The 1,153,433-nt window shown below is 42.7% G+C and overlaps 1 protein-coding gene and 2 non-coding genes across 3 annotated transcripts; 2 read left to right on the top strand and 1 right to left on the bottom strand.

Annotated features, from left to right (window-relative positions):
- The first annotated feature begins 195,136 nt into the window (after window positions 1-195,136).
- DSCAM (DS cell adhesion molecule) lies at window positions 195,137-1,052,804 on the top strand. Its single transcript, XM_070795162.1, has 33 exons — window positions 195,137-195,224; window positions 355,261-355,578; window positions 379,073-379,219; window positions 718,665-718,811; window positions 730,390-730,668; window positions 736,057-736,332; window positions 745,755-746,051; window positions 746,805-747,080; window positions 780,971-781,249; window positions 798,218-798,337; window positions 827,268-827,441; window positions 895,135-895,331; window positions 897,099-897,195; window positions 897,948-898,076; window positions 906,986-907,153; window positions 917,007-917,077; window positions 936,052-936,292; window positions 937,955-938,101; window positions 946,376-946,531; window positions 956,607-956,740; window positions 981,751-981,904; window positions 985,430-985,547; window positions 987,400-987,563; window positions 989,223-989,321; window positions 993,288-993,476; window positions 995,137-995,427; window positions 998,766-998,942; window positions 1,011,166-1,011,196; window positions 1,017,935-1,018,050; window positions 1,022,676-1,022,825; window positions 1,033,590-1,033,787; window positions 1,035,302-1,035,604; window positions 1,051,793-1,052,804. Exons 1-33 carry the CDS (start codon window positions 195,182-195,184, stop codon window positions 1,052,143-1,052,145), a joined length of 6,039 nt encoding a protein of 2,012 aa, XP_070651263.1. The 5' UTR covers window positions 195,137-195,181; the 3' UTR covers window positions 1,052,146-1,052,804.
- TRNAF-GAA (transfer RNA phenylalanine (anticodon GAA)) lies at window positions 242,171-242,242 on the bottom strand. The gene has a single exon. It is a non-coding gene; the product is annotated as a tRNA-Phe (tRNA).
- LOC139185260 (U6 spliceosomal RNA) lies at window positions 507,867-507,973 on the top strand. Its single transcript, XR_011568865.1, has one exon. It is a non-coding gene; the product is annotated as a U6 spliceosomal RNA (small nuclear RNA).
- Window positions 1,052,805-1,153,433: the final 100,629 nt, after the last annotated feature.

Raw genomic sequence — 1,153,433 nt, 5'->3', positions numbered from 1 at the left:
TTCTTTTTAAAAGAAACACATATTGAAATGCATATTAGAAACCCTGTGAATATGGCTGGAGGAAATTTCCTGAACTGAACCCAGTCCTGAAAACAACACCCAGATCAAGAAGTGAAGCATGTCATCCACCCCAAAGCCCTTATTTTTGTCCCCCACCCCAATAATTACTCCCAAACATTACTTTGGCCACCTGATGCAAAAATCTGACTCATTTGAAAAGACCCTGATGCTGGGAAAGATTGAGGGTGGGAGGAGATGGGGACGACAGAGGATGAGATGGTTGGATGGCATCACCGACTCAATGGACATGGGTTTGGGTAAACTCTGGGAGTTGGTGATAGACAGGGAGGCCTGGCGTGCAGGGGTTCGTGGGGTTGCAAAGAGTAGGACACGACTGAGTGACTGAACTGAACTGAATCATTACTGTCCCTAAATAATACTGTAGATGATGGTTCTTTTTTTTTTTTTTTTTTTTTGGATTTTGACCTTTATAAATACAATTATACCATTCACAAAAGAGGATTACAAAGTACATTTGACTGTATATTGATTTTTTTTAAATGACTACATAGATCCTGATGCACCTAGGTATGGTTTTAGATATATTATTTATCAAAAAATAGTTTTTTAAAAGTATATATATTTTTAATTTTTTAAAGTCTTTATTGAATTTGTTACAATGTAACTTCTATTTTATGTTTTGTTTTTTGGCTGCAAGTTGTGTGGAATCTTAGCTCCCTGACCAGGGATTGAACCCACACCTCCTTCACTGGAAGGTGAAGCCTTAACCGCTGGACCACCAGGGAAGTCTCAGTACCACATGGCTGCTGAAATCACAGCTAATGGTACACACACCACCTCCATCAGATTTCCTTTGACTAATGTAAAAGCCATGTTTACCCAGAGTGTGATTCAAGGTCTCTACCTCTGGAATCCCACCTTCTCTTTCTTCTCTGCCCTTTTCTATTCTTTTTCTACCCCCAGCAACTCACATTTGTAGCCAATTTAGAATATTACATTAGAAATCATACCTAGATGCATTCAGGTATGTTTAGTCATTTCCTAAAAGCAGCATACAGTCAAATATATGGTTAGAGTATGTTGATGACTCTCTCTCACTAGCAGCAGAAGGTGAATTCCCTTGAACAAGGACCAAATCCCCAGTCTTACTATTTTGTAAGCTACCTGCCACCCCATCACCCCCACCCCGTAGTCCAACACCATGCTTGACCCAAGTGGTAACCCAAGAAAATGTTAAGTGGAATCTTCTGATTGTATTTGAGTTTTTGAATAATTACATAAATCACATTCATTTTGCGGGAGTTAGTGACTTCAAAGGAGAAGGCAATGGCACCCCACTCCAATACTCTTGCCTAGAAAATCCCATGGACAGAGGAGCCAGGTAGGCTGCAGTCCATGGGGTCGCAAAGAGTCGGATACGACTGAGCGACTTCACTTTCACTTTTCACTTTCATGCATTGGAGAAGGAAATGGCAACCCACTCCAGTGTTCTTGCCTGGAGAATCCCAGGGATGGGGAGCCTGGTGGGCTGCCGTCTCTGGGGTCGCACAGAGTTGGACACAACTGAAGCGACTTAGCAGCAGCAGTGACTTCAAAAAGTGGCTTCCACTCCAGAATGAGAGGCTGAGCACCTGTGTTTCTTTTCTCTTCTCAAAATCCTATTTAAATGAGAATTGGGGAATGATAAATGATTTAGCTTATAACCATAAAGAAGATGGGATGGAAACCGTCATTGAAGGACAGTTTTATTCATATGGAAAACTTATTTCCATAAGTTTTCCGAAGACAAAGGCAGGTGAAGTAATAGTGATGGAGAAGTCAGGGGAGGAAGGTCCAGAGGGGACTGTAACTGGGAGAGACCCCAAAGGCCCATCTGTTCACATGCCTAGTGGGATCCATGGAGCTTTTGAACTCCCAGATGCTTTTGAGGGTGGGAGTGAGACCTGGGAGGATCAATCAGGACTTGCGCCCAGGCAAGCCCCTTCCTAGACTTTGAGGACAGAACAGCCAATAGGTGGATGTTTACCCCTCAGGCAAAAAAGTAAAGAATTCTTCCCTAAAGCAGTTGAACAAATTGTCTGTGAAAAAGCAGAGCTGCCAGTGAGGGCTGCTGCCCCAAAGCAATGCATCCCGGTCTGGCTTGTTTCCATCCTACTCTAGCTGGAGCGGAACCTTCCAGAGGAGGGGCCTCATTTACAGACCCAGAGATAACTGCCATTGCAGTGTTTTAAAATATGAGTGGACAACAGGGGCTCAAGGGCACTTGAGAGGAATAACTAAGAAAGGCAAAGAGAAGCAAGCAAAAGAAAATGACCGAAAAGAAAGCAAATAATTCAAGAAATAAAAGTGTACTTTGAAAAATCCTAATGGGTGTCCTCAGAGAGATTTGAGACGGTATGAAATCCATAATACATAAACAGGATTTTAAAAAGATGTCTAGAGAACAAGAATGGTCCCTCGTTGAGCAAAAAAAAAAAGTCTTCAAACTGCAACATTCAACAGAAGGTTTAACAATGAAATCAAGCAACTCTCTTACAAGAGAGGTTATAAAGTTTATAAAGTGGAGCAAAAACAGAATGAAACAGATACAGAAATGTGTGCAAGCACCTAAGTGACAGGAGAAAATGAACTTATGGTTGCCAAGGAGAAGGGATACTGAGGGACTGTGGGATGGACATGCACACACCGCTATTTTAAAATGGATAACCAACAAGGACCTAATGTATAGCACAGGGAACTCTGCTCAATGTTATGGGGTAGCCTGGATGGGAAGGGGGTTTGGGGGAGAATGGATACATGTATATGTATGACTGAGTCCCTTCGCTGTTCACTTGAAAATATCACAATCTTGTTAATTGGCCATACCCCAATACAACATGTTTTAGGTGTTAAAAAATTAAAATTAAAAACAAAGAAATATTTACAAGCACCTAAGTGACAAGAGACAAACAAAGACAAAAGGCCAACAGATGAGAGAAACTTAAGAAAGACAAGGGAATCAGGTTTTGAAGGAATATTAGAAGATAATTTCCTAGAGCTGAAGAAGGTAGGTCCTTGGACTGAAATGATCTGGAGAAAAATGACATTGAAAAGCATTTTTATGAAGGATCAAAATATGCCAATTAATAGAAGATTCTGAAATCCTCCAGAGAGTAGGAACTGTTCACTTACAAAGGTTCAAGTCAGTCTGCCTGTGGAATTCCTACAAGCTTAATGTCACAAGACAAGGAGGAATGTCTTCTAAGTTCGGAGATAAGTGATATACAGCCTAGAATTCTATGTGCAATAAAATTACCAACTAAGTATGAAGGCAGATTATGAAAGAATCTAGAAATTTTATTTCCAAGACAACCTTTGTGACAAGGCTACTCAAGGATATGTTGCAGCAAAAGAAGGAAGTAAACCAGAAAAGGAAGATTTAGGGTCCAGGAAGAATAGATTTTTACCAAGATGGCAGCTCTGCAACAAAACTAGAGATTATTGATTGTTACCTTTTAGAACTGGAGACTAATCACAATAGTGGTTACAGAACAAAATGCACGTATTATTAATCCCAACATTGAAAAAACAAAAGTTTTTAGCAGTCTGGAAAGGGTTTAAACCTGGATTTAAAATTAATCTCCTATTGCTTGGCTTTCCTCCTTAATATTCTCGAGTAAGGAGCTCAGTGTATTCTGACCAGTGCATTTTCTTGGATGTTTCCACGGCATACCAGTAACAAGGACTCATGTCCAGAACTTCCCCACTTCCTAAGAGCTTCAGTTCTAGTTGGGAAATAATGAACAGGCTTCCGTTTGGCACATGTCCTGCCCTGCCACCCTCAGATTATATCCAAGGTGACTATCTTCAGGGATCAGTCTGGCTTGTCTGTTTCCTTTTCATTTTAACTTTTCTACCCATGCAGCCTTTCTTGCCTGTGGCTGTACTTCTGCTGAGTGCTGCATTCCCGGGGCACCTGTGTGGTGATGGCTTCATATCCACGGTACAGAACTGGCCCCAAACTTAGTGGAGAGACACGGGCCCTAGGAAGCACTCAGCCCCTACGTGTGGCTTTAGCCTTAGAGTGTCACTGATGCTGTGCTGTATTTATTCATGCTGGCCTGGCTTTCTTTTGGGAGACTGTTACATTCAGAATGGAAACCAATGGAGATGATAATCCAGGTGTCTTTGCTGATGGATACAATAGCATATTCAAAAGCAGAGACATTACTTTGCTAACAAAGGTTCATCTAGTTAAGGCTATGGTTTTTCCAGTGGTCATGTATGGATGTGAGAGTTGGACTGTGAAGAAGGCTGAGTGCCGGATAATTGATGCTTTTGAACTGTGGTGTTGGAGAAGACTCTTGAGAGTCCCTTGGACTGCAAGGAGATCCAACCAGTCCATTCTGAAGGAGATCAGCCCTGGGATTTCTTTGGAAGGAATGATGCTAAAGCTGAAACTCCAGTACTTTGGCCACCTCATGAGAAGAGTTGACTCATTGGAAAAGACTGATGCTGGGAGGGATTGGGGGCAGGAGAAGAAGGGGACGACAGAGGATGAGATGGCTGGATGGCATCACTGACTCGATGGATGTGAGTCTGGTTGAACTCCGGGAGTTGGTGATGGACAGGGAGGACTGGCGTGCTGAGATTCATAGGGTCGCAAGGAGTCAGACACGACTGAGCAACTGAACTGAACTGAACTGAACTGAACGGTTGTACTCCTGCAGTTGGGTATTGGAAGTGGGTAGAGGTCCCTGAATTTGCCTGCCTCCATATTTTATTTGTCTGCCTTATTAAGTGCCCTTTCTTGATATCTGAGACTAGTTTTTGCTTTGATTAAACTGCTATAAATCCCTATAGCACAAATCCCGTAGTGTCTATTTTTTAAAGGGAGCGAAAACGGGCCTCTCTAAATTCCTCCACGCAGATCCCCTAAAGGGGACCTGTCTCGGCTTGTTCAACCTCCTGCAACAGGACATGATGATGGTAAGAGTGTGGGGGAAGATGTGGGGTCAAAAACCTGATGAGAACCAAGGGACACTTTGACCTGGGGAGAAAGGGCTATCTCCTCTCAGTGATGCAGGTATCTCCCCTTCCTCCAACAGGAAAGGCTGGGTCAGCCTGGTTAGTTCTCCACAAAGCTGGGAGGGCTCAGAACCTGGAGTAGCACTCCCCTGTGTCTCCCTGGCATCTGGGCACAGGCACCAGCATGGAGTGAGCAAGGGATGAGGATGTTGAGAAGAGGAGGTAAAGACTGGAGGTGGGGAGGGTGGGCAGGGTGTGGCCTGTGCCCCCTAAGAGGTATGCATTACACTGTTGTCATTGTTGACATTCTTTTAAGATATATTTATTGATCAGTGCTATGAGAGGTACAAAGACAACTCGGACATAGCTCTTGCCCCAGAGGAGGTGACAGTCTAGCAGAGGAGATATGGTGCATGCAGGGAGTACATGGTCAGAGCTGGGTTTCCCTAAGATGAGTCAAACATGGTCGATGAAGTTGGCTGGACTTAGGAAGAGATGGAGGAAGCCAAGTGGCCATTGACATCAGGCAGGGGAGGAAGGAAGAGGTGTGAGGGGCTGTTGAGGTGGCACCCAGGGGACTTGGATGGGGTCTGGACATTGGGAGTGAGGGAAAGGGAAGCAGGTGACTTAAGTCATGTAGCAGGGGCCCTGACATAAATGGAAAGAGCAACAGAGCAGGTTTGAGGAAAAAAATGAAGATGGGTGCACACAATTCTACTGCATGTTTTTGCTTTTGTTTTTTTACATTTAATTTGCAAAATATGCATGTTCATTGCAGAAAGAAAAACACTTCAGAAGTACAGCCAGTTGCCCTGAAGGAAAAGCAGCTGTCCTCTGTGTTGGGTGTGTATCCCCTGGGCGTTTTTCTCCTCTTGTTCTGAAACTTCCTACCCCTACCTTCAGAAGCATTTCTGCCATGGCAGCACATCTGACTCTAAGGGGGGCTGCTCCCCGCATTCTCCCCCATGCTTGCCTATAAAACTTCTTCTCACTTCTCAGCCACCTCTGCCAGCAACCTGCTTGGCATCTCAGCTCTCATTTCTGAAGCTCTGGGGGCTCTGGCTGGGATCCTGACCACTCTCCAAGGTCAGCAGCATGCAGGGCTATGCCCAGAGAGGACATTTGCTTACCTCTCTGTGGGTGCCTCACTGTCCCGCTGCCCAGGAGCTAAACCACACTGAGTCATTCCTTGACTCAGCTTTCTTAATGGAAGCCACCTGTGGGTATATGACTGCAAGTATGTGCTTATACTGAGTTTGGAACCATTTAAAATAGAATCTCTCTCTCTCACACACACACAAACAAGCATCACACAAGCTCCCCAGAAAAGACTTCAGCTCCCTAAATGCCCAGATCTCAGACAAGGCAGGGTGCAAATAGTGTACATTACACTCAAGCAAAATGCTCAGCTGATTTCCAAAACACACTGATCCTTTCTAGAATCCCTACATGTTATTTCTCTTCCCTACAGTGTCTGAGTCTCTTTTCTAGTCACAGGGCTGAGGCTGTTTGTCTCTACCTCACTGTCAGAGCACGATCATTTACGTGGAGCCGCAGTTCTTATTTTTCTATCGTCTCCTCTTTGTACCAACAGTACATGGCGGGAGAAATAGGGAGACTATAGAATTGTTTCTCATCTACTTGGGGGTACAGCAGGTCTGGGCCAAACAATAGGATCTTCAGCTTTTGGTAAAGAAGGAAGAAAAAAATTGCTTTCTCCAACTGATGAGATTGACTACATGAGATTTTAGTTGGAGGGCTGATGCTTGGTGAGTCCTGTTATTAAGAGAATTAATCATGGTGGCTGGAGGTCAGATGGTGATGATGGTGATGATAATGGTGACCCAGCTGGTGTCTAAGAATGGAGTTAAGGACGCAACCTTTCTGAGTTTGTTAGGAACATGTTTCTCTCCTGCTTCTGGCAGTGCCCATCAGTGTAATAAAGGGAAGCCAAAAACATGTCTCTTTTCTCTTACCTATTATTATAGTTTAAAGGCTTGTTATTGTAAAAAGGCTCATTAGAGCCACTAATTTTTTTGAACATTAAAGAGTTTAAATTTTTCCTTTTTATAAAAGCAATGCTTTTTAAGTGAAAAAATCAGAAAAGTGAAGACAAAGTAAAACAACACTCATTACCTCCCCCGTTCTCAGCTCCTCTAGTTTATGTAATTTTCAGCTTTTATGCACACACGTGTGTGCATGCTTAGTCACTTCAGTTGTATCCGACTCTTTGTGACCTCTTAGAACTGTAGCCCAACCAGGCTCCTCTGGCCATGAAATTCTCAAGGCAAGTATGCTGGAGTGGGTTGCCATGCCCTCCTCCAGTGAACCTTCCCAACCCAGGGATAAAACCCGAGGCTCCTGCAGCCCGTGAATTGCAGGCAGATTCTTTACCGCTGAGCCTTCGGGGAAGTCCTTTTACATACACAGAAATCGCTAAGAATTGCATCATATTGTAGAACTTTTTCAACTGCTTTTTCACTTAAATTTGGAACACTGATGTCCCTGAATTGTTGGTATCTGCACTCATTTTAGGAGTATTCTGTAAATTTCTTTTGACAGCAGAATCGAAGGTCTCTAGTTTGATATTTAGTTTGTCAATGTGAGAAATGAATTAATAAGTATTACTGTACACTGCAGTAAAACTATGAATCATCCAGCTGTAAATTCTGCTTTGACTTTAAATATCAAAATAATGAGTGAGAGAAAAATAAGATAGTTGGTGCAGCATGCATGCATGTGCCCGGGGGGGAAGTCTGCATCCTTATTTACTTTCCACTTTCACCAGGTCTAATTACCAGTTACCTGGCAGCCTTGTGTTCTCTGGGAGTTGGAGGGGGTGCCACAGGGAGGTGCCTTTCAGACTGTATTGCGATGTTCACATTCTAGAAACCTATGGTCAGGTTTTTCTCTACATGAGATGCAGGTGAATACACTCTTTGCCCTTCAGCCGAAATCCCAGTGCTTTCCAACCTAGAATGAAGCAGGCATGCCTTCATGAAAAACCACGACCTCAGTAGAGACTCTCAGCACTGGTGCCCTAACCTTCACAACCGATGGACCGCAGTTGTATGGTGGAGCTCACTAACACCCTAATGATATCTCTAGATGAAGCCAGAGGTTTCCAAGGCAACTGAAGTGATAAGCAGTCCCTCAGAACGAAGTGTCACACACAGACCCATGAACCGGAGAGAATAATGGATGTGATCGGGAAAATGGGTGGGAGACCCCCCAGGAGAGCACTTTTCCTGCCTTTCCCCGTACTAGAGGTGGGCTAGCATTAGCACCTTCCTGACTCCCTTTCTCCTCACTTTATTTCTCACCCCCACGCTGTTGGGGCTTCTCATGAATTCCACCTGGTGTCCTCAGCTAGGAAGCATCCCATGGACAAACCCCATCCATTCCACTTTCCCTGCTGCAGGTTATTTCTCTACTCCTCCAGTAAGGATTGAGGCTGACCTGGAAGTACTACTACACTGAGGGCGGTGGAGGGCAATTATCCACTGATGAGATATTCTTGACAATATTTTGCATAACTAGGTGATTTCCATAGACAGGCTGTGTTATCCAGAATTGGCCAATAACTGTAATTCCTTGGGAGTTCCCATCTAGCCTTGATGGTTAGAGACTAGGTTGAGAATGATGAGCTGAGACGGATGGCACTGTGACCAGCCAGTGGTGCCTGCCCGGTGGGTGGGAAGGGAGCTGGTCATGGGCAAGCCCAGCACTTGCTGACCTGCCTTTCATCCAGCTGCAAATATCAGATAGTAGGGAGGCTGTGGAGTAGCAACAACACACAAACAGAAATCAACAACAGTTGAGGGGCTCTGTGAGCTCTCTGCACGTAAGCATCCTCGTTTGCACACCAGTTTAAAAACTCTTCTCTTGCATGAGTGCTCAGTCCCTTAGTCGTGTTCGACTCTTGGTGACCTCATGGACTGTAGTCTACTAGGCGCCTCTGTCCCGGAATTTCCTAAGTAAGAATACTGGAGTGGGTCACCATGCCCTCCTCCAGGGGATCTTCCTGACCCAGGGATCTAACCTGCGCATGCTGCGTTTCCTGCATTGCAGTTGGAGTCTTACGGTTGAGTCAGCAGAGAAGCTCACCCTGGGGAAAATTGACGAATCAGATGGGGAAGAAAAAAGAACACACTTTTTTGTTCGTAGTTGTCTCCACGACTCTATGACTCTCCAAGTTGCAGTTGTCTCCATGACTCACATCTACATGGATATGTGGGTCTGAAAAAGATGGCTTTTTCTTATTTCTGATCATCTCGATTATCCCCTGAAGTCTCAAGAAAGCACCTTCTACAACTTGAAAAGTAGTGTCCTCTTGCTTTGGAGGAATGAATGGCTTCATGATAATGGCCTCTGTCCTCTTCAAAGTTTACTACTCGGGACTTCCAGCAGTTAAGAATCCACCTGCCAGTGCAGGGAACATGGGTTCAATCCCTGGTGAGGGAACTAAGATGCCACATGCCTCACCTACTGAACCTCAGCACCAGAGCAAAAGATCCCCCATGACTCAACAAAATTCTGTGTGCCACAACTAAGACCCAGCATAGCCAAATAAATACATAAATATTTTTTAAAGGTCTGTTTCCCATTTTCACAGTCAGGGAAAGACAGGGCCTGGAAGACAGGGCCAGACACCTACCCAGACTTACATGTGACTTCTAGGATACAGTCTATTAGAAGCTTAAAACCATCCTCAAATTTCATTTCTATTTAGTTATACTTCTGCCAAAAATGGGGCATGGCCCTGATGAATACTAACTGCAATTCAAAAGTATCTGGTTTGGGATGAAAAACTGAGAGTGTAGAGAGGTATAATCAACCCTGAAGATGGATGGAGGAAAGGACATTTCTTGTGTGTCTAAATGGGGTGACAGTGAGCCCCCATGAATGAGGCTCCAATGCAGAGAGCAAAGGAGGGTCCTTTGTTATGACAACTACAATCCTAGTTGCTTGAAATAACACCCAATATTTACAGTTTTGGAGGTCAGAAGTCCTGAAATTAAGTGGTATTTTTAGGGACAAAGGTAGGGTTTGTTTTTATTCTAAAAGAAAACTAACTCCTCAGGGATGTTGACAAAGGAAGGGAATATTTCACACTCAGAGAATAGACACCAGGGTACAAAATGGTGAGTGTTTTGCCTCCATACCAGTCCCCGTCTTCTCTAGGAGCAGAGATGAGAAGCAGACAGCTGAAGCAAACAATCAAACAAGCAATTCTGACTTAGGAACCCTGTAAATATGGTTAAAATCTAGGTCTGATTCCTTCCAAAGTCTCAAAGGCAGACTTTGCCTTTTCCAGCTTCTAGAAGTCTCCTGCATTTCTTACCTCATGGGCCTTTCCTCCATCCTTAAGGACAACAGCATAGCATCATCCAGGCTCTCTCCCATCTCTGATGTAGACCTCTGCTTCCACCAGCACATCTCTCTGGATCTCTGATCCTCCTGCCTCCTTCTTATAAGTATCATCGTGATTATATTGAGCCCAACTCAGATAACCTGGCTTCCCAGGTGGCACTAGCAGTAAAGAATCCACTTGCCAATGCAGAAGATGTAAGATACTCGGGTTCAATTCCTGGGTCATGAAGATCCCCTGGAGGAGGGCATGGCAACCCACTCCAGGATTCTTGCCTGGAGAATCCCATGGACAGAGGAGCCTGGGGACTACAGTACATGGGGTCCCAAACTCCAGTCACACAACTGAAGTGACTTAGCGTGGCACACAGATAACCCAGGAAAGAGTCCCCATCTCAGGAACCTTAACACATCTGCAAACTCTTTTTTTAACTGAGAGATAACATATTAACAAGTCACATGAAGTAGGACATGAGCATCTTTAGGGGCCATTACCCTGTACCACATGGAGGGCCAGGAGCTGTCCCTGCAGCCGACTCTCCACAGGGTTGGGGAACCTGGCTGAGATGATTTGTCCTCTGTCATTAGGATTGAGCTACTGTCTGAATCCTGCCCTGCTTACCTATTTTCACCTTAAGGATAACAGTAGTAAAACCCTTCAATATTTCAAAGAGAATAAAGAGCATCAATTCTGCAATTAAAATGTAAATAATCTCTATCATAAGTGCTAATGTTACAGAAGGTGGGATCCAGCTGTTTGCTGCTCAAAAGCCAGTATTTGAGAGGCAAAGTTGGTAGAAAGGAATGTTTGCATTATTACAGAGGGCAGCAACCCAAGAGGAGGGCAGACTCGTGTCGGTAAGTTGACTCATCTCTGTCAATCAGTGGGCAGGTGCTTTTAAGAGGGTGTTTCAGGGTGTACAGGCAGAGGGAGGGGCTCCATGCAGAAACTTCACAGTCAGCTCTGACCGTCATCTGGAAATTGGTCATCGGTGGTGTGAGCAGAATATCTTGATTGTTTTAAGTACAGGTAGTCTTCAGTTCCAGGGTCTGTTTATTCCCATTTCTTTGAGGCCAAATCTCAGAACTGTGGCAGCTTATATCATGGCTACAGTCTGGTCATCATGTAGTTAACTGTTTGCACCTGGTGGGGGTTTCAGCATCTCTAAGACAGCTCACACAGATGGCTCTGAATATTATCTATAGCTCTTGAGGAGGAGCTAAAGGTCCTTGACTATGCTTCTGTTCGGTTCAGTTCAGTCGCTCAGTCATGTCCGACTCTTTGCGACCCCATGAATTGCAGCATGCCAGGCCTCCTTGTCCATCACTAACTCCCGGAGTTCACTCAGACTCATGTCCATCGAGTAAGTGATGCCATCCACCCATCTCATTCTCTGTCGTCCCCTTCTCCTCCTGCCCCCAATCCCTCCCAGAATCAGTCTTTTCCAATGAGTCAACTCTTCGCATCAGGTGGCCAAAGTACTGGAGTTTCAGCTTTAGCATCATTCCTTCCAAAGAAATCCCAGGGCTGATCTCCTTCAGAATGGACTGGTTGGATCTCCTTTCAGTCCAACGGACTCTCACGAGTCTTTTCCAACACCACAGTTCAAAAGCATCAATTCTTTGGCGCTCAGCTCTCTTCACAGTCCAACTCTCACATCCATACATGACCACAGGAAAAACCATAGCCTTGACTAGATGAAGCTTTGTTGGCAAAGTAATGTCTCTGCTTTTGAATATGCTATCTAGGTTGGTCATAACTTTCCTTCCAAGGAGTAAGTGTCTTTTAATTTCATGGCTGCAGTCACCATCTGCAGTGATTTTGGAGGCCCCAAATATAAAGTCTGACACTGTTTCCACTGTTTCCCCATCTATTTCCCATGAAGTGATGAGATCAGATGCCATGATCTTCATTTTCTGAATGTTGAGCTTTAAGCCAACTTTTTCACTCTCCTCTTTCACTTTCATCAAGAGGCTTTTGAGTTCCTCTTCACTTTCTGCCATAAGGGTGGTGTCATCTGCATATCTGAGGTTATTGATATTTCTCCCAGCAATGTTGATTCCAGCTTGTGCTTCCTCTAGCCCAGCGTTTCTCATGATGTACTCTGCATATAAGTTAAATAAGCAGGGTGACAATATACAGCCTTGATGTACTCCTTTCCCTATTTGGAACCAGTCTGTTGTTCCATGTCCAGTTCTAACTGTTGCTTCCTGACCTGCATACAGGTTTCTCAAGAGGCAGATCAGGTGGTCTGGTATTCCCATCTCTTTGAGTGTTTTCCACAGTTTATTGTGATCCACACAGTCAAAGGCTTTGGCATAGTCAATAAAGCAGAAGTAGATGTTTTTCTGGAACTCTCTTGCTTTTTTAATGATCCAGGGGATGTTGGCAATTTGGTCTCTGGGTCCTCTGCCTTTTCTAAAACCAGCTTGAATATATGGAAGTTCACGGTTCACATAATGCTGAAGCCTGGCTCGGAGAATTTTGAGCATTACTTTACTAGCGTGTGAGATGAGTGCAATTGTGCAGTAGTTTGAGCATTCTTTGGTATTGCCTTTCTTTGGGATTGGAATGAAAACTGACCTTTTCCAGTCCTGTTTTCCAAATTTGCTGGCATATTGACTAAGCTTACTGATGAAACTATTATTATTATTATTTTGTCTGGTTTGACTGCTTTCCTTTTACTCTGTATCTTCTCATTTCTCTGATTAAACTTATTGGCAAAAATTTTTCTACAGACGAAAGGCAAGTGGAGGCCATGGTGGGGAAGGACCAGAGAGTTCTGCTCTGTTTCACTGGCTTTTCATGGGAAAAGGCAACTAGACCTTTATGAACAAAACCAGCACTCTCAAGACTTCTGATTCTCACAGGTGTGTTTTTTCCAATTACAGCTCTTGGAAATATTTGCATGACCTGCTAGCTGTCCTGCTTCAAAAGGAGCTGATGGTGCTTCCCCAGCCTTTTTTATTTTTTTCAGAATTCCACTTCTGATATGGAGAGGTTGCAAAGAGTCAGACATGACTGAGCGGCTGAACTGAACTGAATCGAATCTGAAAGTTCCGTGAACTGGTCCCAGCAGAGGGCAAGGCTATTGATTTTGTGCTCTGGTATGCTTTTTCCTTTCTCAGAGTTTAAGTCGCTTTCAACAAACAGTGAGAGAGGTTTGATTACCTCTGGAAACAGAGGGCTCGGGTATGTAATCAGTGTTTCACTGGAAGGAAAGGCTAAAGCCTGAGTTTGACCCAGGCTAGTGTGGGCAGGCTCAGTCATGTCCAACTCTTTTGCAACCCTGTGGACTGTAGCACACCAGGCTCCTCTGTCCGTGGGATATCCCGGGCAAGAATACTGGAGTGGGTTGTCATTTCCTACTCCAGGGAATCTTCCTGGCCCAGGGATTGAACTTGCATCTCCTGTATTCCCTCCATTAGCAGGTGAATTCTTTACCTCTACATTACCTAGGAAGCCCTGAGTCTGACCCATAGTAGATATTCAAACACTGGGAAATGCTGGTGAAGATTGGAGAAAATTAAAATTTGGATCTCCTCTCTGGGTTGATAGCACTATGCAAAATTGCCAGCTTAAGGGCATCTTTTGGGCTTCGCAGGTGTCTCTAGTAGTAAAGAACCTGCCAGCCAGTGCAGGAGACATGAGATGCAAGTTCGATCTCTGGATTGGGAAGATCCCATGGAGAAGAGAAGGGCAACCCACTCCAGTATTCTTGCCTAGAATCCTGTGGACAGAAATGCCTGGCACCTGCAGTCCATAGGGTCGCACAGTGTTGGACACGACTGAAGAGATTTAGCACACATGCAAGGTTTTACTTTGCTTTCAGAATTTATTATTTTTGAAACATCACTCATAAGATTTATGTAAAGTAAATATGTGATTAACTTATTCATAATGATTTTATTTTCAAGAATGCCTTGCTGTTATCCACTGCTGTAACACACTGCTATAAACATGGTGAGAGGTGCAGGCCAGAGGGATTGATCAGGACTTGACCATTTATTTCCTAAATTCTCCTGCCCCAGTAACAGGAAATGTCCACCTCAGCCTCTCATTCCAGTGGCAGGGCTTCCCATTCCCACCTTCAACGTGAGGTCAAAGGATTCCTCAGAACAGTCACATCTTTCTGCTAATGGCTAAGCTATTTTCAAAGGAGAATTCTGGCAGTGTTCTCTCTCTTCCCACCTGACTATTCATTTCTCACACTTGAAGATCTATGGAAACTTAAATTTCCGTAGAAAGCCCAGGAAAGAATCCCTGGTTTGTAGCACTGTTATCTGTATCATAATATCAGACATGTCCTTCCCTTGGTTGTTCATGAACTCTTTGAGAGCAAACAATTTGCTGTTGAATAAGTGTTTCTTAAATACTTTTATTAAATGAAGTTAGGAATAATAATAGCTTCCCTTTCTTTTCCCCCTATTTTCCTCCTCAGCCTTCCTCCTTTCTCACCTGACCCTCCTCCTCATTCCTAACATTTCTTAAGCATTAGCTACATGGCAGGTGCAGGGCTTAGTGCTTTATGTATTTTAAAATTTAAGGAATTTCCCCGGTGCTCTGGTGCTTAAGATGCTGAGCTTCCATTGAAGGGGGTGTAAGTTCAACCCCTGATCTGGGAGGTAAGATCCCACATGCCCTATGACATAGAAAAAAAAAAATTAACTTTGTTGAGGTATAATTTACATGCAATAAAAGTAAAACCTCTTGAAATACATGTTTCAAGAGTTTTTATGAATTTATAGTCATATAACAACCACAATCATGTCATAGAACATTTTCATCACTCTAAAAATTCCTCTTTTATCTATTTGCAATACAGGCAGCCAATGATCTGCTTTCTGTTACCGTAAGTTAGTTTTGCTTTTCTAGAACATCATGGGTCTGGAATCATCATTATGCATTCTTTGGGGTTTGATTCTTTTCCTTAGCATATTTTTGAGAGTCATTCATGCAGTTGCATGTGTCAATAATTCATTCCTTCCCTCTCTTCTTCTTCTTCTTCTTATTTTTTTTTTTTTTACTGAGCTGTATCTATTTTGTGGATATGTTATAGTTGATTTACCTGTTCACCTGTTTGCAACAGTTGGGCTGTTTCCTGTCTTGGGCTGCTTTATAATAAAGCTGGTATGAACATCCATGTACAAGTTTTTATGTGGATGTCTATTTTCATTGCGATAAACACTTAGGACTGAAAGTGTGGGTTGCATGATAAGTGTATATATAACTTTCTTATTTTCTTCAAATATTGAAAAAAATATAGCCATTATTTTTAAAAATATTTTTTCCTCATTATATTTCTGGCCTCTCTTATTTTTCCTAGAACTCCAATGGTCTTTATGTTAGAATGATATGATTATTGATGATATCTTGGTATAATATCACACTCTACTGAAGCTTTTTTCTGATTTTTTTCCCTCTAGAGTTTGAGTAGATTGTATTGCTGTCTTCAAGCTTATTGACCTTGCTTCTTGTGTTCTGAAGTATCTAACTTACAATTTTATTTATTTAGTGAAATTTTAATTTCAGATACTGTATTTTTTAAATCTCTAAAAGTTCCACTTGGTCTTTTATTTATATTTTTATTTTACTCGCAATATTCATGTTTTACTTTAAATCCTTGAACATATTTATATTATTTATAGTAACTTTTTAATGAATTTTCTGCTCATGTTGTTATTTCTTGATCTGTTTCTATTGATAGATTCTTTATTTTGGTTCTTGATTGCATTTTTCAGCTCTTCTATGTGTTAGTAATCTTTTAATTGTTGTGTTTTATGCTATTGAGCACTGAGTTTTGTTGCTTTTTAAAAGAGAATATTGAAATTTATTCTAGTAAACAGCTAAGTTACATGTAAATCTGCTTGGTCTTTTCAAGTTCTTTTAAAAAAGATTATGTCATGGGTTAAAGTAGCCCATTTTTAGAGCTGGTTTATTCCCCCTACTAAGATGAAGCCCTTCTGATGTCTGTAAGGAATGCCCTATGTATGTAATGAGCAGCTATTGCCTGGTGGATACCTGAATAATTCCCAGTCATGAGTGAGCTCTGGAAATCTTTGAGCCTATGGTTACCAAAAATCCACATCCCAATTCCAAAGAAGGGTAGCACTAAAGAATGTTTCAAACCATCGGGACAATTGCACTCATTTCCCATGCTAGTAAGTTCATGCTTAAAATCTTGTGTGCTGGTTTCAGTATTACACAAACCAAGAACTTACAGATGTCCAAGCTGGATTTAGAAAAGGCAGCAGAACCAGAGATCAAACTGCACCATTAAGAAAGGAAAGGAATTCCAGAAAAACATCTACCTGTGTTTCATGAAACATCACTTCATGGGAAATAGATGGGGAAACAGTGTCAGACTTTATTTTTGGGGGCTCCAAAATCACTGCAGATGGTGACTACAGCCATGAAATTAAAAGATGCTTACTCCTTGGAAGGAAAGTTAGACCAACCAAGACAGTATATTAAAAAGAAGAGACATTACTTTGCCACAAAGGTTCATCTAGTCAAGGCTATGGTTTTTCCAGTGGTCATGTATGGATATGAGAGTTAGACTATAAAGAAACCTGAGCAGTAAAGAATTGATGCTTTTGAACTGTGGTGTTGGAGAAGACTCTTGAGAGTCCATTGGACTGCAAGAAGATCCAACCAGTCCATCCTAAAGGAGATCAGTCCTGGGTGTTCATTGGAAAGACTGATGCTGAAGCTGAAACTCCAATACTTTGGCTACCTCGTGCGAGGAGTTGACTCATTGGAAAAGACCCTGATGCTGGGAGGGATTGGGGGCAGGAGGAGAAGGGGACGACAGAGGATGTGGTGGCTGGATGGCATCACTGACTCGATGGACATGAGTTTGGGTGGACTCTGGGAGTTAGTGATGGACAGGGAGGCTGGCATGCTGCGATTCATGGGGTCGCAAAGAGTCGGACACGACTGAGTGACTGAACTGAGCTGAACTGTTTCATCGACTTAGCTAAAGGCTTTGACTGTGTAGATCATAACAAACTGTAGAAAGCTCTTAAAGAGATAGGAATACCAGATCATCTTACCTGTCTGCTGAGAAACCTGTATGCAGGTCAAGAAGCAATGGTAGGAACCCTGAAAACTGATTGGTTCAAGACTGAGGAAGGAGTACCACAGGGCTATCTGTTGTCACCCTTTTTGTTTAACCCATATGCTGAGAACATCATGAGAAATGCTGGGCTGAATGAGTTACAAGCTGGAATCAAGACAGGCGAGAGAAACATCAACAACCTCAAATATGAGGATGGTATCACTCTAATGGCAGAAAGCAAAGAGGAAATAAAGAGGCTATTGATGAGGGTGAAGGAGGAGAGTGAAAGAGGCAACTTAAAAGTAAATGTTAAAAAAACTAAGATCATGCCATCTGGCCCTATTACTTCACAACAAATAGGAAGGGAAAATGTAGAAGTCGTGACATATTTCCTCTTCTTGGGCTCTAAAATCACTGGATGGTGACTGCAGCCATGAAATCAGAAGGCAATTGCTTCTTGACAGGAAAGCTACAACAAATCTAGACAGTGTGTTGAAAAGCAGAGACGTTATTCTGCCAACAAAGGTCCATACAGTCAAGGCTATGGTCTTCCCAGTGGTCATATATGGTTGTGAGAGCTGGACTCTAAAGAAGGCAGAGCACCAAAGAATTGACACCTTTGAACTGTGATGCTGGAGAAGACTCCTGAAAGTCCTTTGGACAACAAGGAGATCAAACCAGCCAATCTTAAGGGAAATCCACCCTGAATACTTGTTGGAAAGACTGATGCTGAAGCTGAAGCTCCAGTATTTTGGTCATCTGATGTGAACAGCCAACTCATTGGAAAAGTCCCTGATGCTGGAAAAGATTGAGGGCAGAAGGCAAAGAGGGAGTCATAGGATGAGCAGGCTAGATGGCATCACTGATGCAATGGACATGAACTTGGGCAGAGGAACCAGAGATCAAATGGCCAACTTCCATTGGATCATAGAAACAGCAAAAGAATTCCAGAAAAAACATCTACTTCTGCTTCATTCAGTATGTTAAAGCCTTTGACTGTGGACCACAGCAAACTGTGGAAAATTCTTCAAGAGATGGGCATACCAAACCATAGCTTTGTCTGTATGGACCTGATGGATGATATCACTTAGCTAACCATCACTTAGCTTTGTAAGTGATTCATTCATTCATTTAGCAAACACTGATCACTTTGCTCCAAGCAAGAAAGCACACATGGTCCTTGTGCTTATTCTTTGTGTGAGTTGTGTTTTATTCCCTTTATTTTTATAAAAAAATTATGGATCTGTCATCCAGCACGTGGGATCTTACTCCTCTAACCAGGGATGGACTCTGTACCACTTGCACTGTAAGCAGAGTCTTAACCACTGAAGTTAACATGGAGTCCCTGTACTTACTATTCAATGTGCAATTTCATGGTGAAAGGTTGTTGTTGAATCATGCGAATACACCGGGATTCTTGGCCGCTGGAGGAGAAGAATTCAATCCAGGGCCAGAGACGAGGCTTGATCGCTCAGAGCTTTTGTGTAATAAAGTTTTATTAAAGTATAAAGGAGATAGAGAAAGCTTCTGACATAGGCATCGGAAGGGGGCAGAAAGAGTACCCCCCTGCTAGTCTTCAGCTGGATGTTATATAGTCACTAGCAGTCTGTTAATGAAAGAAAGGAATGTCTTAAAATTCAGAATGGCACCAGGCCCCTCACCCATAAGATGCATTTTGGGATAATCTTGGCACCAAATGGTTTATCCTGGGCCATAAAATGATTAACTTGAATCTTGAAGAAGGGCAGACCACCATACAAATGGTTTCATTTACATAGATTAGGGGAACAATATCTGAGTATAACATACTGGTTTGTCAAGTAGGTTCTGGGCCAAGAGGCTGAACCGACTTGGAGACAGAGTTTGGGGTAAAGGCATAGTACATTAGCATAGCTTAAGACAAACATTCCCATAAGAAAAAGGCATTGGTTATCTCTAGGCTCAAGAATAGCTAACTTCAGGCTAAACCAAGTGTCATTATGGCAGCACAGTATTTTAAGAGAAACCTCCCTTTAAATTTGTATAGAGAAGGAAAAAATATTGCTAGTTTGTTTCCTCCTGCCACTTAAGAGAGATAAAAATGTCTGACATTTGCAGGCTATTTCCTCCATTTGGAGACCCCTGGCCTTCCTGCCTGTTACCCTCTCAATGGTAATATGCAATAGACTGTTTGGTATATTGTCAAAGATACGTTTAATTGATATCTATATGCAATTGATGTCATAAAGGTCATTGTTTATGTGTTGATGGGGGCCATCAGCCTCCTTCCCTGCTCTGAGTACTTCTAGAGGGTTCCTGGCTCATGGTTGTGTGTCTTTGACTTGGTTACTTCCCATGACAGGGACCTTGTTATCACAGAAAGCATTTTTACATCCCATTTTGGACTCTAGTTAACTGCAAAGTCCCCAGCCAGGAAATTAAATGGGTACTAGGTGGATGAAAAAGTATAGAGATTTTTCTGCAGAGTAGAAAGGGCATAGGGATCTTGGAAGCCACAAAGATAGACTTCATTTATCATTTTTCCCAGGGCTCAAGGGTTCTTTATCCTCAAGTCTTCTGAGTCCCTCTCTCTGTGTCCTTGCTCAGCAGCTAGATGACAGCTTGTCAGAGAAGCTGTGCAAAGAATTCACGTATGCTGAGTGAGTAGTGAGCTGGTGCCTGGCAGGGTCACCTCTGAGATTCTTCTGACTTCTGGGTTACTTCAGCTGGAGTTTTCTCTTTCCACTTCTCTTCAGAAGCTTTGTTACAGCCAGATCCAAACAAGTATAAAAGGCTAATCCCTGAAACTACACCATCCAACACATTTTGTTTTTTTGTTTTCTTGCTAGAATTTATGAAAGGTTTATTTATGAAGCGTCTTTGCAATGTATGATTCAATTGCATCTGGCCTGATTCTACATTTTTCTTCTCAGATTTCTGAATCTTTGCTTCCACTCTTAAATTCTACTGTATGCAGTTGATCTGGAATCTCAGAGCAACAAGACTGTTATCAGCAGCGAAGTCCCTAGAAATCCATGCCTTCATGCTTCCATTTTTCTCAGGCATCGCTAGTGGTAAAGAACCTGCCTGCCAATACAGAAGATTTAAGAGATGTGATTCCATTCCTGGGTCAGGAAGATTCACTACAGGAGGGCATGGCAACCCACTCCAGTATTCTTGCCTGGAGAGTCCCATGGACAGAGGAGCCTGGGGGGCAGTGGTCCATAGTGTCACAAAGAGTCAGACAACTGAAGGGACTTTGCATGGATGCGTGAATATTTCTATTTGGGCCTTGGACACATAGTCAGGAAATACGGGTCTACTGTATAGGTGCTGTGTTTGCTACCTGAGAAGTTTCTTATGAAAGTTGCATTAATTTTAATAAAGCATTTTAATTTACTTTGGAGAAAATAACAAAAAAAATCTAATTGAAAATCAGGAATAAAATTACCGTGTGAATAACATTCCTTTATCACAGAGATTTCAGGCTTTGAATAACCTTGTTAATTCAATTCAGCAATGTGCCTGGGCCAGCTGAGCTGACACCTAATCCAAGGAGACAATGGGGTAAATTGGATTGCCAGGAGCTAAACTCACTTCCTGCTGTGCTGGCCTCCTCCCTCAGAGCACAGCAGATGATGCAAGACCCTTGGCTTTAACCACAAATAGACCACCTACTCAGCTAACAGAAAAATATATTTTAAAGATTTGTGGGTATGAGCCTTCAGAATAAAATACTATTATAGATTACTTTTCATGCAAATATTTAAAATGAAATGTAGGAGACAAAAATATTGATTGCTAAGACTGAAACACAGTTGTGTCTCTGCCACACCTAATGGTCAAACTTAATTCAGTTGTCTAGCTGGACTAGTCACTAGGCCCAATTTGCAAGTCTCCAGTGAAGGATTTTCAAATCTATCAGCAATCCTGGTAGAAAGTCCAGAATTGTGACCTTTAAAAGGTGTTATGCAGCAGTTATATTAAAGAAGACTAAGTTACCCTCTATGGTCTTGTTACTCAAATGTTTTGGTCAATACACATTCTTAACATTCATCTAATTAATGCACAATAAAATTACTTGGTATGATAAAAAATGTGGTACTGTGTTCTGATACTTGGAGTGCATGACCTTTGTATAGTTAGAAAGTTAGTCTCCCCATTATTATTTTTTCTGCTTAATTTAACTACTTTGGCTGTTTGCACCTCTCATTAGCCATACATACATTGTGGTCCTCAAAATCAAGTAATTGATTCTGTAAGAAATTCTCTTAACATGGTCTTGCATGAACAGTACTAATTATTTTTGCTTTACATTCTTCACCTCAAGCCACATTCTGACCTCCTATCTTTTCTTTCTTTCTCTAGAGACTTAGCCCTGTACAAGAAAACAGATTGGCTTTTTGAGGGGAAAAACAACTTAGAAGATCGTCCAGATGATTGTTTTTAAATTTTTTTTTCACTTTAAAATCCTATTGTAAAACATAGGAAATCCAGTTCAGTTCAGTTCAGTTGCTCAGTCGTGTCCAACTCTTTGCAACCCCATGGACTGCAGCACACCAGGATTCCCTGTCCATCACCAACTCCCAGAGCTTGCTCAAACTCATGTCTATTGAGTCGGTGATGCCTTCCAGCCATTTCATCCTCTGTCATCCCCTTCTCCTCCTGCCTTCAATCTTTCTCAGCATCAAGGTCTTTTCCAATGAGTCAGTTCTTGGCAAAAAACTGTCAGGTGGCCAAAGTATTAGAGTTTCAGCTTCAGCATCAGTCCTTCCAATGAATATTCAGGACTGATTTCCTTTAGGATTGACTGGTTTGATCTTGCAGTCCAAGGGACTCTCAAGAGTTTTCTCCAATAGCACAGTTCAAAAGCATCAGTTCTTTGGCACTCACCTTTCTTTAAAGGAAATCCAGAAAGCCACACAAAACACATACATTGCTTAATTAGTCACCATAATAATGAGAAATGGAATATTTCCTGCCATACTGTAACAGGGAATAACAGAGAAGAGTCAATTTTGACTCTTCCTTGTTAGATATGGTTCTTTGGCTGATTTTGTTATTATAATCACACATGATGGCTGAGAATCCTGCCTCTCTGTCTATTAAACTAAAGTAGCTTTGTTCAGAACTCTGTTCACCTACAGATGGCAGCAAGGAAGTTAACACATCCCCCTGCCCTAAGCTTGCCATTCCAGGAGATATTTGTAAGATTAAATGGCCTTTTTACTTTGTTTCCTCATTCCCCTCCATCTCTGATCCATAAAAGAACCTGGCATTCAGACCCTGACAAGATGGTTATTTTGAGACAATAGTCTGCTGTCTTCTAGGTCATCCCACTTTCTGGATGGTCATCCCACTTTCACATCCCTTGCCTCAACATCTCGTCTGTCTCTCAAATTCATTGGCCTGTCATGTGGCAAGCTGGGCAAGCATGGACTCAGTAACAATTTCAGTAAACAAAGATGTCACAGCCATCAGCAAATGCAGCTACCACGGTTGGTGAGCTGGTGAGCCTGAAGACAATCAGGAAGAAGAGCACCTGCCATCTGGTAGCCATCAGACAGCAGCCAATCCCTGCAGTGAGCCCCGAGGAACTCAGGATATGAAAACACAGAATTCTGGCCCCAGATAGCTGAGGTGCATGTCAAAGGAAGGATTTCAGTGGGCCCACACTCTTGCATCTTCCCAAACATAGAAAAGAGTTCACTTCCTTAACTTGAGTTATCTGGTTTTCTTTAATTAAAACTAATCTTTTGATGTTTTGAGTACCTACCCTTTGTTGCAAAACTTCTATATAATCTGAATCTTTCCCTCACTTCCTTGGAGTACTTCCTCAGAGCTATCTGAAACACTCCTTCCTGGGCTGCTGTCCTCATTTTGCCCTAAGCAAAACTTAACTCCCAATTCTCATGTTATCCAAAGATTTTTCAACAATGGGGACACACTTGTAGCTTATATCCAGATCAAAAGTAGCATCATTCATCCACACAGACTCTTCTCCATGTGTATTTTTTCCATTGCAGCAAACCCCCCAAAAGTAGTCCACTATTCTGACTTTTATGACAACTTCCTTCCAATTTTTTAAAGTTTAATGTCCAACTTTGGCTCCCTAAATAGAATTGCTTAGTCTCATCTATTTTTTTTCCTAATTTGACAGTTCCTTAAATATCTTTTAATTTACAACCTTCCTAATGAATCTGTCTGCCAATACAGAAGACACAAGAGACATGGGTTTGACCCTTGTGTTGGGAAGATCTCTTGGAGGATAAAATGGCAACCCACTCCAATTTTCTTGGAAAATTCATTGGACAGAAGAATTTTGATTGTTGGGCTACAGTCAATGGGGTTGCAAAAGAGTAGGATACAACTAAACAACTGAGCACACACCTGATGGAAATATAGCCAGCCCGCTGCCTCTGAGGATGTGGAACCAACCTGAGGCCCAACTGCAGGGGACTTGAGCATCCTTGGATATGAGCACTGGAGGAAGATTTTGTGTGTACAGAGTCTGTTTTGAGGGTTATTAACTTGAAGATAGCACTGGGCAGGTTGTAGGCCTTATTTTCTACTATTGTTTTATTGTCTTGGGGCATGGTGCAAACAACATGTCTCAAAGGCCAAATAACATATTTGGGGGGTTATTAACTCACTGAACTCACTGGGCAGGGCATAGGTCTCATTGCCACCATTGTTTTATTGTTTGGGGGCATGTCTCCCGCTTCTGTTACATGGTTTTGTTGCTAAGCAAGTTAGCTTAATTTTATTGTTAAGCAACCAATCTGACTTTGATGCTAAGTGACTTATATTGCTTTATGAGTCAAGCAGGCCCACATTGTTGCAGAATTTTCCCATTACTTTCTTGAGTGATCATTAGTCTTACTGTGGTCTCCCAAATCCCCCTAAAGTTCCCTCTCTATCTACAATTCCCTAATGGGGTATCTAAGCTAACTATTTGACATTCTGTTCTGTCCCTATCACTTTCATCAGAAGGCATATGATATCTGGTTATCTTTATATATATATATATATCTTTATATATATATATATATATATATATATCTTTATATATAGTCATTGATGCTCATTGCCTCAATCTGTTAATTCACGTTTGTTTTGTGATGGGAGTGATTTTGCATGTTGATGATTTCCTTTATATTTGTTAAAAAGAATATCTTTATAAGGAAGACTTCATGTCTACTATCTGGATGCTCAGTAGCTTTGTTCATATAGAAACAGCAGTAAATATTGTGTGTTCTTTTTAAACAGCTTTCAATATTTGCTTTACCTTTCCTCATTTTTTTCCAGTTTTTAAAATAATTAATTGATTTTCTATCATTTTCCAAAGGTGATCAGTAGTTTTTAAAATAATATGTAATTATATGAAAGAAGGGATATAAATATATTTGATAGGTTTTAATCCATGGTACTGCAATTGAAGCTCAAATTGCTTCATGTTGTTGGCTAATGGGAGCTTCTGCAACTTGTCCTTCATTTGACATCATTCTAGTAATTTTTATAGCCCCCATACTTTACGATGTGAGAAGTATTTTAAGCTTTTTCTAGTGCATTTCCTTGTCCCAAACTTGAAATCATCCATTTCTATAAGAAATATTTTATTTTAATGGATAATGTTATTTCCAATAACAAAGCAATAATCTGGTTTGAGGGATGCTGATGCTATTGGAGTCAGCCATTCTTTCAAAGACTCTCAGTGTTTTTAATAAAAGCATATGTGCTATGTGCATATAGACACACACACATACATTCTTTTTTAAAATTTATTTACATATGGTTTTTTTCACTGGGTCTTCATTGCTATGTGTGAGCTTTATCTAGTTGTGGCAAGTAGGGGCTAATATTTGCTCTGGTACACAGGCTTCTCACTGTGGTGGTGCCGGGAGCCGGCATATTGCATATTGAGGGCATATTGCATATTGCATATTGAGTGCAGCACTTTCCACAGCATCATCTTTCAGGATCTGGAATAGCTCAACTGGAATTCTATCACTGCCAGGAGCCAGCGTGAGGAACTCCGCCCATGACAAAGGTCGTGAGGAAGGAGGCTCGGCGTACGCAAAGGCGGGATCGAGCCTCAGGAGTCCCCCTGGAAATTCTCGAGCATCTACCCCCAAAACCAGAGTCTGCCTACTTTCTGCTTTGTGCTTTCACCTACACCTCTGACTTTATGGGGGGCTGTCCCCCACTACCTCTCTCTGAAAAAAGAGTTAGCTTACAGCTCCAGTTAACAATTCCTGGGTGTGACAGTGTTTCAACCTACAAACTCCTTTGGAAGTCCTCTAGCCTGCCTGAATAGGTTTTTCCGGCCACATGTGATTGCTCAGAGCCTCCCAACTGTGAGAGGCATGAGATGTTCTAAACTGTCTAAATACAGATTCCTTTGAGCAGTTAAAAGATTGATTAGAAATTGTATTGGTGAAGGGTTTTTCACTTATTGGGCCATTGTTTGCTGCTAAGTCTCCATACTCCTTACCTACTGTGTCCTTGGCAGTGTATTGATTGATATAATGGGTGTATAGAAATGTAAGTAGTAGCCTCAATGTTTGTAACCTTGGACCCTTGAGTTAATTCTTTTCTTGATTGAGCCCACCTCACCTTTGCCCTATAGGAATGCAGCTTTGTCCAATGCTTTTTTGGAGGCTGGTGCCTGACTTTGGAATAATCACCTTTAGAGAAAGATAACTTTCTTAAAATGTTAACAGGCCTCCTGGCCAGAAGATGATGTAATTCACCTGAACTTTTGCATATGATAAGTTTGAAAGCCTGGCTTCGATTAGGACCAGGAACTGCTGTCCTTGCATGACTCCACCCCTTCCCCCATTATCCTCTATGCACAACTTAAGGTATAAAAACTACTTTGAAAAATAAAGTGCGGGCCTTGTTCACCGAAACTTGGTCTCCCCATGTCGCTCTCTCTCCCAAATTTTGGCTGAGTCTCCATCTGGAGCGTGGAACCAGCCATGCTTGCTAATTATGCCTGGGCTTCTAAGATCCGACTGGGGAGGCCTCAGTGTCTCCTCTCCTTCGGGAGAATGGAAGGACGCCTGCAGCCTACGTAAGTGGTGCAAACTTCTTGTCTTGAAGTTTTATTGGTCTCCCGCGTAAACCAAGCTACTCAGCCTCTTTTCTCCACTGAATTTTCCTACTGAGCTATCCTCATCCTATTACTCTTTATATCTTTGATAAATATTTAAATAAATAGGTCGCCTATGCCGTCTCTCCTTCGAATACCCTGGATCAGCCGGGGCTGGACCCCGGCATGGTGGCTTCTCTTGTTGCAGAGCACAGGCTCTAGACGGGCGGGTTGCGGCACTCGGGCTCAGTAGTTGCAGTGTTTGGCTCTAGAGCATGTGGGTTTCAGGAGTTGTAGCACATAGGCTCAGTAGTTGTGGTGCACAGTCTTAGTTGCTCCGAAGTACGTGGAATCTTCCCAGGACAGGGATCCAACCCGTGTCCCCTGCATTGGCAGGCAGATTGTTATCCACTGCACCACCAGAGAAGTCCAGTCTTTATGAGTGCATACTGATACTTCCAATTGAAAATAAAACTACCACACATTCTTCCCATGCCTTCTGCCTGCTAAGTTGTTTCAGTCGTCTGACTCTTTAAGACCCTGTTTACTATAGCCCACCAGGCTCCTCTGTCCCTGGGATTCTTCAGGCAAGAATACAGAAAAGGGTTGCCATTTCCTTCTCCAGGGGATCTTCCTGACCCAGGAATCAAACCCAGGTCTCATTCGTCTCCTTCATTGGCAGGCGAGTTCTTTGCCACTGGTACTAACTGGCAAGCTTATTTTCTTACCATATGACCTGGCAATTCCCTCTTTGGTATTTACCCAAAGATGCTGAGAACTTATATCCACACAAAAACCTGCAACTGGGTATTTATTGCAACTTAGTTCTTAATTCAGAGAAGCCAATGGCACCCCACTCCAGTACTCTTGCCTGGAAAATCCCATGGACAGAGGAGCCTGGTAGGCTACAGTCCACGGGGTCGCTAGAGTTGGACACGACTGAGCGACTTCACTTTCACTTTTCACTTTCATGAATTGGAGAAGGAAATGGCAACCCACTCCAGAGTTCTTGCCTGGAGAATCCCAGGGATGGTGGAGCCTGGTGGGCTGCCATCTATGGAGTCGCACAGAGTCAGACACGACTAAAGTGACTTAGCAGCAGTGGCAGCAGTTCATAATTGCCAAAACCTGGAATCAATCAAGATGTCCTTCAACCAGTGAATAGTACATAAGACTATGACATGGACTAAGAGATGCACTAAAAAGAAATGTGCTATCAAGTCATGAAAAGACATGGAGAAAACTTAAACATATATTACTAAGTAACCAAGCCAATCTGAAAAGGCTACATCCTGTGTGATTACAACTAAATGAGACACTCTAGAAAAGGAAAACTATGGAGACAGTAAAAAGATTAATAGTTGCTAGGGGCTGAAGTAAGAGGGATGAAAAGCTAGAGCACAGAGGACTTTTAGGGCAGGGAAATACTCTGTATGATACTATAGTGATATATGCATGTCATTATATATTTGTCAAAATCTATAGAACATACACCAAGAGTGAGCCGTACTATAAACTATGGACTCTGGGAGATAATGATGTGTCAGTGTGGATCTATCAATTGTAAAAAACATACCTTGATAGTGGGGGATGCTGATGATGGGAGAGGCTGGGCATGTTGGGGGGGCATCTCTGTACTTTCCGCTCATTTTTTCTGTGAACCTAAAACTGCTCTAAAAACAAAACCTTAATAAAAATATGAACAAATCATAAAGACGCTTGCTCCTTGAAAGGCTAGCTATGACAAAACTAGACAGCGTATTAAAAAGCAGAAACATCACTTTGTCCGCAAAGGTCCAAATAGTCAAAGCTATGGTTTCTCCCGGAGAAGGCAATGGCAACCCATTCCGGTACTCTTGCCTGGAAACTCCCATGGACGGAGGAGCCTGGTAGGCTATAGTCCGTGGGGTCGCTAAGAGTCAGACACGACTGAGCAACTTCACTTTCACTTTTTACTTTCATGCATTGGAGAAGGAAATGGCAGCCCACTCCAGCATTCTTGCCTGGAGAATCCCAGGGACAGCAGAGCCTGGTAGGCTGCAGTCTATGGGGTCGCACAGAGTCGGACATGACTGAAGTGACTTAGCAGCAGCAGCAGCATGGTTTCTCCAGTAGTCATGTATGGATTCGAGAGTTGGACCAGAAAGAAGGTTGAGCACCAAAGAATTAATGCTTTCAAGCTGTGGCGCTGGAGAAGACTCTTGAGAGTCTACAAGGATATCAAACAAGTCAATCCTAAAGGAAGTCAACCCTGAATATTCATTGGAAGGACTGATGATGAAGCTGAAGCTCCAATACTTTGGCCATTTGATGTGAAGAGTCAACTCATTGGAAAAGACTCTGATGCTGGGAAAGATTGAGAGCAGGAGGAGAAGGGGATGACAGAATGAAATGGTTGGATGGCATCACCAACTCAGTGGTCATGAGTTTGAGCAAACTCTGGGAGATAGTGAAGGACAGGGAAGCTTGGTGTGCTGCAGTCCATGTCACAAACAGTTGGACATGACTTACTGACTAAACAACAAATTATAAGCAAACTACAGGGAGAGGCCCTAACTTCTCCTATACTACATCTGTTTCTCCTTTTTCCCAAACTAAGAATCCTGGCTCTCAATGACAAAGAGAATGACAGACATAGAATGCCCATAATTGCATGTTTATTCATCCCACTTTTCACACAGAGTTCTCAGAATAGCAATACTAATACTATCATCACCAATATGATTACTGGATGTTGTAAACATCTTGTTTTCATGGCTGCCCCCACTTTTCTATGATACTAGATCTCCGTTGTCAGAACATGCAACCTAGTCATACCACCTTCTTGCTTTTCATTCACATTGAGACTTAATCATAGAAGTAACTATATGATCACCACAGTGCTTATATCAGCATCTTAGAGTCATTTTGGTTTTTTGAAGTCATTTCCTTAGAAAGTACCAAAAGAGGGCTCATGAGTGATGATACCAGTTTCTCTGTGCTTTTTTATATTTGAAAGTCAGTTTGTTTGACTATTAAACTTTGATTCACATTTTCTTTCATATTTTTGTACTGTAGTTATTTTTGAGTTATTTTCTCTTATAGATTACTATAAGATATTGAATATAGTTCCCTGTGCTATACAATAGATCCTTGTTGGTTATCTAGGCTCTCTTGCGGTGCAGGTGGACTCTTTACCTTCTGAGCCACCAGCAAAGCTCATTTTATATGTAGTTGTGCCTATATGTTAATTCCAACCTCTTAATATACCTGCCTTTTCCCCCTTGGTAACTATAGATTTTTCTATGTCTGTGAGTCTATTTCTGTTTTGTAAATATGTTCCTATTTTTTCTTTTTTTTTTAGATTCCACATACAAAACGTATCATAACACACTTATCTTTGTCTGGCTTACTTCTTTCATATTTTAAATGTTAGTCTATTTCTTTTGGTATAAACCATTCCTGCCAAATCTCCTGTTATCGATTCTACTTCCCCCCTTACAGTGATCTTGCTCTTTTGCCCAGATACCTGTTCATTTCCTTTAAGTTCACTAGTCTTACTAGGGTGTATCTTGGTCATTCTGGGTCAGTATTGTCAAATACATGGCGTCTTTTTCAATCTGTAGCTTCCATGTGTAGTGTGTGAATGTAATTGTTTTGCAGACATATTTTTATGTGCATAATTAACTCTCAGCATTTTATTGTACAGTAGAATGGATTCTGGAATTCTGCAACCAAGTTTGGGGAAGACTGTAGAACAAGGCTCATCAAACCACAGCCTGTGGACTGAATGCATACAACTTCCTGTTTCCTCGTGGCCCACAATCTAAGAGCAGTTTTTATGTTTTAAATAATTAAATTTGAAATCATTGCCTAAGTTCCTACATAATATCCTCCATTTTGCCTCACGATGCTCAAAGCCTAAAGTATTTACTATCCGACTTTTAAGAAAAAGTTCGTAGACCCCTTTTTCTAAAAGGACCATTGCAATAAATGAGCGGAAGTACCCAGCAGATAAGATGAGGCCCATCCAACCGTGAGCTGTCCCAGACACTGTAGGCCTGCGTGTCCTGGCTCCTTGTGCCTTAGACAAACTCTGCTAGAACTTCCTATAGAACCCGTAATCCTGTCTCTCTCTCTACCTCTCTGGATGCTCCTCTCCCTGAGGGGGCCCATGAGTTAGTTCACATTTAAAAGCTCCCTGGGAAATGTTACTCATTCAGATAATTTTTCATCTTTAGAGGGAATAATGACTTTAAGACAAAGGGAATGGTATTTGATTTTTAATACCTAGATTCAGCCTCTGTGTGTGTGTGTGTGTGTGTGTGTGTGTATAAGTCTGTGGTGTGGTTGTGTGTGGTCTCTTTGTGTGTGTGTAGATGGTGACTGCAGCCATGAAATTAAAAGACGCTTACTCCTTGGAAGGAAAGTCATGACCAACCTAGACAGCATATTCAAAAGCAGAGACATTACTTTGCCAACAAAGCTTCATCTAGTCAAGGCTATGGTTTTTCCTATGGTCACGTATGGATGTGAGAGTTGGACTGTGAAGAAGGCTGAGCACCAAAGAATTGATGCTTTTGAACTGTGGTGTTGGAGAAGACTCTTGAGAGTCCCTTGGACTGAAAGGAGATCCAACCAGTCCATTCTGAAGGAGATCAGCCCTGGGATTTCTTTGGAAGGAGTGATGCTAAAGCTGAAACTCCAGTACTTTGGCCACCTCATGCGAAGAGTTGACTCATTGGAAAAGACTCTGATGCTGGGAGGGATTGGGGGCAGGAGGAGAAGGGGATGCCAGAGGATGAGATGGCTGGATGGCATCGCTGATTTGATGGATGTGAGTCTGGGTGAGCTCTGGGAGTTGGTGATGGACAGGGAGGCCTGGCGTGCTGTGATTCATGGGGTCGCAAAGAGTCGGACACGACTGAGCGACTGATCTGATCTGATCTGATGTGATGTGGTGTGTATGTAGGGTGTGTGTGGTTTCTGAGTGTGTGTGTGTAGTATGTGCATGGTGTGTGTGTATGTCTGTTTCTGTGTGTGTGGTGTGTGTATGTGTATTTCTTTGTGGTGTATGTGGTATGTGGTGTATGTGTGTTTGGAGTGTGTGGTGTGTGTGTGGTATGTGTGTATATGTGTGATGTGTTTCTGTGTGTGTGCAAATAGTATGTGTATGGGTATGTGGTGTGTGTGTATGTATATGTTTCTGTGTGCTTGGTATCTGGGAGCTTCTGCGTATGTGTGTGTGGTATGCGTGTGTGTGTGTGTGTGTGTGTTTGGTGGTAATGGTGTGGCAGACCAGGCCTTTCCTTAGCCTCTGATGTGCATGGTGGCTTTTCCCTGGATTCACCATGGGAATTGGTCTATGGACCTCGTGGGTGGTTCCAAAATGTGCCCAATATCCCCCTGGAAGAGCAAGCCTGGGTGGCAGGTGTTCTGGAAGAAGGTAGGGGCAAAGGCTCTTTCTCACCCCCACCTGTAACTCACCTCCATCTCCCAGACTCAACCAAGGGCCCTCAGGGCACCAGGATACAGACCTCAGGGTCTGCCATGATTTTTTTGAGTAAGCCCTGAGTAAACGGAAAGTTAGATCGTGTTATTGGATAGAAAGACATAATCTTATAAAAATATTGATTATTTCAAATGAGAATCTCAAGAGGATTTGGGGGGAATAGAATTAAATAATCACATGGGGGGGGGGAAGCCTGAAAACAATTGAACGCTAATGAGAGAAATTTACATTTTAGAGTCATCAAATCAATATTGTTTTAACATACCAACGGATGAATTAATGTAATAGAATAGAGAATCTGAAAGTCAATTCTAATACTATATAGGGAAATTTAATTTATGGTAAAGGTTGACATTCATTTGAAAAAGTCAACTTACTTGAAAAGTGATGCTGGCACAAATGTACTGGTTGTCTGTCTGGAAAAAAAAAACTCCTATGTCAGATTGCAGATAGATTAAGGAATTATGTTTTTGAAAACTCAAAGTAGTAAAAGTGGTTCTAAGGGTAAGGTGATTTTGTTAACAAAATGGAAAAGTCACAAAGTAATACATAACACATATACATCTATATAAACACTCATATGGTAGGAAGATGTCATGCTGTGGTTGTTCAGCTGCTAGGTTGTGCCTGACTCTCTGTAACCCCATAGACTGTAGTCCACCAGTCTCATCTGTCCATGGGATTTCTCAGGCAAGAATATTGGAGTAGGCTGCCCTTTCCTTCTCCAGGGGAATCTTCCTGACCCAGGGATTGAACCCAAGTCCCTTGTGTCTACTGCATTACAGGCAGATTCTTTACCATTGAGCCAACCAGGAAGATGCCATAGACAAAACAAAAAGATAGATTCATAGTTTTGGAAAATGTATTTGTGATAGGGATGATAAATAAAAGCTTTAATGTCAAAAATAACAAGAAGAAAGGGAGCAGCACAACAGAAAAATGGACTAAAGGTGAACAGGCAGACTGGAGACTCAGCCCCAGGAGGCATGGGTGGCACAGACTGTGGGGGGAAATGTCACTTCCCACCTCAGGGACTCCTGTGCCTCCAACCCATGCTCCTCTTTACCCTCCTCATGTGGGTGCTGGGTTCCCCCTCCACACCCTGCCCCACCTAGAAGCTCCTACATTTCCTCAGAGTCCCCTCCCAGAGTCTGCCCTGCATCCCAGCCAAGTGTCCCCACCTTCACCTCACAGCTGTTGCATTTTCCTGCAAAACTGGTGGATTAAAAATCTGCTTCAGATTCCATATGTATAGTATTGACTGACATATATATATACATATACACCATCATGTGTAATTTAGACAGCTAGTGTGAAACTGCTGTATAACCCAGGGAGCTTAGCTTGGTGCTCTGTGATGGCCTAGAGGGGTGGGATGGGAAGGGGAAGGAGGTTCAAGAAGAAAGGGATATATATATAAAATTTATATATATATAAAATTATAGGTGATTTGTGTTGTTGTCTGGCAGAAGCCAACACAAAAGCAATTATCCTCCAACTAAGAAACAAAGCTGCTTTAAAAACAGGAAGAACTGGCAGCCATGTGCCTACACCTCAATGGCTGCACATGCCTTCCTGAAACTTCTGAGTGCTCCCTCCCTGCCCATACCCCAGATCCCTGTCTGGCCTGTGGGCATTTGAGCTTGAAACCATAGAATCTGGCCTCTCACATGCTCTGGGCCCTCTGGAGTTTGTCTTGGTTTAGAGTCTGCTCTATTAGAGTGACCCTGAGGTTTTTGGAATGACCCTACTGTGGGCATTGACTGTGCTTAAAGCTAAGTTTGCTCTGATGGTTTTTACGGTTTCTACCTTTAGACTCAGTAGATCTGGTTCCTGGATTCCCAGGTCCTGAAAATGCGAGTTCTATGGTCTATACCTACATATCATCTCTATCTATCTATCTATTTATCTATCTGCCTATCTATATCTATCTATCTACCTGTCTATCATGTGTCTGTCTCTATCATCCATCCATATCTATCAGTTATCTAATTATGACATTATGATTTATAAATATATATATATATATATATATATATATATATATATGTTTGACCATTCAAGACCCACAAGCCTTTGGAATTTCCAGTGTTGAAAATAACAAAGTTGTCTCCTCTTATGTTAATGAGGTGACTCTTGGACTCTTCATTAACATAACAAGAGACATCTTCCCATGCCTGCTCTCTGCATCTCTTCCATCTGACTGTTCCTAAGTTGCATCCTTTTATAATAAACCAGTAATCTAGTAAGTAAAATGTTTCTCTGAGTTCTGCTCCAGAAAATTAATGGAACCCAAGAAAGATGCTGGGAAAGATTGAAGGCAGGAGAAGAAGGGGACAACAGAGGATGAGATGGTTGGATGCCATCACTGACTCAATGGACAAGAGTTTGAGCAAGCTCCTGGAGATGGTGAAGGACAGGGAAGCCTGGTGTGCTGCAGTTCATGGGGTCACAAAGAGTCAGACGTGACTGAGCGACTGAACAACAGCAAGAAAGAGTCTGTGGAAACCTCTTTTCTGTCTGTCCCTCAGAAGCACAGGTGACAAGGTGGACCTGTGATTTTCATCTGAAGGGGTGGGGCCATTTCCTGGGACAGAGCCCTTAACCCATGGGATCCGGTGCAATCTCTGAGTAGATGGTGTCAGAACTGAGTTGAATTGAATTAAATTGTAGGACACCTCACTGGTGTCATACAATTGCTTCTTGTGAGTGTGGGGAGCCTTGCTTCTTATACTGGAATTGGTGTCAGGATCTATTTATTATCTATCTTCTATCTCTATCTATCAGATCTAGTCCCTTAAATCTATTTTTGAATTTCACTGTATAATCATAAGGGATTTGATTTAGGTCATACCTGAATGGTCTAGTGGTTTTCCCTACTTTCTTCAATTTAAGTCTGAATTTGGCAAAAAGGAGTTCATAATCTGAGCCACAGTCAGCTCCCAGTCTTGTTTTTGCTGACTATATAGAGCTTCTCCATCTTTGTGCAAAGAATATAATCAACCTGATTTCAGTGTTGACCATCTGGTGATGTCCATGTGTAGAGTCTTCTCTTGTGTTGTTGGAAGAGGGTGTTTGCTATGACCAGTGTGTTCTCTTGGCAAAACTCTATTAGTCTTTGCCCTGCTTCATTCCATATTCCAAGGCCAAATTTGCCTGTTACTTCAGGTGTTTCTTGACTTCCTACTTTTGCATTCCAGTCCCCTATAATGAAAAGGACATCTTTTTTGGGTATTAGTTCTAAAAAGATGCTTGCTCCTTGGAAGGAAAGTTATGACCAACCTAGATAGCATATTAAAAAGCAGAGACATTACTTTGCCAACAAAGGTCTGTCTAGTCAAGTCTATGGTTTTTCCAGTGGTCATGTATGGATGTGAGAGTTGGACCGTGAAGAAAGCTGAGCGCCGAAGAACTGATGCTTTTGAACAGTGGTGTTGGAGAAGACTCTTGAGAGTCCCTTGGACTGAAAGGAGATCCAACCAGTTCATTCTAAAGGAGATTAGTCCTGGATGTTCATTGGAAGGACTGATGCTAAAGCTGAAACTCCAATACTTTGGCCAACTGATGCGAAGAGTTGACTCATTGGAAAAGACTCTGATGCTGGGAGGGATTGAGGGCAGGAGGAGAAGGGGACAACAGAGGATGAGATGGCTGGATGGCATTACCGACTCTATGGACATGAGTTTGAGTGAACTCCGGGAGTTGGTGATGGACAGGGAGGCCTGGGGTGCTGCAACTCATGGGGTTGCAAAGAGTCGGACACGACTGAGTGACTGAACTGAACTGAACTGATCCTCTATCTATCTATCTATGTATCATCAGTCTATCTATTTGTATACACATATATTTACATGTACAGAACAACATTTGTGTATCCTGCATATGAATATATGTATGTATGTGCATACACATGCACATATGTGGGCCCATACATGTATTTTTACATTTAACACATGTGTACAAACATATTCTTTCTCAAATGTATATCTATGGATTTCCATCTCTATCTATAGTGTGCTGCAGTCCATGGGGGTTGCAAAGAGCTGGACACGATTTAGCAACTGAACAATAAAAACCAACAATAGCTTGTATGCTGTTTTCTTCTCAGGAACTAGGATCTGATTCTCCTAAGCCGCAGACTCTCCTGTAGTTTATTTATGGGATGCATTCATCCCTCCTCCACTTTCTCTGATTTGGGGCTGGCCCTCCAGAGCCTCACTGTGAATTCCCAGAGGGCCTCAGTGGACCTCCATACCTGCTAGTTCTTCAGAGGGGCTCCAGTCTCATTGGCTCTTATGGGAAAAAACAAACAAACAAGCAACCTTGGCTCATATTTTTTAAAAAAGCTTGTTTTCCTTATGATATATGACCTGTCGATCTTAATATTCCTTATCTGCAAAACAAATTAGAAACACTTTTGAGGTAAACCACTTAAAACATATGTATTTATTTTTTAATTGTAAGATTTTAATCAAGCTTTCAAGTCTGTAGTTGAGATGCAGAAGACTTCTCACATTGGGCTTAGATTTCATCAGAAGTAAACTGGCAACAAACAGGACTCCTAGGCTTGCATCTCAGACTCCATTGTCTCTGGGTTCTGGCTGGTATTTTGGCCACATCTGCAAGATACCCTGGCCTGACTCACTCGTTCCTACTTCTTCTCTCTCAAAAGACGTTTCAATGGGGCCATTTTTTTGTATTTGTAGCCACCTGATGAACTGCCTCCTTCAGTTTTTCTAGATCCTCCTGTCAGCTGATTGGACTGTCATCCAGTCAACTCTTGATATAATTTCCAGGCTTGACTCAAGGAAGTGGCTATTTTTCCCAATCTGCTCTTTTTGAAACCCTCCCAGAGACAGTGGTTTTCATCATCTCAAAACCAGCTACCCAGCCTGGCGGCCCCATTTACCTCTCTCACTAAGAGTCTCATAGCCGTGTTGCACCAAATGGCAGGTTTCTGGAGAGAAGCTGAGCTGGCTGATCCACTGCTGCAGGTGAAGAGAAAGGACTTCATGAAATCCCGACAGCATCTGTAGGTGTGGAGCCTTCCTGCTGGGAATCCTGCAGGTTTGCCCTGCTGAAGCAGAGATGGCCCTTCTAGCACTTTCTCTGTTTCTCTAGTTGCTCTTTTCTGCTGCACGTGTGCAATCTGAATCCTGCCTGTGTTTGCTCCTGCTGCTGTCCCAGAGAGTGGCCGTGATGGTGACGTACAGGTACAGCTCAGATCTCATCTTGAGCTCGAAGAGCTACTGTTGCAGTGAAAAAGAAGAAAAGAGGAATGAGTTTTTCTTTTTTTTCCCTGAGAACAACGAAGACGGAGAGAATAGTGAGCAGACCTCACTGCTAGTTTTCACTTTAACTGTTGCTGATTAGGACCAGGACAGATTTTCTCTTCTTGGACTCCAAAATCACTGTGAATCACCATTGGTGACTGCAACCATCAAAATTAGAAGACGCTTGTTCCTTGGAAGAAAAGCTATGGTAAATCTGGACAGCATATTAACAAGCAAAGACATCACTTTTCTGACAAAGGTCTGTATAGTCAAAGCTATGGTTTTTTCAGTAGTCACGTATGGATGTGAGTTGGACCATAAAGAAGGCCAAATGCCAAAGAATTAATTCTTTCTAATTGCGGTGTTGGAAAAGTCTCATAAGAGTCCCTTGGACAACAAAGAGATCAAACCAGTCAATATTGAGGGAAATCAACCCTGTATACTCATTGGAAGGACTGATGCTGAAGCTGAAACTCCAATGCTTTGGTCACCTGATGCAAACAGCTGACTCATTGGAAAAGAACCTGATGCTGGGAAAGATTGAAGGCAGAAGGAGAAGGGGGTGGCAGAGGATGAGATAGTTGGATGGCATCACCAATTCAATGAACATGAACTTGGGGGAACTCCGAGAGATGGTGAGCAACATGGAGGCCTGGCGTGCTGCAGTCCATGGCGTTTCAAAGAGTTGGACATGACTTAGCGACTAGACAACAACAGCAATCTGTGATCTATAACTAAGCTTGCTTTTCTTCCCCCTAGCTCTGCATGAGCTACATTCTTCACTTAATATCCTTTATGCTAATCACCTCCTATATCTGGTGCTCACCTTTACAGCACTCTGTTTGTAGACCACCCCTTGCAGTTCCTCTCTTTTTGCATTATAGAAAGAAGACCACAGTGCGATACACAAAAGACAGTGGCCCCAACCAGTGGGCCACCTGACACCAGCCTATGACTGTTTTTGAAACAATGCAAGAGGAAGGATACAAGATACTTAGACCTTTGTTCCTCATCACCAACCCCTGACTGTAAGCCCTCATCTTATATAATCCCCTAGATTCCTCATGGAAGGGAGGGCACAGTTCTTGAGGCACGAGCCTACTGAATCTCTCCTTTCATAAGGATTAACGTCAGTTTCTATTTCCTCTAAATTCTGTCTCTGTATTTTTTTATTCAGCTTTGGCAGGTGGAGAAAGCCAAGATTTTGGTAGCATCGCTACTGCTTTCAACTCTGGTAGAGATGTGTTTGTTCACACACATGACAATTGAGCACATCGAGTCCCTGAAAATCTCAGTACCTGGCCATGGCAGGGTGAAGCTTGTTCCCAGGGCTGCCTACTTCCCAGTCACAGGGTGATCCCTGGAGCAGAGAGCATCCCCTATGGCCTGGAGCAACACTGGTCTTTCCCCTATGGCTGGGTGCTTCCCTCTCAGCATCTATACATTTCTTTTCTATAGAACATAGATGATAAAGTACCTCTTCATAGGATTGGTGGAAGCAGTAATGAATTTATACATCTCGGCTCTTGGAAGGGCATCCAACATGTCAGTGCCATGTCAAGATAGATGTCTTCCTGTCTCAAACAGGAAGAGAACGTTTCTTAGGGAGAAACCAAGCTGATAACTTTTTAAGGGTTTGTTAAATAAGTGTTCATTTTTTTCTATTCTATGTTTTTCCTTTTTTGTTTTTTTTTAAGAACTGTGATCTAGATTTTAATTGTTCACAGTTCCTATTTTTCACACCCCCATGTCCAGATTATAAGCACGTGCATCATACTTTTTTGTGAGTTCTGTGTTTCACATCCCTATGAATGGAGACCATCTCCTCATGGTAGTTACACTGCACTTTGGCAAGATGGCTCTTTAGAGAAGCAACCCTTGTTTTTACAGGGAGCACACAAATCCCAGTGACAAGGGATGTCAGGCCAGGCAGCTGTGTGCTCATCATCTCCAATGTGGACCTTAATGCTCACCTTGTGCTTAAGACCCTGCAGGGGCCTCTTAGAGTCTGTGAGACCACCTCCAAGGACCATGGCTCTTGTGTTCCTCACCCCCTCCCCACCCCCAAATCTATGCTGGGCATCCACTCCTGGGGTGGACCCAGGAGCACAGGCAGATAATGAGAAGTTTTCACTGTATCTCTTCTGCCTTTTGTTTGCACAGGCTCTCTGGGATGTTGACTTAAGAAAATAGTCACAACTTAAAAGTTGAGAGTTATATTTTATCTGGTGGGAATTTTTTAGGACTTCAAACCTGGGAGACAGCATCTCAAGTAACCCTGAGAGAACGGTTCTGAAGAGGTGGGAAAAGGAGTGAGGTTATATAGAAGACTGCAACAAAGGGAGCAGGTAGTCTGAACATCAAAGATTAAGGAAAACCAGACATCTTAAATTGAGAAATTTAGTGCTCTTCTATGTATGAGAAGGTGCAAACCTCTGGGCTCACTCATATGCTCTCTTTTATATGCATCTCAGCTACCTGGGACCAGCATCCTGTTTCTTGGTTTTATTCAACTTCCTCATTTCCTTGCCCACTGTAGGGAGTGGCAGATGATTGCCTGATAACTGGCACTGTTCATCCTTTTTGGAAGCCCTTGGAGCTCAGAAATTCACATTTGGAGGACCAAGATCACTGATGGCTGTGACATCCTTGTGTACTGATATGGCAGAAAGTACTCCATTTCACAGGGACGCTGGACTCTCCAGGCCACCTCTGGGGGCCATGTCAACATGCCTCCACTTGTACTGGGTGTTGTTATGGAATGAACTGTGTCCCCTACAAAATTCATACATCGAGACCTATCTGAAATGTGGTTAACATAAATGATGGCATTTAGGGTGGGCCCTAATCCAATATGATCTAAATATCTTTATAAGAAGAGATGAGGACACAGACACACACAGAAAGAAGACCCTGTGAAGACACAGGGAAAAGACAGCCACCTGCAAGCCCAGCAGTGGACCTCAGAAGAAACCAACCTTACAGACATTTGGAGCTCAGACTTCTGGCCGCCAGGAATGTGAGACCATACATCTCTGTGGTTTAAGCTGCCCTGTCGGTAGAGCTTTGTTATGGCAGCCATAAGGCAGCATTAAGAGCAAGGTACCCAGTCAGTTTTGATTCTCCCTCATCCTGGGTGAGCAGATGGAGCAGTTAGCAAACCTTTTCTCTGGCTTTGTCTTGAATAATGTATTTTTAGGGTGAGCTTGGGAAAGACAGAGGATGCATACAGGACAGCCTCATATTATTTTTACACTGAGTGCTTCCTCCATTCCAAATTGAATAACTACAATCCTATTTAAATGGATGGCATATACATTTTAATAAGAAAAATAGTATTTTGTTCATAATTAAGCATTTTTACTGTTGTATTTTGAGAAAACTGAGGGTGGTTGGTAATCAGAGTTCTGGCAATAAATTATAAGACTCCTCATTGAATTCAAAAGAAATAGTTCTTTAGTCGGCATCTTTTTGCCTTATGTCCTGTCTTATGAGAATGAATTAAGCAGAGGAAATATGTGTACAAAAAAGTACTTGAGGTAAGAAGAAAAGTTTGTTTTAACACTCACAGCTTTTTAAAGAGACCACATGCAGTATCATGCTAATCTATTTTATCTGAGGAACAAAATACTCTTCGATAAAATATCTCACTGGTTTCTCTTGAAACCTTACTGTATTTTCATGCTGCATGTATGTTCAAACATCTTTCCATAGCATTGCTTCCCAGACCTTCCGTGGCTTTGAACAAGGATGGAAAGCAGATGACATCCAGCTCTCAAAGCTCTCGTAGTGACAGCCACAGGCCCGCACACTCAGTACAGGTCTTTAACACATGTGCTCACCTCTGGTTGGTACACAAACAAGTTTAGGGCAAAGTTCACTTGCTTACTTCCCTGAATATGCTGAACAGTGAAACTGCAGCACAAATAACATACTGCTGTAAGCCTTGTTATATATATGATGAAACATCATTAAATCTAGTTGCCCTTAGAAGCCCAGCCTCCTAGCCCAGCCCTCCTTTAGTCCTCCATTAAAATATACACCACACACTATTTTCAATAGCCAAGACATGGAAACAATCTAATTGCCCATTGACAGAGGAATGGGTAAAGAATATGCATAAATATACAATGGAACATTGCTCATCCATAAAAAAGAATGAAATAGTGTCATTTGCAGCAAGGGCTTCCTAGGTGGCTCAGTGGTAAAAAATCCACCTGCCAATGCAGGAGATGTAGGTTTGATCCCTGGGTCTAGAAGATCCCTTGGAAGAGGAAATGGCAACCCACTCTAGTATTCTTGCCGGGGAAATCTCACGGACAGAGGAGTCTGGCTGGTTACTGTCCCTGGGGTTGCAAAACAGTTGGACATGATTGAGAAACTGGGCATGAGCATGAGCATGGATGGACCTAGAGAGGATCATACTAGGTGAAGTAAGAGAAAGATGAGCACCATATGGTATCACTTATATGTCAAACCTAAAAAAAATGATACACATGAACTAATTTACAAAACAGAAATAGACTCACAGACGCAGAAAACAAGCTTATGGTTACTAAAGGGAAAGTGGAAGGTATAAACTAGGAATTTGGGGTTAAAATATACACAGTGTTATATATAAAATAAATAACCAACCAAGACCTACTGTATAGCACAGGGAACTATATTCAATATCTTATAATGACCTATAGGGATGAGAATGTAAGAAAAAGAATATATATATGTGTGTGTGTGTGTGTGTAACTGAATCACTGTGTTGTACACCTGAAGTTAATACCACACTGTAAATCAAATACACTTCAATGAAAGAGTAATAAAAAACTCATAAAATATATACACCACAGAGTGGTGGTCCCCAGCTTTAAACCCCTCAGAGACCCTCTCTTGCACAAAGAATGAAATCCAAAGTCCTTGCTAGAGCCAAGAAGGTCTTGCAAGATTTACACCATTGATCTTTTTTAAAAAAAATGTTTATTTATTTTTAATTGATTGATAATTGGTTTACAATATTGGTTTGATTTCTGCCTTATAGCAATATGAATTAACCATAATTGTACATAGGTCCTTTCCCTCTTGAATCTCCCTCCCACCTTCCACCCATTCCCACCTCTCTAGGTTATTACAGAGCCCCCATTTGATTTCCTTGAGTCATACAGCAAATCCCCATTGGCTATTTACATATGTTAGTATATATGAATCCATGCTACTCTCTCAACTAATCTCACCCTCTCCCTCTTCTCCCCGACCCTTGTCCATAAGTCTGTTCTCTATGTCTGCATCTCCATTGCTGCTCTGCGAACAGATCTTGACTCACCCCTATTTATCCTCAATGCATGAGGTTCCAAAGACCACTGAGGGTTTTCAAAAGATTCCAAGCCCTTTCCAGCTTCAGACTTGTCCCATCAATAGAATGGAGAGGCAGCTCCAACTTCCAATGTGAATCATGAGTCCTGTTCAACTGTGTCTTGGTGTCCACTCTTTTCCCTTAAGGCTCCTGTCTTGTTATGAAAATGCATATTTTTATATGGTCAGGCAGCATCTATCTTACCCTTTAAAACTGTAAGTTCCACAAGAAAGCCATCTTATATAGTTTGTTCATTGTTTTCCTACGAACTAATATCCTTCCTTACAGACTCACTAGTTTTTGAAAAAAGTGAATTAATGAAGCACAGAGCTATTGCCCAACACCTATTATTATTTTCATGAAAGTGTATACAGATTTCCTGAGCTTTTCTTCTTCAGGAAAAGAATGCTATCTTGGGATATTCCATATTTTGCTAATTGACATTCATTAGCAGCTGGAAATGAATTTTTAAACAGTTTGAACTTGAGGACATGTTCACCACCAGAGTAGAGGAAATTGCTCCTTAGTGGTCGTAAAGGAGATCTGCTACTAATTGGGTCTTAGGCAGTTGCTTTGACCTTGGGCAATTGTGAATTTTCCTTACATGCAAATGAGCTAGCTTAGATACCCTTTCCTGGCCCTGACCTTGACATTTGATGAGACCATAAACAACTGTAATAGGATGCAGAATGCACTATGTTTGTGAGCATTTAATGGTTTACAAAGTGGCAGTTTTGATTTGGCATACATTCCAGGAAGGAAAGTGTTCTCCTGCATACCTCATTATAATTAATCCTCATCTTACCTTTCAGGGCTTCCCAGGTGGCTCAGTGTTAAAAAAATCTACCTGCCAATGTAGGAGACTCGTGTTCAATCTTTGGGTTGGGAAGATCCCCCAGAGCAGGAATGGCAACCCACTCCAGGACTCTTGCTTGGGAAATACCATGGACAGAGGACACTGGCAGGCTACTGTCTATGGAGTCGCAAAAGAGTCAGACAACTTAGCGACTCAACAACAACCAGTGTCTTTCAACCAGGCTGCCCACTGCCAACCACGAACTCCTTCTTGGTTTACTCCAGGGTCTAGGCTCTACAAACCGAGAGTCCAATCTTCTCTAGTGTCGTTCTTGTATAACTTGGGAGCTAAGAATGTTTTTCTTACATCTTCAATTGGTTACAAAAAACTCATCAAAGGAATACTGTTGAGAGACATGAAAATTAGATGAAATTCAAATTTCAGTATCCATAAATATGCTCCACTTGAGCATGGCCACTCCTGTTTGTTTGTTTACTTGTTGTCTATGGCTTGTTCTACAATGACAGAGCTGAGTAGTGGTGACATTGATCTATATTTCTGTCTTTGTGCCAGTACCGTACTTTCTTGATGACTGTGGCTTTGTAGTAGAGCCTGAAGTCAGGCAGCTTGATTCCTCTAGTTCCATTCTTCTTTCTCAAGATTGCTTTGGCTATTTGAGTTTTTTTTTTTTTGTATTTCCATACAAATTGTGAAATTATTTGTTCTAGTTCTCTGAAAAATATCGTTGGTAGCTTGATAGAGATTGCATTGAATCTATAGATTTCTTTGGGTAGTATACTCATTTTCACTATATTGATTGTTCTGATCCATGAACACGGTATATTTCTCCAACTATTTTTGTCCTCTTTGATTTCTTTCACCAGTGTTTTATAGTTTTCTACATATAGGTCTTTTGTTTCTTTAGGTAGATATATTCCTAATTATTTTATTCTTTTCGTTGCAATGGTGAATGGAATTGTTTCCTTAATTTCGCTTTCTGTCTTCTCATTGTTAGTGTATAGGAATGCAAGGGATTTCTGTGTGTTGATTTTATATCCTGCAGCTTTACTATACTCATTGATTAGCTCTAGTAATTTTCTGGTGGTGTCTTTAGGGTTTTCTATGTAGAGGATCATGTCATCTGCAAACAGTGAGAGTTTTACTTCTTCTTTTCCAATCTGGATTCCTTTTATCTCTTTTTCTGCTCTGATTGCTGTGGCCAAAACTTCCAAAACTATGTTGAATAGTAGTGGTGAGAGTGGGCACCCTGTCTTGTTCCTGACTTTAGGGGAAATGCTTTCAATTTTTCACCATTGAGGATAATGTTTGCTGTGGGTTTGTCATATATAGCTTTTATTATGTTGAGGTATGTTCTTTCTATGCCTGCTTTCTGGAGGGTTTTTATCATAAATGGATGTTGAATTTTGTCAAAGGCTTTCTCTGCATCTATTGAGATAATCATATGGCTTTTATTTTTCAATTTGTTAATGTGGTGTATTATACTGATTGATTTGCAGATATTGAAGAATCCTTGCATGCCTGGGATAAATACCACTTGGTCATGATGTATGATTTTTTTAATATGTTGTTGAATTCTGTTTGCCAGAATTCTATTAAGGATTTTTGCTTCTATGTTCATCAGTGATATTGGCCTGTAGTTTTCTTTTTTTGTGGCATCTTTGTCAGGTTTTGGTATTAGGGTGATGGTAGCTTCATTGAATGAGTTTGGAAGTTTACCTTCCTCTGCAATTTTCTGGAAGAGTTTGAGTAGGATAGGTGTTAGCTCTTCTTCAATACGTTTTTATTGAGTGAGAAATGGAGTATTTCCTACCATATAGGTAAACTACGATGTTACATTCATCAGTGATTGTAGCCCTCCAGTGTGAGTTTCTGAGCCCTAAGGGCACTCAGGAAGGAGAAGAATATCTGTGATCTAACAACCATGAAATTAAAAGACGCTTACTCCTTGGAAGGAAAGTTATGACCAACCTAGATAGCAGAGACATTACTTTGCCAACAATGGTCCATTTGGTCAAGGCTATGGTTTTTCCAGTGGTCATGTATGAATGTGAGAGTTGGACTGTGAAGAAAGCTGAGCGCCGAATAATTAATGCTTTTGAACTGTGGTGTTGGAGAAGACTCTTGAGAGTCCCTTGGACTGCAAGGAGATCCAACCAGTCCATTCTGAAGGAGATCAGCCCTGAGATTTCTTTGGAAGGAATGATGCTAAAGCTGAAACTCCAGTACTTTGGCCACCTCATGCTAAGAGTTGACTCATTGGAAAAGACTCTGATGCTGGGGGGGATTGGGGGCAGGAGGACAAGGCGACCACAGAGGATGAGATGGCTGGAAGGCATCACCGACTCAATGTACTTGAGTTTAACTGAACTCCGGGAGTTGTTGATGGGATCGCAAAGAGTCGGACATGACTGAGCAACTAAACTGAACTGAACTGAACAACCATCAGGACCAAGACAGGGTGCCCACTCTCACCACTACTATTCAAGATAGTTTTGGAAGTTTTGGCCACAGCAATCAGAGCAGAAAAAGAGATAAAAGGAATCCAGATTGGAAAAGAAGAAGTAAAACTCTCTTACCCTAAGGTAAGCCCCAAGGCAGCTCAGGATGTGAAGAACACAAGATACTGGCCCCAAATAGCTGAGATACATATGAAAGGAATGATTTCAGTGAGCCCAGACTCTTCTCATAAATAGAAACTTGCTAAATCCTTAACTGGGGTTATCTAGTTTTCTGTAATTAACAATAATCTCTTGATTTTCAGACTACCTACACTTTGTTGTAAAGCTTCTATATAACCTGGCTCCTCCCCTCGCCTCCTTGGAGCAGTTTTCTCAGGATCACTTGAGATGTTGCCTCCCAGGCTTGAAGTCCTAAAAATTCCCACCAAATGAAACATATACACAATGGAATATTACTCAGCTATTAAAAAAAAAACGTATTTGAGTCAATTCTAATGAGGTGGATGAAACTGGAGCCTATTATATAAAGTGAAGTAAGTCAGAAAGAAAAACAATACAGCATATTAATGCATATATATGGAATATATATATATGGAATTTAGAAAGATGGTAATGATGACCCTATATGCGAGACAGCAGAAGAGACACAGATATAAAGAATAGACTTTTGGACTCGGTGGGAGAAGGTAAGGGTGGGATTGAAACCGTTTATCTCAGGTTCGGACTTGAATCCACGTGACTGGGACTCAAACCCAGTCAAAACCCTGCTTGGGACTTAAACCCACATGGCTGGGACTCAAAGCCAGCCAAAACCTGCTTGGGACTTGAACCCATGTGACTGGGACTCAAACCCAGCCAAAACCCAGTGTACCTGGTTTCAGGACTCAATGAAGCTCAGGTTCTTGATGTTTCACTGCAGGAAGAATTCAGTGAGAGACAAAGTGATAGGTAAGAAGTGGATTTATTCAGATACAGAGAGAAGCACACTCCACTAACAGAGTGTGGGCCATTGCAGAGGGTGAGTAAGGCCCTGAAATTCGGTGTGGTTAGTTTTTATAGGCTGGGTAATTTCATATGCTAATGAGTGGGAGGATTATTCCAACTATTTTGGGGAAGGGGCTGAGATTTCTAGGATTTGGGCCACCTCTCACTCCTTGGTCTTTTAATAGTGTCTTGGAACTGTCATGGCATCTCTGGGTGTGTCATTTCACTTGCTGATTGAGGATCAGGGTCTAGTCTTACCTGCCATCTTGATCTCATTTGATTCTAATCGGTTTTACATTGTGTCCTTGGGCTATGTCATTCTTACAATAGTTGTGCCCTGCCCCTTTCCCTCCTGCTACAGGATGATTTGAGAGAATAGCATTGAAACATGTATATTACCTTATGTGAAGTAGATGACCAATCCAAGTTCGATGCATTAAACAGGGCACTCATAGCTGGTGCATTGGGACTGTCAGGCGAGTGTATGCTCCTTGGTTCTGTCTCACCACAACAAAGATTTGGAGTGACTGACATTAAAGCCCTTGGCACGTCACAGCTCTCGGGTCTTCGACAAACCATGTTATAGCTCTTAGACAAATCAGTGTTACAACTCTATTTTATTTAGACGATAGCAGGAGATTCCATCCTCGAAGCGTGAGGGCATGCCAACCCAAAGACTCAAACAGAAGAGAGTGGAGGAATGCACCAGTGCGTGGGAGACAGTGTGAGAGAGAGAGAGCCCTTTGGCTCCTCTTTTTGTATGTTTTTTCCTCCCCCTGGGCCTGCCCTATGCAAACTGGGCTAGCCAGGAGTGCTGTTTGTTCTACCTGAAGCCCTCACTCAGGTCCTCAGACCTTCCTTTGACCATCTTTTGTTCTATTTTCACAGGCTTTTCCCTTCCTTGTCTTTTAACCACCATCATTTTGGATTCCTATTTCCTATTCTAACTACCTAACAGGACAACTCAGAGGGATGGGTTGGGGAGTGAGGTGGGAGGGTGGTTTGGAACAGGGGGACATATGTACACCTGTGGCTGATTCATGTCAATGTATGGCAAAACCCACCACAATATTGTAAAGTAACTAGCCTCCAATTAAAATAAATTAATTGATTAAAAGAAAAAACATAACTATCAACTTTTAGGGTGATTGTATCAAAAGTGATATAATTAACATCACCGTGCACAGTTGTTAGACCTTAAAATTAATCAAGGGTTCTTTATACAATATATGATTGCCATTATCATTCACATTCTGATCTGTTAGGTTTTTGTTACAACCTTGTGTATATTGTCACCCTGCTTATTTAACTTATATGCAGAGTACATCATGAGAAACACTGGGCTGGAAGAAGCACAAGCTGGAATCAAGATTTCTGGGAGAAATATCAATAACCTCAGGTATGCAGATGAGACCACCCTTATGGCAGAAAGTGAAGAGGAACTAAAAAACCTCTTGATGAGAGTGAAAGAGGAGAGTGAAAAGTTGGCTTAAAGCTCAACATTCAGAAAACTAAGATCATGGCATCTGGTCCCATCACTTCATGGCAAATGGATGGGGAAACAGTGTGAGACTTTATTTTTTGGGGCTCCAAAATCACTGCAGATGGTGATTGCAGCCATGAAATTAAAAGATATTTACTCTTTGGAAGGAAAGTTGTGACCAACCTAGATAGCATATTCAAAAGCAGAGACATTACTTTGCCAACAAAGTCAAGGCTATGGTTTTTCCAGTGGTCATGTATGGATGTGAGAGTTGGATTGTGAAGGAAGCTGAGTGCTGAAGAATTGATGCTTTTGAACTGTGGTGTTGGAGAAGACTCTTGAGAGTCCCTTGGACTGCAAGGAGATCCAACCAGTCCATTCTAAAGGAGATCGGTCCTGAGTGTTCATTGGAAGGAATGATGCTAAAGCTGAAACTCCAGTACTTTGGCCACCTTATGCGAAGAGTTGACTCATTGGAAAAGACCCTGATGCTGGGAGGGATTGGGGGCAGAAGAGAAGGGGATGACAGAGGATGAGATGGCTGGATGGCATCACCAACTTGATGGACATGAGTTTGAGTAAACTCTGGGAGTTGGTGCTGGACAGGGAGGCCTGGTGTGCTGTGATTCATTGGGTGGCAAAGAGTCAGACACGACTGAGCAATTGAACTGAACTGAACTGTGTATATTATAAACATAAATTTATTACCAGAAAAATTTCAAAAATGACATACCATGAAAATTTTCATTTCTAAAAGATCTGCCCAGAAAGATTCACCTTGTTGAGTATAAGATAAAATAATACAAAAACAATAATAATTAAAAAAGAGGAAATAATACCCACAGGACTTTAAAAAAATGTTGCCAGATAGTGTAGAGTCTGCTCTTTCAGAGAAAAGTGCAGTGAAACATGGTGTATTTATAATAGGTGTTCTGTCCCCTGCACAGAGGTGTCTGCTACATGGCCTGCCACACTCTAATGAAATACCAGAATGCTTTAATAAGACACATACAAAGTCTCAAATAAATACATTAAGTGCAAAAATAGTTGTTGGTATTTACTCAAACTCAGGTGTTTCCACATTCACTTACGTAACAAATCATCAGCACAGGTGTTAGTTTTCTATGAAAATCCCCCAGTCTGTAATGTGATGTCTCATGTGTCATTTCAGTTCAGTCGCTCAGTCATGTCTGACTCTTTGCGACCCCATGAATCACAGCACGCGAGGCCTCCCTGTCCATCACCAACTCCCGGAGTTCACTTCAGAAAACAAAGATCATGGCATCCGGTCCCATCACTTCATGGGAAATAGATGGGGAAACAGTGGAAACAGTGTCAGACTTTATTTTTTGGGGTTCCAAAATCACTGCAGACGGTGACTGCAGCCATGAAATTAAAAGACGCTTACTCCTTGGAAGGAAAGTTATGACCAACCTAGATAGCATATTCAAAAGCAGAGACATTACTTTGCCAACAAAGGTCCGTCTAGTCAAGGCTACGGTTTTTCCCGTGGCCTCATGTATGGCTAAATCATTTTGCTGTTCACCTGAAACACTGTCAACTGTACTTCAATAAATGTATATATTAAGATAAAAAATAATATAATGTCTTCGTCCAGGATCTGGATTAAAATCTAGATCTATTGGTCCTATCAGTCAGTCAGTCAGTTCAGTTGCTCAGTCATGTCCAACTCTTTGAGAACCCATGGGCTGTAGCATGCCAGGCTTCCCTGTTCATCACCAATTCCCAGAGCATGCTCAAACTCATGTCCATCGAGTCGGTGATACCATCCAACACTCTTATCTTCTGTCATCCCCTTCTCCTCCTGCTTTCAATTTTTCACAGTACAAACACCATTTCTGAGGAGTCAGTTCTTCGCATCAGGTGGTCAAAGTATCGGAGTGTCAGCTTTAGCATCAGTCCTTCCAATGAATATTCAGGACTGATTTCCTTTAGGATTGACCATTCCTCCATAATGGATAAGAAGCCCCGGAATAGGGTTGCGTGCAAGTCACCTTCACTAAATATTGATCCCACATGTCTGTCAACACCTTGGCCTTTCTGGGGAATTTTGGATGATGTCAATCACATGTGAAGAGTGGGCTCCAATGCACAGCCATGGGAACATTTCAAACCCAGTAGCTTCTGATGCTGCAGGACACCTTCCTTGCAACTAAGGATGTGTTTACAACTCCGTGGTGCTAAAATTACCCATTTAGAAAGTCTTTTTCTTCAGATTTCCCTTGGGTGACCCTGAGAGGCAAAGTAATTTTGAACCTAAAGGCCCACAGTGTATACTACCTTGTAATGGAAATAATGTCAGCTTAACTACTCAGGGCCTCTGGATTCAAAATCGAGCTAAGGATGCCCATAAAAGACTGTTTTTTGAACAATGGCTATTGCTTATAAACCACAAATACTGTATATGGTGAATAAAACTTTTGATCATCATCAGCTAAACAACTCCCAATCAATACAATCAATCAATATAATTTTTCTCATCTTCATATCCAACTTGAAAGTAAGCCTGAGCATTTTTTGCCCCATGGATTGTAGCCCACCAGGCTCCTCTGTCTTTGGGATTCTCTAGGTAAGAATACTGGAGTGGGTTGCCATTCCCTTTTCCAGGGGATCTTCTAGACTCAGAGATCAAACCTAGGTCTCCTGCATTGCAGGCAGATTCTTTATCATCTGAGCCACCAGGGATGCCCCCATAAATAAGTAAATATACATATATCCAGGCCTTTCAGTTGCTGCTTCAAAACGTTAAGAGCTTGAAAGTCATTACTGCAATCTTTGTAAGACACAGCTCAAAAAGCTGAAAATCAACAATTTTTTTGGACCCATCAGAGAACTGACATTGAAGGAAAGCTGACACTCCAGACAGACGTATGTAGAGAGATACAGCCACTACAATCTACTTACCTGGAGTGAATTCACTGGAGCCATTCACGCTTAAATGGTCATTTTGATGAACTGTGAAGTCTGAGTATGGACTTGTTATTAGGGTAAGGAACACCTGGGAGTAGCAGTCTTTGGGAACCCCCCTGCTTTTGATAGTGTACTGCCAGGAACACCATCTAGTTCTCTCTTTGAAGAGCAGATGTTCTCCTATGTCCCTGACCAGAGGAGGGGCCAGGTAACTACTCTGAAATAGTCCCCAGGCATTCTCCTAAACCAAGGCCAACTCAGCATGGGAAAGGTTTATCAGAACCTTATCCCAACACAGAGGAAAGGAAATGTCTCATCCTGGCTGCCTTTAGCCTTCTCGTCTCACAGAAGGGGTGAGAAAGCTAAGAAACACTTGAAAAGATCACAGTCCAGGGGCACGAGCCCACTAAAGTACAAAGACTTGAATTGTAATACTTTATAACACTTCCTCTCCCCACCTTTCCACATCAACATGGTGCCCAGGTGGCACTAGTTGTAAAGAATCCACCTGCCAATGCAGGAGACATAAGAGACTTGGGTTCAATCACTGGGTTGGAAAGATCTCCTGGAGGAGGGCATAGCAACCCACTCGAGCATTCTTGCCTGGAGAATCCCATGGACAGAGGGGCCTGGTGGGCTATCATCCATAGGGTTGCCAAGAGTCAGATACAAATGAAGTGACTGAGCATGCTTGTTGCTAAAGAAATTGTAACATGCAGATGAAAGTTCTTAGGGAAGCACTAAAATGTAGTAGAGATGTTAGGTGTTTAGTGCTATGAATTGAATACATTTATTGTAGCTCCATCTACTTTGTATTAATAGTAAACAACTGTAATCATAATATTTCCTTTGAACTAAAAGTCAATACATCTCAGAATTTGGAAAAATAGTTAAAATATCCATTACACCTCCACATTGATAAAATACTTTAAAAAATATTTATCTTTATTTACTTAACATGCTGGGTCTTTGTTGTGGCACTCAGGATTGGCATGTGGGATCCAGTTCCCTTACCAGGGGTCGAAGTTGGGCACTCTGCACTGGTAGGGTGGAATCTTAGCCACTAGACCACCAGGGAGGTCCCTACAAAACACTTTTAAGACACTTTAAAAAGTTCTTTTCTTCATCATTCCAATCTGGGCCAGATGAATCGATATAAAATGACACCAACATGCAAGAGAAAGGAACTGTGTTTATTTAATTCAAGTGTTCTGATAGGCAGTTTCAGCTGCTTTATGCTGAAGATCAGAAGACAAGAAAAAGAGAAGTAGAACACCCTTGATGGTTTCCTCAAGGAAAGGAGAAATTACAGGATTTTCCCAGAGGAAAATGAGTTTCGTCAAAGATGTTTGTAAAAGCATACATCAGGATATATGGATTTCCAGATCCTCTGATATTCACATGCATCTTGTAAAACGTTCCACAGTTTGGAATACTTCTTTTGCAAAACATATTTTCCGCTCAAAATGCCCCTGGGTGTGGGGCGGTGCATGACATGAATATTTAGGAAACATTGCCAGAACATGTGGTCCACGATGAGCAAGGAAGATGATTTTACGTAGAAAAGGAGACCCTTGGGACTCTGACTGAGAAGGGATAGGATCACTGAAGTTCTTCCTACGAAAAGCAGTGAAGGCTAAAAAGAATCTGTTCTGGTGTCTTAGCATGCACTGCATTTCTCTCTACTGCAGCAGACATGTCCATCTGTCCTGTCCAACCTCCAGCTGGCCAGATTCCACCTGTGTGCTTGGGGCAGAAAGGAGAAGCCTGGTTTTATTTGCACTGATGTATGGTGGCTTTATTCTCAGAATATTCTGGTCTCCAAAGGGCCATGTGAGGTTTAAAGCAATATTTTGTTGTTGTTCAGTCAATAAGTCATGTCCAGCTCTTTGTGACCCCATGGACTGCAACACACCAGGCTTCCCTGTCCTCCACCATCTCCTGGAGTTTACCCAAACTCAAGTCCATTGAGTCGGTGATGCCATCCAACCATCTCATCCTCTGTCGCCCACTTCTCCTCTTGCCCTCAATCTTTCCCACCATCAGGGTCTTTTCCAATGAATTGGTTCTTGCATCAGGTGGTTAAAGTATTCAAATTACTCACTTGTTCAAATTAAGAAAAGATAGCTCCTCAAGAATGACACTCAGTCTCCGCTCTGAGGTGACAACCACCTCAGGGGTTCTTTGCTTTTATTTCTCTCTGTTACATTAGAAAACCCTTTCCTCTCATCTCTTATTCTCAGTGTTTTCCAATAAAAATCTGTAGACAACCCTTTGTGCAGATCCGTTTTACAGCCCACTTTTCACCCTTGGTCTCATTTCATCCTTGCAGCATCATTTTATGGGTGAGCAAATGGAGACTTCCAGACACTTGGTTGCTAGAAAATGGTGTCCGGAGGCTCACATTCACATGCTGTGATTGTGGAACCAGTTAGTCTTGATTACTGGACATGCTCACCAGCTCCTCCTCAGGGCTGCAGGAAGTCGCTTCTGTCCTCGGCCCTGTCCTTCCCTTTCAGGGGGGCACCTACATGAGCTTGTTTCTGCCACTGTTGGTAACCTAGGCAAAACCAGTCTAGTCTAGAGCTAATGACTGTTTCCTAAGGACTCCCTCCACTGTTATACATCACCCTTCCCAGCCTGTATTATGATCACATTAAAATTCTAAAGGTTAAAGGGAAATAAAGTCATTTAAAGGGAAATTATCAAGGTCATTGTCTATTTTTTTCTTTTCATTCTAGTGAAAGAGTTACTAGAATTTGTGGTGTGTACATGTGTATGTGTGTGGTATGTGTATGTGATGTGTGTTTGGTGTGTGTGCACATTGTGGTGTGTGTGTATGATGTGTATGTGTGTGGTATGTGTACTTGATGTGTGTTTGGTGTGTGTGCACATTATGGTGTGTGTGTGTGTGTGTGTGTGTGTATGGTATGTATGTATGTGGTATGTGTATGTGATGTGTGTTTGGTGTGTGTGCACATTGTGGTGCGTATGTGTGTGTGTGTGTGGTATGTATGTATGTGGTATGTGTATGTGAAGTGTGTATGGTGTGTGTGCACATTATGGGGTGTGTGTGTGTGTGTGTGTGTGTGTGTGTATGGTATGTATGTATGTGGTATGTGTATATAAAGTGTGTATGGTGTGTGTGCACATTGTGGTGTGTGTGTATGATGTGTATGTGTGTGGTATGTGTATTTGATGTGTGTTTGGTGTGTGTGCACATTATGGGGGGGGTGTGTGTGTGTGTGTATGGTATGTGTGTATGTGGTATGTGTATGTGAAGTGTGTATGGTGTGTGTGCACATTGATGTGTGTGCAAGTACGTGTGTATAGTGTGCTCTGTGTGTACACTTGTACTTTTTCTTCCCAAGGTGAGGGCAGGAAGCTTTAACAGAACAGCTCACACATATAGGAAAACTGAGCAGAGTGCAGTGAGAGAGTGCTGCAGAATTTATTTGGCATTCCCTTCCTCACATAAATAATGCGCAGGGTGTGTTTTCATCCTTCTCCAGAGTTAAAAATGATAGTTCAGATCCTCTTTTAATCACAGGTGGAAAATTTTGTCCTGCAAGTAACAAGGATGCACACAAATTCAGTCCAGGATTGTGTAAATGAAAACACAACTTGTCTCTTTATATCAGAAAAATATGTCAAATGTGCCACTAATCTTCAAATATTTCAAATAGAATAAACACACTCAATGAAAGCTACAGATTAAAGAAGTTAATTCCTATGCTATTAAATAGAAGAGACTGAGATTCTGAAATGGAAACCTGAAGAAAGAAGAAAAGGAAGATGAATTCAACTTTGAAGTTTGCTTAAGTTCCACAAGACCAGTATCTAACGTGGCAGCAATAAACTCCATTTGGAAAAAATTACACTAAGAAAGACTGGGGAATAAAAATATCTCAGGAAGACCAGCCAAATATTATTGAGAACTTCAGGGCTAAAATTTAAGTTCTGGAAACACATTCTTACCCAATGTGAACCGTAGTAGAAAACTCAAATTTGCTGCTTTAAAAGGTAAAAAAATGTTGCTCCTATATACCTTTAGGGAAATGAAATTTTAAGTTCAAAGAAATTTCTTGTATTTATATTTTTTCAGTTTGTATAATTAATTCCCAAATGTCAAAATTCATTTTGCAATTGTGGAGATTAAGTGCACCTCCACTCTCAAGCCCACCAACACACATACATACACATCTTACTTAAGGTTTTCTGGGATGCTGCAAGAAATTAAGGACTGAGATTCATTAAAAATCTTCCACAAATTTATTTCATTCTGGTGGGCGTGTGATGGTGTCTCATTGTGTTCTTAATTTGTATTTGCTTGATAAACAATGACATTAGACACGTTTCAGTATGTCTAATAGACTTTTGAATATACTCTTTTGACAAGTGGCTACTCTGTTCTTTTGCCCATGAAGAAATGGGTTGTCTTTTTCCTGTCTTATAGCTTTAGAATTGCTTTAAATATTTGGAATATGAGACACTAGTCAGATGTAAGTACTGAAAATATTTTCTTCTAATCCAATTGTCCTTTCACTCTCTTTTATGGTATCTTTTGATTGGTGCAACTTAATTAATCCTATGGATCAAAATTTCTTTATGGCTAGTATTTTGAGTCATATTTAAAGGTCAAGAGGATATTACGCAAAGATCAAGAAGATATTCTCTTGTCTTATTTTATAGAAATTTAATAGATTTCTTTTTTTCATTTAGTTGTATTTCAAATTAATTTTCATACCAGGTTGTTATAGGAGGTAAGAGTTAAGGTTGTTTTCTGTTTGTTTGAATTAATTTTTATTGGAGTACAGTTGATTTACACTGCTGTGGTAGCTTCTGCTGTACAGCAAAGTGAATTAGTTATACATATACATATATTTGGGCTTCCCAGGTAGCCTTGGTGATAACCTGCCTGCCCATGCAGGAGACATAGGAGACCTGGGGTTGATCCCTGGGTTGGTAAGATATCCTGAAGGAGGGCATGGCAACCCACTCCAGTGTTCTTGCCTGGAGAATCCCAGGAGCAGAGGAGCCTGGTGGGGTATGGTCCACAGGGTCTCACAGAGTCAGACATGACTGAAGCAACGTAGCATGCATGCATGCGTGCATATATCTATTCATTTTCAGATTTTTTCCCCAGATAGGTCATTACAGAGTATCAAGGAGAGTTCCCTGTGCTATATACACTCAATATATTGTTCTAATATTGCTTTATATAAAGTCATGTTTCAGAATAATTAAAATAAAAATACATGATTTTATTCTTTATTTTTTCTCACAACACTCTTTGGTTATGCTGATTCCAGCTTCTGGCTTGCATCATTTTTCCCCTTCCTGAATGACTTATTTTAACATGTCTTGGAGGGCAGATTTACCATCCATGTATTCATTTGGTCTTTGTAGGCCTGAAAAAGTCTTCATTTTTCTTTCACTTAAAAAAAGGCATTGAACTTTATGATTATTAATTAAATATATTCATGGCACAAACTATTAATCATATATTAGGGAACAAACAAAATATCTTTAATTATCAAAAAGAATAATTGTACAGGCTACAATTTTTAAAAATCAGGATTCAGTGAGACTGAAACGTGTTATCAATACTTAAAAAAATACTCAAACATAAGCATTTAAACATATATACATACATGATAGACACACAGAATCCTAAATAATAAAAATAGCTTTTAATAATGAGACGGATAAACATCAAAATGTGACAGAAACAAAGTTGCATTTAGACGAAAGCTTTTATTATTGTATAGAAGCAGTAGAGCAAATTTATTTCAGATGCAACTTGAGATTTAGAGAACTCAAAAATAAACCTAAGAATAACTGTTGCTGCTGCTGCTGCTGCTGCTAAGTCGCGTCAGTCGTGTCCGACTCTGTGCGACCCCATAGACGGCAGCCCACCAGGCTCCCCCGTCCCTGGGATTCTCCAGGCAAGAACACTGGAGTGGGTTGCCATTTCCTTCTCCATTGCGTGAAAGTGAAAAGTGAAAGTGAAGTCGCTCAGTCGCGTCCGACTAGTAGCGACCCCATGGACTGCAGCCTACAAGTCTCCTCCATCCATGGGATTTTCCAGGCAAGAGTACTGGAGTGGCTTGCCATTGCCTTCTCCAAGAATAACTGTTGAAATTAATTTAAATCATGAAAATGGAAAAATGTTTAGAAAAAAATTAGAAAAACGTATTAGTAAGGAAGTCTTTAATCACAAGTAAACTCTAGCTCAATTGAATCAATTGAAAAGAAAATATTTTACAGAGCATGAATCCAAATTTAGAGCTATTCCATGCACAGAGTAGTCAGTGCTGCCACGATAGCCTTCATTCCTATCCTTCTTTGTATGCTGTATTTCATCAAGTTCATCTCTTCTTGTGTACCAAATGGCTCTAACCTTCCTAGGTGCCCCTCCCAGGCATGACAACATCTAAATATGTACCATCTGTGACTCTTTTGAATCATATAAAATATCTTATCCTATCTTTCACTTTTAAAGGATAAATTGCTTGTGTAGGATTCTAAGTTGATTCTTTCTGTTGTTTAGTCACTAAGTCGTGTCTGACTCTTTTGGGACCCCATGGACTGTAGCCCACCAGGCTTCACTGTCTATGGGATTTCCCAGGAAGAATATTGGAGTGGGTTGCCATTTTCTTCTCCAAGTTGATTCTTTACATCTTTCAAAAAATTTAGTATTTCACGTCACATTCTTTTGCTTACATTGTTTCCGACTAGGAATCAGGATACTTCCTATTATTCTGTAATTCTTAACCTTTGCTGTAGTTTTATTCTTTGGGAAAAAAAAAAAAGCCTCATTCCTTGCTACAATGAGAAATTGCTCTAAGGATAAGTGAATTTCCCACTTCTGGTAATTTTCCCCTTTCTCTGGCTTTTTGGGAGATTTTCTCTTTCTATGGGTTTTCTGTCATTTGAACCTGGTGTGCCTCGGTATGGTTTTCTTTTCCTTTTTTTTTGAGGGATGGGTATTTATCCCATTTGGTGTTCTCTGAACTTCCTGGATCTGTAGTTCGATGTTTGTTATTCATTTCAAAATTTTTTCCATTATATTCAAATGTTCCTTCTGCATATTTCTTCTTTTTAAATTGTAGAATAATAGTTTTACAGAATTTTGTTGTTTTCTGTCAAGCCTCAACATGAATCAGCCATCAATTCAGTTCAGTCAGTTCAGTCACTCAGTCATGCCCGACTCTTTGCGACCCCATGAATCACAGCGCGCCAGGCCTCCCTGTCCATCTCTAACTCCCAGAATTCACTCAAACTCATGTCCATCAAGTCGGTGATGTCATCCAGCCATCTCATCCTCTGTCATCCCCTTCTCCTCCTGCCCCCAATCCCTACCAGCATCAGGGTCTTTTCCAATGAGTCAACTCTTGGCATGAGGTGGCCAGAATATTGGAGTTTCAGCTTCAGCATCAGTCCCTCCAATGAACACCCAGGACTGATATCCTTTAGGATGGACTGGTTGGATCTCCTTGGAGTCCAAGGGACTCTCAAGAGTCTTCTCGAACACCACAGTTCAAAAACATCAATTCTTTGATGCTCAGCTCAGTATACATATATCTCCTGCCTTTTGAACCTCCCTCCCATCTCCCTCCCCATCCAACCCCTCTAGGTTGATACAGAGTCCCTGTATGAGATTCCTGATCCATACAGCAAATTCCTGTTGGCTATCTATTTTACATATGGCAATGTAAGTTTCCATTTTAATCTCTCCTTACATCTCACCCTCTCCACCCCTCTCCCCATGTCCATAAGTCTATTCTCTGCGTCTGTTTCTCCATTGCTGCTCTGTAAATAAATTCTTCAGTACTATTTTTCTAGATTCCATGTATATGCATTAGAATACAATATTTATCTTTCTCTTTCTGACTCACTTCACTCTGTATAATAGGTTCTAGGTTCATCCATCTCATTAGAACTGACTCAAATGCGGTCCTTTTAATGGCTGAGTAATATTCCATTGTGTGTAGGTACCACAACTTCTTTATCCATTCGTCTGTTGATGGACATCTAGGTTGCTTCCATGTTCTAGCTATTGTAAATAGTGCTTCAATGAACAATGGGATACATGTGTCTTTTTCAGTTTTTGTTCCCTCAAGGTATAGAGGAGTGGGATTTCTGGGTCATATGGTGGTTTTATTCCTAGTTTTTTAAGGAATCTCCATACCATCTTCCATAGTGGCTGTATCAGTTTATACTCCTACCAACAGTGAAAGAGCATTCCCTTTTTCCACACCCTCTCCAGTATTTGTTGTTCATAGACTTTTTCATGATTGCCATTCTGACTGGTATGATGTGATATCTCATGGTAGTTTTGATCTGCATTTCTCTAATAATGAGCGATGCTGAGCATCTTTTCAATGTTTGTTTGTCATCTGTATGTCTTCTTTGGAGAAATGACTATTTAGGTCTTTTCCCCACTTTTTGATTGGGTTATTTGTTTTTCTGGCATTGAGTTGTATGAGCTGCTTGTATATTTTGGAAATTAACCCTTTGTCAATTGTATCATTTACTATTACTTTCTGCCATTCTGAGGGTTGTCTTTTCACCTTGCTTATAGTTTCCTTTGTTGTCCAAAAGGTTTTAAGTTTAATCAGGTCCCACTTGTTTACTTTTGTTATTATTTCTGTTACTGTAGGAGGTGGGTCATAGAGGATCTTGCTTTGATTTATGTAATCGAGTGTTCTACTTATGTTTTCCTCTAAGAGTTTTATGGTTTCTGGTCTTACATTTAGGTCTTTAGTCCATTTTGAGTTTATCTTTGTGTATGGTATTAGGAAATGTTCTAATTTAATTCTTTTACATGTAGCTGTCCAGTTTTCCCAGCACCATTTATTGAAGAATCTGTCTTTGCCCCATTGTATATTCTTGCCTCCTTTGTCAAAAATAAGGTACCCATAGGTGCATGGGTTTATTTCTGGGCTTTCTGTCTTGTTCCATTTGTCTATAGTTCTGTTTTTGTGCCGGTACCATACTCTCTTGATGACTGTAGCTTTGTAGTATAATCTGAAGTCAGGAAGGTTGATTTTTCCAGGTCCATTCTTCTTTCTCTAGACTGTTTTGGCTATTCAGGGTCTTTTGTGTTTCCATATGAATTGTGAAATTTTTTGTTTTGTTCTGTGAAAAATGCCATTGGTAATTTGACAGGGATCACATTGAATCTATAGATTGTGTTTGGTAGTATAGTCATTTTCACAATATTGATTCTTCCTACCCAGGAACATGAAATATCTCTCCATCTGTTTATGTTGCCTTTGATTTCTTTCACTAGTGTCATAATTTTCTGTGTATAGCAGCTCTTTTGTCTCCTTAGGTAAGTTTATCTTAGACATTTAATTCTTTTTGTTGTGATGGTTAATGGGATTGATTCCTTAATTTCTCTTTCTGATTTTTCATTGTTGGTATATAGAAGTGCAAATGATTTCCATGCATTGATTTTGTATCCTGCAACTTTGCTAAATTCACAAATTAGCTCTAGTAATTTTCTGATGCCATCTTTAGGGTTTTCTATGTACAGTATCATGTCATCTGCAAACAGTGATGCACATTTCTTGTTTTCTTTTTCTGGTGTATCAATTGAACATATGCTACACCTTTCAAATTGTCTCACCATTTGCGGATGCTCTGCTTCCCCCCCCCTCCCCCGCCAAATGTTTTTCTCTCTGTATTTCAGTTTAAGAAGCTTTTATTTACCTGTCTTCAAGTTCACTAGTACCTTTGCTATGTAGCACCAATGGATGAGCCCATCAAAATGGCTTTAATATCTCTTACGGTGCTCTGAATTTCTATCATTTTTCTTTTGATTCTTTCTTAGGGTTTCCAACTCTGCTCGCATTACTAATCTTTTCTTACTTGTCTCCCATTTCTCTTAGAGACATTAACATAGGAGTCATAGTTATTTTAAATTTGTGGTCTGACAGTTCCAACATTTATGTCATATATAGTTATTCTTTGGTATCCATTGTGTGCCAAAGTTGTTCTTTGGTATCCAAAAGGCTCCACAGATACCAAAATCTCTGGGTGCTCACTTCCTTATATATTGGGCTGGCCAAAAGTTCATTTGGATTATTAGTAAGATGTTATGGAAAAAATCCAAACGGAATTTTTGGCCAACCCTAGAAAATGGTATAATACAGTAAATACAGTTGGTCCTTTATATTCACGGGTTTGGAATCCGCAGACGCAGAGGGCCAACTATACACCTCTGGTTGTGATGCTTGCTTTGTCTTTTCAGGTTTTGCTTTTTCATGCTTTTTTGAATGCTTTGCAATTTTTTGTTGAAGGCTGGATGTTCCCAGTCAACAGGAACTATAGTAAACAGGACTATGATGCTGGGTTTTGCATTCATCTGGGCAGAAGTTAGATGATACTTGCTCTTGCTGTCAGGGCCAGAGGCTTCCTATTCCTTCTGCATCATTTGTTTTCTTCTCCCCTGTTGTCTTTGGATACCTGTACCCCCACCACACATATAAAATCTGCATTCCGCACCTCTTTTAGCTGTAATCCAGTGATTTTCATACTAGAGCACTGGTGGTAATGAGGGGGAAAGTGTAAGTCATTCAGCCATGTCCAACTCTTTGCAACCGCTTAGATTGTAGCCCGCCAGGCTCCTCTGTCCATGGATTTCTCCAGGCAAGAATCAACTGGACTGGGTTACCATTCCCTTCTCCAGGTGATCTTCCCAACCCAGGGATCAAACCTCGGTCTCCTGCAATGCAGGTGGATTCTTACCATCTGAACCAGCAGGGAAGCCCAGTGAAGAGGAAGGGGAAGCATTTTATTACCTTGTGATTAACTCTCAGTGTTTTAGTGAGTCATGTCTCAGGCTGTGAACTTCACAAAAGTTTTTGCATTAGCTTAGCTTTTTTGTTGTTAGCTTAGTTGTTCTTGCTTCCCACTCTCTTCCTTGTATGAAGCATTGCTAACTACTTCTTTGAAGCTTTGACCCCTGATAAGGGCATCGTTTTCCCCATAGATGAGACTGGAAGTGTACATGAGACTTAATTAGATGGATTGGCCTTTCTGCTGCTGGGATAAGGTTCTGGGAAGTTCTTCTGTACTGGAGAGTAGCCCTCTGCTGTGGAGAAGAGACTTACTGTATTTCACAATGACTGATGCTGAAGCTGAAGCTGAAGCTCCAGCACTTCGGCCACCTGATGTGAAGAACTGACTCATTAGAGATGACCCTGATGCTGGGAAAATTTGAAGGCAGGAGGAGAAGGGGACAACAGAGGACAAGATGACTGGATGGCATCACCAACTCAATGGACATGAATTTGAGCAAACTCCAGGAGATGGTGAATGACTGGGACCCTGGTGTGCTGCAGTCCATGGGGTCACAAAGAGTCAGGCATGACTGAGTGACTGAACAACAGCAACCTTTCCCCTGCCAGAGCTGGGAACACTTTCCTCAAATCCTCACCACAGTAATGACTTGTGATTTCTAGAAGCAAAGCCCATGAGTGTCTGGGGCCTCCTTCTGGAGTTTCTCATTCTTGTGCTGGCTTACACTGAAGCCTCTAGCAATTTATTAGAATTCACATTTAAACTTCTTAGCAGTTTAGGGCTCTGGTGGCTTCTGCCCCAGATAAGCAGATATTAACAATGATTCTCTGTATTTGGCTGTTTCTCCAAATTCTGTGGTGATGTTTTATCCTGTGACCTCAATTTTCTGAGACATTCAAGTAAATTTATTAATTTTTACTATGTTCAGATTTTTCCCAGACTTCCAAGCTCTTTACATGTGAGAGCTGAAATCAAACACCTCTAATTTTTAAATAACCTGTTTTTGGTTATTGATCAAAATAGATGTTTAATGATATTTTTATATATCCCAGGCTTTGCATATAAATAAATCAAATGGTCTAGATAAAATTTTTCATCAGTGAGGGTCTCCTCTCTCTTGTGGTCATATAGGATGAGGGGCTGATCACCTCAATCCAACTGAGATTATCTTGGTCTGCATGGGTGCTCAGCCATGTCTGACTCTTTGTGACCCCAGGGACTGTAGCCCACCTGGCTCCTCTGTCCATGGTGTTTCCCAGGAAAGAATACTGGAGAGGGCTGCTGTTTCGTCCTCAGGAGATCTTCCCAACCCAGGAATCAACCTGAGTCTCTTTTGTCTCCTGCATTGGGAGGTGGGTTCTTTACCACTAGCCACCAAGGAAGCCTATCTTGGTCTCTGAATTTCAATTTTAGCAAGATTTGTTTTGCATGTGGTAATTCCGTTTTTTAGTGTGAATATCCTAGAGTTTTGCTTTGTCTCTTCATGCCAGAATGTTCTGTTCTTCAGAGTGTGAGTTTACTTCTTGTGTATTTCACTTTAAGTGAAGTCACTCAGTCATGTCCGACTCTTTGCGACCCCATGGACTGTAGCCTACCAGGCTCCTCTGTCCATGGGATTTTCTAGGCAAGAGTACTGGAGTGGGTTGCCATTTCCTTCTCCAGGGGATCTTCCTGACCCAGGGATCGAACCCAGTTCTCCCACATTGCAGGCAAACGCTTTACCATCTGAGCCACCAGGGAAGCCCTATTTCACTTTATACAAGGTCAAAACACTACCTATTGTTTTGACCTATCATTGGGGCTTAACAGGTGATGCTAGCGGCAAAGAACCCACCTGCCAATGCAAGAGGTTTAAGAGATGTCTGTTCAACCCCTGGGTTGGGAATATCCCCTAGAGGAGGGCATGGCAACCCACTCCAGTATTCTTGCCTGGAGAAGGCCATGAACAGAGGAGCCTGTCAGGCTACATTCATGGAGCCACAGAGAGTCAGACACTACGGAAGCAACTTAGCATGCACACACATCTTTTTGCAGGCCTCCTCCTTCTCATAGGATGTTGTCTCCTAAGGGAGCCTCAGGGAGAATTCATTCTGCGTTAATGCCAAGCTCCCTTATCAGGTATGCCTTTCTTAGATGTGTAACTGGGAACTCTCTGTTTTCTCAGCTCTGGATGCTTTGCTCTTCAGAGTTTTTGAGCATAACCCTCCTCTTGCCCAGGTTGAAACATGGTTAATGCCTTGAGAGAGATACTAGATTTGTGTTCGTTTCAAAGCTTCCCTTCCTTGGACTTCTCTGGGGGTTCAGTGGTTAAGAATCTGCCTGCCAATGAAGAGAATGCATTTGATCCCTGATCCAGGCAGATCCCACAGGAGCAACTAAGCCTATGTGGCACAACTACTGAGCTGGAGCTTTAGAGCCTGGGAGCTACAACTGCTGAAGCCTGTGTGCTTAGAGCCCATACTCTGCAACAAGAGAAGCCACTGCATAGAGAAGCCTGAGCACAGCAACTAGAGAGTAGCCCTTGCTTGCCGCAACTAGAGAAAGCCCGAGGGCAACAACCAAGACCCAGCACAACCAGAAATAGATAAATAAAAGACTTTTTTTTTTAAAGCTTCTCCTTCTAATGGGACTTGGGTCTCTTGAGCATATACGCAACTTATATGAAGTTGAAGCCTGTCTCTGTGTCTAGGTTCCCCAGTTTCCAGCAGAGTTCAGCAAATGTCTTATGGGGAAGATGTTCTTGTTTGAAATTTCTCCTATATTCGAATCCATCATTCCATCCCCAAGTGACTTTCTAAAGTCTACCAGTAACATCCCTCAATTTGGGCCAAGCCTGATCCTCAACTCATGTCTAGAACTGGCAAATAGGCAAAGAGATGCTAGAGTCAGTAATAACCATCTTATCAAGGAAGAACTATGCCTCTGGTGGGACTTTACTTCTTTTAGTCTTCAGTACTTCCTTAGCTCAGTTCAGTTCACTTCAGTTTCTCAGTCGTGTCCAACTCTTTGCGACCCCATGGACTGCAGCACATCCGGCCTCCCTGTCCATTACCAACTCCCGGAATCTACCCAAACTCATGTTCATTGAGTCGGTGATGCCATCCAATCAGCTCATCCTCTGGCGTCCCCTTCTCCTCCTGCCCTCAATCCCTCCCAGCATCAGGGTCTTTTCCAATGAGTCATCTCTTTGAATCAGGTGGCCAAAGTATTGGGGTTTCAGCTTCAGCATCAGTCCTTCCAATGAACACCTAGGACTGATCTCCTTTAGAATGGACTGGTTGTATCTCCTTGCAGTCCAAGGGACCCTCAAGAGTCTTCTACAACACCACAGTTCAAAAGCATCAATTCTTTGTTGCTCAGCTTTCTTTATGATTCAACTCTCACATCCATACATGACTACTGGAAAAACCATAGCCTTGACTAGATGGACCTTTGTTGGCAAAGTAATGTCTCTACTTTTTAATATGCTGTCTAGGTGGGTCATAACTTTCCTTCCAAAGAGCAAGCATCTTTTAATTTCATGGCTGCAGTCACCCTCTGCAGTGATTTTGGAGCCCAAAAATATAAAGTCTGACACTGTTTCCGCAGTTTCCCCATCTATTTCCCATTAAGTGATGGGATGGGATGCCATGATCTTAGTTTTCTGAATGTTGAGCTTTAAACCAACATTCTCACTCTTCTCTTTCACTTTTATCAAGAGGCTCTTTAGTTCTTCACTTTCTGCCATAAGCGTGGTGTCATCTGCATATCTGAGGTTATTGAGATTTCTCCCAGCAATCTTGATTCCACCTTGTGCTTCATCCAGCGCAGTATTTCTCATGATGTACTCTGCATATAAGTTAAATAAGCAGGGTGACAATACACAGCCTTGACGTGCTCCTTTCCCAATTTGGAATCAGTCTGTTGTTCCATGTCTGGTTCTAACTGTTGTTTCTTGACTTGCATACAGATTTCTCAGAAGCCAGGTCAGGTTGTTTGGTACTCCCATCTCTTGAAAAATATTCCACAGTTTCTTGTGATCCACACAGTCAAAGGCTTGGGCATAGTCAATAAAGCAGAAATAGAGGGTTTTTTGTTTGTTTGTTTGTTTGTTTGTTTTCTGGAACTCTCTTGCTTTTTCGATGATACAGTAAATGTTGGCAATTTGATCTCTGGTTCCTCTGCCTTTTCTAAAACCAACTTGAACATCTGGAAGTTCACAGTTCATGTATTATTGAAGCCTGGCTTAGAGAATTTTGAGCATTACTTTCCTAGCGGGTGAGATGAGTACAATTGTGTGGTAGGTTGAGCATTCTTTGGCATTGCCTTTCTTTGGTATTGGAATGAAAACTGACCTTTTCCAGTCCTGTAGCCACTGCTGAGTTTTCCAAATCTGCTGGCATATTGAGTGCAACACTTTCACAACATCATTTTTTAGGATTTGAAATAGCTCAACTAGAATTCCATCACTTGACTTCACACTCCAGGATGTCTGGCTCTAGGTGAGTGATCACATCTTCGTGATTATCTGGGTTGTGAAGATCGTTTTTGTACAGTTCTTCTGTGTATTCTTGCCACCTCTTCTAAATATCTTCTGCTTCTGTTAGGTCCATACCATTTCTGTCCTTTATTGCTTAGCTCACTGATCCCTTAAAAATATAAGCTGGATAACTTATCTAGCTTTAAAAAATTGTATTGGTAGTATAGTTCCATCATGTCTCACTATATTTACCTAGAATCAGAAGCCATAGAACGTCACTTTTAACAAGAACAATTAGAGTTCTTTTATTTTGCCTTTGCCTGCAATGTATCATCTCTAGTAGAAGATCTCAGAAAAGCTGATGAATCCTCAGCTATTGGCTCATCAGGTTAGCAGGGGATACACAATTATCCCACATGTTTGGTGTTGGATTGTCAAAAAAAGAGGAATCCAATATTTGTGTTTCAAACTTTGAAAAATTTAATAAACATCCACATGGCTATGGTTCTTATGGGCATTTAAGGAGACACAGTAGAGGGGAATTTGGCATCCATAAAGAGGAGAAGGAAACATGACAGAAAAAATTACACAATATAACATGGAGCAGAAGAAAACTGGGGTATCCTGTGGGGTGCTTTAATTAGAGCCCAGAAAATTGCAATTTCTTTAGAAACAACACAGAGAACAGAAAGCATCCAGGGTAGATTCACGAAGGACCACTTAGAGGTATGCCAAAAATGTTATACTGGAAATGGTAAACAGGGGAGAGAAACAAAAAATAAAAGGAAAAAGAAAAATTTACTTCAAAGAAAAAACCCTCAAAATATTTTAACTTTCAATAATGCCAATTAGGTCAGCATGCTGCAGAAGACCCAGAAGACCATCACACTAATTTCTCAACATCTGTGGCAAGGATGTGAATTGTCAGGGACTTGTGAAAACAGAAACAGTCTGTGTGGATTCAGCTTGGTTGGATGATAAGTTAGATAGTGAGGGAGGGGATGGGGAAGGATGGTAGGAGTCTTTGACTGCAAACAGATCTTTGTGCATTTTGGGTTGAACTGACTGCCTCTTCAAAATATGGAGGTGTGTTATACACATGCATTTGTGGGGTGTGTGTGTGTGTGTGCGTGCACTAAGGCAAAGGCTAAAGAATTGTGTGCCACTAAGTGTTACCTGTAGATACAGAAACTGTCTTTCCAAACACAAATGAGAACAGATCATCTGACATATGTGTTTGTATATTAAGGGGTCCCAAGGGACAGAGCATCTGAAGTCAACAAAGTCCTGGAAAAGTCAAGGCATGGGGGCTGCCATGTTGGAACAGTATAGAGAAAGTGGATTCTGATATCAGAAGTGAAAGTGTTAGTTGCTCAGTTGTGTCTGACTCTTTGCAACCCCATGGACTGTAGCCTGCCCGCCCCCCCACCATGACACCTCCTCCCAGGGTCCTCTGTCCATGGGTTTCTCCAGGCAAGAATGCTGGAGTGGGTAGACATTCCCTTCTTCAGGGGATCTTCTTGACCCAGGGATGGAACCTGGGTCTCCTGCATTGACAGGTAGATTCTTTACCATCTGAACCACCAGAGAAGGCCTTGTGGGTTCATATTCAGACACCACACTTAACTGATGGATAAACATGAGGATGTACCTAACCTTTCTGAGATGCAGCCTCCTTGTGTGTAGAGTGAAGATAACATCCTCACTTGTCTGCAAAACAGAAACAGGCTCATAGGCATAAAGAATAGACCTGTGGCCAACAAGGAGTGGATTGGGGAGGAAAGGATGGGAGAGAGGAATTAGCTGGTGTAAACCATTATATATAAAATGGATAAACAGCAAGGTCCTACTGTATAGCCCAAGGAATTGTATTCAATATCCTGTGATAAACTGTAATGGAAAATAAGATAAAAAAGAATGTATATATGTGTATAACTGAGTTACTTTGCTGTACAGCAGAGATTGGCACAACCTTTTAAGTCAACTATGCTTCAGTGAAAAAAATGAAATAAAAAAAAACAATTTATGATGTCTTGGTGCAGTGGCAAATATTCTACCTGCAGGAGATACAGAAGATGCAGGTTCAATTCCTGGATCAGGAAGATCCCCTGGAGTAGAAAAGGGCAACTCACTCCAGTACTCTTGCCTGGAACATTCCATGGACAGAGGAGCCTGGCGAGTCCATGGGGTCATAAAGAGTCAGACATGACTGAGTAACTGAACACACACACACATACAAGTTAAAGAAATATCTAATAATTTGTTTAAAGAAAAAAAGTAAGGAGAAAAGTGCAAAAATGTAACATGCAAAGAGGAGGCAAAACAAATAACAAATGACTACAGTGGGAATAAGAAGAAAACAAAGCAGAAGTTATAGTGGGCCACCAAATAGACACACATCCTCATTCAAGGGCTTGCTAAGGAACAGACAGTAACGGGGGATGGGGGGTGGGGAGATGCAGCAATTCCAATTTGTGCAATAAGGTTAAATAACTCTCTTGGCAGAGTGGAATGGGGGTGGGCAGTGAGGGTCAGGAGGAAATGACATTAGCTTAGAACCCAGTGCTTCCAGGAAGTGAGAAACGTGGCTACTTCCTCCTTGACAAAGGTCACTGTGCAGAGAGGTTTAGAAAGTAACTCACATTTGCTTCTATGCTTGGAAGGCTTCTTTCTCCTTCATTTTTAAGCCTTTTGCCCCAGCATGATTTGGCTTGCTGAGTATCTAACCTCTTAATTCATTTTACCTGATGAAGGAGACATTGTGTGGTTAGTCAAACAGTGGATGAGGACAGAATTGGGAAGCACATAGGTGAGATGGAACAAAGCTACTTCTCCTGAGGTCAGAAAAGAATTCCAAGGAGAATCCAAAAGAAATTAGTGTGGACGAGGGAAGGACTGACCTTCAGATTGTCTGTAGTAGAAGGTTCTGGATGTGACGTGCACAAATATTAAGTTAAGGGCTTTGGGTTCTGCTCAGGGATGGAAAAGTGAGGAGTCAGTGTGATCCTGGGTTTCCTGACACTGAAAGTTATAGTGCAACAAAATTTATAATGCAGCATTGTAATTCACAGTCTCTGAAGTGGTTGGACTTTATTCCCCTCATCCCAGTATCATTCTGTAAGTCAAAGTGATGGTTTTGTTGTTGTTTAGTCATTCAGTCTTGTCTGACTGTTTTGCAACCCCATGGACTGTAGCCAGCCAGGTTCCTCTGTCCATAGTATTTCCCAGGCAAGAGTACTGGAATGGGCTGTCATTTCCTTCTCCAGAGGATCTTCCTGACCTGTGTCTCCTGAATTGGCAGACAGATTCTTTACCACCGAGTCACCAGAAAAGCCCTATAGGTCTGTATGGTCAAAGTCATGGTTTTTCCAGCAATCATGTATAGATGTGAGTTGGTCCATAAAGAAGGCTGAGCACCAAAGAATTCATGCTTTTGAACTGTGGTGCTAGAGAAGACTCTTAAGAGTCTCTTTGACTGCAAGGAGATCAAACTAGTCAATCCTAAAGGAAATCAACCCTGAATATTCATTGGAAGGACTGATACTGGAGCTAAAGCTCCAATACTTTGGCCACCTGATGCAAATAGCCTACTCATTGGAAAAGACTCTAACACTGGGAAATACTGAAGGCAGGAGGAGAAGAGGGTGACAAGGGATGAGATGATTAGGAAGCATCACCAAGTAACTCAATGGACAAGAATTTGAGCAACCTCAGTGAGATAGTGGATGACAGAGGAGCCTGGCACGGCTACAGTCCATGGGTTCTCAAAGAGCTGGACATGAGTTAGCAACTCAGCAACAACAACATGGTGAATGATGAGATGCTATTCCCTCCCATGAGAGCACTAATGCAGGGTAACCTGCTACATAGAAAAGCAGAGGGCTATCCTGCAGTTCACTTTTTTCTCCTTAGCATTTCCTTCAATGGTGAATAATCAGAATTGCTGCAAGGTGATGGTAACAGCCTCCCCTTTGAACAGTTGCAGGGGAGCCATGCAGGGGAGAAACACTGAGTCTTCTCTATCTTATTCTCTCCTGCAGTGGACAGATCCTAAGGAGATCCCCTGTGATCCCTGTCTCCTGGGGTTCATGCCTTTGTGAAATCTGCTCCTGTTGAGTTTGGTCAGGATCTATGACTTGCTCTTCACCAGAAGTACATGGTTCCTATGGTTGATTCATGTTAAGGTTTGACAGAAAACAGCAAAATTCTATAAAGCAACTATCCTTCAATAAAAAAATTAATTAAAAAAAACTACATGAAATGCTGGGGAAAAAAGTACATGGTAAAGGTGTTAAGCTATCTCTCCTGTGATTACATTGTATCAGACTTTATTTGACTAGTGACTGACCCTCACTCTCCTGCAGGTCATTTTGGAGAAACAATATGCCATGTTGTGCACAGGTTAGGAGAAAGGCTCCTTGGTGGGAATCTGTGAGCATCTGTAGGAGCTGTGGACAGCCTTCAGTCTACAGCTATCAGGAATTCTGTGGAAGCTTCAAAGTGAATTCCTCCTCAGTCTAGCTTCCAGATGAGAACATAGCCCAGCTGACCGCTTGATGTCAGCTTTGTGAGATCCCTGAGCAGGGAACTCAGGTAAGTTGTGCTTGGAAATCCTTGAAAAAACAACAGAAACTGAGATAATGAATGGGTATGGTTTTAAGCCACTAAATTGTTAACTTGTTATGCAACCTAGAAAACCATCACACGTCCCCAGGCCATATTCTGCTTGGGGATTTTGACACCTTTGAGGTGAGAACCCTTGAAACCTTGGATAATGATATCCAGCTCTGCATCTTTCAGGCTGTCTACAGTGGCAGGGATGAGCCACCATCCATGATGGTACGATCTTCTTCTGAAACACATCTTTAATCTTGAAACACAGCTAAAATCAGTGCAGATACAGTGGACAAAGCTTAATGAACAGAGGATGAGATGGTGGATGGTATCACTGACTCAATGGACACGAGTTTGAGCAAACTCTTGGAGATACTGAAGAACAGGGAAGCCTGGGGTGCTGCAGTCCTTGGGGTCACAAAGAATTGGACACGACTGAGTGACTGAACAATAAACACAGTGCTTTCTTTCTGCATGGATTCACCTGGAATCCAGTGGAGGAGAGGAGTATTTAGATAAAGGCATATTTAGATAAAGGCACCTCAATTTAAGGCACATCTGCGGTCTACGAATGAAACAAATTGAAGAAAATATGAGATGCTTTTGTATTCATTCCTCTCTAAGCATCTTCTTGATGGTTTTGACCTCACTTTCTAAGGAACCAGGCTTCTGGCCCTTCCATACTCACATGCCCTCTCTTGAGCTGACTTCTCTGACCATTCCCCGATGTTCTAAAATAAGAATCATAAATTGATCTAATTTTCTATGCCAAAGCTGGTTGGTTTTTACGGCATTCTTAAACGCTGTGCATTCTGCTTTCTAAATGTTTTGATACCCAGGGGTGCTCATTCTGCAAAATTTTGTGTTCAATTAATCTAGGTGTGGGTGGCATCTATTTCCTTTTCCTATCACAGTGGTCTTCCTTTTCCATTCAGGAATCTGATGCCTTCTTCTCTATCAAATGCTGAACTCAAGAAAAGCATCTGCATGCCAGCCACTTGTCTCATGTGCTCTTTCAGGTCAACCTACATATCTGTGCTAATGTTCCCAGGGGTATTGGTAGATGAAGTTTCGTCACTGTAGATTGAAAGACTTGGTTACCATTTACATGCGTAACTTATGGAAATGTCTAGGAAGACTTCTTCAGACTAGAAAGAAATACTCCAATTTGCTGATTGCCTAGTCACTCAATCGACTCTTTGCAACTTTTTTTTGGGCTGCAAAATCACTGCAGATGGTGACTGCAGCCATGAAATTAAAAGACGCTTGCTCCTTGGAAGAAAAGTTATGACCAACCTAGATAGCATATTAAAAAGCAGAGACATTACCTTGCCAACAAAGGTCCATCTAGTCAAAGCTATGGTTTTTCCAGTAGTCATGTAGGGATGTAAGAGGTGAAACATAAAGTTGGCTGGCAATGAAGAATTGGTGCTTTTGAATTGTGGTGTTGGAGAAGACTCTTGAGAGTACCTGGGACAGCAAAGAGATCAAGCCAGTCAATCCTAAAGGAAAACAGTTCTGAAGATCATTGGAAAGACTGATGCTGGAGCTGAAGCTCCAATGCTTCGTCCACCTGATTCAGAGTCAACTCAATGGAAAAGACCCTGATGCTTGGAAAGACTGAAGGCAAAAGTAGAAAGGGGCAGCAGAGGATGACATGGTTAGATAGCATCACCTACTCAATGGACATGAATTTGAGCAAATTACAGAACATATGGAGGACAGGGCCTGGACTGGTGTGTTATAGTCCATGGGGTTGCAAAGAGTTAGATATGACTGAGTGACTAACAACAACAACTGTTAGCAGTGCTAAGGTTGAGAATCTCTGATCTAACAGACTCATATTCAACTCCATATATTTGGCAAAGAAAACAGCAATGATAACAAAAATTGATAAAGTGAGAATTCTCTCCATATATCCCATTCTTTTCCTTCAAGCCAGTGAAGCTCAAAGAGAAATAAAGTTTGCTGTTTTTCCTTTTGAATTGCTGTTAGGTTTTAATATTCATTTTTATTAACTTTATCCTGAATATCCACACAAGGTTCTCTGGATTAGTGACAGATGATCATTATTTCTGAAAGCAAAAAATGACCTCACCTCAATTCTTATCCCTGGGGTGTTGTGATGAGAGCCAGGCCAAATGTCCTACACATACACATTTCTAAGTCTGTATCTAAGTGATGAGTGAATTTTCTCTCCTCCTATACAGGAGAAAGAGGCAGTTGCCTCCCCTTCTCTCCTAAAGGAGGGAGGGAAAAATCTTTGCTGCTTGAAGATGGGAGAGAAAGGGCCTTTGGTTCTCATTCTAACCTTTTGGAGTGTAAACACATCCCTTCCAGGGTCAGGTGAGCCCTGGTGTCCAACTTTTACGACCTGGAGATGTTTCCAAGTTCCAAGGCTTCATTTCTTCCTTGAAAGTTTCTCTCAAGTCTCTCTTGAGCTGTGAATTAACTTCCCAAGTCTTACTCTAAATGCAGGGCCCCAAACTTGCAGACAAATTAATACAGAACGCCCCAAAACTGCATGTACATGCTCAGTTATGTCTGACTCTATGTGCAGTCCCATGGACTGTAGCTCACCTGTCTGGAATTTTCCAGGCAAGAATACTAGAGTGGTTGCCATTTCCACCTCCAGGGGATCTTCCTGACTCAGGGGTGGAACCCGCATTTCCTGCACTGCAGGCAGATTCTTTACCACTGAGCCACCTTGGAAGCCCTCCTACCATCATATAGATGGTATATTTACAGGTTAGAAGGAGCCTGGTAGAGTTCAATATCCACACCCAAAAGATTATGTCAGGGTGGAAATCTGTTCCTACAGGTAGCTAGTGGTAGGTACACTTGTAAGTGCCCCTGGAATCAGTCTCAAAAGGAGCTACCACTTGCACCCGAGAGACTGGCATCTGTGTGTTCCCATCAAGACAGCCCCAACCAGGGAGGATGTCTCCTTTTCCTGGATGCTTTGTGCCTTTGCTGTACACACAGCCAGCTGCTCTGTTCTTCCTGGCAGTCAAAGACAGTCGTAGTATGCTCTTTGCATTCAGAGATTACTAAAAGCAGTGTTAAAATTAAGGCAAAGTTTTTCTTTGATTCCTTCCAACTGCACAATTTGGGGGTCAATGTGTTCTAAATTATTTCCCAAGGGGGAAAAATAGAGCTGTAAGTCACTAGTAAATCCATAGAATAGAAGAGACTGAATACCAGATACCAGGAAGCAGGTGTTTATAATTTATGAAATAAAGCTTGAAGGTGAAACATATTAAATGTATGACTCATACCCTGTTTCAGACATTTAAGCATTCACTGGCGAGAATTGATTAGAAGAAATCAGAAGCTGAGCTTGGATTCTGAGCTTGGATTCTCATCCACACTGAGCATCCCCAGTGAGAAGGGCCATTCGGTCTGAGACCATTTTTCAGGAGGTTGGTAATAAGCAGGTTGTCAGAGTCTAACCTTAATGCCAAGTCCCCTAATGGCAGTAAATTGTAAAGATTAGTTACCAACCACTCTATCTTGTGATTTTATCATGCAACAAGAAACACATTCTGGATGTTTTAAAGCAATTGTTGCTGTTGTTCAGTTGCTAAGTCATGTCTGACTCTTTGCAGCCCCATGGATTTCACAGCACACCAGGCTCCTCTGTCCTCCACTTTCTCCCAAAGTTTGCTTAAATTCATGTCCATTGAGTAGGCTATGGTATCCAATCATCTCATCCTCTGCTACCTCCTTCTCATCCTGTCTTCAATCTTTCCCAGAATCAGGGTGTTTTCCAATGAGTTGGCTCTTTGCATCGGGTGGCCAAAGTATTGGAGCTTCAGCTTCAGCATCATTCCTTCCAATGAAAATTCAGGGTTGATTTCCTTTAGGATTGACTGTTTTGATCTCTTTGCCATCCAAGGGACTCTCAAGAGTCTTCTCCAACACCACAGTTTGAAAGCATCAATTTTTCTGCACTCAAACCTTCTTTATGGTCCAACTCTCACATCTGTACATGACTACTGGAAAAACCATGGTTTGACTATGTGGACTTTTGTTGACAAAGTAATGTCTCTGTTTTATAATATAGTGTCTAGTTTCATCATAGCTTTCCTTTCAAGGAGCAATTTAATTTAAAGCAATAAGTAGATATTTTTTGAGTGGGTTCCATTTACCCTGAAGCACAGCTGTCATCCAAAGGTGTCCATTGAGTTTGTAATTGTCCTCTGACTACATGAGTTAATACAACCCTGTCCTGCCTCCTGGGAGCTTCCAATCTATAACAGGCAGAAAAACTACTGAAAGAAATTAATGCGTCTGTCTTGGGATTTATTTTCAACCAGAGAACTTTCATTGTTTTAGGATGGAGGGTGAGATGTATTCTCTGAAAACTAGTAGACTAACGTTTCTGTTTCTATAAGAGCAGCTCAGACATGGCCTAATCTGACGTCACTGTTGGGTGAGATGCCCTCAAGATTCTTAGATTCTACCAAGATAAACTAACGGCACTTGGGACTCAGGCTGGAAGATTGCCAAGGCAGGCAGCCAAGGAAGCTCCTCTGTGGAATGGTCACTGGTCTTCTCTCAAAGTCCCCAGGGTAAAACCAAGCCATGTTTGCAACAGTTGAGTATATGGTAGACTTGGGAAAAGTCTACAAAAGGGTAGACTGTCCTCTTTGGTCTCAGGAGAGACTGACCACTTGCATGTAAATATGCTTAAATGTTTTCAGTGACATTCTCTGAGCTCACTGATTGAGTAATCGTCAGGGAAGGTTGACCAGATGGCTCTGGGAATGAGCCCATGGATAAGACAGATACAGTGTCTCTCTCACAGAGTTTATAATTGAATGGAGAAAAAAGAACCTGAAAGATGATGGCAGCCACAGTGAGTCATGTGCATGTAAGGGAAGGGCTCAGCTAGCTTCAGGGTTCACGGACAGTCTTCCCAAGCAAGCACTGTCAGGACAGAAATAGCAGGATGGAGAAAGCTGGCCAAGCAGACAGCCTTCAGGGCAGCTGCTGCTCAGGGACCCATTCGGCACAGTGAGGGACACAGAGCCATGAGGGGCTTTTCAAGTAAAATAGCTGAGGATTTATTCTTTTGTTCCCTACAGTCAGGGAAACCATGACACCACTCCCACTGCAACCATGGAGACCAGTTTATGGGAGGCAGTGTTTGTTGTTGTTTTTCCCCTCCTTCCCTCCCTCCCTCCCTTCTTCCTCTCTTTCCCACCTTCTTTCTTCTCTCCCTCCTTCTCTTCCTTCCTTCCTCCCTCTCCCCCTCCATCTTTCTCTTCCTCCTTCCCTCCCTCCTTTTTTCTTCCTCCCTCCTTTTCTTCCTTCCTTCCCTCCCTCCCTTCTTTCACCTTTTTTTGTAGAAAACATCAGCCTAACCCATTCCCACCTGTCAGGAATCATCCCCTGGCCTTTCAGCTCCTTCCCAGAACTATTTGGCAACTGGACATCCTGCAGGAGAATCAGAGGTGGGAAAGCAAAGAGACTGAACATCTGTTACCTAAGGAAGAAGCCAGCAGTCAGGTAAGAGAGATTGATAGTTCCCACCAGAAACACACTCCAGTTGTACATGTATTTTTTATCTGCTTTTGGAAAACTATTTTTATTATCGATCCTTGATGTCTATTTGACCCTTGTCTACTAATTCTTGTGCACTTTGTAAAGCCTGATGACTCAGCCCTTTCTGCTCATAAAGGATGAAATCTGGAACTGCTGAGCTGGTGTGGGAGCCACTGAGCTGGTGTCTAGGGAGGCAAAGCTGCCCTTGTTACAAAATGGTACCTGGATGGGAGAGTACAGCCTGGTTCTCTTTCCATTACATGCCCCCAACACAGGTTTACTGGGAAGAGAACATGAGGTAAGATGGCTTTGCTCCTCCTCTTTCTCTGAGATGCTTTGGTTTGTGGACATGGAGCCTGGCTAGTCTCGGTGCCCATCTGCAGATAAGGGGGGAAGACTTGCAGCCCTGGTAAAGACAGCAGGACATCTCTGGAGGCACTCAGTGCAGAGGGTCAGGTGAAACCAGCTATGGCCCCACTTCACAATGACTCATTAATTAGGGGGTGAAAAATAGGTCAGATTTCCATTTCAAAGTAGAGTGGCGTGCAGAAATTCAATACTATGCAAATCAGAATTTTGTATGACAAAACAGTATCTTTCCATGTAAGTTTGGTTGGACAGTTGTGGTAATATAAATGCTATTAGTGAGTACACTGTCTTAGCCCTGGGGTATGACTTAATGGTCCCAGGTACACAAAATTTCTATCAGTCATTTAGTGATATTTTTTTTTTTTAAGAAAAGCAAATGTGGACCATTACTGCTATGGCCCTACATTCATGCTGACATGCTTTGCAAGAAATCTCATTGCATTATTTATTTCAGAGTCAAAGTGCTTACTTTATGGAGAAGGTAAAATTTCACCTGTAGGAAAATTGGCACAATTTCTTATTTTAACATCCTCAGTGCCAAGCATTAAAAAAGGCCCTTTCTGTTTGGGTAATTTTCCGCAGCAGGAACTTTAAATTATTTACAGCTTCTCTTATCTGAAACCAGAGGAAACACACCGTTTTCCATGCCACGATTTATACTGTGAACTGTTTGTAGGAAAAAAAAGTGGGGGCGGGGAGTAAATTACAGATGTGAGCAAGAATCAGAGACAGAGCAAAGGATTGTCACAAAACCATGGTGTCTTTCTCTTGTGGAAGCTGAGGTGGGTCTAAGGGACCCTGGGAGGGCAGGGAACATCAAGATGGTTAGAAATTGCCTTGTTTTGGGGAGCTTCTGCAGTGGTTCCCAAATAAGCAACAGTGAATGACCAAAAGCTGGAATGAAATGAGCAAAACCTGGGTGGGTAATTGGAGGCACTGCTAGACAGAGACCTTGATCCCCGGGTCAAGAAGATCCCCTGGAGTAGGAAATGTCAACAGTTCCATGAACAGAGGAGCCTAGTGGGCTATAGTCAGTCACAAAGAGTCTGACATGACCAAGCACGAGTTCTAGCTAGCTAGACAGAGACCAGGGCTGGTGGCTCAGGTTGTAGCAATAAGGCTTGGCTGTGTCTTATGGGAAGTGTCAGCGAAGTATACTGGTGGACAGAGCATCTGTGTTCCTGGAGAGGCCAGAGGCATTTTCCCTTCCTCCCTTCTCAGCCTTTAGCCTTCCTCAGCCTTATTATCACACTCCCTTCCTACTGAATTGCGCTATCCTGAGGCATCCTCTGATTAGTGTTGCCAGATGTTCCTGGTCTTGGTCCCCTCCTCTGATTAAGAATTTCACATCTTGGTTTTGAACTGATCTCCTGTCAGTTTAATTAGTGAGGGTGAGTCTGTTGAGCCTGATTTTCTGGACCTGTACGGTCAGAATCACACCTAAAAACTGAGAGAGCAGACTCTTTGCAGTTCTCCTGTGCCCTCCTTCTGCTTCTATTAATTGACTCAGTTCAACTAAATACAACAGTAACAACAGGGGTTTATACTGATTAAGCTGCATTATGATGAGTATCAAAAGGGTTGTCTCCCTTGATTCTTAGCTCAATGAAATACATAGACTAACACACATTTTGCAGCTAGAGAAATTGAAACTCACACAGGTAGGGAGAGGTGTTGGCAGGATTCACACGAGCCACCTGCCTGCAGAAAACAACTTCCCACCTCAGAAACCACCTGTGATGCTGAGGAGCAAGTGAGCCCTCCTCACTGGACCTCATCATGTGATGTCGTTCAGGAGGCTCTGCCTCACCATCCGTTTAACCTACTATTACCAACTGTGATACTGTTGTTAATAACAGAACATGTATTACTGTGTTGTGCTCAGTCATGTCTGATTCTGTGATCCCATGGACTGTAGCCTGCCAGGCTCCTCTGTCCATGGAATTTCCCAGGAAAGAATACTGGAGTAGGTGTCCATTTCCTCCTCCAGGGGATTTCTCGACTCAGGGATCAAACCCATGTCTCCTGTATCTCCTGCTTTGGCAGGTGGATTCTTTACCACTGAGCCACTTGGGAAACCTGAACATTTATTGAGTATGTTATAATTTTCAAAACGTTTCCTCATCATGCTCTCTTTTGAACCTCACAACAGGTACAGGACAAATGTTTTCACCTTCTTTTACGGTAGAATAGCATAACTCAGGAGTGTATGCCTAAGGTTACCAGCCAAATGAGCAAAGAATGAAACAGAGCCCTCTGATCATGAGGCCTGACCATGTTGCCCTCCCTCATAAGCCCACCATACCTCTCCTGTTCCAAGACTTCTGTTTCCAATCACAACAGTCATTCATTAAATTTTGGCAACAATGAGTGTCAGGGTGTCAGGGCTTCAGGTGAGGGGACCACAATGATGGGCAGCCAGGGAGCAGAAGGGGTCATATTATCTTTTCATTTCTGTGGCAGTCTACACCCCAACCAGGAGACATGCTAGGGCTCAGGGCAAGGAAGGTTTGAGTCTTGAAAAAAGTTGCCCCTGAGAAGGCTGGGCACAATTTCCTAGCGATTGTGCTGGGGGAGAACAGAGAGATTCTTTAATCAGAGAAGGACTGATACAGAAGACCCATCCCATTAAGTCAAAGGCAGTGTAGAGACTGGCAAGTGGTGAGGAGAAGCACAAAGCAAACTGGAGATAAGTGCCACGTGCTTGAGCAACAGGAGCTTCATTGTGATTGCTGTTGTGATAAGAGAGTCTTTGTCTAAATAACAGCTGTTTAGACATAGGGTGGAATGAAGAAACAGCTTGGGAGGCCTTGGAGGTCCTGCCAACAGTGAACTTTGGAGTCATCAGAATTCTACTGCATTACATACTGGATCTGTAATCTGGACCAAGGAGCTTATCCCTCTTTGCTCCAAGTTGTCCAACTGAAAAACAGGAATAACACTTCATTCATGACAATGTTCTGAGAATTAAATGTGACGACATACACAGACAGCCTCACAGAGGATCTGGCACACACTGGAGCATCAGTCCATGCTATTTCCTGTCTTTCTTGTCTCTTCTTCCACACCGTGAATGAGGACCATGGCTCCATCTCATGGGATAAATGACTTAGTCCAAACCCAACAGTTGGCACGTTCAGAAATCTGCCTAGTAGTGATCCAGTCCAGGCAAGGAGAAATATATCTTTCCTTTGAGAAGCTTCTGGTCTTCATTGGGTGGGGAGAAGCATATGCTAAAATAACTAAGCCACATTCAATCCACAGGGTGACAAAGAGTCAGACATGACTGAGCGATTCACACGTTCAAATATAAACTGAATCACTTTGTTGTACACCTGAAACTAACACAATTTTATAAATTAACTATACTTCAATAAACAAATGGAATAAAATAGAAAGCCCAGAGATAAATCCATGCACATATGGACACCTTATCTTTGACAAAGGAGGCAAGAATATACAATGGATTAAAGACAATCTCTTTAACAAGTGGTGCTGGGAAATCTGGTCAACCACTTATAAAAGAATGAAACTAGACCACTTTCTAACACCATACACAAAAATAAACTCAAAATGGATTAAAGATCTAAACGTAAGACCAGAAACTATAAAACTCCTAGAGGAGAACATAGGCAAAACACTCTCTGACACACATCACAGCAGGATCCTCTATGACCCACCTCCCAGAATATTGGAAATAAAAGCAAAAATAAACAAATGGGACCTAATTAACCTTAAAAGCTTCTGCACATCAAAGGAAACTATTAGCAAGGTGAAAAGACAGCCTTCAGAATGGGAGAAAATAATAGCAAATGAAGCAACTGTCAAACAACTCATCTCAAAAATATACAAGCAACTCCTACAGCTCAACTCCAGAAAAATAAACGACCCAATCAAAAAATGGGCCAAAGAACTAAATAGATATTTCTCCAAAGAAGACATACAGATGGCTAACAAACACATGAAAAGATGCTCAACATCACTCATTATCAGAGAAATGCAAATCAAAACCACTATGAGGTACCATTTCACGCCAGTCAGAATGGCTGTGATCCAAAAGTCTACAAATAATAAATGCTGGAGAGGGTGTGGAGAAAAGGGAACCCTCTTACACTGTTGGTGGGAATGCAAACTAGTACAGCCACTATGGAGAACAGTGTGGAGATTCCTTAAAAAACTGGAAATAGAACTGCCTTATGATCCAGCAATCCTACTGCTGGGCATACACACTGAGGAAACCAGAAGGGAAAGAGACACATGTACCCCAATGTTCATCGCAGCACTGTTTATAATAGCCAGGACATGGAAGCAACCTAGATGTCCATCAGCAGATGAATGGATAAGAAAGCTATGGTACATATATACAATGGAGTATTACTCAACCATTAAAAAGAATACATTTGAATCAGTTCTAATGAGGTGGATGAAACTGGAGCCTATTATACAGAGTGAAGTAAGCCAGAAGGAAAAACATAAATACAGTATACTAATGCATATATATGGAATTTAGAAAGATGGTAACAATAACCCGGTGTACGAGACAGCAAAAGAGACACTGATGTATAGAACAGTCTTATGGACTCTGTGGGAGAGGGAGAGGGTGGGAAGATTTGGGAGAATGACATTGAAACATGTAAAATATCATGTAAGAAACGAGTTGCCAGTCCAGGTTCGATACACAATACTGGATGCTTGGGGAGGGAGGAGGGAGGAGGGTTCAGGATGGGGAACACATGTATACCTGTGGTGGATTCATATTGATATTTGGCAAAACTAATAAATTATGTAAAGTTTAAAAATAAAATAAAATTTAAAAAAAATAAAAAGAATTCACATTATTCTAGATAACTAATCAATAATAAACTACCATAAAAGCACTTTAAGAAAAAAGCAAGAAAAAATGTCAGGTCAGGAGCACTCAGCAGAAGAAAGTTGTCACAGAACAGATCAAAATTGAGGCTGAGCCCATTTTTAGCAAGATGGAGATACTGATAATATTAATTTAGTTATGAAATGTTGATATTAATTTAGTTATCAGTATCTAGCAATGTAGGGCTTCCCAGTTGGTGCTGTGGTAAAGAACCCAACTGGCAATGCAGGTAGTTCTAAGAGACATGAGTTCGATCCCTGAGTTGGGAAGATCCTCTAGAGGAGGGCACAGCAACCCACTCTAGTGTTCTTGCGTGGAGAATCCCACGGACAGAAGAGCCTAGCGGGGCTACACTGTCCATGGGGTCACAAAGAGTCAGACACGACTGAAGCAACTTAGCAGGCACACGTGCACATTAAGCAATGTAAAGTAAAATAAACAAACAAACAAAAAAATGAGACATATAAGAGCTCAGGAAAAGATAGCAAGAGAGAAGGTGAAACATGAGAGTGACGCAGTGTGGAGCGTAAACCGAACTTACGCTGTTTCCAGGGTTTACAGGTGTTACCAGCAGGAGACCTGGCTTGCTGGGGGCATACATCACCACAGTGGAAGCAGAACTGCCTCCAACCGCTCTTTAAATTACATCGGAGCATAGATAAACAAGAAAATCTTACTTTTTAAAAAACCGAAACAAACATAACTTTGTCATCAAAGGTAAAAATAAAAAGAATAGTATGCAAAACAAAAACCATAGGCAAATCTCACTGAGTGACATTAAACAACACATTGGAAAAAATAATACCATGAGAGTTCTATTTGCATAATATAAAATATCTTCAATATTAGGGAATCTTTCAGTAATAATTCACTACATTAATAGACCGAAAGAGAAAAGGTTTATAACCCTCTTCTTGGATGCTGAAAAAACAGTAGATAAATTCAACATCTAAATTATTAACAAGAAAAAATACACCTCCTCATCAGTCTGAAATATATCCAACTTAAGATATAGCAGCCAAAAGCAGTTTGTGATCTCTGATTATTTCTTGCCACAAAAGCAATTTGGGGATCAATTGGACATATTTGAAAATGAACTAGCTATTATCATGATTAATTTTACTTTGGATAATGATTTGTGTCTATGTAGAGAAATCTTAATTTTTTTGACAAGCCATGATTTCTGTAATTTATTTTTTAATTAAAAAATTGAAAATATATCTTTATTTTTCTGGTCATACCACACGGCATGTGGGATCTTAGTTCCCAAACCAGGGATCAAACCCATACCCCCAACAGTGGAAGCATGGAGTCTTAAGCACTGGACTGTCAGGAAAGTTCCTGTAATTTACTCTAAATCATTCAGATACAGATAGATATAGACAATGTGTGGGTATGTGTGTGAGGCAATTCAGATAGAATGGTAACAACTGTTGAATCTAGGTTCTTGCATTTATGATGTTTATTGTACCATACTTTGTAAATTTCTGTATGTTTTAAAATTTTTTATGATAAAATATTTTTAAAATACTCATCTCAATCCAAAAGATATTCAGTGCTTCACAGGGAAATGTTGGGAGCATTCCCATATAATCAGTAATAAGACAAAAGAATGTTAAATATTACCACTCATTTATTTTAATCTGGAGCTAATGGTCAATGAAATTAGAAGGGAGAAAGAAATAAGGATGGATCAAGTAACACTTTTACTATGGGAAAAATTGGAAAGCCAAGAGGAAACAGTTGAAAAGCAATAAATAAAATCAGATAATCCAGAAAATGTCAGAATAGAGCTGTTAATATTCAAGTATCAATTGCTATCTTATAAAACAGCATAGAGAGGTTACAGTGGAAGAAAAAGACCATTCATGACATTAACATGACATAATTGGGGATAAGCTTACTAAGAAATGGTGACCATCATGATGAAGAAAATGCTAAAACATTGTGAAAGAACAAGACAGACAACAGAAAAATATACTCTGTGCTGAGACAGAACTCAGCTTTATAGAGTTGTCTATTCTCCCTTAGTTAATCTACACATTTAGTATCATCAGAAAAAAAAAACAACTTAGTAGCAATTTTTAAAAGGGAGGAATAAACAATCTTTCTGAAAAAGAACTTTCAAATAAAATTGCAATATTAAATCAATGTGATGCTCATATTAAAAAAGATAGATAATTGAAAAGAACCTCATGCATGCTCGCATGCTCAGTCGTGTCCAACTATCTGCAACCCTCTGAACTGTAGCCCACCAGGCTCCTCTATCCATGGGGTTTCCCAGGCAAGAATACTGGACTGGGTTGCCATTTCCTCTTCCAGGGGATCTTTCTGACCCAGGGATTGAACCTGTCTCCTGTCATCTCCTGCACTGGCAGGCAGATTCTTTACCACTGAGCCACCGGGGAAGCACAAAGAACCTCATGTTCAGTGGCTCAGTCACGTCTGACTCTTTGCAACCCCATGCACTGCAGCACGCCAGGCTTCCCTGTCTTTCACCATCTCCCAGAGTTTGCTCAAACTCATGTCCATTGAGTTGGTGATATCATCCATCATCTCGTCCTCTGCCATCCCCTTTTCCTCCTGCCTTCAATCATTCCCATCATCAGAGTCTTTTCCAATGAGTCCATTCTACATATCAGGTGGCTGAAGTATTAGACCTTAAGCTTCAGCATCAGCCCTTCAAATGAATATTCAGGATTGATTTCCTTTAGGATTGACCTGTTTGATCTCCTTTCAGTTCAAGGGACTTTCAAGAGTCTTCTCCAACGCCACATCTCAAAGGCATCATTTCTTCAGTGCTCATCCTTCCTTATGGTCCAACTCTCATATCCATACATGGCTACTGGAAAAACCATAGCTTTGACTATACGCACCCTTGTCAGTAAAGTAGTGTCTTTGTTTTTTAACATGCTGTCTAGGTCTGTGATTGGTTTTCTTCCAAAGAGCAAGGGTCTTTTTATTTCATAGCTGCAGTCACCATCTGCAGTGATTGCGGAACCCAAGAAAATAAAATCTGCTACTGTTTCCATTGTTTCCCCATCTACTTGCTATGAAGTGATGGGACTGGATGCCATGACCTTACTTTTTGAATGTTGAGTTTTATGCCAGCTATTTCACTCTCCTCTTTCAGTTTCATAAAGAGGCTCTTCAGTTCCTCTTGGCTTTCTGCCATAAGGGTGGTGTCATCTGCGTATCTGAGGTTATTGATATTTCTTCCGGCAATCTTGATTCCAGCTTGTGCTTCATCCAACCTGATTTTGCATGATGTACTCTGCATATAAGTTAAATAAAGCAGGGTGGCAATATACAGCCTTGATGTACTCCTTTCCCAATTTGGAACCAGTCTTTTATTCCATGTCCAGTTCTCACTGTTGCTTCTTGACCTGGATACAGGTTTCTCAGGAGGCAGATCAGGTGGTCTGGTATTCCCATCCCTTGAAGAATTTTCCACAGTTTGTTGTGATCCACACAGTCAAAGCATAGTCAATAAAGTAGAAGTAGATATTTTTCTGGAACCCTCTTGCTTTTTTCTATGATCCAACAGATGTTGGCAGTTTGATCTCTGGTTCCTCTGCCTTTTCTAAATCCAGCTTGAACTTCTGGAAGTTCTTGGTTCATACTTACACGAAATTAGATATAAGAATTTAAAGATGATGTTTTAAGTTAGAGAGGAAAATGTTAATTAATAAGTAAGGACTATGGAAATAACTGTATCATTTTCAGAAAAATAATTTGTAGAAAGAAAATTTTAAATAGCTCAACTATGAACATACAAAAAGGAAACAATGAAAACACTAAAAGAAAATGAAAATAAGGAACTTCTCTATAAGTATTACACATGATCTAGTTTGGTAAATTTGACTACAAAAAGCCCCTAATTGGGAAACACTTAAAAAACAAATCAAAAACCAAATGGAAATCTTGAAAAAAATTTTGCAATTTTTATCATGATCAAAGTGTTAATTATTCTAACAAACCAATGAAAAAATGCCTACCATAAAATAGACACTGCATAAGGGATATATACAGAGAGTTTCCACCCTTCCTCCCAACACAAATATAAACCTCTGAACATGTGGAAATATATTTCTTCTCACTTTAAGAGTGCTGCAAATTGAAACTATATCCCAATTCTGTTGTTCATCAACCAAATTGACACAGATCTTCCAACTGTGGTTCTAGAGAAGACTCTTGAGAGTCCCTTAGACAGCAAGGAGATCAAACCAGTCAATGGTAAGGGAAGTCAACCCTGAATACTCAGTTCTTCCAATGAACTGAGGCTGAAGCTGAAGTTTCAATCCTTTGGTCATCTGATGTGAAGAACCGACTCACTGGAAAAGACCCTGATGCAGGGTAAGCTTGAGGGCAAGAGGAGAAGAGGGGCAACAGAGGATGAGACAGTTGGAGGTCATCACAGACTCTATGGACATGAGCTTGAGCAAACTCCGGGAGATGGTGATGGACGTGGAAGCTTGGTGTGCTGAAATCCATGGGGTTGCAAAGAGTTGGACATGACTTAGCAACTGAAAAAGAACAACAAAAGCAATACCACTTATTGGGGAAAAATAGAAGGAAAGACACAGGCTCTCTTTTCTCTGGGAATTATCGCTTGGCACATCTTCTGAAGCAAATTTGGTAATATTGATAACAAATTTTAATTGTTTAATTATGTTTACTATATATCAATAATATTACTAATAATATTTTACTGTTATATATTTATAATATTTACTATAAAATAGAAATACAGTTTTCCTTTGACTCGGAAATTTCCTCTTCTAGTCTTCATCACAGATATTTTCACACATACATAAATTCCTTGTAAGGCCTTGTAAGATTTTTTTATAGAAAGCTGGTAAGAAAAATAAGAAACAAACAAACCCTAGATATTTTATTCAGGAAACAGGTAAATTAGGTGACACATTCATTTAGTGCCAGCAGTTAAAAAGGAAGAGGTAAGTCTTTGATACTGACATTGAAACATCTCCAAAATAAATATAACGTGGGAAAAAAATCAAGAATACCATGTTCAGGAGGCTTTTCTGTGTAGAATTTTCTTTCTCATGATTTTTTTTTTTTTTTTTTTGCATAAAGCACAGATAAATTCCATTTCTGTGAGGATGAGCCTATAGCTGGTAACGATGCTTGCCTCTGGAGTAAGGCTGTGAAAAGGTGGTTGAGGAGAAACTTACATCCTCCTGTATAACATTTTTATCTGAAGTTGTTTTAATCATTTGCAGATATTTTTTTATCCCTGGTGGCTCACCAGGTAAAGAATCTGCCTGCAATGCAGGAGCCCCGCGTTTGATCCGTAGGTCAGGAAGATGCCCTGGAGAAGGGAATGACAACCCATTCCAGTATTCTTGCCTGGAGAATCGTATGGATAGAGGAGCCTGGTGGGCTACAGTTCATGAGGTCGCAAAGACTCAGCCATAACTGAATGACTAACACTGTCATTTTCATTTTTTTATCCAAATTGTGAACGTAATGTTGACAATTGTAACTATGAGAGCAGACACAAGCGTTTACCACATGCTGGGCATGGCTCTAATTGCTTCAGAGACATCAGCTCATGCCATCCTCACCACAGCCTCAGGAGATAGAAACGTTATAGATGCTGAAACACACTGCAAGGAGCACAGCTTGGTAAGTGAGCAGCAGCACTGGATACCTTCCAGCCATTTGCCTCCAAGTTTCCATCTTATCAATGTTTCTGGAGGAAACCCCTGCAGAATGGGAGTTCTTCTATGGCTGATGATACAAATAAGAAAGAGGGTACAGATTATGGAATGGAAGTGTTTAAGAGGTGTGAGGAGTTGGGGTCCAGGACCAAGGCAGAGATGGATCTGGTTCAGGAGGAAGGACCCCTCTCCTTGGAGAAGGATCTGGTAGAGACTGGGGCTGTCAGCATATGATTTAATGCTGACGTCAGATGTTTCAATGTCAGTACCAGAGAGTTACCTCATCCTTTAAACTGCTCCCACTAGATGAATGTGTCCTAATGGATTTACAAGTTTCTTAATGTAAGTATTTAGGGTTTGCTTATTTTTCTATTTTGTTATATTTTTACTACATTTTATGTATTATACATCACAATCCTAAAGAAAAACTGTCCTGAATATTCATTGGAAGGACTGATGCTGAAACTGAAGCTCCAATACTTTGGCCACCTGATGTGAGGAGTCAATTCATTGGAAAAGACCCTCATGCTGGGAAAGATTGAGGGCAGGGGAAGAAGGAGGTGACAGAGGATGAGATGGTTGGATGGCCTCACCAACTCAATGGATATGAATTTGAGCAAACTCCAGGAGATAGTGAAGGACAGGGGAGCATGGCGTGCTGTAATCCATGGGGTCACAAAGAGTCGGACACGACTTAGCAACTGAACAACAACAACAAATATTTTTATTTATATTTTGCATAATATGTAATCATATAATTCATATTGATGTGATTGCATGGAATCAGTAGTAAAAGAGGTGGTTCAAAAACTTGAAGACTTGCCCTGCAAATCAAAATCACATGAGATAATCAGGATGGCTAGAATCCAAAAGACAGACAGCAACAGGTATTGGTCAGGATGTAGAAAAATTGTAGCCCTCATTCACTGCAGGTGGGAATGTAAACTGCAGTCACTTTGAAAACAATCTGTCAACTCTTTAAGTGCCTAAATGAAGTTACCATGTGCATGCTTAGTGACTAAGTGCTAAGTGACTTCAGTGGTATCCTACTCTTTGCAATCCTATGGACTATAGCCTTCCAGTCTTCTCTGTCCTTGAGACTCTCCAGGCAAGCATACTGGAGTTGGTTGCCATGCCTTCCTCCAGGAGATCTTCCCAACCCAGGGATCAAACCTGAGTCTCTTACATCTCCTGCATTGACAGGTGGGTTCTTTACCACTAGCCCCACCTGGGAAGCCCCACAGTTATTACACGACCCAGCAATTCCATTCTTAGGTATACACCCAAGACAAAAATATATGTCCACGTGTAAATCTGTGCAAGAATGTTTATAACAGCTCCTCCTCCCCCCATAATAGCCAAAAAAGTAAAACAAGGCAAATATCCATCACTATTTCTTTGGAAGGAATGGTGCTAAGGCTGAAACTCCAGTACTTTGGCCACCTCATGCGAAGAGTTGACTCATTGGAAAAGACTCTGATGCTGGGAGGGATTGGGGGCAGGAGGAGAAGGGGACGACAGAGGATGAGATGGCTGGATGGCATCACTGACTCGATGGATGTGAGTCTGAGTGAACTCCAGGAGTTGGTGATGGACAGGGAGGCCTGGCGTGCTGTGATTCATGGGGTCGCAAAGAGTCAGACGTGACTGAGTGACTGAACTGAACTGAACTGAATACATGGATAAATAAAATGTGGTTTATTCATACCATGGAATATTATTCTGCCATTAAAAGGGAAGACATACTGACACATGGTATAAAATGGATGAATTTTGAAAGCATTCTGCCAAGTGAAAAGAGTCATAAATGCTGCATATATATGATCTCACTATTATGAAGTGTCCAGAATAGGCAAATATTTAAATACTTAACATAGATTCTTGGTGGCCTAGGCTGTGGATGGGATAAGGGGTAAATGGGGAGTGGGTGCTTAATGGGTCCAAGGTTTCTTTTCAGGGAGATGAAAATGTTCTATGATGGACTGAGGTGATGGTTGCCCATGCCCAATTCTGTGAACATACTAAAACCACTGAACTGCATACTTCCAAGGACAAATTGGAACTGCATGTGAACTGCATCTCCGTAAGCAACTCTGGTTTCTTTGTAAAACGGATGGTGAGGTTGTCTCCTAGAACCCAAGGTAGGCAGTAGGGAGCTGCTTCAAGTGAAAAGTGAAAGTGAAGTCGCTTCAGTCATGTTTGACTCTTTGTGACACCATGAACTGTAGCCCACCAGGCTCCTCTGTTTATGACATTTTCCAGGCAAGAATACTGGAGTGGGTGGTCATTTCCTTCTCCAGGGGATCTTCCCAACCCAGGGATAGAACCTGGTTCTCCCGCATTACAGCCAGAATCTTAAGATTCTGGCCACCAGGAGCAGCCTTAAGGAGACAGGCAAAGGTGTGAAACAGCTGCTATGGGGCTAAGCGATGCCTGAGAAGGACCCCAGGGCTGCTGGCTGTGGGCTCAGATGACATTAGCATCCCAGAGCTCGTGGCCACAGCAATTATTGCAGGTATGCTGTTTCTCCAGCATTCAAGGTACAGGTGCGCCCTCCTAGACAAAACTCCAACAACGCAGGTTTCCTCTTCACTTGCTGAACATTAGGCAAGGACAATTGGGTGGAGTCCGGCCTGGGGCACCACACCCTGAGGACACAGTCGTCGCCATTCCCAGTGTCCCCTAGGATGGCGCACCCCCGACTCTGCCCCTCAGCTCAATCTTTCCCAGTGGAAATCACCATAGTTAAAAAAATACACTGTGCCCTGATTTTGCTCCTGGAACTGTGCAGCCAGTGTGCTTAGATCCCTTTAAATTTCCACAGCAGGAGGAGTGTTGTTACAGTCACTGTATGGATGATGGACCGAGACTCAGGCATGGGTGACCTGCTCAGACCCCTGCACCTGCAGTCTGGGGTGGAGGGCAAGTTTGGTCTTGCTCCTGGTTGGTAGGGTTTCCATGGTTCCGTGCCCCCTCTTCATGATTTCAGTGGGTACTTACTGACCACCCCCACCACGTGCCATGCTCCTGCCTGGGAGGTGAGAATGTAGAGACGGCCTCAAGGAACTTGCAAGCCAGACAGGAGCCCTGGTCCTCCCACATGGCACCCATCATGACAGGCCGTCTGCACAGGAAGCAAGACAGTTTCACGTGGCTGTTTGACTTGGAGAATGTTTGGACACACGCGTTTTGATGTCACAGTTTGACATGAGTTGGGTACAATGCCCCTGTCAACGTGTGAAGACTACTTGCAACAGGTGTTCCTGGACCTGACTATATCCCTGACCCTGCCCTTGCTAACAGGTTTTTCCACTTTCTATAGCAGCATTTCTATAGCCTGCCATTCTTTTTTCCCTGGAAGGTATTGCTTTTATGATCAGAAGAGTAATAAAGATTTTTTAAAACTTTATTAGAACTAGACTCACTTCTAAGGCATGTCAGCCTAGTCGCCCCAAATCATCCTTTTTAAAGGAATTTATGATATTAAATTCATTACCAAGAGTATAGAAAGGACATTTGATTGTTTTTGAGGATTTCCTGCCACATCTAGACTCAGAGTAAAGAATAATTTTGTGGCACAAATTTTGTTTCCTTCTTATTCTCCAGGCTCAGTGGCTAATGAGTCAGTGTTTAGTCAGTTAAAAAAAAAAAAAAGTGAGCACAGTTGTGAAGCCAAGGCAAAGCAAGGTTTACAGTGTGGATAATTGATTTTTTCTGCTTTTAATAACATTTGTTTTTAGATGCTACATTTTTACAATTTTTAGATGATTCATTTTACAATGCCTGTAAAATGCAGAAGAGAATGTGAGATTTCCTCCAGATCTGTCCTCCAGCTCACTTCCCTTGAGGCAGCTGTGCTGTGCTCAGACTTTCAGTTGTGTCTGACTCCTTATGACCCCATGGACTGTAGCCTGCCAGGCTCTTCTGTCCATGGGATTCTCTAGGCAAGAATGCTAGAGTGGGTTGCCGTTGGTTAGGCAGCTGAGGTTACCAGGATCCTGCCAAAGTTGTTATACACATATACAAACAAGAGATTAGATGTGAACATATATACATATATATATATATATACATACATATATGTATGTGTATACATATATATTGCAAAGTTTCATGCTTTGCTTTCATTTTTTATCCTGACTCCTGTTATAATGAATGATCTTCCTACAAACTGTCATAAACTAAGATGCTTTAATAATAAGACACCCTATTATTTAATGTGCCATTTTATGTGTTTTTAACAAAGAAAAGATACAGCAGCATTGATTATAAAACTCATTTCAATTTCCAAGATGCATCTTCAAAAATTGATAAAATACATCATATTGTCACTCAAAGCTGTAGGATAAACTCCCAGGAGTGGAACTGCAAGTTTAAAGTGTACGCTTATTTGTAACTTTTAAAAACCTAATTGGATGACCCAGAGGGATGGTACGGGGAGGGAGGAGGGAGCAGGGTTCAGGATGGGGAACACGTGTATACCTGTGGCGGATTCACGTTGATACACGGCAAAACCAATACAATATTGTAAAGTTAAAAAATAAAATTAAAAAAAACTAAAATAAATAAATAAAAATAAATAAGAGTTTTAAAAAGTAGGAAAAAAAAAAAAACTAATCGTGCCCACCAAGGCACTCCCTGTCCATTTACAACTGAATAACTCAGTAAATGAAAATGCACCATTTCCTCAAATTCAGTGTTGTAAACAAAGGCAAAAAATTTCCTCAAATTCAGTGTGTTGTAAACAAAGGCAAAAAATCATTTTCAACCTAATAGAGCAAAAAATGGTATATAAGCATAGTTTCATTTGGCCTTTTTTTTTTTTTTTATAAGCGGTGATGTATTTCACTGAGGAGCTGACGCTGGAGATTTTGTTTTGTTTTGTTTTCTGAGAACTTTTATAATCTTGGCTCATTTTCCCATTGATTTGTGGCTTTTCATTTGGCTTTATAGTGTTTTTTCTATTTTTAGGAATTTGGTCCTTTGTGATATGAGCTGCAAATTTTAAGAATTTTCGGAGAAGGAAATGGCAACCCACTCCAGTGTTCTTGCCTGGAGAATCCCAGGGACGGGGGAGCCTGATGGGCTGCCGTCTACGGGGTCACATAGAGTCGGACACGACTGAAGCGACTTAGCAGCAATAAAAGGTCATAATAAACTTTGTGAATGAAACAATTACAAGCATTGAACTCAATTTGTATGGAAAAGTTACAGCATTGAGTAAGGCTGTGTAAGTTAGGCTTAGTCCTAAGCTAAATAAAAAGTCTAAAATTTTTTATTTGGGAAGTCTGCAAACACAAAACTAGTGTTTCCCCTATGTATTATTCACCCAGCTTCAGCATTTAGCAACATCTTTTCAATTCTGTTTCATCTATGTCTTCTACTGTTTTATTTTTTTAATTACTAGAATATATTTTAAAAGAAACCTAAGAGCTGTGTCATGTAATCTGTAAATATGTTGTTATGCATCTCTGATAGACTTTTTAAAGCTTTTTTTCAGGTAATTACAGATTGAGAGGATGTTACCCCCCCTCCAAAAAAAAATGTTTACCAGGGAGGTTACTGGTAGCATCTCAAGTAACTAATATGAAACCCAAGAAAATGACATTGGTACAATCCACAGAGCTTATCCAGATTTCACCTTTGTGTGTGTCTGTAATTCTATATAATTATGTTGTATAAATTCACAGTCAAGATATCGAACATTGGGGAGCAGGCAGGGATAAACTGGGAGGTTGGAGTTGACATATGGACTACTACAGATAAAAAAGAGGACTTCCCTGGTGGTATAGTGGATAAGAATCCACCTGCCAACGCAGAGGGTGCGGGTTTGGTCCCTGGTCTGGGAAGTATCCACAGGCAGAGGAGCAACTAAGCCCATGTGCCAGAAAAAGAGTAGCCTGAGCTCTGGAGCGTGCCCAACTGCTGAGCCCACGTGCTGCAGCTGCTGAACCCTGTGCACCCAGAGCCTGTGCTCGGCGACGAGAAGCCGCGGCAGTGAGAAGCTCGTGCACAGCAACGAAGATAGCCCCCGTTCACCGTAACTAGAGAAATCCTGCATGCAGCGACGAAGACCCAGTGAAACCAAAAAAAAAAAAAAAAAATCACCATCAAAGTTATAGATAACTAGTAAGGACCTACTCTATAGCACAGGGAACTCTACTCAATACAGTGACCTATATGAGAAAAGAATCTAAAAAAGTGGAGATATGTATATGTATAACCGATTCACTTTGTTGTATAGCAGAAACTAACACGACATTGTAAATCAACTTGCCCCAATAAAGTTGTTTTTAAAAATTCAAAAAAAAAAAAAAGAATTTTCTATTTTGATTATGGTGTTTTGTTGGCAGATAAAAAAATCTTCATCTTCTCTCTCTCTCTTTTTTTTTTTTTTACTTTTGGCCGGAGTCATTTTCTGACTCCCAAACGCCTTTTATTTATTTATTTATTTAATTTTATTTTATTTTTAAACTTTACAATATTGTATTAGTTTTGCCCAACATCGAAATGAATCCGCCACAGGTATACCTGTGCTCCCCAAATTCTAGATTTATTATCTTACTTACAGAAGCCTTTGAACTTTGAGATAATTCAATTCATCCATACTTATGATACTTCTATCATTTCTATTTTTTTAAATATAGAATTTGTTTTGATTTATGGTTTTAACTATAGATTCATATTTTTATTTCCTGAATGGCTATAAGGTTCCCCCTGTGATATGAAATGTCCACTTTAAACATATAATAAAGTCCCACATGTGTTTGGATCTATTCTTGGAATCCTCTCAGGTTCTTATTTGCATTCTCCCTGGAATCTTATATCTTTCTACTGGATTCTATCCACTGGATTTTGGAATCAAACAGTGGTTTGTTTTTGTTTTCCCGTAAAATAATACCCTTCTTCAACCCTACACTGCCCCGCATCTGAGACTACCCATTTTCACCTTTGTATTACCAAACTTCTAGAAAGAAGAAAATTGCATTTTCTTTTTCCTGACTTTTGGTTGGCTCTTCAGTTCTCTGCAACCTGGATCCTACTCAACATTGCAGTGAAATAGTTATTAAAACCATCAATGGGGTTTCCAGGTGGCTCTAGTGGTAAAGAACCCACAGGAGACATAAGAACCACGGGTTTGATCCCTGGTTCACGAAGATCCCCTGGAGGAGGGCATGGCAACCCACTCCAGTGTTCTTACCTGGAGAATCCCATGGACAAAGGAGCCTGGGGGCTACAGTCCATAGGGTCAGGCAGAGTTGGACTCAACTGAAGCAACTCAGCACACACACACACAAAGCCATCAAAAACCTCAAGTTCTCATCTTCTATCTCCTGGCAACTTTCAGTGTTGCTGACTTTCTGCTGCAGCATCTGTTCTCAGCCTCTTTAGCACGATATCTGGGTTTCCTCTCATCCCTTGGGTGAACCACCTTCCATTTAATTTGTAGGCTTGTCCTTATCTAGCCATTGAAGGTAGCATTTCAAGGTTTGGACCTAGCTCTTCTTTTTTCAGTGTATACTCTTTCCCTAGGGAAGCTCTCCTACATCCGCAGCTGCTTTTCATCTAGAAACCAATGACTCACGACTTTATTTCTCCATCCCTGCCTTTCCTCTGTGCTCCAGATGCATGTATCCAATTATTAACTAGGCATCTCCACTTGGATGTTTTGTTGACATGTCTGATACTAATTTCATGAGCCCAACCCTTTCCTCCCCATCCATGCTGGAGTGATTCTCTGCTGTGCTTCTTTTCTGAGCCACAGACCATCTACCTATGCAACCCAAGCTTCTAGCATCGTTGCTGTAAGCATTCTTTCTATGCTATTTGTGTGGCAGTGTTGACTTGTATTGACTTGTGACAGCTGATGGCTAGATTTTTGAGAATTTTGTGAGCTGATTGTTAAGTACCAAATTATAAAAACGTAATGATTAAAAATTAAATGATATTAATGTACAAGTAAATAAATAAAACTAAGCAAAGGTAATAAATAGTCAAAACCATAATTTCTGATTTTCCTATACTTTACTATTACCTATGTCCTTGAGATTACTGTGGTTCACCTGTAGTGCCTGCATGGAAACCCTATCCAGCCTGTATCCCTTCCCCACACTGCCTACAGTGATGTCACATTGGATCTTGAAAGCCACCATGGTGAGGATAGCTTAGCCATGGAAATTGGCAAATGTTACCAGTTGGACCTTGATTAAGCTTGACTCTTCCTCCTCTCCATGCTGGAGTGATTCTCTAAGATTAAGAGAGAACTGGGGGAAATGTGTTAACATTTAAACTTGATAGTGTGTCCTATCTTTAGCCATGATGGTGAGAATAACTTAAAATTTTGAAAAGGTAGTCTCTGTTCAAAATTATTAACCCATTCAGCAAAGAAATAGGTCAGGTCATTGACCAATGAGTGAATTCTCGCACACATCTTCATTATCTCACTTTGTTTCTCTTATAAACCAATATTCAGGTCAGAAATTTTATCAGTTAGAACACAGTGTCTCTCTCTATATAAGAGTTCTACCAAAATAGATAAAAACATATTGTAAGAATCAACTTGCTATGTGGAATGTAAAACCCATTTGCTATGTGGAATTAACAATAAGGAATATTTATATGTTATAATTATTTGTAAATTGTGTCCTTTTGTCCTTTATGAGAGGAAAATTCACTACTTTAGTCTAATCATCACCATTCTCAAACAGGTTACTGTGTTAAACCAATCTCCACTCTTACTGCCGCCCCCCCAATCTTTTTAAAGTCCAAATGTGATCACCAGTTAATACTTTATACAGGAATTCATGGGCTTGCCTGGTGGCTCAGACAGTGAAGAATCTGCCTGCAATTCAAGAGACCAGGGTTTGATCCCTGGATCAGGAAGATCCCCTGGAGGAGGAAATGGCAACCCACTCCAGTATTCTTGCCTGGGAAATCCTGTGGACAGAGGAGCCTGGTGGGCTTCAGTCCATGGGGTCGGAAAGAGTTGTACACGTCAGCAACAAGGCATGCGTACACACACACATTTAGTTACATATCATTGCTCCAGGAACCTGCTCTAGCTCTGCCCTGCTGTCACCTCTGATGCCAGCTGCTCCATCCTGCTTGATCTTGGCCATAGGTCTCCCCAACTCCAGCTTTCCCTGTTCTCTCTTCCCAGTTCCCACTGAGACATTGAGAACCCAGCCCGGGTGAAAGCCTCTGGCTTATCGTTGGCTTGGGAAAAGAATTTTAATAAAACGCTGGAGCCTTATTCTTATTTCAAGTAAAAAGTGTTACCCAACAGTAATTGCTGGAGGGGAAATATCTTGCATGAACAAAAATGTCATTGAAAGTGCACATATTTTAAACTAAGGAGGTGACATTATCCTGTGCTGTACGATGACTGTGTCATAAGTTGTGTCTCATGCAAGTGAGCTTCTTTTTCAGGCTGTTCCTCTTGCTGCCGGTGGAGGAACCAAGGCCGGCAAACCGGGGATTGTCTTGTCTGGTGAGAAGTGGGGCCTTTTCTCCATGGTGGCTGAGAAGGTATCTTCTTTTTCTATTGCTGCTGTAACAAATGACAATAGAAAATTAACAAATTACCATACACTCAGCAGCTTATGACTGAGTGTAAAATAGCGAATCTATTTTACAATAAATCCCCTACATATGAATGAGTTCCATTGCAAGAGCATATTGGTAAGTCCAGTTTGCTCATAAGTCCAACAAACAGCCTAGTTACCCAACTAACACATCAGCTACATAGTACTGTACTGTAATAGGTTTATAAAACTTTTCATACAAATAAAAACAAACACAAAAGATAAAGAAAACATTTTTAATCTTATAATACAGTACCTTGAAAAGTCCAGTAGTCTAGTACAACAGCTGGTATACAGGGGTTGGCATCGAATGAACAGGCAAGAAGAGGTACTGATTGGAGGAGGGAGGAGAAGTGGGAGATGGTAGAGCTACAGGGTCATCAGCAATAGGAGACAGAGGGCAAGCTGCAGTTTCACTCATGCTTGACATTGATGGAACGCAAGTTTGAATTTTTGAAAGTTCTCAACTTGAAGGCTTGCGTATAGGGGACTTACTGTAATTCACATTTCTATGGATCAGAAGTCCATAGCATGGCTGGATTCTCTTTTTCAGGCTCCACAAAGCCAAAATCAGGATGTTGGCCAGACTGGGTTTATATCTGGAGTCTGTGTGGAAGAGGGAAAGGAGTGCGACAAGGCTGTATATTGTCATCCTGCTTATTTAACTTCTATGCCGAACACATCATGTGAAATGCCAAGTTGGATGAATCACAAGCTGGAATCAAGATTGCTGGGAGAAGTATCAATAATCTCAGATATTCAGATAATACCACTGTAATGTAGAAAGTGAAGAAAAACTAAAGAACTTCTTGATCAGGGTGAAAGACAAGAGTGATAAAGCTGGCTTAAAACTCATCATTAAAAAAACTAAGATCATGGCATCTGGTCCCATCACTTCATGGCAAATAGAAGGGGAAAAAGTGGAAGCAGTTTCAGATTTTATCTTCTTGGGCTCCAAAATCACTGAGGATGGTGAATGCATCCATGAAATTAAGACACTTGCTCCTTGGAAGAAAAGCTATGACAAACCTAGACAGTGTATTAAAAAGCAGAGACATCACTTTGCCAACAAAGGTCTGTATAGACAAAACAATGGTTTTTCCAGTAGTCATATGACTGTGAGGCTGAGTGAGTGTGAAGAACTGATGCTTTCAAATGTAGTGCTGGAGAAGGCTCTTGAGAGTCCCTTGACTGCAAGGAGATCAAACTAGTCAGTCCTAAAGGAAATCAACCCTGAATATTCATTGCAAGGACTGAGGCCGAAACTGAAGCTCCAATATTTTGGCCACCTGATGTGAACAGTTGACTCATTGGAAAAGACTCTGATGCTGGGAAAGACTGAAGACAAAAGGAGAAAGGAGTGGCAGGGAATGAGATGCTTGGATAGTATCACTGACTCAATGGACATTAATTTGAGCAAGCTCCAGGAGAAAGTGAAAACAGGAATGTGGTGTGCTATAGTCCACGGGGTTGCAGAGTTGGACATGACTGAGTGACTGAACAACAACAACTGTGAAAGAATCCTCTTCTAGGTTTACTCAAATAGGAGAATTCTATTTTATGCATTTGTAGGACAGAAGTCCCCATTTTCTCACTGGCTGGTGGTCAGAAGTCTTTCTTAATTTCTAGAGGCTCTTCTAGAGGCTCATGTCTCCTCCCTGTTCATAGCCAGCAGTGGCCTATTGAATATGTCTCATGTTTCAAGTATCTCCACCTTCCCCTTCTGGCTTTTTAAAGAGCTCCTGTGATTACCCAGATAGCCCAGCATAATCTCTCTATCTTGCTGCTGCTGCTAAGTCGCTTCAGTCATGTCCGACTGTGCGACCACATAGACGGCAGCCCACCAGGCTTCCCCATCCCTGGGATTCTCCAGGCAAGAACACTGGAGTGGGTTGCCATTTCCTTCTCCAATGCATGAAAATGAAAAGTGAAAGTGAAAGTGAAGTCGCTCAGTTGTGTCCGACTCTAGCGACCCCATGGACTGCAGCCTACCAGGCTCCTCCGTCCATGGGATTTTCCAGGTGAGAATACTGGAGTGGGGTGCCATTGCCTTCTCTGAGGTCACTTTATTAGTAGCCTTAATTCCATCTGAAAAGTATATAACATATTCAGTCATAACACCAGGGGTCAAAGTCATGGGGACCAAAATTCTGCTTATCACCGTCTGCCCTCTGGTTTCCAAAATCCATGCCCATCCCTCATGCTTCCAAAAGCCCCCGAGGGCTCATCTGGTCACAGCATCAACTCAAAGTCCCCAGATCTCATCTAAATCTCATCCTTTCTAAAGTACCAGAGCTCACCGTCTGAAGCAAGTACAGATGAGTAGCCCATTAAGGGCACAATTCCTCCCAACTTACAGATCTGTGCGTCTTGTCCCCAAGATAGAGCCAAGGGACAGGTGTATGTTACCAGTTTTTCTAAGACATCTAAGACATCAGTTGTTCTAAGTGGTGGGAAATGGAGGGTTAGAATAAGCCATCAATCGAAAGCAGTTTTAAAATTCAGCCAGACAAACTCAATTAGATTTCAAGGATTCAGAATAATTTTCCATGACTTTCAGTTCTGCCTCTGGACTCTCAGTTTTATTCTGGGCCATCTCTTCTTTCTCAAGAAAGGTGGCATCACTTTCAGATGAACTGTTTTATTAACCTGCTTCCTGCCAGTAAGATTGGGGGTGGAGGGTGGGGATGGGGATGGGAGTGGGCAGGACAGGAAGGCTGCCCAATAGCCTCCTTTTATTTCATCCCCTGTCCCTTTTGTTCCAAACTGGTAGTGCTTCCACTCATGAAATTAGTCAGAATGTTGTGGGCCTCCTGGGAATGTCACGGGTGTTCACTCCAGTGGACAAAAGATCAGTTCACAAATCCCTCATCCTAAAAATGCTATTATCGTCATAAAATTATTATCATTGAATTTGCTATTTAGGATGTTTTCCTTTCTTTAGAAAAATTTTAGTCCTTAAGTCACGAAGTGAGATGAGAGCACAGGTGTTCATTTGTCATAAGCAAACTTGATCTCTGGAAATCTGATTTAAGGAGAATAATAGAAGGGAAGTAATGTGATTCCCTTTACTCTTGTGGCTTACAGAATCTGGGTACTATTGAAGCCTCAGCCTCTGCAGAAGATTTGCCATTTGTTTTCTACAACCAGAAGTCATTTCATGTTATGAAAAACAATTTTATAAAATATCACTCACAATTCCACTTTGAGAGCCACTGGTCGAAGATAAATAATAAAATATTACATATGTAAATGAGATAGACAGGAAGTATATGCATTCCTGGTTGGCTCTTGAATGGATATTCTGAAATTTAAATTGAGTAACCACTGAGCCATTCATTCAAACACAGACGATCATAAATGACAAACCGCAAACTGAAAGTGACTTAATGTCAAAGAAATACACAGCTATACTAAACATAAAGTGTCACTGGAAAAGACCCTGATGCTGGGAAAGACTGAGGGCAGGAAGAGAAGGGGGCAACAGAGGATGAGATGGTTGGATGGCATCACTGATTCAGTGGACATGAGTTTGAGCAAGCTCTGGGAGACAGAGAAGGACAGGGAAGCCTGGCATGCTGCTCTTCATGGGGTCATAAAGAGTCAGACACGACTTAGTGACTGAACAACAGCAAAAATTTAACAGAGGAATTAATAGAAAATCAAGACGTTTAAGAGGAAAACAAAAAGATTACAGAAACATTTTGTTTGGAGGTACCAAACATAAGGGCCACTGTTAAAGGCAATGTTTTAGAGAGAGTCTAACCTTCTGTCTGTGATCTTTAATCAGAATTTTTGAGGGTGAAGAAGATTTGAGAAGAAAATAATTGGAAGATTAATAAAATATAAACCAAATATAGGAAAACTGCAAAAATAAGCGGAGAAGGCAATGGCAACCCACTCCAATACTCTTGCCTGGAAAATCTCAGGACGGAGGAGCCTGGTAGGCTGCAGTCCATGGGGTCACGAAGAGTCAGACACGACTGAACGACTTCACTTTCACGCATTGGAGAAGGAACTGGCAACCCACTCCAGTGTTCTTGCCTGGAGAATCCCAAGGACGGGGGAGCCTGGTGGGCTGCCATCTATGGGGTCGCACAGAGTCAGACACTACTGAAGCGATTTAGCAGCAGTAGCAGCAGCAAGAATAAGTGTTAGGATAACAAACTAGAAACTGTATTTATGTGTGTGCACGCACATGTGTACATACAAATATACATGTGTGAAATGAAATGTTTTCTGTTTTATGCTCTACCAGTAAATAAGCCTTTTCCAAATGCAAATTTCTGAGCTGAGGTGAAACAAAGTCAGCTATTTAGAAGCCATCAGCTATTTCTTCCCCTGCAAGCTCCAAGGAGGGCTTCCCTGGTGGCTCAAATGGTAAAGAATCCGCCTGCAATATGGGAGACTTGGGTTCGATCCCTGGCTTGGGAAGATCCCCTGGAGGAGGGCATGGTAACCCATTCCAGTATTCTCACCTAGACAATCCCCGTGGACAGGGGAGCCTGGCAGGCTACAGTCCATGGGGTAGCAAAGACTTGGACACAACTGAGCAACTAAGCACAGCACACATGCACACACACGTGTAGGCACACATACGTGCAACCTCCACATGTTTCATTCTGCCATTGTTCTCGTGTACTTGAACTGAAATCTGAATGCAGCCACAAAAGAGTAACAAAAGTCCATCATTTATCAAGTTGGATGTTTATCATTACATTTCAAGAAGCAGAGAAGGCTTTCAATTAAAGCCCAAGGACCAAAGGGTGAGATGAATGGGGAGAGTACCGTGGAAGCATATACACGAACATATGTAAATAGATAGCCGATGGGAATTTGCTGTATGACTCAGGAAACTCAAACTGGGGCTCTGTGATAACCCAGGGGGGTGGGAACGGGTAGGAGGTGGGAGGGAGAGTCAAGAAGGAGGGGACATATGTACACCTATGGTTAATTCACATTGGTGTATGACAGAAATCAAACCACTACTGTAAAGCAATCATCAATCTCCTAAAAATAAATAAATATTAAAAAAAAGAAAATAAGGAAGATACACTTAAGGATCTCACTCACATCATTTAATCCTAAAATCCATAGCTATTTTCATAAAGAACTAACTACCCAATTTTCAGAGTGCAATGCAAAATTAAAATACAAGACTTCTTATTCAAATTATTAAGAATTTCAAAATGGCATTAATCTAATTTCAGGGTCCTTCTAAACTTGGAACCCTTTGTAGCCTCACAGATCACACACACGATATGTATAATAACTGAACTTAATGGATTGTGTCTTTTACTACCCTCAATTCACAAATGAGGAAGTATAAATCCAGAAAGCTTAAGTGGTTCACCAATGATCACAGAAGGTTTGGAGATGGGACATCCTAGGTTTCAAACTTCAAAATAAAATTTGTGTTGCTTTTTCTTAAAATATTTGTGGTGACATCCTATAACTAAATAAATTTTGTAACTAAAAACAGAAAAGGAAACATAACTGAAAGGTTTTCAAAAATTGTTGATAATATCTAAAATATGTAACAGAGTTATTAATTATCCAATGATTAGTGTAATTTTTACATAACATTGTGAATGTGCTTTCAGTTCAGTTCAGTCGCTCAGTCGTGTCCGACTCTTTGCGACCCCATGAATCGCAGCATGCCAGGCCTCCCTGTCCATCACCAACTCCCAGAGTTCACTCAGACTCATGTCCATCGAGTCAGTGAATGTACTTAATGCCATCAATTGTACACTTAAAAATGTAGATTTTATGCTATGTATGTTTTAACATAATAAATTTCTCTGTATGTATGTAACTCAATGAACATTTTGCCCAACGCTGTGTGTGTGTGTGTGTATAATCTACATATAGCCTAGTTATGTTTCTCTGGAGAACTTCAACTATAACACCCCAGGATATCTATATTTAAAATAACAATAATAAAATCAACTTTCAAGACCAAAAAAAAGAAAAAGCCCCCAGGACCATCCCAAAGGTGAGAACTCCTGAGATCCTGATTCACAATTAGAGGTTCCCAGCCTTGGTGACAGACGACCTTGAAAAGTACTGTGTCAGTTGGACTGGGGCATGAATATTTCTTGTCAGCATAAGAAAAGATAACTTTTCTGAATTACTTATTTATCAGTTTATGTGCGGAAAAAAAATGCTGTTGACAGAGTGAAATGGGTCTCCAGCACCTTTCCTTCCCCCAGCCTGCTGGGGAGATTTCTTTTTAAGTCTACTGGGGGGAGGGCCAATCATCAGGGGTCCAGATGCTCTGCATCACTTCACACAGGACAGAGAAAGGAATTAGTTGGCATAGAGGACAAGGAGAAAGAGCAAAGGGGCAAGTGGGCTGTGTTAAGAGGATTGAGGGGAGTTGGTGGAGACAAATCAGAAACATTGTACTGCTGAATATCTGAGAGATACCATGTGTCTGGAGCCCATGGTGACCCCCAAAAGATATGTCGAACAGAAACCTGGAGATGTGCACTTATTTGGAAAAAAAACATCTTTGAGCATGTAATTAAGAATCTCAGATGAGATCATGCTGGTTTGGAGTGGACCTAAATGAATGACAAGGGTCATTATCAGAGAAGAGAAGGGAAGAAAAGAGATAAGGAGAAGATGATGGTGAAGATGGTATGAAGAAGGGGTGGAAATCAGGGTGATTTGACTATAAATAAAAGAACACCAAGGATTAACACAGCCACAAGAAACTAGGAGATGGGTAAGGAATGACTTCTCCCTCAGAACCCGGAAGGAACCAACTCTGGGATACCCTGATTTCGGACCTCTGGCCTGGAGACTTGTGAGAAAATACGTTCCTCCTGTTGTAAGCCACCAGGTTTGTGGTAAGTTATCACTGTGGCTGCAGGAAACTCATAAATCATGAAGCATGGGGTCAGGGGGAGGGGAGAGTGAGAGAGAAAGACAAAGGAGGGAGGGAGAAGAAGCAAAGGATTGAAAACGAAGTTTTCCCCTTTAAAGGGTTTTAGTAAATACATTTCCCTTCAATATTTTTAATTCATTTAATACAAATTTCTTAAGTTCCTACTCTGCGCTTGGGATCACTCCAGATTCTTAGGATTCCAGAATTGATGAAAGAGTTACCAAAACCCTTGGTCCCACTGAAGTTACACTTTATTTGAATATCACGTTGTCCTAAAGTGAGGACCAAAACATACATCTCTGTATGAGCTAGACATGTTCCTGCCCTGCTGTCCTCTGACTCGCCATCAGCCTCGATTCTGGCGGTGTTCAAAGTCTTCCTTAGAGATTTCAACTGCATATGGTAACTGTTTTTAGTGTCTTAAGGAGCCTCCATCCTATTCTCTTTAAAAAGTTAAAAGTAGAATCACCATATTATCCACCAATCCTACTCCTTGGTATATTTTTTAAAAAGATGAAATACAGGCGCCTCAGTGTTCATAGCAGCACTGTTTGCAATGGCCAAGACATGGAAGCAACCTAAGTTTCCATCAACAGATGAATGGGTAAAGAAGATGTTGTACATATATATACAATGGAATGCTACTCAGGCATACGTAAGAATGAAAGTTTGCCATTTGCAGTATCATGGATGGAACTAGAGATTATACTAAGGGAAATAAGTCAGATAAAGATACACACTGTATGATATTACTTATATGTGGATCTAAAAATGATACAAATGAACATATTTACAAAGCAGAAATAGGCTCACAGACATAGAACACAAATTTATGGTTACTAAAGGTGAAAAGTGGGGAGGGATGAATTGGGAGTTTGGGATTGGCAGATACAAACTACCATATATAAAATAGATAAACAACAGGGACTAACTGTATAGCACAGGGAACTAGATTCAGTATCTTGTAATAACCAGAAAAGAATCTGAAAAAGTATATATATACATATATATATATGTATATATATATATATACATAACTGAGGAGAAGACAATGGCAACCCACTCCAGTACTCTTGCCTGGAAAATCCCATGGACAGAGGAGCCTGGTGGGCTGCAGTCCATGGAGTCGCGAAGAGTCGGACACAACTGAGTGACTTCACTTTCACTTTTCACTTTCACTTTTCACTTTCATGTATTGGAGAAGGAGATGGCAACCCACTCCAGTGTTCTTGCCTGGAGAATCCCAGGGACGGGGGAGCCTGGTGGGCTGCCCTCTGTGGGGTCGCTCAGGGTTGGGCATGATTGAAGCGACTTGGCAGCAGCAGCAGCAGCATACATAACTGAATCACTTTGTTGTACACCTGAAACATTGTAAATCAAGTATACTTCAATTAGAAATTTTTCAAAGATGTAAATTGCCTTCCAATAATTTTCTGGATGGTAGGATGGCATCACTGACTCAGTGGACATGAGTTTGAGCAAACTATGGGAGATAGTGAAGGACAAGGAAGCCTGGCATGCTGCAGTCCATGACATCGCAAAGAATTTCACACAACTTAGCAACTGAACAACCATTTTTCTGGTAACAAGCCTGGGGAGTCTTTGATGTTGTCATCATGTACAGATGGTCCTTCAGGCAGAAACAAGAGGGTCTGGTTTTAGATGCTGTATATTCAGCTACTTTTGGTGCAGACCTACAACAACTTGCCCTCCACATAGGCTAGTATTCAATAAACCCTGTGTTGTTTTGTGTCTATACCCCATAAGGCAGAAAGTGTTCAAAGGAACCAACAGGCGTTGCCCCATCACCTGGGGAATCTGAATCATAACAACTGAGATAATACAATAAGATTCTGATGCTGAGTCATTTATCTCTGTGCATCTCATGCTACAACTCTCTTCATCTGTAGAAACAGATTTTCTGTAAGAATCAAGCTTACAGTCCTCTGCTTTCCCCTGGTGGACATCCATGTTTAGAGGATTCTGATTCTCTTTTAGAAATGCTCTTCAGTAAATCTGATTCACCCTAGAGCAGAGAGCACCTGCCTGCCCTAGGAAGCCTTAACTCGCCTCGCAAAGAGGAGAGCCACATCTTTGAGAGTTTCAGTGACAGCACAGATGATACACTCAAGGTAAGGCCATCATCACATGTGGTATGAAACTGGAGTATTACATAATTTATTGGGCAGTCTTATTTTATATTTTTTCTCTGTAAAAGCAGATACTGCATGCAAGAATATTAATTAAAATTTTATCCCATGGATAAATGATTCTTTATATCTTCCAGTTTTAATTGAGTTTATTTTTCATTCATTCAGCAATTATTTCTTAAATTCCTACTCTGCACCAAACTTGTCTGAGCTGGTGGATCAGATCTTCCCTGTAGTTCATATGGTAAAGAATCTACCTACAATGCAGGAGACCTGGGTTCGATCCCTGGGTCAGGAAAAACCTCTGGAGAAGGGAATGACAATCCACTCCATGGAGAATCCCATGGACAGAGGAGCCTGGCAGGTTACAGTTCGTGGGGTCGCGAAGAGTAGGACATGACTAAGCGACTAGCACTACTATTACTTCTTTTTCTGGCTTGATTTGTGTGTCGGAACTCATTGTTTCTCTTTTTCTTTTTTGGTAGATGGCCTCATTTGGTTTTCTGTTTATTGAGAACTGTATTGTTAACATCTGAATTCACCTCTTCCACTTTGCTAGAGCAACGTCAGTAATGATTGTGAGTCTAAGAGGTCAAGCTGATTCAATCTATTAAAATGTTAGCTTGCTTGCCAATTTCAGTGCCAACAGATTTTAAATCACTCATATAAAAAGGGTTAAATGTGACAAGAAAAATAGAAAACCCAGGTACATTGTGCCCATCAATGACCTTGGGAACCTGTTATGAAATCTTTTCAATTTTGAAAGGATAAAATAAATGGTTGGAAAGAGACATTTAAAAATTATATGCAGTTCTAACAATACAGTCAGCCAACTAATTGGGGCCTGTTTGTGGTAATGATCTAAAGTGACATCCATCTCCAAGGCATCCGTCAGCTTTAACAATGGTGACATTGTGTGCTCACGGGACCCGCAAGGTTGTGATGTGAAAATTATCCTTCATTTGGCTCCTTCAGCCCCGATTCCAAAATGAACCCTTCGAGAAATATTTGCTTAAGACTGAGCTTTCAAAATAAAGCAAATGTGCTTTTAAAAAAATCAAAAGAAGTTAGAGACGATGGTTTTGCCAGAGCAAATGAATTAGGTAGAGTTAGGTGTAATTTTAGACAAAACAAGGTTAGTTTCAGGAGAGTCACCAACAGGAGTTTTAAAAAGTTAAACAAAGCTCACTAATGCCATGGAATTCCACACTGGCTGCCCAGGGATGAAATGAAGGTACAGGCTCAGAGAGGACCAGCTCAGAACGGTGAAAAATGACTTATTAAGGCCAAGGGAAATGAAAAGACTCAGAGTACACTTACAGTTTTTAAAGCAATTTCATGGGTTTTGACCAAAATTGCTTAATATCACTAGAAAAAGCTAAATTTTCATAAGGTCTTCTAAAGGAAGGAAATCAAGAACTGGAAAATATAGGTCAAGGGGAGCACCTCTCTGAAGTAAAAACAAAAGTTTTACCTGTGGAGAAATGTCTATTTGGATCTTCTGCCCGTTTTTTGATCCCTGGTGGCTCAGATGGTAAATAATCTGCCTGCAATGCAGGAGACCAGGTTCAATTCTGGGTGGGGAATATCCCCTGGAGAAGGGAATGGCAACCCACTCCAGTATTCTGGTCTGGAGAATTCCATGGACAGAGGAGCCTGGTGGGCTATAGTTCATGGGGTCACAAAGAGTTGGAGTCCACTGAGTGACTAACACTTTCACTTTAATATTGAATCTTATACATTGTTTGTACATTTTGAAGATTAATCCATTGCTGGTCCCGTTGTTTAAGATTTTGCTGTAATTTATGTCAAAGAGTGTTCTGCCTGTGTTTTCCCCTAGGAATTTTAGAGTGTTTGGTCTTACATTTAGGTCTTTAATCCAATCCACTTTGAGTTTATTTTTGTGTATGATGTTAGAGTGTTCTAATTTCATTCTTTTACACATAGCTATCCAGTTTTTCCAGCACCAATTATTGAGGAGACTGTCTTTTCTCCATTGCATGTTCTTACCTCTTTTGTCATAGATTAATTGACCATAGGTTTATTTCTGGGCTTTCCAACCTATTCCATTGATCTATGTTTTTGTTTTTGTGCCAGTATTATTTTGATTTCTCTAACTTTAATATCAAAGCAAAAACAGAAATTGGTTTGCCCAAGGTATCGGGATTAACCAGTATCACTGGGTGTTGGCCTCATCACACACAACAGCTGGCTGGATCTTCATGGCAGTACTATTTTTGCAAGTTCAGTCTGAGCATGTAGTATTTTCTTAATAGCCACACAAAAGCCATGCTCTTCAACCAGGAATTCAAAGACTCCTCAGTCTAGCCTCATGTTACCTGTGATCCTGTATTCTTCTAGCATCTACACTACTGATTGATGAGTCCTTTCCTCTTTCCTTTCCTTCCTTTTTGCTGTCCTGTCTTTTCTCACGACCCCCCAACCCCCACAGTCATTAAGACCATGAGCCCTTGGCTTATATTAAGCCTGTAATCCCTTCTAGCTTCCCTTTTGTTAAAGGCCTCTACTGGTTTCCCCATGGCTTAAATTCATGGCTTAAAAGAGCAAAAAATAGGAACATATATACAATGGAATATTACTAAGTCATTAAAAAGAATGAAATAATGCCATCTGCAGGAACATGGATGGATCTAGAGACTGTCATAATGAGTGAAGTAAGTCAGACAGAAAAGGAGAAATATCATATGACACCCCTTATATGTGGAATCTAAAAAGAAACTATGCAAATGAACTTATTTACAAAACATAAACAGACTCACAGACTTAGAGAACAAACTTATGGTTGCCAGGTTGGGGGGCTGAGAAGAGATAGTTAGGGAGTTTGGGATGGACGTGTACACACCTCTACATTTAAGCAACATAATCAACAAGGACCTCCTGTATAGCACAGGGAAGTCTGCTCAACTTTATGTGGCCGTCTGCAAGAAAGGCCAGTTTGAGGGAGAATGGATACATGTATATGTATGGCTGAGTCCCTTTACTTTCACCTGAAACCATCACAACATTGCTGATCGTCTATCCCCCATTGCAAAATAAAAAGCTAAAAATAAATTTCAAAAATATAAAATATATCCAGGTCTTTAAAAAAAAGCACAAAATACATTCTCCTGTGACTCTGGAGGTCAGAAGTCCGAAGTGGGTCTCACAGAGCTAAACTCAAGGGCTGGTTCATTTTGGAGATGCCTGGGAAGAATCTGTTCATTTGCTGTTATGGATTGAATGCTTGTGTCCCCCCCAAAATTCATATGCTGAAATCAGTCCCCGGTGTGACAGTTGTTTGGAGGTAGGGCTTTGGAGGTAATTAGTTTATGCAGATGGAGCCCTCATGAATTGGATCAGTGGCCTTACAAAAGGGACCACAGAGAGCTCTCTAGTTCTTTCTGCCAGCTGAGAACTCCTGGAAGTCCACCATCTGCAGCTTGAAACTGACCAAACTGGCAGACTGGTTTCAAACTTCCTGCTTCCGGGACTGTGAGAAATGCCTGTTGTTGAAGCCACTGGGTCTGTGGTATCTTGTTGTAGAAGCTTAGACTAAGTCACTTGCCTTTCTCAGCTCCTAGAAGTTGCCCACAGTCTTTGGCTTGAGGCCCCTTCTTGGAACACCCTGACCTCTGCTTGTCATCATGCCCTCCACTGTCCCCCCGGTGTCCTTCCCCTGACTTTCCTAGAGACCCTCATGTTTATACTGGACTCATCCAGATAATCCAGGTGGTCTCCCCATTACAAGATCTTGAACTTATCCAACTTGCACATTCTTTCACCATGAAAGGAAACATCAACCAGCTCTGGGGATAGGATGTTCCATTCTGCCCACAGCAGGGCTCACTAAATTCTCTATCATTGGGTCTGTCCTATCTCCTGAAGCCCAGCACTGCCCCCCTCACTGCTGGGCTCCTCCAGCTGTCGTGATCAGATGGTTTTAGTCATTGACTTGTTTGAGGTTTGCAGCACTCACAATGTGCTGAACCCCACCCCCCAATACTCTGCTCTCAGGTTCACTCCTTCGACCTTCTAATCTCTGCTCCTTAACATGGTGAGGCTGACCTCATCACCAGGCTTCCAGGACTGTCAGCTGGCTTCAGGATGAGTTCCTGTAGTGGAAGGAAAGGGGAAGCCAGGGCGATTCCCACCTCCTCTCTGGGTTGGAAGAGCTCCAGGCATCATCTGCATACCCTCCGTGGTTTCTCTCCTGCTACTGCCCCACTTCCTCTTCTCTTTCCCCTCCTAGTCCCTCCAGCCCCTCTGGTGCCTGGGGCTTCCTTGTGCTGCTCATTCCTGAGTTGCCTCACTTCTCTCCCCTTCTTGCAATTTTTCCAAACATCTCTGCATTTAATTCAATGAATTATATCCCCTCTATTTAATTATCTGATAGGGATTTTGCTTTCCTGGCGAGTCTCTGACAGATAAGCCATTTTAGCAGTGTGAGGGAGGTGGAGATGAGACACCACTGTATCTGTGCTCTCAGAGGTTGATGACATAGCTGATGATGCATGGGAACAAGTGGCATCCTGTGATACAGGATGATGCATTCACAAGATCCTGGGGACACAGAGATAGGTTCTTCTGGAGACTTTAAGCTTAATGTCAGTTTGGTTTGGAAGGATGTGGAGAATGTAGAAAATAAGGACAGGAAAGGACATTTCAGGAGGGGTAGAGGAATTTGAAGAAGAGACTTAAAACGTACACAGCCTAAAAGTTAAGGGTTATGTGCTATTCACAGGAATGCTTAGGACTTTAAGCCCGGTAGACAGCATCTCAAATGACCCTGAGAGAACTGCTCCAAGGAGGTGAGGGGAGGAGCCAGGTCATATAGATGTTTTGCAACAAAGGGCAAGTAATCTGAACATCAAAAATTATTGTTTATTAAAGAAAACCAGATAACCCAAGTTAAGGGATTTAGTGCTTTTCCATGTATGGGAAGATGCAAGAGTCTGGGCTCACTGAAATCATTCCTTTGATATGCATCTCAGATATCTTGGAGAAGGAAATGGCAGCCCACTCCAATATCCTTGCCGGGAAAATCTCATGGACAGAGGAGCCTGGTGGACTGCAGTCCATGGAGTCACAAAGAGTTGGGCACAACTGAGCGACTAACACATTTCAGCTATCTGGGGCCAGTATCCTGTTTTCACTTTCTGAGCTTTTTCAGGGCTCACCATAGGGAGTGGCTGCAGTCTTATGGCTGCTAGATTATAGCTTCTTTCCTTCCTGAGTTCCCTTAGGACACACAGGCTCACCTTAGGGGCTGTTGGTTGCTGATGACTATGACATGCTTGTTCACAGGTATGACAGGAAATATTCCATTTCCCATGGAATAAGGGGCATCTGGAGGTGGAGAGTAGCCCAGTGTGGCTTGCAGTTGGCAGGGGGGAGGGTACACACACACTCCCTAGGGACGGAGGGGAAAGGAAAGGACAGAGAAAGGTGGGTGGGACTGGGTACCAGTTTCCACAAACCAGATTGCTTAAGACAACAGAAGTGTATTGTGTCTCATCTCTGAATGCTGCAGAAACCCTATCAAGGTGTCAGCAGTGCTGTGCCATCTGAAAGCTCTTTCATCTTCTGATGTTTTTCCCAACCATCCTTACCTCATGGCCTGTACATGCATCACTCCAGTCTCTGCCTATTGTCTCATAGCATTTCCCAGTGTGTATCTCTGTCTTTGCCCAAATTTTCCCCTTTTTATAAGGATTTTTTGTTGTTGTTCAGTTGCTAAGTCATGTCTGGCTCTTTGTGATCCCATGGATGGCATCATACCAGGCTTCCCTGTCCTTCACTATCTCCCCAAGTTTGCTCAAACTCATGTCCATTGAGTAAGTGATCTTATCCAACAATCTCAACCTCTGGCATCCCCTTCTTCATTCCCTTCTCCTGCCTTCAATCTTTCCCAGCATCAGGGTCTTTTCCAGTGAGTCAGCTCTTTGCATCAGGCGGCCAAAGCATTGGAGCTTCAGCATCAGTCATTCCAACGAATATTCAGGGTTTATTCCTTTTAGGACTGACTGGTTTGATCACCTTGCTGTCCATGGGACTCTCTAGAGTCTTCTCTAGCACCACAGTTTGAAGACATCAATTCTTGGTGCTCAGCATTTTTTATTGTCTAGCTCTCACATCTACACATGACTAGTGGGAAAACTATAGCTATGACTATGCAGACCTTTGTTGGCAAAGTGATGTCTCTGCTTTTTAATATTCTGTCTAAATTTGTTATAGCTTTTCTTCCAAGGAGCAAGAGTCTTTTAATTTCATGGCTGCAGGCACAACCTGCAGTGATTTTGGAGCCCAAGATAAGGATTTAGGGTCCACCCTAATCCAGTCTGATGTGAATAGATGACTCATCAGAAAAGTCCCTGAAGCTGGAAAAGATTGAGGGCAGAAGGAAGAGAAGGCATCAGAGGACGAGATGGCTGGACAGCAACACTGATGCAATGAACATGAACTTGGGCAAATTCGGGAGATGGTGAGGGACAGGGAGGCCTGGTGTGCTGCAGTCCATGGGGTCACAAAGAGTTGGGTACTACTGGGCAGCTGAACAACAATGACAACTAATCCAGTCCAACCTCATCCTAATTTGATGACATCTTCAAAGACCCTATTTCCAATAACACTTTCAAGTATGAGGGTTAGGGCTTTATGTATTTGGAAGGAACTTGACAGCCCATCACAGGCTGGTTTATGGAGAGCCCTCAGTGCAACGCTGAGGTGTGTATGTTTGGTGATCTGCTGAGATTTCACCTGGAGAGTGATACAAGGGGACTCCCATAACTAGTACATTTTCATGAGCATTTACACTAAACCCATGCTCCTCTTTATTAACAAAAGCAAAAGAAAACAGCAATGTGCCCAAACCCACATTTCCATGTGTTTCTTTTCCCCTTAGGAGAGAAGTGACCCACACCTGCTATCCTCCTTTCCCCGCCCCATCCTCTCTCCAACCTGCTGAAATATAGATTCTGTTCCCACCTCTCCCACCAGCTCTCTGTGCCACCCTCATCATTTTCCCATCTACTTACTGACGGCACTGGGTGCTGAGGGCTTCCTAGGTGGCACTAGTAGTAAAGAACCTGCCTGTCAATGCAGGAGAAATAAGACGCGAGTTTAATCCCATGGGTTGGGAAGATCCCATGGAGAAGGGCCTGGCAACCCATACCTGTATTCTAGTCTGAGAATCCCATGGACAGAGGAGCCTGGCAGGTTACGGTCCATAGGGTCACAAGGAATCAGACATGACTGAAGTGACTTAACATGCTCAAGGAAATGGCACCACTCACCTGTCCTGCAACTCAATGTCTCCAAAACAGACTATTTGCCTCTCCAGCCTGTTCCTCATCTCCAGTCCCCTTGGGCAATGACCCCCAAGGCCTCCAGCTTTCAAACCAGCTTGAGAGTTACCCTTTTTGTCTTCCTCTCACTCATGCAACATCGCCACCATTCCACCATCCCGTCCAGATTGTAGCAATTGTTCCTAAATGATTCCCAGACCCTAAAATGCTCATAGCAGCCACAGCAATCATCGGACTGTGAATCTGTCATGTGATTCTTCTACTTGAACCTCTGCTTGCCTCCAGCTGCCTACAAGATACACACTGACTCCTAGGGCTGTAAGCAGACCCCATGGGGCCTGGACCTGGCTGTTTTAATTTCTCACCAGGTAGGAAGTATGTTACCAAGTGTCGGCGTACATAAATACTATGTTATTCACATTGTTGTTGCTGTCATTATTCTTTAGTTGCCTCAGTCACGTCTGACTCTTTGCAGCTCTATGAACTGTAACCCTGCCAGGCTCCTCTGTCCATGGGATTTCCCAGGCAAGAATACTGGTGCTCGTCACTCAGTCATGGCCAACTCTTTCCAACCCCATGGACTGTAGCCCACCACGCTCCTCTGTCCATGGAATTTTCCAGGCAAGAATATTGGAGTGGGTTGCCATTTCTTCTTCAGGAGATCTTCCCAACCCAGGAATTGAACCCACGTCTCCTGAATCGGCAGGTGGATTCTTTACCACTGAGCCACCTGGGAAGCCCCACCCTAGTCACATTTCTGTCCCATAAAATATGCTGCTTTCTTCTCCTCCTACCAGGTCTTTGTGCAACAGAGAAATTCTTCTTCCCTGTTCACCTAGCCAGTGCCTGCACATTCCATTTTAACGAGGCCTTAAGCAGAGAGAGCACATGAACAGCAGAATACTGTAATTATCTTTCCATAACTGCCTACTCCCCCTCCCTCCAATTCTCTTCACTTAGGATAAGACCCAGGTGGCTCCTCTCCCAACATCACAGGACCAAGCAGACATGAATGCAAAGTCAGCAGCTGGTCTACCTCCATCACGCACCCTGAGAGGCCTTTTCCTCAGTGATGAGAGCATTTCAGACTCTTGTCAGACCCCAAATGTAGGGGGCAGAATTGGCAGTTCAAATAACTCTTTGATTTCCAAGCCAAGAGGATATAATTTACATAAATGACAGAAAACACAGGCTCCTTTACATCAAAGTCCCGTGCCATTCAGCATGGATCTGACCATCTGTGGAGGGTTTGTTTAAACAGAATCCACTCCTAAGGGCACATCCCACTGAAATTCATTAATTTATATTCGGGGGAGACCAATAGTATCAGTGCTTCCCAGGTGGTGCAGTGGTAAAGAATGTGCTTGCCGATGCAGGAGATCCAGGGGACACTGGTTTGATCCTTGGGTTGGGAAGATCCTCTGGAGGAGGAAATGGCAACCCACTCCAGTATTCTTGCCTGGGAAATCCCATGGACAGAGGAACTTGGCGTGATACATTCCACGGGGTCACAAAGAGTCGAATATGACTGGACATGCATGCACATAAATACATAATAGCATCAATGCTGAGAAGGGTCATCACCTGGTGCAACCACTCTACGCTCTGCAGATGAAAACAGATGGGAGAAAGGAGATGCCTCACCCAAGGTGGTCTGGCTCCACAAAGGACTGGAGACACAGCCCTGCTGGTCTGAAGCCCCATCCCAGCATTTCTTTCACAAGCACCTGGTCTCCCTGATGACACTCCCCACTCTCAGCATAGTCTAATGAAGAAAAAGTCAAAGGAGATTGAGATGCGGACCTGATGAGCTGCTCACCAGCTCTGAGATCCTGGGGAAGATGCTTGTCTAAGATGCCAGGTTTCCGTTCTGTATCGTGCCTAGGCATCTCTTTCCCAACCATCTCAAGTGGTCTGTGCATTCAGTCATTATTCGTCTGTCCTGATATTTATGCATCCTCTTGCCGAGCCTTGGGCACTGTGCTGTGTGCAGTAATGCTGGGCCAAAAAAGAATGTGGTCTCAACCTGAGTCCCCAGCATAGCGTTTCTCTAACTTTGCCCCTCACGGCTCTATGATACCTCAGAATCTCTTGACACCCATAGAAGTGCTGTGGGCAGGGGTTGCTGTCACTGCTGCTGGTAGGGAGAGGCCAGCCTGGGCTCTGACATCAGGTCTTGCTGCATGGGCTTCCAGGTGCCTCTGGCCCCCACTGCTGTGATACTAGGTACCTTGGTCTGTTGCTGTTCAGTTTCCCAGTTGTGTTCAACTCTTTGTGAACCCACTGTCTACTGGGGCTTAAAAAGCAGACATTTATTTTATCAGAGGGCTGGAGGATGGAAATCCAAGATCAAAATTCAGGCGGACTAGGCTTCTGGTGAGGCCTCTCTTCCTGGTTTACCGACAGCCACCCGTGTCCTCATGTGACCTTTTCTCCATTCATCTGAGCACCTGGTGTCTCTTCTTATATGGACATTAATCCTATTTGTATGGGCTTTCCCGGTGGTTCAGCGGTAAAGAACCTGCCTGCAAGGTAGGAGATGTGCAGACATGGGCTCCCTCTCCGGAAAGATCTCCTTGAGAAGGGAATGGCTATCCAATCCAGTATTCTTGCCTGGAGAATTCCATGGGCAGAGGAGTCTGGCTACAGTCCATGGAGTTGAAAAGAGTCAGACACAACTAAAGACATGACTTAGCAACTAAACAACAACTACTTAGGAACTAAACAACAACAACAACAAATCTTAGCTCGTCAAAGACACTCCGTGACATTGTTTATCCTTAATTACTTTCTCTGAGGCCCCATATGCAAATACAGCCACACTGGGGGTTAGGACTTCAATATATGAATTTGGGGAGCGCTTCACAAACCAAAGGTCAGTGGTGGACTCTATTTGATGTTGTTAATGTTCCTTCACTGCCCAGTTTGCTTGGTAATGCACATCCTGTATTTTTGACATTCCCAGAAAAATAAATAGCTCTTTTAGGCTTTATTTTTTATTTGTTCAGATGAGTGGGAAATCAATCTTTAACACATTGATTTTTCTTTTTGAAACGAATGTTAATGCTTGAATAATAGAGTGGGGGGCCCTTCCCTTCTCCAAGGGATCTTCCCAACACAGAATTCGAACTGGGGTTTCCTGCAATGAAGGTGATTCTTTACCAACTGAGCTATCAGGGAAGCCCATTCAGTTCAGTTCAGTTGCTCAATGTGGCCGACTCTTTGCAACCCCAAGAATCACAGCATGCCAGGCCTCCCTGTCCATCACCAACTCCCAGAGTTCACTCAAACTCACGTCAGTGAATGGCAGTGATGCCATTCAGCCATCTCTTCTTCTGTCACCCCCTTCTTCTCCTGCCCCCAATTCCTACCAGCATCAGAATCTTTTCCGATGAGTCAACTCTTCGCATGAGGTGGCCAAAGTACTGGAGTTTCAGCTTTAGCATCAGTCCTTCCAATGAACACCCAGGGCTGATCTCCTTTAGAATGGACTGGTTGGATCTCCTTGCAGTCCAAGGAACTCTCAAGAGTCTTCTCCAACACCATAGTTCAAAAGCATCAATTCTTCGGCGCTCAGCTTTCTTTATAGTCCAACTCTCACATCCATACATGACCACTGGAAAAACCATAGCCTTGACTAGATGGTCCTTTGTTGGCAAAGTAATGTCTCTGCTTTTCAATATGCTATCTAGGTTGGTCAGAACTTTCCTTCCAAGGAGTAAGCATCTTTTAATTTCATGGCTGCAATCACCATCTGCAGTGATTTTGGAGCCCCAGAAAATAAAGTCTGACACTGTTTCCACTGTTTCCCCATCTATTTCCCATGAAGTGGTGGGACCAGATGCCATGATCTTCATTTTCTGAATGTTGAGCTTTAAGCCAAATTTTTCACTCTCCACTTTCACTTTCATCAAGAGGCTTTTGAGTTCCTCTTCACTTTCTGCCATAAGGGTGGTGTCATCTGCATATCTGAGATTATTGATATTTCTCCTGGCAATCTTGATTCCAGTTTGTGCTTCTTCCAGCCCAGTGTTTCTCATGATATACTCTGCATATACATTAAATAAGCAGGGTGACAATATAGCCTTGACCCTAACCAGTAACGCTGAAGAAGCTGAAGTTGAACGGTTCTATGAAAACATACAAGACCTTTTAGAACTAACACCCCAAAAAGATGTCCTTTTCATTATAGGGGACTAGAATGCAAAAGTAGGAAGTCAAGAAACACCTGGAGTAACAGGCAAATTTGGCCTTGGAATATGGAATGAAGCAGAGCAAAGGCTAACAGAGTTTTGCCAAGAGAATGCACTGGTCATAGCAAACACCCTCTTCCAACAACACAAGAGAAGATTCTACACATGGACATCACCAGATGGTCAACACCGAAATCAGATTGATTATATTTTTTGCAGCCAAAGATGGAGAAGCTCTATACAGTCAGCAAAAACAAGACCAGGAGCTGACTGTGGCTCTGATCATGAACTCCTTATTGCCAGATTCAGACTTAAACTGAAGAAAGTAGGGAAAACCACTAGACCATTCAGGTATGACCTAAATCAAATCCCTTATGATTATACAGTGTAAGTGAGAAACAGATTTAAGGGACTAGATCTGATAGATAGAGTGCCTGATGAGCTATACAAACTATATGACGGAGGTTCGTGACATTGTACAGGAGACAGGGATCAAGACCATCCCCATGGAAAAGAAATGCAAAAGAGCAAAATGGCTGTCTGGGGAGTCCTTACAAATAGCTGTGAAAAGGGAAGCCCATTACTGCCCTTCAATTCACTAAATCAACATGGGTCAGGGCTGTGACAGCATGACTGGTTACCTACTGACATCCTCCTCTTCCTCTGAGTTGTAGGAACTTCAGGTTAGTTGGGCCCATCCTGCCCTGATGAAAGTCTCCATTTTTCAGTTTGCCTTGCAGAGTGGAAGTGCTGACTCCCACTGCAGATCCTGGCTGAAAGTTCAACTACAAAACATACTTTGGCAAATCAAAAGTGGACCAGGAGGGAGGGAATGAAAAATGATGGTTATCACAGACAGGGATCAGTTCAGTTCAGTTCAGTTCAGGCCCTCAGTCGTGTCCGACTCTTTGCAACCCCATGAATCGCAGCACGCCAGGCCTCCCTGTCCATCACCAACTCCCGGAGTTCACTCAGACTCACACCCATCGAGTCAGTGATGCCATCCAGCCATCTCATCCTCTGTCATCCCCTTCTCCTCCTGTCCCCAATCCCTCCCAGAATCAGAGTCTTTTCCAATGAGTCAACTCTTCACATGAAGTGGCCAAAGTACTGGAGTTTCAGCTTTAGCATCATTCCTTCCAAAGAAATCCCAGGGCTGATCTCCTTCAGAATGGACTGTTTGGATCTCCTTGCAGTCCAAGGGACTCTGAAGAGTCGGACCTTGCTTCTATCACCAGTCACATCCACAGCTGGGTATTGTTTTTCCTTTGGCTCCATCCCTTCATTCTTTCTGGAGTTATTTCTCCACTGATCTCCAGTAGCATATGGGCACCTACTGACCTGGGAGTTCCTCTTTCAGTATCCTATCATTTTGCCGTTTCATACTGTTCATGGGGTCTCAAGGCAAGAATACTGAAGTGGTTTGCCATTCCCTTCTCCAGCGGACCACATTCTGTCAGATCTCTCCACCATGACCCACCCGTCTTGGGTGGCCCCACGGGCATGGCTTATTTCATTGAGTTAGACAAGGCTGTCGTCCTAATGTGATTAGATTGACTAGTTTCCTATGAGTATGGTTTCAGTGTGTCTGCCCTCTGATGCCCTCTTGCAACACCTACCATCTTACTTTGGTTTCTCTTACCTTGGGTGTGGGGTATCTCTTCATGGCTGCTCCAGCAAAGTGCAGCTGCTGCTCCTTACCTTGGATGAGGGGTATCCTCACCGCCGCCCTTCCTGACCTTCAACATGGGATAGCTCCTCTAGGCCCTCCTGCGCCTGTGCAGCCACCGCTCCTTGATAAAACATGCTTACAAAGTGAAATTCACAATGAACTATATAAATAACTAGTTTTTAATGTCCATTCATGTGGATTTAAAACTAGACAGCAATTGTAAGCCAAAATCACTGTGAATGATGACTGCAGGGTGCTGGAGAAGACTCTTAAGAGTCCTTTGGACTGCAAGGAGGTCAAACCTGTCAATCCTAAGGAAAATCAACTCAGAATATTCATTGAAAGGACTGTTGCTGAAGCTGAACCTCCAGTCCCTTGGCCACCTGATGCGAAGAGCTGACTCATTGGAAAAGACCCAGATGCTGGGAAAAATTGAGGGCAGGAGGAGAAGGGAGTGACAGAGGATGAGATGGTTGGATGGCATCATCAACTCAATGGTCATGAGTTTGAGCAAACTCTAGGAGATGGTGAAGGATAGGGAAGCCTGGCGTGCTTCTGTTCATGGGGTCGCAAAGAGTCGAGCAGGACTTAGAGACTGAACAACAACAATGGTCAGAAAAAAGTATCTTCATCTCATTAAGGGATTTGCTAGATCTACTGAGATAGGAAAAGCTTTATTTTCTGCTAGAGTTATAATCAAGTTTGTACGTTAACAATTTAAGATTAAAAAAACAAAAGCACAAAAAATAATTTATAATTTCCTAACCAATGGAATTAAGTACTGGTGAAGAAAAATAAAGAAATCAATTCAACCAAAAGCAGGAATGGAGAAAAAGTAAAGCCAAGGAAAAATGCATGATTACAGGAAATAAGATGGCAGTAATAAATCAAAATATGTCACAGTAAACGTTAGGTTGAATGAGATGGGCTTGCTAGTGTTTAGGTAAGAATATTTGCATATTGGTAATTACATGCAGTTTAACTTTTTATAAGCAGGATTGTATTTCCTTATTAAATGACAACAAATAAGGGGATGGACTTTTGAAAAATCAACTACATGAATGGTGAAAAGGGGCAGACTTAAAACAGAATGTGGGAGAAAGACTGAAAGCAATGCTGAATAAAATATGCAACAGTACGGAGGATTCTTTACTGACTGAGCCAGCAGGGTAGCCCTGATACAACAGTTAATATGAACCAAAAGAAGCGATGTAGCTGGAGTTACATCCCCCAAATAGAATTTAAGGTGAAAAGCACCAGTAGGGATGAAGAGAGATGCACTAAGGCTAAACCAAACATTTTCCTCCCGAGAACATGCAACGATTACAAACCTGTACATGTCTGAAAAACATCCGGCTTCCAATGTATGAAAAGAACAAACTATAAAACTGATTCACTCAATCATCTATCTCAAAAATTACAAAAGCAAGTTGACATATGAGCAATCTTAGGAAATTTAACACAACTCTATCAGAAACCAGTAGAATAAACAGAAACAATTGCAATATTATTAAATATAAAAATATCATTTACACAGTGGCTGAATATTTGCTGAAGCTGAAGCTCCAATACTTTGGCCACCTTGATGAGAAGAGCTGATTCTTTGGAAAAGAATCTGATGTGGGAAAATTTGAAGGCAAAGGGGAAGGGGTTGGCAGAGGATGAGATGGTTAGATAGCATCACTGACTCAATGGACATGAATTTGAGCAAACTTTGGGAGATAGTGAAGGACAGAGGAGATGGGCATGCTGCAGTCCATGGGGTCGTAAAGAGACAGACATGACTTAGCGACTGAACAGCAAAAGCGACAAATAATCCTGTACTTAAAAACTGGAGAATGTACATTCTTTTCAAGTTCATGTTGAACATTGACAAAAATAGTGATGTATTAGATCATAAAGAAAAGTCTTCAACAAATAACAAATAATTAATTGCACCTAGGTTATGATGGAATAAAATTAAATTAGTGGAATAGAAACTTTTTACAAAACTATATAGATACTTGATGCAACAATAGCTCCCAAGTACACTAGCTGGCAGTGCATTAGGAGGGAACACAGACCATATTAAGATGCTTGAACCTCACAGTTCATTAAACCAACCTGAATCACAGGAAAAATGGTTAGCAGATATGAGCAGTGAGCTCATATGGATTCTGAGCAGATATGAGCAGTAAGCTTCCTGATCCCTGGGCTCCTCGGTGTCCTGAGTCCTGTCTCTCTTCTGCCACATCAGCCTTCCCTGACAGCATGACCATGAGAGCTAAAGTTGAGGTCTGAGCATGAGGCTAACTCAATAGAAGGTTGCCTTGGTCACTGTCCCATCCCTGCTCCACTGACAGGAGTAAGGAGGCCTGGCTTAGCTGTGGCTCACTAGTAGTCTGCTGAGAAGCTGTGATTTTCATGTTTCTTGGGCAGAGCACAGGGACCATAAAGAGTCCATAATGGGTGTCTCTGATGACTGGCTAGGTCTAGGGGAGACACAGTCACCAGCCCAGAGGTTACATGCCCATGACCTGTTTTCCATCCCTCTCCTTCTGTTAACTATGGTCTTCTTTATTACTTTATATTTTAAGGATTTGTCCTACCTAACCATGGACGTGAGTTTGAGTAAACTCCGGGAGATGGTGATGGACAGGGAGGCCTGGCGTGCTGAGATTCATGGGGTCTCAAAGAGTCAGACACGACTGAGCAACTGAACTGAACTGAACTGAACTGAACCATGACATGTCTTATAGGCTACTAATGTACTTTCTATATTTAAGGTATCTTATCAACTTTCCCTGTTTCACAAGCTTCTTCATTATCTACATTTAACCCACTCTGTGGTTTCACTGTATCTCATAAATAGCTTACTTGAGATCTATGCTTAATTATGTTTCATAAAAAGTTCTGTATGATCTCTACGGCACCTGAATTACCTTCTTCTTAAAAGCACTCAGAGTAAAACCTGAGCACAGACTTATGGGGGCTTCCCTGGTGGCCCTAGTGGAAAAGAACCTGCTTGCCAATGCTGGAGATGTAGGAGGCGCAGGTTCGATCCCTAGGTCAGGAAGATCCCCTGAAGGAGGGCATGCCAACCCACTCTAGTATTCTTGCCTGGAGAATCCTAAGGTCAGAGGAGCCTGGCAGGCTACAGTCCATAGGGTCACAGAGAATCAGACACTAATGAAGTGACTTAGCACGTACGCATGAACAGACTTATGGGACAGAATTACTTCTCAGAAAAACATACAGAGACTCAATATACTACTGGGGGAAAGAGTGACACTGGACAGTTTAGATGCTAAATCTGCATCTTTAAACACCATTGTTTTTATTCCTAGTTCAGGTCATTTCGGTTGCTCGTTGTGTCCAACTCTTTGTGACCCCATGGACCGCAGCACTCCAGGCTTCCCTGTCCATCACCAATTCCTGGAGCTTACTCAAACTCATGTCCACTGAATCAGTGATGTCATCCAACCATTTCATCTTCTGTCATACCCTTCTCCTCCTGCCTTCAATCTTTCCCAGCATCAGGGACTTTCCCATTGAGTCAGTTCTTCACATCAAGTGGCCAAAGGATTGGAATTTCAGCTTCAGCATCAGTCCTTCCAATGAATAGTCAGGACTGATTTCCTTTAGAATGGACTGGTTGGATCTCCTTGCAGTCCAAGGGACCCTCAAGCATCTTTTCCAACCCCACAGTTCAAAAGCATCAAATCTTCGGCGCTCAGCTTTCTTTATAGTCCAGCTCTCACATCCATACATGACTACTGGAAAAACCGTAGCTTTGACTAAATGGACTTTTGTTGGCAAAGTAATGTCTCTGCTTTTTAATATGCTGTATAGGTTTGTCATAGCTTTTCTTCCAAGGAGCAAACATCTTTTAGTTTCATGGCTGCAGTCACCATCAGCAGTGATTCTGGAGTCCAAAAAAATATAAAGTCTGTCACTGTTTCCATTATTTCCCCGTCTCTTTGCCATGAAGTTATGGGACCAGAGGCCATGGTCTTAGTTTTCTAAATGTTGAGTTTTAAGCCAACTTTTTTACTCTCCTCTTTCACTTTTATCAAGAGGCTCTTTAGTTTTTCTTTATTTCCTGCCATAAGGGTGGTATCATCTGCATATCTGAGGTTATTGATATTTCTCTGGCAATCTTGATTCCAGCTTGTGCTTCCTCCAGACTGGCATTTTGCATGATGTACTCTGCATATAAATTAAATAAGCAGGGTGACAATATACAGCCTTGAGGTACTCCTTTCCCGATTTGGAACCAGTCTGTTGTTCTGTGTTCAGTTTAACTGTTGTTTCTTGACCTGCATATGGATTTCTCAGGAGGTAAGTCAGGTGGTCTGGTATTCCCATCTCCTTAAGAATTTTCCAGTTTGTTATGATCTACACAGTCAAAGGCCTTGGCATAGTCGATAAAGCAGAAATAGATGTTTTTCTGGAATTCTCTTGCTTTTTCAATGATCCAGTGGATGTTGGCAATTTGATCTCTGGTTCCTCTGCCTTTTCTAAAACCAGCTTGAACATCAGGAAGTTCATCGTTCACACACTGTTGAAGCCTGGCTTGGAGAATTTTGAGCATTACTTTGCTAGTGTGTGAGATGAGTGCAATTGTGTGGTAGTTTGAGCATTCTTTGGCATTGCCTTTCTTTGGGATTGGAATGAAAACTGACCTTTTCCAGTCCTGTGGCCACTGCTGAGTTTTCCAAATTTGCTGGCATATTAAGTGCAGCACTTTCACAGCATCATCTTTTAGAATTTGAAATAACTCAACTGGAATTTCAGCACCTCCACTAACTTTGTTCGTAGTGATGCTTCCTAAGGCCCACTTGACTTCGCATTCCAGGATGTCTGGCTCTAGGTGAGTGATCACACCATCATGGTTATCTGGATCATGAAGATCTTTTTTGTATCAGTTCAGTTCAGTTCAGTTCAGTCGCTCAGTCATGTCCGACTCTTTGCGACCCCATGAATCACAGCACGCCAGGCCTCCCTGTCCATCACCATCTCCCGGAGTTCGCTCAAACTCACGTCCATCGAGTCAGTGATGCCATCCAGCCATCTCATCCTCTGTCGTCCCCTTCTCCTCCTGCCCCCTATCCCTCCCAGCATCAGAGTCTTTTCCAATGTCAACTCTTCACATGAGGTGGCCAAAGTACTGGAGTTTCAGCTTTAGCATCATTCCTTCCAATAGTTCTGTGTACTCTTGCCACCTCTTCTTAATATCTTCTGCTTCTGTTAGGTCCATACCATTTCTGTCCTTTATTGTGCCCATCTTTGCATGAAATGTTCCCTTTGTAGCTCTAATTTTCTTGAAGAGATCTCTAATCTTCCCCATTCTATTGTTTTCCTCTATTTCTTTGCATTAATCACTAAGGAAGGCTTTCTTATCTCTCCTTGCTATTCTTTGGAACTCTGTATTCAGATGGGCACATCTTTCCTTTTCTCCTTTGCTTAGCTTCTCTTCTATTCATAACTATTTGTAAAGCCTCCTCAGACAACCATTTTGTCTTTTTGCATTTCATTTTCTTGTGGACGGTCTTGATCCCTGCATCCTGTACAATGTCCCGAACCTCCATCCATAGTTCTTCACGCACTGTGTCTATCATATCTAATCCCTTGAATCTATTTGTCACTTCCACTGTATAATCATAAGGGATTTGATTTAGGTCAAACCTGAATGGTAGTGGTTTTCCCTACTTTCTTCAATTTCAGTCTGAATTTGTCAGTAAGGAGTTCATGATCTGAGACACAGTCAGCTCCCGGTCTTGTTTTTGCTGACTGTATAGAGTTTCTCCATCTTTGGTTGCAAAGAATATAATGAATCTGATTTCGGTATTGACCATCTGGTGATGTCCATGTGTAGAGTCGTCTTCTCTTGTGTTGTTGGAAGAGGGTGTTTGCTATGACCAGTGTGTTCGCTTGGCAAAACTCTGTTAGCCTTTGACCTGCTTCGTTTTGTACTCCAAGGCCAAATTTGCCTGTTACTCCAGGTATTTCTTGACTTTCCACTTTTGCATTCCAGTCCCCTATAATGAAAAGGACATCTTTTTTGAGTGTTAGTTCTAGAAGGTCTTGTAGGTATTGATAGAACCGTTCCACTTCAGCTTCTTCAGCATTACTGGTCAGGGCACAGACTTGGATTACTGTGATATTCAATGGTTTGCCTTGGAAAGGAACAGATATCATTCTGTCATTTTTGAGATTGCATCCAAGTACTGCATTTCGGACTCTTGTTGACTATGATGGCCACTCCATTTCTTCTAAGGGATTCTTGCCCACAGTAGTAGATATAATAGTCATCTGAATTAAATTCTTCCATTCCAGTCCATTTTAGTTTACTGATTCCTAGAATGTTGACGTTCACTCTTGCCATCTCCTGTTTGACCACTTCCAATCTACCTTGATTCATGGACCTGACATTCCAGGTTCCTATGCAATATTGCTCTTTATAGCATCAAACATTGCTTCCATCACCAGTCACATCCACAACTGGGTGCTGCTTTTGCTTTGGCTCCATCTCTTCATTCTTTCTGGAGTTATTTCTCCACTCATCTCGAGGAGCATATTGGGCACCTACCGACCTGAGGAGTTCATCTTTCACTGTCGTATCTTTTCTCCTTTTCATACTGTTCATGGGGTTCTCAAGGCAAGAATACTTAGTGGTTTGCCATTCCCTTCTCCAGTGGACCACATTTTGTCAGAACACTCCACCTATCTTTTATTCCTAAGTAGGAATAATTAATTAATACTTATCATTCAATCTCAAAGTGCTCTTTTCATTTTGTTCTTTGAGCCAAACTAGGAAATTGGTTAAGAGTGCCTTTTTTATTTGGAGGGCAGAGGTCTGCTGGGGGGATGGGATGTTGGGCAAAAAACATAGCTACTACTTCCAACTTCAGAAGGTAATTCTTAACTGGTTAGAAGAACAAAATCTGTTTAAATCAAGAACTCCGACCATGCAGTGGAGAGAGATTGCATTTTCATAAGCCTTGTCCCCCGAAATGTATGTTAATCTTTTCGTATGTGGAGCATTTAGGATTTTCAGTAATTAAAAGAAAGCTCAGAGCAAGACATTTACTTGAGGATCCCTGAGAGATTTCAGCTCCAGGTTCCACTTAAACCCTGTGGCATTTGGTAACACCTGCAATATACCAGTTTAAACTGGGCATTCTGGATGCATTTGGTGGTAACCACTGGCAGCTTCAGTGCAATTGGAATGAATAAATAAAGACCCATGACAGGTGGGAAGGAAGAGGGATGGGCTGGCCTCAGGTACTCCCCCTCAGAGGAACGTGTTTCTCTAGGCTGTTTACTTGAGCAGCCGGTGGTCCTGGCAGGTCATGAACTCTGATGCTGCAGAGTCCAGCAGCATCTCTGCTCTGGTCTCAGTCAGCTCTCTGCTGCTGCGCCATTTCTCCGCTCCAGCCTGTGTCATTCCCAGTGAGACCTGGAAGGCGCTCCCTGGTCCCACACAGGATGCCAGCCCTCAGTGCCTGCTGCCTCTCCTTCCAGCATCTGTGACCAAACAGCCTCTGTATCTTGCCACCTTCCTTTATTTCTCCTCCCGGGTTTGCTTTTTCCTAATGTTTCTAATAAACGAAATTTATGGGGTCACAATTCTCCAGGCTAAGTGGAAATTTCCTCCCCCTAACCCAACACCGCATTTGAAAGGGGGACGTTTCCCCCAACTGCAATTCACAGAATGTTTGCATTTGGCATTGACGTTCCTGGCTCATCTGTCTTTCAAAGCCTTCTAGTGTGAAAGTGTGAAAGAGCACACATGGTTGTCAATTTTAAAAATGCACAACATGAGAGTTGCAAGTTAAGTTTTGTTGTTATTTCAGTCTTTCAGTCGTTAAGTCATGTCTGACTCTTTGAAACCCCATGAACTGCAGCATGCCAGGCTTTCCTGTCCTTCAGCATCTCCCAGAGCTTCCTCAAACTCATGTCCATCAAGTCAGTGATGCCATCCAACCATCTCATCCTCTTGGGGCAAAATGATGACTATAGCATGTCAGATAGTGCTGAGAAACCACTCCAAATTGGAAGTGGGAAGTACACACAATCAAGCACATATTTTTGCAGAGTTTCTGCTAGTCTCCTGAAGCTTTCTACTAGTCACGAGGAGCAGCCATTGTCAAGAATTTTGGTGCTTTTCTAGGTTGGAAGAGATACAAGAACTGTGCTCATAAAATCGGCTTCTGAAAATATCTGTCTTAAGACCTGTTCTGAAAATTCCCCCCAGAGCACAGAGGGCCTGTTTTTTGTTCTCCACCCTGAACTCCTTTCAGGGGGTGTTGAAGGTCAGCAGCTGCAGCAGCTCATGATTTAATCTTTGTAGAGCTAGATGGCAAGCACCCATGGCAAGTGCCAATTTGTAGCTGTCTGGTAGTCACCCAGACACTCTCTGAAGCTAAAGGATGGAGTATGAATCAAAATGCTGTACAGCATCACTGCAAATAGGCGCCTCTCGTGGGCAGGGCCGTCCCAAGGTGACTGCACCACTGGTGATGAGCCAAGCTCCCCACTAGCAGCTGCACCGTGAGTTCATGATCACCCCTGGAGTCTCCTCGGATTCATAACAGGCTGAGTATTTATGCAGAAAGGATTGGGTGACAAGCAAGCATGCTCCCTTCAAAGCTAACACTGTGCATGTCAGTTATACCTCTTCTCTCAGGAAACCGACAAGGTGAGCCATCATCAGCAGCTGGTCAGAACTCACAGACTGAGAGTGTCAGGCCATGGCAGCCACAGATCTCCTCCTTGGGTCCTCCTGACTGTCTAAATCTTTTCTTCCCAATGAACATTAAGTGAATCGCCCTCCTTACAGCAAAATGAGGCAATTGGTCTCTTTACTTGATACCAAAGGAAAATTGAGGCAAAGAGGGAAAAAATTAGAATTGCATTTTCTGCTGCTGCTGCTGCTGCTGCTAAGTCGCTTCAGTCGTGTCCGATTCTGTGCGACCCCATAGATGGCAGCCTACCGGCCTCCCATCCCTGGGATTCTCCAGGCAAGAACACGGGAGTGGGTTGCCATTTCCTAGAGACATTCAAAGCCATTTCTGAACTTTAAAAATTGTGGATCCATTTGGAATAATTGAAACTGAAATGTGAGGGCCATTACATTCACTAATACAGTTACAATGGGGTGAACTGCTTCTCAGAGGAACTGCCAATCGAGCTGCTGTATTTAATAACTTGAATACTGAAGTTTCCCCAGGCGAGGAGACAGTTTTGCCACCAACTGGGGGATTCTTTTCCCCCGTCTTACTCCTTTCTCCTGTGGTGGCCTGGCTGCGGTCCAAGCCCTCTGGAGATCTCAGCCAACAGGAGGAACCCCTGCTCAGCTGTTTCCCAGGAAAGCCAGTCACTGAGTGTGGAGGAGACAAAAAGGACAGGAAGCCCTAGTCCCATTTTGTTCCCAAGCAGTGACAGCTCAATTTCTCATAATCCATGGGAATGAAATGTGCATGGCTGCTACACATGGAGAGCAGGATGAGGAGTCATTAGATCTCGGTCTACAAATAGAATCATCAGGAAAAGGTCTGAACCCAGGTTCCCTGGGGTCATAGAAAGGTCACCATGATGACATATTTGGACCCACTTGGTTAACACAAAAGTTTCATTGAAGTGGGGAGGCAGATGAGAATGAGTCTGGAAATTAGGGCAAAACTGCTAATTCTAGGCTTCTCTGGTGGCTCAGTGGTAAAGAATCCACCTGCCAATGCAGAAAACACGGGTTCAATACCTGATCCAAGAAGATCCCACATGCCAAGGAGCAACTAAGCCCATGCACCTCGACTATTAAGCCTGCTCGCTAGAGCCTGGGAGCTGCAACAAGAGAAGCTACTGCAGTGAGAAGCCTGTACACTGCAACTAGGGATTAGCCCCCACTCTCTGCAACTAGAGAAAGTCCACATGACAACAAAGACCCAGCACAGTCAAAAATTGAAACATGTATAATATCATGTATGAAACGAGTCGCCAGTCCAAGTTCGATGCATGATACTGGATGCTTGGGGCTGGTGCACTGGGATGACCCAGAGGGATGGTATGAGGAGGGAGGAGGAAGGAGGGTTCAGGATGGGGAACACATGTATACCTGTGGCAGATTCATTTTGATATATGGCAAAACCAATACAATATTGTAAAATTAAAAAAAAAAAAAAATAGCAAAAAAAGTAAAAAACTAATAATTCCAACATGAGCAATGGGGTCTCCTCCTTGCTGTAGTCTGCTGGCTTTAGTAAGGATGATGGCCAGCCTACCCAAAGCCCAGGACCCATTAGCACCTCTGCCATAGTTTTATTTACAGAGTTGCAGTCCAATATGCCTGTTGATCCATTAATTGGGGGTGACAGTGACCCAGGGCTTCAGCCACACATGAGGGGTGGTGCCTAATGGGAAAAGACATGCCTCTAGGGCAGTGTGAGTAGGACCCTCAGGGTCTGAAATGCTGAGCCAGGGCTGAGCTTGAGCTTCCATTTCATAAGAATCTTCTAAAGTCAGTGTCTTAACTCCTTTGGGCAGCTGTAATAAAATACCACAGACTAGGTATACACAGTGCTTATACACACAGACATTTAATGTTCATGGTTCCAAAGACCTGAAGCCAGAGAACAAGGTGACAGCAGGGTTGAGGGGGCCTCATCTGGGTCCCAGACATCTCACTGTGTCCTCACATAGTGGAATGGATGAGGGCGCTCTTGGGGTCTCTTTTACAAGAGATCTGAGCCCATTTGTGAGGGCTCTACCCTTACAATCTCCTACATGTATGCGTGGTCAGTTGTTCAGTCATGTCCAACTCTTTTTGACTCTATGGAACGACTCTACAGAGCTGCCAGGCTCCTCTGTCCATGGGATTCACCAGGCAAGAATGCTGGAGTGTATTGCCATTTCCTTCTCCATGGCATCTTCCCGATCCAGGGATCGAACTCAAGTCTCTTATGTCTCCTGCATTGGCAGGTGGGTTCTTTACCACTAGGACCACCTGGCTATTACCTCCCAAAGGTCCCACCCCCTTAGACCATCACATTGGGTGTTCAGCTCAGTTCAGTCACTCAGTCGTGTCCGACTCTTTGTGACCCCATGAATCGCAGCACGCCAGGCCTCCCTGTCCATCACCAACTCCCGGAGTTCACTCAGACTCACGTCCATTGAGTCAGTGATGCCATCCAGCCATCTCATCCTCTGTCGTCCCCTTCTCCTCCTGCCCCCACTCCCTCCCAGCATCAGAGTCTTTTCCAATAAGTCAACTCTTCGCATGAGGTGGCCAAAGTATTGGAGTTTCAGCTTTAGCATCATTCCTTCCAAAGAAATCCCAGGGCTGATCTCCTTTAGAATGGACTGGTTGGACCGCCTTGCAGTCCAAGGGACTCTCAAGAGTTTTCTCCAACACTACACTTCAGAAGCATCAATTCTACGGTGCTCAGCTTTCTTCACAGTCCAACTCTTACATCCATACATGACTACTGGAAAAACCATAGCTTTGACTAGATGGACCTTTGTTGGCAAAGTAATGTCTCTGCTTTTCAATATGCTATCTAGGTTGGTCATAACTTTCCTTCCAAGGAGTAAGCGTCTTTTAATTTCATGGCTGCAATCACCATCTGCAGTGATTTTGGAGCCCCAGAAAATAAAGTCTGACACTGTTTCCACTGTTCCCCCATCTATTTTCCATGAAGTGATGGAACCAGATGCCATGATCTTCATTTTCTGAATGTTGAGCTTTAAGCCAACTTTTTCACTCTCCTCTTTCACTTTCATTAAGAGGCTTTTTAGTTCCTCTTCACTTTCTGCCATAAGGTTGGTGTCATCTGCATATCTGAGGTTATTGAGATTTCTCCCGGCAATCTTGATTCCAGCTTGTGCTTCTTCCAGCCCAGTGTTTCTCATGATGTACTCTGCATAGAAGTTAAATAAGCAGGGTGACAATATGCAGCCTTGACATACTTCTTTTCCTATTTGGAACCAGTCTGTTGTTGCATGTCCAGTTCTAACTGCTGTTTCCTGATCTGCATATAGGTTTCTCAAGAGGCAGATCAGGTGGTCTGGTATTCCCATCTCTTTCAGAATTTTCCACAGTTTATTATGAACATTGGGTGTTAGGAGTTCAACAGATGGATTGCGTTGGGACACATTCCAGCTATCTCAGTCTGAGTTTACTATTATCACCAAAAACTCATGTTATTTTCCTACCAAATGTTAAAAAATGATTTTCTTTTCTTAATCCTACATCCACTTTCTCTTATTTTCATCTTTGACCACATCAGAGTGAAAACTGGTGGCTGGAAAAACCATTTCATTTGGTAAGAAAGTTTAATAGTTTTATTTCTGCAGTACCTTACTTCATAACAAGTTGATGAAGAAATAAGAATAACTTATTGCTATAAGAATAACTCGTTAGTATAACTTTTTAGAAGCTCAGGTGTGGAGTTTGCTAGTATAAACAATCTTGCTGGTGAGAATAGGAAAGACACAGATGTCTTCTGAGCTGGTTGCTCTTGGCTTATGAATCCCCTGGTAGTGTTCTCTGCTGAACTTGGCTGACCTTGGTGGCTGAATACGCCCAGTGCCCTTACCCTCTGGCTTCTGATGGGGTCAGCAAGGGGAAGCAGGGGCAGAAGACCTGCCAGTGCAAGGGGAGAGAGATTTGGAAATCGTTTCCCATGTTAGTCTCTGGGCACATGGTATCCTTCTGGTCTGCTGCATCTCAGGAAATGGTCCTCACATTGCACTTTTTCCCAGAGACCTCTGGGAAGTAGCTGAAGCCATTTCAACCTCTCACCTTTTTTTAGAATTAATTTTATTGGAGCATAGTTGATTTACAATGTTGTGTGAGTTTCAGGTGTATGGCATAGTAAATCACATATATCCACTCTTTTTTAGATTTTATTTTCATATAGATCATTATAAATTATTGAATAGAATCCCCTGTTCATGCAGTAGGTTCTTATTAGGTTTCTATTGATATTTTTTATATAATAGTGTGTATAGGTCTTGATGCGAGAGGGACTTACAGTTGTTGTTGAGTCTCTCAGTCATGTCTCTTTGTGACACCATGGATGGCAGCGCGCCAGGCTTCCTGGCCCATCACCATCTCCCAGAGTTTGCTCAAACTCATGTTCATTGAGCTGGTGATGTCATCCAACCATCTAGTCCTCTGTCACCCCTTTCTCTACCTGCCCTCAATCTTTCCCAGCATCAGGGTCTTTTCCAATGAGTTGGCGCTTCACATCACATGGCCAAAGTATTGTTTGTAGCTTCAGCTTCAGCATCAGTCCTTCCAATGAATATTCAGGACTGATTTCCTTTAGGATTGACTGGTTTGATCTTCTTGCTGTCCAAGGGACTCTCAAGAGTCTTCTCTGGCACCAGAGTTCAAATGCATCAGTTCTTTATGGTCTAGCTCTCACATCTGTACATGGCTACTGGAAAAACCATAGCTTGACTATGTAGGCTTCTGTCAGCAAAGTGATGCCTCTGTTTTTAATATGCTGTTTGGATTTGTCATAGCTTTCCTTCCAAGGAGCAAGTGTCTTAATTTCATGGCTGTGGTCACCATCTGCAGTGATTTTGGAGCCCAAGAAAATAAAGTCTGTCACCATTTCCATTTTCCCCAATCTATTTGCCATGAAGTGATGGGACTGGATGCCTATCCCTATAATAGTGTGTATAGGTCTTGATGGTGGAGGGACTTTCAGTAAAAGAGCTAATCCCTTCTGCAAACTCTGGATCAGGTGTTAAGCAATGAGTGCATTAGTACTGCATGCCTCAATATTTCTTACTCACAACAATCCCTTTCGGATCCAGGCCATTTAACAGAGGGAAAAGTTAAGGCACAAACCCAAGGTCTCCAAATCCACAGCCCACATCTAACTATATCTATATTTCCCCTATCTAGAGTTTTTTCACATCCTGATTTTTCTCAGCAAAATTTTTCCTTTTTTTGGTATCCATTAATAGCTAAATGAGCACCATTTGAAATATGGGGTATGGTAAATTACTTAACTCATATCATTAAAATAAAAATACTAGTCATTTACTTAATTTCACAATTTTATTAATATTTGGTCACTTAATTTAGTCATTTACTTAATTTCACAATTTTATTAATAGTTTTTGAATTAAATTTGCCAAATGACTCCACTTTATTTTTGACAGCACAACTAGTAAATACTGAATATTGTAAACAAATAATATGGTACCATTTCTACATTTCATGGAGATGGGTGATTAAAAAGTAGTTATACAAAGTTCAAATTAAGCAGATTCAAAATATTACATGAAAACTCTTGGATATGCCATGTATACATCAAACTTTCTTATATGTTTTGTTAGTATAATTTGTTACAGTTATTTTTTACATGTAAATTGATCAATCACAATTGTTTTCAATTCTGGATTCTTATTTGAATTTGTTAGTTATATTAAAACGATGGCTTTAAGTTCCCTTTAAATGAGTAGTCTTCACTGAACCTCGAACAGCATGTATCCAAAAGCAACACAAACAGGAAGTGAAAACTCCCCAATCCTGTCTATAAATATGTTCTTACTTTTAAACCCATCTGAACTGAGAACTTATGACCAAAATATGCCACAGTACAGCCAGAAGTGAGACATAGGTATTTCAGCTTTTAGACCTTCCACTAAATAGAATTTATATAATAGATCTATTTCTCTCAACTGTAACATTTTGTGACTTTTTTATTATAGTAAAACATACATAATAAAAACACCACTTTAACCATTTTCAGATGACGAGTTCATTGACATTAAGTGCATGCACCATCCATCCCAGAACTTTTTCATTTCCCCCACTGAAATTATGTACCCCGTGTAGCAATCTTTGTGGCGTTGATTGTGCCTGCCCTCAGTGTGATGCCTCCTATAAGAGCAGTGTCATGAGAGCAGCTCAGCCAACTACTCAACCACCTTGTTGATAAAACATGAACATCAGCAGCCAAGATTATGGCTCTTTAATGAGCCAACAGAGAACCCATGATGCTGGGAAAAGACCGTGATGCAGGAAAGATTGAAGGCAAAAGGAGAAGAGGGAGGCAGAGGATAGATTGTTAGATAGCATCATGGACTCAATGGACACAAACTTAAGCAAACTCTGGGAGATAGTGGAGAATAGGGAAACCTGGCATGCTTCAGTCCATGGGGTTGCAGAGTCAGACATGACTTCATGACTGAACAACAACAACCCAACAAAAGAACCCATGGATCTCCGTAATGACCTGTCAATCAGCACTCTGGATGCAGTTGTCCAACCAGCTACAAGCCCTCTGATTATCTCCAGCTTCTCCTCACAGCTCTCTGCTGTAGTCATAAGAAGAGCACATCTTTGTCAAAAGGATCTGCTGGAATCAACCTAACATCCCCCTGTGATCTTGGTCCCTGAGATCTGACAGATGTTACCCTGATCTAACAGTTTTGCCTTTTTTTTTTTAAAGGATGCTTTTGGCAAGACTTTCTCTTCATTATCCTCTGCTGGCTCTTAATGACCATCTTTTGCTGGTAAACACACCTGCAATACTTGTGTGTGTCCAGTATGTTCCTTTGGTTCATCGAGGGAATCAGTCTTAGTCCGTGTTCTAAAACAGCAGGTGTGGTTTAGCCTCATCTATAGAGACAAGTTCCCCGCACCTGCCGCCTCCTCCAGCACTGGCTGCCCACTGCCTGGCATGGCCTGCCCATCAATACCCTTCATCACCTGATACCCTCTGTGAGGGCTGCCACCACTTCCTCCACAACCTGGCACTGCCTGATACCTCCTCAGCTGCCCATCAGACCCTTCGAGACCTCTGGATCCTCCCAGGTGCCACCTCCTCTGCAATTCTCCTGTGACAGCATTCCTTTATTTTTTAGATATTTTTATGCATCATATGGCATGTGGGATCTTAGTTCCCAGACCAGGGGTCAGACCCATGCCCCTGCAATGGAAGCACTGAGCCTTAACCACTGGGCCACCAGGGAACTCCCTGTGACAGTATTCGTTCTGAATTTTCCTATCAGCTCCGATTCATTTTTTCTAAACCAAATACATCTGACTTATCTTCATAAAACCCACAGCTTGGCAGACATCGTTCTAGGCTCTTTAAACCCTCATACCAATCTTTTGAGTGAAGTACTATTTATTTCCTCCATTTTCAGATGTGGAATTGATAAGGAAAAGGGGAAGTAACTTGCCCAGGAACTGGGAGGCTGTCACGCTCTTAGCCCAGTGCTCTGCTGGGGCTCCTGAACAAACCCATTCTTTCTTGGCATCTGTATGAGAAGCCCCTCTTCCTTTCTTACAGCTTCTGAGACATAATTGTTAGCATCACTGATAAGCCAGTGATGTATTGGATGTTCTTGTTTAGATGAGTGGGACTTCCATCAAATGCTCACACATCGGAAACCCCCAAGACCATGGCTAAACAAAGATACAGATCGTGCTTCCCGGAGACAGTTTACAGGAGAGTCCCTTTTCATTCTAGTTCACATGATCTTCAGGGAAGTTCCTGCCATTATAATTTTAGATCAAAGACACAAGTACTCTTTTTTTGAAAGATGTGAATACTTTCTTTTAAAGTCTGCAAATCAAAACTACAATGAAGTATCACCTCACACAAGTCAGAATGGTTTCATCAAATATTCCATAAACAATAACTATTGGAGAGGATGTGGAGAACAGGAAATCCTCCTACATTGTTGATGAGAATGTAAATTGGTGCAGCTACTTTGGAGAACAGTTTGAAAAACTAAAAATAGAGCTAACATATGACTCTACCAGAAGGCAGAATGCCAAAGAATTGAAGCCTTCCAACTGTGGTGCTGGATAAGACTCCTGAAAGTCCCCTGGATTGCAAGGAGATCAAACCAGTCAATCTTAAGGGAGATCAACCCTGAATATCCACTGGAAGGACTGAAGCTGAAGCTGAAGCTCCAGTATTTTGGTCATCTGATACAAACAGATGACTCATTGGAAAAGTTCCTGATGCTGGGAAAGATTGAGAGCAGAAGGAGAAGAGGGCATCAGAGGATGAGATGGCTGGACAGCATCACTGATGCAATGAACATGAACTTGGGCAAACTCTGAGAGATGGTGATGGACAGGGAGGCCTCGAATGCTGCAGTCCATGGAGTTGCAAAGAGTTGGACATGACTGGGTGACTGAACAACAACAACAATGGCCCTACAATCCCACTTCCGGGCATATACCCAGAGAAAAACATGATCCGAAAGGATACATGCACCCCAATATTCATTGCAGTGCTGTTTACAATAGCCAAGAAATGGAAGCAACCTAAATGTCCATCAACAGAGGAATGGATAAAGAAAATATGTACATATATACAATGGAATATTACTCAGGCATAAAATGGAATGAAATTGTGCCATTTACAGAGACACAGATGGACCTAGAGACTGTCAGACAGAGTGAAGTGAGAGAGAAAGAGGAAAACGAATATTGTGCATTAACACATATAGGTGGAATCTAGAAAAATGGCATAGACCATCTTATTTGCAAAGCAGAGGTAGACACATGGACAAGGAGAACAAATACCAAGGGGGAAGGGTGGGAGGAACTGAGAGATTGACATATATACGCTATTGATACTATGTCTAAAATAGATAACTAATGAGAACCTACTGTACAGCTCAGGGCACTCAGTGCTCTGTGGTGACTTAAATGAGAAGGAAATCCACAAAAGAGGGAATATATGTATATAAACGGGCTCCCCTGGTAGCTCAGCTGGTAAGGAATCTGCCTTCAATGCAGGAGACCCCGATTTGATTCCTGGGTCTGTAAGATCTGCTGGAGAAGGGATAGGCTACCCACTCCTGGCTGATTCACTTTGCTATACAGAAGAAACTAATACAACCTTAAAAGATAAATGCAGAATATTGATTCAAAGGATAATAAGGTCATATAAAAATAAAAGCATTTATTTTGCTTTTAGAGGTGGGGAAGGAATGCTACTTTAACAAAATATAGAAATCATTAGAGAGATTAGGCATAAATGACAAATGCTTTAGGGCTCAAAAACAAAGCTATGATATGTCATTGGGATAAAAAGTTTTGAGGATGTATCTTAGATGAGCTTTATTGAAAAGAGCAGCTTCTCTGCAAACAAAAATCAAAGTGTCACAAAAAACTTTGTTTTCTTGTTTGTTCTCTCTTATATTCTAGGCCTTTATGTGGGTTTGTCCTCTTAGAGGTACAGACAAGTACATGATTACCGCAATACTCAAACACTCAAAGCTCTCCTTCAATGAGTCCCTGTGGAGCAGAACTAAATGCAACTGGCTCGTCAGCACCCTCAAAGCATGTCCTGGCTACAGAGCATTGCTCAGCCCGAAGTTGTTGATTAAAGTATCTCTCCACCTTGGTTCTGCTCGGCTCGGTGGTAACTCACTGATCTACTTTCCAGGTCCCTGATTCCTTTTTGCTAATATAAGGTGTTGTTGTTATTGTTCAGTCATTAAGTCCTGTCTGACTCTTTGTGACCCCAAGAACTGTAGCATGCCAGGTCTCCCTGTCTGGCCCTATCTCCCAAAGTTTGCCCAAGTTCATGTCCATTGAGTTGATGATTCCATCCAATCATCTCATACTCTGTCACCCCCTTCTCCTTTCTCTTCAATCTTTCCCAGCATCAGGATCTTTTCCAATGAGTCCATTGTTGGCTTCAAGTTAAATCTAATGAAAGGTTCAACAGCAAAGTTAATGTGTGAGCTTGCCCTCCATGTGCGTGGCCCATATGGGTACTGAATAGGGAGAGGTCGGCATGGACAGTGAACTTCTCTCTGGGGCAGCTGAAGAGACAGCTGCACAGGTCAAATCTCAGCTGACTTTTCTATGATGTCATCTGTCAATATCAGGTATATTCCCAACATGTTATGAACATGCTTCACTTGGGTGAGCGCTCATAGCATCTCTTTTCCCAAGCGAGCAGTGTGAGCATGGCAGTCTCTGCACACTTGCCTTCTCTATTCACTCTGTTCCCTCTGCCCAGGCCTTCAGGACAGAACCAATCTGCCCTCCACTTCCTTCCTCCTTTAGGCATGAAGTTTCACATGGATTGATCAGTGTTGTTGAAAATTGTAGTGAATACATCATAGCCGCTGACGTTCACCAAGCACTCACCACGCCCCAAGCTGTTCTGAACCCTCTTAGGGAACAGATTCACTTCATGCTCTCAGCAAGCCTGTGAGGCCAGGCATCAGTCAGCCTTGCCTGGGATGGCGGTGAGGGTGAGGTTGGTGTTCTGATGCCCCCACAGCAACCAAGCACTTGATTCTCCAGAGGCAGCTTGGAAGCCCTGGAACATCTCCAGACCTGTCCTGAGCCAATGCCCACACAGCTGCCTTCACTGATGCCTAGCCTGATGCTGAACAGCTCGTGACCCCATCATGGGCAGAATCTAACCAGATCCCTCAGGCAGAAAGGTGGACAATGGGTCTTGGGGCTCTGCCTCTATGGAGCAGGGGAGAATTTGGGGGGCAACGAGCTGCTGAATGTCAACACATGGGTCCAGAATTCTGAGGTCCTGGTGTTATCTCCACTGTACAGCAAGGAAACTGAAGCACGCAGAGGTCAACTCACTTGTGTTTTGTGCAGCTTTGTTCAACTCATGAGGGTCATTCAAGATGCTCCCAACCACCACAGCTGCGTGACCTGTCTGCCAATTGGCACCTGAGCCAGCTGTGCAGCAAGGGCATCAGTGGGCCACCTTGATTGACCCTCAGGGCAGCTGATGAGGGAGACAACAGAGAGCAGAGGCTGTGGTTGGCCCCCTGGGAAGGGCCAGGATTGGTGCTTGGAGTGACACAGAGGGAGGAGCTGGACTATGTCCTTCTTCACTCGGGGCTGACTCTATAGAAGGAGGCTCGGCCAAGGTCATCAAGAAGGTGCCTCTGGGTCAGAAGGATGCTTGGCATAAGCCCCAGCAGCAGCTGAGGTGAGTCACAGGGCATGTCCAGCAGAGATCTCCTGGCTGGTGGGGTCGGTGGACATGTGCTGAAGGTTCCAGAGAAAACTATGAAAGCGGCTAAAAGAAAGCTGGTATTTGAGCATCTTCCATGATGAAGGACCATGGATGGCACTGGCTGACTCAGGAGACAGCCTCGGGTCTCCAGCTCACCCTCTTCCTTTCTTCTCAGTCCTGGAGGTCTCAGCGAGAAGGCAATGAGAGGATGGTCAAAACATGAAGAGACACCTTATATTTCCCTTGTGGATTTTCAAACCTAAGTCACAGCTGAACTGTGGGAAAATCAATGAGATACTGAAATTTAGAATTAGACTAGATTGAGTTTTTAATATCCAAGATGGAGGCCTCACAAATACCTGACATTGATGAGAAAAGCTGTGGGTCTGTCTGAGACATTATCCAACTCTGGTACAGAGACTTAAAAGTAGGAGATCACAGTGGGTTAAAAATAAGACTATTTCCTGACTATGTCTTTTCCACATTCAGCCCCTTCCAGAAACTGGCATCATCACACAGACATCATCAACCTTGATCCTCATTTTACAGGCAAGAAAACTGAGGATTAGAACATCAGCTGATTTACTTGTCATGGGGTCATGAACCTCAAACAAACAAACAAACAAAAACCTAGGCAAGCAAACACATGCCACTGGGTTAATGCAGTTGTTTGATGGAGACTGGCCGCCTGAGACTGTATGTACTGTTGATTTCTCCTGAGAGACTCTGCTCCTGTCTACATGTTGGACACTTGGCTGTGATATTCCCATAAAATCCTATGGAAGCAATTATATCAGCATTTAATAAAAAACTGGTGTGTAATCGATGAATCATTAATATTCTAGCAAGGCAGCCACTAAGAGGGATATTTGGTAAAGAATCCAAGTTTAAGGTATGATTAATGCTTGAATCTGACATTGATCTATTCAGAAAGGCATGAAAAGTAGTATTTTATTACTTGGCATGAGAAGGGACTCGACTGAACTGACAGAACTGGGAGATCAATAATCCCCTGGGGATCAATGAGCAGTTAGGGAATAAAAAGAAAAATGGTGAAAATGACAAGAGTGGAAAGGCCGTTGTTTTGGATTCCATTCCACCCAGGATGATGGCTCAAGTCAACAGTCAGTGCGCCTGGCATTCTGATGCTTGGAATCCAGAAAACAATGTTATGGTAAGCGAAGTTCTTTCATTTGCTGAGAATAAAACCATATCCTTAGATTTATAGCAGCTGAAGGTTAACTAACTTTTACTTTTATACAACCTTTTTATTCAGAGAATAATAAGCATTTATTTTTGAGGTGGGGAAGGAATGCTACTTTAACAATACATAGAAATTATTAGACAGATTAGGCATAAATAACACATACTTCTTGAAGAGATCTCTAGTCTTTCGCATTCTGTTGTTTTCCTCTATTTCTTTGCATTGATCGCTGAGGAAGCCTTTCTTATCTCTTCTTGTTATTCTTTGGAACTCTGCATTCAGATGCTTATATCTTTCCTTTTCTCCTTTGCTTTTCTCTTCTCTTCTTTTCACAGCTATTTGTAAGGCCTACCCAGACAGCCATTTTGCTCTTTTGCATTTCTTTTCCATGTAGATGGTCTTGATCCCTGTCTCCTGTACAATGTCATGAACCTCAGTCCATAGTTCATCAGGCACTCTATCTATCAGATCTAGGCCCTTAAATCTATTTCTCACTTCCACTGTATAATCATAAGGGATTTGATTTAGGTCATACCTGAATGGTCTAGTGGTTTCCCCTACTTTCTTCAATTTCAGTCTGAATTTGGCAATAAGGGGTTCATGATCTGAGCCACAGTCAGCTCCAGTCTTGTTTTTGTTGACTGTAGAGAGCTTTTCCATCTTTGGCTGCAAAGAATATAATCAATCTGATTTCGGTGTTGACCATCTGGTGATGTCCATGTGTAGAATCTTCTCTTGTGTTGTTGGAAGAGGGTGGTTGCTATGACCAGTGTGTTCACTTGGCAAAACTCTATTAGTCTTTGCCCTGCTTCATTCCGTATTCCAAGGCCAAATTTGCCTGTTACTCCAGGTGTTTCTTGACTTACTACTTTTGCATTCCAGTCCCCTATAATGAAAAGGACATCTTTTTTGGGTGTTAGTTCTAAAAGGTCTTGTAGGTCTTCATAGAACAGTTCAACTTCAGCTTCTTCAGTGTTACTGGTTGGGGCATAGACTTGGATTACTGTGATATTGAATGGTTTGCCTTGGAAACAAACAGAGATCATTCTGTCGTTTTTGAGATTGCATCCAAGTACTGCATTTTGAACTCTTTTGTTGACCATGATGGCTACTCCATTTCTTCTGAGGAATTCCTGCCCACAGTAGTAGATATAATGGTCATCTGAGTTAAATTCACCCATCCCAGTCCATTTTAGTTCGCTGATTCCTAGAATGTTGATGTTCACTCTTGCCATCTCTTGTTTGACCACTTCCAATTTGCCTTGATTCATGGACCTGACATTCCAGGTTCCTGTGCAATATTGCTCTTTACAGCATCAGACATTGCTTCTATCACCAGTCACATCCACAATTGGGTATTGTTTTTGCTTTGGCTCCATCTCTTCATTCTTTCTGGAGTTATTTCTCCTCTGATCTCAAGTAGCATATTGGGCACCTACTGACCTGGGGAGTTCTTCTTTCAGTATCCTATAATTTTGCTTTTTCATACTGTTCATGGGGTTCTGAAGGCAAGAATACTGAAGTGGTTTGCCATTCCCTTCTCCAGTGGACCACATTCTGTCAGATCTCTCCACCATGACCCACCTGTCTTGGGTGGCCCCACGGGTATGGCTTAGTTTCATTGAGTTAGACAAGGCTGTGGTCTTAGTGTGATTACATTGACTAGTTTTCTGTGAGTATGGTTTCAGTGTGTCTGCCCTCTGATTGTCTCTTGCAACACCTACCATCTTACTTGGGTTTCTCTTACCTTGGACGTAGGGTATCTCTTCACGGCTGCTCCAGCAAAGAGCAGCTGCTGCTCCTTACCTTGGACAAGGGGTATCTTCTCACCGCTGCCCCTTCTGACCTTAAACATGGAATAGCTCCTCTATGCCCTCCTGTGCCCACGCAGCCACCGCTCCTTGGAGGTGGGGTAGCTCCTCTCGTCTGCCGCCCCTGACCTCGGAAGTGGCATAGCTCCTTTCAGCCATTCTTGTGCCATTGCAGCCTGGTGGTCTCGGCCACTGCCCCTGACCTCGGACGTGGGGTAACTCCTCTTGGCCACCTCCCCTCGGGCATGGGGTCCTCCCGGCTTCTGCACCTGACCTCTGACATGGGGTAGCTCCTCTCGGCAGCGCTAAGTGTGCCAGTAGCAGCCGCCCATGCATTTAGAGATCTCTTCAAGAAAATTAGAGATACCAAAGGAACATTTCATGCAAAGATGGGATCGATAAAGGACAGAAATGGTATGGACCTAACAGAAGCAGAAGATATCAAGAAGAGGTGACAAGAATACACAGAAGAACTGTACAAAAAAGATCTTCACGACCCAGATAATCACAATGCTGTGATCACTCACCTAGAGCCAGACATCCTGGAATGTGAAGTCAAGTGGGCCGTAGAAAGCATCACTACGAACAAAGCTAGTGGAGGTCATGGAAATCCAGTTGAGCTATTTCAAATCCTGAAAGATGATGCTGTGAAAGTGATGCACTCAATATACCAGCAAATTTAGAAAACTTAGCAGTGGCCACAGGACTGGAAAAGGTCAGTTTTCATTCCGATCCCAAAGAAAGGCAATGCCAAAGAATGCTCAAAGTACTGCACAATTGCACTCATCTCACACGCTAGTAAAGTAATGCTCAAAATTCTCCAAGCCAGGCTTCAGCAATACATGAACTGTGAACTTCCAGATGTTCAAGCTGGTTTTAGAAAAGGCAGAGGAACCAGAGACCAAATTGTCAACATCCACTGGATCATCAAAAAAGCACGAGAGTTCCAGAAAAACATCTATTTCTGCTTTATTGACTATGCCAAAGACTTTGACTCTGTGGATCACAATAAATTGCGGAAAACTCTGAAAGAGATGGGAATACCAGACCACCTGACCTGCCTCTTGAGAAATTTGTATGCAGGTCAGGAAGCAACAATTAGAACTGGACATGGAACACAGACTGGTTCCAAATAGGAAAAGGAGTACGTCAAGGCTCTATACTGTCACCCTGCTTATTTAACTTATATGCAGAGTACATCATGAGAAATGCTGGGCTGGAAGAAGCACAAGCTGGAATCAAGATTGCCGGGAGAAATATCAATAACCTCAGATATGCAGATGACACCACCCTTATGGCAGAAAGTGAAGAGGAACTAAAAAGCCTCTTGATGAAGGTGAAAGAGGAGAGTGAAAAAATTGGCTTAAAACTCAACATTCAGAAAAGGAAGATCATGGCATCTGGTCTTATCACTTCATGGGAAATAGATGGGGAAACAGTGGAAACAGTGTCAGACTTTATTTTTTGGGGGCTCCAAAATCACTGCAGATGGTGACTGTGGCCATGAAATTAAAAGACGCTTACTCCTTGGAAGGAAAGTTATGACCAACCTAGATAGCATATTCAAAAGCAGAGACATTACTTTGCCAACAAAGATCCGTCTAGTCAAGGCTATGGTTTTTCCAGTGGTCATGTACGGATGTGAGAGTTCGACTGTGAAGAAAGCTGAGTGCCGAAGAATTGATGCTTCTGAAGTGTAGTGTTGGAGAAGACTCTTGAGAGTCCCTTGGACTGCAAGGAGATCCAACCAGTCCATTCTTAAGGAGATCAGCCCTGGGATTTCTTTGGAAGGAATGATGCTAAAGCTGAAACTCCAATACTTTGGCCACCTCATGTGAAGAGTTGACTCATTGAAAAAGACTATGATGCTGGGAGGGATTGGGGGCAGGAGGAGAAGGGGAAGACAGAGGATGCGATGGCTGGATGGCATCACTGACTCGATGGACGTGAGTCTGAGTGAACTCCAGGAGTTGGTGATGGACAGGGAGGCCTGGCATGCTGTGATTCATGGGGTCGCAAAGAGTTGAACACGACTGAGCAACTGAACTGAACTGTACACACACTTCAGGGCTCAAAAATAAAGCTATGACATGTCATCGGGATAAAAAGTTTTGAGGATGTATCTTAGATGAACTTTATTGAAAAAAGCAGATTTTTTTCTCTACATGCAAAAAATCAAGGAATCACAAAAAGCTTTGTTTCCTTGTTTGTTTCCCATTCATTCTAGGCCCTTATATAGGTTTGTCCATCTTAGAGCCAGACCCAGGTGCAGCAATAATTTGGTTCTGATTCAATTGAAATGTTTGCCTCCAGCTCCTGGGTGTTTATGCCTGCAGGGCCCTTGTATCTGCATATGCATTTGGCCTTAAAGTTCATATACACACAATTATTATTATTGTCTTCATTGTTGCCACCATGAGCAGCATCATATTCACTACACCATAAATTCCCTCTTCTTCCCAGAATATTTATAGTTCTTTCATAATCAAATTAAGTTAATTCTTGAAGTTATATAATTTTACCCCATGGAACATCCTGAATCATTGGGAAAAAACGCTGATGCTGGGAAAGATTGAGAGGAAGAGGAGAAGGGGGCAACAGAGGATGAGATGGTTGGATGACATCACTGATTCAATGGGCATGAGTTGTTTGAGCAAACTCAGGAAGATGATTAAGGACAGGGAAGCCTGGCGTGCTGCAGTTCATGGGGTCATAAAGAGTTGGACACAACTTAATGACTGAACAATGAACAGCAACATGCTTCAACCTCTAAGCACAGCCACCACAAAAAAGTTCTATAAAGCCCACAGATTAAATTTACAAGAAAATACAATATGGTATAATAAAATTGCATGGATTGGAACTCCTTTATAAATAAAATATAGGAAGGATAGTGTGGAATAGTAGAGTGAAAAACTGAATATTAGCTTCAAGATACCATTATGTTCCTTTTTAAAATCTAGCTTTGTATATTTGAATCCATCTGCCTACTAAAAAGATAAAAGGCTCATGTCTTTGGGCAAAAATTTCTAAATTGGAGTAAAATTTAACTAATTACTATTAAATAAATGTGTACCAATGATTCATAGTTCTGCACCTCAGGCCATTAAGAAAGATTTAAGGCAGGTCACAATGGCACTTTCCTTGCCTCTAACCCACAGCATTACACAGCGATTGTAAAGCACTAGGTGTACCGTCAGCGGGGATATGGTCCCTTCTGGCCTGAGACCCTGGAGAGCTCTGGCAAGTGATGCTAGTGAAAGATCGAGGCTGATTCAATTTTCTTTACCCTTTGACATAAGATCCCAAGCAAAAATGGCCGCACAGAAGTTATTTTCCAAGGTAAACATAAAGATTTGTTAGCATATCCGGAGTGCATATGACTTGCTCCAGTACAATAATGACATAGATGTAAAAAACACAAGGGAAGGAACAGAATAGAACCGGGTGAACTTGCCATTCGATGTTTGCTATTTGATAGAACAGTTATTTTGTGGCTTATGTGTTTTAGTGCATTTTGCTTCCAAATCAAATAGAAGCTGTTTTCAATTCTTCACACAATCCTTTTCTCCCTTACAGAGACAGACCTCTTAAAGATAGAGTGGGTGGCTGACCTGAAATGAATGGGGTCACAAGTAAGGTATATGGTGATGGTTCTGGAGTCATTATCCGGCCAATAAAACACTAACGCACATTACTTTCAAGACATACTTAAGGATGTAATTACTTGGCAGTGGTGAGTTATAAGATAATTGTGATCAGTTTAGATAGGAACAGGGTAAAAATCTTTGATTTAATATTACATCATTCAGGAGCCTAAAATATCTTCTTGAATCATTTAAACTAAAACGAAATAACCTTAATTACATGTCCACATATTAATACTTTGAACTAAACATTTTTAAGTGTGAAAATCATTAACAATGAATACATCTCTTCAAATAAATTTTATTTTTATTATTTTAAAATAATTAATTAATTTGGCTGCACTGGGTCTTCGTTGTGGCATGTGGGATCTTTAGTTGCTGCACGTGGGATCTAGATCCCTTGAAGGAGGAAACAGACAGAACAGGCTCCATCTTGAAAGCAGGACTCCATCTTGGGCTGGACTGTGGACTTTGAGCTATATGCCTGGTATCTATGGAAACAACATACCAACTGGAAAACCAGGCCCTAGAAGGAAGGGCCCCAGGGCTTGTACCTAGACTCTCTGGAGCCTAAAGGAATACCCTAATTATCTGTGTAACCAAATAGAATCATACATTCTATTATGCTTATTGGGGTATGACTACAGGCCTATTGATAATTGTCCATTGTTAAGGACCTAGGCTTAAGGCATATGAATCACGGGTTAATTTTGATTGTATCTTTCTTTTCCTTTGTTTAGACTAGTTTCAGGGAATTTGGGTTTGGGCACAGATACTTAGGGTATATAAGGTTTTCACAAAAACTGGTTGGGGTCCTCTGCCTTGGCCCCGCTGGTGTAATAAACTGCACTCCACTACCTGCATTATCCTTCTGAGTAAGTTTGTTTCCCAGAATGTGTGGCTAGAACACCCTGACCAGTGATTGAACCCCAGGTCTCATGCATTAGGAGCATGGAGTCTAAGCCACTAGACCATCAGGGAAGGCCCACAGATAGGAATTTAAACTTCCATTATGACACATCAAAATCGTCAACCTTGGATTTACAGAGCACCAATATTTTAAACATAGCAAGCTTACTATCCAACTTTCTTTAAACATGAACTCTGTCTGTTGGCCATTTTTTAAAAATAATCTCTTCACTATGAAAACTGATGTCCAGAGTAATGAGCATGAAGCTGAATAACCAGGGAAAACTGGTTCAGTTTGACTTTAAGGGCTTTGACCTGATTTCTGGATTCTTCTCCCAGGATGGTTAGTGTCTGTGAATGTGTGTGTGTCTGTGTGTTTCCTTCACTCAGAGCTTAAGCGCCTTTTCCTTTCCCAAAAAAGTTCTGCTTTTAAACCAATAAGTGCATATGCTTAAGGAGGTGTGCAGGTGTACCTGAGATCTGTGAATACTTGGGCAGAAGTTCAAATCCCAGAAATGAAATACCATTGAAGAAATTCTAGGCACCACTGAATTGTTGGGAAAACATTTATTCTTGCATCTCTGAAGCCATGTTACAGAAACTGCTGTCCCAAGTTGGAAGTGTCCTTGGAATCATACAGACCAAATTGTATTCAAGTGGTTTGGGCTTAAGGTGTTTTGGTGCAGCTTCTTGCATTTAAAGGGCTTCCTGTATAGCTCAGTCCATAAAGCATCTTGCATGTAAAAAACAGTGATCTTCACCTATAGGATAATATTTTTTTAAAAAATCTGCAGTGGGAAAGCACCAAGCATCATGATAAATCTTGTTGCATCTGTTCTCTCACTTAAGCAAACTCTTGAATACATCTGGATACTGCTGCCCCCTCCTCCCCCCGAACCCCCTACTCTTTTTGGATCCACTCAAGTCCTTAACCTTCAGTAATTTTTTTTTTTTTTACCCTGCCATGTAGCATACAAGATCTTAGTTCCCTGACCAGGGATTGAACCCACACCCCTGCAGTGGAAGCACAGAGTCTTAACCTCTGGACCATCAAGGAAGTACCGCCAATAACTTTTCAGAGCCTTTCCTGCCGCAGTGATACTTAACTCTTTATCTCCATGATGTTGTGGTCCATGCTAGAGCTGGAAAAGAATTTCCAGACATAAGGCACAATGAGAGGAGAATACTTTTAGAGTGGAAGACTTATACCAGCCAGTAGCTAATTTTTGCAGCCTCAAGACAGAAAAAATTCTTACTGGAAGGGTGGCATTAGATGATTGGTTAGGATGCTATAGGGTGAGTATTCTACCTAATAGGGGGGTCAGGGAACTGGCTGGTTTACATCTGGAGGTTCATGGCAACAGTTGCCAAGGAGTTCGGGTCAGTCCGAAGATTTTAGCCCTGTGACCTTGGTAAGGGCTCCACACCAGTGATCTTTGTAGGGCTCCACATTTGAGAGCATTAATTTTATGGTTAATACAATAGTTCAGGGGTCTGCAAACTACAACCCAGCCACAAAATGGTTTAAACATTAAGTGGTTGGGAAAATACAAAAGAGGGATCTTTGTGACATGAGAAAATTACGTGGAATTTGGTTTGGAACAGTTATGCCTGCTCCTTTCCATGCTGCTATCTTTGGTTGCCTTTGTGTTACTTATGCAGAGCTGAGTAGTTGAGATTGTGGTCATAAGATCTAAAATAGTTACCATGTGGTCCTTTCAGAAAAAGTTTGCCAACCTCGTCCTCTGTCATCACTCACAGCCCACGGCTTCACCATCTCAGTTCATGACTCGAACTGTAACTGAGTTTCTCCCATACTGAAAAGCATCAACAGAGTATGGGCTTTTGTCTAGGTTGATATGAAGCCTAAGAAGGGATTCCCAAGGGAAAAGAGGGGATGATTCATTAGTGGATAACAGAGACTCGAGCAAATATTGGAAAATTTAGTTAAAGCAGTAAATAATACCAGACTGCAACTATCGGTAAGGAAACTGCCTGCAATGCAGGAGACCCGGGTTCAATCCCTGGGTTGGGGAGATCCCCTGGAGAAGGAAACAGCAACCCACTCCAGTATTCTTGCCTGGAGATTCTTGGACAGAAGAGCCTGGCAGGCTACAGTCCATGGGGTTGCAAGAGTCAGATACACCTTAGCGACTAAACCACCACATGATATAAACTCTTTACAAGTATCTCATTTAATCATCACTGTGTTATAGGAAAAAATGAATTCTTGTTCCATCTTAGATCTGTTTCTTTAACTGTTGCTTCCCATTGTTTTGTTCACTAAAAGAATGCTGTCCATACATAATGGTCTGCTTCAGGGAACCCTGCCCCTCTGCCAATGCTAAACCAAATTGCCTTTGTTCGGGACTATGTCCATCCGTGGATGGCTAAAGGAAGGAAGAATTTAACACATCCCCACCCTGAGGCTTGCCCATTCTAGGAGATATTTGTAAGATTAATAGCCTTTTTTAAACTTTATTTCCTCACACCCTCCCTTCTATAAAAGAACCTGGCATCCAGACCCAAATAAAGTGGTTATTTTGAGACACTGGCACTCCCTGGTGGTTCAGACAGTAAAGAATCTGCCTGCAATACAGGAGATCCAGGTACAGTCCCTAAGTCTAAAAGATCCCCTGGAGAAGGGAATGGCAACCCACTGGAGTATTCTTGCCTGGAGAATTCCATGGGCAGAGGATCCTGGTGGGCTACAGTCCATGGGGTTGCAATAGTCTGACACAACTAAGCAGCTAACACTTTCACTTTCTCTGGAGACATTAGCCAGCCATCTTCAGGGTCAGCCAGCTTTCCATATTCCTTGCCTCAGCTTGTGGCATGGAGAGCAGAGTGAGCTTGGACTCGGTAACAACTTCAGTCCAATTGATGGGACATTTTAATACCCATTCTACAGTTAAGAAAGCTCAGATACATATTGGTTAAGGGATTTCTAAGGGTCAGCTAGTCAGTTAAAGAAACAGCCTTTGAAAGAAATCAGACTCTGTCGACCATGGTCTTAGCCATGTTGCAGTGAAAAGGAAAAAAGAGGAATGAGATTTCTCTTTCCCTTTCCTGAGAACAAAGATATAGAGAACAGGGAGCAGTCCGGAACATTCCTGGGTTTTTTCCTTTAACTGCTCTTAACTCGGAATGTTTATAACTAGGTTTGCTTTCCTGCCGCTCTAACTCTGCGGGAGCTACACTTCACACATATTTTCCTTTGACACTATGCTAAATACATCCTGTATCTGGTATTTACTCTTACAACACCCTCCCCTTGTAGTTACATATCAAAAATGCTGCAGAGCCACTGAACTGCCAGACTCAATCACTGGGGTACTGACTCCAGTTTATGAAACAATGCAAGACGAAGAAATAAAAATCTTATCACCTTTGTTCTTCATTGCTGATTTCTGACTGCAAGCCCTTGCCTTATATAAGCCCCTAGACTGCTCATGGCACCCCACTCCAGTACTCTTGCCTGGAAAATCCCATGGACGGAGGAGCCTGGTAGGCTGCAGTCCATGGGGTTTCGTCCATGGGGTTTCGAAGAGTCGGACACGACTGAGCGACTTACTTTCACTTTTCACTTTCATTCATTGGAGAAGGAAATGGCAACCCACTCCAGTGTTCTCGCCTGGAGAATCCCAGGGACAGGGGAGCCTGGTGGGCTGCCGTTTATGGGGTCGCAGAGAATCGGACACGACTGAAGCGACTTAGCAGCAGCAGCAGACTGCTCATGGAGGGAGGAGTCTTCAGGCATGAGCCTACCAAGTTCCCCTCTCTGATGGCTGAGAATAAAAGCCACCTTTTTATTTCTTCCAAACTCTGTTTCCGATTTTTCATTCAGCTTTGGTGGGCAGAGAAGGCCAAGATTTTGGCTGGCAATAGTCACTTTGTTCTGTCTCAAGAACTTTGATGGAGAGCTAAAGACCAGATTTAAAGCCTAGATGAATCAGTTGTTATAGCCACGCGTTCTGGGAAACAAACTCACTCAGAAGGACAATGCAGATAGTGAAGTGCAGTTTATTACATCGGCGGGCCCAAGGCAGAGTCTCCTCTTAGCCAAGGACCCTGACTAACACTTGTGAAAATCTTTTATACCCCATGTGCACGTGCCTGAACCCACCACCTCAAATTCCTTGTGACTTATATAAATCAAGGAAAATACAATCCCAGTAACCCCATCATTCACGTGCTGTGCTCATGTGCTCAGACAGCCAAACAATTAGCCAATCATCAATAAGCCCGAGGTTACACTCCGATAGATACAGAAAAATTTATGGCCTGTCTGGAGGAAGGGGTGATTAGTGCATGTTTTCTCTTAGGCGATGAGTAGTTTTTCCAGTGGTCATGTATGGATGTGAGAGTTGGACTGTGAAGAAGGCTGAGCGCCGAAGAATTGATACTTTTGAACTGTGGTGTTGGAGAAGACTCTTGAGAGTCCCTTGGACCGCAAGGAGATCCAACCGGTCCATTCTGAAGGAGATCAGCCCTGGGATTTCTTTGGAAGGAATGATGCTAAAGCTGAAAATCCAGTACTTTGGCCACCTCATGCAAAGAGTTGACTCATTGGAAAAGACTCTGATTCTGGGAGGGATTGGGGGCAGGAGGAGAAGGGGACGACAGAGGATGAGATGGCTGGATGGCATCACTGACTCGATGGACGTGAATCTGGGTGAACTCCGGGAGTTGGTGATGGACAGAGAGGCCTGGCATGCTGCAATTCATGGGGTCACAAAGAGTTGGACACGACTGAGTGACTGAACTGAACTGAACTGAACCTAGATATGATCTTCAAGTTTCCCCTGTCTGGAGGGGATATCTTATCTTTCTGTTTTTGCTTTTCATAGGCAGTAAACACAGAGTTCAGAGTCCATTGGAAAGGTGGCCGAGCATGGTCAGCATGAACAGGCCTAAGGTGGAATCCAGGCCCTATGAATTCCTTCTTCACAGTGATTAGCTGAGTGACCTCTAGCAAGTCTTCAACTTCTCTGGGGGCATAATAAGTGTTTCCACACAGGCCTGTTATGAGGCTAAAGAGACAAAGAAGACAAATGTATGGTTACCAAATGGGAAGGCAGAGGGATAAATTAGGAGGCTGGAATTAACAGATACATACCCCTGCTACTGAGTTCAAGCTCTCTCTGCTCACTGCAGGATATACCAATGAATCCGAGAGAGGAGGTATTGAGGGCAGGAATATGACTTTATTCAGAGAGCTTGCTGACCAGGTTGATGGCAGACTAATGTCTCAAAATAATCATCTTATTGTTGACTGGATTCCAGGTTCTTTTATAGAACAGAGATGGGGGGATGTGAGGACAAAAATGTTAAAATGTCATGAATCTTTCAAATATCTTCTAAAATGGCAAGCCTTGGGCAGAAGATGTGTTAATTTCTTCCATCCTACCACCCACAGGTGGCAGGGACCTGAACAAAGGCAGCTTTAGCTTTAGCTTAACTGTCAGGCAGAGGGGCAGAACTCTCTGAGGCAGGCCATTCATATGAGATTATAATAACAAAAGCAGTGAAAAGCAAGTCAAAGAAACAGTTAAAACATGGACTCAGTTACTTTTCCCTGCAACACCACTATATATGAGATAAACAACAGGATTTACTGAATAGCCAGGGAACAATATTCAGTATCTTGTAATAACCTACAGTGGAAAAGCATCTGAAAAAGAATATATACAAATGTGTAACTGAATCATTTAGCTTCACAGCTGAAATTAACAAAACATTGTAAATCAACAACACTCCAATAAAAAAAAATTTTAAGCTGTTACATATCAAGTGCTTTACATATTAAATAAGATCTTAAATGGAAGAAGTGTTATGATCTATTTAAAAAAAAAAACCATAGGAAAAAGTCTAAGTTCGAATGCTTACTTTTAGCAACAATGAAACAAAACACTCTAATGTTACTGCATCTGACCATACACAATAATCTGACTGGATTAAGAAAAAGGTTAAATTTGGTGACATTGCCTGACACCCAGTTCCGATCTTTTGTCCTTTGATGATATTGGTATTGTAGATGCAACATGTGGGAAGGTCAAGCATGAGAGATGGGTATCCAGGAGGGTTCTGACCACTGTTTGTACCTGAGCTTGCAAAGAGGCTGATTTCTGCTCATGGCAGGTGGGGGTGGGGGGGTGGTAGTGCTTCAGCTGGTATGAGATATGCCATCCTTTTCAATGGTGGGGAAGTATTTGAGGGGACAAAAGAATATGATCTTGTACCTCTAAAGCTGTGTTACAGAACTTGCTGACCCATGCTGAAAATGTGCTTGAAATCATAAAGACTGAATTGGATTCAAATGGTTTAGATGTCAGGTGTTTTAGCGTAGTCTCTTGTATTTAGAAAACAGTGATTTCCTCATACAGGAAGATAATGCTTTATTGATGTTTATGGAAATGCTTCCCAGGCCAAGTTGAGATTTGCAGCCCAAAAGAACAAGGGAGAGCTTGGAGAGAGGTCAACCAAACATCTAAAATCTGAGAGGAAAGACAAGTGAAATGGGCCACTCAGGAGATGACTTTAAGATTGTCCCCAAGGTTACCAAGGTCCTCTTACAGACAATAATGCCTGTTCCAGAATTTCACTGAATATATGGGTGCGAATTGTTACAGTGAGCTGGGGGAAGAATGAAAGGTTTGAACATTTATTTTTTTTCTGTAAGAAAAGGTTTGTTAAGGACTGAACTGATCACACACACAAAGTCATGTAATTTGCCTTGAGCTGCTAAAGAGATATATTGTCATCTTTTTAAAAACTGAGACAATATCTAAAATCTGCTAAAAAGTGTGAAAAGGAACAAGCAGAGGATTCATGAAATGGAAATGTAACACTTTTGAAGTCTTCTGTTTGTTCTACCCTTGCACGTGAGTGTGATGGTTGGGACTGGTTAGTTAGACTGGTGGTTCTTTTTCTTCAAATATTTGGTCATTTTTCCTGGCTTATGACACTTTGGTCCCTTAAATATTTTATTATTTTTATTATTAAAAAAAAGTAATATAGGTACTTGGAGTAGGTTAAAGTTAAAAACAATAATCAACAATATGTGTTAACAATAACAAATAATTTTTAAAAATTCAGATGTAACACAAATGGTCTTCAGCCCAGAGTCTCTCCCAGGAGAGGAAAGACTTAGAGAAAAGGTTGGAACCAAGAGGGGAAATGGCAGGAGACCATAGTTTGAAAAATGTGAAGACAAAGAATAAATTTCCGTGTCCCCACTACCTCCCAGTTCACCCTCCTCAGATCACAACAAACACCATCAAACTGGTGCCCAGTCACCAGGAGAATTCAGGAACTACACTTTCCTGGGTATCCAAGCAACCATACAAGCCAATCCATCCCCAGTCAACAGGTCATATCTGTGGCATCTTGGCCACCAGGTGGTGCTCGACAGCACAAAGGACCCACATGGATTGGGCCAAGTACCCTGACCTCCAGTACAGGCAGGCTCACCCTGGCCATTCATATATATATATATATGCAAGTTGCTCAGTCGTGTCCAACTCTGCGACCCCATGGACTGTAGCCCACCAGGCTCCTCTGTCCATAGGATTTCCCAGGCAAGAATACTGGACTGGGTTGCCATTTCCTTCTCCAGGGGATCTTCCAGACCCAGGGATAGAACCCAGGTCTCCCACATTGCAGGTGGATTCTTTATCAGCTGAGCTACCAGGGGAGTCTGTCTCCCTGCCTGACACGACTTATTTTAAATAGTACTTTTTTTTTTTCAGTGCCATTTTACTCTAGCATTTCTGGCTTTAAAAAACAAATAAATAAATATCTTTACCCTTTCCTGCCCCCAACTTGCACTACTGAGAAACTATTTTCAATTTTTAAAAGGCTTTTTTTTTTCTTTTCTGGTGTTTATCTCCATTTTTCAAACTCAGTAAATTTGATTTCATTGTGATTTCTTCATTTCATTCTCGAAGAAGTTACCTACTGGCTTCACACTATGGATGATGGAGTTACAGAATGATGAAATTAATGCGTTACACTTCTTTCTTCTACCAGGAAAGAAGGTACTTCTCCTCCCTGCCCTTTTAATATACTAGTATGATGACTTTAGGTTCAATTCATTTTCAGCATTTACATGATCACTGTGTAAATAGTAATCATAGTTGGCCAGTAGAGTCCTGCAATTATATTTCCTTTCTTGTACAAATTTTGCTATTCCTGAGGGTATCAGGTGCTTCCTTTCTTCCACTGGCTTTGTATTCTACATAACTATCATTTTTGGTCCTACACATGCAAAGAGAGCTATCAATCTTTCCAACCATTCAGACACATCACAGACTCTGTTATCATCTACAAATTTTTTTCTTAGAATCCTCATTCTTGCTCTCTGTGCCCTGCTCCAATGTGGACTGGTTGCACTTGATAGTAATCGACAGCTCTCCTCCTGGGACCCTGCTTCTCAGTCCTCCTGCCTTCCCCTCTGCCTGTCTCTTTTAGGGATCCCTGCCTTCTTAGGGAGGGCGTGGGGAGTGTCTTTCTCTTCCATGCTTCATGACCTAGTTTTGGTGAAGTAAGTCTTCCATTAGTTTTATGAGAAAGGATTCATGGAAGGTGACATTTTAGAGATGTTTATCTTTTTTCTATCCTACCGGTAGAAGGTTGATGGATAGGCCAGGGTAAACTAGCCATTCCTCTTCCTCAGGTTTTTAGACTTTGCTTCTCTATGTCCTAGCATTATTATCGAGAAATATGATGCCCTTCTGAACCATGATATTTAATGGGAAAGATTTTAGGAAACTTTTAGGATATTCTCCTTCTTCCTAGGGGTCAGAAATTTCATAGTGAAGTGTTTTGGAATCCTTTATTTATTCTGGTTTAAAGATCTACTCCAGGTTTATTTTCTTGTTTTTTTATACATATATATGTATCTGTTCTTTTTTCAAATTTTTTTCCCCTGTGGGTTATTTCAGAGCATTGAGCAGAGCTCCCTGTGCTTTATAGTAGGTCTTTGTTGGTTTTCTATTTTAAATATAGCAGTGTGTACATTTTTGTCCTGCGTATTCAAAGTACCTTTGCATCCCCAAAGCTCATGTCCTTCAGTTTTTGGAAATTTTCTTGAATAATTTTCTTGATAATATTTTTTCTCTCCACAGACTTGATTCTCTTTTTCAGAAGCTCTTATAATTCAGCCATTGGCTCCCTTTGATTCATGTTCTAGTTTTTTTTTTTTTTTCTATATCCCATCCTTTTTCTTTGGGGGAAACTTCCTGACAACTTTATTTTCCAATCATTTTACTGATTTTTTTAAAGAATTTCTGCTCTCATATTTTCACTTTTCCAGAGCTCATTTCTATGTAAGTAATTTTTTTCATACTGTTTCATGGTTGAAAATGATTTGGTTATTTCTCAAGGGTCATTAATTATAAGACTTTCCTTCTACTTAGTCTGGGCTTTTCTTAAAATGTATGTCACTCCTTGAATGTACATTCATATTTCAGAAAGTGAACCAAAGTTGTTAATAGGAAACCTACATATCATGTGAATAAGTTGGAAGGAAGAGCTTGTTAATTAGCAGGCTTTCCTCTAGGTTTTTCTACTGGGGAGCCCTGCCCCCGACCAAATGCCAGCATCCGTGGGTCTTACCTCCTATGAAAATCACTTCCTCAAAGAGCAATCTGTGGTTTTGTTGTAGGAAGGGGGAGGCCCCCCTACAGGGCCCCAAGAACGGGCTCTTGTCTAACACTCAGAATAGAATTGTCTGAGGAGACACGTGCTGACAAAGCAAGAGATTTTATTGGGAAGAGCACCCGGGAGGAGAGCACTACGGTAAGGGAACCCAGGAGAACAGCTCTGCTGCCTGGCTAGCAGTCTCAGATTTAATGGTGATGGGATTAGTTTCTGGGTGGTCTTTGGCCAATCATTCTAATTCAGAGTCTTCCCTGGTGGCGCACGCATCGCTCAGCCAAGATGGATGCTAGCGAGAGGGATTCTGGGAAGCAGACGGACAGGCGGTGTCTCCTTTTGACCTTTCCTGAACTCTTCTGTTTGGTGGTGGCTTATTAGTTTCATATTCCTTACCAGGATCTCCTGTCATAAAACAACTCATGCTAATTGTTACTATGGTGCCTGGCCAGGGTGGGCGGTTTCAATCAGTGTGCCTCCTCTACAATTTCATGGAGGGAGTAGAGGTTGCAGGCACAGGTGGTGGAAGCTTGGCTGCCTGCATTCTGTAGTCTGAGCAAGGAGAAGGGAGGCACTCTGCTCTCAATTGAATTTCTTTTTGTTCCCTGACAACCTAACCCCATCCAGTTTTCCAGGGTTTCTAATACTGCTTCCAGATGCTCTCTGGAGGTCTGTCCAAGTCTCCCGCCAGGATCTTCTGGGAGACGACTGTGGAGGGGGTCACCTGGGTTACCCCCTGTCCTTGAAGACTCCCCTTCAGATCACCTGGTACCTCCAGGTCCCTCAGTCTTTCTAGGTTCCTAAAGCCCAACCTGGAAAAAACCCTGATGCTGGGAAAGATTGAAGGCAAGAGGAAAAGAGGGCGACAGATGATGAGATGGTTGGATGGCATCACTGACTCAATGGATATGAGTTTGAGCAACCTCTGGGAGATGGTAAAAGATAGGAAAGCCTGGTGTGCTGCAAAGAATCAGACATGACTGAGCAACTGAACAACAAAACCCAACCACTTTGCCTCTCATGGATCCCTCCCCACAGACAAAGCTTTCAGCTTCTTCTCCAGGCAAGTCAATACAGAAACTCCCCTCTCAAGGCTTTTCAAGCTAAATTGGCATTTTCTACCTATGGTCATCTCCTCTCCCATCCTCTGCGTCTTTGAGGGCTCAATGAAGATCCCCTGGAGGAGGGCATGGCAACTCACTCCAGTATTCTTGCCTGGTGAATCCCATGGACAGAGGAGCCTGGCGGGCTACAGTCCACGGGGTTGCAGACGCCACTGAGTGACAGCATGTACACAGTTCTGTCACTGGAGTCAGCTTCCAAGGGAGAGCTTGTAGACACATGCTCTCCATGGTTAACTGGAAACCCTCTAGCTTCTAGGAAGCATTGTCTATTTTTAGACCTTTAGGGAATGACCCACAAAGGATTTAGAAAGTGTTTCCTACACAGTTTAGGGAATGTGAGGACAATGAGGGCAGCCACAGAGGGCAACAGTGGCCTTATCTATACCTACCTGCAGCTGGAAAGACATGAGCGAGCCTCGTTCCTCAAGTGCTTGCTTATGAACCTACAAATCATAATGCTCCAAGCCTGTTTCCTCTGCTGGAGAATGAGCCCAGTTTACTAATATAATACCTCTCTCACACAGCTATCCCAGGAGGAGGAGCAGCTCTCTGAAAAGCAGGAAGTGTCACAGGTAATTTGGTCCCTTGTTTTAAAGTTGGCACGTTTATGAGTGCAATATAATATCTCTTTAGTTTTATAAAAAAAAAAAAAAAAAAAGACACCATCAACAATGACGTAAGACTAGATTTCCATGAAGGACCCGGAATATAGGTAGGCAGGCCAGTCCACTGTTTCGTTTTCCGGGTTGAAAGGACTCCATCCCCGGGGTTCCTGCCTCCTTCCCTCTCCGGAGACTGGGCTGAGCTTTAAGGCTGCAGAGCGCCCCAGCGGCAAGAGGCAGGGCTGGGGAGGGGGGGGGGGGTCCTCGCTCGCCTCCGCTTCGCTCGCTCCTCGCCCGCCCGCCCGCCTCCCAGCCAGGGAAGGTTAGCGGGGGATCAATGTGATTCGGGCCGCAGGAGAGGAAAGATGAGCCTGCCCGCCCGCCTGCTGCCTGGATGCGAAGGCTGAGGGCCGGCGCACGGGAGGCCGCTTGCTGCGCAGTCTGGGCGCCGGGCGCCCGGGATGAGCTCACGCCAGCGTGTGCGGCTCGGTCCACCTGCCGACCTGCCGGCGGGCCCCTGAGCTGACGGCGCACCTGGGCTGCAGCCCCGCCGGCCCGCTCTGGCCGCAGCGTTGGGCGCGGCGCCCGGGAGCAGGTGTGCAGGAGCGCGGCGCGCGGCGAGCGCAGCCCTCGCCCCCGAGCCCGGCCGCGCCGCGTGCCCGGGCGGCTCGGCTGCAGCGGCGGCGGCGGCGGGCGGGCGGCGGCCCCCGGGCGGGTGGCGAGCGAGAGGAGCCCGGCGGAGCGCCGGGGGCAAAGCCGGAGCGGCGCTAGCGGGCGGAGCTTCACCCAGGTGAGCGGCTGGTGCCCTGCCGCTGTTGCTCCTTTTCGATCCCTGCTAATTAAAAGGATCCACAAACAGACCCCTGAGCATCTAAGCAGGATTTCAGCCATGAACCCTCTTTTGTGTTGGCAGGTGATAAACTGCAAACAACTGTGCCATTTTCAAGCTGGTTGCACCAGTAAAGCCGCAGCTTCGTCTGACTTTCACTAAGCGGGCCTTTTATGTCCTCAACACTAGGGTCCCCAGTACACTGTCCTCTCTCAGAACTTTTCAGCAGAGTCTCCACTTGCTGCCAAGTTCCTCCTCGCTTTGGTTCCTAGTGATGGATGGATTCGGGGCTGTGCTAAGTAGTTGCTCAGTCCTGTCCGACTCTGCGACCCCATAGACTGTAGCCCACCAGGCTCCTCTCTCTGTCCATGGAATTCTCCTGGCGAGAATACTGGAGTGGGTTGCCATGTCCTCCCCCAGGGGATCTCCCCGACCCAGGGATCGAACCACGGTCTCCTGCATTGCAGGCATATTCTTTACTACTGAGTCATCAGGGAAGCCCCCTAAATGTAATCGTCGTGCTCAACTGTGTTTTGTTGAAAAAAGCTTAGGGTAGTCTGTCAGGGGCCATATAGCGAGGTCTGTGCCCCACCCGGCTTAAATTAGGGCTGACCACCACCCATCGCTGTTTTAACCACTTTCTGGTTTTACCTTTGCAGTTGGTATGAGAGTTTCCTGGATGAGTTTTCTCCTGACAGAACAGGAAGTGAAATGGACTCTTACTCATCGTTCTCACGTAATGTTGGTCTTTCATGGAACCCAGGATGCTGTAGGCTTGAGTTCTTCTGTATCTGTTCTTCTGTTGGGGAAAGGGATCCAGGTGAACCTGTTATTTCAAGGGTGGGCAGGACACGACCACTTCGCTCCACTTGCTGGCTAAGTCTTCTCCTTGCACAGTCCCCATGCTCTTTCCCTGCTAATATCTGGGCACAATCCTGCTGTTTCCTGCCTGTGCCTGGGTCAGAGAAGAGGCAGAGGTTCATCCTCATTCAAAAGCTGGCTCCTGTGCCTGAGACCTGTCTGCCCTAAATTACTTGTATTCTCTCCACTGTTGTGTCTGACTCTTTGCGACCCCGTGGACTGCCACACACCAGGCTTCCCTGTCCATCACCATCCCCTAGAGTTTGCTCAAACTCATGTCCATTGTGTTGGTGATGCTATCTCATCCTCTGCCTCCCCCTTCTCCATTTAACTTCCATCTTTCCCAGCATCAGTGTCTTCTTCCCATCAGGAGGCCAGAATATTGGAGCTTCAGCTTCAGCACCAGTCCTTCCAATGAATATTCAGGGCTGATTTCCTTTAGCATTGACTTGTTTCATCTCCTTACAGTCCAAGGGATTCTCAAGAGGGTAATGATAATCATTCTGTAATTCATATGTCTTTATTACTTATGTTTTTCCTACTAAAGACCAGCAATGGCAGACCTCCAACCCTGCCTGAAGATCTACCCTGGGCTGCTGCCCTGTAACTGATTTGATCCACACACAGGCCTTCAGAGACAGATAATATTCTCACAAGATACAGGTTCACTAGCATTTTTGGTACCCAACACACTCAAGGTCACACAGCATTGGATCTGAGCACATGTCATGTAAGACAGGAGCTTACAGATTAAGCTTCCAAAATCATCCCTGACCCTCATCCATTGCTTATGGGAATGTAAAATTGTGCAACCACCTTGGACAGTGTTGGAATGCCTCAAAAATTTTAAAATGGAGTTACCGTATGACCTAGCCATTCCATGCCTAGGTATTAGAGTGAAATGCAAAGAATCTCCACACAAACAAATGTGTACATGAATATTCATAGCAGCATTATTCATAATGTCCATCAACTGATGATTGGATAAATAAAATATGGAACATTAACACAATGAAATATTATTCAGCCATAGAAAGGAATGACTTATAACACACACTACAACTTGAACAGACCTTGAAAATGCTGTGCTAAGTGAAAGAAACCAATCATAAATAACACTATACTGTAAGATTTCATTTATATGAAATGTCCAGAATAGGCATATCCATAGAGCAGGTGGGTAGAAAGGTACTTCTCTGGGGCTGGGGGGCCAGGGGCAGTGGTAGTGGAGAAATGGACATGAGGTTTCTTTCTGGGGTGACCAACATCTTATAAAATTAGATTTGGTGATGGTTGCACAACTCTGTGAATAATAACAAGCTACTGAAATGCATGATTTAAATGGGTTGAATGTGGGATATGTGAATTCTCTCTATTGTATTGGATCTATGGGTGATCTGGCTGCGACATCTGTCATCCCATGATTGCCAGGGTTGACTGGACTGACCTTCCTGCCTCACCACTCCATGTGCATCCCTCCTGAAGCTGTGTGCTCCATCCAAGAGGACGACCTTCCCAGATTGAGGAGTACTGTTCCCTGGTCAAGGTTATACAAGTGGCTGTGCTTCCCTGGTAGAACCTCCAAACGAGCTCTTGAGATCCATTTGTAGGAGGACATTGGATGGTCAAGCTTCCAAGACTCCAGATTATATACAAATAAGGTGTTGCATGTGGCACTCTGCCTTTCTTTAAATTTTTTTTTAAATTAATTAATTTATTTTAATTGGAAGCTAATACTTTACAGTATTGTGGTGGTTTTTGCCATACATTGACATGAATCAGCCACAGGTGTACATGTGTCCCCCATCCCAAACCCCCTCCCACCTCTTTCCCCATCCCAACCCTCTGGCTTGTCCTAGTCCACCGGCTTTGACTGCCCTGTTTCATGCATTGAACTTGGACTGGTGATCTATTTCAAATATGGTAATATGGATGTTTCGATGCTGTTCTCTCAAATCATCCAACCCTCACCTTCTCCCACAGAGTCCAAAAGTCTGTTCTTTATATCTGTGTCTCTTTTGCTGTCTTGCAAATAGGTCATTATTGCCATCTTTCTAAATTCTATGAAAAGTGAAAAGTGAAAGTGAAGTCACTTAGTCGTAACGGACACTTTTCCATCCCATAGACTGTAGCCTGCTAGGCTCCTTCATCCGTTGAATTTTCCAGGTAAGAATACTGGAGTGGGTTGCCATTGCCTTCTCCAGGGGATCTTCCCAACACAGGATCTTCCTGGGTCTTCCCGACCCAGAAATCAAACCTGGGTCTCCAGTAATGCAGGCAGACTCTTTACCATCTGAGCCACTAGGGGCTCCATGTGTTTTTTTAATTTTTATTTTTTAAATTTAGTTATTTTAATTGGAGGCTAATTACTTTACAATATTGTAGTGGTTTTGCCATACATTGACATGAATCAGCCATGGATGTACATGCGTTCCCCATCCTGAACCCCGCTCCCACCTCCCTCTGCATCCCATCCCTTTGGGTCATCCCAGTGCACCAACCCTGAGCACCCTGTCTCATGCATTGAACCTGGACTGGTGATCTGTTTCACATATGGTAATATACATGTTTCAATACTATTCTCTCAAATCATCCCACCGTTGCCTTCTCCCACAGAGTTCAAAAGACTGTTCTATACATCTGTGTCTCTTTTGCTGTCTCACATATAGGGTTATCGTTACCATCTTTCTAAATTCCATATCTATGTGTTAGAATACTGTATTGGTGTTTTTCTTTCTGGCTTACTTCACTCTATATAATAGGTTCCAGTTTCATCCATCTCATTAGAACTGATTCAAATGTATTCTTTTTAATGGCTGAGTAATATTCCATTGTGTATATGTACCACAGCTTTGTTATCCATTCATCTGCCAATGGACATCTAGCTTGCTTCCATGTCCTGGCTATTATAAACAGTGCTGTGATGAACATTGGGGTCCACATGTCTCTTTCAATTCTGGTTTCCTTGGTGTGTATGCCCAGCAGTGGGATTGCTGGGTTGTAAGGCAGTTCTATTTCCAGTTTTTTAAGGAATCTCCACACTGTTCTTCATAGTGGCTGTACTAGTTTGCATTCCCACCAACAGTGTAAGAGGGTTTCCTTTTCTCCACACCCTCTCCAGCATTTGTTGCTTGTAGACTTTTTGATAGCAGCCATTCTGACTGGCATTAGATGGTACCTCATTGTGGTTTTGATTTGCATTTCTCTGATAATGAGTGATGTTGAGCATCTTTTCATGTGTTTGTCTTCTTTGGAGAAATGTCTGTTCAGTTCTTTGGCCCGTTTTTTGATTGGGTCATTTATTTTTCTGGTATTGAACTACAGGAGCTGTTTGTATGTCTCTGAGATTGTCAGTTGCTTCATTTGCTGTGATTTTCTCCCACTCTGAAGGCTGTCTTTTCACCTTGCTTATAGTTTCCTTCATTGTGCAAAATATTTTAAATTTAATTAGGTCCCATTTGTTTATTTTTGCTTTTATTTCCATTACTCTGGGAGGTGAGTCATAGAGGGTCTTGCTGTGATTTATGTCAGAGAGTGTTTTGCCTATGTTTTCTTCTAGGAGTTTTCTAGTTTCTGTTCTTATATTTAGATCTTTAATCCATTTTGAGTTTATTTTTGTGTATGGTGTTAGAAAGTGTTCTAGTTTCATTCTTTTACAGGTGGTTGACCAGTTTTTCCAGCGCCACTTGTTAAAGAGTTTGTCTTTTCTCTATCGTATATTTTTGCCTCCTTTGTCAAAGATAAGGTATACATAGGTGTGTGTATTTATCTCTGGGCTTTCTATTTTGTCCCATTGATTTATATTTCTGTCTTTGTGCCAGTACCATACTGTCCTGATAACTGTAGCTTTGTAGTATAGTGTGAAGTCAGTCTGTTCTTCTTTCTCAAGATTGTTTTGGCTATTTGAGGTTTTTTGTATTTCCATACAAGTTGTGAAATTATTTGTTCTAGTTCTGTGAAAAATGCCATTGGTAGCTTGATAGGGAATGCATTGACTCTATAGATTGCTTTAGGTAGTATACTCATTTTCACTATATTTTAAAAAAATCATCACTGTAGATCACAGTCACTTACATGTAAGAGATTTAGAGCTGGAGAAAAATGCTTGTCATTAAAAGTGAGGAGCAGAAAAAACTTGCCCTTTTGTAATCTTAGAGTCATTATTATTTTTGAGGATTTATTGATGCATAGAATATGGATTTGAAAAATATAATCATTCTTTCCCAAATAAAATATTAATCTATATTTGCACAGATGAACAATAACCAACCCACACTCTTTGTTCTCTATTTTGGTTCAGTGAAGGAACAAATAAATCATTGCTTTCTAGAACACCATGGAATAAAAAACTTTATTATTTGGAAACATTTTGACCTATAGAATTTAAACATTAATATGCAAAGCATATTTTCTTCTATTTCTAATTCATAATAATTAAAACAGAATTCATAACAATAGCCTGATATTTCTATAAAAGTGTTAGTCAGTCATGTCCAACTCTTTGTGATTTCATGGATTGTAGCCCACCAGTCTCCTCTGTCCTTGGCATTCTCTGAGCAAGAATACTGGAGTGTGTTGCCATTCCCTTCTCCAGTGGATCTTCCCAACCCAGGGATTGAACCTGGGTCCCCTGCATTGCAAGCAGATTCTTTACCATCTGAGCCACCAGGGTGGTCTTGGGACTGAGGGGTGGAGTTATAAAGGGGAACAAGCAAAGTCAGACCATTTCTCTGTTAATTATCCATGTCTGGTGATGGGAAATATATCCAGAGAGGGGTCACTGCATGAAGAGTTGGAGATCTGGGTTGGGGGCCAAGAGACCCAGGTTTGATCTTCAGCTCTGACCCCACCTGGCAGTCATCTCCAAGGGCTGAGCCCTTCTCAGTTCCTAATATCACCTACATACAAGAGCTGGGCAGTTGTAGATTTTCTTTGAGATGGTGCATGTGAAGGCAGTTTAACCCCAAACCATATTTGATTGTGCAAGGTGGATGTTTTGGTGAATGAGGCCAGACTAGATACTTCCCGTGAGTTTAACACTGAGCACAGTGCTAATGGGGACAGTGGGGTGGCGAGGGCTGGCTATGATGTCCTCTCCATTCTGCATCAGTGTCCTCTGGGTATGCTGTGACCCTCCTACACCTTGTAGATCCCACCTCCATCCTTCAGCATTGGGAGAAAAGAAGGCATTTGCTGAGTGTACCAAGTCTCCAGCACTGTATCAGGAATATATCTGTCCAGTCACTCCAGTCATCCAGCTTCTGTTGATAACAGAAGCTATATCTGTAATTCCATAAGGGATTAGATGGGGCCCTGCCCAGAAGTAATACAGTCTTAATAGTGAGAAGTTAAAAGGAATCAAATCTTGACTTTATTTGTTCAAGGATCAGTTATTAAATATTCATCAAGTGCAGTCCTTCCAGCTCCTATGGGGAGATGAAGATAAGAGGCTTATACTGACATCCTTGCTAGGAGCTCGTGGTTCAAGGTCGAGTTTGGGCGTCCAAATCTGGTCAGCGAGGTCACGGGCTGGGCATCTTGGCTACACACCAGTGTTGGTAGCTGTGCGACTTTGGGCAAGTTCTGTAACTTTTCCAAACTTGGGATTCCTAATTGATAAAAATGGGGACAGACTCCCCACTGCCTCCTAGGCATTAGAGAGAACCCTTGTAAAGAGCTTCATGTGGGAGGGGTAAGGGGTGCTCAGGAAAGACTTGCTATTCTTGAGTGTGATTCAGGCACGGGAACCCTCCATGGACCCCAGAACATGAGGTGGGTCAACAGACAGCAGGTGGGATGTGTGGGCACCCCAAGAAGGCTCCAGATCTCAGCCTGGGTATGGGGAGGTGACATCTGAATTGGCTCCAGTGTGTGGAAGGTGAGCTCTCCCCAGGTAAGGGGACCAGCATGATGTGCTCAGTTTTAAATAACTGTATCGAGATGTAATTCATATATCATGCAATTCACCCATCTAAAGTGTATAATTCAAAGGCTTTTAGCATATTCACAGAGATGTACAGATATCACCACATCTAATTTTAGGACATTTTTGTCACCCACCCCCCAAAGAAACTTAAATTCCCTTTATTGCACCTCCCCCAGCCATAGGCAACCACTGATCTATCCTTTCTCTCTATGAGGGGCTTCACTGGTGGTTCAGATGGTGAAGAATCTGCCTGTAACACAGGACACGTGGGTTTCATCCCTGGGTCTGGAACATCCCCTGGAAAAAGGCATGGCAATCCACTCTAGTTTTCTTGCCTGGAGAATGTCATAGAAAGAGAAGCCTGGAGGGCTATAGTCCCTGGAGTCACCGAGGGTCAGAAGATGGTTATTTCAAATAAATGGAGTCACGCAATATGTGGTTCTTTGTAACCAGCTTCTTTCACTTAACATAGGGTTTTTAAGATTCATTTATATTGATCATCAATACTTCCTTGGAGAAGGCGATGGCACCCCACTCCAGTACTCTTGCCTGGAAAATCCCATGGACGGAAGAGCCTGGTAAGCTGCAGTCCATGGGGTCTCTAGGAGTCGGACACGACTGAGCGACTTCACTTTCACTTTTCACTTTCATGCATTGGAGAAGGAAATGGCAACCCACTCCAGTGTTCTTGCCTGGAGAATCCCAGGGACAGGAGAGCCTGGTGGGCTGCCGTCTATGGAGTCGCACAGAGTCGGACACGACTGAAGTGACTTAGCAGCAATACTTCCTTCCTTTTTATTTCAGAAAAACATTTCATTGTATCAACCTACCATATTTTCTTTATTCATCAGTTGATGTACATTAGAATTGTTTCATTTTTTGGCTGCTATGACTAATACTTCTGAAATATTCATATACAAATTTTTATGTGGAAGTAAGTTTTCATTTCTCCTGAGTGGGTTCCTAGGAGTGAAATCGCTAGATCATATGGTTAACATCTTAATTCTATGCTTAACATCTTAAAGAAACTGACAAGTTGTTTTACAAAATGACTGTACTGTTTTACATTTTTAGCAACAGTGAATGAAAGTTTCAGTTTCTTCAAATCCTTTCATTCATTTGTGATCTGATGCTTTGTGAAGCTGCTTCTTGTTGAGGTTTTGGTTTCTGTTTCCCTGATGGCTAATGACACTGAGTGGTTTTTCATGTGTTATTGGCCAACTGCATAACTTCTTTGGAGGAATGTGTAATTAGATCCCATTATTCTAATTGAAATATTTGTTTTTTAATCATTGCGCTATAAAAGTTTTTCATTTGTCCTGGATATAAGTGGTTTATCCAATATATGATTTGGAAATGGGTTGTGTTTTCACTTTCTTGATGGTATCATTTGCAGCAAAAAAAAAAAAAAAGCTTTTAATTTTGATACAGTGTGATTTATGCATTTTTCTTTTGTCTTGTGTGCTTTTGATTTTGTGTATAATAAGACTTACAAATTTACAAAGATTTACTCCCATCTTTTCTTCTAGGAGTTTTATAGATGTGATTTTACATTTATGTCTATGGTTCATTTAAGTTAGTTTTCGTGTGTGGTGTGAGGAAGGAGCCCAATTTCAATCTTTTGCTTGTGGGCATCCAGTTATCTCAACACTATTTGTTGAAAAGATGGGGGTATTCTTTCCCCCTTGAATTGTCTTAGCACTCTTGTTGAAATTAACTCACTCAAAATTAAAGGGTTTACTTCTGGACTCTCACTTCTGTTCTATTTATTTCCAGACTACACTATCTTGATAACTGTAGCTTTGTAGTAAGTTTTCCCCTCCTGGTTTTATTGAGATATAATTGGCATATAACACTGCCCAGTATTCTTGCTTGAAAAACTCCATGGATGGAGGAACCTGGCAGGCTACAGTCCATGGGGTTGCACAGAGTCAGATACAACTGAGCACACGTGAACGCCTTGTACAAGTTTAAGTGTACAACATCATGACTTGATACATGCATGTACTGTGAAATGATTACCATAGTTAAGTTTAGTTAAGATCTATCAACCACACATAGTCGTATATATATTTTTTCCTTTCAGTGAGGACTTTTAAAATCTATTCTTATCGTAGTCAGTTATGGAATTAGAAAGTGTGAGTCCTCCAACTTTATTTCTCCTTTTCAATATTGTTTTGACCATTTTCCTTTTTGTTTTGAATTTTAGGACTAATTTAGTAATTGCTATAGAAAACCATCTAGTATTTGCAAAGGGATTACACTGAATCTGTAGATCAATTTAGGAAGTATTGTCATCTTAATAATATACTTTGGGGAAAAGGCAGCCTCTTCAATAAATGGTGTTGGGAAAAGTGATAGTCACATGAAAAATAATTAAACTGGATTACTTGCTCACACCTTGTACAAAAATAAACTCATAATGGAGTTATGAGTTTAACTCATATAAAGACAAATGTAAGACCTGAAACAATGAAACTTCCAGAAGAAACTAGTGGCAGTATGCACTTCGACATTGGTCTCAGCAGTACTTTTTGAATGTCTCCTCAGGCAAAGGAAACAAAAGCAAAAATAAACAAATGAGACAACATCAAACTAAAAAGCATTTTTACAGCAAAGGAAACTATCAATAAGGAAAAAAGTTTACCTACCGAATGGGAAAAGACATTTGCAAATGACGTAGCCAATAAGGGATTTATATCCAAAATATACAAAGAACTTACAAAATGTACGAAGAACTCAACATAAAAAAAAAAATTTAAAACAGGCAGAGAATCTGATTAGTTTTCTAAGGACATCCCAACAGGCACATGAAAAGATGCTCAATCATCAGGGAAATGCAAATTAAATCAATAAAGAGATATCACTTCACACATGTCAGAATTACTGTTATCAAAAAGACAACAAACAACTAATGTTGGTGAGAATATGGAGAAAAGGGAACCCTTGTATACTGTTGGTGTAAAAATAAATAGATGCAGCTATTATGGAAACTGTAGGAAAGTTCTTCAAAATATTCAAAATCAAACTACCATACAATCCAGCAATTCCACTTTTGGGTATTTATCTGAAGTAAACAAAAACACTAATTGGGAAAGATATATATACCCCTAAGTTCATTACAGCATTATTTACAGTTGCCAAGATATGGACGCAATCTAAGTGCCCAACAATAGTTGAATGGACAAGAAAATGTGGGGTGTGTGTGTGGGGGTGTGTGTGTGTGTGTAGCATATTAACCATAAAAAAGAATGAAATTTTGCCATTTGCAACAACATGGATGGACCTAGAGGACATTATGCTAATTGGAAAAACTTAGAGGAAGACAAATACTGTATGATTTCACTTATATGGAGAATCTAAGATACAACAAATAAACAAACATAATAAGATGAAATAATTATAGATTCAGAGATCAAGATACAAGATCCCTTCCTTACCAGGAAGGTAAGGAGGGGAGTTAAGAGAAACAGGTGAAGTTAAAAGGTACCAACTTCTACTTACAAAATAATTGAGTCAATGGTATCAAATGTACAGCATGAGGAATATTGTTAACAATAATATCTTTATATGATGACAGATGGTAACTAGAGCCATCATCACGTGTGTGCTGAGCCACTCAGTTGTGGCCGACTCTTTGCAACCCCGTGGACTGTAGCCCAGTGTCCTCTGTCCATGGCATTTTTCCAGGCAAGGATACTAGAATGGGTCGTCATGCCCTCCTCCAGGGGATCCTCTCAACCCGCCAATCGAACCCAGGTCTCCTGCATTGCAGGCGGATCCTTTTCCAGCTGAGCCACCAGGGAAGCCCAGATGATCATGGTAGTAGTAGCAGTAGTAGTAGTGTTAGTCACTCAGTTGTGTCTGACTCTTTGTGACCCCATGGACTGTAGCCCACCAGACTACTCTGTCCATGTGATTCTCCAGGCAAGAGTACTGGAGTGGGTAGCCATTTCCTTCTCCAGGGGATCTTCCCGACCCAGGGATTGAACCCAGGTCTCCTGCATTGCAGGCAGAATCTTTACTGTCTGAGCTACAGGAAGTCCATAAAAACTGTATGCCGTGCTGTGCTAAAAGGTTTCAGCCATATCCGACTCTGCGACCCAATGGACTGTAGCCTGCCAGGCTCCTCTGTCTGTGGGATTCTCCAGGCAAGAATACTGGAGTGGTTTGCCATGCCCTCCTCCTGGGGATCTTCCTGACCCAGGGATGGAACCCTTGTGTCTCTTACTTCTCCTGCAGTGGCAGGTGGGCTCTTAACCACTAGAACCACCTGGGAAGCCCAGAAACTAACATGCTATGCAGCAGGAACTAACGTCAATTATACTTCAGAAACAAACATACTCATAGAAAAATGGGTCAGATTTGCTGTGAGGAGGGTACAGGGAGGGAGAATTGGATGAAGGTGGTCAAAAGGTACAAAATTTCACACCGATGAATAAATGCTGATAAGAAGGATCAGTATTAGAGATGTAATGTACACGATAAATATAAGTAACACTAGTAACACTGCTGTATGTTATATATGAAAGTTGTTAAGAGAGTATATCCTTAGAGTTTTCACCACAAAGAAAAATGGTTTTCTTTTCTTTTCTTTTGTTTAATATGTGACATGATGGATATTCACTTGACTTATTGTGTAAACAAGTCATGATGTATGTAAGTCAAATCATTATGCTTAAAATTCTACAAAGCTGTATGTCAATCATATCTCAATAAAACTAAAACTGGAAGGGAAACAATAAAACTATTGAGTACAGTGTTTAAAAATGTCTTTATCTTGTGTCACTCATAAAAATATGTCATCAAAGAAATATCCCATACTTTTTCTCCAAAAAAAATCAATATTGTCTTCTAATCTATAAACTTGAGATTTTTTTCATTTAATTTTCTCAACTTTTTTTAGCAATGTTTCAGTTTCTAGAATGCATATTTTTCATTTTTTTTCATTAAATGTATTTCCAAATATTGATATTTCATGCTTCTTGATGCTATTATAAATAGAATTCTTTTCTTAATTTTGTGTTCAGGTTGTTTATTGAAATTGTATAGAGAGACAGTTGAGTTTTATATATTTACCTTTATCTTGCATCTTTACTCAAATTGTTTACTTGTTCTAATAATTTTATGCTGAATGTCTCAGGATTTTCTATATACAAGATTGTGTCATTTGCAAAGAGAGATAGTTTTGTTTCTTCCTTTCCGGTCTGGATGTCTTTTATTTCCTTTCTTGCCCAATTTCCTGGATAAGAGCTTCCAGTACAACATTGAATAGAAGTGGTGATAACAAACTTCCTTTCCACTTTCTTGATCTTGGAGAGGAAGCTATTCAATCTTTCACCATTAATTCTGGTGTCAGCTCTGGGTTTTCTGTAGATGCCCTTTATTATACTGAGAAAGTTTCCTTCTGGTCCTAGTTTGCTGCGTGATTTTATTACAAAAGAGTTCTGAATTCTGTCAAGTACTCTGCATGTTTTAAGATGATTCTGTGGTTTTTTGGTCCTTTATTCTATTAACATGTGTTACATTAATTGATTTTCAGATGTTAAACCAATCTTGCCTCTTAGTACAAATGCTGTTTGTTCATGATGTACACTTTGTTGTTGTTTTTAGGTTGCCAGATTCATTTCCAGCATGTGGGTGAAGATTTTTGCATCTGTATTCATAAGTGACATTGGTCTATAGTTTTCTCATGATACCTTTGGCTGATTTTAGTACATTGGCCTAATGTAATGAAATGTAAGGTGTTCTCTTCACTTCTAAGCTTTGGAAGTTTATGAAAAACTGGTATTAGTTATTTTCTAAATATTTGGTAGAATTCACTAGGGAAGCCATCTGGGCCTGAACATTTTTCGGGGGTTTTAATTTCTAATTCAGATTTTCGGTTTCTTTTTGAGTCAGTTTCAGGAGTTTGTGTTTTTCTAGGAATTTACCCTTTTCAAGTAAGTTATATAATTTACCAGCACATATTTTTTTCATAGTGTGTCTGTTGGTGTCACACCTAGCTATTAGCCTCCAGTAATTGCAAGCTGATTGGTCTAGTGTTTTAACAACACTCTAGGGCATAACTTACTCCACGTTCATGCTAATTTGCTTCAGTCATGTCTGACTCTATGACCCTATGGACTGTAGCCCATCAGGCTCCTCTGTCCATGGGATTCACCAGGCAAGAATATCGGAGTGGGTTGCCATTTCTTCCTCCAGGGGATCTTCTTGACCCACAGATTGAACCACCTTTATCTTAAGTCCGCATTGGCAGGCGGGTCCTTTATTACCAACACCACCTGGGAAGCCCAAATTACTCCACAGTCTGAGCCAATTAAAGTCAGACTCCTTTGCAGGGGTGTTATTTGAAGCTGGTCTCTGAGGCTCCTTCTGACTCGAGGATGACTCATCCTAGACCGTTCCCATGTTTTCTCTCTGTTAAACTTCTAGTTTGTCTTCTGTTTTAATCGCTGCTATCTTGAAGCTATTAGTTCCATGCTCTTCTTAATTGTTCACTAACACAATCTCCCTTGTTTTAGACACTTTACCCTGTGGGTTGAAGTTTCCTATACTCCATTCCAAATGAAGCAAGTGCCCTTAGGGATACCTGTGGAGCTCTCTGTTTTTACAACCTGTCTCTACCCCTGGGAAGAGCTTCTGTGATACTGCTCTGGAGCTGGGAATGGGAATGGTGGCCTGCTCGTCCAATTCACTCCAAGGTTTCAAACCCCTTAATTATGAGAGTTTCTTGGACTGCAAGCAATCAAACGAGTCAATCCTAAAGGAAATCAATCCTGAATATTCGTTGGAAGGACTGATGCTGAAGCTGAAACTCCAGTACTTTGGCCACCTGATGCAAAGAACTGACTCATTGGGAAAGACCCTGGTGCTGGGAAAGACTGAAGGTGGGAGGAGAAGGGGACGGCAGAGGATGAGATAGTTGGATGGCATCACCGACTCAATGGACGTGAGTTTGAGCAAGCTCCAGGAGTTGGTGATGGACAGGGAAGCCTGGCATGCTGCAGTCCATGGGGTCCTTACTGAGCTACTGAACTGAATTATGAGTGGGGTGTGGGGCAGGAGTATTAGCTTCTGGTATTCTTGTTACCGAGTCCAAGCTCACTCTGCTTGCCACACGATAGGCCAATAAATCTGAGAGATGAGGGCTTGAGACAAGGAAGGGAGTTTATTCAGAGAGTTGGTTGACCAAGAAGATGGCAACCTCAAAATAGTGCCTGAAAATAACCATCTTGTCAGGGCCTGGTTGCCAAGTTCTTCTATGGATCAGAGATGGGGGGATGTGACAAAACAAAGTAAAAAGACTATTCAGTCCTTGCAATTATCCCGTAGAGTCTTGGGCAGGGAACATGTTACTTTCACATGTTACCTCCACAGGTGGGCTCAGGTTATCTTCCTGAGGTAGGCCATCATATATGCTTACAGTAACAAGAAGAGAAGGGGCGGGGGGTGGGGACAAAGGATGAGATGGTTGGATGGCACTACTGACTCAATGGACTGGAGTTTGAGCAAACTCAGGGAGACAGTGAAGGACAGAAGCCTGGCATGCTGCAGTCCACAGGGTTGCAAAGAGTCGGACAAGACTTAGCGAATGAACAGCAACAATAATAAAAGTGGTAAGGTGAGAGTTAGAGTTACAGAAGCAGATCCAGCATGAATTCAGAATTAACCCTTCCAGGTCACATTCTCAGCTTGCTTCTCCTAGTGTGGAATTTCCCTCCAACAAGAGAGATGGGTGAAGGTAGTTAGGACCCAGTATTCTCAGCCTGCTGCGCCAGCAAGGGGTAGCAGTTCCAGCCTATGAGTTGGGGCTCAGTGGAGGAGGGAGCCCCAGACAACTTGGCAACACTTGTCTGGAAGAGAACTGTGGAGCCCTGTACAGAATAAAAGTCTCTGGAACTGACTAACCCTCATAGCAACTGCTGCCATGAGCCTCTGGATCTAAACATGCCAGTTCCCTGACCCAATATTAGGTAAAAGTCCTACTCTATTATTTCCCCTATAGAATCCTAACTAATCACCTAATGCCACCATTCCAGTAGGAATTTTTTCTGTCTTGAGCCTATAAAAATTGGCCACTAGCCTATGAAAGGGTTTAGTTCTCCCATGAGCCAGCCTGCTGTTTTAACAGCATTTTGCACCCTAATGAATTCTACTCTCTTCTCATTCTGCCTCATTTCTGGAAATTCTGTCCCAACCTACATGTGGAATGCGACAAGAACTTCTGCTACATAGACCTGTGGGAAAGGGAATGAGAAATGTCTGTGACTTCCTTATCCTGGGGAGGAACTGTAGCTTTGGGATGGGAACTGAGGGAAGTGGGAGCCTTGTGTCTTTATTTATTTATTTATTTTGCTTTAATTAATTTAGTTTTTAATTGAAGGATAAGTGCTTTACAGAATTTTGTTGTTTTCTGTCAAATCTCAACATGAATCAGCCATAGGTATGATTGTATAGGTATACATATATGTATACATAGGTATATGTATATACGTATGCATTAGTTCCAGAGAAGGCAATGGCACCCCACTCCAGTACTCTTGCCTGGAAAATCCCATGGACGGAGGAGCCTGGTGGGCTACAGTCCATGGGGTCGCGAAGAGTCGAAAACTACTGAGCGACTTCACTTTCACTTTTCACTTTCATGCATTGGAGAAGGAAATGGCAACCCACTCCAGTATTCTTGCCTGGAGGATCCCAGGGACAGTGGAGCCTGGTGGGCTGACATCTATGGGTTCGCACAGAGTTGGACACAACTGAAGCGACTTAGCAGCATGCATCAGTTCAGTTCAGTCACTCAGTCACTCTTTGTGACCCCATGAATTGCAGCATGCCAGGCCTCCCTGTCCATCACCAACTCCCGGAGTTCACTCAAACTCACGTCCATCGAGTTGGTGATGCCATCCAGCCATCTCATCCTCTGTTGTCCCCTTCTCCTCCTGCCCCCAATCCCTCCCAGCATCAGAGTCTTTTCCAATGAGTCAGCTCTTCACATCAGGTGGCCAAAGTACTGGAGTTTCAGCTTTAGCATCAGTCCTTCCAAAGAACACCCAGGACTGATCTCCTTTAGAATGGACTGGTTGGTAGACATATATCCCCTCCCTTTTGAACCTCCCTCCCATCTCCCTCCCCATCCCACCCCTCTAGGTTGATACAGAGCCCCTGTTTGAGTTTCCTGAGCCATACAGCAAATTCCCTTTGGCTATCTATTTTACACATGGTAATGTAAGTTTCCATGTTACTCTCTCCATACATCTCACCCTCTCCTCCCCTCTCCCCATGTCCATAAGTCTATTCTCTGTGTCTGTTTCTCCATTGCTGCCCTGTAACTAAATTCTTCAGTACCATTCTTCTAGATTCTGTATATATGCGTTAGAATATGATATTTATCTTTCTCTTTCTGACTTACTTCACTCTGTATAATAGATTCTAGGTTCATCCACCTCATTAGAACTGACTCAAATGCATTCCTTTTTATGGCTGAGTAATACTCTATTGTGTATATGTACCAGAATTTCTTTATCCATTCATCTGTTGATGGACATCTAGGTTGCTTCCATGTTCTAGCTATTGTAAACAGTGCTGCAATAAACAATGGCATACATGTATCTTTTTCAGTTTTGGTTTCCTCAGAGCCTTGTGTTTTTGGTTGTATCTGCCTGGAGTAGAACTTCTGTCACACTGAGGTGGGAGTTGGGTGGAGAGGGAGCAAGTTATGGCTCAGATGTTTCAAAAACACTCACTGTTCTTATTGAGATTTAGGACATTTTCTGAAATAAATGTTGCTCTCTTTGCTGTGTGCCTTTAGGATGATTTCTAGAGAGTCATTTTTTAAAAATATAACTTTCATTAATTATGGTTATTTCTTTGGGGAGAGGGTCCATGTAGCTCAAGATGCCACCCTTCCAGAAATGTTTCTTTATATGCTACTATTTGTTCATTTTTGGTTATATTTTAGACATTTCTGTTTACATTTGTTTTTCTCAGAGTTATACATGTACTTAATTTCAAGTTACATAGTTTACTTGGGGCTTCCCAGCTGGCTCAGTGATAAAGAACCTGCCTGACAATGCAACAGACATGGGTTGCAAGAGACATGGGTTTGATCCCTGAGGAAGGAAATGGTAACTCACTCCTGTATTCTTGCCTTGGAAATCCCATGGGCAGAGGAGGCTGGCGGGCTACAGTCTGCAGGGTCTCAGAGTCACACTCAACTGAGCACATACAGTTTGCTAGGTTTGTTACAGAATCAGCATCCCATTGTCTCTTTACTAAGCACTGGAAAAAAATCACTTTCAATTCTTTAATTGACTTAAAAATGATCTCTTTGTTTAGGAATAACATGTTTGCATAATAACTTTTTTTTTTCCATTCCGGTTTGGGCCATGATTTATTAACTTCCCATGACTGGGGCTTCCCTGGTGGCTCAGATGGTAAAGAATCTGCCTGCAGGAGACCTGGGTTCTATCTCTGGGTTGGGAAGATCCCTTGGAGAAGGGAAAGGCAGCCCACTTCAGTATTCTTGCCTGGAGAATCCCATGGAACGAGGAGCCTGGTGGGCTTTAGTCCATGGAGTTGCAAAGATGCGAACACCACTGAGCAACTAACACTTTCACTTTACTTTCATGATAGTAGATGATGCTTGGTCTCCATGTAATTCTAACACTCCCACATACACTTGCGCTTCTGTCTGGTCCCATTCAGGACAGTTGTCATGTTGATTAGACTGATATCCCATGTTTTGTTTACTGCACCCTGGCCTTCTTCTCGGCTCTCTGTGCAGGCAGTGGCTTGGGGCCATGTCTGTCTGATTCACCAACACGTTCCATGTGTCTAGTATCAGGCCCAGAACACAGCAACCTCAGTTTACACTGATTGAAGGAGTGAGTTTTCCCTGATGCCTCTTCATTGCCTTCCCTGGAGGGCTGGAGTTGTCTTTGGGTTTGTAAAGCATCCTGTGACCTTAGGTCTGCCTGGACAGGATGTCCTGAACCTCCCCTTCCACCACACTTGCTACAACTTGGCTCCCACTCTGCTTCCTGGACCACCAAGAGTGGATGAGGGAACTGCCCTTGACTGCAGTTGTTACCACCCACTGCCTATTGGAATTATCTGGAGAACTTAGGAAATGCCAGAGACTTGACCCACTCCAGTCCAGTCTCCCAAGGGAATTCTAACGTGAGACTCACTGACTTTAACCCACTTATACTTGTCTGAAGTAGAAAAGTAACTTATCTGGATTCCTGACTCCTGCAGGTGGATATAAATGAATATGGTGGGGAGTGGATGTGGCAGCAGCTGGTCCCAGACACCGAATAATAGAGTTCTTCCAAATGCAGCTAAGTACAGGGACAAGCATACAAGTGCACTAAGTATAGTGTGATGTTCATAATGATGGGCTTTGGTCCTTAGGAAGATTCTCTTATGCTCCATATGGGTTCCTTAAGAAGACATGACATAGGGACTTCCCTGGTGGTCCAGTGGCTAAGATTCCATGCTCCCAATGCAGGGGCCCTGGTTCAATCCCTGGTCAGGGAACTAGCTCCCACGTTCTGCAATTAAGAGTTCACGTGCCACAAGGAAGCTCAAAGATCCCACATGCTACAACTAAGACCCAGTGCAGCCAAAGGAATTAGTTTAAATAAAAATTTAATAAATAAATAATTTAAATTATCAGGACCAAGCATTTCTGATGTACCAGATGCAGTTCTGAGCAGAGATGGTGCTTTATTTAAGCCTTATAAGAACCTTACCATTGATAATCTGTTGATATTTGCATTTTGCAGATGAGGAAACTGAGGCCTTGAGACAAAGAGTGCGTTGCTAAAGATCCCAATACTAGTAAGTGGAGGGATGAGTTCTGGCCCTGATTGTCCAATTCTAAAGTGAAAATGTTCATCTTTATTTGAGCAAGTTTCTTTTGTTCACAAAGAAAGACACCTTTGTTGGAAAAATGAAGAACACATTATTGTATATTAGTGTTATCATGTTCAGTTCAGTTCAGTTGCTCAGTTGTGTCTGGCTCTTTGCAACCCCATGAATCGCAGCAGGCCAGGCCTCCCTGTCCATCACCAACTCCCACAGTTTACCCAAACTCATGTCCATCGAGTCAGTGATACCATCCAGCCATCTCATCCTCTGTCGTCCTCTTCTCCTCCTGCCCGCAATCCCTTTCAGCATCAAGGTCTTTTCCAATGAGTCAACTCTTCATGTGAGGTGGCCAAAGTATTGGAGTTTCAGCTTCAGCATCAGTCTTTCCAATGAACACCCAGGACTGATCTCCTTCAGAATGGACTGGTTGGATCTCCTTGCAGTCCAAGGGACTCTCAAGAGTCTTCTCCAGCACCACAGTTCAAAAGCATCAATTCTTCAGTGCTCAGCTTTCTTCACAGTCCAACTCTTACATACGTACATGACCACTGGAAAAACCATAGCCTTGACTAGACGGACCTTAGTTGGCAAAGTAATGTCTCTGCTTTTGAATATGCTATCTAGGTTGGTCATAACTTTCCTTCCAAGGAGTAAGCGTCTTTTAATTTCATGGCTGCAATCACCATCTGCAGTGATTTTGGAGCCCCCCAAAATAAAGTCTGACATGATTTCCACTGTTTCCTCATCTATTTTCCATAAAGTTATAGGACCAGGTGCCATGGTCTTGATTTTCTGAATGTTGAGCTTTAAGCCAACTTTTCACTCTCCTCTTTCACTTTCATCAAGAGGCTTTTTAGTTCCTCTTCACTTTCTGCCATAAGGGTGGTGTCATCTGCATATCTGAGGTTATTGAGATTTCTCCCGGCAATCTTGATTCCAGCTTGTGCTTCTTCCAGCCCAGTGTTTCTCATGATGTACTCTGCATAGAAGTTAAATAAGCAGGGTGACAATATACAGCCTTGACATACTCCTTTTCCTATTTGGGATCAGTCTGTTGTTGCATGTCCAGTTCTCACTGTTGCTTCGTGACCTGCATATAGGTTTCTCAAGAGGCAGGTCAGGTGGTCTGGTATTCCCATCTCTTGAAGAATTTTCGACAGTTTATTGTGATCCACACAGTCAAAGGCTTTGGCATAGTCAATAAAGCAGAATTAGATGTTTTTCTGGAACCCTCTTGCTTTTTCGATGATCCAGCGGTTGTTGACAGTTTGATCTCTGGTTATCATGTTGCTGCTGCTGCTGCTAAGTCGCTTCAGTCGTGTCCGACTCTGTGCGACCCCATAGACGCAGCCCACCAGGGTCCCCCGTCCCTGGGATTCTCCAGGCAAGAACACTGGAGTGGGTTGCCATTTCCTTCTCCAATGCATGAAAGTGAAAAGCGAAAGTGAAGTTGCTCAGTCGTGTCCGTCTCCTAGCGACCCCATGGACTGCAGCCTACCAGGCTCCTCTGTCCATGGGATTTTCCAGGCAAGAGTACTGGAATGGGGTGCCATTGCCTTCTCCGGGGTTATCATGTTAGTGAACCTTAAATGTTTCCTTAAATATTGCCCATAGAGGGACTTCCCTGGTGGTCCAGTGGTTGAGACTCTGTGCTTCCACTGCAGGGACCAAGGGTTTGATACCTGGGTGGTGAATGAAAACTCCACATGCTGTGGCCAAAAAAATAAATAAAATAAAAATACTTTACAAGTTTCCCATAGGAATGAACTGGATAATGGTTGACAAGTGTAACGTTTTCAATACTTTTAAAAATTGCATTCAAAGCACTTCAGTGGATAAAGAGAAAAATAAAACTGATTCTATTGTGTCTTACTGTTTTGCACCTTGTAAACTGAGGCAGATACATACAAGGACTGTGTTTGCTGGGGTTTTGCAGCCTGATTAACAGTGAACAACAGGAAAGTGCTGTTTTACCCATCTCCCCGCTCTGCCTTCTCTGAGGCTTCCCCAGTGAATGCCTGTCCTGAGACGAGATGTTCTTTGCGAGCTGGGCTGGGCCCCCTTTTGGCCTCCCTTTCCTCCATGGTGAGTTCAGATCAATCACTTTTATAAGCCAATTCTCATAAAAGTCTGTGAATAAGAAAAGGGAGAACCTGTAGTGTTAGATTAATATTCCTCTTGTGGTACCAAGAAGGTCATTCTGAATAACTGCTTGCAGGTAAATACAAAGCTTTGCACGTTCCCTGCAGGCTCTGTTTTCTCCTCTAAGACGGGTCATTGCAGTGTCTTCTGGGAAGTTCAAAGATAGAAAAGAAAAATTGAGTAGAAGAGCATTTTATATTCATCCACAGTTCTTCAAGTAGTTGATTAGGGAAACCCCCAGCTAAGGGCTGGCTGGGTGTGGGGCTTAGTATGGAAAGATACTGTATTCAACCAAGTGTCCTCCACAGGGAGTTCCCAGAAGGTCAGATCTTCAGCCAGATGATGCTCTGAGGTCCTATTAGTTGGGAATATAGTGGCTCCCTGCATGGAGCAAAGAATTTTACAATCAGCCATCTTCACTCTAAAAGGCAAGGATAAGAATTAATTTTGCATTTTATCTTTCACTGATTGAAAGAAGACTTACTAAGTCTTAAAGTTGACTTCCTTGGCATTTGATTGAGCAAGACTACAGTTTGAGTGCAGTTTGAGTGCTGGAGAAGGTTTAAATTGATACTGGTCTGATTAAGACACACAAATGAAAATTTCAGAGTACAAATCGATGGGGAATCACTAACTGATTCACTGGTTCATTGTTTATTGAACCAAATATACTGCTACAACCCTTGTATGCTATGCTATACTAAGTCGCTTCAGTTATGTCCGACTCTGCAACCCCATGGGCTGCAGCCCACCAGGCTCCTCTGTCCATGGGATTTTCCAGGCAAGAGTACTGGAGTGTGTTGCCATGTTACTCAAGTTTCACTCTCAGTCAGGGCTTCCTGGAGTGGAGAGGGACCTCAGAAACCTGAACAAATTAGAGGATGAGGGATCTGAAAAGGTGAGGAGGTACCAGTATCTACACAGTAATAAAAAAAATCAGATGATTTTTGACTTGTTAGTTATGTTTTATTATATGCTTCCAAATAGCATCCATAAACATTAATTTAGATTTCCATGGGGCAAAAGTACACAGACATTCAAATAATACTTAAAATTTATGCAAAATAACAAAGAGCCTCAAGACACTGTAGATGGTTGAAGGAATGAGTTTCTCACTTTTCTGCTGACTAATGAATGGGGAGAGAGCAAGAAATGTATGTTACATTTAAGGAAATGCCTGTCTTGTTCAGTAATGCAAAATCTGTATCAGTTTGTTGTTTGTTTTGCATTGAGTCTACTATGAAGAATGAAGGCTTAGATGTTTCAAGAAAAGCTCTCCAGCTCTAGGTTCATCAAGCACTGTCCAGCGTAACTTCTGCAATAATGGAAACCTTTCAACTCACCTTTAAATATAAACAGCCACACGTGGCCAGTGGTAGAGATACTGGTTGTGACATACTGGACAGAAATATAGATAATGATTTCTTAAAGCTCATTGATATCTTTTTATGATAATAACTTTTAATCAAAAAAGTGCATGTATTCATAATAAAATGAAAGTATCAAAATCCATCTGTTTGAGGGAAAATACTATTTCATGAAATTATGCACCCATCCCATGTTTTGGTAGCTCAAATGGTAAAGAATCTGCCTGCAATGTGGGAGACTTGGATTCAAGCCCTGGGTCGGGAAGACTCCATGGAAAAGGAAATGGCAACCCACTCTAGTATTCTTTCGTGCAGAATTCCAAGGACAGAGGAGCCTGGCAGGCTGAAGTCCATGGGGTTACAAAGAGTTGGACATAACTGAGGGACTAACACTTTCATTTTTTTTCACTTTCCCATGTCCTACTCCACTCCCCCTTCTGAGACGCAACATTGGTTAAGAGCTTCTTCCCTCTCCCCATGAGTTGTCTAGCCATGTATAACTGAGTAGACATATATGCATTTCACTATGTAAGTGGGCACATCCAATACCCACCACTTCCCCTACCCTACTTCTTTCATTTCAAAACATCCAGGAATCTTGAACTCTAAAGCCTCTTCATATTTTTAAATGACTACATAATACTCTGTTATCTTGATGCACCATTACTTATTTGACTGGTCCCCAATAATGGATATTTTGTTTTTTTACTTCCACTTCTATATTGCAAACATAACTTGAATGATCATCCATTCACCTACATCTTTGCATACTATGTTCTTGTGGCTGGTATTTTCCAGGAGAGCATTATAAATTGCATGAGAAGATGACTCTCAAAGACAAGACCAGGATACAGATCAGTTAGGACTGAATGTGTTCTCCTTGAGGTGCTCTCAGAAACAAACCAGTGAGCAGTTTCCCTCTGAAGGGTGGGATGCTGGCTGTCAGCACCACAGGAGAAGTTGTTCTGTATGGTTCACTAATGTATCCCACGTGCCCTTATTCCTAGCCAGTATCAGAAAGTTAATAAATATTTGTGAATTGAATGGGTAAATGTCCTAGCTTTAGATCATACTTTGAGGTTTCTCACCTACTTTGGAAAGGATCTGATGAAGATTGAATGAGTAACCTTCTTCATAGATAGCAAAAGCTGTTGATAACTCATTGTTGTTCAGTCACTCAGTCATGTCCGACTCTTTGCCACCCCATGGACTGAAGCACTTCAGTCTTCCCTGTCCTTCACTATCTTCTGAAGATTGCTCAAACACATGTCCACAGAGTCAGTGATGCCATTCAACCATCTCATTCTCTGTCATCCCCTTCTCCTCCTGCCTTCATTCTTTCCCAACATCCCAGTTTTCTCCAGTGAGTCGGCTCTTTGAATCAGGTTGCCAAAGTATTAGAGCTTTGCTTCAGCATCAGTCCTTCCAATGAATAATCAGGACTGATTTCCTTCAGGATTAACTGGTTTGATCTCCTTGATATCCAAAGGACTCTCAAGAGTCTTCTCCAGCATCAGTTTGAAAGCATTAACATCAAATATTATTTATTTTTAATTGATTCATATTCAACCCTGGAATAATGTCCAACACTGTGCTTAGAGAAGTGGCACTGAAGAAGTTAAAATGTTGTGACTTGTTCTTCAGAACTTTCGTTAAAGTTTGATAGAACTACAAAGAAACTGGTATAGATAGAGGTGTCACTGCCCGTTTGTGAGCTGAGCTTTTGCAGGTTGCTCCTTTGGGCTCTTCTTGGCTGAGAGGACTAGTCCTCAGCCACCCTAGTACCCATGATGCTTCTGCAAGCTGAAGCACTGCACTGTGGCACAGAAGGGGAAGCCAAGTTTGCATGGTTGGTCTTGGGCAAGGTCTCCACGTGGATTTGAATTTGGCCTTCTCTTTCTCTCATTCCAACTTCTTCACCCACTGCAGATCTTCACAAACACTCTCTGCCCTTTCTTCTATAGACACCCAATCTCTCTCCCACTCCCCTAAACCAAAACTTGAAGCCCTGGACACAGCCCCCCCCCCTTTTTTCTGTCACCTCTTCTGGGTTTGCCTTCTGACCCCTGTCTACCCCATGGCTCAGCCTTCTTCAGGAGAGTGGGAGAAGCGAATAGGATAAGACATGTTACTTTTTAGGGGCCTTTATGATAAGAAAAGGTCAAAATGGGGTCTGATTGAATACGTTTTCCGAGCAATGGGCACAATAGACAAAGTTTAAGTCTCATGTACAGAAGGGTTTCCGGGAAAAGTGGACAAGAAGGAGAAGTAATCAACAGTGTGGAAGAACAGGCCCTTGAGTCCACAGGTGTGGAGGAAACTGGGCTCCCAACTGATCTCAGTGAGGTAGGTCCTTCAGAAACCAGCACAACAGTGTAAAGAAATTATCCTCCAATTAAAAAATTAGCTAATTTTTAAAAAGTCAGTAGAAAAGGAGATGAGAAAATACTATCCCCCAATTAAAAAAATAATAATAATATATTTTTTTTAATCAGGAGAAAAGGAGATGAGAAAACACTGCCCTCTAGGCCAGCATATGCCCTCTATGGTATCGTGGTATGGTAAGTCCCCCACATACAAACGATTCTGTTTTGAGAGTGCATTCACGAGTTCAATTTTGTTCATAAGTCCAACAGTTAGCCGAGGCACCCAACTAACACAACTGGCTATATAGTACTCTACTGTAATAGGTAGAGTACTTTTCACACAAATAATATGCTATAAAACACAAAATAAAACAACTTTTATCTTATAGTACAGTACCTTGAAAAGTACAGTACTCCAGTACACCAGCTGGCATACAGGGGCTGGCAAGGGGTGAACAGTCAAGAAGAGTTACTGACTGGAGCAGGGAGAGGATGAGGGAGATGCTAGAGCTGAAGGGTCATTAGCTGCATCTGACGGAGGGCAAGAGATGGAGGAGATGGACGAGGGCAAGCTGTAGTACCACTCACACCTGAAATTGATGTCACAGGTTCTGGTTTCTTCTTGGAACTAGATGCATGGTTGCATCTTTGAAACTTCTCAACTTTTAAGGTTTGTGTGTAGGACACTTGTATATACGTGGACTTTCTAGCTGGTTCAGTGGTAAAGAACCTCCCTGTCAATGCAGGAGATTCAGTTTCCATCACTGAGTTGGGAAGAACCCCTGCAGGAGGGGTTCCTACATCAGTACTTTTGGCTGGAAAATTCCTCTGGTAAAGCAGTCTGCTGGGCTCCAGTCCATGGGGTCACAAAGAGTTGGACACAACGGAGTGACTGAGCATAGCAGCATGAGTGTAGGCGGCTTACTGTACTCAGACTTGGTCAGGTTTCCCAATGTCCTTTATTTTATGGTATTGTTGTCTTTTAGTTTCATCTTAGATAGTTTTATAAAAAAAAAAAATTAAAAGAATACAGAAAAGGATAATAAACAAGTAAAAAGCAAATATTCTACTACATAGATAACTACCATTTTCATTTGACATTTATATTTTACTTACATGAGCTCATGTAATACATGCTGTCTTTTCTAAATCAACCTTTTCTTAATTTCTTTGAGTTATTTTTTCTTTGTTCTCCCACTCTTCCCACTTCAACTCTATCAGTAACAAACATTTGTGTTGGGATTGGGCGCATCATTTTTCTAGCATTGCAAGATTGCTTACACATACACACAGAGGGTTTTCTGTTATTGTTTCTGTTATTGAAACATTCTGCATCTTGCTTTTCTTGTTTGAATGTGGTGGAAATATCCTTACATCACTGATTTTGTTATTATCATTTTTTAAAATTATTTTTACATCATCACTGATTTTTTACTGTTGTGGTTCAGCTGCTCAGTTGTGTCCCAGCCTTTGTGACCCCATGGACTTCAGCATGCCAGGCTTCCCTGTCCATCTGCCGGAGCTTGCTCAAACCCATGTCCATTGAGTCAGTGGTGCCATGCAACCATTTTGTCCTCTGTTGTCCCCTTCTTTTCCCAGCATCAGGGTCTTTTCTAATGAGTTAGCTCTTCTCTTTAAGTGGCCAAAGTATAGAAGCTTTTCTCAGAATCAGTCCTCCTAATGAATATTCAGGACTGATTTCCTTTAGGATTGACTGGTTTGATCTCCTTCCAGTCCAAGGGATTCTCAAGAGTCTTATTCAATACCACAGCTCAAAAGCATCAATTCTTTAGAGTTCAACCTTCTTTATGGTCCAACTCTCACATCCATACATGACCACTGGAAAAACCATAGCTTTGACTAGATGGATCTTTATTGGCAAAGTAATTTCTCCACTTTTTAATATGCTGTCTAGGTTGGTCATAGCTTTTCTTCCAAGAAGCAAGGGTCTTTTAATTTCATGGCTGCAGTCACCATCTGCAGTGATTTTGTTGTAATATTTTTGTGTTCTAAACTTCATTCAATATCCCTCATTGATGGGCACTCAGATGATTTTCTTTTTCTTCTTCTTTTTTTTTTTTTTTCCTGTTGTCTCAACAAACAATGCTACAGTGAATAGCATCACACAGATAGTTTTAAGTACTGGTTCTTTTTACCTCAATGGGAGAGATTCCCAAGAGCATAATCGCTAAATGGAAGGAGAAGTATATATTTTTTTCATTTTGTTTTTTAAAAATACATAGTGTCAGAATCTATTAAAAGTAAAGAAACCTACAGAAGCATCACATTGCCACCAGCAATGTCTGAAAGTGCCCTTTCTCCCTGCATCCTGCCAACGTTAGAATCTCCATTTCCTTTTATCCTTTTGATCTGATGGTGAGAAGCGGTATCTCGTTGGTATTTAAACTTACATTCTGTTGCCTACTAATGGCGGTCAAGCAACCACTCAGGTTAACTGGCTATGTTCTCTTCTTCTGTGAAGTGTCAAATTGAAATCCTGAGCCCATTGTCCTATTGGATTGATTGACTTTTTGTTATCCATTGTAAATGTTCAGACATTAGGCCTTTACCTGTCCTGCCTGTGTCCCCAGACCAACCCTCATTTGTCCTCCACCCTTCTTTGTGATATTTTGCAGTTCAAAGCATGCACTTTTCTAGGTGCTTTACAAGATCGCCTCATCTAACCATCTCTGTGGCATGTGCTGTGTGTCCTCTTCAATTGTGTCCAACTCTTTGCAGCCCTATAGACTGTAGTCCTCCAGGGTCCTCTGTACATGAGATTCTCCAGGCAAGAATACTATGCCCTCCTCCAGGGGATCTTCCCAACCAAGGGATTGAACCCACAAATCATTATGTCTTGTGCATTGGCAGGCTGGTTCTTCACCACTAGTGCCCCCTAGGAAGCCTGACCCTGTGGCATTGGCAGGATTCATAGAGCATTCTTTGAGGCCAGAAGCTAAGCCACCCCCAGGGCCATGAAGCTCATTGGTGGTGCCAGGGCCTGAGTCCACAGTCCCCATCTGGATCACACCCACCTGGGCACTCAAGGTGTCCCCCCAGCCTTTCCCATTGGTGTTTGGTCCCTTGTCCTCCCTGTCCACTATTCCCCCAGTAATGACGGGACCCTCTTGGCCATTCCATCTCTCTCCAATGGTGTCTGGTGTGCAGCTCATGAGGCCACAAGGCTGAGCTGTGGCTGGGGACTCAGGGCTCACTCCACAACCCAAGCTACTTTCCCAATGGCTGCTCTCAAGGCTGCATGGGGTCACATTCCATGACATCAAAGATCTATGCTAGACCCAGAATGGCTCCTTCCCCTCATTCAGAGCTGAAGCTGCCTGTACTTCTCACCTAGCCAGGAATTCTGTGTGAACACTAGTCTTTCAACAGGGGGCCATTTATCTCCCCTGGTTTTAGGTCCCCCCGGGGCAGACCTGCAAGGGATGCTCCTGGATCCCGCAGGATCCACGGTTCTGCTCATGCATCTCCCCTCTCCTGCCAGTCCCTCCCTGGCCCCCCCTCTCCTCTCTGCTCGAATCCCAATAGGCTGCCATGATCAGCACTCTCCACATAGGCCTATGTTTCCCTTTGAAGTGTTCTCTGCTTCTAAAATGTATTTGATGTGAACCTCGCCTTGCCCTTTTCTTACAATCCAAATCCCCAGACTCAGTAACTGTCTTCATTTGAAAATAATGCTTAGTGTGCCATTAGCAAGCTGCCTACCCAGTGGGGAGTAAGGGAATATTTATTTTGATGAATTGTTTATGCACATTGAGACTATTTGACAGGTAGGAAGTTCGTTTTTCCCACACCGGCTGGGTGTCCTTTGGCTATTCTGGCGTTCTAGTCTCCTGGAAAGTGAAACGAAGGAGCTGGAGCTGAGGGTCCGTGAAGTTTTGCCTTCTCTGAAGTTTCTCTTGATCATCTAGTCTTTCTTTTTCATCACTCAGCAGCTGGTCATTGAGCACTTACTATGTGCTAATAAGCATTGTTCTGGGTGTGGTGAGCATCACAGTCACAGCTTCCACAGAGCTAGGGGGCCTGTGAGTAAACATATGTATTTGTGTGGAGAAATAAAGCTCAGGGGACAAATTGTGACAGGGGAGAAATGTTATGTGTGTGGAGAGTTGTTAGGAAAAGCCTCTCTGAGGAGAAGACTTTGAAGTTGGGAGTGATGGCAGTAGGAGGGAGCCATGGGGGCATCCAAGGGAAATGTGTTTTATGGGCAGGATGGCAATGCACTAGTTGTGTTTGAGGAAAATCAAGGATTCCAGTGCTGAGTGTGCAACTAAGAAGCAGGAACCCAATGGACAGAATGGTGGTGAGGGTGATAGTGGTGGTGAAGGTGATAGTGGTCGTGATGAGCCTTCAGACCAAGGACCATGGTGGGAGGGCAGTGGCAGGACTTCTATGCTGTGAAAGGTCAGATGGCAGTGGAAAATTGTGAGTGGGGCTTCCTATAATCTGTGTGTATCTGTGCCTCTGTGTGTGTGTGTGTATTTGTATGTGTATTAAAGGATCATGCTGGCTGCATATTGAGAACAGACTATGGATATGAGAGTAGAAATGGAAGGGACACGAAAAGCCTTGGAGAGATGATGGTCAGTGGTTTCTCTGTAAACACAGGCATCCCGATGAACCCCTAGGAGTGGTCTTGGAGTTCTCAGTACTGGTCACTACCTCCTTCCTACCTCTCACCGCTTCCTTCGTACTTCTCCCCACTTCCTGCCTGTCTCTCACCATTTTCTGCATTTCTCTCACCACCTCCTGCTTCTCACCATTTCCGGCCTGTCTCTCATCATTTCCTGCCTGTCTTTAACCACTTCCTGTCTGTCTCTCACTATTTCCTGCCTGTCTCTCACCACTTCCCCCCTCCTCTCGTTCTTTCTTACTACTTCCTGTCTCTCACCACTTCCTGCTTATCTCTCACCACGTCCTGCCTCTGACTACTTCCTGCTTCTCTCACCATTTCCTGCCTGACTTTAACCACTTTCTGCCTGTGTCTCACTATTTTCTGCTTATCTCTCACCATTTCCCTCGCTCTCTCTCTCACCACCTTCTGCCTGTCTCTCACCACTCCCCCCACCCCATTTCCTGTCTCTTACCTGTCTCTTACCACTTCCTGTCTCTCATCACTTCCTGCTTATCTCTCACCACCTCCTGCCTCTGACCACTTCCTGCCTCTCTCACCCTTTCCTGCCTGTCTTTAACCACTTCCTACCACTGTTTCTCATTGTTTTCTGCTTACCTCTTCCTGATTATCTCTCAGTACCTCCTGCCTGTCTTTCACCAACCCCCTCCCTATCTCGGCCCATGATATTTAGAGGAGACCCATCTATATAGGCCTGGGAGAGCTGTGCTTGGACTCAGGCTAAGCTCTCTGACAGGTTAGGCTATAGTGCAAGCTTCTGGGCCTCTCTGAGCTGAGGCTTCCCTGTTTGAAGAATCGGAAAGACAGTAACAGCCCTTGTCTCACAGACAAGAATTTTAACTGAATACAGAACTGGACGCACCAGTGCTGAGGAGATAAAGAACCACCACGCTGATAGTGACATCAACTATCATCACCATTAGTAGGATTTCTGACTGATCATCTCACCTTTTAAATATTTCCTTATATTATACCATACAAATGTCTTCATCCCAAGGCCAAACCAGGTCTTACTCATTTACCCTCTGGACTCAGGCTAATTCCCTAAAGGTCTTCCTGTGTCCTTCTTGAGACCCTCAGGCCATTTTCCAATGTGCCTCTAAAGGAATGTTTGCAAAACAAATCTAATTTGTCTCACTTCCTGCTTACTACCATCAAAGCTTCCTTTTGCCTTCAGTATGAAGTTCAAAACCTCGTCTTACCAATTATTCCATTCCTGTCCCATTTCCTGTTACACCTAATCCACCCCCCCCCCCAACTCTCCCTCTCTCTCTCTCTCTCTCACTCTCTCTCTCTCACACACACACACACACACACCCAGCTGGCTGAGTTAGTTGTGCTGATTATAAAGTCCCCATTACAGAGTTTTTCTGATCAATTGGTTTTAACTATTATCTGAATCCTCCACTAAATTGTGATATCAGTAGGAACTGTGTTATAGTCTCTATTTTATGCAGTCCAGTGTATAAAGGGCACTAATAGTAAGTGTACAACTTGATGAATGTTTATATATGTATGTATTCTTGTAACTTCCAACCAGACATTGCCAGACACAGAACATTTCAAGCAGCCCAGAGGTTCCCTACTGCCCTTCCCCATCCAGACTTATTCATTGTTAAGCTCCCAGGAATTGTTAGAACGACTTGGAGGTGGCAGACATCTCCAGACATTTGTTGAGGGTCTGCATCAGTTCACTGGAAGAGGAAATGGATTGGCCATTGCTAACAGTCTTGATCATCTCTGCCCTTTGCAGTTCTGAGGCCAGAGGTATAATAGTGCCTGATTTCAACTTAATCAAAGCACTAGCAGCCAAAATGAAGCTTTATCAAGTAATAAGTTTACTCAAAATGCTTCTGCAGGTCCACTTGTACACAGTAATGATTATGTGTAGTTGTTCTCTGTGTAATATTTATCTCAGCGAATTCTCATATCTTATTTAATCATCTCAACAATGAAGATAAGAGCAGACATAATTATCTTAGTTTCCAAGGGGAGAAACTGAGACTTCAGGGTGAAGTTTGAACTTCTGCTTTGGTCACATGCTCTACAAATGGACCTCAGGTTCACATGGTGAAAGTGAGAGGTGGGGCATGAGAGAGGTCCCCATCCAACTCCTGTTCCTTTCTCTCGGAAACACTTCTCATGCTTTTTGTCTTTTGATTTTGGGTCATGTTACAGCTTGAAATGTGCCTTTTCCAAGGATATTGAAAGCCTAAGCCCCAGTATCTCAATGTGACCTTATTTGGAAATAGGCTCATTGCAAGATGGTAAGGGACAGGGAGGCCTGACATGCTGCAGTCCATGGGGTCACATAATCAGTTAAGATGAGGTCACACCAGATTTCAGTGAGTCTTTTTGAATATTACTGCTGTCCTTCTAAGAAGAAGGGAAGAGACACAGAGATGTGCAGAGGGAGAAGTTCAAGCAAAGGCAGAGACTAGAGGGATGAATCTACAAGCCAGGGAATGCTAAGGACTTCTGGCCACCATCAGAATCTAGGAGAGGCCTGAAAGGATTCACCCTTGCAGGTTTCAGAAGTGTAGGCCTGCCCACCCCTTGATTTTGGACTTCTGTCCTCCAGAACTAACAGTACACGTCTGTTCTGTCGAGTCATCTAGTATGTGGGGCTCGTTTCAGCAGCTCGAGGACACTATCACAGCTTCCATTTGGGGAACTGTGTATCTCTTGGTCCGAATGACCTCCATGCATCAGAAAGGGGGGGAGCACCCCTCTTTGACCGCTCTCCTTACTCATCCCCATCTCCTTTAGAACCCAGCTCAAATGCTACCATTTCAGAAATGCTCTTCTTGATCTAACAGAAAACAGAGGAGCCTCAGACCATGTAATTAGAATGATGATGCTCCCCAAATGAGTATTATTTCTTATTTAATATCATTCAAGTGGACACAAAAGCAGCTTCTTTGACTTTGTCTCTCTTCTGCTGAGAAAGCTGACCGAGAGCAGTAGGAGGACAGAGTGTGTATGTGTAGGGGCTTGTATGCTAAGTCATTTTAGTTCTGACTCTTTGTGACTCCATGGACTGTTGTCCGCCAGGCTCCTCTGTCCATGGGGTTCTCCAGGCAAGAATACTGGAGTAGGTTAATAGTTGTGGCGCATGGGCTTAGTTGCTTTGCAGCGTGTGGGATCTTCCCTGATCAGCGATGGAAACCAGTGTCTCCTGCATTGGCAGGCAGATTCTTTACCACTGAGTCATCAGGGAAACCCTGAAGTATGTTATGAAAACACTGTGCAAAGAGAGCTTGGTGCTCTGTCAGGCTCATTCTGCACTGTTAACTGACTCAGTCTGCTGCAGATGCATTAGCTGGACAACCGCAGAGGGTTGACTTCATGGAATTTAGACCAATGTGTTATAAACCCTTTTGAGTTGGGGTCTTCTGTGTGGTGTCACATCAATAAAAGGACACCAAGTTGTATTCAAAAGCAGAGGATAGTAATATTCTTTAGTCAAAGAATGGAGAGATGGAAGCAAGCTCTAGAACACACAATTTCCCAGACAGGCTGTGGATGGGGCGTCTTTGTGGAGTTGCGGTCCGTGGAGGGAGGGGCAGAGTCATCTGTGGTCCTGCACAGGCCTGTTGCTCACGGCCAGATGCGGGTGCAGCATCTCTGCACACGACCCGTTTCTGCCATCCTGAATCGAGGTGCCATGTGCAGTGCTTCTCCACAGGGTGCCTGGCCAACTCAGTGGCTGGCTGCAGTTCCCTGCTGAGAACTCTAATCTGATGTGTTATTCACAAGGCCTCTGCACTGGGCACTCTGTCGGCCAGTTAAAACTAGACTGAACACAGAAGAAGAGGTTTGAACTTATCTCCTACATGCCATCTTATTTTCCTCGGGGGACCCCAATGGGGTTTGCTGGTGACAGATACTCTTGCCCTGGGATCCCCCTTCCCAGAGAGGCTTGTTCTTGGGGTTAAATGCTCTGTGGTTACCATCTTAAAAATCTTTATCAGTTTTAGAAAGTAATTTTATTCCTGAGCTTATGGCTCTCCCACCGTTCTGTGTCCTGTCACCTCCTGGAAAGGTTCTAGGCTGCCCATCAACCCCCCACCCCCTACCCCGTGGTGCTTCTGGCCTTGATCAACCTCCACCTCCCCATTGGCAATCATTCCTACTTTCTGATTAGGAGACACTGGGTCATGCTGGAAGAGCAGACTTGGGTTGATGCCTGTAGTCTATGGGTTGGGCCTGGGTACCACACAGGGGGTGCTGACGTTGGGCATTTGAATCAGCATAGTGTTTTAGGATGCTCCTCCCCTAGACCACCCTTGCTATGGCATATTCCACATCGAACTTGACCAGGGCCACCGCCCCCCCGCCCATGTAGATCTGTCATCTGATCTGCACAACTATAGGAGATTTGAGTGCTGTCCAGCATGGAGATTGCAGTCCCTTGGGGATCTCCTGTCCACCCCACACTGGGGCAACAACCTGCAGGAAAGGGAGGTGGACTTCCCCCTCTGCTCTGATGGGGGCACAGCCATGGGTCCAGTGAAGGGTGGTGGATATGGGCCACTGGAACTTTTCTGAGTCAAATGCACTCAGCCGGGACTATTCCTGTGCCCAATGGGGTGTGGCATTAAATAAGCAAATAAAAAGCTTTATATTTATCTCTTTAAATAGCACCTTTTTCCTTTTGGTAAAAGAAGCCCTCTCCCCCCACTAACACCACCATTTTCATTTGGCACTAAACCTTGCAAATTATGTAGCCCGTCTTGCTCCCAAACTCAGTAATAACCATGGTTATCATTTATCACAGTGACCACTTGCTAGGAATATGTCATCAGATCTGCACAACTATAGGAGCCAGGAACCTTGATAATTTCCTTTCTGTATGAGGATGAGGCCCAAGTAACGTGCACAAGCCCCACCCAAGTCAGGTAAGTGGCCAAGCTGGGCTCTGACCCCCAGTGTGTCTAACCCCAGTGCTGGAGTGCCTGACTGCTAAGGCTGAATGAATGGAGCCTCACAGATGGCTGCGATGCAGTTAAGAATCTGTGAATTGAATGAATGGATAGAGGAGGTGGATGCAGGAATAGAAATCACCCCAATACCTGCCTTCTTGGACTGTGTTTAGGAGAGCCCAGAGTCTGAGCACCCTGGGCCTTCGAAGCTGGAGGACACTGGGGAGTGTGGCAGGGTGCAGGGCTGGGCTGGCGGTCCTGAGTGGGCGGCAGCACGTGACCACCTGCAGCTGCAGAGCGATGGCGAGCGAGCAGCATCACTGGCTCTGCTGGCCCTTCCTCATACACAGGGCCTGGCCATCTTGTGCCCAACTCTGGTAAAACACCATTTTGTTTCTGCCTCACCATTTGCTTCTCCTGTTATTTTGTGAGCTGTTCTAGGTGTGCTGAATTCCTGTTTGTGTTTGGAGGAGACCATGGAGCTTAGGCAAAAGGTACACAGTGTCCAGGAAACCCAATTCATTTCCCACAGGACTGCCCTCCCCAGCTCAAAAGATCCCCCTCAGTCTTTCTTGCCTAGCCCCTGAAATTCTACCTTGGATCCTAAATTGGGTGCGTTCAAACCCTGTTGGTTGTTATTTTCCCAAGTGATGGAATATGGAAGTATGCCCTTTCTCAAGATTTTATTTAAATATTATTATGACTTCAACCACCTACTGAACATTCAGGAAATGTTGCCATATTGGCTTTTCACACTAAAGTAGAAGGGATTATATGTTTGGAATTACTCAGATTATCAGCAATTTTAATCAGGTGGTTTTTTTTTTTTTTTCTTTTTGGCACCATTCGGAGAGCAAAATTAGAATTGCCTGTGTTTGTAGTCTACTATGTATTTGAGATAATTAAAAATTAGCCCGTGAAACCATAGAGATCTTTATAGTAGCAGCAGGATTGGAAAGCTGCATTCCCCTTTAGGCAAATGAACTGGACTTTTATGACAGTAAATACGAAAGCGAAATCCAGCTGCACATTTTATTAAAACTGCCACCGTTTCCTGGTCACCTCTGCTTATCTGGCAACCTTCGGGAAGAGTCACCTCTGGTCATATCTTATTAGCAACCGGCAAGAAAATAACTAAAAATAATCGGCTGTTGAAATGAGTATTTAAGCCTCGAAGACATGCATCCTGATGACTGTGCGTGACTGTGCGGTGGCTGCGCTCTTGCCGGTCCTGCCTCCAGTTCGGTTCCACTTCTCCGCTGCTGCTTTAAGACTGCAGAGCGCCCCAGCGGCCAGAGGCAGGGGAGGGGGGTCCCCGCTCGCCTCCGCTCCGCTCGCTCCTCGCCCGCCCGCCCGCCCGCCTCCCAGCCAGGGAAGGTTAGCGAGGGATCAATGTGATTCGGGCCGCAGGAGAGGAAAAGATGAGCCTGCCCGCCCGCCTGCTGCCTGGATGCGGAGGCTGAGGGCCGGCGCACGGGAGGCCGCTTGCTGCGCAGTCTGGGCGCCGGGCGCCCGGGATGAGCTCACGCCCGCGTGTGCGGCTCGGTCCACCTGCCGACCTGCCGGCGGCCCCCTGAGCTGACGGCGCACCTGGGCTGCAGCCCCGCCGGCCCGCTCTGGCCGCAGCGTTGGGCGCGGCGCCCGGGAGCAGGTGTGCAGGAGCGCGGCGCGCGGCGAGCGCAGCCCTCGCCCCGGAGCCCGGCCGCGCCGCGTGCCCGGGCGGCTCGGCAGCAGCGGCGGCGGCGGGCGGGCGGCGGCCCCCGGGCGGGTGGCGAGCGAGCGGAGCCGGGCGGAGCGCGGGGGGCGAGGCCGGCGCGGCGCTCGCGGGAGGCCGGGGAGCAGCAGGGGCATGTGGATACTGGCCCTCTCCTTGTTCCAGAGCTTCGCGAATGGTGAGCCTTTCGGTTTGTGATGAATTTTATTTCTTGGATGGACCGGGTTGTGGGGGGAGTGGATGCATGGACGAAGTCTCTCCCTTTTCCTCCCCCAACAGGGTTGACATTTTCAGGCTTTTATTTTTAAGAAATATTATTTATATTTCTTTGGGGGAGGAGAGGAAGCAATGAAGAGAGACGGGGGAAAAATTGCTCTGTAATCATTTAAAGGCGCTTACCTAGCAAAGTGACAGCTCGAGCTAACTCCTATACTAGCTAGCTGCCTCATTCAGAATAAACCAGGTTTGGTAAGAAGAGAGACGGTAGGATGGCCACTTGGACACCTCACAGCCTCCAAGGGACATGGCATTCCAAGTGCAGGCAGGTGGAAGGGTCATTTCAGAGCGTCTGCCTTCAGATTCTAAGCTTTTTAAGCTTTTAAAACATGTGCTTTAATTCGGCTGCAATTCATCTCCAGCAGCAAGAGAAGCCTTTAAGAAAGATCTGTCCTTCTACCCGCCCCCGCACCCCCCCCCCAACCTTCTTGGTACTACAGAGTCCCCACCATCATTTATGTAAAAATATGCACTGATAAGCATTACATCATCTGAAATGTTGACAAATTCTGCAAAACACCTGTATAGTTGTATAAATGAAATCCGTGACTATTGCAAATAGCATTCCTTTCCTTATACCGATCTGATATTTTATCTTGAAATGCTTTCTTCCTGGATATTTGAAAAGCTATTGCTCTTGACTGAGTCAGATCCAATTAGCAAGTGTGACTGCACCTTCAGTCGCCTGTCACCCTGTAAATATGAACTCGCATGTATGAATGGCTTCCTCTCATTTGGGAAGGAGAGGAAATTGTTTTCATTTGGCATTGCCTGGGAGTAGCTACAGCTGAAATTCCCATTTCAAATTTCAGAACACAAATCTGCATAAAATGTATGACTTGCTGACAGTTAAAATTAAACCATTAAGCAGACTCCCCTACCCAGAAGGGAGGAAGTGGGAGGGAGGGGGTAGAAGGAAAGAAAATCTCGCCCTTGTGAGAAAATACCAGAAGCCAAGGGGAGCCTGGAAGATTCTCCTGAAAGATGCACAGGGCAGCTCTGAGTGTCAGCTGCATTGAGGTGCATTTTCTTTGCCTACCAGGATAGTACTTTAAAAATCAACACACTGACAGGCCAGGGGAAATGCATAAACTTTGTAAAATTAAGGGGAAAAAGGATGACTAAGAAAAGGGAAGACTGTGAGAAGGGAAGCCTGAAATTAACGTTAAGGAGACTTCACTCTCTAATATCACCTAAAGCAACGTGTTCAAAACTTTCATGTTGAGATTTCCTAGCAGGAAAGAATTGCAACAAGTTCTGACATGACACCCATCTTTCCCAGAGGGCACTATGCCTCCTCTGCAGCCTCGCGGGAATTTACCTAGGGGGATAGATCTGCTGGAGCTAATGTGTGGTGATGCATGAGGAAAGGCGGCCCTTTCTGCTGCTCTGCCAACATGAACTCAGGGAACACAGAGAAATGCTCACATACATGTTTCAGAGCCACAGAGCCCTGATGGCCTGTCTCACCTGTCAGGGCATACACCCCTGGGGTTCCCCAGAAAGGCCTGGGCTCTGGGATGAAACATCATTTCTACCCTATTGGGAAGTATGTATTCCAGGATGAGCAAAGAGGTTGTGCTTCTGATTGTCAGTCAATTGGTATCTGTTCTACAGTTTCATACTTATACATGACAGAAATAGGTCTGGTGCTGTCTCTGAGACAGAGATGCTGAGATGTGTGACTTTTTTTTTTGGAATTAGTTTTACTAAAATAATGAGCAAATTGTATAAAACCTCAAATAATCTACTTGGTGGACAATATGTACAAAGGCTATGTAAGTGCATTTATATCGAGTCTTATGAGCCTTATCTTCTTACACTTTTTTCAGGACCCTTAAAATTGATTAATAATCACCATTATTGATACTATAATGAATACACATAGATTTCACAATATGAGACATAGACTGTACATGCAAATGAAAATTTTACTTTGCTGTATTACATGTTGTGATCCAGAAGGATATGGAATCTTCTATATAAAAATGGCCCTCTCTTTATAAATGAGGCATTAAAAAAAAAAAGGCCTGACTGTAGAGCTTTGGACTCTTTCATTTGTGGGGGGAACTAACTTTAAGGAGTTTCAAGGAATGATGTTCAATGCATACTGTGGAAAGGATCATAAAAATATATAGTCATGTCAAAATGAAATAAGAGTCCAGTTTGGAATGATGTTTGTTCATAGGACCATATTTCAAAATGTGAAATTAAATGGTTCTTACCTAACTGAATGAGACTTGAAAAACATTGAGATTTTTTTTTTTAAATGACTGTCATTTTTTGGCCTACCTTAATTTAAAAAAAAATTCTAAATGTATGTGATAAAAGATCTATGAATTCTAATAACCAGAACCGATTACTACTAGGTCTCAGGCATCAAAATGTCTGACATGATTTAAAAAAAAAAAAAGCCTAGTTGTGAAAGATTATGCAGTTTGATATTTTGGGGTACTCATAAAATAAGCCCACAGTGTGTCTGCATGTTAACTATAGACAACAACATTTTTCCTACAGATGTAATGGAATGTACATTTTTTTTTTTCTTAATGAAAGCATCATTGCTGAACAGGCTGCAGACAGTATTGGGGGTAAAACAGAGAACAGTCCCTTCATGGGTTAAACCCTTGAATGAATTACCTCACCTGATCAGGTGCAGTCATCATGCTTTAAAGCAGACAACTTGTCCCAAAATGTTCTGGAAATACTCTGAGGGAGCTTCAGCTACAGAGCCAGGGAAGGGGGAGTCCCTATATGTAGATACATCTCACAACCTTGCCTTGGAATGGGATCACACTGCATTGTGTCTTATCACAGTTTCTCTTGGCTTTAACCCTGGGGAGAACATTCTAGTTTACTGTTCTTGTTAGACGCATAGGTGGGCCTTCAGACAAGCAGAATAATGACTAATAAGCAGATTTATTCTGTATAATACATTTTTGCGAGTACCCTTGTGTCTCTGTTGTTAGGTACACATATGTCCCTGACAGCATCTTTTTTCCTGAGCCATGCGGTACGGGGCTTTGCCATTTTCAGGGAGCTTGTGGAGCTTAGAGACAGTGGGTGCTGGGGAGAGAAGGGTGTTTGTCAAAGGGCAAGTGGGCTCTGCAGAGCCTTTCAGCAGCCCCTGTCATCTCCACAGGGAATTATGGACCAAAAACTTGTATTTATTTAAATTTAGGAGCAGGCATTTATGAGTGCAAATTCACCTTCAGGGTTTTAAGTTGATGTTTATTTATGTAAATATGCAGAAATAAGAAAAAAACATGTTACCAGGTGAATAATTCCAGGGCTTCCTCCTCATCTCTCTCTCCCATTTTTATTAAGCAGATTTAAATTCTACCCAAGAATTATACGGTTCAGAAAAATTTTCTAGGTCTCTTGAGCTTGTGTGCCCCTACAAGATGCCCTACGTGGGAAAACAAAATCCCATGCAGACCTTTATTAAATGCCAGCCAGTCCTTCTCTACTTCTTACTGTCTCCTGGATGTCACTTCGGTGTGACTGCAGTTTGGTGCTGCCTCGGAGACTCAGTGACTTACTGGGCAGAATTGGTAGGCCGATCCGGGAAATAATGGTGACCGAGGGGGGAGGGGAAACCAATCTAAATCCCTAATTCCTGGACCTCCAGGTAGCTGTCAGAGTGCTTTATCATTGATGTGTCTGGATGAGATGCAAGGAATATTTCCTAAGGAGACTCAGTGCAATGGGCCCCGAACCTTCATGTAAAGCAGAGAGGGAGAGCGCGCGCGAGAAAAATAAATAGGGAAGGTCATTTTATAGGGAGAAACCTAAGACTACAGCAGGAAACTGGAAATTGATGTTGGAAAAAGAAAACGGTGGATCGTCCCAGTGGATGCATTCATAAAATCTACGGCATCCAGATTTCACAAAATGAGCTGAATTCTACGGCTGAGATTATGAATGCGCCTCATAAATAATTAATAGGCAGTGGAAATAATACAGTTAGCATTAGGTAGGGCAGAGTAGTCGGCACGCCCCCCTGCCGGGTCTCAGGGGGGGTCTCGGCGGGGCAGCGGGGAGGCCCGTGGCGCTCGCTGGTGGACGCGGCGTCTGGACATCTTCGCGGCACCGCCCTGCGCTCACGCGGGCTCCGGGGACTGGCTGCACCGGCGGCCGGGGAAATGGGGAGATGGCGAGGTGGTGCTACCTGCATGTCAACTGTGTCCCTGCCACAGGACACTAGTGGGCGGCAAACCTCACAAGACTGGTGCGGCCGCCTTCAGCCGGGCAGACGCAGGCTCCTCGCCGCCTCCGAGGCGCAGGGCTGAGCGCCGCGGCCGGAGCCTTTCCTCCCCACGGCATCTTAAGTTCGCCTGGTCCAGCCTCAGCGGTCCGGAGTTCAGCCCAACAGGAGCAATAGATGCGTGGGCTACGGCCGCCGCCGGCGAGGCAGGGTCCGCAGTCTTTGTTCCCAACGTTCCCCAGGAGGCCCGTAGCAATCTACTGAAACCCAGGAGGTGCAGAGAAGCAGGGAGGCGGTGTCCGGACTGGGAGGGGGGGCCGCGGAGGGCGCGCTCGCATCCCCCTCCCCTCCGGCTTCGCGGGGGAGCCTGGTCCGCGAGCGCCTCCTGTCGGCGGAGGTGGCCGCTCGGGCGCAGCAGCGCGCCTGATTGGCTGACCTTCCAATGTCATTCCGGAGGCGTCTCCACCGCCGTGTCCCCGCTTCTCCCCTCTCCACCCCGCCTCCGGGTGCTGGGGACAGGGGTGAGCCCGGCACGCCGCTCCTCTGCAGTCCGGCCATCCCTGCTGACCAGGGCTCCGAGCCCAGCACCCCCCCCCGCCCCCACCCCACCTCGCTCCACCAGGCACACTGGGCATCACCTGTTCGCCTGGACCGCGTGTTAACTCTTCACAGTCCAGAGTACCCAGCACAGAAATTCTCATCTTAAATTCTCATCTTATCTCTCCTACCCCTCCCGCATACTTATGTTCTGTTCCTTAATGTTTGCAAAATATGGCAACATTCAGATTTGCATCCCCTTGCTGAATTTACGGGTTAAGTAAGATAAGACATGAGGATGGAAGGTTCCAGCAGCCCGACTTGTACCCACTGTGCAGTTCTGAGTTCCTTCGGTCGGTGGCTCACGGTCCACCCTCGCGGTGCGAGGGCAGCGCCACCCTCAGCTGGTGCTGATAACCGGTTTTGGGTTCAGAGGTTAGATAGCATCTGGTCAGGAGGTTCAGAAAGACTGGATTCAGAGACCTGCTCCCCCTCCCCCTCAAAATTAGATTCCTGCATTATGCTGTTTCCTGAAACCTTGGGCATTTCCTTGATAGTGTCTAGGGTAATCTGGTAATCTGTAAGTCTTGTTTATTTCGTGCTTGGTTGGCTAGTGTCTGCCTCCCTTACTGGAATGCGAGGCTCCTACCATGTCAGCGTGTGTCCTTAGCACAGCGCAAAGTGCTTGCAGGGTGACTACAAACAGATGTCCATTGACCAACAGAAAGAAGGGAGAGAGTGATGGGCAGAGCTTTCTCCCCTCCTCCGATCCCTCTTCCCTCCTGTCTGCCTCTCTCTAATGCCTCCGTCTGTCCGTCTGTCCTTCCTTGCTGTCCTTGTTTGCGTCTGCTCTCTCCGCATCTCTAATTCTACTGTATAAGCCACGATGAGAAAAGCACTAAAGCAACAGTGTGGATTGCTTGGCTTCTGCCATCTTGTCTGATGTACTGACTCCCTGGCTTTAGAAATATTTATTTTCTAAAACTGCTTCTGGGGCATTTTCTTCTCTTTTCCAAACTGGATTCACATTTGGAATATGGGATAGGACCTCATCACAGTTACGTACCAACGATGTAATTACGTTAGGTGCTCTTTGTGACCTGGATTGGGTCAAGTGTCACAGAAAATAAGTCAATAAATGCATCGGACCCCTTGTTCTCAAGTGTACACGGCTAAGTGGCACGATTCAAACATCCTATTCGAGGTTTAAAGCCCTGTCGCATTCTGAAAGCCAGTCAGAAACATCAAACCGACACATAAGTTTCCCTAGGGGTTCCTGGGAATTCATTTCTCCATCAAAGAGCCACCCAGGACATCAAAACGAAGCTCAGCTTCTTAGGCCTTAATCGTCTTTAAAAAAATCACATTACTGTTTTCTTAAGCATTCTATTGATGTATGGGTGTCTGTCTCATCACTGTGTTTTTTTTCTTATTTTGGAGCAGAACCAAATGTAAAAGTTGGTTCCTTTGTCAAAGTAACATGAAAGGAATATGATTTAACGTTAAAATTGCGATTTGTATTCCAATACAAGAATAAAATTAGGTGTCCTGGAGATTACAGTATTTATCATTGTTTGATTTTTTTGGAGATCTGTCTTTATCCTATATTTATCAATACTTATAATTAAAAAAATCATTCATTTGGATTAATTTTGGGTCTTTAAGCCTCCTGTGTTATATAAATACATATCTTGGCGTAATGGAGAGGGATAAATGGGGCTGACAAGAAAGATGATGAGATAAGAAGAGGGAAGAGGCTACTACATAGAGAGAAAAGATGACAGGGATTAATGAATCTTGCCTGCATCCCTATTTAAGTTATTTTTACGCAGAAGACAGTGAGTAAGATTTAAGAGTGAGCAAGCAGTCCTATTTATAGGAAGCTGTTTTAAAATGCAGCGGCTGGAAAAGCGAAAGAATTGAAAACGTGAGATCACCTCCATAGGAAATGTGGGCTTCCCTTACCTTGCCAGCACCTTAGAGACTTTTTTTTTTCTTTTGGAGGGGAAAGTAAAGCACACCAATCCTTGCAGAAATATTGAGAAATTGCTTTGAACGAGTTCAAAGCATTTCTTGAAATGCTCTCAGGACTTCAGTCCATGTCAGACTTGGGAGGTGGGGGTGGGGAGCCAGTATCTGTATTATTTGGAAACTGAGCTTGGGTAGGTCGGAACAGAGGAATGAAGAGAAGGGAGCATGTTGAACTTGCAAGGCTGCTACAGATGCTTACTTCGCAGTGAGCATCGCCTTTTTTGAAGATGCTCAGCAGCAGAGGATAGAAGAGTGAATCCACATGCATGTTTAAAGGAAAGCGATTAAGAGAAGTGTTCACGTTTAGGATCTTGTGATTATTGCAGGCTCCTCTATGTTAATCAGATATTACATTTTTGAGATTTAAAAAATTGTGGTATATACTCTTCTAATTGGCCAGTCCAGATGGGTTCGGCCGTGTCATGCAGGCTGACTTGATTGACATTAACGTTCCCAGACAAAGACAAATGAACACACTTGCTCTTAGGAATGAAATACTCTTCCTTACTCAGACTGCATTTGTTCTGGGTAGTATTTTGGTTTTACTAGCCCCAAGTATACATTGTTTTCTATTAATGATAGAATCCTTGAATTTGTGTTGAAATGCTGCTGGTTTGTAGATAGGTTGAACATCTGAACAAAAGCCAGAGCTACCCCAGATTATGATACGTGAAAGGCATTATTTTTTTTAATTTTGTGAAGAAATATCTATGCAGTGGGGATATTTTGTAGCCCATCTTCCCAGACTATAGAACAGGCAGGTTTGATGAGGTGATAGAAAGAGGCTTGAATGAATTAATTGCAGATTTTGGTTCATATGAGCCTTGCCTCCTTTGATATTAAAATGGTGAACCAGGGAACAATTTTAAGCTTGGCTTTACAGAAAACTTAAGGAAGCCTTTTTGTTGTTCACTGTGCATTAATATTAATACTAACACAGTGAAGTCAGTTTATAGTTTTTTTTTTTTCCTGGATACCTGAATCTCAAATTATTGGATGCTTCTGCAAAACAACACTGGTGGTAAATAACACTCTCAGTGAAGAAGCCGATGACCTCAGGGTCCCCAGGCATCGTCTCCATCCTCATAGACTGAGTGATGAACCAGCCTCTGTGCGTGGCTCCTGGTCCATTGGATGCTGACCGAGATGGCCTATGTCACACGCTGTGGAGCTATGTCGCTTGAAATGGCTGAAGGCAGTGGAGACTCTTACCATTGATTCCTTTTCCTAATATTGAAGAAAGCATTGATTTTTCTCATGAGACCTGTTTTATCACTCATCACAGGGACTTCAGGGCGATGGGTAATTTTTTACAATTATGTTGTAAGAGAAAGGCAAAGCATGAAGATAATTAGAACCACGGCAATTTGCTGTGTTTTTAAATTTTACTTTTTTTTTTAATGTATACCTGAGCTCTATTGTGGAAGCCTTTGAGTAAACACACTTTCTCATTAGGGAAACTTGAGACTCATTTCTTCTCTCCACTCTAGCCCCACTGTGGCATGATTTGATCTTGAGTTCCCATAAGACACCCCAAACCCCAAGTCCCAGTCTGCCTAATTACCATGTTTATTTCTTAATATCAGCTGTAGAGCATTTTTAATAACTGATTTGTAGCTGCCAGGGTAGAAATAATGATGCTTTGTAATATTACGTGGGAGACTTCAGGAATGAACTGAAGACCCCAACGGTAACAACCACAATTGACATTATTAGTGAAATGAGCAACCTGACTCCATAGACAGGGCATGGTAGTGTTTTTTATCACCCTTCCTGGACCTTGTCACAGCTGGTTCCTGCAAAGGGTAGCCATTCGTCTAGTTCTTCGGCCAGTGAAAGGAAATGTGTAAAACATATGAAATGCTCTCTAAGGTACAGAATTATTCTTTCATAAATGATTCAAGTTGCTAAAGCCAAAGATGGCAGGTGCCTCTCTGGTACCTTGACATGGGGGCAGAAGATGAGTAGGGTGGTGAATTACCAGTCATGTGCGTGCGTATGTTATGACTCACCAAGACCAATAACTATCAAATCTTTGGTGGCTATTGTTTTACAATAGGCTTGGTGGATATTTTTATGTAGAAACGAGGGTAGAAAATTTTTGTTTGACGTATTTGTTTGGTGTAATTACTTTGATCAGTAGTTGGTTCATCTATGTCTGATGAGATCTCATATCACTGAGCACCACCCGCTCTGACTTGGAATCACAAGAGACCCCTTCTTCTCCTCCCACCCACACTGCCACATCACTCTGCCACCCCATCAGTGGCGATGGGAAGATGAGAATTCCCTGTAGACCTCTGGGATATCAGGTGCCTGGAGGCCATGGAAGTTAAGGTTTATGGGAAGACCGAGCATACGGAGGAAGGGACTCCCATATCCAGACAGCAGTTTTGTGAGTGGGGAGGAGAGAGCCATGCTGACCGGAAGCCAGTCTGTGGATGCCTTGAACCATGTTCCAGTTTATGGTGCCTCCAGGCCAGGATCAGGGCTACTGGTTCTCAAAGTGCAAGTAGGCTGGGTCAGGGAGGAAGTTTGGACATTTCCTAGATGGTTTTTCTCCCACGAGCCTCTCACTGGTTTGTTGTTATCATGGCTGTTCAGTCACTCAGTCATGTCCGACTCTGTGACCCCAGGCACTGCGGCACTCCAGGCTTCCCTGTCCTTCACTGTCTTCCAGAGTTTGCTCGGATTTGTGTCCTTTGAGTCAATGATGCTATTCAACCATCTCATCCTCTGCCACCCACTTCTCATCCTGCCCTCAGTCTTTCCCAGGGTCTTTTATAATGAGGCGGCTCTCTGAATCATGGGGCCAATGTATTGGAGCTTCAACTTCAGCATCAGCCCTTCCAATATTCAAGGTTGATTTCCATTAGGATTGACTGATTTGATCTCCTTGCAGTCTGCAGTTTGAAAAGCTCCTGAAATCTAACTCTGATATGTGTTTTTGCCATTTTTTTCCCTCCCCCAGGGGACCTTCAGCTTGACTATGTGTAAGGCTCATGTGATCTTTTGTTTAGCTGGTTGTATAGTTTCCAGCTCTGATCACCGGTGGGTCTGGTTCAACAGTTCTGGGGTGTGCAGGCCGAAGTCTCTGTGTTATTATTATCCAGGTGGTGAAACCCAGCTCCAGAAAAGCATGCTTGGGAAGAGACTGCCCAACCCCTGATGGAGGTAGAGGGTCAGTCAGACAATAGCTAGAATGTTGACCTGATAAAGCTTCATGGCCCCCAGTGCACTGTTGGGGAGCTTTGTTTGTGAAGTGATTTACTGAGAGGGCATGCGTATGTGGGGCTGGGGCTTCACTGACTCCCACAAAGATTTGGACAGCTTTGGGGAGAGTTACTCATGGGGGCTGGTAACAGGGAAGACCCTGAGTAGAGGGACTTGTGATCCCAAAGAGGGACTTCTAATTTAGATGCTGGTAGCTTGAGAATCCAGGCGGCACTAGTGGTAAAGAACCTGCCTGGCAATGCAGGAGAGGTAAGAGATGTAGGTTTGATCCCAGGGTCAGGAAAATCCCCTGGAGGAGGAAATGGCAACCCACTCCAGTATTTTTACCTGAAGAATCTCATGGACAGAGGCACCTTGCAGGCTACAGTCCATGGGAGTTACAGAGTCAAACACAGCTTAGCATACACGCAGCTTGAGAATCATCTGTATATATATATCTACTGACTGCTTCTTTGTATCCAAATGTGTATATGTGTGTATACACATGTACCTAATTTTTTCCTTATTGTTTAGCATATTTGATATCCAGGTTTATTGCTAGCATGTGCTATGCTGATGGACTTGGTTCTATTGGTGTTTTCTCATACTGACCCTTCTTTGCTAGCAGCTGGAGTCCTGGCAGAGAAACCTTTTGAGCCTAAATGTAACTGCATTCAATGATCTCCCAGCAAGAGATCAATGGTGGGAAACCATTGGGGTTATCATATTGAAAAAGCTTAAGAGATGTGCCAGGGCCAGACAGATTTGGGTCTGTTTGCAGCTTGAGATTCTGCCTGTGCCAACCTGGGAACATCACACATGCCTTCTTTCCCATATCAGGGCACAGAAACTCCTTCCAAAGCCAGGAGTAAGGGACTTGGGGATCGTTTGCTCATTGGGGTTTTCTTGACCTCTGCTCCCTTCTTTTAGGTAAATGACCCCAAGTGGACTGTGTTTGTCATATGAAGTATTGTCGTTAATGCTGGGTTGTCATAAAAAGAGAAAATGGTACATAAGGACATATATTCATTTTAGACCTTGTCATGTGTATGATAAAATTGAGGACAGTTATTAGTGGCAGAATAATCTTTTCAAAACTCCATGTCCTTGATTTTTTAACTAAAATAGACATGAACGTGTGCTGGAGAGAGGCCTCAATTCAGAACCTTTAAAAATAAATTTTTGTGTCCTGAGATCTTATTTTAGATAATATTAAAAATAACTTTCCCTCCTAGGCATCTGAAACAAGTTGGATGTTATAAACCTTGGGCGATTTTATTGTGATTCATGATAGAAATTATTCTTTCAGAGCGGCTGTTTTGATTTTTAGCTTTAGAAGAAAAGCAGTATGAAAGACATTGTGGGCTGAAAAAGTGTAATTTCTGCTTACTCATAAGTCCCTGAATTAGGGTAGACACTGCTTCTGTGCAACAAAGGGCCCCCGCACCTCTGTTCCTTTAAAAAGGAGGGAGGGCTTTGGGTTCAGAAGTCACAAGCTCTGCCAAGGGAGTTCATAGAAGAAGGTATCTGTTTAAAATAGCTCACAATTCCTCTCTGATTTGAAGTTTTCACAGCCTCCACAGCTTAGACAGACTGCTCTCTTTTAAATTTTGTGCAGATGAGGTCAACCTTTTTCCATGTCTCCTCCATGGAAAAGGTCATAAATATTTCTATCATCAAGTTTAATAACTTTCAAGAGATTTCTCGAGTAATTGTAAATGGTTGAATACTTTCTTTAGGAAAATTTAAATGACAGATGGTGTGACTCAGATTTATTATTAAAACAAATCACCTTAACCCATAGGAAGTATTTATTGCAGGCTTTAATAAGTGTTGAGTGTTTCTCCCTTAGGCTTCTAACATCTCTCCATAAGAATAAACATGATTAGGTACCATCCGACTAATGGCCAAGGCAGTGCAATGAATCTATTGTAAGTGGAGATGCATTTGCAAGAACTGGAGGGGCCTTCTGTATTTATTCACTCATAATCATTTTCACCTCTCTCTAGCCCTCCTTAGATGCTGGGAGCAAATAATCAGGGCTTTCATGCATACAGTGAGAATGTAGAAAGAAAGTGATATTTCCCTGGGGTCTAGGGGCCTTTCCTGCCTCTGTTGATTAACTAAGTCACAGGTGGTTTGCCCTAACATCAATGAGTGGGGTACACTGCTCTGGTCCCCCAGCTGCTCAGGACACACTGAAGTCCGAAAGCAAGGAATGGTGTTCTTTCAGCCTGGGAGGGTCCCCCACGGGGTTGCCTGTAGAAGCCTACTGTTTATTTCTAGAGATCCCTGGATGGGGAGAGGCTGGTATTTATAATTATTTTTTCCAAATTGCACAAGAATAGGTGTTATGAGTTATTATAAAACTCTAACCAGAGACAGCAGATATCAACTGCATGGAATTCTGTGGAATTTTTATTTTAGGCTCATTATTTTGGGCAGATGGGAATAAAAGACTCCTTCCCTCCTCTTATGATTTGATCATTTTTAATGCTCCTGACAAATTGTGTTCTTGAGTTAAATCAGTGTTCTAACCAGCGCAGTGTCACCCTCTCGGGGATATTGGGCAAAATCTGGAAACACTTTGAGTTGTCACAACTCTGGGGAGAAGGGAATGCCCCTGGCATCCGGTGGGTAGGCAGTGCCCTACAGTGGACAGGACTGCCTGCCCCACCCCCATGACAAATAATTTTCCGGCCCAAGATGTCAACATGCTGAAGTTGAGGAACACTAAGTTAAATAGTTTGGAGCCTTGCCTACAATGCAATATTGGTTTTGTGCTTTTCTATGGATGCTAGGGCTTCCCAGGTGGCTCAGTGGTTATGAAGCCCCCTGTCGATGCAGGAGAACCGGGTGTGATCCCTGGGTTGGGAAAATCCCCTGGAGGAGGGCATTCTAACCCAGTCCAGTATTCTTGCCTGGAGAAGCCCATGGCCAGAGGAACCTGGCAGGCTACAGTCCATAGGGTCATAGAGTCATTCGTGACTAGTGACTAACCAACAGCGTGAATGCTAGTGCCGTGCTGCAGAGAAAGAAAGAGATTTCTTCTGCATCTCAGTTGTAATTGCTTTGCCTGCAAAAACCATAGCTGGTAATGCTTGCCATTGATTAAGCTTTATTTACTATTTTTTTTATGAGCAAAAGAGAAAAAAACCCCCAAATCTCTATGTCCCTTTCTTTTGTCAGTCACTAAGAATATGGGATGCCAAGGTGTTCCTGGGTTCCTCCAGCCATTTTCCTTTCACATGATTATGCTAATTAGTATTTGATCAGATGATTATATTGTAATTTGATTAATCCTGTGTGCTAACCGCTCCAAATGCATTTTCTCTCTCGCCTGATTACTTTGTGTCCGGAGAGCCCTAAGCCGCAGGCTGCGGAGCTCTGCTCTTCCTGGAGATGTGATCCTCTTTGTTGCCTGATGAATGGAGAGGGGAAATTTTGTCACCTGCTCTCCCAGGCGGAGGCTGGACTGCTGAAGCGTCTCTGAGAAGTAGAAACCCTGGTTAGAAAGCACCTGTTATGTGAGGACATTAGATGCAGAGAAACACGGAGGCGGAGGAGGAAGCTGTGTGGCTTCAAAGGCCGCCAGCCATTTTCCAGGGGGAGAGGGACTTCCCTGTTTGCATCTCTCTCTTTCTCACATGTCCTATGCACACAAGCTTTTTCTGTCTGTGGTGGTCCTGGAGGGGTGTCTCTGTGTTTATTTCAAGTGTGTATTTGCTTAAAGAAGGAGCCCACCATTTTGCTTTTGTTTGCTTTGTGTTTTAACAACATGGCTCAGGGTGTTGGTGAACTCATGAAGCCTGAGCTCACTTAGAGAGTTTGCTTTTCTAAGCAGGGTATTTTAGGTTGGGTGACTTTGAGGTCTGTTGAGTTAAATGCCTATGAAATGCTTTCTGACATAAGGAAGTTTCAAATGTATGGGAAAGAATGTGAGTGAAAAGTATGGATGGCGGTGTTGTTATTAGTGGATTTCTACTCTATGTTGAGAGGTTACCAGGGCTCATTTTTACAGTTCAGTGAGCTTAGTAAGTCTCCCAGATGGTGCTAGTGATAAAGAACCTGCCTGGCAATGAATGCAGGAGATGTAAGAGGTGTGGGTTGAATCCCTGGGTTGGGAAGATCCCCTGGAAAAGGAAATGGCAACCCTCTCCAGTATTCTTGCCTGGAATATCCCATGGATAGAGGAACTAGGTCGGCTATAGTCCATGGGGCTAGAAAGAGTCAGGCACACATAAGCACTGAGCTTAGTAATAATTGGATTTTTTCTTTATACTCTGTCACTTTTTTGCCCTTTCAGATCAGTTCAGTTGCTCAGTCATGTCCGACTCTGCGTTCCCATGGACTGCAGCACACCAGGCTTCCCTGTCCATCACCAACTCCTGAAGCATGCTCAAACTCGTGTCCACAGAGTCGGTGATGCCATCCAACCATCTCATCCTCTGTCATCCCCTTCGCTTCCTGCCTTCAATCTTTCCCAGCATCAGGGTCTTTTCCAATGAGTCGGTTATTCACATCAGGTGGCCAAAGTATTGGAGTTTCAGCTTCAGCATCAGTCCTTCCAACGAATATTCAGGACTGATTTCCTTTAGGATAGACTGGCTGGATCTCCTTGCAGTCCAAGGGACTTTCAAGAGTCTTCTCCAACACCACAGTTCAAAAGCATCAATTCTTCAGCACTCAGCTTTCTTTATAGTCCAACTCTCATATCCATACATGACTACTGGAAAAACCATAGCTTTGACTAGATGGATCTTTGTGGCAAAGTAATGTCTTTGCTTTTTAATAGCTGTCTAGGTTTGTCATAGCTTTTCTTCCAAGGATCAAGGGTCTTTTAATTTCATGGCTGCTGTTACCATCTGCAGTGATTTTGGAGCCTCCCAAAAATAGTCTCACTGTTTCCATTGTTTCCCCATCTGTTTGCCATGAAGTGATGGGACTGGATGGCATGATCTTCATTTTTTGAATGTTGAGTTTCAAGCCGACTTTTTCATTCTCCTCTTTCGAGTTCATCAAGAGGCTCGTTAGTTCTTCTTCACTTTCTGCCATTAGGGTGGTGTCATCTGTGTATCTGAAGTTATTGATATTTTCCCAGCAATCTTGGTTCCAAGTTGTGCTTAATCTAGCCTGGCATTTCACATGATATACTCAACATATAAGTTAAATAGGCAAGATGACAATATACAGCCTGGATCTACTGATTTCTCGATTTGGAAACAGTCTGTTGTTCCATGTCCAGTTCTAACTGTTGCTTCTTGATCTGCATACAGATTTCTCAAGACTCAGGTAAGGTGGTCTGGTATTCCCATCTCTTTAAGAATTTTCCACAGTTTGTTGTGATCTACACAGTCAAAGGCTTTGGCATAGTCAATAAAACAGAACTAGATGCTTTGTCCTTTGCATTAGCATAATGGGATAGTCTGGTTACAAGAAAGGTGACTAGACTGTGTATAGTTGTTTTTCCTATCAAATGTGTATGTGTTTTGATCTCGCTGGAACTTCTTTAAGAAGGGGCCACATGGTGATACTATACATCATTGGTTCCCTATACCTCCTCCTAAGAATGCTGGGCCATAAGAATTAATGACAATATAGGAAGCCAATACCTGCTTGAATTTTTACATCCTGCTACTCCAAAAATTGTGCCCATGTCATTTGAGAAATTAAAATCTCATGGTTTTCTTTGAAGAGAGAAATTCTGCTTGTAGTTCTTACCTCTACAAAAATGATTAGAGTGGAAGGAAATTCACATTTATTGAGCATCTAAAGTGTGCAGGCATGTAGCTTATGTTATGTACACCTGTTTTATTTATTAGTCGTAATGGTGATGGTGATGTCAACAATAATAGCTGGAATTATTTATTGCTAGATGTGAGGTTCTACTTTAAGAGTCCATGAGATTTCCTGTGATGCTCAAAGCTTTGTAGGAAGGCAGGTATTGTTGTCATCACCACTGTAAGGAAGGTGGGATTGATGCTGAAGCTGAAACTCCAGTACTTTGGCCACCTCATGTGAAGAGTTGACTCATTGGAAAAGACTCTGATGCTGGGAGGGATTGGGGGGCAGGAGAAGAAGGGGATGACAGAGGATGAGATGGCTGGATGGCATCACTGACTTGATGGATGTGAGTCTGAGTGAACTCCGAGAGTTGGTGATGGACAGGGAGGCCTGGCGTGCTGCGATTCACGGGGTCGCAAAGAGTTGGACACGACTGAGCAACTGAACTGAACTGAACTGAACTGATGGGTTCCTCAGGGCTTCCCAGGTGGTGCTAGTGGTAAAAAGTCCACCTGCCAATGCAGGTAGACATAAGAGACAGTGTGTTCCATCCTTGGGTCAGGAAGCATCCCCCTGGAGGAGGGCATGGCAACCCAGTCCAGTATTCTTACTTAGAAAATTCCATGGACAGAGGAGTCTGGTGGGCTACAATCCGTAGCTCGCAAAGAGTTGAACATGACTGAAGCAACTTAGCACGCATGCATGGGTCCCTTAGCTGTTGAAAGGCAGAACAAAGACTAAGCCTGTGTCTGTTTACAAACCCACTCTGCCAAATGGCCATCGTTCATTCCAAACAGTCTATGACTAAGTACTTTGAATCTCAGTTTTACAGAATTTGAGGCCAGAGTTTTGAGATATTGATCACTGGCCTGAGGTCAATGGGATCTGGTATTCGAGGGCAGAATTTTGAGCTCTTGTCATCTGAAGTTATAGATTTGTTTACTCCACATCATAAGCATCCCCAAATCTTCCAAATAAATCCATACTTACTCGAACTGTTTTTAAACTTTGAAGATGATGATGTTAAATTTGCTTTAAATTTGAACAATAGTTGCTTTGAGAATGTGCATATCAACCTTTAAGAATCAGTGTGTAAATGAGGAGAACTCATTTAATTTTCCCTGTCAACTCCCATTCACTTATTTGAGTTAAGTAAGTAAGAGACAGGTTAATTAACTTTTATCCACTTTGGTGGTAGAATTATTTCCTGGTATTATGTTCTATTGTTGGTGTGCTTAAGAGTGAAATTGGAGGAAGGTGACATTTATATTACATTCATTATATGGAGGGTCCTCCCCAGCCCTCTAAGTTAAATCGGGTGTCTGTCTTTAAGTATATTATATTTCATTTGTCCTCAACTGACCACAGCTTTCTCAATGTCAAAATTTTAGAATAAAAGTTATTTCGAAATTAGTAATTGGAGACTGAAATTGGTTGTGAGTTTTGTATCAGTTGAGGCTCTTATGAGAAGGACGCAAATCAATTTTGTGCCTGTATGTCTGAGTCTTATTGTTTGTGGCTGAATTATTTCACTGAAGTATCCATGGGGCACAAATCTTGAAGAATTCAGAAAACACTACTTAGTCTTACTTCTTGAGCTTGAATGGAAGTTCTTATAATAAGAGTAATACCTATGTGTGCCTGAATAAGTGTGTGTGTGTGCACGCACATGTGCCGTGTGGTGGTGACAGTCTTCTTATTCTCTGACATTTAGGTAATGTACAGACTATGCATACATGACATGTTTGTACTCTATGGAGTGCACATGTGATGAAAATTGCCCAGATCTCTGAGTTCTCAGAGCTTGGATGGCCCAAGCTTTCCTTAGCTGGTGGTTGAAAGGTCATGAAGCTCTGCTTATTGTCTGGATGACCTCCTTGTATGACACACACCGCCTGGGGTTCATTAGTATGAGGTTCTAGCAGAGTCATGGCCTGGATCCCCAATTAGACCTCTGTTTTGGAGTTGGCCTTCAATCCTATCTTCTAGCCATATCTTAAACCTTGGGTCATGGTCCCAAGGAGGACCTGACTGAAAAGAGATGAAAAGATATTTGGGTATTGACTAAGTAACCTAAAGTTTATAATTATGATGAAGTCTACAGAGTCACTTTTTTATCGAGTGCTGGATGAACCTATCTATAATATCTAGTTATACTTACCAAGCTCTTACTATATGCCACGAACTGGGCTAAATGCTTTATTGTATCCGTGCAGTTCAGTTCAGTTGCTCAGTCATGTCCGACTCTTTGCAATGGCATGGACCGCAGCACACCAGGACTCCCTGTCCATTACCAACTCCCAGAGCTTGCTCAAACTCATGTCCATCGAGTCAGTGATGCCATCCCATCATCTCATCCTCTGTTGTCCCATTCTCCTCCTGCCTTCAATCTTTCTTAGCATCGGGGTCTTTTCCAATGAGTCAATTCTTTGCATCACGTGACTAAAGTATTGGTTCAGCTTCAGTCCTTTGAATGAATATTCAGGTCTGATCTTTAGGATTGACTGGTTGGATCTCCTTGCAGTCCAAGGGACTATAAAGTGTCTACTCCAACACCACAGTTCAAAAGCATCAATTCTTCAGCACTCAGCTTTCTCTATGGTCTTTCTCACATCCATACATGACTACTGTGAAAACCATAGCTTTGACTAGACAGATCTTTGTTGGCAAAGTAATGTCTCTGCTTTTTAATATGCTGTCTAGGTTTGTCATAGCTTTTCTTCCAAGGAGCAAGCATCTTTTAGTTGAATGGCTGCAGTCACCATCTGCAGTGATTTTGGAGCCCAAGAAGTCTCTCACTGTTTCCATTGTTTCCCCATCTATTTGCCATGAAGTGATGGGACTGGATGCCATGATTTTAGTTTTTTGAATATTGAGTTTTAAGCCAGCTTTTTCACTCTCCTCTTTCACATTCATCAAGAGGCTCTTCAGTTCCTCTTCACTTTCTGCCATAAGGGTGGTGTCTTCTGCATTTCTGAGATTATTGATATTTCTCCTGGCAATCTTGATTCCAGATTGTGCTTCATCCAGCTTTATTGTATAATCTCATTTAATCTTCAAGTGAGTCTTTGAGATGATTATTTACATTATCCTCATTTTATACTTGGGGGAAATCAAGTCTTACAAAGGCAAAGTGACTCCTCTAAAGCCATCATCATTGTCAATCTCAGTCGCTCAGTTGTGTCCCACCCTTTGTGACCCTGTGGACTGTAGCCTGCAGGCTCCTCTGTTCATGGAATTTTCTAGGCAAGAATACTGGAGCAGGTTGCCTTTTTTTTCTAGGGGATCTTCTTGACTCAGGGGTCAAACCTACATCTCTTTTGTCTCCTGCACTGGCAGTTGGGTTCTTTACCACGGTAGCATCTCCGAAGCCCTCTAAAGTCATAGATTCAGCTAGTGGTAAGGGCAGGATTTGAACCTGTCCAGTTCCAGAACTTGAATGCTATACTGTCCTCATCAACTAATGAGCTCCTGATACCTGGGCTGGCTCCTGAGCACACACACTCCTTAAAGAAGCTGTCTGGAGAGCTGGAAATACAAGTTATACCAGAGAGTGGGGATGGGCCAGAGAGCAAACAATGCTTTCTTCAGTTTTTTTCTGAAGAAAGATGATGGAAGAATGTGGCAATGCAAGCACTGTTCTGGAAGTTTCAGGGTTGGTTTGTTCTAATCACAGCATTTCTAGAATCTCAACTCATTCTGAGAAAGGATGCTCAGTCAGCAAAATGTGACCAAGCACCTACTACCTGCCTTTGTTGCAAAGCACAGATTACCCCACTTCCCAAGGTATGGCCTGTGTCCCGTGTCATGTGTCTTTCTATGGTGCCTGGATTAGATGTGACGCACTCCAGATTTCCGTGCACAGAACAAGGTGGCTGTGCCCTGTAGTGATCTCAGAACCTGTCCATGCATCACCTGACTGCTGCTATTGCTGTGTGTCTTCTCTCCAAAATGTCCCCTCTACCCATTTCACACAAGCACCCTGTCGGCCCCATCTCTCATTGTGTTGGAGACGTTAAACTTCAGGAAGCCCCTAATGAAACAAGCCAGCCTATAGCTGCTGCATCAGAGCAGCAGAGATCTCTGGAGAAGCTCTGCACACTGCCTTTCTGATTGATCTCACTGTACGTTGTGACCACAAACCTCCAGTGAGCCCTTGGCTCTGCTCTCAGTCCCACTCGACCACCCTGTCGCTTCCTGTTCCTGTGGGAAGATTTCACACCTCTCCCTCCTCTGGAAGCCTGAGACCCCCACTCCCTTCCCTTTCCAGACTCTCAGTTGATGACCTCCTGTCTCTTACCAAGATATCAGGAGACCCAAGTGAGTTCCTTAGCAGATATCTTTCTTACCCTACACACTCAGGTTTCTGCACCTATATTGATGTCTCCTTTTCACCTTTGGAGATGGAGTGAATCATCCGTTATGGGGATGGCCCAACATTGACTCCTGGCCTGGACAGGTGAGATCGGCAGCATTATTTTAGTCAGGTATAATCACAACCCAGGTGAAAAAGACCCATACCGTACAGGGCCACATAGGGGTTGGACTTGGAAACAGAATGAACAGCAGGGGCTGCGGGAGGAGCTGTGTAGTATCACGAGGGTGGGGTGCCCCTGGTTCCTGTAGGAGGATGTGGTTGGCTTGTTTGAATAGTTCCTGCAGGCTGGCAGGGAACTAAGCCTGATACTTAGGAAAGCGCAGACACTGTGCCCAATCTCTTGACAAGGAAGGTCATTTACAGAGGAGTTTGTGAGAGCGAAAAGGGGAGCTAGTGGTTGAGTCATTTGAGGCCCTCCGCATTTTGCCAGATGGCAGCACTGGGCTGTCTCAATATAAGGCTGAGACCTCCCCCCATGCCCGGAATCCTACCAGCTCCCATCCATGGAAGGACTTTGCCTTCATGTTTGTGGTCATTCTCAAGCACCTCCCCATTTTCCTCTCTTCCAGGTAACATACCACTGCCAGACGACCTCTCCTGTAAATATACTAGCATGTAAAATATGCTAACATACAGATCACCCACTCTTGTCACAGTTTCTTCACCTTCCTCACTCTCTTACACTCTTTGTAGCAAAATCACTGGCAAGAGCTGCACGATTTAACTGAGATCTGGGATTCTGTTTTCCGCTTCCAGTCTGTGGCAGATGGATGTGAAGTCCTAGAGGACACGCTGGGGACACAGGCTGCTCCACATGCTGCTCACCATGGGGGTTCAGCAGTCAGTGGAGCTGTCTGCACCCCAAGCACTGAGAACAGAGGGTACAGATCACACACTTGGAAGTTGCAGCGGCATCTCAGTTTCTATACTTGTCTGATTGCAGACAGGAGACGAGCAGCTGGTCTGTGCACAATTGGCCTAGGGCTGTCTGAGTCCACTTTATGTCTTCATCTCTCAGTGTCTCTTAAATACACCTGATCAGTGTCCTCTCTATGACTCTGTTGAATCTGCTTTTGACAAGGTCACCTATGACCTCTGTATTTCTAGTCTTCATCTTGTTCAACTACTGAGCAGCTTTCGACACTGCAGACTCTTTCCTTGAATCCTGGATATCGCGCTCTTTAGCTTTCCCTTCTGCCTCGCTAGTTTCTCCTCCTGTTGTCTTTTCTAAATTCTCCTCTCTAGCTGAATGGTAAATGATTTAATACCCCAGGTCTCTGTCCTCAGCCCTCTCCTCTCCCCATCTCTCCCATCCTCATTGCTTTCCTAGCTACACTTACTCTCCATATGATTTAATTTAGGCTAAGACATTAAATATCATGTTTATGCTGATGACATCCACATTCATAACTTTATCAAAGATTTCCCCTCTGAGCTCTTCGAGGGGTTCAGTGCTTCCAATTCAACTGCACACTCATCATCTCCTCTTACAGATTTTCGATGTCTTTCAGACCCTAACCTGTCAAAAACAGAACTCCTTGATCCTTCTGCCCATACCTCCTCCTGTCTCAGTATTTGTCATCCGAGTTGAGCGTCACTAGAGAACCACTGCTCAGGATGAAAACCTTGGAGTCATCCTTGATTACTCTGCTTTTATATCTCACATCCAATCCCCCAGTATGTCCTAGTGACTCGACACTCAGAATACGACCATTTCACCCACCTCCATTTCAATTCAAACTAGTCTTCTTCTTCTTTGCCTGGTCTGGTCTCTGCAACAACCTGCCAACTGATCTCTCTGCTTCCACCAGTGCTTTCAACAGTCGGAGGTCCACGAACTAGCCAGAGGGACCTCTTTGAATTTTAAATCAGGTCTTGTCACTCCTCTGCTCAAAGCCTGTAGGGATATCCCATCACCCCTAAAATAAACTCAGCATCCCTGTTGCTGTTCGGTCCCTCAGTTGTATCCGACTCTTTCCGACTCCATAGACTGCAGCACTCCAGGCTTCCCCTGTCCTTCACCATCTCCTGGAGCTTCCTTAAACTCCTGTCGATTGAGTCAGTGATGCCATCCAACCATCGCATCCTCTGTCAACCCCTTCTTCTCCTGCCTTCAACCTTTTCCAGCAGCAGAGCCTTTTCTAATGAGTCAGCTCTTTGCATCAGATGGCCAAAGTATTGAAGCTTCAGCTTCGGCATCAGTCCTTCAGTGAACAGTCAGGATTCATCCTTACTCTAAAAGGCCCTGTGTGGTTTGGCTCTGGCTGCCCACACCACAACCCACCCCATTTCAGCCACACTGGCTTTCTGGGTGTTTCTCCAGTATTATGAGCTTATCCTATATCAACAAGTTTCACTACTGCCTTTTTTTTTTTTTTTTAATTTGGGTGTAGGTGTTTTATAGAGTTGTAGAGCAAAGTGAGTCAGCCGTATGTATACACATATCCCCACCCTCCTGGGTCTCTGTCTCCCCTTCCCCATCATACCCATCCAGGTCATCACATAACACCAAACTGAGCTCCCTGTGCTATACAGCAGCTGCCTTCTAGCTCTCTGTCTTATACACAGTACTGTATACATATCTATCCTAATTGCCTAATTTATCCTACCTTCCCCTTCCCCCTCTGTGTCTACGTATCCATTTTCTGTATCTGTGTCACTGTTCCTACCCTGCAGATAGCTTAATCTGTACCATTTTTCTAGATTCCACATATATGAATTAATATACTATATCTGTTTTTCTCTTTCTGACTTACTTCACTCTGTATGACAGACTCTAGGTCCATCCACATCTCTACAAATGACCCAGTTCTGTTCCTTTTTATGGCTAAGTAATATTCCAATCTTTATCCATTCCTCTGTCGATGGACATTTAGGTTGCTTCCATGTCCTGGCTATTATAAATTCACTCACTGCTTTTTCTTCCTGGAAAGTTCTACCCTAGGCCTTTTATCCTCTGTTTTCTTATTTCACTTGGTTTTCTGCTCAAATATCACCTGCTTAGAGAGGCCTCCCATTTAGTCTAAAATAAAGTGGCCTCCTTGTTAATTCTATTTCTCCTTGTTGTGCTTTGTGTTTCTTCATAGTAACTGTAAGTATTGGAATAACATGGTGATTTGTTTATCATCTTATCTGTTGTGGTCACCTGGAAGAGTTACTAAAAAATTCAGGTGCCGAGTGTGTATTTACTGAATAAATAATCAAGTATTGAATGCTATCTGGAGGGGTGTGACTCTTATGGGCCTGAAGTCATTGCTCTTTCCTTAATTCTGCTTTTATTTTTCTCCTGATGGACTCACAGTTCCTCTTGGTATGCCATGTTTTCTTCATGTGGAAGATCTGGACGGGTGTATTGATTGAAAGGTCAACCAGCCTATGGCCTAGAATTTTCAGCTCTGACCCATTCCTAGGGGCATATCAATAAGAATACCTTGATTAAAAAAATCTAAAAAATCTTCATCAAATAACTATGTAATTGTAGAAATATGTGTATTTTGAGAAATATGAAATATCTGGTTCAGCAATATTCTAGGTGCTTATTGAGCACCTATTATGTACACTAAACTCTAAGCTCCATGAAATCAGAGATTCTGTGCCATTTATCACAGTATCTCCAGATTTTCGAATAGGGGTTGGCATGTAAGTTACTCCATAAACATTTGCTGAATGAATACATGATGAAAAATCATTAAACTGAGGACAGAGGAACCTGGTGGGCTGCAGTGCATGGGGTCGATAAGAGTCAGACACGACTGAATGACTTCACTTTCACTTTTCACTTTCATGCACTGGAGAAGGAAATGGCAACCCACTCCAGTGTTCTTGCCTGGAGAATCCCAGGGAGGAGGGAGCCTGGTGGGCTGCCGTCTATGGGGTTGCACAGAGTTGGACACGACTGAAGCGACTTAGCAGCAGCAGTGCAAGAAACGGGCCATTTCCTGTTTCATAGCTCATGGCAAAGTCCCAAGGAAGATAGGACAGACTCACAGCCATAAAAAGGCTGGACTTGATAGTGATTGCCATGCAGGACACGCAGAGAAATTTCTGGAGCATTTTTGGAAGCAGATACAACTTCTGATTTTTTGTAAAAGGCCTCAAGGAGGTTTCAAAACTGCGCTTTTAAGGATGTGTATGTATTTGATTGCACAAGTGGACAGCAAAGAGACTGGCCAGAGTCAAGGTGAGGAGCAGGGAGATTCCTGGATGTGGTTTGGTGGGGCAGGGGAGGGGGTCGCTCTTCTAAGATTATGTTACCTCATAGTGGCAGATACATCTAAGAATGGGGTAGGGCGCAGAATATGGATGTATTTGAATTCAAGTTAATTATATAAGTTTTTTTAAAATTTTATTAAGAGATAGTTATTTTACAATGTTGTGTCAGTTTCAGCTGTACAGCAAAGTGAATCATCAATACACACACACACACATATATATATATTTGGATTTCTTTCCCATTCGGGTCACCTCATGTAAGGTTTTGGAGAAGGCAATGGTACCCCACTCCAGTACTCTTGCCTGGAAAATCCCATGGACGGAGGAGCCTGGTAGGCTGTAGTCCATGGGGTTGCTAAGACTCAGAGGTGACTGAGCGACTTCACTTTCACTTTTCACTTTCATGCACTGGAGAAGGAAATGGCACCCCACTCCAGTACTCTTGCCTGGAGAATCCCAGGGACGGGGGAGCCTGGTGGGCTGCAGTCCATGGGGTCGCTAGAGTCGGACACGACTGAGCGACTTCACTTTCACTTTTCCCTTTCATGCACTGGAGAAGGAAATGGCAACCCACTCCAGTGTTCTTGCCTGGAGAATCCCAGGGACGGGGGAGCCTGGTGGGCTGCCATCTGTGGGCTCGCACAGAGTCAGACACAACTGAAGTGACTTAGCAGCAGTAGCAGCAGCAGCATGTAAGGTTTATGTGTTGAATCCATGATCCCCATATCGATCCCCATATCATGTGAGCAACTGATGTTGAATTTCAGTTGTGGTGCCTGGGGAGGTTTGTGGAGTAGAGACTGGGTGGACGTGTGACCAAACATAGCCTATTTCAGTGCTGCAGGAAGGAGTCTCTCTGCCAGAATGGTGGTGGATGACCGGGTACCAGTAGACAGGGGAGGTAAGAGGGAGATGGATGGGGATAAACTAGCCTCGACTACAAGTAAAGTCAGGTGTAGATCATCCCCACGGGAGCATCTCACTACATGAACTTACTGAACTAAAGGCATGAATAGGTTCATAGCCATGAGGAGCCTGGTGGGGCTACAGTCCATGGGATCACAAAGAGTTGGATATGACTGAGCAACTGAGCACAATACAGTCTTAATTACCTCCTATATTACTCCATTTCAGTCCTTTTTTTCTTGAGACCCTATGAAATTTGCCTGTCTGCAAACTGTGTGTCAGAATGGAATCATTGACAGGGAATTTTATTGTCATTGATAAGAGCCATTCTGTAGCTTAGATATCACAGTAAAACCTCAGTGATACTGAAAACTGGATCACAATCAGAGGGCATACCCCCAAGAGATTAACTCATCAGCTTAAATCAACAAATAACTATTAATAAAAACCTTTAATTTCTTCTAATTTTTGTATATCTTTGGAAAGTACACATATAAAAATTTAAAATTGATGGTAAATTTGGGTTAAGATTCCACTGTAGCAATCACAATCTATTATTTTATAGATAATTGAGCTAAACCTTGGTTTCCTTTAGTGAGAACCTGTTTGGGTTCTAAAATCACCAGAAAAGGCAGAATTAAGATTTATAATTTCTGTTGACAATGTAATTAAATTAACCTTAGCATGCAACAGTTGAAAATGTCATTGCCTGAAGATCCATTTTCTCATATTTATACACTATGCTCCATAGAACTATAAGGTGGGGTTAAAAAACATAAATTAAAAATTATTCCATGTTGTGAGTTTCTAAAATCTCACCCTTCTTAAACTAGTCAAATTTAGATTTAGCAGAATCCAAATTAGTAGCCCAGGTAGCGTTAGTGGTATAAAACCTGCCTGCCAGTGCAGGAGATGTAAGAGACACAGGTTCGATCCCTGGGTTGGGAAGATGCTCCTCCAGGGAAGATGCCCTGGTGGCAACCCACTCCAGTATTCTTGCCTGGAGAATCCCATGAACAGAGCAGCCAGGCTGGCTGCCAGTCCATAGGATCGCAAAGAGTCAGATAAGACTGAAGTGACTTAGAACAGCACAAGTTAGTATAACTTCAACCTCAAAATAACCTATGACTCAGTTCATATTAATATTCTTGGTCTCTTTTAAAGTGTGTGTGCAACTTATAGGATTTCTTTTATGATTTACTTCTTCTCATCTCCTTTTATTTCTTCCTTTCTGTCCTCACCCTCCACACTGGTTCATACACATATTCAATCTATGTGTCTTTACATAAGCATTATTTTTTATGTTTATTAAAATATCTTTGCTTTTGTATTTACTGATGAAGAGTTGTGTTTCAAAACTGAAGACTGAGATGAGGAGTAAGAAGTAAAGGGTTGTGATCATGACTGGTTGGTGTTATCTACAGTGGCTGATCATTAATGACTAAGCGTTACCAGCATCACTAAGGACTGATTATAAAACCAGCATAAACTCACCAAGGAGCTTTCTGAGAAGGAGAATGTTTCTTAATTAACCTGAAAATATTTACTGTGCTTATTTTATGCCCTTTGGGGAATATGGAATAAGAATAAAGATTTATGTCCTTAAAGTATTGGCTATTTAATTGGGAAATAATGACATATACAAGTACAAGGAAATAAGATCTTTTAAAATTTGAGGTATTATAAACTAATAAAATGAGATAAACTAGGTAATCTAATTTAGTTAAATTAAAAAGTGGGTTACTCGTGGTTCACAAAAGGCATTTAATTTAAAAAGAGAAGAAGGAGCAAGCTTTGTTAGCTGACACCAAGGAAGACTTCCTGGAAGAGGAGCAGCTTCAGCAGACTCCTATAGGTCATAAATCACTGTTGGACAGCAATTTGAGGAATAGGGGTAGGTGCTGTGTGTGTGTGTGTGTGAGTGTATGTGTGTGTGTACACATGTGTGCAGCTTGTGGGTTTGGAGACTAATCCATGGGTCTACAGGAGGCTGAGGAGCTAATTTCAGACTGTAGAAAGAAGCTTTCAGACTCTCAGAGCAAGGCTGAGTGGGAAAAATTCACTTTTTAACTTTATGGTGAGATGTTTAGAAATGGTCCGAGGCACTGCTACAGAAGTCATGCTTGTGGCAAACAGCTGTGGTCTGGAGGCTGCAGTGACTGTTGCTATTTTAAACCCCAGAATTGGCACTAAATTTCGAAAACATGGGCTTCCCTGATAGCTCAGTTGGTAAAGAATCTGCCTGCAATGCAGGAGACCCCGGTTTGATTCCTAGATTGGGAAGATCCACTGGAGAAGGGATAGGCTACCCATTCCAGTATTCTTGGGCTTCCCTGGTGGCTTAGCTGGTAAAGAATCCCCCTGCAATGTGGGAGATCTGGTTCAATCCCTGGGTTGGGAAAATCCCCTGGAGAAGGGAAAGGCTATCTACTCCAGTAAAGAGTCAGACACAGCTGAGTGACTTTCACTTTCAGTTTCAAAAACATGTAAAGAGTTTTAGTTCAGGCAGGAAAAGATGACAGTGAGTTCCTCATCAGTTACAAATGAATGAAATGAAGAGATTTATAAAAGGTAACTTTTATGACCTCTTAGTCCAATACTCTTGCCTGGAAAATCCCATGGACGGAGGAGCCTGGAAGGGGGGTCGCTGAGAGTCAGACACGACTGAGCGACTTCACTTTCACTTTTCACTTTCATGCATTGGAGAAGGAAATGGCAACCCACTCCAGTGTTCTTGCCTGGAGAATCCCAGGGACAGGGGAGCCTGGTGGGCTGCCGTCTATGGGGTCACACAGAGTTGGACACAACTGAAGTGACTTAGCAGCAGCAGTATTCTAACACCAGCCATGTTTTATGATTTCCATAAATATCTTAAATATGTCTCATAGACCTTGATGTCTATGCACACATAGAGTTCACATTGCAGATACAGTAAGTAAAGGCAAAATCTGTGCTAAGATCATTTGACTAGAAAAGGATCCTTATCCACCTATGTGAGGAGTGTCAGGGAAAAAATGATCTTTATTAAGCTAAATTATAACTTAGTCAGGTGGCTCAGGCAGTAAAGAATCTGTCTGCCATGCAGAAGACCCAGGTTTGATCCCTGAATCAGGAAGATCCCCTTGAGAAGTGACTGGCTACCCACTCTAGTATTCTTGACTGTAAAGTTCCATGGACCGAGGAGCCTGGCTGGCTACAATCCATGGGGTCGCAAAAGAGTCAGACACTACTTAGCGACTAATACTCATCACTTTCATAACCTAGTTAAGTTTACTGTTACCTGAGATCTTCACAGCAATTCTTTTAGTGAGCAAATAGGATTTACAGTTTAGTCCTCTGTCTTCTAAAGACTCAACATCTTTCAGCTTTCCTGGCCATACATCTGAATGTCTGGGAGATTTGCTGCTGTTTTCCTTCAATTGAAGTAGACTCGTTTCCTAAACAGCAACCTCCATTTCTTACTCCATATTTTCTCTTCTTAAAAAGAATGATTCTCATACAGAGTGAAGTCAGTCAGAAAGAGAAAGATAAATATTGTGTATTGACACATATATGTGGAGTCTAGAAATGGTACAGATGATCTTATTTACAAAGCAGAAATGGAGACACAAGTGTACAGACACCAGGAGGGAAGAGGGGATGGAATGAATTGGGAGATTGGGATTGGCATACGTGTACTGCTGCTACCGCTGCTAAGTTGCTTCAGTCGTGTCTGACTCTGTGCGACCCCATAGACGGCAGCCCGCCAGGAGAATCCCTGGGATTCTCCAGGCAAGAACACTGGAGTGGGTTGCTATATATGTACTACTAGATATTAATTAAGTAACTAATGAGAATCTACTGAATAGCCCAGGAAACTCTACTTATTGCTATGTGGTGACCTACATGGGAAGGAAATGCAAGAAAGAGGGGATATATATGTAAACATATAAATGACTCACTTTGCTGTATGGCAGAAACTAACAGAACATTGTAAAGCAACTCTACTCCAATAAAAAATTAATTTAAAAAGAATGACTCTACTTTTTAAATTTCTACTGTATGACTCATTGAATGGTGTTTTAGAAAGATACTCTGAAAGTGAAATAAAAGAATGATTGGGAAGTGGAGAGGTGAATATTTAGCGGGGCTGTTGATGTAGTAACCACTGCCGTGAGAAGGTGAACGCTTGGACTGAGTAGGGCTCATACAAGGGAGAAACAAGGATAAAATTGAAAATGTCCCAATTGATAGGGCCTAAAAGTCAGACATGATGACATATCCACAGAGTAAAGATGATTTAGGAAATTGGAGTATACTCATATGCCACATTGGGCTAAAGATATTTGCTCCCTGAAATTATTGATAGATTTGAAGCAATTTACTAAGTTAAAGGCATAATGAAATGTACGTAATCTGCAGAGAAGTTAGATCCCTTGGAGAACGGAATGGTTTCCCCTGGAGAAGGGAACACTCCAATATTCTTGCCTGGAGAATTCCATGGACAGAGGAGCCTGGTGGGCTACAGTCTATGGGGTTGTAAAGAGTCAGACGTGACTTAGCGACTAAACAACAAGAACAGCAACAACAACAGAAAAGTTACTGCTTATTCAGGAGATTAACTCAAACTTCTGAGGTCACTGATATTTACAATGGCATAAACCCTGGAAGAACATGGGCTCCAGCCATATTGTGCTGCTTACTCTTGTTTTTTCCTTTCTTTATCTTTGCTCATCGTTCTGTGGCTTAACTTTAAGATGATGTTTTGCTTTTTCTCTATACTCCTTATGACTCTAATATTTTATCCAAGTTCCCTTTATATTTCTGGTCACGTGCAGGGAGCTTCATTTACCTGTCCTAATGCACGTCATCTTCCTTCACAAATTTCACCTTCCACAAATAATGCACCTCAGCACATTTCTGACAATGACAGCCTACTTTTGGGGGATTAAGGCTTCAGAGCCTTTGAACCATGGACTGTTAGTAACAGAAAGGACTTTGACAGCCACCTGTCAAACTATGGTGTGAGAGATGAGAGGGGAGAGAGATGTAAACTGACTGCTTTCAAAAAAATGCAATAGGATTCGGCCAGAGCTAGGCTTCAAACCAAGCTGATCTGCCTCCAAGCTCTAGTAGTTTCCATTGTGCCAGATGCATGAACACAGAGGAGAGGAGAAGACACTGGGAAGAAATAGGTCAAAGCAGATCTGTCTACACATACGATCTTGTGTGATCTTTCCTAACAGAGTGGCTCACTACGGTCTCCTTGGTCAACTGCAATGGATTTGGATAATAGAAGATTGTGAGAATTAGCAATTATATACCATTGGCTCTGTGTTTTATTTATTTATTGTTACAGAATTTTGCTACCTTTTGTTGAAGTTGAGCTTCTTAACTGATTTTCACACCTAATGCATTGCTTGAGTTTTCACAAATAAAATATTTTAAAATTAATTTTTTGTTGGAGTAAGAGTCAGACATGCCTGAGCGACTGAACAACATCAAAATAGTTGCTTTACAAGCTCATGTTAGCTTCTGCTGTAAAGTGAAAGCAAAGTGAAGCAGTTACACATATACAAATATCCCCTCTTTTTTGGATTTCCTTTCCGTTTAGGTCACCCAGAGCATCAAGTAGAGTTCCTTGTGTTATAGAGTAGGTTCTCATTAGCTATCTATTTTATGGTAACAATGGTAATAGTCATGTCTGACTCTGCAACCCCACAGACTGTAGCCCACCAGGCTTCTCTGTCCATGGAATTTCCCAGGCAAGAATACTGGAGTGGGTTGCCACTTTTTTCTCCAGGGTAATCTTCCTGATCCAGGGATCGAACCTGTGTCTACTGGGTCTCCTGCATTGGCAGGCAGATTCTTTACCACTGGTGCCACCTGGGAAGCTCCAGTAGGCTCTCATTAGCTATCTATTTTACACATAGTATCAATAGCATATATAAATTCTTGGCTTAGTGAATGCTAAATTAAGACTGCTAACTGGATACATGTACACAGTTATGACCTTGTTTGGTCCTTGCATTTTTCTCCTGGGTTTTGTGAAGATCCAAGAAGATGTCCTGGTGACCAGATTTTACTTCCCTGTTTGGGAGGGATTAGCACAGAGCTGGAAATTGCTCGTCCCTGGGTGCAGCCAACACACAGTCCTGGCTCCAGGCGATCTGTGTTCAATTATGATAAAATGTTAAATTAGCTGAAAGACAATTTTTCTGGTTACTTGAATCTGCCTTTTGGACTCCATTAATTGTTCACTCATTAAATTGTTTACATTAGCCCTTTTCAACTAGTCCTAATCATCAGCTTTCAGACACCTATCTGCTCTCTGCTATTCCTCATTTAGGTTTTCTTGGATAGGTAGCCCTGGTCGCTGGTAAAGAATCCACACACAGAAGGTTCTCAGTATTAAATGAAGTGGGGATGGAAGGAGAAGGATGGTGCATAAGGCTTATTCAATTGCAAGCCCCTGATTTCCTTTCCTGCTTCAATGGGAAAAGTCACATTTGTACTTCAGTTCTAAATTTTATTCTACATCCAGAAAAAAAGCATTTTCTTTTAAAATAATTGGTCATTTAAAAATAACAATGTCTCATTCCAAAGAAGGTCTATTTTCATTTTTGGTTCAGCTGTGTTTTTTTTTTTTTTTTTTGTTACATAAATTTAGTGCTATCTTAGACTTTATCATTTCTTCTAAAAGTGATGTTTTAGAATGAAGAATGTTTCAAATGCCTTGCCACGGTTAACTAACTACAGTCTTGGTGAATTGGAGAAGCATATACGAAGTTGGAAATCTGTTTCTAGATCTTCAGTTAACCTGGGCTGTTCTCAGAGTAAATCATTCTGCTCCTGTTGGAGCATGGACCGAACATGTTACTTGGCTTTCTTTCTTTTTAAAGGAAAAGCAGTGCTTGGCTTGGGAGGGTCCGCATGCAGGCAGCTCCTCCCCACCCCCACCCCCACCCCCACCCCCACCCCCACCGCCACCCCGCCTTGCAGGGACCGACTGCTGCTTTATTGAAGTGGAGGCCTGCGAGCATTCATCACCAGGAGGTTTGTGAAGTGATGAACTGTGCGGCATTATACTCCTTTTACCTTCTTCCCTCTCATATAAATGGTGACAAATTGCCTGGCTGTAAATTTGAAAGTCCCTAAATGGCATTTTTGTCAAAGCCTTTAGAACAAAATGCTTACTCGGAGAGATTTTTAAGTCTTGGGAGACAGGGTGGCAGGGAGCAGGCCTAATTATTATGCATCATGACACAATGCATTATGCATCATGCTTGCTTTTCTGCTCTTTAAACACTTGTTATGGATGATGAAACTAATTTAAATGGACAAACAGGGCGTGCTCCTGCACGTTTTCCCTGTGATGTCATATTTTTCTTCCAGGGGGTTTTCATCTCCAACTCCCATAGAAACCCCTCAAACATGCACATTTTAATAAGACACTTTAATAATTAGCTTCGAGATAATTGTCAGTCGAGGGAAAATAACCTTTTATCAAAGGTGCCTTGAAAGTGGCGTGTTCACAGATGAAACAAGTGATCTCATTTGCATCTATGCTCGCTTCCCTTTCCTCCTGGCATTTATATGGAATAAGATACTGCAAGTGGGGAAGAGAGTGAAGGAGGAAAAGTGTGGGTGTGGAAGGGGAAGCCGGAGCTGTCAAATTGTTAAGACAAATGGGGCTTAGAGAATCCTAATTAAACCTGAAATTGCTTAGAAATAGGAAGTATGTATTCCTAGTTGTTGGCACCAAGAAAAAAAAATCTAATTTACTGCATATGTTTAAATAAAGATAACCCATTATTTGGCTTATGAGATTTCAATCCTTACCTCTTGCAGAAGTGAGTGTAGTGACTTTCAGTGCTGTGAAATTCACCTTCAGTGTTCAGCGTGAGATATAATAGAGAACCTCAAAAAGCAGGAGTGCTGGAAAATATGTATAGATTTTGGGGTTTGTATTTCTTTCTCCTGGATGTATTCTCATTATATCTTGGGGAAGTTTTGGTATGTTTGAGCCCTTGGAAGTACAGCATCGGAAAAGTAAAATGAATACAAGTGTATATTCTCAAGACTCAAGGTATCTATTCTTAAGAAAGAAGTTTGCTCTGCAGGCAACCCTGTCATGCTGCTTTCAGACAAACGAGGTGCTATCTGCTGGGTTAGCACTTTGGTATCTAGGATGGTGCTAAGGGTCTCTGGTGTAGGTGATTCTGTCACCTCCACCTGGTTCTCCTGTCATGATGATCATCACACACACTTTACAAAAAAATTTTTTTTTAATTTCAGAGGCAGTAAAAACTTCCAACATCTTGATATCCTGAATTCATCATCAAACAATTTGAGTGCAGAGTTAAGGACAAACCATAGTCATTTTTTTTTTTTTTTCACTTCAAGCCACACTACCACTCTCTCTGTAGGCCTCTGGCTTCCATTTATTTAAAATACACATTTATAACTAATGAGAACCTACTGTATAACACAGGGAACTCTACTCAATGCTTGACCTAAATGGGGAGGAAATCTAAAAAAGAGGGGATATCAGTTCAGTTCAGTCTCTCAGTCGTGTCTGACTCTTTGCAACCCCATGAACTGCAGCAGGCCAGGCTTCCCTGTCCATCACCATCTCCCAGGGCTTGCTCAAACTCATGTTCATCGAGTCAGTGATGCCATCCAACCATCTCATCTTCAGTCATCCCCTTCTCCTGCCTTCAATCTTTCCCAGCATCAGGGTCTTTCCCAGTGAGTCAGTTCTTCCCATCAGGTAGCCAAATTGCTGGAGTTTCAGCTTCAGCATATATGTATATGTATAACCAATTCACTTTGCTGTGTAGCAGAAAGTAACAAAGCATGCTAAAGCAACTGTACTCCAATAAAAACTTAAAAAGTACACATTTAAAATAAGAGCTTGACCCTTTAATAAAACTGCTTTTGCTGCTTTTTAAGTTTGCATGGTAAATTGGAAGAAGTGATAAACTGGGGGTGGTGGGGGGCGGGGGGGTGGTGCTCAGAACTGCACTCTCTATTCCTGGTTGGATCTTACAAGCTCTAACCGAGTGGCCTTATCTGTGGTGATGGGGATGAGGATGAACACGGGACTTCCCCAATGGCTCAAGCAGTAAAGAGTCCACCTGCCAATGCAGGAGACAAAGGAGATGTGGGTTTAATCCCTGGATTGAGACGATCCTGTTGGGGAGGGAATGGCAACCCACTCCAGTATTCTTGCTTGGAAAATCCCATGGACAGAGGAGCCTGGCAGGTTACAGTCCATGGGGTTGCAAAGAGTCAGGCGTGACTGAGCACCTGATGGATGCGTGGATGGATGGATGGATGGATGGATAAGAGTGATAGTTACAGTCTATTGGGAACTTCCATTGTGCCAGGTGCTGCAGTATCATCTTTGATGATCACATTTAACTCACATAAAAATCCTTTATTTCACAGCTCTCTGCCCTTTACAGATAAGCAAACAGAGTCAGGAAGGTTGGAAAAAACCACCCAAGAACACTTGAGGTGAGTGTTCAGGTTGAACCCATATCTTCCAACTCAGGACCAGTATTTTTGACCCAAATCCCTGAAATCTGGCTCATACTGATTCCCATTTTTACCTCGTGAAGTTGTTGTAAACATCCAGTCAAATGGTCTTAATGCAAATGAAAATACCCTGGAAAAGGAAACAGAGTTCAGTGTCTGTCACATGGCCCTCACTGGCACTCTCCAAGGATTTCTTTTGTAAGACAGACATCATCTCAGATGCCCTAGAAGACTCTGGTGCTCATTAAGTGGAAGAGATTTGATTAGTGTTGGAGAATTTTATCTTTTCATTTTTTTCCACCAGAAGTTGGTCTTATCCTGGAGATAAAGGGACCTCCATTTGTTCCTCTGTACTGAATGGGGTCCTGAGTCTCAGGGTGGGAGCAACCTGTCTTAGTAGCATTACTTGTGCCAGCCCAGGTTGTAGGCTCCAGGAGGGGAGCTTGCTGGGTGAAAACAGCCTTATCTTCTGTCAGCCTGTCCATTCCTAGTTGTCCTGAGGAAATTTCAGGCTCCTCCTGGTACACCAACACAGCTTAGGTTGAAGTTGTTGTATTCTTGTTGTTGAGTCACTGAGCCGTGTCCGACTCTCTGCGACCCCATGGACTGCAGCATGCTAAGCTCCGTTGTCCTCCATTATCTCCTGGAATTTACTCAAATTCATGTTGCTTTTTTGTTTGTTTGTTTGTTTTGTAACTAGGAATCAACAGAATGGCCACAACTTGAAGGCTGAGGTTGATGATGGTCAATCTCTTTGTACCAGTTGCCCCCTAAACCTTCAGTTTTAACTGTTTGCCTCCATCACAGGGCTGCAGCATTTGAGCATTTTCCTTCAAGTCATGTGTAGAAGATTTGCTATGTATCCTCTCAATTACTTGTCTTTATTTGTGTTAAGTTGCTTCAGTCATGTCCGACCCTTTGCGACTCTACGGACTGTATCCCTCTAGGCTCCTCTGTCCATGGGATTTCTCAGGCAAGAACACTGGCATGGGTTGCTATTTCCTCCTCCAGTGGATATTCCCAACCCAGGGATCGAACTTATGTCTCCTGGAGTGGCAGGCAGATTCTTTACCACTAGCGCCACCTGGGAAGCCCCTGTAAATTATCATCACATTTTTAAGCATTCAGTTGCCTCAGGAATTGCTGTTTTCCATTCATGAGAATCTGAGATCAATGGATCTTCCTATTAGTTTCCATTACCATTAAATAATTGATAGTTAGTTCGTGAAGCCTGGACATTTCAGTTATCCGGTTTACCTCCTGTTACCTAGCTTGCTTTGTTGCCTCTTGTGGATGGTCTTAGTTTTTTTTTTTTTAATTAAAAAAATTGTTTATTCACTTTTGGCTGTGCTGGGTCTCTGTTGCTGCACACAGGCTTCCTCTAGATGTGGAGAGTGGGGGCGGGCAACTGCTACTCTTCATTGTGGAGAGGAAGGGCTTCAGTAGTTGTGGTGCTCAGACTTAGTTGCTCCTCAGCACATGGGATCTTCCCAGATTGAATCCGGGTCCCCTGCATTGGTAGGCAGATTCTTATCCAATGTACCATCAGGGAAGTCCCAATTCTAGTGTTCTTATTTTTGCCTGTACAGCTGACCTACCTCTGGAGAAACCTGTATGTAGGTCAGGAAGCAACAGTTAGAACTGGACATGGAACAACAGACTGGTTCCAAATAGGAAAAGAAGTATGTCACGGCTGTATATTATCACGCTGCTTATTTAACTTATATGCAGAGTACATCATGAGAAATGCTGGGCTGGAGGAAGCACAAGCTGGAATCAAGATTGCCGGGAGAAATACCAATAACCTCAGATATGCAGATGACACCACCCTTATGGCAGAAAGTGAAGAAGAACTAAAGAGCCTCTTGATGAAAGTGAAAGAGGAGAGTGAAAAAGTTGGCGTAAAGCTCAACATTCAGAAAACTAAGATCATGGCATCTTGTCCCATCACTTCATGGGAAATAGATAGGGAAGCAGTGGAAACAGTGGCTGACTATATTTTTCTGGGCTCCAAAATCACTGCAGATGGTGACTGCAGCCATGAAATTAAAAGACACTCCTTGGAAGGAAAGTTATGACCAACCTAGATAGCATATTAAAAAGCGAGACATTACTTTGCCAAGAAAGGTCTGTCTAGTCAAGGCTATGGTCATGTATGGATGTGAGAGTTGGACTATGAAGGAAGTTGAGCACAGAAGAATTGATGCTTTTGAACTGTGGTGTTGGAGAAGACTCTTGAGAGTCCCTTGGTCTGCAAGAAGATCCAACCAGTCCATCCTTAAGGAGATCAGTCATGGGTGTTCATTGGAAGGACTGATGTTGAAGCTGAAACTCCGATACTTTGTCCACATGATGCTAAGGGCTGACTCATTTGAAAAGACCCTGATGCTGGGAAAGATTGAGAGAAGGGGACGACAGAGGATGAGATGGTTGGATGGCATCACTGATGTGATGGACATGGGTTTGGGTGCGCTCTGGGAGTTGGTGATGGACAGGGAGGCCTGGTGTGCTGCGGTTCATGGGGTTGCAAAGAGTCGGACATGACTGAGTGACTGAACTGAACTGAACAGCTGCAAGGATGTGGTTCCAAGTTAATCATGTCTATAGGTCAATATATCATGTTCTTCTTCCATTTTATCCTCTTCCTCAAGATTAACCAAAGTATCAACATCTCACTGTTTATTCATCAGTTACTTCTAAGGCTTTCATATGAACACAATAGAGATAACCAGCTCCCTCCTCATCTGTGCACAACGTTATGTGAGCTTTTAAAATAGGGATTAAGGGACTTCCCTGGTGGTCCAGTGATTAAGATTCCACCTTTCCAAAGTAGGGGGATCAGGTTCTATCCCTGGTCAGGGAACTAAGATCTCATGTGCTGGACACTGAAGCCAAAAATAAAAATAAAAAACAAGAAAAATAATATTAAAAATAAAATGGGGATTACTGTAACTGAAAGAAAGCAGTCTTTCTTGTTTCATAGCGTGTCTTTTCAGGAGAGATTTCAGCACTTGTAACTTTGGTCCTTTCTCGACTATACCAAAAGGTGGGCTCCCACACTGGTTGTTCTTAAGATTTCAGTGACATTGCACAGCTTGAAGCATTTTGTCGTTGTTCAGTCGCTAAGTCATGCCTGACTCTTGGCAACCCTGTGGACTGCAGCACCGCAGGTTCCCTGTCCTCCACTATCCCTTGGAGTTTGCTCAAATTCATGTCCATTGAGGTGGTGATGCCATCTAACCATCTCATCTGCTGTTTCCTTCTCCTTTTGCCTTCAGTCTTTCTCAGCATCCAGATCTTTTCCAGGGAGTCAGCACTTCGCATCAGGTGGACAAAGTATTGGAGCTTCAGACAGCATAAGTCCTTCCAGTGACTATTCAGGGTTGATTTCCTTTAGGATTGACTGATTTGATCTCCTTGCAGACCAGGGTACTCTCAAGAGTCTTCTCCAGCACATCTGGCCCCTAGTTTGGGGGCACAACTAAAGCTGTCTTCAGCACACTTCAGTTGCATTCTGGTAAACAGATGCTTATTAGGGCCTTTGCTGTTGCTTCCTCTTGGATGAGATGGTTGCTTTGTGGCAGCAGTGGATATCAACTGTGTCTATGTGACCACTGGAAAAGTACAGGTGTCCTAAAGATTTGATGAATCAGGCCTGCCCCACCAACTGGTCTTCATGTGCCAGTTATTTAGACTGATGCCCATATGTTCAATCTCCTGGACTTCTGTTCCCTTGACCAACCATAGTCTTTAGGTCAAAGAGATTTGGCTTCAGATTCAATTATTTCATTCTCTAGTGTCCTATGGAATGAAATAGTATTTTATTTCTGCTGGTTTGACCATTTTTATTATACTTTTTAGCGTATATTTGGCTATATTTTCATACAAATTTGCTCTTTGTTTATTACTTCACTTTCTGTTATCCTCTTTTCTCTCTTTTTGCACTTCAAAGTCAGTTTTCTCTAAAAATATGTCGACATTGATTGGCCCCATGTTCTTACCTTGGGTTCACTCAACACCCAATCCACCTACACCCATCAGCCCTTTCCCTTCAGTCTATTGCAAAGTCACCAGTGGCTTCCTGCTACATGTAGTGTGCTGTTCTCCCTCCTCACAGTCTTGTTCAACACCAGTGACCTCTCTTTCCTCATTGTAACAGTCTCTTCCTTTGGCTTCCAGCTTCTCTTACTCTTCTGCTTTCTCATGTTTTTCTGGTCTCTATCTCATTCCGCTTTGCTAGCTCATGTACAGCCTTTCAGTGTTAGAATTTCTTAATGCTCAGGCCCAGTCTCTCATCTGTCTTTATTCTCTGCTCTTTTCGTGGATGGTAACATGCATGCCCATTGCTTACTGCATCTAGCTTTAACCGAGTTTCAGTTGACTAGATGTATCCACTTGGAACTCTCAAAGTCATTTCTCAAGCTAATTATTGTTCAGTCACTCAAGTTGTGTCCAACTCTTTGCAACCCCATGGACTGCAGCACACTAGGCCTCCCTGCCCTTCAATATCTCCTTGAGTTTGCTCAAATTCATGTCCATTGAGTCAGTGATGCTGCAGTTAAATTAAAAATAAATAAATAAAGCTTCACTCCCTATTTAGCCAATGACATTTTCCATAGACACCTTAAAACCTTTTCTTGATCTATGGTTCTTCTCCCTATAAGCCGTCTCTTCTATTCTCCAGTACTAGGAAACTGGGGGGCAGAGAAGGGATGCTCTGTTTTCACTGGAGTGCTGATGCTTCAAGTGGAGAACATAGTGAGTCATATCCAAGACCAAGTGGACTCGTAGGGACCCAGAGGCCTCTCCTGTGTGAGACACTATATGAGTGATCAGGAAACCTACTCTGCTTGGCTCAGCATGAAGAGCTAGGTGGGGGATACAGATTTCTCAAGATGAGAAAGTAAGGCAGGCTTGAAGAGTGACCCACAGCTGAGCTGGTTGCCCTCTGGTCCGCAGGCTCTCTCAGTCTCTCTCAGGTGCACTGACTTCATCCTCCCTTCTTCTCTTCTCTTTCCTGGACTCACCTCTCTCTTCTTGACCCACCAGCTCTGCCACAATTTCAAGCCCCCTTCCCAGTTCCTATAAAAAAGATTCTGTCCTTGTTTAGGCTCATTTTGGGGTGAAATTGAAGTCTTGTTATGTTTTTTCTTCATGATTCATGTTGGTGAATTTGCGGGAACAACTAAGTGAATTAAAATTCAACAAGCATTATTAAGCTCTTGGTAGGTATCAGATACTTCAGTGCATGAAGCCAGGATTTATTTATGAAGGGTAAAAGTTTTAAAAAGAAATGCTCACTTAAAGTGATGGCTCTCTAAAATGCAGAGCTGCAGATGCTGATTTTGGGGTTCTGGCTGATATATGATGTTATGGAACCGACCTTGAGTTCACTTGTGCAAATTACAATAAAATCAATCTACTAACATGGTGTTTATTACAGGGTCAAGCAAGGAGAATGGGCAGTTTATTCTCAGAAGAACTCAGTTCCCTGCTGGCTTTCAGGGAAGAGTTTTTAAAGTCAATATTAGGGGTGAGCATTGTAGGGGGCCTGGTCAGCTCATGGACATTCTTCTGATGGATTGCTGGTGAGGTATAGGGTGGTACTTAGGAGTCAAGATTATCAACCTCGGGCTTCCCTGTGGCTCAGCTTACAGCATCTGCCTGCAATACAGGAGACCATCCAGAATGCAAGAGACACAGGTTTGATCCCTGGGTCAGTAGAGTCCCCTGGGGAAGGAAATGGCAGCCCACTCCAGTATTCTCTAGAATCCCATGGACAGAGGGACCTGGTGGGCTACAGTCCATGGGGTCGCAAATAGTCTGACATGACTTAGTGACTGAACAACAGCAAACCCTCCTGGGTGCAGTCCTGGGGGTGTGCGATCCCACTCAGGGACTTGTGATGGGTCCAGTCCCAGCTTCATCAGGACCCATCACAAGTTCCTGAGTGGGATTCTCTATTCTTCCATGTCCCACAAGCAGAAGCACGATAACACTTAGACTAAACTTAAAAGCAGCTTCAGCTGTCTTCTTTGTCCACATGCTCAGCCATGTGGGGTGTAATCTGACAGTTTTAGCAGAGGAGCCAGCAGCCTCTGGCATTGTGGAGTGGGGACGGATGGCTGCCCCTTCTGGAGCGCCACCGTAATCTGGCTCGAAATCAGGAAGCAACGCACATTCACTGCTGCTGTATTTTTTTCCCCAAATACAGACTTGCTGGGTCTTTAGCTAAATGTCATATCTGCTTCTCACACCCACATCATCACACTTTCCTGCATCACCTACATGGGGATGCTGAGGGGAAGCATTTTGTGAAAACTTTTTTTTTTTTAAAGCATTCTTTTGATGTCCAGAAAAATGCCTTTTTTAACTTTCACTGGAGTTCAATTCAACAAATAATTATTGCATGCTCACTGTAGTCAGGAGACTCTACTGTGGATATAACAAAAATGAAAATGCCAGATGGCAAGAAGCACTAGTCTCAATGGGGACGCAGACACGCATCGGTTGACTGTAGTCCAAGGCAAGGTGGGGTCTGTACTGGGTAATCACAAGGCTCGTTTTATTGTCTGTTTATCTACTTTTTAATTGTATTTTAATTTAATTATATTGTTAGCATCTTTTTTGAGGCATAATTTACATAGCACATGACTCTCTTGTTTTAAGTACAATTCATTGATTTTTAGTAAGTTTACAGAGTTGTACAAATACCACCACAGTCCAACTTTAGAAATATTTTAGCAAAACATTTCTCCACCACCCAAAAGTATCTCTCATGTTTATTTGCGTTCACTCCGCATCCCCACCATCAGCCCCTAGGCTTGGGCAACACGCTCTACTCAACTATTTTTTTTTAATTGAAAACATTCTTTATTGAAGTATAGTTGATTTACAATGTTGTGTTAATTTCAGGTGTTGTGTTAGTTTCAAAGTGTTTCACTTATTTATATATATATTACACATATTATATATATATATATATTCTTTTCCATTATAGGTTGTTGTTCAGTTGCTAAATCATATCTGACTCTTTGCCACCCCCATGAACTTCAGCACCCCAGGCTTCCCTGTCCTTCACTATGTCCTGGAGTTTGCTCAAACTCATGTCCACTCAGTTGGTGATGCCATCCGACCGTCTCATCCTCTGTCACCTCTTTCATTACAGGATATTACAGGATATTGAATACAGTTCCCTGTGCTATACAGTAGGCCCTTGTTGTTCATCTGTTTTATATATCATCGTGTGTATCTGTTAATCCCTCTCCTCCTTCCCTTTGGTAACCATAAGTTTGTTTTCTATGTTTGTGAATTCTACTCTCCTGCTTTTATAGAGGTCTTTTCTGTGTATTTCACACAATTTATGGTCTACTGACTGGTTTCTCTCACAAACAGTAGTGTTTTTAAAGTTCCTCCATGTTGTAGCACACATCAATCCTTTATTCCTTTTTATTGCCAAATATATCCTATCATACGGAGGAACCACACGTTGTTTACTCACTCTCCAGTTGATGGACATTTGGATGGTTTCCACTTTTGGCTATGAATAATACTGCTATGAAAATTTGTGTACAAGTTTTTGTGTGGAGATGTATTTTCATTTTTCTTGGGTCTGTACTGAGGAGCAGACATGCTGTGTCATGTGGTAAACTTATGTGTACCTTTTTAAGAAGCCATCAAACTGTTTCCAAAATAGATGCACCATTTTACATTCCCACCAGCTGTGTTGTAAGGATTTCAATGTCTCCACATCCTTGTCAACACTGATACTGTTTATCTTATCTGTTACAGCCATTCTACCGGGTGTGAAGTGGTATCTCAGGGTGGTTTTAATTTGCATTTCCCTAAAGACATTGCAGCCATGAAATTAAAAGATGCTTAATCCTTGGAAGGAAAGTTATGACCAACCTAGATAGCATATTGACAAGCAGAGACATTACTTTGCCAACAAAGTTCTGTCTAGTCAAGGCTATGGTTTTTCCAGTGGTAATGTATGGATGTGAGAGATGGACTGTGAAGAAAGCTGAGCACCATAGAATTGATGCTTTTGAACTGTGGTGTTGGAGAAGACTCTTGAGAGTCCCTTGGACTGCAAGGAGATCCAACCAGTCCATTCTAAAGGAGATCAGTCCTGGGTGTTCTTTGGAAGGAATGATGCTAAAGCTGAAACTCCAATACTTTGGCCACCTCATGCAAAGAGTTGACTCATTGGAAAAGACTCTGATTCTGGGAGGGATTGGGGGCAGGAGGAAAAGGGGACAACAGAGGATGAGATGGCTGGATGGCATCACTGACTTGATGGACATGAGTTTGGGTGAACTCCAGGAGTTGGTGATGGACAGGGAGGCCTGGCATGCTGCAATTCATGGGGTTGCAAAGAGTCGGACATGACTGAGTGACTGAACTGAACTGAACTGAACTGAAAGACATACTGTTGAATATATTTTCATGTGCTTACTAGCTATTTTTATATATATTGTAGGTAGATGTCCCTTCAAATCTTTTGCTTATTTTTTCCTATTTTTAAAAATCGAGATATAGTTGCTTTACAATATTGTGTTAATTTCTGCTGTACAATGAAGTGAATAGCTATATGTATACATATCTCTCTCCTTCTTGAGTCTCCCTGCCAATTCCTCCATTCCACTCCTCTGGTCTAGGGAGAGGACTGAAACTTTCCAAGGGGTGTGGACAGGAGAACTGTCCCCCAGAGAGTGTGAGGGTGGGAGGATCGAGAACCTGTGATTAGGTTGACAGTAGTTAAGGGTAATCAAAAAACCAAGGACACAACACAACACTGTAAGTCAACTGTATCCCAGTAAAAATGAAAAAAAAAAATGAAAATAAAACAAAACAAAACAAATAAAATTGGAAAAAGCAAAAAGATCAAGGACAAGAACCAGTTCCCTAGTAGCCGTCAAAAGGCTCAGGAGGCTGACCTGGAAGGAGGCAGGTATGAGAACCTGTGTTTGGACTACAGGCTTGTAGGACATAGACTTTTTAATATATAAAGGAATTTGGACACCATAGTGTTATGTGGTCAACAGAGTTCAATAATAATAAACCACTAATCAAATATTTATAATGCTTTTCATTATATATTACTTTGGGTCTGCTATGCAAGACTAATTTCTTATGAAGATGAAACTAATTGGAATCTAGCCCTCAAATCTACTTATACATATCCTAGCACTCATAAATTTTTTGGACTTCATGACTGTCAAAATGAAGGATGAGTTTTGATTACCTCTGGAATTTGGAAACGAATGATGTCACTTTTTACCCAAGGTCATCTGAAGCTATTTGCGTAGCAATTCTACATGTGTAATATGCAAGCTAGAATGCAACTTTCAATATCAATCAGGTTATCCACTAGGTAAACTTGGAGAAATGAGTATGTTGTTGTTTAGTCACTAAGTTGTGTCCAACTCTTTGCTACCCATGGACTGAAGCACACCAGGCTTCCCTGTCCTTCACCATCTCCCAGGGTTTGCTCAAACTCTTGTCCATTGAGTTGGTGGTGCCATCCAACCATCTCATCCTTTGTTACCCTCTTCTCCTCCTGGCCTCAATCTTTCGCAGTATCCAGCATCAGGGTCTTTTCCAACGAGTCAGCTGTTCATATCAGGTGGCCAAAGTATTGGAGCTTTAGCTATATCATCAGTCCTTTCAATGAATATTCAGGATTGATTTTCCTTGGGATTGACTGGGTTTGATCTCAAACTTGGAGAAATGAGTGCGTGTTGGTCAACGTGTACTGATTGAGCATCTGCTGGGTGCCAGGCACTGGAGGAATTGGGTGCCACCGACATGGTCCCTGTCTTTGTGGAGCTAATTAAAGGGATACATCAGTAATGGAGTGCTGTGGAGTGTGTCATTGGCAGAGGAGATTGCATACTGGGAGTGCACAGTGGAGCATTTAGTCAAGCCTGTGGGTCAGGTGGAGCACAAGGACCAGCCTCAGCTGTGGCGAGGCTGAATATTTGGAGAAAAGATCAGAGGGCAGGAGTACTGAGGACAAGGATACACCAGGCAGAATCCCTACAGGAAGTAGATGGTGCTCATGGATGAGAAAATGCCTGGAGTGTTTAATAAGGGCACAGTTTTTGAAGGTGTGGGCTGGATGTCAAGAGACCACAAAGGCTGGGTAGAGTCCTGTGATGGTTGCCTTGTCACTGTCCATAAGCCTGGTGAGCTCAGGCAAGGATGTAGTGGGTCCCAGCACCCGGAAGGAGAGGCCTACTTCCCAGGAGGAGTGATCTTTGGTTGGCAAATGCAGCAAGCTGAGGAAACTCATCAGGAAATGAGCTGGGGGTTAGTGACTGCCTTGACTCTCCTTCCTTCCTCTGATCTTCTGTGGGGGCTCCCACTGCCCTGAGCCTGCAGAAGTCAGGGGGTGTGGGCAGCTTGGCGATGCCCTCAGGACTGGTCAGCCTCACGGGCCAGGAAACAGGGTGAACAGGGGAGGTGGACGAACAAACAGAAGGGATCATCCCAGAGAAAGAAGAATGACACAGACAGGACTGGAGAAGTAGATGGGGCCTGTTAGAAAGAGATGGTTGGCTCGAATTAAGGTTACATTTTGTTCAAAAGCCTTTGGGCAGTTATTAAAGTATTTAAGCAAAGGAGTCATGTGATCATGTCATTTTCGGAAGATAAGGAGGTATCAGAGTAGAAGATGGATTTGAGGGGAGTGAGATGGGGTTCTCGAAAGCCATTAGGAGGTCATTACCACTCCCAGGAGAAAGGATGGGAGCTTGGACTGCTGAGCAGTGCAGCTGGGGAAAGGAAGCCAAGTCGAGGTGTGTTTGAGGGAGTCTAGTGTGGAAGGCTGGGTGGATGTGCTTTTCCCTGATGCAGGGGCCACTGGAGTTGGAGTAGTTCAGGGGTGAGCGAGGAGAAAGCATAGGCTCAGGTGTGGCCCTGGTCAGTTTGAGATGCTGTGAATGCATCTGAGTGGAGTATCAAACAGCAGATGGAAGAGTAGATGTGGAGCTCAGAGGACAGGCTTGGGTCAAGCTGGTGGGGAGCTGGTTGGTATACCTGATATACTGTCATCTGGGCCAGGGCGTGGCCAGCACCTCTAAGAGCAAGTGTACAGTAAGATGAGAGAAGAGCCTGAGTGAGAATCCCGGAGAACACCAACATTTTGGGATCCAGCCCAGAAATATGACTCAGAAAAGGAAAATGAGAAGCAATGGCCATCAATGGCAAAATGTTAAGAGGATGAGGGCAGGAAGTACCCTAGGGTGGGGGGTGGAGCGACTGGGGAAGAAGAGACCAGCCTGGACGCTGGCGTCTCCTCAGTGCAGGTTTACTGGGAATGGGGAGAAATGGGTCAGTAATGGGAGGTGATGGGATCCAGGGGGAACCCTGCTCAGTGAGGGGCCAGAGCATATGGAAATGGTGAGAATCGGTGACCACTGAGTAGGCAGGGACCCAGGAGGGATCAGGTAGCAGGAGAAAGGCTGGAGTGGAAGAAGCCTCACTCCTCTCAGAACCTCGTCCCCAGGCTTTCTCACCTTTGGGAAGAATAGCCTCTGTGCTTCCATTTAAAGGAGGTTGGCAGACTTTGGGTTTTTCTGACTCTGAACCAGACTCAGCATCAGCAAGGCCACCTCCACACTCTGATCTTCACACCCCGTCTTGCTGTGGACAGAGCCAGAGGAGGGCCTCATGTAATGTCACTGTCTCCATCCCAACCCAAGTGAGGGAAGGAGGGACCTGATCCTGGAGTGTTTGGAGACTTGGTGATGGTGGTGAGATGGGTAAAGGCATTTTTCACTCTTTTCTCCTCCTTTTTCTAAAGAGGGAGTGCAGATCGGCTCCTGAGAGTGAGGGGCCTGAGGCTTGGGAGGTTAGAAAAGGTGAAAAGACCATGACCTGCACTGGGATGGAGCCTGGGTAGGTAAATGCCTGTGCTTGTGGTGGTGGTTTAGTCACTAAGTTGTGTCTGACTCTTGTGACCCCATGGACTGTAGCCGACCAGGCTTCTCTGTCCATGGCATTTCCCAGGCATGAATATTGGAGTGGGGTGCCATTTTCTTCTCCAGGGAATCTTCCCAACCCAGGGATTGAACCTGGGTCTCCTGCATTTCAGGCAGATTCTTTACCACTGAGCCACAGGGAAGCCTGGACCCCATGTTTACTGTGACACAGATCCTCCCAGCTGTGTGATTTTCTCCAGTGAAACTGAAGGGTCCAGATACGGGCTTCCTTTCTCCCCTTCTTCTCTCCCTTCCTTCCCAATCTCTCCAAGTCAGAGTTCAGTGTTTTTGTCTTATTTTTCGTTTCAGTAAGTAGTTACACTGCTGCTGCTGCTGCTAAGTCGCTTCAGTCGTGTCCGACTCTGTGCGACCCCATAGACAGCAGCCCACCAGGGTCCCCTGTCCCTGGGATTCTCCAGGCAAGAATACTGGAGTGGGTTGCCATTTCCTTCTCCAATGCATGAAAGTGAAAAGTAAAGTGAAGTTGCTCAGTCATGTCCGACTCTTAGCGACCCCATGGACTGCAGCCTACCAGCCTCCTCCGTCCATGGGATTTTCCAGGCAAGAGTACTGGAGTGGGGTGCCATTGCCTTCTCCGAGTGGTTACACTAGTAATTACCAACTCCCCAAACAACTCAGTGGTTTCCTGACCGCAGACACACAGATGTGTCACCTTTCTAGATGATGAGGAGAAGGAGAAGGGGCAGCCTGGAGGCCCGCCGTGGGTCACTTGCAGGTGTGGCAGTGGTAGGGACATCTCCATCTTGGGGGTGATCAGCTTTGTCGCATGACCCTGCTGCATTAAGGAACCTGAAGGCCCCATGTTTGCCTTTACAGATTTTCAGTCACCTCCACTGACGGCTGTGGTCACCCTCTGTTGTTTTCTCGGGCCTGGGGTGGGCGATCGGCACACTCGGCAGTGGGGCGTTCTCTTCCTTTCACTGCCTTCTTGGCAGAGACAGGCCACACGGAGGCAAAGGCATCGTTTGCATTTTTTAAGCAGGAGCCACTGATCACATCTGTATCTGCCAGATGGCGGTTGTGCTGTAATTGTTCTTAAAAACATACGTGTTTTCAGCTGTGCATCCCTTCTTGGAGACTTGGGGAAACAACAGGAAGTTCAAGAATGAGTAGTTCTTTTCCTCTCAGAAGCCCACTTATCTGACTTACTTTCAATTTAGTGCTTCTGAAGAGAATCGTAGCGTGTCAGGACTTTAAAACATCAATAAAAATGTACTGAGTTGCTGCTCTAAGAAGAGGAATTCTGTGGGCTGGGACTTGTTCACGCCCAGAGCCTCTGAATATTTTCTTATGTGGCCAAAGAGATTTTGCAAATATATTTATTTATTTTTTATTCATTTCTAATTGGGGTTGATTGCTTTACAATATTGTAATGGTTTCTGCTATACATCAGCATGAATCAACCATAGGCATACCTATGTCCCCTCCCTCCTGAACCTCCCTCCGACTTCCCACCCCATCCCACACCTGTAGGATATCACGGAGCACCAGGTTCGAGCTCTCTGCATCATACGGCAAATTCCCACTGGTTATGTATTTTACATATGATGATATATTTATTTCCAGGTCACTTTCTCAATTCGTCCCAACCTCTCCTTCCTCCACTATGTCCACTAGTCTGTATCTCTATTCGGTTCAGTTCAGTTCAGTTCAGTTGCTCTACTAAGCTAACTCACTTCACTTGTGTCCGACTCTGTGTAACCCCATAGACGGCAGCCCACCAGGCCCTGCCATCCCTGGGATTCTCCAGGCAAGAACACTGGAGTGGGTTGCCATTTCCTCCTCCAATGCATGAAAGTGAAAGTGAAAGTGAAGTCACTCAGTCGTGTCCTGACTCTTAGCGACCCCATGGACTGCAGCCTACCAGGCTCCTTCATCCATGGGATTTTCGAGGCAAGAGTACCGGAGTGGGTTGCCATTGCCTTCTCCAGTTCAGTTGTTCAGTCATGTCCAACTCTTTGCGACCCCATGAATTGCAGCACACCAGGCCTTCCTGTCCAGCACCAACTCCCAGAGTTCACCCAAACTCATGTCCATCAAGTTGGTGATGTCATCCAGCCATCTCATCCTCTGTCGTCCCCTTTTCCTCCTGCCCCCAATCCCTCCCAGCATCAGAGTCTTTTCCAATGAGTCAACTCTTTGTATGAGGTGGCCAAAGTACTGGAGTTTCAGCTTTAGCATCATTCCTTCCAAAGAACACCCAGGACTGATCTCCTTTAGAATGGACTGGTTGGATCTCCTTGCAGTCCAAGGGACTCTCATGAATCTTCTCCAACACCACAGTTCAACAGCATCAATTCTTCAGCACTCAGCTTTCTTCACAGGCCAACTCTAACATCCATACTGCTACTGTTAAGTCACTTCAGTCGTGTCCGACTCTGTGCGACCCCATAGACAGCAGCCCACCAGGCTCCCCCGTCCCTGGGATTCTCCAGACAAGAACACTGGAGTGGGTTGCCATTTCCTTCTCCAATGCATGAAAGGGAAAAGTGAAAGTGAAGTCACTCAGTCGTGTCCAACTCTTAGCGACCCCATGGACTGCAGTCTACCAGGCTCCTCCGCTCATGGGATTTTCCAGGCAAGAGTACTGGAGTGGGGTGCCATGACCTTCTCCAGAAGAACAGTATAGAGATTCCTTAGAAAACTAGGAATAGAACTGTACTGTGCTAAGTCACTTGAGTCAGGTCTGACTCTTTGCGACCCTATGGACTGTAGCCTGCTGGGCTCCTGTGTCCCTGGAATTCTCCAGGCAAGAATACTGGAGTGGGTTGCCATGCCCTCCTCCAGGGGATTTTTGTAACCTAGGGAATCTAACCTGCATCTCCTGTGGCTCCTGCTGGCAGATTCTTTACTGCTGAGCCACAGAGGAAGCCCAGGAAGAGAACTACCCTTTGCAAATGTATTTAAATGAAGGCTCTGGACATGGAGAAATTCTCCTGGACTGTCTATTAGGTTTGATACATCAAACCTAATAGATTCTTCTGAGAGGGAGTGGGGAGACCAGTGGGGCAGTAGGAGATGTGATGACAAAGCAAAAGATTGGAGTGATGCAAGGAAGGGATCACAAGCCAAGGAATGTTAGCAGCCCCAAAAAGCTGAGAAGTTCAAGGAGATAGATTGCTGCCTGCCCCCCACCCCCACCCGGTGAAGCCTCCTGGGAAACTCAGGTCTGCTGACACCTTGACATTAGTCCTGTGAAAGCAGTCTTAGACTTCTGGTCTCTAGAACTATAAGAGAATACATTTGAGTTGTTTTAAGTCACCAAGTTTGTGTTAGGTCATGACAGTAATAAGACACTGATATTGTAGGGTAGTTTATTTTGAGATTTTTTTCCTTGTGTTTTACTGATCAGTTACCCTGATGGTTGGTTTTCATGTGAGAGGATGGGGGGATGATGTATGCAGTGAACTTGAGTTGATGTGTTAGCTCCCATCTCAACCTATTGACAGTGTAGAATCAGTTAGTGAGGAGGGTTGAGGAGGTACCACCCAATCTAAAACCCAGCAGTCTGGTTCTGTCAAGCAGCTCAGTCCAGAACAGAGCAGGTGTTCTGGCAAGACTGTCACTGATGTGGTAAACACAGACTCTTAATGAAGCACAAGGAACCTCCTACTGGTCCAGCTTTCTCCTTATATTTATGAATCAACATTGTCCTTTGCCTACAAACACAGCTCCTGATAAATGTCAGCCTGGGGTAAAGACACTCTTCTAAGATACTATCTCACTTTACTCTTGAAAGCAATATAACTCAATGGCTTAGGCTATAACTTTATAAGAAGAATATCTTTTGTACTTAGCTAAAATCTTTTCTCTAAACAGTTCCAGTTTTAAACCGTTTAACAATTTTCACGTTTGTTATCATTTTTCAAATTGAAAAACAACATAAAATGAATGTAAATTTTGTTAAATATTTGTGTACAAGTCAAAAAGACGAGAAAACACTTGTAGTTCTACAATGTAGAGATATATACTGTTAATATTTTGGGATATCTCTTTTAAATATTCATCTTATCTGACTTTTTTTTTTTACTGTTTTCTGAACATTTTCCCACATCAATATGTATTCTTCTATAATTTTTTAATGGTTCAGTTCAGTTCCGTCGCTGAGTTGTGTCCGACTCTTTGCGACTCCATGGACTGCAGCACGCCAGGCCTCCCTGTCCATCACCACCTCCCAGAGTATGCTCAAACTCATGTTCATTGAGTCAGTGATGCCATCCAACCATCTTAACCTCTGTCATCCCCTTCTCCTCCCACCTTCAATCTTTCCCAGCATCAGAGTCTTTTCAAATGAGTCAATTCTTCACATCAGGTGGCCAAAGTATTTGAGTTTCAGCTTCAGCATCAGTCCTTCCAATGAATATTCAGAACTGATTTCCTTTAGGATGGACTGGTTGGATCTCCTTGCAGTCCAAGGGACTCTCAAGAGTCTTCTCCAACACCACAGTTCAAAAGCATCAATTCTTTGGTGCTCAGCTTTCTTCACAATCCAACTCTCACATAACATTCTGTTTTATTATATGTAAATATATGTCCACAATTTATTAGCAAATCCCCCTGTTGTTCATTTAGGTTATTTTTGGAATTTTATTGTTGCCTATTCATGTGCTTTGCCCATTTCCTTTTTTTTTTTCCTGTGTTATTTGGAAAATAAGTTTATGATCTTTTTGTTGTTGTTGTGTATTAGGGTTATTACTTTTTTAACAGGATGTAAAATTTTAAAACTCATTTCATTTTAATTTTGTTTATGGGATACCTCTTTGGGATATAAATATTACTAAATTTTATGTACTCTAAAGTATTTGCCTTTCCTTTTTGGGTGCATCTATGGTGATTTCTATTCTCTATTATTTACAAATTGATTTTCTTCAATTCTGATGTTATACTAGATTTTAATCAGCTTCTCCTTTTAGATCAAATACAGCATTTCTTCTTTGTGGTGCAGCCATAATATTTCTAATCCTTAACCAGCCACTCAGTTCATTCCTATGTGAAGAATAGCTTCTTTTCCCCCTTAGCATATTTTTGACCTAAAACTCCTCAATTGGCTAATTTGATTGTTTGACCATATAATCTTATCCTTTAGCAGCTCTAGGCTGATAAATACATAAGGATCAGTATAATGTGAGTTTGTGAATGTGCACATATTCATAAGTGAATTAGATACCTATGAAGAGTCATTTGCCTATAATAAAGGGTCTTTTTTTCCCCTGCATGATAATGAGAGAGAAAATCTCTGGTATATGACTCTCATTTCCCACATTAAAGTGATGTTCTGTACTCTCAAGAACATAAACTGATAAATTAGAAAAAAATCAGATTCTTCCAATTGCACTAAAATTTGAGAAAAAAGAAATGATTTCTTTCTAACAAGGCAGGAAAGAAAAACAAGTTGAACAAGCTGTGGGCTTCCGGAATTTCCCATTCAGCTCTTTCTCTGCTTATGTTCCAAACAATTGCATAAAAGCAATCCTAAACAAATGTTTATAGAGGCTGCACTCTGAAATACTGATAATGAATTCTACATAACAAGCACACTCTTTCCCCCGGCTGTTTGAATTTAAAGTATACATTTTGCAGTAATTTTGATGACTTCATTTTGAAACGGTTCTTAACAGACATTTTGGAAATGTCTCATGTCATGAATTTATTCATAAACCAGCCTGTCAAAAACCTTAGCTTTCACAGGGGACAAACTGTCTCAGATGTGTGGGTAGTTGTTCCACCTGAATTATCCACCATCTTGAAAGGTCATTACTCATTTCCATATCTACTTGGATACTCTTGCTCACCATGACTGGTTTTAGGGCCATGTGGAGAGGAGACCATGATATTGAGTTCTCAGCTATGCAGCACTGGGTATGGGCTATGCTGCTGCTGCTGCTAAGTCATTTCAGCTAAGTCATCACAGTCTGACTCTGTGAGACCCCATAGACGGCAGCCCACCAAGCTCCTCCGTCCCTGGGATTCTCCAGGCAAGAATACTGGAGTGGTTTGTCATTTCCTTCTCCAGTGCATGAAAGTGAAAAGTGAAAGTGAAGTCACTCAGTCATGTCTGACTCTTCGTGATCCCATGGACTGCAGCCTACTAGGCTCCTCCGTCCATGGGATTTTCCAGGCAGGAGTACTGGAGTGGGTTGCCATTGCCTTCTCTGGGGTATGGGCTATATTCCTCTACTAATTATGATGATAGCTTTGTGTTTGGGAAGCTATGGTGTTTACTGTTATGGTAATGATAACTGTCATTCATCAAAAGGGTGATAAACCAATAATGGGATCTTGGAACAGGAGAGAAAAGTGTGATATGTCATTTTTTCACATGCTGACAGCCACTAATGAGGACTGATAGGATCTAATGTTTATTTGTTCAATAAACAAGCCACTGGGCTGTGAACAAGAGGTCAGTATAGCCAGCAGTGAGTGTGAGCTGCTCCATCAAAGGGCATTATTTAGTGTCTAGAGCAAGTCCCAGAAAGTCTTACAATAATGATAGTACAACACATAGGTCCTCCCCCTCTGATTCCTAGAAAAGCAAGTAGATGCTTGTGCATTTCCAGTTCATGGCCCTTGACCTTGTCCTGTCATGAAGCTAGATAGTCATGCAGATGGGTTAAACCAGCACGTCTTATATGTAGTGATTCTGTTAAAATACAGATCCTGGAGTGGTGGGCTGAGATTCTGCACATGTAACCAACTTCCAGAACTTATAGGACCAAACTTGCAGGAAGGAGGGGACAAAGCCCAACAGAAGTAGACTTGGGGTATCTTCTAATAATAGGGCATGTGCTTAAGAGGACAGAAGATTGTGATGGATGAACATGTAGGCCCTGGCTGAGAATCCTGTCTCGGCCACTGCTAAGTTCTGAGTAGTAACCATGAACCCCAAAGTCTTGCATGATGTGTCAGGTTGAATGTTGGCTACAGTTCTGCTCCCCTCAGTTCAGTTCAGTCGCTCAGTCGTGTCTGACTCTTTGCGACCCCATGAATCACAGCATGCCAGGCCTCCCTGTCCATCACCAACTCCGGAGTTCACTCAGACTCACGTCCATCGAGTCAGTGATGCCATCCAGCTATCTCATCCTCTGTCATCCCCTTCTCCTCCTGTCCCCAATCCCTCCCAGCATCAGAGTCTTTTCCAATGAGTCAACTCTTCGCATGAGGTGGCCAAAGTACTGGAGTTTCAGCTTTAACATCATTCCTTCCAAAGAAATCCCAGGGCTGATCTCCTTCAGAATGGCCTGGTAGGATCTCCTTGCAGTCCAAGGGACTCTGCTCCCCTAGGGCCCACCTAAAAGCAGTGTTCCTTGGGGCAGGCCATTTCCCCCCGACCTTTTGGGAACCTTCCAAAACTTCTGCTTGGATTTCCATACTTCATGCCTGCTCACTTGCCATTATTGGCCATAGCATGTCACCTCTCCAAGCCTGATGTCAGTAGACAGGGCAGCTGACTCCTCCCACAAGATGGCAGACAGGGAAGTATCATCCCCTACAGGAGAGGAGCTGAAGTGTTAGGATAAGAACAGTCTCTTAGAAGCCACTCAGCAGCTGTGTACTCTTGTTACCTTCAGAAGGTTGTTTTCATGATTGAATGAGCTGAGGTGGATAGGACATGGCACCTCTCATAAGAGAAGCTCAGTAAATGTTTGTAATCGTACTTGATATTGCTTTTGTTCTTATATCTCACCCTGATCCTCATGGTAAAGTTACTGTATCTTCCAGGCCAAGGAAAGTCCCTATCCTTTCCTGCTGGGACACCTGGAACTTGTGGAGGCCCACTGTGGACCAAGCAATCAGATCACTTGAAGTGTTGTCAATTAGGCACTTGCTTGTATGCATTTCTAGGTTATTGATGCAGTCAGTTACTTCTGAATCATTCTAGGGAGTGGCTGAATCTTCCTGTCCATCATATTGTCTGTGTTTTTGGCTTGAGTTTCAGATTACTTGATTACTCTATCCTCTGTATTTTGTTTTTGACCCACTCTTTGATCATGTATTCTACAGATATTTGTTGAGTATCCAAGTATATAAGACATTGTGTGAGCAGCAAAGATATACTTGGTGTATATCAAGGGGCTTACTGTTGAATAAGGTCTTAGGAGCATCCCTTACACGTAAGCCCTGGTTCGTCACTATCCAATTACCAAGCACTAGTAGATGAAGCTGGAGAAGGCAATGGCAACCCACTCTAGTACTCTTGCCTGGAAAATCCCATGGACAGAGGAGCCTGGTGGGCTGTAGTCCATGGGGTCGCTGAGAGTCAGACACGACTGAGTGACTTCACTTTCACTTCTCACTTTCATGCATTGGAGAAGGAAATGGCAACCCACTCCAATATTCTTGCCTGGAGAATCCCAGGGATGGGGGAGCCTGGTGGGCTACCGTCTATGGGGTCGCACAGAGTCGGACACGACTGAAGTGATTTAGCAGCAGTTAGCAGTGGATAAAGCTTGGAGAAGGCAATGGCAACCCACTCTAGTACTCTTGCCTGGAAAATCCCATGGGTGGAGGAGCCTGGTAGGCTGCAGTCCATGGGGTCGTGAAGAGTCGGACATGACTGAGTGACTTCACCTTCACTTTTCACTTTCATGCATTGGAGAAGGAAATGGCAACCCACTCCAATGTTCTTGCCTGGAGAATCCCAGGGACAGTGGAGCCTGGTGGGCTGCCATCTATGGGGTCCCACAGAGTCAGAAACAACTGAAGCGACTTAGCAGCAGCAGCAGCAGTGGATGAAGCTTCAGAGATAGGACCCAGACTGAATAAATGGGAATCTGGGAAGCTTGAGCATATCCATTGAGTCAAAGGGTAACTTTATAGGTTGTGAGCAGAGCAGGTGCATTACTTGGGCATTAGGGGAAAAGAGTGGGTAGTATGTACATGTATTGGCTGTAGGGTTGTCCAGTGGCTGGGAACTTGGTGGAGGAAGAGATTATCACGGTGTTATATGGAGCAGTGGTGGAATGAACAAGGCTGGGACAGTATGTGTATTCGGGAGCAGAGAGTAACCAGTGACCTTAGAATGCTGAAGGTGATCATGATGCCATAATCAGAAAGAGGAAACATGAGCAGGCAGATGGTTAGGTGGGAGGAAATGGTGCATTCAGTTTGGTCCTGAGTTTGTGCTGCAAGAGAGATATCCAGATAGAGATGTTGAAAAAAAGTTTTAGACAATATTTAGACCAGTTAACCGGATCAACTCGGAGAAGGCAATGGCACCCCACTCCAGTGTTCTTGCCTGGAGAATCCCAGGGACGGTGGAGCCTGGTGGGCTGCCGTCTATGACTGAAGCAACTTAGCAGCAGCAGCAGCAGCAAACAGATCAACTAGTTGCACGTTCAGTCACTTCAGTCACGTCCTACTCTGTGTGACCCTGTGGACTGTAGCCCACCAGGCTCCTTTGTCCATGATATCTCTCAGGCAAGAAGAGTAGAGTGGGTTACCATTTACTTTTCCAGGGGATCTTCCCGACCCAGGGATTGAACCCGTGCCTCTTAGGTCTCTGCATTGGCAGGCGTTGCTTTACCACTAGTGGCACCTGCCAGTGATGTCAACTAGTTGAGGATCTACTATGTAACACATGTTAAAGGCATATTAATCTTAGCAGTCTCAACTCAAGGAAGAATACAGACCAAAGCGTACACAGTTCTTAAATGATGAAGAATGAGATCTTTGTGAATACAGTCATTCATCTTACCAGGTGGGTATTTTTTTTTAATTTGACTAAAAATAGGCATGATCTATTTATGAATCTCTTTTTGGAGCAGTGTGTTATAAAACAAAGTTAATGTGTTAAATTTAACTGTGATTTAAATTGATGTTGCCTCAGTCCCCTGGGACCAATGAAACACAAGAAAGGCAGAAAAAAAAAGCCATTTCTGTTGTTGCCTAATGATAGGAAAGATTTGAAAATCAAACACAGTGAGTTAGCCTCACTGTGCAGCAAGGAACAAAACCGAATTAATTATAAATAAGATGAATAAATAATTTAAACATATCACTTATTGCCTCTTTATTGCTCAACACTTGAAAAATTATTTCAATTAGAAACTTAAACTCAGTTTGATAGACGATGAAGAGTATGCAGCCCAAGATAAATGTAAATCCCTCTGTGATATAAAAATTTGATTTTGCAGTATGAGGTCTATTAAAAAGAAATTAATAATCTCCAGAAGAAAGAGGTAGTGCCAAGAAAGGTTGGCCTTTTCCCACACAATATTGCTTATTTTAAGAGGAGAAAATCAGTAAGATTATTACAGAGATTTTCTTTTTAAATCAAAACCATAAAACTAACTACCAACTCCTGAACAAACCAAAACAAAAAAAAAAAAACAAAAAAACAAAAAACACTTGATACACATTTGTATCTTTGGATTTCATATTAAAATCATAGAATGTGTATGCTACTTTTATTTCACATGATCTTGATTTTTCTTCCAAGCCCAAAGAAATAATTTGGGTTTTTTTTCTGTGTCTCTGTGTGCTTATTGGCCCCCATAAAGCACCGCAGACTACTCTCCCCTTTGTTATACCTACAAAGTGAGGGATTTGTTTGTCTGGCTGGTGCCATGCTGGATCTTATCCAAGACAAGAGTATCCTAGACAAGCTGCTAATTCCCTGGGCTTTCATATTCTGGTGCCTCAAAGCCCTCCCTCTGTCTGTCATCCCTGATAGATGCAGTTGATTGATGACAGCACTGTATTTATACGTTCGATCTGAAACTTCAGAGTCCTTCCCACTACAGGACTCCAGGCAGTCATGGCTAGTGGACCAGAACAGGCATGTGACATGAAACCTACTTGTCATCTGACTGGGGATCTGAGGAATTAAGAATTTGGTAACATCTATCTGGCATATTGGGGCTTCCCAGGTGGCTCATTGGTAAAGAATCCACCTGCAAATGCAGGAGACAATGGTTTGATCCCTGGGTCAGGAAGATCCCCTGGAGGAGGAAATGGCAACCCACTTCAGTATTCTTGCCTGGGAAATCACATGGACAGAGCACCCTGGTGGGCTACAATCCATGGGGTCACAAAGAGTTGAGCACAACTTAGCTACTAAACAGCAACAACAAATATGGCATATTAGCTGTGTGTCTGATTTCTTATAGATGCAAACATCTATGAACTGAGCTTTTAGTTCAGGTTGTAGAAGTGAGTTCTTTCTACTCTATATGTGGAAATTAAAGGCCAGAAGTAAATGTTGAAGGAAATTGACACACATACCTTACCTTCTGAAACTCCGTGTCCATCTGAAGGAGCTAAAGGTGTGCAGCTCTCCCTCTGCCCCTCATCCCAAAGCAAACAGAATTCTCATCACCCAACGGGAAGCAAAGGCAGAACAAGGGAACACTAGCTGGGCCACTGATGCTTGCCCAGGCAGTTTTCAATTAATGTTGAAAGTTTAGTAGAGATTGAAAACAGTTGTGTTTTGTTTGGCCAGTGGGGGATTTCTGTCTTTAATTTGCCCATTTGTGGGTCCTCTACTCCAGACATCACAGGCTCCACCACTGCCCTGTCTTGATCCTGGAAATGTCTGAAGACAACTGACTTTGTGACACTTACTCCTTCATCCTTCCCACTTTGGACTGAAATGTGCCCTCCCAAAATTTGTAAGTTGAAGCCCTAAGCCCACAATGTGACTATATTCAAGAAAAGGGCTTAAGGTAGGTGGGCTGTACTGTGCCATGCTAAGCCACTCATTCATGTCTGACTCTTTGCAACCCCGTGGACTGTAGCCCACCAGGCTCCTCTGTCCATGGGATTCTCCAGGCAAGAATACTGGGCTGGGTTAGGGAGGTTGTTAAGGTTAAATGAAGTCTTAAGGGTGGGGTCCTAAACCTAAAGAACTAGAGTCCTTATAAGAAGAGGGAGAGACACCAGGAATGCTCATGCTCAGTGTAGAGGCCCTGTGAGGATGGTGAGAAGGTGGCCACCCATGAACCATGGGGAGAGGTCTCAAGAGAAACAAGACCTGATGGCACTTTGATCTGGAACTTCCTGCCTCCAGAACTGTGAGAAGTAAATGTCTGTGTTCAAGCCTCCCTTGACTGCTTAGTCCCTCAGTCGTGTCTGACTCTTTGTGACCTCATGGACTGTAGCCCGCCAAGCTCCTCTGCCCATCGAATTTTCCAGGCAAGAATACTGGATTGGGTTGCCATTTTCTTCTCCAGGGGGTCTTCCCGGCCCAGGGATCAAACCCATGTCTCTTACATAAGCCACTCAGTCTGTGGTGTTTATTCAGAAACCTCCCCTACTCCTAAAAACATGGATGAAACAGCAGAAATCTCTGATCAGAGCTGTGGGGTGGAGTGGGGGGAGACCCACACCAGGGTGCTCTGCTTCTGAGGGACTCCTTAGACTTCTCATTTCTCTTCTTCTCTGAGAGTCCAACGAACCAGCTTGATACCTGAGCAGGCAGAGTCATACCTGTAAGTCTGAAAGACCTGGGGCTTCTTGCAAGACATCTGATTTTATTTTTTTGAAAGGGTGACAGCAGTTTTTACTTTGAACATTTGGCAAGGGAAAAGGAAAAGATAAAGCATTAAATGTAATTGCTGCCCACTTCCCCTTGCCTCCCCTGCTGAGGAGTCTCCTATGTTGGACAGGAATTTACTGACTTGAGGCTTCCTGGGGAGGCATAGGCTAAAATGAACCCAAAGTTAGGGAACCCAGAAAAGAAAGCTAAGAGCTGCTTAGAGCTCTGATAGAGGAGAGCTGCTGATAGAGGAGATGGATCCTTCTCAAAAAGGAGGTAGTAGAACCCAGGTGGCTACTGGAGATGGAGTGTCTAGAGGACTTGGAATATGATGGAAGAGTGTTTGTCTGGTCAGCAGCTCTGCGTGTGTGTGTTGGGGGTTGTAATGGAGAATGAGGACTCTACATTTTTGGACTTCATAAAACAAGCCTAATTGTCTTCTGGCATACTCCTAGAGACATCCACAAAGCCTCAATCTTACACTTCCATGCTGTTTTTTAAAAAATGTACTGTGCTCTGCCTAATATCATGGATGAGACCATATTAGAGGCTTTGCACAATACACATGTGTTTGTATATATTTGTATTAATGTATATACATAACACACATACAAACATATGTGGATATATATATATATATATATATATATGTATATATATATATATATATGTATGTGTATATTTATCAGTCATTTCGGTCATTCAGTCATGTCCCATGGGGTCTATTTGTGGCCCCATGCACTCCAGCACTGCAGGCTTCCCAGTCCATCACCAACTCCCTGAACTTGCTCAAACTCATGTCCATCGAGTTGGTGATGCTATCCAACAATTTCATCCTCTGTCATCCCCTTCTCCTCCTGCCTTCAATCTTTCCCAGCACCAAGGTCTTTTCCAATGAGTCAGTTCTTTGCATCAGGTGGCCAAAGTATTGGAGCTTCAGCTTCAGCATCCATCCTTCCAATGAATATTCAGGACTGATTTCCTTTAGGATTTACTGGTTGGATCTCCTTGCAGTCTAAGGGACTCTCAAGCATCTTCTCCAACCCCACAGTTCTCACATCCATACATGACTACTGGAAAAACCATAGCTTTGACTAGATGGATTTTTGTCAGCAAAGTCATGTCTCTGCTTTTTAATATGCTGTCTAGGTTTGTCATAGGTTTTCTTCCAAGGAGCAAGTGCTTTTAATTTCATGACTGCAGTCACCATATGCAGTGATTTTGGATCCCAATAAAATAGTCTCTCACTGTTTCCATTATTTCCCCATCTATTTTCCATGAAGTGATGGGACCAGATGCCATGATCTTAGCTGTTTGAATGTTGAGTTTTAAGTCAGCTTTTTCACTCTCCTCTTTCACTTATATCAGGAGGCTCTTTAGTGCCTCTTCACTTTCTGCCACAAGGGTAGTGTCATCTGCGTATCTGAGGTTATTGATATTTCTCCTGGCAATCATACTCCTTTCCTAATTGGAACCAGTCCATTGTTCCATGTCCAGTTCTAATTGTTGCTTCTTGACCTTCATACAGATTTCTCAGGAGGCAGGTGAGGTGGTCCAGTATTTCCAACTCGCTTAGAATTTTCCACAGTTTGTTGTGATCCACACAGTCAAAGGCTTTGACGTAGTCAATAAAGCAAAAGTAGGTGTTTTTCTAGAATTCTCTTGCTTTTTCTATGATCCAACAGATGTTGGCCATTTGATCTCTGGTTCCCCTGCCTTTTCTAAATCCAGCTTGAACATCTGAAAGTTATCGGTTCACATACTGGTGAAGCCTCACTTGGAGAATTTTGAGCATGACTTTGCTAGTGTGTGAGATGAGTGCAACTGTGCGTTAGTTTGAACATTCTTTGGCATTGCCTTTCTTTGGGATTGAAATGAAAATTGACCTTTTCCAGTCCTGTGGCCACAGCTGACTTTTCCAAATTTGATGGCATATATATATTGGCTTTCTAGGTAGCACTAGTTTTAAAGAACAGGCCTGCCAATGCAGGAGACACAAGAGACATGGATTTGATCCCTGGGTTGGGAAGATTCCCTGGAAAAGGGCATGGCAACCCATTCCTGTATGCTTGCCTGGAGAATCCCATGGACAGAGAAGCCTGGCAGGCTACACACAACTTAGGAACTAAATAACAACTGTATAAAATGCTTTTGGTTTCAGTTGACAGTCAGTTCAGTTGCTCAGTTGTGCCCGACTCTTTGCGACCCCATGAATCGCAGCACACTAGGCCTCCCTGTCCATCACCAACTCCCAGAGTTCACTCAGACTCACGTCCATCGAGTCAGTGATGCAATCCAGCCATCTCATCCTCTGTCATCCCCTTCTCCTCCTGCCCCCAATCCCTCCCAGCATCAGAGTCTTTTCCAATGAATCAGCTCTTCACATGAGGTGGCCAAAGTATTGGAGTTTCAGCTTTAGCATCATTCCTTCCAAAGAAATCCCAGGGCTGATCTCCTTCAGAATGGACTGGTTGGATCTCCTTGCAGTCCAAGGGACCCTCAAGAGTCTTCTCCAACACCACAGTTCAAAAGCATCAATTCTTCAGCGCTCAACCTTCTTCACAGTCCAACTCTCATGTCCATACATGGCCACTGGAAAAACTATAGCCTTGACTAGACGGACCTTTGTTGGCAAAGTAATGTCTCTGCTTCTGAATATGCTATCTAGGTTGGTCATAACTTTCCTTCCAAGAAGTAAGCGTCTTTTAATTTCATGGCTGCAGTCACCATCTGCAGTGATTTTGGAGCCCCCAAAAATAAAGTCTGACACTGTTTCCACTGTTTCCCCATCTATTTCCCATGAAGTGATGGGACCAGATGCCATGATCTTTGTTTTCTGAATGTTGAGCTTTAAGCCAACTTTTTCACTCTCCACTTTCACCTTCATCAAGAGGCTTTTTAGTTCCTCTTCACTTTCTGCGATAAGGGTGGTGTCATCTGCGTATCTGAGGTTATTGATATTTCTCCCGGCAATCTTGATTCCAGCTTGTGTTTCTTCCAGTCCAGCGTTTCTCAAGATGTACTCTGCATATAAATTAAATAAGCAGGGTGACAATATACAGCCTTGACGTACTCCTTTTCCTATTTGGAACCAGTCTGTTGTTCCATGTCCATTTCTAACTGTTGCTTCCTGACCTGCATATAGGTTTCTCAAGAGGCAGGTCAGGTGGTCTGGGATTCCCATCTCTTTCAGAATTTTCCACAGTTTATTGTGATCCACACAGTCAAAGGCTTTGGCATAGTCAATAAAGCAGAAATAGATGTTTTTCTGGAACTCTCTTGCTTTTTCCATGATTCAGCGGATGTTGGCAATTTGATCTCTGGTTCCTCTGTCTTTTCTAAAAATGGCTTTTGGTTTAGAACAGACTTAATAAAGAATAAGATTTGACCAATATTCTATTAGGCAAGACCAAAGAAGGGACTTCCACATTTTTAATTGCAGGTAACTTCTTCCTTCGTTCACAGTTTTTGTCATCAAGTAACTCTGACTCCATGCAAACATTGGTCTTTTGTTAGCAGATCGTCATCACTTTTCAGGAGGAAATATGTGTCTTTGCCAGGTCAATGTATTTCACTAAGTTCATTTATGTGAAGAATCTATTTTTATCCACAGTGATACTGTTGCTCTTAATCTTATAAGAAAGGAGAGAGGACAAAGCCATGAAGGGTCAGCCTATTAAAGAGAATTATCATATTACAGGGCTTCCCAGGTGGCTCAGTGGTAAAGTATCCACCTGCCATTGCAGGAGACGTAAGAGACATGGGTTCGAGCCTTGAATTGGGGAGATCCCCTGGAGGAGGGCATGGCAACCCACTCCAATATTCTTGCCTGGGGAAATCCCATGGACAGAGGATCCTGGTGGGCTACAGTCCATGGAGTTGCAAAGAGTCAGTTAGGACTGAGCATGCACATGGTACTACAATCAAATCAACCGAGAGCATATATGCTGTAGATGAGTCCTAGGGCGGCCACGGCAAAGCACCAGAGACTGGGAGCTGAGAACACAGAAACTCGCTCTCTCACAGTCTGGAGGCCAGAAGTCTGAGGTCAAGGTGTGGGCAGGGCTGACTCCTTCTGAGGCTTCGAGGAAGACTGTCCCAGGCTCTGCCTCAGCGTCTGGGCTTTGCTGATGACTTTAGTGACCCGCAGCCCCACAGCCTATAGATTCTGTCTTCATCGTTACAATGAGCACTTCCTGTGTGCATGTTTCTCTGTCCACATGTCCACTTTGTATAAGGACACCAGTCATGTTGAATTAGGGGCCACCCCACCGTAGTCTGACCTTGTCTTAACTAATTACATCTTCAACAATTCTGCTTCCAAACAAGGTCACGTTCTGAGTTTCTGAGGGTTAGGACTACAATACAGGAGTTTGAGGGGACACAATCCGGCCCACAGCACAGGCTGATCTGCACACTTTTGTTTATTCACCCAGTTATGTCTGGCTCTTTGTGACCCCTTGGACTGTAGCCCAACAGGCTCCTCGGTCCATGGGATTTCCCAAGTAAGAATACTGGAGTGGGGTTCCATTTCCTTCTCCAGGGGATCTTTCCAATTCAGGGACTGAACCTGCATCTCTTGCATTGGCAGGTGGATTCTTTACCACTGAGCCACCTGGGAAACTCAATCTAAGTACCTCAGTTCAGTTCAGTTGCTCAGTCATGTCTGACTTTTTGCGACCCCATGAATCACAGCACGCCAGGCCTCCCTGTCCATTACCAACTCCCAGAGTTCACTCAAACTCATGTCCATCGAGTCGGTGATGCCATCCAGCCATCTCATCCTCTGTCGTCCCCTTCTCCTGCCCCCAATCCCTCCCAGCATCAGGGTCTTTTCCAATGAGTCAACTCTTCACATGAGGTGGCCAAAGTATTGGAGTTTCAGCTTCAGCATCAGTCCTTCCAAAGAAATCCCAGGGCTGATCTCCTTTAGAATGGACTGGTTGGATCTCCTTGCAGTCCAAGGGACTCTTAAGAGACTTCTCCAACACCACAGTTCAAAAGCATCAATTCTTCAGCGCTCAGCGTTCTTCACAGTCCAAGTCTCACATCCATACTGGAAAAACCATAGCCTTGACTAGACAGACCTTTGTTGGCAAAGTAATATCTCTGCTTGTCAATATGCTATCTAGGTTGGTCATAATTGTACTCATCTCACACACTAGTAAAGTAATGCTCAAAATTCTCCAAGCCAGGCTTCAGCAATACGTGAACCGTGAACTTCCAGATGTTCAAGATGGACTTAGAAAAGGCAAAGGAACCAGAGATCAAATTGCCAACATCCGCTGTATCATCGAAAAAGCAAGAGAGTTCCAGAAAAACATCTATTTCTGCTTTATTGACTGTGTCAAAGCTTTTGACTGTGTGGATCACAATAAACTGTGGAAAATTCTGAAAGAGATGGGAATCCCAGACCACCTGACCTGCCTCTTGAGAAACCTATATGCAGGTCAGGAAGCAACAGTTAGAACTGGACATGGAACAACAGACTGGTTCCAAGTAGGAAAACGAGTACGTCAAGGCTGTGGATTGTCACCCTGCTTATTTAACTTCTATGCAGAGTATATCATGAGAAACGCTGGACTGGAAGAAGCACAAGCTGGAATCAAGATTGCCGGGAGAAATATCAATAACCTCAGATATGCAGATGACACCACCCTTTGGCAGAAAGTGAAGAGGAACTAAAAAGCCTCTTGATGAAAGTGAAAGAGGAGAGTGAAAAAGTTGGCTTAAAGCTCAACATTCAGAAAACGAAGATCATGGCATCTGGTCCCATCACTTCATGGGAAATAGATGGGGAAACAGTGGAAACAGTGTCAGACTTTCTTTTTTGGGGCCTCCAAAATCACTGCAGATGGTGACTGTAGCCATCTGTAATTAAAAGAGGGTTACTCCTGGGAAGGAAAGTTATGACCAACCTAGATAGCATATTGAAAAGCAGAGATATTACTTTGCCTAAGACCTATTAAATAAGAATCTAAATACCTAACAGCTATTAAATAAGAATCCTCTAGAAATCTAAAGAAAATCCAGTGGGCCTCAGATGAAATGAGCACCTATGTTCCCTTTTTGACTGGTGGTGTTGAAGGAGCTGCTCTTCAGTTCCTTCAACTTGAGCGCTGTAAGGATGGAGGGGCAGAATGGGCTTGGGAGGCATGACTGAGGGTCAAGTCAGTCCATGCCTACAGTTCTGTGCTTCACATCCTTGGTGCCTGGGGTTGGGAGTAAAACAGTGCGAAGGGAAGCACATTCATTCATAGCCTCTTAGGAATAGGACAAGAATCATTTCACCGTATCCTGACTCTAAGAACAAAAATGATATATTTTGATGTTTCGTTATCCTATTTATTATGCAAATAACTCTTGGCAATGTGACTACTTAAGAGGGTGTTGTCAGAGGATTGCAGGTTATCTATTTTCCTCTTCAATTTATTAGAACCTCTTGGGAGATAGATATAAACCAGCCTGCCCTCCATGCCTCTGAGTGAGTGCTCGTAAAGGCCTTTGCTCCCATCAGACAGTCACTGCGGAGTGTATTTCCATAGAGATATTTTCCTCATTACATGAAGCATGAAGTGTGTGTTCTGAGCAAATAACAAATATGAATAGAATAGTCACTAGAAATTTTTATAAATTCTTAAGTTTTTTGTTATAGTATGTCCTATAGCATCACAGACATCTTCAGTGCTTTATTGCACAAGAGACCACATACTCACATGTGTACATGTAACATACATACACCCATGCATGATTATTCTCTTCAAAAGTCAACCAACCCCAGTTTCCTATTCCAGTGATCAGAATAACAGGGTGATATGTATATAAGCATCAAAAAGCCTCAGTGGAAATCATTTAAACAAATTTATTCCATAGCGTTTTCTTTAAATGTCAAGCACATAGAAGGATGATGAATTCTGAAGGTAATTCTCTTGTAGAGAGCAAGTAAGTCATCAAGGCTAGTATTGGTTCCATTGTGTAAGGAAAACTGGAGTTCTCATTAGAGTCTATGAGAAAAGTCATCTATGATAAGCTCACTAAAGGTAAACATTTTCTTGGCAAAACTCTATTAGTCTTTGCTCTGCTTCATTCCGTATTCCAAGGCCAAATTTGCCTGTTACTTCAGGTATTTCTTGACTTCCTACTTTTGCATTCCAGTCCCCTATAATGAAAAGGACATCTTTTTTGGGTGTTAGTTCTAAAAGGTCTTGTAGATCTTCATAGAACCGTTCAACTTCAGCTTCTTCAGCGTTACTGGTTGGGGCATAGACTTGGATTGCTGTGATACTGAATGGTTTGCCTTGGAAACGAACAGATATCATTCTGTTGTTTTTGAGATTGCATCCAAGTACTGCCTTTCAACCTCTTTTGTTGACCATGATGGCTACTCCATTTCTTCTGAGGGATTCCTGCCGAAGTAGTAGATATAAGGGTCATCTGAGTTAAATTCACCCATTCCAGTCCATTTCAGTTCGCTGATTCCTAGAATGTTGACATTCACTCTTGCCATGTCTTGTTTGACCACTTCCAATTTGCCTTGATTCATGGACCTGATATTCCTATGCAATATTGTTCTTTACAGCATCGGACCTTGCTTCTATCACCAGTCACATCCACAGCTGGGTATTGTTTTTGCTTTGGCTCCATCCCTTCATTCTTTCTGGAGTTATTTCTCCACTGATCTCCATTAGCATATTGGGCACCTACTGACCTGGGGAGTTTCTCTTTCAGTGTCCTATCATTTTGCCATTTCATACTGTTCATGGGGTTCTCAAGGCAAGAATACTGAAGTGGTTTGCCATTCCCTTCCCCAGTGGACCACATTCTGTCAGATTTCTCCACAATGACCTGCCCATCTTGGGTTGCCCCACAGGCATGGCTTAGTTTCATTGAGTTAGACAAGGCTGTGGTCCTAGTGAGATTAGATTGACTAGTTTTCTGTGAGTATGGTTTCAGTGTGTCTGCCCTCTGATGCCCTCTTGCAACACCTACCATCTTACTTGGGTTTCTCTACCTTGGCTGTGGGGTATCTCTTCACAGCTGCTCCAGCAAAGCGCAGCCAATGCTCCTTACCTTGGACGAGGGGTATCTCCTCTCGTCGCCGCCCCTGACCTTGGACGCTGGGTAACTCCTCTCGGCTGCCCGCCCTGACCTCGGACGTGGGGTAGCTCCTCTCGACCGTGAAAGTGCTGCGCTCAATATGCCAGCAAATTTGGAAAACTCAGCAGTGGCCATCGGACTGGAAAAGGTCAGTTTTCATTCCAATCCCAAAGAAAGGTAATGCCAAAGAATGCTCAAACTACTGCACAATTGCACTCATCTCACATGCTAGTAAAGTAATGCTCAAAATTCTCCAAGCCAGGCTTCAGCAATATGTGAGCCGTGAACTTCCTGATGTTCAAGCTGGTTTTAGCAAAGGCAGAGGAACCAGAGATCAAATTGCCAACATCCGCTGGATCATGGAAAAAGCAAGAGAGTTCCAGAAAAACATCTATTTCTGCTTTATTGACTATGCCAAAGCCTTTGACTGTGTGGATCACAATATACTGTGGAAAATTCTGAAAGAGATGGGAATACCAGACCACCTGATCTGCCTCTTGAGAAACCTATATGCAGGTCAGGAAGCAACAGTTAGAACTGGACATGGAACAACAGATTGGTTCCAAATAGGAAAAGGAGTACGTCAAGGCTGTGGATTGTCACCCTGTTTATTTAACTTATATGCAGAATACATCATGAGAAACCCTGGGCTGGAAGAAGCCCAAGTTGGAATCAAGATTGCCGGGAGAAATATCAATAACCTCAGATATGCAGATGACACCACCCTTATGGCAGAAAGTGAAGAGGAACTCAAAAGCCTCTTGATGAAAGTGAAAGTGGAGAGTGAAAAAGTTGGCTTAAAGCTCAACATTCAGAAAACGAAGATCATGGCATCTGGTCCCATCACTTCATGGGAAATAGATGGGGAAACAGTGGAAACAGTGTCAGACTTTCTTTTTTGGGGCTCAAAAATCAGTGAAGATGGTGACTGCAGCCATGAAATTAAAAGTCGCTTACTCCTTGGAAGGAAAGTTATGACCAAACTAGATAGCATATTCAAAAGCAGAGACATTACTTTGCCAACAAATGTTCATCTAGTCAAGAGTATGGTTTTTCCTGTGGTCATGTATGGATGTGAGACTTGGACTGTGAAGAACGCTGAGCGCTGAAGAATTGATGCTTTTGAACTGTGGTGTTGGAGAAGTCTCTTAAGAGTCCCTTGGACTGCAAGGAGATCCAACCAGTCCATTCTAAAGGAGATCAGCCCTGGGATTTCTTTGGAAGGAGTGATGCTAAAGCTGAAACTCCAGTACTTTAGCCACCTCATGTGAAGAGTTGACTCATTGGAAAAGACTCTGATGCTGGGAGGGATTGGCAGCAGGAGGAGAGGGGGACGACAGAGCATGAGATGGCTGGATGGCATCACTGACTCGATGGACATGAGTTGGAGTGAACTCCGGGAGTTGGTGATGGACAGGGAGGCCTGGCGTGCTGCAATTCATGGGGTCACAAAGAGTTGGACACAACTGAGAGACTGATCTGATCTGAAAGGTAAACATGTACATACTACTGCTGCTTCTGCTGCTAAGTCGCTTCAGTCATATCCGACTGTGCGACCCCATAGATGGCAGCCCACCAGGCTTCCCCATCCCTGGGATTCTCCAGGCAAGAACACTGGAGTGCGTTGCCATTTCTTTCTCCAACGTGTACATACTGGGCGGGCGGCGGGGGGGGGGGGAGAGGGGGGGAGTGGGGAGTTCAATAAGAAGTTTGAGGCTTCTCTGAGTTCTGGATGCTCAGTTATGTCTGACTCTTTCTGACACCATGGCCCACCAGGCTCCAATGCCCATGGAATTTTCCAGGCAAGAATATTGGAGTGGGGTGCCATTTCCTACTCCAATGAGTTCTGGATAGTGGTTTATGAATCTTTTAAATGAGGAGCTTGGGATTAACATATGTGTATTACTACTGTATATAAAATAGATAACCAACAAGACTACTGCATAGCACAGGGAGTTATAGTCAACATTGTGTAATAACCTATTAACTTAGAAGATAACCTGAAAAAAAAAATGTAATATGTGTGCGTGTGCATGCTCAGTCACTCAGACATGTCTGATTCTTTGTGACCCCATGGACTGCAGCCTGTCAGGCTCCTTTGTCCATGGGATTCTCCAGGTAAGAATAATGGAGTGGGTTGTCATTTCCTCCTCCAGGGGATCTACCCAACCTAGGGATTGACCCGCGTCTCTTGCATCTCTTGTATTAGCAGGCAGATTCTTTACCACTGCGCCACCTGGGAAGCATATATGATATATATGTATCTCAATCATATATGCTGAATATGTATATATTATATAGAAACGAAATCACTTTGCTGTACACCTGAAACTAACACAACATTGTGAATCAACTATACTTCAATAAAAATAAGTCAATTTAAAAAAAGACATTGGGAAGTAATAAGGATTGTCCATTCCTGTACTGAACTTTAAAAGCAAAGACTCAGCCTTCCTTGGTATGTGCACACAAGACCTACTCATGCTGAACTGGCAGAGGCACCAACTGGAGCCATGCAAATGTGCGTGCCTGGTCAGGCTCCCGGCACCAAGGCTGAGGATGAACATCTGACTTTAAGAAATGGAGCAGAAACATTAATCTACTCTTCTGCATCATGTGTGACATTTTAATTACCTAGGCAGCTCATCAGGACATAATGAAGCAGCTGCTGCGATTATGGAATTTTGTCCCACTTATTTACAAAGCTGCACAGATACTTAAATACTATCTTTGTTGCATCTAGCATGCTTAGGTTCTAGAGCAGGTGTTAACCTTGATTTATTGTCCAACTCAGGCAATCACTCCATCAATGACAGTTTTTCTTTGGAGCCAAAGGATTAAGATTTGAGTTTTCCTCTAAAGTGTGATTCATTTTTCTCTCAGTTTGTCTTTTGTCTTTAGCTGTCAGTTATCTTTCCTCATCTTCCTGATCATTTTAATGATTCTCTGGTTTCATTTTATCTTCTCAACATATCATCAAAACATCTCTTCTGCCAACAGCCTTCCAACAGATGAGTGTATAGTATTCTCTAATTATTCTAAAGGATAGGATGACGTATTTATAGCAAAATACACTTTCCAAGTCCTTAGCAAAATTTTATCATTATTTCAACTTTCATGAGTGCCAATTACGTATGAAGCAATGACATTAGAATATTAACATTTTTCTAGTAGAAATTCTTGATTTGGACTATGATTGCTAAGTAGGAAACCATTCTTTTAGTGTTAAATATAAAACTATGGCACCATTTAATTGTTGTTGTTTAGTCAATAAGTCATGTCTGATTCTTTTGCAGTCCCATGGACTGTAGTCCCCCAGGCTCCTCTGTCTGTGGGATTTCCCAGGCAAGAATACTGGAGTGGGTTCCAGGAAGGAAATGGAAACCTTCCTTTGATCCCCACCCCAGGGATCGAATTCATATCTCCTGCCTTGGAGGGCAGATTCTTTACTAATGAGCCACCAGGGAAGCTCTCTTAATTATTACATTATACCATAAATAGTGTAAAATAGGTAAATTGCTAAATTAATTTTTGATTGAATACATGTACTTCTATTAATCTGGGTTAAATTAAAAGTTGGATTGTGGCTATAGATTTATATCAGCATAAAGCACCTTCTATTTGTTTTTACAGTAGAAGGGTTATTATATTAAAGCACAACCCACACATGGTATTCTCTGAGGAGTTAAGATATTGTTGATCCAAACCACTCAAAACTGATGAACCCTGAAGTTTGGAGAAAGGGGTTAAAATAGCTATTGCCAGAAATTTACTTAATGTTCCTAGCTCTAGGGCAAGTTGAGACAGTAACCAGTGATTCAAACTCAAAATGAAATAGAAGAAATGGAGCAATCTGGTAAAAGCTGTCTTAGGTTCTGGGGGCCTGTGATTGTGCTTCCATTTTTCCTGGGATTATGGAGATTCAGTACCTCCTGTAGTGAAGCTGTAAGTTCTTTGTGTCAAAAATCAAAGTTACACTTGAACTAAATAAAGAACCAAATTTATTTACAAACAAAGTAAATTAGGATAAGCAGGGTCATGTCCCTAATTGAATTCTAATGTCCTTCTAGATGAAAAAGAAATATGTGTAGATTAGACGTTTGTTTATTTATTATTTAAGAAATTTTAACTGGAGGATAATTACTTTACAATATTGTGTTAGTTTCTGCTGTACAACAGCATGAATCAGCTATATGTACACATATATTCCCTCCCTCTCAAGCTTCCTCCCCCACTCCCGCATCCCATCCCTCTAGGTCATCCCAGGGCACTGAGCTGAGCTCCCTGTGCTGTACACCAGCTTCCCCACTGGCTGCTACTTCACACATGGTAGGGGACGTGTGCCAGTGCTACTCTCTCATTTGCCCCGCCCTCTCCTCCCCCTGTATCCACAAGTCCACGTTCTACGTCTACATTTCTCTGCCTGCCCTGGAAATCTGTTCATCAGTACCATTTTTCTAGATTCTATATATATGCATCAATATATGATATTTATTTTTCTCTTTCTGACTTCACTCAGAACACAGAAATACGGATTTGGAAAAATTTGAGAGGCGTTTGTGTAACAATGTTTTCTCAGTGAAGAGCATGTACTCATTTCAGAACTAAACACATTTCGGTAATTGTGAACATTTAAGGAATTCTTGGAAGGGAGGTGAAGAGTGAAAGGCATTTTTGATTCTGGTGTTAATTTGCTTGGGTGTTATACACAGAGATAGACAGAGTTTCCTGGAGGGCAAATCCTTACCTCGGGGTCACCTGTATCAGTCGGCAGAGGGCTCTTCACACCTGCTTCCATGCCATAATGTCTATTTTTCTGTGATCTCTTCTCCTACTTCAAGTTTGCTGTCAATGATCATTTTATACACATCTCCTCAGCATAAACTTGTGGAGGGAGTGGAGAAAATGAATATTATAGTGTTATTTTCCCTCATATATTTTGGACCTGACCTTGAATTCTGATCTTTCCATTCTTCTAAGTCTCTCCTTGGATATCATATTCTATCATACTATGCTTGAAAGGCATCGATGAGTGTTAGTGATTTTACGTTATCTGGGCTTCCTTGCTGGCTTGGCTAGTAAAAAATCCACCTGCAGTGTGGGAGACCCCAGTTCGATTCCTGAGTCAGGGAGATCTGCTGGAGAAGGAATAGGCTACCCACTCCAGTATTCTTGGGCTTCCCTGGTGGCTCAGCTGGTAAAGAATCTGCCTGCAATATGGAAGGCCTGGGTTGAGTAGATCATAATTTTAGGTTGAGTAGATCATAATTGTAAATGTGAAGTGCCTCATGTTACATTGAACTGCTTCTTGGCAGATAGTAGGAACTCAAACAGGTGTGGATGGATGAATAAGACTGAATGCATATGCATAAACCATGAATGGATGGATCCTGTGAGGGGCCACCATATAATTTTAAACAATACAGGATAACCCAAGTGTTTTGACACTATAAGGCGCTTGAATCTTCACTTGAGAAATGGTATAAAGTATAAGTTGCAAGCCTAATATGAGCAAAATTAGACCCATTTGTAGAAGCTATTTAGGGATGATGGTAGAAGAGTTCATAAGTCCACTGTGTGTCTGGACTAGGCTACATGTGATTATTATGTTATATATGGTAGTGGCATGTCACTATAGAGAAAGATACTTTGAACGGGTGTAACTGGTGTTCCGGGCTGCCCAGGTGGCTCAGTGGCTCAGAATCTGCCAGTGCAGGAGACCCGGGTTCAATCCTTGGGTTGGGAAGATCCCCTGGAGGAGGAAATGGCAACCAACTCCAGTATTCTTGCCTGAGAAATCCTATGGAGAGAGGAACATGGCTGGCTACAGTCCATGGGGTCACAAAAGAGTTGGATATGACTTAGATACTAAACAACAACCACCACTGATGTCTCAGGTCCGAAGGAAATCCTTAAATTGTTTTGTGCCCCCCTGAGTTGCTGAAATGCAAGGCACCCATTTAGAGTGTGTTTTTCTCTTTTTGGCTGCACTGGGTAGCACGTGGGATCTTTCTTTAATGAGGAATCCAAACCTGAGCCCCCTGCATTGGGAGCATGGGGTCTTAACCACTGGACTGCTGGGAACGTCCCACCCATTTAAAATAGGACATCACATTTGATGGTACGCTGACCTCACCCCACTGGGGGCTTCTTTGCCTGGAGTGGGGGTAACCAGTCAATCTGAAAGGAAATCAACCCTTAGTACTCACTTGGAAGGACTGATGCTGAAGCTCTAATACTTTGGTCGTTTGATGCAAAGAACTGATTCATTAGAAAAGACCCTGATGCTGGGAAAGATTGAAGGCAAAAGGAGAAGAGAATGAGCAGAGATTGAGAAAGGTGGGTGGTGTCACTGATGCAATGGACATGAACTTGGGCAAACTCCAGGAGATCTTGAGGGACAGGGAAGCCTGGTGTGCTGTAGTCATGGGGTACACAGCAGCATGTACCCTATGGGGCCACTAAGAGTCAGACACAACTGGAAACTGAGCAACAACAAGGGATTTGACACATTTTGGGAAGTATTGTGTTTTTATCAAAGATTTTCCCAATCATTTAATGGGCTAGTCCTATATGACCTTTCCAAAATAGATTCATGTTGATGTATGGCAAAACCAATACAATATTATAAAGTAATTAGCCTCCAATTAAAATAAATAAATTTATATTAAAAAATAAAATACGGTAATTAGTTAATGCATATTAAAAAATAGAAAGATGCTTTGCCTATGTTGGGGGAAGGTCAGTGATCACATATGTTTAAAAAACTGGTGCAAGTTTCTAACTGAGTCAGTGGGCTTTGAAATCAAAACTGGCAGCATCAGAGTCACTTGGGAACTTCCTAGAAACACAGAGTCTGCTTGATTAGAACTCCAGGTTCTAATCCCAGTTGGTAAGTTTTTAGCTGTGACGTCTTGGAAAAATCACATAGCTTCAGATTCTAGGACTTCCCTGGTGGCTCAGTGGTAAAGTATCTGCCTGCAGTGCAGGAGACCTGGGTTGGATCCCTGAGTCAGGAAGATCCCCTAGAGAAGGGAATGGCAACCCACTTCAGTATTCTTGCCTGGAGAATCTGAGGACAGAGGAGCCTGGTGGGCTACAGTTCATGGGGTGGCAGAGTCAGACATAATGAGTGACTTTCACTTCATTTCAGATTCCCATTTTGAAAAATGAGAACAATAATTTCTAATTTTTCATTTTGTCTGAGGGTTAAATATGCAGTGTTGTCTGGAATGCACTTTAGGAAAAGCATCTTAGAGCAGTTCTTCTCTAAATTTAATGTGCATACAGACCGTCTAGGGCTTGTGTTGAAGTGCAGGTCCTGAATTCATTTGGTCCAGGGTTGGCTCAATACCCTATGTTTCTAGGGAGCTCCCAAGTGACTCTGATGCCACAAGCTCATGGACCTCGTTATAGGGAGTAAGGACTCAGAGCATGTAGATATTGTTAACTTTACTTGTGAAATTTTTATCTAAGTGATTTTCTTAGATGAAATAATCTTAAATCATCCATAAGGACAGAATATCATCTCCATGGAAGACACAGATAGGAATGTGGGGAGACAAGAGACACACCAGGAGCACTGTTTTGTGTGAGGCTTTGCTGAGATGACTGTCTCCACCCTTCTAGATGATGCCCTCTGAGAAGAGAGACATGTTACTTTTCTCACCGTTGTGTCCATGATACTCAGAGCTGCTCCTGGTGTCACATAGGCACATCAGCGCATAGCTAATGACTGAATAAGTGAGTGAATGAATGAATGTAAGGACTCCAAGTCTTTTTTTTTTTTTTTTTTTCTGGGTGTCTCAGAGGCCATACCCCAGAGGCTGGGGAAAGCTAGATTATGTTGTTCAGTCACTCAGTTGTGTCTGACTCTTTGTGACCCCAGGGACTGCAACACGCCAGGCTTCCTTGTCCTTCACCATCTCCTGGAGCTTGCTCAAACTCATGTCCATTGAGACGGTGATGCCATCCAACCATCTCATCCTCTGTCGTCCCCTTCTTCTCCTGCCCTCAATCTTTCCCAGCATCAGGGTCTTTTCCAATGAATCAGCTCTTCACATCAGGTGGCCAAAGTATTAGAGTTTCAGCATCAGTCCTTCCAAAGACTATTCAGGGTTGATCGTATTCAGTCCATTAGGATGGACTGGTTTGATCTCCTTGCAGTCCAAGGGACTCTCAAGAGTCTTCTCCAGCACCACAGTTCAAAAACATCAATTCTTCAGCCCTCAGCCTTCTTTATGGTCCCACTGTCACATCCATACGTGACTATAGTCAAACCATAGATTTGACTATAGGGACATTTGTTGGCAAGGTAATGTCTCTGCCTTTTAATATACTGTCTAGGTTTGTCATAGCTTTTCTTCCAAGGGGCAAGCGTCTTTCAATTTCGTGGCTGCAGTCACCATCTGCAGTGATTTTGGAGCCCAAGAAAATAAAGTCTGTCATTGTTTCCATATCTATTTGCTGTGAAGTGATGGGATTGGATGCTGTGATCATAGTTTTTTGAATGTTGAGTTTTAAGCCAACTTTTCACTCTTTCACTTTCATAAAGAGGCTCTTTAGCTCTTCGCTTTCTGCCCTAAGTGTGGTATCAAACATACAAAAGCGTTACTTCTCTATATCACTTCCCCAGTGACTCAGCAGTTCGAAGAGGCAGACACAACTGAGCACACACGCTCCACCGTAAATCATTTACTTACAGTATTTTTTTCTGTCAGGAAAGCCTTTTCTATTAGTAATATTCTTCTAATTAGAGTGCTGCCCTGCAGGAGCCATACCTGCATCTTCTTTCAGACATCTTCATGAACCCCAGAAACAGATTGGACAAGAAAAGCAGTTTTCTATGAGAGAAATTCCAGTGAGCTCAGGGGAGGCTCAGGGGTGGGTCCAGCTATTTCTTCACTTACAGACCTTCAAGATTTCTGCACAGGAGCATTCTCTTATTGGCAGTTGATCTCAGCCTCTAGGGGACAGGACACAATCAGTTGGGCAGGTCCTCAAATGCAGATTTCCTGCAGACTTCTCCAAAGTGTGAGGTAGGCTCCTGTTTACAGCTTTGCACTTCTCCAAAAATAGTTGATGTTTGTGGCTCAGAGCAAATTGCATTGCCCTGATGTAGCACACAGGCTTCCCTAACAGCTCAGATGGTAAAGAATCTCTGTCTTCAGTGTAGGAGACCCAGGTTTGATCCCTGGTTGGGAAGATTCCCTGGTATAGGAAATGGCAACCCACTTCAGTAGTCTTGCCTGGGAAATCCCATGGACAGAGGAGCCTGGTGAGTTATAGTCCATGGGGTTGCAAAGAGTTGGACACAACTGAGTGACTGACACAATGTAGCTTACACAAAATGTAAGTTTATTTCTGCTGTAATTGTATCGCCCTCTACTCCTCTTAAAATTTTTAGTGCAGAAACATTCCATTTGGTTGGAAACTATCTTTCTGTGTATTGAGACTTCATGAACTAGAGGACTAAATGGTGTACTTTGAGTAACCAAATCATTGAATTAATAAAATATGCGATGACATGCACTTATCTAGAATGAATGGTGGTTAGGTCACTAAGTTATGTCCGACTCTTGCGACCCCACGGACTGTAACCCACCAGGCTCCTCTGTCCATGGAATTTCTTAGACAAGAATACTGGAGTGGTTGCCATTTCCTTCTCCAGGGAATCTTCCTGACCCAGGGATCAAACCTGCTTTTCCTGCATTGGCAGGTAAGTTCTTTACCACTGAGACATCAGGGAAGCCTTATATTGCTGCATGCATTACTACAACTACATATGCTGTTCCTGGTCAGAATTGGAGAAGGCAGTGACCACCCCTCTTACGTGGTAAGTCAACCCCAGACTTTGGGTAGATTAGCTCCTTGACTGAGACGGGGAGCAGTGTAGGAGTCTCAGCAGTCTCTGACCCCTTCACTACTGTTACTGATTTGGGCTTTCTCTGAGGCCCATTTTCATTCCTTCTTTCTTCTTACCCCAATTTGTTTGCACTGTTTTTCTGGACAATGGGGAACAATCCCAATAAATTGGCTACCTCCCTTGGGGGTTTAGATCATGAGCTCTGTGGTCTGAACTTTGTATGTGTATTCCATGAAGGCATATGACCTTATGGCTGCAGTGATTGGGCTTGGGGTCATAACTTTAATGCATGACCTACCTAGATTATCAACCAGAGTGTACTGTACAAAATACGTGAAAAGTGCCTCCACTGAATTATTTTTAAACCCTGATAATAACTCACGGCGTAAGTGTTTAACAACCTATTTTGTTTTTGCAGAATTTAACTAAATGGATCATTTAAATGTGACCTCAGAAATATACCAATATTGTATAGCGCCTTTAGTACATATTGTTGCTGTTGCCCAATATTATATATTGTTTAGTATATGTTGTTGTTGCTCAGTCACTAAGTCATGTCCAACTCTCTGTAACCTCATGGACTGCAGCATGCCAGGCTTCCCTGTAATTAACTATCTCCTGGAGTTTGCTCAGATCCAGGTCCATTGAGTTGGTGATGCTATCTAACCATCTCATCCTCTGCCACCCCTTGTCCTTTTGCCTTAAGTCTTTCCCAGCATCAGGGTCTTTTCCAATGAGTCAGCTCTTCATATCAGGTGGCCAAAGTATTGGAGTTTCAACTTCCGCATCAGTCCTTCCAATGAATAGACAGGGTTGATTTCCTTTAGGCTTGACTGGTTTGATCTTCTTGTATTCCAGGGGACCCTCAAGATTCTTCCCCAGCACCACAATTCAATTTGATATATATAAGTTCCATGTATTAGTTTGCTAGGGCTGCCATAACAGAGTGCCACAGACTCGGTGACTTAAATGACAGAAACGTATTAATTCACATTTCTGGAGGCTGGGAGACTGAGATCAAAGCATTGGCAACGGTGGTTTCTCCTGAGGCCTCCATCTTGGTCTTACAGGTGGCCGTCTTCCCCATGTCCTCACCTGGTCATCTCTCTGTGTGCTTGTGTCCTAATCTCTTTTTGTAAGGACACCAGTCATATTGGATTAAGGCCCAGCCAATGAGCTCATTTTTATAGCCTCTTTAAAGGCTGTGTCTTCAAACAGTTACATTCTAATGCACTAGGTGTGGGGAGAGGGCGGGCGGGGGTCAGGACTTCAACACATAAATTTGAAGGAAGGACACAAATCAGCCGATCACTTTCCACACATTTGGCTTTTTAGTGCCTGAAATGCTAAGACAGAAAAATGAATTGTTGGTACAAAGAAGCAGTTAGACTAGTGGAACTAAACAATGTTCCTTTGGACTGTGCCTATTTGTCAAATTCAACACAATCATTTTGGGGAAAAGTCTTCACTGTGTAGGTCGGAACCTGAATACAGGCTCCTGGAACTGATTCCTTAAGGTAGGAGATTTGCTCCTTCTTTGGGGTCATGAAAGTAATTCCTTTACCAGTTGATTGTTATTTCCTCCTCTGGGTGAAACTCTTAAAGGGCCACAAGGTGCTGGAAACAGGTTACCTGGCTTGCTGTTCCAATTAGCATTCCCAGCCCTTAGTCATCTCCAGATTTCTTTCAACATAGCAGTTGGAAAATGATTGATACTCCCCTCCTGGTTACCTTGGGAAGGTGGTTCCATATTGAAGGGCTTCTTGTGAATACACAGGAAAACCAAGTTGTTATAAACTCAAGTCATGCGCTTGAATTTTCCTTTGTTCTCCTTCTCTTCGCTGCACTGGGCTCTTTAATCTCCCTTCAAAGAGAAAAAGAAATCTACTGTGTGTCTCTTGTTTCAGCCTGTGACATGAACGTTTGAAGATGGAAGCCAGTGCTTCATTTTTGCAAATCTAAAGAACATTTTCTAAGCTCAGTCTTTCCAAGTAAGACAGGCAATCCATCCAAAAGATGATAGAACAGAGCCCTCTGTTCTTCAGTGCCCTTTTCCTCCAAGCAGCCCAAATGGTGGCAGGGGAAAGATAAATCTTTCCCATACCACACTCACACAGGTAGGTGGTAGCAAATTTGTAGTTTGATCTTTTGCAATTTTGCCATTTTTCCAACTCTGTTGGATTAATGCAGGTATTTGGTATAAATGGTGCATGATGCAGATTTAAGCTGAGACCTCTGGTTTCTTACATAAGAAATGCAGATGGATGACAGAAGTCACTTGGAAGTCTTCCTAGGCTGATTTTTTGGTGTGTTGGACAGAGTTCCATAATTATCCACTGAATGGGCCCAAGTCCCACTTGAGGTGGATGAGTGGCAGCTGTGATCAGAGACACTTAGGTCATTTTGTGTACAGATGTAAGACCCCAAATTACTCAGGAGACATCACAGCCTAGTTAGGGAGCTGGGATCCTGGAGTCCCTGCCGTGCTTGACTTCAAATCCTGGTACATCACTAAGGAACAACTTAATGGAAGTTACTGAATCTCTGTCTCAAGCCTCCCATCTGTAAAAGAAGGTTAATAATAATGTTACCTTGTAGGAATGTTATGATGATTAAAAGAATAAATGCCGAGCTTTCCTGGTGGCTCAGTGCTAAAGAATCTGCCTGCCAATGCAGGGGACATGGGTTCAATCCCTGATCTGGGAAGATCCCACGTGCAGCTAAGCCCGTGCACCACAGCTACTAAGCCTGTGCTCTAGAGCCCAGGAGCCACAACTGCTGAGCCCACATTCTGCAACTACTCAAGCCCGTGGGCCCTAGATCCCATGTTCCACAACGAGGGAAGCCACAGCAATGAGAAGTCTGTGCACCTCAACTAGAGAGAAGCCCTGCTCACTGCAGCTAGAGAAAGCCCACATGCAGCAATGAAGACCCAGCGCAGCAAAGAATAAATAAATTATAAAAGAAGAAAGTAAATGTATAAGACACTTAGAGCAGTACCTGGCACATGGAAGGGCTACATAAATGTTGGCCTCTGCTACCCTTACCTGTTGACATAATGCCTCACCTTGAAGCTCCAGACTGTCTAGAGCATTCTGGTGCTCATATAAGGGGTATGTGGCAAGTCCTGTAAGAAAGGATGGTTCTTATCAATGTCTCTTGATACATAATGATCACCTTTTGGGAATTTACCCCCTGCAAGTAATGAACCTGGTCACTTGTCACCGAAGTTTGTGCACTTAGGGAATTGGCATCCCCATCCCCTACCTGGATAAACATGGCTGGTGGCATTTTAAAAAAAGCACATTAAAATAATGCAACCAGAGCTCAGCTCTAACTTTGCATGAGTACACTGATGCTTCTTAAATTTTACTAACACTGCAGTGAAATTAGGGCTTCCCTGGTGGCTCAGATGGTAAAGAATGTACCTGCAACTCAGGAGACTCGGGTTAGATTCCTGGGTCAGGAAGGTCCCCTGGCAAATGTAATGGCTACCCACTCTAGTATTCTTGCCTGGAAAATTCCATGAACAGAGGTACAGTCCATGGGCTCACAAAGAGACATGACTGAGCAACTAACACTATCACTACAGAGAAATTAAATTGGAGATGAGAGCTGGGGTTAGATGGCTCAGTGGGGCAGGGTCCAAAACCTCTTTCCCCCAAGCATTAATGCACTAAGTGAGGCACAGCAATGTTACATGGCCAGAAACTAACAATGAGGCAGGAGGGAATGGATGCCTCCATCAACCTGGGTCCTCTTCAGGTGAGGGGAGAAAATCAGTCTCAGAGAGTATCCTGACCCCAGCTTTCACTGCTGCCCCAGGCAGAAGGGTCAGGGGTGTTGAGTGGGCAAAGTTTTGAAAAACCTCCAGGATATCGCCATCGCCATCACTGTTCCTACCATATTTGGGGAGGAGGAGACCAGTTTTGGGTTGAGAGGCCAGATAAAGCTGATACAAATGAAGGCTGCATTTGTTAAATGTGCCTGTTACATGTGAATTACAGATAAACAATGGATTCTCTTTCAATCTAAGTATTTCCCCAGTGATGCATGGGATATCATGTTGGTTTCCAAGGCTGCCCTAACAAAGCATCCCAGTCTGTGTTGTCTAAGCAACAGAGATTTATCCTCTGACAGTTCCAGAGTTCCAGGAGTCAGAGGTCAAAGTGTCATCTGTCTGGGTTCCTTATGAGGGTTTTGTGCTTCTTTCCTGGCTTTCAGGAGCCCCAGACGTTCCTTTTTTTTTTAATTTAATTTATTTTATTTTTTAACTTTACAATATTGTATTGGTTTTGCCATATATCAAAATGAATCCGCCACAGGTATACACGTGTTCCCCATCCTGAACCCTCCTCCCTCCTCCCTCCCCATACCATCCTTCTGGGTCATCCCAGTGCACCAGCCCCAAGCATCCAGTATCATGCATTGAACCTGGACTGGCGACTCATTTCATATATGATATTATACATGTTTCAATGCCATTCTCCCAAATCATCCCACCCTCTCCCTCTCCCACAGAGTCCAAAAGACTGTTCTATACATCAGTGTCTCTTTTGCTGTCTCGTATACAGGGTTATTGTTACCATCTTTCTAAATTCCATATATATGCATTAGTATACTGTATTGGTGTTTTTCTTTCTGGCTTACTTCACTCTGTATAATAGGCTCCAGTTTCATCCACCTCATTAGAACTGATTCAAATGTATTCTTTTTAATGGTGGAGTAATACTCCATTGTGTATATGTACCATAGCTTTCTTATCCATTCATCTGCTGATGGACATCTAGGTTGCTTCCATGTCCTGGCTATTATAAACAATGTTGCGATGAATATTGGGGTACACGTGTCTCTTTCAATTCTGGTTTCCTCAGTGTATATGCCCAGCAGTGGGATTGCTGGATCTTAAGGCAGTTCTATTTCCAGTTTTTTAAGGAATCTCCACACTGTTCTCCATAGTGGCTGTACTAGTTTGCATTCCCACCAACAGTGTAAGAGGGTTCCCTTTTCTCCACACCCTCTCTAGCATTTATTGCTTGTAGACTTTTGGATCGCAGCCATTCTGACTGGTGTGAAATGGTACCTCATAGTGGTTTTGATTTGCATTTCTCTGATAATGAGTGGTGTTGAGCATCTTTTCATGTGTTTGTCCTTATCTTGTCACTGCATCACCCCGGTCTTCCATCCTGTTCTCCCCGGGTGTGGCTCCACATTCCCCCTTGCATAACGACCCCAGTCATTAAGGACTGGGGCTTCCCAGGTGGCGCAGTGCTAAAGATTACACCTACCAGTGGAGGGGAGACGAGAGATGCAGGTTCCATCCGTGTGTCAGAAGGATCCCCTGGAGAGGGAAATGGCAACCCACTCCAGTATTCTTGCCTGGAGAATCCCATGGACAGAGGAGCCTGACAGGTTGCAGTCCATGGGAGCACAAAGAATTGGACATGACTGAGTGACTGAACACCGTCCTGTAGGATTAAGGGCTACCCTCCTTCAGTCTGGCCTCATCTTAACCAATTACATCTGCACTGACCCCGTTTCCAAACAAGGTCCCAATTCTGAGGTGAGGACTCAACATGGTAGCTCTGACGGTAAAGAATCTGCCTGCAGTGTGAGAACCCCAGGTTTGATCCCTGGGTTGGGAAGATCCCCTGGAGGAGAGAATGGCTACCCATTCCAGTATTCTTGCTTGGAGAATTCCACGGACAGAGGAGCCTGGTGAGCTACAGTCCATGGGGTCGCAAAGAGTCGGACATGACTGAGCAAATAACACTTTCCCTTTCTGTGAATTTAGGGTGATACAATTCAGTCTGTAACAAACATTCTTATATTTGAAACATATTTATTATTTACCCAAAATTCAAATTTAACTGGGTCACATATTTTTATTTGCTAAATCTGGGAACCCTTGGGGGAGATTTGATTATTAACTGACACTTGGAGAATCTGAAACCTTTTTACCACCTCAAAGCCCTGAGGGAAAAACCATTACAGACTTTTTTTTTTATAGAGGCTTGTGGGAAAGAGAAGAAGGGATGTGGATCACTGTAATTGACCGTAATTAATTGCATCCAGTGATAAACAAGCACTCGGCAGAAGGCGCTGGCAGGAGGCCTGTGGCTCAGGGGCAAAGGGCCACAAAACATCTTCCTGAAACCCTTTTCTCTCCACTGCAAGATAACTGGGCCCAAGTGAAAAGCGTGCTCAGTTGTTCAGTCGTCGTGACCCCATGGACTATAGCCCTCCAGGCTCCTCTGTCCATGGAGTTCTCCAGGCAAACATACTGGAGTGGGTAGCCATTCCCTTCGGCAGGGGATCTTCCCAACCCAGGGCTTCTTTACTGTCACCAGGGTAGTCCAGCTGTACCCAAACCTGTGACTTTCTCTTTCCTTTTTCCACTCAGAGAAGTAAAGATGAGGAGGCTTTGGAGATCAGTAAGGGGCTTGTCATTTTTGGCACAAAGTTTCCAGTCACATGTTTGGGAGAATGATATGGATCTGGTACTCAACCCTCTCCAACACAAGTGGGCTATTTCCTTGAGTAGGTGGAGTGAACCTGGGGCCAGGTTGCAAGAGAAAAGCAGAAACTGGGACTTTGGGTCCCAGGTTCTCATGACCACATCTGGAGACCAGCACCCGAAACAGCCTCCCCCCTGCAGGTAGAAAGTGACCTCAGCTACAGACAAATATATGGAAGGCAAACCACTTGAATTCAAATCAAGTTTTCTGAAAGGAAGATGGATATGTTTCAGTTAAAGTTGGAGAAGACTCAGGAGAAATTTATCTACATCACACAAAGAGTGAATAGAAAGTTGGACTTGAGATGCCCTAGTTAAATGTGATGCATATAAAAAGAAATTGCATAGGAGGTACGCACAGACAATTATAGAAAGAAAAACAAAGAAACATAACACGCATATGAAAAATAGATATATGAGAAATCCTTTTTGGAATAAAGACATTCTGAAAGAGAAAAGACAATATTTTGTTTGTAACAGAAGTTTTAGTCATATGAAGTCAAATGAAAGAAAAATTAAAAAATGTTGATAAAAGAAGAAATTAATTTAAAAAATGTAATTGTGGTGGTTGTGGTTTAGTCACCAAGTTGTGTACTACTTTTGTGACTCCATGGACTGTAGCTTACCGGGCTCCTCAGTCCATGGAATTCTCCAGGCAAGAATACTGGAGTGGGTTGCCATTTCCTTCTCCAGGGGATCTTCCCGACCCAGGAATCGAACCTGCGTCTCCTGCATTGCAGGTAGATTCTTTACCGACTGAGCTATAAGGGAAGCAAAAAAGTAACTATACCTATTAAAAACAGGATAAGAACTAAACCAACCGTCTTTCCAAACTAATAAATAATTAAGACTTAGGAAGAAAAACAGATACTTAAGAAAACTAAGTCATTTGGATGGCACATGATAGGTTTAGTATTTGTTGTGTGAATAGAACAAATACCTAAGATAATCACAAAAATAAATCAACTACAGATAAGTATAAGGACAGAAGGGACAGGAAGGCCTGGCGTGCTTCAGTCCACGGGGTCACAAAGAGTCAGGCATGACTGGGCAACTGGACAACAACAATAAATAAAGACATAGGGGGCTTCCCTATTGGCTCAAATGGTGAAGAATCTGCCTGCGAATGTGAGAGACCTGGGTTTAATTCCTGGGTCGGGAAGATCCCCTGGAGAAGGGAATGGCTACCCACTCCATTATTCTTGTCTGGAGAATCCCACGGACAGAGAAGCCTGACAGGCTACTGTCCATTTGGTAACAAACAGTCGGACAGGACCAAACTACTAACAGACACACACACACACACACACACACACACATGTGCGTGCGCACACACACACACAAAGACATAGAGGGCATACAACAACCGTCTGAGGTTAATACCACTGGGAAAATAGCAAATGGCCAAAGGAAGATAAAGTATGCACACAAATGAAAAAGAAATCCTAAAATGAAGGAAGATCTGAATGTAGCCTAGAACAGTGCTCACTCATCGTCGGTACTCAATAAACATATGACCAATTAAGAGAGAACTAATGGATACTGCTTGAAGTCACTAATGAAGTAATAAAATTTTAATATTAATACAATTATAAATGTAACCAATAGAACTAAAACTAAATATAAAGCTTCAAAATTAATACAAAATGCACACAACCAAACAGCATCAATCACAGGCAAAAGAATAATGATGATAATAGTGGACACACATTGGGGGCTTATTTTACCTGCTGTGTTCTAACTACTCTTAAGTGCAGTGTTTTCTATTCATATCAATGTTTATATATAAGAATACCCAAGTAGAGCGGCATGTAACTTACACTTCAGTGGAAGCTTCCCAGGTGGTGCTAGTGGTAAAAAACTCACCTGCCAATGCTGGAGACTCAAGAGACATGGGTTCCAACCCTGGGTCTGGAAGATACCCTGGAGAAGGAAATGGTATTCCTCAGTATTGGTATGATATTCAGTATGATATTCAACATTCTGGCCTGATAAATCACATGGGCAGAGGACCCTGGAGGGCTACAGTCCATGGGGTCGCAAAGATTCGGACATAACTGAGCACGCACGTGTGAGTGCTTGGAATCACACCCAGTAAACGGAAGCAGTATGATTTGATCAGAGTCTAGTCCTTTTGGGAGAAAACAGAAACGTTTTGTAAAAGAGGAACTATGAAGTGGGAATTGAATGATTTGTATCTATTATTCAGCTTGTCTTAGATGTGGACCAGTTAAATGGAATAGAAGTATGTTTAGAAATAGGTCCAAACACATGTGGGGATTTCTTATACAGGCAGCTCAAATTGGCAAGGGAAGGAAGAATCTTCAGTGAATGAAGTTGGTTCAACAATGTAATTATGATTTAGGAAAAAAAAATATAGCTGAGTCTGTACCTTACTTCTCAAACAAAAATGAATTGTAAATTAAATAAATATTCCTATCTAAAATGTGAGCCAAAAAAGTGCTAGAAATATGTTTGTGTTAAAAAATATATTGTAGTGGGGAAAAACTCACTAGTCAGAGCAAAACACTACAAGAATACCTACAATTTAATAAGAATTGTGAAATCCTAGGTGTCGATAGTGGTAACGAATCTGCCTATCAATTCAGGAGATGTAAGAGATGTGAGTTAGATCCCTGGGTTACAAAGATCCCTTGGAGGAGGGCATGGCAACCATTCCAGTATTCTTTCCTGGAGAATCCTATGGGCAGAGGAGGCTGGCAGGCTACAGTTCATAGGGATGCGCAGAGTCGGACACAACTGAAGTGAGTTAGCACACACATGCATTAAATCCCTGTGCACATGGAATTCTGGGAAAATATTCCTAATAATAACATGGGAGACATATAACAAAGGGATAATTGTGTTCTTTTATAAGGAATGCTTAGAATGAAAAAGACCAAGATGAATAACTCCCTAGAAAAATGAGCAAAGCACATGGACATGCAGATACCCAAGACACAATCTGAATGTCCAGTAAGGACATGAAAATGGACTCAGCTCCTCTTGTAGTTAAAGAATTGCAAATCAAAACAATAATATCATACCCTGCTTTATCTTCCAAATGGGCAAATATGGAAATGCACCACTGCAGTAATATAGGTACGGGAACCAGTGTTCCACACTGTTCACTTCTGGTGGGGGTTTTGTTGGAGCAACCTTGCAGGAGGCAATATCTCTCAAAATTCAAAATGGAAACACACAATAAATTGTCTACTTGGAATTTACTGTATGATATTCTCATACAAGAAACATAAATAACAATATTCATGCAGCAAATATTGGTAATACAAAATAGGATACAACCATATGATAAAATGTCATGTTGCCACTAAAAAGAATGAGGTAGATCTGTGCACATTCTCCATTCTCCCCCAGACTCCCCTCCCATCCAGGCTGCCACATAACATTGAGCAGAATTCCATGTGCTATACAGTAGATCCTTGTTGCTTATCCATTTTAAATATAGCAATGTGTGCATGTCCATCCCAAACTCTCTAACTATCCCTTGCCCCGATTTACCCCCCTGGCAAACATAAGTTCATTCTCTAAGTCTGTGAGTCTCTTTCCGTTTTGTAAATAAGTTCATTTGTCTCATTTCCTTTTAGATTCCACATAGAAGGGAAGTCATAGGATGTTTCTCCTTCTCCGTCTGACTCACTTCACTCAATAGGATAATCTCTAGGTCCACCAGTGTTCCTGCAAACGGTGCTATTGCTTATTTATTTTATTTTTTAACTTTACAATATTGTATTGGCTTTGCCATATATCAACATGAATCCACCACAGGTATACACGTGTTCCCCATCCTGAACCCTCCTCCCTCCTGCCTCCCCGTACCATCCCTCTGGGTCGTCCCAGTGCACCAGCCCCAAGCATCCAGTATTGTGCATCGAATCTGGACTGGTGACTCGTTTCATATATGATATTTTACATGTTTCAATGCCATTCTCCCAAATCTTCCCACCCTCTCCCTCTCCCACAGAGTCCATAAGACTGATCTATACATCAGTGTCTCTTTTGCTGTCTCGTATACAGGGTTATTGTTACCGTCTTTCTAAATTCCATATATATGCATTAGTATACTGTATTGATGTTTTTCCTTCTGGCTTACTTCACTCTATATAATAGGCTCCAGTTTCATCCACCTCATTAGAACTGATTCAAATGTTTTCTTTTTAATGGCTGAGTAATACTCCATTGTGTATATGTACCACAGCTTTCTTATCCATTCATCTGCTGATGGACATCTAGGTTGCTTCCATGTTCTGGCTATTATATTGCTTATTTTTAATGGCTGAGTAATATTTCATTGTATGTATGTACCCTATCTTTATCCATTCCTCTCTCAATAGACATTTCGGTTGCTTCCATGTCTTGGCTGTTGTAAACAATGCTGCTGTGAACACTGGGGTGCATGTATCCTTTAGGATCATGTTTTTCTCTGGATATATACTCAGGAGTTTGATTGCAGGTCGGGTGTGTAAAGGCACATTTTTGCTCTTAATTTAAACCTTTCTGAACTTTAAAAAAGTTTTGCTATGAACATTAGAAAAAGTAAACTATCAATTTAAAAAAATTGAATGGGTTTTACTGGAGAAGCCTGGGGAGGGTTACAGTCCATAGGGTTGCAAAGAGTTGGACACAAATGAAGTGATTTAGCATGAGTTAAGAGGTTTGGCGTTCATCTGTGCATATTGAAGGTGATATTGTCCCTAGTGGTGACCAGGAAAGGCAGTTTGTGCCCCATCAAGGCTCTGCCTCTCTGTTCAGTCCAGAGTCCTCTGCAGCAGTGATTCGATGATCATGCGGTAAAGCCTAAAAATCAAATCCATCTCCTCCAGCCACAGACAAGGATTTAGATTTCTTTTCACTAGGATCTGCTACATCTGCACCTGGGTGATGGGTCCAGGTCTTTGTTGAACTATTTCCTCTGTTTAATTATGCAAGCATCATTTCTTTAGTGTGATCTCACAGTGTAGTCAGTCCTGTGTTCAAAATAGAAACCCTGGAGTTTCCTGATACCACATACTCATAAATTAGTTGGGTTTTCCTTTCAAATGTTTACTCAAGTTTTTTCTCATCATTGTGGTGCCTGTCTTGGGTGATGACCCTTCAGATTCCTGTGCACCTGTGGTCCTTGCTAGCTACCCTCTTCCAGCTCACTTGCTGCTACTGCTGCTAAGTCACTTCAATCGTGTCCGACTCTGTGCGACCCCATAGATGGCAGCCCACCAGGCTCCCCCACCCTGGGATTCTCCAGGCAAGAACACTGGAGTGGGTTGCCATTTCCTTCTGCAATGCATGAAAGTGAAAAGTGAAAGTGAAGTCACTCAGTCATGTCCTACTCTTCACGACCCCATGGACTGCAGCCTACCAGGCTCCTCCGTCCATGGGATTTTCCAGGCAAGAGTACTGGAGTGGGGTGCCATTGCCGTCTCCGCAGCTCACTTGAAAACGTTTGAAAGCCATCACAGCCACCCACTTTCGGTTTGTATATCCCAGACCCCAGAGGGCTTATATAAGTACAACTTACACTTTAAAATCTTCATACGAGAGAGTCACTGCCAGTATCATTAAACTTATCCATTTAAAGATGAGTCAGTACCATATCTTCTTTATCCATTCCTCTGTTGATGGACATTCAGGTGGCTTCCATGTCCTGGCTCTTGTTAATAGTGCGCAGTCATAGAAGGACAAATAGCATATGATATCACTTATATGTGGAATCTAAAAAAACTGTACAAATAAACTTCTTTACAAAACAGGAATAGAGTTGTAAATGTAGAAAACAATCTTATGGTTAACACGCAGGAAGAGAGGAAGGATAAATTGGGAGATTGGGGTTGACATATACACAGTACTATATATAAAGTGGATAACTAAGAAGGACATACTATATAGCACAAAGAACTCTACTCATTACTCTGCAATGACTGATATGGGAAAATAATCTTAAAAAGAGTGGATATATGTTTATATATAACTGATTCACTTTGTTGTACACTTGAAACTAATACAACATTGTAAATCAACTATCAGATCAGATCAGTCGCTCAGTCGTGTCCGACTCTTTGCGACCCCCATGAATCGCAGCACGCCAGGCCTCCCTGTCCATCACCAACTCCCGGAGACTGAAACTCACGTCCAAATCAACTATACTCCGATACAATTTTTTTTAAAAAAGATGAGTTAATAATGAATACAACCAGTATTTATTATTATATGAAGTAACAAGACTATCAGACACAGCAATTTTTAGTTGGAGCCTAAATGTAGCAATGACTAACCGGAGATAAATTTAATTCCTACTTGTAACGCCGATTCACCCTAGGACGTGTGCATGCTCGGTCACTCAGTCATGTCCAATTCTTTGCAACCCCATAGACTGCAGCGCCCCCCGAAGGCTCCTCTGTCGATGGAATTTTCAAGGCAAGAATACGGGAGTGGGTTGCCATTTCCTACTCCAGGGGATCTTCCCGACTGGCAGGTAAATTCTTTACCACTGAGCCACCAGGGAAGTCCGCCCTGGGATGAGGCCATACTTATTTTGTCTGCTCTCTAGTTTCTCCTAATAATTATCTTTAGGTTATATGTAGGATATATATTAAATTCTATATACAATAGTTGGTATGTATAACTTGGAAATAGGTGGTTCCTAAAATAATAAATGGCAAATAAAATCTTGAAAACCATCTTACCTTTACAAGTTTTTGTGGTCAAGATGTTGCATGTCAGTTTCTAAAGCTCATCACAAGGTCAGAGCCCACATGGGTCATCCCTCTGCTCATGATAGAAACACCACAGACTCTGGAGTCAGAACAACTTGGTTGTAAAGCCAGATTCCACTGCTTACAAGCTGTGTGAAATGTCCCCCTCTGACTCTGTTTCCTCAACAGTAAAATGGAGGTGATGGTGTCTGTCTGTGATTCTAACTCAAGAAAAGTGAAAGTGTTAGTTGCTCAGTCGTGTGCAACTCTTTGTGACTCCATGGACTGCTGGGCTCCTCTGTCCATGTAATTCGCCTGGAAAGAATACTAGAGTGGGTTGCCATGCCCTTCTCCAAGGGATCTTCCTGACCCAGGGATGGAACCTGGGTCTCCTGCATTGCAGGCAGATTCTTTACTGTCTGAGCCACCAGGGAAGCCTGCAATTGAAGAGATGGTGTATATAAAGTCCCAAGCACATAAGAATGCTCACTAAAGGTGAGATCCCAATGTTGTATGAGTGAAGGCACACTTACAGGTTTGATCAGACCAACAGTTATCTTTGTCTTCCCCCTCCCTTCCTTATGGACATGGGTGTATATGTAAATCTTAGTCATCTATTTGAAAGAAAAGCCCAGCACCCTGTCCCTCACTGCATACTGGCCACAGGGGCATGTTTCTATTCCTGGCCACATCCATTGAATTCCACTGGACAGCCTTCACTGCTGGCTCTCTGGTGCGCCTCCTCCAGGTCAATCAAGTCCTGGCTCAAAGAGACCTTCACTGACTACACACTGTGAAGTCACTGCCATTAACTCATCTACCTTCTTTTCCTCAGAATATTTTATCTGAAATTGTGATTTCTTGATTTATTTTTTAGTCCACTTGCCTTCCTCCCCTCCACACATGGAATAGTAGATGCATGAGGGGATTTTTCTGTTTCATTCCCTCTATAGAAGGGACTGATGCTGAAGCTCCAATACTTTGGCCACCTGATGCAAAGACCCAGCTCATTGGAAAAGACCCTAATGCTGGGAAAGATAGAGGGCAAAAGGAGAAGGGGACAGCAGAAGATGAGATGACTGGATGGCATCACTGACTCAATGGACTTGAGTTTAAGCAAACTCCAGGAGACAGTGGAGGACAGGGAAGCCTGGTGTGCTGCAGTTCATGGGGTCGCAGAGTCAGACACTGCTGCTGCTGCTAAGTCGCTTCTGTCATGTCCAACTCTGTGTGACCCCATAGACGGCAGCCCGCTAGGCTGCCCCATCCCTGGGATTCTCCAGGCAAGAACAGTGGAGTGGGTTGCCATTTCCTTCTCCAGTGCATGAAAGTTGAAAAGTGAAAGTGAAGTCGCTCCGTTGTGTCCAACTCTTAGCGACCCCATGGACTGCAGCCTACCAGGCTCCTCCGTCCATGGGATTTTCCAGGCAAGAGTACTGGAGTGGGGTGCCATTGCCTTCTCTGGAGTCAGACACTAGTTAATGACTGAACAAACAGCCCTCTATGGAAGAGCACAGTGCCTGTCCTTGATAAAATGCAACAGGAACTTTAACAAAAATATTGATAAATATATAGCAGCATTCAAGTGTGCAAACTTCCCACAGGGAAACTTGACAATACATATTAAAAATTACTAATACTGGCATCTGTTTGACCTTAAAATTTTTCTTCCTTAGAATTTATTCCATGGACATAATTGAAGATAGCCTCAAAAAGTTAATATGCTTATCATCACTCACTCAGGTTACTGTGATAACATCCTGACATGTAGTCTTTCATCTCTCCATTCTCCTTTTGCATATCTCAACCAAGAATATCTTTTCCTCCTTTTTTTAAAAAAAATCCTATGAAAATGATTACACTCAGAAGTTAGTCTTCATACTTGAAAACAATAGTTTGCTCTCTTAAACTAGGATTGTGGTTGTTCAGTTGCTAAGTCGTGTCCAGTTGGTTTTGACCCCATGGATTACAGCACACCAGGCTGCCTGTCCTTCATCATCTCCTGGAATTTGCTCAAACTCATGTCCATCGAGTTGGTGATGCATCCAACCATCTCATCTTCAGCTGTCCCTTCTCCTTTTGCCCTCTATCTTTCCCAGCATTGGAGTCTTTTCCAGTGAATCAAGCTCTTCCCATAAGGTGGCCAAAGTATTGGAGCTTCAGTTTCAAGCATCAGTCCTTTCAATGAATATTCAGGGTTGATTAAGCTAGGTTGCTGCTGCTGCTGCTAAGTCGTTTCAGTCGTGTCCGACTCTGTGTGACCCCATAGACGGCAGCCCACTAGGCTCCTCTGTCCCTGGGATTCTCCAGGCAAGAATACTGCAGTGGGTTGCCACTATCCAAATTCAAGATTAGTCTGCTTGCATTCATTGTGATGATTGATTATTGGATTTTTTTCTCTTGCCTTACTTTTTGATTTTATTATATTTATACTTTCACCTTTATTTCTTTGTTGAATGAATTTTTCTTTTTTTTGTCCTACTTATTTAGGACTTGTGTTTCCTATTTTACCATGTGCATTTAAATTAGCAAGAATTTACAGTCAAATAATAACCTAGCCACCTTCCTCCATGGGAAAAACAAAAAAGCAAAACAAAACACCTGTTATTGGTAAACTGTTTCCGTCCACCCAATATTCCTCTGTTGAAACCTGATGCCTGATGTGATGGTGTTAAGAGGCAGGGCCTTTGGGAGGTGATGCGGTCATGAGGGTGGAGCCCTCAGAAATGGGACTAATGCCCTTATAAAGGAATGCCAGAGAGCTCCCTCACCTCTTCCACCATGTGAGGATACAGTGAGAAGGTGCCTTCCATAAACCAGAATGAGAGCCCTCACCAGACACTGAGTTCTGGTTCCTTGCCCTTCCAACCTCCAGAACTATGAGAAACAAAGTTTCTGTGGTTCGTAAGCCACCTGGTCTGTGGTCTGCAGGAGACAGGTTTGGGGCCACATTGATTTTGATTACCCATCTCAAGATATGCATGTTGTTATTTTGTTTTTTAATCCAGAAATTCAGTTCAGTTCAGTTCAGTCACTCAGTTGTGTCTGATTCTTTGCGACCCCATGAATCGAAGCACGCCAGGCCTCCCTGTCCATCACCAACTCCCGGAGTTCACTCAAACTCACGTCTATCGAGTCAGTGATGCCATCCAGCCATCTCATCCTCCGTCGTCCCCTTCTCCTCCTGTCCCCAATCCCTCCCAGCATCAGAGTCTTTTCCAATGAGTCAACTCTTTGCATCAGGTGCCAAAGTACTGGAATTTCAGCTTTAGCATCATTCCTTCCAAAGAAATCCCAGGGCTGATCTCCTTCAGAATGGACTGGTTGGATCTCCTTGTAGTCCAAGGGACTCTCAAGAGTCTTCTCCAACACCACAGTTCAAAAGCATCAATTCTTCAGCACTCAGCTTTCTTCACAGTTCAACTCTCACATCCATACATGACCACAGGAAAAACCATAGCCTTGACTAGATGGACCTTTGTTGGCAAAGTAATGTCTCTGCTTTTCAATATGCTATCTAGGTTGGTCATAACTTTTCTTCCAAGGAGTAAGCGTCTTTTAATTTCATGGCTGCATTCACCATCTGCAGTGATTTTGGAGCCCCCCAAAATAAAGTCTGATGCTGTTTCCACTGTTTCCCCATCTATTTCCCATGAAGTGATGGGACCAGATGCCATGATCTTCGATTTCTGAATGTTGAGTTTTAAGCCAACTTTTTCACTCTCCTCTTTCACCTTCATCAAGAGGCTTTTGTGTTCCTCTTCACTTTCTGCCATAAGGGTAGTGTCATCTACGTATCTGAGGTTATTGATATTTCTCCCGGCAATCTTGATTCCAGCTTGTGCTTCTTCCAGCCCAGCGTTTCTCATGATGTACTCTGTATAGAAGTTAAATAAGCAGGGTGACAATATACAGCCTTGACGTACTCCTTTTCCTATTTGGAAACAGTCTGTTGTTCCATGTCCAGTTCTAACAGTTGCTTCCTGACCTGCATAGAAATTTCTCAAGAGGCAGGTCAGGTGGTCTGGTATTCCCATCTCTTGAAGAATTTTCCACAGTATATTGTGATCCACCCAGTCAAAGGCTTTGGCATAGTCAATAAAGCAGAAATAGAGGTTTTTCTGGAACTCTCTTGCTTTTTCCATGATCCAGCAGATGTTGGCAATTTGGTCTCTGGTTCCTCTGCCTTTTCTAAAACCAGCTTGAACATCTGGAAGTTCACGGTTCACATATTGCCAATTAGGCATTATCTTATTAGGACCTGACTCAGATGATATTCATTTGGCTTTGCCTATATAGTTTTGTTTCATTTGTTAATTCCTGCTTGGATCTCAGACCATCCTTGTGGGATCATTGTTCCTTTTTCTTGAAGTATGTTCTTAGATTTTCCTTATATCTGGTCTCTTTGGAGTATTCTCTCTTAGTTTCTCTTATCTCTAACTGTTCTTATTTCATCCTTTTCATGAAAGAGTCTTTTGCTGGCTACATTTTTCTACATGGACTGTTATTTCCTTTCTGCCCTTTGAAGGTAATACATCCCTGTCTCTGGATTTGATGGGAATAGTTGGGATGTCAGCTCTCATTTACATTGTTTCCTTTTTATATATCGTTTGCCCTTTTTTTCTCTAGCTGCATTTAATATCTTCTCCTTGTATTTGAGTTCTGTAATTTTTCATCCAAGTGTGCTTAAACATGATTTTTTAAATCTAATCTTTACATTTTATTTAACTTAGTATATTGAGCTTTGGGGCGGGGGTTGGTACATGTTTACATCAGTCCAAAAAATTTTACTGTTACTTTATTTCTTCTCTTTCATTTTTTACGTCCCTGAGGTTCCAGTTAGATGTACATCTGATCTTTTCATTCAGTTTTTCATTTCTGTTAATATCTCTCATAGTTTCCATTATTTTCTTATTTCTTACAAATGAATTTTCTTCTAGAATTCCCTGCTGAGTATTTATTAGAGATGATGATGGTGATAATTTGCTTTCTTCCATTTTCTGAATTATGTCTCATTCAGGGTTTGTATTTTCGTATGTATTTATCTTGGTCTTACTCTTTTACCATGAGAGCATTCCTTGACTATCTGGTGGACATTGATTGTCTACTCATGTTGAAGGTTGAGCACGTACAAAGGGGAAGTGGGAGCTTTGAGTAAGTTAGTCAGGGCTCATGGAACAAGCATCTCTGCTCTCTGCTGAGAGGGATTGCTCTTCTGAATCTGTTGACATCTCCTGATTGTTAATCACTCCATTTCATTTGCCATAATGATCTATTTTTCCTTTTTTTTAGCCTATTTGCTCTTATTTGAAGGAAGCTTTAGTAGAGAAGAGGGAATGTGAATTGACTTATTCTGACATCTTGAATTAAAACCCCAGTGTGATTTTTTTTTTTTTAAAGAATACTCATCTCATCATATTAACCTCTTGCTTAAAGCATGTGGATTGCATGTAGAACAAAGACCAGGATCCTTACGTCAGTTCCATAAGCCTCCGGATAGCTTTCTCCCCAGATGGACTTTCAGCCTGGTTTTAAATTATGCTCTACCCTGATTCCAGTACCCTTTCTGCTTCCTTTAGTGTTTCAGGAATTTGCATGCATCTTATTCTCTCTGTCCAAAAGACCTTTTCTCCTTATGGTCCTCTCAACCCCTGACTCCAGAGTAGATAAAATTACCCTCATAAATGGCCTCATAATATCATATATCCTTTATAGCATATTATCAGAGATGTACTTTTACTTTTGTTTTCATGATCACGTGATTAAATCTACCTCATCCATAAATATAAGCACCATAATAATTATATATGAGTTTACTCACTATTTTACTCCCTGGTCTCCACTAAGTGAGCAAATGCATAAAGAATATAGGTGGATAGTGGTAACAAAGGACCTTGTGAAGGCTACCTCAGCCTGATTTTTTTGAGGCCATTTAGAAGATGTGAGTTGAGCTTACTGAGTGATCATGGCAAGGTGTTCTACTAAACTGAGTCTCAGAGTTCATCTGAGACAGGGCTTCCCAGGTCGCACAATGGTAAAGGGCATCTGCCAATGCAGGAGATGCCAGACACACAGGTTAGATTCCCTGGAAGATCCAGGAAGATCTTCCAGGGTCAGGAAGACCCCCCCGGAGGAGGTATTCTTGCCTGGGAAAATTCCATGGACAGAGGAGCCTGGCGGGCTTACAGAGTCCTACATGACTGAATACACAAACACATGTTAAAAGACACAAAAATATTAAGTAATGGTTAATGTGGCTTCCAGCATAAAGATGCTTTATGTGTAAGGTTTTTGGACATATTTGGACTCATTTTATCCCCCTAACTTGGTGGGATATTCTGTTGGCTCGTTTCAATGCACTAGAGTAAGACTGACTCATGTCACTGCCAAGGACGAGAGTTTATTGTGAAATATCCATTGGAAGTGAACATGTTAAGATCCTCGCTACATGACCATGTATCAGGGAAGAAAAGGAATTGTTGTGCAAGTGGACCATCTGTGAACTAGAAGCTACTCAGGCTCCCTGGCGGTTCTAGAGCCCGTGTCGTCTCGCTGACCCCTTGTGTGCAGTGCACAGGGCGGCACTCGGTGCTCTGTGCAGGGTGTACTCTGGTTCCCACTGTTCACTCATAGGTTACGGGCATGGCTGCTTTTACCTGCTCGCCTCTGACTTCACTGCCCATTGTGAAGTATGCCTGTTCTTTCTCTTTATCACTTTGTGCTCTTTGACCCTGTATTTTTTATTAGAGTCTCAGAGAGAAAGAATAGAACATGGCAGGGCTCTCGCCATCACCAGGTCCCAGGCTGACGTCTTTGTAGGGTGTGGTGTAAGAGCACAGTTGCCTGAAGGGGCTCTGGGAGTCTCTCCTGCCTGCCGGACAGAGCCTCAGCTGGCACTTCTCCCAGTGTGTGTATGGGGGGCTGGGCCATGCTCAAACCAATTTTAGCCTCCTATGGGACCAATGGCTTCCTTCCTTTTGGGGGTGCACCTGATCCCAGCTCCCAGTGCATCCCCAAGGCTCCGAGGTGCTGGCATCCAGCCTCCCTAAACAACTGCTGCAAACAGCTGGCAGCCAACAGGCCCACCATTGGGCCCCTGTCACCTGCTTCTCCCCTTGCATGCATGATTGCTCTTATACTTGCATTAATAGAAGGAGAACAGCAGCATGGAGGGGACCTCCCTGGAATTCACAGCCTCACTGCATGTCCATCAGAGCATGCTAGCTCAACATACCTTTCTGTGGAGTCAGAGTGAAGATGGGGGACCCATGCCTTCTCTTGCTAACCCTGGGTTGGAGGTACTTTGCTCAGTTGTCTTAGTTTTGGTGTAGTGGGTTGGAGTGTCTCCAGAATTTGTGTTTGCCTAGAACCTCAGGACATGGGACCTTGTTTGAAAATAGGATCTCCAGACCTAGGAAAAATCTAGAGATGCAGCCATCATGGACTTAGGGTGGAGTCCAAATCTGATAACTTATGTAGAGGGAAAGCAGAGGGAGTTTTGGACCCAGAGACATAGAGAGAGGAAGCTGTGTGAAAAGGGTGGTAGATATTGGGAGAATGCAGCCACACGCCAGGGGCTTCCAAGGATGGCTGGGAAATACCAGGAGCCAGGAAAGGCATGGAAATTCCTTCCTCAAGCCTCCAGAAAATACTCACCCTGCCTGCACCCTAATTCCAGACTTCTGCTCTCCAGGCTGTGAGAGAGTTAATTCCTATTGTTTTAACCTTCTCCCCCCACCCCCTAGTTTGTGGTCATCTGTCACAGCAGCCTGGGGAACCTACTACAGTTGGTTCTAGGAGCAGAATGGGAGAAGGGGATTCGTGTGCAAGGGCTTGAAGGGCTACGAGAGGGGCCAGGTGAGTCAGGGATTGTTGCAGCTGGAGACTGGACTCAACTTGACCTCACAGGAGAGCTCTGGAGCAGTGTCCTCCTGCAGGACTCGGGTCCCCTGTAGCAGGGCAGCACTCTTTTGAAGCCTGGGTTCACCAGTTACTGACTGGGCTGCCAGGGAGGAATGAGGTGATCTGGTTCTCCTTTGCAGAGAATTTCCTGGGGCAGGGGGAGGAGTGAGGTGCCTGTGAGAGGCATGAGGTGCTGACACTTGGAGCTGGTAGGAGATAGGTGAACCAGCTTGGGAAAGGGGCCCGGTGCTGAGTAGCACAGCTTCTTATATGCCAGTTGTTGTTCAGTCGCCAAGTCATGTCTGACTTCTTACTGCACCGTGGACTGCAGCACACCAGGCTTCCCTGTCCCTCACCATCTCCCATCTCAAACTCATGTCCATCGAGTCAGTGATGCCATCCAGCCATCTCATCCTCTGTCACCCGCTTCTCCTCCTTCCCTCAATCTTCCCCAGCATCAGGGTCATATCTAATGAGTCAGCTCTTCTCTTCAGATGGCCAAATTATTGGAGTTTCAGCTTTAGCATCATTCTTTCCAATGAATATTCAGGGTTGATTTTTCTTTAGGATTGACTGGTTTGGTCTCCGTTGATCTCCAACAGACTCTCAAGAGTCTTCTCCAGTGTTACAATTAGAAAGCATCAATTCTTTGGCACTTAGCCTTCTTTATGATCCAACTCCCACATCCTTACATGACTCCTGGAAAAACCATAGCTTTGAGTAGATGGACCTTTGTCGATGAAGTGATGTGTCTGCTTTTTAATATGCTGTCTAGGCTTGTCATGGTTTTTCTTCCATGGAGCAAGTGTCTTTTAATTTTCTGGCTGCAGTCACCATCCACCCAAGAAAATAAAATTTTGGAGCCCAAGAAAATAAAATCTGACACTGTTTTCCACTTTTTCCCCATCTATTTGCCAAGAAGAGATGAGACTATGCCAGTAAGTGTTTCTTGATCCCAATCAGGTGAGGCTGTGGAACTCCTTGTTGGTCCTGTTGAGTGATGAGTGGTGACCACTTTGCATGACAGGAGACACCCACATGGAAACTATGTTGCTCAGCTCCTCAGATGCCCACCACTCCTCCAGTTCTCTGCAACTGGGATGAGGGAGGGGAGTTACATGATGCAGAGAAGTACAGGGGACTTGGCTGGAGATGCCCTGGGGGAGGGTCAGGGCTGTGGCAAGGGAGCACTGAGGCAGTCTCAGAAAGTGGGGGCGCTCCATACGGAAGCAGGACCAGCTGATGGTGTGGGATGTGGATCTGAAGAACATTTACCTTAGAAGAAAGAGATAGGCGATAAGCACTGCACTGTTTTTTCAACCATCACTCACAAAACATTTCATAACAAAAAATGAGGAATGGAGTTTGTGTTGACACAACAGGACATAGTATCGGTTCTTATAAAAATTCTGTATGACTTCCAATCTATCTTATTTTGCGGTTACCAGCTCATGTGACAAGAATGAATATTTTTTTCATGGCCTCTTTCCCATTAACATGGTCACATTTTATTAAATAATAAAGAGCATTCACGTAAAGATGACAACATAAGCTCCAGTCTGATATTTCTTCCTCTTTGTTGTGTGCAACGTATGCATTTTCTGTGGAAATAAAACAGGTATGTAAAATGAAGTCACCTGGCTATCTTAGGTTGTGTTTTCACTGTAGCTCCTTGGAAACACCTTTCCAAATCAAAACTAGTTTTTGATGCAGTAATGATGGCATCAGAAATCAAACTGGCATTAGAATTTTACCCAAGTAACTGATAATAAAAATGTATTGTTCTGGCTTTCCCATCATTGGCTTGTGCTTGATTGAATTAGAGGCGCAGTTTGGATAGAAAAGAACCAAACGGTGGCAGGCATAGAAAGTGCTGGTGTAGCTTCCATCAGCCGTGGGTGGAGGGGATCTGGCAGAACAGAGGTTAAGGAGGCTCCCTGTCTCAGCCAGTATTGGTGCCGAGAGGTAACTTATTCATGGTCCTAGGGAGCAGCCCGGCACACATCTTCAAGGAGCTCTGCGTTCAGAACTCCAGCTTTCAGAAAAATTGCAAAAGGCACGCTGTTCTTCGAGATGCCCTTCAGTCCTTCCAATTCCCGGTACTGCCTGCACCCCCATCTAGTCGTCTCTGTCTTAGTTCATAACAGCATCATGACAGCAGCTGAGCGGGCATGGAGGTCCTTGAAGGACACACAGCCCAGCCCGTGCTCAAAGAGCTCCTGGAAAATGAGCCACGTGGTTCTCCTCCTGATGAAATCTCCTTTCTTGTCACAGCCCCTCTGTCCCTGCTGTACTCCGTACACCTCGCCAGCCTGTTTCCTCTTGCATCAGGCCTAAAGACTCCATCCACCCACCTGCCCACCCTGTTTCCCTGGCAACTCTGCAGCCACACAGCCTAGGAGAGATGTTGCCCTCACCCCATCCCGGGCAGCCTTTTGTGTATTCCATTCCCCTCCCTTCAAAGGCTGCTTTTCCACCTTAAATCTTCCTGGAAGTTTCCAGAAGAAAAGGCTGCCCAGGTCCTCATGTGCACCTCAACTTGGCTACTTTTTACCTCTTCTTTTATTTTTTACACTGAAATTATTCCTCTAACATGTTTATTGTGCTTTACCAGCTTTTAGTAACTGTGAAAAGGGTTTCCTAATTTGATATTCAATTGCTAAGTCATGTCCAACTCTTTGCAACCCCATGGACTGCACCACTCCAGGCTTCCCTGTCCTTCACTGTCTCCTGGGGTTTGCTCAAACTCATGTCCATTGAGTTGGTGATGCTATCTAACCATCTCATCCTCTGTTACCCCCTTCTCCTTTTGCCTTCAGTCTTTCCCAGCATCAGGATCTTTCCAATGAGGTGGCTCTTTGCATCAGGTGGCCAAAGTATTGGGGCTTCAGCTTCAGTGTCAGTCCTTCCAATGAATATACAGGACTGATTTCCTTTAGGATTGACTGTTTTAATCTTCTTGCTGTCCAAGGGACTCTCAAGAGTCTTCTTCAACACCACAGTTCAAAAGCATCAATTCTTCGGCACTCAGGCTTACATATTTCAGGGTTTGAAGCTCTATTCCATTCTTATCAGCTCTATGGCTTGGGCAGCTTACCTAACAGTTCTATGCCTCAGTTTTCCCATCCAGAAAGTGGGGAAAAGGATAAATACACCACTTCCTATAGGGCTGCTGTGAGAATTCGTGAGTTTGTGAGCACAAAAGGTTCAGAGCAGCATCTGGCCAGTTGCAGGTATTGAGTGTTAGCTATTATTTCTTCTCCTAAATACCCAACCATGCTCAGAAGATGCATAGGGCTTCATGGCCTAATTGGCCAGACCAGTGACTGACAACACCATATTCTGATTTATGCATGGAGAAAACTCACATAATGAGTTGCTGTTGTTGTTGTTTTTAATATTTATTTATTTGGCTGTATCAGGTCTTAGTTGCAGCATGCAGGATTTTTGATCTTTATTGTGGCTTGTGGAATAAGCTCCCTGACCAGGGGTCGAACCTGGGCCCCCTGCATTGGGAACGAGGAGTCTTAGCCACTGGACTACCAGAGAAATCCCAGTAACAAGTTCTTATGGGAAAATTCTGAAGTGGGTGCAGGGTCATTCAAGGAAGAGGTACTTACATGTAAATTAACAGTCTCCTAGGACTGGAGCCTCAATGCAATACCTTACACTGTGACCCTAATCTGCCAGCAGAGAAAAGAGATGGTGAAAAGGCATGGAAAGCTGATGCAAACTTTGGTTCTCACCTTTCAGTAAATATGAGGAGAAACTGAAAAATTGGAAGGAATAGAGTGTTTTTGTTTTGTGATAAAAAGACCAGTAAGTAACCATTCACTATTATATTAGGAAGGTGATGGGTATAATTTAGGTGGAGTTTCTTGGTTTGACTTGGGGAAGAGCTCTGGGTTCTGCTCAGCTAAACACAAGGCTGTGAGGCCATGTCTCCAGGGGTGAGTGAAAGGGACTCACCTAGGACTTGGGGGTCTCTGCAGGGGTGTTATTCAGTTGCTCAGTTATGTCCCACTTTTTTTGACCCCATGGACTGCAGCACGCCAGACTTCCCTGTCCTTCACCATCTCCCAGAGATTGCTCAAATGCATGTCCATTGAGTCGGTGATACCGTCCAACCATCTCATCCTCTGTTGTCTCCTTCTCCTCCTTCTTTCAATCCTTCCCAGCAACAAGGTCTTTTCTAAGGAGTTGGCTCTTTGCATCAGATAGCCAAAGTTGGAGCTTCAGCTTCAGCATCAGTCCTTCCAATGAATAGTCAGGGTGGATTTCCTTTAGGATTGGCTAGTTTGATCTTCTTGCAGTCCAAGGGCCTCTCAAGAGTCTTCTCCAACACCACAGTTCAAAAGCATCAATTCTTCAGCTCTCAGCATTCTTTATAGTTCACCTGTCACATCCATACATGACTACTGGAAAAATATAGCTTTGACTAGATGGACCTTGGTTGGCTAAGTAACGTCTCTGCTTTTTAACATGCTATCTATGTTGGTCATAGCTTTTCTTCCAAGGAGCAAGTGTCTTAATTTCATGTCTGCAGTCACCATCTGGAGTGATTTTGGAGCTGAAGAAAGTAAAGTCTGTCACTATTTCCATTGTTTCCAATCTATTTGCCATGAAGTGATGGGACAGGATGCCATGATCTTCAATTTTTGAATGTTGATTTTTAAGCCAGCTTTTTCACTCTCCTCTTTCACCTTCTTTGAAAGGTTCTCTAGTTCCTCTTTGATTCCTCCTATAAGGGTGGTGCCATCAACATATCTGAGGTTATTGATAGTTCTTCTAGCAATCTTGATTCCATTGAAGATAAAGACAAAGGAGAAAAGGAACAGTATACCCATATGAATGCAGAGTTCCAAAGAATAGCAAGAAGAGATAAGAAAGCCTTCCTCAGTGATCAATGCAAAGAAAGAGGAAAACAATAGAATGGGAAAGTCTAGAGATCCCTTCAAGAAAACTAGAGATATCAAGGGAATATTTCATGCAAAGATGGGCACAATAAAGGACAGAAGTGATATGGACTTAACAGAAGCAGAAGATATTAAGAAGAGCTGGCAAGAATACACAGAAGAACTATATAAAAAAGATCTTAATGAGCCAGATAACCATTATGCTGTGATCACTCACATAGAGCCAGGCATCCTGGAAAGTGAAGTCAAGTGGGCCTTAGGAAGCATCACTACAAACAAAGTTAGTGGAGGTGATGAAATTCCAGTTGAGCTATTTCAAATCCTAAAAGATGATGCTGTGAAAGTGCTGCACTCAATATAGCAGCGAATTTGAAAACTCAGCAGTGACCACAGGACTGGAAAAGGTCAGTTTTCATTCTCAAAGAAAGGCAATGCCCCAAAATGCTCAAACTACTGCACAGTTGCACTCATCTCACACGCTAGAAGAGTAATGCTCAAAATTCTCCAAGCCAGGCTTCAGCAGTACGTGAACCGTGAACTTCCATATGTTCAAGCTGGATTTAGAAAAGGCAGAGGAACCAGAGATCAAATTGCCAACATCTGTTGGATCATCAAAAAAGCAAGAGAGTTCCAGAAAAACATCTACTTCTGCTTCATGAGTACACCAAAGCCTTTGACTGTGTGGATCACAATAAACTGTGGAAAATTCTTTAAGAGATGGGAATACCAGACCACCTGACCTACCTCCTGAGAAATCTGTATGCAGGTCAAGAAGCAACAGTTAGAACTGGACATAGAACAACAGACTGGTTCCAGATCACGAAAGGAGTGTGTCAAGGCTGTATATTGTCACCCTGCTTATTTAACTTCTATGCAGGGTACATCATGAGAAATGCTAAGGTGGATGAAGCACAAGCTAGAATCAAGAGTGTTCAGAGAAATATCAATAACCTCAGATATGCAGATGATACCACCCTTATGGCAGAAAGCGAAGAATAACTAAAGAGACTCTTGATGAAAGTGAAAGAGGAGAGTGAAAAAGTTGGCTTAAAGCTCAGCATTCAGAAAACTAAGATCATGGCATCTGGTCCCATCACTTCATGGCAATTAGATGGGGAAACAATGGAAACAGTGACAGAGTACTTTTGGGGGCTCCAGAATCACTGCAGATGGTGACTTCAGCCTTGAGATTAAAAGACGCTTGCTCCTTGGAAGAAAAGCTATGACCAACCCAGACAGCATATTAAAAAACAGAGATGCTACTTTGGTCCAGAAAAGGTCCATCTAGTCAAAGGTATGGTTTTTCCAGTAGTCATGTATGAATCTAAAAGTTGGACTATAAAGAAAGCTGTGTGCCGAAGAATTGATGCTTTCGAACTGTGGTGTTGGAGAAGACTCTTGAGAGTTCCTTGGACAGCAAGGAGATACAACCAGTCCATCCTAAAAGAAATCAGTCTTGACTATTCATTGGAAGGACTGATGCTGAAGCTGAAACTCCAATATTTTGGCCACCTGATACAAAGAACTGACTCATTTGAAAAGACCCTGATGCTGGGAAAGATTGCAGGATAGGAAGGGGATGACAGAGGCTGAGATGGTTGGATGGCATTGCCATTCAATGGACATGAGTTTGAGTAAGCTACAGGAGTTGGTGCTGTACAGGGAAGCCTGGCGTGCTGTGGTTCGCAAAGAGTCGGACACAACTGAGCGACTAAACTGAACTGAATCTTGATTCCAGTTTGTGCTTCATCCAACCCTGCCTTTCCCACATCTGTAGCATTTTCACTGCCTGACATGTGCTGCTTACACTCATCTTCTGTGCTCTGGGGATGAAGGACTCACCCTCTTCTGCTCCACTGAGGCAGCACAATTGGCCAGTTTTCATAACTGATGTCCCTTGATCCTCTCGCCAGGGTGTTCACATTCCCTAAGAAATAGTGGAGTTTGAAAATTTCAGATGCTACACCATCTTTTCTAGAATATTCTGCTCTGAAAGTTCAAACCATGGAGAATATTTATAGAGAAGCAAGCAGTTTATCACAAAGATGTAAATGTCACTCTGTTCTGGAATGCTGTGGGTTCGGGGGGAGGCTGCATCTGACACTCACGGTCACTCAAAGCCTTAGATGAGGCTACAGAGAGCAGGGGCAGGATCCCTGAGTGTCTAACCTGGACAGTCAGGTGAGTTAACATGAACAAGTATCCCCAACCACCCTGGAGAGATGGGTCTAATTTTATAGCCCCCAAACACTTCTCCTTGACATTGAAGGAGGTCTTTAATTGCTATGTTTAATGTCAGTCTCTCTGATAATGTCTCCCTGAAGATAACTTCAGCTGTATCCCTCATAGACCTCCACTTCCTTTTCCAAAGAAAAAAAGCAGTTTTCTTCACTCTCCATGCATGTGGGTGTTCTCAGTCACTCGCTTATGTCCAACTCTTTGCAACCCTATGTATGACAGCACACCAGGCTTCTCTGTCTATGGGATTTTCCAGGCAAGAATAATGATGTGGGTTGCCATTTCCTCCTCGGGGATCTTTCTGACCCAGGGGATCTTTCTGACCCATGTCTCCTGGCTCTCTTACATTGGCAGGCAGATTCTTTACCACTGAGCCACCTGGGAAGCCCCTATTCACCATAAGCTCCTGCGTACCCCCAGGTCATTCTCAATGTTCAGTGCTCTCAACTTCTGTTCCTGGTGAGCTGTGGCTTCATTGATTATAAGCAACAAGTTCCTTGGGAAGCTTGCTTTTACTGTGAAACACTTAGAATCTGGTGATCAAAGTGCATCAGTGCTTCTAGCAGCAGATGGGTTTCTAAATTTACCAGGAAAAGACCTTCCTGTGATGTCTGATGAACCTTCTAAACACCTGGAGGTAGAAATTGTGTTCGATGAGAATAAACTCAGGTCAAGTTCATTCATTAAGCCTAGATGCTGGCTGGTTACTAGTTTTGTCCTTACTGGTTATGCCGTCTAAGAATTGTCAGTAGAGATGGAGAACAATCATTTCTGTTGGTGGAAGACAAGATGATGTAATTGTGGCAAGCATTAGATTAGATGATGCCCGTGAAATTTGGACATTTGCATAAACATACAGGACAAGTGTAAGTTATGATGTGCTCAGAAAGATCACACTGCAGCCCCCTAGGGAGTGTCACCATGAAACAATGGGGCAGGTGAGTGGGCCCCCCTTAGTGGCCCCGATCTGTAATCTGGGTGCAGACCTTGTTTTCTTTAGTGAAGTCAAAGCCTATGTGTTAAAAGCCTGGATGAATCTGTAGAATAACTTTTACATTGTTTGCTGTTATTAGTCAACATTGGAATGTCTTATGAATACCTTTCCACTTAATCATGCTTTATTTTTCTTGAGTTGTTTCTTTTTGCCCATGTTACCAAGCCTCTGCATGTGTAGAAAAAATAAATATGTGATCGATTTTTTTGTGAAACCACACACACATACAAGGAGAGAAGGAGAGAGGGAGGGGGAAAGAAGAGGGGGCTGGGGAGGGAGGGGAGGCAAGCGAGGTACCAAGGATCTTAATTGGCAGACTGGCACCATCCAGTGACTGTGGGTTCTGGCACTCAGACAACCCCAAATGTCAGCCGGGGCCGCCGTCAGCAGAACTGGCAGTTCATCCCGCCAATTAGCCGTGATGGACCAAACATGAGCAAGGCTGAAATTAATACCAAGTGGTCATTTGCATCTGAAATTTGCCAGGAGCCCTTGTCAGATTTCCAGTCCTGAGGTCGCTGTTCTGAATGTCAGCTAGCCGATACTTTAAGGACTGTTTATTTTCCCTCGTGCCCATTCCTTGCATTTTCCCTCCGATCCTAGCTGCAGAAGCTTCTTTATATATGTCATCCTAAAGGTCACCCTTCTCTGGCTGAGAAAGCAAGCAAGCATCAGGTGAAACAGGCCTGTGCCGGGGGCGTCAGCCGTGCGGTGGGCGGGGGCAGAGAGCACGGATCATCCCCGCGCAGCAGCCGCTCCTTGTCCAGCACCTGCTTTGTGCTTGGCCGTGCGCTTGGCTCAAAGAGATCAGCACCCTGAGTTACTGGCAGACCTCTCAGTGCCCTAGTTTTTGCCCTATTCTATCCGCATAGCCAACTCCATCCCCTGTACCTCATACTGAAGAGTTATTATAGAAGTACACCTACAGGCTGAAGGCAGTTGCAGTTACTCACGTATGCTAATAGAAGTAGGAATGCATATTGCTTTTATCAGAGTAGAATTCTTTAAAATTTTATCTTTTATTTTTCTGGACTCACCCCTCCCACCGAGGACCTAACATATTTTTAACATATTTTTTAGTTGACAGTGAAATATCTTTGAGAATTATTTTCCTTTCCCTCTCCAGTGCTCCCCTCCCCATCAGTTTTGCATATCCCTCAGTTGAGTATCTTAAAACACAGAATGAAAGAATTGAGCATTTTATTACTGTTTTTATTTTTAAAAATTTGCAATGGTGATCAAAACTTGGAAACTGTGGTTTCAGGAAGGTTTTCAAGGCTGTTTTTCTATTTGATGCCTCACCTGCGATAATTTTTCTTGCAATAAAAAATCATACAGGAAAAGAATTTGCAGTGACCCACTTTATAAATGATATCAAGCCTTAATGTTCATATCAAAGTATTGTTACACAGTCTCTCACTGGTTCACTTTATTATGTGTTACCTTCCATTAGGTTTAGGAATGTCATGGCTCAGATATGTTGTTCTGATATGTGTTTAATTCTTTGATATATATGAAAGAATGTATCTACATCGAGTATACAGCAACATATACTCAATGCATATATGATAGAGGGGTATATTGTGTTATTTTTATGTATGGGGGAAATGGGAAGAATTTCACATGACTTTGCAAACTCATCCTAACAGTTCATTATTTTTAACAAGTAGCAATCTTACCAGTAGCGTTTTCTCACTGTAGATTTAATTAGTTTTTTTCCCCCCTCCCTTTCCCTCCTTGACAGAGCGGAGCGGAGGGAAACGGCGGCAATTTGAAACCTTGTTAGAAATTTATGAAGTGCTAAAATGTTTCATTCCCAGAGGCTGCCTTGCAGCTGTCACTGGATCGCGCTCACTGCCTGCCTCCCCGCGGTCTGGGGAAGGCGGGCTGGAGAGGGCTGCGCATGCGTGCATGCAGTTGCTTAAATGATGCGCTCGGTAATGAGCTCTGGGTGGAGGGAAGCTAATTATATTATTTTCCCCATAATTGACCAGTAAGTAATTCACCACAATTGGTATGTAAGATGAGAAATGAGGGGCCATTTGGAGTTTAAGACCCTTCACTGGCTTTAAAAAACACATTGGCAGCACAGTGAGAGGGGTCAGCTTTGGGCGTGGACATCAAAATTTTCAACACCCGTCGTATTGGTGGCCTCCAGCAGATAGCCTATTTCTAGTAAAATGACCCTGAACTAATTTCTTCTGAAGAAAATCCCTTCCAGAACATCCCACGTGCATGCTCAGTTGCTTCAATTGTGTCTGACTCTTTGTGACCCCGTGGACTGTAGCCCACCAGGCTCCTTTGTCCTGGGGATTCTCCAGTCAAGGATACTGGAGTGGGTTGCAATTTTTAGTGTGAAATATTTCTGGTGGCACAGAACTTTATGGCAGATTCCTTTTTTTTTTTTTCTCCTTTCTTTTAAATCTTACTTTCAACGTACCAGTTCAGTTCAGTTCAGTGGCTCAATCATGTCAGACTCTTTGTGACCCCATGGACTGCAGCACACCAGGCTTCCCTGTACAGCAGCAAATCCCAAAGCTTACTAAGACTCATGTCCAACTAGTCAGTGATGCCAACCAATCATCTCATCCTCTGTCGTCCCCTTCTCCTCCTGCCTTCAATCTTTCCTAGCATCAGGGTCTTTTCAAATGAGTCAGCTCTTCGAATCAGGTGGCCAGCCTGGAGTTTCAGCTTCAGCATCAGTCCTTCCAATGAATATTCAGGATTGATTTCCTTTAGGATTAACTGGTTGAATCTCCTTGCAGTCCAAGGGACTTCCAAGAGTCTTCTCCAACACCACAGTTCAAAAGCATCAATTCTTCAGCACGCAGCTTTCTTTATAGTCCAACAATCACATCCATACACGACTACTGGAAAAAGCATAGCTTTGACTAAATGGACCTCGGTTGGCAAAGTAACATCTCTGCTTTTTAATATGCTGTCTAGGTTTGTATAGCTTTACTTCCAAAGAGCAAGGGTCTTTTAATTTCAAGGCTGTGGTCACTATCTGCAGTGGTTTTGGAGCCCAAGAAGTAAAGTCTGTCACTGTTTCCATTGTTTCCCCATCTAATTGCCATGAAGTGATGGTACTGGATGCCATGGTCTTAGTTTTCTGAATGTTGAAGTTTAAGCCAACTTTTTCACTCTCCTCTTTCACTTTCATCAAAGTCTCTTTAGTTATTCTTCGCTTTCTGCCATAAGGGTGGTGTCATCTGCATATCTGAAGTTATTGATATTTCTCCAGGCAATCGTGATTCCAGCTTGTGCTTCATCCAGCCTGGCATTTCGCATGATATACTCTGCATATAAATTAAATAATCAGGGTGACAGTATACAGTCCTGACATCCTCCTTTCCTGATTTAGAACCAGTCTGTTGTTCCATGTCCAGTTCTAACTGTTGCTTCTTGACCTGCATACAGATTTCTCAGGAGGCAGGTCAGCTGATCTGGTATTCCCATCTCTTGAAGAATTTTCCACAGTTTGTTGTGCCCCACATAAAGACTTTGGCATAGTCAATGAAGCAGAAGTAGATGTTTTTCTGGTGTTGGCAATTTGGTCTCTGGTTCGTCTGCCTTTTCTAAATCCAGCTTGAACATCTGGAAGTTCCCAGTTCACATACTGTTTAAGCCTGGCTTGGAGGATTTTGAACATTACTTTGCTAGCGTGTGAGATAAGTGCAACTGTGTGGTAGTTTGAGCATTCTTTGGCATTGCCTTTCTTTGAGGTTGGGGTGAAAACTGATCTTTTCCAGTCCTGTGGCCACTGCTGAGTTTTCCAAATTTGCTGGCGTATTGAGTGCAACACTTTCACAGCATCATCTTTCAGGATTTGAAATAGCTCAACTGGAATTCCATCACCTCCTCTAGCTTTGTTTGTAGTGATGCTTCCTAAGGCCCAGTTGACTTCACACTCTAGGATGTCTGGCTCTAGGTCAGTGATCACACCGTGGTGGTTATCTGGGTCATGAAGCTCTTTTTTGTACAGTTCTCCTGTGTATTCTTGCCAGCTTGTCTCAATATCTTCTGCTTCTGTTAGGTCCATATCATTTCTGTCCTTTATTGTACCCATCTTTGCATGAAATATTCCCTTGGTATCTCTAATTTTCTTGAAGCGATCTCTAGACTTTCCCAATCTATTGTTTTCCTCTATTTCTTCACTGAGGAAGGCTTTCTTATCTCTCCTTGCTATTCTTTGGAACTCTGCATTCAGATGCTTATATCTTTCCTTTTCTCCTTTGCCTTTAGCTTCTCTTCCTTTCTCAGCTATTTGTAAGGCCTCCTCAGACAACCATTTTGCATTTTTGCATTTTTTTTTTTCTTGGGGATGGTCTTGATCTCTGCCTCCTGTAAAATGTCATGAACCTTCATCCATAGTTCTTCAGGCACTGTGTCTGTCAGATCTAATCTCTTGAATCTACTTCTCACTTCCACTGTATAATCGTAAGGGATTTGATTTAGGTCATACCTGAATGGTCTAGTGGTTTTCCCTACTTTCTTCAATTTCAGTCTGAATTTGGCAATAAGAAGTTCATGATCTGAGCCACAGTCAGCTCCTGGTCTTGTTTTTGCTGACTGTATAGAGCTTCTTCATCTTTGGCTGCAAAGAATATAATCAATTTGATTTTGGTATTTACCATCTGGTGATGTTCATGTGTAGAGTCTTCTCTTGTGTTGTTGGAAGAGGGTGTTTGCTATGACCAGTTTGTTCTCTTGGCAAAACTATAATAGCCTTGACCTGCTTCGTTTTGTACCCCATGGCCAAATTTGCCTGTTACTCCAAGTATCTCTTGACTTCCTACTTTTGCATTCCCATCCCCTATAATGAAAAGGACATCTTTTTTTTTTTTTTTGGGTGTTAGTTCTAGAAGATATTGTAGGACTTCACAGAACTGTTCAACTTCATCTTCTTCAGCATTACTGGTTGGGACATAGACTTGGATTACTGTGATATTGAATGGTTTGACTTGGAAGCTAACAGAGATCATTCTGTTGTTGTTGAGATTGCTTCCAAGTACTACATTTAGGACTCTTTTGTTGACTATGATGGCTACTCCATTTCCTCTAAGGGATTCTTGCCCACAGTGGTAGATTTAATGGTCATCTGAGTTAAATTCACCCATTCCAGTCCATTTTAGTTCACTGGTTTTCTAAAATGTTGATGTTCACTCTTGTCATCTTCTGTTTGACCACTTCCAGTTTTCCTTGTTCATGGACCTAACATTCCAGGTTCCTATGCAATATTGTTCTTTACAGCATAGGACTTTATTTCTATCACCAGTGACATCCACAACTGGGTGTTGTTTTTGCTTTGGCTCCGTCTCTTCATTCTTTCTGGAGTTATTTCTCCACTGATCTCCAGTAACATGTTGGGAACCTACCCACCTGGGGAGTTCATCTTTCAGTGTCCTTTTTGCCTCTTCATACTGCTCATGGGGTTCTCAAGGCAAGAATACTAAGTGGTTTGCCATTCCCTTCTCCAGTGGACCATGTTTTGTCAAAACTCTCCACCATGATCCGTCCATCTTGGGTGACCCTACACGGCATGGCTCTTAGTTTCATTGAGTTAGACAAGGCTGTGGTCCATGTGATCAATTTGGTTAGTTTTCTGTGATTGTGGTTTTCATTCTGTCTGTCCTCTCTTGGATAAGGATAAGAAGCTTCCTGATGGGAGAGACTGACTGAGCAGGAAACTGGGTCTTGTTCTGATGGAAGGGGCCTTGCTCAGTGAATCTTTAATCCAATTTTCTGTTGATGGGCGTGGCTGTGTTCCCTCCCTGTTGTTTGACTTGAGGCCAAACTATGGCGGGGGTAAGGAAGATAACGGGGACCTCCTTCAAAAGGTCCTGTGCATGCACTGTTGCACTCAGTACCCCCGACCCTGCAGCAGGACGCTATACAGCAGTATACCAGGACACTAGCTAATTAGTTTTACTGTCTGTATTCATTTGCTAGGGCTGTAGTAACAAGCACTGCAAGCTGGGTGACTTCAGCAGTAGACATTCCAGGTGTTGGATTTTTATGAGGACTGAGGAAGCAGAATGTTCCATGCTTCCTTGACTTGTAGATATAGAGGAGACCTGTGTGTGTCTATGTCCCTTTTTATAAGATAAAATCTTACTGGATTAGAGTCCACCCCATGACCTCATTTTACCTTGATAACTTCTGAAAAAATGCTGTGTTTAAGTAAGGTCACATTCTGACCTTACAGGGGTTATGAAAGTGAAGCCACTCAGTCATGTCAGACTCTTTGGGACCCCATGGACTGTAGCCTACCAAACTCCTTGGTCCATGGCATTTTCCAGGCAAGAGTACTGAAGTGGGTTGCCATTTCCCTATCTAGGGGATCTTCCTGACCCAGGGATTGAACCCAGGTCTCCTGGGTCTCCTGCATTGCAGGCCAATGCTTTGTTGTCTGAGCCATCAGGGAAGCTAGGGGTTATGAAAGGACACAGTTTAGTTCACACACTATCCATTGGTTTATCCAAGAACTAGATGTGAAATAACCATCAAGGACAAAGTCCTGTGAGATACAAAACTTTAGAAGATACAGTTCCTGCCCTGTGGGTCCATAGGGCCTTCTGTGGGCCATGGCACTTATGGTATTGTGTGTGCGTGTGTGTGTGTGTGTGTGTGTGTGTGTGTGTGTGTGTATGTGCTAAGTTGCTTCAGCCGTGTCCTACTGTTTGCAAGTCTATGGAATACAGCCCTCCACACTTCTCTGCCTTGGGATTCTCTAGGCATGAATACTGGAGTGGACTGCCATGCTCTCCTCCAGTGGATATTCCCAAGCCAGAGATCAAACCTATATCTCTGATGTCTCCTACACTGACAGGCAGATTCCTCACCACTGAGTCACCAGGGAAGCCCCACTATGGGTATTGTGCTGGATCCCAAATGCCCATGTTCTAATCCTGGAACCTGTGAATATGCTACCTTACAAGACAATGAGGCCTTTGCATTTGGAGTTGAGTTAAGAAACTTGCATGGGGAGATTACCTAGGTGAGCCCAATGTAATCACACAGCAAAGTAGGAGAGAGGAAGAGAATGGGAGAAGAAGAGAGAGGGAAGAGATTGAAGAGGGGGCCACAAGCCAAGGACTGTGGGCAAAGACAAGGAAGCAGTTCTCCTCCACATCTTAGGAAGGAGCATAGCTCTGCCCACTCATGTGATCTTCTAACCTCTAGAACTGTAAGATAATAAATCTGTGTTATTTAAAGCCACTAAATATGTGATGGGCTTCCCTGGTGGCACCAGTGGTAAAGAACCCATTTCCCAGTACAGGAGACATAAGAGACACAGGTTTGATCCTGGGTCAGGAAGATCCCCTGGAGAAGGGCATGGCAACCCATTCCAGGAATTCCAGAGAATTCCTGTGGACAGAAGAGCCTGACAGGCTACAGTCCATAAGGTCGCAAAGAGTTGAACACGACTGAGTGACTCAGCACGCATACACATAGGTGGTGAATTGTTACAACAGCAGATAGAAAACTAATTCAGGTACCAAGCTGGTAGGCTTGCAGCCAGAGCTGTACTTGGGTTTAACAAAGTTGCACGGAGTAATGAATGATAAAACCCACTACCTGGAAGGAGGATGGAAAAAGCCTAATCCTTGACCTAGAGTTGCTCACTAACAATTTTTAAGTCCCCACCCTCACCTAGGTTCCACTCAATCCAGATCCTATACCAGCTTGTTCCATAGGGAGTTGGCAGGTTACAGATAGAATGAAGTGAAGTGAAGTGAAGTCACCCAGTCATGTCCAAATCTCTGTGACTCCATGGACTGTAGCCCACCAGGCTCCTCCGTCGGTCTATGGGATTTTCCAGACAAGAGTACTGGAGTTGGTTGCCATTTCCTTCTCCATAGAATCTCCACAGATAGAATGGAGACATTGAAACCAGGAAGGTAGACATTCAGCAGTGATTCCTGCATCGCAAGAGGGAAAGGAATACCAAGTACCTGGGTACCAAGCTATGAACCAGGAATCTCGAGATTTTAAATTAATCCTTCCATCTGTTTTGAAGCCCAGCCCAGAGCTCCCCAGTAGGTCTGCCTGTCTGTCTATCTCTCTCTCTCTCTCTCTCTCTCTCTCTCCACACACACTCACTGAGGAGGTCTGGTGATTGACTTGACTGTGTCTTGGGGAACCCTGTTGTAACTAAGCTGTGGCTCCAGCTGGGAGGATGAAGGGGTGGATGGGAAGGGCAGGTGGGCAGTCAGGCACAGCAGGTGGAGGTGCAGGAGGGCTGGGATACCAGCATAGGCACAGTTGGTGCAGGTCCCCCGAGACCCCGTGTGGAAGTCACATGCAGCTCCAGGAACTGGAGCCAGGCAAGGCACCAGGCAAGGCAGCCAGGCCAAGCACTGGCCAGTGGGGATGGAGTGGGTCGCAGGGAACCTCTGCAGCCAAATGCCAGCTGCAGTGACTTCCTGGGCACTGGCCTGTGGCAAAGCAGTGATCCTGCTGATGGCTTTGAGTGTCTGTAAGTGACAATTTTTAACTCCACCAATGGCCTGCAGCCAAGGCCTCCATGGTCTGGTGGAAAGAACCTTGTCTCTGGGCAGGACTGACTAAGAAGCAAATCTCAATTCCACTCCATATGATCCATGGATTTCCGTGTAGGTTACAGGCCTCTTCAGCCTCAGTTTCCTTATCTTAAAAATGTGGATAGCCTTGTAATATTTGGAGCAGAACTGAGGCAAGGACCAGTGGAATTGATGAATGTGAAAGGATCAGATGTACCTGATTCTCTGTGGGGTTCAGAAAGGTGAATGCTGCCTCTCACTACCTCCTTTCTATGGGCTGTGGAGGGGGATGGCTGGATTCCTTTCTTGGACAGTGATGCTGAGATGCAGCGGGGGCAGGAGAAGGTGGTGCTGAAAGCAAAGACCCTGTGCTGTGTATTGGCCGCCCCCAGCGAGCATCTCAGAGACGAATGGGAGAGGGGGATTGTGGGCACACTTTGACCGCTTGCATTTGAATCCGAATTAACTGGCTCTCATGCTCTTATGGGCTTCCCAGGTGGTGCGAGAGGTAAAGAACCCAACTGCCAGTGCAGGAGGCGTAAGAGACGTGGGTTCGATCCCTGGGTCAGAAAGGTCCCCTGGAGGAGGGCATGGCAATCCACTCCAGTATTCTTGCCTGGGAAATCCCATGGACAGTGGAGCCTGGTGGGCTACAGTCCATAGGGTTGCAAAGAGTCGGACACGACTGAAGTGACTCGGCATGCATGCACACATGCTCTTACAGCCAAAGCTCTGGGATCCACTGACAACCAACCCCACAGTCTGAGAATAGGACCAGATCTGTGCTGAAGAAGGCATAGAAGTGTCTTAGCAGCTCAACTCCCCATTGACAGGGGTGTTAACCTATGGCACGTTCCCATGGTGGCCTCACTTATAAGAGAAAGAGGCTGAGACAGATGGGTCAGATCAGATGAGATGAGATCAGTCGCTCAGTCGTGTCCGACTCTTTGAGACCCCATGAATCGCAGCATGCCAGGCCTCCCTGTCCATCACCAACTCCCGGAGTTCACTCAGACTCACATCCATCGAGTCAATGATGCCATCCAGCCATCTCATCCTCTGTCGTCCCCTTCTCCTCCTGCCCCCAATCCCTCCCAGCATCAGAGTCTTTTCCAATGAGTCAACTCTTCGCATGAGGTGGCCAAAGTACTGGAGTTTCAGCTTTAGCATCATTCCTTCCAAAGAAATCCCAGGGCTGATCTCCTTCAGAATGGACTTGTTGGATCTCCTTGCAGTCCAAGGGACTCTCAAGAGTCTTCTCCAACACTACAGTTCAAAAGCATCAATTCTTCAGCGCTCAGCCTTCTTCACAGTCCAACTCTCACATCCATACATGACCATAGGAAAAACCATAGCCTTGACTAGACGAACCTTTATTGGCAAAGTAATGTCTCTGCTTTTGAATATGCTGTCTAGCTTGGTCATAACTTTCCTTCCAAGGAGTAAGCGTCTTTTAATTTCATGGCTGCAATCACCATCTGCAGTGATTTTGGAGCCCCCAAAAAATAAAGTCTGACACTGTTTCCACTGTTTCCCCATCTATTTCCCATGAAGTGATGGGACCGGATGCCATGATCTTCGATTTCTGAATGTTGAGTTTTAAGCCAACTTTTTCACTCTCTACTTTCACTTTCATCAAGAGGCTTTTGAGTTCCTCTTCACTTTCTGGATAAGGGTGGTGTCATCTGCATATCTGAGCTTATTGATATCTCTCCCGCATGTACTATCATTATCATGGTTATTTATCAGTGATTGAAAGGGCATGGAGGAGACACACACTTTAAATGTTGGCCAGTTGATTCTTTTCTTCAGGTGTCAAAAAGACATAAACCAATCCATAGAGACTCCTAAGTACCATGAGAAACCCAGAGTAGTGTTGGTCACAAGGCTGCCATGATGTTGGAAGAATCAGGGGATGGTGAGGGGTCTTGATTGATGGGGTTTTGGGAAGTGGTGGAAGGTGAGATGGGACACACAGGATTGAATTAGAATAAGAGACAGTTTGAAAGGCTCTGAGGAGTGTGGAATTGAGCCTGGGCAATTAATTCTCATTCCAGGAAGACTCAACACCCAGGAGATGGGACGGGGCACAGGCAGAGACCTGGGCTTGGAGAAGCTGCTGTGATTTCTCCTTCCTCCCCTACTCTCCTCACCTTTCTCTGCCCCTTCTCTCTTGCACATGATTCTGTCCCCCATCCCACACCTCATACCCCACACGCTTTCAGGCAAGGGAACAGCACAAGTGCATCAGAGTTCTTGGTTTAAGGGTAACTTAGTAACTAGACCAAGTGTTTGGTGGGTGCAGGCCAGATGAAGAGCTGCAGATCAGATGTCTGCATTCACATCACCCACTAGGGTAGGACAGAGTCTTAACCTCTGAAAAAGCCCATTTCTCCTGAATTTCTTCCAGGTGTGTCTTGGTTGGAAGAGAGACAAGACCACTTGTGATACAAAGGTTGTTTTAGGAGCTGAGTTAGCACTTCTTTCCCAAGGTAACCAAGGTGGCTTTCCTAGTTCTCAACCAGGCAAGCAGCTGATTGCAAAGCCAGTTGTTATTGTTCAGTCGCTCATTCGTGTCCCATGAACTGCAGCACTCTAGGCTTCCCTGTCCTTCATCAGCTCCTGGAATTTGCTCAAACTCATGTCCATTGATTCAGTGATGCCATCCAATCATCTCGTCTTCTGTTGTTTCTTCTCCTTCTGTGACCTTTAACCAACGTTTCTGTGCCTTAGTTTTCTTGTGTATAAAATGGAGATAAAAATACCTCCTTTTTAGAGATATGGGTGGTAAGCAGTGAGTTAAAATAGGAAAGTGTGTGTTGAGTGCAATACTTAGCACATTTCAGCTGCTAAATACATGCTATCTGTTTTAATTAACATCTTGGTTTGTTCTTGAACTCACCTATCTGCTAATGTCTATATGGTCTGTGTGAGTGTGTGTGTGGGTTGAGGGGGGGTCACCTCCACGCCACATCTAGGACACAGGGGACCCTGTGGGACCCCAGCCCTCCTCTGCCACATCCTCTCTTCCCACCATGTCCATCGTCTCCTCTGTGGTCTCTCAGGGGAGTCTTTCCTGTAACCTGTACAGTGGTGGTTCAGTTACTCAGTCATGTCCAGCTCTTCTGAACCCATGGACTGTGACCTGCCAGGCCCCTCTGTCCAAGGGATTGTCCAGGCAAGAATATTGGAGTGGGTTGCCACATCTTTCTCCTGGGGATCTTCCTGACCCAGGAATCGAACCTGGGTCTCCTGCATGGCAGGGGTACTTTTTACTGACAGCTCTGTCTTTTCCAATCAGCACCCCACCACACCGCACCTCAGGAACCTAGGCAGCAGCTCCCTTCAGGCTTATCCTCAGTAAGTCTCCCTGTGGAGTCCTGCCTGCTGTGTCATCCTGGCCTCTCTTCCACGTGGCAGGAACTCTGAGGTCATGTCCTTACTGTCCCCAACACCATGTCATATGACTACACTCCATTCTCACGTCTCCAAACTCCTTTGTCCTTCATACTGGACAAGGATTTGGGGAATTTAGAAAATCCTTTTCCCTCTCAATCGCTCCCCCATAAAGCCACAGACTCAAGAAACCAAGTCAGAAACTCAAAGCTGAGCCGTGACCCCTCATTCTCGAAGAATCTGGGTTCACTGATGCATCTGCTCAGATGCCATCTTCTCAGTGTGGAAAGAAGCCACAGGACCATTAGGAAATGGAGAATCCTGCTTTTGTAGCAGGCCCTGTGGGCACCAGCCCAGGACGCCTCAGTCTTGAGCATCCTCGCAGCCAGCAGGGGCCAGACTTTGCTGAGATTCTCTCTGATCAACTGTAGAGCCTGGGGACTAACTCCTGGCAGCAGCCCCCTGCCGATGACTGCCAGGGGTTGGTGATGAGTACCTGGACCTCTCAAGTGGACTGATGTGCTGTGGTTCTATGCTGACTCTCAGGATGCCCCAAAGATTAAGCTGTGGTTGCTTGTAGTGGTGACTGGCTTGATAACTCAGTCTTTCCTGGCCATCTTCCCTTTCCTGTCTCACTTGCTCCATTTCCTGCCTTTATTTCCACTTCCCAAATAAACTACTTTCCTTGCATCCCTGTCTCGGGGTCTTCTAGGGCAATCCAGAGGGAGTACCGCTCCCATTGCCAGTGTTTCAGGAAATGCTTGTTGACATAGTGGAGGGTGGCTTGGAGACGTGACGGGGAAGAGGCTCTGGTGGTCCTGGTGGAGGGCCCTGCTTGGGCAGGGGGTGGTGATGCAATCAGGAGAACGGGAAGTGGCAAGGTCAGCAGAAGGACAGAGCGTCAGTCTCAGGTGTCTGAGAAGACACTGCTGCTTCCACCTGGGCAGAGCACAGGAGGAGCTGGTCTGATGAGGAGAAAGATTTGGCCACTCTTCCTTCCAATCTCTGTTGCTGCCATGGTTGCAGACTCACTGCCCACAGGAATAGGAAGAAATGTCAAACACTCAGATAACCTCTTTCACTTTGCAGATGGAAATTTGAAGTGCAGGGAGTCTCAGTAGCAAACTCAAGGTCACAAAGCTCACAGGTGTAGAACCGTGAGTGAGAAGGTTGGCCAGCCCGACTCTGCTGCAAGGCAGTGTAGATTGTTGTCTGTCTTAATTCACTCTACAAAGCATCATTTAACTTTTTTTTTACTTTTTGGCTCTTCAGCTGTCTTCTGTATACATATTAGGTGGGTATCCCCATTACAGCTGATCTATAGCCTTATTTCTATAGTAGAAAAGGGATTTAAATATGGCATTTGAGATGACTGTACTCATCTTAAGGTTATTTAAAAACAATTATTACCCATAGATGGAAGTGTTACCTCAGGCTGTGAATAGTAATGTGCACCTCACAATCCAATTAGTTATAAATGGATTAGTTTATTTCCTGACCAATTTCTTTGCCTTAAATTCAGGGTAACATAGGACAGAGGGGCCTGACAGGCTATAGTCCATGGGGTCACAAGAGTTGTGTCCATGGACACGGCCGAAGGACTCAACAACAACATACAATAGGTCTAAAGAGTGTCAGTTGTATCCGTTTGTGCTTTATGTAAATGTGTTGCCTCATCTTTAAGTAGATTTATTCATCTTCTTCCCTCATTGGGCTTCCTGGATGGTGTTAGTAGTAAAGATACCGCCTGCCAATGCAGGAGACATTAGGGACACAGGTTCGACCCCTGGGTTGGGGAGATCCTCTGGAGTGGGGCACGGCAGTCCACTCCAGTATTCTTGCCTGGAGAATCCCATGAACAGAGGAGCCTGGTGGGCTATAGTCCATAGGGGTTGCACAGAGTCAGTCTCGACTGAAGCAATTTATCATACCCACACTTCCCTCATTAAATGTCACTTCATTTATTTTTGCTTGCCTTCTTCATTTACTTACTCACCATCTATCATATCTATCATCTATCAATCATATATAATTTATGTACCAAACTATCATTTCTATCTGTCACCTAATTTGTTTATTTCCTTGAACTTATTCACAGGGCTTCACTTGAACATTTGTGTCCTTATCCAGTGTTATAGGGCTTCAGGGTAGCTCAAACAGTAAAGAATCTGCCTGCAATGCACGAGCCCTGGGTTCCATCCCTGGGTCAGGAAGACCCCTGGAGAAGGTCATGGCAACCCACCCCAGTATTCTTGCCTGGAGAATCAGATGGACAGAAGAGCCTGGTGGGCTACAGTCCATGGGGTTGCAATGAGTCAGACACCACTGAATGACTAACATGTTCACTTTCTTCCAGTGTTGCCACAATATTTTTAAAATAACAGCATGCTTTCTCATGGTTTAGTGCAGTCGCTCAGTTGTGGCTGATTCTTTGCGACCCCATGGACTGCAGCATGCCAGGCTTCCCTATCCATGACCAACTCCCAGAGCTTACTCAAACTCATGTCCATCGAGTCAGTGATGCCATACAACCATTTCATCCTCTGTCGTCCACTTCTCCTTTTGCCTTCAATCTTTGCCAGCACCAGGGTCTTTTCAAATGAGTCAGTTCTTCACATCAGATGACCAAAGTATTGGAGTTTCAGCTTAAGCATCAGTCCTTCCAATGAGAATTCAGGACTGACATCCTTTAGGATGGACTGGATGGATCTCCTTGCAGTCCAAGGGACTCTCAAGAGTCTTTTCCAACACCACAGTTCAAAAGCATCAATACTTCGGCTTTCAGCTTTCTTTGTAGTCCAGCTCTCATATCCATACACGACTACTGGCAAAACCATAGCTTTGACTAGATGAAACTTTGTCAGCAATGTCTCTGCTTTTTAATATGCTATCTAGGTTTGTCATAGCTTTCCTTCCAAGGAGCAAGCATCTTTTAATTTCATGGCTTCAGTTACCATCTGCAGTGATTTTAGAGCCCACAAAAATAAAGTCTGTCACTGTTTCCATTGTTTCTCCATCTGTTTGCTATGAAGTGATGGGACCGGATGCCATGATCTTAGTTTTCTGAATGTTGAGTTTTAAGCCAACTTTTTCACTCTCCTCTTTCACGTTCATCAAGAGTCTCTTTAGTTCTTTGCTTTCTGTCATAAGGGTGGTGTCATCTGAGGTTATTGATATTTCTCCTGACAATCTTGATTCCAGCTTGTGCTTCATCCAGCCTAGCATTCCGCATGATGTATCCTGCATGGAAGTTAAATAAGCAGGGTGACACTATGCAGCCTTGACGTACTCTTTTCCTGATTTGGAACCAGTCTGTTGTTATGTGTCCAGTTCTAACTGTTGCTTCTTGACATACAGATTTCTCAGGAGGCAGGTCAGGTGGTCTGGTATTCCCATATCTTCAAGTATTTTCTACAGTTTGTTGTGATCCACATAAAGACTTTGGTGCAGTCAATGAAGCAGAAGTAGATGTTTTTCTGTAACTCTATTGCTTTTTTGATGATCCAGCAGATGTTGACAATTTGATCTGTGGTTCCTCTGCGTTTTCTAAATCCAGCTTGAACATCTGGAAGTTCATGATTCACGTACTGTTTAAGCCTGGCTTGGAGAATTTTGAGCATTACTTTGCTAGCATGTGAGATGAGTGCAACTGTGTGGTAGTTTGAGCATTCTTTGGCATTGCCTTTCTTTGAGGTTGGGGTGAAAACTGATGTTTTCCAGTCCTGTGGCCACTGCTGAGTTTTCCAAATTTGCTGGCGTATTGAGTGCAACACTTTCACAGCATCATCTTTCAGGATTTTAAATAGCTCAACTGGAATTCCACCACCTCCACTAGCTTTGTTTGTAGTGATGCTTCCTAAGGCCCACTTGACTTCACATTCCAGGATGTCTGGCTCTAGGTGAGTGATCACACCATGGTCATTATCTGGCTCATGAAGCTCTTTTTTGTACAGTTCTTCTGTGTTTCCTGCCAGCTCTTAATATCTTCTGCTTCTGTTAGGTCTGTACCATTTCTGTCCTTTATTGAGCCCATCTTTGCATGAAATGTTCCCTTGGTATCTCTCATTTTCTTGACGAGATCTCTAGTCTTTCCCGATCTATTGTTTTCCTCTGTTTCTTCTCACTGACCACTGAGGAAGGCTTTCTTATCTCTCCTTGCTCTGCCTTGGAACTCTAATGTCAAACTCTGCTTTCTCACCTAGTGTCTCAAATGTTTTTGGTTTTCATGCCAAGCTGTTAGATGTCAGTGGAGCCACAGGTAATTTTCCCAGGGAAGAACACTTAGTAGAATCTCTGCCTCACGTGCAGTTTTCAACTGTGGAAGGCTGTGAGAACCCTCGTGTGTGAATGTATGTGTGGGGGGGGTGGGTGGCTGCTCTCAGGTAGGAAGGAGAGCTGAGCTGGCAGTTTAGAGCAGGAGTGGGTGCAGCAGGGAGGAAGCATCCTCTCTTGAGAAAGTCTTGGGGAATCCAGTCTCCTTTATTGATATAAATCCTAACGTAAAGTCAAAGTGAAAGTGTTAGTTGCTCAATCATGTCCAGTTCTTTGAGCTCTTATGGGAGTCTCTAGGCAGGAATACTGTAGTGGGTGGCCATTGCCTTCTCCAGGGGATCTTCCCCCACCCAGGGATCGAACCTGGTCTCCTGCATTGCAGGCAGATTCTTTACCATGTAAGCCACCGGGGAAGCTCTGAAGTGATGTATGCACGTGCATTTGCTAAGTTGCTTCAGTTGTGTCCAAGTATTTGTGACCCTATGGACTGCAGCCTGCCAGGCTCCTCTGTCCATTGGATTCTCCAGCCCAAAATACTGGAGTAGACTGCCGTTTCCTTCTCCAGATAAGCCCTCATACCTTAAGTAAAACTTTGTGGTTTGTGTAATATGTCTGTAGTTTTTTTTTTTTTTCCTCCATTACCATGTACACAGTGCTGTCAGGGGATACAAAATCAGAAATAACCTTTATGTTCTTATTGCCTTGATTTTTCCTAGAAGTCAGTCTCTTGCGGTAAGTTTTGCCATCCAGCTGGGCTATGGAACAAGAATAAGTAGATTGATTTTGCTGCACAGTGAGTTTGTAATATGGCCAAGTCAGCAGAAGAGAGCATTGTATCCACGACGGGACTGTATTTGTAATCACATATTATGAATATTGGATCCCAAAGAGGCAATGTGGTCTGGTGTGCTCTAAATGGTTTTTCTTGCTTTTTTTTGTTGTTTTTTGTTTTAAACATTTGGTACACTAACAAAATAAAAGCACATAGGGAACACTTGCCAAAGTTAAGAAGCTGAAGAGTGTCCTTGAAAATTCCCCCACGTGCCCCTTCCAGTCACATGCCCTCCCCGAGAGGGAGCCTCACTCTTGAATTTGATATTAGTTAATCCTTGATTTTCTTTGTAGTTATGCCAACCTATGTTTGTAGCCCTAAGTAATATCGTGCTAAGATGTGCATGCTCTTGAACTTTGTGTAATTAGAATCACAGAGGAGGTGTTCTTCTGGGACTGGCTTTGTTCTCAACATTATTGCTTTGAGATTTATCCATGATGATGAGTGTACTTTGTTCATCCATTCAACAAATAATCGCTTGTGCAGCTGCTGTGCACAGTGATTCTAGGTCTGGAGATAGAGGGCAAGCAAAACAGACGAGTCCATGTCCCAGGGTAGCTTCTTTCTGGTGCGTGAAGGGATGAGGGCAGTAAACAAGAAAAATGGAATGTGTAGCCTATTAGATTATAGTTGGTATAGGGGGAAACTAAACAAATGAAGAATAATTTTATAGGGGACACAGAGTTTCAGATGAAGGGCTGAGAAGGGGATATTTGCGTGGAAACCCTTACCCCAGGGATGGTACGGAAGAAGGTCAAGGTGTTGCTGGTGAACATGAGATTCTTTCTTTGTGGGAAAGAATTTGGAGATGAAACAGAGATGTTAAGAAAGTAAAGTGACACATTTGAGTCCGTTCTAAAGAGGTGGATGAACAGAGTGAAGTAAGTCAGAAAGAGAAAAATAAATATTGTGTATTAAACATATATATGGAATCTAGAAAGATGTTACTGATAAACCTATTTGCAAGGCAGCAGCAGAGAGACAGACATAGAGAGCGGACTTGTGGACATGGGGGGCAGGTAGGGGAGGGAAGGAGAGAGAAGCGTGAAAACTACACACTACCATATGTAAAATAGATAGCCACTAGGAATTTGCTGCTTGAATCGGGGAGCTTAGGACTTTCCAGGTGGCGCTAGTGATAAACAAACTGCCTGACAATGCAGGAGACGTAAGAGATTCAGGTTTGATCCCTGGGTTGGAAAGATCCCCTGGAGGAGGACATGCAACCCACTCCAGTATTCTTGCCTGGAGAATCCCATGGACAGAGGAGCCTGGTGGGCTGCAGTCTGTAGGGTCACAGAGTCAGACATGACTGAAGCAACTTAGCACTCAGAGTTGCAGGGAGCTCAACCTGATGCTCTGTGACAACTTGAGGGGTGGGATGGAGTGGGGGGGTGGAAGGTAAGAAGGAGATTCAGGAGGGAGGGGACATAGTATACCTATGGCTGATTCATATTGATGTATGGCAGAAACCAACTCAACACTGTAAAGCAATTATCCTTCAATTTAAAAAAAAATTAAAAATACATTTATACACATTAAAATAAAGTGAGAGTTTACTTAAGTAGAGATACACTCTCAGAAGGAGAGCAGGCAGATAGGTTGCTTTAAAGAAGAAGTGTCATGGGTCAGTGCTTAATGAATGCTTCTTATCTGTTAGGCTAATCTTATTGCAGTGAGGGAACAGTGTGGAGAAGGTTACATGTGGACTCAGGAGATTCCTGCCTCGCCCCACCTTTCTTTGTCTGTTACTTGGACCCTTATCACCCAAAATGTGTAGTTTCTGGTCAGTCTGGAGGCTCCTGCTTTCCTCTCTCTGTCTGTGGACCCCCAGTGTCTACAACATGCATGATTTCCTGCCACCTGGCCCCTCCCCCCATCTCTCTGCTTAGACCTAGCTGCCTGCCTGCTGTAACAATGGGGACATCCATGCAACAGCTGGCTTCATGCTGGATCTGGTACTTTAACCTTTGCTTCTCACTGCTTGGTTCACTAAAAGCATACTCTCTTTACGTAATGGCTTGCCTCGGGGAGCCCTGCCTCTCTGTCTGAATATTAAACCAAAGTGCCTTTGTCCAGGGCCTGGCCCTGTCCACCTGTGGAGGGCGGGAAGGAAGAATTGAAAAATCCCCTCTGAGGCTTGCCATTCTAGGAGATATTTGCAAGATTAATGGCCTTTTTACTGTATTTCCTTACCCACCACCCCCACCTTGTGCTCAGTCACCTTTGACTGTGACCCTATTCACTGTAGCCCACCAGGCTTCTCTGTCCCTGAAATTTTCCAGGCAGGAGTACTGGAGTGAGTTGCCATTTCCTACTCCAGGGGATCTTCTGGATGCAGGGAGTTTCTTGCATCTCCTGCCTTGGCAGGTGAATTCTTTACCACTGTGTCACCTGGGAAGTCCCACCTCCCCCCATCTCTGTTCTATAAAACAAACGTGTCCAGATCCCCTTAAGATGGTTATTTTGAGACATTAGTCTGCCATCTTCTCCATCAGCTGGCATTCTGAATATAGTCATATTCCTTGTCTCAACCCCTGTTCTCGGATTTAATGACCTGTCCTGCGGTAAGCAGAGTGAGCTTGGACTTGGTAATAGAACTTCCTAGTCGGAGAAGGCAATGGCACCCCACTCCAGTACTCTTGCCTGGAAAATCCCATGGACGGAGGAGGCTGGTGTGCTGCAGTCCATGGGGTCCTGAAGAGTCAGACACGACTGAGCGACCTCACTTTCACTTTTCACTTTCCTGCATTGAAGAAGGAGATGGCAACCCACTCCAGTGTTCTTGCCTGGAGAATCCCAGGGATGGGGGAGCCTGGTGGGCTGCCGTCTCTGGGGTCACACAGAGTCGGACACGACTGAAGAGACTTAGCAGCAGCAGCAGCAGGCAGAGAAAACAGGAAGCGCCAAAGCCCTGCAGCAGTGTTGCCTCTGATGTGTTTCAAGTACTGCCTAAGGAGGCCACTGTGGAGAGAACAAGTGAGCAAAGCAGGTGCAGGAGGAGATGAGGCTGGAAAGAGAGTGGGAGGTGTTGGAGGAAAGTGGCATTCATTCTGTGACCACAGTTGTGACCAGATTTCTCCGTCTGTTGCCTGGTACCCACAGGCCAAGCAGGAGTCATTGCAGTGATGTGCACGAGGGATGATGCAGCTGTGGTTTTGGTTGAACATTAAGGTTTTCTGATGAATTGGATTTGCAGCTTCTGATCAGAGGGAAACCAGGCATAATTGATAGTGTCAAATATTCCTGCTGGGGTGACATGCCACGGTGATGTCTACAAGAGCAGTGGGGACAGAAACTAGCTTAGGATGTGAGAACAGGAGGCTGCAGGGGAAAGTAAAACCAAGGAAGAATTTGAGATGTGAAGGTAAGAGGGGAGTGAGAACCTCCCAGGGCTTAATATGCTGTCAGGAATGAACTAGTAGAGAAAGGGAATTTGATGATTTGGAAAAGGAAAATTTTGATTCTGTGAGATGTCTACTAATGCCTTTATCCCATTCATTATTGGGTCATTTATCTTCTTCCTTTCTCCTTGTAGTTTATTATAGATTCTTTATTCAAATTCTTTGTTAGGAAAATGGTTATGGATGCTGTAAATATCTTCCTGTTTGTGCTTTATACTTCACCTTTTTGTTGTTTTTTTGATCATAGATTTAAAAGTTTTAATTAGTGTTTTGTGTTTTTTAAAAATGTGTTCCTACTACACATTTTCTTTTTTTTTCTAGAATAGTTTGTATTGACTTGCATTTTATTAAGTCCTTAATTCATCTGGAATTGATTTCTGTAGGGTGAGAGATAGGGATTGAGTTTCATTTACTTCCATATGGTACCATATAGTGCTGCCATCATTTACTGAATGTTTCCTCTTTTCCCTTCTTCTCTCCTGCACAGAGCAGGTCTCTTCTGGTCCCTCGTTATTCCAGAGACCCACTGGCCCATTCCCACCTCAACACCACACTAGTTTAATGACCGTGGTTTATCTTTAAGTCTTGGTATCAGTTAGAGTGAGTCCTTGCTGTTCTTAGTTCTTCAGAGTTTCGTGTTAATTTCGGAGTAAGATCAAGTTCAGACACAGATGAGCATGAGTATGTGTAAGGTGTCAAATTATTGTTAATTTGTTATTTTTTGTTGGGCTTTCTTTTAAACTATCGATTAGACTTAGGGAATGTTGTCCTCTTTATGGGACTTCCCCAGTGGCTCAGTGATAAAGAATCCACTTGCAGTGCCAGAGACGCAGGAGACGCGGGTTAGATCCCTGGATCAGGAAGATGTCCTGGGGAAGGAAATGGCAACCCGTTCCAGTATTCCTGCTTGGAAAATCCCATGGACAGAGCAGGCCAGCAGGCTACAGTCCGTGGGGCCGCAAAGAGTCAAACACGACTGAAGCGACTTAGCACCTAGCACATCGCCGTCTTTATATCACAAAGACAAACTCTGAGGGATTTTTACTGAAAGTTCCTCAGAGTCAGGACTTCTGAGAGATGCTAAAACATTCTAACTACATAGAAACATGATATCTGAGAAAGTCTCTGTGCGATGAAAAAATTTTACCAATATAATTATTAATTATAAAATAAATTTTATAAAATTTTATTTATAACAAGTGAAATTTATTTATTTGTTATTCTTTAGAATAAGTTTTTGTATCTCAGATTTTACTTTTGATATAAATTGGATTTTTCCCTTATATGAGCAGTCCTCACTGCATTTTTATGGGGGTGGCTCATATTTTGGGGGGATGGGAATGCAACCTTTCCAGCAGGTTAACCTCTCGTATTATGTCAGGGTAGGGAATAAGTAAAAAATAATATAGTTTGTGGAGAAAATTCTCTCATTTTCTGGGACGTGTAAAGACCTTATTTGTTCCAGGTGACAGGTTTCAAGTGGGATAAAAGGCCATTATTTGTGAGAAATGGCAGTTCAAATACAGCGAAGTCACTGCCAGGAGTTGATGATGCAGAAACAATTTCTTTGGGTCATGATGGTACTGAATGGGGAATTATTAATGGCATTTAACCCTGTTCATTGCTGTATGAACAGTGGCTGTGGGACCACCCACCACATTCATGTCTGGGGTGGGCTGCCCTTTGCAGGTCGCTGTAAAAGCAGTCTGCTCTGTGGCTCTTCAGAAGTGCTTGCTTCCGACACTCTGCTTTCAGGCCGTGAAGACCATTAGTTGGTCACTTGCAATGCTCCAATCAGAGCAGAATTTTAAATTTCAAACAAAAACCTTCCTGCAGGGTTGATGATGGTTTAGTCATTGTGTCCGACTCTTTGCAATCCCGTGACTGTAGCCTGGCAGGCTCCTTTGTCCATGGCATTCTCCAGGCAAGAATACTGGAGTGGGTTGCCATTTCCTCCTCCAGAGGGTCTTCCTGACCCAGAGATCAAACCATGGCTCCTGTGTGGCAGGTGGATACTTTACCACTGAGCCCCCAGGGAAACCTTTGGTGATATTAAGTGTTAATTTTTCAGTGGAAGGTGCCTTTTGGAAATTGTAGTTATGAGTCAAACAGGAGTGGGTTCAAACTCTGACCATTACTTAACCTTTGCTAATATTTTATTTTCCTCATATTGAAAACTGAAATTTGGTGGTCCAGCAGTTAGGACTTGGGGCTCTCATTGCCAAGGGCCTGAGTTCAATCCCTGGTCGGGGAACTGAGATCCCACAAGCTGTGTGGAATTGCCAAAAATAGATAAGTGAACAAGAAAAAGAAAAGAGATGATGGTGATGATAAGTGATTTTGATGATGAAGACAATGATAACGATGGTGCTGGTGATGATGAGCACCCCTTTCTCCTGTGACTGCAGTGGGGTCTGAACTGTTTTGGGGGTGCCTTTAACGTCTCTCCCAAACCTTCTGCTCTATTCTTCTGGGTTTTGTTTATTTGGGTGTAAGTATATTAGCTCTCGGAGAAGTCAATGGCACCTCACTCCAGTACTCTTGCCTGGAAAATCCCATGGATGGAGGAGCCTGGTGGCTGCAGCTCATGGGGTTGCTAAGAGTCGGACACGACTGAGTGACTTCACTTTCACTTTTCACTTTCATCCATTGGAGAAGGAAATGGCAACCCACTCCAGTGTTCTTGCCTGAAGAATCCCAGGGATGGGGGAGGCTGGTGGGCTGCCGTCTGTGGGGTCGCACAGAGTCGGACACGACTGAAGCGACTTAGCAGCAGTAGCAGCAGCATATTAGCTCTATGGGCTTCCTTGGTGGCTCAGTGGTAAAGCATCCACCTGCCAATTCAGGAGACACAGGAGATGCAGGTTTGATCCCTGGGTCAGGAAGACACCCTGGAGGAGGACATGGCAACCCACTCCAGTATTCTTGCTAAGAAAATCCCATGGGCAGAGGAGCCTGGTGGACTATGGTCCATACGTCTCTAAGAGTCAGATATGACAAGTGACTGAGCGTGCACGCATATTAGTTTATGTTGCTGTTGCATCAAATATTAATAACTATAGTCTTTGTGATTTAAATCACCTTTATTCTCATATAGTGTCTGAAATCAGGTTCACTGAGTGAAAAGGAGTGTCAGGAGGGCTGTGTTCCCTCTAGAAGCTGTAGGAGAACATTCATCCTCTTGTCTTTACTTTTCCTAGAGCTGCATTCCTTGGCTCCTAGCTCCTTCCCCAGCCTTTAAAGCCCCCAGGATAGCCTCATTTTTCACTGGTCTCCTTGTTTTCTGTCTCGTATCTTCCTCTGCACCTCTCTGTGAAGACACCTGGATAATTTAGGATAATTTCACCATCTCAAGATCTTTAATGTAATTACGTCTGCAAAGTTCTTGTTGCTACATAAGAAAAGGTTTGCTGGTTCCAGGTCTTAAGACCTTTATATCTTTTGGGACTGTTATTCAGCTTACCACAGTAAGAATGGCTTCCCAGGTGGCGCTAGCGTGAAAGAACCTGCCTGCTGTGCAGGAAACGGAAGAGACTCGGGTTTCATCCCTGGGTCAGGAAGACTCCCTGGAGGAGAGCATAGCAACCCATTTCAGTATTCTTGCCTGGGAAATCCCATGGAGAGAGGTGCCTGGCGAGCTAGAGTCTGTGGGGTCTCACAGAGTTGGACATGACTGAAGTGACTTAGCACACGTGTTCTTACCGTAAGTACTTGCTAAAGTAAGTTCACGATGCAAACACTCTATAATGGCACCAGTTCATTATAAAACCATGCTCAGCAAAATCATTTGACATCATGTCCCTTGTCAATTAAAAAATGTGGTGATTATTCCTAACAGAGTGATAAGAAATCAATTCGCTGGCCCGGATCCTGCTGGGACTTCCTGGGAAGCTGGTGGCAGTGCCAAGAGTAGAGGCTAAAGCTGCTTGGAAATTATTATATAGTCTACATCTTTTGGTGCCAAGATTACCTTGGGCTTTGACCTCAGATGCTGCGTGTGTCTTTACCGGTTGTATATAAAGGTGTGAGGTGTATTCTCAGACAGTAAAGAATCTGCCTGTAATTCAGGAGACGTGGGTTCAATCCCTGGGTTGGGAAGATCCCCTGGAGAAGGGAATGGCTACCCACTCTAGTATTCTTACCTGGAGAATTCCATGGACAGAGGAGCCTGGTGGACTACAGTCCATAGAGTTGCAAAGAGCTGGACACAACTGAGTGGCTAACACTTTCACTGAAGTTATGCCGTGCACAACTTGTGTGGCTGTAAATGGTGGACTCTGTGATGCCAGCTAGACTGTGAACTCTAGAAATGCATGGCCCAGAACTTGGCACAGAACACTTATTCAGGGAAGCAAAGACATGAAAGGTGGATATATTCAATCCAAGAACCACCAAATAACTCCATATCTGTGTTGCCCAAAAGGGTCCTTTCTCAGCATTGGCCACACATCAGAATCACCTGAGAAAGATCTTTAAGAAGAAGGCTCTAAGAGGATTCCCTGGTGGCTCAGTGGATAAGTATCTGCTTGATAATGCAGGGGACATGGACTCGATCCCTGATCTGAGATCCCACATACTATGGAACAACTAAGCCTGTATACCACAACTACTGAGCACCTATTCTAGAGCTCACGCCCCACAAAGAGAAGCCACTGCAAAGAGAAATCTGCCTGCTGCAATGAAGAGTAGCCCCCGCTTGCCACAACCAGAGAAAGCCCAGGTGAGGAACAAAGACCCAGCACAGCCAAAATTAAATTATATATATATATTTAAAAGAAGTCTCTGGGGCTGGAATCTGGCTTTCCTCCCCTGGCATTTTCCACCACGATCTCCTTCCTCACACCCCCTCAATCTGCCTCTCTGTAGTCATCAGCAGCCCTCGCCCTGTGATTGCTCCACAATCCCTAAACTCCAGCTCCCAGCCACTGCGCCTTCTAGGGGACCAGTGTTCCTGTCTGGGGTATGTATGGCTGCAGCAAGGACTGTCTGATTCTCATTCCATTTAGGCTGCCACAGATCAGCTGTTTCACTCTCAGCCTTAAATGTTTCTCCTCTGACTTAGACAATTGCCCCGAAGTGAGAATCAGACCCCTGCTTCAGTTCCCTCTGTGGGTCCAGTCCGACTAACACTCCTGTTCTCCCCCTAGTTCCTTCGTCCTACTGAGTTTTGCGTGGTTCTATATATTCTTTTCATCTGGTCAGGTACTCCTATCCACTCTCAGCTAGTGTTCCGCATGCACTTCTGTGTCTGAAGGTGTATTCCTGATGTATCTGTGGAGAGAGATGTACTCCACGTCCACCTACTCCTCTGCCAGCTTGTTCTCTCTGAGGCTGGACTCTGTTCACAGTATAGTTCAGACTTATTTGGTCTGGGTGGAGCCATGGTATTACTGTTTTAAAGAAGTATCCCAGGTGACTTCTCTGCAGTTAGGTAGCTAATCATTGGTCTAAGCTAAGCTAAGCTAAGTCACTTCAGTCGTGTCCGACTCTGTGTGACCCCATAGACGGCAGCCCACCAGGCTCCCCCATCCCTGGGATTCTCCAGGCAAGAACACTGGAGTGGGTTGCCATTTCCTTCTCCAATGCATGAAAGTGAAAAGTGAAAGTGAAGTCGCTCAGTCGTGTCTGACTCCTAGTGACCCCATGGACTACAGCCTACCAGGCTCCTCCGTCCATGGGATTTTCCAGGCAAGAGTACTGGAGTGGGGTGACATTGCCTTCTCCGAATCATTGGTCTAGCGTAGTGGTTTTCAAACATCAGTATCTATTAAAAATCACCTGGAGGACTCATGGAAACAGGTTTTCTGATTCCACTGGGCTAGGATTGAGGACTGAGACACATATTCTAAGAACCTCCCAGGTCAGACTGATGCTATTACTGTGGGGACCTTACTTTGAGAACCACTGCTCTGGAGGATAGTAGGTAAGTCTGTTTGATGTACGTTAGGACAAATAGTTTGGGCATCATTCTGGAAGTGTGTGTGTGTGTGTGTGTGTGTGCGTGCGTGCACGCGTGCACGCACATATGTGTGCAGATACAAAAGATATTAAGCACCCATTTATTCTTTCTATCCAACATCCTTTCAAGGTAGGCGTGTTTAACCTTCAGTTTTTAGCTGACAAACTAGAAAAGCGGGGAGGTGAGTTTTGTTTGAGTCATGGTTTTCAGTATGTCACAAAGTCACAGCCTCCAGGAGATGAGTGACATTTTCAGTATTTTGCGCTCATCTTCATTCTCCATTTCTGATCACGGTGCATGCCCTGACCTTGGTGACCACTCTGAGAGAGTCCTGAGAGCTTATCCTAGGCCCCCTCCCTGCAGGGTACAGGTAGCTGCTTAGTCAAAATGTGTTAAATCCACTCGGATAGAGACACTTCACACTGACTAACATAGATTTGGGAACTGACACTAGATTTGAGATTTGATGAGCTTAGCATAGTTCTCAGCTTCTGATAATTTTGACTTGGACCTTGTAAAACAAAAGAGACTTTTTTTCTTCAGGACCATATGGCTGTCTCAAAGCCTCTGGGCAAAATTACAAAGGGGTCATTCCTTGCTGGCCATCCTTGCTGTTCTTGTGAGCCATCCTCCCATTTCCAGTGTTCCTACCACCCCAAAATCTATGGTCCCCAGTCTCCCTTGCTTGGGTCAAAAACCAGGACTCCATCCAGGTGGATCCTGATATACCTTTCTTCCAACCACTTTATCCAAACTATCTACTCTTGAAACACGCAGCACGTGTGCATGCTCCGTCGTGTCTGACTCTTTGTGACTCCATGGACTGTAGCCCGCCAGGCTCCTTGGTCCATGAGATTTTCCAGGCAAGAACACTGGAGTGGGTTACCATTTCATACTCCAACGGCAGCACTCAGAAGCACATAGCAGCACTCAGCTAATGCAGAAGATTCTATGATTAAAGTGATCTGCACTCAGATGCAAATAATGGAAGAATTTCTGTGTATTCCATGGATGCTCCATGGATGTCTTGAATTTTAAAGAGGAGCTTGTAATGACTCTCACATATAGGACTATATTGTGTTAGGGAACACCCATGGACAGCAAAACCCTGTGGACAGTTTCCTGACCTCCTCACCTGAGCTGCCCTTAGTTTGGTGAGGATTAAATACAGTATTTTGTGTTTTTGACTGCCCATCCTCCCCACTCCCTTTGTAAGGCAGTTGCATTGAGGCATATTATACTTGGGTTGGTGAGGCTTAAAGCTAACTGTGAATATTTGAAACCTTACATCTCAAATCTGGTAGAAGGTAGAAACTCCTTCTGTGTCAGCTCTTTCCTCCTTACAAGGACTTGACAGAGCACCAGTTTAGGTCCTCCAAGTAGTTGCTTTGAAGGGTTGTTGACTACGGGGGTTTCCTCTGCTCACAGGCCAGTGTTCCCACAGTTCTTGGGAAAGAGACTAGTCAGTGCTTGCTCTTGGTGGAAACGTTGGCAGGAGGAAGCCTCACTCGCATCTTTCTTGAGGAACATTTCCACCTGTGACATCAGGCTTGTTGAAAATCACATCTGAAAACTGTAGGGTAAAGTGTAAAAAAGCAACGAAGACTAAACTGCCTGCCAGAGTTAGGTTTGCTTTGCTGGAGAAAGCTGTAATTTACAGATTTTAAGTGACGCGGTGACGTGGGAAATAAAAGCTACATTTTGTCCTCCACGTTTCAGACTGAATCGTGTCCCCCACCCCAAATTCTTACATAGAAGCTCTAGCTCCCAGAATCTCAGAGTGTGACTGGACTTGGAGATGGGGCCTTTAAAGAGATGATTAAGCCGAAATGAGGTCCTTAGTGTATGCCTGCACACGTGCTAAGTCCCTTCAGTTGTGTCTGACTCTTTACGACCCTGTCGGCTTGTAGCCCACCAGGCTCTAATTCAATATGATGGTGTCCTTATACAATGAAGAGTTTAGGGTGCAGGCACTCACAAAAAAAAGACCCTCTGCTGACACAGGGAGGAGGCAGCCACCTACAGTCCGAGGAGAGAGGCTTCAGAAGAAATGATCCCTGGTGACACCTAAACATGTAGGTTATTACAAGGTATTGAATAGAGTTTTCTGTGCTGTATTTCCTTGTTGTTTATTTTATACACAGTAGTGTGTATCTCTGAATCTCAACCTCCTAATTTATCTACCCCCTGACCCCACTATCTCCTTTGCTAACTGTAAGTTTGTTTTCTATGTCTGTGAGGCTATCTCTGTTTTGTAAATAAGTTCATTTGTACCATTTTTTTTTTAGATTCCATATATGAGTGATATTATATGATATTTGTCTTTCTCTGTTTGACGTATTTCACTTAGTATGATACTCTCCAGGTCAATAGATGTTGCTGCCAACGGCATTATTTCATTCTTTCTATGGCTGAGTAGTATTGCTTTGGATACATGTACCACACCTTCTTTAGCCATCCATCTGTGGATTAGGCTGTTTTCACGTCTTGGCTGTTGTGATTAGTGCTGCTGTGAACAGAGGGGTGCGTGCATCTTTGACGATCCGCATCCTGATGAAGATACAAAACTGTGGTGACTGACCATGTGCTACTTGCCCACGCTGTTCTGAGTGCTCCTCCATGCTGGCCACTTAGTGATCATAATAACCCTGTGAAATCAGTTCTGTAATCTTCAAGTTGTAGAAAGAGAGACACTCAGAAGGTCATTACCTTTCCCATAATCATGTTGTTAGAGTGTGGTGGGGCCAAGATGGAAACCTGGGTAGTTTAGCCTAGTTCTAGAGTGTTCTTCACCATCACTGTTTGAGGTCTTGGAGGAGGAATCAGGGTGTGTGTGTGTGTGTGTGTTTGGGTGGCTGAAGATATGAGAAGATGGGTAGAAAGATTCCCAGTTCTTAAAACACAGGGAGGGAAGGAAGGAGGGAGGGAGAAAGATCTAGAAATAAACACTTGCTGGTAAAGGCTATTCATCAATACTATTGGATTCATTGAAACATAGCAATTTTTAGTCAGGTGGCTATATTAGTATCAGAATTGATGGCTCAGCCAGTAAAGAATCCACCTGCAATGCAGGAGATGCAAGAGATGTGAGTTCAATCCCTGGGTTGGGAAGATCCCCTGGAGGAGGAAATTACAACCCACTCCAGTATTCTTGCTTGGGAAATTGCATGGACAGAGGAGCCTGCCAGGCCACAGTCCATAGGGTTGCAGAGATTTGGACATGACTGAGCACATTTTCTTTATTATTGCTACTGTTTTAATACTAATAATAGTATTTATCCTTAATGAAGCATTTTATTGTCCAGAAAAAAACACTAAAATGCATATTTATTTATATAACTATGTCAGTTATTTTCAGTCCCATTTTAATTATAACTAAATTGAGGCTTGGCTAAGTGCTTTTCTCCTAAGTCCCATTGCTGTTAGGCTACACAGAGATGCAGCAGCGAGATCAGCAATAGAATTGTCCCAGAAAAAGTCAGCAAGAGGTTGCTGAATCCAGTACTGTCAGGGGAAGCAAACACACAATCGCACAATCGGGAAGAGGCTTCTCCAGGCTCTCTGATCCCGGTGAGTCCAGACTTTCAGGTCATTGCAAGGGGACCTAGACTCACTCCTCCTCATGACTTAGCACCACCAGACCTCTTATTAGCTGTTGACCCAAGACATGGAGGTTGCTGAGCTTTCAAATGCGAACTTCTCCTGCGGCCGGGTAAAGTGTTGATTTAACAAGCATGTGATCCTATGATATATTAACACATCATTTCTGCCTTAAAGTGAAATCAAAACCTGCCTTTATAAATAATAGTTAGAATTCAAGAAATCCATTAATGAAATCCTCTGTTGGTAAGATGAGACATTAGAATAACAGAAAATATCTTTTATAGTCTTAACTCTTATAGTGCTAAACTATTTGTTATAGCTTTCTTTTTCTACATTTAAGCTTGTTTTTCCACTTGAAACCACAGTGAAATCACAACTGTCCTTTATACTTAATACTATATCTTAAATCTATAGTATTTCATATCTAATTTTAAGTATAATTTTTATAAACTATATATATATATATATATATATATATATATATATATATATATATATATATTTACATATAAACTTAGTTGCTGAGCTGCATCTGACTCTTTGTGACCCTATGGATTGTAGCCCCCCAAGACTCCTCTGTCCTTGGGATTTCCCAGGCAAGAATATTGGAGTGGGTTGCCATTTCTTCTCCAGTGGATCTTCCCCATCCAGGGATAGAACCCATGTCTCCTGCATTAGCAAGTGGATTCTTTACCATCTGAGCTACCAGGGAAGAAGGAAGGTAGAGGGTGCATCTATTCACTACTTGTATAGTTTACATTTTCATATGGCATTCTTGAAGAAATAAGATATTAATATTAACTGAAAGGATGGTCCCGGAAAATCAAATTGGAACCAACTTTATTCCAAAGGTGGAAGGAAGGGCTTAATTGAATTCTTAGAGAAATGTCTGGTGGTACATTGTATGCAGATTTTGCAAACTATTCTATTTACATTCAAAGAGGCAGAACTGGCTCACACTGAAATAAGGTGAAAAGAAAGTGCAATGATTTACATTTTGCTCAGACCTTGGAAGGAAGGAAGGACAATTGTTCTCAGGAGTCTGGTCTCTGGCACTGTGTATTAAAAAGACCTTTTGCCATAGTGGTTATTGAACATTTAAAAACATCATTTTGAAATTTAAGTTTTTATTAAGATTAGTTTCAGATTCATTACTTAATGATTTTATATATATATATATATTTTTTTTTTTTTTAATGATCACCACAATAAATCTAGTTAACATCCATTACCATATAGAGTTACAGTTTTTTTTTTTTAATTGAAAAATAAAGATTCTTCTAGAGTATACCTATAGTCTGGTCTCTTCAGAAGCTATCAAAACCAAGAGCCTCTAATGAGGGTTGCCTTGGATTGGAGATGCTTGGTTTCATCTTCAGACCACTTTCAGAATTATTTGGAGCAACACAGGTCTCCAGATGACCTCAAGTCAAGGCACATCTAATTGAATTCTCCCCAAGTTTAATCTCCTCATCACTTATTAAGCACTCACATTTGGAGAATTTAGTTAAGGCCTGTCATGTATTTCAGGTTCGAGGGTAATGGATGTTGGTATTTGAAGGAAGCCAATGAAACGTCCGAGTTGGTTGGTGGTGGCAATGCCAAAGAATGCTCAAACTACTGCACAATTGCACTCATCTCACATGCTAGCAACGTAATGGTCAAAATTCTCCAAGCCAGGCTTCAAGAATACATGAACCATGAACTTCCAGATGTTCAAGCTGGATTTAGAAAAGACAGAGGAACCAGAGATCAAATTGCCAACATCTGCTGGATCCTCAAAAAAGCAAGAGAGTTCCAGAAAAACATCTATTTCTGCTTTATTGATTATGCCAAAGCCTTTGACTATGTGGATCACAAGAAACTGTGGAAAATTCTTAGAGATGGGAATACCAGACCACCTGACCTGCCTCTTGAGAAATCTGTATGCAGGTCAGGAAGCAACAGTTAGAACTGCACATGGAATAGCAGACAGGTTCCAAATAGGAAAAGGAGTACGTCAAGACTGTATATTGTCACCCTGCTTATTTAACTTATATGCAGAGTACATCATGAGAAACACTGGGCTGGATGAAGCACAAGCTGGAATCAAGATTGCTGGGAGAGATATCAATAACCTCAGATATGCAGATGACACCACCCTTATGGCAGAAAGTGAAGAAGAACTAAAGAGCTTCTTGATGAAAGTGGAAGAGGAGAGTGAAAAACAGAGATCATGGCATCTGGTCCCATCACTTCATAGCAAATAGATGGGGAAATAATGGAAACAGTGACAAACTTTATTTTGGGGGGTTCCAAAATCACTGCAGATGGTGACTGCAGCTATGAAATTAAAAGATGCTTACTTCTTGGGAGAAAAGTTATGACCAACCTAGACAGCATATTAAAAAGCAGAGACATTACTTTGCTAACAAAGGTCCATCTAGTCAAGGCTATGGTTTTTCCAGTAGTCATGTATGGATGTGAGAGCTGGACTATAAAGAAAGCTGAGCACCAAAGAATTGATGCTTTTGAATTGTGGTGTTGGAGAAGACTCTTGAGAGTCCCTTGCACTGCAAGGAGATTTAACCAGTCCATCCTAAAGGAAATCAGTCCTGAATATTCATTGTAAGGACTAATGCTGAAGCTGAAACTCTAATACTTTGGCCACCTGATGCAAAGAGCTGACCCATTTGAAAAGACCCTGATGCTGGGAAAGATTGAAGGCAGGAGGAGAAGGGAATGACAGAGGATGAGATGGTTGGATGCCATCACTGACTCAGTGGACATGAGTTTGCCTGAACTCTGGGAGTTGGTGATGGACAGGGAAGCCTGGAGTGCTGCAGTTCATGGGGTCGGAAAGAGTCGGACATGACTGAGCAACTGAACTGAACTGAATGAGACATCCTAGTTTTCTTTCCACACTTGGAACCAGTTAGGACAGAAAATCAAATAGAGAGTTGGCAGATCAAAATACCATCTTTTTATGATAGAGTCTCAGCTTGAACTCCAGAACCAGGCCAAGCTGCACCCTGCTCCGTTTATAATAGAGTTGACAACAGACCTAAAGGACATGTTCCCTGCAGGCAAGCAGGCAGATGCCAGAAGGAGAAAGGAAAAAAAGAAGGTGTGCTACTTTCTTCTCCCAGACTCACCTCTTGTCTGTGGTGAAGGAGGGAAGGACAGATAGTCTGTGGGTCTTATACTCCAGAGCACAATTTCTCAACTGTGGGACTACTGATATTTGGGGCAGAGGGTTGTTTATTACAGGGGCTTCTTCTGGGCATCCTAGGATGTTCTGCTGGCCTCTACTCACTGGATACCATCCCACCGCCTCCTAGTTGGTGTAATCAGCAGTCTCTTGTTGTTTAGCCACTCAGTGGTGCCTGACACTTTGCGACCCCATGGACTACAACAGGCCAGACTCCTCTGTCCTCTGCTATCTCCAGGAATTTGCTCAAACTCATGTCCATTGAGTTGTTGATACCATCCAACCATTTCATCCTCTGTCACCCTCTTCTCCTCCTGCCTTCAATCCTTCCCAGTACCAAGGTCTTTTCTAGTGAATTGGCTTTTTGCAGCAGGTGGCCAAAGTATTGGAGCTTCAGCATCAGTTCTTCCAAAGAATATTCAGGGTTGATTTCTTTTAGGATTGACTGGTTTAATCTCCTTGCTGTCCAAGGGACTCTCAAGAGTCGTCTCCAGCACCACAATTTGAAATCACCAATCTTCAGCTCTCAGACTTCTTTATGGTTCAGCTCTCATAAACATACATGACTACTGGAGAAACCATAGCTTTGACGCCGTGGACCTTTGTCAGCAAAACGATATCTCTGTTTTTTAATATGCTGTCTAGATTTGTCATAGCAACAGTCTCAAAGCATTGCCAAATGTTCCATGGGGAGCAAGATTGCCCCCAGTAGAGAACCATTTCTTCAATACAAGAACCCTCCAGATGAAAGAAGAGCCCTAGAGTGGGGAGTAAACTTGCCAGATATACTCCCAGCAGCATCTCCCCAGTACCCTCCTGACCCCAGCAGGCAGGACCCACTGCCGCCCTCTCCTCCATCCCATGTTCTCCAGCTTCCCTTCTTACGATTACTGTGACCTGAGGATGGTTGTGAATACAGCAGCTACCTGGCTTTGTATTTCCTGAGCACCTGCCTGTGTCCTTTACTCCTCCCAATGTCTGCCTGGCCCTTGGCATAGAAGAGTCTTGTGTGTGTGTGGTGGTACTGGTTTTAGAGAATTTTTTCCGATATTGGAAGAAAAATGGATGTGACCATTTTCCCAGAGAAACATTTAGCTATCAATGTATTTTCCCCAAATTGTTTTATGCATTAATCTAATCCACCAAATGCATAGATCTTACCCAGCACAAGAAAGTAGGGACTCTTTAAATGGTGGAAAGAGTAGCAAGTGGTTGTCATGGCTGAGGTCCTGGCTCCAATCACAGTCCTAGCACAAAGTATCATTAAATAATGATAATTGCCATACAGATTGCCTTCTTCATTTTTGCATGCATCCTAAGTCATTTCAGTCATGTCCAACTCTTCATGATTTTATGCACTATAGCCCACCAGGCTCCTCTGTCCATGGGCTTCTCCAGGCAAGAATACTGGAGTGGGTTATTATGCTCTCCTCCAGGAGATCTTCCCAACCCAGAGACCAAACCTGCATTTTCTATGTCTCCTGCATTGGCAGGTGGATCCCTGGTAGCTCATGGGGTAAAGAATCTGCCTACAATGCAGGAGACCCTGGTTCAATTCCTAGGTCAGGAAGATCTGCTGGAGAAGGGACAGGCTACCCACCCGAGTATTCTTGGGCTTCCCTGGTGTCTTAGCTGGTAAAGAATCCACCTGCAATGCGGGAGACCTGGGTTGGGAAGATCCCCTGGAGAAGGGAATGGCTACTTACTTTAGTGTTCTGGCCTGGAGAATACCATGAACTGTATAGTACATGGGGTTGCAAAGAGTTGGACACGACTAAGCAACGTTCACTATTCACTTTTCTTTATCATTAGCACCACCTGGAAGCCTCCCAAAAAGTGTTTTTAATATATCATTCATATGCCTTTATCTTGGATTCAAGCTATGAACTTCCAGTTTATGAAACGTGTAGGTAATTAGTACCAGTTTATGGGTAAATGCTAACTTATTTTTCAAAGCATGCTCACTTGAAATTCTATCAATAATTGTGTAAGTTTTTTCAGAAATGGCTAATATATAATTAATTACAAGACCTTTATTCACATTACTCAGAAAAGGAACTTCCAAAGGAATCGGGTTATAAAATCAGTGTGTCTATTTCCAAGGCTGAGAAATAACTCAAGACTTTTGTTATTTCATGCTTCTTAGTAAAAAGGTGTTTTGGAATCCAGATATTGTCCAATCAACCCTCATGGCCCCCAGCTGCATCAATATAACATTCCCCTCTGAAATATTCCGGCCTCAAACTTAGGCAGTTCTATTTGTCAGAATATTCTACCACTCATGGAGGCAAACATCTGCCTGCCTTTAACTTCGCTCTTGAGGGTTTGACTCCTAGAGTACATTTCATCTTCTTACTCATAGCAGTCGTTGCAGAATCCTCAGCATCCTTTTATCACAGTGGCTTCAAATTTTCATTTTCTCATGCCTCCATCATCTTTGTTTCCCTCTGATATGGGTCAAAGTGTGTGTTCCCCAAAACCCCATGTTGAAGCCTTAACCTTCAGTTTTTCAGCATTTGAATGTATTGGAGATGTATCCTTTAAAGGGGCAGTTAAGTTAAAATGAAGTCTTAGTTTGAGGCTCTAATCTAGTGTGACTGGTGTCCTTTAAGAAGAGGAAATTTGGACACAGAGCAGGGGTGCACACGCACAGTGGGATGGCCACGTGAGGGCACAGTGAGAAGACAGTCATCCACAGACCAAGAAGGGAGACCTCGGGGGAAAACAACCCTGTCGGAAATGTAATTTTGGACTTCCAACCTCCAGAACTGTCAGAAATTCTGTTGCTTAAGCTATCCGGTCTGTGATATTTTGTTATAGCAGCCTGAGCAGACTGATACATCCTGTCTCCACCAGGCCTCCTGCCTCCCCCGTGGGTGAAGCTTGTCATGTCCTGCCTCACTTTCTCTCTGTGTAATAAGGGCACCTGCGACGTGAGCTGATGGGGTCACAGGAGTCCATGGACTGGCCAGGCATGGTACTGAATGAATGCTCCTCTTATTAATATGATTCTCTTGATCATTCCTATCATTATATGATCTTTGCTTAAGTAAGTAAGGAATTGTTACATAAGACAAGTTTTGTGCTCATCTAATTCCACTTCAGCATTTCTGTAAAATTGGCTTTGACCCTTTCCCAAATACCTCTTATAAGATTCTTGCTTGGAGCTCCATCAGTGTGTTCTTACAGTCTTTACTGAAATTTAGTGTGTTGCCTTTGGCATTCTTCTATTTTACTGGCCTCTTATATTGCAAAGAAATGATTCAAAAACAGTCAAATTATTTTAAGTGCATAGACGTTCCTGTGATGATCACTTGGGATCATGGTGTTACTTTTTATTGGCTAAAACTTGTCTAATGGTAATAGAATTTGTTTTATACCATTTCCTCATGGTATCTGTGTTGGGGTTCAGTAATCATGCGTGAGTTTCATGCACTGTGTTTTCAATATGATACTGTAGTCATCCCACAAAGTGCAAATGAAGGCATCACTGATTTAGAAGCTGGTGTTGAGTCTGATCTTAGCCTCCAGTCTCCTCTCCTGAACCTTCTTTCCAGTAGCTCACACCAGGTTATTCTGTCTGTAGAGACAGTCATAATGTGATGAAGAGTATACCAGGCTTGTGGTCCTGGGGCATCCTTGGATGGGTTGTGTGATCATTATTTCCTCCTTATGATCCATTTGTTGTGGTTTAGTCACCAAGCCGTGTCTGATTCTTTGCAACCCCATGGACTATATAGCTCATCAGGCTCCTCTGTCCAGGAAGACTTTCCCAGGCAAATTTTTCTAGGGTTGCCATTTTCTTCTCCAGGTAATGTCCCAACTCAGGGATTGAACCCACATCTCCTGGCATTGGCAGGCAGATTCTTTATCACTGAACCAGCTGGGAAGCCCTGTGATCCATTTAGGTTTGAACTATTTTGTCTTTACAAATATGATTTGGATTTTTTTTTTTTTTTTTGCAAACACTGGAAAATGCTGTAACTGGCACCATGTCATACTCCCTCTTGGGAATGAGTGATGCCACATTGGTTTAATTTAAAACGTTCCAGTAATAACTTTCAGACATTACAACTCAATTTGATTTTCAAGAGTTATCATGAAGGGAATATTTTAAAAGTCTTACTCCTTTCCGTTTAAAAGTGCTCTGCAGAGTTAATTTGGCAACTGTCTGCCATCACTCCAACCCCAGCCTCCTAGAAAGGATATGCCTCCAGGACATTTCTGCAAATGAAGTGTCAAATCCAAATCTAGTCAAATTTCCAATGTGGAATAATGGACTCTATTTTGTGACCTTCTTCTGTGCCCCAGGGGGTATGTGGGCCCATTACACAGCTGGCGGGTGTATATTAGGTTTATTACGAAAGGGACTTTGAGTGCAGTGAAGCCCAAGCTGAGTTTCATAGGTTCTGGGGTTATTAAAGCTGCAGTCTGGTTGCCTTGAGAATGTCCAAACCCCACTATGTTATGAATATTTACAAGCAAGGAGAATGTGATTCTCCTCTTTTTAGAAAAGTTTCTGTGACTCAGTGAATCCATTCTACTATGATAGGCAAACTGTCAAAATAAATGGGTTCCAACTGAGATTCGGTCCCTTATGGGCAAAACCTCTTGCAATTGTACATGAGCATTAATGCTACTGTGTATTTTGAACAGGCTACATTTTACCATGGATTTGGACCTAGAGGATGTCTTTAGAAAAAAAAAAACACTCTGAAAATTGTGTTTTCTGGTTTGGTTGTTCCAATCCTTAATCATACTTTTAATTTTCAGAAGAAGGACTCTATGGTCAATTATCAGGATTTTCTAGAAAAAAAAAGAAAAGGAAAAGAAAAAAGAAATGAGAGCTGTAATCAAAGACATTTCAGTCACAGAGTTTTCTTTTTTTCATGTTTTGTTCAGTTCTGGTCTCAGGATACCATTCCTGATCCTCTATCTAAAGGTGAAAGATTACAAAGATGAAAGATGACAAAGACTGTGAAATGAGGCCCGAGAAATGCAGTGTGCCTAGCCAGGCACAGCTTATTATGAGCATCGTCAACCGTTATTTTGCAGTGATGTCTAGATCAAAGGCGGCTAACTTGGGAATCTTGGCCCTTAAGGAATTGAACTTGGAATCGTAGATACCCTTAGCTCCCTTCAGAGGACAAAGCCCAGACAAGCCTCTCGTTCTCAGAGGGGTCTGAGCTCAAACATACTCCCTGTTTCAGTGACTCCTGAATCCTACCCTATGTCTCTGCCTCACTACATGGGTCAAAGTTCACGTGGTTTCTCATCCCTAATGTGAACATAGCAATAATAGCCACCTATGAGCTTTGTTTTGAGGATTCGTGAAATTTTATATTAAACTACTTAGCATAGTCCCAGCACATAATACATACTCAGTAAATGTTAGTTCTTCAATTATATCCCAAATGACAGCAAGAATAATAGATTTAAACTAAATTTAAAGTTTAATAATGCACTTGGTGACACGGTTTTGCTTGAAATGAGACTAGCAAGCTGCCGGAGAGATTACAGTAATGCCATACATAGACGCAGGGGCCATGCAGTCACCTTTGTACACACAACGTGAGATCCTGGATAACCAGCCTCCTTCCCCGCTCTGCGCCTCTGTCTTCTTCTCGTAACAACAAGCACTCTGGTGACTTACTGAAACAGTGGTGGGAGAGGATGCTTTGGACTTAAATCCATCCACTGTCTATTCTTCAGGAACTAAAATGCTAAAGGGTAGGAGAGAGACACAGACCATAAAAAGTATTATAAATAAGTACATGATGCAGTATACTAAAAGGTGACAGGCGGCAGAGAAAAGAGCAAATAAGGACACCTGGAGTGCTTCCTGTGGTGGCGGCAGGGCCCCTTAAATAAGATAGTGGGAGCAAACCTCGTGGCCTGGGAGACGGCTCAGCAAAGCCTTGAAAAGTAAGTGGATGAGCCAGGTGGACTTTGTGGGAAGAGCCATCCCGGGAAGAGGGAGAGGGATGCTTAAAGGCCCAGAGATCAGAGCTCATGGAGATGCTCTTGATGACAAGAAGGTCGTGTGGCTAGAGTGGAGTGAGCAAGGGAGAGGAACAGGGGTTCACGCCAGGGGAAGTGTGCTCACAGGTCATAGAGCAAGACTGGCTTTCACGTGAGAGACTGGGGGTCCTGGATGATTCTGAGCAAAGGAGAGAGAGGACCTGATGTGTTTCCCTGGATCGCTCTGCCTAATGGATAGAGCGTATGGGGAGGGGTGGTGGTGGAGGTGGAGAGCTCCTTGGGGAAGCATCACAGCAATCCAGGGGAGAGAGGATGGTGCCTCGGACCAGGGAGGTGGCAGAAGAGATGACAGATAAGTGACTCTGAGTCTGTTTGGAAGGTGCATCTAGAGGACTACCTGATGCAGTGAATAAAAAACACGAGAAAAAAGGGGCATGCGGCGGGGGGGGGGGGGGGGGGGGGGGGGCGGGGAGGGGGGCGCTGAGCATTTGCTCTGAGCAACTAAGAATGGATCGCCATTAGCGCCTTTATTTAAAAACTAATGTTTTATGGATACATATTTTTGTATGTACCTTGGGTAGTTCTGATATCTCTTTCTGAAATCTTCAGGCTTAGATAGGTGTTTAACTTATTGTTTGGACTATGAATACCGTCCCTTCCTACCTTCTGCTATTTTTTCCATATAATGATATTACTATTGGGGTTAAATCAATATTTGGGGTTTGCACTATTGTAACTTTGTAAATATTTATACATAGCTCAGCTACAGCTGAGCCACACAGCATATTATGAACGCTTTCTGTTGCAGCTTTGAATGTTCCTGGGATTAATAACTGCTTGCTTTTTTGTTTAGTTTTCACAGTTTGTATACCTAATTTATTCCCCCCAAATTCTCCAACAGGACAGAGTACTGCTTTAAATATATTCAGATACATCAGGGTCTTTTTTTTTAATTGATTTTTATTGGAGTATAGTTGCTTTACAATGCAGTGTTAGTTTATACTGTACAGCAAAATGAATCAGCCACACATATACATTTATCCACCCACCTTTTAGTCTTCCTTCCCATTCAGGTCTCCACAGTTAAATGATTTTTTTTTCTTCAAAGTGTATTTCTGGGAGCCTCTTTTCTGCATTAATCTGGTCTAATTTCCACTATACAGTTGCTGTCCTGGGATCTTTCAGAGTTACTCTGGAAATTCCTTTTTGTTTCTCATCACCTGTGTTTAAGCCCCCGTTTCCTCTATGTTATATGTTCCTCTTTCCTGGTTTGCCACCTTTTTATTCATCTCCTAGAAGCTTTTTGAATAGGGTACATGAGAGGTAAAAGTTTTGACTTTGCATTCTCTAAAAATGTCTTCATTCATTTGCTTAATACTCTGGGTGTAGAATTCTAGGTCAGTCCCACTTCTTTTGCTATAAATGGTCACACTAAGGAGAAGGGCTGGCCTTGGCCTCCATACTGATCAGTCATAGAACATGACAGCAGGTTCCAACTGTGGAGAAGCCCCAGGAGGATGGCACTTTCTACCTCAAGGGAGGCTGACCTGAGTTATATTTAAGTGTTCATTGCATTATCTAGGTACTCAATGCTGTGTAAGCCGATGGAGTTCAAGGATGACAGTGCCCCTCTGCTGCATCCAAAGTACTGCTGCTGCTGCTAAGTCGCTTCAGTCATGTCCGACTCAGTGTGACCCCATAGACTGCAGCCTACCAGGCTCCGCCGTCCCTGGGATTCTCCAGGCAAGAATGCTGGAGTGCGTTGCCATTTCCTTCTCCAATGCAAGAAAGTGAAAAGTGAAAGTGAAGTCACTCAGTCGTGTCTGACTCTTCGAAACCCCATGGACTACAGCCTACCAGGCTCCTCCATCCATGGGAGTTTCCAGGCAGGAGTACCGGAGTCGGTTGCCATTGCCTTCTCCATCCAAGGTACTAGTATTTAGCAATGAGCAAAGTCACATCGATGAGCAATCTCTTGATGAAGTGACAGCAGAAAATGCAAGAATGGATTAGCTGGTATGAAAGAAGAACAGGAAGTATGAAGTCAGGGGGACTCTATGTAATGTTCCCCAAAATTCTATGGGAAGATAGAGGAGTGTATCATACCTGAAACCCAGACGCAGGTTTTTTCCCCATCACTGCTCTGGAGAGGGCAGGCATTGCTGGTAGGACAAAATAACTGAACATCTATGCTCTATCACTGTTCACGCACCCTGCCTCTGAAGCTCCATCAGAATGATGGTGGAGGAATATTAACATAATCCTCAGGATAAAGAGGAAGAGAGCTAAAGTGATGGCTGTCATAAGATGCCGATGGTGGTAGATGACTGGTCCCTTACTTAATACACTAGAGAGAACTCAAGGAATCACCTAGTGGGAAGGGAGAAAATGACTCAGGCTGATGAGTTGGAGGAGTGAGACTAGACTAGAATCAATCCTCTGACAGCCTTTCTAATTCAAAAGATTGTTGCCACTTACAACTTAGGGTACATTTGCCTTTATGTGACTAACTATGCATTTTAGTACTGAAACACAAAGTAAAACCCATGCATTATCTGAAAAAAAAATTATCTTAAAAATTAGACTTATACAAGTCCTTAAAGTGAAAGTGAAGTCGCTCAGTCCTGTCAGACTCTGTGACCCCATGGACTGTAGTCTATCAGGCTCCTCCATCCATGGGATTTTCCAGGTAAGAGTGCTGGAGTGGATTGCCATTTCCTTCTCCAGGGGATCTTCCCAACCCAGGAATTGAACCCAGGTCTCCCGCATTGCAGGCAGATCCTTTACCGTCTGAGCCACCAAGGAAGCTATACAAGTCCTTAGACCAGAGCAAAATGGAAAATTGAGTGCCCCTGAGCATGGTGAAATTCTAGCAAAAGAAAATGATTCTGAATATGGCCATAGTCAAGAGATTAATTAGGAAGAACATGCATATTTTTATCATTGCACTTCATTGCATTCACTCAACACTGAGGCTTGAAGTTTCTTGCAGGACTTAGACTTTACATTTTTCTGTTGAGGTACCATCTGATTTTAATTCACTTTGTTCTTTTAAAGTTCTTTAAAAATTTTTCCTATTTTATTTTTTAATTTTTCTTTTACATTGAGGTGTAGCAGATTAACAACGGTGTGTTAGTTTTGGGTGTATAGCAAAGTGACTCAGTTATACATAGACATGTATCTATTCTTTTTCAAGTTCTTTCCCCATTTAGGTTGTTACAGAATATTGAGCAGTGTTCCTGTGCTATACAACAGGTCCTTGTTGGTTGTCTATTTTAAATATAGCAGTGTGTGTTAATTCCATATACCCAATTTATTTTGTTCTTTAATCATAGCATTGGTGACTCATTAGGCTTCAGTGAATTTCAATCTTTCCTTCCCATAGTCTGATCTTATTATTGCTTTGCTATTTTGTTTCTAGTTCATATTACTATATTTTTGGACATTCTCTTTTTGTAATTTCCCCCCTCTCTCCAAGCCTTTTAATCTGCAGGAAGCAAGTCTCTCAATATTATTATGATATCAGTTCCATTTCCCACTCTCTTTTTCTGATGGTTTTCTTAATTTATAATTCCCTATGGGAATCTGCACTTAACTTTCATTCTTCGTTAATTGGTTCTATTTTTGTTCCCATTTTTTTGTGCTCCCTGATTCTAAGGAATTATTTACATCATTTTGGTTTATCCATGTGCTACTTGTGATCATGAATCCAAGAAAGCATTCTGCTTCTTTCAAATTATTCACCTCTTTCATGTCTCTTGAAAGCTTTGAGCTTAAAATGTAAATGTTGGAGAATAGCAAACTACATACATATTATTCATTATAGAGTCTGTATTCTTCTCTGAAACTGTGCACTTAACTGCCAGCAATGTTACTGAGGGTGACTTTCATCCATCTGAAGGGACAGAGAGACTTCATCTCTGAAATGAATTCCCTAGACACACATGGAAATAATTCTCTAGAAGGATATTGTAAACAATACATAGACATTTTATGGGTAAAATGCTAACATTTTTTCTTACTTCTTTTCTCCAGAGATTTGTAAAACATATAGCAAAATTGAGCTTCTTTTCTTCCTTACTGCAAAATCAGCACACATATTGGATAAAAAGAACATTCTTAGAGTGGCTAACATCTCATAAATGTGTTCGTTTTATAATATCTGAGAGATTCTTTTTTATCAGTCACTAATCCTTATTGTCTCTAGGCATCTTTATAATGGAATTTAGATTATAATAGATGATGCATATGAAATAAAAAATAAATATATTTTTTCTAAAAGGAATCGTTTAGCTATATGTGATATGAAAACCATAATATTTTAAGCACTTATTTATTTATTCAATAAAAATATGAGGGCTTCTATTATGTACTAGTCAGCACATTAAGTACTAAGGAAGAAGGCTGCATACCTGGTATGCAGTGCCCATCTTGCAGATTTCAATAGAGTTGGGGACATACATCAAACACCAAGATGAGACTGTGAAATGAAGCAGGAGCTGAGAGGTAGGGCATGGGGTCTAGTATAGGAGGCAGAAGACCAGGAGTAAATCCTGAGGAACTGATGTTTAAGCTGAGAGTCAAAGAACAGGTGGTAGTGAATTGGGTGAAGGATGGTGAAGTATTCCAGCAAGGCATTCAGTATCTGTGTTGGTCCTGAGGTGGGAATGGACTTGGGGACTCAAGACACTGAGGAGACTGGCATGGCAGGACCCTAGGAAGCCATCAGCGTTACTAAGGTTGGATTTTTTCCATGCACCATTTGTTAATATCAAAATATACAAGAAGGCAGATAAAATCTCAACTGAAAAGCATAGATACATCAACCCAGTGGCAATCAGCACTAAAAAGAAAGAAACCTAGTTCTCAGTTCTTTTAGATTTGATATTCCGCTCCCTGATTCTAGCGGAATTGCTTTACGTACCATGAAATTTTTATAGATACATAAACATTTCAGATTGTTAATGTATTCTTGATGAGCTGATCATTTTACCATTAGAAAATAGGTGTCGTAGTAATATCTCTTTTGCTAAAATCTATTTTAATATTACTATAGTTACTCAGCTTTCTTTTGAGTGGTGTTATTATGGTATATTTTTTTATCCTTTTATTTTTAATCCACTTGTTTTCCTTGTATTTAAAATGGGTTTCTCTTGGATTAAATATAGTTACATCTTAAATTTTTCATCCAATCTGACAATTTCTGCCTTTTAATTGGAGGGTTTAGTCCATTTATATTTAATGTGAACAGCAATTTGGTTAGATTTAAATACACCACCTTGATAATTACTTCCTATTTATTTCATCTACTCTCTATTCTTTTTTTTTTTTTCTTGTTTCCTTTAGGATTAATGGAACTATTTTGATGATCAGTTTATCTACATTAATGGTTTAATATCCAAGTTTTGTTTTATTTTTCAAGTATTTGCTTTAGGGTTTACATGGCCTATTTTCAAATAATAATACAAAGCAATGTGCAGTAGAAGAAACTGAAGATGAAAAACAGTAGATTTTCATTTTCCTCCTCCCTCCTGCTTTTGTGCCAATACTGGCATTCATTTTATTTCTCTATATAAGTTGTAATCCCAAAACACATTATCATCAGTTTTGCTTTAAAGAGTACATTGTCTTTTGATCATTTTTTAAGTGAAGATTTTTTTTTAATATTTACCCATATGTTTATCATTTTTGTCAGTCTTCATTTTTTTGAGAAATCAAAAATGTCTGTTTGGTATTGTTTTACTTTTGTCTGAAAGACTTCCTTTAACTTTCCTTGTACTGCTGACCTACTGTATGCTGTCCCTTAATATTTGGATGTCTGAAAAACTCATTATTTTGTCTTCATTTATGATTTTTTTTATTGGGAATAGAATTTTAGATTGTAAGGTATTTTCTGTTTTAAATACTACTTTTTTTCTCTATTTCCTCTGGCTTGTATTGTTTCTGATAAGTCTGACATATTCTTCCCTTTGTTTCTCCACGTTATATGTATTTTTAAAAATGCCTGCCTTTAATATTTTTCTCTTTATTAACAGCTTTCAGCAATATAATTTTTATGTGTTGTGGTATGATTTTATTTGTGTTTCTTCTGTTTGATATTCATTGAGCTTATGGGATATTTGGAGTTCTGACATTATTAAATTTTGAAATAATAATTATTAAATTTTTTGGTGATTTCCTCTTTCTGGAACTCCAATTATGCATATATTAGGTCACAGGATATTGTCCCATATCTCACTAATTTTATGTTTCTTGTTTTAAAAGTTTTTTTCTTTGTTTTCCATCTCATAGTTTCTATTAGTTTGCCTTCTGATTTGTTGACATTTTCTTCTGCGAGCTCTAATCTGCTGTTAACTACATTTGCTCGTATTTCATGTACTATATTTTTCATCTCAAGAAGCTTCCTTTTGACTATTTTTATACTGTCCATTTCTCTCATCAGTATGCTTTCCTTATTATCTTGAGGATGCTAGGGGAACAATCATTCTAGCCATTTCAGTGCCCATACACGCTGATACTGTCATCTGCCATCTCTGTGTCTGCTTCCAGTGAATAATGGGTCATATTCTCCTGCTTGTTTCCAGTTTTTATCAGATGTCAGATATTGTAAACATTGCATTTACACATTAGACGTTAAACGTTATAGATATTGTAAACATTACATCAAAACTGTTGGGTTTTGTTTCTTCTTTAACCAGCACTGAAATTTGTTCATTGTGCAGTTAAGTTCCTTGGGTTCAACTTAATTCCTTCTGGAATCCATCCCTTTTAAACTTTTTTTGTGATTAATTGGCTCCTAGTAGTGACGAAATATACTTTTGAGTCCTCTGATACCCCATATACGAGTTCTCTCCTCTCTGGCTGGAACATGAGCTAACCCCTCTTCTATGTAAGCTTCGGGGATCTTCCACCTGCTCCTTTCTGGTGTTTCTTATCCAGCATCAGTAGTTTCCTCACATACATGCAAATAACAGTCCACACCTAAGACTCATCAAAGAAAGTCGTCTTCAGATATCTGGAATTCCCTTTCCATGCAACTTCCTTCTCTTTGCTTTCTTTTTAAAAATTCATTTTCTAATTAGAGTATAATTGCTTTACAATGTTGTATGGTTTCTGCTGTACAATAATGTGAATCAGCCATGTCACTGTTATTCAGTCTCTGAGTAATGTCCCACTCTTTGTGACCTCATGGACTGCAGCACACCAGGCTCCTCTGTCCTCCACTATCTCCTGGATTTGTCAAATTCTTGTCCATTGAGTCAGCAATGCTATCTAACCATCTCACCTTCTGCTGCCCCCTTCTCCTTTTACCTTCAATCTTTCCTAGCATCAGTGTCTCTTCCAATGAGTTGGCTCTTTGAATCAGGTGGCAAAGTATTGGAGCTTCAGCTTCAGCATCAGTCCTTCTAATGAATATTCAGAGTTGATTTCGTTTAGGATTGACTGGTTAGATCTCCTAGCATCAATTATTTGGCACTCAGGCTCCTTTATGGTCCAACTCTCACATCTGTACATGACTACTGGAAAAACCATAGCTTTTACTATATTGACCTTTTGGCAAAGTGGTGTGTCTGCTTTTTAATAAGCTGTCTATTAGATGAACTAGCCCCTCCCCATGTGAGATTCAGGGGTTTTCCACCTGCTCCTTTCTAGTGTTTCTTAACCAGCATCAGTAGTTTAATCACACACATGTAAGTATCAGTCCAAACCTAAGACTCATCAAAGGGAACTTTCTTCAGTTCTCTGCAATTCCCTCTCCATGCAACTTCCTTCTCTTTGCTTTTCCAAATCCAGTGTGTTTGGCCTCCTTAGGCCCAACTCAGAAATTCCACCAAGTTCTATTTAGGTTTCCTTCTTTTGGGAATGACTTGGGAACTTTCTCCAGGCTTTACCCTGGAGAAGGAAATGGCAACCCACTCCAGTATACTTGCCTGGAGAATTCCATGGACAGAGGAGCCTGGTGGATCCAGTCCATGGGGTCACACAGAGTCAGACATGACTGAGTGACTAACACTTTCATTTCCAGGCTTTAAGCTGACTGCTAGTGGGACATAGCTCATTTCTTTCCTTCTTTTAGAACTTACTGTTTTGTATTGCCTGAATGTTTACTTACAAGAGGGCAAATCTAGTTCCTGTTTTGTTTTGTTTGTTCATGGACAGAGACAGAATTTTATATTTTTAACTTCTATGTCACTGTGAAGTTTTATCCAGATCTTATTCATGAGGACAGTGACATTGTATCTTCAGTGCTGGGGAATAGATAGAATGATTGAAATACATTAGAGTTAAATGAAGAATTGCTCTAACATATGAACGTATTTTATAACGTAACTTGGAATTATTTCATAGACCTTTGGAATGCTTTCCCAGTCACTATGAGACCATCTATTTATCTGCTTTCAGGTTGTCTGATCAAGATGACACTAAATTTCAAAGCACTTGTGCTAATGTGAAAACAGTCTAGAGTCCAGGAATCAGCTAAGGGTTATTCTTTCTATGTAATATTTACTGAAGGCTTAGGTAGCTTCCTTTTCATTTTGGAAGACCTTTATCAAAGCAGTTCATTTTACTAAGCACACCCAATCACATCTTCCTGTGAAAACAATAGAAGCATTTTGGTCCTAAATGGCATTTCTATTCAAAATAAATATACCCAGTTTGCTAATGTAATGGTCTGTTTTGGTTTTCATGTTCCGATCTCTGTGAAGCAGTTGACACTGTTGAAAACTGCTGGTTGACTTTTCAGAATGTTGTCTTTTTTGTCTAGGGCATCATTCTCACTAGGATTTGGGCTACTAAGCTCATAATTTATTCTTTATCTTCATGATGGTTCTTTCTTTCCCCATTTGTTTAAAATATTGTTTTACTTGAAGTATAGAATACATACAGAGAAGTGTGCATATTCACAGAGTACAGCTTAATGAAATTTTCATGAGCTAAATTCATCAGTGTACCCAGCACCCAGGTCGAGAAAATGAAGATAGCCAGCAGTCTGGATAGACCCTCATCTCATTTCTATTCTCCATGTCCACCCCACCTCATGAATCATCATTATCTTGAGTCTTAACATCATGGATTATTATTTTTTTTCTATTTTATGCTTGATATGAATGGAATAATGAGTTATGCACTCTCGTTTCTGCTTTCCTTCAACATTATGGTTGTGAGATTAATAACCATTTTGTTTGTAATGGTTCATTCTTATTTTTATTTAGTTATTTGATGTCCAAATGTATAACAATACATTCATCCAGTTTTTATTATTGATTAGGTTTCCCAGATTGTGCTAGTGGTAAAGAATCTGCCTGCCAATGCAGGAGATGCAAGAGATGGTGGGTTCAGTCCCTGGGTCAGAAGAAACCTGGAGTAAGAAGTGGCAGCCCACTCCGGTATTCTTGCCTGGGAAATTCCAGGGACAGAGAAGCCTGGTGGACTACAGTCCTTGGGGCCACAAAGCGTTAGACATGACTGAGTGACTGAGCACATTATCATTGATCGTATCTGAGTGGTTTCCAGTTTGGGACTCACAAATAGTACTGCTATGAATGTGATGTTTATTTTTTGAGTGTATGGGTGGGTTTCTGTTGGATAATACCTATGAACTGAATTGCTGCGTCATGGGGTGTGCGTAGGTTTAGCTATAGCAGTTACTGATGCATAGTTTCCACCATAATTCTATCAGTTTACATTTCCACCTGCAGTGTCTGTGTTTCGTGCTGCCTCACACCCTTGAGACACTCATTATAGTCTGTCTTTTCCGTTTCAGTCATTCAGTTATATGTGTAATGGTAAGCCCTATGCTTTTAATTTACATTTCCATGATGACTATTGCCATTGAGTATTTTTTCGTGTGTTTATTGGCTATTTATATATTGGCCTTTGTGAAGTGATCATCCAAGTCTTTTGCCTATTTTTTATTTAGATTATTTTTTTATTGTTGACTTGCAGGAGTTCATTATGTATTTTGGTGCAAGTCCATGGTCAGATATCCATTGCTTACTTTTTATATATTAACTATCCCTGAGAATCCATCTCTGGGTTTTGTCTCTTCTTCTTCTTCACCTTGGTGTATAGTGGTAGCTGGCATCTTCTCACTTCCCTCCTGCCTTTGATAACTCAGTGTCCTGCTGTGTCTATGCCGTCTGCCTAGAATCGTCTTTCTCTTCCCCTCTGGGAAGCTACCTTCCTCTTTCCCAGGTTGGGTTAGTTTCTCTATCATTTATGAGTCTGTAGCACATTGTTGATAATCCCTGGTGGTTCAGTGGCAAAGAACTTGCCTGCTAATGCAGGAAACTCAGGTTCAGGAAGGAGAACAAAATGGCATTGCCTGGAGAAGGAAATGGCAACTCGCTCCAGTATTGTTGCCTGGGAAATCCTGTGGACAGAGGAACCTGGTGGGCTATACAGTCTATGGGGTCACAAAAGAGTTGGACAAGACTTAGCATCTAAACAACAAGAAAAATAATTATCACTGATCGTGTTTAATGACCATGCAGCCCTCTAGCCCCGAAATTCCTGGAGAGCAGTGGCATGACTCCTGCAAATGTGTGTAACTGTGACCTTGCATGAGGCCTGGCAAGAGCAGGTGCTCAGCAAATACTGCTGCACGCATGAATGGTTGTGTTTTGCACCCTGTAAAGTTTCTTCCATGTTACTTCTTTCACTTTGCCATATTTGAATTTTAAAGAGCGCAATATTGACTTAATTTTCTTTTAAGTGTAACATTCTCCTTTGTGTTTGTCACTGGAGTCTTGATTATACCATCTGCTTTAACAGTATAAAATATGGGAAATCTGCAAATGAAAAAACAATTCTCCAAAGCTCCTTCCTTTACTACCCTTAGTGTTTACACCCCACGATTTTATACCTTGAATCTCACAACAAGATTCTGCCAAGTGTTTTGTTGAGTGCTAATAAAGTGCAATTATTTTCAAAGAACTCTCGCTCTCTCCCTCTCTCCCTCACACACACACACACACACTTCACATTGAGATTGCCTGTGCCCTTACTGGAGGGAGCAAACGTTACTGTATATAAAGTGCATACAGCACTCCATAAATAAAGTACTACTATTTAAGCAGATGGATGGGCCCTTGGACGAAAGAAATAAAAGCTGTTGGAATGTAGTTTGGGTTTTCTTTTGCCTGTGGCCATACGATGTGTATCTTAGAAAGCAAGTTTGTGTTACATTATTAAACCCAGTGGTGTGAAATAGAAACACTCAAGTGGAATATCTAAAAAATGTAAGGAGAAGTGACAGTAATCCCCCAGAGGTCACTTATCTCTTTAACTGCGAGGATTAAACATTTAATTTGCATTTTCTCAAAGTCATTTAAATAATTTCATAAGCTGCCTCTTGGAATGTGGCTTATAGTAGAAAATATACATTTAATTAAGAAATATTTCTTACATGCATTCACATTTTCGAAGACTGCTATTCTTCACAAGGCAACTTTTATGACAAAAATGAGTAAATTCAAATATGACTAAATTTTACTTGGTTTGAATCACCTACAGTTCAGTTGACAGAAGAGTAATGTGGGTAGGGAAAGAAAAGAATTGGGGTGGAATTAATTAGCCTCAAGAGTGACAGTTACCTCGTTCCTAACAATATGTTTGGGGTAATGTCAGTTTCCTAAAAAGCTCAAACTCACAGTGCTGCTATCAGCATTTTCATTTGAGTTGGAAGCTGCAATGTTTAGCTATTAACTGTGCTTCTGGTCTGAGCCAATTTCTTAGTTAGCAATAGCTTCCATATTCTGATGTACCGAGTATTGTTAAGACTTTAGGTATGGTTGGGAGAGAAAACCATCACATAGTTACTACTTGATGAACACCACTTCCTGTCTTCTCTTTGGGTAAATCCGTTACTTTTGCACAGTGTATTTTTCTCTGCCATCTCTTGATGAATGGTGTTCATGCTGCTGCCTGCTCAGAGATAGCCAGCACTGACCATGGCCAGATTCTGGTTACCGCTGGTGACAGTGACCAAGAGAAAGCAGGTGGGTCTCCAAGGAACACATGTGGAGGATGGCAAATCTCAGGAACAGAGCTTTCCCAAGATTTGCCTTTGAACAATAAGGGCAGCCGAGTAATGAAATAAAATCTTCATTGTGGAGACTGAATTCTGGTTCTGTAGTCTCCTACCCTGAGTCCTTGCTCCAGGGACAACCTCTCTGAGTCTCCACCTCATCTTCTGTGGAGCAGAGCCTGGTCTAACCTGGCAGGGCTATTGTACACAGGAGTAAATGAAATAACACCTCAGTCTCATAATATTGCCTGGCATGGCAGGCGCACTTAGCAAATATTATTCTCATCTCTGCCCAGTGAGGTTAATTCTCAGTATCTATGGCTTCTTTGGGCTTCCCTGGTAGCTCAGCTAACAAAGAATCTGCTTGCAATGCAGGAGACCCTGATTTGATTCCTGGGTCAGGAAGATCCCCTGGAGAAAGGATAGACTACCCACTCCAATATTCTTGGGCTTCCCTGGTGGCTCAAATGTTAAAGACTCTGCCTGCAATGTGGGAGACCTAGCTTCAGTCCCTGGATTGGGAAGATCCCCTGGAGAAGGGCATGGCAATCCACTTAAATATTCTTGCCTGGAGAATCCCTATGGACAGAGGAGCCTGGCAGGCTGTAGTCCCTGGGGTCACAAAGAGTCGGACATGACTGAGTGACTAAGCGTAGCGCAGGGCTCCTTTACTCTCTTGTGAACAGGTGACAGGGTATGAAATTGTTTTTAGAAAGCCACCCAGAAACATAAATGTCTGAGAAGAGGGTCTTCATTGCACTTGTACATCTTTTGTTTAATTTTTGGATTCTAGAAGTTGGACTTTTTTGCTTCATGGAAAGAACACTCCACAGTTGTCAATGAGTACAATGTAGTCTCTCAATAAGTTCCTGGAAACCTTTGAAGACATTTTATTTGTAGTAATTAAAACAGAAACAACTGAAGCAGCCCGAGTGAGGGAACTAGTTTAGAAAATCATCTTATATAAAATGTGCATACACCTATAACTTACAGTCTGCTCTCTCTGTCCACAGTTCCTCTGTATCCAAAGATCCAACCAACCAAGGATGGTATAACACTGTAATATTTCCTGTTGAAAACTGCCTGTGTATAAGAGACCCACCCAGTTCAAATCAGTGTTGTTCAGGGTCATCTGTACTTGTGAAGTCTGAAACATGACATTATGTGTATGAAATAATGTTAAGAGTATGAAGCAGAGTCTGTAACAACTGCCTGTTTCATATGTTCATATTATGACATAGTTTAACCCTGTAGGCTGTAGGTTGATGGAGCAGAAGAGTAAGTGAAACAGAATTTGCCATAGGCTGGTGGAATTGAATGACACTTTTATCAAAGTTCTCTTTATTATTGCAACATATTTTCAATAACAATGGAAAATCACATTGTTGATTGGATTGGATTTTCAGAAAACCAACTGGCCTTTCCAAAATGCTTTACATCCAGATCTTCAATTTTAATTTTAAAAATTTGGGACTAATTTCATTCAAAATTAGTTCTTAATGTACACTTTCAACCAGAGCAATTTGATTCTAGCAACCGGATCTAGTGATTCACTCACGTAGCCTCTCCTTATTAACCCCTCATGGCTTGTTTTGCTCTGTGCCCTAGGCAATAGTGTGAGCAAATTATGGCTTTGTTTCATGAGCTTTACGTTCTAGACAGGTCAACAAACAATAAGTGAATACAAAACCCAAAATAAATTCTGATAGTGGTCAGTACCATGGAGACACAATAGGGCTCTAGACACGGGGCTGAAAGGTCACCTGTTCAAAGTTTAAGTTCCAGGTTGACTTAATTTGTGTTGGGCTTCCCAGGTGGAAAAGTGGTAAAGAACCCACCTGCCAATGCAGGAGATGCAGGAGACACGGGTTGGATCCCTGGGTCTGGAGGACCCCCTGGAGTCTGAAATGGCAACCCAATCCAGTATTCTTGCCTGAAAAATTCCATGGCCAGAGGAAATTGGTGGGCTATAGTCCATGGGGTTGCAGAGTCGGACACCACTGAGCACATCCATAACTTAATTTGTGAACAAATTGTGAAATGAAGCTGCTGCCTCTCTGTCCGTGGTAGGTTGAGCAATTTTGAATGATTAAGTTTTAGTCGAGCCTTGTGACTGTTTCTCCAAATAACTTCTTGAGCTAGGTTGACATGGTGATGTGTTGATATTCTATGTTGAAAGATGAGTGCAGAAGGCGCACTTTTCTGACACACTCGTGTGTTGTCTCCTTGCAGTTTTCAGTGAGGACCTTCACTCCAGCCTCTACTTTGTCAATGCATCTCTGCAAGAGGTAGTGTTTGCGAGCACCACGGGGACCCTGGTGCCCTGCCCCGCAGCAGGGATCCCTCCTGTGTCTCTCAGATGGTACCTGGCGACGGGCGAGGAGATCTACGATGTCCCCGGAATCCGCCACGTCCACCCCAACGGCACTCTCCAGATTTTCCCCTTCCCTCCTTCAAGCTTTAGTACCTTAATCCATGATAATACTTACTATTGCACAGCTGAAAATCCTTCAGGGAAAATTAGAAGTCAGGATGTCCACATCAAGGCTGGTGAGTACAGCTCCTCCAACTTTATCCCTTCTGTGCTGCTGGGGGTCTGGGTGGGCAATGATAAGTACTAAGATGCCATCAGCTGGGAACCAGTGAAAATCCTGTCATTAGTTCATTATTTTGATGGATGCTTTGAGATGTCAGAGTGCCTTAAATGAAAACGCTGGAATTAATGGTTTTAGTTTTAATTAATTGCTAGAAAAATTAATGGTTCTTTCTCCCAACAAAACAAACACACAAATACTGTAAATATCACCTTTAGCTTCTTGTTTTTATGAGATAGTTTTCTTATCATTCAACATTTTGCTGTTTGAATAATGAGTATGTCAAAAGTGTTTGGGATTCTCAGGTAAAGAACCCACCTGCCAATGTAGGAAAATGCAGAAGGTGTGGTTTTGATCCCTGGGTTGGGACGATCCCCTGGAGAAGAACATGGCAACTCTAGTATTCTTGCCTGGAGAATTCCATGGACAGAGGAGCCCAGTGGGCTAGAGTCCATAGAGTCACAAAGAGTTGGACACAACTGAAGCAACTTAGCATGCAAAAGTGTTCAATGCATTTGTAAACACTGACAACTCTGTTTCTATAGATCACCAAACACTGTGAAAGTGGGGAAAATCCTTCTGTGGCATTAAGTTTGCTGTGCAGCTCTTGGGTCAATTTTAATGTAGCCACTCAACAAATAGTCCTTGAGCTCCTGTAGTGAATCAGGCTCTGTTCCAGGTACAGGGAGTAGATGCGGAAAAAAAGGCCTGGCGTGTGTCTGTGTGGACATAATCCTAATGAAGGAGTCAGACAATGGGCAAATAAATACATTTGAGTCAGAGTTTATAACAAAAGTTGGCCTGTGTTCCATGCACTATGAAATTTGCTGAGTATGTGTAAAAAACTGAGGAGAGAAAAAATACCATCCAAGAATCGATGAAAACATTTTCATCAGTTCAATGTGATACTGATGGCTGCTTTGAGATGTCAGAGCATCTTTTTCAGATTTTGGAGTGCCTATATTGCTGGAACTAAAACTCACATTAGTGATACTGAGTTGCAAAAGTCTAAATGATTACCCAGCCTTGTATTTTGACCAAACAATACAGTAACTGACACTTGAGTGTCTCCAAGTCATTGTTTCCAGTTCCCTTTTCTGTTCCTTCCCCTGCACTGTCTCAGAGGAAGAGGGTGGAGGTGGAGGAAAGGAAGACAAAGGGAGAGCAGAGGACAAGGAACTGAACTGGAATAAAGCCTAGCATCAATGTTTATTGTCAGTGAAACAGCATTAGTCTAATATTCTTATATTCCGTGTGAAATACAAAAGGGTCTTTTAACAATTTTGACTGCATCACATGTTGCTGGAATGTTGTCAGTAAATAAACCCTGAATTGATAATGTTCCTTTCAACATCATACTGTATTTTTTTTTAATTGCCATAGCTACCAGTCAAACCAAGAATACAGCCTGACATTCACAGACATCAGAAGTTGTACAGACAAGACATATTGTGTCATTCTATAGGTATAATCAAGCCTGAAAAAACATACACACAGCTAGACTCCAGTTAGCAAGCAGTGTTTTTTTTTTTTTTTTTAAGCCTAGCCTTTCAAATACTATGGCAGACTGGCAGAGCATAATGACGAATAGACGAGAATGTGACTTTGATGATTGTCTTATACACCAGGTAGCTGGGAGAACTTTGTAATAATTTCTGCAGCAAGTGTGAAGGTGAGATTTGAAGACATCATAACATGAGCAAAATATGAAATGTTTCTGAATTTCTGCATATGATCTCTTTGATGTGAGCAATCAGACATTAGACTGTGACTCATCCTGCTAGCTACTCATTTCCCAGCTGTATTTTGATCTCCATGACACGCTCGTGAATTCCAAGATGTGCACAAAAATGCACTTAAGAAGGGAAGAAAAAATTGGCTTTAATCAAAGATATGAAAAGTTGATATCCCAAATAATTAAAATGAAGCAAATGAAATTTGTGTAGAAACTTCTAAACCTGACAAACAGGGAGACACAGTGAATGCCTTTTACCTGGCAGGCTAACAAGTTTAATGATGTGTCCTAAAAACATATTTATAAACTACAGAGTACCACTTAGAGTAAAATCTGGAACTTCAAACCAAACAACTATACTTGTCTGTGCTAATCTATTTCTGTCTTGGGTTTCCTGTCAGATAAAAGAATTAAATGCTTACTTCTGTTTTAACTGCTATTTTCTAAATTTGTCATAGAACTGATTGTTTTTGCACTACCACGTAGGTTTACAGGGATGGAAATGCCATCATCTTATCCGGCATCTAAGCTATGTTCCCACTTCCAGGGAGTTACATGATGGCTGTTTGTGTGCTGGTATTCTTGACATCTAAAGCCACGGAAGCACATGATGTCTGGGTCAGTTTGAACTTACAAGATGGGTGTTTTGTTGTCCAAATGAGATTTCCTTTCTCGCTTATTACGAGCAATTTATGGTACAGAAGGTGATACAGTGGTAAAGGATACACCTGCTAATTCAGGAGATGCAGGAGACATGGGTTTGATCCCTGAGTCAGCAATATCCCCTGGAGGAGGAATTGGAAACCCACTAAAATGTTCTTGCCTGGGAAATCCCAAGGACAGAAGAGTCTGGCAGGCTATAGTCCATGGGGTTGCAAAGAGGTGGACATGAGTGAATGACTGAGCATGGATGTGCAATGGTTATAATAGTCTTTTAGATTGTTGACTGGGTGTTGGACAATCTGGTGTCACCATTTTTATGTAGATGCTGTTCAGAAGGGCAGGGGAGGGATGTGTATGTTCCACAGAGATGACTGTGTAGCAGATCTGAGCAGGTTGAGCTCTGACTCAGGGGGACCTGCCTGCGGATCAGTTCAGTTTAGTTCAGATGCTCAGTCATGTCTGACTCTTTGGGACCCTGTGGACTGCAGCACGCCAGGCTTCCCTGTCCATTACCAACTCATGAACTTGCTCAAACTCATGTCCATCGAGTCAGCGATGCCATCCAACCATCTCATCCTCTGTCGTCCCCTTCTCCTCCTGCCTTCAATCTTTCCCAGCATCAGGGTCTCTTTTAATGAGTCAGTTCTTCACATCAGGTGGCCAAAGTATTAGAGTTTCAGCTTCAGCATCAGTCCTTCCAATGAATATTCAGGACTGATTTCCTGTGTATCAGGTCATCCTAAATGTCTGAGTGTCCCTCTAGATTGACACTGGGATTTTTTTTGAATAATCTATTAGGTAAATGGTCTCATAATCTCTCCTTTATATGTCTAAGGAATTCTTATTCTTAACAGTTTTCAGTGACTTTGACTTAGGTTTGACTGTCAACAAAACAGGGAAGTTTCATCCATCATGTCTTCTTAATTAGCTCTCCTAGTTCTCCTTCACATAGAATACTTTCTTGTCCCTTTTGTCCTAGGGATGAAATGCAGATGGGTTATGTGAAGCACTGCTTCTCTGCCCATGCTGTATTTCTACTTAGCAAATAGTAATCAGCTATATGACCTTGGGCAAGTCAAAAAATTTCTAGTGACTATTTTCTCCTTAGTAGACTGTGGTTAATAACATTTGACTGGGGCTTCTGCTTATAGCTGAAATGGAGTAGCAGAGACCAAATTTACCCTTTTATCTGAAACAACGATAGCACACAGACAAAAATCAAATCATGAAACATATCAGTCTAATTAAAAGAAAATATCAAAAGAAAGCTGGAGTAACTATGTTAATATCAAAGCATATTTCAGAGCAAAGAATATTACCAAGGCTAAAGAAGGCCATTATGTAAAAAAGGTCAGCTAATTGAGTATGACTATTATAAATTTTATTTACCCAGGAGATAACTTCAAAATACATGAAGTAAAAATTGTTAGAGCTGCCAGAAGAAATAGGCAAATCAATATTTATAGTTGGAGATTTTAATATCCCTCTGTTAATAACTGGCAGAATAAGACAGAAAATGAGCAAGAATAAAGAATACTTATATGACACTGCTAATCAGCTTGACCAAATTGACATTTAAATATAGAACATTCCATCTAAGGATAGCACAACACACATTCTCTTTAAGAACACACAGATATTTACTAAAATCATATTATGAATGAAACAAATTTCAGATGAATTTCTAAAAATATTAGTCATATAAAGTATGTTCTTTGACTACAATGGAAGTAAATTAGAATCACTAACACTAGGATCTCTGGGAAGTCTCCAAATATTTGGATAATAAAATAACACACTTCTAAATGGTGTCAAAGGAAAAAGCAAATGGTAAATGAAAAAGTATTTTGAACTGAATAAAAATGAAAGTACAGTATCTAATGATGTGAGGAATGCCACTAAAGCAATGTTTAGGGGGAGAAATAAGTTTTAAAAACTTACATTAGAAATGAAAATTGATCTCAAGTAGCAATCACTAAAAAAAAATGATCTTAACTTCAGAAAAATGAATACATTAAAACCAATATAAGCAAAAAGAAAATAATAAAGAAGAGTGGAAAATAATGTATTATAAAATGGAGGAAATCTATGAAGCAAAATGTTGTTTCTTTGAGAACGTTCAATAAAATCAGTACATTGATAAGCTGACTAGACTGAAGAGCAAATGAGAGCAAAGACAAATTATCAGGAATGAGAGAAATTGCTTATATATATATATATATACACATATATATATATGTTTATACATATATATATAAACATCCGTCTAGTCAAGGCTATAATTTTTCCAGTGGTCATGTATGGATGTGAGAGTTGGACTGTGAAGAAGGCTGAGTGCCAAAGAATTGATGCTTTTGAACTGTGGTGTTGGAGAAGACTTTTGAGAGTCCCTTGGACTGCAAGGAGATCCAACCAGTCCATCCTAAAGGAGGTCCGTCCTGGGTGTTCATTGGAAGGACTGATGCTCAAGCTGAAACTCCAATACTTTGGCCATTTCATGCAAAGAGTTGACTCACTGGAAAAGACCCTGATGCTGGGAGGGGTTGGGTCAGGAGGAGAAGGGGGCGACAGAGGATGAGATGCCTGGATGGCATCACCGACTCAATGCACATGAGTTTGAATGAACTCCGGGAGTTGGTGATGGACAGGGAGGCCTGGCGTGCTGCAATTCATGGGGTTGCAAAGAGTTGGACACGACTGAGCTACTGAACTGAACTGAATCAGTATTCTCTAATAATTATCATTCTATACATTTAAATTATAATAAGCAAATATTAAGATATGGGAGTGTCAATAAATCAAACAACTTCAATAAAAAGAGAAACAATTTGAAAGAAACAAAATGCCAAAACTCATTCAAGAAGAAATAAACTGAAGAGTCCTATCCCTATTTGAATTCAATATAGAAAGATACCCTGCAATGAAAATGGATTAACTCTTTATTCCACCAAATACTTGAGGAAGAAATAATGAAAATTCTAAGCAAATGCTTCCAGAAATTTGAAGAGGAAAGAATACTTCCCAAATTATTTTTTGAGATCACCATTACCCTGACACTAAAACAAGGCAAAGATATTATAAGAGAAACAAAGGTAAATATTTGTCATGAATATGTGTGTAAAAATGCTAAACAAAATTTCAGCAAATTGAATTCAACCACATTTAAAAAGGGCTCATCTCCAGAATGCTAGGTTGTTTCCACATTTGAATATTAACCAAGGCAATTCACCATACTGACATATTAAAAATAAAGCTATGTGAACATTTCAATAGGTACAGAAAATCATTGACAAAATACAGCATCCTCTTATGATAAAAACCCCCAGAAATCTAGCAGTAGAAGGAAATTCGATTTTAAAAAGGTAAAAAATTCGTGCCACAGCCAATATCATACTTAGTGGTGAATGATAACATGCTTTCCTTCAAGGATGAGGATGTGCGCTTTCACCAATTTTATTATACTGAAGTTTGCAGCCAGTGCAAGAAGGCAGGAAAAATAGGTTAAAGGCAACCCAGTTGTAAAGAAAAAAGTTCATCTGTTTTTATTTATAGATGCTAACAATCAATTAAAAAAATTAGATGACCTTTACCAATAAGGCTCAGTTCAGTTCAGTTCACTCAGTCGTGCCCAACTCTTTGTGACCCTGTGGACTGCAGCACGCCAAGCTGCTCTGTCCATCACCAACTCCTGGAGCTTGCTCAAGCTCATGTCCATCAAGTTGGTGATGCCACCCAACCATCTCATCCCCTGTCATCCCCTTCTTCTCTTGTCTTCAATCTGTCAAGCATCAGGGTCTTTTCTAATGAGTCAGTTCTTTGCATCTAATGGCCAAAGCATTGGAGCTTCAGCTTTAGCATCAGTCCTTCCAGTGAATATTCAGGGTTGATTTCCTTTAGGACTGACAGGTTTGATCTCCTTGCAGTCCAAGGGACTCTCAAGAGTCTTCTCCAACACCAGAGTTCAAAAGCATCAATTCTTCGGTGCTCAGCCTTCTTTATGGTCCAATTCTCACATCCATACATGACTAACAGAAAAACCGTAGCTTTGACTAGATGGACCTTTGTTGACAAAGTAATGTCTCTGCTTTTTAATATGCTATCTAGGTTGGTCATAGATTTTCTTCCAAGGAACAAGAATCTTTTAATTTCATGACTGCAGTCACCATTTGCAATGATTTTGGAGCCCAATAAAATATTCTCTCACTGTTTCCATTATTTCCCATGAAGTGATGGGACCAGATGCCATAATCTTTGTTTCTGAATGTTGAGTTTTAAGCCAGCTTTTTCACCCTCTTCTTTCACTTTCATCAAGAGGCTCTCTAGTTCCTTTTTGCTCTCTGCCATAAGGGTGGTGTCATCTGCATATCTGAGGTTATTGATATTTCTCACGACAATCTTGATTCCAGCTTGAACTTTATCCAGCCCAGCATTTCACATGATGTACTCTGCATAGAAGTTAAATAATCAGGGTGACAATATACAGCCTTGATGTACTCCTTTCCCAATTTAGAAACAGTCCATTTTTCCATGTCCACTTTTCACTGTTGCTTCTTGACCTGCTTACAGATTTCTCAGGAGGCAGGTAAGGTGGTCTGGTATTCCTATCTCTTTAAGAATTTTCCAGCTTATTGTGATCCACACAGTCAAGGGCTTTAGCATAGTCAATGAAGCAGAAGTAGATATTTTTCTGGAACTCTCTTGCTTTTTTGATGATTAAACAGATGTTGGCAATTTGATCTCTGGTTCCTCTGCCTTTTCTACATCCAGCATGAACATCTGAAAGCTCACAGTTCACTACTGTTGACACTTGGCTTGGAGAATTTTGAGTATTACTTTCATCAAACATGTGAGATGAGTGCAATTTTGTGGTAGTTTGAGCATTCCTTGGCATTGCCTTTCTTTGGGATTGGAATGAAAACTGACCTTTTCCTGTCCTGTGGCCTCTGCTGAGTTTTCCAAATTTGCTGGCATATTGAGTGCAGCATCTTACTGGAAACAGTAAGTGAATTAGTTCATCAGTATGGTGCTATACAAGACCAACACCCACACAAACACACAAAACACAGTCAGATTGCAAATAGAAAAAAAAATGTTCTGTATAATACCATCTAAAACCTAGCAATACTTAGGAATAAGCATGATGTAAAGTGTGAAAGACACACTAAATACAAAATAGTTCTGAGAGAAGAGAAAGGAGAGCAAAAGCTGTTTTTTCTTTCTTGAGGTAGAGAATATGGTATTGTTAAATGTCCCTTCTCTCCAAAATGATCTATAGAGTCAATACAACCCAAGTGAAAACCCAGTAGCCTTTCTTTATAACAAATATAAATTAATGAGTTGATTCTAAAATTTTTGTTGACATTTCAAAGGACCTAGAAGAGGTAGTTGAGATGACTCACGCACATTACATTTATTCTGCACTTTATATCTAATCTAATGACACGGCCGACCTGATAGGAGGCTCTGCTCTGTATTCCAGATGTTGGGGACCCCCCATATAGGGCATCAGAGGGCAGACACACTGAAACCATACTCACAGAAAACTAGTCAATCTAATCACACTAGGACAACAGCCTTGTCTAACTCAATGAAACTAAGCCATGCCCGTGGGGCAACCCAAGACGGGCGGGTCATGGTGGAGAGATCTGACAGAATGTGGTCCACTGGAGAAGGGAATGGCAAACCATTTCAGTATTCTTGCCTTGAGAACCCCATGAACAGTATGAAAAGGCAAAATGATAGGATACTGAAAGAGGAACTCCCCAGGTTGGTAAGTGCCCAATATGCTACTGGAGATCAGTGGAGAAATAACTCCAGAAAGAATGAAGGGATGGAGCCGAAGCAAAAACAATACCCAGTTGTGGATGTGACTCGTGATAGAAGCAAGGTCCGATGCTGTAAAGAGCAATATTGTACAGGAACCTGGAATGTCAGGTCCATGAATCAAGGCAAATTGGAAGTGGTCAAACAGGAGATGGCAAGAGTGAACGTCAACATTCTAGGAATCAGCAAACTAAAATGGACTGGGATGGGTGAATTTAACTCAGATGACCATTATATCTACTACTGCAGGCAGGAATCCCTCAGAAGAAATGGAGTAGCCATCATGGTCAACAAAAGAGTCCGAAATGCAGTACTTGGATGCAATCTCAAAAATGACAGAATGATCTCTGTTCGTTTCCAAGGCAAACCATTCAATATCACAGTAATCCAAGTCTATGCCCCAACCAGTAATGCTGAAGAAGCTGAAGTTGAACAGTTCTATGAAGACCTAAAAGACCTTTTAGAACTAACACCCAAAAAAGATGTCCTTTTTGTTATAGGGGACTGGAATGCAAAAGTAGGAAGTCAAGAAACACCTGGAGTGACAGGCAAATTTTGCCTTGGAATACAGAATGAAGCAGGGCAAAGACTAATAGAGTTTTGCCAAGAAAATGCACTGGTCATAGCAAACACCCTCTTCCAACAACACAAGAGAAGACTCTACACATGGACATCACCAGATGGTCAACACTGAAATCAGATTGATTATATTCTTTGCAGCCAAAGATGGAGAAGCCCTATACAGTCAACAAAAACAAGACCGGGAGCTGACTGTGGCTCAGATCATGAACTCCTTATTACCAAATTCAGACTTAAATTGAAGAAAGTAGGGAAAACCACTAGACCATTCAGGTATGACCTAAATCAAATCCCTTATGATTATACAGTGGAAGTGACAAATAGATTTAAGGGCCTAGATATGATAGATAGAGTGCCTGATGAACTATGGAATGAGGTTCGTGACATTGTACAGGAGACAGGGATCAAGACCATCCCCATGGAAAAGAAATGCAAAAAAGAAAAATGGCTGTCTGAGGAGGCCTTACAAATAGCTGTGAAAAGAAGAGAAGTGAAAAGCAAAGGAGAAAAGGAAAGATATAAGCATCTGAATGCAGAGTTCCGAAGAATAGCAAGAAGAGATAAGAAAGCCTTCCTCAGTGATCAATGCAAAGAAATAGAGGAAAACAACAGAGTGGGAAAGACTAGAGATCTCTTCAAGAAAATTAGAGATACCAAGGGAACATTTCATGCAAAGATGGGCTCGATAAACGACATAAATGGTATGGACCTAACAGAAGCAGAAGATATTAAGAAGAGGTGGCAAGGATACACAGAAGAACTGTACAAAAAAGATCTTCACGACCCAGATAATCACGATGGTGTGATCACTGACCTAGAGCCAGACATCCTGGAATGTGAAGTCAAGTGGGCCTTAGAAAGCATCACTACGAACAAAGCTAGTGGAGGTGATGGAATTCCAGTTTAGCTATTTCAAATCCTGAAAGATGATGCTGTGAAAATGCTGCACTAACTATGCCATCAAATTTGGGAAACTCAGCAGTGGCCACAGGACTGGAAAAGTTCAGTTTTCATTCCAATCCCAAAGAAAGGCAAAGCCAAAGAATGCTCAAACTACCGCACAATTGCACTCATCTCACATGCTAGTAAAGTCATACTCAAAATTCTCCAAGCCAGGCTTCAGCAATATGTGAACCGTGAACTTCCTGATGTTCAAGCTGGTTTTAGAAAAGGCAGAGGAACCAGAGATCAAATTGCCAACATCCGCTGGATCATGGAAGAAGCAAGAGAGTTCCAGAAAAACATCTATTTCTGCTTTATTGACTATCCCAAAGCCTTTGACTGTGTGGATCACAGTAAAATGTGGAAAATTCTGAAAGAGATGGGAATACCAGACCACCTGACCTGCCTCTTGAGAAATCTGTATGCAGGTCAGGAAGCAACAGTTAGAACAGGACATGGAACAACAGATTGGTTCCAAATAGGAAAAGGAGATTGTCAAGACTGTATATTGTCACCCTGCTTATTTAACTTATATGCAGAGTACATCATGAGAAACGCTGGACTGGAAGAAACACAAGCTGGAATCAAGATTGCTGGGAGAAATATCAATAACCTCAGATATGCAGATGACACTACCCTTATGGCAGAAAGTGAAGAGGAACTAAAAAGCCTCTTGATGAAAGTGAAAGTGGAGAGTGAAAAAGTTGGCTTAAAGCTCAGCATTCAGAAAACGAAGATCATGGCATCTGGTCCCATCACTTCATGGGAAATAGATGGGGAAACAGGGGAAACAGTGTCAGACTTTATTTTTTGGGGCTCCAAAATCACTGCAGATGGTGACTGCAGCCATGAAATTTAAAGATGCTTACTCCTTGGAAGGAAAGTTATGACTAACCTAGATAGCATATTCAAAAGCAGAGACATTACTTTGCCAACAAAGGTTCGTCTAGTCAAGGCTATGGTTTTTCCTGTGGTCATGTATGGATGTGAGAGTTTGGACTGTGAAGAAGGCTGAGTGCCGAAGAATTGATACTTTTGAACTGTGGTGTTGGAGAAGACTCTTGAGAATCCCTTGGACTGCAAGGAGATCCAACCAGTCCATTCTGAAGGAGATCAGCCCTGGGATTTCTTTGGAAGAAATGATGCTGAAGCTGAAACTCCAGTACTTTGGCCACCTCATGCGAAGTGTTGACTCATTGGAAAAGACTCCAGTGCTGGGAGGGATTGGGGGCAGGAGGAGAAGGGGACGACAGAGGATGAGATGGCTGGATGGCATCACTGGCTCGATGGACGTGAGTCTGAGTGAACTCCAGGAGTTGGTGATGGACAGGGAGGCCTGGCGTGCTGCGATTCATGGGGTTGCAGAGTCAGATGCAACTGAGTGACTGAACTGAACTGTATATTTAAAATTAAAAACAGTGACCAGACCAAGTGTTAGTGAGAATACACAGCACCTAGCTCTATCAGAAACTCATGGTCGGAGTGTGAATAATACAGTCTCTTTGGAATAGCAATTTGATAGTTTCTTCAAAGCTGTTATATATATCCTATGCATTTGATACTCAGGTATTTCCCCAAAGCATATCTTCACACAAAGAGTTTTGAAAGAATGTTCACAGCAGCCTTATTTGATAAATAAACAACCAAATTGTTATTTGTCCACACAAGGGAATGCAAAAGAATGAATTATTCATAAGACAGTAGCAAGGAGGAATCTCAAAATAGTTATACTGAATAGAAGAAGCCAGGTGAGAAAATATGTCCTATATGATTCCGTTTACATAAAATTCTTAAAACATGCAGACTAATCTTTAATAATGTCTGCCTGTAAAGAGGATGGGAAGGGGGGATTACATAGGAGAATAAGTCAACTTTTGGATGATGGATTTGCTTTTGTCTTGGTTACGGTGGTGACTTTGTAGGTACGTACGTATGGTAAAACATCAACAAACGTGCAGCCTGTGTGTGTGCTCAGTTGCTTCAGTCGTGTCTGACTGTTTACCATCCTATGGATTGTAGCCCACCAGGCTCCTCAGTCTGTGGGATTCTCCAGACAAGAGTACTGCAGTGGGATGCCATGTCCTCCTCCTGGGGATCTTCCCAACCTAGGGGTTGAACCTGAGTCTCCTACATTATAGGCAGATTCTTTACCACTGAGCCACCAGGGAAGCCCCTGTGCACCTTGCTGAATGTCAGTTATTTCATACAAAGTTGTTTTAATAAAAGGACAGTGATAACACATTTCTGACATATTAGAGTTGTCTTGATGTTCACGTAACAGTAGCTAGTAATAACTGCTTATATGGTGGGCATCTCTATACCTCTCTGCCCAGCCCACAATAACCCCCTTAATTGTCTCTTGCATCCTCATTATAGAAAATGGTCCAGGATCCCTGGTAACAGATGATTGTACTAAGAGAGGGCAGTTCACCAAGTTAGTCTATTAGTTCCTGTGTCCTCTGAAATTGAAACTGAAAACTTGAGAGATTTTGAGAATGTGGGGTAGATAACTTTTCATCATTCATGTGACCCAGAAAAGGAGAGGAAGACTATTTGTGGGAAAAAAGAAAGATGAAGTCTGCATCAAAGAGATTCAGGTTGTGGTACTTTTCCTAAGGCCCACTTGCAAGTACCAGAACTCTTAATGTCTTCAGAAAATGTTTTCTATTTCAACTCCAGGTAGCTCAAACAGGCTCCTCCCACCAGCAGTCAGAGAGACTCAATAAATAGATTGTGTGCTAGACATTGTGCCGAGTCCTCTAAGCTGCACAACCACGTGGAGTAGATGTTTTTTCCATCTTCAGATGAAGGAAATAGAAGCCTCTGTGAATCTGTTGTTGGCTCTTCTCAGGGGTTGTGGTTGGGAGTGCAGTTTAGCTAAACAGCGCTGGGCTGTTATCTCACAGTCTCCAGAATATTTTGTGCTCATTCTCACCTTTTCTTTGCTCCCTGTTTCCTCTCTGCCTCCTAAGTCCCTCTGGTCCTTCAGGGCCACCCCAAGGCTCAGCTTCCCCGATTCCCTAGACTCCTGTCACCGTTAGTCATTTTCAGACCCATGCACAGTCTGACTGTTTTCTTCTAGTTGTTCTGTCAAGTGAATTTCCTTCTTTTCTTCAGCTAATTATTCTATACAGTGTGGGGATTTCCTTAGTCGCTGAGCACTGCTTGACATGAGGGTGTGTTCTATATGTAACTGATAATTTGAGGCATCTCCCAATTTAGGTAATCAGCTACAAAATAGAAAATAAAAAAATAACAATTTCAATGAAAGTGATGCATTGCCTTAAGGTTACATTGTACCTCTGATAACCATTTCCCCAACAGGAAAGACATCAGGCACAAGCCCTTCTAACTGCCCAAAGTCCTCTGGTGTTCCCAAGAAATCCAACACAGGGGCGTTTGTTTATGTTTTGCCTCTTCAGACCTAGGGATCAAGGGGGTTAGGAACAGTCAGAATCCATCCTTCAGGAAAGGACCTGCCTTCCTTGGCAATGTCCAGTTCTTCAAACTTTCTCCTTAATCCCCTCTATCCCATCTTCCCCCATCCTGATTCTTTCATAGACATATTGGGATCGGGTCTGACTTCATGGGATGGGGCCAGCCACACAGGGCCCAGTGATGAGGGCCTTGTCCTCAAGCTTAAAGCTCTGCTGTTGCTGTCTTGAAATATAAATGTTTTTCTCTTTCCATTTGTCTTTTCTGGGGAAATGTTTTTGGGCCATGGGACATGCTCCTGAGGCTTGTAGGGAGTTTGAGCTGTGTTTCAGCTCTTGTAGGGTCCCACTCCTCGCCACCCACTGGGATGGGTTCTCAGCCACCTCTCCTGAAGTTCTTGGTGCCCCAATCCCCATTTTGCCTCCACCTTCCTAGCCACACCCAATGACCACTGCTGCCCCTGTGATCCCTGGTACCCTGAGCCCTTCCCAGCCTCTTTCTCATTGCCCTGTCCAGCAAACACTGGAATTCTGCCTCCTGGTGGAGGCCTGGGCAAGTGTGGGTGGAGTGAGTGCATACACTCTGCAGTGTGATGGAGCCTGTCTCTGCCCCAGCTGGCAGCACCACAGTGCATTAGCAAGTAACTCACTGAGGGTGAGCCTCTTGTCCACCTCCCATCCAGAAACCAAGAGTGTCCAGACACTGAGATTGCAGTCCCTTAGGCATCACTTTTCCACTCTGGGTTGGGGCACCATGTGTATGGGAAGGGGAGATTACCTTTCTTATCCCTGGCTGTGACATGGTACCTCAACCCAGCAACTGGCAGGAAGCTGGCTCTGCAGCTGGTGGGCTGTGTGTGCTGAGTCATGGAGTGGGCTCTAGGAGCCTGTAAGGATCTTCACTTGACCATCAGTGAGCCCTGCATCACAGTGAGTGCAAAGTAAGTTGAAAAAAAAAAAAAAAGGTGAGAGCAAGACCATAGAAGAAAGCATTTTATATTTTATTAATGTTGTTCAGTCACTAAGTCATATCCATCTCCTTGTGAACCCATTGACTATAGCCTGCCAGGCTCCTCTGTCCATGGAATTTTCTAGGCAAGAATACTGGAATGGGTTGCCATTTCCTTCTCCAGGGAATCTTCCTAATCCAGGGATTGAACCTACATCTGCTGCATTGGCAGGTGGGTTCTTTACCACAAAGCCACCTGGGAAGCCCTTATTTTATTAATATGTTTAACTTTTCCCTTTTTTCTAAATAAGGGCCTTGGATTTTCATCTTGCTCTGCTGCTGCTAAGTCGCTTCAGTCATGTCTGACTCTGTGTGACCCCATAGACGGCAGCCTACCAGGCTCCCCCATCCCTGGGATTTTCCAGGAAAGAACATTGGAGTGGGCTCTAGGTCCCACAAATTATGTAGTTGGCCCCAGGTGGTTAAATTAATATTCATAAATTAATGAAGGGTATGGGGCTCTTTCTTATTTACTAATTATTTGCATTTAAACGGTTTTTCCACTTTAAAGAATGAAGTCTAACATTGAGGGTTGGATTAATGCATATTAGCTGTGTGGTCCCTTGCTCAGTGTATGTGCCTGATTTTACCCCAAAGTCATATCACTATAGATCCTCTCTCTCTGATCCTGCTATGATATTGCATCCTAGGGAAGGATTTCACAGCTTGTAGAGTGACCAAGGGACACTGAAATGACTGTAGTGGATGCTGTTGAGAGTCAGACACCCCCAGGTCTGCAGGCTTGTGGCTGAGAACTTGGATTTGCAGTTTTCAGAGGATTGCATATGCCCTGGAGTTCCTGAACACAGACAGTGGCAAGTGCCTGGTAATGCAGTGCCCTTGGGCCCTGGGAACCAGCCCCCAGCTGTCAGAATACAAAGTCCCAGCTCCTGGCATGAGGTGGAGTGGCTCTGAGGTATAAATTATGTTCAGAGTTTCCCTCTTCTCAGGGTCTGCTCCTGGGAAGATCCCAACCTAGGACAAAAAGCACAATACTTGAGTAACACCACCTTGTAAAGGACACATCAATCATGTTTAAAGCAATAATTACTTTTTGCCAGTTTGGGGTTTCTTGCCTAGTTTCTGTTATACAGTCAACCCTCCATATACTTGGGTTCCAGATCTTCAGATGGGGAGGGCTGAGTATACTATGTCATATTATCAATATATAAGAGATTTGAGCATCCATGGAATGTGGTATATGCAGAGACTAGGGTCCAAGAAGCAATTTGGTGCAGATATTTAAGGATGACCATGGTTAGTGGTAGTTGGATGTTGATTGAAAACTAAATCGACACAAATCTCTTGGGAGGTTTATGATGTCCTCAGAAGAATTTTGTTTTACCAAAACAGGTGTGTCCCAATAGATAAGCATGACCTTTTTAAATTGTGGGCTCCCCAGAAACAAACATATTTCCATTAATATGACAGAGCTATCTAATGAAAACCCAAGTCACTTTTTTTAAAAACAATCAGATCAGATCAGATCAGTCTCTCAGTCGTGTCTGACTCTTTGCGACCCCATGAATCACAGCACGCCAGGCCTCCCTGTCCATCACCAACTCCTGGAGTTCATCGAGACTCACGTCCATCGAGTCAGTGATGCCATCCAGCCATCTCATCCTCTGTCGTCCCCTTCTCCTCCTGACCCCAATCCCTCCCAGCATCAGAGTCTTTTCCAATGAGTCAACTCTTCACATGAGGTGGCCAAAGTACCGGAGTTTCAGCTTTAGCATCATTCCTTCCAAAGAAATCCCAGGGCTGATCTCCTTCAGAATGGACTGGTTGGATCTTGCAGTCCAAGGGACTCTCAAGAGTCTTCTCCAACACCACAGTTCAAAAGCATCAATTCTTTGGCGCTCAGCCTTCTTCACAGTCCAACTCTCACATCCATACATGACCATAGGAAAAACCATAGCCTTGACTAGACGAACCTTTGTTGGCAAAGTAATGTCTCTGCTTTTGAATATGCTATCTAGGTTAGTCATAACTTTCCTTCCAAGGAGTAAGTGTCTTTTAATTTCATGGCTGCAGTCACCATCTGCAGTGATTTTGGAGCCCAGAAAAATAAAATCTGACACTGTTTCCACTGTTTCCCCATCTATTTCCCATGAAGTGATGGGCCCGGATGCCATGATCTTCATTTTCTGAATGTTGAGCTTTAAGCCAACTTTTTCACTCTCCACTTTCACTTTCATCAAGAGGCTTTTTAGTTCCTCTTCACTTTCTGCCATAAGGGTGGTGTCATCTGCATATCTGAGGTGATTGATATTTCTCCCGGCAATCTTGATTCCAGCTTGTGTTTCTTCCAGTCCAGCGTTTCTCATGATGTACTCTGCATATAAGTTAAATAAACAGGGTGACCCTATACAGACTTGACGTACTCCCTTTCCTATTTGGAACCAGTCTGTTGTTCCATGTCCTGTTCTAACTGTTGCTTCCTGACCTGCATACAAATTTCTCAAGAGGCAGATCAGGTGGTCTGGTATTCCCATCTCTTTCAGAATTTTCCACAGTTTATTGTGATCCACACAGTCAAAGGCTTTGGGATAGTCAATAAAGCAGAAATAGATGCTTTTCTGGAACTCTCTTGCTTTTGCCGTGATCAAGCAGATGTTGGCAATTTGATCTCTGGTTTCCTCTGCCTTTTCTAAAACTAGCTTGAACATCAGGAAGTTCACGGTTCACATATTGCTGAAGCCTGGCTTGGAGAATTTTGAGCATTACTTTATTAGAGTGTGAGATGAGTGCAATTGTGTGGTAATTTGAGCATTCTTTGGCATTGCCTTTCTTTGGGATTGGAATGGAAACTGACCTTTTCCAGTCCTGTGGCCACTGCTGAGTATCCAAATTTGCTGGCATATTGAGTGCAGCACTTTCACAGCATCATCTTTCAGGATTTGAAATAGCTCAACTGGAATTCCATCACCTCCACTAGCTTTGTTCGTAGTGATGCTTTCTAAGGCTCACTTGACTTCACATTCCAGGATGTCTGGCTCTAGATGAGTCATCACACCATCGTGATTATCTGGGTCGTGAAGATTTTTTTTTGTACAGTTCTTCTGTGTATTCTTGCCATCTCTTCTTAATATCTTCTGCTTCTGTTAGGTCCATACCATTTCTGTCCTTTATCGAGCCTATCTTTGCATGAAATGTTCCCTTGGTATCTCTGATTTTCTTGAAGAGATCCCTCGTCTTTCCCATTCTGTTGTTTTCCTCTATTTCTTTGCATTGACCGTTGAAGAAGGCTTTCTTATCTCTTCTTGCTATTCTTCGGAACTCTGCATTCAGATGTTTATATCTTTCCTTTTCTCCTTTGCTTTTTGCTTCTCTTCTTTTCACAGCTATTTGTAAGGCCTCCCCAGACAGCCATTTTTCTTTTTTGGATTTCTTTTCCATGGGGATGGTCTTGATCCCTGTCTCCTGTACAGTGTCACGAACCTCATTCCATAGTTCATCAGGCACTCTATCTATCATATCTAGGCCCTTAAATCTATTTGTCACTTCCACTGTATAATCATAAGGGATTTGATTTAGGTCATACCTGAATGGTCTAGTGGTTTTAAAACAATAGATAATGGCTATATATTCAAATGTTAATGCATGTATACCTACAATAAGGTTAGAAAGACTTTCAAAAGGGAATCTTTTTTTATATATTAATTCATCAAGTAGTAGAAATGCTTTAGTGTATCCCAGGCATTGTTAAATGTTCTAAGATAGTTTTTTAAAAGGCTGGATGCATGGTCTGTGTTTGTGGAGTGAATAATCTAGTGAGGGGAGTGGAGAATTTCCTTCCATGTCCCATTCTCTCTGAGCTGGATGGGGTTCAATGCACCATAGCTACATCCCTGCTTTGAAAAGATCTGGGTCTGTCTTGGGATATGGGGAGGAGGCCAAATCACAGAAATTGTAAACTCTGAAGGCTGCAGTGGTCCTGGTGCTAGTGAGGCCTCTGGGGAGCTCAGAGAAGAGGGTGCTCCATGGTACTATGTGATTCTTTACCACTGAGCCACCAGAGAAGCCCTAATAATGACACTCTAATACTAAAATCCTTAGCGTATCGCAGAGCTAGCACTAATCTTAAAAATGCTTCTTCTAGAGCATTGTTTATAACTGCCTATTAGGAGATTTCCCTTCATACTTTCATTCTTAAAGCTGTCAATATATTTATTTCTTTGGAAGTTAATTTCCTGGCCAGTTTTCTTGACTCAGACTTGTCCAATAAATGGCTAAAACTTTAAGAGAGCTCACTGAAGGGTAAGATAATTTGTCCCTATGGATATCTTAGAAAAATCATAGACTTCACAGAATTCACAATTTGAATCTTGCTATCCCAACCCCCTCATTTTAAATGTGAGGAAATAAAACTCTGGCGAAGTAAGACTTTCAGCCAGGTTTACAGATGTGGAGGGAGGCATAACCTGGACTAGACACACTGAAGTATCCTTATCCTGAAGGCAGGGGTCTTCTGGACAGATGGGAGATGGTGTGGATCTAAATAGCCTTATCCAAACTCTTCATGGCAGGCATGCTTCGGGAGCTTTATCCACATTAACTGTTTGAGTCATCACCATTGACTTACTTGGTAGATATTTTAATCAAAATCATCATTAACTAGATATGAAGAGAACTTTCTCACTGTAAAGTGGTAGGGCCTGGATTTGAACCCGGGCAGTTGGGCTTGCAGGATGGGCACTGGCCCCCAGCACCCCTTCTTCTGGCCTAGACAGCAGCTTGTGGAAGTCCCCTCAGCTTTTGCTGGGCCACTTCTGTTGTTGGGAGGCCTGGTCAGGCTCCATTATCAGCATCATTGCCTAAGTGACAGGAAGCAGAACCATCATTTCCCAAACTGCTTTGCCACTGTCAGAAATTCACTTGCAAAGAGTTGTTATAATTATCACATAGTTTTAAGGATTCCCAGGAGAGGTTGCCTTTTTTTATTTTTTTAAAAATTCTTTCTGTTCATAGTCTGAAATTTTTTTCCTTGTTTCTCACAGGACATGGAAGTTTCCTATCATTATAACTCCAGTTTAAGAAACTACTTCCTTTTTTTTTTTTTTTTAATGTAGTGGTGTGGCTGTTTTCCAGGTGGCTCAGTAGGTAAAGAATCTGCCTACCAATACAGGAGAAGTGGGTTCAATCCCTGTGTGAGGAAGATCCCCTGGAGAAGGAAATGGCAACCTACTCTAGTATTCTTGCCTGGAGAATTCCATGGACAGAGGAGACTGGGAGGCTACAGTCCATGGAGTTGGAAAGAGTCAGACATGAAACTGAGCAACTAACACTTTCACCTTCACTTGTATCATTTTTTTTTTTTATTAGATTCCACTATAAGCATCACTTTTTCTCACTTTCATGCACTGGAGAAGGAAATGGCAACCCACTCCAGTGTTCTTGCCTGGAGAATCCCAGGGACGGGGGAGCCTGGTGGGCTACCATCTATGGGGTCGCACAGAGTCGGACACGACTGAAGTGACTTAGCAGCAGCAGCATAAGCATCATCATATGATATTTCCCTTTCTCTCTGACTTACTCAGTATGACAATCTTTAGGTCCATCCATGGATAACCAACAAGGACCTACTGTATGGCAAAGGGAACTCTCCTCAATATTCTATAACAACATAACTGGGAAAAGAATTTGAAAAAAAAAATAGATCCATGCATATTTTTGGCTGAGCCTCTTTGTTGTACACTTGAAAGTAATAAAACATTGTTAATCAACTATACTCCAGTGTTAAGAAAACAAAGCAAAATGAACTAACGCTACTCACATCTGGGTACATTTAGAGGTTAGATAAACTGTTTTTATTTTTTTTTTCTGTACACTAATGAGAAAATTTATTAAATACTTTATAAATTATAACATTTAAAAGTTCAGCAAAGCTCTAAACATTTATAATTTTTAATACTTATAACCTTTTAGTTTTGAAAGTGTAAAAAATATTATTTGAAGAATCAGTAAGTAAACACTCTGAAAAAGGAAGAAAACAGTATCAAGATTCAATTACAGATATTCACAGATTTTGTTCTTTTGCCTTCAAGAGCCAGCAAGTAATAATTTCTCATAAATAAGGTTATGCCTTTAAATGTCTTTGGTCCTATTCATTTCTTCCCACCATATATATATATACCTACCCACACACATCACTTAAACCTTCTTCTAATCTGTCTTAACTAGAAGATAATGGAAAGAACAGACTGCTTGAAATAAAGACACACGAGAAGTGCCACAACTAAGTTAACACAATAAGAAGGAATCCAGGAAACTAGATGAACAGCATCTCCTCCTGCCACTGCCGTTATCCAGTGAAAGATCATGAACACTTGAACTAGAGGAGCAGCGGGAGTGTGGGAGAGAATCCACAGGCCAGGCAACTGATTGCATCTGAGGGAACAGGAGAAGGACAGAATGCAAGAAAAGATCCAGGTGGTGTTTCTTTGCAGAAGAAAAATTGCTGCGGAAAGGAGAAAATGCTAGCTTAATTGGCTCAACATCACTTATGCTGCTGCTACTGCTGCTGCTAAGTCGCTTCAGTCAAGTCCGACTCTGTGTGACCCCATAGACGGCAGCCCACCAGGCTCCCCCATGCCTGGGATTCTCCAGGCAAGAACACTGGAGTGGGTTGCCATTTCCTTCTCCAATGCATGAAAGTGAAAAGTGAAAGTGAAGTTGCTCAGTCATGTCCGACTCTTCGAGACCCCATGGACTGCAGCCTGCCAGGCTTCTCCGTCCATGGGATTTTCCAGGCAAGAGTACTGGAGTTGGGGTGCCATTGCCTTCTCCAACATCACTTATGCTGCTGCTGCTGCTGCCGCCAAGTCGCTTCAGTCGTGTCTGACTCTTAGCGACCCCATGGACTGCAGCCCACCAGGCTCCTCCATCCATGCGATTTTCCAGGCAAGAGTACTGGAGTGGGGTGCCATTGCTTTCTTTGTTAAGAAAAAGTATCCTGTTTAGATGTGTATTTATCAATTCTTTATTATGGCATTGCTTATTTGTTGTTAATTTTTGTTAACATCACTTATAATTAACAACAAATAAGCAATGCCGTAATAAAGAATTGATAAATACATATCTAAACAGGATACTTTTTCTTAACAAACTAACAAGTTGGTTAACACCCGTTATTGGTGAGCATGTGGTGAACTCCCTCTCACACTGTTGAAAGGAAGGTAAATAACAGAACTTTTTAAGAGGAAAATTTTCAAAATTAAAAATATAAACACTTTTTGGCCCAGCAATTCTAATTATAGGAATTGTTGATAATAATATGCTCCAAAACCAACCAACCAAGATAAATGCATACTAATGTTCATGATCAGTTATTCATAACAGTAAATAACTAAAAACAACTTTACATATTCATTCAGTGAGAATTATTTAAAGCCATCATGATATACCTTGTCAATGGACTCTTGCTAAGTTGCTAAGTCACGTCAGTCATTTCCGACTCTGTGCGACCCCACAGATGGCAGCCCACCAGGCTCCCCCATCCCTGGGATTCTCCAGGCAAGAACACTGGAGTGGGTTGCCATTTCCTTCTCCAATGGATGAAAGTGAAAAGTGAAAGTGAAGTCGCTCAGTCGTGTCCGACTCTTAGTGACCCCATGGACTGCAGCCTACCAGGCTCCTCCGCCCATGGGAGTTTCCAGGCAAGAGTACTGGAGTGGGCAATGGACTCTGGCAGATGTTTAACAGAACATAGGAAGATTGGATTAAGTTAAGGGGGAAAAAAAGCAAGGCTCCTATTTCTATATATTACCATTTGTGTGAATTTTTGAAAGTCCACATGTACACACGTATGTACACACAGATATTGTTCTGGTATTGTCATAAATATTTTTCTGGTAGACAATGTGAGAAACTTAACAATGGCTATCCTGGAGGAAGACAAATGGTGGAGGAGCAGGAGGAAAGGGAGTAGTCCTCTCTCCACAGATGCGTCAGGAATACATCTTCAGATGCAGGGATCTCACGGAGAACCAGCTGAGAAGGGGCAGGAGTCCCTGACCACCCAAAAGGAATATACAGATCCACACAAAACCCGGTCTTCCCTGTTGATGCGGAAGCATGAGAGGACATGGGACTTGCTCAATAACACATGTGTACAACCTGGAAGTTTTGGGAAATTTTCCCTGTGTTGGGTAATCCTTTGACACTTGAGAGAAGTGGCAGATAAATGCTCTTTCCTTCTGTCTGGAAGGCTGATCCTGAGATATAAATGTATCTGTAACCTCTTGGTGGGTCAAGTGTACGAAAAAGTCAAGCAATCAGTGACGCTTGATACCAAGCAAAAGTCAGCTTGATAATTGACGCTTCCTCCGTTGCTGCTTCACTCTCATTTTCCCTCACTCCTGCTTCTCCTCGGTTATGTTTTCTAATATAATGGTAGCACATAGCCTTTGCTTTCTGGGGGTTAAAGATAAGAGGGTTTACAGATATGAAACCTTGACCTATTATATTCATCTTCCCAACACCAGAGGAATTTGTTGAAAGATGAAACCAACATAGGTGGGTGAGGATATACTAATCCCAAAGAAAAGGAGCTGGGCTTACTGGATTATGTCAATGCTTGGCAATTCCAGACTCTCGTTTCATGAAACAAAACAATTTCTTACTGTCTAAGTCAAGTAAGTAATTGTATATGCTGTCAATTTCAACTGAAAGTATACTACCTATGTCTTGTTTAATATTTCAATCATTATTTGTGATTTCTTCCATTACTTTTAATTCCATTTAATTCCACAATGGGAAATAATTGTGGGATTAAACAAATATCTACCTTTTTTTCTTGGCTTCAAAAAAAAAAGCAATGTCTTTTCATAAGAAGAGGCCGGGGAAGGATACTTTCAATAATGGTTTTATTTTGTGTGTGCCAGTAATATATATTTGAGAATATAATTCTTACAAACAGAGCATTTATTTAAGAAGTCTTTCAACTATGGGTGTATCTTTAATAATTTCTAGGGATCAACCACCCTTCCTGAAAAGACTCCCTTGACGTGTTTAACAATCTGCAAACAACTCAATTAAGATAAACTGTTTTTAGATATACACATGCCCTTTAGTTCTTAATGTAGTTTATTATTAAGAGACTGAAAGTCTTTTAAGACATGAAATACAGGTTTCTTAAATTTTTTTTCCAGTAAATATTATACTTGATGCAGTTGGTATGTGAAAGAAACAGTGTGTATATTCGGATGAGATACTCTCAGAATGAGCCTGTGTGTGTTACCAGGGTCCTGTTCTTACCTTCCAGTTTTACGGGAGCCCTATACAGTCCGTGTGGAGGACCAGAAAACCATGAGAGGCAATGTCGCGGTCTTCAAGTGCATTATCCCCTCCTCGGTGGAGGCTTACGTCACCGTGGTCTCGTGGGAGAAAGACACCGTGTCACTCATCTCAGGTAGGGCGTGGGCTTCCTCGGGGCAGGCAGGCTCTCCTGCGCACAGCTCGGTCTGGATAACGAATCGGGTCTCCATCTCTTTGCGCACTGTAATGAAGAATTTGTATGCTTTAAGTTGACGCTGCTTTAGATTAAACGTGATATTGGTGTTTTCTTTTGGTTTATATGGCTGGATTCATAGTGTCCAGTGAATTGACTGATGGATAGAAATTTGTTCCTTGCATTATGTGTATAGTCATTGAGTTACTTTTGGTTTCCAAGTTACCAAGGAAACATTTTGGTTTTATTTCTGCTCCCGGGAATAGAAATATAGGATTGTTGTTATCTGTGAGAAACCTCAGAACTGATATTCTTATATTCTCTGTAATCTGGAAAATGGAAATTCTGATTTTATGCTATTCTCAGCCTTTCAAGTGTCTTCAGAGTCATGTGGTATCTCTGGCCTCATAAAGATTTTTTTTGAGATATGTAGTCAGTGGCTGAAATACATACATACAGATAGGTAGGTAGATAGATATGTATATAAATAGCTTACTGGTTTACTTTTGGTATCTAGAAAAGATACCACTGAAATCTAGCTTCTAAGACATTGTTGTTCTTCTTTTATCATGGTTTTTAAGGTGAGTTCTTGCTCCTTGCAACTTAATTGGAAAGCCATGCAGAACTTGGCTCAGTTTTCCTGTGTTGCACATCTTTGGATAATGCCTATTAGATGCTTTTGGGAAATCGTCGTGATGAGCATTGAATGTGGCGTAATGGGTTATAAATGATTGGTTTTCTTTACATGTCCTTGTGCACACGTGTGTGAGTGAGTGCATGCCCACACACGCATTCTAATGTCACTACTGAATACTACCAACTTCGTGTCAGTTTATACAGATATGAAACTGGAGCTAAACTCTCATGGTGAAAGAGCATTTGTATTACTTGTCTTATTGATTTGCTAGATAGTATAGGTTACTATTACAACAAGGACCATTAAAAAATCATTAAACTAGTACAAACTCCAAATCAAAAATTAAAATTTTCATCTTTATCATGCATTACAGTGAACTCTAGGGGATAATTGATGTTTCTGGCTTTCTTTAATATCATCTTGTAGTGAATTTAAAGTCCCTCACACTTCACTGAACAATAAATTCTTTGCTAGTATGTTTATTAATCAGAGTAATTTGTTAACTTACAGTATTGAAAAAAATACTGAGCTTAAGACTTAAATGTGATTGCAATAATCAGAATAGAGATTCACCTGTACAGTTTTATTTGCTAATTTTGATTCTTTAATGATTTTAACTGCTTTACTTTAGAGGTCATTTTAGTTTCTTGACCACAGATGGAGAAGCTTAATGACAACTTAGTCTGGCTGAGCCCCAAATTGGAGTCAGGAACATTCAGATGTGCATGGCAGGGGTTTTTGTTTTTGGGGAAGGGGAGAAATTGGTGTGATGTGTGGAACCTCCCGCACTCGAGGGTCTAGGCTCACGGACCCCCTACCACCTTATAGCCACCATCAAATAAGCAACCTCAGCGTCTGCCCTAGAAGAGGAAGAGAGCCAGGGAGAGTGACAACCTGCCTCTAAGTGCTTCTCCTTGGAGGTGACAGATGTCGCTTCTGTTACATTTATTTGATGAAGCAGGTCACACGGCCATGTCAACTTTAATGGGGCATGTGCCTGAAAGAAGAGAACTGGAAATCTGGGTGAGAAATAGAAATACCTACCAGGAGGTTATGTATCTATATCTATGCTCAGTCACTAAGTCATGTCCAAATCTTTGCAACCCCATGGACTACAGCCCGCCAGGCTCCTCTGTCCATTGAATTTTCCAAGCAAGCGTACTAGAATGGGTTGCCATTTCCTCCTCAAATCTGTGTCTATATCTATGTCTATATAAATATCTATATCTATTCGTGTATTTCCCAGGTACCTTTAATTAATGGTATGCTTTCATTCATGTTTCACCTTCTTGTAATCTATGTGAAGAGACTTCTTTCTTCTGCCAACATGTGCCTAATGAAACTAAAAGGAGAGGAGTTTTACATGTGGTGAGGGAGGGGATGCTGACGTGCATATAACTTCCAGTGCAGTGAGGTCAGGGGTGGGTCAGAGGGAGCTGGTGGGGCTGCCTTGAGACAGCTCAGAGCTGAGAGCAATCAGGAGAGGCTGAAGCAGCTGTGCAGGTGAGCCCTGTCCATCCACCATGGTGATGTTTGGGAGCCACTGCTCAGCCCCATGGGGGCAGAGTACCCCTAGGGGAAGCAGAGTAGCAAAGGTCTGCTGTTAACAGGTGAGTCTTGGGGCTCAAGGCCAGGGCTCTTGGGAAATCTTGGCCAATTTAAATGGGTATCTATTGTCCAGGCATTTCTTTCCAATGAAAAAGAAATTTAAGATGGGTATATTCCTATAAAAATAAACAAAATGGCTTCTATTGGCACAACATACTCATATTGCCCTTCATCTTGAGTAAATAAGGCTGAAAGAATAAGGCTGGGTTACATCTTTTTAGGGGTGAATATACCAGCCAAGGTGTATCAGCATTTCCATGGGAGCGGCGTGATGTCATTGGCCATTCCTACCATGGTGTCACTCCTGGAGGGGGGCTTGGAAACCCACTCCAGTATTCTTGCCTGAAGAATCCCATGGACAGAGGAGCCTGGTGTGCTATGGTCCATGGGGTTGCAAAGAGTTGAACACGGTGGAAGCGACTTAGTACATGCGCATGTACCATGCTGTCACTAGCTTCATGCACGTTAGGTCATGCACTGATTTCTTCCCAGGGCAGGTCTGAGGTGGCCCACATGTGGACTCAGGGGTCAAGTTGCACCTTTTTGTTGTGTGAGTTCATTATATCACTGATGTTAGGAATGTAAATGAGTTCATTTATATTTTGATCAGTCTTTGAAAGGAATTCAGTTATAGGCTGAATGTTTGCATCCTGACCCCCACTCCAAATTCATGTTGAAGTCCTCACCTGCTGAGATGGTGTTGGGAGGGGAGGCCTTTGGAAAGTGATTAGGGTTAGATGAGGTCCTGAGGGATTGGGTCCCCCCATGATGGGATTAATGACCTTGTAAGAGGAGAATGGAACTCTTTTGCAACACGTGAACACAAAGTGTGAAGGCTATCTGCAGCCCAGAAACTGAGAAGGCCCTCACCAACCCCCAACCATGCCAGCACTCTAATCTCCAACTTCCCGTGTCCAGAACTGTCAAGAGTAAATGTCTGTTTTTGACATTTTGTGTATTTTGTTATAGCAGCAGAGCTGAGACAGGTGGCAAGAAGGAATCTCAATCTCCCCAGGGGAGGAAGGGTGCCTTGTATCCAGTGCTGCTTTATCCTCTGCTCTGTGGTCCACCTGGGCTCCTCACCTGAGCCACAGGACACCCCGTGGTTGACCTTGACCCTCAGACTCTGGCACAGTGGAAGATGAAAGTGAAAGCGTTAGTCACTCATTCGTGTCCGACCCTGTGGACTGTAACCCACCAGGTTCCTCTGTCCATAGGATTCTCCAGGCAAGAATACTGACTGATAATGAGTGATGTTGAGCATCTTTTCATGTGTTTGTTAGCCCTCTGTATGTCTTCTTTGGAGAAATGTCTATTTAGTTCTTTGGCCCATTTTTTGATTGGGTCATTTATTTTTCTGGAGTTGAGCTGTAGGAGTTGCTTGTATATTTTTGAGATTAGTTGTTTGTCAGTTGCTTCATTTGCTATTATTTTCTCCCATTCTGAAGGCTGTCTTTTTACCTTGCTAATAGTTTCCTTTGATGTGCAGAAGCTTTTAAGGTTAATTAGGTCCCATTTGTTTATTTTTACTTTTATTTCCAATATTCTGGGAGGTGGGTCATAGAGGATCCTGCTGTGATGTATGTCAGAGAGTGTTTTGCCTATGTTCTCCTCTAGGAGTTTTATAGTTTCTGGTCTTACGTTTAGATCTTTAATCCATTTTGAGTTCATTATCAGAGAAATGCAAATCAAAACCACTATGAGGTACCATTTCACACCAGTCAGAATGGCTGCGACCAAAAGTCTACAAGTAATAAATGCTGGAGAGGGTGTGGAGAAAAGGGAACCCTCTTACACTGTTGGTGGGAATGCAAACTAGTACAGCCACTATGGAGAACAGTGTGGAGATTCCTTAAAAAACTGGAAATAGAACTGCCTTATGATCCAGCAATCCCAGTGCTGGGCATACACACTGAGGAAACCAGAAGGGAAAGAGACACATGTACCCCAGTGTTCATCACAGCACTGTTTATAATAGCCAGGACATGGAAGCAACCTAGATGTCCATCAGCAGATGAATGGATAAGAAAGCTATGGTACATATACACAATGGAATATTACTCAGCCATTAAAAAGAAAACATTTGAATCAGTTCTAATGAGGTGGATGAAACTGGAGCCTATTATACAGAGTGAAGTAAGCCAGAAGGAAAAACACCAATACAGTATACTAACGCATATATATGGAATTTAGAAAGATGGTAACAATAACCCAGTGTACGAGACAGCAAAAGAGACACTGATGTATAGAACAGTCTTATGGACTCTATGGGAGAGGGAAAGGGTGGGAAGATTTGGGAGAATGGCATTGAAACATGTAAAATATCATGTATGAAACAAGATGCCAGTCCAGGTTCGATGCATGATACTGGATGCTTGGGGCTAGTGCAGTGGGATGACCCAGAGGGATGGTATGGGGAGGGAGGAGGGAGGAGGGTTCAGGATGGGGAACACATGTATACCTGCGGCGGATTCATTTTGATATTTGGCAAAACTAATACAATTATGTAAAGTTCAAAAATAAAATAAAATTAAAAGACCAAAAAAAAAAAAAAAAAAGGAATACTGACTGAAGCCGGTTGCCATGCCCTTCTCCAGGGCATCTTCCTGACCCAGGGTTGGAACCCGGGTCTCCCGCATTGCAGGTAGATTCTTTACCATCTGAGCCACCAGAGAAGACCCCAAAAGCATGCACCCAACATGGGGCTCAAACCCAGGACCCTGATGAGAGGCTAGCAGTTGTGTGAAGAGAAAACATCTCAGCCACACACCTTGCACGTAGTGTCCTCTTTTGATATGATGGTTCTTGTCTTACTGCCTTTTGAAATAAGCCAGGAAAAAGCAAGCGTGATGAGGTTTGAAGGCATTTTTAAAGCACCCTTATCACTTTCATCCTCTAAGCAAAAATGAGAGCCTTTGACTATCGGATATGAATGTAGCCCACTAAAAATGTAGTACTCTGAGGAGGGATGGGCTTCAGGGGGTATTGTTGATATGAAGATGGATATGTAGGATCCTGCTGGAGAAGGACAATATCCATAACTCTGTGTCCAGGTTTCACTCAATAGCCTGTTGTGAATTTCTTCCTGGCTAGGGAGGCTGGCAGTCAGAGAGCCCAGCACTCCACGTCTGTTTCCTCTGATAAAATTCTGAAAATCTCACTGGAGGTTTAGCCACATTAACATCAAAGACACAGCCCAAGGGTAACCGGATTTGGAAAATTGAAAAAGCAAACATGTTACCATTCCCCCATTCCTGGAGAATTTGCCTCCCTCTTTCACACTGGCCCGATATTTCCCATCTGAACACCTCTGTTAGTGATGGCTCAAGGAGAATTTCATCTCTGAGGATCAATGAGTTTATGTCCAAGGATGATTATCTTCTTCCTGTATTTAGAGTAAAAGTGAACAATTTTCTGCCCAGATTAAATATCAAAGGACGTCAGTCCAGCACTTCACATGAAAAACGTGTGTTGTGGGTTTTGGCTGCTGTCTTTGGGTCTGGTCGTCACAGATAAGCCAGGGTTGTGCTTTAAGGAGCATCCCCTGCCTGAGTTTTCCCCCAGCCTCCCCACTGAGATGGCCTCAGCTTGTAGGAAGCTCAGGGGAGAGATTACTGTTCCGTGTGGCAGGTGAGAGCTGTAGCCCCTATATGGGCAAATATTACAAGAACATTTGAATCATTTTGCCTGGGGAAGCACGGAATGTTTCACAAAAGAAGTGATCATTTAAGACAGTCTTTGCATTTTAGTATGCAGAAAATAATTACATTGTATATATGAAGCCTGAAGGTTGTCTTAAGAACATTTCAGCAAACCTAAAACTAAAAGCAGATTTGATGTGATCTATTTTCATTTGGACTTTCTTTTAGGCTTTCCGCCTGCAATGCAGGAGACCTGGGTTTGATCCCCGGGTTGAGAAGATCCCCCAGAGAAGGAAGGGAAAGGCTACCCACTCCAGTATTCTAGCCTGGAGAATTCCATGGACCGTTTAGTGCATGGGGTCACAAAGAGTCAGACACGACCGAGCGACTCACTTTTTTTTAGATGGAGAGAGGCACACAGCTGTTGGCGGCAGGAATAGTGATGTTGCAGTGGGCGGTGTGTTTGCCTGCTGTGTTCTGTGCCTGTCACACAGAGCTCTGCGAGCCTGTGGTCCCTCTTTCTAAGGCACTTACATTTTAATTTGACTTCTAGTCACCGGGCATTTTCAAGGCATTCTCTTAGATAGCTGCTCATGTTGCCATGGTGAGTTCTGCCCTCAAGGTGCTTATAAGCAAAAGGAATCAGATCAACATCAAAGTGATATAAAGAGCAGACCTATAGTCATATGAAAGCTTTGTCTTTGACTTTTAAGGTACCAGAAAGTTGCACAATTAAGAAGCATTTAACACTCATTAAAAGTAAATTTATACAGCCAAATGGAAACTGTAAGAGAAATATCTTTTTATCTATCTATCCACCCATCCATCCATCTACCTATCTATTATCTATATTGATATTCAGCAAATGGGAGCCTTATTTCGAACACTGGAAATTATTCTTAGCACAAGAAGTATGCAGCAAACTGGAATTGAATGGGTGGCTGTTTTGTTCAGTCACTAAGTTGTGTCTGACTCTTCGACTCCATGGACTACAGCATGCCAGACTTCCCTGTCTTTCACTATTTCCCAGAGTTTGCTCAGATTCGGGTCCACTGAGTAGGTGATGCTCTCTAACCATCTCATTCTCTGCCATTCCCTTCTCTCTTTACCTTCAATCTTTCCCAGCATTAAAGTCTTTTCAAATGAATTGGTGCTTTACATCAGGTGGCCAAAGTATTGGAGCTTCAGCTTCACCATCAGTCCTTCCAGTGAATATTTAGGAATATTCAAAGAGTAGGGAGATGTAATATTTTCACTGTGCTGTATTTTGGGGATCAGGCTAACTGAAAAATATATTCCACATGGAAGTTGACCAGAAGGGAGGGTCCTGTTCTCTTTCTTTTTTAAAAGCCATTAATTTATTATAATTTTGCCTTTTAAGTCTGTTGCTCACTAAATTAGTTTTTGCATGTTATTCTACTGCCACCTGAAAGTAATTAAAACTCGGATTGTTTACAGATCTGGAGAAAGCTCACATACCAGTGAGGCTGGAGGTCATACTGATGATGGACACAAGCCTGGCTTTCCAAAAATGACCCAGTAATGCGACCCCAAAAGACCCAGAGTAAACAGAAAGCCTTCTGATAGTCTTCATGAAGAAGACAAATCCCCACATTCAAAATTAGAAACTGCACCTTGTAGATCGTAGCCTGAAACAAATAAAAAATATGTTTCTGACTTCTGAACCACTGAGACAAGAGAGAGAGTGACTCATGGCGATAGGCCTGATAACATAATATTTAAACGAACAAAAACGGAAACAAGAAAGTTTGGTACCAAATTTACCTCAGAGCATCTGTGGAGTATGTGTTTGTGAGGGTGTGTGTGTATGTGTGTGCGTAAGACCCCTGGTCTGCTGTGATAGCATGAGCCATTAGGTCAGCCAACAGTACTCCTTGCTTTCCTACTCTGAGTGTTACCTGAAGAATGTAGCTTCTAATTGCAACTCTGACACATTCTCTGGGCAACACAGGGCAACTTTCTTCTGCTGCAGCTTCCTCATGGGATAAAGGTTGGTTTCACTGGTTCCCTTTACAATACAATAGCAGAATACTAAAACTGCAAATTAAATAATCTCCTTTTGAGCCAACTACTGTCCAAGTTATTTTTCTTCATCTTAGATTTAATCTCATAGAATTTTAATTTGAGTGTGTGTCAAGGGTTCGGTTATTCACTGGGAAGACTCCCAAGACCCTGCAGCCAGGCCTTCTGTGCTCACTGCTGAGGTTTTTCCCACCGTGAAAGGGTGCAGAGCACAATCAGCACAGGGAAAAGGCACCCGGGGAGAAATCGGAAGGAAACCAGGTGTGAGCTTCCAAGAGTTCGTTCTCCCTGGAGTCACAGGGAATGCACTTATTCCCCCAGCAAAGAGCAGTGATGGATATGAAATGCTGTCTATCGGGAAGCTCATTGAAGACTTGCTACCCACAGTTTTTACTGAGGGGCTCGTCACATAGGCATGTGCCTGACATGTCCCCAGATTCCAGACTTCTAGGAGGAAAGCAGGTGTTCAGCATAAGCAGTATTTTTACATTTTAGGTATAGTGAGCCACTCTTATCCACTGTGGGACTAGTAACCCTTCTGGAATTCTCCAAGGGTAGCAGCCTCAGACCAGCTGTGTTAACTCTTCTCTGTACAATGCAGCTTCTTCAATGATGGTGCCTTGCCATTTTCTCTCATTTTCTCACTCATTCAACCATAACTTTTCAAATATGCCCAGTACCAAAGGCTGGAAAAAAACACATGAATAAGACATACTTTGAGGACTTTATCACCTCCTACCCATATTTCACAGCCTATAGATAGATCTCACCCGAAATTCTTTAATATCTCCAAGCACATTGACCCAGATTCCTTCCTGGCTCCACTTGAATGTCAATATAGTTTCATTTTATGTTCAGCTATTAGCGATCGCCTGCCTGTTCTCCTCTCTATCTGTGATTTTGGTTCTTCCTAGACTTGAGAAACAGATGGTAAACCTAGTCATTCAGATGTCATTTGGGCCCAAGTGCATTTTCTGGTCTCTTGCTCATTTGTGAAGTTTCATTTCAGCAAAATTGAAGATACTAACAGGATCATTCATGAAATATTATCAGGCAGTGATGACAATAAATAATACTGTTGATATTATCACTGCTAAGTCACTTCAACCGTGTCTGACTCTGTACGACCCCATAGACGGCAGCCCACCAGGCTCCCTCGTCCCTGGGATTCTCCAGGCAAGAACACTGCAGTGGGTTGCCATTTCCTTCTCCAATGTGTGAAAGTAAAAAGTGAAAGTGAAGTCGCTCAGTTGTGTCCGACTCTTTGAGACCCCATGGACTGAAGCCTACCAGGCTCCTCTGCCCATGGGATTTTCCAGGCAAGAGTACTGGAGTGGGGTGCCATTGCCTTCTCCGGATATTATCACTATCATCAAGTAAAATCAGATGTCATGAATCGAAATTTGTGTGGGCAATGTGCCATAGTATAAGAAAGCAGGATTCAAGATTTCCAAACATAGTTTTTGACTCAGAATAAGAAAAGTAAAAGTGAGGTCACTTCAGTCGTGTCCAACTCTTTGCGACCCCATGGACTATAGCCTGCCAGTCTCCTCTGTCCATGGGATTTTCCAGGCAACAGTACTGGAGTGGGTTGCCATTTCCTTCTCCAGGGGATCTTCCTGACCTAGGAATCGAACCTGGTTCTCCCACATTGCAGGCAGATTCTTTACTGTCTGAGCCACCAAGAAATTCCTTCAGAATAAGAGGTCAGCGCGAAATCAAGACCGAGACCTGAGATAAACATGAATAATGCTGGGCTCTTAATGCTGCGTCCTCTTATGTACTGGGCAAGTCCAAGTGGAAGAAGGTCCCTCACTAGGTATGTTTGTGGCAGGAGCTCCAAGCAGAGGCACCATGCTTGTCTGCCCTTTCTGGTTTAACTTCCGGGCAGATGGGTCAGGACAGTAAAACTTCCAGCATCCCAGACTTCTTCCCTTCTCAGCATCCCCATCAGCAACAGAATCCCCCAGTTCAGATAGTTGCATCATGGTCTTCTCCCTCCCCCAGCCCGCTGAGCCTGGCTGACCATTCACAGCAATTAATTTTAACTACCCTTCACTGTCTCTCCAGATCTTTGGATATTTCTGTCAATCTTTTCCGTGTTGTTGAAAGGGGCTTCCGAGCTTTTCCTAGTTCTTAAGCTGCCCACTCCCAGGCCCTTGTGGACCTACTCTCTAATGTTCAAAAAATAGTGTCTTTTACTACATTGTGTCTGAAACCAGCTCTCTCCAGTGACCTCTCCTACCTTAAACATTGGATTCATCATGGTTTCTTTTTTTTTTTTTCTGTTTGTTTCCAGTCTACTCCCTGACCAGTGCTGTGGTCATGACCCCCCTGACTTTTCTAGGCCTGTTTCCATCTGTTTTCTCCACTGTGGCCTCTGCCATCACCTCTTCATTGATTACTGTATGTCTTATGACACAGGTGCTCAGCTCCCCCAATTTTAAAGAACACTTTCCTTTGCCAGCTTCCATACCATAATGAAGGATAGGGAAACCTGGTGTACTACAGTCCTCGGGGTCCCAAAGTGTTGGACACAAGCTAGCTACTGAACAACAACAACAATGCTTTCATTCATTCATTTTCCCTGGAAAATTTGTTAAAAGAATAGTCTATACTCATTATTATTCCTATCTGTAGTGATTTGGTCTATGCCCCTTACCTTCTACTGAAGCTTACCTTGTCAAGGTTCCTCAAGGCTTCCTAATATGTGTCTCTTGGTGCACATTCTCTCTGACCTCCTCCTCCACTGGCCGCCCCTCTACACATCCATGGGGGACTTTCTCCTGTCTGTTTCTTCACTTTCTTTTTCCTTGAGTTCACATCTTTTCTTCCCTGCTCAGAAATGTGAATAGACTCCCAAACTCAGTCCTCACCACCTCCCTTTCTCAATCTTCACTTTCTCCATTTTTCATTTCATCCCTTTGCCAGACTTCATCCATCACTTCTGCAGATCTTGACTTTGGATCTGTCTTCTCTCTGGGGATTGATCAATTCCAATCTCTGCCTGCTCCCTTCCTGCCGCTTCCAGCAGAAAATAACTAACATAGAACAAAACTTTCCCCCCCAACCATGAGTGAAATTGCCTTTACATTACTCTTTTATTTTGATAATAACTATTAGTTTCCAAACAGTCACTGCCTTGGTGGCTTAAAATAACAGGAATTCGCTCTGTCACAGTTTAGGGAGCCAGAAGTCCAAGGTCAAGGTGTCAGGAAGTCCGTGCTCTCTGAGAAATCTAGGGGAGCGGCTGTCCCATGGGTCTCTCCCAGGTCCATGGGTCTCTCCCAGGTTTGGTGCTTCCTGCTGTCCTTGGTGTTCCTTAGCTGTGGACACACACGCCAGTCTCTCTCTGTCATCACTTGGCTGTCTTCCTACGTGTGTGACTCTGTGTCTCTTCTCTGTTTGTCATCACTTGGCTGTCTTCCTACGTGTGTGACTCTGTGTCTCTTCTCTGTTTGTCATCACTTGGCTGTCTTCCTACGTGTGCGACTCTGTGTCTCTTCTCTGTTTATAAGGACACCAGTTATGTTGAATTAAGGACCCACCTACTCCAGTATAACTGCTTTTTGAAAAATTCCATCTGCAAAGACCCTATTTCCAAATAAGGTTTCATTCTGAGCTCCCAGGAAGGGCATGAATTTGGGGAGAACAGTGTTCGACCCAAAACATTAATAAATCCTGTTAGTTTTTTTGACTCTCTCTCTCCTATTTTACATCTTTCTATTTCCTGCTTGACCCATAATAGACAACTGATAAATACTTATTGAAGAGGATCCTTAAACACATTTTTTTTTTAAAAAAGAAGGAAACAAAAATCAGAAAGCCTCAGCAGTATGGCAAGATGTGCCAGCACCCAGCAGTTCCTGGGCTGCCCCCAGCCCCGCCCCAGCCGAGTCAGAACGCCAGCTGGCAGCTGCCCACTTCCTCCCAGCTGCCTCTCCTTTAGCTCTGAGGAGCTCACACTCACAATCACGCTGGGCTGGGGGCCAGGATGAGACAGAATCAAAGTGGTCCTGGGCCAAGACACCAGGCCTTGAGGGAAACTGCTTGACTTGCATTTTCAGATCATGCTATGGACAGAATTGTGCCCTCACACCCAAATGCAAAAGTTCTAATCCCCACGTGTCTGTATCTGGAAATGGGGTCTGTAGATGGTAAGTAAGGTTGGATGAGGTGGTAAGCTTTGAGCCCTAATCCCTTAGGACTGTGGCTGTGTAAGAGAAGAGACCTATGAGTCCACAGTGAGAAAGCAAAAGATCCTACCAGACCCTGATCTTGCTGGGACCCTAGTCTTGGACTTCCAGCCTCCAGAATTATGAGAAATAGACATGTGCTGGTTAAGCCACTGAGTCTGTGGTGTTCTGTTAGGGCAGCCCAAGCCAACACAGATAATATACATATAAACTCAGTTTTTGAATTTAATTCTGCAATTCTTGAGCTCCACGTGTTACTGTACTCCCCTACTCAACTTTTTGGGTTGTGTGATACTGCATAGGGCTTCCCCTTTGGCTCAGTGGTAAAAAGTCTGCCTGCCAGCGCAGAAGACACAAGAGACATGGGTTCGATTCCTGAGTGGGGAAGATTCCCTGTAATAGGAAATGGCAACCCACTTCAGTATTCTTGCCTGAGAATTCCATGGACAGAGGAGCCTGGCAGTCTACAGTCTATGGGCTTGCAGTGAGTTGGACACGAGTGAGCATTCTTAGGATACTGTATAGCATGTATGTAATACCATATTACACATATGAAGCAGTCTGATGATTCAGTGAGCACTCCTATTTTCAATGAATGATACAATTTTCATGTGCAGTGGATTATTTGACATCTCAGAGTCCCATGTTTCCCTTCTCTAAAAGAAATGGAGTCCTTTATTAGTAGAAAAATGAATACAATGCCCCCTTATCCATAGGGGATAGTATCCAAGACCTCCAGTGGATGCCTGAAACTGGAGCGTACCAAGCCCTATATATGCTGTATTTTTCCTATTCATAGCTACTTTTGGTGCAGTTTAACTGATAAATTGGCACAGTAAGAGAATATCTGAATTTCCAGTATCACTATTCTTGCTTTGGGGCCTTTATTAAGCAAAATAATGTTTATTAGAACCAAGAGGGTTCCTAAGTGACAGAGCAGTGTGTAGCTTACTCCATGTGGTTACGCCAGACAAAGGGGTGAGTCACATCCCATATGGGATGGAGCAGGTGGGGCAGAATTTCACCATGCTACTGAGAACAGTGCACAATTGAAACGTTATGAATTATTTATTTCTGAAATTTTCCACTTAATGTTTTTGGACTGCAGTTGATAGCCAGTATCTGAAACCTTAGAAAGCCAAACCGTGGATAAGTGGGGTTGATTCTAAACCTCCCAAATGACTAGCGGTCTGAAAACTTACATGCAATACAATCTTTCTTCTGTAAATACCCCGAGTTCCAAAGTCAGTTTCAAGGTAACTGTGGTTTCATTGGACGAACTCAGTAGTGAAACATCTACAACTAAGCCGTATTTGGACAGTGGCATTGACTGTGCTGTGTCCATGTGTCGGGAAGTAGAAAGAATATTCACAAAATATTTCAGGCTGTTTAGTTTCTGGAATACTGTGAGGATACCTAGTATTGCCCATTCAGAATTGGGCTGTATAAAGATGGTGGTGCAGTTGTTAAAGAATCTGCCTGCCATTGCAGGAGATGTGGGTTCACTCGCTGGGTCAGGAAGATCCCCTGGAGTAGGCAATGGCAGTATTCTTGCCTGGGAAGTCCCAGGGACAGAGGAACCTGGCGGGCTAGAGAGTCGGACAGGACTGAGCAACTGAGCACGCGCACTCACACACACACAAACACACACACACACACAGATTGAAAATCCTCAGCATGTATTACTATGCAGGAGGGCATAGCTATGATGTTCTTTTCAGAGAAGCTGATAAGCATACACAGTAAATAAGGAAATATGAACTTCCTAACATCTCTCAGTAGGGCCACGTGCTCTTCCAGAGAAAGCTTCAGGCTTCTGTTCACCTTCCATTTTGCAGTCCGCATGAGGGCTTGAGTTTAAACTCGGAGAGATGAGGCTTTGAGTCACAATTTCACAGCTGTGAGAGCTTCATTAATTAATTGCCTCTCTGTGGAATTGAACATAGTGTTTTTATAAAGACTGGAAATGCCAGGAAGGGTGTTCCATGAATTATACATTTTTAGCCAGTTCTTGCTCTCTGGTTGTATACTCAGCTCTCTCATCAGAGGTTGCAAGATAGAGTCTGAAGCCATCAGCCATGTTCAGGTTCCAGATCCACCCTGGACCAAGCTGTGACCTCGGGTTTATCACACAGTCTTTCCATGTCTCAATTCCTCAGTCATAATATGGGAACAACAATAAAATGCTGTAACATTGCAATGATTTAATACGTGTAACGTGCTTAGAACAGTGGTTGACATAAAATTTGGCATTATTACTGTTGTCATTATTATCTCTTGTCTATCTAAAGTGTTCCTGCTGCAGAAACTGGGGGGTCAGAACCCATGCCATAGTCCAAAACAAATAAGACATTCCTTACATGGAGCTTGTTAGGGATGAGAACAGAAGTAATTCTATTTAAGAAGAGTTGTTAAAATACAAGGCATCCTGAAGAAAAAGAAAAGTGAAAATGTTAGCTGCTCAGTGAACTGTAGCCCTCCAGGCTCCTCTCTCTGTGGGGTTTCCCGGGCAAGAATACTGGAGTGGGGTGTCATTCCCTTCCCAACCCACTGATCAAATCCAGATCTCCTGCATTGCAGGCAGATTCTTCACCATCTGAGCCACCAGGAAATCCTGAAGAAGTTGTGGGGTAAATGATCTGAAATCTTCCAAATTCAAAGCATTATAGCGCTACCGAGTAGTCACGCTGCTGCTGCTGCTGCTGCTACTGCTAAGTCGCTTCAGTCATGTCCGACTCTGTGCAACCCCATAGGTGGCAGCCCACTAGGCTCCTCTGTCCCTGGGATTCTCCAGGCAAGAACACTGGAGTGGGTTTCCATTTCCTTCTCCATTGCAGGAAAGTGAAAAGTGAAAGTGAAGTCGCTCAGTTGTGTCCGACTCCCAGCTACCCCATGGACTGCAGCCTTCCAGGTTCCTCCATCCATGGGATTTTCCAGGCAAGAGTACTGGAGTGGGGTGCCATTGCCTTCTCCAGTAGTCACATTGTATTTTATCAAAATAAACAACGCTTTATTAAATGTTTCCTTAAACAGAAATTTGATGACATAAAATGAGCAACAAACTAGAATGAAATGATCCTATTTTTTGCCTTAACCATCATAGATAAATCAGAATATATGCTTATAGGAAGGGTTTGGACTTAGATTAAAACATTTGGGTTATTAAATAGCTAACAATGTAACTCAGGTTCTATCTGATGACTTCACAACAACCTCATAGGTCAGTATTCTCATCAGCCCCCTTCATAGGTGAAGAAACCGAGGCACAAAGATTTCAGTAATCTGTACAAGATCCTATCTTGCAATTCTCTCGCTCTAAAAGATAGAGGTTTTGCATTAAAAGAAACCTTCTTTCAGTCCATAGTCCATAAATGCATAATAGTCAACACAAGTTGTCAACTGCCTGACACACAACTTTAGCAGCCTTAACTTGAGAGCAGGAACTTGTGTAAGCAAGTAAAACATGTTCAGATATGGTATGATCCAAACCAGGCTTAGCTTTCTGGACATTTAATCTATTTAGAGCAGTACTCTTGCCTGGAGAGTCCCATGGACGGAGGAGCCTGGTAGGCTCCAGTCCATGGGGTCGCTAACAGTCGGACATGACTGAGTGCCTTCACTTTCACTTTTCATTTTCATGCATTGGAGAAGGAAATGGCAACCCACTCCAGTGTTCTTGCCTGGAGAGTCCCAGGGACAGAGGAGCCTAGTGGGCTGCCGTCTATGGGGTCGCACAGAGTCGGACACGACTGAAGCGACTTAGCAGCAGCAGCAGCATTGCAGTTTGAGAACAATAAACCTAGGGTTCTTTGAAATAGTGTTACACATCTAAAGAAAAATCAAAATAGATGAAATTGACTAGGATAAAAAATAATTTTCTTAATTTCAATTTTATTTAGAACTGGCCTGGGACTTCCTTGACGCTCCAGTGGTTAAGAACTGCACCTTCCAATATGGGGCTGTGGGTTTGATACCTGGTGGGAGAGCTGAGATGCCACATGCCTCCTGGCCAAAAAAACAAACATAAAAGCAGAAACCATATTGTAACAAATTCAATAAAGACTTTAAAATGGTCCACATCATAAAAAGGAAATCATTTGGGTCAGTTTTAATGAGGTGGATGAACCTAGAACCTATTATACAGAGTGAAATAAGTCAGAAAGAGAAAGATAAACATTGTATTCTAATGCATATATATGGAATCTAGAAAAATGGTACTGAAGAATTTATTTACAGGGCAACAATGGAGAAACAGACATAGAGAATAGACTTATGGACATGGGGAGAGGTTGAGATGTATCATGGAAACTTACATTATCATATGTAAAATAGATAGCCAATGGGGATATGCTGTATGGCTCAGGAAACTCAAACAACCCCTCTAGGTTGATACAGGGGCTCTGTATCAACCTGGAGGGGTGGGATGGGAGGGAGATGGGAGGCAGGTTCAAAAAGGAGGGGATATATGTATACCTATAGCTGATTCATGTTGAGATTTGACAGAAAACACCAAATTCTGTAAAGCAATTATCCTTCAATAAAAAATAAATAAATTTAAATAAATAAATAAATAAATAGGCCCTTCCCATTGACTTCAAGTGTGGTGTTACGATGCCTGATACATGTTGTTGTTAGTCTCTAAGTCATGTATGACTCTTCAGGACTGAATGGACTGTAGCCCACTAGGTTCCTCTGTCCATGGGATTTCCCAGGTAAGAATACTAGAGTGTGTAGCCATTTCCTTCTCCAGGGGATCTTCCCGACTCAGGGATCGAACATGCATCTTGTGCATCGGCTGAAAGATTCTTTGCCACTGAGCCACCAGGTTGGCCTACCTGTTAAACAGTAGGGGTTTAATAAACATTTGTTGAATGAATGTCAGATGAGCAGCTTTTCCATCAAAGTGGTGGTGCTATTCCATTTTGAATTATTCTTATTGCTTTATGGAGAGATCTTACTTTCCTATACATTATTTTCTTCTTCTGCTAAGAACAACCTTATATCAACCTCTTCACTCAAGGCAGAGTGTCTGGGCAGGCATATCACAGGTAATCCTGGAGTTCTCAGCTCACTTTCGCACATAGATATCCAAATTCCCAATATTTAGTAGTCCCAAAGCAAAAGCTGTCTCCTTTTATTTTCATGAAATGATTTTATTTTTGTAACAGCCTTACAATTTTATATTGCAGTATCTTCTGGAGAAGGGCATGGCAACCCACTCCAGTATTCTTGCCTGGAAAATCCCATGGACAGAGGAGCCTGGCAGGCTACAGTCCATAGGGTTGCAAAGAGTTGGACACGACTGAAGTGACCAGTCGTTTCTGTTAACACGCATCTGTTAAAATATAGCACAGTATAAGTCAATAAAAACCCTTATTTCAAGATATTTAGAGGTGTTTTATAGCATTTGTTGATGCACTGGGTCCACAGCCAAGTCATTGTTCCTGAGACATCACCTTTTTTTTGTTCATCTGAAGAGGGCACACACACTGGTGTGCACAGAGTGTCAGCTCTTTATGACTGTTGTGTGGGGGTGTGCGTGGGTGTGCTTGTTTCAAATAGGTATCAGTGTGCTCCACGAATTTATGGTGCTGCCTCCAAAACTGTAGAATTTCTGAGTGGAAGAGTTTCAGTATCTTTCTGACCTTGACAGTGGAGCCCTGGAAAGGTCACATGGTGAGCAGCAGGAAGAGTGGTCCTTAGCCAGGGAGCCCCCCAAATGAGCCTGGACGAGGATGTGAATGCTGCCTGGACCATCCTTCCAGATCCATCACGGGATCAGATTTCTCATCTGAAAATGATGTATTGGAAGAGGAAAGAGTCATCTGGGCAGCTAGTGGCAAAGAGGGCTCAAACCTGGGATTTTCGGTGGCTGTTTTGGCACAAGTGATTTTAAATTCTTTCATTGCTGTCATTTAAGCATTGCATATGCATAAGATATTGCTTTTAAAGTTGCCATTTTTAAAAAATTATATGACCCATTTAAAAAGGGCACAGATGAGATAGAGGCACAAAGAAATAACTTACTCAAAGTGAATAGATTTACCTTGTTGAAGAACAAGCAAAGACTAATGGGCACTTTTAATTATTGATTTAAAAGAAATTCATTGAAAACTGTATAACTCAAAATGAATCATTTTGAAATAGACCTAAAACTCTGAGTTTCTAAATTTTGTTTCAGTATCAAATATTTAAAATGCATTTTGTATTTTGATGCAAATAGTATGTTGTATATCTGGGAATGTTTACTGGTGGTTTCAGAAAAGAAAAACCATATATATATATATATATATATATATATGTATGTATATATATGTGTGTATATATATGTATTCTATTAAGGAATATACATGTATATTCCTTAATAGAAATGTCCTTAGATCAATGTTTCTTGAGTTTTTTTTTTTTTGGATCAGGGATGTGCTGAGGAGATAATGAAGACTATAGAACAGTGGATCCACAGGAAAACACATTAGCACCCAAACTTGCCTTAATTTTCCTTTTCCCTTCCCTTCAACCTTACCACCCGTTTGCACCCTCTCAAGCCCATCCTCCTCCCCATGACCCAGATTAACTAGGCATTCATACCACCTGCAATAGAGATGTTAGGTAGCTTCTTTTTCTGTCTCTCTCCCCACCCCTCTCTTTTTGAATTCAGTTTTATATGGAAAACTGCAGCCTCCCTCTTTGTCTGATGTCTTATTTGTCCTTGCTCCTTTGGTTCCATCTGTTACGCATACATTTTCCCCCTTCTGTGCCCTGTGCATTGTACCAGTCACTTTCACTGCAATTGTTCTTATACCCAGAAAAGCAAGGGGTTTTTATAAGAAGCCTTCATCAAGTCATTTTCAAACTGCAGATGATATTAAGAGAGAAAGGCCATACTGAGTACCCCCCCTCCCTAATTAGATGGTGAAATTTTTAGTTCTTGGCACTGTTATCTGTTCAAATTGAAACCCTATCATTGAAAAAGCCAAACGAACTTGAAACTATGGAGGGCCATTTCCCAAAAGGGAAGGCAGCCAGACGCCAGCCCTCCGTGGGGAGCCAGAGCACATGCCGTCTACATGCACGTGACAGGATTCCATAGCTCCCATCTCTGAGTTAAGTCATTTGCTCAAAGGAAAAATTATCCTAGGGTTCAGGATCTTTAAAAAATGGTCTGTATGACAGGTTACCCCATGAGTAACCAGATGTTGAAGAAAAGTATATTTCAGGCTTCCCTCCTCCCCACGTGCTCAGTCGTGTCTGACTCTTTGTGATGCCGTGGGCTGTAGCCCGCCACGTTTGTCTGTCCATGGAATTCCCCAGGCAAGAATACTGGAGTGGGTTGCCATTTCCTCCTCCATATGACAAGTTACTCCATGAATAACCAAATATTGAAGAAAAGCATATTTCAGGCTTGTGGGCAATTTTTAAATGACTCACAGAGTTCATCCAGGGCTCATGAACGGGGCATTATTTTCTGTGAGTCTGTGGCCCAGTCATTCCCTCTTCTGTTGAATTCTACTCAATCTGTTGTCATTAAATGAAAAGACATACAAGTGTATGTTTCAATCACTTCCTCTTCTGCTGAATTCTAACCTTACCATCACTCAGTGAGGAACATATAAGCATCCTGTTACGGTCAAGCAAGCCTTCAGTGATTCTGCGGTGAGAGGTTTCCATGGATCTCTGAGTCTGTTTCAGATGTGAGCCATAGAACCTCGGGTGTCTTTGAGGTCTGATGCACACTCTTCACTGGACTCCTTACATGATTTATTCATGTCTTCAACACGTGAATCCAGGTTTATTTCCCCGAATTGCTTGCTCTTGTTTACTGGGTTTGATTTGTTGAAAAAAAAAAAAAAAGATGAATACGTATACTCTGGCTTCTCTGCAAATCATATAAATCTTTCACGTTTTACAAAAGACAAATATATATATGTTCCTCTCTTCCTTTATCAAAATTACCAAATGTTTATGAATACCTTTGACTTTCATTGAAATTTTTAAGTTGTAGATAGTAAGTTCATGCATCATTATTAATCTTCTAAAGAAAAATAATGAAGCTGAAAAACTTATTTCATGTATTTAAAATATACACTGATTGTACATTTATCACTAATCTCAAATTTTATTATCTATCTTCTGTACATGGGGAAAAATATATCCAAAGTTGCTTTTGTTTTAGGATCTTTTAATGAGATTAAGCTGGACTTCCCAGGTGGTTCAGTGGTAAAGAATCCACCTGCCAATGCAGGAGACACAGGAGATTTGATCCCTGGGTTTGATCCCTGGGTAAAGAAGATCCCTTGGAGGAGGAAATGGCCACCCACTCCAGTATTCTTGCCTGGAGAATCCCATGGACAGAGGTCTAGGGTCCATGGAATTGCAAACAGTCAGATATGACTTAGCGACTAAGCGTGAGCACAAGCACACCACGCAGATTAAGCTACATTTTATTAATAGTGGTTATTGATTTATAGATCTTTTATATGTGCCGTTTTGAAATAGTTATCCAGGAGGAGAACAGGAAGGCCTATAGACATGTGATTTAGGATATTTCTGTTTTGAATGGTCTATTACATTGAGATAGAATGAGTGTCCAGTATTTTAAACCCCATGAGTAACAGCAGAAGTATTGAAGGTGATGAGATTCAGAGCCTACATAAAGCTTCAGTAAAATTCTTTGTATATATCAGGTTATTACATAGGACCCCAAATCCAGTTTTGCAGAGAAACTTGTTTATTAATAACTATTCTATGAAACCAGAATTTAAAGAATAATGGGAAAAAAGAGCAATTTAGAGTGGACTTTTCCCTTTAATTTAAATTTGGGGTATTTACCTTTAGTCTCAAATCCTTTTTAAAAGGAATTAGGTGGGACAGAAACTATAAATTAGGGACAGTTATCTGAACTTGGTTGTAGAAGTGAAGTCGTTGAAGTTGGGGTCCTGTAAGAGGAACTGCACGCACATCAGACAGAAATGAAGGAAAACTAGAGGGAGAAAGGGACAGCAAATAGGCCACATGTGTACACTTCATTCTCTGCACGCGTATTCTCTCTGACGACTGCATGATTTATTCAAAGATTTATTGATTTTCCTCTCTGGTCTAGCCTGCTGACCTGCTTTTGCTGACAGGTTTGTGTGCCCCAAACCAATCTGACAGTCATGAGTATGCTATCGTATAAGTCCCCGTGGTCTGCAGCAAATATGTTATATCTAGTCTTTATCAACAGTAAGTGAACACAGGAAGAGAGCCATTGGCACACCTTCCTTTAATGTGCCGTGAAAGGAATTCAGAGATGCCAACCTGGAACAGATGTGAATGTGTGTGTGTCTGTGTGCGTGTGTGTGTTTATGTATGTATAAATGTTAGAGTGGAAGTTGTGGCTGTTTTTGCTCTTAGTACCAGACATTAAGTGATACTTCTGTAAAAATGCCCTATGAGATCTGTGATTTGCTTCAGGTTAATTCAGTGATCTCCTAAAGGAGATTAGTCCTGGGTATTCATTGGAGGGACTGATGCTGAAGCTGAAACTCCAATACTTTGGCCACCTGATGCGAAGAGTTGACTCATTGGAAAAGACCCTAATGCTGGGAGGGACTGGGGGCAGGAGGAGAATGGGACGACAGAGGATGAGATGGCTGGATGGCATCACCAACTCGATGGACATGAGTTTGGGTAAACTCCAGGAGTTGGTGATGGACAGGGAGGCCTGGCATGCTGCAATTCATGGGGTCACCAAGAGTCGGATACGACTGAGCGACTGAACTGAATTGAACTGAACTGAATTCAGTGCATTGGGGGTGGGGTTCAGCAGGACTTGACCATTGTTGAAATAGATGATGGATACAAGCAGGTTCCTTATACTTATTTTTGTATTTTGTATACGTTTAAAATATTCTATAAGGAAACATTGAAGAATGCACACCTGCATAACAAACCATGATCATTTGTTATTTGAACCTTCAGAACACACGGTTCAACACGAGCAGTTGGCACATCAAGCCAGGAGTAGGCAGATTATGAATGTCATAGATTAAAAATTAATGCTGTATTAAGTGAAATGTTGTTTTCCTGCTGGTTATGAGCTCTAAAATTCTGGTACAAGACTAGAACCATAAAAAATGTCCTTTAAATCAGTGATGTTTCTCCAAGTTGAGGGTATTCCCTCTCAGTTAATAAAATGGAATATTTTCAACCAGCATTTTTCAAGCTGGGTCCATGGAGGGGCTAAGAGAACAGGGAAAAGGTCATGTTGGTTCTGGGTTCAAAATTTGTAGAGAGGAATGTATTAAACTGCAGCAACACAGTTCTTTACTTTGGAACTGGTTTAATGCAATGCATGCATGCTCAGTTTGATCTGACTCTTTGCGACTCCATGGACTGTAGCCCACCAGGCTCCCCTGTCCATGGAATTTTTCAGGCAAGAATACTGGAATGGGTTGCCCTTTCTTCCTCAAGGGGATCTTCCCTACTCAGGGATTAAAGCCACATCTCTTGTGTCTCCTGAACTGCAGGTGGATTCTTTACCATTGAGCCACCTGGGATGCCCATTTTGGAACCATGTACTATAAATTCTAAGAGATCATGTCAAATGTTATTTTTATTAACTTTTTTATTTTCTTAGATAGCCCATGATACTCTTTCGGATACAACTTGGGAAACACTGCTTTAGAATTTTAGGCAACTAAGTTCAGTTCAGTCGCTCAGTTGTGTCCAACTCTTAGCGACCCCATGGACTACAGCACGCCAGGCTTCTCTGTCCATCACCAACTCCCTGAGCTTGCTCAAACTCATGTCCATTGAGTTGGTGATGCCATCTAATCATCTCATCCTCTGTCATCACCTTCTTCTCCTGCCTTCAATCTTTCACAGCATCAGAGTCTTTTCCAATGAGTCAGTTCTTTGCATCAGGTAGCCAAAGTATTGGAGCTTCAGCTTCAGCATCAGTCCTTCCAATGAATATTTAGTACTGATTTCCTTTAGTATTGACTGGTTTGATCTCCTTGCAGTTTAGGGGACTCTCAAGAGTCTTCTCCAACACCACAGTTGAAAAGTATAAATTCTTTGGTGCTCAGCTTTCTTTGTGGTCTGACTCTCACGTCCATACATGACTACTGGAAAAGCCATATCTTTGACTAGATAGACCTTTGTTGCCAAAGTAATATCTCTGCTTTTAAATATGCTGTCTAGATTTGTCATAGCTTTTCTTCCAAGGAGCAAGTATTTTTTAATTTCATGGCTGCAGTCACCATCTGCAGTGATTTTGGAACTCAAAAAATAAAGTCTGTCACTGTTTCCATTGTTTCCCCATCTATTTGCTATGAAGTGATGGGACCAAATGCCATGCTCTTCATTTTTAGAATGTTGAGTTTTAAGCCAGTTTTTTCACTCTCCTCTTTTACTTTCGTCAAATGCTCTTCAGTTCCTCTTCGCTTTCTGCCTAAGGGTGGTATCATCTGCATATCTGAGGTTATTTATATTTCTCCCAGCAATCTTGATTCCATCTTGTGCTTCATCCAGCCCGGCATTTCTCATGATATACTCTCCATATAAGTTAAGTAAGCAGGGTCACAATATACAGACTTGACATACTCCTTTCCCAATTTGGAACCAGTCTGCTGTTCCATATCTGGTTCTAACTGTTGCTTCTTGACCTGCATACAGATTTCTCAGGAGGCAGGTAAGGTGGACTGGCATTCCCTGCTCTTTTAAAGTTTTCCATGGTTTGTTGTGATCCACATAGTCAAAGGCTTTGGCATAGTCAGTAAAGCAGAAGTAGATGTTTTTCTGGAACTCTCTTGCTTTTTCTATGATCCAACAGATTTTTGCAATTTGATCTCTGGTTCCTCTGCCTTTTATAAATCCAGCTTGAACATCTGGAAGTTTTTGGTTCATGTACTGTTGAAGCTTTGCTTGGAGAATTTTGAGCATTACTTTGCTAGCATATGAGATGAGTGCCATTGTGTGCTGGTTTGAACATTCATAGGCAACTAAAGGTTATTTATATAACACTAGCATTTTTAAGGGAGAAGGCAATGGCACCCCACTCCAGTACTGTTGCCCGGAAAATCCCATGGATGGAGGAGCCTGGTAGGCTGCAGTCCATGGGGTCGCTAAGAGTCAGACATGACTGAGCAACTTCACTTTCACTTTCCACTTTCATGCATTGGAGAAGGAAATGGCAACCCACTCCAGTGTTCTTGCCTGGAGAATCCCATGGAGGGAGAAGCCTGGTAGGCTGCAGTCCATGGGGTCGCAGAGTTGGACACGACTGAAATGACTTAGCAGCAGCAGCAGCAGCATTTTTAAGCCTTATTTTATGTTCAGTGACTGAAAATTTAGCACGGACTCAATGTTTTCATAGGAACAAACATCACTTATGGATGGAACAAATCTGAAAATTCTACTTTTCTAAAATATAATTTATAGGTCTTTTGGGTTTTATTAGATTCAGACTCTGTCTTGTACCTTTTTGAGCATCATTTTTATTGTTATGAATGTGCAACAAGATACCAGCTTGCTGACTCCCGAATGGCCAAGAATAGAGTGAGCAGGAAAGGGTATACAGTTAGGCTAAGCAAAAGGGAACCCATCATGTGTGGGCACTCAGGGGGCAAAGACTCCTTAGAGGGCTGAGCTTGGAGAGGAAGGGCTGGGATGTGGGCAAGGTCAGTAAATGGAAAGACCTGCTCAGACCAGTGAGGGAGAATGCAGGGATAATGGAAAACTCCTGAATCATGGGACCGTGTGGCCATGGTTACTGTACAGAGAACAGTGGTGCATGGAGGACAGAACAGATTGTTGAATGAGTAATTACAAGACACATTGGAGATTTGACCACAGCAGTAGATATGGGGAGAGAGGAATGAGGACAGATTTAGGAAATGTTTTCAGATGATTTGGTACACTGGGTAAACCGGATGTGAGCATGAAAGAATGATGAGCACCAGCGATGACTCGGGTTTTTGCCTTAAGGAATTTAGTCAATGGTGGTTAACTGGTGGCAGAACATTATTGTTTAATCTTATTAATCAGAAGTTTATCAGAAATAGCTTTAACAATAGGACAAGGCCTTAGGAAGTCTCTTCTTGGCGGGCATGAGAGAGGAGTGCTTTTGGCCCAGTAATCTCACTAAAGTTATTTTTGAAGCTGGCTTTGCACAGACATTCACAGGATGCTCAAGTACTGCCTCTGACCTTCACTCAGTGCTTTCTTGTTCTCTTTCACCATGGGCTTGATCTGACTTCCTCTGACTCTTCCTCACCACTAGCCTCAGTACATTCTCTTGACTGATTTCAGGTTAGTCAATAAAAAGTGAGCATTTGAGACAAGAAGGGAGATGGTGGCCTCTCTTCTCGGTTGCCCCACCCTGAAAAGTCTGGATGCAACAGCTGACGACTTACTGTTGACTGTTTCATTTGCTTCATTGCTTTAAGCTGAATGTAGTGATGCTGAGGGATTCCCTGGTAGCTCAGCTAATACAGAATCCTCCTGCATTGCAGGAGACCCTGGAGACGCTTTCTGCTCTTGTGTCTGAATGTGGTTTCTCCAAGGGCTGTCTTCTGTTCTCCATACGCTTCTGTGTTCAATTTCCAAGGAACTTTCAGATCATCTAACTTTAATTCATCTTTAAAAGTTTGAAGTAGTTTTTTTGTTTCACCCATAATCATCACCTTCCTTATTCCTGTTTAGTGAGTGGAGACTGTTTTCTTAATCCCTCCAGCTACTTTTTTTAGCCTTTTCTTTTTAGAAGAAACTCTTAACCTCTCTTTATAAGTTTCACAATTTCCAAACTTTGGGTCATTTTCTTTGCTCACTTGGATCTCCCTCCAAATATTCCTCCATTAAAAACAGTGCATACATGTTTCCTCACTTCATGCAGTGAGGAAAATGAACTTTTATCTCTTCAAGAAGTAAATGTGGTGAAAGACTATAATTGAGTTTCTTTGGAGAAATCATGGGGTCAATTTTCTAATTAGAACGTATATATTAATCCTTTTCAACCTGTTTCACACTTCTGCATTGAGGAGTAATGTTTTTAGAGTCTTCTTATTTCTACTTTCAAATCAGGATGCATTTTCTCATAATGGAAGGGCAGTGTTACTTGATGGAGTTTGCTAATCTCTTTTGTGCAAGTTACATGAAAAATATATATTTGACTTATCTCTATTTGTTCTCACTCGTGTTTTGAGTAGGAATGCTCAGTTGTCTTTGCAAAGGTAACTGGAGACTAATTTTTAAAAATAAATGGCTGAAGGGATATTTGTACACCCATGTTCATGGTAGCATTATTAGCAGCAGCCAAGGTGGGAAGCAATCCAATGTCCACCAACAGAGGACTGAATAAACAAAATATGCCATACACGTGCAAGGGAATATTATTCAGGCTTAAAGTAAAAAGAAAAAAAAAGAAATTCTAACGCATGCATCATGGGTTAACTTTGAGGACATTGTGCTGAGTGAAATAAGCCAGTCACCAAAAGATAAATACTGTGTGGGTCCACTTATGTGAGGCACCCAGTGTATTCATAGACACACAGAGTACAGTGGAGGGGGCCAGGGGCTTGGGGAAGGTGAGAAATGGGGTTTAAGTGATACAGAGTTTCAGTTTTGCAAGAAGAAAAGCTTCTGGAGTTTGGACGCAGGATACTGGGAATATACTTAAAATCACTGAACCCTACTCTTAAAAAATAGTTAAGATGGTTAAGTTTTATATAATATGTGAAAGTGCTAGTCGCTCAGTTATATCTGACTCTTTTTGACCTCTTGGATTGTAGCCTGCTAGGCTCCTCTGTCCATGGGATTTCCCAGGCAAGAATGCTGGAGTAGGTTGCCATTCTCTTCTCCTGGGGATCGTCCTGAACCAGGGATCAAACCCGTGTCTCCTACTTTGCAGGCAGATTCTGTACCATCTGAGCCACTATGTATTTAACCACAATTAAACTTTCAAAAGGTAAATTATTGCACCTTTTCCCTTTAAGTAACTTCATGAGAAAGTTGATTTGTTCTTAAAGACCTGGATGTGAAGTGAAGTGAAGTGAAGTCACTCAGTCATGTCCAACTCTTTGCAACCCCATGGATTGTAGCCTACCAAGCTCCTCTGTCCATGGGATTTTCCAGGCAATAGTACTGGAGTGGATTGCCATTTCCTTCTCCAGGGGATCTTCTCAATCCAGGGATCGAACGCAAGTGTTCCACATTGTAGACAGACGCTTTACCGTCTGAGCCACCAGGGAAGACCTGGATGAGCTGCCTTTAAATAGCATTGCATGTATAACATCGTATTTTACAAACAACTTCAAAACTCATCATAAGAATTACCTTTTCCCTAGTATTTTTTAAAAGAATATAATTGGTGATATTGAATCTGGATTTTTAAAAATAACCATAAGTAGATTTGAAAATTGTGATACCATTTGGGGAAAATATGATAGTAGTTTTGCTAGTCTTTATTTTCTTTAACACTATGGTTGGCTGAATGATCCATAAAAGGTACACAAACCCAAGAAAGCAAGGGTTTGGATCTGTTCGGTTAGTATCTAGAATAGTCCCTGGGGCATAGTATAAGCTCCGTGCACATGTGTTTATTGAGTGCACATGTGGGTATCTGTGTACTAAATTGCCACTTGCATGTGGTCTGTAGAATCGTGGATTCCTCAACCAGGCACATGGCACTTCTAGATACTAGGACCCTTCCTTTTGTTCATTTATCACATAATTACTCACCAGTGAGCTTTTAGTTGCTAAGCATTTTGTATTTCAGAGTAAATAATTTAAGCAGATCACAGATGAAAATGCTCTAAAACATAAAGTTAGAGAAACTGGTCCGTTGTCTGAATATAAACAAGTGACAGTGCTGACCTTAGTTCTGAACACTAAGTTTGTTGTTATTTTAGCTACTGAGTTGTGTCTGAATCTTTGGGATCCGATGGACTGTAGACGGCCAGGCTCCTCTGTCCAGGCAAGAATACTGGAGTGGGTTGCTATTCTCTACTCCAGGGGGTCTTCCCGACCCAGGGATTGAACCTGTGTCTCCTGCATCGGCAGGCAGATTCTTTACCACTGAGCGACCAGGGAAGCTCAGACACTAAATTAGGCAATACTTATTTAGTGAGCACCTACTCTGCACAGACTCTGTCTGCAACATTGCATCATGTTAGCCCCAAATTTCATCCTGTAATTTTACTTTTTTCTCATCACTGCCTTTTGGTAGGATTATCCTAGAAAAAAGGAAGTAGGGTCCTTTGGTCTCTCTGAGTGGTTTGGAGGAAGCTGTATCTTACATTCAATTTGCTATGCAGGTGCTAGTTTCTGAAAGTATGTGACAGGCAGCCCTCTGTAACACAGCCTACTAATTCAACTGATGAAGTTTTATCTTCTAATCTCCCAGAACAGTGTTCCTTAAACCAGGTGAACGTGAATCACCCAGGGAGGGTCCAGGTAAAACAGATTCTGATTCGGGAGTTCAGGACGGGGTCTGAGACTCAGCATTTCTGATTGGCTCACAGGTGCTACCAGATCTGCTGGCCCAAGGGCTGCACTGTGGCTGCACAGCTGTAAGTTCTAGGCCCTGGCGTGCACAGTTGTAGGTTCTCAGCCCTGGCTGTACCTGGTAAACACCTGGGTAGATTTTTGTAAACACTGATTGCTTGTTCTTTGAAGTTCACTTTAGTTGGTCTGGGCATTCATGTTTTTAAAAGTTCTCAAATTAGTTTAGTGTGCTTCAGGTACTGAAGACCACTGCCCTGGACAAACATGACTGGCTATTGTCTGTAACCATAACACTGAATCCACTGATGGGATTTATGCAATGGCACACCACTCCAGTACTCTTGCCTGGAAAATCCCTTGGGCGGAGGAGCCTGGTAGGGTGCAGTCCATGGGGGTCACTGAGAGTCAGACATGACTGAGTGACTTCACTTTCACTTTTCACTTTCGTGCATTGGAGAAGGAAATGGCAACCCACTCCAGTGTTCTTGCCTGGAGAATCCCAGGGATGGCAGGGCCTGGTGGGCTGCTGTCTATGCAGTCTCACAGAGTCAGACACGACAGAAGCGACTTAGCAGCAGCAGCAGCAGTGTATTATAGAGAGGCTTTCCCAGTGGCTCTGCAGTAAAGAACCCGCCTGCCAATGCAGGAGCCACAGGAGATGTGAGTTCGACTCCTGGGTTGGGAAGATCTCCTGGAGGAGGAAATGTCAACCCACTCCAGTATTCTTGCTTGGATAATCCCAGGGACAGAGGAGCCTGGTGGGCTACAGTCCATGGGGTCTCAAAGAGTCAGCAGGACTGAATGACTAAGCATGCAGTGTCTTCTAGGGATTCAAAGAAAGCTAGTGGACTTGTCCTAAGACAGCGCTCAGCACAGGCACTGGTGCTAGCACTGATGCTTAGACAGCACAGTGCTAAGGCACTGATGTTGGCTGGGCAAGTGAGTGGTTATTTGCAGACGTTATAGCTTATGGTCAGTGACTTGATCCCAGGCAGTGGTCTAGTGCTACAGCCCCAGTCCATCAGTTTCCCCAAACATGCGAGTCAGTGGATGGTGCTCTCAGTGGGAGAGGAGGAGAAAGGGGCCTTGTACACCCAGGTGAAAACTGGGAGAGGCATGGGAAAGAAGGTGGCGGAAAAATGTTTACATCTATGATACATAGATGATAGACGGATGGATGATGGACATGATACTGACCCAGGGTTCTTGGCCTCCTAAACAATGGAAATTGACTAGAGGCTAGACCAGACATTCAGGTGAGGCTTCATTGGGGCCCCTGATGCAAACTGGGGAGCAAGAACAAACAACAGGGTCCCTTATTTTGCTCAGCAGGTAGGAGGTGAGCTTGTTCCTTATGTGGGATAAAGGGAGGAGTGTGTCCGGGGGTCAAGCTGGAGGGGTGGCTTAGGTGGTTTGCCCACCCCTCAGGTGGTGTTGAGTGCAAGAGACATGCACAGTACCTGCTATCTCTCCCAGTACACTGCTTTACTCCATGCTCTTCAGAAGTGGAAGCTGAGTTTTTTGTATGGTTTCTTTGTATTTTGTTGCTCAAGGAGAGGTGTGTCCAGGTCTAAGTGTTGCAGCACTACAGCAAAGGGCCCCAGGTTGCAGCCTGTCTCAGATGATAGATAAGTGGATAGAAAGATAGAAGGCAGGAAGGAGACACACCAAAGATGTACCACTCAGAATCAGTTCAGTTCAGTCACTCAGTCGTATCCGACTCTTTGTGACCCCATGAATCGCAGCACGCCAGGCCTCCCTGTCCATCACCAACTCCCGGAGTTCACTCAGACTCACGTCCATCGAGTCAGTGATGCCATCCAGCCATCTCATCCTCTGTCATCCCCTTCTCCTCCTGCCCCCAATCCCTCCCAGCATCAGAGTCTTTTCCAATGAGTCAGCTCTTCACATGAGGTGGACAAAGTACTGGAGTTTCAGCTTTAGCATCATTCCTTCCAAAGAAATCCCAGGGCTGATCTCCTTCAGAATGGACTGGTTGGATCTCCTTGCAGTCCAAGGGACTCTCAAGAGTCTTTTCCAACACCACAGTTCAAAAGCATCAATTCTTCCACTCAGAATGGAGAAGCATAAATCACCAGTAGCTTTTGAAGGACTGAAGTTGGAGAGGCATAGTTGGGCACTATGGATATGAAGTTGCAATGAACATTCAGCTAAGTACACACGCGTTTTTGTATAATGATGTGTTTAAGTAGTGCAAAGAGAAGTGAAGGCTTATTAAACTCCTCCTGGATTGAAATCTCTTTCTCTTCTAAAGACTGCTTTTCAGACACTGTCCCATTGCTCCTGAGCCAAGATGGATGCTCAGAGAAGCCTGACCTCACTGTATAGGTGGGAAGGGGAGCACACATTTTTCCAGCTGAGCAGAAAGCACTGTTTGACTTTCTTCTAAGGCAGTATTTTTACTGCACTGTGAGACCTGCTCAAGAAGTAACTTTCATGGGGCTTGATCTTACCAATCATGTTCCTGATGTCTCTGTTGGGAATGTCTTCCTGGGCAGGCCTGCTTCTTTGGGCTTCCCAGGTAGCTCAGATGGTAAAGAATCCGCCTGCCAATGTAGGAGCTGCCTGAGACAAGAGATCACTCCCTGGGTCAGGAAGATCCCATGGAGGAGGGCATGGCAACCCACTCCAGTATTCTTGCCTGGAGAATCCCATGCACAGAGGGGTCTGGTGGGCTACACTCCATGGGGTTGCAAAGAGCTGGACACAGCTGTAGTGACTTAGCACATGCCTTGGTGCACATCACTGTGAAGTAGCCTGTGAGGTCCTGGCTTCTTTTGGTTAGTTTTGAGTCTCTGTGTTTAATCCTTGTGACATCTGGCCCCCTGCAGCAGACTGTGAGAGCAGAGGGGTAGAGCGGTGCCCGGGGCAGGAGTGCTGATGGCCTCTGTGACTCAAGGACAGAGGAACAGTCAAACATCCACCACGGACTTCCCCATTTTTGTAAAATGAACCATTCCGCATGAAGGCATGTGTGTCCTGATGGTGTGCAGAGGGAGCAATGGCTTTGCAGAGGGAGGAAGTGTGGGTAAGGTCAGATGGGAGAGGGTCTGGGTCATAGCAGGGCAGTGTCACACAGGGGTTGAGCTCAGACACATCTGCAACTCTGCCTCCAGGGATCCAGGCTCTGCAGCAGCCCTCCTCTGTGACCCTGGCCCAGTGTCTTGGCCTCTCTGGCCCTCAGTTTTCTCCTCTGCAACATAAGGATGATAACCACCCTTTGGTGTGTGCATGCTAAGTCACTCAGTCATGTCTGACTCTTTACGACCCCCTGGATGGTAGCCCGCTAGGATCCTCTGTGGGATTCTCTGGGCAAGAATACTGGGTTGCCACTTCCTCCTCCAGGGGATCTTCCCGACCCAGGGACTGAACCCTCGTCTCATGTCTCCTGCATTGGCAAGTGGTTTCTTTACCATTAGCACCACGTGGGAAGCCCACCACCCCTTTGTTTTAAGGATTAGATGATATTTTGCACTGAAAGTGCTCATGTCCTTTTGTCCCATGCATGGTGTATGAACAGCACCTTCGTCATGATCTGTGCGCTTTACTGTGGCCATCCACAGCCAGTATGGTGTGAGGGCCAGGGGCGGGAGAAAAGCATCTTCCTCTCTTACCTGGCCTTTTCCGGGTGGAACTGGTCCGGCCAAGTCACCACAAGAGGACTAGAGGTCCCCACCAAGGAGAGGCAGCTGGTTGCATAAGCGCATGCCATCCTGGGTTGGTCCTCAGGCAGGTGTGAAATAGGGAGAAGCAGGGACTGACCCTGCTTCTCATCACCTGTGGGCCAAAAGAACAGGTGTCATGAGATCATCATACAAGGCCCTGGTGGGGGTCTAACCATTGTTCTACGAGCTCCCATTTGAGTCTCCACAACCAGCATCATGGCCAACAAAGCTCGCTGTCTTTTGGAGAGAATAGACTGCCAATGGTAGTCAGCACTTACTCATGGGTTCTTTCAGCGGGATGTAGTCCTGAGCTGGGCAGCATGTGGATGCAGGATGAGGTTCAGCGTTGCAAGGGCTAGGGGGTCAGCAGTGGTGTCCAGGTTTCTGTACTCATTGGCCTGTGGTCCCAGGAAGGCCTCAGATAGTCATGCAGATAACTCTGGTCATGATATTGAGACATGCTGGCAGTGGGAAGAGGGTGGGACTTGTAAGAGGGATTCTTGGGGCCCAGCCTCAGGGAGTCCAGGGACATGTCTGTGACAGACAGTCCTTTAGATCAGTGAGAGATGAGGTGGAGAAGGGACATACTGGGCAAAGGACCTGGAGACAGGCTGAGGCCTGCACTGACAGTGGCCAGGAGCCTGCCCTGGCCTGAGAAGGAGGGGGCAGCCCATTCTTGTCCCCTGAGTCCGTCCTATCGCCTTGTTTCTGCTTAGGTACTTTGCATCAGTCTCTCTCCCACCAGGATATTCTGTCCCCAAGGATTCACGGGAACTTGCTGGTCACGTCTTCTCACTCGTGTCGTGACTCAGACACACTTACCCAGGAGGCTCCTCTGGCACCCTCTGTGCACCCACCCCCTCCTCGCAGCCAGCTGTACTCCCAGTTTTCTTCATAACAGCTGCCACCAGCTGAGGCTCTGGGGCTCGGCTGTGCCTTTGGTTGCTCAGAACAACTGCATCTGAGAGTAGGTCCTTTGTTGTGTCTGGTGCTGCTCCCTGTTTAGAACAGCGCCTGGCACATAGCTGTTGTTGAGTTGCCAAGTCATGTCCAGCTCTTTGCGACCCCATGGACTGCAGCACACCAGGCTTCCCTGTCCTTCACTTTCTCCCGGAATTTGCTCAAATTCGTGTCCATTGAGTCGGTGATACCATCCAACCCTCTCATCCTCTGTCCTCCCCTTCTCCTCCTGCCTTCAGTCTTGCCCAGCATTAGGGCCTTTCCCAGTGAGTTGGCTCTTCACATCAGGTGGCCAAACTATCGGAGCTTCAACTTCAGCATCAGTCCTGCCAATGAATATTCAGGGTTGATTTACTTTAGGATTGATAGGTTTGGTCCCCTTGCGGTCCAAGGGACTTTCAAGAGTCTTCTTCAGCACCACAATTTGAAAGCATCAGTTCTTGGGAGCTCAGCCTTCTTTGTGGTCCAACTCTCACATCGATAACTGACTACTGGAGAAAACATAGCTTTGACTATGTGGACTTTTGTTGGCAAAGTGATGTTTCTGCTTTTTAATATGTTCTCTAGGTTTATCATGGCTTTCCTACCAAAGAGCCAGCGTCTTTTGAGTTCATGGCTGCAGTCACCATCTGCAGTGATTTTCGAGCACAGGAAAATAAAATACATTGCTGCTTCCACTTTTTGCCTATCTGCCATGAAGTGATGGGACTGGATGGCATGATCTTTGTTTTTTGAATGTTGACTTTTAAGCTAGCTTTTTCAGTCTTCTCTTTCACCTTCATCAAGAGGCTGTTCAGTACCTCTTCCCTTTCTACCATTAGAGTGGTATCATCGGCGTATCTGAAGTTGATATTTCTCCTGGCAATCTTGATTCCAGCTTATGCCTCATCCAGCCTGGCATTTAGAATGATGTATTCTGTATATAAGTTAAATGAAGGAGCTTCCCTGGTGGCTCAGATGGTAAAGCGTCTGCCTGCATTGCGGGAGACCCGGGTTCGATCCCTGTGTTGGGAAGATCTCCTGGAGAAGGAAATGGCAACCCAATATGAAGCCTTGACATACTCCTTTCCCAATTTGGAACCAGTCCATTGTTCCATGTCCAGTCCTAACTGTTGCTTCTTGACCTGCATACAGGTTTCTCAGGGGATAGGTAAGGTGCTCTGGTATTCCCATCTCCCTTAGAATTTTCCACACTTAGTTGTGATCCATGCAGTCAAAGGCTTTAGCATAGTCAATAAAGCAGAAGTGGATGGTTTTATGGAATTCCCTTGTTTTCTGGGAGGAGGTAATGGCAAACAACTCCAGTATTCTTACCGAGAGAATCCCATGAATAGTATGAAAAGGCATGTAGTGGGAACACACTATTTATCAAACAAGAGACATTGGTTTCTTTTCTAGTATGGCCAAAGTTTCATTAATAAAATAACCTAAAAGACTCCTTCACTCACAGGGCAAATACACAGTACAAGTTTGTAACTCGATTCTGGGCACAGATGACTTGCTTTGCCTGTACTGATAGTTGACAGAGATCACCTGTTTGGGGTCCTTGAGCTTGGGAAGCAGCTGGAATGGATGGGCAGGAACTGAGAGGGAGAAGGACTTGCTCTCTTACCCTGCTCCCTGTCTCAGTGTTTTTCTCAGCATACCTTTGTGCCCCATGATGTTTCATGGGCATTCACTGGCCACTCTCCTAGCAAAAAGGCAAACACCTTCTCTCCAGAGGGTGAGTGTTGTCAGGAATGGGGCATCCTCTCTCAGACTGCCACTGTGCTGGTCCCTGCCAGCTCAGTTCTGTTCAGTGGCTCAGTCGTGTCCAACTCTTTGCAACCCAATGGACTGCAGCACGCCAGGCTTTCCTGTCCATCACCAACTCCCGGAGTTTACTCAAACTCATGTCCATTGAGTCAGTGATGCCATCCAACCATCTCATCCTCTGTCATCCCCTCTCCTGCCTTCAATCTTTCCCAGCATCAGGATCTTGTCAAATGAGTCAGTTCTTTGCATCAGGTGGCCAAAATATTGGAGTTTCAGCTTCAGCATCAGCCCTTCCAATGAATATTTGGGACTGGTTTCCTTTAGGATGGACTGGTTGGATCTCCTTGCAGTCCAAGGGACTTCTCCAACACCACAGTTCAAAAACATCAGTTCTTCAATGCTCAGCTTCCTTTATAGTCCAAATCTCAGATCCATACATGACTACTGGAAAAACCATAGCTTTGAGTAGATGGACTTTTGTTGGCAAACTAATGTCTCTGTTTTTAATATGCTGTCTAGATTGGTCATAGCTTTTCTTCCAAGGAGTAAGCGTCTTTTAATTTCACGGATGCAGTCACAATCTGCAGTGATTTTGGAGCTCAAAAATATAGAGTCTGTCACTGTTTCTACTCTTTCACCCATCTATTTGCCATGAAGTGATGGGAACAGATGCCATGATCTTAGTTTTCTGAATGTTGAGTTTTAAGCCAACTTTTTCACTCTCCTCTTTCACTTTTATCAAGAGGCTTATTAGTTCTTCTTTTGTTTCTGCCATAAGGGTGGTGTCATCCGCCTATCTGAGGTTATTGATATTTCTCCCAGAAATCTTGCTTCTAGCTATGCTTCATCCAGCCCAACGTTTCTTATGATGTACTCTGCACACAAGTTAAATAAGCAGGGTGACAGTATACAGCCTTGATGTACTCCTTTTCCTATTTGGAACCAGTCTGTTGTTCCATGCCCAGTTCTAACTGTTGCTTTCTGACCTGCATACACATTTCTCAAGAACCTGGTAAGGTGGTCTGGTATTCCCATCTCTCAGAATTTTGCACAGTTTGTTGTGATCCACACAGTCAAAGGCTTTGGCATAGTCAATAAAACAGAAGTAGATGTTTTTCTGGAATTCTCTTGTTTTTTGATGATCCAACGGATGTTGGCAATTTGATCTCTGGTTCCTCTGCCTTTTCTAAATCCAGTTGAACATCTGGAAGTTCACAGTTCACATACTATTGAAGCCTGACTTGGGGAATTTTGAGCATTACTTTGCTAGCATGTGAGATGAGTGCAATTGTGCAGTAGTTTGAGCATTCTTTGGCATTGCCTTTCTTTGGGACTGGAATGAAAACTGACCGTTTCCAGTCCTGTGGCCACTGCTGAGTTTTCCAAATTTGCTGGCATATTGAGTGCAGCACTTTCACAGCATCATCTTTCAGGATTTGAAATAGCTCAACTGAAATTCCATCACCTCCACTAGCTTTGTTCATAGTGATGTTTCCTAAGGCCCACTTGACTTTGCATTCCAGGATGTCTGACTCTAAGTAAGTGATCATACCATGGTGGTTATCTGGATCATGAAGATCTTTTTTGTACAGTTCTTCTGTGTATTCTTGCCACCTCTTCTTAATATCTTCTGCTTCTGTTAGGTCCATACCATTTCTGTCCTTTATTGTGCCTATCTTTGCATGGAATGTTCCCTCAATATCTCTAATCTTCTTGAAGAGATTTCTAGTCTTTCCCATTCTATTGTTTTCCTCTATTTCCTTGCATTGATCACTGAGGAAGGCTTTCTTATCTCTCCTTGCTATTCTTTGGAAAACTGCATTCAGATGCTTATATCTTTCCTTTTCTCTTGTGCTTTTCACTTGTCTTCTTTCCACAGCTATTTGTAAGGCCTCCTCAGACAACCATTTTGCCTTTTTGAATTTCTTTTTCTTGGGGATGGTCTTGATCCCTGTCGCCTGTACAATGTCACGAACTTCCATCCATTGTTCATCAGGCACTCTGTCTATCAAATCTAATCCCTTAATTTATTTGTCACTTCCACTGTATAATCATAAAGGATTTGATTTAGGTCATACCTGAATGGTCTAGTGGTTTTCCCTACTTTCTTCAATTTAAATCTGAATTTGACAGTAAGGAGTCAGCAAACTAAAATGGACTGGGATGGGTGAATGTAAGTCAGATGACCCTTATATCTACTACTGTGGGCAAGAATCCCTTAGAAGAAATGGAGTAGCCATCATTGTTAACAAGAGTCGCAACTACAGTACTTGGATACAACCTCAAAAACAACAGAAAAAAAGGCAAACCATTCAATATTACAGTAATCCAAGTCTATGCCCCGACCACTAATCCTGAATAAGCTGAAGTTGAACGGTTCTATCAAGACCTTCTAGAACTAACACCCCCAAAAAGATATCCTCTTTTTTATAAGGGACTGGAATGCAAAAGTAGGAAGTAAAGAAATGCCTGAAGTAACAGGCAAATTTGACCTTGGAGTACAGATTGAAGCAGGACAAAGGCTAACAGAGTTTTGCCAAGAGAACACACTGGTCATAGCAAACACCCTCTTCCAACAACACAGGAGAAGACTCTACACATGGATATCACCAGATGATCCATACCAAAATCAGTTTGATTATATTCTTTGCAGCCAAAGATGGAGAAGCTGTACACAGTCAGCAAAAACAAGACTGGGAGCTGACTGTGGCTCAGATCATAAACTCCTTATTGCCAGATTCAGACTAAAATTAAAGAAAGTAGATCCCTGCCAGACTGAACCCAATGATTTCTACCAGTTTCTCTGGAAGCAGAACTGCAGTCCATGAAATCAGCACTTTCATATGTAGGGAAACAGGCAGGAACCTGCTTCCTCAATGACTGACAATGTAGAAAAACAAACCCATGATGAAAAAATGCACACTGGGATGGCAATGACCACACACAGAGGGTGCCTAGACCTTTGTAAATATGGCCAGAAAACCTCAGAGTCATCACTGAAGGGCCGCCCTTATCCCTCCTACGAAAGCACAGATTTCCCAGACCTCACAACTGGCTCTGTGTAAATGTGCTGGATACAGAGGTGTGTCTCAGCCTGTAAAAAGGACCCACTCTGTCATCTCAGTCTGTGGACAAGCAGGTACTTGCAGGTGGGGACAGGCACTTAAGGAGGGGAAGGCAGGCTGTGTGTGTATGCATATATCATTGTGTTTCACTGCAGCCTGCCAGTGTTAGGGCAGATGGGCATCTGAATACATATTTACCAGCATGTTATAAACTTACACTTCAGAAGCTATGTGTTTTACTTATCTTGCTAGCAATAAGGTGAGTTTAGAATTTGGACATTCATTTGCATTGGTCAGGACTCTTTGATGATGAGTGACAAGCAAGAACCAGAAAAAAAAAAGTTACTGGTTCACATAATTAAAAATTACAGGAGTCACCACCTTCAGGTCTGACTGGATCAAGGTGTTCAAGTAATCTCTGCCAGGAGCACATCTCAGTTTTGCTCAGTCTTGCTGTATTGGGCTTTCCTCCAGGTTAGACTGGCCCCTCTGCAGGCCAGGAACAGCACATCGTTCACCACCAGGAGCAGCTTGGCAACAGGGGGAGAGAGTTTTCTTTCTCCATGCTAGCTGAGATGGGCTCGTGTCACATACCCATCTATGAAGCAGTCACTCTATGTAGGGTTGTGGTGGTTGTAAACTTTGTCTCATACCAGAGATGGATGGCTCCTCCCAGGAAGGCCCAGGGGCTCTTACCTTAAGGGGGATGTGGATGCCTTGAGTCCAATAATGACAGATTTGTCCATCAACCAGCCTTTAAGGTGGCAGGAGAGTGTCAGCCATGTGGATTCCATGTTGTGTGGGACTGACCTGTGCGTGGTGGGGTGGCCCTGGACACTCATGCCAGTGGTACCCACACACTCACAGATGCATGTACACACACACACACACGCACACACCACTGACACCCAAAGGAAGCCCTTGCAGATCTCCAGAGCCTCTGTAAAGCTGGACTTCTGATGAGCATCTGAGCACTCACCCCTGTCTATTGTTTCTAAATTTACTTCCATTTTTGGAAGGGAGGATTGGAAGGGAGGTAACCAATCCCAACGGTATATTTTGAGGGAAAGCAGAGCCTGGTGAAGCCTGTGCCTGGCACCCACTCTCCAAAGGTGCACTTGGAGGTAAGATTTGGAGCTGGAATTCACTTTGGGCCCAGTACAGTACTCTCATGTCTGCTCTCAGAGGCAAATACACCACGGTCAGCGTAAACCACGGAACTCAGCATGGTTAAAGAAAGCACATGTTTAGATCGTCGTATCTGTCAGGATAATAATTTCAATAGGAAAAAGATCTATAAAAAAGGGAAAATTTTATAGAATTGAAGGATACAAGATAGCCAGGATTATACCTTTTATGGAAGAAATATCAGCAGCAAACTTCCTTTAGACATTTATTTCTCATATAGTTGCTAATGTTCATAGATTCTAATACTTTCTCTCTAATTCTAATGTTTCTCTTCACAAAATTTTTTAACCACTTAGCACCCTCAGACTTGTTACGTTCAGGGCATCTTTGTAACCCTTATCGTGCACTAATCCCCATGGTTATATGATTTCTTTTTATGCTCTAATCCTATGGCTACAATAAGTGCCTTGAAAAAAAACCCTTGATAGGGATATTCTAAATAATTTTTTAAAATCTCAATTTTACAGTTTTATTTCTTCAAATATTTATTTACTATCTTGTTTACATTGATTTGTCAAGGAAGGAATCTTGTTTAAAGAAATAGGCCTAGTTTTGGAAAATAAAACATCTCTGTTTTTTGTTGCCCAGTCTCTTTGGACTTGATAATACTCTGATATTTTTGCATAATTTGAGGATATATCCTTTTGTTAGGGAAATTATGTTATCAGTGTAAATGCCACTAAAAGCAAATAAATAGATCAACACCATTCTCATCTGTACTAAGAAAACGTAAGTTTGTTTTATAGTTCTGTAGCTGCTGTTGCTGCTAAGTCGTTTCAGTCGTGTCCGACTCTGTGCAACCCCACTGGCTCTCCCATCCCTGGGATTCTCCAGGCAAGAACACTGGAGTGGGTTGCCATTTCCTTCTCCAAGGCATGAAGGTGAAAAGTGAAAAGTGAAAGTAAAGTCACTCAGTCATGTCAGACTCTTCACAGCACCATGGACTGCAGCCTATCAGGCTCCTCCGCCCATGGGATTTTCCAGGCAAGAGTACTGGAGTGGGTTGCCATTGCCTTCTCCATTTATAGTCCTGATAAGACACAAAAATAATGTATCTTAAGTTTTTAATTATGAAAACTTTAAACAGGCATTTCTGTCTGATTTGCCCTCATCTTGTTCTATGTCTGGCAAAAATTTTTTATGAGAATTATTTTTTTGAAGTGAATGTTGAAAGAGTAAATGCATTTTAAGTGAAGAGTAAAGGACAGAGAATAATAAAACAAGCTCTTAAAGCTAACACAGAGACATTTATACTTTGGCACATTTCATTCACCATTTTCATAAATAATGTTAGAAAAAACCAAAGTCCCACTTACATTTTCTGTGCGTATCTTTGATGTCTTTACCATCTATTTGTGAGTCCACAAAGCAGAGAAGCTGTTGCTTGGTGAATATAGGTGATATCATATATATAAGTGATATCATGTATGTTATGGTTAATCTTTGCTGCTGCTGCTAAGTCGCTTCAGTCATGTCCGACTCTGTGCGACCCCATGGACGGCAGCTTACCAAGCTCCCCCGTCCCTGGGATTCTCCAGGCAAGAACACTGGAGTGGGTTGCCATTTCCTTCTCCAATGCATGAAAGTGAAAAGTGAAAGTGAAGTCGCTCAGTCATGTCTGAGTCTTAGCGACCCCATGGACTGCAGCCCACCAGGCTCCTCCGTCCATGGGAGTTTCCAGGCAAGAGTACTGGAGTGGGGTGCCGTTAGGTGTCTTTTAAATAATTTCTCCAGATTCTCCATTTTTGTCCACAGAACCTGTGCACCAAAATATCCTGCTTCCTAAAATCTCAAGGTCAAGGGTTGGTGAGCCTGGGGGGTAAGTGGCTGTCCTTGGACTCAGCTAAACTGGGCTATGACATTTACCTGAAGGAGAGAGAGGATGATGCCAGATCTTAATGTGATAATTCTGCCCTGGTTTCTCCTTGCAATAGAGCAAGCTGCTTTTTAAAAAATTAGGTATTGAGTGGTACGTTCCTTTTCTGATAAAGGTTCTGTCATTGCTGGTTTGGGTTTAACCCCAGGTCTTTTTCTGATCACTTTGACCATCAGGGACATTTCATGTCAGAGGTGTTTCCCAGGTCAGTGGACACTACATACTCTCAGCTCTTATCCAGACCTTGGGAGCCAAATGTGTTTCAGGATTCCTCACATTTTAGACAGACAATGCTATGCATGTTCTGAATGTTTCCTATACCCCCGGTGAACCATGGAAGATATTGCTTTAATATTTCTGCAGCAGGACTTTGGAATTTTCTTTCTGAGTCGGGGTAAACAAGGTCTAAATAGAGTACTCTGTCCATTTTGAGTGAACCATGAAAATACTTGTTCCATTTTCAAAGAATTTTGGATTTTGAAATTGCACATAAGGGGCTGTAGATGATGATGACGACGATGATTTAAATTCATACACTGTCTGGACAGTTGATGGCATCAGCCCCTGCTTTTCAGCACTGACTCAGATCGTTCCCTCCCTCTCTCCCTCCCACTCTTTCCTTCCTTCCTTCTTTCCTCTTCTCCTTCCTTTTTTTTTTTTTTTTCCTCTCTTCCTCTCTTTGCTTACTTCCTTAAGTTTGGGAGAGAGGCAGCCTTGTACGGCCTTTAAGGACTCAGGTTTTCAAGTCAATCAGACCTTTGGACACATTCTGCTTCTGCTCCTCGCTGCCTGCCTGGCCATTGTTCCATATCACTTCCAGTGCTATTTTCCTGAGATGATCGTCACATGCACTTACTCCTCAAGTGTGTTATTTTGTGAAGACACAAGGAGGTGATGGGTGTGATGTCTCCCAGGGCATAGCTAGTGCTCAGTGAATGACACTGGCGATTACCACTGCTGTTGTTATCACTCCATACAACATCAGTCCACACAACATCACTCCACATTTGCTTTTCCTTTTTAAACAGCAGATTTATTCACATGAATTTGTGTGTCTGTCTGTGTGTGAAATACATTTGGTCTTTGCTTACATGCAAATTATTTGACCATACCTGCCTGCAAATATCATCCATTGTAGTTTAAATATTATCTGAGGGGTGTTGCACACAGCCATGCTTGCCCACGTGGACTGCTGTCTCCTGTGAGTTGTAGTTAGATGGATAGATAGTTAAACAGATAGACATGGATGGTAGATAAATACATAGATAGATATGGATGATAGGAAGATGGACAGATAGAGATGGATGATGGATGATGGATAGATGGTTAGATAGATAGAGACAGATAGACATACACTTTCATCAGAACCCCAAATTGTGGACATGAACCAACATGAGATTCTGAATTTACTATGGACCAGAGCACACGAGAGAATCTTCCCAATAGAGTGAATGGAAGAATTCATCTTTTTTATGTTATTTCCTTACTTGGAAACCATAGCCTTGCCAGTTTAATTGGCTCAGTTTTTATCAACTATTAGATACGTGGGGCTCCCAGGTGGCGCTGATGGTAAAGAACCTGACTGCCAATATAGGAGACATAAGAAACACAGGTTAGATCCCTGGGTCAGGAAGATCCCCTGGAGGAGGGCATGGCAACCCACTCCAGTATTCTTGCCTGGAGAATCCCCTGGATTGAGGAGCCTGGCGGGCTACAGTCCATAGGATCTCACAGAGTTGGACACGCCTGAAGTGACTTAGCATGCAAGTACATAGACATATATTTTTGATCCTAAAAGACACATTGGCAGATCTCTGTAGGCAAATCGATTCTTATGATGGCTCTTATCATTTGTTACTGAAGGCCCTCAATCCTGGTTATTTCAAGATGCTTCACCTCCTCTCCAAAGGAGCTCTTAGGATTTCAAGCTGATTATTGCAGGTGCTTAAAGACAAAGCCTCATTTGGCCTATTATTGAACAGGTGGGATATGCATGTGGTCTTTGCAACTTTCTATTTGTCTCAGTAGCTAAAATTTGTATTGTCTTTAGGACTAATATCTTAAATTCATGATTTTATTTGATTCTTTATTCACAAGTTTGAATATTATGGTTGAGTATGAGTACATAATATCACCCTTTCTGTGACTAGCATTTCGATTTTTCTGGGTAAATAGATTACCTCTTGATCTGTTTTCAGTTTTCTTACTCCCTGCCCGCAACCTCCCCCCTGCCCCCCTGCCCAGTTCCCTTTCACTTGTGTTTCTCTGCACATACTGCAGTGGTGTCTCCAGGGGACCTAGTCTCCTTGTTCATGTTTCAGACTTGAAAGTGGTATTCAAATGCAGCCGTGTTTTACAGATTGGCAATTTTGATGTAATTAAGCTTCATGAATATGAAGATTTTTGTCGAATTCCCACAATGCCCCATGGTAAGGATTTGCAATGAAACTCCTTCTCAGTTCACTGTGACCGGTACATATCCACTGGGTTCAAGGGCAGCCTCGTGTTTACTCATAGGAAGTGCAAACCATGTATTAGTTCATTTTTAACCTTGTCAGAAGCAGCCTGAGAAGCACATTTGTCCAGAGGGCTCAACAAAAAACGAGAAGGTCAGTGTCTCCCTGGATCCAGGGTCTTTCGGAAATGAAATGCTACACTGTGAACTTGAGTAGGGGTGACATTTGTGGAATTGCCTTTGTTATGTTTTCTTCTGCTGTGATTGGCTTTTTCCCACGAAATCTCAAAAGGAGCCAAGTTCTCTGTCACTGGATTGGGCTTCTTCCTCCCTTCAGGGCTCCGGTGCAGCTCCTGGTAGGAAAGCTTTACCTGACCAATTTGTTCCCACCCAGCAGCATCTTCTGTGCTGGAGATTACTGCTGATTTGTCCTTGATATTTTATTTTCTTTTGTAAATAGATAATCATTCAAAACTCAAAAATGTTTTTAAAAGTCTGCAGAGGAAATTCTAGTTCCAACCCAAGCCCTTCACCCCTCTATTCCCAGGTCTGCATACCCCCTTTCAAATCCACACCTGATGTTATTCATTTGTTATCGGTTCTTCCAGAAATTCTCTGTGTGTAAGCAAATGAGTAAAAATGGATCACTTTTTTTTTGATTGGAGTCTAATTGCTTTTTGATGTTGTGTTAGTTTCTGCTGTAAGTCAAGGTGAATCAGCCATATGTATACACATATCCACTCCTTCTTGAACTCCCTCCCCACGCCCCCCATCCCACTCCTCTCGGCCATCACAGAGCGCTGTGCTGCGCTCCCTGTGTTGCACAGCTTCCCACTAGCCCTCTGGCTTACACATAGCCCTGTGTGTATGTCAGTGCTGCCCTCGATTCGTCCCACCTCCTCCTTCCCCCACTGTGTCCACAGGTTTTTTCTCTACATCTGCATCTCTATTCCTGCCCTGAAATCGGTGCATCTGTACCATTGTTCTAGATTCTATATATATGCATTGATATGTGATATTTGTTTTTCTCTTTCTGACTTACTTCACTCTCTGTGACAGACACATGGAGCACTCTAATCCAACCCCCACATTCTAGCAGATCCGTTTCTGCCTGTCAGTGTGAAACTAGTGGCTGTGTAGCTTCAGGATAAGTCTTCTGAGCAGGAATGTGGTTACTCCTGCTTTATGCAGCTTTCTGGCTCTCAGCTGAAAAGAAAACCTTGGATTGGCTCCATTTCACTGTCTTTTTATTTTTCAATTTGAAAGTCACTGGAACTAGCCCTCCAATGTTGTCATTAACTCCTTTTACAATTGTCAGTGAAAATGGCCTGAATAATTAGGCCAAGGAAGAATCGCATCTTAAGGGCTAATTATTGATGTATTCCTCCTGTCAGCCTGAAAGTTACCTCTGGGGATGGAGATTAGGCCCCTGAGTGAACACCGCTCATCACTAAGCTTCAGTGTACCCAAGGTCACCGGAAGGTGATGTTATATACTCCTCTATGGCCCAGAAAGAGAGCAAATCCTGCACAAAACTTCCTTATAATAAAGATTTGGCTAAAATAGGCATTTGAAAAAATTTTTTTCTAAATGTAATCAAGCAAATATTTTAATTTTTTAAATAGTTGCTTTTATGTTTCTTTTAGTCGCTCTTTCGTGTCTAACTCTCTGCGACCCCATGGTCTATAGCCTGCCAGGCTCCTCTGTCCATGGAATTCTCCAGGCAAGAATACTGGAGTGGGCTGCCATTTCCTCTTCCAGGGGATCTTCTGAACCCAGGAATCAAACTTGGGTCTCCTGCATTGCAGGCAGATTCTTTACCATCTGAGCCAACAGGGAAGCCCCTGCTTTTATATAGATAGGCACAAAATGACTAGCATGCCATACTTGCATTAAAAAGTTAATGTAGATACAGTTGGCCTTATTAGTCTTTGTTTAATGAACAAATTGCTTTGTTCCCAATTTTGATCCACATTAGTTAAGATAACGCTACAAGAGGACACATCTGCCATCACACCCTTACTTAAGCTGATCTGATAGAGTTCTGTTGATTTCTATTTCTTACTTTCCTTGCTATGGGCCTGAAATCAGTAGACATGACCATTTCTGTCCACATGTCATGTGTAATTAAACTCCAGCCTTTAAACTGCCAACATCAAAGATGGTTAGGAAGAAAAATTATATTATTGCAGTTCATTGTCTTGAGGTAGCAGCCACAACAAAATGAGGCAGACACGTGGCAGTGAGAGCACAAAAATTATCCATCTTGTTCTTTAAAATTAGAAAAACATAGCAGGCTGTACCCACATACACTTTTTATATTGAAGCATCGAATCGTGCATTCTGGCTTCTCCCTGTCAGCTTGGGGTCGGAGTAAGTAACTAACACAGTGCTCCTTTGACAGTGCAGCCACTAACAGAGCAGGGGACAATAGTGCTGGCTGTTGCACAACAGGGCTGGGCTGCAGCATTTGCAAAAATAGATGAAAAGCTTCTACTTTAGGATTTTGAAGGGACTCGTGAGGAACCTGAAAGTCATTAGCATTTGTGTATGAACATAATGTAGAAATTTCAAGACAGATACAATGTGGACTTTAAAAGGGTGTAGAGGAGGGGACAAAATGAAATGGGAGTGCTGTTTTAGCTTCCTGAAGCTGGGACCAAGAGATATGCCTGATCCTTGAACATCTCGTTTCTGGAAGAATGTCTGCCAGTGTGCTGTCTGCCTTGGCGCCCGACGCACCAGAAGGACACAGGCTTGGGCTTCTGAGGCTCCAAGCATGATTGTAATGACTCAAAGTGATTTGACTGTCGTTCTTCCATAATTGGTTGCAATTTTTACCCGGAAGAAAGAGTACATGTGTGCATGCTCAGTTGAACCCGACCCTGTGCGAGCCCATGGACTATAGCCGGCCAGGCTCCTCTTTTTCCCCAGGTGAACTCTTTACCATGTGAGCCACAAGGGAAGCCTGGTGTGGCACTAATGGTAAAGAAACTGCTTGCCAATGCAGGAGACCAGGGTTCAATCCCTGTGTTGGGAAGCTGTCCTGGAAAAGGGCATGATGGCAGCCCTCTCCAGGATTCTTGCCTGGAGAATCCCATGGACAGAGCAGCCTGGTGGGCTATAGTCCATGGGGTCGCAAAGAGTCAGACACGGCTGAAGCCACTTATCATGCACTCTACTCTTGTTCTTCTTAAAGAGGAAAACATTTCCCCAGTGCCTTCAGAAGATTTCCCCTTTTTGTCTCATTGGTAGAGTTGAGTCACATGCCCATCTCCAGACCAACCACTGGCAGAGGGAATTAGTTTTATTTATTTATTTATTTTAAGTTTTATTTTATTTTTTAACTTTACAATATTGTATTGGTTTTGCCATATATCAACATGAATCTGCCACAGGTATATATGTTTAGTGTGTTTGACTTAAACATAATTCACCCACTAAAAAAAATATAGTGATATTTGCTTCAGAACTGAATCAAAATATCTCTTGGGTAATCAACCAACTATTCCTGCTGTAGAAAAGATGTGGAGTATAACACACTGCAGTCCTGGTTAAGCTGAGGTAGAAATAGGTTCCCAATGATAAGAGGATTTACGTCTTTAAATCAATGAGTAACTTTATTTTATTTTGGGCTTCCCTGGTGGCTCAGAGGTCTGCCTCTAATTCGTCTGCCTCTAATTCGGGAGACCTGGGTTCGATCCCTGGGTCAGGAAAATCCCCTGGAGAAGGAAATGGCAACCCACTCCAGTAGTCTTGCCTGGAGAATCCCATGGACAGAGGAACCTGGTGGGCTACAGTTCACGGGGTCGCAAAGAGTCGGACACAATTGAGCGACTTAATTTTCACTTTTCACAACTTTATTTTAACTTCATAGCAGCCTTCAGGTTGGAAGAAGCAAGGGAGTTGCTCTCACAAGTGTATAAATCAAAGGAGTGGGAACTCACTGATGAGATGATACAGACAAGACATGAGCAAATATTTAGGATTTATCTGCTTTTCAAATGAGAACCAAGACTTGTCAGTTCTTAGAGCAGTTCCTATGGTTTCCCAGGTGGTTCTAGCAGTAGAGAACCTTGTCTGCCAATGCAGATGTGAGAGACGTAGATTCGAAAGTCTGTATAATCAAAGCTATGATTTTTCCAGTAGTCACGTACAGATGTTGGACCATAAGTGTGGAAGAACTGATGCTTTTGAACTGTGGTGCTAGAGAAGACTCTTGAGAGTCCCTTGGACAGCAAGGAGATCCAACCAGCCAATCCTAAGGGAAATCAACCCTGACTATTTATTGGAAGGACTGATGCTGAAGCTGAAACTCTGAGACTTTGGCCACCTGATGCAAAGAACTGCCTCATTGGAAAAGACCCTGATGCTGGGAAAGACTGAGGGCAGGAGAAGCAGGCAGCAAGAATGAGATGATTAGATGGCATCACTGATTCAATGGATAACAATTTGAGCAAACTCCAGGAGACAGTGAAGGACAGGTAAGCCTGGCGTGCTGCAGGCCATGGGGTCACAAAGAGTCGACTGGACATGACTTCCTGACTGAAAACAGTAACAGAACCGTTCAAGGCCATGTGTCAAAACCGTCAGGGGACTGGACAAAGAGGTGTGAAATTGTGAACCGTTTAGGAGGCTCAAAATAAACATATTTCATAGACTTCTGCACCCCTACGGCTACCCCACAGCCAGCCATGCTGCCAAGGAGAGTCTGGGCTCTTCCTCCAGGCTGGGCTTGTGCTCTGGCTCCTGAGCTGGACAGTCAGTTTTGGGAACTGTCTACCTCAGCCTGGGAAAGCTCCTGAACCAAGCCCCTGCCTGACCCACTCCCCTTTGAATGATGTTCTGGCACATTCGAGGCTGTCTCCTTGCGGCCGGGATGATGATGCAGGTAAGAAGGGCCTAAACACCTCCACCCCCGGGAAGTTGACGAACATCCTCACTTATGTCTGAGCCAAAGCACTTAGAGAGTGATAAGTGGAAATGTTGCCTCAAGCATTGGGCGAAATATGAGGAGTAGATGGGAATTGATTAGAGATGCTTTGGAGAAAATAAAGCCTTCCCCAAAGAGAAGGGTGTTGTTTTTGATATTTGACCCCTGGAAGCAGTTCAGTTCAAAAGGAGACAGAAGAAGTCATCACTCATGGCACCCCATAAGGTGGTCAGTGGTGGCTCCCTATTCCTCTTCTCTTCCACGCCCCCCGCAAAAGAAGCTGGATCCTATCTTGCTAGAGCCCCACTTTCTCCATCAAAGCCGCTGCCTCCCCAGATAAGTACCTGGGGGGGACCCCGCTTCCCTCTCCACATCTCTTTCCAGAAGCTGATACCCACAGGTAGAACTACAGGTGAGGCAAAGTGAAGTGCCGAGAGAACTGGTGCCAAGCACCCCAGAGAAGGGCCAGCCTCACCCGCGGTGACTGTGGGTCCTCCGTTCCTGCACAGCTTCTCGGTCTGGTGCCTTCACAGGGGCTTGTTACCCCTCAAACTTCTTCCTCTACCGTCTCTAACATGGAACCGCCAGGTCACGTGGTTATTAACCACTGCTTACCACTGTCCTCATTCCCAGGTTATCACACTGAGGTTTCATTGCCAGGGCCTAAAGGACCATCTATTCAGAGCAAGTATTTTGTTGATCCACAACAGTGTAACATTATCTGTGGTTAAATATTCTTTTAAAATTCTTTTTAAAATTCTTCTTTTAAATTTCTGTTTACAGAAATAGTCTAAACAGAAAACAAAAATAGTAAACAGCAATAGTCTACTTATTGAGACTACAAAGAGTCTAATGGCATTGCCAGGGGAGGATGCAGAAGAGGTGAGGAAGTAGAAGGAGGTGAGGAGCAGGGCATGTGGGATGCCTCTGCTGTTAGGGGGCCGGGTGTCCAGAGGTGGCAGAGGCAGGTGAGCTGGGGTTGGGGCAGAGACAGCAGTCCTTTAAGTCCTGGTAATGTGGAGTGTGGCTGGCATCTGGGGGCATATCCATGCCAACTCCTCCTCCGCAGCCAGGTGCAGGGGCCAAATTACTGTCGACTTAGGGGTGATGAGTGACTTGGGGCCATGAAAGCATGTGATGCCCAGTCATGGCTCAGTGAGGGGTACCATTCGGCTCAGGATAGCCTGGGCAAGGGAGCCATCATGCTGGCAGTTTCTAAAACCAGACGTATAGGGATAATTTGGTGAGCAATTGTTCTATGACTCCGGTCACCTGATGAAAACTTTCAGTGTACATTTGTGTTTGTGTGTGCAGGCATATATATTTGTGTGTGTGTGTGTGTGTGTGTGTGTGTGTGTGCATGTTGTATGTTCTGTCACTCAGTCATGACTCCGTGGACTGTAGCCCACCAGGTTTCTCCGTCCATGGGATTTCCCAGGCAAGAATACCGGAATGCGTTGCTATTTTTCTCCTCTGTTTCTCCTGCATTGGCAGGTAGATTCTTTACCACTAGCACCACCTGGAAAGCCTGTGTGTATATATATGTATACACAAATAGAGAAAAAGGTTGGAGAAAGCTTTTAAATTTTTGCCTTAATTAATGATCAAGATAATCATGCAAGTTGTTGAGTATTTTAAATGTTTTGCCTAGAAGTATGTGCAGTGTGGTAGTTACCGAATCTGTCGTACTACTTTTTCAAAATCCTAATTTTTAACTATTACAAGAATATGCAGTATACCAGTTTTGCCATCTTTGTTTTTCCATTTATTTTTCTTGTCAATCTGCACATGTTCTCTTGCATGCACCAACTTCACTCTCTCTATTTCTCCAGCTTGCATGAGTGCCTCCCCCTCCCGCATGTAGTACATTACAGCCCAGCCCACATTGTGGGGGCGCTTTCCATGTGCAGGATGCACGAGTGGGTCATTCCAGGACCTCTGGACATTCGGAAGCAGCTGGATGGTGCTTCCATTTTTCATGCAAATGAATGGAATCGTATAAATCAGCCAAATGTGTTTAGTGTTGAAAGCCTTTTCTGAGTTTCTGAGTCATAAAATGATAGATGTCACTATAATCTGATGAGTTTTGAAGGTAAACAGTGATAGAAGGAGTATTTTGAATGGACATGGTTTCTCAAGCAACTTGTAGTTTATATTCTAGCTATACTAAAGTTTCTGTCTTATAACTTATGCTGTTGAATCTACATCCTGTCTCGAGAAATGTTGCCATTTTAGATTTGAAAGAAAGAAAAGTGAAGTCACTCAGTTGTATCTCACTCTTTGTGACCCCATGGATTGTAGCCTGTCAGGCTCCTCCATCCATGGGATTTTCAAGGCAAAAATACTGGAGTGGGTTACCATACCCTCCTCCAGGGGATCGTCCTGACCCAGGGGAAGATCCACTTTAGATAGGAGAACCAGATCTTGAACTATGGTTTAGGTAATGTAATTTCTTGGAGAGCAGTAAAATTTATTTAATAATAATAGAAACATAAAATTCACCATATTACATCAATGGTTACTCTGTGTCATTAATCTAAGACTGATGTTTAATCAGATATTTTGAACTACTCAATTTGGAACATTTAATAAGCTATTTTTATAGTTATTTTCTTAAATATGCCTGATGGAGAAACACTAGAGAAGATTCAAAACCACTTTGCATAAATAGGATATAAATAAAATGCTTCCCTAATAGCTCAGTTAGTAAAGAATCCTTCTGCAATGCAGGAGACCTTGGTTTGATTCCTGGGTCGGGAAGATCTGCTGGAGAAGGGATGGGCTACTCACTCCAGGACTCTTAGGCTTCCACTGTGGTTCAGCTGGTAAAGAATCTGCCGGCAATGTGGGAGACCTGGGTTCGATCCCTGGGTTGAGAAGATTCCCTGGAGAAGGGAAAGGCTACCCACTTCAGTATTCTGGCCTGGACAATTCCAGGGACTGTAAAGTCCGTGGGGTCGCAAAGAGTCAGACAGGACTGAGCAACTTTCACTTTCACTATGGACTGTAGCCCGGCAGGCTCCTCTGTCCATGGAATTTTCCTGGCAAGAATACTGGAGTGGGTTGCCATTCCCTTCTCCAGGGGATCTCCCTGATGCAAGGACTGACCCAGGACCTCCTGAGGCTTCTGCATTGCAGGCGGATTCTTCACTGCTGAGCCACTATGCCTAGGTAGCACATTAAATCATCAAAATCGTGAGAAATGATGCTGATTGTTATTCCCGTGCCTGGAAACATTTTCATTAATTGCCTTAACTTCCAGGACATCAAACAACTACCACAGAGGGAAGGAAAGAGAAATATTAGGGAGAAAAGGTGCAGGAGGAGAGCATACATTCTTCATGAAAGAGTCCATTAGACTGTAATCCTAGGAAAATGTCATCGATTTGACAGCTCCCAGTGTGCGCATCTGCAGCCAAACCTGAAGCTGGAACAAAATGAAGCTTTTCTTTTTTTCTTTCATTTCCTGTGTCTGTATTTGTACAATGGAATAAAAGAGTATGAGTGTGTGACTTCTGGTACTTTAAAAATAATTTTTAGAACCTTGCAGCTTTATTTTTTAATCTATTTTTGAAAGAAAAAAATATTGTAAATTCCCTTAGATTTTAAATTATGCATCTCATTTTTTTTCACGTTCCAAGCTTTTCATGTTTGTGTATATGCTAATGAGAGGCCTAATTGCAGATAATTTGCCTCAATCTTTCCCCAGACGCTACTTGCGGAAGTGAGAAACATTGTAAATTCTGAGTTTGGCTTTACACTCTTATTAGAAAGGGTTAGTTCATTCATCCATTTAGAAAGCATTTATTGAGCACGTACTGCATACTGGCTTTTCTCACTCTGTCAAACTGGGACCTGCAATTGAAGTTCTCCAACCACATTCATTTTGAATCTCTGTCTTGGCCCAATGAGATCAGAATCTCAGGCCTGGATTTTGGGAAGCCAGAAGTTCAACGAAGTCCACATGATTCTTAATTTTCTCACTTTATTCTTTTTTTTTTTAGTTTTATTAAAAAATAAGGACGCCTTTGACTGCAGCACATCAGGCTTCCCTGTCCTTCAACAACTCCAGGAGCTTGCACAAACTGATGTCCATCGAGTCGCATATGCCATCCAACCATTTCATCTTCTGTCGTCCCCTTCTCCTCCTGCCTTCAGTCTTTGCCAGCATCAGTATGTTTTCTGGTGAGTTGGCACTTTGTATCAGGTGGCCAAAATATTGGAGCTTCAGCTTCAGCATCAGTCCTTCCAATGAATACCCAGGACTGTTCTCCTTTAGGATGGACTGGTTGTATCTCCTTGCTAACCAAGGGACTCTCAAGAATCTTCTCCAACACCACAGTTCAAAAGCATCAATTCTTCAGTGTTCAGCATTCTTTATGGCCCAGCTCTCACATCCATATATGACTACTGGAAAAGCCATAGCTTTGACTAGATGGAAATTTGTCAGCAAAGTGAATTCTCTGCTTTTTAATACGATGTCTAGACTTGTCAGCTTTTCTTCCAAGGAGCAAGCATCTTTTAATTTCAAGGCTGTAGTGACCATCTACAGTGATTTTGGAGCTCCCCAAAATAAAATCTGTCACTGTTTCCATTGGTTCCCCATCTATGTGCCATGAAATGATGGGAACAGATGACATGATCTTCATTTTCTGAATGTTGAGTTTTAAGCCAGCTGTTCCATTCTCCTCTTTCACTTTCATCAAGAGACTCTGTTCCTCTGTCCTTCTGCCATAAAGGTGGTATCATCTGCATATCTGAGTTTATTGATATTTCTCCTGGCAATCCTGATTCCAGCTTGTGCCTCATCCAGCCCAGCATTTTGCATGTTGTACTCTGCATATAAGTTAAATAAGCAGGCTGACAATATACAACCTTGAAGTACTCCTTTCCCAATTTAGAACCAGTGTGTTGTTCCATGTCCAGTTCTGTTGCTTCTTGACCTGCATAATGGTTTCTCAGGAGGCAGGTCAGGTGGTCTGGTGTGCCCATCTCTTTAAGAATTTTCCAGTTTTGATGCACACAGTCAAAGGCTTTAGTGTAGTCCATGAATCAGAAGTAGATGTTTTATCTGGAACTCTCTTGCTATTTTTATGATACAACAGATGTTGGCAATTTGGTCTCTGATTCTTCTGCTTTTTCTAAATCCAGCTTTTACATCTAGCAGTTCTTGGTTCATATACTGCTGAAGCCTAATTTGAAGGATTTTGAGCATTACCTTGCTAGCGTGTGAATTGAGTGCAATTGTGTGGTCGTTTGAGCATTCTTCAAAATTGCCCTTCTTTGGGATTGGAGTGAAAACTGACCTTTTCTAGTCCTGTGGCCACTGCTGAGTTTTCCAAATTTTCAGCAGGCATATTGAGTACAGCACTTTAACAGCATCCTCTTTTAGGATTTGAAATAGCTCAGCTGGAACAATCAGTTCCACTAGCTTTTTTGTAGTGACGCTTCCTAAGGCCAACTTGACTTCACACCACAGGGTGTCTGGCTCTAGGTGAGTGATCACACCATCATGGTTCAGTTCAGTTCAGTTCAGTCGCTCAGTCGTGTCTGACTCTTTGCGACCCCATGGACTGCAGCATGCCAGGCCTTCCTGTCCATCACCAACCCCACTTGAGAATACTCAAGTTATGCCACCCAACCATTTCATCCTCTGTCATCCCCTTCTCCTCCTGCCTTCAATCTTTCCCAGCATCGGGGTCTTTTCAAATGAGTCAGTTCTTTGCATCAGGTGGCCAAAGTTTCAGCTTCAGCATCAGTCCTTTCAATGAACACCCAGGACTGATCTCTTTTAGGATGGACTGGTTATATCTCCTTGCTAACCAAGGGACTCTCAAGAATCTTCTCCAACACCACAGTTCAAAAATATCAATTCTTTGGCTCTCAGCTTTCTTTATAGTCCAAATCTCACATCCATACATAACTACTGGAAAAACCATAGCCTTGACTAGACGGACCTTTGTTGGCAAAGTAATGTCTCTGCTTTTTAATATGCTGTCTACGTTGGTCATAGCAAGTGTTTTTCAATTTCATGGCTGCAGTTACCATCTGCAGCGATTTTGGAGCCCAAAATAATACAGTCTGTCACTACTTCCACTGTTTTCCTATCTACTTGCCATGAAGTGATGGGACCAGATGCTATGCTTAGTTTTCTGAATGTTGAGTTTTAAGTCAACTTTTTCACTCTCCTTTTTCACCTTCATTAGGAGTCTCTTTAGTTTTTTCTTTGCTTTCTGCCATAGGGGTGGTGTCATCTGCATATCTGAGGTTATTGATATTTCTCCCGGTAATCTTGATTCCAGCTTATTGCTTTATCCAGCCCAGGGTTTCTCATGATGCACTCTGCATATAAGTTAAATAATCAGGATGACAGTATACAGCCTTGACATACTCTTTTCTTGATTTGGAACCAGTCTGTTGTTCCATGTCCAGTTCTAACTGTTGCTTCCTGATCTACATACACATTTCTCAAGAGGCAGGTCAGGTGGTTTGGTATTCCCATCTCTTTCAGAATTTTCCACAGTTTATTGTGATCCACACAGTCAAAGACTTTGGCATAGTCAATAAAGCAGAAATAGATGTTTTTCTGGAAGTCTCTTTTGATAATAAGTGCTTTTTGATAATCCAATGGATGTTGGCAATTTGATCCCTGGTTCCTCTGCCTTTTCTAAAACCAGCATTAACATCTGGAGTCTCATGGTTCACGTACTGTTGAAGTCTGGATTGGAGAATTTTGAGCATTACTTTACTAGAATGTGAGATGAGTGCAAATGTGCAGTAGTTTGAGCATTATTTGGCATTGCCTTTCTTTGGAACTGGAATGAAAACTGACCTTTTCCAGTCCTGTGGCCACTGCTGAGTTTTCCAAATTTGCTGGCATACTGAGTGCAGCACTTTCACAGCATCATCTTTTAGAATTTGAAATAGGTCAACTGAAATTCCATCACCTCCACTAGCTTTGTTCGTAGTGATGCTTCCTAAGACCCACTTGACTTTGCATTCCTCTATGTCTGGTTCTAGGTGATTGAGCATACGTTTGTGATTATCTGGGTCATGAAGATCTTTTTTGTATAGTTCTTCTGTGTATTCTTGCCACCTCTTCTTAATACCTTCTGCTTCTGTTAGGTCCATACCATTTCTATCCTTTATTGAGCCCACCTTTGCATGAAATCTTCCCTTGGTATCTTTAATTTTCGTGAAGAGATCTATAGACTTTCTCATTCTATTGTTTTCCTCTATTTCTTTGCACTGTTTGCTGAGGAGGGCTTTCTTATCTCTCCTTGCTATTCTTTGGAAATCTGCATTCAGATGGGTACATCTTTCCTTTTCTCCTTTCCTTTTTGCTTCTCTTCTTTTCACAGTTATTTGTAAGGCTTCCTCTGACAGCCATTTTGCTTTCTTGCATTTCTTTTTCTTGGGGATGGTCTTGATCCCTGCCTCTTGTACAATACCATGAACCTCTGTCCATAGTTCATCAGGCACTCTGTCTATCAGATCTAATCCTTTGAATCTGTTTGTTACTTCCACTGTATAATTGTAAGGGATTTGATTTAGGTCATACCTGAAGAGTCTAGTAGTTTTCCCTACTTTCTTCAATTTAAGTTTGAACTGCTCAATAAGGAGTTCATGATCTGAGCCACAGTCAGCTTCTGGTCTTGTTTTTGTTGACTGTATAGAGCTTCTCCATCTTTGTCTGCAAAGAATATAATCAGTCTGATTTCGGTGTTGACCATCTGGTGATATCCATGTGTAGAGTCTTCTCCTGTGTTGTTGGAAGAGGGTGTTTGCTATGACCAGTGCATTCTCTTGGCAAAACTCTATTGCCTTTGCCCTGCTTCATTCCGTATTCCAAGGCCAAATTTGCCTGTTACTCCAGGTATCTCTTGACTTCCTACTTTTGCATTCCAGTCCCCTATAATGAAAATGACATCTTTTTTGGGTGTTAGTTCTAGAAGGTCTTGTAGATCTTCATAGAACCGTTCAACTTCAGTTTCTTCAGCATTACTAATTGGGGCATATACTTGGATTACTGTGATATTGAATGGTTTGCCTTGGAAACAAACAGAGATCATTCTGTCATTTTTGAGGTTGCATCCAAGTACTGCATTTAGGACTCTTGTTGACTATGATTACTTCTGCTTTCTTCTAAGGGATTCTTGCCCACAGTGGTACATATAATGGTCATCAGAGTTAAATTCACCCATTCCAGTCCATTTTAGTTCACTGATTCCTAAAATGTCGACATTCACTCTTGCCATCTATTGTTTGACCACTTCCAATTTGCCTTGATTCATGGACCTGACATTCCAGGTTCCTCTGCAATATTGCTCTTTACAGCATTGGACTTCTTCTTCTATCACCAGTCACATCCACAACTGGCTGGTGTTTTTGCTTTGGCTCTATCTTTTCATTCTTTCTGGAGTTCTTTCTCCACTGATCCCCAGGAGCATATTGGGCACCTACCCACCTGGAGAGTTTATTTTCACTGTCGTATCTTTTTGCCTTTTCATACTGTTCATGGGGTTCTCAAGGCAAGAAGACTGAAGTGGTTGGCCATTCCCTTCTCCAGTGGACCACATTTTGTCAGAACTCTCCACCATGACCTGTCCATCTTGTGTGGCCCTACACTGCATGGCTCATAGTTTCATTGAGTTAGACGAGGCTGTGGTCCATGTGATCAGATTGGTTAGTCTTCTGTGATTGTGGTTTCAGTCTGTCTGCCCTCTGATAGAGAAGGATAAGATGCTTATGAAAGCTTCCTGATGGGATAGACTAACCATAGGGGATACTGGGTCTTGTTCTCATGGATGGGTCCATGCTCAGTAAATCTTTAACCCAATTTTTTGTTGATGGGTAGGGCTGTGTTCCCTCCCTGCTGTTTACCTGGGGCCGAACTATGGTGGAGGTAATGAAGATAACGGTGACTTCTTTCAAAAGGTCCCATGCAGGTACTGCTACACTCATTGCCCCCAACTCTGCAGCAGGCCACCACTGACCCACGCTTCTGCTGGAGACTCCTGGACACTCGTGGGGAAGTCTGTGGCAGTCTCTTGTGGGGTCACTGCTCCTTTTTCCTGGGTCCCGGTGCACACGCGGTTCTGTTTGTGCCCTCCAAGAGTGTATTTCGCGGTCCTGTGTAAGTTCTGGCTGCTCTATGGTGGGGATAATGGTGACCTCTTCTGAGAGGACTTGTGCCATACCCAAGTCTGCTGCCAGCGCCCCTGTCCCTGTGGCAGTCCACTGCTGACCCCTACCTCCACAGGACATGCTCAAACACAGTTCTGCCTCAGTCACTGTGGGGTCCCTGCGTCCTGGTGCACACAGGTCTGTTTGAGCCCTCTGAGTGTCTCTGGCGGGAATGGGGTTTGATTCTAAATGTGAATCCGCCCCCCTCCTGTCTTGCTGGAGCTTCTCCTTTGCCCTTGGCTGTGGAATCATTAAGATCGTTTTTGTAGAGTTCTGTGTATTCTTGCCATCCATCTTCTTAAATGGGTATAATTGTGAAATGAAATGTTTTCTGCTTTATGCTCTACCAGTAAACAATTCTTTTCCCAATGCAATTTTCTGAGCCCTGGTAAAACCAAGATAGCTGTCTGGAAGCCATTAGCTCTTTCCTTCCAGGTAAGCACTCAGGAGCTGGGTGGTTGGGAAGGATGTAAGAGGAACAGTAATCTTTTAACATTCAGATTACCTGACCCTTCCTGCAAACTAGTATATAGCCTGACTCCTCCCCTGCCTCCTTTGGGTCAGCTGTCTTGTGGTCACCTGAGATACTGTCTCCCAGGCTTCAGTCCTAAGATTCCCAAAAGTTCTCCTTGGGATGAGCAGTCATAGGATCTACTTTCTCAACATGTTTCCTGTACATCACACAGCAGTTGTAAGTATAGTCATCACACCCCTGGGACTTATGTATCTTCCAACTGGAAGTTAGTACCTTTTGACCACCTTCCTCTGACCTCCCCTCCCCACAATGAGCCTCATTTTCACTGTAGAGCAGATGTGGATGAAGTGGACCATATGTCAGGTCAGCTCATGCTGTGACAAAAAAATAGGACAGAGTAGGTAGCTTAAACAACAAAAATTTATTTTTTCACTGTCATGGAGGCTGGAAAGCCAAGATCAAGGTGTGGGCAGGGTTGGTTTCTCCTGAGACCCTCTCCTTGGCTTCTCAGTGCCATCTTCTCACGTGATGGCTTCGCACCATCACATGGGCTTTCATCTGTGAGGGCACCACTGGCATCTCTCCATATGTCCATATTTCCTCTTCTTATTAGGACAGAAGTTGGAATGTTTTGAGAGCCACTCTAATGGCTTCATTTTAACTGAGTTACCTCTTTGACGATCCCAGCTGCAGTCACATTCTGAAGTACTGACGGGGGATAGAAATGGAGGGGAGTGAAAAAATTCAGCCCGTAACAGGGCAGAAGAGCCCACCTTTGGCTGCAATAGGTCAGTCTCAGCCATTCCGAGCCAGTGTTTCCCAGTTTGCTCTGTTAATGCTTCAGGTGTTCTGTGGGTATAATTGTCTCACTTTTAAATCATCACAGCTCAGTTAAGGCTCCGAGAAGTCCTCCAAAGGAGACTAGTGTAACTGAATCTAACTCAGGGTATCCCAAGATTATTGAATCATGGTGCTCCAATGTTTGCAAAATTCCTAAACAAAGTGAAACAAGAGGTCAGGGGCCTGAAGGAAGGCCACCCAAGTGTGAGTTACAAGTGAGACTGACAACTTGCTTTACCAAATTCAAGATATTGTAACATATTAAGTGTCTACTACTTGGCTACTAGTTGCAGGCAGTAGCCATCATGCAAATCCAACTCACACCAGCATGGCCTGCATTCAGGAACAGCTATATACTATTACATGCCACAGTTTCTCCCTCCATCCACCCATCTATCCATCCACTTGTTGTTCAGTGGCTAAATCATGTCCAACTCTTGGCTACCCCAAGGACTTCAACAGGCCAGGCTCCCCTGTCCTTCACTATGTCCTGGAGTGTGCTCAAATTCATGTCCTTTGAGTCAGTGGTGCTATCTAAACATCTCATCCTCTGTCACACCCTTCACCTTTTCCCCTCAGTCTTGCCCAGCATCAGGGTCTTTTCCAATAAGTCAGCTCTCCTTATCAGGTGGCTAAAGTATTGGAGCTTCAGCATCAGTCCTTCAGTGAATATTCAGGGTTGATTTCCTTTAGGATGGGGCTTCCCTTGTAGCTCAGCTGGTAAAGAACCCCCCTGCAAAGCAGGAGACCTGGTTCGATCCCTGGGTTGGGAAGGTCCCCTGGAGAAGGGAAAAGCTACCCACTCCAGTATTCTGACCTGGAGAATTCCATGGACTGGGCTTGATCTCCTTACAGTCCAAGGGACTCTCAAAAGTCTACTGCAGTGCCACAGTTCAAAAGCATCAACTCTTCAGTACGCAGCTTTCTTTATAGTCCAACTCTGACGTCCATACATGACTATTGGAAAACCCATAGCTTTGACTATACAGACTGTTGGCAAAGTGATGTCTATGCTTTTTAATATGCTGCCTAGGTTTGTCATAGCTTTCCTTCCAAAGAACAAGTGTCTTTTAATTTCATGTCTGCAGTCACCATCCACAGGGATTTTGGAGCCCAAGGAAACAATATCTGTCACTGCTTCCTCATTTCCCCCTTCCTATTTGCTTCCGAATGATGAGACTAGATCCCATGATCTTAGTTTTTTGAATGTTGAGTTTTAAGCCAGCTTATCCACTCTTGTCTTTCGCTCTCATCAACAGGCTCTTTAGTTCCTCTTCACTTTCTACCATTAGAGTGGTATCATCTGCATATCTGTTCAGTTCAGTTCAGTCTCTCAGTTGTGTCTGACTCTTTGCAACCCTATGAACTGCAGCAGGCCAGGCTTCCCTGTCCATCACCAACTCTCAGAGCCTGCTCAAACTTATGTCCATCGAGCCAGTGATGCCATCTAACCATCTTCTCTGTTGTTCCCTTCTCCTCCTGCCTTTAATCTTTCCCAGTATCATAGTCTTTTCCAATGAGTTGGCTCTTTGCATCAGGCGGCCAAAGTTTTGGAGCTTCAGCTTCAAGTATCAGTCCTTCCAATGAATATTCAGGACTGATTTCATTTAGGATTGAGTGATTTGATCGTCTTGCTATCCAAGGGGTTGTTGATATTTCTTCTGGCTATCTTGATTCCAGCTTGTGATTAATTCAACCCGGCATTTCACATGATGTACTCTGCATAGCATTTAAATAAGCAGGGTGACAAAATATAGCCTTGATGTACTCCTTTCCCAGTTCAGGAGTTCCATGTCCAGTTCTAACTGTTCCTTCCTGACCTGTCCACAGATTTCTCAGGAGGCAGGTCAGGTGGTCTGGTATGCCCATCTCTTTAGAATTTTCCAGCTTTGGTGCACACAGTCAAAGGCCTTAGGGTAGTCAATGAAGCAGAATTAGATTTTTTCTAGAACTCTCTTGCTTTTTTTATGATCCATCAGATGTTGGCAATTTGGTCTCCGGTTCCTCTGCCTTTTCTAAATCCACTTTGTACACCTGGCAGTTCGTGTTTCCGGTACTGTTGAAGTCTAGCTTGAAAGATTTTGAGCATTTCCTTGCTAGCATGTGAAATGAGTGAAATTGTATGGTAGTTTGAACATTCTTTGCCATTGCCCTTCTTTGGGATTGGAGTGAAAACTGACCTTTTCCAGTCCTGCAGCCACTGCTGAGTTTTCCAAATTTGTTGGCATATTGAGTGCAGCACTTTCACAGCATCATCTTTTAGAATCTGAAACAGCTCAGCTGGAATTCCATCACCTCCACTGCTTTTGTATCCATCCAGTGGAAAGCACTTTATTTTACTCCTGAATCTGTGCTTTGTGCTAGAACACAATTCAGCCTAATCTCTGCAGTCTCGGAGTCCTGATTCTGTTCTTTCCCACACACTCTGGACATCCTATCAGGTAATGAAGGAAAGAGAGATGGTGCACATTGACTGATACACACGGAGTTTCATGCAGCACAGTCCTTCGTGGGTTGTCAAGAATGGATACCTCACATGAGGACAGGATTTCTCCTCCCCAAGTTGCGGGGTTTCTTGTCCCTGTTTTCTCCTTACATGAGTGAAATGAAGTGGTCAGGATTGTCTGATTATATTTCTTTGTGAAAGTAGAAGTGCTTTCCTAAATTTCCTTTTACATACTATTAAAAAATATAAAAGTTCTTAGTGGCTTATCTAGTATTTTCATCACTCCTGGTGTATGTGTGTGTCCTGTGTGTGTGTGGGGGGGGCATGTTTTTTGTGGTTGGGGGTGTACTTGTGTGTTTGTATGTTTTGGGGTGTATTTGTGTTTGTATGTGTAGGGAGTATATTTGTGTGTTTGTGTAGTGTGTGTGTGTCTGCATATGGTTTGTGTGGTATGTGTATATGATGTGTGGTAGGTGTATGATGTGTATGTGATATGTGTGTGTGGTACATATCTGGGGTGTATTTGGTGCAGTGTGTATGGACTGTCTACGGTGTGAGTGTGGTGTGTTGCATATGTGTGTGTATGTCTATGGTATGTGATGTTTGGGTGGTAAATGTGTGGTGTGTGTATATGATGTGTAGTATATGTGTGGTGTGTGTATACGTGTGTGTATGGTGCATGTATATCTGATGTGTGTGTGCTATGTTTGGATGTGCGGATGTCTATATGGTGTATGTGTGTGATTGTGTGTGTGTGTGGTATGTGTGTATGGTGTGTTTGTGTGTCTGCTGTGTACATGTGTAGTGTGTGGAGTAAGTATATGGTATGCGTCATGTGTGTGGTGTGTATATGGTGCGTGTATCTGCATATGGTATATGTGTGGTATGCAGACGGTGTGTGTGTCTTTGGTATATGTGTGGGGTGTGTGTTTGTATATGGTCTGTGTGTGGGTGTGTGTATGGTATATGTGTCAATGTGTGGTGTGTGCATATGGTGTGCGTGTGTCTGCCTGTGGTATGTGTGTGTATATGGTGTGTTGTACATATGTGTGGTGTGTGTATAAGGTGTGTGTGTCAGGGGGGTGGTAAGGACCGAGAAAGTGGAGCTCTCTGAGTCTGCTCTTTCCCTCCTTCCTTCTCTGTGCTTTCTTAGGTTTTGACACTGCTCTTGGCAGTCGGCCCAGCACACGGTGCTTGTGAGATGGCCTCCTGCTCACAGCCTGTGTTTCCTGGGCTCCCTTGGCCTCCATAGCCAGCTTCCTGGGGTTACCCACCACCCCCGAAGGTTCCCACTCACACACACCACTCTGGCTGTCCAATAGCTCACCTGACTTTCTTACCAGCTTCCTATTACTTCCTCTCTCAGCACTTTTCTAGATAAAATTTTGTGACACAGTTTATACATATACGCAGGTAAGGTGGCAACACCATTGCCCTCTTTCCTGAACCACAGGATGCTGTGGATCAGGGGGCAGAGGGCTTGGGCTCCACCACAGTAAGGGGCAGAGGCGAGGGTCACCTCTGACTGTTCTCAGGGCCGCGTGTGATCACTGCAGCATCACCACTGGGTTCTGAGCATCACCTGCTTTGTCCGGGAGAAAGCCAGATAAGCAGACACTGCAGCATCGCCTACACGAGAAAGGCCCTCTTGCCTCCCTAGCTCCCCCCCAGCTCTACCCCGCCCGTGTTTTCTGCCCCTGTGCTTCCCTCTCCATGGCTCCTCCGAGGTGAGGTGGTTTTCTCCAGCTGCACACTCACCCTGCTTTGCATTCTGCACCCCAGTACAGCACCATCTGAGGCTCATTAAGGAAACTAATCAATTCCATGCATTGCACCAGCACAGCAGATTACCGCACAGGCAGGGCCATTAGCGAGTCCGTGCATTAACACTTGGCATTTCCATGAATCAATATGCGGCCCTTGTAGAACAGAGGTTTTTTTTTTTTTTTCTTCCATTAAGAAAAACTGATGCCAAACATCACTTCTCAGATATTTCCAAGTGTGTCTTTTAGGAAGAGGGAACAGCATTTTTTTTTTTTCCCCCTGCAAAATCATGCTTTTGTATGGGCCAATTGTAGACCGTGATAGCTTTTATTAATATTTCTCCTGGGACTGACTGTGTCATCCATGGGTAGAATTTGGACTCCATCCTCAGTAATCATGGTTCACGATTTTTTCTGAAGTATCAGAGGGAATCATAGGAGTGGCGCACATGTCCTTTTACTCACAGGGACCTACTTTAAAATAGATTCTATGTTTAATACTAGCTGAAATCTATGTGTAGTGAATGAAATTTCTATATGCGCTCTTTTCTCATTAATCTTTCTTTAAAACTAGTACAATTTTCTAGCTCATGTAAATTAAAAATGAATAACACCAGTTAGGAAACATGGTGGCTGACAATGATTTCAAGTATATTTCCCCCACTGGTATTATCAATACTGCTTATGCCTTGTCAGCAAGTAAAATGTAAATGTCATGTGATCTTAAAATTGGTGACATTTATTTACAGGGCTTCAGAGGGAAGTTTTAGTAAGCAGCTGTTACTCTCATTGTTTCCTACACAATGTATATGAAATTATTTTTCAAGGTTGGGAGGGGAAATAGACCTCTCTTCCTAAAAACCAGGAAAATGATAGCAATGATCTATTTCTACAGTAATTTCTTTATTCTTGGCAAAGGTGAATTTCTGCTCTGCTTGGTCACTGGCACGAAAGGAATGCAGATGAGGGAAAAGGAGGCTTTTGTAAGAGAACAAGTGAGTATTTGTGGCCTGTGATGATTCAAATAATCAGTAAGCTTGGAAATTCCCTGCTGAAGAGTCATCACAGAACCGAAGGCTGACTCAAGATTTCTTGAGAACGCTGGTATCCTTTCAGCAGGATCTAAAATGAGAGCCGGCAAGACAGATCGAGGAAAAGAGCCTCTTTCTATTTTTAAAAAATACCCAACGTTCATGTTTTTCATATTTTCCTAGCCTGTAATTACTCTTAATCAAAGTACAACAAATAGTAAACAGTAAAAATGAAATAAATGTGGTGACAGTTTGCCAATAACGAGAAGAAAATGTTCCATCTGTCTAGCCGCGAGTAAAATGGGTGTAATTACTGCTCATTTTTCTCGTAATTGCTGAGTTATTAGTTTAAAGCTTACACCCAACTGGTGAACAGTGAGTACTGCCCGTTTCCTAATTATAGCTCTGCTTTGCCGAGCTTGAATCAGAGAAGGCGAGAGTGGGGAAAGCGATCTGAATTAACCCTGACAGTGTGCAGAGAATGGTGACTGGCTATTTAATTTGAATTTTATAAACTCCGGGTGCCTGTGCCACCCAAATATTAAACCACAGAGCTTGTCATTCTGTTTCAAATTATGTTTTATTTTTTAATGAATTGTCTTGAATCCAATTCCAGCGATGAACTTGGGAGGTGGTTTTTGCTGGAAACCATCCAAGCCGACCACCACCCTTTACATCGTATTTGTTAAAGTGACACGCAGTTTATTTGTACCCAGGGCTCTAGGAGTGGTTATGTTCCTATCTTGTGAGCAAGGAACTTCCTTTAGGAAGTTCAGGATTACATACAGGTAGTCTGACCTGACAGTACAGAGTACACAGCAGGGAAAGTATAAAAAAGAAACATCTTCCTTAATCATTTCTGTCTGGGACTGTTAAAGCATTCAGGCAAATATAGCTGCAATTTATTTATTTCCCTAATACATGATCTTATCTCTGAGGTTCACTTAAGAAAGACGGTTCTCATCTGTTCTTATCAGAATGAAGACTATAGATGCCTTTGCCCATGACTGTTTTAGCAAGAGTAGACATTTCTGGGATAATTTTATTTGGATCTTTTTCTTTGGTCTAAATGCAGGGCTATAGCTCCCTTCAGACCAAGATAGTGTTTGCAAGAAGGTGGGCTCTACTATGCACTGAACCCTAATTCTGGGGGTATTCCTAACAAAACCTGCGTTTGCAGCACACTTGGATTTAAGAACACCGTAGAAAGGCATAGTCACAAGCCATGGGGTATTTGTCGAATGAGACAGTGTAAAATGAAGTCGTGGAATCCTAGATTAAAACAGTTGGATTGGAGTGATTTTTTTTTCCCCTGGCAAGTCAAGTCATTTGAGGTACAGAAGAGGAGACAATGAAAATATAGCATATTATGTTCATTTAATTTCTCTTAGCCTAAATGATGCAAGATATTTTTCTATGCTAGATATGTTATTATAAAAATAATAATTATGGCAAAACTTAGTGTGGGATATTCACTGGTGTAAACCTTACACTTTCAAAAAGAGGGGAGATGAAGGGAGGTCTTAGTAGTTATTGGATAACCTGGAATCAGAGTCAAAGTCATTACCATTCCTAGCTGCAGAAGCAGCAAATTCTTCCCCGCTTCCTTCTCTCTGTGAAAGAGCAAGGTGCAGAAGAGAGAGCATATTTAACCTCCTGGTTGAGATAAGCTGGTGAAAATCATGGAACTGTATTTTAAAAATCTTCCTTCTAAGCCCCTGAGAACTGCAGCATCCCAGAGTTTTTTGAGCTGCGCATAAATGTCTTTGCTGCCAGGGATCACGGACGCATTATGCATAATCCTTTGGATGTGCTCACCAGCTGGGGAACAGAGATAGCGAGTGCTGGGGGTTTTCAGCTTTAAAAACGGTGCCCATACTTCACCCAAAAGCAGAGAAATGGAATGAGTATTTGCATAATCTATCCAGAGTCCCCTCGGTTTCTTTCAATCTTCTTATCATGTTTTTTAAAAAATCTATTAAGAGAATATTAGAACAAAATGCATTTTCCTCTTCAGAGAATTTATTTTGCCTCTGTTTTCAGGTCCTATAGGGCTTTTATTTGCTTTATTTATTTATTTTATGCAAGCTTTTGTCTTTTTATTTATTTTTTATTTGTTTCCAGCATTTTCTATTTGCATCAACAGCACATGTATAGGTCAGTTCTTTTGACTTGGAAACTTAGTTCTGAGCTGCCGTACAATTATTGTCTAAAAAGATCCCAAATAAATCGAAGTGTGAACATTGTGGTACCTTAAATCCTGGGAGTGAAACAGAAAAAATGAAAATTCACAATGTCAATGGCTTCTTAATTCTATGTCGATTTCTGTCATTTACTCATAAAAGAAAATTTGGTGAAGTGGGTTCTTGTGTACTTGAAAGGACTACTCCTGGGTCATCCTACAGTCACACACACACACAGACACACACACAGACAACATACACAATTGCACATACACACATGCAAAGCCACACAGACACACAGATACATACATGATCACATACACGCTCACTCACTCAGATACACTCAGATACACAAACGGAGACACACACGCACTGGTACACAACTCCTAATGTATCAATAATAAGCCTTCTTTCCAGACTCTGTGCTGCTAAGGCCAGCTGGCCAATCTGCCTCCCTGCCTCCCTCTTTCTTTCTCAGTTGGATTATTTTCATTAGCTCTACTGTTTAAATCTTCCCTTTGTGCTATGCTCTGCTAAGTCGCTTCAGTCATGTCTGACTCGTTGCGACCCCATGGACTGTAGCCCTCCAGGCTCCTCTGTCCATGGGGATTCTCTAGGCAAGGATACTGGAGTGGGTTGCCATGCCCTCCTCCAGGGAATATTACAGACCCAGGGATTGAACCCACATTTCTTATGTCTCCTGCATTGGGAGGTGGGTTCTGTACCAGTAGCTCCACCTTTAACTCCTAGCAATTGTCAGTCTGGATCATCTACTGAAACCACTTTGTTGAGAGTCACCCACAACCATTTTGTTCTGAAAGGTCATGGTCGTCCCCTCTGGACCCCACCCTGGCATCTGGTGCTGCTGTCTTGGCCTTTCCTCCTAAGAGCCCTGTGCCTCAGTCTCCTCTGTTTCTCTCCCTTTTCTTCTTTATTCACCCCTTTCTCTCCTATGGATGGAATTCCTCTTGGTTGCCTGCCTTGGCTGTCCCCTTTACCTGTTCCCCTTCTTCCTTAAACTATGACCTCCATACAGTTCAGTTCAGTTCGGTTCAGTCGCTCAGTCGTGTCTGACTCTTTGCGACCCCATGAATCACAGCACGCCAGGCCTCCCTGTCCATCACCAACTCCCGGAGTTCACTCAGACTCACGTCCATCGAGTCGGTGACGCCATCCAGCCATCTCATCCGCTGTCGTCCCCTTCTCCTCCTGCCCCCAATCCCTCCCAGCGTCAGAGTCTTTTCCAATGAGTCAACTCTTCGCATGAGGTGGCCAAAGTACTGGAGTTTCAGCTTTAGCATCATTCCTTCTAAAGAATACCCAAGGCTGATCTCCTTTAGAATGGACTGGTTGGATCTCCTTGTTGTCCATGGGACTCTCAGGACTCTTCAGCGCCACTGTTTGAAAGCCCTTTGTAGGTTGTGGTCTTATCCCCAGTTTCTAGCCACCCCCTCCTTTCTTCCCTGTGTATTCACTGCCCAGATAGAAAAATCTGCATGTGTGTTTCCTCAGGAAATAACATTGGATGCACAGGCTTTAAACTAATACATTAACATTCACATATTTCTTTCTCTTGGCATTTGCCACGTAATTGCTTGAGATTTTTGCATATCTTATTTTGTTGTTGTTATTTTACTGATTGCTAATTTGATTTATTCAGAAGCTAACTGCCCAACATAGGAATTTCCAGGACATTTTGAGAGTGAAGAGTGAGGGAAGATATTTGGAACTCTAGTTATGCTGTTGCATCTGTGCTGTGGTGAGTGTGTATAATATCCATGTATCAACTACCACACACTCAGACGTGACCTGAAATGGGTATGGCTGTCTGATTGGGTGGAGTCATCCCCTGCCTCCTAGGACTACCAGGATTTGATTGGGTGGGATACGGTTCCTCTATCACCATATAAGATGCTATAGAAAAAATCAGTTCAAACTGCCACTCCCCTCTTCTGAAACCCAAGCATCACATTCAGAGTTGGACTCTATTAAAATAACTATTATTCAGCATTTATTTTTATTCTCTGGAGTTGTGTTTGTTGTGTCGTGCTCAGTCATGTCCTATTCTTTGTGACCCAATGGACTGCAGCCCGCCAGGCTTCTCTGTCCATGGAATTTTCCAGACAAGAATACTGGACTGGGTTGCCATTCCTCAGGAGATCTTCTTGACCCAGGGATTGAACCTTGGCCTCCTGCATTGGCAGGCAGATTCCTTACCATCTGAGCCACCTATCTGTGAACATATACGGGTTTCCCCAGTGGCTCAGAGGTAAAGAATCTGCTTTCAATGCAGGAGATGCGGGTTTGATCCCTGGGTTAGGAAGATCTCTTAAGAGAAGGAAATGGCAACCCACTCCAGTATTCTTTCCTGGAAAATTCCATGGACAGCCTGGCAGGCTGCAATCCATTGAGTCACAAAGAGTTGGATATGCCTGAGCACACACCAAGAAAATATATATATATATATATATATAATTTGTTTTATATGTATATACATATATAACACAATTGTTTAATATATGCACAAGTATGTACATGTCCATACACATGTCTTGCATGTACATGTGTGTCTACATGTATAAGATAGCCCTTTTGTGCAAGTGTATATGTGTAAAAGCTCCTGCAGAGTAGGGACTGTTATTCTTACCATTTTACAGATAGAAACTCTGCTTGCTGAGGGGCCCTGTCCACTAGGTGGGGACCCCCAGCCCACAGAGATCGGATTTCACCTCACTTCATCAGAGTGAACAACTCTGATGGGTCAGTACATAAGCAGGTAGTTTTTTTCTCTCCAGTTATTCTTGTGGACTCTTAATTAACTGCGGCTATAGGGAAAAATGTCTTTCTAATCAACGCTTGCACATGTTCCCTAGGTGGTTCCTGGTGAAGAGATAGAAGGGAAAACGTAGTGCTGCCCGCTCTGGGCACTGAGTCCCCTCCCCAGATCCCGTGCCCTCTGCTCTCACATGCCAGGTCAGGGCCTTGAGGGTTTCTTCACTTGCTGAAAGAGCTCCATGGCCTTTCCCTGGTTAATAGTTGCAGTCTTACATGTACCCCAGTGTCTACTGCAGCACTATTTACAATAGCTAGGGCATGGAAGTAAACTAGGTGTCCATCAACAGATGAATGGGTGAGGAAGTTGTGGTACATATACACAATGGAATATTACTCAGTCATAAAAAGAATGCATGTGAGTCAGGTCTAATGAGGTGGATGATCCTAGAGCCTATTATACAGAGTGAAGTAAATCAGAAAGAGAGAAATAAATATCGTCCATTAACACATATGGAATCTAGAAAGATGGCACTGATGAGCCTATTTGCAGGGCAGCAGTGGCGACGCTGGAGAAGGCAATGGCACCCACTCTAGTACTCTTGCCTGGAAAATCCCATGGATGGAGGAGCCTGGTGGCTGCAGCTCATGGGGTTGCTAAGAGTCGGACACGACTGAGTGCCTTCACTTTCACTTTTCACTTTCATGCATTGGAGAAGGAAATGGCAACCCACTCCAGTGTTCTTGCCTGGAGAATCCCAGGGACAGGGGGAGCCTGGTGGGCTGCTGTCTATGGGGTTGCACAGAGTCGGACACAACTGAAGTGACTTAGCAGCAGCAGCAGCAGCAGCAGCAGTGGAGATGCAGACATAGGGGACGGACTTGACACAGTGGGGCAAGGAGAGGGCGGGATGAATGGAGAGAGTAGCATGGAAACATATACACCACCATTTGTAAAATAGAGAGCCAGAGTAAATATGCTGCATGACTCAAGGAACTCAAATCCAGGTTCTGCGACAACCTGGAAGGATGGGGTGTTGTGGGAAGCGGGAGGAAAGACCAAGAGGAAGGGGACATCTGTGTACCTACGGCTGATTCATGTTGATGCATGGCAGAAACCAACACAGTGTTGAAAAGCAGCTATCCTTCTATTAAAAATTAATTAAAAAAAAAAACAAGAAAAGCTACAGTCTTATACTGTCATTCATCATGTTTTTGTGTTATAGTCAGTACATCATGTAAGACTTAAATGATGTTTAATGTGCTTTTTCTGATTAAACAAAAAATAACTAAGCTTTTCTGTCCTTACTTACATATTCCACTCCACTTACCTGGGTAAATATTTACTGAGTGCCTAATATATGACAGTATATGCTAGGGTCCAGAGGTACTCATGGTTTTTACAGTCCAAGAGATACTTAAATTAAGGCTACTAGCCCCACAATGATGGATATCACAGTTCTGTGAACATGACCATTTGTGACTTTGAGCCCAGCTCTGATAGATGAAAAAGTGCCAAGCAGGGAGGACAGAAAGGAAGGACACGGGAATGTCAGGGCTATGCCTTATGCAGACTCATGGGACCAGAAGAGCATGTGTGTGTGTGTGTGTGCGCATGCACGCATGCAGTATATGCATAGTGACATATTTATTCACTCTTTACTTCAAAGCTGTTTTTGAACACTCACTTTATACAGCAAGGCCTTATGTTAAACTGAGTTTGGCAACACAGTCCAAATGAATGCAACTTAGTCCCTCTCTTCAAGGGGATCAGAATTAAGTAGGTGGAAAAACAGATATGGTCACAAACTATAAAATAAAATACTAAGGCAACCATATGGGAGAGAAGAGTAATAAAACCACTCGAGAAGTTCAGATGCCTCCACTGTCAGGCTGCAGGGATGTGTCAGAAAATGCTTCCGTGAGCTGGGCCTTCATCTCTGCCCGAATCCTACAGCCCTGCTCCTAGACGCTGACTCTCCCTTCCTTGCCATTCTTCCTAACAGCCTCACTCTGGCTCACTTTCTGGGTTATAGTCTCATTGCTACTTGACTCTCTCAGTATAAATTAATTTCATTAGAATGTTGCCTTATTAATTTACTTCTAGCCTCTGGCATCACTTGTCTATGGAGTGAACTGTTGGGTCACATCAGAATCTGCTTTAACGAATGTGTTTCTAGAAAGGATTTTATCTCAGTATCTAATCTCAGACTTTATAGGAGCTCCAATCCCTTTCTGTATGTTTCTTATGATTTCTATATAAGCCACTAATTTAATATTTACATCCAAGTTAGGGCTGTACTTTAGGAATCTCCAAAGTGTATGAACGTTTGCTCTTTTAGAAAAGAACACCGATTCCAGTTTTTTGTTCAGACTGGCAGCAGCACGTGGTCGCATACATTGTTCATTCTCCTTTCTTTGCTGTAAGGTGAGAGTGGTGCGGATGCAGATTCCTCTTATTTCAAAACCTGGAAGGCAAAACATAACTGAAAGAGTTGCTTGCATTTTTTAAGCCCCTGGAAAGAGAAACAGAAAACATGAAAAGCAGTGATCTTTCTATACACTGAAGACCACTTTGTCATTTTACTTCTTAATAGATACAACTTTCCTTTCAACATGTAATAAATAACAAGATAGCCAGGAGTCTTGCAAAAAAGTATTGATACATACTATATTCCGGAATGGGTTTCCCAGGTGGCACAGTGGTAAAGAACCTGTCTGCCAATGTAGGAGATGTGAGTTTGATCCCTGGGTCAGGAAGATTCCCTGGAGTAGGAAATGGCAACACACTCCAGTAGTCTTGCCTGGGAAATTCCACAGCCACAGGAGCCTTGTGGGCTACAATCCAAGGGGTTGCAAAGAGTCAGACATGACCGAGCACACGCTTGGGAGAGGGTGAGAGTGACGCTTGGCAGAGACCTCGTTACTCAGGACTGTTTGGAAGGCAGGTGGGGCCCTGGTTTCATTGTTGAGAGTCCGAGCAGGGCTGAGATGCTGCTGTGCCTGTGATGGGAGAAGAGGGGATGGATAAAGGCTTGGGGTAGATATTGTGCCTGGGATATGTTACTAAAGGAAAGATGAAGCCACTGTGATGCTTCTTGCTTTTGAGGCTGAGTGGCCAAGTTTCAAAGCCAGGGATGCACTGAGGAGACAGGATTGGTGAAAGAGCCATGGGTGTGTCCAGGCCATCTTGGCTCTCAGGTGGCCTGGATGGGGCAGCTGTAGTGAGGAAAGCACCCACCCATTCCACCTCCTCACTCGGGCTTATGGGCTGCTTGTGAGGTGAAGGGGTGCTCACAGGGCATGCTCCAGTGGGTCCCAGCTCAGCGGGTGGCACGGAGTATCCCTCCTGGCCAGTGGATGACTGCTGTGACTGCTGCTGCTGCTGGAGCCCCCTTGACTACTGGAGGCTCAGCTGGCTCCTACGCTGGCCTTGGGCATGGGCAGTGGAGGTCTCCCAGACATGTGGACCATGCACATCCAGGTGCTGTTCACTCGTTCTGCCCTTCAGCTGTTCCTAGCTTTCTTGCTTCTTGAACAAGCTCCCTAAGGAGGTTGTTAGCACCCTTAGGATGCAGCATCTGGAGCCACATTCCATCTAATAACCCCTCTATCTCCCTTTCCTTGCTCCTTTTCTCTTTCTCTCCTGCTCTCAACCTCCTTTGAATCTTGTGAACTGCTTTCTCTACATCTTCATTTATTTACAGAATGATAAATATAATTGTAGCCAGCCATAAGCAAATTCTTATCAGTGGGCTACAATAGCTGACTCGTTTGGGGGTGATTTTATCTATAATTTTTGCCCTCTTATGTCCAAAAGGCCTGCAAAGCCCAGTTATTGCAGCCACGGGGTCTTGCCCAGAGCCCTTCCATCAGCACCAGCGTCAGCAGTTCAGGAAGCCAGCACAGCTCCTTGGAGGCTCCAGGCATGGCCAGGGAGCTGCCCTCGCAAACTCAGACCTGTAAAGGGATGCCCACTTCCGTTGCATGAATGTGCTTCCAAAGGCGTACTCTTGTAGAACCTTCCAGCACACAGGGAAGCAGGCTGGGCTAGAGTTCCTGTTTTATGAGCAAAACATCAAGATGCAGGGAGTTTGAAGACCTGCCTGTGGCTTCCATGAGAGTGTCAGAGCCAGGGCACCGCCAACCCTTTATTTTCCCTTCTGCACCAGAAACCAGCATCTCACATTAGACTGGGAGGCCTTCTGGAGCGTGAGGTGCCCACAGAGGTTGGAGGATCACAGGTTGTTACTGCATCCATTTCTGGTTTGGACTGGGAAGATAGCTGATAACTTCCCTGGTATTCTCAGTTCTGAAATTCTATTATCCAGATACATTCAGCTAATCATGGAAAACTGCCTAAACTGTGTCCAAGTGAACAGAGCAGTTATCTGTTCAAATGACAGATTCTCATGTGTTAACTCCTTCTTGCCAACCCCATCCCTATTGGGCAGGAGAGAAGGCAAGGAAGAAACAGTCCTGGGAAGTAATATCAGGGTCGCAAAGGTACTGAATACCTTGGAGGAAAACAGCAAGTCCTCCATGTGAGTCATCTGAGTACCACAGTAGGCTCAAAAGCCATGCCCAGCAAAGACGATGTTTTATTTTAAAGAAATAAAAATGTTGTTGATGAGCAAGGCATGGAAATAATTTACTAGAAGGAATCTGAAAGTTGGAAATGGGAATATGAGTGAGTAGAGCAGGTAAGTGTAATGGGTTTAATTATCCAGTGTGGTAATTGGGCAAGAGGAGTCACACAGGATGGAGCAGACAGAGGAGGTGGTGAGGGGAGCTCAAGGGATGGTGTTGACCCACAGGCTGATGGAGGAAGGGCAGAGGCTTTGGAGTCATATGGAGGGGATGTGGGGGATGTTCAGAGATGCACCTATAAAATAATTCCAAGTGGCTTGGCGGAAACTTGTGAGTCCAGAAAGCTCAATGCTGGCATACAAACTTTTTGCTTAATAATTTGGTGTATTTAATGGCCATAACTACTAAAGAATTTGGGGCGAAAGTTATGGTATCTGATTTTGGAAAATGACAATACTTTTACTCTCCAGATTTACTACAAAGATGGTCTAACTCTCAGAGTCTTTCTTTTGTCCCTTGACCTGGGTTTTCTGCAGGGTCTTCTCTCCCTGGTCAGCCTTTAAAATCCATTCTTTTTATCTGACTTCCTGGACATGCTGCCTCCCCAGGACACATTGGATCTGATTCCTGTTTTTGATTGCACAGATGATCAGAGACCAAGGTGTCCTCCACATTTCTCAACTGAATGTGCTCCAAGAGCCCTAGTTCAAGATCGAGTTATATTGTAATAATCTGTCCACTGTTGGGTAACACTCCACCACGTGCATGTATGCTCAGTCGCTTCAGTTATGCCTGACTCTGTGACCCCATGGACTGTAACCCACCAGGCTCCTCTGTCCATGGGATTCTCTAGGCAAGAATACTGGAGTGGGTTGCCATGCCCTCCTTCAGGGGATCTTCCCAACCCAGGGATCAAACCTGTATCTCCTGCATCTCCTACAGTGCAGGTGGATTGTTTACTCAAGAGCCACTTGGGAAGCCCAACACTCCACTACATCATTGACCAAAACAAGTCACATGGACAGGACTGATATCACTGGACTATAGCTGTGTAATCTTCCCCAAAGGAATCTGACTGGCTTCATTGCCTGAATACACAGTTACTCATTTTCATTAGACACAGTCCCCCAACCTGGGGGTGGGTGCTCAGTTGCTCAGTTGTGTCTGACTCTTTGCAACCCCATAGACTGTAGCCCACCAGGCTCCTCTGTCCATGGAATTCTCCAGGCAAGAGTTCTGGAGTCGGAGTCCATTCCCTTCTCCAGGGGATCTTCCCTGCCCAGGGATCGAAACTGGGTCTCCTGCATTGCAGGCAGATGCCTTGCCATCTGAGTCACTAGGGAAGACCTCCACCAGGGTAGAATTAAAAGCAAAAAGCACAGCAGAGAGACTCTGTCCCAGGATGAGGAAGAGTCACTGTGGTCACAGGAGTGGGAAACAGCTTTCAAGGGCTGAATCCCAGTGATGGTCACTCTCTCACCCTGTGACCATCACCCTGCTTCTTTTTCCATATCTGAGTGTTGTCTGAAAGGTGGAGGTAAGATATCCACTTACAGATTTGCTGTGAAAAATGTTGTTCAGTCGCTCGGTCGTGTCTGACTCTTTGTGACCCCATGGACTAGAGCATGCCAGGCTTCCCTTTCCTTTACTATCTAGTAAAGATAAGTGTTGGGAGAGTTATAACACCCTATAGCTATAGGGCAAAGAACCACTGCCAGCCCTAATGGTCAGAGTAGGGTTTTTGCTGTAATTCTAGGTGACTGGAGTGTGGTTGATGGCCTTTGGAGAAAGAAGGTTCTAAACATATGCAAACTGCAGTTGAGAGTCATTTAGCTGAGAGAGGTGGTCCAGACTAGACTGGCTGGGAAGAGAAGAAAGAGTTTTTATTTTATTCCAAGTTCAGTGGAAAGTCAATGAAGGATTTTAACCTATCAGTTCATGGCATGATATTGGGTGAAAGAGGTCACTCACTCTAATGGTTTTCTTCATTGAAGGAATAAATTGTATGGGAGGAAATGTGGATGCAGAGAGGCAAGCTTGGGGGCTATCTTAAATCTCCTGTCGTCACATGGGCTGGAGATGGAAGTAAATAGACAGACGTGAGACACATTCATGAGGCAGGAGGAATGACGTCTGCAGAAGGCTGTGTTGAGGCGGGCTGAGAGGGAGGAAGGCCCGTAGAAGCAGGAGGATGGGCAAATCGAGAATGAGTCCTGTGTGGAGGAAATGAATGAATGGTGGTCCCAATTTCTGAGAGGAAGAATGATCTCTGGGCAGGTTGAGTTTTAAATATAATAGACCTTCACATTGAAGAGCCAGATGGGCTGGTGAGTATGTGACTTTCATCTTGCTACATAAATCTGTGAGTTGTCAGCCATGTAGTTGTATCTAAAGTAATTGCTTGAATGAGATACTCTAAAGAGAAAGGACAAGAGAACTCTGGAAGGATTCATAATAACGCTAAGAGCTGGAGATCAGGTAAAGGAGGAGGAGGAGACCTCACTGCAGTGCCTGATAGATTAGGAAGAAGGGTAGGAATGTAGGGGAGTCTTGGACATCAAGAGAAGAATGGTTGGGTGGCTTTCACTGTATCAGATGCTTCTGAGATGTGAAGATGAGATCCATGAAGTGTTCGCAGGGTTTGGCACCATCAAAATGGTCAGAGATCTGGACAAGGGCCATCTCTGCAGAGTTGTGGACAGAAACCTTCTTGCAGAGGTTGAAGGTGAGTGGCTGGTGATGCTGTGCAGATGAGTATGTGATTTACTCCTTTGAAAAAGTCTGCTTGTGTAGGAGAAGCAACGAGTGGGGCCACAGTAAAGGAGAATGTTTAGTAAAGGGAATTGGGGTTTCTTGTTATGTGTTTATGTGTTTTTTGTAAAGACGAGATACAGCAAGCATGTTTCATGATGGGCACAGTGATCCAATAGAGGGTGGGATACTGATGAGAGAAAAAACAGACACCAGGGAGAGAACAAAACACAAGGAATGAGATCTTCAAGAAAGCCAGGTGGTGGGGCCACAGAGCTCCAGCACAGGATCAGCTTGGAGAACGTAACGGGTTGGGTGCAGACCTGAGTGTGATTCGAACTGAGGAAGTTCAGGTGAAGTTTCTGCTTAGACAAAGGGTGGAGCGGGGAGGATTATGAGAGCTTTTAGGAGAGAAGACAGAGATGAGCAACTTAAAATCACACCTCAGGGAGATGGAAGGAAGCCTGCTAGACACAGAATTGTGCTGAGTGCCTGTTCCCTGTGAGGAAGGCTCATGGAGACCTGGATTCTGGAGGACTTCAGTCTAACTGTTCTGTGTATTACAGTGCGTCTTTCTATAATATATTTATCTATTCCCCAGTATTTTTCTATTTTCCTTTGAGAACCTGGATAAAGTTGGACTCCATGAATTTCTCTGTGGTTTTTTACTCCTATGTTAATTTTATTGAGGGTCTTATATCTATTGAATTTCATAAACATCTCTCATTTTTCCAGGTCACACATTCCTCTTTCAGAAATTATGTAAATGTTCATTTGTCAAATTGGGACACTTAAAACATAATGACTTCAAATTTTACTTAACTTCAAGATTTATATGGTATTTGCATATTTTATAATAAGACTATATTTAATATATATGCAAACAACAGCAACTAACATAAATATACTTTTAGATTATAAAACTTATGTAACATATAATCAAAGATTATTTTTTCTACATTACTTATAAAATGATTGGTGTAAATAAATTGGGAAAATTGATTTATTCTACCTTCTCAGCTTTTCCAAAATATGTTTGAGATATTTCACAATTTGCACTTGCCTAAACATTTGGCACGCATGAATGTGTGTGTATATAGAGATTTCTTCTTCTCTAAACTGGGAGTATCTAAACTAATTTTCTAATTTCTGGGAATATCTGTTAGAGTCAATAATGTCGGTGAGCCAGACTTGGGTCCTCTTGCCCACATACAGTAAAGCTAATCTACTGACACCAGGTCATGGCGAAGGAACGTGCAGCTTTATTGCAAAGGCCAGTACAAGGAGACGGATGGCTTGTGCTCAGACCTCTCAAACTGCCCAAAGGGTTTCAGCAAAGCATTTTTTAAAGGCCAGATGAGGGAGGGGTGGTCCAGGGTATATGGAATCAGCCCGTGCACAAGTCTCTGATTTGCTGATGGTGAGGTAACAGGGCAGAGTCCCAAGGGTCCTGGCTCATGATCACCAAATCATTAATTTCTTCCATTTGGTGGTGGTTTTAGCATCTGTAACACAACTCAGGAAGTGTACCTCAGGATACTGTTATCTAGGAACTTCAGAGAGGAGCTACAGCAGAGAATATGGGGGAGGGGTCTGTCCTGGGAAGGGAAGGTTCCTTACTGCCCTGCTGAGTTACAACAAGAAACAATGGAGAATATTTAAGATCTGGTTTCTTAGCAACTTTGAAGTATGTCGTACGGTAATGTCAATATAAAAACACAGGTAGTAGTATAACCATTTTTCTGGCTAATGTTATGGTGAACAGCATATTGCAGTTATAAATGTATGAAAACAATATATGGTACACCTTAAACTTACACATTCTAAAGGAGATCAGTCCTGGGTGTTCTTAGGAAGGACTGATGCTAAAGCTGAAACTCCAATACTTTGGCCACCTCATGCGAAGAGTTGACTCATTGGAAAAGACTCTGATGCTGGGAGGGGTTGGGGGCAGGAGGAGAAGGGGACGACAGAGGATGAGATGGCTGGATGGCATCACTGACTTGATGGACGTGAGTCTGAGTGAACTCTGGGAGTTGGTGATGGACAGGGAGGCCTGGCATGCTGCGATTCATGGGGTTTCAAAGAGTCGGACACGACTGAGCAACTGAACTGAATTGAACGGAAACTTATACAATGTTATTGTTTAATTGCTAAGTCCTGTTTTACTCTTTGTGACCCCAAGGACTGTAACCTCCCAGACTTCTCTGTCTGTGGGATTTCCCAGGTAAGAATACTAGAGTGGGTTGACATTCCCTCCTCCAGGGGATCTACCTGACCCAGGGATGAAATCCATGTCTCTTGCATTCTCAGACTGGTTAGGCCGGTTCTTTACCACTGAGCCAACCACCAGGGAAGCCCAAACTTATACAATTTTATGTCAGTTATATCTCAATAAAAATAAGCTGGTAAATTAATATAGTTCTGATCACAAAGTAAACACTCAATACATATTAACAATTTTTTTAAAAAAGAGCTAATGAAGGTAAATTATGGCCAAAAAAAAAAAAAAAAAGCATACTAGTAACTTCCTCAGGTACCCTGGCCTTTCCGGCCTGAAGCACATGCCCAGCCACCTTAACCCTCCTGGTGAGCCAGTACTTAAGGACACAAAAACACTGGTACTGACTTTCACTTCCTCTGGGCTTCCTTCTTTTCTTTGGAAGAACGTTCTGTCTTCCAGGAGACCTTGCTTCGAAGCATCTTTAGTGTATCAAGTGGCCACCACTGCATCTGGAGATGAGGCTGTTTATTTCTATACTTTATGAAATCCTGTGCCTCCATTCTAAGGATCTGAGGAGTCAAGGGGAAAGGAAAAAAAAACCAAACTTTTTTTTCCCTTCCATCTGGCTATCTTACAGCTCTGCTGGGGACATATTACTTAAGGTAGATATTCAGATAAGACAGGTCTGAAGAAAGATTTTATATCTCTGAGCCTTATTCATCCTTTTCCTGCATGTGTTGCTTTGCCAGAAGCTAATTGAGAGTCAGTCCTGTTTTATTTCACTGTAGCCCAATGATGGAGAAGGCAATGGCATTCCTCTCCAGTACTCTTGCCTGGAGAATCCCATGGACAGAGGAGCCTGGTAGGCTGCAGTCCACAGGGTTGCAAAGAGTTGGACACGGCTGAGCGACTTCACTTTCACTTTTTACTTTCATGCATAAGAGAAGGAAATGGCAACCCCCTCCAGTGTTCTTGCCTGCAGAATCCCAGGGATGGGGGAGCCTGGTGGGCTGCCATCTATGAGGTCACACAGAGTCGGACACGACTGAAGCGACTTAGCAGTAGCAGCAGCAGCCCAATGATACAGGCAAGGACAATTTTCTGCATTAGCAAAGTGGGAAATGAGTGGCTAAGGGGTGATGTGGGGTACCGGCAGGGAGGTGATGAACCCGAGGTCCCAGCAGGATGCTAATGTATGTTGTGGTCCTAGGCAGGCAGCCCTGGTGAGATAAGTCAGAATGTGTATGTATGTTCAGAATTTGGGGCCCCCGGGTTGCACTTGAAGCCTAGCTCCACTTACTGGAAAATAAGCAAGTCTTCCAAGAGTGAGCTCATTTGAAAAATCTTGTGCTTTAAAAGATTCTTCCTGGAGACCACCCCTTGGGCTGTGGCATGAACGATAAGCATCGCTATCTAATCAGATCTGGGTGAGTTTCTGGTGGCCTACAATTTCTAGTGTTGATGTCTTCAACAACAAAAAACAAAAACAAAATTACCCACTCTCCCCAGGCAAGTGTTTTCTCATGACCACATATTTACATACTAAAGTGTATTCTGGAGGAGGAGGAAGATGAAAAAACGATTGCAGAGTTCACCCTTTGAATCTGTAGCTGCTTTCAAAAGGCCCCTGTTTCAAAGGTGGGTCCTCTGCGTCCTTCTGTTTGCAAAACCACACGTAGGCACTCTATTTATTTAGTCTCTTATTTGAAAAGAAGCTTTCCTTCTGCCTTAGAAGAAGCTCATTACAGACAGATTTCACCTTTCTGTTGGAAAAGATGTCTCCTTGAAATGAAAATGTATGAATGTTAGATCCATAGCGTGTAGCTTCCGGGCTATCCTTTTGATCCAGTTCCGAACGCATTTGTTAAAAAGCCACTTTATTGATTTTTTTTAAGCTGCTTTTGGCCCTGTTTGGAGCATTTGTACATATGCACATCACAACTTTTGCTACATCAAAATGCTTAATAAGTTCACTGCACTCACGAAATAGCATGCAAAACAAAGAGACTTTTCTCTATAAAGATTTCTGCCACTTAGCCTCCAGTATGAAAGTTGTTTTTAATGTGCTCCCTCTGACTAGCTTCAGAATATTTTATGCAGTCTTCAGTGAGAGAGCCAGCCCAGGTCCACCTTCAGATCTCCTTTTCAGAAAGCAGTGTGCTGTGGATAAAGGGGAATTTGACAGAGCAAGTATAGGCATCTGATATCCATTCTGTTGGATAAAAGTCAGTTTACTTCAATTATTCATTTAATTGGTTACATTTGTGGGTGGCCCTTCATTGTTGTTCACTCACTAAGTTGTGTTTGACTCTTTACAACCCCGTGGATTACAGCCCGCCAGGCTCCTCTGTTCTCCACTATCTCCCACAGTCTGCTCAAATTCATGTCCATTGAGTCTGTGAAGCTGGCTAACCATCATATCCTCTGCTGCCCCCTTCTCCTTTTGCTTTCAATCTTTCCCAGCATCAGGGTCTTTTCCAGCGAGTCGGCTCTTCAAGTCAGGTGGCCCAAGTATTGGAGCTTCAGCATCAGTCCTTCTAATGAATATTCAGGGTTGATTTCCTTTAGGATTGACTGGTTTGATCTCCTTGCTGTCCAAGGGACTCTCATGAGTCTTCTCCAGCGCCACAATTCAAAAGCATCAGTGCTTCAGCTCTCAGCCTTCTTTATGGTCCAACTCTCTGTCTAAATGGAAATTTAGCCAGGTAACTAAGGTGATGGTTCTTTATTAGGTCCAATTATAATACAGTAAGTAAGCACACTGTAACCTTTAATGTTGGCCTTTTTTTCTTTTCTTTTTCTTTTTTGGTATTGGATACATAGAAGTCAGTGTTTAGTACTTTTAATTCTAACAAATATTTCCTGAAGACAGATGTTGAGCCAGCTCAATCAAAAGCACTACGTGAAACACAAAGCTGGCTTTGCTCTTGTCCTGACTTCAAGTCACAGGAAGCCCAAAGGCACCCTTGTGGGTTGTTCCAGGAACCTTCAAATACCCTTAGGGTTAGGGACTTTTCTGTTAGAAGACCCCTCACGCAGATATAAAAATGAACATGTGCTGAACATTGCATGTAGCTTATTCAATGAGGGAGCTGAAAAGATGTTGTGACCAGTTTAAAAGAGAAACATTTGAAACAGAAACATTTATCCATCAGGGATATTGAAATACATATGTGAATGGGGGCAGAACTGGCTTTTCCTTGGGGAGTGGGGAGTGAGGAGAGGTGTCATTAAACCCCTACCAAATGGGGCAGAATTTGTGTGAATACCAGTTACCTGCAAACCACAGAACTGTAGAGTAGCTCAAAGACAATGACGTCCAGAATCAGATCATCTCTGCAGGTCTCATAGTTTTACACTAAAGCACACATGTTTTTCCACACCTCCAGCAGAGTGAGTGGCTGACACAAAAGCCATTATTTTATTTTATTTTTTTTACTTTAAAGGTGGGAAAGCATCCTCACGTAGGGGACCATGTGAAGGTCAAGGGGTAAGAAGTGAGAAGGAAGGTGATGACTGTGGGTTCCCAGTGGTGTTTGTGGGAACATACATGAACTTTAGACTAAATTAAGCTGTTGAGTATTTAAAAATCCTAGTCTTATTTAGAGATCTTTTTCATGGTGGTGGTAAGTGACATATGAAGTGACCGTCCTATTTCTTACACTTACCCCTTCCTGTTCTATTTCTGTGGCTGATCCGTGGCTCCACTCAGGGCCAGCCCTGACTCCCTTCCCAATTCTTCTCTTTGTGCATCAGACTCTGCATTAAAGCAGTTCTTTAATGCATTTGGAGCCATCTCTGTGTCCTGTGTGTGTGTGTGTGTGTGTGTGTGTGTGTTGGTTGCTGAGTTGTGTCTAATTCTTTGCAACCCCATGGACTGTAGACCTCCAGGCTCCTCTGTCCATAAGATTCTCTAGGCAAGAATACTAGAGTGGGTAGCCATTCCCTTCTCCAGGGATCATCCTGACCCAGGGATCAAACCCAGGTCTCCTGCGTCGCAGGCAGATTCTTTACCAGCTGAGCCACCAGGGAAGCCCCTCTGTGTACTACCTCCAGATAAATTTACCAAATACACTTAATGCAAAAGCAAGATGGAGACAGATACGTGTTAAGGGAGGAGTCCGGAAAGTTGAGCTCTGGTGGAAACCCTAACTCCCCTCTCCCCCAGCCCATGACTGGACTTGTTCCAGCGAACACCTGCCCTTCCTGGTCAGCAAAAACCAGCATACAGGAAACAGAGGGCTTGGCAGCCAGGGCCCCATTAATATGTTCTGTAAATCAGGGCTCTGACCACAAGACCCTCTGTTCTGTCATGGGGATGTTACAGTTCTCTAAGGTGTCCATTTTCTTGCTGTTTTCCTGTTGCCACAATGAACTGAGCCCCCCTCTGGTAGCAGGTTGACATGTTGCCTAGAACAGATTTTATGAAAGGATCTTCGTAGCTGTGTCTTGAACTGCGAAGGCTGAAATGAGGGAGAAGAGATCCAGAGAATGTTGGGTATGAGGCAACATAAACTATTTGTTACTAATTGTAAGCTCACCTCAACATCCAAGGCTCCATTATTGCAGTCAAGCTGGGTTTTTCTTTTTAAATTTATGCAAATATAATGAGCATATAATAAAATTCATTGTTTTAAAGTTTACTTCTGCAAATTTTGACAAATGCATAGAGTCAAATAATCTTTGCCATGATCAGATGTAGTTCAGTTCAGTTGTGTCTGACTCAACTCCCGGAGTTCACCCAAACCCATATCCATCCAGTCGGTGATGCCATCCAGCCTCATCCTCTGGCATCCCCTTCTCCTCCTGCCCTCAATCTTTCCCAGCATCAGAGTCTTTTCAAATGAGTCAGCTCTTCGCATCAGGTGGCCAAAGTATTAAAGTGTCAGCTTCAACATCAGTCCTTCCAATGAACACCGATGACTGATTGACATTAACCCCCCAAACACCCCAGACATCCTTCTGTAGTCAACTTCCTCTCAGCTTCTTCCCATCCCCTGTCCCTCCAAAAAACCCAACTCTGGTAGCCTTTTGAGTCTGACTTCTGTCACTTATCGTGATGTGCTTGAGGTTATCAATATAGCCATAATAAACATTCACTTACAGACTTTATGTGAACATTGTTTTTATTTCAGGTGACAGAATACCTAAGAACAGCACTTCAGAGCTGCATGGTATTAATAAGTAAATATGTAGCTTTATTAAGACCTGTCAAATTGTTTCCAAAATGGCTAATTCATTTTGAGTCCCCCCTAGTACTCTTGCCTGGAAAATCCCATGGGCAGAGGAGCCTGGTAGGCTGCAGTCCATGGGGTCGAGAAGAGTCGGACACGACTGAGCGACTTCACTTTCACTTTTTACTTTCATGCATTGGAGAAGGAAATGGCAACCCACTCCAGTGTTCTTGCCTGGAGAATCCCAGGGACGGGGAGCCTGGTGGGCTGCCATCTCTGGGGTCGCACCAAGTCTGACACGACTGAAGCGACTCAGCAGCAGCAGCAGCAGCAGCAGTGTATGAGACACCTGGTTCCTCTGTATTGTCAGATCCTCACCAGCACTTGGCATTGTTGAATTTCTTCCTTCCTCCCTCCCCCTCCCTTCTTCCCTTCTCTCCTCCCTTCCTCCCCTTTCTCTGTCATTCTAAAAGTTGTTACAGTGTTGTCAGATGTGATTTAAATTGACTAATTTAAACGACTTAAGGACTAATATGTTAGACCTTTCCCCCATGTACTTATTCGCTATCTGTGTCTTTATCAAGGTGTCTGTTCAAATATTTGGACTGGGGTTACTTATCACCAGTTTTCTGTTTCAGATTTTATCTTTCACACACAAAAAAAATGCATTAAGTCTTGAAACTGTGGACTAACATATTTATGATGCTTGTGGATGTGATGAGAAAACAAGCTTCTAGAATAAATTATTTCGTAGATCATGTAGGAGTAGACATTAAGGTGATAATCAGCGGAAGCTGTCACTAGAAATAAGTTATGCTAAGGGGACCTGGTTTCCTTTTGGTCTGATGAGTCAAATTGTATATTAGAATAATTTAATAGGTGCAATATTTTATATCATACTTACAAGCAAAATGGAGAACTGTGAACTGCATAATAATAAAATTAGAATGAATTCTATTTTTTGGAAAAACATTACCCCTAAAACATTGATTCTTTTTTTTTTTTGAGTCTGTCTACTTGGAGGGATGTTCTTAACTTGATGTAATTTACTAACCTATAATGTTCAAATTAGGTAATTCAGAATTTATTAAAGGCTCTCTAGATAGTATCTGACACAGCACAAATGTGCAGGAAAGACTGGGACAGAGTAAACCTGGATGGGCGGTTGTCAGTTTATAGTCCTCTCTCCTACAGCCCTTCACGCCTCATACGTGGAGGTGATGATGGTACCTGCTGTCAGGACATACCCCTTCCAGCTCATCCCACACCCTGTGTTACCCCTTCCAGCCTCCTCTCCTCCTTTCTCAGACCAAGCCCAGTGGATGTTCCATAAAGGCAAAGACCACAGAGAGTTCATAGTTGGATTTCACCATGTAACTGTAAAAACACAGTTTACTCTTCCTTTAGATTTATGAACATGAAACTCACATTCTTGGAGAAGGCAATGGCACCCCACTCCAGTACTCTTGCCTGGAAAATCCCATGGACAGAGGAGCCTGGCGGGCTGCAGTCCATGGGGTTGCTAGAGTCGGACACAACTGAGTGACTTCATTTTCACTTTTCCCTTTCATGCATTGGAGAAGGAAATGGCAACCCACTCCAGTGTTCTTGCCTGGAGAATCCCAGGGACGGGGGAGCCTGGTGGGCTGCCGTCTATGGGGTCACACAGAGTCAGACACAACTAAAGTGACATAGCAGCAGCAGCAGCAGCAGCAGCTCACATTCTGAGAGACATCAAGAAGCCCATTGCCCTTATGTGCACTAACTAGAAGGTTTCTTCTTCTCAGAGATGTTTCTTGAAACACGGTACTTTCCTTTCTTAAGGCAGTGTCATATTTTAATCAGTCTTTATTAAGCTCTTATTTCAGGAGAAAGAACTGTAAGTAAAGAAAATTTCCTTACAACAATTCCCCACTAGCGATCTGTTTTACACATGGTAATGCATATATTGCAAAGCTACTCCCTCAGTTTCCCCACCGTCTCCTCCCCCACTGTGTCCATAAGTCTGTTCTCTGCGTCTGAGTCTCTACTCCTGTGCTGAAAATAGGCTCATCAGTGTCATTTTTTCTAGATTCCATGTATTTGCGTGAATACATGATATTTGTTTTACTCTTTCTGACTTACTTCACTCTGTGTAACAGGCTCTAGGTTCATCCACCTCATTAGAACTGACTCAAATTCATTGCTTTATATGGCTGAGTAATATTCCATTGTATATGTATGTACTACAGCTTGTTTATCCATTAATTTGTCGATGGATATCTAGATTTGCTGCTATATAGCTCAGGAGTTCAGCTTGGTCCTCTGTGACAACCTAGAGGGGTGGGATTGAGTGGGAGGGAGGTTCATGAAGGAGGGGATATGTGTATGCCTATGGCCGATTTATGTTGATAATTGGCAGAAACCAACACAAAATTCTAAAGCAATCATCCTCCAATTAAAAACAAATAAATTTTAAAAAGAAAAGAAAATTTCCTTGAGAAAGCAGAGGTATACTTCCTGTTGCCCTTGGCTCTTCACTGTAATGCAGGCAGCTACGCTGATGAAGGCTCTGATGGTGAGGGGTGCCCGGGGACTTTCCATCTGAATGCCCTTCCTCTATCTGAAAACTTGTCTACCCTGTGAGTGTAGTGGGAGGAGGACACGGCAGATGCTGAGTCAGCGGAGTCTCAGTTTTTCACATGTGCTTGTAGCTGCCATACTGACCCTCAGCCAGGGGTGGTTTTACCCCAGGACTCCTGTGACAATGTCAGCAGTCATTTTTGATGGTCCTAATTGAGAGGCAGCTAGTGACACCCAGAGCACAGAGGGCAGATTCTGCTAAACATCTCATAATGAGCAGAATGTCCCACAAGAGTCACTGGGGCCAAAGGGTCTACATGCAGAGACTAGGAAACTGCTCAAGTTGCAATACCCGGGAGCCCATGAGGTCAAGAAGTAGAGACCTGATCCAGTGACATCCTGGACATTGGCTATCCAGGGCGGACATAGCATCAGGGCCTGGGCATCTCCAGTGTCCAGCGCTGCTATTCGTGGGGGCTGGGAGGGGGCAGGCTGTAACCTCTGGTGTTCAGGGATGTGAGCAGTAGCAGCAGTCCACTCTGCGTCTTTCTTTTGTCCTGGGCCTTGACTTGTCTTTGGGCTTTGTCTGTTTTTGGTGTCCTATGACCACGGTCAAGGTCAGTAACTCAGGACTCCGGGGCAGGTTATTATAGTAAAAGAATATACCGCAGGGTCACCACAGGGAAAAGATGCATCAACAGAGTGCGGAGAAGACCGGCCCGGCTCCCACAGTCCTCCTGTGTGATCACATAGGACACGCGGTTCCTGTAGCCGAGTACTGTGTGCCTTGTGCCAAGTGTCCCAGATCAGGGAAGCCTTCTTGCGCCTTGGGATCCAGGGCTTTTGGGGGTTTGGTCACATGGGAAAGTACCACCAGAAAAACATTGGTGACCACCTTGAATTATAATGTTGGTGCAGTTCAGTTCAGTTCAGTCGCTCAGTCGTGTCCGACTCTTTGCGACCCCATGAATCATAGCACGCCAGGCCTCCTTGTCCATCACCAACTCCCAGAGTTGGTGCAAAACCACCCAAATAAACTGGCAGTGAGGTTGGAATCTGGGCAGTGGACGTTGCTCAAGTTCTCTGTGAATCTCAGTGGGGGAGATGCCCGTCCACGTGGTATTCTTTTCTCCTTGGGCAAGACCAATCTTGACAGCTTAGGAAGACCTTTTCTTCATATGCAGGAGGAGTAATTTGTTCCCCAGATTTTGATTATGTCACACTTATTCCTTTTCTAATTATCCCCTATTTGTTCAATATAAGATAATAAATTCTGACAATCAGTGGAAGGGCATTGTGATGTGCTCCATTTTAATTGGCTTGGCTCTTTTTTTTTTCTTCTCTGCTAAATTATAGCCCATCAGCATGAGGTTCCCTGCAGTGAGCAGCTAATAATGTGCCCAGGTGCAGTCAATTTTACTTCCTAAATAAGAAATAATAGCTGCAGATCCCCTGAATGTGCAATGCAAGAGTGGGCCACAACGTCTCTTCTCAGTGGTGCCAGACGCTAGGGCAAGTTTCACATCCTGATCTCCATTCTAACAATTTTCCTTTAAAAATGTGATTGCGTTTAATTACACTGATAAATTAGAAACTATGACCTTCACTGACACACTGAAACTTTTAGTAACTTTTGAGAACTCTCATTTCATTTGGCATTACATTTAACACACACAAAGCTTTAAAAAATTAGGAGATGTGGGTGGACCTATAGTCTTATCATACAGAGTGAAGTAAGTCAGAAAGAGAAAAACACATATTGTTTATTAATACAAATATGTGGAATCCAGAAAAATGCTATAGATGAACCTCTTTGCAGGGTAGGAATAGTGACACAGACAGAGAATGAATGTGTGGACATGGGACGAAGGGGAGGGTGGGACAAATTGGGAGACAGGGGTTAAGATATATACACTACCATCTTTCAAAATAGGTAGCTAGTGGAAACCTGCTGTATAGCACACAGAGCTCAGCTCATTGCTCTGCGATGACCTAGAGGGGTGGGATGGGGTAGATAAGAGGGAGATAGGGTCAAGAGGGAGGGGATATACATATAAATATATATATATATGTATATATATATATATATGTATGTATGTATTTATCTCAGTTCAGTTCAGTCACTCAGTCATGTCCGACTCTTTGCAGCCCCATGGACTGCAGCATGCCAGGCTTCCCTGTCCATCACCAACTCCTGGAGCTTGCTCAAACTCATGTCTATCAAATCAGTGATGCCATCCAACCATCTTATCCTCTGCCATCGCCTTCTCCTCTTGCCTTTAATCTTTCCCAGCATCAGGATCTTTTCAAATGAGTCAGTTCTTTGCATCAGGTGGCCAAAGAATTAGAATTTCAGCATCAGTCCTTCCAATGAATATTCAGGACTGATTTCCTTTAGGATTGACTGGTTTGATCTCCTTGCAGTCCAAGGGACTCTAAAGAGTCTTCACTAACACCACAGTTCAAAAGCATCAATTCTTTGGTTCTCAGCTTTCTTTATGGTCCAACTTTCACATCCATACACGACTACTGGAAAAACCATAGCTTTGACTAGACAGACCTTTGAGGACAAAGTAATGTCTCTGTCTTTTAATATGCTGTCTATGCTTGTCATAGCTATTCTTCCAAGGAGCAAGCGTCTTCTGAGTTCATGGCTGCATATATATACATGCAGTTGATTCACTTCATTGTACAGCAGAAACTAATAGAACATTGTAAAGCAGTTATACTCCAGTAAAATACTGGAATGTAAAACTACTATGGATAGATACAAATTAAAGTATGACTGTTAAATGACCCAATGAACCAATATTCTATTACATTTATTTTCCAAAATGGTACTAGGAGTTGTTTTTGCCTTCGTGTACCAGTTTTAGATGCACGGACCCAATGGAAGGTCAGTTATTGGGAACTCTTTCCTCTTTTCCCACATCACTGTTAATAATACTCGTTTCTGCCTAAAGCATTTCTAGTGGTTTGTAATTAGCTATGAGGTGAAGGTAAATGTTTTGGATTACTAGTAATCTGGATTTTTTCTAGATTACTTTGTAATTTCTTGAGTGACAGATTTTATTTTCTTGGGATCCAAAATCACTGTGGACAGTGACTGCAGCCATGAAATTAAAAGACACTTGCTCCTTGGAAGGAAAGCTATGATAAATCTAGACAGCATATTAAAAAGCAGAGACATCATTTTGCTGACAAAAGTTCATATAGTAAAAGTTACGGTTTTTCCAGTAGTCATGTATCATAAAAAAGGCTGAGCATTGAAGAACTGGGTACTTTCAAATTGTGATGCTGGAGAAGACTCTTGAGAGTCTCTTGGACTCCAAGGAATCAAACTGGTCAATCCTAAAAGGAATCAACCCTGAATATTCATTGTAAGGACTGATGGTGAAGCTGAAGCTCCAATTCTCTGGCCATCAAATGTGATGAAAAGACCCTGATGCTGGGAAAGATTGAGGGCAGGAGGAGAAGGGGGCAACAGAGGATGAGATGGTTACATAGCAGCACCAACACAATAGACATGAATCTGAGCAACCTCCTGGAGCTAGTGAAAGACATAAGAGCCTGACACGGTGAGCCCATGGGGTCACAAAGAGTTGGACACGACTTAGTGACTGAACAACAACAACACGCCAATCCAACTCTGGGTGTATAGTTTTCAATAAACCCAAATCTCCTATTTCTAAGGCTGTATTGACAGGCGTTTTTACCTTCATGTACGGCCATCTGCCAGGGCTTTCCCTATGGCAGCTGTAAAGAATCCACCTGAAATGCAGGAGCCACAGTAGAAGTGGGTTCAATCCCTGGGTCAGGAAGATCCCCTGGAGGAGGGCATGGCAACCCACTCCAGTATTCTTGCCTGGAGAATCCCATGGACAGAGGAGCCTGGCAGGCTACAGTCCATAGGGTCACAAAGAATCTGACACAATTGAAGTGACTTAGCATGGCAAGGCACGACCATCTGCCACACAATTTCTGTGTTATTTTCATGACCACGTGGCCAATGGCACTCCTGAGATCCCTGAAAACATGGAGATAGTAGCAAAGGAAAGAGAGTTAGACCTCTTGGAGGAAAGCAAATACGAAGAAAATGACACATGTTGCTGCGTCTCCCCTGCTCACCAAGGCAGACAGGCTTTCCAGTTCTAACTCCTCAGTTCAGCTCAGTTCAGGAGCTCAGTAGTGGCCGATTCTTTGTGACCTCATAGACTGCAGCACACCAGGACTCCCTGTCCATCACCAACTCCCAGAGTTTTCTCAAACTCATGTCCATTGAGTCAGTGATGCCATCCAACCATCTCATCCTCTGTCGTCCCCTTCTCCTCCTGCCTTCAATCTTTCCCAGCCATCAGGGTCTTTTCAAATGACTCGGTTCTTCACATCAGGTAGCCAAAGTATTGGAGTTTCAGCTTCAGCACCAGTCCTTCCAATGAATATTCAGGACTGATTTCCTTTAGGATGGACTGGTTGGATCTCCTTGCAGTTCAAGGGATTCTCAAGAGTCTTCTCCAACACCACAGTTTAAAAGCATCAGCTGTCTGGTGCTCCTCAGTGGGACTTATTCCAACCAGTTCCCTCCATATCCATGGCCACATTCTGACTCAGCTACCACTGTCCTTGTTCCCTTGAAGCACACACCTTACTGCAGCCAAAGGGATATCAAAAACCACCCAGGCATCCACTGCTTTGTAACAAACAACTCCAAAGTAGGTGGTTTAAAGTAACTATCATTTTCTTTGCTCATGATCATGAGACTTGCGTGGAACTCAGTAGCTCAACTCACCTCTGTTCTGAGATGTGTGGGCCTCAGCTGTGATGGCATGAATGGCCAGTAGGATGGAAATCTGTCCTCTCCTTGGGGCAAGGCTGATTTGGGGGCTCTTAGAGAAGGCTTCCTCGGAGAAGGCAATGGCACCCCACTCCAGCACTCTTGCCTGGAAAATCCCATGGACAGAGGAGCCTGCAGTTCATGGGGTCGAGAAGAGTCGGACACGACTGAGCGACTTCCCTTTCACTTTTCACTTTCCTGCATTGGAGAAGGAAATGGCAACCCACTCCAGTGTTCTTGCCTGGAGAATCCCAGGGATGGGGGAGCCTGGTGGGCTGCTGTCTCTGGGGTCGCACAGAGTCGGACACGACTGAAGCGACTTAGCAGCAGCAGCAGCAGCAGAGAAGGCTTCCTAGATGGCACTAGTGGTAAAAAATCCACCTGCTAATGCAGAAGCAGGTTTGATCCCTGGGTCGGGAAGACCCCCTGGAGGAGGGAATGGCACCCCACGCCAGTATCCTTGGCTGAAAAATTCCATGGACAGGGGAACCTGGCCTGCTATAGTCCATGGGGTCACAAAGAGTCAGACACGACTGAGTGCCTGAGTGCACACAGACAGAAAATTCTTATTCATGGGCCAAACTTTCTCTTACTTGCTCTTCAGCTTATTTCCTTGTGTCCCCTGCACACGGTACCTGAGTATGGCTTTCTCACAGTAGTTAGAGTATTCCCAAGGACCAGGGGTACCTAGAGGCTTCTTAAGACCTGAAGTTGGGAATCCTAGAATTTCACGGCCACCTAATTTTCTTGGTCAAGCAGGTCAGTAAGGCCGACTTGGATTCAATGAGAGAGGAATCAGATCCCAACTCTCAATGAGCAGTGCAGCAAAGAATGTGAGCTGTCTTTAATCTGTCACAAAACACTTTGGCTCGTGTCACTGTCTGACTTACACCCCTCCCACTCTTACCATCACCTTTCGGATAAAACCTAACACTGTCCAGCAATACAGTGCACGTTCCTGCTGACCAGCGTCTTCTCGGGGTGGGCTCTCCCAACTCTGCTCTCTAAGCTTCAGCATCCCACCCTCCATCGCCCCAAACTAGAATGGTTCTTCCTACCTCATCATCTCCTCTCTGTGCCCAAGCCCCTTCCAGGTCAACACTGAAATGCCATTCGTAGGGGACACCTTCATTGGCCTTGGGTGCAGTCACACCCCTCTGTCACACCCTTTCTCAGCCTTCAATTTTATTAAACAATTAATCACGTGGTTTAGTGCTTGTATTTCTTGCTGGACTGAAAGCCTCATGAAGGCAGTGTTTTTAATGCTGTTCAATGCTATATATTTCTATAGCATCCAGCACAAAATAACAATTTATCAAGTCAGTTAACATCACATTAGCAGAAATCCAGAAAGAGCACTTATATTTGCATCTTCAGTTACACCAGTTTTGTGAAACAGTTGTCTCCTTGCACCATTCCGTGGGGTGTCCATGGTCACATACACTGCTTCGCTGCTGCTGCTGCTAAGTCACTTCAGTTGTGTCTGACTCTGTGCGACCCCATAGACGGCAGCCCATCAGGTTCCACCATCCCTGGGATTTTCTAGGCAAGAAAACTGGAGCAGGTTGCCATTTCCTTCTCCAATATATGAAAGTGAAAAGTGAAAGTGAAGTTGCTCAGTCGTGTCCAACTCTTAGTGATCCCATGGACTGCAGCCCACCAGGCTCCTCCGTCCATGGGATTTTCCAGGCAAGAGTACTGGAGTGGGGTGCCATTGCCTTCCACAGCACTGCTGCATGGAACAATTCAAATGTCTGAAGATGAGGGCTGTAAGTGTAAACCACATGCTGTATGTCAAAGATGTAGCACAACAAAAGTGAGTTTATATCATTTATAATGTATGTTACATGCTGAAATGATAATAGTTTTGATATACTGGGTTAATGAAGTATATTATTAACATTAAATTCATCTGTCTCTTTTTCCATTTTTAATGTAACTGTCTTAAAAATCTAAAATCACGTACATGGTCCTCCTTTGTGGATCACATCATATTTCTATTGAGCTCTGCTGCTCTAGACAGAGGCTTAGTGGTGATACACGCCTGAAGAAATGCTGCAACCTGTCACGCTTTGGAATGTTTGTGATGAACATATCAAGGGCACTGAGAAGTCTTGCGAGAGACACCTGTTTACGCTAGTGTTTCCTGAAGTGAGTTGGCCTTCCGTGGGATCCTTTTTCTTTTCAGCACCTTGTGTTCATCTTCCATGAAACGTGCATAGGCGAACATTGTTAGGTACCTGCCTCTAAGGTGCCTGCAGTTGAAGTCACAGGCATGGTGCCTTCAGTAGTGAATCTCACTATGGATTAGAAGCCAAGCCTTCTTGTTGGGAGCTTGCTGTGGTTGTTCAGTTGCCCAGTCTTGTCCGTCTCTGCAGCCCCGTGGACTGCAGCATGCAAGGCCTCCCTGTCCCTCACCATCTCCTGGAGTTTTTCCAGGATCATGTTCATTGCATCAGTGAAGCCGTCCAGCCATCTCGTCCTCTGATGCCCTCTTCTCCTTCTGCCCTCGATCTTTCCCAGCGCTGGGGACTTTTCTAATGAGTTGTCTGTTCACACGAGATGAACAAAATATTAGAGCTTCAGCTTCAGCATCAGTCCTTTCAGTGAATATTTAGGGCTTATCTCTCTTAATATTGACTGGTTTGATATCCTTACTGTCCAAGGGACGTTCAGGAGACTTCTCCAGCACCACAATTCAAAGGCATCAATTCTTTGGCATTCCTCTTTCTTTTCCGTGCAGCTCTCACAACTGTACATGACCACTGGGAAGACCATAGCCTTGACTGTACGGATCTTGGTCAGCAGAGTAATGTCTCTGCTTTTCCACGCACTGTCTAGGTTTGTCATCGCTTTCTTGCCAAGAAGCAATCGTCTTCTGATTTCATGGCTGCAGTCACCATCTGCAGTGATTTTGGAGCCCAAGAATGGGAAATCTGTCATTAATTCCACCTTTTCCCCTTCTATTTGCTGTGCAGTAATGGAGCCTGATGCCACAATTTTCGTGTTTTTTTTTTTAATATTTAGTCTTAAGCTGGCTCTTTCTCTTCCTTCACCCTCATCAAGAGGTCCTTTAGTTACTCTTCACTTTCTCCCATTAGAGTGGTATCACCCACTTATGTGAGATTGTTGATGTTTCTCCCACCTATCTTGATTCCGACTTGTAACTCATCCAGCCCGGCATTTCTCATGATGTTCTCAGCGTATAGATTAAACAAGCAGGGTGAGGGGGAAACATATAGGAGAGATTTGAGGACTCTCCCAGAGTTGTACAGTCCCTTACATAAGGTAAACACAGGTGCTTTCCTGGGTGCTGGAAGTCACATCTGTCTGAGATGGTCAGAGCCTTGCCAGGGCTTTGGACTGCCTACACTGGGCTCTTCACAGGAGTCTGGACTCTTTCTTAGTTTGCTTCATTTCTCTGGTTTGCTGAAGAGGCGCATCATGCTAGGATGCAACTTCAGGTGTGCATTGAGTGTGGAGAGATGTGTGTCCAAGAGGTGGGGTGAGGAGGGAAGAATGTACAGACTGTGTCACAGTCAAAGCACCATGTTGTCCTGCAGATCCCTGCCAGAATGTGAGTATTTTATTCTTTCTACCAGAAATGGTGGGTCTTTCCTTACCAGGCATTCCAGATTTTGCTCTTGATTCAAAGACAAGAGATATAAATGTGCCATTTCTCAACACAGAATCCCCAGGATTGCCCTCTGGACTGGGTCCTGAGCCTTTGTTTTTGTTTTACTTCATTTACTTAATGAAGTAACCTTTCATTAGTCCTCATGAAAGGTTTCTGATGCCTTTTGATCCTGGGAAATGGTCCATCTACCATAAGGAAGGATTGTAGCTTCTTCTAAATTAATTCCATTTTCACCATGACCCTCTTTGATAGACCATTATCAGAATCATCTTGATATAGGAGCCCTGAGAGAGAAGAATTCTAATCAGAGTTGAGGTCATCTTGGCATTCTCATCGCCTTCCACACATCCTGGAACTAACCTTTCCCAGATAAGTTCTGCCCATCTTCGTTGTCAAAGACAGTGCTGGGCTCTGTAATTAGCTTGTAATTCCAATAAAATCTTTCCATTTTAGAGCTCTCTATCCCTCCGTTCAACACTTCCAATGTCATTTTGCATCCCCTTCTTCAACAAAGTTCTCTACTTTGCAAATCATCTTCCTTTTCTTCAAGATCAGGCTGTCCTCCCCACCGGGTGATTAGAAATAATGTTGCATTGTGTTATTCTACACAGAGCAGAGATGCAAACCATTTTCTTTGAGCATAAATCTTATTTGTCATCCTTACTACAAATCACAGATAACCCTAGGCCAAGTGTCGTCACGTATAAGAAGGACGAAATCTAGGCAGAATACAACAAAAAGGTATTAATTGATAAAACTAGCCAGGTGTTTTATCCTCTGCATGCTTAGTCACTCTGATTTCTTAGTCATGCTGATTCTTTGCAATCTTTTGAACTGTCTCCTGCCAGGCTCCTCTGTCCATGGGATTTTTCAGGCAAGAAGACTGGAGTGGGTTGCCATTTCCTCCTCCAGGGGATCTTCCCAACCCAGGGATCAAACCCACATCTCCTGTGTCTCCCGCATTGGCAGGTGGATTCTTTTCCACTGAGCCACTGGGGAAGCCTGTTTTGTCTTGCTTCAGTATAAATTTTATGACAACAGTTTTGCTTCTTCTGGCATTGAAAATTCCATACGACATGCACATTTTAACTCTTTCTAGACCCAGTTGGAAAGGAAATTCTGATATAGAAAACTGAAGCAGTTCATTATATTCAAAATATTTTGCACAAAAAGAACATGAGAATTACAGTGGGTGCATAAAAACAATGGGGGAAGAGAGGTGGGGAAAAGAGGTGGCCTGGTGCCCTTATAACCAAAAAATGCTGTATTATTCAATAAAATTCCAAACTTAACTTTTTTTTAAATTAAGTCAACGTATAGTTGATTTACAGTGTTGTGTTTTTTTTCAGGTGTACAGTAAATGATTCAGTTATACATACATATATATTATATAAAATAAACAGCACCTTTTCAGGTCCTTTTCCATTTTAGGTTATTACAAGGTATTGAATATAGTTCCTTATGTCATATAGTAGGATCTTGTTGTTTAACAAATTTAACTTCTTAATACATGAATTTATTGTTTAAGTTTACCAACAAATAAAGTAAATCAATATTTCCTAGATTACGTTCCACTAAACATTTCTCTGGGAAAATTTGGAATTTGTGCATTTGAATATGGACTTTGATGGTCAGCGGACTTAAAAATTCTTCAAAGGAGAGATGTCTCATTGAAAGAGGGCCAGGCATAAATCTCTCAGTAAAAGTGCTGAGAGTTTTGTAGTTAAAGACTCAATTTTATTTTATCTAACTTGCTTTTCTAAAACAACTTATTTTGAGCTACATCTCTTACTTTTCCTCAGAGTACAGTTTGCTGCTGCTGCTAAGTCGCTTCAGTCGTGTCCGACTCTGTGCGACCCCATAGATGGCAGCCCACCAGACTCCTCTGTCCCTGGGATTCTCTAGGCAAGAACACTGGAGTGGGTTGCCAATGCATGCAGGCATGCTGAGTCCCTTCAGTTGTGTCTGACTCTGTGCAACCCCATGGACAGCAGCCCACCAGGCTCCTCTGTCCAAGGGATTCTCCAGGCAAGAATACTGGAGTGGGCTGCCATTGCCTTCTCCGAGTACCAGTTTAGGAAAGGCTAATTACTAAGATCATGGCATCTGGTCCCATCACTTCATGGGAAATAGATGGGGAAACAGTGAAAATAGTGTCAGACTTTATTTTGGAGGGCTCCAAAATCACTGCAGATGGTGATTGCAGCCATGAAATTAAAAGACTCTTACTCCTTGGAAGGAAAGTTATAACGAACCTAGATAGCATATTCAAAAGCAGAGACATTACTTTGCCAACAAAGGTCCATCTAGTCAAGGCTATGGTTTTTCCAGTGATCATGTATGGATGTGAGAGTTAGACTGTGAAGAAGGCTGAGTGCCGAAGAATTGATGCTTTTGAACTGTGGTGTTGGAGAAGACTCTTGAGAGTCCCTTGGACTGCAAGGAGATCCAACCAGTCCATTCTAAAGGAGATCAATCCTGGATATTCATTGGAAGGACTGATGCTGAAGCTGAAACTCCAATCCTTTGGCCACCTTATGAGAAAAGTTGACTCATTGGAAAAGACCCTGATGCTGGGAGGGATTGGGGGCAGGAGGAAAAGGGGATGACAGAGGATGAGATGGCTGGATGGCATCACCGATTCGATGGACATGAGTTTGGATGAACTCCGGGAGTTGGTGATGGACAGGGAGGCCTGGTGTGCTGCAATTCATGGGGTTGCAAAGAGTCGGACAGAACTGAGCGACTGAACTGAACTGAACTGAATTTATATACTGATACCTGATTTGGAATAGGGTGATTCTTTTTTGTTACTTCCCTCAGCAGACCCCCACCATTCTTCCTTAATTTTATCAAATGCATTTAATCACAGAATATTTTGTTGTCCATCCCACCTTCAAAGATATTTTTGAAATGCTAGTCTTCATATGTAAGTCCGTTAAAAAATATTTGTATGAAATTCCAAAATTACAGCAGTGATACATAAAGTGGCTTCGCCAGGTTTTTAGGACCATTCATGTTCTGCTGTCAATATGAGCATATTTCAGTGGAGTTCATTACTGATGATATGTAGTTTTTATTCAGTCTTTTCTGACTCTTAGAGTTGTCAACTTTCTCTTTTGAAGAGTCAAAGAATCCATCCATCTCCCTGCACCCTCCGACACCCCCATGTTGAAAGCTCCATGCTTCTCCCTGCCTCTTCACCGTCAGCTCCATCAGCTTCCCCCCATCCCTTTGCACCACTTCCTGCTCCCTCTGGGACAGAGAGCAGACCCACAGACCTGCCAGAGTCCTACTATCCTAACCCTTCACTTGTTTTCATTTTGACCCTAAACAACTTCACATTGCTTTCTAGTAAGCTGAAATCCCTGGAAAGATGAAACATTTTCTAGACCAATTCGGAATTAAGCACAATTAAGTTGCACAGGGAAGTCAGAGTCAAATCATTTGAATCACATTTTTTTTGAAGAAGATGTTCTTTGAAGACTTCCTGTAACTGATTGGAACCATTGATCTTGCTGTGATTTTGCAGCACAAACATAACTGTGGTTGTTTTATTATTTCTTCACTAATTAAGTGAAATATAATTGTGCTTTTAGGGAAATTTTTTTTTAAATTATGGAATTTGTTGATTTTAAAAGGCTACCTAGGAATGTAAGCCTGGGGATTATTGATATCAGTGGAAGAAAATGACACAGTGCCCAGGACTAAATTCAGAGCAGGGAGATTTTAATTCCATGGAGGCTAAAGGGTACATCTGATGGAAGCTGTGAACTGACCCAGAGACGTGACCTACTTGGCAGCTCCAACTCGCATCACACTTGGACATCCCTGGCTAAGTGATCTTTGCCAAGTTCTTTAATTCCCAGGCATTCTTGCAGTAAAACTGCGGGTAGGCCTAGAATTGGAGAAGGCAATGGCACCCCACTCTAGTACTCTTGCCTGGAAAATCCCATGGACAGAGGAGCCTGGTGGGCTGCAGTCCATGGGATCGCAAAGAGTCGGACACGACTGAGTGACTTCCCTTTCACTTTTCAGTTTCATGCATTGGAGAAGGAAATGGCAACCCACTCCAGTGTTCTTGCCTGGAGAATCCCAGAGACGGGGGAGCCTGGTGGGCTGCCGTCTGTGGGGTTGCACAGAGTCGGACATGACTGAAGTGACTTAGCAGCTTAGCAGCAGTCCTAGAATGGAGGACAAGTTCAGCCAAGATACAGGCTCAGCAGCTGGAACACTTGTGCTTGATCTGCACAGTGTTGCCTTGTGTGATCATAAGGGCACCTTTGTACCATCTAGACTTACAGCTCCTCTTGAGAACCTGTGGATCTGGCGATGCAGGCTCTGACTCCCAGCTGGCCAGGCCCTGGTGCTCTCCCCTGGAGTTCATCAATGTCCCCACTGTCCCTGGGCGAACCTCATACCCAGACAAAGAAGTAGTCAGTCACCATTTATATTTATGATGTGCTGCTGATTCCCTATAATAATTAGGAAAGATTAAGTGAGGTGTAGCACCCACATTTCTATGCAAAGTTAAATATTTGTTTCAAGGACATGAGATACAGCTTATTTTTTCAACATAAATAAAATTTATACAATTTTCACACAACAGTAGGATACAAATTCTCTTCAAGTGCCGAGAGACTGTAAACTAGAAGACACTGGAACATCCAGGGACATAAAGCAAGGTGTAAACATTTCATGATCTAAAGGTATTGAAATCATACAGAGTTTGTTCTCTTGGCACTGTGGATTTATGTTAGAAATCAATATCAAAAGATATTTGAAAATAACTGCCATCTTTTCAAGTGTAATGTGACATTTACCAAGACAGATTTAGCCACTGAAAGCCTCAATAAAGTTAGAAGCCTGAAAAAACACAGAGAGTGATTGCAGAGAAGAAAACATTTAAATGAGAAATTAATATCAAAATGAGAAATTAATATCAAAGATACTTTAAAAACTCCATGTATTTGGAAATTAAACATCCACTTTTAAATGATGGGAGTATCTAAGGAGCCATAACAAGGAAAATTAGAAAATATTGTACCAGAATAAAAATGAAAAGAGAGCTTTTCAGAGAATTTACCAGGATTTGTTGCATGCAACTGAAGCTGCTCAATGCAAGTAAATGCAATGTGGAATCTTGAATAGGATATGAACACGAAAAATGGCCACTAGCATAAAATTTTGTGAAATTTGAATAAAGTCTATACTTTAGTAATAATACTGGATACACAGCATAATTTTTGTGAACATAAAGAATACATGTTTAATACATAACTCAAGAGTCTTTTTTTTTTTTTTTTGCTTAAGATCTTTCCAATTTCGCTCGTGTTTGCATCATCTTGTTCCTTGGTGGCATTTCAATCTGTGGTCTTTAGTCTAGAGCAGGGGCTACAAACCATGGCCCAGAGGCCAAAATTCAGCTCACCACCAGTTGTGTTAAATAACTGTCTAAAAAAATAAATAAATAAACTGTCTGTTGGGTGCAGTTGTGCTCATTTATTTGCATGTTGTCTATAGATGCTTTCACATTCCAGCTTTGGACTTGATTAGGGGCAATGCCATATCTTGCAAAGCCAAATCTCTGTTACTGGGCCCTTCACAGGAAAAGTGTACTGACTTTGACTTTCACCCCTGACATGTATCAAGCTTGGAAGTTACTATTTATGCCCTCACAACAAGAAAAAAGCTGAACAAACTGAAAGTCAATGACTTTTCTTAGATTCTTCAGAGAATTGAGGTCACAGGGCAAACCACCACTCTGAAATCTGGAGAGGTGGCCCAAACAGGGAATGACAGCCAAGTCCAGCTTCCTGAAAACAGAACAGGCAGGAATATTTAAATGGTAAGTTCGGCAAATTGCTGGGGACTGAGGGTGGGTGACTTGAGAGTTAAATTTCCTGGGAGCTGCCCGCATACTTTCCTGGGCTTTACCTTTAGCAACTTCATCATGTTCACAAATGACGACCAAAGAAAATCCCCTTCTATTTTGAGCAAATAGAGAGTAACCATCTGAAATAAGTACAGTGCATTCTCCATCACCAAACTCTACATTCCAAGGGGAATTACTTCACCAGAGGTTTTTCTGACCTAGGAAAGAACAGTTAGACACTGCAGTTCCTTCTAGCTTTCCTCTTTTTTTTTTAATTGTGTTTATTTTTGGCTGTGCTTCATTGCTGCTTGGGTTTTTCTCTAGTTGCAGTGGCTGGGGGCTCCTCTCTAGCTGTGCTCTATGGGCTTCTCATGGTGGTGGCTTTGTCCGTTGTGGGTCACTGGCTCTAGGGCGTGCAGGCATCCATCGTTGCCCTTCCTAGGCTCTAGAGCACAGGATCAACAGCTGTGGCACACAGGCTGAGCCACTCTGTGGCGTGTGGGATCTTCCCAGACGAGGGATTGAACCTGTGTCTCCTGCATTGGCAGAAGGATTCTTTACCATTGAGTCATGAGTGAAGCTGTAACTTTCCTCTTAACATAAAAGGAGGTAAAATGTTTTTAAAAAGCAAAAAAAAAAAAAAAAAACTACTTCTGAAGGTCATAACCTGAGGACTCAGGGACACTAAAATTATGACTAAAATTATGAGATTTAATCCTGTGTGCTGTGTTTATTTGCTCAGTCATGTCTGACTCTTTGTGACCCTTTGCACTGTGGTCCACCAGGCTCCTCTGTCCAGGCAATAATACATGCCGTCCTCCAGGGGACCAACCCAGGGACCAACCCTGGGTTTGTCCAACTCAGGGACCGAACCCAGGTCCCCTTCATTGCAGGTGAATTCTTTACTGTCTGAGCGACCAGGGAAGCCCATATGAGATTTAATCATAAGATTATAGAAATCTTCCCCTTCCTAACAGCATCACATCACATCCACAGAACTCCAAAATAGTATCAGTGTAACTGAGAGAGCAGTGGGACACAGTCTGTGTCCAAGAAGGAATTTCTAAGGCAATACAAAAAATAAAACAAAGATATTAGAGGAAACTGACACATCTGGCATCTATAGCTATACCAAACATTAAATACAACCCGGATCCTCACCAGACTCATAAACATTCACACTAAAAGACTAATTAGACCAGCTTCTATTATTCTATGTAACATGTCTTCCTGTCTGTCAAGAAAAAATTACAAAGAGTAAAAGACAAGTAAAAATACATATGAAGAGACAAAACAAGAGTCAACACTAGACTCAGGTATGACATAGAGATTAAAAATAACAGAATGGGATTTAAAATAACTATGACTAGTATGTTGATAATGGAAAAGGTAGATGATATTTAAGAACATATGGGCAAAAAAAATAAATAAATAAAAGCAAGTTGCAGAACTAAAAAAAAAAAAAAATTTCAAGGTATAAAATCCCGACCTGTGGCCCATAGTGAATAGAACAAGACACAAAACAATCATATAATTGTGAAAACACTAAATTACATCTAATTTGTGTACGAAAATCTTGATCTCTGATGCATAAACAGTATGGTCAGTGCAAATCCACTGTCATTCCTGTTTGCTAACTTTTTGGTGGCTTTTATGATTTGTATAATCAAAACTTCTCTAAGTGCAATGAACGTCCCCATGCAGACAATATTTTATATTAAAGTGGTTTCCATTGTGCTGTTATCTAGGCATATGAGAGATGGGCTGTGACATGACTTGTGCCAGACTTCACTATCAACAGTGTTTATTGTATATTTAATCCAAAAGAGAAGACAATCCTTTAGTACCAAAAGTTACAAGAGTTGGCCAGATAAAACCTTATTTACCACAATGTTTGCAATATATAAAGCATTCACATATTTTATTTCAAACCAAGAATTTGACTTTTAGGGAATTTCCTGGTGGTCCAGTGGTTAAACCTCCATACTTCTGCTGCAGGGGATGTGAGTTTGATCACTGGTTGGGGAATTAAGATCCCACATGCCATGTAGGGTGGCCAAAAGTAAATAAAAATTAAGAAAAAAAAAAAAAAAAGAATTTGACTTTGAGAATAAGAGATAATAATTAAGAATAGCATGCAATTTTCTCCTGCACCCCAGGTTAAAAAAAAAAAAAAAAGAACATATGGGCAATGTAAGCAGAGTGAAGGATAGTCTAAGGAAGAATTTAAAGGAAATATTAGACATAAAACCAATGTAATAAAATTAAAGAATGCTTTTCATGAGCTTATTAGTAGACTGGATACAACCAAGAAGGAATCAGTGAGCTTCAGGTTATGTCAATAGAAGCTTCACAAACTTAAAGGCAAAATGAAAAAGCAAGAATATCTATGAAATGAGGGAAACTTGCAAAAGGTACAATGTCAGCATAATGTGAATACCAGAAAGAGAGCAAAGAGAAATAAAAGCAGAAGATATATTTAAAGAAATGATAGCTGAGAATTTTCCAAAATTAATGGCAGACACCAAGTCACAGTTCCAAACGTCTCAGAGAAAACCATGCAAGGTACTCAAATATTCTACACCTAAGCATGTCATATTCAGGAAATGAAAGAAAATGAGAAAACACTGTAAGAAGCTGTAGGGGAAGAAAATCTTACCTGTAAAGGAACTAGGATAAGAATTACAGTGGACTTTCTGCCACAAATTGTATAAGCAAAAACATGCATGAAATATAAAGTGTATTGAAACAAACAAAAAATACCAATATAGAATTCCACATCTATTGTAATGATTTTTCAAATATGGAGCAGAAATATGTTCTTAGATAAACAAAAACTGAGTGACTTTATCCCCTTTATAAGTAATCCTGCTTTACAGAAAATACTAAAATAAGTTATTTGGCAAGAGGGAAGATGACATATATCAGAAACTTGGATCCACATTAAGAAAGGAGAAGCAGTATAGAATAAAGATATACATAGCACATGAATCACAGAAAAAGTATTAAGAAAATTTTTAAAATATTTTAAACTCAATTAGAATGAAGCTAACACACAAGAAGTTGTGGGATGCAATGAAAGCATTGCTTTAACAGAAACTCATAGCATCAAATGCATGTATTAGAGGAGAAAAAAATTTAGAATCAGTCATACAAGCTTCCACCTTAGGAAAATAGAGAAAGAAGTGAAATATAAGCCTAAGACAAGCAAAGAATAAATAAATAAATAGAAAGCAAGAAGCCAAGCTAAAACCTAGTTATTTGAAGAGATCAATAAAATTAGTATACATTTATCTAGGTTAACAAGAAAAATGAGAGAAAACACAAATTACTAATAATAGAAATAAAAGAGGGCCATCACTAATGATCCTATGATCATTGAAATGATGATAAAGAAATATTATGAAAACACATATGCCAACAAATTTGGTAACTTAGATGAAATGAACTAATTCTTGGAGACAAACTCCCAAAATTCTGCAAGCAAAAATTGATAGTCTGAATAGGGCTATATCTATTAAAGAAACTGAGTCAATAATTAATAGTCTTCCAAAAAAGATGACATGAGATCCAGATGGTTTCTCTTGTGAATTTTAACAATTCTCTACAGTTTCTTCCTATAAGTAGAAATAGAAGATATGTTTTTTTTTTCTTCCCTCCTATGAAAGCAGCATTACCCTAATACCAATACCAGATAAAGACATTACAAGAAAACTACAGAATCACTCCCCTGAACATAGATGCAAAGCTTCCCAGTGAAATACTAGTAGATCTAATCAAACAATGTACACAGTGACCAAGTGGGCTTAATGGGAAAAGGTTCATGGCTGCCGACCAAGATTGGCAAAGCTTTTTTTAAAACTTAACCTTTTACAAATTAGTAGAATTTATTTCTATGATATTTGTAGATTTATAGTAAACGAGAATCAATAACACAGATTCCCCATGTACTGCTCATTACCTCTTCCTACAATTTCCCTATTAACATCTTGCCTCAATGAGGTTAATTTTCATTTGCTTGTTAAGGATGTTTTCCCAAGAAATCAAGCTTCCATGTAAAAAACACAAGGCCGTTGTATATTGGACATTGACATTGGAAAGTAAATTATTTTGATTTGCCTTGTATAGCATTTACACTTGAGACATACCAGTGACATCTGATCAGGCAGAAGGTAGTTTAAGCCAGCAAAAGACAAACTAGTTTAGAAATGACTGCATATATGTCTTCCATATGTTGTCAGTCTTACTATTGATTAAAGGAGCATTGTATGACATGGTGGCGGATTCTTCAAATATGTCAGATTATTGGTATTGGTAAAAAAAAAAAAAGAAAAGAAAACATATGTATATATATATATATAAAAAATCTGGAAGAGCTTTCATTACAAAGAGAATGATAACGGTGTTTTGTTTTAAGGGCAAGACAAATACAGAAGGCAATGTTATTTATTTTTACTAGAGCCTCACACGGACTCACCTACTATCTTGGGATGGATTCTGGAACACTAAGGGACCTGAGCCACTATATATATATTTGTATGAAAAATTCAACAAATGAGGCAGGTATTTTATTTTTTATTTTTTGAGCTATTTTATTTTTTCCTGAAGAGTGATCTTTAGCCATGAAACTGTAATACGAGCTGGGCCTTAAATCACAGGAAAAACAATCTATTTCCCTTAAAATGTGTAGTTGAGTAGTTTTTCTTAATGTGTAAATTTACTATCATCTGGATTGTTTTGGAAGATTAATGTTCCAGAATGCTTTCTTGCTGCAAGGACTTGCCACAATTCTGTATTCTGTTTTCTTCCATGGTTGTTGCTTTTTCTCTAAGATATTTACTTGTAAAGCATGCAGCGTATTTACTTTTTCCAACCTTTCAAGGAAAGACATTTGGTTCCTCATGCTATAGAACTCTGAACAGACCAAAGTTTTCTTCTTTTCATCCGAACAGAATAAATGAATAACTGAAAAACACAATAAACTCTTTAACCAAGATTGAGCATCAGAGGCCTAAAAGTGGCCTCAGATTTATCGACTTCCACCCAACAGTGAAATCAGAATATAGGTAATAATATGCTTTAAAATCAGTACTTTCTAAAAGGTTGTCATTTAGGGGAAGAAATTTTGTATCTGCAAGTATGTATCAGGGTTTCCTGGGTGACTCAGTGGTAAAGAATCTCCCTGCCAATGCAGGAGACACGGGTTCTCTCCCCGGGTCAGGAAGATCCCCTGGAGGAGGAAATGGCAACCCATTCCAGTATTCTTGCCTGGAAAATCCTATGGACAGAGGAGCCTGCTGGGTTACAGTCCATGGGATTGCAAAAGAGTTGGATGTGACGTAGTAACTAAACAACAGCAAGAAAATTACGTGTCAGGAAGTTTGATAGTATTACCAATCCCAGGGATATAAGATTGTTTTTCTAGAACACCCCCTTTTCTAGGTGGTGGTACATATTCTTATGGAGCAAGCAAGTTTGCTGTGTTGATTTATCAATATTCTTGCTCACACTGATGCACCATTTCAAGCCTTTCCATCGTACAGGGCTAGGAAACCACAACAGGGACCGCAGTTTACTCAGAGTGCTCCCCCTCTTTGGACTTTGTCCAAAGTAAAGCCAGAAGCCAGCTGGGAAATAAGAAAAAGGCCACACACACAACACACACAGAACAAAGAGGCCACAATTCACTGCAGCAGTCAGGGTGACACTAGACACCAGGAAACTCCACCCTGACCACATCACCAATTAGCTTTGTCTAAAGACTTTACCATCAGTGACACTTGTGTCCCAGGACTCTTGTGATGTTGCAAGATGCTTGCTTCCTCTTTTTTTCCTCCTTTCCTTTATTTTAAAAAATGTGTCGTCAGAACTTTCCTTTCACTATGCCATTAAACGGACTTTGCATCTGGTCCCCTTGTGAACCAGAATGAACATGGTCAACTTGTGCCTTCTCTTTTTGGTGATAATTGTCCTTTCTTTAAAGAGTTGGAAAAAAAAATAAAGAGATGGCAGGAGAAGCAATGAATTAAACATGAGCTGTTCTGATCAGCAAAATATTAAAGCTTTCCTCTCAAAGGAAGAAACCTTTTCACTTAAGTACCTATCATTTTACAGATTGTATGGATTAAATGGAAGTAAACTAGAAAGTAACAAATGTTAGTTTCTTCTGGGTCAAAAAGGTTTTCTCGTGACTGCTAACACTTCAGTTGTGTCCGACTCTGTGCAACCCCATAGATGGCAGTTCATCAGGCTCCCCCGTCCCTGGGATTCTCCAGGCAAGAACACTGGAGTGGGTTGCCATTGCCTTCTCCAATGCATGAAAGTGAAAAGTGAAATTGCAGCCCCCTGGTAGGATTGCAGCCTACCAGGCTCCTCAGCCCATGGGATTTTCCAGGCAAGAGTACTGGAGTGGGGTGCCATTGCCTTCTCCGTTCTAGTGACTATCCCTATATAAATATTTACACATGTGGGTGTGTGCATCTGAGTAATTTTGATCTTTTCAACGGCTCAATCTATTTTGAATAACCTCATTACAAATAGATGAAAACAACACCATGTTGTTATGCTGAAATCATATTCAATCAGTCAGGGGTCTTTTAACAGCAGGGAGGAAATTTCACAAATGTTCAACAGTGTATTCAGACCACCTCCAGAAGAAAGTTTATGCCAAATTCCAAGGGAGAAAAAAAAAAAAAAAACGTATGGCTCTAGTTGTTTATAGTGAAAATAAGTTATCAGGAAGGATAAATTATGTGTGTTGGGGGAGAGTGGTTCTGAAGAACGTATTGACTTTCTTTGTAGTTTTGATCTTTTCAACAGTTCGTTCATATTCCTAGCCACGCAGCCCCTGCATGCAGGCCAGTCTGCTTGTGCCTTCAGCAGCCTGAGCCAGCAGCATGCCTTTCAGGGGAGATGGATCTTTAAAACCCCAAGATGTGCCTTTCCTCAGAAACTTCTTAATGCAAAGAAGGCAAACATAATTATCCATTTCTCTGTTCATCTATTGTGATGTAACTACCGTGGGCCCCATGCTGTCCCAGATTAACTTTTTGTTGTTTATTTATCTTTTAAATTTAATTTTTTACTGGAGTGCAGTTACTTTGCGATGTTGTATTAGTGTCTGCTGTATAGCTAAGTGAATCAGCTTTATTTTGTTTTTGTTGTTCTGTCGCTAAGTCATGTCCAACTCTGTGGGACCCCATGGACTGCAGCACGCCAGGCTTCCCTGTCCTTCACCATCTCCCGGAGCTTGCTCAAACTCATATCCATTGAGTCGGTGATGCCATCCAACCATCCCATCTCAACCATCTCAACCATCCCAACCCTCCACTGGATCTCTGCTTACAGAAAGGAAAGAGTGATGATGGAAAAGCGTGGTCTATACAGTTAGAACGGGCTCCTGATCCTGGTTCTGCCTTTCACTAACCAGTGATCTTGGACAAAACACAACCCTTTACGTTTCTCTCCCCAGAGCCATGACACTGAATGATGCTTTCAGGACTTTGCACGCAGTTTCATAATATTGAAGTACCTCATATGAAGGTGGGGATTGGAAGGCTGCTAGGTGAGGCTCCCACATCAGGCTGACATAAGTCTAGGAATTTGTGCTTCATCCCATGGGCTAATGATTTTAAAAAGTATTGATAGCAGCGACCTAAAGTAATATAGCTAAAAGCTTTTTATGTGAAATCCCAACATAAATACATACATATATATATATATATATATATATACACTCTAACATACATATTCAGTATGGTGTAAATTATTCAAAAAGTTTCTAAGGCAGTTCCAAACTTCATTTTTGAGAGGAAAATATTTTGTGTCCTAATTTTGCACAATTCAGGACCTCTTTCGGTTCTTCAAACATTTAAATTAGACAGATGTATTTTGTATGTTCCCAAACCTTATTTCAATTCAGTCACTAATACATTGTCTGCTGTTCATTGACTCAACAAATATTTACCAAATGCCTCTGGGGCATTCCTGTGAAGGCTCACAAGGGCTGGGACAGAAATATACAGACTGAGATTTGTGCTTTTGTGGGAGTCACAATCTGTGAGAAAGACAACAAATGTATAATCTAGGGGGATACTGACAAATGTGCTGAAGGAAATGACCCAGGGGACTGTGGCAGAGCATGATAGAGGAGATGGTAAAAGAGTTCTCTAAGGGTTCGCTGGGCCAGTGAGACTTTAGTCAAGACCTGAATAAGAAGGCAGAAGCCAGACAGAGGGAATGGCATCAGGAACCACCTGATCAGAAAAAGAAGGAACCTCTGAAGCCAGCAGAGACACAGAGGCAGGAAGGAGCCCAATCCACCTGAAGGACAGAGAGAATGGTTGTTTCAGAGAGAACATGTGAGGAGGAGGTCGGCTGTAGGTGAAGTGGGAGAGACCAGTGGGGAGAAATGAAGCCGAGCCCTGCAGGCTACAGGGAGCCATGCCCATTTTATTTTAATTGCAGAAGGAAGCCATTGCCCCAAACCAAGTCAGTTTTCTCCTTTTTTTTTTTTTTTGCCAATTTGAGTCTCTTCAGTTTAGTAAAAATGTCATTAAGATGCACAAGCCTGTGCAACCATGTGACTTTGATAGACAAGTAGCTAATGGGGTTTCTTTGTCCATCACCTATAAAGATGGTGATTTCTAGCTTTTTGGAATAACTCTATCTTGACTTGGGAAAAGTATCAGAACACCTTGGGGAACCAGCATATTCTAAGGCTAATTTCTTACCTGAAAAAATATACCATTTGCATATATGAAGGTCAGATTAAAAATACAAAATTATGTTTGGTGCTAAAATTCTATTGGGATATTATCCCTTTCCTGGAAAGTGTGGACCTTCTTCTTAAATGGAGCATATGTAGCAATTCTGAATGCCACTGGGTACCTGGGCTGTGGGGAAGGATCCTGGCGGAGTAAGGTAGGAGTCAGGCCCTACCACTTCTTTGCTATGCTTTCTTGGGCAAACTATGCAATTCATATAGCATGCAATTATCTCATTTGTAAAGTGGGGCTGATATCTGTTTCATAGATGTACTAGGAGGATTCAGCAAGCTGACCAATAGGGAAATGATTGGTAAGCTGTTAAATGGCATATAAATTCAAGGCATCTTCTCCAAATTCCCTGGACTATTCATACTGTCAACACATACTTGGCATATGATTAAGGGATTGCAATGGAAATCATTAAATTGAATTCAGTATGTCCCCACCATAGCTATGTACACATCCCTGGAAGGACTTTGGGGGTCCATGGCTCAGAGTTGATGACTCACCTCGTTATTTCTGAATTCATCTGGAATAGAATTCCTCCAGGGTTCTCAATCCTGCTCACACTTTCCTTCTCACAGCATAATTTATACTCTCAGGTCAGACCCTCTGGGTGTTTCAAATGTTTATAATACTGCAGTGAAATGCAAGTTAAATGATATTTTCCAACTTGAATCAAATGAATATGTGGACCCTCATGGTAAGGAGGCTTGTAACAAACCAGCATTGTGTGTTGAGGTAGCATGTGGTTGCTAAGTTCATTGTTGCTGTGGTGGTTATGTGGTTGTTACTGTTGTTCAGTTGCTAAGTTGTGTTCAACTCTTTGGACCCCGTGGACTGAAGCATGCCAGGCTCCTCTGTCTTCTACTATCTCCCAGAGTTTGCTCAGATTCATGTCCATTGAGTTGGTGATGCTATCTATCCATCCCATCCTCTGCGGCCCTCTTCTCCTTTTCCCTTCAATTATTCCCAGCTTCAGGGTCTTTTCCAATGAGTTGGCTTTTCGTATCAAGGGCCAGAGTATTGGAGCTTCAGCTTCAGCCTCAGTCCTTCCAGTGAATATTCAGGATTGATTTCCTTTAGGATTGACTGGTTTGATCTCCTTGTTGTCCAAGGGACTCTCAAGAGTCTTCCCCAGCACCACACTTCAAAAGCATCAATTCTTCAGTTGTTTATGGTCCAACACTCACATCTGTACATGACTACTGGAAAAATCATAGCTTTGACTTATATGGACCTTTGCCAACAAAATGATGTCTTTGCTTTTAAATACGCTGTCTACTTTTGTCATAACTTTCCTTCCAAAGAGCAAGCATTATCTAATTTTATGGCTGCAGTCACCACCCGCAGTGATTTTGGTGGTTATAGCTGTTTCTTATTTTTGGTGTCATGGAAACACATATACTGTGCTTCCAAATCCTTTCCTCACCAGAAGGAAGATTTGTGTTTTCTTTTATTCCATCCTTTATCCCGTCTCCCCGACAGGAGGTTTTAGATGATTATTAAAGTTAGTAATCATGGTGAACCTCGAGAGGGTTGTCTTTTGTTTTTGCATGTGAATTTAGTCAGCTGAAATCCTGACCCTGCCTACATTTGCTTTCTTTAATATGTTGTAGCTGTGTTTTTTTCTCCCTGCGAACATCATTGGTTGGAATCAGGCTTTCAGCTAATTCCCTAACAGGGATGTGAGGAGGAATATTTGTATCACAGACTTTCCCTTTTGCTACCTATGTGAGATGTCAGTCAGCAGGAGAACCTTTGTCACCATGGACGGGGTGTAGAATGAACCAGACAGAAAGTGGAAGTCCAAAACTGAGCATTTTATCGCCTCCTGCAGCCCCAGGTGTATGCGAGGAACCTTCACCTCCCTGGGCACTGTCCCCTTATCAGGACCCCCTTACCAGGTCCCCTTATCAGGTCACTGGACTGGAAGATGGTCATGCCTTTTTTCCAGTTATTGTACTGCTTGTCAAAACCCTGGAATTCTATTTATTCATATCACACTTGTGAAATTGAGGGTACTGTCAAAGAACTTAGAAAGTCAGAGAACTCTTTATGAGGGACACCCCTGGCAGTCCAGTGATTAAGAATCTGCCTCACAATGCAGGAGGCATGGGTTCGATCCCTTGTCAGGGAACTAAGATCCCACATGAAGCAGAGCAGCTAAGCCCATGAGCCACAACTAGAGAGAAGCCCATGTGGGAAAAAAATGATCTGGCATGCCGCAATTAAGACTCGATGCAAATAAATAAATATATTTTAAGAAAATCTCTGTCTAAAAAATAATTCTTTATGTGAAAGGGGGCATTGAGAAAATGGAAGAAGTGCCCTAAACTTTTCTCCCAGCCTGAGAAAATCCAGGGCTTCAATCAACTCTCACTCCACTCTTGGTTGTCTCCTCCTGAAACCCCCTTAGGGTCCTGGCTCCAGCACCCAGCCCAGTCTCTCCTACCGTGCTTCCTTTCTGAGCATGATCATACCTGGGGGCCAGGATGTGTCTCTGTGTTTATCCTCTCTGGAGGGGAAGCTCCTGGAGGACAGAGATCTGTGTGGCTTCACTCTCTGCTGCTGTGTCCCCAGCACCCCGACGGTGACTGCACAAAGCAAGCACTCAGGTTAAATAAGAAGAATGATGACTTCTTTTTATTGATCATATTCCCCATACTGTACATTTGATACCATTAATTTACTTGTTTAGTCACTTTCACTTTTCACTTTCATGCATTGGAGAAGGAAATGGCAACCCACTCCAGTGTTCTTGCCTGGAGAATTCTAGGGACGGCGGAGCCTAGTGGGCTGTCATCTATGGGGTCACACAGAGTCGGACACGACTGAAGCGACTTAGCAGCAGCAGCAGTAACTGAAAGTTTGCACCTCTTAATCTCTTACCTATTTCTCTCATCCCCTCTACTCTCTTTTAAGATAACTTTCTGAACTGATTCAGATTCATTTCCACCTCCTCTTAATAGGCTGTGTAGAATATATCTTTTAGAGGCAGAAGTGAGGAAAGAGAAGGACCCTGGTCCCTACCCGGGGTAACTGGATGGCTTGGATAAGAAATGGACCCTCCAAGTTGTTTGCTTATCTAAGAAATGAGACTTATAGTGTTTGTGCAGAACTCTTGATTGTAGCACAGTGTTCAAAAAGTTATCTTAACAGAGAGGAGTAGGAGGGATGAGAGAAATAGGTGAGGGAGATTAAGAGGTGCAGACTTTCAGTTACTAAATAAGTAAAGCAATGGCATGAAATGTACAGTATGGGGAATATGATCAAAAATCATGTAATACCTTTGTATGGTGACTTATGATAGCTAGACTTATCATGGTGATTTCTTTGAAATGTAGAAGCATCGTCCATGCATTGTGCATCAGAAACTAACATAGTGTTGTGGTTCAGTTAAAAGCCAGCAAACAAACTCATAGAAAAAGAGATCAGATTCGTGGTTACCAAAGGCAGAAATTGGGGGAGGAGTGGGAGGTAGATGAAAACGGTCAAAGGTATCAACTCCAATTATAGAATAATAAACTGTTGGTTGTTGTTTAGTCACTAAAGTCATGTCTGACTCTTTTGAGATCCCGTGGACTGCAGCCCACCAGGCTTCTCTGTCCGTGGGATTTCCCAGGCAAGAATACTGGAATGGATTGCCATTTCCTTCTCCAGGGGATCTTCCCGACCCAAGGATCCTACCCGCATCTCCTGCATTGGCAGGTGGAATCTTTATGACTGAGCCACCTGTTAAGCCAGAATCCTAAGTACTAGGAATGCAATGTACATGATTAATATAAGTAACTCTGCTGTGTGTTATATCTGAAAGTTGTTAAGAGAGTAAATCAGAGTTCTTATCACAAATTTCTTTTTCTATTTCTCTTACTTTGTACTTATATGAAGTGATGGGTATTCTGTAAACTTAATTATTCATGATGCATGTGAGTCAACTCATTATGCTGTATACCTTAAACATAATACAATTATATCTCAATAAAAAAGGGAGGGAAAAGTTAATAACTATAAGAATTTTTGTTTTAAAATAGGTAAGATACAAGGTATGGTCTCTTGCTAGTTTTGCCATATTTTTGATGTTGAGACATGTTATTCAGAATAATGGCAAGTGATACCATTGTTGGTATTGCCAGCTATGCTACCTGTCAGCACATTTCTGTCCCAGCACTGTGCTGAGCCTTTGAATCTGTCATCTAATTTACTCTTCTCGGTGATTCTGTGATGACAGGGCTGTTATTCCCACCACTTTATGTATGAGAAATCTGAGAGTGTAGCTAACTTCCTTGGTGCTCACAGAGTCTTCAAATTTATCAGCAAGGATTGAATCCCCTCTTCAGTGCACTGGGTGGAAATCCTACAGATACTTGTGAATGGTGAATGTGCCCAAGTCTGGATAGAAAGAGGTTCCAACGGTGGAGCATCACTGAGGCGATTTTGGAAACTCACCTTCTCCAAAGTGTCATTGTCCAACATTCTGTTAATATTCTTTGTGTATATATCTCCTGGAGAAGGAAATGGCAACCCACTCCAATGTTCTAGCCTGGAGAATTCCATGGACAGAGGAGCCTGGTGGGCTCCAGTCCATAGGGTCACGACGAGTCAGACATGACTGAGTGACTAACTTTCACTTTCTTTTCATATTTCTGAGTAAACTGCAAACACAGTATAAGAATCCAGGCATTTGGCTCCAGGTATGACCTTTCCATTAGGTATGGAAACTGTTTAATCTTGAGTCTACTTCTTAGGTGCCCTGGGGCTTCAGATCACTCTTGTGGCTGCCTTAAAAAAACAGCAGAAACTGCTTACCAGTCCCCATGCATTCAACTCTGGGAAAGAGGAATTCATATTTAGATTTATTTTTGGATCCTAAAATAGGTTGGTGGATAGAGGGAAAGGGGTGTATTAATTTATAGTGGGGGATTAAAAATAGAGACAGTCCACTGGTACAGACATTTTGCCACTATTATCCAGACATAGGCCACCAGAGGACAAAATAATATAATGTATCCATTATTTTTAAAAGTTAGTGATGAAAATGGTTTTGAGATGATTATAGGTGCTAGGTTCCAAGACCTGTACTTCATCATTTTCACACATTTGATAACATCATATTCATTTTTAAAGATGATTTCAAAAATTATAAGCTTCTATTAAAAAAATTTTTTTTCTTAGATGAGATACCTTATGTCTGAAAAGGATGGTAATTCATTATTGTTTACTTTTTCATTTTGTTTGGCGAGAAAGCATGAATAAAACATTAATTGTACTGGATTGATTGCCAAAATATCAAAGTCATATTTTTGGAGATGAGAGCTTCAGGTTAGATTGCTGTTTCTTCATTGATTATTCCCATGGAAAAAGTGAATTGTTGATAGATTACAATTCCATTGTGAATATTCATTATTTTCATAGTCTTTGAAAAATGGTTCAGAGAAGTGGAGAGGGCTACAACAGCAGGGCTGTGATATGTTGCATGAAATAACTTGCCAGAGTCTTTTTTTTTCCATGTAAATATAGTCTTGAGTTCTAATTATTAAGATGGAAAATCTGGCTCTTGAAAGTAAGACTACAGAATCATAATAATTGACTGTGATTTCTTTTTTTTCACATAAATGGTTTCACTTTCTTATTTATGAGAATAAAGTTTTTCTTCTTCACCCTTGGTCAAAATAATTTCCTTTGTTCTGATGCAGTTATTTTTCTTTTCAAATATTTTCCACATGTAGAATAGAACAAATTTGAATAGCACTCCTGGAAAAAAAATATTATTATTGTTTTGTTTAGATTATGGGAGAATGAAAGATTAGACTATAAGCATTCTGTACTGTAATTATATATATTAAATTATTGTTTTTTACTTTTCTAATCAAACATTTTATCAATCTTTTTTTTTTAATTTTATTTTATTTTTAAACTTTACATAATTGTATTAGTTTTGCCAAATATCAAAATGAATATTAACCTGTAGTAAAACACAAGTAAAGAGTCTCCATGATTCCAACAGGGAGAAGTCTATTGCTCTAAAAATGGCAATTTCACTACAATTTTGCTTTATCATGACTAGCTGAAATTTATGACATCCATCAATGCTTATCAAAACTCTTCCCATCCTGATCCATATGTGGGGTTAATTACAAACATATTCCTTCTTTTAAAGATGTTATGACCAATGTAGATATTGACCAGGTGATATTCATAAAGTAATTTTTCCTGAACATGTGATGATGTATAATGTCATGAGGTTATGTGGTGCAGTTGAAGGAGAGGAGACAGAAGTGAAATGGCCCCCGCCTCTCCCCGGGGTGGTCAAGCGGTCCCCAAAGTCCCTGGTGTGGATCTGAGGTGTAGAGATCAGGGATGATGTGAGTCCTGGCCTGACAGCAAGACACAGTGTCACTTGCTCACCGGGCAAGAGGAGAAGGGAAAGGCTTGTCAGTGTTTTCTGAGCAGGAGTCTGCGTTTTCATTTCTCCTTGTATCAGTTTTGCAAAGGCTCTGAGTACCTGGACCCCACGCATCCCAGTAGATGGAAGCAGGTGAAAACAAGGATGTGTGAAGTCGTAGCTGTGTGGGCAGTGCTGCACCAGGATCAGCTGTTTGTGCTCCAGAATCAAATGATTGACTGTTGGCGGGGATTGAAATGCGCTCGCTGAGCTTGGGGACTTTGATCTTCACCAAATCCACTGAGACAGCTGAAATTTCATGGAAAGGTGACAAGGATTTCCTAAACCAAATGCAAATAGATGTTTAACTTTCAGCTCAAGCTCATGCTCCAAAATCTTTGCAAATGCATGAAAGAAAACCCTGGTTTGTAAATCAGAGAATGTTGATTTTTTTTTTAACAGAACATTGCTTTTTGAATGGTCTTAAATTCCAGCCTCTTAAGATTTTTTTAGTCATTATTATCGCTGATGAGTCTTATGAGATTTCAATAATAGATGTGTGTTATGTAGAGATAATGTTATTTGGAGGCCTTATTAGAATTGGGGAAAGACTTACCAAATGGCAAATTTAGTTTTCTGTGATAAAGACTGTGGACTTTCATTCTTTTGGTAATCCAGCTAGTTATGGATTATACGTTCTCTTTTTTCTTTAATTAACTGATGCAAATAAAATATTGTATGAAACAATAAACATAGAAAACATTTTCCAACATGAATACATAATATAATTAACCTATACTTATGAACATCCATTAAAAAAATCAGTGTGTTGATTAGCATTTATGTTAGGAAAAATGTGTAGTGTTAAGAGTTACAGCCCAGATTTTGTCATGAAAATTATATGCTTTTGGCTCAGACATGGCCCTCACTTTCTGATCAGAAAAGAATGTGTGGGTAAAAATTAGATGATTTCAAGGTAATTTCCAGCTAAATGTCTATGATCTGTGACCTTTTTTGTATCCTTTCCACTGGATCCTTGTTTCATTGATGAGGTTATTACAGGTTTTGTTATTATTAATTTCCTCCCAGAGATATTATTCTCTTTGTATATGTTGTTAGTCGCTCAGTTGTGTCTGACTCTTTGCAACCCAATGAACTGAAGCCTGCCAGGCTCCACTGTCCACAGAATTCTCCAAGCAAAAATACTGGAGTGAGTTGCCATTTCTTCCTCAAGGGGATCTTCTAACCCTGGGACTGAATCCCGGTCTCCTGCACTGCAGACAGATTCTTTACCATCTAAGCCACCAGGGAAGCTTATTATTTAGGGTTTTTTTTTTTTTTTTTTTATTAAGTAAAATGATTTTATTAGATTTTTTTTTTTTTAATGTTGGCAAAGGTTGAACCCTTGAACCACTCACCTGCTCTTTTAAATTTTCGTGCGGTGGCATCAGTGCCTGGTTTCTCTTTGCATTATAATAGATATCATGTGATGTGAATGCTGCCCCGATGGAGTCTTTTCTGTCATTTAGTGCCCAGCCTTCCTGTGTAGTTAATTTTATGATTGGAATCTGGGATTGTCAGTTACAGAAATTTGCATCAGAAACAGATTGAGTTCTGTGTCCATACTGAGAGACCAGGCTCCTTCTGCAGTGGTCAGTGGATCCCCATGAAAGCTGGGCTCCAAGCCTGGGTCTTTGCACGCTGTCTGCCTTCCTGGTAGATATCTACTGCTGTGCTGCTGGGAACACCTGACTACACCCCAGCGTGTGTGCTGGGTCTTTGTGCATCAGCTAGAAGCGGGTGGCAAATGCAGACTCTCAGGCCTTGCCCCAGACCTCCTGCATCAGAGCTCACCCTCTAACAACCTCAGGCGATTCTAACACTCACTCACGTTAGAGAATCTGGTCTAAAGCATCCTTGTCCTTCGATGGACCTTTTGCCAGGAGTTTCCTCCTGGATGCGCCTTTGTTACTCTCCTTAGCCAACTTTGTCTCTGGGATGTTGAACAACCAGACATGACCCTCTCATTTCATCCATCACTACTGATGATAAGTGCGTGGGGTTGTTTTCCTTTCATTACCAAGTCCAGGCTTGCTCTGCACATCGCACGACAGGCCAATGAATCCAAGCGATGGGGCGTTGAGGCAAGGAAGAGACTTTATTTGAGGAGCCAGCAGACTGAGAAATGACAGGCTAGCCCCTCAAAATAACCATCTTATCAGAGTCTGGATGCCAGGAGGTTTTATACATCAGAGATGGGGGGAGGTGAGGAAGCAAAGTAAAAAGGCCATTACTCTTGTAAACATCTCCCAGAATGGCAAACCTCAGGCAGAGGATGTATTAATTTCTTCCTTCCTGACATCCACAAGCTACAGGGCTCCGAACAAAGGCAGCTTTAGCTTGACAGTCAGGCAGAGGGGCAGAATTCTCTGAGGCAGGCCATTCGTATGATTATAATAACGAAAGCAGTGAAAAGCACAGCAAGGAAAGTTCCAACATGGCGTCAGAATTGGCTTCCTCCCTTCAACACTTTTACTATTAGACAAGGAAAAACAAACCCTCTCTGACATCATCCATGTTCCTTGCCACTGTAATGACATACTGAAAAAGAAATGTATTATTACTCATAATTTTTTGAACATAGGTCTTGGTGAGCATTTTTCTTTAACATGTAATAGAATTTCCTCATTGATCTAATGGGCTCCAGTACTTCCCATTTCTCTGTTCCTTTTTGTCTTCTTATGCCTATGAATCATCAGAGTCATCAAAATGGATTTTGACCATTCAGATTCACAGTTCCCACCTCTAGAGTATCGCTTGGACCACAAGACCCCGGAGATGGTTACCTGTGAAAACCTTCTCCAGGGTTTCTGATGATGTGTGCATACTCTAGTGATGGGGCCTGTTGACCTGGCTCTGCAGAGCCCCTTTCTCTTCTTTGAGTGATAGGCATGGAGTGAGAACTAGTTATGCTGATGGATGTAGAAATGCTTTACAAACTGCCCAGGGTTCCTCACATCACCGTGGCACCCTTTGCTTTTTCCTTATATCCAGCAATTCTTGCTAATTACTCAGTTCCATGCTTTTCCCAAGCACCTCCCAGCACTTCTGTGATAGGAGTTGATTTCAGGCCTTGTCATTTTACACTCCAGCTTCATGTCTGAAGCAAAATCCAAACTGTCTTCCATCTGACCTGCAGACAGATTTGCAAATATTTGTAATTTGTTTATTTCCCAGGCCTGACCAGTGACCTCTAACTCACATGTAAGTTTTTGAGTCGAGGCTACTGATGCCGCCATCCAGCTCTGTCTTAAACTAAACCCTCACATAATATCCAGGAAAGGAGCTGAACCAACAGCAGGGTTCATGGGAATGTGGTCAGATTTCCTGTGCTCCTTGTCTTACAAATTTCAACATGACACTCACAGGCCATGGGGATCAAGTTATAGGTCTTTCTCTGCCTGATGTAGAATTGCTTTTCCTTTCAGTTTTCTTGAGGCATAATTCCATCCACACCAGCGATTTTGCCCCATTCCTTAACATGGAGTAATCTTGCCTTTCAAAACACAGAAACTCTTTGATCACTAAATGTACCCCCTTTCATCTTTTACTATTCTTTTCTTGCCAAATTCAGAATGATACTCAATGGTCAAACTCTGAGATGCTGAGCCCTCAGTTTGAACATGAGTCCACGATGTGAAGACTTTGTTGATATGGGCCCCACGCTTTGCTGCACTATAGACAGTCCCTTGTCACCATATCATGTGGGTCTATGGGCACCTTTAAGAATGAAATAGATGTCCATCAACAGATGTCCATCAGCAGATGAATGGATAAGAAAGCTATGGTACATATACACAATGGAGTATTACTCAGCCATTAAAAAGAATACATTTGAATCAGTTCTAATGAGGTGGATGAAACTGGAGCCTATTATACAGAGTGAAGTAAGCCAGAAGGAAAAACACCAATACAGTATACTAACGCATATATATGGAATTTAGAAAGATGGTAACGATAACCCTGTATACGAGACAGCAAAAGAGACACTGATGTATAGAACAGTCTTATGGACTCTGTGGGAGAGGGAGAGGGTGGCAAGATTTGGGAGAATGGCATTGAAACATGTAAAATATCATGTATGAAACGAGATGCCAGTCCAGGTTCAATGCACGATACTGGATGCTTGGGGCTGGTGCACTGGGATGACCCAGAGGGATGGTATGGGGAGGGAGGAGGGAGGAGGGTTCAGGATGGGGAACACATGTATACCTGTGGCGGATTCATTTTGATATTTGGCAAAATTTAAAAAAAAAAAAAAAGAATGAAATAGGGGTGGAACTGTGAGAACATTGGGGATTTTTCATTTTTTTAAGTTGATGATATTCTCTCACAAATGGAATGATTTCTTTCTGTTTCAAGAAGGCTTTCATGACCAGGTTCATGGGTTACACAGCATCACACCGAGTAAGAAGACAGGGACCATGTGAGCCAGCATTTCTAGAATTTGGCTTCATCATCTGTACAGCAAGGTGACACACACAGGATACTCTATATCCTGCCTTCTCCCTGTGTGAGGGCTCATTACACGGGCACATGAGCACAGTTCTATTATCCGTTAGTATCTTGGTTTCCTTGAAAATTTAGGAAAGACTCAAGGAATTTCCTTAGAGCCAGTTGGCTGATCAAAAGAAAGTTCACATTTTTGAAAACACAGGATGTGATACTAACTGAGCCATTGAAAGGAATGAAATCATGTCATTTGCACTCTGTAATACAGAGTGAAATAAGTCAGGAAAGAGACAAATATTGTCTACTAACACATATATGGGGAGTCTTGAAAGAAGGTACAGGTGAAACTATTTGCAAAGCAGAAATAGAAACAGGCATGGAAAATAAACATATAAACACTAAGGGAAGAAGGGAGGGGTGAGACAAATTGGGAGATTGGGATTAATATATCTACAGTATTGATACTATGTGTAAAATAGATAACTGAGAATCTACTGTAGAGCACAAGGAACTTTACTCAGTGCTCTGTGGTGACCTAAATGGGAAGGAAATCCAAAAAAGAGGGGATAAATGTAAACATATAGCTGTTTCACTGCTGTACAGCAGAAACTAACACAACATTTTAAAGCATGAAAGTGAAAGTGAAGTCGCTCAGTCGTGTCCGACTCTTTGCGACCCCATGGACTGTAGCCTGCCAGGCTCCTCCGTCCATGGGATTTTCCAGGCAATAGTCCTGGAGTGGATTGCCATTTCCTTCTCCAGGGGATCTTCCCAACCCAGGGATCGAACCCAGGTCTCCTGCATTGTAGACAGACGGTTTTAAAGCATATATACCCCAATTTAAAAAAGAGACACTGTGAGACTGTGTACTGTAATGTTCTTCAGCTACACATTTTTGTATGGCTGTGACTGTATTTTGTTTTGATGATTGTATAGCCAGAAGGTAAGTTAAGAATCCAAAACCCTAATACTGAAAAATATGTTTTCTAACCAATTTATGAAATCCCATTTTTTTAAACACCTGTATGAGAGTGGTAGTGGGAATAGTAAATTACAAACAGCAATATGGTTGGGAGAAATTTTTAAAAATTAAAAAAATACAGGTATTCGCTCCCTCTTTGCTCTTTTCTGTTTTCTCCTGCCCATTCCTCTGGCTGGTCTCAGGGTCCACAGCGTTGCAGTGATGTTGGGAGCCGACCACTGGGGACTGCTGAGCTAGCTGTCAGGTGTGAGGAGGAAAGGAGGACAAGGAAGTGCCTATGTCCTCCACTGGCCCTGCCCAGAAGAATGTTCCTGTCTGAGGGTTCGTTTGTGGCCTTTAGTTCCAAAAGTTGATATGCCACAAATGGGAGTCAAATTGCCAAACAGGAAATCGATGAAAATCAAACCCACTCTGGAATTGTTAATATAATCTGTTCTCAACCTAGAAACCAGTGAGGACTGTGCAGGGCACAGTATGTACTTGCCCTAAATAGCCTTTTATTTCACTGGCTGGACCCATTACATGCCATCGCTTTCTGTTTATAAAACGGATCTCTTGGAAAATACGGTACTGGTTTCATAGGCATCCTTTTATTATTCCATCTTCTACTTTTCTGAATTCTTAAGTGGATTTTCTGCAATAGTTCATCTACAGTCAGTTGTCCTTGGTCTTTTCTTTTTCTATTGCCTTCTAAAATTTTGTAGTAAATTTAAATTCTCTCTTCTATTCATGATTTTAATAGTCTGCTCCACTGTTCAGATATCAATGTGCCATCTATATTAAAGTCATCTCTAAGTTTACTTAAGGACAATCACTCTGTTATACCTATTACTCTGTCTGACCCAAGGCTCTGCTGTCTTGCGTGTTTTTCCAAATCTAGAGTACTTTGTTTTAAATGCTGACATTTTGCTTTCAGGCAGGCAATGCTCAAACACCATCTCAACTTCTAGTAAGTATTAATGAATAAGGCCTCGTGTTATCTAACCAGAGTTTCATTTTCCACGGATCTTATCTTTAGGTACAGGAGACGTGTGCAGAATCCCAATGACTGGAGATCTCTGAAATATTTATTATGTGTGTGTCCATATCTGTTTTCCACATTGCTATCTCTCCTGTGCTCAATCTCAACAGTGCATTTTAACACTTTCTGGGTATTGTTACTAAGGTTATATGTTTATTACAGGTATGTTTATGACATGTAGCCTAGAAGTGTTTCATTCTTGCTCCTTCTTGCTGGAAGTATTAGCTTGGTTTCTGAATCTGAAGTGTGCATGCAACAGACTATATGTTTCTTTGTGTGTTTTATACCATTTTGGCTCTAAAAAATACCTATAAGCTGAAAGTCATGGGAACACATTTGATTTAAGTGCGTTTTGATGTCTGCTTTTTGAATAACATTCTCATTATTTAAACTCAATTTTGCGTGCTGGTTCATCTCTTTTCACTGATATTTGATATAAAGATTTTGATTTAGATATGAACTCAGCCATAGGGATATACACATCGGAACTGGCTTTTGAATGAGCTACTTTGTGAGTTTTTATTACATACAATCCCCAAGACTATCGAGCCAATCCAAGGAGGGCTTAAACAGGTACCATTAAAAACAGGAATTATGACCATAATCCTAAGCCACAGAATGACATTTATCTAAAGTAAGTGCCTTGTGATCCAAACACATTTCAGTAGTATTTGTTAATCTTGCAAGCATATGGGATCACGGAATTAAAAATAAGAAGCAAATCAAATAAATGTGACTTTGAAAGTGAAATATATACTTGAGTTACTAGTTTATATTTTTAAAGGAAAAATTAAAAGAAATACATTTTACTAATATGAAAAAGGTCTGTTAAGCTTTAACAGAGAATGAAACTAATTTAGTATTAGCTATGAATTACCAATTTGAATATCTTTCCATCTGTTTCAAAGTGAAATCTATGTGTGAAACCTGAATGCTCCAGTGCCAAGGGGGCCCATTTAATAGCAGGAAGATCTCCCATGCCAGGTGGAGAAAGCTAGAAATTCACCTTTTGAAAAGAGTGAAGGAAGGCTTAAATGGTGCTCTGCCACTTCTTCGTGTCTCTCTCCTCATTCCAGCTCCCTGCACACACGTGGGGGAAACCATGAAAGTAGCTGCACTTTTAGGATAAGTTTTGAACTGTTACCTGAGTTTGAAACATGGTTTCCCCACTAATTAGGTGGGCAATCGTGACTGTGCTAGTTGAGGTCCTTGAGCATCTGTTTCCACACCTGTAATACAGGGATGACAACCTCCCTGCTGGAAGAGGAAAGATGTAAGCAGGTGCTATGTAGGCACTTCTGGCTCAGAGCTTGACACGAAGTCCCATAACCTAGTTGGCTTTGAGCAGTAGCAGTGCCCATATCTAGCAGAAAGTGCCCTCTGGGTGTTGAGGAACACTAGATTTTCTGTCCCCGCCCCAGTAGGCTGCAGGGCCCACCTTGAGCTGTGAGAGAAGACCAAAGTGCTGCCTTCTTCATTTAAAGGATTCTCTTATGATTTAAAAGGGCTAGAAGTTTGGGATTAGCAGATGCAAACTATTATATATAGGATGGATAAGCAATGAGGTCACAAGCAACTTCATTCAGTATCCTGTGATAAACCATAATGGAGAAGAATATGAAAAAGAGTGTATCTGTATAGCTTGGTCACTTTGCTGTACAGCAGAAATTAAACACAACATTGTAAATCAACTATACTTCAATAAAATTAAAAAAATAAAATGAAAACTAAAAAATAAAAGTACATCAAAGAAAATACCAACATTTTGAGTAAACACTGTAGAAGAGATATGTTCAGGGACATCAGGGACAAGAGCATATACTGAGTATTATTAATATTAGAAACACTGTAATTTAAACCACTATAGAATGTAATATGGGGCTTCCCGGGTGGTGCTAGTGGTAAACAACCTGCCTGCCAATGCAGGAGAAGACTCGAGTTTGATCCCTGGGTTGGGAAGATCCCCTGGAGAAGGGCATGGGAACCCACTCCAGTATTCTTCCCTGGAGAATTCCATGGATGAGGAGCCTGGTAGACTACAGTTCATAGGGTCTCAAAGAGTCGGACACGACTGAAGCAAATTAGCACACACACGCAAGCAGAATGTAATGAAATATTTCACAAACCATCAGAATTAAAAGAAAAAAGATTATCAATAAAAAGAACTCAGTTTAGCTGTAGTCATGTCTTTTTCCTCATTCCTGTTTATTATTTGTACTTGTTGAGATTTTTTTTCCTATAGGATTGGTCTTTTTAGTAATATAACTTCTGTTTCATTTTAATTTTTTGTTTTGTATTTCATGTCTTCTTTCCAATTTCTTTAAGTTTACTTCATTCTTCTAGTTTATGAAATTTATTTTTGGCTGACTTGTTTCCAGTCTTTCTCTTTTTTAAAAGGAGACACAGATGTATAGAACAGTATTTTGGACTCTGTGGGAGAGGGCGAGGGTGGGATGATTTGGGAGAATGGCATTGAAACATGTATAATATCATATATGAAATGAGTCGCCAGTCCACGTTCGGCACATGATACTGGATGCTTGGGGCTGGTGCACTGAGACGACCCAGAGGGATGGTACGGGGAGGGAGGAGGGAGGGAGGTTCAGAATGGGGAACACGTGTACACCCGTGGTGGATTCATGTTGATGTATGGCAAAACCAATACAATATTGTAAAGTAATTAACCTCCAATTAAAAGAAATAAATTTATATTTTAAAAAATAAAAATAAATAAATAAATAAATAAGAATAAGTAAATGTCATCAAATAAGTAAATAAAAGGAAATGCATTTCAAACATAAACTTCTCTCTAATGAGCACTGTAACTATATTCCACAAGACATTTAAAAAAATACACCATTGTTTATTTTTAGTAGGTCATTTAAGCACAATATATTTCCTTGAATTTCTGGCATATTTGGTATTTTCCATTTATCAATGTAGTTGATTCATCTTGTCTCCTATCGAACTTTCCTGCTGCTTGTTTGATCGCTAGTGCTGGCTGCATTTCCTCTATCGATGTGGAAGTTACAGCTTCTACTACTTCTCTGTGTTGCATTTTCGGTGATTCATCATATTAACTTTTTCTTCACTCTTCCATTTTCTTCTATGTCTAGTCTGAGGTTTGTTGGTTTTTTATTTGTTTGGGGTCAGTCTTAGAGGATTCTCTGTTCTCAGTTTTTAGAGGATTCTGGGACTCTTAATTGGTACAAGAGAGAAAATAAGGTGATCAGGGTGGTGAGGGAGCTCCACGTTGTAGAGAGAACAGAGAAGTTAAAAGAAATAGAGAAAAGAAAAAAAAAAAGGCATTTTACATCAGAATTCTGGAAGAAGACAGTTGGAGAGGCAATATTTGAAGAGATAAAGTCTGAAGGAGAACTTCACTGGGGGCCAGTGCCTAAGAACCCACCTGCAAACGCAGGGATTCAGTTCAGTCTCTCAGTCGTGTCTGAGTTTTTGTCACCCTATGGGCTGCAGCACGCCAGGCTTCTCTGTCTATCACCAACTCCTGGAGCTTGCTCAAACTCATGTCCATCAGGTGGTAATGTCATCCAACCGTCTTGTCCTCTGTCGTCTCCTTCGCCTCCTGCCTTCAACCTTTCCCAGCATCAGGATCTTTTCCAATGAGTCAGTTCTTCCTATCAGGTGGCCAAAGTATTGGAGCTTCAGCATTAGTCCTTCTAGTGAATATTCAGGACTGAATTCCTTTGGGACTGACTGGTTTGATCTCCTTGCAGTCTAAGGGACTCCCAAGAGTCTTCTCCAACAAATACACGGGACACGGGTTCAATTCACGTGCCATGGAATTCTCCAGGCAAGAATACTGGCGTGGGTAGCCATTCCCATCTCAGGGGATCTTCCTGACTTAGGGGTTGGACCCATGTCTCCTTCACTGCAGGCCGATGCTTTACTGTCTGAGCCACCAGGGAAGCCCTTATTTATCTAGTTTTTAAGTGGTATTTAGTCTATTCATATTTAATGTCATCATCAACATAGCTTGTATTTAGTTCTTTCATCTTGATATATGTTTCTCTTTTTAATTTCCTGCCTTACTTAAAGTAACCAAGTAATTATTTAATTTCTATGATCTCTTAAGTATACATTTTTATATTATTTTGAATGTCACTAGAAATTACAATACGTATCTTTAACTTGCCACAGTTCAATTTCCAATTATATCATCAAACTCTTTGCAAGATGTAGGCATGCCATGATTATATACATAATTCCACTTATTCTGCTCCCACTCCTTGTGCTCCTTTATTCCTCTGCTTTGAATGAATGTAGCCTAAATCTATATTTGTTATATATATATATATAACACAAGCATAGATATGTGTCTGTACATACAAATACACACATATTAAAAATAAATTAATCTCTTATTTTTACCCATACATTGCACTTTCTATGGTTTTCTGTTTTTGTTTTTTGTTTTCTTCTGCAGACTTGAACTTTTTTCTGGAATTGTATATTGTTCCCTGAAGAAGTTCTTTTAGCATTTCTTATACTACAGATTTTCTGGCTACAAAATCTGAAGTTTCCTTTGACTGAAATTGTCTTAATCTAGCTTCCATTTTTTGATGTAAACTTTGGTAAGATATAAAATTTTATATAAACAACTTCTTTAAAATTGTATTTTTGAAAACTTTATTTCACTGTGAGAAATTCAGTCATCACTCTTTTCATGCTTTCCTTACATATGACCTGGCTGGGGTTTTTTGTTTGTTTTATTTTTGGCTACTTTAAGGTTTTCTTTCCAGTTTTGGTTTTCAGCAGTTTGCCTCTGATGTGATAGGTGTGACTTTAAAATTACTTTTTAAAGGCTTATCATGTCGTTTGCTGAGCTTCTTGGATATGTATATTGACATACTTCATCAATTTCAAATTTAGTATCTTGTGTCTTAAAATAATTTTTATCCTATATCTTTCTTCTCCCCTTTGGGGATTTCAATTATTTATATTTTTTGATCATATATTATATGTCTTGGGTATTTTGTTTTATTTTTTTACTTTTTTATTTGCTATCTGTTATCAATAAAGTATCTATTGACTTGGCTTTGATTTCTCTGATTCTTTTCTCTGTCCAGTCTGCTAATAAGCTCATCAACTGCATCTTCCCCTCTGACATCACATAATTCCATCATGATAATTCCATTTCATTTTCCTTTTTACTGTTTCCACTTATGTGGAAAGTCTTTATCTGCTTATACTTGTCATCCACGTCTTCCTCTAGATCCTTCATCACAAATTCTTTAGAATCCCTGAGTGATAATTCTAGCATCTGAGTCATTGCCATATGTGTTTCTATGAACTGTTTCCTCTTTTAAATGTAGTCCTCTTTTCTCACTTCTTTGTATATCTTGTGATTTTTTTTAATTTTACACTGAACATTGTGATGGGATAAAGCATGTCCACCTCCTAAGAGGGACATGCCCCATGAATCTGATGGTTTGAGACTGAGTTAATCTAATGGGTAGCTGAGCTGTCCCTGGACTCTGTTGTGGAGTTAGAATTTTAAGTTAGACTCAGTTCACCACTGAATTTTACACATTGTGGAGGTGGGGTTGGGACTTTGCCTTCGGAAGGCTTGGGGTCTGAGTACCAGTCAGACTCTTTAGATCTCTTTGTGCATCACAAGGCCAGCTACAAGCTTTCCAAACCACGGCGATGCTGTTTCTGCTTTGCAGCCTGCCTGCCAGCATTCTGAGTTTCTGGCGCACTCTCTTTGCTCTCTAGACCCTTTCCTAGCTTTATGCACCTAGGGCATCTCTTTCTGCCTTAGGACATGGCCCTCTCAGCCTTTGTACTTGGTGAATGTCCAGGGATTTTGTAGGGATTCATCTCAGTCCTCCTGTTCTTCTCCCAGCTTTCAGCATTTACTATGTTGCTAAATATATTCTTGCCTTCTTAGTTTCCTACTATAAATTTCCCTTTTTCTATTTATTAATTACATATTAATAAATATTCTATGTTATTAGTATTACATTTACATCTATGACATCTTCATATATTGATATCTTGAATGCAATTTGGGGGGAAAAAAGGAGGCATAAAAAACAAAGAAGCATGCTTGCTTTGGCAGCGTATATACTAAAATTGGAACAATACAGAGAATATTTGCACGGATCCTGCACAAGGATGACACACAAGTTTGTGAGGTGTTCCATATTTTTGACTGACCCACAGACATAGAAAACAAACTTGTGGTTAACAAAGGGGAAAGTGGAGCAAGGATAAATTAGAGGTCTGGGATTAACATATACACACTGCTCTCTGTCAAATAGAAAACCAGCAAGTACCTACTTATAGCATCAGAGCTATATAATTGAACTGTATTTGATATTTTGTAGTAATCTATAAGGGAAGATAATCTGAAAAAGATATATGTATATATATAATATATATATACCCACTTGTATATACATTTGACTCTCTTTGCTCTACTCCTGAAACTAACACAATATTGCAAATCAACTATACTTCAATAAGAAAAACAAAATAAAAGAAGAAGCAAATAAATATTGGAGGAAAAATCCCCCAATTCTATAAACCTTCTCTAAATAGATAATTTCTCATACTTAAGTTTGGAAATGAAATTATATAGCTCTGATTCAAGGTGAATTATCAGTGAGAGTCCACTAGAGAAACAGAACCAGTCAGACATAGATGGACAGATGATGGAGATGGATTTCAAGGGATTAGCTCACACGGTTATGCAGTTGTGGTGAGACTGAAATCCATAAGACAAGCCATCAGGACAGGGTGGATGCTCTGGGGCAGGGTCTGACCCTGCAGTCCACAGGCAGGATTTCATCTTCAGGGAACGCTGTTTTCGGCTGTAAGTTCTTTCATCTGACTAGATGGTGCTTACGCAGATTATCTGGGGTAATCTCTTTTACTTAAAGTCAATTGGTTGTGGGTGTTCATCACATCTACAAAATAATCTTCACAACAACAGCTGCAGTAGTGTCTGACTGAGTGTCTTGGTGCTACGCCTAGCCCTAGGTTGACACGTAAAACTGGCTATCGCAGTAGGTAAGGGCATATCCTGAAGCTGAAGCTGAAGCTCCTGTACTTTGGTCACCTGATGCAAAGAGCTGACTCAAGGAGAAGACCCTGACGCTGGGCAAGATTGAAGGCAGAAGAAGAAGGGGCAACAGAGGATGAGATGGTTGGAGGGCATCACTGACTCAATGGGCTTGAGTTTCAGCAAACTCCAGGTGCTAGTGAAGGACAGAGAAGCCTGGCGTGCTGCAGTCCATGGGGTAGCACAGGGTTGGGCATATTCTACAAGGCAGTACAGTATGTAGTAAGGAGTAAACATTAAGGAAGAAAACAGATGCAAGTGAGAAAATGAAAGGGTTCCTAACTGTTAATCATCCCACAGAAGTTCAGGCTGGGCGTCCTCAACAGTGCCCGCGTCTGTCATTCAAGCGACCTCTCCGTGTGTCACGATGCTCCTTTCTTATAAGTCTGAGAGGAATCCTACTAGACAGGGGACTAACCATTCAGTCTGGGTTCAGGTGTCAGCTGCTTCTGGGACTGTCAGAGAGAGCCAGCTGCCCAGCACCTGGAGGCTCCCAGGCCCACGGGAAGCCCTTCTGTCAGGGAGAGAAGCCTCCCTCAAATGCAGCCTTTATGCCTGCAGAAAGAGGGCTGTTTCCAGCTGGCCCACTGCCCAGGTTGCCCTGAGTGAACTCCCGGGGCCCCTCTCAGATCATTCTGCTCATTACACCCCAACAATCTTCATCAAAATTTTCACAGAAGACATTTGGTTTTGGCAAGATATGGTTATTTGGTCACAGTACTTTTTTCCCCACTACCTTTCTGTATTTACAAAAGTTTTTACAATGCAAATATATTAATTTTATAATAAAAAATCAATACAATAGCATTTTTAATTTAAAAATTTTATTTATTTTATTATTGGTGTCTAATTGCTTGACAATGTTGTCTTAGTGTCTGCTGTACAACAAAGTGAATCAGCTAAATGTGAACATACATTCCGGTTTCCCGGGTGGTGCTAGTGGTAAATAACCTACCTGCCAATGCAGGAGGCATGGATCTGATCCCTGGATAGGGACGATCTGCTGGAGGAGGGCATGGCAACCCACTCCAGTATTCTTTCCTTGAGAATCCCATGGACAGAGGAGCCTGGTGGGCTACAGTCCATGGGGTCTGAAAGAGCTGGGCCTGACTGAAGTGACTTAACATTCACATACATATGTCTCCCCCGTCTTGAACCTGCCTCCCACCTCCTACCCCTCCATCCCACCCCTGTAGGTCATCGCAGAGCCTGGAGCTGAGCTCTCTGTGCTTTACAGCAGCTTCCCACTACCTCTCTGTTTTATACATGGTAGTGTAATATATGTCAATGCTCCTCTCTCAGTTTGTCCCACCCTTTCCTTCCCTTCCTGTGGAAATTAGTTTATATTCTGTAAGGAAGAAACTAGGATTGCTAACACTGTTTTCCTTTTCCATGTCTTCACCTATAATTACCATAAGCATCTTCCCAATACAGCCTGGAGGATCTGTGTGGTGGCAGTGGTCTATGGGGACAAAAAAGGATTGCCTAAAACCTGGGAGAAGCCCCCATTTTTAGGAAATGGGAGAGTTTGTAAATTCAGAATGTTGGGAGTGGTGACTCCAAATTCATTGGCTTTTTTTCAAGTAGACCAGCCAATCTTTAAAAAGAAAATGTGAATCATATCCTCAAACACTTTGTGCCTTAATAAAATTAGCTCAGTAACTTTGCTAATATGGTCTTTCTCTTCATATTACTTTATGAGAAAGTGTCTGATTGGAATAAAATTTAGATAAGACATTCTGGCACATAAAGAATAATTGGAAAGGGAAAGAAGCAGGTGGTACACATACATTCTATATCCATTTCTGAATGCTTTAGTCAAAAATAGTTTATACATGAGAAGTGGAAGAGATGACCAGACAGAAAAAAATATTAGGCAACACTACCAGGAATATGGAAACAGAGCAGGACCTTGTGGGGCATTCAGGACAGAAGCCTCGCTCCCTGCCGTGTCCTCTGCTTGTCTTTTATCTGGAGAAAGACTTTATCCAAAGGATAAGTGTAATCAGAGATATAAGAAAATGCAGAAACAAAGGAAAAGCAAACAGTACAGAAAAATAATAGTTCAGTCATTAAGCCAAGTCAAGGACCTTTAGTTGCTCTTCCAGGGCTATAGATAATTTCCTGAGCCATGGCTTCTGAGCTGTCTTATAGAGACTGAAACCCCCACCAGGTGGAAAAAATTAACTGCATGATGACCAGACTGTGGCCAAGATACAAGTTGCCATGATTCCAAGAAATGGCCTCGAAGAAATGGAAACAAACTGACCCTGGAACTGAAGACTAACTACTGAAAACAATCAAGGTGACCCTGGTCAGACCACTGATGACCAGTTTCAAGATGACTGTCACAGATGACTGTGCTGTTCTGCATGTAGCCCGCCTCTCTCTGCCTATACACCCTGAAATACTCCTCGAAAAGCTCTTGCCCACTGATGGCAGAGGGAAATTGGACTTTGGACATGAGTCCACCTTCTCTCCCAGTGGCCAGCATCCAGAATAAAGCTACTTTTCCTTTCTACCAACACTTTCCTCTCAAGTGTCAGCTTTCTGAGCCATAAGCAGCCAGACCAGAGTTCAGTAACAATACTAGATCAAGAGGTGTAGTCTTGGAGATAAAAAATTCTCTTAGAAAGTAACCAAAAATATCCCAAAGGCTGAATTTTAATGTTTTTCAGACCAGTGTTTCTGATCATTTTCAAGTCAATTCAACAAGTAATATTCCTGGACACTAATGTGTCAGGAATAATGATACAGTGGTAAACAGAACGTACTAATGCTTGCCCTTGTAGAGCTAATGTTCCAGTGAGAAGAGAGATGATGGACATAAAAAGTCAGTTACAAAGTATGTTAAACTGATAATTAAGATAGGGCAGGGCAGGTGTGGAGTGATATAAAATGAGAATTATTATAAGAGACAAAAAACATTCTACTTGATCCATTGCTTAAAGTGGGTCCTGTTTGGTGTAGCCCAGTTCATGACGGGTAACTGGTGAAATTGGCTCCGATGTCTTGAGACTTAGTCTGAGTGCTCTGGTTCAGTGTTAAGAGCAACTGAGGAGAGAATTCTGTGGACTTGTCAGTCCACAGCAGATGCTGTTTTTCTTGTAATTTGATGGGAGTAGGAAGAGTAGAAACAAGAGTCCTAGTTATGTCTTAGCAATGAACACGTGGCTGTTAAGAAGTGAGCGGCCATGTGCAAAGCCAGTGTAGTCAATGGGTGCTGAAATATCAGGATATTCGCATGAGTGACCCCAAAGCCAGGGCAAATTTACCCCCTTAGTATAACAGGCACAGTATCTAGGGCCACAATAATTTTAAAAGCCCATGAAGATGTTTTAATTTCTTTTCAAATCAGAAGAAAAAAATGAAAACAATCCAGTCCAGATTTCATTTGTCTTTATATTTCTAGTCATAAAACATAATTTTAAGCAATTTTTATGGAGGAAAGACCTACGGATGTCTTACTGTGGCCCTCCCCATAGCCCTGTGCGCCTCATAGTAACAGCCTTCCCTCTGTTTTATTCGTATTGAGAGAATTTCTCCTCACGGAAGGAAAGATGCTTATTCATTTGGAATGGGGACATCAACCCACACCTGAGCCCATCCTCCTTCTGTGCCATAAAGAGATGCTCAGCAAAGAACTTCAGAAGTGAACATCTTTCAGTATTATCTTGTAAACAGAGGGTCCCAGTTTTGCAAAGCTTCTAGAGAAGTAACAACATCAAGGGAGGAACATGAGTTTTCTATTGTAATTGGAATTTTAAAAATTAACAATATTAAGTTACACACAGCATTTCATTTAAACAAAATGTATGTTCAGAATTTCTGAGACACATTCATTATGCAAAATTAATTTTAATATGAATTGGAAAAAGTATTGTGAGTTCAATCTTCACGATGGAGAGTATGTTTTCAGAGGTTGTTTGGGGGAGGAAACTTCTGTTCCATTAAGAATTTGTTCCATCAAAAATGTCTGTAAGCTTTTCGGAAGGGTGGGCAGAAATGTAGCATTTAGATAAACCAACTGTCATTTTGGATCAGTGTTTTTAAATATTCTTCATAGCGTGATTTTATATTACAGAGAAATGCATTTAAAAAGACAGAGAGAGATGCCTATAGAGACGCAAGGAGACCATCACTGTGCTCATTTCCCCACTAGGTAACACTGTGATATTATTGTTGTGCAGTTGCTGAGCTGCCCCTGACTCTTTTTGACGCCATGGACTGCCGCATGCAAGGCTTGCCTGTCCTTCACCATCTTCTGGAGTCTGCTCAAATTCATGTCCATTGAGTCTGTGATGCCATTTAACCATCTCATCCTCTGTGCTTTCTCTTCTCCTTTTGCTTTCAAAATCTTTCCCAGCATCAGGGACTTTTCCAGTGAGTTGGCTCTTCACATCAGGTGGCCAAAGTATTGGAGCTTCAGCTTCAGCAACAGTCCAGAGCTGTGATGCATATCACTTAAATGAGTGAGTAAACTCATTCATTTAAAAGTAAATTAACAAATATGTGAAGGGATGACTGAGTTAATAAATGAGTGAACACTCCCATGAAAGATGTAATGAGTAAATGAATGGAGGAAATGTTGAGTGAGTGACAGAATTCTTGATGAATGAATGGATGAACAAATGAGTAGATGTCCGTGTTAGTGGTGATGTGATTTTCTTTTCTCTTTAGCTGACTTTTTTTTTTTCCAGAGAAATGTGGCATCAACCTCACTGAATGTTTCAAACAGTGATTTTTTTTTTTTAAGCATTCTGTGCTACATGATGCATACGCCTTGGACTAAAGAGAGAACTGCAAATAATTTGGAACTCAGTTGAAGATAAATTTGCTAAATCCAGTCCATGATAAATTCAAATTACTCTAGAGCAATGAAGAATGTGTTGGACGGGGGGCAGTTTGGTGGAAAGCCAATCTGTGACGAACTCAGGCCTGAGAACCAGCACTTACCTAGAGAGCCTTCCGCTGTTCAAGTGTAGCTGAGGCTCACAGGCCCAGCTATTGCCGTCTTTTAATGTAGAGCAGCTTACGTGGGATTCCCTCGATTACGTTATTAAGATTCCATCCTGTTACTTCTCATCTCTCTGCTTCTCTGTGTGATGAAGTGTGAAACGTATGCTGGGCTGTGGCACCCTGCCACCTTCTCAGGAAACGTTCCCAGACAGGACTGGCTCTTCCTGAGCCGCCGTTTCCCAGAGTCGACGGTGCCAAATGCAACTGCGCTGTCTCCTGAAGCACATGCTTACGGCAGGCTAATTGGAAAACCCTGAACCATGAAATTTAGGACAATAGTAACATATGTGGAAGTGAGAAAGGGATGAAAGCTAAATGATCCATTTAGCAGAGGGGAAATAGGGCTCGGTTTCAGTTGGGACGTCAGTGTCTACACTTTCAGCTTGAGAACTCACGTTTTAGTTTTATCTATGTGCCTCTTTTCATGAAGCTTCTGGTGGCTGGTGTCTCAAGTTTACACGGTGGTGCTAGTGTTAAAGAACCCACCTGCCAATGCAGGAGATGCAAGAGACTTGGGTTCCATCCCTGGTTCGGGAGGATCCCCTGGAGGAGGGCATGGCGACCCACTCCAATATTCTCGCTTGGAGAATCCCCCTGGACAGAGGAGCCTGGTATGCTGCAGACCACAGGGTTGCAAAGAGTCGGACTCGATTTAGTGACTGAAAAACAATAAAGCTTACACATCTACATGAAAGGATGTAGGTGTGTGTGTCAGGACAAGCATGTGTGGAACTGACAGGAGATGGAATGTTTTCCATCTCTTAACATTGAGTCTTGCCTTTTAATGTAATGGTAACAAAAAATGTAAAGTGGAGCCAGGAACCTGTCCACAATGCAGAAATCAGGCTGCTGATTTTATACATCTTGAAGACATCTTCAAAAGACTGAGGGCAAACATATGGTTGTGGATAATTCAGAAGTCCTTTACAAAGTAGGGACAGCGATTGAGCTTTGTGGAAAGAATTCCCAATTCAAATCTGATATGTTATTTATCCTGCTTTTACTTATCCTGTCCCATGAGTCATATGGGATTTATCTCTATGGCAACAATGCCCTGAGACTTCTCCATAACACACCAACATCTCAGCATTGTTTTGTTGGGATTGATGTCCATCGAATGGCTGAAAACCTGAGTGATCTGGAGCCAGATCCAAGGCCCAGGACCCTGCTCTGACCACTGAGAGTGTTTATCATGTACCTAGAGACCACTTCTGTTTCTCTTCAGAAGGGTAGAACCTTCTCTTTGTTCTGTTCTCCAGTTTCAGTGCCTTCTCATCTAATGGCCCAAGATGCTAGGAAACTCTCAGGTGATACAAGCCTCACTGGCCACATGGCTCATCCAGACATAGATACCCAGCATCCCTGGGCACGAGGACATGTCTAGCCAGGAGGAGAAGCTGTGCCTTGGCTGGCAGAGGAGAGTACAGTCTTTGGACACAGTACCTGTGTCTTTACTTATAGTTTTGGCAACATTATTACCTTCAAGTATTATTGAAAAGGCGCCACCTTGGAGTAATGTGCTCAGGGAAAGTAACATCCTCCCAGTACTCTGTACCCCTGCCTCTCTCCCCTCCAGCTTCCAGGTACCCACTCAGGAAGCACAGAAAGGAACCAGGTCAATATGGTACACCATGTAGGCACACTGATTTCCTTGTTGTTGCTGTTCAGTCACTAAGTCGTGTCCAATTCTTTGCAACCCCGTGGCCTGAAGTACATCAGGCTTCCCTGTCCTTCATTATCTCCTTGAATTTGCTCAAACTCATATCCGTTGAGTCGGTGATGCTATCCAACCACCTCATCCTCTGCTGCCCTCTTTTCCTCCTGCCCACAGTCTTTCCCAGCATCAGGATGTTTTCCAGTGAGTCAGTTCTTCCCATCAGGTGGCCAAAGTATTGGAGCTTCAGCTTCAGCATCAGTCCTTCCAATGAATATTCTTTTAGGATTGACTGGTTTGATCTCCTTGCAATCCAAGGGACTCTCAAAGAGTCTTCTCCAGCACCACAGTTCAAAAGCATCAATTCTTCAGCACTCAGACTTCTTTATGGTCCAACTCTCACATCCATACATGACTACTGGAAAAACCATTGCTTTGTCTAGATGGACTTTTGTTGGCAAAGTCATGGCTCTACTTTTTAATACATCTCTGATTTCCTTAAGGTCAAGTAAATTCTCATTCTAATTCTGTAGTGGAATAAGCTTATATCTATTATGGATGCAATGTTGTTTCATACATTTTAGTTTAGTTTAGTTTAGTTTTATCTCCCAGTTTTTTTTTTTTTTTTTTTTGACAGTGTTCATTTATTTTATTTTTTTTAACTTTACAATATTGTATTGGTTTTGCCATATATCAACATGAATCCGCCACAGGTATACATGTGTTCCCCATCCTGAACCCTCCTCCCTTCTCCCTCCCCGTACCACCCCTCTGGGTCATCCCAGTGCACCAGCCCCAATCATCCAGTATCGTGCATCGAACCTGGACTGCTGACTCGTTTCATATATGATATTATACATGTTTCAATACCATTCTCCCAAATCATCCCACCCTCTCCCTCTCCCACAGAGTCCAAAAGACTGTTCTATACATCAGTGTCTCTTCTGCTGTCTCGTATACAGGGTTATTGTTACCATCTTTCTAAATTCCATATCTATGTGTTAGTATACTGTATTGGTGTTTTTCTTTCTGGCTTACTTCACTCTGTATAATATACATTTTAAATGCAGGCACAAAACTTCAAGGAACTGTGGGGCCCATGGCAGCACCATTGGCTCTCCCCTTGTCAAGTTCCCGGCATATTTCAGAGCTGCAAGTCTCCTATGGTGCCTCAACCTTTTATGTCTCTCTCTCTCTTCATCCTCCTGCCAAAGTCAGCCATCTTCTTTTCCCTCTGTCAGGGCCTCTTCTTCTTCAGCCCTCCATCCCCCTGCTTTTCAGCTTCCACCTGCCCCAGGTCTGCTGAAAGTCTTCGGAAGTCATTCATCCATGAGTCTGCTATTCACAGGCCATCCAGGGCACAGCCCACCTCTCAGGCCAGCTTCAGGCCCAAACAGATGTGGCCAAGGAGGTGAGTCATGTAGGACAAAGCATGGTCCTTATAAGGAAGACCTGGGGTGGGGAGGTGCCTTTCTGAGCTTCTCATACCCAGAGAGACTATGGGCAGTTTCCCCTTTCCCTCTTGAGGGACCATTTCTCTCTCTGGGTCCTAGGCAGGTTTTAATATCACCCCTCCTTTCACTGCCAACAGAAAGGCTCTGGGTCCTACCCTCAAAGAAGCCCTGAGGGCCAAGTGCACCCAACCAGACATGCACTGACTGTTGATGCATGCCCATCAAGCTCCTGATGGGCAGGCTCCCTCCATGTCGTCTACACAGCAGTCCCTGTAATGAGAACAGGCTTACAGAAGGGAGGAAAGTGGTTCAAAGTGCCCTGTTCTGTAGGAGGTGGGGCTGGGTGTGATGTGGGGAGGTAACCGGTGCCATCCCCAAGGATCTGCCCAAAAATAGGACAAAGGAAAGCCTGAAATGCTGATAGAAAAGCCTCAGGAGGAAGAGGGTAGTGGGAGATGCACTGAATAAATAAAGCAGCTTTGCTCTTCAGCCTAGATTATTTCTATGTGAAATCGGAACTGTTTCCTCATATTTACTTACTCAGCATCCTTGAAGAACATAGGTGAGACAAATTTACCATCATTTACATTTCTGTTCCTCTTGGGGAAAGTCATGCTTTATATATATATATATATATATATATATATATTTTTTTTTTTTTTCCTGCAGATGGTCTGTTTTTACCCTAAAGCCCTTTGTTTCTAGTGTGTGCTTCCCTCTAACACAAGGTTTCAGGAGGGGAAAAATGCCAAAAATATTTCATGGCGATTTCTTTTTCCATGTTTGGGAAGTCTGTCCAGGTGCATATATTGTGGTCATCGTTAAAATTTTAAAAGCAGGGCAGAGAGGAGGTGTCACGTTGAGGGCTGGGAAGGCTGAGGCTCAGGGAGTTCTGGTCCTCCTCTCACGCAGTAACCCAGCCTTAAAACCACAGCTTCAGCTCCTCCCCCTACCTCCCGACTTCTCCATTAAGAAACCCTTTTTGCTTTGGTTTTCCTGTTTTTGTACCTCTGCTTATAAACATGCCCCTGAAAACTGTGTTACTATATTAGTTATAGGTATCCATCCACTAAGAAATTTTACAATGTGCATGTTATATACTCTTTTTCAAAATCAAGGTAATGTCATTGATTTGGAAGAAGTTTGCCAGTTTTTAGATCGGTCTTTCATTGCTTCTCTATCATGTGTTTGAAGATTGCGTGGTCTCCGGTATCTGACCGTCCTAGTCACCCAGGGACAGAAAAGTAATCGGGATGCATGACTTTCAGCGTGAAAACCTGGACAGTCCTGGGCAAACTCAGGTGGTTCATCACCATCTAAGTGGTCCTGGTTTGCAAGAATACCCTGGCAGTGTTGCCCTTTAGAGATGCAATAGCTCTCCCTGACAGTGGGTTCTTCTGCTCTGTGGGAGCTTTGCATGGGGAGAAGTCAGCCAGCCTCACTGTCTGTCAGCCTCTGCCTCCATCAGCCCTAGTTTGGACATGCTTTCTCATAGCATCTCTTTCCTGTCCGTTGATTTTCTGCATGTAGACTGCAGACATCCCACTGCTGTCACTGACATGGTCATCTTTCTAGGGCAGTGTACTATAAAGAATGAGGTTCTGAGTTTATCTCAATGAGGGGTCACTTCCCTTCACCCTTTTCAGGCTGTGGAGGTGACCTCAGCAGTACTGAGTATAAGACAGAGGCTTCAGCTTCACACACTCAGACACACAGTGTAGTGTTGTGTTTCAGATCTATGTAATTTTATGTAATTATGTTCAATTGCTCACTCAATCTCTGATGACTTTCTAATGAGCTGTTATTTTCAGAGGTGGTGGAAAAATCAGTTCAGGAAGAGATGATGATGTGAGGGAAATAAATAGGGAAGTGACTGGTGAGGCAGGATGAGAGGTAAACTCCACGCTCAGCTTCCTCTGAGCAAGTGCGTGTCAGGGGAGGGGGCATACACGATGGTGAGAGGACCTGGAGAAGAAAAAGATGATGCACAGGACTAGAACATACCCCTCATAAAGAGAGGCCAGCATGTGGGGAACGTCCGTCAAATAGACAGACGGCTAGGTTCGTCAAATAGACAGATGGCTAGGTTGAAGGAGTCAACAAAGTCTTTTTTTATTTATACTTTAGAGCAGTTTTAGGTTCACTAAAAATTGAGACAAAGGTACAGAGAGTCCCCACATGCTCTCTGCTCCTATATTTACACAGTTGCTCACCCCTCCCACCATCAACGGGGCTTCCTTGGTGGCTCAGATGGTAAAGAATCCACCCGCGATGTGGGAGGCCTAGGTTTGACCCCTGGGTTGCGAAGATTCCTTGGAGAAGGGAATGGCGATCCATCTCAGTATTCTTGCCTGGAAAATTCCATGGACAGAGGAGCCTGGCGGGCTACAGCCCATGGGGTCGCAAAGAGTCGGACACTACTGAGCAACTTTCACTCACTCACTCACTCACTCACTCACACTCCTGCCATCAACATCCCCACCAGAGCGACGCGTTCACTACAATCAGTGAACCTGCATCAGCTCATCACCGTCATCACAGTCATCCAGAGTACATAGTTTACACTGGGGTTCACTCTTGGTGGTGTACATTCTGTGGGTCCGAAAATTGTAGAATAACGTGTCTCTACCATTATAGTACCATAAGAATAGTTTCAGTGCCCTAAAATTCTATAATTCCCCCATTTCATCCCTCTCTTCCTTCACCCCTCAAAGCTGACAAGCATCAGACTTTTTGCTCTCTCCATAATTTGGCCTTTTCCAGAGTGTCATATAGCTGAAATCATACAGTATAGAGTCTCTTAAGATTGGTTTCTTTCACTTAATAACATGCATTTAAGTTCCTTCTATGTCTTTTCATGACTTGATAGTTTCCTTTTCATCACTAAATAATATCCCATTGCTTGGATGTACCATAATTCATTTATCCCTTCCCCGAAGGATATCTTGATTGCTTCCAAGTTTGGCACTTAACGATTGAAGTCACTTTAAAATAATGAAAAATACTTAAATTAAATAATTTAGAAAGTGAAATATTCTAGATGTTGTTTAAAATTTTGAAACATACACAAAGCACCCCCCTCTGCACCCAGTCTAGGCTCCCTTAGGACTTTTGCTACCAGTTCTGTTATTTCTTGAAGCAATTTCAGTAGCTACCTGTACGTACATTCTCACCTTCAAAAATGGAAACAACTGCTTTGTCCATTTGCTTTTGTCCTTATTATGTTTCGTGAAAGTCGTTGTGAGATCTGGGATTGAACCAAGTTTTTTTTTTTTTTTTTTTTTATTTAACTTTACAATATTGTATTGGTTTTGCCATATATCAAAATTTTGAAAGAGAGAGAGAAAAGAAGACCATCTCCCTGTGAAAAACCTGTGCAAATCCCACATTTTATTAAGTTGTAAGCAGTTTGAAGAAAAGTCAGAGGAAATAGATGAAATGACGTGTTATTTCACCAAATGAAAGTAGAAGGGTAACCATATAAATTGTCTCCAATGGCAGTTCTGAAAGTAGTGATCTGTCACTGTGTAAACAGCGTTAGCGGAAAGACTTAAACAAAAAGAACGTGGCTTATGTTCTTCCTAAGAACTTTCTACCCATGAGAAAATGATGGAATGACATGTATTCAACATACGCATGTGAACACACACTTTGAAGGTTATACTTTCTAGGGATTTGCGTACCCTGAAAAGAACTGTTGCATGTGGGATACATTGCCCCCAGGGGGTGCTGGGTGCTTGCATATTTAGTCTGAACCACTGGCTTTCCATCATTGTCTGGTGATGATCACCTTTAGATCAGGTCATTAGATGGATGGGGAAACGAGAGTCACACCACCTAGGCTTTAGCCCAGTCCCTTATAAACCCAATATCTGTATCCTGAACTATTATACTATTACACAGTTCAATTTACAGCTGGCAATATCAGAGTTGACAATTTCAGGTTTTTCTTCCCCCACATTAACAAGCATTTATGAACATTTGGTAACCCATGACCCCTAGTGTAATCCCCACAAACAGTGAAGATTTATTATAATATTAACAATGGGTAGACTGAAACCCCCCATGTCTTCACCTGGTTCAACCTGGGGTGGATGTCAGTCTCAGGGTGCTCGTGGATGTTCACAGGAATGCAGGGTCATGGGATCTAGACAGGAATTCTCGGACCACACTCTCCAGCTCCCCATCTGGTGCAGGAGTTCCTGGAGAGCCACTTTGCCTACCTGACTGCTTGTCTTCAGTCCTGCTATGGGATTTTTTAAGCATCTCCTACTTCACAGGCAACTTATTCTGTCAATGGATGCAACATCCTTCCTTATGTTGAGGCAGTGTACGTGGACTGCCTGTGATTTTTACCACTTAATTATTACATATTCTCATCCTACTATCCTAAGGGCAATAGTGAATGAAAATTTGGCAAAAGTGTTGCATTAAAAAAGAAAAAAAAAATTTTGAGAGCACAAAGACAACCTTCATAAGGAATCAAAATGCTGAACTGTGTGCTCTTCCATTTCAATAGACATAGTAATAAGATGAGCTTTGTAGGACTTGTGTGTCCTGGATCATTGATATTTTATGCTTACAAATTTTTGTCTGTTGTGTGAATGACACCATCAGGCTCCAGAATTACAGTGTGAACTTATAATGAGTACTGTCTCTGCCCCTCATGGTGGGTGTTTTCATCATCTTTTATGTGCACTTCCTACTGATACCTGCAATATGAACTCGGGATGCCATCTATATTTTACATAGTATACAAATGGGAAGAATAAGAACCAGGAATTTGAGGTGAATTCTTGAACATTCGACCCTTGAACAACACAGGTTGGAATTGTGTGGATCCATGTAAACATGGATGTTTCCAATAGTAAATACTACAGTCCTGGGCTTTCTTGGTGGCTCAGATAATAAAGAATATTCCTGCAATGTGGAAGACCTGGGTTCGATTCCTGGATCTGGAAGATCCCCTGGAGAAGGGAATGGCTACCCACTCCAGAATTCTTGTCTGGAGAATCCCATAGACAGAGGATCCTGGTGGGCTGCACTCTCTCTGATTAGCTGAATCTGAAGATATGGACCAGCAGATCCAATTATAAATTATACTCGAGTTTTGGATCACACAAATGGTCAGGATTCCTAAAGTCACACTGTTCAAGGGTCATCTGTATGTTTTTCTTATTCTCTTAGCTATGAACTAATTTGTCAAGTGGGCCACAGGAGAAAAATGGGGGAAATAATAGTAATTATGAATTTTTTAGTAGGGTTTCCAAAAACTGTTAGTCCAAACGAATATATCTATATTTGTTTTGATGGTGTGAGGTAGAAGACAAATTTATTTCTTGACTAAATACTTATGTTCAAGTGACAAGGGTAACATATTATCAGTTGTTGTCTTTATTAAAAAAAATGATGGATGGACCTAGAGAATGTCATACTAAGTCAGACATAGAAAGACAAATATTATATGATATCACTTATGTGTGGAATCGAAAAATGTTATGAATAAACATATTTGCAAAAGAGGAACAGACAAACATAGGAAACGTGGTTACAAAAGGGGACTTGGTGGGGGGATAAATTAGGAGTTTGGGATTAACAGATATATTCTATTCTATATAAAATGAACAACAAGGATTTACTTTACAGTACGGGGAACAATTTCAATATCTTGTAATATGGCAAAGAATCTAAAAAAGAATATGTGTACATATGTATATATTACTGAATTACTCGACTGCACACCTGAAATTAACACAATATTGTAAATCAACTGTAGTTCAATTTAAAAAGAAAGAGAAAATGACACCACTTCTGAAAGTAATATTTGAGTTAGCTTAATTGACAGAAAGAGCAGTAGATAGGGCTGCTCCCTTTTAACATCTGGTTTATAATCCCATAGGGAAAACCTCCCCCAGAGAAAGGATGGCAGTAGGAATCTTCAAAATTAGCCAGTGGGGCAGCCAGAAACCAGGTCATTTTTTATTCAGTGCTGCAGAAATGCTGCAGAGGAAATTGGGGATTCCTGGGGCAGGAGCTGAGCCTTGAACTCCACAGACCCCAGCTCAACCACCGAGCTGACAGTACTTAGTAGCTGTGATCTCAGGCTTACATCTACTCAGAGGACAGCCTGTATTTATTTCTGGATACAGCAAACTTCCCCCAACATCACTGCAGGATTTCTCTTGCCAGGAAGTCGTGGTCAGGCTGGGCATTATTTCTACGGGAAAGCAAGAAAAGGTGGGGAGGGGTCTTCCTGGAGGAGAGCTTCGCTCACCTTGAGCTCATCTGGTCTACCTTTAGCAGCGTTAGGGAAGTCTGCTTCTCAAGGGCTTCCCAGGTGGCACTGGTGGTAAAGAACCTGCCTGCCGATGCAGGAGACATAAGAGACGCAGGTTTGATTCCTGGATTGGGAAGATCCCCTGGAGGAGGGCGTGGCAACCCACTCCAGTACTCTTTCCTGGAGGATCCCCATGGACAGAGGAGCCTGGTGGGCTACAGTCCATGGGGTCACAAAGAGCTGGACACGACTGAGACACTGAGCACACACGCATATACTTCTCAAAGTGAAAGTGCTGGGTGCACAGGTTTCAGCAAAATTAAGATTGAACTTTTAACATCTTTGAAACGTTGATTTTTCAAAGTGTTAATAATCACCCAGAGAAGTCTAAAAATGCAAAGTCGAGAATCTGCTCAACTCCCAACATGCAAGCGTGCAAGCTCACACACACACACGCAGAGAATCTTAGAAAAAGACTAGGAACATGGAGCCAAGTTCCCCATTTGAAATTTTGAGACCCCTGCCCTTCATCCTTTCTGCTGTTTAGTATTGGTTTCTTTTTTCAAAAATAATTTCATCTTATTGACCATTAAACACACACACGCACACACATGTATGCTGTCATGTCTGACTCTTTGTCGCCCCATGAACTATAGCCTGCTGGCTTCCTCTGTCTATGGAATGTATGTTGGTACACACATATATATTTATATCTTTTCTAAAAGATGTACAAATGGTATCTTTTGATAGATCAGCAGTGTGTACTGCTTTAAAAATTCTATTTACAAAATCTGCAATGCATATGTTCAATTAGTTGTCATTAGTTTTTATTTTTAATTGGAGGATAATGGCTTTACAATGTTGTGCTGTTTTCTGCTGTGTGAACCAGCCATAAGTATCCATAAGGGGATACAGCCATTAAGTATCCCCTCCGCCTTGAGCCTCCCTCCCACCCGCCCCCCATCCCGCCCCTCCAGGTCACCACAGAGCACTGAGCTGAGCTCCCTGTGCTGTGAAGCAGCTTCCCTCCAGCGATTGTTTACACATGGTAGTGTGTGGATGTCAATTCTGATCTCTCAGTTCATCCCACCCTCTCTTTCCCACGTTGTGTCCTCAAGTTTGTTCCCTACATCTGCATCTCTATTCCTTCCCGGCAAATATATTCACCAGTACCATTTTTCTGGACTCCATATATGTGTTAATATACAATATTTGTTTTCTCTGTCATTATCATTTTAATAAATCATTTCTTCTCATTCATTTTCTTCTGACGTCATCATTTAAAGACTATAGAGTCTTTTTCCTTTATCTTGCAAATTTCTTGTTTTAAAATAACTTTTTCTATTGATAGATTTTCTTGGTTCTTACAAGAAATTAAACACACTGTACCATTTACCTCATTTTCCTTCCCCTGACCTGCCCCAGTAAAGAATACTGACCAGACACTCACTTTGCCATCTCCAGCAATGCATGGTGTTACTTATTCAGTTATTTGTTTATGATTATGATGAGTCTCAAATTCTAAATATCATTTTGGAATCCAGATCCACTAAGGTTCTGTTTCACTTAAGAAGAGATGAATTTGCTCTTAGAGACTGACAAAACTGGATCCCGTGAGGTGGTCAAAATATGAAGGCATTTCTCCTGGCTTCTTATTCTGCTTATAGTCACTTGCTGTCACTTGTATTGTCCTCAACTATCAGAATTTATTCTCCCAATATTTGTGACTTTTTTGCTTTGCTTAATCATATCTCTTACCTTTATGTTTTAAAGGTTTCCACTTTAAATGAGGTTTCTTATAAGGTTGCCTTTTTTTGCCTGTTTACTGGAGTGACATAGATTGAATGCAGGTGTCTCTTAATCAGGGACTGTTTTATGTACATAATAAAAGTGATTTCTGCCTGCTTATCAGACCTATGAATGGGCTCATAAATTCACTTTATCCTGGCTTCCCTAGTGAAGGACATTTCTCCATAGGCTGCCAAAAAACAATCAAGGTTTACTTTTCCAAAGCCTATAAAATAACCAGGCTGGTTTTCGAAAAGGAGTGAAAACTTTGTAGAAATAGCATCAAAATTATCTATTGTCTCACAGTTTAGAGAGAGATAAAGGACCATTTCTTTAAAATTAAATGTAAAGAAGAAACCTGCCAATATCTTTTTTTTATTGCTGCTTAAGCTGTGAAGAAAACCTTCAATGTTTCTGTCTTGCTATAAATGAGACACATCTGGTGAGACCCAGATGACTTGGGGGTCAGTTTATAGGCCAGCTCTTCTTTACTGGCAAACACAGGGTCCACCTCATGCTTCCAACTGACCTGCTGGGTAGGACTCTATACTTGATAAACACACTTAACTTAGATTATTTTAGTGATAACTGATAAAGGAACAGTTGAGCAATCATGTCTTTTTCTAAGTGATAGAAATACATGATGGAAAGTTTCTGAGATGGAGGAAGGGAGGGGCATTTATTTGTCTAATGATTCTCAGATACTAGTCATTTAGGTCGACTTGAATCATCTGTACAAAGACACAAGGTCTTTTATATATATATATATATAATTATATAACATATCTCTATATATGGGGCTTCCCCAGTAGCTCAGCTTGTAAAGGATCCACCTGCAATGCAGGAGACCCCGGTTTGATTCCTGGGTCAGGAAGATCCCCTGAAGAAGGCATAGGCTACTCACTCCAGCATTCTTGTGCTTCCCTGATGAGCACTCACTCATCGATTGATTGATTCCCTCACTTACCAACCATTTATTGATGCCTTTCTTGTTCTAGGATGTATGCTTAGTATTAGATATGGGCTTCCCCAATGGCTCAGCAGGTGCCAGAGCCTGCTTTTAACAGGCTGCAATGCAGGAGACATGGGCTTGATTCATGGGTCAGGAAGATACCCTGGAGGAGGAAATGGCAACCCACTCCAGTGTCCTTGCCTGAAAAATCCCATGACAGAGAAGACTGGTAGTCTATTTCCAAAAAGTTGCCGAGAGTCAGACGTGACTGAGCAACTAAACACATGCGCACACACACGAGGAAAAATAGTTGACATTGTCCTTAAGATACAGTGTGAACAGAGGAAACTGAAAGTAAATGAACGTTTCAGTGCTATGTGTTAAATGATCAGTTTCAATATGATATGTTAATTGTTACAAAAGCTATGAGCTGTCTATGGGAGCTGAGAGATGACAGTATCCTCCAGAAAGTTACCAAAATACATGTTATATTTCACATATAGTTTGGTCTGCCATCTTCCAAGTACACCTAAAGATAGAAATACTGTAATTTTTAAAACCACAATTCGGTGGAACATTATGAGGCGAGTACGTGTCTCCATATGGGAGTGGAGTAACCATTTTTTTTATACTTTTCTATTTATCTTTTTCATTCAACACCATATACTATTGACCAGATGACTGTCAAAACTGGCCTGATTTCCCTAGGACTGTCCACATGATGAGCGATCTGAGGGGTCCTGAGGGGTTGGGTTCACACAGGAACATCACCCTACATGGAACTGACCAGGAGCAGAGGTGCCTGCAGTCAGAGACAGACTCCAAGGCACATTAAATCATACTGTTTTCTCACTTTTATAAGAACGATAGCTACCCTTTTCCATGGGTCTTCTACCTAAATAAGACTTCACCACAAAATGGGCCGGTTCAGCTCGCAGTTATGTCCTAGAACTTTGAAAATTGGTTCAAAGTAACAATTTGTCACCACAAAAAATACTCTAACACTCAAAGTTTGAGAATGAAAAAATACACTTCTACAGATGACAAGATGACAGGCACCCCTTCTGAGGGATGTTGGAATTTTCTTGGTTTCCTCCAAGCTTAGTTCTGCCTCTTGCTGTGGCCCACACGTCAGGTGACCTGCTGGGTCTCAGTTGTGGCAAGTGTGAAATGAGGAAATTGAGCTGAGAGATCTCTCGGGAACATTTCATATCTAATAGTCTTGTCTCCGGAGAAGGCAATGGCACCCCACTCCAGTACTCTTGCCTGGAAAATCCCATGGGAGGAGCTGCAGTCCATGAGGTCGCTAAAAGTCAGACACGACTGAGCGACTTCACTTTGACTTTTCACTTTCGTGCATTGGAGAAGGAAAGGGCAACCCACTCCAGTGTTCTTGCCTGGAGAATCCCAGGGATGGGGGAGCCTGGTGGGCTGCCGTCTATGGGGTCGTACAGAGTCGGACACTGAAGCGACTTAGCAGCAGCAGTTTTGTCTCAGTGGTACTACAACTGTGCCTTAGAATGTTAAAAAAGAATTCAGAAGAAAAAAAAAAATACAGGTTGAACTGGATTTGAAAATTGAAATAGACATCGCTGGCAACTGTTTGCAATATACTCGTGGGTGAAAATCAGTGTCTTGAGAACGAAGAAGGAGAGGTGTTTCCGTGTCTTACCGCAGAACTTGGTTGGAAGAGGAAAGATTGTTTAGAGAATATGGGTTTGAATATGGGTTTGGTTTAATAATATAAAAGTGAAAGTGAAAGTGAAAGTGTTAGTCATTCAGAGGTGTCCAACGCTTTTGACCCTCTGGCTGTAGGCTGCCAGGCTCTTCTGTCCATGGAATTCTCCAGGCAAGAATACTGGAGTGGGTAGCCATTCCTTCTCCAGGAGATCTTCCCTACCCAGGGATTGAACCTGGGTCACCTGTGTGGCAGGTGGACTCTCTCTGTCATTTGAGCCACCAGGGAAGCCCCTATCTTGTTTGTTTGCAGAGAGTTAAGCAAAATGTGTATTTTCTTAGTTATAAAGCAAGTCATAAAGCAGGGCCCTCCCCACCACACACAGCTCCCAAAGCTTGTACACCAAATGTGTCTTTCACACAGTAATCTCACAGAAGCCACAACAGACTTCTATAATGTCAACATCAGCTTTTCCATATGAAATGCATCTTTGAATAAGATACTGCTATTGTCTGGGTCTCTAGAATCCCCTGGAAATTCTCAGAAGTGCAACAGTGCATATGCCCTTTCTGAGGTTATAAAGATAAGCCCTCTAGTACTTTCATAACAGCATCACTCAGATTATATCAACAAAAACTCTTGATGGAGTTTTAAAAAAAGAAATATTGGGATGTGTGCTGTTTCTTCTTTTATTTTTAAGCTCCACCAATAGAGACCGTTGTAAGAGGCTTTGTTCTTTAATCCCAGCTGGTTGTTAAAAGATTTGTTGTTTTACAATTAAGTGCAGATGGTTTTGAGCAGTAATCAGATAAACAATGATGCAATTTAGGGATGGTTCAATTTCCGGGTTGGATTTGCATCCTAATCCTAGACTTAAAAAAAAAAATAGAAAACATTTCCAGATGATCTTAATGTTCTTTTATGACAGTCATCCCTGCAGTACCTTAAGCAAAGGAAAGAATGCCCATTATTAAGTTGGATGAAGAGAAAACTTTTTAAGAACACTACATATCATTGTAGTCTCTAGACTAACGTGGCACAAATCATAGTGAAATTAATTCACAAAGGTAGGCAAAAGGTGAAAATGCATCAAGATTGTGTAAGTGCTGATTTCTCAAGATAAAAAAGAATGAAAGAATTTTCCCACAGGAAATAAGGCTGACATGGTCAGGCCTATTAGATTTAAATATATTTTGAGATCTGGTTCCAGTGGAAAGTCGATGAAGCAGTTAACCTTTGGCAGCGGCACACAGGTGGAGTCACTGAGATGGAATATTAGACTGTGGAAGAAGAAATATTTCTAACACAGATGATTTCAAGCAAAGGGGTGGATGTGCTGAAGGGGAGTCATAGGGTGATGCATATGGGGTACTCGGTGAACCTCTGTTTCTCAGAAATGTGAGTTTCCAGATGCATTAGCACTGAGAAATGTCATGTGCTGAAGCCCACACATCCCCATCTCAAACAGTAAAGAATCTGCCTGCAGTGCAGGAGACCTGGGTTTAGTCCCTGGGTTGGGAAGATCCCCTGGAGAAGGGAATGTCTCCCCACTCCAGTATTCTTGCCTGGAGAATTCCATGGACTGAGGAGCCTGGTGGGCTACAGTCCATGGGGTCACAAAGGGTCAGACACTACTGAGTGACTAACACTTTCACTTTCTTTCACACATCCCAGCCCTCATTGTACATCTGAGGATTCATCTCCCACAGTGGGTGGGTCTGAAATGTGATTCTTCTGTATTTCTTTCTTTCTTTTTGAAAGATTTATTTATGTATGTACTTGTGGCTGTGCTGAGTTTTCATTGCTGTCTGAAGGCCTTTCTCTCGTTATGGTGAGCGGGGGCTATTCTGAGTTGTGGTTCGTGGGCTTCTCATTGCAGTCACTTCTCTTGTTGCAGCTCATGGACTCTGGAGTTGTGGCACATGACCTTATTTGTGCCGTGGCATGTGGCATCTTCCCAGAGCAGGGATTGAACCCATGTCCCCTGCATTGGCAGGTGGATTCTTTACCACTGGACCGCCAGGGCAGCCCTCTTCTGTCTTTCTCTTGGGAAGTTTTCTTCCTATTTGGTTATTTCTCTTTCCATGTTTGGAGCCTTGAGGCTCCTCCAAGGACAAGAGGGTGACATCAGGTAACTGGAGCTGTGTAGCTCTGGTCCTTTTCTTGTCAGCTTTACCTCTCAATCTCACAGAACAGCTAAATAAGAAGAATCGTCCTTTCAAAGCTGATGTAAACCTCTCTTGCAGAATGCAACTTTCACATGCAGAGAAAACACAGGTGGAGCCAGCTCAGCCCTTGTTCACACATGTCATCCCCATGGATTGTGGCCTCTGGTGGAATCAGAGTGTGTGTGCATGCTCAGTCTCTCAGTCGGGTCTGACTTTTCATGACCCCATGGACTGTAGCCTACCAGGCTCCTCTGTCCTTGGGATTCTCCAGGCAAGAATACCGGAGTGAGTTGCCAATTCCTTCTCCAGGGGTTCTTCCTGACCCAAGGATCAAACCTGCTTCTCCTGCATTAGCAGGTGGATTCTTTACTGCTGAGTCACCTGGGAATACCTGGGATCATTGGCAGGCTGCACATATGGATGTAGAACTTCCTTGCCCCACGATTTCATTTCTTATTCAAAATATTCCAAGTGGTCAAAGTTTTGGTCTGAGTACATTTTGTCTAAAAATTTAACTTTACCTTTTACCAGAGCTTAGCTTGGACATACCTGGAAGTCCTGGTAAAATTCCCTGTGAATTCTCAATCTTTAAAGAGTTTTAAATTAAAAAACAACAGAAGGGATCTCCTACACACTGGTGTGACTGACATAATTCTAAGGTGACCTTCAAAGACCCGAGTCCGAGTATGATTTCCTCCCATCCAGTGCGGGAGGAACCTCCAAGGGTCATAAGATCCTGCTCCTGTGATTATGTTACATTCTGTGGCTAAAGGGATTTCATAGCTGTGATTGAGGTCACAAATAAACTGATCTTACGTCGGGAGATTACCAGGGTGAGCCTGACCTTTAAATTTGCATGAGAGGTCAGAGCATGAGAAGAAATTGAGGGGAGGGGCCACATGGCAAGGAATATGGGTGACCTCTAGGAGCTGAGACCCGTCTCTAGTTTTTAGTCAATGTTTCCTCTAACAGGTTGGCTACAGAAATGATGGGAGACTGTCACTTAAGACCCCACTTACCCTACTTAGCCGTTCTCTGCTCTCTTCATCAGCATAGCTGCACAACCTTTTTTTTTTTTTAATCTCAAAGTAGTGACCACAGAAGCTTATGGTATTTTCTGGAATGAAAACTTAATACCTTAGCCTGCATGGAGCTCAGTCAACACCTTAGGAGCATTCTGCCACTTGGTTTAGTTAAAAATGGAACTGATGCCTGTTTCATCTTTTTTTTTTTTTTTTTTTGTATTTTTGAAAAACAAGACAATAAAAGCGTTCTTTATGTTTTACCCCATTTCAACCTTGAATGGCTTTTACTGGATTTTTTAACTCTCTGGAGTACTTTTGGATAAAATTTCAATGTGTACTACTATTAACCTGTCAATCTGTCCTCCACAAAACAGTTATACATCCCAAAGCCCTGTCTACTTAAGGGTTGTTGTTGTTTTCAGTTGCTAAGTCCTGTCTGACTCTTTGCGACCCCATGCATTGCAGCAAGTCACGCTCCTCTGTCCTTCACTATCTCCCAGTTTGTTCAAAGTCATGTCCACTGAGTCGATGATACCATCCAACCATCTCATCCCCCTTCTCCTTCTGTCCTCAATCTTTCCCAGTATAGGAGTCTTTTCCAGTGTGTCTGCTCTTGGCATCAACTTCAGCTTCAGCAACAGTCCTTCCAATGAGTATTCAGGGTTGATTTCCTTTAGGACTGACTGGTTTGATATCCTTGCTGTGCAAGGGACTCTCAAAAGAGTCTTCTCCAGCACCACAGTTCAAAAGCACTGTGGTTTGGAAGAAAGAGCAATTAATAGTTTAATGATCACTATGCAGGAAGCAAAGAAGCTGGGACACATCCTTTCAATTCTGCTTCATTCAACTTAGTACATTGAGAAAGGATTTTAAGAGGAGAAGGCCCTCTTTTGGTGTTAGAGTTAAATGACTGCTTTAATAAAGTTGGAAGTGGTTTCACGCGCTTGCTTCTGCTATTGAGTTCTTTCTCAGAACTCAAATTCAGAAAAGGAGATACAAATTTAATGTATATATTAAGATATATTATCTGTAACATATATACACACATCTGTAATATATAATATTGCCTAAAACATATATTACATGCTACTAGATTATTATATGTGCGTTCCAATAGATTTTTGTTTTTTGTTTCCAATGGGAAATTAATTGCCCCAGGAGCCTGAATTGCACACGCCTCATTACCAGTCATCCACAGTCTCAAAGCAGAGCAGGAAATCAGATGCGTGCGCTTTAAGCCCAGCCCGTTTGGAATTTACTTACTTAGTTAAAGATCATCACCAAGCAGAAGCCCCTTGGGAGGAGTCGCTGGCTCATTGGGCCCCATGGGGAGGGCGGTAATTAAACTCTGAAGGCAGCACTGATGTTCAGCTAAAAGCTTGTCTTTAAATAGTAATACACTCGCGTTGTAAAGTGGTAGGCCCTCGGGTGGCTGTTGACACAGTGTGAGGAGCTGGCACTTTTTTCTATAAAAGCCAAATTGAAGAAACTGTTATGAGCTCATCTGCATAAAGCAATAGGATTTCGCCCGAGGGTGCAGGAGACCGGGAGTGATTAGCCAACCGACTCTCCGTGCTCCGCCGCGGCTCCGCTAACACGCCCGCCACTTATCACTAAAAAAATTGCAGACACCATATGCCAGGCTGCCTGTGCCGGGCGCCCTTGGCTAATGACACGCGGAGGAATTCCTCCTGACTCGGGGGACTGTGGGCACCCTGCGTGTCTTCAGAGGAGATATGGGGGCGGGGGGTCTTCCCCCTCCCTTGTCTGCCTTCCCAGGGAGGACTTTCAGGGTTCCCAGACTGACACTGAGTCTGCTCTCAGGATTTAATGCCCAGTTGAAGGAGCCTGCCCTGGACCCACTGCTGGCAGAACAGAGGGAGCGGGCAGCCTTTAGAAAGGGGCCCCGTGGTAAGGTGACCATCCTTTAGAAATGGGAGAGGGACGTGCCCTCCACTTGCGTGGGTTTCTTCCCAGTTGTGCCCCAGGAGTCCGGAGGGTCTGCCTTCCTCCTGCTCAGCTCCCCACCCCCTTTCTTTCCCTTTAAAACATACTTTGTGCTCTGTCTCTCAATTTTCTGTGCTCCATTAATTATGCAAACCTCTTTTGCTTCAGTGTGTAAACAGTGCATTAAAGTTTTAACCTTGAGGAGAATGGTTTTCATGTGGTCTGACAGCTGCATCCCAGGGCTGTGAGGAGGAGATGGCTGTGCTGGGCTTCTAGGGAACTCACTTTCAGGTACCTCCAGGTGCTGGGCGTGGGCTCAGAGCAGCTTCTGGGCTGATTGGATTTGGAGCCACCATTTCCTGTTAACTTCAGTCTCTGGATTAAGACCTTTCTAACAGCAGGGACTTGAGAAGGAAGAGTGGGGCGGCAGGGAGGGAATGTGAAGCCAAGGGGATTACAGAGATGGCCAGAGGGTGGCTGCTGTTTCCTTCTGAGCTGGATCTTCGCCCCAAGGACAGTGAGGCCACCTCCTCCCTGGGACCAGTGGGGTGGGGACAGAGGATGGTAGAGAGCACTTCCTATTTTTTATTTATTTACTAACATTTGGCTGTGCCGCTCAGCATGTAGGATCCTAGTTCCCCAACCAGGGATGGAACTCATGCTCCCTGCAGTGGACGCTTGGAGTCCTAACCACGGAACTGCCAGAGCAGTCCCAGACACTGCTATATTTAAAATGGAAAACCAACAAGGACCTACTTGTATAGCACAGGGAACTCTGCTCAATACTCTGTAATCACCTAAATGGGAAAAGAATTTGAGAAAGAATAGATAAAAGCATACATTTAACTGAATCACTTTGTTCTACACTTGAAACTATCCCAAAATTGTTAATCAACTATTTTGTTATTGTTCAGTCGCTAAGTCATGCTTCTTTGTGACCCCATGAACTGCAGCATGCCAGGCTGCTCTGTCCTTCACTATGTCAACTATACTATATATGATTATATTGATTATATATAATTATATTGGAGTATAATTAACTATATGCATACCTGCTAAGTCACTTCAGTTGTGTCTGATTCTTTGCAATCCTGTGGACCATAGCCTGCCAGGCTCCTCTGTCCATGAGATTTCCCAGGCAAGAGCATTGGAGTGAGTTGCCATTTCTTCCTCCAGGAATTCTTCCTGACCCAGAGATTGAAGCCGTGTCTCCTGTGGCTCATGCATTATAGGTGGATTCTTTACTACCGAGCCACTGGGGAAGCCCATAATAAACTATACTCCAGCATAAAGTTAAAAAGTCAAATACACACACACACACACACACACACACACACACACACACACACACACATGAGCTTCCGTGGTAGCTCAGCTGGTAAAGAATCCACTTGCAATGCAGGAGACACCAGTTCAATTCCTGGGTTAGGAAGATCTCTGGAGAAGGGATAGGCTACCCACTCCAGCATTCTTGGGCTTCCCTGGTGGCTCAGCTGGTAAAGAATCTGCCTGCAATGTGGGAGACCTGGGTTCAGTCCCTGGGTTGGGAAGATTCCCAGGAGAAGGGAAAGGTTATCCACTCCAGTATTCTGACCTGGAGAATTCCATGGACTGTATAGTCCATGGGGTCACAGAGTTGGACACTTTACCACTGAGCCACTGGGGAAGCCCATAATAAACTGTGCTCCAACATAAAATAAAAAGTTAAATACACACACACACACACACGTATATTTAAGAGAAAAGAAAAAAGATCCCTTCCTGATCAAGAGTTGACCTATTTTGGGCACCATTTTGGTTGCTTTGCATGGTCTTAAACAGTGAAATTTGGATGGGGGTGACTAGGGTCTCAAGAAATGGTGTCCAGTCAACCCCAGAACTGGATGTCAGCCTTCTTAATGTATCCCCCCGACCTCACCACAGCCCTGACCATTGGCACAGAGCCCCCTTTTCACTAGTCCTCTCCCAGAAAGGTGCTGCGCTGAGGGCAGGGACGGGACTTCCCGTCCAAGTTCTGCACTTCTGTTTGACTAGATAGGTTTTAGGGTGAGGCCAGCAGTAACTTGACCCCAATAAACATTAACTAAGTCACAGATCCAACTTTAGGAAATGTCATCTATAGACTTTTCAAGAAGTAGTCCAAGTTATCATTTTTTAAATGAATGAACTGCATCTCAAAGGAATAAAAGCAATGTAAAAACCAAAGGTCACTTGAGGCCTGAGGGTGGACTGGAGAGACTTCTATTTGCTTTCATCCCTCTGCTCAAGGGGACTAGATCCTGTGTTCTGTATGCATGTCCTATCATCCATGTGTGGAAATTGAGGCTCATCTTAGCCCCTTGTCCAGAGTCTAAAGGCCTGACTGGTGGTGACATTAAACCCAGAACTATCTCAGACAAAGCTCATCATCTATGGTCCACTTTGGTTTTGCTCCGGCCTGAGTTTGCCCAGGGAACTGGTGAAGCCCCGAACCTGAAAGGGGCCACCTCCCCGGCCCAGTGAAGTGCTACCTCCAACTGTACTGAGTTCACTGCTCTCAGAAGCGGCTCCCTGCTCCCTCCGTGGTTTCCCACCCTAAGTGTCTCCTCTGTAGATCCTTGAAGTTCATTTTCCCCAGGACATGGACTTTCCTTACCCACTGTGAAAGTGAAAGTGTTAGTCACTCAGTTGTGTCCAACTCTTTCTGGCCCTATGGACTGTAGTCCACCAGGCTCCTCTGTCCATGGAATTCTCCAGGCAAGAATACTGGAGTGGATTGCCATTTCCTTCTCCAGGGGATCTTCCTGACTCAGGGATCTAATACACGTCTCCTGCACTGCAGGCTGATTCTTTACTGTCTGAGCCACCAGGGCAGCCCTTACACACTGGCCCTCCTCAAATGCCTGTGTCATGAAAGAGGGAGGGTTCTTCATTTGAGGTTTATGCAGGGAGTCTTGTGAGGGAAGATGGAAGCCCATTCTAGGCTGGGCCATAGGCACTGCATCACATGATTTCAGATTCATAACTATCTCATTACTGATATTGTCTTCTTAGTCGCTCAGTTGTGTCCGACTCTTTGCGACCCTGAGGACCATGGCACACCAGACTCCTCTGTCCGTGAATTTCCTAAGCAAGAATACTGGAGTGGGTTGCCATTTCCTTCTTTCTCACCCAGGGATCAAACCCAGGTCTGCTACTTGACGGGCAGATTCTTTACCACTGAGCTACAGCAGTGGTATTACTGATATTAGGATCTTCATTTATGGAAGAGGGAGTAAAGGCTTAGCAAGGGTGGGAAATCCTCCAATGTCATGTGTCAGCAGGAGAGACTGAGTCTGGCGCCAACTCTCTGCCCCAAACCCCTTGGCTTGCCACCCTGCCCCCCAGGTCATTGTTCTCCTTCATGACAGGCACACCTGGCTGTGTGGGGGTGGCAGGGGTAGGTGGAGGGGCTGAGACTATTGCAGTAGACAAATAGGGACAAACGTCCTGAAACACCATTAACTGCTCGAAGTACATGTGTTGGTTCCAAAGTGTTTCTAGTGTCACTGGGAAGTTCCAGAGGCCGTCTGCTCCCTGCCATGGCCCTTCCCTCCCTCATTCAGTGAACATGCAAACCTGATGTCTGATGCTGCTCAGGGCAACTCTGCAGCCCAGCCTGCAGAAGGACGAGCCCTTCACGCATCATCTCACACAGTTCCCACAGCCCCTGGTGTCACAGTCAGAGCCATTCTACAGTTCAGGGAATGCAGGCTCCCCGGGTGTAAATGGCAGGTGCCAAGGCCATGCTTCTGGTCACTGCTCTTAGCCTCTTTGGCTTTTCACGTGCTTTTGGCATTTATAAAATATTGCAACTTGGAAATAATAAGTGGAATTTAGAAGTGAGGCTTTTCCATTTGCTAGGGCACCCATACAGGTGATGTTCCAGAAATCACTGGGCCTAATCATCTCACTGAAGGGTTTCAGAGAAGAAATGTTTCCCCAGATTCATGACGATTAGAGATACCTAGTGGGTTCCTGGAGTCGGAAGCGGCAACACACTCCAGTATTCTTACCTGGAAAACTCTGTGGACAAAGCAGCCTGATGGGCTACAGTCCATGGGGTCACAAAGGGTCAGAAGCACCTGAGTAAATGAGCATGCATGTATTTAACCTGGCCCACATTGTGCCTTGTTTTACATCTTTTTAGTTGAAGGATAATGAATACATGGCTTCGTTCCCTTATTTAGAAAAAAAATTGATACTTGCCTCTCAAGTTCAATTTGACTATCAAATGTAAACTGAAAGATATTTTTCATTTGGAAAAGTTTGCCCGATGGATTAACCACAACAATGATAGTAATGTCTACCATATTGTTTTCCTGGGGTTGCCCTAACATATTAGCACAAACTGGGAGGCTTGAAGTGGCAGAAACATATGCTGTCATAGATGTAAAGCCTAGGAATCCGAGATCAAGGTGCCGCAGGGCGGCGCTCCCTCTGAAAGCTCTCAGGAGGAGTACTTCCTGACTCTTGCGTCATGTTCCTTGATTTGTACACACATTATCTCATCTCTGCTCCATCATCTCATGGTCTTCTAATTAAATTAATCCTTTAAAAAATGCACGATGTCTGTCTCAAAACAATAAAAACAACCTGTAAGCCAAAAGACATTGGAGGCCTCCTCATCTTTTTGTTGTGAAAGTGTTGGTTGCTCAGTTGTGTCTGACGTTTTTCAACTTCATGGGTGCCAGGCTCCTCTGTCCATGGAACGCTCCAGGCAAGAATAGTGGAGGGGGTTGCCATTTCCTTCTCTGGGGAATCTTCCTGACCCAGAGATCGAACCCGGGTCTCCTTTGTTGCAGGCAGATTCTTTACTGTCTGGGTCACCACTGTACCCAGCGTATGTGTGTGGTAGTCGCTCAGTCATCTCCGGCTCATTGCAATCCAGGAACTGGAGCCCATCAGGCTCCTCTGTCCATGGAATTCTCTAGTCAAGAATATTGGAGTGTGTTGCCATTTCCTTCTCCAGCACACAATGTATAGAAGATGTATAAATAGGAGACATTCTGGCTGGACTGAAACACATTTTTCCTGCCATAGTCCCACTTCCAGAGAACTCTCATCACCCTGACTGCATCCATCCAGCTTCCACATTATGTGGGAGAAGATTCCTGGGCAACACCTGTTCCTTGTGACATTCTTAACTCTATATATTTTCTTTTTTTACAGCTTCAAGTTCACATTAGTAGGTCATTTCCAATGGTGTTTATAAGTCTCATTTTAACTTTCCTCTTGAGATTAAATATTTATTTTTGAAACATTCTATAGATGTTGAGTAATCAAGTCCCTCTTCGAAAATCAAAGAACATGAGACAAATGGTCTCAATAAGTAAGAAAGGAAGCAAAAGTGCTGTGTGTTTTTAGAAAAGCGGCTTCCTTTGTTAAATCTTTGAGCTTGTGAGCCTTATTTCCACCTTCTTTTGTGGGTTCTGCTTGGCTTTTTCTTTGTTTCCAGTTGCTGAGCTCTGCAGGTGGCCTTCTTCTTGAGTGTGAGGGATACAGCCTGACTCTAAACAGGTTCCTCCCTCTTTAAGAGGCTTGCTTAGGGCTTCCCAGGTGGCTCAGCTGTAAAGAATCTGCCTGCAATGCTAGATATGTAGGAGACCCAGGTTCGATACCTGGGTGGGGTGGGAAAGATCTCCTGGAGAAGGAAATGGCAACCCACTGCAGTATTCTTCCTGGGAAAATACCCTGGACAGAGGAGTCTCATGGGCTAAAGTCCAAGGGGCTGCAAAGAGTCAGACATGACTGAGCACTTCAGGACCACGACTATACACTGACACTGTCTGTTGTGCCATCTACCAGGTCCGAATTTAGATTTACCTTTGATTACTTACTTTCTATGATTTTCAGAGCAGTAAATATTTGCTGAATTTGAGTACATTTCTTTTCAGTCTGTCTGGACATCAGTACATTAGAAAATTAATTCTTCCTTGAGGGTGGTCTTACTGTTTCATTTATTAAGGTTCATTTAACTAGATTTAAAAACATTGGCCTCAAGTCTTATAATAAATGTATATCTATATCTGAAAACTCACAGGTTTGCAGATGTTAGCCCAAAATACCTTTCCTCATTACTATGTCTTGATTTTTAAAAATTTCTATCTCTCAGTACTCTCTTACTTCTCAATAGATTGAAAAATTCATATAAGGTCTGCCTCAGATAGAGACCCTATAAGAAAGGAATGTCCATTCCTATAAATCATAGAAACCCACTGTCTCATAGTGATGAGCAGATGTCAGTGTTTCCTAACAGATATGTTTAAAATTGCAGCTCTGGAAAAGACTTCTATTCATTTAATTAGCAAGAAACTACTTTCAATTCATTAAATTAACTAGACCAAAATAAATGGTATGAACATAATGTATTGATGATGACAGCTTTTGAGGAGGGTCATTTTTACAATTCTTTTCTTAAAAAACTTGAATTCGAGCTTTTCAGTGCATTTTTGCATATTTAGAACATTACCTGATACTTATGAGAATGGGCCTTATTCTGTTTGTAAATTCACCTTCCACATAGATTCCCTTTGAAAGATATGCTTAAAAGCATCTGTCACTACAGCATGGTGTGGAGTAAATATTGAAATAGGCTCCATTGTGGACATTTCTGGGTTGGTTAGTCTGCAGCAATGTGAATTGCCTTTTCCTTCTTAAAAATGTACACATATTCTTTTTGTAAAATGTGAAAACATAGATCAACAAAAGTAAAAATAAGGATGAGCAGTACAAACGACATTCATGATATTTTGACGTACAGAGGCCTCAGCTGTATGAAGGCTATGTTCACAGGCAGCTGCATTTCCTTCTCTCATTTGCAACATACAGAGCATGTGTTAATACAGTGTTTTCTCTCTGTGGTTAGGCGACTGGCTCAGTATTATTTGTTGGTGGAATGATGTGGATAAAACTGGACTGGAACGCATCCAAGAAGGAGTGGGATGGAAAAAAAGATGGACATTTTAGGGCGTTTTGACATAAAGCAATGGAGAAAAAGTGGGACTGAAGGGCAGATAATTTCTTTTTGTCACTGTTTATTATCAATCTTTTTCCTGATTTACGTTTTCTAAGTTTTTGTGTCCTATCTAGAAAATTTTATTTGTGGCTCCTCTACTAAGCTTCGGACAACCGGGGAGGATATAAGTCATATTTGGTGAGAGCAGAACACACACAGAATGCGAAACATGGTTGTGGTGCCCCAGAAGCTCACCCTGTCGCATGAGGGTGATGCAGGAAGGGACTCTAATTCAGATCGACGGGCAGAAGATTGTGTGCATGTGGAAGGGGCGTCTCTTAGTCCCATGGGAGGAGGAGAGAGAAATTGGTTCGCTCTGGAAAAATCAATGGAAGCCTCTTAAGAAATTGTTGTTTGATCTGTATTCCACTTTCTCAAGAATCTAAATGAACCTTAATTAATGTTTAGTGAATGAATTAGTGAGTAAAGGGAGTTCCGCTTTTCTGTTTTTCAGCTGTGCTTGTAAAGAGGAAGTGAGCAGGCATCAGATGTAGAAGGAATGGCCCATGAGCTTGACAGCTGATGGTTAGTAAATATTTGTTAAGGATTCGTGAATTCCAATGAGGATACCGAGGATGGAGCATATCTGAAAGTAAAGCATCTTTAAATATATAATGCATCGCAATATAAAAACATTTGGTTATTTCAACTGAAACTGTAGGCGATAGCGGCATAAGGAGGATGTCTTTTTATCATGTTTTTTCCATAGTAGCTAAGAAAAAATGGGAATATTAAAATATTTGCAAAAAATGTTTTTTAGTAATAGGGTCATTAGACAAAGATGAGACACATGAGGACTGCTCTGGATTATGTCCAGATACAGAGAATATGCCTTAATCTCAATATAGATACCTATACTGTGTTTTCCTTTTTCAAAAAAAATTCAGGAATGTTTTTAAAATTTTATCATGACCTCTCTCTTCACTCTGTGGAAAGCAGAGACCAAGGAAAGAAACAGCAGCTCTTGTTCCCATTGTGATACTAATGTTTGGTGATTTTCCCATACTCCACTTCACTGTGATTCTGTTTAATTTGCAAATGCTCATAGGCTGACAAACCTTTTTCTTTAAATTTTCTATTTTTTTAATTGAAGTTCAGTAATGTGTTTCTTGGAGGGATAAAATCCTTTCTTCTTTGAAATCCCATTATTTCTAAGAGATAATCTCAGAGAAGCTCTGGTTGATCCCAAGGAAATCTGCTTTCCAGCCTGCCTGGCACCCCTACCCCAGGCTCTTCCCTGGAGACCCCTAAGGCTTCTCTGACATTGGGCTCCTGGTGTTGGCTCTGGGGCTCTGAAAACAACCACGGGCTCCCCCCTAGTCCCCAATCCTGGTCTATAAAAAGTGTCTGGATTTCTTTTCATCCTATAAAGTGCAAGTCTTTCTCTTTAGCATATAAACTAATTTGTGTTAATGTCATCTTCATCCTCAACTACTTTATTTTGTGTCAGAGAAATGGAACCCGGAGAAACAGATCTCAGCCTTGCTTGGATATGAACTAGCTGAACAGCTCATTAGGATGCAGGGTGTCGTCCTGTATCCCCCTCGGGCCTATGCCCTGCTCCCCTTTCTAACTTAGCACGTCTGTCTGAGGGGCCATCAGATCCGATTTGAAAACAACATCTCTGATGATTTTAATAGCAGGTGGTCCAAAGAGCAAACTTGGAGGGAAAAAAGGCAGAAAAATAAAATCAAATCCTTACTCTGTAATTCACAGAATGGCAAACACAGAAAGGAAGCAGTGTCAAAGCAAAGTTCAGTTCATGCTTATGAATTGTCCCATTTTAGGTTTGGGCCAAATTTTAAAGAATCTGCCTGCAATCCAGGAGACACACGTTTGATACCTGGCTCAGGAAAATCCCCTGGAGGAGGAAATGGACACCCACTCCAGTGTTCTTGTCTGGAGAATCCCATGGACAGAGGAGCATGGTGGGCTACAGTCTGTGGGGTCATGAAGAGTCAGACATCACTAAGAGACTGAGCATGCGTGCACTTAGCCCCGAAATGGAGAAATAAGAATTCTTCATTAAGATGGAATCTTTCCCAAGGGTGATTTAAAGCTTAGACATTTTATAGTTTGGGGTTATTATAACAACTATTGCGATTGGGGAGGCTGCACATTTTGGGGTAGCCAACAAACACAGCTCATGCTTCTGTAAGACAGCGCTGGATTGATGAAGCTGACCATGCTGCAGCTAGTGGCCCACTGTGTCACCATCCTTTGACATTTGTTTGGGGTTAAGTAGGGATCCCATCATCTCTCTATACTGAAAGTGAAGGAGCACTAAAACCTGGTCTCCTTATCAACCTATGGTCACTAGGAGGAGAAAACAAGGGGCTCTGAGGGGAAGGTGGCCCAAGGATGGAGGCTTGCCCCCACATTATTTGTTAAGCAGACCTTTTTTAACCTGAGGGGCAGCTCCTGTTCTGCCTTAGTGGTAGCCAAGCCTTCCATCTGTCCCTTCTTTTCATTCCCTTGCTCACTAACTCATTCAACCAAATTAGCGTTTATTGAACACTCTGTCTGAGGTCCAAAGGTGAATACCCCTCTGGGCCCCACTTCAAGGAGTTCTAAAGCCACATGGAAGACAGAGGAGAAATGTGTATAATGCAAAATGTGCTAGGGGAGTGCATGGGTTAGCTCCAGCTGCTGTAACCAGATACCATAAACTAGATGACTTAAACTATAGAAGCGTGTTCTCTCACAGGGCTGGACGTGCAAGACCAAGGTGTGGGTTGGGTTGGTTCCTTCCGAGGCTGAGGGAGACCCTGTCCCCTGTCCCTCTCTTAGCTTCTGGTGGTTTTCTGGTAATCTTTGGCGGTCCTTCCCACCATGGGCTTCCCTGGTGGCTCAGAGGTTAAAGCGTCTGCCTAGAATGCAGGAGACCTGGATTCGATAAGGAAATGGCAACCAACTCCAGTACTCTTGCCTGGAGAATCCCATGGACTGAGGAGCCTGGTGGGCCACAGTCCATGGGGTCACAAAGAGTCAGACACGACTGAGCAACTTCACTTTCACTTTTGTGGTCCTTGGCTTATAGAAACATCTCTTCGTTCATCCTCATATGGAGTATGCCCACCCCTCCTTCTCTGATTACGTTTTCAACCATCTTATTTCCAAATCAGAGTCTGAGATACTGGGGATTAGAAATATCACATTTACTCAACATGACTTGGTCAATATGTGTATAAAATGGAACACAGGTGGGGAGAAAGGGAGGGAGAGAGGGAGGGGAGCAGGGAGTGACAGAGTCAGAACAGACAGATTTGTGTGCATGGATTATTATTACATCTATCCTTGCAAACATTTCCAGAAACTGTCAGAACTTTTGAAAAACTGTGAGAAACCTAAAAGTTTTCTTTAACTGGGGGCAGATCTTATGTCACAAGGAAAAATTAACAGAAGAGAACACTACCTGTTAAAAGATTACATTGCCCTGCCTCTTATTCACATGTTGAAAATAATCCCTCTCTGCCTCCCTTCCTCTCTCTAAGCACTTTGTGCATTGATAGATGGATGAAGTGATTTAAATATAAATGTACATAAGATTATGCTGTCTGCTTACAACCATCTAATGGCTTTCATTAGAGGGAAAGCCAAAGTTCCCAACAGTTCTGTCTTAGGTGCCTGGGAATAAACTGAGATGTGCCTCCTCTCTTCGGACTTTCTGGTAACCTTTAGCACCATCTGCCTCGTCATCCATTTCTGTTGTTTGTTCTCTGCCTCCCCCCACTGGAAGGTCCCCTTTTCTATGGGCTGTTTGGGTGGCTGCTCGGTCCCCAACCCGTGGAGCAGCTCTTCCTCAGAGTGCTTTTGCAAAAGCAGTTGTGTATGTTGTGTGAGTGAGTGAACAAAGATGTTAGAAACGGAGGAATATGTATCAACAGGTGGCCTGTGACCTCCCGGGATGGAGGGTGTACAGAAAGTGTTCATATAATTCATTCATTAATTGCAGAACACATTCCTGACCTGTGTAGTGGGCACATGAATTCGTTTCTCTGGGCTTCCGTTTCTTCGTCTGAAAAATGGGGACAGTAATTGTCCTAGCCTCACAGGATAATTGCAAGGCTTCGATAGTTAATACTGCAAAGCTGTGAGTCACAAGGTTCAGTGAGAAGAGCCAACTTAATGGATTTTAACATCTTTATTCCTTTTCTGTTTATTTTGAAGTTTTCTTTTTTTTTTTTTTTTATTCTTCCAATTTTATTTTATTTTTAAACTTTACATAATTGTATTAGTTTTGCCAAATATCAAAATGAATCCGCCACAGGTATACATGTGTTCCCCATCCCGAACCCTCCTCCCTCCTCCCTCCCCATACCATCCCTCTGGGCCGTCCCAGTGCACCAGCCCCAAGCATCCAGCATCATGCATCGAACCTGGACTGGCAACTCGTTTCCTACATGATATTTTACATGTTTCACTGCCATTCTCCCACATCTTCCCACCCTCTCCCTCTCCCACAGAGTCCATAAGACTGTTCTATACATCAGTGTCTCTTTTGCTGTCTCGTACACCGGGTTATTGTTACCATCTTTCTAAATTCCATATATATGCGTTAGTATACTGTATTTATGTTTTTCCTTCTGGCTTACTTCACTCTGTATAATAGGCTCCAGTTTCATCCACCTCATTAGAACTGATTCAAATGTATTCTTTTTAATGGCTGAGTAATACTCCATTGTGTATATGTACCACAGCTTTCTTATCCATTCATCTGCTGATGGACATCTAGGTTGCTTCCACGTCTTGGCTATTACAAACAGTGCTGCGATGAACATTGGGGTACACGTGTCTCTTTCCCTTCTGGTTTCCTCAGTGTGTATGCCCAGCAGTGGGATTGCTGGATCATAAGGCAGTTCTATTTCCAGTTTTTTAAGGAATCTCCACACTGTTCTCCATAGTGGCTGTACTAGTTTGCATTCCCACCAACAGTGTAAGAGGGTTCCCTTTTCTCCACACCCTCTCCAGCATTTATTATTTGTAGACTTTTGGATCGCAGCCATTCTGACTGGTGTGAAATGGTACCTCATAGTGGTTTTGATTTGCATTTCTCTGATAATGAGTGATGTTGAGCATCTTTTCATGTGTTTGTTAGCCATCTGTATGTCTTTTTTGGAGAAATGTCTATTTAGTTCTTTGGCCCATTTTTTGATTGGGTCGTTTATTTTTCTGGAGTTGAGCTGTAGGAGTTGCTTGTATATTTTTGAGATTAGTTGTTTGTCGGTTGCTTCATTTGCTATTATTTTCTCCCATTCTGAAGACTGTCTTTTCACCTTGCTAATAGTTTCCTTTGATGTGCAGAAGCTTTTAAGGTTAATTAGGTCCCATTTGTTTATTTTTGCTTTTATTTCCAATATTCTGGGAGGTGGGTCATAGAGGATACTGCTGTGATGTATGTCGGAGAGTGTTTTGCCTATGTTCTCCTCTAGGAGTTTTATAGTTTCTGGTCTTACGTTTAGATCTTTAATCCATTTTGAGTTTATTTTTGTGTATGGTGTTAGAAAGTGGTCCAGTTTCATTCTTTTACAAGTGGTTGACCAGATTTCCCAGCACCACTTGTTAAAGAGATTGTCTTTAATCCATTGTATATTCTTGCCTCCTTTGTCGAAGATAAGGTGTCCATATGTGCGTGGATTTATCTCTGGGCTTTCTATTTTATTCCATTGATCAATATTTCTGTCTTTGTGCCAGTACCATACTGTCTTGATAACTGTGGCTTTGTAGTAGAGCCTGAAGTCAGGTAAGTTGATTCCTCCAGTTCCATTCTTCTTTCTCAAGATCGCTTTGGCTATTCGAGGTTTTTTGTATTTCCATACAAATTGTGAAATTATTTGTTCTAGCTCTGTGAAGAATACTGTTGGTAGCTTGATAGGGATTGCGTTGAATCTATAAATTGCTTTGGGTAGTATACTCATTTTCACTATATTGATTCTTCCAATCCATGAACATGGTATATTTCTCCATCTATTAGTGTCCTCTTTGATTTCTTTCACCAGTGTTTTATAGTTTTCTATATATAGGTCTTTAGTTTCTTTAGGTAGATATATTCCTAAGTATTTTATTCTTTCCGTTGCAATGGTGAATGGAATTGTTTCCTTAATTTCTCTTTCTGTTTTCTCATTATTAGTGTATAGGAATGCAAGGGATTTCTGTGTGTTGATTTTATATCCTGCAACTTTACTGTAGTCATTGATTATTTCTAGTAATTTTCTGGTGGACTCTTTAGGGTTTTCTATGTAGAGGATCATGTCATCTGCAAATAGTGAGAGTTTTACTTCTTCTTTTCCAATTTGGATTCCTTTTATTTCTTTTTCTGCTCTGATTGCTGTGGCCAAAACTTCCAAAACTATGTTGAATAGTAATGGTGAAAGTGGGCACCCTTGTCTTGTTCCTGACTTTAGAGGAAATGCTTTCAATTTTTCACCATTGAGGATAATGTTTGCAGTGGGTTTGTCATATATAGCTTTTATTATGTTGAGGTATGTTCCTTCTATTCCTGCTTTCTGGAGAGTTTTTATCATAAATGGATGTTGAATTTTGTCAAAGGCTTTCTCTGCATCTATTGAGATAATCATATGGTTTTTATTTTTCAATTTGTTAATGTGGTGTATTACATTGATTGATTTGCGGATATTGAAGAATCCTTGCATCCCTGGGATAAAGCCCACTTGATCATGGTGTATGATCTTTTTAATGTGTTGTTGGATTCTGATTGCTAGAATTTTGTTAAGGATTTTTGCATCTATGTTCATCAGTGATATTGGCCTGTAGTTTTCTTTTTTTGTGGGATCTTTGTCAGGTTTTGGTATTAGGGTGATGGTGGCCTCATAGAATGAGTTTGGAAGTTTACCTTCCTCTGCAATTTTCTGGAAGAGTTTGAGCAGGATAGGTGTTAGCTCTTCTCTAAATTTTTGGTAGAATTCAGCTGTGAAGCCATCTGGACCGGGGCTTTTGTTTGCTGGAAGATTTTTGATTACAGTTTCAATTTCCATGCTTGTGATGGGTCTGTTAAGATTTTCTATTTCTTCCTGGTCGAGTTTTGGAAAGTTGTACTTTTCTAAGAATTTGTCCATTTCTTCCACGTTGTCCATTTTATTGGCATATAATTGTTGATAGTAGTCTCTTATGATCCTTTGTATTTCTGTGTTGTCTGTTGTGATCTCTCCATTTTCGTTTCTAATTTTGTTGATTTGATTTTTCTCCCTTTGTTTCTTGATGAGTCTGGCTAATGGTTTGTCAATTTTATTTATCCGTTCAAAGAACCAGCTTTTGGTTTTGTTGATTTTTGCTATGGTCTCTTTTGTTTCTTTTGCATTTATTTCTGCTCTAATTTTTAAGATTTCTTTCCTTCTACTAACCCTGGGGTTCTTCATTTCTTCCTTTTCTAGTTGCTTTAGGTGTAGAGTTAGGTTATTTATTTGACTTTTTTCTTGTTTCTTGAGGTGTGCCTGTATTGCTATGAACTTTCCCCTTAGGACTGCTTTTACCGTGTCCCACAGGTTTTGGGTTGTTGTGTTTTCATTTTCATTCGTTTCTATGCAAATTTTGATTTCTTTTTTGATTTCTTCTGTGATTTGTTGGTTATTCAGCAGCGTGTTGTTCAGCCTCCATATGTTGGAATTTTTAATAGTTTTTCTCCTGTAATTGAGATCTAATCTTACTGCATTGTGGTCAGAAAAAATGCTTGGAATGATTTCTATTTTTTTGAATTTACCAAGGCTAGCTTTATGGCCCAGGATGTGATCTATCCTGGAGAAGGTTCCATGTGCGCTTGAGAAAAAGGTGAAATTCATTGTTTTGGGATGAAATGACCTATAGATATCAATTAGGTCTAACTGGTCTATTGTATCGTTTAAAGTTTGTGTTTCCTTGTTAATTTTCTGTTTAGTTGATCTATCCATAGGTGTAAGTGGGGTATTAAAGTCTCCCACTATTATTGTGTTATTGTTAATTTCTCCTTTCATACTTGTTAGCATTTGTCTTACGTACTGTGGTGCTCCCATGTTGGGTGCATATATGTTTATAATTGTTATATCTTCTTCTTGGATTGATCCTTTGATCATTATGTAGTGACCTTCTTTGTCTCTTTTCACCGCCTTTGTTTTAAAGTCTATTTTATCTGATATGAGTATTGCTACTCCTGCTTTCTTTTGGTCCCTATTTGCATGGAAAATCTTTTTCCAGCCCTTCACTTTCAGTCTGTATGTGTCCCCTGTTTTGAGGTGGGTCTCTTGTAGACAACATATGTAGGGGTCTTGTTTTTGTATCCATTCAGCCAGTCTTTGTCTTTTGGTTGGGGCATTCAACCCATTTACATTTAAGGTAATTACTGATAAGTATGTTCCCGTTGCCATTTACTTGATTGTTTGGGGTTCGAGTTTATACACCGTTTTTGTGTTTCCTGTCTAGAGAATATCCTTTAGTATTTGTTGGAGAGCTGGTTTGGTGGTGCAGAATTCTCTCAGCTTTTGCTTGTCTGAAAAGCTTTTGATTTCTCCTTCATACTTGAATGAGATCCTTGCTGGGTACAATAATCTGGGCTGTAGGTTATTTTCTTTCATCATTTTAAGTATGTCTTGCCATTCCCTCCTGGCTTGAAGAGTTTCTATTGAAAGATCAGCTGTTATCCTTATGGGAATTCCCTTGTGTGTTATTTGTTGTTTTTCCCTTGCTGCTTTTAATATTTGTTCTTTGTGTTTGATCTTTGTTAATTTGATTAATATGTGTCTTGGGGTGTTTCTCCTTGGGTTTATCCTGTTTGGTACTCTCTGGGTTTCTTGGACTTGGGTGATTATTTCCTTCCCCATTTTAGGGAAGTTTTCCACTATTATCTCCTCAAGTATTTTCTCATGGTCTTTCTTTTTGTCTTCTTCTTCTGGAACCCCTATGATTCGAATGTTGTAGCGTTTAATATTGTCCTGGAGGTCTCTGAGATTGTCCTCATTTCTTTTAATTCGTTTTTCTTTTATCCTCTCTGATTCATTTATTTCTACCATTCTATCTTCTAATTCACTAATCCTGTCTTCTGCCTCTGTTATTCTACTATTTGTTGCCTCCAGAGTGTTTTTAATTTCACTTATTGCATTATTCATTATATATTGACTCTTTTTTATTTCTTCTAGGTCCTTGTTAAACCTTTCTTGCATCTTCTCAATCCTTGTCTCCAGGCTATTTATCTGAGATTCCATTTTAGTTTCAAGATTTTGGATCAATTTCACTATCATTATTCGGAATTCTTTATCAGGTAGATTCCCTATCTCTTCCTCTTTTGTTTGGTTTGGTGGGCATTTATCCTGTTCCTTTATCTGCTGAGTATTCCTCTGTCTCTTCATCTTGTTTAAATTGCTGAGTTTGGGGTGTCCTTTCTGTATTCTGGCAGTTTGTGGAGTTCTCTTTATTATGGCGTTTCCTCACTGTGTGTGGGTTTGTACAGGTGGCTTGTCAAGGTTTCCTGGTTAGGGAAGCTTGTGTCGGTGTTCTGGTGGGTGGAGCTGTATTTCTTCTCTCTGGAGTGCAATGAAATGTCCAGTAATGAGTTATGAGATGTCTATAGTTTTGGGGTGACTTTGGGCAGCCTGTATCTTGAAGCTCAGGACTGTGTTCCTTTGTTGCTGGAGAATTTGCTTGGTATGTCTTGCCCTGGAACTTATTGGCCCTTGTGTGGTGCTAGGTTTCAGTGTCGGTATGGAGGCATTTGATGAGCTCCTGTCAATGAATGTTCCTTGGAGTCAGGAGTTCCCTGGAGTCAGGGTTTGGACTTAAGTCTCCTGCTTCCGATTATCGGTCTTATTTTTACAGTAGTTTCAAAACTTCTCCTTCTATACAGCACCATTGATAAAACATCTACATTAAAGATGATAAGTTTCTCTACAGTGAGGGTCACTCAGAGAGGTTCACAGGGTTACATGGAGAAGAGAAGAGGGAGGAGGGAGTTAGAGGTGACCCAAATGAGATGAGGTGAATCAATAGTGGAGAGAGTGGGCTAGCCAGTAGTCACTTCCTTATGTGCACTCCACAACTGGACCACTCAGAGATGTTCACGGGGTTATACAGAGAAGAGAAGAAGGAGGAAGGTAACAGAGGTGGCCAGAAGGATAAAAGGGGGGAATGAAAAGGAGCGAGACAGATCCAGCCAGTAATCAGTTCCCTAAGTGTTCTCCACCGTCTGGAACACACAGAAATTCACAGAGTTGGGTAGCGTAGAGAGGGGTTAGGGAGGAGACACAGGCGACCTGGTGGAGAAAAAGGAGGGTCCAAAGGGAGAGAGAGCAGTCAAGCCATTAATCTCACTCCCTAGTGAAAAATGGGTCCTGAAGATTGGGTCCTTAAAGGTACAAAATTGGTAACAAATACATAAAAGCGAAAATTAAAAATCTAGAGTAGAGTTTGGAATTTCAAAAATACGATGTTAAAGAAAAGAAGAAGGAAAAGAAAGAGAGAAAGAACGAACAAACAAAAACAAACAAGGTCGTGAAAATTATAAAGAAAGTACAGGTACAAAATTGATAACTAATACCAGAGAGCGAAAATTAAAAATCTAGAGTAGAGTTTGGAATTTCAAAAATACGATGTTAAAGAAAAGAAGAAGGAAAAGAAACAGAGAAAAAATGAACAAACAAAAACAAACAAGGTCGCGAAAATTATAAAGAAAGTACAGGTACAAAATTGATAACTAATACCAGAAAGCAAAAATTAAAAATCTAGAGTAGAGTTTGGAATTTCAAAAATACAATGTTAAAAAAAAAAAAAGAAGAAAAATAAAGAGAGAAAACAAACAAACAAATACGAACAATGTCACAAAAATTATAAAGAAAATACAGGTACAAAATTGATATCAAATACCAAAAAGCATAAATTGAAAATCTAGAGTAAAGTTTGGAATTTCAGATATACAATGTTATATAAAAGAAGAAGAGAAAGAAACAGAGAAGAAGAAGAAAAAAAAAAATCACAGAAATTATATAAAAAAAAAACTATAGGTACAAAATTGATAACATATACCAAAAAGCGAAAATTAAAAATCTAGAGTAGAGTTTGGAATTTCAAAAATACAATGTTAAAGAAAAGAAGAAAAAAACAAAAACCAACAACAACAAAAAAAAACAACAAGGTCAAAAAATTATAAAATATATATATATGAAGTTTGCTGAAGAAGAAAAAAATAGGGTCTTTTTTTTTTTTTTTGCGAAGTAATAGGTTATAAAAGTGAAAATTAAAGGAACAATAGAGGACTTAAAATTTTTTTTTTTAATTAAAAAAAAAAAAAAAAAGAAAGAATGATCGTAAAAATAATAAAAATATATCTAGGACTTTTTTGTTTCTTTTTTTGTGGGTGTTGTGGGTTCAGTTCATTTTTGGCTAGTTCCTTGGTCAGATTTATATTTCTCAAGATCTATAGGCCCCTTCCTATGTAGTCCGTAGTAACCACAGGGTTTTGATCTATTGCCTGTAGCTTCCAAGGCGTTTCCCTCTGTTATATCTTCTTCTGTTTGCTAGTCTCTTCAGTATCTGGTTTCCGCCCTGACACAAAGGGCACGGTGGAGGACACTTTTTTTTTTTTTTTTTTTTTTTTAGGCTTACTTGTTCAGTCGCGCTGTGGGGAGGTAGGGAGGGAGGGTGCAAACAAATAACACTGGCGTGGGCTCGCAGTGCCTCAGCCACCCTGGGTCTGCCCCCGCTCACGGCGCGTGTAGCCTCCCTGTCCACACTGCTCGGACTCTAGGTTGTTCCGCCGGGAACAATCCGAGGCTGGCCCTGGGCTGCATGCACCTCCCAGGTCCAAGCCGCTCAGGTTCAGGCACTCGGGTAGTCCTCAGAGGCGCAGACTCATTTGGGCCTGCGTTTTGTACTCTTCCCAGGTCCGAGCGCCAATTTGCTCTTCCCAGGCGAGCGCCAATGCTGCGACTTATCGCCTCCCCGCCACTCGGTTATCTGGATGTAAAACCGGCGCACCTTCTCAGGCAGATGTTGACCGTCCAGACCCCCAAGAAGTTTTAGTTAGCAAAGAAGCCTGCTTACAATTTTATAGATAATGTCTCTCTGGGGCTGCGATTGCCCCCTTCCGGCTCTGGCTGCCTGTCACCGGAGGGGGAAGATCTGCAGCCGGCTATCTCTGTTCAGTCCTTTGTTCCGTGCGCGGGCCTGGCGGTCTTAGGTTAGGGCTGGCTTTTCGCGTGGTAGGTATCCCACAGTCTGGTTTGCTAGCCCAAATTATTTCGCTCAGATAGCGCTCAGGGTATTCAGGCCAGATTCTTACTCTCAGCGATGCAGCCCACGCCGCGCCTCCCTGCCCAGCCCCGATTCGCTAATGGCGGATGCAGGCGTCTGCGCTGCTTCTCTGCTGGGGGAGTTACCGTAGGGCTCGCAATCTGCGAGTTTTAAATTGTTGATTTATATTTTCTCCCTGTTATGTTGCCCTCTGTGCTTCCAATGCTCGGCACAGATTCGGCAGTGAGAAGGTTTCCTGATGTTTGGAAACTTCTCTCTTTTTAAGATTCCCTTCCCGGGACGGAACTCCGTCCCTCCCTCTTTTGTCTCTTTTTTTTTGTTTTTAATATTTTTTCCTACCTCCTTTCGAAGAGTTGGGTTGCTTTTCTGGGTGCCTGATGTCCTCTGCCGGCATTCAGAAGTTGTTTTGTGGAATTTACTCGACGTTTAAATGCTCTTTTGATGAATTTGTGGAGGAGAAAGTGTTCTCCCCGTCCTACTCCTCCGCCATCTTGGCTCCTCCCCTATTTTGAAGTTTTCTGTCAGGGACACGCATTCCCTTTATGATCAGAAAGATCACATGCTGTTATATTTAAAGAATGTTGCCAAAGAGACTGGTTCTGGGACCCATTTGCACCAGGGAACTTCGTCACCAAAGATACAACAAGATGTGGATGGACCAGAGCTCCTGCGTCCCCTGCCGCTCCCCTCATGACAAGAAGGCAGATGTATCACAGCTATAGTCTGCATTTCCTGCACCATGACATTCACCTTATCATTCCGTTTCCCCATGCATGAGTTTTTTAACTTAATTTATTTTTAATTGGAGGATAATTATGTTGTTATAATAATGTTGTTTACATGACTGTGTTGGTTTCTGCTATATATCAGCATGAATCAGCCTTAGGTGTATGTATGGTTCCTCCCTCTTGCCCCTTCCTCCCACCTCCCGCCCCATCCCACCCCATCCCACACCTCTGTGTGTCACAGAGCACAGATTGGAGCTCCCTGCTTCATACAGCACATTTCTACTGGCTATCTAATGTTACATGTGGTGAGGTGTGTTTCCACGCTACTCTCTCAATTTGTCCCTCTCTCCTCCCCTCACTGTGTCCACGTATCTGTTCTCTATATGTCTGTCCCTATTGCTGCCCTACATATGGGTTCAACTTTCTAGATTCCATAAATATGCATTAATATATGATATTTGTTTTTCTCTTCCTTATGTACATCACTCTGTCTAATAGGCTCTAGGTTCATCCTCCTTGTTAGAACTGAGTCAAATGTGTTCCTTAGTATGGCTGAGTAATATTCTATTGTGTATATGTGCCACAACTTCTTTACCCATTCATCTGTCAATGAGCATCTAGGTTGCTTCCATGTCCTGGCTATTGTAAATACTGCTGTGATGAACACTGGGGTATGTGTGTCTTTTTCAATTATGGTTTCCTCAGGGTATATGCTGGAGGAGGAAATAGCAACCTGCTCCAGTACTCTTGCCTGGAAAATCCCATGGATGGAGGAGCCTGGTAGGCTATAGTCCATCGGGTCGCTGAGGGTCGGACACGACTGAGCGACTTCACTTTCACTTTTTGCTTTCATGCATTGGAGAAGGAAAGGGCAACCCACTCCAGTGCTCTTGCCTGGAGAATCCCAGGGACGGGAGAGCCTGGCGGGCTGCCATCTATGGGGTTGCACAGAGTCGGACATGACTGAAGCGACTTAGCAGCAACGGCAACAGGGTATATGCCCAGTAGTGGGGTTGTTGGGTTATATGATAGTTTTCTTCCTAGGTTTTAAGAGGTCTCCATACTGTTCTCCATAGTGGGTATATCAACTTGCATTCCCACCAACAGTGTAAAAGTTTTCAAAAAACATTTATTATCCCTTTTAACCATCAAAACAATCCTGTTGGAACACTATACCTTTTGGGGGGGAGTTAATGTGAAACTGAACTGAATGTGAAATCTTGAGTCTCATATTTTTGCCCCACATCAATCATATCACTAGAAGTGGCTGAAATAAATGCCAAGGAATCCAAGTTCAGTTCCAGTATTCCTGTGCGAGACTACCTCTGAACTTTCAGCCACAACTTTTTCTGATAAATCTCTCCAGAGCTGTATCCAGACCTTGCAAAGTGGGATTCTGCTACAGACCAGTCCTGCTACAAACATCTTGAGCAGAGAACTCATTTGCTGCCAACATCGAGGTTTCCTGTTGATCACTTGTGTCTGATGGCATCTCTATATGGCTCCTTGGTGCCTTACACACGTATCTCCTGCCAGTCCCACTAGACCTCGAGCTCCTCAAGGTCAGCAACTGGCTTTTACACATCCCTGTGTCCTACATACCCACTACCATGCCTAGTACATAGTAGATTCTCAACTGAAGTGTGTTAAGGACTGAAATCAATGCATTTTTGAAAAATACATTCTCATACCTAAAGTTAACTGAATTTCCACAGTATTATGATGCTAATACATTGTCCTATGACCACCCCCCCCATCAAACATCATAAATCTTAAGTCCTGATTTAAAATGCAGAAGGAAAGTGGTAAGGAGACTAATGATTATTAAACTGGAACCAGCACTGACAGGTGCTTGCCAGGAATTCAGCACATGTCACCACCACTGATCCTCACCCTGATTCTGTTCTTGTTTTTGCCTGACTGCATGGATGAGAACATAAGTCTAGAGAAATTATTTTCTCAGGTTCCTACATGTTATCATGAGAAGAGTAAACATTGTCTCAGCATTTACTCTGCAAGAAGCACTGTTCTGAGTCTTAGAATATGGATTCTCTTGTTTAATTCTCTCATTAAACTTTAGGATAGGTAGTATCATTATATCCATTCCACAAACAAGAATAACTAGGCACAGAGAATGTCAGTAAATAGGCAGATTAGATGGGAATAAATGGTAGGCCAGGATTAAAACCCAGTGACTTGATATTAAGGGCTTTCCAGGTGTTTCAGTGGTAAAGAACCCACCTGCTGATGCAGGAGATACAGGAGACATGGGTTTGATCCTTGGATTGGGAAGATCCCCTGGAGAAGGAAATGACAACCCACTCTGGTATTCATGGGCTTCCCTGGTGGTTTAGTAGTCAAGAATTCACGAGCCAATGCAGGAGACTCAGATTCTATCTCTGGGTCAGGAAGATTCCTTGGAGAAGGAAATAGCAACCACTCCAGTATTCTTGACTTAAAAATTCCATGCACAGAAGAACCTGGTGGGCTACAGTCCATGGGGTCACAAAGATTCGGACACAACTAAGCAATTGAGCATGCACAATTTTGTATCAAAAAGAAAGCTGTGGTACATATACACAATGGAGTATTACTCAGCCATTAAAAAGAATACATTTGAATCAGTTCTAATGAGGTGGATGAAACGAGCCAATTATACAGAGTGAAGTAAGCCAGAAAGAAAAATACCAATACAGTATACTAATGCATATATATGGAATTTAGAAAGATGGTAATGATAACCCTGTATGCGAGACAGCAAAAGAGACACAGATGTATAGAACAGTCTTTTGGACTCTGTGGGAGAGGGAGAGGGTGGGATGATTTGGGAGAATGGCATTGAAACATGTATAATATCATATAAGAAATGAATCGCCAGTCCAGGTTTGATGCAGGATACAGGATGCTTGGGGATGGTGCACTGGGATGATCCAGAGGGATGGTATGGGGTGGGAGGTGGGAGGGGGGTTCAGGATTGGGAACACGTGTACACCCGTGGCAGATTCATGTTGATGTATGGCAAAACCAATACAATATTCTAAAGTAATTAGCCTCCAATTAAAATAAATGAATTAAAAAAAAAATTTTTAAAAATTGAAAAAAAAAGTTATACTTTTAACGCTGACCCCCGACTTGGGAAGCTGGGCCAAACCCTGATATATCAAACCCAAAAGTCCATCCTCTTCCTCCAAAGTAGAACTCCCTTTTTCTTATCCTCTATCCCCATGTAAGTTCAGAGACTCAGTTAAAATGCTGTGATGGCTCCAAAGGTAACTCTGGGAGATCATTACATCCATACGTTATATGATAACATGCTGGATGTTATTTCCAAATCAAAAGATGACAAATGATAAATAAAATTAAAATAATACAGAAAATGATACAGGCCAATTATCTTGTACAGAAGTATTGAGTAACATGATGAATAAATTAAAAATGCAAATCACATGTAAATAATTGTCCTGGATAATGAACAAGATTAATGCTCTTAAAACGTAAAGAGCATTGGTCAAGGCAGTAATTCATGAAAGATGTTCATAAAAATGAACACCTGATGATACATGGCATCATGCTGTGAAGGAAATGAGAAGGCTGGGGACATGTCTGCAGGAGTTCAGGTTACCTGTGCGTTTGATCACCTTGAAAATTCTCATGATTCCAGAGGGCCCTTCAGCTATATTTGAGATGCATGCCTTTTCTAGTTGATCTTCCTATTTTTTCCTTTTTCTTATAAACTAGGGAAAGTAAAACCTTGACTTTCTTCTGAACTGTCACAAATGACATTTACTTTTTTTCCCTGTGGAAACTACTCGAAATAATTAATATCCAAGGATATAATCTTTATACAACTACTTTGCTCCTAGAGAAATTCGAAGGTTAGAAAATGTCAAAAGGAATCTGAATTGATTTTGCCACCTGGGGTCAAATTTTCTATTCTCGTTATAAAAGTCAATTTTCATAAAGAATTCACCTACCATAACTTGGGAATATCCTAATTTCAGTGGATAAAAAAAGCATATGGTTGTCTGTTTAAATTTTTATTTTAATATGGAGGGTTGACATTAAAAATTTATCCACTATTTTTATAAACTTCTGATCTTTCGTAGGAATAAGGTAAAAGCGAAGTCACTCAAGTGAATTTTAAAACACTGAGCCACTTTAAATTCGAGTCATACCTAAAATGCACCAAGTGTGGATAACAGAAGATTTATCAAAAACAATCAGAAGGACTCATTTTAGGGAACATGTTTCAAGAAGTTAACTTCTATGCAGTCAGAGCGTTGTGAGTGATGATATCCTATAATCACCTAAAAATAGATACTTAGGGGCTATTTTCAAACTGTGGTGGGGGAAAGAAGAGATAGATAGTTAGATGGGTTAAAGGATGGGTAGATGGATAAATGGGCAGGTGGGTGGATGGATGGGAGATGGGTGGGGAAGTGGTTAGGGGGATAAATGGATGAATGGATGGATAAGAAAATGAGGATCAGTTCAATTCAATTCAGTCGCTCAGTCATGTCCAACTCTTTGCGACCCCATGAATTGCAGCACGCCAGGCCTCCCTGTCCATCACCAACTCCCTGAGTTCACTCAAACTCAAGTCCATCAAGTCAGTGATGCCATCCAGCCATCTCATCCTCTGTCGTCCCCTTCTCCTCCTGCCTCCAATCCCTCCCAGCATCAGAGTCTTTTCCAATGAGTCAACTCTTCGCATGAGGTGGCCAAAGTAGAAAATGAGGATAGGTAGGTTCATTTCTTTGAGCAATATTTGTATTAATACATTGGTTAATTTTCATACTTCAGATCTTTAATTAGGAAAATGGAGAAAGAGAACCAATTTTGAAATAGAAGTAGAATATATAAAGTATTATATGTCTGTATGTTTACAGGACAACTCAACAAGAGTGATTTTCCATGCATTCACATATGTGTGGATCTAATCACACACCCAGGCAAGAGATGAGGGTAGTTTTGATCATTATAAAGGGATGATAATGAGGTGCCATTGTGTTTACCACATCTTGAAACAATCTTAACATCCTCAAAGTTCCTGTTTACTCAGCTTCCCCGCCCTTGCCATCCAGCTACAAGTGCTCTTTTCCTGTCCTCCTAATAAAATCAATCAAATCAAACGGCATCTTTGTTTTAATACATGAGCACATCCAGACTTAGATCTGACACCATCATTGACTGAAGCTTTCATGATGGTCCCTAGGGTGCTGTGAGATATCCACCTGCCCTTGGACTTTGCCTCTGGTCACTCTCTCCTTGGCTCACCACATGGTTCCAGTTGTAGGTGTCTCAAAAGGTGTTTCCTTGGTGGCTCACATGGTAAAGAATCCACCTGCCAACGTAGGAGACCTGGGTTTGATCCCTGGGTTGGGAAGATCCCCTGTAGGAGGAAATGGCAACCCACTCCAGTATGCTTGCCTGGAGAATCCCATGGACAGAGGAGCCTAGGGGGCTACAGTCCATGGGGTCTCCAAGAGTTGGACACGACTGAGTGACTTTCACTTTCTTTTTGGCTGAGAAAAGTCTCCTCTAGGTAACCACAAGTGCTCTAGCTCTTTTCCTCTGGGTCTCTGCTCCTGTGTCCCCTTATCTAGATGGCCAGATCTTCCATCCATAACAAGATGTCTTGCATCCATCACCTTTGTCCTCCTTTCAAGGTGACGTCCTTGATTTTTTTTTTTTTTTTTTTTTCAGTCCAGAGCTTTGTAAGCCTCCATGAAACCTGTCTGGCCACTGTATTTAAAATCAGGACTGGATGGACGTTTCTTATGACTCTTCATTTTTCTCTGTGACATTTAGTGCTGCCACACCTACTCCATGCATGCTGATTTTTGTCAGTGACCCATGTCCCCATGTCTCGGGAGTACTCTCTACTCATTCAGTGATGTGTCCCTGAAACCTGGAATGGACCCAGAGTGATTTCTGCCTCAAAAGAGTTGAGAGAATTTACTTTGGGAGGAGGGGTGAGACTAACCATTAGTTTTATTAGAAATCAGCAGCTATCTGCACTGAAATTTGTTAGTGTTTCAGCTTCACAGATTCTTGGTTTTTCTTCATAAATCATCCCACCAGTATGAATTTTAAAAGAATTTCTTTATGTTAAATATTTAAAACAACCTCCTATATATAAAGCTAAAAACAGACATTGATTTGAGACTACTTAATTTATATGAGTTTTTCCTTAAGCAGTGATAAGAGTGTTAAAAAGTTTATTAAAACTTCAGGTAAAAATTTTTAAGTTTTTGAAAATGTTTGCCTTGGACAGATGGCAGCTGTTTAAATTCCAGGGCTCTGGAGTGTGAGAGTGTGGTCAGCCCCCAGCCCTGCCTCCCTGTGGCATGGAATGATGGCCACAACAAGTTTAGTGAATATTGTCTCAAATAGATTAAAAAAAAATAAACAGCATTTTCATTTTTGTGATGAAGACACTTAGGATTTACTTTCTTAACAGTTTTTATATATAATATACAGCAACGTTAATTCTATTAATCATGTACATTATATCTCTGTCTGTGTTGCTCTTATAACTGGAAGTTTGTACCTTTTGACTGCCTTCATCCACCCTCCACCTCTGGCAACCACAAGTCTGATGTTTTTTAAATGAGTTTGTTTGCTTTTCACATATTATTATTTTTTTTTAATTTTATTTTATTTTTAAACTTTACATAATTGTATTAGTTTTGCCAAATATCAAAATGAATCCATCACAGGTATACATGTGCTCCCCATCCTGAACCCTCCTCCTCCTCCCTCCCCAAAGCATCCCTCTGGGTCGTCCCAGTGCACTAGCCCCATGCATCCAGTATCGTGTGTCAAACCTGGACTGGCATCTCGTTTCATACATGATATTTTACATGTTTCAATGCCATTCTCCCAAATCTTCCCACCCTCTCCCTCTCCCACAGAGTCCATAAGACTGTTCCATACATCAGTGTCTCTTTTGCTGTCTCGTACACAGGGTTATTGTTATCATCTTTCTAAATTCCATATATATGCGTTATTATACTGTATTGGTGTTTTTCTTTCTGGCTTACTTCACTCTGTATAATAGGCTCCAGTTTCATCCACCTCATTAGAACTGATTCAAATGAATTATTTTTAATGGCTGAGTAATACTCCATTGTGTATATGTACCACAGCTTTCTTATCCATTCATCTGCTGATGGACATCTAGGTTGCTTCCATGTCCTGGCTATTATAAACAGTGCTGCGATGAACATTGGGGTACACGTGTCTCTTTCCCTTCTGGTTTCCTCAGTGTGTATGCCCAGCAGTGGGATTGCTGGATCATAAGGCAGTTCTATTTCCAGTTTTTTAAGGAATCTCCACACTGTTCTCCATAGTGGCTGTACTAGTTTGCATTCCCACCAACAGTGTAAGAGGGTTCCCTTTTCTCCACACCCTCTCCAGCATTTATTATTTGTAGACTTTTGGATCGCAGCCATTCTGACTGGTGTGAAATGGTACCTCATAGTGGTCTTGATTTGCATTTCTCTGATAATGAGTGATGTTGAGCATCTTTTCATGTGTTTGTTAGCCATCTGTATGTCTTCTTTGGAGAAATGTCTATTTACTTCTTTGGCCCATTTTTTGATTGGGTCATTTATTTTTCTGGAGTTGAGCTGTAGGAGTTGCTTGTATATTTTTGAGATTAGTTGTTTGTCAGTTGCTTCATTTGCTATTATTTTCTCCCATTCTGAAGGCTGTCTTTTCACCTTGCTGATAGTTTCCTTTGATGTACAGAAGCTTTTAAGGTTAATTAGGTCCCATTTGTTTATTTTTGCTTTTATTTCCGATATTCTGGGAGGTGAGTCATAGAGGATCCTGCTGTGATGTATGTCAGAGAGTGTTTTGTCTATGTTCTCCTCTAGGAGTTTTATAGTTTTTTGTGTATGGTGTTAGAAAGTGTTCTAGTTTCATTCTTTTACAAGTGGTTGACCAGTTTTCCCAGCACCACTTGTTAAAGAGATTGTCTTTAATCCATTGTATATTCTTGCCTCCTTTGTCAAAGATAAGGTGTCCATATGTGCGTGGATTTATCTCTGGGCTTTCTATTTTGTTCCATTGATCTATATTTCTGTCTTTGTGTCAGTACCATACTGTCTTGATAACTGTGGCTTTGTAGTAGAGCCTGAAGTCAGGTAGGTTGATTCCTCCAGTTCCATTCTTCTTTCTCAAGATCGCTTTGGCTATTCGAGGTTTTTTGTATTTCCATACAAATTGTGAAATTATTTGTTCTAGCTCTGTGAAGAATACTGTTGGTAGCTTAATAGGGATTGCATTGAATCTATAAATTGCTTTGGGTAGTATACTCATTTTCACTATATTGATTTTTCCAATCCATGAACATGGTATATTTCTCCATCTATTAGTGTCCTCTTTGATTTCTTTCACCAGTGTTTTATAGTTTTCTATATATAGGTCTTTAGTTTCACATATTATTGACATACAACACCGTGTTAGTTCCTGTTAACAACCTGGTGATTCGATCCTTCTATACATTTCAAAATGGTGACCACAATATATCTGGTTATAATCTGTCACCATACAAAGACATTATATAGATATTGACTATGGTCCCCACACTGTATAATTCATACCTGTGGCATGAATTATATTTTGCAACTGTAAGTTTGTACCTCTTAATATCCCTCACCTGTTTCTGTTTTTCCCCAAATGTTCTCTGGGAACATTTTAATATCAAAAAGAAATTATATATGTAAAAATAGACGATCATCATATAGTCCAGTTGTTTTTAAACATGGCTGCTCATCAAAAACATATCTGGAGCATTTGGAGACAAAACAGCAATACCTAGTATTTGCATTTTTCAAAAAATAATTCTGATATGCACTGGGATTTTAAAAAGTGATTGCAAGTTTTTCTATTAAATGGTAGTATCTAATTTGTGTCACTGCTTCTATTTCATATTCAGTGCTCCCATTTCATTTAGTTTGTTTTCCAATTTTTCCATCTCTTCTTCTTTTTTGATGTTCTTTCTCAAGCTTTTATAAACCATAGTAGAAAAGCTTTTGTATACATATATATAAATAATATGTATTATATATATATTTTAGGCAACTTATGAATTTTTGCCTATGAAAACATTTATGACATTTTGATTCCACTTGTTTGACTTAGTATGAATAGAATGTTAGATTTCTAATTAAAAGATAGAAATGCAGCAATTAGCAAAGGTTTACTGTATAGCACAGGGAACTGTACTCAATATCTTATAATAACCTATAATGGGAAATAATTTCAAAAATTATATATGTATATATGTGCAACTGAATCACTTTTCTCTGCACCTGAAATATTGTGTCAACCGTCAGATCAGATCATATCAGTCGCTCAGTCGTGTCCAACTCTTTTCAACACCATGAATCGCAGCACGCCAGGCCTCCCTGTCCATCACCAACTCCCGGAGTTCACTCAGACTCACGTCCATCGAGTCAGTGATGCCATCCCGCCATCTCATCCTCTGTCATCCCCTTCTCCTCCTGCCCCCAATCCCTCCCAGCATCAGAGTCTTTTCCAATGAGTCAGCTCTTCACATGAGGTGGCCAAAGTACTGGAGTTTCAGCTTTAGCATCATTCCCTCCAAAGAAATCCCAGGGCTGATCTCCTTAAGAATGGGCTAATTGGATCTCCTTGCAGTCCAAGGGACTCTCAAGAGTCTTCTCCAACACCACAGTTCAAAAGCATCAATCCTTCGGCGCTCAGCCTTCTTCACAGTCCAACTCTCACATCCATACATGACCACAGGAAAAACCATAGCCTTGACTAGACGAACCTTTGTTGGCAAAGTAATGTCTCTGCTTTTGAATATGCTATCTAGATTGGTCATAACTTTCCTTCCAAGGAGTAAGCGTATTTTAATTTCATGGCTGCAGTCACCATCTGCACTGATTTTGGAGCCCAGAAAAATAAAGTCTGACACTGTTTCCACTGTTTCCCCATTTATTTCCCATCAAGTGATGGGACCGAATGCCATGATCTTCGTTTTCTGAATGTTGAGCTTTAAGCCAAGTTTTTCACTCTCCTCTTTCACTTTCATCAAGAGGCTTTTGAGTTCCTCTTTACTTTCTGCCATAAGGGTGGTGTCATCTGCATATCTGAGGTTATTGATATTTCTCCCGGCAATCTTGATTCCAGCTTGTGTTTCTTCCAGTCCAGCGTTTCTCATGATGTACTCTGCATAGAAGTTAAATAAACAGGGTGACAATATACAGCCTTGACGTACTCCTTTTCCTATTTGGAACCAGTCTGTTGTTCCATGTCCTGTTCTAACTGTTGCTTCCTGAGTTGCATACATATTTCTCAAGAGGCAGATCAGGTGGCCTAGTATTCCTATCTCTTTCAGAATTTTCCACAGTTTATTGTTAGTGTCAACCATAGTTCAATAAAATGTATATATTAAGAATTTTTTTTACTTTATTATTATTTTTTTTTACTTTACAATATTGAAGAAAAAAATTTTTTAAAAGAAACTATTTTAGGTTATTTGCTGTTTTATTGAAAGTTAGGCACTTTTAAAGGAAGGATGTGGGATAATTCAGAATTTTCTTACCATGACATGCAAAGGGGAAGAGGGCTCACGTTCAATGTAAAATCAATCAGAGGAACCACGTAAAATCAGAGATCCCAGTAGATAAATTGCAGACAACTGGCCAACTCAAGCAGTAAGGATTCTTGATGATAGAAAGCATTTCTTGCTTACAAACAGAAGTCAGATGAAGAACAGAGAGCTTAAATATGTACGTGACTCAAAAGGAAGAATAGGAGGGTCAATTCCAGAAAAAGAACAATTATTTTGTAAAGATCCAGGTGTCAGGAAGAATCAGTGACTATGTGTCTGGTCAAGCCTCTCTTGGGGGCAGTGTGGAGCTGGACCAGAGAATAACTGAGAAGTGGCCTGAGGCCTTTGGAAGGAGTCTTTAAGTCTTATTTCATCCTCGTTGTGAGGCATCTTTTGAAAATAAACAGCACCCTCAGAGTTAAAACAATATACCTGTAATATAGAAAATGTTTCTTCAAAGAATTACTGGGGCCACTGGGGAATAAGAAATGGCAAGTCTGTTTCCATAATCTTTATTGCCTCTTGAAACTCTGTTTCTACGTGCATAAAGGGTCTTAGATTTGTTCTCCCATCATAAATGGGAGAATGCGGGGTACCAGAGGATTAGGTGGCCCAGGGCCATCCCAATACTCTCATGTTTTATAGTAAAAGAAAGATTTTTTTGAAGAAGAAAGGGGAGTTATAAAGGTTGCTGTGAACAATCTTTCCACACTTAAAAAAAAAAAAAACAACATGCATACAACACTCTTAAAGCTCTTTTGTGTCTAAAGGGCTAAAAAGCTCAGAAATTTACCTTGAATGTTTCTTGTCCAATCAGATTATGGTTTAAGTAGGAGCCGATGTGGAATAACCATTGACGGAAGTGGCCCCCAGTCTCTGCGGATCAGGATGGAGACTTTGACGAACTCAGTAACCGAGTAGTAAGAAGATCCCTGTGCCTTCAAAGGCTTTGAAAGGGTTCAAAACTTCTGACTCAGTGTTCTTCCCAGTCCACACATGCAAATATTAGAACTTGGAGTGAAATTTTTCCCAGCATAATTCATATTCCATAGCAAAAGCTATTCGCGGCCACCAAGAATCCCTACTGTGTTCTGTAATCCATACAGCAATCCATTGATAAATGACAAACTCCAGCATCAGTCCCTTGGGGGCTTTCCTGGTGGTCTAGTGGTTAAGAATCTGCCTGCCAATGCAGGGACATGGGTGTGATCCCTAATCCGGGAAGATCCCGCATGCCTGGGGGCAGCTAAGCCTGTGCACCACAACTCCCGAAGCCCACGAGACCTAGAGCCCGTGCTCAGCAATAAGAGAGGCCATTGCACTGAGTGCGCTGCAACCCCTGCTTGCCAAAACTAGAGAAAGCCCGCGCAGCAATGAAGACCCAGCACGGCAAAAAGGAAATACCTAAATAAAATAAAATACAATAAACAATTCAGTGCCTTAAAACGATTGCTATTGATTTGGCTTGTGCTCCTCCTGTGGGCTGGCAGTTTAGTTGGGCTCAGCTGGGCTCAGTGACGAGTCTGGGATCAGTGCTGGTCAGGAAGGAGGCTCTGCTTTTGAGGTTGGCCAGTTGTATGTTGGGGTGACAGAGGGACCTGGGCCCACTGTCTTGTCATCCATGCAACCATCCTGGGTTGTGCACTGGCCTCTCGGCAGAGCTCATGCATGTGCTCAGGACCTGGCTCCCTGCTGCCACAGGTGACCTCCACCGAGTTCCATAGGTCAGTGCAGATGCACGGTCACCTCTGTGGTTCTCTCCAAACTGCCCCCAAGTCAGGTCAGCCGGGTTCCTGCCGCTGCTCAACTTGTTTTCATTGTCTCCTACGCTCTAGATCCCACTTGCCTGCTGTGCTGACTCTTAACCTGAGCCTCTCTTGGAAGATATCTCATCTCTTCTTTGGCTGGCAAAGGAAGGGCAATGGAAGGATCCTGTTTAATGTTCTCATCAGGTCATCACAAGAACAGAGTTCCTAGTGCTGGGATTCCCATCAGCCTGAATTAGCCAAGCACGAGTAGGTGAAATTGTTTGGGGGCAGTTGTGCTTCTCTGAAAGGTGTGTCGTTTGCTGAGTCACACACACACCCTCCCTTCTGCACTCAAGTCTCTCCTGAAAAAGCCTGGCCCCTGCCAACTGCCCAGAGAGCTGTGGGTGAGCTGCACCTGACCCTCAGGGAATGGCAGCTCTGCACTGGGGGATCCTTTTCCAGCTTAGGTGTTGATGGGGTCCCTTTAAGGCCGGGATCCCCCAGAAACAGACCCCATGACAAGGAATTGTGGACAAACAGTTGATTTCAGAGACAGTGTCAGAAAATATTCTATGGAATTGGGGAAGGGAGACAGGCAATGGGAGCAGTCAATAAACCAGTGCTGTCCAACAGGACTGCCCTTTATAGAAGGGCTCAGACCCACCTGGGAAATCTAAGAGACCTGGCTGAGCATGCTTCCAAGTGATCGGACCTGAGGCTCAAGAAGCCTTGTGTCTAGACTGAGGACTGCTCTTGGGGACTCTGAGCCCCAGCACTCCCTGTCCTGTTTGCTGGCTGGGGAAGGCTGCAGGTGAGGGTGCAGGTGTTTCTAGCAGACATGCTCTTGGGTGGAGTTAGAAAAGGGGGTGGTCTCAAGGCATCAGGTGAATTGTGTGAGGCCACACACCCAGAAATGGAATCTGTCTGACTTTAGAGTCCTTGTGCATTTTCACTGGACGAGGCACCATTCCATCCAGAGAACATGTACTTCTCAGAAAGGAAAAGAGGACCAGAGTAGCAGAGAGTGTTGGGGAAGGGCAGTGAGCACGAAGGGCTGAGGGCTGGGGAGTGGCTAGCTGGACATCGCAGAAATGGAGAGCAAGGTGGCAACAGGAGTGAAGAAGAAATGGTGATCAATGAGTAGTTGGAATGCTGAAGACAAGACACTGGTATTTCCTCTGTGCACAGAAGGCCTGGTGATGAAAGCCAAACTCACTCTGAAAAGTTATTGTTTTAATATCAAAGCACCAATAGCATCCAGAGAGGACTTATCAGCAATGGATAATTGTGCTTCTTTCCCAGATAATGTTTGTTTCATGTTGGTTTGGGGCCTGTAACACAAAGCTGCGCATTCTGTGATGCATGGTGATGGTGGTATGTGCATGGCCCCCCACTCCCTACACTACCGGTCTCCATCAGCATCTGTTTTCATCTGGTCCTAATCGCACCCCTGCCCACTGCTGGGCAGAAAAGAGGGAGCCGCGCTCTGGGCCCTGAACCCTGGAGACACTGCATCCCTCTTCATTCAGTTTCTTGTTCCCAGGTTTATTTATTTGATACTCTGTTTTATTTTCTATACTCTAAGTTGTGTCCAACTCTGTTGCAACCCCAGGGACTGTACTCTATGAAATAAATATATCACAAATACAGACCTTCTTTAAAAAACAGTATTTAAAAATACAAGTGTATGTGTGTGTATGCACTCAGTCGTTCAGTCATGTCCAAATCTTTGTAACCCTTTGGACCGTAGCCGGTAGGTTCCTCTGTCCATGGGATTTTTCAGGCAAGAATACTGGAACAGGTTGCTATTTCCTCCTCCAGAGGATTTTCCCAACCCAGGCATCGAGCCCTCTTATGTCTCATGTCCCCTACATTGGCAGGTGGATTCCTTACCACTGTGACACCTGGGAAGCCCCAAAACACAAGTAATGCATAAATATTTATTTGTACATTTATGATGAACTTTTCAGAGTCCTCTCTAGCATATCATTGGTATCAACGTCATGTGAATCAAACAGAATGTATTTAAATTTCACAGGCATGTGCATTTTAACATAATGAATTTATTTCAAAAATTACCTTTCCACTTCTCTATCCAGTTGTAGAAAAAGCATCCCCTGAGCTTGTATCACCTTTCACCAGAAAACTCAACCAAAAAATGAATGAATTTGTTTGCTAGTTCAGATTCTTTGCTTAGCTGACGTCATACACCGAGAGTTTGTACTGATTGTTAGTCTCACAGGGAGACACATACAGATGAAAAATCTGAACTCTAGGTAAAAATGCTTATATGTGCGTAGAAACACTTAAAGTTATATGTAATATTAGTTTCTCCATTTTGCAAGCTTCGAAAAAGTATCTTATATTTTGAGTTCTTTATGAATCAAACCAGAAAAAGGATTGCTCTGTGCAATCTAAAGATAAACTGACTTGCCCTTCAGTGTTCATTGTTCATTGAGTGTTATCTTTTTGTTGATTTACTGACTCTGTGCTCATGTGACAATTACACTTGGATTCTGCCCTCCCAACCCTGATTACCAGGCTGTCCCTAACTTGGGCGGCTGAGTGGCAGTTTGTATGGAGAACAGATGAAAGAACAAAGACATTTCTCCACTGCCAGCTACTGGCATCTGAGTCCTAGGAGCCCTTGCCCAAACACACTCTTCAGATACAGAATTTTAATGCTTTCCTAAAGCAAAATGCGTTTACTCACGACCAATGCTAGAAGTCAGCTCTTTCCTTTTCAAGGGAAAATGACTGTCATGCACCAGCAAAGGTTCCTGAACTGCAGTTTGAAAAGACTTACCACGTAGGACTCTCCGCTTTCTAAACAGAGGCACTGGAACCCAAAGTGATAACGTGACTTAGATTTAGTTATCGATATTTATTGTTTTCAAAGGGGAAAATCAAATTAATGAAAGCATTGAAAATGACATCGCGTTCTTATGAAATACATTTTGTAGGCTTGGTGCTTGATGATAGCGAACATCAAATCTGACTTCCCTGTACAGCAAAATGAATTGTAATCAAGTGGAACAAATTGCATCGCTCTCCTCTCTTCTCACTGATTTAGGTTAGCATGTGGTCATGGGGCTGTGATAGGCTTTGTTCACCCAGCTCTGATCTGTACTCCGGCTCGACACCAGCTTTCTCTCTGCTCACTGACGAGCACTGTGAGTGTGTGCTAAGTCACTTCAGTCGTGTCCGACTCTTTGTGACCCCATGGACTATAGCCCGCCAGGCTGCTCTGTCCATGAGATTCTCCAGGCAAGAATACTGGAGTGGGCTGCCATTTCCTCCTCCAGGGGAGCTTCCTGACCGAGAGATCGAGCCTGCATCTCCCGTGGCTCCTGCATTGCTGGCGGGTTCGCACTGAGCCACTAGGGAAATATTGCCTTGCTTTAATCCAGAGTTCCAGCTCCCTCTTCACTTCAATAAACACGTCCCCGTGGAGAGGACACACTGTATGCCTAGTTTTGTTCTAGAAGAGGGAAGGATTTCTCAGCCTCAACACTGTAGAGGTTTTGGGCTGGATGATCCTTTGTTCTGGGGGGAGAGGAGGGCTGTCCTGTGATTTTAGGACACCACGCAGCGCCCCTGGCCTGTACCCACTAGATGTCAGTATCATCCACTCTCCCACTTCCAGTCATGACTAAAAGTAGCCCCCAAAATTTACCAAATATCCTCTGAAGGGCAAAATCGCCCCCAGTCGAAAACCACTGTTCTAGATGCAGTCAGGATTGAAGCTGATTCTGGAGTCTCTTGCAATCTGATTTTATTAGAGTCTGTTAGAAGCTAACAGAGCCCATTTCAGCTTGGTTAGCGTGTGCTAACTCAAATGACATTATGTGCCATGCTTTATATACACATGATATACTCTTTCATCTATTTTCAGTTCAGTGTTGGTGTCCCCACCTCCTCAGAAGCCTGTAAAAGTATAAACATTCATAAGGCTTTTAAATTTTTGTCAGCAGTCTTAGATTTTGAAACACTTTCATAGAAAATGTATTTGCTGGAACCTAGTGACATCCATTTAGCTTTACACACACACACACACACACACATATGGTTGCAGTTGGTTGTAGCTGTGTTCATGCTCAGTAGTGTCTAACTCTTTGTGATCCCATGGGTTGTAGCCCACCAGGTTCCTCTGTCCATGAAAATTCTTCAGACAAGAAGACTGGAGTAGGCTGCCATTTCCTTCTCCAGGGGATTTCTGACCCAGGTATCCTGACTCATGTGGATCCTTCACCGCCATGCCACCAGGGAAGCCCATATATACACACATACATACATATATATATATATATATATATATATAATATATTACATATACATCACACACACAGTTGCTTCAATCGTGTCTCTTTGTGACACTATGACTGTAACCTGCCAAGCTCCTCTGTCATGGGATTCTCCAGGCAAGAATATTGGAGTGAGTTGCCATGCCTTCCTCTGAGGGATCTTCCCTACCCAGGGATCGAATCCAAGTCTCCTGCATCTCCTGCATTGGAGGTGGATTCTTTTCCATTGAGCTACTGGAGAAGCCCATAGAGAGAGAGAGAGAGGAGGAGAGAGAGAATGATTTTAAGAATTGGCTCATGTGATCATGGGACTGACAATTCAAGCAGGATTTGTAATTACAGTCTTTTAAAAAAAAATTTAGGTGCATTTATTCTTTTTTTAAACATTTATTTACTTGGCTTCACTGGGTCTTAGTTGCGGCATGTGAACTCTTTAGTTGCAGCATGCGGGATCTAGTTCTCGACCAGGGATTGAACCCTGGCCCCCTGCACTGGGAGCATGGAGTCTTAGCCACTGGACCAGCAGGGAAGTCCCTATGCTACAGTCTTAAGTAAGAATTTCTTCCCTGGATAACTCAATGTTTTCTCTAAAAGCCTTCAACTGACCAGATAAAATCTACCTATTGCATCAAGGATGCTCTCCTTACAATAAAGTCAACTGTAAATGTTCATCACATCTACAAAATACCTTCACAGCAACCTCTGGATTCACATTTGATGAAGAGACTGAGTACTGGAGTCTAGGCACACTGGCATAAAACTAACCACCACATATAGACATATCTAGGAGGGATAAAACGGAAAAGGCAATGGCACCCCACTCCAGTACTCTTGCCTGGAAAATCCCATGGACGGAGGAGCCTGGTAGGCTGCAGTCCATGGGGTCGCTGAGAGTTGGACACGACTGAGCGACTTCACTTTTCCTTTTCACTTTCATGCATTGGAGAAGGAACTGGCAACCCACTCTAGTGTTCTTGCCTGGAGAATCCCAGGGACGGGGGAGCCTGGTGGGCTGCCGTCTATGGGTCGCACAGAGTCAGACATGACTGAAGCGACTTAGCAGCAGTAGCAGTAGCAGGAGGGATAAAATAGGAAGCAACCAGAACATAGTCTTGAATTATCAGATTCATAAATAGCATGATGCATGGATTTTCTTCCTAAAATTCGATTATGTATCCTCTCATAGACATTTTAGAAGGTGATGGTATGTAGTTAAGGGTGAAGCTTCAGTGTCAACACACATGAAACGCTCTGCAAGGCTGTGTAACCACCTGGCTGCCCCAGGTCAGCTGATGACTGAGCTTGTGCCTCATTCGTGCCTCAGGCCTCTGGCGTGTCTTGCAAATGTTCAACACCAGGGTGATGTCCTTCCGTGCTGTGGGTTCACTAGAATGCACACACAGGGATTCCTCCTGAATTGGAGAGCCTGTTGTTCACTCCATATCCAGTAACACCAATGTTGCGGTTCTACACCCCTCCCTGGGTCTCTGCATAATGGGTGTGCCCTCTCTCTGCATGAAGTACTAGAATCTCTGGGAACCAAGCAGAGTTCATCAGCTGAGGGCTGGGCCAGCAGAGCATGGGTCCCAGAGGCCAGGCCTGAAGGCTGAGGCTTGGACCGTGTGATGTGCATGGTGATAATTTAAGGTGAGGCCAGTGGGCTGGACCGAGGCCAAAAGCAGGATCAGGCTGGTAGCTACAACTCCCCAGTGATAGGGGCTGGAGGCCAGGCCCCGTGGCAGGGATAGCAGGCCTCAGACCAGCCTCCTCCTGTCTCAGAACTAAGCTTGGGCCAGCGCAGGCCTGCAGGCCCAGAGGCACCAGGGAACCTCAACGCAGGGCACACGGAGGTCACCTTGGTCCCTTTCTAGGCCCCTAGTTATGTGCTGTTCTTACGCTCCAGGCCCTATTTTCTTGTGTTTAAATTGTGATATTTTTGTTCAGGTACCCTGCAGAATGGGCTCATAATTAGGGCCCATTAAGACTGAGAACAGAACATTAGCCTCCGCGGGTTCAGTGATCATCTGAGTGAAATGTCAGTGGAGGAACCAGACCCCTAAGGAGGTTACATGGCAGCCCTGCAAACACTGGTTTGAGGCTGGAAGAAAAAACAAGGCACTTTGATTAGCTACTGTCTAATGAAACAAAGAAACGGGGAGATTTGGACTAAAAAGGCAGTAATGGATGTGTGAATGTGGAAAAGCCGCCTGGACTTCGGCGCTGTAGGGCGCTGCCTGCCGAGGGCCCCATCTCTGTTTTCTTCCTGGAGCGAGTGTTTCTTTCCTTTCTGACCCCTGCCTGATCGCAGATGGAGATGCATTTTGACAGAACCAGGAAGAGTTGTTCTATTTCCATGGTAACGTCAATTCCCATTCTGCAGGTGTATCGGCGGCCACTTAGGCCGCTGACTAAATGAAGGCTCCTGAAGGTTCTGTGCGTTTCCGTGCCTGGCCAAAAATAACTTGGCGTCCACCGTTTCTCCCAGCTCCACGGAGAGAGGCATTAACCTAGGATGCCAACTGTCAGCTCCGTTCCTGTCTTCCTGGTAAAGAGGAAGAACCAGGCCCTGGGAGCGTGGGGGGAGGGGCGCCAGCCGGGGGGCTGCCACAGTGTCTCCATGGTCTCCGGAATTGCTGAATGGAACATGAAATATATTCTAAATTGTTCACCCCAGGGGCACCAGATAATTTGTATTTCAGCACAAGTATTATAATTACGTAGTTTAGAGTTAGAATTAATTAGCATTTGGGAAAGTAGTGATAAAACCAAGCAGTTATTAAAAAATTAATTTTAATAGAAGTCAGTTTGGAGAGTCTTGCTTTTCTTTTGTAAGATTTTTTTTTTCTCTCTTTTTGACAGTGAGGGGAGATGAAAGGATAATGCAATTCAGTGATCCTGTAATCAGCCTAAAAACGATAACCAGCTTTATCACTGGGTGTTTCCACTGGGTGTTAAAAAATCCAAATCAACAATGTACATGCCAAGCACTTTTCAAAATAAACCCAGGACTAGGGCAGTGTTTGAGGGTTTTCTGTGGCAGAAAATATATTCATGTTAAAAAAAATGACCGTGTTGCCAAATATATGGGTCTTGTCAATGTTATTGATGTTAAATATAGTCAACAATAGCTTCATCTATTTCTCTAGACCCATGGGGCACTTCAGAGTCATTAGACACGACTTGAAGCATAATTGGTTTTTTTTTGTTTGTTTACATACACTTTTTTGGGGTTGGGGGCTGCATCATGTGACAGGAAAGATCTTAGCTCCCTGACCAGGGATTGAACCTGTGCCCCCCTCTTTCTAAGCATGGGGTCTTAACCACTGGACCTCCAGAGAAGTTCCTGAAGCAGAATTTTTAAAGTCAGCAAACACTCTGTATGTGTGTCCTAGTTGTGAGGAGCGCCTGGGAATAAGCAGGATACTCTTTGCCCTCATGAAGCTCTTTCTCTGTTTAGTTCCTTGCAGTGACAAGTCGGAAAAAACTATACAATTAAGGAAAAGCATTTTAACCTGTGATTGGAGTTTTGTGACACTACCATTTATAAGTTATTCAATTCAAAGGCATTCACAGTTGAATCTGAATTTTCTAAAATTGGCCATTGTCCCGTAATATGTAAAAGTCTGTCTTTATTCTTAGAAGATAATGTTAAATATTTAGGGGCAAAGTCACGTCATCTATGTGACTTACTTTTAAATTGTAGAATTGCAGCAAAAACAATAATGTTTGTTATTAGAGATAGAAAAAGAGGAAGTGATGCAGACCAAGTGGCACCTTCTTATCCAGTGGCAGGGCTCCGTGAGAGGTATGCCACACATGAAACTATTATTTTTTTGTGTTTGTGTTTTTTCAAAATCATAAGTTAAAAAGTAATGGAGTATATAGCTAATGAAATGATCATTTAAAAAATAACAAACATAGAGAATAGATTAATGGACATGGGGAGAGGGGAGGAGAAGCTGAGATGTATGGAAAGAGTAACATAGAAACTTACATTACCAGGAAACTCAAACTGGATCTTCGTATCAATCTAGAGGGGTGGGATGGGGAGGGAGATGGGAGGGAGTTTTAAAAGGGAGGGGATATATGTATACCTATGGCTGATTCATGTTGAGATTTGACAGAAAACAGCAAAATTCTGTAAAGCAATTATCCTTCAATTAAAAAATTAATTAAAAAATTTTGAAACATCATTAAAAACTGTTGCTTTAGAAATGGCATTACTTGCAATCATTTGATATTTTCAGAGAAGGTTATTTCCTATTTCAGAATGGTACAACAGTTTCTGCTATATTATATGAGACCTAGGAGAGGGATGCAATTGTTAAGTATTGAAATTCTAGATTTTAATAAAGTCTGAGAACTCACTCTTTAAGGAAAAATACCAATAAATTCAGCACATGGCCTCTTCTTAAAAACACTATTTCATCCTTCTTCCCCTGTCCCTTCACAAGCCATGTATGTACCACGGTTCTGGAATCAGATGACCAAGTGACTCACTGGACATCTTTTCACTGAAATCATAGCTATTCCCCTCAGAAGGCTCATGGAGAAGGACGCCTGGGGTTTGATAAGCCCTATCCATCAACCCATTTAGGGATGGTTTAATAACCACTGGTATTAAACACACATCACATGTTTACATCACATTTCCTAGTACAAGAGAGAAAAAATGAAAGCAAATTGCTCTCAAGCCCCTTGGTGCCTTATAAAGAAAAAACAAAAAACAAAAAACTGCTTTCATATTCAACTGAATGTTGGTAATTTTTCATCTTCTTTACAGTGTTAGAAAGTGCCACAGAGTATTAGAATATGTACTGATGCAACCTGGGCTGTCTTGACTGTTGTTTATTGAAATCTCTACCAGTTTTATGCAATGTCAAGAGGAGAAAACAAACATTCAGAAATGCCACGCTGTTTTAAGCCCCGATTTTCTGATTAGGTTGGAGCCTGTGGCATTTTCTTAACGAATCCAGAGTTCTATCAACGAGCTACGGTTTAAGAGGAGTGTGAGGTGGTCAAATTGATGAGACAACCGCGTTCACTTTCGTTGGGATGGTGAAGCCCTGCACTGCTGCCTGAGTCTGTGATGCCATAGGTGGGAGGAAGGCGATTTGGGAATTGTAAATAGAGCAGGCAGGATTGCGGTGAAGGCAGAGAGCTCTCAGATGGCCCTCCAGGAGTGAGGAGTAAGGTTGACCATGTTTGTTGGATTTTCTTTGTACTTGCCACTGTTTCTCAGATCATTTCAGAAGGGTTGCTTTTATTTTTTCAAAAGGCTTTTTTTTTTTTTTAAGAAAACGCGTGCCTGCTGGCTCGTGCCCAGCTGACGCCTGTCTTTGCTTACACACTTGTTCCCGGGTTGCCATATGGATTCTGTACACAGGCTCTTACGGCTTGGTTACCTCACAGTTTTGAGACTAAAGCCTCCAGAATTTATGGACTGTCTTTCTGTTTCCTCTTCCAATCTGTGATCTGGTTCCTGGAGAACAGTATGAATATTTTTGACTGCACTTATGTTTTCTTCATTGTTACACACATTTTATGATTTTTAAATTCTACTTTTAAATATGCTATTTCTCTTGTATTATCTCTATTTTTTTCAACACCCATATGTCTGTTTTTAGTCCTTAGATTGTTATTTGTTTCTAAGATGGATTTAATTCCCTTAACCACAGTGGTTCCTGCACTCTGATGTCAATAGCCTGCATATGTGTTTGGGGGCAGCAATTTGACTCTTGTCTCGACAAGGTGTCCTGAGGCAAACTGCATCTTAGAGACGGTGTGTTATCTGAGTGAGAAGTCCTCACTGTTTCCTCCAATGCTCCATGTTCTTTGTTGTTGAGAATTACACCTCTCTGCACAGGATGGATTTTAGTAGTATTAATGGCAGACAGAAGAATGAACAAAGAGAGAAAGTGAGCTGGGTAAAGTAGAGAAGGATGCCAGGAAGACGGACAGGAGTGAGAGATAAAAGGAAGAGGTGGTGAGACAAAGATAGAAGAAAGGAACGTGGGAACAGTTCATGCTTGTTAGAAGTATTGGAGGAAGTGGGCAAGCATGGGAGAGGCTGGAAGCTCTCGGGTCCCTTCCCTGCTGGTCTGAGAGCTGCCATCAGGACTGCGTTTGTGGTGCGAATAGGTGTAATGGACAAATGCTCCCCAAGCACGAACAGGGAGGTTAGGGCACTATTTCTCCTAAAGTGTGTAGCTGTGAAATTGTATAAATTCAGTTGACCAAGATGAAATATGGGGGCTTCCCTGGTGGTCCAGTGGCTAGGACTCTTGCTCCAAATACAGGGGTCCTGGATTCTATACCTGGTCAGGGAACTAGATCCCACACTTGGTGGTGTTCAGTCACTTAGTCGTGTCCAACTCTTTGTGACCCCATGGACTGCACCATGCCAGGCTTCCCTGTCCTTCACCATTTCCCGGAGTTTGCTCAAACTCATGTCCATCGAATCAATGCTACTTGCTGCAACTAAAAGATCCTATGTGCTGAAACTAAGATCCGGTACAGCCAAATAAATATATATTGTTTTCAAGTTTAAAAAAAGATGAAATAGGCAGTGAGATTTAAGGAAGATATGCAAAAGTACAGATTAACAAATGGATGACTATTTCCATTTCTGATTAACCAAGTAGCCAGTAGCTGATGCTTCCCTAAAAATGTGCCATTATAGGAAACCTGAGATCTACTTGCCCTTGGTAGAGTAAAATGACCATGGAATTATGCAACTTGAAGTACATTATCCTCTCCCCATTGTCCTACAACTCTTGAAGGTCATTAGACTTCACCATCTCTGACAGCTGGGGCTCCGGAACAGCACACCATGCCCATATTTGCAACAGCTTACAGTAATAGACGTCAGATATAGAGTGACTAGTCTGTCTACATGTGTGGTATCTCCTGTGCGCAGCAGGTAGCCACACTGAGCAGGTGTTACTCTTTGTGAAATGATAGAAATGAAGAGAAATAGACTCAGTCATTTTTGTAAGAGCAGAATTCATTCAAGATAGAATGGATGCATGAATTTCTTCTCATCTGCAGTCACTGGATCAAGTTTCATTGGAAGGAGAACTGTTAGGTTGATGCTCTTGTCCAAACACATAGTCTCTTATTGTAAAACTTTGTGACCTGCTCACCTCCCTCTTCTCATTGCAGAGAACGCCTTTCTGTGTGCAAGTCTTTTCCTCAGAAACTAGACTTCAAATCTGGTACCTTTTATTTATTAAAAATAATTTATGGAGATATAGTTGATTTCCAGAGTGTTAGTTTCAGGTGTACAGCAAAGTGATTCAGTTCAGTCGCTCAGTCGTGTCCCACTCTTTGTGACCCCATGAATTGCAGCACGCCAGGCCTCTCTGTCCATCACCAACTCCCGGATTTCACCCAAACTCATGTCCATAGAGTTGGTAATGCCATCCAGCCATCTCATCCTCTGTTGTCCCCTTCTCCTCCTGCCCCCAATCCCTCCCAGCATCAGACAGAGTCTTTTCCAATGAGTCAACTCTTCAAATGAGGTGGCCAAAGTATTGGAGTTTCAGCTTTAGCATCAGTCCTTCCAAAGAACACCCAGGACTGATCTCCTTTAGGATGGACTGCTTGGATCTCCTTGCAGTCCAAGGGACTCTCAACAGTCTTCTGCAACACCACAGTTCAAAAGCATCAATTCTTCTGTGCTCAACTTTCTTTATACTCCAACTCTCACATCCATACCTGACCACTGGAAAAACCATAGCCTTGACTAGACGGACCTTTGTTGGCAAAGTAATGTCTCTGCTTTTCAATATGCTGTCTAGGTTGGTCATAACTTTCCTTCCAAGGAGTAAACATCTTTTAATTTCATGGCTGCAATCACCATCTGCAGTGACTTTGGAGCCCAGAAAAATAAAGTCTGACACTGTTTCTACTGTTTCCCCATCTATTTGCCATGAAGTGATGGGACCAGATGCCATGATCTTAGTTTTCTGAATGTTGAGCTTTAAGTCAACTTTTTCACTCTCCTCTTTCACTTTCATCAAGAGGCTTTTTAGTTCCTCTTTACTTTCTGCCATAAGGGTGGTGTCAACTGCATATCTGAGGTTATTGATATTTCTCCCGGCAATCTTGATTCCAGCTTGTGTTTCTTCCAGTCCAGCGTTTCTCATGATGTACTCTGCATATAAGTTAAATAAGCAGGGTGACAATATACAGCCTTGATGTACTCCTTTTCCTAGTTGGAACCAGTCTGTTGTTCCATGTTCAGTTCTAACTGTTGCTTCCTGACCTGCGTACAGATTTCTCAAGAAGCAGGTCAGGTGGTTTGGTATTCCTATCTCTTTCAGAATTTTCCACAGTTTACTGTGATCCACACAGTCAAAGGCTTTGGGATAGTCAATAAAGCAGAAATAGATGTTTTTCTGGAACTCTCTTGCTTTTTCCATGATCCAGCAGATGTTGGCAATTTGGTCTCTGGTTCCTCTGCCTTTTCCCCTTTTGCTGCTGCTAATTCACTTCAGTCGTGTCTGACTCTGTGTGACCCCATGGACTGCAGCCCACCAGGCTCCCCTGTCCCTGGGATTCTCCAGGCAAGAACACTGGAGTGGGCTGCCATTTCCTTCTCCAGTGCATGAAAGTGAAAAGTGAAAGTGAAGTCACTCAGTCGTGTCCAACTCTTAGCGACCCCATGGACTGAAGCCCACCAGGCTCCTCTGTCCATGAGATTTTCCAGGCAAGAGTACTGGAGTGGGGTGCCATTGCTTTCCCCTTTTAGGCTACTATAAATCCCAAACTTCTAATCTTCTAATTCATCCCTCTTCCCCTTTCCCCTTTGGAAGCCATGTTTCTTTTCTTTGTCTGTGGGTCTGTTTCTGTTATGTATATAAGTTCAGTTGGACCAGTTTAAAAAATTCCACATGAAAGTGATATCATGATATTTGTATTTCTCTCTCTGACTTTCCTTACTTAGTATAATAATCTCCAGGTTCATTCATGTTGCTGCAAATGGCATTACTTCATTTTTTATAGCTGAGTAATAGTCCATTATTATCTATAGACCACATCTTCTTTACCCATTCATCTGTCAGTCAGCGTCTTGACTCCTGTAGATAATGCTGCTATGAATATTGGAGTGTATGTTTCTTTTCAAATTATGATTTTCTTCAGATTTATGCCCAAACCCTGAAGTTGGTGATGGGGATGCTAATGGTTGGTGGTGAAGTGTGGCTTATTTTGTGGAAGTGCAAGGTCATAATTTTATCCACTGAAGAATTATAAAATTCATAGACTCATGGAAATGTTTGTTGGCAACATTATGAAATTTTCTGTTCTAGTTTTGTTTTGCTTCATAATGTACATATGAAAGTTTTAGAACCTCACAAAATGTGATGATACTGTGCTTGGTCCTTATCCTTGCTTTTTAGTGTGATTTGAGGTGATCCTTTCATGGAGTCCTCACTAACCAACTGCTGTATTGGAAGTGCTGCCTATTGCCCGGGTCCACTCTGGGTCAGGTCCTCCCTGTCAAGCTGAACCCTCTGAGTCACTAGAATCTGTCACAGGGGTGTCCCGTGGCCCCTGGGAAACAAGGGGCAGGTCCCCACCTCTGAAGAGGATGAAGTGAGATGCTGTTGCTGTTGTTCAGTCACTCAGTTGTATCTGATTCTTTGTGACCCCATGGACTGCAGCACACCAGGTTTCCCCATCCTACACTATCTCCTGGAGTTTGCTCACATCCATTGAGTTGGTGATGCCATCCAACCATCTCATCCTCTGTCACCACCACCTTCTTTTGCCTTCAACTTTCCTAGCATCAGCATCTTTTCCAATGAGTCAGCTCTTCCCATCAGGTGGTCAAAGGATTGGAGCTTCAGCATCAGCATCAGTCCTTCTGATGAATATTCAGGGTTGATTTCCTTTAGGATTGACTGGTTTGATCTCCCTGCAGTCCAGGGGACTCTCAGGAGTCTTCTCCAGCACCACAGTTCAAAAACATTCATCCCCTCAGAGTGAAAAATAAAAAATCTAATGTGCTTAGTAGGCCTCAGCATGCTAGCAAGGATCTGCCTGTTATTTCTTCTCTTTAATGTCAAAGAGAGGCAGTTTTGGTAGAAGACCCTTTGATTATCAGGAGAATCTGGAGAGATGTGGCACAGGCATCAGGGGCTTGACCATCCATTCTCCTTTTAAACTCTGCTTTGTGCAGTTTTTTCTTGGAATCTATGGTTGCAAATGACTATGCTCTAGAAAACTGAGTCCAGGGAAAGCTTTTCCCTTCCCTGTGTAGCACATAACTCCGTTAGAGCCACATCAACTTCCAAAAACAGGCTGGATTTGGGGGACGTGGGCAGAAATGACTTTCTCAATAAGGACAAACCACAGTTCCTAGAGGCAGTCATCAGGCAGCTCACTCATGTCAGGTCCTGACTTAGAGTTGTTTTTACTGTATTCTTGAGTCAGTAAACAAACTATTCTTCAGAAATGCTTTGTTTTGCCATCATTCTTCCTATCAAAATGTTTTTCTGCCCATCTAAATGTCAAACTATTTGGTTAGCATATTTTAATTTGATTTAAATCAACCTAATGTTTTGGATCTTTTTACCATTACTAGTTTGCATTTAGCTATTATAGAGTTTACTCTAATCATAGAAAGTCAACTTTGGGGTGTTTTACCTTTCCTCTTGAGTTATAAATAGCATGTTCAGCAGGTAAAGAATCCTCCTGCAATGCAGGAGACCTAGAAGATGTGGGGTTGATCCCCGGTTGGAAAGATCCCCTGGAGGAGGAAATGGCAACCCACTCCAGTGTTCTTGCCTGGGCAATCCCATGGGCAGAGGAACCTGGCAGGGTCTGTGGGGTCTCATAGAGTTGGACATGACTGAGGATGCATGCAAATTTCCATTTCAAGTGTGGATGGAGTGTAAAGCTCAACATATTCCATTTGATCAGTTTCATTATTTATTTCCCAAAAGTTACACAAGCAATGCTTCTGTGGTTTCACAAATTGAATAATTTAATCAATCGTATAGTTAAGTACCCAAAGCTACCAATCTCCTTCCCCCTGATCCTGTGATCTGCGTCCCATCACACTTCTCTGTACATCCACATTGAATATCATCTCTCAACTTGGAATTGTTTCACTTTAGCAAACAATACAAAACAAAATATGAAGTTTACTAATTTTTTCAAAACTGCATTTAGCAAATATCTGCTTCTGATCATAAAGTTCCAGGGATTGGTGCTTTTGTAGAGCAGCTATGTAAGCAGGCATCATCAAAACTCTAAAGAAGAGGTACTTCCCTAGTGGGCCAGCGTTTAAGACCGCCTTCTAATGCAGGGATGTGGGCTCAATCCCTGGTTGGGGGGCTAAGATCCCACATGCCTCATGGCCAAAAAACCAAAACATAAAACATAAAAAAAAATATTGTAATAAATTCAATAAAGACCTTAGAAAATGGCCCACATCAAGAAAAAAATCTGAAAAAACTCTGAAAGTGTGAGGAAGAAAGGAAAGGGTTGAGGGATACAGAGAAAGTTGCTACCTGAAGCTGTGCTTTGCACAGCTCTAACCATCTGTAAATGCAAGTTATTTTTAAAAATGGGAAAACACATATCAGAGGTATATGAGTTAGCCTCTGTATAAAGACAGCAGCATGTATGTAAATATGTGAATACTGTTTGCCATCCTTGATCATATAGAAGAGCTGCCTGTTTTAATGATGAATAAGACTATTTTCTGAAATCATTACCTACTATTAATAATGGTTGCTATTATTTAAAAAAAAACAGCAGTGTAACACCTTTGATAAAAATTATTTACATTTGTGATTAATGTTTTAGTAACAGTAGGGTAAAATATATGTTTTGCTTCTTTGATTACTACAAGGTCAACATTTTCCATATTATATTTGGGTTAATATTTTATCAATAATACATATTTTCCCTCTTGGACAGTTACCATTTCCTTTAGCTGTATCAACAGACTCAACACTTTGGTGAGCATACGTGGTATCAGGAATATGGAAAGGCCGACTTATTCTTCCTAATCTACTGTTTTCAGGCAGTCTTTGATTCCCAAATCCTGCTTACCACTTCTTATTTGAATTAAGCAGACTTTGTTTGAACCGCTTGGGTTTTCCAGTTAAGTGAGAGGGAGCAAATACATGACCAAATAACCTGATTCTTTCATCTTTCCTTTAGAAAGTCCATGAGTCACCCGTTTCCATGGGCATTTTTCATGTTTATCAGGGAAGCCCAGGGCACTCGTGGGTTCTAGAACATGGTGTCAAACCTTCCAACCAAGAATCTCATTAGCTGGAATGCTCATTCTTTATTGCTTGTCCGAAAAATCAGACGCCGTAGGTGTTGCGACTGCCCAGTACACAGGAGCCTGGCTGTTGCAAATCACAGTGGATGAGAAGCCTTGACTGTGTTCATTTGTCTTGGAGATTAACAGTGTAGTTTATAAAATTGGTTACATATTTTTGAAATGCAAGCATGCAGTGCTTGAGTTACAAAGCTTTCCCAGTAAACCTTTAGAGAATCTTAAAAGAAGCAGTATTATATTATATAAGAAGCAGTATATTATATAGCAGTATATTATATTATATAAGAACTAGTATTATAAGAGTATTATATTCAATTGATACTTAACAGTGGATAATTTTGTATCTTATTTTTTAATGGTTCTTTGTATCATTTTAAACATTTTTCTGAATGAAAATGAGCCAAATATAGCTACTTTGCTCATTTCATAGACACTCTTTGATGACAGAGTATTTGATAACAGACACAGAGTTATTGGCGAAGTGTTAGAAGCCAAGAATGCTGTTATCACCACACACAGAAGCACTGGCTATGGGATTTTAAGTGAGGGGCACCACATGTCACCATCATTAACAACTCCCTGAGTGATCCTACGTGATGAGCTAAGATTCCCCAAAGAGCTATTTCATCAGCAGGTTTGGAGCTCCAAGTTTCTGACAGCCACCTCGTTCCTTAGCAACAGCCTGTTCTCTCAGTAACGTGAAGCTTCCTGTAAACAGGTGGGGAAATTACGGAGAAAACTAATCATAGCATTAGCCATTTAGAGGTGTTCTCTGGAACTCCATGAGGCAGAATTTACAGAAGCAACAAGTGGTGGCAAAGGGATTGAGTTAGGTCTGAGAGAGATAATTTTTTCTTAGAATTTACCAGACTTTTTTCTCAGAATATTATGAGTAAATTCAAAGCATCCCTAGACTTTCCTAGTTGAATAGTAAATAAACCAGTTAAAAATAACTGGAAGGAAGATTCAGCCTGTGAGAATACTACCGGAAAAGATAATAGTTGTTTCCCTCTGTTACCTTTGCAGTCAAATGATGAAACATTATGATTTGAAAACTGAGATGATTTTCTGACAATTTCTGGACTCAGTTGCCCCTAGATGTTCTCTGTGATTGTGCATGCTTGCCAGGTCGCTTAAGTTGTGTCACGATTCTTTGCAACCTCATAGACCCCCCAGGAGACCCCCCAGGCTCCTCTGTCCATGGGATCCTCCAGGCAAGAATACTGGAGTGGGTTGCCATTTCCTCCTCCAGGGGATCTTCCTGACCCAAGGATTGAACCCACATATCTCACAGCTGTCTACTGTGTGGAGTGATAGGTTCTTGGCAAGTGGGTTCTTTACGACTAGAGCCACCTGGGAAGCCCGTGATTGATGTTGGGCTAAATCCATTTGCACTGGTTCCTCTAAGGCATTTCTTTTTTAAATTGGAGTTATAATTCCTTTGTGATGTTGTGTTAGTTTCTGCTGTACAACAAAGTGAATCAGCTATACATATATCCCTAACTCTGTCAATTCATTCCACCCTCCCCTTCCCCCCACCCCATGTCCACATTCCACTCTCTATGTTTGCATTTCTATTCCTGCCTGCAAATAGGTTCATCTGTACCATTTTTCTAGATTCCATATATATGCATTAATACACAGTATCTATTTTTCTCTTTCTAACTTACTTTACTCTGTATGACAGACTTGGGGTCCATCCATGTCCCTACAAATGATCCAAGTTCATTCCTTTTTATGGCTGAGTAATGTTCTTGACAGGGTTGTCTCAAAGCTTTCCTGGTATGTCAACTACCTGGGAAATGAGTAAACAGGGTTTGAGAGGCAGTTGCAACCACAAAACCAAATCTTGAACTAGGTGTTAACTTCCAGCTGGCACAAGCCTCAGTGTTAACTGGAATCTCCCAAGTCACATGGTATCAGAAAACCACATAACCACTCTTGGGTGTCTCCTTCAGAGGAAGCCTTGAAAGCCAGTATGACATATATTGATAACTTCCACTGGATTTTATATTTAAATAATGTCATTTTTCTAACTATAAAATAATACATGTTTCCTTTTAGAGAGTTAAAAAACTATACAGAAATATTTCAGTTCAGTTCAGTTCAGGTGCTCAGTCATGTCTGACTCTTTGCAACCCCATGGACTGCAGCATGCCAGGCCTCCCTGTCCATCACCAACTCCTGGAGTTTACTCAAACACATCTGTTGAGTCAGTGATGCCATCCAACCATCTCATCCTCTGTCATCCCCTTCTCCTCCCGCCTTCAATCTTTCCCAGCATCAGGGTCTTTTCAAATTTGTCATTTCTTCACATCAGGTGGCCAAAGTAATGGAATTTCAGCTTCAATATCAGTCCTTCCAATGAACATTCAGGACTGATTTCCTTTAGGATGGACTGGTTGGATCTCCTTGCAGTCCCAGGGACTCTCAAGAGTCTTCTCCAATGCCACAGTTCAAAAGCATCAATTCTTCAGCTCTCAGCTTTCTTTATGGTCCAACTCTCACATCCATACATGACTACTGGAAAAACCATAGCCTTGACTAGATGGAATATTTAGAGGAAAATAAAAAGCACTTTTATTTTAATCCCCCAGAGGTAATTATTCTGGGACTAATTCCAAGAGGGGATGCAGATTCATGTGGAGGATGGCCTTGAACTTGGGCAGCTCAGGGATCTGAATCTCCGCTACCAATGATGGGCTGTACTCTGTGAGTTTTTCCATAGCCTTTCTGTAGTTTTTCTTTTTCTTTACAAAATTAGCATTGAGTGGTATTGCCAGTGTAAAGCTTGCTTTTTTTCCATCTTTTTTTTTTTTTAATTTATAGGAGAGATTTATTTGAAGAAATATTACAACATAGAAAAACTCCATAAAGTCTTAACTTCCACTCATATAGTGGTAAATTTGTTATGAGCTTCTCTGGTGGCTCAGTTGGTAAAGAATCCTCCTGCAATGCTAATCCCAGGTTCAGTCCCTGGGTCAGGAAGATCCCCTGGAGAAGGAAATGGCAACCCACTCCAGTATTCTTGTCTGGTAAGTCCCTTGAATGGAGAAGCCTGGTGGGCTACAGTCTATGGGTTACAAGAGTAAAAACTTTCAAATCCAGAATGGACAAAGTACTGGACAAGGAATGGAAAAATCCTTGGCTGATATGAAGCTCTTCTCTGAAATTTGCCTATCAACTAATTTGACTCAGTGATCAAACTGTGTAATACTTTTGTTTGTTTTTTTTTTATCTCTGAATGTAATGCCTATTGGCATTTCACATCAAGAATTCTGTTTGCTTTGTGAGGTAAACTGTTCACATGAGGAAGGGCTGAGAACAAGAAAAGAGTTGGGACTTGAGAGGAAGCAGTGAAGGTTGAAAGCAGGGGGAGGCCTCCTGTCCAGCTCTGAGTCCTTGTGGCCATCACCATGGCCATGACCTAAGTCCTGGTGTCCACCTGGCCTAGGGCTCAGCCTGCTTCCCCTTCCCTATCCTCTCTTCTTCTCTTTCCTTTCCTCCTTATTACATTCCTGAGACACATGAGCTTCTGAAGCTGACCAGACACCACAGGGAGGGGAGAAGTCTGGGTCCTGTGGGTTTATTACCAGATGCACTTAAGAGCTACTGATGAGACACTCAGCAGCTGTTACAAATAGCAGTTTTCCTTTAGCAGTTTTCCTTTCAAAGCATGAAAGAGAAGTCCTACTAGTCAATGAGCCAGTCGCAGTGTTAAACTGCAGTAATAACCAATGATAACCAGTCCACGGTAGCAATGAATCACTGTGCAGTTCTGAGCTGAATTTTGGTGTGTCAGCTAGGGTTCCTAGTTAGACAGGGAAGATATTCTCTGGCTTTTACCACAAAACAAGCAGATCTTTGTGCTCTGAAAAATCCAGAGAAGATAGTGCGTGCTAAGTTGCTTCAGTTATATCTGACTCTTTGAGACCCTATGGACCATAGCCCACCAGGTTCCTCTGTCCATGGGATTCTCCAGTCAAGAATACTGGAGTGGGTTGCCATTTCCTCCTCCAAGGGAATTTCCTGACCCAGGGATTGAGCCCTCTTCTCTTTTGTCTCCTGCATTGGAAGATGGGTTCTTTATCACCAGTGCCACCTGGGAAGCCCCAGAGAAAATAGAATCCTGATTAAATCATTCAGTTAAAGAGATCAATCATCAATGACTTAAAGATTCAGATTCCAGCTCTTCACTGTATTTTAATCTTAAGGAGTTCTTGTAGCAACCTGGGGAAGGTAACGGAGCAGAAAAGCAACGAGTGTGGCTAGAGTACAGTAAGTCCAATGCATGTGAACCTTCAGGTTGCGAACTTTCAAAGATGCAAAGTTGGCCCTGTTTGCTACCTGTTGTACTGCACTACTGTACTTTCCAAGGTACTGTACTGTGAGATTAAACGTGTTCTTTATTTTGATTGTTTTATGTAATATGTGTGTGAAAAGTATTATAAACCGATTATAGTACAGCACTATCTAGCCAATTGTGTTAGTGGGGTACCTAGGCTAACCTTGTCGGATTTAGGAACCTACTCAGAACAGAGCTCCTCTATATGCAGGGACTTCCTATCTTTGGTGTTCCACAGTCACTATAGAGCTCTGCCACTTGCTCACTGCCTTATTCTGGCTGTAGCAGGAGTAATATGCCACTCTCGTCATACATGTATGTTAATAATTAGGTCTTGCTTTTAAGATTTTTTTTTTTTTTGATGTGGGCCATTTTTAAGGCTCTATTGAATTTGTTACAATATTTGGGCTTCCCAGGTGGTTCCAGTGGTAAAGAATCTGCCTGTCAATGCAGGAGATGCAAGAGACACAGATTTGATCCCTGGGTCAGGAAGATCCCCTGTGGAAGGAAATGGCAACCCACTCCAGTATTCTTGCATGGAAAATTCTCACTGCAACTAGAGTAAAGCCCATGCAGCAATGAATACCCAGCAAAGCCAAAAATAACATTATTTTGGGGATATATGCATACCTATGTCTGATTCATGTTTAGATTTGACAGAAAACAGCAAAATTCTGTAAAGCAATTATCCTTCAATAAAAATAAATTCATTTAAAAAGGCACCTATAAAAAATGTCTATGAGTATATGTAGTAGAAAAATTACTTCTAAAGATGCTCCTGTTCTAATCTCCAGGACCCATGAATATTTTATGTGACGTGACAAAAGGAATTAAGATTGCTCATCAGCTGTGCTTGACAGAAGGAGATTACCCTGGATTTCTGTGAATACTGTATTGCAACTTTGATGAATCAAAGCATCACTTTTATTATGAATGATGGTCATTGCTGAGTCTTTGTTAATTTAAATACTTTAGTGTGACATGCAAATATATCTTGAGAGATGATTTTTCAGAGTCTCGTTTCCTAGAACCATAGAAACATAACTGAGCTGACATCTAATTGGTATAAGTAAGTGCTTTGAAATTACAACTCTTATTTCTTGGTGGCATGTTTATTGTGAATGGAAATGCCCTAATTGTGCTCAGAAGTAGAAGTAGCATTTTTCACATTCTGCTTGTGGTAGAGCCCGACTTTCAATGAAAGGAGAAATATTTCATGAAAGATACAAAGTAGCCCTCGCTAACTAACCCTCATGACTCCAGTGCCACAGAACAGGTCATGGAGAAAAGTCATGTCATCTGCACAGGTGAAGATGAGCAAAAGCAGAAATATTACTGAAGCCAGAACATGAAGCACAGTCTCTAAACTCTTCTTCTGCACCAGGTCTTGAGTATTAAGAGACTGTGTTCCATTTTCTGGAATGAGTCACCTAACCTCTTCAATAAAAGCACAGAAATACATAGTCAATGAGAATGAATTTAAGTCTTGACCCCCTAAAATAAAAGATGAGTTAGCTAAAGAGTGACTGAGATTTTTTTCCGTCACTTGCTTATCGTTTCACAATGATTCAAGGATCTCAAAGAAGCATTCTTTGATAATACAGTGTCAGCAAATGGATGTCTGCTCTCTTATGGAGGAGAAGGGGATGACAGAGGATGAGATGGTTGGATGGCATCACCAACTCGATGAACGTGAGTTTGAGCAAGTTCCAGGAGTTGGTGATGGACAGGGAAGCCTGGCGTTCTGCAGTCCATGGGGTCGCAAAGAGTAGGACATGACTGAGTGACTGAACTGAACTGAGCTGATGAGCAGCTAGCTCAAACCTCCACTGCTTTCTTCTCCCATATATCTTAACTAACACTGCAAAACTCAACAGTTATAGACTCTTTAGGATTGCACAGAAAAGATATCAAATTGAAAATCTGTGCAGTTGCAGTGAATTTTGAATTTTATTTAATCTTGAACTTAAGGAAGCCTAGTGATAGAGAGATTTTGAGCCTTCCTACCATTTCTCAGAACAACCTGGCTAACTGAGTCTGGGCCACAAAGGACTTAACCTGTGTAAAGGGTTGAATTACATCCCCTCACCAATGCACGTGTGAAGTCCTAACCCCCAGATCCTCAGGATGGGAACTTACTTGGAAACACGGTCATTGCAGATACAATTAGTTACATTAAAATGAGGTCCTACTGGGGTAGGCTGGAGCCCTAATCCAAAATGACTGTTGTCCTTGTACAAAGGGGAAATTTGGGCCCATACACACATACATGAGTTCCCAAGGTGGCTCTAGTGGTAAAGAACCTCCTACCAATGCAGAAGACATAAAAGACCTGGGTTCAAACCCTGGGTTGGGATGATCTCTTGGAGGAGGTCATGGCTACCCACTCCAATATTCTAGCCTGGAGAATCCCAATGGACAGAGGTGCAAAGAGGTGGACACAACTGAAGTGAATTACCATGCACACACACACATGCACACAGCCAGGGAGAGCATCATGTGAAGACTGGAGCTATGCTGCCTCAAGGCAAAGAACTACCAGAATTCAGGGGAAAAGTCTAGATCAAATCCTTTCTACAGCCTTCAAAGGAAGCAAAGCCCCACTGACATCTTGATCTCTGACTTCTGGCCTTGAGAACTGCTGCTCAAGCCACTCAGCTTGCAGTTCATCATTAAGGCATTCCCAGCAAACCAACATCATCCCTTTAACATGCTCTAGCCAAATTCAACCCTCAAGTGCTCAACCAGTTCAGACACGAGTCATCTCATCCTATAAAAAAGGAGGCGAGGCATGGTATCTTGTGCAGTAGTAAATTCTAACATCTCTATGAGTCATTTCACTTGTCTGGATCTCAAGTTTTACTCAACTGCTTTTTGAAAAGGTTTAGCTTTTCTGAAATCTTTCCATTTACCTTCCCCTAAGGGCAACATAACATAAAATCCCAGAGGGCTTGAAATTTGCCCAAAGCAGCCTGCTATTAGCTTAAACTTGTATTAAATCTTGAAAATTCATGTGGATTTTTATTTATCACAGTACATCTGCTTGGTTCAATAATAAGTAATATTTGAAATCATTGATTATTAGGTGACATTGAAGAATTAATATTAAGGACTCTTCTCTTCCCTAGATTCATATTCCTTGATCCACACTCACATTTTCTAATGACTGGGCTTCTGTGAGAGAACTTGGGGCTCCATTGTCTACGGTCCCTTCCAGCCCTCAATCTCTAGACTCCAAGGTCTGTTCCTGTCTGTGTCTCCCTGCATGAATGCCCCATCTAACTTGGTCTTTGTGGCTGTCAAATTGTACACTACCAGAATGCTGCTGCTGCTAAGTTGCTTCAGTCATGTCTGACTCTGTGCGACCCCGTAGATGGCAGCCCATCAGGCTCCCCCATCCCTGGGATTCTCCAGGCAAGAGCACTGGAGTGGGTTGCCATTTCCTTCTCCAATGCATGAAAGTGAAAAGTGAAAGTGAAGTCGCTCAGTCATGTCCAACTCTTAGCAACCTCATGGACTGCAGCCTACCAGGCTCCTCTGTCCATGGGATTTTCCAGGCAAGAGTCCTGGAGTGGGTTGCCATTGCCTTCTCCCACTACCAGAATAAGTTAATATAAATTTAAAATACTACTCATATTTTAAAACACCACTATTTCACTGGATTGTATGAAAAATAAGTGCCTAAGTGATACATGTATCTGCAGGCCAGCTTCCTACTAGGGCACTTTCATAATGGCCTTTTGCTTCACGGATCCCTTTGTTGTGTGTGCAAGAAATGATGGCAATCAGGAAAAAAAAAAATGCCTCAAGTTGGACCCTGTGATCATATACCACTGACTTCCCGCATGAGGAAACTTTGTGACCGAGTCGCTGACAACTAGAGTCAGGCTGCTCAGCCTCACATCACCATGAGGGAAGAGCTCCCCTTCGAGTCAGGCATCACCACTGACCCTGCTTATCACTTGGCACTTGGCCTCCCAACATGGCCAGTCTCCTGCTCTGTAAAACTGGGCACAGAGTCCCTAACGGATCTACTCTGAAGAGTAAATGCGATAACACATGTCAATTATTTTTTTATGAATTCCAAAAGGCTTGTGTGGTTTGTCATGAATTATTATTTGGTGGATTTATCAGCCCCAAAAAAAAGCAAGGAAGAAAGATAGAAAGTGATCTCTGAATAAATAAACAATAGAATGCCCATGTTCCTGCAAAAACCAAGATCACAAGTCCTGTATTTATAGAACATATATATTTAAGGAGATTTCTTCAGAAAATATAGAAATCAGAATATTTGGTACAAGAGAAGAAAAAACTAACAAGTGTGTCTTGTCTTGAGACCTTCTTTCCTGTGTCTCTTCTCCGTCCTGCTCCTCCTTTAGTGCTGCTGTGGTCCTTTTGTCAAAAATTGTGCTCAGCACTTCACCTCCAGCTCAGAAACTTGGGTGACTCCTTTCTGTGCATCTAGTTAGTTTTCAAGAAATATTGCTTCATTAAATTGAATTTCTGCTCCTTTGACCCAATTGTCTTAGATGTGATTGGGAGAAAGGCAACAAGGAATAAAGTTAAATTCCCTAATTATTTCTCCACACTTTCCCAGGGATTGGCAGGCACATTGCCTATGGCCTGTCCCACACAGTAAAGAAGACAAATACCTTGCCGGTCGGTGGAGTCTAAATCAAGAGCTGGGGTGTTTTGTCTAGAGTTGGCCTGGGTTGAAAGGTTCTAGCTACTATCATTCTATTGGCAGTGGAGTTGTAGATTCTTTGTTTTAATTTGAGAGTCTGAGCAAGGTGGTAATTGGTGAAGAGATTACTTGGTCTTATCAAGATTCTTCAACCCTGATCAACTGTTGTATCTGGAATTACTTATGTGACTGAATTAGGATTTCTTAGCAGCTTCCTCCACATCTTACATACTATGTTTTAAGCCATTGTGCTATTCATATGACCACATAGATGGATATATTCATTTCTTCTCAACCTTTTTATAGTTTGTAAAGATCCATATGTTTATTTCAATGTGGTCTGTTCTCTAGTTTAGGAAAATGTAGGTGAGTTCATTTAATACTGAGTTAGTTGTTGTTGCTCAGTCATGTGCAACTCTCTGTGACTTGATGGATTGTAGCCTGCCAGGCCCCTGTGTTCATGGGATTCTCCAGGCAAGTATACTGGAGTGGGTTGCCATTCCTTCTCCAGGGGATCTTCCCGACCCAGGAATCGAACCCATGTCTCCTACAAGTCTCCTGCACTGCAGGCAGATTCTTTACTGTTAAGCCACTTATTCCCACCTAATTTTTGGAGGAATTGTTACCCATCCTGCATGATGTTATGTGTAACTCAAGCCCTTTTACTTGTTAAGGAATGAGGTGCTTACCACACTGTTAAAATGAGAAACTCTCTTGTATTCTAATTCCTCTCTCCTCTAAGATATCTTAGGACAGGTGTCCCCAAACTCTGGGATCTAACGCCTGATGATCTGAGGTGGAACTGATGTAACAACCATAGAAATAAAGTGCACAGCAAATGTAATGTGCCTCAGTTCAGCTCAGATCAGTCGCTCAGTCACATCCGACTCTTTGTGACCCCATGAATCGCAGCACGCCAGGCCTCCCTGTCCATCACCAAGTCCCAGAGTTCACTCAGACTCACGTCCATTGAGTCGAGCATGATGCCATCCAGCCATCTCATCCTCTGTCGTTCCCTTCTCCTCCTGCCCCCAATCCCTCCCAGCATCAGAGTCTTTTCCAATGAGTCAACTCTTTGCATGAGGTGGCCAAAGTACTGGAGTTTCAGCTTTAGCATCATTCTTTCCAAAGAAATCCCAGGGCTGATCTTCAGAATGGACTGGTTGGATCTCCTTGCAGTCCAAGGGACTCTCAACAGTCTTCTCCAACACCACAGTTCAAAAGCATCAATTCTTCGGCACTCAGCCTTCTTCACAGTCCAACTCTCACATCCATACATGACCACAGGAAAAACCATAGCCTTCACTAGATGGACCTTTGTTGGCAAAGTAATGTCTCTGCTTTTGAATATGGTATCTAGGTTGGTCATAACTTTCCTTCCAAGGAGTAAGCGTCTTTTAATTTCATGGCTACAGTCACCATCTGCACTGATTTTGGAGCCCAGAAAAATAAAACCAGCCACTGTTTCCACTGTTTCCCCATCTATTTGCCATGAAGTGATGGGACCAGATGCCATGATCTTCGTTTTCTGAATGTTGAGCTTTAAGCCAACTTTTTCACTCTCCACTTTCACTTTCATCAAGAGGCTTTTTAGTTCCTCTTCACTTTCTGCCATAAGGGTGGTGTCATCTGCATCTCTGAGGTTATTGATATTTCTCCCGGCAATCTTGATTTCAGCTTCTATTTCTTCCTGTCCAGCACTTCTCATGATGTACTCTGCGTATAAGTTAAATAAGCAGGGTAACAATATACAGCCTTGACGTACTCCTTTTCCTATTTGGAACCAGTCTGTTGTTCCATGTGCAGTTCTAACTGTTGCTTCCTGATCTGCATACAGATTTCTCAAGAGGCAGGTCAGGTGGTCTGGTATTCCTATCTCTTTCAGAATTTTCCACAGTTTATTGTGATCCACACAGTCAAAGGCTTTGGCATAGTCAATAAAGCAGAAATAGATGTTTTTCTGGAACTCTTTTGCTTTTTCCATGATCCAGCGTATGTTGGCAAATTGATCTCTGGTTCCTCTGCCTTTTCTAAATCCAGCTTGAACATCTGGAAGTTTGTGGTTCACATATTGCTGAAGCCTGGCTTGGAGAATTTTGATCATTACTTTACTAGCATGTGAGATAAGTGCAATTGTGTGGTAGTTTGAGCATTCTTTGGCATTGCCTTTCTTTGGGATTAGAATGAAAACTGACCTTTTCCAGTCCTGTGGCCACTGCTGAGTTTTCCAAATTTGCTGGCATATTGAGTGCAGCACTTTCACAGCATCATCTTTCAGGATTTGAAATAGCTCAACTGGAATTCGATCACCTCCACTCGTTTGTTCGTAGTGATGCTTTCTAAGGCCCACTTGACTTCACATTCCAGGATGTCTGGCTCTAGGTCAGTGATCACACCATCGTGATTATCTGGGTCGTGAAGATCTTTTTTGGACAGTTCCTCTGTGTATTCTTGCCATCTCTTCTTAATATCTTCTGCTTCTGTTAGGTCCATACCATTTCTGTCCTTTATCGAGCCCATCTTTGCACGAAATGTTCCCTTGGTATCTCTTATTTTCTTGAAGAGATCTCTAGTCTTTTCCATTCTGTTGTTTTCCTCTATTTCTTTGCATTGATTGCTGAAGAAGACTTTTTCATCTCTTCTTGCTGTTCTTTGGAACTCTGCATTCAGATGCTTATATCTTTCCTTTGCTCCTTTGCTTTTCGCTTCTCTTCTTTTCACAGCTATTTGTAAGGCCTCCCCAGACAGCCATTTTGCTTTTTTGCATTTTTTTTCCATGGGGATGGTCTTGATCACTGTCTCCTGTACAATGTCACGAACCTCATTCCATCAAGCACTCTATCTATCAGATCTAGGCCCTTAAATCTATTTCTCACTTCCACTGTATAATCATAAGAGATTTGATTTAGGTCATACCTGAATGGTCTAGTGGTTTTCCCTACTTTCTTCAATTTAAGTCTGAATTTGGCAATAAGGAGTTCATGGTCTGAGCCACAGTCAGCTCCCGGTCTTGTTTTTGCTGACTGTATAGAGCTTCTCCATCTGGCTGCAAAGCATATAATCAGTCTGATTTTGGTGTTGACCATCTGGTGATGTCCATGTGTAGAGTCTTCTCTTGTGTTGTTGGAAGAGGGTGTTTGTTATGATCACTGCATTTTCTTGGCAGAACTCTATTAGTCTTTGCCCTGCTTCATTCTGTATTCCAAGGCCAAATTTGCCTGTTACTCCAGGAGTTTCTTGACTTCCTTCTTTTGCATTCCAGTCCCCTGTAATGAAAAGGACATCTTTTTTGGGTGTTACTTCTAAAAGGTCTTGTAGGTCTTCATAGAACCGTTCAACTTCAGCTTCTTCAGCGTTACTGGTAATGTGCTTAAATCATCCCAAAACCATCACCCAACTGGTCCACGGAAAAATCGTCTCCCATTAAGCGGGTCTCTTGTGCCAAAATATTGGGGACTCCAGCTTAGGCCATCCTATGGATTCTAAAATTCTATTTGAGAATTATAGTACTGTATCTTCTGTTTTTAATTTTTGCTAACTTTTCTCATATACTGGTGCTGGATACATATAAAATATCATGTATTATATGTATGCCTAATCTCAAGGTATAATTTCTACATATCTGCTTATAAATTCTGAACAATAGTAGATACCATTGTGTATTGATTATCTCACTGACTTAACAGTTTCTGTCCAGTCTTACAGAAAATGTGCCCAAAACACCTTCCTGTAAAGGAGAGGGAAGTCTAGACCTCTATCTTTGGTCACTCTACCATGAGCCAATCACTATGCCTAGTTCTTTACATACATTACTTTGTTTCGTCTTTGCAGGAGTCTTGCAAAGCAGGTGATGCTATCCCCAGTTTTTTCATCGAAAGTTTTCATCAAAGTTTTCAGCAAACTAAGGTTCACTAAGGCTTCCCTGGTGGCTCAGATGGTAAAGCGTCTGTCTGCAATGCAGGAGATCCGAGTTCGATCCCTGGGTTGGGAAGATCCCCTGGAGAAGGACATGGCAGCCCACTCCAGTATTCTTGCCTGGAAAACCCATGGACGGCCGAGCCTGGTAGGCTACTGTCCATGGGGTCACAAAGAGTGGGACACGACTGAGCGAAGGGAAGAAGAGAGATCACTAAAGTAATCTTTCCAAAATCACTGAGCTAGGTGTGGTGTGGTCAGAACATTCATATAAAAATGGCATTAGTGTCCTTGTGATGACAATAGTTGGTATTTCCTGAAGACCCCACTGTGAAGCAGGCATTATGCTAAGCATTTGGACAACTGATATTAATTCAGTGTTGTTACTAGTCTCATTTTACAAATGAAAAAACTGAGGCTGTGCAAGATTAAGTCTCGTGCAGAATTTAAGCCCAGATCTAACACAAAACCCATGTTTTTTATATTATGTGATCTGCCATATGTCCAACTGTTACGAGCTTACTGAGTGACACAACAAGGATACTCTCCTTTGGAAATCTAATGCTTCATACTTTATGACTGCAGTGCTTTGAAAACTCAAGGCACTTTGATAGATCACGTCAGCCTTTCTCAGTGTTAGCTGGAAATGTAAGTTAGAGATGAGCTTCTGTTTGGTGACACAAATGTGTGCAAAGGCAAATGTACACAACTTCTGTAGAAAGCAAATATCCTAATTATCTTTAAATATGAGTTTCTTGGAGTAAGTGTTTAATATTGAATTTTTGTTGAGAGAAAACATACATACATATATATACACATATAATGCTAATTGTGGTAAATTTTGAAAGCATGGTTTGAATCATTTAACCATGTTCAGTTGCAGACCATAAATTAGTGAAATGCTCACTGGAGAGTGACCCATTGAAACGATTTTAGATGTGTCCCAGATCATGGGAATGATAGCTTTCTAATTAAAACATGCCCGATTATCTTCTGACGATGTGAGCCTGCACAGTTGAGGGTTTGCTGTTGTGATTCTCTTTTCTATGCTCCTGTGATGTTTCCCTGTGCATTTGAGAGGTATCTGTTAAGCAATGTAAAACCATCTGGTTTGGGAGCCTCCTCCTGTGCCTGAGTCTCCCGACCCTGTGTGGGTGGTGAAGGTGACCCTCTCTGGTCTCCGATGGTAAGGACTTGAAGGAAATTTACAGCCTGCTATGAAAAGACACATAATGAAAGGCCAGGGATCAGAAGACGTAGAAGCCGTCTGCTCTGAGGGTGGAAATTGAGCCTTGTGCTCAATTATTCCTTGTATTTTATTTTGATATAATTGGCTCTCAACGACCTATATTGCTATGCAAAGCAATACAAATCAAAGCAAACCAATTTCTTAACTTAGGCTGATCTCCATCATGTGTCGTATGCACCTACTAGTGTAAGTAAAATTTATCAACAACTCTGAAGCACTAGAACAACACATTTTCCCTAAAACAATGAAAAAAAAACTTGCTTTTTGTCAAAAGACATTTATTGAGTGTCTGTTATATACCAAGTCCGTTCCCAGGTGGTGTTAGTGGTAAAGAATCCACCTGCCACTGCAGGAGACACAAGAGACTCAGATTCGATCCCTGATTTGGGAATATCCCCTGGAAGAGGGTAGAGTATCCCACTCCAGTATTCTTGTCTGGGAAATCCCAGACAAGAGGATGGTCAGAGGTCATGGTCAGAGGAGCCGGGTGGGCTAGAGTCCACAGGGTCACAAAAGAGCCGAACATGACTGAGCAATGGAACACATATTATATACCAGTCACTGGGCTAGACGTCTGGGATGGTTTCTTCCTTTTCTTGTTCTCTTTCTTGGGCTGCGTTCCATCTTAGTTGTAGCACTTGGGCTTCTCTACTTGGACCACAAGGGCTTCGTTGCCCTGTGGCATGTGGGATCTTAGTTCCCCCTCCAGAGATTGAACCTGCTTCCCTTGCACTGGAAGGCAGATTCTTCACCACTGGACAACCGGGGAAGTCTTATGGGATACTTGAGTGAACAAAATAGACAAAAAAATAAATCTCCCTTAATGGGATGTCTTTTGCAGGAAAGGGCTCCTACATTAAACATCATAAATACACAAATTCTGTCCTGGGTTAGATGGTGACAAGAGCCATGGATGAAAGAAACATGGAGAGCAGAGAAAGAACCATACTGTCAGGGCAGCAGTCCTGAATGGGAGCTGGTGGTTGAACAGGCCTCATTGAGAAAGTTTCAGATGAGGAAATTCATAAAGGAAAGAGGTTGCTGTTGAAATGTGCTTGGGCCAAGATCTGAACAGAGCAAAGAGTAAAGGTCTTAGGGCACGGGTGTGACTGGGGTGTTGAAACAGTACAGCCCATGTGGAAGCAAGGTGATATGAACAGGGGAGAGGTAACAGGGCTGGGGCATCTCAAAGAGGAAATGAGGAGTCGGGTCTCATGGGCACTGCAGCCCTGTAGGGTCTCCAAGGCTTGGGAGCCACTGCAGGAATTCTAGCAGAGGAGGTGACTTCTGCTTTAGGAGCGTCAGTGGCTACTGAATTGAGAAAAGACAGTGGGGGCAGAGAGGGCACAGACTAAAATCAGGAGGCCCATGCACAGGCTTGGCAGGAGACCCTAGCAGTGAAGGACTGTGACTCTGGCAGCAGCGGAGGTGGGCAGAGGGGTCACATTCTGGATGGATTTTGCAGGTAGAGTGAACGGGATTTGTCGATGACCTGGATGTGAGCTGTGACGAAAACAGCAATCTGCAATAACTCCCCAATATTTTAGATCATTAACTATCAGGGTACAAAATAGATTTTAACTAGAAAATTCAGATTCTTGTAAAGAGAATTACATTCTAAATGTGCATAATCCCAGGATTATGGCAAACAGTATGGAGTCAAGAGTAAAACAAAGAAAGGAAATAACAGATGTACCAGGTAAGGAAGGCTGAGTGCTGAAGAGTTGCTTTTGAATTGTGGTGCTGGAGAGGACTCTTAAAAGTCTGTTAGACTGCAAGGAGATCAAACCACTCAATCCTAAAGAAGATCAATCCTGAATATTCATTGGAAGCACTGAAAACCCAGTATTTTGGTCACCTGATGTGAAGAACTGATTCATTGGAAAAGACACTGATGCTGGAAAAGATTGAAGGCAGGAGGAGAAGGGGGAGACAGAGGATGAGATGGTTAGATAGCATCACCGACTCAGTGGACATGAATTTGAGCAAACTCCAGGAGACAGTTGAGGACAGAGGAGTGTGGCCTGCCTTGCAAATCCATGGGGTTGCAAAGAGTTGGACACAACTTAGTGACTGAACAACAATAGGTGCATCACTAATAGGAGTTCGTTTACTCTATGTCACCTCACTGTGGTGTTCATGTGGGATGGATTACTTCCAGTTTGGATGTGAAGAATTTGAGGCAGAGATCTCTAGGCCTTTTCTCAAGAATGAGGTGGGAGGGACTTCCTTGGTGGTCCAGTGTCCAAGACTCCACCTTCCAGTGCAGTGGAGTACAGGTTTGATCCCCGATCGTGGAGTAAAATTCAACAGGGACTTTAAAAATGATCCAAAGAAAAAAAATCTTAAAAAAGAATGAGGTGGCGGTAAAGCAAGGGCAGGCAGAGGGAAGTGGGGTCCTAGGACATCCATGCCCCTCGCCTCTTCCCTTCTCTCGTCTCCATCTGGCATCTCAGGCCAGGAGCACAGCAGTAAATTATGGGTCTCGAAGTGGGAAGAACCTGAGTGTATAAAGATCTAGGTAACACTGTTACATTGTGTGACCATGGGAAGTGAAAACTAAAAATGTCCAGATGCTAATTAAAGATTCAGATTTTTCTAATAAGCTGCATTTATTGTGAGAATATGATATTTAGCAAATTGGATAGACCTACACAATCTCACATTATATCCTGGCTAAAAATAGTTCATCTTTCCTTCCATTTCCAAAATTCAGGAGATGAACTTTTTTTTTTCTTTACATGTCTTTCTTGGTATTACCTTTTTTAAAAGCACAGATCGAGAGTGGTGCCCTGTGTTTTTTAACAGTTACGAACGAGGATAGCGTAGCGTGCTGGATCGCATGTGATATTCCTCACACATAGACAGTGAAGCTCTCAACTTTGTTTCTAGTCTCTGTGAGCTCTCCTGAAGTAGCTCTGTTGCCTTCTGGTAGGGAAATATCTAAAATTTAAGCTGTATCTGCTGGGATGCTTCTGGAAATGAAGCCAAGGGAAAAGAAACCATTTTATTAATCTTTGGAGGGGTATAGGAGTTGGAGCAGAGAATCATAAAATTAAGGTTTTTCCTTTTCACTTTTCAGGATACAGTTAGGATAATTCTCCCTCCCCTACCCCCAGGTTAGAGGTTTCCAGCTGTCATCTTTGAACATGTTACCTACCGGGTAAGATAGCCTTGTCCTCCTTAATCAATAGAAAGTGATCAGTGGCCAGACAAGAAATTCAGGCAAAGGCTTTATTGGGGCCCAGGGGAGTGAGAACAAGCAACAGGTTTTCTGAGAGGGTGCCAAGCTTGTTCCTTATATGGGGTGAGGGTAGGGGTGTGTCCAGGGTCAGGCCAGAGGGGTGCCTTAGGGGTTTTGCCCATGGCTTCGGGGTGTTGTGTGCAGGGCGCATGCACAGTACCCTGCTTTGCTTTTGCTCCCTACACTCTTGTTTTTGCTCCAAGTGCCTCAAAAGTGACAGTTGGGTTTTTTGGTCTCTTGTTTCTTTTGGGTCCAGAATTTGCCCCAGCTGCGCATGCATGCATTTTTAGTCCCATACAGTTTCTTTGAATTTTGTTGCTGGGAGAGAGGGTCCCGGTCCCAGGTCTCAGCCTGTCTCTAATGGGGCTCTCACCAGGTGGCATCCTGAGTGGGTCATTTACCTTTACCCCCTTCTCCTCTTCAGGGGTGGTTTCTCCTCTTTCCCGACTGGTGCCTGTGTTGTTCAGTGTTCAACACACACACTGAAAAGGTGTTGAACACTGAACAGAGTGTTCAGAAAGTTCAACAAAGAAGCCAGAAAAGGATCAAAAGCTCATGTGGATGCACACATGCGTGGGAAATGACTACAGTCCTGTCTGACTCTGTAGCCCATCAAGCTCCTCTGTCCGTGGAATTTCCCAGGCAAGAATTCTGGAGTGGGTTGCCATGCCCTCCTCTAGGGGATCTTCCAGACCTAGGTATCAAACCCAAGTCTCCTGTCTCTTGCTTAGGCAGGTGGTTCTTTATCCCTGGGAAGCCAAAAAAAAAAAAAAGCTCATTCCTCCCCTCACTTTAGAGCTGAAGATGTTTTCATTAAAACTATCAGATGATTGGGTGCTAAAAGAGAACCCTGGACTTGAATGAGTCTTCCAATAGAAGTTCACAGAAACCCAACACTATCCTCCTGTGTCCTCCAGTGTGGGGAGGAGCCCTGACCTCCTCCACGGAGACTTCTCAGTCTCTTTGGCTCCCTTCCAGCCATATCACCCCTCCGTGTGGACACAAGAGTACCTGCGGTGGTGGGGAGAGAGCTCTGCCGTGGATGCTGGAAATTCCAATGCATTTGAGTGTTTCTGACTCAGGTCAGTCAGCCACTGCTACTGTTCTGGGTGTAGAGAATGAAAAGGCTTTGATTAATCTTAACTCAAAGTCTGCTACTTGGACCAAGAGCATCAGCATCGGTGGAGAGCTTATTAGAAAAGGTCATAACCTCCACGCCATTGCTGAATCCATCTAAAAAGGTGCCCAGGGGGCACAAATGGGATGTGCTTTAGCATTTTAGAAGTGTGGATCCAGACTGTACGTGAACAAAAAGATACATGAACTCCACTGAGATATATGAGTAACCCCTTTGCTCACTACAATTCTCCTCTCTCCCCCATGCTCCTCATCTCAGAAAACAAGAAACCAACCATTAATCCCAGGGCTGAAAGCCTAGATAGCCTCTCCAGAAAGCCCCTCGCAGCAGCTCTGCTGTTTCTCTAGAGTACTCCAGCTGTCCATGCTCACTGCACCTAGCTCCCTACCAGATTGCTCACCTTCTCACCGGGTTCTTTGCCTCCCCTCTCGCTCCTGTGCAGTGGGTTTCCCTGCCCCACAGTCATGCCGATTTTGCTAAAATCCTAATTTGTGCATGTCATCTCTCTGCTGAGAAGGCTTGAGTGGCTCCCCACTGATCCTGGGGTAAATCCACACTGCTGGGTTTGGTTTCCCAGTCCCTCTGGTTGATCCCTCCAGCCTCACCTCCTGTGACACCCATGGCTCCTTACCTGGTGAAGTCTCCCAACTGCTAGCACACTTACCTTTCACCTGTGAACAAGAGAGAAAGAGGGAAGGAAGGATGGCAAGGGGAGAGAGAGGTGGAGAGATACCTCCAAGTCCCAGAGGTCATACAGCTAGCCCACACAAAACTGAGAACCAGAAATTAAACAGAAGACCCGTGAAAGGCTAAATTTGAAACGACTGAGCCTTTGTGCTAAAGATGCTGCACTTCAAGCACGTGGGAGTTCCTCATGGTCTTACCTCTTCTGTTTCCCATATCTCTCACCTCCTGCTTACCTGCTGTTCCCAGCCTGCTAGGAACAGAAAGCAGTTGCTATAGGCTAGCATTCGGGCCATGACACCAGGGCTAAGGGGCAGGCGCTGAGGAAGGAGAGAAATACTTGAGGAGCTAAGCAGGTGCTCAGAGAAGCCCCCAGGGTACCACTGCCCCCTCAGACATCCTCCGATGCTAGCTCATCTCAAGCATTTATGATGGCTGGTGCAGTCATAGGACTGCAGGCTTGTGCAGTTAGGGGATGTGGCAGCTGGAAAGAGGTACTGCCCAGCTTCCTAGAATATCACTTGTACTCCATGGAAATTCCAAGTGTTAATTAAAAAAATTTATTGGAATATCCTTGATTTACACTGTTGTGTTATATTGTTCTATACAGCAAAGTGAATCAGTTATATTCCACTGATCATTTATAGTCCACATATATATCACATATATACACATATATATCACATATATCCACATATATATCACATATGTATCCACATAGATATATTCCATATATATGTCCACTGATCACACATTCACTCTTTTTTAGATTTTTTTTTTTCCCATATAGGTCTTAATACCAAGTGTTAGTTTTAATGCTAACATACTGCTAGGGGATTTTTCTAGTGGTTCAGTGGCTAAGACTCTGTGTTCCCAAAGCAGGGGCCCTGGGTTTGATACCTGGTCAGGGAACTAGATCCTGAATGCTGGAACTAAAACATGGCTTGGTTAGATAAATACATAAATATTAAAATGTTGCTATATTATAGAAGACAGTGTGTGTGTGTGTGTGTGTGTGTTTTAAGATGCTTCAGTCATGTCCAACTCTGTGACACTATGGACCAGAGCCCACCAGGCTCCTCTGTCCATGGGATTCTCTAGGCAAGAATACTGGAGTGGGTTGCCATGCCCTCTTCCAGAGGATCTCCCTGACCCAGGGATCAAACCCTCATCACTTATGTCTCCTGCACTGGCAGGCAGGTTCTTTACCACTACCGCCACCTGGGAAGGCCATGGAATACAATATCTGTGTACATTTCAAGGTTAAAACATCAAGGTTAAAGCATTTTTCAAAGTTGTGAGTCCCTTTACGTTATGCTCCCAGAACCCAAAGTGAAGCCAAGAAATGATGGTAACCTTATGTCAGTAGTGTTCTGGGGAAATTGTGTGTCATGCTTGATGTCACACCAGATAGAGGAAGGACAATAGCTTCAAGAGGTGACAAAGCCAGCAGGAAGAGCAAAAAGCTGCCAACAAGCACTATTAAAGGATTTCTTTTTTAGGAAGTCAAATCCTAATTTTCATGCAAACATAAAATGAAGCTAAATCAAAAATTTTATAACTTATTGATGAGGAGATGGGTAATATATTCCAGCTGGTTCAGTTGAGCATTTAACTTACAAGGTTTATATTCTCTACAGGACAGAAGGCATTTGCCTTGCCGTGAACAGAAATCCTTTGCATTGTTACAGATAGGAAATGTTTGCCTTGCTCTGTGTTTTCTATTATTTAATAGTTAACTTCTATGTCTATGGAGTTATAAACAGCCTAGTTAAAGAAAAGCAAAAGTGAAGATGAATGAACTTGGTAAGGACACTCAATGCCCACTTAATGATTTTTCGCCCATTTCATTTTTCCACAATTTTTCCTGACAACTTTGGACTTTGCAGGTTGGAAGACTGTTGGGGATTAGAAGACCTGGGGTGGAGTTGGGATTTTCTTTTTACTTTTTTGGTTATTTATTTTTGACTGTGCTTCATGAAGACTGGGCCTTCATTGCTGGGTGCTGGCTTTCTCTAGTTGCAGTCAGTGGGGGCTGTTCTCTAGTTGAGCTGTGCAGGTATCTCATTGTTGCAGAGCATGGGTTCTAGGCACGTGGGATTCAGTAACTGTGAAGCTTCATTGCCCTGTGGCGTGTGGGATCTTCCTGGACCAGGGACTGAACCTGTGTCTCCTGTACTGGCAGGCGGATTCTTAACCACTGGACCATCAGGAAAGTCTGTTTGGGATATTAATCAAAAGCCAGAACAATACCTAATCTTTCTTCCACTTAGAGCCCACCTACACCATCGATTTACTAATTCATAGATATTAGCCAGTAGCAGAACTGTTGAGATTAAAATAGCTTTGTTGTTGTTATTCAGTCCTGGGTCATGTCTGGCCCTTTGAGACCACATGGACTGCACCACGCCAGACTTCCCCATCTTTCACTATTACCCAGTTTTTTCAAACTCATGTCCATTGAATCGATGATGCCATCCAACCATCTCATTTTATGTCTCCCCTTTTTCCTCATGCCCTCAATCTTTCTCACCATCAGGGTCTTTTCCAATCAGGTGGCCAAAATATTGCAGCTTCAGCTTCAGCCTCATTCCTTCCAATGAATATTCAAGGTTGATTTCCTTTAGGATTGACTGGTTTGATCTCCTTGCTGTCCAAGGGACTCACAAGAGTCTTGTCCAACACCATAATTCAAAAGCAGCATTTAGTTGCTCAGCCTTCTTTATGGGCCAACTCTTATATCCATACATGACTACTGGGAAAACCATAGCTTTGACTATATAGGCCTTTGTCAGAAAAGTGATATCTCTGCTTTTTAATACACTGTCTAGGTTTATCAAAGCTTTCCTTCCAAAGAGCAAGTGTCTTAACTTCATGGCTGTATCCACAGTCCACAGTGATTTTGAAGCCTAAGAAAAGAAAGTCTATCACTGTTTCCACTTTTTACCCTTCTATTTGCCATGAAGTGATGGGTCTGGGTGCCATGATCTTAGGTTTTTGAATGTTTACTTTCAAGCCAGCTTTTTCACTCTCCTCTTTTACCCTCATCAAGAGGCTCTTTAGTTCCTCTTCACTTTTTGCCATTAAGAGTGGTCTCATCTGCCTATCTGAGGTTGTTGATATTTCTCCTGGCAATCTTGATTCCAGCTTGTGAGGCATCCAGCTTAACATTTCACATGATGTACTCTACATAGAAGTTAAATAGCCAGGGTGACAATATACAGCCTTGGTGGTTGGTGGTTTAGTCACTAAATCATGTCTGACTCTTGCGACCCCATGACTGTAGCTACCAGGCTCCTCTGTCCATGGAATTCTCCAGGCAAGAATACTTTAGTGGGTTGCCGTTTCCTTCTCCAATACAGCCTTGACATAGCTTAATTCCTGAAAAAATTAAAAGTGCTCATTCAATGCCTTGATAGGGAATGAAATGATAGATATTTGATGCTTAAACTTTCCATTTAAACTTTGATAAAAGAAGCACAGTCATGGGAATTCTTTTCACAGCAAGCCTTACCAGTTATCAAGACTTATCTTTGTACTGGGGCACCCAAGGCCCAGTTAAGAGTTTCCATTTAGCAACCCACTCCAGTTTTCTTGCCTGGAGAATCCCATGGACAGAGGGGCCTGGCAGGCTACAGTTCATAGCATTGCATAGAGTCAGACACAACTGAAGGGACTAAGCACTCTACTGTTAACATGATGAGGAAACCATGGACACATCCCTACCCAACCCAGGGATGAGACTCTGTCAGTGGAAAAGTAGTCATCTAGGTTTATTCATGGATATTTGTAATTGCAAGAAAAGTTATGACCAACCTCGATAGCATATTGAAAAGCAGAGACTTTACTTTGCCAACAAAGGTCCATCTAGTCAAGTCTATGGTTTTTCCAGTGGTCATGTATGGATGTGAGAGTTGGACTGTGAAGAAAGCTGAGTGCTGAAGAATTGATGCTTTTGAACTGTGGTGTTGGAGAAGACTCTTGAGAGTCCCTTGGACTGCAGGGAGATCCAACCAGTCCATTCTGAAGGAGATCAGCCCTGGGATTTCTTTGGAAGGAATGACGCTAAAGCTGAAACTCCAGTACTTTGGCCACCTCATGCGAAGAGTTGACTCATTGGAAAAGACTCTGATGCTGGGAGAGATTGGGGGCAGGAGGAGAAGGGGACGACAGAGGATGAGATGGCTGGATGGCATCACTGACTCGATGGACATGAGTCTGAGTGAACTCCGGGAGGGAGTTGGTGATGGGCAGGGAGGCCTGGCCTGCTGCGATTCATGGGGTTGCAAAGAGTTGGACATGACTGAGCGACTGAACTGAACTGAACTGAAGTGAATTTAATAAAACTGTGTTTGATAAACATCTTAAGAATTTTTATTGTATATGTTTATAATATGCCTCTATCATACAGAAAATAACAGGTGTTATTAAAGAGAAAATTGTCATAGTTATTTAAATGCAGGAAAACATCATAGCTTGCCATGCCATAACCCTCCCCCCCCCCCAAAAAAAAAACCTGCTTTGAAAAATAGCTAGTAAGATAGAATTTCCATTGTAATTTATTGTCAAAGTGTTCAGGCCAATAACATTAAAAGCAAGACCAGCTTAACCCTTAAATCAATTCATTGCCCATTTAGCTTGATTTTCTCTTTAAATGAAAAAAGAAAACCCTATAATGATATTTTAAATGACTAAAACCACATTTATCCATAACTGGTTCCTAATAAATGTTTAATCTTTCCTTTCAACTTTCCGAATAGAATCAAAATAAAATCTCAGACTAGTGTAATGCTTTTCAAAAATTTTAAATAGATATTTTCTATTTTCTAAGTAACACAAAATCAGTAGGAGTTGCGGTTTTGTGTGCATATATGCACATGCTTGCTTACTTTTCCACTAACTGTATTTCATTAATGTTTCTCATTTTCTAGAAATTAAGGAAAATCATTTGTGTTTTTTTTTTAATTAGTCACAACTAATTGGTTGTCAGATTTTATGAGAGGTTTTTCACTGACACAGCCAATCAGTATATAAAAAGCAAGTCAGATATATTTTTGAAAATAATTAAATCCGCTGTACAGCCACTCTGCCTTAATTACATGTTCACAATTAGGCAGGCCTTGTGTCAGGAGCCTCCCTGATTGCATTCTGTGTATTATCACCTCATTTTCAAGCACATCCGTTGGAACAAGCCACCCTGTGCCTCACTTCCCCCCTATTTTACACCTAGGAAAGTGCTGAGGCAGAGTGCTAAGTATTATAAATTGTCTTGCTAAAATTCCTTGGGAAAAATCACAGGGACTTCACATATAATATAGTAAGTCCCCTATATACAAACATGTTCGGTTTTAAGACCGTGATCCTACGTCTAACGAAGTTGGCTGAGGCACTCAACTAACACAATCGGATATATAATACTGTACTGTAATAAATTTACAATACTTTTCACACTAATAATACATAAAAAACAAAAAGAAAAAATAAAGACAACACTTTTCCTCCTACAGTAGAGTACCTTGAAAAGTGCAGTGGTAACAAGTACATCACCACTGCTTTTGCTCTTGCTTCCAGACATCCTGGACTTGAAATAAAGATACTGCAGTCTTGCACTCTATAAATTCCTATTCAGTAAAGTACAACCACTTGTAGAAGATGAACACATCTGATAATGTACGCCAGACATGAGAACTGACATGTCATTCATGATGTAAATACATGTTCATATCTTTGAAAGTTTGCATCTTGAAGATTCATATGTAGAGGATTTACAGTATAAATAAAGGGAATCAAAAATTCTAGAATCAAAGTATTTATTGCAGTCCTCTGTGAGGGCCCCATCTCTGAGACTATGTTACCTTTAGATCTAATTCCTTTTTAAAAATTTTTATTTTTATTATTTTTAATATAAATTTATTTTAATTGTAGGCTAATCACTTTACAATATTGTATTGGTTTTGCCATATATCAATATGAATCCCCCACGGGTGTACACGTGTTCCCCATTCTGAATCCCCCTCCCACCTCCCTCCCCATACCATCCCTCTGGGTCATCCCTCTAATTCCTTTTGAAATGACTCTAGAGAATGGGAAGATGTGATTTTTCTGGTCTTGATTCTCAAAGCCAATGAAGTTTTCTTTTAGTTCAGTTTAAAAAACATGAAATTGTTTCCAGTGATGCTCATGTTGTATGTAGTGAGGGAAAATTCTGAAAAACTCTCTACTTCACCTTTTTTAAAAAAGTTGACCCTAGAGAATACAAAGGAGATAAGTCAGGTGTGAAATATTAACATCTGTTGTTGTTCAGTCCCTAAGTTGAGTCCGACTCTTTGTGACCCCATGCACTGTAGCCCATCAGGCTCCTCTGTCCACAGAATTCTCCAAGTAAGAGTATTAGAATAGGTTGCCATTCCCTTCTCCAGGGGATCTTCTCAATCCAGGGATCAAATCAGGGTCTCCTTCATTGCAGACAGATTCTTTACTGTGTGAGCCACCAGGGAGGTCCCGGAATTTGCTCACATTCATGTCCATCGAGTCGGTGATGCCATCCAGCCATCTCATCCTCTGCTGCCCTCTTTTCCTTTTGCCTTCCATCTTTCCCAGTATCAGGGTCTTTTCCAATGAGTCAGCTGTTTGCATCAGGTGGCCAAAGTATTGGAGCTTCAGCTTCAGCATCAGTTCTTCCAATGAATATTCAGGACTGCTTTCCTCTAGGATTGACTGGTTTGATCTCTTTGCAGTCCAAGGGAATCTCTAGAGTCTTCTCCAACACTGGAATTCAAAAGCATCAGTTCTTCGATGCTCAGTCTTTTTATGGTTCAACGCTCATGTCCATACATGACTACTGGAAAAACCGTAGCTTCGACTAGATGGACCTTTGTCAGCTAAGTAATGTCTCTGCTTTTTAATAAGTTGTCTAGGTTTGTTCTTTTGTTCTAACTTTTCTTCCAAGAAGGAAGCATCTTTTAATTTCAATAATATCAGCACATGCAATAAAATATTAGTTTTATTAGTTTGGGAGTTAATAAGTCTGTGTTTTAAATGTGTTCAAAGAAAACACGTCTGATTTAGTTGTTTTTCTGTTGCTGTAAGGGCATAAAATTAGATGTCTAGTAGAGAAGGTGGTGCAGTGGTAGAGAATTTGCCTGCCAAGCAGGAGATACAAGAGATGGATTTGATCCATGGATCAGGAAGATCCCCTGGAGGAAGAAAGGGCAACCCACTCCAGTAATCTTGCCTGGAAAATTCAATGTACAGAAGAGCCTGGTGGGCTACAATCTATGAGGTCACAAAGAGTCGAACATGACTGAGCGTGAACACACACACACACACACACACACACACACAGAAGGTGCTTCATGGAATAGATTAAGTATACAGTCATTATATTTGGAATGCTGGTTAGCATGGCTGCATTGTAGAATCATGAAATGTGAGGAAGAAATTCACTTAGGTGAATAAAGAGGTGAGGAATGATTTTCATTTCTATGCAACAATGTGCACAGAAGGGTGGTGGTGTGCCATTTTCATGTGTAAGTAAATGAGACACAAGCTCGTAGGAAGGAGAGAGACCCAGAAGAGTGGTGTTGCCCTCGCATTAATGATAGTGACTTCAGCAGGTTTCCATATTTCTTTTTTTTAATTTTATTTTATTTTTAAACTTTACATAATTGTATTAGTTTTGTCAAATATCAAAATGAATCTGCCACAGGTATACATGTGTTCCCCATCCTGAATCCTCCTCCCTCCTCCCTCCCCATACCATCCCTCTGGGTCGTCCCAGTGTACTAGCCCCAAGCATCCAGTATCGTGCATCGAACCTGGACTGGCAACTCGTTTCTTACATGATATTTTACATGTCTCAATGTCATTCTCCCAAATCTTCCCACCCTCTCCCTCTCCCACAGAGTCCATAAGACTGTTCTATACATCAGTGTCTCTTTTGCTGTCTCGTACACTGGGTTATTGTTACCATCTTTCTAAATTCGATATATATGCATTAGTATACTGTATTGATGTTTTTCCTTCTGGCTTACTTCACTCTGTATAATAGGCTCCAGTTTCATCCACCTCATTAGAACTGATTCAAATGTATTCTTTTTAATGGCTGAGTAATACTCCATTGTGTATATGTACCACAGCTTTCTTATCCATTCATCTGCTGATGGACATCTAGGTTGCTTCCATGTCCTGGCTATTATAAATAGTGCTGCGATGAACATTGGGGTACACGTGTCTCTTTCCCTTCTGGTTTCCTCAGTGTGTATGCCCAGCAGTGGGATTGCTGGATCATAAGGCAGTTCTATTTCCAGACGGCTTCACAGCTGAATTCTACCAAAAATTTAGAGAAGAGCTAACACCTATCCTGCTCAAACTCTTCCAAAAAATTGCAGAGGAAGGTAAACTTCCAAACTCATTCTATGAGGCCACCATCACCCTAATACCAAAACCTGACAAAGATCCCACAAAAAAAGAAAACTACAGGCCAATATCACTGATGAACATAGATGCAAAAATCCTTAACAAAATTTTAGCAATCAGAATCCAACAACACATTAAAAAGATCATACACCATGATCAATTGGGCTTTATCCCAGGGATGCAAGGATTCTTCAATATCCGCAAATCAATCAATGTAATACACCACATTAACAAATTGAAAAATAAAAACCATATGATTATCTCAATAGATCCATATTTTTTGTGTTTTGCTCAGCCGGAGACTGTATGGACTATGTGGGGTGAGGGGAAACAACCTCGTGTCAGTAGCCAGCACAGTGGCTTGTGTTCCTGCTCTGCCCTTCACTTGCTGTGGCCTCATAAATTGCTCTGCCCCCCATCAGTTGCCTCTTTCCTTCCAGGTTGCCCGATATGTGTCCTGTCGGCCTCTGGGAGGGAGTAGCTAGTCATGATGACCCCTGCCCGCCCCAAACCCAAATTCTAACCAAGCTCCAAGTCTCTGCTATAGGTGAATTAGGACAGTGCTTATATTGTCATAATTTACTGTTTGTACCAGGGAATGTGGTTCTGGCTTTATTGTGCTTTTCAAAAAACAGAAGGAATTTATAATTTTGTAGCACTGTTGAATTATTTTTTGGCCTTTCAACCCAGTACTGAAGAATGTTAGTCTTGAGTACATTTCATGTTTCTGAGCAAGGCTTTCCTTTGCTCCCATGAACTTACTTTCTTTTTTATTCAATGAATCTATTTTATTTATTTTTTCCCCATGAACTTTCTATAGTAAGTGGCTTCTGTCACAGAAGCTTCTGTGAGAAGAGCTAAAATTGAATGTAACAGCTTTAAGATCATTTTTTCTAGATGAATAGACATTGTTAATTCTTTTCTGAAACAATATATTTGGTAGATTAACCAAAAAATATTTCCTGTTGCATCAGAGAGAAAATATATAAATATTAATATTTTGAGAGTGTTCTGTCCATGACCCAATAGTATCTTTCAGGGCTAGTTATCCAAAGTCTTACTGGGGATTAGTCATGGGCTTCCTTGTTGCTTTAAAATACTGCACTCAGTATAAGGAACATCATTCTGTAACATTAATTCATGCTAGCACTGGGTCCTACATTAATAGCTTTCAGCAACAACAGAGCCAAGTTTCTGCCATCAGAATCATATGCATTACATATTTAGACATTTTTTTATTGAGCTATACTTGATTCACAGTAGTGTGTTAGCTTCAGGTGTACACTTTGCTTACACAAAGCTGTACACAACTTTGTTGGTTACAGTCATACACAAATTATTTTTCAGATTCTTTTGCAGTATAGGTTATTGTGATGTATTGAATATAGTTTCATCTGCTATACAATAGGTCTTTGTTGTTCATCTATTTTATAAACAGTAGTGTGTATACATTAATTCCGTACTTCTAAGTTATTCTTCCCCCAACCTTTCCTCTTTGGTAAGTTCATTTTCTATATCTCTATTTCTGTTTTGTAAATAATTTCATTAATATTATTTTTTAGATTCCACATATAAGTGATACCATATAATAATTGTCTTTCTATGTCTGATTTACTTCGCTTAGCCAGATAATCACTAGGTCCATCCATGTTGCTACAAATGGCATTATTTTGTTCTTTTTATGGTTGAGTAGTATTCCATTGTGTGTATGTACCATATCTATTTTATCTAGTCATCTCTCGTGGACACTTAGGTTGCTCCCATTTCTTGGTTATTGTAAATAGTGCTGCAATGAACACTGGGGTATAGACATGTTTTAATATGGAATCTATGTGAGAAATAATTTCTTCAATGGTTTAAAATTCATTTTAACCATGCCTCCGGTGTTTAGAAAACAAAGTATGTGATATTTCTAAACATAGTCTCAATTTGTTATGCATAGAAGTTAACTTAATGTAGGTGAGCCTGTGGGCTGACTCCATCAATCTCTAACATGTTATTTGCTCACACAGAATTTAGATTTTTAAAGGTAGGGACTCTGGGAGAAGAGGGTCAATAACCCCCAAAAGGATTTCAGAAATGCTCTGTCTTCTCTTTCCATATTATTTTTTCTCCTATGGGTGAAGCTCCACCTAGATAAAAAGAATATTCCCTTTTCTAAACAGGAACCTAAGCCTAGGCATGAGAAAATGCACCCCCTCTGAACGTCCCCTCAAGTTTGCTTCCCAGTGGTTAATTGCATCTATCATATTTATTTGACCTTCATAAACACAGTTAAAATCTTTTTTGGTTGGTTAGATAAGGACACAAACACTTTAGTTGATGAAGTCATTAATAAGCTATTCTAAATCAATATTTTATGAATATTTGTGACCATCATCAATATGATCATTATAAATTAATTAGTATGCCAGGTACTTTGTGCATTTTGCATGCATTCAGTTCACTTCAGTCGCTCAGTCGTGTCCAACTCTTTGCAACCCCATGAATGGCAGCACGCCAGGCCTCCCCGTAGATCACCATCTCCTGGAGTTCACTCAAACTCATGTCCATCGAGTCGGTGATGCCATTCACCTATCTCATCCTCTGTCATCCCCTTTTCCTCCTGCCCTCAATCCCTCCCAGCATCAGAGTCTTTTCCAATGAGTCAACTCTTCGCATGAGGTGGCCAAAGTACTGGAGTTTCAGCTTTAGCATCATTCCCTCCAAAGAAATCCCAGGGCTGATCTCCTTCAGAGTGGACTGGTTGGATCTCCTTGCAGTCCAAGGGACTCTCAACAGTCTTCTCCAACACCACAGTTCAAAAGCATCAATTCTTCAGCGCTCAGCTTTCTTCACAGTCCAACTCTCACATCCATACATGACCACTGGAAAAACCATAGACTTGACTAGATGGACCTTTGTCTAAATATTAATATTTAACCCTCATAACAACCCAAGGAAATTTTCATGTTGAGAAATGGTCCTAGTCCACATCAGGAATGGATGACTGAGCTGGAGTTCAAAGTCAGAGTTGACTGGCCTTTCTCACACTACTTTCTTCCTTAAAATTATCTGTACATCTTGACTTTGTTGTTGTTTGGAGAAGGCAGTGGCACCCCACTCCAGCACTCTTGCCTAGAAAATCCCATGGACGGAGGAGCCTGGTGGGCTGCAGTCCATGAGGTCGCTAAGAGTCAGACACAACTGAGTGACTTCACTTTCACTTTTCACTTTCATGCACTGGAGAAAGAAATGGCAACCCACTCCAGTGTTCTTGCCTGGAGAATCCCAGGGACAGGGGAGCCTCGTGGGCTGCTGTCTATGGGGTCGCACAGAGTCGGACACAACTGAAGTGACGCAGCAGCAGCAGCAGCAGTCGCTAAGTTGTGTCCAACTCTTTTTTGACCCTGTGGACTATAGCCCACCAGGCTCCTCTGTCTATGGGATTTCCCAGACATGAATACTGGAGTGGGTTGACATTTCTTTTTCCATGGGATCATCCCAACCCAGGGATTGAACCCATCTCTCTTCCTTAGCAGGTAAATACTTTGAAAGTGAAAGTTGCTCAATTGTGTCCAACTCTTTGCAACCTCATGGGCTATACAATCCATGGAATTTTCCAGGCCAGAATACCAGAGTGGGTAGCTCTTCCCTTCTCCAGGGGATCTTCTAAACCCAGGGATTGAACTCAGGTCTTCCGCACTGCAGGTGGATGCTTTACCAGCTGAGCCACCATGGAGACCTACCACTGAGCATTCTTGACTAGGGCTTCCCAGGTGGCACTAGTGGTAAAGAACCAACCTGCCAGTGCAGGAGACACAAGAGATACGGACTTGATTCCTGGGTCAGGAAGACCCCCTGGACAAGGGAGCAACAACTTACTCCAGTATTCTTATCTGGAGAATCCCATGGACAGAGGAGTCTGGTGGGCCACGGTCCATAGGGTCCCAAAGAGTCAGACTTGACAGAAGTGACTTCTCTTGCTCGCACATATCTTTACTAAGTGCCTTCAAATGGAGATGCTTCCATAGAAATACAGGGATGTTTTCAATAATGTTCCTTCTCCTGTGAGGTTTCTAGTTTAGCTGGTGAGTGAAGCAGAATTTACACAAAGATGAACCATGATGGGGGAATAAAGTAGCCTAGAGTATTAAATAATTAAGAACATACAAGCAGTTTGCATCCCTTACACAATAAGGAATGGAATGAAGGAGACTTGAAACTACCCAAACTGCATAGGTGGACAGTTTTGCTTACAAAGGTAAGCACATTATTAAGGTACATGTTGGTAATTCGACTGAAGACAATGTAATTCAAATAATAACTAGACTAAGATGAAGGTGACAGAAAGTGCCTGACTTTGGTCTGCAATCATTGGCAAGGGGTAGGGGCCAGTCCCATTCCAGGAGAAGCCTCCCTGCCACGTCTAATTAGAGTTTTACCATTGAAAGCATCTCACTGGCCCAGTTAACCCTGAAAGATGGGATGTACCACCCTCGCAGCCTTCTGCAGGGCACTGATCTGAATGTTCAGACACAAGTCAAGGCAGAGTTTGAAGGGTTAAACACAGGAGAGCACCAGAAGGACTGAGTGACGTGCTTCTGCCCCAGGAAAGGAAAATGTGACTTCATTGCTCACAGCTGGCTGGATGAGAGTGGATGCCTCACTGCTAGGGAAGCTTCTGAGAGTCTCAGATGCTCTGCACAATCCAGGATGGAGGACAGGAGCTGTCTGTCTGGGATGATGAGCGGTATTGTTTTTTGCAGAACTGCCTATCTTCAAATGATCTTGAGAGCCTGCAGAATGTCTTTGCAGATTGTTGGGCCACTTAATGTTGACTCACCTGCTCTGGTGTCTGCAGGATCCAGGCTTCCTGGGGGTCTCCTCGCAGGGGCTCTCAGAGGACATGTCATGAGCGATGTTTCCCTTTGTCTCTGACGGACTTGGACCCCCCTTCTCATCCACAGGCACACATGTATGCAAACTCACACACAGTCCCCCAGTCCCTGGCTCTGCCTGCACAAGCCTTAAGGTCATCATTATTTATTATGTCTGGGGGAATGCTGCCATCGCCCGTGACAACCATGATTAATGATAATGTGCAAACCTGAGGTAATTTGCTGACATATTAGATCTTTGTGAGGCACCAGAATGGAAGCAGCATTTTTCAAACTCTGCTCTGCTGGAGCCCCAGGGGCTGTGCTGGCTGCCGGTGGGAGGGGAGGGCGGTAGCTCCCCAAGCTGTGGCTCCATTTTCAGTTATGTATTTATTTGTTTATCATTATTGTTAATTTTTAGATGAAGAGCAGTAAGTGTGTTCTACTAAAAAAAAAGTTAGAAAACAGTGAGATAGAAGAGTCTGTGCTGAAAGGGGCATACCAAGGGTATTCTTGGACCATTTTCTGGAACCTTCTATACCTGTCTTTATGTGTTTTTAGTTTAATAATTACCTATACTTGTTTGCATGTAGTTTGTTATTTAGTTGCTCAGTTGTGTCCAGTGCTTTGCAACTCCATGGGTGGTAGCCCACCAGGCTCCTCTGCCCATGGGATTTCCTAGGTGGGAATGCTAGAGTGAGTTGCTATTTCATCCTCCAGGGAATACTCCCCACCCAGGGATAAAACCCGTGTCTCTTGCATCGACAGGCAGATTCTTTACCACCAAGCCACCTTGAATCTACCCCTTCATTTATAGTTACTGATTATTTTCAGGGGTAGATACCCAGTAAGCTTCATAAGGAATTCCAACATTTATCTCCTTCACATTGCACATTTGATATAACCTTAATCATCATCCAAAAGGAATATGTCCCTCTTGGGCTTCCCTCATAGCTCAGTTGGTAAAGAATCCAACTGCAATGCAGGAGACCCTGGTTCAGTTCCTGGGTTGGGAGGATCCGCTGGAGAAGGGATAGGCTACCCACTCCAGTGTTCTTGGGCTTCCCTTGTGGCTCAGCTAGTAAAGAATTCGCCTGCAATGTGGAAGACATTGGTTGGATCCCTGGGTTGGGGAGATCCCCTGGAGAAGGGAAAGGCTACCCATTCCCGTATTCTGGTCTGGAGAATTCCATTGACTGTATAGTCCATGGGGTCGCAAAGAGTTGGACACAGCTGAGCAACTTTCACTTTCACTTCCCTGAATGCAGGTCAAGAGGTCTTTCTATTTCAGTCTGGCCAATAAGTTCATACCCATTAACTGAGAGGGCCTGGCAGTTCTTGCCAGAATATGAACTGACTGACGATGGCTGCTTTTTAGCAAGGTCTCTGCCAGTTTGGTGAATTGCTTCTTGATTCCTCCCAAATGGCACTGATGTTTCTGATCAAATAAATTTTTGCTGCATGTGAACTGTCTTGTTTGCTGGGAAGTAAGTTCACAGCCCACCAACAGGGCTGACCTGGACGACCTTTGCAACAAAAATATCAAGGCTCTTCTGTGTGTGTGCTAATGAGCCCGGGAAGCTGTGCTTCCTCTTCTCCTTTCCTGCGTCATGGAGATGCACGCTGTTCTGTACCAAGCTTCTACATTGTGCACACAGATCCAGGGAGAGGTAGCATTCCCAAATTCTTGAAGGAGACAGACTAGGAGACACACAGAGTAATTGTTTTGAGAAATGAGTACCGGTCACTCTTTTTTAACAAAAAACCACTTTAACACAGGAACATTAGAAATAATCCACCTCCTCTGAAAGAAACTCACACATGAAGCAGACCAAATCAACTATTCTTGTGTTTGATTTTGAACTCTGAAGTATCAATCTTGACCCTCTAAGTTCCCATGTGTGTGTATTTGGGCAGCTGCTGCTGCTTAGTCGCTTCAGTCGTGTCCAACTCTGTGCGACCCCACAGACGGCAGCCCACCAGGCTCCCTGTCCCTGGGATTCTCCAGGCAAGAGCACTGGAGTGGGTTGCCATTTCCTTCTCCAATGCATGAAAGTGAAAGTGAAGTCGCTCAGTCATGTCCGACTCTTAGCGACCCTATGGACTGCAGCCTACCAGGCTCCTCTGTCCATGGAATTTTCCAGGCAAGAGTACTGGAATGGATTGCCATTGCCTTCTCCGGGGGCCAAATTCGCTTCAGTCGTATCTAACTCTTTGTGACCTCATGAGCTGTAGCCCACCAGGCTCCTCTGTCCATGGGAATCCTCCAGGCAAAAACACTGGAGTGGGTTGCCATGCCCTCCTCCAGGGGATCTTCATGACCCAGGGGTTGAACCTGTGTCTCTTAAGTCTCCTGCATTGGCAGGCAAGTTCTTTACCACTAGCACCACCTAGTAATTAACAATCCAAGATAAAATTATTTCAAAATGAAGTTTTATCCCTCTCTCTTTTTCCTTTTAGGAAACAATATGGCCAGTACAACAAGATGCATGTGTATCTCTATTTAACTGAAACAAATTTATGACAATTAGAACTGGTAGATTGAAAGATATTTCCCAAAAGTTTTCTTTAGTTTTAAAAAGTGATTTATTCAGGATAACTTTAAATAACTCTTCCTGAATTTAAAATATGATTCAATATGAAAAAAATAACTTCACAGCCATCTCCTCAGGAACATGTGTTTTGAGATGTGATGTAATCTTATGTTCTAAATTTAAGAATTGAAGGGTGAAGTGTCCCCATTCTCCATATTTATGCACAGACACACCATTTCTTTGACACGTCTAAGTGACAAATAGATGTCATTTTGTCTAAGTGACATCACAGAACTAAAAGCTGCCACAGTGAGACCAGGCTCAGAGTGTGAGTTCCAGACCAGCTTCATCCCTGGACAGTCTCTTCACTGCTCTGAGCTTTCCCTCCTGGTAGAAGGATGGAGCAGGACTTCTCCCCCTCAGCAAAGATCTTATGTGGTCACAGCTTCATGGAGGGTGGAGCCGGGTTACTAAGAGTAAAGGCTGGCTCCACAGCTACTCAACCCTGTGCCCTTGGGCAGGTGGTCTACAGTGTAGACTCAGTGCCAGGGTTCCCAGCCTCCAGGATCTAATGCCTGATGATCTGAGATTGAAATGATATAATAATAGAAATCAAGTGCACAATAAATGGAATGCTCTTGAATCATCCTGAAAACATCCTCCTCCCATCCCACCATCAGTGGAAAAATTGTCTTCCATAAAACCAGTCCCTGGTGCCAAAAGAGTTGGGCATTGCTGGCATGGTTCATCTCCATTGTCCATTTCTCCATCAATGAAGCAAGGGGAAAACAGAGCCCTGCTGATCAGGCCGCTGTGGGGGATTCAATGATTTCATCCCTGCCAGTCACTTAGAACTGGGACCTTAGTACCACTCCATGCATACTTAGTTGCTATATTTTCTTTCTTTTTTTTTTTTTTAAGCCCTGGGTAAAGAATCACTGTTGGAGAAGGAAATGGCAACCCACTCCAGTACTCTTGCCTGGAAAATTCCATGGACAGAGGAGCCTTGTAGGCTACAGTCCATGGGGTCGCAGAGTCGGACACGACTGAGCGACTTCACTTTCACTTTTCACTTTCATGCATTGGAGGAGGAAATGGCAACCCACTCCAGTGTTCTTGCCTGGAGAATCCCAGGGACGGCGGGGCCTGGTGGGCTGCCGACTATGGGGTCCCACAGAGTCGGACAGGACTGAAGCGACTTAGCAGCAGCAGCGGCAGCAAAGAATCACTGTAAATCTAATGTCATTTCTGTCCCTAACCAGCTGGTACCCAAAAAGGTAGATTCTCCAATGAGGGAAGATCCAACACCATCCTGACCTTATTAATCAGCTTGTCTCTGCCTAATGGGAGTTCCTTTCTCTGGCTTGTAAACTGGCTATTTCCTCTGCCAGAAACTTAAGAGGTAAAGTCAGAACTTAAGAGGTAAAGTGCTGCCCAGTAATAATTAAGCAAATGTATTTGTGCTAAAATATACAACAAAAATTTCAAATAATAACCTAAATTGATATATTTTAAAATTCTATAGAAATTCAGTTAACCTAAAAAGAAAAAACAAAAACTGAACTTTAAATAATAATAAAGAGAAAGTAAAGCATTTACTTTGATAGGATAACTTGCTACTAAATCAGAATTTGTTGATGACAGTGAACCTCTGAAAAGAAAGTTGCCAGGGATGGATGTTTCCCAGTTACACCTTACCCCCTGTGATGCATTAAAGGGCGAAAACACCAGAAAAGAAATGGCTAGAGAAAACCGAATATGATGACTAGAGTCTAGGTATGAAAAACCATAAAATATCCGTAATGAAAATAAAGTTGCTAAACAAAACCAAAATGACTCAATACTTTTTTGTGTGGATATAGCATTCCAAGCCTTTTTCCTGTAAAGCAGACTTTAGGAAAAGAGTGATTGGCCAGGTGGCAGTGGTCAGGCTCTCTCGCCCCACGTTTTGTGAGTAATGATTATGTAACAGCTGAGCTCACTTACCACACTGGGCATGCGTGTCACGAGGTACTTGCTTGGCCATGGGCTACTTTTCTTCTGTAAGCATTATAAGGTCCACCTGGAAAGCCCTTGCGGGTGTGTTGGGGTGTGTAATTTTATGTCTGTTGCTGCCATGGTCACCACCAGAGAATAAACATGTCTGCAGCTCCTACAACTCCTCACATTTTCTTCCAGCCTCTAATCTCATGCCTTGCCTACCCCGGGTTTGGCCAACAGTGTCACACAGCAAGACAGTTGGCATTGTCAGCAGGATTCCCAGCAGGTGGAGGAGCCTGAGGCTCCAATGGATGGAGGAAGCCAGTGGCCACCGCATAGCATGTGGAACCCAGTGACTGAGGTCCTCTCTTCATGGGCCCCTGTAGAAGACTGGGAGACAGTTGACTGGTCCCAGGATAGCATTGAAAAGGTGTTAGAGGCAGTGAGTTCCCCTTTGCCGAACAAGGCAGCACTGACTGCTGCTGGTACCGTAGGCTGGATTTTCCTGACTGCCCTGAAGGTGAATATGGATCATGCCCCACGCGATGCAGTGCAGGTATGCAGTGCAGAGATGCCTGGAAGAACTAGCTCAATGTGTAGTGGTATTAGAGCAAGAACTGCGTGACCCTGAAGAACCCAGCATCCCTGATAGTGAGGTGGTAAGGGAACATTATGAGACTAACGAACGTTATAAGACTGTGGGTCCCCACTTGTTAGCAAGGCCCGTTGTGCAGCAGAAGGACACGGCCGAGGAGGTGTGGTTGCTCTGGGAGGCCAAAGGGAAGAGGAACGGGACAGACTCTGCAGTCAGGATGAAGTGCACAAAGGCTGGCAAAGTGCAAGGACTAACCCCAGTGGAGAGAGAGAAAAAAGGCAAAAGGGAAAGGGAAACCATAGAGCTGGGTCAGGGCCTGCGAACCCATCCCTGTGGAGCCCTGAGGAGTCCACTGAGACTGCAGAGAGCCAGAAATGTCGCTCAGGATGGCAAGTGAAGTGCAGAAAATACAAGGACCTGGGCTTCAGAGTGGTGGACAATGACAGGGAAACCATCACTGTGCTTGGAGTCAGCCGGACATCCATCCTTTGAGCTTCTATGTTGGCCTGATGAGTGGAGGAGAGAAGGCAAGGGTACCCCACCCCAGTACTCTTGCCTGGAAAATCCCATGGATGGAGGAGCCTGGTGTGCTGCAGTCCATTGGGTCTCTAGGAGTCGGACACGACTGAGCGACTTCATTTTCACTTATCACTTTCATGCATTGGAGAAGGAAATGGCAAACCACTCCAGTGTTCTTGCCTGGAGAATCCTAGGACAGGGGAGCCTGTGGGCTGCCGTCTATGGGGTCGCACAGAGTCAGAGACGACTGACATGACTTAGCAGCAGCAGCAGCAATGAGTGGAGGATCCTCCAGATGACAAATGCTTTACAGGTGGCATGTGAGACACCATTTTGTACAATTCCCCGTCCACCTCTTTTGATTCCTTAACTGCTACCTCGATGTTGGCGAGCTTGGGAGAAGTAAAGGGATGGCAGCAGGCAGAGGGGATTTGAAGTGTGAAGGTCCCAAAACAGGGCCAAGCTGGTAAAGGCCCCTACCAGGTAAGGAGAATGCAAATATGGGCTGATGTGCTGACAGTGGGAGTTGACAGAAATAAAATTGATAAAACAGCCCAATGCTCTGTTCCTGGAGCAACGGCGGCAACTGAGACTGGAGCAGCTGTTTACCAAGTGTGGGAAGAACCCATAGCAAGAGATACAGGCAGTCCAGTTAAAGATTACATGGTGCCCACAATGTTCCTTCTGATGCCCTTTCACACTTTGAAATACTGTAAAGGCTGTGTCCTTAGCTTTGGAAATTGTATGGCTCTCTGTGTGGAGGTAAAGTCTGTGTCTCATGTTGTGCTACTAACTTGGTTCTCTTGCGGATTTAGAACAATGTGAACCAGAGCTTATAAAGCATTTGGAATCACGTGGGTGGGCTGTGAACGCCTCAAAAATCCCCCCTTTCAAGGAATGGGCCTGGCACCTGCGCGGATTTAAGTCCCACTGGGGTTGAGTTGCCTGTGTGGAGGCTCTCCTGCAATCTCACAAGGACAGACTGTGGACTGGACTCGGCCTTGGGAGATAAAGGCACTCCACATGTGGTGGGTGGCCCTTCTTTTCCCATGAGGGCAAGGACTGCAACATGAGTTCCAGGTGATACCTGGCACTGGGCTTTGCTATGTGTTGGGGATGTAGCTATTTGTTTTTGTAGATGCTACAAAACATCGACTGCTGTTGCAAGATGTAAATCCAAGGGTCAGTGTTACTCGCCAAGGAAATGTCACAGAAGATGGACTACACATAGCTTGTGAGGCGAGAGACCCAGAAGGGGATGGAACATAGGGAGAAAGCAATTGGCCAGCTGGAGGTGGTCAGTCTATCTCACCCCACGTTTTGTAAATAATGATTGTGGAACAGATCACTTATAGAACTGAGCATGTGCATCGTGAGGTACTCGCTTGGCCACTGGCTACTTTTGTTCAGTAAGCATAAATAAGCTCCACCTAGAAAGCCCTCACAGGTGTGTTGGGCTGTGTTACGTTACGTCTGCTGCGGCCACCACCTCTGCCTCCACCATTAGGGAAGAAATGCATCTGCAGCTCCTAGGGCTGCTCACATTTTCCTGCAGCCTCTTAGCTGGCGGCTTGCCTCCCCTGGGCTCAGTGAACAGTGAGCTACAGCAAGACAGACACATGAGACTAATGGCCTAATGGAGTTCCTGGTGGTCATATTTACTAAATTTTTCTTGTTTGAGCAGCTCTCTGTACTGTATAAGGTTACAGAACTTTTCCTTTTATGGCCAAACCTGAAACAAAATGTATAACTTCATTATTTTATGAGTTATAACATTTATAGTAAGTATGTCATTGTTAGGTAACAGACAAAAGATAGATGTCCTATAAAATATTCAGGAAACAGGAATGATTATTAAAAAGTGAGAAACCCCTATAAGCCTATGCCCCAGAGATGAGCAATTTTAAACTTGTTGGAGTAGATTTATCTAAATTTTTCTCCTATGGTAATATAAGATTATGCTTTTTTCCCCTACTGAACCTCTTTTTAAAAAATATTTATGTCTTATTTGGCTGGGCTGGGTCTTAGTTGCAGCATGTGGGATCTAGCTCCCTGACCAGGGATCAAACCCAGGCCCCCTGAATTGGGACTGTGGAGTCTTAGCTACGGGAGCACCAGGGAAGTCCTTGAACCTATTAAAACACTTTTGCATAGCATATATTTGCCTCATTGGCACTTTTAATCAAACACTATATGTAAATATTTTTAATCCCTCCATTTCCCTCCACAAAGGCCATCCCTTCCATCAGTTTTTACAAGTCCTTTTGCTATTCACTTTACCCAATTTCTTTAATTTTAAATTTACTTCAAAATTATTGCCTCCTTTAAATTTCTTCCTACTTTAATAAGTTTCTAAGTCTTATTCATGTATCTACTGATTTCATGTTACAATAGATCGGAAACTTAGATATCCTTTATTCCCATGTACTTGTCTCAGTTTTTAGTCAAATCCATTATAACCATATAAATACCATGAACCACTGAGGCAGGTAGTGTTCTGTAATCACATTTTCCCTTTTTGCCATTTTTAAAAATTATTTTTATTTTTTGGAGTAGAGTTGCTTGCAATGTTGTATTAGTTTCTACTGTACAGCAATGTGGATCAGCTATACATAAAAAAATACTCCCTCTTTTTTTGATTTCCTTCCCATTTAGGTGTCACAGAGCATTGATTAGAGTTCCCTGCGCTATACAGTAGTTTCTCATTAGTTAATTACCTCTTATAGCCTCAATAGTATGGGCTTCCCAGGTGGCACTAGTGGTAAAGATCCCACCTACCAATGAAGGAGACACACGAAACACTGTTCGATCCCTGGGTTGGAAGATCCCCTGGAGGAGGGCATGGCAGCCCACTCCAGTATTCTTGCCTGGAGAATCCCATGGACAGAGGGCCTGGGAGCCTGGTGGTCTACGGTCCATAGGGTGGCAAAGAGCTGGACACGCCTGAAGTGACTTCGCATGCACGTACCTGTCAATGGTATGTGTATGTTCATCTCAGCCCCCTTCCTCTTTGTGTTCATATGTTTGTTTTCCACATCTGTGTCTCTATCTCTGTTTTGTAAAATAAGGTCAGTGATACCTTTTTTCTAGATTCCACATATATGGGTTATTGTATGGTACTTGTTTTTCTCCATCTGCCTTACCTCATTTTGTATGACAGTCTGGATCCGTCCACCATTTTTGCTTTAAACAGCTAAGACTTCCACACTTCGCAGCTCAGAAGACTGTTGTACACAGTCACGTGTGCCAGGTAACTTCTCAGTTCTAGAGCTCCCCAGCCCCCACCCCCACCCCTGGGTGCCCCTCTGAAGTGGCCGCTGCCTGCATAGCCCCAGCCCCTCTGTGTGACTCTCAGTATTCCTTACATTTCTCCCTGGTGTTGGGTTTCCCAAGTCCTGTATCTTCCTCTGAGTTCTCCTTCTTCCTCTTCCATCCAGTCACTTCTGAGAAAGGGTGCCTGAGATCTGCATTCACAGGGCTGGATGGAGAGGTTGGGACAAATTGAGGGTATCATTGACATATATATATGTGTGTGTGTGTATATATATATATATATATATATAGTACCATGTGTAAAATAGACAGCTAGTGGGGAGCTGCTGTAGAGGGCACGGATCTCAGCTCAGTGCGCTGTGATGACCTAGAGGGGTGGGATTGGGGTGGGGTGGGAGGGAGGTCCAAGAGGGAGGGCATATATGTATACATACAGCTGATTTTGGAGAAAATGGTATTTGTTTTCTTCTTGTTTCTCTTCTCTCTTGCTCTTCACATCCTTTCTTTCTCAGTCTCTTTCTGTCCCTCTGATATGTAATTGTATTTTTTAACTAGTTTCCTACTCTTTGGCTTTCATCTTATCCCTTCATTTTCATTACTATAAACATTGCTGGTAAAAAAAAATCCAATATTTGAGCATATCTCTTTGCACACACATTTTACAATATGCCATCATTTTCCAAATTGCCCTCCAAAATATAAGTTTCATGTCTAACAAGTTTGTGTAAGAGTAATGACTCTTCTCTTACCCTTTTCAACATTAAGCATTGTCTTTCTTATCGTTTTCAGTTTGACAGGCAAATTAATTTCATGCCATCTTTCATTCTTCTGAATATATGCCTTTGGAAAGCAATATATTTCTGAAAGTAGAGCATTCATTCTTTCACATAAATGGTCATATGACAGTTCCTACTGATAAAGACAAATGGTAAAAAATTTAAATAAATTTGTGGATAAAGATCAATTAAATGTTTAAGAAATTATTAATTCCCTGTGGCTCAGCAGGAAAGAATCTGCCTGAAATGCAGGAGATGCAGGAGACATGAGTTTGATCCCTGGGTGAGGAAGATCCGCTGGAGGATTAAATGGCGACCCACTCCAATATTTGCCTGGGAAATCCCATGGACAGATGAGCCCGGCAGGCTACAGTCCATGGGGTCACAGTGTCAGACACAGCTGAGCGACTAAGCATAGCACAGCACAATTATGAATTAAATGTGCGTAAATGTGTGTAAAGAGATAGTATATTAGGTTAAGAAACAAATCAAAAAATTCTGTATCTTTGTGTCAGTAACATCTTACATTTAAACTTGAATGTTGTTTTCTATCCCCTTTATTAATTTTTTAAATGCAGGTAAAGTACCAATGTGGAGAAGGAAATGGCAACCCTTGACCAAAATGTGAGAGCCCCCTGGTGGTGAAAGTGGTGAAAGTGCCTTTAGACACAGACTAGTATATTTATCCTTGGCTTAAATTCTAAATCCATGAGATCCAGGTGTTTTAATGTTCCTGGAAATATAGGGGGCAAAGTTAATACAAAGATTAATTACGTTAATGTAAAATTTTAAAGTTTTCAAATGTAACTTCATTAGGGAAAATTATGATTTTTGGAGGTGATAAAGAGCTAAGTTCAATCGAGTTCCTATGAGTGTCCCTGGAAACCGCAGAAATCAAACCTATATGTCAGGTCACAGAGGAGTTATGATGTGCTTGGAGCCTTGATGATTTTTTTAAAACCCTTTGAGAGGGTCTCCAAGAAATTGCTGTCATTTTGCCTTGAAGAAAGTGAGGATATGCAAGCTGGAGAAGATAGGAAGTGTGTCAGTTATTTGCAAGGGTCAGAGATCAGATCAGATCAGATCAGTTGCTCAGTCGTGTCCGACTCTTTGCGACCCCATGAATCGCAGCATGCCAGGCCTCCCTGTCCATTGCCAACTCCCGGAGTTCACTCAAACTCAACGTCCATCGAGTCAGTGATTCCATCCAGCCATCTCATCCTCTGTCGTCCCCTTCTCCTGCCCCCAATCCCTCCCAGCATCAGAGTCTTTTCCAGTGAGTCAACTCTTCACATGAAGTGGCCAAAGTATTGGAGTTTCAGCTTTAGCATCATTCCTTCCAAAGAAATCCCAGGGCTGATCTCCTTCAGAATGGACTGGTTGGATCTCCTTGCAGTCCAAGGGACTCTCAACAGTCTTCTCCAACACCACAGTTCAAAAGCATCAATTCTTCAGTGCTCAGCCTTCTTCACAGTCCAACTCTCACATCCATACGTGACCACAGGAAAAACCATAGCCTTGACTAGACGGACCTTTGTTGGCAAAGTAATGTCTCTGCTTTTGAATATGGTATCTAGGTTGGTCATAACTTTCCTTACAAGGAGTAAGTGTCTTTTAATTTCATGGCTGCAGTCAGCAAGGGTCAGAAGGGCTTTGTAATAGTGATATTTGTAATAGTGTAATATTTGTGCAAGTATTTGTACAAGTAGTATAATATTTTTAATAATGTGTCCCCTCCACACCTGGACAGCAAAGGCATAAATAGAAGCTGAGAATAGAGAGAGCAGTTTCAGGTCCATATAAGGAGGAACTTGAAAGTGAAAGTGAAGTCGCTCAGTCGTGTCTGACTCTTTGCCCTCCAGGCTCCTCCATCCATGGCATTCGCCAGGCAAGCATACTGGAGTGGGTTGCCATTTCCTTCTCCAGGGGATCTTCCCATCCCAGGGATCGAACCCAGGTCTCCCGCATTGCGGGCAGACGCTTTAACCTCTGAGCCACCAGGGAAGCCCAAGGAGGAACTTACAATTTTTTATTAATTTTTATTGGAGTGTAGTTGCTTTACAATGTTCTGTTTCCACTGTACAGAAGTCAGTGAGCTATATGTATGCATATAGCCTCTCTTTTTTGGATTTCCTTCCTGTTTAGGTCATCAGAGAGCACTGAGTAGAGTTCCCTGTGCTATGAAGTAGGTTTTCATTAGTTAGCTGTTTTATACATAGTATCAGCAGTGTGTAGATGTCAATCCCAATTGCCAATTCATCTCCCTCTTTTCCCCATACTTTTGTTCTCTATATCTGTTTCTGTTTTGCAAAACACATCAGGTATCCCATTTTTCTAAATTCCACACATATGCATTTATATATGAAACTTGTTTTTCTCTTTCTGGCTTACTTCACGCTGAATGGCAGTCTCTAGGTCCATTCATGTCTCTTCACATAACCCCATTTCATTCCTTTTTTATGGTTGACTAATATTCCATAGAACTTACTATTAAAAAAACCATTATTTTAAAAATGGAGAGGGCTGCCCTGTGAGGTAATGAGTCCCCCATCTCTGTGAGCATTCAAGCATAAGATGGAGACCTGCTGGTCAAAATCGCCACAGAGGGGATTCAGGCTTTCAGGAAATGGCATGGACTACAGTATACCCTTCTCACCCTCCATCCCTGAAACGGTGTGTGTTTCTAATCAATAGTCATGTGGGAGATGGTGAGGACATTGGAGGCTGTTGTTTAAATCAAAGACTTTCAAGAATGAAAGGTGGTATCAGGGCAGAGGTGGCTCTAGATTGGGGTGAGTGAATGTTATTTGTCTCAAGTCCCAGGAAGGTAGATGTATCTAGGCTGTGTTTTGTCTTATTTCCAAAAGGACACAAGCACACTTGTGATCCCCAGCAACGCTCCAGTCATGAGCAGTGAGTTTGGGCTCACAGATGGGGCGGAGCACATGTCTGTGGGATGCCGGCGTTTCTTTTTGAGCCACAGTTCCATTTATATTATACCCTTGTGACCACATCTGCATATTTCACAGTCTTTCTGAGATTTTTGCTGGCATGATTCTGCCACTCAAAACAGCAAGGACACGTTCCTCTTCTATTTTTATGCTTTAAAAACAAACAGACCTTAGAATTTGACAATCTTGCAGAAAATATTGTTTTTCTTTTTTGTAACACACATGCTTATAATCAGACAAGTTGTCGGAAGAAAGGGTCATTTCCTTACTATTCAAGGCTCCTCTGTTATGCTCTTGGAAGACAGAATATAAGACAATTTCTGGCATTGATCTATATTGATTTGAATGGGTTATTTTCCTGACTCACCTTCTACACTGGAACATTCTAATTCAATTGGCCTAGGGTGCATTGAGATTAAAAAAAAAAAAACAAAAAACCCTGGTGATTTCAACATTCTATAAGTTGGGGGCCCCGACCAGCCTCAACCAACAGCCACATGAGGATAATAGTTCTCAGACAAGCACCAGTTCAGAATTAGAAGGCTTATTAAATCAGATTGTGGGCCACTATTCTCAGAGGAGCTGATTCCAGGTGTCTGAAAAGGAGCCCAAGAATTTGCTTTTGTAACCTGTTCTCAGATGACCCTCTGCTGGTGTGGGGATGACACGTGAGAAGCGCCGGACTCAGCTGAGAGGAGCTCTGGGTTCAGTTGCAGGTGGTGTGGCTGGAATCTCATTCAGTCCCTGTGTGACGTTTTATAGAAACACGCAGGAAGGGAATTCCAAGAGCAGTGAAGAGGTTTTCAATCCCACCCTGCTCCCTCCTGCCTTCTTCTCTGCCTCTGGTCCTTCTTGTCTTATTCACTGCACTAACTTCCTGTTGCTGCTTTAACAACTTCCTACAAACCTAAGTGACTTAAGACAACACAGTTACGGACTTACGGTGTGGATGCCAGAAGTCCAGTGGGCTAAGTGAGTCTTACTGGGCTAAAATCAAAGAATTGGCAGGGATATGTCTCTTTCTGGATGCTCCAGAGGAGAAACAGATTTCTTGCCTTTTATAGCTTCTATGGACTACTTGCTCAGGGCCGCTTGTGTCTTCAAAGCTGAAAATGGCTGGTCAAGTTTTTCTGACATCATTTCATGCAGACATTGACTCTCCCAATTCTCACTGTCAATTTTAAGGATGCTTGTCATTACGATGGGCCTATCTGAATCATGCAGGTTAATCTACTTTAAGATCAGCTGATTTATCCACAGATTCTGCAGCTACAGATATGAACATCTTTGGGAATGATGTTCTACTATCATATCTTCCTAACTAGAGGGGCAGAATGCTTGAGTGTGAAGCCACTGCTACAACTGCAGAGCTGGGTGGGTTGACCTGGGGCAGATTACTGAACTTCTCTAAACTGCTGAAAGTCCAGGACTTAATGTAATTACTCACAGTGTTAAGACAGGCTTAAATATTACAGTATTTAATTAGATAGATAGATGAATAGATGGATGGATAGATAAATAATGTCAGATCCTGGCAAAGGGATTTTAGAAAATCTCAGCTATTGCTGCTGCTGCTAAGTTGCTTCAGTCGTGTCCAACTCTGTGAGACCCCATAGACAGCAGCCCACCAGGCTCCCCCGTCCCTGGGATTATCCAGGCAAGAACACTGGAGTGGGTTGCCATTTCCTTCTCCAATGCATGACAGTGAAAAGTGAAAGTGAAGTTGCTCAGTCGTGTCCGACTCTTCGCGACCTCATGGACTGCAGCCCACCAGGCTCCTCCGTCCTGGATTCTCCAGGCAACAGTACTGGAGTGGGGTGCCATTGCCTTCTCCGCAGCTATTATTATTGCTGTGTAATTGTCAATGTTTTTATTAAGAGTTAATCTTCTTTGCCTGTAGTCACCCAGTTCCCCACTTCATAGGCAAACACTGTTACCAGTTCATTGGATAGTCTTTCAAAGATGTTCTATGCATTTTCAAACATACGAAAATATATAATTTATTTGCATAAGCGGGAAACTGTAACTTATGCTTTCCTGAGTAATACTTTAATTCATGTCAGATTCCTCTTTCTTTTAAATGGCTGTATGGTTTCTGTTTCATCAGTACACTTCAATTTACTTAGCCAGGTCTTTATTGATGAGCAGTATGTGTTGTTCAGTTCTTTTATAATTATGAACAGGGCTAAACTAATATTCTTAAAAGTTAATAAGCTTGAAGGTGCCCTGTATATCTGTTACATAAATGCCAAGAAGTGAACCTTCCAAATCAAAAGTTAAAATTGTGTTGGATGTTGTTAAATTATGTCTCTTGAGATCTTTTATCAACTTAATTTCCATCCGTGCTGTATGGGTATGTCCACACATTCTTGGCTGACTCATGTCATCAGCATTTTTGTTTCTGCCACTCTGATAGGTGAAAACAGTATCTCAAGAATTTCATGAGCATCTCCATGAGTGAATAAAGCATCATTTCATATAGTCCTTCACACTCAGATTTCCTTTTCAGTTAACCATCAATTTATATTCCTCATCCATTTTTCTTTTGGGTGGTTGACTTTTTCTTTAATAATTGATTTATAGGATCTCATCACAGTTTGACAAACTCTTTCTTCCATATTATGCACTGTGGATTTTTTTTTACTTTCTTTGCTTTTGCCTTACAAAAATATTTTGCTTATGTGGCTGAATCCATGAACTGTTTTATGACATCACATTGTTGTATCGTACTTAGAAAGACATCCCCCATTTTAGGTTATATGAAACCTTTTATCCATTTTTATTCTAACTACATTATTTTGTGTTGTTTAAATCCCTGGAACTTGTTTTAATTTGATGAGTTGGGTAGTATGCGCTTTCATTTTTTTTTCCCCCAGAAGTTCTAGTTATCTTAACACCATTTATTGAAAAATTGATTTTCTTTCTATTGATATCCAATGCTATTTTTGTCACACACTGATTTTTTTTTTAATTTATTTGTCTTCTGGTCTCTCTCTTCTGTTCTGTTCTTCTGTCTATTCATGCACCCTGCTACATTCTTGAAATATGTTTAAATATCTGGTATATCTATTTCTGCCTTATTTACTAAGTTTTTGAAGATTTTTTTTTTCTGGATAATTTTGCATGCTAGCCTTAAAATCAGGTTATCTGGGAAAATATCTGTTTGGTATTTCATTATTGTGGTCTGAATGTATAGATTAATTCAAGAAGTGCCCTTCTTAGTGTATTAATAGTTCTGGTATTAAATAGAATCTGCCAGGCTTCCCTTGGCTCAGAGGTTAAAGCATCTGCCTCCAATGCGGGAGACCTAGGTTCGACCCTGGGTTGGGAAGATCTCCTGGAGAAGGAAATGGCAACCCAGTCCAGTATTCTTGCCTGGAGAATCCCATAGTCGGAGGAGCCTGGTAGGCTACAGTCCACGGGGTCGCAAAGAGCCGGATACGACTGAGCGACTTCACTCTTCCACTTATTCAAATGTCCTTTTGTATATTTGAGAAGCATTTCAGAATGTTTTCATATGGCCGTGTGTGTGTGTGTGCTCAGCTATACCCTACTGCTTGTGATGCTATGGACGAAGCCCACCAGGCTCCTCTGTCCATGGGATTTCCCGGCAAGAGTACTGGAGTGGGTTGCCATTGATTTCTCCAGGGGATCTTCCAGACCCAGGGATCAACCCTGAGTCTGCTGCATTGGCAGGCAGATTCTTTACCACAGAACCACCTAGAAAACCGACTTTTATTACATTTAATCTTTTTTCTTGTTATGAATAGGATCTTGGTAACAAAAGGGTGGTTGTTTGCGTATCCTTAGGCGGTCTATTTTTACCTTTTACCCAGTCACTTCACAGAATTATCTTTACCATTTGTAATGCTTTTTCAATTGAGAGTCATGAATTTTTTAGTTTTGCAGTTATATTGTGTGCAAATAATATTTCCATCTTCATTTTCAGTGTTCATGGTTCTAATTTCCTTCTTTTATGGATTTGTGTTATGGCATTTAATTTTATCACTGTCTTGGATTCATCCCCTATTTTCATTTCTAATTTTGTAAGTTTGTTCTCTTCTTGCTTATTTTAACCACCCACTTATGTATTTTGTTAGTTATTTAAAAATGTTAGATCTATCTCATAGTTCTAGTATCAATTTGCCTTCTAATACATTGATCCTTGCATTTGTTTTTATTAATTGGATACTTATTTATTTAGGTCCTTTATTTTTTTCAAGCTTTAAACTTTTCATTTTGTATTGGGATACAGCCGATTAACAATGGTGTGACAGTTTCAGGTGAACAGTGAAGACACTCGGCCATGCGTATGCATGGGCCCATTCTCCCCCAAACTCCCCTCCCATCCAGGCTGCCACATAACACTGAAGCAGAGTTCCCTGTGCTATACAGTAGGTCCTTGTTGGCTATCCATTTTAAATATATCAGTGTGTACAAGACCTTTCCAAGCACCATGACAATCTCTTCCCCTGGCAACCATAAGTTGGTTTTCTAGTCTGAGAATCTGTTTTGCAAGTAAGTTCATTTGTATATTTTGATCCTTTATTTTTACTTATATGGCTGTGCAAAGCCTTACATTTTCTTCCAAGTGTTGTTTCTGGAATATTATATAGGTTCCAACATTAACTATATTTGTTAACATTATTTCTAGATAATCTCTGATCTCCGTTTTGGTTCCTTTTGTGACTCTCAAGAGCAAATTCCACTTGAGAATTCTTGTTTAATTGTAGTTTTTTCACATTGAGTTCAGAGAAAGTTCTGATTTGTATCATTTCCACTCTGAAAAATTTAAAGAACTTTTCTATGTGGCCTAATATTAGTATGTCCTCAAGATTGGAAATTTTTTCCCTTGCATATGGGAAGCAAGTAAATTACATATATGTTGTTGTCGTTGTTGTTTAGTCTCTTAAGTCATGTCCGACTCTTTTGCAGACCTCATGGACTGTAGCCTGCTAGGCTTCTCTGATCATGGGATTTCCTAGGCAAGAACACGAATGGGTTGTCGTTTCCTTCTCCAGGGGATTTTTCAGACCCAGAGATCGAGCCCTCATCTCCTGCATTGGCAGGCAGATTCTTTACCACTGAGCCACCAGGGAAGCCCTGCATTACATCTGTAGTTAAGTCACTAAGTTGTGTCCGACTCTTTGCAACCCCATGGACTGTAGCCCACCAGGGTCTTCTTTAACTGTATGGTTTAAATCTTTATTTTCTTCATTGTTTGTGTATTGATATGTTTGATCAGTCGTGGCCTGATAGAGGTAAAGTCTACTGCTGTTAGCATACTTTTGCCTATCTGTCTTTTATTTCTTACTCTATGAATTTTGATGTGATATTTTCACTATGTGTGTGTGTGTGTGTGTATATATATATATATATATATATACACACACCCCATATCTGTGTCACAGATTATACCTTTTGCTATAATAAAGGGCCATTCTCTCTCCATCCTGTCTACTAAAGAGCATGACTGATGCCATCTCTTTGTTTACGTTTGCCTGATACGCCCTCCACATCTTTAATCATCAGTATTTTGAATCACCTTTAAAAAAATCATCAAAAGGGTATCTAATTAAATTTTTGATCCATTCTGAGAGTGAGTTGATCATATTTCTGTTGTGTGATGTTATACTTTATGCTGTGCTTTCTCTTTACATGGCTTCTTTAGTTCATCCCTCCCACTCCTTGGGCATCCCCAGGGCCTCAGCAGTAAAGAACCCACCTGCAATGTAGGAGACTTGCAGGAGACACAGGTTCAATCCCTGGGTCAGGAAGATCCCCTGGAGTAGGAACTGTATTTCCAGTATTCTTGCCTGGAAAATCTCATGGACAGAGGAGCCTGGTTACAGTACATGGGGTTGAAAAGAGTTGGACATGACTGAGCATGCACGCAACATCCCCTCCTGGGTTTGGGTTATTTCTTTTTAAGTCATGGAATGTTGATGGACTGTTTTTAATTCTTGTAATGGTTACAAATGTTTCTGAGATTCTCGATCTTCTTTTTCTAAAGAAATCATCAAGCCTTCCACAAAGACGTAAGATGAAGGTATGAAGTATCATGAGAATGCCACCCTTCTGTTTTACTTGATTCTATTTATATAAGTTCCTCTGGTATTTACATTTAAATCTTAATTAATTGATTTATCACCATTAAAGGATCTGTATCTTATCCTTGATTATAAACATTACCCACTCTCTTCCTTCTCCTATGAATTTTATTATAGTAATTCTAAATTGCCATCCTTTTACAACAATTGATTTCTGTCCTATGATTTTGACAGTTGCTTTGCTCCTAATCTTGTAGTAAAAGAGAAATGAGGCAGAGAACTGCCTTGATTTCTTGATTAATTTTTCATATTTTATTTTGAACATTTTTAAACATACAGAAAAACTGAAATAATTGTGTATTGAACACAACCATTACCTAAATTCTAAAATTAACATTTACTTTATTTGCTTTACCAGCTAGTGATCCATTTATTGATCCTTCTAACCATCAATTCATCATATTTCTTGATACATTTCAAAATAATCTACACATAGGTATTTCAAAATAAGTTGCATTTCAGTCTACACATTGTTAACTGGAGTTTCATATTAATAATCTTCAGTTTTTTCATTAACTATTTTTTTTCTAATTGTCAGGATGATTTCACGGAAGCTATAATTCCTGACTATATTTCCATTTGAGAATGTGCTCTCAAATCTCTATAATTGAATGCTATTTTGCCTGACTATAACATTTTGTTTCTATGAATATTTTACATTGTCCCACTGTCTTCAAAACTAGGATGTCATTGTGATACAGATGAGTGTAAATATGATTTATTTTCTTCTCTTAAGTGAATAGATTTTTTTTTCTTTTTCACCCAATTATAAAATATTTATTTCCCAAAGTCCTAAAAAATAAATCCAAATAGGGATATGGTTCTTGTTGACTTTTCTACATTAAATATTCTTAGGACATTGTGACCACTTTAATTTTTGTGTACAAGTCTCCTTATCTTGATATTTCTGCAGTACTTCCTAAATAACATTCTAATACTTTTTAGTTCATTTTTATGCCTCTCTTTCCTAGGAATATCAGTTATACAGATTTTTGATCTCCTCTTCTTCCTTCCCTATCTTGAGTCCTTTTTAATTATCTATCTATCATCTATGCATAATCTACTTAGGCTATTTTTATAAATCAGTGATACATATTATGGACAATGTCTACTTTCTCTGGGCTGATCACAACATGACAATCAGTTTATGAATAAAAACAAAACAAAAGACAAACAAAAACCCCTCCTTTTCTTTCCTGTGCTCTTGAATGGCTTATATTCCTCCTCCTTGACTGCAATCCACCTTTTATCTCTGCTTTGAACTGTCAGGTTGTTTCATTATTTTATTTTTATTATTCATGGCTACCTATTTTGTTTAAATGATTCATTGGCTCAGTTCAGTGACTACCTTTTCTAGTTGAGCATATATGTTCCATTTGTTCTCCCAGTGCTTTTCTTAACCTTGTCCTGTATTGCATTTATACAAATGCAATGGGAACTTTTTGATTTGTTTCACACACTTTGATGAAAGGCCTTCCTAGATCGAAAATTTATAAAAGTACCCGATTTGTTCAGGGCTGGAACCACAACATATTAGCATGAATTACTCTCAATTTACAATGAAGCAACATCTGACATAGAGTTATATACATATGTGAACTGTTCTGCCTTCCCTTGTCACCAGCCAGCAGAAGTCAGCTGCTCCTGGGCTGCTCCTGATTCTGGGCATCTCCTCTCCACCATGTCCAGAGAGATGGGGATATAAATGAGCACGGTGACAGACCAGCTCTGGAGACATTCTCCCCACCAGCACACCATCACATTAGCAAAGTTTGTGATGAATTAAGCCATAGGTAGTTCTTCCTCTCAGCATAATTCTCCTCTTTTGAGAAGGATGCTTTGTTGGTTGTGACTGAGTTGCTACAAATATCTTTTCTTGGTCACTTCCACATTTCCACTTGTTTTGCTCTGCCTTTGAAAGGTGCTTCCCAGGTGGCACTAATGGTAAAGAACCTGTGCCCCAGTGAGTAAGAATTAAGAGATGCAGCTTCAATCCCTGGGTGGGAAGATCCACCCCAATATTCTTGCCTGGAGAATTCCAGGGACAGAGGAGCCTGGCTGACTACAGCCCATGGGGTCACAGAGTTGCACATGACTGAGGGGTTAACACCCTTATTTTTAGGAGAGATTTATTCTGCTCTATGTAATGTCTTGAATGTTGCTTATTGGTCTTTTTTTCAGTTTTATTCCTATCTTTCTAAAGGTGAGAAGTTTGGACAATTGGAAATTGGGTGCTTTATTCAGAGCATCTTGACAGAAAACTTGCGCATACATATTTGCCTTTCATCCTTTTGACAGTCCTTCAAAGTGAGCATTGGTGTCCTCATTTTACAGATGAACAAAGGAAACTCAGGGAGATCACATTCCATGGCCACGGTTACGGCAAGTACACAGCAGAGGTGAATTCCTCGCACCCTCCAGAACGTCCGTGTGCACCTCTCATAACTGGGAACAGAACCCAAACACAGAAGGGAAACAGTCCTCAGAACACAGTGAGAGCTTTGACATTTGAAACAGATTAGAGAAAACAGAAAATTGCCCTTATTTATCATGAGCAGGCTTCGCCATGGTGACAGACTGTCTAATTGGCTCGTATGTATCTTTCCATTTCAGGATATGATCATGCTCAGTGGTACACAATTATCTTGATCCCAGCGTGGCAGGGATGTGGGGCCACTTACATACCGTGTTGCTACGTTGGGTCCCTGCGGGAGAGTGGAGTGGCTTTTTGTGTGACATAAAGAGTCTCAAGGGCCCCCTCCCTATTTACTGTACTTACACACAAGGAATGTCTTTGCTTGCCTGGAAAACCCCATGGACAGAGGACCCTGTCTAGCTAGAGTCCATGGGATGGCAAAGAGTTGGATACAATGTAGTGACTGAGCAGGCAGGTCTCACCTCTTTGCAAATTCAAACAAGGGTTTTACTTCTTAAGTCTTACTAGTAAGTAATCACTTCATCTCCTGATCTTTTCCATTAGCATAATTTTACAAAGCTGTTTTCTCTTCATACAGCCTCAGTGCTTCAAGTGTTTTAAATTATAGTAAAAATGTTTCTTAATCAGATGTGATACTTTCTTAAAGAGTTGTAGCATTTTTTGATGTTCTGCATTTACTTATTTCTCATCATCATCAACAGTAGTAAATGTTTATTGACATCCTATCAAGCTATGCTTAGATGGATGGTATATTTATCCTTCTGATGTCCTGGATCAGGGGATGGGCAGTGGTCCCCAAGGATGGCTGAAAGAAGGTTGGGTCCAATGCAGCTTTCTGAAGTAATTTTGAAAATGCAAAGGAAAACGAACATTTTGTTGTTGCAGGCATTTTTGTTCAGTGAGGATGTAAAGTCATTTGCCAGTCAAACTACAAAATCCGCCAGAATTGCAGCCGTCAGCTGTCAGCATGACCTTTTCTAGTGTAACGTGCCATGGCCTTTTATGTCACGCTAAGACAATATGACAGAACTGTGCGATGCTTTTCCAGGAAGTCTCCCATCTTCCTATTCTTCCCAAGAAAGAATATATTCTGAAGGAGTGTGTTTATCACACATCAGTCCCAGGAGCTCAGAAAACAGCTAGAAGTCCTATACACTAAGGTTTATTTTATGCAGTTTTCTTCATCATTAGGTGATAGTTGCGTGAGTATGGATACACCATGTGTCCACACATCCACACACTCGCACAGTCCACAATGTTCAGAAGCAGAGGCAGCATCTTTCTGTCTCCTGGTAGAAAAAGAAACATCGGAACTCGTTTTACATGTCATTCTGAATTCAGTAGGAATTATCTAATTGTATCTAATTGGTCAACTGAGACCTAAACTACTAATTTCAGCCCCTGCCAGAATCTTGCAGATTTATTCCATTTTCCTGTATAGAATGTAATGTTTGGCACAAATCCTAGATCAGATGTTCCTTGCCGTTGCATTGCTATTAGCCTGAATAGAGAATAGTTTGCATCATCTACCAAAAAAAACTTCTGAATACCCAGTTTCTTCTTTTCTGCTGAGAGAACTCTCACCTGTCTCCATAGCCCACCTAACCTGGAAACATCCCCCTCTTTACCTGCACACGAATGTCACATTGTGTGTTTCATGGAAACAAAATATGAAATCTTGATCTACACCAATAGCCAGATAAGGTCTGTTCTCTGTATAGTACTAGTCGGTTATTAGAATAACATTGAAATTCATTTAAAAAATAAAAATATGTTAACGTAGGAAAACAAAAATTGCACATAGTAACTGCATGTGTCCGACTCTTGGAGACCCCATGAATTATAGCCTCTGTCCATGGAATTCTGCAGGCAAGAATACTGGAGTGGGTAGCCATTCTGTTCTCCAGATTTACCACACTATTGACTTATTATTCCGTAGAGCTCAGTCATAACATGCTTAAAAATACAAAGAAGCAGAAATCAAATAGTATATTTAATTTTATTTCTATCTTTAAAGGATGGGTGTAATTGCTTTAGATATTATAGATATAGCCATTTTATCTAAAACTATGGTGATTTAGAGAGTTAATAAAAGTAGACAAGTTAAATATATAATTGTGAGAATTCCTACCAGGAGAAATGGCAGGAGAGAAAAATGTACATTTTGTTGTTGCAGGCATTTTGTAGAAGAAATAGCTTCAGTGAGGTCTGTAGAGGGGCAAATATTCCAGGAGTGGGTGATGGCAGCAATCTGGACAGAAGTGAGGTTTCCCACAACAGCTGCTGGTGTTCCTTCTCTTCCTGGAGTCTGACTTATTGGTATGGTCTCTAGATCACTCTGTTACTCGTTTCTCCAGCCTCAAGAGCAGTTTGTACTGGGCACTTTTTCTGTTTAAGAATGAGCCAGGAGTCCTGACTGAAGCCACTGGGCCCCCTGCTCTGGCCCGGCTGTGTCTGCAGCTTCCCCTCTGGGTACCCCACCTCTAACTCTGTCAGTTCCACCCCCACTCACTACTTTCAAGGTCCCCAGATCACCAGCCTCTTCTTTGACTCAGGGTCTTCCCCTCCAAGCCCTTCTTGGTCTAACCAAACCTCTTCCACTCAGCCTTTAGGTTTCAAAGAGAAAGGGTTGGTAGTCTGCTCCAGCCCATCATTTTCCTGCTTGCCAGGACTGTGACCTTTAATTTTGCAATAATTTACTGGGGTGCACCATGACTCCCTGATTGGAGGCTAATCTCCATGAGGGCCGACAGAGGTCTATTCCATTCGCCAAGAGCCCAGAATGTGCCTGAGTGGGTTTGCCAACCTTTCCTGCCAGGGGCTCTGCCCTGTGTCCCACGCCCCCTGGTCTCCAATCATGTCCCTCAAAGCCATCTCCAGCCAGCCAATCTTGGCCTGCTCAATTGTTGATTTCTCCTACCCATCTGACCGAGGGTCGTCAAACACGCACAGAGGAGGGTGTGCTAAGATGTGCTGTTGGCCACAGGAAGCTTTATGTGACTTCCCAGTAAACTAATATGATGTTAACAGGATACTCAGTGTTTCTCTAAAGATGAAAGGCAAAGTCAAAGAGCTATGTATAAAATTGAAGAAAATTGTACTCGATGTTATTTGCAAGGTGTTTGAAACATGTAAGCTATGGAGTGAAATCAGCTCTAAACCCACACTTGGGACCCCTCACAGAGGTACCTGAATTTGTGAGAAAACCACTTTTGTCCAAGCTTGCAGCCAGGAAAGCAGTAGGCACCTTTACTTACTTGGCTATTTTAACCCCTGTGGCCTTTGAGTAAGATGGAGATGTCTGAGTTCCTTATTTCCCACAAAAGAATAACACCATAAAAATTTTCTTGAGAAAAATTCACATAAATACATGAAGCTTTTTAAAATCCTGTTTAATCCTGTCATAATCATTATCAGTTAAGGGAATCTAAAGGGCTGAGCCTCAAAATACTCAGGTAGATAATACCAGTGACCTTGATAAGCAGTCTTTGTTGAATGTCAGTACCCATTATTTGAAATATTAGCTAATCTTTCAGGAGTGTTGTAAAAAGCTGTATGTAGCTGGGAGGAAACCTTGGTGCCATTTCTCAGTGCCTCTTGGGTAATAGGGTCCCAAGCAGGAATACAAAGCTGTGTCCTATTTAACCTTTGTTCCAAGACCTAAAGATGTTTTTCTATGACATTAATACCCAGGCAAGTTGATTTTTCACTAAGCAATGTATAAGCAATTTCAATATATTTATATGTTTTCCAATATGAAAACCAGTTCCTAGACTAATGCGAGATCTTTGCACTGAAAATAAGAGTCCAGTGTTGTGCATTCTGTGTGAACTGCAGAATCTGAATCATTTGAGAAAATGAGAGTAGGCTTCTCATGCCAGGAAAAATCAAGCATGTTTTACACAGTCATAGTCACAGAGTATTGGGTAGGCTGAACAGTTCGTTTAGAGTTTCCCATACTAGCTCACTGAAAAACTCAAACTTTTGGGCCACCATAGTTACTATGTAATGAGGATTACCTGAAGGAGATGGGAATCCTTCCGAGCAAGGGTTAAGTTAACTAACATCCAGAAAGCAGCCTACACAATGCTCAAGCCTAACTGGATTTTTCCAGGATATTCTGAGGGAATTGATGGCTGCCAGGTTATAACCTCACGTGCCTGAAACTTAGTTTTGCATCTCCTTTGTTGTTGTTCAGTTGCTGTTGTGTCCAACTCTTTGCGACCCGAGAGACCCCAGCACACCAGGCTCCCCTGTCCTTTACTCTCTCCCAGAGTTTGCTCAAATTCATGTCCATTGAGTCATTGATGCCATCCAACCATCTCATCCTCTGTCATCCCCTTCTCCTCCTGCCCTCAATCTTTCCCAGCATCAGGGTCTTTTCCAATGAGCTGGTTCTTCACATCAGGTGGCCAAAGTGTTGGAGCTTCAGCATCAGTCCTTCCGATGAATATCAGTGTTGATTTCCTTTAGGATTGACTGGTTTGGTCTCCTTGCTGTCCAAGGGGCTCTCAAGATAGGTAAGGAGAAACAATGATAAGAAAGGATTTTGCACTGAACGGTAGGCTCTTTCCAAGTATTTTATTATTTGTCTAATATTCCTGTACACATGACTAGCTATAGACCCCATAGCTAAGATACCTTTCTGCAACACTATTAACTACTTATCAAAAGAGGGGTTCCATTTTGCCTTTGAAATAACATGGAAGACCAGTGGGAAGTTGAATAACTTAGCTGAAAGATGGAAGGAATTTTGCATTTAGATACTCAAAGATGGGAAATTGGGCAGACTTGTTTAACTGTTATGGCATTTCAAAGAAGTGAGCCAAAGTGGAGTGACCCAGAGCCCTTGGTAGACGCAGGCATGGGGACAAAGGGAAGAAACCAGGTGCCGAGAATTTCAATATGGGGCATCAGGCTTGGCTGCCAGCTTCCAAGCAAGAAGAATTGTGCACAGTAGAGACTGGCCTCTCGAGGAAGCTGCATGTTCTGGATGCTTTCTGAGACAGATGGCTCCAAAGTAGACAGGTGGGGAAATGGTGCAAGAGAGATATATTCATAATAAGCAAATATAAGGAAGTTTTGCATTAGAATCACTTAATCAGAAATACAGCATTTTTTAAGGACTCTCTCACATTCTGTTGTCTCTAATAATTTTCCAAGGATGCTGTGACATGTGTGATGTGAAAGTGTTAGTTGCTCAGTTGTGTCTGACTCTTTAGGACCCCATGCCTCTGTCCATAGAATTCTTCACAATACTAGAGTGGGTGGTCCTTCCCTTCTCCGGGGATCTTCTTGACCCAGGGATTGAACCCCGGTCTCCTGCAGTGCAGGCAGATTCTTTATCATCTGAGCCACCAGGAAAGCCATGTGAATGCCCATTTATTGGGAGGAAACTGATGTTAAGTAAATTTCTCAAGGGCCCCTTGCTATTACAGAAGAGAGAAAGATCTAGACTTTCTGCCCTGAGGAAGGATTCTGCCCTCCCCTTGGGCTGTGTCTCACATTTGCAAACCAATAATATTGTAATCCTGCAGGCTGCTGATCGGAGAAGGCAATGGCACTGCACTCCAGTACTTTTGCCTGGAAAGTCCCATGGATGGAGGAGCCTGGTGGGCTGCAGTCCATGGGGTCGCGAAGAGTCGGACACGACTGAGCGACTTCCCTTTCACTTTTCACTTTCATGCATTGGAGAAGGAAATGGCAACCCACTCCAGTATTCTTGCCTGGAGAATCCCAGGGACAGGGGAGCCTGGTGGGTTGCCGTCTATGGGGTTACACAGAGTCGGACACGACTGAAGAGACTTAGCAGCAGCAGCAGCAGGTTGCTGATGGAAAACTAAACCTGGTAAAATAAATGCTTAGTGCAGTGTTTGTGATTAGTTCTCTTTTTCTTGGAGACCATTTCAGGTTGTAAGTGCGATCTGAGATGCTCATCAAACCATAAAAGGACAAGAATCCATTCACTGAATAGAGGTAAAGAGATGGACTGGAGGCAGACATGGAATCCTGAGCTGATGAGATCATTAGGTACATCTGCTATGGGTTAGCACACCTGGGTTGGTCAACTCAAGGGACATGAGCTGGTCTAGGGGAGCAATGGCAATGTGGCTTTGGTTCACGCACAGGTCGCAAGATACCTTATGGGATATTTTATGAGTTGGGGTATCATGTGTAGAGTAAAACTATGGCTACACCAAACACATTTTTAAGAGAAGTGGTACTTATTTTGGGGGAATCCTCAAGGAGTGTCTTAAAGATCCTAAACTGTAACCTTCAGCCCTATGGAGAGAGAGGACACAATCAAATAGACTCTGTGTAGCAGTTAGAAAAATATTCAAGGATTGAGGTTTCAAAGCAACAGAGAGAAAAGTGATCGTAGCACTGAATTATATCACTGCCATGATACTTTTCTGTTGTTCAATCATTAAGTCGTGTCTGACTCTCTGACTTCATGGCTGAAGACGCCAGCCTTCCCTGTCCTTCACCATCTCCTGGAGTTTGCTCAAACTTCTGTCCATTGAGTCAGTGATGCCATCCTACCATCTCATCAGGTGCACAAAATATTGGAGTTTCAGCTTCAGCATCGTTCCTTCCAATGTATAATCAGGGTTGATTTCCTTTAGGATTGACTGGTTTGATCTCCTTGCTATCCAAGGGATTCTCAAGAGTCTTCTCCACACCACTGTTTGAAAGAAAAACTATTTGTGTTGGATTTTTATCAACTTCTAGGCATTTTGAGTCAGGCTTTAGGTGTGTTAAGAACTCTCCCTCTTTCTCTCCTGTAGAATCTCCTTAGGATTGAGTGGGATGAGGTATCTTTGATTCCCCCATGAAGCTATGAGAGCATATGATTCTAAGAATTAAGTGTGAGACTTGGAGACTTGGAAAGTGATTTGGGATGACAAATTAAGCAATGAAAACAGAACCTGATTCACATAAGTCATCAGTCCTGGAACAGATCAATCTTTATGTTATATTTGTGTATGAGCTGAGCTGCTCATAGCATATAGCCCAGAGGCCAGCACACAATGAGGACTGTGGGCTTTCCAAGTGGAAATCAGAGGAAACTCTGAGAACAACTATAGAGCTGTGATGGAGAAGCATGGGGGAGAGAAAGGGAGAGGAGAATGGGGCAGAGTGAGGCACACGCACATAAGGGATATGGACCCTACTGTCCAAGGCTTAGGGCAAAGATCCATGCTAATCCAGAATCTTCCATCACTCAGTCAGGAAAGGCACCAGGAATCAGGAGACCTACTCTCCTCTTCTGTACTTTGGAGCAAGTTACAGTACTTTGAGCCTCAGTGTTTCCATCTCCAAATGAGAAGATCAGGTCCAGATGATTATTTCCTATTTAGTTGTTGAACATATTATGCTATAACTCAATATTTTTTCAAAGAGATTGTGTATTAGTCAGCTCTGTTTGCAATAATGCAGTGTACCAAATAGCCCCTAATTTGAAAAACATTTGTCTTTCTTGATTTTGAGTTTCCTGGCTGGCTGAATGTTGGCTGACCTCAGAAGTTTAGGCTGCACTGGGCTTGTCTCTGCTTTTCAGATTGGGCCATATTGGTTCCACTCATCCATACATTTCTCAGGAAGGGAATAATGATGGATTGACCACAATTTTGTATCCTGAGTCTCCAAATTTAATAATCGATCCTCCCATAAGCATATTTTAATATATTTTAAAGTTGAGAAAGGAAAGAATAGTTTGTGTAGATATTGCAAAGACATTAGGAAAAAAAAAAAAGAAAAAGAAAAGGCAGTAGTTTTTCTCTAATAGAATATAATACATGGTTTCTTTTCTTAAGGAAACCTCAATCTATGCAAAGTCAAAGTATTTTAGTATCTAAATTTAGTATCTAAATTCTCAATGAAAATATTAGGTTAATAGACAAAAAGCTTAACACAAAAACCTATGTATCAACTTTGTAAAGTGAATAGGAATATAAGCATGATACAGAGCCATTGTAAATCTGGTAAAATAATTAAAACATTAAGGTGTTTCATGCTGTCCTCACCTGTAATCAAGAGAATGGGACTGATGTAAAGACAGAGAAATGGTACCCCTCTTCCATCTGCTGGTATTTGTTATTAAGACATTACATTTCCTACTTCTTGTTTTTGCCAGCGAAACTAGGATGGCTCAGATGAAAAGTCATCAATGGATAATGTTATTTTACTTTTTAAAAAGAATGGTGAACTCCATTTGGACATTTTGGTAAAGATATAAAACTGGACTTTATTGTGATGTGTAGTGGAAACCAGGGCAGCTGGCTTCCTGAGTGGGACACAAATGCAGACACAACCCCGCCCCCCAGGAGTGGAACCTGTTATCCAACTGTGGTTCCAACACTCTACCTTGCAATGAGGCCATATGAACATTTTCTTTAATTGGAAGCTGTTACAATATTGCCAGAAGTGAAATGTTGCCGAAATAAAGGATTTTCAATAGCTTACTGATCCTTCATTATACTGTAAATCCATACACCAAGCGAGGAACATTCTGTGGATTTATGCCGATAGCAATACAAATTCTAATTAAAACCATGTTCAAAATTTTTATTCTGGAACAAGTTATCAGTTTATATTGGTATATTAAGTTGATCAAGGGAAGTGGGTAAGTTAGCCAATACTCAGAATATCTATACAGTTTTCCAGTTGTTAATACAGATTTCCATCATCAACAGCACCAGGCAACCTATAGATGTGTGAACAGACATAAAGAAGGAAAAACAGCAACGCTGATTATGCATCTCGGCATTTCACCACCTATTAGATTACACAACTAGAATTGCGCTCCGCTGCTATTGTTATGGACTTTTGTTTCATGCATACACACACACATGAACCAGCAGGAAAAGTAGGAATTCGTAGTTGTATTTTGTATGTTTTCTTACATCAAAGAGTATGTATGCCATTGGGGGAGTCTAGACGTTAATCAAAAATAACTCAAGGATTTTAAGTTGTATTTTATTCATTTAAAAATGTAATATATATGTAGTACATGACCATTTTTGAAAAACTGGGAGATAGAGATTAGTAAAGTAAATAATAAAACAGAATAGAATTGTTGTAATGCCACCAAGCTAAAGTGGAAACTATGACCATAATGGTCTTTTGCATTTTTTTCATGTATGCATATACATGCATATAAAAATTCTACATAAGCATAGTTTACATATGTATTTTGAATGGAGTCATACATTATCTAAAATTTTACAATGCACTGTTTTATTACTCAACAATATGTTATGAATCATGTCTCTCTATTAAATACAGCTGTATCAGAATTCACTTTTTCTGCAAAATATTTTTGGTCTCTTTAGATGTGTCCTCCCTGTGGTAGGAGGTGAAACATTTCATGCCAGGACATTCCCCAAATTTATCTTCATGTGCTTCATGAGTTCGAAGAAGGCAATGGCAACCTACTCCAGTCCTCTTGCCTGGAAAATCCCATGGGCGGAGGAGCCTGGTAGGCTGCAGTCCATGGGGTTGGGAAGAGTCGAATACGACTGAGCAACCTCACTTTCACTTTTCACTTTCATGCATTGGAGAAGGCAATGGCAACCCACTCCAGTGTTCTTGCCTGGAGTATCCTGGGGACGGGGAAGCCTGGTGGGCTGCCGTCTATGGGGTCGCACAGAGTCGGACATGACTGAAGCGACTTAGCAGCAGCAGCAGCAGCAGCTTCATGAGTTATAAGGCTATTTTTAGATCCATTACCTATAATTGATACAGAAGCACTTTGAATCGGCACAAAAGTGAATTTAAAAATTCTATAGTTTTGGTGGTGGGACAGAATAGGGAACCCAGAAATAGGCCCCATACACATATACCCAGTTGATTTTTGACAAAGATGCAGAAGTTCAATGGATGTAAGATCATCTTTTGTTTGGTTTTCAGTAAATTGTTCTAGAACAATCAGACATCCATAGGCAAAAAATAATGGACCTCCTATCTCATACAAAAGCTAACTCAAAATGGATCACAGGCATTTTGTTTAACACATAATCCCAACTAAACCAAACAAAAAATTATAGAACATGAAAGCCTGAAAGGAATTTACAAATCAGCTAGCAGCTAGCTTGTGCTCCAAACCCAACAATTATGAACAGCAAAGTGCTGGCTCATGGGGCATCCTTCCAGCTGAGTTGCTGTCCTTCAGATCAGCAGCTATACGGCAAGGTCACCAGAATACCATAGGACCTTGTGCCTCAGCCACTAAATCTAAGAACTGGAGTAATCTCACCTAATCTCCTGCATAATGAAAAGATCTCCTCTGTGCCCTTGACATTCTGTTATATCTGATCCATCCCATTATTGGAGAGCTTTTGAGAGCATCGTCAGGGAACATGTGGGTCTTTAGAGATAGATAACCCCAAGGTCAGGGCTTCCCAGGTGGCTCAGTGGTAAAAAATCCCCCTGCCAATACAGGAGATGTGGGTTTGATCCCTGGGTTGGGAAGATTTCCTGGAGAAGGAAATGGCAACCCACTCTAGTATTCTTGCCTGGGAAATCCCATGGACAGAGGAGCCTGGTGGGCTACAGTCCATGCAAAAAATAGGACATGACTGGGAACTGAACAACAGCAACACCAGGGTCAAAGTCTCTTTCTTCCTCTTCTATGAACCCCTGTTTACACATGAGCATAATTTTCACATGAAAATTGTGAAAACACATTGCTGATTTTCAGCATTGTGAGAAAATATGCTGATAATCTGTGACTAGAATAGGTCTCGTAGACACTCTTGGTACTGGTATGATCTCCAGAAAATCCTGGTGTGATACCACATCAAGTATTTCTTGTGACATCTAGCATATTGCTGGTAATCAATATAAGTTTATTGAGAATAATAAATAATTATGCAAATCCAAAGTGTTTGCACTTCCTCATGCACAGGGCATATTGGAATCACTTTTGTAATTATAATTAAGGTGTTATTCTGTTTAATTATTTCCACTCAATGGCCTGATTAGGAAAATTGCTCACATTTGTTTTCTTTGCATAATGTGCCATTAGGGGGACAATTACTGAAGAGTCTGTGCCCCCAACCTTCAGCTGAGCTTCCATCCGGAAGTGAGCATGACCTCACCAGCATCCAGAAGATTGAATTCAGCTACAGATTCAAATAATCTGTCTTTTTTTTTGTTTTTCAAAAACATTTTGGTCAACCCAAGACACTGGGAGTTGATGTACTATTTCATACATGTGGATGTTTTCCCATTTACTTTAATCCCTATTTAGCATGTTGACTTTCTCTCTCCGCCTACCTGTTGTCTGTTCACACGTGCTCTGGCTGTGTTGGCCAACTGGATGGAGATTTCTTCCTCCACGTGTCCATCAGCATGACTGTAAATATAGCCTCTCCTGGTGGACTTGGCGAGGCAGTAACATTTGAGAATATGCGTGCCCTGCCACGAAATTCCAACGTGTGGGCAAATCGTCTTGACAAGGGAAGTAGTGATGAAGTGGTTGGTAAGGAAAGGAATGGAATTCCGTGGACTGAGTAACGTAGTAGTTAGGACCAGAATCCAAGGGGAGGCTGGAATGAGAGACCCAGTTAGGAAGCAGCAGGGGCAGGGGCCCTATGCCCTGAATGTCACTGACTTCTCCCTAGTGAAGCCTGTGGCCTTGACCCAGACGACATCATCCAGTCCTTTGTCCAATTCAGCGCCTGGAGCAAAGGAGGGGAAGGAAAGATGAATCCTGGTTCTGCCACCAGTCCACAGTGTGTGAGCAAGCTTCTTAACCTCTCCGTTCTTTGACTGATCACTGGACTTTAGGAAAATAGTCTTCCAAGAAAAATGAAAGTGTGGACAGGAGCTGGAGACGGGGGTGGTCACAGCAGGAGCAGCATCCAGCGGGGCGGGTGCCAGGCTTGCTCCACTGGTCCACACAGCACCTTGTGCAGCCAGCGCCTCACACACCACCTGCACTCGTTTTATTCTTGATGGGTGCTCTCAGAAAGGAGCAGTGGGATTGATTTTTTCTTGTATTTGCAACGTGCTGATGCTCATGCTGCTGTGTCCGACTCTTTGCGACCCCATGGACTGTAGCCCACCAGGCTCCTCTGTCCATGGGGAGGAGGAGGACAGAGGAGGAGAACAATGCCTTGTCCATTCTCCAGGCACAAGAATACTGGAGTTGCCATTTCCTCCTCCAGGGGCTCTTCTCAACCCAGGGATTGAACCCGCATCTCCTGCATCTCCTGCATTGCAGGCAGATTCTTTACTGCTGAACCACTGGGGAAGCCCATAAGGTGATGATAATTAGAGGCAAATAGAAAACATGTAGCAGTCTAGCAGACATTTTGCCTCACGTAACCAGGAAAGAAGTGTGAATAAGTAGGGCACATGTGGCAGGGTTATGAGAACAGGGCTTTGTGTTCTGACAGTTGGGTGCAAACCCCAGCTCAGCAGCTCTGGAGCTCAGAGCTCCATTTAAGCAACTTAACCCTCAGAGCCTCAGTTTCCTCATCCACATAACAGAGATGATCATACCTCAACCACAGTGTTGCTGTGAGATTTAGTAAGTCTATGGGTATTACAATGAATCATTTCATTATCTTTGCTATACCTACCTATGAGAAGGGCATGGCAACCCTTTCCAGTATTCTTGTCTGGAGAATCTCATGGACGGAGGAGCCTGGTAGGTTACAGTCCATGGGGTTGCAAAGAGTTGGGCACAACTGAAGTGACTGAGTACTCACGCATGCATGCACATACCTACCCATAGCTCCTTTTCTAGCTTCGCTAATGGAAAAGGGCTTTCTGCATTAAGGTTAAATAACTAGCTTTGCCCTAGATCCTCATAAGCTGAGTAATTCCTCCCACCAAAACATCAACATCCTAAATTGAAGGACCTGTGGATGTCACATTATATGGGAAAAAAGACTTTGCAGATGTGATTAGGTTAATGGTTTTGAGATGTGGAGAGATTCTCCTGGATTATGAGGGCCCCTGAATGTAATCACAGGGGTCCCTATATGAGGGAAACTAGAGACTCTATGAGCAAGGCAGTGGCATGAGGATGTGAGCAGGCAGGAGTGATGGTCTGGGAGCCAGGGAGGGTCACAGCATCTGGAATGTGGAGAGACAAGGAGCAGTGTCTTCCTGGGAGCTTCCAGGAAGAACAGCCCTGCCCACAACTTAATTCTAGACATCTGGTCTTCAGAGCTGTAAGAGAACAAATGTGTGTTGTTTTAAACCAGGAGAAGAGAATGGCAACTCACTCCAGTACTCTTGCCTGGGAAATCCCATGGACGGAGGAGCCTGGTAGGCTGCAGTCCATGGGGTCATGAAGAGTGAGCATGACTAAGCTACTGAGCATGCACACCAAGGTTCTGAGGTTCAAACTTCAACATATTTGTGGGGAGAAAGGACACAACTCAACCTATAGCATAAGTTCTAAATGGAAAAAAATGTATACATTTAATTTTTTATTATGTTTATTTATTTATTTATGACTGTGCCGGGTCATTGTTGCTACTCAGACTTTTCCCTAGTTGCTGTGAGCAGGGGCTACTCTTCATTGCACTGGCTTCTCCTGTTGTGGAGCACAGGCTCTAGGTCTCTAGGGTTTCAGTAGTCGTGGAACACAGTCTTAGTTGCTCTATGGCATGTGGGATCTTCCCGGACCAGGAATCGAACTGGTCTCTCCTGCAATGACAGGTGGATTCTTTACCACTGAGCCACTAGGGAAACCCAAGAAATGTATTTTAAGGACTGTCTCATGCTGCAAAGGTATCTGCACATGAGCAATGTTCCAGATGTAGTTATCCATGCATCCTCATTTTTAAAGTAAAATAGTTACATTTTAACTTCTCAATTTTTGCAACACACGATTATTTTTTATTATTAGTGTATTTATTAAAGTGGAAAACTGTCGTTTGCTCTTTATGAAAGCAGTGGGAAACAAGTGAAATATAAGATTTTGTTTGCAATATTTCTCTACATTTTTATTCCAGTGTCTCCTCTCCACCTGCCCCTACAACCTTCCACTCTTGGATCCTTGCCCAATAATATTAATAGTAGAAAGTGCCATTGTTAATTTTATTTAGTCACTGACTATGGGCCAGATGGAGGTCTTTGAATTGTGCATACATCTTTTCAGGTGTGACTCTGGCTGGGAACTGAGTGACCACTGATTCTGAGGCTGATGGGGAGTCCTCTGTAACACCCCAGTGCCTTTGTAGAGCTGGGTCTCTTGGTGTGCGTGCTCAGTTGTATCTGACTCTTTGCCACCCACCAGGCTCCTCTGTCTATGGTGATTCTCCAGGCAAGAATACTGGAGTGGGTTGCCATCCCCTCCTCCAGGGGATCTTCCCAACCCAGAAATCAAACCCAAGTTTCCTGTGTCTCCTGCATTGCACATGGATTCTTTACCCACTGAGCTACCTGGAAAGCCCCATTTCAAGCTTAGTTGCTAATATTCCCCATGGAGTACTCTCCTGCTCAAACGTCCTTATTCAAAACTCGGGCTGTAGCCAGCACTTCATTAAAATTTCTTGTGCTCCATGTCTCATGGCTCAGGGATATTTATTCTTGTACATTTCTGATATGGAGAAATGTGTATTCTGTTTACATATGTTCTCTCTCTTGTCTTAAGGATAATGAATCAATTAAACTTTAGTGATTTTCCTTTAATAAGAATGTGTGCACAATATTTCTGTTTAAAACTCTGTTCATCAGCAGAGACAAAATTGGGAGCAGATATCCATTTGATAGAAAATGCTTTCTGAAATTGACACATGATACTGCCTAGCAAAGTCAGAAAAGGGTAAATAAATTACCCGGGCAATACCTGCTATGCCCTCTGGACTTTTATGCCTTGTTAAGTGTCTAAGGTTACAGAAAAAAGAAATGGAACACCAGGGTTGCCATGGAGACACCCAAGCCCTGCCAACACTTCTCACTCTAATAGTGACAAATGGTACTTATTAAATCAGGACTAATTTCATCGGATTCTGATCAGATGAAGATACTTAACATTTCCTGATAAAATTGTGTTGGTATAATTACTTAGTTAAAGACCTTATTAGACATCAGTATTCTGTGTTTATAGATGCACATTTTATCGAGGTTTATTATACATTATATTGATGGGCTGTTTGAAAGTTAGCTTTTTCTGCAAGGTCTTTGACTCTTGGAAAAACCTGCAGTGAGGTTGTGGCTGCCTTATTTGGGGAAAAAAAAATGTGATTTTTGCAAATTGTAACTAAAAATCCTAAATAAAATGTGTAAAGTTTAAAAAATAAGGCTTTGCATTAAGCCTTTTAAAATTAGGCTTTCTACTGATGCACATGAAATTAAATTAGCCATATAGAAGTGTTGACTTCTCCTGTACAATGATGCAAATCAGCCAATATGAGATCATATGTTATATTTGTTTTTCTCTTTCTGATTTACTTCACTCTGTATAGTAGGCCCTAGATTCATCCACCTCACTACCACTAACTTAAATTCATTCCTTTTTATGGCTGAGTAATGTTCCATTGTATATACATACCATATCTTCTTTATCCATTGATCTGTCAATGAACATTTAGGTTTCTTCTATGTCCTGGCTATTGTAAATACTGCTGCAATGAACATTGGGGTACATTGGTTTCATAGAATTGTGATTTTTTCAGGGTATATGCCCAGAACTCGGGTTTCTTGGTCATATGGTAGATTTATTACTAGCTTTCTAAGGAATCTCCATAATGGCTGTAGCTGGATTAAGTAAGTAGCTGGATTAAGATTTCAACATTAGAATTTTGAGGGAAAAATTCAACCTCTAACAATCTATCCCTAAAGGATGGATTGAACAGCTAACTAAGGTTCAAACCTATGCTGTTCTCTGTTGTCTCAGTTCTACACATTTCTCATCCTCCCTGCAGCAAGCAGTTCCATAAAGTTCAATTTCATTCCTTCAGTCCATCAGGATGTCAGTTTTTTGCATCTGTTTTAAAATTGAAGTATAGATGCTTTACAATACTCTATTAGTTTTGGGTGTACAGCATAGTGATTCCATATTTTTATAGATTGAGGTCAGTTCAGTCACTCAGTTGTGTCTGACATTTGCGACCCCATGACTGCAGTATGCCAGGCCTTCCTGTCCATCACCAACTCCTGGAGTACACCCAAACCCATGTCCCTTGAGTCGGTGAGGCCATCCACCCATCTCATCCTCTGTCGTCCCCTTCTTCTCCTGCCCCCAATCCCTCCCAGCATCAGAGTCTTTTCCAATGAGTCAACTCTTTGCATGAGGTGGCCAAAGTACTGGAGTTTCAGCTTTAGCATCATTCCCTCCAAAGAAATCCCAGGCCTGATCTCCTTCAGAATGGACTGGTTGGATCTCCTTGCAGTCCCAGGGACTCTCAAGAGTCTTCTCCAATACCACAGTTCAAAAGCATCAATTCTTCTGTGCTCAACTTTCTTTATAATCCAACTCTCACATCCATACATGACCACAGGAAAAACCATAGCCTTGACTAGATGGACCTTTGTTGGCAAAGTAATGTCTCTGCTTTTGAATATGCTGTCTAGGTTGGTCATAACTTTCCTTCCAAGGAGTAAGCGTCTTTTAATTTCATGGCTGCAGTCACCATCTGCACTGATTTTGGAGCCCCCAAAAATAAAGTCAGCCACTGTTTCCCCATCTATTTGCCATGAAGTGATGGGACCGGATAACATGATCCTCATTTTCTGAATGTTGAGCTTTAAGCCAACTTTTTCACTCTCATCTTTCACTTTCATCAAGAGGCTCTTTAGTTCCTCTTTACTTTCTGCCATAAGGGTGGTGTCATCTGCATATCTGAGGTTATTGATATTTCTCCTGGCAATCTTGATTCCAGCTTGTGCTTCTGCCAGCCCAGCGTTTCTCATGATGTACTCTGCATATAAGTTAAATAAACAGGGTGACAATATACAGCCTGACGAACTCCTTTTCCTATTTGGAACCAGTCTATTGTTCCATGTCCAGTTCAAACTGTTGCTTCCTGACTTGCATACAGATGTCTCAGGGGGCAGGTCAGGAGGTCTGGTATTCCCATCTCTTTCAAAATTTTCCACAGTTTATTGTGATCCACACAGTCAAAGGCTTTGGCATAGTCAATAAAGCAGAAATAAATGTTTTTCTGGAACTCTATTGCTTTTATGATGATCCAGCAGATGTTGGCAATTTGATCTCTGGTTCCTCTGCCTTTTCTTAAACCAGCTTGAACATCTGGAAGTTCATGGTTCATGTATTGCTGAAGCCTAGCTTGGAGAATTTTAAGCATCACTTTACTAGCGTGTGAGATGAGTGCAATTGTGCGGTAGTTTGAGCACTCTTTGGCATTGCCTTTCTTTGGGATTGGAATGAAAACTGACGTTTTCCAGTCCTGTGGCCACTGCTGAGTTTTCCAAATTTTCTGGCATATTGAGTACAGCCCTTTCACAGCATCATCTTTTAGGATTTGAAATAGCTCAACTGGAATTCCATCACCTCCACTATCTTTGTTCGTAGTGATGCTTTCTAAGGCCCACTTGACTCACATTCCAGGATGTCTACTCTAGGTGAGTAATCACACCTTCGTGATTATCTGGGTCATGAAGATCTTTTTTGTACAGTTCTTCTGTGTATTCTTGCCACCTCTTCCTTAAATCTTCTGCTCCTTTTAGGTCCCTACCATTTCTGTCCTTTATTGAGCTCATCTTTGCATGAAATGTTCCCTTGGTATCTCTAATTTTCTTGAAGAGATCTCTAGTCTTTCCCATTCTGTTGTTTTCCTCTATTTCTTTGCATTGATCGCTGAGGAAGGCTTTCTCATCTCTCCTTGCCGTTCTTTGGAACTCTGCATTCAAATGGGTATATCTTTCCTTTTCTCCTTTGCTTTTCTCTTCCCTTATTTTCACAGCTATTTGTAAGGTCTCCTCAGACAGCCATTTTGCTTTTTTGCATTTCTTTTTCTTGTGATGGTCTTGATTCCTGTCTCCTGTACAATGTCACGAACCTCCATCCATAGTTCATCAGGCACTCTGTCTATCAGATCTAGGCCCTTAAATCTATTTCTCACTTCCACTGTATAGTCATAAGGGATTTGATTTAGGTCATACCTGAATGGTCTAGTGGTTTTCCCCACTTTCTTCAATTTCAGTCTGAATTTGGTAATAAGGAGTTCATGTTCTGAGCCACAGTCAGCTCCCAGTCTTGTTTTTGCTGACTGATAGAGCTTCTCCATCTTTGGCTGCAAAGAATATAATCAGTCTGAATTTGGTGTCGACCATCTGGTGATGCCCATGTGTAGAGTCTTCTCTTGTGTTGTTGGAAGAGGGTGTTTGCTATGACCAGTGCGTTCTCTTGGCAGAACTCTATTAGCCTTTGCCCTGCTTCATTCCATATTCCAAGGTCAAATGTGCCTGTTACTCCAGGTGTTTCTTGACTTCCTTCTTTAGCATTCCAGTCCCCTAAAATGAGAAGGATATCTTTTTTGGGTTTTAGTTCTAGAAGGTCTTGTAGGTCTTCATAGAACTGTTCAACTTCAGCTTCTTCAGCATTACTGGTCGGGGTGTAGACTTGGTTACCATGATATTGAATAGTGTGCCTTGGAAATGAACAGAGATCATCGTTTTATAGATTATGCTCTCTTTAAAGTTATTAGAAAATAATGCCTTATTTCTCTGTGCTGTACACTATATCCTTTATATATGTGTTGCTTTCCATCTTACAAAACCCATAAATGTAATACTTCTCATTTTAGCAAATTTAAAAGCATTTGAAAAGGACAAAGTAAACAAAGTCATAGACCCTCAGTCACAGTTCTTGAGACAATCAAGTCCATATGCACGACTGCCAGTTTCTTTTCAGTTCTTCATATACATACAGAATTATTATAAAATGAGAACTGAAATTTTACATATGATTGGTTAACCAGCTTACTCCACTGATTCCTATACTGTGATTAGTTCATCAGATTATTCAATATTCTTGAAAACATGAGTTTCATTGAGTTATGAAGTCATTATAATTGGTCTCCTATTGTTTAGTTGTTGCTGTTCAGTTGCTAAGTCATGTCTGACTGTTTGCAACCCTTTGGACTCAGCATACCAGGCTTCTCTGTCCTTCATCTCCTGGAGTTTGCTCAAACTCATGTCCATTGAGTCAGTGATGCCATCCAACCATCTTGTCCTCTATCATCCGCTTCTCCTGCTTTCAGTCTTTCCCAGCATCAGGGTTTTTTCCATCGATTAGCTCTTAGCATCAGGTAGCCAAAGAATTAGAGCTTCAGCTTCAGCATCAGTCCTTCCAATGAATATTTAGGGTTTATTTCCTTTAGGATTGTTTAGTGCTTAATGGTTTTGTTGTGTTCGATTTCATTCTTTATGATGTCCTTCTTTTGTATCTGAACTTTTTGTACATGCCTTTGTTTTTATGCCCACTTTTATTCTAGGGATTTGAAAGGCATGCATTTAACTCGTATTCTACTAATAATGCTTTCAAATTTTATATAGCTATATGTAAATGTATTTTCCTCATAATAAATACCAATAATAAAAAGGATCTACATGTTTTTGGGTGTGAAGTGAATGATCTAGTGTGCTTTTAATTTTGTTATTCTCTTCCTGCCAATGCCTTCTTTCAGTTCAGTTCAGTTCAGTCGCTCAGTCGTGTCCGACTCTTTGCGACCCCTTGAATTGCAGCACGCCAGGCCTCCCTGTCCATCACCAACTCCCGGAGTTCACTCAGACTCACGTCCATCGAGTCAGTGATGCCATCCAGCCATCTCATCCTCTGTCGTCCCCTTCTCCTCCTGCCCTCAATCACTCCCAGCATCAGAGTCTTTTCCAATGAGTCAACTCTTCGCATGAGGTGGCCAAAGTACTGGAGTTTCAGCTTTAGCATCATTCCTTCCAAAGAAATCCCAGGGCTGATCTCCTTCAGAATGGACTGGTTGGATCTCCTTGCAGTCCAAGGGACTCTCAAGAGTCTTCTCCAACACCACAGTTCAAAAGCATCAATTCTTCAGTGCTCAGCTTTCTTCACAGTCCAACTCTCACATCCATACATGACCACTGGAAATACCATAGCCTTGACTAGATGGACCTTTGTTTGCAAAGTAATAGCACCAATCTTAGATTTAACATGTTGATGATGGTAACAAAATTGTTTAGTCATTTTAATTTTTTAAGGTTTTATCATAGTATAGTTGCTGGCGGGCTAGTCCATGGGGTCGCAAAAGGTGGACACTGAGTGACTAAACCACCAGATAGTTGCTTTACAATGTTGTGTTAATTTCTGTTGTACAGTAAACTGAATACGCTTTATATTTACATATATCCTCTCTTTTTATATTTACTTCCCCTTTAGGTAAGCATACCTACAATAACATATATTTTGACCTAATTTATATTTAACTGACGGAGAAGGCAATCGCAACCCACTCCAGTACCCTTGCCTGGAAAATCCCATGGACGGAGGAGCCTGGTGGGCTTCAGTCCATGGGGTCACTAGGAGTCGGCCACGACTGAGCGACTTCACTTTCACTTTTCACTTTCATGCATTGGAGAAGGAAATGGCAACCCACTCCAGTGTTCTTGCCTGGAGAATCCCAGGGACGGGGGAGCCTGGTGGGCTTCCGTCTATGGGGTTGCACAGAGTCGGACACGACTGAAGCGACTTAACAGCAACAGCAACAGCATATTTAACTGGGAAAGATTGAGGCCAAGAGAAGAAGAGGGCAACAGAGGACGAGATGGTTGGATTGCATCACAGACTCAATAGACATGAATTTCAGCAAACTCCAGGAGATAGTGAAGGACAGAGGAACATGTGTGCCTCAGTCCGTGGGGTTGCTGAGTCTGACACAACTTAGTGACTGATCAACAACAACAATAGGTTTTTAATCAACCTGTATAATTAGAAGACAATTCAAAATATCTTCAATATACATTAAGAATTTTTTTTTTCAGTAACATCACCTGATACCTGAAACTTCATGAGCTCTGTCTGAAAGCACTCGATTTGTGATCTCCTGAATATTTTTTTAAATTTTTGCTTTTTAAATTCTCAGTTACTAAGATTTATGACCAAACTAGATTAGATATTCATGCCTACGTCTATCAGTCTTCTGACTTTCACTCCTGTCAGTGAAATTTTTAAACTTTCTTTTATCCCACTTAGTTGTATGCAATGTTTTATCTTCTATTCATAATTTTTAGTTCAATAATTGTGTTTTTGGCCCCTCTCAATCCATTTACCTCCCAGCTTGTCCCTTCATTTCAGCAGGTTGTTCTTATTTCATGTATTCAATGCCTTCTCTGTCTACATTGGTTAATTAATTAGACGTTTTCCAAAACCATCTAATTTCCTACTGTTTGATGAAACTTTCATGTTCTTGGTCTCCAGACCTGAAAGTCCTGAGCAAGAGAGGACTTGTCTTCATTGAAAATAAATCTCATTTTCTTGTGACTATAGTCACACATCAACTTCCTTGGAATGTTACAAAATTCTAGACCTGGCTGTAGAACTACTATAAGAATTGAATTCACAGACCATAGTTTATCTGAGCAACTTCATCTTTAATTTGAACTTCTGTCAAAAGTGACAGCTTGATTCAAACATGATCCCTTTTAACAGAAGGTTTTTGTCATTGTTTGATAGTTTGGAGTAATTTCATTGATTCCTTTGCTCTGTTCAGCTCTGTTTTTCCTACCTTCCCACCTGGACAATCTGCCAAAATCTGAGATGGATAGCACTGAAATCTGCCCAACACTCTTGATTCTCTGGTATAATTTGACCACATCATGTTCACAGAGATGCTTTACTCTCTTCTAAACCCCTGTACTATATCAGCAGTTATTCCCAAGGAAGTTCCCCACCTTTCATTGAGAAGCCTTTGTATGGAAGAAAGACAACAGGTAATCAAGCCAAAGATCTAGGTGTGAGTCTGTAAGGGACATTGACTCACTGAGTAATTCTGGACAGATATGTAATCATTGAAATCCTCACATTTCCCATTCATACATGTAAATCATTATAAATTGAAGTCGCTTAGTTGTGTCTGACTCTTTGTGACCCCATGGACTGTAGCCTGCTGGGCTCCTCTCTCCATGGAATTTTCCAGGCAAGGATACTGGAGTGGGTTGGCCATTTCCTTCTGCAGAGGATCTTCCCAACCCAGGTATCAAACCCGGGTCTCCTGCACTGCAGGGAGACTCTACCATCTGAGCCACCAAGGAAGACCATCATGGTAAAGGGTAGACATATTAGAGTAAAGAGAATATGTTATATGACAAGTGTGTTATGTTTCATTAGCTTGACCATCCATGTCCATTATGTAGGGTGACTTAATTGTCTGACATGGACTTTTCTTCAAAAATATTTGTAGTCTTTCTGTGGTTAATATTTATTAAGCACAATGATTATTTTTTGCTAAGTTAAATTGAAGTAAATACATCTTTTATGGCTAAAACCACAACAGAAGTATCTGTGTGGGTATTGTAGCTAAATTTCATCTTCTGACAGTAAGAAGAAACTTGTTTTTAATTACTAAAATTATTTAGCTTAATATGGACATATATATATATAGTTTTGTATAACTTTCTATTTCTGTTTTCTTCATCAAATATCATATCCAATATCATGCCAGACACAGTGGTTAACTTGTGGTCATGTTTCTGAGGTGAATTCTAATGTGTTTTCTATTACACTCAAAAATTCAGTTTTTTTTTTTTGAAAAATCTTTATGGTTATTAAAAATCACTTCTTCTGTCTTCTGTCTTTATGTCTTGAAAATGGCTTTTGATAAAAAGACAAAGTCTGTGAAATATATTGGTAGAGAAAAATAAAAGCAAGCATAAAGACATAGATATCAATTCTTACAACTTTACAGTGCTGTTGAAAGAGTAATTTTAGGATATTTCTTACTTAATTAGGGATGTTCATATAGGAAGTGAAAATATGGACACCAGTTAGGTGTATAATCAGGGACCTGTTCCACATCAAACCCATGACACCTTTACAGATGACAGACTCTTAGGTTGAAAAATCCCGAAGGAGCTTTATGCATTCAGAGTCCTTCAGTTGGCACATAGAGTAGTGGCTAATTCCATGAGACATTCTTGAATTTTTAAATCATACAGAATTTTTTCACAAAATGTTCATTGAATAACAATATCTTAAATAGTATGTACATGACTCTTTCTAAAAACATTTTAAATTTAATCTGAAAGCATCTTGCTCTATAATCTGGCCACTAGAGAGTACTATAATACTGTACCTAGACATCATGAAAAATTATTGTAATTTTTCAATATAGTGTCTTTATCACTTTCTTTCATTTTACTAATTCAATCAATCCAGTTGACATTAAGATTCAATCCCTATAATTTTCTTTGCAGAGAGCTGAATGTGATTTTCCTCTCAAGTCCTAAAAGAGTTTGCAAAGCTATAATTTTTCATTGTGATCTTACTTAGTCTTAAAATAGAAAGAGTATGTTTCAGTCCTATCTTCATACTGTATATGTTGATTTATTTTAGCACAACAACAGCATTTAAGCAAGAAATGATCAAAGGAACATATTTTGTTTTTAAGATATAAATTCAACAAACATTTGTGAAACCCCAAGAATCAGCAGGCACAGAGTGTATCTGTGTATCTCTACAAATAATTGCAATGCATTTCCTTCCTTAGTTGATAAAGCACATGCGAACAAAGACATGACCTAGGGCTGAACATGATGGTCAAGAGATTGATGTAGACCAGGAATTTGGGATGAGGAAGAAGCCTGCTCAGAGTGGGATCATTAGGAAGGCTCCGAGATGGAACAGGGAAGTGGAAGGGAACCTGAAGAACAGACAGGAATTAAAGAGTTATATCAAAGATGCCAAGTGCAGAAACATGTCTAGCCAAAACAAGACCTTTCAGATTATATGTGAATTAGATTATATTGTGCAAGTGGTATATAATATATTATATTTGTAATATAATATATTATATTATATTGTACAAGTGGTCTTGTCACAAGGATATAGTTTGTGTGTCAGAGAAACTGGTGGCTTCTGGAGTGTGAATGGCCTCTCATGCCCAGTTTTAGAAGTTTGAATGTATTCTTTGTGAAGACGTTCTCACACTTTTTTTCCACCTGAAAAAGAATCCAAATTATTAAACACACACATGTTCTTAATAAAAGTGGGTAGTATTTTATGACTAAAATGTGTATATGCAGTAGTGTGCTGTGCGCTTAGTCACTCAGTCATGTCCAACTCTTTGTGACTCCATTGACTGTAGCCACTAGGCTCCTCTGTCCATGGGGGCTCACCAGGCAAGAATACTGGAATCCATTGTCATGCCTTCCTCCTGAGGATCTTCCAAACCCAAGGATCTAAGCCAGGTCTCCCACATTGCAGGCAGATTCTTGACCATCTGAGCCACCAGGGAAGCCCAAATGTATATGTGCATACACATAATTTTGTCAATTATACCTCTGTAAAGCTGGGAGGAGAGTGACATGGCTTTGTGGCATGGCTGTGCTCTCCTGGAGGTGGGGATGGGTGGAAGTATGCATAGGAGTTGTGCTGGGGTGAGCATAGAGAGAGGACGTGGCCTTGAGAGAGTGAGCAGGCCCCCAAGTGCATGTCACCGGTTCACAAGGGAGCATCTGTGAAGGGTGCCCTGTGGAGATTTATTTGCCATCACAGGGATGTGGGCTGTGTGCAAATCAGAGCTCATCTCTTCCTCTGGGTCCTGGAATACTCCCTGTCCAGGCCTGGGCCAGTTCCCTTAGTCCTTTCTGGTCTCTGCACCTCTGTTCTGGTTGTCATCACAGCCTCTCAGTCGGAACACCCCACTAAACTGAGCTCTTTGCAACCTCTGGTCTGTCTCCCCAGCATCCTACACTGAGACCATCCAATCATGGGACGTTCTTTGGTTTCTCTAGCATTTACCCACTCCAGTATTCTTGCCTGGAGAAGCCTATGGACAGAGGAGCCTGATGGGCTACAGTCTAGGGGGTTGCAAAGCGTCAGACATGACTGAAGTGACTGAGCACAGCATTTATTCATTTCCTCTTCATGATACTTAGTTTATGAACCACATTTGCAGCATGAACAGTCAAACTGTGATGCTGCCATTTCTTGGAGAGTTCTGTTAAGGACACCATAGATGACAACACCTTTTATATTCAGGCATGTCACACTGCTATTTTACACTTGATTTTGAATTAAAAGTCCATTTATCTTTTCTCTTTTATAATAACTATTATAAAATCATGTCTACTTCCTTAAATTATAAATGCAAAGCCTTTGGTTAAAATTATTTCTGATGATAATGTTTAGTATTAATATTAATAAGTTTTGTTGAGTGCCTAAACACATTCAAAACATGTCCAAATCAAATTGTAGGTGATTCCTTTTCTCCTGAATATTTCTTTCCTTTGCCTCGACTATTGCCTTGTGTCTGTTGACTCGATTCTGGAAAAAGTATCAGGTATATAACACAAATCCTGGTATTCTGTAACTGCGGAGATATTTTTATTAAGGGTAAGAAAATATCCAATCAGATACTCATGAATAGCTATATGCTGAATAAAACTAGAACTATTAAATATCTCTTCCTTCTTTTGTCTCTTCCCAACAAATCTCTTTAGCTTTTAGGCCTGGTGATTTTCCAGTGCTTTATCAGAACACTTTGTAGCCTTAGGCAGGTTTGTGTTGGCAGGTGCACAACTTCTTCAAGATATTCTCTCCCCTTTGATAATGATAATCTGATTTTCAAGACATGCTTATGTTGCTAACTGGGCCAGTACATTTCAAACTGCAGGTTGCAACCCACTGTTGAGTGTGAAACACATATAGTATGTCAAGACACACATTAAATAAAAAGATATAGAAAAGGATGTGCTAGAAACCTTGGAGTGCATCTCATGTACAAAAAGCATGAAAGTTTTGCATCCCCACAAGAGTTCCGGCTATCTTACCTCCTCACCAATGCATTTTAATTTGTGCTATTCCAGAAGTATGTAGTATATCTAATTATGATTCCATTTTGTAGTTCCTGATAACACTAATGACCCTTTAATATACTACTGGCCATTCATATATCTTTTTTGATGAAGTATCTGTTTAGATATTTTTTTAAATTTTATTTTATTTTTAAAACTTTACAAATTGTATTAGTTTTGCCAAATATCAAAATGAATCCACCACAGGTATACATGTGAGGGTTCAGGATGGGGAACACATGTTTAGATATTTTGGATAGGAACTTCCATGGTCATCCAGCGGTTAAGACTACTCTTTCACTACAGGGAAGCATAAACTCAATCTCAGGTCAGGGAAGTAAGATTCCCACATGCTGTGTGGTATGGCCAGAAAATACATATATATTTTTTTTTCCATTGGGAAAGGTATTTGTCTTCTTACTATTGAATTCTAATAATTCTTTATATATTCTAGATACTAACCTTTACCAGAAACATGTTTTGTAAATATTTCTCTTAAGGTGAAATTGACTTTTTGTATTTTAATAGTGATTTTGGAAGAGAAGAGGTATTTAATTGTGATGAAATTTATTTTACCATTTTTTAAAATTTTATAGATTATTTTCCATTCTTAATAAAATATCTTCACCTAAGTTGGCTTAAAGCTCAACATTCAGAAAATGAAGATCATGGCATCCGGTCCCACCACTTCATGGGAAATAGATGGGGAAACAGTGGAAACAGTGTCAGACTTTATTTTTCTGGGCTCCAAAATCACTACAGATGGTGACTGCAGCCATGAAATTAAAAGACGCTTACTCCTTGGAAGGAAAGTTATGACCAATCTAGATAGCATATTCAAAAGCAGAGACATTACTTTGCCAACAAAGGTTCGTCTAGTCAAGGCTATGGTTTTTCCTGTGGTCATGTATGGATGTGAGAGTTGGACTGTGAAGAAGGCTGAGTGCCGAAGAATTGATGCTTTTGAACTGTGGTGTTGGAGAAGACTGTTGAGAGTCCCTTGGACTGCAAGGAGATCCAACCAGTCCATTCTGAAGGAGATCAGCCCTGGGATTTCTTTGGAAGGAATGATGCTAAAGCTGAAACTCCAGTACTTTGGCCACCTCATGCGAAGAGTTGACTCATTGGAAAAGACCCTGATGCTGGGAGGGATTGGGGGCGGTAGGAGAAGGGGACGACAGAGGATGAGATGGCTGGATGGCATCACTGGCTCAATGGACGTGAGTCTGAGTGAACTCCGGGAGTTGGTGATGGACAGGGAGGCCTGCGTGCTGCGATTCATGGGGTCGCAAAGAGTTGGATACCACTGAGTGACTGATCTGATCTGATCTGAAGTTGCTATAATTATCTTCAATTTTCTCTTCTAGAAGTTTCTTAGTTTTAGCCTTCTATTTAGGTCTGTGATCCACTGCATTAAATTCTCTGTATGGTCTGAAGTCCTATAGAAGGCCGAGTTTTGGCGTCTGTGTATCTCAGTTATCTTGCATATGGATAGTCACATCTTTCAGCGCTGTTTTCTTAATTATTTTTTTCTTTCCCATTAAATTTCCTAGGTACACTTGGACTTAGTTACTCTGTTGTATACAATTCTTTGTGACCTCTAGACTGTAGCCCTCCAGGCTCCTTTGTCCTTGAGATTCTCCAGACAAGAGTACTGCAGTGGGTTGCCATTTCCTTCTCCAGGGAATCTTCCCCACCTAGGGATTGAACCCCTGTCTCCTGCATTGGAGGTTGATTCTTTAAGATCTGGGCTACCAGGGAAGCCCCCTAGGTACACTGGTAAAAGTCAGTTGATCATGTATGTCATTTGTTTGGGACTCTAGTTCCATTGACCTGTATTTTTTTTTACACTGAGAATATATTATCTTGATCATACAACTCTATAATTAGTCTATATCCTGCAACTTTGTTCTCATTAAAAGTTGTTTCAGGGGATCTCCATCTTTTGAATTTCTTTGCACATTGTCACCAGTCTTCTGGGACTGTGATTAGAATTGTGTTAAATTTAAGAATAGAGGAAGAATTAACATCCTAAAAGTATTGAATCCTCTAACCCATGATAATAATTTAATCCTCCATTTATTTTAGTATACTTTCATTTCTCTCATATATATTTTATAGATATTTTTTGTATAGGTCTTATGTATTTAAAATATTTTACTTAAATGTGTCCTATCATTTGTTCTAAGTGGTCTTGTTTTCACATTTTAACTTGTAATTGTCTGTTGGTAGTGTATATAGAAATATAATTTTTTGGTATATTAGTTTTGTAAGCTTGTTAAACTCATTTTTTTTTTAATTTCTTGTGTCTCCTCTGGTAAGTTACCTGAATTTTTTTTTTTAGGTAGACAGTCATGTTGCCTACGCATATAGCTTTGCTTCTTGCTTTCCAATCTGCATGCATTATATTTGCCTGTCTTTATTTCATCCTCTTTTCTGGGAATTCCTTCACTGTGTAGAAAATTCTATATTGACGTTTTTCTTTCAGAACTTTAAAGATGTTACTCAATTGTCTGTGGCTTGTATAGGAAATCCATTGTCATTTTCATATTCATTCCTATATTATGTTAACTCTGGCTCTTTTAAATATTTTTTATTGCTGGATTTCAGCATTTAAGTAACCGATGTGTCTTGGTGTTATTTTTTTCACGCGTCCTTATCTTAAGGTTCATTGAACTTAGATCTGTGATTTTATCATCTCATGAAAATTTGAATTATTTTAATATTTCCTTCAAGTATTCTTTCTTCAAATTATTTTCCTGCTTTATCTCCACTCTTCTCTGTCTGGGTCTCTAATCACGTATATTTTGTAGTGTCAATGTCCCACAGACCGTTAATGCCTTTTTTCACTTTTTCTCCCCATATGTATGCAAGTTTGAAGAGTCTTACTATGGTTTCAAGTTCACTGATGCGTTATTTTGCATTGTCCAATGTGCTATTAATTCCCATCCAGTGATAATTTTTCATTTCAGATATTCTGTTTCTCATCCCATTAAGTTTTAGTTCCATGTATATGATATACATTATTTCTCTCCTTGTTTTTTTCTTCTACCTTTTTGAACAAATAGCATGTATTTATAATCATTTTAATTTCTTCAGCTGTGAATTCCTTCAGGGAAGCCATTTCTTGGACTCTTAATATTCCTGCTTTTGAAATGTTTAGTAATTTTTTATTGGATGCCAGACACTAGGAATTTAATGCTGTTGAGTGCTGGATTCTTTGGTTTTTTTAAATATAATTGAAATTGTTTTCTGATATGCCATTGAGTTACTTGGCATTACTATGCTTTTATTAAGCCTTGGTCTACATAATTACAGGTGACAGTTGATTTGGCCCCCTTACTAAGGAGATACAAATGCATTTCTGTGGTTGGCTTGCTCCCCTCTGTGGTCAGGTGTCAGCTCCCTCTGGATAGTGAAGACACAGACTGTTCCCAGCTCCATGTGAGCTCCAGTGACCTTTCCACTTATTCCATCTCATGGTTCTTTCCCAGCCTTAGGTCATTTTCCCACTCAAAGTCACAGCAAAATTGTGAACAGTAGACAAGGGGGAACCTCTCTGCAGAACTGGGAATCTGATGCCTTCTCATTCATTTTGTGTTAGTCTCAGAGTATTGATCATGATGCTCTGAGCTGGGAATGCCTGGGGCACTCCTCTTGGTCTGTGTTACTTGAGGTATTGCCCTGGCCAGTTCCAGTGTTGTAGCTGGACCATTCCTTGCGAGTCGTCTTATGATCGCAAGATGCCCTCAGCAACAACCAACAGGGAACTCTACAAAAATGAAGTTTATTACTCAAGGGTTCTGGCGGGGTTCATGCCATGACCAGGGCCACACAGAGAGGTTGCAGGTAGAGAGAATGAGAGCATGGATCTGGGATTTAGCCTTTATTAGGGTCAAAAGTGGGGTGCTTAGAGTTTTGTGGTTCACTCTGTTGATGAATTTAAAGCATGAGAGTGGGAATTGGACACAACAGATCACTCAAGTGGTCCACTGTCCAGGTCACTCAGGACTTCCTTGAAGAGGAACTTTGTGGGTGGGGTGGCTGGGCTTTTAATCTAGTTGTATAGCTGATAATGTGTGTATCTGAGATGTGTATCTTCAAATTGGATACAGCTTAATATTAGGCACTTATGTTACAGAAGAAAAAAAAAAAAGAATTGTCAAGCAGTTGTACTCATTACTACAGCATCCTCCTCTTGTAGATTCTAGATGCTTTGGCCACCTCAAGATTATGTGCTCTTAATGCAGAGGGGAGACCATCAGGTTATTGGTCCCTGCCTTGTGGCCTGGAACCTCTCTCCAGGAAGCAGGCTTGGGAAGTCATGCAATCACCTCATTGGTTTCTTCCTCTCAGGGTCATTCTGTTATGCTCCCTGACTTCCCAATCCTGTAAACCATTATTTGATCTATCTTGTCCATTTCTCAAGTATTTAAGTTGAAAGGGTAAATATGGACTCTCTTGCTCCATCACAGCAGAATGTGAAAGTGATTATTATATAATTTAGCATTTTAAAAGTCCAGCTCACTTTCTAAAGAAACTTTTTAATGCTAAAGCTCTCAATATCCTGGAGCTAAAAGTAGTACCAATATTTTCTGTAGAATTTTTTATATGAATAGACATTTGGAAGTAGTATTTAAGTCCATGCTGTCTTCTTTAGTGGCTCAGTGGTAAATAATCTGCCTGCAATGCAGGGAATGCACTAGACTCGGGTTTGATCCCTGGGTTGGGAAGATCCCCTGGAGGAGGAAATGGCAACCAACTTCAGTATTGTTGCCTGGAAATTCTCATGGACAGAGGAGCCTGGCAGACTACAGTCCATTGTGTCACAAAGAGTCAGACACAAGTGAGCAACAGAGCATACATACACATTTAAATCCATACTAAAGTATTTCAATGACTCATCATGATCGCCACGTTTTTTCCTCCATGACCGTTCATATTGGGTCATAACACTGTTACTCAAAGAAATACTGAGTGTTCTCAAAGAAAAATGTAACAGCAAATCACCTAAAGATTCAGATAGATCAGATGGTAATATTCAAATCCCACTCACAAATCACCAAAAATGGGCTATTTTAAAGTGCTCTTTGGTAGAGAACAAATGCCTCATTAATGAAAACCCACATCAGCTAAGAACACTAGTCATGTCATTTAAAATCATGATTGACATCGCAGGGCACTAGGCATGCTGTGTTGCATGCATGAGTGAACACGTCGATGTGCCGTCATTCTGCTGTTTCAGGCAGAGATCCTGTACACATTCTCCTGGATAAATAAATAGGCTCAGGGAGGGAAATACAGAGCAAGCTGATGTGCAGAAACAAAGCCTACTGCATACCCATCTTCTTAAACCCTAGGACAAAAGACACCTTCCAGAAGAACTAACTCCAATTTAAGAAGGTTATGTCAGAACTAGAAGATATTCAATTTTCAGTTCGTCACTGTTGCTCATTACATGGGTCCCCAAAACTGAGCCTTATACCCAGAGGTGGTCTCTTATCATCTTTCACTCTGAGACCTAGGGCTTTTTCTGCCAAATATCCCATAACCAGCACTTTCCTTCATGATAGTAGTACATATTATCTTTTAATAATAGTTAATATAGTCCCTGAAAGCACACAGTTCACATCGTTTTAATTGTTTTTAACTCTGACTTGACTCCTTCTAAGTTTCCTGTCCACTTAGCCTATCATATACCTTCAAACTTAATACCGTTTCTTTCTCACCACTCACACCACTGATGAAAATTGTCAGTGCTAGCTGAATCTTTTATTTCTCTTATTTAATATACTCTTTATTAGCATTTCTTTATTTTTTATTATTTATTCTCATGTCAGGCAATCGAATGGTACAGGCCACAGACTGCCCTGCGTCCCCTAGTTGCAGTGCAAGATTACATTCAGACAAAGATGGACCAGTGTCTTCTGGTATCATTGTTGTTCTTAACAGCTCATTGGGCACAAACCCATCAAGCAGCCAGAGAGTCTTGTAAAGAACAGGGTTCCTTTAATGGGATCCTTGAAAGATACTGTGGCACCTTCATGTGGTTCATGTGGATCTGCTTCATGCTAGAAAGGTTGGGTCAGTTATTAATAGATGCTTAGAATGTGCTGTGCGCTCAGTTGCTCAATTGTGCTTGACTCTTTGCGACTCCATGGACTATAGCCTGCCAGGCTCCTCTGTCCATGGAATTTTCCAGGCAAAAATATTGGAGTGGGTTGCTCTTTCCTCCTCCAGGGGATCTTCCCAACCCAGGGATTGAACCCACATCCCCTGAGTCTCCTGCATTGGCAGGTGGATTCTTTGCAATTGTGCCACCTGGAAAGTCCAAGCTTAGGAAATGACCCTGAAACTTAGTGCCTGAGATAAACTTTGTTTCCTATCTCATGATTCTTTGGGACAAGTTAGCAGGGGTAGGGAGGGCAGCATGGCTCTGCTCCATGGATTTCTAGCTGGACTCCGGCTGTAGCATCAAAGCTGATCTTCGCACCTGTCTAGAGCCTCAGAAAGGGCAGCCCAGATGGCCAGGCTTGCTGATATGTGGGGCCTTTCTCATTCTCCCTATGGCCTTTGTGTTTATAGAGAGTGTTTCATGCTCTGGAATCACCCCCTGTATGGCCTCTTTCCATTAAGGTGGTTGAGACACCTTCTTGTGGCTGCTGGATTCTACCTAAGCCAGATGAAGGCGCTAAGAGCTCTCATAAACTCCCACAACATCACCTGTGTGTTGTTTTGTTGGCCAAACAAGTCACAGGGTCACCCAAACTTGTGGGGTGGAATCATAGTCCCTACCCCTTGAATCTCAGATTCAAGGCAGAGTCATATCACAAAAGAGTGCTGACACAGAGAGGACTAATTTACTGGGGACCATTTTGAACAAGGATCACTAAGTCTTAGCCCAAGGCTGCACGAGTGATTATAATTCCTCCTCCAGGGGATCTTCCCTACCCGGGATCAAGCCCATATCTCCTTGTGTCTCCTGCAATGGTAGTCAGGTTCTTTACCACTTGAGCCATCTGGGAAGGCCAGTAACCTAATATATAAATAAAAACAATGTTTCAAAGGCAGTGAAGATTTTTGTGGGGCCACACAGCGAGGCATGTGGGAATCTTAGTTGATGGACCAGGAATCAAACTTGTGCCCCCAGCAGTGGAAGCTCAGAGCCTTAACCGCTGGACCTCCAGGGAAGTCCCAAAGGTAGTGAAGATGCTGTTCTGTTTCCCACGTATCACGTACAGACGCTTGTCTCCTACAACTCGGAAGGTTTTTTTCCAGGCTCTCTTGATCTTAGAGAAGGAAATGGCACCCCACTCCAGTACTCTTACCTGGAAAATCCCATGGTCAGAGGAGCCTGGTAGGCTACAGGCCATGGGGTCGCTAAGACTCGGACATGACTGAGCGACTTCACTTTCACTTTTCACTTTCATGCATTGGAGAAGGAAATGGCAACCCATTCCAGTGTTCTTGCCTGGAGAATCCCAGGGACGAGGGAGCCTGGTGGGCTGCCGTCTCTGTTGCACAGAGTCAGACATGACTGAAGTGACTTACCAGCAGCAGGACTTTCTAAAGAGGATATCTAAATGTTGGTTTAAATGAAGTACAATTCATGGAGCAGATGTCTAGACACACAGCAGATGTATGGGAAATCCATGCTGTCTGAAAGGACCTGTGCCGTATTGAAGAAGCACCTTATTTCCCAGGAAACACTCTCAGCCTTGTGTTCAATCTCCTGTCTCCAACCTCAAGAGGCCATGTGAGGACACAAGTGTCCCTAAGTAGTCAAGAGTTCCTGTTCTAGGAACTCATTTGAAAATTTTCATCCATTGTCACGAACTTCCTCTAAAATCTTTAACAGGTCTTCAACCAGAAAATCTGAAAGATTATGCTAAATTTGATGTCTAAATCCTTTCCCTTTTGCTAGTCATGTGCATTTTCAGAACATTTTGCCAGTGAAAGTGTTTAGGAGCATCATTTGTTTATGGAAGAGATGAATCCCTTGAAGTGAACCCTCAGTGAGATAGCTGTCAAGCGGTATGTTGTAAACTTGTGCTCACAGAGATAGGAAAAGTGTCAGAAGTCTGAGATGAGAGGAAATTGCATGAGAAAGTGAAGTCCATCTCAGAGCTTTTTCACTTTTGTTTGTATGGTACTGTAGACTGAAGGTTTATGCCACCTTCTCCCCACAATCCATATGTTGAAACCCGATGCCCAATGTGATGATATTGGGAGGCAGAGCCTTTGGGAGGTGATAAGGTCATGAGGATGGAGCTCTCATGAATGGGATCAGTGCCCTTATAAAAGAGACCCCAGGGAGCTCCCTGCCACTACCTCCACATGAGGACTCAGCAAGCTGAGTGTGAATCAAGGGTCAGACTTTCATCAGACACCAAATGTGTACATGTCTTGATCTTGGCTGTCTACCCCTAGAACTGTGAGAAATAATTAATGTTGTTCAGAAGACACTCAGTCTATGATATTTTTGTAGTTTTTTTGTTGTTTTGTTGTTCAATCACTCAGTCCTATCTGACACTTTGTGAACCCATGGACTGTAGCACACCAGGCTCTTCTGTCCTCCATTATCTCCCACAGTTTGCTCAAATTCTTGTCCATTGAGTTGGTGATGCCATCCAACCATCTCATCTTCTGTGGCCCCCTTATTCTCCAGCCCTCAATCTTTCCCAGCATCAGAATTTTTTCCAATGAGTTAGCTCTTCAAATCAAGTAGCCAAAGTGTTGGAGCTTCAGCTTTAGCATCAGTCCTTCCAATGAATATTCAGAGTTGGTTTCCTTTAGGATTGACTAGTTTTATCTCCTTGCTGTCCAAGGGACTCTCAAGAGTCTTCTCCAGCACCACAGTTTGAAAGCGTCAATTCTTTGGCACTCAGCCTTCTTTATGGTTCAACTCTTACATCCATACATGACTAATGGAAAATCCACAGCTTTGACTATATGGACCTTTGTTGTCAAAGTGATGTCTCTGCTTTTTAATACGCTGTCTAGGTTTGCAATAGCTTTTCTTCCAAGGAGCAAGTGTCTTTGAGTTTCATGGCTGCAGTCACTGTTCACAGTGATTTTGGAGCCCAAGAAAATAAATTTATCATTGTTTCCACTTTTACCCCTTCTATTTGCCATGAAGTGATGGGCCTGGATGCTGTGATCTTAGTTTTTTGAAAGTTGAGTTTCAAGTTTGTCACTCTCCTCTTTCCCCCTCATCAAGAGGGTCTTTAGTTCCTCGTCATTTTCTGCCATTAGAGTGGTATCATCTGCATGTGTGAGACTATTTTTTTTTGCTTTGTTATAACAATCTGAAAGAACTGGGGACCTTAGGGAACTAAATTAGACAGCTATGCACTTGTTTTACTTGGCACAATGCTTACCAGGTGATTCAGTACATTGTAACCCCATTGATGATGTTGAAATTAATATTATGAAAATAAAAATGCCTGAAAATAAAATTCATATTATTTTCTAAAATATTTTATTAGTCATATTTTCTGAGCACTTAAAACTGTAACTACTATAACCTTGAAAAATGTTCAAGAAAACATCCAGTACTCAAGCTTTATTAAAGAGCATAACGTCCTCATTAGCCTTCAATTCTAGGACCCCTCATCATTATTATAGACACCAGTGGATTTTGCTGGAGTTTGTGATTAGTATTTTTGTGACAAAATTTAGTATCCTGGTAAGTTTAGGGGGGCATGCCTGCATGTGTGTATGTGTGTGTGCGTGTTAATGATAACATGGGTCACAGCATGAAGCTAATGTCACTGTGGAAGGCGGATGGTACCTGGGGTGACCCCCTGTTGGCTGGCAAGCCGTCTTCTCTACAGCTGCCAATGTATTCACTACAACAGACTAGTATCTCTCATGGAAGGACCAGGTTGCACAGGGCACAGGTTGGTGAACTCCATATCTGATTTTTCAGATACCTAATTCCAATGAGAATTGTAATGAGCTTGCTTTTAATTTATTCTTTGGAAATTATGTAGATTTACTAATCACTTAGACTTTAAAATTTTCATACCCTTATGTTACTGTATAAATGTACCTTCTCTGTTAGTGTATGCTAGTTCATTGATACAGTTTTCTTTTTGTTAAAGCATGGATTATATCTAACAGTAACATTTTTATTTTTCATTAAGGTTTTTTTAATGGGTCTCAAATTCTGAGATAAATTTTTGTCAAGTTGTTTCCAGTAAAAAGTACTAATTTTAAAAATTAATAACTTAAAACTACCACACCACAGAACAAACGGTCCACAAAACATTGTCCTTTCTTTCTGAAGGTTTTTTTTTTTTTTTTTTTAATGCACTATTACCATTAACCAGTCTTTTACTATTAAACTTAAATGGCCAGTTGAGACAAGTTGTTCTAAGGCCCTTCTTCCACCACTGATTAAGACTGGAGTGGCAGGTTTTCAGGATAGTATTCATTTAGCCTTCAGAGCTTTCTGAGTAGTCTTGGTGACCTTGCCAGCTCCAGCTGCCTTCTTGTCCACTGCTTTTATGACACCCTGTAGTTACTTCCATTCTGATCACTTGGTTGTTGATCCACATTATGCATCAGTGTGTGCTTGATTGGTTCAGTTCAGTCACTCAGTCATGTCTGACTCTTTCAACCCCATGGACTGCAGCACGCCTGGCTTCCCTGTCCATCACCAGCTCTCGGAGCTTGCTCAACCTCATGTCCATCGGGTTGGTCATGCCATTCAACCATCTCATCCTCTGTCGTCCCCTTCTCCTCCTGCCTCCAGTCTTTTCCAGCATCAGGGTCTTTTCCAGTCAGTCAGTTCTTCACATTGGGTGGCCAAAGTACTGGAGTTTCAGCTTTAGCATCAGTCCTTCCAATGAATATTCAGGACTGATTTCCTTTAGGATTGACTTGTTTGATCTTCTTGCAGTCCAAGGGACTTTCAAGAGTCTTGTCCAATACCACAGTTCAACAGCATCAATTCTTCAGCGCTCAGCGTTCATTATGGTCCAACTCTCACATCTATGCATGATTACTGGAAAAAACATAACATTGACTAAACGGACCACAAGTGGATCTTTGTGAGCAAACAATATCTCTGTTTTTTAATATGCTGTCTAGATTGGTCATCGCTTTTCTTCCAGGGAGCAAGCGTCTTTTAATTTCATGGCTGCAGTCACCATCTGCAGTGATTTTGGAGCCCAATAAAATAAAGTCTCTCACTGTTTCCAGTGTTTCCTGATTGATTTACCATGAAGTGATGGGGCCAGATGCCATGGTCTTAGTTTTCTGAATGTTGACTTTTAAGCCAGCTTTTTCACTCTCCTTTTTCACTTTCATCAAGAGATTCTTCAGTTCCTCTTCACTTTCTGCCATAAGGGTGGTGTCATCTGCATATCTGAGGTTATTGATATTTCTCCTGGCAATCTTGATTCCAGTTTGTGCTTCATCCAGCCCAGCATTTCACTTGATGTACTCTGCATATGTTATATAGGTAGGGTGACAATACACAGCCTTGACGTACCCCTTTCCCAATTTGGAACCAGTCCATTGTTCCATGTGTGCTTGATGGAAATAACAAAATGGTGGACACATTATGAGAACTTCCTGTTTTCCAAGGCAATTGGAGGAGATAGGCAGATGATTAATGGGCCTTGATAGGGTAGTACTATGATAGAGTAGGACTTCCCTGGTGGCTCACTGGTAAAGAAATCTGCCTGCCAATGTAGAAAATGCTGGTTGGTTCTCTGGGTTGGGAAGATCCCCAGGAAGTGAAATAACAACCCACTCTAGTATTTTTGCCTGGACAATCCCATGGACAGAGGAGCCTGGTGGGCTATAGTCGATGGAGTTGCAAAGAGCTGGACACAACTAAAGCAGCTTAGCATGTACCCCTGCACTCTACACTGACCTTAGAACTTTCCCCTTAAATAGTTACAAAAACAAATGGACAAAGACAATGTCCATTTTGAGGTAATTCCATTAAAAAAAAAAAAAAAAGGAATTTTTGAGGTAATTCCTTTTTTTACCTACAGGAGCCACAGTCTGTCTAACCTTGGGTAAAGAAAAACAGTATCATTTAGAAATATACAAGTATTTTACTGTCTTTAGAAAATAGTCTTTCCTCTATTTAAAATTATTTCATATTTAAGCCGCTTGGAGGTTTTCGTCCTCTCAAAGCTCAGATACTTTTTATGATAATCTGAATCACCTAAAACCACTTCTTAGGAATCAAGTATCATTTGTTTTGTTGTTCAGTCGCTCAGTCATGTCCGACTCTTTGTGATCTCATGGACTGCAGCATGCCAGGCTTCCCTGTCCTTCACTATCTCCTGGAGTATGCTGAAATTCATGTCCATTGAGTCAATGATGCCACCCAACCATCTCATCCTCTGTCGTCCCCTTCTCCTCCTGCCTTCAATCTTTCCCAGCATCAGGGTCTTTTCCAATGAGTCGGTTCTTCGCATCAGGTGGCCAAAGTATTGGAGCTTCAGCTTTAGCATTAGTCCTTCCAAAGACTGATCCAAAATCATCTGTTCTAGAAAGAATAAAATGTACATGACCATTAATAAATCTTATGGTTCCCTGCCAACCATACAGGGAGTTTAATAACATGGGCTATTGAGCTATTCTCTAGCACTGCTCTGTTCCGGCTAGGTAACATACGCCAGCAAGGCTGGACGGCCTCATTAGAAAGAACCAGGAAAGCTAGTGGAAGTGGCTCTCGTAGACCATCAGGTCACCAGATGGAGACTGGGCAGGCTGGGGAGGCATAGCGTTAGAAAGTGCTGGGCTTCATCCACCACAGCATAACCCTGAGGGAGTGTGGCCAGGAATATACCATCTTGGCTACTCTTATATCTTCTAAACATGATACAGTCCTGTTGTTGTTGCTGTTTAGTCGCTAAGTCCTGTCTAACTCTTTGCTACCTCATGACTGCAGCAGGCCAGGCTTCCCTGTCTTTCACTATCTCGAAGAGTTTGTGCAAATTCATGTCCACTGAGTTGGTGATGCTATCTGACCATCTCATCCTATAGCACACTGAATAGTTATGCCAGAAAGCAACAGTTTTCAATATGTTGCCCTGGAGCCCTGAGTTTCTCCAAGATACTTGTCTGGTTCTGCAAAACAATGCTAACATATTATTTCCCTTCTTCACTATTCTGATATTTGCTGTGATGGGTGTTTGATGCCTCAGTACAAATCAAGACCTGGAAAACAGTTGCACTCAAATTGTATAAGTATTGTACTATATTCTTGCCTTCACACACTCACAGGAAAAAAAAAATAAGAATGCCCTTTCTGCGGCCATAAAAGTATTAATTTTATTATATCTCAACTCTTGAATACATGACTTCTTAATAACCTGTGAAGACCTGGGAAATACACATAGAGTACTTTGACAATGTACATCAGTAAGATGGTTATCTCAAAGAGAAACTGGCTGAATTGTCTTTTCTTTTGTGAAACACCACTTTGCTTAAAAGAAAAATGGCCGGGAAAACTGTGATCAACCAGATTATAGATATTTAGAAGACATTTTCTTTAAAAAGAACCAAGGTGAGTCTGTCGCTTCAAGGGAGACAACTGACAGCATTTGTTCAGTGGTAGATTTGAATGTTTGAGCAAACATTAAAATTCTGGAAAACTTCTATTCAACATCCTGTGCTTGAAACCTTCCCAATAATTTAAAGATGTTTCTGATGAGATCAGTGATGATATTCACAATGATTATTTTTTGATATTTTATTTTATATTGAAATGCATCAGCATTGAAAAGATCTGCATAATTCAGTGAATGGATACTTCAAAAATGACTAATGCATGATCTTACAAAAGCCATGCTTCGGGAACAGATCTGTCCAAAGTTAAGCAGGACTTTGAAGAATGGATTTTCATGTAGTAGGGTAAGAAAGGATCATTGCAGCTAATCTTTGTAAAATTACTAAAGAAGAATATTCACAATTACCTGACAAAACTTTTGAAGTCTTCCTTCCTGTTCTCTCTACATACGCGTGGAGCCCCATTTTCTTGAAATATTTGACATACTTCCATCAAAACCACACATCACAAGAGCCTGAATGTAGCAGCCAACAAGAGACCAGGCAGCTTCCTATTAAGGCAGAGATGACAAAGATTTATAAACATGGAGACAGTGTCACTCTTCTCCCCATTCTTTTTTTAAATTATAGTTATTTTTCACTAAGTATGTTTGTTTATATTAACATGTAATGGGTCACTATTTTATCTTTATTTTGCTGTTGTTTAGTTGGTAATTATGTCTGAATCTTTGTGACCCTATGGACTGTAAGCCTGCCAGGCCCCTCTGTTATTGGGATTCTCCAGGCAAGAATACTAGAGTGGTTGACATTTTCTTCTCCAGGGGATCTTCCCAACCCAGGGATCGATCCCAAGTCTCCTGGCAGATTGTTCACTGCTGAACCATGGGGAAAGCCTTCATCTTTATAAGTATTAATAAATATTTCAAAATATTTTAAAATTTAAGCCACATTAAATATTAATACCCAAATAATTCATAAAACCAAAAGCCTTTTCAGGTCCTCAATCATTTATGAGAGTCTGCTGCTCAATGACAGCTTAGAGGGGTGTGTGGGCGGGGATGGAAGGGAGGTTCCAGAGGGAGGAGATCTCAGTTTGATCCCTGGCTTGGGAAGATCCCCTGGAGACAGGAATGGCAGCCCATTTCAGTATTCTTGCCTAGAGAATGCCATGGACAGAGGAACCTGGCGGGCTACAGTTCATGGGGTCACAAAGACCCCATGAGTGACTTAAAATAAAAAAAAGTTCATTCACATTGTTGTATGGCAGAAATCAACACAACTTTGTAAAGCCATTGTCCTCCAGTTAAAAATAAATTGCAAAATAATTTGTAAAATATGAGACCTCTTACAGTAAGTTATTGGCAGCAGGTCACTCTGGAGTACAGGGAGAATGATGAGATTGGGGGACACTCAGTCTACAGTGTCTTCTTCCATCACAGCAGATTGACTGGTGCCTATTTTTAATCTGAAATTCTATATAAAATCCCAGTGGAAGACTCCATTCCACATCAATGCATCATTTAGAAATACATTTCTTGGACCAGAAAAATTCAAAGGTAGAAAAAAACGAAATCATTTCTTCCTTTCACTTGTCATGTCAAACAAAAAACATGAGTGTAATTATTTTACCTGCTTCTTAAGGGTAGTGTGAGCTTTATGTGAGTCAATGTTTGCAACAACTTCAAACATTCTTGTCACTACCAAGTTTATGTAGGCACCTGTTAAATAAAAAGAAATGAATAAATAGCCACAAGTGATGACACATTTGCAAATCACATTGCAAGCAAAAAACTAGGTTGAAGTGACCCTTGACCCCAGAGATTCAGGAAGTTCGTCCAACTCAAGTGCAGGGAGGACACCTTTAGATTTCTGGGTTCCAGTGGATTCTCTCTTTAAGTGTCCTGCTTCTGAAACACAGTGAAATATAAAGATTATAAAAATACAAGCTGATCAACTAGCAAATACATAAGGAACAAATGGCCCAAACTCTCCAGTTTACATAGATAGGTTCACTCAAGAGCTGTACACCATTTAGAAACTAAAAGTGACTCAGAAACCCCTTTCCACCCACACCTCCAAAGTCATGAAAATACCTACTTGTCGGTAGGGTTTTTTGCCTCCCATCTGGCTGTGTCATTCCTGCCTCAAGCACTGAGTGTTTACTGTGGAGATAGGGGAAAAACAAACAAACAGTGCTTTTCCTGATAAACTCCTAAGCTCATAGAGCAGATCTCAATATGTTGTATGTTGTGTTAGTCACTCAGTTGTGTCCAACTCTTGTCCATGGGATTCTCCAGGGAAGAATACTGGAGTGGATTGCCATTCCCTTCTCCAGGAGATCTTCCCAATGCAGGGATCAAACCCGGGTCTCTTGCATTGCAGGCAGATACTTTACCATCTGGGCCACCAGGGAAGCCACATATGTTATGTATGCCCAATTCCAAAATGGGGGGAAGGAGAAAGTGGAATGAATTGAGAAAGTAGCCTTGATGTTTATATATTACCATATGTAAAACAGATAACTAGCAAGAAGCTGATACATAACACAGGCAGCTCAGCTTGGTGTTCTGTGATTACTTTAAGGGATTGGATCTGGAGGTGGAAGGGAGGCTCCAGAGGGAGGGGGTATATGTATACTTTTGGCTGATCCACACTGTTGTACAGCAGAAGTGAACACAGTATCATTAAGCAGTTATCCTCCACTTAAAAAAAAATGAACATAGGAGGCAGAGCACGGATGTTAGAGTCCTAGAGACGTACCTTAAATCCAACTCTAATAATTTTTTAGCTGTATGACCAAGACAAGTTATATACCATTTTAAATGTGGGATGGACCATTAATAGTGTTCTGACATTTTAGGAAGAGGAAATAAATGATGAGCTCTAGAGCTTAAGAGAGAATTGTGTGTTGGGAAGTCATTTGGAGTCAACTGCCAAAGAAGTGTAGGTTATAGGTTAGGATTGGGGCTAAGATGAAGTTTTAGGGTGACCCTGAACTTTGAGATAACCATCTGCACTTTGCTAAGAAGCACTGAGTGACCATTAAAATTGAGTCACCTTTTAAAATGTCTGAATGAAAGTGACACGTCACCTATAAGTGTGATTCTCTAGACTGCTCGTAGCCCCCATACAAGGAAATTCAGACAAGTATTTTCAGCAACAGCTAGCTGAATGCAAACATCCTCAGTGAGGCATTGCAGGTGACACTATCTTGTAAATTGACCTTGTTATAAAAATATTAAATTGCTGCTTTCCCAGTAGTAGAATAACTAGTGCTAGTCACAGTGGTCATAGGAGAGGCAGTATATGCAGCGGTCATTCACCAGTGTTCTCCTCACGTGAGCACCTAAGACCAATTCAAGTTAAGTGCTCTACACATGATGAGCAGCAAGTTCTGGAACACTCCAAAGAACACAGAATGAAAGTTCCTTATAGCCACTGAATTCTCTATTCTTCCACACCCAACGGAAACCACTGCAAGAAATCCACACCTTTCTTGATTGGAATTTACTCTTACTATAGTGAATTAACGAGTGTTCAGTTCAGTTCAGTTGCTTAGTCCTGTCCCACTCTTTGTGACCCCATGGACTCCAGCACGCCAAGCCTCCCTGCCCATCACCAGCTCCCAGAGTTTATCCAAACTCATCTCCATTGAGTTGGTGATGCCATGCAACCATCTCATCCTCTGTTGTCCCCTTTCCCTCCTGCCTTCAATCTTTCCCAGCATCAGGGTATTTTCAAATGAGTCAGCTCTTGGCATCAGGTGGCCACTTCAACATTAGTCCTTCCAGTGAACACCCAGAACTGATCTCCTTTAGGACGGACTGGTGGGATCTCCTTGTAGTACAAGGGACTCTCAAAAGTCTTCTCCAACACCACAGGTCAAAAGCATCAATTCTTCGGCGCTCAGCCTTCTTCACAGTCCAACTCTCACATCCATACATGACCACAGGAAAAACCATAGCCTTGACTAGACGGACCTTTGTTAACAAAGTAATGTCGCTGCTTTTCAATATGCTGTCTAGGTTGGTCATAATTTTCCTTCCAAGGAGTAAGCGTCTTTTAATTTTATGGCTGCAATCACCATCTGCAGTGATTTTGGAGCCCAGAAAAATAAAGTCAGCCACTGTTTCCACTGTTTCCCCATCTATTTGCCATGAAGTGATGGGACCAGATGCCATAATCTTCATTTTCTGAATGTTGAGCTTTAAGCCAACTTTTTCACTCTCCTCTTTCACTTTCATCGAATCAGCCTGTTCGGGCGCCACTTGCCAGAGTCCAGCCCCGGTGGATCCAGGGAAGTTCGAAGGAGAGAGGGTGTCGGTGAATACACTGGCTTTAATTAGATATTAATTAGAAATATAAAGAGTAATAGAATGAGGATAGCTCAGCAGGAAAATTCAGTGGAGAAAAGAGGCTGAGTAGCTTGGTTTACGCGGAAAACCAATAAAACTTCAAGCCAAGAAGTTTGCACCACTTACATAGGCCGCAGGCGTCCTTCCATTCTCCCAAAGGAGAGGAGACACTGAGGCCTCCCCTGTCAGATCTTAGAAGCCCAGGCAAAATTAGTAAGCTTGGCAGGCCTCCATGCTCCAGATGGAACTCAGCCAGAGGTTGAGAGAAAGAATGATGTGAAGAGACCAGTATTTTGAGGAACTGATCCCATTTTTTATTTTTCCAGGGTCTGTTTTTATACACTGAGATGTTATACAAAAGTCATGCGGGGTCAGCAGTCCTGACTTTTATTAAAGTCAGGTGCTTCATACAGATGTATACAGAGGTCTTAGGGGTGTTACATCATCTTCTGGCCAGGGGGCCTGCTGACAATTTATGACCCTCTCCTTGTGACAGCGGTCAGTCAACACTTATTTCTCCAGGGGTGATTATTCTTAAAACAGACTCCACCTTCCGAAGGTACCAGATAAAGTTACATTCCTATAGGGTGAGGGTGTAGTGGGTTTTAATTAAGGAAAGAATTTACTTAGCCTAAGGTCTAATGTGATTAATATAAAAAGTTAATACTTATTTCTTCTATATATTCATTAATGTGTGTAAGGGCAGGGCATGTGGAAACTTAGCAGCAAACATTGGCTCAACAAATGAAAAACCCTTCACCAATACAATTTCTAATCAGCCCACTATACTATACTAATAGTTTTCTAACTTCTCTAAAGAACCTGTTTTTAGAAGGTTTAAAGCATCTCGTGCCTCTCACAGTTGGGAGGCTGTGAGCAATCACATGTGGCTGGACAAGCCTGTGAGGCAGGCTAGAGAACCTTCAGAGGAGTTTGTAGGTTAAAACACTCCTGTCACACCCAGGAATTATTATTAACTGGAGTTCTAAGTTAACTCCTTCTCCGAAAGAGGTGGTGGGGGACAGCCCCCCGTAAAGTCAGAGGTGTAGGTGAGAGCACAAAGTAGTAAAGTAGACAGGCTCTGGTTTTGGGGGTAGATGCTTGAGAATTTCCAGGGGGACTCCTGAGGCTCGATCTCGCCTTTGCGTATGTCGAGCCTCCTTCCTTATGACCTTTGCCATGGGTGGAGTTCATCACACTCGCTCCCAGCAGTTCTTCTTCACTTTCTGCCATAAGGGTGGTGTCATCTGCATGATATTTCTCCCGGCAATCTTGATTCCAGCTTGTGCTTCTTCCAGCCCCGCGTTTCTCCTGATGTACTCTGCATAGAAGTTAAATAAACAGGGTGACAATATACAGCCTTGACATACTCCTTTTCGTATGTGGAACCAGTCTATTGTTCCATGTCCAGTTCTAACTGTTGCTTCCTGACCTGCATACAGCTTTCTCAAGAGGCAGGTCAGGTGGTCTGGTATTCCCATCTCTTTCAAAATTGTCCACAGTTTATTGTGATCCATACAGTCAAAGGCTTTGGCATAGTCAATAAAGCAGAAATAGATGTTTTTCTGGAACTCTCTTGCTTTTTTGATGATCCAGCAGATGTTGGCAATTTGATCTCTGTTTCCTCTGCCTTTTCTTAAACTAGCTTGAACATCTGGAAGTTCACAGTTCACATATTGCTGAAGCCTGGCTTGGAGAATTTTGAGCATTACTTTACTAGTGTGTGAGATGAGTGCAATTGTGTGGTAGTTTGAGCATTCTTTGGCATTGCCTTTCTTTGAGATTGAAATGAAAACTGGTATTTTCCAGTCCTGTGGCCACTGCTGAGTTTTCCAAATTTTCTGGCATATTGAGTACAGCCCTTTCACAGCATCATCTTTTAGGATTTGAAATAGCTCAACTGGAATTCTATCACCTACACTAGCTTGTTTGTAGTAAGGCCCACTTGACTTCACATTTCAGGATGTCTGGCTCTAGGTCAGTGATCACACCATCATTATCTGGGTCATGAAGATCTTTTCTGTACAGTACTTCTGTGTATTCTTGCCACCTCTTCTTAATATCTTCTGCTTCTATTAGGGCCATACCATTTCTTTCCTTTATTGTGCCCATCTTTGCATGAAATGTTCCCTTGGTATCTCTAATTTTCTTGATGAGATCTCTAGTCTTTCCCATTCTATTATTTTCCTCTATTTCTTTATGCTGATCACTGAAGAAGGCTTTCTTATCTCTCCTTGCTCTTCTTCGGAACTCTGCATTCAAATGGGTATATCTTTCCTTCTCTCCTTTGCTATTTGCTTCTCTTCTTTTCACAGCTATTTGTAAGGCCTCCTCAGACAGCCATTTTGCTTTTTTGCATTTCTTTTTCTTGGGGATGGTCTTGATCCCTGTCTCTTGTACAATGTCATGAACCTCCGTCCATCATTCATCAGGCACTCTGTCTATCAGATATAGTCCCTTAAATCTATTTCTCACTTCCACTGTATAGTCATAAGGGATTTGATTTAGGTCCTACCTGAATGGTCTAGTGGTTTTCCCCACTTTCTTCTATTTCAGTCTGAATTTGGCAATAAGGAGTTAATGATCTGAGCCACAGTCAGCTCCCGGTCTCGTTTTTGCTGACTGTATAGAGCTTCTCCATCTTTGGCTGCATAGAATATAATCAATATGATTTCCATGTCAACCATCTGATGATGTCCATGTGTAGAGTCTTCTCTTGTGTTGTTGGAAGAGGGTGTTTGCTATGACCAGTGTGTTCTCTTGGCAAAACTCTGTTAGCCTTTCCCCTGCTTCATTCTATACTCCAAGGCCAAATTTGCCTGTTACTCCACATGTTTCTTGACTTCCTACTTTTGCATTCCAGTCCCCTATAATGAAAAGGACATCTTTTTTAGGTGTTCGTTCTAAAAGGTCCTGTAGATCTTCATAGAACCATTCAACTTCAGCTTCTTCAGCATTAGTGGTTGGGGCATAGACTTGGATTACCGTGATATTGAATGGTTTGCCTTGGAAATAAACAGAGATCATTCTGTCGTTTTTAAGATTGCATCCAAGTACTGCATTTCAGACCCTTTTGTTGACTGTGATGGCTACTCCATTTCTTCTAAGCGATTCCTGCCCACAGTAGTAGATTTAATGGTCATCTGCATTAAATTCACCCATTCTAGTCCATTTTAGTTTGCTGATTCCTAGAATGTTGACATTCACTCTTGCCATCTCCTGTTTGACCACTTCCAATTTGCCTTGATACATGGATCTATGGTTCCAGGTTCCTATTCAATATTGCTCTATACAGCATCGGACTTTGCTTCTATCACCAGTCACATCCACAGCTGGGTGTTGTTTTTGCTTTGGCTCTGTCCCTTCATTCTTTTTGGAGTTATTTCTCCACTGATCTCCAGTAGCATTTTGGGCACCTACTGACCCGAGAAGTTCCCCTTTCAGTGTCCTATCATTTTGCCTTTCATACTGTTCATGGGGTTCCCAAGGCAAGAATACTGAAGTGGTTTGCCATTCCCTCCTCCAGTGGACCACATTTTGTCAGAACTCTCCACCATGACCTGCCCGTCTTGGGTGGCCCTACCCCGCATGGCTTAGTTTCATTGAGTTAGACAAGGCTGTGGTCCATGTAATCAGATTGGCTAGTTTTCTGTGATTGTGGTTTCAGTCTGTCTGCCCTCTGATGCCCTCTCTCAGCGCCTACTGTCTTACTCGGGTTCTCTTACCTTGGACGTGGGGTATCTCTTCACGACTGCTCCAGCAAAGTGCAGCTGTTGCTCCTTACCTTGGATGTGGGGTATCTCCTCTTGGCTGTTGCTCCTGACCTTGGACATGTGGTATCTTCTCTTGAGTGCTCGCTGCTCCAGCACCACCCTAACTAAATTCAGCTAATTCCCAAAGTTAGAGTTTGTTTGGAAAGGTGGCAAAATTGCAAAAAAAAAAAAGGCAAAGAAAAGCACCTTTTATCTCTCATTTGTTCTGGGTGATATTCAGTGAAATTTTGTTATACTATTGTTTGCAGTAAACATCCTTTCACATATTTATGTGAACTAAAGTATTTTCAATTTGAATTAAATTTACCTGCTTTTATGATGCAGTACCAATGAAGATTAAAATAAACAGAAGCCCTCCAGTAAGCTGAAATATAACATTTTAGATGTAGGGAGTTAATGCCGTCAATGCTATTCTGAGTCATAAGGAGTTACCCTGGAATTGAGCCTTGATGAGGTTCATTTACATACACACAGGCTGCAAGACACAACTTTCTCTCTGCTAATGGCTTTGAAAGGGCTTCAGAGAGTCTCCTGGTAATCAGGATTGACATTCTGAATTGATGGCTGATGGAGAGTAAGGGCCAAGACACAGAGTGATCTCAGGGACTTTTAATAAGACTTGGCAAGTGATCAGGACACACAGTCAATCACAGGGTAATGCCAATACCCTCCTTCCCGTCTATTCTCTAAAAGGGGCCTTGAGCAAAACTGATAAAATAAATAAAATGAAACCACATACATTAAGAATCCTTAATAGAATTTTCTGTATGGAGAGTGGGACTTTTGTAAAATTGCTTTATTTTCTGTTTTGTGTGTGTGTTCATCCGTACAAAGAGAAAACAAAACTAATAGCAAAATCTTGATATTTCTGAGGTTTTCTTTTTTCTTTTTTCCCCTTAGTTTTGTGATTTAAGAATAAGAAAGCAAAGAGAAATGCCTTGCAAAGGCAACTTTGCACAGATATCTCTAAACTGTAGTATTGTGCCAGTCTAACTTCAGTGGTCCTCAAATATGAGCTGACATACTGCTCTCAACCTTTCCAATTTAAAGTAGAGGAGTATGTCACAATCTTTAAGTAGAAAAACTTGCTTCATTTTAAAGCCAGCTACCGAAAAGGTTGAATTTTTTATCCAAAAGAAAAAAAAATTCTGGAATAAAAATAGACCTGGTCTTTGAAGAGAAAAATTTCTTGTCTTCAAATCTGACTTTCATTTTCTTTCATTAAAATAAAAATAAAAATATAATAAAAAAGAATATTCCAGAATAGCCTTTTTTCAAGTTAAGAATATAGAACCACATCAAATAATTTCTGGAACCAGCCAAGAAAGGAAAAGGAGAATGAAGCTCAAATATAATATATGGCTATTTATTATTGGAGTTAGAGTTCTCATAAAAATCTTACAAGTCTTTTGGCAAATTAACTAACTGGACTCAGTAACTCATGTCAACTATAATAATAAACATTCTTAGTCTCTTTCTGCCAATTCAGTCATGTAAAAATTATCTTAAGGGCTTCCTATTTGGCTCAGTGATAAAGAATCCTCCTGCACTGTAGGAAACACAGGAGATACAGGTTCGATCCCTGGGGTGGGAAGGTCCCTGGAGAAGGAAATGGCAACCCACTCCAGTATTTTGTTTGGGAAATCCCACGGACAGAGGAGCCTCGTGGGCTACAGTCCATGGGGTCACAGAGTCGGATACAACTGAGTGACTAAACACACACAAAAATTCTCATTCTACCTTTCTTTTAAATTTGCACTAGAGTCCTTTTTGGAAATAAGTCATACATATATTAAAGGTTCTAGAATTCACCAAATTTTAAAGTCCTTTCCCATCTAGGATAGCTTATCAATCCTAGTCTCCCCCCAGTTCTTCCCAATTACACACACACACAAACGCAACTGTGAACTGGTGCACCTTTGGCCCTAGAGCTCTGTGTTGAAAATCCCTTCTCCCCTGTCTTTCGGGTGAAATTTGTCTATTTTTCAAACATTCAGCATAAGGTAGAGACTTCTGTCCTCTCTCCTGTAGGGAAGAGGTGGCTTTGTGTCCTGTGCTCTCTCTCCTGGAAATACTTCTCCGTGAGCAAGGGGTTTGGATTACTTCACATGTATCCCCACCTCCTCCTGGGTTCCTGCTAGGCTGACTCTGAAGCCAAGCTCCCTTCTCAGATGCCTTTGTTCCAGGCGTCTGGAAGTGGTCAGGATGCTATCAGATGCAGTGGCATGGTGCAGGTCCATGTCCTATCATATTTTCATCTTATAACCTTATAAAATCTTATAGCTTTATAAAAGCCATCTTGATCTTTTTCTGGCATAGTGAAAAGAGAGTGGCATGAGGGTTGGGCAAACCAGGGTCTTATGACTTTAATTCTCAAGTCATATGACCTCCTGGATCTTGAGACTCCTCATTCAACTCCAGAGAGAGTTGGAGGGATTAGCTTTGATGATATGCAAAATGCCTGTAGGTAGTAATCAGGAATGATCACTGCTTTATCTTTGTCTCCTCTTGTGTGCATAAGCATTCTGAGTGAGGCAGACAGCATGGATTTACTGCAGTATATAAACTCTAAGATTGCCATTGTGCTAAACCACTCAACAACTGTATTGTAGAATTTATGTCTTAACTGTTCTGAAAAGACATCAATTTAACGTCTTTTGGAAAACGTTATAGGTTTTGCCTCAGAAACTTTAGGGAACTAATCAAGGAAATAATTAGAAATACAGATAAAAATCTATGAAAGAGTTTTATTTTATTTTAATTATAGTAGTGAAATACTCGAAGCACCCAGGATAGGTTAATTAAATTATTGTATATCCATTCAATGGATTGTTGCACAGTATTAAAAAGATGTATTGACACACTTTAATGACAGGAAATCATTCATGATTTAGTAACATTCATACAATATGCATTGATTCCATACATAATAAAAATATCATGTAAAATAAACTGAATGAAAATCTATTTAAATAGCAATTTAATATTGATTATCTGAATATACATACATAGAAAAGCATATAGAAGTAAACACAAAACATGTTAATAGAGGTCAGTTTTTGGTCAGCTGTAGCAACTAGCCCTTCTACCTTGAAAATGGAATTATGAGGGATTTATATATATTTTATTCTTTTAATTTGTCTTTTTTCAGAATTTTCACACTGTGCCAAATTATATTTGTAACAAAAGTCATTTTTAAAGTCATTTAAAAACCTTGTAAAAGTGAAAATATGGAATTCTGTATACTGAGATATTTAAATATATGCTTATAAATGTATACATTTAATAATGTTTCTCACTAGCTAGAGGTTTTTTTCTTTTTTTTGTATTTTCTTGTCCTATAAAATAAAAGCTCCTGAGGGCCTAGAATATGTCTTTTCATGTTTAAATTCCAGCTCAGTTCTTGGTAGAAATTCATTCATTTCTCACCTTTCTTACTAATGTTTGTTGAGTGGTGCTTTGTGCAAGATGCTACATGCTTGGTTCTCAGAAGATCCTGTGTTGGTGGGGAGTAGACCCCAGGTTCTTAGGATGTGGCTTTGAGAAGTGGGCAAAACTGGGAAATCAGTGCCTTCTCTCAGCTGTGTTTCTCTGAACTCTTCAGATTTGAGGGTGTTTTAAACTTTTCATCCAAGAAGACTCTGCGGGTCTCGTGAAGTCAGCACAGAGAACCACCCATCAGTGTGCACACACTGTGCATTAAAAGCAGGCTTGCCTTGGACGCAAGGAGGCAGAGCTCGAGTGATGCTGAACCAATGCACTCATGTCCATTCTGTACATATTTTTCATCGTGTCTCTCTTTTTAATGCTTGTTTGGGGGTAGTAGATTTTATCATTTGAATGTTTGTATTTTCCAATATTTTTTCTTTATTAAAAATTGAATTGCTTCTGGCAGTGCTTTTGTGCTTCTGGCAGTGCTGACTTTGCTTTTTCACCTGTGTCTCCTTTGAAAGAATCTTTCTGAGTTATAACCATTGCTTCTGAAGCTGTAGTCACTCTACTGCTGCTCTTAAGGCCTTTGTGGAAAGTGTCTTTCAGCTGCATCTCATAGAGCTTGGCAGGAGCCCAGGGAAGAAACTCAGTGCTCAGAGTAGACCCAGAGGTTTCTCTGCCTCAAGCACAGTTGTTCTGTCCCCGCCGAATCATAGGTGTGTAGCATTATTATCCATCCTGGAATTTAGGATGGTATAAGAATTTGAGATGTTATAAGAATTTGTGTTTTATCCTTCATGTGACTCTGAAGAATACTTAAATTCATATAATTATTATTTTTTAAGTTTTTTGGAGTAATTTCTTAGAAAATAGTTGCCAGTTTATGTTGTATAGGAGTATTACTTCTTAATCCACTTTTTCTGTAACTGTTTAAAAATACATTTCATTTTAAGAAGGTATGAATTATAGATGAACCTCTGATCTGATTATCTTAGGCTTTTTTGTAGGTGTTAGTATTTTCCAAATATTTATCAAATGTTTCTTTTTGACACACACGAGGAGAGTCAATGATTTTTAAAGACTTGATAAATGTTATAACTATTTATTGCTTACTGTTTTTTTTTTAATAGTAGTGCTAATAGGATTACATGGTCAAGAACCATAGAAGATTATTCAATTGGGAAGTTCTCTCCTTTATTCAGTATTGAAGTAAGAGATTTGAGAAATGTATTAAGTGTTTGAGGAGGATATGTATTGAGTAGAATAATCATGGAGATAATGAGTGGAATGAAACATACTTCTTAAAAGATTGATAAGGAAGTACAGACTCAACCTCAGGTGGTTGTTTAATATGTGTTGGTTCCCACAACTCAAACCCCTTCTACACACACCTGCTATGCCCCTGGAATGGAAGGAGGAAGGGGCCAGTCAAGCTCCTTTTCTTTATGGATAAAGAAGCTGTGGTACATTTACACCATGGAACATGACTCAGCCATAAAAAGGAACAAATTTGAGTCTGTTCTAGTGAGGTGGATGAATTGAGGGCCTGTTCCAGAATGAAATAAGTCAAAAAGAGAAAAACAAATATCATATGTTAACACATATATACAGAATGTAGAAAAATGATCCTGATGAACCTATTTGCAAGGGCAGGAATGATGCAGACATAGAGAAGAGACTTACGGATACAGCAGGGGAAGGAGAGGGTGGGATGAATGGAAAGAGTGGCATGGAAACATATACATTACCATATGGAAGCCTGGCGTGCTGCAGCCCATGGGGTCACAATGAGTCGGACACGACTGAGCTGACGGATGTAAAAATACATAGCCAGGGGGAATTTGCTGTATGATGCAGGGAGCACCCAGGGCTCTGTGACAACCTAGAGGGGTGGGACGGGGTGGGAGGTGGGAGGGAGGCTCAAGAGGGAGGGGACGTATGTATACCTATGGCTGATTCATGTTGATGTGTGGCAGAAAACAACACAACATTGTACAGCAATCATCCTCCAATTAAAAATAAATTTACTAATTCCTTTCATCTGTCCCTGTGATCCAGCACCTCATCCCAATGCCCAGTATATGGAAATCACATTAACATACTAGACTCACAGTGACATTATGGAGCTAGCCGCTCTTCACATTTTTATAAGGAAGTTCAATACAAGCAGTGGAATGATATACTCCTCCCTATATTGTCAGAAAGACATGACTGAGCTACCGAACAACAACATATTGTCAGAAGGAAGCATTTCTTGAATGAACATGACTGATGTTACATGGGCTGCAGTGGGAGATGCCCACACGCACCAGTTCATAAGGCACGTGTGGTCTGGAGATGTCCTGCCCTTGACATTGTACTTACTCTCACGCTTGTCCAGAGGAAGCTCCAAGGGGGATGCAAACACTGGAAAGAGGCATACATCTTAGTAGGAGCTGACAAAATTAAAAATGTTTCCCCCGAAAGGAAGGAAAATTAGAATGCTTTGTAGTTGTACTTTTAAATCACTTGCAGGCTTGCACATTATCTCATTTGATTAGACTGAGTCTAAGGTTCTTTCATGTTCTCACTGATCTGTGCTTTGTTTAAAATTTGGATTAATAACTGTGACATTCTAATCTCCAAGAGGAGAGGGGCACACTGCCTAAAATTAAGCTTCTTTCAAGATTTCTGTGTTTTGTGTTTATGCTTCCAAAGACTTTTTTTAAACTATTAAATTTTATACTGGAGTATAGCAGATTAGCAGTGTTATGATAGCATCTTATGAATAGCAAAGGGACTCAACCATACACATACACGTACCTATTTTCCCCCAAACTCCCCTCCCATCCAGGCTGCCACACAACATTGAACAGACTTCGTTGTGTAGGTCATTGTTGGTTATCCATTTTAAATATAGCAGTGTGTATATGTCCATCCCCAGCTCCCCAACTATCCCTCCCCCTACTCTTCCCCCTGGCCACCGTAAGTCTGTTCTCTGAGTCTGTGAGTCTGTTTTGAAAATAAGTTCATTTGAATCATTTCCTTTTAGATTCTGCATATAAGGGATGCCATACAATATTTCTCCTTGTCTGTCTGACTTGCTTCACATAGCATGGCAAGCTCTAGGTCCATCCACATTGCTGAAAATGGCCTTATTTCATTCATTCATTAAAAATGGTCAAGTAACATTCCACTGTGTATATTCGCACCACATCTTCTTTATCCATTCCTCTGGTGATGGAGATTTATATTGCTTCTGTGTCTTGGCTGTGGTGAACAGTGCTGCAATGAACATTTGGGTGCACCCATACACTTTTAAATACAGAATTGGCTTCCTATTTAAAGCTCATCTGGAGGGAGAAAATGAACATTACTACCCATTCTATTAGCCACGATATGTCCCCAGAGTGACAGCCTCTACTTGTGCATGAACACAGCTTACGTGACAGTGGCTGCAGAGGCAGCTGGAGCTTCATGGATCGTGTCCCAGACTCTAGTGATCCCACGCACCTAACTCATCACATTTGAAACATATATCTTGGCATCTTTTTGAGTAATAAAGCTATTTTCTTAGGAGAAGCTGTCTCCCTAGCTCTCCTCCCTTGCAAACAACTGTAGATACAGTTTGCTCACTTTGATGTTAGCATTTTTTTTCATGAGGTAGGCAGATGATAAGCAGCTTTGAGATGCTATTATAAGTTCAACTGTGTCCCCCAAATGATATATGAAAGCTCACATCCCTAGTAGTTCAGAATGTGACCTATTTGAAAACAGATGTAATTAGTTAAATTAATATGAGGTAAGACTGGAGTACAGTGGCTCCTTTATTCAATATGACCTGTATCCTTACAAGAAGAGAGGAATTTGGACACAGACACAGAGGGAACATGGCCACGTGAAGACAGAGATAGAGGCTTGAGAAATGTGAACATAAAGCAAGGATGCTCAGGGCTACCAGAGCCTAAGATAAGCAAGAAAGGACCCCTGCCTGCCTAGAGTCCTTCAAGGGAGTATGGCCTGCCAACAAGCTGGCTTCGCACTAATGGTCTCCAGAAATGTGAGAGAGGACATTTCTGGGTTTTAAGTCAGTTTCTGTGGTTTAAAGCAGTTTTGGGGTTTTTTTATGTATTCTTTATGACATCCCTAAGAAATTGATACAGATGCCATAATGAAAGACAAAGCCAAAGGCAAACCATGAAACAAGTTTCACTGGCAGTCAACTCTTCAAAGATTTTCCATCTCCTAACCATGAATTATTCAACTCTTTTTTTTTTTTTTGGTACCTATCAGTTTGAAACCCAAGATTGTCATCTATCTCTTGGTTGGCTATTGCATATCCTTCTCAAATTGTTTCTGTCTAGCCTATGACTGACAGATCCCACATTCTCTGTGTCCAGTGGAGAAAAACAGGAAGGAAAACTGAACGTTCCGCTGAGTATTCAGATTAGGCTCACACACCTGCTGAGAGGATATGAATGTGCAACTGGGCAAAAGAAGTAACAGGAAACTGGACTATGCAAAGTTTAACTGAACCAGCATCAGTCTCTGCCTCTCATGTCCAGACAACTTCCTGTCCAAGAGGTTTCACAGGGCCTGGAGAAAGATTCACATGATGACAAGCTGACAGTTGGGGGTGACTGTCATCAGTGATGTGCACTAATGATCTTCAAGACAGCGGCCACACAATCTGTCCTCCTCCAAGGATTCAGTCCCTCTTATTTATGTTCCTCAGCTGCACACAGCATGTGCTTCAACATTCTTAGAAAATCTCTGTCCTCAAGTTTTCTCTTACACGTTGAGTGAGCATGGTGATCATGTGTATGGTGACTGTTGAATAGGAAACAGTGCAGGCAACAAAGCGGCAAGTGTACATAAAGAAGATATTTTACTGTTCAGTTGCTAAGTTACGTCTGACTCTTTGCAACCCCATAGACTGCAGCACAACAGGCCTCCCCATCCTTCACGATCTCTCGGAGCTTGCTCAAACTCATGTCCATTGAGTCAGGGTGCCAACCAACCAGCTCATCCTCTGTTGCCCCCTCCTCCTCCAGCCTTCAATCCTTTCCAGTATCAGGGTCTTTTCCAAAGAGTTGGCTCCTCAAATCAGGTGACCAAAATACTGGAGCTCCCACTTCAGCATCAGTCCTTCCAGTGAATATTCAGGGTTGATTTCCTTTAGGATTGACTGGTTTGATCTCCTTGCTGTCCAAGGGACTCTCAAGAGTCTTCTCCAGACCTAAAATTTGAAAGCATCAATTTTTTGGCATTCAACTTTCTTTATGGTCCAGCTTTCACATCCATACATGACTATTGGAAAAAACATAGCTGTGACTCTGTTGGCAAAGTGATGTCTCTGCTTTTCAATACACTGTCTAGGTTTACCATAGTTTTTCTTCCAAGGAGTCTTTTAATTTCATGGCTGTGGTCATTGTCCACAGTGATTTTGGAGCCCAGGAAAATAAAATCTGCCACTGTTTCCATTTCTCCTTATTTATTTGCCATGAATTCTGAAAGAGATGGGAATACCAGATCACCTGATCTGCCTCTTGAGAAATCCATATGCAGGTCAGGAAGCAACAGTTAGAACTCGACACGGAACAACAGACTTTTTCCAAATAGGAAAAGGAGTACGTCAAGGCTGTATATTGTCACCCTGATTATTTAACTTATATGCAGAGTACATCATGAGAAATGCTGGACTGGAAGAAACACAAGCTGGAATCAAGATTGCCAGGAGAAATATCAATAACCTCAGATATGCAGATGACACCACCCTTATGGCAGAAAGTGAAGAGGAATGAAAAAGCCCCTTGATGAAAGTGAAAGTGGAGAGTGAAAAAGTTGGCTTAAAGCTCAACATTCAGAAAACAAAGATCATGGCATCCGGTCCCATCACTTCATGTCAAATAGATGGGGAAACAGTGGAAACAGTGTCAGACTTTATTTTTCTGGGCTCCAAAATCACTGCAGATGGTGACTGCAGCCATGAAGTTAAAAGACGCTTACTCCTTGGAAGGAAAGTTATGACCAACCTAGATAGCATATTGAAAAGCAGAGACATTACTTTGCCAACAAAGGTCCATCTAGTCAAGGCTATGGTTTTTCCTGTGGTCATGTATGGATGTGAGAGTTGGACTGTGAAGAAGGCTGAGCACCGAAGAATTGATGCTTTTGAACTGTGGTGCTGGAGAAGACTCTTGAGAGTCCCTTGGACTGCAAGGAGATCCAACCAGTCCATTCTGAAGGAGATCAGCCCTGGGATTTCTTTGGAGGGAATGATGCTGAAGCTGAAACTCCAGTACTTTGGCCACCTCATGTGAAGTGTTGACTCATTGGAAAAGACTCCAATGCTGGGAGGGATTGGGGGCAGGAGGAGAAGGGGACGACAGAGGATGAGATGGCTGTATGGCATCACTGACTCGATGGATGTGAGTCTGAGTGAACTCCAGGAGTTGGTGATGGACAGGGAGGCCTGGTGTGCTTCGATTCATGGGGTCGCGAAGAGTCGGACACACGTGAGCAACTGACCTGAACTAAACTGAACTGATGGGACTGGATGCCATGATCTTAGTTTTGTGAATGTTGAGTTTTAAGCCAGCTTTTCACTCTCCTCTTTCACTTTCATCAAGAGGATCTTCTGTTCTTTTGAGTGCTTATCCCCAGGAATTAAAACAGGATGTATTTTCTTTTTAGAACAAGAATTATAGTTCCTTTCATTAATCTAAGTTGCTTGAGTCTATAATTCTTTAGCTATGCTTTTCATGGTCAGATCCTTGTCAGCTTGTTTCATATGGTTACAGTGATTGGGAGAATTTAACAAAGAATCTTGAAAATATATCTGGAATGTATCAGTGCTAAAAATATAGGATGAATCAATTTTGTATAATCTTTTATAAAATTTTTTATATTCAATGAATATGTCTGAAATGGGCAGAAAAAAATGGTGGGCACTAATCAGATATCTTTTTTATGACTTTAGCTTTTTCTTTATGGCTCTCATTTATGCCATTTCTCTTCATAAAATACTGGTTATTTTAAAAGGATATTCTCTAATTAAAATTTAATATCAAGAAATGAAAGAAAGATGGCTTCAGTGTAGACATTTATAATGACTTTATTACATCCTTGCTCAAATGACAAGTTGAAGTTTTCCCAGCATGATATGAGAGTAATTTATCAGAAGATATCAAAAAGAGTAAAATGTATGTTAGTTAAAACCCTTTCATCCTCTGTATCAAGAAGAGAGCAAATTATCTTAAAACAAGTGATTTTTTATTCATCCTATTTAAAGGAATATCCTGCTTTTGCTACATATGTGTTGAATTAGATGGTGCCTCAGATGGTAAAGAAGCTGCCTGCCATGTAGAAGACCTGGGTTTGATCCCTGAGTCGGTAAGATCCCCTGGAGAAGGAAGTGGCAACCCACTCCAGTATTCTTGCCTGGAGTATCCCATGGACAGAGGAGCCTGGTAGGCTACAGTCCATGAGGTCGAAAAGTGTTAGACATGACTTAATGACTAAACCACTACCACCGTCATCATTGTACTAAAGAGAGAACTTTCCTTCAGGTACACATATAATGTACACATATAATAGACCCACCTCACACTGAATGGCACAGCATGTCAGAATACCCCACATCATAGGACACACCTCCCACATTAAAGGCTCTTCTTGTCCAGTGTTCTGCTGCTGCTGCAGCTAAGTCACTTCAGTCATGTCTGACTCTGTGCGACCCCATAGATGGCAGCCCATCAGGCTCCCTCATCCCTGGGATTCTCCAGGCAAGAACACGGGTGGGTTGCCATTTCCTTCTCCAATGCATGAAAGTGAAAAGTGAAGTCGCTCAGTCGTGTCCAACTCTTCGTGACCCCATGGGCTGTAGCCTACCAGGCTCCTCTGTCCATGGGATTTTCCAAGCAAGAGTACTAGAGTGGGGTGCCATTGCCTTCTCTAGTGTTTAAACCTCATAAACAAGCATTGGCCTAGTGTTCTAGATGAATCTTATATTTCATGCCTATCATATTAACCACTGGTATAATGATCACCTTGTACAGCCATTATTTGCTTAGAGTTGTGAGTTCATACCAGTGTCTTTGTTCGTCATTCCTTCCTTAAGAATACTTGTCTTTCCTGAAGCACATCCTTTAGTTCCAGGAAATGTCTGTTATTGCTAAATTCTCAATTTTTACCAAATTCTGGCAAATTTTCAGATATTTTCTTCAAAATATTGCTTGTCTTCCATTTTTTCTACTCTCTGTTTCTGGGATTGTAATCAACCATATTATCCTTCCACTATACCTCCCTTTCCCCTTTCATGTTTATTTCACTTCTAAAGGAGATCAGTCCTGGATGTTCCTTTGGAAGGAATGATGCTAAAGCTGAAACTCCAATACTTTGGCCACCTCATGTGAAGAGCTGACTCATTGGAAAAGACTCTGATACTGGGAGGGATTGGGGGCAGGAGGAGAAGGGGACGACAGAGGATGAGATGGCTGGATGGCATCACTGACTCGATGGACGTGAGTCTGGGTGAACTCCGGGAGTTGGTGATGGACAGGGAGGCCTGGCATGCTGCGATTCATGGGGTTGCAAAGAGTCGGACATGACTGAGTGGCTGAACTTAACTGAACTGAACAAGGCAATAATCTGGGTAGTAATTTCCTTAGTTTTAGTCACTCAGTCATGTCTAATTCTTTGCAACCACATGGACTACAGCCTGCCAGGCTCCTCTGTCCATAGGATTTTCCAGGCAAGAATACTGGAGTGTGTTACCGTTCCCTCCTCCAGGGAGATTTTACTATATTAATCTCCCTAAGTGTGTCTAATAGAAACATTTCTATCAAGGGTTTTGCCTTTATGGTCATTTTATTTCTTTTTCTTTTCCTCTAATTTATCTGTCTTTTTTGACACCAATCTGTTCCTCTGTCTCTTTCCTAATTCAGTTGTTTTTCTTTGTTAAAAGTTTTACTTAATTTCTCTAAACAAAAGCAAAACAAAAAACCCTACAAAAGCAGCTCACCTATTTCTCCCATCCCTACCCCTTCCTCTTGCAATCAACAATCTGTTCTCTGAATCTATGAGGTTGGTTTTGGTTTTGTTATGTTTTCTTTCTGGATTTCACATATAAGAGAGATTATACAGTATTTGTCTTTGTCTGACTTACTTCAGTGAGCATAATGCCATTGAGATCTACCCATGTTGTTGCCAATGGTAAGATTTCCTTCTTTGTTTTCAATGGGTAAATAGTAGATTTAAATTTCTGGAAGCATTTCAAAAATACTTACTGAGTAATCTATATTCGGATACTCCATTATCTGAGGTCTGAGTGTTTCTTCTGACTTTTAGGGTAAACTGTTCCCCAATATGTTAGAAGGTGGTCTTCCCATGTGGTGCTAGTAGTAAAGGATCCACTTGCCAATGCAGGAGACATAAGAGATGCAGGTTAGATCCACAGATTGGGAAAATTCCCTGGAGAAGGGCATGCCAACCCTCTCCAGTATTCTTGCCTGCAGAATCCCATGGACAAAGGAGACTGGGGGGCTACAGTCCACAGGGTCACATGGAGTCGGACACAGCTGAAGCGACTTAGCACACATGCATGCATGTTCAATGGTTCTGGACTGGGGGCTCAGGACTGGAAAAAAGGGATTGGGCTTCATCTGTAAACATACTGGTGGCTCAGTTCTCCAGGGAAACTCTACCTTTGTTCTGTCAGAAGCTTTTGGAAACTGGGTCACTATATGTTCATTTCTGGGCATGAGATTTCTTAGACCATGCAGAATGTAAATCGAAAGGCAAAACCTGAGGAAGACTGGTACTATGGCTATATATATATATATTTTGTTTTGTTTTGTTTTGTTTTCCACCCAGAACTGGGGCAGAAAGAAGCAAGAGTGTTTGCTAAGAATTATTTTTGTCCAGCACTTCAGTGAGTTTACAGTTTTCTGCAGGAGTTTTCTCAGCTTATGTAGAACTAAAGTCTTCTTTATTTCCCCTCTTTTCTCCCTTGAAGAGATGCGTTCCCCAGCACCCACAGCATCTTGGGCTCTTTCCTCTAAATGTCCACTTTCTTCTCCATTTCTAGAACCCTAAGGATTTTCCTCACTCGAGAACTCTGCCTTCATTTAAAGTATGTTTATTATCTTTATATCCAGAATTTAAGTTTTTTATACCCACAAGGATTTATTAATAATTAATATTTTATATCATCAGAAATGAAAGTTGCTATAGTACAAGTTTGACTTAAAATCATATTAAACCATTTGGGAAAAAAATGGGGAAATAAGAGGCCAAATAACAGACTTCCATGACAGAAAGGCCCAAAACCAATCCAAGGCGGAGTTTTACCTCACTATTCTAAAAGAAAATTCATAGATGGTTGAGATCAAATCAGCCAATCGTAAAGAAAATCAACCCTGAATATCCACTGGAACGACTGATGCTAAAGCTGAAGCTCCTATACTTTGGCCACCTGATGTGAAGAGCCAACTCATTGGAAAATACCTTGATGCTGGGAAGGATTGAGGGCAGGAAGTGAAGGGGACAGCAAAGGATGAGATGGCTGGATGGTATCACTGACCCCAAAGACAGGAGTTTGAGCAAACTCTGGGAGATGGTAGAGGACAGGGAAGCCTGGCGTGCTGCAGTCCACAGGGTCGCAAAGAGTCTGACACAGCTTAGCGACTGAAGAACAACAGCAGCATAACAAAAATAAGATTAGAAACCATCAAGCATAAGAAATATGTGTGGAATTGGGAAAAATAATGGCTCACACTATAAATGGAAAAGAAATTTTGACAGGACACCATTGAAAAATAGAATTCTTCTGCTCCATGGTTTCTATCAGAGCCTAAGCAGGAGAAAACACAGAAATTGGTTATAGATTAACAAAGTAAAAACTGTGTGTCATTGAGAGGAAGTTTTGAAGTGGTAAAAAGTCCACAAGAAATCACTGTTTCATTTCCGAGATGATTTTTCACACCACATGTGTGTTCAAGGTCTATCCGGCAGGCCACGCTGCGGGGCTTCAGTCAGACCAGCAGGGGTACTGAGCCTCTCCCTGCAGTGGCCAGATGTGGGCAGCAGCTCGAAAGCCTGGCCCAGGAGTCCTCAGCACCACTGCAGTGAATCATTCACCTCTGCAGTGAATCATTCCCATTTATGTTCACAGTAAGGCTCAGAAACAGCCTTTAAAATTTCCTTCAGCCAGAGTCTCAGAATCTGAAAATCTGGAGCAGTTTATGTTCCTGAATGTGTTTTCCCTTTAATTTTCCCGAGGAGGTTGCAAGACCCATTGAGTTGATTTGCAATGAAAAGTACATATATTTTATTCAAGTGTTCATTCCTTTTCAGGCACCTTATTTCATTTATATTTGCCTGGGCAGTGGCTTGAGGCAAAATAAAATAAAAGCGCTGCGGTAAGTTCTACAAAACTGACACAGCAGCAGGTGCATGGATGGTGTGTGGAATGGCTTTTACATAGCCATGTGCATTAACGCTTATCCAGACACTTGTGATGTGGTGGTGAGAGCTGAATGCACTCCAAACTTCCTGTTACCCCTGGCAGCCCTGGTGGGAAAGGGACTCTGCTCTTTAAAGCTCTGCTGTCTGATATTGACAGCAATACCCTGTCAGTCCAAAGAGACCCCGTATCCAGGCTATGAATCATTTTACCCTCTTTTTTTTTAAACTTAGAATTATTTTATTACTTGAAATATTCAAGTTCATTTTTCTGTTGAAGATTTATCAATCTTTTAAATGTATGCAGGTGGCGCTAGTGGTAATGTACCTGCCTGCCGATGCAGGAGACAGAAAAATGTGGGTTCAATCAGCGGGTGGAGAAGATCCACTGGAGGAGGGCATAGCAACCTACTCTAGTGTTTTTGGCTGGAGAACCCCATGGACAGAGGAGCATGGCAGGCTACAGTCCATAGAGTCACAAGGAGCTGGACATGACTGAAGTGACTTGGAATGCACATGCCTTGCTTTTGAAGGAAAAACAAAGCTACTGTTAGGAGGAAGAGGGATTGCAAAAGTAGCAAGCTTTGCTCTGAGCCTGTCTTCAGTGGTCCTGTGAGTGCAAATCGCCCAGCCAGAGCAGTGACTCACGGTGTGCCGAGCCAGGTCATCAGAAGCGCATAGGAATGCAGAGGATCCAGGAAAACAAAACACAAAACCTCTTACTCCAATAAATATATATCTAGGTAGGCTTCCCTGATAGCTCAGTTAGCAAAGAATCTGCCTGCAATGCAGGAGACCCCAGTTCAATTCCTAGGTTGGGAAGATCCACCGGAGAAGGGATAGGTTACCCACTCCAGTATTCTTGGGCTTCCCTTGTGGGTCAGCTGGTAAAGAATCTGCCTGTAATGTGGGAGATTTGGGTTCAGTCCCTGGTTTGGGAAGATCCCCTGGAGAAGGGAAAGGCTACCCACTCCAGTATCCTGGCCTGGAGAATTTCATGGACTGTATAGTCCATGGGGTCACAGAGTCGGACATGACTGAGCAAGTTTCACTTTCACTTTCAGGTAGACCCGTTAGTGAGACTCACACATGTGCACCAAGGAAAACTTGTCAAAGTTTGGGGAACCTTTTTTGATAACAGTGAATTGTTGACATCAGCTTTAAAGTCCATCAGTGTTAAATGAATGGACTTATACTCATTTGACTAGTACTTAATGAATAACTGTTATGTATGTGTCTTGCACCATTCTGACTGCTGGGGCTACAGTGAAACTCGCTCAGTCGTGTCTGACTCTTTGCGACCCCATGGACTATACAGTTCATGGAATTCTTTCCTATAATCTATGTTTTCTGTATCAGGCAGACTAACTGTATGATTAATATTCACTTGTGTTTCACCAACAAACCCAGGGTTTTCAGTTCCACTTGGGTTCAAAAGATAAGAAACGGAAAAGGTGTAATCATTTGGAGTTGATGTGCTGTGCTTTGCTCTTTCTTCACTGACTTTTTTTTCTGTTTGAACATGTTGCCTTTTCTCATTCTAATATTTTTAAATTAATTTATTTTAATTGGAGGCTAATTACTTTACAATATTTTGGTGGCTTTTGCCATATGTATGAATTAGCCGTGGGTGTACTTGTGTCTCACTATGGAGAACAGCGTGGAGATTCCTTAAAAAACTGGAGACAGAACTGCCATACAACCCAGCAATCCCACTGCTGGGCATACACACTGAGGAAACCAGAATTGAAAGAGACACGTGTACCTCATTCTAATATTTTTATTGGAGTATTATTGCTTTCCAACGTTGCATTCATTTCTGCTGTACAGTGAAGGGAATCAGCCATATGTCTACACACACCCACTCCCTCTTGGACTTCCCACCACACCCCACTATCCTTCCCCTCTCTGTTATCACAGAACACCGAGCTGAGCTCCCTGTGCTCTACAGTAGCTTCCCACTAGTTAGCTATTTTACACGCGGTCGTGTATATTTGTCAGTTCTAATCTCTTCAGTTCATCCCACCCTCCTCTTCCTCCCCACCCTGGCTGTGTCCACGTGTCCATTTTCTACATCTGCATCTCTATTCTAGCCCTGAAAATAGGTTCACCTGTACCATTTTTCTAGATTCCACATATATGTGCTCATACACGATATTTATTTTTCTCTCTTTGACTTCGTCATTTGTAGAGATGTGGATGGACCTAGAGTCTGTCATATGGAGTGAACAAGTTGCTTTTTAATCAGCACACAGCCTCTACTAGGACAGATGATCAACATGACATATGCAGTCCCTTGCAGCCTCAACAGCGGGAATCCTGGGACAGGAAATGATATGGATTCACCTCTGCTAAATATGAGTTACAAATTTAACTCACACAACAACAGACCGGCTGATGCTACTTTCTGTGTCATTCCTACCATTTCTAAGGGGCCACTTGTATTCCCAGAAGTCCAAAATGTGTCACCCAGGACCCTGGGGTCACACCCCAGGCTCCTCCTTCCTAGCCAAGGTTTTCTTCTTCAGCCATTCGGTGCCTCCCCAAAACACAGGAGTCACCTTTGACTCCATCCCTTTGCCTCCTCCTAGCATCCAGGCCAATTCCATATCCTGTTAACTCTGTTTTCAAAATGCATCTTATTTCAGTTACTTCCACATGATCCCATAGTTTTTCCCATGTCAGGACTTGTGCACGTTTTCTTTTTGGCTTTCAGCACCCCACCTCCATCCACCATGCCTCATCAGAAATGCAACCTCCACTGAAACCCTGCCTCTCAGACCCCCTTGTCTAGGCAGCAGTTCTCTATCTAGACTCAACCTTATTGTCTTAATTCTCCCAAGGACGCTTTTCACATTTTTTATTTTTTTGTCCATTTACTCATTTTGTCTCTCTCTCCATCTAAAATACTTGCTCCAAACTGTTGTGTTCATCGTGTAAATGAATAAATATAAGTTTTATAAGATTCATTGGCTCTTTAAAAATTTTTCTTCAAAAATAAAATTCTGTTCTTTCCAAGGATATCTTTTAAAGAACTAGAAATCTAACTAGAGGAAAGATTAATGGCAGACTCCAATATCTGCTCAAGAGTGCAGATCTGATCATTAACAGCCTAAATGGGGTAATTAGGTATACAGTCAGAAGGCAGCGCACAGGCTTAAATTAGCAGTGTGTAATTGAACTTCATTTAACTGCAGGAGAATTTCACTGAGAGAATTTTATTTACATAAGAAAAATGTCTTCATGAGATTGCTTTGGGAGAATTTAGACACGTGTCTGCCAAATCACTCCTTGCTTACCCAGTCCAGCCCAGGACTGGTGGCTTACTCCTGATGCCTGTGTGTGGAGGGATCATCACTCTTTATGGCCAAGTCGGCTTCCAGGCAGCTCAAAGTCTAGGCTGGGGCTTCACAATTTTCTTTTCTTTTTAAACTTTTTATTTTATATTGGCATATAATGGATTAACACTGTTGTGTCAGTTTCCGGTGTATAGTACAGTGATTAAATTATATGCATACATGGAGCCATTCTTTTTCAAATTCCTCCCCCAATTAGGTTCTTACAGAATATTGAACAGAGTTCCCTGTACTATACAGTAGCTTGCTGGTTCAGTTCAGTTCAGTCGCTCAGTCATGTCCGACTATTTGTGACCCCATGAATCACAGCACGCCAGGCCTCCCTGTCCATCACCGACTCCCAGAGTTCACTCAAACTCATGTCCATCGAGTCAGTGATGCCATCCAGCCATCTCATCCTCTGTCGTCCCCTTCTCCTGCCCCTAATCCCTCCCAGCATCAGGGTCTTTTCCTATGAGTCAACTCTTAGCATAAGGTGGCCAAAGTATTGGAGTTTCAGCTTCAGCATCATTCCTTCCAAAGAACACCCAGGACTGATCTCCTTTAGAATGGACTGGTTGGATCTCCTTGCAATCCAAGGGACTCTCAAGAGTCTTCTCCAACACCACAGTTCAAAAGCACCAATTCTCTGGTGCTCAGCTTTCTTCACAGTCCAGCTCTCACATCCATACATCTGCTATAGCAGTGTGTACATGTCCATCCTAAACTCCCTAACTATCCCTTCTGTGCCACCCTTCCACCTTGGTAACCATGTTTCTTCTCCAAGAAAATGTTTCTGTTTTGTAAATCAGTTCATTTTTTTTTTCTGCTTCTGCATATAAGCAATATCACAGTATTTCTCTTTCTCTTAATACTTTTGTATATAGATATGTTGATACTTTCATAAATGTAGCAGGCTCCAACAATATGATGCCTTATTGTACTAAGCTTATTTGGGGGAAAAAATCAAAATATGAATGTCATCAAGCTTGTAATTCAGTGTTGTGAAAGGTAGGGACACAGGAAGTAAGTCAGAGAAACCTGGAGATCGCCTTGTCTTTGGAGAGGCTGAGGGTGTTTGGGGGAAGCACAGCGAGCACATAGACAGCCAGTTAGATCGAGTGCAGTTAGGTATGAAGTCGTGTGTTACAAAGTAGTTCAGGAAGATGAGGAGAGCCTCAGTATAGCGGAGTGAACTGTGGGGCTAGTGCTCCAGAGCAGGAGGATTTCAAAGACCAGGGTGAATACTGAGAGCCTCTCTTTCTGCTTTTAGGCATGCACACATGTGATCGTCACCTTAGGACACCTGCATTACCATTTGACAGGTGTACTGCCCCAGTCAAACTTCCCATCTGGCACTGTCCCCAGAGCGGGCCAGCATGTGGCTGGGCGCTTGGCACCAGAAGCAAAGTGAGAGCCCCTTGGGGCTCGCCACAACCACCACCCCCCCTGCCCCCGACCTCACTGGGTCAGTGAAAAAGTACAATCAGAATAATGATATTTCACACATGTGATCAGGTGAAAAGCCAAACAAAACAGAAGGTCATCTTTTGACATATTTGTTGTGTTAGTCTCTTTGCTGCTGCTGCTGCTAAGTCGCTTCAGTCGTGTCCAACTCTGTGCGACCCCATAGACGGCAGCCCACCAGGCTCCCCCGTCCCTGGGATTCTCCAGGCAAGAACACTGGAGTGGGTTGCCATTTCCTTCTCCAATGCATGAAGGTGAAAAATGAAGTCTCACAGTCATGTCCAACTCTTTGTGACCCCATGGGCTATAGCCTACCAGGCTCCTCCATTCATGGGATTCTCCAGGCAAGAACACTGGAGTGGGTTGCCATTTCCTTCTCCAATGCATGAAAGTGAAAGTGAAGTCACTCAGTTGTGTTCAACTCTTCGTGACCCCATGGACTGGGGCCAACCAGGTTCCGTTCATGGGATTTTCCAGGCAAGCATACTGGCGTAGTTTGCCATTCCCTTCTCCATTTGACACATTTACCCTCCACATAAGCACTATACTGGGTTTCTCTCCTGCTCTGCGGCACTGCTCACACAAGTCTGGTCTACACCTGCTACATCCTGTCTACATGCTCACCACCCACTGACACCTTCTTCAAAATCCATTCCAAGTGCACAAAGAGGGTACTAATAGAGTTTTCTTTTAAGGTATTCAAAGACATGAGACTCTGAAATAAAACCTGGGGCTTCCCATGTGGCGCTAGTGGTAAAAAACCCACCTGTCAATGCAGGAGACATAAGAGATGTGAGTTTGATCTGAGTCAGAAAGATCCTCTGAAGGAAAGCATGGCAACCCACTCCAATATACTTGCCTAGGGAATGCCATGGACAGCAGAACCTGATAAGCTATTATCTGTATGGTTCATATAGTCCATATGGCTCTTGTGACCCCATGAACCATAGCTTGCCAGGTTCCTCTGTCCATGGGGTCGCAACGAGCTGAACACAACTGAAGCAACTTAGCACACACATGAAATGAAACACAAAAGTACCCCTTCCCTTCTCCTAATTCACTCATGACCTCAGAAGTGAAAACTACAGTTAAAATTTTGGTGGCTATCTGTTCATTTACATCCACAAATGCACCCCGTCGCACACACACATCCATTGTCTTTGTATGTGCTCTTGCTGTTCCATTACTAAGTCACGTCCAATTTTGCAACCCCATGGACTGCAGCACATCACACTTCCCTATCTTTATCCTTCACTATCTCCCAGAGTTTTCTCAAACTCGTGTCCATTGATTTGATGATGCTCTCCAACCATCTCATCCTCTGTCACTTCCTTAGCCTGTTGCTGCTGCTGCTGCTAAGTCACCTCAGTCGTGTCTGACTATGTGCGACCCCAGAGATGGCAGCCCACCAGGCTCCCCCATCACTGGGATTCTCCAGGCAAGAACACTGGAGTGAGTTGTCAGTTCCTTCTCCAATGCATGAAAGTGAAAAGTGAAAGTGAAGTCACTCAGTCGTGTCCAACTCCTAGCGACCCCATGGACTGCAGCCTACCAGGATCCTCTGTCCATGGGATTTTCCAGGCAAGAGTACTGGGGTGGGTTGCCATTGCCTTCTCTGCTTCCTTATCCTCCTTCTCTTAATTTTTCCCAGCATCAGGATCTTTTCCAATGAGTTGGCTCTTCCCATCAGGTGGCCAGAGTATTGAAGCTTAAGCTTCAGCATCAGTCCTTACAATGAATATTCAGGGTTGATTTCAATTAGGATTGATTGGTTTGATCTTCTCACTGTCCAAGGGACTCTCAAGAGTCTTCTCCAGCACCACAGTCTGAAAGCGTCAATTTTTTTGGCACTCAGCCTTCTTTATGGTCCAACTCTCACATCTATACATGGCTACTGGAAAAACCATAGTTTTGACTCTATGAATGTTTGTCAGCCAAATTATGTCTCTGCTTTTTAATATGCTGTCTAGATTTGTCATAGCTTTTCTTCCAAGGAGCAAGTGTCTTTTAATTTCATGGCTGCAGTCACTGTCCACAGTGATTTTGGAACCAAGAAAAGAAAATCTGTCACTGTGTCCATTTTTCCCCATCTATTTCCCCATCCAAGTAATGGGACCAGATGCCATGATCTTAGTTTTTTGAACGTTGAGTTTTCAGCCAGCTGTTTCACTATCGTCCTTCATGCTCATCAAGAGTCTCTTTAGTTCCTCTTTGCTTTCTGCCTTTAGAGTGGTATCATCTGCATATCTGAGATTGTTGATATTTCTCCTGGCAGTCTTGATTCCAGCTTGTGCTTCATCCAGCCTGGCATTTCACATGATGTATTCGGTATATAACATTATATAATGTTCTGTAATTGCTTTATGTTATGTGCTAGAGATCTTTCCGGTTACTATACATAGATTCTATATTGACCATACTCTCTTAAATGGCTGAGCAGTAAAGATGCAGTATAGTGCACTAATCCATTTGTCCTTGATTGACCTTTAGGTTTTTTTCAATTCTTTATTTTTTAAACAATGCTTCAGTGCACTTTTTGTGCAAATGTTGATTTGTGCACATAGATGTGCACATGATGTGTGTATGAGTGTCCCCACAGGATAGAGTCTTTGATGGGGAGAAGCTGGATCAGAATGTATGCAAGTCTTACATTTTAAGTATGCCAGTATATTGCCAAGAAAGCGAAAATGCTTCACCAATTTATATACTTACCAATAGGTGTTCATTTCCCTACATGCTTGCTAAGACTACATATTATCAAATACTTTATTTATTTTTCTAATTTCCTGGGTGAAAAATAGCATCTTGTTTTAATCTTCATTGACTTGGTAATGTTTTACCTAAATTCTGATCATAAATTAGTTAAAATACAATTTAATTTGTAGAAAATTGACACTTGTGATTTGAGTTACCTAATCCTGGAAATTGATATGCTTCCACATTTATCCAGGTCTTCCCTTATCCAGTTTGGTGATGACTTGTTCTTTAAATTCATTTTATAAATTACTAGCTGTTTGTAATATTTACCAGCTAAATATTTAATGTTTTTTTTATTGATCTAGGAGGTTGGATGATTTATCATTATAGTTTATTGCCAGTTACAACTGTTGTGGAGCACTTTCCTCAAGCAGGAATTTCCATGGACATTCTTATTTAATATCACAATATTCCCAAGAAGGAAATAGTACCCCATTGCACAGATAAGGGGCTTCCCAAGTGGCTCAGACAGTAAAGAATCTGCCAGCAATGCAGGAGACACAGGCCATATGGGTTTGGTCCTTGGGTCAGGAAGATCCCCTGGAGGAGGATATGACAATCCACTCCAGTATTCTTGTCTGGAGAATCCCCTGGACAGAGCAGCCTGGTGAGTTTCAGTCCATAGGGTCCTAAAGAGTCAGACGTGACTGAGCGACTAAGGAAACTGAGGCTCTGTTGGGCTCTCCTTGTATCCTCTGTTATACTGATAGGAAGTCACAGTACTGAGATGTGTGTATTATCCTTCTGGAAGTCCTCTCCCATCCCTGCCCACCACCTGTTTTTATCACTCCATGCCTTCCTGGGTCTCACCCTTCTTTCTCTCGCTGTGTCTTTTGCTGTCCCTCTTCCCTTACTTCCCTGCTGGAGGGTAATTGAGCATCAGTTCCCATAAAGGATCCCTCAACATGCAGAGCTTGGTCCCCAGAGCTCTGCCTCCAGCTCCACTTGTGTCATCCATGCTGTCACCCAGCATGGTCAGGACTGAACTCCTGTCTTCCCTGAAGAAATGAAACCCTCCCGAACTTCTCTGCTCCGTCACTGCTACCACACTTCCATCGGACCCTTAGATCCAGTGCTTGGCGTGCTCCTCTCCCTCCAAGTTCTGTGGATCCTTTAGTTTGCATGTATTTCTCTGTGTCTCACTCATTTCCTCCCACAGCTGTCCCCATGCTTGGCCCAGGCCTTCCTGCTCATGCTCCAGAGTAGGGAGCGTGGTTGGAGGGTGTGAGTTGCCATCCCCATCACCAGGGTATCATGCTGGCTGGGGTGATGCTTCTAATGCTGTGAATACAAGCAGTCACCTCCGCTTGGTCCTCACTGTCTTCATCTGTAAACATGGGAATAATAAGAGACCCTGCACTATGTGGTCTTTGTATGAAGTAAATGAGTCAAAACGTATGATGTTTGAGCCTCGGTGGCTCACTGAGCTAAGAGGACCTAGAGGCTCTGATTAGAATTAGGACTCGTAATCAGCCATGTCTGCAGCCACATTTCTCCTGTTTATAAAGACAACCATTCCACTGGGTTGAGAGCTTCCCTGGTGGGTCAGGTAATAAAGAATCTGCCTGCAATGCAGGAGACTAGGGTTCAATCCCTGGGTTGGGAAGATCCCCTGGAGAAGGGAATGGCAACCCACTTCAGTATTCTTGCCTGGAGAATTCAATGGACAGAGAAGCATTGCAGGCTACAGTCCTTGAAGTTACTAAGAGTTGGACACAGTGAGGAAGTAACACCTTCACCTTCACTTCATTCCACTGTTAGAGCCCACCCTGCTGCAGGATGACCCCATCTTAACTAGTGACATCTGCAGTGATCCAGTTTCCAAATAAGGTCACCTTCTGAGATCCTGGGGTTACGACTTAACTCATGAATTTTGGCCTTGGGGCTATCCTGGTGGCTCAGTTGGTAAACAGTCTGCCTGCAGTGAAGAAGACCCAGGTTCAATCCCTGGGTCAGGAAGATCACCTGGAGAAAGAAATGGCAACCTACTCCACTCTCCTTGCCTGGGAAATCCCATGGACAGAGGAGCCTGGTGGGCTACAGTCCATGGCATCTCAAGAGTTGGACAAGACCTAGCAACCAAACCGCCACCATGAATTTTGGAAGGAACGCCAAAACAACTACTTGGATACCTTCTCATAAAGGGCAACTACTTTCTCTGTTGTGTGTGTTAGTAGCTCAGTCACGCCCAACTCTTTGCCACCCTATGGACTGTAGCCTACCGGGCCCCTCTGTCCATGTAATTCTCCAGGCAAGAATACTGGAGTGGGTTGCCATGCCCTCCTCTAGGAGATCTTTCCAACCCAGGGATCAAACCCACGTCTCCCACATTGCAGGCAAAATCTTTACTGTCTGAGCCACTGGTGAAGCTTCTCTCTCATTTGTGAAGCTTTTAACATAATTTTGTTAAACCATAATTTTTTTCAGGCCACTCAATTGCGCTCCAGGCAAGAATACTGTAGTGGGTCATCATGCCCTCCTCCAGGGGGTTTTCCTGACCCAGGTATCGAGCCCACATCTCTTTTGTCTCCTGCATTGGCAGACAGGTCCTTTACCACTAGGGCCACTTGGAAAGCCCAACTTCTGTTTCAGTTAATGCTAATTTATCTTCCAAAATAAAGAAATAGAAGATATTCACTCAGAAGCTCATCTCATTTCTATCACTATATATTCTTAGAACTTGGATTTTAATCTTGTGTTCCTTTCATTTTTCAGAAACTGTTATAAAAACTGTTTAGGAGAAAGCTCCGTTTCATTACACAGCATGGATGTCAATTGGAGGTGACAGTCACAGCTGATAAAAGTTTCATTGTGTTGTGCAACCAGTTGGCATCTTATTAGAAAAACCATCTGTTCTTTTAATTACTATTAACTCAGTTGAGATTGCAATAGCAAAAAAAAAAAAAAAAAAAAAAAAAAACCCTGAAGATATATTTCCAACTAAGTGAAAAATCAAACATACTTTTAAAATCTTCCTGAAAATAATATTGTCTCTATTGAAGATCTAACAGTCTGACTGTATGGGAAAAAGCCAGAGAATGTTATAAAGGAATAATTAACATCAAAATCTTAAAATATGCTCATTTTCATGTAAGAATACATTATGGTCATTCCTAGAGGGGAAAATACTCTTTTATGTATTATACATAAGGAAGTTTCTTGTTGAAAGCTAAAGAGAAGAATTTTAGCTTTCTTTCTTTTTACCCAGACTTAAGAAGAGATGTTTTGTATACAACTCATGGTGGATGTGGAGAAGGCAATGGCACCCCACTCCAATACTCTTGCCTGGAAAATCGCATGGACGGAGGAGCCTGGTGGGCTGCAGTCCATGGGGTCGCTAAGAGTCGGACACGACTGAGCGACTTCACTTTCACTTTTTACTTTCATGCATTGGAGAAGGAACTGGCAACCCACTCCAGTGTTCTTGCCTGGAGAATCCCAGGGATGGGGGAGCCTGATGGGCTGCCGTCTATGGTGTCGCACAGAGTTGGACATGACTGAAGCGACTTAGCAGCAGCAGCAGGAGCAGCATGATGGATGGGTTTCATCCATTCATCTCATGAACAAATATTTTCAGGTAGCACAGCAAAGGACTGCTCTGTGTTATGGAGATGAAAAGTTGATGAAAACAATTCAAGTTCCTGCTGTTCTAGTTAGGGAAATGTTGAAGCAATCTCAAACACATTCAAGATGACTTCATGTAGATATAATACGGTCAAGTGCTCGGAGCATGAGTGACCATGGATCATGGATGTGGTTCACCTGGGATGACATTGCTGCAAAGTTACTTTGGGAATTGAGGCCAGACTGATGGGAAGGAACCAGGCAAATGGAGCTCTGGGCTCAGGGACCTTGAGGTGGAGTGGTTAGAAGAAGAACATTTCAGGGCAGAGCACAAGAGAGAGAGAGTGTGTGTATGAATAACATGGCCAAACCTAAACCCTTGTGTAGCCATGAATAACTGGGTCTAGTGGGCCCACATCAGGACACAGAACGGTCTGATGGCAAATGTGCTGATTGCAGCAGGAGTGGAGACAGAGCATTAGAAGGCTGGGATCTTTCGAACTGGTGGTGCCCGGAGAGGCAAGTGGATGATTCAGAATATAGTTTAAAACAAGGAACAGAAGGAAATTCTGGTGGAAGATATATGCAGTGTGAAGAATGATTAATTTGGACAACTTCAGAATATGTCTCTTATGTTCGGATACTGGCAAACATGCTAGGGAATTGTTATTGTTTTGTTTAGTTGCTAGGTTGTATCTGACTCCTTGCAACCCCATCGACTGAAGCACAGCAAGCTCCTCTGTCCACTATTTCTCAGAGTTCACTCAAATTCATGTCATTTAAGTCTGTGATGCCATCTAACCATCTCATCCTCTGTCACCCCTTTCTTTTTCCTGCCCTCAGTCTTTCCCAGCATCAGGGTCTTTTCCAATGAGTTGGCTCTTCACATCAGGTGGCCAAAGTATTGGAGCTTCAGCTTCAGCATCAGTCCTTCCAATGAATATTCAGGGTTGATTTCCTGTAGGATTGACTGGTTTGATCTTCTTGCTGTCCAAGGGACTTTCAAGAGTCTTCTGCAGCACCACAGTTTGAAAACATCAATTCTTTGGTGCTCAGCCTTCTTTATGGTCTGACTCTCACATCTGTACATGACTATTGGAACAACCATAGCTTTGACTATATGGACCTTTGTCCATAAAATGATGTCTCTGCCTTTTAATATGCTGTCTCGGTTTGTCATAACTTTCCTTCCAAGGAGCAAACATGACAGCAGATATTATTATTCAAATGACATCACCATGATATTAGAGCAGGTCTCTGAGTTTCCATCTACTCTGGATCTGTATTTTTTTTGCCATCTTTTCGTCACTTAGTGTACTGATATGAGAACTCTTCTACAATGGGCAATAAGTTCTTGCCGGGGTCCAGCCCTGGTGGATCCAGGGAATTCGAAGCGGGGACGGCGTCGGCGAGGATCAGGAAACAACTGCTTAATTAATGTTAATTAAGGATATAAAGAGTAATAGAATAAGGATAGCTCAGTAGAAAAATTCAGTGAAGAAAAGAGGCTGAATAATTCAGCCAGAAGGTGAGAGAAAAAATGACATGGGGAGACCAAGTTTCGGTGAACAAGGCCTGCACTTTATTTTCCAAAGTAGTTTTTATACCTTAAATTATGCATAGAGGATAATGGGGGAAGGGGTAGAGTCATGCAGCAAGCCAGGCTTTCTTCCTGCAAACTTATCATATGCAAAAGTTTAGGTGATTTGCATCATCTTCTGGCCCGGAGGCCTGTTAACATTTTAAGACCCTTTCTTCAGAAAACTTATTTTTCTCTAAAGGTGATTGGTCAGGAGCCACCCTCCAAAAGCATTAGATAAAGTTGCATTCCTACAGAGCAAAGGTGTGGTGAGCTATAACAAGAAAAAGAATTAACTCAAGGGTCCCAGGTTACAAACATTAAAGCTACTATTTACACCAATTATATTAATCAATACACTGCCAGACACAGCAGGTAAGGGATATGGAGACTTAGCAGCAAACATTGGCCCAACAAGTGAAAAACCCTTCACCAATACAATTTCTAATCAATCTTTTAACTGCTCAAAGGAATCTATATTTAGACAGTTTAGAACATCTCATGCCTCTCACAGTTGGGAGGCTCTGAGCAATCACATGTGGCCGGAAAAACCTATTCAGGCAGGCTAGAGGATTTCCAAAGGAGTTTGTAGGTTGAAACACTGTCACACCCAGGAATTATTAACTGGAGCTGTAAGCTAACTCTTTTTTCAGAGAGGTAGTGGGGGACAGCCCCCCGTAAAGTCAGAGGTGTAGGTGAGAGCAGAAAGTAGGCAGACTCTGGTTTTGGGGGGAAATGCTTGAGAATTTCCAGGGGGACTCCTGAGGCTCGATCCCGCCTTTGCGTATGCCGAGCCTCCTTCCTCATGACCTTTGTCATGGGTGGAGCTCCTCACGCTGGCTCCCGGCAGTGATAGAATTCCAGTTGAGCTATTCCAGATCCTGAAAGATGATGCTGTGGAAAGTGCTGCACTCAGTATGCAATATGCAATATGCACTCAATATGCAATATGCCGGCTCCCAGCAAGTTCTGACCTTTTTCATTTTTGTTTTGGTTGTGCTGCACAGCACGTGGGATCTCAGATACCCGACCAAGGATAGAACACCCCCCGCCGCCCCCATGCAGTGATAATGTGGAGTCTTAACCACTGGACCACCAGGGGTGTCCGCATCTGTCTACTCTCTCTCTCTCTCTGGTTTCTCTCTAATCCTTTCTACTGAAGAAAGGACTTCTGAAGACAGTGTCCTCACAGCCTCTTCCCCCAAGAGCCCCTTCCTCCTTCAGGCATGTAAAGGCCCTTTCTGGGTCTTGTTTATATCTTTCTACCCCTGTTAGTGCTCTGCTGTGTGACGCTGGCTCACATCGTGTTGGGAAACATTTTGTCTCTGGTGACCCAGCTCCAAATAGCAGTATTCTGATGTCAGATGCACCGTGGTCATTTTCACTTGTGTGTTTTTTCTAACACGTGAGGATCCCTCACATAAATAAGTACATCCATGAAGAGTCAGGAGTGAGCCCTCCTGTGTACGTGGATATGGACTCTTTCTTCACTGTTGCTTTAGGCAGGCCTGATGGCCTTGGGCAGCACTGGGTACACCTGATGACTGGCCTCTCCTGGAAGATCAGCTGAGTAAAACACATGACATCTACTTTTATAGTGACCACCTTTAAAATTTTTTTAATTGGAGGATAATTGCTTCACAATGGAGGGCTGCTTTCTGCTATATAACAACACGAATCAGCCTTAATTGTGTATGTGTGTTGTGTGTATCTATCAGTTCAGTTCAGTTCAGTCACTCAGTCGTGTCCGACTCTTTCCGACCCCATGAATCACAGCACGCCAGGCCTCCCTGTCCATCACCAGCTCCCGGAGTTCCCTCAAATTCACGTCCATCGAGTCGGTGATGCCATCCAGCCATCTCATCTTCTGTCGTCCCCTTCTCCTCCTGCCCCCAATCCCTCCCAGCATTGGAGTCTTTTCCAATGAGTCAACTCTTATATAGCCCCTCTCCAGTATCTCAGTTGGATATATATATCCCCTCTCTCTTAAGCCTCCCTTCCCACCCCATCCTACCCCTTTAGGTCATCACAGGGCACTGAGCTGAGCTCCCTGTGGTATACAGCTTCTTCCCACTAGCTGTCTATTTCACACATGGTAGCATATATATGGGCTTCCCTGGTGGCTCAGATGGTAACTTGCCAATGCAGGAGACCCCAGTTCAATCCCTGGGTCGGGAAGATCCTCTGGAAAAGGGATTGGCTACCCGCTCCAGTATTCTTGCCTGGAGAATCGCATGGACAGAGGAGCCTGGTGGGCTACAGTCCATGCGGTCGCAAAGAGCTGGACACAACTGAGCAACTAACACTGTCAGTGCTACTCTTGGTCCTTCCCGCTGTCTCTTCTGTAGCTATCATTTTAGTGCATGGCTATCTTTGGGTGAAATCTATGTGTTAACCTCATCTTCAGCAGTAGAACAAAGAGTGATTCACCATCTGTTTCATAGGTGAACTATCCAAAGCTTAAAAAGTAGGCTGTATTATGAAAGGTCACACAAAGTGATATTGACAGATTTAGAATTCAGATCCACTGGATTCCCAGACTCAGAATTTTTTTTCCTCCACAATGAGGAATCTCTCCAGGTGTTTGAACTTGTTACTCTTGGTACCAGGGAAAGACCGTTTAACTTTATAACAACAGGAAAAAAAAACTAGCTGAGTAGATTGAGCAAGCAATAATAAAGGGTGTATGTGTGTTAGTCATTCAGTTACGTCCAACTCTTTGTGACCCCATGGACTGTAGCCCGCCAGACTTCTCTGTCCATGGGATTGTCCAGGCAAGAATACTGGAATGGGTTGCCATTCCCTTCTCCATGGGATCTTCCTGACCCAGAGATCGAATCTGGGTCTCCCGTATTGCAGGTAGATTCTTTACCGCCTGAGTCACCAGGGAAGTCCTTAATAAAGGGTACTAGAACATGCCACTCCAGTACTCTTGCCTGGAAAATCCCATGGATGGAGGAGCTTGGTAGGCTGCAGTCCATGGGGTCGCTAAGAGTCGGACACAACTGAGTGACTTCACTTTCACTTTTCACTTTCATGCATTGGAGGAGGAAATGGCAACCCACTCCAGTGTTCTTGCCTAGAGAATCCCAGGGATGGCAGGGCCTGTTGGGCTTCCGTCTATGGGGTTGCACAGAGTCGGACACAACTGAAGTGACTTAGCAGCAGCAGCAGCAGCAGCAGCAGAACATATGCAGTTAATTATTTGTGTCTAAGTTCCCCAAGAAGGAAAACCAGCATTTATCACCAGACTTGAATTTATCCTTGTGTATTCAATTTGGTTATACATACTGATTTTCCTCCCTTGGTAACTGATAGTTTCTTCCATCCCAATGAGATGATGATTATAATCCGGTCCCTTCCCTCCAATCCTGTTATCGCATCAAATGCCATGACTCTGCCCCTGAGACTCAGATCTGTTTAGACTGTAAGCTCCCTGAAGGCGGAGGCTGTGTCGCACTCCTTTCTGTGTTCTCAGAACCTGGACAGTGCTGTCCCGGGGAATGGATGCACGTCTCAGCTCTGGTTTCTACTCACCCAGAACACATGGCCCACCATAGAATCAGCTCCCACTTGCTCCCTTCAGGACGACATGCTTGCCGGCTAGCTGCAACTCACAGTTCGGCAAACTGGATTCCTAGACCTGTTGCTGTTTCTCTGCCTCTGATGCTGCCAGAAACCCAAAGGCATGGTGCTGAGCCTCAGAATGTGCCATCTGCTGTGAGTTCACCACTCAGCACCATGACGGGAGGGTGGGGCTGTAGGACTGCTACCCTGAGAATTCCTACGGCATTCCCAATCATGCCACTGCCCCATTTTCTTTGGTAGTTTTGATCTTGGGTGGCCTCAGCCTGCAGCAGCTGGGAGTGGGGCTTCAGTTTCCCCACCAGAGAGATTGAGTTCAGGTCCTGGCGACGAGATCACCAATCCTAGCCACTGGACCAGTGGTCAGTGACCAGGCCCTCACCCTTTGGCTTTGCAGAAGAAGTATTCCCACAAAGATGGAAAGTAGTGAAACAAGTAAAGTATTTATTAGGAGGAAAAAGAGTACAGTATATGTGGATAGACAGATGGGCTGACCCAGAAAGAGTCACTGAGTCATACCCTCGTGGCAGTATGAGGCATTTCTTCCAGGTTTCCTCTGATCAGTCATTTTGGTTTGCCTGGTTCACAGTCCATATTTGGTGCATCTCGGAGCCCTCCCATGAGTACATACGCATCTCTCAGCCAAGAGGGATTGAAGAGGCTTATGGGTAGTTAGCATCACTTAGCACCGTTCCCCTTTGACCCCCAGAAGCCTTTCTGCACTCATATAGTCAGGGAGGTCTCCTGACTTTGAGAAATAAGTGGTCTGGGCAGGGCCCAGCTGCCTCTCCTAATTGTGCTGCTGTTCTTATTCTGGGGTTTCAGTCCACAGGAAATGAATCTCCTATCACTTTATCCTGGGGCTCCTCACCTACCTCCCACCTCAGTTTTACATTTCTGGATAGAACTAGTCCACTAGCCCCTGTGCTGAGCGTAGCAAGGCTGGTACTAAGCTGTAGGTTTTCTTCACTGGCATTAACGCACCAGCTCATGCCAATAAACACTGGAGACCTGTGCCAGCACTCAATTGAAACCCATTTCTTCTGGGTTTATGCAAAGTTCTAAGAGCTTTGGTATGTCTGGTTTCTCCCTCTCAGCACACACATCCTAAGAGTATCCACAGCGATTCTGTCAGCAGAGAGAGGTGACAGCTCAGAGCCTAGTGGTAAAGGAGGGAACCGTGTGTGTTCGTGCGTGCTAAGTTACTTCAGTCTTGTCCAGCTCTTTGTGATCCTATGGACCTTAGCCCACCAGGCTCCTCTGTCCAAGGTATTCTCCAGGCAAGAATAATGGAGTGTCTTGTTGTGCCCTTCTCCAGGGCATCTTCCTGATCCAGGGATTGATCTCATCTCCTTTACATCTCCTGCCTTGGAGGTGGATTCTTCACCACCAGTGCTACCTGGGAAACTCAGAGAGAACAGATGAACTATTAAAGACAGAACTGGGGACTTGAACTCCTGGGCCATTCAGGGCATGTTGAGAAGCCAAGATAGCTTCTGATATATCCCTTTAATAACTGAGCAGTGTGGCTCAATAATCTACAACTGCATTCATGACCCTAAATCCAAAAATCATTCACGATTGTTCAGTTGACTGCTTTGCAGTATGTTTAACATGACAAACAAAATGTGGACTATATTTTAGCAGTGTTTATATGTAAAGTGCTAATAATTTTCCAAGGAAAATAAAATTACCTACAAAAATTTGGCTTTGCACAGTTGTATGTTACCAGACAGTTCTGAGTAGTAAAGGGGTGCGTGTGTGTGTGTGTGTGTGAGAGAGAGAGAGAGAGAGAGAGAGACTGTGTGTGTAGTTTATTGCTATTAATATTTTGTTTTAATATTTGCCTATCTTAACAGAACCACATTCTTCCATCTCATTTAAGGCTGTGAACAAATCCATTTATTCCATATGATACAAAATCCTTTGCTGATGTAAGGCAGAAAGCAGGGTGCATTGAAAAGCAAGGGGGTGGTTGAGAAGATTCCCTGTTACCATGAAACCAAGACACCTGGTGTCCTAGTGACATAGCTATGCCTCATTGTCCTAAGAGTTCCCTGTATCTTGGGAGTTTAGGCTGAACCCCAGGACTCTGGGTCTTTGTGGTCCTCTCCTAATCAGATTCTTCTATTCTTCATTTTTATTTTAGGTTTTAAAATATTGATCAGTTTGGTGATGGGGTTCAGTGAGAAATAATGGGTTCGACAGAGATGGTTCAAATTAGCATGGGAATTCAGCCAACTCCTTCTTCCTTCCCTGTGAATATCTCAGAAAATGTTTCACACCAACAAGGTTCTCAATTCTCTGAAACACCATGTCTTTAGAGAGTTTATTTAGCATGCTAAGTGGATAAAAAGGAGTCAGCTATTCCAGGAGCAAAGTGAGTGATTAAATTAAATGTACCTGGAGAGTAGAGCCCTCTTAGGAATCAGCGGAGTAATGAGCGCAGGCTGCTGCTTCTGCAACCCTGAGCATCTCCTGACACTCGGAGGAGCCGTGCACAAGAGGCTCCCCTTACATTGTCACCACTGATGATGGCCTGTCAATTCTAGTGCAAAGACGCCGTCTTCGAGTGGTGACAGGAGTTAATATAGTAGCTTTTTGTTCCTTGTTTCTGTCTTTCTGTACTTTAAAGTAACTGGTTATTAAAGCATTATGTAAGTATGCAAAATATATTGACAGGAAAAAATGTTTCAATTATACACAATATATACTGGTAAGACCTGTTTGGCATGTGATGACAGATGACAAGTGGTAATTTTACTGGCTGTTTTCAGGGGGAGGATAAAGCAAAAGTAGCTAGAATATACATAATTCCCTTTTTCAGCTATTCTAATGTTTAGCATATTTATAGCATATTTTAAAATAAGTAACTAATATATTTGTTAAAAAAATAAATTTATCACTTAAAGGTATTTTATCCTTTAGTAGTTAATTGGTGTTCTTCTGGAAAGCTTATGCTGGATCAGTGTTTGTTTTATGATTTTTTAAATTCATGTCCATTGAATTGCTTTCATATTGCATAAGAAGCAATAAGCTGTTTTTACTCTATCTGACAGTTGATCTATGAATAATTTATACTTCTTATAAGAAGTAACCATGCGATGGCTGTGAGAATTGTGTTCACAGCTTTAAATATTTGAGACCTACAATTAATGAAGTCAGAACTTCTGGCAAATTCTGATTAATATAAACCAAAGGCAGTTTCAAATGAAACTAAGGAAAACAAACAGTTGAAAAGAATGTGAATTTTTGTCATTTTGGTCTTTTCCCAAAGAAGCAAAATGACATTACCTTTCAAGTAGAATTGCATCAGATGTAGAAATTTTCCATAGGAAAGGCTAACAGTGGAACACAAGGAGTTGAGTCTCCCACCATGTAAGTGCTGGCGCTCACCTAGGAATGTACTCCTTTGCTTTTATTTGGTGTATCACAAAAATTATCACTGAACAGTGAAAACTTATCTTTAGGTATTTACATATCTTTAGATATTTTAACATTAATTGGATATTAATTAGTTAAAGATATTAAATATCTTTAGATAGTTTTGAAGGAAAGACTCTTCTTTATTCTCCTTCAAGCAACAATGATGCTTGGTCTCTTAATGCTGGCCATTTCTGTTCAAACTGAGTTATAGAGGCAAAACCCACAGGTCACGGAGAGCACATTGTATCCAGTGTTGATATGCAGGAGAAAGAGGTGGGTATCACTTTTTTCTTCCTGAGGTGAAAATGCTATCATCGATAATTTCAGTAGTAATCAGAAAATAGAAGCTCTCTAAAGCACTGAATATAGGAAGAATTGATCTTTATCCTAGAATATAGATGTAAGTGTTGGTTATCATTGAGGAAATTAGTCTTTCCTGGGAAGGTTGTGGAATATATCATTATTCTTTAGTCTAACATGTTTATGTATTTATTGAAACATTTGAAATACTTACATGATATAGAAATTTATAAAAGAAAATTAATACTCCTTTAATTTGTCATATTCTGAGAGAAAAGTGATGGTCAAAGAAAATCTGCTAAATTAGCAACATACCAATTATATGCCAACTCTCTTGCTCCTAAATAAATACATGACCTAAAAAATTAATTAATGAGACTCAGCTTTGCAAGTATGTATTTATTTTGTAGTATACTCACTAAAATCCCCTAATTTAGAATAAAGTATTAATGTAGCTTGAAGCCTTAAAGTAACACACACACAAACGCAAACACACACACACATCTATTATTTGCCTTCATATGAGTTTCCTTCAGGTGAAGAAAATCTGTTCAGTGCCTTTGTATGACTGGGTTGCTTCTGTTCTGTTCTGTTTTAATGGGGTAATCATTTTCTTCTATTTTAGGATCTAGATTTCTCATCACATCCACGGGCGCCTTGTATATTAAAGATGTACAAAATGAAGATGGATTGTATAACTACCGCTGTGTCACGCGGCACAGATACACCGGGGAGACCAGGCAAAGTAACAGCGCTAGACTTTTCGTATCAGGTAAAAACTCATCGGCACTGAGATTTCTGTTTCCGTTTTCTTTTGTTAGTGCTCTGGGATGACTCCAGTAAAATCATGGAACTTACAAGTAAAATGAAGTCCGTATTTCTGTCCCAAAATATTCTAGCAACTTGAGGGTTTTTTAAATAAAAAAAAAAGAAAGAAAGAAAAAACTTTTCCCGATACAGTACAATGCAAATATGGATATTTCACCTATTGTAAAATTCCAAATTTCTTTGACCCTATATTATTGGTACTTTGTTGACAATGCCTCCTCTCACTACTGTATGTTATGACTGGTGATACCAATTAGCACCTCAGTGCTTTCTACTCTGCAGAGCTCTAAGGGAGCAGGACGTGGTCCTTGGAACACACCTCTTATTCCCCATCTAGCAGTAGTGGAGAAATTATCCACATTGACTTAGAAGGGTGGGTTTGGTGGGGGATGGGGGGAGACTCAAGAGGGAGGGAACATATGTATACTTATGGAAAATTCATGGTGTTGTATGGTGGAAGCCAACACAAAAATGTAAATCAGTTATCCTCCAATAAAAAATTTAAAAATGTAATATTCTATGCCCATTGGTTTAATACAGCTCCTTTTTTAAGACTATCTTACACATTTTTAAATATAGCATATACATTATAAAGTGAGTATAATGATAATAATCATTATTAGTGAGTATAATAATAATGAGATTTTGAAATGTATATTGATTTGCAAATAAGGACTCAATTTAATGACTAAGAACTTTCTACATATATATATATATATATATATATTTAACCAATTGGTCAAAATAAAACAAAATCATGGGTATGAAAAAAAAAATGAAGTTAAAGAAATAGGCATGGCCTTCCAGGATTATTCTCAAGTGAAGGAAACCCAAAAACAGTTTATTCCACTTTCATAAATATATCAGTTTTGTGCCTCTTTTAATGGGAGTTATACTTTGAGAAGATATCGACCTTTTGCAGAATCTTTACAGTTGGCTTGCTGTTGATCCATCAGTCAAACAAATCAGCAATACGTTTACACAGGATAGCATTAGTGCTCCGTGCAGAAGTTTAGAAGTATGAAATTACCATCTCAGTATTAGAAATCAAATGTAAAATATATGACTTTTGGTCTTATAGTTTTAGAATATAAAATTGATCCATGTGTATATGTACCACAGCTTTCTTATCCATTCATCTGCTGATGGACATCTAGGTTGCTTCCATGTCCTGGCTATTATAAACAGTGCTGCGATGAACATTGGGGTACACGTGTCTCTTTCCCTTCTGGTTTCCTCAGTGTGTATGCCCAGCAATGGGATTGCTGGATCATAAGGCAGTTCTATTTCCAGTTTTTTAAGGAATCTCCACACTGTTCTCCATAGTGGCTGTACTAGTTTGCATTCCCACCAACAGTGTAAGAGGGTTCCCTTTTCTCCACACCCTCTCCAGCATTTATTATTTGTAGACTTTTGGATTGCAGCCATTCTGACTGGTGTGAAATGGTACCTCATAGTGGTTTTACACAATGGAGTATTACTCAGCCATTAAAAAGAATACATTTGAATCAGTTCTAATGAGGTGGATGAAACTGGAGCCTATTATACAGAGTGAAGTAAGCCAGAAGGAAAAACATAAATACAGTATACTAATGCATATATATGGAATTTAGAAAGATGGTAACAATAACCCAGTGTACGAGACAGCAAAAGAGACACTGATGTATAGAACAGTCTTATGGACTCTGTGGGAGAGGGAGAGGGTGGGAAGATTTGGGAGAATGGCATTGAAACATGTAAAATATCATGTTTGAAACGAGTTGCCAGTCCAGGTTCGATGCACGATACTGGATGCTTGGGGCTAGTGCACTGGGACGACCCAGAGGGATGGTATGGAGAGGGAGGAGGGAGGAGGGTTCAGGATGGGGAACACATGTATACCTGTGGTGGATTCATTCTGATATTTGGCAAAACTAATACAATTATGTAAAGTTTAAAAATAAAATAAAATTAGAAAAAAAAAATTGATCCATGCAGTGATTAGTAATTTTATTTGCCATGATGTTTTGTGTGGGAGACATAATAACAAGTTTTCAAGTGCTGGAGTAATTAGAACAATGTCACCTAACACCCACATATTGCCCTTGATAATGCTTTATCTGAATTCCTCTTTCCCATTTACATCCTTAAAATAGCCAATGCTCACCTGTCTTTTAAGGTTTAGGAAAAACATAAGTCATAACTAATTGATATTTTTCCCCTCTGAACTTGAAATAGTTTATCTTTACCTGTTCTTTTTCATATCAGTTGTTACTTTATCTCTTGTGTTATTAGTTATGACTTGTTGCCTCTGTTTAGGGCAAGAATAATCAGCACAGTAAAAAAAAAAAAAAATACGCTTGTTTGTACGCCCGTGGTGGATTCATGTTGATCTGTGGCAGAACCAATACAATATTGTGAAGTAATTAGCCTCCAGTTAAAATAAATAAATTTAAATTTAAAAAAAAGAAAAGTGAGAACCCAGCTCTATGGCCCTTAAAACATCTTAAAATTGTGGAGGTGGAGGGGCTTTGTAAGTTACCCAGTCAAAATAAAGAGTTGGAATTTGTTTTAAAAATAAATAAATAAATAAAATGCCCAGAAAATAAACCTAAAAATATGTGCTAGAAATTCTTGCAAAAATATCCTAACATATTTGCTTGTTGTTTTAAACCTAGCTCTTGACAGCTATCCAAAACCTCCTGGATAGGGCATGCACATTATACACGTCAGAGAACATAACAGAGCAGGAAAGTGAAAGATCACCTTCTGGTGTGAAATAAGCAGGGTCTTTGATAAGAAGACCAGCCAGCCCTCAAAGTTTCCCTCTGCTTCAGAAGCCCTATCCTCCAACCAACCAGACTTGTATTATTGAAAAATAAAACTTCAAAAATTAAAAAAAATTAAAATTAAAATGTTGAGAAGATAAATTATAAAATGAGTAGCCTCTATTACGTGTTCCATGGTGTTTTTAATAATAGGCTTTCCTGATAGCTCAGTTGGTAAAGAATCTGCCTGCAATGCCAGAGACCTCCATTCAATTCCCGGGTTGGGAAGATCCCTTGGAGAAGGGATAGGCCACCCACTCCTGTATTCTTGGGCTTCCCTGTGGCTCAGCTGGTAAACAGTCAGCCTGCAATGTGGGAGTCCTGGGTTTTATCCCTGGGTTGGGAAGATTCCCTGGAGAAGGGAAAGGCTATCCATTCCAGTATTCTGCCCTGGAAAATTCCATGGACTGTGTAGTCCATGGGGTCACAAAGCGTCAGACATGACTGAGCGACTTTCACTTTCACAGTGCTTTTAATAAGAGCACAATGGTATATTTGTTCAGAATATCCTAGGAAAGGTCTTTTATGATTGAGGAGGAACTTTTTCACGACAATACTGAAGTAAGAAAGGAAACAGTCTCGGAGGAATGGTGGCATGGATCTGGGTATAAGATGAAACTGAGCTTAGCAAAAAGAAGCAGATATGTATTTCTCCATTGAGATAATGTGAATCAAGTGATGATAATCTCAGGAGGCCATTTTTCTCTGAAGTGAAACCTGGAAAAAAAAGTAAAACCTTAAAAAAAAAAGGTGAGAAAACAGAAAAAATAGCCTTGTTTATCTCTAGATCATGAAGTACTGATTTCTCAGAGTTGAAAAGGCAAATTTGCTTTTTTTAATCACAAGCTTAATTATTATTTTTTAAAGAATGTTTCAAAAATAAGCAGCAGGACTCATGAGCATTGATTGGGTCACCACAGAAGCGACGCGACGAGAGTCGTGAGATTGCCTCATGAGCATTTGTGCACATCAGTAAGAAGCATCAGAGGAGAGACTAGTAAAGGAGCATCATACACTTGAACACCAGCAGAAAAGAAGAGACGGGATAAGACTGAACATTTGGAGTTAAAGGTGGTAGTTGTAAGAAGGGAGAAGTCAGCAGAGTCACACAGACTCAAAAGGCTCTTAAGAGAGTCTACTGCTTATGGCATGTAGCTTGTGACGTTTTGGTCAGAGAAATTTCAGTAAAGTAGTTGAGGGAGGAAACAGTTGATGCTAGAACTTGGGAATGTAGACACTGAGTGCAGATTATCTAGAGTTTAAGCTTTGAAGGATAACAGAAAATTATTTAATTTTAAATTAGATCTAAATTGTTAATAAATGTATACATGGGGTTTGCTAGTGGGGTTATGCTAGTAATAAGGTTTTTAATGATTCCAAATTCTTCCTGGAGTGGAAACAGGCTCAATAGGATAACAAAAGAAATAGAATGTGGATGTCATTTTCAACAAAAGTAGGTGACAGGGATCCTCAGAAACTCTTAAACATGTGGGGCTGTAGATAAACTACTGGCAACAGCAGGTCCAATGTAAGAGAAGCAGCAGTGTAAGAGAAGCAATGGATGGTGAAGGGGGAAGGCCTATTGAGATTACTATATAGTCACAGAAATGCAAAATAGTCAACAAATTGTTTTTGTTCTGTTGCTAAGTCATGTCAGATTCTTTGCAACCCCATAGACTGCAGCATGCTGGTCTTCCCTGTCCTTTACTATCTCCCAGAGTGTGCTCAAACTTTTGTCCATTGTGTCGGTGATGCCATCCAACCATCTCATCCTCTGTTGCCCCCTTCTCCTCTTGCCCTCAGTCTTTCCCAACATCAGGGTCTTTCCCAGTGAGCTGGTTCTTCACATCAAGTGGACAAGGTATTGGAGCTTCAGCTTCAACATGATTTCTTCCAATGAATATTCAAGGTTGATTTCCTTTAGGATTGACTGGTTTGATCCCCTTGCTGTTCAAGGGGCTGTCAAGAGTCTTCTCCAGTACTACAATTCAAAAGCGTCAATTCTTCACCACTTGGCCTTCTTTATGACCCAATTCTCACATCTGTACATGACTACTGGAAACACCATAGTGTTGACCATAGGAAACTTTGTCAGCATATGCTCATCTCCAAAAAGCAGAGGAGGACTATTTCTTGATGGGAACCTGGGAAAATGTGTTTGAGGATATTCACAACACTTGGATAGCCCTGTGCAAGCTCTGAGCTGAAGATGAGTATAAAAGGCTGTGACATCACATAGTTAACTGGTGGTCTAACGCCTTGTGTATCTCAGAAGTTTTCAGCAAATACTACTTTCAGAAGAAGAGAGATTCACCCTGAGGGAAACTGCTGGATTTAGGAATCAAACTGAGCCAGAGTGAAAAACTAAATGGAGAGAGAGAAGGTGTTTCCATTGAAAAGGTCCAGAAGCAATGGGCAACCAATAGCAACTAGCAACTCTACCGCCTAGACAATAGTCTCTTTTAAATATTATGCCATAACAATAGGGACCACGGTTCCTTGAAATAATGATCACTTATTGGTTTGGGACAGGAAACATGCAAGATGAGCCTGAAATATAAATAGGGTCTTGCCAAAATTATATGTAAATAAATATATATATGTATTAATATTAAGGCATACATAGGTGTGTATATGTGTGCATACATATATACTTACATAATGTACATGTACAATTATATAATTATTTGCATATATATTTACATGTACACATGTCCATATACATTAAATAATAACAGAAGCAATAATAATAATAATCTTATTGGTCTACTTAGTGGTAACTAGGGCAGGCACCAACTCTTGACTTTGATAACTAGTCATTATAGAGAACAATGAAAATTCTCCCTATATTTCCTATAAGTACTATATATTTTATGATAACCAAACAACCCTAGTTCAGGAAGAAAAGTTCTTATTTACAGAATAATCATATCTGTTGAATGTGAAGATAAGAAAATATTAAAATTGTGATTTTCAACCCTTAGTAAAATAATTCAGACAAACATCATCTGAATTTGCTTATCATTTTTAGCCTTATTGAGTTTTGCATGCAACTCATATAGCCTCATTATATAGATGCAAAGGGAATGACAAAAGGTTGAGCTTGATCTAACCAATCCATCAGAACTAAATTCCAGTCATAAGAAAAAATGGCAATAGAGGAACAGGCTAAATGACAGCATAAAGAAAGATATTCAAAGTGTGGGATTTCCTATGCAATAACTTATCTGTTTCTTCAATAACCCAGAGACATGAGAAGACATAGAAGAGAGGCTGCTCTGAATTAAAAGAGTCAAGAACGATAACAACAACAACAAAAAAAGAACAATAACAATTAAGATCACCAATAAGGGAGTGTGGCAAAGATAATGGAGTAGGAAGATCCTAAGCTAATTCTTCGCATGGACACACCAAAAATACTACTATTTATAGAGGAAATATCAATGATAATAACTTGCAGACATGCAGAAAAGTTTTCCACAATTAAAAATATAAAGACAGAACCACAGTAAGATGGGTAGGAGGTGCAGAGACATGACAAACTCCCAGAGAGGCAAGCCTCAAATGGAAAAATCAAAACTGCAGAAGTTCTCCCCAAGGAGCAAAGGGTCTGAGCCCAACATCAAGCTTCTTAGTCTTGGAGTTCTCCACCAGGAAGATGAAAGCTCCAGAATGTCTGGCTTTGAAAGCCAGTGGGGCTTATGTATGGGAGAGTTGGAGGGTTATAAAATAGATACTCCACTCTTAAAGACTCATGCAAAATCTCTCATGCTCCAAGACCCAGTGCAGAGGCAATCGTTTGAAAGTAGCCTGGGTCAGACCCACTTGCTAATTTTGGAAAGCCTCCTGGAAAGGCAGTAACTAACTGGGACTGCCCCAGGATATAGACAACATTTTAGTCGCTAAGTTGTGTCCAACATTTTACAACCCCATGGACTGCAGCACACCAGGCTTCTCTCTCCTTTACCATCTCCAGAGTCTGCTCAAATTCATGTCCATTGAATCAGTGATGCTATCTAACCATCTCATCCTCTGCTTCCCCTTTATCCTTTTGCCTTCAACCTTTCCCATCATTAGGGTCTTTTCCAATGAGTTGGCTCTTCACATCAGATAGCCAAAATATTGGAGCTTCAGATTCATCATCAGTCCTTCCATAAATATTCAGGGTTTATTTCCTTTAGGATTGACTGGTTTGATTTTCTTTCAGCCTAAGGAACTCTCAAAAGAGTCTTCTCAAGCACCATAGTTGCTTATGGTCCAACTCTCACATCCATACATGACTACTGGAAAAGCTATTGCTTTGACTAGGCTGACTTTGTTGGCAAAGTGATGTCTCTGCTTTTTAATTCTCTTTCTAGGTCTGTCATAGCTTTCCTTCCAAGGAACAAGCATCTTTTTAATTTCATGGCTGCAGACACTATCCACAGTAATTTTGGAGACCAACAAAATAAAATCTGTCACTACTTTTACATTTTCCCTTTCTATTTGTCATAAAATGATGGGACTGGATGCCATAATCTTGATTATTTTTTTTTAATGTTGAGTTTTAAGCCAGGTTTTTCACCAATCATAGACATTGGTGGAAGCAATTTTGGAGAGCTCATTCTATCACGAGGACACTATGCTGGCAAGTGCCATTTTGGAGTCTTCCCTCTTGCTTATTAGTGCTGGTGGTTTACCTGCCTATTAGACAATTTGACAGCAACCCCTGGACCAACACCACCCCAGGGCTAGCAGCCCATTGCATGGAAAACCAGCCCCCCGACTAGTAGGGCAGCAGCCTCTACATGAAGCAGGGCCTGCCAGCCAACCAGGCCGGGGTCCATCCCTGCCTACCAGCCACTCTCAGTAGTCAGCCCCACCATAACTGAAGGGTCCCTGCGGTCCACTTAAGGGGCTCCCCTAGAGCACTTGGCTCTGGGAACCAGTGTGCTGCTGGGCCCCATAGCACATTTCCAATATCAGGCCACTTCCTCAAAATTGGGATATGTAAGTGATATATATATAACACAGATGTAAAAACAGAATTCAGCAAAATGAGGCAACTGAGGAATATTTTGCAAATAAAAGAACAAGATAAAATTCCAGAAGAAGAACTAAGGAGATAATAATCTCCCTAACAAAAAAAAATACAAGGTTAAGATCACAAAGGTGCTCAATGAACTTGAGAGAAGAATGAATGAACATGATGAGAAGTCTAATAGCAAGTTAGAAAACACAAGAACCAAACAGAGCTGAAGACTATGATTACTAAACAGAAGAATACACTAGAAGGAATCAACAGTAGATTAGATTAAGCAGGGGAACAGATCAGTGAACTGGAAGACAGAGTAGTGGAAAACTCTTATGTGGAACTGAAAACAGAAAAAAAAAAAATTAAAATGAAGACAGTTTAAGAGACCTGGGGATAATCACACTTACTATCTTATAGGGGTCTCAGAAGGAAAAGAGAGGGAGAAAGGGGCAGAAAAATTATTGGAAGAAATAATAGCTCAACACTTCCCTAACCAGGGAATGTAAACAAGTATTCAGGTCCACAAAGCAGAGGATCACTCTCTCACACACACACAAAGATGAACCAAAGAGATTCACACCAAGACACATTATAATTAAAATGGAAAAAATTAAAGATATAGAGAGAATGTTAAACACAGCAAGGAAAAAGGAACTACTTAAATACAAAAGAACTCCCATGAGACTATCAATTGACTTTTCGGTAGAAACTTTGCAGGCCAGAAAGCAGTGTCATAATATGTTTAAAGTGATGAAATAAAAATAAACAAAATAAGATTATTCTACAAAAGAGAGATAAGAGTTTTACAGATAAGCAAAAGTTAAAAGATTTCACTGTCACTAAACCTTCCCTGGTAGCTCAGATGGTGGAGAATCCACCTCCAGTGAAGGAGATCTGAGTTCAATACCTGGGTTGTGAAGATCTCCTGGAGGAGAAAATGGCAACCCACTCCATTATTCTTGCCTGTAGAATCCCCATAGACAGAGGAACCTGAACGGCTACAGTCCATGGGGTTGCAAAGAGTCAGACACAACTAAGCGACTAAGCACACAAGCCTATCTTATAAAGACTATGAAAGGGACTTCTCTAAGCACCGAAAAGACCACATCTAGAAATATGAAATTTAGAAAAAGAAAATATGACTGGTAAAGTAAACATATAGTAAAGGTAGTTGACGCGCAAATTGTAAGGCTAGCAAAAGGTTGAAAGACAAAAGCAGAAAGATCATCTATATCCACAATAAGTTGAGGGCTACACAAAACAGAAAGATGTAAAACATAAACTCAAAATACTAAAATGGTGGCAAGTAAAAAATGGAGTTTTTAGAATGTGTTCAAACTTAAGAGATCATCAAATTAAAATAATCAAGTGTGTGTGTATATATATATATATATATATATACACACACATACACACATATATATATCCATATAAATCTATATACAAGCCAAAATACATTTATATACAAGCCAAAAATCTATACTGGGTACACGAGAAAAGAAAAATGAATCCAGACATAATGCTAAAGATAGTCATCAAATCACAAGGGAAGAAAGCAGAAAAAGCAAAAAGAAAACTATGAAAATAAGAAAACAATGAACAAAATAACAGTAAGTACATATCTGCCAATAATTACTTTAAATGTAAATGGACTAATGCTCTAATCAAAAGGTATACTGTGGCTGATTTGATTAAAAAAAAAAAAAAAAAAACACATATATGCTGCCAACAAGAGACTCGCTTCAAATCTAAAGACACACACAGACTGAAAGTTAGGGGATGGAAACAGGTATTTGGTCAAACGGAAACAAAAAGAAGGTTGGTGTAGCAATACTTGTATCAGAAATGTAGACTTTAAAACAAAGACTTTTGTATTTTGTTAAAATACAGGAAAGAATATTACATGATGATAAAGGGATCAATCTGAAAGGGAAATATAGCAGTGGTAATTTGTATGCATCCAACATAGAAATACTTAAATAAAGAGAATACTAGCAGACGTAATGGGAAATATTGACAGCAACACAATTATAGAAGCAGATTTTAATGTCCCATTTACATCAATGAACAGATCATACAAAAAGAAAATCAATAAGGAAGCATTCACTGAATGAAACTTTAGACAAAATGGCCTAGATAGATAGATAAATCAATTCCTGATGCCCATTTCCAGTCAAATTCAATCCCAGCTGCAGGCAACTACTAATCTATTGTCTATCTCTATAGATTTGTGTTTTCACTTTGTTTTGTATAAATCAAATTCGGTGATATGTGGCTTTGTATCTGGCTTCTTTCATTTAGCCTAATCTTTTGAGGCCCATCCCTATTGTAACATGTCCATTCATATAGTAACATGTATCTTTTGTATTGCTGATTAATATGTATGTATGTTCACATTTCGCTTATCCAGCTACTAAACAATGATCCTATTGTTTAGTATGAACTATTTCAACTTTTTGGCTCTTACGAATAATCCTGCTATGAACATTTGTGAAAAAGTGTTTGAATGAACGTGGGTTTTCCTTGGTCTAGGGTGGATTCTTACAATGGAGCTTTTGAGCCTTGTGATGAACTGAAGTTTAACATTTTACAAAGCTGCTGATGTGTTTTCCAAAGTGGTTGCCCCATTTTACTTTCAAGTTAACAATGCATGAAAGTTCTACTTTCTTTTCCACATCCTCACAAGCACTTGCTGCTATGGGGGTCTTTATTATAGACATCCTAGTAAGTGTGAAGTAGTATCTCACTGTGGTTTTAATTTGCATTACCCTAGTGGCTGGGCTTTCCAGGTGGCCCTGTGGCAAAGAATCCACGTGCCAATGCAGGAGACACGTGTTTGATCCTTGGGTGGAGAAGAACCCTTGGAGAAGAAAATGGCAATCCACTCTAGTATTCTTGCCTGGGAAATCCCAAGAGCAGAGGAAACTGGTGGAATACAAACCATGAGATCCCAAAAGAATCAGATACAACTTAGAAACTAAAAAACAATAGCAACTGTCATGGCTAACAATACTGAACATCTTTCCATGTGCTTATCAATCATTTGTACATCTTCTTTGGTGATGTATCAGGTTCAACCTTTTGAAAATTTTGAGAGACAGGAATGTATATGAATAGGGCTTTCTTTCTGTTCATATATATGCATATATGTGTGTGTGTGTGTTTATGTGTGTGTGTTTGTGTGTGTGCATATATGGGCTTCCCTGGTGGTTCAATTCAGTTCAGTCACTCAGTTGTGTCAGACTCTTTGCAATCCCATGGACTGCAGCATGCCAAGCTTCCCTGTCCATCACCAGCTCCCGGGGTTTACTCAAACTCATACCATCGCATAGGGGATGCCATCCAACCATCTCATCCTCTGTCATCCCCTTTTCCTACCACCTTCAATCTTTCCCAGCATCAGGGTCTTTTCCAATGAGTCAGTTCTTTGCATCAGGTGGCTGGTGGCTCAGATGGTAAAGAAGCTGCCTGCAATGCAAGAGACCCGGGTTTGATCCCTGGATCGAAATATCCCCGGGAGAAGGGAATGGCAGTTCACTCCAGTATTATTGCCTGGAGAATTCCATGGACAGAGGAATCTTAAAGGTGTATTAATAATTGAAATCATACATAAAATTTGAATTATATATGACGTCCTATGATTCTGAATGACACATTAACTCCTTCACTGCATCTAAGAGTTTTTTCCTTTCCTTCTGCAGACCCAGCGAACTCAGCCCCGTCCATACTGGATGGGTTTGATCATCGCAAAGCCATGGCAGGGCAGCGTGTGGAGCTACCTTGCAAAGCACTTGGGCACCCTGAGCCAGATTACCGCTGGCTGAAGGACAACATGCCCCTGGAACTTTCTGGAAGGTTCCAGAAGACCATGACAGGGCTGCTTATTGAGAACACACGTCCCTCAGACTCAGGCAGCTATGTGTGTGAAGTGTCCAACAGATATGGAACTGCTAAGGTGATAGGCCGCCTGTACGTGAAACGTAAGTTGGATGGTAACTGGCAGTGGTGATGCTAGCTGCCAATGGTGGAGCTCCTGTTACAAGTGACCCCCTGGCCTTCTCTGTAGCTCCCATGAATCCTCACTCCATTTTAGCCCCATTTCACAGATGAGGAAATCAAGTCTTCAAATGCTGGAGGTTACTCCTTAGAAGGAAAGTTATGACCAACCTAGACAGCATATTGAAAAGCAGAGACATTACTTTGTCAACAAAGGTCTGTCTAGTCAAGGCTATGGTTTTTCCAGTGGTCATGTATGACTGTGAGAATTGGACTATAAAGAAAACTGATTGCTGAAGAATTGATGCTTTTGAACTGTGGTGTTGGAGAAGACTCTTGAGAGTCCCTTGGACTGCAAGGAGATCCAACCAGTCCATCCTAATGGAGATCAGTCCTGAGTGTTCATTGAAAGGACTGATGTTGAAGTGAAACTCCAATACTTTGGCCACCTGCTGCGAAGAGCTGACTCACTAGAAAAGACCCTGATGCTGGGGAAGATTGAGGGCAGGAGGAGAAGGGGCCGACAGAGGATGAGATGGTTGTATGGCATCGACTCAATGGACATGGGTTTGGGTGAACTTCGGGAGTTGGTGATGGACAGGGAGGCCTGGAGTGCTGTGGTTCATGGGGTCGCAAAGAGTCGGACATGACTGGGCAACTGAACTGAACTGAACACAGCTCGAGAGTCTGGGGCCACAGTATCCAGCTCCAAGATAACATTACCTAGCTGTTGAATTCAGAATGGCCAGCCAGTCTGCAAATCAATGGAGGGAGATAAGCAGGGCGGTGCTGTTAGCACAGGCAATGGTGATCAGATCAAAGGAGTTGCCCTTGGCCAGTTGCCAGATTCTGCTTTAGGTTTCTAAATGGGGCTTTATCACCTCTCTACAGGGCTGAATCTAGAGCTGTAATTATCTGAAAATTGGACTTGGACTCAATATTAGAGACAATTTAGTCCAACTATGGTGACTATAGCTTCCCTAGGGGTCCGTGGTAAAAACAGTGAAGTGAAAGGCACTCAGTCATGTCTGACTCTTTGTGATCTCACGGACTACACAGTCCATGGACTTCTCCAGGCCAGAATACTGGAGTGGGTAGCCTTTCCCTTCTCCAGGGGATCTTGCCAACCCAGGGATTGAACCCAGGTCTCCCACATTGCAGGTGGATTCTTTACCAAGCTGAGCCACCAGGGAAGTCCCAGTAGTAAAAGAACCTGCCTTCAATGCAGGAGAAGGCATTCTATCCTTGGGTTGGGAATATCCCTTGGAGAAGGAAATGGCAAGCCACTCCTGTATTCCTGCCTGGGAAATCCCATGGACAGAGAAGTCTGGTGGGCTACAGTCCATGCAGTCACAAAGAATCAGACACAACTGAAGCACTAAACAATAACATGATGAATACATCTCATCTCTAAACTGGTCTGGAATGACCAGTGTGAGGAAGATGATGAGAAGGAGGGTGAAGGCAGACAGAGGAAGAAGGGATGTGATTTCAGGGGTACACTCTCTAATCTATTTATAAAGCCTTAATTTTATTCATGCAGAAACAAAATCAAACTAATTTTACTCAAGATCACAGGACCAGAAGTGAGTGGTAGAACTTTGGTCAAAATATATGGCTCGTAGTTGCCAGTCGGATAATATGTATATTTGTATACAGAAAAATTTGATGAACTGAACAAACTGAATATGAGTCTGGCATTTAAAAGGAAGGCATTTTCTTATCCTGGCTTTTTTCTAGCCTTATGCCTGTTTATGGAACCACCTCTTCAATGTTACCATGGATGTAGACAGCTTTAGCACAATACCAGCCCAAGTGAGTCCATTTGAAACAAATATCCCAAAGACTGCCTGGAATCAGCTGTCCAGACTGAGTCCTGCAAATGTCATTTGAATGTGCTTAGGCTGATTTTTGCTAGAAATGGAGGATAATGTCTGAACAATTATATTTCTATGACTGAAGTGCCTTGTTGATGAAACAATGAAACATTGGACAGCTAGTGAGAATTATTCCAATGGGAGGTTCAAAACCACTTTTTGTGGCTCCTCAGTTTCTGCTGAATAATATTTATATATTAAGATAGTGGGGAAAGCCTGTCAAGAAAACCTGTAAGGTCACATTTCCCATCGTTTTGCTTCAAAAAAACCTACTTCCTGTGAAATCTAACTTCCTTCCCACTATAAGCAGTTCCTTCCCTAAAAGTGCAAGCCATGCTGCTCCCTCCACATGGAAGATGCTTTTCAAATACTTGAATGTCTAAAACTCCCCATATTTCTAAGTCTAATGCAATGCCGTATTCCCCAGGCATTCCCCATTCCACTCCTGTTTTCTGCTCAAAGCTCAGAATAGTTTATTGCTTTCTCTGTAAAGACATTTATCCTTGTCTACGTTGTAAATGACCCTGATACTGGGAAACATTGAGGGTAGTAGGAGAAGGGGGCAACAGAAGATGAGATGGTTGGATGGCATCACCGACTCAATGCACATGAGTTTGAGCACACTCTGGGAGATAGTGAAGGACGGGGAAACCTGGTGTGTTGCATTTCATGGGGTTGCAAGATGTCGGACTTGACTGAGCAACTGAACAACAGTAACACATTGTAAAAGTTATCTGTAGGAAAGTCTTAATTCTGAATATGTCTGTTTTCCTGTTTGTATTTGTGAGCCTTGTCTGGAAAAGTTCCAGGTATGCCTCTAACACTCCATCCTCCCTTCTGACTGGTCCTTAGTTTGGTCTCTCTTTTCCAGGTGGACATGATGCTCTTGCAAATTCAGAACATTCTCCTCTTTTATTTTTCTCTCTCTTTTGTTTTCTAGTTTCAAATTCCTCCCCTCTGAAAACAGCCCTGAATTTGCAGGTTCAGCCTCAGCCTCCTTGGGTGTCAGAAGAACATATTTCCAAATTTTATATCAGATGCTCAGCAGGAGTATCCCAAACTGCTCTCTGCCATCTCTGGCATGTAAATGACTCCTGTTATCCTAGACTCCTTCTACCCTCAAACCCTCCAAATGCAAGCTTTAAGCCCCAGATCCTCTTTGAGACTTCCCTTTCTAGGTCTAATTCCTGCCAAGTCCTAGAGATTGTATCTCAAGGCCTTTCTCAACTGTGCTCCCCACCTCCACCCTGTCCTAAATTGAGTTTTAATTGAGTCACAGCTAGACATCAACAATTCCTCCTTGCTGACCAATTTTCCCATTATCATTTGTGCAACACAATACGATCAATCGATTCTCCTAAAAATGTGTTTACTCTATTGCTCACTGGCTAAAAATTCTAGAAAGCTTTCTTTAGTTCCCACTGTTGTTACTGTTGTTCAGTCTCCAAGTCGAGTCTGACTCTTCATGACCCCACGGGCCACAGCATGCCAGGTTGCCCTGTCCCGCCATCTTCAGGAGTTTGCCGAAGGTCATGTCCACTGAACTGGTGAGGCCATCCAACCATCTCATCCTTTGTTGCCCTCTTCCCCTGCTGCCTTCAGGTCCCTCTGATTTGATGCAGAATCTTGAGGTCTTCTCTTGGACCCTCTGGGTTACTATCTTCATTCTCGTATTTTGCTTATGCACCTAAAAGACTGAGCTCTTTAAAGACTTCACAATGTGGTGACTAAGAAGTCAGTAATAACTGACGCAAACAGCTGATAGCTGCCATTTACCTGTTGTGTGGATTTGGTTAAATATCTCTGAATAACTCTTTCTTCTTCTGTAAAGTGGAGATAACATGAAACTTGCAGAACTGTGGGGAGACTGACTTAACGAAGGTAACTGTGGGACATGCGAGTTGTCACAAGTGTCTTTCATTTTCATCTTCACTTATGAGTTTAATGCTATTCTTGGCATATAAATGTTCAAAAATGCTTATGGCATTGAACTGGGTTCATTCATTGTTCAATGAAAACATAGAAAGTCATGGATGAGAGTTACCACCTTGTCCAAAGCAGCTTGCCTCATTTTAAAGAAATAAAAAACCTTTCTCACAGTTATACATTCTACAGCAACCTGCTTCCTTGCAGCCCTGTGCTGCTGGCCATGGTTAAGCCACATAGAGGATATGAGTGAGTTTGTGTGTGTGAGACTGGCCCAGAGGAAACCCATCTGTGCCAAGTTGGGATGAGGCAGATAGATTTAAATATTCAAATATATCCGTCCTTGTTGGCTCAGCCATTGCAGTTCTTACTGTCAGTGGGTTAATACTCACATTTACTGAGAAAGGAATCTGACCAACACCAGTCTATCTGCCATACAGTGAAAGAAGGCAAGAAAAAGAAAAGAAAAAAGCCAACAGCAATGAGGGTGTTCCCAAACAAAATGAAATAGCACTGAAATAAGAACATGCAGAGTGTGGCCTTTTGTTTTTAAGGTTCCTTTTTAAAAATCGTTGCAACGTCATTCCACACAAAAGCATTAGAAACATAGCAGTCTTAACACGAAGCTCACAATTGACTATTTCAACAGAAAATCTGTATGCATTGTCATTTACATGGTAAAGTAGCTAACTATTAAAAAGATGTTCTTTCTCAATCCCTCTGCTGCTTTAACTCTGGGAGTATTCCAGGTAGAAGGCCTATGTAGTGCTATTTACAAGTACCAAATTATGACCATATTGTTGTTGTTCCGTTGCTCAGTTGTGTCCAACTCTGCAAACTCCTATACTGTAGCATGCCAGGCTTCCTTGTCCTTCACTATCTCCCAGAGTTTGCTAAGACTCTTGTCCAGTGAGTCAGTGATGCCATCCAGCCATCTCGTCCTCTGTTGCCCCCTTCTCCTCCTGCTTTCAATCTTTCCCAGCATCAGGATCTTTCCTAATACATTGGCTGTACACCTCAGGTGGCCAAAGTATTGGAGCTTCAGCTTCAGCATCAGTTCTTCCAGTGAATAGTCAGTGTTGATCTCCTTGCAGTCCAAGGGACTCTCAAGAGTCTTCTCCAGGACCACAGTTTGAAAGCATTGATTCTTTGGTGCTCAGCCTTCTTTATGGTCCAACTCTCACATTGGCAAATGACTGCTGGAAAAACCATAACTTTGACTCTATGGACTTTTGTCGACAAAGTGATGTCTCTGCTTTTTAATCTGCTGTCTGGGTTTGTCAAAGCTTTTCTTCCAAGGAGCAACCGTCTTTTGCTTTCATGTCTGCAGTCACCATCCAAGCAAGTACAAAATTAAGACAGTATAACTTACATAAATCCCATTAACAGCTCAATTTAATATCTTTGACTATTCAAAGCTCTGTATGAGGGAAAAACCTACCTTGACGTATTGCCAAATGGCCAAAAATGCTTGTAAAGATACATTTGCCTTGTCAAAAGTCCACCCTGTTGAAATACTCTCATGTGTGATATTTTTACCTTCTTTTTTTCTCTTCCCCGAAACTCCAGAGCCACTGAAAGCTACCATCAGCCCCAGGAAAGTTAAAAGCAGCGTGGGCAGCCAGGTTTCCTTGTCCTGCAGCGTGACTGGAAGTGAGGACCAGGAACTCTCCTGGTACCGAAATGGTGAAATACTCAACCCTGGAAAAAATGTGAGGATCACAGGGATCAACCACGAAAACCTTATAATGGATCACATGGTCCGAAGTGACGGCGGAGCCTACCAGTGCTTTGTGCGCAAGGACAGGCTGTCCGCTCAAGACTTTGTGCAGGTGGTCCTTGAAGGTCAGTGGGCCTCGTTGCAGGGTTCAGCTGAAAAAAAGAACTCAAACCCAGGGCACTCAAAAGCAAGAGCAAAGGGTGAAGTGGAGCTCATAACTCAGTTTTAAGATTTCTGTCTGATCAGCTAGTAACTCTCCTCTAGTTTTCTAGCTCAGTTGGGCAAATAAAAGATTAATTTCTGATGAAGTGATCATTGTTTCTAGTAGAAGTAACATAAGTAATGTGATTTAACATAAAGTCAAGTAACATAAATGCTGCTCACTCAGTGTTTAAAGTTACTTGTCAAGATATGAACCAAAGAGACTTGAGACTGATGGTTCAGTGGCTAATCCGTCATCCTCTTGACCAGGGTTTCTCAGGGGTGCTTGGTTGGGTAGGCTGCTGTATGCACTCTAGGATGCTGAATGGAGTCTCACCTCTATCTGCTAAATGCTCGCTGTGCCTCCCTCCAGTTATGACAAACAAGTGTCCTTTGGGGGAGCAAAATAGCCCCCCCCAAAGTTGATAAGCACATCCATGGATGCAACACTTAGAGCAACATTTCAACGTCATGTTTGGTGGACTGTAAAAAGGCATCTGGGTTGTAGAGTTGTCTCAATTTGGGTCCAGAGAGTCACAGATTTAGGTGAATGGAATTTTTGAAGAATTGCTTTGTGTTATCATAATGAGTTTTAGGCTTTTTTTTAACTGCCTACTGCTTACTTACATCTTCAAGCTTATCAATCAGCCAGGGAAAGACACTGTCCAGGTAACTTTCAAGCAAGAGACATGTTTATCACTAGATAATTGAACTAGCTTTTATCTGTAAATTTGCATGTCTTGTTGGAAATTGTGCCTTTATATATAATTTAAAATTCATCTGTTATCAACTGATTAAAATAACTACATGACTTTCATATAGCCTAAAGCAGGGGAAAAGAAAATCCATTTAATATGAAAATAAGTTTAAATATCTCTTGACGCTAAGTGTCTATTTCTCTTATTACTTTTTTAACCTTAGCTAATTTTTAAGAAGAAACGGGCTTAGGATAACATTCTTATTTTGATTCAAGCAGTTCCTTGCAGACAGTGAGCATTTTAAAGCACAGGTGAATATAGCTGAAGGCACGGGACTCATATTAAAAGCCTGATGCTGTGTTTCCATAATAATTAAGTGCAGAAAGTAATCAATTTGCACAGAGCCAGTTTGCTAATGGCGATGCCCTGCAGTCCTCACATAGCCACTATTTTTAGATTCTTTGTAGAAAAGGGAGAGATTACCTGTCTAGGCCTCGTTACCTTGGAAACCACCTCGTGTGACCAAGAAAACCTAAGGAATATATTGATAATCCATAATAATGTCGAAAGAGGTGAGGTTATCAGAGAGTGACAGCAAGAAAGATTTCAAAGACACTCCAGTCTCACTGGGAAAATAATGTCTGCTTTCATCTCCAAAAAAGCCTGTCGCTTGAATAAAAAGAGGGGTGAGAGGAGCCCACTGAGCCCACTCACGGATTTATTTGTTGCCTGTCAGTTTCTGTTCAGGACAAGAAGCTTCACTTATTTTTTTTTTTTTTTCTCATCTGAGAAATGACAGTGCTAATGTCGCCAAAGACAGCAGAAATGGAATTACAAACACATACCCAGTAACTGCCTTAAGATGGTGTCTAACTAGACACTTATGATTTAACATCCTGTAACCGCTATGAATTAACTGATTCTAAAAACTCACAATACTATCAACTAAGAATGGCCACTGATATAATGTAGAATTTTGGAATATTTCCCATGAGGACAAAGAAACTGGAAAGGAAGTTTAAAGAAACTGGAACTAATAATTATAGGTTCAAGATCAGACCGGAACACCTAGAAAGTAGAATCATAAAAAAGAAGAACAGGTCTTATTTCTGGAAATTATGGAGTAGTGTGTATCACACTAACCTGAGAGAAGATGAAAATAATGAACTTTGGGAAAAGCAAAATAATTTACAGACCCTGCGGAAATACCCCAAATCAGGCAGAAAGAACTTGACCCTTGAAAGAAGGGGGAAATATCAGTAATTTTCTACACAAATATCACACGTCCCTTGAGGATATTTTCCAGTGCTAGTGGGGTGGGGCTTCACAGCTGGTGCTAGTGGTAAAGAATATTCCTGCCAGTGTAGGAGACATAAGGGACAAGGGTTCGATCCCTGGGCCAAAAAGATCCCCTGGAGAAGGAAATGGCAACCTCTTCAGTATTCTTGCCTGGAGAATCCCATGGACAGAGGAGCCTGCAGGCTACAGTCCATAGAGTTACAAAGAATTAGACATGACTGAGCACACACACACAGTCTTTCTAAGATTATGATGAATTTTATTTTTAATTTACTGTTTTCAACATTTAAAAACCCCATCAACATGCATGACTACATCTATCAAAAATAGTCTTTAAAAGTTAAAACCAAATAAAGATATTTTCAATAAACAAAAGGTTGTGAAGAGCATGATGCCAGAAGTCCTACATGCTAAGAAACAGTAAATGAAACCATTCATGATGAAGAAAATGACCTGAATCTGGAAACTCAGATAGAAATGAAGTACATGAAAAATGACAAATGTACTAGTAACCATTTAGCAAAATTGTTTTCTCATTTAATTTTTCTAAAACAGTTCAGTTCAGTCACTCAGTCGTGTCTGACTCTCTGTGACCCCATGAAGTGCAGTATGCCAGGCCTCCCTGTCCATCACCAACTCCCAGAGTTCACTCAAACCCATGTCCATTGAGTCAGTGATGCCATCCAACCATCTCATCCTCTGTCGTTCCCTTACTGGACTTTCAGCTTCAACATCAGTTCTTCCAGTGAACAACCAGGACTGATCTCCTTCAGGATGGACTGGTTGGATCTCCCTGCAGTCCAAGAGACTCTCAAGAGTCTTCTCCAGCACGACAGTTCAAAAGCAACAATTCTTCAGCGCTCAGCCTTCTTCACAGTCCAACTCTCACATCCATACATGACCACAGGAAAAACCATAGCCTTGACTAGACGGACCTTTGTTAACAAAGTAATGTCGCTGCTTTTCAATATGCTATCTAGGTTGCTCATAACTTTCCTTCCAAGGAGTAAGCGTCTTTTAATTTCATGGCTGCAATCACCATCTGCAGTGACTTTGGAGCCCAGAAAAATAAAGTCAGCCACTGTTTCCACTGTTTCCCCATCTATTTCCCATGAAGTGATGGGACCGGATGCCATGATCTTCGTTTTCTGAATGTTGAGCTTTAAGCCAACTTTTTCACTCTCCACTTTCACTTTCATCAAGAGGCTTTTGAGTTCCTCTTCACTTTCTGCCATAAGGGTGGTGTCATCTGCATATCTGAGGTTATTGATATTTCTCCTGGTAATCTTGATTACAGCTTGTGCTTCCCCCAGCCCAGCATTTCTCATGATGTACTCTACATAGAAGTTAAATAAACAGGATGACAATATACAGCCTTGACGTACTGCTTTTCCTATTTGGAACCAGTCTGTTGTTTCATGTCCAGTTCGAACTGTTGCTTCCTGACCTGCATACAGGTTTCTCAAGAGGCAGATCAGGTGGTCTGGTATTCCCATCTCTTTCAGAATTTTCCACAGTTTATTGTGATCCACACAGTCAAAGGCTTTGGCATAGTCAATAAAGCAGAAATAGATGTTGTTCTGGAACTCTCTTGCTTTTTCCATGATCCAGTGGATGTTGGCAATTTGATCTTTGGTTCCTCTGCCTTTTCTAAAACCAGCTTGAACATCTGGAAGTTCACGGTTCATGTATTGCTGAAGCCTGGCTTGGAAAATTTTAAGCATTACTTTACTAGCTTGTGAGATGAGTGCAATTGTGTGATAGTTTGAGCATTCTTTGGCATTGCCTTTCTTTGGGATTGGGATGAAAACTGACCTTTTCTAGTCCTGTGGCCACTGCTGAGTTTTCCAAATTTGTTGGCATATTGAATGCAGCACTTTCACAGCATCATCTTTCAGGATTTGAAATAGCTCCACTGGAATTCCATCACCTCCACTAGCTTTGTTCGTAGTGATGCTTTCTAAGGCCCACTTGACTTCACATTCCAGGATGTCTGGCTCTAGGTGAATGGTCATACCATCGTGATTATCTGGGTCATGAAGATCTTTTTTGTACAGTTCTGTGTATTTTTGCCACCTCTTCTTAATATCTTCTGCTTCTGTTAGGTCCATACCATTTTTTTCCTTTATTGAGCCCATCTTTGCATGAAATGTTCCTTTGGTATCTCCAATTTTCTTGAAGAGATCTCTAGTCTTTCCCATTCTATTCTTTTCCTCTATATCTTTGCATTGATGGCTGAAAAAGGCTTTATTATCTCTCCTGGCTATTCTTTGGAACTCTGCATTCAAATGGGTATATCTTTCCTTTTCTCCTTTGCTTTTCGCTTCTATTCTTTTCACAGCTATTTGTAAGGCCTCCCCAGACAGCCATTTTGCTTTTTTGCATTTATTTTTCTTGGGGATGGTCTTGATTCCTGTCCCCTGTACAGTGTCACGAACCTCTATCCATAGTTCATCAAGCACTCTGTCTATCAGATCTAGGCCCTTAAATCTATTTCTCACTTCCACTGTATAGTCATAAGGGATTTTATTTAGGTCATACCTGAATGGTCTAGTGGTTTTCCTTACTTTCCTCAATTTCAGTCTGTATTTGGCAATAAGGAGTTCATGATCTGAGCCACAGTCAGCTCCTGGTCTTGTTTTTGCTGACTGTATAGAGCTTCTCCATCTTTGGCTGCAAAGAATATAATCAATCTGATTTCAGTGTCAACCATCTGGTGATGTCCATGTGTAGAGTCTTCTCTTGTGTTGTTGGAAGAGGGTGTTTGCTATGACCAGTGCATTCTCTTGGCAGAACTCTATTAGCCTTTGCTCTGCTTCATTCTGTATTCCAAGGCCAAATTTGTCTGTTACTCCAGGTGTTTCTTGACTTCCTACTTTTGCATTTTTCTAAATAGCAACTGACAAATTATAACATTACATCATTGTATTATATTTTTTAGCATACATAAAATTACACAAATGAAAGAATATAAATTAAATTTTTGAGATTATCTGTTGCAAGATTCCTCCATTTTATTTGAATAATTGTAATTTTAACTTCTCATAGGTGATTAAAACTATAAAATTTGCATGTACACACTCATATTACTATATATGTAATGAAAATGAAAAGGCAAATATGAAATGATAGAAAATATTTAGTACATACATTTATATATAATGTATACTATATATATACATATGTCTGACAAACATTATGTGTAATTTAATCTGACCTGAAACTGAAAGTGTTGGTTGCTCAGTTGTGTCCACTCTTTGCAAACCCGTGGATTGTAGCCTGTCAGGCTCCTCTGTCCATAGGATTTTCCAGGCAAGAATACTTTGCTGCTGCTGCTGCTAAGTCGCTTCAGTTGTGTCCGACTCTGTGCGACCCCATAGACGGCAGCCCACCAGGCCTCCCCGTCCCTCGGATTCTCCTGGCAAGAACATTGGAGTGGGCTGCCATTTCCCTCTCCAATGCATGAAAGTAAAAAGTGAAAGTGAAGTCACTCAGTCATGTCTGACTCTAGCGACCCCATGGACTGCAGCCCACCAGGCTCCTCTGTCCATGGGATTTTCCAGGCAAAAGTACTGGAGTGGCGTGCCATTGCCTTCTCCAAGAATACTCTAATGTCTTCCTCTTTCCTTTTCTAAGGGATCTTCTCAATCCAGGGATTGAACTCGGGTCTCCTTCATCACAGGCAGACTCTTTACTTTCTGAGCCACCAGGGATGTAATCTGACCTATATACATGTATAAGTAAATTTGTATACATGTATATTCATCATATTTGTTTTGAATGTATATATTATACATATACATGTATTCAGTGGACGTGAAGAACTGCTACCAATCAATACCAAAGAAAAAGACTGTAACATAAAAATGGAACAAAAGATTTGAACAGACATTTCATGAAAGGAAATACACAAGCGGCCAATAAACACACACAAAAACAATAGTAATTCCGTAGCATTTGTCAAATAATGCAAAATCTGTATCTAATCACAAGGAAATATCAAACTGGATTTGAACAACTGGCTACAAAGTAATTCTTCAAAAATGTCAAAGTCAAGAGTTGAGTAGAAACTGAAGAATGTTACAGATTAAAAGGACTAATGAGACACCGCAAATAAATGTAAGGTGTGACAATGGTTGGACTGGGAAAACAGCTGTAAGCGACATTACTGGTCATGGACAGACTCTGCATTAGGTAACACCATGGTTCCAAAGTTGCAGCTCCTAATTTTACTAACTGTACTCTGGTTATGACAGAGTATATGTAGGGCACACACAAACATGATTTGAAGCCAAGAATAGGCTGAAGTAATGCATGGTGATAGAAATCAGAAGAGTAGTGGTGGGTAGAGACTGCTTGCAAGAACCCCTAGCAACATGGTGGGGGGTGATAGAAATGATTCTTACCTTCTTCATTTTGTGCTTACATAAGTGTATTTATTTAACAAAACTCATTCTGTTGGTACTCTTAAGATATATATATTTAGCTGTGGGTAAACTTTATCTACAAAAATAAAAGCGTAAGTGAAGAAAACTTTCCCACATAGATTTTAAAATAAGACTTGAGAGTTCAATGCTTAATGTAAAAATCAGTGAAAAGAAATCTATAGCTAAACACCTCCTGACAAAATATGTTGAGTTGTAAGGTCAAATAAAATAACCTCAATATTCTCAAGCATCAACAGTTGGTCATATACAAAGAATTATGATCAGAATGACATCTAACTTCTCTGTAAATTAAATGTAGAGCACGTTGAAGTCATGTCTGCAGGGTTCTCAGGGCTAAAGTGCAGATTTCCTATTTTAATATTATGAAGTTATTTTTGTCATCTTTGATAGTAAAAGAAAGATGTTTGTGATCTAAGAATCTGACCCTGAAAAAAATATACTTGAAAGCCTTCTCCAGCCTTCCAAAATGTGAGCTGGAATGAAGTTAAGATTCAGCAATTTGCAAATGAAAAGATGGTGCAACACTTACCTTCAGTACTGGAATTGCAAGATAGCTTTAGAATTTTTTTTCTGTTTTTTTTTAAATAATTAATTTTTTATTGATGGATAATCGCTTTACAGAAGTTTGCTGTTTTCTGTCAAACCTCAACATGAATCACCCATAGGTATACATAAATCCCCTCCCTTTTGTTTCTAACTTTTCTTTTGCTTATCTATGCTTTCAAATTTTTCAGCAATGAATACATGTAATTTTTATAATTCAGGTTAAAAAGTAAAAAAAAAAAAATCTATTAATCATTATCTTTCAATTTGCACCAATTAAAAAAAAATATCTCCACCAGCAAGGTTTATTACTGGACACAGAAATCAAGTTGCATGTGATCATAGTTCTGTCAAAATGATATATTCATGCCTGGAAAAAAAAAAAAGTGTCACAATGTTGATTTATATGCCTAAAGCTGGGAGATCCATTGGTAACTTTCCAGTCTTTTGACTTTCACACATTTTTCTCTAATATGTGTGTATCATTCTAATGTGTATGTGCTCAGTGGTATAGTCGTGTCTGACTCTTTTTGACCCCATAGACTATAGCTGCCAGGCTTCTCTGGCCATGGAATTTTCCAGGCAAGAATCCTGGAGTGTGTTGCCGTTTCCTCCTCCAGGGGATCTTCCCGACCCAGGGATTGAAACTGTGTCTCTTGCATCTCCTGCATTAGCAGCAGATTCTTTACTATTAGTGCCACCTGGGACACCCTGTATCTCTCTAATGGAGACCTAATATACATTTTTTTTTTTTTTCCTTCCAATTTTATTTTATTTTTAAACTTTACATAATTGTATTAGTTTTGCCAAATATTTTTTTTAAAATGCATTTGTTGTTACGAGCATATAACTTTGGGCTTCTCTGGTAGCTCAGCTGGTAAAAAAAGCTGCCTGCAATGCGGGAGACTTGGGTTCAATACCTGGGCTGGGAAGATCCCCTGGAGGAGGGCATGACATCCCACTCTAGTATTCTTGCTTGGAGAATCCCCATGGACAGAGGAGCCTGGCAGGCTACAGTCCATGAGCTCACAAAGGTCGTACATGACTGAGCGACTAGGCATAGCACAGCACATAGAATATAACCTTAAAGAGATATTTTAATACATGATTTAAAAAAATAATGGAATATGAAAATTTTGTCTTTGTCTAAAACATTGGAAATTTCTGTGGAAACATTCCTAAGATTAATCTCCTTGTTTTCCTGGGAGGGTCTTGAGTTGTGTCTCTTCTCCTAGTATCAGTTTTATTCTCAGAAGTATCCCAGATAAATTAATGACCACCTTACTTATAACACTTACTATGTTATAACACAATCTAAACTATGACATAAATAAACTTATCCATAAAGCAAGAACAGACTCACAGGCATAGAGAACAGGTTGGTGGTTGCCACAGGGAAGGGGAGTTGGAGAGGGATGGATTGAGAGTTCAGGATTAGCAGATACAAACTAGTTATCAGTACATAAAGGGTGGATTCAATCAGCATGAGTTTGAGCAAACTCTGGGAGATAGTGAAAGACAGGGAAGCCTGGTGTGCTACAGTCCTGGTGGTCGCAAAGAGATGGACACGACTGAGCGCCTGAACAACAACAAATAGGATGGATAAACAGCAAAGTCCTACTGTATAGCACAGGGAACTATACTCAGTATCCTATGATAGCCACAATGGAAAAGAATCTGAAAAATAACATATGTATGTATAACTGAATCACTTTGTTGTAGAGCAGAAACTTAACAAATCAACTGAAGCATAGCTTCAGTAAAATAAAATTTTTAAAAAAGAAAGAAAAGATACTTATGGAGACATTTAATAATACCGAAAGGGTCCAACTTGATTTAGCTTTTACCTATTCTCAGGGCCTTCATGAAAATTCACATGCAATTATCATTATTTATTATTAAAACTATAAAAGATGATTCCTTATGAGAAAATGACAGAGAGATAATCAATGTCTTAGTTCTTTCTTCCTCTAAACAGTTCCCCATTGAGCAATCCCTAATTAACTTGGAGGAAGTAGAAAGCTAAATTAGCCATGGAGGTGTGTGAATTTCCTCTGTTATAACTTTGGGTGGGGACATAACAGTTCTGAATTATAAACTTTTGGGGAGATGACATTCTTTATCATGAACATCTGAGTTGCATGATTATGACAATCAAGAAATAGAGGAGAGAGATTAAAGCTAGCTAAGTCTGCATTTACTTATTTTGAAACTGAAAAGTTGTCCTAAGTGGAATTTAGCTTTATCGATAAAACCAGTCTTTTGAGGGGCGTTTGATAGCCACATCCAATAGACATACTCGGAAGTCCTTTAATTATGCATATGTGCCACTTCCCTGCGTGATTTGTCTTCCTGCAGATGGAACTCCCAAAATCATTTCCGCCTTTAGTGAGAAAGTGGTGAGTCCGGCAGAGGCCGTCTCCCTGATGTGCAACGTGAAGGGAACGCCGCTGCCCACGATCACGTGGACCCTGGACGACGACCCCATCCTCAAGGGCGGCAGCCACCGCATCAGCCAGATGATCACGTCGGAGGGCAACGTGGTCAGCTACCTGAACATCTCCAGCTCTCAGGTTCGCGACGGGGGCGTCTATCGCTGCACGGCCAACAACTCTGCAGGCGTCGTCCTCTACCAGGCTCGAATAAACGTAAGAGGTGCTTGTCGAATCAACTCCTCAAAAAACACACATGACTCATTGTAGCGGAGAAGGACGTTTCTGCATGCACCGAGCCCAGTCTTGGAATGCCAGACCGGATTAATGTCGCTTCGTTGTCTCCTGCCCTCTTGCTTCCCACTGAGGAATGGCAGTGACTGGATCACTGTTGGAAATGGCATTTTGGTTTCCTTAGTCAGCTTGTTCTCTTGTTTTACTCTTAGACTTGTCCTCTGGAGCTTTCTTTTCCTGGTTTATGCTCTGCATGCTCTCTCCTTCCTCCTCTTCTTCTGTTCTACGACATTCATGGTAAACCTTCATGTACATGGTACTTAACCTACATTCATAGTGCAACATGGCATAACCTCCATCCTCACAATCTATTTTATAGAGAGAGAGTTAAACAGTTGAATTGATACCAGTGTCTCACCAGCTGAATATGATTGTTCAGTGCAGCTTGTTACTTTGTATTGATTAAATTGCCTTTTAGCCTATAATTCAAAATGTTTTAAATAGAAGTAGTTGGTAATTAGCACTAGTTCAATTCATTTGAAGGCAATGAAATGAAAAGGAAAAGAAAAAAAAAAAAACCTTCTTAGTGGAAAATGCCAAATGCAGAAAAAAATTGCTGAATTGAAAAAGATGTCCTTACATGAAAACAAATACATTTTTAAACTCAAGGAAAAGTGTACTCATTTCCACACATAAAAGGTACCCTTAAATTATTTTCAAGAGCTTCTCTGTGTCTCTCCAGGGCCTGCAAGCATTCGACCAATGAAAAATATCACAGCAATAGCAGGACGCGACACATACATTCACTGTCGTGTGATTGGCTATCCGTATTACTCCATCAAATGGTACAAGAACTCGAATCTGCTTCCTTTCAACCACCGCCAAGTGGCGTTTGAGAATAATGGAACTCTAAAACTCTCAGATGTGCAGAAGGAAGTTGATGAGGGGGAGTACACCTGCAACGTGCTAGTCCAGCCCCAGCTCTCCACCAGCCAGAGTGTCCACGTGACGGTCAAAGGTAAGGCTGTGCCTCTGTCCCCACCCGAGTCACCATTGCTAAGTTTATCCACTAAGAGTGAAATAATCTGAAAACCTTTATGTTTAGAATGAGGAATGATAAAGTGTATTAGATGTTCTGTTCTCTCCGCCAGTGCATCCTCACCGGACTGATGGCTAAGATAGTCTTCTTTCCACATGAATTTTTGGCTTGGTTTTCCAGAGGATGTGTGTTTTTATGCTATCATAGGAAAAAACACATCATCTATTTGGTTATCTAGTTGTCTGACAAATCATTTTAAAACACTTAGCTTTGTTTTTCTACAGTCCCTGAAAGTAAGTTCTTTTGGAATCCACCTGGAAGAGATTTTGTGTAATGCGTAAAGACTTCACACAAAATAAACGAGCAGATCAAAGCAAAAACATAGGAATGCAATGAATGGATAACCCCATAGGAAATTTTCTAGACTTTTATATTTTTCTTTACATCATGACATCATGATGTGGACAGTCATGAAATCTAACCATCAGGATGAATTTTGGTGATCATGCAACTCAACACCAGCCTCCTTGTCATGCAGCTAAGCTGCATGTCTGAGCTGCCAGTTACCTCCCTAGGTACCAACAACTGTCTTTTAGTGTTTTGGCTGCAAAACTTCATAGGTTTTCTATGGTCCTCCTCAACCATCTTTTCTCACAAATCCTGTTAGTTTGTCTATTTAGATCAGATCAGATCAGTCACTCAGTCATGACCGACTCTTTGCGACCACAAGAATTGCAGCACGCCAGGCCTCCCTGTCCATCACCAACCCCCAGAGTTCACTGAGACTCACGTCCATCGAGTCAGTGATGCCATCCAGCCATCTCATCCTCTGTCATCCCCTTCTCCTCCTGCCCCCAATCCCTCCCAGCATCAGAGTCTTTTCCAATGAGTCAACTCTTCCCATGAGGTGGCCAAAGTACTGGAGTTTCAGCTTTAGCATCTTTCCTTCCAAAGAACACCCAGGGCTGATCTCCTTCAGAATGGACTGGTTGGATCTCCCTGCAGTCCAAGGGACTCTCAAGAGTCTTCTCCAACACCACAGTTCAAAAGCATCAATTCTTCGGCGCTCAGCCTTCTTCACAGTCCAACTCTCATATCCATACATGACCACAGGAAAAACCATAGCCTTGACTAGACGAACCTTTGTTGGCAAAGTAATGTCTCTGCTTTTCAATATGCTATCTAGGTTGCTCATAACTTTCCTTCCAAGGAGTAATCGTCTTTTAATTTCATGGCTGCAGTCACCATCTGCAGTGACTTTGGAGCCCAGAAAAATAAAGTCTGACACTGTTTCCCCATCTATTTCCCATGAAGTGATGGGACCGGATGCCATGATCTTTGTTTTCTGAATGTTGAGCTTTAAGCCAACTTTTTCACTCTCCACTTTCACTTTCATCAAGAGGCTTTTGAGTTCCTCTTCACTTTCTGCCATAAGGGTGGTGTCATCTGCATATCTGAGGTTATTGATATTTCTCCTGGTAATTTTGATTACAGCTTGTGCTTCCCCCAGCCCAGCATTTCTCATGATGTACTCTGCATAGAAGTTAAATAAACAGGGTGACAATATACAGCCTTGATGTACTGCTTTTCCTATTTGGAACCAGTCTGTTGTTCCATGTCCAGTTCTAACTGTTGCTTCCTGACCTGCATACAAATTTCTCAAGAGGCAGATCAGGTGGTCTGGTATTCCCATCTCTTTCAGAATTTCCCACAGTTTATTGTGATCCACACAGTCAAAGGCTTTGGCATAGTCAATAAAGCAGAAATAGATGTTGTTCTGGAACTCTCTTGCTTTTTCCATGATCCAGTGGATATTGGCAATTTGATCTCTGGTTCCTCTGCCTTTTGTAAATCCAGCTTGAACATCTGGAAGTTCACGGTTCACATATTGCTGAAGCCTGGCTTGGAGAATTTTGAGCATTACTTTACTAGCGTGTGAGATGAGTGCAATTGTGTGGTAGTTTGAGCATTCTTTGGCATTGCCTTTCTTTGGGATTGGAATGAAAACTGACCTTTTCCAGTCCTGTGGCCACTGCTGAGCTTTCCAAATTTGCTGGCATATTGAGTGCAGCACTTTCACAGCATCATCTTTCAGGATTTGGAATAGCTCAACTGGAATTCCATCACCTCCACTAGCTTTGGAGGCCCACTTGACTTTCTAAGGCCCACTTGACTTCACATTCCAGGATGTCTGGCTCTAGGTCAGTGATCACACCATCGTGATTATCTGGGTCATGAAGATCTTTTTTGTACAGTTCTTCTGAGTATTCTTTCTAGGGCCCACTTGACTTCACATTGCAGGATGTCTGGCTCTAGGTCAGTGATCACACCATCGTGATTATCTGGGTCATGAAGATCTTTTTTGTACAGTTCTTCTGAGTATTCTTGCCATCTCTTCTTAATATCTTCTGCTTCTGTTAGGTCCATCCCATTTCTGTCCTTTATCGAGCCCATCTTTGCATGAAATGTTCCTTTGGTATCTCTGATTTTTTTTGAAGAGATCCCCAGTCTTTCCCATTCTGTTGTTTTCCTCTATTTCTTTGCATTGATCACTGAGGAAGGCTTTCTTATCTTTTTTTGCTATTCTTTGGAACTCTGCATTCAGATGCTTATATCTTTCCTTTTCTCCTTTGCTTTTCTCTTCTCTTCTTTTCACAGCTATTTGTAAGGCCTCCCCAGACAGCCATTTTGCTTTTTTGCATTTCTTTTCTATGGGAATGGTCTTGATCCCTGTCTCCTGTACAATGTCACGAACCTCATTCCATAGTTCATCAGGCACTCTATCTATCAGATCTAGGCCCTTAAATCTATTTCTCACTTCCACTGTATAATCATAAGGGATTTGATTTAGGTCATACCTGAATGGCCTAGTGGTTTTCCCTACTTTCTTCAATTTAAGTCTGAATTTGGCAATAAGGAGTTCATGGTCTGAGCCACAGTCAGCTCCTGGTCTTGCGTTTGCTGACTGTATAGACTTCTCCATCTTTTGCTGCAAAGAATATAATCAATCTGATTTCGGTGTTGACCATCTGGTGATGTCGATGTGTAGAGTCTTCTCTTGTGTTGTTGGAAGAGGGTGTTTGTTATGACCAGTGCATTTTCTTGGCAAAACTCTATTAGTCTTTGCCCTGCTTCATTCCATATTCCAAGGCCAAATTTGCCTGTTACTCCAGGTGTTTCTTGATTTCCTACTTTTGCATTCCAGTCCCCTGTAATGAAAAGGATATCTTTTTTGGGTGTTAGTTCTAAAAGGTCTTGTAGGTCGTCATAGAACCATTCAACTTCAGCTTCTTCAGTGTTACTGGTTGGGGCAAAGGCTTGGATTACTATGATATTGAATGGTTTGCCTTGGAAACGAACAGAGATCATTCTGTCATTTTTGAGATTGCATTCAAGTACTGCATTTTGGACTCTTTTGTTGACCATGATGGCCACTCCATTTCTTCTGAGGGATTCCTGCCCTCAGTAGTAGATATAATGGTCATCTGAGTTAAATTCACCCATTCCAGGCCATTTCAGTTCGCTGATTCCTAGAATGTCTACATTCACTCTTGCCATCTCTTGTTTGATGACTTTCAATTTGCCTTGATTCATGGACCTGACATTCCAGGTTCCTATGCAATATTGCTCTTTACAGCTTCGGACCTTGCTTCTGTCACCAGTCACATCCACAGCTGGGTATTGTTTTTGCTTTGGCTCCATCCCTTCATTCTTTCTGGAGTTATTTCTCCACTGATCTCCAGTATCATTTTGGGCATCTACTGACCTGGGGAGTTTCTCTTTCAGTATCCTATCATTTTGCCTTTTCATACTGTTCATAGGGTTCTCAAGGCAAGAATACTGAGTGGTTTGCCATTCCCTTCTCCAGTGGACCACATTCTGTCAGATCTCTCCACCATGACCTGCCTGTCTTGGATTGCCCCACGGGCATGGCTTAGTTTCATTGAGTTAGACGAGGCTGTGGTCCTAGTGTGATTAGATTGACTAGTTTTCCTTAGATTAGATTGACTAGATTGACTAGTGAGTATGGTTTCAGTGTGTTTGCCCTCTGATGCCCTCTTGCAACACCTACTGTCTTACTTGGGTTTCTCTTACCTTGGGTGTAGGGTACCTCTTCATGGCTGCTCCAGCAAAGCGCAGCCATTGCTCCTTACCTTGGACGAGGGGTATCTCCTCACCGCCGCCCTTCCTGACCTTCAATGTGGGATAGCTCCTCTAGGCCCTCCTGCGCCTAGAGGAGCTAAATTCTCAGACACACATGCACTCTCACATAATGTATTATTTAGTATATGTTATGCAACATATGCTTTCCCTTGTGGCCCCATGGTAAAGAATCTGCCTTCCAATGCAGGAGACATGGGTTTGATCCCTGGTCCAGGAAGATCCCTTGGAGAAGGAAATGGCAACCCACTCCAGTATTCTTGCCTGGAGAATCCCATGGACAGAGGAACTTGGTGAATTACAGTCCATGGAGTTCACAAAGATTCAAATGTGACTTGGTGACTGAACAAAAACAACAGTGTAACATTTACATTAATACATGTACATATACCTGCACATGAATAATTTTGAATTTTTAAACAACTGCATATCTTCAGAGTTTTCTCAAATCATTAGAAATTCTTGGCAAGCCAGATTGGTCATAGCTGCAGGAAACTTCATTTTGTGATTTATTTCTTGACCCGTGATGAATGGAATATATACTCTATGTCCAGCAGATCAATACCTTAGAAAATAAGTCCTATTTGATGACTAAGAATTTTCCCCAGAAGAAACCAACCCCAGGGCTAAAAAGAAACCAAGCAAAGAATGTTGATAGGGAGGATGCAGGGGCGGGCCAGATGGAAGGAGGCTGTGAGCTGTGACAATCAGATCAGGGAAACAAGAAGCAGAATACCCTCCCAATAAAGATGATGTAAAACCAAAGACATCTATCACACTTTGTTGTTGTTCAGTCACTCAGTCTTGTTCTACTCTTTGCAACCCCATGGACTACAGCATGCCAGGTCTCCCTGCCTTCACCATCTCCTGGAGTTTGCTCAGACTCAGGTCCATTGAGTCACTGATGCTATCCAACTGTTTCATTCTCTGTCATCCTTCTCCTCCTGTCTTCGGTCTTTCCCAGAATGAGGGTCTTTTCCAGTGAGTTGGCTGTTTGCATCAGGTGGCCAAATTATTGGAGCTTCAACTTCAGCATCAGTCCTTTCAATGAGTATTCAGAGTTGATTTCCTTTAGGATTGACTGGTTTGATCTCCTTGCACTTCAGGGGACTCTATGAAACTTACTACAGCCAAATGATCAAAGCCAGAATCATTCCTGGCTGTCTCTAATGACAGCAGAGTAGATGACAAAGTAGATGTGTCCATGGACCCTGCCATAGGAAAATATCACACACTAACAAAAATTTTATTAGAAAGACTTTAAACAATGGGTTTACCAAGAAGCTGGGAATACAAAAACTTGCTAAAGAAATCTGTGTCCCACTGGTATTCATTCATCATAAGTTAACATTTTGTGCACATGTCTGGGCAGAGGGGACTTCCCAGGTGGCTCAGTGGTGAAGAACCTGCCTGCCAGTGCAGGAGACGCAGGAGATGCAGATTCAATCCCTGGATCAGGAAGATCCCCTGGAGGAGGAAATGGCAACTCACTCCAGTATTCCTGTCTGGAGAATCCGACAGACAGAGGAATCTGGAGGGCTATAGTCCACAGGGTTGCAGAGTCGGCTACGACTGAGTGACAGAGCATGTGGCATGAACACACTGGGCAGAGGAGAGGGTATATGTTCTTGATGTTCAATCACTAAGCCATGTCTGACTCCCTGGGACCTCTTGGACTGCAGCATGCCAGGCTTCCCTGTCTTTCACTATCTTCCTGAGTTTGGTCAGATTCATGTTCATTGAACAGGTGATGCTATCTAACCATCTAATTCTCTGCCACCTCTTTCTCCTCTTGCCTTTATACTTTTTGTTTATTGTTGCTTCAAAAGATGCTTTCTTATATTTCAGGGAGCAATGTCTAAACTAAATACAATTTCATCTATTACTACTACAGTATATCCCACTTACTTTTATTGAATTTTATTTTTATGTAGACAAATAAAATGATGAAGCCGGCTTATACCTCTTAGGGCTTCCCAGGGAAAAAATAATAAATTCTGGTTTCCTTATGTCAACCTAGGGCTTACTTCTTAGAGGTAGTCATATTCACATTCATTGCCCTCTCACAAAGATATTTAAAATAATTCAAGATACCACTTGCTTTTCTTGCTTAAGATGATATCTGACTTTCAGCATTTGGTAACAGTTAATAAATTAATGATTTTAGCCTTTCTTCAGATGTCAGTGGAAAGGTTGTAACCAAATTAACTTCTGAGCATTTAAATAGGAATTTTAAAATATTTTGAAATGAAATATGTAAATTAAATCACACTCCAGTGGTCAGGTTTGTAGTCCATCAAAGCTTTTAAAAACTAGTAACCTTTGCTATTTTCAATTATGATGAGTTACGATAAGAGAGAGATAAGGAATCGACTGAATTACAGGAAAAGACTGAGGTTTCTGACTCTCCCTGTAGATCAGGACTGGAAGAGTCATTGTCATTTTATTCATGTATATACAGCTCCATTACCTTTGCAGTTAAACTGCACGATGAATATTATTGTATTCAGATAATTTTAGAGGAGCAAATATGATACCTAAAAATTTGGCTTCATTTGGAAGTGGGCCCACTTGTTTCCATTAATAATGCTGAAAAGTGTAAACCAAACCATTTTTTATCTTACATCCCAGAGGTTCTTCTCTAACACTGAATAGAGCAGCGTGTGTGTGAGTGAGTGTGTGGCTGTGAGTGTGCGTGTGTGTTCAGATGACATTGGAAGCAATACTGTTTTTCAATCGTATCTTTTTTTGCTTTTTTCCTTCCTTCATTTATATTGTATCATATGATTGGAAAAAAAAATTTTTAAACCTCAAAAATCAATATAAATAGCATTAATCATTAATAATGCCTGAGACTTAACTTCTAAAATACATTAACAAGAAGCTTGGGGCTTCACTGCTGGCTCAGTGATCAAGAATCCACCTGCTAGTGTAGGTGACATGGGTTCAATCCCTGGTTTGGGAGGATCTCCTGGAGAAGGAAATGGCAACCCACTCCAGTATTCCTGCCTAGAGAATCCTATGGACAAAGGAGCCTGGTGGGCAACAGTCCATGGGTTCACAGAGTTGGACATGACTAAGCAGCTAAACCTCCACAATTTTGCTGCCTTCAAACATGCAGGGAGAAATGAAAGTCAGAATCCCTTCTTTCACTTCATTTCAATTTAACAAGCAGTGTTATATTTAACACATTCCAAAGCTTTTCTTGCCCCATTTTAGGTGCCACATTGAACTTGAACAGTGTCTAGTTGAGTGTTCTAATTGCTAGGAACCAACACTGCCAGGAAAGTTAATTGGCTGCTAGGTAAAAATGTCACCTTCTATTTGTGTTTATGTAAAACTTTGTCATTTACAAAACACTTTCATAATTGTAACCTTAATTAATACTCACAGTGACTCTGTAATGTAGATAAAACATCAGCAGAGAAAGAGAATAGGAGAGAGCAGGGAACTTGATCAGAGTTCCCCGGTAATGTATTCAACACTCGAATACACATCTCTACTTTCCAGTTACCACTCCACAGTGTGTTATTGAAAAGTAATTCACATCGCAGTGGGAAGCTAGGATTAATGTGAGGAGACATCAAGTCAAAAGACCTAGAAAGAAAGCTATTCTAAAAGCTGAGAAAGAATATTATTTTAGAAGTAAAGGCATGTGATACGGGGCACCTAATTTAAGAGAGAAAGATAATTAATCAAATTGAAGAGACGAAAGGGAAGAAATGGATTTGGTGAGGGAGGGTGAGTAAGAACCAGAGATGACTCCAGAAGTTCTAGTCTGGATGATGGAGAAGTGAAGAGAGGGAGTCTAAAATGTTCATGGCTTGGGAAAGTCTTATGAAGAGAAAGATGTACTGTCACATGTCTGTGGACCATGATTCTGGATTCTGACTGGGGGAACTTTGAAATACAGGTTTGGGGAATGGGCTGAAATGAGTATATCTTTCCTTTTCTCCTTTGCCTTTTGCTTCTCTTCTTTTCAAAGCTATTTGTAAGGACTCCTCAGACAACCATTTTGCCTTTTCATATTTCTTTTTCTTGGGGATGGTCTTGATCCCTGCCTCCTGTATAATGTTACAAACCTCCGTCCATAGTTCTTCAGGCACTCTGCCTATCAGATCTAATCCCTTAAATCTATTTCTCACTTCCACTGTATAATCATAAGAGATTTGATTTGGGTCATACCTGAATGGTCTGGTGGTTTTCCCTATTTTCTTCAATTTAAGTCTGAATTTGGCAATAAGGGGTTCATGATGTGAGCCATAGTCAGCTCCCAGTCTTGTTTTTACTGGTGGTATAGAACTTCTCCATCTTTGGCTGCAAAGAATATAACCAATCTGATTTCAGTATTGACCATCTGGTGATGTCCATGTGTAGAGTCTTCTCGTGTTGTTGGAAGAGGGTATTTGCTATGACTAGTGTGTTCTCTTCGCAAAACTCTGTTAACCTTTGACCTGCTTCATTATGTATTCCAAGGCCAAATTTGTCTCTTACTCCAAGTATTTCTTGACTTTCTACTTTTGCATTCTAGTCCCCTATAATGATGGAGAAGCAAATGGCAATCCACTCCAGTGTTCTTGCCTGGAGTATCCCATGAACAGAGGAGTCTGGCGGGCTAAAGTCCATGGGGTTACAAAGAGTTGGATGTGATTGAGTGACTACACACACAAACACACCTATGATGAAAAAAAATCTTTTTTGCATGTTAGTTCTAGAAGGTCTTGTAGGTCTTCCTAGAACCGTTCAACTTCAGCTGCTTCAGCATTACTGGCCAGGGCCTAGACTTGCATTACTGTGGTACTGAGTATTGCCTTGGAAATGAAGAGAGATCATTCTGTTGTTTTTGAGATTGCACCCAAGTACTGCATTTCTGACTCTGTAATGGCTATTCCATTTCTTCTAAGGTATTCTTGCTCACAGTAGTAGATATAATGGTCATCTGAGTTAAATCCACCCATTCCAGTCCATCTTAGTTCACTGATTCCTAGAATGTCGATGTTCATTCTTGCCATCTCCTGTTTGACCACTTCCAATTTGCCTTGATTCATGGACCTAATATTCCAGGTTCCTATGCAATACTGCTCTTTAAAGCATTGGACTTTACTTCCACCACCAGTCACATCCACAACTGGGTGCTGTTTTTACTTTGGCTTCATCTCTTCATTCTTTCTGGAATTATTTCTTCACTGATCTCCAGTAGCATATTGGGCACCTACCGACCTGGGGAGTTCATCTTTCAGTGTCCTATCTTTTTGCCTTTTCATACTGTTCATGGGGTTCTCAAGGCAAGAATACTGAAGTGGTTTGCCATTCCCTTCTCCAATGGCCCATGTTTTGTCAGACCTCTCCATCATGACCCGTCCGTCTTGTGTGCCCCTACATGGCATGGCTCATAGTTTCATTGAATTAGACAAGGCTGTGGTCCATGTGATCAGATTGGTTAGTTTTCTGTGATTGTGGTTTTCAGTCTGTCAGCCCTCTGATGGAGAAGGATAACAGACTTATGGAAGCTTCCTGATGAGAGAGACTGACTGAGGGGGAAACTGGGTCTTGTTCTGATGGCCAGGGCCATGCTCAGTAAATCTTTAATCCAATTTTCTGTTGGTGGGTGGGGCTGTGTTCCCTCCCCATTATTAACCTGGAGCAAAATAGGAAGTCAAGAAACACCTGGAGTAACAGGCAAATTTGGCCTTGGAGTACAGAATGAAGCAGGACAAAGGCTAATAGAGTCTTGCCAAGAGAATGCACTGGTCATAGCAAACACCCTCTTCCAACAACACAGGAGAAGACTCTACACATGGACATCACCAGATGGTTGACACCGAAATCAGATTGATTATATTCTTTGCAACCAAAGATGGAGAATCTCTATACAGTCAGCAAAAACAAGACCAGGAGCTGACTGTGGCTCATATCATGAACTCCTTATTGCCAAATTCAGACTTAAATTGAAGAAAGTTAGGAAAACCACTAGACCATTCAGGCATGACCTAAATCAAATCCCTTATGATTATACAGTCAAAGGGAGAAATAGATTTAAGGTACTAGATCTGATAGACAGAGTGCCTGATGAACTGTGGACAGAGGTTCATGACCTTGTACAGGAGGCAGGGATCAAGACCATCCCCATGGAAAAGAAATGCAAAAAAAGCAAAATGGCTGTCTGGGGAGGGCTTACAAATAGCTGTGAAAAGAAGAGAAGAGAAAAGCAAAGGAGAAAAGGAAAGATATAAGCATCTGAATGCAGAGTTCCAAAGAATAGCAAGGAGAGGTAAGAAAGCCTTCCTCAGCGATCAATGCAAAGAAATAGAGGAAAACAACAGAATGGGAAAGACTAGAGATCTCTTCAAGACAATTAGAGATACCAAGGGAAGATTTCATGCAAAGATGGGCACAATAAAGGACAGAAATGATAGGGACCTAACAAAAGCAGAAGATATTAAGAAGAGGTGGCAAGAATACACAGAAGAACTGTACAGAAAAGAGCTTCATGACCCAGTTAGTCGTGATGGTTTGATCACTCACCTAGAGCCAGACATCCTGGAATGTGAAGTCACGTGGCCCTTAGGAAGCATCACTACAAACAAAGCTAGTGGAGGTGATCGAATTCCAGTTGAGCTATTTCAAATCCTGAAAGATGATGCTGTGAAAGTGATGCACTCAATATGCCAGCAAATTTGGAAAACTCAGCAGTGGCCACAGGACTAGAAAAGGTCAGTTTTCATTCCAATCCCAAAGAAAGGCAATGCCAAAGAATGCTCGAACTACTGCACAATTGCACTCATCTCACATGCTAGTAAAGTAATGCTCAAAATTCTTCAAGCCAGGCTTTAGCAAAACATGAACCGTGAACTTCCAGATGTTCAAGCTGGTTTTAGAAAAGGCAGAGGGACCAGGGATCAAATTGCCAATATTCGCTGGGTCATCGAAAAAGCAAGAGAGCTCCAGAAAAACATCTATTTCTGCTTTAATGACTATGCCAAAGCCTATTTTCCACAATAAACTGTGGAAAATTCTGAAAGAGATGGGCATACCAGAGCACCTGACCTGCCTCTTGAGAAACCTATATGCAGGTCAGGAAGCAACAGTTAGAACTGGACATGGAACAACAGACTGGTTCCAAATAGGAAAAGGAGTCTGTCAAGCCTGTATATTGTCACCGTTCTTATTTAACTTATATGCAGAGTTGCCGAGGTCCAGCCCCGGCTGATCCAGGGTATTCGAAGTGGAGACAGCGTCAGCGACTTAATTTAAATATTCATCAAAGATATAAAGAGTAATAGAATGAAGATAGCTCAGTAGGAAAATTCAGTGGAGAAAAGAGGCTGAGTAGCCTGGTTTACATGGAAAATCAGTATAACCTGTGACACCAGGTTAGCTCTGACCACAGAAGCCGCAGGCGCCCTCTCGAATAGCAGAAGGTGCCCCACCTTAGACACCTTCTCGAGGGGGTCTTAGAAGCCCAAGCAAATAAATGGTCGCAGAGGACCTCCGCGCTCCAGATGCAGACTCAGCTGGAAACTGAGGAAAAGAATGACATGGGGAGACCAAGCTTTGGTGAGCAAGGCCCATAGCTTTATTTTCAACAGGGGCTTTTATACCCTAAGTTACACATAGAGGATAATAGGGGATGCAAAGTCAGCAGTCTTTGATCCTTATCAAAAACCAGGGTTTCTTTTCTGCAAATTTATCATATACAAATGGTTTAGGTGATTTACATCATCTTCTGGCCAGAAGGCCTATTAACATTTTATGACTCTTGACAAAGGTTTGTCAACCGTAAGACTTATTTTTTCTAAGAGTAAGTATTTTAAGGTTTGGCGCCATCCTCCAAAGGTGTTAGATAAAATTGCATTCCTATAGGGCAGAGGTGTAATGGGTTTACAACAAAGGAAAGAATTTATTACCTTAAGGGTCTAAAGTTGCTAACACCAAGGCCACTACTTATTTTTTCTATATGCCAACTATATTAATTAATACACATTCAAGGATACAATACAGGGGATGTGGAAACTTGGCAGCAAGCATTGACTCATCAATGAAATCTTTTACTAGTTTTATTCTGACAGTTTCTAACTCTCTGAGAGGCTCTAAGCTATTTGAATATCTTAAGCTTCCTGTGCCTCTGGAGGCTGGGAGACTGCATAGCTGTAGGAGTCCAGGTAAACTTGTCAGGTGAGTTAGAGAGCTATCTGAAGGGTTTAGATTTAAACACTCCTAATGCCCAGCAACTTTATTAATTGGAGCTGTAAGTTAACTCTTTGTCAGAGAGAGCGAGATGGTGGTAGGGGACAGCCCCCAGTAAAGTCAGAGGTGAGAGCACAAAGCAATAAAGTAGGCAGACTCTGGTTTTTTGGGGGGTAGATGTTCAAGAATATCCAGGGGGACTCCTGAGGCTCGATCCTGCCTTTGTGTATGCCGAGCCTCCTTCCTCATGACCTTTGTCACGAGTGGAGCACCTCTCACCGGCTCCCGAAACAGAGTACATCATGAGAAATGCTGGGCTGGAAGAAGCACAAGCTGGAATCAAGATTGCAGGGAGAAATATCAATAACCTCAGATATGCAGATGACATCAGCCTTATGGCAGAAAGTGAAGAGGAACTCAAAAACCTCTTGATGAAAGTGAAAGAGGAGAGCTTAAAGCTCAACATTCATAAAACTAAGATCATGGCATCTGGTCCCATCACTTCATGGGAAATAGATGGGGAAACAATGGAAACAGTGTCAGACTTTATTTTTCTGGGCTCCAAAATCACTGCAGATGGTGACTGCAGCCATGAAATAAAAGACGCTTGCTCCTTAGGAAAAAAGTTATGACCAACCTAGACAGCATATTAACAAGCAGAGACATTACTTTGCCAACAAAGGTCCATCTAGTCAAAGCTGTGATTTTTCCAGTGGTCATGTATGGATGTGAGAGTTGGAATATAAATAAAGCTGAGTGCCTAAGAATTGATGCTTTTGAACTGTGGTGTTGGAGAAGGCTCTTGAGATTCCTTTGGACTGCAAGGAGATCCAACCAGTCCATCCTAAAGGAAATCAGTCCTGAATACTGGTTGGAAGGACTGATGCTGAAGCTGAAACTCCAATACTTGGCCACCTGATGCAAAGAACTGACTCATTTGAAAAGATCCTGATGCTAGGAAAGACTGATGGTTGGAGAAGGGGACAACAGAGGATGAGATGGTTGGATGGCATCACTGACTCAATGGACATGAGTTTGAGTTAACTCTGGCAGTTCGTGATGGACAGGGAGGCCTGGTGTGCTGCAGGCCATGGGGTTGCAAAGAGTTGGACATGACTGAGAGAATAAACTATAATAAGGTAAGATGGAGATGGCAGAAATGCAGTAGAAGCAGCCACAGTATTTAGTCCTTGATATTTTATTTTATTTATATTTGCAGCACTTTCCAGTTGTTCTTTGAGACAGATTTTTGTCGTGTCCTTCATTCACATTGATGGAAGAAGCTGGTGTCACCTGTACCCGTTCCAACTCACGGTAGTGACCCCTTTGTTCTGTAGCCTACCAGACACACTCTTCCATAGGATCTGGCCTAAAGACCTGATCTGCTTTCACTGCAGGTTTTGGCCATAGGCTGCGTCTTCTCTGCTCTGTGACTCCAGTCATCTCACACAGCTGCTGTTGGTGCAGTTGGGGAAATGAACGCCCATTAAAAATGGTGCTGAGAATGGATCTGCCCTCCCCCATCTCTCAGTGAACAGCCAGGAGCATAGTCTAAGGACAGCATTATTCAAAGGCTCCTGACAGCTAATGTCACTTGGCCCAGGCAGAGCTGCTGCTGTGTCCGCAGAAACAGCCTTGGCGGTGTCACCCATCGCACACTTTGTGACTGACATTTGCTCATTTGCCATTCCAGCCGGAGAACCATCAAGCTCCAGCAGCTTCCAAGCCCAGCTCTCTCAGGGAAGAAAAGGCTCTCCCTCTTTGTCACTTTCGCTTTCTTCCATTCTTCTCTCTCTGGCTACTGCAGTCATTTATAATGTTATTCATAGAAAACACAACATTTCAAGGTCATTTTTCTCTTTTCGATTCCTCATTTACCATTGGGCAATGTTTCATTTAAGGGCTTATTTGCTAGGGTCTTGTGTGACCATAAATTTTAGTCATTTGCAAAACTCTCATATTGATTTTCAACAACTATTTACAGAGTGTATAGTTTCTATTGTGAATAATACAAGAGAGAACAGATCTGATGGGGAAGCATAAGAACAATATAGTAAGTATGTGACATTGTTGTGGTAATTTATGATTTCAAATGGGAACTTAAGTTCTCTTTGTTAATGTAACATCTTAGTGTGGCAAAGGAAGCCTGACTAAGTGGGAATTTTCACCATCCCTCTTTTTAAACTACCAAAGAAGCACTCAAGTTTTAATGTGCTTAAAAGTGAAAAGTGAAAGTCGCTCAGTCATGTCCGACTCTTTGCGACCTCGTGGGCAGTACATGGGATTGTCCAGGCCAGAATACTGGAGTGGGTAGTCGTTCCCTTCTCCAGGGGATCATCCCAACCCAGAGATGGAACCCAGGTCTCCCTTACTGCAGGTGGATTCTTTACCAACTGAGCTACCAAGGAAGCCCTTAACTTAACTGGCTGTGTTTATTCACCTGACTTGAGGATCCGTGCTCTCAAGCTTCCACAGAAGAGAAGTTGTTTACTTTGGTTAGGATGTCAAAATTGAGCTCCACACTTAGCTGGAGTGCTTGATTCAAACAGGTTTGTCCTGGAGGTAGTTTGCTCTGTAATTTTTCTTCCATTCTGGAAAATGAAGCTGGTACTTCTCTTTATTTAGGGAAACACTTCTTTTTTTTTTTTTTTAACAAATAATATTTCACATTGCTTTCCTCTAAGTAGAGGAAAAGAAAAAGAACACATTTTTTATTTTCTGTAAAGTCAAAGAATGCAAATTTTTACCCAGTTGGAGTTAAAATTGTAGGAGAAATAATGTTTTGCAATATTTGCTATGCCTGTTAGATGTAAGAACTTCAAGGGAAGACTTAAGTAGAGATGGAAAGGAAGAAAAAATGACAAGAAAATTACTTATACTTTCTTTGCTTGACACACAGTCAGTCTGTCTGTAGATTTATACATATGTATGTGCACACATACACACACTCAGAAAAAAGACTTTGATAGTGTTTAAGTGATAATGCTTTGATAACATTTTAAATCAGAAAGAACAACTCTCAATTATTCAAACTCATTCAATATGGACTTCCACAGACACAAGTGATTGTCAAAATATTTAAGTTTAACAGAATTTTGTAGTTTATTCACATGTAATATGTGACATAAATATTTGTGTATATTACATTTATTTATAAATGTAAAGATATTATAAAGTATTTGTATGTGCTAAAATCTTATATAAGCATTTTCATACTATTTGCATTTTGTATTATAAGCATTTTGGATATTCATTTGTACATGGACATAAATAAGTATATAAAATGTATGCCTACATATATGTAAAAAGATGATACAAGGATAGAACCTTAGGAATATAAATAACTTAAGGTTCATGTAGACCAGCATCCCATGTGATTCTCAACCTGGCCTTTGACTGTGCTCAAATTTTTCCAGATTGTCTGCACAGGATTCCTGCAGTGCCCCCAGTGAATTCTTACTCCATTCTGATTCTGCTTGGCCTTGATGATCAGACATTTTTTTTCCTCCTGTTGAATGCAAATCTGTCTTCTCTAGTTTTTCCCTTTCTTTCTAGTCCCATTGTTTTGCTCTGGGACAACTTGGAGAACTTTCTCCTTCCCTGTAGAAACTACCAAAAAGAGGGCAGTAGGGAGCCAGTGCCCTGCTATCTTTAATATCCTCTTTGGTTCAACAAGCCCAGAAACGAGTTTCCTCTGCAAGGACACACGTTAGTGTCAATATGCTTTCACAGAAACACAGCTCTCTTGGAATGGTCTGATGTCTGAAAGAGGGAAAGGAGAGGACCACCTCTACCCTGAAGACAAGACTTTGTTGAAACCCATGTCCCCACTGTTGAGACATGCCTCTGGGCTCACGAACAGACACCCAGGTGCCAATTGGCCGGATGGGAACTTCATTCTGTTTTGTCAGTATTTGGTTTCTTCCACACTTTTCTCATCAGTTCATACAGATTCCCTATTTTGTTGTACCTTTTAAAAAAAACTGTTCACCAGTTCTGGTATTATTCTTCCCTATTTCATGTGCTCAGTTGCTCAGTCATGTCCAGCTCTTTGTGATCCCGTGGACTGTAGCCCACCAGGGCTCTCTATCTATAGGATTTCTCAGGCAAGATTATGGGAGTGGGTTGCCATTTCCTCTTCCAGGGCATCTTCCTGACCCAAGGATCATATCCAAGTCTCCTGTGTCTCCACCATTGGCAAGCAGATTCTTTACCACTGCACCATCTGGGAAGCCCATTCCATAGTCACGTATTGATGTTTATTTAATATATTTATTTCAAATCTGTTTTCAATGACCTTATTAAGATATATATGAAAATGTGTATAATAAAAGCATAAAAGTAAACACTTAGGTTGTCTCCTAGACCTTTGACTGTCTACATGAGTGCTACAATGAATGTTCTTGGAGATGTGCCTAGGTGCAGGATTAATACTGATATAGGAGAAGACTCTGGAGAGTCCCTTGGACTGCAAGGAGATCCAACCAGTCCATTCTAAAGGAGATCAGCCCTGGGTGTTCTTTGGAAGGAATGATGCTAAAGCTGAAACTCCAGTACTTTGGCCACCTCACGTGAAGACTCTGATGCTGGGATGGATTGGGGGCAGGAGGAAAAGGAAACGACAGAGGATGAGATGGCTGGATGGCATCACTGACTTGATGGACGTGAGTTTGAGTGAACTCCAGGAGTTGGTGATGGACAGGGAGGCCTGGTGTGCTGCGATTCATGGGGTCGCAAAGAGTTGGACACGACTGAGCGACTGAACTGAACTAACTGAGGACAGGAAATAAAATTGTTAGATCATAGAATTTAACTTAATTTCACTAGCACTCTCCAAAATTCCTATACTAGTTTATGGTGCCCCCAGATATGTGTGAAAAGTCACATTTCCCTATATCTTTGCCAGTAATTAGTATTATCTACCTTTCTAATTTTTGCAATATAATGGTTGTAGCATTTTGTTTTTTCATCCATCGCTGGTTAGATTGAGCATCTCTTTACACTCTTTAGGTTTTTGGGTGTTCCATCTATGAATTTTTTTTACCCATTTTGCCATAAATCTTCTTGCTGTTTCTTCCTACTTCGCTATAATTCTTTAATGTACTTGTGAATCACTTGTTACAGATTAATGGTTGTGAATCTATTTTCCAAGCTCTCTTGACTCTATATTTGATTGACTTCATGGGGATCTTGTTTAAGAAGTCTCTGAGCTCACAGAAGATACATCCCTACATTTTTTTCTCTGTATTTGCTCTATGTTGAAATTCCACTGTCTACAGTTGACATTGAGGATTATAGATATAGTAGAAATGGGTGTCCAATTTTTTATTTATTGATTCAGTATTTCTAATATCATTTATTAAATGACTCATGCTTTTCACTCTTCTCCATATATTGAGATATCATAGTCAGAGATCTCTTTCATTCTGTGAAGTGTATTGACTCTTTCTTTATGGATATTTCATCTATTTTTATAAATGTCTGTTTTTTCATATATTTGTTGGGCATAAATTTGTCCATGTTAGATCAAATTTGTTGTTCAGTCACTCAGTCGTGTCCAACTCTTTGAGACCTCATGAACTGCAGCTTTCCAGGCTTCCATGTCCTTTACTGTCCCCCTGAGTTTGCTCAAATTCATGTGCATTAAGTCCATGATGCCATCCAGTCATCTCATCCTCTGTCACCCTCTTCTCTTCCTGCCTTCACTCTTTCCAAGCATCAAGGTCTTTCCCAGTGAATTGACTCTTCACATCAGGTGGCCAAAGTATTTGAGCTTCAGCTTCAGCTTTAGCATCGGTCCTCCTAATGAATATTCAGGGTTGATTTCCTTTTGGATTAACTGGTTTAATTTTATTATATCACCTCTGTAGCTTTGCAACTTTTTATTCCTTTCATTGATCAGTGATCAAAGTGGGTGCTAATATTACCAAATAAAATACCAAATATAATTGATTTATCTATCTTTTACTATAGTCTGTTATTTTTTGTTTTGTATTATCTGTTATGGGCTTCCCTGGTGGCACAGACAGTAAAGAATTCACCTGCAATGCGAGAGACCTAGATTCAAACCCTGTGTTGGGAAAATCCCCCTGGACAAGGGAATGGCTACTCATGCTAGTATTCTTGTCTGGAGAATTCCATGGACAGAGGAGCCTGGCAGGCTATAGTCCATGGGGTCACAAAGAGTTGGAAATGACTGAGTGACTTCCACTTTACTTTTACTTATTATCTGTTATGTGATTGAAAACTTGCTCTTCTTGCCTTCTTTGTGCCTGGTAGACCTTTTCTGATTTCTCCAACTCCTGCTTTTCTGTAGCTTTATGTTTTGTGGTGTTGCTTGAGCCCAATTTTTAATCCAGTGTGTGTGTGTGTGTGTGTGTGTGTGCGCATAATATAGATAGGCTTTTGATGCATGTTTAATACAAAATGTTTATTTGAAATAATTTTATGTCAATAGTTGTTTTAGTCAGGTTATTTTATATTTTCCATTTACTCTCTATTTCCTGTTATCTCTCTTGACTTTGCACTGAAGGGGATCGCTCAAGTACAGATTATGGTCATAAATATGCTGCAATCATATCTCCAAGCACATGAATGTCTTGTACTCACTATTCAATTCAGTGAAAGAATTCATTGATTTCTTAAAGAAAGAGCCAGTTGCTCATAATATATATTGATCTGGACAATAAAAACCTTGTTTCTATAGAACTGAATCTTCCAAGTTGTCTACAAGTGAAAAAAAGAAAAACTTGGATGATTTCACTCTGTCTTTCATTCAAAGAAGCAGAAATTGTCAATTCAGGAAACCGTCTTGTCTGAGCCATATCAGCAGGACATAGAGACTCAGAGAATGGCCCTGGTGGAGGGACATGCAGTTGGCTGGAAGTATGGACAGGGGTGGTCTATATAATTAGCCTTGCATACATCATGCTGATGTGAATTCTGAGTGGATGGAACATAGACAGATATTTCATTGGTCTATTTTCAGGCATTTCACAATATTCTTTCTTCATTAAATCACTAATTAAATGCCCTGAAATTTGCCAAAATAATTTCATTGACTTAGAGCTTCATTGAAATACCTTAATTACCTTTATTATATCTTGGTCTTCTTGATGACATATTTCATACAAATATAGCCCTTGAAGTCAGATATGATTAATATCCAGGCTTCTAAAGAAGGATGACATTTCCTAAGTCAAGGTCATGAAAAATACTTCTCATATAAACACATTGTAATTACTAGCAATTCTTGTAAAGAAGCTAATTGGGAAAAGAAGATAAGCTTCAAAAATGAATGCCAGTGATTTTCTGAATCTTGGCCATCCCTGTCATTTAGCCTGGCCGTCATCACTTCTAGTTGGAGTCTTTGGCTTGGCCTGCCTTAATAGTCTATATGAATAAAAATAAAATAAGTACAATCCATCTGGATATGTCTTTTCCACCTGGGTTCATATAACATGAGATATGTTTCATCTTATTGATGCCATTGTGATTCAAATGTTTTTTCTTTAAATGTTAGAGATGCAAATTAGTTTGGGTTAATCAGAAAACTACTCAGTTTTATTACCAAGTCTCTATGTAAACATGTTATTGCCTCCAACCAGGGGAAAAGGAATCTGCTTATAGCCTCAGTCCAAGGTAACTCTAATTGTTGAATATGGAAATCCTCATGAATTCTGAAGTTGTACGTCATTTAAAATGTTACAGATACTGTTTCAACAGAATCTGTGTGTGCATCCTGAGTCGCTCAGTCGTGTCAGACTCTTTGTGACCCCATGGACTGTAGCCTGAGGGGCTTCTTTGTCCCTGGGATTCCCCAGGCAAGAATACTGGAGTGGGTTGCCATTTCCTCCTCCAGGAGATCTTCCCAATCCAAGGACTGAGCCCACATCTTCTGTGTCTTCTGCATTGGTAGGTAGATTCTTTATCACTGAGCCCCCGGGAAGCCTTTCAACATAATATAGTTATGAGTATAAAACACCTTCTATGAAAATCCTTGAAGAAATGTCTCATATGGTTGACAAGAGTACAGGTGATCCATTTTTCTTGAAAGTGCTTTGGAAGGAGATGCTGTCATGTTTCCCATAGCTCATGTTAGTGTTTTATTTCCCCAAATTTCAAGTAGTTTGTCTTTTCTCTTTGTATCTAATACGTATCTTTCCAGCACATGGAAACAATAGTTCTTGTTTCTCATCATTTTCTTTCTACATTATGCCTTAAGGATTTTTTCCCTAAAATATTTTAAGTATATTTTCCACCATGTACTTATTCAGTAATTTTAAACATTTTCTTAGTTCCTCTTACTTTTCTACTTATGTTGTCATATTTATGGCTCTGTAGTTCTTCTCACAATCTGGTAGTCCAACATAGACTTGCTACATAAGAATGACCTTGTTTACAAAGTACAAGAGTTTGATACTCTTATCACTGATTTATTCCAAAGTTACACTAATCTTATATTAACTGTGCTACTTGATTGCATTGTATTTATGAGCCCTACCTTTGCTACAGCTTCATCTACCGGAAACCCATTATCCAGTATATGCAATATGTGTATGTGTTTGTGTGTGTGTGATTTATTTTTTAATATTTGCCAGGTTTTCTTGTATTTTTGTGGCACAGTGGTAACGAATCTGCCTGCCAATGCAGGATATGCAAAAAACATAGGTTTAATCTCTGGTGGGTCAGGAAGATCCTCTGGAGTAGGAAATGGCAACCCACTCCAGTATTCTTGCCTGGAAAGTTCCATGGACAGAGGAGTCTGGCAGGCTGCAGTGCAAGGGGTCATAAACAGTCGAACATGACTGAGCACACACACAGAGTCTTGTATTTTTAAGTTAAGTCTTCTGGGATTTCTTGAGTTCTAATTCAGCGGTTGGCATTGAGTTCTTCCTCAGTTCTTGCTATGTGATATATATATATATATATATATTTACTGAGCTCATGAATATGCATTACCCCAAAGACAAAGTTCTGTTCAGAACACTGTCTGGACTTGGGACAGGCAAATGAGCAAGATAAACAAGTGAATAAGCAGACTTTTTTTAAGGTAATAAGCAGCAAAAAATGTCAACTATTTTTTCCCTTGCTTTTGTCATCCCTTTTCTGTTCTGCAGAATAAGAGGAAAATACTGATAATCACATACAGCTGGGTCTTATTAAAAGAGAACCCAGCACACATGATTCCCCCAGTGACAATCTAAAATGAATAAAAGTGATTTGGATGGATGGATGGATGGACAGATGGATTGATGAATAAATGAATGGATGGATAGACAGATGGATGGCTGGATAGATGAATGGATGAAGTATACAGAGATAAGATTACAAACAGACCTGATTTTATTATGAAAAATAGATCAAATTTTCATTTTAGATGAAGCTAACTATTGCAGGTTGTGTTCTTCAGGGAACAGCCTCTAAGTTGGAGTTTAGTGTGCAGGATGTTTACCAGGGAGTGTCCTTATCATTGACTCCTGGGAAGGAGAGGCAAGGAGAAGGACTGGGCGCAGGGAGAAGATGAGTTGTAATGCAGGCATATGGCAGCCTCATCTGATTAAGCAGGAGTCTCTGGAGAAAGTGTTTCTTCAAAGTCGTCCTGGGTTTGGGCAAAACTGCCCTCTTCAGTCACTCAGTGGATACAGGCCACCAAGGATCTCTGCAGCTGGGACATTTTTGAAGTGGCTGATGGCTACTGGGTACCCCCCTGAGGTCACTTGCAGATTCTGGGGCCTATGTCTTTAAAGTAACCTGGGCCATGTGTCTTCATGTACTTCACATCCTACCACTTATACAAATGTTAAACAGCTATAGATATGCATGATAAACACCTTTACCTAAAGATGTTTTCATTAAATTGCTCCCCCTTTCTCTAATAACATCATCTAATATTTCAAATAAGAACTAAAGTTTGTCACAGTGCATGATAGGATCGTAATTAGACTAGATCTTTGTCATCAAAATGTTTAATTCAAAGGATGTCTTTGACTTCTATTACTTCTTTAACTTGTTTATTATTCAGGTAATATCTGTGCATCTACTGTTAATGAGATCAAGTAATAATAGGATGGTCACTGCTGACACAGGATTGGGGTCAGTGGGAGGACCGATGAAGAAATAAGCATAATGCTGGGGGAGGGAGCAACTGCCTTGAGAAAGGGAGCACAAGATGAGAAACAGCATGTTTCAGCTAGCTGGGTAGAGAAATAAGAAAGTCACTGATTTCAAAACAGTGTCATCATTGAAATATATGGGAGCTATTTGGACAGCAGAGGAGATGGATATTTAGCTAGGTCTGGACAGAAAGTCTAGAATCAGAAGACAGTTTCCAAGAGAAATGGAGCTGAGTATTAGAGGCATGCACAGCTTGAAAAAAAAGTCCCCAAAGGAGGTACCAATGCAGTTGAGTTATAACACTTGAAGCCAGTTGGGGTGAAATGGGGCCTCGTGGGTTGGGGGGGACAGAAAGAGGGACAGGGTGTAGCCTTCACGTTCACAGTCAATGTTCCTGAACCAGAGGGTACTTGCTCAAGGCAAACCTTGAGAGACAGTATCCGGTCTTGTAGCATTCAGTGTCTCCTGCGGGATTTTGAAGGCAGTAACATGATTGACGGAGAGATTTACAGGAGTGTCTTAGAAAAAGTAATCTGATTGAGGTATGTGAGATGGATTACAGTGCAGAAGGAAAAGAATGAGAAAGACCGATTAGGACAGGATTGAAAAGTTTTCATAAAAGATGGTGATAGTGTGCTCAGGAACAAAAGAGCCAGATGCAAGAGGTACTGAGAGATGGAGTAACTAGACATCACAGCCCAGGGAGAGAGAGATGAAGGCAGCGAGAGATGAATAGCTAGGAATATCATATTCCATTCCATTCTATCCTACTCTATATAACATTTATTCAATAACTTTTATTATTCTGAACTTCTTGCGGCTGGGAGATTTTACTAGAGAATTGAAAGTGAAAGTGAAGTCATTCAGTCGTGTCCGACTCTTTGCAACCCCGTGGACTGTAGGCCACCAGGCTCCTCCGTCCATGGGATTCTCCGGGCAAGAATACTGGAGTGGGTTGCCATTTCCTTCTCCAGGGGGATTGAACCCAGGTCTCCCGCATTGCAGGCAGATGCTTTAACCTCTGAGCCACCAGGGAAGCCCTAGAGAATTGAAGGGGAGGCTTGAATGAAAAGGAAACAGGACACATTTGGGCTGGGATCTGAAATCCTCTGAGACATCCAGGTGAAGATCGTAGCAGACAACTGAACATGCAGTCAGGAAGCTTGAGAAGGAGTTTTGGGTGAAGAGGTAGATGAGGCAGTCCATAGCGTGGAGCTGACACCTGGGATGAAGGGTGTAGGTGGGACCATCAGAGAAATAGAGGGAGAGGAAGCGAGGCTGGGTCACCGAGGGACAGTGTCTCCATTAGGAAGGGGCACAACCCATTCCAGTATTCTTGCCTGGAAAATCCCATGGGCAGAGGGGCCTGGTGGGGAAGAGTCTATGGGTTGCAAAGAGTTTGATACAACTTAGAAACTAAGCAACTGAGTAAAATAAGGACCAGAATTCTACATAGAAAAAAATACACATTAAGAGATAACACCAGAAAAGGAAAGAGTTCCAACTCTTTGGGAAAATTACAATATAACCTGAGAAAAGATATGTTTTATCATAGTAACATCTACAGCAGATGATGTTCTAACAACAGTAGGACAAGTTCACGGAGACCGAGAACAGTAGGGGTTCATCTCATGTGAGAATTGTGAAGTTCATGTTTGTGGTTTTGCATGTTTATTTCAATTGCAAATAGGCAATTTCAAGTCAAGGCAGGTTTCTTGAACCTAGGACTTTCTGAAATTGGGATAAATGTGTGTGATTTGGTCCCATTATTGTTTTCTGTCCCTGAGGGAGAAGGTTTATCATTTAGAATGAAGCCAGAGCTAGTAACCTCTGAGACACCAGTTTACTGTTTTTGCTATGACACTTGTCTTAGAAAGTACTATTGACAGAGATATGTGTGCTCCTTTGAGTATGCCTACAACAATTCACGGGTGTGAACATCTCTACATGCACCCAAGCCTCCTACTTAACTTAATGTGATCATTTCAATTTCTGGCTAAACAATTAGCCTGTTTAAGTAACCTGTTTAATTTAGTATGTTTTATGTGGTTTGGGCTGTTGCAAATATGCCCAAGACACAGCTCCCTAAAGGAAATTTAGAGATGGACCCTGAAGGCCGTCCTGCCCCCTAGATGGACATGCCTCTCTCCTTCTTTGCCCTTCCACCCAGCAGTAGCCCCAGAGAACACCCTACTGGCTCACTCCTGCTTTTTATTTCTAGGTCAGTGTTTGGGTGTCAGTTAATATCAGCCCATGTTTATGTGCACATCCAGAAGCTTCTGTTTACTTAGCACCTGCTGGCCCCGAGCAATGCCCTCCTCACTTCTGCATCAGACCCTCCCAAAGTTCTCTGCCCTGTGCCCTTCTCCTCTGGCAGGCATGAGCCAAGGACCTGGAGCCTAATTCGTGGTGAGCCAGGAACAGCTCTGGCAGCTGATGACCCAGAAGTTGCCCAGTTCAGTGTTTCTGATGGCCATACGTGAATAAGCAAGCCTAGGTCTTGACTTTATCTCCCAACTTGCCCTACCAGCAGGGGGAGAAATGGCTCAGTGGATCCGCGAGTTAGAAGTCCGGGGACCCTAGGACATGTGGCATATAGTATGTGTGCATGGAAAGTATTTGTTGTTGGGAGAACATGAATGCAAAGAGTAAAGTGATGGGTATAGTAATAGATATATTAGACAATCTCAGAGGGTTTTGTAGACTGGGTGAAAGGTCTTGGAAATTATACCTTAGGACTCCTCAGAGGTTTTCAAGAGGGCTTTGCATTTCAAAACATTTTTCTGGTGGATATGTGAGAAATGCTTTTCAGAGAGAATAAAATAATTGTTACTTTGGTACAGGTGCAAGGTGAGAGAGAACTCTGGCAGCTGACGTAGCAATGTATAGAAAGATTCTGATTCAAAAGAGATTTGAACACAGAGCATCAAGCTGAGCTGAGCTCCCTGCACTGTTCATCAAGTCCCCACCATCTTTGTTTCACACACGGCAGTGCACATACATCCATTCCCATCTCCCAGTTCATCCCGCCCCCAACCCTCCTGTGTCCACCCGTGTTCTCTACGTCTGCATCTCTGTTCCTGCCCTACAGATAGGTTCATCTGTACTATTTTTCTAGATTCCACATCTATGGTTGTTAATATAGGCTGGGACGTGGAGGAGGGTGGTCCAAGAAGGAGGGGATATATGTATACATACAGTTGATTCACTTCGTTGTACAACAGAGACTAACACAACAGTGTAAGACAGTTATACCCCAATAAACAAAGAGATTTAGACAAGAACATCTTGAGGGATTTAGTGATTTATTAGCTGATAAGATTGAGAACAAGACGGAAGTATGTGTGACTCTCAGTTTCTAGATGTAGTGGCCAGTCAGCTGTGTGCTGCTTAGTCCATTCATTATAATTAGGTTATCAACTTCCTTGGCCACTCGGCTAATCAGGCTGCATAGGACCTCACCTTCATCCTTCCTGTCTCACCATCTTGTCATTGTTATGTCTTGAACCGATCTCCCTTTTTATTCATCACTTTGGGATTGTCTCATGTGCAAAGTGTAAACACATCCAGGGTACATCATCACTCCTTAAAGGTATTTTCAAAAACTGTTGCGCAATCAAGATATATCTATATAGGGCCCTATTTATTCCACTAGTTGTAGAAAATAATAAAAAGATAAAAATCGATGTCTCCTGCCTCCTGGGTCATTCTGCTTAGGAAACAGCTCTGTACATAGATCTTTCTATTCACATGAGTCATACATTTCATTATAGAATCTTGAACAACAGGCTCTTGGGGTGGATGGAGAAAGACGTTAATGGTGTTGTGTGAACAGAGTGGAGGATTGTGTCACACAGTCAGTGATCTACTTTTCTAGACTTGAGAGCACACTGCAATGTTGCAGAATTGGACAATAACCAGTCTTATAGGTAGACCGTCCATTAACCAGTGTGCTCAACCCACAAGTTACACGTGTTCATCATCCTCACAGTTTTCAGGCCACAGCTTGTACCTGGATGAGTCTACTCATCCAGAGCCCTGAGTCTACTTAGGTTCCAGGCATCCCTTGTGGGCATACAGACCCTGAAATGAGTGTGTAATTGGGACTGGACTCTCAGGGACCAGCCATGGGATTTGCATGCCCATAATGGGCAGTGTTAGGAGATGCGATTTTTGGAGATTTTGTGAAACACATAAGATGTTATAAAAAAATAAAAAATAAAACCTTCTTAACAATTGGGAAGAAAGGACTTGTTAAACAGAATAGAAAAAAGACAGGAAAATTAAAGTATCTGCAGCCATGACTCAGAAGACTTTGGCTTGAGGCAGTCTCTTTAAACAGTCTGATACTGAGAGCTGTCAACCTGAGACTTTTGTATGGAGACTCATGGAGTTCAATTACAGAAATGGAATGACAAAATGTGGAATTGATGGAATTATATATGGCAATGGAAAAAGAGCCTCACATGTCTCAACGTGTATGTAATGCATTTGATTTTCCCACTGAATTATGGGCCTTGGGACAAAAAGAGGAAAAAAAAAAAAGAGGAAGAGGAAAGGAGGAAAGATGCTAAAGTGAGCTACCTGTGTGTACCACCTGGGCTCTGGGGCCGCATGTTACATAAAGCCCGCCACTGACACTCTTATGAATTGTTTCACCATCATTGTTTTACATGTGAAGAAATGGAATCAGAGAGTTAAAAAATAAAAAAACTGGGTCAAGGACTTCTCTGGTGGTCTAGTGGTTAAGAACCCACCTGCCAATGCAGGGGACACAAGTTCAGTCCCTGGTCCAGGAAGATTCCACTTGCCTTGAGACAGTGAAGCCTGTGCACCACAGTTACTGAAGCCCACATGCTAGAGCCCATGCTCAGCAACAAGAGAAGCCACCATATAAGAAGCCCATGCACTGTAACTGGAGAGTAGGGGGCCTACTCTCACACAACTAGAGAAACCTGTGCCCAGCAAGGAAGAGCCAGTGCAGCCAAAAATAAAATAAATGAATGAATGAATGAAAAAAGAAAACTGTATCAAGATAACACTGCTAAAACTACCCACAACTGGCCAACACCCAACTATGTTTCTTTTAATATGCTTTAATAAACTCTCCTCCAGGTGGGGTTGGGGGAGAGAAGTAAAAATTGTTTTGTACCCTCTGAAAAAGAATATACATTTCATTTTTGAGGGGCAAGACAGAAATATATTAGCCTGATTTCATGTTCTTGCTATGCATTTAGAAAGAACAAGAATCTAGATTAACATTTAGTCTAAATTAACACAGCATTAGAGAATGGAACCCACACCATTATGTAGAATGAAATCCACAAAACTGATAAGAAGTGACCTTGAGCAGATATTTACAAACTACATAAGAAGGATATGTGAAAACCTGCTGCAGGTTACATTCATAATTTCTGCTCCTATAATGCGACAGTGTTTCATTATCAATAAGATTCAGAGAATTTACCTTAGAAAATGAGGCAATGAATCTGATAAAGTAAGTGATGTGCCTAAAGCTGGTGATTTGACTTCACCAGAATAATTACAAGAGATTTAGAACCCCTTGGTGTACTTCTTGTCTCCAATTTTGTATCTTATAAATAAAAAATATAAAATATTGGACCCTTTCAAATATTTCTGAGCATTTTCTACAGCAGACTTGCATTCACAGCTGAAGCAAAGGAGACAACATACGTAGTAAGAAGTGACATGTTTGACACATAGGTTTTTAAAATTTAATTTGCACTAAAAACGTGCATCCCAATGTAATGTGGCAAGCGAAACAAGAAGTCACAAAGCTAATGTTAGCATTATTCTGGGAAAATGACTTTTCCCTCGAACTAAATCCTTCCTCTCATCATGTAAAATTTTAACTATCTTGGATACCTTTTTTAAAAATAAATATGTTCTGAAATATTTTAGATATTATTTTTTCCCCATTTAATATATTAACAATAGCTTATGAGTCAAGAGTCTTAATTATGCACCTTGATATTGTATTAACTGCAGAAACACTGGCTGTGAAGAGCAGGGTGCCTCAGCGTAGACTCTGGGCCAGCTGCTGTGTGTGCTGTGGTTGCATCTGCTCTTTGTATTTATGCTTCGTTTCTGCCTCACATTAACCTTACCTATCGTGGCTTCTTACTGAGCCCTTGTCAATATGCCAGTTCTCAGCATCCAGTTGAGACCAAGAAATGAGATAATAAGAGTGCTGCAAAAGTTTAAAATACAATGTTCAGAGTGAGGGATTGTCCTCTGAGTGACGTGAGTGAGGGTTATGCCTAGGCTTCCTTTTTTATTATTATTGACATGAAGAGCCAACTCATTGGAAAAGACCCTGATGCTGGGAAAGACTGAAGGCAGGAGGAGAAGGGGGCGACAGAGGAGGAGATGATTGGATGGCATCACCGATTCAATGGACATGAGTTTGAGCAGGCTCCGAGAGATGGTGAAGGACAGGGAAGCCTAGTGTGCTGCAGTCCACGGGGTTCCAAAAAGTGGAACAGGACTGAACGACTGAACAACAACAATTGGAGTATAATTGCTTTACAATGTTGTGTTACTTTCTGCTGAACAACAGCATGAATCAGCCATATGTATACATACGTGCTCTCCCTCTCGGACCAGGCTCCTGCCCCCGCATCCCAGCCATCACAGAGTACTGAGCTGAGCTCCCTGTGCTATACAGCAGCTTCCTACTGGCTCTCTATTCTACATAGAGTGTGTGTGTGTATATATCCCACCTTACCCTCCTCTGCCCGAGTCACATGTCCATTTTCTACATCAGAGTCTCTATTCCTGCCCTGCAAATTGGTTCATCTGTGCCATTTTTCTAGATTCCACAAATATGCATTACTATATGATACTTGTTTTTTCTCTTTCCGACTTCACTCTGTATGGAAGATTCTTGTTCCATCTACATCTCTACAAATGACACAATTCCACTCCTTGTTTATGGCTGAGTAATATTCCTGGGCTTTCTGACATTTGTTTTCACTGCTTTGGGGTCTTTATTTCCAGCAGTGTCACTTTATGGATAAATATTCTGAAATTTATTTCTGAAATTATAATTATATGTCCTAGAGTTCTATAAACCAATGAATTACAGATATTTTAGAATTATGGAAAGCATGAATTTTTAAAAATGGATTCTCCTGTAGCTACTTCTTTTTTTTAATAGCCAATTGATTTTTTATGTATTATGGTTTTTAACTCCTCAGAGAACTCATTACTACACATTTTTTCCTGTTTTTATTTTTTTATTTATTTTTAATTAATTAATTTATTTTAATTGGAGGCTAATTCCTTTACAATATTGTAGTGGTTTTCGCCATACACTGACATGAATCAGTCATGGGTGTAGGTACTTCTTGCCTCCATTCTTTGCAAATGATATTCACATGCCATTTTTCTATGCTGTGAGTTTCTTTTGCTATGAAGAAGACACTCCTATATTTAATGAGTATTGACAGCCTACACCCCATATTGTTTTCTGATTAAACAGATAGTTTGAAAGGTATCTATCTTATCTTTCTTTCTTGATCTGGGGTTTAGAAAGTAAGTCCTTATCTATTTCTTTCCTCTCCCATTATAACTGATAAGAAAGGTAGAGTCCTGTACCTTGTCCACTTGTTTCACTTGGGTGTTCCGTTGTTGTTGTTGTTTTTGTTTTGTTTTGTTTTTTCCCTTCAGTAAAGGCCTGGTGCAAGGCAACCAATTCAGGTGCATGTGAAGTTCTGTTAACCCCTATGTTAACTCATCCACTGCTCATAGAAGCCCCCACCCTGCCACCTTGATTTACAAATAAGGAAACTGAGGCACAGAGAGAGGGCTAATTGTTAAGTCATGCAGGACTCATTGCCACTCCATGAATTGTAGCCTGCCAGGCTCCTCTGTCCATGGGATTTCCCTGGGTACTGGAGTGGGTTGCCATTTCCTTCTCCAGACTAAAATGACACAGCCAGACTTAAACTCAGGGAGTCTGGCTCCAAAGTTGATTTACCTTAGAAAAATGATCTCCAGTTCAGATAAGAAGCACCCAGCCAGCAACGGGTGCCTAGGTTCATCTGAGAAGACTCACAACTAGGTTTCTGTGTGTAAGAAACCAAAGAATTGTCTTGGAAAATTACTGGCAAGCTAGTCTTACCTAACAGCTTACACCTGGAGAGTCCCTATGCTAACAGGATGTTTGGAAAGAAATAAACTATAGTCTTTGTTGAGAAACATGGACTTAGGATGGGAAGGGAGAAGAAAGAATATGGGACTTAGGTAATGTCTGGGAACATTGTAACCCCACAATATTCAGCCAGTGAGGAACTGGGGAGGGGTCTGTGCTCCAGAGGATAAAAGTGCTTGCTGTAATGTCCCAGGGGTGCCTGTCCACCCAACACCACATCTTTCAAGACCATCATTAAAAGTCTTGCTTTCACTGTGTAAAAACAAACAAAAAGAAACCAAAGAAGAGGAAATGCAGTTACTTTTTATTTTAAAGATGTCAGTTTATTACATGCTAATATTACACGTGGAATAAACATTTGTGACACTTGGGGCAAGATTTAGAGAAATACAAACACTCTTGGTACAGCTTGGCACTTTCCCCACCTCATGACAACCATGAACAAACCAAGCGTAATTCAGCTTGATCTAAACAGGTTGTAGGCTGTCAATACTTATTAAATATGAGAATGTCTTCTTACAGCAGGAAGAATTTACAGGATAGAGAGTGTTAGTCACTCAATCATGTCTGACTCTTTGCGACTTCATGGACTGTAGCCTGCCAGGCTCCTCTGTCCATGGAATTATTCAGGCAAGAATACTGGAGTGGGTGACCATTCCCTTCTCCAGGGGATCTTCCCAACCCAGGGATCAAAACTGGATCCTTTGCACTGCAGGCAGATTCATTACCATCTGAGCTACAGGGAAGCCTGTACAGGATAAAGGGCTCTTTTTTTCAAGAACAGAGGCAAGGCTTAGCTACAGAGGAATCAGAGTGTAAAGAGAAAACAGAAACAAAATCCATACTACCTACATTTGTAAAATAGCACTAACTCAATGGTTTGTAATTACCAGGTAGAACCCATCCTGAGATCTTTGTCTCTTAGCATCAGACCAACTTGTTGCAGACCCAAAGTTCTATTAATAACTTCACATTGAGTATCCACAGCAGTTTTGACACTGACTATGCTTGTGTATTGGAGAAGGCAATGGCACCCCACTCCAGTACTCTTGCCTGGAAAATCCCATGGACGGAGGAGCCTGGTGGGCTGTAGTCCATGGGGTCACTAGGAGTCAGACACGACTGAACGACTTCACTTTCACTTTTCACTTTCATGCATTGGAGGAGGAAATGGCAACCCACTCCAGTGTTCTTGCCTGGAGAATCTCAGGGACGTCGGAGCCTGGTGGGCTGCTGTTTATGGGGTCGCACAGAGTCAGACACGACTGAAGCGACTTAGCAGCAGCAGCAGCAGCATGCTTGTCTGTACCTTTGGCTGTTTGTTTGTTTACTTGCTTGTTTCTCTGGTAAGGTCTAACTTGAGCCACCTGCTTACTGATTCTGGCTGTATTTGCAATTCTAACTTCCCACCTCCTCTAGAAGCATGTGTGTGTGTGTGTGTGCGCGCGCATGCACGTGTGCTTAGTTGCTCAGTCATGTCCAACTCTGCAATCCCATCGACTGTAACCCACCAGGCTCCTCTGTCTGTGGAGATTCTCCTGGAAAGAATACTGGTGTGGGTTGCCATGCCTCCTCCAGGGGATCTTCCCAACCCAGGGATCGAACCCATAATACTAAATAACAGAAAAGCCACTGCTATGCTTTGTTAACATAGCAGCCTATGACTATGCATGCATGACAGCTGTACCGGGTAGAGATGGTATATCATGTTCATTGCTGTCTGACATACTGACATACAGTGCAATATTGAGCACATACTAGCTGCTCAAAACCCACTCCAGTGCTCTTGCCTGGAGAATCCAAGGGATGGGGGAGCCTGGTGGGCTGCCGTCTATGAGGTCGCACAGAGTCGGACAGGACTGACGTGACTTAGCCGCAGCAGCAGCAGCAGTAGTAGCTGCTCAAAAAACACTTCTTCAGTAAATGAATGAATGACTGGTTTCCATTCAGTTGTTTCTTAGCTGGATTCCTTACATCTCCCCTGAGTTGATAATGAAATGAAACTATGACTGATTTAATGAATAAATTCTGCAGACATCCTGCTATTTCATAATTTCATTTTATGAAATCACCTAGCATAATAAGTGGCTTACATTAAGTTATATGGGCTTAAAATCTTAATCTATGAATAACTACCCCAAAAGACTGATAGGAAGAGCACATTGTCAGGTTGCCCATGACCTCATGACCAATAAGTAACCAAAGGAGAATCCAAAATTGGCTCCTCTGGTGCCATTTTGACTATTTTATGATGCTGATACCCTGTGAGGCCATCTAGGAAGCTGCCAAGAAGAATGATCCTAAGTCAAGAGGGAAAAATAAGAGTGTATTAGGGAAATTAAATGAAAACATAGCATTCCAGATGGAGTGTGGCTGTGTCCATGGCTGGCTGAGCTGAAGGTTATAACCTTATCTTCAGTAGCAGCACATCTCCTCAACTCAGAAAACTGACCACGGACCAGTTCATAATATAAGATCATGGGCAAGGAATGTGCAAAATTAAGGGGGTAGAGAGGAAACACAATGGACATGAATCTGAGCAAATTCCAGGAAATAGTGAAGACAGGGAAGCCTGGCATGATTGTCCATGAGGTCACCAAGAGTCGGACACAACTTACTGACTGATAATAACAAGAACTGAGTAACTGTGCAGTTATCCTAACATAAACATTTTAAATTAACATTTGCTATTGGCTGGATATTGGATATTTTAAAAGTATTTAATAATAAAACTGAAATCTCTTTCTTCAATAGACCTAAGTATGTTTACTAAAAACGTGTGGAATGGATTGAAGGGAAAACAGTAATTGTAAAGTTAGTATTAGCAAGGCAGGAAAGAAATCTCTTGAACACATTTTTAAAAGCTTCCAAGAGAAAGCCAATCCCAAAGCCGTCTTTCAAGGCATTTACACTGAAAAATGCAGAACCTGAAGTATCTCCTTTAAAAAATGATTATTGAATTTAAAACATTTTTATCAAAATAATTAGATTAAGCATATTTTCTGCAGTATTAATACAAATTAACCCATGCTTATCATTTAGAACAATAAGAAAATTCAAAGAACAGGAGAGCCCTATTTCAAATCTTCTGCTAGTTCATATATGTGTATGCTGTAGCAGTGACTTGTATTGCTCTTTCAATGTCATGCAAGAGGGTTAAAGAAAAGAGAATGTAGAGTAATGACAGTTCATTATCATCTTTCCTTTATTACTTCTTCTTTTCTTTCAGTTCCACCTTTTATCCAGCCTTTTGAGTTTCCAAGGTTCTCCATCGGACAGCGGGTCTTCATCCCGTGCGTTGTGGTCTCAGGGGACTTACCCATCACCATCACCTGGCAGAAAGATGGCCGGCCAATCCCAGCAAGCCTCGGGGTGACCATTGACAACATTGACTTCACAAGCTCCTTAAGGATTTCCAATCTTTCCCTGATGCACAATGGGAATTATACCTGCATAGCCCGCAATGAGGCAGCAGCTGTGGAGCACCAAAGCCAGCTAATTGTGAGAGGTAAGGAGGGACTGAGGCTGTGTGGCATCCATGCAGTCAAACTCAATAACGCTCGTCAACGGTGTTTCCTTGAAATATTCAAAGTAACTAGAATTCCCATTCAAACACACACACACACACACACACACACACACAGCTGTAGGAACCAACTATGAACTCCTCTAAACTCCAAACCAAGGTTTAATTGATATTTACCTAAAATATGAAATTTCAAAAATTAGCCAAGAAGAAATGTGTGGATGAAGATGTGAGGTCCATGGGATATATTTCTTGAAATAGGGCTTCCCTACATTAACCCGGTGATAGTTGAGGCCCAAAGCTCATGAGCACATGCTGTGTTGAATTTACCTTATAGCACTTTTTGTATTATCATTTAGACTGATGGTTTTAAAAATAATATTTGTCAAAGCCATATATCACAGTTTTTCTAAAGTCAAAACATATAAGGTAGCTTTTATATGTTTTTGTTTTCTAGTTTCTAAAATGTAGTTTTCTTCATCATTTCTGTTGAGCATTAAATCTCTCATTATCTGCGAAGGGTACTGAAACATCTATTAAATAAGTGAAGTATGGCAAAAATTTATGAAAAAATTGAAAGAAGGTAGTTTAATTTGCAGAAAATTTTTCTAGGGCTCTCAGTGAACCTGAAATGTAAGCTAAAGTCTCATTTCACATCTCTGCCCAGATCTCCTAATTCTCATTAAGGTTCACATGCATTACCTGCAAAATGAGAAGCTAGTGTTCTCCAGTGTCTGTGGAGCATGGATGTTCTTTGATTTCATGCTTCTTCTAGAGGTGTATGTGTTCATCTACCCATACAATACTCCCCCACATTGCAGAAGTAATTGTATGAAATTAAAGATTTATATTAATGTTGACTGTTTGCATTTTGGGGCTTCACAGGTGACACTAGTGGTAAAGAAAGTGAGTGAAAATCTCTTAGTCATGTCTGACTCTTTGTGACCCCATGGACTGTGGCCCACCAGGTTCCTCTGTCCATGGGATACTCCAGGCAAGAATACTGGAGTGGGTTACCATTCCCTTCTCCAGGGATCTTTCTGACCCAGGGATTGAACTGAGGTCTCCTGCACTGCAGGCAGATTTTTTACCTTCTAAGCAAGAACCTGCCTGCCAATGCAGGATTTTAAAGTTCTCTAACACAGGGCTCTCATTATAGTTATCAAGAGGGATGGATTCCATCACCTTCAAGACAGTCAGTAGATCTGAGCAAACTCTTTCTTGAGCTGTAGATTCCCAAGTCCTTTCTCAGACCTTGCACCTGGTCTCCATGACACTTCTCCTTCCTTTCTGCTGAAAAGTAATGCCCATTCTGGCTAGTTGGCAACAGAATAAAGTGAAGCATACTTAGAATTCATATGAAGAAACCAACTTTGTATTTGTGAAAAAGAGTTTCCCCGAGTAAATCAGAACATCTACCTTCAATTAGATACAAACCAAAGGCACAAATGGCCTTATACTAATAAAATTAGGAGCAATGATTTTTTCCCCAGTTTTGAAGATACATAAACATGGAAGCTGCTCCAGTACTGCTTCCCAAATGCTTTCTTATGAGAAGAACTGACTCTCACTATCATTTGAAAGGTCAAAACAGGGAGTAAATCAGCCTGACTCTGATATAATCTACTCTGAAGGATCCAGGTCAGAGAAGAAAAATGCTAGATGAAAATGTACACGAGTGTTCTGTGAATTGCTTGACTTTGCAGGAAAGGCAGGTGAACTTTTTGACCAAGGCAAAAGTCAAGTGACCTGGAATTGAGCTCAGCCAATCAGGATAATGCAGATGACCATAATCTGATTAGTGTCTCTCTGTGGCTGTTTTAAAAAATATGTTAAATAAGCTTCTGTGAAATTAACATTGAATCACTAGTTGGATAATACAGCCCTGAGAAAGAAGATGTGCTTCACAAGTAGGTCAGTAGCTGGAGAAATAGTCAAGGACAAAATGATGTGGGGCACTGGTTTTCAATCTGGACTTCACTATGAAATCTCCTGAGAGATTTAAGAAAACACTGATGACTATTTTCTAGTCCTAACTAAACACACGACCCTATGGACTGTAGCCTACCAGGCTCCTCCATCCATGGGATTTTCCAGGCAAGAGTACTGGAGTGGGTTGCCATTTCCTTCTCCAAACTAAACACAAGTAAATCACCATCTCTGGGAGCAGATCCATCTCCCAAATCTCTGGGGCATTATTCTTTCTTTTTTTAAATTCAAAAATCATCTGTTAATGATTCTTGAATTTTTTTACATATTAAAATTACCTGGGGAGCTTTAAAAAATGCCTGATGTCCAGGCTGAAGTCCAAATAAATAAACATCACTGGTGGGGTGGTGGGGGGGACCCAAGCACAATGGGTAAATTTGGGGGACCCAAATTTACACCAGAATTTGTAAAATTTCTAAGCTGATTATAAAATGCAGGGAAGTTTAAGTCCACATACCCTAGGTAATTTGAATATACAACTACTTTAGAAGTCTATTTTGTTCTGTAAATGCAAAGAGAGGCCATTGGTGACTTTAAGCCAGCAGCATGACCTGATTTATGTTTTTGATCATCACACTAGCAGCTGTGTAAAGAATGGACTGGTTCAGAAAGCAAAGATAGTAGATAAGAAGGCATTTCAGAAGTTGAGGCAAGATAGAAAGTGACTTGAGTGAAAGTAGTGGGTCAAGGTAATAAGAAGCAGTTTTAATTTGCAATATGTTTTGGAGGCAGAGCAAACAAAACATGTTATAAAGTGACTATAGCAAGTGAGAAAGAAGATTCCTTAATTGGAGTACATATTTTGCCTAGTCAGGTAGATGAAAGTGTCTGCAGCAAAAGTTGAAAAGATGTAAGGAGTAGCAGTTGTCACAGGGAAATAACCATACGAGAGCAACAAGAGTGTCTAGACCCAAGGCATTCCAAATTTAAGATTTCAGAATAAGAGGAGAAATCCACAAAGGAGACAGGAAGAAAAAGCAGTCACTGAAACAGGAAGAAATCCAGTGGATTGTGGGGCCCTGAAAGCAAAACAGCAAATAATCAGGAAAGATACATAATAAAGTATATCATGTCCCACCAAAAGTAGAAAAAGAGGAAAACCAAGAATTGTTCATTGGGTTTGGGGGAAGATGAACACTGATTTGACCTTGCACAACGGGGTAGCTACAGTGAATGAGAAAAAAGAAAGGGAGGTAACTGAATGTGTGGAAACTCAAGAAAATACACTTATTTTTATATTTTCAAGAATGTTGCTGTGGCAGGAGGCAGAAAAAATGGAAAGGAAGTTAGATATGGACATGGGACAAGGGAAGCTTACATACTAAAGGGAATGAGCCAGTAGAGAGGAAAAACTGTATGTGGCAGGGCAAAGAGATTATTAGAGGATCCAGGTCCTTGACTTAGTTAATTGGGTTCTTTTACCAATGGAATATGTCCAAACTAATATAATAATAATCCTAGTAGGGCCCCATAAGGTAGAACCAACAGAAATGGTTGGAAATTTCAGACAGCCAGGTTTGGGGTCAAGTAACTTAAAAGATACATTTAAAAAGTCATCAGAGAGTAACACACAATGGATTTATCCTCCTACCATGAACAATTATGAAAAGTGAAAGTGTTACTCACTCAGTCATATCCAACTCTTTGCAACCCCATGAACAGTAGCCCCACAGGCTCCTCTGTCCCTGGGATTTCCCAGGCAGGAATACCAGAGTGGTTAGCCGTTCCCTTCTCCAGGAAATCTTCTCAACATAGGGATCAAACCCAGGTCTCCTGCATTGCAGGCAGATTCTTTACCATCTGAGTCACCAGGAAAGCCCATCAACAATTATAAAACTAGACAAAAATTTGTAAAGTAATCATTTTTCAGGCAGTGAAACACACAGTAGAGGGCTGTGTGGTCCTTGAGATAAATATGACCTGTTCCCCAAATGCACCCCAGATCTTTGCTTGGTGCACTTTCCAAACCATGATAGCAGGATGAAGAGCCAAAACAGATAATAGTGACTTTTCAGGTGATGATAAACAAAGATTAACATTTAGAATTATTGAGGTGCTAGATATTTCAGGGCAGAGTACTAGGGAGTGGGGACCTGTTCAAAGAAAGATTTCCTAATATCTGTATAGGGTTCCCTTTGAGTCTTTAGCTAGGTACTATGCTTCACATGCGTAGGGTGAGACTTTATGAGATCTAGTAGAGAACAGTTACCAGGAAAATGTGACATGATTAAAGATTCCAAGAATTACACAGTGCTGAGAAGTGTTGAATTTCTGACTAATCAGAGTAGAGAATACACAGGGAATTCAGTTGAAATCTCAGAGAAGCCACAACTAAAAGAGACCTAATCTAGTCCTGGAATAAGGGTTCTTCTAAACCAGCCTTAACAACAAGGCTATGAGTTGTCTTGACAGGATAAATTTCTTCACCAGTAAATTAACTGTCTGTAGTCATACCATTTAACACTCTTAAAAGGAAGACAACAAAATCCAGACTATCAATACATAGCATATCCACAATGCCTTACATATATTTACTGGGTATGGGGAAAAAAATAGGAAAATGTGAGCCATAAATAAAAGAAAAAAAAATAAAAGAAACAACCTAATGAACATACAGAAGTTGGGATTAGAAGCAAGGTTTTAAAGTAGCTATCACAATCAAATTTGAAACATTCAAATGAAATTATGTGTGCCATGAGTGAATACAGAGTCTCTTGGCCTACAAGATCAAATCATTCAATTCTAAATGAAATCAACCCTGCGTATTCATTGGAAAGACGGATGCTGAAGCTGAAGCTCCAATACTTTGGCCACCTGATGTGAAGAGTTGAAAAGACTCTGATGCTGAGAAAGATTGAAGGCAAAAGGAGAAGGGGTCAGCAGAGGAAGAGATAGTTGGATAGCATCACCAACTCAATGGACATGAATTTAAGCAAACACCAGCAGACAGTGAAGGACAGAAAAGCCTAGAGTGCTACAGTCCATTGGGTCACAAACAGTCAGACGTGACTTAGAAACTGAACAACAATCATAAACATTTTGAAAATTTCACATGAAAAGATGTGTGCAATGAGTTGAATACATAGGCAACACAGAAGAGCAGTGTAAAACATTAAAAAAAAAAATGAGCCAAAGGAAATTCTAGATCTGAAAACACAGTATCTCATTCATTTCTGCTCTGCCCCTAGCACACAATTAGGGCAGAGAACTTTCTACCTGAATAACTAATTGCTGCCATGAGTGACAGCCTTTTTTCTTAGATAGCTAGATCAGGCAGCTGCTCTCAGAATTTCTAATTTTAGTTTGAATGGTCAAGTAGTTGAATTTTGTTACCACTTTAGCTAGATCACATTCCAGATAAGCTAAATATATCTTTAGGTAAAATAAAGAATCTTATCATTTATTGTTGCCATTTAGAATAATGTGAGTTCCATATTGCAAACTGCAGACTTGCTAACTTTGGAGCATGATCTGTCCTTTGATTGGTGAAAAATATGCAAAATTAAGTTGGAGAAAAAACACCCACATGAAAACAGCAAACAGTATTAGAGAATACTTATATGGGTTTTTATTTCAATCTTTAATATCAGTTGGGGAATGCTTTTCTCTAAGAGGCTTTAAAGTTTTTGGTCTGAGATGTAACCTGGGAAAAGTAGAACTAGAACAAGGACCTTGAAGACTTTGAAGTTGCCTTCTTGCAGCTAGGGTGGTTGCAAAGTCTCCAAGTGACAGTGCCAAAGAGCAAAGCGAGCTTTAATAAGGGAGAGCTCTGTGGCTTTGATGGACTTCATAGAAGAAGCGAGAACCATCAACTCTGATGTGTAAGTCGGGTTAGAAAGAAACTGAAAAATACAGCAACACTGGAACTTTTAATAAGTAAACCAAAGTCCACGTTTCTGCTTGTTCATCTTCTATATGATTTAGAAAAGGCAACTGAATTTCTGAGTCAGTTTCCTCATCTGTACAATAGAAATTATGAGACATACTTCTTGGAGTTGCTGAGAGAATGGAATCAGATAACATTTGTAAATGTCCTTACCACCCAGCTAGTTGCAGGGCTTTCCAGTTCGTCTTCCTTTAATGAATGAGTACAAAGGAGGACAGAGGTGTTCAGACATGTGTTTTGAGGCCAGTGAGGGATAAACAGGACCAGCTAAGACACAAGTGGTGCCATGATCAGAGTCAGCCCACCTGCTTATTGCCATGACCAAGTACATGCTTGATGTAGGAAGTGATGGGGAACCTCAGAAGTCCTAGCCCTTGGAATAATGCCCTTGGAAGTAGGGCATACATATGGTATCAGTCAATGGGCTGTGGCTCTGCAGATAAGAGAACCCAGCAAAGACCCCATGGCCTGTCAGTCTGACTCCCCAGACCCCCTCCCTGCTTCTCTGCCCTCTGTTTCCTTTCATCTCTATCAGGATCTGGACACCCATTAGCTGTGCCATCTTGACTATATTCCTTAACCTATTTTTACTTAGATTTTACTTCAATTTTCTTATTTGTAAAATGGGATGAGGGCTTCCCAGGTAGTGCTAGTGGTAAAGAATCTGCCTGCCAGTGCAGGAGATGCAAGAGACACGGGTTTGATCCCTTGATTGAGAAGATCCTCTGGAGTAGGAAATGACCACCCACTCCAGTATTCTTGCCTGGAGAATCCAATGGACAAAGGAGCCTGGTGGGCTACAGTCCATGGGGTCACAAGGAGTCAGATACAACTGAGCAAAGTCAACGGGTGGTAACTCCCATTCCTGCTCTTCTTCTGTTTTTCCTTTCCTTCCACTCACATGTACATGACTTTGGTACTGACTGAGGACACTTTACATGGAGGAGGCCAGGTGGTAATCCCAAGCATCAGACAATTAGTTAGAATAGTGGCCTAGGGAATACAGTCAAAAAGGTAATAGTACACTTACTTCTGAAGAAACTGCAGCATTTGGGGATAAATTGTATCTGGGAAATGAGGTGATAACTGAGGCTGTAAAGCTGAGGTGTAGGATAAAAAGAAATGAGAGAAATGGAATTTGGGGACTCAGTTCCTGCTTATTCCTCATACCAGAGTCTTATGGCTTTGGACCATTGTACAGCTTAGCACATTTTTGATAGCTTGGGTCACAGGGAAGATTTATGAAAGCTTAATTTAAAATAAATTAGCTGTTATCACAAAGGAAGTTGGAGGAAAAAACCCTTAGCACTTAGGCATGTGCCCCATGGCTTACACTGGCAGTGGATAGATGATGACCCTAATGTCACACTCAGTTGGGTGACCTTGGTATTGGTGAAACCATTTTGAGGGAAAGGACTGGAATTAATGGCAAAACACGCCCGCCCTTTGGTTCCTGTTATTGGCTCTGCATTACTGCAGGGCAAGCTGCCAACATTATGATTTCCTGTCTGTGACTCCAAAGGTCAGTCTTCTTACACTTCTTTATATCTTATGATGAGTCCGTGTTTCTGCCTTTTAATAATGAGCCACCACATAGTGAAACAAACACATTATCTAAAAAGCCCCTACTTGACCTTCATTTGGCAGGAAAATAAAACTTGTAAAGGCCACTTTCTTGTTGCTATTTGTTAACCCAATTTTTGACACCATATTCATGCTCTCATGTTGCTTCATTCATCCATTCATTTTTTCCAAAACATACTTATTAAGCATCTATTTTATAAGATGTTTAATAAGAGATACTCTGAGTGTGCCAAAGAATTGATGCTTTTGAACTATGGTGTTGGAGAAGACTCTTGACTTGACTTCAAGGAGATCAAACCAGTCAGTCCTTAAGGAAATCAGTCCTGAATATTCATTGGAAAGACTGATGCTGAAGCTGAAGCCCCAATACTTTGGCCACCAGATGTGAGGAGATGACTCATTGGAAAAGACCCTGATGCTGGGAAAGACTGAAGACAGGGGGAGAAGGGGACAATGGAGAACTAGATGGCTGGATGGCATCACTGACTCAATGGACATGGATTTGAGATGGTGAAGGACAGGGAAGCCTGGCGTGCTGCAGTCCTTTGGGTCACAAAGAGTCAGACAGGACTGAGTGATTGAACAAGAACTGAGTGCTGGTTATACAGAGTGGTCAATATGGGGAGACCCAATCCTTGCCTCATAAAACTTAGTAACAACCTAAATGGGAAAATAATCTGCGAAAGAATAGATATGTGGATATGTATAACTGCATCACTTTGCTGTACACCTGAATCTAACACAAAGTTGTTCAACAACTGTGTGTGTGCTTAGTCATTCAGTCATGCCCACCTCTTTGCAACCCCATGGACTGTAGCCTGCCAGGCTCCTCTCTCCATGGAATTTTTCAGGCATGAATACTTGAGTGGGTTGCCAGTTCCTTCTCCAAGACAACTATACTCCAATATAATATTTAGAAGTTAAAAAAAGACTTACATTCCAGTGCAGGAGAGAGGCAATGAACATACAGATGATATCAGACATCGACTTGTGCTATGAAAAGTACAACTTGGTAGGAGGAATGAGAGTGGTAAGAGAATGGAGTTTCAGGATGAACAGGGTGAGCCTTTTTTTTTTTTTTCATTTTTGTATTTTATATCAGAGTGGGGCCAATTAACAATGTTGTGATAGTTTCAGGTGGACGGCAAAGTAACTCAGCTCTACACATACGTGTTTCCATTTTCCCCCAAATTCCCCTCCCATCCAGGCTGCCACATAACATTGAACAGAGTGCCCTGTGCTATATGGTGGACCTTGTTGGTTATCCATTTCAAATATAGCAGTGGATACGTGTAGATTCCAAGCTCCCTAACTAACCCTTCCCCTCAAAGACTGGACAGGGTAAGCCTTTCTGAAGAGATTTTTGAAAAGAGACTTGACAAAAGGGAGGGTTGAGTCACAGGTCTCTCTGTAGGAATCCAGTTACAGGCAGAGAGGCAAACAAGTACCAAGACCCTGAGTCAGGAGTGGGTTTTGTGTTTCAAAGGACAGCCAGAGACCCGTGTGCTCACCATTCAATAGGAGAGGAGGGAGGAGCCAGGTCATCTATTCTGGGTATAACAGGAAGCCATTGGAGTCTAGTTTCCAGTGTCATAAATCTAACCTAGAGTTTTGATCAACTAACTATCTTGATTAAATACCATCCAGCAGAGAATGGCAATCTATTTATACAGCACCACTACCCTCCACTGCCACCACAAAAGTAGCTTCCAGTTTTACCTTCAATAAAAAGAAATTCCCATCCCTGTTGACAGCTAGGGAAACCTACAGCCATTCTTTGGAAATATACAGCTACTTTGTTATTGTTGTTGTTTAATTGTCAAATCATGTCCATCTGTTTTGCAACCCCTTGGACTGTAGCCCACCAGGCACCTTTGTTCATGGGATTTTGCAGGCAAGTTTACTGAAGTGGATTGGCAGCTCCTTCTCCAGGGGATTTTCCTGATCCAAGTATTGAACCCTTGTCTCCTGTATTGGCAGGCAGATTCTTCACCACTAAGCCACCTGGGAAACCCATATGGCTATGGATTGTTGTTGTTATTCAGTCTCCATATGGCTATGGTTGTAGTTTTATTCAGTCTCCTAGTCGTGTCCACCTCTTCGTGACCCCATGGACTGCAGCACACCAGGCTTTCCTGTCCTTCACCATCTCCTGGAGTTTGCTCAAACTCATGTCCATTGAGTCAGTGATGCCATCCAACCATCTCAGCCTCTGTTGTCCCCTTTTCCTCCTACCCTTAATCTTTCCCAGTATCAAGGTCTTTTCTAATGAGTCGGCTCTTTGAATCAGGTGGCCAAAGTATTGGAGTTTCAGCTTCAGCATCAGTCCTTCCAATGAATATTCAAGATTGATTTCTTTATGATTGACTGGTTTGATCTCCTTGCAGTCTAAGGGACTCTCAAGAGCCTTCTCCAGCACCACATATCAAAAGCATCAATTCTTTGGCACTCAGCCTTCATTATGGTCCAACTCACATCCATACATGACTACTGGAAAAACCATAACTTTGACTATATGGACCTTTACTGTCAAAGTCTTGTCTCGGCTTTTTAATATGCTGTATAAGTTTGTCATAACTTTTCTTCCAAGGAGCAAACACCGTTTAATTTCATGGCTTCAGTCACCATCTGCAGTGATTTTGGAGCCCAAGAAAATAAAGTCTGTCACCGTTTCCACTGTTTCCCTATACATAGCTATTTAGAAGCCATGAATTCCAGACATAAAACACTGGACTGTATCTAACACTGAGAAATACCTGTTCAATTTCAAACAAGCTATTCCTCCCTTTAAAACAGAAAAATCATTCTTCCCCTTAATAAATAGACGAAAGCCAATGATCATGTAAACAACTGTCATTTTAAGCACCATGAAGAATCCTTTCCAAACTTCAGATACTGTCAGGCTACATGGGTTGCATGACAGGACTGGGTATTTTAGAAAGTATACATCTAAAATTACTCTTTCTAGGAGGACAGGAGTAATGTGCTTGCAATTATTGTTTCTTTTATTTATTTATTTAAATTAATTGTTATTATAGTTGCTTTAAAATGTTCTGTTAGTTTCTACTGTAAAGCAAAGTGATGCAGTTATACATAAATCCCCTCCCTTTTGGACTTCCTTCCCATTTAGGTCACCACAGAGCTCTGGGTGGAGTTCCCTATGCTCTACAGAATATTCTCATTACTTATCTATTTTATACATAATATCAATAGTGTATATAGTTCAATTCCAATCTCACAATTCCCCCCCACCCCTGTGCCTTTTTCCCTTGGTATCCATACATTTGTTCTCTACATCTGTGTCTCTGTTTCTCTTTTGCAAATAAGATCATCTATACCATTTTTCAGAGAAGGAAATGGCAACCCACTCCAGTATTCTTGCCTGGAGAATCCCATGGACAGAGGAGCCTGGTGGGCTCCTGTTCATGGGGTCGCACAGAGTCGGACACAACTGAAGTGCCTTAGCATGCATGCATGCATTGGAGAAGGACATGGCAACCCATTCCAGTATTCTTTCCTGGAGAATCCCAGGGACAGAGGAGCCTGGTGGGTTGCCGTCTATGGGGTCACACAGAGTCAGACACAACTGAAGCGACTTAGCAGCAGCAGCAGCATACCATTTTTCTAGATTCCACACACATGTATTAATATACAGTGTTTGTTTTTCTCTTTATGACTTACTTAACCTAAACATCCATCAACAGAAGAATGGAAAAATAAGATGTAGTACATATATACAAATTAATATTACTCAACCATTTTAAATGGAATAAAATTGGGTCATTTATAAGATGTTGATGGACCTAGAGAGTGCCATACAGAGTGTGTGTGCGATTATGACTCATAGAAATATATGGCAACAGTGGCCTGCATTGCCTTTTGGAGATGCGACATAATTATTTGCTTAAACCCATCCCTTCTATCTCTTTAATCACCCTCATCCCCACTGGAAAATTCTCACTATTGGAGAGCCAACTATGTTGGCAGAAATGTCCATCACAAATGAAGCATTATGCAAATAAAAGGAAACCTATGTATGTATGTGTGTGTGTGTGTATATATATGGACAGAGGAGCCTGGTGGGCTATATACAGTCCATGGGGGTCATAAAAAGTCAGACATGACTGAGGGGCTACGACTTTTCTTCCTTTATGATATATGCATATCATATATATATATACGGGCTTCCCTGGTAGCTCAGACAGTAAAGTGTTTGCCTACAATGAGAGAGACCGGGGTTCAATCCCTAGGTCAGGAAGATCCCCGGGAGAAGGAAATGGCAACCCACTCCAGTGTTCTTGCCTCCAGGGGATCTTCCCGACCCAGAGATCAAACCCAGGTCTCCCGCATTGTTGGTAGACACTTTACCGTCTGAGCTACCAGGGAAGCCCAAATATATATATGATATGTATATATCCTAAAGGAAGAAAAGTCATAGTCCCTCAGTCATGTCTGACTTTTTGTGACCCCCAAGGACTGTATAGCCCGCCAGGCTCCTCTGTCCATAAACATTTATTTGTATATATATATGGCTTCCCAGATGGTGCTAGTGGTAAAGAACCCACCTGCCAATGCAGGAGATATAAGAGACTGGGTTTGATCCCTGAGTCAGGAAGATCCCCTAGAGGAGAAAATGGCAACCCCCTCCAGTATTCCTGCCTGGAAAATCCCATGGACAGAGAAGCCTGGCAGATTACAGTCCATAGTGTCACAAAGAGTCAGGCAAAACTAGACAATTTAGCATGCATAAACATATATATGTATATGTATGTATTTTAAAAAGGAAAACAGCTACTTAGGAGAATTATAACTTAGAAAATACAGAATCTTCAGTCTTTGTGTCCTATCACTAGTTTAGGCCAAAATCACAACTGTCCCAACAGCTCTGTAATTGTTCCACGTCCAGTTTTGTATCTCCTTGGCCAAAATCTTCCTACAGTGCCCTGTGCCTTCTTCTGTCAGATGGTGTTTCCAGACCCATCCTACTCAGAGACCTTGTGCATCAAGGGTCTCTCTGATCTGAGTTGTTGACTGAGCCATGGTACTTTGGATAAGATCTGTTTTCTAGTCTTTAAAACTGGAATCATAATTTCCATTCATTGCTTTGTCCATTCAGCAAACATTTGCAGAATACTTTCTGTGTTCCCGCACTGTACTGTGTGCTGGGGTGTGACGGTCTGCAAGAAAAGGATGGTTCTTGTATCCCCAAGGATGCAGCCAGGTGTGGGAGGCGGGAATTTAACCAAGCAACACCAAACTTCTGTGGCTATGACAGGGTAATGCAGGATGATTCTGGGGAGGCATTTAGCTATGACAGGGTAATGCAGGATGATTCTGGGGAGGCACTTAGCATTTCAGGCTAAGTGAAATTTGAGCTGAGATGTAAATAATAATTATTGATAATATGTTAAAGAAATACAGAAGCCTATGTGAAGACCCTGGAGAAGAGAATGCAACCCACTCCAGTATTCTTTCCTGGAGAATCCCATGGACAAAGGAGCCTGGCAGGCTACCATCCATGGGGTTGCACAGAGCTGGACATGACTGAAGTGACTTAGCATGCATGTGAAGAACCAGGGGGACCCAGAGAATACATAGAATAGGGTAAGCCCTGCAAGAGAAGACTATCAAGAGATGCAGCTGGAGATTGAGGACCCAAGTCATAAGGAGACTTCAAAATATTCTGAGAGTTTGGATTATGTCCAGAAACAATGTGATGGACTGATGATGTTAATCACAGAAGTCCCATCACGTGATTAGTGTCTTTGAAGGATTTTTCACCTGACTGTGTGCTGAATGCTTTCAAGTGGGCCAGAAGGCAGCACATATCCCAGGTAGGAAGTTGTTTCAGAAATCCAGATAAGAGCCAATTTTCACCTTGTGTCAGCTTAAATTCCTACTGAAAGCAGTGTTAGTCACAGGTTTGGCTGTAGATCATTTATTCAATGTGTAATGCCTGAAACCCAGAGTGAAAGAATGAAGGGAAATGAGATCAAGAAAGGAGGGGGAAAATCTATAAAATTGCTTTAATGAGCTAGTTGCTGCTGTGGTCAACTGGGCTCATTCCTTCTGGGAACCTTCCAAGGAATCACACGGAACAGTGGTTCTCAAAGGTGATGTCTCGACCCACAGCATTATCTGAAACTCATTCAGTCAGTTCAGTTCAGTTGCTCAGTCACATCTGACTCTTTGTGACCCCATGGACTGCAGCACACCAGGCTTCCCTGTCTATTACCTACTCCTGGAACTTGCTCAAACCCATGTCCATTGAGTAGGTGATGCCATCCAACCATCTCATCCTCTGTCATCCCCTTCTCCTCCTGCCTTCAGTCTTACCCAGCATCAGGGTCTTTTCTAATGAGTCAGTTCTTCACATCAGGTGGCCAAAGTATTGGAGTTTCAGCTTCAGTATCAGTCCTTCCAGTGAATATTCAGGGATGATTTCCTTAAGGATTAACTGGTTTGCTTTCCTTGCTGTCCAAGGGACTCTCAAAAGTCTTCTCCAACACTACAGGTCAAAAACACCAATTCTTCATTGAGAATTCTTCGTTAGAATGAGAAATCATTAGAAAAGGCAGAATCTTGGATCCTGCCTTAGACCTACTGAGTCAAAACTTCTAGGGACATGGTTCAGCAACTTGGGTTTTAATAAATGCTTTGGGTGATGCTGATGCCTTCTGGTGTGAGTGAGTGTTACATTAGAGGAGGCCCTGAGACAGCAGAGACTCCTTTCTTGGTGTGTTTCCATGGCAAAATGCATGGAGCTGTCCAGCCTGGGGTACTGAAACCAGATGGATGGAGACACTTCACCACACATCCTGTCCATCCATCATGACTAGGCCATGGCAGTGAAAAGGAAGAGAATCTGAGGATAGGTGACACATTTTGAGAGAAGGTCATTAGTACCTGATGTTGTTGCTGTTCTGTCGCTCAGTCGTGTCTGACTCTTTGTGACCTCATGGACTGCAGTACACCAGTCTTCTCTGTCCTGTACCTGATTCCAGGAGATTGAAGAGAGCATATGAAAGAATTCTCAATTTTATGAGCCATTTCCATCTGTAATTGCCTTATACTTACAAGATGTCAGTGGTTATTTTCCATGTAAACCTCTTTGATAAGTTTTTAAATAACATTTCTTTGGGTTAGAACCAAATTGAGGGAGGGGAGGGATCATGGATCAGTGATAATTAGACATTCTTCCAGAGGAATTCCTCTGTCCATTTGATGAGGGATTCAGTGCTCTTAGCAAAATTTCAACCAAATAAACATAGAATGTAGACGATCATTTTTTTACCTACCATCCTGGACAGAATGATTCTGACATGATGTCTTAAACTTTGCAATCTACCCTTGTGATTGTTAGGTTAATTTTGCTAAAAAAAAAAAAAACAAAAAACAAAAAACTTTGCTTTATAAAATCTCCAGCCTTTTGTTTTCTTAGAAAATTTTCTCACCATGAGACAGACATCCCTTATCACCTTATTTTCAATATATTTAGATTGTATTGAGTACACTTGTCTCAGAACACCATCTAGTGAAGTAAAATTGCTCATTATGAGAAGACCTATTGGCTGTGCAAATATTTAATTTGCAGATTGGAAACTGTTCATGATATGTTAAAGCTGGACATACCTGCATATACTAAATTAACCAACACTCCTACAACACTTTATATCTTCCAGGTACTAAGAATTATTATAATCTTAACTCATATTATCCCCATACCAATTTTATAAAATGAATCCCCAGCTTACAGATGAGGAAATAAAAGCTAAGAAACATTTGACAACTTACACAAGATGACCCACTTAGAAGCAGCAAAGTTGGAGAGCGAGCCCAGGTGTTTAGCCTTTGGCTCTGTGCTCTTAGCTGTCACCCTCTGCTGTTTCTTTGAGAAACACAGCAATGAGTTCCATCTCTAGCTGCTTCCTGTTTTGATGTCAGTTCCACCTTCTTGGCTGTTTTATGGGTAAAGTAACGTTCACTATGGCTTATGCCATTTCAGTGTGCTTCTAAAATCCTAACTAACATAGACTCTAACCTCCCTGGGCTTCCCAGGTGGCACTAGTGGTAAAGAACCTGCCTGCCAATGCAGGAGACACAAGAGAAGTGGGCTTTATCCATGGGTCAGGAAGATCCCCTGGAGTAGGAAATGGCAACACGTTCCAGTATTCTTGACAGGGACATCCCATGGACAGAGGAGCCTGGCAGGCTACAGTCCACGGGGCCACAGAGAGTAGGACGTGACTGGAGGGACTAGGCACAAGCACAGCCTTCTCCTCAGTCCATTTCTCATGGTGGCTGGAATTCCTATATATCTATAACACATGAGCCCACGTTTCTGTCTCTAAATGAAGAACTCTGGAAATTGCAAAGCAGAGAAGATTAGCCTTATGAGGAATTGTGGAAAGAAGAGGAAGAACCCCCACATTTGTTAAATATTTAGTCAATGGTTGACGTGATCCATGTCCTTTCATATAACCTTGTGACTGCCACATTAAAAATCCATCCTACAATTAGCCACGAATCTGCTGAAAGAGATTTCTGGGTTCTAATACCTTTAGATGCTACCTCTCCTAGGAAAAATCTGTTTCTTCTCTTTAAGAGAAGACTGGAATAATCTAAAATCACAGTCAGTTCAGTTCAGTCGCTCAGTCATGTCCAACTCTTTGTGACCCCATGAATCGCAGCACTCCAGGCCCCACTGTCCATCACCAACTCCCGGAGGTCACTCAAACTCACGTCCGTCGAGTCAGTGATGCCAAGTAACTTAACTCAAAACACTTGCTTTCTCTTAGCAGGTATGTTTTAAGCAAAGTACATGTGTATATTTTGCATAGGGATGGTGTTTTTTTTTTTTTTTTCAGCATCCCACAAAACTCATCAAATAAGCAGTTCCTTAATCTATATATTTTTAAATAGGTACTCTATAAAGTCATCTTGGCTCCTCGATTCAACTGGCTTCCATAGTCCCCTTTTGGCACAGAAGGCATATTGATGTCAGGAATAATGGTCCATGTGCCTTCATCAGACTTTTAGAAAAAGTTCAATACCATGTTGTGTTCTTTATTGCCTTTAGGAAGAGCCTATTAATCCTCCCTTTGTCTCCTGTTAGAGGAAGAATAGATACTCGATGCTTTAAACCTTTCACACCCAAGAGTGGATCCCTGAAGATTTGCCATTACACAAATCAAAAACAAAATGTCACATTCCCTTGGTTTAGTCAAACTGCCACACTCCAGAATCCAGCGTCCCCCAGTTCAAGTCAACTTCCGTCTGCATTAGCTCACTGATATAATAAGACAAATCACCGGCTCTGGGATTACGTCCTCAGATGGTTCCTAATTACAAATCCTATGCTTTATTTCCCCACATCTGTAAAGCGTTCTTTGTGGTTTCCCATATGTTAAAATTCTTGAATTTCTTTAAATCACACCTTTGATAAGTTGCAGTGTTGTCTGAATTACTGCTGACTTTTCTCTCTTTTTCAGTTCCTCCCAAGTTTGTGGTTCAACCACGGGACCAGGATGGGATTTATGGCAAGGCTGTCATCCTCAATTGCTCAGCTGAGGGTTACCCTGTACCCACCATCGTGTGGAAATTCTCTAAAGGTATGAAGTCACTTGGTTTGCTTCTTATCTATCAAACGTATGGTATATTCTATAGCAGCAGTCCCCAGCTTTTTTGGCAGGAAGAACCGGCTTCGTGGAAGACAGTTTTTCCACGGATGGGAGAAGTGGCACTGATGGTTTCCGGATGACTCTAAGGTGTTACATTTACTGTGCACTTGATTTCTACTACTATTACCGCAGCTCCACCTCAAGTCACCAGTCCTAGAGGTTGGGGCCCCTGTTTTAAAAGGCCAAAAATGAGCATTTCTTCCAAAGATGTTTCTCACAAACATATCCTTCCTCACCTCCACCAAGTGTGTACATCCTTGTGTACACCCCTAGTAAACACCTGAGTGTTTTCATTTGGGCCATGAAGTGTTGCTGGAGAGACCCTGTTGGGGAGGCAGGTTATTCACACACTGTTTCAGCACCTGTGGAAGCTCTCTGTTGACCACCTATACTGGACAACAGTGATCTGCTTGGAGACCCCATACACGTGGAGAAACAAATATAAACTGTCAGAATTACTCATTGTTGGAAATTGCTGCTGCTGCTAAGTCTCTTCAGTCGTGTCCGACTCTGTGTGACTCCATAGACAGCAGCCCATGAAGCTCCCCCGTCCCTGGGATTCTCCAGGCAAGAACACTGGAGTGGGTTGCCATTTCCGTTTCCAATGCATGAAAGTGAAAAATGAAAGTGAAGACACTCAGTCATGTCTGACTCAGCCATCCCATGGACTGCAGCCTACCAGGCTCCTCCATCCATGGGATTTTTCAGGCAAGAATACTGGAGTGGGGTGCCATTGCCTTCTCTGAAATTATTTCCCCAGTATTTAGATAAGTAAAGTTAGGTGGCTTTAGAAGGTTAAAATAGAACTAGTTTGTTTTATTTACCTAGATAACATAGATATAAAACATCATCTGGGTATTATCTTCTTAAAAACAAACTTTCACCCTTAATCATACTTTCTCTTCAAAGGCACAGCATAATTTCCCCGTATCAAGTAACATCGTAAACATTACATAAATAAAAATGGGCAGTGTGGAAACCAATGAGGGAACCATTCTAGACATGGTAAAAATCATTTTTGTCTATTTTATCACCTTCTCCAGGAAAGTTTCCTTAACTGTTTGCTGCTGCTGCTAAGTCACTTCAATTGTTTCTAACTCTTTGTGACCCCATGGACTGTAGCCCGCCAGGCTCCTCTGTCCATGGGATTCTCCAGGCAAGAATACTGGAGTGGGTTGCCGTTTCCTTCTCCATAGAATCTTCCTGGCCTAGAGATTGAACCTGATCTGCAGCATTGCAGGCAGATTCTTTACCATCTGTGCCACCAGGGAAGCCCTTTTCCAGGAAGGTTTCCTTAACTATGCTTACAAATATATTGGAAATTCTCTTTCCTTTCTCATTCACATGTCTTGATTCAGTAACTTATTTATTAAGCAGTTGAAGGCCAATATGTATCAATAGGATAAATAAGAAAACAACAAGTAAATAAGTAAATAGTGACATTTTTTCTAACAATCTAAGGCTTAACATATGTAGCATGTTGCACTTTCTTGTGGAAGTAACAACAATTGAAGAAAAGCAAATGGCATTCTTGCCGCATAGTCGGCTTGAATGTATTTCCCTTAGGAAGAAGGAGAAGAGGGAGGAAAGAGAGGGATAGACACCATTTTGTTGGGGGCAGAATCAGTTAAATTTGTTTAAATCCCTTAGATTACTGCCCTGCAGCATGCCACATACATTGTCCACATGAAAAACAGTTTATCCCAGAATAAAATCCTGTTATTCAGAATATCTGCCCAATCCCTTTTTATTTGGGGCCATGCTTATAGCTGAATGTTGCATTACATGGAAACAAACAGTATATATTTGATTTAATGTAGTTTATATAGATGTGCAGGGAGCTTCCCAGGTGGCACAATGGTAAAGAATCCACCTGCCATTGCAGGAGATGCAAGAGACTCGAGTTCTTTCCCTTAGTTAGAAAGATCCCCTGGAGAAGGAAATGGCAACACATCCCAGTATTCTTGCCTTGCCTGAAAAATTCCATGGACAGAGGAACCTGATATGTTACAGTCCATGGGGTAACAGAGAGTCGGACATGACTGAGCAACTGAGCACACAGCAAAAGATACCATGACCACACTGAAGGCTCTTGGTCTGAACTGACCCAGGACACACTGGAAGGTATCAGGGCAGTATACATACTGACCAGCAGGATGAGGCTGTGTGTGTCTTGCACCCTTGCCAGCTCGATAATATCCTTTTCTCCCTAAACTTTACTTTGTGATCAGATCAGATCAGATCAGATCAGTCGCTCAGTCGTGTCCGACTCTTTGTGAACCCATGAATCGAAGCACACCAGGCCTCCCTGTCCATCACCAACTCCCGGAGTTCACTGAGACTCAAGTCCGTTGAGTCAGTGATGCCATCCAGCCATCTCATACTTTGTGATGGGTGAACGTTTTAATTTACAAATGTACATTACTAATGATGTTTGCAACATTTTATCCTTTGTTTACAAACCATTTCTGTTTCCCCTTTGGGGAATTTCTTGTTCATGTTACTTGCATACTTATCTCCATATCTCATTTAGTTATAAGATTTTTCATAGATTAAATAACCCTATGTCAGTTATGAGTGTTACAGACGTCTTATGCCTTCCCATCACTGGTGTGCAAATTAAATTATAAAAGCCTCTTTATCTTTGAGCTTCATATACAATTTAAAATCATTAAAGAAAAATCAACAATTGCAGCAAACAATTTTTTAAAGTTAAAATTCCCCTTTAAATACATCAATCAAAGATAATCAAAGATAAATACTATAAACTCTTTTACCTAGTTTTTCAGACCTGTCCCCTGGCAAATATACATATATAGATCTGTAGATAAACATATAATTTGGAGTCTTTAAAAAATTGCAAGCACATTCTTCTTCCTGACCCATAATCTTTCTTCAGTTCACAATAGGCAATGAATGTCTTTCCAGGGCAGCAAATATGGGTTCAATGTGACTTTTTAATGTCTCTGTCAAGTTTACAGTCATATATCAATAAGTACATCTAAGTTCTCCTGCCTTTGTTAGGACTGAATTCAGTGACTTAATGCCACATGGGTTTACTCCTTTCTCCAGTGGATCTTTCTGACCAAGGAATCGAACTGGGGTCTCCTGCATTGCAGGCAGATTCTGAGCCACAAGGAAAGCTGTATCATAAGAGGAGCCGGGTATAGCTAGGTCAGGAGTAGTTTTTCTCCCGTCAATCATCAGGGACCCACGCTGTTAACATTTGTCTCTTCTGCCATTCTACCAAAGCATTGGCCACCATTAAGCAATGGCCATTGAGGTCTGGTGGCCACTTCTGCATTTCCATGGAGAAGCAGGAGTACAGAGAGAGGGCTGTCACAGCCACCTGAGTCAGTTCCCTCTAAGGACCTCTCCAGAATGTGTCATAAATTGCTTCTGCTCACATCTCACTGGTCTGTTTGCCCCTCACCATTGGGTGTCTGCAGGCTGTGTCACAGCTAAATACGGCCATCGTGACTGCAACCCTAGCTACTTCGCTAAGTAAGAAGAGAAGGTAGATGCTTGGCAACCAGGTGTGTCCAACACTACTGTTGGAATTGTGTTTGTTTTTTCCAGTTGTTCACTATTATTAAAGTGTCACAGTGACTTCCATCTCATTGGTCTCTGTATATGTGTTTATTTTTTTCTCTGTGGATAAACTTCTATAAGTAGAATTACTGGTTCAAAGAGTAAGTAATTTCTATAGATTTCCATACGTACTGGCCACTTGTCATCATTTTGTTCATTTATACTCCTTCCTGAAGTTTATAGTACTGCCTGTTTCTTATGATGAAAATATTACTACATATTATTATGCTTGTTTTTTTTAATATTTGCAATATAATGAGGAAGTTGTATATTATTATTATATTTATGCAAATGATAAAGATGTGTCTTAAGAAAAATTTAGTCTTGCTTATGGAATGTGTTTCCCATAATCAAATAGTCACTAAGATCTTAAGTGCAGTTCCCCTATATGTGACCAAAAAAAATGAAAAAAAAAAAAAATAGATTCAAGCTGTTTCTCTGAGAGTTTCAACAGTTTAATCCTGAGGCTGCAGAATTCCAGAGTAAATTGCAGTGGTTTAAGGGCAGCTATTACAGAAATGAAGCAGTCTTTGCTGAAAAATAATGTTATTACATTCTTGACCTTGGGTCTGGATTCACAACATCTAAGATATTCACTTCTGTCTCCCGATTTTTTTATTTTGTATTTTATATGAACAAACAAAACCTCTTGTCTAAAGGAGATTTAGGGGGAAAAAAATCAAGGTTTAATACTATGGTGGGCCTCACCTGTGTGTCAAGAAATCCATAGCTAAGCAAATGTATGTCATTTATTATGGAGGAAATGGGTTTCAACTGCTGTCCTGGGGACTGGGACATCCCCTTTTTAGCTGCTGAGGGGTGAAGAGGGGCTGCTGATGCAAGAGATAACTGATGCTCCCGCCCGTGGGCTGCCTGGACATCTTTAGCTCTGTAGTGTTAGTCACTCAGTCATATCCGACTCTTTGAGACTTCAAGACCACAGCCTGCCAGGTTCCTCTGTCCATGGGATTCTCCAGGCAAGAATAATGGAGTGGGTAGCCATGCCCTTCTGCAGGGGATCATCCTGACCCAGGGATTAAATCCACGTCTCCTGTATTGCAGGCAGATTCTTTACTATCCAAGCTCTCTGGCTGCCCACAAATAGGGTTATGCTGACCTCCAGGGAAGCTTGGATTGTAGGAGGTTCCAAGGACAAGAGTCAGAACACATCTGGTGTAGGGGGTGAGAGAGCTATAGGGAGTAATTTCCATTTAAAATAGGGTTATCAGAGAAGGCCCCATAGGAAGGTAATGTTTGAGCAGAAACTTAGAAGAAATTGCAGACAAACCACGTGCACATCTGCAGGGAGCTCTGAAGGTCAAGGGACCAAAACCAACAACAGAAGTGGATTTGTACCTGGAATGTTCCAGAAGAACCAAGGAGGACACTTAAGCTGGGTCCTGTCACCCACTGTGGGATGAGTGAAAAGAGGTTCTGGAGATTGCAGCAGGTCAGATGGGTGGTTTCAAAGGTGTGGTTTCATCTGGGGGCAGTGGGATCAGCATCATCGTGCCAGCAGCACTCTCCTTTCTTCCGCCACCTGTGGACTCCAGAGCTGTTGGAGTAATTAGGAGATGCCTAGCGTTTTCAAAGGACCCCACTGGCCCTGCTGTTGAGAGCAGCGTGTGTGGGGAGCTGGAACTGTAGCTGGAGATCCGATAGGAGGCCTTTGCTGTCATGTGGCTTGGATGAGCTGTCAAGGAGGGACAGGTAGTTGATTTCTGAATTGATCTGGCTGGTGGACCAGATGTCGGAGAGAAAGGGAGTCAAACAGGATGCCTGGGTCTTTAAGAGTAGTGGAGATGCCCCTTCCTGAGACAGAGAATTGCCTGGGATCCATACTAGGAGTTCAATCCTCAGTCTCAGTAGAGATGACCCAATTTCCAGTAGTATTAATATAAGCAATGATACATTTTCCAAGTATGCTAATTTTTTTAATCAATGAATGCTTTCTCCAGGTCAGGTCTCATTCCTTCCACGTTCTGCTCAGCCACTGCATGCCCCACTCTGGCATCACCTCAGTTCTATGTGAAATCGAGCCCCTGTTCGTCGCTGGTCCATCAGCTATACACAGTTTTTCCAATGAGGAATATTCCAAGTTCTTTCTTCATAATGGCTTGCGTCTCACCTTTTTGCACATAAAGTGAGTTTAGCCGGTGGCAGGTGGGAGCTTGTATTATTTCCTGGGAGGGAACAGAAGTTGCCTGATTTCCCCGAAGAAAGGACTTTTGAAGTCCAGGGCTTCCCTTATAGCTCAGTTGGTAAAGAATCTGCCTGCAATGCAGGAGACCCAGGTTCAATTCCTGGGTTGGGAAGATTCCCTGGAGAAGGAAATCACAACCACTCCAGTATTCTTGCCTGGAGAATACCATGGGCAGAGGAGCCTGGCAGGCTAAGGTCCATAGAGATGGACATGACTGAAGCGACTAAGCACACAAATGTATAGTCTATGCCCTGATGTTATCCATGTGGGGCCATAATCCCCCAGATGGGGCATGCCTGTTAAATATGTAGATTCAAATTGTCTTTTATGTAAGAAAATTCATCTTGAATCATGTCTGTAATGATTTGTTTTCCTTTACACTTTGCATGTATGTGTGTGTAACTTCAGAGTTTATTTCAAGTCACAGAAAGTATACCAACTAAGATAATGGAATGAATAGATTTCACTCTCAGAGAAGATGATGAGAGTTACCTGGCACCCATTTGAGTTGTTTAAGGATTAGTTAGCGTGTGGAAGTCATCTTTTTTTGCAACATTCAACAAAGTTATGGAATTATTTTCCATATTTGTTTCCAGGTATTTTTGGAAACCTTTTATGGTATTTAGTAGATTTCTGTCTTTGGTCCTTTGAGATCAGGAAGTCCTGCCTCTGTTTAGGAGGCAGCACAGCAACCTGGGTCTCCATTATGATGTCACTGGATCTCTTCCATCTGTCTTTCAGAGGCTGTCCCTTTATCTCTGATTCTTTTTTTTTTTTTTTTTAACTTATTGGGCTTCCCATTTGGGGCTTCCCTTGTGGCTTAACTGGTAAGAAATCCACCTGCAATGCGGGAGACCTGGGTTTGATCCCTGGGTTGGGAAGATCCCCTGGAGGAGGGAAAGACTACCCACTTCAGTATTTTGGCTTGGAGAATTCCATGGTCACACAACTGAGTGACTTTCACTTCACTTCACTCCCATTTTAATTTGCTTGATATTTTTTTCATGTCTATTTTCTTGTCTTTCCCCCCACAAAATCTGTTCTCCTCTATGCTCTCTCCAAATTTGCCTGTATTTTTGTGATTTTACTTTTTCCTTTCTTTCTCCAGTTCTGCTAGCTCATTTCCTTCTCTCTTGAGCTCCTGCTTCACAGACAAGTAGCTATTGTATTCACAGATTTCATCTCTATCATGGCATTTTTCTGAGGAGATTTCCTTGTCTAATTTCTCTTTCTGTTTTATTCTTCCATCTTCCTCATAGTATCTTTGCCAGATGCTAGCTTCCTAGCATCAATTGTGAAATGATCAATTGTGAAATGATTGCAATTGTATGGTAGCTTGAGCATTCTTTGGCAATGCCTTTCTTCAGGATTGCACAGAACACTGACCTTTTCCAGTCCTGTGGCCATTTCTGAGTTTTCTAAACATACTTTAACAACATTTTCTTTTAGGATTTTAAGTAGCTCAGCCTGGATTCCACCACCCCCACTAGCTTTGTTTGTAGTAATATTTCCTAAGGCCCACTTGACTTCACACTCCAGGCAGTCTGGCTCTAGGTAAGTGACCACACCATCATGGTTATTTGAGTGATTAAGACTTTTTCTATGTAGATCTTCGGTGTATTCTCACCAACTCTTCTTAATTTCCTCTGCTTCTGTTACGTCTTTGCTGTTTCTGTCTTTTATTGTGCCCATCTTTGCATGAAATGTTCCCTCGGTATCTCAGATCCTCTTAAAGAAATCTCTGTTGTCATCATCATCATCATTGTTGTCATTGCCTCAGCTCACACGGTGAGCCAATTGTCCTAAAATCGTTTATTAAATAGCCCACCTTTTATCACTATCTTGAATTCCTTTATAGTCTATGGAAAAAATATGTCTGCTGAAGTCTGTTTTATCCTTCCCTGCTTGCACTGTCAGTCTGGCATCAGAACCATGCATACTAGAGGTCTATCACTTCCTACTACATGTTAATATCTCATATAAGACTCCTCCCTCCCTAATTTTCTTTTGTCAAAAATGTCCTAGATTTATCATATGGATTTGTATTTGCATGTGTCTTCTAGTTGAATGTTAGGCTAATTTTATCAAGTTTAAAAAAATTATTCTGAAAAATCTGGGAGAATGTAAGCAATTTAAAAGTTAGCATGGAGACATTCAAGGTCATTAAACTACTGAATCTTCCCAGACCATATCATGGATAGTCTTTGAATTTATTTAAATCTTTTTATGTCCATTATTATTTTATTGGTCTCTTACTATGGTGTGTGGCAGTGAGTATTTATAAGCTTCTGCCTACTGTTCACTTTGATCCTCTTTGGTTTTCTGGGTGGAACAGAATTACATCTAGAGCCAGTGCTTCCTGACTCTCTGCAACTGTCCTTGTCTTTTTCCTCTAAGTAAGGGAAAAGTGGTCCTTAATTTGGGGGGATTCCTATTTTCCTCCACTCTGTAGCACATACAGAGGCTGCAATGCAATGGAATGCCCCCCTTTCCTGCCCGTTTCTCTTGTCCCCTCCCTGTGCCCTTCCTTAGCTGTAGCACATTTGTTGTTCAGTCACTAAGTCATGTCCGACTCTTTGTGACCCCATGGACTGCAGCATGCCAGGATTCACTGTCCTTCACTCTCTCCTAGGGTTTGCTCAAACTCATGTCCATTGAGTCAGTGATGCCATCCAACCATCTCATCCCCTGTTGCCCCCTTCTCCTCCTGCCCTCAGTCTTTCCCAGTATCAGGGTCTTTTCCAATGAGTCAGCTCTTTGCATCAGGTGGCCAAAGTATTGGAGCTTCAGCATCAGCCCTTCCAGTTTCCTTAAGGATTGTCTTGTTTGATCTCCTATCTGTCCAAGGGACTTTCAAGAGTCTTCTCCAGAACCACAGTTTGAAAACATCAATTCTTTGGCACTCAGCCTTCTTTATGGTCCAACTCTCACATTCATACATGACTGCTGGAAAACCCATAACTCTGACTCTACAGACCTTTGTCGACAAAGTGATGTCTCTGCTTTTTAATATGCTGTCTAGGGTTGTCATAGCTTTTCTTCCAGGGAACGTGAGACCAAAGTTTCCTCGACTCCAATTTTCCCCGGAGACACCTAAGAACCCACTGCTATTTGGTGCACAATAATCTTGCTTTTGCTCAGGCATCTCCCTCTGTCCCCAAAACACTGTTGGAGGTTGCTCTTCTCTATTCACATGGTGAATTCACATTCCATGTGAATAAGGGACATCTTGGCTGTCCCTTACCTTCATGGTCCCAGAATTGTCCTCTTCTGCTTGGTATCAACCTATCTGCCAAAACCGTCCCATCTGGCCACAGACTCTTTTATTTTCTCTTTATTTTTAGAAATGTAAAAGCACACCTTTATTATCTCATGATTTCTGTGAGTTAGGAGTCTGGGCACATCTTAGCTGGATGCACTGTTTTGGAATCTCTCACAGAGTTACAGTTGTTGGCCAGAGCTGTGTCTCATCTGAAGGTTCAACTGGGGGAGGATCTACCTGCAGGTTCAGATGGTGGTCAGCAGAAGCTATAGACTCTTTGTCAGGGGCCACAGGGACTTGAATCTTTTGTTTAGAGATCCACAGGAAAAACATCTGACACTGGCAACAGTTCTCTGAATATTTCTTGCAGTGTGTTCAATTACTTGAAAGTGAAAGTGTTAGTCATTCAGTCATATCTGACTTGCAACCCCATGGACTGTAGCCTGCCAGGCTCCTCTGTCCATGGAATTCTCCACGCAAGAATACTGGGGTGGGTAGCCATTCCCTTCTCCAGGGGATCTTTCCAACCCAGGGATGGAAAACGGGTCTCTCACATTGCAGGCAGACTCTACCATCTGAGCCACCAGTGAGGCTCAGTTCCTTACTGAGAAAACATATGTACTCAATACACTTGGTTAGACTGCTCAGATGAGCACTCTGGAGCCTCCTCCTACCCCAAGGCTTGCTATGGAATGTCTCACCTTGCTCTTGCTCACACCTTCTCTCCCAAGGTCAAGGTGACATCAGGGGACCCTCCACAGTCCTCAAGGCCTCTGTCTCCAAATGCCATGAAGAACCAGTAACATGAGACAAGCTCAAGTTCTCAAGCATCTTGATTTTAGGACATGTTTGCTAGCAATGCATGTTCCAGACTTCCCTGATGAGTTGAGCAAGGCCACCCCTTCCTCAGCAGTGGAGAGATCTAACCCCTGCCCCAGAGATCCCCTGCTCTCCATTCAAAATATATGTCTTGATGGGGGCAATAACAGAGACCCCTCACCCAAAAAAACTCCCTTAAACAAGATGTTCATCATTTCCCTTCTAGGAAAGCAGGAAATTTCCTACTGGAATAACTCAGTGTGGGGTTAGGTTCTTATAGCCCAGCCAGGATTGTCCTCAGTTCTCTGGTTCCCAAAAGTTCCTTCCAAACTCTGGTCCCTTAATCCTGTTCACTGTGCCCTTGGAGGTTTGACTTTGCTCCTGACCTCAGGCTTGAGCCTCCTTCTTATTTTAGCCCCCCAGGCATTTAGCTTCATTTCTTTACTCCTGTGGCCACGTACACTGTGTCTTGAACGCAAGCTCACAGCCTTTGCTCAGAACAAATGTCACCTTCATACCCTGTCCTGGAAACTGGATCTCTGCCTTGGTCATCTGCTTGGCCTTGGACTTCTCATCCTGTCTCACCTTCCTGCCTCTCTGTCTGTCTAGCTGTCTGATTACTACCTAGAGCTTTAACCCTGACTGCTCTCAGACTCACCACCTCAGGTTAGGATATGCCAAGTCTCCATCTCCATGCGTCCAACCTCTTTGGTCCATTGATTTCCTGGACCTGCAGGCATCTTGCTGGATTTTTCCAGCAGCATCTGCTCCAAACCCCTGCACCAGACTCATCGAGGCTATGTAGTCACATTTGTCGTCCAGTACTCCTTGTACCCACTAATATGCAAATATGACAAGCTATATATCTTGAATGAATACAGAGAAAGAGCTCAAAGAATCTAAAAAGAAGAAGGTGAAACCTCCCTGGGGCAGAAGTGGTGAAAATAAACCCAACTTTAGGGTCAAGTGTGGTTCCTTCAGGTACAATAAAGGCAGTTCTGCCTGTCTGTTCCAGGTAGAATCAATGGGTCTTATTGAACAATAATGAGTTCTTGGAAAAGGATGGTGAGCATGTTACTGAAATGTAGGAGTCCAGCTGCTTGCCACTCAAAAGCCAACAAACAGGCCAGGTTGCTGGAAAGGAAAATTTTCTTTATTTCAGATGCCACCAGCTGGGGTGGGAAGAAGGCAGACATCTGTCCAAAGGTCAACTTTACTCCAAACCCCACCATTGACAATCAGTGGGCAAGAGATTTCCAGAATTTATAGACATAAAAAGGGGGCTCCAGGCAGAAACAGAATAGTCAGCTCTTACAGTCATCTTGAAATTGGTCATCAGTGGTCTGACCAGCAACATCTTGATTATTTTAGGTACAATTAATCTTCAGTTTCAAGGGTGATGTGTTTTAATTTCTTTGAAGTCAATTCTTGGGTGGCAGATTGTGTCATGGCTACAGTCTGGTCATCATGTAGTTAACTTCTTCTACCTGGTGGGGTATTCAGTATCTATAAGATAGCTCACAAGAGATGGATCAGAAAATTATCTATAGCCCTTGAAGAAGGAAGTAAAGGTGCTTGACTTTGCTTAATGACTACGTTATTATTATTTGGCCTCCTTTGATGACTGCTTTCCTTTGTTTATATGTATTCTCATTTCTCTCATTACACTTATTCTTTGACTAAAGTGTTTTCAGACAAAATGCAGACTGAGGACTTGTGTGGACAAGGACCATAGGGTCTTGCTCTGTTTCAAGCAGAACAGAGAGGATGAGTGATCATTGTGTTGTTTTACTTTCTTCCTTTGTTGGTAGAATAAAACAACCAGGGGTGGATAACTTCTGCCTTCCTCTATGCTAAAATACGTGGAGTCTCTGGCTCTAGAAGCTGCATCAAGACCACCATAGACCATGCTCCCTCAATCCCACACCCAAGGAAGCTGCAATTACCCTGAGCCTTGGTAGAGTCACCAGGAAAATGGACTCCTGGTCCATCCTGTGCCCACTTCTTTTTCTCCACTCCTCTGTCTTCCTTCTTTTTCATTGACTCTCCCCAGGAACTTTCTAACTTGTCCTATTGTGGATAGGAATAGCCACACTGAGGACACATGTTTGGAGATCTCTTTCTCCAGGGAGATGGTAACTGAAAACCTCATATAATCAACACAGCTGCAGGGGTGCCTCACAGCCCACCATCCCAATACAAAGCTGTGATGGCATCAGCAAAATTCAGCCACTCAAACTTTATCCAGTGTTGCGTATCCCTTCAGCTAGTACTGAGTCACGCAGTTCATAGTTCCATTTTCTGATAAGTGAGTGAGAGAACTGTATTCCATCTTGAAGGAAAAAAAAAGACACTTGCAGTTTAAGTACAGCATAAAAGTTATGAAATCAGCATGATAAACTAGTGGACCACCAAGTTCTAACAACCCCTGGGCAGGTACTAGTGTAGGCCACCTAAGTTCACTTGTTTTCATAGGATAGGATTCTTTAGGATAGACCTAACAAGATTGCCAGGAGAAATATCAATAACCTCAGATATGCAGATGACACCACACTTATGGCAGAAAGTGAAGAGGAACTAAAGAGCCTCTTGATAAAAGTGATAGAGGAGAGTGAAAAGTTGGCTTAAAGCTCAACATTCAGGAAACTAAGATCATAGCATCTGTCCCATCACTTCATGGGAAACAGATGGGGAAACAGTGGAAACAGTGACTGACTTTATTTTTCTGGGCTCCAAAATCACTGCAGATGGTGATTGCAGCCTTGAAATTAAAAGATGCTTACTCCTTGGAAGGAAAGTTATGACCAACCTAGACAGCATATTGAAAAGCAGAGACATTACTTTGTCAACAAAGGTCTAGTCAAGGCTATGGTTTTTCCAGTAGTCATGTATTGATGTGAGAGTTTGACTATAAAGAAAACTGAGCTCTGAAGAATTGATGCTTTTGAACTGTGGTGTTGGAGAAGACTCTTGAGAGTCCCTTGGGCTGCAAGGAGATGCAACCAGTCCATCCTAAAGGAGATCAGTCCTGGGTGTTCATTGGAAGGACTGATGTTGAAGCTGAAACTCCAATACTTTGGCCACCTGATGCAAAGAGCTGATTCATTTGATACGACACTGATGCTGGGAAAGATTGAGGGCAGGAGAAGGGGATGACAGAGGATGAGGCGGTTGGATGGCATCACTGACTCGATGGACATAGGCTTGGGTGGACTCTGGGAGTTGGTGATGGACAGGGAGGCCTGGTGTGCTGCGATTCATGGGGTCGCAAAGAGTCAGACATGACTGAGCGACTGAACTGAACTGAACAAGATTAAAATTTACAAAAGAAATGACCTTGATACTTTTGAATTATGATGCTGGAGAAGACTCTTGAGAGCCCCTAGGACAGCACAGAGATCAAACTAGTCAATCTTAAAGGAAATCAACCCTGAAAATTCATTTGAAGGATTGATGCTAAAGCTGAAGCTCCAGTACTTTGGCCACCTGATGCGAAGAGCCAACTCATTGGAAAGGACCCTGATGCTGGGAAAGATTGAAGGCAGGAGGAGAAGGGGGAGACAGAGGATGAGATGGTGAGATCGCATCACTGACTCAACAGACATGAATTTTAGCAAACTCTGGGAGACAGTGGAGGACAGAAGAGCCTGCCATGCTGCAGTCCATGGAGTTACAAAGAGTCAGACAGGACTTAATAACTTAACAACAGCAACAGCAACCTTGATGCTGTCCTAGTAAGGGTGTGATGTTGTATCAGGAAGGAATTTAGTATAGGACATTAGATGCATGCATATTTTTAGAAGGAGGGGAGGGAGTCAGCTGCCTTTCAGGAACTTAACAAACACGGGAACCGTTTGCGGTCCCCAGTACCCTAGAATGAAGTGGTAATTTGTTCTGGGTTTGGATGTCTGTTGTCTACACATGCAGGGACTGGCTGCTTCTACAGAAGAATTGTGATTTCTCCTTCCTTCCACTTCCAAGTCGTATTCAGGTGCCTCTCACTGGTGAAATATAAACCAGAATCATGACAAATCAGCCAAGAAAATGTTCTTCTCAGGCTTCCCATCCCTGGAATTTAGAGAAGAGTTTAGAAGTACAACAGTAGTGCTGAGATAGACAGGCACTCTCTGATGCAAACATAGAGACAAAATGTTGTGTGCGCATTGTGTACCATATGGAAGCTTCTTTCTTTGGGTTTGGGAATAGCCCCCCAGCCGGAAATTGGACCCCTGTCTCAGAGCTGTGCCTCTGTCCACTTTGGAGTTCTTCTCTGGAACAAGACTCCTAGAAACCAGCCCTCTGTCACCGATCAAGGATTCCCTTCTCACAACCACACCTGAAACAGGTCCAGCTGCTGTTCTTTGGACACTTACTCTATTTATCCCATCCTCACCCCATCTTTGTGTCTACTTACTCCCTTCAACCCACCAACTCTTCTCAGAGCAGGAAAGCCCTCTCCCTGAGAAAGGAAAGTAAGTCCCTTCCTCAGGAGAACACTGCTTTCTCCATAAGGTCAAAAGGGACTATGCTCATTTTCACTATATTGATTCTTCTGATCCATGAACACGGTATATTTATCCATCTATCAGTGTCCTTTTTGATTTCTTTCACCAGTGTTTTATTGTTTTCTATACATAGGTCTTTTGTTTCTTTAGGTAGATGTATTCTTAAGTATTTTATTCTTTTTGTTGCAATGCTGAATGGAATTGTTTCCTTAATTTCTCTTTGTATTTTCTCATTATTAGTGTATAGGAATGCAAGGGATTTCTGTGTGTTGATTTTATATCCTCCAACTTTGCTATACTCATTGATTAGTTCTAGTAATTTTCTGGTGGAGTCTTTAGGGTTTTCTATGTAGAGGATCATGTCATCTGCAAACAGTGAGAGTTTTACTTCTTCTTTTCCAATTTGGATTCCTTTTATTTCTTTTTGTGCTCTGATTGCTGTGGCCAAAACTTCCAAAACTATGTTGAATAGTAGTGGTAAAAGTGGGCACCCTTGTCTTGTTCCTGACTTTAGGGGAAATGCTTTCAATTTTTCACCATTGAGGATAATGTTTGCTGTGGGTTTGTCATATATCACTTTTATTATGTTGAGGTATGCTTCTTCTATTCCTGCTTTCTGGAGGGTTTTTATCATAAATGGATGTTGAATTTTGTCAAAGGCTTTCTCTGCATCTATTGAGATAATCATGTTTTTTATTTTTCAATTTGTTAATGTGATGTATTACATTGATTGATTTGTGGATATTGAAGAATCCTTGCATCCCTGGGATAAAGCCCACTTGGTCATGATGTATGATCTTTTTAATATGTTGTTGGATTCTATTTGCTAGAATTTTGTTAAGGATTTTTGCATCTATGTTCATCAGTGATATTGGCCTGTAGTTTTCTTTTTTTGTGGCATCTTTGTCAGGTTTTAGAATCAATATAGTGAAAATGAGTATACTACCCAAAGCAATCTATAGATTCAATGCAATCCATATCAAGCTATCAACAGTATTTTTCACAGAGCTAGAACAAATAATTTCACAATTTGTATGGAAATACAAAAAACCTCAAATAGCCAAAGCAATCTTGAGAAAGAAGAATGGAACTGGAGGAATCAACCTGCCTGACTTCAGGCTCTACTACAAAGCCACAGTCATCAAAACAGTATGATACTGGCACAAAGACAGAAATATAGATCAATGGAACAAAATAGAAAGCCCAGAGATAAATCCACACACCTATAGACACCTTATCTTTGACAAAGGAGGCAAGAATATACAATGGAGAAAAAACAATCTCTTTAACAAGTGGTGCTGGGAAAACTGGTCAACCACTTGTAAAAGAATGAAACTAGAACACTTTCTAACACCATACACAAAAATAAACTTAAAATGGATTAAAGATCTAAACATAAGACCAGAAACTATAAAACTCCTGGAGGAGAACATAGGCAAAACACTCTTTGACATACATCACAGCAGGATCCTCTATGACCCACCTTCCAGGATATTGGAAATAAAAGCAAAAATAAACAAATGATACCTAATTAAAATTAAACGCTTCTGCACAACACAGGAAACTATATGCAAGGTGAAAAGACAGCCTTCAGAATGGGAGAAAATAATAGCAAATGAAGCAACTGACAAAGAATTAATCTCAAAAATACACAAGCAATCCTGCAGCTCAATTCCAGAAAAATAAACGACCCAATCAAAAAATGGTCCAAAGAACTAAACAGACATTTCTCCAAAGAAGACATACAGATGGCTAACAAACACATGAAAAGATGCTCAATATCACTCATTATTAGAGAAATGCAGATCAAAACCACAATGAGGTACCATTTCACGCCAGTCAGAATGGCTGCTATCCAAAAGCCTACAAGCAATAAATTCTGGAGAGGGTGTGGAGACAAAGGAACTCTCTTACACTGTTGGTGGGAATGCAAACTAGTACAGCCACTATGGAGAACAGTATGGAAATTCCTTAAAAAACTGGAATAGAACTGCCATACGACCCAGCAATCCCACTGCTGGGCATACACACTGAGGAAACCAGAATTGAAAGAGACACGTGTACCCCAATGTTCATCGCAGCACTGTTTATAATAGCCAGGACATGGAAACAACATAGATGTCCATCAGCAGACAAATGGATAAGAAAGCTGTGGTACATATACACAATGGAGTATTACTCAGCCATTAAAAAGAATACATTTGAATCAGTTCTAATGAAGTGGGTGAAACTGGAGCCTATTATACAGAGTGAAGTAAGCCAGAAAGAAAAACACCAATACAGTATACTAATGCATATATATGGAATTTAAAAAGAAGGTAATGATAACCCTGTATGCAAGACATCAAAAGAGACACAGATATATAGAACAGTCTTTTGGACTCTGTGGGAGACGGCGAGGGTGGGATGATTTGGGAGAATGGCATTGAAACATGTATATTATCACATGTGAAACAAATCGCCAGTCCAGTTTTGATGCATGACACAGGATGTTCGGGGCTGGTGCACTGGGATGACCCAGAGGGATGGGATGGGGAGGGAGGTGGGAGGGGGGTTCAGGATAGGGAACACATGTACACCCGTGGTGGATTTATGTCAATGTATGGCAAAACCAATACAATATTGTAAAGTAATTAGCCTCCAATTAAAAAAAAATATATATATATAAAGGGACTATGCTTTGATTCTTTGGTGCAGGAGAGAAATAACGTAGAGCCTGGTCATCTAGGGTGCAGCCTAGGGAGCAGAAAGCCATATCCTTCCTATTTTCTCCTACAGAAAAATCATCTTTCACCTTCCAAGAAACTCTCTGAGTGTTCTCATTGACCAGCATCTTCTGGTCCCAGCATATGGGCACTGATGCCCACTTGCATTCATGCAGCCTTGTTCCCTTTTGTGTGAACAATCTATATGGCTTAGAAACGGGTTCTTCTTCCCATCTCATATATGATGACATCAAGGATGCAGACAGAATAAGCTAATACTTGCTCAAGGGCCCAGTTCCTTAGGATTCAGAGATACCATTAGAACTCAGTTCTGATTCTTGGTCAAATCCTCTCCCTATAGACCTGCAAAGACCTCAAAGGGAAGCGGAGATGAAACAAAGATGGTGTTTACTGCTGCCTTCAAAGCAGGCTTACTTGGCAACACTCGGTTTCTCTTTTTCCTGTTTCCATCCTCTCAGTTCTTGAAAGTCCTGCTAGACATAGCTTTTCAATAAATAAGAAGGGTCACGCAGTAGGAACATACCCAGTCATTCAGTGTGTGCCTTACATAATGTGTGAACACTTTCTTTTCATGTAATGGAGCATTAAAATGGTCCCCACTTGACCTCAACTAGCCACAGAAAACTGACCAAGTTTTAATTAATGATTTCTGGTTTTGTAAGTGTATCTTCTAGCTAATTACCCAAAGTGCTTACGTTATGCTAACAGGATTGCAGATTTTTGAAATAGTGTGTGCACTGTGTTAAATTTTGTTCTTTATGATAATGATGCATCTAAAGTCAATGAACTATAATTCTGTCAAGTCAAGGCCAAGTCCACTTTCCTCTGATTGAACATGTGCTCACCATTGGAACTGTTGTCCATATGGTGGATGAATGACTCTGTTTAGCATGATCACATGTATAAATGCTATATCCCATCAAGTTTGGTTCATTTTCTGATGAAAAAAAAAAAAAGATATAATGGTATTCAACTGCACTTATACATTGTCTCTTCTCCACTAGGATCTTTTAGTAATGAAGAGACTGCTCTCAGTCCACATAGGAATTAATAGATAATCTTCTTCAGCTACTCAACTGAGAAGGCTTAGCAATGAAGCTGAATTTTATTGTAACTCTTTTACTATAGATGGGTCAAATATTGTATTTCTCTGGTGAAAATTCTTCAAGGAAAAGAAAGCATTTGTGTTTTTGACATGAACAATCCTATAAATTTCTCACATTCTATCAGCATTTTGATGTTTCAGGGCTTTGTAACACATTTTTATATAATTTGTAAATTCCATAGCATTTTCAGATTTCCTGATTTGCTGCCTTATGGATATATTTAAAAATCCTACATTTGGCTGAATTTTCAGGTTGTGTGTATTAGTCTAGATCTGGCTCCCAATTTGCAGTTAACTTTGAGAAAGGCATCGATAGCATTTATAGACTTTTCAAACAGTTTACCAAAATTAAGCACATAAATAAAAATCAAAGTCTTTTTCCTCTGATTTTTAAGGTTCAATAATATTTATCCTTACCATAATGAACATATTATCCATAAGAAGGAGTTTTATAATTTATGAAACCAGACCTTAAAAGATGCAATAAACTTTTATAATAAAAAGGAGTATGATCATCTCAATAAATGATGAAAAGGTAGCTGATAATATCTAAAACGCAATCCTGATTGAAACAACATGAAGAAAAATAAAGTTTTCTAAAAATAGGAATATAGAATCATTTTTAGGACTCAAAGTGCTTTGGCAAAAGAAGAAAAAGACAAAATCCAGCAGTTTAGTTCAGTCGACTAAACTCTTTGTGACTGCATGGACTGCAGCACACCAGGCTTCCCTGCACAGCACCAACTCCCAGAGCTTCCTCAAACTAATGTCCATCTAGTCGATGAAACCATTAAGCCATCTCATCCTCTTCTCCTCCTACCTTCAATCTTTCCCACCATCAGGGTCTTTACCAATGAATCAGTTCTTCACATCAGGTGGCCAAAGTATTGGAGTTTCAGTTTCAGCATCTGTTCTTCCAAAGAATATTCAAGACTGATTTCCTTTAGGATGGACTGGTATGATCTCCTTGCCATCCAAGGAACTCTCAAGAGTCTTCTTCAACACCACAGTTCAAAAGCATCAATTCTTCAGCACTCAGCTTTCTTTATACCCCAACTCTCACATCCATACATGACTACTGGAAAATCCATACATGACTACTGGAAAATCCATAGCCTTCACTAGATAGACTTTTGTTGGCAAAGTAATGTCTCTGCTTTTTAATATGCTGTCTAGGTTGGTCATAGCTTTTTTCCAAGGAGCAAGCATCTTTTAATTTCATGGCTGCAATCACCATCTGCAGTGATTTTGGAACCTCCAAAAGTAGTCTCTCACTGTTTCCGTTGTTTCCCCATCTATTTGCCAGGAAGTGATGGGATCTTCATTTTTTTGAATGTTGAGTTTTAAGTCAGAGTTTTCATTCTCTCTTTCACTTTCATCAAGAGGCTCTTTAGTTCTTCTTCACTTTCTGCCATAAGTGTGGTATCATCTGCATATCTGAGGTTACTGATGTATCCAGTAGATACATGAATATAGCAAAGAATATAGACATAATGATCTCCAAAAAACAAGTACAAATTCATTAAAAGATGCTCACTTATCTATGAGCATCCCTTCATAGATCATAGCCTTGTTGTGGCAAAAGGGCTTGTGTAAGTCAATGAAGCTATGCCATGCAGGGCCTCCCAAGATGGATGGGTCAGAGTGAAGAGTTCTGACAAAACGTAATCTCCTGGTGGAGTGAAGGGAAAACCACTCCAGCATTCTTGCTACAATAACCCTGAATAATGTGAAAAAGCAAAAAGATACGACACCAGAAGATGAGTTCCCCAGGTCAGAAGGCGTGAAATTAAAAGATGCTTTCTCCTTGGAATGAAGGCTATGGCAAACCTAGACAGCGCAATAAAAAGCAGAGATGTCACTTTGCAACAAAGGTCTGTATAGTCAAAGCTATGGTTTTTTCAGTAGTCATGTATGGATGTGAGAGTTGGACCATAAAGAAGGCTGAGCACCAAAGAATTGATGCTTTCAAATTGTAGTTCTGAGAAGACTCTTAAGAGTCCCTTGGACAGCCAGGAAATCAAACCAGTCCATCCTAAAGGAAATCAGTCTTGAAGATTCATTACAAAGACTGATGCTGAAGCTGAAATTCCAATCAGGTCACCTGATGCAAAGAACTGACACCTTGGAAAAGACCCTGATGCTGGAAAAGATTGAAGATAAAACGAGAAGAGGGTGGCAGAGGATGAGATGGTTAGACAGCATCATTGACTTAATTGACATGAATTTGAGTAAACTCTGGGACACACTGGCGCACAAGGGAGCTGGCGTGCTGCAGTTCATAGAGTGTCAAAGAGTCAGACATGACTTAGTGAGTGAACATTTATAAGCAAAGGCAAAAAGTAATACAAAAATTAGTAAAATCATGTAAATTAAAATAATGAGATATATACCATATTGATGAAGATCAAAAAAAGTAATATTGCACGTGTCTGAGGGAAAAATGAACCCCAACCGGTGGAAATAAAATAGCTCCATGTTTTACTAAGCAACTTCACAATACATTTTAGCACTAAAATATACAGAATTCCACTCCAAGGATTTACCAAAGAGCCTCTTTTCCACTATATCTTTCTATTGAACTGATTGATAAGCAGAGAGGTCCACTGAAACATGGTCCTTAGTCTTGTGGAATAGGAAAGATCTAAAGTCAACTAGCATTAAATGATTAAAGAATTAGAACAGGAATTAGAAAAAACAAGCAGCAATAGTGTGTACATACTCTATGCCCTACCACCAGTTTAAGAATTTAAATGTCTCTACCACCTTATGAAGGAGGACCTGTGATTAATGCATTTTACAGATAAGGAAGCTGAGGAACTGAGTGCCTTCCTGATTACCTAGTTTCTCCCAGTGTACTGGAGATTGCTTGCTGTGTAACAGATAACCCCTAAGCTTGGTGACTTAACAATGATAATGAATTCTTACGATCTTCGGATTTCTTTGGGGCAGGAGTCTGAGTACGGCTTAGTCGAGTGCTCTAGATGAAGGTCTCTCAGCGCCGCAGTCAGGTTTCTGGCCAGGGATGCAGTCATCTCAAAGTCCAAGCCCACTTGTGTGGTTGCTGGCAGGATCCAGCTTCTCACAGAACTTTGTTTGAAGAAAACCCTTGAGGAACTCTCTTTACAGGTAGGCTTACAATGTAACAGCTCACATTTCCCCAGAGTGAGGGTTCTGACCTGAGAGAGAGAAGCTGACAAAGAGGATGCCATCTTTTGTAACCATAGCAAACTGCCCTGGATCCACCACATAGTGGGTGCTTAGTAATTGGACAATAATCACTATTTTGTAAAGACAAAGCACAATTTTATATGTGCTTAAAGGAGAAAAGGTCAGTTTTCATTCCAATCCCAAAGAAAGGCTATGCTAAAGAATCTTCAAACTACTGCACAGTTGCACTCATTTCACACACTAGCAAAGTAATGCTCAAAATCCTTCAAGTTAGGCTTCAACAGTACATGAACCAAGAACTTCCAGATGTGCAAGCTGGACTTAGAAAAGGAAGAGGAACCAGAGATCACATTACCAGCGTCCACTGGATCATAGAAAAAGGAAGAGAAATCCAGAAAAATATCTAATTCTGCTTCATTGACTATGCTAAAGCCTTTAACTGTGTGGATCACAACAAACTGGAAAATTCTTAAACAGATGGGAATACCAGACCACCTTACCTGTCTCCTGCAAAACCTGTATGCATGTCAAGAAGAAACAGTTAGAACTGGACATGAAACAAAGGACTGGTTCCAAATTGGGAAAGAAGTACGTCAAGGCTGTATATTGTCACCCTGCTTATTTAACTTATATGCAGAGTATGTCATGCAAAATGCCAGTCTGGATGAAGCACAAACTGGAATCAAGATTGTCAGGAGAAATATCAATAACTTCAGATATGTAGATGACACCACCCTTATGGCAAATATTTTCATTAATCATCAAACATCTGTTTAAATATTCTGTGAATATTCATATGAATTAAGTTTTAAATAATTAATATTGTATGTGTTTCTGTTGTAATTTTGCATGTTATGCATTTTGATAATTTTTTGGTCTATTCCCAAGGAGTAAAAGGTGTAGGAATAATTTTGCTCGTTTCATCTTACTTTATAAAACAACCAGTAGCTGATACTGAAGAAAGTAGCTCCGAAAGTATTGAGTTGGCCAAAACATTTGTTTGCATTTTTCCATGACTATTGCATGACATCTTTCCAAACAAACTTTTTGGAAAACTCAACATTAAAAACTACTATAATGTTTTTTTCATCCCTGATTTTGAATTCTTTATAAATAAGATGAATTAAAACCATTTATCTATTAGAATGATGTTATGAAAGGCTGTCTAAGCCACCACAGAAATCTGTTTCATACATTATATATGAGATACAGAACTAAAGCAGATGTGTGAGTATTGCTAGTATATACCACTCCTCTAACTTTACATCCTTCCATATGGGCTTCCCTGATAGCTCAGTTGGTAAAGACTCTGCCTGCAAAGCAGGAGACCCCAGTTCGATCCCTGGGTTGAGAAGATCCGCTGAGAAGGGATAGGCTACCCACTCCAGTATTCTTGGGCTTCCCTTGTGGCTTAGCTGGTAAAGAATCTGCCTGCAATGCAGGATACCTGGGTTCAGTCCTGGGGTTATGAAGATTCCCTGACAAAGGGAAAGGCTACCCTCTCCAGTATTCTGGCCTGGAGAATTCCAAAGAGTCAGACATGACTGAGTCACTTTCACTTACATCCATATACTTTTTTTTTTTTTTTTTTTATCAGTAATACCTTTAAATCAGATGTCAGCAAACTGAACCATAAGTCAAATCCTGCTCAAAACCTGCTTTTGTAAATAAGTGTTATTGAAACATGATTGTGCTGATTTATGTATTTGGCTTCCTCTGTAGCTCAATGAATAAAGAGTATGCCTCCAGTGCAAAAGACCTGGGTTCGATTCCTGGGTCGGGAAGATCCCCTGGAGAAGGAAATGGCAACCCACTCCAATATTCTTGACTGGAGAATCCCATGGACAGAGGAGCCTAGGAGGCTACAGTCTATGGGGTCACAAGAGTCGGACACGACTGATCAACTAAGTACCCACACACACACATGTATTTTCTATCACTGCTTTCATGCTTCAATGACAGAAAAAAGGAATGTCACAGACTTGCAAACATAAAATATTTGTGACAGATTGCAAACCAATTTGTTCTTTGGCCTTTTATAGAAAAAGATTTCCAATCACTGAAAATATTGAGAATTTCTATCCATGAACATAGTATAATGAATAGTCCATCTCCATTTATTTAGGTCTTCTATAATTGTTAGCAACAACTTTTGCAGTTTTCAATAGGCCAATCTTGCATTTATCTTGTTAAAATTTATCTCCAAATATTTCATGCTTTAATGCAATATTATTGCTTTTTAAAAATTTCAGTTTCCCATTACCTGTTACATATATAGATACAATTAGCTTTAAATTTTATATTTTGATGTATCCATGTGTTCTATGACTTTGCTAAACTCACTTATTTTTCTAGCAACTGTTTTATAGGCACTTTTGATCATCTATAAATAATTCTGTCATCCATGAGGGAAGGCAGTTCCATTCTTCTTTTCTAATATATGTGCACTTTATTTCTTTTACTTTTTCTATTGTTCTTGCTAGAATCTTCAGAATAACCTTGAATAAAAAGGTCAAGACCAGAACTCCTTGTCTCTTTCTTGATCTTTGGTGGAAAATAGTTTTTACAATTGAGTAAAAAAATGATGCTAGTTGGGACTTTTTTCAAATCTTTTCTCAAGTTATTCCATTTTACAACTAGTTTACTATGAGATTTTTACCAGGGTCTTATCAGATTGCTGAATTCTATAAAATATTTTTTATTCTTTCTTTGTATTCATTCAAGTAATCATATTGTGCTTCTTTGTTGGTCTGTTGATATGAAGAATTTCATTAACTAATCTTTGAATTTAAACCAACCTTGCATTCCTAGATTAAATTTCACTTGGTCATATTTTTTTTTTATATGTTGATAAACCTAACTTGCTAACATTTGGTTACGGATTTTTATGTCTGGGTTCGTTGTAGATTTTGATCAGTAGTTCTAAGGTATTTATTTGATTTTGGCATTGAGATGATGTTGGCCTCATAAAATCAGTGATAAAGTACACCTTCCTCTTGTATTTTCTGAAAGACTTCATGTAAAATTGGTATTTTTTTAAGTGTTAGCTAACCTCACTACTGAAGCTGTCTCGGCTTTGAATATTCTTGTGGGAGATTTTTAACAATAAATTAAAAGTATTTATAGATATGGGACTATTAAGGTTATCTAATTTTTCCAGACTGTTCTTTGAGAGTTTGTTTTGTCCCAGAAATTTATTATTTAATAAAACTTTTCAAATTTATTGGCACAAAATTATTCCTAATATTTTTCTATTATCCTCTTAATTCAAGTAAGGGCTGCAGTGATAGCCTCTTTCATGATTTTTATTTGTAGCTTATATCTCTCCCTTCTTCTTGACCAGTCCTGATAGAGGTTTATCTATCATATATTTTTTTGAAGAACTATATTTTTGTTTTATTGATTTTTTCTTTAGTTTTTTTATGTTCTGTTATTTCATCGATTTCAGTTTTTCTCGCTATTAATTTCCTTATTTCTCCTAACTTTGGATTTTATTTGCTCTTTTTGAATAGCTTCTGAAGGGGGATCACTGATGTGCGATCTTTTTCCTTTTCCAACACAAACATTAATGCTACAAACTTCCATCTAAGTGTTGCTTTTAACTGCATTCCATGCATTTTGATATACTGTATTAACATTCTTATTCAACTCAAAAATATATGTGTGTGTGTATATATATATATATCTTCTAATTATTTTGGTGATTTCTTCTTTGACTCATGAGTTATTTAGAATTGCATTGTTTAATTTTCAAATATTTGAGGTTTTTCCCAGATACATTTCTGTTATTGATCTCAATGTTAGTTTTTCTGTGGAACTAGAACATCAGTTCAGTCGCTCAGTTGTGTCCAACTCTTTGCGACCCCATGAACCACAGCATGCCAGGCCTCCCTGTCCATCACCAACTCCCAGAGTTCATCCAAACCCATGTCCATTGAGTCAGTGATGCCATCCAACCATCTCGTCCTCTGTCATCAACCTTCTCCTTCTGCCCTCAATCTTTCCCAGCAACAGGGTCTTTTCAAATGAGTCAGCTCTCCACATCAGGGGGCCGAAGTATTGGAGTATCAGCTTCAACATCAGTCCTGCCAATGAACACCCAGGACTGATCTCCTTTAGGATAGACTGGTTGGATCTCTTTGCAGTCCAGGGGACTCTCAAGAGTCTTTTCCAACACCACAGTTCAAAACATCAATTCTTTGGCTCTCAGTTTTCTTTAGAGTCCAACTCTCACATCCATACATGCCACTGGAAAAACCATAGCCTTGACTAGACGGACCTTTGTTGACAAAGTAATGTCTCTGCTTTTCAATATGCTGTCTGCTGCTGCTGCTGCTGCTAAGTCACATCAGTCGTGTCCGACCCTGTGTGACCCCATAGACAGCGGCCCACCAGGCACCCATCCCTGGGATTCTCCAGGCAAGCATACTGGAGTGGGTTGCCATTTCCTTCTCCAGTGTAGGAAAGTGAAAAGTGAAAGTGAAGTCGCTCAGTCGTGTCCGACTCTTAGCAACCCCATGGACTGCAGCCTACCAGGCCCTCCGTCCATGGGATTCTCCAGGCAAGAGCACTGGAGTGGAATATGCTGTCTAGGTTGGTCATAACTTTCCTTCTCAGGAGTAAGCATGTTTTAATTTCATGGCTGCAGTTACCATCTGCAGTGATTTTGGAGCCCAGAAAAATAAAGTCAGCCAATGTTTCCACTGTTTCCCCATCTATTTGCCATGAAATGATGGGACCGGATGCCATGATCACAATTTTCTGAAAGTTGAGATTTAAGTCAGCTTTTTCACTCTCCTCTTTCACTTTCATCAAGAGGCTTTTTAGTTCCTCTTCACTTTCTGCCATAAGGGTGATGTCATCTGCATATCTGAGGTTATTGATATTTCTCCTGGCAATCTTGATTCCAGCTTGTGCTTCTTCCAGCCCAGCATTTCTCATGAGGTACTCTGCATATAAGTTAAATAAGCACAGGGACAGTATACAGCCTTGATGTACTCCTTTTCCTATTTGGAACCAGTCTGTTGTTCCATGTCCAGTTCTAACTGTTGCTTCCTGCGCATACAGGTTTCCCAAGAGGCAGGTCAGGTGGTCTGGCATGCCCATCTCTTTCAGAATTTTCCACAGTTTATTGTGATCCACACAGTCAAAGTCTTTAGCATAGTCAGTAAAACAGAAATAGATATTTTTCTGGAACTAGAACATAATCTGTATTAATTTATCTTATAACATCTATTGAACTTTTTATTATGGCCCAAAATACTATCTCTCTGGGTAACTGCTCCATGTGCACTCAACACTAGCATGGAATCTGCTGTTCTAGGATGTAGAGTTCTATAAATCTCAGTTCAGTCAAAATGATTGATAGTGATATTAAAGTCATCTATATTTCAAATATTATTTCTTCTGGCCCTATCTTCTCTTTTTGAGACTGTCACTACCCAGTGTTAGAATATTTGATATTGTTCTACAGCTCTAGGACAACCTATTCTGTTTTTTTCACTCTTTTGCACTTTTTGTTTTAATTTGGATAATTTCTGTTGGCCTAGCTTCAGGTTCACTAATTATTTTCTCTACTGTATTCAATCTGCTAATTAGATTAAGGAATTCCTTACATCTAATATTGTAGAAATGTTGTTTCTAACATTTTATTTATGTCTTTCTCTTTTGTATGGTTTTAATGTTCTTTCTGAATCCCTTACCTGTCTATGGTTATTAGTCATAGTTGTCATAAAGTTCTTATTCGACAGTTTCATACTAAGCTTTCAAGACTGTTGATGATTTCCTCTCTGGTCCTTCTTGCTTGCTTATTTCTTTTTTTTTTTGTATCTTACAACATTTTATTATCTTATAATACTCTGATGCATAAAAGAGTAGAAGCTGAATTGGGCTATACTTATTTCCAGTTCTTTACTTCTTCCTGCTTGTATGTCCAGGATCTTGTTCTCTCACTCTCTACCAAACATGAGATTGTTTACATATGCCATAGCTCCTTGTAGGATATTTTAAATTCTTTGCAGACTAACTTTACCCAGTTGCCTGTGACTTCTGCTCTGTGATTTATTCCAAGAAAAGTATGATTTTGTAGATTAACCATCTCCTTTTGGTGGTTAGAATGGAAGTGATATTCTTTTGTGTCTTTCTCCATCCTTTTCAGAAATGGAATTCTATGTTTTAAATTTGAATTAATTCATATATCTTCTCTAGAAGTTCTCTTTTGGTAGAACCTACCTGCTTTAGCAATGCTGTTTGCCTTTCAAATTCATTGTGGAGGGTCCCCTTAGATACATAGTTAACTTCCTTTGTCTCTTTGGTGGAGCTGAAACAGGGAAGAGAAGGCACAGCAGTAGTCTCTGTCACTGTGACCTGAGGACACCAATAAGTAAATGATGAGTTATGGGGGAAACTATAGGAAGAAGTGTATCCCCTCTTGTTTCATTTCCCCATACACAAAGTCTGAAGTTTCCCACATGAGTGGGTGACCTCTCACCTGTTCAGGTCCCACGTAGGTTCTGGGGACACAGAAACCAGCAGCTCTTCTCTAGAGCACATATTTGGCCCATGCTTCAGGCTTTCTCTAGAAAGAAGGAGTTGTCTTCACCTGTGGGTATTCTCCCCAAATCTTCAGATTCAGATCAGAATATGAGAAACCCTATCAGCCTTTCAAGGCCTAGACCACACCCTCCTAAGTCCCAGAAGGGGGAAAAGCAACATAGCAGTATCATCTGATTCAACCAACTACTGTTTTCCCAGAAATCTCCCTTATCTTCTGTTTTATTATTTCTAAGTTTATTTTTCAAAATAGTTTCATATGAATCTTTTATATGGATCATGTTTATGATCATAGCATAGACAAATGGGCTATATCTCCTTGAATGCAAGCACTTTAAGGTGTTTTAATTGCGCTGTCTTAGTGCAATGATCTAACAGTTATTTAATAACATTAAATGGTATTAATAGTACATTGTATTTCTAGACCATGCTTAGAAGGGAAGTCTGCAATATTGGTATTCACCTTGTAGTCTCAGATGTGTGCATTGTGGGAAGTCTTCAAATGTCCTCCCCCTGAAGCATTCTTGTTTACATTCATTTTAAGTCCCTGGGAACACAACAAATTAAGTTAGTTACACACAAGATGTCTACTTCTGTAGTCATTCTACTGTGATTTCTGTGAATAATTTATCAACCAGTTAAGGCTCATCAAATCTGGCTTTTTATGTGGAAACTATCTGTATGGTCTCTTACTGTTTATCTCAACGTTTGAAATGCTATCATTTTAAATAAACATGTTTCTCCCTAAACAAGAATTTCATTATCAGAAGAAAGAAAAAAGAGTCTTGGCACATCAGGGGCCTGTCTGCTGGGATGTGTGTTCAGCATCCGTCACCTCCCCGTGTTGTCTGATGCCCTTGAGTTCATTTTCTCCCTGTATTTACTCCTGTTGGCATCACCATTCCTCTTTATTTTATTTTATTCCAGGTGCTGGGGTTCCCCAGTTCCAACCGATTGCCCTGAATGGCCGAATTCAGGTCCTCAGCAATGGGTCTCTGTTGATCAAGCACGTGGTGGAAGAAGACAGTGGCTACTACCTGTGCAAGGTCAGCAACGATGTGGGCGCGGACGTCAGCAAGTCCATGTACCTCACGGTGAAAAGTAAGGAAGACGAGCTCTTCATTTTACCTAAATAGGGCTCTGGGGCTTCCATTTTCAGTGGTCTCCACGCACACTGTTTAAAAACAAAACAAAACAAAATGTGGTTTGTTGCAGCTGGGGGGGTTGATGTTTCCTGTCTTAAATATACAGTTGAAGAGGCTAGTAGAAGTTCAGCGACTGTCAGAATATGCAGAGTGTGCATCAGAATATGTGTCCAGGGCAGGGAGCCCTGGGCTTCCCTCCCTCCACTCCCCTGGCCATGGGTTCGGGCTCTGAGCAGCCCAGCCGATGAGTGGGTTGCTGCCTTTGGCACCCAGATTTCTCTCCTGTTGATTTTATCATGGAAAAGCCTAGTGCAAGGTCTCAGATGTGTTCTTTTCAGTGGTCTCTTCATGCTTTTTGTCATTTGCAAGCTTGTCCATAGATTTCCTTCTTTAAGATCACTGTGAAATCAAGAAACTGGAAACCTCATTATTAACATACATCCCTACAAGAAGATAAAGCATATAGGATTATACTTAGCGTCCATGTTGCTGACAGATCTTATAGGAAAGGGTGAAATTATTTTTGTACTTTGGTTGCTAAACCACCAAAGAGAGGACATAAAGTAGACCAGCTTCTACTGAGCATTGCTCACTAGCAAATGGTTGTACATCTAGTTTACACTGAATGGCTTACGTCTTTCTTCATTTATATGCTTTGCTACTGTGTAGATTGAGATGTCTTCCTGACCACAAGCTTTAATCAGACTTCCTCTTGTTTAACTATGCTGTGTATAGGTTTTCAAGGATCTCTACCATCTTATTTATTAGGAGATTGGACTTAAAAGTGAATTTCAGTGCTATGTGTGAGAGAGACAGAGACTTAAAGACTAGCTACAAGAATTTATTCCAGTTAATCTATTTTTTTCTAATATGACAATGAAAATATCAAGCTATCTATTGCTATACTTTTGTTTTTCTGTTTTTTATTTTTATTTTTTTTTAATTTTATTTTATTTTTAAACTTTACATAATTGTATTAGTTTTGCCAAATATCAAAATGAATCCGCCACGGGTATACATGTGTTCCCCATCCTGAACCCTCCTCCCGAAACATGTAAAATATCATGTATGAAACGAGATGCCAGTCCAGGTTTGATGCATGATACTGGATGCTTGGGGCTAGTGCTATACTTTTGTATCATTAACAGATTATAGTTCTGAAATAAGGTTGCTTTGAAATATTAATACATTGTGGACATATCAACACATAATTTTGACTGCTAAATGTCATATTCTAGAGAAACTGATTTGCAATAATTAGAGGACAAAAAGTCATATCACTTAAATCCAAAGTTGAAGTGGTAATTTTTAAAAATAATAAATTGATGAAATATTAAGGAAACTCAAGATTTGAGGACCAACATTGACCAATATTGATCCATCTTTCCCCAACAAAAAGAATATATTTTGCATGCTAAAAATAGCATATTTTAATGAAAAATGATTCTATTTTCCAAAACAATAAATGAGAAGAGGAGCATCATTTTACATTTTTACAAATGCCTTTAAAATATGGTTTTATAGAAGACTGTTCAGTTCTGATGTCTCTTTCTACATTTAGACTGTTAAAATATACTGTTCTGGTTGAATTAATAAAGAAAATTTAGCTTTGTACAGACATGTTGTCAGAAAAGGAAAGAATATTTTAGTAGCTTTCTCAGATAATTGTGGATATTCTTCAGTGATTCTATACCAAAACTCAATCAGTCGTGGTTTTCAATAAAATAGTTACCATGTGGAATTTGAAATAACATTAATGACTTTTCATACTTGGTTACACTATTCCATTGGTCTTTCTTGCCCTTTAAATAGAAACTGCACACAGTCACAATTTTGTAACACACTATGAAAGCGAAAGTGAATGTCGCTTAGTTGTGTCCAGCTCTTTGTGACCCCATGGACTATACAGCGCATGTACAGTACAGTACATTTCTCCAGGGCAGAATACTGGAGTGGGTGGCCGTTCCCTTCTCCAGGGGATCTTCCCAACCCAGGGATCGAACCCAGGTCTCCCGCATTCCAGGCAGATTCTTTACCAGCTGAGCCACAAGCGAAGCCTGTAACACACTATATTGGTCATTTTAAAAACATTGGTTCACTGAGTTACACCAGTCTAACACATGTTTGACTGAGGCATTTCACTGGTGGTGGTGGTCACTCAGTTGCTAAGTTGTGTCGCACTCTTTTTGACCCCTTCGGCTGTAGCCCACCAGGCTCCTCTGTCCATGGGATTTCCCAGGCAAGAATACTGGAGTAGGTTGCCATTTCCTTCTCTAGGGGATCTTCCTGCAAAAATCACATTCATTAATATTACCACTCATCTCCCGAGCAAGGTGGTTAAGAATAACAATTTAAAAAAATTGTTTTCTATCCCACTAATACATATCTAGGCTCTAATAGATACAGAACCCTCTGAAGGACGTAAATACAGTCAACCATGGACCTTGCCTTCATGAATGAAAGAATGTATGTTTTGAGAAAGGAGACATCAAGGCAGGAGTACAGCCTGCTAATCACAGTGCAAGGAAAAGAGTAAGGTGCACAGAGATGCGTGGGAGGACAGCACCATCATTTTGAGGAGATTAAGGGAGGTGTCAGAGTGAAAAAATCTTTTAAAATGGGTAGAATTTGAAAATGCAGAAATTGAAGGTTTCCCCACATCTCTCTCCATACTTTTGATGCTGGTATTAGAGTAGACATGGGACCACAAAGATGTCCACTTCCTCTTAATGGGCTTTCCCTCCTTGGGACCATCAGGCCTGAGTGTGGACAGCTCTGCTCCAGCAGAGGGCACCCCTGTCAGGACAGAGGGGGGGACACCTGGAACACACAGGTTCCCATCCCTTGTAAAGGCATGGGAGGGAGAGAGAGCAAATATAAGAGATCAAAAGACTCAAAGTGAGGGGTAACTGTGTTTGAATGTTGTACCAGGTAGGTGGAGGGGACCAGAGAAAGAAAAATTCATAGTGAGTGTTTGTTCATCAAAGACAGATGTTCTTAGAGCTAGCCAATCTTAGTTTCTGTCTCTCAAACCATATAGACTATTAGCAGAGAGGTGCATTTATGAAACAGTTCATTTCACCAGTTCTTGATAACTCGCGGGTAGCTTTGTACAAGATTGAAGTCAGGAGGACAAGGGGATGACACAGAATGAGATGATTGGATGGCATCACCAACTTGATGGACATGAGTCTGAGCAAACCAGACACGGAAGCTTAGCGTGCTGCAGTCCACAAGATCGCAGAGTCAGACAGGACTGAGTGACTGAACAACAAGCTTTGTACATAATTTCAACTTCAAGCATCTGGTATCTTTAACCCTCTAAAAGCACAATGTTTAAACTCTGAAAAGCAAAAACATAATTTCATGAAGAGATATAAAAGCACAGAGACAGAAGATACACAGTGACTCTGTTGCTCCAGTGATGGCATTTAAACGAAAACAACAGCTAACAGAGCGATGGCTTGCACTTGTTCTTCATGTACTTGCTTAACAACACTACTGAGTCTGTGAACACTGACAGGCTTAGGCTGAGCACATGGTCATGGGAGACCTGCCAGTTGGTGTGTAGGTAGTTTTTACCAGGAAAACAGGAGGCAGTGGAAACAGAGAGCCTCCACTCTGGCCTGGCACAGTCAAACTTGGTACCCAGCTGCCAAGCAAGCAGCCCTGCAGCCATGGCGGGATTATACCTGACATTGCAGCACAGAGGTTCTGGGCTCTTCTTATCTGATGCTACCCAGGCTTGCATCAGGCATGATTTCTTTAATGTTTCAAAAGAAACTGCACTGCCTTCAGTAAAAATATTAAGTATTTTCTATTTTCTATAAGTCATTAAAAAAAAAAACTGGTCTGCAAATATTTTTAAATGCAATAGGACAGGGCTTTCTACCTGATCAGGTTTGTCAGGAAGTTAAAGTGGCTTCTCAGATGAGAGCTCTGGATGCCCAGGAAGGCTGGCACTGGAGTTTACATACACTTTAAAGACCCGAACACTACTACTAGAGCCTGGTATGGAGGAGGACTCAGTGGATGCTGGGAATCAAGTCCTGGTGCAGACTGGGTTTCCTGTCTGGGAAGTTTTCTTACCACCGGTCCAATGATTTCAAAACCCACCACTCTAATAATAAAGCAATTTTATGAGTGCCTCCCTGCCATCTCCCATTTTGGAGTCAGACATAAAGAGGCCATGGGAAGGGAAGATAGCAGGCAACCATGTTTGGAATGAAAGGTCGTGAGATAGAAAGTCATCATGAGATAAAAAAATAATCAGTGCATATCCTTCCAGCTTTGTTGGTATTCCTGCTTCTGATTCACCATTATAATCTCAATGCTGATTTATCATTTATGAAAGATCATCCCAGGGATAGGGACCCAAAACACCAGATAATGTTCAGGACTTTTGGCAAAAAGGACAGGGGAACTGGGCTCGACTTTGAATCAAATTTGGCCTCTGGTGATCATGCTACATCCCTCACCCCAGGACCATCAGGAGCTGCAGAAGTCTCTCCCACCCCCACATCAGGGACCACTTGGGATCTGGGGAATGTGGTCTTTTGTGCTAAGAAAACAATTCCTGAAGCTGTGGAATCTTTCAAGTGGAAGAGCTATCTTCTCAGGTGCCAAAATTGCACCCTCCACTGTCCCAGGTTTCTGCCCCAGCCAATCTGAGCCTGTGTGCCTCCGGGAACACTGCTTTCCATGTGGATCTCTAGCCCACGATGCCAGGCAGCTCTTCTTTCATCCACCACTCTCACAGGTCCCTTCTGATTCCCACATGCTGTGCAATAGAGCATCCCTCATCAAACAGGAGCAGGCGCTTCCCTGGGGAGTCTGTTACTCGTGGAATCCACCCTCCCCCACCTCTGGATCCCAGAGTCCACCCATAGGTTCCAGTCTAGTCTTGGTCCTCAGGCCCCCGCTATGAGCAGGTCCCTGGGTCCCATGCCACCTGATCTCCGTGTTCCCAGAATGTAGGGATGCCTGAGTGTGCATGCACTAACTCCGGTCAGACAGTCCCCAGGTCCTGGCTGTTTCTGGATAGTAACATGATTTGACCTCAGGCTACCTCTTGTCCTGTTATTGCCAGAGTGGGTGTTGGGGTGGAATACAATATTTCATCACTCTACACCACCACCCCAAATAGAATCTGTTCATATCCACCCTTGGACAGTCCATTCAACCCCTGCAACTTCCTGCACTCATGTGCCACCTCAGGACCGACAGGTTCACCCACGAACACCTGCAGCCTTGCCCTGTGATGCTCTGGGGGGAGGAAGGAGCACTACCCTAGGCTGACCCCCAGGGAGGTCATGATGGCCTGAGGCCATCCCACAGGGTGCTCCCAGGTTCCCCTGGTCACTCTGAAAGGCCACTCTGTACTCCAAACATAAGAGATGCAGGTTTGTGTTTTCTCTTTGCTGCTCACAGAAGTAGCAGACTCACATTTGAATGCTCTGCTGTTGTTCAGTCGATCAGTCGTGTCTGACTCTTTGTGAACCCGTGAACTGCAGCACCCCAGGCTTCCTGTCCTTCACCATCTTCTGGACCATGCTCAAATTCCTGTTGATGATTCTGTCCAACCGTCTCATCCTCTGTCACCCGCTTCTCCTCCTGCCTTCAATCTTTCCCAGCATCAGGGTCTTTTCCATTGAGTCGGCTCTTTGCATCAGGGCCAAAGTATTGGAGCTTCAGCATCAGTTCTTCCAATGAATATTCAGAATTGATTTCCTTTAGAGTTGACTGGTTTAATCTCCTTACTGTCCAAGGGACTATTTAAAATTTTGTGTTCCTTAAACTGTCAAGATAGCTTATGTGTGTCTTAGTCTAATGCTACTTTCCCTCTATTATTTTAATTCAGAGAGCTTCTATATCAAACCTTCTGAACCTTGATTCCTGGGCCCTGAAGGACTGTGAATAATGCCATGGGGTTAAGCAACCCCTTGAAACCATATGTAAAAATGTATGTGTTTATCTGGGGAGGGGGGTGGCGCGGAACATGTAGCCTTCGTGATATCCTCAAAGGGATTCATGACGAGAAAAGGTCAGCATGACTTTTCTAGAAAATTAAGGCCCGGATGGCCTCAAATGAAGACTGTGTGTTGTACTTTTCAGGCAAATATCTCAGAACATTGGGCTGAAAGCTACAAGCCCACAACAACAGGGTCACGCAGGTGGAAGAGGAATAAACAACCGTGAACCAGTGGCAAACTAGCTATTACTGAAAACTAGGTTTTGATATTTCTTTATCAAATGAAAGATCACATCCACACCGTGGTGCAGCCTTGGGGCTGGTGAGACATAAATGGATCAAAGGTATGCGTAAAGCGGTCAGCAGTCAGGCTCCAGGCCTACACTGCCTGGGTTCCGTCTGGTCCAGCCCGGTGCGCTGTGCAGGTGCCTCACCCTCTCTGCAGGACCGTGAAACACAGAGACAGTGCACACACCTCTCTCTGTGGCTGCAGTGGGGCTGACGTGAACCTTCACGTGTGAGGGCTCAGCCAGACACGTGGTTGGTGCAGGGTGAGGGCAACTGTCATTGAGCTGGAGGCTGTGACTACTGGTGTCATTCCTAAATTACACCCCCCGAGATGGATCAGTGCCTCCAACAGACTACGAGGTGTCCTGACTCAAAATCACCCAGTTTACACACTTTCCTAACCGTGGGGCCCACCAGGCCCCCTCCACGGTATCCGACATGTACACGTATGTGCATGCTCATAGCCCTTGCCCTTCCCATCTGAAGTCCAGTTGACAAAAGTACCTGCAGCTTTGGTGACGATGTCTGTGTCAGAAGCAGAGGATGGAGCAGAGCCTGGAAAAGGAAGCATGGAGAAGTGGAGGGACCTGTTAGCTGGCGGGACCCCCAAGTGGCTGTATTGCCGATGGTGGGTGCTGGGTCCTGCCAGGGAGGGCAGCTGAACGTTTGCATTTCACATCTTCCCTGAGCCTGGAATCCCACCAGCAGAAGGTTCTTGGTGTTAAGAAGGGATCTGCGAGATGGGAAGGCTACTAGAGCAACTACGATTTGTCACCAGCCTCAATTTCAGTTCCCCTCCTCTCTAAATATAAAGTGTTAAATTGTGTCCTCCTAGAATTCATAGATTGATGTCCTAACACCAGTACCCCCAGTTGTAACCTTGTTTGGGAATAGGATTTTTATAGATAAAATGTGTAAAAGGGGGTATTACTGGAGTCCTGTGGACCTCAGTCTAATAGGACTAGTGTCATACAAAAAGGGGAAATTTGGACACAGACATGGAAGGAATCAGCCATGTGAAGACAGACACTGCACTTGGGCTTCCTCGGCCAAGGGAAGCCAGCAGAGGCAGGAAGGATTCTCCCCTCAGTCCTTCAGAGAGAACACTGCCCTGCCCACACCTTGATTTCAGACTCCTGGCTCCAAAACTGTAGGAGAATAGATTTCTGTTACTTAAACCACCAGTTTGTGGCACTTTTTAATGATATCCCTGCATGCACTGAGTGACAGTAGAGATGTTTGGCTAAGTCTTGTGTTTGACTCAGAGCAAACACAGCAGCTAGGTCACCTGCCCCAGCAAGTAAATCCCAACCTGTCTGAACCAGTAGATGTGAACTCTAGTCTGAACCAACCAATGGCAGCCTATTCCCTTTGAGCACGATTGGTTTAAGAATGGGCATGTGACCACTTTTGGTCAATGAAATGTAGAAGAGATGTGTGATCATTCTGAAAAGATTTCCCTAGTCTTCATAGTAGACTCTGCAAGAGATACACATCTTTAAATTCTTGACCCTATCTGGAGGTGACACCTTGATTCATGGCGACACTTTGGCATTTTCTTGAGGATAAAACCGATACATAAAGGAAGGTAGAATAAAAACAAACAAAAAAAAAGTCCCTGTTTTCCATTAGTAACCCCGTATATTTCCTAGCCACTTCCCCATAATTCATCGACCCTTTAAGCCCAACCCCTCTTTTTTTGTTAAAAGGATACATAAGCCCCTGAGTCTAGCCATTTCTTTGAGTTTCCTTTTTTTTTCCTTGTGAACTCCTGTGCATGTAAAAATGAATAAAGTTGTGTGCTTTTTCTACTGTTAAAAAGAAAAACAGAAAAGTAGAGATTTGTCCCTAATCTACTGCATTTGCGATCTCCCCACCTCCGATTTCATCATTGTCTGGGAGGGCCAGTTATTTGATGGCTTTGCTGTCTCAGCCAGTATGGGTCAGGGTATTCTCATTTACAGCTGGAAGCATCCAGACTAAATAGAAAGCAGACAGCAGGTCATGGGACTCAATTTGACCATCACTGCTCCTCTCCTAGCAAGTCAGGCTGAGCACAACACCCCTGAGGGGTCCTATTTGGGTTGAGGAACCTGGTCTAAACTGGAATTCATCCAGTACGCTGCTCTGGGTTAGGGGAGGGGGGGTCTGCGAAGGAATGACAGCTGAGGGTCAACGGCAAGCTGGGGACCTCAGGCACATCCCAGAGCGGGGGTCAGTCCCTGGTGGACGGAGAGTGAAGGACACCAACAGCATCTCTTCAATGTCAGCAGACTAGTATTCCTCTGTGGGAAAGAACATGTGTTTTCCCTCCATACTTCTTTTTCCTCCTTCTTCTGTGTGGGGGCACCCTTCTACTCAGCAGCTGAAGCTATTTTTGCCAGTTCAGGGTAGTCTGCTGTTTCAAGGTTTCTGGGGGCGGTGGTACCAGCACCCTCGGTTCTCAGTCATCCGTCGCCCTCCATTCTGGCCTCCACTGAGCTGCCTGCAGACCCGTCTGGTCACTGTCGCCCTCCATTCTGGCATCCACTGAGCTGCCTGCAGACCCGCCTGGTCACTGCCTAGCTGCCCACAGGAGCCCCCTCTTGGTCACCCTGTGACCTTTTGCATTGTTTAGTAGTCATCCAATATTTGGGAAGATAAGATATGCAAATATTGAGACTTTCACTCTCTGTGACTCCCTTCTTTCTAGAATTCCCCTCTAATTTTCTATCTGCCTTGGCAGTCCTTAACTCTGCTCTCTGTAGATGAAGCTAATAGGCTTTTACTACAAATCCATACCCCGAATTAAATAGTTCCCTGGTAAATAAATAAAACCACACCAGTTTTATCATAAGCTCCACCGATTCATCTGGGCTGTCATTTGCTTTGTGAACAGGTGCATGGAAATAAGCTTATGGAAAGGGGAGGCTTGGAGGTTCCCCTGTGACAGTTAATGTCACGTTGTGTGCAGGTATTTGGGCTATAAGCTCACTTTTCTCCTGGGGACTCCCAGGTTTGACCTTCCTCAGGGACAATCTGAACAACTCATGTTAGGACATGTCCAAAGACAGTGCATGAGAACACTGATGAACATTTGTAATGCAAGGGTGGGTCACGGAGGGGTCCCTGTGGCCACCAGGGCAGTGACCAGTCATCTGCTCTTTGCAGCTCCAGATGTGGCTGCATCAGAAAGACAGAGAGGGTGTGAGCAGTGGGCCTTTAAATATATATATTTTCCCACTTATTTATGTAAATCCCCACATGCTTAGCCTAGTGATTCCAGCACCTAAACGTTAGGTGTTCACATGTGCGCATCTGTCCATTTAGCTGTTGATTTTAGGGACTGTTATGGAGGAGCACAGGGGCTTCCCAGGTAGCTTGGTGGTAAAGAATCTGCATACTAATGCAGGAGATGGAGGAGACGTGGGTTCGATCCCTGGTTTGAGAAGATAGATCCCCTGGAGAAGGAAATGGCAACCCGCTCCTGTTCTCTTGCCTGGGAAATCCCACAGACAAGGAGCCTGGAGGGCTACAGTCCATGGGGTTGCAAAGAGTCAGACAGGACTGAGTACGCACACATGCATGTTCTTCCATAAGATAGCTACATCATGTTAAGTGGAAGTATGGCCCTGCTATATTGTCTTTTTCAGAGAATAAACATGGTGTAAAGAAGTGTGTGTGGTGCCAGGTTGGCCAGTGGTGAGTTTGTGACAGTTAATGTTGTATGTCCACTTGGCTAGGCTATGGTGCCCAGTGTCAAACACCTGTCTAGATGATTCTAGGAAAGTATTTTTTGGATGAGTTGTTGTTGTTCAGTTGCTAAGTTGTGACCATCTCTTTTCAACCCCATGGACTGTAGCACACCAGGTTTCCATGTCCTTCACTATCTCCTGGAGTTTGCTCAGATTCAAGTCCATTGAGTCAGTGATGCTATTGAACCATCTCATCCTCTGCTGCCCCCCTCTCCTCCTTCCCTCAGTCTTTCCCAGCATCAGTGTCTTTCCAGGCTTTTCACATTAGGTGGCCAAAGTATTGGAGCTTCAGCTTCAGCATCAGTCCTCCTAGTGAATATTCAGGGTTGATTTCCTTTAAGATTGACTGGTTTGATATCCTTGCTGTCCAAGGGAATCTCAAGTCTTCTCCAGCATCACAATGAGATTAACATTTTAATCAATAGACTCTGAGGAAAGCAGATTATCCTCCATAGCAGCAATCCCCAACCTTTTTGGCACCAGGGACCAGTTTCATAAAATACAACTTTTCCTCAGACCAGTAAGGGGCTGGTTTGGGGATGATTCTGGTATGTTCCATTTATTGTGCATTTCATTTCTACCATTATTACACTGTGATATGTAATGAAATAAATATACAGCTCACCATAATGAAGAATCAGTGGGAACCCTGAGCTCAGGTGGTAACATGAGCAATGGAGAGTGGCTATAAATAAAGGTGAAGGTTCACTCACTAGCCTGCTGCTTACCTCCTGCTGTGTGGCCTGGTTCCTAACAGGCCACTAACTAGTACCAGTCTGTGGCCCGGAGGTTAGGGACCCTTGCTCTATAATGTGAGTGGGCCTCATCCAATCAGTTGAAAGTCCTGCAGGAAAACAGACGGAGCTGCCCAGAGTGAGAAGCACTTCTGCCTCCAGGCTACCTTCTCACTAGAGCTGCAAAGGTGACCCTTCCCTGAGTCGCCAGCCTGCCCGCTTCCAGCCTGCCTCCAGCCTTCATTATGATGACTCTGCTCCTCAAGACGAATTTACCTGTACCTCCATCTGATCGGGAGAAGGAAATGGCAACCCACTCCAGTACTCTTGCCTGCAAAATCCCATGGATGGAGGAGCCTGGTAGGCTACAATCCATGAGGTCACGAAGAGTCGGACACAACTGAGTGACTTCACTTTCACTTTTCCCTTTCATGCACTGGAGAAGGAAATGGCACCCCACTCCAGTATTCTTGCCTGGAGAATTCCAGGGACAGCCTGGTAGGCTTCTGTCTATGGGGTCGCAGAGAGTAGGACATGATTGAAGCGACTTAGCAGCAACAGCCATCTGATCGGCTCCCTTTCCCAGAGGACCCCAGCAACAGCCATCTGATCGGCTCCCTTTCCCAGAGGACCCAAACAGACTTTGATGTTAGTGGCTGGCAGCCCAGGAAGGACTGGGTTTCCCCATCTGCCTGCAGCTCCACAACCACAAAGTCTGCCTCCAGGAAGTCATCCATCCTGACAGGCTGTAAGTCTGACATCATTTATACAGCGTTAGAACCAAGGATGTTCTCAACAGGTCCTTGGGGTTTGCTGCCTTTTCATTTAGGACCACCCCATTTTAAAGATATAAATATGCTTTAATACCTTCTGTATTTGGGTGCATGAAGCTGGCCGCAGAGCACTTGGAATTAGCACCGATGTGCTCAGTCATTCGGTCGTGTCTGACTCTTTGTGACCCCATGGAATGTAGCCTGCCAGGCCCCTCTGTCCATGGGACTATTCAGGCAAGAATACTAGAGTGGGTTGCCCTTTCCTCATCCAAAGGATCTTCCCAACCCAGGGATGGAACCTGTATCTCTTGTGTCTCCTGCAGGTGGGTTCTTTACCACTGAGGCACCTGGGAAGCCCCCACACTACACTTGGTCTTAGCCAGAAGGCTGAGGGAGGCCAGAAAGTAAGGACAGATGTAGAATTGGGGTGCAGCTGCAGGGGGCCCTCTGCTGACCCTAGGCGAGCTCTGAGGCTCATCCGGCCCTTCCGAGCTGTCTGGTGCTGAGGCTGGAGGCCTTGCTTCAGAGATGCCAAGGCCAGTACGCATGCTCACAACCCAGCCTCTCATTCCTTTACCACCCGAATCTTGAACGTGCGGCCGTAGCCCTTCATGGAAGCAATGCTTAATGACTTCCAGCAGCCTCCGTGGCCATCACCTGTCAGGAATCTTTCAAATGTTCTCATTACCTGTGAGGTTGGGAGCGCCAACTCGACCCGCGCAGCCCAGCAGCCAGCGGCAGAGCCATCACGGGCGCTGCAGCGGTGCCTGCCGTTGAGTGTCACCCTCTCCCTGATCAGCAGCAGAAATAAAAGGAGGCCACGGTGAGGCTGGCTGGGGACTCAGCCCTTCTGGCTTGACTCTTCTCAAGGAAATGTGACACGCTCGCATTGGGCACTGTGTTAGCAAGCCATTCATCACACATGTCCACTCTGAGTATGGAAGTTTAAAACTATTATAAAGCAAACCACAGACGATGCACCAAAATAACAGAAATCTTATCTCCAGCTCACCCTGCAGTACAATATACCTTCTCGTCTCTCGTCTCACCTGCCATTCCCGCTTCCAGCTGTCCTTCCTTAGCCTTGATGGTCTTCATCTCCCTTTTGGCAGGTTCTTAACACAGGCACGCGTTTTTGTTATCATCCCTCAGTCGTTCAGTTGTGTCTGACTCTTTGCAACCCCAAGGACTGCCCCGTGCCAGGCCTCCCTGTCCCTCACTGCTTCCCGGAGTTTGCCCCCGACTTTTCCTTAAAACACCAAAACCTTTCACCTCTGTAGGAGTGTTTCAGAGATACAGACACAGGAAGACTGTTGAGGTTCCCAGACGCTGACTGGATGAAGCTCAGAACGGAGACCGTGAAATCCTAGCCTTCCCTAGGTCATTCTGGCTGCCTAGCCCCTGGAATTGAAGAATCCTGCAGGTACATGCACAGTCTCAGACTTAAATGCAGAGGTCACGAGGTCAAGGTCACTGTGAGTAGAGTCTGCAAAATCAAGAGGTGACACTGTGCTTGGGCTTAAACGTCAACAAGGAGACCACAGCCTTCACCTGGATCAGCTCTGCCACACCTGAGACCTCCGACCCTTTGTGCGTGGAAGCCTCCTGCCCCCAAGGCACAGTGCCAGTGATCTGGCTCTGAGGGCCAGCCTTGATACAGTCTTTGGAGGGATTGGGGTCTCCTGCCTGGGAGCCAGCACCACCTCTGGGTTCTGTCCCTACAGACAGGCACTGTGGCCTTTCCCCACCTGGGGCTCCCATCTCCGTCTCCATCACGCCAGTGGCTGCATGGTGAACATCAGGTCATGACCACTTCAAGTGTCGGTGCCCTGAAGCTGCAAAGCCAGCCTCCCAGGCTGCAAAGAGAGGTGCTAATGCACCCCTGCCCCTGGAGACCTGGCCCACTCCACCTTTCAGAGTGACAGCAAAATTCATGCACAGCCTATAGGAACCTCCTGCAGTACTGGTTCCTCCTTGTTCACAGTGCTGCAGACCCTCCGTCCAGGAAGTCTGAAGTCCCCAGCAGGGAGGGACCCCACGTAGTGCCCTGGTCCTGCGTGAGGCTTCAACTCCCTCCAACAACCCAGTGAGAAGCTCGTGTAGCTTTGATTTGAATGCCTCTATTGATGGAGAACTCACTACTACAGGCATCTTATTCCAATTGAAATATCATGAATATTTTTTATAATACTATGATAGAATTTCTACATTGTTCTACAAAACATACTTAGACACTTTCAATATATGCTAATTTCCAACAGGGCTGCAGTTTGGGTCACTCACTCTGTTTGCAGTGTTTCAGATGAGAAAACTGATGTTCCTGAAAGTTAAGAGGAACTCAAAGTCATATATATAGACTGACCACCTGGTCCCGGTTTGCCTGAGAATTCCGGTGTTAGCCTTAAAAATTCAGTGTCCAGAGGACTCCTCCCACAGCAGGAAGTGAAGAGCTGAGGTTGACATCTTCGCCCTCGCAGACCACACACACTCCCTGTGCCTGCTTTTCTAGTTCTGCTCTTCAGAGTCTGGGTCACTGCTCCGTGCTTTCCCTCCACCTTAGGTTTTCCCTGCCCCCACATTCTGAGCAGGGCACACCTGGCCCAGAGTCACTAGGGCTGAACCCTCCTCCTTGTCAGACATCCGGAAAGTGGGTATGGAAGTCTTGCCCATGTTCACTCACTCCCACTGGACATTCTTCTTTTTTATATAATTTTTATTTATTGATTGATTGATTTTTGGTTGTGCTGGGTGTTGGGTCTTGAGAACACGGTTCTTGCCCCTGGTCTCCCCTGTCTCCTTGGTATCAGTGCAGGCACCCATACCAACCTCCAGGCTGCCAAACAGCTCTCTGCTGGGTGCGGGCACCCGTTCCATCAGGCAGGAGTCTACTCTGTCCAGCACCCTTGTGCTCCATCCATCCCACCCTCTCCAGCTAAGAAAGCATTCTAACCCTTTCTAAGCCTTTTCCTTCCTGGATAAGCCCAGAGGATGGATACCTAGGACGGAGCCAGAATGGCCATAGAATTAACATCAGGACAACCCTGTACGTCAGTCCTGCACTCAGGGCCCACCCCAGGGGCTCCTGCTTCTTAATGACAGAAAGTGCTGGCATCTAGTTGAGGTCACATGCAGAACCTCACCCAAGGTGTCAGAAGACCAACGCACTGGCTGTCGCCCAGAAACGCTGCTCTGGCTTGCCAGCCAGCAGGGCTTCCCTGGACCCACATGGGCAGTGAGGGAACCTCTTCCCTTCAGGCAGGGGAGCCAGGCGGGTGGGAGATTTGGGACATCCGGACAGCATGGTACAGGTTCACCTGCTCTTGTCCTACCCCCAGCATCTTGGCCAGATGAAGGTACTTACAGATCCCCATGTTCAGCTACTTGGTCTTTTTATCATCTGCTCTAGAGAAGGAAATGGCAACCCACTCCAGTATTCTTGCCTGGAAAATCCCATGGATGGAGGAACCTTGTAGGCTACAGTCCACGGGGTCACAAAGAGTCGGACACGACTGAGTGACTTCACTTTCTTTCTTTCTCTTGGGTCTTCATTGCTACACGGGCTTTTCTTAAGCTGCAGAAAGTGGGGACTACTCTCTAGGTGTGGCGCACAGGCTTCTCAGAGCAGACTTCTCTTGTTGCAGAGCGTGGGCTCTAGGGCACGAGAGCTTCAGTAGTTGTGTCTCGTGGACTCAGAAGTTGTGGTTTACGGGTTCTAAAGCACAGGCTCAGTAATTGTGGTGCACAGGCTTAGTTGCTCCAAGGCATGTGATATCAAACCTGTGTCTCGTGAAGTGGCAGGTGGATTCCTTACCACTGAGCCACCAGGGAAGCCCTAGACATTCTTCTTGAATCTTTAAGGGAATAGGAACGTGGATCTCACTGGAACTCAAACACTGTTCTCCCTCCACCACCCCCATCCGACTCGTGACTAGGTCAGTGTGACAGCAGAAAGCATCATGGGTCCGCCCAGTTTCAGAAGAATGAGGGGCTTGGAACCCATAGCAAACCCGAGGTGTACTTTCCCTGCTCAGAGAGGCTCACGTACCATGTCTTCCTTACCCCTTAACTCCTGGGATCAAGAGAGGGAAAATTTATGAGCTCTGACTGCCCTGGCCATCCTTCCTTCCAGCACCAACATGGAGAGAGACACAGGAAGAGGCAGACCATGCTCAGGGCGCCTGGCAAAGTTTCTCTGGCTATTCCTCACCCCACAGGTCTCCCTGCGGGAGGGGTGGAGGCGGGGGTCCACAGAGACCACGCAGATGCCCAGCAAACTAGGATGGATGGGGCTACATTCTCAGCCATCCATAAAGAGCTCAGGTAAATCCTGCAAACATAAGAAGGTTCCAGGATGCAAGGCTTCCTCTTATTAGGATAATAGCCTTTCTGTTGTCCTAATAAGGTCCTGTCATTGGAGGGATGAGCAAGCTCCCAGGGCTGTTTACTGCCTGTTCCAACCATCAGCTCAGCTTTGATTTAAGGACATGCACTTTAATCACCCATCATGTGTCATCACCCTGACAGGCAGCTGCAGCTGCAAGACACAAACACCAGTAAATCATGCTGAAAGTCGAGGGGCGATCCTTTGTTGATTTTCCCTCCCAGCTATTCCGCAGCAGCTGGGCATCCTCAGGACAATGGGGCAGAAGGGAGGTAGCTGTTGAAGGCAGGAGCACCCCTCTTCCCCTCTCTCGGTTTCCCTCCTGTGGATTCCTAGCGCCTTGCCAGACTGTGAGGCTGAGCCCTTGGCCATCAGTGGGCTGGACACTGCCTTGTTAAATAATTGCCAGGACATGAGCTCTTCTGCATGCAAATCACAACAGCACTGAGCTTTCTTGCTTTTTAAAACAGTGTTTCCCTCCACTCCTCTACTGGCTGCTGGAGAAAAGTGAGCCTGTTATAAAAGGCACATCTTATCACTCCCATGGCCTTTCTGCCTGCCTGACATCACCCCCACACGCCCCGCCCACCCCCCATCGAAGCGGGTTCCCACCACCAAGGGCTGCTCCTTCATCCCTGAAGCTTCGACATACAGACCTTTGATGGTGAACACTGTCAGTGGCTCTCATTCTTTCGGAGTTTATCTCTGAGACCCCACAGGACTACATCCTGTAAAAGGAAATGCAAAATGGGAAAAGGGGGTTAAGAGAGTGACTAAATAGGAAATAGCTGATGGAGCGCAGTTGTGAATTTTAATAAATTCTGCTGGAGTCATATGATAGGAGATATAGGCTTCTGGGCCATGAGGAGAAAACAGTCAATTTCCACCTGACTGTATATCTGTGAAGACATAGTCTCCCCATGCATTGTCCACAGTGAAAGGCAGAATTCATGTAGACATGGAGGTGCCTTTGTTTTCTGTTTTCCTTTGGCTGGGCATCCGGAGGCTACAGGCCTAAAGGACCATCATAGATGGGGAATGCAAACAGACCCCTGAGAGGTCCCTCCCTCAGCCCCTAGCACAAGTCACTGTCGCAGCCCTTCCTATGACACGGGGGTGAGGGGCTGCCAGACAGGGAGTTCACCCTGCACTGTCCAAAGTCATGGGACTTTGATGCAGGAGCGCAGGTGCAAGAGTGAAACATGTTCTAGAATCTTGAGAGGTGCCATGTGCTGGGCAGGGCAGCCTATGCATCTTTCAGGTTCCAGCACTCAGAAGAAGCCCGTGCTCGAATCAGTGTGGTGTTGTCCTGGTCTGGAAATTCTGAAGAGTTTTTACACAAGGGCCTCTGCATGCTTATTTTGCATTGATCCCTGCAAATGACATCTCCTGCTTACAGATAACACATGTGAAACCTGCCTTGGTAAAAATGCTCATTTCTTTTCTTCTCCACTGCCTTTCACTAGGTAAAAAAGAAAACGAAGTGCATGAGAGAGTAGATTCTGTGCCGTTTTAAAACTTGAAGTATAGTAAAGTTTCAGATGTACAGCAGAGTGATTCAGTTTTATACACACACACACACACACACGCACATTCACATCCAACTCTTTGTGACCCTATGGACTATACAGTCCATGGAATTCTCCAGGCCAGAATACTGGAGTGAGTAGCCATTCCCTACTCCAGGGGATCTTCCCAACCCACGGATCAAACCCAGGTCTCCCACATTGCAGATGAATTCTTTACCAGCTAAGCCACAGGGGAAGCCCCCCCCCCCACACACACACACATCCGCCCCCCACCCCCCCTACTGGGTGTTTACTTGCTTAGTTGTGTCTGACTCCCTGCAACGCTATGGACTAACAGGCTCCTCTGTCCAAGGGATTACCAGGCAAGAATACTGGAGTGGGTGGCCATTCGTTTTTCCAAGAGATCTTCCTGTCCCAGGGATCGAACCCCTATCTCCCACATTGCTGGCAGATTCTTTACCACTGAGCCAGCATGGAAGCCCCATTTAACTTTAATGACTTCATAAAAGCCTTATCTTCAAATACACTCCCATGGAGGGTTAAGGTTTCAATTTTAGCGTATGTTGTGGGTGGTAGCAGCTGTGTTACCTTCTTGTCCAGTGTTCTTTTGAGGACCAGGTGGCCCTGTAACTGGAGTCTCAGATGGAGGGGCCTCTGCAGATGAACGCCTGAGGTTGAAAGGTGATGGTTCAGATGGTAAAGAATCTGCCTTCAATGCGGGAGATTGGGGTTCGATCCCTGGGACAGGATGATCTCTTGGAGAAACGAATGGCCACCCACTCCAGTATTCTTTCCTGGAGAATTCCATGGACAGAGGAGCCTGGTGGGCTATAGTCCATGGTGCCTCAAAGAGTCAAACATGACTTAGCAACTAACACTTAGGCAAATACCAAACATGTTCAAAAGTGGCCAGCAAAAGAACGTTTAAGATCACAGTAAAAATGTCTCAAACATATATGTTTTCCTCCATTTGCAATTAGCAATTTTGGGGTGCTCTTTCAGAGCTGGATTAAGTGATGACCCTGCTACCTACACCACCTTCAGAGGAAAACTGTGATAGTAAATCTCATCCATCCTTCTAAATCAAACACCTTTCCGAGTTTCTTGTAGGAATCTAGGCACTTATGCTCAGTTAAATAACTTATTCCAAGTGTAATACAGCTACTTAATCTATTTCATTAAAAAAATTTATTGTAGTAAAAATTACATAATATAAAGCTTACTATTTTAACCATATCTAATTGTACAATTCAATGACACTAAGTACTTTCACATTGTTTACAGTTCTTACCATCATCTGTCCCCCCAGCCTTTCACCTTCCTAAACTGAAACCCTGTCCCCATTAAACACTAACTCCCATCCCTGACCCCGCAGCCCCAGGCATCCACCACTGTACTTTCTGACTGTATGAATTTGGCTATTCTAGGTCTCTCATATGAAAGTGAAAAGAGAAAGTGAAGTCGCTCAGTTATGTCTGACTCTTTGTGACCCCATGGACCGTAGCCTGCCAGGCTCCTCTGTCCATGGAATTTTCCAGGCAAGAGTACTGGAGTGGGTTGCCATTTTCTTCTCCAAGCGATCTTCCCAACCCAGGGATCGAAACTGGGTCTCCACATTGCAGGCAGATGTTTTACTGTCTGAACCACTAGGGGGCCAGGTCTCTCATATAAGTGGAATCAAACAGTATTGTCTGCCTAATCTTTACTGAAATGCATTTTAAGGTTAACTTAATATATGTCCTACAGACTGACTGACAATACCTTCTTTTTTCCCCTGGGCTATACATTCAGTTCAATTCAGTTCAGTCGCTCAGTCGTGTCCGACTCTTTCCAACCCCATGGATTGCAGTACACCAGGCCTCCCTGTCCATCACCAACTACCTGAGTTTACCCAAACTCATGTCCATTGAGTCGGTGATGCCATCCAGCCATCTCATCCTCTGTCGTCCCCTTCTCCTCCTGCCCTCAATCTTTCCCAGCATCAGGTTCTTTTCCAATGAGTCAGCTCTTCACATCGGCCAAAGTATTGAAGTTTCAGCTTCACCATCAGTCCTTCCAATGAACACTCAGGGCTGATCTCCCTTAGGATGGACTGGTTGGATCTCCTTGCAGTCCAAGGGATTATCAAGAGTCTTCTCCAACACCACAGTTCAAAAGCATCAATTCTTCGGCACTCAGCTTTCTTTATAGTCCAACTCTCACATCCGTACATGACCACTGGAAAAACCATAGCTTTGACTAGACGGACCTTTGTTGGCAAAGTAATGTCTCTGCTTTTTAATATGCTATACATTAGGTTCTCATTGTTTATCTACCTTATACACAGCGGTGTATACATGTCAGTCCCAATCTCCCAATTCATCCCGACCCCCTTATCCCCTTGGACTCCATGTGTTTGTTCTGTAAATCTGTGTCTCTGTTTCTTTTGTGCTAATAGATCCATATGTACTGCTCTTCTAGATTCCACATAATCTGAATAGTATAATTCACCTTAGGCTGGAAAAGGCATTGCGTGCTTTTTTCCTTCAATAAATTATTTTTATTAAAAACTTAGAAGGTGCCTCTTAGTTCAGTGTTGTTATTTGATGCTACTCAATATCCTGTAGACAAAGTGACTAACTCATACCTCATAAGAAGGTATGTTTCCAAAACAGATCTACCTCTTCTCAATCTTATGATCTAAAGCAGCATTGCTGTAGTCTTGAATGTTCTTTATTATTATCTTCTCTTCCTGAGAAGTTCCAATGTCAAAGATTCACTTCCCTGGTGGCTCAGCTGGTAAAGAATCTGCCTGCAATGCAGGAGACCTGGGTTTTATCCCTGAGCTGGGAAGATCCCTACAGAAGGGAAAGACTATGCACTCCAGTGTTCTGGCCTAGAGAATTCCAAGACTATGTAGTCCATGGGGTCACAAAGAGTTGGACACAATTGAGCGACTTTCACTCTCTTCCTGAGAAGTTCCAAAGTCAAAGATTCTATTGTCAATATGAGTTGCTGTTATTTCTTCTCGCTTAGAAAAAAATCCCAATTTCTGTCTCCTTTCCTAGGTCCAAAATTATCTGCCAGTATTTTAAGGTATTTAGGGTTTTGACATCCTGAAATGTTGCTTATTCTTCTCCACAGAAAAGACCTTTGAAACGAATCTTCTAGAGGTGAGGGTAGTCAGTGAAAACCCACCGTAATTGCCTGATTCCGCTCAGGACAAGTAACTGTTCTCCATCTCTGAAGTCATTCATGGGGAGAATTTAAGAGGTTACAAATTAGACAGTGAATGGCACATGCGATGAGTGTATTAGAATCCACTCTTTTCAGAGTGGGACAGCTGCTGCCTCTCATGTCAAGGGAAGCAGGAAAGTCACCCGGCATGGGGGCTCACATCACTGTCGGGGAGTCAGGTGAGAAGGGCACAGTCATTGTCTCACTTGAAAGTAGTAAGGTTCTAGAAAATCATGGAAAGGCCTTTGATTCCTCCCAGGCACTGTGCAGTCACCTCTGGTGGCTGTCACCCAAAAGAATAGCGGCACTCATTTAAAGCCGCATAAAGCCAGCACAGTCGTCTCTGTGTATCTGTGGGGGGTTGGTTCCAGGACGCCCCACAGATACCAAACTCTATGGATGCTCAGTCACTTATATAAAAAGATGTAGTTTGTACTTATATAACCTACATATATCCCCCATATACTTTAAATCAGCTCTGGATTATATATAGTACCTGATACTATGTAAATACTCTCTTTCTAATTGTAATGTAAATGTAAGTAATTACCTTGTGTCTTTGCGTGCATTCTCAGTCATGTCAGACTCTTTGCAGCCCTATGGACTGTAACCCTCCAGGCTCCTCTGTCCATAGGACTTCCCAGTCAAGAATACTGGAGTGGGTTGCCATTCCCTTCTCTGGGCAAGGCTTGGGCGGGGGCGTGGTATTCCCAACCCAGGGATAGAAGATGTGACTCTTGCATCTCCTGCATTGCAGGCAGATTCTTTACAGTCTGAGCCACTGGTGAAGCCATATTCCTAGCCTGTGCTAAGTGGCTTCAGTTGTGTCCAGCTCTTTGTGACCCTATGGACTGTATCCTGCCAGGCTCCTCTGTCCATAGGATTCTCTAGGCAAGAATACTGGAGTGGGTTGCCATGTCCTCCCCCAGGGGATCTTCTCAACCAGGGATTGAACTTGCATCTCTTCTGTCTCCTGTATTGGCAGGTGGGTTCTTTACCACGAGCACCACCTTATTCCCAGGGTCCCATCAAAACCTTCTCTGTGCTGTGTCCTCCTGGCTAGGGCATTCCCTTCTTTAGTCATAGGCAACAGAGACCTAGGTTCTTATTCCATACACTTCTCCCACTGAAGCAAAACCCCACAGACTAGGAAGTTCTGTAAAAGCATGAAACGATAAAATAGCCTACACCCAGGAGACTCATCAGAATATGAAAGAACCAGAAAACCATGGGCTAAGGGGACCTAATAGCTCAGTGAGAAGGAAACAGAGTTTCTGCCATGTGGGCACTTTAATAAGCACATTTGACTCATCAGATGTCGAGTCTTCACTTTGGGCCAGACCCTGGTCTCTCTGCTTGGAACACCACCACACAGGAAAAGGCAGCCTGCTCTCTGTCCTTGCGAAGCTGTTTTCAGAATGTGGGCAGCCAAGGGCCAGGTTTAGAGTCATGTTGTAATATATGCTGCTGTGCAGGAAGAATCTAGTTGTTTTATATTTAGGTGTGCAGATTAGAGCACATGTACGAAAGAATGTTATTTTTAACGGCAATGTCTCCACCCTTGATGTACCGCTTGATAACGGAGCCGTACTGGACTTCCTTACTTACGCTTCGGTCATTTTTATTTTAGCAAAACAACCTTCCTTTTGAATAACGGAAAAATTACGCATTCAATAGCGAGCTTTTTCCTTACCCTTGTTGATGATACAAACATATGCTTACCACATTTGATGGGAGAGAGCTCTCTATGAAATGATGATGGCCTCTAGAGGGTATAAATGGATCTGATTTTTTTTTTTTTTTTTGGAAAAATGAGTACAAGCTGAATGCATCATCAACTTTTGTCTGCACTGTTGGGTGCTTAGTCACTCAGTCATGTCTGACTCTTTGTGAACCCATGGACTGTAGCTCACCAGGCTCTTCTGTCCATGGAATTCTCCAGGCAAAAACAACTGGAGTATGTTGCCATGCCCTCCTCCAGGGAATCTTCCCAACCCAGGGATTGAACCGAGGTCTCCCGCATTGCAGGCGGATTCTTTGCTGTCTGAGCTACCAGGGCTAAATTTGTCTGCAGATGAATGCATGTGAAGAAGTGACAAATGAAGGGGTTTTAGCTGGGAATGAGAAGATGAGAGTTGCATGAAAGGTGGTATTTGACCCTCTTAGATATGGGGCCATTTTCTTCCCTCCAATGGTTCCTCCAAATGGACTCAAGTCTATTCCCACCTCATTGACGGGCCTTTCTTGCTGAAGAGGGACAGGGTGGTTCAAGAGGTCAGAAAGAGTCCTACACAGACCTAAGTAGCAGCAATTTTTGTCTTAATTATTGGAATTTATGTAACATTCTTTTAAAAATAATTTTATCTATCCATTTATTTTTGGCTGTGCTGGGTCTTCTTGCTGTGTGGGCTTTTCTCTAGCTGCCGCGAGTGGAGGCTCCTCTCTGGTTTTGATGCGCAGGCTTCTTATTGCAGAGGCTTCTCTTGTCGCACAGCATGATTTCTAGGGTGCTTAGGCTTCAGTACTGGTGGCATGTGGCTCAGTACTTGCAGCTCCCAGGCTCTAAAGCACAGGCTCAGTAGTTGTGGTGCAAGGGCTTAGTTGCTCTGCCGCATGTGGGATCTTCCTGAACCAGGGATCAAACCCAGGTCTCCTGCATTGGCAGGTGGATTCTCTACCACCCAGCAGCCAAGGAAGCCCTATGTAACACTCTTTTAAATTAAATATGAGAGAAGACAAATAGCTCCATTTTTTTGCCCCTCTAACAGTTTTCGGTCTTGTGTTTTCCTACTTTGTAGGTAAAATCTGTTTCTTTGTAACTGCTCTTCCAGATGGTTACTGTGCAACACAGGCAAACAGGAGGCTGCAGACTATCTGGATTCAAACAATGTGGCCAACATCCCACTGCCTCAGTGCGCTGATGGTGGATGGCTCTGTAGGAAAAGACCTCCTCTGGCACAGTGACGGGACAATGTACGTTATGCTGACCGTCATCTCTCTTGGGTGTACTCTGTAGTGGATTCTGGCTACAGAGCCAGTAAATTATCCCTAACACTGTTGCATTGCTCAAAAAACTTGTTTCACATAAAAATAAAGAGAACTGCTACTACTTTTTGGCTTTGGAAAACTTAATCATGATAGTTCGGTTGTTGTTGTTGTTGTTCAGTCACTCAGTCATGGCCCACTCTTTGAGACCCTGTGGGCGGTCTCATGCCAGATTTCCCTGTCCTTCATCATCTCCTGAAGGTTGCTCAAACTCATGTCCATTGAGTCAGTGGTGCCATGAAACCATCTTGTCCTCTGTCGCCCCCTATTCCTTCTGCCTTCAATCTTTCCCAGCATCAGAGTCTTTTCCAATGAGTCGGCTCTTCACATCAGATAGCCAAAATATTCGAGTTTCAGCTTCAGCATCAGTCCTTCCAATGAATATTCAAAGTTCATTTCCTTTAGGATTGGCTGGTTTGAGCTCCTTGTAGTCCAAGAAACTCTCAAGAGTCTTCTCCAACACCACAGTTCAAAAGCATCAGTTCTTTGGCAGTCAGCCTTCTTTATGGTCCAACTCTCACATCAATACATGACTATTGAAAAAACCATAGCTTTGACTAGATGGACCTTTGTTGGCAAAGTAATGTCTCTGCTTTTTAATATGCTGTCTATGTTGGTCATAGCTTTTCTTCAAAGGAACAAGTGTCTTTTAATTTCATGTCTTCAGTCACTATCTGCAGTGATTTTGGAGCCCCCCAAAATAAAGTCTGTCACTGTTTCCACAGTTTCTCCATCTATTTGCCATGAAATGATAGGACCAAATGGCATGATCTTAGTTTTCTGAATGTTGAATTTTAAGCCAGCTTTTTCACTCTCCTCTTTCACTTTCATCAAGAGGCTCTTTAGTTCTTCTTCACTTTCTGCCATAAGGGTGTTATCATCTGCATATGTGAGTTTATTGATATTTCTACTGGCAATCTTGATTCCAGCTTGTACTTCATCCAGTCCAGCATTTCTCATGATGTACTCTGTATAGAAGTTAAATAAGAAAGGTGACAATATACAGCCTTGACATACTCCTTTCCTTTCCTGATTTGGAACCAGTCTGACTCATTTGAAAAGACCCTGATACTGGGAAAGATTGAGGGCAGGAGGAGAAGGGGACAACAGAGGATGAGATGGTTGGATGACATCACCAACTCAATGGACACGGGACTGGGTGGACTCTGGGAGTTGGTGATGGACAGGGAGACCTGGCATGCTGTGGTTCATGGGGCCACAAAGAGTCGGACATGACTGAGCGATTGAACTGAACTGAACTGAACTAAACTAAACTGTTGTTCAATGTCCAGTCCTAACTATTGCTTCTTGACCTGCATACAGATTTCTCAGGGGGCAGGTCAGGTGGTCTGGTATTCCCATCTCTTTCAGAATTTTCCACAGTTTGTTGTGATCCACACAGTCAAATGCTTTTGCATAGTCAATAAAGCAGAAGTAGATGTTTTTCTCGAACTCTCTTGCTTTTTTGATGATCCATTGGACATTGGCTATGTGATCTCTGGTTCCTCTGCCTTTTCTAAAACCAGCTTGAACATCTGGAAGTTCACGGTTCATGTAGTGTTGAAGCCTGGCTTGGAGAATTTTGAGCATTACTTTACTAGCATGTGAGATGAATGCAATTGTGTGGTAGTCTGAGCATTCTTTGGCATTGCCTTTTCTTGAGATTGGAATGAAAACTGACCTTTTCCAGTCCTGTGGCCCCTGCTGAGTTTTCCAAGTTTGCTGGCATATTGAGTGCAGCACTTTTACAACATCATCTTTTAGGATTTGAAATAGCTCAACTGGAATTCTATCACCTCCACTAGCTTTGTAGTGATGCTTCCTAAGGCCCACTTGACTTCACATTCCAGGATGTCTGGGTCTAGATGAGTGATCACACCATCATGATTATCTGGGTCATGAAGATCTTTTTTGTATAGTTCTTCTGTGTATTCTTGCCACCTCTTCTTAATATCTTCTGCTTCTGTTAGGTTCATACCATTTCTGTCCTTTATTGAGCCCATCTTTGCATGAAATCTTCCCTTGGTATCTCTAACTTTCTTGAAGAGATCTCTAGTCTTTCCCATTCTATTGTTGTCCTCTATTTCTTTGCATTACTGAGGAAGGCTTTCTTATCTTTCCTTGTTATTCTTTGGAACTCTGCATTCAAATGGGTATATCTTTCCACTTCTTCTTTGCCTTTCACTTCTTTTCATAGCTGTTTGTAAGGCCTCCTCAGACAACCATTTTGCCTTTTTGCATTTCTTTCTCTTGGGGATGGTCTTGATCCCTGCCTCCTGTACAATGTCACAAATCTCCGTCCATAGTTCATCAGGCACTCTATCAGATCTAATCGCTTGAATCTATTTGTCACTTCCACTGTTTAGTCATAAGGGATTTAAGTCATACCTGAATGGTCTAGTGGTTTTCCCTACTTTCTTCAGTTTAAGTCTGAATTTGGCAATAAGGCATTCATGATCTGAGCCACAGTCAGCTCCCAGTCTTGTTTTTGCAGACTGTATAGAGCTTCTCCATCTTCGACTGCAAAGAATATAATCAACTGATTTCAGTATTGACCATCTGGTGATGTCCATGTGTAGAGTCTTCTCTTGTGTTGTTGGAGGAGGGTGTTTGTTATGACCAGTGTGTTCTCTTGGCAAAACTCTGTTAGCCTTTGCCCTGCTTCATTCTGTACTCCAAGGCCAAATTTGCCTGTTACTCTGGGAATTTCTTGACTTCCTACTTTTGCATTCTAGTCCCCTATAATGAAAAGGACTTCTTTTTTGGGTGTTATTTCTAGAATGTCTTGTAGGTCTTCATAGAACTGTTCAACTTCAGCTTCTTCAGCATTATTGGTCAGGGCATAGACTTGGATTACTGTGATATTGAATGGTGTATCTAATAGAGGGCACTGGGTATGCAGTGTGTGAGGAATCCTCCATGTTTTCTTCATAATGTACATTCTAAAGTGTAATGTTCATTTCTTCAAAACCTGAAAAGAGGAGGACACACCTCCCCTGGTGGTTGAGTCGGGTGGCCCTTGGGGCAAGAGGTGATGCTTTACAGCTATGAAGTTCAGAATACCTATGTGATCTCAGGGTAGAATTGAAGCATTTCCCATTTTGGGAAACGCAATGGGATGAACTCAAGATAACCACCAGACATTTAGAAAACAATTTACCCTAAATGGTGTGTAATATTATTCAAGTTGTTATTATTTATCAGTCGCTAAGTCATGTCTGACTCTTTGTGACCCCATGGAGTAAAGCACACTAGGCTTCCCTGTTCTTCACTGTCTCCTGGGGTTTGCTCAAACTCATGTCCATTGAGTTGGTGATGCCATCCAACCATCTCAACCTCCATTGCCCCCTTCTCCTCTTGTCCTCAATCTTTCCCAGCATCAGGTTTTTTCCCAATGTGTCGGCTCTTCACATCAAGTGGCCAAAATATTGGAGCTTGAATTTCAGCATCAACCCTTCCAATGAATATTCAGGACTAATTTCCTTTGGGATTGACCAGTTTGATCTCCTTGCTATCCCAGGGCCTCTTAAGAGTCTTCTCCAGCACCACAATTCGAAAGCATCAATTCTTCAGTGCTCAGCCTTCTTTGGCTTCCCTGGTGGCTCAGTGGTAAAGAATCCACCTGCAGTGCAAGAGACCCAAGTTTGATCCCTGGGTCTGGAAGATCCCCTAGAGAAGGAAATGGCAATGCACTGCGGTATTCTTGCCTGGAGAATCCCATAGACAAAGGAGCCTGGTGGGCTACAGTCCATGGGATCACAAAGAGTTGGAGACAACTAGCAACTAAGCACACACACATTATTGATATTGTAGATACTCTTGGTGTATGTAGTGGAAATCTGAGGACCATAAATCATCTTTCTTCAACAGATATCAGGGGCTCTGTCTTGATTCCTTGTATTTCTGATGAAATGTGGGTATAAAAGATATATACATTGCAAAGTACCGGTGATTGTTTCCATAGAGGATCAAGTCTGTTTCCTATCTTATTATTCACTTAAACTGTTGACTAAATCCAAAATGCAGGAGATTTTTAAATATGTATCTGTGTGTTACCAGATATACTCTCAAATGTCATTCAACCAAATCTTTTTTGAATCTGTGTTGCTGTTAAATAATGCATCAGCAATTAGTTAATGAAAGATTATATGCCTCAATTTCTTGGAGAGGAAGATAGACTGGATTATAGGATATTTAAAGAGATTTTCTTTTTCAATTAGAAAATATCCCTGTCATATTCGTATTTAGCCAAGTGTTCTTTCATTACCTACAACAGATGTTGTTATGATGCTGTGGGTTATTTTGAGAAATTCACTTTGCTTCCTCACAATGCCTTCACTCTTTATTTATCTGAAATTTGGTAAGTATCAGCACAGCTCCCAAGACCCCACAGCATGCAGGTTGTGGGGGAGAGGGGGGCTGAACTTTCTATCTTTCATGCCTGATCTGTCTGAGCAGGGGGAAGTGGGGATGAGAATTATCTGAGCATCATCTTTCTTAAGGAGGACTTTAAACCTGTTCCCATAGTTGATGTCGTCTTCACATCCAAAACCCCTCTCATCATATGTAAAAGTAACCATTCCCTAATGTTGTGACTTTTAAAAATTTGACATTGAAAAGTTGCTTAGGCATTTTGTTAGTCCACACTGATAATCACTCCTGATGCCTTAGAAAATAGGGGGAAATCCATTTTGATAGCTATATGGTGTCTCTGCATGTGTGTCTACCTCTAGTTGACCCTTGAACATCAAGTTTAAACTATGCTGGTCCACTTACATGCAAATTTTTTTTCAATAGTATATACTACGGTATTTCACAACCTATGGTTGTAGAGCTCCAGGTCTCGGAACCTCTGATATGGAGAGCAGACTGCAAAGTTAAACATGGGTGTTTACCTGTGTGGGAGGTGGGTGCCCCAACCCGCATGTGGTTCAAGTGTCAACTCTGCAACAGGTGAAGTATGATAAGTTTCTGGTTGAGGGTTTTTGAAAATACTTTCATGATTCTAAGGTGACTGTCCTTATCTCTTTGAGCTATTTTACCTGTTTTTATATGAAACTTACATATCATGATGCAAGGGAGCTGGAAAAGTTTCTAAGAGCTGAAAATGACATTTCTGTTAGGATGGAGCAGCTGGTATGAAAGTGGTGATGGTGACCCGAGAGGTGAGGCTGAGCCTGCGTTGGTCTCTGGGTACCAGGAGGAAGACAATACCCAGGAGTTACCCAGCATCCTTCAGCAACACTGTTCTGGGCTCTGGGTACCAGGAGGAAGATGATACACAGGTGTTACCAGGTGTCCAGGGATGTACAGCCCAGGGCTCTCAGAAAGGCTGCCCAACTCTCTGCCTTGCTCTCAGCAAGGGCTCCCATTGTAGGGAGGGGAGGGGAGGACATAGAGACACTACCATAAAGGTGGCAGCTTACACACATAAGAAGGAGAACGTGATGACTAAGCAAGGCTGGGACATGGTGATGACTAAAGGGAGTACTGGAGGGCCGAGTGCTGGGCTGGGGATGAAAGGCTATCAAAGAATGCTCTCAGGGGTTAAAGTTTAGTTGAAGGTTTAACCCTTGTTCTAAGAAAATTACATTAGACTCTAAGCCTTGAAAGCACATCAAAACAAATTTAAAACTTTTAAACCTTTTTGATTATACAGGACTCATCTCAAAATTTTGGGTCTTGGAACGGCTCTTAATTTTTCCATCCAGGTTTGGTAGCAACATGGAGATGATCATAGTCAGATGGAGAAAGACAAATATCATATGATGGCAGATATGTAGAATCTAAAAAATGACACAAGTTAACTTATTTACAAAACAGAAATAGACTCACCGACATAGAAAATAAACTAGTCATGTATGGATGTGAGAATTGGACTATAAAGAAAGCTGAGTGCCGAAGAATTGATGCTTTTGAACTGTGGTGTTGGAGAAGACTCTTGAGAGTCCCTTGGACCACAAGGAGATCCAACCAGTCAATCCTAAAGGAAATCCTGAATATTCATTGGAAGGACTGATGCTAAAACTCTAATATTTTGGCCACGTGATGCAAAGAAGGGACTAATCAGAAAAGACCCTGATGCTGGGAAAGATTGAAGATGGGAGGAGAAGGGGACAACAGAGGATGAGATGGTTGGAAGGCATCACTGACGCAATGGACGTGAGTTTGAGTAGACTCCGGGAGTTGGTGATGGGCGGGGAAGTCCGGTGTGCTGCAGTCCATGGGGTCGCAAAGTGTGGGACAGGACTGAGCAACTGAACTGAACTGAAAGGGGAAAGGAAAGAGATAAATTAGGCATTGGGGATTAATAGCTACAAACTGTTATATATAAAATAGATAACCAACAAGGCCCTACTGTATAGCATAGGGAACTATAGTCAATATCCTTCAAAACCTATAATGGAAAAGAATCTGAAAAAGAAAAAGAAAAAAAATATATATATATAGAAAATAAAAATCACCATGAAGCACACCTGAAATGTTGTAAATCAACTATACCTAAATAAAAAATTAAAATTGAAAAGTTAAAGTTAAATAATTTATTGAGGCCCCTGAAGAGCATTTGTTTATGTGGGTTAGACTTGTCAGTATTTATTGTACTAGAAAGTCATCTGAGAAAACTTTTTAAAAATGAAGTGACAATAATAAACCCACAACATCGTATCATAAACAGGACTTTTAAATGAAAACTGTATCTTCCAAAATAAGCAAAAGAATTCAGTGAGAAGGAAGGCATTGTTTTACGTTTTGGAAAATCTCTTTAAACATTTGGCTTACAATGGGGCAGAGTAGCTGCTTCTGTCTTCAGTCTGCTGTGAAATGTTGTTTTGGTTCGAGTGTGTGAAGAAAATACAGCTGCGCACAGACAAGTGGAAAAGGGGGGCCTACTAACCTTTTAAGATAAACGTGGCTTTTCTTCTGATATGACCCCAAAAGTCAACAAAAGGTAGTGTTTAAAGGTTAGTTGACACACAGAATCAGAAACCACATCAACAGCCTTTTCATACCCTGTTACATGAAAATCTATCATTGTATTTTGCACTTTGAATGGATCACTTGCATATGTGTGGATTTTTAATGTAAAAAAAATCCCCTGTCCATGGATAGTTTATTGGAAAATATTGATTTTATTAGTCAGGTGAATATTCTGAATGTTGAAACATTTCATTATACAACATGTTCTTTCATTGAAGTATAGCTGATTCACAATGTTGTGTTAGCTTTAGGTGTACAGCAAAATGGTTCAATTATATATACATATACACATATATGTATCTGTACACACGTACATATACATATGCACACGTATGTGCGTGTGCGTACATATACATATATGTGTGTGTACAAGTGTGTGTGTGTGTATGTATGGCTTCTGGTGGCTCAAATGGTAAAGAATCTGCCTGCAATACAGGAGACCTGGGTTTTCTTCCCCACTATGGCTCAGTCATGTCCAACTCTTTGCGACCCCATGGACTCAACAGTCCATGGAATTCTCTAGGCCAGAATACTGGAGTGGGTAGCCGTTCCCTTCTCCAGGGGATTGTCCCAACTCAGGGACTGAACCCACGTCTACCCACATTGCAAGTGGATTCTTTACCATTTGAGCCACAAGGGAAGCCCAAGAATACTGGAGTGGGTAGCCTGTCCCTTCTCCAGGGGATCTTCCCAACCCAGGACTTGAACCGGAGTCTCCTTCATTACAAACGGATTCTTTACCAACTGAGCTATCAGGGAAGCCCATTGTGGTTTATAACAGGATATTGAATATAGTTCCTTGTGCTATACAATTGCTATTTATCTATTTTATATACAATAGTTTGTATTTCCTAATGTATCCCTTCCCCACCCCTTTTTCCTTTTGTTAAACATACATTTGTTTTCTATGTCTGTGAATTTATCTCTGTTTCATAAATAAATTCATGTGTGTCATATTTTAGATTCTACATATAAGTGATATCAAATGGTATTTGTCTTTCTCTTTCTGATTTGTTTCACTTAGGATGAATAATCTCTAAGTCCACACAGTTGCTGTCAATGTCATTATTTCATTCTCTTAATGGCTGAGTAATATTCCATTGTGTATATGGACCACATCTTCTTTTTTAATATATGTTTTAGCTGGAGGATAATTTCTTTACAGTGTTGCGTTGGTTTCTGCCATACAACAGTGCAAATCAGTCATATATATATATATATCCTCTCCCTTTTGAGTCTCCCTCCCTCCCCACTCTCATCCCTCCTCTCTAGGTCATCACAAAGAACCAGGCTCCCTGTGCTATAGAGCAGCTTCCCACCAGCTGTCTATTTTATGCATGATCGTGTATATGTATATGCATCAGTGCTACTCTCTCACTTCATCTTACCCTCTCATTCCCTTGCTGCGTCCACAAGTCTTTTTTCTACATCTGTATCTCCATTCCCTCCCAGAAAATAGGTTCATTAGTACTATTTATCTAGATTCCACATATATGTGTTAATATACAATATTTGTTTTTATCTTTCTGGCTTACTTTGCTCTGTACAACAGACTCTAGCTTCATTCACCTCACTAGAGCTCACTCAAATTCGTTCCTTTTCATGGCTGAGTAATATTCCACTGTGTATATATACCATATCTTTTTTATCCATTCATCTGCCAGTGACCATTTAGGTTGTTAGGTTCTTTCTATGTTTGGCTATTGTGAATATTGCTGCTATGAACATGGGGTACATGCATCTTTTTGAATTATAATTTTGTCCAGATATGTGCCCAGGCATGGGATTGCTGGATCATATGGTAGCTCCATTTTTAGTTTTTTGAGGAACCTGCACACTGTTCTCCAAAGCATTGTATCAATTCACATTCCCATTAAAAGGAGAGTTCCCTTTTATCCACATCCTCTCCAGAATTTGTTATTTGTAGACTTTTTAATGATGGCCATTTTGACTTGTGTAAAGTGGTACCTCATTGTAGTTTTGCTTTGCATTTCTCTAACAATTAGTGATGCTGAGCATCTTTTCATGCACCTATTGCCATCTGTAAGTGTTTTTTGGAGAGTTGTCTATTTAAGTATTCTGCCCATTTTTTTTATTGTGTTGCTTGTTTTTGTTACTGAGTTGTATGAGTTTTTTCCATTCTATAGTACTTTTAAAAAGCATAGCTTCTAATATCACCATTAATATCACCATAAAATTATTTAGATATTGGAAAGGTACATTAATAGAATAGAGAATATACATTTTTAAAAATATGATTTTGATTTGAAAGCTCAGTTTTTGTCATCGGCAACAGACACTCTCAGTTGTCTTCCTTGAAGTGATAATACTCACTTTTCATTTAGAGAAAAGTATTTGTCAAATACCCAAACTGTTGGTTGGTTTTTCTTTCAAGTGACCATGGTTTTCTATGACAAAGGCAGCTGACGTGCTCACACCCAGCCCGGCACACACCCATATTCCTTTTGAGCTCCAGCACACATGTTCTCTGTGCATTCTTGCTGTTCTACCTCAAAGACTGTAGAAAAGATGTGTCCTCAAGGCACGACACGGGCAGAAATGAAGTGTATCTTACAGCTTTCTCAAGGACATGCTCAAGCAAAGCTGGCAATTGATGCGTTTGTTTTTGCAGCGAGTGTGTGAAGGTGAAGAACAGGGACAGTGTGTCGGAGACTCTCACAGCCTTGAGTCCAACTAACGCCCCAGGAGGCTGTCCTATGACCACTTTGGATCTGTCAGTTCTTAAAGGCAAACACTGTCTAGTGTTATTTTGAAAATAGCTTTTAATTTTACAGATCCCCAAGAGATTCTCAGGGACCCTAGGAGCCTGCCAACCATATCTGGGGTCATCTGAGAACAGTGGATATATAATAACTCTGATTATTTATGTGTGATATTTATACATATATATATGTAAATATATACATAGCTTACATACATATATATATATATAAGTTTATATATATATAGGGATTCCCTGTAGCTCAGTGGTGAAGAATCTGCCTGCAGTGCAGGAGCCGCAGAAGATGGGTGTTCGACCCCTGGGCTGGGAAGAGTTCCTGGAGGAGGAAATGGCAACCTACTCCAATATTCTTGCCTGGAGAATCCCATGGATAGAGGAGACCGGCAGGCTAATCCATAGGGTCACTAAGAGTCAGACACAACTGAAGTGACTTAGCACTTGTACATTTATACATACCTACATAGATACGATGATATGAATACAAATATATACCTTTTTTTCAGTTTCTACAAATCTCAAATCTGAGATCCAGGCTGGATTTCGGTCTTCTGTGCAGGTTATAGTGTGGGAGGGACCTGTTAACTATCTCATGATATTAATGAGGCTGCCCACCTTTTGCAAAATAATAAACAGATATTTGAGTCAGACAAAAATGCAATGAAATACTGACATTCCTTCTCACCAGCTGTGTGAGTTGTATGTAGCGTGTGTCTGAATGTCTCTGAACCTCTGATTCTGCATCTGTGAAATGCGGGTAGTACAAAGTTAACTCTAGGATTGATTGATGACTAATGAGATTTTTAAAATTCATTATGGTGGGACTTCAGAGAATGGGTTGTAAAAGAGGGCTGGTCCAGCCTCAGGGTCCAGTGATGCAGAGACAAGCATGAACAAGACAATGGCCATCTTTCAGTTGGTTGGTGAGCAGGCCTGTGGGCAAAGGCTGCTCCTTTTCCTCTAGCTTTCTCTCTGTTTGCAAATAATCCTATCCACATTGGGGTGTCAGGGAAGAACTGTGTCCTCCACCTATTTTATTGGTCACAGAGCAGTGAGCTTTCTTAGGGGGAGTCCCATAAAACTCATGTCTTTATTCCAATCCTTCCTCATCACTGTGTTGTTGTTGTTCAGTCACTAAGCTGTGTCTGACTCTTTGTGACCTCATGCCTGTAACTGACAGTTGGACCATAAAGAAAGCTGAGCACCAAAGTATTGATGCTTTTGAACTGTGGTTTTGGAGAAGACTCTTGAGAGTCCCTTGGACTGTAAGAAGATCAAACTAGTCAATCCTAAAGGAAATCAGTCCTTAATATTCATTGAAAGGACAGATGCTGAAGCTGAAGCCCCAATACTTTGGCTACCTGATGTGACGAACTGACTCATTGGAAAAGACCCTGATGCTGGGAAAGATTGAGGGCAGGAGGAGAAGGGGATGACAGAAGATGAGATAGTTGGATGGCATCACTAACTCGATAGACATGAGTTTGAGCAAGCTCTAGGAGTTGGTGATGGACAGGGAAGCCCGATGTGCTGCAGTCCATGGGGTTGCAAAGAGTCGGACACAACTGAGCAACTGAACTGAACTAGACTCTAACACACCATCCCTGCCTCTCACTCATCACTGTGTGTCAACAAATTACAGAGATTTTTAATTGAATTAAGAAGCATAAGAGTTTATCATAGCAGAGTTTGCATACCATCTGACTCCTTTATAATAAATGTGTGTACCATGGATAAAAGTAATTTTAATTAAAAGACAGAATTAGCTAATTTCCCTCGACTACCAAATGCCTTCACCTCAAACTCAGGCAGAGTACACTCACCAATCTATTACAATATTTTTTGACCGGACAAAAGTGTCAATTCAATTAATATTTTATTGTATCTTTCTTTTACATTTTCTTATTAAATCCAATGGTGTATAGAAAAAGCTGGCTTAAAATTCAACATTCAAAAACTAAGATCATGGCATCCAGTCCCATCACTTCATAACAAATATATGGGGGGAAAATGGAAACAGTGGCAGATTTTATTTTCTTGGATTCCAAAATCACTGTGGACGGTGAGTGTGGCCATGAAATTAAAGACACCTGCTCCAAACCTAGACAGCGTATGAAAAAGCAGAGACGTTATTTTGCCTACAAAGGTCCATCTGTGATCCTTCTAGTCAAAGCTATGGTTTTTCCAGTAGTCATATATGGATGTGAGAGTTGGACCATAAAGAAGACTGAGTGCCAAAGAATTGATACTTGTGAACTATGGTGCTGGAGAAGACTCTTGAGAGTCCTTTGGACTGCAAGGAGATTACACCAGTCAATCCTAAAGAAAAATCAAGCCTGAGTATTCATTGGAAGGACTGATGTTGAAGCTGAAGCTCCAATACTTAGGTCACCTGATTAAAGAGGTCACTGGAAGAGACCTGATGCTGGGAAAGATTGAAGGCACAAGGAGAAGGGGGCGGCAGAGGACGAGATTGTTGGGTGATATCACCAAGTCAATGAGTTTGAGCAGGCTCCAGGAGATAGTGAAGCTTGCCATACTGCAGCCCATGGGGTCACAAAGAGTCATACACAATTTAGTGACTGAACAACAACAACACATAGTCAGCTTATGTGAAACTTTTCTGATTCTTGACTTCAAATAGCCCCTGAGAGCAGCAGATGGAGGAGGAAGGGATCTAGCTACACACAAGTATCAGCTCCATCTTGCCTGAGCACCTGGTACCCAACACTTGCCTCCAGAATTCCAGGAGATGAGAGTGAACCACCAAGGGGATGCTGAAAGACAAATAAATGTTGCTCGGTCTCCCATGTCATAGATAAAATAAGGATAAAATCTAAATCAGTCCAACTTTGTAAAGAGTTTAAAACTCTTTGTTAGAAAAAATTTTAGTCATTAACTTTTTGAAACCAAGTGATTCCAGTTTCCTGTGTCTCATTATTAATTGTGACTGCTGCTGCTGCTAAGTCGCTTCAGTCATGTCCGACTCTGTGCAACCCCATAGACGGCAGCCCAACAGGCTCCCCCATTGGGGGATTCTCCAGGCAAGAACACTGGAGTGGGTTGCCATGTCCCTCTTCAATGCATGAAAGTAAAAAGTGAAAGTAAAGTCGCTCAGTCATGTCCGACTCTTAGCGACCCCATGGACTGCAGCCTACCAGGCTCCTCCATCCATGGGATTTTCCAGGCAAGAGTAGTGGAGTGGGGTGCCATTGCCTTCTCCATTAAATGTGACTAGGAGACTATAAAGAAAGCTGAGTACTGAAGAATTGATGTTTCTGAGTTGTGGTGTTGGAAAGACATTGAGAGTCCCTTGGACTGCAAGGAGATCAAACCAATCAATCCTAAAGGAAATCATACCTGAATACTCATTGGAAAGACTGATGCTGAAGCTTGAATACTTTGGCCACCTGATGTGAAGAACTGACACCTTTGAAAAGATTCTGATGGTGGGAAAGATTGTTGGCAGGAGGAGAAGGGGACGACAGAGGATGAGATGATTGGATGGCATCACCGACTTGATGGACATGAGTTTGAGCAAGCCCTGGGAGTTGCTGATGGACAGGGAAGACTGGCGTGCTGCAGTCAATGGGATTACAAAGAGTCGGATATGAGTGACTGCTGAACTGAACTGAGGAGACCAGGATGCAGCAACACGATGATGATTCCCAGGAGTTTTTGTTCCATAGATGCTTCAAGCTGGATTTCCCCAGAACTATAAAGTATCTTTTATGGAGAGAATGAAAATTTATGTCTGATCTGCACCAAGCACATCCAAAATATATGATTAGGCTTATATAACTAAATAAAACAAAATTCAACATACTTACATAAGTATTTCTTCACAAAAGATATGCTGTATATGAGGTAGAATACAATCTAAAAAGAATTTCACTTAGTTTCACAACATATTGAGCATTGACTTTTTTGCTTTTCTTTTTAAAAATTTTATTGAAATACAGTTGATTTACAAAGTTGTGTTAATTTCAGGTGTACTCTAAAGTGATTCAGTTATACATATATATATATATATATTCATTTTTAGATTCTTTTCTATTATGTTATTATGAAATATGAGTATAGTTCCCTGCACTATTCAGCAGGTCCTTTTGGGTTATCCATTTTATATATAGTAGTGTGTGTATTCTAATCCCAAACTCCTATTTAATCCTCTCCCCTCCAAGTATTGCCTTTCTTAATAAACATGAGGGGAAAATAGATAATATGGAATGCTGGCAGAGATGCACAAAGATATGCATTCTAATATACTGTTTGGCAGGAAAATATCTTTAAGGCAATTTGACATCATATAACAAAAGCCATAAAATTTTCACCTCTTTTGATCCACAATTTTCATCCTTAGTTATCCACGGCAAAGAAACTAAAAAGTGTTGACAAAGATTTATGTAAAAAAGTCCACATAGCTCTTTATAATAATAAAAATTTATCTCTAAATAACAAAATTAAAGGGATGCTTTTCCAAAGTATTGTATCCACCTAGGTCATTATTATTTAATACTTGTGATGTGTGTGTGTGCTGTGCTCAGTCATGTATGACTGTTTTCAACCCCATGGGCTGTATAGCCTGCCAGGCTCCTCTTTCCATGAAATTTTCCAGGCAAGAATACTTAAGTGAGTTGCCATTTCCTCTTCCAGGGGATCTTCTGACCCAGGGATCAAACCCACCTCTCCTGCTTGGAAGGTGGATTCTTTACAACTGTGCCACCTGGGAAGCCCTCTGTGTTTAGATAAGTTTTTTTAATGTAGATGAAAGTCATTTGTTATAGTTAGACTTTTAAGAAGCAGAATTTGAAATGTGCATATGGTATGATCTTGCCAATGTGCAGAAAAGCATAGTAAAGATGAGGAGGAAATGTCAATGTTAAAAATGGTCAGATCTCTATGAATCACAGTTATAGGTTATATTCTGTGCTTTGCTGTGGACTGAATGTTTGAGTCACACCAAAATTCATATTTTGGTGCCCTAATCCCAATGTGATGGTATTTGGAGGTAGAATCTTTAGGAGATAATTGCTTTTAGATGAGGTCCCCAGAGTGAGGCCCCTGTAATGGAGTCAGTGTCCTTGTATGAGGAGGAAGAGGTCAGAGTTCAACCTCTCTCTGCCTTGAGAGGATGTAATGAGAATCTCAAGAGGAGAGACCTCACAGAACTTGACGCTGCCGGCATCCTGATTTCGGGCTTCTAGCACCAGAAGTGGGAGAAACAATTTCCTCTTGTTTAAGTCACCCAATCTGCTGCGTTTTGTTATGGCAGCCAACGCTGAACAAGACACCTAGACATTTCTCTGCATTTTCAAAATTTTCTACCTCAAGACTCTGTGAGTTTGCCATCAGGAAAAATTAATCAAGAGATATAATAAAATATTTATAAAATATATGTTCTGAGTTGTTGAATAGGAAGTAAACATGAAATTATGAAAATCTTCATAACATTTTCACGAAAAGACTAAGAGATATCTTCTTTTAGAAAGTCAGGATGCATGAGAGAAATTTACCCAGGGTCCCTTGCCCAATGTAGAGCCGCATCATTGGTCATGGTCCACCTTTCAGACCCATGGGTCTTTGTTTTCCACTCATGGAAACTGCCTTTGAAAAATAAAGCAAAGGACATTCATTCTCGGCCGGGAAGAGACATTTGCCATTTACTTCTGCCAAGGTGTCTCATCTCTGCCGCCATATTCTAGCAGGATGGCAGTTCCAGGCGAGAGTCCCTACCCCCATGCTGCTTCCTCATTCACAGGCTTTTCTGGTCATCAGTGCCAGGGGCCCCTCACCACCCCGTTAGGGACCCTCCAGGATGTCTGTAAGCAAAGGGCCGTCTGACAGGCACGAAATTTTACTCCTTTATGACTAACTCTTCAAGTGACTTCACTCATAGTCCCTTACCTCTAATTCTGTGTGGGCTTTTTTCTACATCACAGCTCACAGTTCGGTGTTGGTAACTGGTTACAGACTAATACGAAGTGTTGACCATCAGTAGCTTCTGGATTTCAAGCAAGATTCTCAAATCAGCAAACAGACTTTGCCTTCAGACATTTTAAGAGTTTTTCAGGAAGCAACTGATTTCATTTTTTTAAAAATGGAATGGTTTTTATAGGAGACTAAAAGAAATCATGGCTTTTCTTGACTTGCTTATGTTTATCACTTATTTTATGGAAGGAATATTGGGATGAAATGCTTGTTAATGGCTGAGTCCTTCTCTTGAGAGTCTAGACTACAAACATCCAAGTTAAAAAAGAAAAAGGAGAAGAAAGGGGATGGCTTTACTCTTTTGTAAAGCATATAGACAAATAATAGTAATTCATTATTTATTAGGTGTTTTTGCTGAGCCAATTCTTAATCATCTGTGTGTTTGCGTGCTCAGTCATGTCTGACTCTTTGAGACCCCCTGGACTGTAGTCCACCAGGCTATTCTGTTCATGGAGTTTCCCAGACAAGAATACTGGAGTGGGTTGCCATTTCCTACTCCAGGGGATCTTCCCAACCCAGAGGTCAAACCCGCATCTCTTTTGTCTTCTGCATTTCCAAGCAGATTCTTTACCACTGTGCCACCTGGGAAGCCCTAAATATTCAATAAAGTACTGTGGCTCAAATATAAGGCGAGATGGACCCCATCTCATTTTTTATAAAGAGGTTTGAAATCTTTACTCTGAGAATAAAATAAACTATTAAACTAACTTTGTATTATATAGAGATTAGCTCGGGAGTTCATACTGCTCGAGGTGAAATGAGCACAGATCTCTGTTCTGTTTGTATAGCTCAAGGTCTGACCTGTTCCTGCAGGTGTGAACCAGCTCTGTGGCCCATGTAGTGCTGGGCAGTCACCCTCCCCTTTGTTGAGGTGGATGCCTTACTTACTCATATATGGAAGAGCTACTCCTTGAACCCTGTTTGGTAGAAGGCTGTAAGTGCCAAGTGGAATCAGAGCATCTCCTGGTTGGGAAGACCTTACAGCTCATTAGCTTGTGCAGATGAGCACCCAAACACTCATCTAGGAAGTGAGGCATCCCCACACATTTCCCCACTGTTGTATCCAAACAATAAAACCTGCTAGAATAAAGCAGGAAGTAAAAGAAACAGAATGCTGAAGGATTTCAGCACGTGGCTTTCAACCTTGGACACATCAAATGGAACCACAAATAAGGATGGGTAATGATAAATTTCTGTGCTTTTCCCTCCATTTTTCTATGAACTTTAAACTACACTTAAAAATCAAGTCAAGAAGGAAAAGGAAGGAAGGGAGGAAGGAAGTAGAGAGGTTGTGGAAATCTTAAATAATGAAATCAGCAAACTTAACAGAAGAATATCAGAGATTAAGGAGAAACTCCATTTCAAACAAAAATAATCAAATAAAATGCATTACATGGGCTATGCTGACTATGATGTGGAAAAAATTGGATGCTTGATTCCAGCTTAAAATTTTTAAACAGACTACCACTTCCTTTATGTTAAATCTGCACACCTTGATCTGGCCCAAGAGGTCCTTCATGGCAGCCCCAGGCCTCAGTCTTAACGCTTCTTGGCATTTTCTCTGCAGTCCAGTACAGGGAGCCACCTTACGTGGCTCACAGGATCCACGCTTTACTCCTCTGTGCCTTTGAATGCCCTACTCTCTCTGCCTTGAACACTTTTCTCCCTCAGATAAAAGTTCCAGAATTTCAGTCTCATACAACAGTAGCTACAGACATATAAACTGCAGGTAAAATGCAGTTTATATGGGGTTATAAGATATTCAGTGAGCACTAAGGCTTACAAAGGGCATGTAACTTTGGAAATGTTCAACTCATTGCCTGATTTATGAGCAGACAGGTGTGCCTGTTGGGGCTTCCTAGGTGGCGCTAGTGGTAAAGAACCCACCTGCCAGTTCAGGAGACAGGTGGTTTGATCGCTGGGTCAGGAAGATCCCCCATAGCAGGAAATGGCAACCCATTCCAGTATTCTTGCCTGGAGAATCCCATGGACAGAGGAGCCTGGCAGGCTACAGTCCATGGGGTCACAGAGTGTCAGACATGACTGAAGTGACTTAACACAGACACATATAGGTTTGCATGTTAAAAATGTGATGTCTTGCTGCACACTTATTATCAACAAGAGCAATAAAAATTTTCTTTAAATCAGTTATAATTCCACATGATGGGAAAAAAGTAGAGAGACTGGGTCTCTCATGCAATGCTGGTAGAGATGTAAAATGATGCAACCACTCTGGCAAATAGTTGGCAGTTTCTCATAAAACTAAGCAGGTACTTGCCACATGAGTGAGTAGTCACACTCTTGCATCTTTATCCCAGAGACATGAAAACTTATGTTCCAAAAAAGACCTGTATTTGAGTGTTCATAGCAGCTCCATTTATCATAAGCCAAATTCTACAGAAAAGCCAAATGCCCTTCAAGAGATGAATGGTTGAGAAGTCTTGTTCATCCACACAATAGAATACTATGACTCAACAATGAAAAGAAATGAACTATGGATACACGTAAAAACCTGCATGGAGCTTAAAGGGGTGCTTAGTGAAAACAGTTAATTTCAAAAAGTTACATTTATTCTCAAAATGACAAAACTGCAGCAATGAACAATGTAATGGCTACAGTGAGAAGCTGCTGTGGGGCCAGGTGCAAATCCTAAGAGGTAACAACAGGTATTTTGTGGTGATAGAGTGACTCTGTGTTGACTGTGTATGCGTGTGTGCATACTAAATCGCATCAGTCGTGTCTGACTCTTTGTGGCCCTATGGACTGTAGCCCATCAGGCTCCTCTGTCTGTGGAATTCTCCAGGCAAGAATGCTGGAGTGGGTTGCCATGGTTCTTAGAGCAACCCAATTATTTTTGCAACTCTCTGTGAGTCTATATTTCTGTTTCAGACTCCCTGTGATTCTATACAGATTAAGTGTGTGCGTGCATGTATGTCAGAGAAGGCAATGGCAACCCACTCCAGTACTCTTGCCTGGAAAATCCCATGGGTGGAGGAGCCTGGTAGGCTGCAGTTCGTGGGCTCACTAAGAGTCAGACACGACTGAGCGACTTCACTTTCACTTTTCACTGTCATGCATTGGAGAAGGAAATGGCAACCCACTCCAGTGTCTTGCCTGGAGAATCCCAGGGATGGCGGAGCCTGGTGGGCTGCCATCTATGGGGTCGCACAGAGTCGGACATGACTGAAGTGACTTAGCAGCAGCAACAGCAGTAGCATGCCTGTGCTCAGTCGTGTCCAATTCTTTGTGACCCTGTGGACCACAGCCTGCCAGTCTCCTTTGTCTATGGGATACCCCAGGCAAGAATACTGGTGTGAGTTGCCATGTGATCCTCCAGGGGGCCTTCCTGACCCAGGGATCAAATCCCCATCTCTTGCATTGTCTCATGCATTGCAGACAGATTCTTTACCTCTGAGCCACAAGGAAAGCCCATGTTGATTATAGTGGTAGGTTTTTATCAGATAAAGTTACTTAGAACTGCTAAGCTGCTAAGTCACTTCAGTCGTGTCTGACTCTGTGTGACCCCATAGACGGCAGCCCACCAGGCTCTGCCGTCCCTGGGATTCTCCAGGCAAGAACACTGGAGTGGGTTGCCATTTCCTTCTCCAATGCATGAAAGTGAAAAGTGAAAGTGATGTCGCTCAGTTGTGTCTGACCCTCAGCGACCCCATGGACTGCAGCCTACCAGGCTCCTCCATCCATGGGATTTTCCAGGCAAGAGTACTGGAGTGGGTTGCCATGCCCTCCTCCAGGGGACCCTCTGACCCAGGGATCAAACCCCAGTCTCCTGCATTGGCAGGCAGGTTCTTTACCACTAGCGCCACCTGGGAAGCCCTAAAAATTAAATACTTACTAGTAAATAATGCCCCAAAAGGTAGATCCAAAGACAAAAAGACAGCAGATGGATATGTAAACTATGTGTGAACAGACGTTACAACGTGGTGGAAATTCAGAGAAGAGACGACCTCACCTTGGAGAGGTGAGGTCAGGGAAAGCTTTGTGGGGAAAAAAGGAATTATACTTAATGTGGAAGGACGAGTGGAAGTCAGGTTGGAGAACCGGAGATAGCTTCCAGCAAGACAAGGTAACTTCCTGCCAGCCCTGCCTGGGGAAGGAAGAGTGTGTTCCCAGACCACACGTGGGATGGAGAAGCAGAGAAGTGCACACAGTGGGCTGCAGTGGCCTGTTTGGTTACCAGAAGGGTTTGTTGGTTACTGAAGCGTAGGCTGCAGCAAGCATATGAAGCATCTGTGCAAATAAAGAGTAGACAGAAGCCATTGTAAACTGCAGGTGAGAAACCATCATACTGAATTTTCAGTGGCATGTTATTCAGTGCTGCTTCAGTGGCATTTTCGGAAGCTGAAGCTGGCAGGAACTTAGAACAGACTGGAGTGGGGAAGGAAAGGAAGGGGCAGACAAAGCCAAGAGAACACCCCTGCAACAGCCCAGTACTGGCATCCTCATTAAGGCTTGAAGTAAGGTGCCGGTCGTGAGAGGGGAAAACACACATCTGATTTGATATGAGCATGGACCAAAAGGAACCAGGTCACTGATTGGCTGTGGAGACCTGGAATCCATCCGTCCGCGGTGGAGCCTCGGCTGTGAGCATCGGGCCGGAGCTTTGGGTGGGGGGGGGTGTCACATTTCATTTTGCCCACATTGACATGACGGAGTGCCATCTCATCGGAAATACCTGGCTGACTTCCAGAGATGTGAGACTGTCCTGAAATTAGGGTGGATCGGGGCTTTATACTAAATCATCAAAACAGCCCAGGCAGATGAAAGCTGCAAGGGAAAGGTGGACAAGAGAGCGGAGGATGAAAGAGAGAAGTGTGGAAGCTGTGCAGGCGCTCCTGACACAGTGTCTAGAAAGTAAGAGTTCTTCACTTAGCCCTTCTACTTCTTATTTTTTTCAAAGCCTGCCATCATCCTCGACAGGTCCAGGCTTGGCTGCACACCTTGCATAACCCTCTCGCTCACCCTCCCCATGATTCCTTAACAAGCTCCTGCCAGACTGTTGTCAAGGCAGAAGCAGGTACATTTCGTCAGCCATAGCAACCAGCTCAGAGCATCCCAGATGCGGGAAGAGGAGGAGAAAATCATTCATGTCCAAGTGGCTACAGGCAGCCTCTCAGAGCCCACAGAACCTCGTCTCTGCAATTAATCCTGATTGCAACTTCTCAAAACTATTCCCTTCATTTGGCTGTCAGCTTCCTTGTACTTAGAGCTCCCAGAAAGAGATTGTAATCGCTCAGACCTTGTCTTTGGGGCTGTTTGTTTTGAAGTCTTTTTCCTTATTTGGAGGTGGAGGGGTGCATCCAGTCACCAGCAAACTGTTCTTAGGTGCTGGAGATCAGCAGTCTGTTTCATGTTGCTATTGTCCAGGCAGGAGGCCGCAGCTCTCTCTCCATCATTGTGCCATGAGCCCCAAGGGAATTTTGTTGGGTGCTAAATCAGACCTGCTCAGGAGAGCTTACCATGTGGTCTTACCAAAATCAAGAGCTTCCCAATGGTAAAGAAGAGCTTCTCAATGGTAAAGAACCCGCCTGCCAATGCAGGAGAGACACAGGTCCGATCCCTGGTCTGGGAAGATCACCTGGAAAAGGAAATAGCAACCCACTCCAGTATTCTTGCCTGGAAAATACCACGGATAGAGGAGCCTGGCGGGCTACAGTCTATGGGGGTCACAAAGAGTCGGACACGACTGAGCAAGCGCACCTACCACTAAATCAAAAGTCGCTTCACGTGAAAGGTGGAGAGAAAATGTTTCTTTTCCCAGTTTCTCCCCATTGTTTGAGAATCCCTGGCCATTTAGCAATATAAAAGTATGCAGCAGTTTGAGCCCCTGAAAAAAATGAACAACATGTCTGAAGCGCCAGTTCATCAAGGGAGACTATGCACCTAAGCAGAAACCTTAGGGATGTGCTTCCAATTTGCATGGATGATGCAGCTGTGGCCTGGTTTAGCTCAGCTGTGCAGCCCCTGGTCGAGTCCTCAGCCAGAGCTTAAAAATATTTGATTCACCTTTCTTCATGGGGCCACTGTACTGCTCACATATGAACCTGGAATACTTTAATGGACCCTTAAATGCAAGCCACTAAAATAATATTATTATATAAAAAAGTACTTTGAAATTTTTGCTTATAAAAGTAAATGTGTTTATTATAAAAGATTCAGACAAAACTGAAAGAAATAAAGTAGAATGTGACTTCTTACCCCTGTTAACATACTTACTATATTGTAGATGTATAGATATACAGAGCAGAGGGGTGAAGGGAGAGAGAAAGAGCATTTCATAAATACAGTTTTTAAGAACAAAAAACGGTTGTACGTTATAGGCCTTTTTGTCAGATTGATAATGTATTATTGATATTGTTACGGACTGAATTGAGAGAGGGTTGGATGGTATCAACTCAATGGACAGGAGTTTGAGCAAACTCTGGGAGAAGGACAGAGAAGCCTGACGTGCTGCAGTCCATGGGGTCACAGAGAACAGAACAGAACAGAACTTAGCAACTGAACACGAACATTCATATGTTCAAGTTCTAACCCACTGTTTCTGTGTTACTTTAATGAAGTATGTGTGTGTGCTAAGTTGCTTCAATCTTGCCCTGCTCTTTGCAACTCCATGGACTGTAGCCTGCCAGGCTCCTCTGTCCATGATTCTCCAGGCAAGAATACTGAAGTGGGTTGTCGTGCCCTCCTCCAGGGGATCTTCCAGACCCAGGGATCAAACCCACATCTCCCGTGTCTCCTACATTGGCAGCCAGGTTCTTTACCACTAACGCTACCTGGTAAGCCAACTTTAATGAAGTAATTGAGGGTAAATAATATCATAAGGGTGGGATCTTGATCCAATCTGACTGGTGTTCTACAAGCAGAAGAGGCAAGAGGGATGTGTGTGCTCAGAGAAAAGACCCTGGGAGGGCAGTGAGAAGGTGGCCAACTGCAGGCCACGGGGAAATCAAACCTATTGACACCTTGATCTCGGAATTCTAGCCTCCACAACTGTGAGAAGAAAACAATGTGTGGTTAGTCTGTGATGTATTGTTGTGGTAGCCCCAAAAAACTAATACAGCTACCATTCTGGGACTTTATAATTTTCAGTGTTCTAAAGGCTGAACAACATTTCATTCTGTGGTTATGTAATTTCTTATTTAAATTATCATGAGCATTTATGTTGTGCCTAAAGGTTTTTACTATAAATAATGTTGCAAGGAGCATCCTTGCACATAAACTATGCACATACATCCAATCAATTATTAGGATAAAGTACAAGAAGGGAATTGCAGGGTAGAAGATGTGCTGGTGCCAAACGGTGTCACAGGTGGCCAGACCAGCTTCCCCAAGAGGCCGTGCCAGCTGGCATTTCCATGGGCAGGATTTGAGAGCCAGGCCCCCATCTCCTCCCAAACTGGATATGTTCAGTCTATAACCTGCTCTGCATTCACATAGGCAAAAACGATTGCTTAATTTTATAACAGAAGAAGCTGAGAATCTTGATATTTGTTTGTTAAAATTCCCACTTCTCCTTTTTAAATAAGCTCTCTGTATCCTTTTTCATTTTTTCAAGATGCTTTGTTTTTCTTAATATTTAGAATTCCTGTTATCACATGATAATCCTTTCTTTATAATATGTCACAGTATCTTTTCCAATTTGGCATTTTCCTTTTCATTGTGTCTTGCTTAGCTGTTTGCTTGTTTATGGCCATATAGAATTCTTAAATTGTTACTTACAGAATTCTTAACTTTTCTTTCGTTGTTTCTGGCTCACACACCTTGCACATTTTTTCTCCTTTCCCCAAAGTATTCACCTAAATTTGTTTTGAAAATGTTATAACTATCAGGGGGAAAGCAAGAGGGAAGAATATGTGCGACACACAATATATGGGGTAGCAAGATATTGATTTAGCAAAAAGAAATTGTGTTTATAGTTTTTGATATAACACACCCAGATAGCTGCATGAGAGGGGTCAGGAGATGTTGTTTGGTGCTTGGGTCACCCATTCCTCTGGCCAGTGGGGTCGCCGGGCAGTAGCACCTCTATCTCATGGGTGCTGATGCTGGGGTCCCTCCCTGGAACTGCTGAGTCAGACACCCAGCTGAGCACACATCTCTGCTTTCCCTGGCCACTGCCTAGTACCGGAACAGCTCAAGTCTGATGAGCTGCTGCAGTCAGAGCTGCTCCACTGCACACGGGTTTCCCCAGAGCAGCTTCCAGGGGTTTAAACCTCACATCCTGTTGCTATCACTAGGGATACACCCACTCAGATGAGGGCGCTTTAGTTCTCATCCCAACACACACACACACACACACACACACACCCTGCTTAAAGCCCTAGTTATGTGTATATGTGGACATATTCAGAATTCAGAGTGGATTTTACGAAGAGCATCACCGTTAAAGCATGTTAAAAGTTGACTCAGAGGTCACAGTCCTGGCCCCCTGGCCCCCAGGGCTCTCTGAGAAGGAAGCAGGTGCTGCTGCCAGCACCCAGAAGCTTCCATAGGTCTGCAGGTGAGATGCTTCCATATTAAATCCACAAGGTCAGATGAAGTAAAACCTGCAGCCCCTGTTGCATGCACTGGGGATGTAGAGGATAACACCACCCCCCTTTCATCACAGGAAGCTGAAGATGATGCTGTTAAGTATTCTGGAATATGCCTGGCTGAGAAATGTTTAACGGTTTCCTGAGAAGGCAATGGCAACCCACTCCAGTACTCTTGCCTGGAAAATCCCATGGACGGAGGAGCCTGGTGGGCTGCAGTCCATGGGGTTGCTACAAGTTGGGCACAACTGAGCGACTTCACTTTCACTTTTCACTTTCCTGCATTGGAGAAGGAAATGGCAACCCACTCCAGTGTTCTTGCCTGGAGAATCCCAGGGATGGCAGAGCCTGGTGGGCTGCCGTCTATGGGGTAACACAGAGTCAGACACGACTGAAGCGACTTAGCAGCAGCATACCTGTTTGGGAGCTTCCCAGGTGGCTCAGTGGTAAAGAATCCACCTGCCAAAGCAGGAGACATGGATTCGATCCCTGGGTTGAGAAGATACCCTGGAGGAGGAAATGGCATCTCGCTCCAGTGTTCTTCCCTGGAAAATCCCACAGACAGAGGAACCTGGTGCGCTACAGTCCATGGGGTTGCAAAGAGCTGGACACGACCGAGCGACTAAGCAATAGCATACCTGTTTTGCATCTGTGAAAGGAGAAATAGACAATAAAAATATCCACTTAGGGAGACAATGAATTGGAAGATTCATAAGGGAGATGTTTTTAATATTTTAACATTATTTTGTGGCTGTTTTGCTCAGATCCTGCACTGTAAGAGACCCAGTCAGGGTGCTTAAGTGTGCGCTTACTTGCATGGATACACGGTGAATGAAACCTGCTGATGCTCTGGCATGCCTTGCTTGGCAGCGCTCGTTTCCACGGGAGCTGAGTCTTCCTAGTGGGTTCCTGCTTCATTTAGAGCCGTCAGTGCCTCAATTAGCGCCTGCTCTCCTGCTCTGGGAGGCATATTTACATGTGTTGCTTCACAAGCCTCTGAAATCTAAAAACCCTCAGGGAGCTGCTGGGTCGTAGAGTATCTTCTGATTAACAAGGAAGCCTATTTTCCAAGAACCCCTTGCGCCTTTCTGTTTCTTCCTTGGTAAGATTTATCAACTGCTATAAATAGGGGACACGAAATGATGCCACCTGCCACAGTGACAATGAAAATACCCATGCAAAGGTGCCAAGTGACAGCTTCCTGACTTTATGCTTGGATCTGAAGTTCCTAAGCCCAGGACACAAAGTTGGGGAAAGCACTGATTTGAGGTGTCTGAGGTGGGGGTGGGCAGTGGTGTGCACAGGCGTATGTGGGCATGTGGGCACGTGTGCATGGACCTATCCTGGCATTTGCTCACAAGCTAGGATCCAGTTTCCATTCCCTGGCATCATTAATCCTACAGCTCAGTACGTGAGGAGAATTCCCTCCACTTCAAATTAAAAAGGAAAGGCAGGTTGTTTGGGCTCTAGCAAGGCTGGGAGGAACTGTGTTGCTTGCTCCTTCAGAAAACATGCTTTTCCGTCTGCAGAATCGCTGGTGCCATCTTGCATGTCCATCACCTCCCTACTGGTCACTGCTTCAGCACACCTAAAAAAAATGGGACAGGAGACCATCTGAGTACTTCGAATATTTTCCTCTTTAAGAGAGAAAGCTCTTTAAAAAGAAAGATATATAGTGTGTGTTTATTTTCTAACAGACATTATTAAAAATGTACACCACCTTGGCTTTCACATAAAATTCTGGACTTAGAATTCAGGATCATTTTAATGCTCCAAGGGCTCAGGAATTGTCCTCTATGCCTCTAAGACACACATATACAGGCGTGCTCATGCACCCACACCCATGCACGTGTGTGTGATGCCTGCATGATTATACACACGTTCACTCTGGCACTTATAGAAGAATGCACACACGTGCACATGATCTCAGGCACTCATGCACACACATACACACCTTTCTATTAACCTGTGGTGACCGTCCCTTTGAAAACCCCACCCGAAACCCTGATCTTGCAGAGTAAGCAGACTGTCACCCTATTCCTTTCATATTGAGTTAAGGAATTTAGCTCTTTTAAAAAAGCCTTTCTTTTTCTTTTAATCTATGACATCAGTTTTCTAGACAATATGATGATACATATTATTTACCATTGGATAAATGGAAAAATCCATTATTTATCATTGGAAAGGACCCTGATGCTTGGAAAGATTGAGGGCAGGAGAAGAACGGAGTGACAGAGGAGGGGAGGATTGGATGGCATCACCGACTCAATGGGCGTGAGTTTGAGTAAGCTCCAGGAGATGGTGGAGGACAGGGAAGGCTGGCATGCTGTAGTCCATGGGGTTGTAAAGAGTCAGACATGACTTAGAAACTGAACAATTATTTACCAAATTTATTAATACTTCATTTAGAACCTACAAAGTGGAATTCACTTTTAAATGTGATTTTTTAATTGCTTAAGCTTTATAAAAACCATACAATGTGTTTAAATCTTTAAAATCTCTAAGATGCCCTCATCCTAACACTGTTTTCGTTTTTCCCTTCTGGTCCTGGCCCATATATACATACATAGAAAAGCCCTTTCGCCTTGGTAGAATGTAAATCTAGTTGGGAAAACAAGTTCACGGATGCAAATATTAGCTGGAGGAAGATAACTGGCATTCTAAACCTGGCACAGTCTACAAAGGGCTTTTCATGTGTTTGATCTTTGCTGTGGGTCTGTGCTGAGGCGGCCATCACCATGGTACCCACTGAGGAATGGGCTTAGAGTGTAAACATTCACCTCGGTGCACAGCCTGAGCATCGACAGAGCCAAAACTCAGAGGCTGCTCTTTTGATTTCAAATCCTGCACTTTCCCACAACACCTAGAAAAAGGCTCAGAGTGGTTTTGGGGAGGAGTGAGGGAAGAGGCCAAGAAGAGCTCTAAAGCAGTGGTTCTCAGCTGTGTACATTCCCCAGAGTCACGTGGAGCACTTGTTAGGACCCCTAGCCCCAGAACTGGCATTTCTAGCAAGTTGCCAGGTGATGCTTCTGCTGCGAGTTCAGGGACCACCCTGTGTGTATATGTGTGTATGTGTGTGTGTGTGCACATGTGTACATGCACTAAAGCACTTTAGTCATGTCTGACTATGAGCCTATGAACTGTAGCCCACCAGGCTCCTCTGTCCATGGGATTCTCCAGGCAAGAATATTGGAGTGGGTTGCCATGCCCTCCTCCAGGGGATCTTCCCAACCTGTGTCTTTTGCATCTCCTGCATTGGCAGGCAGGCTCTTTACCACTAGTGCCACCTGAAAAGATATATATAATTTATTTATTTATCTTTGACTGTGCTGTGTCTTCACTGCTGTGTGGGCTTTTCTCCAGTTGCAGTGAGCAGAGGCTGCCCTTGGTCGCCTTGTGCATGCTTCTCGTTGCGGTGGCTTCTCTTGCTGCAGAGCACAGTCTCCAGAGCGCGGAGTCTTCAGTAGTCGCAGCTCCCAGGGCCTTGCGCACAGGCTCAGTAGTTGTGGGGTATGGGCTTACTTGCTCCTTGGCATGTGGGATCTTCCCGGATCAGGGATCAAACCTGTGTCCCCTGCATTGGCAGGTGGGTTCTTTAACAGAGTCACCAGGGAAGCCCAGGGACCACTCTTGAAGAACCAGTGTTATGAACAAATGAATAACAAAAATTGACGGTTGGACTGTAAATGTGCACATCTGTTTTTGAAAGCTGCTTGGCATTGTCTCATAAATTTAAAGATGCACATATATATTGACTAGAAATTGTATTCCTCTAAATGTTCCCTAGAGAATTTCATGGATAAATGACCGTTATTCATGTACTAAAATTTTGATGCTCACATTGTGATGTCCAAATTCTGAACCCTCTCAAGTAAGTAAGCCATAAATATTCATACAAAGAAATATTATACAGCAATGAAAATACCTGAAGTCTCCATATATATTATATACACATATATATATGAGATGGTTGGATGGCATCACCAACTCAGTGGACATGAGTCTGAGCAAACCCCAGGAGACAGTGAAGGAGAGAGAAGCTTGGCGTGCTGCAGTCCATGGGGTCACAAAGAGTCGGACATAACTTGGTGATAAATGTATAATACGTATAGCAGATACCATGTAATCATAACAAAGAATGAAAGATGGAAGATGGAAAATAATAGAGCAACTATTATATGAACAATTCAAAACCAGGCAAGACTCGAGCATTTATAGATGTATACCCAAGGGGTATGACTATGTTAAAATTCAGGCTCCATCTCTATTGTGTGACTTGGAATGAGCCATTCTATGTCTCAATTTCTGTGCTCACAAAATAAGGGTAAGGATAGCATTTACCTCCTAGGGTTGCTGTAAAGATGTGATCAGTTGTTCAGTCATGTCCGACTCTTTGCAATCCCATGGACTGTAGCCTGCTAGGCTCCTCTGTCCATGGGATTTTACAGGCAAGAATCCTGGAGTGGGTTGCCATTTTCTTTTCAAGCTAGGAAGATTAAGAGCTAATAAAATGATTAACATAGGGCTTAATACATGTTGGCTATACTTAGCATCATTATTACATCAGGTGTCTCTGAAAGAACTTTTTGTGTCCCTGAAACTAGCATAGTCAGATGACAAAGACATGCAAGGGGAAAAAATGATAATCAAATTAAATAAACCAAATATTATAACCAAATCCAGCTAACCAGCTTAATAAAAGCAAGTGTGCGTTGTATGCAAGCAAATGGGAACGTCTCATCAGCAGCCAAATGAAGAAGTCCTGGGGGAAATGAATATGGACACAGGATGATGGCCAACTGGTTAAATGGCTTCAAGGAAAAGGCGAAATGAGAGAAATTTTAAAATACGGTGAGGATTTCAGAGTCCATGGCAGGATCAAAGTCGTGGTCACTGACCTGTCTTGAACAAGATTCTTCAAGAGGAGGAAGACCCTGGGAAGCCCTGAAGAAGGAGATGGCCTCAGCACAGCTGCCAGAAGACCCTGCCCTGGATTCCAGGGAGCCCCAGGGTGATAGACATGGCCACTGGTATCAGCAGAGTGAGGCTCAGGCACCCCAGGAGTGTGAAAGGGGGAAAGGGTTTATGTTTGTTCCCTTTGCTTCTCCATGAAAAGCAGCTGTATGGGAAGGAAGCCTCTGCTTAAAAGTTAGAATGTGGCTTTAGGCAGAACTGTTCTGTGTTTCCATCCCTAAGCCAGGAAAACACTCTGATCTGGTTTCCATGGAAACCACTTGCCTCTCAAGAACCATATGTGAATATTTTAGAAGGAAGAAGTCTTGGCTGGGAGGAACCACCTCAGTGCCCCTGCACAGGCTCGCTGGCAGCCTAGGATCCTCGCATCAGTTGGTTAGACATGTATATCGCTTGTGGCCCTCTCCGTGGGCCCTTGTTTTTCTGGTCAATATTCTGGACCTCACTTAATTTTTCATTATGATAGCGTCTATTTTCTTGCTATTTTTAATGTATATTTTACTATCACTGTTGGCAAAAAGTCTACTTAATATTTTTTTCTACTTAATTATTAGGAAGTTTTCTTATTGGGCAGTGTAGAGTCCATATACATGACCAGACAGGCTTAAAAAAAAAAAAAGGAGGGGGGGAAATGACTGCCTATCTGTATGTGAATTTGAGGGAAATACTGTTTTTCATCTTTTGGTTAATATTTATACTTGTCTTGCAAAATAACTCAACTTCAGGGACTTTGCTGGTGGTCCAATGCTTAGGAACCTGCCTTGCAGTGCAGGGGATGCGGGTTCAATCCCTGGTCAGGGAACTAAGATCCCACTTGCCTAGAGGTAACTAAGCCCGGGTGCTGGACCTACTAAGCTTGTGTGCCCTGGAGCCCACACACCACAACAAAGATCCTGCGTGCTGCAACCAAGACCCGTCAAAGCTAAATAAATATTTTTAAACTAAAATTTAAAAAATCAACATTCTTTCAATAAGGTAACTTGAAAACACGTACAGAGTGAATGTAATACAAACCCTAAATGTCCTCTGTCTTTACCCTGACACAGTTAATCAAGTCATGGGGCCCTGGCAAAGCTGTCAAGAAGTGGAGATGTTGTCATTCTTGTTGAAATTTAACATCAAACACAGCCCACTGTAGCTTGGAAACACGTATTTGATTAATGGTTATAATCAAAGTAACTTCATTATGTAAGCATAATAACCCAGCCGAGGAGATATTTTAGTATGTGCTAAGAACTTATTAATTCCTGGCTGGAGAAATCATTTTCTTGATGAGGATTAGTATTGCCCGGTAGGTAGTCTTCCTTGCTGAAACTTTTATGAACAATATGTATTTGGACAGGAGGCATTTCTGATTCTGCAGCAGAGATAATAGCACTCTGTGTTTCTTCAGGGCCTTTCTGAGGACACACTCAGTGGGTTCCACGCACATAATCTCATTAATCCCCATCACAGCCTCGGGAGGCTGGAGGCCCCATTGTTCTTACAGATGAGGAAACGGAGACGCAGCTGAGAGGCAGGGACCCCAAACCGGGAGAAAGCCGCTTGGCCTTTGAACATTGAAAAGAAGCAGAAAAAGAAGCAGGCACAGAATTGCAAACAATTTTCTCTAGCAAAGGGCAACAGACACTTTCAAGAATAATGCTCTGTGTACCGGTGATCATAGCAGCCTTCTTCACAGGAGCCAAAAGGCAGAAACAACTTCATCGATGGATGAACGGATAAGCAAAATATTGTATCTATGCACAACAGAATATCATCCAGGCTTAAAAAGGAAGGAGAGTCTGATGTATGTTACAACTCGGGTGAACCTTGAACACATCGTTACTGTTGTTTAGTTGCTCAGTCTTGCCCAGCTCTTTTGCAACCCCATGGACTGTAGCCCACCAGGTTCCTCTATCCATGGAATTTCCCAGGCAAGAATACTGGAGTGAATTGCCCTCCAGGGGATCTTCCCGACTCAGGGATCGAACCGATGTCTCCTGCATTGGCAGGTGGGTTCTTTACCACTGAGCCAGCTGGAAAGCCCTTGAATACATTAAGCTAAGCGAAACAAACCCATCACAGAAGGACAAACATACTGTAAAATTCCACTTAGAGGACGTACTTGAAACAGTCAAATTCACAAAGACAGAAAGTAGAATGGTGGGTACCAGAGGCTGGGAGCAGAGAATGGGGAATTACTACTTCATGAGGACAGAGTTCCAGTTGAAGAAGATGGAAAAGTTCTGGAGATGGACAATGGTAAGGTTCGTACAATGGTGTGAATGCACTTAATGCTTTTGGACTTACGGTTAAAATGATCAGTTTTATATTTTGTATACTTTGCCACAATTTTTTGAAAAGGAGAAGGATGGGGTGGAAGGGATAAATTGGGGGATTGGAATTGATGCATACACACAACTGTGTATAAATAAATAGCTAATAAGGGCCTACTGTATAGCACAGGGAACTCTACTCAATACTCTGTATTGACCTGTATGGGAAAAGTATATTAAAAGAGGGTGTGTGTGTGTGTGTGTGTGTATGATTCACTTTGCTGTACAGCAGAAATTAACACAGCATTGTAAATCAATTGTACTCCAAGAAAAAAAAATTTTAAAAAGAAAGAAAAAGAGAAGAGTCCTGAGGATAACATGTGACCATGGGTTCTTCAGTAGCCCCAGGTAATGTAAGGATCAGAACCGCAGTGACAGAGAAACATGACATCAGAGGTCCACTCTGTTGCCTTGGTGATGAGAAAAGAGGAGGCTGCTGGCTCCTGGTCCTTCTTCAAGGCTGCAGTTAGTGTGCCCCAACCTTGCCCCAGAGACTCAAGAGACCCTTCCCAACTTCCTTACCCCTGCAGGTAACCAGGCTATTCTTGTCTACCTGTCACAGCTGTGTCTTCCTAGGAAGCTGGGCACTTAGAGCATGGAGGATTGTTGTCTGGAGTATGTGGTCAATCCCATGGCATGGGGTCACCAGCTCCCAAGGGACCCTGCACTTAGGTTTAAGCTTCTTCAGCCACCATATTGAAGTTCTTAATAATTTTATCTTTATTTTTTCAGCATTTATTTATTTACTTTTGGCTGTGCTGGGTCCTCATTGCTGCACTGACTTTCTCTATTTGTGGCAAGTGGGGGCCACTCTTCCTCGTGGTACATGGGCTTCTCATTGCAGTGGCTTCTCTTGTGGGGCACAGGCTCTAGGGTGAGTGGGCTAAGTAATTGTGGTACATAGGCTTAGTTGCTCCATGGCATGTGGATCAGGGGTAGAACTCTTGTCCCCTGCCTTGCATGTGGATTCTTAACCACTGGATCACCAGGGGATTCAATAATTTCATCAGTAAATGTGTGTTTTGTAATGAAGTTGGATGGAATAATGCAGCATGAACTGGGCACTTGAAGTCTCCGCTCCTGAGTCCTACCTGCCGCCGCCTCCCTGCCTCCCCAGGATGGAGGGTTTTCTCTAGCTGCACCGAGTGAGGACTACTCTTCCTTGAGATGCTCAGGCTTTTCACTGCAGTGGCCTCTCTCATTGTGGAGCTCAACTATCTTCCTCTCACCTCCTTGGCCCCAGGCCTCCCCTTCACTGCGTCCACCCATTCATCACTGCCATCCTCCACCCTGTGAGGATCTGGGTGTGGGCTGGCATCTCCATGGAGAATATAGGGGAGCCTCTTTGCTGGAGGCGGCAGCACCAGGCAGCTTTCAGAGAGCAATTTAGGGCACCTGGAGGTCACCCACCCAAGATGTGGGTGCAGTGGTCATTCTGATGGGAAGGGCACCCTGACCTCGTAGGGTGCACACATGTGTTTGCAAGTCGCAAAGTGTGTCCTGGGGGCCTGGGAGGGCTGGCACAACAGTGAATATAAACCATCATGGCACATGGAGAAAAAGAGACTACAGAAGAAGGAAAAAGGGCTTCATAGTTGGTCACTTTACTGGCACCTTTCTCCTGCTTTGTTAACAAAGGTCTACACATTTTCATTTTGCTTGGGAACCTACAGTTGTGGAGCCTATCCTGCTGGCCTCAATGCTCAGATAGACAGTAGGCTTGCAGGAGAGATGTTAGGGTCCTTATTGTAGCTGAAGGGAACCACCAAGGACATCAGTCTCCCCTGAACAGGCCCAGGCCCAGGTAGAGGGACTTCCAAGGATGCTCTGGTGCCCCTCCCCCCAGCAGGTGGCATTCTGTGCCCTGCGGACCAGCCTCGGGGCCTCCACTGTGGTTGGGCAAAAAGCTTTGCGCTCGGGTCCAGAAGGCCTAGGTTCTCCTTCTGGCTCTTTCATTGACTTGTTGATGGCTTTAGACTCCAATTCTGTTTACCTGCTCTGATTCTGTTTCAGTGTGGGTACATGGAATTAAGCACTCTCTTCTCTACTGGGAACATGTGTATCTCTGTGAGATCTGGGGTGTAAAAGTGATGTGAAACTTGAGAGGATACACAGGTTCAGGCATATGATTTTTTTAACATTTACTTTTTTTTATTTCACTGGGTCTTTGTTGCTGTGTGAGCTTTCTCTAGTTGCAGTGCACAGGGGTTACTCTCCATTGAGGTGTGTGGTCTTACTGCAGTGGTTTCTCTTGTCACAGAGCACAGGTTCTAGGGCATGTGGGCTTCAGTGGTTGTGGTGCATGGACTCAGTTGCCTCACAGCGTGTGAAATCTTCCTGGACCAGGAATGGAACCCATGTCCCCTGCATTGGCAGGTGGATTCCTATCCACTGCACCACTGGAGAAGTACCAGATATATGAGTCACTCCATGAGACTCAGCTTAGACCTGCTTAGCTTCTCCAGACCCTAGAGAAAGAAAGGGAAGAAGGAAAGAAAAGGAAGGGCAAGATTCATCATCTTGGGAAGTAAAGATAATTTTACTGTATGATTTTTATGGTAATACTGATTTTTCTTATTCTTTTGTTTTGAAATTATTGGCTATGCCAGACCTCAGTTGTGGCATAGTGGGATCTTTAGCTTCAGCGTGTGAGATCTTTTAGTTACAGTGGTCCAGGGGCTGAGACTCCAGCTTCCCAATGCTGGGAGCCTGGGTTCAATCCCTGGTCAGGGAACTAGATCCCACGTGCCACGACTAAGGTGATACTGATTGTTTACATCTTACTACACGAAATAGAGTTTTGGAATAGGAGTAGAAGAGGATCAGATGAGAGAAGGTTCTCATCTAGCCAGCCTTAACCCTCCAGTTCTGTTTCCTTACTTATAAATAAAAAGAAAGGACATGATGTCAAGGATGAAATAAATCCTGAAATTCTCTTATATGTTAATCTTAATTCAGTTCCCTTCAAAGTAGGTGTTTGGTGTCTGGTTCTCTTTGATCATCTGCATAGACATATGTTCATATAAATTTAAATCCAATGAATCTTTGAGAAATGTTATTTCTATATCATTCACACATATTTGTAGTATAATTTGGAGCCTACTAAAAACGGCACTTACAATAAGTCTCAGGTCATTTCTACAGCCATATCCAGTGAGGTCGCTGTGTGCAGGGAATACATACAGACAGAGTACACAGGAAGTATCCCAGCACCGAGGCAGGATTCAGGAAAGTTAACTGTTGTTATTATGGGATGGTGACACAGAGGGAGAAGGAGAAAAAGGAAGAAAGAGATCAGATGAAAGGAAGGAAGTTAGACAGGCAGGAGAGAAGGAAGAAGGGAAGGGAAAAGGGACAGAGTGAAGGGGAGATTAGAAATAAAAAGGAGGGTGGGAAGGGAGGTGGGAAGTGTTCAGAATGGAGGGGACATATGTATACCTATGGCTGATTCATATTGATGTATGGGAAAAACCATCACAATATTGTAAAGTAATTATCCTCTGATTAAAATAAATTTTTAAAAAATTAAGGAAGTAAAAAGGGAATGGGGAGGACAGTCAGAGCTGGAAAGGCCTTGGAGATCATCCATTGAGCTTTTTCATTCAAGGCTGTATATGAGGACCACTTGAAGAACTTTGAATAAACCCATTCCCATGCCCAGCCCCCCAGAGTCTCTGATTCAGTTGGTCTAGGGTAGGGTCTGGGAGGCTTCCTCCATGGCTCAGCCATAAATGCAGAAGACGTGCGTTCAGTCCCTAGGCCAGGAAGATCCCCTGGAGGATGGCATGGCAATCCACTCCAGGATTTTTGCCTGGAGAATCCCCATGGACAGAGGAGCCTGATCAGCTACAGTCTGTAGGGTCCCAAAGAGGTGAACATAACTGGAGCAACTGAGTACACACAGGGCCTGAGCACTGGTTTATTTTTAAAACCAGATGATTCCATGTCTAAGATGCAGCCCAGGATGAGAGCACCTTGTCCCATGCAGCTCATCCATAAATCAGTTGAGAACACTGAGGCCCAGGGCAGTCATCATCTTGCTCACTCACAGCTGCGTGTACACAGATGGCATAAGGTTGGAGCCTAGCCTCCTGGCTTCTGGTCCCCTTTATCCCCTCCTTCTCTGAGAAGACCAGTGTCTAACCCAAGGCAGCCAGACCCCAAGCCACAGCATCAGGGTCTGGACTAAAACACCTCCAAGGGGCTTCACCCTGAGCAGCAGAATTCAAGAAGGCAGCTGCCATCTTAGCGCCTGATCTTTGCAACATGCACTGATTCATATTTTCACTCAAGTTTATTTTATGTATTCAGAGTAGTAAAAATCATGTGTTCAGTAAATTTTGATTGACTGGTGAAATAACAGTGAAAATAAATTTTGATTCAAATCTCTGAATGAAATGTTCATTGCAAAACACAGGCAGCGGGTATAAGGCTGTTCAACTTTCTGTGTGTTTGAAAATGTTTATAGTCAAATGGTAGGAAGATGTAAATATATAGTTGAAGAAGTAGCTAAAGAAACAAAATGAAGAAGTGGCTCATAGAATGTGTTCATGTCTCAGAGTATCTCCCTCCCCAGAACTCCCACCTGGAGACCCTAGTGTTCCTGCCTCAGATTGGGGAAGCCTTGCTGCCTTGTTCTTGACCCCACACCCTCCTCTGCCACCTCTGTTCTGACCACGTGGAGGGACTGAGGGACTTCCCAGGTTGCAGGTCAAATATGGGAGGTCATGGGCGTCCAGGAAGATTGGCTGCCTCTATGGGAGTTGTTATCTGTGATAATGATGGTTTTAGATAGAACAGGATTCCTGAAAGTCAGAAGCTTCCCAGGTGGCTCAGAGGTAAAAATCCCCCTGCCAATGCAGGAGATGCAGGAGATTCAGGTTTGATCCCTTGGTGGGGAAGATCCCCTGGAGGAGGTCATGACAACCCACTGCAGTATTCTTGCCTGGGAAATCCCACGGACAGAGGGAGACTGGTGGGCTACAGTCCATGGGATTGTAAAAGAGTCAGACACAACTTAGTGACTCAACAACAACAACGTGAAAGTCAGATTCTGGTTGACTCTTGCATCTGGGCCTTTGATTCCCATTCTGTTTCTCTGGTTTTCTCTTTCTCTGTGAAATGAAAGGACTGAACCAGATGATCTTGACAGTCATGTTGTCTACTTGGGGCTTATCCAGGACACTTGGTATTTCCTTTTGTTTCTTTTTCAGTGCTTTCAGCAGAGCTAAAGTAAAAAAGAAATAAAGCTGTATTAGGACCAGTTTTATATTACTGGTAGAGTCATGAAAACAGAAGAGTAAAGTTTGAGAAATAATCTTTCATATCAGTGATTTATTAATATAATTTTTATTTTTCTATATATCCTTGTGTTGAAAAATCAATGTGTATGTCAAGTTATAATTGAATTCTTGTCAAAACATGCAGTGATGTGCTGTTCATATTTGAGTACTCATGTATGGATGTGAGGGAGAAAGCAATGGCACCCCACTCCAGTACTGTTGCCCGGAAAATCCCATGGATGGAGGAGCCTGGTAGGCTGCAGTCCATGGGGTCGCTGAAAGTCAGATATGACTGAGCAACTTCACTTTCACTTTTCACCTTCCTGCACTGGAGAAGGAAATGGCAACCCACTCCAGTGTTCTTGCCTGGAGAATCCCAGGGACGGGGGAGCCTGGTGGGCTGCAGTCTATGGGGTCGCACAGAGTCGGACACGACTGAGGCGACTTAGCAGCAGCAGCAGCAGCAGTAGTATGGATGTGAGAGTTGGACCATAAAGAAGGCTAAACACTGAAGAACTGATGCTTTCAAGCTGTGGTGCTGGAGAAGACTCCTGAGAGTCCCTTGGACAGCAAGGAGATCAAACTAGTCAATCCTAAAGGAAATTAACCTTGAATATTCATTGGAAAGACTGATGCTGAAGTTGAAGCTCCAATACTTTGGCCACCTGATGAGAACTCATTGGGAAAGAATGAGTTTTTTCTTTCTAATGCTGAAGTTGAAGCTCCAAAGAGCCAACTCATTGGAAAAGAACCTGATGCTGGGAAAGATTGAAGGCAGGAGGAGAAGGGTGCAACAGAGGATGAGATGGTTGGATGGCATCGCTGACTCAATGGACCTGATTTTGAGCAAACTCTGGGAGTTAGGGAAGGACAGGGAAGCCTGGTATGCTGCAGTCCATGGGGTCACAAAGGGTCAGACACAACTGAGTGACTGAACATCAACAACAGCTGTTACAAATTAGGTTGGTTATTGTGCTCAGTCACCCAGTCATGTCTGACTGTTTGCAACCCCTTGGACTGAAGACCAGGCTCCTCAGTCCATGGGATTCTCCAGGCAAGAAGACTGGAGTGGATTGCCATGCCCTCTTCCAGGGGATCTTCCCAACCAGGGATCAAACTGCTGCGTCTTTTGCATTTCCTGCTTTGGCAGGCAGATTCTTTACCACTAGCACCACCTGGTAAGCCCAAGTTTGATTATTGCTCTGAGGTAAATTAACACCTTCTCAGTGCTTCTGGAAAGATGGGAACACGCTTTGAAATCATTCACATAGTGGCACACCCTCCTAAGTAGTGTTCTGGTAAATTCTTAATTTTCAAACAACTAGCCGTTGGGAGAGGAGGAAGAGAAGAAAGCACCAGTTTCCAGCATTTGTCAGTCTGTCAGTTTCCCTGATGTAAATCTTCCCACGTGGCCAATTTCAGACTAAGAAGACGGCATCCCTGGACCACAGAGCTGATCTCCGTGCACAGGCTCGGCTCTCCCTGCCTGTAGCAGCAGCTCCACTCACTGTACCACTGTCTGTTTGCATTGCAAGGAAGTAGGTCAGATGAGCCTCCCTTAAACAGGAAGAATGCAGATCTGCTGAACATTAAGGTGCTGGTAGGCGATATTGTGGTTAATGAAGGAAATTTATAAACCAGTATATAACAAAGTACAACAGCTGTCTCTTTAATGGGTAATTTTGCTGGAGAAGCACAGGGCATGTGATCGTTGAACAAAGCCCTCTTGGTCTTGGTTTCCTTCTCTCCCACTAGCAGGGCAGCCCAGGCTCCCTTGGTTCTCAGCCCTCTTACCCAATCCGTTCGTTATGCTTCAGAGACCCTTGCAGAGAGCCCTGCTCCACTGACATGCTGTCACCTCTCAGCACTGGTGACTGTGATGAGTGAAAAGGTCGTGCCTTCAAACATTAGCATTGCAAAGAGATGTGAAAATGATCAGTCTCTTTAAAGGGCTGAGAATACTTGGGTGAGACAGAACAAGGGCTCGTCAGACAATTTCTGACCATGAACCAGAACTAAAATACCCATTTTGTTGGGGACATTCCTCTGAAGGAGAAATATGAGTAAAAAGAGAAGCTTTTTTTTTTGCACGGTAAGATGGACAAATCATACACCGGAGGGCCAGGGTTTAGTTGAGGTACTTCTCCCATGTAGAAAACAGTAAAGCTTTTCATTAGTAGGAAAAGGAAAGGGCAGACAACAAGCAAGCCCTCTGAGCACAGCTGCATTTTCTTAGAGACCACGAATGTGTTCCTCTAGTTGATGCTTTCAAAGGGATAGAAAATTACATTCCAGGCAGATTCCAGCCTTCTGAATGCATTTGCTCCCTGTGTAGCAGCTCATGAGGTCGGACAGAAACCCTTATTCGGCATCTGTCTTTGGGTTCTTATGGCTGGGGGTGGGGTTCCTTTGGTTTTGACCAGAACACTTCTCCGCTGCGGGGGCCAGGCTCGGCATGGCTTTGCAGAAGCTCGGTTACTGTACAGGAGTGAGACTGAACTTCACAGAGGTGCCCAGGTGGGTTGCACTCATGTCACGGAGGACTCTGGAGTTTACATCCGAGATCCTCTGTCCTGAAGAACCTTCGCCTTCTCTCTCGGTTGGATGACAATGCTGTTGGTCGAATTATTTAGTTCTATGGAGACAGCACAAAGGAATTCTGCCTGATCCTCATTCCCATAAGGCAATGGCACCCACTCCAGTACGCTTGCCTGGAAAATGCCATGGGCGGAGGAGCCTGGTAGGTCGTGAAGAGTCCGACACAACCGAGCAACTTCACTTTCACTTTTCACTTTCATGCATTGGAGAAGGAACTGGCAACCCACTCCAGTGTTCTTGCCTGGATAATCCCAGGGACGGGGGAGCCCGGTGGGCTGCCGTCTATGGGGTCGCACAGAGTCGGACACGACTGAAGCGACTTAGCAGTAGCAGCACTGAAATATAAAGTACTGAGAGTGGTAAAATACCCCAGACTTGAGAAGTGATCACACTCAATGTGTCTTCACAAGAAATCTGTATTTTTTCATACCCTGCCATGTGACATGTTTCTTTGCCTTTTTTTTTTTTTTTTTTTTCTTATTTAGCAAATAGCATACACTGAGAAATCCTCTGTGTGGCCTTTAGCAGCCCATCACACTGGAAGGCATTAGTGTGGATTAATTTCCAGAACACAGCTCTGCCACTGGAGTCTCTCTCCTCTGTGCTCAACAAAGTGGGCTGTAGGAACTGGTTCTCTACAGGAGGGGCCGGGGGGCCCTATTCCAGTTGGTAAATTATTTGTGGGCTTCCCTAATGGCTCAGACAGGAGAGAGTCTGCCTGTGGTGCAGAGACCCAGGTTTGATCCCTGGGTCAGAAAGATTCTCTGGAGAAGGGAATAGCAACCCATTCCAACGTACTTTCCTAGAGAATTCCAAGGACAGAGGAGACTGGTGGGGCTATAGTCCATGGGGTTACAAAGAGCTGGACTTGACTGAGCAACTAACACTTTCACTTTTCATACTATTAATAGAAGAATTATTTCTCATTATTTAGGACGCTGTACAGTGCAATGGCCTCAGACATCTAGTCTTCACTATCAACATTTTCTCTTCTTCTTTTTTGAATCCAGGCAGCCAATAAAACAATAAACCAAACCCTGATGTGTAACCTCTACAGACATGGACATGAGCTGACTCATTAAGTTCTAAGCCCCACAGTGCCCCTGTAAGTCCATTCCACACTGACCCATCGTCTGCCTGCGATCCCAGACAAGCCCGCCCAGGACTCCAAATGCCTACAGCCCTGGGCATTTCTGTTGGTCCCTACCCTCCGCTGCATTTAAGATGCTGAAGCCCCAGCTGGCATTCCACGTCTCCCCACCTATACACCTTAGCCCCTCACCCCCAGACATGCCCACATCTCAGCATCATGATGAGGCCCACAATCATCACTGCAGCCCCCACGGGGGGAAAGCAGCAGAGCCAGTCCCTGCTTTAAACTCACCCAGCAATTCCACTCTTGGGTATAGATCTGAGAAAAACAAAAGCACTAATTCAAAAAGATACATGCACCCAATCTTCATAGCAGTGCTATTCACAGCAAGGTATGGAAGCAAACTAAACGTCCACCAACAGATGTGTAGATAAAGAAGACGTGGCACATATATATACGGTGGAATCCTACTGAGCCATAAAAATCATGAAAATTTGCTATTTGCAGCAATATGAATGGACTTGGATGGCATTCTGCTAAGTGAAATAATTCAGACAGAGAAAAAGATACTCGATGATATCACTTCTATCACTTGGTGATGATATCACCTGGTGATGATGTCACTAAGATATCACTTGTGGAATCTGAAAAATACAACAAACAAGTGAACAAAACAAAAGAGAAACAGACTCACAGATACAGAGAACAAACCAGTGGGGAGAGGAAAGGGCGAGGAGCAAGACAGGGGCAGGGGGTTAATAAGAGTTATTATGGGATTGTATGAAATCATGTATGTGAAACTTTTGAAAATTGTAAAGTGCTACAGAATTTAAAGAATCTTTCACTCAATAAAATGTCTTACCCCTCCCCCTTGAGCCTAGAAAGCGAAGGCAATACTAAAATTATATACTTGAAGCAAGTGAGTTTTGTGGTATGTTTATTGTACCTCAGTATATTGGTTAATAAAATTAAAAATTATCTTTAAAAGGTGAAAGGGAAGGAGGGATCAGAACCAAAGTTTGGGGATGGTGGAGCAGTTCTGCTGCTTCTCAGATGCTCAGGAAGAGGAATCTCACCATGGTTGTGGGCAGCTTTCTTTAAAATCTGGGCCTCCTGGTGCTTCTTTCACTCCATTCCCAGCCTGCCCACTCCACATTGTGTTATCTCTGCCATATGCCTTGTGACTATAGAGAAGCTCCACAGTGTGGGGTCTTCCGTGGGGTCCAGGCTACAAAACTGGGAGATCTTTGCCTTGTGTGTCTCAAACCACTCTAGCTGGCTGCAGGGAGGACATGCCCTGGCATGTGCCATTCTCAGGGGAAGGCACAGCGTTTCTATGGTCAAGTGCCCAGGGAGAGGTGCTGGAGGGCCCTGAGTTGGGTGGCAAAGAATATAGCATGAGCATGACCTTACGAATGAGGGAGAGCCCTAACTCCCGTGATTGGGAAAATTAGGTAAAAAGTAGATAAAAAAATATAAATTTGTTTTAGTTCTTTTTCAAATCTTCCTGTTTGTTTTTCATATCTTCTTGTTCCTTTCTCATGTTTTGAAAATATCTTTAAACATTTTGTGCATTATTATTTCAAGGCCTGTATCTCGTAATTCTAGCATCTGAAGCCCTTGGGGGCCTGATTCTCCATGAGGGTATATTGTTTTCTCACGTGTTTTACTATTTTTGTTTTGTGAGCTCATGTTAGCAGAGATTCATCTGGAGAATCCCAAAGGGCCTGGGTGGAGGGTAGCTCCTTCTAGAGTGTGTTTGTGTTTGCTTTTGCTGGATTCCTCAGGTCCATTTCCACACTAATTGTTCAGTGCCTAAGTCATGTCTGACTCTGCCACCCCATGGACTGCAGCACGCCAAGATTCCCTGTCTTCACTATCTCCTGGAGTTTGCACAAACTCACGTCCTTTGAGTCAGTGGTGCTATCAACATCTCATCCTCTACTTCCCTCTTCTCATTTTGCCTTCAATCTCCCCACAATTGAAGGCTTTTCCAATGAGTCTGCTCTTCCAACTAGGTGGCCAAATTATTGGAGCTTCAGCTTCAGCATCAATCCTTCCAATGAATATTCTGGGTTGAGCTCCTTTAGGGTTGACTGGTTTAATCTCCTTGCTATCCAAGGGACTCTCAGGAGTCTTCTCCAATACACTAGTTCAGTCTCTAGGTGTCCGTTTCTTTGTGACCCCAAGGACTGCAGCACACCAGGCCTCCCTGTCCATCACCAACTCCTGAAGCTTGCTCAAACTTATGTCCATTGAGCAGGTGATGCCATCCAACCATCACATCCTCTGTCGTCCCCTTCACCTCCCGCCTCCAATCTTTCCAGCATCAGGATCTTTTCCAATGAGTCAGTTCTTCCCATCAGGTGGCCAAAGTATTGGAGCTTCAGCATCAGTCCTTTCAATGAATATTCAGGAATGATTTCCATTAAGATCGACTGGTTTGATCTTGCAGTTCAAAGGATTCTCACGAGTCTTCTCCAACACCACAGTTCAAAAGCATCATTTCCTTGGTGCTCAGCTTTCTTTATGGTCCAATTCTCATATCCATATATAACTACTAGAAAAACCATAGCTTTGATTAGATTGGACTGTGTTGGCAAAGTAATGTCTCTAATTTTTAATATGCTGTCTAGTTTAGTCATAGCTTTTCTTCCAAGGAGCAAGTGTCTTTTAATTTCATGGCTGCAGTCACCATCTGCAGTAATTTTGGTGCCCAAGAAAGTGAAGTCTGTCACTGTTTTCATTGTTTCCCCATCTATTTACCATGAAGTAATCGAACCAGATGCCATGATCTTAGTTTTTTGAATGTTGAGTTTTAAGCCAGCTTTTTCACTCTCCTCTTTCACTTTCATCAAGAGGAATTTTGAGATGGAGGGAGGGAACTTGACAAGTTTCACAAATAAAGTTTCCCATTCTCTCAATACATTGAGATGAGACTCCCTGCTATAAACTTTGGGAAAAGTCTGGTTTTGAGGTCTGCAGAACTGTGGGTTAGGGATGCCAAGAGGTGACTTCAAGAATTGGTTAGTCAATCGGTTAACTAACAAGGTTTCGGAAATTCCCATAGTTGACAAGGATAGTTGGAAATGTAGGTGATTATGGAAGGAGGAGTACAATTCTCAATGGAAGCCCTTTTTCCTGTCTAATAAGCAAGTCATATCATTTTCTTGTGTGTTTTAGGGAACATAAGTTTACTTTCCACAGGGATTGGAGGAGAATAAGACCTGCACACCCCACCCCCCTCCAAATAGGAAACCACACAGCAATTTCTGCTTGGGGCTCATTGAGTCCAGTTTCATTTTTCTGCCACCCTTCCAACTCTTTTAATAATGATTCTTGCTCAGCCAATACATTTCAAAGAAACATCTCAAATGCAATTGAGCCATGTGTTATGGTGGGGAAACCGTGAACCCTTGCTTTGCCGAATAATTGTGTCATTTTTGGATTTTCAGTTCCTGCGATGATTACATCCTACCCAAACACCACCCTGGCCACTCAGGGTCAAAAGAAGGAAATGAGCTGCACGGCTCACGGTGAGAAGCCCATCATAGTCCGCTGGGAGAAAGAGGACCGGATCATTAACCCTGAAATGGCCCGTTATCTCGTGTCCACCAAGGAGGTGGGGGAGGAGGTGATTTCTACTCTGCAGGTAAGAGCATGGCAAACAGGACAGATGAGCACCTACCTTCACAGGCAGAATAATCCTGTCCTTTCACATACGTGACTGCATGTCGGGGAAAGCCACAGATCATCATCAACAGTTACAACGGGGCTCCCTTGGTGTTCCAGTGGCTGAGACTTCGCCTTGCAATGCAGGGGGTGCTGGTTCAATCCCTGGTCGGACACCTAAGATCCCACATGCCTCACAGCCAAGAAACCAAACAACTTTTTAATAAAAAGAACAAAACAAAAAACAAATTCAATAAAGGCTTTAAAAATGGTCCATGTAAAAAAAAATCTTAAAAAAAAGAAACATTTATGAAACACTATCTCTCTACTTTTATATATAAAGGGATTCCAGAGTAGCCTGCAAAAATAGTACTTTATCCTACATGTGGTTAAGAGTGAAATTATTGCCAACATGGCAGGAAACAAACTGTAATGATAATAAGAAGAAGAGAGAAATGGCATATTTTTTAATTTATTTTTTTATTGAAGGATAATTGCTTTATAGAATTTTGTTGTTTTCTCTCAAACCTCAACATGAATCAGCCATAGGTATACATATACCCGCTCCCTTTTGAACCTCCCTCCCATCTCCTGCCCCATCCCACCCCTCTAGGTTGATACAGAGCCCCTGTTTGAGTTTCCTGAGCCATAAAGCAAATTGCCATTGACGATCAATTTTACATATGGTAATGTAAGTTCCTGTGTTACTCTTTCTGTACATCTCACCCTCCCCTCCCCTCTCCCCAAGTCAATAAGTCTATTCTCTATGTCTGGACAAATAGCATCTTTTAATGACAGGTAATTCTGGAGAAATGACAGCCTACACTGTGCACTTTTTTTTAACTTCCTGAAAAAAAAGTCAGAAGAATTCTGCCACAAAAATATTATAAGGAAAATATTTTGCTTCTTGGGGGAAAACCCAGAGTAAAAAAGTATTGCAGTCTTTTAGAATTTTTAGCACTGCTGGTAGTTAGCTGAGTGATTCTTTTAATATGGGGGAGAAATGATGCTATAAAACACACATGAGGGACAAAAAAGTCCCGTGTTTGAAACGTGCATATCGATTCACTCTCAGATCCAATCTTGGAGTCCTGGGAGACCAAACCTTTATTGCAATGTTTATAGATCTGTTTTGTTTAGGCAGGATTGCTCTGGCTGTTTTAAAAATCCACTATGAGATTTAACCAAAACTCCTCCCAATGACACTGTTTAAATATTTACAAATATAGTACATGATGGTCTGATGGACACTCTGCCAGTGATGTAGAGAAACTTCATCAGGATGGGCTCTACTGGCTCGTGAGAAATATTTTGGAAATTGTTTGTTAAGGCTCATCATTGTCTTTTAGAGACAAACATATATATCAATAATGTAAAGAAGACATTTAATAAAACATTTATCTTGACTTAAAAACAAAATCCACTATGAGATTTTTTTTTAAAGGGGGGGTATGTGGAATATATGTCAACCTGAATGTGACATCCTACATACATTTCACATCCAATTTAATGAGCTGGCAGCTGACATGGATTATGTACACTGAATCTATCCATTGGCACATTTACAATTGTGCTGAAATAATTTGTTCTCAGCTTTTTGTGTCCCTGTGTGTGAGTGTGTTTATGTGTGTGCTTGGGGCTGGGAGGAGAGTGAGAGTGGAGAGATTTTTGTAACCAAGAGCCCTTTGAGTTGTTCTCTCTCTGCATTCCTCTGGGTAAGATGGATTTCTCTCTGCTTTACACATAGATTTTGCCAACAGTAAGAGAAGATTCTGGCTTCTTCTCCTGTCACGCTATCAATTCATATGGGGAGGACCGAGGAATAATTCAGCTCACGGTGCAAGGTAGGACGGACAGAACCTAGGGGGAGAAACTCGGCGGTATCAGGACAGTAAGTGTGTGCCCAGGCTCTGGTGTCCGAGTGGCCTCAGCTTGACACATCACACTTCCAAGTCCTAAGAAGATGTTGAATCTGAACAAAGTTGGTGCTAAAGCTTCATTTTACAGATCCCACAATTATACCAAGGTGCAGCCCCCACACAGAGGGAGCAAAGTCCATAAAGGAACTGGGTCAGCTGACTGGGCAGCCCGACATTGTGCCTTTCTTGTTCAAATTTAGGAATCCTTACTAGATGTTCTGCCCCTGGAGGAGGGAAATGGCAACTCACTCCAGTATTCTTGCCTGGGAAATCCAATGGACAGAGGAGCCTGGTGGGCTACAGTCCATGGGGTCGCAAAGAGTCAGACACGACTTAGTGGCTAAACAACAACTAGATGATCTGAATGAAAGTTTCATATTCGGGGCCAAAATAGTTTCTGACTAATAGATCCCGAGCCAGACCAGAAGAGTGACATGTAAATCCTCAGGTTTGGTCCAGCTTTATAAGTGCTATGACAATTGGCAAATTTGGAAAAATAAAATTGTTCCATCCTAAAATGCGATTAGGAAAAAAATACTTCCAGGTTAAAAAACACAAATAAATAAGTCTGCTGTGTTGAATGCTGACAAAGTTTTTGTGAGTCACTCGGGATTTTCACTAGCATCTTATGCCTGAACGATGTTCAAACTAACCCAGGTTTTCTGTTGACCACACAGAGCCCCCAGATCCTCCTGAAATTGAGATCAAGGATGTGAAGGCACGTACCATCACCCTCAGGTGGACCATGGGCTTTGACGGGAACAGCCCCATCACGGGCTATGACATTGAATGCAAAAATAAATCAGGTAAGTCCTTCATTTCCTCCAGCTGTAGTTCCACTTCCAAAAGCTGTTTTATTGGTTGCCTTTTAATGTAAGCACAAGCTGGACTGCGGGAAACTCAGAGGGAGCTCTTTTCGCCAGTCTCTCTCTTTCCTTGCATGAAGCACACCACCCCCATTTCCTTTAGTAGGAGTGATTTTGTGTTGAGATCTCTTTGTTGGGTCAGCCCTGCCTCTTTTCTCCTTAAACCAGCAGGACCTCAATCCTGCTCCCTCCCCGTGGGTCACTGTGGCACTGTCACCACCAAAGGGTGCACAGGCTGCTGCCAACCCAACCTGGCCACTGCGTTATTTTTCCCACCTCCCTGTCTTCCCCCTGCTTCCCTAGTGTCCACATCCCTGAGCACTGGCTGCGTTCAGTATCCGCGGGCTGAGCTGAACCATGGTGGTTTGTGCAGAGGGCCACATATTGCTGAGACAGCACTGACCCTTCAGGGACCTCCTGGATGTGCAGGGACAGGCTGGTGGCACAGATGCAGCCAGGCACGCCTGTGCTTCGCTGGGCAAGTGGCCAGCTCACCAAGAGCCCAGAAATAAAACAGACCAGCTGTCAGGACCACATCAGGCACGCCGGTTGATCATCTTAAAGTGACAATGACAGGACCACTTTGAACATTAGGACCCATCAGGCTGAGGGGAGGGTACCCCCACTGTGGCTCCAGGTCTGGACTTAGACACGAAAGATGAGGAATTAGAGCAGCATCAGCTCATGAGGGTTTAATGGTCTCACAGTCCAGGAAAGTGGCCTCGTTTCTCACTTTCTAGGCACCGTGCATCACTTCACAGCACACTGTCATGATACATTTATCTCGTGAGCTGAAGCTGGAGCAAAAAATTAAGCTGGTGGCATGTAGAAAGGCAGGTCAGGTGGGCAGAAATGTTTCTGTAGGAGCAGGCAAGGGGCAGGGTGGGGCAAAGGGTGAGACTGGGTGAGGAAGTGAGTCCAGAAAAGGGCTAAGGTGGGGGTTAAGGAAAGGAATTACTGAGGATGAAAACAGCTTGGATCAAACCAAGAACAGAGGTCATAGCAATAGTGCTTGAGGATGGCTAGAAGTCCTGGGTTAGAGATGCATAAGGAAAGATGTCAGAAGAGGCATGGTGACCAGCTTGGTTCCCTGAGCCACAACAAGAGACCTGGAAGTGAGGTGATGCTTCCATGGACCTTGAGAAAGCCTCCTGAGAGGAGCATGGTGGCTGTGGTCACACAGTCCCCTGGAAACCAGATCCCATGCAGGGGATGGAGATAGAGGACGGCCAGTGAGCAAGCTGTGGGCAGTGTTGAACCAGCAGGGATCTTTCAGAAATCAGTACCAATGGGCTTGCCCAGGGCCAAGGGCAGAGAGGAGGCCCTGCCTTCATTCTAAAGAAATAAGGGCAGGATGGAACCAAAGATTGAGAAGTTCTGAGATCTGGGTCTTGAAGTCTTTTAGGTGAGGCAGGCATGTTCTTGCAGAAAACAACCTGGAAACTGAGGGCAAGAATGAAAACTTGGCAGGAACACAGACACACACCGTAGGGATACTCTGTAGTCTACAGAGAGAGGGACAGACCCCCACCCCCTCAAGCCTCGCAGGTCAGCACTAATAGAAGGACTGCAGGTCTGGGAGCTAGTGCCCCCAGAGCCAGTCAGGGGAGCAGCTACATGCCTCCCTGTCTTCAGGGGATCGGTCATTTCCAGGTGCTCATGATGATCCAGTGGTTCCTCAAGGGAGTTTGGGTTCAGCGTGTCTCTGGCCATGTCTCTTACCAGCTGTAACCACCCCCGCCACCATCCCATCCCTGGACCACACAGTTACTATGGTTACTCCCACCTGCTGCTCAGACCCCATTCCTCATTTGACCTCCACAGGGATATATCCCAGGTCCACATTCAAGCCCATGCCTCCCTCTCATGTGCTGCTGCAGTCTCTCTCCTTTCCTTGCCTGGCAGATATGTGAACTCATATTTAACTGTGTGTCTGTGTGTCTTTTTTAAATTTATCCATATTTTCTTTTATTGAATCTGGATTTTGACTCAAGTTAGAAAAGTCGTTCTCTGCGCTGTGGTCATAAAATAAATCAACCTGTTTTCTTCCATTGTTTTGTGTTTCTTTGCCTCCCTTTTCTAAATTGAGGTCTCCAATCCATTTGGAGTCTACTCTTGTGTACACTGGGAGAGATGGATCTGATTTTATCATCTCCAAAAATGGGTCTTCTGTTGCCCCAACAGCATTTATTAAAAATCCACCTTTGTCCAGTGATTTCAGATGCTGCCTTTATCACATACTAACTTTTCGTATGTTGTTGTTCAGTCACACAGTCGTGCCCCGTGGACTGCAGCACGCCAGTCTACTCTGTCTTTCACCATCTTCTCAGAGTTTGTTCAAACTCAAGTCCACTGAGTCGGTGATGCCATCCAGCCATCTCATCCTCTGCTGTCCCCCTTCCATGTGTAATTGAGTCTATTTCTGGACTTTCCTATTCCGTGGGTTTACCTATATACTAATGCAGCAGTCCCAGACTGTTTTAATCATAGAGGCATTATGTCTTAACATTTGGTAAGGCTATTCTATCCTTGAAACTTTCCCTCCCAGTGTTTTCTTAGCTTTCCATATATAATTTCAGGATCAACTCCTTTAGCTCCATAAACACATGTTTTTGTTATTGTTAATGGTATCCCATTAAGTTCATTAATTAGAGCTTATGACATTTTTATGATGATGCTGTGGATTGAATTCCCACCCCTAAACTCTTTGATCAAATGACCTCCCTTGAATGGTTTGAAAACAGATAACACTCCTTAGTTTTCCATTTGCCAAGAAAAATAAAATATCCCAAGTTCCTTTGGGTGTCCTTCCTCGGACCATCACCTGGCCCTTCAGCTCCACTCACCCCGTGGCAGCGCCCCTGGGGTCATCTGTCTGGGCACAGGCACAAAGGAGCCATCACCTCCCTCGTTTGGAGCCTTTGACTTTTTTCACGTAGCCTGCATCCTGCTGATTTCTATGGCAGCCACATACTGGGTTCCTAGTAGCCACTACTTTACTCCAGGTGGACACCAAGATCCGCCTTCCATCCCCTTCCAGCATCTTGCCCTGTGTGCGAGGCCAGCCCATTGGCCTATGTGTCTACTCCAGCCTGCCATGTTCCCCACATCCCTTCTTGGGTGCCTTCTCCCCGAGGCCTCACAAATCGCTGCCTGGGCTTAGTGCCTTAGTACTCCCCCACCCCCGCCGCCTTTCACACAAGGGCTCTCCTGCAAGGAGAAGACAGAGCAGAAGTGGCTCCCCCAGGTGCCGATCCTCCCTTCTCTCACCCAGCACCATAGATCTCATCCTTCTCCACGCCACTTCTTCATTTTCTACCTTTTGCGTAATTTTGCCTCTCAGACTTTGGGTCACCCTCACTTATTCAAGCCTCTAACAACTCTTCTCCAAATGAAGTTCACTGCCTTACATTTGTCCTTGATGATCTGCTGTCCTCCTGACTCAGGCCATATCCCCTTCAAGCTGGGCTCATCAACAAGCATCCAGTTCAACCACACTGCTCCTGGGGGCCCTCCGCAGTCTTCACTCGGGTGATAATTGGACTTTTAGAGGCAGAGACTCGACTCTGAACCTCTGCATCCTCTTTACCCCTGATCTCTCTGGATCATGTCATAGAATCCTACCTCCTTTCTCAACAGGTGCTTCTCACTTATTTTTCCTAAACCAAGGGGCAAATCTGACCCTGCACGGCTCTCACCTTTCGCTCCTACAAATCAGAGGACTTAACAACAACTCTTAGCAAAGTTCCACCCCCCCGCCCCACTGCACTTAGCCAAGCTCTCTGCACTGCTCCTCCTCATCAGGAAGCCAAGTCAGAAGCTCGTCAGAAGTCTTCCTCTAAGCACGTGAGACTTCCATCAGATTCCTAGAAAATTGAAATCGAGTCTCATCAGATATCCAGCAGAGACCTTGTGAAGGTCCCATGCTGCAGGAAGCCGGCCTAGAACTTGTGGATAGCACAAGTGGGGTCAAATCCCAGCCTCACTTCTCAGCACCTCAACAACACGGTCTGAGGTTCTTGACCTTCACAATGAAAATAAAAATCCCCGCTTCATGAGGATGTTGTCAGCATCCAATTGAAAATACATTCTGTCCAGACTCTAGCTGTGCAGTAGAATGACCCAGAGAGTTGTTGTTCAGTCACTCAGTGCTGTCCAACTCTTCCTGATCCCATGGGCTGCAGCATACCAGGCCTCCTTCCCTCACGATCTCCTGGAGTTTTCCCAGGTTCATGTTCATTGCATCAGTGATGCCATCCAGCCATTTCATACTCTGATGCCCTCTTCCACTTCTGCCCTCAATTTTTTCCAGCATCAGGGTCTTTTCCAATGAGTTGGCTGTTCACATCAAATAACCAAACTATTGGAGCTTCAGCTTCAGCATCAGTCCTTCCAATGAGTATCCAGGGTTGATTTCCTTTAAGATTGACTGGTTGGATCTCCTTGCAGTTCAAGGGACTCTCAAGAGTCTTCTCCAGCACCACAGTTTGGCATCAATTCCGTGGCCCTCTGCCTTCTTTACCATCCCGTTCTCACAACCGTGCATGACCACTGAAAAGACCATAGCCTTGATACACAGACCTTTGTTGGCAAGGTGATATCTTTGCTTTTCAACACACTGTCTAGGTTTGTTATAGCTTTCATGCCAAGAAGCAATTACTAACCCTGTAAACAATTAAAGGCCTGATGCTAAGTCATGGATGAAGCCTCATGTGGTTCTAACCACGTGAGATTCTATATGGATGCCAGTTTTAATGTCAGATGGTTCATCACCCAGTTTCACTACTTATTAGCTCTGTTAACCAGACCAGGTTGCCTACCCTCTCTGAGGACTGTTTTTTTTCCCAGGTAGGAATAGCACCATGAATCTCAGAGATGCCCTTGTGGCTCTCATATGCTACAACCGCCCAGAGAGAGAGAGGCATTTTTTTAAAGCACAGATTTGTTTAAAGTACCACCCCTAGAGATTCTGACTGCACGGATGTGAAAGTGCAGTTGTCAGAAATCTTTGAGTTGTTTCCGATGTGCCCGCAAATATGGGGACCGCAGAAGTCACCCTTATAAAATTCCCAGCAGGGCACCCAGCGAGCAGATGCTGCTCCGAAACCTGAGTTCACCTTGCTTCTGGCTTTTCTTCACCCACCACCTTGACTTCTGCCCAAACCCAGCATCTGCTCTTCTCCCCAAAGCTGAGCCCCGTGGTCCACACCATGGAGATTCCCCTTCCCTCTGAGTTTAGGGTTGTTGGGTTGTTGTTGTTCAGTTGCTCAGTTGTGTCTGACTCTTTGTGACCCCAAGGACTGCAGCATGGCAGGCTTCCCTGTCCTTCCCCATCTCCCAGTTTGCTCAGACTCATGTCCATTGAGTCGGTGATGCCATCCAACCATCTCATCCTCTGCCGCCCTCTTCTCCTTCTCCTGCCCAGTGGCAGACCCAGAGAGCAATGCAGAAGGATCCCACAGAGACTGTTCTCTGTGTACAGCTTCCATCAAGGGCCCTATTCTGAGGTTTCAGTCTTGTCTACACCCCAGAAATACAGTTCCTCCCCTTTGACCCCCTTGGACCCCAGAGGCAGCAACTCCCCACTCTTACAGGTGCTGGGAACCTCAGCATCTCCTACAGGTCCCTTTAGCCAAGCCCACATCTCAGTAAACAGACACCTTACACACCATCTTTGTATGACTTACAAAATCTCCTTGATGCTACTTGGGAGTCTAGAAACCACCCTCCGCTTCCTCCACTGGGCAAGACCTGTAATCAATCCTCACAAGCATTTCATTGTTCAACCTGCTCTCCCTGCTCATGTCCTTACCCCAAATCACCCATCCATACTTGCGTCCTCCAGCTCCATCTCTAGGCATGCCTTTCTGCTTGTGACATATTCCTCCTAAGAAGTATCTTTATTTTGCCTATCATATGTTCTTGCTAGTTTTATTTGTATTTCAATTTGCAGTTCCATCCTCAAGTGTCAGGATTTCCCTGGGGTCTGTTTTTAATGCTCAGTGTGGTATTCTCAAGCACACTTTGTTTATAACCCACGACCAGTCCGTGTGCACTTTGGCATCTGAGATCAGAAGTGGCATTTTTGGCCCCTTTCTCAGCTCTTCTCCTGGGTAGCCACACCCTGTTTGTGTTCTTCTTTTGATGTCATATCACTTGCTAGATTGTGTTTGGGAATTTCACTAGACATTGCTCTTCTTCATTCAGTTACTTTAAAATCCTTCAGGATAACGCATGTCTTTCTCTTTCTCATCCTCTTGATCTTTGCCTGAAAAGCCCACCCTGTAGTGTTTTGAACCATAGTCTAAGAGTTATGATCACTGACATCATCTTTTTCTTTCAAAGTCTAATCATTGCAAGAAAGAAGTTAAAAATACATCCTCTTCTCCAAGGACCATGCACTTCCTGCCTGAGACCCCCACCTTGGTGACTCCCCAGGGGCTATTCCCATGACTTCCCTGGCAGGAAAAGGAGAAGGGCAGTCACTATATCCCTGCAAGCTCTCAGCCATCTCCTAGACACACCTCAGGGAGTATGGCACGTTTCCATGGCTATGCCAGTTCCAGAAGGCTCCATAATGGCCTGGGAAGAGCCGTCAAACCCTACAGGTGTCAGCTTCCTCCTGGGGCTGGTTAGCAACTGCCTCTGCATCATGCAGTGCCTGGAGTTCCTCCCTGTCATCCTAATTATCTTCTCCAGAAGGCCTGACTTTCTTTTTGTGGGACAAGGCTCCTACTTATACATCATTCTGTTGGCATGAACTTCCTTCCCATCACTTGTCCTCTATTGAATCCCATTCTTCTGTTCTTCTATAATTTGTTATTTTGCAGCATATTCTCTTTTTAAATTAATTTTCATTGGAGTATAATTGCTTTACAATGTCATGTTCGTTTCTGCTATACAGCAAAGTGAATCAGTTGTTCAGTCGCCAAGCCATGTCTGACTCTTCACAACTCCATGGACTGCAGCACACCAGGCTTCCCTATTCCTCACATTCTCCCAGAGTTTACTCAAGTTCATGTCATTGACTCGGTAGTGCCATCCAACCATCTTATCCTCAGTCACCCTCTTCTGCCTTCAATCTTTCCCATCTTTGGGGTCCTTTCCAATGAGCCAGCTCTTCTCATCAGAGTATTGGAGCTTCAGCTTCAGCATCAGTTCTTCCTAAGAGTACTGAGGGTCGATTTCCTTTAGGATTGACTGGTTTGATCTCCTTGCAGTCCAAGGGACTCTCAAGAGTCTTCTCCAGCACCACAGTTTGAAAGTATCGATTCTTCAGCGCTCTGCCTTCCTTACTGTCCAGCTCGCACACCCGTGCATGTCTACTGGGAGCCTTGAATATGTGGACCTCTGTTGGCAAAGTGATTGCTTTTTTACACACTGTCTAGGTTTGTCATTGGATTTCTTTCCATACAGGTCACCATAGAGCACTGAGTAGAGTTCCCTGTGCTATACAGTAGGTTCTCGTTAGTTATCTATTTTATACAAGGCATCAATAGTGTGTCTTCTCTTTCTCTGTCATGCCCTTCTCCCTTCAATCAGTTGGACTCAAAAGGTACTGCTGCTTTCAGGAAATACCAGTAGCTAGTTTCTATATACTCCATTCCCTGTAAGAGCCCTCAGAGGAAGACTTGAAGCCACATATTCTTCCTACAAGTCCAGGAAATCTCTTGCACTTGCAATGATCTTTGGTCAGAGCAGCCCTTGGAACTGCCATGGCCATCATTCATGTGGAAAAGGGTGTGGGGTCATTCCCAGGACCCAGAGGTCTATTTGCCATATATTTCTTCATCTAGGAAATATGCATTTATTATTTGCCAAGCTCTGTGTGAGCACTGGGCCCACAGCATTAAACATGGCCAGCATGGTCTGTGCCCCCACAGGGCTTAGAATTCAGCAGGAAACTCAGACCCTAGGTGCAATTCTTATAAGTCTGATGAGCTCAGCAGAGCAAATGCAAGAGCATCCTGGGATGGGCAGGGTGGCGTGAGAGTATGCATGCATTCTCTCTGCCACCATCTCGGGGGCATCTTGGTACTTCCACAACCACAATCATCTGTTGACCCCTCTTAATCCCAATCAGCACCTGCTCAAACTCTTTCTGAAATAAGAACTATTCATCGATGTGCTCATCATTGGTTGAAGCCCAAAAGCCAGCAGGTGCACACCATCATGGATTCAATGACAACTCTTTGCAGAAGGCATGCCCTGTCCTTAAAATTAGCTGTGGTTGAAAATAATTCCTACAGTAAAGGGTTGGAGACAACAATGATTTCAAAACTTAAAACTGAGAAGTACACTTTATGACCAGTGCTTATGAGGGAGACTGAGATTAGTTTTTTAGTATTTCATTTTTACCACCCTCCTTTTTGGAGAACAAGGGGTCTGATACGGCTAAAGGCTTTGCTGGTTTTCAAATACCTTTAAGAACTAGGGATTTTTTTCTTTTGGGTGGAGAGCTGCTCAAACCATACTTTTTTTTTTTTTTTTAATCATCTTGTACCATGAGTGTTTGGAAGTAGCTGTTTTTCACTTTATTGGCATAAGCTTCCCCCGCTTCTGTTCTCCTCTGTGATTTCTGCCAAGGAGTCTGTTGTGTTGCCTCGGACAAAACTCCCTGAAACAAGCTGCCTGCAGCCCTGTACCCCACAATGTGGGTGTTGAATGTTTAGTTTTGCATCCCCTCTGATGGCTAGCCCACCAGAATAGTGGCAGCATTGCACTGAGAATTCACTTTGAGTTGTAACTTTTTTTCTTTCTTAAAAAAATTCCTACTTGTGAACTTTCAACAGCAGAGGGAAAAAACTCATGTCTCTATCTCTTCTTTTTTGAAAAACAAAACCCAAAAGACTCCTGGGATTCTGCTCAGAGAACCAAAGACGTTTCCCCTCAGCTGAACTCGGCCACCATCATTGACATCCACCCTTCCTCCACCTACAGCATCCGCATGTACGCCAAGAACCGGATTGGCAAGAGTGAGCCTAGCAACGAGCTGTCCATCACCGCGGATGAGGCAGGTATGTCTGATGGGCAGGGGGCCTCAGGGAGCAGGCTGACGGGGCTCAGATGGTTAATGCAAAGTCACAGCCGTGATGAACACTCTCTGGAGCTCCACGCCCATCAAAAACACAGACAGCACTCTCTACCTACTTTGAAGGCACTGTTCTTCAAACAGGACTCAGGTCAAGGTTCTCACACCCAAGACTTAAAAGAAGACATATGAGGCTAATGATCTGGTGAGATTTAAAGAACCATGCTGTTCTTACAGCCCTTTTGTCTGGATGCGTGGAATCCAGGTTGACAGGAGAGCTGAGAGCCTGTCTTGCCCAAGTCCCTGTGCAGTCAGGGGAGGAAGGATCACTTAACTAGAAAACAGCTAGAATATTCTCTGTTTGGGAACTGGGAGAAGGCAGTACAGATAATTTTATTGACTGGAAACAACGATATTTCCATCATCAATGGTACTGCTGATTTTTCCTATGACAAAGTATTTCATGTTATGTTGAAAATGTCGAAGACTGAGATAGGCATTTTGAAGACAAAACAGCGCACACGATCCTACCACCTAGAGTTATTGATGGATACATGGATATCACACACTAAATTATTCATCACACATGCATGCATGTACACTCACCCACACAGACACAGACACACAGCCTTTGATACAGAAGTTTGCTCGTGGTCACCTGTGGTGGCAATAATCTGGTTGCAGAGGACTTAGGCAATTGGGCAGTGGACGCCACCTGCCAGCCGGCCTCTTACAGAAGAGAAGGAAGCGAGCTGCCCTAGGGCTTCTCTGCAGAAGGGAAGGGAAAGAACCACAGCCTGGCTCATCTTGGGCGGGGGAGGAGGGGTGTGGGGGGGGCGAAAGAGTATCCAGGCCCAAACCTAGATTTTCTTTTCCTGCCCACACTCAAAACTGATCAGCCACCCCCAACTGCTGCAGGGAAAGTGGAAGCTTGGGCAGACCTTTGTTCTCCGTCTCCAAGATTAAGGAGATCATAGCCAAATGATGAAGCTTCCACAAGAGGTCGCTGCATCTTCCAACTGCAGTTGTTCTTGACTCTGTTCCTTCTCTGTTTTGTCGTCATTGTTTAGTCGCTAAGTACTGTGTGACTCTTTGAGACTCCATGGACTATAGCCTGCCAGCCTCCTCTGTCTAGGGGGTTTCCCAGGCAAGAATACTTGAGTGGGTTGCCATTTCTTTCTCTAGGGGATCTTCCCAACCCAGGGATCAAAGCAGTGTCTCCTGCATTGCAAACGGGTTCTTTACCACTGAGCCACCAGTGAAGGCTCACTTCTCTGTTACCCTCACTAATTGCACTTTGAATAGACATCATTCATCTATATCTCTTAAAGACTTCCTAAAATTTGTAATCCTGCCATCCACCATTTCTTGTATGTCCGTTATTTTCTTTAATTGAAGTACAGTTGATGTATAATGTTGTGCTGATTTCAAGTGAACAACAAATTGATTCAGTTACATATAGGCATATATACATATATATTCATTTCCATTATAGTTTATGACAAGATATTGAGAATATTTCCTATGCTATATAGTAGGTCTTTATTGTTTGGCTATTTTACACATAGTAGTATGTATCTGTGAACCCCAAACTCATAATTTACCTCCCCTCCTCTCTTCCTTTTTGTAACTGTAAGTTTTTTTCTATGTCTTTGAGCTTGTTTCTGTTGGTAAATAAGTTAATCTGTATCATGTTTAGATTCCACATATAAGCAATATCTGTCTCTGTCTGACTTACTTCACTTGGTATAATAATCTCTGGGTCCATCCATGGTGCTGTAAATGGCATTATTTTGTTCCTTTTTATGGCTGAATAATATCCCATTTGTGTATGCAACACCTCTTCTTTATCCATTCCTCTGTTGATGGACATTTCGGTTGCTTCCATGTCTTGGCTATTGTAAATAGTGCTGCTATGGTCACTGGGGTGCGTGTATCTTTTCAAATTAGAGTTTTAATCTTTTCCAGATATATTTCCAGGAGTGAGGAGGATTCTGGATCATATGGCAACTCTATTCTTTAGTTTTGTAAGCGACAACCCTACCGCTTTCCATAGTGTCTGCATCAACTTACATTCCCACCAGCAGTGTAGGAGGGTTCTCTTTACTCCACACCCTCTCCAACATTTATTATTTGTAGACATCTTGAGGCCATTCTGACTGGTATGAAGTAACATCTCATTGTAGCTTTGATTTGCATTTCTCTTCAAGTTTTCATTATCATAAACACTACTATGATGAGCATGATATGATATATCCTGTGATATATCTTTTGCCATTTCCAACAATATGTTTTGTGTTAAATTCCAAGAAGTAGGATTGCTGGATGAAAGCAAATGCCAAAATCTAACTCCTTTGTTATGCACAGTCAACATTGTCCTCAAGGAAACAGGTTAACATTTATTGTTTTTCCTGAACTGCACCTATATATTCATTTTTCAACTCTGGAATACATCAGTTCTTGAAACATCATTTTCAAGGGTGGGAGACAGGATAGCTTTGTGCTTTAGTCTGAGGGCGAGCCACTTCTAATGCTTGGAAACTCTCTCTGTGTGATTTCTCATCTGCAAGATTCACTTAATGATGTCTTTCTACTCCTCACCACAAACATGTTGGGTAATTGAAAAAAACCCTAATTTCTGAAAGTACTTTGCATGGTTCTAAAATAAGTAGGAAATGAGTGTTAATAAGCTCCTACAAAAATAGAATCTTATTTAAATATTGATGTAAACAACACACTCACTTCCTGGAATTTCATCATGCTGGGGATTTAGGGAGAATAAGTCACCCCCAAAATGAAAGCTTTGGATCAGGGCTGAGCCTTCTCCTTCCTTTGAGCCACTTTTCTGACTCTGCCCACCTCCACGGCCTTCTCAAGGCAGGGATGGTTTCCAATGGTGCATTTTGCACCTTTTTCCCCATCGCCATGACCGATGCAGGTGATGTGGCTTTTTTTCTGCCGTCTCCTCTGTGATCTCCCTGTAGCTGGCCGTTGCCATGGCAGTGCTTCTCTCTCTCCAGCCAAGGAGGTCAGATGAACAGCTACTCCTGGTCACTGGTCACGTGTGTGCAGCCCACTCAGGCATCTCTGCAGACAGATGGACACAGAGCCCCACCCCCTGCTTTGGCTCCTGAGCTGACAGTTGGGGTTTCACCAGGCAGCCCCACAACTCATCATTCTCTCTTCAAACTAGCTAAGGGAGAATGTGAGGGAAGGTCAGGCATGAGCAAAGAAAAGCTGCAAACCAGAACTTGCCTTGTCTTGCTGCATAGGTTTGCATGACTGAAATCAGAGAGCCATTTTCTTATGTGTGACTCATGTAGAAAGGAGGGCATTCTCCTAACCAAAGCCCCCTCTCCAGCTCTGCTTGGGGTGATAGAGCTTGTCCCTGCCACCTCCGGGAGGATCCCCAAAGGCACCTCTTTCGGAAGCCGCAGCCATCTTGAGAGAATCTTTTCCAGCCCTACAGCCGTCTTTCCCTAAAGAAATGAGTTCATCACTTAAGCAGTGAGAATCCCCAGATGGAAGCTTCTAGAAGCCATAGACCCACTCATTTTTTATGGTGATGCAGTGCCCAAGGGGTTCCCAGGTGGCGCTAGTGGTAAAGAATCTGCCTGTCAATCCAAGAGACACAGGTTAGACACCAGAGATGCAGGTTCGATTCTTGCATGGGGAAGATCTCCTGGAGGAGGGCATGGCAACCCACTCTAGTTTCCTTGCCTGGAGAATCCCATGGACAGAGGAGCTTGGCGGGCTCCAGTTCATAGGGTCACAAAGAGTCAGACACAACTGAATCAACTTAGCATGCATGCAAGTGCCCAAGTCTAGGGCACCCAAGGCTGCCTCTCACCGCCCACTTGCTGAGGAAAGGAGCCCGTAAGGTGTAGGCCCAGGTCTCCCCTACCCCATTACTACCTTGAAACTACACCAGGCTTCTCATGGCCCGAGCAGTGATGACCCTCCCTTTCTGCCACCGCCTCCTCATGTGAGCTGCTCCTGCCCGCGTCTGGAGCCCCCTGAGGTCTATGCCTCCTCTTCTGTCCTCTCCCTTGAAAAGCAGGTCAAGTGTCATGCTCTAGTGCAGTGCCTCCCCTCTGCTGTCAAATTACTTTCTTCTCCACGTAGCTGTCTCCTGGCTTCATCCAGAGGCTTGGGTCTTATTTGCTTATGGGGCTGGGCTGAGTCACCGGTGAGAGGCACTCCTGAACTTCTATCTCTGGTTCTTCATTGGAGAATTTGCCAAGGGTCTACCATGTGCCAGGTCCAAAATTGGGCAGAGACCAGGGTGTAAAAATGGGCAAAGGAGGACTGAGACACGATGACAGAGTCTACAACAACATGCTCATCTCTGACAGAAGGAGCCTGGGGAATTCCCTGGCATCAAGAGGTTAGGAAAGGATACTCATTTCCAGGGCACAGGTTCAATCCCTGGCAGAGGAACTAAGATCCTTCAAGCTGCCTGGTATGGCCAAAAAAAAAGAGTAGCCTGGGTGAGCAGAAAGAACATTCTTTGCTGGGCATAGGAGACCAAGACAGAATTTAGTTAGAACCAAATAAATTGAAGAACAGTTGATACCTAAATGGGGAGAGGATGAATTCATTTAGTGACTATCAAATAAATAGCTTACTCCTTTAAATTATTATTCATTCAGCATGTATTATGTGCCACGTGCTGTTCTGGGCGTCCAAGACAACAGTGAACAAATCAGCTTGTCCTGCCTTTGTGGGAAGGAGCAAAAACAGACGTCCAGACCGGAGATGACCGGGGGCCACCATGGGTTTGACAGGAAGGGCCTGCCCACCTTGTATTTTCAGCCAAACGGAATTAGTGGGCTTCCTAGGTGGCGCTAGTGGTAAAGAATTATCATTTTTCACAGAAATTTGCACTTGTCATGGGCTTTACCTGTGGCTCAGCAGTAAAGAATCCTCCTGCAATGCAGGAGATACCAGCAACACAGGTTCGATCCCTGGGTTGGGAAGACCCCTTGGAAAAGGAATTGGCAATCCGCTCTGGTATTTTTGCCTGAGAAATCCCATGGACAAAGGAGCCTGGAGGGCTACAGTCCATGGAGTCACAAGTCAGACAGGACTAAGCATGCAGGCAGGACATAGTCTTGCCTAGAATAAACATTAGGAACTGTAAATATAGTCCTCATTTATTACTCTTTTACAAATTGAATAGTTTCAGTTTCTATTTAAAAAATGCAGCAACTATATATTTCGGAAAATCACATTCATCAGTAATTCTTACCTCTAGCCTGCTCTTCCTGTAGGAATAAGGTAAATATTCTGGTTTAAAAAAACAGAATAAAAAATTATCCTTTCTAGTTTTAGTGCAATTTCAATTCAAGACTGTTAAATAAATTCTTAAATGTTAAATGTCAACACAATTTTCAAATTTAGTTAAAGCAGTGGATACCTAATGGTTAGTCTTCAATCATGTCAGCATTGGGAATTCAGTCTGCCTTGGATTCTAATTTTATGAAATTGTCCTTTTGCAATGAGATGAGGATCCATGAAAAAAAAAATTACAGCTTAGGCATTGTAAGGAAAGCACTAAAATTCTGGAAGCAGACTAATTTTTGTATCATTTTTTAAAATTGTATTTTATTGAAGCATAGTTGATTTATTTGTTGTTTAGTCACTCAGTCTTGTTTGACTCTTTTGTGACCGCATGGACTGTAGGCCACCAGGCTCCTCTGTCTGTGGGATTTCCAAGGCAAGAATACTGGAGTGGGTTGCCATTTTCTTCTCCAGCATCATTTTTTATGTCATTTTTACAGTGCTTGTCTTAGAATGTTTTAGAAACTTAAAGTAGAAAATTCAGCACCCAAACAAAAGCTCTTCCTAATTATATTGGGCAAAGCTCTAATGTGTGTAAAATTCTTTCAGTCTCTGCCTTTAACATAGATCCTATGACTGTATTTTAAGAGAGGAGAGATCTGAATCCTTTCACGTCAGAGACTAAGCAGACTAATAAATAAATTACTAACAAACCACAGAAGTCTTGATAGACTAAGCCAAAAAAGCTTTGTATTCTTATAAACTGTCAGGTCTCTGGGACTTCAGGCTTCCTGGTTGATGCAAGTGGTAAAGAACCTGGCTGCCAATGCAGGAGACGTGAAAGAGATGGAGGTTTGGTCCCTGGGTCAGGAAGACCCCATGGAGGAGGAAATGGCCACCCACTCCAGTATTCTTTCCTGGAGAATCCCATGGGCAGAGGAGCCTGGCAAGAGACCGAGCATACATACACACACACGCGAAACTTCCCTGGTGGTCCAGTGGTTAAGACTCCATGCTTCCAAAGCAGGATGTGGGTTCCATCCCCAGTTGGGGAAGTAAGATCCCACATGCTATGTTATGGAACCAAAAAAAACAAAACAAAACAAAACAATGTCAGGTCTGTCCTGGATACAGGGATTATCCCATGTCCCCAGACCACTTCACAAGGGAACTTCTTAAAATGCAAGACCAGACTGAAAAAGCAAAATGCCCCATGTTCACACTTAATGTTTTCTGATAGAATCAAGAGCATTTTTAAACACTCTCCTAGTGACTTTGTTTTTGATTATGAATATATCTCAACAAGAAAATGACAGCTGACTATTGCCAGCCAACCCCTTGAAAAGGCTACAACGAAGGACAAAGAATCCGGAATGGGAGGTACTCTGCACCGCCTCCGATTCCTAACCAGCAGGCTCCTTGTTCAGTCTGACTTTGCACAATTAAATTAAAATAATCAAGCCTCAGTGTAGCCATCAGACCTCAAAATAATTTTTTTCAAGGATTTTTATGCATGCACCACGTACTTCTCGCTGATCACAGAACTTCTCCATGTTTAAGAGAAATCTCTTCGATGTGCTTTCATTGCATCTGATGTGGACATATTCCTGCAGAAAGGGCTGGTTTTCTTTACTACTAGTGCAACATGGGAAGCCCCTCACCCTGAGTATAGAAATTAGCTTCAGCATTAGCATTGTCTTTGCACTGAAGAATCAATAAATCCAAGAGGCTGCAGGACCCCCAGAAAACTCACTGTCCCCGTGACCTGCTAGGGAGAGAGAGGAGTGCTCTGGGTTTCAGCATCCACACAGCGCTGCACTGATCAAAGCAAGGACTCACTCTAGACTTGGTTCCTAAGACCACACAGCTTTGATTGAGTCTGTTAGGAAAAGAGGGAAAGACTGATATGCAGATGCACGCCCGAGCCTGCTGTGACAGGTTCCCAAGCTGGAGGAGTGCTCGTAGGCCCAGGCAGGAAACTGGTGGAGGGAAAAGGCGGCTCCGACCTGCCCGGGGGGGCAGTCGTGTTTAGGTTTCCCCTGCGAAGGTGGACGTGGCTGGGACGCGGGGTGCAGGGAAGTGGGGGTGCATGGAAACTGCAGAGGAAGGCAGGACACAGATGTGCAAAGTTAATGTGAGGGACGAAAAGTCTGAAGCTCTGAAGGCTGCCACGTCCTCTTTAAAGAGGTAAAGTGAAGACCAGAACTAATGTGTAGGAACAGAATGGAAAGCTGGTGCCAGGCATCGTTGCTGGGCTGGAGGGGGTGGTTCAGGGACAGAGGCTGTGTCCCCAGTGAGGTCAGAGACCTGGTGAGTAGATTCCTGGGAGAGCTTCCGAGCAGAAGGCAGCAGCCTGCAGGCCCAACTGTCTACCGGCTTCTTGTAAATGTTTCCAGCTGCTGAGTAGACACCTCCGGACGATAGCCCCTCTTCTCTTCACATATATATTCCTAACATGCAATGAAGCATCTTTCCTGGAAAACTGGCTTCCTTTCTTCGCCCCCTTGGGTTAACATTCTCCCCCATTCCTGCCATCTCCGACTGTGGAATGAAAGTGAAAAAGAAAGTGTTAGTCGTTCAGTAGTGTCCGACTCTTTTTGCAACCCCATGGATTGTAGCCCACCAGGCTCCTCTGTCCATGGAACTTCCCAAGCAAGAATACTGGAGTGGGTTGCTATTTCCTTCTCCCAGTGATTGAACCTGCATTCAGTTGAATTGAACTCCTGAGTCTCCTGCATTGCAGGCAGATTCTTTACTGTCTGAACCACCAGGGAACTTAGTAACAATCCCAGCACCCACTTCTTCCCACCTGTTGCCACTGTTTATCCCCAGTTCCCCCAGTGGCATTTCTCCTGTATGCACCAGTGGTCTCATAAAGCCTCAGTTGAGACAGGGTGTGACGGTTCCATTGCACATTATCCTCATCAGTGAAATTGCCCCTACTGGTGGGTCAGTGCTCTCAGGCACCGGGTACACCCTTTTCCACAGGCTACTGCAACAGTCCAAGCCTCTATTGCGTTCCTGGCACCCACCACTCTTCCCCTGACTTTGTACCTTATGATTTTGGTGAGAAGAGAGACAATCGGATTTGAACCTACTTTCTTCAAGGAGCAAGTATAGCTGGGTGTTCACTCACCCTGCTTCCCTGCCCACTGGGTTCTCCTCCTCTCATCCCAGAGGTGCTTGCCTTATGCCCCCCTCTCTCCAACACCTCCCCTCTTGCTCTGTCCTCTTGCTAATCTCTTGGGACCTTGTTCTTTCAAGTATACCTTTCCTTTTTGCGATTTGAATTTCTCCTTTGATGTGCTCCATAAAAACACTCAGTGAGAATAATCATTGTTACTCCTTGTATGTTCTAAGCATCATAACCCAGACATACATTCTATCATCCCATTATATGGAGAAGGAAACCGAGGTGCAGAAAAATTGTCACCTGCAAAACACCTCCAAGTTACTAAGCAAGGGAGCCAGAATTTGAACTCAGGCAGAAAGATTCCAGTGCCCATCAACTTAGCGGCTGCATTGTGACATCACTCAAAACTTCTTTCTCGGTTAAATGGAAAACACGTTTCTGCTAAATTGACTTTATTCTTTCCCCTTCCTCTTCTTTCCAAACCTTCAGTCTTGTTTCTGGTCCCTATTTTTGATTTCTCATCTCCCAGTGCTCCTCACTTTTCTGCAAACTGGCATCTCCACATCCACAGAAATGGCCCATTCACAGCTCAGCAGTGGTTGTAAAGCTATCTTCCCAACAATATGTGGTCACCCAGTGGGGTCTCTCCCTGCTGACCCCTGGGTTCCCTTTTGCTTCCACTTCTCTGAAGACACTTGAGTATGTGCTGTGTTATAATCTCAGCTTCCGTGTGCTCAGCCCATTGTTCTGATCAGACTGCAAACTCCTGCTGGACAAGGCCGTCTCCTCTAAGCTTTGCACTGTGTATGTAATGCAGGGTAGATTCCTAGTACAGAGTGATCGACTGTGCATGGCAGGCGATTGGCACCCCTATAACCACTGGATATAAGTTGGTGTGGATTGCATGCTTTTTTTTTTTTCTTTCACTCCAATCTGCCCTCTGTGGCTACTGCCCCAGGTTAGTAAGTTTTCTCTTGGAAAGAGTGGAGAACTAAAACCATCAAAGAGAATCAGAGGCAGAAGAATCCTTTTTCTCCCTCCCCAGGTAGTTTGAGTCTCCTGAGGTGCTCCAATGCACATCACTAAACAGAGTCTCCAAAAGAACCAGAGGGATCTTCGTAGCCACTATAGACTTTGATCAAAGAAATGTTTCACCACTTTCTGTTTTACTAGTGTGTTAACTTATGGTTTATTCATCAAGTTGTCAAAGACAAGGTGAGAAAGAATACAAAGATGTGTGTCAAAATTCACTTTTTCTAGAAGTGAGTGAGCACAGGGTGAATGTTGTGCACAGTGATTCAGCAAAATTGATTTTCCCACGAAAGCTGCTGTGGCGCTTCTTCTGGCCCTGAGTCCTGTTACATGGGTTTCAGTCCACACTGGAACCCATCTCTAACTGACCTGTGGGTTTTGGTCTTTCCAGCTCCTGACGGCCCACCTCAGGAAGTCCACCTGGAGCCCATCTCTTCCCAGAGCATCAGGGTCACCTGGAAGGTAAACCCAGCGAGCACACATCCTCCTGGCACTTTCTCCATGGGGGTGGGGTGGGGAGCCTTCATTCACATTAAGTATTATGAGGCCAAGGCATGCACACTTTTTTAACTTTTATTTTATACTGGAGTATGGTTGATTTCCTGGGCTTCCCCGGTGGCTCAGCAGTAAAGAATCCACTTGCGATGTAGAAGACATGGGTTCGATCCCTGGATTGGAAAGATCCCCTGGAGGAGGGTATGGCAACCCACTCCAGTATTCTTGCCTGGAGAATCCCATGGACAGAGGAGCCTGGTGGGCTACAGTCCATGGGGTCACAAAGAGTCAGACATGCCTGAAGCAATGAGCAGGCACACGTAGTTCATTTATAATGTTGTGTTCATTTCCGGTGTACAGCAAGTGATTCACTCACATGTAGGAAACTTTTGTTTTGCAAAGTTAGACTAGATACCTTTTTTACTAAAATCCAATCTTTGTATTTATGGCAGATTCTGTATCTACAGATTGTAGTTGTTAGACCATGTTTTCAGTCTCTGAATCATGATTGGATCCTGAGTGCTGGTCTTCATGCAAATCGAAAACAGGCATGACCACACTCATGAAATTCATCCCTGTGGAAACATTTCCTAATTCCTCTTCCTAAAGGCCAAATCATGGACTGTGTGGTAGACAGTTTGCCAGGTGGCAAAGAGGAGAGCAGTCCTGGTTGTGCCCCTAGCTGGCAGTGGCCTTGAGCATGCCCAGGGAGGGGAGCGCTGGGCCAACTGCTGGCTGAGGCAGTGGTCCCCCGGCATGGCCAGCAGATATCGACTGCCTGCCAGTGAGCTCATTGCCAGCTGCTGGGACGGAAAGTCTGGGCCACAGTGCAAACAACCACACCACTCGGCATGCTGCTTCCTCTGGCATACATGGTTTTCACAGCCAAACTCTCATTGAAGGAAGCAGCGTTGACCGAGATTCTGGCCTGAACTCATCACAAACTAGCATGCTGGCAGCGCTGCCCCTGGGAGCCTACAGTCATTTAGGGGGTGGATGAATCGGCTTGGTTAATTAGTCACGCCCTCTGTGTGACCTTGGAGCTGACCACCTTCCTTCCGATTCCACTTTATCTAGAATGCCGTGGCTGGGTCAGAAAGTCTGCAAAGCCGCACTTCCTTTTCCGCTTCTGGTTTCTGGTGTTGCACTTTGCACTTTTCTCCTTTGCTTCTTCCCGCTTTCCTCACCCTCTTGCCTGTGTTCTCCCTTAGCGAAGGTAAGAGCCGCAGTGAGGTCTTTAACCCACACACCTCTCGTCCCCCTGAAAAACCTCATCCATTGCACCTCTTGCTGTGTTTCTTTTTCTTTTCTTCTAGCATCAGCTGTTTCATCAAATGACTAGCCTCTATACCACTACTACTAATAAAGGATTTTCAGGCTGGGATGGACACCACCTTGGATGTAAACACACATCAGTGGGGCCAGCCCCTTTGTGTGGGCTTTTTACAGGCTTGGCCCCTGAGCTGTCATCCCTGTGGGCAGCACACTGTCTGTTCAACTGCTCAGACAGGGCAGGCCGAGCCGGGTGGGAGGGGGCCGAGGGTCTTTGTGAGGACATCCGCCAGCCGTGAGCATCACTCGCCTTGTGATGAAAGGCGCTCAGCAGGCCCCAGCCCCCCACACAGCCCGGCCCTGCTGCAAAGCGAATGCTGACTCACTCTGTCTTGCGTTCAAGCTTGGGAACTTTCCCCCACCAGCCCGCCGCATTCTCTTGCATTTTGCCACTGAAAAGACCAGCTATTACAGCAGGCCCTAGAGCTTTCTCTGTCCTGCAGGAGAGAAGTGTCTGTCCTCAGAGCTCTTATAACTAAAAATAGAAACTTCAGAGGCTTGAAAAGGTATTGTATCCCTACTGTCTCTATAGAGAAGCAGCAGGAAAAGTCAGTAGATTGCAGTTAAATGTCTTCTGAATGTCAAAAGAATGAACGAGTTGTGGGCTTTTGAAAGGAGGCCTTGCCTGCATTAGACGAAACCAGCCACACTGTCCTATTCATGGAACCTTGATTTAGTCCAGGGTGGCGGGCTGCAGACAGAGACGTGGTGATTGAACCACTGAGTGGAGGAGGGGCTGCCCACGGAGCTGTCATTTCACACTGGCCTGATTGTGTCATGCAAGTGCGTCACCAATTCAATCTAACTGTAGGTGATACTAAGTGATCCAAAGTACCATGTGTTGCATAAAATAAGCCTTGATTTTATGGTATCAAAGCTCCAGATTTACATTTTGTGTAAAGAGGCTGATAGGAGGGACTTCCCCTGGCAGTCCTGTGGTTAAGACTTCACCTTCCAATGCAGGGGGTACCTACCAGTTCAATTGCTGCTCAGGGAGCTGAGATTCCATATGCTGCACAGCCAAAAAACCAAAGCTTAAAAAAATAGAAACAACATTGTAAGAAATTTTAAAAAGACTTTAAAAATGGTCCACATCAAAAAAGAAAAAAAAAATCTTAATAAAAGAGGCTAACTGGAAAGGAGGAGAAAGAAGGAAGGAAAGAAAAAGAGAGACATTGTATTAGCTGAAGATGTGCTAGTTGCTCAGAGGAAAGAACAGGTCTAGGCTTTAGGGAGGAATATATCCAGTTTAGACATTAAACCTCCTGAAGGTCAATGGTAAGCACACAGGAAGATGCCCAAGAACTTGTCTGTATGATGGAAGATGAAGAAAATCCCATGGACAGAGGAGCCTGCCAGGCTCCAGCCTCCATGGGGTTGCAAAGAGTTGGATACAACTTAGCGACCAAACAACAGCAACAATCTGAAAAATACTTTTAACTCTATAGAGTGCCTTATCTCCCTAATTCCAACAAATCAAGGCATCATTACAACCTAGTCTATATTTCAGAGATGAACTCTTCCAGGGGGAAATGGCTTAGTTTGTCATTTAAGAACAAAATTGCCTATTGCCAATGACCTTCATAGCAGTGCTATAATAAACAGCAGATGCCACTTGACTTCTACATCCAGTGCAGCAGTAAAGAATCTGCCTGCCAATGCAGGAGATGCAAGAGACACCCATTCGATCCCTGGGTCAGGAAGATCACCTGGAGAAAGAAATGGCAACCCACTCCAGTATTCTTGCCTAGAGAATCCCATGGACAGAAGAGCCTGGTGAGCTACAGCCCATGGGGTCACAAAGAGTCAGATACAACTGAGTGACTGAGCACACACCCAAGGTGGCAGGGAATTTCCCAAGATCTGAGGGCTCCTGACTGTCCAGTGGAGCCCCCCCAACCCCCCCACCCCACCCCCCCACCCCTCTCTTGGCTATCTGACTTTGCTGGCTGGGCTTATAAGCAATAGATGTGCTAATGTATGTAAAATGCCAAGATTGTGCTTGTGCATGGAAAGGTTCAACAAACCTTTCAGCACCTTCCAGCCTCATGTTATAAATGTAACTAGCCCCAGCAAAGTTAAAGAAAATAAAGTAACCCGTCCACTTTTACCTACTACCACTTTCTTTCCAGATTGTAAAATTAACCTCGACATAACTGGGCATTAAGTCGACCTCCTTGCTTCCGCAGTCAGAGGAAATTCAAGAGGTGCCTTGGAATTAGTTTTACTTAATTTTTAAGCCCTCACTTTAATTTTTAACTCTCTCTTTAGGCTGTGAAAAATTACAAAATTTGCATTTCTTTTGTGAAGTAATCAATTGGTTCTAGAGTTGGATTTTCAGCATTTTTATTAAAAATCCCGATGACCAACATGCCTGACAAATATTTAAGCAATTGTTAGCCCTTCTCATATTGATAAGTTTAACCTCTTCCCCTATAATGAGAGAAGAAAAATCCAAACCCATTTCAAAATGTCTTGATCATCCGCATAACACAGGGCTATTCTCTCAATCTCTTACAATTAACTAGACCATAGGCTCTGTGAGGGGAGAGGGCATGTTTTGTTGTTCTTTATGTTTCCAGTAGCAGCACAGTAAACATTTGTTAAGTAAACACATGGACTTCTCATTGTTCACCTTCACGTTAAAATCTGCATGTCAGGAGCAGGTCCCTTTCCTTTGGAAAACTGGATGCCCTAAAAAGCCCTACATGACTAAGTTAACATCTTACTTTTTTGCACATGTATAAAATATACAGATGCCCTTCACAAAACCACTCATTGCTTATTTGCTTTATTTGGGGTATACTCTGTTCCTCTCCCCACCTCCCCACTGGATCAGCCCTCTTGGTTTAGCCATGTGATTGGTCTTTTCCTAGAACTCCAATTCTCTACCCCAAAACAGAGCTGCCAACCTGCCTGCCCCAAGGGTCCTGGCTGGCCTCCCAGCCTAAGCAGGCGATCCTCTTAGTGCCCAGCCTCAAAGGGCAGTGAGCAGATGCTGGCCAGCTTCACAAAGGCTGCTGAGCCGCCAAGAGGGTGGGATACCAGCCCACACCTGAGCATGCTGGGAAGACAGGTTGGATGATTCACAACCCAGGAGGCTTGTCTCTGTCCAATCCCAGTGAAAAGGCCAGCCCTCTCGGCTCATTTGCCCTGACAGGACATCAGCTGAACTTGAACCAGGGGCTCAGATCAGGGCCAACTCCATTCATCAGCTGGCAGTCCTTTCAGATGATGTCTTCTGAAGGTTTCACTTGGAGCCTGGATGAACCTGGCATAGTACAAGAGACCTAAGGACAGACACTTTCCTTGTTCTGTTTCAGAACAGTTAGCTCATAAACAAGTTACTGACTGTTAGGTCACAATAAACTTGGAGGTAAGGGTGATATTTGTGCATTGATTGTTGGAATGTATTATCAGAAATGCAATTAAGAGTAGTAAATAGGAACATCAAGGTTAGAATCAAAAGAGAATTTTGGATATTGACTGGTGACTGATCACAGGTCTTTATTTATATCAGCATCACATTTTACAAGTGGATTGGCTTCCAAAGTTTGGACATTAAGGTAAAAATTGCTTATAACAGGATAATATTAAAATTTATTTGATTGTCTGTTGAGTACCCTAGGCATGTTACCAATGAGACCTTGGCATCATACATGTGTGAATATTTAATATTTGCAGTAAAAATAAGGCTTCCCAGGTGCTGCTAGTGGTAAAGAACCCACCTGCCAGTGCAGGAGACACAGGTTCAATCCCTAGGTTGAGAAGATCCCCTGGAGTTGGAAATGGCAACCCATTCCAGTATTCCTACCTGCAGAATCCTGTGGACAGAGGAGCCTGGCAGGCTACAGTCCATGAATCACGAAGAGTTGGACACGACTGAAGCAACTTGCATGCATGTGAAAATAAAGAGCATATGTAAAAATATAACTGGACAGGATTTTATTACATTATATATAAAATAAGATTAGCATTAGGTTAAATGTATCTATGGCAGGTAAATTACAGATAATAAGAATATTCTGATGCAGCATAAAATGTACTGGATTAGACTTCAAAACAATTAGATATTATTCCCATCTCCACATTTAGTAGAAATGATCTTGAACAAGTAACTTGATTTGTCATTGCTGAAGCTTGAACCCTTCCATTAGGTCCAATCTGTGTCTCCTTTTCATTATGTCATAGACAGATAAACAACAGCACATTGAAGCCTTATCTGTAATCATCACTCTGTGCTGCCTTGACAGCCATGAAGGATGAAGGCCAGAAGAGCATTTTAGGATATGCATGCTGGTCCTTTGAATAACAACCCTGATTTTTGCTCTACCCTGGACGCTGGCCCCTCTGATGCTCTGGACAGCACAGTCCTTTCTAATAATTTTTTTTTTTGGTTGTTTTTCAGTCACTCAGTCATGTCCAACTCTTTGCAACCCCATGGACTACAGCATGCCAGGCTTCCCTGTCTTTCACCATCTCCCAGAGTTTGCTCGAACTCATGTCCATTGAGTCAATGATGCCATCCAACCATCTCATCCTCTGTTGTCCCCTTCTCCTGCCCTCAATCTTTCCTAGCATCAGGGTCTTTTCCAATGAGTCAGCTCTTCACCATCAAGTGGCCAAAGTTTTGGAGCTTCAGCTTCAGCATCAGTCCTTCCAGTGAATATTTAGGGTTGATTTCCTTTAAGATTGACTGGTTCGATCTCCTTGCAGTCCAAGGGACTCTCAAGAGTCTTCTCCAGCACCACAGTTTGAAAGTATCAATTCTGTAGTCAGCTTTCTTTATGGTCCAACTCTCACAGCCATACATTACTACTGGAGAAACCATAGCTTTGACTGTATGAACCTTCATTGGCAATGTGATGTCTCTGCTTTTAAATACAATGTCTGTCAGTCACTAAATGAATTCTTTCCTGGCTGGGCCTTGGCTATGCCCTTCATTTCCCCACAGAAACTTCCACATTGTCCTCCTTATTCTCTCCCTGGTCTGAACTCAGGGCATCTCCTCTGTCCCTGCCAGTTCTCTCTGACTGACTCCACTGCCAGACTCTGGAACACTTAGCCATCACCCTTCTGGCATAGTTCATGTCTCAGAAGTCTTCTCTAGCTTTGCTGAGCTTCAGAGGCCATTGCCGCCTCCTCAGCAGCTGCCTGAGTTCGACATAGACCCTTAAGAAGGATACAGGGCATCTAGAGACCCTGATGTTAGGTGGAGGTTATTCCTGGAGACATCAGAGCTGGTAGATACAAACTGATCCTGGTCTGCACATGTTCTGTGAATTCCTCTGTTAGACCATCAGCAGAAACCACTGGATAAACTTAGTTCAGTTCAGTTCAGTTCAGTCACTCAGTCATGTCCGACTCTTTGCAACCCCATGAATCGCAGCATGCCAGGCCTCCCTGTCCATCACCAGCTCCCAGAGTTCACCCAGACTCACGTCCATCGAGTCAGTGATGCCATCCAGCCATCTCATCCTCTGTCATCCCCTTCTCCTCCTGCCGGTGAGAAATACTCTATGTTGCTCCCAGAGAGTGAGATTTGCAAAGGACAGCAGAATTCAAAAAAAGGAGGGGTCTAGCAAGAGTAGTTCCTCAACAGTTGTTTGTTGGTGGGATGACTGAATGCATATGTGAACGAATGAATGAGATGGAACCACCCTTAAGTTTAGAAATAGAATAAATAGGTCCTGGTGTGCAGTAGTTAACCTCAAGTTCATCCCACAACATTCTCCAAACCTGTTTCTAAAATTCTGCATTTGTGTTCCAACCACACCCTTGATTGCCATCTCCTCCTTGGCTGCCAAGTCTGACCAGCCTACGGTGACCATCAGCTCCAAGGCCAAGTTCTTGGCCTCTCCAGATGGTACACAGTTCAAACACTTGGTCATTCATGGTTACTTCTGGAGCTCCTTTGTCTGTTGTTTTTGTTGTTCAATTGTTGTTTGCTAAGTTGTGTCTGACTCTTTGCATCCCCATGGACTGACGCACCCCAGGCTTCCCTGTCCATCACCATCTCCTGGAATTTGCTCAAACTCTTGTCCATTGAGTCAGTGATACCATCCAACCATCTCATTCTCTGTCATCCCCCTCTCCTCCTGCCTTCTCTATTTCCCGGGTTCAGGGTCTTTTCCAATGAGTCAGTTTTTCACATCAGGTGGCCAAAGTATTGGAGCTTAGCTTCAGCATCAGTCCTTCCAATGAATGTTCAGGGTTGATTTCCTTTAGGATTGACTGGTTTGATCTCCTTGCTGTCCAAAGGGTGTCTCATTGTCAGATCGCACCTCCAATTTTTATTTCACACCATGTGGCCGCTTGTTCTTTACCTGTTCCTCAATGAGCAGTAACATTGAAGGGGGAGCTGCCTGGCCTCACACATCCCTTGTAGAAGACAATGAATACTCTCGCAGTCGATGGAGCCAGCAGAGCCCCAGCAGGGCTCTGACCAATGAAGCATCTCTTCCCCCTCCATCCTGCCTGCCCTGAGAAGCAGTCCCTTTGCTGCCTTCTGACTCCTAAGACCACAAAAGGCTTACAGTCCTAATTGCATTCATTCCCTTCTGTTCTGCAGAGACCAAAAAGAGGGTTCTTGGGGATCTAAAAAACTGGGGAATGCACAGCTGTTGGTTCTTAACTAAATAGTCCATTCCAAGCAAGGCCAGTCCTAAACCATTTCATGATTTTCTAGTGATGACAACAGTGGTTCTCAGGTTTGAGCATGCTCAGAACCCTGAGGAGGGCTTGTTAACACACAGACCAGTAGCCACCTCCTTGCAGTAAGTGTTTCTGACATCAGCAGGTCTGGCTGGGGTCCCAGCTTTTCCCTAGCTTCCCCACATTCCTACCATTCCCCCCAACCCCCTCCAAAATTCCTGCTGACCCCTCCCTGAAGTTCCCCACCCTCCGTCCCTGGGTCATTTCTTGTATCCTCACCAGGCACAGCCGGGTGCACTGCCCCCTTCTTGGGAATACCCCTGCTCCCATTGGGAAAAGGCACCTCTCACTTTTCCCTTCTGTGCCAACAGCCCCCTGTGCCAGCCTTCAGTGCTGCCAGCGTCACTCTCCCTTTTAATCACAATTCACTGTGCATCTCTCCTACCCACGGTGCCTTGTACAGAAGAGACGCCAGCTCCTGGTGGTTACATTTAACGCATCCATTCACTGAGCAAGTTATGGAATTTATGCTGTTTATATTGAGGAGCAATGAGAGGGACTGGAGGTAGCACATGGAGATGAAAGACTGTCTCCACCTCTGTAATAAAAGGGAAATGAGGACAGGTAACATTGTAAGTGAATCTGCAGGAAGCTGAAGGAAATGTTTTCAATCATGTTTCAACTGAGTCACTCGACATGCTGGCTTGATGTAGTATTCCAAGTGCGGGATTCTGCAGTGGAGGCCTCGGGCTCCCCAGGTCAGAAGCTGAATCTTGACATCCAGGATGGTCCACTCACCCACCAGCAGTGAGCAGGTGGACGGGAGCGTGCTGGAAACAGGATCTGGTCAGTGGTTTTCTGAACCTGAGATGCCACTTCTAATCCATCACATCCATGCTGGTGGTGCTGTGAACGTTTGCTCATCCCTGATTTTTCCATCTCTGTAAGGAGCGGCAACTCCGCCACAGGCAGCTTGCAGGCTGATTCCGGTGGACACGTAAAATACAGGCACTTGCAAACCACAGGAATAAATTGACACAGGGCTCCTGTTGTCATGGAGATCAAAAGAGACAGTTTCTTAAAGGAAGTGGGGGTTGGGAGGGATTTGGAGGCTGGAGAAAGGGCTCCTGGAAAGATGAAAGAATGCTGTTTAGGGAGACCACAGGAGGGAAAAAAAACTGTCAAGGCTGGAAGGGGAGAGAGCGTGCCACAGAAGGCAGATAAATGAGACGAAAAGAGGTCTGGATGGTTCCTGATGCAAAGGTGAAGGAAAGGAAGGGGAAAATTCAACACAGAAAAATAATGAGTTCTCACAAGAGAAACAGCAGTGGACAGCTAAAACCTTCTTTTGGAATTGCAGTGCATTCAAAGGGATTTGAGCCAACATAAAGCCAGGACACTCACACGTCAAAGCCATCTGTAAACAGCAGCATCTTCCTGCCTGCAGAGACACTCAGATTACTGAATTCTTGATGATGGGGTGAAGGGAGCCCTCCTTCACTTTAGGTTGTTTGTTTGTTTGTTTGTTCCAATCACTTATTTTCTAAAGTCTTCCACTGAGAGGGCTGGTTGCCAGGAGAGGTTTGCTATAAATCCACTGGCCTGCCTTCAAGGATCCTTATAAACTTGTGTAACCCACCGGCTGGCTGACAAGTGAATAGCACTTCTGGAATCCTTATTTTTAAGCAGGAAACAAAAATTGACAACATTTTCCAGATAAATTAGCTCTTCAGAAGCTATTTTCTTCCCTGATATGGCCTAGGAAATGACATGGACCCCTCCAAATCCTGCTCAGATGGTAAATGATCTGCCTGTGATGCGGGAGACCCAGGTTCAATCCCTGGGTCGGGAAGATCCCCTGGAGAAGGAAAAGACACCCCACTCCAGTATTCTTGCCTGGAGGATTCCATGGACAGAGGAGCCTGGTGGGCTACAGTCCATGGATTCACAAAGAGTGGGACATGACTGAGCAACTAACACTTTCACATTCCTTCAAATCTTGCCTGGCTCTCCCGTCTTGATGGATTGGCCACCATGTCACATATCAGCATGGAAGCCAGGTCTCGACTTGCACCCATGTGTCCAGACTGGGACACACTGCCTAAGAATTCCCTCTGAACTGGCTGACCCAGGCCTTTGTGTCATGGGTCTGGTGTCTAAGCACCTCCTCTGCCTTTATACCCTCCTCGTTCCCACCACTCACTTATATTCAGTAAGATATAAACTTTCACCTAAGGTCATTCTTACCCATCACTTTTTTAGACCTCATAAATGCTCAGGTGATCCAACCAGTCCATCCTAAAGGAAATCAACTCTGAATCTTCATTGGAAGGACTGATGCTGAAGCTGAAGTTTCAATACTTTGGCCACTTGATGGTGAAGAGCTGACTCATTGGGAAAGACCCTAATGCTGGGAAAGACTGAGGGTAGGAGGAGAAGTGGGTGACAGAGGATGAGATGGTTGGATGGCATCAACGACTTGATGGACATGAATTTGAGCAAACTGTGGGAGATGGTGAAGGACAGGGAAGCCTGGCATGCTGCAGTCCATGGGGCTGCAAAGAGTCACAGGACTGAGCAGCTGAACAACAACAAATGCTCAGAACCAGTCTCCTCTTTATCTACAATAACACTTTTTGAGAATGGCCACTGTGTTGAACTTCTGATGTGGCCAGGGAAGTGGATCAGATTTCAAATATTTTTTTAGGAATGTTTGTGCTCTTGGTGCTTGCAGCCAAGTTCTTGGAATCCAGATACTTGATATGCTCCAGGTGACCATAAAAGGAGATGGAGGTGGTCAGTTCCTGCTGAGCTGATGGTTGTTGTTGTCCAGTCAGTCGGTTGTGTCTGACTCTTGGTGACCCCATGGACTGCAGCACACCATAGCTTTGACTATAGGGACCTTTGTCAGCAAAGGAATGTCTCTGCTTTTTAATATGCTATCTAGGTTTTTCATAGCTTTTCTTAAGGAGCAAGTGTCTTTTGATTTCATGGCTGCAGTCACCATCTACAGTGATTGTGGAGCCCAAGAAAGTAAAGTCTGTTACTATTTCCATTGTTTCCACATCTGTTTGCCATGAAGTGATGGGACCAGATGCCATGATCTTAGTTTTCTGAATGTTGAGTTTTAAGCCAGCTTTTCACTCTCCTCTTTCACATCCATCAAGGGGCTCTTTAGTTTCTCTTCACTTTCTGCCATAAGGGTAGTGTCATCTGCATATCTGAGATTGATTATTGATTTTTCTCCAAGCAATCTTAATTCCAGCTTATGCTTCATCCAGGAAGAGAAGGGGACAAGGATGAGATGGTTAGATGGCATCACCATCCTGATGGACATGAGTCTGAGCAAACTCCAGGAGTTGGTGATGGGCAGGGAGGCATGGTATGCTGCAGTCCATGGAGTCACAAAAAGTTGGACACAAATGAGTGACTGAACTGAGCTGAACTCTGCATACAAGTTAAATAAGGAGGGTGGCAATATACACCCTTGACATACTCCTTTCCCAATTTGCAACCAGTCTGTTGTTCCATGCCTGGTCCTAACTGTTGCTTCTTGACCTGCCTGCAGGTTTCACAGGAGGCAGGTAAGATGTCTTATATTCCCATCTCATAAGAATTTTCCACAGCTTTTTGTGATATACACAGTCAAAGACTTTAGCATAGTCAGTGAAGCAGAAGAAGATGTTTTTCTGGAATTCTCTTGCTTTTTCTACCATCCAATGGATGTTGGCAATTTGATCTCTGGTTCCTCTGCCTTTTCTAAATCCAACTTGAATATTTGGAAGTTCTCAGTTCACATACTGTTGAAGCCTAGCTTGGCAAATTTTGAGAATAACTTTGATAGCATATGAAATGAATGCAATTGTGTTGTAGTTTGAACATTTTTTGGCATTGCCCTTCTTTGGAATTGGAATGAAAACTGACCTTTTCCAGTCCTGTGGCCACCACTGAGTTTTCTAAATTTGCTAGCATATTGAGTGCCGTACTTTAAAAGCATCATCTTTTAGGATTTGAAATAGCTTAGCTGGAATTCCATCTAGGTTTGTTCATAGTGATTTTTCCTAAGGCCCACTTGACTTTTCACTCCAAGATGTCTGGCTCTAGGTGAGTGATCACACCATTGTGGTTACAAGTTGATGGTGGATGAAGTGAAAAGTGTCAGTTGCTTAGTTGTGTCCAACTCTTTGTGACCCCATGGAATGTAGCCCACCAGGCTCCTCTGTCCATGGGATTCTCCAGGAAAGAATAGTAGAGTTGGTTGCCATTTTCTTCTCCAAGGGATCTTCCCAACCCAGGAATCAAACCTGAGTGTCCCACATTGCAAGAGGATTCTTTACCACCTGAGCCACCTTATGCAATGTTGATGGTAGGTGGGAGAGTGCCAGTGGAGGACAGAGAGTGGAGAGGACTCCTTGGGTGGAGGCAGTCACAGGAGGCTCCCCAAGGAGTGAGAAGTTGAGCTGGCCATGGGATGAGTCAAGTTTTGACAGTAGAAAAAGGAAGAAATGCGTTCTCTGATGGGGACTTTCATGAGATGGGAAAGTGTAAGAGGGCTGGGATCCCCATGCTTACCTAAGCACTTGAGGATCCAAGGGGAATGGACATCCAGGGGATGTTAGTCTGGAAACACTGCCATGGGGCTCAGAACTTAACTGCAGGCACTGCTGTTGAGGGAGAAGGAGGGCATGATCAAAGTGGCTTCTTATAAATCTGTCTTCTCCAATATCTTGCAACCCAGATTCAAACGTGTTTCAGGACCCCTACCTGATTCTTTCTTCTATGTTTCTTCCTGTGCTGTGCTTAGTCACTCAGTAGTATCTGACTCTTTTGTGACCCCATGGACTGTAGCCTGCCAGGCTCCTCTGTCCATGGGATTCTCCAGGCAAGAATACTGGACTGGGTTACCAGATGCCATCCTCCAAGGGATGTTCCCAACCTAGGGATGGAAGCCAGATCTCCCACATTGCAGGCAGATTCTTTACCATCTGAGCTACCAGGGAAGCCCTGCTGCTGCTGCTGCTGCCGCTGCCGCTGCTGCTAAGTCACTTCAGTCATGTCCGACTCTGTTCGACCCCATAGATGGCAGCCCACCAGGCTCCCCCATCCCTGGGGTTCTCCAGGCAAGAACACTGGAGTGGGTTGCCATTTCCTTCTCCAATGCATGAAAGTGAAAAGTGAAAGTGAGGTCGCTTAGTCGTATCCGACTCTTAGCAACCCCATGGACTGCAGCCTACTAGGCTTCTCCATCCATGGGATTTTCCAGGCAAGAGTACTGGAGTGGGGTGCCATCGCCTTCTCCGAGGGAAGCCCTACTATCTTCCTATTCCACCAGTAACTCTGTTTGCTTAGTTTCATGAACACAAACAATTATTTTTGACCCATTTACTCAATTTTTCTTTGAGGCTATTTAACAGCCCTAGAAGGGTATCCTAAAAAGTGTCTTCCAATTTGAATGCCTTCTCTTCACATGCCAGCCAACCATCTCGCTTTATTCCAAGTAGACACATGCTCCAGGAAGTCCTGTTTCAGTATCGTCCAAATAGTTTTTAAAGTAAGGGGTATTACATTATGACCCAACTTGTCTTAGGATGATATGAAACCTACTGCTGCTGCTGTTGCTAAGTCGCTTCAGTTGTGTCCAATTCTGTGTGACGGCATAGACAGTAGTCCACCAGGCTCCCCCATCCCTGGGATTCTCCAGGCAAGAAAACTAGAGTGGGTTGCCATTTCTTTCTCCAATGCATGAAAGTAAAGTCGTTCAGTCATGTCTGACTCCTAGAGACCCCATGGACTGTAGCCTACCAGGCTCCTCCATCCATGGGATTTTCCAGACAAGAGTACTGGAGTGGGTTGCCATTTCCTTCTCCAGATATGAAACCTACCACCAGACAAATGGATTGAAGTTCTTTGGGTCCTCACCCCATGCCCTCACCCCACCATGGCTTGTTGCCATACAACTCAGAGAGTCACTTTCAAAACACTTTGGAACTTTGATCAGAACCCCTAAAACGTACAATTATAGTGTATAAAATTCCTGCATTTATGGACTTTTAAAAGACATCTTGTGTTTCTCAATATGAATATAAACCTTCAAGGATGTTTTTAAGGTTAACACATCCCTAAGTGTAAATCTGACTAGTTAGCCTACATATTAATAGAACTTAAACTTTGTCTGCGATAGTTATAATTTTTGCTTATTTTTCACATGAAAACATAATACTTTCTCTTTGTGTGATTCGTTAAATTTTTCTTTGATTAAATTTTTTGTTTCATGTACCTTTATAAACCTAATTATCAAGCTTTGCAAAAAGGAGAGAATTTATTGGGGCTGAGTGGTGGACATTAAAGACAACTCTTGGGAAAACCTGGGTTAGAATTCCGACTCTGCATTTACCTTGAGGAATATGTTTTTTAACCTCTTTGACCTTTAGTTTCTTCCTCTGTAAGAAGGAGAATGATACTTCTTGGGGTTGTTGTGACAATGAACAGTGATAGATAGATAATCTCACTTATTACACTGGTTGGGAAAATCACATTCTCAATAGGTGAGAGAGATGATGGATGGAGGAGGTGGTGGGAGGCTGGTGGTAACTAGTGGCAGTGATGTTGGCTCTGAGTTAGCGACAGAGGCGACGGTGGTCATAATGATGCTGGTGGTGATGTGGATGCCAGTGGTAATGGTAATGGAAGCACTGGAGGTGCAGCAGTGCTTTATGGTGGAGGCAGTGGTAAGAGTGGCTGCGAGCGTGGGAGAGATGAAGGCAGCACTGGGTGATGGTGGTGCAGGTGGTGGTGACGTTGGGACCCGTGGGAGCAATGCTGTAGTGATGGTCTTGATGCTTGTGATGGACGTGGTGGCCGTGAGGAAGGTGGTGGTCGTGATGGTGATGGAGGTGGGGATGCTGGTGATGAGGTGGAGGCAGTGCTGAGTGGTGATGGCTTTCAGGGAGCATGGAGTAGCAGAGGTGGTTAGAAGTAGCCATGTTCACGCTGATAGTAGTGATGGTGATGATGAAGATTCAGTGGTCCAGGAGGTGATTCTTGATTGGTGGTGGTTACTGTGGTCATGGTGAGAGGAAGCTATTGTTGTGATTGAATTAGAAAGAGAAATAACCTAGAGACAATTTTAGCACACTAGCTTTTATTAAAATTGCTTTATTGGGATTAAGTTAGCACACCACCACATTCACTGTTTTAAGGTTACAATTCCATGGTTTTTAGTATGCTTACAGAGGTGCACAGCCATTACCAGAATCTATATTTATTAAAATTTCATCCCCCACAACAAAACCCATACCTGTTAGTACTCATTCCCCATCCCCACCACGCAACCTTTCTAGATGGTTTTCAGAGCCTCCGGAGAACTGCGAGCTGTAGAATCAGAAGTATGTGATTCATTTGTAAGAAAAATCCATCACTTCTTTCTCGGGTGCGACAGTTCCTTCCGCATGATAACTAGAGATTGTATGAAAGCCCTGAAAGAAAAGATGTAAGCTCACTTCAAATATATTCCTTCAAATGTATACCCTCAAATAACTCACCTGTATCTGTTCAACATATATCTCTTCAAAATCACAATATCCAGAAGCCTGCAGGAGACTTCTCTCCCTTGTTCTTTGTGATAAACACAGTCCCTTAAGTTAAAAAATAACAACAAATAATGCTATCTCATTAACAGTCAGTTGAAAACAATTCCTTGAAGTAAGACACCCATCCACCTCTGGGACTGCAGTCCAATAAACAAACTTAAACAGATGCAATGTATCACAAAGGTTAATTTGTGGTAGGAAATAAGTTACAAAAAACAATATCCCCCGTGATGGAAAAATGGTTCAATAAAACATGGCATATGATTTTTAAAGACCATAAACATGAAATATGATCATAATAGCCTATTAAATGAAAAAATCAGACACCAAACTCTGCGGAGGATGAAGACGACCATGTGGGAAACAAAAAAACAAATTTCAACTTTACTTAGAGAGATGGGAATGTTATCAAAATTTGAATAGCAATTACATAGGAAGGTTGGCGATATACTTTTAGTGTTATAAAAAATATTTTTTACAAAATATTTTGCAGAAGAACCTAATAAGCAAAAATAACCTTCCTACTGCTGCAGAATTAGCAGGACTAAAATGTATTTCTATGAAGAATGTAAAGAATGTTATATTTATTCTATACAAAATATTTAAACTCAACAGGACAAAAACCTCTGTGTTGCCTATCATATACTTAAGCTAGTTAGATTGTGTTTTCACCCATGGAGAGAGAAAAAAATGAAGATATCTTCACCTACGTGTGCAGCCAAATCACAGGTGTGGTTAATCCCCCTAAATCCAAGAAGGGAAATGTCAGCCAGCAGGGCCCTCTGCTTGTAGAAGGTTCTGCGAAACTGGGTGCTCTGTGTAAACACTCTCTTGTGGGTATTTACCTCCTACCTGATCAGACTCCACAGCTCTTGTCCTGGGATCCAGACTCGGCATCTTAGGGAGACTTAAATCGTCACAGGGAACCCATTGAAAAATTAGAATACTTTACAAATTAAAAAAAAAAAAAACCTTTACATTTGGGTGAGTGATGTATTTAACATGAAAAAACTATGTGAAATAGGAGGAATGTCTTTGTTTTATATTTGATTTGTCCATGGCTTTTGGAGGGAAATTAATTTTATTAATTGGTTAAATGTTAATTGGTTAAATTGTTAATTGGTTAAGCAATTGAGGTAAAACAAATTCCAGGTAATGGAAGTCTCAAAATCGGAAATCTTTAGATCTGATTTTTAGCAAAGCAAAAGCAAGATGAAAAGTTGTGGTTCATCGATGCAAAACAGGAAAGCACAGACATCTGCTTCTGATAAAAAGAGGTGTGAGCTTTTACATCAAGGTCTGTAAGTTCCAACTTGACTGCAGAAGCAGTGGTTTCTAGGGCTGTTTCTTTGGTATCTATTTAGATTATGTAAATGCATGAAACCCAACGGGCTGTTGAGAAAAGCAGTGGGATCCAAGAAAACAATAAATGAGGAAACTTGCTTGGAAAAAAGATGGGATTTTACTGCTCTTGTGTAACTCAGACAAATTGCTAAAGACAACAGAGACTTCATTCCACGAGGAAGCTGGCATAATGAGCAGTCCACAGACGTTTGCTGAATTTGTGCTGCTATCCGCTCACGAACTTCTTCCTGTCGGCTGTCCAGGGCGATCCCCCAGGCCTGCCCGACCCAGGGCAGACCCACCTTGTCTGTTCTCTACCTGCCATTCCTCACCCCTGTGCATTCCTCAACTCTCCCCACCATCCATTCTTGCTGCTCAGTCTCTTTCTCACCCCACGCCCTCCCTCCCTTTCCGGAGCCCTGGCCATCCTTCCAGGCCCAGCTGCGGTCAGCATCTCCTGACTGCTTCAGACCACTCTCACTTCACCACTTTCTGGACGTCTGCCAGCCTCCTGTCCACTTCCACGCACTTGGGCACTTCAGATTTCTCTACGGCTTCCTGAGTGTTAGTTTCCTCTCTCCAACGGGGCTGTAAACATTTTCAGGGCTGAGAAAGCTTTTCAGAGCCCTGAGAGATCCACAGCTTGTACCGAAATACACACACGCGCACAGACACATTCACATGCATACACATATATGCTCATACATATGCACACACAGACATAATACGAATACACACACATACTCACACATATACCCATGTATCTTTTGATTGTCTGAAAACTTATAATACCTTTGTCGCTAAAGAGCATCAGTTTGATGTTGTTCTTAAAACATACTTGAAAATAGTCTGGATTCTTAAAAGAAAATAAATAAATTCAACATAGCAGGGAAAACTCTTCTGTCTTTTACTAGACTGACCCCTTTATCTTTTTCAGAGAGAAGCTAGCTCCAGCCTTCCCTTGCCCAGCTTAAATCACCATAAAATGATTCCAGAGTGACTCAGACCTTCATGAAAGCAGTTTGCCTTCTTGCCAGGGGTGGACTCCCGTTCACATTCAGCTTTCAACCTGGAAACACCTTTATTCTGGAATATTCCATTACAATCTAAGCTCCATGCAGGCAGGGACCTTTTTTAAAAAATCACTTCTGTTCCCCAGTGCCTGGGACCATGTGGCAGAGTGGAGCTCAGTCGGTTTTGCTCTGTGAACACATGAACATTAGTCTCACGAGACGATGGTTGATGTAGGCTGAGGTACCGCAAACCCAATTTGTCTTTTGAAACTCCACCACCACTTAGAGAAGCCAGTGGCCCAGCAGCTTGACAGAGGGCCTGGGTGCACAGGCGCTGCGGTGGACTCCTCTCCTGTCTCTGCTGTTTGTGTGACCTCCTGTGTCCGTGAGGGTCCTGAGATGCTGTGCCCCAGGCCGGGTATATCCACGCAGGTGAAGGCAGAGCGCCTGGCCACAAGCATCCTCTAGGAAAGAGTTTGCTGCTATAGCTGCTATTACTACTGCCACATCTGTATGATTTTCATACTTACTCAATTTCATTTTTGTCTCCCTACAATATAGGCAGGTGCTGGTTTACCTCCTGTCCCACTTCAAGTATTCTTTTTTTTTCTGTATGTTGTTTTAAAAATCAGAATAAAGTTGCTTTACAATGTCATATTAGTTTCTACTGTACAACAATGTGAGTCAGCTACCTGTGTACATATATCACCTCCCTCTTGAACCTCCCTCCCCGCCTTCCCAACCCTCTAGGTCATCACAGGGCACGGAGCTGAGCTCCCTGTGATATACAGCAGCTTTCCACTAGCTCTCTATTTTATCTATCTGTATATGTCAATGCTACTCTCTCAATTCATCCTACCCTCTCATTCCGTCCTGTGTCTATATGTCCATTCTCTATGGCAGCATCTCTATTCCTGCCCTGCAAATAGATTCATCTGTGCCATTTTTTTTTTAAGATTCCACATATATGCTTTAATATATGGTATTTGTTCTTCTCTTTGCTGCTTAGGCTCCCAAGAAACATTTGCAAAACGGGATTATCCGTGGCTACCAGATCGGTTACCGGGAGTACAGCACCGGGGGCAACTTCCAGTTCAACATCATCAGTATCGACACCACGGGGGACAGTGAGATTTACACCCTGGACAACCTCAACAAGTTCACCCAGTATGGCCTGGTGGTGCAGGCCTGCAACCGGGCCGGGACGGGGCCTTCTTCTCAGGAAATCATCACCACCACCCTCGAGGACGGTAGGTGCCTGGTCCCCTGCAGGCTGTGCAGGGGTGATGTCAGCCTGGCCGGCTGGGACCGGGGCTTTCTTCCAGCAGGAAGCATGTCCTAATTAACTCGCAGGCTGCCTGGATTCGGCGCCCTGGATACATCTTGATGGAAAAGCCGAATCCACTCCCTTTTCAGCATCTTTCTCCTGCATTTCAAGCCCAAGAGGTAGACTTCTGCCAAGTGAATCCAAGCCTCTCCCTATGACTGCAGCAGTCTGGGCACAATGTAGAAATTCGATTTTCTAAAAATTTCTCATAAGTCAACGTTAAGGAGGGCTTCCCCCCCGCCCCGCTTTTTTTTCTTTCTTCTTTTTAATCATCGCTTTTTATTTTCAAGCATTCTAAGACCAGAGAACAGACATGAGCAGGCTTCCTGGAGCAAATCTCACGGTGACCGCGCGCCTCCTAGTGGCCAAAAGGAATTACTATACACGCCCACGTTGACAGCCTAAAAGCTCACATTCTCCAGCAGTGCATGAAAATCAGGGTGTCTACATGGGTGATTCATGTCAATGTATGGCAAAAACAGTACAATATTGTAAAGTAATTAGCCTTCAATTAAAATAAGTAAATTAAAAAAAGAAAATCAGGGTGTCTAGAAGCATCATCGTTTAGGTGCAGAGGCCAAATACGGAGTTAGCTGTAGCAGGAGGGGACAGATTTTCCTGCAAAAGGCTTGCATGGCAGTTACCTCTTGTGCTTTGAGAACACACGCGGTAACTTGCATCTATAATTTCTGACCTAAAGAACAACTGAGAAGAAAAATCCTGACCATTTTTATAGGGAGAGCTAGTAAATGGAAATCCAGGATTTTCTTTCCATCTTCATAGTCCTTGCAGTTGTGGCTAGATAGGCCTCTGGGTTTTCACTTTGATGTTTATTTTTCATTGATGTTTGTGATTCAGTCACTGTTTTTCCCCCTTTCGCAGTCACGATGTTTAAGGTTTGCATAAACTTGATGTGAAATATCTTTCTAGCCTCTATCCTAGTCCGTTTTCTCTTTCCTCTGATGAGTGGTCTAGGATTGAAAGGGGGCACTGCTGGGGTTGGAGCAGTAAGTGCAACATGTCTGCTTTTGAGTTTCAGTTCACACTCCAGACATTACTCAACACCAGGGGACTTACTGTATTTTTGTTGTTCAGTTGCTAAGTCTTGTCTGACTCTTTGCCATCCCAGGGACTGCAGCACTTCAGGCTCCTCTGTCCTCAGCTGTCTCCTGGAGGTTGCTCAAATTCATGTCCATTGAGTCGGTGATGCCATCTAACCACCTCATCCTCACAGCAGTTTGCAAGAATGATGGGGAAATAAGCCAGACCAGCAGTGGTCTTTAATTCATGCAATAGGGTCAGAAGTGTTCTCAACTCTCTAAGCCGGAGGCAAGCTGCTTAAAAGTGAAGCAGTTGTTCTGCAAAGAGAGACACTGAAAGTCTTATGAAGTCATTGTATTTTACTGAGTTATCCTATTTGTACAGGAAAGTGGTTCTCATTTTCCCCCTTAATTTGGGGGATGGAGTGCAATTTTTTTTTCTTTTGCTTGCACTTTTGAAATATTAAACTCATGTTGCTTATTCAGTATTGGTTTGCTAATTAAGCCACAGACAGTATTTATAGAGTCTAATTATCTCATTTCAGTGCCCAGTTACCCCCCCGAAAATGTTCAAGCCATAGCAACATCACCAGAAAGCATATCAATATCCTGGTCCACGCTTTCCAAGGAAGCCTTGAATGGAATTCTCCAGGGGTTCAGAGTCATTTACTGGGCCAACCTCATGGACGGAGGTAAGAGGATTAAATGACCAGTGATGGAATTTGTACATGCCCCCTCCTGCCCTGGGATTCAGTACAAGCTGGGCACTTCTTTATCACTGAGTACTTGCCTCCTTCCTCACACTGTTCTGTTCTTGTCTCATATCTGACAGTTTAACAGGTGTGGACAGCTGCTTAAAACATTGGTGCTGGTGTTTTAGTCCCTAAATCATGTCTGGCTCTTTTCTACTACCTCATGGACTATAGCCCGCCAGGCTCCTCTGTCCATGGGATTTTCCAGGCAAGAATACTGGAGTGGGTTGCCATTCCCTTCTGTAGATGATCTCCTCGACCCAGGTATTGAGCCTGTGTCTGGGGCATTGCAGGCAGATTCTTTACTGCTGAGCCACCCAGGAAGCCCTTTTAAAACAGCATGTACTTTCCAAATTTGAAGGATAGGAGGGGGTGGCTGGCACTTGGGATATCTAGGAATAGATGTGTTTTCCTAATTATGAGTATCTATGTCAAGCCTCTGCAGGCAGCACCAAAACCTTGATCTGTATCTAGAAAGTTCTACGTGGACGTGTGTCCTAAAAGACTGACCCCTTCCTGTTCCTGACAGGACTCAGCAGGGAAAGTCCTTGAGCTCCTGTAGTTGAACTGGAAGTGGTTCAGGAAGAATACTGGAACCAGAGGGTATTATTATCTCTGCGAGGAGACATTTTATCCCAAACCCTCCATTTTTGGCTCCTTTCTCTTTTTTCCCCTCCTCTATCCTCTCTTTCTTCATTCTTCTTGTTTCTTTCTTTCTTTTTCTTTTTATTCTTTCTTTGCTTTCAAGTTGTAGGACAAAATCCTCCTGTTTAGGGGCAGGATGTAGCACAAGAGAGGGTCAGCTCAGAGGATAGCAAGACTGGGGCTCCAAGCATCTCAGGCAGAACATGGCTCTGTTTCTCTGCTTGCAGAGGGTAGGTGCCCCTGAGGCAGGCTGAGCCCCACTCCAGGAGCAGGACAGGCTCACCTTGAACTACAACCCCTAACAGGAAAGGCCCTGCTCTCCGCTTGTGGACCAAGGCTGGGGCCTCCCATGCCCACATCCTTCCCCAGGCCCTGTTTCCAGCCTCCTTCCATCGCCCCCAGCTCCCAGGGTGCCTCCCCACCCTTGTCTGGGGCTTCTTCAGCCCTTCTGATAGTCCTAGTCAAGGTCCCTGGAGCACCTCCCACCTCTGCTCAGGCCCGCCTGGGTCTGCTCTGACAGCCCAGGTAAACAGAATACGCTGGGCCTCCAAGGCTGCAGAGATCTGCTCTTGTGCTCAGTAGCTCAGTTGTGTCCGACTCTGTGATTCCATGGACTGTAGCCCGCAGGCTCCTCTGTCCATAGCATTTCCCAGGCAGGAATACCAGAGCGGGTTGCCATGGTGCGAGAATAAAGGATGGGAGACACATCGGCAAAGGCAGCTTAATAAATGTGCTAAGTACACAGCTGGTCCGAGGCTGACTGAGCTGTTTGTGTCTGTAACCAGACTTGGATCTCAGAGCTGAGGATCAGCCCCAATTCTTCCTGGTGTCCAGGGTAGCACTTTGCACAGCGCCAGCAGGGGGAGACATTGATTCACCTTCTGAGCATCTTCTCGGTGCGAAGCTCCTGCTGGCCGCTGAGGATGCAGCTCCTCTCAGACGGATGCTCTAGTCTAGTGAGACGGGGAGGATGCTCTGAATAGAGAACCACAAGCCCAGTAATGCACAGCCAGCCCCACCGAGGGACGGAGTTAAACAGATGATTCACTTCACCTCATCCCCAAAAAGAGCTTTAACAATTCCCATGGATGTCAAGTATGTTCTTGTTTACTTGCTCAGCTGTGTCCAACTCATTATGACACCATGGACTGTAGCTCTTCTGTCCGTGGGATTCTCCAGACAAGAATCCTGGAGTGGGTTGCCATTTCCTTCTGAGGGTATCTTCCTGACCCAGGGATCAAGCCCCTGTCTCCTGCATTGGCAGACGAATTCTTTACCACCTGCTCTACCAGGGAGGCCCCAGATGTAAAATACAGAGCAAAAAAAAATTTGCAAATTATCTATTTTACTGACATAGTACCGTAATATATCATTTCTTGTTCTGATTCCAATCCTCATGTTGAGTCAGATTAAATTAAACACCCTAACGGACATACCTGAAGTTAAATTATACTAAGATTGTTCCTTTTTTGTTCTTTTTGGAAATATTTCCATAATCCAGTGCTGGCTATTCATCCTATTTTCATATTTCCCTCATATTTGCTAATTGTGCTTATTACCATCTTAGTTCTATGATGGATGATGTGGTTAATATGGTCTAGTCAATACATTTTAAAGCTTTAAGAACTTGAATATTTAAAAATTAAAGGTTTGAATAAAGAATGCTTGGAAATGCGTATAGTTTCTAAAGATTCTTCTACTTCCTCTGTGAAGACCAAGGTGATGTGATTTAGTGCCTAATGTACGAGTTCTACACTTAATCTCCAAAAGAAAAAAACTCTCAGACATGTAAGCCTGCTATAAGCAGCCACATTTTATCCGATACCCCTGAGAACTAACATTTGGTAATTATCAGGAAATGTCACGGAATTCATGGGTTCTTCTGCACGAACTCCTCAGACTGTGGCTCTGAGGTATGCACAGACACAGAACACATAGTGTTTGTATAAAGGTTATACCTGCTAAGCTTGAGAACACACCACACACACACCTACACGCTCAGGCAGGCTGAAAAAGACATTGGTACTACCCCGGTGGTTAGTATTTTCCCCAAATATTTTCAAAAATATGCATAAAAAAGCATTTTCCTCTTGCTAATATGACCAGATAAAACAAAAATGGTTAATTCACTTGCTAGGACAGTTAACAGAGAGGGCGATGGCACCCCACTCCAGTACTCTTGCCTGGAAAATCCCATGGACGGAGGAGCCTTGTGGGCTGCAGTCCATGGGGTCGTGAAGAGTCAGACACGACTGAGCGACTTCCCTTTCACTTTTCACTTTCATGCATTGGAGAAGGAAATGGAAACCCACTCCAGTGTTCTTGCCTGGAGAATCCCAGGGATGGGGGAGCCTGGCGCGCTGCCGTCTATGGGGTCGCACAGAGTTGGACATGACTGAAGCAACTTAGCAGCAGCAGCAGGACAGTTAAATATACAATATGTCCATGAAATTTCTGAGTATTTTATTATCTGAAAGTCAAAGAATTTTAAAGACAGCAGCTTCTCTGAGATTACTGGGAAACTGGCCCCATTTTATCTGAATCCAACTGCTTTTCAACCCTCCTCTCTTTCTTCCAGACAAAAAAGACAGAATCTGAATCAAAGCAACACTTAGGTGCCAAACTGGGCTTTTGGTGTGATGCTGGCAAGTCAGGGAGATGGGCAGAGCGGGGGGCGGTGGGGGAGTCATTTCCACCCCATTTTGATTTCTTCCTGAAAATCCTTTAAGAATGAAGGAGAGTATAAATAAATACATAAAAAATATTTTGCTTTAAAACATAAAGTTTAAAAAAACTTTTGTACTATAAATAGTATGGTTTCTGAATTTCTTTTCTGTATTCATTTTATATTGTTTTACTCATGACTTCAACTGAATACTATTCTTGCCACATATTTTTAAAATTTATTTTATTGAAGTGTAGTTGATGTACAATGTTGTGTTAATCTCCACTGTACAGTCCCATATACATATTTTTAAATTACTCTACTGGGACTGTGAAAAGTAAATGATAGAAATTAATGTTTAAGCCATAAAGAAGACCGGGAGTTTAAACGAACAACAAATGAAGCACGCTGTTTGCATTTGCCTTTTTTCATAATTCTCCTTTTTTCCACATGGGCTGGTCAGGAAAATACTCTTGAAACAGAGAGAATGAGGTGTCTCTGTGGTTGATTCAGGGGCTCTGGGGATTTTTAAAAACGCTTGGGGGTAATTTTAAGTAGGGGTTTGGACTGCTGGCCTATTCATGGATCATGATAAATTCATTCACCCAAATAATGTGGACCCCAGTATGAGTCAACATCCAAATACTAATTCCAATTACTGTGGTAATTCATGAGCTGGTGTATTAAAAAGATCAGGGTACCCCACTTTGCCCTTCTCCTCTCAACTCTTCTCTTCTGCATCACTGTATCTCACCCAGAAACAGCCAGCCCCTTCGGCATGCCTTCCCTGGGCTATAATTAGAAGTCGTATTTCCCCTGTGACATAGAGACCCTGGGCCCTTAAAAAAGATAAAAATGAAAAAGTTAAAGCCAGAGGTCATGTGATGTAGTATAGTTCTCATAACTAGCCCGGCGCACAGCCCCCAGGAGCCCCTTTCCTGAGTTGCATTATGTTTTCCCTGATTGTGTGAGTGTGTGTGTATAACCTTTTGTCGTTCAGTCACTCAGTCACATCCAACTCTTTGCAAACCCATGGACTATAGCACACCAGGCTTTTCTGTCCTTCACCACCTCCTGGTGCTTGCTCAAACTCATGTCCATCGAGTCGGTGATGCCATCCAATCGTCTCATGCCCTGTCGTCCCCTTCTCCTCCTGCCTTCAATCTTTCCTAGCAGCAGGGTCTTTTCCAGTGAGTCGGCTCTTCTCATCAGGTAGCCAAAGTACTGGAGCTTCAGTTTCAGCATCAGTATTACAATGAATATTCAGTTGATTTCCTTTAGGATTGACTGGTTTGATCTCCTTGCAATCCAAAGGACTCTCAACACCACAGTTCAAAAGCATCAATTCTTTGGCACTCAGCCTTCCTTATGGTCCAACTCTCACATCCATAATGACTACTGGAAAAACCATAGCTTTGACTATACAGACCTTTGTCAGCAAAGTAATGTCTCTGTCCTTTAATATGCTGCCTAGGTTTGTCATTGGAGAAGGAAATGGCAACCCACTCCAGTACTATTGCTTGGAAAATCCCATGGATGGAGGAGCCTGGTAGACTGTAGTCCATGGGGTCACAAAAGTCAGACATGACTGAGCAACTTCACTCACTTTCAGTTCAGTTCAGTTCAGTTGCTCAGTCATGTCCAATTCTTTGCAACCCCACGAACTGCAGCACTCCAGGCCTCCCTGTCCATCACCAACTCCCGGAGTCCACCCAAACTCATGTCCATTGAGTCAGTGATGCCATCCAACCATCTTATCCTCTGTCATCCCCTTCTCCTCCTGTCCTCAATCTTTCCCAACATCAGGGTCTTTTCCAATGAGTTAGCTCTTCACATCAGGTGGCCAAAGTATTGGAGTTTCAGCTTCAACATCAGTCCTTCCATTGAACACCCAGGACTGATCTCCTTTAGGATGGACTGGTTGGATCTCCTTGCAGTCCAAGGGACTCTCAAGAGTCTTCCCCAACACCACAGTTCAAAAGCATCAATTCTTCGGCACTCAGCTTTCTTTACAGTCCACCTCTCACATCCATACATGACCACTGGAAAAACCATAGCCTTTAGGTTTGTCATAGCTTTTCTTCCAAGGAGCAAGGGTCTTTTAATTTTGTGGCTGCAGTCACCATCTGCAGTGATTTTGGAGCCCAGGAAAATGAAGTCCGTCAGTGTTTGCATTGTTTCCCCATTCATTTGCCATGAAGTGGTGGGACTGGATGCCATGACTTTCGTTTTTTGAATATTGAGTTTTAAGCCAGGTTTTTCACTCTCCTCTTTCACCTTCATCAAGAGATTCTTTAGTTCCCCTTCACTTTCTGCCATAAGGGTGGTGTCATCTGCATATCTGAGGTTACTGATATTTCTCCTGGAAATCTTGATTCCAACTTGTCCTTCATCCAGCCTGCCATTTTGCGTGATGTACTCTGCATATAAGTTGAATAAGCAGGGTGACAATATTCTGCCTTGATGTACTCCTTTCCCAGTTTGGAGCCAGTCTGTTTTTCCACGTCTGGTTCTAACTGTTGCTTCTTGACCTACGTGCTGGTTTCTCAGGAGGCAGGTTAGGTGGTCTGGTATTCCCATCTCTTTAAGAATTTTCCACAGTTTGTTGTGATCCACACAGTCAAAGGCTTTATTTAGCGTAGTCAGTGAAGCAGAGTAGATGTTTTTCTGGAATTCTCTTGCTTTTTCTACCATCCAACAGATGTTGGCAATTTGATCTCTGGTTCCTCTGCCTTTTCTCAACCCAGCTTGAACATCTGGAAGTTCTTGGTTCATATTCTATTGAAGCCTGGGTTGGAGAATTTTGAACATTACTTTGGTAGCATGTGAAATGAGTGCAATTGTGCGGTAGTTTGAACATTCTTTGGCGTTGCCCTTCTTTGGCATAATCTTTGTCACAATGTAAAAGTTCCTGAATCTGAAAAGATCTTGATGAGATACACTTGCATTTTTTTCATTAGCATTTGAGTTTTTTATGCTACTCTCATTGACCTACATTGTCTATGTTCAAGAAAATGAAAATTATAAATGAACAATGTAATGGAAACAGGTCTGATGGCCACCTAGGAAAGACTGTTCTTTCACAGGAAAGCATTTCTAACCCATCTGAGGGTAATGATTGTCAACTTTCCAAGTGCACGGGGACCACACAGGAGCAAACATTTCTCTTATTTTCACTAGCCATCTGCTGCGACTTCTCAATTGTGGCCCTTGAAAGTCTGCCACTGGCTGGTAGCCCCCAGGAGACACTGGACCTCAGGCATCTTTGCGGGGGCTTCACCCTGGCCCTGCTCTCCCCCCAGCAAAGCATCCTGCCTCCAGAACTTGCCCATGAGCTGCTCATGGTGGAAACAGGCCTTGGGCTCCTACTGGGTCCGGGGCCATGCCTGAGACCCACTGTTTCTCCCCTCCCCTCCCAACCGTCATCAAACACAGGGGTCCCTGGCATGGGGGTGACACACCTCGACTACCCCCTGCTTTATTTGAAATTCAGCTTTCCTACTGTGTCCAGTTCAGCCCTGATATCACCTTTTGATGACGAAAAGTGAACACAGACATTCATAGTCACCATAACCACAAAATACCTGACCACTAATCTCTGAACGTCCATGCAACATGCTAGGAGGACAAGAGAGAAGAACAAAGAGCAAGAAGGGAAAACCAGGCTGGCAGAAACCCAGTTCCTCCGGCCAACATGAATCCACCCAGTGTCCTCAGGCAGTAGCTGAGAGTGTGGACCGTGGGCATGCGGCCACACCATATGCGGTGCCACAGCCCACGCTCTCAGCCTTTGTGTTCAGATCTGTGACCTGGCGAAGACATTGAGCCTCTCTCTGCCTCAGTTTCCCCTTCTGTAAAAGGAATGGCCAGTGGAAACAAAAGGATAGTCATGCTGAGTGAGTGAGTTCGCATGGGAACCCAGCGCAGGGCACCTTAGGAGCAGCGTGGCGTGTCAGCTGTGTTTCCTGAGGCCAGAGAAAGCGAGAGACACTGCGGGACACCTGGTTGCGAGTGCTGCGTGCACTGTGAGCATGTGCAGAGATGACCAGACACCAAGGAGGTCTCCTTCCTGGCCCATCTCCCAGCCCACGTTCTTACTAAACCAGCCCCCCAGGCACAGGGGTCAGGCTGCACCAAACATTCCACAAATGACCACTTGCCCTAAAGGTGGGCAGCTCTCGCCCCTCTGTCCTCTTCCAGCTCCTCTGCCAATGGCTCATTTCTAAATCCAGAGCACCCCTGCTGGTATTTCACAAAGCCCTGTGAGTTTTCTCAAGCTGCCATGCGTCATGGGCTTCAGGCAGGCCAGCACAAAGTTCCATCTTCGCATGTCACTATCTGATCCCGCTGCAGAACACAAAGCATTTTTAGCTGACGACGCATTCCTGACACATCAGCCTGTCCTGTGGGCAAGGGGTTTACTCCAGGCAACAGGAGGAGTTGTGCTGGGCTACCGCAGTTTAAGTTAGGTGCAAGAAAACACATGTACCTTAAAGGAGTCTGCTTACGTTAACCAGAAAATTAGGCTCAACTTGTAGAAGCTTCTTAATGAGCAGTTAGAAGTATCTTTACGTAGCCTACGTGGTCCTGGCTTCCTGGGGCCAGGGTGCAGAGAATCTGCTGGGTTACTCCTGCTTGGGGACAGTTCTGGAGGGGCCTGTTGGCATTGGGTTTATAACACTTGACTGAACTGCTGTTTTCCAGACCTCTTTTCTTCCTGGCACTCTGTGGCAATTTGGTGCAAATGATATTTTTCAAGAGACCGCAGAGGGTCAGTGTCTCACGAAGGCTGTGCCCACACCCCTGAGTGATTTCAGGGAGTGATTGATGGGGGCCCAGCACTGGGCAGCAGTAAGAACATGCCAACAGCTGTGGTAACACGCTCGTGTTTTCTTGTCCTCCAGAGCTGGGCGAGATTAAAAATGTCACCACCACGCAGCCTTCCCTAGAGCTGGATGGGCTGGAGAAATACACCAACTACAGCATCCAGGTGCTGGCCTTTACCCGGGCTGGAGACGGCGTCCGGAGCGAGCAGATCTTCACCCGGACCAAAGAGGATGGTGAGCACGGGGGCAGGGCGTGGGGGCTCAGGTCCTGTCTGAACCTCCAGGGGACACACAGGAGGCTCCTGCCACGTGGCAGCATTCCCAGGAAGGAGCCATTGTTGGAAAGGCTGGGTCAGAGAGTTAACTCACCCACCGATTCCTGACTTGGCTCCTTGAACAGTTTTGCTGCCTTCCTAAAATATTCCAGCACAATTCAGACCACACTTCCTGTGTCACCTTGTTTGATTTATCCATTGTTTCTCTCTTCCCCTATAATTTTTCATTCTTTTTTGGGGAGCTATGTGCAAAGTCGCTTCAGTTGTGTCTGACTCTGTGCAATCCCATGGGCTGTAGCCCACCAGGCTCTGCTGTCTGTGAGATTCTCCAGGCAAGAATACTGGAGAGGGTTGCCATGCCCTGCTCCAGGAGATCTTCTCTACCCAGGGATCAAACCCACGTCTCTTACATCTCCTGCACTGGCAGGCAGATTACCACTAGAGCCACCTGGGATGCCCATTAGAATAATTTCAGTGCCTCTTCAGCTATTAGTGTAAGCTCTGACCAATTCCATCTCTCCACTTAAAAATTATGTAATAATCTACATTGTCCTATGCTTTGCCAGCTTTGGAGTAACATTAAAATAAGCCCTCAATTGAGAATTTCATGTTAATTTTTTAAAATTTCTTACAAGGGTTTTTGGGGCTTCCTTCATGGCTCAGTTGGTAAAGAATCCACCTGCAATGCAGGAGACCCCAGATTGATTCCTGGATTGGGAAGATCCACTGGAGAAGGGAAAGGCTACCCACTCCAGTATTCTGGCTGGAGAATTCCATGGACTGTATAGTCCATGGGATCACAAAGAGTCGGACACAACTGAGCGACTTTCACTTCTACAAGGGTTTATGATAATTTAGTAAAATTTTAATTATAGCACATTTCTCAGATCACTAATCTTACCATTCCATGCAGTTTGGACTTGTTATATGGCTGTTTCCCAATCCTACAAAAACTGTATGGCAAATCATTTTTTTATATTAAGGGAAAGCCTGGGGTGCCTTATCCAAGATGTGCTGAAGAATAATTTGACTTCTGATACATACTATAGCTGAAGAAGGAAATATCAACCCACTCCAGTATGCTTCCGTAGGAAATCCCATGCACAGAGGAGCCTGGCGGGTTACAGTCCATGGAGGTCACAAAGAGCCAGACATTACTGAGTGATGAAGCATGAGCAGACATATTATAGCAATAGTGAAAAAGCAGTTTCCACCTTAGTAAAGGAAGGGGCAACTGGTGTCAAATTGATACCTGTGTGGGACTTTCCAGATTGGAGTTCAGAATTACACCAGAGCCAGGGTTGAGATGCAACCACTACACCTAAATTTTGTGCTGTTTTGGCTCCACGATTTTTTTTTTTTTTAACATCTTTCAGGCCTAAGTTCCCTAGGAAGCTGGTCAGGGCAGGGGTGGGAGAGCTATTGTTCACTGCCCATGACTGCCTGTGTATGGGCGGAGTCCTTTAAAGATGTCCTTTACTGTGTGTGAGTGTGTGTGTGTGAGTGTGTGTGTGTGTGTGTGTGTGTGTTCAGTCACTCAATCATGTCCAGCTTTCTGTGGCCCTATGGACTATAGCCCACCAGGGTCCTCTGCCCATGGGATTCTCCAGGCAAGAACACTGGAGTGGGTTGCCATGTCCTCCCCCAGGGGATCTTCCCAACCCAAGGATTGAACCCGCGTCTCTTGTGTCTCCTGCATTGGCAGGTGGGTTCTTCACCACTAGCGACACCTGGGAAGCCCGAAGTCCTTTGCTACCTAGGATATAAGCATGCTGCTGCTTCACCCCATGGCTGTCCTGTGGGAACAAGGCTAGGGTCATGCACTTGGAGGCCTGGAGACTCTCTCCCCTTCAGCTTGTCTGTCTTCTAAGGACACTGCCCTGATGTTTACAGCACCTCTCTCTGCTCTCCCCTCAGGGAACCCAGCCCTCCCCCTGAAGCAGCCTATCCATCCACCCTTCCACCATCATCTTCACTAGCCCTTCTTGCATTCTAGTTGCTACACACAAATTAAACCGCATCACCCCCAGTCTTTCTAGTACACACAAGTAATTATTCCCAGTTATAGGCAGGTGCCAGTCATTTTGCCCAGTTATTGGATTCTTTAGGGAAATCTAAGGCATCACCGACTCGATGGACATGAGTTTGGGTAAACTCCGGGAGTTGGTGATGGACAGGGAGGCCTGGCGTGCTGTGATTCATGGGGTCACAAAGAGTTGGACACGACTGAGCGACTGAACTGAACTGAAGGTCAAAATACCATGCATTAGGAAGCCCCAGGTTCAAAGAGATGTCTGCAAAGCTATGCCCTGAGTGAATAATTTAATTCTTTAAATTATTATTTAAATAATTTAATTTTAAATACATTTAAATTTAAAATTTAAAACACAATAAATAAATTTAAAATTAAATTTAAAATAAACTTTAAATTTAAAATAATTTTTAAAATTTTTATTTATTTATTCATTTGGCTGTGCTGGGTTTCAGTTGCAGCACACACTACCTTTGAGCTGAAGCATGTGGGCTCTAGTTCCCTGACCCAGTGGGGAACTAGATCGAACCCAGGGATCAAGCCCAGGTCCTCTGCATTGAAAGTGTGGGGTCTCAGCCACCGGACTACTGGGGAAGCCCCTAATTTTTTATATGCAGTAACCAAAGAGTCTCATCAAGATGTTTGCTATGCCACCTGCTGCCCAGGGGACTTTGGCACCTTATCACACTTTCTCTGAACTGAACCATCTTCATGTACCAAATTTCCATGACAATCAGACAGCAGAGAAGTAGAATCTAAAAAGTGAACTGATGTGTGCAAACATCACCTAACCTGACACATAGTGGGACGGTTCCTGACACTAGACATTTGATTATTTAATCTCCACTCCTTCAGAGCGAGGGTGGAACTGTCTTTTGCATTGCTAAGCAATAACACAGATGTCACTGGAATTAGTATTTAAAGAACAAATTGATTGGCAACATGAATTTTAACACCTGAATTTTTCAGAAGAAAGTGCAGAAATCCAGTGAAAGGGGAAGCCTCTCCACTTCCCCTTGATCCTCACTGAGTGGATTTCAGAGTGCTGCAGCTGAAATCCAGCACAGCCAAATGAATAAATAAATACAAAATTTAAAAATTATTTTAAATGTAAACTTTATTTTAAATTTAATTTTAAATTTATTTATTTATTGTGTTTTAAATTTAAATGTATTCAAATTGATCCTCATTGGGATCAATTTTTAATTACTCCTCCAAATTTAGAAATCATCATAGAGTTCTATCTCAAAGCTTGGCCCTAAGACCCAAAGTCTAATTTTTTAATCAATTATTCCCTTCTTTCATATCCAGTGCTAATAATAAGGGGAGATGCAATTGATTGCAGAAGGTCTTGCCTCAGGTATATCAGTTAGCCCAGGAAGGAGGTCAGAAATTCCACTTGTGATAGTGAGTGGATAAAGAGTAGTACAAAACTGAGGGTCAATATTTACTTGAGATAAATCATTAGCATGTTCAAAAAGAAGCAGAGTAGAGATTGGGGGAAAGGAGAGAAAAACTGGTATAACAATAAGCCTGTCTCCCAGAGTCACATAAAAAAACTCACCAATCTAGAAATGGTGAAGAATTGTGCCAGCCATGGATGTGAATTGGACCAAAAAAAAGGCTAAGTGCTGAAGAATTGATGCTTTTGAACTGTGGTGCTGGAGAAGACTCTTGAGAGTCCCTTGGACAGCAAGGAAATCAAACCAGACAATCCTAAAGGAAATCAACCCTGAATAGTCATTTGAAGGGCCAGTGCTGAAGCTGAAGCTCCAATACTTTGGCCACCAGATGCAAAGAACTGACTCCTTGAGAAAGACCCTGATGCTGGGAAAAATTGAGAGCAGGAGGAGAAGGGAATGACAGAGAATGAGATGGTTGGATGGCATCACCAACTCAATGGACATGAGTTTGAACAAGCTCTGGGAGTTGGTGATGGAGATGGAAGCCTGGTATACTGCAGTCCATGGGGTCACAAAGAGTCAGACATGACTGAGCAATTGAACTGAACTGAAGTAGTTTATCAGTGTCTATAAAGATTCTTGGAGAAGGCAATGGCAACCCACTCCTGTACTCTTGCCTGGAAGATCCCATGGGCGGAGGAGCCTGGTAGGCTGCAGTCCATGGGGTCGCTAAGAGTCAGACACGACTGAGCGACTTCACTTTCACTTTTCACTTTTCACTTTCATGCATTGGAGAAGGAAATGGCAACCCACTCCAGTGTTCTTGCCTGGAGAATCCCAGAGACAGAGAAGCCTGGTGTGCTGCCATCTATGGGGTCATACAGAGTTGGACACGACTGAAGCAACTTAGCACCAGCATAGATTCTTGGTCGTATTCTCCAAGAATATGGAGATCCTTCATATACATCTGTGATGTAGAATGTTGGACAAATTATTGGGTCCATAGACAAGTCTCACATCCATCAGGACCACAGTCATGGTCCATGGATACATTCTTGAGGTCTGGAAGAATTGCTTACATTTCAGATTCTCTTCCCAATGTTCAATGAGAACTGTTCAGTCAATGAGAACTTGGATTTTTATTATTGCTTCAAGACCACAAAAGATTACTTATGGATGTAGCTTTCTGGTTCTGAACGAAGACAACCAATTCTGAATTCTAAAATGTTCGTGAAATCCTAATACCATTTTATTTGCTTGAGATTGTAATCTGAGCAAAGCCATGGAGAAACAGAACACACACAAACATGATCTAATAATTTTCCAATTATTTTCATCCTGCATGCATAAGGTCATTTCAGCCTTGATCCTTTGCTGCAAAGTAAACACTGCACATGTATAAATAGAGATGGTTTAAGTGCAAATATTTACTGAACGCATCGCAGTGCACAGAGCTCTGGGAACTGACGTGTGGGAAGGTCAACAGGAACTGTGACATGTGATCTTTGGTGCCTCCTGCCATGGTTAACAATCTCCTTGCTAGGACATCTGAAAGTGGAGCTAAGAGAAAGAGAAAAAAACAAGAGGATCAGGATATTTCTGAGTCCTCTGGCCATTCCTATCTTGAGCCATGCATCCCCTGGACAGCACGGATGGTGTGTTCTCAGATGATAGAGTAACCGCACCTTGGTTTACCTTAGAAGTGATGGACTCTGTGTGTGGTGTGTGTGTGTGTGTGTGTATTTGTCTAGCCACCAGCAGTGCCACCCTTCAGGAAACACGGAAGGCTTTGTATCAACCCTGCCCCAGAGTCCTGCTGCAGCTGGCAGGGTTGGGATTTGCTCTGTGCCATAGTCACACTCACAGCCACACAGTAGACCAGGGCATCCCAGGAGGCCTTCCACCCTGTGAGCATCAAAACTCCCTGCACTATGGGGATCCTCACATGGGCTCCTGGGGCCCCCAGAGGTGTCCGGTGGTGATCGGGAAGCCCTTGGGGGACTCCCTGCTCTGCTTCAGGAAGAGCCCCTCCACTTCCATCATGTTGTACATGGGTCTCCCACATGATACTTTAAAAGATTTTCCCACTTTAAGGCTTTTTGGAAACCACAGCTCTTGTGAGAGCAAAGGCCAGACATACTGGAGTGTGATGGAGACTGCTTGGGTGTGAGGATACACCCATCGTGGGTATGTCCCTGCACCCCCATGTCCCCTGCTCATGGCTCAGAGAAGCCACGTGGAGCCGTGGCTCCAGTGGGCCCAGGTGTGCTGGTGGGCCACATGCACACACAGGTGCACACACACATCACACACATCACATACACACATGGCACACATGCACACACACGCAGTACACACATACCACATGCACTATGCACATAGACTTACACTATACATAACACACCACACATACCACATACACATACACCACACAAATACGCAATATGCACAAACCACACACACCACAAACACGTACTTACACTATGCATAGCACACACACTCTACACACATCACGTACACATGTGACAAGCATGCACATGTACACAATATACACACACCACACGCATGCACACATAAACTGCATACACACCACAAACACCACCACACATACCAGACACACACACACTATATACATACACTCACATGACACGTACCATCTGCACCACACACACCACGTACACATACATTACGCATATGCACGCACACTATAAACACATATTACACATACCGCACACACACCATATATCATGTACACCACATACACACAAACACACCATTTGCACAGTACCCATGCAGACATACTATACACACACATCTCACACATCACACAAATCACAAAGCACACATCACATACACAAATACTGCACACACCAAACAAGCCATAAACCACACACACACACACACACACACACGCACACACACCCCTGCCTATGGCTGATCATTGAGGCCAGAAAAATGATGATGATAAAAATGAAGTTGACCAAAGTGTCTGTAAGATCCTTAGACATCTGTCTTACTTCAAATCAAGGCAGGGTTTTTACAGAGCAATAACATTGATGTTTCACATTAAGATACACTATTAGATGGCTGGACTATATGGATGCATTTTCTATGTTGTACAGCAAATCCTCAAAACCTTAAAATACAAATTCATTATCTGACCATCTCCTGGGGTCAGGAGTCCAGGTACCGTTGTCTGAGTACCCCCGACTCAGGACCTCACAGGCTGAAATCACCATGGCTACTGGGCCTGGAGTCTCATCTGAGGTTAGGTTCTCACCCAAGTTCACTGGTGTGCATGCTTAGTCGTGTCCAACTCTTTGTGACACTATGGACCATAGCCTGCCAAGCTCCTCTATTCACAGGATTCTCCAGGCAAGACAGAGAGAGTGAAAGTCACTCAGTTGTGTCCGACTCTTTGCGACCCCATAGACTACAATGGAATTCTCCAGGTCAGAATACAGGAGTGGGTGGCCGTTCCCTTCTCCAGGGGATCTTTCCAACCCAGAGATCGATCCCAGGTCTCCCACATTGCAGATGGATTCTTTACCAGCTGAGCCACAAGGGAAACCCAAGAACACTGAAGTGGGTAGCCTATTCCTTTTCCAGGGGATCTTCTTGACCCAGGAATCAAACCAGGGTCTCCTGCATTGCAGGCAAATTCTTTACCAACTGAGCTAAGAGGGAAGCCCCACACAAGAATCCTGGGGTAGATTTCTATGTTCTCCTCCAGGGGATCTTCACAGCCTAGGGATCAAACCCACGTCTCTTATGTCTCCTGCATTGGCAGGCAGGTTCTTTACCTGCTGGCCACATAGGAAACCCAAGCTCACTGGTGTTGAGCAGGATCCATTTCCGTGTGACCTCAGGGCTGAGACCATCTTCTTGGCTCCAAGAGGCCATGCTCCCATCCCTGTCATGTGGCCAAGCAGGGTCTCATGGTCATGTGGTCACAGTGGGGCAGCTTGCCCCTCGTCACCCACAGGACCTTGTCTCTACAGTTCTAACCCCTGTCTGACCTCTAGACCCTCTTTTAAGCTGCTCATCTGATTAGGTCTGGCCCACCCAAGGTACTCCCCTTTCAATTAACTTAAAGCCAACTGATTGTGTCCTTAATATATCTGCAAAATCCCTTCACCTTTGCACAATATGTAACCTGATTTTGAGAATTATCCATCCATCACAGTGACAGGTACCACCTACATGGAGGGGGAAGTAATTACGCAGGTGTGTACATCAGGGGGTGAGAATCTTGGGCGCTGTCTTAGAACCCTGCCTGCCACACTGAGCTCATTTAGAAAGTCTGCTTGGAGGACCTCATATGTTCCAGACACTGGCCAGGGCCCTGGAGACACAGGAGACAACAGGATGACCTGGTGAGACTTGCAGGCTGGTGGGGGAGTCAGATATTTACCAGTCACTCCTGAGTGGGTTACGACCCCAAGTATCATGAAGAAGAGTCTTCAGAGAACCCGGGAGTCCTAACCTCATCAAAGCTGGTGACAGAGAGGGTTTTCTTGAGAAAGTGGGAGTTAGCAGAAGATGAGTGATGAGTAAGAGTTGTCAAAGACGAGGTGGAGGGTGGGAAATGACCCCAGGCAAGAGGAGCCTAAGGCTGTCGGTCATCATGTGTCAGTGACCTGATGTGAGAGATGCACCCCACAGCTGGGGACCTAAAATAGGGTCCAGTTCTAAGGAATGACATAGAGCTGGGAAGAAAGCCCAGTATCTGACTGGATTTGTCCACATGGAGGTTTAAAGGGCAACTTTACATGTCCACTGACAGACAGTGAGGAGGGAAGAGAAATTCTAGTTTTGGCTTTTGCAACCAAGAAGATGGCTGTGCCAGTCCCTGCACTAGGGGAGGAGGGAGGTGTCAGAGAGAAGGTGGTGAGCCCTGTTTGGAAAAGGATAGTTCTAAGGTTTGTGAGTCAAGAGTGGAAATGCCGGGGTGATCGGATATTTGTTAGATGTATGAGCTCTCAGAGCACCTCGCTGCAGAGAGCAGGTCCAGGCACTTGCTCTGCAACAAGAGAAGCTACAGCAACGAGAAACCTGTGCACCACAAGTAGAGAAAGCCCACACACAGCAACAAACATCCAGCACAGCCAAAATAAATGAATAAATAAAATGTTTAACTGACTAAAAGGAAACACCAGGGAGGAAGGGCATTCAGGCTAAGTTGACCTCACTGGAATTTTGCAGAAGGCAAATGAGGATGATCAGATATTACCTAGGGGTGACAGAAAATGGAGACTTTGATCAGACATTGTGGGAATTTCAAGTGTAGTATGGCAGCTTCCCAGGTGGAGCAGCAGTAAAGAATCTGTCTGCAATGTAGGAGATGCAGGAAACATGGATTCAATCCCCAAGTCAGGAAAATCCCCTGGAAGAGGAAACGGCAACCCACTCCAGTATTCTTGCCTGGGAAAGCCCATGGACACAGGAGCCTGGCAGGCTACAGTCCATGGGGTCACAGAGTTGGACATGACTGAGTGACTGAGCTAACTGATTGAGCAGGATTCTTGTTGAAGTGAGCTTTTAGAGGACATGGCCAAGAATAGGGCTTAGGCAGTTCTCAGATCATTGGTCCAAGATTTGGCCCAAGATTGTGTTAGCACCCAGGGTGGCTGTAACAATGTCCCTCAGACTGGGGGACCAACAGCAGGAATGTGTCCTCTCACGGTTCTGGAGGCCAGAAGGTCAAGGTCAGGGTGTAGGCAGGGTCTGTTCCTCCAGAGGGCTGTGAGGGAGCACAGCTCCCCGGCTTGCAGGGCATCTTCTCCCTGTCTTTACATCATTTCCCCCTGCCACGGCCTCTCTGTGTCTACACCTCCTTTTTCACAAAGACACCAGCCACACTGGGTCAGGGCTCCCCCAAATGACCCCTTTAACTTGATTGTCTCTGTAAAGATACCATCTCCAGATAAGGTCACTTCCTGGGGTAGTAGAGTTAGAGCTTCCACATGTGGGTGTCAACTGGGAAAAAAAAAAAGCACAACATGAGAATTGTGAATTAAGTTTTATTTGTGGCATAATGAGGACTGTATCTTGGGAGACAGGTTTTCAGATAGCTCTGAGAAACTACCCCAAAGAAGTAGGGGGATGGTCAGTGTATATATGATTTTTGTGAAGGGGTTACTTACAGTCAAACATGTTTTGGCAGAGACTCACTGCTGGTCATAAGGAGCAGGTGTCACCATGAAAGATTTTAGTGCTTTGGTAGATATGAGGAGAGGCAAGAAGTGGGCTCGTAAAATCTTCTGCTCTATCTGAAGACTTGTTCTGCCAGTTCTTCCCAGAGCACACAGGGCCGCATTCCTGATTTCCACACTGAACTCCTTTCCAGAGGTGTTAAAAGTCAGAAGTTGCAGTGGCCGTGATTTAATCCTTGTAGAGGCAGATTGGCAAGTACCAGTTTGTAGTTTGCATAGGTTTGGGGGGACACAATTCAGACCCCAACACTGACTCCTGACGAGCAGAGCAGAGAGCGTGGCCAGGCCTGTGGGGTCCTGTGGGGTAGGGGGACAGAGTTGGGTGCAGCACTGGGGGAAGGGGGAAGTACCCTCATTTTGTGACTAAATATCCTACTTTTCCAGTTCCAGGCCCCCCTGCCGGGGTCAAGGCGGCAGCGGCCTCAGCCTCCATGGTCTTCGTGTCTTGGCTGCCACCCCTCAAGCTGAATGGCATCATCCGAAAGTACACGGTCTTCTGCTCGCACCCCTACCCCACAGTAAGTTTGTAAATCACCCCGTTCCTTTCAAGCATCTTCCAGAAACAAGCCTCGGCCTCCCATCTGGGTCATTCTCCTTTTGTTTCCACCTACTTGGGTCTTCCCAGTGGTTTTATTTTTCTCTCTGCTGTCTCCACATACAAAGCAAGGTTCTCATTAGCACCTCATTTGAAAATAGACTTCTGAATCCTTCTAAGGGACACAATTGTTTGGAATTATTGTTTATTGGGTGAGTTCCCACAAAACTGCCTGCTGGCTTTATCAAAATCAAAACCCAGAAGGCTTAATTGATAGTCAGTGGACAACGCCTATTGATTTTGCTGTTGCGCTTGTCTTCAAATGCCTCCCCCGCCTGCTTCCCACCTCCCACCTTGCCTTCCTTCCCTGCCCATTCCCCACTGAGACTTAACAGCAGACAAAACCCTGTTGTCCTAGAAATGAGGGACTTTATCAACAATCTGTGACCCTCCCAAGTACAGTGTGTGTTTGTGTGTGTGTGTGTGTGTGTGCACGCGCGTGTGCTCGGTTGCTAAGTCACATCCAACTCTCTGTGACTCCATGGACTGCAGCCCGCCAGACTCCTCTGTCCATGGAATTCTCCAGGCAAGCATGCTGGAGTGAGCTGTCATGCCCTTCTCCTTCCCAACCCAGCGATCCAACCTCTATCACTTGAGTCTCCTACATTGACAGGCAGGTTCTTTACCACAAGGGTCACTTGGGAAGCCCCCAAGGACAATAATTAGCTTCATTCATTGTGGAGGAATTAAAAGTTAGAGTACTTAATATGTCAAAGTGCAGTATTTATTTTCATTAATATCATCACTGAATAATACTTACAGAGTTAAACTGTTTCTTAAACAAACAAAAAAAAATTGAATATCCAAGAAGGACATGATAAAGAAAACAAAAAATGGTTTATCAAATTGATGATGTCTTCATAGAAATGTTTATGGCCTTTCCTGAGGTAGGCACTATATCCAATCCATCCTTCTATCTCCCAGCTCCTGGCATAAAACTTGACCTGCATAGCCATTCAATAAGTGCTTGTGGAATGAATATGCAAATTAAGTTTGGCTTTATTGTGGTAAAATATTATAATATAAAATGTACCTTTTCTAAGTGTTTGGTTCAGTGGCGTTAAGTCCATTCACATTGCTGGGCAACCATCACCACCATCCATCTCCAGAGCTCTTTTCATCTTCCCAAACTGAAACTCTGTCCCCGTTAAGCCCCAGCTCCCCACTCCTCCTCCCCTGGGCCCTGGCAACCACCCCACGTCTGTGTGTGTATTAGTTGCTCAGTCATGTCCTACTCTTTGCAACCCCATGGACTGTAGCCCAGCAGGCTCCTCTGCCCATGGGGTTTCCTAGGCAAGAATACTGGAGTGGGTTGCCATTCCTTCTCAAGAGGATCTTCCCAACCCAGGAAAGTCTAGGAATCTCATACATATCAGCAGAATCAGATAGTGTTTCTTTCTCTGCCTGGTTTATCTCACTGAGTGTGTTTGAGGTGAATCCACGCTGTAACATGTGTCAGAATTTCCTTCCTTTTAAAGACTGAATAGCATTCCTGAACGAATTTAGTAATTAATTTTTAATTAAAATGGCATGTTTTCCCAAGTCTAGAGTCTAAATGGGTCCAGAGGCCTGGTGGCCCCCTAAAAAGTGAGGATGATTAACAGTGGGGAGCCAGGGGGAGAACGGGGCTGAGGCTCAAAGGCGCTCATCTCTCACTGAAACGTATCAATTGTACGTTCTGCTGTTTATACATCAACAGCAGTACCTCTGGAGTTGAAGTGGAGACTTAGAAGTAATACGCTCACAGTTGGGTTTCAGAACTTGTATGACTTCATTATTTGGTTTCAAACATGCTATTAATTCTCACCTGCTGAATCCTGTGTCAGATCCTGCCATCAAAGTCTGGAGATACAGAGCCTCGTAGATGACACGGTGGGTGGCCCTGTTCCTCTGCTCAGAGGCCAAGCACTGAGGTCCCTGTGCAGGTTCTGACCCGCTGATCATCAGCCCTGTCGTAGCATCACATTCACCAAAGAGATGCTAACTTATTGCTGAAAGTGTGGCCACATTTCACTAGCATTCGAAGGGCTTCTTTTTTATTTTTTTATTGGAGGATAATTGCTTTACAGTATTGTGTTAGTTTCTGCTGTACAACAGCATGAATTGGCCATGTGTATACATATATTCCCTCCCTCTTGAGCCTCTCTCCATCCCACCCCTCTAAGTTATCACAAAGCACTGAGCTGGGCTCCCTGTGTTGTACAGCAGCCTCCCACTGGCTATCTATTTACAGAAGGTAGCATATATATGTCAAAGCTACTGTCTCAATTTGGGGTTTCTTTATTTTTATTCAGTAATTCATTTGTGTATTTGCCATAGGACTCACAATTACTGTTTGACTCTAACAAACTAGAGAGAGACCAGAAGGGTATAGGGACAACCAGCAGCTCACTCTTGTCTGTCTTCCCAACTGGCTCTTCACATCTAAACTAAAAGCCCCCACCTGGCTTGTTTAGAATTAGTTCTGAGTGACTGAGCCTTTGCTGAGCAAGCTCACATCTGCGGACCTCGGGTGCCGTGTTAGTCTTCATCCTCCCAGCCTACAAATTTCATCCTATAAAAAGAGAAGTTGCTAGCCTGATCTCAGGATGGAAAAGTGTGTAAGATGGAATATAAATGATTTGCCCAGGGATTTCCAGTCTTCCTGCACAGAATAATGGGATTCAACCTCCCAGAATCTTCTCAACAAGAGCCTTCCAAAAATTACAGTAGTGAGATCGAGCCAATCATAAAAGGTGGGAAATACAATGAACTTCTCACCCCACTGATGTCTTGCAACCACTAGCGGTGTCTTTGTGCTGTCTTTTGCTCTGCTGTGTGCTCAGTCGTATCTGACTCTCTGCGACCTCATGGACTGTAGCCCACCAGTCTCCTCTATCCATGGGATTCTCCAGGCAAGAATACTGGGGTGGGTCACCATTTCCTCCTCCAGGGAAACTTCCCCGGGATTGAACCCACACCTCTTGCATCTCTTGCACTGGTAGGCTAATTCTTTACCACTTGTGCCACCTAGGAAGCCTGTGCTATCTTTGCATGCATGCTAAGTCATTTTGGGCTTCACCTGTGGCTCAGGTGGTAAAGAATCTGCCTGCAATGTGGGAGATCTGGGTTCAATCCCTGGGTTGGGAAGATTTCCTGGAGAAGGGAAAGGCTACCCACTCCAGTATTCTGGCCTGGAGAATTCCTTGGACTGTATAGTCCAGGGGGTCACAAAGAGTTGGACATGACTGAGTGACTTTCACTAAGTCATTTCAGTCGTGTCCAACTCTTTATGACCCCATGGACTGTAACCACCAGGCTCCTCTGTCCATGAGATTCTCTAGGCAAGAATGGACCATATTAAAACAAACAAACAAACAAACAAACACTGTTGATCTAGAAGTGTATAATTATCACCGAGGTGCCTATGGTCTCCTGGGAAGTGCCACTTATTAAGCTTCTGGGAAAGCCCAGAACCCCAGAGCTGTCCTCAATAATGAAAAGTAATCAGAATCAGTTTTCTTCCATCTCTAGAGCCTCACTGCTACTCGCCTATTTCAAACATCATTTAAGACCACGAGGTCTATTTTTAATAGACTTTATTTTTTAGAGCAGTTTTAGGTTGACAGCAAAATTGAGTGTGAGCTGCAGAGATTTCTCATCTGAGACCTATTTTTAAAATAATACCATTACAAGGAAAGATCAGAGAGAACTAATGCAAGTCTCTTCAGAGGTGAAGAATTGAAAAATTCCCTCTACTAGTCTGTGCTTTCCCATGGAGTGAATAAGAAACTATAAATTACTAGAAGGGGGGATTTTTTTCCCCTGTCTTTAGTTTCTGCAATTTAATGTTAAGTCAGAAAACTGGATGCTATCAATTTTCTGAGGCTTTTGCGTTTCTGCCTATGTAGCCAAAGAAACACAAGAGGGCAGCCGTAGTTCTGCATATTTTCCCTGCTCATGTATCTGATTTTTTTTTTCTTTGAAATGACTTCATAGTCAAATGTAGAACATGGGAGGATAAATTAGGACACAGCATACTCTGTAATTTAATCTTCTTTATAAGAGTCCCTCGGCTAACCTCCTTAACAGATGTAAATTTTCTCTGAAGGTCCTCGATTCATCCCCCTTCCTTGTGGAAGGGCTTTGTTAAAAGACACAGGCTCTTTCCCCTAATATGTGAAATGCCTCGTCTGATTATAGGCATTTGTTTCATGGTGTTCTCTCAGGTCAGCTTAGTAAAAAGGCATCAGAATATGAAACTCTGTGTGTTGCCAGACAAGACACTGTAAATTTGTCTCAAGACTGATTGCCTAAAAGTGGTGCTTGGTAAACATTAATCTCATTGTAGGGGGCTAGTTGATGCCATGAGACATCCACCTCCCCAGTCAGAGCAAAATCTCAAAGTCCGTTTGATTCAGGAATTCATCCATATCATTTTGGGACCGTGGTTATTATTTTAGTACATAATGGTTGGATGATCAATTCATGCTCTATGAGAAGTGATGGAAATCTGAAGAAGCGAGCTAGCCTTGTAAGGTCCCAGGTAGAAAGAAGCTAACCTGGGCTTCCTTTCTAATAACCCTCCCCACTTAAAAGCAGACTATGAGAAGGATTATATAGTACAGAAGCATGAGGATGTAGAAATTGTCTATTTTGCAGTGCTAAGCTGATGGATGTAGAAATGTGAAATTAGATAGCCCGAACTTTTTGTTGCTAAGTCGCATCTGACTCTGCATCCCCATGGGCTGTAGCCTGCCTGGCTCCTCTGTCCATGGTATTTTTCAGGCAAGAATATTGAAGTGGGTTGCCATTTCCTCCTCCAGGGGAAACTTCTCATTAATGAAGAATAAAAATCAGAAAGCCTAAACATTATATCAATGAGCTGTGATCTACCTCAGTTATTCCAGTTTCAGATAATATTGCTAGCCAGTTCCTGCGTGTCATAAGGCTCAGTAGATGTTTCTGGGTGAGCCAATGAGACTTGTAGCAGCTGACTCTCCTCCGTGTACTCCACACCTCAGAATTAAGCAAATCTTCTGGGAAGCAAGAAAGTAACTTCCAGCAAGTCCAGAAAACATTCAAACCAAGGTAGCAGGTGTGTGGAGTTTCAGCTTCAACATCAGTCCTTCCAATGAATAGTCAGGACTGATCTCCTTTAGGATGGACTGGTTGGATCTCCTTGCAGCCAAGGGACTCTCAAGAGTCTTCTCCAACACCACAATTCAAAAGCATCAATTCTTCGGTGCTCAGCTTTTTTTATAGTCCAACACTCACATCCATACATGACCACTGGAAAAACCATAGCCTTGACTAGATGGACCTTTATTGGCAAAGTAATGTCTCTGCTTTTTAATACGCTGTCTGCTGCTGCTGCTGCTAAGTCGCTTCAGTCGTGTCCGACTCTGTGCGACCCCATAGACGGCAGCCCACCAGGCTCCTCTGTCCCTGGGATTCTCCAGGCAAGAATACTGGAGTGGGTTGGTCGTAACTTTTCTTCCAAGGAGTAAGCATCTTTTAATTTCTTGGCTGCAGTCACCATCTGCAGTGATTTTGGAGCCCAGAAAAATAAAGTCAGCCACTGTTCCACTGTTTCCTCATCTATTTGCCACGAAGTGATGGTACTGGATGCCATGATCTTAGTTTTCTGAATGTTAAGCTTTAAGCCAACTTTTTCACTCTCCTCTTTCACTTGCATCAAGAGGCTCTTTAGTTCTTCTTCACTTTCTGCCGTAAGGCTGGTGTCATGTGCATATCTGAGGTTATTGATATTTCTCCCAGCAATCTTGATTCCAGCTTGTGCTTCCTCAAGCCCAGCGTTTCTCATGATGTACTCTGCATATAAGTTAAATAAGCAGGGTGACAATATACAGCCTTGACATACTCCTTTCCCAATTTGGAACCAGTCTGTTGTTCCATGTCCAGTTCTAACTGTTGCTTCCTGACCTGCATACAGGTTTCTCAAGAGGCAAGTCAGGTGGTCCGGTATTCCCATCTCTTTCAGAATTTTCCACAGTTTATTATGATCCACACAGTCAAAGGCTTTGGCATAGTCAATAAAGCAGAAGTAGATGTTTTTCTAGAACTCTCTTGCTTTTTTGATGATCCAGCAGATGTTGGGAATTCGATCTCTGGTTCCTCTGCCTTTTCTAAAACCAGCTTGAACATCTGGAAGTTCACGGTCCACATATTGCTGAAGCCTGGCTTGGAGAATTTTGAGCATTACTTTACTAGCATATGAGATGAGTGCAATTTTGCAGTAGTTTGAGCATTCTTTGGCATTGCCTTTCTTTGGGATTGGAATGAAAACTGACCTTTTCCAGTCCTGTGGTCACTGCTGAGTTTTCCAAACTTGCTGGCATATTGAGTGCAGCACTTTCACAACATCATCTTTCAGTATTTGAAATAGCTAACTGGAATTCCATCACCTCCACTAGCTTTGTTCGTAGTGATGCTTCCTAAGGCCCACTTGACTTCACACTCCAGGATGTCTGGCTCTAGGTGAGTGATCACACCATTGTGATTATCTGGGTCGTGAACTATGTGCTAAATATGTGTTCATTTGCTCAGTCATGTCCAAGTCATGTCCAACTCTTTTGTGAATCCCTGGGCTATAGCCCATCAGGCTCCTCTGTCAATGGGATTCTCCAAGCAAAAATACTGGAGTAGGTTGCTATTCCCTCCTCCAGAGGGATTGTCCCAACCCAGGGATCAAATCCACATCTCTTACGTCTCCTGCATGGGCAAGCAGATTCTTTACCCCTAAGCCACCTGGAGAACTCATTGTGTCAAATGCTCTCTGCCTGTAGTTTTCAAACTTGTTTCCTCATGACTCACAATCAGAAATACATTTTATGATCACACTCCAGTACACACACACACACAAAACCAAAGCCTTGTAAACAACACTTCACTTACTATACACAATGCACTGTGATATTCTCTGGTATTTTCTGTTCTATGGGGTTTTTTTTCTCTTATTTTTAAAATGGTTGCTAGATCTGCTAAATTGCTTCTATGGCCCACATTTTTTAAAATACTGCTTTTCATCAGTTCATTCCGATGATGACCTTATGCAAGAGGGGATGTTATTATTCTCTTCTTCGTACTGGTACTGACATGCAGACTGTGCAGCCTGCCCAGGACACAGCTTAGCAAGGTTAAGACAGGGGCTGCAGCCCGAGGGAGCAGGACCCAGATTCTCCACCCTGACAGCTTACTGCCCTCCCCAGAGAAGTAGGCACCATTTCTCTTCAGCATCCCCAGCACTGATTTTTAGCTCAGCTTTGGCATAACCGTAATCTCCTACATCATTGTTAGATGGGCATACCTGGGCTCCCGGAGTACTGTGTCAGTTTCTTCAGTACAGGGACCACTGTTAGTCATAATACTGGAAATCCCAGTATTATGCTGAAATAGTGGGTATTCAGCAAATGCTATGTTGAATTAAACCTTCTGGATGATGGCTATGAGTCATCCAATAGAGGTTAAATTGAATAATGAAGTTTCTGCTTAATAAGGCAGAGAAAGTGTGTTAAATACTTTGGGATTCTTTCCATCCCAGAAGGATTTAGACAGAACGCCTGCACTTTTGAATCACTGAGTTGGAAATCATTCTTCCATAGTTTCAGCTACATGACCTGCTGCTGGACATCTTTTTTTTGTATATATAATAGCAAAGCTGAAAATTATGGAGATACCAGAAGTCACTTGGACTTCCTGGTGGCCCTGGTGGTAAAGAACTCATCTGCCAATGCAGGAGACATGGGAGATGTGGGTTCGATCCCTGGGTTGGGAAGAACCCCTGGAGTAGGAAATGCGACCCACATATAAGTATTCTTGCCTGGAGAATCCCATGGATGGAGGAACCTGGCGGGCTATAGTCCACGGGATCACAAAGAGTCAGACACGACTGAAGTGACTTAGCACACACAGAAGTCACCCAAAGAGTACATAGGTCGTGTTCTTTGTGTGTGTGTATACGCTAAGTACATGAAACACCTAAGTGTTTCTAAGGAAGCTCAAGAATATACTTCCCCAAAATTTTTATAAATTTTACAAAAACAAGCTGATTTTCAAATGCTTAGATGTTGGTCTGTCTTAAGGAAACTTTTCTACTTTTTTCCCCCAGGCATATGATAGTACTTATGGTACTAATTGCTAGAATAAAATTTGGTTAATCACAAGAGCATCAGTTCAGTTCAGTTGCTCAGTCATGTCTGATTCTTTGCGACCCCATAGACTGCAGCACGCCTTCCGGAGCTTGCTCAAACTCATGTTCCATTGAGTCGATGATGCCATCCAATCATCTTATCCTCTGTCATCCCCTTCTCCTGCCTTCAATCTTTCACAGCATCAGGGTCTTTTCCAATAAGTTAGTTCTTCACATCAGGTGGCCAAAGTATTGGAGTTTCAGCTTTAGCATAGATAGAGTCTAACCCATGCCTGCCACACAGAAGTGTGACAAAGACCTGCTGGCACGTGATTAACTGCATATGTATTTGTGAAACACAGGGCTTCCCAGGTGGTACTAGTGGTAAAGAAACCACCTGCCAGTGCAAAAGACATAACAGATGCAGGTTTGGTCCCTGGGTCAGGTAGATCCCCTGGAGAAGGGCATGGCAACCCACTCCAGTATTCTTGCCTGGAGAATCCTGTGGACAGCCTGGTGGGATGCAAGTTCAGTATTTCATGGCCAGTTCTGATGAAATATATTCTAAATCTGCTTTAAACTTTTTATGCTGCAATTTACATATATTTGTTGGATCCCAAGTCTTTGAGGAGTGAGGGGAAGAACATGTTATGTCTTATAATCTGATTCTTTAAAAAAAAATAAACAATAATCTGGTTCTTTCTATTCTCAATGAACCAGCCAATAACTGCTCAATATTTCTGTTAAGTCCATATAATTAAAAAATAAATCACCGTCAGTTGTCCTTCAGTTATATTAGGCATCAATCAGGTGAAGTTGTCCAGTTTCTCTAACTGATCAAAATGCAGGATCTTCCCAGGTCTCCCACATTGTAGGCAGATTCTTTACCAGCTGAGCCACCAGGGAAGCCCAAGAATACTTTAGTAGGTAGCCTATCCCTTCTCCAGAAGATCTTCCCAACCCAGGTATCGAACCTGGGTCTCCTGCATTGCAGGCAAATTCTTTACCAACTGAGCTGTGAGGGAAGCCCAACACATATGTTAAGATTGGGCAAAAGCTTGACCTTTAAAATCCTGAACCTGATTTTGTACTTTATTGAACAAAGGAAAATAGAAGCATATATTCAAATGGAATTTCTGTACAGAAACAAGCCCTGAAATTCACTTTTCAAGCCCAGTCTCACAAGATTGCCTGCCCAGTTTTGCAGATAAATTGCCAATACGCTACTGGGTTTGAGCTACAATTCATTCAGACTAGACAGTGGTGTAAGCTTCCTCATTGCTTCTTTTCTCTACCTGAGTAGCCATAGATGAAAATGCCTTTTTGATCAACTAGCTTTTGGAGCTTTTGAAAGATTCCAGCTTTGAAAACAGATCATCTTTTTGACTTGGCCTGATACAGACATGGGTTGCTATTTAAGGAAATAAATGGCTTTAAATCTTCCTCAGTTAAGAATGGCTATCCTTTCCCCAAACTGTATTTTATACCTCTATTATGTGCATCACTGAGAAGAGCCCTTCTCAAAATTTCTTTCTCATGTGTGAAAAGTTATATAATCCTAACCCAGTTCTTTTGTGTAAAATTTGTTGAATAGGTGATAGCAATCAAGTTAATAAAGCACTTTTACAGAGAGATAATTTTTATGGCAGATAGTATGACAATGGGAAAGGGATGAGCCAAAATTATAGTAAATGGAGGTGATTTTGTTAAAAAGAGAGTGAGGAATACAAGAATCCTGTAATGTCTGTCTGGTTATTGAGATGATGCCTGGATTTTAAACAATATCATGGAGAGACTACTTTCTTTATTGCCTTTTCTGGGTATCAACTGTAATTCACTTCCAGAACATTGTAACAATAATGTTTATATATGGGAGGCCCAAGATTAAAATAGTTTATGCTTGGAACTCTTTTTTAAAAGTAGTCCATAACCATTTACATAATAGCCAATCAAGCGATCTTGGTAAAGTATAGAGGAAACCACCAAAACTGACTGATGTAGAACAAGAAGCTTTAATGTGCTATTATTTCAATGGGAACCGATTATCTTAGTCTGTTTCTTTAGGAAGATCTTTGTGAAATATTATCTTCTTCTAAAGATGAGTGGATAAGAAAGCTGTGGTACATATACACAATGGAGTATTACTCAGCCATTAAAAAGAATACATTTGAATCAGTTCTAATGAGGTGGATGAAACTGGAGCCTATTATACAGAGTGAAGTAAGCCAGAAAGAAAAACACCAATACAGTATACTAACGCATATATATGGAATTTAGAAAGATGGTAACAATAACCCTGTATACGAGACAGCAAAAGAGACACTGATGTATAGAACAGTCTTATGGACTCTGTGGGAGAGGGAGAGGGTGGGATGATTTGGGAGAATGGCATTGAAATACATATAATATCATATATGGAATGAGTCGCCAGTCCAGGTTCAATGCACGATACTGGATGCTTGGGGCTGGTGCACTGGGATGACCCAGAGGGATGGTATGGGGAGGGGGGAGGGAGGAGGGTTCAGGATGGGGAACACATGTATACCTGTGGTGGATTCATTTCGATATTTGGCAAAACCAATACAATAGTGTAAAGTTTAAAAATAAAATAAAATTAAATTTTAAAAAAAGATGAAAATAGTGAAATAAAATGGAAATCAGATCAAAATGTATTATACATAGAAATTTTAAAACGAGGCAAATCTTAAACTGATCCAACTAATTATTTACTCTTTATGTAATCCAGGGTATTTCTCTGCCACTAAACAGAAAGATTTATATGCTCTGAAAGAGTCTTGCCCTATAATTAAAAGAGCTATCATTCTGTTTATTCTGCTTTGAGGGAGGTATTTTTTTTTAATCACTTCTGTGAACATTCTGTCTACAAAATCAGAGCATTCAATTTTTTTAAATAGGAGGTTAATAATTAGATGTTAAAGCGTTTTAAAACACCATATTTCTTTGGTGGAATTAGTGGTTCATTAAAAAGTTAATTGAAAATTTTTAAAGTGGAATTCTTTTTATATGCATCAGAATTGCTGAATAATTTGATCTGAACAGTTTGCAACTCTATAGTCATTCTCTACACATTTTTTTCTGTTGTATTCAAATAAATTCTAGGTCATTATTAAAGTGCCTAGGACAACAGAAACTTCTTCAGTCGATTCCAGTGAGTGCTTACAAGTCCCCAAACTGCAGTACTCTGACCTAGGATCCCTGGGAGATAAGTGGAGGGATAGGAAAGACAAGGCCCTTCTCAGAGTGCCTGAAGCATCCATGGCAGAGTGACAATAAGAACATGCAAAACTATAATCCGAAGAGTACTCTAGGATTGGCCACATGCTAGGGCACAGAGCAAGCCTCAATAAATTTAAGAGTCTAGAAATTATTTCAAGCATCTTTTCTGACCACACCTACATGAAACTAGAAATAAACCACAGAAAAGAAAGGAGAAAAAAAATGATTACATGGAGACTAATCCAAAGGGCAATAAAAATTAGGACCATAATGGATGCATGTATGGCTTCCCTGGTGGTTAACCAGTGAAGAATCTGCCTGCAATGCAGGAGACATGAGTTTGATCCCTGTGTCAGGAAGATGCCCTGGAGAAGGAAATGGAGATACACTCTAGTATTCTTGCCTGAGGATTCCCATGGACAGAGGAGCCTGGTGGACTACAGTTATGGGCTCACAAAGAGCCAGGCACTACTGAGTGACTAAGCCACCACCACCAAACAAAGAGCAAATATGACACCTGATTGAGGAGATTAAAGAAGGCTTTATGAGGCTTTACAAATTTGTCCATCGATCTAAATAGTGTAAGAGATTTGGAAATGGATTCAGCCATTATTGGGTAAACATCCAGTTTTATAGAAATTACTAAAGAGCATTTAAAGTAGCTCATTATGGCTAATTTTATTTTCTAGTTAAATAGTTTCTTAGACACAAAAGGAAAATTAATACAACAGCATGTGGCTCAGCTGGTAAAGAATCCGCCTGCAATGCAGGAGACCTGGGTTAGATCCCTGGGTTGAGAAGATCCACTGGAGAAGGGAAAGGCTACCCACTCCAGTATTCTGGCGTGGAGAATTCCTTGGATTATACAGTCCATGGGGTCGCAAAGAGTCGAACATGACTGAGCAACTTTCACTTTTACTTTTACATGGAGAAGGAAGTAGCAACTCATTCCAGTTTTCTTGCCTGTGAAATCCCATAGACAGAGGAGCCTGGCAGGCTACAATTCATGGGGATGCAAAGAATTGAACATGAGTAAGTGACTTAGCACATCCCAAGACAAGAATAATTTGGGAGTGAAAATAGGTCTGGAAGACACTGTTCCTAGGCTTTTCATGGGGTGATATTGAAGCACCAGGATAAGACCAACCTCCAAAGCTTCCCATTCTTTTGAGGAGGATACTGTTAGTTTCCTCAGAAATGCATGACTCTACCCACCAGACCTAAAACCATAACACAGGAAGGCTGAACACTGGAAATGTGAGCTGTCTGACTTGGGTGTCAAAAAGTAAATTAGCTGTATTTTTCACTCTGGGTACATTGTCGCTGCATTTTCCACCCTGGGTACAATTTTAGAGATGCAAATATGTCAGAAGCCTTGCTAAAAACTTGCTATAAATATATTTTTAAATCAAATGCATGAAGTTCACATTTATTTTCCTGGGCATTTTATAAATATGAACCCATGCCCTTGACTATGACAGGGATGATTTTTGGAAGGGAATTCAAATGATTTTACTTCTAGGTTTTAGTAGGAGTGTGTCAGATCCCTTATTTTAATTAACCCTCCAATTTGCCAAACCATGATTATATCTTGTCCCTTGAAGAGCAAACTTATCTTGTGTGGGTGTGTGCTAAGTTGCTTCAGTTGTGTCCAACTCTTTGTGGCCCTATGGACTATAGCTGCCAGGCTTCTCTGTCCATGGGATTCTCCAAGCAAGAATACAGGAGGGGGTTGCCATGCCCTCCTCCAGGGGATCTTCCCAACCCAGGGATCGAACCTGCGTCTCTTATGTCTATTTTGGCAGGTGAGTTCTTTACCGCTAGAGCCACCTAGAAAGCCCCCCTTATAATCTAACAAAGGAATAAAACTCCATAAATGTCTATGAATTCAAGCTCAACAGCTATTTATGAGCTTTTATGATCACTAGGCATGATATTAAGAGCATTTGCACAGCCCAAAGAAGAGATCTGGAGTCCAGCAAGCTTATATGACCTACCCCAGGTGTCCTGTAACTATTGTCAAGCCTCATCACAGATTTCCATACTTATCAGCCTCTATATGGTCTTTCCTGGTGGCTCAGAGGTAAAGAGTCCACCTACAATGCAGGAGACACGGGTTCAATCCCTGGGTCGGGCAGATCCCCTAGAGAAGGAAACAGCAACCCATGCCAGTATTCTTGCCAGAGGAATCCCATGGACAGAGGAGCCTTGTGGGCTACAGTCCATGGGATCGCAAAAGAGTTGGATATTACTTAGCGACTAAAGAGCGCCAACAACAGCCTCCATACTTGCAATGCAGTAGCGTTGGCATAACAGCCCACCTCCCACAGCAAAAACCCATGAACATTCCATTTATAAGCACTATATCTGCAACAGCTCAGTAGATAAAATACTTGCATATGTTATAATTTAAGTGTGGGTCCCAAAATAATACCAAAGTCTTCCCTCAAGAAAGCTATAGATTGCCCTTGCTACATGACACCAGCTAAAGAGAAGAACGCTGCTCTTCTTATTTAACCATCTCTCATGGACTAAGAAATAAATAACTTCACTGTCACTTCAAGGATTTCAATGGAGAGTGATTACCTAATAATCAACATCAGGTTAAATGGTTTCTGATATAATCAGCATGTTTAAATAGTTTTTAGATGAGAAAACAGATTTTTTTTTCTCAATAGCTAATAGGAATTTATGATAGGCTTGGAATAATTGGCCAGCCCAATCTACAGATGCTCTGTCTGCTCCATCATGCTGGCATAGACCACAGTCAAAAATGAGTTGCGGGCTGCTATATTTACAGTGTATAACCAACAGGAGCCTGCTGTCTAGCACATGGATCTCTTCTCAGTGTAATCTGACAGCCTGGATGGGAGGGAGTTTGGGGAGAAGGGATACATATATACCTTTGGCTGAATCCCTTTGCTGTTCACCTAAAACTGTCACAACACTGTTAATAGGTTCTGGAGAAGGCAATGGCACCCCACTCCAGTACTCTTGCCTGGAGAATCCCAAGGACAGAGGAGCCTGGTGGGCTGCCGTCTATGGGGTCACACAGAGTCGGACACAACTGAAGTGACTTAGCATATATCCCAATACAAAATAAAAAGGTTAAAAACAAAAATGAGCCATGGGACAAAACTTCCTGTGAAGAGCCAAGCCTATACGAGTCATATACCTGGCATCAGAGCTTTCCGAATGTTGATTGGTTTTGTATGTCTACAGGTCATAACGTAACACTACTCTTCCCTGAAAACAAATGTTTAGCCCAATTGCAGTCATCCACTCAGGATTAATTCATGTTTTATTTTGGGGGATAATCACATCTTCTAGAATGGCTAATATCTCTGTCCTAACTGAAAATGATGACATTAGAGAGTTTAAGATTTACCAGAAAGAAAATTAAATAGTTAGATATTTAAATATAGAGAAAAGTGTCTTTCTACCCTCCCCACAATTTCTCCTTTTGCCAGATTGGATTCATTCATCCCTAAGAAACTACACTGGGAGTCTGTGTTTCCTTATGGTACAATTTCCTGTCTTGTTGCCCACAGCAGAGTGAAGCTCTACTATGGTCTTTTCTATTCTATTTTTCTATTCTGTCCCTCTGTGTTCATTTAACTCTTCAAAATTTGTGAAAGATTAGCCTGGTTGAAGTATCAGGAAAAATATGGAAATGAAATCAATCCTTCTCACTGAACATTCCTAGCATTTAGGAGGTAGCATCATATAACAGAATGAAGGTAGAAATTAGCAAGTCAGCTTAAACATGATTTAATCCTCATGTTGGAAAATCTGGCATCCAATAAAAACAAAATTAAGGAAATGTTAATAGAATCAATATTATTATATACTATGTAGAATGTTAAGGAAAACATTTCATAAGTAATAGTCATCCTCCCTTTTTCTCAGAACAATCATTTTTGGCTGAGCGTTAAGGGAAAGGATTTAAACAAATAGATTAGCTTCACTACCATGAATGAGCTTCTAATTAATCTTTTTCCCATAGAGCTCTTTTTCTCTTATCTGTTGCCACCTCTTGAACATGTCAGCAATGGTTGAATTATGCACCATCTAGTCAGGAAGATCCACTGGAGAAGGGATAGGCTACCCACTCCAGTGTTCTTGGGCTTCCCTTGTGGTTCAGCTGGTAAAGAATCCTCCTGCAATGCAGGAGATCTGGGTTGGGAAGATCCTCTGGATAAGGGAAAGGTCACGACTCCAATACTCTGGTCTGGAGAATTCCATGGACTACAGTTAATGGGGTCGCAAAGAGTTGGACACAACTGAGCAACTTTCACTTTCATGGACAAGTAACCCTGGAGAAGGAAATGGCAACTCACTCCGGTATTTTTGCCTAAAGAATCCATGTACAGAGCAGCCTGGTGGGCTATAGTCCATGGGGTCGTAAAGAGTTGGATATGATTGAAAGACTAACAAGAACAAGATGGATAAGTAAAGAGTTTACCCAGTGGCTCAGCAGTAAAGAATCTGCCTGCAATGCGGCAGACTTACAGGAGATGCGGTTTTAATCCCTGGGTTGGGAAGATCCCCTGGAGAAGGAAAATGCAATCCACTCCAGTACTCTTGCCTAGAAATCCCCATGGACAGAAGAGCCTGGCGGGCTACAGTCCATGGAGTTGCAAAGAGTCAGACATGACTTAGAGACTAAAAAACAACAACAATGGATAAATAAGGCTGTTTAAGACAAACATCATATAATTTGCAGTATACCTCTTTATTGGAGACATCTCACACCTATGAGCATCTCTCTGGAGATGTCCGCCTTGCTTCCCTCTATGGGACCATATGTGAGCATCCTTAAACCAACAACCTGCAAATGACATCTAGTTCCAGCACAGCCTTCTCTCCTCTGTGAGCTGAGTTAGCATTTAATCTTCTCAGGTGTGACTCACCAGTCTCTAAGGTGAGCTCACAGGCCTCTACAATCCATAGGTGGGAATGCACACAGACATCCGTCAGCAAAAATATCCTATTCTTGACTCAGCCTCTTATGGGACTCAGAGGTAAATGACCATCAAAACATTAGAATCAGAAAGCCCTGGGTAGGTGGTCTCACTTTTTTATAAGGCAAGAAAGTACTGGTGTCTTTGAAACTATTCTCACTTCTTAAGGATGTTGCCAAAACTTCATGAAAACAAGAAAAGTTACATTTACTATCCAGTTACGTATATATATGTGTGTGTTTGTGTGTGTGTGTGTGTGTGTACAAAGAAAATGAATCGCCTCTTCAATTGCTTAAATTGTTCAGTCAATTTTCTGCTTGCCCTTCTACTGAGACCAAAAAAATTGTGCTCAATTGTGGAAGTCCTCAGGGCAGCGTAGTGACAACACCTATGTAACCAATTTTCCCAAATACCCAGCAGGAACCCCAAAGTAGCTCGACTCCTGTTTTCCATCCTAATGTATAGAGAAAAATCATTCCAACTGGAGGAAGTTTTTATGCATAAACCTTCTTTGTTTCAACTTTTAGTTAATCATCTATGTAAATGGTGCAACAAATATTTACATAAGAAGTCGTATTTTTATCATTGATTTTAGCCTCATGTTTAGCTATAGCTCATGTTTCAGGTAAAAATTCAATGAATAAAGACCAATTGTATGTTATAGACAGGGGAGTGATTGAGTTTTAACTGAAGACTATGGAGAAGGCAATGGCACCCCACTCCAGTACTCTTGCCTGGAAAATCCCATGGATGGAGGAGCCTGGTAGGCTGCAGTCCATGGGGTCGCTAGGAGTCAGACAAGTCTGAGCGACTTCATTTTCACTTTTCACTTTCATGCATTGGAGAAGGAAATGGCAGCCCACTCCAGTGTTCTTGCCTGGAGAATCCCAGGGACGGGGGAGCCTGGTGGGCTGCAGTCTATGGGGTCGCACAGAGTCGGACACGACTGAAGCGACTTAGCAGCAGCAGCATGTACTCTTCACAGAAGATTTTGTAAATATATTCTAATGCTCTGTTGATGCTGAGTGTTCAATAGAAACAACTGTTATAATTTGCACATCATAAGCTTCGTATAATTAATTTGGCAACAGCATAGCCTTCAAACATTGCAGAACACAAGCACACACACAGTTTGGGGATCGTCTCTTCGGTTTTCCAGGAAACAAGCCAAATTCCCTCTGAACTTCTAGAGGGATTCATTTTTTCCCATGATTTTCTAAAAAGGAATTAGGCTTGTGTGTGTGTGTGTGTGTTGGGGAGTGGGGGGCAGTTTGGGTAGATAAAGGGACAAGTGGAGCACCGATGCTCACATGCACCCTAGCGTGCAGGCACCTCTGAGCACTCTGTGCAAGGGACTTATGGTCTCCTTTACTCCTCTCACACCAGGTACCTGTACATCAAATAGTTGACAATGGGAAATTCTCTGACGCTACTTTTTATTGAGGGAGCATGGATTTTATGACAATTAGGAGGTGTACTGTTGGCTCAGTAGTAAAGATTCTGCCTGCAATGCAGGAGACTTGGGTTGGATCCCTGGGTTGGGAAGACCCCCTGGAGAAGTAAATGACAACCCACTCCAGTATTCTTGCCTGGAGAGTCCCATGGACAGAGGAGCCCTGTGGGCTACAGTCCAAGGGGTCACAAAAGTGTCAGACACAACTTAGCGACTAAACAAAAAAAAATAGCAAACATCCGTGTCCCCTGTTTGACTGCCAAGCTGGGATTGCAGCTTATGCAGCCTCCTGATCTACATAAGGTTGACTTAACAGCTCACAAGGGTAAGAGTAAACCCTTCATGCATTGGCTTGCTTGTAATTGGCAGCGTGGAGTGGGAAAAACAGCACTGCCCTTGGATCAGAAGTACTGAACTTGAGCCTCTGCTCACCCTTGTCTGGCACTGTGACCTCAGTGAGTCACTTCTGTACCTCAGTTTCCTTGCAATATGTTTAGGCTAAGAATTTTCCAAATTGTTAAGTCCTAGTTCCTTTTTGCTTCACAATTCCTTCTTCAATTTATGTCTGTTTTCTCAGTTTTCCTACCACTGTCAGTAGGAACCAATACTTCGTTTAGAAATATCTTTGGCTAGACATCCAGTTTCATCACTGGCAGACCCCAGTTCAGCCAGCTTCTTTGACACTTTGTAACAAGGATTGCCTTTTCTCCATTGTCCAGCGTGTTCCTGATATCCATCCACTGAAATGGCCTTTAACAGCCCCATTTCTACCAGCTTCCTATTCATGATTATTTATGTATTCTCTGAGAAGACGGAGGCTTCCCCCCAGGTCTCCTCTTTTCTTTCTGAACTTTCATCAGAATCACCCTTACCACTTGCTTCATGGCAATCTCAACTTGTTCTAGCATCACCCTCAAAACTCTTCCAGCTCTACCCAGCTCAAAGCCACTGCCACATGTTTAGGTGCTTGTTACAGCAGCACCTCATTCCTCAGTGCTAAGTTCTGTGTTAGTCTGTGTCCGGACTGCTGCTTTGTAATTAAATTCATAGATGTTTAAGATTTCTATGTTCTTTTGATGAATTGATCCATTTATCACTATAAAATTACTTTCTTTCTCACTGGTAATATTCTCTGCTCATAAATCTACTTCATTTGATGTTAAGAAAACCACTCCAACTTTTTTTTGATTGATGGTAGCCTGAGATGGAGAAGGAAATGGCAACCTACTCCAGCTTTCTTGCCTGGGTAATCCCATGGACAGAGGAGCCTTGTGGGCTACAGTCCATGGGGTCGCAAAAAGTCAGACGTGACTTAGCAACTAAACAGCAAAAAATAATAATAATAATACAGCCTGGGATAGCTTTTCTGTCCTTTTATTTTTAGCCTAATTGTATTTTTATATTTGAAAAACATTTCTTGTTGGCGGCATGTATTTAGATATTGCTTTCATATCCAGTCTCAAAATCTTTCTCTTTAATTAGGATTTTAGAGCATTAACAGTTAATATAAGTATAGTTATATGGACACAGTTTAAGCCTACAATCTTGCTACATTCTTATTTTCCTATTTGTTTCCCTTTTATTCTTTTGTGGCCTTCTTTGTATCAAGTGAATATTTTTTATAATTCCATTTTATTTTTTGTTGGCTCATTGCTTTCACTGTACTCTTATTTTGTAACTTTAATGGCTTCTTTGGGGTTAATACACACTCCTTTAACTTTACCTGATGAGCCATCAGGACTTTCCAGTATTCTGGCCTGGAGAATTTCATGGACTGTATAGTCTGTGGGGTAGCAAAGAGTTGGACATGACTGAGAGATTTTCACTTTCCTTTAACTTTCTACATTCTACTTTCAAGTGATATTAAGCACTTCACTGATAGTTTGAAACCTTATGGTAGTATGCTTCCATCTTTCTCCCTTCCTAACATTTGAGCAGTTGTTTGCATACATTTCACTTTTATATGTTTTATGAACCCCACACTACATTGTTATCTTTTTCATTTTTTTCTTCCAATTTTCTTGAAATATCATGGACATACCACACTATGTAAGTTTAAGGTGTGCAGCATACTGATTTGACTTACACATATCATGAAATGATTACTACAGTAAGGTTAGTGAACCTCTGTCATCTCATATAGATATAAAATTAAAGAAATAGAAAAAAAATTTTCCTTGTGATGAGAATTCTTAGGATTTACTCTCTTAATTTTCATAATATAACATACAGCAGTGTTAATTTTACTTATCATGTTGTATATTACATCCCTAGTACTTGTTTATCTTTTTTCAAAAATGTATTGGAGTATATTTGGTTTATAATGTTGTGCTAGTTTCTGGTGTATGAATCAGAAAAGTGAATCAATTATACATATATCAACACATATGTCCATTCATTCTTTAGATTTTCCCCAGATAGTCCAGTGCAGAGTATTAAGTAGAATTTCCTGAGCTCTACATCAGGTTCTTATTAGTTATCTATTTTATATATAATAGCATGTATATGTCAGTCCCAATCTCTCAGTTTATTTCCCCCTGTAATCATAAGTTTGTTTTCTACATTTGTGACTGTACTTCTGTTTTGTAAATAAATTCATTTTTGTTCTTTTATAAGATTCTACATATAAGCAATATCATATGATACTTGTCGTTCTGTGTCTGACTTACTTCACTCAACAGGACAGTCATTAAGTGAAGTGAAGTCGCTCAGTCGTGTCCGACTCTCTGTGACCCCATGGACTGTAGCCTACCAGGCTCCTCTGTCCATGGGATTTTCCAGGCAAGAGTACTGGAGTGGATTGCCATTAGGTCCATCCATATTGCTGTAAATGGCATTATTTTCTGCTTTTTTATGGCTGAGTAGTATTCTATGATATATATATGTACTACATTTTTTTTATCCATTCCTCTGTTGATAGACATTTAGGTTGCTTCCATGTCCTGGAAGAGTGTGCTTTCAATATATGACTTAAGGGAAGATATTCAGATTAAAATTGTTTTTGACAAGACTCACTGACATCCTTCCTTTTTTCAACTTTTTATTTTATATGGGACTATAGCCAATTACTTCCCTGGTAGCTCAGACAGTAAAGTGTCTGCCTGCAATTCGGAAGACCCGGGTTCAATCCCTGGGTGGGAAGATCCTCTGAAGAAGGAAATGGCAACCCACGGCAGTACCCTTGCCTGGAAAATCCCATGGATGGAGGAGCGTGGTAGGCTATAGTCCATGGGGTCGCAAAGAGTCGGACACGACTGAGCGATGTCACTTTCACTTTCATAGCCAACTGACAATGCTGTGGTAGTTTCAGATGCGCAGCAGAGCAGCTCAGCCACACATGTACAGTGTCCATTCTCCTCCAACTCCCCCCTTTCCAAGCTGCCACATAACATTAGTTAAATACAGCAGTGTGTACATGTGGATCCCAAATTCCCTAACTAGCCCCCCATTCTCCCTGCCCCCAGCAACCATAAGGTCATTCTCTAAGTCTGTGAGTCTGTTTCTGTTTTATAAATAAGATATATTAATAGATGAAACAGAGACAAAACTTTATTTGTATCATTCCTCTCCAGATTCCGCATATAAAAGATCTGACATCCTTGTCTTTGTTCTTAATGTTATCTAACATGGTTTTTCTCTAGCTCCTTTTAGGACTGTCTTCTTAATTAGATTATGATGTACCTTGGCATGGTTTTATTCATATTTTGTGGCTGGATTTTATTTAGATTTTTGGCTTTCTGGGCTTATAGTTTTCATCAAATTGCAAAAAAATTTTAACCAGTATTTCTTCAAATGCTTTTTTTCTGTCCTGCCTCCTTTAGTGGTTCCAACTACATATATGTTAAGCTGCTTGATGTTGCTCCATAGCTCATTAATGCTGTGTTAGATTTTGTATTCTCTTTTATCTCTGTGCTTCATCTAGTAATATAACTTCAAGTTTGCTAACCCTTTTTTTCCTGCAAGATCTACTCTACTATTAATCTAATCCAGTGTATAATTCTTGTCACATATTATAATTTCATCTCAAGTTTGATTTTGGTCTTTTTATATCATTCGTGTCTATGTTTAGGCTTTTAATATCTATAGTTATAATGCAACTATAATACAATTATAACCGTTTTAATGCCCTTGTCTGTAAAATCTTTGTCAATTATAGGTCAATTTTGATTGATTAAATTATATTGTATGTACGAGTCTTGCTTTTTGTTGTTTCTTTGCATTTTTGGAATTTTTTATAAGTTTTTTATCATTTATTTTATCGAAGTATAATGTGTTAATTTCTGCTGAACAGCATCGATTCAGTCATGCATTTTTTTTCATGTCTTTCCATTGCGACTCATCACAGGGTATTGAATACAGCTCCCTGTGTTATCATCACGGGATATTAAATACAGTCCCTGTGTTATCATCACAGGGTGTTGAATACAGTCCCCATGTTATCATCACAGGGCGTTGGATACAGTCCCCATGTTATCATCACGGGGTATTGAATACAGTCCCCATGTTATCATCACAGGGTGTTGGGTACAGTCCCCATGTTATCATCACGGGGTATTGAATACAGTCCCCGTGTTATCATCACAGGGCATTGGATACAGTCCCCGTGTTATACAGTAGTGCCGTGTTGCTTTCCCATGCTGTGTACACCAGCTTCCCTCTGCTAATCCCAAACTCCCAATCCACCGTCCCCTACCCTCTGTCTCCTGGTAACCCCAAGTCTGTTCTCTATGTCTGTGATTCTGATGTCATATCATATTTGTCTTTCACTTTCTGACTTAGTATGATCATCTTTAGGTCCATCCATTTTAACAGGTTTTTCTGTTTTAGTTATAGTTCACATACCATGAAATCCATGCTTTTATAGTATATAATTCAGTGACTTTTAGAATATTTAGAGGGTTGTAGAGTCCCTATTGATATCTAATTTTAGAACATTCATCATCCCGCCATGCCCACTATCAATGTATCCCCATTCTTCCCCTCTTCTATCCTGCCCTGGGAAACCATTAATCTACTTTCTGCTACTATGGATTTGCCTATTCTGAACATTTCATACAAGGTAATCATATTAATCTCATATGATAATCATATTAGTCTAATATGACATAGCCTAATATGATAATCTAAGCATAATGATCTGGTAAATAGTTCGTTGGGATTGGCTTCTTTCACTTAGTACAGTGTTTTCATGATTTATGGAAGTTAAGCATGTATCAGTGCTTCATTTCTTTATATTGCTGAATAATCCTCTATTTTATGGTGCAATACATTTTCTTTATCTGTTCATTAGTTGCTACATAGTCGGGTTATTCATATCTAGAAAATTTTATTGGATGCCAAATATTATATCTTTTACCTTATTGGATTTTTTTATTCCTATAAAAAGTATAGGCCCTTTTGACTTTTGTCCATGGATGCTGTTCAGTTATTTGGTGATGGTTTGATCTTTATGAATCTTGAGTTTAATAATTGTTAAGCAATAGCTTCCCAGGTGGCACCTAGTGGTAAAGAACCCACCTCCCAATGAAGGAGACATAAGAGACATGGATTTCACGCCTGGATTGGAAGATCCCCTGCAGGAGGGCATGGCAACCCACTCCAGTATTCTTGCCTGGAGAATCCCATGGACAGAGCAGCCTGGCAGGCTATAGTCCATAGGGTCACAGAGTCGGACAAGACTGAAGTGACTTAGCACACATGCAGGAAGGCAACACAAGAACATTGTTCGATCTAGGGCTAATTATCCCCCACCATCAAGACCCTATGCACAGTATCCAATGGCCCATCGATTCTGAGGGCTTCCTGTCTGGCTGGTGGGAACAAGCGCTATTTCTAGCCTTGTGTGAAAGCTGAGCACTAGAACCTCCAATCCGTTTGAGTGGTTCTTTCCTTGGCCTCAGAGAGCTTTCCCACATACACATATCAGCTCAGCTAAGATCTAAGAGCGACCCTCTCAAAATTCTCCATGAAGTTTTCTTCATAGTACTCCTTCCTATGTATTCCAGCCCCCTCCCAGGCTCTCAGCTCTGTCTCCTCGACTCAGGGAAGCTGCTGGTCTTCTCCTTGGTTCCCTTCTCAATGCCATGGTCTGGAAACTCTCACAAAACTGTAACTACCCTGTAACTGCAGGCTTCACCTCATTTATTTCCCATATTTCAGGGAAGGAAGCACTGTCCTTCATCACCTGATGTGCAATGCCTTTGAAACTGTTGTTTCACATATTTTGTGTGTTCTTTGATTGTCTCAGGTAGGGTGATCCGTCTTGTTCTTGGTATTCCATCCCAGCTGAAAACAGATGTGTCATGACCCATATTTAAAGGGTTAAATTACCCCTGTTGTTGTTCAGCTGCTAAGTCGTGTCTGACTCTTTGCGACCCCATGGACTGCAGCATGCCAGGCTGCTCTGTCCTTCACCATCTCCTGGATTTTGCTGAGACTTATGTCCATTGAGTCAATGATGCTGTCTAATCTTCTCATCTTCTGTTGCCCCAATTTCCTTTTGCCTTCAATCCTTCCCAGCATCAGAGTCCTTTCCAGTAAGTCAGCTCTTCACATCAGGTGGCCAAAGTATTGGAGTTCCAGCTTCAGCATCAGTCCTTCCAATGAATATTCAGGGTTGATTTCCTTTAGGATTGACAGGCTTGAGCTCCTTGCTGTCCAAGGGACTCTCAAGAGTCTTCTCCAGCACCACAGTTTGAAAGCATTAATTCTTTGGTGTTCAGCCTTCTTTATGGTCAAACTCTTCACATCTGTACACACCTGCTGGAAAAACCATAGCTTTGACTACATGGACCTTTGTTGGCAAAGTGGTATCTTTGCTTTCTAATATGCTGTCTAGGTTTGTCATAGCTGTCCTTCCAAGGAGCAAGGGTCTTTGAATTTCATGGCTGCATTCACCATTTGAGTGATTTTGGAGCCCAGGAAAATAAAATCTGTCACTGCTTCCACTTTTTAACTCTTGGTGGCTGTCAAAGCTGCAGCATTGAGACATGCAGACTGTGTAGAAATTGCAAACCCCAGCTTTTAGAGAAGGATGAGGGTGGCTTTTGTTTCTCGTAACAGATAACATGTTGATAAGCATTCCTTTAGGAGATTCACTTTTGCCATTGCCTCCTTGAATGTGGGAACATTTATGTCTCCTCTCACAGGTGATCAGCGAGTTTGAAGCCTCTCCTGACTCATTTTCCTACAGAATTCCTAACCTGAGTCGGAATCGTCAGTATAGCGTCTGGGTGGTGGCCGTGACCTCAGCCGGCAGAGGCAACAGCAGTGAAATCATTACCGTGGAGCCTGTTGCTAAAGGTGGGTGGCACGCTGCAGGAAGGACCTTATTTTCCACTACAGTCGTACTGGCTTTACACCTCTGTTCTCTTTGAAATAAAGCTGATAATGCCCCACAAATCAAGTAAACCAGAACACCACGTGTTGCCCATTTCAGCCCAAGAAATGGGTCATTGCTAGCTGGCACTGGGCTTCTGTGCCAATCGGAATACCACCTCCTATGGATGAGCAGCTTTACAACTGCCAGTGTCTCAGGAGAAATAGGAAAAGGAGACCCCATCCATCTGTTAGAGTGAAAATCACTACGTTACTGCTTCCCAAGCAAGTTCTACCATCTTCAAAATCAGGTATCATGCTTCTTAAAGATAAATGTCTATTTTTTGGTCTATGGAATTTGAAACCTGACAACTGTAAGAAAATCATTAGTTCTTCTTAAATTGATGTTAAAGTGAAAGTTGCTCAGTAGTGTCCAACTCTTTGTGACCCCATGGACTATAACCTGTCAACATCCTCTTTCCATGGAATTCTCCAGGCCAGAATACTGGAGTGGATTACCATTTCCTCCTCCAGGGGATCTCCTAGATCCAGAGATTGAACCTGGGTTTCCTGCATTGCAGACAGATTCTTTACCATCTGAGCCACCAGGGAAGCTATTGACAGAATGCTGTAAATACCTTAGGTAACAAAATGAAGTTTGTTTTAGGAACAAAAAGTTCCACAAAGTGAATGTAATATCTTCACGTTAAGATGTTATACTGGCCCTAAAAAGCACATACAGACACAGAATATTCTTATTTGACTTCTGGTAATTGCTGCCATACAGTATTCAGAGTCCCCATAAATTAGCCCTTGTCAATGAACAAAAGTATTTACCTCACAATTCCAAGCCAACCAGAGATGCTCCTGACTCTGAAATATACCACATTGAAAATTTAGTACTCTTAAGGCTTCCAGATGCCTGAAAGAGAAAACAAACCTTCCAAGATTCCAGCTTCTCACTTTTAACCAGAGTTCACCCAGAGTTGGAGATGATGATCAAGATGGGCTTTCCAAAAAGAAGCTGAGCTAGGGAATGCCTCTGGGTTGGTGCAGGCATCCAGAGGGCTGGCACCGCCCAGGAGCCCCAGACCCTGGCAAACTGTAAACTATAATGGCCAAAAGGTCCAAGCTGGACAGACGGGGCTGCCCAAAGGCAGAGGCAGCAGGTGCAGCTTATGTTGTATTTGTTGGGAGGTCAAGGCAGGCTGGCAGATCCCGCTTTAAAATCCAGGGTTAGGTTCAGGAATAGGGCTGGGGCTTTGGTACAAGGAGGAGCAGAATGCAACCACAGACCCAGTCCTGGAGGAATGGTGTCCTGGGAGGAAGCCCAGGGTCAGGGGGCAGCACAGAGCTCAGGGCCATGTAGCTAGAGCACCACAGGAACTGGGAAAGACATCAGGTTGCTGGTGAGGCACAGTATCTGATTAGAATCACCTGAGGTCCTCATTCAAAGACGGCCTCCTGGAGTGCCCCCCGCCTCGCCCCGCCCCGCCCCGCCCCGCCCGGAGATCCGCTGAATCACAGAGCTAGAAGAGGAATCTGCATTTTTTCACCAAAGATTCTACGTGATTCTCTTGCCTGCTCCAGTTTGCTTAGTCTTAGAATTTCACAGTGGGATCCTAAACATGCCAACTGCTACCAACAGGCATTAATTCTAGAAACCACGGTTGTTGGGCTTGAAGATGAAGTGGTTTTAGCCAGTGCTTTCACAAAACGCTGATGGAAAAGCACTCCTAAGACCTGGAGTGAAGTTTAGGAGTTAGAGTCAGCATATTAAAGAACTGAAATGACCAGAATAGAATTGAGTCAAGGAATCTAGGCTAGGCTTGAAAAAAAAGTAGAAAAGATCAGAATGCATGACACAGTGAGCATTCATGTGTAGAACCTTATTTTCATTCACACACATATAACATATGTGCAGCTTCTGGAATTCAAAGTAAAATGTATTTTTTTTTACAAGGGGAGGGGGCTATTGGAAAGCTTAAAAGCCCTACCTCTAGCTGAGTTTCCCTAATCAACCCCCATTTTGCTGCATGAACATTCCTCCTCATATAAGAGGATGGTCTGAAAGGTATGAAAGGGACCAGCCTTCCAGTGTCAGAAATCCAATGCCACCTGCCCAGGATATTTTTGTTACCATGATGGAAAATCAGAAATGTCAATTACTGATAGAGCATCACAGTGACAGGGTCTCCTTTATGGGCCGCCTCTGAAGACACTCCCCTCAGGAGGAAGAGCCACAGTTTCCTTTTCGGGCAGGGCATGTTGCTTCAAGCATGTGGATGGGTTTTGCTGTAACATTGGTTGCATAAAATAGACTCTGCCTCTGAGCCCACTGGCACTGCCTCGCTCTCTGCTCTGGCCTCCAGTGCTCAAAACAACAAAAGTCAGAGTTGGCTGCTAGTTCATAATAAATTGTGTTCTAGACCAGGGTGACTCCTGTTGAGTTGGCTCCAGGAACTCCACCTTTCCTTGAATTCCAGTACTTTCCTGAGGAGCCTGGCCCTCATGTCCATTGGTCAATCTCAACCATCAAGTCCAAAATGGTGCAAGGGTCCCAACACTGGTCCCATCTTTTTGAGTCCAGAATCAGATTGGAACGGCTTCTGCCTGCAGGCTTCTTGTCTGTGCATTTAGATGGGCTGAGCTTCTGGAGGGAGCATCCTGGAAACCAGGGCCCCAGGGCATGGCAGAGGTCAAGCAGATCATTTTGCCTCTGGAAGACTCATCTCTTGGTGCCTCTGCCAGCTTTTGTGTCTCACCCAAGAAGATGATGCTAGGAACCTGTTAGTACAGGGCCTCTCCAGTATCCAAGGATGTCCCTGCAAACAGGGCTGCCCTGGGCTTTTCCCTCCCCCCACCCCCATGTTCTTTGGCCACTTTGGGACTGTCCCAGTGCCCAATGTCCCCAGGAGAAGCTTTTGTTCCAGCAACTGAATCACTGTCCCAAGAAAATAGTGATACTTCAAGAGAGGTCACTGGAATTTTTCCCTTAACGTTCGTGCTGAAGATCAAGCTGATATAAAAAAGCTGGGAAACTACCACAAAACTGATAAATAGAAGTCATTCCAGTTTTACCTCTTCCTGTCTTGGGGCTTTATGTTTTGTTTTGTCTCTTCTCTCAGATATTAAAAGTATATTTTAATGTGCAGTTTGGGGTGTTGAGATAAATTGCTTAATAAAGTGCTTCGAAAAATAACTGGGCTCACAGAAAGCACAGCTTGGAGCTGCTAGGCTTATGAAGTCCCACATATTTAATTTGAGATCACCGTGTCTAGTTGATACAAGGGGAGAAAATACTATAGTAGGGATTTTCAGCAGTTCATATGTTCGTACAATGAAAATCCCTTAGACACACTGATACAAGGAATAGTGTTGAGAAGTGTGACATTGATTGGCAGGGCTGCACTCACCTTTGGGGGGTGTCACTGGTTTAGGGAAGGTCATCTTGGCCCCTGTAGACGAATCCATAGAGTCACTGCGCTTCTGCTCTGTTTGGTGGTCCAGCTCCCGCACGAATCCTGACCTTCAGTGGCACGGTGACTACTCCCTGGATGAAAGACATTGCCTTGCCTTGTAAAGCTGTTGGGGACCCCTCTCCTGCCGTAAAGTGGATGAAAGACAGGTAACCAGTAACCCAATGTATGCCCTCAATACAGCACTAGGAGAGTGCTTCGGACACTGTTCTGGGTCTCGTGGTATAAAGTTGTAGATTTACACTCATGAAAGCTACAGGAAAACTACCTAGTCTTCTGCAATAGAGAGGAAGCTGGTTGAGGGTGATGGGGGAGGAATCTCAGCTTTAGTACTAAAAGGATCTGATCTATCATGTCAATTCTCTTAAAATTCTTAGCTTTAAGTTCATGACAATGCTTCCGAGGAAAATAGTTTAGCCAACTGAATAATTTCTGTGTAAGTTTTCTGTACTTTATCATGAAAATCCCCTATATATCTGAGATGAACATACCCAAGGAGACTTGAGACTTAGACTTATCTCTTCTCCTTCCAAGACAATGGGCCAACCAACCCTAATTGAAATGCTCTGAGAAATGGCTTTAAGAAATGGAATACATTGCTGTTACTGTTGTTCAGTTGCTAAGTCATGTCTGACTCTGCAACCTCACAGACTGCAGCATGCCACACTTTCCTGTCCTTCACTGTCTCCCAGAGTTTGCTCAAATTCATGTCCATTGAGTTGGTGATGCCATCCAACCATCCCATCCTCTGTTGTCCCCTTCTCCTCCCACCTTCAATCTTTCCCAGCATCAGGATCTTTTCAAATGAGTTGGTTCTTCATATCAGGTGGCCAAAGTACTGGAGTTTCAGCTTCAGCATCAGTCCTTCCAATGAATATTCAGGACTGATTTCCTTTAGGATTGACTGGTTTGATCTGCTTGCTGTCCAAGGGAGTCTCAAGGGTCTTCTCCAGCACCACAATTCAAAAACATCAATTCTTCAGCACTCATCCTTCTTTACAGTCCTTTTGCCTTCTTTATGGAATACATTAGGACTTTGCTAATGTAAAACCCAGTTTTCCACGCTCGGTAGAAATTATTGAAATAATAACAGCTGAGATGGAAGGGAGAAAGTGGATGAAATAGATTCCATTCATGTAAATTTTTAAAGTACTTTACTCAGAGGAAGAAATTAAGATATAAATAAAGGGCTGAGCATTCACTGATGAAGCTAGAGATTTGAGATTGAGAAGAGTCCCTATTTTCAAACAAAGGCACTTCAAAGACATAAACTATTGAAATGATAGTCTTGGTATGTGTGTGCTAAGTCACTGAGTCATGTCTGACTCTTTGCAGCCCCATGGACTACAACCTACCAGGCTCCTCAGTCCATGGGATTCTCCAGGCAAGAACACTGGAGTGGGTTGCCATGCCCTCCTCAGTAACTACTTTCTCATCTCTTTTAATGTCAGTTAAGGGAATCAGTACGCTCCCAAGGTTAAGTGGCATCCACCAGATGTGGGGATGGCCCTAGATGACTGGACAATCCCTTCTCCCTGTGGCCAAGGCTAAGAAATCACCAAAGGAGCTCTCTTTATTACCAGGGTTGGCTCATCACCCTCTTGCCACACTGCAGTTCATTTCTGATGCCACAATCATTAACTGCAATTTTCCATGAATCTACAAGCCACCCCAAAACTTAATTGTCCCGATATGATCTGGTCAAAATGGTATATCTGCCCACAGAACCAATCTCGTTTGGTATATGATAAGCATTGACCTATGTCAGGAGCCAGAAGCCACACAGACCTCCACACAGACTTCACTTCAACACAGCATTTTGTACAAATAATCAAACTCAGCTGTGTGACTGTTTTCATCATATAATCATGGTTTAGTTCTTACTTAATATAATATTCCGAATGGGTTGTCTGCATCAGAGGGTGTTTATGCTTTTCCCCAACCTCAGCTAACTTAGATTGTAATTTCTTTAATCTGCGCCTTTTTCTTCCTGTGAGGTAGTAACGGGACGCCCAGCCTGGTGACGATTGATGGGCGGAGAAGCGTCTTCAGCAACGGCAGCTTTGTCATCCGCACTGTGAAGGCAGAGGACTCTGGCTATTACAGCTGCATCGCCAATAACAACTGGGGGTCGGATGAAATTATCTTAAATTTACAAGTACAAGGTACCACGTCTGGGGGTTCTTCTTAATGCTACTTTTTGTATGTATGCCTATGTGCAAAGAATGAAAGTGAGCAAATTTAAAAATCAGCCTTTGTAAAGAGCTAATTGCTACTTTCATAGAACAAAAGCATAGATGTTCATTTTGGAGATTAAACAAATCAAAGTAAATAAAAAGCATTCATAACCTGAGAGCTAACACTGTTTACATATTTTCATATGAGAACCTAGTCTCATCTGTCTTTGTGTGTGCATCGCTGAAAAAGCCCTTCCTAATAACATGCTAATTGCACGATTTACTCCACATGTATATAAGCGTCACCCAGAAAATACTAGCAAAAAATAATTCCAAATTGAGATGCTTTATGAATGTTAATTAACTCACTAGTCATATGCAGTGTATATTAAAAGGACACTAGCTGAAACTCTAGAGGGCATTCATGTTTAATTATGTATTTAATACAGTGTACGTAATTTTTCTTGACTTCATACTCCAAAAGTACATGACAAATTTAAGACTGTCAAATTAAAAACATGCATAAAATCCCAAATGGCCACTGATTGGGTTCAAATTTCGATGCACAGTGATATTTTATTCGTAGAAAAATCAAAGTGTATACTTTTCCAGATGTAAGTGTTAGCACATTAATAATTAATATAGTGTTAACAATATTGCCACATTAAATTAATCACACTAATTTGTGTTATCATATTAATAAATCACAGAAGGATTGATAAAAAATACAATAAATGTTGCCCTCAGTGGGAGGGAAGGGAAGGAGTACTATCTATTTTTTTTTAAATAATGTAAAATTGATCTGGAATTTCAAGTAACTTGAAGTTGGGAAAATTTCAGGGCATTTTTCAGAGATAGACACTATGTTATAACTCTAAAGAGACGAATCTATTTTTCATGGCTTTGGGTTAATACCAGGCTTCTCTCAGAGGAAGGGAGAAGGACGTTTTATGAGAAGCTTCCTATATAGTTTTGATAACCTTACTTCAAATTTCTTCAGTATTTCTGTCCAGAGAGCTAATCCAAGATATTACTAAGGCTCATTGATAAGAAGTGTGTATTCTTCAAACCTTATGTGACAGTTCAAATGTGTGTACTTCCACTCAGTGGTGCACCTGTGATTTCAGTGGAGAGTGTGTGTGTGTGTGTGTGTGTGTGTGTGTTGCCTCTTGGAAGGGTGGGTCAAATGCTGGAAATTTTTGCAGTTTTTTTCTCACGAGCTACACTTACCCTCCCCCTTTCATACAGCTGAGAACAGAAAAGCTAAGTGGGTGCCATTTGTCTTTGTCATTTGAATCATGGCTGAAATTCAGAGTGAAATAATGCATGTATCTTTAGTAAGTTCACAGAAGGTTTTAATGAGTGATGAGCAACTCAGATACTCAAGGAATTGGCGAGGGAATGAAGAAATAAATCCAAGTAGAAATGGGGTTGAATTTCTTTAAAGAATAGAATCATTCTGTTCTATCTCTTTAGCCCAGGATATCAACTAAATAGACATTTTGACAGACATGAATTGCATATTTTGTCAACCTGAAACATTTATTTAATAAGTGGCTGTTAAAAATCATTTGGTAAATGACTGTTAAAGAAGACTGAAGATGTGAACAACTAATTCTTGTTTTCTAAAAACTGCTTCCTCTCTAGTTCCACCAGATCAGCCTCGGCTCACAGTTTCAAAAACCACCTCTTCTTCCATCACCCTCTCGTGGCTCCCTGGGGACAATGGAGGCAGTTCTATAAGAGGTAAGAAGGAAGAGGTTGCCCACAATGGTTGATTAATTGACATTATCCACAAGTTGATAAGTGACACATTTTTACCAAGTAATTGTCATGTGTTAGTTTGTTTCTCCCCCAAACTCATCATATAATGAATTCTTCCATTACCTACACATACCCCCCCAGAAAAACATACGTCTATTTTTATAGTATTTGTTGTCACTCACTCATTCATCCAAGGAAATCCATTCACATAATCAGTACCATGCATCCAATCTGAGTGAAATATTAACACATACCAATAAAGAACATGAGTATGGGCAAACTCCAGGAGAGAGTGAAGGACAGGGAAGCCTGGCATGCTTCGGTCTATGGGGTCATGGAGAGTTGGACATGACTGAGTGACTAACACGTCCACTTTCACAAACTGAAGGAATGAGCTAGCCTGATGATTCCAGCCTCAATAGGATTGGACAGCAGCAATAAAGAAAGAAAAAACGAATGTGGTGCCTCTCCCCTAAGAGGCCACATTGAGTTTCTTCCCCTTGTTATCAACACTGCTTCTTCTGTTCAGGTACTCATTCCTTCAGTTGAATAACCACAGCGACTGTTCTGATTTAGAATGGATTAAAAGATGGGAGCTACTGTTTCCACAAATCTTCTGAAATCAGGAGTAGAAAAGAATAAGGGTATTTAAATGGAAGTAAGGAGCTTCCCTGGTGGCTCAGAGGGTAAAGAATCTGCCTGCAATGTGGGAGACCTGGGTTCAACCCCTGGGTTGGGAAGATCCCCTGGAGAAGGAAATGGCAACCCACACCAGTATTCTTGCCTGGAGAATCCCATGGACAGTAGAGCCTGGCAGGTTACAGTCCATGGGGTCACAAAGAGTCAGACATGACTGAGTGAGTAACACGTCAACTTTCACAAACTGAAGGAATGAGCTAGCCCAATGATTCCAGCCTCAATAGGATTGGGAGAACATTCTGAGCAATATTTGGACCAAGCAGAGAGAAAGAACCCAGAGGGGCAACTGCAGATGCATGGGATTAAGGAGCAAGTGACAGAAGGGGTCCTAGAGCAACAGGGAGAGGCTGGAGGATAGATTTCTGCAGGCAGAGGACATCCTTCTTCTGAGAGAGGAGGAAGGTGAAGAGACAACTGGACATACAGAGCCATTTTAGAGCAAGGCCAATGGCGTCTGGAGCCAGGTCATTTCAGCACGTGATAGCAAGTTGCCGCTCCTCTTCCCAGCTTTGTCCTCAGTAATCACAGCCAGGTCAGGGATATTTGCACACCACCCAAATCAAAAATGCTACCCATATGGCTTTTCTTTTTTCAAGACCCAATTGTTAAACATTGATTAGTGTTCTACTGGGAGAAAGGGAGGATTTTTCCCTGTTGTAGGGAAGAAAAAGGTGGTATTATTTTTTTTTTAATAGTTGGATGATTAGGGGAGAGGATGTGTTTGTGGGTTTGAGGAACGTGGGTAAAATCTATAACAGATGCCATAGGAAATGCACCGGGAGTCATTAATGGCAAATGCCATTGCCGAGAGGAACAAGGCTCCAGCTGCAGGGAAACGGCACAGATTGCAGTGGTCACAGTCATCACAGGTTAATGACTTGCTCAAGAGGTGCTGGACCAGCTGCACAGGGAGGTGAAGCATAGTTTCCAAAGCTGGTGACCGGCAGGGTAAGTGTGGCCAGGACTCACCAGAGTGAGTGAAAACAGGCTTCTGGTTAAGATTGTCTATCAGAGGTTCTAAGCTAGGTGGAGAACCAGAAGATGTAAAGGGAGTCAAATGCACAAATATTCCATATTACCAACTTCTGGTCATTCCCACTAAAGAAGTTAATAAAGAAAAGGTGGAAAATTAAAAACAAAAATGGGGCACCAGTAGAGGAGTCTAAGGAACCCTAGGACTTGAGGCTCAAATGACACAAAGTCTTGGGTCTGGAGGGGCTTCCCTGGTGGCTCAGATGGTAAAGAATCTGCCTGCAATGCAGAAGACCCAGGTTCAGTCCTTGGGTTGGGAAGATCCCTTGGAGAAGAGGATGGCTACCCACTCCAGTATGCTTGCCTGGAGAATCCCATGGACAGAGGAAGTGTGAATTCATGGGAGAATAATTTCAGGAAAGGCATGTAGTGGAAGGTCTTAGAGATGGAGCCAATTTCAGTAATGAAGAGTTTCCAAGCAAAGATGACCAGAAATCCTTGAAATACAGTGGGGGCCAAAGCCATTGACATGGGGGTTCCCATGACCAATAGTTAGAAAAGCTTCCTAGAAGTGGTTTAGATGGAGGACATGAGAAGGAAAGCAGAAGTCCCGTGATGCATGGGGCACCAAGGAGTGGTGAAGTCAGGATATGACGGTGGAAGCTAGACCCAGATCCACCACTCACCTGTCCAGTGTTGAGTGCAGATCAGGAACAGGGAAGGGAAAACAAAGCTCAGGAAAGAGGAGGGGCCTCAAGGCTGCAGGGGCCAGAGGGCAGGGAAGGAGGAAGCAGTAGAGATGGTGCTGACCATGGCCACAGAAGGAGGAGTCAGAGATAGGTGACCTCATGTGAGACGCATGGAAAACACTGACTTCTGGCAGCCTGGGGTTCGTGGGCTCTGTGGTGTGGAGGTGAGAAGTGATTTCTTACTGGTGTTAAAATGGAGTTCCATGGGCAGGAGAGAAGATGCCAGCATGCTGGTATAAGGACACCACACATCAAGCAGGCTAGTCCCGGGCTGTCTGGGTGTGAAGGCTTAGGAGACAAGAGCAGAACAGACAGGACATATTTGCCCCAGGAAGGTGGATGGGGTGGCAGGGATGAAGGCTATAACAGGGGTGGGGGTTGTCTCCATGGTCACAGGGGCCCAGGAGCACAGGCTTCAGAGTTTGACAGTGGGATGTGAATCCTGCTGGTAAGACCCAAGTGTGGTCACCTAACCTCTCTGGACCTCAGTGTCTTGGTCAGTGCTCTGGAGATGTTAATTACTAATGTGCAGGGTTGTGTGAGGTGGTGTGAGTAACAGGCTGTGGATAATGCCTGACACAGTGATTGTAGACTGAGCAGAGTTGGCTGAGGAGAGTCCTACCCCTTTTGATAGCATACCTCTTCTCCAAGACTCTGGTTCCCTATAAAACCAAATATATATAATATATAATGTGAAAGTGTGACAGTGTTAGTAGCTCAGTCTTGTCTGGCTCTCTTGAGTCTGCAAGGACTGTAGCCCACCAGGCTCCTCTGTCCATGCAATTCTCCAGGCAAGAAGACTGGAGTGGGTTACCATTCACTTTTTCCAGGGGATCTTCCTGACCCAGGAATTGAACCCAGGTCGGCTGCATTGAAGGTGAATTCTTTACCATTTGAACCACCAGGAGGATATTATAAAATATATTATATATACATTGAATATATAACATATATTTATATATGAGAGCTTCACTGGTGGCTCAGACCATAAAGAATCGGCCTATAATGCAGGAGGAGACCCGGGTTCAATCCCTGGGTTGGAAAATCCCCTGGAGGAGGGTATGGCAACCCACTCCAGTATTCTTGCCTAGAGAATTCCATGGACAGAGGAGCCTGATGAGCTATAGTCCATAGCGTCAGAGAGAGTCAGACACAACTGAAGCAGCTTAGCATGCATGCACATAATATATATAATATATAAAAATAACCCAGCTTCAGACTACACCCGTTCCCAAGGATTGGACACATGTGCTCTGAAGATCAGATATTTAGAGATCGGGTGTCCAGTTACACCTTTTAAAGAGAATGGGCAGAACGTGGTTTTAACTTCATTACACTCTCCAGCGCTCCCACCATTGTAGCATCTGGTGTAGCCTAAATATCTCATAACAATATGTCGTCACGGCACCTCTCCCAGCCGGGATTCAGTGTCCTGGAGCGCAGTTATTCTCTTCTGAAGATACACAGTTCTGAGAACTTTCGAGGGAAAGCAAGTAACGTTCCCGTGACTGCCTCTTGTTTTCCGAAGGATATATACTGCAGTACTCCGAGGACAACAGTGAGCAGTGGGGGAGTTTTCCCATCAGCCCCAGCGAACGCTCCTACCGCCTGGAAAACCTGAAGTGTGGGACTTGGTACAAGTTCACTCTCACTGCACAGAACGGCGTGGGACCCGGGCGCATAAGTGAGATCATAGAAGCGAAAACGTTGGGCAAAGGTACGTAAGACTTTTGTTGTTTCTAGAGATCCTCTATCTTTCAGATCAAAGTGGGTGGGGGGTGGGCAGCAGATTGGAGTCACAAAAGATGCATCATGGATCTGTGAGTTTGAATGTGGTTATCTCCGGATGGGTCTGGCAGTGTTTCAGCATATTGAGAGAAATGGCTGGTCTTTACAAAATAGTCTGATTCTCTTTTTTAATTATTTCATTGGCAGTTTAAAAGAAGAGTGTCCACAGACATAAAAATATAGTAAAGTAATTAGCCTCTAATTAAAATAAATAAATTTAAATTAAAAAGAAATAAGCTTGTGGTCACCAGAGAAAGGTAGAGAGGACTAAATCGGGAGTTTGGATTTAACAGATACACACTACTGTGTATAAAATAGATCATCAACAAGGACCTACTGTATAGCACAGGGAACTGTACTCAGTATTTTGTAATGACCCAAAAGGGAAAAGAATCTAAAAAGAATATATATATATATATATATATGTATACACACATATGTATAACTGAATCACTTTGCTCTATACTTGAAACCAATACAACATTGTACATTAACTATACTTCAATAAAAATGTTTTTTAAAAAAAGAAATGTCATTTGAAAACTAAGGGCTTTGGTGCCCACAGTGCTACTCTGTTCCCAGGCTGAGTAGCCGTGGAGTGTGACCTTTGCCCTCTTACCTTCTCCTAAGGCGACCTCCTCCCTTGTCACCTCCTCCCTTCTATTTATAACTGTCACATTGCCTCATAGACTCTGCTTTCCAGGTGAGAAGTCACTGGGGTTGACTGTTAACCTTCAGCATGAGTGGGTTTTTCCTCTGAAAGGTGGACCTTCAGGGAGGCGAACCCCAGGGCAGTGATGTTGAGAGGTGAAATGTGCAGCCCGAAAACAGCAGCGGGAGGGAGGGACGGAGCTGCATGTAAGTGTAGGTGAGGAGGTGAAGAGAGGGTCTCTGCAGGTTTCCTCCCGCTGACTCTCATCCAGTGGCATGGACCACATGACAGGCACGCCAGACATCAGCAGGCGACGGTGTCATTTGGATGCAGTGCTGAGTTTTGGATAACACACACCAGGGCTCAGATGATGAAGTGCTGACTTCTGCAGAAATATACCCGTCGGGTCCCTGGGCTCCAGTATGAGGCGCTTGGGTGCTGTGGGTGCTTCCCACGTCCGAGTCTGCCTTCTCTTGGGTCAGGTCCATGAATGGACACATCAGCCCAGCACATCACAGTGGTTCCTTCAAAACTACTCAAGGAGGAGGAATCCCTCAAAGCTACCTGAGAGGCTGTGTCCTGGGCTGACATCCTAAGTTTTGTCCACCAAATAAAACATACTTAAAAAAAAAAAAAAAAAACAAAAACTCAAGGAAACACATACCTGAGAACAGAACTGTTCTTCAGGGAAATCTAAGATTCACAAAGATAACTGCTACCCGCCCAACGTTCCCTTTCACTCCTAGGTTATCTTGGTTGGGATAGCCTGTTGGTTCTTTAGATCCTGGTAAAAAGTGGACAGGTAGCAAGTAGCCTGTGACCCAGACTTGGACTGAGCCCCTCGCCTGCGGGGAAGCAGTCCAAGGGCAGTGCGGGATGACCTTGGTGACCTTCACTCACACACCCCATGGCCTGGCCCCCTGTGCCCTCTCCGCAGAGCCCCAGTTCTCCAAGGAGCAGGAGCTCTTCGCTAGCATCAATACCACGCGCGTGCGGCTCAACCTCATCGGCTGGAATGACGGCGGCTGCCCCATCACCTCCTTCACACTGGAGTACAGACCCTTCGGGACCACAGTCTGGACCACAGCCCAGCGAACCTCCCTCTCCAAGTCCTACATCCTGTATGACCTTCAGGAGGCCACGTGGTACGAGCTACAGATGAGGGTGTGCAACAGCGCGGGCTGTGCAGAGAAGCAGACCAACTTCGCCACGCTCAACTACGATGGCAGTAAGCTGGCCCTGGCCTCCCGCCTGCATCTCGGGACACGTGCACAAGTTCACTGTCCCTCTCCCATTCGACATCCATCCTCGGCACAATGTGACCCGTGCCCTCAGATCCCCTTAGGCTTGGGGGCCATCCAGTCTGCTCCCCCCAGGACTCCCTAGACCAGGTACCCGTGTGCCCATGGCTGAGTTCCAGGAAGGAGGGACTGAGGCCCGGGGACCCTCACTAGGCAGTCAGGGTGCAGGAGTGACTTCTCTTCGGGCTGAAGGCTTCTCTGCACGTGGTTGGTGCTTGGTCATGACTGTGAGCTAACACTGCTTTTGTTGTCTCCCTCCCTTCTGCCACCCCATCCCAAACCACATAACAGCTTTATTTTTTCTCTCATTTAGCCCTTAAATTGCATGTGCAAAAGCAGTTTTCCATAAGTGAAGATGCTTATGTTAGTCTCTGAGAAGAAACAGAGGTACAGATAGAAATAGAATAATGTCATAGGATGGTAGTGGACATGCACACACATGCACATACATGCACACATGCATAGGCTCACACACGCACAAACATGCAATTTGCAAGGGGTTTCTGAAAACCAGGCAAGGTGTCTCGTGACAATTAGTTGACTGAAAATAAGAGAGAGACATTTTTATCCTTTTTTTTCCTACAACTAGTATTGTGGGCCATTTATTGATGTTGAACAAATGTCAAGCCCAGTGAAGCTAAAGACGGTCTGACGTTGATGGTTCTGCAGTCAGGGAATTTCAGAGTCCTAACTAGAAGCAAGTTGAGCTGATTTTTGCAGCTTTGCAGTGGTGGCCCACTCTGGGAAAGGCAGTGGTTGAATTAGGTGCTGTGCTTATTTGTAAAAACAGTCTCCACTGGTCAGATAATTTGGAGCTGTGGGCTCAGCTCCCTTGGATCCCCTGTCCAGCGTCTACCCACCAGGCCAGACCACGGTGCTGGGTGACTTACCCAGAAAGTCTGTGCCTGAGCAAACAGCCCGTACTGTATTCTTCACTGGAAAGGCTAAAGGGTGTCCTCTCCTCTGCTTGTGTGCATTCAGGATCTTGCCTTAATTAAAGCCCTGGCAGGAACTTCCTTGAAGTACTGGTTATCCTGTCCTGGGACATGACCAAAGGATGCTCTGAAGGTGATGTGGACTCAGCACCTCCCTGAGCCATTTTCTCCTGGTCAGTCTTGACCGGCCCTGGGCTTGTTCCTCCCACCCTGGCACACTGTAAACCCACCCTGGAATTTCCTGCACAAATTCCTCCTCAGCCACAGCACAGGCTCGCCCCCAGCATTGCAGGCCTGGGTGGGGAGAAGTCAAGAAGGTGCCTATGTGGGAGTCCTGAGGCTGGTGATACCAGCCTGGGCCCCTGCCCTCAAGGCCCCTGATCCAGCTCCCAGATGTGAGGCTTCTCCTCAGAAGCCCTGCTCCTCCTGCGCCACATCACTCTCATCTCCTGGCCTCAATCAGCAGTGACTTCACTCCAAGAGGTTCCATCGCAGAGCATCAGCCACCACAGAGCAGCACGTCTGACCTGCTTTCTCCTCCAACTCTGTTTCATTCTTTGATCTGACAAATTAAAGGGCTTTGATGCTTACCAAACTTTTCCCTAGTGTTTAAAGGCTCCCCAAAGTCCTTTGCTAGCAGGGTACACATTTGAGCAGAAAGTATATTTCTTGCTTTAGATGATGGACATCCAGTAATTGCCTTTCAATCATCCCGCTCTGGCACCCAGCCTGACTGTAATCTGTGTGGTCCAGAGCGCACAGCTTCAAGGTGCGCGTTGGTGATAGGCTTATAGCTAATCATTTAGTTAGCAACCTCTCACATGCAGCATTTGAAACTGTCATTCTTACTTAACAAAGTGCTCTGCAGACTTTAAATGGTTATTTTCTAAAAGAAATGTCCTCACTTTATCCAAGATCTCAGATTAGAATCATGAAAAATGTGCTACATGTAAAATGTTCTGAATCTGAGATGATTTTATTACACTAGAAAGAAAAATGCATATGTCTATTTTCCTTGAAAAAGGTTACATATTTCTTTGAACCAAGCTTGTGGATATATAGCTTTAATATCTCTTGTGTCACTTCTGCCTGAAGAATTTTTTTTCATTTGGGGCAAAACAAACATTGATGATTAGCTTTCTGGCTGTACTAGTCAGATTTCAGATTCTTCCGTATTTTATTTTGGACTCTGTCTTCTGCCATTCCCTCAGCCAGGTGTTTGTACTGGTCCTGTGTCATCTTGGTTTTGCAGACACATCCTCACCTGCATCCCCTTTTGTGCCTCTTACCTGAGTTCTGAGCATTTGCAGACCTGGGGCTCCAGCCAAAACCAGTGTTTATAAGTTGGAGGAATGATATTATTGGCCTTAGCAGACAGCAGAGGGGCCTGGTGTTCTGTGTCCCTGCTCTACTCACTAAATGCAGGACAAAGACACTTTTTGTTCAAAGAGAAATTATATTATTTTTGCATTATTTTTCCTAAATTACTGACTTCCTGGCCCTTGTTTTACATGGAAAATACTGAAGACTGTAGCATCTTTTCATAGTGGTGGATGCCAAAATGCAAGCTCCATAAAAGGGGATGCCTGTGTTTGAATCTCTGGACCCATTTTGTTCAGCCTCTCAGCAGAAGGCAGCTTAAAGCAGCTCAGAGTTCAGACTGCTTAAGTGTTTCCTTGTAATTCTAAATAATCTGAATTTCAGGGCATTATAAGGGTCAATAAACAGCTTGCTTTAGAGACCTGGATGCCTTCTCTTTGAAAAGTTGATTTTGCTCTAATGTCCTGAAACGAGACTTTTAAAAGTAGATTTGGTCTTACATCCATGATAAAAAGCAATGAAATAACCAAAGAAAAGAGATTTTCCGCTCCTTTAAGCAGGTCTATCTGGTACAGTCTCCCCGAAGCCTGCCTTCTGTCCACTTGCCAAATCCATTGTTCCTTCTTTGACGTGCAATGTTTCAAACAGCCACTCTCAATTGTGTTCTGGGTGACACTCAACTCCAGGTAAATGCATGTGACTTTTTAAAGCACCCAGCCTGGATATTATGCTTTCAAGTGTCTGCACCCAGCACGTTACCAGTGAAGTCCCTTTCAAAGAAATGGTCTGTGTCCTTTGCGCAGACTCTAGTTCCATGTTCTGTAGAGTAAGCATAGGAGGGAAGTGAGTGAGTAAAGAAATTAGCAAGGATCTAGATGAAGAGTTCCTTTCATCTTCATCTCCGTGGACGCTCTCGGATCACCCGCGCGGTTTTTATAACCCATCATCCCTAAAAACTCCGCCATGCTGTCGTCATTAACAGCCACCTAACATCATGACCCTGTTTTCAGGTACAATCCCCCCACTCATTAAGTCAGTTGTCCAAAGCGATGAAGGGCTGACAACCAACGAGGGGCTCAAGATGCTGGTGACCATCTCCTGTATCCTGGTGGGGGTCCTGATGCTGTTTGTGCTCCTGCTGGTGGTTCGGAGGAGGAGGCGTGAGCAGAGGCTGAAGCGGCTGAGAGGTGAGCGGAGGCTCGGCCGTCCCCCTGCACAGCGGGGCCAACAGCTGGCTGGGGAGATCTCACCCCACGGAATGCCTTTCCCTCTCTGGGCCAGATCCCCAGGCTGCCTGATTCTGTGACCTGTGATGTTCCTTGAGCAGGGTGTCAGGGCCTCGCGGGCAAGTTATACAAAAGTTACTACTCAGAAATGGGGTGAAAGCCAACCTCTTTCAAGTGTCCTAAATCCTATCTTGGTAGACCAAGAGAATGACTTTCCTGTAGAGAATGACTTTCCTGTGGGTTTGCCAACGGCCACTCTTTAATTTTCAGTCTCTGCAGCAATGCCACCAATTACGGCCTCCTTTAAAAAGACCTGTCTGATGGACTCTGGAAATGAGAACTATTTTATTGCCGGGAAGAGGAAATTGAAGGTTTATGGTCCCTGGAAAGCATTGTGAGGCAGAAAACACACGCTTTCCTGAATTAGAAATTGGAGCGGAATCCTGGTGTAAGAGTTTCACTTTAACTAAGAGAAAATAAAATAATAGATAATAATCACTTGGGCCAGATGAGAGCCATTGTCAGCAGCACTGTTATTACGATGTCCAGCTCTATAGATTCTGTGCAGTGGACCTATTTCCAGGTCCTGTGCAACAGCCCTACAGGCCCTGGCTCTGTGGTGTGAGGACAATGAGTTCTTTCAAATACAAAGCCCTGGACAGGACAGAGTTCTCTGAGTCCCTCCTCTTTACCTGTCAGGGTATTGAGTAAATCCAAGTTTTGGTAGAATGCATATACTAGCGGTTTGCACTTTAGTGTCAGTGCAGTGAGGGGAATGCAGCATCCCCTGTGTTCTTCAAATTTGCATTTGAAAGACAAGCCTGGAAGCTCTGTCCTTAAGATGTCTCTGGGATATCTCCAAGCCCTGCTGGTAGATCTGGACGTTGACCTCTTGTGTAATTAACCATAGACCAGTTACATCAGTGGGACAGGGGGATATTTCCACCTGTCTTCTCGTAGCCAGGGCATCCTCTTGATATAGCTTTGTTAGGTAGTTAGAATAGGAAACAGGAGTCCAAAATGGCGGTGGCTAAAAGACAAGAAAGGGAAAAGCCTGCGAAAATAGAACAAAGGAAGGTCAAAGGAAGGTCCAAGGACCTGAGTGAGGACCTCAGGTAGAACAAACAGCACCCCTGGCTAGCCCAATTTACATAGGGCAGGCCCAGGGGGAGGGAAAAAAACATATAAAAAGAAGAGCCAAAGCGCGGTCTCTCTCTCTCTGTCTCTCTCCTGCACACTGGCACGCTCCCCTACTCTCTTCTCTTCTAGTCTTTGGGTCAGCATGCCCTCACGCCTCAAGGATGGATTCTCTTGCTATTTTCTAAATAAAATAGAGCTGTAACACTGATTTGTCTAAGAGCTATAGCATGGTCTGTCCAAGACCCGAGAGCTGTGACGGGCTGAGGGTTTTAATGTGCATCACTCCAAATCTTTGTTGTGACAAGACAGAACCCAGGAGCATACACTCACCTGACAGTAAGCATGAAACAGGAAGCAGTTAATTGCAGCTGGAGAGGAAAGGGGGTGCCATTTATGAGAACAGCATCACAGAAACATTGCATTGCCTAATCCATTGAGAAATTCAGTATCAGCTGTGCTGTATTGGATTCTGTTCACAAGTGTTCATCGTTAAATATGAAAAGGACTTTTTAAAAAAAATAAGTGTTTAGTTATTTATTTTTGGCTGTGCTGGGTGTTCATTGTTGCACGGGCTTTTCTCTAGTTGTGGTGAGTGGAGGCTACTCTCTAGTTATGGTATAAGGGTTCCTCAATGCAGTGGCTTCTCTTGTGGAACACAGGCTCTAGGTGCATAGGCTCAATAGTTCCAGCTCCCAGGCTCTAGAGCACAGGCTCAGTAGCTGTGGCGCACGGGCTTAGCTGCTCCACAGCATGTGGGATCTTCCTGGACCGTGGATCAAACTTGTATCTCCTGTATCAGCAGGTGGATTCTTTACCACTGACCACCAGGAAAGCCTCCAAAAGGACTTTTTTAAAACCACCTCCCCCTTTTTTTAACCAAAAACAGAAACCCATAGCCTGCCCTTAGGGGCATTGTTATTGAGGTACCAAGGCTGTCTGTTCTTGTTGCACTTGGACAGATTGAACTGGCTGCATTTAGAAGACTAGAAATTGTCCATATAACATTCTTAAAAACCAATGGTAACACTTTCTCATCCATCATTCCTGTTTGATTGCAAGGGTTTACCTACAAATGTGTTAAAGACTAAATCCCTCCCAGCATTTCCCCCCCACCCCCAGCTAAATACCTTTTCTTTTCACTCTGGCCCCCGTTGCTTCCTTTCACCTCCCCACCTATTGTCTGATTTTCCTCTTCTATTTAACAATTTGAACACCCCAACCTCGCTCTTCTCTGCCAAGAGCAAGAAAAAGATGCTAAAGCTGTTGCATATTCTTCCTGGTGCATTTGAGTCAGACCGGTGGCAGGTGGGACGTCCTTTCTTTTTGTTCTTCGCAGTCCCTTGTAATTTCGTTATTGCCTAGAAAATATCCTGGGCTGGCGTTTTTATTGTTGGCGCCTCCGCTGTCCCACACCGTTGTTTTGTTACTGGTCTCGGTACAGAGAGCAACTCATCACATCCTCAAGTCCAGCCTTTCATTCCCCAGAAACGAGTTTTTTTCTTTGTGCCGGAGCAGAGAGAGAGCTAACACAAAGGTTTCAGCAGGGGGAGAAAATAAGTGCTGTGGCAAAGAAGATGCATTCATGGGAGATGCTGAGGAGCAGAGAATCCCAGAGAAGCAGCTGGCAGGGCACAGAGCTATCTGCAGTCTTGCATTTTACTTGCCTAATAAAAGCTTCCAAGTCAAGAGTTTGATGAGAGGGCAGGAAGAAAGGAAAATGATCAGATACCTCATTCCATAGCCTTCCAAATGGCAGGTTTTACTTTGGATACACTGAAGTGTTCAATTCAGCACATTCTCTCTGATTATCTTCCGTGGGCCAGATGCAACATTTTTTAAAACTAACTGTAAAATTTTCTTATTAACCATCTCTCTTTGATCATAAGAGTTTGGCTAGGTCTTGGAGAGAAAAGAAAGGTTACTAAGATTCTGTCCCAGGACGATGGAAGCTGATATCCTAGTGGCAGTCAGCAAAGGCTTACATGGGACATGCTCGTCTTTCTATAACATTGAAAAATGCGCCATAAAAGGACAGAGTGAGTGACTAGGGCTATTGGGAGAATGAGTGAAAGGCCAGAAAAGAAAGTAAAAGTGTTAGTTGCTCAGTCATGTCCAACTCTTTGCGACCCCGTGGACGATAGCCCACCAGGCTCCTTGGTCCATGGGATTCTCCAGGCAAGAATACTGGAGTGGGTTGCCATGCCCTCCCCCAGGGTATCTTCTTGACCCAGGGATGAAATCCAGGTCTCCTGCATTGCAGTCAGATTCTTCACTAACTGAGTCACATGGGAAGCCCAGAAGGCCAGACCCTGCCCCCCAAAGATCTGTCTTTTAGATTTGAAGGGCCCTTGAACTGGTATGTTAATTAATAATACAACATGTTTCCCATTTGCTCGTGGGAGGAAACTAGAGCCACAGAGTTTAAGGTAGTAGGTGCCCGTCTATTAAACAGAGTCCATTAGTAGAATCACTCAGTTACCACCTGACCCATATAAGACACAGATCATGTCCCTGGGTTAGAATGAGTTCAAATATAGTTACAGATTGAATGGCTTCATACAATATTTTATTGTGTAAAATAAGGACATTTCTAATAATAGGTCAGTGTTTCCTGAGCAACTACTCTTTAGGATCAAAACTGGAAATAGGAAAATTTGGATTATAGGAAAATACTGCAGCGGTTCCTAATGAACACTGTAAAATCAACTCAGTGCCATTGACCTTGTTTGATTGCTATATGCTACTCAGTGTTTATAAGTAGGTTTGTTTCACTGTATCAACAAGCAACCTAGTTAGATAACGCACCATAACGTGCTTTATGTAAATTTTTTTTTAAAAAGAAAGAAAGAAAATGGGACTCAAGCAGTTTAGCCAACCTATATTCTTCCTTCCTGAGTGCATTACTAATTTTAGAGCCTAACGACCTCCTAAAGTCTAAATTGTCTCCAAGTGCTACATTTTTTTAAAAATCTATAACCTTATCCACAAGTTCAGAAGCCACATTTTGCTTTAAATGATGCCCTGATTTTTTCCTATTGCTAGCTCCTTTGAAGTGCAAGGTTATAGAATAAATCACTGGCAGAGCCCATGATCCCAGCAGTGCCAAATTATAAAAATTTGATTCCAATGTCAAGTAATCAAGGCCGGGGTCACTAAAAGCTTCCCCTCTTAGTATGAGTTTACCCAAGAGGGTGCAAAGTACCCAGCCAGTATGGGTCAACTGGCAGTGCCAAGCCAAAAGCTGCTTCCAACGTTTCAAATAAGCTAAAGATAAAAATCAGTGCCTGACGTAAAATCTGACCTCCTTCCCTTGAACAGAAGCGTATCTATTATTTGAAACATGGTTTCGAATGGATTAATAGTTTAAAGCCGATTAGTTCTGGAAGACTATTCCTAAAGAGAATGTGGCCTTTGGCCATCCACAGGCACAGCTGAAGGGGTGGGCCATGACTGTTATAATATTCCATTTATCTGCTCTGCAAATATCTGAGCTAAATCTCTCCTCATCTGTAAGACCGACACTTAGCTTGAACTCTGATAATCTAAAGGAAGAAAGGTGTGCATCTGGGAGCTCAAAGACACGTGGACTCAAGGTAGACTTGTATAAAGGTAGCCATGATGCATTGAGTCATATGCATGCAAATAGAGTGATGGGTGGGCCCCCCAGAGACGTCACTGCCGAACTAATAAATGTCCCAGTTGCGGCTGAGATGGGATCAGAAGTCTGAAACTGTAGTTCTCAGCTTTGCATTTTCTTCCTTCTTCATTTCTTTCTGTTTTCTTTCTTTTTATCCTTTTGACCTTCATTTCTTAAAAATCATCCTTTCAAAACTTCAAGTGTGTTATGGCAGAACTAAATTTTTAAAAAGGGTTTCTATATCTTACAGTGGGAAAGCCCAGGAACAGAGGGATGGGAACAGAGCCAGGCCAATGGCAGCCACGGAGCGAGGATCAGGGCACAGGGGTGGGCAGGGTGCAGGCAGGAGCAGGAGGGAGCCAGGTGGTCTCAATCCAGGGCTTTGCCCTGCCTGTGGGTTCTATTTTGTCCATGTTTGTATTTTCAGTTTTCTGAGATGGCAAGAATATATGGTCTTCTTTTCTGGGTTATGTATTTTATCATGGCTTTGGAATCAGCTTTCATTTGACTAGATGATTGGGGGTCCTTTTTTCAAGCCTATAAAAATGTAAATGGAGGCTTTAGAGCCCTTAGAAAAATAGCTGCTTTATGAGCTCCCTTTCAATTCCACAGAAAAGCAGGGATTGTTGTTGAGGGAGCTTGCAAGTAAGAGCTTTTGAGAGATGGTAAATCAGGGGAAGGGGCTTCCCAGGTGGCACCCACTAGGTAAAGAACACACCTGCCAATGTAGGAGATATAAGTGATGTGGTTCAATTCCTAGGTTGGGAAGATCCCCTGGAGGAGGGTAGGACAACCCACTCCAGTATTCTTGCCTGGAGAATCCCATGGACAGAGGAACCTGGTGGACTACCGTCCATAGGGTTGCACAGATTTGGACACGACTGAAGCAGTTTAGCATGCACGCAAAGCAGGGGGAAATCTGCTACTCTCAAGTTGGTTTTGTGTTTGGGACGCATGTGCATGTGATTGCCCTGGAGAGGTATGAAGCAAAGCAAATCCCATTCACTTAACTAGAACTCCGGAGATGAAAGTGATGATGTGCCTATGAATGAGAGTCCTCTTTTTTAAAGAAACATAAGGGACTTCCCTGGTGGTCCTGTGCTTAAAGACTTCGACTTTCAATGCAGGGGAGGCGGGTTCCATCCCTGATCAGGGAACTAAGACCCCACATCTTGTGGCCAAGAAACCAAAAAATAAAAAAAGAAGCAATATTTTTATTAATAACAAATTCAATAAAGTCTTTAAAAATGGTCCACATCAAAAAAAATCTTTAAAAAATAAAATAAACATTAGAGCATGTGCTCAGGACTAACACAGCTGCAGTGCTGGACGCCTGTGCTGCCTCGTTGATAAGAACGCCTAACCCGAGTGCAGACCCCTCGGGAGGGATGGTTCACAAAGAACAGGGAACAAGGGAGACCACCCTGTGATGCTTTTACCCAGCTGGGATGCCTCTCCCCGAAAACTGACTGAACCACAATTAATTGACAGACTGCTAGCATTTTCCATGCTTTCTTCTTCCTTTTTCCATAAGTCTTTATATTGTCTTGCTTTAGTCTCTTAATAGCTGTGCAAATAGGTATGAATAAACTTGACATCTTGACACTGCTGTGTTCTATTTTGCTGACATGAAAACTGAAGGGAACTTGAAAACCACACATCAGTTAGGTAGGGACTAGCAGGAGAGCTGAGATCACTTTTTTCTACCCAGTCCTTTCTCCATCACACTTCTTCAGTTTTGGAACATCCAGGAAAGAAATAGTCTATCACATCCGTATTAAGCTAGCTTAAAAAGATATGTCAAAGAAACATGGAATTAAACACAGAATCAATAATGACTTTATCATTTTATTTTTCCCCATGAAAGATATTTGGTTTGTTCATTTCTTATCTCTATATTCATTACTACCCAGGCCCCCCTATATTTAAAGAAAAAGGATTCCTTTTTGCTTGCCTATTCTTAACCTACTGCCCTTCTCTCCACTTCTTTTCCCCTCTGAATTCTTGAAAGACTCTTTGACAGTCAACTATATCATGTCTCACAAGCTCCTCTGAATCCTGTCTCACTGCTCCCCCAACCCCTCAAATGAAAATGCTCTCCTAAAGGCAGGGGGTCAGTTACCTTAAGATGCCCAAATTCTCCTCTCAGCTATCATCTTCCAGCCCTCTTTGCACATCCTGAGTGTTACCACATGTAATTTTTTGAAACTGCTTTTTTCCATCATCGAGTATCACTAGGAAAGCCTGGTAATCTGTCTCCATCATCTCCCAGACTGAAAGATGAAGGGAAGAGCACAGAGCCAATGATGGGTATAGAGAAACAGCCAAGGCTTTAGAAAGGTGTCACAAAGTCTAAATCTCAGACTGAGCTGAAATTTGTGGAGGAAAAAAGTGGCAGACAACACAAAAGAGCGTGGAGCTGTGTTAGGAAAGAAGGAAAAGAAGACTTGAGATGATGTTCTCATCTTAACAGATGGCAGGTAGAAGAAGACGGACTCAGCATCTGTTTTACTTTGGTGTGAACCAAGAGAGGTGCTATTAAGACCAGAAAATGTGAAAAAAGAATTATAGAAAAAGAAGGAAGGATGAGGGGGATTTTGAGAAAGGAAGGGAGGGAGCGATGGCAGGAAGGAAAAGGAAAAAGGATAACTTGGGTTGTTTAAGAAAATCATCAAAGCCCCTGATTATTTAAATTGATTTACTCTTTCAAAACCGACTATGTGCTAGTGATTTGGGGAGGACTGGAGAGGATGCTACCTAAAGTCATCTTCCTAACTCCTTGGGTGTAGATCAGGCAAGCCAGGCTTACAACGAACTATTACACAGGACCCCAGATGATGAGAACCAAACTGCGGGCACCAGTCGATGCAGTGATAATCCCCAATAGGGATGGTTTCTCTCACTGGAAAGATTAGCCAAGGTGTCGTGTGGTTCCCTCCATTGCTGTTGTTCAGTCACTCAGTCATGTCTGACTCTTTGGACCCTACAGACTACAGCATGTCAGGCTTCCTGCCCTCCACTCTCTCCCAGAATTTGCTCAAACTCATGTCCATTGAGTCGGTGATGCCATCTAACCATTTCATCCTCTGTCACTGTCTTCTCCTCCTGTCCTCAATCTTTCCCATCTTCAGGGTCTTTTCCAATGAGTCGGCTCTTTGCATCAGGTGGCCAAAGTATTGCAAAGTCCCCCAAAAAAAATTTTTTTAAGATTCTGAACAAAATGTTTTCAGACATAATCCCAAGGACCTTTGTACATCATCTTTGAACAATCAGATTAGAGGTGTTAGGAACTATACTCCATACCCATTTTCAAAAAAACAGTAAGTTCTAGAAACAGTAGATTGAAGTAAATTAGTTTAGGTTATAGGATAGTTTGTGAGCATCAAAGGACATGATAGGGATCAGCCACAGCCTGGACAAATCCTATTTGCACTTTGACAGGGTTGATAAAGAAGAGAGGGCCAGGTTACAGCACTGGGCCGAAATACAGGCAAGCTAAGCTGATTTCTGAGATGGCATAAATCCAGGTGGGAGCTAATGTAGTACAGGATGAAAGGCTAAAACCAAGGAGATAAAATTTAATAGGGATAATTGGAAAGTCTCCAATGTAAGTTGTGAAAAATTCATTTATGTAACATATAATGAGCACTGTGTTCCCAACAGTGGGTAAGAGACTATCAAAAAATTTACCAGTTTCTGCGCTTAGCCTTATTTAATAAAGGACAACAAGAAATCACAGGTCTTCCATAGAAGAGAGTCCCAAGTGGAGAATTGCCTAGAAATTCTGCCGTCTGAGGAGTGATTGAGAAAATTAGAGAATTCAGCCCAGAAAAGAGAACACTGAAGCCAAGCTACCTCGGACATGCCAGCTACCTGGAAATATTCAAATGGCTTCTCAGTGGTTCCAGAAGGTGCCCTTCTTATAGCCAAGGAGAAATTACATCAAGGGATTTCAACACAAGAATAGGAAGGTGTTTTTCATAATGAATTGTATCCTCAGGAAAAGACTGTGTGGCTTTATTATACCAGAGTCTGGAGATAAAGACAAAAGGGCCATTAGAGAGACAGCGTGAAACCAGGAAGTCATGATGCAAAGTGCCAAGACTGAGCTGAACAGATGCAGAGATGCTAGACAGGTACACAGGTCCTCAGAAGCCCAGGAAACCAGAACACCAGCATCACCTGCTGGGTCGGGAGGGTGTACAGAGCAACTCATGTCTGGGGGAAGGGTGGGGGCAAGGGCTTGGAGGAATAAAATCATGGGGGCTCTTGGCAGATAATGCAAGAATAAAAACTCAGAGAGGGTTGGCGGTTCAAAGTAAGAGGGAACCAAGCTAGAAAGACAACTAGGTCCAGCACAGGAGGCTGGTACCCTGAGCTGAGGAGTCCTATTGGCAGGGAGTCTCCTTTGAGAATTTCAGAGCACAGATGTGACCTAGTGAGGGGTGTGACTCAGAGCCATTTCTGCCCTTTCTGCTGTGGGCAAGCTGCTTAGAGGGCTGAGGGTCTGGAGCTGGACAGACCAAAGAGGGAGATGCTGATGAGGAAATGAGAATTGGACTGGGGAGACAGAAAAAAGCTGAAGTCCTAGGGAGACTGATGTGTTGAGTTGGGAGCCCTCAACAGGCATGGAAGCCAGGTCAGTGATGGAGGAGATGTAGGCACTGTCCGGTCAGCAAAGGTATTGTCTTCCCTGGGGCTACTGTTCGCCCCGGCTCATTGTAGCATCTGTCCAGGGCACTCTGGAAGGGATTCAGACATTTATTAGAGGAGGATTTGAAAAGTCTATGATGCTTTCAAGAATCCACGACTCCATGATTTTAAAAATATTCTCTTAATTTGTCCCACATCCCCTTCTTGCCCTTAAAGAGGAGAGTGTCCAGAGTTCTTCCTTTTCTTCTCCCCGCCCCCTGTATGAACAGAAGACCCAGAACCCATCATATCCTTGACATCTCTCCCAACTGCCCCCCGCCCCACAATTTACTTTAATACATTAAAGGACTCGATATGTCTGAAGCCAGGTATCTCAGCCTGCACCCAAATTGCTGTTTCCTTGCTTCCTAAAGGAGCTCAGAATTCCACCACTGGCTCCTTCTGTGCCCTGGAGCATTCTCCCTGTTAGTGTGCGCTCTCTTTAAGGTGATATCAGTCTTACTTCCTCTACAACTGACCCAGCCTGAGGCAGTGCCTGCCAGGGTGTGTCCCTTGGTCAGCTGTCATGAGGAATGCAGTCCTCTGTGTGGCCCTAAGGATATGACATGTGTCCACCTCTATAGATAAAGGGCTTCCCTGGTGGCTCAGATGGTAAAGAATCCACCTGCCATGCAGGAGACCGGGGTTCAATCCCTGGGTCAGAAAGATCCCCTGGAGAAGGGAATGGCTACCCACTCCAGTATAAAAAACTTTGAGGATAATGATTTTAAAAGAGTTTGTATCAACAGACACTAGTTATGATTACCTGCTCAGCTGCGGCAAATGATTGAATGTATCTGGATCCCAGTTTCCTGATTTCTGAAGGAGGGCTCAGATGGGTATAAAGGGGACATGGGCTGGCAGTCCCAAGTAATCCGGGTTCCTAGCATGTGACCCTAGTCTACTTGGCCCCACCCCCAGGAGACATTTGTGCCTGGTCTCTGATGCCAGCTGTGTCATCCAGACTCTCCACCAGCTTCACACTCCACCAACTCTCAGCTTCCTCAAGGGGGGCTCACAGAAGAAGCGAGTTTGCATGAAGATGATGTTGCTCACAGCTTCAGATGAGTCAGAAGGAGGAAATAGTAGTCAAGATAGACAGAGAAAGGGATCCACTGTAAGTGATGAGCATAGGGAAGGGTAGACCAAAGAAGCTTTGGGTACCGAAGCATGTGGATGAAGCTGCCTATTAATTGTAGACACAGAAATTTTGCTTTGGAGCTTGTCAGTACCAGAGGGACCTCTATCCCCACTGGTTGGAAGCTGTCTTTCCTTGGCACATTGGTAGGAAAAAAAAATCACAGGAGAGAAAGCTGTGGTGATTAGCTTCAGGAATAGAAAAAGAATGATGATGGTGTCAGAACAAGGAATGCAGATCCATCCTGAAGACGTCTGAGTCTGAGTTCCCTTCACATTGTGAGCTGATGTGCAGCGGAATTCCAGCCTCTTTTTAGAGCATTGAACTAGCCAGTGCTTGGTTGTTCCATAGAGCTAATTAATCCCAAGTTTCTGGCACCTTATATGTGTGTATATGTATATTTACTTTGCAAGTGTTAAATCATTCAGGAAGGGAAGAAGCTTATCTTGTCTTTGCAGATAAATGTAAATGCAGATAAATGGGAAATTCAATGCTGCTTTGCCTTCTTTGCTTTGCCATATGGATGGGGTGAAGGGAGCTGTTTCACTTCCCAGACTGCAGCCATCTGTGCACAAGCCCGGGGCCTCCTTGTAGGTGGGACTTGGCACCCTGACTTGAAGAGCAGTGCTTTGGTTCACAGGATGACTGCCTGTGTGTGGCTATTCCTGTGACTGTCCATCCACACCTCCCAGTTATAGCATCCTGCTCCCTGACACGAAAGCGACTGCATTCAAGGGTCAGCCCCCCAAAACCAAAATGCTCCAACAAATGCATTGCTTCACTCACACTCACAGTCAGCTGAATCCATTCCCAGAAAGTTCCATTCATTGAACATTTAACATCAAAGCTTTTTAAAGAAAATTGAAAGAAAAATATGAAGACCCTTGTGTTCTAAGAAAGGAAACATTCTTTTTTTTGTCAGGACAAAAATGTGTAAAAGGAACAAATTATATTTTAAGAGAAATTAGAATTTCAAAATGATGCCATCCAAAAAGTTTTTTTTTTTTAATTTACATAATTTTTAGGCAGGATTTCTTTTACCAGGAGTGGTAACCAGGTCTTGGTAAACAGTGTCCTCAGAGGAAAGAAATTTAAAAAGTTTTATTTCTGAGTTTGAAATAAACATCTAGGTTTCCAGACATAGTGATATGCAGTGTATATAATTATTTGATCAATGAAACAGATGCATAGCTCTCTAATAATGACTTTTTTAAGAGATCATAAGCTTTTTCATTTTGATAACAAAAAGATTGGAATTTGTACTATATAATGAATTACTTGCAAGATGTTCATTTTCTGACTTCTGAAAATAAAAATGGTTTTTGAAAAGTGACAAATGAATGGGTTATAATAAAACGTTTATCATGTATCTGAGAATTTTTGTGGCTATTTATATGTGCCTCATTTAGAAGAAATAAGGAATCCATAAAAGTTTCAGTTATTAGTAGTGATCTCAATATACTATTACATTTAAAAATGGCTATTGTTATCTGATTCTGTAGAATATTTGTCAGAAATGCTTAAGTGAATGTTAGTGAGTTGTTTATCTTGTACTAATATTAGCTTTCTTTCCCCAGATGCAAAGAGTTTAGCTGAAATGCTCATGAGGTAAGAAAAAGATCTAGTGTCCTAAATATCATGTTTAAAAGAGCAATTTCCAACTTGTTTTGATGATTTCTTTTCATTTAATGACTGTCTCGATAATCCATTTTCTATCTGACGTATAGTTTTCATTCTAGGAAACTAAATAGCCATGTAATGCCTAGTTGGAGTAGATAACCAAGTAATGCGCTGTTATGCACACTGTAGGTAGTTATCTTATTGGCTGCTGCTGCTGCTGATAGACTCAACCAATAGAATATTTCCCATTAACCTGAGAATAAGGAGACACATTATAAGTATCAATAAGAAGCTTTGGTTTTGCTTCCACCAAATATGCCACCTTAAGGTCAAGCCTTCTTCCTAATGTTAGCCAGGTGAGAAGGAATCCACAAAAGGAAATGGGTTCAAATTGATGGGCTGATCAATAAAAACTCTTTGCCTTCACCTCCCATGGCTTCTTCAGCACCCCCTCCACCAGAGCACCCACCAACTTCTACTGCAAATATCTGTTTAGTCTGGCCTCAGAGGTCATAACCTGTCTCATCACTGAGTTATGAGAAACCAGCACTATAATTGTTCCACTCATAGCTGTTGAATGAATGAACAACTAGGCATAACTGAATAAGAGCGTGTTCGTAACTGTACAAGCCACTCCCATATTTGCAGATATGTGATAAAAATTTAAACCAAAAGTAACAGGAGGATAATCAGTGTCTAGGAACCAGGTGAGAAGAATGTCAGGGGAATTCTCTGACAGTCCGGTGGTTAGGAGTCAGCACTTTCACTGCCTGGGGCCTGGGTTTGATCCCTGATGAGGAAACTAAGATCCTGTAAGGTACAACCAAAATGAAAAAAGAAAGAAAAACATCAGGGCCCCGATGGTGACTTTGATATTGTCATTCTAGGATGACTAATGTAGAAGATAAAAACAATGGCATATAAGGTCTCTTCCCAGACCCTACCCCACCACAGTTGGCTTTAACTTCCTGCCTTACCCCTCCATATCAAAGTAGTACTTTCTTATCATTCACAAAGAGACGTGTCCATAGCAGTATCCTGAAGACCTAAGACAGAGGTTGAATACCACTGGCCCATGGGTTACGTTTCTCACAGACACCTTTGTTTGCCCATGCTGTGGTTTGAAACAATATGAATTGTTAGTAACAGATAATGAAGGACTCAAGGATGACTCTGAAATCGTTGGTGTGAGCAGTTAGATAAACATTGGTGCCATATGCCGAGATTAGGATGACAGATTTGGTGTATGGACCTTTTTAATGTAGGGCAAAGGAAGGGGATATTGATCAGAATGAAAGGACTTGCATGGATCATGTTGAACTGAGGATGCTTTTTAAGCTTCCAGTGAAGCTGGTAGCACCAATCTGGAGCTCAGAGTAGAGCTCAGAGATTCAAATGGCCTGTAAAATATCTCCTTCATCTGTCTAATCCTATCACACTAGATCAAACTTGCATGAGAAAATTATGAAAAGCTGTATGAAGTGTCTTGGGCCCGAGCTTTTGTGCAAGCCCGTCCTTGTTGGCTAGTGGTCGCAGGGAAGGCTGCCAGACACACGTGCACTTGTGTTGAACAAATCTGACAAAACATCTGGAAAACAAGCCAGAGTCATTTGATTTATAAAAATTATCTAATACAGTAAGTTATAATGCAGCCTTACAAATATGAAATTGTTGATGACATTTAAAAATCAAGACATTTCACACAAAACTATGGCTTTCTGGCTTCTCTTGGAAGTGCTCTGACCACACTAGACACAGCCTCAATGACCATGGCTGTCTGCATCTGCCTTTGATGCCCGCTTTAGAGTGGGTGTGATCTGCTCAGCCCAGGGGCCCGTCCCTATCTGCAGCCCAGTCCGCCTCAGTGATCTGTGCCCTAGCCTGGTGCTTGCAACTGTGTGTCCTCCCAGATAGCTTCTGGCCACTTCCTTCGTCATCTCCTAGACCCTCAACCTTGCCCAAAGCCCATGTCCCTGGAGGGAGGTCTGCATTTCCTGACAAGTGCAACATTTCTTCCATTAGTGTGATGTGGAGTTAGCTTCTCTGCTGTGTTCTCTCCCTCATGAATTCCAGGTAAGACGTCAGAAAGCATCTTGTTCCTTCTTTGTTAATAGGGGCAATTACCATGGCAGAAAGACCACCTATTGATAAGAACAGGAATCAGTAATGATATTAGAAAGTGACAGTTGCCAACATGAAATTAGGAACATTAAAACTAGTAATTACTCCCACTTAAGATATTTAAGGTAGTTTTCTCCCAAAGGATGAAAATGATTGAAAAGGAGGAGAATTTCCAAGATCCTCACATAGGTGGATTTTTATGGGATTAATTTAGAAGTAAAAGCAATGAGGGAGGGGATATATATATATATAATTATGACTGATTTGTGTTGTTCACAGCAGAAACCAACACAACATTGTAAAGCAATTATCCCCCAATTAAAAAAAAAAAGTTCAATAATAAATGATTGAACCAGAGGACCAGAATATATATCTTTCATCATGGCTCATCTCTGGGGAAAAAGAAATGAAAAAACAGTCAATCATTCTAGGCCAAGTGCCTGTACCCAGAACGTATTTATATTTTATGTAGATGTATCACAGCCTATCTGATTTTTCTCGGACAATAGTTATTGAAACACATGTTTATGAATTAAATGGAAATAATAAATTGGTTGATAAATCAAAAAAAGCAATTCTTTTATTCTTGAAGGGTCAGTTTAACCTAAGGTTGGCAAGTTAACAGGTCAAGCAACAAAAGACCTTGTCCCCTGTCTGGTCAGGTTAAGGCCAACCATGTTCCAAATGTGGCCCTGGAAGTCTAGGAAGGTCAGATCTATTGGCACAGAGAAGCCTGTAGAATCGCTGTCCCCTATCTTCACCACTTCTTTCTCTCAGAAGGTGAGGACTGAGCAGCCTGGGACATAGAATCACAGACCTAAGTTCTAGATGCTGCCACTAGCTGGTTTTGTGATCTGGAGGGCATCCTTTTCTCTCTCTGTGCCCTGCTTCTCTCATCTAGAAACAACTGCTGGAAATAGTTCCTAGCTGTATCATCCTGTGATCTAGGTGAATGCAACATTCACCATCCATTCACACTCCTTAAGGAAGGATCTACAGATTTCAGTGACATTGGCTGTCCCAGAGCCAGACAGGCAGGTGCAACCGCACGACAAACACAGACAAGCTGGACCCCACTCTGGGGGAACCCCTGCCCCCACCTGCTGCCACCTGCCATTGCTGGTTCCCACGCCTGTGGACCTTCCTCCATGTCACCCAAGCAAGTCACCTGGTAGAGGAGAGAGAAGGGGGACGTCACCCACCGTGCACAGATAGAAAGTGTTTTCCTTCTCTAGGATGAGGCAAGAAAAATGTTTTTCAAGCATACCAGCCTTCTCAAAGGTGAGACTGGGTTGCCTTAAGGCACTAAGTAACACGTAGTTAGTGTCCAGAGACCAGTATTAATAAGAAAGCTAGTTGTGAGTAGTGAAGTAGAAGAAGTACTGAAGAGAAGTGAACTCAGATTGAGAGTTCAAGTTAGTTTAGTTTTTTTATGTTTATGTGTTTATTTGTTGTCGTTCAGTCACTAAGTCATGTCTGACTCTTTGAAACCCCATAAACTGCAGCACGCTAGGCTCCCATGTCCTTCACTCTCTCCTGAAGTTTACTCAAACTCATGTCCATTGAGTTGGTGATGCAATGTCACCATCTTATCCTCTGCTGCCCCCTTCTCCTCCTGCCCTCAGTCTTTCCCAGCATCAGGGTCTTTTCCAATGAGTTGGCTCTTCACATCAGGTTGCCAAAGTATTGGAGCTTCAGCTTCAGCAACAGTGAAAATGCTCACCCAGCTATTACAATGAGATATATCCTGATATCTTTACAGTTACTTTATACTTATGGAATGCTCCATATCAAATTTTTGGGAGGAAGGGAGATGCTATGCAAACATTGTCATTAGTTTCCCCCCCGCCGAAAGCTTAAGGAAATATTGACTTTATGAAGTTGTAGCCATTGCACATAATTTATTGGCTGAGCCCAGAAATACCATCCACCAGGAACCAGCCTCAGCCCTCTGTCACTTTAATCAGACAGCCAGATGGCAAATGGATGGCAGATGATTATATTTCAATAATAACTAGCTAATATATTTAGCATGATCCCATATCATATAAAAGAGGCAATTTTGCTTCCACCGTAAAAACATTCAGATCTTTTTTCAGATTACAAATGAAGTTTCCTTAATTAGCTTTTTTTTAAAAAAGGTTTGCTGCTATTCTAATGACCAATTGTTATAGCTTAGGGAAATCAACCTTCGTGTAACAATAGATCATAGAATATGGCAGCACAGATTAAGATAAAGAAGCAACTTGCTTGAGATCTAATAACCTTTTTAGATTGAGGAGGATGTTATTGACTCTAAAGTACAGGCTTCTGGAGGTATGACTCAGCTCCCATTGTGTCCAAGCATTATTCATTCAACAACCTTCAACAAATATTAATTGAGCACCTACTTCAGTCACTTACTGTCCCAAGTTTCAGGGCTATACAGGGGACAGAAGAGATGAAAATACCCTTTAGGAAGCTTATAGTCCATTGGCAGAGACACATTATAAATAACTCATTCAAACACCTGCTAGAAAGTTGTAAGTGCTGAGAAGACAAAATTAAGTGGAGAATGGGGAGTTCCCGCAGTGGGGCCAGCTGGCTTCTCTGAAAAGAGGGACAGAGAGGGGAACTACATGCCTTTGGGCCGGGGGAGTGTGACCCAGCAAAGGAAACAGCAAGTGCAAAGGGAGGAGGGACAATTAGACTTTGAATCTTAAGGTTTATGGGGTCATTTTCCCACCTTCCTGCCGCAGGGCTTGGCAGCTTAGTCTTGCGGTGAAGGGGCATTCACCTCCAGCTTTGACTGTCCGTGTTCACAAAGTTCAGTCGTATTCTCAGTCCTTGTGCCAATCGCACTGGAGCACAGCAGTGATGTCACTGGCTTCCTGTGTCAAGCAGACCCCTCACTGTTAAGTATAGCTGTGCGGATTCCTAGCTGTTCATTGAGCAGCCGCTGACTGCCTCATCACTATTCATGAGGAGCAGAAGGAACTAGCTCACACTTCTATTTTTGTTGCAAGGACAAGCTCTGGTCCCTGGTGAAGTTTCGAAACAGATCTCAGATATTCACAGAGGAGGAGTTCCCCATATGTTTTTGTGGAAATAGAGCTTATCTGACGTAACCACAGACCCCTGAGTTACCAATGCTCTTGATTTTGTACAAGCATCTGAATCTTTGCTTTAAATACACACACAAATAAAGTGAGAACTTGATTAAGTAAATAATTTAAAACCATTTATAGACCATGCAAAAAATTCAGGCCAAAATGTTTGAATTTGGGCTCTGCGTAATTAGCATGGTCTAGCTACATAACCCAGTTACTCATCTGAAGAGAAAAAAAAATCTGGTTCAAGATCAAGTCCTAGGAGGCCTGCTGCACCTTTCACAGCGGCTGTTTTCATGGGCTGTTTTGTTTACACCCAAAGGAAGAAAGAGCCATTGTGAAATATTCAGAATATTAACATGGACCTCTGAATAAAAACATGTAAAGGGCTTCTTGAGTGAATTTGACCTTCGGATTATTAACATTCATCAACCACATGGTTCAAGAGTGGATGAGTCCTCATGGTCGAGGAGGAATCTGGGACTCCTGGTGAATGGTTGATTGAAGCTAAAAGCATTTGAGATTTCAGTACAGACGCACCTTTATTGTCCCTATTACATGTAATTAACAGCGGGTAAACCATCAAGAGTGTGCCAAGCACCACAAATCTCTCTCAAAACAGAATTTGGCTGTAAATGAGCTAGATTTAGGGACGCCATAGATTATCACATTGATTTAATTATCTGAATGGTTGCTACTTTCTGGAGGGCATTTCAGAATATATTTTTAAATCTACTTGATTCTTATAATTCTGTAAAGATTGAACAACCGTTTTTCTAATGTGGATTGCTAATTAAAGCTTTTATCGACTTTCTTGTATTTTTGTCCAACATGCAGATTTTTTTTTTTTTTTTACTCTGAGCTGTAACTGAACTTGATTATACCACACAGCTTTACTACCTATTTTCATTTACTTTTAGAAGACAGCTCACTCTAAGAGCAATTTTCTGGTACACAAATTTTGAGATAAATTCTTATAGTAATTGCTTTTTTTTTTCTCTCTCTCTTCTAAAATGTAATTGGATTCAGAAAACTAAACTATTGTCAGGAAAGCTAACAAGGTTTATGATTTGTTACTAGAACAACAACAAAAAAAAGTGACTCCATGTAGAAAACAAATTTACTAGTAAAACCCCATCCAGGGAATAACCAGTACACATGTTTTCTCCCTTGCCATCTTTAGAATATTTCATGTCTAACCAATGAAAATGTTGATTTAAGAATGTTTCTGTATGTATATTTGTTTGGTTTTTACACAAGAAATGGGAAATTCCGAAGTAAGTTTCTACTGATAGTTGTAGAACCAACCTCTACTGACAGTTGATATTTTCTGAACCTCACAACTGATTGCTGAAACTTAATAAATATCATTTGCATGAAGGAGGAAAAAACCATCATGTGCTCCTTTCCCTCCCCTCCCCACCAGCATTCACTTAATTAGATAATAAGTCTAGTTGGTGTGCCTAATGTAACACTGAACAAATTCATTAATGTATCCCCCTTATTTTATTCCCAGTAAAAATACCCGGACTTCAGACACCTTGAGCAAGCAGCAGCAAACCCTGAGGATGCATATTGACATACCCAGGGCTCAGCTCTTGATTGAAGAGAGAGATACAATGGAAACCATCGGTAAGGTGTCCTGTTTGCCGCTTTACACAATGTGGCTGCTACCGCCATGCCCTCTCTGCCTAAACCCTGAGCCACTGAAAATACTAGATATGGGAACATCTTGAATGTTACATGAGCAAACAAGTTAGAAGGTAGACAACTGCTTTGAGAACAATAAGTACCAGCAAATATGGGGGACATGAACTTAGATAAACCGCAGAGTTCACCTGGGAGAACCCCAACTCTGACCCAAGTTGGATTTTCCTTGAGAGGCTGTCAGTGCCACTCCACAGAAACAACATCTGTAATCAAGCAAGCCAGGATGGGCTGCACACTAAGACCCCATCTTGGAAACCCACTTTCTGAGCTCCTCCTCAACTCCACTAAGGACTTTATTAAAGAAAACGTTTAAATTCTACAGATGTCTTTGCACAGGGCATCTTTCTCCATCCCTTGGCACCCCATAGATATCCTGTGATGGTTTCTTTCTCACGGCTTTGGGAAAGTCCCAGTTCCCCTACTCCATGATCACAAACAGACAGCTGCAGAACTTCAGCCCCTGTCTGCCCTGAACCCAGGTGTCTCGACTCCTTCTGGCCTTTTTCTACTCTAAGTCCTCTGTCCACACAGCCTGTTTAGATGGTTCTATTTATTCCGGAATCAGACGTCTCATATTTCCATTGCTGCAATGATCAGAAGAATAGCTAACATTTATTAAGAGCTCATTGGGCTTCTCTGGAGGCTCAGTGGTAAAGAATCCCCAGGTTCAATCCCTGAGTCGGGAAGATCCCCTGGAAAAGGAAACAGCAACACACTCCAGTATTCTTGCCTGGAAAATTCCATGACCAGAGGACCCTGGCAGGCGGCATCCATGGGATCACAAAAGAGTTGGACATGACTAAGCACACAGAGGGAACAGGGAAATATGGACAAACAAGAGCCCCCTGATCTTGCCCCTAGAGTCTCCCTAAACACATGAGGCTCCCTTCTGAAGTTTACTAGTTAGGTCCTTGTATCACTCAGACGTGTCTGACTCTTTGCAACCCTATGGACTGTAGCCCACCAGCCTCCTCTGTCCATGGGATTCTTGAGGTAAGAATACTGGAGTGGGTTGCCTTGGTCCTTAGAGCATCCCAATTATACTGGGTTGTTTAAATATGGCTATTAAATCCTTGGGCTTCCCAGGTGGCGCTAGTGGTAAAGAATCCACCTGCCAGTGCAGGAGACACAGGAGATGTGGGTTCGATCCCTGGGTTGGGAAGATCCCCTGAAGAAGGAAATGGCAACCCACTCCAGTATTCTTGCCTGGGAAATCCGATGGACAGAGGAGCCTGGTGGGCTACAGTCCATGGGGTCACAGAGAGTTGAACATGACTTAGTCACTAAACAACAATAAGAATAATTCAGAGCTCTTTAAACAATCACATCCTTTATATGTACTTTATGTGCATTTATTTAACTCACTCCTCTCAATGCACATAGGAAAACTCCTTAGGAACAGGGACTTCAAGAAGTTCTGTAGCTTGAAGGTCACACGGACAGGAGCGGAACCAAAGCAGAGCCCCCTTCTGGCCCCCTGCTTCACCTTCGGTGGCTGTCACCTGCTTCCATATCAACAAGGCTACCTCCCAGAACCCCTCCCCTTAGAAGTATGGCTGGACCCCCCTGGTATCCATGGAAACAGACTCTGAGGCAGGTTTCCTAGGCTGCCCCTTTTCAAACTTCACTCTGTGTTTGTTCTGGAAGATGTTTGTTGGCACTCCATCCCAGGACAGCCCTTCTCTGTGGTTTGACTAAAGCGACCCACCTTCTGGCATGGACCCTTGATCCCTCCCGCCAGGAAGACAGTTTTAACAGGCCAGACCCCTCCATAGCCCTTTGTCCCCACCCTGCCCTGTATTGTCTCTAATAGAAGAGCAGAAATATCTGACCTCGTGGCTCCTAAATTCTGAGGCCTGGGATGCCGTTGCTGGATTCAAGGTTGCTTCAGGCATAACAGCACTTAGCACAGCTCAGTCAAGTCCAAGGTGGTGGCCCTCAATCAAATACTGCCGTGTTGTCTGAGGACCCATCCTGAAGTACCTGAGATTTCATCAGTTGGCTCAGATCAGGCAAGGCTCCATGTGTGGCTTCTCATGACCTTTCCTATAGTATATACGGAATCTCTATTATCAAACCTACTGAACTGAGCTTTAAAACTAAGATTTCCTTAAAATAGATAATTAACAAAGGCCTACTATATAGCACAGGCAACTCTGCTCATAACTCATAATTACCCTCACAGGAAAAGAATCTGAAAAGGACTGGATATGTGTCTATAAGTGAATCACTTTGCTGTACACCTGAAGCTAGCTAGTATAAATCAACTATACTCCAAGATAAAATAAAAATTAAATTTAAGGAAAACCCCTGAGATTTCCTTTCAAGCATCAGTTCAGAAATCAAATTGTAACTCCTTTGACTTTATAATACAATTACGACATTTGCTAACTATTCCTCACTAGACTTAATAATTCTACCTATGGCTGATAAAATAGATCACTGGGCGGATCCTGGGAGTGGTGTGTCACCTCCCAGTAGCTGGTCACTGCCGACCCAACAGCAGAGAAAGGTCTGCCTGTCGCTTCTGTACATAGCAACGACCCTTCGCCCGAGATGCACCATAATTGTGGCAGGATCGTCCATCACCAAGAGTCGTTTACCTCCCAGTGGCACCTGACAGTTGGTTGATGGCATTTTCTAGTTATTGAGGATGTAGAGACGTGATGCTTTCAAACGCTCTGGGCTCTGCCTACAAGGATCTGATATGGGAGTGCCATTAATTTCTAGCCGGAATGGATGGCCAACCTCAAAAACAGATAGGCACTTGAAATGCCCCATTAAAACTGCACACCCAACCCCGCAGGTCCTCTGTATGTTCTTAGCAGGTCTGTATGCTAGAAACCACAGCACAGTGTTAGGGATCTAAACAAAGGTAGGTGTGGGGCCTCTGATACTGGTCCAGTTGTAAGAACCTGTCTCCAGGGGAAGGCAGCCCTGTTAGAGGGTGTGGAGGGGTGGCTGCTGAGTCCTGGCTCCCCTCGTAGCACCAGCCTGGCTACACCATACGCTGGGTGCCACCAACCTCCTGGCAGTCCTTCCTATGTTTTTCTGCCAAGAAATCTTATTCTGACTTCAAGAGGTTTTCCTCTCCTGCCAGAGCCTGAGTAATTTGATTTTGTAAGGTTCGTTCTTTTCAGAGCCTTTTTTGGACACAGACGTCTAGCAGTGTTGTTTATGACTTTCCCATTACCGTTCCATGTCAAGGCAGCTGCGATGTGGTCCTGGCTGACTGATAATTGCATATGAACATCATCTCAGCCCGTGGTACCTGAAAATGTATGAAAAATCCAAATACCCTAGTCAAAGTATCCCTCGAAGTCAAAAAAGTCTTAGGAAAACGAGAAAATTATTACCACAACAAAGTAGTGAAAATCTGAGACAGAACAGCGGTGACACACCTCCTGACCACCTGTCCCTCCTCCCGAAGCATAAAATGCTGTGAATCCATCTGTGTCTGGGCTTCCCTAACCTTCAAGTGTCTGAACCAGTAGGATCTGGGAAATCTGACAAGTGAGTCATTTTGAAAAGTCAGTTACAGAATGCAGAAGAGTCCCTGGAGCTTGGGAGAAGTGGGAAGGCAAATATACCCCAGAACAGTTAAAATCAAGGAATCAGGACACCGAGAAGACTGGCCCTTCTCTTCCCCTCCCCCCACACCCATCCTGAACATTCACCATCACCCCAGGACAGACCACCGCAGAGCAGTTTTTCTTGTACCACAAACAGAAATAGGGATGGACCACAAACTGCTTATTTACAATAGCAGCCCCATTCCTCTGCGATGCTGACAAGGCTGGTGGTGTCCAGGCGAGCTTTTGACAAACACATAAACCCCAAACTCTGTTAAATGGACAGCCACCCAATAGGCCTCCCCAGGTCAGTGTGTGCTTAATGAGAAGAAACCAGGAGAGACAGGAAGCCTTTCTCCATGGTCATTCTCTTTAAGACATGCTCCTTAAAGAAGGAAAACCTATTTTTTGCATCCTAGAGTCATTCTAATTCAGTGCTTGAATATTTTTTTGTTTTTGCTGGTTGAGATGAGGTTCTTGTTGCTGTGGCTATTAACAATAAAGTGGAATCTGGAGAGGGGGAATTGGTACAGATGAGCCTATTTCCAGGGAAGGAATAGAGAGGCAAGCATAAAGAACAGACATGTAGACACAGAGTGGGGAAGGTGCGGGACAGACTGGGAGAGCAGGAATAACATTCACACTCTGCCAATTGTAAAATAGACAGCTAGTAGGAGCCTGCTGTGTAGCATGGGGAGCTCAACTCCGAGCTCTGTGATGACCCAGAGGGGTGGGACGGGGGTGATGGGACGGAGGTCCAAGAGGGAAGAGATATATGTATACATATAGCTTCACTTCACTGTACACTTCACGGTACAGCAGAAACTAACATAACATTGTAAAGAATTTATACTTTCATAAAAATTTTAAAATTAAAAAAAAAAAAATAATGCAAGTACTAAGGAGAGAAGTGGCCAGGAAGTCCCTGACTGGGGATAATCGTGTCTGGTTTCCTGTATCTCCACTGTTCTGCAGACGATCGCTCCACAGTCCTGTTGACAGATGCTGACTTCGGAGAGGCCGCGAAACAGAAGTCCCTGACAGTGACACACACGGTCCATTACCAATCGGTGTCGCAGGCCACGGGGCCCTTGGTGGATGTCTCAGACGCTCGGCCAGGAACGAGTGAGTGGGTCAAACGTCATTTAAACTGTGTAGCTGTGGTCAGTGCTGAGAAGGCGTCCGTGGTCCATCCCTTTGCAGTAAAGCGTGGGGCTTTTTAACTCTCTGCCTGAGAAACAGATACATGTAATGACATCTTTGACTGGCAGACCGAGTTGGTATTGTTTGATCTTAGCTGTCATTAAAATTATGTTGGCTGAGGGACTTCCCTTATGGTCCAGGGGTTAAGACTATGCATTCCAGTGCAGGGGTGCAGATGTGATTCCTGGTCGAGGAGCTAAGATTCCACATGCCTTGTGGCCAAAAATCCAAAATATAAAACAGAAGCAATATTGTAACAGACTTAACAAAAACTTTAAAAATGCTCCAAATCAAACAAATCTTTTAAAAAGTTATATCAACTAAAGCCAGTAACTCTTGGTTTACTATGAAAGTGTTAGAAATTTCAGGTCAACTTATTAATATTTTTTTTTAATTTAGACAACACAGGGAAAGAAGAAATTGGTTAACCTTAGTGAGCATCTACTCTGTGCCAGGGTTGGGATAAAAAGATTGATGTCATATTTTTATCTTTACAACAACCCTGCAAGGTAGCTACTTACAGAGCAGCTCTCAGAGCCCCCATTTTATGAGTGAGGAAACAGCCCAAAATTGTACACGTACTCTGTAGCAAAACCCAGATTGAGCTGTGGGTCTGTCTGTCCTCCAAGCTTATGCTTTTCTCCTGAACCACTGTTTGAGAAAAACATAATTCTGTTTAATCTAGGGATTGTGTTTGGTTTAATTATTAATATTTGGTTCCATGTTATATGGAAATTAATTACTGCAATGAAATTAAATCCCCTAATATGTATCTAAAGCTTATTAATTAGATATTCTGGTTCCTTCATAATTGAAATTGTTTGGATGCCCAGATTACTATCTTTTCAGAAGCTTTGATGTCTAGCTTTTAAATCATTAATCACTCTCTTTGCAGAAATTTACATTCTCTAAGTAGAGTGCTATAATTAGAAAAATAAATATTACAATGTAAAAGGCTATTTTTTATAATGTCTGACTTATAAAGCATTTATGAAATGTACTGAGCTTCATGAAGCAAACTGGTTGATTCCTAAATAACATCACACTATGCAGGAAAACAGTGCTAGCCGTTACTGAAATTCACTTGAAAAAAATGTTTTGAAGAACATTCTAAAGGAGTCTTTTATTCCTCCTCTCTATGTCACCTCACATCCTTCCTTCTCTGATGATATGAGTATTTTCTGAAGACATGAATGAGGATCAGCTTTGTGAAGGAATATGTAAGATTAAGAGACTTGCTTTTAAAAATTGCTCCTGGGTCCTTGACATTCTCCCCAGCTACAAATTTTTCCATCACAATCCTCCCTAGTCTGCTTCTGGCGACTTCAGGACCCTACACTACATGGATGGCTGTCTGAACCACTTCAGTCAGTTCAGTTGCTCAGTCATGTACAGCTCTTTGTGACTCCATGGACTGTAGCACGCCAGGCCTCCCTGTCCATCACCTGCTCCTGGAGCCTACCCAAACTCATGTCCATTGAGTCGGTGATGCTATCCAACCATCTCATCCTCTGTCTTCCCCTTCTCCTCCTGCCACAATCTTTCCCAGCATCAGGGTCTTTTCCAGTGGGTCAGTTCTTCACACCAGGTGGCCAAAGTATTGGAGTTTCAGCTTCAGCATTAGTTCTTCCAAACAATATTCAGGACTGATCTCCTTTAAGATGGACAGTTGGACCTCCTTGCTGTCCAAGGGATTCTCAAGAGTCTTCTCCAACACCACAGTTCAAAAGCATCAATTCTTCGGCACTCAGCTTTCTTTATAGTCAAATTCTCACATCCACACATGACTACTGCAAAAACCATAGCTTTGACTAGACGGGCCTTTGTTGGCAAAGTAATGTCTCTGCTTTTTAATATGCTGTCTAGGTTGGTCATAACTTTTCTTCCAAGGAGCAAGCATCTTTTAATTTCATGGCTGCAGTCACCATCTGCAGTGATTCTGGAACCCCCCAAAATAAAGTCTCCCACTATTTCCTTTGTTTCCCATCTATTTGCCACAAAGTGATGGGACCAGATGCCATGATCTTAGTTTTCTGAATGTTGAGTTTTAAGTCAACCTTTTCACTCTCCTCTTTCACTTTCATCATGAGGCTCTTTAGTTCTTCTTCACTTTCTGCCATAAGGGTGGTGTCATCTGCATATCTGAGGTTATTGATATTTCTCCGGTGATCTTGATTCCAGCTTGTGTTTCATCCAGCCCAGCATGTTTCATGATGTACTCTGCATATAAGTTAAATAAGCAGGGTGACAATATACAGCCTTGACGGACTCCTTTTCCTATTTGGAACCAGTCTGTTGTTCCATGTCCAGTTCTAACTTGCTTCTTGGCCTGCTTACAGGTTTCTCAAGAGGCAGGTCAGGTGGTCTGGTATTCTCATCTCTTTCAGAATTTTCCACAGTTTATTGTGATCCACACAGTCAAAGATTTTGGCATAGTCAAGAAAGCAGAAATAGATGTTTTTCTGGAACTCTCTTATTTTTTCCATGATCCAGTGGATGTTGGCAATTTGATCTCTGGTTCTTCTGCCTTTTCTAGGGCTTTTCAACTTAGGGCTATTCAACCCAAGAAAGGTTATAGATCCTGGGGACTTCCATTAGTGGATCCCTGATCTCAGCAAGCCTTTGTTAATGGAGACCTGAGGAGGAGGGTAGGAAAGAGGGAGGGGACATAGGACATTGCCCCAGGAAGTGGCTCCCAGTCTTCTGTATGCATCAGAATTACCCAGAGGGCCCGTTTAAAATACTCATTCCAGGCCTCCACACCCAAGGATTCTGAGCTGCTTTGTCTAGGGTGGGGCCCGGGACTCTACATTATAACAACCACTCTGGGTGATTCTGACACTGATTGTCGGACTGATTCTTGAGAAACACTTCCTCAGGTGTTAGGCGTGATCCTGGAGTGCTCTGCGGTGCAGGAGCCTCAAGCCTGCCAGGCTCGTGGCACAGCATCCTCCCTGCTCACCAGATGAAGAACCAGCATTTCTAGCTCCATGTCAATGTTCAACTACCAGAGATGCACAAGGGCTAGTCATCAAAGGTTAAGACCGGAGAGGAGGACAGTGCAACTAAAGCACAGGGAGCCTGGTAGCTGCTCAGTCAGCCTAAGAACGAGGGAAGGCTGACCTGGCAGCTTTCAGAATATCCACACAGACCTGCATCGGAGCCACTAGCAGGAGCTCTGACAAGTGAGAGGGCAGTGGCAGGCAAGAGGCTGGTGGAAGGGGCGAGATGGAAGCTGGTGGAAAGGGGCACAGTGGTGTCTCTCATGGCCTCATGGCTTTCACGGTGTAAGCACAGTGGGGGAGCATTAAGGATTCCTTCATTCAACTCAGAAGGATTTATGAAGATGTTAGTTACTTCACATGTGGCCCAGTGCTCAGGGATGGGGGTGCATCATAAGGCACAGAAAGACTTTCACCTCCTCTGAGTGGAGGAAGTCAGTGTGAAACAAGGAATGAAAGCACTTTTCATTTATCAGTAAGTCTTCCTCAGCGATCGGTGCAAAGAAACAGAGAAAAACAACAGAATGGGAAAGACTAGAGATCGCTTCAAGAAAATCAGAGGTACCAAGGGAACATTTCATGCAAAGATGGGCACAATAAAGGACAGAAATGGTATGGACCTAACAGAAGTAGAAGATATTAAGAAGAGGTGGCAAGAATACACAGAAGAATTATACAAAAAAGATCTTCATGACCCACATAACCACAATGGTGTGATCACTTACCTAGAGCCAGACATCCTGGAGTGTGAAGTGTAATGAGCCTTAGGAAGCATCACTACGAACAAAGCTAGTGGAGGTAATGGATTTCCAGTTAAGTTACTTCAAATCCTAAAAGATGATGCTGTGAAAGCGCTGCACTCAATATGCCAGCAAGTTTGGAAAACTCAGCAGTGGCCACAGGACTGGAAAAGGTCAGTTTTCATTCCAATCCCAAAGAAAGGCAATGCCAAAGAATGCTGAAACTACCGCACAATTGCACTCATCTCATGCTAGTAATGTTCAAAATTCTCCAAGCCAGGCTTCAACAATACATGAACTGTGAACTTTCAGATATTCAAGCTGGATTTAGAAAAGGCAGAGGAACCAGAGATCAAATTTCCAACATACGTTGGATCATCAACAAAGCAAGAGAGTTCCAGAAAAACATCTACTTCTGCTTTCTTGACTATGCCAAAGCCTTTGACTGTGTGGATCACAATAAACTGTGGAAAATTCTGAAAGAGATGGGAATACCAGACCACCTGACCTGCCTCCTGATAAATCTGTATGCAGGTCAAGAAACAATAGTTAGAACTGGACATGGAACAACAGACTGGTTCCAAATTGGGAGAGGAGTTTGTCAAGGCTGTATATTGTCACCCTGTTTATTTAACTTATATGCAGAGTACATCATGAGACATGCTGGGCTGGATGATGCACAAGCTAGAATCAAGATCACTGGAGAAATATCAATAACCTTAGATATGTAAATGACACCACTTTTATGGCAGAAAGTGAAGAAGAACTAAAGAGCCTCTTGATGAAAGTGAAAGAGGAGAGTGAAAAAACTGGCTTAAAACTCAACATTCACGTTTATACCTGTGGTGGATTCATGTTGATATATAGCAAAACCAACACAATATTGTAAAGCTAAAAAATTTAAAAAAAAAACTCAATATTCAGAAAACTAAGATCATGGCATCTGGTCCCATCATTTCATGGCAAATAGATAGGAAACAATGGAAATAGTGGGAGACTTTATTTTGGGGGGTTCCAGAATCACTGCAGATGGTGACTGCAGCCATGAAATTAAAAGATGCTTGCTCCTTGGAAGAAAAGTTATGACCAACTTAGACAGCACATTAAAAAGCAGAGGCATTACTTTGCCAACAAAGGTCCGTCTAGTCAAAGCTATGGTTTTTCCAGTCGTCATGTATGGATGTGGGAGTTGGACTATAAAGAAAGCTGAGTGCCAAAGAATTGATGCTTTTGAACTGTGATATTGGAGAAGGCTCTTGAGAATTTCTTGGACTGCAAGGCGATCCAACCAGTCCATCCTAAAGAAAATCAGTCCTGAATATTCACTGGAAGGACTGATCCTGAAGCTGAAATTCCAATACTTTGGCCACCTGGTGTGAAGAAGTGACTCATTGGAAAAGACCCTGATGCTGGGAAAGATTGAAGACAGGAGGAGAAGGGGAAAACAGGATGAGATGGTTGGATGGCATCACCAACTCAATGGACATGAGTTTGAGCAAGCTCTGGGAGTTGGTGATGGACAGGGATGCCTGGTATGCTGCAGTCCATGGGGTCATAAAGAGTTGGACACAACTGAGTGACTGAACTGAACTGAACTCAACAAGGAAAAATTAGAACAGCATGATGGGATGATGAGTCAGCAGTGGGGTTATGGGGACCAGGCAGGATTTGCAGTTAGAAGTGTTTCTATGTACACAGTCGCATCCTCCCTCCACCCCCAACCCCCAGGGCCAGGACACTTTGCAGATACTTAATGGTGATTGCATCCATGAAATTAAAAGACACTTACTCCTTGTAAGGAAAGTTATGACCAACCTAGATAGCATATTCAAAAGCAGAGATATTACTTTGCCAACAAAGATCCATCTAGTCAAGGCTATGGTTTTTCCTATGGTCATGTATGGATGTGAGAGTTGGACTGTGAAGAAAGCTGAGCACCGAAGAACTGATGCTTTTGAACTGTGGTGTTGGAGAAGACTATTGAGAGTCCCTTGGACTGCAAGGAGATCCAACCAGTCCATTCTAAAAGAGATCAGTCCTGGGTGTTCATTGGAAGGACTGATGCTAAAGCTGAAACTCTAATACTTTGGCCACCTCATGCAAAGAGTCGACACACTGGAAAAGACTCTGATGCTGGGAGGGATTGGGGCAGGAGGAGAAGGGGATGACAGAGGATGAAATGGCTGGGTGGCATCACCGACTCGATGGACATGAGTTTGAATAAACTCCGGGAGTTGGTGATAGACAGGGAGGCCTGTCGTGCTGCGATTCATGGGGTCGCAAAGAGTCAACACAACTGAGCTACTGAACTGAACTGAACTGAAGGTAGCTCGAATGGTAAAGAATCTACCTGCAATGCAGGAGACCTGGGCTCGATCCCTGAGTTGGGAAGATTCCCTGGCGAAGAACATGACATTCCACTCCAGTATTCTTGCTTGGAGAATTCCATGGACAGAGGAGCCTGGGAGGCTACAGTCCCTAGAGTCGCAACTGAGCAAGTAACACTTTCTTTTTCTCGAGAGTTATCATTACTTTGGGGAACCTGAATACACTTTTTTACTTACAAGAGTGCAAGGGTACAAAGATGTGTGATCACTGTTAGAGATCACCCGGGTGTGTTTTGTCATATTTGCCTGGACATCATGCATCCATTGTCACTCATTCTTTCATGCAAAGAGTGTTCACCAAGCATCCCAAGCACATGCAGGGCTGGACTAGTAGACAAATAAGACATGTCCCCCTGCACCCCTCACCTCTGTCTCCCCTAGTTACTACCAGTCAGTGCCTTTCTGCATTCCTGGCATTCTCCAGCATTTTATGCTGTTGTTTTTGTTCCGTCGCTAAATTGTGTCCAATTCTTTGTGACGCCACAGGTGGCAACAACCTAGGCTCCACTGTCCAACATCTAGTTCTGTGATTTTTCATGGCTATTTCCGGTCAAGTTCTCTAAAGTGAATTTCTAGCCTTCCTGGTCCACCTACCAAATCTCCCATCATCATCTTCATTAAACAGGATGCTCTCCATCCCTGGTCAAGTGTTTGTCACTCAGGAATCACGGGTTTGGTCCCAGGTTGGTTGATTCCTCCCACATGCCTGCAGTTCACTAGCTGGTTAATCTCACTCACATCTCTCGACAGTGTTGATGGTGGGTGAGGTCATCACCCCAGTCCCGGAGAGGAAGGCAGTGGGCACTTGGTGAGGTCACAGCCCTCAAGGAGTGATGCTGCACCAGTTTCAGAGGAGCTCACCCCAAAACCCCACTCTCAACCCCTCCACACTGCCTCTAAGCAGAGACGATGCTTCCAATAGGACTTCCAGGGAGGAAAGTCACTTCCCATATATATAAAATAAGAAGAGTTTACAACATGGATTGAATCTTTCCTGTTGTGACTTAAAAAAAAAAAAAAGTTCCACACTCCATCACCTATCCTGGTACTCAACATACAGCGGAAAAGTACCTGATGGGGATGAAGAGTCTAGGGTGTGAATCATAAATTTTTATTCTTTAAATGATAGGAATATTCAGCCCCCTCCTCATTACATTCTCTCTATGAGACAACTGGTAAATTCATCCTACAAAGCCGAGGCCTCAGCATCTGAAAAAGTCAAAAACCAGTGGCAGGGAGTAAAAGCCGATTAATCCCACAATTGCAGTCCACATGGCATGTTTTATAACCCTATTATCTGCCAAATCCTCTCTTATCCCAAGTTCAAGATAATTAAAATAATTTGATTCAATGGGCAGAAGCTTAATAATTCCAGTTCAGACCTGGTGTTGAAAGGCCAAGAGTTATTTATATCACTTACACCCTATCATTGATTGCTTAGCAAGCATGGTACCTCATCACTGGAATTTATTTATAATGTTGAGGTCCCAGATAAACTACTTTCCATGCAGAGGCAGTAAACCCCAACATTTATTTGGTTAATAGATTAACTAGGAAGATGTACAAAGGAGATTACTGAGTGGAACCCAAGTAAGGTTTTTGTTTTAGCTGCTATCTTAGAAACTATCTTACAGAAAAGTTCAGTTCAGGTCAGAAAACTTGATGATTAAAAAATGTGTCAACCCCTCTGTAGTATTCTACAGAGTAGTATTCTCTGTAGTATACAGAGACAATTTTGCCCATAGGATGCTTGCTTAGAGCAGGACAAACTGCAGTTCAAAAAGTAATATCATGACCTATATTCCCAACATTATCAGGCCACTGGTAAAGCTGTCTTCATCTAGGAAAAAAAAAAAAAGTGATAATGAACAAAATTAACTGGAAAAGACTTCTGGCCTGAATAGTGCAACGTGACCATGGAACTTTCCAGATAGAGTGATCTTACTGGTGAAAGGGGTCTGTGGGAGTGAAGGTTTCTCTCTGGCCCACCGTTGGTGGGTGAGCTTGGCAGGAGGAAGCTCACAGGTGTGGGGTTTGGGGAGTTTGAGGAAATTGTGTCCTGAAAGTGAGACTCTCAAGCTGACCCCTTTTTCCACAAGCATCCACACCAGGAGTAAACTTGATCCCTAGCTGCACCAACAAGCAGCTTAAAGAAGAATAAAAATAAGAACCCTCAAAACTTATGTAAGGGACTGGGTAATTTTCTGGAAAAGATTCATTAGCATTTAAATAACAAGCTCCACTATTTAAGCTCCACTTATCATGTTGACAGTGCCTGGGAGACATGCAGCCTCCTACCAGGAGAAGGTTTTTCTGTCTCTTTGAGGACCTCTCTCCTAGCATTTAGGCAGAGAAACCCAATTATCATTCATACCTTTCTGTCCAGAGAGCTTGGTGCTCTAGCATAACTCATTTACATTCTAATCAAGGCCCCCAAAAATCCTCCAATAAAGTCGTCCGTGGAATTTTGCAAGTAACGGATAAAATGTGTCTGAAAATCAATGCCCCAGAGAATTATGCACCAAGATGGAGCATTTTGATGATCCAGGAAATCTTAAAATATATCGACCAAGCTGCCATCTTTATGCTTCTCTGCAATGTTGTAGAATGATGGATTAGATTCCAAGTCTGATAACTGGAAACTGGCAAAAAGGAAAATCCCGCACTTTAAAAGAAAGTCATTTCACCACTTTCAAGTGTCATGCCCCATGACCCAGCATGGAATTATAAGCAAGCTAGTGTCACGCAGACTCCGTGCCTGACTCTTAGGGGTCCGGCTGAGGACACGCTTGGCCAAGTAATGGGCAGTCTTGGACTGACAGGTGGGGTCTTGAGTTCTGTTCTTATCACTTGATAGCTATATCACTTCTCTCTGAGCTTCCATCGCCTCAACTGTAAAGTGACTCTGGGCTGCATGTATTCATCCAAGGTAGTCTGTGTCCAGAGATCATGGTAGGCTCTCAGTTAATTTTGGATGATCCCAGGATGTACACCCTTACTCTGTCCTGCAGAGACTTGGAGGCTCAGGAGCATCATGAGTCCATGTCATCAGGCCACAGGTTGTCCCTCTGTTTTTTGTTCTTTAGAAAGTGCTCCATTAGTGATAAGCAGTCATCACAGATGGCAGTGTAGAGAGGTAGCTGGATCATTTTTGAAATAGAACTGCCTAAAACTCCTCTTTGAAAAGCAGAGAATTCAAAAATGGAGAAGGACCCTATGTTGCCTTCAGGATGGAGCCCCAGAAAAATCATGCCAGTAACTGGGCCTCTCCCTTTTCCACAGAATTCCAGTGTCCAACACTCGGTGCTGTTGGACCATCTTTTTTTTCTTAGCTAAGAGCTGAGCTAAGAACTCCGTCTACCCACTTGACCTCTTGCCTCTGTTCCCAGACTTAGAGATGATGAAACCCACCTGGCTTCAGCCTGTGTGTCCATAAATCTCTGTGTTTCTGAAGATGGCAGAGCTGGGACATCCAAACATGCATGAACCCTTTGTTCTGCACATCGAATCACCCAAGTCATCGTCAGAGTTCAGACAATCACGTTGAAGAGATGCTGCCATATGCAAAGGGATAAGAGAGTGTTTGGACAAAAATAGATCTTCCCTCTTCCCCTGCTCTAGAGCATTGCAATTTAGTTGATGAACAACAGTCATACTTGAGGCAGTGAGTTAATATTAGACAGCAATCTATACAGGAGACCCCTGCTTCCTTTCCTAGAGCTGCTGTTAAAAACATGTCACAAACTGCCTGGCTTTTTTTTCTTTTTTGGTGTGGCTTTAAAGAACCAGAATTGATGTTCTCACAGTCCCACTAGCAACAGGTCCAAAATCAAGGTGTCAGCAGGCCACACCCCCTCTGAAGCTGGTAGGGGAGGACCTTTCCTTGCCCCTTCCCAGTGTGTGGTGGTGGTCTCCGAGCTCCTCAGTCCAGCTGCGGCTGTTGATCTCTGCCTCCATCACCCTCTCCTCCTTGTCCGTCTCCTTGTCTTGTAAGGACGCCAGTTATGTTAGCCCCAGAAGGCACCCTACTCCAGTCTGGCCTCATCTGAACTAATAGCAAAAGCAGTGACCCTACTTCTAACTACGATCACCAGCTGAGGTTCCGGGCTCAAGATGTGGACGTATGAATCTTTTTGAGGGAACAGAGTTCAACCTGTAAGAATACCTGGAGGTAATACTATAGCAAGGAAGCCCCATTAGTGCATACTCGGTCCAACTCTCTCCTTTTACAGAAGGTGATGATTCTTAGGAAGTTTAAGTGATATGAGGGGTGTCATGAAACTATTACGAGCCCAGAGTAAGACTCAAATTCATAACTCCTGAGTCCAAATCTGATGTTCTTTCTCTACAGGGATTGTTTAAGTGCTTAAGTATCACATGAGTGCTTCAGACCCTAGGGGAAAGGAAACCAGTGCTCCATACAGGGCAATCAGAGAGCTTCCCGGAGGCAGTGTGAGTGGATCATAGAGCTGAATCGGGAGCACCCCACTCCACACCTTGATCACAGCCGACCACCCTCCCAAAGACAAACATAGACTTTGTTCTGGTTCTTCCCAGATCCCACCACCAGGAGGAATGCCAAGGCTGGGCCCACAGCGAGGAACCGGTATGCCAGCCAGTGGACCCTCAACAGACCCCACCCCACCGTTTCAACACACACCCTCACCACCGACTGGAGGCTGCCAACGCCCAGGGCCGCAGGCTCAATGGACAAGGAGAGTGACAGCTACAGCGTCAGCCCCTCACAAGACACAGGTAGGGCCTGCCTGCTGCCTCCTCCCTGAATGAGCAGGACTACACTCTGAGTTTCAGGGCCCTACCTGCACCCTTTCAAGGTCACTTTCAACTTGCTGGACCATTGACCTGACGGGTACCGATGAAGCTGTACTTCATTGGCCAAATCTAGGGTCCAGCCAAGTCCGCAAAGCAAAATCAAAAGAATCTATGTTGCAGGCATCCCGAATCTCAGACTCACACTGCTCCCTCTGCCCTTCACTCCTGCTCTGCTGAGAGAAACACAGAAGTTTCTACGTGTTCTCCCATGATTACAATCACCCTGATTATACCTTAAGAGGGTGTGTGGCCCACTCCCATCTCCAGGATTAAGACTGGACTTGAAGTTGCATGACAAGGTCACAGCACCCTGGATGGGGAACATGGCTGATCCATTTGACAATGAAACAGGGCTTGATTATCTGTCTGTCCCACTCGCCAAGACCTCACCCTAGAGGGAAGACAGAGCCTAAGAATAGCACTGGGTTGCCCACCCTCCCTCCAATCTAAAATTTTGAAAAGAAATTCTATCTAAACTTAATAGCTGTAGGAAATTTTCATACTCATTTTCTTTTGTTCTGGATGATATACTTCAAAAATAGTCTTCCAGAGGTGGAGCATCACCACGTACATTTATTTTTATGGCAGTTATTTCTCTTACAAGAACCTCAGAGTTCCACTGAGGTGACTTCAGAACTTTTGAGTGGGTTTAAAATCTAGAGAGTCCTCTTACCCAAGATGTACCTTTTAGGGTTCTGGCAGGTCTCTGGTTCCCATAAAGGGTGAGCCTTAAACACAAAGGATGTGCCCCAGGGTTCAGCTGCGATTCTGCCTAGTGACCAATTCCATGCAGTTACATGTTCATTGCTAAGGACTGGCCTGTATTCCTGCCCCACGGAGGCCAGAGGAGCTGAACACAGAGCTCAGATCGTTCCTGACAATGAAAGTGTCGCTGTGGCCCAGGAAGACTTGCAGAGCAGGGAGGGGCGTATTCATGCATATTGCATTCCCACCTGTCTTGAATCCGCCTGCAATGCAGGAGACATGGGTTTGATCCCTGAGTTGGGAAGATCCACTGGAGGAGGAAATAGCAACCCACTCCAGTATTCTTGCCTGGAGAATCCCATGGACAGAGGAGCCTGGTGGGCTATAGTCCACGGAATCCCAAGGAGTCAGACATGACTGAGCAACTAAACAACAAGCCAGCTGTCTTAATTAAAAGCAGAAGTTTTCAGGGGGGTATATTACTGATCTATGGCAATGTCCCATACTGGGGACAGGTGCCTCCAGCAAGTCAGTTGAAGCCCTGAAGCCACATGGCTGAGGCTCATGAAGGTGGCCTCACAGTGACAAAGGCAGTCCTCAGATTAAGACCCAGGACTCCTGTCCGGCTGCCCAGTGGTGGGGAGAACCAGCCACAGGTCCCCATCACCACCCGGTCAGTGCAGACTCCCAGTGACGACTCATCATCTCGTTTTCTCTTTTTCATGGCACAGATCGAGCGCGAAGCAGCATGGTCTCCACAGAAAGTGCCTCCTCCACTTATGAAGAACTGGCCAGGGCCTACGAGCACGCCAAGATGGAAGAGCAGCTGAGGCACGCCAAGTTCACCATCACAGAGTGCTTCATCTCAGACACATCGTCCGAGCAGTTGACGGCAGGGACAAATGAGTACACAGACAGTCTGACCTCCAGCACCCCTTCGGAGTCAGGGATCTGCAGGTTCACCGCCTCTCCCCCCAAACCTCAGGATGGAGGACGAGTGATGAACATGGCAGTTCCAAAGGCACATCGGCCAGGTGAGACGAGACACGCCTGGACCAGTGTCGGGGAAGCACGTCTTCCCAAGACACACTCTTCCGCTGTGAAAGCCTTGTTGGTGTTTAGACTAGTCTTCTGTTTATTGATTGCTGAACCATGTACCACCCCAAAGCCTAGAGGCTTACAGCAACAATGATCATTTATTTCATGTATGAATCTGAAATTGAGTCAGAGCTTGATTGGGACACACATATCCATTCCAGCCGTGTCCATGGGGAACCCCAGTTAAGTTGGAGAAGACATGTTCAGTCACTAACCTGGAGGGTAGGTTCTGGCCATGTCCTCCCAACACAGGTTTCTCCATGATCTGGCTTATGCTTCCTCCTGTCTAAGAGCCAGTGTCCCAAGAGATGGACAGTGGAAATAGCCATTTCCTTAAGCCTGGGCCTGGAAACTGATGCAGCACTTCTGCCATATACTGTCAGTCAAGTGATCACAAAGCTCTGGGAGCCCAGGGTCTAAGAAGGGAGTTCTCTGCTGCTTGAGAAGTATTGAAAATTGGGGGTGAGGGTTTTAGAAGGACAGCAGTCTTACCAGTGAGCCAGCCTCTGTAAATTGGCTTCACTGAGTCACCCAAAATGACAGTAAATGGCTGGTATCAGGTTGGCAATATGTTGGTGTCTGCCTTGATCAGTAGAGTGAGTAGAAGCTGCAAACCTTGAGGCCTGCAGGGCCTGGCAGATCCTGTGAATGAGTGAAGAGGGTGACGAGCAGAGCAAAGGGAGGGATAGAGACATGGAGAACTCAAGAGTTCAGTGACTGTAGAGGAAAAGGACTCCAGCAAACTCCTGCCAACTGATCCTGAGTGGAAATGGGGGCCTGTAAGAGGAGATTCTCAAAGGGAGACAGATATTTGGGTTTTATATGGAGACCCACAGTTTTCAAGTGTTGCTCAGATTTGTGCAAATCATCATACAGGGCAAATTAAACACATCTTTAGACTGCATCCAAACCATGGCAACCAGTTGTAGTTCTCATCTGAAAAATCCTTTTTCACCCTGAAGTTCCTGTCTATAGATTTGACTTTGTGCACTGGCTAATCCATTCTTGTTGAACCCAGTTTTATTTCTCATTTTCCTATTTTCTGAGCCACTTTATTGGTTCTATTTCAAAAATGTATATCCATTTTAAATCACCATGATTCCTCTGGGCTTTTCAGCAGTCTGCCAGGCTGAAATAAGCTTTAGAAATGCATAAAAATATATAAAATAAAAATTGTCTATCCAGCAACTAATCTCCCAAACCGAGTCAAGATCCATACCAGCCAACTATCAAGAATGATGGCTTCATTTATTTCTGTGCTATCTACCTCCTCAGGGAGATGTTGTTATCGGTGGGTGTTTTTATCCAAAGGACTTTTTGTTGCTGGCATTTATTTGCAAGGCAGATGCAAGTGTAGGATAAATATCATGACTTTTTTGAGGCTGTACAGCTTGAGGTTGAGGAAGACAGGAGAGGAGAAAAATGAGCCTCTGGCCTTTTGTTTAGTCTCGCTGAGCTGCAGTTGGCTCATCTGTAAAATGGGGATGACATAGACGCCCACTATCTGGGCTTTGTGTAAGCTGTGTGTTGCCTGATGCAGATGTCAGCAGCAGTAGTGGTCGCTTGGGTCTTGCCTGGTTGACGTGCTGTTAGGGCTCCCACAGTGACCCCAGTGATGGTCTCAGGGTGAGGTGCTGCCCCCGACCCCTGCTTTCCTCCTTTGGTTTATTTTCCTTCCGTGGCCCTTGATTCCTGGACAGCATCCACCTCATTTATGTGTCTACCAGTTCAACTATACACTGTGACCAAGTGGGACTTCTCAGGAATTCAAGGATGGTTCAATATAAAATCATTAATATTAACAGAATTGGGGGGGGGTGGATACACGATCATTCAAGGCAGAGAAAGCATTTGACAAAACCCAACGTTTTTCTCAAAAAAATAAGAACACTCCACAAAGTAAGAATAAAAGAGAATTCCTTCAACTTGAGAAAGGGCATGTATGTGAAACAGCGAACATCATACTTAATAGTGAAAAATTGAATAAATACTATTTCCTTAAGCTCAGGAATGAGATGAAGATGTCTGCTCTCACCGCTTCTACTTAATATTGCATTGTAATTTCTAGTAAGGCAAATTAAGAAAATGGCATCCATATTCAGCAGATAAAAGTAAAGCAGTGGCAAAGATTCTGCCTGCCAATACAGGAGATGCAAGAGATGCAGATTCAATCCCTGGGTTGGGAAGATCCCCTGGAGTAGGAAATGGCACCCCACTCCAGTATTTGAGTAGCCTGGCATGCTAAGTGTATGGGGCCGCAAAGAGTCCGGCACAACTTGAGCAGCAGTTAAGTACTTCACACTGCCATCTGAGACACACACCACACTTCGCCTTGCACACAGCAAGCCCCCGGAGGAGCACTAAGTATGTGCGCAGGTCTTGAAATAGTTAAAGGTTTGTGTCTTGTTGATGACTTGTTGTTCAGTGTTTTTTGACTCATATTAAAAAATGTTTAAACTGTTTTCATGAGATTGTTGCCTGGATCCATCAGAACAATTGAGAAAAGCTAGAGAAGGTACTATGTACTATGTCATAATATATACACTATTTATATATTGTTTTTTAATCTCATTTTTTAAATTATTTATTTATTTATCTGGCTGTGTTGGGTCTCAGCTGTGGCGAGTGGGATCTTCCTTGCATCAGGTGAGATCTTTTGCTGAGTCTCATAGACTCTCTAGTTGTGGCATTCAAGCTCAGTAGTTATAGCACTCAGGCTTAGTTGCTCCACAGTTCATGGGGTCTTCGTTCCCTGACCAGGAACCAAACCCACATTTCCTGCATTGCAAGGTGGATTCTTAACCACTGGACCCCCAGGGAAGTCCCTTTATATACTATTTAGACTAAAATGATTTTATAACTTTAGGTATGAATAAGCTTTTAAATTCACCTGAATTCTAATGTCCACAAACTGTGTTGTCCACTCTAGATGCCAAAATTATCATTGAACATTTGATATGCTTTTAGAAAAATACGTCATCCTCTGGAAGCCTTCCTGTATCTCCTTTATAATGGAACTAAATTAAACACTGGGCACAAAACCCAAAGTTACAATGTAGTATCCTGCTGACTGGAGACTGTCAAAATTAGCAGTTCCTTGAGCAGGTCTTTCAAACCAAATTATTTACCTGTGTTTCCTCATGTTTCTGAATGCTTATCAGTCATCCAAGTCTCTGGATATCTGTTTCCTTGCCATCAGTTCTTTTTTGATGAGCTTTTTTTTTTTTTTTCTCCATTTATAATCCCAAGCTTTTAAGTTCTTTGCAAATCAGGATTAAGTTAAAAATGAATTTGGCCAGACTGTGGCTGCAGGAAAATAGGAAACATGTCTTAGTTACCTTTATTTTTCCCCCAGTGCCTATCAGATGTGGGACAGCATAAAAAGTGTCCAAGAATTATTTTCAACTGACTTAATTAATTGAATATATACTCCTATCACTGTCCGATGTATAGTAGGTGCTTAATAAATGTTATTGAATGAATTAATATATGATGATTGTGATGATGAAAAGATTGGCCAATTGATTCAAATATTACAACTGTTAGAAATTATTAGTAAAATAAAAGAGTACATTTAAGTCTACTCCATCTTCTAGCCTAACTTTAAACAAAGTGATTTATTTTCTAATCTTGCTCGTTAAGTCAAAACAAACTCTCTTCCACCAGTGGGGGTAGTTCCCTATGAAATGTGGACAGCTACTACCAAGGCAGGTATCAAAATCTAGTTTTACATTTTTAACACATCTGAGTTTTGAATTTTCTGCCTTTTTAGGACTTATGTATTTCAAATCAAATGCAAGTTTTGTAACTTTTGTTTTCTTCAATAAGGCATGGCTATTTCCATCTTTGGGGCTTCCCTGGTGGCTCAGATGGTAAAGAATCTGCCTGCAATGCAGGAGACCTGGGTTCAATCCCTGGGTCAGCAAGATTCCCTGGAGGAGGGCATGGGTACCCACTCCAGTATTCTTGCCTGGAAGATTCCATGGACAGAGAGGAGCCTGATGGGCTACAGTCCATGGGGTCGAAAAGAGTCAGACATGACTGAGTGACTAACATACATTTTACACTTTAAAACAAAGGTAGCAAACCTTCTATTTCTCTGAGAAGCAGCTGGAAAGTTTAACAGTGTCTTTTCCTCTTGGTCAAGGTGGCTCTCATACTTCGGTTACAGTACCAATTTTTGGTTTCAGGTAGCACCAGGAGCCAGTTTCTGACGTTCTTGAATTCCTGCTGCTTCTTTATTCATGATGCTTATCCTATGCAGTCAAGAGATGCCACTGCAGGAAGCTACTTAAATCAATTTAAAGTTTCAAACTTGCAACCTAATACAACCTGGCCCCGCCAGCAGCAGGGGCAGTACCCTCACCCCTTCTTATCTCTGCAGGTGGACACCAAGGCTCCAGCCTTGAATGTCTGCACCTCCTTGACTGGCTCCCTGACCCTGCTCCTCCGCCACAATGAATGAAGTGGAAGTTTTCTTGATTGGAAATGGCCATTGCCTGCCTCCAACTTGCTGGCTCTCAGAGTAACCAATTATACAAAGCAGTTTGGGGATTTTAGTTTTAGGATCCATTCCTCCCATCCCTCATGCTTTCCTGAGTGTGTGTGTTTAACAAAAGAGAAGAGTGTGGAGTGAAAGGCAGGGTTCCCACCTGAAAGACCAGCCAGCCTCTGCTCAGGTCACATCCCCTGTAAAGCCTGGCCTTGTTCCCAGCTGTTGTTGTGTGCACATGCAGCCATGTACCCGCATGTGCGTACACACACATGCACACACACACACACATACAAAGCTTCAGGTCCCTGGCCTCCATCCTTCTAGAGGTAGCCTTGCTCTCTCCCACCCAACCTCGACGCCTCCCTCCTTTCCTCCAGCCTGTATTTTCTGGCATCCACTCCACAACTGGTCCTGCTTTCAGAGTAAGGGATACACCCCTGTGTGGGGGGTCCTTGAGGGTGTCACGTGGGAGCTGGAGCTGCCTTTGACCCTCAAGGTCCCTTCCCCACTAGGGTCTCTGAATGCCCCGACAGCGAGTTCCCAGGTTGCCTATCCTCTAAGCAGATTTTCCAGTCCTGCTTTTTATCCAGAACTATTCTATTTCAGAAGAACCATGAGCACAGACAAACTTAAGCTCCACTTCATACCTCAGTGTGGTTTTGAAAAGTTCGCCAGCAAGTAGGAGGATCGCAATAATGATGAGCCCTTAAAAATGCATGAAGCCTCCCAGGTACAAGCCAAGAATGGTAACAGAATCTGCAGGCGGGACCTCTGGTATCCAGCTCACATTACTTATTTAGAGTTGTTCCTGGTTGCCGTTTGGGAGTGAAGATTCATTTACCAAGAGGGGTTTGTTTACGAGTTTTCATTACCACTGCAGCATTAATATTAAACTGGAAAAGCGTTAGATCTGGTCGGGCTTGGGTGTGGGCAGACTTCAGGCTCCCCTTTGTAAGGAGCTCTTTGATGCTGTAGTGTCCTTGCAAGTCTGTGTGGTTTTTAAGTGAAATTGCCAGAAGTCGAGGTAAGCATCCTTGACTTCTTACTTTTGCATCAATCTCCAGCTCCATCCAAGCACAGACATCAAACCTTGTTAGAGGTTGATGAAAGTTCCTTTTTATGTGTCCCCAGAGGAGACCGGAGCCCACAGGGACCTTGTTTCACTGTCATTCTGCATGAGTGTTGTGTGAAAGCGTGCACATGTTCTCACACTTGCTGACAAATAAAGAATTGTCCAGCAGGGAGAAGAAAGCTATTGGAACGTGCCTTGGAGTTCCAGGCTCCCCCACATGCATTCATTTGTCCCTTTTTTATCCCTAAACTTCTAATTCAAAAGTGCTTGACCAGTTTTCACAGATGAGATAGTTCAGAGCATAAGAAAGACTCTTTTAAGATTCAAGATTTTCATTAGAAATGATCAGATACATTTCCTTTTTATGCATGTATGCTAAGTTGCTTCAGTTGTGTCCAACTCTTTGCAAACCACTGGGCTGTATAGCCCGCCAGGCTCCTCTGTTGATGGGATTCTCCAGGTAAGAAGACTGGAGTGGGTTGCCATGCTCTCCTCCAGGGAATCTTCCCAACCTAGGGATTGAACCCACATCCCTTGTGTCTCCTGCATTGGCTGGTGGGTTCTTTACCATTATCACCACCTGGGAAGCCCTTCCCTTGTATAGGTAAGAGTTAAAGCTCGCAGGGGTCACAGAACTACTTGAACAGACGCAGTATTTCAAGGCAGGATTTCAGCCCACTCTTACTCATACCTGCCCATGGCTCTGAGCTCCCACCTCTTCAGGGCAGGTCGGACACAGACCTTCTGATTGCTGGTCCATCAAGCACATCCCTTACTTTTCTCCATGACAAACTGAGGCTGTAATTCCTTGTGGAGTAGGAGGGACAGAGTATAATTCCTTATTCTGATTGAATCCAATGCTTTAAAAGTAAAATTAGGGCCTCCCACGTGGCACAGTGGTAAAGAATGCACCTGCCACATTGGGAAGATCCCCTGGAGGAGGAAATGGCAACCCAGTCCATTGTTCTTACCTGGAGAATTCCATAGACAGAGGAGCTGGCAAGCTACAGTCCATGGGGTCACAGAGTCAGACACAACTGAGCGACTGAGCACAAAATAAAACTGAAGTGAAATAAGGACCACTTGGAATTCAGAGCTTAGACCATCTAAGCTAGGGCTTCTCAACAGCAGTGCCATTAACATCTGGGATTGGGTGAAGCTTTGTGGTTGGGACCAGCCTGGCCATGGCAGGATGCTAAGCATCCCTGGCCTTGGTCTAGAAGCCAGTAGCAGCTGCCCTACCAACCAAGACATCTCCAAAAAGCTTCAGGCATTGCTGTGTATGCCCTGGAGGGCAAAATGACCCTCATCTGAGAACCACTGTTCTCGACTGTAGACTTTCTTTTCCCAGGGTGTGTGTGACAAGTGGCCAGAACCCTATAACAGCCAGATTCACAGAGTGCAAGTCCATTACAGAGTTCCTGAGTTGGTCCATTCTCGTTCTGTGCTGGGAATGATTTTGCCATTTTCTTCCAAAGCTAAAGTGCATTCAAATGTCATGTGTGAATCTAAACAGATAGAGAAGGTTCAGGAGGTTTTGCTTTCCTGATAGGCAGCTGTGGGGTGCGGTGTGGGGGGTGAGGGGATGGGGTGTCCCGGTTTTCAGGTAAAAAGAGGCAAGTTTAACATCGCAGTTTTCGCACAGTGGGGCCAAGCAGGGCTGAGGGCCCCAGGGGTGGTGGATGACACTCTCTGAGCTCACATCTGCTGATGGATGTTGGGATGGATCACCAGGGGAGTCTGTGCTGGCTTGCAGCCCATGGCCAGGAGTTATCTGCACACCAGTGAGCAGAGTTAACTACGGAGAGAGAAATGGATGCCAACTTATTTAGTCTGAACTTTTGGGGATGTTAGTGGCACCGACCCCAGAAGGCAGTGATGAGAGGATGAGAAATGGCCCATTATGTCAAATAATAAGGCATAACTTGGAAATAATGGCTAAATCGCCTCTCATCCTTCAGGGCATGAGTCAGCGCAGCGCCTGGGCTCCAGCGGCGGGGAGGGCAGGGGTGAAGGGTGCGGCTCAACGCCCAGGTATCACAGAGGCCCCCAGGCAGGTGGACTGTCAAGGGTCAAGGGCCGGCTCACAGCTGCAATCATAACCCAGACACCTTTGCCACTGTCCCATGACTCACTGTCCCCTGACCTTTGTCTGTACGTGGCTCTGTGTCTCTCGCAGTCATCTCTCCGGGTCCTATGTCTCCATGACGTCCATCTGCTTCCCTCTGGCCGTGTTCCTCTGACCCACTCCTCCCTGCCTCTCTCCCTCTCTCTGCCCTCATCTCTTTGTCTCTCTCCCCATCTCTCTGCTTCTCTCTGTCTCTGTCCGCCTCTCCCCCGACCCTGCCCTTCTCATTCCCACCTCACCCCCGCCCTGCCCCATCCATCTTAGCACCATGTTGACCAGGCTGGTGGGCAGCTCGTTCTTTCTTCCCGCTTCTCTTACCTCCTTCCCCACTCTCCCCGCCTCCATGACTCTGACACAAGGGCTACTATCCTCCTAAGGAGCAGAGCAGGGGGCATGACCATGCAGGGAGCACAGACGTACAATTAGAACCCATGAAAGCCAGTGGGTGGAGACAGTCCTCAGGGCGAAGGCAGGACTCAGACCCCAGGGCCATCTTTGGGTTCCCACTGGGTTTTGGGGAGTAGCTCACATGGATCAGGTGATTGGGAAGGTGCTAGAAGAGATGGAATTGCAGGCAGACAGGTGATCAGGGCAGGGAGGGAAGGAAGAAGGAAGGTGGGCAGAAAGGGAGCTCTGAGGTCCCCAGGTCCTTCCCTCCAGCCTTCATCGGGCTCCTGCCAGCCTCTGTCCTTTTCTCCTACAGCTCCAGCGTTGCCTTTCAATATGCAGCCTTTTCTCTGATACCCTCCCATCTCTGTCCTCTTGTCACACATGCACAGACACACACAGAGATACACATACACATACAGACACACATGCATGCACACACAGACACACATACATGCACACAGACACACACACAGACACACACACACACACTCTCTTTCTCTCTCTCTCTCTCCCCTGGAAGCCGGTCAGCCTGGCTCCTGCTCTGCACTCAGCTGCCTCCTAACCCCCTCCCACCTGCGCTCACTGTGCTCTACTCCCCACCCCCATGCCTTTTATTTTCTGGATGAAACTTGCAACACATGCGTGCTAAGTCGCTTTAGTCTTGTCCCACTCTCTGCAACCCTATGGTCTGTAGCCCTCTTGTAGGCTCCTCTGTCCATGGGATTCTCCACCTGGGAAGCAACGGAAACCAAGCAAGAAAAAGGGAGTGAGAAAGTGGAGAGGTGGTCAGAGGAGAGCCAAGAGGGGAAGTTATAACCAAAGAAGTGAATGTGAACCTCAAGGTCCTGGTTTCCTGGAATCTCCCCCAACCCAGGCTGGGCAACACGGGTCTTTGGGTGCCCACTGGGCAGACCCTGCTTCCCCAGGGAGCAGGGGACCAGGGACAAGTGACTCTGGCTTGGCCTCAGCAGAGAAAGATGGGTGACAGGACAGCCCACCGAAGGCACACCTTGGGGACAGTGGAAACCACAAGCATGTTGGCTGCTGTTACTGACCGTTAAAGAGAAAGCCCCTCCTGTCTTTGGTGGAAGGGGCAGAGCCTGTCCCACATGGCAGAAATGTTCAGAGAGGCATCCTGTGAGGCCCCCAGCCCATCCCAGCTGGGAATACCCTCTGTGTTTGGACCCTGTGACCTCTAACAAATTGCGGCAGGCTAGGTGGCTCAGAAGGACAGACATGTACTCTCTCACAGTTCTGGAGGCCAGAAGGCTGAGATCAAGGTGTCAGTGGGGTTGTACTCCCTCAGGAATTTCAGGGAATAATCTGTTCCTTGTCTCTTCTGGCTTTTGGAGGCTCCAGGTGTTCTTCTGCTCATGGTCCCATCAGTCCAATCGCTGCCTTCTCCCCTTTTTGTCCCTCAGATTCTCCTCTATTTCCGTTTTTTTTTTTTTTAATAGGGACACATGTGTTTGGACTAGGGCTACCCAGGGAGCGCTAGTGGTAAAGAACCCACCTGCCAATGCACGAGACCTAAGAGATGCAGGTTTGATCCCTGAGTCAGGAAGATCCCCTGGAGGAAGGCACAGCAACCCACTCCAGTATTCTTGCCTGGGAAATCCCATGGACAGAGGAGCCTTGTGGGCTACAGTCCAGGGAGCCACGGCTGAAGCAGCTGAGCGTGCATGCAGATATGTAGTTGGATTTAGGGCCCACCTTAAATTCAGGTGATCTCATCTCAAGATCCTTTACTGAATTGCAACAAAATCCTTTCTCCAAATCGGGTCACATTCCTGGATGCTGAGGGTTGGCATATGGACCTGTCTTTGGGGGGACATTAATCAACCCACAAAAGAGAGAAACTAAAGTAAAAGAAGAGTTCTCGATTCGTTCACATGGCTGATTTCCAGCCCCGTAACTTCAGACTCTCTGGAAAGAGAGACATATGACAGTAAAACTTTCACCTGTATTATCTCATTAAACCCTCCTTCCAGCACTCTATGGTGGATTCAGCTCTTATTCCTGTTTTATGAATAAGAAAACTGAGCCCAGACTTAAGTCTATCAGATTAAATGCAGACAGTGTCATTCAGGAGCTTTCCAGGTGGCTCTAATGGTAAAGAATCTGCCTGCAATGCAGGAGACTGGGATTCGATCCCTGGGTGGTTGGTAGCTCTAGTGGTATCAATACAGGAGATGTAAGAGATACAGGTTCAATTTCTGGGTGGGGAAGATCCCCTGGAGAAGGAAATGGCAACCCAATCCAGTATTCTTGCCTGCAGAATCCCACGGACAGAGGAGCCTGGCGGGCTACAGTCCCTCACAAAGAGTTGGACGTGACTGAGCAACTGAGCACCATGTTATCCAGACTTTCACCCTTAATCACCAGCATTAGAAACGTCATTAACCCACTCCAGTGTTCTTGCCTGGAGAATCCCGGGGACGGGGGAGCATGGTGGGCTGCCGTCTGTGGGGTCGCACAGAGTCGGACATGACTGAAGTGGCTTGGCTTGGCAGAAACATCATTTAGTTCCTCCCACGAGAAACAGGTGGATGGAGAGCCGGGGATCAAGGAAAGCAGCTGTGTGGGTGTCTAGATTGTCAGGACGGTTTCACGTTCTGCTTCTCTCTAAGTGCTTGGTTGTCCATGCATCTGTAGATATGTGCAGAACCTAAGAGATGGACGGACGATTAGAAAATCCAGTTTCATAACTGGTGCTGGGATTAGACCCTGGAGAAGGGAATGGCAACCCACTCCAGTACTCTTGCCTGGGAAATCCCATGGTCAGAGGAGCTTGGCAAACTACAGTCCAGGGGGTCCCAAAAGAGTCGGACATGCCTAATGAGTAAACAACAAACAACTGGGGCTAGCACAAAGGGTGGGGTTTTAATGGCGATAAAGCATCTTTAATAAACAGCACTCCCCACGATCACTCTGGTGCTTTCTTCCGCATCAGTGCATGAATTATTAAGAGAGCTCATTTGCAGCATTCACACAGTTGAAAGAGCTACTTTACGTGCTAATCAGAAAACACATACTGTCGAAAGGAGCTAATGAGAGCATCATACAACTTAATCAAGCTTTTGCCTGAAAAACTGGATCTTTCAGAGATATTGACTATTCAAAGATGCTTGGCAGGCCTGTAAGAAGCCAACACAGAAGCCCTTGTACATAAAGACGTGGTGTTGAGCTGTTTTCATTATGAAGGGTTTCCAGTTCTCACCATGCTTTTCCAACTACCTTGTTCATTCCATCTAAAGTGGGAACCTCTGCAGGCAGGGGGCAGGTATCAAGGGCTTTGTCTTTTGATTTCAGACACATTTGTTCCACATAATCAAGCTCGTGAGCATCCCGCAATCCGGCTGGGACTAAGATGCTAATACTTTTTAGGGATTTAATAAGCCCTGTTCATTCAGTGGGGAGTTGCTGAGATGGAGACCCATTCCTGAATCTGTGACAACGCACTGCAAATATGCCAAGTACTCGAGATTCAGTTGGGTCACAGAAACAGCGTAAGGCTCTCTTGACCTACATTTTAAAAGAAACATGGAGGTAAATGCCTTCCACAATTTCTCAGCATTTGAACAAAATGTTTTTAAAATAACATTAGTTATGTAAATAAATGAAAGAGCCAATTAAATCCAATGTGTTTATTGGACTCCTGGAATGAAGACAGATTATCACTTTCAGGAAATTGGGTATATTAAAATTTCAAAATTAGTTTATTAGGGTATGTTGATTCACATGCAAAAAAAATATTCTTCATGCTACAAAGGAATTGTTTCAGTTTTTTTTTTAAGGACATAAAATATAAAAGCTCAGTTAATGCCTTCATGATATTTGTTTGCAAATAATTAGCCCACAATAGAAAAGGTTGAATAATACATCCACAACCATAAAAGAAGACAGAATTTTCAATATCACCATCAAAAAAGGCACTAGGGGCATATGGTTTTATTTTTTTTTCTTAATTCAATAGTTTTATTTTTCAGGACTAAAGCTGATACACAGCTAGATATATCTTAAACATTAGGGTCTGTAACAGTAAAATTCATGCCACCATTTTTTCTAAGTCAAAGTCCAGATACATCAAGTCACCAAAACCCATTTCACAAGAATGCCAAATTACATCATTTCTTTCTCTAAGAGTGTTGTGGACAATTTATTGTCAAGAATTTATTATTGGGCTTTCCTTTGATCCAGTTCACTCTATGAAGCTAGAACTGAATTAAAAGTACCTTGACTTCAGTGAGCCAAAACCAAGGTGTCCTGGGGCTGTCTTAGTGGAATACAGGCTAAAAATATTAATGAGATCATATATAATTACTCACTGTCACTTCATGAGATCCTGAAAAAGCCAATGGGAAAATGTTAAGTGGATTCTTGCTTCAAAAATACCAAATAACATGACAGTGTAATGCAAGGACTCAGAAATCAACTTGGTAAATTTCCCAGAAATAAGGTCATCATGTCTCTTATCCTGGGGGAAAAAATCTTAAGAAAAGCCAAAGCATTTTGAAAATCCTTATGCTCATTTATACTGTGCAAAATGAATTTTCCAGTAATTTTGCAGCCTATCTTGCTTTTGTTTCTAGTTCTCCTAACCATTGAGCACTCTCTCCCTGCTGTTTAAATGGTTATTCCCTTTCAGTGAGTAAACCTCAATTTCAAAGATTCTGGGATTTACGTGTGTGGGTGTGGGTGTGTGGGGGGTGGAGGCAGGTTGAGAATGTGTGCTCAGTCTTGTTTGACTCTGTGGACTGTAGCCCACCAGGCTCCTCTGGGGTTTAAGTCATTGTCTAACTGCATACACTTCACTTCTTTGTCAGTACCACCACCAGCTCACAGCAGCCCTGCCACACACAGGAGGCTCCAAACAAGGGGTTGGCTGAGGAAGGCATGGAAAGATGGGAATATTTTGAAGCAAAAGAAACAAGAATTGCCAATTATTTTCAATTCAGAAAGTTAAGGAATGACTTATGCCTTAGATACGTTACTAAGATCTCCCCTGCGGTGTCCCCAACCACATCAAACTCAGCAAGTCTGAAACAAAACCCACAGTCTTTTCCCACCAAAATGTGATTTTTCTCCTAGACAGTTTTTGTGCGATGAATGAATGGTCCTGCTGTCTGCCCAGCTTTCCTGATCTTGACACTTGGAAGAGAGTCATCCCTGACTCTTCCTCCTTTTTCACCTGTCCCACCTGTGGTCATTTCCAGAGCCCTCTCCTTGAGCCTCCTCCACATTTCACAATCTCGTTCACTCTCATTTCCCTTTGGTGCTCAGCCCACCATCATGGCTCCCTCACCTGCACATTCTCCCACCTGGTCTCTGAGCTCCAGGACTGCCTGCCCCCAGGCCATTTTCTAACCAGAGTTGCTCACCAGGTATGCCATGAAGGAGTTACAGGTGAGCCTCTTGCCCCTAGTGTGGCCAGGGAAAGCCCACTGCACTCATCCCAGTGTGTTGCACAAATATACCTTGTCTGTTTGCTTCTCAAAGTGAGAACAATTGGAAGTGCTAGGCTACACAATGAACACTGTTCCTAAACTGCCTGCAGATCAGATCCAGGCTTCAGTCCAGCTCAAGCCTAGAGGATGTAGTTTGCAAAGCGCGTCTAGTGACTGGGCTGAAACCGTTCTCATGCATTTAGGAAACCTACAAGATATATTAAAGACTTGAACCAGGGTCGTAAAGATAGGACCAAAAATGAGTCAACAGATAGAAGTAGAATTAATTTCAAGTAGAATTAACCTGGGTAGGAGGTATCAATATCTGAGGTTTCAAGCATCAATTTCTGGTAAGATGAGAATGACATTTAAAACGATTGGGCACAAAGGAGAAAGTGGCCTTTGGAAATGAGTCTGGGAATAGGGGCTGGCCTTCATAAACTGGGTTTATAGGCTGTGGCATTTAAAATTCATAATGGACAGTCATGTGGAAATATTTAGCAAAGCATCTAAAATTCAAGTCTAGGGCTCAAAAGAGAGAGAGCAAAAGGAAAAGATGGATGTGAGAGCTATTCATAATGAGATTAGATGAGGGCTGAGCCCCAAAGAGAGGACTGAGCTCAGGCCACTGGAGAAACCCTGTACTTGAGGATGGATGGAGGACAGGGTCCAGGAAAGGATTGTCAAGTGTCAGTCCGAGGTGCAAGAAGAGCTCTGGGTAAGCACAGTGACATGGAAGCTGAGAGTTCTGAGAAAAGAAAGATCAACTGCATGAGGTGTTGTCAGTTCTATAGAAGGAAGAAGTGATAAGAGGTGCTAAGAAGCCATGGAACGTGACAATTAGAGGCACAGTCCAACTTTCAAAGAACAGTTGCTGTAGTTGATGGTGATGGTAGCTGTGCCAGTTCAGATTTTCCAAGAAGCAGATGCCAAGGCATATTATATATGCAAGGGATTTCAGGAGGCATTCTTGCAAAGAATAAAGAGATAAAAAAGAAGCAGTGTTACCAAGCTCAGGTTCAGCTTCCCACTGCTCAAGAATCCAATGCGAAGAGACAGATGTTGGCCAAAGAAAAGATAGCTTTACTGAGGAAGCTGGCAAACCTGGGGACAAGGTGGACTCATGTCCCAAAGAACCAAATTCCCAAACCCAGGTTATGCTCAGAAATTATACAGAAAAACAGGTTTACATGCTAAGGAGAGGATTTTGGATGCATAATCAGCTTGTGGACATTCTTCTGTGGTTGGTGGTGAGGTCACAGGAAATCAACATCATCAACCTTCTAACCGGTCAGGGATTTATGTGCTTGTGGTCAGTGTACAATTAACCTCTTCTACCTGATGGGGGTTTCAATATCTGCAAAACAGCTCAAAGGATACAGCTGAAAACATTATCTATAGCCCTTGAGAAAGAAGTAAAGGTCCTTTGCTTTGATTGATGGCTAAACTGTTATTATTTTGTCTTGCTTGACTGTGGTTATTTGTTTCTGCATTTTATTTCTCTGACTAAATTTATTCTTTGGAATTTGGGCAAGGCCATGGAAGCTAAAGTTTTTCTACAAATAAGAGGCAGGCAGAGGATATGGCCAGGGTATGTTGCAGTAAGGCCTCATAGTGTCCTGCTCAGTTACAGCAGAAGCAGGCAAAGAAAGTCCACAGACTAAGATGTGGGTGTGACACCTGTGAGAGGAGAAGGGGAATGAGGAGGTGGGCAGGGAGAGTCTCAGCTGCAGCCAGGCAATGGGGAAGCCCTGAGCAAACCTCTCACTGGGAAACCCCAAATCAACAGGATTAGTCATCAAGAGAACCTGTGGTCTCAGGCAGTGCTGGAAGCAGTCCAGAAGGAGACCTCAGTGTCTAGCGAGGGGGGAGAAGTTGGATTCTGCAGTTGGATTCTCCCTGCAGCAGGTTCTCTTGAAGAGGGTTGTTTCCCTAGCACCATAGAAGCCAAAATGAGTGGTCCTGAGAAGGAAGTAGAAACCTTGATACTCACTCTAAGCTGTTTTCCTCTCTCTACATGGCACTGACTGAAACAGAAAGACACAAGCATTTTAGCAGGCAGGCAAAGCCTGGTAAGGAGGCCATGTACTCTGGGATTTCCACCAAAAGCAATCGTAGAAACCAGTAGCTAAATGATGGCCAAGGTCACATAATTCCATGGAGGTGCTGAGACACCATCATTCTTTGCTCAGCAGCCCTGCCTCCCTCTTCAAGCCCCGCACTCTCCTAAGCACTGCCCACTGTATCCAGGGTTTGGCCTGTCACCATTTATATCCAGCATACACTGCTACCTTTAGCCTAAGTTTTTCTTTCAAAGTACCTTGAGATCTCTGTTTCTCTGGTTAAGTACGACTTTTACGGCTAAAGTCAACAAGCTGTACAAAAGCCAGCTCTCCTTGTGTCTGGTAGGGGGTTGGGGGGTGAAGATGATGCCTTTGTAGGAATTCTGACCAAGGGTCTTGGGAAAGGCACCCAGAGGGCGTGGTGACAGTCACCTCTAAACCCTGAGTGGCCCATCACATATGCACAGGGTCACCAGGCATCTATAGACCAAGTTGAAGAGCCCACCTAATCCTCTGCATTTCCTTCCAGGTGACCTCATCCACTTGCCTCCATACCTTCGAATGGACTTCTTATTGAACCGAAGTGGTCCAGGCACAAGCAGGGACCCGAGCTTAGGGCAGGCATGCTTGGAGCCCCAGAAAAGTCGGACCCTGAAACGCCCCCCGGTCCTTGAGCCCATCCCCATGGAGGCAGCCTCCTCCACGGCCTCCACGAGGGAGGGACAGCAGTGGCAGCAGGGGGCTGTGGCCACATTACCTCAGCGCGAGGGGGCAGAGCTGGGACAGGCAGCCAAGATGAGCAGCTCCCAGGAATCGCTGCTGGACTCACGGGGCCATTTGAAAGGCAACAATCCCTATGCCAAATCCTACACCCTGGTATAACCAACGGCATGACTGGACAGCGGTTGTAAATACGGTTTAACAAAGTCAATCAAAGCTACCTTTTTTTTACAGAATTCCAATATTTATAATGAAAGAAAATTGCCAAAATATATTAAAAAAAAAAAAAGAAAGAGAGAGAAAATGCTGAAAAAAAAAAAAACACAGACAGTGCAAAGACTCTCCTGCTTTTTTTCTGTCTGAGTGTGAGATCCATCTGTCTGGGCATCTGATTTTTTGGGAAAGAAGTCCAGTTTTATGATCTTCACGGGCTATTGCATTTTTACTGATTTTCTACAAAGTGCATGGGGGACTCATTCAACCTTCTGACCGGAAGTTCTATCACACAAGATTCAAAAGGAAAAAAAAAAAAACAAAACAAAACAGGAAAAAAAAATTAACCCTCTTTGTGAATTTAAAAGGAACCTTGATTTGGGGGCTGGGGAAACGTTCGTCATGTTTGCACATCTTTCTTTCGCGTTAGAAACTGGGTCCCCGATTTGACCTCCTTCTGTTGTTACTTAGAATGAGTACTGTCAGTGAAGGGGTGGGGGGAATCAATTTGTTTTGGTTTTCTTTTTGGTTTATTTTTTTTTTAATTTAATGAGACACTCTTTGCATTTTGTCTAAGCGAAATAAAAAAGAAAGGTGGTCTGCCTTTATTTCGATGTCTGATTCTCTTGTCTCCTACTGATCGCTGGATCCTCCTTCCTAGGGAGGCTTGAGTTTACAAACACCAGGCTGGACTCAGAACCCAATTTAATAAACTAGAGTGGATTCCAAGACTCTGATCTCTGCAGGACAGTGGGGAAGAACACAGAAGATGCAGTGAGTCTGAGTACTCATGAGAGGCTGGCCAGGTATTCTGAGCACCCTCACATGCTCTGCTCCCTACCTTCCAATGATACTTGGCCCTTCAGTTTGGACCAGGGATCAACAAACTATGACCTGCAGGACAAATCCAGCCCACTGCTGTTTTTACAAATAGAGTTTTATTGGAAGACAATCATTCACACTGCTTGCATTTTGTCTATGGATGTTTCATGCCATGATAGCAGAGTTGAACAGTTACAACAGAGATGGTATGGCCTGCAAAGCTGGAACTGTTCACCACCTGACTGCTTATAGGAAAAGTTTGCAGACCCTCACTCTGGAGTCCCACGGTTGGTCCCAGCTCGCTGGAGGAAGGAATATTGGAGCAGGAGGGGGCCAACCCTCAGGGACCTGTCCTGTCACCAGCATGACCAGTATCTAATTGTGCAGTAGAACATCTTAGTGTCTGTTCCTCTAACTCTCTCCTCTGCACCCAGAGAAAACAAGTCCAAGAGTAAGTGGTGCTCTGCTGAAATCTAACTCTTTTCCTTCCTCTCAGTTTAAATTATTTACCTCGTGGTTCATCCTAACAGAACACATACTCTTAAATAGTATGAGCCATTTTCTTCTTATAGTACACTTTAGAAAGAACCCCCAACACACACATTCCCCACTCCAGATTCTCTTAGGTCTCATGTCAGAGGTTAGGCATTGACCAGAAAACTTGGTCAAATGCTGGTGACTGCTCAGTTGCCCAGGTAGCAGACTGCACAAATACCTTCCCTCCCTTTATAGTCTCTACAGGCTCCCCTAAAGCCACCAACCTAGGCTGGTGCCAGCCATTGCCATCTGGGAACATGTTCAGGAATTTCTTTCCTGTTGTCCCTCCCTCTGTCCTTCCATTCCTCCCTTCCTTCCTTCACTCCTTCTTTTCCATCATTCCTTCCTTCTACTTATTTTCCAGGCAGGCCCATTTGCCTACGTAGATTCAGTGACACTGAGCAGAGCAGGTCAAGGACCATGCCAGGACCACCTGCTGGTCCTGATATTAGGTGACTCCCTGGATATGAATTGTTTTATTCTTGCTGTGGCTTCAGACTTTAATCCGTGTTGACAGCTTATTGTTTTCATCCTCACAGGCTCTCACAGACTGCTTTCTTTTATACAAAGAAATGAAATGTTACTTTCTGGGAAGAAAAAATTAAAGTTCTATCTTTCATCAACCTAAAACTTAACTATATTCCCCTAAACTTAGAAATTTGCCTTTTAAAAAAAAAATTAATCTCAAATTGTGGAAAAATAAAAAGTTTCACACCACGTCTGTCTCTGGAATGGATTGTTTTCAATAATACTGCCTTGAAAATGCTCATTAAAATGAGTGGAAAATGTTCATTAAAATAAGTCCAGCACATAAGCACTGTATCAAAAAGTAGTCCACCCTATCCCTCAGGTAGAGGCTTGGTTTTTTGTTTGTTTGTTTGTTTGTTTTTAATGTTTATTAGAGTATAGTTGTTTTACAATGCTCTGGTAGTTTCTGCTCTATAGCAAAGTGAATCAGCTATATGTATATATGCATCCCCTCTTTTTTTGGATTTCCTTCCCATTTAGGTCACCACAAAGCATTGAATAGAGTGTGCTATACAGTAGGTTATCATCAGTTATCTATTTTATGTGTAGTAGTGTATATGACGGAGAAGGCAATGTACTCCACTCCAGTACTCTGCTGGAAAATCCCATGGATGGAGGAGCCTGGTAGGCTGCAGTCCATGGGGTTGCTAAGAGTCGGACACGACTGGGCGACTTCACTTTCACTTTTTACTTTCACGCATTGGAGGAGGAAATGGCAACCCACTCCAGTATTCTTGCCTGGAGAATCCCAGGGACGGTGGGGCCTGGTGGGCTGCCGTCTATGGGGTCGCACAGAGTCGGACACGACTGAAGCGACTTAGCAGCAGCAGCAGCAGTGTATATGAGGCCTGGTATCAATATCTACACAGAGATCCAGCTTAAAGGGGTCTCGGTGCATTGTCCATTACTGAGAGTAATGATCATTTTCCTCTGGACCTCTGCCCATCTCTAATCTATAATGCCTTCCTGAGGTCATCTTTATTAGCCTAAAAATCTTAAACTTTGTCATGTCTGACTCTTTATGACCCCATGGACTGTAGCCCACCAGGCTCCTCTGCCCATGGGATTGTCCACGCAAGAATACTGGAGTGGGTTGCCATTTCCTTCTCCAGGGGATCTTCCTGACCCAGGGATTGAACCCAGGTCTCCGGCACTGCAGGCAGATTCTTTACCACTGAGTCACTAGGGAAGCCCTCTATCCTCTCTATCCATCTCTTTATCATCTTCAACTGCCTCCATCATTTGCTTATTTACCATGGTTACTATTCATTACTCCTGTCCTGTCCCGCTGGAGTGTCAACTCCACAAGGTCAGAACTCTTTCTTCTGTTCATTGTGTCCCCAGTTCTTAACACAGAAGAAGCTGGCCCACGGTAGGCATCCTAAAAATATTTGTTGAATTGGAAAAAAATGATTGGGGTTTCATAAACTCAGGGTTCCTCAGCTGTGACACAAAACCCCTGGGTGCACAGGGTCCACCCTGCTGCTCTGTGTCACCCCATGGGCCTGGCAGGATGGGGGAAGGGATAGCAGTGGGACTGATGGGGACATGGCACTCATGCCGACTTCTGGGTCATGAGGAACGTCACGCTGAGTGTCTTCCAGCATCCATGGAACCATGGAGGCCAGCTCATCACTTTTCAAGTATGGGGAAAGCTGAGCCTCTCTAAGGTTCTTGACACTAATCAGACCTGGACGGCACCACCCCCTCCTCCACTGTCTAGCAGGACCCCTTACAGCTTAGACTTCGGTTGTGATCCACTCACTCACGAGTCATTTTTATAGTTGGATGGTAACTTTTTTTCTTTCCTCTTTTCAATTTCTCACTTTTCAAAAAAAAAAAAGAAAGAAAAAAATTTGGGAAATTGTGACTTCAAGCACATGGCAAAGAGTGCCTGTTTCATCTCCCTAGACAAGCTTGACAAAGCCAGAGCACTCTTTGTGTCCCCAAAACTTCAAACCAGCTGTAGGGAGAAGAGGCAATGTTTATACCCTCTGGCAACACGCCTCCCCAGAGAGGGCTGTGCTCTGCCTCAAAGAGATAGCCCTTCCTCTAGAAGAAAACAATTGGGACGTACATTCATGTGTGTGTCAGAGAAGATGATCAGAAGGGGCCGGGGCCAGGGGCTGGACCACTGTCTGGGTGGGTACCAGATCTGCCCAGGTATCATGATCAGAGGGGAAGCAGCATTTCCAACCATGCTGTGTGTGTGTGTCGGGGTTCTGCTCTCAACATGTTATTCAGTTTTTGCCTCAATTTCTCATCTTCTGAGGTTTCCCTAAGGGCTCAGTGCCGCCCAAAGTAGAGGGGACCTGGTCTTGCCCCTCTATGGAAAAATACTTAATCAGTCTATGAAAAAGATGCTTCCTGTTCCTAGATATGAAATTACAAGTATCACATAAGGTTGTGACTGCTGAGTCACTGCTGAGCTGAAGAAGTGATGGCTCTGTGCTGATCCTGCATCCAGCCCCCAGAGAGGTGAAAAATGAGGACCCTTACCCTGAGCAAGAATACAACCACTGTGCTCACACTTGGCACTGCACACATCAAACTCACCCTGTATACCATACCAACAACCTCCAGCATCTGTCTCCCTATCCAAGATGAGAGGTTGCTCTGCTACTGTCCAGGAAAGTGACTTGGTGACAATCCCAAGAGATGTTCTCTGCTCTTGCAAAGCCAAGGACAAGCCAGGTAAAGATGGATACGTCCGAAATGATTGTATTTCAATGACATGTTAGCCCAGTACTGTACCTTTTCTTCCGGTGGCTTAGCTGCCTGACAAGAGAACATGCTGCTGCACAGAAACTACTCATCTTCTCTTTTAAGCTCTTTTCTCATCTTCACCTTGGTGGATCTTAGAGGAAGACATTCAGCATGGGGTAAGAGTTAACCATCACCATCAGGTTGCTGACGTTTCCTTTAGGAATAGGAATCTTTTGTATCAAGCTAAGAGTAATGAAGATGCTTCCAACAATGTCTCTGAGAGCCCCCAGGAAGAGGACTTTCTCATGGCTTGAAGCCAACTGGAAAACCCTCCAGAGTTCATCCATGTCAAAGACTGTTCTCAAGATATACTTGTCTGCCAGCCTCATGTACCATTATGCCTGATATGGTAACCTGTGTTTGTTTAATTATGTCAAATCATAAGAGGATTTAGGGTCGACAAGGCACATGATTTAACAGCAAGAACACTGCCTTGACAGGTTTGTCTCTGACACTAACCCTTCTGGGAACTCACTGGGAGATCTCGTGCTTGACCATCTGGTGCTTGATCATCTGGTAGACTTGATTGGACCAGAAGATCCCTCAAGCCCTTCTGGTTCAGCAACCAGATAATCATTTCGATGTCAACCTCATAGCTGAGCTCCTCAGAAATGTGTGTGAGGGTAAGGGCTGCAGCTCATGCACTTTTTTGTACCCCTTTAGAGGTGTCAGAGAAAAATGGTAAATGTTTTTTAATGATGCTTATGAAGTGGATGTAGGTGTGCAGATGTATCATAGAATGTAAAAAAAAAAAAAAAAAAAGATGCTCTAAATGTCCGTGTTCCCAGGTTGTTGTTGTTCAATCTTGCCCAGCATCAGGGTCTTCACACCAGGTGGCCGAAGTATTGGAGCTTCAGCTTCACCATCAGTCTTTCCAATGAATATTCAAGATTGATTTCCTTTAGGATTGACTGGTTTGATCTCCTTGCAGTCCAAGGGACTCTCAAGAGTCTTCTCCAGAATCGCAGTTTGAAAGCATCAATTCTTTGGCACTCAGCCTTCTTTATAGTTCAATTCTCACATCCATACATGACTACTGGAAAACCCATACCTTGACTATATGCACCTTTGTTGGCAAAGAAATATCTTTGCTTTTTAATACACTGTCTAATTTTGTTGTTGAACCCAGGTACAGGACAGATGTTAAGCTTTTTAAATTCAGCTTATTGTGTTTGGGGGCTTTATCTTCAGGGAAGGGGAAAGTGAAGAAACAATCCAGTTATTTGAAGATTTCAAAGTCACAGAGACCTCACTGCATGCTGCATAAAATCTCACTTTCTGATGTTGAAAAGACCAACCTTCCCTCAGGCCCTTCTAAATAAAAGCTTCTCTTTACAAACATCCTGATCAGCGATTTCTAAATTTGTGCTGGTGACCCTTGTGAGAGTCAGTAGTAAAGTGATTTTTGTCATTGTTGCCATCGTGGGGAAAAAGGCTGATGGACTGTCTTTGGTGAGCTGGCAGCAGTCATTCCATCCTCCAGGCCACTGCTGCTGCTGCTAAGTCACTTCAGTCATGTCTGACTCTCTGCAACCCCCTGGACCACAGCCTATCAGGTTCCTCCATCCGTGGGATTTTCTAGGCAAGGGTACTGGAGCGGGGTGACATTGCCTTCTCCACCCCAGGCCGCTGGCCCTCCTTAATACCTGGACTGACAGGTACATCACACCCCACACCTGCAGACACTTGAGCCAAGGTGGAGCAGCTGAAGGTCCCGTAAGGCCAGTAGCTCTGACACTGACCCAGCACCCAGCTCTGCATGGAGCGGGTGAACCCTTCAGAATCGCCTCCAGACCCCAACCCATCTCTCACTCGCTCTCAGCAGGCAGACAACCAGGAAGCAGAGGCCGTGGAGGAGCTGTGACTTCCTTTTCCTGTGTGCAGCCCAAACTATTTACAAAAGCCTCACCCCCTCACTCATACTGGGTTGACCAAAAAATTCATTTCGGTTTTTCTGTAATATCTTAGGAAAACACTCAAATGAACTTTTTTTCAGACTCAATATTTCCTTTCATATTCATGTGCAAAAATTTTCAATTCTTTCCCATTGAGGAAAATGAAATCTCTCCTGCCTCCACTCATTGTAGACACCGCCCCCTCCCCCTCCCTCCACCAAATGCACATTTTGCAGATGCGTGCTCAAGCTCCCTCACCACCTTTTCCTCCCATCCCCTGAAGCTGCTCTCCTGGAGGACAGAGATGACTTTCTTCTGGCCAGATCCCTTGGACACTCGCCAGCCCTCATCCAGTTGACCTCTTCTGAAGCCTTGGAGAAATGGTCTTCTTCCCAGTTTCTGGTTCTTTGCCTCTTTGGGCGAATTCTTCTCAGTGACATTGGTAAAGTCCTCTTTCTCCAAATCTCCTTTTCAATGTGTCTATTCCCAGAGTTCCACCCTCACTCTTGTGCATTTATTTGTCATCTTGGGCAGTTTCAGTATCTCACCTGCCATCCCAAGCATGAGTTCTCACCTGTGGTCTGCTGATTCCTAAAGGCATGTTTTTTTCCAGCTGAACTTTTGTCCTGAGCATCGTCCTTATCCACTGCTTGGATGTTCTGATGTCCCATGTGAACCTCAAGCTCCACCCACACGACACTGATGACCATGCATGACCCCACTGCTCCTAGCTCCCCTCCTGTCCAGTTCCTACCCTAACCCTAACACATGGCTCTACCAGCCCACCCACAATGCTTCCTCTCCCCACGCTCACTAAGCCTGTCTCTTATTGGCTCACACTTTCCCCTCAGCTTTCTATTCTCTCTCCTGCTCTAATTCAGAGCTTCCTTCGAGTTGCTGCAATGATGCCTGAACTTGGTCTTGGGATCCAGTAGTGAGCATTCTCCAACCTTCCCCTCTATGCCAGGGCCAAATGAGTTTTCCTACCATAAAGTTTTCATTGAGCTACTTATTGCTTAACATCTTTCAATGATTTTCATTCCCTTAAGTAAAAAGTTTGCACTCTTCAATTCGCCATGTAAGACTAGTGTTGATCTGGTTCCTGTCTAGACAGATGAGACTACTCTGTCATCTTCATCAACACCCCTTATTCACATCTCTCTCTCTCTCTCTGTCTATCTATCTCTCTCTCTCTCTCTCTCTCTCTCTCTCACACACAGTGTTTTCACCAGTCTTCAATATTTGCATTGACTTTTTTGCCCTCAGGACCTTGAACATGCCTGTTCCTCTATCTAGACCATCAAACATCCAACTCATAAATCTGAATAATCTTGCTTATATTTCTAAGCTCAGTTTAGAGGCCACCTCCAATGAGGTAATAGTCCTTCCTCCTTACATGCTTGAGGCCAGGAAGAGACTTGGGCTCCATGACCCTGGAAGTGCCCATCTTGGCCTCTGTCATGGCACCTCCCACTTTGACCTATAAGAATTTGCTTAGAATCGGCCTCTCCCTGAGGCTGTGAAATGTGAGAGTGCAGGAACCAGGTCTGTAATACAGACCTGTCTACACTTCACTCAGATATCCTCAGACTTCTTTTACTCAGTCCCCTCTTCCATCTCTTGACTTCAAGTGTCCATGCATGTGACCCTTTTGAGAAGAATTTCCTTTGGTTGCCAAAGCAACTTTGGCCACAAGTAAAGGGAGTTTATGTTCCAGGAGTGAAGCAGCCTTTAGCCAGCCCCTGACTGGTGTGTGCACACATGCTAAGTTGCTTCAGTCATGTCCAATGCACTGAGATTTATAGACTGTAGCCCACCAGGCTCCTATGTCCATGGTATTCTCCAGGCTAGAATGCTGGATTGGGTTGCCAAGCCCTCCTCCAAGGGATCTTAATCTTCCTAACTCAGGGATCAAACCTGCATTTCTCACATGTCCTGCATTAGCCGGCAGTTCTTTACTGCTAGTGCCACCTGGGAAGCCCAGGACTGGTGCCGTAGCATGGAATCCAAGCCCCCTCGCCCAACCGCAGGGCAACCACTCTGCTGAGCTTCACCTTATTGTCAATTTCTCTATGAGAGACAATTCTAAGCCATGAACTTTGCTTGAAGTTGTATCCTGTTGCCACCTGCCTTCCTTTTCACTGGCCTGGAGAAAGTAGCCGTTGTGAGCAGGATTAGCACACATCACTCTGCCTTTCCTGCTCCAGTGCCATGGCTCAGGCAACCTCTAAGAGCTCACAGAGTAACACATGTAGCAATGCGGGGTCCTACAGAACAAAATGCTGTCTAGACCCAAGAGACCCGCTTACAGCAAAGACTGTGTGACATTGGGCACCTGCTGATGGGAGCTACAGGGCCTGCTATACCCAGAACCTCCCAGATGCATGACAATGGCATCTTAAAGTTGCAGCTAAGATGCTGGATGGGAGGTGATACCTCATGAGGCTAGAGCCCTGTGCTTCAGGAGACAGCATGTGTTTAAAACCAACAGCCATTATACAATGCTAAGTCCCCAGTGGTAAGATACATGGATCCAGAAACAAAAGCGTAGGAGCAAGAGTGACTTCACTCACCATTCCCTCACCAATGACTCACAAAGAAACATGTGATTTCATTCCCACAACTTTAGGTTAGGTGGGTCTAGTGACCCCAGGGAACAAGGAGGAAATGTTTCCACCAAGAGACACAGTGAAAGTCACATTAAACTGCAAGCAGCAGCTGTTTGTCCATCCATTCTGAATTCTTTCTGACCACAGATCAGGAGCACAGTGAAGGGGTTGGAAGAGTTGCTGGCAGGAATCAATTCCCTTTGTCATCACCAGGAGGCAGGTGTTCTACATAACAGGTATAGAAGGGAGCATGTTAGGTACCCACATGATTCCCTGGGGTATCTCTTGGTGTCCCTCACCCATTTTTAACAGTGCCTGAATCTGAGTGATAAAGAATCCCCCTGTCAATGCAGGAGACACAAAAGACATAGGTATTATCCCTGAATCAGAAAGATGCCCTGGAGGAGGAAATGGCAACCCACTCCAGTATTCTTGCCTAGAGAATCCCATGGACAGAGAAGCCTGGAGGGCTACGGTCCACGGGTGGCAAGGAGTCAGACATGACTATGCATGCGTGCACTGAGCCTACAACAAGCTAGTAATCAAGGGCTCCATCCACTCAGGGATGAGGGTCCTGGTGACCTCATCAAACAAGCAGCCTGGACCAGCAGGAAGGTGAAGGGAATCTAGAATGAATGCCAGAGGAAAGAGATGCTGAACATCAGACACGGGATCAGCTGGAGCAGAACGAGCTGCAGTCTGTCCCACTCACTCTCCTTTTAGAGGATTTCATACAGAAACTGAAATCAACCAAAATCCTGCTTTATCTAACGTATATGCAGAGTACATCATGCAAAATGCAGGGCTGGATGAAGCACAGGCTTGAATCAAGATTTCTGGGAGAAATATCAATAATCTCAGAAATGCAGATGATACCACCCTATGGCAGAAGCAAAGAGGAACTAAAGAGCCTCCTGATGAAAGGGAAAGAGGAGAATGAAAAATCTGGCTTAAAACTCAACATTCAAAAAACTAAGATCATGGCATTCCATCCGTCCCATCACTTCATGGCAAATAGATAGGGAAACAATGGAAACAGTGACAGACTTTATTTTCCTGGTCTCCAAAATCACTGTGGACAGTGACTGCAGCAATGACATTAAAAGATGCTTGTTCCTTGGAAGAAAAGCTATGATAAACCTAGACAGTGTATTAAAAAAGCAGAGACATTACTTTCTCTACAAAGGTCTATATAGTCAAGCCATAGCTTGTCTAGCAGTCATGTATGGATATGAGACTTGGACCATAAAGAAGGTTGAGCCCCAAAGAATTGATGCTTATGAACTGTGGTATTGGAAAAGACTCTTGAAATTCCCTTGGACTGCAAGGAGATCAAGCCTGTCAACCCTAAAGGAAGTCAATCTTGAATATTCATTGGAACAACTGATGCTGAGGCTGAAGCTCCAATACTCTGGCCACATGATGGCAAAGAGCTGACTCATTGGAAAAGACCCTGATGCTGGGAAAGATTGAAGGCAGGAGGAGAAGGGGGTTGGCAGAGGATGAGATGGTTGGATGGCATCACCGACTCAGTGCACATGAGTTTGAGCTAACTCTGGGAGATAGTGAAAGACTAGGAAGCCTGGCGTGTTGGAATTCACGGGATTGCAAAGAGTTGGACATGACTAAGTGACTGAACAACAACAACAAAATCTTGAAAAACCAGGACAGGGCAGAATGATCTCAATGTGAGTAGATCTAAGCAGAGCAAGGTTGGCCCATAGTTGGCCCTGATGATGTCCCACCCAACCCCACAAATCCCTTGGTACTCTTTCATGTTTCCCTCCCCCAGTTTCTGGGTGCTTTTCTTTTAATGGCAGCACCTATAAGTTTGGAGGCACTAATGGTAAAGAGTCTGACTCCCAAGCAGGAGATGCAAGAGATGTGGGTTCGATCCCTGGGTCAGGAAGATCCCCTGGAGGAGGAAATGGCAACCCCTTCCAGTAGTCTTGCCTGGAAAATCCCATGGACAGAGGAGCTTGGCAGGCTACAGTCCATGAGGCGGCAAAGAGTCAGACATGACTGAGCGACTGAGCACAAAGCACACAGCTTTCCTGAATGGGTTGCTCTGGAGATACTGGCATCGCATTTCCTACAAGCTCAGAGGTAACTGGAGCGATCGTAGCCAGTGGCTGACAAGAGCAGGGGCTCCCTCACCTCCACATGGAGGAAAACCTGGCTGCCATTTATGTCCTAGAGCTAGGACTTCGCAGATACCACACCCTGATTTCTTTCTCTTACCAAGCATTTCTCTCCCCTTTCCTTTCTGCTTTCTTCTGAGAGTACTTTGACAAGTTATTTGCATATAAATTCACATCTCAACTTCTATTTTTTGGGAGCCCTACCTAAATGGAAAGTCTTATTCTTCATTCTACCACTTTGTTCTACTCCAAGCGCCTAGAATGTATTAGACTTTCAATAAACATTTGACAATAAATAATTATTAAGAGTAGCTATCATTACAAATGGTGACACCTCATTTCTTATTTTCCTTATTAAGAAATATCATTATCCTCCTTGTAAATCGTGTTAAGAACTCTCTGGAGAGATGTTTATTGAAAATGGTCTAAATTTCTCAATGGACGGTACAAGTAAATCTCAGCCAAAAGTAAATGAGAAACTAAGATTAAATCTTCTTGAATGCAAAATGCTTTTCTGCACTCTCCGGGGGACATGAGCCAGCCCTGGGGGTTTGCTTTGCAGCTGTTCATGAGCCAAAGGGGAGGCAAATGGAACCAGCATGAGAGCGCCCTGATAGTGAGCCTGACACACAGCCAGTGAAGCTTGCTCTAGATTGAGCCCTCTCTCCCAGACCTTCTTCAAGATGAAAAACTAGCAGGATCCAGCTCGAGAAGGCACCCCAGTGAAGGATCTTTTCATCTAAATTGACAGGCTTGGGAAAGAGGTAAAACAGTCTGTGCTTTGAAGCCAAGAAGAGGAAAGTCATTTGGTTTCTTCAGTGCGGTTGAACTCAACTAGGAAACATCCAAATTTAGCACTATCTTTGATGACAAAATCCTTTCCAGGTTTCTAACCTAATGAGGATTAACATTTGGACCAGTAGCAAGGGCTTTCAGAGATTGAAGACGAGATATTTATAGGTCTCACAATACATGTGGAACCTTTGACACCATTTCCTGAAATTTGAGTTTGGCTTCCTTTTAAGTCTCCTTTGTGACACCCCACTTTGTGGCTGATTCATCCTCCTAGCTCCCTGCTAAGAAGAGCCCAGTGTTTTTAACACCTGGGGCCAGAGACTGTTGACTTGAGCTGAGCACAGCATTTCAAAAACAGAGTTGGGGGAAAAAAAAAAAAAGGCATTTCACAGAAAGTTAATATGAGTTAGTCTTTGGACCAAAAATAATAAACATGGGAGAAGATGTTTCATTAAAACCCACCTCATTGTATAGATGGAAACCACTGGCTACCCCAAACACACACCACACCTGCATCTTATCATCAAGTAGGTAATCTTGAGACTTAACAGAATGGCTCACAGGGGGATTACTGGCTTTTCTTCAGTCATTCCAAAGATTTTTGCAGTGACTTACCCAGGTGCATGCATCCTGCAGGAAAATTGAATCAAAGTGGCAAACAGTGTGAAAACTAGGGATTTCCCTGGTAATCTGGTGGTCAAGACTTTGCCTTCCAGTGCAGGGGACACTGGTTTGATCCCTGGTCAGGGAACTAAGATCCCACATGCTGCAGAGCAACAAAACCTGTGGATCGCAACTACTGAGCCCACACGCCACTACTATAGAGTCTATACAGCACAACAAAATAGCCACATGACGCAATGAAGATCTTGCAATCCACAACAAAACCCGATGCAGCCTAATAAGTAAATAAATAAATGTTTTTTTTTAATTATTTTTTTAAAAGAGTGTGAAATTTGGAGTCAGATTACTAGATTCCTATCTAGACCATTCCATGGATAAGCTTGTAACTTTGGGCCCCTGTGAACAATGGGCTGACTCCAGGGAACAATTAGCCCTCCATCTTACAAGAAACAAGAACTGCTGGCAACCTGTGCAAACTTGGAAGTGGATTCTTCTCCAGTGGAGTGTTCAGATGAGACCCCAGCCCTATTCAAGAGTTTTGCTGCAGCCTTGTGAGACCCCAAAGCAGAGAATTCAGCAACGTCATACCCAAACCCCTGACTCACCAAAACTGTGAGATCATGAACACTTATTGTTCTCAGCAGCTAAGTGTGGGGGTCACATGTTATGCAGTATTGGGTAACTCATACATATTTTAAGCACCTCAGATACGTAAACATGTGGCTATTCTATTTCTCCATAACTGAACACAGCCTCCATTTCAATTAACGAACAAAAATAAAAACTCAATTCAAAGAAATGGATCCCTTCCATTTCCTGTTGGGTATGTTCAGTTCAGCTCAGTTAAGTTGCTCAGTCATTTTTGACTCTGCATCCCCATGAACTGCAGCACATCAGGCCTCCCTGTCCATCACCAGCTCCCGGAGCCTACCCAAACTCAAGTCCATTGAGTCGGTGATGCCATCCAACCATCTCATCCTCTGGCATCCTCTCCTCCTCCTCTTCTCCTCAATCTTTCCCAGCATCAGGGTCTTTTCAAGTGAGTCAGCTCTTCCCATCAGGTGGCCAAAGTATTGGAGTTTCAGCTTGAATATCAACCCTTCCAATGAACACCCAGGATTTATATCATTTAGGATGACTGGTTGGATCTCCTTGCAGTCCAAGGGATTCTCAAGAGTCTTCTCCAACACCACAGTTCAAAAGCATCAATTCTTCAGCCCTCAGCTTTCTCTAGAGTCCAACTCACATCCATACATGACAATTGGAAAAACCATAGCCTTGACTAGATTGGACCTTTGTTGGCAAAGTAATGTCTCTGCTTTTGAATATGCTGTCTAGGTTGGTCATAACTTTCCTTCTAAGGAGCAAGTGTCTTTTAATCTCATGGCTGCAATCACCATCTGCAATGATTTTGGAGCCCCCAAAAATCAGCCACTGTTTCCACTGTTTCCCCATCTATTTGCCATGAAGTGATGGGACCAGATGCCATGATCTTCATTTTCTGAATGTTGAGCTTTAAGCCAGATTTTCCACTCTCCTCTTTCACTTTCATCAAGAGGTTCTTCAGTTCTTCTTCACTTTCTGCCGTAAGGGTGGTGTCATCTGCATATCTGAGGTTATTGATATTTCTCCCAGCAATCTTGACTCTAGCTTGTGCTTCTTCCAGCCCAACCTTTCTCATGATGTACTCTGCATATAGCTTAAATAAGCAGAGTGACGATATACAGCCTTGACGTACTCCTTTTCCTATTTGGAACCAGTCTGTTGTTCCACGTCCAGTTCTAACTGTTGCTTCCTGACCTGCATACAGGTTTCTCAAGAGGCAAGTCAGGTGGTCTGGTATTCCCACCTCTTTCAGAATTTTCCACAGTTTCTTGTGACCCACACAGTCAAAGTCTTTGGCATAGTCAATAAAGCAGAAATAGATGTTTTTCCGGAACTCTTTTGCTTTTTTGATGATCCAGCAGATGTTGGCAATATGATCTCTGGTTCCTCTGCCTTTTCTAAAACCAGCTTGAACATCTGAAAGTTCACAATTCACATATTGCTGAAGCCTGGCTTGGAGAACTTTGATCATTACTTTACTAGCGTGTGAGATGAGTACAATTGTGTGGTATTTTGAGCATTCTTTGGCATTGCCTTTCTTTAGGATTGGAATGAAAACTGACCTTTTCCAGTCCTGTGGCCACTGCTGAGTTTTCCAGATGTGCTGGCATATTGAGTGCAGCACTTTCACAGCATCGTCTTTCAGGATTTGAAATAGCTCAACTGGAATTCCATCACCTCCACTAGCTTTGTTCGTAGTGATGCTTCCTAAGGCCCACTTGACCTCACATTCCAGGATGTCTGGCTCTAGGTGAGTAATCACACCATCATAGTTATCTGGGTCATGAAGATCTTTTTTGTATAGTTCTTCTGTGTATTCTTGCCACCTCTTCTTAATATCTTCTGCTTCTGTCAGGTCCATAATATTTCTGTCCTTTATCGAGCCCATCTTTGCATGAAATGTTCCCTTGGTGTCTCTAATATTCATGAAGAGATCTCTAGACTTTCCCATTCTATTGTTTTCCTCTATTTCTTTGCATTGATTGCTGAGGAAGGCTTTCTTATCTCTCCTTGCTATTCTTTGGAACTCTGCATTCAAATGGGTATCTTTCCTTTTCTCCTTTGCTTTTTGCTTCCCTTCTTTTTGCAGCTATTTGTAAGGCCTTCTCAGACATCCATTTTGCTTTTTTGCATTTCTTTTCCATGGGAATGGTCTTGATCCCTGTCTCCTGTACAATGTCACAAACCTCCATCCATAGTTCATCAGGCACTCTATCAGATCTAGTCCCTTAAATCTATTTCTCACTTGCACTGTATAATCATAAGGGTTTTGATTTAGGTCATACCTGAATGGTCTAGTGGTTTTCCCCACTTTCTTCAATTTAAGTCTGAATTTGGCAAGAAGGATTCATGATCTGAGCCACAGTCAGCTCGGAGTCTTGTGTTTGCTGACTGTATAGAGCTTCTCCATCTTTGGCTGCAAAGAATATAATTAATCTGATTTTGGTATTGACCATCTGGTGATATCCATGTATAGAGTCTTCTCTTGTGTTGCTGGAAGAGGGTGTTTGCTATGACCAGTGTGTTCTCTTGGCAAAACTCTAATAGCCTTTGCCCTGCTTCATTCCATATTCCAAAGCCAAATTTGCCTGTTACTCCAGATGTTTCTTGACTTCTTACTTTTGCATTCCAGTCCCCTATAATGAAAAGGACATCTTTTTTGGGTGTTAGTTCTAAAAGGTCTTGTAGGTCTTCATAGAACCATTCAACTTCAGCTTCTTCAGTGTTACTCATCAGGGCATAGACTTGGATTACTGTGATATTGAATGATTTGCCTTGGAAACGAACAGAGATCATTCTGTCGTTTTTGAGATTGCATCCAAGTACTGCATTTTGGACTCTTTTGTTGACTATGATGGCTACTTCATTTCTTCAAAGGGATTCTTACCCACAGTAGTAGATATAATGGTCATCTGAGTTAAATTCACCCATTCCAGTCCATTCTAGTTCGCTGATTCCTAGAATGTCGATGTTCACTCGTGCCATCTCCTGTTTGACCACTTCCTGCATGGCGCAGGGGCAGCAAGCGGTGGCTGCAGTGCAGAGGCGGTGCAGCGGCAGTGAGTGGCAGAGAGGAGATACACCCCGTCCAAGGTCAGGAGTGGTGGCTGTGAGGAGATACCCCCCTTTAAGGTAAGAGAAAGCCAAGTAGGACGGTAGGCACTGAGAGAGGGCATCAGAGGGCAGACAGACTGAAACCACAATCACAGAAAACTAGCCAATCTGATCACATGGACCACAGCCTTGTCTAACTCAATGAAACTAGGCCATGCCATGTGGGGCCACCCAAGATGGACGGGTCATGGTGGAGAGATCTGACAGAATGTGGCCCACTGGAGAAGGGAATGGCAAACCACTTCAGTGTTCTTGCCTTGAGAACCCCATGAACAGTATGAAAAGGCAAAAAGATAGGACACTGAAAGATGAACTCCCCAGCTCGGTAGATGCCCACTATGCTACTGGAGATCAGTGGAGAAATAACTCCAGAAAGAACGAAGGGATGGAGCCAAAGCAAAAACAACACCCAGTTGTGGATGTGACTGGTGATAGAAGCAAGGTCTGATGCTGTAAAGAGCAATATTGCATAGAAACCTGAAATGTTAGGTCCATGTTGGGTGTGAGTATTTATCTAAATGGAGGCCTCCCTGCTGCCCTTCTCTTCTTCCTGTCTTAATGACAATCAAAGTTCTGGGAGAGGGTGTGTTCTAAGGAACACACACATGGTTCAGGACAAGCTGCCTGGGGTGAGGGCCGGCCTCCAGCCACTGCTGCAACCTCCATGAGCTTTAAGTATTCCATGCTAACAGTCATGGCTAAGGTCTGTGGTCCTGCCATGGTGGCTATACCACCCCCACCCCGCCCCGTCATTACCTCCTGGGCACTCTGGTTCCCCTGTGAGGGACCTGGAGACTACCTTAGAACTATCTAAACACCTCCATCAATTTTAGGTCATCAGCTACCACAGGGCCATCTGCTCTGGCCCCATCCTAAGAAGCGTGCAGTATTTCTAGACCATGTTTATGGAGTTTCTCAAACTTCTGCATGACTCTTGGCTCTTTAGAATTGAGGATCCAGTCCCCTACCAACACCTCTGTTCTAACCTCATTGCCTCCAAAGCACCTTGCTTGTTGAGTCCTTCTTTCCCTTTGTAAGTATTGAAAAGCTGCCCTTACATTATATTCTGTGTATTCTCCAGAACTCTGGCTTATTTTACACTCTTTGTACTCAGCCTCTAAGCTTTCTCACCAAAACTCACAAATCCTTTTGTCCCTCAACAAAGCCAAACTCTTGTATATCAAAAGCCCCTTGGTTTTTAGACTGTTATCTTTACAGAGGCTTTCAAAAGCCAGTTTTGGAACTCAAAGCTGAGAATATGGTCTTTGTTCTAGGCATTATGATCCCTTCCCTTGAGATCTGGGAGACAGAAAGCTGCCTGGGAAGTTGGGAGGCAATGAAGTGAAAATATAAAAATGATCATTTGCTACACTGACTGGAATAACAGGCTATGAGGATATAGTGAGTGGATTATGTTCCCTCCAAAAATATGTTGAAGTCCAACCCTGGTACCTATTAATGTGACCTTATTTCAAAACAGACTTTTTGCAACTGCAATCAAATTAAGATGAAGTCCTATTCAATTCAAGTGGGCTGTGCTTCAACTTGATTGGCATCCTTACAAGAAAAGAGACATACATATAGGACAAACAGCCATGAGGTGTGGGAAACAGATCAGAGTGATGGATCTACAAGCCAAGGAATGCCAAGGATTATCAGCATCATCAGAAACTGGGAAAAGACAAGAGAGATTCTCTCCTGGAGCCTTTGGAGGGAGCATGGCCCTCCTGACACCTTACTTTCAAACTTCTGACCTTCACAACTATGCGAGGATAAATTTCTGTTGTTTGAAGCCACTCATTTGATGTAACTTGTCATGGCAGCCTTAGGACACTAACACAGACAGCTACACAGGGACTGGTTACCACCATGAAATGATGCCCACTCCACCTTTCTTTCAAAATCCATGAGCATATCAGTTATTATCCTTCATAGACAAGTGGGTAAACATCCATCCAGTCTTGATTTAAGCAAGAAAGAAATTTCATTGACTCAAGCAGAAATTCGAGGACTAGATCTTTTAGCTTCAGGAATGGCTGGAACCAGGTGCTTGGTGTTACTGTCACCCTTCAGCTTCCTCTCTTCTCCTCTTGCCCTTCATCCTTCCAAACTCAACCTTCCACCTGGGTTATTTATGCTCCCCTTTGTTACTTCTTTGCTACTGTTTCCCAACAGGTACCCTTCCTCTTTCACTGTTCAGGCAATCAACCACATAATTTTCATCCTGAAACCTCATTTAGATGAAGTAGTGTTGCACAGTGGTTAGGAGCACAAATTCTTGGCAGTTCTGCCTCTTTTTCTCTCTGTTCTTGAGCACGTTATTGATCTTATTTGTAAAACGGAGATAACAAAAGTACCTCATAATGTCACTTTGAAAATCAAGTTGAGAAACATTTAGTAAGCAGAATTCACTTAGTTTAATATGCACTAAAGGTGGTGATCAGGGCCTGACACTGAGGAAGTGCTGTGTTTTTGCCCCTATCTGTAGAAGCGGTAGCATATTAGGCAAAGTCCCTTTAAATTAATTGTGAAACAGTTCAAAGCAAGCCTATGACATAGAGTTGCCATCCCCAGAAGTTATACAAAATGAAGAAAGAAAAGCTCAGAGAGGTTTAGTATCTTGTCCAAGATCACCAAGTTAGCAATGAGTGTGGCCAAGATACCAAAAGTAGGATTTCCATTTCCAAGTGTAGAGATTCATCACTACATGTACCATCTCTTTCTTTACTTGGTTTTCCTCCTCCGCAACCAAAATACTCACATCTCCCTTGTCCTAAAAATGTTCTCCCCTCCCCAATGCTGAGAGCTGAGTGTCCCCTGAAAGCCCCAAAGTGCCCATCATCTGCCTTCACTTGTCTTTACTAGGATCTCATAGAAGTAAGAGGCTGACACTCAACACTCCCATAGTTCCAACCCTCACTTACATCATAACCCTTTACAATCTTGTTCTCCTTCTGGCATCCTCCCCAAAATGCTCTCTTGAAAATCAGTCAACTGTCAAAAGGAATGGCCATCCTAAGATCCAGCCTTCCTGACCACCCTGTAGAAGGGGGCCTGTTACCCATCCATACTCCCTTTGAGTTGACCTATCCTCTTGGCTCCCTCAGTGTCTAGGTCTATGCAAGCTGCCAAAACAAAACATCACAGACTGGGGTCTTAAACAACAGTTCTCATGGTTCTAGGGTCTCCCCTGGAGGCTCAGTTAGCAAAGAATCTGCCTGCAATACAAGAGACCCAGGTTATGTCCCTAGGTCGAGAGGGTCCCCTGCAGGAGGGCATGACAACCTACTCCAGAATTCTTGCTTGGAAAACCCCATGGACAGAGGAGTCTGGATGGCTACAGTCCATGGGGTCACAAAAGTTGGACACAGTGACTAAACCATCACCAGTTCAAGGTCCCATAGCTTCAGTTCTTGATGAGGCCTCTTTTCCTGGCTTGTGGATGGCAGCCATCTTGCTGTGTCCTCTTATGGCCTTTCCTGGTGATTCCACACAGCCTGGAGGCTGGTTTCTCTTTCTTTCCTTTCCCAGTTCCCTTTCCCTCCTCCTCCTCCCCCTCTTCTCCTTATCCTTGTCTTTCTTCTTTTTCTTCTTTTTCTCTAACAGTGCTAACCCATCAGGAGGGCTCCCCTCTTATGACCTCATCTAAACCTAATTATCTCCCAAAGGCCCCACCTCCAAATACCATCCTATTGGGAGTAAAGATTTCAACATATGGCTGTGGGGGGACAGGGACATTCAGTCCATAATGCTAGACTCTACTCCGCTCTCATCTGCCATCTGGGATCCTGAAGGGTTGTGTGACGTGTGTGCCCTCTGTCCCTCACCAGCCCATGGCCTCTCCAGTTAGAAGCAGAGGCTCCCATTTTTCCAAAGCCATCAGGTCAATTGGAAAGAAATAAGAAAGATGTCACGTTCTTAATATCCCAGGGTTTTCTTTTTCCTTTTTTAAGCCATATCCCAAAGGAAAGATAATAAGATTTTTAAAATACTTGCCTCTCCTAAGAGGGAGAAATACTCTTTTTAGACCAGAAGAGAAAGGGATAAAGGAAAAGAATTCAGTGCATGCAAGGTCTCTGAGAACAAGCCAGGGACCCAGCCCAGTACAAACCCCGGGAGGAGGAGACAAGGAAAACTCTGACAGGTTTGAGGACCCAAGAGTCAAGGAGACCCGGGTTCTTGGGCATCAGGACAGGTGGGAGTAGGCATCTGCATGGGATGCTGAGGCCAAGGGCACACGGCAGGCTCACAGAGAGCCCGACCAGTGACAGCACACAGAGGATCAGATGCAGCAGTGGGCACTGTGGAGGAGGGGTCCTTGTCCGAGGGCAGGGCCCGGCCCCCAATAGCCCATGCAGCTGCAAAGGAGGCCGCCATCTACTGATGCCCAATTTCCCCCACCCCCACTTCCAGGTCACCACTACACTAGTCTCTGGAGTGATGTGTTCCCTTCTGAAGAGAAGGGGAGTAGGAAAGGGACCTGGGTATTCATTGCGTTTACCTAGGCCTCCCAGGCGGCTCAGTGGTAAAGGATCCACCTGCCAGTGCAAGAGACACATGTTCAAACCCTCTGGGTCAGGAAGACACCCCAGAGAAGGAAATGGCAATCCATTCCATTCTTGCCAGGAAAATTTCTGCTCTTAGGCTGCAAGGAGATCAAACCAGTGAATTCTAAAAGTAATCAAGCCTGAATTCATCGGAAGGACAGGTACTGAAGCTGAACCTCTAATACTTTAGCTACCTGATTGAAGAGCTAACTCATTGGAAAAGACCCTAATACTGGGAAAAGTTGAAGGCAAAAAGGAGAGGGAGTGGCAGAGGACAAGATTGTTGGATGGCATCACAGGCTCAATGGACACGGGTTTGAGCAAACTCAGGGAGACAGTGAAGGACAGGTAAACCTGGTGTGCTGCAATCCATGGGGTTGCCAGGAGTCGGACATGATTTAGAGACAATTCATTGTGTTTGTGTTGAATTAAGGGAGTCACATTTCTATTTCTTGCAGAAAGGGTCCTCCAGGGAGGACATAAGTTTCAAGACCCATGCTTTAACCCCTGCAGTCCTAGAAGCCAGTTAAACAATCCCTGCAGGATGTGGTCCTATTGTCTGGGGCTGGCGCTGAAGCTCCACGAGGAGGCAGTGGGGAAGGGAAGGTGGGAACCAGACAGAGTTGGGGGGGAGGTGGGGAAGGCCCAGGACAGTGGGTCCACCCACAAGCCCACAAGTGGGAGCAGACTACAGGACCTGCTAGAACACGGATGCCTCACTGCCTTGGAAGGGCAGTGTTTCTATGGCGGGGTCAGTCTCCTGGCACCTGACACTGGTCCCATGGGATGACAGCAGCATGTCCATCACACCCACTCACAGCCCCCAGAGGAGGGGACACACCAGCTAGGCAGGGCCTCATGGGGGTTATGCCTGGGGACAGAGTGAACACCCAGGGCTGTGGGAGGGGGCTTTGGGGCATCAGGAAGGGGAGTTCAATTGGAAGACTGTGGTCAGCCTGTTTGAATAATTCTGCAGGCTAGTACAGAACTGAAACTTACAGCCTACCCGAAGCAGGCCTGGTCCTCATAATGGGTCAGTGGTTTGGCCAGGGGACTTAATCAGTAGGAGCAGTATGGGGAGGGGAACTTGCAGGTGGGCCATCAGAGGCCTGCCTGTGTCTCCCAGGTGTGGGGACACACGTCATTTAGGCCTTGCACCAATCTCTGGCACCTCTGAGCCTCAGATTTCAGTGACAGGGATGGAGGTGTCTTGCCTGAGACACTGGCATCTTTGTCATGAAGCTAAGCCTGCCCTGCCCAGGCAGAGTCAGAGAGACAGAGCCTGCCCTCAGGAGGAGCCAGCCAGCTGTGCCCCTCAGCCCAGCCAGTGATAAGAATGATGAACACAGCAGCAATGAAACCTGGACCCTGGGCACTGACCACCTGAGGGCTGAAGGACCACGACTGCTGCTTCTTCATTAGCTCCAAAGTATTAGTCACTCGGTTGTGTCCAACTCTTAGCAATCCCATGGACTGTAGCCCATGAGGCTCCTTTGTCCCTGGGATTCTTCAGACAAGAATTCTAGAGTGTGTAGCCATTCCCTTCTCTAGGGGATTGTCTCAACCCAAAGATTGAACCCAGGTCTCCTGCATTGCAGGCAGATTCTTTATCGTCTGAGCCACCAAAACCTCCCATAAATGCCCTGTGGCCCTCTGTACCCAACCCTGTGCAGGGAGAGGAATTCTGGAGAATGTAGTTCCAGCTTGGCCAAATCCACTGTTGAAGCCACCACAGGATCCCTGATTCCAGCCAGGCCCAGAGCAAGTTCCATATCCTCCTCGGGGGAGGCTTTTCCGACTATCTCAGCTAAAAGTGACCTGTTTATCCTCTGAACTTCCAAACACCCTCCCCTTCTCTAATAGTGCTACTCATTTTGTGCTGCATAACTAGTTTTGATTATCTACTAGTCCCCTAATAGTGATAATTAAGCCACTGTTTGTCAGGTCTCATCCTCTGTCACTTCTAATCCTCCCAACAGCCCAGAAATCAAGGATGAGCATCCGTATTTCCAGGTGAAGAACCATGACTCAAGAAAAGTGAGAAACTAGCTTGAGCTGGGATAAGAGGAAGCAGTCACTATGCTGAGAATCAAATCCAGTCTGGTTGGTTCTGCCCCATCTCCTCACCCAGTTCTCAGCCACCTGAGGGGTGGGAAAGTGCTTTATCTGAAAAAATTTCATAGCAACTAGTTCTGTAGCTTGGACAGGACAGGAAAGCCCTTTGGATCCATGCAAATCATTTTTCCAGGTGTGAAACAAAGGACCCATTTTTATAGGGACAAGAACTGCAGTCACCAAATTCTCACATCACCATGCAGGCATTGTTACTGGTGGACCCTCTCTATTTACACAGTCCAAGGGTATTCTTAGGGCACTTTCCATGGGTCAGGCCCCCTGACCAAGCCTCAGGCTCCTTGCACCCTATTTTGTTCACACAGTCCCTCTTTGGTTATGCTAACATTTTAGGAGGAAATAAGCTTGCAGACAATCACTTGACCAAAGGCAGAGATTATAAGCATTCAGTTCAGTTCAGTTCAGTTGATCAGTCATGTCTGACTCTGTGACCCCATGGACTGCAGCACACCAGGCTTCCCTGTCCATCACCAACTTCCAGAGCTTGTTCAAACTCATGTTCATAGTGTCAGTGATGCCATCCAACCATCTCATCCTCTGTCATCCTCTTCTCCTCCTGCCTTCAGTCTTTCCCAGCATCAGGATCTTTTGCAATGAGCTCAGTTCTTTGCCCCAGGTGGCCAAAGTATTGAAGTTTCAGCTTCAGTATCAGTCCTTCCAATGAATATTCAGGGTTGATTTCCTTTATGATTATAAACATAGAAGGTGAGATTTCAGGCAGCTAGAATTCCCCATTTTCTGTTGATGGGTAGGGCTGAGTTCCCCCCCTGTTGTTTGGCCTGAGGCCAAATTATGGTAAAGGTAATGAAGACAATGGTAACCTTCAAAAGGATTTGTGCACGCACTGTTGTATTCAGTGCCCCAACTCTGCAGCAGGCCGCTGTTGACCCATGCTCCTGCCAGAGGCTCCTGGACACTCACAGGCAAGTCTGGCTCAGTCTCTTGTCAGGACACTGTTTCTTTCTCTTGGCTCCTGTTGCACACAAGGTTTTGTTTGTGCCCTCCAAGAGTCTGTTTCCCCAGTCCTATGGAAGTTTTGTAATCAAATCCCACTGGCCTCCAAAGTCAAATTCCTTGGGGGTTCTCAGTCCCTTTGGCAGATCCCCAGGTTGGGAAATTTGTTGTGGGTCCTAGAATTTTCTTAACAGTGAGAGAATTTCTTTTGCTATAATTGTTCTGCAGTTTCTGGGTCATCTGCTCCAGGGCTCTATGGTGGGGCTAATGGTGACCTCCTCCAAGAAGACTTATGCCACATGCTGGATGACCCAGGTCTGCTGCAGTCAGAGCTCCTGCCCTCACAGCAGGCCACTGCTAACTCAAGCCCCTGCAGGAGACACTCAAACACTCAAAAGCAGGTCTGGCTCAGTCTCTGTGGGTTCTCTGGGTACTGGTGTGCACAAGGTTTTGTTTGAACCCTCCAAGCATCTCTGGAAGGTATGGGGTTTAATTCTAAACATGATTTCTCACCTCCTACTGGGTCATCTCCTTTGCTCTTGGACATGGGGGATCTTTTTTGGTGGGATCCAACATTCTCTTGTCAGTTGTTCAGCAGCGAGTTGCAACTTTGAAGTTCTCACAGGAGACAATGAATGCATGTCCTTCTATTCCTCCATCTTGAGTAGCCCTGCCTATCAGAACAAGACCCAGTTTCACCCAAAGTCAGTCTGTCCCATCAGGAAGCTTCCATAAGCCTTATATCCTGATCCATCAGAGGACAGAGAGAATGAAAACCACAATCACAGAAAACTAACCAAACTGATCACATGGACCACAACCTTGTCTAACTCAATGAAACTATGAGCCATGCTGTGTAGGGCCACCCAAGATAGATGGGTCATAGTGGAGGGTTCTGGCAAAAACATGGTCCACTGGAGAAGGGAATGGCAAACCACTTCAGCATTCTTGCCTTGAGAACCCCATGAACAGTATGAAAAGGCAAAAAGATAGGACACTGAAAGATGAACTCCCCAGGTTGGTAGGTGCCCAATATGCTACTGGAGAAGAATAGAGAAATAACTTCAGAAAGAATGAAGAGACAGAGCCAAAGCAAAAACAATGCCCAGTCATATATGTGACTGATGATGGAAGTCCGCTGCTATAAAGAACAGGAACCTAGAATGTTAGGTCCATGAATCAAGATAGATTGGAAGTGGTCAACAGGAGATGGCAAGAGTGAGCATTGACATTTTAGGAATCAGTGAACTAAAATGGACTGGAATGGGTGAATTTAATTCAGATGACCATTATATCTACTACTGTGGGCAAGAATCCCTTAGAAGAAATTGAGTAGCCCTCATAGTTGACAAAAGAGTCTGAAATGCAGTACTTGGGTGAAATCTCAAAAACAATGGAATGATCTCTGTTCATTTCCAAAGCAAACCATTCAATATCAGAGTAATCCAAGTCTATGGCCCAACCCCTAATGCTGAAGAAGCTGAACCGTTCTATGAAGACCTACAAGATGTTCTAGAACTAACACCCAAAAAAGATGTCCTTTTCGTCATATGGGACTGGAATGCAAAAACAGGAAGTCAAGAGATACCTGGAGTAATAGGGAAGTTTGGCCTTGGAGTACAAAATGAAGCAGGGCAAAGGCTAACAGAGTTTTGCCAAGAGAATGCATTGGTCATAGCAAATACCCTCTTCCAACAACACAAGAGATGACTCTATACATGGACATCCCCAGATGGTCAACACTGAAATCAGACTGTAAACAATCTTTGCAGCCAAAGATGGACAAGCTCTATACAGTCAGCAAAAAAGACTGGGAGCTGACTGTAGCTCAGATCATGAACTCCTTACTGCTAAATTAAGACTGAAATTGTAGAAAGTAGGGAAAAACCACTAGACCATTCAGATATGACCTAAATCTAATCCCTTATGATTATACAGTGCAAGTGACAAATAAATACCACACAATTGCACTCATCTCACATGCTAGCAAAGTAATGCTCAAAATTCTCCAAACCAGGCTTCAACAGTACATGAACCAAGAACTTCCAGATGTTCAAGCTGGATTTAGAAAAGGCAGAAGATCCAGAGATCAAATTGCCAACATCCGTTATTTCATCGGCAAAGCAAAAGAGTTCCAAAAAATATATTTACTTCTGCTTTATTGACTATACCAAAACCCTTGACTGTGTGGATCACAACAAACTGGAAAATTCTTCAAGAGATGGGAGTACCAAACCACCTTACATGCCTCCTGAGAAATCTTTATGCAGGCCAAGAAGAAACAGTTAGAACTGGACATGGAACAATGGACAGGTTCTAAATTGGAAAAGCAGTACATCAGGGCTGTATATTGTCACCCTCCTTATTTAACTTCTATGCAGAGTACATCAGGCAAAATGCTGGGCTGGATGAAGCACAAGCTGGAATCAAGATTGCCAGGAGAAATATCAATAACCTCAGATATGCAGATGACACCACCCTTATGGCAGAAAGTGAAGAAAAACTAAAGAGCCTCTTGATGCAAGTGAAAGAGGAGAGTGAAAAAGTTGGCTGAAAACTAAACATTCAAAAAACTAAGGTCATGGCATCCAATCCCATCACTTCATAGCAAATAGATGGGGAAAAATGTAAACAGTGAGAGACTTTATTTTAGGGGGCTCCAAAATCACTATAGTTGATGACTGCAGCCACGAAATTAAAAGATGCTTGCTACTTGGAAGAAAAGCTATGACCAACCTAGACAGCATTTTAAAAAGAAGAGACATTACTTTGCCAACCAAGATCCATCTGGTCAAAGTTATTGCTTTTCTGGTAGTCATGTATGGATGTGAGAGTTGGACTCTAAAGAAAGCTGAGTGCCACAGAATTGCTGCTTTTGAACTGTGGTGTTGGAGAGGACTCCTGAGAGTCCCTTGGACTGCAAGGAGATCCAACCAGTCTGTCCTACAGAAAGCCAGTTCTGAATATTCATTGGAAGGACTGAAGCTGAAATTCCAATACTTTGGCCACCTGGTGCAAAGAACTGACTCTTTGGAAAAGCCCCTGATGCTGGGAAAGATTGAAGGCAGGAGGAGAAGGGGATGACAAAGGATGAGATGATTGAATGGCATCACCGGCTCAATGGACATGGGTTTGAGCAAGCTCTGGGAGTTGGTGATGGACAGGTAAAGCCTGGCATGCTGCAGTCCATGGGGTTGCAAAGAGTTGGACAAGACTCAGAGGCTGAACTGAATGGAAAATTCCCCATAACCCTCCCAGGGCTGCTCTGGCTCCTAATCTCCTTCACAGATCTTAGGAGCAATGTGCTTAGTCACTACATCGTGTTCTACTCTTTGTGATGCTATGGACTGTAGCCCACCAGACTCCTGTATCCATCGATTATCCAGCAAGAATACTGGGGTGGGTTGCCATTCCCTTCTCCAGGGGATCTTCCTGACCCAGGGATCGAATCCATGTCTCCTGCATTGCAGGCAGGTTCTTTGCCACTGAGCCACCAGAAAAGCCCAATAGAAAAGATACCCATGCCAATTTTATTGAGGAAGGAATAGATGATGAAAGGTTTCGAAGAACCTGGGCTGATGAGGTCTGGAAATGCCTATCTTCCTTGCTTTGGAGGGTGTATGGCTGTTTGCAGTACCAGCTCCCTGCTGCAGAAAAGGCTATACCCAGACACATCCCTGGGAGTCAATAAAGCCTTTGTTGTTGTTTTTGTTGTTATCTTCCTGAAAGATTTAAAGGTTTATTATAAGAAGGAAAATAAATTTGATGCTGTAAACAATTTCAAGACTCTTCTATGAAGAGAAAAATTCTCTCACAGTAGTCAGATCAGATCAGATCAGTCGCTCAGTTGTGTCCGACTCTTTGCAACCCCATGAATCACAGCACGCCAGGCCTCCCTGTCCATCACCAACTCCCAGAGTTCACTCAGACTCACGTCCATCGAGTCAGTGATGCCATCCAGCCATCTCATCCTCTGTCGTCCCCTTCTCCTCCTGCCCCCAATCCCTCCCAGCATCAGAGTCTTTTCCAATGAATCAACTCTTCGCATGAGCTGGCCAAAGTACTGGAGTTTCAGCTTTAGAATCATTCCTTCCAAAGAAGTCCCAGGGCTGATCTCCTTCAGAATGGACTAATTGGATCTCCTTGCAGTCCAAGGGACTCTCAAGAGTCGTCTCCAACACCACAGTTCAAAAGCATCAATTCTTCAGCACTCAGCCTTCTTCACAGTCCAACTCTCACATCCATATATGACCACAGGAAAAACCATAGCCTTGACTAGACGGACCTTTGTTGGCAAAGTAATTTCTCTGCTTTTGAATATGCTATCTAGGTTGGTTATAACTTTCCTTCCAAGGAGTAAGCGTCTTTTAATTTCATGGCTGCAGTCACCATCTGCAGTGATTTTGGAGCCCAGAAAAATAAAGTCTGACACTGTTTCCACTGTTTCCCCATCTGTATCCCATGAAGTGATGGGACCGGATGCCATGATCTTCGTTTTCTGAATGTTGAGCTTTAAGCCAACTTTTTCACTCTCCTCTTTCACTTTCATCAAGAGGCTTTTGAGTTCCTCTTCACTTTCTGCCATAAGGGTGGTGTCATCTGCATATCTGAGTTTGTTGATATTTCTCCCGGTAATCTTGATTCCAGCTTGTGTTTCTTCCAGTCCAGCGTTTCTCATGATGTACTCTGCATATAAGTTAAATAAACAGGGTGACAATATACAGCCTTAATGTACTCCTTTTCCTATTTGGAACCAGTCTGTTGTTTCATGTCCAGTTCTAACTGTTGCTTCCTGACCTGCATACAAATTTCTCAAGAGGCAGATCAGGTGGTCTGGTATTCCCATCTCTTTCAGAATTTTCCACAGTTTATTGTGATCCACACAGTCAAAGGCTTTGGCATAGTCAGTAAAGCAGAAATAGATGTTTTTCTGGAACTCTCTTGCTTTTTCCATGATCCAGCAGATGTTGGCAATATGATCTCTGGTTCCTCTGCCTTTTCTAAAACCAGCTTGAACATCAGGAAGTTCACAGTTCACATATTGCTGAAGCCTGGCTTGGAGAATTATGAGCATTACTTTACTAGCGTGTGAGATGAGTGCAATTGTGTGGTAGTTTGAGCATTCTTTGGCATTGCCTTTCTTTGGGATTGGAATGAAAACTGACCTTTTCCAGTCCTGTGGCCACTGCTGAGTTTTCCAAATTTGCTGGCATATTGAGTGCAGCACTTTCACAGCATCATCTTTCAGGATTTGGAGTAGCTCTCTGGAATTCCATCACCTCCACTAGCTTTGTTTGTAGTGATGCTTTCTAAGGCCCACTTGACTTCACATTCCAGGATGTCTGGCTCTAGGTGAGTGATCACACCATCATGATTATCTGGGTCATGAAGATCTTTTTTGTACAGTTATTCTGTGTATTCTTGCCATCTCTTCTTAATATCCTAGTGTGATTAGATTGACTAGTTTTCTGTGAGTATGGTTTCAGTGTGTTTGTCCTCTGATGCCCTCTTGCAACACCCACCGTCTTACTTGAGTTTCTCTTACCTTGGGCGTGGGGTATCTCTTCAGGGCTGCTCCAGCAAAGCGCAGCCATTGCTCCTTACCTTGGACGAGGGGTATGTCCTCACTGCTGCCCTTCCTGACCTTCAACCTGGGATAGCGCCTCTAGGCCCTCCTGGGCCCGCGCAGCCACGGCTCCTTGGACGTGGTATTTTTTTTTTTTAATCACAATGCTCTTTTTTTTTTTTTCCCCTTTATTCTATTTTTTAAGTTTACAACATTGTATTGGTTTTGCCATATATCAAAATGAATCTGCGACAGGTATACATGCTTCACTGCTAATGTTTCATGACCTTCAAGTAAGTATTCAAATTGATATCTTCAGCTGAAGAATCCTTTTGAGTTGAGGCCCAAATAAGCAATTTGTGGAAGACTTAGACTTGTTTTTTCCAAATGTCTCCTGGTTAATGGAGATTTTTTATGTCTTTAAATTTTCTCCCCTTTTTATCTTTGGTCTGGGTTTGCTTAAGCTCTCTCCAAGGCTGGCATACCCATGGCTACCTCTTTTAACCACTCAAGACTCTTGGTCCTCCATATTCAAGGTTCCACTGTCACTCCCCACACAGGCTCCATTGCAGAGGTGGAGCTCAAGGCATTATGGGTACCGTGAGAGGTCACAGGGCAGTTACCATCCCCCTGTTCCTTCCTACAGACTCAACTGAGGAGTCAGTCTACATCTACAGATATCAACAAGATAACTTTATGGAAACCTTATGAAATACTCTCATAAAAAATGAGTAATGATAAAAAGAATCAAATTAATGGTACATGTGAAAATATTGCATGTACCAATGTCAGGGTTTTCTTTTTAAATCATCATCAGTATTTTGTTGTTGTTCAGTCGATAAGTCATGTCCAACTCTTTGAAAAATCATATATTGCAGCATGCCAGGCTTGCCTATCCTTCACTATCTCCCCGAGTTTGCTTAAACTCATGTCCATTGAGTCAGTGATGCCATCCAACTGTCTCATCCTCTGTCACCCCTTTCTCCCCCTGCCCACAATCTTTCCCAGAATCAGGGTCTTTTCCAGTGATTCAACTTTTCACATCAGGTGGCCAAAGTATTGGAGCCTCAGCATCAATCCTTCCAGTGAGTATTCAGGACTGATTTCCTTTAGGATTGACTGATTTGATCTTCTTGCAGTCCAGGGGACTTTCAAGAGTCTTTTCCAGCACCACAGTTTGAAAACATCAACAAGCCTTCTTCATAGTTCAATTCTCACATCTGTATATGACTATTGGAAAAACCATAGCTTTGACTATACAGACCTTTGTCAGCAAAGTATGTATCTACTTTTTAATAAACTGTCTAGGTTTGTCAGCTTTTCATCTAAGGAGCAAATATCTTTTAATTTCACTGCTACAGTCACCATCCACAATGATTTTGGAGTCCAAGAAAAAAAATCTGTCACTGTTTGCATTGTTTCCCCCATCTATTTGCCATGAAGTTATGGTACTGGAGTATGCCATGATCTTCATTTTTTGAATGCTGAGTTTTAAGCCAGCTTTTTCACTCTCCTCTTTCACCTTTATCAAAAATTCTTTAGTTCCTCTTTGCTTTCTGCCATTAAAGTGGTATCATCTGCATGACCGAGGTTGTATGATACGGCAACAAAATTTGGAGGTTTGTTGTACAAATGTAAGTCACCATAAATGACTTAATTGCAAAGCCACAAAACAGTAACAGCTGACCTTGTCCTCCCCCCAGCTCTGGGCATTGCAAGCTGGAGACTTTTGATAACTTAGGCCCCACATCCCTTCTCTATGGATACCAGATGATGGGTGGCCTTGTGAAAACACTGAAATCAAATGAGTAGACCAAAGTCACAGCTGCTAATAAGCCACCCAGCAGATTGGAAACCATGTCTGAATGACTCTAACTTTTGTTTTTGTCCATTCAGAAGCCAGAGGGGATTATAGAATCCAGCCAATGAAATGAGGAAAAAACCAAATCCATTCCTGGGAAGAAACAGTCAAGAATGTGGTTGTTATGTGGAATTTGCACTGGTTGGGGTACCCAACTCCAGCTGGGAAAGAGTGGAGGGAATTGCACTCTTAGTCAGTTTAGGGACCTCTGCCTTATCGATGGTAATAGGTGTCTAATTTGTGAAAACTGTGTTTTAAAGTCAGTATCTGAAGCAATAATTCCTGAATGGATGATGGCTTTGCTGCCATTTTTTTTTTTTTTTTTTTTAGCCAGAACACAAGTAGTTGTCCATTCGATGGAGTTCAGTGAAGGGCCAGAAAGAGGAGTGGGGACATCACAGAACTAGATGAGGGGAAGGAAAGAGTCACTCAGGTTTCCCAACATGTGTGTGTGTGTGTGTGTGCCCATGGAATTTTCCAGACAAGAATACTGGAGCACATTGCCATTTCCTCCTCCAGGGGATCTTCCCCACCCAGGGATCGAACCCAAGGCTCTTGTGTCTCCTGTACTGGCAGGCAGATTCTTTACCACTGAGTCACCTGGGAAGCAACTTTCCAATACTTAAGGGGGTGCTGACCTGAGGTCAATACCATAACCAGACGTTTTCATGACCACATGGGAGTTCTGGGTTTTATTAACACGTTCCAGCTAGTGTTTCCTGCTTATTAAACTCTAAACACATTTTCTGTAGTGTGGTTTTGGTTTTTCTCCACCATTTCCTTGGATGTCTCCATGAGACACTGTTGAAGACCCCTTCCAGGAAGACTAAGGGAGTTGCAGAACAGGAGACCTTGGCTACCAGGTGCAGGTTCTGAATCTCAGAATAGGCAGGTCAGGAACATCTCCCTCACCAGTGCATTTGAAGGGGGCATACCTTTGGTTGGAACTAACAAAGGTCATACATTTGCCCACAAAATGAAGTAGAAGAGATAGAGGTATCTATTAATCATGGATTTCTTCAAATATATTGATGTTTGCCAGATAAAAAAGGATTCAAGGAAATGCCTGAATGATCCAAGCTTCTAAAACTAGTTTGAGCTGCTGTTCTTCCCAATAAATCAAGAACTATTTTTAAACACGTACCAAAATTTTGGCATTTTCTAGTCAATTAAAAGGAGAATATAAATCTTTCAGATGATGTGATTCTCACCTTCAAATATTTTACCATCTGGTTAGAGAAACAAAACCAATACAGTCAACAGATAAAAATAAGACAAAACAGATTAAACTTAGTGCCAAACTAAGTATCCAGGGAGAAGAACAATAAAGTCAGCCTAAACTCAAGAGGCTTCCAGGAAGTGGTTATGTCCATCTTAGAAGGAGGCAGATGGAGAGTGCAAAGAGGGTGTGTGAAAGGAAAGTATCAGAAGAAAGGGGAAGGTGGTACATGGGATGTTTCCTCGGTTGTTGTTGTTTTTTTTTTTAACGGATGGGGAAACAGTGGAAACAGTGTCAGACTTTATTTTTTGGGGCTCCAAAATCACTGCAGATGGTGACTGCAGCCATGAAATTAAAAGACACTTACTCCTTGGAAGGAAAGTTATGACCAACCTAGATAGCATATTCAAAAGCAGAGACATTACTTTGCCAACAAAGGTTCGTCTAGTCAAGGCTATGGTTTTTCCTGTGGTCATGTATGGATGTGAGAGTTGGACTGTGAAGAAGGCTGAGTGCCAAAGAATTGAGGCTTTTGAACTGTGGTGTTGGAGAAGACTCTTGCGAGTCCCTTGGACTGCAAGGAGATCCAATTAGTCCATTCTGAAGGAGATCAGCCCTGGGACTTCTTTGGAAGGAATGATGCTAAAGCTGAAACTCCAGTACTTTGGCCACCTCATGCGAAGCGTTGACTCATTGGAAAAGACTCTAATGCTGGGAGGGATTGGGGGCAGGAGGAGAAGGGGACGACAGAGGATGAGATGACTGGATGGCATCACTGACTTGATGGACGTGAGTCTGGGTGAACTCTGGGAGTTGGTGATGGACCTGGAGGCCTGGAGTGCTGAGATTCATGGGGTCGCAAAGAGTCGGACACAACTGAGCGACTGAACTGAACTGAACTGATGTTCATACTTTGGGCTTTCCAGGTGTCAATGCAGGAGGCATAAGACACACGGGTTGAGTCCCTGGGTGGGAAAGATCCCCTGGAGGAGTGTGTGGCAGCCTACTCCAATATTTTTGCCTGGAGAGTCCCATGGACAGAGGAGCCTGGTGGGCTACAGTCCATAGCATCACAAATAAGGTAACAAAGGGTCAGACATGACTGAAACAACTTAGCATGCACGCACACATGTTCATACTGTATTAGTTTTATATAAGTGATAGAAACAACAAAAAATCAAAACAATGGTAGAGCAAATTATTTAAAAGGAATATCCATCAAGCAACACTGACACAAAGCAAATATTATTTTAATTTTTTTCAAATTAATGTCAATAGCTTAGACATGGAACTATTAGTAGAAGAACTAGGATTTCATCTCCTGATGGTTCTTGAAGTGAAAGTGAGTCGCTCAGTCATGTCCGACTCTTTGTGATCCCAATATAGTCCATGGAATTCTCTAGGCTAGAATACTGGGATGGGTAGCCTATCCCTTCTCCAAAGGATCTTCCCAATCCAGGAATCAAACCGGGGTCTCCAGTGTTGCAGGTGGATTCTTTACCAACTGAGCTATTTCTTATTTTCCACTAAATTTGGCAATAATGCCTTACATACTGTGGACTCATAGTGAAAACTGATGAATAAGAGGCTGTGGTTTAACTCTTAGGCTAAAGTGAAATGCTTTTCCAGAAAAATACTCTAAAAGGAAAGACATTTGTATATAAGTTCTTCTGATTATCAACTGATGTTGTAAAGCCTCAAAATTAACAGTTTTTTAACTACAGCAAATATCTAATGGAACTTTAGCAATTTCACTGATTTTTATAACATTCACTGGCAGCAAACTCCACATATTAGACTTACAAACACACTTACATTTCTTTTTCTCCTTTTAGAATCATTTACTTGTTAATGTTGTCAAATTCCCTAAATTTTTATTATTTGGGTAAGTAATCAGTGTGACTTGAGACAATAATCTATGTATTTTCTTGTACTTAAAATGAGCACATCAGCCTTACAAATTTCTGTGGGAAACAAGTTTATATTATATAAAGCGTGTTTCCAATCAAAAGTGATGATGAAGATTAAAAAATATGGGGTTCACATGAGGGTGACCCTCTGCAACCAGTCAGCAGGTTCACCTGAAAGCTTCCCTCTGCCTCCCGAGGAGTCTGTGGGTTTCACCACACCATCTCTGCCCTCGGGTCCCACTGACTTTTTCAGGGTCCGGAGAGGAGCCCATGGGTGCTTCCATGAACACAGCGCCTCCCCCACCCCACACCTCCTGGCAGGATACAGTCCACAGGGTCTCAAAAAGTTGGAAAAGACCCTGGAGATCTATCTCTTTAGGGTCTTCCAGATGTCAACTACACATTGACATTTGCCATGGACACATGCCAGCTACCTCTACAAGTATGAAATCACGTGCTGTTGTAGCTGGTGATCTTTAACACTCCCTGAAGAGAGTTCAGGGTGGAAAGGAGAAAGGAGACACTCTGTGCTCAGGGAAGAACTAGCAGGATGGGTCTTCAGATATTTAGATATTTTCAGGTGCCAATTTTATTAGCCCAATTCTTATATCTCCTCATGTAGAGAAAAACACTAAAATCCTTCATGATGATGTCTGTTCCTGTGACTAGCAAAAACCTTCTGGAAAAAATGCATGCTTGATTGCATGTACCCACTTCACCAAAATCTCGCATATATACTGACCATCCCGCCTGCTTCTCTGAAGCAGTTTCTCAGAGCTATCTGAAATGCTGTCTCCCAGGCTTCTGTCCTCATGTTGCACCCAAATAAAACTTAACTTGCAACTCTCACATTGTGTAATTTTTTTAAGTTGATACCACCTGACAATACACCCCAGGAAGGACCAAATATTTGTATCCTCAGCTTAAGGACAGCACAAGTCAGTCATCATCAGCCAGAGAGGCAACAATAACCAACAGAGCAGAGTGTAATCTCACCTAGTCAACCAACCCAGGAAGCACTTGCTCTTTTTGTCAACCTTTTTACCCCATCCTCAGAGGATACAGTGCTGAGAAGAGAAAGGAGGGAGGAGGAAGTTGAGAAGAAGATGTAGCCTGCTCTATGAGGAGAAGAGAGACTTTAACCAAAGTTGACAGGGATGTTTGCAAAGGAACAACAGGGAATCTCAGGGACCAGAGGGAGACAGTTTGAAGACTCAAAGGGACTGAGATTCTGTCCAAGAACTAACTCAGGGAGCTGCTCCTGGGAGGAAGGGAGAGTACACACTAGCAGAGTTGGGAAAAGCAGAGACTGGAAAAAAAATAAAACTACAGACTTCCTGTTCATGGTCCAAGGAGCAGACACTTCGTAAGAATCCAAGTCCACTGGCATCTGAGTCGATAAATATGTTCCAACTCCCCAAAATTAGAATTTTCAACTTGTACATGAACCTATGGCTCAAGCTTAGTCAGTCCCTTTACTGGTGTTTCTCATCAGGAAATAAGAACAAGTATATAGAAATCATTAACTTAATAGTTGGAGCCAAAGACACGTAATTCATGACGCTATTTTTTCCCTGCTGTGGCCCTAAGAAGTTCTAAAGTGTGTGTTGGTCATCAAGTCGTGTCCAACTCTTTGCAACCTCAGGGACTGTAGCCTGCCAGGCTCCTCTGTCCATGGAATTCTCCAGGCAAGAATACTGAAGTGGATAGCCATTCCCTTCTCCAGGGGAATCTTCCCTACCCAGGCTTGCAACCAGAGTCTCCTGCATTTAAGGTGGATTCTTTACCATCTGAGCCACTGAAGAATCTGCCTGCAATGCAGGAGACCAGGGTTTGATCCCTGGGTTGAGAAGATCCCCTGGAGAAGGCAATGGCAACCCACTCCAGTACTCTTGCCTGGAAAATCCCATGGACAGAGGAACCTGATAGGCTGCAGTCCACGGGGTCGCTAGAAGTCGGACACGACTGAAGCGGCTTAGCAGCAGCAGCAGCACCAGAGCAATAAACACATAGGCAAGAAGTTATAAAGTGACAACAAAAGCCATTTTCTCTTTTTTACAGCAACTTCCATTTCAGTTGAGTGAAAAGTCTCTCACAAGGTTGTTTTGGCAAACACTGCTTTTACCTAACAAAGACACATGAAATGTATATGCAAAAAGCCATACTTACATAAAGAAGCATCCTTTAAACTTAACTACTTGCTACAAAGTTGGTTTTTAAGACCTACCATTTCAGTTATTATGATGGTGGGAGAATTACTTGAATGGAGGCAGAGCCCATGGGGGAATAGCCCAAGTAGTTCAAAAGTCCCAATTATCTATATAAAAAGAAGTTTGTGTAAAATTGTTAAGCTCTTTAGAATTATTTTTCAGTTATATTTTATCTTTTATGCCTAAAATTGCCATTCATACAATAATGCCCTGGCACCTTGAAAACCTTAATGAGTGTGTTCAAGGCCCCATTGTGAATGCCATTCACATTAGACCCCAATAAATTGCTCCAAGGGTCTTGCTATTTCGTTTTGGTAAAGAGCAAAGGGGAGCCTTTCTTATGAGAACCTTGTCCTCCTGATCTTCCACTTAATCATATGAGAAGCAAAGTAAAAGGAGTCAAGTTGCTTTGCTCAAGGTCATGAAGCAAGCGAATCCAAACATGGTATGGACATCCTCTTGGTCTTCTGCTGAGTCCAGGGTCCACACAGATGGCTTCCTAACATGGTGGGCCGTGTGAGGGTCCACCACCTTTATTCCTCCAATGTCAAGTGCACAGGGAAACCATACAGAAGGGGTTTCCTCTTTTAGGGGCTGTGTCTCTAGACCATAGACCATCAGGTTCTAAAAGTGAATCAACTGCCCAAGATTTTCAGTTTTTGCTTTATGAACCTTTTCAACTCCCAGTGAGAGTTAAAGAACACTGTTAACAAGACCTCAGTTCTTTTTGCTTTACTGTTTAATTCCAGGGTTGACTTTACTCATACACACATAGAATCACAGGTATATCTTTTACCAGCCTTCTGTATTACAAAGCACAGCTGTGGTCTGAGTGAGTCTGAAGTGGAGGACTTTGGTCTTTCGAGGTCTGGTGGCAACTCTCTGGGGATCAGCCAGCTTGGTAGTTGTCTTTGGGGCATGTAACCTGACCACTAAAATCCAAAATCCATTCCAAATTTTTATTTATCCCTATCAAGAAAGAAGCAGGACCCCTGCAAACTCAACCTCAAAAGCCCAAGCACAGATAATTATCAGTTTTTTGGGAAGATTTACATTCTTGTAACAAAACTTCTAAAAGCCAAGAAATAAATGGGTACCTGTGAAGGTGATGGAGTGTCCTGAGCTGACTTGTGTCCTTTGAGAAAATGTGTTGAAGTCCCAATACCAAAACACCTGAACAGGTGATCTTACTTGAAAGTAGGGCTTTTGCAGATGTCATTGTTAGGATGCAATCCCACAGAATCAGAGTAGATCCTAAATTTAGTGACCAGTATCCTTTTAAGGAAAGCAACCTTTGGACACCAAAACATGGGAAGAACACCATGTAATGACAGAGGCAGATATCAGAGAAACGTAGCTACAAAGCAAAGAATGCCAACTATCAACAGCCACCACCAGCAACTGGGAAGAGGTGAAAAAAAAAAAAGGTTCTACTCAGAATCTCAGAAAGAGCATCAGCTTCCCAATATCTTCATATCAGACTTCCAGCCTCCAGAATTGTGAGTGAATTAATATCTGTTGTTTAAACCACCCAGTTTGTGACAGCAGCATAAGGAAATTAACACAAGATGCCATAGGGTCTGAGCTTCCCTTGTGGCTCAGCTGGTAAAGAATTTGCCTGCAATGTGGGAGACCTGGGTTCAGTCCCTGGGTTGGGAAGATCCCCTGAAGAAGGGAGTGGCTACCCACTCCAGTATTCTGGCCTGGAGAATTCCATGGACTGTATAGTCGATGGGCTCACAAAGAGTCGGACACAACTGTGTGACTTTCATTCATTCATTCATTCCATAGGGTCTAGGTTATTGTTTGTTGATTGGTTGAAGTTTTCTCATTAAAAATCACATATTTCAGAGGCTTCAAGGTTTCCTGACATCTCCATTCTCCCTTTCTGAAGCTCAGAAAGGAGGGAAAATGTGATCTCATGAACACCTTCCATGTGTGCAGTCATTGAGTCATGTCCAACTCTTTGTGACCCCATGGACTGTAGCCCACCAGGCTCCTGTGTCCATGGGATTCTCCAGGCAATAATACTAGAGTGGATTGCCATTTCCTACTCCAGGGGATCTTCCTGACCCAGGAATCAAACCTGTGTCTCTTCACATTTCCTGCATTGGCAGCAGATTCTTTACCACTGTGCCACCTGGGAAGATACCCTCAAGGCTGCAGGTGTCTAATCTTGAAAGAGAAACAGCATTTGGACCCACCAAGCCCACTACACATCTGGGTCCTGGACACAGGGCTTCCCTGGATGCTTCTTGGTCAACAGAAGAACTAGCCAAAGACAGGAAGATTTTAAAAACCCATTATATACTTCAGGGCAGCAATGGATAATGAAAAAATCACATCAAACAAAACTCCTTGAAAGCTTTTGCAGGAGACACGCATCAAGGCACAGACACTAAAATTGCATTGACAAGATGTCTCCAAATTTGGTCAACACAGATAGAGCATGGCTAGAAATCAGAACATAGGGCCAAGAGTCAGAAATGTTGGCTGTTCTCTATCTCTGTCTCCTTGCTGCTTCATAGAACATCTATCTGTGAGTCATCCTAGACTCTGTGGACTCCAGTATCCCCAATATAACTACTTCTGAGTCCCCAGTGCATTGTTACCACATTATCATGAAGTGTTTATGGAACCCAAGGAGCACGCTGGACTAAAGTGATGAGAAGTCCACAGAAACGGGGGTGAAGAAAGGCATATTCTGAATATTTGGGTCTTTAAAAATCCCACGCCTGTATTTCAAGTGAGCAGATGCTGAGGGGAATAATGATGGTGAATATGACATTGACTCTGAGCAGTCACCCTGGAATAATTGTTATTAATAGTCATGCTCAATCTCCAGCCCTGGAACATCCCTCATGTGGGCCGGATTCTGGCTGCCTGCATAGCTCTGAGTATCCCAAAACCTCATCCCAAAAGCCAAGTACTTGTAGCAATCCGGCTCAACTTTATGGAAAAAATTAACCAATTAAAACAAAATCACTCTGAGACAACTTCAAAACTGGAAGTAGAGCTCACCTGTTAAAAATCTGGGAGGAAGCAATGATGTCTTTTAGGGTTCCACATGGCCAAGAGTGAGTCAGTGAGTCAGTGAGTCAGTGAGGTCAGAGAGATGGAAATATAAGTTGCCCCTCTTGGAGAAGAAAGAGCTAATAGAAAAGGAGGATCTGCTGGAGCTAATTCATGGCAGCCTGAGATGATTACAGAAACCAAAATAATGGCCAAATGTTGTTACGGGTTAAATTGTGGGCTCCCCCTGAAAGGACATGGAGACCCAATTCTCAGGACCTCAGAATAAACTTCACTTGGAGACAGAGTCTTTACAGAGGTAATCAAAGTGAAAGGAGGTCATTTGTTGGTGTTGTTCAGTTGCTCAGTCATGTCTGACTCTGCGATCCCATGGACTGCTGTGTGCCAGGCTTTCCTGTCCTTCACTATCTCCCAGAGTTTGTTCAGCTTCACGTCCATTGAATTGGTGATGCCATTCAATCATTTCATTTTCTGCCACCCCCTTCTCCTTTTGCCTTCATTCTTTCCCAGCATTAGGGTTTTTTCCAATGAGTCGGCTCTTCACATCAGGTGGCCAAAGTATTGGAGCTTCAGTTTCAGCATCAGTCCTATCAATAAATATTCGGGGTTGATTTCCTATAGGATTGAATTCATACTGGATTCAAGTATGACTTATGTCCTTATAAAAACTGGAAATTTGGGCACAGACAGTCCAAAGAGTCAGACACCACTGAGCAACTAAGCAAGCTTGCAAGCAAGACACATAGAAGACAGTGAATCTGCAGGCAGGAGACTGGCATCTATGAGCCAACAAGAGAGACCTGGGATGGATCCTTCCCTCATAGCATTAAAGGAACCAACTCTACCCACACCTTGATATTGGACTTCCCATCTCCTGAACTGAGAGACAATACATTTCTGCTGTTTAAGCTACTGAGTCTGGTACTTTGTTGCTAGGATTTTCCTTTGTTATCAAGCTAATACAAATGTTGCCTCCAAAACCCTCAATTAATTCCATTAACCAGAATGATTTTTCTGTTTCCTGTTTTTAGGAGGAAAAAGAAACCACAAGAAAACTAGTCAGTATCATTGATTGAGTCTTTTGTATTTTTATATCTAGTGCATATTCTACCATGCCTGTTCTGAGCACTGTGTAAACATGAGGTCATGGATTCCACAGGGTACCTCCAGGAGGCAGGAGTGATTATCATCATCTCCAGTCTGTGGCTGAGGAAAATGAAGCCTGGAGAGGCCAAGGGACTTGCTCAAGGTCACAAACATAGGATGTAAATCCAGCAGCAGCCCGAGCACCATTGATCTTGACCACAGGGCTATACTGCCTATCTTAAACTCTCGTCCTCTGGGATGGCAAGAGAGAGAAGAGGTGGGCACAGTGTCACCTCAGCAGCGGCTTGAGGATGCCTGAGAGGGCACATGAGGCTAGGTGGGCAGGTTAGGGATAGAGGCATGTGGCCATTCTGACTTCTCAGGTGGCAGCCCTTCTGCCACATGTGAGCCCCAATTTCCTTACATCTCTTTGTGCAGCTGTTCAGTTGATGCCCAGGGCATTTACTGGCTGTGCACCTTGTTCACAGGTCCTGACCTCTGAGCCTTTGTTTTCACATCTACCATCAATGAAATAACACATGTGAAATACTCAGCCTAGTGCCTGGCACATAGGAATTGTTGTTTAATCACTAAGTTGTGTCCAACTCTTTTGCGACCCCATGGATTGTAACCTACCAGGCTCCTCTGTCCATGGGAATTCCCAGGCACATAGAATACCTTAATCCATTTTAGATTCATTATGATTCTTATCACTAATTACAATTAATGAATAATGACAACCATACCAGTTGCTACAGGTGACCTCAGCCAGCTCTTGACCCCAAACCACCATATGCTTTATCTGAAAAGCAGAGATGTGTCTAGAGGCCAGTAGATGAACACAACAGCACATCTTTGTCTGCTTCAGAGAGCTCTGTCCTTCAGAGAAATGTCGAGGGACACGTTTTCATCATAAAATCAGAAGCTCTGTTTTGACCCAAAGATCTTTAGGCCACCACCAAAAATCTCTACTCTCTGACACTGCCCATATCCACAGCCCACTGAGATTCTAAGACTTACTTACTTAGGCAGGAAATAGAGAAAAATAAGTTATAGGCATTCACAATGCCCTTTCCCCCTTACTACTTGTTATATGTTGAATTGTAGTCCTATATTGAAATCCTAAGCCCCAGTACCTCGCCATAGGAATTTATTTGGAACTAAGGTCACTGCAGTTTGAATTAGTTAAGATGAGATCATACTAGAGTAGGGAGGCCTCTGTTCCAGTATGACTGGTGTCCTTACAAAAGGGGGAAATTGGACACAGACATGTGCACAGTGAAGAAGGTAGAGTCAGAGCTACAGATCACTGCCTTAAACTAGAACACTTACTGAAGGGATGAAAGCTCTACAACAATATTTAAGAGGCAAAATAGGAGGAATTGGGTGAAGAAGAGAGAAAAATCAGAATTACCCACAGGTTTATTGAAAGAACATTGACTACATAAAATGATATATTGATAGGAGGAGGAACAGGGTTTTTAGCAGGGGAATGTTTGTGTTTGGGTATATTAATTTGAGGTGCCAGATGCCTCTAGAGCAGGGATCAGCTGTGCCTCAGAGTTTGAAGCCAAACAGAGAAATCCAGGCTGGAAATGGGATTTGAGCATCAACATCTTATAGTCCAACTGCATTTGAAAACTTGGAATGGGAGGATCATCCAGAGAAATACATAAAGTGAAAATAGAAGAGGCAATGATTTCATGGAAAGACTGGAGAAGAAGGATCAAAGAGCAAAAGAGAGAACAGTAAATGAGATACTAGGGGATTCGGGATAGGGCTTCTAGGGGACAGACAGGGAGGCCTGGTGTGCTGCAGTCCATGGGGTCATGATGAGTTGGACATGAGCAGCTGAATTGAACTGAGGAGATCCAGGAGAACAAATGACCCAATAGCCAAGGGATAGAGTTTCTGAAAGAAAGTACAAGAGGGTGAAAGCCAACAAATAGGCTGAGAGAGGAACTGGAGGAACATAGCAACATATGGACCACCAGAGAGCCTGCCTTCAGACAAGGGTCATGTGTTAAGACCCAGGAATGGTGTGACTACAATATTTGGAGGGGCCTGAGTATTACAGGAGAGCTAGGCTTTTATTTCCCATCTAAATGAAAGCGTGCCAATCAGTTTAGATGCTGATTCATGTTTCAAAATCTCCATAGAGGATTAAGGAGACAGTTTATTGTTCAGTAGCTTACTCATGTCCAATTCTTTATGACCCCTTGGACTGCAGCATGCCAGGCTTCCCTGTTCTTCACCACCTCCTCAGTTCAGTTCAGTTCAGTTCAGTTCAGTCGCTCAGTCGTGTCCGACTCTTTGCAACCCCTTGAATCGCAGCACACCAGCCTCCCTGTCCATCACCAACTCCCGGAGTTCACTCAGACTCACATCCATCGAGTCAGTGATGCCATCCAGCCATCTCATCCTCTGTCATCCCCTTCTCCTCCTGCCCCCAATCCCTCCCAGCATCAGAGTCTTTTCCAATGAGTCAACTCTTCGCATGAGGTGGCCAAAGTACTGGAGTTTCAGCTTCAGCATCATTCCCTACAAAGAAATCGCAGGGCTGATCTCCTTCAGAATGGACTGGTTGGATCTCCATGCAGTCCAAGGGACTCGCAAGAGTCTTCTCCAACACCACAGTTCAAAAGCATCAATTCTACTGTGCTCAGCCTTCTTCACAGTCCAACTCTCACATCCATACATGACCACAGGAAAAACCATAGCCTTGACTAGACGGACCTTTGTTGGCAAAGTAATGTCTCTGCTTTTGAATATGCTATCTAGGTTGGTCATAACTTTCCTTCCAAGGAGTAAGAGTCTTCTAATTTCATGGCTGCAGTCACCATCTGTAGTGATTTTGGAGCCCAGAAAAATAAAGTCTGACACTGTTTCCACTGTTTCCCCATCTATTTCCCATGAAGTGATGGGACCAGATGCCATGATCTTCATTTTCTGAATGTTGAGCTTTAAGCCAACTTTTTCACTCTCCTCTCTCACTTTCATCAAGAGGCTTTTGAGTTCCTCTTCACTTTCTGCCATAAGGGTGGTATCATCTGCATATCTGAGGTTATTGATATTTCTCCCGGCAATCTTGATTCCAGCTTGTGTTTCTTTCAGTCCAGCGTTTCTCATGATGTACTGTGAATAGAAGTTAAATAAGCAGGGTGACAATATATAGCCTTGACGTACTCCTTTTCCTATTTGGAACCAGTCTGTTGTTCCATGTCCAGTTCTAACTGTTCCTTCCTGACCTGCATACAAATTTCTCAAGAGGCAGATCAGGTGGTCTGGTATTCCCATCTCTTTCAGAATTTTCCACAGTTTATTGTGATCCACACAGTCAAAGGCTTTGACATAGTCAGTAAAGCAGAAATAGATGTTTTTCTGGAACTCTCTTGCTTTTTCCATGATCCAGTAGATGTTGGCAATTTGATCTCTGGTTCCTCTGCCTTTTCTAAAACCAGCTTGAACATCAGGAAGTTCACGGTTCACGTATTGCTGAAGACTGGCTTGGGGAATTTTGAGCATTACTTTACTAGCATGTGAGATGAGTGCAATTGTGTGGTAGTTTGAGCATTCTTTGGCATTGCCTTTCTTTGGGATTGGAATGAAAACTGACCTTTTCCAGTCCTGTGGCCACTGCTGAGTTTTCCAGATGTGCTGGCATATTGAGTGCAGCACTTTCACAGCATCATCTTTCAGGATTTGGAATAGCTCAACTGGAATTCCATCACTTCCACTAGCTTTGTTCATAGTGATGCTTTCTAAGGACCACTTGACTTCACATTCCAGGATGTCTGGCTCTAGGTCAGTGATCACACCATCATGATTATCTGGGTCGTGAAGATCTTTTTTGTACAGTTCTGTGTATTCTTGCCACCTCTTCTTAATATCTTCTGCTTCTGTTAGGTCCATACCATTTCTGTCCTTTATCGAGCCCATCTTTGCATGAAATATTCCCTTGGTATCTCTGATTTTCTTGAAGAGATCTCTAGTCTTTCCCATTCTGTTGTTTTCCTCTATATCTTTGCATTGATCACTGAGGAAGGCTTTCTTATCTCTTCTTGCTATTCTTTGGAACTCTGCATTCAGAGGCATATATCTTTCTTTTTCTCCTTTGCTTTTCTCTTCTCTTTTTTTCACAGCTATTTGTAAGGCCTCCCCAGACAGCCATTTTGCTTTTTTGCATTGTTTTTCCATGGAGATGGTCTTGATCCCTGTCTCCTGTACAATGTCATGAACCTCATTCGATAGTTCATCAGGCACTCTATCTATCAGATCTAGGCCCTTAAATCTATTTCTCACTTCCAGTGTATAATCATAAGGAATTTGATTTAGGTCATACCTGAATGGTCTAGTGGTTCTCCCTACTTTCTTCAATTTCAGTCTGAATTTGGCAATAAGAAGTTCATGATATGAGCTACAGTCAAGCTCCTGGTCTTGTTTTGGTTGACTGTACAGAGCTTTTCCATCTTTGACTGCAAAGAATATAATCAATCTTTTTTCAGTGTTGACCATCTGGTGATGTCCATGTGTAGAATCTTCTCATGTGTTGTTGGAAGAGGGTGTTTGCTATGACCAGTGCATTTTCTTGGCAAAACTCTACTAGTCTTTGCCCTGCTTCATTCCATATTCCAAGGCCAAATTTGCCTGTTACTTCAGGTGTTTCTTGACTTCCTACTTTTGCATTCCAGTTCCTATAATGAAAAGGATATCTTTTTTGGGTGTTAGTTCTAAAAGGTCTTGTAAGTCTTCATAGAACCATTCAATTTCAGCTTCCTCAGTATTACTCATCAGGGCATAGACTTGGATTACTGTGATATTGAATGGTTTGCCTTGGAAATGAACAGAGACCATTCTGTCGCTTTTGAGATTGCATCCAAGTACTGCATTTTGGACTCTTTTGTTGACCATGATGGCTCCATTTCTTCTGAGGGATTCCTGCCCACAGTAGTAGAGATAATGGTCATCTGAGTTAAATTCACGCATTCCAGTCTATTTCAGTTCGCTGATTCCTAGAATGTCGACATTCACTCTTGCCATCTCTTGTTTGACCACTTCCAATTTGCCTTGATTCATGGACCTGACATTCCAGGTTCCTATGCAATATTGCTCTTTACAGCATCGGACCTTGCTTCTATCAGCAGTCACATTCACAGCTGGGTATTGTTTTTGCTTTGGCTCCATCCCTTCATTCTTTCTGGAGTTATTTCTCCACTGATCTCCAGTAGCATATTGGGCCCCTACTGACCTGGGCAGTTCCTCTTTCAGTATCCTATCATTTTGCCTTTTCATTCTGTTCATGGGGTTCTCAAGGCAAGAATAATGAAGTGGTTTGCCATTCCCTTCTCCAGTGGACCACATTCTGTCAGATCTCTCCACCATGACCCGCCCATCTTGGGTTGCCCCACAGGCATGGCTTAGTTTCATTGAGTTAGACAAGGCTGTGGTCCTAGTGTGATTAGATTGACTAGTTTTCTGTGAGTATGGTTTCAGTGTGTCTGCCCTCTGATGCCCTCTTGCAACCCCTACCATCTTACTTGGGTTTCTCTTACCTTGGGTGTGGGGTATCTCTTCACGGCTGCTCCAGCAAAGCGTAGCCACTGCTCCTTACCTTGGACGAGGGATATCTCCTCACCGCCACCCTTCCTGACCTTCAACGTGGGATAGCGCCTCTAGGCCCTCCTGCGCCCGCACAGCCACTGCTCCTTGGACATGGGGTTGGTCCTCCCGGCCTAGACTTGCTCAAATTCATGTCCATTGAGTCAGTGATGCCATCCAACCATTTCATCCTCTGTCATCCCCTTCTCCTCCTGTCTTCTATCTTTCCCAGCATCAGGGTCTTTTCTGATGAGTTAGTTCTTCCCATCAGGCGGCCAAACTATTGGAACTTCAGCTTCGGAATCAGTTCTTCCAATGAATATTCAGGACTGATTTACTTTAGGGCTGACTGGTTTGATCTCCTTGCAGTCCAAGGGACTCTCAAGAGTCTTCACCAACACCATAGTTCAAAAGTATCAATTCTTCAGTGCTCAGCCTTCTTTATGGTCCAACTCTCATATCCATACATGACTATCTGGAAAAACCATAGCTTTGACTAGATGGACCTCTGTTGACAAAGTAATGTCTCTGCTTTTTAATATGCTTTCTAGATTAGTTATAGCTCTTCTTCCAAGGAGCAAGCATCTTTCAATTTCATGGCTGCAGTCACCATCTGCAGTGATTTTGGAGCCAAAGAAAATAAAGTCTCTCACTGTTTCTATTGTTTCCCCATCTATTTGCCATGAAGTGATGGGACCATATGCCATGATCTTAGTTTTCTGAATTAAGTTTTAAGCCACATTTTTCACTCTCCTCTTCCACCTTCATCAATAGTCTCTTTAACTCCTCTTTGCTTTCTGCCATAAGGGTAGTATCATCTTCATATCTGAGGTTATTGATATTTCTTCTGGCAATTTTTGTTCCAGTTTGTGCTTCATCCAACCTGGCATTCCACATGATGTATTCTGCATAGAAGTTAAATAAGGAGGGTGAAAATATACAACCTTGACATACTCCTTTCCCAATTTTGAACCAGACCATTGATCCCATTAAGGTTCTTCAGTGTTTCCATCTGAGACTTGTCTTTGTTAGGGGACTAGACACTGACCAGATCTTTTTTCGCTATAGCTTTTCTTATGATTAAGGGGATGGTCAGTGTGAAAGTGAGGTCAGGAAACACACAGTAATCTTGAAGAAAAATTTGATAAGAAGGGAGGGATAGAAATCAGGCCCAGAAGGATGACAACAAGGAACCATGTTTTTAAACTTGCTTGCAAACAGACCCTTGTAACTCGGGAATGGGGGAAAGGTTGAGGGTGAGCTGGGCTGAGAGCAGAGACAGCATTAAATGCCCACAGAATAGGCTATACTGTGACTCCCAACACCTGCTGGGAATAACAGTCTTTTGTTTGATGGCTGCTGGACCACGGTGGGTCAATCTGAAATATCTAAGTAAATTAACAATCACCGATTGCACAGGATGCTCTGTTTAAGACCAAAGCCGTGGCTCACAGCTGAGATGATCTCCAGGACTGACCCTGCTTGTGGAGGGACCAGCCCCACCCATGGTGATGCTCCCTTCCTGGGTCAGGTGGCCTCCAAGGGCTGGCCTCTATAGGGCACAGGGGCCTCACCCTTAACCTTGACTTTAGGGGCCTCTGAGGGCTCAGATCATGAACTGCTTGTTGTCAAATTCGACTTAAATTGAAGAAGGTAGGGAAAACCACTAGACCATTCAGGTATGACCTAAATCAAATATCTTATGACTATACAGTGGAAGTGAGAAATAGATTTAAGGGCCTAGATCTGATAGATAGAGTGCCTGATAAACTATGGACGGAGGTTCGTGACATCATACAGGAGACAGGGATCAAGACCATCCGTGTGGAAAAAAAATGCAAAAAAGCAAAATGGCTGTCTAAGGAGCCCTTATAAATAGCTGTGAAAAGAAGAGAAGTGAAAAGCAAAGGAGAAAAGGAAAGATATAAGCATCTGAATGCAGAGTTCCAAAGAATAGCAAGGAGAGATAAGAAAGCCTTCCTCAGTGATCAATGCAAAGAAATACAGGAAAACAACAGAATGGGAAAGACTACAGATCTCTAAGAAAATTAGATACTAAGGGAACATTTCATGCAAAGATGGGCTTGATAAAGGACAGAAATGGTATGGACCTAACAGAAGCAGAAGATATTAAGATATTAAGAAGAGGCAAGAATACACAGAAGAACTGTACAAAAAAGATCTTCATAACCCAGATAATCATGACGGTGTGATCACTCATCTAGAGCCAGACATCCTGGAATGTGAAGTCAAGTGGTCCTTAGAAAGCATCACTATGAACAAAGCTAGTGGAAGTGATGGAATTCCAGTTGAGCTATTTCAAATCCTCAAAGATGATGCTGTGAAAGTGCTGCACTCAATATGCCAGCACATCTGGAAAACTCAGCAGTGGCCACAGGACTGGAAAAGGTCAGTTTTCATTCCAAATCCCAAAGAAGGGCAATGCCAAAGAATGCTCAAACTACCACACAATTGCACTCATCTCACACACTAGTAAAGTAATGCTCAAATTCTCTAAGCCAGGCTTCAGCAATACGTGAACTATGAACTTCCTGGTGTTCAAGCTGGTTTTAGAAAATGCAGAGGAACCAGATATCAAATTGCCAACATCTATTGGATCATGGAAAAAGCAAAAGAGTTCCAGAAAACCATCTACTTCTGCTTTATTGACTATGCCAAAGCCTTTGACTGTGTGGATCACAATAAACTGTGGAAAATTCTGAAAGAGATGGGCATACCAGACCACCTAACCTGCCTCTTGAGAAACCTATATGCAGGTCAGGAAGCAACAGTTAGAACTGGACATGGAAAAACAAACTGGTTTCAAATAGGAAAAGGAGTACATTAAGGCTGTGTATTGTCACCCTGCTTATTATTTAAATTCTATGCAGAATACATCATGAGAAATGCTGGACTGAAAGAAACACAAGCTGGAATCAAGATTGCTGGGAGAAATATCAATAACCTCAGATATGCAGATGACACCACCCTTATGGCAGAAAGTGAAGAGGAATTAAAAAGCCTCTTGATGCAAGTGAAAGAGGAGAGTGAAAAAGTTGGCTTAAAGCTCAACATTCAGAAAACGAAGATCATGGCATCTGGTCCCATCACTTCATGGGAAATAGATGGGGAAACAGTGGAAACAGTGTCAGACTTTATTTTTTGGGGCTCCAAAATCAGTGAAGATGGTGATTGCAGCCATGAAATTAAAAGACTCTTACTCCTTGGAAGGAAAGTTACGACCAACCTAGTTAGCATATTCAAAAGCAGAGACATGACTTTGCCAACAAATGTCCATCTAGTCAAGGCTATGGTTTTTACAGTGGTCATGTATGGATGTGAGAGGTGGACTATAAAGAAAGCTGAGTGCCGAAGAATTGATGCTTTTGAACTGTGGTGTTGGAGAAGACTCTTGAGAGTCCCTTGGACAGCAAGGAGATCCAACCAGTCCATCCTAAAGGAGATCAGTCCTGGGTGTTCATTGGAAGGACTGATGTTGAAGCTGAAACTCCAATACATTGGCCACCTCATGCAAAGAGTTGACTCATTGGAAAAAATCCTGAATCTGGGAGGGATTGGAGGCAGGAGATGGGGATGACAGAAAATGGTTGGATGGCATCACCGACTTGATGGACATGAGTTTGAGTAAACTTTGGGAGTTGGTGATGGACAGGGAGGCCTGGCGTGCTGTGGTTCATGGGGTCACAAAGAGTTGGACAGGACTGAGCAACTGAACTGAACTGGGGCACCCCAGTTCCAGAGCTCCCCACCTTGACTAAGGCCTTTCTTGCAAGTTCAGCTCAGCTCAGCATCTCCCTATGCCCAGGTCGGCCCCCTTTTCCCTTACGGGAACTGTTCCCCAGAACTGCTCCCCAGTGAGCCTCCTGCCCTTCATCTCACCATCAGATCTGCTGCTAGGTGATTCCTCCGAGGCTAAAGTGTAATATTCTCAATGGGAGGACAGCAACTTGGTGAAGTGGAATAGAATGAGATTATGACATTCATTTTAGAGCTTTGTTTTAGTTCCGATAGAGATAGGAATGGAGAAGATACTGTTAATTTCTGAGGGAGCTTTTGAAGAAGGAAAGCGCAAGTTATCAGTTATGAAATAGCTTGTCAGCTCAGGAAGTCTTTGGTGCATCCCACCACATGCCAGCTCTGGGATAGGTGCTGAGTGAAGAGGGGAATGACCATGACTAGATTAAGGGTCTGAGTTCACGTTGGGCATCACTGTCAGAGAAACTTGGAGGTCAGTTCAGAATTCCAGTGCCTTCTGCCTATCCTGCAGATACTTGCATCCTGTCTCAAAGCTTATGTGGAGGGATCCTCTGTAGACATTCCTATGACTTCTTTTGCAAAGACTTAGCAATGAATTTATAAGTTGGCCACCCATGGTTTTGTTATCAATCCAGGTTCTTAGACTCCTTAATCAATAGAAATTGATGAGACCAGATGAGAAATTCAGGCAAGACTTTCTTAGGATTTGTGTTTAGCACATAGGAGCAAAAACAAGAGGTGCCCTCACTGGCTCCCTGAAGTAGAGATGAGCTGGTCCCTTAAATGAGGTGAGTGTGGGGGCGGGGCCAGGGGTCTGGCAGGAGGCGTGGCCTAAGAGGGGTCTGCCCACCCTCTTGGTGGCCGCTGTGTGCAGGGATCACTGCGAGTTCTCAACACCTCAGAAGTGGTATTTAAGTTTTTGGTCTTTTTGAATCTTCCTGTTCATTATTTTCCCCAACTACACATGCATGCGGTTTTTTTTAGTCCTTCATAATTTCTTTGTATTTTGCTGCTTGAGGTGACATTTGTCCAGATGCGAGCTCTGCAACAAAGGATCCCAGGTCCCAGCCTGTCTCAGTTTGTAAACACGGGAAGGCCCTAAGCAGAAGTCCACCAGAAGCAATCTAAGTGTGCACTCTGGAGTGGGGTGCAGTGGGTGTTTATTGTACTCATGGAAAAGATGATGGATCAGGAAGCAGGTGAGGTTCATTCTCGTTCTGGCTCAACCACTGAGGAGCTGTGTCACTGCCAGCTGGAACAGACATTTAGCCAACTTTGGAACTCATTTTTATGACTTGTAACATGAGTTTGGGGGGACTAGAGAACCCCTACTTTCTTTACTAGTTCTACAAGACTCTTATATTTGGAGTTTCAACTGTGAAGGTTGGTGGATACCCCAGTGAGTCCCCAGAGCCTCCTTTTCCCCACAGCTGCTGCAGCTGTTGGTGGCTGAAGGGTCTCAGAGTGTCCAGCTGATGAGTGCTTCTTCCCCACAGTCCCTGTGACAGGTCAATATTGGGCTGTGTGAGCACGGTGCCTCCCCAGGGTTTCTGGGATCATGGAGCCTCACCCTCTGCCTCTGCCCACCCATGGGAAAAGTATCTCAAAAGCTAGCCACAGAGTTACAATGGCTGGCAGTCAAGGGATGCGCCAAGCTGGTTACTGCCTGAACTTGGAGCAAGGAAGACTGGCTGCCACATTCCACGGGTGTGTGGTCTGCCTGCAGGAGGCCCAGCCCTTCTCCACCCCTTTCTGCTCCTTCTTCCTCAGAGGCAATCACTTCCTCCCTCAGTGGGGTGAGGATCTAAGGCTCAGAGACTTGGAGAGTTTCAGCTCTCACAAGAGTTCCCAGACCTTCCGTGGATGCAGACTTCCCTAAGGGTTTCTTTCCCACCACTACACACCCCACCCAATCACATGGTCATCACTTGAAAGATGTATCAGCTGAAAAAGAGATCATATTCCAAGCAGAGATGCCTCAAATGTCCCAGTTTGGGCACCTGTGGGAATGGGGAAACCCTCAAAGACCTCAGGGACAAGCATATCTTCCATCATGGATACCAGAGGAGAAAAGCTGGGGTGGGACCCAGTGTGTGTGTTGGATGAGACAGGATTATACACCCCTAATTACAATGAGGGGTCCAGGCATCTGCTGTGAGGCCCTGGGGACAGATGGGAGAATACTCTGAGTCGGGGGATTCAAGGGGCTTCCTTTGGTGCGGGATGGGATTGCAGAAAGAGGAACTAGATGGGACAACTCAGATTAGGAACCAGTGTGAATGGGGTCAGAGGGGAAATGTGCAGTATGTGTGTCTGGGCAGTGTGTGATGTGTCTGTGTGAGTGTGGTATGTGTGTGCATACGTTGATGTGTGACGTGAAGTGTGTGTGCACAGTGGACATGTGTTATGCGTACAGGAGCCGGTCAGAGCTACTGCTGGCAAGGTCAGAGTGAACTTGATCATGGAGGAACAGGGCTTTTCGCTGAAAGACAGGATTGTGACTTATGGGACCACAGACATTTCTGAGCAGAGGAATGAGGTCCCATCGATCCAATCGATGCTTCTGAGAGACAGAGTAGCAGCAGGAGGATGGATGAATGGCGGGGCAGGAGGCCAGTGGGGTGATACTCCAGGCTGTAGTGGGGACAGCTTAACCTGGACATGGTATCTGGGGGTCAATTGGAGGAGAGGCCATGAGACAAACTAGAGAGACAGGGTACTCCAAAATCCAGAAAAACAAAGTCTGTGATCAGTAAAGGAGGGACAGATTGAGTCTGGAGGACTGGGTGGGTTACAGCAATATGATGCCAGCGTCCAGTGCAGAACATGCAGATGAAAGCAGGGAGTCTTAACTTTAAGGGGTGACAGAGACAGAAGCGCCCTGGCACTTAAAGCCTGCATGTTAGCATCTGAAAGACTGGAGTTGAACCTAACCTCTATCAGTTCAGTTCAGTTGCTCAGTCGTGTCTGACTCTTTGTGACCCCATGAACCACAGCACGACAAGCCTCCCTGTCCATCACCAACTGCCAGAGTCCACCCAAACCCATGTCCATGGAGTCGGTGATGCCATCCAACCATCTCATCCTCTGTCGTCCCCTACTCCTCCTGCCCTCAATCTTTCCCAGCATCAGGGTCTTTTCAAATAACCTCTGTATCCATTAGCTATAACCTTGGCTACTTACAGTCTCACTTTTCTCCCAGCTCTTCACATGCAAAATGGGAGATGTTCAAGGATGTAACTCAAGACCACTCGCACATCATTCAAGTCAGCCCTTGAACAATGGCCGATCCAGGTACACACTCACTGTCATTTCTGCTGTGGGAAGAGGCCCCAGGGACCACTTTAAAATCTGATGAAATCTGTGTATTCCACCCCCCACCCCTCACCCGCTGCAAAAATGCACATGGACCTCCTATAGCCACCCCTGGATTCCAAAAGCACTAATGGATCCAGGTTACAAAGATCCACTGTCCGTGGGGATGTCCTGTCCTCCATGCATTTAGAACCAGAGGTCTGGAACTCCAGAGACTAGTCCAGTCCAGAGCAGAGTGCTTGGGAGTCAAGAGCACATTTTTGTATACACTTGAGAGCATAAGAGATGACCCCAGGGAACAGGAAGTGTCCCAAGCTGGGAAGGAGCTCAGAGGAGGAATTCACTCCATGGGCAATGTGAGGGGCCAGCAAAGTGAAGAAGACAGAACCCCCAAAAGCAAAGAACTGCACACAGCCCCGGACCACCTAAATTTTAGTCCTTGCTAGGTCATGTTGGGGCTTCCCTGATGGCTCAGTGGTAAAGAATCCGCTTGCCAATGCAGGAGGCATGGGTTGGATCCCTGGGTCATGAAGATCCCCTAGAGAAGGAAATGGCAACCCACTCCAATATTCTCACCTGGGAAATCCCATGGACAAAGGAGCTTGGCAGGCTACAGTCCATGGAGTCCCAAGAGTCAGACACAACTTAGGGACTAAACAACCACAACCACCAGATCACATCAGGAATGCAAACCAACACGATGAAAGCTTGTAAGCAATCATTTCAACTTTTCACTGAACGACACTATACCATCAGATCCTTCTGTCTTATTTAAAGCCTGAATTTTTTCTAGCTTGTTTCTGCAGCTGTTCAATTTAAATTTGTTCCTTTGTGTCCTCTCTAGAAATTATGTTTCCCAAATCATGGTTCATATTTAGAAATAAGATTATTTTTATGATTTATGAATTTATTTATGAGATGTTTTACAAGCATATGAAAATAGCATGCAGTTATATACTTTTAGCAAATTGACTTTATATTGAAAAGAACAAAAATGACAGGAAACTGTGGGGAGTCTGGAAAATCCCATGTGTGTGATCCTCATATTTGGGGAGATTCCAGTGGGTGTGGTTGGTGGACAGAGAGCAGTGGTCCTTTGCATTAGTTCTTCTTCCCCACTTTGGGCCTCAGTTTCAGAGAACAAACTGGGAAGAAATTAAGGAAGAAAGTAAGGAAGAAAGTAAGGAATGAAAGAAGGAAGCGAGAGGAAGGAAGGATGGGTGGAAGGAAGGGAAAGATGGGGCAGGAAGAAGAGATGATACAGAAGTAGGGAACGAAGACATCTGTTTATGAGCCTTGGACTCAGTTCGATATTGAGATCTAAGGGGTTACTTCAGCACCAAATTTCAAGTTGGTGTTCATAAAGGTTTTTTTAAAAATAATTTATTTATTTTTTGTTGAACTTTTCATTGCTGCAAGGTCTTTTTCCAGCTGTGGCAAGTGGGGGCTACTCTTGGTTGCTGTGTGCAGGCTTCTCGTTTCAGTGGCTTCTCTTGTATAGCACAGACTCTAAAGCATAGGTTCAGTAGTTTTGGCACACCAGCTTAGTTGCTCCGTGGCATGTGGGATCTTCCAGGACCAGGTTTGGAACCTATGTCCCCTACAGTGGCAGGCAGATTCTTCTCCACTGTACCACTAGGGAAGACTTCCATGAGATTTTAGTTTTGTTGTTCTAGTTGCTCTGTGTGTTCTTAGTGAATTTAGGGAGTTTCCAAAACCATGCTGTCCCTCTTCCATCTTTTTCTTTGTGTCTTGTTCAACAAACATTTTCAGGATGGTTTGGTGATAGAAGTAAGTGCCACTGTTAATTAGACATCCTTCCTGGACACATCCTGGTAAACTCTTCATTAAAACCTACAGAAACTCTAGGGACCACTGTTCATTACTCTGTGTAGGTCTACTGCATCACCAGTGGCACAGAAGGGGATGCAGCATTGAAAATCAAAGACACCGATGAGTGAATACAAAATTAATTTGGCCCTGAATCTCAGTCTGAAGTTTAAGATAAACGCCCACAGTACAACCTGTACCTCTGTGTCTTGACATTTTAAACAAGGGTGAGTAATGAGTGCCCCATCCACCTTGAGAACAAGAACCCAATCTTAACCATATTTTCATCCCTGACACAAAGACATAATTTTTTAATCTATTAATTAAGTGGAAGAAAGATGTTTAAGTTCTGAGGCTCATCAACTGAGAGTCCTATGAAATACTTTTCTTTGTAGCACAAAATCCAGGCAACCTATATTGAGTTCAATTGAGTTCAGCCATCAACAGCCAATGATTGAATCAATCATGCCTATGTAATCAAACCTCCATAAAAAACAACTAGACAGTGAGGTTCAGAGAACTTCAAGGTTGAGGGACACATCAAGATGCTGGAGAAGCAATGAGCCCAGAGAGGACACGGAAGCTCCATGTATCCCCCACCTCCCTACCACAACACACCCTGTTCTGTGCCACTCTTCCAGGGGGACATCTCTGACTCCCTTATAATAAAACAGTAACAGTAAGCAAGGCATACCGGGTGGCACTTGTGGTAAAGAACCCTCCTGCCAACACAGGAGACATGAGAGATGCGGGTTCAATCCCTGGGTCAGGAAGATCCCCTGGAGAAGGAAATGACTATCCACTCTAGTATTCTTGCCTGGAGAATCCCATGGACAGAGGAGCCTGGTGAGCTACAGTCCATGGGGTCACAAAGAGTCAGACATGACTGAAGTGATTTAGTGCACACAGAATAGTAAGCAAAGTGGTTTTCTGACACCCATGATTCATTCTAGAAAATTATTGAAATGGAAAGGGAAAGGAATTTGTGGGAACCCGAGCATCATAGACAAGGGCTGTGGGTGTGGCTTAATAAACATATTTGGTCTTTATCCTTTCTTGGCATAGAGATCCTAAAACCCTTGGAATGTCCTGAATGATGGGAGTGTATTTTGTTATTTATAAGAAGCCCCTGCTTTTTAATATGCTGTCTAGGGTTGTCATAGCTTTTCTTCCAAGGAGCAAACATCTTTTAATTTCATGGCTGCAGTCACCATTTGCAGTGATTTTGGAATCCAAAAAAATAAAGTCTCCCGCTATTTCCATTGTTTCCCCATCTATTTGCCATGAAGTGATGGGACTGGATGCCATGATCTTAGTTTTCTGAATGTTAAGCTTTAAGCCAACTTTTTCACTCTACTCTTTCACTTGCATCAAGAGGCTCTTTAGTTCTTTACTTTCTGCCATGAGGGCGGTATCATCTGCATATATGAGGTTATTGATATTTCTCCCAACAATCTTGATTCCAGCTTGTGCTTCATCCAGTCCAGCATTTTGCGTGATGTACTTTGCATATAAGTTAAATAAGCAGAGTGACAATATACAGCCTTGATGTACTCCTTTCCCAATTTGGAGCCAGTCTGTTGTTCCATGTCCAGTTCTAACTGTTGCTTCTTAACCTGCGTACAGATTTCTCAGGAGGCAGGTCAGGTGGTCTGGTATGCCCATCTCTTTCAGAATTTTCCACAGTTTATTGTGATCCACACAGTCAAAGGCTTTGGCATAGTCAATAAAGCAGAAGTAGATGTTTTTTCTGGAACTCTCACTTTTTTGATGATTCAATAGATACTGGCAATTTGATCTCTGGCTCCTCTACCTTTTCTAAATACAGCTTGAACATCTGGAATTTCACAGTTCATGTACTATTGAAGTCTACTTGGAGAATTTTGAGTATTACTTTGCTAGCGTGTGAGATGAGTGCAACTGTGCAGTACTTTGAGCATTCTTTGGCATTGCCTTTCTTTGAGATTGGAATAAAAATTGACCTTTTCAAGTCCTGTGGCCTCTGCTGAGTTTTCCAAATTTGCTGGTATATTGAGTGCAGCACTTTCACAGCATCATCTTTCAGGATTTGAAATAGCTCAGCTGGAATTTCATCACCTCCACTAGCTTTGTTCACAGTGATGTTTCCTAAGGCCCACTTGACTTCACATTCTAGAATGTCTGGCTCCAGGTGAGTTATCACACCATCATGGTTAAAAGATGCTTGCTCCTTGGAAGAAAAGCTATGACTAACCTAGACAGCATATTAAAAAGCAGAGACATTACTTTGCCAGCAAAGGTCTGTCTAGTAAAAGCTATGGTTTTTCCAGTAGTCATGTATGGATGTGAGAGTTGGACTATAAAGAAAGCTGAACACCAAAGAATTGATACTTTTGAACTGTGGTATTAGAGAAGACTTGAGAGTCCCTTGGACTGCAAGGAGATCCAACCAGTCCATCCTATAGGAAATCAGTCCTGAATATTCATTGGAAGGACAGATGCTGAAGCTGAACCTCCAATACTTTGGCCACCTGATGGGAATAGCTGTCTCATTTGAAAAGACCCTGATGCTGGGAAAGATTGAAGGTAGGAGAAGACGGGGCTGACAGAGGATGAGATGGCTGGATGGCATCACTGACTCAATGGACATGAGTTTGAGTAAGCTCCAGGAGTTGCTGATGTACAGGGAAGCCTAGCGTGCTGCAGTCCAGTCCTGGGGTTGCACAGAGTCAGACACAACTGAGTGACTGAACTGAACTGAAGAAGCCCTTTTTGATCAAATGGAGTTTATGCTAACGAGATGACTTAGGGTGGGGGTGCTAGGTGGCCTCTGGTGGGGCTGGTCACCAGAAAGACCAAGGGATGAGAGGGTTGGAATTGAGCCCCCTACATAGACTTCCAGAAAAGGAGAAGTGTGGCTGGAGACTGAGCTCTAAAAACTCTTGAACAGTAAGATTTGATGAGCTTCTGGGTGAGGAGATCATCCATATGGAGATGCTGCAAAAGTGGCAAAACAGAGACATCAGGGAAGCTCAGCACAAACTTCCAGTAGCAGGCCCTGTGCTTCTCCTCCATTTAGCTGTTCTTAAGTTGAATACTTTATAATAAGTCAAGAAACAAGTGAATCTCTTAGTCCTTTGAGCCATCCAACAAATTACAGACCTACAGAGGCAGTCTTAGGAACCCTCGATGGACAGCTAGTCAGTCCAAGGACAGGCAATCTGGGCTTGGGATTGGCATCTGAAGTGGAAGCAGTCTTGGGGGCTGATCCCTGTGGGGTCTCTGCTAACTCTAAGTATCAGTGTCAGAATTCAATTGAACTATAGGACATTCCACTGGTTTCCTCAAAAGACTGAGGGATTGCTTGGTGTGAAAACCCTACATGATTGGCATCAGAAGTGTTGTGAGTAAAAACAGTTCAAGCATCCTGTAGAGATTTGTGTGTACACAGGAGGAGAAGGGGATGACAGAGGATGGGACGGTTGGATGACATCACCAACTCAATGGCCATGAGTTTGAGAAAACTCCAAGAGATAGTGAAGGACAGGGAAGCCTGGGTTGCTTCAGTCCATGGTGTGGCAAAGAGTTGGACATGACTGAGCAAGTGACAACAATAAATCCCAAAGTTTTGCATTTATAGGCAAAATATGAAGGGGTCAATCTCCATGTGACTGAGTTTTTTATGGTGAAAACTCCTGGGGGAATCACTGTGCTCAATTATGTAAAATGTATTTTCACACCTAGGATGTTCCAGTTCTCCACTGAGTGAGTGAAGTCGCTCAGTCGTGTCTGATTCTTTGCGACCCCAAGGACTGTAGCCTATCAGGCTCCTCTGTCAATGGGATTTTCCAGGCAAGAGTACTGGAGTGGGTTGTCATTTCCTTCTCCAGGGGATCTTCCCAGCCCAGTTCTCCATTAAGATCCTAGAATTCTGCTCTTCTTTTTTCATTTTTTTGTTAGGATTTTTGAAGTGGTTTTTTTTTTTTTTTAATTTAATTTTTTTTTTTTTTTATTCCTTTATTTCTCATGTGTTCCCCATCCTGAACCCTCCTCCCTCCTCCCTCCCCATACCATCCCTCTGGGTCGTCCCAGTGCACCAGTGTTGCACTGAGATGGATTTTTACTGAAGGGCATTATCATTGTCTAAGTAAGAATTAGACAGAAATTGACCCTGAAAGTGATCTGCTCCAATGTCTATACTTCAGATACAAAGACTTTGAGGCTCATAATTGGAGGTCTTTCAACAATTCAGCAAACTGAAACCACACACCTTGGACTGGGACTTAAGACCCCCATTTTTCATTGAGATTGCACACCTGGTCTCAGAACCTGCTGAAGTTCAAGTTCTTTATGTCTTAGTGCAGAAGGAATTCAGCAAGAGGCAAAGTGATAGGTTAAAAGCAGATTTATTGAGAGAGATACACACTCCCCAGATAGAGTGTGGGCCATCTCAGAAGGCCAGAAGCCCCAGCATAAGGATTGTTAGTTTTTATAAAGCTCAGTTACTTTATAGGCTAATGAATGGGAGGATTGTTCCAACTATTAAGGGAAAGGGGAGGGGATTTCCAGGAATTGGGTCACTGCCCTCTTCTTGGCCTTTTACAGTTGGGCTCCAAAATGTCCTGGATCCTGTGAGTGTGTCAGTTATATGATAAGGTATCACAATGAGCATATAATGAGGTTCAAGGTCCACTGGAAGTTGAATCCTCCACCATCTTGGACCTAGTTGGTTCTAACCAGTTTATGTCCCAACCTCAACAGCCATGTCATTCTTTTGAAGGTTGTGCTATGCCCCCTTCCCTCCTATTTCAAAACTAGTTTGTGGCAGAACCAGACTTAAGACAGGCAGCCTGACTCTCAGTCCAGGTAATCTTATTTAAGACTGTGAGTGAGTGATAGTCTCTCATTCATGTCCGACTCCCTGCAACCCCATGGGCTGTAGCTTGCCAGGCTCCTCTGTCCATGGAATTCTCCAGACAAGAATACTGAAGTGGGTTACCATTTCATTCTCCAGGCGATCTTCCTGACCCAGTGATTGAATACGGATCTGCTGCATTGCCTGCAGATTCTTTACCATCTAAGCCATCAGGGAAACCTATTTAAGACTGTAATCTCAGTTAAAAAGAAAAATAGAAAACAGTGTAACACTTAAGGAATTGCTGTGATTGAAAAAAAAAAGAAAGAAAAGCACTTTTTTCAGACAAGCTCAGTAAGCAGAGACTATGATATTTCACATGTTGATTTCAAGGGAAGGCTGGTAGGTCATGACATGTTTCTTAAAATCCTGATTGAAAACTGGAAAATTAACAAGTCATTGCTTTTTTCTTCAGAGTTCTTTCCTTCTGCTTTATCTGATTATGAAAAACAGACAACTATCAGTTCTATACATTTTGATATCTACATACTTAATTAGGCTCAATGACAATAGTTCTAATCTATGCAATTCAGTTCAGTTCAGTTCAGTTCAGTCATTTAGTCATGTCTGACTCTTTTCGACCCCATGGACTGCAGCACACCAGGCCTCCCTGTCCATCACCAACTCCCGAAGTTAACCCAAACTCATGTCCATTGAGTCGGTGATGCTATCCAGCCATCTCATCCTCTGTCATCTCCTTCTCTTCTTTCCCTCAATCTTTCCCAGCATCAGGGTCTTTTCCAATGAGTCAGCTCTTCAAATCAGGTGGCCAAAGTATTGGAGTTTCAGCTTCAACATCAGTCCTTCCAATGAACACCAAGGACTGATCTCCTTTAGAATGGACTGTTCCATACAATAGGGACCTCCAAGATTTTTTGCAAAGTGTCTCTCTTATTTGAAGGACGTAGTTAATATGTTGTAAATATTCGACTCTTTATACTGAAGCTTTTCATATTGGGTTCCTATATTGTTAACGGAATAACAGTAAACGAAAACCAGAGCACTTAATGGTTGGAATAAAACGGGTAAACACATCTAGAAGATGTTTGAAAGCTCAGCAGATGTGGTGTAGGGGGCAGTGCAGGTAAAGGAGAAAAGATGGCTTTCTTTAACTCCCTTAATGGATGTGGCAATTTGTTTCTTCTAGTCAAGAATCAGCATAAATTAGTTGCCTATAACAATGGCCAGCCATCAGAATTAATTCTTGGTTACCATGTACTTATTTCCTAGATGGAAAATATCTATTAGCATGAATATTCAAGTGGCATGCAGGCCATTAAAACTCCATTTGTTCTACAAATAGAGCACTTGATAATTTTGGACCCAGCCTTTTTAAAGTAGCATCAACAACAGAAACTTCTAGATCTTCAAAGTCAGTCTTTTAGTTCACAGTAAGACAGGATTGTATCCATTTGCTGGAAGACTTAGCCTGTAGAGCTGAGAATTTCATCTCCATTTCTTCCTTATTTCCCAGGATCATTAGACTCTGCATTGTATCATAAATTCCAATTTTATGTTAGCAGTCAGTGGAGCCTGGACCAAATTGGTTGTTTCCTGGGACTTAGTGGAGTGGCCATTTGGAAATGGTCAGTGTGTTTCTCAAACTCTGCCAAAAATTTTATAGTTTCAAAAAATTGCTTCTGCCAACAGAAGCTTTGTGCTGCAATAGACTTGAAGGAAATTCACTGCCAGCCATAAAGTTCAGAATGTAAAAAGATTGAATCCCTGGAGAAAGGGCAAAGATTTTCCAAGTGGGCTATAAAGCCATTACAATGGATTTCCTTTCGTGTTTTCCTCTATTATGATCTGGTTACCATTTTCTAGGAGAAGTTTGCCTAGGAGAGGTGAGGAAGAAGAAGGAAAAATGGATCTCTCTGACAGCTAGAGGAAAAGCATGGGTTAATCACAGTGCACTGCTCCCCTGGGACTCAGGAAGAAGGATATTCCCCACCCTTTATGGTCAGTATGTGATTTAATAAAATGTATGGATCTTCTATCTTCTAACTATCCAATCACCCTCAGAAGTTCTTTTTTAGGATAGTCTAAGGCTGAAACGCTGGACTGGGAGAAACACAAGCTGGAATCAAGATTGCTGGGAGAAATATCAATAACCTCAGATATGCAGATGACACCACCCTTATGGCAGAAAGTGAAGAGGAACTCAAAAGCCTCTTGATGAAAGTGAAAGTGGAGAGTGAAAAAGTTGGCTTAAAGCTCAACATTCAGAAACCAAAGATCATGGCATCTGGTCCCACCACTTCATGGGAAATAGATGGGGAAACAGTGGAAACAGTGTCAGACTTTATTTTGGGGGGCTCCAAAATCACTGCAGATGGTGACTGCAGTCATGAAATTAAGAGACGCCTACTCCTTGGAAGAAAAGTTATGACCAACCTAAATAGCATATTCAAAAGCAGAGACATTACTTTACCAACAAAGGTTCGTCTAGTCAAGGCTATGGTTTTTCCTGTGGTCATGTATGGATGTGAGAGTTGGACTGTGAAGAAGGCTGAGTGCCGAAGAATTAATGCTTTTGAACTGCGGTGTTGGAGAAGACTCTTGAGAGTCCCTTGGACTGCAAGGAGATACAAACAGTCCATTCTGAAGGAGATCAGCCTTGGGATTTCTTTGGAAGGAATGATACTAAAGCTGAAACTCCAGTACTTTGGTCACCTCATGTGAAGAGTTGACTCACTGGAAAAGACTCTGATGCTGGGAGGGATTGGGGGCAGGAGGAGAAGGGGACGACAGAGGATGAGATGGCTGGATGGCATCACTGACTCGATGGACGTGAGTCTGAGTGAACTCCAGGAGTTGGTGATGGACAGGGAGGCCTGGCGTGCTGCGATCCATGGGGTTGCAAAGAGTCGGACACGACTGAGCGACTGATCTGATCTGATCTGAAGGCAATGGCACCCCACTCCAGTACTTTTGCATGGAGAATCCCATGGGCAGAGGAGCCTGGTAGGCTGCGGTCCATGGGGTCGCTAAGAATCGGACACGACTGAGTGACTTCACTTTCACTTTTCACTTTCATGCACTGGAGAAGGAAATGGCAACCCACTCCAGTGTTCTTGCCTGGAGAATCCCAGGGAAGGGGGAGCCTGGTGGGCTGCCATCTATGGGGTCACACAGAGTCGGACACAACTGAAGTGACTTAGCAGCAACAGCAGCAAACTTCAATTATCAGAGAAGGCAATGGCACCCCACTCCAGTACTATTGCCTGGAAAATCCCATGGGCAGAGGAGCCTGGTAGGCTGCAGTCCATGGGGTCACTAAGAGTCGGACATGACTGAGCAACTTCACTTTCGCTCTTCACTTTCATGCATTGGAGAAGGAAATGGCAACCCACTCCAGTGTTCTTGCCTGGAGAAACCCAGGGATGGGGGAGCCTGGTGGGCTGCCGTCTATGGGGTCGCACAGAGTCGGACACAACTGAAGTGACTTAGTAATAGCAATGGATCTTCAGTCTTCAACATCAGGCAAGCATGAAGGTGTGCCTGATTATGAAGGAGGGAGTAGTGCTTAGAAGTTTGTCAAAGGAGCACCCCATTACAATTTGGAATATGGCTGTGACATCTGTACTCCCACCCCCAGTGGCCTTTCTCATCTCATCTTCTAAAACACCTGCCAATAAAGTGGGATTTTTCTCAAGAAGAGCCATAGATATTTTATGCTAAGACATCTACCTGAAAGGAACCAGCCACACAAACACAACAATGATGATCATGATCACGGAGTGCCTTGTACACCCCAGGCACTGTGCTAGGAGTTATGTATGGTATTGCTTTACATTTAATCTGCATAAATTATGCTACTCTCCATACTTAGATGAAGAACTGAGGCTAAGATAAGTCAAGAGACTTCTTCCAAGTCAGGCATAACCAGAAAATGACTTAGCTTGTATTTGGACTTCCCTCAGTACTCTTGCCTGGCAAATGCCATGGACGGAGGAGCCTGTTAGGCTGCAGTCCATGGGGTTGCTAAGAGTCGGATGTGACTGAGCGACTTCACTTTCACTTTTCACTTTCATGCATTGGAGAAGGAAATGGCAACCCACTCCGGTGTTCTTGCCTGGAGAATCCCAGTGATGGGGGAGCCTGGTGGGCAGCTGTCTATGGGGTCGCACAGAGTCGGACACAACTGAAGCGACTTAGCAGCAACAGCAGCAGTCTCACTCCAAAGACAAGAGTCTCTTTTTTTCAAAAATATGTGATACTGTCCTGAAAAAAGGAAGCCCGGCATGCTGCAGTCCATGGGGTCACAGAGAGTCAGACATGACTCAGCAACTGAACCGAACTGTCCTGAAAAAAACGAGAATAATGATGGCATCACTTTGTTGTTTCTCACTAAGGAAGATAACACTCCTGTGAGTAAACATCCAACAGGTGAGCTCCACGGATAATACGAGCAGAGATTCAAATCTGAACAAAATACAGACAAAGCCTAATGGTCACCACTCATTTCTTCATTTATCACACATTTATTGAGTGCCTGTTACCTGTCAGACGCTGAGGATAGGAACTGGATATTCCATCCTCAATAATGAACATGAAAGACAAGGCCCCATCCCCATGAAAGCTTCGTTCTTGAAAGGAATGTGGAAGCAAAAAAAACAAATATACATCCTGATTTCAGGTCAGGATGGATCTTTATGGCTTTACTTTGGATCAGCTCTGAGACAAGTCCACTGTAAGTGAGGCTCCCCAAGGCCAGGATGATAGACCCATAGAAGACTGCTAGGTCTCTGACTGGGCCAGTCACATTCATTGACATCCAGGAATAGAAAAGCTCCAGAATGTGTCAATAGTTCATCCTAAGAGAGGATTTGCATCCTCACAGTGTCATGTTGCAAAGCCTCCCTTTGATTCTAAGTGCCCTTTTCCCCTCGGTTGGGCTCATTCCCTGTGTTCTGTGCTATTGTGGTTGCTACACTTTTCCCTCTGCTTCTCTCAACCTTCCCCTTACTCTTCCTGTCCTCGCCCCTCCCCATCTTCTCATCAGTCCCTGCTGACCCTGACCCTGTTAATAGGGGAGTGTGGGCTGCTCTGCCAGCCCCTCCCATCCCATCAGAATTAACAGCAATAGAAAGTCCACATCCTGGGGTTTGAAGGACAAGGAGCAGTCACCTCTGACCTCAAAGGTCTCGCTCATTCATTCTCAAGGAAGCTAAAATGCCATTATTCAAGTCTAATTCTTAGGGATTTTTAGCTCACCAAAACCCTTTTGTTAAGTGAGAAATTGTCTGAGTGGTACCACCTAATTCAAGATTTGCTCCCAAGTCCCAATTTTTATGTTCAAATAGTAAAAATGCCTTTTTATTCAGTTCATGGGATTCTCATGACAAGTATACTGGAGTAGTTTGCCATTCCCTCCTCCAGTGGATCATGTTTTTTTCAAAACTCTCCACTATGACCCGTCCATCTTGGGTAGCCCTGCCTGCAGGGCATAGCTTCATTGAGTTATGCAATCCCCTTTGCCACCACAAGGCAGTGAGCCATGAAGGGGACCATAAAGAAGGCAGAGCACCCAAAAACTGGTACTTTCAAACTGTGGTGCTGGAGAAGACTTCTGAGAGTCCTTTGGACAGCAAGGAAATCAAACCAGTCAATCTTAAAGGAAATCAACCATGAATACTGATTGGAAGGACTTATGCTGAAGCTAAAGCTCCAAGACTTTGGCCACCTGATGTGAAGAGCCTACTTATGGGAAAAGACCCTGATGCTGGGAAACATTGAGGGCAGGAGGAGAAGTGGGAAACAGAGGAAGAAATGGTTGAATGGCATCACTGACTCAATGAACATGAGTTTGAGCAAACTCCAGGAGAGAGTGGAAGACAGGGGAGCCTGGCATGCTGCAGTCTATGGGGTAGCAAAGAGTCAGACATGACTTAGTGACTGAACAACAATAAAGAAACTAAGGTATTGGGTGGGGCTAAGACAACTCTGACCACAGCCATCTTTCTGTCAGTTCTTCAGGAATCCCACATGCCATTAACTGACATGAATCTTGTGGGTCTGTAAAGCTTCCCAGTTTTCAGAAGTTCTGTATTAAAATGTTGCTTACTTAACATAATAAAAGGTTTACTGGATATTAGTATTCCAAACATAACATCCAGCAAAATATCAAGAACCTATAGGCATGAAATTCCATGTAGGTACCTGAAAGCAAGATGCAGAATATAGGGTGGGGGCCAAGGCAGGAGGCATATGAAACAAAGGTCTCCTATGAATGTTTTTTGTCACACACTCATGCACACACACACACATAACAAAAGGCTTTTAAACCCAAAACCATGCCTTCCATTTTCTCCAAGAGCTGAACGTGCCTTTATGATGGTTCCATAGTTTTTAATGACTCACAAAAACCTATGAATCTTTAATAAGCAATTGATGCATTGAGCCCAGATGCAAGCTCCCTGGGAGATATTTACCGAGGCTGTTGTTAGGTTTTCCTAATTAGACGCTCTGGAGTACAGACCTCCCACTTACGCCATGCCTCTTTTATGTGAAATCACCCCACAAATTCAGTTCAACTGGCACTTCTGTTTATCCACAGACCATCAGCAGAAGTTAGCTGAAATAATTTAAAAAGGCAGCTATGTGCTCCTGGCAAAAAAAATGAAAAATAAAAAAAAATCAGCATTTCATGGCTTTCAGCTAGACTAAGCTAAAAATACATGGGGATGCAGCAATTTCCTTCAGTTTGAAGATGACTATACATGTTTTCTCAAGGCAGCAAGATCTTGGGGAAGGGTCTCCAGAGTCAGGAGCACTTTGGGTGGAGGGATAGGGACACCAAGAGCAGTTGTGTGGTTTGATTCCATGGACATCCCAGGGGCTGTACTTACAGGGCTGAAAAGAAGGGGACCCTCTCCTGGAAGAGGAAGTACATTCTTCGGGGTGTATTAAAGGAGATGCTGCAGGCTAGAGGTGGCCCTAATGGCAGATATTCTGGGTTCATGCCTTCAGACAGACATAGGATGCTGGCCAAACCCTGGGCCATCTGTACTCACCACCACAGTGTATTTGAGAAAAAAACAGGATTCCTGAATGTTGGGAATAGGTAGCAAACTCATCAGTAAGTGGAACGGTCTAGAAACCCACTCAGTCAAGCATTCTATTGGATTTTTTTTTTTTAAGCACACACGCTAAATAACAAATCTGAATAATTATATAGATAATGGTCACCAAAAGAATAGAAAATTTCGTATCAAAAGACATACTTAGAAATAAGGTCACAGGCAAGGGTGCCGAAAAGCCTAGGTCCCCCAGGGAGGTCCAGAAGCTAAAGGGTAGTTGTAAAATAAAAGGGTGTCAAGTTGACGTGTGCAGCTGGGGGCTTCCCTGGTGGTCCAGTGGTTAAGACTGCACCTTCCAACGCAGGGGGTGTGGGTTTGATTCCTGGTCGGGGAGTTAAGATCTCACAGGCCTCTCAGCCAAAACATAAAACAGAAGTGACATTGTAATGAACTCAATAAAGATTTTTAAAATGGTCCATCAAAAAAAAAAGGAAATGCGTGGCTTGACCAAAAAATATAAGGAAGTTAAAGTCTATTTCAAGTGACCCAAAAAACTGAGGGGCAAGCATTCCCACTGATGACCAGAATTGATCATTGTTTTCTGTGCAGATTCAGCCAGGGAATTCAGCAGGAAGTCTCGGTGGTATGGTTAACCCACAAGTGGATTTTCAGTGGCCTATAATATCAGACCCAACATTTACCCTTTCAATTCTTCAGGAACTCTTAGTACATCTTTGTGAGTCTTGGAGGCTAATCTCTTTCTCTGAGTTATCTCAGCAGAGGCCCTGACCCACAGTGAAATAGCTTCTATATCAAAGTCCCAGGGATGCTTGGAAGAATGGGACTATGAAAGTGAAAGTCACTCAGTCGTGTCAGACTCTTTGTGACCCCATGGACTGTAGCTTACCAGGCTCCTCCGTCCATGGAATTTTCCAGGCAAGAGCACTGGAGTGGGTTACCATTTCCTTCTCCAGGGGATCTCCCTGACACAGGGATTGAACCCAAGTCTCCCGCATTGCGGGCGGATGCTTTACCATCTGAGCCACCAAGAATGAGAGGCAGTCTTAAAAGAGGGAGCAAATACTTTGCAAAAAAAGTATACCCCAAATCAATCAATCCTAAAGGAAATAAGCCCTAAATATTCATTGGAAGGACTGATGCTGAAGCTGAAACTCCAATACTTTGGACACCTGATGTGAAGAGCCAGCTCATTGGAAAAGACCCTGATTCTGGGAAAGATTGAGAGCAGGAGGAAAAGGGAGCAACAGAGGATGAGATGGTTAGATAGCATCACGGACTCAACGGACATGAGTCTGAGCAAACTCTGGGTGACAGTGCTTCCCTAGTGTTTCAGATGGTAAAGAATCGACCTGCAATATGGGAGACCTGAGTTCGATCCCTGGGTTGGGAAGATCCTCTGGAGAAGGAAATGGCACCCACTTCAGTATTTTTGCCTGGAGAATCCCATGGACAGAGGAGCCTGGAGGGCTATAGCCCGTGGGATCACAAAGACTTGGACATGACTGAAAAACTAAGCACAGCACAGCTGGGGGCCAGTGAAGGACGGGGAAGCCTGGTGTGCTGCAGTTCACGGGACTGCGAAGAGCCAGACTGGGCACAACTCAGCCACTGAACAACAATAATATTGTTATTAGAAATAAAGAGATCATGACTTCCAACTCTTTGAGTGCTCAGTCACTAAGTCATGTCCAACTCCTTTCGACTCTATGGACTGTAGCCCGCCAGGCTCCTCTGTCCATGGAATTTTCCAGGCAAGAATACTGGAGCAGGTTGCCATCTCCTTCTCCATTTCATCTTTTTAAAGGAACATTATTTGACAAATTAACTTTCAACTTATTTTTGAGAGCCTGGTATACCATCAATTAAAAGGTCATCTACCCTGGCTATTGGAGAAGGAAATGCCAGCCCACTCCAGTATTCTTGCCTGGAGAATCCCAAGACAGAAGAGCCTGGAGGGCTACAGTCTATGGGGTCTCACAGAGTCAGACATGCCTGAGTGACTAAACAGCAGCCCTGCCTATGCCAGTCTGTAGCAAATGTCTCCACATAAAAGGTTTTCTCAGCATTTCCAATATTTTGTTTGCACAGATAAAAGCTGTTTTAGAACACAAAGGTCATATTTTCAGCAATTTATCTTTTAAAAGGAGGCATGCTGGGTGTCTTGTAAATGAAACCATCCAGAATAGATTGAGAAAACCCTTTAAATAGCTAGTAGATGGATGACGACTTAGGAAAGCCCCTTTCCCTAAACCACTTTGGCACAAGTAAAAAGCTACCATCTTTGACCATGGCCTGAAAAGTTGATTTGGGTTTTCTCTTCTCTTAAGTGTGACAGCACCCACTTATGGTGGACCTACTGTGTGCCTGGCACTTTCCCTTGCTCAGTCCCTAACCTTCATAGCAACCCGGGGAAATAGATCCTCCATTCGACAGAGGAAACAATGAGGCTTGCGGATACTGAATCACTTGCTGGGTTGCAGACACACAAGATGACACCAGACTCTTCTGGCTCCTATACCCCTGCCTCAGAATTCCCCACGAGAGCCACCAGACTTGGTCCATTGCATGAGCTAAGTCTGATGAAGATTTATTCCACCCAACTAGCTGAGTACTGAATATTAACAAATAACAAAAAATTTTCAATAAAGAGGAAAAATTAGAACTTGGCCACAAGAGCTATTGATCTATAGTTCCCCTGAATGAGCTGCAGATTGAGCAAAACCAGGTTCAAGCCTTAACTTTAAGCCTCATTTTTTCTGTCTGAAAATCAGGGTGGTAATAATAACAGTAACTGCCTCAAAGAGTTGTGAGGATCAGAGGCATCTGTGCCTAGGAGTTTAATGCATGCACAGCATTCAGCTCAGTGCCAACAAGTAAGAGCTTACTTAATGAATGCTAGTTATTCCTGCAGCAGTAAATGTCACAAGTAAAGATTCATTCATTTGGTCCTGCAAACTTTAACATCTTTGCAAGCTCACCATAATAAATACAAATAGCTCTGCAGAGCTTGCATTCAAGCCATTCTCAGCCTTAACTACCCTGACAAACCTTAGTTGACCACCAACAAGAATAAGACTAAATGGCTCTGGGAGAGAGGAACAGGCAATGTGGGATAGAAAGTAGGGGAGGGGAGGAGGCAGATGGGAGTGTTGGAAAGGCAGGGAGGTGAATGCCTAAGGCTAATTTCCCATTTCACAATTTTACCAGGAAATTTTACCAGTTCCTGGCCAGCCTAGGAACTACCTACTGTTTTTTAAATCTGGAAAATTCCATTCTGTTGATAATGAAGATGATAAAATAACAATAAAAGACAATGTTTGTCAAGTGTTTATTACAAGACCACTTCAGTGCTAAGAGTGTGTGTGTGGGGGGGGGGCTCAGTTGTGCCCAACTCTTTGCGATTCCATGGGCTGTAGCCTGCCAGGTTCCTCTGTCCATCGAATTTTCTAGACAAGAATACTGGAGCGGTTTCCCATTTCCTATTACAAGGGATCTTCCCAACCCGGGAATCAAACCTGAATCTCTCCATTGGTAAGGGGATTATTTTCCAGTGTGGCCCCTGGGAATCCCCTAGGGCTAAGTGGCTCCATAATAAATATAATGTTCCTTTCATTGGTATTAATGCTGATTCCATTCTTTTCAAATTACATTTGTTCATGACTCAGTTGCAGCAGAGCAGTGAATAGCACTGGGGGTTTTGCTTACCAGGATTCTGAACACAACTCCTCCGGAGGGGAAATCCCCAAATTGTGTGACTCTTGGTGGATGGCCAGACAGCAGGTGCCACCCTGACTGCTGCTGAGTGGGCATATAACCTCTACCTGGCCAACAAGAAGCTCCTGGCCGAGTCTCTGCAACCAGGAGGGTAACCCAAAAATGCCAGGATGGTGGGGAAAATTGCTCACAGTGGCTGCCACACAAAGTCAGATATCAGGATGGTCTCTGCCCCCAACACAAGTCAGTACTGGCATTTGGTGTCCAGAAGGGGCCACTGTGCCAGCAACAACAACCATCTTGGAGGACCCTTGGCTCCAGCCTTGCTGCTCAGTCTTCCTGGGTCATTGTTCTTTCTCTGAGTCAAATTCTCCAGCCTTTCTTTCAGTTCTGGGAGCTTCCTAGAGATTTTGTAAATTCATTCACTGAGTAAATGGCCCTCAAGATTGGGAAACAGATATGGCACAATGTGGGCCAACAATGCCCGTGATGTAAGTCACACAGATATTTGTTTCCCCCACCCAGTGGCTCCCTGACTACTTTTTATGTGAGCATCTGTATTATTAACATATATTCCTTCATTCAACAAAAATAACACAGAGAGCCTCCTGTGTGCTAGTTCTAGAAGATGGCATGTCTTTGAACAAAGAAACGAGGCCTGAAATTTATGTAAGTCTCCATCAGCAATTAAAGGATCAGCTGTATTTCACAGAGCCAGCTTTTGGTGAGACAAATCAGAAACTCATTCAAGGACACAGAGGACTAACTATAAGTGAGGCAGTTAAATCTCCATTCCATGTCTGTGATTCAAAAGTCCTATTTTTTGAAACTTCATTATAATAATTGATTCGAGTGACAAAATAGACGGGTTTTGGCTGTATATCGAACCGTCAGCAAGGGCTTTATGAAGAGAGAGGTGCAAATTCATTCAGTCCTTGGTCTCCGTGATCAAGAAAACATTCAGCTACTGTAGAGAACAGTGCCAGCCAGAGATGAGCAAGAAATTCAGGTTCTCATTTAAGGAAATGTATACTTGCTGTGGGCTTCCCTGCTGGCTCAGTAGTAAAGGATCCACCTGCAAATGCAGGAGCCACAGGTTCACCGGGTTGGAAGGATCGCCTGGAGAAGAAAAGGGCAACCCATTCCAATATTCTTGCCTGGGAAATCCCATGGACAGAGTAGACTGGTGGGTTACAGTCCATGGGGTCACAAATAATCGAGCAGGACTTAACGACTAAAAAACAGCATACTCTATCTCTTAGCCTGATTCAGTCATCAGGTATGAGGAAAAAGTGGAAGCTTCCTTCCATTCCATTCAGCTTCTTTTCAGTGCAATATAACTCTGCTTGATGAAGATGAATGAGATGCAGAAGTGACAACAGAGGAGGTTCTGGCCCAGAAGAACATAACACACCAGCAGTCAGTCTGCTGTCCTAGAAACACAGCTGTTAACATGGCGATGGGCTGACTTTGGCATTCTCCCTCCTGCAGCTCTTTCTTATGCCGTCTGCTGCTCCCTTGGGTCAGGAGGCAGCTTAGACATCACAGGAGCGTTCCCTATAGGATCCCTTTCTGCTGGGATGATGCAGCAGAACCAGGCCATCAACCCTCAGCTGTTGAGTTCAAAGATACTCTTTGCAACTCACTGGAGAAAGCATGGCTGACAATAAAAGCCTTTTGGGTCACAGAAGCTACAATCCTGAAGGACCCAGGGATACACGTTCTATATCATAAACGACAGATTTGGAAAGACTCTTTAGAGTCCCTTGGACTGCAAGGAGATCCAACCAGTCCATTCTGAAGGAGATCAGCCCGGGATTTCTTTGGAAGGAATGATGCTAAAACTGAAACTCCAGTACTTTGGCCACCTCATGCGAAGAGTTGACTCATTGGAAAAGACTCTGATGCTGGGAGGGATTGGGGGCAGGAGGAGAAGGGGACGACAGAGGATGAGATGGCTGGATGGCATCACTGACTCGACCGACGTGAGTCTGAATGAAGTCTGGGAGTTGGTGATGGACAGGGAGGCCTGGCGTGCTGTGATTCATGGGGTCGCAGAGTCGGACACGACTGAGCGACTGATCTGATCTAATCTGATAGAATAAATGGAGAGCCAATTTTTTGCTGCCCCATAAGGGAATGTTTAATCACCCACAGGCTGGGATGAAAGAGAACAGAAAAGAATGCCTGGCAGGGGTCAGTGGGTATCCTGAAAAAAGGTTCCAGGCTCATCTGTCCTCCGGATTCAAGTCAAGCGGGGAGAGGTGTGACAGTTACCATTACATGCCAACTTGGCTAGGTCAGGGTGTCTAGTCAGGTGATCAAACACCAGCCTAGATGATGCTCTGAAGGCATTTTGTAGCTATAAATAATATTTAAACTAGTAGACTTTGAGTAAAGCAGATTAGCCTCCATAATGTGGATGGGTCTTGCCCAATCAGTTGAAGATCTTAAGAACAAAGACCGAGCTTTGCCAAAGAGGAAGGAATTCAGCTGGAGACTGAGACATAGAATTCCTGCCTAAGATCCCTGCCTCCTGCCTTGTGCAGCTGGAACTTAGGACTGAGACATCACTAGTCAGCAGAATTTCTAGCCTATTGGCCTGACTTATAGATTTCACACTCACCAGTCCTCACAATGAAACAATTCCTTAGAATAAATCTCTCTCACTCTCCCCTCTCTCAATAGAAAGATAGATGAGAGGAAAAAGGAAATGGCAACCCACTCCAGTATTCTTGCCTGGAAAATTCCATGGATGGAGGAGCCTGGCGGGCTACAGTGCATGGGGTCGCAAAGAGTCAGACACAACTGAGTCACTAACACTTTCACATTCAAGGCCTTGAAGCTTCCATCCACCCACCCCCACCCCCTGCCCCCAGTTAACCTCAGAGTTCTTAGCCCTGGATAACTGGCAGCTCCATGTTAATCTTAACCTTCATTGAAAAATGAATGACTGGTTGGAAGATTGACAAACTAACCAAATGTTTAATACATACCAGGATGAGATGACCAGAGCCTCATGACAAAAGGGATAATGAGTCTGGAGATGTGTCTTTTTAAATGTTATCTGCTGAAGCTTCTGATTTTTGATGCTTTTATAGAGAAATATGAACTGTAGAGTTGAGTCATGGTTTATCAAAATGAACCAAGATTGGCAGTCTTCGCTGATCTCTTAGGAATACATTTTCTGGAGAAAAGTTCACATGAAGTGCAATAAGCTTGTAAAGGTAAATAGTTATTAATATTTCGGGTAACATAATGAATTATGATTATAAGTATGAACTGACTGGTAGCTTTTGTATCAGTATTAGCACAGTGTCTAGCCAGTGTTGGAGTCCATGTATTATTTCATTTCAACTGGATGAAATGTTAAATAAACTCAGAATTAAAATTTAAAAAAAGAGACCTTGTTCTTTCTATTTCTTTGAAAAACCATGACCAATATAAGGGCAGGGGTGACAGATGCCCCCTTCCCACCTGGAAGTTTGAGGACTCAAGAGCAGAGGCAATTTGTGCCTTAATTCTTACCTGGGGACCAACATCTGAAGCTTTCCACCCACCCCAGGGGGTGTGATGCAAAGAATTGACAGCTGGGGCAGCCCCACAGAGTTCTTCACAAGAAAGAGTGTCTCTTCTGTAATAGTCAGAGTTCTCTTGAGAAACAGAATCAGTAGACCAATAGGAATGGGAAGGGTGAGAGAGAGAGAAGGTTGAAATTATAAGATTTGGTTCATGTGGTTATGGAGGTAAAATTTCCATCATCTAATGTCTGTAAGCTGGGAGACCAGGAAATCTGATGGTGTAATTCAGTTTCAGGCTAAACAATTCAGGAAGGAGGCCACTGGTGTAAGTCCTGGTATCCAAAGGCCAGAGAAATGGGGGAGCTGATGTCATGGGCAGAAGACAGTTGCCTCTGCTCAAGAAGAGAGTGAACTTGTCCTTCCTTCATCTTTTGTTCTATCTGAGCCCTCAATGGAGTGGAAGAGGCCCACCCACACTGGGGAAATGGATGAGTCTTCTGATTCAAATGCTAATCCTTTCCAGAAACACCCTCACAAACACACCCAGAAATAATGTTTCAGCTGTCTGGGCATCCCTGAGCCCCGTCAATCAACACATAAAATTAACTATTGCATCCTTCTTGCTAGAATCACTCAGTAGATGCTGAAGGGGAGGTCAATGACACCTGCCAGGTAGAAAGATCTGGGTAGACCAGTGACTCTTCATGAAATGGGAGTGTGGATATCTCAGGAGCTCACAAGAACAGACAGTGGCATCCAAGGACAAGACTTCCTCCTGTCAAGACTGTGGTACTTTCTAAACTCGTAGCCCTTGAGTGAACTTGCCTTTCTGTGGGGAAGAGGAGGAACCCCTGAATCGCCAGAGGAACCCCTGAAATGGCTGTGCTTGTGTTTAATGAACCAGGACTCATTCATTTCCACCATTTAGTGGGAGCTTAAGGTAAACACATTGGAGAAGGAAATGGCAACCCACTCCAGTGTTCTTGCCTGGAGAATCCCAGGGACGGGGGAGCCTGGTGGGCTGCCGTCTATGGGGTCTCACAGAGTCGGACACGACTGAAGTGACTTAGCAGCAGCAGCAGGGTAAACACATATGAAATAAGGTTGCATTTTGGATGCCTGAATTTGAGGACTGAGACATACTTTTTGCAGAAGCTTGAATACTAACACGGCAAATTCTACATCTTCATTCAGGAAAGTTAGAAAATATTCTTTGTAATAAGTCATGGTGTTTTTTAGCCTGGAGTCAATATACTCATGGAGAGCACTCAAGTTCAATAGTGATAGGGATATATTCTATTGTGTGTGTTTCACTTTGATGCTAACTCTTAAAAGCATTAAACATAAGCTGAGATTTTAGATATTCAGGTTCGGCTCTTGATCTGCAATATTATTAGACCAGGCTGCAATCAGATAAGGCAGGAGGTTCCTGAAGAAAGAGAACCGAATGTGGCTTTCTTGACATTAGAGAAGTCATTTCTGGTCTAAGCTATTTTTTGATCTAAGCCTGGTCACAGTGCTTGCCCTTGAACAAGTCTCAGTAATTCATGAACAACAAAATGCAGGAACAAACTACTATTACAAGGCAAGCAAAGTAATAATAGCAAAGATAATATATCAGTTGTAAAGACTCCCAGTTCTGTTTCAATGGTAAAGATTAGCCTGGAGCTCAACTGCAAGATCAAGTGGAAACAAAATAATGATGGTGTTGACCACATCTGACACTCCTAATTTCAGTCAACTAAGGCTTGGACTCTGTTGACTGCTAAAACCCCCTCATGAGTATGCACATACCATTAGCTTAAAACTTCCCCAATTTTGTTGTTCTGGGAGACACAGCTTTGGGGAAGATTCTCCTTATTCTCCTTATTTGTTGCAAGTAATAAATCCTTCCTTCTCCCACCTTTGGCTTGGTTGTGTCTTTGGCTTGACCCTACTGAGAAAGGAACCAGTTTTCAGGTGTCAACTACAAATTGACACTTGCCAAGAGCATTGCCAATGACTGAACAACAAAGACATTTGCCATCTGCCTCTGTGGAGATTGAACCCCATGGTGCTGCAGCTGTTGACTTTCTACACCTCCTCGGGCACTGCAGGGTGGAAAGAGGTACTCTGTAAAGCCTGCTCAGCCAATTAGCCTTTTTGCATTTCTTTTTCTTGGGGATGGTTTTGATCAGCACCTCCTGTACAATGTCACAAACCTCCATTCATAGTTCTTCAGGCACTCTGGCTATCAGATCTAATCCCTTGAGTCTCTTTGCCACTTCCTCTGTAAAATTGCAAGGGATTTGATTTAGGTCATACCTGAAAGGTCTAGTGATTTTCCCTGCTTTCTTCAATTTCAGTCTGAATTTGGCAATAAGGAGTTCATGATCTGAGCCACAGTCAGCTCCCAGTCTTGTTTTTGCTGACTGTATAAACTTTTCCATCTTTGGCTGCAGAGAATATAATCAATATGATTTCAGTATCGACCATCTGGTGATGTCCATGTGTAGAGTTGTCTCTTTTGTTGTTGGAAGAGGGTGTTTGCTATGACCAGTGTATTCTCTTGGCAAAACTCTGTTAGCCTTTGCCCTGCTTCATTTTGTACTCCAAAACCAAATTTGCCTGTTACTTCAGGTATCTCTTGACTTCCTATTTTTGCATTCCAGTCCCCTATAATGAAAAGGACATCTTTTTGGGGTGTTAGTTCTAGAAGGTCTTGTAGTTCTTCATAGAACCATTCAACTTCAGCTTCTTCAGCATTGTTGGTTGGGGCATAGACTTGGATTACTGTAATATTGAATGGTTTGCCTTAGAAACGAACAGAGATCATTCTGTTGTGTTTTTTTTTTTTTTTTTATTACATCCAAGTACTGCATTTTGTACTCTTTTGTTGACTATGAGGGCTACTCCAATTTTTCTAAGGGATTTTTCCCCACAGTAGTAGATATAATGGTCATCTGAACTAAATTCACCCATTCCAGTCCACTTTACTTCACTGATTTCAAAAATGTCAGTGTTCACTCTTGCCATCTCCCATTGACCACTTCCAATTTAACTTGCTTTATGGGCCAAACATTCCAGGTTCCTATGCAATATTGTTCTTTACAGCATCAATCTTTACTTGCATCATCAGTCACATCCACAACTCGGCATTTTTTCTCTTTGGCTCCGTCTCTTCATTCTTTCTGGAATTATTTCTCCACTCTTCTCCAATAGTATATTGGGCACCTACTGACCTAGGGAGTTCATCTTTCAGTGTCATATCTTTTTGCCTTTTCATACTGTTCATGGAGTTCTCAAGGCAAGAATACTGAAGTGGTTTGCCATTCCCTTCTCCAGTGGACCACATTTTGTCAGAACTCTCCACCGTGATCCATCCATCTTGGGTGGCCCTACATGGTATGTCTCATATTTTCATTGAGTTAGACAAGGCTGTGATCCATGTGATCAGTTTGGTTAGTTTCTATGATTATGGTTTTCATTCAGTCTACCCTCTGATGGATCAGGATACGAGACTTGTGGAAGCTTCTTGAGGGGAGGGACTGGCTGTGGGGGAATCTGGGTCTTGTTCTGATGAGTGGGGCCATGCTCAGTAAATCTTTAATCCAATTTTATGTTGATGGGCAAAGCTGTGTTCCCTCCCAGTAATGGCAGTAACCACCTTCAAAAGAACTTACGCCAGCACTGTTGGAGTCAGTGCTCCTGACCTGCGGCAGGCCACTGTAGACTCACACCTCCACCAGAGACTCCTGGACACTCACAGGCAAGTCTGGGTCAATCTCTTGTGGGGTCATTGTTCCTTTCTACTGGGTCTGGTGCCCAAAAGGTTTTGTTTGTGCCCTCCAAGAGTCTGTTTCCCCAGTCCTGTGAAAGTTCTGTAATCAAACCCCACTGACCTCTAAAGTCAAATTTTCTGGTGGTACTTAGTCCCTTTGCCAGATCTCCAGGTTGGGAAATCTGTTGTGGGTCCTAGAAGTCTTATAACAGTGTGAGAATTTCTTTGGTATAATTGTTCTCCAGTTTGTGGGTTATCTGCTCAGGAGCTCTATGGTGGGGCTAATGGTGACCTCTTCCAAGAGGACTTACACCACACGTCATGCTTCCCAGGTCTGCTGCAGCCAGAGCCCCTGCCCCTGGAGCAGATCACTGCTGACCCATGTCTTGGCAGGAGACACTCAAATACTCAAAGGCAGGTCTGGCTCGGTCTCTGTGGGATTTCTGGGTCCTGGTATACACAAGGTTCTGCTTGAGGCCTCCAAGCATCTCTAGAGGGTATGGGGTTTGATTCGAAATGCGATTTTACCCCTCCAACCATCTTGTTGGGGGCTTCTCCTTTGCCCTTGGATGTGGGGTATCTTTTTTTTGGTGGGATCCAACATTCTCCTGTCGATGGCTGTTCAGCAGCAGATTACAATTTTGAAGTTCTCACAGGAAAAGAGATGAATTCACGTCCTTCTACTCAACCATCTTAGTCAATGTACAAATGCAAAATAGTTGTCTGAGGAGGCCTTACAAATAGCTAAAAGGAGAGAAGCAAAGGTAAAGAAGAAAAGGAAAGATATATCCATCTGAATGTGAAGTTCCAAAGAATACAAAATGATCAATACAAAGAAATAGAGGAAAGCAATAGAATGGGAAAGACTAGAGATCTTTTCAAGAAATTAGAGATACCAAAGGAACATTTCTTGCAAAGATGGGCACAATAAAGGACAGAAATGGTATGGACCTAACAGAAGTAGAAGATATTAAGAAGAGGTGGCAAGAATACACAGAAGAATTACACAAAAAAGATCTTTATGACCCAGATAACCACAATGGTATGATCACTCACCTAGAGCCAGATATCTTGGAGTGCAAAGTCAAGCAGGCCTTAGGAAACATCACTACAAACAAAGCTAGTGGAGGTGATGGAATTCCAGCTGAGCTAGTTCAAATCCTAAAAGATGATGCTGTTAAAGCGCTGCACTCAATATACCAGCAAATTTGGAAAACTCAACAGTGGCCAGAGTACTGGAAAAGATCAGTTTTCATTCCAATCCCAATGAAAGGTAGCAACAAAGATTGTTCAAACTACCACACAATTGCACTCATCTCACATGCTAGCAAAGTAATGCTCAAAATTCGCCAAGCCAGCCTTCAACAGTATGTGAACCATGAACTTCCAGATGTTCAAACTGGATTTACAAAAGCAAGAAGAACCAGAGAGATCAAACTGCCAACATCTGTTGGATCATTGGAAAAGTAAGAGAGTTCCAGAAAAACATCTACTTCTGGTGTAAGACCTTTCTCACACCAAGGCCTCTGACTGTGTAGATCACAACAAAATGTGGAAAATCCTTCAAGAGATGGGAATACAAGACCACCTTACCTGTCTCCTGAGAAATCTGTATGCAGGTCAAGAAGCAACAGTTAGAACTGGACATGGAACAACAGACTGGTTCCGAATAGGGAAAGGGGTACATCAAGGCTATATATTGTCACTCTACTTATTGAACTTATATGCAGAGTACATCATGAGAAATGCTGAGCTGGAAGAAGCACAAGCTGGAATCAAGGTTGCTGGGAGAAATATCAATAACCTAAGATATGTACATTATACCACACTTATGGCAGAAAATGAAGAGGAACTAAAGAACCTCTTGATGAAAGTGAAAGAGGAGAGTAAAAAAGCTGCCTTAAAGCTCAACATTAAAAAAACTAAGATCATGGCATCTGGGCCCATCACATCATGGCAAATAGATGGGGAAATAATGGAAACAGTGAGAGACTTTATTTTGGGGGGCTCCAAAATCACTGCAGATGGTAATTTCAGCCATGAAATTAAAAGATGTTTACTCCTTGGAAGAAAAGTTATGACCAACATAGACAGCATAATGAAAAGCAGAGCCATTACTTCACCAACAAAGGTCACCATAGTCAAAGCTATGGTTTTTCCATTGGTCATGTATAGATGTGAGAGTTGGACTATAAGAAAGTTGTGCACTGAAGAACTGATGCTTTTGAACTGTGGTGTTAGAGAAGACTCTTTAGAGTCCCTTGGACTGCAAGGAGATCAAACCAATCCATCCTAAAGGAAATCAGTCCTAAATATTCATTGGAAGGACTGATGCTGAAGCTGAAGCTCCAGTACTTTGTCCACCTGATGTGAAGAATTGACTCATTAGAAAAGACCCTGATGTTGGGAAAGACTGAAGACAAGAAGAGAAGGGGATGACAGAGGATGAGATAGTTGAATGGCATCATCGACTCAATGAACATGAGTTTGAGCAAGCTCTGGGAGAGATGGTCAAGGACAGGGAAGCCTGGTATGCTTCAGTCCATGAGATCACAAAGAGTTGGATGTGACTGAGCAACTGAACTGAACTGAGGCACTCTGCGCTCCAGGGAAACTGGTGGAACAAATCTTTAGAGAGTTGGGTGTTTTTAGGAACAGATTATATGATCCCAATCCTTGCATCTTCTCATATCTAGAAAAGCACTAAATCCCTTCAGGGTGACATCAGATCCTCATTTAGCAGAAAATCTTTTGTTAAGTGAGTGCTTAATGGTATTATAGTCCACCTTCACCCAAACCTTATATGTTGACCTTCTTCCCACTGCCTCTTTGGAGCAGTCTCTCAGAGCTATCTGAGGTGCTGCCTCCCAGGATGCAGTCCTCATTTTGCCCCAAAAAAACTTAACTCACAACTCTCAAGTTATGCATCTTTTTTAGTCAATACAGGTAACCACAGGAAAGTCAAACTGACAGCATTTCACTTTTGTGTTTCTCTCAGGGATCCATACAAAGATTTTCTCCCTTTCAAAGTGGTCTGTACAATACTTGAGTTTGAAACAGTCTCGTAAAGGAGGGGGTGGAGGAATTGGGTGGGAAGTCTTGTTCTCAAGTCCTAGGTCCTTCATTCTCTTCCCTGACCAGTTTCCTCATCTCTGGTGATGGTTTTGAATATTATATCAACTAAAACACAAAATGTTATTGTTTCTCAGTTGCTCAGTCATGTCCAGGTCTTTGTGACCCTGTCAACTGTAGCACACCAGGCTTCCCTGTCTTTCACCGTCTCCTGGAGTTTTCTGAAACTCATGTCCATTGAGTCAGTGATGCCATCCAACCATCTTATCCTCTGTTGCCCCCTTCTCCTCCTGCCCTCAATCTTTCCCATCATCAGGGAATTTTCCAATGAGTTGGCTCTTTGCATCAAGTGGCCAACTGTAAATTATAAGGCCCTGTAGAATTGCAATGTCCATTGAATTAATAATTCAATCCCAGCACAGTATAATTAAATGTTACAGAAGTTTTCATTTCAATTAGCTGTGTATGTGAGTGTGTATATGAGTGCAGTTTGAACAGGAAAAATAGAACTAAATGTCTAACATTAAAACTATAACCGTGGATGCCCTTTCATTTCTTATTGCAAAACAAACAAATGCCTATTTTGTCTATTGAAGACATGGTAGTTTGTATAAATTGGTACTGGTATTGAAACTGAGCAGGACTCTGTGGGGCTCCTGGGCACAGAAACCTTTCAAACAGTTGCTAATCTGGGAATCAACCCTGAATACTCATTGGAAGGATTGATCCTGAAGCTGAAGCTCCAGGACTTTGGTCACCTGACGCAAAGAGCCAACTCATTGGAAAAGACCCTGATGCTGGGAAAGATTGAAGGCAGGAGGAGAAGGGTATGCAGAGGATGAGATGGTTGGATAGTATTACCAATTCAATAAACATGAGTTTGAGCAAACACCAGGAGATTGTGAAGGACAGGGAAGCCTGGCCTGCTGTAGTCCATGGGGTCACAAAGGGTCGGACAGGACTGGCTGACTGAACAACAACAATGGGGGGTGCGGCGGGGAGGGGATGCAGAGATAAGGGAGGAACAACCAAGAAACAATAGTCCGACCCTGGGACAGGATCCTAGTTCTGCCTCAAGTGATACACATACCAATATTTCTGAGCTCTTTCCAGAACTAAAACCCTCAAGAAATGGAAGTTGTCAGCACTCTCCGTTTCAGAGCTCACCTCATCAAGAGGAACCTGAGGCCAGATTAAAGGAGTGCCCTGCATACCTTGATGCTTATCAGCAACCCCACTCTTAAACCATTGCTGTAAAACTCCTCACCAAGTCCTCCCGAGTAGAGGGGACAGTTTTCTGGGGCATGAGTCCCCTATGTTCCCCTTTGCCTGGCAAAGCAATAAGTTTATTCTTTTCTACTTTACCCAAAACTCCATCTCTGAGATTTGATTCAGCACTGGTGCACAGAGGCCAAGTTTTTGGCATCACTATTTTGGAAAAGACTATTTATTAAATTTGGAATCCAAATGAAAATGAGTTAAAAACAGCTGGCGGGGCTGGAGGGTGTGGATCAGGGCATCTATTCTCTCTTTTTAAAAGAGCTTGATGACTTTCTTACACCGGATCTTGATTCTGGATCATGGCCGAGGGCACTGAGTATGTCAGAGCCACTTGGAAGCAAGATGATTACTCTATTAGTTGAGTACAAAGTCAATCAACAATCCATCATCAAAATATAGATGTAGCTTCTAAATGTAATTTAGCTTCCCAATGATATGCTTGTGCTGGAAGCACAGAAAACCTAATCTAAAATGCCTGGATGTTTCCTACCCAGAGCAGAAAAGAGACACCATGATTTGAAGCGACAGAAAAACTTTCAGGGGGCATTCACAAGAAGGAGCTTGAATGTTCTTCTTTCTCCTCAATCTTCTGAATATTCGAATCTTTCCTAATAGAGTAGAAATCATTGCCTCTTCACAAAGTATTTAAACACACTTTCAAAACAAGGTATGAATAAGAGATAATGTGACTATTGAAACTGAGCAGGACCCCGTGGGGCTCCTGGACATTAAAGCTTTCTGTCCCTGGTTTCTTGTTTGTAGGGAACAGATTCCAGCCTCCATGACCTTCCCCGAGTCCCAAAGGGCAGATTTGAACAGTTACTCATCAGGGAAGGGAGAGGATGCAGAGGCAAAGAAGGGACAGCCAGGAGACAATAGTGCAGCCTTGGGACAGGTCGTCGTCCCACCTCCAGGGACACACATGACAACATCATTAAGTTCTTCTGCAAAACTAAAACCCCCAACAAATGGAAGACATTTTTTCCCTCTAACATCTTGGGCTTTTTGGCTGGAACCCTGAAAATTAGACTCACAAAAGATTAACCAGAGAAAAACAGAAGTTTATTGATGCATGCAGCCTCCATGTACAAGAATGTGTGCTTTGTCCCTCACTCATGTCCAACTCTTTATGACCCCATGGACTGCAGCCTGCCAGGCTCCTTTGTCCATGGAGATTCTCCAGGCAAGAACACATGAATGGTTTGCCATGCCCTCCTCAGCAAATACAAGAGAGTACCCAGCAATGAGTAACTTGCAGGGAGTTAGTTAGAACTTGGGTGCATATAACATCTTAATGAAAGACCACACATTTTTATAGAAGTGATGAGATGTAGAAAAAGGACTTTGAGCTTTTAGGGAAAGCAAATTCTGAGCAGGTGAATTTATGGGGGCAATAACAGAAGAAAAGGGCTACCCCTGGTAAAGTGAGTCACTTGTAGATTCCTCTAGGGCTAAATCTGGTCTGTTAAGCATCCAGAATTGTCTTTAAGGATTAACTTCATCCTAGTAGTAAGGGAAGGTGAGGGAGGGGCACCTTTACAAACTTATGTCCCACTTTTAAGCAAATAGGGGGAGAGCAGAGAACCTTTCCTGTATCTATTCTATCTTCAGCTCAAAACACAGCTTGTGCCAAAGTAGTGGATGGCATATTTTGCTGCCCTTCAGTGCAATAAGCCAAGTGTGACTGGGCAGTGATATGCTTGATTTCTTTTTTATTTCAATATGTAAAAACAGAGGCAGCAGAGGATGAGATCATTAGATAGCATCACTGACGCAATGGACATGAATTTGAGCAAACTCTGTGAGATAGTGGAGGACAAAGGAGCCTGACGTGCTGCAGTCCATGGGGTCACAAACAGTCAGACACATATAAAAATAACATATATATAAACAAAAATTTATATATATAAAAATTATGTTATTATGGAAAAATATATATTAATTCCATTGGTGCGGTGGTTGAGCAGGAAGATTTTAGAAGTATTTTTGTTGGAATTTATTTAGCAAATACTGTAGGGCATCACCAGTCCACTTCATGGGAAATAGATGGGGAAACAGTGGAAACAGTGTCAGACTTTATTTTTTTTAGGCTCCAAAATCACTGCAGATGGTGACTGCAGCCATGCAATTAAAAGATGCTTACTCCTTGGAAGAAAAGTTATGACCAACCTAGACAGTATATTGAAAAGCAGAGACATTACTTTGCCAACAAAGGTCCGTCTAGTCAAGGCTATGGTTTTTCCCGTGGTCATGTATGGATGTGAGAGTTGGACTGTGAAGAAGGCTGAGCACTGAAGAATTGATGCTTTTGAACTGTGGTGTTGGAGAAGACTCTTGAGAGTCCCTTGGACTGCAAGGAGATCCAACCAGTCCATTCTGAAGGAGATCAGCCCTGGGATTTCTTTGGAAGGAATGATGCTAAAGCTGAAACTCCAGTACTTTGGCCACCTCATGCGAAGAGTTGACTCATTGGAAAAGATTCTGGTGCTGAGAGGGATTGGGGGCAGGAGGAGAAGGGGACGACAGAGGATGAGATGGCTGGATGGCATCACTGACTCAATGGACGTGAGTCTGAGTGAACTTCGGGAGTTGGTGATGGACAGGGAGGCCTGGCGTGCTGCGATTCATGGGGTGGCAAAGAGTTGGACACGACTGAGCAACTGAACTGAACTGAATTATCAGATAACAAATGACACCAAACAGGAAGTTCAAATAATCCATTGGTGTCTGCATCCTTCTAGAATGATGGGAAACAGCCTGGTACACACACACACACACACATTTTTCTGGATTGGGAGCCACTGAGGACCCAATTCATTAGCCATGAGAAACATACCTGCTATCCTGAGGCACCTTTCTGGTCCCTGAGGAATGTCCCCAAAAGAGCAGTTAGCCAACACGGCTCTCACGGGACTTCTGAGTCACTTAGAGAAGTCACCATGGAAACAAATAAATATACTTCTCCAGAAAAAGGGATAAACTCTCAGAGCAAATTGCTGTGGGAGCCCATAGGAGAGAGGGACTCAGGAGGAATCATATGAGACTTCGTGAAATGCTGCTAGTATTTCAGCTGAACCATAGGAATGCATAAGCTTTTAGTAAACAAAGAGGAAATAAAGTATTACAGAATCTAGAAAAGAAGCAAGGCAAGTGAGTGTATTTCATGAATTTCTTTTCTTTCAGACATTTAACAGTCTTTTTATGAAGCCTGAGTTGATTTTTTTTTCTCTTTTTCCTTCTTTATTTTTTAATCAGAGCAGAGTTGATTTACCATGTGGTGTTAGTTTCAGATGTACAGCAAAATGATTCAGTTATACACACACATATAAATCTATTCTCCTTCAGATTCTTTTCCCTGATGAGCATGTGCTTAGTTATTCAGTCATGTCCAACTCTTTTCGACCCCATGAGGAGCCCGCCAGGCTCCTCTGTCCATGGGGATTCTCCAGGCAAGAATACTGGAGTGGGTTGCCATGCCCTCCTCCAGGGGATCATCCCAACCCAGGGATTGAACCCAGGTCTTCAGTATTGCAGGTGTATACTTTACCATCTGAGCCACCAGGGAATAGCTTATTACAAGATATTAAATAAGTTCCCTGTACTATACAGTAGGCACTTTTTAGTTGTTAATAGATATTGACTGAGTGCATATAGTGAGTTAAGCACTACAGGCTCACAGATCAGGAAAACACACCACTACTTCCTGAAAGGTTCACAGTTTAGTACAGTTTCTCAGCACTAGAAACTGGCTTTGGGGCTGGAGAAGTCTTTGCTGAGGGGGGCCATCCTGTGTATTATAAAATACTCAGCAGCATTCATGGTCTGTGCTCACTAGATGCCATAAGCAGGGCCCTCAAAGAGTGAGCACATAAAATGTTTCCAGACATTGTCAAATTCCCTTGGCTTCAGGGACTGGTGCAACCCCCCCAACCCCCCACCCCAGTTGAGAACTACTGCTCTAGGTAAGCTGGAGAAGGCAGTGGCACCCCACCCCAGTACTCTTGCCTGGAGAATCCTATGGACGGAGGAGCCTGGTAGCCTGTAGTCCATGGGGTCGCTAAGAGTCGGACACAACTGAGCGACTTCCCTTTCACTTTTCACTTTTCACTTTCATGCATTGGAGAAGGAAATGGCAACCCATTCCAGTGTTCTTGCCTGGAGAATCCCAGGGACGGGGGACCCTGGTGGGCTGCCGCCTATGGGGTCCCACAGAGTCGGACACGACTGAAGTGACTTAGCAGCAGCAGCAGCTCTAGGTAAAAAAAAAAAAGAGAGAGAGACAGCAGAGGATGTGATGGTGGTGGTGATGCCTGATGGAGACAGGCAGACAAGCCCTGCCCTCACCCTGCCCCCTGCAGCCTGAGGGACCAGAGGTGGATACCACATGGAAGGGTAGCAGGACCCGAGTCTTAAAGAATAAATGCATATCATGAAAATAAAATTTCAGGGAAGAATGTTGTTTTTTAGAGTAGTAATGGCCCCGTCGTAAGGAGATGTCTGGTAGACACCTGAAAATTCAGGGGTCACATGAATAGAAGTGAATGTTGAAGCCCAGGGTTTTAGTGAAATTAGGAGAAAGCATCCAGAAACAGGAGAAAAGAGCACAGCAAGTGGGGAAAGATGTGCCAGGAAAACGATCCCCAAAGAGAAACAGCAAAGAAGAGAAGAGAGAGGGAGAGTTTGTAGCAGTGAATGTGGCTGGATGTTTGGGTGTGGGGAAAACTATGAAGAAGCCTCTGGGTTTTGTCAAGAGGTCACTTGAGGACCTTACAGGGAGCTTTCCAAAACCAGAATGTAAAGGACAAACATGGGAAAGAGGCTGGCGTGAAAGGGGATGGAGAGGGTGATTTTAAAAGGTTGTCAGATTTGAAAGAAAAAAATGAATTTGTTTAGAAGAGCAAATACATAGAGCTGTTTGGAAACCAAAGAAACAGAACAGGAGCTAAGGGAGATTCCGAGGGAAGGGCACGCACTTGACGAGCAGGGCATCCAAGGCCCCAGAAACAAGACATCAAACACAATGTTTCCTTTAAAAGGAAGAGTGTCTGCTTGTGCCTCAGGGTAGGATGTAGTCAGGCCAATGCTCCTGCAGCAACAGCCACAAAAAGGTGGATAAATTACAGAGTTATCTTTGCCAGGCATCGCAGAACTGTGCAAGCGATAAGGACTAGAGGAACTGAGATTCCACATATGGGAAAACAACCATTCTGAGGTGAAATGACGGTGGCCATCTATTTTCCCTTGGGCATGTTCTGTTCCTGCTGGGTGCTGAGGATAAGACAAGCAGAGGGCTTCTGCGGAAACAACGAGAAGCAGCAAGGCATCCAAGGGCAAAAGAAGCTGCTGTGACAAACTGGAAATGAGAGGGCAGTGGAGACAGGTCAAGATCTTTAAAAAATGAAGTGGCTTCACTTGTATTCTCTTGGGGCTGAAAAGACAAGGTCTTTCAGAGAGTCTGCCTCAAACACAAAGCAGATCTTTCTGGAAAATGTTGCCAGATTGTGAAAAATGTGCATGGAGGTGCGGTGCCGGGAGCCAGGACAGGAGTTCCCACCCATGACAAAGGTCATGCGGAGAGGATCTGACATGCAAAGGCGAATCAGAACTAGAGAGGCCCCCTGGACCTGCCTGAGCATCTACCCCAAAACCAAAATCTGTCTGTTTTACTATTTCACGACTTTCACCAACTCTTCTGACATTAACGGGGGGCTATCCCTGACCACCTTTCTCTGAAGAAAATCAACTTAGAGCTCTGGAGTGTTTCAATTCAAACCCCTCTGATGACTTTCTAGCTTGCCTGACAGGTTTGTTCAGACTCCTGCAGCTATGCATGTGATTGTTCACAGCTTCCCAACCACGAGAGGCACGGGAAGCTTAAGATATTCTAACAATGCAGAGCTTCTCAGAGTTAAAATTGTTAGAATAGAACTACTAGAGCCTTTCTTTGTTGAGCTAATGATTGCTGCCAAGTTTCCATATCCCTTACCTACTGTGTCCCTGGGAGTGTATTGATTAATATAGTTGGTATATAGAAATGTAAGTAGTAGCTTTAATGTTTGTAACCTTGGACCCTTGAGTTAATTCTTTTCTTGTTATAGCCCACCACACTTTTGCCCTATAGGAATGCAACTTTATCTAATGCTTTCAGAGAGTGGTGCCTGACTTTAGAATAATCACCTTTAGAGAAAAATAAGTTTTCTGAAGAAAGGGTCATAAAATGTTAACAGGCCTCCTGGCCAGAAGATGATGTAAATCACCTAAAGCTTTTGCATATGATAAGTTTGCAGAAAGAAAGCCTGGCTTCGATAAGGGTCAAGGACTGCTGACCTTGCATGACTCTGCACCCCCTATTATCCTCTATGCACAACTTAAGGTATAAAAGCTACTTTGGAAAATAAAGTTGTGGGCTATGCTCATCAAGCTTGGTTTCCCCATGTTGTTCTTTCTTGTTTCCTTTTCTCTCCTTTTCTTCTCGGTTCTTCCTCCAGGATGACTAATTTGGAGCGCGGGGGCCCTCTGAGACCACTTATTTACCTGGGCTTCTAAGACCCACTCGAGAAGGTGCCTAAGGTGGGGCACTTTCTGCGACTTGAGAGGGAGCCTGTGGCCTCAGTGGTCAGTGCAAACCTGATGTCACAGGTTTTATTGGCTTTCTGCGTAAACCAGTTAGTTAAGCCTCTGTCTCTTTCTCCTTTTATCCTTTTAATCGCCAACGCCGTCCTCCCGAGGGAATCCCTGGATCCAACCGGGGCTGGACCCCGGTAGTGCGGCAGTTAAAAACATGTTCAGAGATGCCCTGATATTCTTCCCTTCAGTGGAGCAAATTCCCCTTAGTGACTTACCTCCAGGGAAGAGAATGTGGCAGACATGATGGAGTGTGACTTTTGAGACCAAGTCATAAAGACACAGTGATTTCCATCTTGCTTTCTCTCTTGAGTCACTCCTTCCGGGGAAAACCACCTGCCATGTCAGAAGGATGCACAAATGCCCTATAGAGACGCTATATGGTGAGGAAGTGAACAACAGTCAGAGAAAAAAGGAGAGTCCAGGTCAACAGCCAAGTAACTAAATTTGTGAGGAACTCTTCCAGCTCCAGTCCAGTCTGCATCTTGAAGGAAGCTGCAGCCGATGCTTTCACTACAAATTCGTGAGACCCTCAGCCAAATTACTAAGCTAAACTGCTCCCAAATTCGTGACACATAAACTGAGATAATAACACTGATTGTTTTAAGCCTTTAAGTTTGGAATAACTAGTCATGCAGAAATAGATAACTAAACATAAGTAACTTGTTGTTCAGTCACTAAGTCGTATCCGACTTTTTGCAGCTTCACGGACTGTAGCGCACCAGGCTCCTCTGTCCTCCACTATCTCCCCGAGTTTGCTCAAATTCATGTCCATTGAGTCAGTGATGCTATCTAACTATCTCATCCTGTCACCCCCTTTTCCTTTTGCATTCAATATTTTCCAGCATCAGGGATTGCAAGGAGATCAAACCAGTTAATGTTAAAGGAAATCAACCCTAAATATTCATTGGAAGGACTGATGCTGAAACTGAAGCTCCTGATTCGAAGAGCCGACTCATTGGAAAAGACCCTGAATCTGGGAAAGGAAAGAGCTAAATTGAAAGCCTCTGAAGGGAAGAACTGAAATTTCTAGTCTTTCAAGGCTGAGATGAAGATTTGCTGGGCTCTTGATCAGAAGCCTGAAATAGTGGTGAAGCAGATATAAGCTGAGTCTCACTAAGACTGCAGCTCAGCAGCTAGCTCAACTCACTCTCAGTTAAGCTAAGGTGATCAGTCTCTTCTCTGCCTAACAAAAAAGAAAAGCAAGTCATTTTGGTGAAAGACAACATCACCTAAATCTCTACTGTTCTTTAACATGTAATATGCATTTAAAAAATTAGATGTGCAAAGAGGGAAGGTCATATTGAGACAAGAGGGAAGGGGCAGGGCACAACCTTTGCAAAAAAAAAAATGACATACCAATGAGGATAAAACATAAACATGCTAGAATCAGCTAGATCAAAGATGGTAAAAAATTGACTTCCAGTAGACTTTGAGCCTCATTATGTGCTCATTGTAAAACATAGGGCTTCCTAGGTGGTTCAAGTGATAAAGAATCTGCCTGCCAATGCAGGAAACATGAGCTCAACCCCTGGGTTGGGAAGATGCCCTGGAGAAGGGAACAGCTACCCACTCCAGTATTCTGGCCTGGAGAATTCCATGGACAGAGGAGCCTGGCAGGCTACAGTCCATGGGGTCGCAAAGAGTCAGACATGACTTAGTGATTGAGCAGGTAATACATTCGTTGAATGACACACCCAACAGCACCAGGACAGTTCCAAGGCTGACCATAAAAGGCCAAAATGTAGGTAATGACCTCACTGCTGAAAATCGACCTCCCCCCCACCTTCCTCAAAATACTGGAATATTCCTCCCTCTCATTAACCTATGAAATCATATGGGAGTTCCATTGCAGTGGTAGGACTCAGTGCTTTCACTGCCAGGGCCCTGGCTTTAATCCCCAGTCAGGGAACTAGGATTCTCACAAGCTACATGATGTGGCCAAAAAAAGAAAAATTACCCAGCCCATAAAAACCAACCACCCATATTTCAAGGCCACTCTCCCTTCTGAGACAGACTGCATTTTGTCTATGGGGTGTGTATCACTGTGAATAATCCTTTTTTCACTTTCCTGTGGCTTGATTTTGAATTCTTTCCTATGTGAAGCCAAGGCCCCTCACTTGGCAGCCCATCCCAGGGACTCACCCAAGACCTGGGACATAACCATGCTCTGGGCTCCATTTTCCTGCAACAATAGGACTAATAATCAATAGGAAAAAATCATTCAATGAAAGTAGAAACACAGATAAGCTGGATATTGGAAATTGCAGACAAGGATTTTAAAGTAATTAATATGTTTCTTTTGCTTTCCAATCCCCTATGATGAAAAGGACGTCTTTTTTTGATGTTCGTACTAGCAGGTCTTGTGGGTCTTCATAGAAATGTTCAACTTCAGCTTCTTTGGCATTAGTGTTTGGGGCATAGACTTGGATTAGTGTGATATTGAATAGTTTGCCTTGGAAACAAACAGAGATCATTCTGTCTTTTTGAGATTGCTACCAAGTACTGCATTTTGGACTCTTTTGTTGCCTATGAAGGCTACTCCATTTCTTCTAAGGGATTCCTGCCCACAGTAGTAGATATAATGGTCATTTGAGTTAAATCCACCCATCCCAGTCCATTTTAGTTCACTGATTCCGAAAATGTCGAAGTTCACTCTTGCCATCTCACGTTTGACCACTTCCAATTTACCTTGACTCATGGACCTAACATTCCAGGTTCCTATGCAATATTGTTCTTTACAGCATCAGACTTTTCTTTCATCACCACACATATCCAAAACTGGGTGTTGTTTCCACTTTGGCTCAGTCTCTTCATTTCTTCTGGAGCTATTTCTTCACTCTTCTCCAGTAACATATTGGGCACCTACTGACCTGGGGAGTTCATCTTTCAGTGTCATATCTTTTTGCCTTTTCAACTTTGAGAACATGGAGTTCTCAAGGCAATAGTGCTGAAGTGGTTTGCCATCCTCTTCTCCAGTGGGCCACATTTTGTCAGAACTCTCCACCATGACCCATCCATCTTGGGTGGCCCTACACAACACGGCTCATAGTTTCATTGAGTTAGACAAGGCTGTGATCCACGTGATCAGTTTGGTTAGTTTTCTGTGACTGAACTGTGCTTTTGAGCTTTTGAACTGTGGTTTTGGAAAAGACTCTTGAGAGTCCCTTGGACTGCAAGGAGATCCAACCAGCCAATCCTAAAGGAAATCAATCCTGAATATTCATTGGAAGGACTGATGCTGAAGCTGAAATTCCAACACTTTGGCCACCTGATACAAAGAGCTGACTCATTGGAAAAGACCTTGATTCTGGGAAAGACTGAAGGCAGGAGGAGAAGGGGAGAATAGAGGATGAGATGGCTGGATGGCATCACTGACTCAATGGACACAGGTTTGAGCAAACTCCAGGAGAAGATGGTTTAAACAGGGAAAACTGACATGCTGCTGTCCCTGAGCTCACAAACAGTCAGACACTACTGTACAACTGAACAAGATGTGTTTCTTTAAATGAAGGAAAAGAATCATAATATAGGTCAAAAGGTGAAGAATTTTTCCAAGGAATTTAAATTCATAAAAAATTAAATGAACATCTAAAATTGAAAAATAAAGTATAATATCTCAAGTTTAGAATAGGTTTAACAGTAGATTGTACACACAAAACACAGATTTGTAAGTTGGAAGAAAAGCCAATAGAAATGATATGCATTGCACAGACAGAAACAGTGGGGAAAATAAATAGGAGTATAAATTACATACAGGATACTCTCAGAAGGTCCAACATATGTATGTTGTAAAGAGGAGAAATTGGGTAGAAGTAGCAGTCAGAGAAATAATGGCTGAGAATTTTCCAGCAATGAAAAAGGAAGAGAGATATTTTATCTTCTGAAATATTGGTCAGCAAAAGAGAAGAGAAGAGGAAGAGGAATTCTGACGTTGCAGTGTCAGAAGCCATATCTTCTCAGTGAAGTGGGACACAAGTTCACCTTCAGAGAGTGAGGCAGTTTAAAGGAGTAAGTGTAAAACCCAAAGAGAACAGAAAAGGGTACATCAGCCACTGGAGACAATTCAGTAAGGAATTAACTATGTCAATTTGCAAGAAGGTTATATAAAATAATTTTGTGATGAGAGCAATGAATACGACTGAGTGTCTTTTTCTAATAGCATCTAAAGGCTCCACATCAAGACCATAAATACATGTGCATACTCACAGGCATACACACACACACACATACACACACACATTTAATCAATGTCAGGCAGAAACAAAATTGGAGGTGAAGAAATCAAACAGGAACCAAAACTGAACCCTAGTAAGAGAAAAGTGACAGTGGAAGCGGTTGATCATCTAACCCATCCCAAGTCGGGAAACTGAGATAAAAAAAAGATTGATAAACTGGGAGAACCAGGGCAGGTTGCAGGACTGCTGGTTTGATGGAGAAAAACAGGGACATTCAGAGTGAGACAGTGGAAGAGAACAAAGGTTGTAGCCATGGCGAAGAATTCTCCTTCTTTGAAGGCAGAGTAAATCTTGGTGGTTATAAGACCCAGAAAACAGCCGTAAATAACATTTTTTGAAATGAAATGGACGTGAAGATTGTTAATGTCAAAACAATTGAAAAACTCTGAGGCTGAAAGTTGCTTCATTTCCCTAGACCTGAGGACAGAACCCAGGTGAGACTCCTGCACTTTTCCCTGCATTTTATCGCAACCTGCAGTTTCCTACCTTGAGCTAAAATGTAGTGTTTTTACTGGAATTTTCAGTTAAGTTTCAATTGTAAAGGAAAGTTTCATTCTGCAGGCTTCCTTGCTGACATGAAACAGTCTTTTAAAATGTCTACTCAAACTGTTAAAAATAAAAATAGAGAAATAGCATTCTTTTAAAAGTCACCCTTTTATAAATGCTTGCCTATTTTCCTTCTGAGCCCCAGCTAAAGATAACATGCAAACTTACAGAATTTGAACTTCCAAAAAAATCCACCTGGCTCTTGATATTTGAGGTGGCAAACATCAGGTCAGCATGTTTCAAAAAAAGAAGCAGGTAAGACCATCCTGCTCAACCTAACAGCTCAGCTTATCCATTAAACATCAGCACTGACAGAAGCAAATGAGCTTCTCAGATGGTGCTAGTGGTAAAGAACCTGCCTATCAACGCAGGAGGCCAGGATTAGATCCCTGGGTCAGGAAGATTCCCTGGAGGAGGGCATGGCAACCCACTCCAGTATTCTTACCTGGAGAATTCTTTGCACAGAGGAGCCTAGCGGGCTACAGTCCACGGGGTCGCAAAGATTCGGACATGACTAAAGCAACTTAGCACACATGCACAGAAGCGAATAGTTGGAAAACTTAGAGAACAGGTTACTTGGAAAATGCAACAGTGATATCTGTGTCCAAGGCCCCGCAGACTCCCCTTTACTCTGACTTGACAGTTAATGCTCCCTGTCTCCTATGCCTTGTGGAGTTACTGGTGATACTTTGTGAAGCATTAGTGTGGAGATATTCTATGGACGTGTGGTGATTGTAAGGCACTTGGAGCATCAGTTAACTCTCCAAGGCATGTTAGATACCTCTCAAAAAGGATTTAATCACACATCCATAGAGATGTCTTAATCCGCCTATGCTCAGTCGTTCAGTCATATCTGACTCTACACAACCCCATGTAATGTAGCCCCTCCAGCCAGAGGATCTTCCTGACCCAGGGATCAAACCTGTGTCTCCTGCATCTCCTGCCTTGGCAGGGGATTCTTTACCACTGAGCTCCTCAGATGAACTCAACTCTGAGATCCTCAGAAGTGTCACTTCTTTTCATGAAACTAGTTTCTTACCCTTGTTTCTTTAAATTGAGTGCTTATAGGCAAAATTGACCTTTCTCCCTCTCTTTTTATTGAATTATAGTTGATTTAAAATGTGTTAATTTCTGCTGTACATCAAAGCAATACAGTTATACATACATGCATGCATTATTTTTTCTTATATTCTTTTCCATTACTGTTTCTCATAGTATATTGAATATAGTTCTCTGTGCTACACAGTAGGACCTTGCTTTTTATCTATTCTATATATAAAAGCTTATTTAGTCCCCTAACCCTAACCTCCCACTCCATTCTGCTCCACACACGTCCCCCTTGGCAACCACCAAACTATTCTTTCTATCCATGAAAATCCACCTTTAGAGCCAAGGACAGAGTCCATGGATGCACATAATTTTTTTAAAATATTACTTCTGACTTGTTTTATTCTTTCAGGTACCATAACTCCCCAAGGTCAGAACTTACTTTAAAAATCAAAGCAGTGTTTATTGAGAGTGCTAAAACTAGAAAGAAACTAATTTTTCATAGGCTTCATTTCATTTCCATGACATTGGCCTGCACTTCTAAGTTTTAAAGACATTAGTAAGCTGCTAGAAATAGTTCCTTGAACAATAGCTGAGAGAACATGACCACCTTTTATCAGTAGGAAACCTGACTATCCTTGCAAACACTTTTTCTTTTGTAGCATAATAAATTCATTTTACAAAATTCACCTTGGATTTAGGACTTTGGAACAGTGCTAAAGCAAATCCAATGGAAATTTATAAGGGCCTAGGTAAATATTTTCCTAACTTTGCACCAAAGTGACTAATACACAATCTTTAGTTTTCTTAAATCATTATCTCCCCGTTGATAGGAGATAGATTGTTCTAGGGTCCCTTTAAGCTTTTCTTCCTCTAACTTAGAGCCTTTGTGTGGCATAACTTCAACAATATTCAAAAACAGTCTCTCTTCTGCCCACTGCAAAGTCGCAATAAAGTCAATGAGTACATCCCTAAGAAACCACCACCTACATTATTGATGGCTTTGCAAGCAAAGCTTTTCTTATGTGCCCTTCCCACATTAAAGGTTTCAATGGTAAGCCTGTGAGTTAAAATCTCACAGCATGTTAGTTTACTAACAATTCTGCTTTTCTGAGAAAATATTGCAGGGTCTGTTACACTAGGCCATTGCATCTTGACAGCTTGCTTCTATTTTTAGCAATAAGAACTTTAAGTTTTCTCTAAGATCATCCTCCATAGCTAAAGCTAGGAGAACTAAGTATTGACTCTTATATCTTTACGTCGTTTAAACGCCATGTTCATCACTTCTGGATTTTATTTCTTTTTGGCTGTGCTGGGTCTTCCTTGCTGCAAGTAGACTTTTCTTTAGTTTTCCTTAGTTTTTCTAGTTGCAGTGTGTGGCCTTCTGTTTGTGGTGACTTCTCTTATTCTGGAGCTCAGGCTCTAGGGCGTGCAGGCTTCAGCTGTTGCGGCTCCCAGGCTCTAGAGCACAGGCTCAGTAGCTGTGGTACTTGAGCTTACTTGCTCCGTGGCATGTGAGATCTTCCAGGGTCAGGGATCAAACCCGTGTCTCCTGCATTGACAGGCAGATTCTTTACCACTGAGCCATCAGGGAAGCCCCTGAAAATCACAGTTTTAACACAGTTCCTTAGAGCTGTAGTCTGAGCCAAGCATGTTTAAGAGTTATGGATGAGAACCCTGAACTCAAGCTTCAGAGGGAGTGGAAAATAAAGGAATAAAGCACCACATTTGTCTTCTCTAAAGATTGATTGTATTCCTTGAGGGGTAATTTACAATGTAACACTGGAGTAGAATAAACATTCATGTGAGTTTGGGGGCCAGAACACCAGCTTTCAAACACATCTGGGCCTTTGGGCCGGTTGTGCCTTGGGCTGGATATGACATTAAATTTAACTTAGAGTTTTCTATGATCTCAGAAACTAAGTCTAATCAGAACAGCCACTGCAGGACTTGAGTTTCAAAACAGATTTTCTCTATGATGCAAAACACCCCAAATTAAGATACCTGTGTAAAGTTCCAGAAAAGATAGGTTGCCCTGCAGTGGTCTTTGAATTCCATGCTTGGGGCTGCTTCTGTCCTATTACAAGATGTTGGACACAGCTAATCCTCTCAGGTAGCGTTCATTCAGCAAATCTCACTAAAGGCTTGCAAAGAGACAGGTATTACGCTATGCCCACCATTCCACCACCCTCTCCCAGGTCTTTGGTGTTGGCCCTCTGTCTTAAAATTCTGGAACATTTAACCCCCTTTTGAGGCCCATTCGGGGATGCCCCATTCAATTCACATCTGAACCAGAAGGGTTGTTTTTATTAATATTTTCATCTAGTAATAATAGAAATAATAGAGGGGAACTGTAAATACGTCTGTACCAAATAAGATCCTACTGTGGGCCAGTGCCAGACCTGGGTGTCTTGGAGGAAAGGCAGATAGCCTAGCTCTGGACTTTAAATAATTAGTTGTCTCAGCATCCAGAAGTGTGTACCTGAGACAATAGATGAACAATATGAAAAAAATAAACAGAAAGAAAGTCGAATATGTCACAGTCTATGCTGGATATGTACTTAGTATGGGCAAATTAGACAAGGTAACTCACACAGTGGTTATTGTCATTGTTCAGTCACTAAGTTGTGTCCAACTCTTTGCAACCCTATGGACTGCAGCACGCCAGGCTTCCCTGTTCTCAAGCATCTCCCAGAGTTTGCTCAAATTCATTGAGCCAGTGATGCCATCCAACCATCTCATCCTCTGTCACCCCCTTCTTCTCCTGACTTCAATCTTTCCCAGGATCAGGGTCTTTTCCAATGAGTTGGCTCTTCGCATGAGGTGGCCAAAGTATTAGAGCTTCAGCTTCAACATCAGTCCTTCTAATGAATATTTAGGGTTTATTTCCTTTAGGATTGACTGGTTGGATCACCTTTGCAGGCCAAGGGACTCTCAAGAGTCTTCTCCAGCACCATATTCAAAAGCATCAATTCCTCGGTGCTCAGCCTGCTTTATGATCCAACTCTTACAGAGCAGTACATTCATAGAATAGTCCAGACATTGACTATCAGGAGAAAACCATGACTCAGATCTCAACAAGGACATAGGATCCCAAGGTCCATGAGGAACAGCCAGTAGAAAGCCCAGAATAGATGGAGAAAACAGAGGACACCAGTCAGGACGCCCAAGTAGACCCACATCTGATTTTTTAGAGCAGAACCAGCCCAAGGCATAAAATTCAAAGATTTTTGCAAGACAAACTGCCATTTCTGGAGCTTTCATATGTATCTTATCCTTCCTTTCCCACTAGTTTTGGCCCCAGAAATGACCTAGACTTGACAGGGTGTACCTCCCTTGGGATGGCCCAACTTTGCTTCTTTGTGGCCCAATAATGTGAAGGTAACAGTAGTTTCCGAAAACACAGAAAATTCTTCAACCCCTGACCCTGGGATTGAAGTCCATTCCCAGTGGTCAAATGGAGAAGGAAATGGCAAGCCACTCCAGTATTCTTGCCTGGGAAATTCCATGGGTGGAGGAGCCTGACAGTCTGTAGTCCAGGGGGGGACGGAGTCAGACGCAACCAAGCACACACACAGCACAGAGCAGCAGCCAGGGGTCAAGAGCACTAACAAGCCCCCGAAGTCTCTACATGGTCTCTGTTTGGTACCCAGAGCACCACTGCTCTGGGACATTTCTGACCGGACACCCACCCGCGTCGGACTGTCATATCCTGCATAACAAAGTGGCACATTTAATATGAATAGATTTTCTAGTTACCTCATTTGCTGCTTAATGACCTACTGCAGATAATCTTCAGAACTTTGAATATATCAGATTAGCTGTACTCCATTGATTTCTAGCCTGTTCTTTCTGAGAAGCATTTTTACAGACTCATTAGTCAACCACCCAGTCTTTGTGGGGGAAATGTATTATCAGAATCTCTCTCCTTTTTTCCAATCGGAGTATAGTTGATTTCCAATGTTGTGCGAAGTTTCTGGTATACAGAAAAGTTATTCAGTTATCTAGAGAGATAGAGATATTATTGCTGTTGTTGCTTAGTCACTAAGTCACGTCCAACTCTTGCGACCCCATGGACTGTAGCCCACTAGGTTCCTCTATCCATGGGATTTTCTAGCCAAGAATACTGGAGTGGGTTTCCATCTTCTGCTCCAGGGCATCTTCCTGACCCAGGGATTAAAATCGAATCTCCTGTTTGGCAAGAGGATTCTTTACTATTGAACCACCTGGGAAGCCCAGATACAGAGATAAATAGATACTCTTTTTCCATTGTGGTTTATTACAGGAGACTAAACAAAGATCATGGCATCTGGTCCAATCACTTCATAGCAAATAGATGGAGAAACAGTGGAAACAGTGTCAGACTTTATTTTTTTTAGGCTCCAAAATCACTGCAGATGGTGACTGCAGCCATGAAATTAAAAGATGCTTGCTCCTTGGAAGAAAAATTACGACCAGCCTAGACTGCTGTCTAGGTTAAAAAGCAGAGATGTTACTTTGCCAACAAAGGTCTGTCTAGTCAAGACTGTGGTTTTTCCAGTGGTCATGTATGGATGTTAGAGTTGGACTATAGAGAAAGCTGAGCACCAAAGAATTGATACTTTTGAACTATGGTGTTGGAGAAGACTCTTGAGAGTCCCTTGGACTGTAAGGAGATCCAACCAGTCCATCCTAAAGGAAATCAGCCCTGAATATTGATTGGATGGACTGATGTTGAAGCTAAAACTCCAATACTTGGCCACCTGATGCAAAGAACTGACTCATTTGCAAAGACCCTCATGCTAGGAAAGATTGAAGACAGGAGGAGAAGGGGATGACAAAGGATGAGATGGTTGGATGGCATCACTGACTCAATGGACATGAGTTTGAGTTAACTCCGGGAGTTGGTGATGGACAGGGAGGCCTGGTGTGCTGCAGTCAATGGGATCACAAAGAGTTGGACACGACTGAGTGACTGAACTGAACTGAACTGAACTGAATTTCCCTTTTGATAGGTATAAGAGACAAGAAACACCCACAATAGAAGAGCAGTGTTGGGGCAACTGTGTGAAATTCCAGTGGCTGCTGTAATCAATTTTTCTCTCACAATTCTGGACTTTTCCAAAAAAAAAAAAAATCAAGGTGTCGACAGGACCACATTCCCACTAGAAGCTCTAGTAGAATCCATTCCTTGCATCTTCTAGCTTCTGGTGGCTCCCGGAGCTCCTTGGTTTATGACAGGATAAATCCAAATTCTGTCCCTATGACCACATGGCCTCCTCTTCTATCTGTATAATCTCACTCAGCCTCATTCTCTTAAGGACAATTTCCTTCATTATTCAAACTATCTTCTGAAGTAGGGTTAGGGTTAACTGGCTCAGTGTTAAAGAACCCACCTGCCAATGCAGGAGATGCAGGTTTGATCCCTAGGTTGGAAAGATCCCTTAGAGAAGAAAATGGCAACTCACTCCAGTATTCTTGCCTGGGAAATCCCATGGACAGAGGAGCCTGGTGGGCTGCAGTCCATGGGGTTGCAAAGAGTCAGACACAACTGAACAACTGAGAACACATACACACATGTGAAGCAGGGGATACTATTCTTATGTTTCTAGATGATGACTCACTATGATTCATGCTAGATAGACCTACTTACATGTACCAAAGCAATTACACCACAAAATTGAATACAAAACTTTTGACATGTGGGATGTGAAACATCTGGATTTCTCCCTTAAAATACAAGATTTTACTGATTTTCTATCATATAAATGCAGTTGTATTCTGACTCTGAATTGTAATACTACCAAATTGTCAGTTCTTTTCTGGGTGGTTATGCTATACTTCTTTTATTTTCTTGACACCATCTGGTCATTTTATCCTGTTTATATTATTTTTATGTCCTTAGAGAATGTAAAAATGGTGTCTTCATGTAAAAAAATTAATAAATAAAGATCCTGATCACTGGCTTTGCCCCCCCACCCCCACTCAGACAATCCATCATGATCACCTTATCTCAGCACCTTTTACTTAATTACATCTACA

This window comes from Bos indicus, chromosome 1 (genome assembly GCF_029378745.1).
Source record: "Bos indicus isolate NIAB-ARS_2022 breed Sahiwal x Tharparkar chromosome 1, NIAB-ARS_B.indTharparkar_mat_pri_1.0, whole genome shotgun sequence".
In the NCBI taxonomy this organism is placed as follows: Eukaryota; Metazoa; Chordata; class Mammalia; order Artiodactyla; family Bovidae; genus Bos; species Bos indicus.
Note: the sequence above shows the minus strand (reverse complement) of the source record. Positions and strands in the feature narration are given on the sequence as shown.

What these genes read in the sequence shown, in the direction of transcription:
- DSCAM (XM_070795162.1), top strand. Translation starts at nt 195,182, where the DNA reads ATGTGGATACTGGCCCTCTCCTTGTTCCAGAGCTTCGCGAATG. An exon ending in CGCTAGACTTTTCGTATCAG is followed by an intron (nt 718,812 to 730,389) that starts GTAAAAACTCAT and finishes TTCCTTCTGCAG; the next exon opens with ACCCAGCGAACTCAGCCCCG. An exon ending in AAGCCAGCTAATTGTGAGAG is followed by an intron (nt 781,250 to 798,217) that starts GTAAGGAGGGAC and finishes TCTCTTTTTCAG; the next exon opens with TTCCTCCCAAGTTTGTGGTT.